General features: G+C 39.0%; 5 protein-coding genes, 1 long non-coding RNA gene, 3 other non-coding genes and 8 pseudogenes across 24 annotated transcripts; 8 read left to right on the top strand and 9 right to left on the bottom strand.

The window, feature by feature from the left end:
• The window catches only part of Gm15066 (predicted gene 15066), a 2,883-nt pseudogene extending 1,160 nt beyond the window's left edge, over window positions 1-1,723 (bottom strand).
• On the top strand, window positions 11,101-11,210 carry Mir680-2 (microRNA 680-2). Its single transcript, NR_030448.1, has one exon. It is a non-coding gene; the product is annotated as a microRNA 680-2 (primary transcript).
• Window positions 11,211-27,756: 16,546 nt separating this feature from the next.
• Window positions 27,757-31,292, bottom strand: Gm33235. The gene is made up of 2 exons (XR_878274.2): window positions 30,900-31,292; window positions 27,757-30,178 (listed from the first exon to the last, which is right to left on the bottom strand). It is a non-coding gene; the product is annotated as a predicted gene, 33235 (long non-coding RNA).
• Window positions 31,277-87,761, top strand: Alg13 (asparagine-linked glycosylation 13). 2 transcript variants are annotated; one of them, NR_037145.1, is made up of 27 exons: window positions 31,277-31,432; window positions 33,210-33,372; window positions 35,323-35,461; window positions 49,423-49,774; window positions 50,403-50,486; window positions 52,275-52,325; window positions 53,036-53,082; window positions 54,031-54,103; window positions 55,707-55,788; window positions 55,958-56,120; window positions 57,572-57,647; window positions 58,923-59,031; window positions 59,993-60,057; window positions 61,271-61,371; window positions 62,603-62,730; window positions 63,594-63,840; window positions 64,574-64,687; window positions 65,083-65,224; window positions 65,941-66,061; window positions 66,752-66,784; window positions 66,884-66,939; window positions 68,895-68,963; window positions 70,107-70,272; window positions 77,176-77,418; window positions 81,210-81,250; window positions 82,872-83,172; window positions 86,859-87,761. NR_037145.1 is itself a non-coding variant. In NM_026247.3 (4 exons), the coding sequence occupies exons 1-4, from the start codon at window positions 31,352-31,354 to the stop codon at window positions 37,439-37,441; spliced, it is 498 nt and encodes a 165-aa protein (NP_080523.2). In that variant the 5' UTR covers window positions 31,277-31,351; the 3' UTR covers window positions 37,442-38,508. The 2 variants fall into 2 exon arrangements, 1 of the variants encoding a protein (NP_080523.2); NM_026247.3 differs by lacking the exons at window positions 49,423-49,774; window positions 50,403-50,486; window positions 52,275-52,325; ... (19 more) ...; window positions 82,872-83,172; window positions 86,859-87,761 and adding an exon at window positions 37,327-38,508.
• Window positions 34,192-34,619, bottom strand: Gm2214 (annotated as a pseudogene).
• A 2,876-nt stretch (window positions 87,762-90,637) lies between the features above and the next one.
• On the bottom strand, window positions 90,638-401,491 carry Trpc5 (transient receptor potential cation channel, subfamily C, member 5). The gene is made up of 11 exons (NM_009428.3): window positions 401,110-401,491; window positions 236,775-237,173; window positions 194,271-194,792; window positions 140,796-141,132; window positions 138,575-138,714; window positions 132,842-133,164; window positions 124,923-125,118; window positions 101,460-101,663; window positions 101,164-101,205; window positions 99,205-99,294; window positions 90,638-96,504 (listed from the first exon to the last, which is right to left on the bottom strand). The coding sequence occupies exons 2-11, from the start codon at window positions 237,150-237,152 to the stop codon at window positions 95,809-95,811; spliced, it is 2,928 nt and encodes a 975-aa protein (NP_033454.1). The 5' UTR covers window positions 237,153-237,173; window positions 401,110-401,491; the 3' UTR covers window positions 90,638-95,808.
• On the top strand, window positions 169,187-190,374 carry Trpc5os (transient receptor potential cation channel, subfamily C, member 5, opposite strand). 4 transcript variants are annotated; one of them, XM_006528663.4, is made up of 4 exons: window positions 169,187-169,295; window positions 183,994-184,069; window positions 184,372-184,454; window positions 187,021-187,615. In XM_006528663.4, exon 4 carries the CDS (start codon window positions 187,196-187,198, stop codon window positions 187,526-187,528), a length of 333 nt encoding a protein of 110 aa, XP_006528726.1. In that variant the 5' UTR covers window positions 169,187-169,295; window positions 183,994-184,069; window positions 184,372-184,454; window positions 187,021-187,195; the 3' UTR covers window positions 187,529-187,615. The 4 variants fall into 4 exon arrangements, with proteins under 4 accessions (XP_006528726.1, NP_001182508.1, XP_006528727.1 ...); NM_001195579.1 differs by lacking the exon at window positions 169,187-169,295 and adding an exon at window positions 169,893-169,960 and having other exon boundaries at window positions 187,021-190,374; XM_006528664.3 differs by lacking the exon at window positions 169,187-169,295 and adding an exon at window positions 170,006-170,084.
• Window positions 212,659-213,752, top strand: Gm15071 (predicted gene 15071; annotated as a pseudogene).
• Mageb16-ps1 (melanoma antigen family B, 16, pseudogene 1) lies at window positions 266,069-269,550 on the bottom strand (annotated as a pseudogene). The gene has a single exon (NR_033647.1). The product of NR_033647.1 is annotated as a melanoma antigen family B, 16, pseudogene 1 (transcript).
• Window positions 401,492-401,519: 28 nt separating the features above from the next.
• Window positions 401,520-835,725, top strand: Rtl4 (retrotransposon Gag like 4). Of its 7 annotated transcripts, none has more exons than XM_011247864.2 (7): window positions 402,162-402,362; window positions 403,731-403,830; window positions 814,472-814,552; window positions 822,742-822,796; window positions 822,888-823,019; window positions 830,166-830,277; window positions 832,644-835,725. In XM_011247864.2, the coding sequence occupies exon 7, from the start codon at window positions 832,895-832,897 to the stop codon at window positions 833,807-833,809; it is 915 nt and encodes a 304-aa protein (XP_011246166.1). In that variant the 5' UTR covers window positions 402,162-402,362; window positions 403,731-403,830; window positions 814,472-814,552; window positions 822,742-822,796; window positions 822,888-823,019; window positions 830,166-830,277; window positions 832,644-832,894; the 3' UTR covers window positions 833,810-835,725. The 7 variants fall into 7 exon arrangements, with proteins under 7 accessions (XP_011246168.1, XP_011246166.1, XP_011246167.1 ...); XM_011247865.2 differs by lacking the exon at window positions 822,888-823,019 and adding an exon at window positions 829,468-829,588; NM_001033795.4 differs by lacking the exon at window positions 822,888-823,019 and adding an exon at window positions 831,239-831,301 and having other exon boundaries at window positions 402,218-402,362; window positions 832,644-835,721.
• Gm41903 lies at window positions 491,159-499,595 on the bottom strand (annotated as a pseudogene).
• Window positions 560,994-561,588, top strand: Gm8216 (predicted gene 8216; annotated as a pseudogene).
• Mir3472 (microRNA 3472) lies at window positions 752,655-752,725 on the top strand. The gene has a single exon (NR_037309.1). It is a non-coding gene; the product is annotated as a microRNA 3472 (primary transcript).
• Window positions 835,726-873,787: 38,062 nt separating the features above from the next.
• On the top strand, window positions 873,788-873,932 carry Gm25097. Its single transcript, XR_003953182.1, has one exon. It is a non-coding gene; the product is annotated as a U11 spliceosomal RNA (small nuclear RNA).
• On the bottom strand, window positions 940,466-941,099 carry Gm15073 (predicted gene 15073; annotated as a pseudogene).
• Gm6441 (predicted gene 6441) lies at window positions 977,937-978,836 on the bottom strand (annotated as a pseudogene).
• Window positions 1,003,670-1,085,703, bottom strand: Lhfpl1 (lipoma HMGIC fusion partner-like 1). Of its 5 annotated transcripts, none has more exons than XM_006528801.3 (4): window positions 1,085,539-1,085,619; window positions 1,054,039-1,054,644; window positions 1,040,150-1,040,248; window positions 1,003,670-1,004,638 (listed from the first exon to the last, which is right to left on the bottom strand). In XM_006528801.3, the coding sequence occupies exons 2-4, from the start codon at window positions 1,054,418-1,054,420 to the stop codon at window positions 1,004,457-1,004,459; spliced, it is 663 nt and encodes a 220-aa protein (XP_006528864.1). In that variant the 5' UTR covers window positions 1,054,421-1,054,644; window positions 1,085,539-1,085,619; the 3' UTR covers window positions 1,003,670-1,004,456. The 5 variants fall into 5 exon arrangements, with proteins under 5 accessions (XP_006528864.1, XP_006528863.1, NP_848135.1 ...); XM_006528800.3 differs by lacking the exon at window positions 1,085,539-1,085,619 and adding an exon at window positions 1,062,329-1,062,400; NM_178358.4 differs by lacking the exon at window positions 1,085,539-1,085,619 and adding an exon at window positions 1,062,106-1,062,250.
• Window positions 1,085,704-1,153,433: the final 67,730 nt, after the last annotated feature.

Genomic DNA, 1,153,433 nt, shown 5'->3' on the forward strand with positions numbered 1-1,153,433 from the left:
TGAGCATGCTCAAAGGTAATGATAGGGGCTGGCGAGATGGCTCAGTGGTTAAGAGCGCCAACTGCTCTTCCGAAGGTCCAGAGTTCAAATCCCAGCAACCACATGGTGGCTCACAACCATCTGTAACTAAATGTGATGCCCTCTTATGGAGTGTCTGAAGACAGCTACAGTGTACTTACATATAATAAATAAATAAATCTTTTTTTTAAAAGGTAATGATAGTCCCTGTCTTCACAAGGAACTGGTCCACTCCGACCAGCCCCACAATGTTTCCACAGGGCACATCCTCATTCGGCTCCACCTAGCGGCCCATCATCAGAATGGTTCTCTGGATAGGTTTCGGGTTATAGGTCCTCTTTCTTCCCAGGTGTGTAGTTGGAGCCCATGATCTGGACCTTCAGGCCCGTGGACACCACCCCAGAGAACACTCTACCAAAAAAAGTGACCTTTTCAGAGGTTGGCACCATCTTGCAAATGTACATCATAAGGGGGCCTTTGGGGTCACAGCTCCTAATACCCATGGTGGCCTCATCGTCAGGTGGCCCCTCGTACAGCAGCTCACAATGGTATTTCTGTGCAGTGACAGGGGACAGCAAGTGGATGGTGATCATCTGCGGCAGGGCATCCCCTCGGGCAGTCAGTGGTGCACCACAGCCTCCTTGTCCTTGTCCTCGCTGTCCAGCTTTTTGATCAGCTTGGCTGTCTCCCTCCTTCCTGAAGTTCATGATGGCTTCGAACACCTTGAAGACGGAGTCTAGGATAAGCTGGCAGAGGGTACATACAGGGAAGTTTCTTCCTGTCTAGGCTGTTGGCTGACTTGCTGAATTTGCCATTGGCCCAGTCAAAGTACCAGTCTCCCCATAGCTTCTTCATCAGGTCTTCTACTTTCTTGGCCGGCTCAGCTGCCCCCAGCTGGTCCTCATCCTTGGCTGCAAACTTGGCTACGTACATTTCTGCAAACTGCTTCAGAGTGAAGGCCCAGCCACACAGACCAGAACCAAAAAGCCTAGAGTACCCAGGACAGGGCTAACCATGATATTGCCCATGGGCCGACTCTCGCTCTTGCCATAGGTAGAGATGATGACATTGACATTGTCCATGATGCACTGGAAGGTCTGGTAGAGCTCCTGAGGCTGCAGCTGCAGCTCAAGCAGGGCTCGGTCCATCTTATTCATCATCAGCATGGGCTTGATGCGCTCAGGATAGCCTGTCATAGCGCTGTTTCTGCCTGTACACACATGCCAGACGCACAGTTCACCACCACCCAGAGCTCCATCGGTGACACGCAAAGGCAGCTGTCACCTCTGAAGAGAAATTCACGTAGCCTGGAGTGTTGATAAGGTTGATAAGGAAGCCCGAGCCATCCTTCCTCTGCTTCTTGAAGTTCAGGACATTCTCAGAGAGCTCATAGAAGAGGGAGATGACAGTGGACTTGATTGTGACGCAGCGGCGTTCTTGCTTAATCCTTGTGTCAGTGAAGTGTGTCTCCTCAGCTCCAGCGGAGGCAATGGTACCCGCCTTGCACACAAGGGAGTCGGTCAGCGTGGACTTGCCATGGTCCACATGAGCCATGACTGACATGTTTTGGATGTTGGCTTTCTTGTTCATGATGGCACAGATCTGATGTACTGCGAAGTTCACCATGGTAGCGGATGGTGACAGATTCTGAGACATAGGTGAACAGGCAGGCACGCCGACAAGGCCTTCAACTGCGACGAAACAGCAGTTATAGATTTTTTTTTTTTTTTTTTTGGTTTTTCGAGACAGGGTTTCTCTGTGTAGCTCTGGCTGTCCTGGAACTCACTCTGTAGACCAGGCTGGCCTCAAACTCAGAAATCCGCCTGCCTCTGCCTCCCGAGTGCTGGGATTAAAGGCGTGCACCACCACGCCTGGCATAGATTTTTTTTAAAAGACTTTTTATTTGCCATAGTTAATACTAAATCATAATTAATACTAAAGAAATAATAAAATATGCTAATATTTTGCTCAAGTTGGATTCCTTTTTAACGGAATAGTGACCATAATTTTTGTTTTGTTTGTTTGGTTTTGGTTTTTTGAGACAAGGTTTCTCTGTGTAGCCCTGGCTGTCTTGGAACTCACTCTGTAGACCAGGCTGGCCTTGAACTCAGAAATCCACCTGCCTCTACCTCCAGAGTGCTGGGATTAAAGGCGTGCACCACCACGCCTGGCACTTGACCATAATTTTTTTTTTTTAAAGATTTATTTATTATTATATGTAAGTACACTGTAGCTGTCTTCAGACAGACCAGAAGAGGGCATCAGATCTCGTTACAGATGGTTGTGAGCCACCATGTGGTTGCTGGGATTTGAACTCTGGACCTTCGGAAGAGCAGTCGGGTGCTCTTACCCACTGAGCCATCTCACCAGCCCCCCATAATTTTTAAAAGCTTAAAAAATTTTCCTACTAGTGCAATATTAATTCAAAGTTAGAATTTAGTTCTCTGTATTAAAATGATGGTTTCAAGGGAATAGACAGATATTTGATCAATGGAATAAAATACAAAACCCCCAAACAGATATCCATAAACATTTATTTTTGTCAAAATAGCACAAGTGTCCTAACAGAGGGAAGATGGCCTTTATTTTATTTTTATTTATGTATTTATTTATTTTGGTTTTTCGAGACAGGGTTTCTCTGTATAGCCCTCGCTGTCCTGGAACTCACTCTGTAGACCAGGCTGGCCTCAAACTCAGAAATCCGCCTGCCTCTGCCTCCCGAGTGCTGGGATTAAAGGCGTGTGCCACCACGCCCGGCGAAGATGGCCTTTTTAACACACGGTGCTGGATAAGTTGGATCCAGATCTCTGGAACTGGGATCCATATGTCTAAAAGTGAACCTTGGCCTATATAAACTTCATACCTTAGGTAAAAATTAACTAAAAATGACCTGTGAACATGAATATAAAAATATGAAACTATAAAATGCCTAGAAAGGAGCTTAGGAAAAAATATGCTCTGGATAAGATTAGACAGAGTTCTTACATGATATAAAATTAAATGAATGATAAAATTAAAAATTCATAAACTAAAACACGACAGTTTCTCGTAAGCGAATAAGCCAAACAGCAGCAGCAAGTGGCAGTATCCTCAATCGTAGCCAGTAAAGACTTTGCTTATATAAATACCTATCAAAATTCAAAATAGAGGGACTGCAGAGATGGCTCAGTGGGTAAGAGCCCCAACTGCTCTTCCGAAGGTTGTGAGTTCAAATCCCAGCAAACACATGTTGGCTCACAACTATCTGTTATAAGATCTGATACCCTCTTCTGGGATGTCTGAAGACAGCTACAGCAAGGCAATGGGGCCAGAGCAAGAAGAAGAAAAAAGTGTCTGAAGACAGCTGCAGTGTACTTAACATATAATAAATAATTTTTTTTTAAAAAATCAAAATAGAAACAACCCAGTTAAGCAGGCTAGAGTGCCAACTGCTTTTCCAGAGAACCTGGATTCAATTCTCAGCATCTTCATGGTGACTCAGAGACATCTGTAATTGCAGTTCCAGGGACCTGACACCCTCGTCTGGCCTCAAAGAGCACCAGGCTCAGACATGGTATGTAGACATAAGTGCAGGCAAAACACTCATACACATAAAGCAAAAACAAAACAGGTGCCAGGTGTAGAGGCAGGCAGATTTCTAAGTTCGAGGCCAGCCTGGTCTACAGAGTGAATTCCAGGACAGCCAGGGCTACACAGAGAAACCCTGTCTTGAAAAGCCAAAAAAAAAAAAAAAAAACAGGAAAGAAAAGACTGTAACAAGTAAGGAAGGGTAAAGCGCTGTATCCCTGTAGTTTCAGCCCCATTGGAGGCTGAGGTAAAAGCATCATGAGTTGAAGACCAGCCTGATCTACATCGTGAGAGCTCATAACACATCTCAAGTGGGGGATAAAAGTACATCAAAGCAATACACACAATCATTTCATCAGGCAGTGATAGATGGCCATCATATGAAAAAAAAAAGGTGAACATCACTAGCCATGAAATAAATGCAATGCAAAATTACAATGAGATAGCACTATACAGTTATTAGAATGGCTAATGAAAAATAGTGATAATACTAAATGCTAGTGAGAACGTGGGGAGACTGAATTATTTATACATTGCTGGTGGGAATATAAAGATGGACAGCCACTTTGAAACATAGTTTGACGGTTCCTTCCAAATCTAAAACTAGTTTGGGGAGCTGGGAGATGGCTCAGCGGTTAAGAGTGCTGACTGCTCTTCTGAAGGTCCTGAGTTCAAATCCCAGCAACCACATGGTGGCTCACAACCATCTGTAATGAGATCTGATGCCCTCTTCTGGTGTGTCTGAAGACAGCTACAGTGTACCTACATATAATAAATAAATCTTAAAAAAAAAAAAAAGCCAGGCAGTGGTAGCACACACCTTTAATCACAGCACTTGGGAGGCAGAGGCAGGCAGATTTCTGAGTTCGAGGACAGCCTGGTCTACAGAGTGAGTTCCAGGACAGCCAGGGCTACACAGAGAAACCCTGTCTCGAAAAACCTAAAAAAAAAAAATTTATTATTATTATTATTATTATTATTATTATGGCTTTTCGAGACAGGGTTTCTCTGTGTAGCCCTGGCTGTCCTGGAACTCACTCTGTAGACCAGTCTGGCCTCGAACTCACAAATCTGCCTGCCTCTGCCTCCCAAGTGCTAGGATTAAAGGCATGCGCCACCATGCCCGGCTAATAACTTTTTTAAAAAAAGAAAGAAAAATAAAACTAGTTTGGGCCATATGCTCAAACTGTTGAAATGTTGGCATTTACCTCCGATAAATAAAGACCTATTTCAAACAGGAACTTGTACATGAATGCTCATGACCACTTATTCATAGTAGTAAAAAACTGGAAATTATCCTAATGCTTTCAATGGGTAGATGGGTGAACTACTTGGAAGCAAAAAGAAAAAAAATTACTGATATTTATAGTAACATGAACAAATCTCAAGGAATTATGCTGAGTGAAAATATACAGTCTGAAAGCTCACATATAATGTGGTTTTATTTGTGCAACATTCATGAAATAGCAGATTTACGGTTGCCGGGCATTAAGAATGGGAGGGAGGGAGGGAGGGAGAGTGGGTGTGGTATGAGTGCAGAGCAGGCCTTTAGATTGTACATTTGATTAAGCTGATTGCAGCACTGTGAAAGCCACACATGTGCAGACACACAAAGTGTCTTGTTGAAATCTGAATAGGCTTTTTGGCTTATATCAACATCAGTATGGTGGTTTTGATACAGTTCTGGATTTGGGTAAACTGTTAATATTAGGGAAAGCTATAGAAAGAGTACGACTGTGCCACATTTCTTTGTATGTTTCTTTCCTTTATTAGCCATCTCCTGTGGCCTATAAGTATATATCTAAGTAAAAATGAAAATTGCAATTCACAGGATAATACAATATTAGATGTATGTTCTCTACAAGTTGCCTAGTAACAGATTTCATACATCACAAGAATGATTTTAACTGCATTTTATTATCTTTAATTAATCTTAATTCCAAAAACTATATGCATTCAACATGAAAAAAATAGGTTAAATAATTAAGTTATTTTATAAGACTTTCACTTTCCTCTGGCTGTTTGAAAGTGTTGATTGGCGTTGAATGCTTGCCTAATATTCGAAAGCCCCTAGGTTCCATCCGAAGCACTACATAAACCATGCCTGCTGACGTGACACATACAGCTAATTTACACACTTGACGGATACAAGCAAGAAGATCTGAAGTTCAAAATTATCCCTGGCTACAAGCAAGTTTGAGACCACCTAGGGTACTTAAGACATTGTATGGAAAAAAATTATTTAAGATTACTATTGCTGCAGTGAAATACAAAGAGCCAGAGACAACAAGCCAAGGAGCCTATTTAACATATCAAAGAGGACCTGGGGCCAGGTTCTCTCAGTATCCTGAACTTCCCCAGCCCAGAGGCTCTTCCCAATATACTCCAGACATTTTGGTTACTTTTGTACCTTTGGTCTTCTTGCTGCTGCATCTGGTTCTCCTATCGTCTCTCCCCATCTCCCCACATAGCCCAGTTTAGTCTGGTCATGTCTACTCTGGATTCTCCCAGATATCTCTTTGGCTAAGCTCTCCTACATATCTATAATAAACTTTCTCTTCCATCATACATAGGAGCAGACATGTTCTTTTCTTTTCCTTTTTATTTCTTTCACAGTTCTTCATCAAAAGTAGTGAGGGCAGAAACTCAAGCAGGGCAGGAACATGGAGGCAGGAGCTGATGCTGAGGTCATGGAGGAGTGCTGCTTACTGGCTTGTTCAACATGGCTTGCTTAGCTTTTTATTTATTTTTTTAAAAAGATTTATTGATTTATTTTATGTATATGAGTTCACTGTAGCTATACAGATGGTTGTGAGCCTTCCTGATCTCTGCTTGCTCCAGTCACCTCCACTCCCTCAGTCCCTGCTTGCTCTGGCCCAAAGATTTATTATTATAAATAAGTACACTGTAGCTGTCTTCAGACACACCAGAAGAGGGCATCAGATCTCATTACGGGTGGTTGTGAGCCACCATGTGGTTGCTGGGATTTGAACTCAGGACCTTCGGAGGAGCAGTCAGTGCTCTTAACTGCTGAGCCATCTCACCTATTTTCTTAATAGGACTCCAGAAAATAAGCCAAGGGACAACACCAACAACAATAGGCCAGGCCTTCCCCCATAAATCATGAATTTAAAAATGCCTTACAAGCCCAGTGATGGTGGCTCCATACCTTTGGGAGGCAGAGGCTGGCAGATCTCTCAGTTCAAGGACAGCTTGGTCTACAAAGTGAGTTTCTTTTCTTTTTTTAAAAAATATTTATTTATTCATTTATTATTTGTAAGTACACTGTAGCTGTCTTCAGACACTCCAGAAGAGGGCATCAGATCTCATTACGGATGGTTGTGAGTCACCATGTGGTTGCTGGGATTTGAACTCAGGACCTTTGGAAGTGCAGTTGGTGCTCATAAACGCTGAGCCATCTCACCAGCCCCAAAGTGAGTTTCAAAACAGCCAAAGGTACAGAGGGAAACCCTGTCTCAAAAAAAGAAAAAGAAAAGAAAAAGAAAAAGGAAAAGACAAGAAAAGAAAAGAAAAGAAAAGAAAAGAAAAGAAAAGAAAAGAAAAGAAAAGAAAAAGAGGGGAAAAGAAAAGAAAGGCTTTTACCTTGCCTACTGCCCCTATCATCTTTTTAAATTTTTTCTTTAATTTATTTTAGGTATATCATGTGGTTGCTGGGAATTTGAATTCAGGAGCTCTGCTCACTCCAGTCAGCCCCACTAACTCCGGCCTAAAGATTTACTTATTATTCTATCTAAGTACACTGTAGTTGTCTTCAGACACACCAGAAGAGGGCGTCAGATCTCATTACAGATGGTTGTAAGCCACGATGTGGTTTTTGGGATTTGAACTCAGGACCTTCAGTTAAGACTGACTGCTCTTAACTGCTGAGCCATCTCTCCACCCCGAGCTACTGCCCCTATCTTATAGAAACATTTTCACAATTAAGGCTCCCTCCTCTGTGATGACTATAGCTTGTGTCAAATTGGCATAAAACTGGTCAGTACAAAAATCATGTTATGCTGGTAAAATAAACAGATTTTTTTTCTTTTTTATTAAAAAATAGATTTTTTTCATACAATATATTCTGATTATGTTTTTCCCTCCTTCAACTCCTCCCAGATTCTCCCTACCTCCCAAACCACTCAAATTCACTACCTTTCTTTTTCTCATTAGAAAATAAATAGGCATTCTTTAAATCCAGCAAACAAACAAATAAACCAAAATAGAACAAATCGAACTAACTGGGAAAAAATAAGTAGCAAGGAAGATATACAAGAAACACATACAGGGGCCTGGCAAGATGGCTCAACAGGTGAGATCACTGACTGCTCTTCTGAAAGTCCTGAGTTTAATTCCCAACAACCACATGGTGGCTCACAGCCATCCATAAAGAGATCTGATGCCCTCTTCTGGAGTGTCTGAAGACAGCTACAGTATACTTATTTATAATAATAAATAAATCTTTGGGACTGAGCGAGCAGGGTTGACTAGAGTGAGCAGAGGTCCTAAATTCAATTCCCAACAACCACATGAAGGCTCACAACCATCTGTACAGCCACAATGTACTCATATACATAAAAAAAAAAGAAAAAGAAGCAAAGAAACACATACAGTCATAGAGACATACACATTTGCTTACACAGAAATCCTACAAAAACACAATACTGGGAAACATAAAAAAAAAGGGGGGGTGCTGGAGAGATGGCTCAGTGGTTAAAAGCACCGACTGCTATTCCGAAGGTCCTGAGTTCAAATCCCAGCAACCACATGGTGGCTCACAACCATCCGTAATGTAATGAGATCTGATGCCCTCTTCTGGTGCATCTGAAGACAGCTACAGTGTACTTACATATAATAAATAAAGTAAAATAAAATAAATCTTAAAAAAAAGAAAAGACCTGCAAGGTAGGAAAATGCCCAAAGCATTATGAGACAAAAGAAAACAAAAAAACCTCCAAAAGCTCAAATGCCACTGCATTTAGTTTGTGTTGACCATCTACAGATGGGTGTAACACCTGGCCTTGAATGTGGTTTGTATCGCCAGTAAGGCTCCATTTGATAAACCTAATTTTTTTTGAGGGATTATCTATTGGAAATAGCCTCTGGGTTAGGAATGGGGTTTGTGCCCACATCTTCTCTTGGCACTGGGACCCTGTCTGGCTTAGACTTGTGCAGGCTCTATGAGTATAGCAGAATGTCACAAGGAGTCATTTTGTTGCTAAGTTCCTGTTCCATCAGTAGAAGTATTCGGGTTTCCCCTAGGTCTGTGGACTATCTAGGCTCAGGTTCTTGGCCACCTGAGTAGTATTAGACACAGGTCCCATGGGGTATTGTTTTAAAAATACTCATGATTCTATTGCTGACTCCTCTTAGGAGTTGTTTTTGTTAGGCCTAAAACCCAGGACAAATCGCTAACAGGTGCTCATTAACATATTAAAGTGGACCCGGCCTCAAGTTCTCCCAGCATCCCTCAGTCTCTACCTGTTACAAGATATGGCTGGAATACTTGAACCCTACCTTAAACTTCCCCAGCCCAGGGGCTGGGCTACCCTTCTCCCAGCTGCCCTTGCCTATACAATTCAACCATTTTGATTACCTGGCCTTTTTGTCTACCCTTTGCCTTTCCTGGTCGTTTGGTCTGGCTCCCCTCTCCTCTCCCCTCTCTCCTCTCACATGGCCTGACTTAATCTGGTTATCTGCACTCTGGACCATTCCCAGATGTCCCTGCCTCTGGCTGTGCCCTCCCTTTTATCTGCAATAAACTCTCTCCTCCTCTATATCTAGGAGCAGGCATGACCTCTCCTTTTTTGTTTCTTCCTTTCTTTCATTGTTGTCTTCCCAAGTTAAGGTTCTTCAATATAGAAAAGCAGATCAAAGCTAGGCAGGGTGGTGCACGCCTTTAATCCCAGCACTCAGGAGGCAGAGGCATCCGGATCTCTGAGTTTGAGGCCAGCCTGGTCCACAGAGCAAGTTCCAGGACAGCTAGGCCTATGTGTAGAAACCCTATCTCAGAGAGAGAGAGAGAGAGAGAGAGAGAGGAAGAAAGGCAGAACAAAATTCAGGATACCTCCTTCACAGTGCCTAATAACTCAACATAACTATATGGGTGAATGTGACTGGGGAAAACTATTAGTTCAAAAGAGACATTTGCCCATTCCCAGGTTAAATTTGTGTAAATAGAATGGTATCTAGGCAAATACTTCACAAATTAGAGAATTTATAATAAAGCATCCGAAACTTGACAATGGCTTTATTGTTAAATATGCTTTCATACTGGGGGGAGTAGTTCTTTGCTATAGTCAATCAAGGATTTTACTCTGTGCCACTCTAACATTGATGACAATAATTTAACCAAACCTCTTATAGTCATCAAAGAGTTCTCCCTCTTGGTGCATGCCTAAAGTCTCTGCTATAAAGTATTAGCTACAATTTCCATTTACAATAAGGAGGACTGAATTTGGAGAGATGGTTCAATTGGTAATGAGCTATTGCTGCTCTTGCAGAGGAACCAGTACCCAAAACATGGCTAGCATACTGATCTCCTGGGTACCAGGCATGGAATTGGTGCACATACATACATGTAGACAAAATGCTTATACATGGAAAAACTCAAAATTAAAAAACCTTCAAGAAAGGGAGACTTTACTCTGGAGCCAAACCCAAGTCTTTGTGGCCTGTGAGTTCAGAGAGATTTAGGTTCCCCAAATTCTATGTACCAATGTGGTAGTAGTTTCATGAAGTTTTTAGCTGTAATTCAACAAAGGAAGTCATAAATCAACACTTTTCAGTTGAAAAATGTCATACAAGTCAGTACGATTTGATGGGAACATCAGATAGGTGGGTTCAAACCCAGCAAAGTAGGCAAACCTCTGCTATGGGCCCCAGATGCTGTCCAATGACATTCTTAGATTTGGACTTGGTGGATGCTACTGGTTCGTTAAGTTACTGTATCCCAAAAAGTTTCACATAATAGTCACATGGAGGACTTAATGGTCTCACAAATATGAGTTCATTTGCAGGGGTGGGCAATGAGTGGCTATTGAGGGAAATAATAATGGCCAGTAATAACTTGGCTTTATCCTGCATCATTCCAGCTGTTCCATATCACTGAAGTTCTAGTCAGTCCACCATACTTTGATAGCTGTAGTTTCTTTCTGGCAACTTTCATTCATATTGCAATGGACATGATTTCATTCTTCTTTGTTGTTAAATAAAATTCCATGGGACTGGAGAGAATGGCTCAGTGATTAAGAGCCCTGACTGCTTTTCCAGAGGTCCTGAGTTCAAATCCCAGCACCCACACGTATCCCGTCCCGCGGGATTCAGTTATTCGTGGGTGCGAGGGGGACCGCAAACCTGGAAGGAAATGGGAGTAAAAGAAGGAAGAGTCGGAGGACCAAGTAGATTGAACCTATCAAGGTCTCGTTTATTAGGCTGAGGTGCCTTCTTTTTAAAGCATACATCGCGGGGAATATGGGAGGGGTCGAGGGAGAATTATACAAAGAACAAAGAAGTGGGCATCTGCTGACATGGGGGCCGAAGTCAGGCGCCAGGCATCGGGCACTCTGGATCTTATCTCTGGAACATTGATCCTCCTTGACAGCCTTGGGGGTCAGGCTGGGCTCAGGCTGACTCATGTCCTTGGATGTCATGGGAACTCAGGAAGAGATAGGGAAGAGCTTTTACAGCCTCAGGTGCCAGGAAAGGAATAGGGAGGAAAGGGGGGTGACAACCAGCTCTCAGTACAAGGCCATTTGGCCTGCCAGGGAGATTGTGAAGGGCTCACTTTCTCACGGGATGGTCTCTGACACACATGGTGGCTCACAACGATTCTGTAATGAGATCTGATGCCCTCTTCTGGTGTGTCTGAAGACAGCTACTGTGTACAGTATAATAAATAAATAAATAAAATCTTAAAAAAAAAAAGTTAGCCAGGCGTGGTGATGCACGCCTTTAATCCCAGCACTCGGGAGGCAGAGGCAGGCAGATTTCTTTGTTCTAGGCCAGCCTGGTCTACAAAGTGAGTTCCAAGACAGCCAGAGCTATACAGAGAAACCCTGTCTCAAAAAAACAAAACAACAACAACAAAAAAAAGAGTTGCCTTGGTCTTGGCATCTCAGCATAGCAATAGAACAGTGACTACGACAGTATCTTTGCAATATACTGACTTTGAATCCATTGAGTAAATACCCAGGAATGGTGGATGGTACAGCAGATTTATTTTCAATTTTTTGAGGAACCTACATAATGATTTCCATACAGACATTTCTTTCCCAGCATCTGCCTGCCACTCTGACTGAGGTGAGATGAAATACCTACAAAGCCCTTTTGTTACAATCCTGTGTGTCTTAGTCAGGGTTTCTATTCCTGCACAAACATCATGACCAAGAAGCAAGTTGGGGAGGAAAGGGTTTACTCAGCTTACACTTCCATACTGCTGTTCATCACCAAAGGAAGTCAGGACTGGAACTCAAGCAGGTCAGGAAGCAGGAGCTGATGCAGAGGCCATGGAGGGATGTTCTTTACTGGCTTGCTTCCCCTGGCTTGCTCAGCCTGCTCTCTTATAGAACCCAAGACTACCAGCCCAGGGATGGCACCACCCACAAGAGGCCTTTCCCCCTTGATCACTAATTGAGAAAATGCCTTACAGTTGGATCTCATGGAGGCATTTCCTCAACTGAAGCTCCTTTCTCTGTGATAACTCCAGCTGTGTCAAGTTGACACAAAACTAGCCAGTACACTGTGTATGTAATAATGGGTATGCGAATGCAGATGTTTATGTACCACAGCATGTGTGGGCAAGTCAGAAGATAACTCTTCAGGAGTTCGTTCTCTCTTTCCACCTTATGTTCTAGGGAGTAATGTCTAGTCATCAGGTTTACTATGCCACATGTGCCCTCACGGGCTCGTCCATATCATTTGACTCCTAGATGTAGTTAGCACTTGATTTTTTTTTTCTGATGGTTTCTGAGGTTGGGCTTTTTTTCAGGTTTATTGGCTGCTGTACTTTCTCTTTTGAGAACTGTGTGTCCATTTCACTAGTCTGCTTATTGGTTATGTGATTTGATTTGTTATTTATTATTACCCAGTTAGCCAAGCTGATCTTGAACTTGCATGAGTATTTGGTATGCATAATGAACGCGCATATTGAACTTCTAATCCTCACCTTTCAAGGGCCAAGGATATTTTTTTTTTTTCGTTTTTAAGAAAGAATCTCCTGGGGGCTGGAGAGATGGCTCAGCAGTTAAGAGCACTGACTGCTCTTCTAGGGGTCCTGAGTTCAAATTCCAGCAACCACATGGTGGCTCACAACCATCTGTAATGGGATCTGATGCCCTCTTCTGGTGTGCCTGAAGGGTGCAACAGTGTGCTCACATATATAAAATAATAAATCTTTTAAAAGGAAGAAAGAAAGAAAGAAAGAAAGAAAGAAAGAAAGAAAGAAAGAAAGAAAGAATCTCCTGCCGGGCGGTGGTGGCACACGCCTTTAGTCCCAGCACTTGGGAGGCAGAGGCAGGCGAATTTCTGAGTTTGAGGCCAGACTGGTCTACAGAATGAGTTTCAGGATAGCCAGGGCTACACAGAGAAACCCTGTCTCGAAAAACCAAAAAAAAAAAAAAAAGAAAAAAGAAAAAAACAAACAAAAAACAAAAACAAAAAAGAAAGAAAGAAGGGAAGGAAGGGAGGGAGGGAGGAAGGAAGGAAGGAAGGAAGGAAGGAAGAAAGAAAGAAAGAAAGAAAGAAAGAAAGAAAGAAAGAAAGAAAGAAAGATGTCCTTATGAACCTTCTCTATAGACTGGGCTGGCTTCATACTCTGTGACCTTCCTGCCTCTGCTCCCTGAGGGCTAGTATTAGAGGCCTGAGCTATCATGCTCAGCTAGAGTTCCTTCTTTTGATGTGGTCGTGTCTCCCAGACTTCTGGCCTGTGGTTGGAGTGATGGTCCTGATCATCAAAATGTCTTCTGGGCCATCCTTCTTTTTTCTTGTCTTGTCTTTACATTTTATTTATCGGTGTATGTGAGCAGATGCATGTGAGTGCATTGTGTTCTTGCTTACATGCATGAACATGCCACAGTATGCATGTGAGCTTAGAGGACAATTTGATAAAGTCAGTTTATGAAACACAGGTCCCAGACTTAGCAGCAAGTCCCCTTATGCACTGGCCCATCCTGGTAGCTCTCTGTATCGTTCCAATTTTAGTATATGTGCTGCCGAAGCGAGCATGTGGTAGCTCTCAATCACCTATTTTCATGATGAATAACACTTGGCTTCCATTGATTTCATTTTCTGCTCTTCATACTCATTTATTTTCTGTTGAGATGAATGTTTAGAAAATGTATACAGTGGTCTACTTGAACTTGTGACTTGAGATGGGGGTCTCACATAGCAGGGTAATCTCTAACTTGCTATGTAGCAGAGTAGGAACTTGAATTTCTTTTTTTTTTCTTTTTCTTTTTTTTTTTTTTTCGAGACAGGGTTTCTCTGTATATCCCTGGCTGTCCTGGAACTCACTCTGTAGACCAGGCTGGCCTTGAACCCAGAAATCCGCCTGCCTCTGCCTCCCAAGTGCTGGGATTAAAGGCGTGTGCCACCACTGCCCAGCAGGACCTTGAATTTCTAATTCTCTTGTCTCTACCTTCCAAGTGCTAGGATTCCAGGTATCTACCATCACTCTCATCTTTGGAAATGGATTAGTGAAATAACAGATATCATTCAAACTTTAGCTACTGAGGAATAAATGTCAGCACACCCATTTTTCAATTTTTCAGAAATATTTACTATTGCATAAACATTTAGTAATATGAAGCTCATGTTTAAGCAGCCGTGCAGCAACCTTTGCCTTGATCACAAGTTTATTTGTGTGGAAAAAGCACAGCAGTATCTGATAAATATATACAATACCTTCGACATAATTAGTACCTGGGGGCACGTTGTTTATAAACCAGAAAACAGAGGACACATTAAATATCCCCAGCAGTGTTCTCTACATACTGTTAAGCTCAGACGTGAGGAAGACAGTTTGCTTTTTAAGCAGAGAGCCAGGTAACCTTCAGAATACCATTAAGTTCAGCAAGCAACTAGAATAACTGCTGGCCCATGAAGTAGTAATATTATTTGCAGCCCCAGACCCAGGAGAAATGAATTTTGTTCGTTTTACCTTCATGTTAAAGATCTACTTAAGAGGGCAATATAGGAAACTGTATTCTTGCTTTTAGAATTAATAAGAAATTGTTTAGTATTTCGTGCTTAGGAACATGTACTAGCTGGGTCTGCCCTCCACCTTCCAACAATCACTCCCACATGACTTGCAGGTATCCATTTACCAGGATTGCTATAGAAATCAACCACTAACCAGGGAATATCTGCCTCAAGAGAGCAGTAATGAGTTACCAAGGATTACGCATCACATCATGCTTCATATGCAGATGAGGTTGCCATCTGGTGGATCTTTTCTTAACTGAAATCAAAATAGCATTGATAGACACAAGCACAGCCATCTTCATGGAGATGAGGGGAAAACAACCTTCCATTTATCAACACCTTACTTTAAAAAAAAACATTTATTGAGTGTTTATTTTATTCTTGGTACTGAATGAGTGTGTGTCAGAAGGGAAGTATGGGAAAATATGAGGAGAGTAAGCACACCGAAGCTTCAGGTATTTATAAAAGTAAACAAATGTGACAGATTTTGCTCTGGGGACTCAGAGTTGAGTAAGTGCAGGAACTGTAAACCATTCAACCCATAATCTATAACTTGCCGCTCCGATATCAGCGCCTGCCTTGTCTGCTTCCTTTTCTCTGTCCAAGGAAAACAATCACGTATTCTATGTTCACATGCTGACCACCTACCAGTACTGTGACCCATGGCCATCTCACAATTACCATTTGTTTGTTAACAATAAAAGGGAGCAAGCAGGACTGGGGTTGCAGCTTAGTGGTAGAGTAATTGCCTAACTTGTAAATGGGCCTGCGTTCGATTCCTGGAACCACAAAAATCAATAACGAAATGATACAAACAAGTTTCCAAGAAGCACTAAGTTTTAATTACTCTTGAAATAAAATCTTATCTCTGAGGCTGAGAGAATGGCTAAGTAAGGAGCTACACATATTCGCCATACAAGCCTTAAGAGTGAGGTTTAAGCCCCAGAGCCCATATTTAAAAAAAAAAAGTAGTAGTAGTAGTAGTAGTAGTAGCAGCTGGGGAAGAGATGGCTCAGTCAGGTTCAAACCCCAGCCCCCACATGGTAGCTACCACCTGTAACTGTAGTCTGAAGTTACAATCATGTGGTACATACATACATACAAGGAAAACATCCCTCTTCAGCTGGGCAGTGATTGCTCACACAATCCCAGCACTTGCAAGGCAGAGGCAGGCAGATTTCTGAGTTTGGGGCCAGCCTGGTCTACAGAGTGAGTTCCAGGACAGCCAGGGCTACACAGAGAAACCCTGTCTCGAGACATTCCCCCCCCCAAAAAAATCCCTGTTCATAAAATAAAATTTTAAAAATGGAGACAGATGCTGCAGCACTCTTATAACAAGAGAAGTGGTAGAGACAGGAGAATGTCTAGAAACAGGCCAGTTAGTCTGAGGTATGCAGTATAGCAGTAATAAACAAAAAGTGAGACCCTGCCTCAAAACAAACAAACAAACAAACAAACAAAAAAAACCAAGGTGGAAAAACAAAACAGGTTTCCCGAAAGTTATCCTTTGATATCCAAATTCTAGGTGTTCATGTCCTTCACACTAAACAGATACATTCATACATATATACATACATACATACATACATACATACATATGAAAGATCCTGACAGAATGTAAAAGGTTACAGAAGCCCTGAAATTGGCAAAATAGATTTCATTGTTAGTAGAAGTAGCTTCACTGATTTAGAAAAATAGAGGTGCACAATGCTCTGGCTGCTCCTTGAACCCGTGTGTCTGCCAATGTTCTGACCATTCCTTGAACCCAGGTGTGTGACCACTGCTGCACCTCACTGCCAGGTGTTTGTGATATTGGTTGCTGGGACAGAGCCGGAAAATCTCCCCAGCAACCACAGGCGGGGCCAATCCGGAGTTACTGCACCTTCATTAGACTCTTTCCTTGTTTCCCTCCCATACCCATTTCTTGAGAAATCAATCATTTTACATTGTTTAGATCTGGAAATCCCCTACTCCCTCCTTCTCCTTCCCCCCACTGAGGGCCTATAAAAACTGGGACCCTTTTCCCCTCCGGGTCGACTCCTCTACCCCTGTGTGGGATATGAGTCGTCCCCAGAGCTCTGGCTTTCCCCCAATAAAGCCTCGTGTGGTTTGCGTCAAGTTTGGTCTCTCATGAGTTCTTGGAGGTCCACTATTATCCTGAGACTTGAGTGAGGTTCTCCCTTTGGAGGTCTTTCACATACATACATACATACATACATACATACATACATGAAAATAGTACTACACATACTATATTTGCTGACTTGGGGTTATCTTCTCCTCCTCTTTGGAGCTTTTGGGGCCTCTCAGCAGGAATCTGACATTCGTCAAGGACAAGGAAATGGGTTTCAGGCAGGAATCTGACACTGGGCCATGTCAAGGAAGTAAGCTCAAGTAGGAATCTAATTTTAGGCTAGAACAAAGAAGTACCCTTCAGGCAAGAATGTGACTTTGGGCTAGGACAGGGAAGTAGGCTCAGATATCTTGGTCATCCTGATAAGCCTCCAGAAACTGTGATTGCGGGACTTTGTTTATTGCCTTGCTTGTTCCTTGACTGTTTTTATTGTACTGCTTAACCTTATTTCTTGCACGTAATTAAAATAGTCTAAAATTGGGGCTGGTGAGATTGCTCATTGGGTAAGAACACTGACTGCTCTTCCCAAGGTCCTGAGTTTAAATCCCAGCAGCCACATGGTGGCTCACAACCATCCCTAATGAGATCTGAAGCCCTCTTCTGGAGTGTCTGAAGACAGCTACAGTGTACTTTTTGTTTGTTTGTTTGTTTGTTTCGAGACAGGGTTTCTCTGTGTAGCCCTGGCTGTCCTGGAGCTCACTCTGCAGACCAAGCTGGCCTCAAACTCAGAAATCCACCTGCCTCTGCCTCCCAAGTGCTGCTATTAAAGGCGTGCACCACCAGTGCCTGGTGTCTTTTTTTCTTTTTAATCCTCACTCCTGCACTGGAAAACCTTTTGACTGACTGAACAGGCTTGGTCACTCCTCCTCCTCCTCTTCCTCCCCTTTCTCCTACTCCTCTTTCTCTCCACTTTTTCTTCATTTGAGTCAAGGTTTCTTGGTATATTCCTGGCTGTCCTAGAACTCTTGATAGACCAGGCTTGCCTCAAATTTAGCAATCCACCTGCCTCTGCCTCCCAAGTGCTACTATAAAATTTGTGAACCACTACCCACCCAGATTGCTTCTTTTTTTGTTGTTGTTTTTTCGAGACAGGGTTTCTCTGTATAGCCCTGGCTGTCCTGGAACTGACTTTGTAGCCCAGGCTGGCCTCAAACTCAGAAATCCGCCTGCCCCTGCCTCCCGAGTGCTGGGATTAAACAGATTGGTTCTTTATGAGTAAATTCTTTGACCTCTTTTTTTATGTATATGAGTACACTGTAACTGTGTTCAGACACACCAAAAGAGGGTGTCAGATCCCATTATAGATGGTTGTAAGCCATCATGTACTTGCTGGGAATTGAACTCAGGATCTCTGGAAGTCAGTGCTCTTAACCAGTGAGTCATCTCATCTCTCCAGCCCCTTTGGCTTCATTTTTTAGCTTTAAGAAAAAGTGGGGGGCTGGTGAGATGGCTCAGTGGGTAAGAGCACCCGACTGCTTTTCTGAAGGTCCAAAGTTCAAATCCCAGCAACCACATGGTGGCTCACAACCAAATCCCAGCAACCACATGGTGGCTCACAACCATCCATAACAAAATCTGATGCTCTCTTCTGGAGTGTCTGAAGACAGCTACAGTGTACTTACATGTAATAAATAAATAAATAAATAAATAAATAAATAAATAAATCTTAAAAAAAAAAGAAAAAGTGGGGAAGCATAGGTTTGGTACTTTTGTTTGTTTGTTTGTTTGTTTTTGTTTTTTGAGACAGGGTTTCTCTGTATAGCCCAGAAATCTGCCTGCCGCCAGGCGTGGTGATGCACGCCTTTAATACCAGCACTCGGGAGGCAGAGGCAGGCAGATTTCTGAGTTTGGGGCCAGCCTGGTCTACAGAGTGAGTTCCAGGACAGCCAGGGCTACACAGAGAAACCCTGTCTCAAAAAACCAAAAAAAAAAAAAAAAAAGAAATCTGCCTGCCTCTGCCTCCCGAGTGCTGGGATTAAAGGCATGTGCCACCATGCCTGGCTGTTGTTTTTGTTATACCACATTTGCATAACATAAGTAACATCAAGTCTCATTTACAAATCAATAAATGAGCAAATACATAGAAATACCAACTTTTTAAAAGTGTAGCAAGTTTTCTTAAGAGAAAGACAGGACAAAATACCGCAACTGCAGATATGATGTGAATGAGTATTTCTTACCTGTGATTAAGTGTCTGTGTGTACACCTAAATTTGTGTATGTGTACCATGTACATGCAGTTACCAAAGGTGGCCAGCAGGAGTTACAGGCTCTTGTAAGCTGCCTAACGTGGGTGCAAGGAACAGATCATGGGTCCTTCTGCAAGTCCTCCTATCTGTTCAGAGATCTCTCTGGCCACAAATTGACTTTTAAAAGATTTCATAATTTTTATAAAATATGCATGTATGCATGTCTGTGAAAGTGTATGTGGAGATGAATGCCATGTGCCCAAAGAGGCTCCAAGAGGAGGTTGAATCTCCTGGTCCAGAAGGTCCAGGCACTTGTGACTTGTTTGAGTGGATGCTAGAAGATAAACTAAGAGTATTCTTTTTTTTTTAATTTTATTTATTTTATGTATATGAGTAGCTGTGTTCAGACACACCAGAAGAGGGCATCAGATCCCATTATAGATGGTTGTGAACCACCACATGGTTGCTGGGATTTGAACTCAGGACCTTTAGAAGAGCAGTCCGTGCTCTTAACCGCTGAGCCATCTCTCCAGCCCCAACTAAGAGTACTCTGTAAGAGCAGAAACCACTGTTAATTATTGAGCTATTTCTTTAGTCCTAGAATGACTTTCTTTTGACAGAAAGGGGATGCAAATAGTTTTCTATGTCAAAGATTGTTACCTAACAAGAGTCTAGTGATGAGACTGACACGTATGCAGAAAAAAAAAAAGGTAACAGTGAAAGGAAAACTGCTTTAGGAGGAGGGAAAGGCAACACAACTAAATATAATTAGATATTATCTTTAAATTATTTTTCTAAATTAAAATTTTTAGTATTCTAGTCCTTGAGATCTTTAGTAAACAGCTGGACATGATGGCAGAGGCCTTTAGTACCAGCCATTAGGAGGCAGAGACAGACATATATCTATGTGAGTGTGAGGATCCACAGAATGAATTCCAGGATAGCCAGGGCTCTTAGACAGAGAAACCTTGTCTTGAAAAATCAAACTGCTGGGCAGTGTGGCACTTGCCTTTAGTACCAGCACTTGGGAGGCAGAGGCAGGGAGATTTCTGAGTTTGAGGCATGACTGGTCTACAGAGTGAGTTGCAGGACAACCAGGACTGCACAGAGAAACCCTGTCTCGAAAAACAAAACAAAAAAATTAAAATTAAAAAAAAAACAGAATCTGGGGACTGGAGAGATGGCTCAGTGGTTAAGAGCACTGACTGTTCTTCCAGAGGTCCTGAGTTCAATTCTCAGCAACCCCATGGTGGCTAAGACCATCTGTAATGGGATCCAATACCCTCTTTTGGTGTATCTGAATATATATATATATATATATATATGTGTGTGTGTGTGTGTGTGTGTGTGTGTGTGTGTGTGTAGAATAGAGTTTAAATACAATTGTAGAATAGTAAAATTATAAAAAGCTATACAGGCATGAAAATAAGTGTACTACACTATACAACAGGATAAATGAGTATTGAAAAATATCATTAAATTACAGAAAGCACAGGCTGGAGAGATGGCTCACAGTTAGCACTGACTGCACTTCCGAAGGTCATGAGTTCAAAACCCAGCAACCACATGGTGGCTCACAACCATCCATAATGAGATCTGACACCCTCTTCTGGTGCGTCTGAAGTCAGCTACAGTGTACTTACATATAACAATAATAAATAAACCTTTAAAAAAATTACAGAAAGCAGATACAAAAAACATTTTATATAAATCTGTATCTATAAAGTTCAAAAGGAAATGCATCCAATCTATGATTTTTATTTTATTTTTTCTTACAATATATTTTAATCATATTTTTCTCCCCCAACTTCTTCCAGACCTCTCCTACCCACCCAACTTCTCTCTCTCCCCTCCTCCCTTCAAAAAATAAAAATAAAAAATATAAATCCTTTTCCTGCACTGGGCTGCTTCCTCTAGCCTCACTAGGAGTGGAGGTGCTTAGTCTTACTATAACTTGCTATGCCAAGGGGGGTTGATATCCATGGGAGACCTCCTCTTTTCAGAGGAGAAAGGCAGGAGGAGTGAATGGGGGAGGAGCCACGAAGAACTGGGAGGTGAGGAGGAAGAAGACACTGTGGCTGAGATGGAAATAAGTTAATTTTAGAAAGAAAGAACTGTACCTCAAGACATGGTAATTAAGTCATAATAAGAATAGCAGTTCTTATCTGCTATTTATAAAAAAGAAAAAAATCAAAACAAACAAAAATTAGTAAGAGAAAAAAAAGCCACACAAAAACGAACAGACAATAAAACCTAAAAACATGGAGTCTATTTTGTGCTGGCCAACTGATCCTGGGCATGGAGTGTGGTTAATACTCCAAATGACATTTCATTGAGGAAAATTGATTTTTCCCCTTCCCAGTGGAATCAAATGCAAGTAGCTTCTTGATGACTACCGGTAGGGGTGTTTGTGTGAATATTTCCTCTTCTCAATGCTGGATTTTTGTTTTTCAGGTTTTGAACCCAGGCAGGTCTTTTGGGTGCTGTTACAGTCTGAATTCATACATGTATCAAGCCCTCTGTTGTTTACATCCAGATTGCAGTTTCCCCTCCCTCAGCACCTTCCAGCCCCTCCTCCTCGATCTGTCCACTCCCGCCCACTCCTCCTGCACTTCTCTACATAAAAGGGCCAGCCTGCGTGGATAATGAGCCAGCCATCAAGTAGGGATATCAAGGTCCAGTAAGACTAGGCATCTCCTCTCCTATCAAGGCTGAATGACGGAGCCCAGTAGGAGGAAAGGGTCCCCCAAACAGGCAACAGATTCAGAGACAGCCCCTGCTCCTACTGTAAGGAATCCCACACGAGCAAGCTACATAACTGTTACATTTGTGCAAAGGTCCATGGGTGCATGCTCTCTGATTGTCGGTTCAGTCTCTGAAAGCCCTTATGAGCCCAGGCTAGGTGCTTTTGTATGTTTTCTTGCATTGACCTCTCTGGCTCCTTCAATCTTTCCTCCCCTCTTCCACAAGATTCCCTGAGCTCAGCCTAATGCTTGGCTGTGGGACCCTGCATCTGTCTCAATCAGCTGCAGGGTGAAGCCTCTCTGATGACAACTGGGCTTGGCACTGATCTATAAGTACTGCAGAATGTCTTAGGAATCGTTCATTGACTTGGTTTTGTTTTTCTTTTTCTTTCTTTCTCTCTTTTTTTTTCAACTGTGTTGAGTTTAATCTTATGTCCCTGGGCTATCCAGCCTCTCTCATGGAATGGCTCTCAATCTGGACCAGTCATTGGTTGGCCACTCCCACGAGTTCTGTGCCATTTTATCCCAGCACATCCTTGTTGTTGTTGCTGCTATTGTTTTTAAAGCAGCAGCCTCATTATTTTTTTTAAAAGATTTATTTGTTATTATATCTTAAGTACACTGTAGCTGTCTTCAGACAGACCAGAAGAGAGTGTCAGATCTTATTACAGATGGTTGTGAGCCACCATGTGGTTGCTGGGAATTGAACTCAGGACATTCGGAAGAGCAGTCAGTGCTCTTAACCGATGAGCCATCTCTCCAGCCCTTTTTAAAAAAAAAGATTTATTTATTTATTTATTTCATGTATATGAGTACACTCTCACTGTCTTTAGACATACCAGGATACCAGGAGAGGGCATCTGACCTCATTACAGATGGTTGTGAGCCACCATGTGATTGCTGGGAATTGAACTCAGGACTTCCGGAAGAGCAGGCAAATCCCCACCACAGCACATCTTGTAGGACAATTTGTAGGTTAAAGATTTTTTGTGTATTTTTGTCTTTTTTTTTTTTTTATGGTTTTCCCAGACAGGGTTTCTCTGTATAGCCCTGGCTGTCCTGGAACTCACTCTGTAGACCAGGCTGGCCTCAAACTCAGAAATCCGCCTGCCTCTGCCTCCCGAAAACAAAAACAAACAAACAAACAAAAAATCCTATTGTTTTCACTTTGGCAGACATTAAATATACAGACTATAAAAGGGTATATGCAATGTTACATATGAATCTATTTCCAATTAGAATATTATGGGTGGTACAATTCCTGAGTTCTTCAATGTCCTATTTTTTATGATATGATATGATATGAAATGCCACTTAAATATGGAAAAAAACCACATGTATTATCTTCCTTATCTTTTAAAAAATATTTATTTTATTTATATGAGTTACTGTAGCTGTCTTCAGACACATCAGAAGAGGGCATCAGATCTTATTACAGATGGTTGTGAGCCACCATGTGGTTGCTGGGAATTGAACTCAGGACCTCTGGAAGAGCAGTCAGTGCTCTTAACTGCTAAGCCATCGCTCCAGTCCCCAGGATATTCTTTCTTAAAAACGGGAAAAAAAAATCCTTGGCCCTTGAAGGCCCTGTCTTCCTTATCTTCAATATTGGATTATGGGAGTACTAATAAAATGGAAGGCCAGCCAGGCAGTGGTGGCGTAAGCCTTTAATCCCAGCACTTGGGAGGCAGAGGCAGGTGGATATCTGAGTTCAAGGCCAGCCTAGTCTACAGAGTGAGTTTCAGGACAGCCAGGAACTGCACAGAGAAACCCTGTCTCGAAAAACCAAAAAAAAAAAAAAAAAAAGAGGAAGGCACTTTAGATACTTTAGATATTTCCCCCATAATGCACAGCAAATATTTTCAGCAGACATCAACTAGGAAAGAAATCTACTGTATTCTTTTTTTTTTCATAATTTTTTGTTTTTGGTTTTTCGAGACAGGGTTTCTCTGTATAGCCCTGGCTGTCCTGGAACTCACTCTGTAGACCAGGCTGGCCTCGAACTCAGAAATCCGCCTGCCTTTGCCTCTGCCTCCCGAGTGCTGGGATGTCAGATTTATTTTGTGTGTATGAATGTGTAACCTGCACGCGCATCTCTGTGCCGCCTGTGTTCCTGGCAATGGAGTAAGTCAAAGGTGGGCATTGAAGGCCCTGCAACTGGAGTTCTGGATGGTCTTAAGCCACTATATGGGCGCCGAGACCCAAACCGGGTTCCTTTGCAAGAGCAGCCTGTGATCTTAAAGGCTAAGCCAGGAACATCTTTTTTGTTTTTCCTTTTCCTTTCTGTTATTCTTTCTTAAAGAAAGGGTCCAGTTAGCTGCTTTGGAACTCTATGTAGATCAGGTTGGCCTCAAACTTCACCCGACTCTGCTTCCCCCGTGCTGAGGTTGAAGGGAACACTACCATGCCTACCCCCTGGTGCATCCCTGCACAATAAAAACTAATACAAATTCCTCACTCTAAACCTAGCATCAGGTTCAGAGAAGATTAACTGCTGTGTGCTTTCTAGAGAATTATTTATGTCTAAGGTCCATTGTTTTGAAAAGCAGAGAAAAGATATCTCATAAATGTGCACTGGGAAGAGGAACACTCAAAAATGCAGTAACTCCACATTTTTCTTGGAATGCTGATGCAAACTTTACATTTAAGAAAAGGGCCGGGCGTGGTGGCGCACGCCTTTTAATCCCAGCACCTGGGAGGCAGAGGCAGGCGGATTTCTGAGTTCGAGGCCAGCCTGGTCTACAAAGTGAGTTCCAGGACAGCCAGGGCTACACAGAGAAACCCTGTCTTGAAAAAAAAAGAAAACAAATGTAGTCTCCCCTCCCCCAGCCTGAAACCTGCTTGCTCAGGGGTGGAGCTTCCTGCTCATTCGTTCTGCCACGCCCACTGCTGGAACCTGCGGAGCCACACACGTGCACCTTTCTACTGGACCAGAGATTATTCGGCGGGAATCGGGTCCCCTCCCCCTTCCTTCATAACTAGTGTCGCAACAATAAAATTTGAGCCTTGATCAGAGTAACTGTCTTGGCTACATTCCTTTCTCTCGCCACCTAGCCCCTCTTCTCTTCCAGGTTTCCAAAATGCCTTTCCAGGCTAGAACCCAGGTTGTAGTCTGCTGGCCGGACACAACAAACAAAAGAAAAGGAAAGGAAGAGTTAGAGCAGAGTCAGGAGGTACGCATAATAAACCAGTTCTGCACCAGGCCAGGTCTGAAAGCTACCTCTTAAGAGCTGGAGACAGAAACGTTAGGAGTTCAAGACTGTTCCCAGCTACATAGCAAACCCTAGAGTGTTTAAGACACTCCCACACCACCAAAATTTTTTTTTTTTTTAAATTCAGGACCCACAGCCAGGCGGTGGTGGCACATGCCTTTAATCCCAGCACTTGGGAGGCAGAGGCAGGGGGATTTCTGAGTTCGAGGCCAGCCTGGTCTACAGAGTGAGTTCCAGGACAGCCAGGGCTATACAGAGAAACCCTGTCTTGAAAAAAACAAAAAACAAACAAACAAACAAAAAAATCAGGGCCCACAAGATGGCTCAAGTACTGTAGGTTCTTGGCACCCAGTCTGACAGCCTGAGTTTGATCCTAGGAAAGCACATAGTGGAAGGAGAGTTCCAACTTACAAATTGTCTTCTGACGTCCCCACATGGGCTATGACACACGCACACACTCTCATCCCTTCCCACACACAAACACATAAATGTATAAATGTAACAGAAAAAATAGGCAGTCTTGGCTAAGGTATGGTTATACCTAACAGTGTCTCAGCTCAGGTGGTATAGCAAGGTAAATAAAATTTTGATCATTATGATGACTCAAGGGGTTTGACTGGATTTCTACCAGATCATCTGTTTCCAGGGCTAGTGTCTCCATCATAGATAACTGTTCTCATTGTAGAGGTGGTCTGTCCTGAAGGAAGGCCTTGCTAGACATGGAACTCAAAGTGCTGGCAGGTTTAGGATACTAACTTAACTCTGTACCTTCAGTATAGAATTTTTTCATTGTAACACACACACACACACACACACACACACACACACACACACACACAACATGTACTCCTCCCCTATGTGATGGACATATAATCCAAAGATTTACTATCACTTACCCTGTTGGAAATTTGCTTATGCACTTGTTTTGAGGACATCCTTTCATTGCCTTGGGACTTTCCCTCTAATCTAAATGGGGCAGTAGCCTAATATCTCTGTGGCTGTGTTAAACACTGGTCAAAAACAACTTGGGGCAGGAAAACTTTATTTAGCTTACACTTCCAGATCACAGGGATGGTTTCGGGAGGCCAAGGCAGGAGACTGGAGGCAGGAACTAAAACAGAAACCAAGGAAGAACACTATTTACTGGCCTGCTACCCATAGCTTGCTCAGCTTGCTCTGTGTACAACTCAGGACCACCAGCCCAGGGATGGTACCACCCACAGTGGCCTAGGCCTTCCACATTAATCATTAACCAAGGATGTCGCCACAGACTTGCCTGCAGGCCAATCTTATGTGGAATCATGGTCTCAATTAAGGTTTCTTCTTTGCAGATAACCCTTGCCTGTGTCAAACTGACAAAAAAACTAAACACACAGAGTTCTTGTGTGCTTCGGATATATACAGAAACTTCAAAGAACTTGGGAGTTTTAAGGCAGGTAAAGGTCACAAGCTCATGGTGGATGGCTCTGTACTTTACAAATTTATTACAAGTATTAAATCAAAGCTCCAAATTGTGTTTCCAAGTTGCTGACCTTCAAATTCAAGTGTGTAGGATGACTTTAAATATTAACATATTAATGATTATATTAACACATTAATGATTATATTAATATATTAATGATTATATTAATATAATAGTGAAAGAACACTATAAAGTAGGCACACTGTTTAAAATTATGCTATGACTACAAATAAATCTAGAGCAGTATTTTCATTTGTCAAATTACCCTAACCTTTTTTTCATTAAATAACTCATGAAAAAGTACTTATCACAGGCATTACCACATAATAAACACTCAACAGTGATTAATACGATTAATAAATATAAGTCATTGTAATTGTGTGCAAAACAACTTTTTTGACCTGAGAGAGAGAGAGAGAGAGAGAGAGAGAGGGAGAGAGAGAGAGAGAGAGAGAGAGAGAGAGAGAGAGAGCGCGTGAGCCGGCCATGAACACGTGTGGAGGGGTGAGGGGAATGGGGTCAGAAGGAACAGATGGGGAAGAAAACAAAAGAGAGGAGGGGGCAAGCAGCCCCCTTTATACTGAGTCAGGCACACCTGGTAACTGTGCGGCGAAGCCTAGAAGGAATACTAATAATATTGCCTAAGACAGGTGAGTCATTTCTTCCATGTTCCTCCTCCACAGGCAAAAAAAGCCTCATTTTCTGGGCCTGAGTTGCGATGGAGTCCACAAGGATCTGGAGAACTGTTTGGGTGGTGGACTATGGACTAAGCTATGTCATTTTAATTAATATAGGATATCTAGATGATAATTTATTCTCCCCAGACATCTGATTACCTTGACAGGCAAGCTAATTGCAGCTTGACAGCTAGAAGACAGACGACTAGCTCCTTACCCCAAGGAGCTGTCACCATATTAGCTCATTAGTCAATTCATTGGCTAGTTAAGCCTACCAGATCTCTTATCAAAAAGGCAGACATGTTTGCCTTGCTGGCAGCCTTTAGGATAAAAGATACACAAGTTTCACATGTAATCTTTGGCAGATGTAACCTTCTGCTACTCCCTTATGTTAAGAACTCAGTTTGTAGTGACTGCTCCTTCTTCCATCTAAAGTAGGTTCCTCTCCACAGCATCTGTCATTCTCTTGTGATTGGCAGTGCTATCTTGTAGTACTTTATCATAATTTGGAACTCACGCATCTAGTATGAAGGACATACACAGAGTAAATGCTTAATGAGTATTTCTGAATGGATTGATTTTTATTAAGTGACATAGTCATGTCTCCAACATTTGTAAATGATAAGTTTTTCTTTTTGAGACAGGGTCACTTGGAGACCAGTCTGGCCACTGTTAAGTCTCAAACCAGGGGACAAAGGCTGAGGTGCCTATTTTAACATATCAAAGTGGACCTGGCCAAACAGGTTCTCCCAGCATCCCTCTGTCCCTATCTTTTACAGGGCCCTCCAGGCTGGCATGCTCCACCCCCTTCCCTAAGCTTCTCCAGCCCAGGGGTTGGGCTGCCCTCCCTCTACCTTCCCATCCCTATATAATCCAGTCATATTTTGTCACCACTCTTTCTTGGGCCTCCAGGCTGCTGTACCTGGTTCTCTCCACTTCTCACCTGGCTCAGGGTCCTGACCACTGTGGACAGTCCCAAATGTCCTTCTCTCTGGCTATGCTCTCCCTGTCTCTGTCTCCTAGTTGGGGAGATTTGTAACCATTCTGGTAGGAATGAAGATACTCGAAGTGCTTGTGCCCCTTCCTTTGACTATTACACAGTTACAACATTGGTCCCCAAGGAACTGGAATTTCCTCCAGGCAATCTCCTGCTCCGAGAGGAGAGCTGAAACCTGATGCCAGCCAGAGCTGAGACTTGACTATCAGGAAACAAAATCTCACCTAGTTCTCCCAACTTGTCAGACCACCTTGCAGGACAGACTGAAGTCTAGATAAGCCGGATTACATCCTAACCAGAACTGCTGAGTCATCCATTCCGCTTCCCCTCTATTTAAACCTAAGCCTCAGGTCCGGATCCAGAAAGATGCACTTTGGAAGGGGAAGGGTCACAGGACCTGTTTGCTTCTTTAATCTGCTTTCTCTGGCTCCCTCTCTTCCACTTGCTTGTATTCCCCTCCCCCAAACTCCAGTCACCAGAACCACACAGATAGGCTTCCAGAGCTGTTTACTCATTCAGGATCAGCACTGGCAGTCGTCAGACCTTAAACATCTATGGGAAGAAAGCTCCAGAGGACATTTTCTGCACTCACTACCAACAGTCACACTTTGCTATCCCTCTGAGCCTCAAGTGCTGGGATACTTTTCCCTTGGGTCTGAAGTTTGGCCGACACTTTGTCAACAACACACACCCACTCATAATTTCATCCACACAGGGTTTCCCCTTTTCCACTGAGTGGCAGGGTGGGGTACTCCAATGGATGCTGAGGGGGTCCGCTTATGTGCTACATTCCGGTTCTCTCAAGGACAAAGCCAGCTAGTACAAACACCCAGAGAGACTGAGGCTCCTCTTCTCCCTCGTTCGTCTGAAGTGACCAGGGACAGGGAAATTGGGGACGTTCAGTGGCAAGACAGAACAGAGGGCTTTGGGATCATGACCCCTGGGACAAAAGCAAGGTTAGTCACCGTCCAAGGTAGAGCTTGCTAAGGGAAAAAGACTAAGGCTGGTGCGGATCAGCCTCCTCCCCCGGGAACACGGACAGACAGTTTGGGATTCTGGGAGAGGAAAGGAGGCCATCGGGCATCAGTCTTGCTGGCTTTGGGTTTTGCTGCTGGATAGAGCAGACTCCACTCCCTGTATCCCTGTATCCTCGGGAGGAAACTAAAATTGCATGTAGATGGGGGTGGGGGCTGGGCAGGCACTTACGGGCTTGGCAAATGTGAAACGCTTGACATGTTTCGCAGCTTCAGCTAGGTTTGAAGGTTTTCAGGCTGGAGCTGGAGCCCCTCCCCTCCTGACTCCTTCACATGGCTCACTTGGCTGCAGAGGTCACTCCATGCCCTGGCAGGCTTAGTAAATGGACACCACCTTCTCCTCTTGGGTGAGCAGGCATGAAGACCTCACTGTTGTTGGTTGGGAGAGCAGGGACTGCTGCTTCTCTTGTCCTTGTAGATGGCTCTCAAGAAAGTGGAGCTGGTCACCACTGCGGTGTGCAGTCATATTGTTCCACCACCAGATAGATACCTCAGCTGCTTTTGGTCCAAGTCTACTTAGCTCTATAGTCGACTTATTGAATATTGGTGGGTGGCTTAGCTTAGTTGGTCTGGTTACCTGGCTGAGGCTCTCATCCAATCTTGGGTAACTTGATTACAGCTGTGTGCTACTGTGCGGAGCTGATAAAGAACAATTTAAAACACGTGCGTTACCTTTAAGTATTTGATTCTCTATGGGGGTGGTGCATGCGCTATGTTGAGCATGTCTCAGGCTGGAAAACAACTTATAGGAGTTGGTTTCCTACCCCCATCACATGGGTCCTGGGGATGAAGTCAGGTCGTGAGGCTTAGATACCGGTGCTTTCATCTAAGCTGCCATTTCCCTGGCTCAGAGAGCAGGATCTTTGTTGCATGCTAGCATAGATGGAAGTAGATTGGATAAAACAAAGTAATATAATTTAGGAATTTCAGAAATCTTGAGGTCCTGTTAAAAGAAAAATATCAACATTATGACACTTCAGCTCATCTAAGCACTAGCTCTTCCTAACAGCACCAAAACAATGTCTGACAAAATGAGACGAGATTTATCTACCATAATACTTGGTCCATGAAGAGTATTAAGTAAAAAAAATCATTTCCCCCAGCCTCTGATCACCCAAGTAGTGTTACAGCTTGTTATTGTTTATTACAGTCCATTAAAACACCAATCCAAAGAAAATTAAAAAAATAACAAAAGAAAAAAAAGATTAAAAAACAAAAAACAAAAAACCAATCCCAAGAACCCATAGTTGTGACGCTGCCAGGCCAGTTTACCAGATCAAGGTCATCCTGAGCTATATAGGGAATTCTAAGTCAGCCTGGGCTACCGGATACACTGTCTTTAAAAAACTATCCAAAATAAATGCATCAAATAAAACCTCACTTCCTTACTTTCACAGCAGAGCTAAAACAAAACAGTCCAATATCATTTACTGTAGCTGAATGTTTATCTTTTTTTTCTAAGTCTTCATTACCTGCCTATCATCTATCTATCTATCTATCTATCTATCTATCTATCTATCTATCTATCTATTGCTGACTTGGAGCTCCCAGCAATCAGTCCTCTTGACTCGTGAACTACTATGCCAGGGCTAAAAGTGCACCTCAAAGATCTAGTAAGGTTTGCCTGACAAGAGCTATTCTTATTGCAAAAGGCTCATACGAACCAAGAGTAGTGGACGTTTATGTTGTCACAGGAACATCTCAGACTTATCAGGGCAAGATTTGCGGTACTTAAACACTGTTTAGTAGGTGTTCAGGGTGTCTCCTTTTTCTCAGTCGACAGAAATTGCACTTGGCAAGTTTCCATACTTTTTGATAGCTAACACCTGCGCTACCTGCAAAGGGTATAAAGCATTGCCGGCCATGCTGGGACTCGGACAACCCGCAGGCTCTATGCCTGAAGCGCTTCACCCACTACTGCTTGGTAGTGCTGGGGAAGGAGGGAGCGCCCTAGCGAGTCGAATTTTCCGCCTCTCCCGGACGCATTCCCAAAGGCAGCGTGCCGCACGCCATGGACTTCCGCCTCCTCCCCCCACCTCCCGTTTCCCCTCTGGCATTGGTGCGAGCCGCCTGACGTCACATCCGCTCCCGCAATTCCGAATCTGGAACCCGCGCGATGAAGAGAGCGTTTGTGACTGTCGGGACCACCAGTTTCGACGAGCTCGTCGCACGGGTGGTCGCTAACGACTGCGTTCAGGTGAGTCGGGGCTGGGCGGCCGGCGGGCGGCGGGCGGCGGGCGGCGGGCAGCTCGGGCTGCTTGGTGCTGGCCGCTTTAAGCTCTGCTCGCCTTCCCGAGGCGCCGGGGGAGCTGAAAGGAAGCTTGGCGGCTGTGGCTCCTGCTCTGCTGTGCCCTAGCCCACGGCTCCGCCAGTCCCCCACCCCGCCGTTTCTTCTCCCTCCCGCTTCAGCCCCTTCATGCGACCTCACTGGCCCTCCCACGGCGTTCCCCCACGACTGTCATGTGTCCCTTGGCACTCTCTCCCTGCGACTCCCGTCTCCCCACGGCCTCTCTCCAGCACCGCCCCTGCTGGGTCTCCTCTCAGCCCTTGCGCCTCCCGGAGCCTCCTCCCCGGGCCTCGACTACTTCCACGTCTGGCTTCCGTGGCTCGGTCCCTCCCCGAAGCTCTGTCGGGCCCCTTGGCGCCCCTGTCTGTGACTTCCCACCCTCTCAGGCCAGTCAGGGGTTTTGCTGGCGGCCCTTTCGTCCGCGACTCCCCCACTTAAGCCCCTCCACCAGGGAACAGGTTGCTCTGAGGCGCTGGCGCTGACCCCATCCCCTTAAGCCGTTAATGTTTCCCCCTCCTTCCCACCGACCGTAAGGCCTTGGCCCACGACCCCCCATTTCCTCTAGGATGGCAAACGGTTTTCCCTCACTGTGCCTCTGTCCGCGAGGCGCCCCCCTCTCAGGCGGGACGCGGTTCTGCCCTGCAGGGTCTGTGTGTGGGCGACCCCCCCCCCAGCCCCCTCGTGGTGGTATTGGTTTTCCCTGCAGCACCTCGGTCCACGCCCTCCATCCTCGGGCTGGTAATGGTTGGTTGCCCTTTAGTGCTTCAGGCCCACGTCTCCAGGCCGGTAAAAGGGTTGCCTAGCGCCACCTTGGCTCGAGACCCCCTCCTCGCGCGCCACAGGTGGCCCCGTGACACCTTGGCTCGAGACCCCCTCCTCGCGCGCCACAGGTGGCCCCGTGACACCTTGGCTCGAGACCCCCCTCCTCGCGCGCCACAGGTGGCCCCGTGACACGAGACCCCCCTCCTCGCGCGCCACAGGTGGCCCCGTGACACCTTGGCTCGAGACCCCCTCCTCGCGCGCCACAGGTGGCCCCGTGACACTTTGGCTCGAGACCCCCTCCTCGCGCGCCACAGGTGGCCCCGTGACACTTTGGCTCGAGACCCCCTCCTCGCGCGCCACAGGTGGCCCCGTGACACCTTGGCTCGAGACCCCCTCCTCGCGCGCCACAGGTGGCCCCGTGACACTTTGGCTCGAGACCCCCTCCCTCTCCCCACCTGGTAGCAGGTCATCCTGTTGCACTTTGGCTCCAGACCACTCCCAGCCAGTAATTGATTGCCCTGATGTGCTGTTTATTCGAGTCCTTGAACAGGTAAAGAGGGTCTTTCCCTCTGGGTGGCTCAGGCGGTGACCCCCTACTGCTTTGTTGTGACTCAGCTCTTCTGGTGGGACCTAAACAAGCTCCTCCCTTGGTTCCCACCTCGTTCTCCTCCACTCCTCCTCCTCCTTCAAGGTACACTTGTTCTGTGCTCCACTTGTTTTGTGCTGGTGGGTGGTAAGTGAGGTTCCTTGGCGGTGCCCTGACTTGGGGGAAAAAGGGTTAATTTTGAAAACTGGTAGGCCGCAGATGGCTTTCACATGTCTGGCTGCTGCTTTTGAGCTGCAACTTGGGGCTTGCTTGACTGGCGTTCTCGAAAGAATTTAAAAGCGCCTTTAAAAGCGCCGTTTTCTTATTTTCCTGTTTTAGATCCTCGAGAGTCTGGGTTACAACCATCTTGTCCTCCAAGTTGGTAGAGGCACTGTGGTGCCCAAACCATTCCGTACTGAGTCATTCACTCTGGATGTTTACAGGTATAAGGATTCTTTGAAAGAAGACCTTCAGCAAGCTGATCTTGTCATTAGCCACGCAGGTAAAGTATCTGAGAATCTTGGGGGTCTGTGTTTTAAAAGAAGTAGACACTTTTTCAGATTGAATTAAAGAGGGCTTGATATGTAATTCAGTGGTAAGGTACGTGCCTAGCATGTTGGCTTATACCTGTAAGTACAGCAAGTGAGAGGGGAAGGCCAGCCTGGGCTGAGACCCTGTCTCAAACATCTGTAAACTAATTACACAGAATAAACTCATCACAGCCCCCATTTTACTAGAATTGTTTGCCTTACTTGAATATAGAGAACTTTAGTGACGAGCAAGATATTTCTTGGTAAGAGAAGGCTATGAAGTTATTTTAGCCCAGTTTTATAGTAAACATGGGGGAAAGATAATGTATGCAATAATCATATCATTGTAAATCTGAAATAAGTATTTGGGCTTAGATCAGAAGGACATTAAGCCTTTTCAGTGGTAGGGTTGTAGTTGTTGAAATTGCCATTTAAAGATTGTCTTTATGGACTGGAGAGATGGCTCAGTGGTTAAGAGCACCTACTGCTCATCCAGAGGTCCTGAGTTCAATTCCCAGCAACCACATGGTGGCTCACAACCATCTGTGATGGGATCTGATGACCTCTTCTGGTGTGTTTGAAGACAGTGATGGTGTACTCACATATATAAAATAAATCTTAAAAAAAGACATTGTCTTTTTAATATTTCTGTTGAATGTACATAAAATAAACACAGTAGCATTTTCTTTATTTTTATGTAGCCTGTGGTAATAAAATTAAAATTTTATACTTAAAAATTATACATCCAGAGACATAAGCATCAACTTAGAAAATATCTTATGTTTTTTTTTCAAGAGCACAAATCTACTTTTATTTATTTACTCTCCATTAGTTTAAATTCGGGATGGATACAGCATCACACGGATTCTGTGTCCAGTGGCCTTTGCAGGAAGGTTGCTTCGGAATTCAGCATGAGCCATGCCACTGTTTCCGTGGGCCCGAGTGACTTTTCCCCAGATCACTCTGGTTGTGTTTGGTTTGCCTCCAGGAGTCACTGTATTGTGTTTTGCTTTATACACATAAGCACATCTCTTGCCTAAGTAGAACTCTGTTTCATCTCGGGCATAAACACCTTCAATTTTAAGAAGAGCCGTGAGCTCTCTTTGGTTCCGGGGACCTCACTTGTAGCCAGCAAAAATGGCCTTGCACCACAGCCTTCCAGACATACTTGCTGTTAGAAGTCCTGTTCCCAGCAGGCCTCCACAGGCACCAAGATGGCGGAAAGCTATTTTATGTTTTAAATATATATTTTATGCTTATAGTTTTAGTAATTTATAGCTTTCAGAGAATCAACCTGATGGAATCCCTGAGATTCCTAGTACTTTAGAAAAATTATTTTGTGGGGATAAGTGTAGTTTTGATTGTTATGGGTGTTTGTGGGGTACATGCTCCTTTTTTTCAAAGACTAATTTGAGGAGAGAAAACTCCTTAGAAATAGACATTACTCCTGGGTGGTGGTGGTGCACACCTCTCTACACACCTCTAATTCCAGCACTTGGGAGCCAGAGGCAGAGGCAGGTGGGTCTTTGAGTCCATTCTGGTCTACAAAGATTTCTAGGACAGCAAGACCATGTCTCAAGCAAGCAAACAAACAAAAAACCCAAAGGAATAGACATTAGTAAAATGTATAGCATCATAGTATGTTTATGTGTGTATGCCATTAGCTCTGCTTTGAATTCTTTTTGTATATTGTTTAAGTCTCCTAAATCCATGATCCTCCTGCTTCAGTCTCCCATGTGCTAGGGATTTGGGGCACGTGCCATTAAACCTGACCTACACTTGTCATTTGGTTCATACAGTCTCGTGGATTAAATTATTCGAGTTAGAATGAAAACTGTAACAATGACTAAATTATTCAAGTTTAGAATAAAAACTATAATGATATAGTATATCAGTAAACTCAGTAGCTTTTATTTTTGCAGGTGCAGGAAGCTGTTTGGAGAGTCTGGAGAAAGGCAAACCACTTGTGGTAGTTGTAAATGAAAAGTTAATGAACAATCATCAATTTGAATTGGCAAAGCAGTTGCACAAAGAAGGCCATCTCTTTTATTGTACCTGCAGGTATACTAGAGACAGATCTATTGTCCTCTTGCCTTAAATCCTCCTCCTGCTCTTATTAGCCACCTGCCTAAACCATTTGATTTTTTTTTTTTACCTTTTTCATACTCATCAATTATACTTTGATTTTTCTCATCCAAAACTTTTCATTTGTTGCTTTTGACTGTGTTCTTTGCCCTGTCTTTACAGCTAACTCTTTGTGAATTTGAGTGTGTGAATGTACATATACATAAGGGTGTGCAGGTTTCCAAGAATCTTAGTTTTGTAGTTCACTAGTACTACTCGGGTTTTCACTGGTTAAAGAAGGTGCCTACTTTTATTAGTTAAGGGATAGTTAAGTTATTTTGACAGTTTCATATATGTATATAATGAATTTTAGTTGTCAGTTGATGTTAGACTTTTAGTAACTTCACTGGAAGCCCTAAATTAATTCATTCACATACTCTCTTCTACCTAACATAAAGTGGGTACTGTTTTAAGTGCTCAGGGCACAGTGGCAAGCATTGCGTTTGTATTATGGTGGTAGAATTTCACATGGTAAACTTCCGCTACAGATAAAAAAACAGGGTGATATCTTGGCTGGGGTAAGGAAGAATTAGGTAGACCTCAGGAGAGGCTATGGCCCTGATGTTTGCAGTGAGTCCTAAGTTAGAAGAACCAGTTATAGGAAGATGAGTTTAAAAAGCCTTAACATAGAAATGAACTTGGGGTTTCGAATGCTTGAGGAACAGGGGAGGTTCATATGGTAGGAGCATTGTTCCGAAGACGAAGTGTGAAACTGGGAGGGCATAGCTCATGTAAGTTCTAACACTATTTTGTTTAATGAGAAGCCACTGAAGCTCTTTAAGCAAAGGGATTTGGTAAGGAATATTGCTTTATGAAGTGGATTAGAATTTGATAGGAACTCATCAGCATCCGCAATAGAAGCTTGAAGAAAAATGCTTTTTCTGTTCTTCTTTGGGACACTAGAAGCTTGCCAAAGGGCCAGGTCAGTAATTCCAAGTTGCTTGATTTAAAAACTTTTCTAATGTGGCATTTTAAAAAAGTAAATGACCTTATAGAGAGATTACTTTTATGGTTATATCTGTATCAATATAAAAGTTAGGACACGATAAATTTCAGAATCTTCTAGAAAAGTTACTCAAATGAAAGTATCATGAAGCATTTATTATATTTTTGGTGTAGTTAAATCATTTCTTTTCCACAGTTTTCAGTAAAAAAAAGTTTTCTCATGGGGTGGAGAGATGGCTCAGTGGTTAAGAGTAATGGCTACTCTTCTAAAGGACCCTGGTTCAATCTCCAGCACCTACACGGCAGCTTACAACTGTTATTCCAGTTCTATGAGATCTGACTCCCACCCTCTCACAGACATACATGCAGGTAGACCACCAATATACAGTAAATACATTTAAATGTAAAAAGTTTTCTTACAGTCTGCATGAATGATTTATTATAGTCATCCTTGCTTACTTTCTTCTGGTTTTATTTATTGTTCTTGTAAATTTTGCTTTATATTTGTGTGGTCCTGGAGAGTATTACAAAACAATATAAATACATTTTCCTTTAAATGACATTTCTGAAACACTTCATTTGACCCAGATAAGAAGGTCTATTCAAGCTCGGCAGGTGGATTTCTGAGTTCGAGGCCAGCCTGGTCTACAAAGTGAGTTCCAGGACAGCCAGGGCTACACAGAGAAACCGTGTCTCGAAAAACAAAACAAAAAGAATGTCTATTCAATTCTTTTGACATTTTATAGTATTCTTTGTATTGGCAGCACAACCGTTCATTCATCAAATGGGTAACAGGCAGCAGATAAGTTCCAGAATTTTCTCTCATGTTACCTGATATTTTTCTTCTTTTGTTTTAGCACGCTTCCTGGGCTGTTACAGTCAATGGATTTATCAACACTGAAATGTTATCCTCCTGGCCAGCCAGAAAAATTTTCTGCATTTTTGGATAAAGTTGTTGGATTACAAAAATAAACTCTCAACACTTTAAAATACCCCTAAGTCCAGTTCATGGGATATGATAAAATCAAAATAAATTCATGACATGTTTTTGTAGAACAGTATAAACCCATATATTTAAACAATATTATAAGGATTTTGTGGCATAAACATTACAGTTGTGTCTAGATCCTAATTTTAGTAAATGTTTGAGGTTTCCCTAACTTTGAATATGTAGTGAGCCCTAACTTTGAAAACTATAGCCTTCACAGTTTTGTACTAAAATTTCAAAAAAGCAAAAACTGGGCAGTGGTGGTGAATGCCTTTAATTCTAACCTTTGGGAGCCAGAAGCAGGTGTATCTTGAGTTCAGGGCCATCCTTTTCTACCCAGAGAAACTCTGTCTTTAAAATCCAAAACAAAACTCCAAAACAAGAAATTGTAAAAAAATGTTAAGACTCAAGTATTAGATGTTTTTGAATAATAAATGCTAACAATGTAACATTTTGGTGAGAAAAATCAGCATTTTTAGGATCATAATCTCAAGAGACAGCATTTTTGTATTAAGCAGAAAAAAATGGGTTTACTTTGTAGAAGCTAATTTGAAAAAGATCAAAGTAATTGATAGAGTAACCATGCTTATCCTGAAGAATAAAATAGATATGTTCATCTTTTGAACTTGTGATCCTTCAAGTCCTGGGATTACAGGCACATGCCACCATTCCTGGTAATATTTGTTCCTGTAAAATAGACAAGGGCTGGGGAAATTGTTTAGTGAGTAAAGTACTTGTATAAGTGTGAGAGCCTGAGTTTGCATCTTCAGCATAAACTTTAGGCATGGCAGTGTGTATTTAAATCCTTGTGCCTATGATGATATTGGAAGATGTAGATAGAATTCCCTGGAAGACATTGGACTAAGCAGCCTAGTATTCACAACAGTGAATGGTAAAAATACCTGTTACCAAGCAAGGTAAAAAGTAAGGATATAGCTCACTATAGGATCCATGGCTATATTCACATGAGTACATGGAGATATATAGGTAGAATGTGATAATCTTAACAATGTCTTAAATGATAGCGAATAAATCTAAAAATATAATAGTGTGACTTGGCTGTTACTTTTTTATATTTTTAATTTTTTGTATGTGTGGACATGTGATATGGAAGTCAGAAGACAACTGGGACCATTTCTCTCCTTCAGCCATGTTCCTGGGATCAAATGTGGGTCTCTAGGCTTGGTACCAGGATGTTTGCTGTTGATCCATTTCACTGCCCCCTTTTTTCTGGATAGAGGTAGTAGGGCTTGAACCTAGGACCTTGCACATGCTAAGTATGCACTCTACCACTGAGCTATATCCTCTGTTCACTTAGTTTTCAGAGTTGCCATCTGGGCCCCCCTATCCTAGGTCTCTGGGACTTTGTAGAGGTAATTCCCACCCCCAGCAGCTGCATATTTCCATTCATTCTGGCCCTCTGGGCCTCTACTGTTTCCTCCCATACCTGCTCCTACCACCCTTTACCCCCTCCCCTCTCCAAGCTGGGGCTTTCCCTTCTGCTACTTCCCATGATTATTTTGTTCTACCTTCTAAGTGGGATTTAAGCATCTTCACTTGGACCTTTTTAACTTCTTTGGGTCTGTGTTGTGGGGTGTATTGTGGGCATTCTGTACTTTTTGGTTAATATCCACTTAACAGTATATACCATGCATGTCCTTTTGGGTCTGGGTTACCTCAGGATGATATTTTCTAGTTCCATCCATTTGCCTGCAAAGTTCATGATGTCCTTGTTTCTAATAGCTGAATAGTATTCCATTGTGTAAATGAACCATCGTCCCTTGAGGGATATTTGGGTTGCCTCCAGTTTCTAGCTATTATGAATAAGGCTGCTATGAACATCGTGGTGCACATGTTCTTGTGGTATAGCTGGGTCTTCAGGTAGATTTATTTCCAATTTTCTAAGGAACCGCCAGACTGATTTCCAGAGTGGTTATACCAGTTTGCAATCCCACCAACAATGGAGGAATGTTCCTCTTTCTCCACATCCTGGCCAGCATGCGCTGTCACCTGAGGTTTTGATCTTAGCCATTCTGATTGGTGTAAGGTGGAGTCTCTGGGTAGATTTGATTTGCATTTCTTTTATTACTAAGTACTTTGAACATTTCTTTAGGTGCTTCTCAGTCATTCTAGATTCCTCTGTTGTGAATTCTCAGTTTAGTTTTAAACCCCATTTTTTTGATGGGTGGTTTGTTTTTTTTGGTGATTAACTTCTTGAGTTCTTTATATATTTTGGATATTAGTCCTCTATCAGATGTGGGGTTAGTAAAGATTTTTTCCCAATCTGTAGGTTGCCGATTTGTCTTATTGACTATGTCCTTTGCCTTACAGAAGCTTTCCAGTTTCATGAGGTCCCATTTATCAATTCTTGATCTTAGAGCATGAGCCCTTGGAGTTCTGTTTAGGAAATTTGCCCCTGTGCCAATGAGTTGAAGGCTCTTTTCCACTTTCTCCACATCCTCACCAGCACGTGTTATCACTTAGGTTTCACTTGGCTTCAGAAATTTTAAGATAACATTTTTTTTTTTTAAAGATTTATTTATTTATTTATTTATTTATTATATGTAAGTACACTGTAGCTGTCTTCAGATGCACCAGAAGAGGGCATCAGATCTCATTACGGGTGGTTGTGAGCCACCATGTGGTTGCTGGGATTTGAACTTCGGACCTTCGGAAGAGCAGTCGGGTGCTCTTACCCACTGAGCCATCTCACCAGCCCCAAGATAACATTTTTTAAGATTTTTATTTTATTCATATGAGTGCACTGTAGCTGTTTTCAGACACACCAGCAGAGGGCATCAGATCCCATTGTAGTTGCTTATGAGCCACCAAGTTGTTGCTGGGAATAGAACTCAGAACCTGTGGAAGAGCAATCAGTGCTGTTAACTACTGAGCCATCTCTCCAGCCACTTTTAACATATTTTTAAGTGTAATAGTTGTTTGGTAGAAAGTTTAGATACAGTTTATCCATAAAAATAGTTCAGTTCAGAGCTTAGCTTGATGGTGCGTGACTGTAATCCCAGCATTTAGGAGATGGCACTTCTGCTATATAATACATTTCAGGTACATGTAAAAAAAATCAGTCAATACATATGATAGTGACTAGATGTACCTAGTTCTAAACACTTTACCGGGGCCATATTCACATTGTTTTAGCAGAATTATTTTTTTGATTGTCATTTGGGCTAATGCTAAATTTTTACTGTTGTAAAAGGTTCCTGAGAAGTACTATGCACTCAGGATAAAGCTACTTTGGGCTAAAATTTTGGTGAGAATTACATACAGTATAAGTAGTTAGTTCACATCTCCATAGTTTAGACTTAGTAGAAATTGTGCCTTTATTGTATATGGGCAACAGTTTGTTTATGCTTGTACGTATTTGTATGCATACCTGTGCCTGAGGAGGTCAGAAAACAAACTCAGGGTTTAATCCTTAAATACCATCCACCTCTAGGATGGTTTCTCACTGGCCAGAACTTCATTAACTAGGCTAAGAGTGGCTGGCCAGTGAGCCACAGTGATCCCTTGTCACCACCTCAGTTTTAAGTTTACTGTCACATTGTACCTACCATCTATAGCATTTTTATGTGCTTGGTAGGCCACCAGCTCAAGTCATTGAAAAACTACTAAGTTATATTCACAGGCTTTTCACCAACTCTCCACTAAGATTTTAGAAAAGGTTTTATTCACTTCCAGAGATGGAATTTTTTTTCCAACTTTTTTATTAGGTATTTTCTTCATTTACATTTCAAATGCTATCCTGGCAAACACAGAAGTGGATGCTCACAGTCAGCTATTGGATGGAACACAGGGCCCCCAATGGAGGATTATTTTTAAAAGAAATAGAATCTTAATGTTTCATAGGTCTTTTTAAAACAACTTTTCTCTCATTTGAGAAAAAATTGAGATGTAAAGTTTATGTTGGTCACTTAGCCTTATTTTATTCATTTATTTTATCTTTGGGTGATGTAGGGTTTCTCTATGTTACAGCCCTGGCTGTCCTGGAACTCGTGCTGTAGTTCAGGCTGGCCTTGAATTCACAGAGATCTGTCTACCTCTGTCTTCTAAGTGCTGTGATTAAAGGCATGCCCCACCACCCCCTGGCCCACTTAACCTTTTTAATGACTTTGTGGCTTGAATGGCTACTCTTAGAGAATCTATTCAAATTCAGATGCTAGAAAAAGTTCCAGGCTTCCTATTTCTTAATACTGAACTGTTAGAACATGCAATGTAGATTTAATTATCTATGAATTATGCCCTTGTTATGTGTGGTAATATTTCTGAATATGACTTTGTGGTATTTTATATTTAATGTGGGGTTTTAAGTCAAGGTATTTCAATTTTTACTTGACAGAGTTTTTAACATTAATCTGAATTCTGTGCTGAATTCTGTACTTGAAAGACTCCAGAGGTGACAGTTTGCTTATGAAAACAGCCTTTTGCCTTGAATCCTGCATTTTTTTAACTATACAATAATTGTAAGCTTTTGGATTTTTTTTAAAGTTACAGCTTTTAGTTGCTTTTAGTTACTTTTTAAAAGTACTTTTAAAAATTATTTAATGTATATGAGTTCTCTGTTCTCATGCATACCAGAAGAGGGCATTGGATCCTGTTACAGGTGGTTGTGACCCACCATGTGGTTGCTGGGAATTATGGGTCCTCTGGAAGAGCAGTCAGTGCTCTTAACTGCTGAACCATCTCTCCATCCCTTAAAATTGCTTTCTATTACATAGAAATGTAATCTAAGATTTGGTCCATAGATTTTATTTATTTATTGATTGATTTATTTATTATATGTGTGTACGCTGTAGCTGTCTTCAGACACTTCAGAAGAGGGCATCAGATTTTTGTTATGGATGGTTGTGAGCCACCATGTGGTTGCTGGGATTTGAACTCAGGACCTTTGGAAGAGCAGACAGTGCTCTTAACTGCTGAGCCTTCTCACCAGCCTCTGGACCATAGATCTTAAAAAAAAAATCCCATTTTACTACGTTAACTGTAACATATACTTTACATATACATTTCTGATATATCTCTTGTGCATATATCCTAATATGCAATTTTATAACAATTTTGCAAACATCAAAAGTTAGTTTTAGTTATAGTTATATTATTTTATGTATTTTGTGTGTTTTATAGTATACTCAAGTTCTTTTGAACTTGAATATCATTTATAGGCCTAAATGGTGAAACTTAGAATTAATATATATATATTTTTTTTTTGTTTTGTTTTGTTTTGTTTTGTTTTGTTTTTTTTCGAGACAGGGTTTCTCAGTGTAGCCCTGGCTGTCCTGGAACTCACTCTGTAGACCAGGCTGGCTTCAAACTCAGAAATCCGCCTGCCTCTGCCTCCCAAGTGCTGGGATTAAAGGCGTGCACCACCACTCCGACAGAATTAATATTTTTGATTACAAGTATTTATACATTTTAGAGTATGTCATATTGACCTGCATGCAATGTGCAATGATTTAAATCAAGCTAATTTATCCTTTCTTTTACCTATTATTTTTATGGTGAAATATGTGAAATGTATGGTGATAATTAAGTGTATGTTATCAACTGCTCATCCTGATGTTTACTATATCTCAAACATGCCTTTTAACAAAGATAACATTTTGTGCCATTTAATTGACTTCCTATTCTCCATTAACTATTCTGGGTGCAAACTCTGGTAATTATTGTCTCTACGATTTCAACTTTTTTAGACTCCAAATATGTCATACATTTGTGCCTACTCTATTTCACTTATACTAATACTCAAGATTCGAAAACATTTGTTCAAGTTGCCAGAAATGATAGGGTTTCTGCGTTTAAAAGATTGAATAGTGTTGTATTGTATTACACTATATTTTCTTATTTATTCAAATACCGATGGTCATTTAGATTTGTGTGTGTCTTTGTGGGTGTGGGTGTGATGCTGGAGATTGAACCCAGGGCCTTTGCTTGTATCTCCAGCCCTAGATTTTGTTTGGCAGGAGCCATTTATTGTTTACTATTATTTGCATTTATATTATATTATTTCCTATATGTCCCTTTAATTTTGTTTGATAGATATTTTATTACGTACATGTTATTTACATTACATTTTATTTTCTCAAGGTTTCTTTTCTCTTTTTGATTTACTCAGTAGACTTTTGGTGTCTAGAAATTTATTTTTGGTTATCCATTTTTGGCATGGTAATTTTTCACCTGACTTTCTATCTTTATTTGTTTTTTCTGACAGGGTCTCAGGTACCCTAGGCTGGCCTTTAACTTGATTTGCCACTGAAGATGACCTTAAACTACTTATTCTTTTGCCTTTACTGCATAAAAGGCATGTGGCACTATGTCCAGTTTATGTGGTACTAGAGTCTGAACCCAGGGCTTCATTTCATTTATGCTATTCACACAGTACCAATTGACAGCTATCCCCAGCTCTCATTGTTTTATTAATTTCTGTTTTTTCTGTGAAGAAATTTATGACTAAAGTTGTGTCTTTGGGAGGATATATACCTCCTGTTTTAACATAAAAGTTTTAAGAGAATTTCTTTAGCCTTTCACTTAACTTCAGTAACCTCCTTATGTTTAGTGCTGGTGATCTTTTTCAGTGTTCTGCCTACATACTTCTAGGTCTCTTTGAACTTCACTGTGGGTAACTGTTTATCTTGTAGTGCCAGAATTTTATTGTATCATCATATCTTCTCATTTTGGACATATAATTTTTAGATGTGGGCTCTCCCATTGAGCTCAACTTTAAACTCTATCCTTTCTGCCTTTTATTTACCAATTTTAAAATATATTAGTTAGCATATTAGAATTTGCAATAGCTTTTCACTGTACCCCATGCTGACCTTGAATTGTCTGTATCTGTGTCCCTGTATCCTTCTCTTTTGGCCTCCTGAGTGTACAGCTTGGCAATTTTTTTCTTACCCAGTATTCTAAGTTCAGGCTAATTGATAATATGACCACTCTGTCTGTCAAGAAAACACAACAATGGACTTGCCATCCTGCATTTCTTCTAGCCACCCCTTTGTAGGTAACCTTTCCCTGCATCATCCTCCTCCTGTTTTTTTGAGACAGGGTTTCTTTACATAATCTTGGCTGTCTTAGAATTCACTTTGTAGACCAGGTTGGCCTACCCAGCTTTTCCTGCAGTTCTTAATTCCTGTCAAAAACTTATCTATTTTTCTTAAAATAGTTAAAATTTGTCTTTTCCATAATTGTGTTTAGAGATAGGGTCCCACTCTGTAGCTCTGACTGTCTTGTCTTGGTATTCACAATGTAGACCAGGCTGGCCTGTGAGAGATCTGTCTTGAGTGATGGGATTAAAGATGTGTGGTACTACTCCTGGCTCATAATTGTCATATAGATGTGGTCATGCAGTATATAGTCTTTTGAATACGTCTTCTCACTTGGCATGAGGCTTTCTAAGTTTTTTGATATTCTTGTTTTATGTATCAACATTACTTTTTTAAAGATTTATACAGGGTGTGATGGCGCACACCTTTCATCCCAGCACTCGGGAGGCAGAGGCAGGCGGATTTCTGAGTTCGAGGCCAGCCTGGTCTACAGAGTGAGTTCCAGGACAGCCAGGGCTATACAGAGAAATCCTGTCTCGAAAAACCAAAAAAAAAAAAAGAAAAAAAAGAAAAAATTTATTTATTTTGTGTATGTGAGTACACTGTAGTTATACAGATGGTTGTGAGCCTTTATGTGGTTGTTGGGAATTTAATTTTAGAACCTCTGCTTGCTCGGTCGGCCCTGTATGCTCCGGTCAACTCTGCTCACCCAATCCCTGTTCACTCTGGTCCAAAGATTTATTTATTTATATATATATATATTTTTATTGACTGTCTGGGTGAACTGTTATACCCAGATGATTAATTGTGGTCAATAATACAAAAAAAATGAAATTCTGGGCTGGTGAAATGGCTCAACTGTTAAGAGTACTGACTGCCCTTCTGAAGGTCCTGAGTTCAAATCCCAGCAACCACATGGTGGCTCACAACCACCTGTAACAAGATCTGATGCCCTCTTCTGGTGTGTCTGACGACAGCTACAGTGTACTTTCATATAATAATAAATAAATATTTTTAAAATTTCAAAAAACTGGCCCAAGAGGTTTAGGACAGTGATAGAACATATGTCTAGTATGATCAAGGTCCTTGTTTTGATGTTGAGTCGGAGGTGAACTACAAAAAAACCAACCCCCAAAACCTTAAAACCAAATCCAAATGGCTGAAAAACATATTAAAAGGTTCTTAGTGTTATGCCCCCCACCCCCAACTGCAAATCAAAACAGTGGAATAGCACATTCGAATTACTAGAATTGCTTAAATCAAAAGGTAGAATATAATTTGATTCTCCCTCTAATGATAATAGCATAACCGCCGGGCATGGTGGCACACGCCTTTAATCCCAGCACTCGGGAGGCAGAGGCAGGCAGATTTCTGAGTTCTAGGCCAGCCTGGTGTACAGAGTGAGTTCCAGGACAGCCAGGGCTATACAGAGAAACCCTGTCTTGAAAAAACAAAATAATAAAGAAAAAAAAGCATAATTTGGCAGCATTTGGGACACAGAGGCAAGTAGATGGATCTCTGAGTTCGAGGCCAGCCTGGTTCACAAAAGGAGTTTCAGGACAGTCAGACTTACATAGAGAACCCCTGTCAAAAAACAAGAGTATAATTTAGTAATATTTAGTGAAACCATTAGGAGATTTTCAGATTTTTATCATTCTAAAAAGATTGTGTTAGATTGTTGCCAATGACTGCACCACAGCCCCCTGTAACTACTAATCTGCTTTCTATCTAGATTTGCCACTTTGGCATATTTCATTAAATAGAGTCCTGTGTTTTGGAATCGCACCTTTTGCATCTGGCTCTTTAGGGCTAGTTTCTCCACAATTCATTCATGCTTTTTATGTAGCCATCCCAGTAGGTGTGTAATTGTCTCATTGTGATTTTAATTTCCCTAATAGCTAATCATACTGAACAATTAACTACTTAGTAGCCATTTTTACTCCTCCCCTCCTTTTTATTGACAGAGTCTAGCCCAGGCTGGCCTGAAACAGTCTTTAATAGAGAATAACCTGAGACATCCTGTTCTCTCAAAGCTAGCTCTCAAAGCTGGGATAATGCACACAAGAGGGGCACTCTGCCAGCTAGTACATTGATAGCTCCCCTCCATTTACCTTTAGGAAAACATACTAAAATATTTTGCCCATTTAAAAAATGGGATTGTTTATTGTTGACATTATTTTTGAAGTAGAAAATAGTCTCAAACTCATTATGTAGCCTCTGGTGATTGTGGACTCGTGAAATCCTACGTCTACCACCCAAGAGCTGAGATCACTGCTTTGCGCTGCTGTGCCGGATTTATGTGGTGCTGAGGGTGAAACTCAGGCTCTCTATCATCGAAGACAAGGCTATCAACTGAGCTACACCCCCAATCCACTTACAGTAGGGTGTTCCCTCCCCCCCCCAAACAGGGTTTCTCTGTGTAGTCTTGGCTTTTCTGGAACTCACTTTGTAGACCAGGCTGGCCTCGAACTCAGAAATCTGCCTGCCTCTGCCTCTGCCTCCCAAGTGCTGGGATGCGCCACCATGCTCAGCAGTAGTTTTTAAATGTATATTTTCAATACATTCTTTTGAGACATGTGATATGCAGCTATTCTTATCCTCATTTGTAACTCAGAACAAAAGTTAATTTTGTAAAAGTTCAATCTGTATGCTTTTTAAAAATAATTTTGCCTATCCTATGGGTCTTGAATGTTTTTCCTTAAGACATTTTAAAGAACTTTTACACATTGATTTCCAAATAATTGTAGTTCAGAAGTTAAACTCTACAGTACAAAGGGCCTAGGGAGGCTCCCTTGCAGGTTCTCTCTTGCTGCCTTAACCCCTTCTTGGGAGGCAGCTGGTGAAGGATGAATAAAGCTTTGATTTGACATCTAGATCTGGTCTGCTTTGCATGAATTAAGAAAACAAGATGTGAGATTCAGGTCTAGGGCTACTTTTTGCATTATGAATGATTGATTCTTGAACTATCTGATATAAATATTTTATTATCTATTGTATTGCCTTTGTTACTTTGTCAAAAATAAAATGACTTCTTTATATCTGTCTGTTGTTTGTTTTCTTAGTGTGTACTTCTCTTTTTCTTGTCTTTCTCATCTTTGTTTCTAGGTTTTGCTTATATTCTGATTATCTTCCTGGCCCTTTCCCTTGGAAGTATATTAATAGTATTTGTTGAAGTTTTATATTCATGTTTAATGTTCAGTAGATGTAAACAATTTGTATTTTGTCTTTATTTGTAGAATATGACAAAATCGACTTAACTGTAAGCTTTAATTTGTTGTTCTTAGTGAATTGGTCGTCCCAGAACTTTTGCAAAAAAAAAATTCTAGTTTCTTTAGAAAAAAAAATATGAAAACTGAATGGTAAGGAAAGTCGAGGTTTTATTCTATATCTACCATGATTTTATTTCATCCATAATTTATAAGTAATGATCCATGATTTTCCTTATAGACTGAAGTATCCAAGAGTAAGATAAATAGCTGCTGCCAGGCAGTGGTGGCACACACCTTTAATCCCAGCCCTCAGGAGGCAGAGACAGGCGGATTTCTGAGTTGGAGGCCAGCCTGGTCTATGGAGTGAGTTCCAGGACACCCAGGGCTACACAGAGAAACCCTGTCTCGAAAAACAAAAAAACCAAAAACAAAAAAGATAAAAAAGCTTTACATCAAAACATCTCTATAAAGTCCAGTTTTTTCTTTATTTACAGTATACCTTTATTGTTTTTTGTAATTAGACCTGTGTAGATATTTAATTTAGTGTGAAAACATTGTACAAATGGAAAAATACAAGTTTATCGTCAGACCAACAGAAAAAGCATGATTTGACTCATTTATTCCTTTATTTGTGGTTCTGGTATTTAATGTACTAGTGTACAGGCTGTATCCATTCTTCATGTCTCTAAACCTTTTTTTTAAACACCTTGAAGGAGGTTGTATTCTGGCATTTTAAATAAAAATAAGATGCTTGATGCCAGAATGAAATAATAGAAATAATGCTCCTGTCCCTGACCCATGATTCAGAGTACCTTTTCCCTGGCAAAGTACCCTGGTAACATTTTAAAACACACCTAACATGTCCAACATGTCAATATGCCATCAAAAAACCCCACAAAATTTAAATTGCATTTTTGACAGTTTCTGTGTAAGATATTTTGTGCTGATTCAATTTTACACATTGTAAAGATTTATTTTTAAATATCTTTGCTTTTGAGGGTATGCACATGTGGGTGCAGATGCACATGGATACTGGAGGGACATTGGTGCTGGGAAGTCCTTTACAGCGTGTGCTGTACAGTACAACCGCTGAGCCATATCTCACTCTTTGTTTTCACTTCTCTGTTTTTAGTAGTAGTATGAATTAACCTGACATTCCGCAAGAATTGGAGTTTCCTGGCGTAATTAATGGACTAATTATTAGTGATCTTAGTAGACAATTTTATCTAGAATTAAATTACTTGATTTTATTATCTTAGCTGAAATAGGCAAGCAGTTGCTTGAGAGTCTTTGTTCCAACAGATGGAGGTCCCGCCCCTTTTCTTTGTCTTTTAAAAAAGGTGTTCTTAAATACTAAAGCGAACTAGTTAAATAACTCCCCCACCCCTACTTCCCTGAAACTCTGGTGGGCACCTGTAGGACAGAAACCTTTTGGGAATTCAGGGAGTGATCTCAAAGCTCTTTGTGTGGAGTAGGCTGTTTTACACACGTGAGTCTTTTTGTAATTTCCTTTGCTGCCTCTTGAAGTAGCTTTCCGGAGCTCTTTAGATTTCCAGAGTTCAGCTGCTTAGTCCCTCTTTATGCCTTGAGCTGATTTTGTGGTCCCACCTTTCTGTAACTGTTTCCCTTCTTCCTGCATTGTCTTCTCGAGTTTCTTACTCTTTGGAGCATCTGCTCTTCGTTTTTGTGTTTCCACAGGGTCCTGTCTTGTCCTGCGCCAGTCAGCCTCTTGCTTGTGCTTCTGGGAAGTGCCAAGATTCTGCAGCAACTGCCTTCTGCCTAGACCTTGAGCTGCTTCGGATACCTGCCTACACAAGCTCCAGTACTTGTGGCCACTGCCTATTCTTACCTGCATTCTGTGTTTTCCTCTTTTCCACCCCTCTCTACCTTTCTCATCATCCCATGCACAATGCAAAAAGGATGGAAAAAGTACTGCGGCCAGAAGTCTTTGAATGAGGCATCAATGGATGAATATTTAGGCAGTTTAGGGCTGTTTCGAAAGGTGGTTGCCAAGGATGCCTCTTGCCTCTTTCGTGCTATTTCCGAGCAGGTAAATATAAGTGTGACAAATGGATGATGTTTTGTTTTAAGATTTCAGGGTGAGATGTGGTGTGGTCCAGTAGTTCAATCTGTAGAGTAATGAAAGAAACAAGTATGTATTTTCTGTTTCTTAGTGAAAGTATCCAGGCCTTGAGAAGTACAGATTGGAATACTGTGCTGTTGTTGATTAGAGCAAATACGGTTCTCCTGTGGCTACTTTTTTTTTTTTTTTTTTTTTTTTTGCTTTTCATTGCCAGTTTGTAATCGGGGAGGGGTACATTAATGTGAGGTTAAGGAAAATATTGAAATTAATCTCAGTCCTTGGTAAGCATGCCCTACTCCTTTGTTTATGCATAAGAAAACGATTTATAGCTTGTACCCTTACAAGTTGAAAGTTGAGGTTGAAAGTCCAGGATAGAGTCATTAGCCCTTAATCTCAATAAAGATGACCATTTTTTAACATAAGGAGGCATGGCTTCTTTGCCTTTGCCTAAGATCAGGTGTAGTAGCAGCTGCACTTAATTTCTCTGTTTCCAACATGTGCTCTAGTTTAGGAAACTTGTGTCTAATTCATTGTCTTAATTTAGGAACGTCTATTTGAAATGACATGGCAGTGAGCTAGTCTTTTTTTTTTATAGTTGTTTCACAGCCAGATCCATCATTTACAGATCAGGAGAGCTTGTGTCTCATATATGAAGGAAAACCAACAAGCTTTTGAGTCTGTAAGTAGAATATATGCACTGAAGAGAGTTGTTGGTAATGTATATAGTAAGTGGGCAAAAAGAATTACTAGTACCTAGTTATGCTTTTTCAGTAAGCAACTATTTAAATGTCAGCTGACTTGCTAGAGCTAGCATGCTTTTGTACCTCTTCCTCAAAGTAAAATATTGCTTTATGCTGATTAAAGACTAAGAATGGCCTGTTGGTGTAGGTTTGTAATCCAGCTCTGATCTCTCATCCCAGTCCTCTGGATTCTGAATGAGTTGTGAATCCAGTGGGGCCAGTCTGAGCAGTATAGGCAGACTGTCAGAACAACAGTGACTAAAAGAAGTAACAACCCCAGTCTTACCTCTTCCTCTACCCCCGAGACAGATTCCCAAGACCATAACATTTATATTTTAACCACAATTTTGTATTGTTTGTACCACTTTTCTTGTTGAATAGTCTTGTAAAATTTAGTCATAAGAAAATCTTCGTTAGTCTTAATATTATAAATTGTGGAAATTGAAACTCTGCCCCTATGTTTGACTTGAAAACAACCTTTATAGAACATTTTTGTATACATTAAGTAGCTTAATTTTTGTTAAGTGAAGTGTCCAGGTTAGATTTTAAGCTTGTATCATGTGCCTATTTACTACTTGATTCTTTTGTCTGTATATCAATTTACTGCCCTTGGGATTTGTTTTTAATCTTCTCTACAGTGACTTAAAATCCTGTAAATGCTTCTTTAAATTTTGTTGATTATAGTCTTCTTCTCCCCTGGGAGAAATAGCACTGTTGGCATTGAAATGCAAAGCTATGTTCCCCAGCAGCCTAACTCTAGTATTTTGTGCTTAGAGATAACAGTGGAGCTTTTGTTAAACTATGAATTCTGATGCTGTACCTTTGTGCTGAGGCTTCAGATTTCTGCATTTTAAACAAACTTGTAAATTAAGGGTGTAGCTTCCCTGACCATATTTTGACTAACAAAAGATGTGTAAAACACCCTGTTAAAAGCCTGCTCTTCCATCCCCTCAGGTAAAGTTTATGCTTTGTTTATACCAGCCTGTCTTTTTTTTTTTTGGAAAACTAGTAGGGCCCAAGGACACCTATGGGTGTGTTAGATAAATTCATTATCTTCAATGTCACTTACTACAGTAAGGTAGTTTCAGGGTCAAAATTTGCCCTATTTTAAGTTACTCCCATTAATGCATGATAGTTCATAAGTTATCTCAGCTGACAAAATGAGCCAGTTCAAGTCAAATTATTGGTGGCAGCTCTAGAGCTAGTTCTCAGACCTCACAGGAGGGGGTTAGTGAAGTGGAGATTGAAAGTGGGTAGAGAGGGAGAGTTTGAGCAAGCCAGTGCCAGAGGGGGAGGGGAGGGGAAGGGAAGAGAAAAGGATTGCACTGTGTAGACAGAGATGGGGGGTGGTGCAGAAAGAGGAAAAGAGACTTGCTCAGAGAGTTGTGGAGAAATGGGAAGTGAGACAAAAGTTCTAGATTATATAGTGAAGAGCAACTGGGTGAGAGGGAAACTCAGCCACTGGGTTGTTAAGTTCAGCATGGAGGGCAGGGTATGCCAGCCATCCTCTGTAACAGGTTAAGGTCTGAGGGATGCAGGGAGAACCTGCAGGCCAGGTTCTCTTTGGTATGTTAAAAACATTTGTCTTGGGTCTGAAATCCAAGAGAAGTATATTATCATCTCAAATGAAAGGAAAAATCTCTTGTGAGATGGTGATAAGTGTAGAATATAATTGGATTGCCATAATGCTATGATTTGGCTAAGTCAAGTTTGTTTTGTTTTTGAAGTATGTGGAGGGATCTTTTGAGAAATATCTGGAACGGTTGGGAGATCCCAAGGTAAGTTCAAATATCATCTTCATAGTTGTTTGAAATAATTACCTAAACATAAATACATCTATGGCTATAACGACTCAAAACTGTATCAAGGGAAATAATGTAACATGCAATGGCCTGTTTTGTGTTGAATATTGAGAATTGTGTTTAGTGTTTCTATGGTCTCCTGAGAATATACACTGATTGGGAAATGGACAGTGTTTAAATAAAACTTTTTCACTTAAGTGGGAAAGAAAGGTGGTAATGTTACTGAGATTTTATTTATTTATTTATTTATTTATTTATAAGACAGGGTTTCTCTGTATAGCCCGGGTTATCCTGGAACTCTGTAGACCAGGCTGACCTTGAACTCATAAATCCGCCTGCCTCTGCCTCCCAAGTGCTGGTACTAAAGGTTTACGCCACCACTGCCCAGCTATTATTTTTTTTTTAAAAGTCAAAGTTTCCAATTAGTAGTTATTTTTTTGTTGTGGTAATCAAACTCATAATATAGAAATTTTTGTTAATTGGTTTTTACTTAAATAGACATTTACTAAATATTCTGCTATCTTTTTAAAAATAAGTTACACTTTTATGCTTTTATGGCTAAGAAGAGCTATGGGTTCATTATTTTGAATTGTTTATATTATGGAGTAGCTATCTTAATTTTCTAAAATTCATGCTGAATACTACTTAATAGTTCTAAAATGCTTTTCAAAACTCTTTATATTTAGGAGAGTGCTGGCCAGCTGGAACTAAAAGCTCTTTCTCTAATTTATAAGTAAGTTGTATCAAATAAAGGGACCAAAGGTAGAATGTAAGAGGGAATGTATAAATATGAATGGAAATGATGTCTGTCAGAATCCTTTTAGAACTCATTAAATTTGAGAGTTAATAACTTAATAATGTAGGATAAAAAGGGTTAAGCTAAATCTATTTGATAACAGTTTTGGGGTGGATGACCTTGTTATTAGTTCTGTCCTAGAATTTGTGGCTGTTTGTTTGTTTTTGTTTTTGTTTTTGGTTTTTCTATATAGCCCTGACTGTCTTGGAACTCACTCTGTAGTTCCAAATTCGCCCGCCTCTGCCTCGGGAGTGGTGGGATTAAAGGTGTGCCCCACCACGCCCGGTTTGAATTTATGGCTGTTTAAAAGGTAGGCAGGTATGTTATTGGGACATGGCTATGATACTAGCTAGCACTGAGCAGGGAGGCAGCGGCAAGACAATCTTGATTTCAAAACCACACTGGACTATACAACAAGATCTTGCCTTTAGACAAACTAAGAGACTGAAAATGCTGAACTGGTAATATTTCCTGTAGGAAATTAGAATAGCTATCTTCTAAAACTTTTTAAATACTTAATATTTTTTATATGTTGTCATTAAGGCAATGTGTTCCTGGTCCTTTGAGACAGGGTTTCTCTGTGTAACAAACTCTGGCTGTCCTGGACTAGCTTTGTATAGACCAGGCTGGTCTCGACCTCACAAAGATCTGCTTGCTTCTGCTTCCCAAGTGCTAAGAGTAAAGGCCTGTGTCACTTTGCCCTGCACAGTTTCACTTGTAATGTTAAAGTGTGGGGCAAAACTTTTAGTTAGTAGTTGAATGATCCTTCAAATTGCCACATTATATTTTGCTGTTAACACTTCATGGGGAAATTAAGAAAAGTTAAAAGGCTATTTCATTTATACTAAATCTCTTCCCATCTACCTTTGTTTTCTATCTGTATAGTCGAGATTTCATTATTTATCGTTATCCTGGAAAGCCACCAACTCAAGTCACAGATAATGGCTTTGAAGACAAGGTAGGGAGATGAATGCTAAGATGATGCCAGCTTACCCCAATATTTAGAAATAACCCTTTTGACTTAATTAGTGAAACTGTAACCATAGTCTTGAAGCCCAGTGCAGTGGCATTGTGCTAGTGAATAACCTGATTATTGTGTAACTGGTAATATTTTATGTAAGTAACTGTTCCTTCTCTAGCCTGCTGTCCTCATTGGTATTAGCTACTTTTTTAAAAAAAATTATCTATTTTATGTATATGAGTATACAGTAGCTGTCTTCAGACACATCAGAAGAGGCATCAGATCCTATTAGAGATGGTTGTGAAGCCACCAGTGGTTGCTGGGATTTGAACTCAGAACCTCTGGAGGAGCAGTCAGTGCTCTTAACCACTGAGCCATCTCTCCAGCCCCACCAATCTTTTTCTTTTTTTTTTTTTAGGTTTTTTTTTTTAGTTTTTTTTTTTTTTTTTTTTTTTTTTTTTTAATAGTTTTTTCGAGACAGGGTTTCTCTGTGTAGCCCTGGCTGTCCTGGAACTCACTCTGGAGACCAGGCTGGCCTGGAACTCAGAAATTCACCTGCTTCTGCCCCCCAAGTGCTGGGATTAAAGGCGTGCGCCACCACGCCCAGCTCCAATCTGTTTTTTTAAACCCTTACTGTGTAGTGATGTAAGTTGAATCCAGGGCTTTGAGAATGCTAGACAAGTGTGAGAAGACTAAACTGCATCTATAGCTGAGAGGTTCTTGTTTTGATTTTCTCTTGGAATTGCTCTTTCACTCATGCTTGGTTCAAAACAGATTTTTAAACAAAAGTATTAAAAGTGTTTAGATTTGTTACACGAAGAAATTTCATCAAAGAAAACTGAAAAGTTTTATTTAGTAAACATGGCTCTGAAATTGTTTTGTAAACTGCTGCAAATTGAAGGAATCAGCTAAGAAAAGAACTTTTTTGTTTTGTTTTTTCGAGACAGGCTTTCTCTGTGTAGCCCTGGCTGTCCTGGAACTCACTCTGTAGACCAGGCTGGCCTTGAACTCAGAAATCCGCCTGCCTCTGCCTACCAAGTACTAGGATTAAAGGCGTGCGCCACCACCTCCAGGCAGAAGATAACCTTTTGTTTCTGTATCCATAGTCCATATCAGCAATTTAAATCTGAAAGTGCTCTATCTTCATGGTATATTCTTACATTTTTCTATTCACTGCTATGACTTTCTCAGCCTTTTAAACAAATTGTCTGGTGTCTGTTCTTTTCCTCCTGTCTAAATTTTGGATATTTGGACATTGAAATATTCTACATATTTTTTCCAATAATTCTGAGAAATTAAAACACTTCTGACATCGATTTTCTGTTTTGTTCAATTATTGAATTTGTGAAAGTTCTCATCTTAATGCAGAACTCATTTACTGCATTTTAGGAATGTGATTGGGGTTCGTAGTATAACCTTAGGTGTTTTCAGTCTTGATATTTAAAAGTTAAAATTTTATTATGATCTATAAATTATATGTTCCAAATCAAGATTAAATGTCTTCTAAGAATAAAATTCCATTTATTATCAGCTGCTAATTACCAACTTAGTTTTTATGAATGTAAGATGTTAACACTAACATAATTCTGTTTTTCTTCAGATTATTCTCTGTTATTCAAATAATGGCCATTATGATTCTGTATATTCAAAAGAATTTCAATCAACTGCAGGAATTTGTCAAGGTATATGAAGGGCTTTTATAAATATAGATGTGTGGTTTCAGATGATTTGTTATCAGTCTTTAAAGTTATAAAACATTGTTGGTACCTTTGGAACTTATATGTTGGGTTATGAATGATATGAAGAGTCTTATTTTGACAATTGGGATTTTGGCTTTTTGTCTTCCTTCAGCTATATTATATGAACTTCTTTATAAAGATGTATTTGTTGTGGATGAAGAAACGTTGAAAACTGCAGTCGATTTATTTCGAAGTGGTTCCAGGAGAAACAAACACCATGCTTTGACTGCAAGTGTAGAAGGCAGTAGTGATCAGAAGAGTTCAACCGAAGATAGGTACTAAAAGAGAAAGAAGGGTTGTCAACTCGGATTTTCATAGTTCTTTGAATCTGAAATCATATTATCTGAAAGTAGAAATTGTCTTCTAGGGGAAAAAAAAAAATATATATATATATTTGGTTTTTCCAGACAGGGTTTCTTTGTATAGCCCCTGGCTGTCCTGGAACTCACTCTGTAGACCAGGCTGGCCTCAAACTCAGAAATCTGCCTGCCTCTGCCTCCCGAGTGCTGGGGGATATATTTTTTTTTAATGAGAGGACAAAACTTTACCACATTGTATTGTGAAATGTTCATACTTAAAGAGTTCAAGGTAGAATCCTCTTTTAGAATTAGCATTTCTTAAAATTTAGTTGTACACAAGTTACTCATTGTTGATATAGATTTTTGGGCCTCCTATCACAACATTTGAGGTCAAGTTGTATCTAAGGATTTGCTTTGGGTGGGTTGGTGAGCAGGGAAAGTGGGGAGGGCATAGGGGATTTTTGGAGGGGAAACTAGGAAAGGGGATAACATTTGAAATGTAAAGAAAATAATAAAAAATTTGCTTTAAAAAAATACACCCAGGTTGATGAGGGTTAGCAGCTAGAACCTTTACACACTGAGGCCTCTTGCTTACCAACAGAATAATAGTTTTAAAAGCTTATTTGGGACCATGAGGAATCTTATCAAAATGAAAATTGCTCGATTTGCTTATTCTTTAAGGGTTTTGGATTTATGGATGCTACAGTAGTTAAAAGTAATTAAAAGTAGTTAAAAGTAGTTAAAAGGTTACTGAAAGCCTGGTAGCTTAAAAGAACATTGATCTTTTATAACTGTGTGTTTAGAAATCATCCCATGCTTAGCTTACTCTTGTGTTGATGGCAGAAGATTAATGAAGGAGCTGGCCAGGAGTGAGGAGGTCTCAACTGAAACTTTGGGAGATGCCTTGTGATGATTGTTGGTAGCATTTAATTCTTTCTAGCTAGTGGGCTGATAGCTTTAGTTGTTGTTTTCCTTGTTGTTGGCTGGGAAGAAGAGAGGCCCATGATCACTTTGGTGAACATGGCTGCTTTTCTACTGGCAGCAAGGGAATGAGAGACATCAAGATGGGTACCGCAGTGTGTGTGTGTGTGTGTGTGTGTGTGTGTGTGTGTGTGTGTGTGTGTGTGTATTTGTGTGTTTGTAATATAATTATATAAGTTATGATTAGAAGCTGTCTCATGGCAGGAGAATCAGAAGATATAAACATTAGTAGTCAGGAACATGGGGACCACCTTAATAGGAAATAATTTGCCAAGTATTTTGTAACACATACCACAGAAACCTAATGGAGATGTGTTGAAAACTTAGCTGCTTTATATTTTAGGATTGAACTACTTTACCACTGAGTAGTGGCACAGTTGTGAGACATGCGACAAGTAACTTGCTACATTCATAGAATGCTCTTTTCTCTGAATCTTTCCAATTAGAACTGAAGAGGCTGCCGCCTGTTCCAGTGCTGCAAGTACACCAGAAGGCAATAAGCAAGGGACAGAAAGACAAAAGGTTTGATATTTTCTCAGGCAAAGAATTTTCATACACATGTCTTACAAATACCATCATTTATCCGGGCGCTGGTGGTGCACACCTTTAATCCCAGCACTTGGGAGGCAGAGGCAGGCAGATTTCTGAGTTTGAGGCCAGCCTGGTCTACAGAGTGAGTTCCAGGACAGCCAGGGCTATACAGAGAAACCCCGTCTCAAAAAACAGACAGACAGACAAACAAAACCAAAAAAAAAAAAAACCATAATTTAAAATAAGAGCAGATAGTCCATTCTAATTATATAAAGCTAGGAAGGAAGTAGCTTATGTTTTCCTCCATGGAAATCGTACTTGTTTAAAAGTGTGAAATACATGTTTTGTGAGTAGTTTTGTTCTGTTTTTAAAAGGATGGATTTATTTCTTATATCTAAGTACATTGTGGCAGTCTTTAGACACACCAGAAGAGGGCATCTGATAGCATTACAGATGGTTGTGAGCCACCATGTGGTTGCTGGGATTTAAACTCAGGACCTCTGCAAGAGCAGTCAGTGCTCTTAACCACTGAGCCATCTCTCCAGCCTCCAAGAGTAGTTTTATTCAGACACACCAGAAGAGGGCATCAGATCTCGTTACAGGTGGTTGTGAGCCACCATGTGGTTGCTGGGATTTAAACTCAGGACCTTCGGAAGAGCAGTCAGTGCTCTTAACTGCTAAGCCATCTCTCCAGCCCCCAGTAGTATTTGAATTTTCATAACTGACATTGTGTACACTTGAGGCATTTCATAGCTTTTGTTTTGAAATTAAAGTAATAATACAAATTTAATAGATAATTAATAGTAATCAATATTCTGACATTGCTTCATTTTTATCAACAGTGGCCTATAATTATAAAATTCTTGAAGTTGAAGAAATAAATATTTCTATATGTAAAGCCTAGTTGGTTTTATGCCTGTCTTGCTCTTTTAGTCTATTGCTTTTAAACAGTGAATTTTTGTGGTATGTTTTGTTTAATAGCAAAGGAAAGGGGGAATGATGTATGTTTTTTTTGTTGTTGTTTATTTAATGCATGTGTACCCTAATGCCAGAAGAGGGCATTAGATCCCATGATAGATGGTTGTGAGCCACCATGTAGTTGCTAGGAATTGAACTCAGGACCCGTAGAAGAGCAGTCAGTGCTCTTAAGCACTGAGCCATCTCTCTAGCCCCCTAGTGTTTAAAAAGAAGAAAAGAATCTTCATTCTTCCTCATAAAAGATGAATTAAAGATGATGTGTTTATAGCATCACTATTTTTGTTTCAGGTTCCAGAAAGTCCGTCAAAGATGCTGTTTCCCTATAAGGTGCTGAAAGCTCTGGATCCAGAAATCTATCGAAATGTGGAATTTGATGCTTGGTTGGACAGTAGAAAAGGTAATAAGTATCAGCAGGATCCCACTGAATGCTGATCGATACAGGAGATAATTTTGCAAGTTATTTCTAATAAGATATGGTTTCATCAAACTAAGAAGTTGTAAGACATGAAAATTACATAATTCAAACCTGTTCATTAAGTTTTATAGGAGAATGAATTATTCTCATTAATTCCATTTGCTTATTTTTTTGTGTATGTATCTGTATACATGGTCAGGTGAGGTGCTATGGTAGATTATGTGGGAACTCAGAGTACAAATTTTGTTCTCCCTTTTTCTTTTTTTGTTTTATTGAGAAATAGTTTCTTTGTGTAGTCCTGGCTGTCATGGAAATTGTTATGCGGACTGTGTTGGCCTTGAACTCCGCTCTCTTGTCACTGCCTCCTGAGTGCTGAGATTAAAGGTGTCTTATCATCATTCAGTCTAGTGGACAGATTTTGAGTATTCAGTGACAAGTGCCCTCACTTGCTTTTACCTGCCTCAGAATTGAGTACTTTTGAAAATGTGGTGGCTTAGGATATCTAAAATTTGCTGTCTGGCTCTCTATAGAACATACTTACAAAAAGAACTCTTACCATAGATTATTGATTGCTCCAGATACATAACTGAATTTCATCAAACTAGACTTTAATATCCTGTCCAGAGGGTTATAATGTCTCAATTCAACTCCTTGAACTTTGATGAATTCAAATGTATTTTAGTTAATTAGAATGAAGTTAAGACTTGTGACTTGCATGTTTAATCAGATTACAAACTTGTACAGTGCAGAACTATTCTGGGAGGGTCGCTTAATAATGACCAAAGTAATAAATAATTCATCAAGGTTGTTAGACTGGCTCTCTGGAACATTTTTTTCTTCTAATGATAGCATTGTCAAATACATTTTGTTAATGAGATAAATTATGTGCAATAAGAAAGGAATAAATGAAAATTAAGCTTTAATAATCTATTTCTTCTCATAGAACTTCAAAAATCAGAGTGTGTGGAGTATGGTGGAAGATATTACTTTTTAGGAGACAAATGTCAGGTTAGTGCCTTCTTCAAAGATGATTTCTTTCTATAAGAGTGTACCTTAAGTCAATAATGTGAGTTGATCACCCTGGGCTTAGGAATCTCTGCCTGTCATCTTAGCATTTAGGAAGCCTAGGGAGGAAAATCATAATTAATGTTATGTATTATGTCTTTATAGCTGTACTAAGACCTTGTCTGAATAAAACAATAGTTGAGGGTAGAGCCCAGTGGTAGAATACTTGGCCAGCATGTCTAAGGCTTTGAATTGGGTCCTTAATACAGGAACAAAGACATCAATCAGGACTTTTTAAAAAAATGTTAAAGAGAAAGATTTCCTTGTTTGTATTGTGTTAAATTTTAATTTACAGACTTTATGACATTTAGATGGTAAGATGATAAATGCACCATAGACTCATCATGTTCTTAGTTACTTTAAAGAAATAGACATTGAAGGATACCCAAGATATAAGATATAATTTGCTAAACACATGAAACTCAAGAAGAATGAAGACTGAAGTGTGGACACTATGCCCCTCCTTAGATTTGGGAACAAAACACCCATGGAAGGAGTTACAGAGACAAAGTTTGGAGCTGAGATGAAAGGATGGACCATGTAGAGACTGCCATATCCAGGGATCCACCCCATAATCAGCATCCAAACGCTGACACCATTGCATACACTAGCAAGATTTTATTGAAAGGACCCAGATGTAGCTGTCTCTAGTGAGACTATGCCGGGGCCTAGCAAACACAGAAGTGGATGCTCACAGTCAGCTAATGGATGGATCTTAGGGCTCCCAATGGAGGAGCTAGAGAAAGTAGCCAAGGAGCTAAAGGGATCTGCAACCCTATAGGTGGAACAACATTATGAACTAACCAGTACCCCGGAGCTCTTGACTCTAGCTGCATATATATCAAAAGATGGCCTAGTCGGCCATCACTGGAAAGAGAGGCCCATTTGACTTGCAAACTTTATATGCCCCAGTACAGGGGAACACCAGGGCCAAAAAGGAGGAGTGGGTGGGCAGGGGAGTGGGGGTGGGTGGATATGGGGGACTTTTGGTATAGCATTGGAAATATAAATGAGTTAAATACCTAATAAAAAATGGAAAAAAAAAAGAAATAGACATTGAATTATGTTTGGAGAAATGGTTGTTTGATTAAGCACAGATTTGTCAGTAGACAAGACCAGATATATTAATATAAGACTCCCTTTTCCGGTCTTTCAGGTTTGCATGGAATCAGGTGGAAAATATTATAATGCTCACATTCAGGAAATTGATAATGATAAAAGTTCAGTAGTAGTTTTCATTGAGGAATTTGCAGAAAGGTAAGACTGTATAGAAATTAAAATTGCCAGGTGCTTACTCATATTAAGTTGAGAATTTCCAGGATGCTAGTTGAGAGAACCAGAATTATTATCTGCTGAGCTAATTATTTTGATTAATAAAAGTAAATGTTAAAAAATGAAATACCAAAATAGGTGTATCCCCCAGCCCTTGCTATTATTTTTTTTTAAAAGTATTTTATTTTTGAGATGACAATATAATTATATCATTTCCTCCTTCCCTTTCTTCCCTCTAAATCCTACCATACCCCCCTCCCTTTAATCAAGTTCATGGACTTTTTCATTAATTATCATTACATGCACATGTGTGTATGCATTCCCTAAATATAACCTATGTAGTTTATATAATGTTATTTATATGTATGTTATTATCTTTTTTTAAAGATTTATTTACTATATATCTAAGTACACTGTAGCTGTCTTCAGACACACCAGAAGAGGGCATCAGATCTTGTTACAGATGGTTGTGAGCCACCATGTGGTTGCTGGGATTTGAACTCAGGATCTTCTGAAGAGCTGTCAGTGCTCTTAACTGCTGAGCCATCCTTCCAGCTCATATTGTTATCTTTTATTTTGAGACAATCTTAACTAGTTGTGCAGGCAGCTTTGATCTTGTAGTCAGTGTCAGGCTAGAGGATTTGTTCTAAAACAAGCTTTTATAATCCCAGACAAGAAAAAAGTGAGGCCACGACACAGTGATACTTTGTAAAGGATACCTTATTTTTTATCGGTCAGAGTAACTGTAATTTATATACCCAAGTCTCATATGAGTCAGGTTAGAAAATATCCTCTTTCATAGAAAGGAAACAGTATAGTCTACCATAATTCTTCTGGATGTGATAGACACTATAAAACATCTGTGAAGTTATATAAACTACATTTAGATTGTCTAAGATAAAGGAGAAAAAAACCAACAAATGTATAGGAAAACTAGTGTAAACAGACTTAATGAAAATGCACTTGATCCAGGGGTGATGCCACATGCTTTAAATCTAACTCTCAGGAGTCTGAAGAAGCAAATCTCTTTGAGTTTGAGGTCAGCCTGGTCTATGTAATGAGCTGTAGGCCAGCTAAGGCTATATAATGAGACCTTGTTTCCAAGAAAAACAGAAAACGGTAATGTGCTTAAAAGTAAAGAAGGCTATGTTAGTGTTTTGAATGAGAGTGAAGTGTGTGTTATAATGGGGTCATACATGATATCTTTCACTTCAAGGCATTCAATTCCGCTGGCCCATGTAAGACCAGTCAACCAAGTGGCACTTCTTCCTTCCTGGAATGCCATACCAATTCGTAATGGAAGAGGTTATCCAACTATAACTGGAGGCTATTTCCCTGAAATAGGTTTGTAGCCTAAAGGTTTTTCTTGTGGTTTTTGTTTTCTGTTGTAATTTATTTTACTTACAAATAGTTGTACTTTTTAGCTGGGCAGTGGTGGGGTGATACAGGCCTTTAATCCTAGTACTCAAAAGGCAGAGGCAGAGGCAGAGGCAGAGGCAGAGGCAGAGGCAGAGGCAGAGGCAGGTGGCTTTTGGTGAATTTTTTTGAATTCAAGGCCAACCTGGTCTACTGAGTGAGTTCCAGGATAGTCAGGGCTACCTAGAGAGTTTCTGTCTCACTCAAAAAAACCAAAAAAAAGTGCTTTTTTTTAAAGGTATACCATATATCCTGTTATAGAGGAGTATTTCTTCCACACTACTGTGTTTCCATAGCTAATGGTTTGGTAGAGAGAAGGATTATACTGTATATTCTAGAATGATCCTTAGCATCTGTGCCATAGATTCTAATAGCCTCTTGCCCAGTTGTAACAATAAAATGTCTTTAGGGATTGGTACTCTATAGGAGGGAGTTGACCACATATCAACTTAAATTATAGATTTTAAATATTTTTGAAGAAGCAGGAAGACATCTCAAAAGCAACTAGAGGTCTTCACTATAATTTTTCAGAGAAAAAAAAAACGTTGTCAGTAATTAGAGGGTTGAAATACTGAGTATTGAAATACCCATCAACATAGAAATGAACTTTTCTTTTGCCCTTCCAACTGGAAGCTCAAGGATATCCTTGAAAACTAGATAAATTTCTACCTCATACTCACATACTTTGATCTGTTCCTAAGGAAAGTGACAGTTTTAAGGCATGTTGAGGGCAAAGGTACAGGACCCTTTACATGGGTTATGAAGCTTATTTACTATGTATTTTCTGAAAGTTATGACAGATATGAACATGAAGCAACGAAAGAAGATGTTCAAGAAATTTCGAGGGAAAGAGATTTATATGACCATGGCTTATAGCAGGGGAGATCCCCTTGTTCCATCCAGGATTCAGCACAGCATGCATTATGGTCATGACCCTCTACTATACTACTCACAGACAGCTGGCCATATTCTGTCTAGTCAACATTTTTACCCTCAACATTCATCTCAAAGACAAGGTCGGGGATATGGGATGCCCAGGTAAGAGTGAACTGATTTTCATTATAATGTATGTCTTGTCTTTGTGTCTTTGTTTTTTGTTTTTGTTTTCTGAGACAGGGTTTCTCTGTATAGCCCTGGCCGTCCTGGAACTCACTCTGTAGACCAGGCTGGGCTTGAACTCGGAAATCCACCTGCCTCTGCCTCCCAAGTGTTGGGATTAAAGGCGTGCGCCACCACTGCCCGGCTTTTCTTTAGGTTTTTAGAAACAATTCCTGAACTGAGTTATAGTAGAATTGATAACTACAACTTTTATAGTAGAGAACGTAGTGCTGATGCACTCTTACCCTTTCTGTCCACTGGCATATTTGGATTTTCATTGTCTAGAGACATGTGAAGAATGGAAGAGATGCTCAAAGATAGAATGCCATCTGAAATGAATATTAATATAAAATATCTTTGTATCCATTAATACTGTATAGGCCCAATACTAGTCAAAGTCTTTCTTGTTGAATGTTTTCAAAAAACTTTGTTAATTCTACTTAACTATTAAGATTGGCAAGAATTGAATAATTGTTTTTTTTTTCTTTCTTTTGGTTTTTATTTTTCCGAGACAGGGTTTCTCTGTGTAGCTCTGGCTGTCCTGGAACTCACTCTGTAGACCAGGCTGGCCTCGAACTCAGAAATCTGCCTGCCTCTGCCTCCTGAGTGCTGGGATTAAAGGCATGCGCCACCACTGCCCGACTAATAATTGTTTTTCTTTGTTTATTCTTAGGGATTCGTCTCACTTAATAAGCAAGCAAAACTTGCCAAATCCTAAAGTTGGGTTTTGCTCTGGCTCAGGCAGAAAGTGCTGCCAGAGTTATGATAATGTCTCCTATAGGTCTCGGTGAGTATTAAAAGTGTTGAAAGTTAAATGAAAACATCTGTGTGTGGATTTACTGCTAAGCAATGATAATGTGCACCAACTTTCTAAAACCTCAGTTTGTGACTGGAGAGATGGCTTAGAGATTAAAAGTATTGGCTGTCCGTCTGGAAAACTTGGGTTTAAATTCCCAGTACCACTTGGTAGCTAACAACTATCTCCAACTCTAGTTCTAGGGGATATGATGCCTTCTTCTGATCTCTCACATGGTGTACAGATAGATATACATGCAAGCAAAGCACACATACACATAAGTTAAACCTAAAAACCTCTGCTTTGAGATATTTATCTTTCAGTGAGAAATTAGAAGCAAAGTACTACCATGTAACGTATTTCCCCGTTTTGATTTTCAAATTAAGTTCTTTTAGGCGTAGCCATCGTCAGATGCATTGCATGAATAAGGGATGCCAATATGGTTTTGCTCCAGAGAATGGAGTGGAAGAAACTGTTACATTTTATGCACTTGAAGAAGGGAATGAGACTGCTTATTCAACTTTACCTGTAAGTGGGTGAAAGCTTCTATGAAGAAGCTTTTTAAAGATTTTCTGTAGAAATGTTTTATATATACATATACTTATATATGTATATATACATATATATGTGTACATATATATGTATATATATATATGAGTTCCACTCCCACCTGCCCAAATGCAAGGATTAAAACTAGGGCCTTGCACATGTAAGATGTTCTACCTCTGTACTACATCCTCAGCCCTAAGTTTTAGGATTTTTTTAATGAAGAACTTAGTAAAAATCCTCAGATACCATGAAGCCATCACCTTAGAGCTTTAAAGTTATGAAAAGACATGTTTTAAAGCTGCTACTGAGAAGAAAATAAGAGATTTAAGCAGTCTGGCATATATGTGAACTATAATTTTCTGTTTTCTTTTTTTTTTTTTTTTTTGGTTTTTCGAGACAGGGATTCTCTGTGTAACCCTGGCTGTCCTGGAACTCACTTTGTAGACCAGGCTGGCCTCGAACTCAGAAATCCGCCTGCCTCTGCCTCCCAAGTGCTGGGATTTAAGGCGTGCGCCACCACGCCCGGCTAATTTTCTGCTTCACCTATTTGAATTCTAAAGTATTAAAACAGCCACATATTTCTCTTAAATAGTATATCAGAATTTAGTTTCTATTATTAACTCACTTTTAGAGCATCCTTTTTTCTGACTAATACAGGAGTAATTCTGTGTGTTATATGTCTTTCTTTGGTACAGAACAATGGTGGTCCCACTACAATGGTTCCTGCTACTTCAGGCTACTGTGTTGCAAGGCAGGGCTATAACTCATGCAAACCACCTTTGAATTCTGGAGACAGTAATGACCACTGTGATAATGGTGAGTCAGTTAGTGCTAAGTAAGTAATCTTTGAAAAGACGATTGCTGTAGCATTTGTGTATCAGAACTTGGAAATATTTTTGATGTTTCACACCACCTTTTTTAGTAACTTGAAAGAAGTATAAGATTAAGGGTGGTAAGATGCTTCAGTGGGTAGAAGTGCTGTTATGCAAATCTGAGGAGCTTAACTTCCAACCCCAGAACCCAGATAATAACCCAAAATGCTTTTTTTTTACTTAAATTCAAAACATTTTAACATTTATTGAATGTTATATGCCATCCATTCCAATAAAGAATTGTATACATTAAGGAAGTATGAGGCATTTTGAGTTACTTTATTAAAAAAGATAGTTCAAACATTATCTCTGGTATGTACATAGAAGAAAATATTCTTGACACCTAAGAAAAATTTGAGCAGAAACTTCTACTTTTGACAGCTTACCTTGTCTTCTGTTGACTAATAGGAAAACTCAAACCACCATATATGTATTTGTATTTTAGTTGTGAAAATATTCCCGATGTCTTCAAATGCAATAAAAAAAAACATTTTTAAAGACTTGATTTCTTGAATAAATAATAATAAACATAAAAAAAAGAAAATATTCCCGTAAAACTTAAGAAAAAGCAATTACCGATGATTTTGGTCTATCATGTTAAAAAGATCTGTAAACACATATTTCTGTTTTGTAGGAGGATATCATGGAGATTATCTTTATTCTTCAGGTCAGTGATCTAGAGTTAATTTGATATTCTTCATTATTTATGATGTTTTGAACTAAAAATAATGCTCTTTCTTTTTTTATCTTTGGCTATATCCTCTAGAACAAGGCTATGAAACTTCTAGTGTGTATACCACAACTGTATCTACAGCAAACCTGGTAGGTATTTAATAGAAACAAATATGAATAGCTCATATACTTCATAGTAAAGACACAGTGGCACTCTGTAGAAGAGCCTCCTTAGGGACTTTGATGTGGCCTTTATTCATTGCAAGGCAGAAACTAAAAAGTAGTAAATGGTGTCCTGGCACTGGAGAGGACGCTGACATTTTTCTTTTCATTTCACCTGTCAAAAGCAGAGTCTACTAAAGAGCCTAACTTCTCTCTGTCTAGAAAGCAGAACGTTGGCAATACTTTGATAGTATTAAGAAAAGAACTGTCAGTGATTAAGTTCCAAAGCTTTCTTTTCCTTATTTAGATATAGGACTTGAACAAGAGTTCTTAGAAAGTGAGTGACTTTTGCATTCTACATTGTTTTTGATTTTTTGTTTGTTTATTTGGGTGTTTTGAGACAGGTCTCCATATATATAGCTCTGGCTATCATGAAACTTACTGTGTAAGCCCAGGCTATCCTTGAGCTCCAAGATCTGGTTGCCTTTCTCTCTTGAGTGCTGAGATTAAAGGCAAATGATACCACATCTTGTGCAAGTCCTACCTCATAAAGGAAATTTGAGACCCAAGAATTATTTTGTTATACTTGCACAGATTTTGTTTCTAGATTTTCATTTGTTTTTTTATTTTTAAGCTAAGAGGTTAATTTATTCAGATTTTGCATGTCAGCCATATTGATAATTCTCTTTATCTTATTTATTTTATTTTATTTTATTTTATTTTGGTTTTTTGAGACAGGATTTCTCTGTATAGCCCTGACTGTCCTGGAACTCACTCTGTAGACCAGAGTGGCCTCGAACTCAGAAATCCTCCTGCCTCTGCCTCCCAAGTGCTGGGATTAAAGGCATGCACCACCACGCCCGGCTTGATAATTCTTTTTTTAGATAGCTATCCTACTTAGCTTTGCTTTGTTCTTCCTCAGTTCTTCCTACTTGATTGCAAGTACTCTTAGTATGCCAAGTACTAATGTAGGAACCGTACCTTGAGAAATGTTTCCCTGAAATAATTTCATCCAAGAATGAGATGTAATGTGTTATATTTTATTTCAATTCTTATTTTGAGACAGACATCAAAGTCTTTACAGAGATCTTAATTTTTATAGAATAGCTAATAAAATTGTAAGAAAATTAGAGTTTTAACTCTCCAGTTGCTGTTGATTCCGCTGCAATGTTCATTGTGCCATTGTTGAACCAGCTTATCACAGGCTGGTCACTGTTGTAGAGTGAAGGGTTTGTATCTGGGTTGATGGTTACTTTTTTACTCTGGTAGCCTATAATAGAATAATTCCCAGTATTGGGAATACTAGGCAGTAGAACTGAAGACTTTAGTTAGGCACCAGTTCAACTTCTCCATGTTCAGTGAGATATGTAGGTATTGCCTTCAGCAGTAGTGCCTAACCATCACTTAGGAAGTTAGTTGGGTGTGTGGTGGGATGAGGGAATCTTGCAAGTAGATTGAGGGTAAGGCAAAGAATAATTTGAAGGGACAAGGATGAAACGGTTAGGGGGAACTTGGGTCTGAGTTGGAGTCTCCAGTGAATGGAGTTGAGGTAGGAAGGACACCTGTAAGCAACCTGGCTGAGGGTGAGATTGGAATGTGTGGAGATGGTAACGTAGAACAGGAAGGATAGTGGGAATTACCTCTGTCAGGTTTAACCACTGGGGGTACCAGGTAAAAAGTGTTGGAGCTGACAGAAAGAATGGGGATTGATTGGTTATGGGTGAGAGGGCCCACAGGAAGGAGGAAAACTAGGTCCACATCAATCAAGTCTTTATGTAGTTGCCAGGGTTGGGCATAGTGTGGAAGGAAAGCCACCTGCAAGCAGGCTGCTCTACAGGGCTGGGTATGAGACTAGAGGAGCTATGATAGAGGATAGGAAAGAAAGTGAAAAATTTCTTTTGGTTTCTTAGTTTCCCTTAATCAGTTATATTTCTGTATTAAAGTCTCTTCAGGACAGTGGACCATCTTCTGTGCCTCAAGACACAGTTACCTCATACAACTACCCCCAGAAGGTAACCTTCAGTGTTAGTGAACAGTTATTTACAGTGCGCTAAATAGAAGAAAACAAATGTTCCCTTTTCTTTGCCTTCATCATAATTCTGAGCAGGTGCTTATATTTCACTAAGTATTACTGTGCCTTCTGTTACCTGGCACAGTGATTAATACATTTATTTTTCAAATCAATTAAGTACCTGTTTCAGACACTATTTTATGATCTGCTGTGACCTTGTTATAAATTAGTCAGTAGTAAATTACTTTCTAAGTCTCTTGTTTACTGAAACATGAATTGGGAGTTTGCATTTATAAAGGTACCTGAAAAGGAAATGTATGAGAGCAGCATTTAGAATACAGCCAGTAGATCATCTCAGTTTTAAAAATGAGAAGGAGCAGTTGAGGAAAGAGGAAGAGTACCAACCCTCTGGGATGAGAATATTTCTAGGAGTATTGAATATGGCCCAAGAGATCAAGCAATGTAAAGATTAAGCAGAACCTAGTAGTATTTGATGACTTTGCCATTTTAGATGATTGGACTGGGTAAGAGTGATGCTGTAGTAGTCAAAAATGAAAGCTGCCAGAGGAGATGGTGTTTATTAAGAGTCTTGTTATTTGTTAAGAGTCATGTTATTTGATACTTGTCTTGTTATATTTACATACATTTATATATAACATATGCCCTGAGAAAGTACTATGTTCTCTTGAAGAATATTGCACCTTAAGAAAAAACTTCACTAAGTTACACTTAAATACAAAAGCATCTCTTGTAGTTAAATATTTTGTGGTTAAATATATGTATAAATGGAAATGAATCTATATTACAAAGCTGTAGAGGCTGAGAAGTTACCATTTTAGGAACCCGGCAACTAGACAGATAAAGAACTACTGTTGGAGGGAAACTTTCCATCATGCACAACTTGGTGGATTTCTGGTTTTGATATTAATCAGTTTATTATTATCTTTACAGAAAGAAACATAGCTTTCAATGTAGTCAGAGATCTGCAAAAGAAGTAACTTTATATATGGTTTGCATGAAAATTGGTTTCTCATTGTTTTGTCAACAAAGAAATTATAATTTCTTGAAGTTAGGTTAAGGGGGAAGAAACAGATAAAGTTTGAGAAACCAGACTTAAGAATTCTAATCGTTCTTCCACTTACAGGTATTAGAAAATTCTGCAGCAATTGCAGTTTCTTGGGCAAGCCATGTTCCAGTTCCAGTCATACCGAACTGTGCAGGAGATAATGAAGCTCTTCGTACCTCTGATATTTCTTCACAGAATGCCATACAACCTGGCTTTGTACCTCCACCTGCACAAGGTAGTCCAGGTGGGTTATTAGTGTTGATTTACTTTGGAAACCTTTTCTGACTTAGGAGTATGCACATACTGTTATTCTAGTTACTAGATAGTATTATAATTTAAAGAAATAGATATATCAATTTTACTTAAAATGGTTATTACATCACTAAGTATTCAGTGATACTCAGCTCAAATTCTGATTTTTGTTTTTGTTTTGGTAATAGGGCTTTTTTACACTTGCCCTTTGCTACTTAGTGGATAGTTAGAGATCTTGTACTATTCCTACAACTTTGAGTTGTTTTGTAAATCTTGTCCTTAATGTGTATATGGGGCAGAGGTGAAGATGCTAAGGCTGGAGGAAACTCTGGAGTTGATTTCACTTTTTTTTTTTTTTTTGGTTTTTCGAGACAGGGGTTCTCTGTGTAGCCCTGGCTGTCCTGGAACTCACTCTGTAGACCAGGCTGGCCTCGAACTTAGAAGTCCACCTGCTTCTGCCTCCCAAGGATTACAGGCATGCACTTAATTTTTTTGTATGTTTGAGACACTATCTATCTCTGGCTATCCTAGAACTCTCTCTGTAGAGCAGGCTGGCTGTGAACTCACAGAGCTCCACCTGTTTGTGCTTCCAGAGTGCTGGGAATAACTGTGTGCCACTGCTATGCCCAGCTCGTATTCTGTTTTTTGGTAGATGGTTTTACAGTTTCCAATGAGTACTGATGCTATTATAAACATTATTTTCATGTCTTTTGTGTCTATAACATAGTTGCAATGGGTATATATCTGGATTGATCATTGCTGGGTCACAGAGTACAGTACCAGCTTTAGTTGGTTATGACAACCATATTCAAAATGGTGTAGCAATTTCCAAATCACCTTGGCCCAAACCTGGTGACCTAGGTCATTTTCATTTTAAATATTAAAGATGGGAGTTTTTTGTTTTCGTTTAGTTTATTTTGGCTAGGTTTGGTTGGGGTTTTGGTTTTGGTTTGATTTTTTTTTTTTTTTCCGAGACAGGGTTTCTCTGTGTGGCTCTGGCTGTCCTGGAACTCACTCTGTAGACCAGGCTGGTCTCTAACTCAGAAATTCGCCTGCCTCTGCCTCCCGAGTGCTGGGATTAAAGGCGTGCGCCACCATACCCGGCTTTGATTTCACTTTTATGTGAATTTTAGGTTTAAACTATGTCATTAGCTTTGTATAGCAATTTCTTCTACCTACTGAGCCATCTTGTTAGCCCCTTAAATTATGTTTTATTACTTAAGGATTGACATAGAAATAGTAAATTTCCCAAAAGTTTGTTATAAAGATCAAACCCATATAATAACTCTCTATTCTATGACTGCCATAATAAACAAATGGTAAGCTTTAGTAGAATTTAAGGAATCTGCCATATTATAGCTCTGGTTTTACTACTTATTAGCTGTGTGATTTTTTTTTTTTTTAACACATTATGGACACAAGGTAATTTGAGCTTGGGAATGCCAACAAATATTACCTATTTATGGAGTAGTTGCTGAATTCTAGTGAGGTAATATAATTTATGGTTTTAGAGTTTTCAGAAAGTGGTTGTAATAGCATAGCTTTTCCATCTGAGTCCCCCTAAAAAATGGAAAAAATAAAGTCCAGATCTATAGAGCATCTCTAACAAAGCTAGGTGATCTGATAACCATCGCAAAGTCCTAAACAGCCACTAAGAATTTACTATGGGCCGTGCATGGTGTGCGCACCTTTAAGAACTGGAGGGACAGGCATGTGGATATCTTTGAGTTCAAGGCCACCTTACTCTACATAGAGTTAGGGACAGCCAGAGGGCTACATAAAGGAACCCTGTCTCAAACAAAACAAAAACGCACCCAAACAACAGCAGTAAACAACAAAAAAGACATTAATGGTGCCACACATTTAGCAGCAGCACCAGGCAGGGGGTAGAGGCAGGTGGGTCTCTTGAGATCAAGGTCAACCTAGTTGGTCTACAGAGTGAGATTCAGGTCAGCCAGTGCTAAGCAGAGAAACCCTGTCTCGAACCCCCCCCCCCCCCCCACACACACACAAAAGAATTTACTTAGAAGGTGGAATGGTCAATTTGGAATCATGGGAAAAAGATTTAATCTCTTACTAAGTGAAATGCATGTGGTATTTGGTAGAAAGGATTAGAACAGTTTAGCTTCTAAGAACCCACAGAATGGACCCTCTAGAGTTCTCTTTCAGGATAGCATTTCTCAGTAAAGAGAACAGCTGGGAGCAGAGGGATAAAATTGATCAGGATGGAGGAAAAGATGGGGCTCAGAAAGAAGGAGCTGAGAATAGAACAGTGAATTCTATAAAAATCACATTTTTGAATCCTGCACAAAAACAGTGAGAGGGACCTCTAGAGAGTTGGGAAAGCCACCTCATACTTTACCTCATTCTCAATTTTATGAAGAGAAAGTTCACATAAATGTAAACATAAGTGAATCATTTAGGTTGAATGTTCTATACTGGTATCTAAAGAAAATGTCAGACTACCCCTCCTGATAGTAAATGCATGTCAAAAATGTACCTACTAAATAAAACAGATGTAAAAAATATACCAAAAAATTTCAAAATAAGGCAAAGACATTAATAAAATACCACAAGATTTTAATGACAAGGTAGAATTAGAAAGTCATGTGAAATGACAGTTCAGAGAACTAGAAGGAGATCATTTCAATAATGAAAAGTATCAAGAGCCTAGGTTGATATATATGGTACACAAATGCCTCAAGACAAATGAGGATACAAGAAAGGAATCTCTTCTTAAATCAAAGAGAGGGCTGGAGAGATGACTCATTGGTTAAGAGCACGGACTGCTCTTCCAGAGGTCCTGAGTTCAAATCCCAGCATCCACATGGTGGCTCACAACCATCTGTAATGAGACCTGATGCCCTTCTGTGGTGTGTCTGAAGACAGCTACAGTGTACTTACATAAGTAAGTAAATCTTTAAAAAAAAAATTAAAGAGAATGAATGAAAAGTAGCAGGATGCGGATAGGTAAAAGAGATCAAGTTTTGATACAAATCCCTGAAGGAGAATACTGAGGGGAATGAAGCAAATACTAGATGTATAATTTAGAAAACTTCATTGAAACTAAAAAACATTAGAACTTTGAGACATTCATAATAGCACCCTGAAGAGATGAGAATATCAACCCACAATATCCAACATTCAGATATATTCCGAACTTCAAAGAAAAAATAATTTCTTTTGAGAATTTATATGAAATGAAAGGGAATATTATAATAAAGCTTTGACAACTTTGACAGCAATATTTTAGAGAGAATATGAAATGAAATTTACAATATACAAACAAAGCTGGCAAGATTGCTCAGCTCTTTTTATTTTATTTTTTTAATTAGGTATTTATTTCATTTACATTTCTAATTCTATCCCAAAAATCCCCCACACCCTTCCCCACCCACTCCCCCCTCTTGGCCCTGGTGTTCCCCTGTACTGGGGCATATAAAGTTTGCAAGACCAAGGGGCCTCTCTTCCCAATGATGGCCAACTAGGCCATCTTCTGATACATAGGCAGCTAGAGACATGATGGGGGGGGGGGTACTGGTTAGTGCATATTGTTGTTCCATCTATAGGGTTGCAGATCCCGCCACCCCCCCCCCAGCCGCTGCAGCTCCTTGGCTACTTTCTCTAGCTCCTCCATTGGGAGCCCTGTGCTCCATCCAATAGCTGACTGTGAACATCCACTTCTGTGTTTGCTAGGCCCCGGCATAGTCTCACAAGAGACAGCTATATCAGGGTCCTTTCAGCAAAATCTTGCTAGTGTATGCAATGGTGTCAGCGTTTGGAGGCTGATTATGGGATGGATCCCTGGGTATGGCAGTCTCTAGATGGTCCATCCTTTTGTCTTAGCTCCAAACTTTGTCTCTGTAACTCCTTCCATGGGTGTTTTGTTCCCAATTCTAAGAAGGGGCAAAGTATCCACACTTTGGTCTTAGTTCTTCTTGAGTTTCATGTGTTTTGCAAATTGTATCTTATATCTTGGGTATTCTAAGTTTTTGGGCTAATGTCTACTTATCAGTGAGTACATATCATGTGAAACACATGTAAAGCACTTCTTTAAGACTGATGACCTGAGTTCAATCCCAGGAAACCACATGGTGGAAGAGAATCATGAAAATTGTTCTCTGATCTCAACATATACTATGGCATGATAGCCTACTTTTACCTACAAAACAAATGTAAAAAAATACTCAACGGATCCATGAACAAACATTTTCTAATCTGCTAGAGAGATTTTCAAGCATAATGGATAGCATGCTAGACTCAATATTTTTCTTATGAACCTTTCTTGAATTATCTAGAGGTATGTAGTGAAACGTGATAATCTCCATTTGTCAATTAAATACACCGATAGTTCTTCAATCAGTACAGGTGTTCAAAAAGCCACATGTGACTAGGAGCTACTGAACTTAACAGCATAGAGAATATTTGTACCATCAAAAAGTTTTTTAATAGGCAACTAGAGAGATGGTGCAATGGTTAAGGGCACTTACTTCTTTTCTAGAGGACCTGGGTTTGATTCCCAGCAACCACATGATGGCTCACAACTATCTGTAACTCAAAGATCTGATGCTTTTCTGGCCTTTGAGGGCACTAGGTATGCCTGTAGTGCACAGACACAAATGTAGGCAGATATTTCTGGTTTTGGGTACTTGATCTTATTTTCTTGGTACTTTCCATTAAACTAGGGTCTTGTGCATGCTAGTCCAGCACTTAGTACTAAGCTACCCCTAGCTGTCTTTTCACATTTATTCTTCAGTGGAGTCTCACTATATTGCCTAGGCTGGCCCTGAGCTTACTCTGTAGCCCAGGCAGGCTTTGAATTTGAGATCTTTCTGCCTTGCCTATTTAGGTAGCTGATATTACCATATTGTTCTGCCAGATCCAAAAACCTAGTATGATTTGTTTTGTGTATTAACTTAAATAAGGGAAGCAACTTCGTTGGAAAAGCTATGTTTACAGAAACATCCAACATTAGTAGATACTCTGATAATCAAAATATTTTTCTAAAACTATAAAAGTAGACATTTCTAAATATATAGCACAACTCCAAGGGAGTTATGTAAGTTTTTAAAATTGGTTATGTAGTTTAATATGACCTTTAATAAGTTTCACTTTTCTTTTTTTTTTTTTTTTTGGTTCCTTTTTTGTTGTTGTTTTGAGACAGGGTTTCTCTGTGTAGCCCTGGCTGTCCTGGAACTCATTTTGTAGACCAGGCTGGCCTCAAACTCAGAAATCCGCCTGCCTCTGCCTCCCGAGTGCTGGGATTAAAGGTGTGCACCACCACTGCCTGGCTTTTTGTTTGTTTGTTTTTTCGAGACAGGGTTTCTCTGTGTAGCTCTGGCTGTCCTGGAACTCACTCTGTAGACCAGGCTGACCTCGAACTCAGAAATTCGCCTGCCTCTGCCCAGGATTAAAGGCGTGCGCCACCATGCCAGGCAAGTTTCACTTTCTGTTGTCCAGTTCTGTGAACTTTTCGCAGTGTGTGTTATCTAAGCAACACTACAATCAAAATAGGATTGTTTCTTCATCTGTCCCATCCCCCAAAAGGAAAACCTGTTTATGAATTTGTTTTTGCTTTGGTGTCATCTGTAGATATATCTCCTATGACTATTAGCATGTAATTGTATATAAGGTATATATGAATGTATTATTAGCATTGCTAGTGAATGAAGGCAAAGTACATTCATTCTTGATAAATTTCCAGAGCAACAAACTCAGCCTGTGGTTTGGTTTTAAGCTCATCTCCATGTGTTAGAGCTTTGAATTTAATGCCTTATTGAATAAGATAAAACTGTTTATGCCTTTTAATGTTAAAAATACCATGTAGATAAAACAGTTTTAAAGTTTGGTACTTCATTTTTTTAAAGATGTATTTATTTATTATATGTAAGTACACTGTAGCTGTCTTTAGACACTCCAGAAGAGTGGAGTCAGATCTTGTTACAGATGGTTGTGAGCCACCATGTGGTTGCTGGGATTTGAACTCCAGACCTTCGGAAGAGCAGTCAGTGCTCTTACCCACTGAGCCATCTCACCAGCCCGGTACTTCATTTTTAAATTGACAAAAATTATCTAGTTAAATTTCAAGGGTCATGTCATTTAACATTTATCAAATATCACATTTTAAGTAGTATATTACATGAATATAGCTATTTTTACTAAGTTGGAAACACTTTATTATTATAGGGGTTTTAATATGTAGAAAAATACATTTTAATTTTGTATTAAAACTGAAACTCTTAGATGAATACTTATAGTAATGAATATAGACATTACAGGGATATAACATTGTATCTAGCCCATTTTTTAGATTCTGTGTCTCCTTAGAACTGGAAATTCATGATTTAAAGTTCCTTACATTCTTATAAGGCTGCCAGGAGACTGTGTAAGGTTGCTAAAATCTCTACTGTGTTCAATTTTGCTTCTTTACTTCTATGTCTTATGTTTCACCAAGAGTGATGGGTTGCTGGAAACATCTTCGAATTGCATTGGGTAGGGCTGGAGAGATGGCTCAGTGGTAGAGAGGACTGACTGCTCTTCCAGAGGTCCTGAGTTCAGTTCCCAGCAAGCACATGGTGGCTCACAACCATCTGCAATGGGATCTGTTGTCCTCTTCTGGTGTGTCTGAAGAGAGCAATAGTGAATACATAAAATACATAAATAAATCTTTTTTTAAAAATTGCCTTCAGTAACCTCCACGTGTTTGTTTTTAAGTCAACCCATGAGAATTCAATGTTCTTTGATTATACTGGGAGATTAAAAAAAACCAAAAAACCCAGCAGGTCAGCTATTGCTCTATAAGGGACAACAGCTGTGCACTGCTATTTCATGTTTTATTTCTTTGTTAATTATTGCCACCCGATCCCTAATAATTCTCCTAATTCTACTGCTGCAGCCTATCTTGAGCCTTCAGCAGCAGGAGCAGCAGGAGCAGCAGCAGCAGCAGCAGCAGCAGCAGCACCAGTGGCCACACCAGTGGCAGCACCACTACCACTGCCGCCTCCACTTCCTCCTCCTCCTCCTGCTACTCTTGAAGCAGGAGATGCTTCGGGGTTTCCTCTTCCACCACCACCACCACCACCGCCGCCGCCGCCGCCGCCTTATTCCTATGATCCGAGTGGAAGTGATCTGCCCCAAGGTAGTGTATTTTGAGAATTGGTCCAGGTTATTTAGGTTTGAGATGGCTTTTGAGTCTAGAACATTTTCTGGATGGTTGATGGGTACAGAACCCAATGAAAGCGATTTGAGAATAAAATTGGAGGTGACTAACCAAAAGGAGCAGCTGCAAGTATCTTCTCCATAGATGACCAGTTGCTAGGTGGTTGAATCGTGACTCTTCCTCTTCTGTAACTACATGTCTTTCCTGAAAGACATTTACAAACGAGTAGCTTTTTTTCCTCAAGTATTTCGTTTTAAATTGGGAGTTAATATTAAATGTTTTCATTAATATTAAAAATTTCTACTATGTCTTAAATTCTATCCTGAAGTATATGAAGTTGTTAACTTGTTTGATACTTGGTATACTAACTGAATTTTGGGGATACGGAGAAAGCTTGCATTTATCTGATCTGCTTTGGATATCAGCCTTGTATTCTTTCTTAACTAATCAGTAGTAATGTTTTTCCCAATGAAAGTTCTTTGATGCCCGAGTTTGACTGTATTACTCAAAGAGAATTGTAATTGTAAGTCGTTAGCAGCTTGCTTATACTTTCTTGCTTCCTGATTTTTTTTCTTGAGCTGTTGCTTTTTTTCTGAGTTCTTTCCAGCTCCTGAACTAGTCACGTAGATTTTCTCCAAGTCTATTTTGACCTTTTTCCATATAGTTTGTCTTTGTAGTCTGTTCTAAATCTACTTAGTATTGCTTGGAAATTTTGGTGACTTACTAGACATTTCACTTCACGTTTTAACTTTCAATCTTAAGGTCTCTAATGAAATTCCTCATCTTTTCCCTCTTGTCTTTCACCAGTCAACACAAACATTTATTCCTCTTCTTGGTTTCACATTTTGTAAGTATTATTGTTGTTTCTTTCTAATTTAACCTAATATCTAAATCCTGATTCCTTTATTCTGTCAACCTTTTGTGCCCAAGTAGTATTCATCTATCACATAATGCAGATTTTCTATTTTCTATGTTTATTGTGAAGATACTCAGATAAACACTGTTTATTTTTTTTTAAAAAATGATAGTTGCCAGGAAGATTATGTTGTTCAATATTCAGCTGTATTGTTTTATCACTTATTTGCTCATTGCTTCTTTTGCCTTTCTGCTAGAAATTAACCCACCTTGTTTTTGATGGCTTTAAAGGTAAATTGTATATATTAGTACACCTCCAACCATAATGGATAATAAATGAGTATATATACACAGTGGAATACTATTCACCTCCAAAAAAGACAAACTCTTGTCCCTTGTGTATGACTCTAGAGGACATACATAATATTTGGTAAAATAAGCCAGGCTCAGAATGACATATACTCCATGTCTCAGCGTACTTGTGACGTGTGAAAACATGCTGCTTATCTCATAGAAATACAGAATAGGATCGTAATTCCTAGATGTTGAGAAGAGACTAAAAGGATAAGTGAGGGAAGATTGGTCATTAGGTACAGAATTATATATTATTATATACGAGGACTAGGTTTTGATGTTATACTTGTACAGTAGGATGTATAGATTATATATTTCAAAATTACTAAAAAAAGATTTTAAATGTTCTCAGCAAAAGGAAATGATGAATATAGTGGTGAGTATGTTTAAACATATTTCATTGTTGTACAGTGATTTTTTTGTACAATGTATTCATGTATTGAAAGATTACATAATTTGTTAATATCAGCACAAAAATAAAATGTTACCTATGTAACCCTTTATCAATTAAACTATAAAATGCTATCATTGCTTCACACTTGTTTTTTTTTTTTTTTATTCTTGAGATTGAAGTCTGTTCTGGTGTGTGGTCAGCCCAACAGAGGTCACATCATTTAAAGAAAACTGTCCCACTTGTAGAAGCTCTCAGTGCTAATGGCGCCTAAGCTAGTGATGGACTTCCAGATGGACCTTTTTTCTCTATGCTGGGATTTCGTTAGGCTAGACATTGAGGTTTTTTATCACCACACCATGTAATAGAATGGATTTCATTCTGACATTTTTGTACTGTGAATCATTGTACTTTGACCACATTCCTGTTATCATTCCTCATACTTGATGCCCCCAACGGTTATTTTTTTTCTAGATAGTTAGTTCCCTTCAGCTTTTATGTCTTTTATATACATTTACATGTTGTTATGTATAGTTAAATCTAGATTCACATGAGACAAAATATGCTAATTTGTCATTCTAAAACCCCATTGATGTTTCATTTTACAGTTTGTCCTTTTAGTACATCAAATACAATTGCCATTAGGGTGTTAACCCAGCATGAATGACTGATAACCCCTTAAAGAGTTCCAAGCCAGGCGTGATGGTACACGCCTTTAATCCCAGCACTCAGGAGGCAGAGGCAGGTGGATCTCTGATTTGAGTTGAGGCCAGCCTGGTGTACATGAGAGAGTTTCAGGACATCCAGGGCTACATAGAAAAGCCCTGTCTTGAAAAACCAAAACAACAAAAGACTTCTGAAAAATACCTTTAAAAGTAGATTCTCCATATGAAAGAAAATATTTGTCTGAGTCTGGCTTATTTCGCATGTGATCTGTAATGCCGTCTATTTTCTAATAGATGTCATGATTTTATTTTTTTATGATTGAATACAACTATTGTGTATATATGCGACTTTTTCTTTATCTATTCATCTATCAATAGGTATTTAGGCTGGTTCCAGATCTTAGCCTTTGTGAGTAAGAAATAGCATGTCTTTCAGGTTCATCCTTCTTGTAATAGGTACCAATACTTAACTCTGTTTATAGCTGAATAATCACTGTATGTTTGTGCCACATTTATTATTTATCAGTTGATGGAGATTTTGGTTGTTTCTACCTTTCGACTGTCAATGATGCTGTCATAAACATTGTTATGAAGGTTTTTCTGGTGTTTGTGTGCACCAAAAATTTTACTTCCTGCTTTTCTCATTCTTTAGCTTGAGCATCGAGATTTATATCCCTATATATGAAAATACAAAATGATTCTTACAAAATGGCAAAAAAATGTATTTCCATAGGGAGGCTATAACTTAAAAGAGACCCTTTCCAGAAATTCATCTCTTAGTTGTACTTGGGATACAGGTCGGTCACAGTCAGTTAAAGACACTTATGGATGCAATTAAAATACTGAGAATGGGGATGAGGAGTTTGCTAAATGGTAGAATTTTCATTTAGTGTTTTCAAGGCCTTGGGGTTCATTCCAAACATTAAAATAACACAAACAAAACCAGAATGCTAAGAACAGTTCCTCTTCTGTCCATCTAGTTTTAGTTAATTTCAGTTGACTTCTATACTTGGAGAAGTTTTATCATCTTAGTTAGGCTTTAAATCATTTTTCACCTGCCTTGCTTGCTGTCCCCCTCTCTTTGGACTTCTGGGAGGAGTCCAAATAAATCACAAGATGAGTTGTTACATATTATGCCTGTTTTCTCAGTGGGCATCCCTTCCTCGGCATTAGTAGAGCAGCACTTTGTACTAGGGAGTAATGCTAGTAACTGAGGTATGGTTTTAGTAAAATTCCATCTTGAAACAAGCAAGAAAATGTCTTTTCTAGCTTAGTAGTAACAGAATGGCATTCTAGTAACATCTGTCTAATACTAAGAATGAAATTTGTATTGAGTGATTAAACCTTGTGTCTCAATATAATCATAGCTATGCCAAGTAAAAAATTGTCCTTTAAAACACTTGAGAGTAGTGGTAGTTTGTGAAATGACTATGTCTCTATAGCTTTCAAGTGATAATTCAGATTGCTTATGCCAATCTCATAAAATTTTTTTTTGTTTGTTTTAGATACAAAAGTTTTACAGTACTATTTCAATCTGGGATTGCAGGTACGGATAATAATAAAATTATTTCGATAAATACTATTCAAATGATAATATGTTTTGAGAAATCAAGGCTCCTGAACTTTAAAAGCCAAGAATACTGTGAATGTCTAAAAGTTCTTGTTGGGTTGGGGATTTAGCTCAGTGGTAGAGCACTTGCCTAGCAAGAGCAAGGCCCTGGGTTTGGTCCTCAGCCCTGAAAAAAAAAAAAAAAGGTCTTGTTACTCTTGAGATCTCTGAAGATTATGCGGGTCAGTTTTCTACTTTAGCATTCACTGTGTTACTATAAAAGAGTTAAAAAGAAAGGGGACTGGGTTCTAAACAGCACAACTTCATATATATTAGGTTAGACTTCATATTTATATAAACAGCCTTTCAGTATTACATACTCAGAATGAATGGATTTATTGTTTACTTAATTGCTTAGAGAAATTTCTGTATTTTAAATGAAATTAATCAGACCTAGTTCAAGGATATTTAAATAACTTTTTAAAGCACCAACTTTGGATTCTTGCCAAATTGTTCTCTGAGTTTGAGAGATGTTTGAGGTATTAGTATACATCTTCTGATACCATTTGAGAGATGTAGGTATTAGCATACATCTTCTGATACTGTTGATAGGTGTTTTGCTTTATGGAACTGAGATCATTCTTCCCTTCAATATATAATATAGCCTTTAACCAGATAGCATATTTCCTGAAAAGGAATGATGCAGATGAATATTTTCCAAGAGACTACTGGTCTCTTGGGAATGGCTTAAGTAGTTGGTAGTACCTTGCAATAATTTCCCTGAACCTTAGACCTGAGCAGAAAACTTTCTTCTCCATATAAGACACATTTAAATTAAGAGTAGTGAGGTAGATATTTATTCTTTGATATTATATCTCTTTAAGTGTGTTCTAAGAGTATTTACTTGTCCTTTCAGTTATTATTCTCGGTTGGAAACTTAGTTATATAATCCACGAGTATAAAATCCACAAGAACACCAACTGCTAGTATTCACAGGAATAGTAGGAGATTAATAGATGGCTTAATGCTTTTTTACTTTGTTATATAAAAACTAATAGTGTGCATTATAGTATATTTATATAGTATAAAATATGGATCATATTATGAAATTTATAACCATTTATCTCAACATGAGTAGCTTTTTTGTCTTTATTTTTTTTAATTTATGTATATGAGTACTCTGTACATCTGCATGCCAGTAAAGGACATTGGATCCTGTTATAGATGGTTGTGACTTTAAATATTTGATAAAAAGCTTGTAGTATTTTGCCATGGAGACATAACAATGTTCACAGCTCTATATTTTTGAATACATAAGTTTCTAGTAGTTTTTACTTTAAAAATGATGCTATTTGTAAAAATTAATATTACAATTGACATGTTTGAACACAAGTCTTTTTATGTGTTTAATTCCCTTAATATGATTTTCTAAATGCATCCCTAAGTATAAATATGAACCATAAGTGGTGCAAGAGATCTTAAAGTTCTAGTTATAAACAGCTTTCTACATATCAGATGTTAGAACACCTGATTTCTTTAAGCTAGGAATTTCTGAACTTTAAGAATAGATAACAATAAGGATTTGCAAGTCTTTACTTGGTACCTTTTCTTGTTCCAGTGCTATCATCACAACTACTGGCATCCCATGGTTTATATGCCACATGTGCAGCAGCAGCTGCAGCCGCAGCCGCAGCCGCAGCCCCAGCCGCAGCCGCAGCCACAACCCCAGCCCCAGCCGCAGCCACAGCAGCCGCAACAGCAGCAGCCGCCGCCGCAACAACAGCAGCAACAACAAGAACAGGTTCATGGAGAGAGTTATCCAGATTGTACTGAGCAACCCCTCGTAGACCAAAGTGCTCCTCAGGTGTACAGTGATGTGGTGAGAGAGGATGGCACACAGGCAGATGTATCAACAAATGGTGAGTATGTAATGAGATTACCAGCAAAAATGTCAGCTTGATTTTTTTTGTGTGTAATAATAGTCTTCAGCTACTTAAATCAGTTCATATGCATTTAGACTATCAGTTCTGAAAATGTAATATGTAGATATTTTGTGATCCTTGAGGCTTTTTGAAAAGATCCTTGCTGGAGGCCAGTAGTATTACTAACACCACAAAGATTTTATTTGTTCTTTGTCTTTGCACTACTGGGGATTGAAAACAGGGCTCATATATTCTAGGCAAGTGTTCTACCACGTTACAGCTCCTTCTCATTCCTGGACTTTCTTAGTTACTTTCCTTTTTTAAAAAGATTTATTTACTGTATGTATATGACTACATTGTAGCTGTACGGGTGGTTGTGAGCCTTCATGAGGTTGTTGGGAGTTGAATTTTAGGACCTCTGCTCACTCCGCTTGGCCCTGCTCTCTCTGGTCGATCCCGCTCACACAGAGTCCCTGTTCCCTCCAGCCCAAAGGTTTATTTATTATTATAAATAGGTACACTGTAGCTGACTTCAGATGTACCAGAAGAGAGCGTCAGATCTCATTATGGGTGGTTGTGAGCCACTCTGTGGTTTCTGGGTTTTGAACTCAGGACTTTCAGAAGAGCTCTTACCCACTGAGCCATCTTACCAGCTCCTCTTAGTTGCTTTTCTATTGCTGTGAAGAGACACCATGACCAAGGCAACTTAGAGAAGAAAGAGTTTATTGGGAGCTCACAGTTGGTGCTCACAGCTCTAGAGCATTAGTCCTTGAACATTATGGTAGGGGGCATGGCAGCAGGCAGGCTTGCATGGCACTGGAGCAGTAGCTAAGAGCTTACATCTACATCCGGTACACAAACATGAGGTGGGCTGAGTATGTGCGTGAGTGAGAAAGAGGGAGAGGGAGAGAGAGAGAGAGCACTAGCACTAAGGGAGAGCTCTAACTGGAAATGGCCTGGCCTTTAGGAGGGGTTGGAGAGCATGAAAAAAGCACTGGAAATGGCCTGGGCTTTTGAAATCTAAAAGCCCATCCCTCCTTCAACATGGTTGCACCTCCTAATCTTTCCCAAATAGTTCTACCAACTGTGTACCAACTATTCAAATATAGAACCCTGTGGAGGCCATTCTTATTGGTGGCACTCAAGGCAGAGAGATCTCTGAGTTCAAGGCCAGCCTGGTCTACAAAGTTAGTTCTAGGACAGCTAGGATTATTATACAGTGAAACACTCTCAAAAACAAAGACCAAAACTCCTGGGCGGCTCAGCAGTTAAGAGCATTGGCTGTTCTATGCTTCTAGAGGCCATGAGTTCCATTCCCAGCAACCACATGGTGGCTTAGAACTTTCTATAATGGGATCTAATGCCATCTTCTGGTGTACAGGCATATATGCAGACATTAATATACATAAAATATATAAATAAACTCTTAAAATCAAACTTCACTTACAGAAGTGTGTTATGATTACCTCCTGTATTTATCATGAAGAAAACTTAAATACAATTAGCAAAAATAAAGACTTGGGTTCGTGGGGTGGAGAGATGTCTCAGCGGATAAAAGCACTGACTGTTCTTCAGAAGGTCCTGAGTTCAAATCCCAGCAACCACATGGTGGCTCACAACCATCTTGAATGAGATCTGACTTCCTCTTCTGGCGTGTCTGAAGACAGCTACGATGTACTTACATAAAATAAATAAATAAATCTTTAAAAAAAAGACTTGGGTTTGTTTTGAGGTTTTTTGTGATAGCCTTGTTTCTCTGTATACCCTTGTCTGTCCTAGAACTTACTATGGAGCAGTCTGACTTCAGTCTCAAGAGATCAGATTGCTTCTGCCTTCTAAGTACTGGGATTACTAGGGTATACCGTCACCACTCTGTGGCCCAAGTTAGGTCTTTGTTTTGGTTTAAGGAACCTCTTTGAAACAAATAAAAAAATTCACAATTCTGTACTGAGTGTAGCACTAATAAGCATACTGGTGTATTAGCACAGGCTGGGGCCAGTGTCATCATATGGTACCAGTAGTTCCTTGAATGCAAATGACACAAAGCTGATGTGGTAGACCACTTTAAAATATAGCCTCAAACTCAAGATCCTCCTGTTTCCTTCTTTGGCAAACCCTGCTGTGTATGTCACCACAGTAGGCAAGTTTGATTATTCACTTAAGGAAACATACTTGAGAGTTATTAGTAGACTGCTAACAACACAACATAATTTTTTTTTTTACCTTGAAAGAATGATAGACAAATACTGTTGGCCTGACCAACATTTTTCACATGAGAATGTGGGCCTGTCATGTCAGAGGAAAAAGCAAGTTTTCTTCCTGAATTTACAGTGAAAGAAAATTCTAGATTTGAAATAAAAATTAGAGTTTTTACAAATTTGAGCTTGTAATCATGAGCTTAACAGCTTCCCAGTAATTTGAAACTCTTTTCAATGAGTTAAAGAAATATTTTTTTTTATGATTTTTTTGTTGTTTTTTTTGAGACAGGTTTTCTCTGTGTAGCCTTGGCTGTCCTGGAACTCACTCTGTAGACCAGGCTGGCCTCGAACTCAAAAATCTGCCTGCCTCTGCCTCCTGAGTGCTGGGATTCAAGGCGTGCGCCACAACGCCCAGCTTTTTTATGATCTTTTTAACTCAGTAAAATTATTGCATTTCCAGTTACCAATAGTTGTTACCCATGCCTGATTTATTTGTATGTATAAACACATGCTTTTGAAATTTTTTAATTGGGAAGTTAGACCCTCTTTTGCTAACCTTGTAGATACAATCACTTACTTATATCTGAAATGTTCATGTTAGGTGTGACGACACACTTTTTTTTTTAAATTTTGATATGGTATTTATTTTTTTAATTTTTAAAAATTTTTTTTGAATTAGATATTTTCTTTATTTACATTTCAAATGTTATCTCCTTTCCTATTTTCCTCTCTGAGATTCCCCTATCCTCTCCCCACTCCCCCTGCTCCCCAACTCACCCACTCCTGCTTCCTGGCCCAGGCATTCACCTATACTGAGATGGCACACTTCTTTAATCCCAGAATTCAGGAGACAGAGGCAGGCAGATTCCTGAGTTCGAGGCTAACCTGGTCTACAGAGCTAGTTTCAGTATAGCCAGGGCTATGTAGAGAGACCTTGAATCAAAAGAACAACAAAAACAAAAACCCAGATTAAAATGTTCCTACTTGTTGTTACTTAGATTTTTTTAAATTTATTTTTATTTGTATGGGCATTTTGCTTGAGGAATTCAAAAGACTGTGTTGTGGATCTTTGTGAACTGCAGTTACAAATGGTTATGAGCCATCATGTAGCTGTTGGGCATTGAAGCCAGACCCTCTGGAAGAGTAACAAGTGCATTTAAATGTCTCTGTGAACTTTAAAAAAGGTTTGATTTAGAGTGTTTGTGTGTGTGTGTGTGTGTTGTGTGTGTAAATGTGTTTGACACCATGGTTCACATGTAGCACTTAGGACAACCCAAGGAAGTAGTCAGTTTTCTCCTACTTCATGGGTTCCTGGAATGTCAGGGTTGGCAGCAAGTGTTCCTAACCATTGAGCAGCCTTGCTGGCATGCCCTGATGTCTTTTTTATAATTAGTGATACATTTACTTTTTCTTGTAAGAATATTCATTGACATTTAGTGAAATTTTATAATAGAGTATATATACTATATCTGTTCTTCATTTCAGATACTTTTCCCATTGCTGATGCTGTACCTCTCCCTCATGGAGCAGTCTACTATCCAGTAATGACAGATCCCTATGGGTCTCCTTTGTTGGGATTTGATTCCTATGTTCCTGTTGCATCAGATTATTCCAGTATTGCTATGTGGCATCCAGTTAATGCAGCATGTGGTGCTTCTGCGCAGATCCATGGTGCTATGAATCCCGGGCCAATTGGCTATATGCTTCTACCTAACTCACCTCATTATACACCTCAGAATTAAGATTTAGCAATATGAAATACTTTTTTGCTGCCATCTTTGCTGTTATGGTTCCTAAATGTTTTACATTAGTTCTTAAGTGGTTTAGTTGGGAAGAATGTTAACTGTCTTTAAAATTATTTTACTTTTGAAGTAAAATATTTCTTTAAAACAAAGACATATTACTTTTTGTTATGAATAAGAAAATTGCAATGAATGTACAACTCGTCCCTCTAATGGGCAAGTTCATTGGAGCCAGCTTCCTGGTAGCCAGCATGTTAAAACTGTATTAACTGATGGTGCCAACTGAGAAAAGAAAGGAACAAATACAAGCTATTTTCCTATACTATACATCTTAATTATTTAAAAAGTTAGTATGATTTCCATTTTTCAAGACATTTAAAGAGACAAAAAAATCCAAACAGGAGCCTGTGCTCCTGGGTATTTGTTTATATTACATGAGAGTTCTTCAGATTTCTTTTAAGAGTCGTCAGAACTGAATTGTAGCCTGATATTAACCAGTTTTGAAGGCACATGGTGTTCTGCTTTGCATTTGCTACCATATGGTATTGTTTAATACTGGATTTACATAACTGTCCTACCGCACAGTATTATAGTATCTTTTGCACAATTTGCAGTAAATAAAAGCTAGCATGTAAAATTGCCAAAATGAGTGGAGTTTTCTTTTTGCAACAAAGCAAATACCAGATGTTTGATTGCTTCAACATGTTTTCCCTGACAGTGGTTACAAAAGAATGAATTTCTACCTTGAATTGGTGATGAGTAGTTGTAAGGCCACTTGACATGCTATTTGATTTCACCCCATTGCGGTTCGTACCTAGTACGTCTTGTTCTTTTCTCCTGAGAATATTCCTATTCACGTTGTGTTTTAGTGTTTTTAATTTTTTTTTAATTAAAAAAGTTACTTCGGTTAGCCTGGTTAAGTATTGAGTTTCTTTATGGCACTTTCAAACACTTTCAAATTAACATTTTGTTAGTCCTCATAATTTGCTTCTTTGTTTTCTGTCCTCTCCTACCTCTGGCCCCGTGTACACTCCCACCTCAAGAGTGTGTCTTTCCTCATGGCACATACATTCTTTTGTCTTTCTTCCCTTCCTAACACTGCTGCTATTTTTAAAGCACAGCCAAGGTTTATTGAAGGTATTTTAAAACAGATTTTAAACATAGGGCTAAGAGAACAATAGACACACTTTGGAGCATGACTCTTTTTCTGTTTTTTTCTTTTAACCTCCTCATGAAAACTTAGGCTACTTACTGTAGTTTTTATAAGTCACCATTTGTCATGTCGCAGCACTTTGTTTTTAGGCCTGCCTCTGACTCTGTGTGAGGCCCAGCTCATCATCTCTTTCACCCTTCTGCCTTTTGTGATCCCAAGTTTCCTATTGACCAGTTAGTTCTCTGAGGCTTACTTTGTTCCAAGTACTTTGCTCATCACACACAGGGTTGCAACAAAACGTGTTTATCAATATCATTTAAAATGTCAGAATGGTTATTTTGTGCTACATAAAAGTAGCCATCCTCTGACATTTTTGAATGTCCCAAACATTTCTAAACTCCATAACTCACAGTAAGTGAATTCATCTGTAATTGGTTCACTGAGGAGTCCATACAGAGTGTTTTAGAATGGATTGATGTATTTTGTTTGAGAACATGGGTCTAGGATTCAGTCACTTTTGAGGTACACACTCCTGGCGTAGGTTTTTCGTTCAATGCTTTTTTTTACTTCAGAGTTGTAAGTCGTTGCCTTGCCTTACCTTCCATTACCAGTTTATGCAGCCTAATTTGATAATTATCCTTAAATGTTTAAACAATTGTGTAATGAGTTTTTCTTGTTATTAAGTTCACAGTATTTGCTAACTTTAGACCACATACTGCTTTTGTGTTCCGGTCAGTTTCTTCTTGTGGGTGGAGCAGGTTAGGGTAACCTGAACTGAATTGCTGCACAAGTCTGGAGTACTTATTGAAGACAGCTATCAGAAAGCAAGCAAGTAACTTGATAAATCAATTCAAAAGAGAAGCACAGGCAGGCTACATATCTGGGGGGGGGGGGGTTAATGGGTCTTTCTATCCATGGCTGCATGCATGTGGAAACCTGAGTACAACCTCTAATATTGGTCCTCAGAAGCCAGCACCTCATTTTCTTTTGAGACAGTCTCTGGAACCTGGGATGCAACAGTTAGGGTAGGCTGAAGCCAGCAAGCCCCAAGGAGCCATCTGTTTCTGTCTTCCCAGTACTGCGAATAAAAATGTACACAACCATGTGTGGCTCTTGTTGCATGGGTGCTGGCGATCCTCAAGGTCCTGTGACAAGCACTTGGCTGGCTGAGCTCTCAAGCCAAACCTTTCAGGGATCATCTCTTTAGTTGTCACTGAGACTGTAAAACCTAATCCTGTTTTTTCTGTATTGTTAACCAAATAGCAACTTCAAATTATTGCGGGGAGGGGGGGTAATAAAGGTTCTGTGGTTGGTTTGGGACTCCTTTCCTGATAAAATCTGGTCCAAGTAAAGGTAGAAATCTAAGTAATTTCTATGGCAAGAAAAATAATGCCTTTTAGGCTTGTGTATATTTATTCTCAAAACTAATTGTGGCTCTCTGCCTTGATTAAGAGCAGATGAAAATATTGAATCTATTTTACTGTTGAAATTCAAGACTTGTGAATTTAAAACATCTTTCATTTCCTTAGAGTCTATAATCAAGGCATAGCCATTTAATTATCTTTGGAAATGAAATATAAACAAACAAATTATGTTTTAATGTGAATACCAGACTTTCAAAACCTAATTCAGATGTAAATCTCTATGAATAACAAAATGGTCCGTTGGGGAGAGGAGTAGAGCTTGAGCTGAGCCTAGGCTTTCTCACTGGGACAGCTTTGGTCTATTTTACAGGACGTATCTTTGAAGCATTTTATATTTCCTCTTACAATAAAAGTCTAAGAATGTAGAAGAACCAATGTGCAGTGAAAGACAATCCCCTAGTTCCCACCCATTCCCAGTTTATAGAATATTGAATTTCAGTAGAAGCAACTTTATTTAGAATGCATGTCTTAGCTGAACTATCAATGACAGTTTTCCTTATAAGACTTGTCAGGAGCGAGTGGAAAACATAGTTTCATGAGTTTCGGTAACTAATGTGTTTTTAAACCATTTTGGAGCGATTAATCCTTAAAGCTTAGGCCCGCTAATACTATTACCTACTTTTGCCCTGTGCTAGAGAAGTTTTATAAGACTGCCATGATAACTGACCATATGGTACTTGCCTCTGAAGTTAGTAAGAGTCCAGGGTTTTTAATGTTCTTATTTTTTGTTGGTTTTGTTTCTTTGGTTTAAAGACAGAGTATAAAGTCGGTGGGTAAGGTTCAGGGATGTATCTGAGAGCGGTTGGGTGAGGTAAACTTCAAAATATATAGTATGATTTTTTTCATTTAAAAAAGTCTTAAATATTGAGAATAAATTTATAAGGTTTGAGAGAGATTGCCATAAGGTTCATATAGATCTTGCTAAGACATCTGGGAGATTAAGGAAGGCGATGGGATAGTTAATTGAGTACTTAAAGTTTTATACGTCTCAGGTATATTCATAGCTCTGGGTAAAACTACTTTTTTTGAAGTACATAGTCCAAGCATGTAGTTGAAATTGAGGTGAATGAACCATTAGGTTTTACTATTTCAGCACTTTATAGTAAAAACTTTTTACATAGGAACTATAGAAATTGAGATAACGTTGCTTCTCAGTCGGACTTCAGAATATTTTGAACTACAGTAGTCTTCTGTTAGTGTTTTTGCAGGTTAAATTATCATTTGAAACCCAATGCTGTTCATGAACATTTATTAATAGGTATAAATGGTTACATTGGAAAAGGAGGAACAAACACCTTATTTCTAAATAGCCATACATTTTGTGGGAGGGCAAGGAAATGCTTTATTTTTCTTCATACTGAAGCTAAAAACACACGAAATTATTATACAAGTTTTTCACACATTTCAGGTTGACACTAACTTCACACTTCTTACAGAAAATATTTAGATAAAAGTTGTTACTCAGGTTTTTAGCTTTTAAAATAATCCAGAGAGCCAAAATGCCATTTGCACAAACACTGAAATTTCTCTCCCTTTTCATAAATTAAACTCAGGAGGTAAAATTTTAACCTTAATTTTGACAAACATTCTATGTTGATGTAAGGGACTACGCGGAGAAAATTTGATAAGCATAGCCTCTGTTTTCTAGTTTTTCTTTCCTATCAACTGTTAGGCTGTAGCTCCAAATTGCAATCAGTCACTGACTAGAAAGCAACTTCTTATCCCCCTTTTATAAAATCTTGAAGAAATAGAATCCGTAAGCAGTTAGAATATTCCTCTCTTCTTGAATATTACCCCTAGTGTGCACATGAAAGAATAAAAACATATCCATGTATTTTCTCTGGAGAAAGTTATGTTTAGTCTTATCTGAACTGAAATGATCTTGGACAAGGTCTGTTATAGTTGTACCACTGAAATATAAGAACATGGCCATATTGTGTTTAAAGGGAGAATTCAGATAGTTAAATCCGAAGTTATTACTTTATGAAATTATTTCCTTTAACATTAAGTAAACTAATGTGGTTGACGGCCTGCGTTTAGAACTCTCCTTATGAACCTACACTAACATGGATGTTAGTGCCATTGGTTCTAGAGGTCATAAAAACCATTTTAAATTCTGACTGCTGCTCCTTCCCAAGTATGTCAGGTCTAGTTGTCATTCCTATTGAATACAGGCAACTGCCCTCATTGTTTAAAGACATGGTGAAGTTGTAAATAAAATGGTTAGATCATCTATAGAAATACCTACTTTGAACATAGTACTTTTAGATGACTTGAGAATTCAACTAGCTGCCTTTCTATTTGAGCCCTGTCTCATTACATCTGCTACTATGAATGTCCGGTCCAAAAACTGTCTTCTCCATTTTTTTCTGTAGAATCTTGAGGGCTTTTTAAAAATTCATTTGTCCTGTTAATCCTGCTAACAGCCTACTTGTAGAATGTGTACATGATAAAATTTGTCTTTTAGATTACTGAAGATCTAGAAAGACAGTTGTCAGTTTGTTTAGAACTTGGGCTATTGGAACTCTTGATGGAATTTGCTATTTAAATATAAGGATTTCAGGGGTTAAATTTTGATGGCTCCCTAATCAGTGGAGGGTCTCTACTTAAGTCTGTTGTCCTTTAAAATTTCCCTAGGAGGCATTGTACTTATCCTTGTAAAGCTGCCACTACTCCAAGCACATTGAAAGTTGATTTTAAGTTGCAAAAATCAATTCTGAGTGTGAAGATGATGTAGCACCTTAGCTTGTTGCCTGTATCATTCTAACATTTAATTCTTCTGTTTCTTCAACACCCCACTTTCTCAAAGTAAAGCTCCAAAGCCACCGACTAGGACCTTCTCTGAACATACTGACGAGCTGCTAAGCTCCCGTGGCAGCATTAGGAATTGTAATGTCTTACGTATACAATAAGTCTATGTAGATTTTCTTTGCCAAAGTGTATATATTCCTTGGGTTAGTTTTTTCTGGTCTAAGTGTCTTCTGTCCTCAGAAGTAGAAAAGCTAAATTGGATAGCTTTTGCTTTAACAGCTCTACAGAGGATGCTCTTGTGGCTATTGATTTTAGCACATGCCAGGAAAAAAGTACTAAGTTAATACTGCTTCCTCACCATTCAAAATTCCCAAGTAGGATAACAGCAAGGTCAGAGGCCCTTGAACTAGAGTTACAGACAGATTGAGCTGCCATTTGGGTGCTGGGAATAGAATCGGGGTAGGCCCTTTGTTAGACTGAGTGCCTTTAAGCACCAAGCCATCACTCCAGCCCCCTTAAAAGAAAAAAAAAAAAGGTACTGCAGACAGAACTCAGGGCTGACTGTTAAAGTTCTCTATCCCTGAAATGTTTTTAAACAGTAGCTGATTAACAGGGTAGAATGATGCCTTTCTCCTACTTGGTATTAGCTTAAAGTTAATATGTTGCTATCACCTATATGGTACTTAGGGCAATCCCTGTTTAGTTTTAACCTTCATAGTAAATGAGACCTCAACATAGCTAATGATGTCCTAAGTCCACATCACAAACATGATAACCCTGAGGTGATCTGTACTGCAATGTGTTCCCAGGAAATATGGGACTAGTGTCTTTCAGTAGCAGAGATTGGCTGTTGTGGTATATCTGTCCTCACCTTTCAGAATATAATAGACTGCTTTGAAGCATGACTTCATGGCTTGCTACCCTGTTTTCTGATCACTAGAACAGTTATGCCTAGATCATCAGTAGTTGGTGTATTGGTGAGAAAAATGTTTTGACTATATGTTTTATGTTGGCTTTGTTGGCAGTATGAGTTCGGATTATAGTTTAGGTTTGTATATTTTCTATACAGTATTTCTCAAGGTTTATTTATTTACTTGTTCGTTTGTTTGCTTATTTATACACAGTGTAGCCCTGGCTGTCCTGGAAATCATTCTATAGACCAGGCTGGCCTCCTCCTGAGTACTGGGATTAAAAGTGTGCCCCACCATCACTGGGCTGAAGGGTCATTTTTTTAAAGATTAATTTATTGATTTTATATATAAGTACACTGTAGCTGTCTTCAGACACATCAGAAGAGGATGTCAGATCTCATTATGGATGGTTGTGAGCCACCTTGTGGTTGCTGGGATTTGAACTCAGGACCTTTGAAAGAGCACTCAGTGCTCTTAACTGCTGAGCCATCTCTCCAGCCCCATTTATTATTAAGAATAGAATTTACTGTTGGGAAAGTTGAAATTGTGACTTTAGATCTCTTCCTTTTAGAAAGTAAGCTGTCTTTGTGTCAGAGCTATTTGTGATAGGCGCTCTTAGAAAAAGTAGGGCAGCAGTTGGATTTGAATAAATGAGCACTTCAGATAAGATAGATTATTTTGGAACAAACCCTTGCCAGCCAAATGGATGCTGATGGATCTTACTCTCCTAGTTCCTTTTTCTGGGTATCTGAGTTGTATCCAGCAGCACTTCCTGCCTCCCTTGCCCCTAATTTGGCTCATCTCCACATGAAACATTTTCCCCCTCATTCACCAATGCTAGGGATAGAGATGGAAAGTCAGTTTGACTTAAACTACTCTGTCAAAAGCAAGCTTGCAGACACATTTACATTGTTTCACAGTTTCCCCCTTCACCTCTAGCAGACATCACAAAAATGTGAAGGAGTCCTTGGTGGTGGTGACCTTTAAAAAGACCAAGTGGTACTCAACAGCCTTCTTTAACGTTTCTGCCATAGACATTGTTAATCTCTACAAGCCGAGCATATGTTGGTAAACCCATGTTTGCTCAGCTGTTTGGTGGGTCTCAGTTCTAAGGTGATTACCATCCGCAAACTAGCTTCATTTTTAACTTATATTCGGATTAAGTACTCCTTGCCTATGGGAAAGAATTGGAATGTATAACTGCAGCTTTCTTGGAAGGCAGAACTTAGACCACAAGTATAGTTCTACAAATCCACTAGGATTATTATGTTCTATATCCAAGAGCTCATACATGTGCTTTCCACTGTCCCCCAGTAGATACTGCAGCTGCAATCTGAATTCAGTTATCTGAACCTACATTTGTATCTGTTGGGTTTTCTTTCCAGAAAGCAATTAATTAAATTGAGGTGCATTTTCCCCCCAAATTTTAACACCTCAATAAATTGTCATTTTTCTGATAAAAATATTTCAAATCCAGACTTTAATCTTAGAAATGCTTTTATATCAATGATGATTAAAACTATCCACAGTAGATAGGACCCTATAAATATACCAACTAATTATTTTTCTTGCCAATGTATGAGATGTAGTAACTATTAGTTAAAGTACAGTAAAAGTTTTTTTTTTTTGAAAAAAGTACACATCCTAAATACTAGTTTTGATACTCTCAAATTTTAAGGTATGGTAAGTTAACCGAAATATACAAACACAGGAAATTAGCTAACTTATTATGTGGTACGCACTGTACAGTAAATATCTCATTGCTACACGTTAAGAAACTAACACACATTTACGAAACAAAACCTCTACAGTCCCCACAATTAGTACTTGTAGTGTTTAAAAACGGAACGGAAAGGCCAGTTCTACCTAGAAACCACAAGCTGACAATTCTTTGGAGTCTCCCTTTAATGCTGTTCATCGGACCAGCATGGGCAGCGTGTAGCACTGAAGAGCAACGAAGACAGGCAGGTTGATTAGCCTTATCTGATAGCTGGTAGGGACTGCTGACCGTAGCCCTCAGCTCTGTGGGGAGATGGGTGTGAGATCCTGAGGCATGTCAGGAATCTATGCGGCAGCTATGGTAGCAAAGTGGCACCTGGAGCTTCAAGGAGGCAAGGGTGAACAAAGCAAAGCAAAGGGGTTAAAGCACCCGACCGCACCTCTGCTCATTAGGGGCAGGACCCCTTCAGTTGCTTTTGAGATGGATTTAGTATTTATAGATATAAAAAGGCAAATGATAATGACAGTGAAACAAAACATGAAGAATGTGGCTAGAAAAGACTGAAAGTAATAGGAGTTTCACTCCTTGGTGTGTGTGTGTGTGTGTGTGTGTGTGTGTGTGTGTGTGTGTGTGTGTGTTGGGGACAGGGAGGGAACCAAATTTGGGGTCACCTCTGAGAACAGGGAAATTACAAATATTCTCTTGAATTCCAGAATAGATGACGGGGATTTGACTTAGAGCCGAGTTGTAACTTGTTCTTCCTGTCCATCACCCCATTTGTGCATGAGCAAGTCACAAGCCTCTCCCCAAGTTTCAAATACGTCCTCTGACGAGTCCAAAAGTTTCGAATTTGAGGAGCAGATGCCGGATGCACAGTGAAGGGAGCTGGAACAGGCTAGGGGGCACTCACTGCTCCGAGCAGCAGCCCCCCGGATTTCACCTAGCTCTACCTCGCCAAGGTTCATCTGACTTTGAGAACAGGCCTCTGCCTTCCCTTTCTCCATCTGAGAATAGCGGATGTCCTGCCACATACAATGCTGCTGTGCGATGCCATCAGAGATTGTGTACATTGGCTCCGAAGTAGGTTCAGATGTTTGACCATTGAACTTGGAGAAGAAGAGACCCAATTTCTTGAAAGACGGACCCATGAAGGACCGTTTGCTCGACGACTCGGATTTTGGCTTTCCTTGGGCGCCACTAGCTCTTGGCACGGTTCTGATGAGCGGTGCACCGTGACAGGCCTTTTTCTTGCAGCCTACATTGAAAGAGACACTCTTAGACTTGGCCCGAGCCCCACCACTGCCGTCATTGGTATCATCCCTTTGAGAGAAATCAGCACTGCTGGTGGAGAGGCTTCTTCTTGGATGTTTCCTGTTTCCCAAGAGGTCAAGCACTTCATATCGAAAGCTGGAAATGTCCTGCTTTAATTCCTAGAGAGAGAGAGAGAGAGAGACAGAGAGAGAGAAGGGGGGAGGAGACATGTTTTATCAGAAAAAAAGTTGTCTTTAGTTTAAAGAAGACACTCAAGAGTTTTGCATCGGCTAAGTCGTACCTAGTAATAAATCATGAGGCACACATTATACTTTTCAAAATCTTCCATTAGTCAAGCACAGAAAGACTATTCGGTCACAACTGGAAAAATTACACAGTGCTAAGGTTGATTACAGAACCTCTGGACAATAACATGAACTAATAGCTAGTAACGTGGTAACTGGCCTGGAGAAAATGGCTTAGTGGTTAAGAGCACTGGCTGACTGCACAGATGACCCGGGTTCAATTTCCCAGCACTCACATCACACCCATGTCACACCCACCTCACAACTGTAACTCTAGTTCTACGGGACCCGACACCCTGTTTTGACCTCTACCTACACCAGACATACAGGTGGTACACATGCATATATGTAGGCAAACATACTTACAGGCAAAGCACCCATACACCCAAAATTTTAAAAAGAAAGTGGTAACTGACAGTTGAACTATTAGAGTACTTGCCCTTGTGAAGTGTCTCTAAGTTAAACTATTAGAGTACTTGCCCTTGTGAAGTGTCTCTAAGTTAAACTATTAGAGTACTTGCCCTTGTGAAGTGTCTCTAAGTTAAACTATTAGAGTACTTGCCCTTGTGAAGTGTCTCTAAGTTAAAGGACAACTGCAGAGGCAAAGACAGTTAGGGTCCAGGAAGGAAACTGAAGAAGTGTCAGGTGACGAGGCTACTGCTTTGGGATGGGGCAGGGAGTGTGTGTGTTGGGGGAGCAGTCATACAAATGCATATGAATTGCCTTCTCTCCAGTTGTTTGCGTACCACTAACTTGCTCCTTTACAAACCATCTTTCCAAAGCTTAAAGCCAAAGCACGTTATCCTCCTGCTTAAAATATCTTAGTAATGTCACTGTCACAGGAAACACAATAAATGCCATATTACATACTACACATTATGTACAGGGATTTTCTGTACCTGGAACCTCTTTTTCTCTCTGATTTTATTTCTCCCAACTCCCTCCACCCCCAGGTGCTCCCTATTCTCCTGGACTGACACACAGTAATAACTTAGCCAAGTGATTGGGACATTGGTCTTCAACAGATTAATTCTGTCTGTGGATTAAGTAGCATTCCAGTGTGCCTCACGGGGCATGTTACGTTGTGTCTGTGTTCATGACTCCTATGTCCTGGAATGGCTTTCTTATTTTAGGTTCCATATATCAGGAAGGATAGCTCTTTGTGTTGTAAAGTTATCTTGGTAATTGTGGGATGGTTAGTAGCAACCCTTTCTGTACCCACTAGATGCCAGTATGACAACCTAAAACATTTCCAAACACTCAAAGGTGCCCTAAGGACATAACTGCCCCTTTGTGAGAATTACTCTTTTAGCTTGATACCAATGTCAGGAAAATTCTACTATTTAATGGAAGTTTCTTAAGAATTGAAATTTAATAATACATTTTTTGGGTCCTGACTCTCCCATCTTTAAGGTCTCCAGGAATTTCCTGTCTGCTGACCTACCTACTACCCCTTCCCATGCATTCTTGCTGTATCAGTTCATCGTGTCATTCTCACGCTGTGACTATAAAAAGAAAGGATGTATAGGAAGGCTTCATTTTGTTTGGAAAACTGATGGGGATGGATATTCGTAAAAGCCTGCCAACCCGAGACAAAGAACCACAGGCAAGAGTGGCTGCAAGAGTGGGGGCTGGGGGGTGGGGCGAAGAAGCATTTTCCCTCTCCTGGGGATGAGCCTCCCCTGCCCACGTCCACCCCCCTCCCCACTGGTTGTCCAGTGCAGAGGTCAGCTCTGAAACTATATATGCACAAACAGCAAAATCAGAGTCAAACCAGTTGTATTTACATATATTTGCACATACATGTGAATGGACATGCACACATGCGCACACATGTATGAAACAATGAAAATTAAAGCAGCTATCAACTTGTGAGTGGGGGTGTATGGGAGAAATATGAGGGAAAAGAATATAATTTTATTTCAAATACAAATTGGTTTTTTTTTTTTTAAGAAAAGGAAAAAAAAACTCATCTGTCCACCTACTAGATGGCAGAATAAGGCTTTCAGGGTATGGAGCAATGGCAGAGTGGTTAGGAACTGGGTTCTGCTCTCACTACCCACACAGTGGCTTGCAACCATCTGTAACTCCACTACCAGGGAACCCTGACACCCACAGGCAATGCACATCCAGGCAAAATACCCATCTACATAAAATAAAAATAATCCCAGATCTTTCAAGACTTTAATTAAAAAGAATAATTTTAAGGCCTTTTATTTTTTGAGACAGGGGTTCTCTGTATACCTCTGGCCTGGAACTCATTCTGCAGATCAGGCTGCCTTTGAACTCAGAGATCTATCTGTCTCTGCCTCCTGAGTGCTGGGATTAAAGAAGTGCACCACCACTGCTCAACTAAATGTATATTTTTTTTAAAAAAAATAAGAATTGTATAGGAAAATGGAATTCTATAATTAGAATTGTCAAACTCTATGAAGATTAAATTATACCAAGAAATGAAAAAAATAGGGCTTGAATGCAGCTCTGTGGACAGGGGAAAACTGTTGCAGAGTGTGAGGGGGGTGATAGACAGACAGATAAATATTAAGAGATTTACCCACTTCATGATTAAATTACCTTAAAATTTTCTTCTGTTAGCCCCTCATTTGTTTTGGAGTTTCTTATCATTGCAGCCACATATCTCTTGACTAAATTTCTGATAACTTCCTAGAATTGAAAAAACATGAAAAGGTATTCAGTTTTCCTTTCAGGCTATCAGGCTAATATGGAACTTGCTTAGAAAACTGGTCTAGGTCATCTTTGCAATAGGAAATCATTGAGTTAGTAAGTCATCGCATTTCTGAATTTTGGTGGCAGAGTATTCATTCCATCGTCAAATTTACCCCAGAGGAAGAATTTTCACTCAAGTATATGTTAAGTATGTATTCTCTGTGTGTGTATGTGTTTCTGTGTGTGTATGTGTCTGTATGTATGATGAGAGTACAAGAGTCCCTGAATGCTCATTCAATATCCATTCCTCAAGGGATGGATTAAACGTTGGTACTTTTAGTGAAGTAAGTTATTTTTCTCTTCACGAACTTGAGAGGCACTAAGTGAACTAGCAATTTTAGAATCAGGATATTTTTTTCATAGAATCAACACTTCACCTTTATAGGAAAGGTCTCCTTTAGCCTCAGGGGGACTGGAACACACATGGTTGCAAGGCTGGTGTTGATGCTAGCTACCACTTACTGCAGTGTGTCAGGCTGTATGCCAGGCGCCACCTACACTGAATTTTCCCATCCGTGTAATTTAACTGTTCCTATTATTCCTGGTTTGCAGATGAAGGAGCTGGGGCTCCGTGGTGTTAACTGGCTCCTTCAAGGTCATACTGCTGGTAAATGTAAACATTAGATTTTAGTTCTTAAGGCTGATTCCAAAGCCTATATTAATAGTGAGCGATGCTGCAGTTTGTACTTCTACTTGCTGAACTCGGAGAAATCACTGAGATGCCCAGGGAATGTTTTCTGTTTATTCGTTTTTTTCATTTTGTTGTGAGATTTGAAGCAGAAAATACAGGTGCTGGATCTTGCCTAGACGTCATCATATTAAAAAAAAATTATTGGAGTTGAGGATAGGTGTAGTGAGAGAAGGGTCACCTATGAAACACTGTACTTTGTGTTTCTTATTGTTACTAAAAGGTACGAAATTATGGAAGCCATTTGTGGGGTAAGGTTTCTTTAAATCTTGTAGGATATTTTTCTCCCTAGGTTTCTTGAGACGATGTCTCAAGCTGGCCTTTGACCTTTCCATAGTTGAGGATAGCCTTGAACTTCTGATCCTCTGCCCCACACCTCATTCAGTTTCTGTAGTGTTGCGGATTAAACCCAGGGCAGTATGTACGGTAGGCAAGCGCTCCACCAACCGAGATATATCCCCTCCTCTGCATTTCCTTTGATCCAGAAGATTAAATATAGTTTCTTATCTGTGATTTTTTTTCAATAAATGCCCCCCATATTGGTGTGCTTGGCTGTCTTCTGGCTGTTCCCGTAAGAAGCACATATCTGCTCCTTTGATTAAAGTCATGTTTATAATTTAGAAAGCCCTTCACTGCCATAACTAATAACTGCCTCTTGTTTTGTATTCCCCATTTATTCTATATTCCCATTGCTGTATGAACATTTTGTTCACAGCAAGTTTTACCCTTCTAATCACTTCATTTTGATAGTTTTAATGATGTAATATCTTCCATCCCTGATAATAAGCTTCTAAGAGGTACGGAGATTCTGTCTTTCTGTCCACAGTGATTTCTCTGATGGGTATTTTAGTGTCTAATGTACAATAGGTCCTCACTTACTCATTGATTGAGCAACTATATATTTACTGTTGAATCTTAAGGAAGATAGCCTTCTAAGGTACGGGATGGCTCAGACCCAGATGAGGCCTCTGAAGAGGGTCATAGAGCAGATGATTTCATCCTGATGAATTAGGGGCCACTACAGAAGTTAAGTCCAGACATAGCTGGATTAGAGTTTCCTTCTACTCCACAGATCTGGCCAAGACCTATTGTGTTTAGCCCCAGTGGGTAAGCGGTACCTGATAATGTTGATTTTGTATCAGGCTGTCAGCATGACGTTCCTGGAATTCAAAATGGACAGAGAGGTTATTTGAGTTGGACAGCACCCTACCCACTCGCCCACCTCAATGATTTGGTAAATATTAGGACTGGGGAATAATGCATAGCTCCTGACTGACAAATAGCAGGAGCATATTTAAGGTAGGAACTCATGAAGAAAGGAGGAAAACAGTTTTTGCATAAAGAGAAACACACACACACACACACACACACACACACACACACACACACTCACACACACACACATTGGTCTTACTGTGAAGCTTCTCAAGTTGTGCCTCCTTCGTCTTCCATCAGGGTCTCTTTTGGGACAGAAGGTGTTGTTGAACCAGTTGCCAAGATAGAGAAATGATTTGGGGCTGGGAATAATGTTGAAAGGAGGTGGTAAGGTGCCACCTTCATCAAAGTAACTCATCCAGAGCTTTGTTCTCGCAAACTTCCACTCAATATCAGCATGATCCTATGAAAGATGCAAGTGCAAGGTTTGAGAGACAGGTGACTGGGAAATATACTTATGTCTCATTTTAGTCTCGGTAGTTGACTCTATAGAGGACAACCTGGGAGTAGTTATATAAACTCAAATTCCATATACCCTATAAATGCAAATTCATCAATCTTGCAATTAACTTTGAGAAATAAACCTTTATTAGGTTTGGTGCTGCATGCCTCTAAACCCAGCTACTCAGGAAGTCGAGGCAGAAGGATCATGAGTTTGAGACTGGCCTGAGCTGTAGAGTAAGATCCTACCTTAAAATACAAGAAAAATTGATAGCAGAGTGGCTTGGTATTAGAGTGCTTGCTTAGTTAGTGTGTTAGTATAAATCCCTGGGTCCAGTTACCAGAACTGAAAGAAAAAAAATTAAGAAAAATGAAGAAGGGGAGATAGTGAAGGGAGGCATAGAGGAGGAAGAGGATTGCAGAAAAATTATACACAGGACCCTTCACTATAGTAGAGCATAGTACTACAAACAACTTTAAACAACCCAGTCAATAGTAGATGACTATTTCAATAAATGCTATCACAACAAAATGGCATACAATCTAACTTTATAGATCACAATTTGTCGATAGAATAGTCATGAATTGTGTTATATGCATCTGTTTAAGATCTTGAGTGCAAAACCCACAATATATATTTCGTGCAAAGATGTCATTTAATTAACTGAAAAAAAACTACATATTTACATGTTCTAGACACGAACATACTACATTGTAAATCATTGTTATTTTTAAGAGGTAGAGATGGGGTTAAGGTTGTTTCATTTGTATTTTGGGGGGCAGGCTCATGAGAGAACTGTGTATTTTTATTATTCATCATCTAAAGCCATCAGCAACGAGGGAACGAGCATGCTTTCATCTCCAACAGAAGGGTCTATCATTTCTTTAGGGTAACAAGTAATCTTGACGTTGTTCCCTTCCCCTTCCCCCGAACAAAATTGTCTAGCACTCCATTTTACAACTAGCCTCAAGTTGACGGTCACCTATTATTTGCTTGTCCTAGTGAGACTGTGTTGACATTCAAAGCATTTTTTTTCCTGAGACTGGGTTTCTCTGTATAGCCCTGACTGTCCTGAAACTCGTTCTGTAGACCAACCAGGTTGGCCTTGACCTCAGAGCTCTACCTGCCTCTGCCTCCCAGTGGTTTTTTTCGTGGTCTTGACATATTTTTTTCAAGCCAGGGTTTCTCAGTGTAACTCTGGCTGTTCAGGAACTCTCTTTGTAAACGAGGCTGGTTTTGAACTCAGAGATCTGCCTGCTTCTACCTTCTGCATGCTAGGATTAAAGGTGTGTGCCACTAACCCCCCCAAAAAAGTTTTAAAAAACATTTTTAATTGATTTAAAACATTTAAAAATTGTTTTATAATTTACAGAAACTAAAATTTACCCATTATGTGTTCGACACATATATACCTGTGAATTACCATCACAAGGTACACAGACATATTGTTGTACATTTCTAGAACTTTCTTTTTTTTAAAAAAAAGATTTATTTATTTATTTATTTATTTATTATTTATTTAATGTATATGAATACACCATTGCTCTCTTCAGACACACCAGAAGAGGGCATCAGATCCCATTACAGATGGTTGTGAGCCACCATGTGGTTGCTGGGAATTGAACTCAGGACCTTGGGAGGAGCAGTCGGTGCTCTTAACTGCTGAGCCATCTCTCCAGCCCCTAGAATTTCCTTTTGACGTCGGGTCTTGCTATATAACTCTGACTGGCCTGCTCTTCACTTTGGAGACCAGATTGTCCTCAAATCCGTGACAGTGCCCCCTGCCTCATCTTGAATCAAGGCTGGCTGTTTTTAGAACTTGAAATATTTGTATGGAGTGATGTAGTCACTACGAAAATTAGTATGCACAGTGGTTCTGACCTCCAAAGTTCTCTTGCGTTGCCTCTTCATCATCAAACTCTCTAGTGTCTAGCTCCTGCCAACTAGCTCCTCCCCATCTCCTCTCTGTTCCTATAGTTTGCCTTTATTAATATACCATATAAATAGAAGCATACAGTCAGCAACTATTTGACATGGGCTTATTTCACTGAGCATGACACATTTGAGATTTGCCTATGGCTCTGTATTGATCAGCACATTCAGTCTTCCTGCTGGTAAGTTTTCCTTTAGTTGGCTGTATGATGGGGAAAAAAAGTCTGAGTTGTTTTCAGCTTTGAACAAATGAATAAAGCTGCTATAACCATGTATGAGTTTTTGTGTAAACGTAGGTTTCATTTCTCTAGCTTCACTAAGTGTGGTATTACTGAGTCATGGTGTTAATTTGTGTGTAACTGTATAATAAACTGCCTTTAGTTTTCTATATCCTCCTCAGCGCTTGGTGGAGTTTGTAGCAGGATCTTAACTATGGTTTGCAATGGCATTTCCCAACTGGATAACAATTTTGAATTATCTGCTGATATGCACATTGGTCATCTGTAAATCTTTTAAGTTCAAATACTTTGCCCACCTTTATTGGCTTATATACAAGTTCATGGCCTACTAAACCTGTGGGAATGTTTGAAGTTTTCAGAGCCCTCACAGACTTTACATTCCTCAAATTTTCCTTCACATTTCCAGTTAGCCCCTTGCCATCTCAATTGGCTTCATTTTCTCACTCAGCGCCACTCTAAGAAACAAGCATCCTACGGACTGCTTTCCTCCACGAGTGAGCTCAGAACAAGGTCACATAAAGTAAATCTCTGTAAAGAGGGATTAGTGGGCTAGCTCACTGGATAAAGGTGCTGTTGCCAAGCCAGACAACCTGAGTTCACATCCTAGGAGTCAGATGGTGGAAGGAGAGAACTGACTACCACAAACTGTCCTCAGGCATACATGTTGTGGAATGTGTGCATGTGTGCAGTTCTGTACACCCCTCCTCACACACGTGCACACACACAGATCACCCCAAAATAATAGATAAATGTTATAAAAAAAAACATCCTCTGTAAATAGCTATTTTTCCAAGAAGCTGCTGGACAGATCAAGTGAAGTACCTGGAGAGGATGTGGGATGGAATCTCAAACCTCTCCCACCCCTCCAGCGGCCTCCAGGATGTTGTTTTTCACATGTACCATGGGCTGTGTGTGCAGTGTGTGCTATTAACAACAAGAACATAGCGTGACTTTGAGTCTAAAGCAAACGAAAATGCTATGGCCAACTGCAATGACTGTAAAGGCAACAAGAACATAGTGTGACTTTGAGTCTAAAACAAACGAAAATGCTATGGTCAACTGCAATGACTGTAAAGGCCATGCTTGTAAAGGAAGTGGAATCTGACCCAGAGTATAAGTCTAAATTCATAATTGTCAATGAGAAACTCCTCAGCTAACAGTGTAGGTGCTACAGCATTTTGAACAAGATGTCATGATATTCACAACTTTCAAATACTGGAAAAATAATTTAGAGCCTCTCCATTGATGTATGAAGCTTTACTTCAAGGACCATGATAGTTTGTGATTGATGATTTATTCCCATTAATTTTTATCTTAAAATGCTTTTAGATAAGAGTTCCTGTTGCAGGGCTTGGGGCCGAGCTCAGGAAGAGGTACATGCTTAGCTTCTACAGGTCCTGCGTTCCAGCACTCCCATCAAATCCAACCAAACCACACCACACCAAACCACACCACACCAAATCACACCACAACACATCAAACCAAGCCAAACCAAATCACACCACACCAAATCACACCAAACCACACCACACCACATCAAACCAAGCCAAACCAAATCACACCACACCAAACCAAACCAAACCAAACCAAACCAAACCAAACCAAACCAAACCACAGCAAACCACACCACACCACACCAAACCAAACCAAACCAAACCAAACCAAACCAAGCCAAACCAAATCACACCATACACCAAACCAAACCAAACCACACCAAAGCAAGCCAAACCACACCACACCACACCAAACCAAACCAAACCAAACCACAGCAAACCACACCACACCACACCAAACCAAACCACACCACACCACACCAAACCAAACCACAGCAAACCACACCACACCAAACCAAACCAAACCAACCCAACCCAACCCAACCCAAACCAAACCAAAGCAAACAAAACCAAACCAAACCAAAACATGGTTTGTCTGGTATATGGAGTAATGGATTCTTTAAAATCAGCTTGTTTGTTTGTTTGTTTGAGATGGGGCTCACTAAGTAGCCCTGGCTGCCCTAGAACTCTATGTAAACCAGGCTCGCCTTGAACTTATTGAGGTCTTTCTGCCCCTGCCTCCTGGTGCTGGTATTAAAGGCAATTACCACCATGTCCAGCTTAAAATCAGCTTGTAAATGTTTAATTAACAAATAGAGGTTCTATATTTTTCTGGAGTACAACATGATCTTTTGATGTGTATGTGCATTGTGAACTGATTTAACTGAATTCATTAACACATCCATTCCTTCACATCATCAACGTTGTGGGGAGTAAATTTGAGATGCCCTAGCCTAATCTTTGGAAATTGTGAATATGTTATCACACAGGAAAAGGGAAAATTAAAGTTGCCTTTGAAATTAAGGCTGTTACTTTGATGACTCTTGACAAGAAGAGATTTCTTTCTCAGATTATCTAGGAGCACCAAGATTGCTTTTTAGTGAAAGGAGACAGGGTACCAAAGTGCTGTGGCAGGAGAGACTCGCCAGTCGTTCTTGCCCTTGAAGGAGGAAGTGTGATGTTAACAAAAGAAGGAAGGTTCTAGAGATTGAAAAGGAGACATGAACAAGAATTTCCTGCTAGAGCCTTCAAGAACATTCAGGCAACAGCTTGATTTCAGTGGTGGGAAGTGACAGCTGACCACTTCATCTTGCTCAGTGGCATAGTTGCTGGCAGGATTCAGTATCCCCTAGTCTATACTTGTCTATTGACTGGACACTTCTCCAAGTTCCATGTCACATGCTCCAGGGCAGCTCATAGCATTGTGACTGTCTTTTTCATCACCCAGCTTTTGAAAGGTATAGTTGACAAACAAACATTGCATGTTTTATGGGGTATAGCATATGTGATATATGTATGTGTGGACAGTTAAATGAGTGACTTAATATAATTAACACCTCTCTTCACTTTATACATCTAAGACAGAACATTGAAGATGTACTCTCAGTGACCAAGTATCCAATATAGTATTATTACTTGTAGATATCATACTGTAATCCCCAAAGTGGTTCCTTGGATCCACTCTGTGATCAAATAAAATTGCCTAAGGAAGGGGTAGTAGTCAAGGGTTTCATCTCTGACACTGCCAACTACAGGATCATTTCCACAAAGCAATAAGCGAAATGATTATAATTTCTCTCTCTCTCTCTCTCTCTCTCTCTCTCTCTCTCTCTCTCTCTCTCATGGACATTTGTGCATACACGTGGAAAGTTGTACTGGCTAGTTTTGTGTCAACTTGACACAGCTGGAGTTATCACAGAGAAAAAAGAGTCTCCCTTGAGGAAATGCCTCTATGAAATCCAGCTGTAAGGCATTTTCTCAATTAGTGATCAAGGTGGGAGGGCCCCTTGTGGGTGGTGCCATCTCTGGGCTGGGTAGTCTTGGTTCTATAAGAGAGCAGGCTGAGCAAGCCAGGGGAAGCAAGCCAGTAAAGAACATCTCTCCATGGCTTCTGCATCAGCTCCTGCTTCCTGACCTGCTTGAGTTCCAGCCCTGACTTCCTTTGGTGATGAACAGCAGCATGGAAGTGTAAGCCGAATAAACCCTTTCCTCCCCAACTTGCTTCTTGGTCATGATGTTTGTGCAGGAATAGAAACCCTGACTAAGATAAAAGTAAAGGTAGATATTTGGTGTCTACCATAATAACCTCATTTATTGAGACTAACTCACTCACTGGGCCCTGGGGCTTGCAGATTGGCTATGCTGGCTGGCCAGCACTAGCCCCAGAGATCCTCTTTCTTATCTTCCTGTCCCTGGGAAGCACACACCCCATCATGCCTTTTACATGGGTGTTTGGAGATTAAGCCCACTGAGTCATTCTCCCCAGCCCTAACAACCCTTTCTCTATGTATTTATTTAACGTCTTTTTCTCTCATATATTACATCCAGACCACAGTTCCCTCTCCCTTCACTCTGCCCAATCAGAAGATGGAAAGATCTCTCATGCTCATGGATCAATAGGATTAACATGGTGAAAATGGTCATCTTACTAAAACCAACCTACAGACTCAACACAGTCCCCATTAAAATTTCAACACCACATTTTTCTTACAGACCTTGAAATAACAATACTCAACGTCATATGGAAAAACAAACCAAACCAAACCAACCAACCAACCAACCAACCAAACAAAAAAACCCCAGGAAAGCTAAAGCAATCCTGAACAATAAAAGGACTTTCAGAGAAATCACCATCTCAAATTTCAAGCTGTACTACAGAACAATAGAAATAAAACCCACATGCCTTCTCATTCTTTACCTTTGTTGATATTTGAAGCCTACCCAGTCATGTTGTTAGATAACAGACTTTTAAAAATGGTACTTTATGAAAAATTTATTACATGACAATTTGACACAAAACTCTGAATGAATTGACAGTAGCATTATAAAACTATCTTACAGATATAAAAACTATTTCTTAGCATTTACTTTATTAAAATGAAAACATAATTGATACTGACTACTCTTCCTGAATATTATTCAGTATTCATCTATGAATATAATAACTAGTTGGAATAAAAGTACTATATATATGTTTAAGAAATGTATTTACAATAAAATATAAATTTTATGTCTAATGATTGTCAAAATTTATATAATATTTGTGTTTTCTGAACCGTTTTATTTATTTTATTTTTTTCTTAGATATGTTCTTCATTTACATTTCAAATGCTATCTCCTTTCCTAGTTTCCTCTCTGAAAGTCCCCTATCCCCTCCCCCTTCCCTGCTCCCCAACCCACCCACTCCTGCTTTCTGGCCCTGGCATTCCCCTGTACTGGGGCATAAGATCTTCACAAGAACAAGGGCCTCTTCTCCCATTGATGACCTACTAGGCCATCCTCTGCTACATATGCAACTAGAGACAGTTCTGGGAGGGTACTTGTCTGAACTGTTTTTTTTTTCTTTTCTTTTCTTTTCTTTCTTTCTTTTTTTTTTTTTTTTTTTTTTTTTTGGTTTTTTGAGACAGGGTTTCTCTGTGTAGCCCTGGCTGTCCTGGAACTCACTTTGTAGACCAGGCTGGCCTCGAACTCAGAAATCCGACTGCCTCTGCCTCCCAAGTGCTGGGATTAAAGGCGTGCGCCACCTTGCTGGGCTTAGTCTGTCATTTATAGCTCATACTAAGTACTGTTTAAGCTTATAATATAAAGCTTAGATATTAACCCCAAAATATAAAGGTTTTGTTTCTTTAGATTCATTAGTTAGGTGAATGTCTGAGAGCCTTTCATCTGTTAAAAAAATAAATTTGCTGAAAAATGCATGATCTTGGGGTGCAATTTTTAAAATTCTATTATTTGTTTACTTATTTATTCTCTCAGACAATACAACCCAACTGCAGCCTCCTGGCAGGCCCTTCCCTACCGCCCCGCTCTCCCAGGTGCACTGTTGCTCCATTTCCCTTCACTAAAGAGAAGGCCTCCTAAAGATATGAAAGAAACAAGATGCAGTAAGACCAAGCACAAACCTTCATATTGGGGTATGATCTCAAAAATGAGCTGACCAACTCTCAGAGAGATTTTTTTAAAAATTCATGCTCTCATCATCTCTTTCATATGTGGATCATTCACTTACAGTGTTTTCTGGACATAAATAAGGGGCCATTAGAGCGAGATGTAGACAGTAGAATGAGACAGGAATCTGTGAAAGCAGACCAAAAGAATCCAGGAGAAATCACACGAGACACAAAGTAGAAAGAAAGCACTAGCAGGCAGAGGGCTCAATGCCAGGAAGGGGACGAGAAGATAATAAAGCTGACTCTTTCTAAGCGTGTGAAGAATGAAAAACAAAACAATACACAAACGAGTGCCCTTGAATGGAGTATGGAGAGAGAGAGAGAGGCAGAGAGGATACAGGCAGAGAGACAGAGCTTTAATAGACAGTGTGTTCACCTGTTTGAGCCAAGGAAGAACGATGCAATGGCTCCTGTGGAGACGTGGAGATTCAGCTAGTTTCTCATATGCTTTGCCTAGACACTGTGGTATCTGGACATCATCTGTTTTCTGTTTCTTTGTGCTTGAATTCAGCTTTTTCTTTGTATGTGTCTTATTTTTATGTATTTACCTTTTACAATTTTTTATTTACTTTTTAGAAGTTTGTTTAAAACAAAATGTTTCTTTGTACCCCAGGCTGGCCTCAAACTCTGGATTCAGAACTCTCAGCCTCCTGGGTCTTTGTACGTGTTTGAAAAATATAAGCAGCTGTGTCCTTTAAAAAGCAATTTGCTTAATGAAAAAAAAAAAGGCTGTGAATTTGAAAAAAGAGCAAGGAGGATTATATCAGAGGGTTTGGAGGGGGAAAGGGAAGGGAGAAATGATGTAATTATATGATAATCTCAAAATTAAATAGAAACTGTAAAAAGTCATTTGCTATAGGTCTGTGGAGAAATGGATTTGCCTTTGGCAAAGTATGAAAACATGCAGTGGGCCAAGTTATAAGCCACAGTCAACATCTCTTGAGATTAGGAGGATTTCGGATGTTCCAACGTTTAGCTCGTTCACTTATAAGCATTTTGAAAAGAGATCACAGGAGCCCCTCCTGTCACTATCATTCCATTCCCTTGGGGCTCCGACAAATTCACATGGAGACTTGCCAAAGAAGTTGGGAAGGAGCAAAGAAGTCGTTGCAAATACTCTTTGCACTTAGTTTCCCTCCCTCATCCATTTATTATAAGCCAATTCATATATGTCCACTTAGTCAGTTTTCAGTTCCTGTAATAAGCAAATAGCACGTGCCAGGAAAACTGGTAGGGGCTGTAGGGGAGCCCCTGAGACCTAAACACCAGCAAATAGACCATATGGTTTGAGCCACTGCTTGATTAAAAGCTATTTGTATACTGATGACTGTGAACAATATGAGCAATAGAATCTGGCATATAGTTGCTGGTTTCATTCCCAATTTGCTGTCAATTGAATTGCAGGATGATACATGTGGCTTTCATCAACACATTTATTTAAACCTCCCCTAATATATAATGCCTAAGAGGTTTTTTTGTTTTTTTTTTTTTTTTTTTTTTTGCTTTGATCAGCCCAGGACTAGTCTTTCACCTTATATGGTACACTAATCATACATCGCTTGTGTCTTGTCTTGTTTACTTCAAGTGTCTGCTGGTGACGCCAATGCCTTCTTTCTGCCTTACCTTCTCAGACTCCACTCTAACTTTGGAACATATAGATGATGACTTTTGAAAATCAGCCACGCAACCACAAATAGTGGTCCTTTCTCTTCCAACTTTCCAAAAGCTTTAGGACTTTATTGCTACCATCATGTCGCTAGGCGAGACACAACTTCAGTGGTGTGTTCTAATCCATGTGTGGGCCCTGCTTTGTCTTTGAGATCATGGTCTCCTACAGAGCAGGCCAGCGTTTCTATTTGCTTTAGTGCCTTTTGCTGCGTGGATCCATACTCTAACCATAGAACAACCTCTGAGGTTGCTGACTTCTTCAGAGTATAAGCACATGGATCTTGGTGGAATGAACGTATCTCTTCAATTTCACATTTCTCAACAAATGCAAGCTCAAGGTTATTATTCTTGCAAACTATGGAGCCAATTTCTTAAGTGTTCTTGACAGTCTTATGCATTCCCTTGAAACTCCTGCCAGCAGCCATCTTGCTTAGCAAATTGAACAACTTTCTAAGACAACAAAGAGGGGGCAAAACAACACAAACCCAGGGAGAGCAAAGCGAATAATAACCCTTAAAGAGAAAGGCCATCAACCAGGAATCTTTGGCCTTAGGGACAACTCATCAGAAGGGTATTTTGACATCCTTTACAGTAATTATCTCTTCCTTCCTTCCTTCCTTCCTTCCTTCCTTCCTTCCTTCCTTCCTTCCTTCCTTCCTTCCTTCCTCCCTTCCTCCCTTCTTTCCTTCCTTCCTTCCTTTCTTTATTTATTTTTATTTTAGTATATAATAGAGTTTATTCAGGGCATGGAGAGGGGGGTTAAGAGGGTAGTAGAGGCAGAGAAAGGCAGAGAGAGGGAGAGAGTAGAGAAGTAGAGGCCGGCCATGACCACATGGAGAGAGGGGAGAAGAAGATGGGGAGAGAGGGGAGCAAGGGAGCAAGAGGTGAGAGAGAGGCAAGAATAAGAGGTGCTTCTTTTATTTAAACATAAGACTAGCTCTGCTTCCTCAGGATGGAAAAGCAACAGAAATTGCTGTGGCACACACGCCCTAAACAAAAGTGAGAATAGTCATTTTTTCTGTCATCTCAAGGGATGCCAATCTCACTTAGGATACCTTTTTCTCCAAGTAGAATTGGGGGTTTGTGTCTTAAGTATTGCTGCTCATCAGACTTATGTGGGGCAAATGTTAAAAATGTGGATTTGTGGAGCTTACCAAAATGTATACATTGCTTCCTATAGAGTAAAAATGTAATTTAAAAGCTATATTTAAAACATATACTTTAACTCTCTTCTATCTATACACACGCACCCCTTTCTGAGATGGAGTTGCTGTAACTCAGGCTGGCTGGGAACATAAGATGTAGCCCTGGCTGGTTTTACAGTCTGAGCAACTTTCCTGTTTCAACCTCTCAAGTGCTGAGTGTACCAGTCTGGTAGCCCATGCTAGTTTTCCATTTTTCTTTCAATTCATTAAACAAAACAAAACAGGCATGTTCAAAACTCTGGTGCTCAGTGTCTTGCAAGGCCAGACTCCACCCTTTAACTTAGCACTTGTGTGCTGTACTCTAGGGAGGGTTGGTTTTCTGTTCCTCAACACTGGGCAAAATTGTTCTGTTTGAGGCTCCTAAGGCGTTAGCATGAACTGCTCATTCTGACGCTTGTCGCGATTACTTTGAATGCTTTATTGACTTCAACAGAACCTGTACCCAGATGCAAAGCATCAGGGGCAGGGAGCTTTCCAGCTTGAACTCAGTGTCCACTCATCGCCCACAGCATCTTTTGTAGTGGAACACTGATGCCCTATGATAGCCTATTATGTCCTTTGAAACTTCATGAGTGGTTGTGACAACGGGGGGGTGCAATGCTCTAATAAGCTGCCACTGTGTCTCTGCCTGGATCCCATGAAACAACTGGTGAACATGTTCCCCAGCTATGGTTACTGGGTTGTTTTGAGAGAGACCATCTTGATACATAACTCAGGATGACCTTGAACCCACCCCCCTCCTCAATTTACTCCCCAAATGCTGGGGTTACAGTTGTGGGCCAGTATGCCCAGAAATGAGATTTTTAAAAATGAATCTATTCTTTGATATATTCATACATATATGTAGTAAGTTCTGATGACACTCATGTCTCCATCCCCTCTTGTCCTCTCCCTACCTGCTGAGGTCTGCATATTAGTAGCCATTCTGTTCCATGGCTGTCAGCTATTTCATACTGTTGCTGTAATATGCCTGCCAGTCATTGACACAGAAAAATGACTTGACTCAGAGCAAGGTCATGCTGATCCCATATCCTGTTATGTTCTGTATGTTATCTGTGTGGTTGGTTAATCTTAAGAAATTCCACAAAGCTTCATGTAGGGCCTATCAAATTAAAGGACAATGTGAACTGTTATGTCTAAAATGACTTGAGTCAGAGCCAACCCCTGGGCAGCACTTTCTGTGCCTGCTAATGAACTCATTGTGTGTGTGTGTGTGTGTGTGTGTGTGTGTGTGTGTGTGTGTGTGTGTGTTTCCTTTCTAAGCTGACAGAGAAAGACTTTCAGGGTCGTAGCCTCAGATAATTCTGAGCTACATCCCTGATCAATTATTATTAGGGTGTGTGTTCAATAAACCATCCCTGTCTTACTGTTTGTATGGTTTGTGGGCGACTCATGGACCCCAACACACCTTCTACTAAGTTCTCATCCCACTTTCAAGGTTATTTTTTCCTTTGTGAGCAACCAGATTTAATTAGCACCACTTATGTGTAAATGGGTGTAAAGCTATCCAATAGACCATGGGTAACTTGCCAGTGGCTATATCACTGAAGACAATAACGTCTACTTAACTGACTCTCACGTACAATCGAGTTAAGGAATGAATAAATGAATAAACTTGCCACGTGAAACTTGAGACATGAGCTCAGGCATGTCTCAACATTTATGAGAAGGTTGTTTACCTGGAACAAGCAGATAACATTGTCAAAGACATATGCAAGCATGCTTAACAAAGTGTGCAGGGCTGTATTAGGTATATATATATATATATGATATATTATTGATGCCACATATTAAAACCTGGGACTATATTAATTATTATCATGAAGTCTACAAGTGAGGCAGACTTTCTTTCAATTAAACAATTCATTTATCTCCACGCATGAAATACTTGTAAAGAATATAAATCCAGTTATCTCTTTTTTTTAAAACAGGGTTGACAAAGTATAAATCAGATTGCCCGAAGCTTCTTTCTATCAATTCATAAAACGTATTTACTAAGGACCTAATATGTCCCATTTTACTAGGAAGCAGTGGGATATGAAGAAAACAAGTGATAGTCCCTAGTCATGAAGCTTTCTTAGGTCTTCAAAGGTTGAAAAGATGCATACTTTAAAATCAATCCTGTAACTGGGAAACCTAGCCTTGCAGAGACTGGGTTGGTGGATATCCAGGGAAGAAAAGGCAGGGTCTGTGGGCCCTGGAAGGGGGTTAGGGATCGGGATGTAAAGCAAATAAAATATATTTTTTAAAAAGAGCCTACAATATTCTAGAACATGAGTTCTAGTTAAAATGGAGACCCTCGCTGGGTGTAGTGGCGCACACCTTTAATCCCAGCACTTGGGAAGCAGAGGCAGGCAGATTTCTGAGTTCGAGGCCAGCCTGGTCTACAGAGTGAGTTCCAGGACAGCCAGGGCTATACAGAGAAACCCTGTCTTGAAAAACCGAAAAGGGGGAAAAAAAAGGAGACCCTCTGCTCTAAAACATCTCTGCATCAATCAGTTTACCTGTGTGACATGTATAAATGAGGTTTTACAAGCAAAAACCCTGGCATCATCTTTTAGAATCCGCCAGGCGATCCTCTTTATAGCCAGGCCAAGGAGACTGGATGGGGTTAGTGGAGAGATTTATAAACGCATCGATTCAAATTTTGTATAATAATTCTTGGCTCTGGGTTGGGGAGATGGCTCAGCAGTTAAGAGCACTGACTGTCCTTTCAGAGGTCCTGAGTTCAATTCCCAGCAACCACATGGTGGCTCACAACCATCTGTAATGGGAACTGACGCCCTCTTCTGGTGTGTCTGAAGACAGCAACAATCACTCACATATAAAATAAATAAAACTTTAAAAAATGTTGATTCTTTAATGAGAAGAGAAGTCTACAATGCTTGCTTTTCTTCTACTCTGCAAGATTTCTGATGTGCCACAATTATTAGGAGAGACTTGGAGATACCTATGTTTCTCATCAAGACTTTGTTATACAGGGAAAAGTGGGACGGAGAGCAAAGGAAAACAGAATTGTGTGAAGAAAACAAAGGCATAAACGAAACAGAGAAGGTTGGGTATGTAGGAGAAGGAGGATAGGAGGGAGGGAAGGAAAGAGAGAGGGAGAGATGTTATATTCTTTTACGCTGATATGCTCTCTAGTCCCCCTTTAAAACAACAGATTTATCTTGTGCCATGTTCAATTGATGTCCCCGAGAGGCCTGCTCTTTTCTGTGGGGGTAGGAGGTTGTAAGCTGGGGAGAGGGAGTGGATCTGGGGTAGAGGAGGGATTTGACAGAATTGGATGGAGTGGAGGGAGGGGAGGCTTCGGTCAGGATGTATTGTATGAGACAAGAGTAAATGAAAAGAAATGTAAAAACAGCAGGTTTACCTTAACAACTGAGATAATACAAATCGGCTATTATATCTCAAGCAATAGGCAGTGTCTCTGATAATACTCTAGGTATTTTGGTTAGTGAGTAGTCAACACTCCAAGCCCATTTTATCTCTGGTGATCACAGGAAGAGAAAGGCTTTGTTAATGTTAATTTGGAACACACATTTAATGTTTTCTAAGTGTTGTGTGCGTGTGTGTGTGCCCAAAAAAGCCAGAAGAGGGCATTGTATCCTCTGGAACTGGAGTCAAAGGCATTTGTGAACTGTCTGACATCTTTGCTAGGAACCTATTTCCACTCTTCAGCTAAGGCAACAAGACCCTTAAGTGCCGAGTCATGTCTCCAACACCATATTTAGCTCTTCAATTCAAAGCAGAAGCTGGATTCGTGGTGACACACCTGCAGCCTGAGACACGGAGGCACAAGCAAATCCTGTCTGTAAGAGCAACACAGTGAGCTCTTGTCTCCAAACACTGAAACAAAAAGCAAGCAGCCCCCCCCCCCTGGAAATCTCCATCCAATCAGAAATCATTTGTTGTTCCAGCCAAAGGATTGGTAGTATCCAAAACAAGGGCTCTGAGAATAGGGGAGAAGAAGAGGCACACACCTTGGTAATGACCTCTGGGCCATGGACACCTGTCTACAAATGTAGTTTGTAATTTATGAAGAAATCATCCTGAGACCAATCTTGAGGGAGATTCTGTTTTCAACCAGGAGCAATTGTTATCTCCATGAACCCTCTCCTGGAACTCTTTTGAAGTGTACACTGGTAGCTGTTAATCTACGGAGGTTGCTGGCATCTTTGGCTTGGGAACTGCTACCCAGATCGGAGTCTTTGCAAAACCACAATGATGGTGATATTTCCTGTGCCTCCAATCACTTTTTCTTGCTTGTGTCCCTCCCCACGCTTCCTCAGGCACATACAGAGAGAGGCATTAAGGCTAACTGGTAACTGACATAGTCCTGTTTCTGTTAGATTGAGGCAAGATAGAATCTCCATGACAACTATTTATGTTTCTGAACACCCAGGACAGGCATCGTTTCCGATACAGAGAAGCAGTGCAGGTATCTACCCTGTTAGGTTGCCTTTTAATAGCAGGAAAGAAAAGAATGTATTCTTCCCATTTCTCCTTGCCCCTCTGTCAGTCACTGAAACACTTGACATTCAGCAGAAAGCAGCATAGGCTACGACTGCACTTGGAAAACAGAGTTTGGAGCTCAGCAGAACCCTTCTACCACATGCTGTGAATCTCAAGGTGAATCGCTTTGTGCCCAGCAGATACACTCCAAAGGCTTGCGAACACACAAAATCAGAAGGCTGGGAGCGACAGAATGAAGAAAATGCTGTTCCTAAGGTTGACCACCAGGGGGCGAGCCAAACCAGACCCAGACAGAGAGGAGCAGTCTGAGCAGTGAGCAGTTGCTGTTGGCTGTACATCTTTTGCCAAGAGTGCTTCGGTCTCCATCCTGGAGAAGGGTGCTGGCCAGTTCGTTTACTAGTATGGGCATAATTGCAAGAGATATTTTAGGCATACAAGATCGGTTTGGGAAATAAACAGGCAGAGGGCCTAGGTGTTCCAAGGCAGGCATTTGAGAGAATGGTCTTGTCTGTCATGCTCAGGAGTACAGTGGCAGACTTGTTTATTCTGTGGTTGTAGGCTGGTTTTCTGGCAGCATATTTTTTTTTTCGAGACAGGGTCTCATATGTAGCCTTGGCTGGCAGGGAACTTGCTATGTTGATTAGGTTGACCTTGAACTCACCAAGATCTGCCTACCTCTAGTTCTGGAGGGCTAGGATTAAAGGCATGAGCCATGTGCTGGAGAGGCCCGGTCATCAGCACTTCTTGTTCTTGCAGAGGGCCCAGGTTCTATTCCTGGGAGGTAACAACTATCAGTAACTCTAATAACTTCTTTCCTGGCCTCTGAAGGCACTGGGTGTGCAAATACTACACAGACATGCACGCTGGTAAGACCCATCCACATTAAAAAACCAAACCCGAATCTTAAAATATTGTGTTATATCATTTAAGTTGATATCCCTGGGAGGTCTGCTCTTTTCTAAAGGGAAATGGAGTGGATCTAGAGGAGAGGAGGCGAGGCACTGGGAGGAGTGGAAACTGAGGTCAGAATTGTTTGAGAGAAGAATAAAAGTAAGTAAGTAAATGAATAAATACAAGACTGGGAAAAGAATAAAGATGTGAGCCACACCGTTCTCTGACAGAATTAAGGAAAGAGTTGAGGGAAAAGTGTGTGTTTGATGTCTGGTTGCCATGAATGAGAGAGAGAGAGAGAGAGAGAGAGAGAGAGAGAGAGAGAGAGAGTCGGAGGTGTAGAGCATAAGGACTTAGCAAAGACGACAGTTTGCAGAAACAAGACAGTGTCTCCACAGGATCCCTTTGCTTAGAAGCCCAGAGACAGTGAGTCAGTCAGCTAAAGGGAGGGAGGGCTGAGGTTGAATAGACGCTAGATATCCTGTGTGCATCATGGCCTTTGAATTAGAATGCAAGTCAAAAGGAGGAGGTATGATACTGTTGTTACTTTAGATTGGGAGACCTTACTGAGAATTTGTCCTTGGCTAATATCAGAACAGAAACTGAAGACAAGAAATACCAAATGCTGGCCTGGGTGGGTCGGTGAGGGGAGACAATGAATTCCCATACACGATTGATAGGAATGGAAATTAGACTAGCCATTATGGAGAACAAAATGGAGGCGCCTCAACAAAAGAAAAACAGAATTCATAATATCCAACTGTCTCACTTCTGGACATACACACAAAAGACATGGAAATCAGCATACCAAAGGGATATCTGCATCCAGATGTTTATTGTGGCCGTATCACAATAGCTAAAATACAGAATCAACCTAGGTGCCGATCAACAACACATTGGATGGGTAAAGAAAACACTAGGAGTATGCACAATGGAGTAGTACTCTGCCATTAAGGAAATGAAATCCTTCTCTTTTGCAACAAAATGGATGGAAATGTAGGGCATTATGTTTAGGTGAAATAAGCCAGATTCAGAAATACAAGTAGAACACATTCTCTTTCACAAGCACAGGCTCTTAAGAAAGGTTGACCCAAATGCATAATTGCTAGAGTTGGACCAAAGGGAGGTTAGATACATAGAGGCTGGATTTCTATAGTGCTTGCTGTATACATGTAATGAGATAGCATACTAAAACTAGCTAACGCATATAACTTAAGCATGCTAATCAGAAAGGAAACAGAAAGTCGTTTCAATCTCTCTGCCTCAGCTTCCCCATTTATAAAATGAAATTACTAGTAATACCTCACAAAGTGGGTGTAATGGTTTAATGATATAATACACACTGAATGTATTTGTATAACGTATAGCTCATAATGAATGGTGGTCATTAATAGTGATTATAGTGATAATAATAGATAGAAAATAATTGGTTCAGTGCCTGGCAATTGATAAACACATGCCCAAATGCCAGTTATTCTGATTTATTATATAGTAACTACTGAATTTTGACATCTTAGAAAAACTCTAAAACCTCTTAGATTTGGCTAAAGATGGTGAAAATGGGACTTGTCCAGGCGGTTAGCTCAGGATGCTGGGCAGAACTCCCATAGACATCAGTGATGGAGCCCAGAATGAGGATGTATGGAGGCAGACAAAGCAAGCTCACTCCCGTTGTTATGGTTATTCAGACAAGATCTAGAGCCTCGTTGGAGCTCCTAGATACACGAGTCTTCTCCCTGGTTCTCTACCGTGTGCCAGCACCATCTTTACTGGGGCAAAAAGAACTCCATTCATATTGGAAAGGTTTCCCAAGGAAGCAGCAATGGTAGAAAGGAGTGAAGGGCACTTCTCCAGTCTTACTGCTTCCAGCAAACACCAGGACACTCTTAGCTGGTGCACAAGCTATTTCCTTGCCAGAGATAAGAGCTCAGCCCTGCAGTCACTTTTCTGTCTTTTCTAAATTTGAGCCATACTTCAAAGTCAGATCAATATATGTATCTTCTACCTATACTTATGACAATGCAGTTAAATGATACTGGTTGGACTACCACTGAAAGAATAGGTATCACTCAAGTCGTTCAAACCTTGCAGATATTAATAATATGAACACTGATTATACAGGGACGAAGAAGATGAAGAGCTGAACATGGGACACTGAGGCAAGCCAGCATTTAGTAATAATAGGGAGCACCTCTTTTTCCAGTGTTTGAAAGGTAACATGAAGAGGTACTGTTAACATAACCTAGAGACTGGCGCTTCCTCACAAGACCTAGTTGACAGATGAGGCAAGCTGCCTTAATCTATACTACATGGCTGCCCAGTTTCTAATCCCTGCTAGTCTGACTGTTGTTGGACCCATGCTTTTGGTAATAACTGCTAGCTAATACACTCATGATAATAGGGCCGTTGCTCCTTTTCTCTTTAAGGGGATGCTTTATATGTTTTGATGGATGGGCGTGTCTGTTTTCTCCTTCAGGACATGTGGCAGTCCCTGATCAGATTGCTCAGGGTGTTTTGGCAGCATAGAAAGCAGAAACTGAGGTGAGCGAGAGTCAGTATTGAGATTGCTTGAGGGCTTCCCAAAGGGAAGAGCCATCTAGTGACATCTGAAATGGCTCTGTCGCAACTTCATGCAATTTCTAATGCTTCTTGAAATGAGCAAGTCTTTCACCTGGAAAGGGACTTTGGTTATTGCTTAGATTCATTCCAGCTTTCAGAGGTAGGACTGTTTAGTAGGCCTGAAGGCTGGAGGGCTTTATACTGTCTTCTGCGTTCTCCAGAAACAACTCCTTGGGAGTTGAGCCAGGCCCAGGATTTTTCCTGGAAGAAGTCAGGCCTGATAGTAGGGCTTTTATCCCTTGACGAAGACAATAAAAGCTTTTATCACTAGAACTGGTTAGGCTAAGGAGATTGGATAGTTTGGAGTTGTGATAGAACTAGGTAAAGAATGACATTGTGCTATGGCTCTATTTTTTAAAAGGTATGTGTGTGAATGTTTTGTGTGCCACTGCATTTTCTAGAACTGGAGTTACATGAGCCACTGTGTGGGTGCTAGGACCTGAAATGGGGTCCTATTTAAGAGCAGACAGTCCTTTTAACCACTGAGTCATTTCTACAGCACAGTTCTTGTGGAGCACATGCATTTCAAGTAAGGGGCAATGTGACAGCGTGGTGGGGTCAGACTGACCCAACGACTAGCATATTGTGAACAAAGACTAAAGAAATAAGAAAGAAACCAAAGTAATCACATTCTTGACCCGAGTTCTGGGCCATGGACACTCAAATGGTCCAGAAATATAGTTTGTAACTTACAAGGAGAACACAGTGAAACCAACCTTCAGGAAGAACCAGTTTTTAAACAAGGGAGCAATTCTTTCTGAATCTCAGCCCAGAACTCTTTTGAAATACAAATATAGCCATTTTTTTAAAAAAAAAAAAATCTCCGGAATGCCCACTGATAATTGTTATTTTCTATGGAGGCTGCTGGTATCTTTGACTTGGGAACTGCTGTCCAGATCTAAGCTTTTGCAAAACCACAATGATGGTGAGATTTTCTGGGCTGATCTCTTTTTCTTGTTGGTATCCTTTCTGATTATTCTTCAGACATATTTCCCTCATGGAGCCTCTCTTTGCTTATCTGATCTCAGGAAGAGCCAGGATCCATACATTGAAGTTGTCATAGATGACTGGCTACCAGCTCAGATCACAGTTGTTTCCGAACTGGGAACAAAATATTAAGGGAAGAAATACATGAATAGCATCGCAAAATCCGCCTCTGAACACTGGCAGTTTACGGTAACTTCATGTATGTTTCTCATTTGTACATTTTTTTTCTTGTTTAGATTGGACTGCTTGTTAAAGCAGACCATCTCACCAGCATCTTTAAATCCTTCACAGGCCACTGATAGTGCTCAGCTGCTGTGCTTAACCTTTGAACTAGAATAAACACTGGATAATTTCCCAGTGAGATTTGCTGACAACCGAATTCCTACCAAGGCTGAAGCAGCCTGTGATACCCTTTGAAAGGGGAGATATCAATCTCCAGTGGTTTCTCTTTCTGATGTCTTTCCCCCCTATAGCAGAGGCCTTCTTCTAAAGGGACATTTCTGAAGCTAGAGACGTTACAAATGGAATGAAATCGACTTTCTACTTCTTTACAACCTACAAAAACTCAGCTATTTGTGCAATTGGGTTGTCCAATATCAGTATTCTACTGGGTCCACTTCCAAATGGTGTAAATATACAACCAGGAAATCCCAGAGCAGTGGGTAGGATTCAGAATGCTTAGCTCTGGCTCAAGATGTGGGAGATGGTATAGGTCCTGCTCAGGCGGTCTTCTCAGGCTCTTAGGGAGGGGGAATCAAGGTATTTTCTTGGGATTCAGAAGTAGGTGGCATTAAAACCAAACCTGCAACCAGCAGCTGGTGACAAAAGAGTTAGAGTTGATGATTCCCATTCTTCCTAGGAAATGTCACCTAGCTCAGTGGGCACACCGAAGCCCTACATTAGGTGACAAGAAAATGCCACCTTTCCCCCCCTGTCACTAGGAACAATCAACTGCTTGATACTCAGTGAGACAACTAGAAATGCCTTAGCAGGTAGAAAAAGAAACTGTAGATTCCGTGTGTGTTCTCTTCCTTTCTAGAGAGAAGACTAGATGTGAGCATAAATCATAAATCATCTCAAAGCTCTTTTCTAGTTGGATTTGAATGGAAAGGAGAAAGGGAAGAAGGAAGGAGAGAGTGGGGAGCAATGATGCTGATCTCTATTGTGTTATTCCGTTTCAACATAACAATGGAATAGAATTTCAGAGCTGAAGAGGATCTGTAGAGACAGATTCACAGAGCTGGCAACCATATTAGTTGGGCGAAGAAACAGAGGCTCAAGAAGTGGAAAGAAGTTACCTAAGTTGATTCAATGATAAAAGTCAGTCCCAGGATTATAGTCCTTGGTTTTTAATGTTTTCTACTCTACTACCATTCCCTTTATAGTCAGCCACTTACACATCTATGTCCTAAAGTACCCCAGTAGACACTTTTACATACTTAAAACATCCCCAGTGGCAGAAATTCTACAAATTTGCCTTTCTATCACTGTTAGAAACTACAAGAGAAAAATCAAATTATAAGGAGAAAGATTTACTTCGGTTAATGTTTCCAGTTAATGGTTTCTTTCTTTTTCTTTTTCTTTTTTAAAGATTTATTTGTTTATTTAAAGTATACGAGTACACTGTAGCTGTCTGTCTTCAGACACACCAGAAGAGGGCATTGGATCTCATTACAGATGGTTGTGAGCCACCATGTGGTTGCTGGGAATTGAACTCAGGACCTCTGGAAAAAGCAACCAGTGCTTTTAACTACCGAGTCATCTCTCCAGCCCCTAGACAATGGTTTCTTGATCTTGTTACTCTCAGCCTGTGTCAGAACAGCACAGCACAGGAACATAACGGCCAGGGAGTAAAGAGAAAGAGAAAGGGGATGGATAGGATCCCGTAATCCTTTGGTATGCTCCACAATGACTTAATTTCCCATTCAGCCCCACCTACTAAAGGTGCCATTCCTTTCCATTAGCATCATGGACTGGAAACCAAGTGTCTAATATGTTGGCCTGATGGAGGACATCTTAAATCTAAGCCATAGTGCCCCTGTGCTAATATATTTTATTGTCACTTATAGTTGGATCTCTTACTGTAACATATATCCATCACTATTTGGTTCTGTCCATAGTGGAAATGAAGACGAGATGTTTATTATTTCCTCAATATTTGAGAAATGTGGACAGTCTTTGTGAAAGCACATATATCACATAGACATATATGTACATGTATCCGATAACTTAAGTTCATATAGGCTAAATGACTCCTCATAAAAAGCAATACCAAAGAAATAGCACATAGGAAGGAAGAAAAGACGTAGGCTTTATCATTGTTTGCCTTCTGCTTGGTAGCATCAGACTGATCCATATGTAGAGGGCAATCTAGCATCTACACATCCAAGTTCAGAGATATTCAACTAAACTCGTCCTCATTTATCCAGACTCAGTTGTTAATACTCTTTCTAGAAATGATAAACAGGTTTATGAGAATATAAGTCAAAACTGAGTATTTGCTTTGGCAGGGGTGGGGAGACACAGACAGACAGACAGACAGACAGACAGACAGACACAGTGAGAAAGAGAGGCAGAGAGACACACAGAGACACACAGAGAGACAAACAGAAACACAGAGAGGTGCCACAACTAATCCTGAATCCTCTACTGTCCCCATTTCTAGTCTAGGGTAACAAGCACTAATGATTGAAATAATAATATGATGGACAAAAAAAAATCAGCAATGCAAAATGCCAAATGTCATGGTGTATGTCTTTAATGCCAGTACTCCAGAGGCTGAGGCAAGAGGATTGGGAGTTTGAGGCCAGTCAGGGCTACACAATGAGACTTGTCTAAAACCAATGAGCTCAGTCTAAGAAGATCTAGTGGTAGAGTACAGTTACTCATCTCTACTTCATCAAAAGAATAGCCTTTCTTATAAACTGAACATTATACTGCACTTCTGTAATTCAAGGTACTGAGCTAAAAAGAAAAAAAAGGATGATGGAGAGTGGATGATTAAAGGTTGTTAAATTTTCTAAGGTCAAAGTTCAGGGCACTGATACCAAGCTTATATTTAAATAAATGGAATTCTCTTAAGATATCACTTTGCTCATGTTAACCTTTACAAAATTTGACTTAAAAATAAAAACTGTTTGTGAAAAAAAAAAAAAAAAGAAGTCATCAGCAGTTCAGGGTCGTCCTCCAATATGCAGTGAGCTTTAGGCTAACTTTAGATACTATGAGACATTGTATCAGAGACAAAATAGCCCCTCTCTTTCTCTGAAGGTCATGTTGGCAACAAAATTCTAAATGTAGGGAGGAAGATGTTTGCATTGTTTTCCTCAGAGAAGCAGATCAACTTTATTTATCCTGAACATAAGTGAGAGGCCAAATTGAGTAGCGAACTGTGTATAGATCCCTGGAGGTTTGCTTATTGAGGTAAGAAAATGGATGCAAATATTTTAAAAATGTTTTCAACCAATAGCAAGAAAGTCATCAACTAGAGTAACCTAATCTCGATTATTGGCACTCTGTACCCTAAGACTGCAAACCGAATTGCTTGGGAAAGAAATCAATTGAACAACTGACTAATGCATCTTCAGTAATGTAGATTCACGGAGGCAAGCATGCTATTTCATAGGGCTGGCAATGGGCTCCCCATCACTGGGACTTCTCCAGAAACCCAAGGATGCCCCATTGGAAAGCAGTTACTCACGGCAATGAGCTGGTAGGAGTTGTTCATCATGGCGATGAGCATATTCAGCAGCACTACCAGGGAGATGACGTTGTATGTCCCAAACATCGTAGCTCCCACAAACTCAGTGAACTCATGTCGGGCCTTCACATTGGTAACATAGAGATTTAGGAGGCCAAAGACAGACCAGAAGAGCGACTGAAGGGTTTCAAAGAGCCTAAAAGAGATTAAGAGTAGGTTAGACAGAAGTGGATGTTCACAGTCAGCTATTGGATGGGTCACACGGCCCCCAATGGAGGAGCTAGAGAAATTACCCAAGGAGCTAAAGGGAACTGCAACCTTATAGGTGGAACAACATTATGAACTAACCAGTACCCGGGAGCTCTTGTCTCTAGCTGCATATGTATAAAAAGATGGCCTAGTCGGCCATCACTGGAAAGAGAGGCCCATTGGACTTGCAAACTTTATATGCCCCAGTACAGGGGAACACCAGGGCCAAAAAGGGGGAGTGGGTGGGTAGGGGATGGGGGGGTGGGTATGGGGGGCCTTTGGGATAGCATTGAAAATGTAAACGAGGAAAATACCTAATAAAAAAAAAGAAAAAAAAAGAGTAGGTTAGTTTTCTAAGGAGGGTACAAGAAGAGAGCAAACATGAGGTGGCAGCCAGATTCTGGACAGGGAGAGTGGCCTGCTCATGTATCTCCTGTATTTTGGTCTCTTTCCTAACACAACAGGATAGACAGCTCATTTCATTTGGACACTTTGTGCTGCTACCTGGAATATTATCTCTCCCCTCTCAGTACACTGAACTTGTGTCCTCTAGAAGAGCAACACGTCATCTTAACCATTGACATCTCTCCAACCCTGCTCAAACTAAAAAACGCTCACTCAGAACTGATTTCATGGGCTATTTCCTCTGTCAAATGCTATTTCCCACCTCCAGACCATGTTATCTATTACCTTTCTAATGATTTGGGGTTAGTAAAAGCAGAGTATAGAACATGGAGCTTTCCAAGTTTGAGCAGGGCTGGAGAGATGTCTCAATGGTTAAGATGACGTGTTGCTCTTCTAGAGGACACAAGTTCAGTTTCTAGGATGATGTTACAACTGTCTGTAACTCTAGCTCTAGGGAACTCTGTCTCTTCTGGCCTCTGTAGGCACCTGCACTCATATGTCTACCTTGACATACACACACACACACACACACACACACACACACACACACACACACACACACACGCACCCCTACAGGTAATTACAATTTTTAAAAAAGTAATATGGAGCTTAGGCTTTGCTGCACCATGTTGAAATCTCAGCTAACATTTGCTTCCTCTCACTCACTGAGTAAGCATGAGGGCACGTTGCCTTTCTTCTCTACCTTGGTTTTGGTCCAGGGCATGGAGTATAGAGGCCCACAAATATGATCGCCATCACTGTGTTGTACCTGAGACCAAAGTTGCTACTTCGTGGTTCTCATAGGGCTCAGCTACTATTAAGGTCAGCGGAAGAGCATGATGAATCTCAAAATAATAAGTCATATGTTTTAATGATATATACATTGAGCATTATTAAGACCTCACTTTTTATGCATGCTTTGCACGTTCTTTTTAAAAATAAAATTGACAAGAACTCACTGTGTGGGCTAGACTAGCCTCAGATTCAATAAGATTTGCCTGCCTCTGCCTCTTGATTCCTCGGAATAAAGGCATGCACCACCATGTCCTGGCATGTTTTATAGCTTTATGAATTCATTATTATCATGACTCATAAAACTTTACTGTGAAAAGCAGCGTTTCCACTATCATAGGTGTTACTAATCTATAAAGTGATGCGGCACTGCCAAGAAATGGGGAAAATAGGTGATGGGGACCCTAGAGACATAGCCAAGAGATGCTTTTTAGACGAAAACTACAGGATCTCAAAAATCTGTGGAGGAAATTGTGGCTTTTTCATAAACGAGAAATCAATAAATCAAAAGAAAACTTTACTCTTATTGATGATGTTACATTCAGAGATTGGTTGGCTCAAGGACACTGAGCTAGTAACTGCTGAGCCAGAATTCAAGGGCAGGTTTGTGTGACCTCGCCAAGTCATTACATCAGTCTCTATGAGATGGCTTCACAAATTATTGCTTCCTGTTTTAGTCTCCATACCCAAACATGGGACTTTGCAAAAGTCTGCCTGGAGCAATACAGTGCAGTCGGCTCATGATGGCACATAGGGCATTTCCCAAGCAAGAAAAATTGCAGAAAAACTACTCTTAAGAATGAATACTTTTTTTTTTTTTAGTTTGCTCAAAAATGTACTCTTCTTCATTTGTAAGGTAGAATCTGGAGTATCAGGAATTCATTGTTGTCCTCAACCACACAGTGATTTGGAAGGTAGACTGGTTTACATGAGACCCTGACTCAGATGGGAAAAAAAAAGTTATCCTCACACTATTTTTTTTTTCTGAGCAGTGCTGGTGATGGAACCAGGACAGTGTACATGCGATGTAAGTCTTTTAGCACTGAACTCCACCCCTAGCCCAAGAATTGGCTTGCTTTAAAAAACAGGAACTTATCTCATTGGATTGCTTTAGGTCATCTGTAATGTGCATGTAATAATTTCACAAATTGGTGGGGTAAAATTTTGATACAGGGAGATTCTATGTGATGACCAAATCATGTTAATTGCCATCTTTCATGCCTCTAGCGTCTGTCATTTCTTTGTGGTAAAACACTAAAATCCCATCTCCTAGCCAGTGTGGAATATATACTGCCCTTATCTAGAGTCATCCTACTGGGGACAAGAACACCAGGGCTCCTTGCTCCTATCTTAGTACAACACCTTTCCCATTGGCCAAGCTTTCCCATCCCCCTCCCTCCTATTCTTCTTCACCTTTGATAGGTGCCGGTCAGTTCTAGTACTAGACTTCTCAAAGCTTATTTTTATCCCCATTTCAAAGCTTATATTTTGTTTGATGCAAGTAAATACTAAGTGACTAAGCATTTGAAAATCGACAGTAAGATGGGAGTCTAAAAAAAAAAAAAAAAGATGGGAGTCTATAGTTCAGGGGCCAGGGCGTGAGAAGCAGAGGCTATGACAAGTGCTGGTAGTACAGATCTGTGCCACTGTACTGAGATTATGTGATGCTGAGGATAGAGCACAGGTTTTGTGCATAGCAGGTAAGCTCTCTACCAGCAGACCTGCATTCTCAGCACCTCTTCTGAATTGCCAGGACATGGGAAGTCAGAGCTAAGCAATACATTGTATCACACAGATCAGCAGAAGGTTAAAAATAGGGAGCTATGAGGTGCAGAAATCTACTTCTGCTATGAGGGCACAGCCAGGGCTTGGTGGTGGTTTTTACACATTAGAATCCAGGACCATATGTAGCTCCACAGAGCCAGTTATCTTCCCATATTCCCGGTACAAGGGCAGATTAGAGCCTATATGTCTGGGTTGATATTATGGCTCTGCCACTTAGGATTTATGCAACTGGAAGCAGCTTGGTTAATTGCCTTGTGCCCTAATTTTCATACATACAATGGGTAATAATAAGACTGACTACCTCATGGCCAGGGCAGGAGGATAAAGTGTGTTTGTTCACATAGACCTGATTTATAAGAGTACGTGGACTTCAGAGCACGCGCAACCACTAACTATTTTCATTACTACTATTGTTAAGCCATCTATCCTCATGTTCCTATGCTCCCTGTAGGTTTTTTGAGTCTTTATAAGTTATTATTCATTTCTGTCTTTCGTACTACATAGTTGTGACAATAATACACCTGCTTCTTGTGTCTTAGAATTTTTATATTGGCCAGTGAGATGGCTCAGCAGGTAAAGTTGTTTACCATCAAACCTGATGCCCTGAGTTCGATTCTCAGAACCTACATGGTAGAGAGAGAAAAGCTACTCCTGTGAGTTGTTCCGCAATACACTATGGTACATGCTCACCCACACGTGTACACACATGAATACAATACATAGGTGAAAAATGTTGACAGTTTTTGATATAGACACCTTTTATGTATGATCTTCATAGGTATTATTTGAATAGCTGCCCTACTGTCTACCTAGCAAGGACAAAGGCTATCTAACAAACTACCCAGGCTTTGTGTGAAAAATCAATGGCATGCTTCATAATTTTCTGATAACACAGGACTGGGAAGGATAGCTAATAGATTGAAATGAAGAATCAAGATTAAGAAAGAAAGTCATCCTCTGACTGCTACACTCAGGCTGGGGCATATGTGCCCCCGTGCCCCCCCCAACAAAATGTAATAAAAGAGATTTGAAAAGATTTCAACAGCAGAAGCAATAGGCTGAAAGGAACAGATGGAATATAAAAGAGAACCATGTATAGCTTTGCTCTTCAACCAATTGTCCAAGTGCTGGAGGAGCAATAGCAAAATAAGCCAAAGGGTTTTGCTGAAAACAGGCTTAATGTGATCAGTAGAGTGGCAGAGCTGGACAGACAATTTAAGCTGCCTATGGAGTAGAAATAGAAGCAAATGATCTCCAATTAAAAATAGGATTGCTTCACGTCTGTCCGTGTTGTAAATGGCTTTCCTGTAGAGCTGGTGACTCTAGACAAGGTCAACCAAACTTCCCAACATTTATTTCCAAGTGATATGGTATAATATCTATATGATATGTTATCACTGGGAAACATCTGAGAGAAGCTCCATAAGTTCCTCTTATATTATTTCTTATGGTTGCACTCATGTAAATCTATAATTATCTCCAGATTAAAAATGATAGTTATTGGGGCTGGTGAGATGGCTCAGTGGTTAAGAGCGCCGACTGCTCTTCCGAAGGTCCCAAGTTCAAGTCCCAACAACCACATGGTAGCTCACAACCATTCCTAACAAAATCTGATGCCCTCTTCTGGAGTATCTGAGGACAGCTACAGTGTACTTACATATAATAAATAAATAAATCTTTAAAAAATGATAGTTATCACTGGTCTTTGATTTTGAATAACTTTAAGTCCTGGGCTGATGTATGGTTAAGTACAAACCTGCTTACGGTGGGAGTCTCAGTTTAGTGGGGACAGAGACAGATGACTAAGATACAGAAGGTTACATATTATAGAAGACACATGTTTACAATGCTGTAGGGCAACAGAAGAAATCTACAGCTGAAAAAGGGTAAGAAAAGGAATTAGAATGGGTGACACTTAAAATCTAGAAGGATGGAGAAGAGTTTTCCAAACTGGCTAGGTGGGTGTGATGGCTAGTCTTGGTGGTCACCTTGACACACCTGGAAAGATGGAACCTCTTCGGGAGAATTGCCTCCATCAAATTGGCCTGTGGGCCTTTCTGTGAGGATATTTTACTGATCGCTAATTGATGGAGGAGGTTCTAGCCTACTGTGTACTGTATCATCCCTAGGCATGAGGGCCTGGGTTATTTAAGAAAAGTTGTGGATCATGAGTCTGGAACCAAGCCAGTAAGCAGCAGTTCCCCGTAGTTTCTGCTTCAGTTCTTGCCTCCAGGTTCCTTCCTTGAGTGACTGCACTGATTTCCATCAAGGATGGACTGGGACTTGGAGGTATAAGATAATATAAAGCTCTCCTTCTCCATGCTGTTTTTGGTCAGGGCCATTTATTACAGCAACAGAAATCCAACTTCAACTATGAGGACAGGCATTCCAGGCAGAGGACATACTGCATTATGTTCAAGACCTATGCAGCTGAGACAAGAAGCTTTTGTGTCTCTGGGGAGCAGAAAAATGACTATGAAGGAAAAGTGTGTAGAGGCCTGTGTTCAAATTTCTGAGCCCCTGCATGATATGGTAGAAGTTGGGTTTATAGAGGAAAATGGTGTAGACTGGATAGGCGCGAAGCTGGGGTTGGTGATACTGGGATTTTGATAGAAGTTTCCACAGAGTGTGGAGGGACATTATTATGAGGGGAAACAGGACTGCAGGCAGGGAGACCACTTAAGAGGCTGTTGCTATAGTCCTCAGGATTTAGGCCTGAACCTAAACAGTGCTTCTCTCTGTCTCTCTGCTTCTCCATCTCTGTCTCTGTCTCTCTGTCTCTGTTTCTCCCTCCCCCCACCTCTCTCTCTCTGTCTCTCTCTCTCTCTCTGTCTCTCTCTGTCTCTGTCTCTCTGTCTCTCTGTCTCTCTGTCTCTCTCTCTCTCTCTCTCTCTCTCTGTGTGTGTGTGTTTTGTAGGAGCTTTAGAAAGTAAAACTGACAGGGTGAGTGGAAACACTCAGTATTTCATGAATAGTGTAAGCATGTCAGATGACTTATAGGATTCTGGCTGCTGTCATCTAATGAGCTGAGGAATTAAAGGGAAAATAAGTTAGAGTGACTACGGAGATAAGTGATTTAGTCGCAGACATTCTATGTCTTGAGAAGCATGTAGAATGACTAGCCAAGTGCTTCTCTTTGTATGAGGTATCTAAACAAGCTCACATGAACGAATGTAAAGGTTATTAACGTGAAGTGAAATAAGCCAGCCATACAAAAAACTGTAAGATCTCCCTTATATATGGAATGTAAAAGAATTGACATTGTAGAAGTACAGAGTGGAGTGGTAGTTATTAGAGGCCGAGAAGGAGTGGAAGGTGGGAGAGGTGGGAGACTTTGGACAACCTAAACAATGTTGCAGTTGGATCGGAGCAAGAAGGTCTGGTGATCTCTAAAACGATAGGGAGACTACAGATTAGAGTAGCACATTGTATGTTTCAGACTGGCTAGAAGAGATTCTGTTTGTTTCACCACAAAGGAACAAGAAAGACTTTAGGTGCTGAGGATGCTAATTATCCAGATTTGACCATTGGACACGGTGCACATATATCAGAACTTCACGTTATACCTCTAAGATTTGTGTATGTATATGTGCAATGATTAGTTTAATGACTAAGGATCATGATGAAACTTTGGGTCTACAGAATGGATGTTAAGATGAACAAAGTAAAGGACACTGAAGTGGGGCTCCTAACCTAAGAGAATTGCATGAGTCATCCTTCCTTCCTTCCTTCCTTCCTTCCTTCCTTCCTTCCTTCCTTCCTTCCTTCCTTCCTTCCTTTCTTTCTTTCTTTCTTTCTTTCTTTCTTTCTTTCTTTCTTTCTTTCTTTCTTTCTTTCTTTCTTTCTTCCTCCCTCTCTCCTTTCAAAACTCCTTCCCTCTCTCCATCTCATCCTCCCTTCTTTTTGCTTTTGCTCTTTTGAGATGGGGTACCACTGTGCAGCCTAGGTGATTCTCAAACTCATGAATTTCCTTCCTTGGCCTCCTGCATTCTGAGAGAATATAACATGTGCAACTACATCGAGTTGCTCTTTTTCTTTCTCTGTTCTATTCTCATCATTCTAAAGCCATTCAGGGGGTGGAAAAATTCCAAAGAAGCAGGTCTTTATAGTAGGAAGGTGAAGCACAAGCACAGAAATTACCTTTCTAGAAGTTGTGGTTTCCGGGGCAAAGAGCTGCCTTCTATACTGCAAATTGGAGCAGAGTCATTTCCAGCCACCACCACCCCTCCAATCCTTAAGTTGGTCTAGTAGGCTAGCTGACTATAATTTTGCCTCAAGTCTGTCTTACTTTGCATGCAAAAGGGAGTTCATTAAGATACTTTTGTCTTCTCTGCTTTGAGCTTGACTTACAGTAGTGAAGTTAATTTTGTAGCCATGAGTATCCTATGAATAGTCTTGTGCTTACACATCCTTCATGGCTACCACTCTTTGAGCACTACAAGAAATACTTAGAACTACCTTTTTAAAAATGGAATCAGCATGGCTCTCTCTGTCTCTGTTAAATCTCTTTCTCTTCTAATGCTACTTTCCTATGTTGAAGGAAGAATTTTCTTCTATACTAGACCGTTTGGGTAGATCTGCAGATAGCTCTGTTCTCTCATGAAGAGATACTGATGAAGCTGTGCGTGGAAAACAGAATAAAAAGGAAGACAGAATGAAAACAGAGGAAAGAGCGGTGCACATCTTACGTGGAGAAGGCGTTGTTCTGTTTTTCACATCGGATCCCCTTGCAGTTGTTAGGTTCATCAATAGCTCTGGTCTCATAGTAAAAGTAAAGCTGGTTCAGTCCGTTGGCAAAAGCCAGTAGTACTAGGCAGTAGATAAAGAGAAATTTGAGTATATCAAGCAGCATTCGTCCCAAAGAGATCTGCAGAGGCCCTAAATGGGAGTTGGCTGTGAACAAGGATATGAGACGCAAGGAACTTAAAATGTTGGATATTGCGAAGAGTGCTTCTGCAATCAGAGTCGGGTGCCACATTTCCCATTCTTCCCTTGGACGAGAACCATTATACTGGAAAAAAACACACACAAGTGCACAATATGAGAAGTACAGTGAGTATTTCCAAAAATCTCCCCTTTGCACCCTTCCACACACACAATATGTACTCTATACTCCGCTTACATAAAATTATTCTTGCATGTCACTGTTTGTTTGTCTTTTTGCCCCATTCAATCAGTACACAGTGCTAATAACGCTCTCCCTCCCACTCTTATCCAAATATATACCAAGCATATATACATAGCAGAAGGAATCTCAGAGCCATCATCTGCAGCAGCCACCTGTGGTTTATCAACAGACATTTTCTAACTGCGGGCTTACCAGATTGTTGTTGAGTATTTCTGAAAAGGAGCCATTGGGGTGCCCAAGCTAGTGGGTACCAAACTATTTTCACTTCTTAGTGAAATTTCAACTCAGACCTATACCTCAACCCCTCAGCTTGGCTTGAAACACGGTTAATTTGAAGTTACTGAAGGATAATGGATAGAGGCAGCCTCCTGTGTGTTCATCCTCATGGCTCTGCTGCTTGCAGTTTCAGGCTGATAGAGAGTCCTTAGGGAGCCTTTTCCTCAGAGCTTTCTGCTGCATTTTTAGCAGTTTGTAATGTATTCTCCACCATTGCAAATGGCATGTCAACCTTCCAGGTAGCAAATTTAGTACTTCTCCACTTAGCAGCATATGGATGTATTTTGCTGTTTCTTTAACAACCTTACAAGTTAGAAAGGCCTTCTAGTGCAAATGAAGAAGCAGGAAGTTGGAGGAAAGGGAATAGCCAGATTTATAGAGTTGGTTGCCTATTTCCAGCCTCTTGAAGACCTCTGTCTTCTGGAATGTGAGGAATAGCCTCATGGAGAAGTGGGAGATGGTGAGGACTGGACTCCGATTTGGAGATCATCACTTAAAACTGCCTGTACCCTTTACCTTCAGAATAAAAAAGGATAACACCATTCCCACCCGCTGGACATGTTTGTGATTCAATATTTATCTGCACGACTGACTCTCTCTATTCCACAAGGAAGGATGGTATGGAAAAACAAGGAACTGATCATTAACCTTCCCAAGGACATGATAGGTTTTGCCTGGAATTTAATTTGAAGAATAACTACTTTGCTCTCTCATTTAAGCATCACAATTTCTCAGGACTGAATGTAGGCATCTTTCCTGAGAAAAAGTGTTGGGGGTCAAATTATCTTGTAGGCGCTTCCCAGTGTACTTCACTTCCAACAACCAAGAAAACTGATGGTGTTAAAATCACTTGTGTGTATCCAAGATTCTTCATTGTCAGAGGAATCAGAGAGACTGTGCCACATATGTGCTTCTGTTTCAGATAGATGTTTTGGAGGCTGATCAGTTTTCTATAATCTTAGCCAAATTTCCCATACATTTCCATTTTTTCTTCAAAGGAAAGGAAACCCAAACCAGTTTTTTGCATCACAGTGAGCAAGTGGGTGGTATGCCTGGCTTACAAATAGAGGAACTGAAATCCAGAGTGGCTTGCTAAATATCATGCAACAAATTTGGTGGCAGAGACAGAACTGAACTCCAGGTCCCTCAACATTAAGTCTAGCACTGCTTCCATGAAATGTCACTCAAATGGGAATTGATCTCACAACACAGATGTTACAAAGGTCGGTCCAAGTTTTGAGATCTATGTGAGAGATGGCAATTCTTTGCTGATAACCAAACAGAACCTATGTTTCAAAATGAGAATGAATCACAGTATAGAATTGATTTGACTTTCCATTCCCTCTCTCTACCACAGGGAAGTCTGTTGCCCACAGGATGGGGAATCTGGATGTGCAGAAGTGTGAAAGACAATTCTCATTGGACATCTCTAGTCTGCATCTTATAGCTCTGGAGAACTCCTTAGCAGACAGGTGATGGGTGTGGGGAATAAGGTTAGAGTTCATCTAGGATAGACATCAACACCAAGTGCCAGATAATGCGTACGTTGGCTTTGTCAGCTGTAGGTCTCTGTCATAACTTAACACTCCCTTTGTAGCACTAAAGTGACCAAAGACAGTACATAGATGAATGGATGTGACATTGAGCCAAATTTGGTTCATAGACCAGAGCTTAATAACTCCTGATCTAGTACTGTAAAATTTAAACTGTATTTCTTAGACCCTCAGGGTTCAATGGAGACATCTAACGGCCATTGTGGGAGCCAAAGAAGCAGACTAGATGGCCCATTCTTTATGTCAAATTTAGCTCTTTGAGCTATATCATATACTGTAGTTCTTTGTAAGTCTCTGCTTGAAGATATGTTTTCATGGAATCCAAGGCTTGAAAACCAATGGAGTTTAGTTTGCTTATTTATCAGAGGCAGGACTAAAACTCTGAGAGGTGGAAGGATTGGTTGGTGGTGATCAACCTCACAGGTGGGAGGAGAGATTAAATTCATGTTTAATTAAGCTAGGTTAGTGATACTGGGAAATACATGACATTTCTTGCATTCTTTGAAACAGACTGCAGTTTGAAACTTGGCCCCACGTCTTTTCAAAGAGGTGTGAATTACATTCTGTTACCCCAAAATAAAAATCTGAAGATGGATCAGCTGACGTGGGGAACTCCATGATAGCATGGACACGAAGAGGTAATTATGTCTCTAGTAAAGTAAATGTTGAAGAAATGCCCACAACTCAGCACAGTTTAGATCTAGTCTGTGTATTAATCAAGGTGAAGGAGGGATGGACCGAAGTGATATCCTAGAAGATGAAAGGCTAACTATTCCTCATTCAAAGGGTTCCCTGTGGACACTGAGGGTCAGCCATATGTATAGTTGTTCTTTGGGTTACTGTGGTGAATATCTTTTGGTTCGTGTTGCTTTAATCCCTGTGAGGAGGAGTATGTATTTTAACTAATTTTACACTCTAAGAAGTAAAAAACAACAACAACAACAACAAAAAAAAACAACAAAAAAACAAAAACAAAAACAAACCAACTTGGATCTGTGAAAGCAAGAGAACCTGAGTTCAGATCTCTACCACACATATAAAAGTCAAGTGCAACTGCTGGGGAGGAGGGTGGAAACAGGTGCATCCCAGGGCCTCCTGGTCAACCCATCTACCTGAAATGGTGAAATGGTGAGTTCCAGCTTCAGTGAGAAACCATGTCTCAAAAAAGACGGTGGCGAGCCACCGAGGAAGACATTTAACAGCACTTGTTCACAATTATGTGTGAATATATTTATAGCCACACACAGTTAAAATTAATTAATTAGTTAATAAATTAAGGAATTTTAAAGGCAAGTTCGTCTTATTTAATTTCCATATTGCCCTGGAACAACAGTGATTTGAAGTGTTCCAATGGGGGCCAGGGGGTGGGAAACTTCCATCTCATTCTCCTAAAGGAATGTCTAAACTGGTTGCATTTTTGTGGAAGAGAGGACTACAAAACGAAGTTCTAGTTTGAAAGATCTAAATTCTTGGGGCTGGAGAGATGGACTAGAGGTTAAGACTGCTTGCCACTCTTACTGTAGAGGATCTGCATTCAATTCCCAATACCCACATGGTGGCTCCAAACCATCTGTAACTCCAAGTTTAGGGGATGAGTCTGTCTCTTCGGGCCTTCTTGAGCACTAAGCATATGTACACACATACACACAAAAAAATCCATACACATAAATATGTTTAAAAATCGAAAGTCTGCATGTGACATGTCTTGTTTGTGTTTTCTTTTAGTGTTAAGAGGCAGAACTTAGAAGCCTAGTTGAGTGGGTTTATTATACATTGATATGGAGAAGTATTTAGCTCTTTGGAAACCTCTCCAGTGAAATTAGGAAGATTATGTAATTAGCTGATGTTGAGCATCTGTAGACACATTTTAATACCCCAGACTAAAATCATTCTTTTCATCATTTATTCTAAACTTTTCTGGTTAAACAAAACCTAGTAAGTTCAAGATTGTTAAGTTATGGTGTCTCTACTTATAAAGGAGATTTAAAAATATAATATTTTATTAATTATTTTAAAAATATTCGTAATACACACAGTGCATGGTTGAAAAGGAAAACTGTGATACTTAGCCAGCAGAGTGCCAGGGGGACATGGAGTTAACCCAGGCAGGATCACCAGAGAGTCAAACATTTTCTTTCACTAGGCTTTTTCTTTTAAGAAAGTTGTAAGCATGTGTTAAATGGTCGACACACGTATAAGGCATACTCTTGGGCTCTTTTCAAAAATGTTTCATGAATGCATTCAATATTCATGCTCTATATAACTCTCAAGGTCTTACAATTTATGCAATATGCATATTAGGGATGTAAAAATAAACGAAGTTGTTGGAGACTTGGGGGACAGCCATATTCCCATTCTAAAAGTCTTCAATGTGAAATTGAATACCAAAAGCATGACTGACTAGACATCTTGGGAAATGAATTGTCAGCCTTACCTTGTGGGGAAAAACTCAAAGCAGGGTAGAAGGAGCATAGCCATGCCTTCTATTATTAAATTACAGACCTAGATTCAGACCTGTGGTTACCCCCAGATATAGTGGCCTGTGGAGAGGTACCTGGAACTTTACTCCACACTTGTCTCATTTTGCTTGGGGAAGGTCGTCTTACATGAGTTGTATCTCTGTTGATGAGACAACCAGACTGTACTCATTTATAGGTCTCATTAAAAGTGAAACTGTACGTATTTAATAATAATTTTCAGAATAATTCAAGGTGCTTATGTATGGGGAAAGTATCAAGATGACAGGGTATGCTCAGTATAGACATTTTCTGAACCGGTAGGGGGATGTAGGGTGAGTGATAATAAAAATTTGTGTATATTTTAACAAATTGAAAAATTATCCTGACAGAAGACATAAAGAAGAATTGTAGGTGAATTGTAGGTGAACCCATGTGTTGTACAGTTTCTGGGGTTATGCTGCTTGTTATACAAAGAATGGGTGGGGAAGTGGGGATGTTGGCTCTGTGAAACAATGACTCAGAAGGTAAAGGAGAGGGGACAATATCTGTACTACAGAGGGATCACTTTTGTCCTGTGTATCTCCAAAAGGAGGAGTGCTTACCAATGGCTACAGCAGGGAAAATATTAGTCAAATATAAAATAACTGATTTTACTAAAGTGATAACGGGTAAGAGGCTTTTTGGAGGTAGTGCATTTAGTGAGCATTAGTATTCTTCGAAGGAATGTTATAGATGTTTAAGCACTGAAGGCTGAAGACAACTTTACCCTGAGAGTCTGAGAAACTTAAGGATTCCTCTGGAAAAAGAATGTTCCTTTCTTCACTGGATTTGCATAAGTTGATACTACTTACACACTACTGAAAAAGGTCTCTGTAGTATTTCCTAGAATAGATGGGACACTCAATAGTTTTCCCCATAAACTCTTTCTGCGCCCAGTGCAAAAGTTTATTGACATAACTCTGCCAAAATTACAGGGGAAGAAAGATGGTAGACATCCCATTTTACCTTGACATAGGCCACGATCTTCAAGGAAATAGTTGCCAGGTAGAGGGAGTTCATTGCAAAATCCATCAGGTTCCACCAATCATGGATGTATTCCGTGAATCCACCATCCCACATTTCCTTTATCTCCCCCCAAATGAAACCTAAAGAATGGAGGCAGTAAGTTTATTTCTATATCAAGGCAGTGTTGAACATCACCACAGAAGTCCCCCAAATGAATAAAGATGAGAGGCATGAACCAATGAACTGGGCCCAGCAGGTAAGAGATCTCTTACCTTTCTTTCTTTGGCTACCTCATCTCCCAATCTTGACAAAAAAAAAAAAAAAAAAAAAAAAGCTAGTATGCTTTTCACTTTTCTGTTTTTTGTTTTTCAAACATAAAGCATAATTTGCCTTCGATGTTCCTAACCATTCTTCTCACCTCTCTCTCCTCGCTCCTTTTCCCTTCTATCCCTGGTAGCCCCCTTTCGACTTTCCACTTTCATGTCACGTATGTTCTATTTTCTTTTCTCTACCTCATGGTCTTTTTCTGTTTGTATGCCCCACATTCAGTCACACTCATATAAGAGAGCATGAAGTGTTTGCCTTTCTCAGACTAGGTAACCTTGTTCAATTTAATATTTTCTGGATCCATCCAGTTTCCTGCATGTTTCACAATTTGCCTATTCCTTACAATGGAACAAACTCCCATTCTGTATATGGACCCTGTCTTCATTACTCAGCCATTTTTTTCATGGGCATCTAGGCTGGTTCCATTTCCTTGTTATTGACAGTAGTGCAGCAAGAAACACTGATGTGCAAGTGCCTCTGTGGTGGGATATTGGGTCCTTTTGGATACCTGACCCAGGAATAGCATAGTTTTATGACGATTCCATCACACTGATTTCCACATTGCCTGCAGAAGTCTCTCCCAAGCAGTGAATGATATCTCTTCCCCACCCCCTCCATACCCCATACCTAGTATCACTTACTTTCTTGATGCTAGCCATTCTGACTAGGATGAAATAAAAATTTGAAGTAGTTTTAATTTCCATTCCCCTGATGGTGATAAGTACTCCCTAAACTATTTATTTTTCACTTTGTTCTTCATAATTTGAGGCTGTTGTGGTTTCGCTTAAGCTTTAATTTAGCTACTGAAATTTTAGGCACCGGATTTCCCATTCTTTTCATTTTGGACTATAGTAAATTGACTTTGTCAGTATTGTTCTATCATTATTTTTCTCTGGGTGCTAAGGAGAAAAGCTCTTCCTGGGTTTTGATGTACTGCAGGGATCACATTGCCAGATGTAACTACTTAAGTTATGCATTGTGACCCCAAATAATCTAGGATCTATTTTCTCTCTTCTCCTCCCGTGTGTGTGTGTGTGTGTGTGTGTGTGTGTGTGTGTGTGTGTGTGTGTGTGAGAGAGAGAGAGAGAGAGAGAGAGAGAGAGAGAGGGAGAGAGAGAGAAATTTTGCCTGATGACAGAGATGTTTCAGTAAAGCTATGTGGCCATGGTCAAGGCCATCAATTACCAGACTTTAAGTATGGATCACTTAGGGATACTGTTAGCTTCTAGACTCAGGGTAAGACTTAAGATGTCAATGATAAAATCCCAAATCATGCTCAAAATGCTAGCTTGAGGTTCAGAGTTTGAGTCACATAGACATAGAAGATGGCATGTACTGGAGAGGTCAGTGTCATCTGATTATGTCTGAAGATCACAGGGAGATCAACTTTTACCATGGTCAGAGTGAATTTCTCAGTTTTTTTCTTCTGACTGTGGGACCAGTATTCAAAAAGTACATAGATCCTGAACTAGGATTCTATGAAATTGACACAAACACAAGAAATCAGCAGAATCCATGTGCTTCCTGGTTATAGCAAAGGGTGTTTTAAATAGAATACTCAGTGCTTGCCCTGTCTAGTTTCCTTGAAGCCTATAGTGACTGACACAAAGCTTTCTCCCCTAAGCCAACTAACACCCATTTTTTATTTTACAATCCTAAAAGATGTTAGGTGAGCAGATGCAAACTCTGAGAATATGCTTATTTTACAATGGCTTATGCATAATTGAGTGATCAGAAGAACCTAGGATAGAAGGAACCACATTTCTTAGATTCTCAATACAGGCTCACTAGAGGGGTCTTTAGTCAGAGCTACACATTCCACTGAATGCATGTCCAGTAGTTTTTAAAGTGGGACTAGAAGACAGCATAGTCATTATTGTTCTGTTTCACTTACCTAGAACCCAAGGCAGTATCATCCATTCCACAACAGTTGGGGGAGGTCCTTGAACATGGAGGTCTGTTCTGACGATATGTTGAGAAGCCAGGAGAAGCATGAAGAGGAAGGTCAGATAGGATGCTGTGTGGCAGATGAACTTAATAAAGGGTTTCTTGATGAAAAGCCCAAGGTTGCTTCTGGGTGAGATCAGATAGGCTATGGACAGCATAGGAAACAGGAATCCAATGGTCATGCAGGTCAGAAGCTTGACTACCCAGTGTTTTCTCCGCCATCCAGGGAAGCCATCGTACCACAAGGTGGCTAGCAATTGTTGGCAGTTTGGCTGAGCGACAAACTGGGAAAAGAAAAGAACAAGTTAGGCACCTGAGATCAGCCCAGGAAAAAGTCAATGCTCATAATACTTCCATCACAGTCTTCTCCAGCGAAAGCCCGTGTGACACAGAGAAGACAGAGTCATTAAAAGCACATTGAAAAATCGAGCTCACCAGGTCCATTCCGGATGGGCTGAGACTCCCTAAGGTAATGAAGGATTGAGCCTGGATATCAGTTTTCTAAATTTCCCTGGGAATATATGTGCGTCTCAGTTGAGAAGCCTGAGGATTTTTATTTCAGACTGATTTACTTCTATTCATTCCCTTATCCTACATGAGGTCACTGTCAAGTGTACAGTTGGTTTGGGGAAACGCAAACTGCCAGAGAATAAACTCTGCCTGTGGCTATGGTTTGAAATGGAAATTAGTTCCCTTTTTGATTTTTGCCTTTTTCCCATTTTGTTTTGAGTATCACTTGGCTGGTTTGCAATAAATAAGGTTGCTACTCTGCTATCTATCTAATATCCATTCTAGCCTAGACATACAACACAGGAAAAATATTTGGGGGTCAACACTATAATATTGTATACTAACCCAGCTGGGGTTTGACTTAAGGCAATTTACAAAGTGTCAGTGATTAATAATTAAGGAATAATCAGCAATGCAAGTCACCCTTCAGCTGCTACTTCCTGGTAAGTGAGTCAATAGGGAGCTCAGCTGTCAACCATGATTTGAAATACTGCCTACATTTGACTATTCAAGCTTCCCAGGGGACAGATGAACATAGCTACACCATGTAGCATACTAATACAAAGGACAGAAACCTCTTCCATCATTTACCTAACACCTAAGGCAAACTATCCCAACTTTCTTATTATATTTACAACGACCAGAAAGTCTCAATCAAGTCATTCTCCTCCTTAGTCTACTCCATGGGTAGACGATATTTCTCAGTATCCCTGGCCATGTGACTAAGTTCTCATTAACCAAATAGGAAGAGAAATGATGTGCAGAAGTTCCAGGAGTAGCCCATAGAAGTGTTCCATGAGTGTTCCTCTGTGGCTATACTCCATCTGGGGAGTTTTTGAGAGCCCACGCCCCTTACTATCATCAAGGAAGAGAACTATTCTGCTGACCAAGAATATTTACCTTGAGATAAATTCATGAGAAAATTCTATAGCTTTTAAGCCACCATATGCTTTTAGGTCTAAAGCAGTTGGAAATTAGGAAACTGAAAAAAAAATAATCTCTGTGACTTAAAAAGATCGCTCAGTGTTTAAGATCCTCTTGTAGAGGATGCAGGTCAGTTCTAAGGAACCACGTGGTAGCTGACAACCATTTGTAACACGCCAGTTCCAGGGGGATCCAATGTCTCCTTCTCACCTCTATGGACACAGGCACACATATGGCACACATACATTCACAAAGGTAAAACAATCACACACACACTATACCAAAGTATTTTCTTTTTTCATAAAACTTTTATTATTTTTTTTAGATTATTTTCTTTACATTTCAAGTGTTATCCCCTTTCCTAGTTTCCCCTCTGAAAATCCTCTATCCCTTCCCCCTCCCCCTGCTCCCCAACCCACCCACTCCCATTCCTGGTCCTGGCATTCCCCTATACTGGGGCATAGAGCTTTCAAAGGACCAAGGGCCTCTCCTCCCATTGAAGCCCCACAAAGTCATCCTCTGCTACATATACAGCTAGAGCTACAAGTTCCACCATGTGTTTTCTTTGATTGGTGGTATAGTTGCAAGGAGCTCTGGGGCACTGGTTAGTTCATACTGATGTTCCTCCTATGGGGCTTCAGACCCCTTCAGCTCCCTGGGTACTTTCTCTGGCTCCTTCATTGGGGACTTTGTGCTCTGTCCAATGGATGACTGTGAGTATCTACTTCTGTATTTGCCAGGCATTGGTCCAAAATATTTTCTAATTTGTAAAATATTTTTATCCTCTGAATTCATCGTCCCTTCCACAAATTCATTAACAAATCATACAGATCCTTTTTATTTCTAGTGTACTGGCTAGTTTTGTGTCAACTTGACACAAGTTAGAGTTATCACAGGGAAAGGAGCTTCCCTTGAGGAAATGCGTCCATGAGATCCATCTGTAAGCATTTTCTCAATTAGTGGTCAAGGGTGCGAGGGCCCATTGTGAGTGGTGCCATCCCTGGGCTGGTAGTCTTGGTTCTATAAGAAAGCAAGTTGAGCAAGCCAGGGGAAGTAAGTCAGAATGCAGCACTTTTCCATGGCCTCTGCATCAGCCCCTGCCTCCAAGTTCCTGCCTGGTGTGAGTTTCTATCCTGACTTCCTTTGGTGATGAACAGCAATGTGGAGGTGTAAGCTGAATAAACCCTTTCCTCCCCAGCTTGCTTCTTAGTCATGATGTATGTTCAGGAATAGAAACCCTGACTAAGACACTAGGCATCACAGACTATGCCAAAGAAGCCCAAGAAGATATAGGGAAGCTGAAGGGGAAAACTAAATCTAAAGATGCAATGAAAAAGAAAAGAAAAGAAATAAGACAACTGAGAGTATCATATCTACTGAGGAAAATGGATGTATAAAGAGTAGGATGCTTTGTAAAAAAAGGTTTTACAGTTTAGAGTCTCCTCCTTAGAAATATGCCTCATCATAGCAGATAAAGTCGTCTCAGAATCGTTTTTCCATTTTTTATTAGATGATTTCTTCATTTACATTTCAAATGCTATCCCCTTTTCTAGTTTCCTCTCCAAAAATCGCCTATACCCTCCCCCACCCCCCTGCTCACCAACCCATTCACTCCCACTTCCTGGTCCTGGCATTCCCCTATACTGGGGCATAGAATCTTTGCAAGACCAAGGGCCACTCCTCCAATTGATGGCCGACTAGGTTATCCTCTGCTACATATGCAACTAGAGACACAGCTCTGGGGGGTATGGGTTAGTTCATATTGTTGTTCCTCCCATAGGCCTGCAGACCCCTTTAGCTCCTTGGGTACTTTCTCTAGCTCATTCATTAGGGACCATGTGTTCCATCCAATAGATGACTGTGACTCCTGTTTTTGCCAGGCACTGGCATAGCCTCACAGGAGACAGCTATATCAGGGTCCTGCCAGCAAAATCTTGTTGGTATATACAATAGTATCTGGGTTTGGTGGTTGTTTATGGGATGGATCCCCAGGTGGGTCAGTCTCTGGATGGTCCTTCCTTCAGTCTTGGTTCCAAACTTTGTCTCTGTAACTCCTTCCATGGGTATTTTGTTCCCCATTCTAAGAAGGAATGAAGAATCCACACTTTGGTCTTCCTTCTTGAGTTTCATGAGTTTTGCAAATTATATCTTGGGTATTCTAAGTTTCTGGGCTAATATCCCCATATCAGTGAGTGCATATCATGTGTGTTCTTTTGTGACTGGGTTACCTCACTCAGGATGATGCCCTCCAGGTCCATCCATTTGCCTAAGAATTCATAAATTCATTGTTTTTAATAGCTGAGTAGTACTCCATTGTGTAAATGTACCACATTTTCTGTATCCATTCCTCTGTTGAGGGGCATCTGGGTTCTTTCCAGCTTCTGGCTATTATAAATAAGGCTGCTATGAACATAGTGGAACATGTGTTCTTATTACCAGTTGGAACTTCTGGGTATATGCTCAGGAGAGGTATTGCTGGATCTTCTGGTAGTACTATGTCCAATTTTCTGAAGACCCTCCAGACTGACTTCCAGAGTGGTTGTACAAGCTTGCAATCCCACCAACAATGGAGGAGTGTTCCTCTTTCTCCACATCCTCGCCAACATCTGCTGTCATCTGAATTTTTGATCTCAGCCATTCTGACTGGTGTGAAGTGGAATCTCAGGGTTGTTTTGATTTGCATTTCCTTGGTGATTAAGGATGCTGAACATTTTTTCAGACGCTTTTCAGCTGTTTGGTATTCCTCAGTTGAGAATTCTTTGTTTAGCTCTGAGCCCCATTTTTTAATGGGGTTATTTGGTTTTCTGGAATCCAACTTCTTGAGTTCTTTATATAAATTGGATATTAGTTGTGGGGAATTCCAGGCTGGTCTCCAGTCGAGCTGAGGTCTGAATCCCGATGGTCATAATTCACCTTCATGACACGGTAGGTGTTTCCTCATGCTCCTGGAACTCTGGTCCCTGTCTAAGTTACCACCTCCCACAGCCCCCTCAAGAGAAGCGTGGTCAGTAGTCACATAGACAATGGACCAAGCTTTTGACCTTCAGGCTAAACATCCCAGTTACCTAGCAACAGTGAAGACCATAAAAAGGACTGTCCAGCCCCCACCTCACTCTCTTACTCTTATGCTCTTACTTCTTGCTCTATTGTCTCCCTCTTACCCCTCTCTCCCCTCTCTTTGTCTTCTCTCCTCTCTTCTCTTTCCTTTTTCTTTGTCCTCTCCTCTCCTCTCCTCTCCTCTCCTCTCCTCTCCTCTCCTCTCCTCTCCTCTCCTCTCCTCTCCTCTCCTCCCCTCCCCTCCCCTCCCCTCCCCTCCCCTCCCCTCCCCTCCCCTCCCCTCCCCTCTCCTCTCCTCTCTCCCTCTAACTCTCGTTCTCTCTAGCCTTTCCCCCCTCCTCTTTCTACCTTCTATCTTTCCCCCTGCATTTCTATAATAAAGCTCTTAAACCATAGAGAGTCTCTGCTCCATGGAGATCTGCTGTGCACTCTGGTCAGTGTTGGGAACCTCTTCCCTTATCCCTCTCTCCTATAACCCTAGGGCGACAGGGTGTCGCCTCGGGGGGGGCTCCCCGGTCGGGGGCTGCCCCTTATTCACCCTCTGCCGAGTGGGGTCATAGGCTTAGATGCCCGCCCAGCTGAGTGGAAAAGCATCTGGCAGCTCTCCCTGCATCCCCTGCCCAGAGCACAGGAACTCTGGTTGGACTTCTCCCCCCATTTTTCTTCCCCAGGGCACTCCCGCCCCCCCTTTTAATTCCCAACAATTAGCCCCCTATTGGATTTAGCATTGGTAAAAATCTTTTCCCAATCTGTTGGTTGCCTTTTTGTTTTATTATTATTTTTTGTCTTTTACCTTACAGAAGCTTTGCAATTTTAATTTATGAGGTCCCATTTGTTGATTTTCTATCTCACAGCACAAGCCATTGCTGTTCTGTTCAGGAATTTTCTAGGGTCACTTACCTATACTATCATATCATCTGCAAATAGTGATATTTTGACTTTGTCCTTTCCAATTTGTATCCCTTTGATCTCCTTTATGTGTCTAATTGCTCTGGCTAGGACTTCAAGAACTATATTGAACAGGTAGGGAGAAAGTGGGCAGCCTTGTTTAGTCCCTGATTTTAGTGGGATTGTTTCAAGTTTCTCTCCATTTAGTTTGATGCTGGCTACTGGTTTGCTGTATATTGCTTTTATTATGTTTAGGTATGGGCCTTGAATTCCTGATCTTTCCAAGACTTTTATCATGAATGGGCGTTGGATTTTGTCAAATGCTTTCTCAGCATCTAAGGACATGATTATTTGGTTTTTGTCTTTGAGTTTGTTTATATAGTGGATAACGTTGATGGATTTCCATATATTAAGCCATCCCTGCGATGAAGCCTACTTGATCATTATGGATGATCATTTTGATGTGTTCTTGGATTCAGTTTGCGAGAATTTTATTGAGTATTTCCCTTTGATATTCATAAGGGAAATTGGTCTGAAGTTCTCTTTCTTTGTTGGGTCTTAATGTGGTTTAGGTATCAGAGTAATTGTGGCTTCATAGATTGAATTGGGTACAGTACCTCCTGTTTCTATTTTGTGGAATAGTTTGACGAGAATTGGAATTAGGTCTTCTTCGAAGGTCTGATAGAACTCTGCACTAAACCCATCTGGTCCTGGTTTTTTTTTTTTTGGTTGTGAGACTATTAATGACTGCTTGTATTTCTTTAGGGGATATGGGACTGTTTAGATCATTAATCAGATCCTGATTTAACTTTGGTACCTGGTATCTATCTAGAAAATTGTCCATTTCATCCAGGTTTTCCAGTTTTGTTGAATATAGGCTTTTGTAGAAGGATCTGTTGATGTTTTTGATTTCCTCAGATTCTGTTGTTATGTCTCCCCTTTCATTTCTAATTTTGTTAATTAGGATACTGTCTCTGTGCCCTCTAGTTAGTCTGGCTAAGGGTTTATCTATCTTGTTGTTTTTCACAAAGAACCATCTCCTGGTTTGGTTGATTCTTTGAATAGTTCTTCTTGTTTCTACTTGTTGATTTCAGTCTTGAGTTTGATTATTTTCTGCTGTCTACTCCTCTTGGGTGAATTTGCTTCCTTTTGTTTTAGAGCTTTTATGTGTGCTGTCAAGCTGCTAGTGTATGTTTTTTTCCAGTTTCTTTTTGTCAGCACTCAGAGCTATGAGTTTTCCTCTTAGGACTGCTTTTATTGTGTCCCATAAGTTTGGGTTTGTTGTGGCTTCATTTTCATTAATCTCTAAAAAGTCTTTAATTTCTTCATTGACCAAGTTATCTTTGATTAGAGTGTTGTTCAGCTTCCACGTGAATGTTGGCTTTCGAATATTTATGTTGTTGTTGAAGATCAGCCTTAGTCTGTGGTGATCTGATAGGATGCATGGGATTATTTCAATATTTTTGTATCTGTTGAGGCCTGTTTTGTGACCAATTACATGGTCAGTTTTGGGGAAGGTATTATGAGGTGCTGAGAAGAAGGTATATCCTTTTGTTTTAGGATAAAATGTTCTATAGATATTTGTTAACTCCATTTGTTTCATAACTTCTGTTAGTGTCCATGTGTCTCCGTTTAGTTTCTGTTTCCATGATCTGTCTATTGATGAGAGTGTGGTGTTGAAGTCTCCCACTAGTATTGTGTGTGGTACAATGTGTTCTTTGAGCCTAACTAAAGTTCCTTTAATGAATGTGGATGCCCTTGCATTTGGAGCATAGATGTTCAGAATTGAGAGTTCATCTTGGTAGATTTAACCTTTGATGTGTACGAAGTGCCCCTCCTTGTCTTTTTTGATAACTTTGGGTTGAAATTCCATTTTATTCGATATTAGAATGGCTACTCCAGCTTGTTTCTTTGGAACATTTGCTTGGAAAATTGTTTTCCAGTCTTTTACTCTGAGATAGTGTCTGTCTTTGTCCCTGTGGTGGGTTTATTGTATGAGGCAAAATGTTGGGTCCTGCTTATGTATCCAGGCTGTTAGCCCATGTCTTTTTATTGGGGAATTGAGTCCATTGATATTAAGAGATATTAAGGAAAAGTAATTGTTGCTTCCTGTTATTTTTATTGTTAGATTTAGGATTTTGTTCTTGCTGCTATCTGCTTTTAGGTTTGTTGAAGGATATCTTTCTGGGGTTTTCTAGGGTGTATTTTCCCTCCTTATGTTGGAGTTTTCCCTTTATTATCCTTTGAAGGGCTGGATTTGTGGAAAGATATTGTGTAAATTTGGTTTTGTCATGGAATACCTTGGTTTCTCCACCTATGGTAATTGAGAGTTTTGCTGGGTATAGTAGCCTGGGCTGGCATTTGTGTTCTCTTATAGTCTGTATAATATTTGTCCAGGATCTTCTGGCTTTCATAGTCTCTGGTGAGAAGTCTGGTGTAATTCTAATAGGTCTGCCTTTATATGTTACTTGACCTTTCTCCCTTACTGCTTTTAATATTCTGTCTTTATTTAGTGCATTTGTTGTTCTGATTATTATGTGTTGGGAGGAATTTCTTTTCTGGTCCAGTCTATTTGGAGTTTTGTGTGCTTCTTGTATGTTCATGGGCATCTTTTTCTCTAGGTTAGTGAAATTTTCTTCAATATTTTTTTTGAGATATTTACTGGCCCTTTAAGTTTAAAATCTTTATTCTCATCTATATCTATTATCCTTAGGTCTGTTCTTCTCATTTTGTCCTGGATTTCCTGGATGTTTTAAGTTAGGATCCTTTTGCATTTTGCATTTTCTTTGATTATTGTGTCCATGTTTTCTATGGAATTTTCTGCACCTGAGATTCTCTCTTCCATCTCTTGTATTCTGTTGGTAATGCTCACAACTATGACTCCTGATTTGTTTCCTAGGCTTTCTATCTCCAGAGTTGTCTCCCTTTGTGTTTTCTTTATTGTTTCTACCTCCATTTTTAGATCTTGGATGTTTTTGTTCAATTTGTCACCTGTTTGGTTGTGTTTTCCTATAATTCTTTATGGGATTTTTGTGTTCCCTCTTTAAGGAGTTCTACCTCTTTAGCTGTGTTCTCCTGTATTTCTTTAAGGGAGTTGTTTATGTCCTTCTTAAAGTCCTCCATTATCTTCATCATGAGATGTGATTTTAAATCAGAGTCTTGCTTTTCCTCTGTGTTGTGGTATCAGGGGTTTGGTGTGGTGGGAGAACTGGTTTCTGATGATTCCAAGTAGCCTTGGTTTCTGTTGCTAATGTTCTTGCCCTTGTCTCTTGCCATCTGGTTATCGCTGATGTTAGGTGGTCTTGCTGTCTGTGACTGTGGCTTGTCCCTCCTGTGTGACTGCACTCCTGAGAGACCAGTTCTCTTTGGGAGGAATTTGGCTATGGAGAGCTCTGACATAGGTTTAGCTTCGGGAGTACATGGAAACTGGAAGGATCCTTTGCTCACAGGTGTGCCAGCACTCCTGGGAGACCAGCTCTTTCTCTGCAATATTTGGGTATGGAGTGCTGTGGCATAGGATCAGCTCCAGTAACTGTGGCAAAGGATCAGCTCCCCTGAGTGGAGTATTAAAGGATGTATAGGAGATGGCTAGATCCCGAAGAAGAAAGGGAATAGTGTAAGCTACAAAATCAGAGAGGATAATGTAAGTAAACGCATGGATAGAGGTGAAGAAGAGCATGGCCCACCTAGGAAACAGTCTTGGTGTGGCTTTAAATGACTAGATTAGACTGGAGGGTATGGAGGGGTTAAAAAAACTCATCAAAAGGATCTAATCTTGAGACATCATAAATAATGCAGACTAGTATTGAGAACAGTGAGTATATGCATGTTTTCATGTTTGTATAACGGTTTGTAATATAGAATACATTCTATAATATAATAGATAAAATTCATTTTAAAGATGGTGCCAATGACACCAAGGCACATTTCTTGGTAGGAAGAACAGTCAGAAATGATACCAAAGTCTGGTAGAGTCTATGGGATAAGTTCATAAACACTGTGTTCTCTGATAATCCATAGGTAGTATGATCTGAGAAACAACAACAACAAAAAGCTGAATTTCTTCATATCTTGCTTGTAGACCTTACCACCCTGATTGAAATGCATACATCCCTACCTGCTGTCAGAGAAACATTGATGTTTTACTCACATATTAAGGAAGTGGCAGTATCTAAAGGTATTTAAATACTATTATTAGCTTCCAGTTAGCACATTATATTAGCTAGTTAAGGTACCTGCCTTTCAGTAGAGCCCAGATATGAGTGTAAAGCACAGCTAATGGTTTCGACTATAGAATTCTATAAACTATATTGTTTCAACTCCTGGCTCTGCTGTTTACTAGTCACATAATTTTGAACATTATTAAAATTTTAAGTTAATCAGTTTGAAATAGCCATTTATTTAGCCTTTATTTTCTTCCCACAATTTTTTATAGTTTTCAGTTTACAGGTTTTATATTCCATTCATTAATTCTATTGGTTAACACTTTATTAACTTTGATGCTATTTTCTTTCTAATTTAATTTTGGATTCTTTATTGATAGTGAATAGAAGCTACCAAGAGATAAGATTTGTAACCAATGTATTTATAGCACTAATGAGCTTTTAGTCATGATTCATAAATTGAGAGAACCAGTATTCTACAAAATGAAACAGCTTATTTACTTTGAATATTATCTGGATCCTCAAAGTGTTGGTTCCATTAAGTGACAGTCAGTGGAAGGGACTATTTTGGTTTGGTCTGTTCTGTTGAAGCCTAGTTCAGAGCTCAGAGAAAAACAAAATCTGGCATGGTAATTGCTGACTGATTTTGCATGTTGATATCATAGGTTGCAGTCTTAGCCATCTCTCTTGGTACAAAGAATCCGTCTTCTGGTTCGTTCCTCAGGGTTTTCTCTATACCAGATCATGTCCTTCACAACAGACTTTTAATTCTTCCTTTCTGAACTGGATGTTTAGCTGTGCTTCTTATCTAACTGAAGTAAGAACTATCTCTGGTAAAGTGAGGAACTGATTGAAGTACTGAGAGTGGGCATATTTGTCTTAATTCAGATCTTAGGGCAAAAGGTCTTTTGTAGTTTTCCATTTATCTGCTGAGGACATTCTCTTCTATTCACACTTGCCACATGTTTTGACCATGAAAGATTGTTGGATTTTGCTGAGAGTCTTCTCTGTGTCAAGTGACACGATCTTGCGGTTTTTACTCCTCCGTCCACAGCTACATTACATGGAAGGATTTTATGGGGAATTACTTTCACATTCCTGGGATACATCCCACTTGGCTAGGTGTGGGATCCTTATTATATGTTGTTGGATTCAGATTGCCTTTGTTGTTTGTTCGATTATTTTCCCCAACTATTATGGTCCACCTCAGGCTGACTAGATATTAAAAAACTGTTGCTTCTGTATTCCAAAATGCCCTTGTAAAAGGGATGTTGGTACTGACTCAGGTGTAGGAGGACAAGTGCTGTGACAGATACTTTTCTTTATAGAGAGTTGCCTGACAGTCATAGACTGATAATTCTCTAGGGATAGATTTATTTGGAGTTATTTTAAAACCATTCGGCTCACTCCAGTTGGTGCCAGGTGCTGAATTTTTACAGATAGTGTGGCCAACAGGGACTTTTGGCTTTCGATGTTGTTGTGGGCTGGGTAAAGGAAGATGGGAATAGGGCATGTTAAAATACTGCAGAACTTGCTATTCTTCCCAATAGTCAGCTGGTTTATTTGGATAAATTCATCTCTGATTGTTGGAAGCTTTTGGCTCATTTCTAGTGTTTTGGGAAAAAAAAACCCCAAAAACTTGATTTTAAGGAAATTCTCAAGGTCTTGGTACTATTTTGTAAGAGTAGATTTTCAAAAGTCCTTACTCTGCCGTTTTGAAAATGTCTGTGACATTTTAACTTGTCATTTGTGAGAACTGAGGGAAATGGTACAGTTTTCCCCCAGTTCTTCTGCTCGGGGACATAAAAAACCAAAACAAACAAAAAACAAAAAACAAACAAACAAACAAAAACCCAACTCAATGAAACAAGGCAAAATCAAGTCTAAGGAGCACAGAAGCTTCTGAATAGCTTGTTGGATGCAGAACATGCTTCATTCTTCATTAGATCACCAGTATTTTGCAAAATGCCTGACATAAGGTTAATGCTGAATACTATTTTAAAACATTTTCATTTATTTTTGACAATTTTATACATATACACAATGTATTTTGTCTTTATTTTTCCCTCCCCTCTCCCCCCCAAATTCTCCTCCTACCTCATGTCCTCTCTCTCTCTCTCTCTCTCTCTCTCCTTTAATAGCTCAGAGCCCAATTGGTCTTGCCTGAATGCTCATGGATGTGAAGTCATCTGCTTGAGCATGGGTAACTGTCTTAGTTAGGGTTTCTATTCCTGCACAAACATCATGACAAGAAGCAAGTTGGGGAGGAAAGGGTTTATTCAGTTTCTTCCCACCTTGCTTGGGGATCTTGCCACACTAATTGAAATGCACAGTGCTTACTGACGTGGAAGAAGCCTTAATGTTTTAATTCACGTTGCTGTTCATCACTGAAGGAAGTCAGGACTGGAACTCAAGCAGGTCAGGAAGCAGGATCTGATGCAGAGGCCATGGAGGGATGTTACTTACTGGCTTGCTTCTCCTGGCTTGCTCAGCCTGCTCTCTTATAGAACCCAAGACTCCCAGCCCAGAGATGGCATCACCCACAAGGGGACCTCCCCACTTGATCACTAATTGAGAAAATGCCTTACAGCTGGATCTCATGGAGACATTTCCTCAACTGAAGCTCCTTTCTCTGTGATAACTCCAACCTGTGTCAAGTTGACACAAAACTAGCCAGTACTGTAACTAACTCATCAGGAGCCAAACTCCTGACAGCAACTGACTCTTCCTTCCCCAGCAGCCACGGACCCACCACCACTAGGAAACCTCTTAGCATAGGTATATTGCCTTGTGCTCAGCTCTTAGAAAGGGCCAGATACCATGATTTCACATATATCAGCACACACTAACAGCAGATACTGGTATCATTCATTTTACAGATGATGGCAATGATGCTAAGGTACATTTGTTGGTAGCAGGTAGAGCCAGACTTGATACCTTACTTCAGTTGACACCTTGAGCTAAGCTCATAGACATTGTATTCCCTGAAAATCCAAGGGTAGTATGCTTTGAAAAACACAGAAAGCTGGGTTTCTTCCCACCTTGCTTGGGGATCTTGCCACACTAATTGAAATGCACAGTGCTTACTGATGTGGAAGACGCCTTAATGTTTTAATCCAGTTCCTCATATTGTGGCAACCCTCAGCCATAAAGTATTCATTGCTGCTTCATAACTGTAATTTTGCTACTACTTGAAATCGTAATGTAAATATCTGAAATGGAGCATACTCGATATATGACCCCTGTGAAAGGTCTGTTCAGCCCTATAGGGGTAGCAACCAACAGACTGAGACCTGATTTTTTTTAATTATTATTATTACAGTTTGTTTCTTTCTTCTTCTTCTTCTTCTTCTTCTTCTTCTTCTTCTTCTTCTTCTTCTTCTTCTTCTTCTTCTTCTTCTTCTTCTTTTTTTTTTTTTGGTTTTTCGAGATAGGGTTTCTCTTTATAGCACTGGCTATCCTGGAGCTCACTTTGTAGACCAGGCTGGCCTCGAACTCAGAAATCCGCCTGCCTCTGCCTCCCGAGTGCTGGGATTAAAGGCATGTGCCACCAAGCCCGGCCAGTTTCTTTTTTTTAATTAGATATTTCCTTATTTACATTTCAAATGTTATCCCCTTTCCTAGTTTCCCCTCCAAAAATCCCCTATCCCCTCCTCCCCCTGCTCCCCAACCCACCCACTCCCATTTCTGGTCCTGGCATTCCCCTATACTGGGGCATAGAACCTTCACAGGACCAAGGGCCTCTCCTCGCATTGATGGCCGACTAGGCCATCCTCTGCTACATATGCAGCTAGAGCCATGGGTTCCTCCATGTGGTATAGTTCCAAGGAGCTCTGTGGGTACTGGTTAGTTCCTATTGATGTTCCTCCTCTGGGGCTTCCGAGCCCTTCAGAGAGCTGATGTTTTAGGTTGGGAGATGTGGTTGCTTTTTACCTAGTGCAGGGTTACTTCTTTTTTCCCCCCAGTTCACTTTCCAATACTTTATTTTTTCATTGATTAATTTTTCACTTTCCATCCCAATCACAGCCCCCTCTCCTCTTCCCAGTCCCACCCTCACAATTCCTTCCCCTATTCCTTCCTCCCTTTTTCCTTAGAGAAGGGGAAGACCCCACTTAGGTATCACCCACTCTGAGACATCAAGTCCCAACAGTACTAAGCACATCCTTCATGCTGAAACCCAACCAGGCAGTCCAGTTAGGGGAACGGGATCCAAAGGCAGACAACAGAGTCAGAGACAGCCCCTGCTCCAATTGTTAGGGAACAAGAATTCTTGGCAAGAAAGATGCACAGTTGCATCGTCAAGAGCATATCTCTCTCTTAGAAAACTAGAGTGTTCCTTGGCTTTCTTCTCAGAATTCTGAGAAGGGAGAGCCATCTCCCTAGCCCCTTACCAAGCTTGTCATGTGTGGCTTTTGTTTCTACAGCTGTCTAAAGAATCAGACAGCTTTAATAGCTCATTTACCAGCTGACCTCATGGCACAATAGAATTTGATTTGCTTATGGCAAGGGGCGTGCATATGAGACTTCCAACAAGTATTTATCCATACTCCAGCTCAGTGCTAACTAGTGCTTGTGGGAGAAGCATGACCTGAGAGACTGGGGTGAGTTTGAGCCTGGAAGAGCCTAGTTACTATGAAACTATTAACAGGGCAACCTCCTGTGTGCTTAGATGCTTGCATGAGCCACGCAAAGGGTAGACAGGTTAGGTCCCAAGATGGTTGGCTCCCATAGATCAAGGCCATCTTTGATCCAAATTCAGGGATTATTTTGCCAAGTAAAGGTTAAAGAGAAACTCATGCATATTTTATCTCTCATTAGCATTTTGTAAGAGAAAGGTCTAGAATGAAAGGCACTCATTCGTTTTGGATCTGTTTAACAGCTTTGGGAAAATCTCACGGCTTTGTCACACTTTCGAAACTTAGGGCATTCAATCAAAAAGGGAAGACCTATGCAGTATAGAAAGGAAACAGCATAGAATACCCAGAAGCAGGAAAAAAAATCAGCCTGCATTAAAGTCCTAAGGAAAGGCTGGAGAAAAGGCTTGAAATCAGAGTATGCTGCTTCCTCCTGGATGCCTTCCTTGATTTCTCCAACCACAGATGACCTATTCTTTCTCCTTTAAGCCCAGACCACTTTGGTTCTTCCTACTGGTCCTTATGTTATATTTGTTCTCTGAAGAACCCGTGAATTGGCCTTTAAATTGGACTGTTACGCTGCTGAGGGGAGGAACACTTTCACACATGCCATTTCTATCTCAACATGCTGTGCGGCATTTATGGCCTTTGACAATATGAGACAATTCCTCCCCTCCTCTCCCTGCGAAAATTCAGACTCAAATGATCAACTGGCTTTCCTTTTGACCACCCAAGCACATAACTCATATAGCACATGTCCCTGCCAAGTCCTCCAAGACACAGACACCATTCGTCTTTTTATCTAACTTCTGTAGTCCCTCCAGGCATTTCTGTAGAAGCAGTTGTACTAGTCAGAGACAAAATATGTACAGCCTTTCCTGTGCTTTGGGTACTTTTAAAAGCCCTTTATATGTGCAGATGGCCCCGGATTCATGATGCTTGGGCTTCTCACGCTACAAAAGCAGTAAGCATTCAGTATAAACTGTACTTCAAATGTAAAATTTTATTGCTGTGCATTTGAGGCCAGCCAGGATTATATTAGTGCAGTGGTTCTCAGGCTGTGGCTAGTCACCCATTTGGGCTTGTCAAATGACTCTTCCATGGGGATCTCGCATATCAGATATCCTGCATGTCAGATGTTTACATTATGATTCATAACAGTAGCAAAGTTACAGTTATGAAGTAGAAATGAAGTAATTTTATGGTTGAGAGTCACCACAACATGAAAGGGTTGCAGCATTAGGAAGGTTTGAGGACCACATGGAAGTTAGTGACTTCCATGCCAGCTAGTACCTAAGAGTGAGACATTTCCTCAAAGAATCAAAGTAAATAGAAGAATAAACAAATAAGAAGAATAAACAAAATGAAATACAAATATGAACTTTTTTGGGGGGGGGTGAGCTAGACATATGCCATGTGAGCATCTTTGCTGATAATGGACAGTGGCAGTAGCATGGCTCCCTGTCAGCTACCAGAGCATGAAGCCAAACAATGCTTCTTTATAGTTGATGGGTTCACAACCAGGCTGTACAGCAGTTTCAATGTGAGATACTCTCAGTGTACAAACAGACTCATGAGGATGCAAGCCCATTGGAAGTGGAGGCAAAGCTACTTTAACAAACCTAGGCAGTGGCTATGGTTAGCACAGTCAGAGAGGCATTGTAATAATAATAACCACAGCTAACATTTCAATGCCTACTGTGCCCCATGCTGTAGCAAGTGCTCATGGAGAGGAAGAAAAAGTGAGGGACAGATTTCTCTGGGTCTTCAGTTTCCACCATCCAAAGAGGTGATGGAAAGTGAGGGGGGATTTCCTTGTAGGAGTGGAGGATCTGGGATTAGTGGGCTTTTGAGAAGTGAGCCAGGTTGTGAGATAGAACAAACCATTAACAGACAGGACCTCTATCAGGCATAAACAGTATCTCCTTAGTTGGTCTTCAGTCTTGTGCCTTGCCACAGAGTCTGTAAGAAGCCAAGGAAGAAAGCAGAAAGGAAGAAAAGAAAAAAGCAGAGAGAGAGAGAGAGAGAGAGAGAGAGAGAGAGAGAGAGAGAGAGAGGAAGAAGAAGAAGAAGAAAGAAGAAGAGAAGAGACAGAGAGACAGAGAGAGAGAGAGAGACACAGGGAGAGAGAGCCAGAGAGAGAAGGAGAGAAGAGAGAGAGAGAATGAGAGAAGAGAGAGAGAGAGAGAGACAGAGACAGAGACAGAGACAGAGACACAGAGAGAAATAATGAAGGAAGGAAGTACCAAACCTCTATCTGGATAAAAACTGTTGGTCCCATACTGAACCACCTCAGTGGCTATTTCCAGGTGATTTTATATCAGTGACAATGTACAGAAGTGAAATAAAAGACACTTGAAGAAAGGTTTCTCTCATAGGTATTAACAACCAGAAGTTTGCGAAGTAGTGCAGTTGGCATTCTACAAAGGACTTTTTAGAAATACATAAATCTGAGCATGTATAAACTTTATTCTTGTTATTCCCTAAACAATTCAGCCTAGCAACTATTTTAAAATATTTTTTATTAGGTATTTTCCTCATTTACATTTCCAATGCTATCCCAAAAGTCCCCATACCCTCCCCCCCACTCCCCCACCCCCACTCCCACTTTTTGGCCCTGGTGTTCCCCTGTACTGAGGCATATAAAGTTTGCATGACCAATGGGCCTCTCTTTCCACTGATGGCCGACTAGGCCATCTTTTGATACATATGCAGCTAGAGACATGAGCTCCGGGGTACTGGTTAGTTCATAATGTTGTTCCACCTATAGGGTTGCAGATCCCTTTAGCTCCTTGGGTACTTTCTCTAGCTCCTCCATTGGGAGCCCTGTGATCAGCCTAGCAACTATTAAGTAGCACTTACATTGTATTTAGTAGTATTAGCAAACTGAGGATGATTTAATGTATATGCTATAGCATGCAAATACTATGAAACTTTTTGTCGGGGGACGTGATCAACTGAAGATCTGGGTCTCCAAGGAGGATCTGTTGCTAGAGCCAAACCACCTCCAGCTGCACAGAGCCCAGTGTTCTATGAAGTTACTGCAATGAATTGTCTTTGTATGTTTATAAATAGACAACTTCAAGATGGACAGCTTCTAGCAGATACACATATTTCTTCTTTCTTTAGTCCACTTTGAAATTATGAAGATTTGACAGGAGAGAATAAATGGTCCCCTTCTCCAGTGGGGAAGATGCAAGTTAGTGAGAAACAATAGCTATCAGTTACAATTAGATCAGAGGTAATAGCCTTTCTATGTAGTTTTTTAAAAAGCCCATGAAGGTTCTCCAATGAAGGAGCTAGAGAAAGTACTCAAGGAGCTTAAGGGGTTTGTAATCCCATAGGAGGAACAACAATATGAACTAACCAGTACCCACAGAGCTCTCTGAGACTAAACCACCAACCAAAGAAACCACATGGTAGGACTCATGTCTCTAGCTGCGTATGTAGCAGAGGATGGCCTAGTCGGTCGTCAGTGGAAGGACAGGCTCTTGGTTCTGTGAAGGTTATATGCCCCAGTATAGGGGACTCTCAGGGCCAGGAAGCGGGAGTGGGTGGGTTGGTGAGTAGGGGGTTGGGGGAAGGGATAGGGGGTTTTCAGAGGGGAAACTAGGAAAGGGGATAACATTTGAAATGTAAATAAAGTATTTAATAAAAAAAGTTCATGATTTAAGAAGGCTTTCTTTCATTATCAGTAAGTGGGTACACACTGAAATAGGCCAGACTTCCCTTATATCAGAAGTCAGCTCTGCAAAAGATAGTTTGTGAACAAGGGTATGTTTGAAAATCAGCTCAGTGGAAATGATCCCAGATTCATTGACTTCTCTTTGCTTTGTAGTTACCAATCAAGCTGGATTCAAGAATGCCATCAACGACAATGTTAAGTAAGGAATACATTCTAGGCCGGTAGTTTCAACTTTCCTAAGGCTGTGACCCTTTAATACAGTTCCTCATGTTGTGGCGACCCCCAACCATAAAATTATTCTTGTTGCTTCTTCATAATTGGAATTTTGCTATCGTTATGAATTAGAATGCAAATATCTGTGTTTTCTGATGGCCTTAGGTGGGCCCTGTGAAAGGGTCATTCAACCCCAAAGGGGTTGGGACCACTGCTGTTGAGAACCGTTGTTCTTCCTTGACCACAGCAATGAGTTTGCGTAGCTGTATCTTCATTAAACACGCCCCTTCTATCATCTCCAAGGCAGCAAACATCTGAATACCAACAAATAACGGTTAGTAGGGAGTTCTGGCCCAGCATATGATTGGAAGTAGCCCTTATACTGGACACATAGTGGTTTTATAGGGCGTTTTATATTTCTTCAGTTAAGTTACAAATTTGATGGTAAATTTAATGCCACAAGGAGATGCCTTCTTTTTTTAAAAAAATAATTAATTGATTAATGAATTAACTTTACATTCTGATCTCAGCTTCTCCTCCTCCCTCCCCCAGCCCTCTATCCTTCTGATTCTGGTATTATTGAGGCACGGTACATGACACAGACAAGCCGTCTGTGTTGTGGCTGTTTGCTTGTAGATGTGATTCAGAAGCTGCTGGGCTGCTAGTTTAAAGGGGAAAGTAAATGGCAGACTGATATGAAATGTCAATGGGAAAAACACTTCCCATGTCAACCGAGCCCCGAGCCCCACTACTGTGAAGTCAATGGAGGAAAAGTGGGGCTAGGAGCGTAAGACTATCTCCAAACACATAGTTTTAAGTATATTTTTTTGTTTGAAAATAATTGTACACAGTGGTTTGTATTACCTCGGTGGGTTCCGTTACAGATACTCTAATTCTCTTGTGTTGGTTATGTAGACAGACTTTGAAAGGAAAATGAAATTAGACCAGGTGAATTATGTCTCACATCAGTGGTTCTCAGCCTTGCTAATGCTGCAATTGTTTAATACAGTTCCTCATGGTGTGGTGACCTCCAACCATAAAATTGTTTTTATTGCTACTTCATAACTATAATTTAGTTACTGTTATGAATCGTAATGTAAATATCTGATATGCAGGGTATCTGATAAGCAACCCCAAAAGGGTTGTGACCCACAGGTTGGAGAACAGTTGTGCTATACAATGGTTTCTTCAGGGCAGCAAAGGGTGGAAGGGGGTTTCTTCCTTCCCTGAAAGGCTTTCTAGATGGAAAGGGAAACCAGTGTTGGGAAGTTTCTCAGCAAGGAAGGAGCGGGTGCTACAACACGCGAAAGCAAGGGAAAAGGAGAGCCTCAGAGTTGAGTAAAGCCATGCAAGAATTCACATGGCACATGGTCAGGGTCAGGTCACCTGGGAATTGCAATTCAACTGGCTTAACTCAGGAAGCTTGAAGGGGACTCTGGAGAATAAACATCCTAAAGCAGAGAGAGATAAACCAATGGTCAAACTAATACCACAAACCCAGCAGGGGTTTGGGAATCTGATGAGAACCAAAGTTATAACTGATTCTGGTGGCATGTCTGAGACAGCTGGATGTTCTTTGAGGGCTGCTGAAGCCCAAAACTGGGAGAATGTAAGAGGTCTAGTGGTGACAAGCCTCATTTCAGCTGCATTCCTGTCTCTCCCTCAGGACCAGATGGGGTTTGGAATTCTACATTTGATAACATTTAGATCAATAATATATTAACAGATTGTACCATAGGTCAGGTAATTCCCAGTGGTGAGGCAGCCCTCATCATTAGGTTTGCCGAGCTTAACATACACAAACACAGGATGCCAAATTAAATACACATTTCAGATAAGTAAAGAAATGATCTGTAACAATTGTATTGATACTCTTTGGTTTACAACCCTCCAAGCCAGGTGTGATGGTCTATCCCTATAGTATCAGCACTCAGAAAGACTGTGGCAGGAAGATTTTCATGAGTTCAGCATAGCCCTGGCTACAGACTGAGGCCTTGTAGCACCCAAAACTCCATAAAATGTATAATAGTCTAATTTATGAATTTTTACCTTTAGGATAGTGGGAAGGCTGCACACATTCAATACAAAGCATATTTTGAATTTAAAATTTCGATCTTTAGGCAGTCCCTATGTGGTATGAAACTCTCATGATGCTGAACAGTGGTGGTGATCCACAGCTGTCAGTCAGTCCTGTGGTCACAGTGAGAAGTGATGGTAGTCTACAGAATTCTATGTAGCTAAGTTGGGATGTTATACAGGTTAGCTGTATTAAAGGCAGTTTTGACTTATATTTTGAACTGGCCATGGATCTGTTAGAACAACCTATCCTAAGTGGAGAGGAATCTGTATTGAACCTTTAGCCTCACCTGAGCTCTGATTTGTGGTGGAACTGAAAACAAGCCTTTGAGTTTGAGCCTGTATTTGTGGAACAGTGGTGTTGCCTGCCTTATAGGACTGATGTCAACTAGACAGATCATGGGTGAGAAGTACTTTGCAGTGTTCTCAACATTGGGCAGGTGGCTAGGTGTCTTTGATTACATGACAGAATAATACAAGCTACAGGAGTATAGAATGCTTCTAATGATAACATTGCAAAGTTAGGGGCATAGTCTTTACTTTATAATCAGACGGAGAGACCCTGGGATTCAAATGGCAGCCATTTTGCAGGATGCCCATAGGAAAGTTACTTAATGTCTCTGGCACTCTGTTTCCCTGTCTGCAAAATGAGGATTATAAAGTAACCTGTATCGTAGTGTCATTATAAGGACTAAGAGAGTTGATTAAGTTGTCAGACAACTAAGAAACATGTGTTTTTAAAATCATGGATTATTATGAGGGTTAAATGAGCTCTTCATTCAAGAAAGGGTAGCTACTTTCATCATTATTGGTTTTATACAATATATGGAGAGTTGTTGCTCCCTGTGTATATAGTACTGTGATGATGCGATGTATGATTCAGTGCAGTCATGCTTAGACAAAATTTGAATGCATCATGCTTGCCTCCATTGTCAGTCGCTCTGCACATTCTCCTGATGTGATGTGTCCTGTTATGCTAATTATTGGCTTTAAACTCTGGAGGGGCGATTGATGGTGGTGGCAAGAGGGAGAAAAGATGGTGAGGTACAAGAGAGCTATTGTATTGAAAAAGTACATACAATTGGAGTCAGCACACTCCTTATTGTAGTCAGATCCAATGAAAAACCTCTAACAATCGAATTCTGGAGAGGAAAACTAGATTGTTATGCAAGCTGCATCATAGAGGATGAAGGGCAGTTTGGTAGATAACAGAGAAAAGTTTTTGTTGTGGGAGTCTGGCGAGTTAGGACAGTAGAAAGGATGGCTGACAAGCTGTGGAATCTCTTGGCTGCTTTGAAAGCTGGGAGGAAGGATTGTGTGACTGGGTTTTTCATTCGAAGTAGAAACTTGGGGGTATCTATCTCTTGGGACCCTTCCCTCTCTTAGGAGTTTTTTCCTCTTTACTTTTCCTTAACAAATCTGAGTATCCCCTACTTAAACAGGCATAAAAACTTGCAGGGTGGTTTTACTTTACTGGGCTATTTTTCAGAATCATAAGACAATCATGGTCTGTGGCTCCTGTGTGTTTCTGTCTTCCCAGTCACTCTTCTCAAGGCTTCTAAGAGATCACTTTTCAGTTTGAAGATGTGTCTGAAGAATAGGGCTCTTCATTCCAGTTCTCAACACTGAAAACAAAATAAAACTAACCACCCCAAAGCAAAGCAAACCAAACCAAACCAAACCAAACCAGACCAAAGCAAACCAAACCAAACCAAACCAAACCAAACCAAACCAAACCAAACCAAAGCAAACCAAACCAAGCCAAACCAAACCAAACCAAACCAGACCAGACAAAAATGAAACAAAACATAACAGCAACCAACAAACATACATTCTGGTTTAGGCTATACCCAAAACAGCTAATTCACTTAAGTTAGCAATGTTCATTAAGAGCCTCCATCACCTAGAACCTCCAGGATCCTAACTGGGAGGCAGTCATCATGACTCATCATGGCAAGAATCTAATTCCTGCAGTAGAATTCTAATATTGTAGCAACCAGACTCCTATCTCCCAGGATGAGATTCCCAGGGAGGGACCAGCAACAAGGAGGTCAGGAAACTTTCTAAATAATGTTTGAGACAGGAAGGTAAGTTCATAAAGGCCCATTGTTTCTCCAGCTGAAGAGAGAGTCAAATTATCTGGAAGGCAATGGGAATGATAATTTCTGCTGAGTATGGGGAACACTGGGGCGTAGGAAGTATCCAAACACATGTCCTTTTCTTTCCTTGCAGTTGGGTTCTTTCCCAACCTTCTTCTTTTCCAGCTCCAGCAGGGCTGGGGAAGTCATGGATGCTAGGCAAATGCTCTGCTACCCATCTAATTCTGCAGCCCCAGTGGTGGGCTTTAAATAGTAGTGAATTACTAAGAACTTGACTGTGGACCAGGTGCTTTACAATCATTCATTCCTTTCATTGTTATTTCTTTCAATGATGGCTCCGAGGAGACACAGTATATTAATCATACTACCAAGGAAATTGAGACAGAAACCTGTGGCTTGTCTAAGTCATAGGCTGGGTCTTATAACCAAAGTCAGAGTCATCATACTATTTTAATACTTTTTTTAGGGGTCACCTGCCTACTATAAGAGCCTTTGGCTCAAATATAGGCTGTTAGGATTACTTTCTTCTTCCTCTTCTTCTTCTTCTTCTTCTTCTTCTTCTTCTTCTTCTTCTTCTTCTTCTTCTTCTTCTTCTTCTTCTTCTTCTTCTTCTTCTTTTGAGGCAGGGTTTCTCTGTATAGCCCTGACTGTCCTGGAACTCACTTTGTAGACCAGGCTGGCCTCGAACTCAGAAATCCACCTGCCTCTGCCTCCCGAGTGCTGGGATTAAAGGCATGAGCCACCATGCCTGGCATGATTACTTCTTTTTTAAAGTAAAGTTTGTGGAAATAAAATCATGCTTATTTCAGTACATGCTACCTAAGGTTGCTTTTGTATTAGGCTGGCAGAGGTAGGTATCATAAGAGAAAATGGGGCATTTAACATGAAAATATACTTGTCTGCTGACTGTGCTATAACCACCACACTACCCAGCCCCTAGTGTGTATGTGCTGAATGAGACAGATATGAAGTCAGACTTTGGTTTTGCCACTTCTTAGCAGTATGTGCTTGGACAAATTCTTTTCCATTTTCATGTCTCAGCCTCTTTATTTGTATAATTGTTTCAGAGTTGCTGTATGAGATTCAATATATAAAAGCTTGTAAGATCCTGCCTGGCTGCCTGGTGCATAGTAAGTTCTTTCCAATTGGCAGTTCAAGTATTTTCCGTAGCAATGAGGACAGATAGAATATAGTTCTGTGCCTGGCACATAATGAATGTTCACTTGAATCCTAACGCTCTGTGTTTGTCTTTTTCTTGTTAGTGTTTGCCTTTCTAAGGTCATGGGTTGCCAAGGAAAAGACCGAAATGTATTTATGGTTACCAGTCGAAGTGTGGGGACAGGGACATTAACAGGGTAGTTTGTGCTGGGAAGATATCGACAGCAGAGGACTCACGATGGAACAAGTTGTTGAATGCTTTGAGCCTAATCTACATAGGATAGAGTTGTGGGATGTGTGGGAGGGCAGGGCTCCAGATGCCAGTGCATGATTTTGTTTAACCTTCAGAATCCTTGTCTTTGTGTGGCATATGAATGGACTCTGAATTCCATATTGAAAGATGTAAAGGTTTCAAAAACATTCCAGTGTATGCTGATGGCTGCAATCTCTAAGTTCCTGTAGCAACTGCAGAGAATAAATGAGTGTGTTATTTTTATTCCTAGTAATGCTTGGTTGCTTTCCCTAATGAGACTCTAAATTTCTTTGGGGCTAAGATGCCTTCGATGTTTAGAAGGGCTTTACTGGTATTAAATAATAAAAGGGGCTGAGAGGGTTGCTCAGTGGTAGAGCATGTATGTGCAAGGCCGTGAAGTTTGACTCACAGAACTTAAACAAACATTGAAGGGATACATGTTTATTTGTGATGGGTATGTAGGTATGTTTCTCCCTGTCTTAGGTTAGAGCCAGTTACCTAAAATGAAGGGAGAATTAGTTTGGGAAGTAAGGTGTTTTTGAAATAATTAAGTGACAGAGAAAAAAAAGTTAAGGAAAAATGTGCCAAGAGGAAAAAAGATGGCAGGGCACCAGATAGGGAAGAAGGGGAGTTTGCTCTGGGGAAGGGTTGTGCCTCTTAATTTTCTAGAAGTAATGAGCACTATGCAAATTCTCTCTATTCTAGAGGCAAATCTTTGGGTCACAGTTTTGCTGGTTACAGTTATGCTCATGTCTCTGTGGAAGTTAGCCTTCCAATTTCAAGAGGAATTTCTTCACAAATAACTCAACTCTTTCCAGTGTCTAAGAACAAATAGAAAGTTAAATTTTTAGGTTTTCTGTTATATTGGGAGACCTCCTTTATCCAGATGGGGTACTTATTTCCTGTAAGAGATAATGATGACCCTCAAGTAAATTCTTGCCTTTTTTCCCCCCCATTTTTATTAGGTATTTAGCTCATTTACATTTCCAATGTTATACCAAAAGTCCCCCATACCCACCCACCCCCACTCCCCTACCCACCCACTTCCCTTTTTTGGCCCTGGCGTTCCCCTGTACTGGGGCATATAAAGTTTGCGTGTCCAATGGGCCTCTCTTTCCAGTGATGGCCGACTAGGCCATCTTTTGATACATATGCAGCTAGAGTCAAGAGCTCCGGGGTACTGGTTAGTTCATAATGTTGTTCCACCTATAGGGTTGCAGATCCCTTTAGCTCCTTGGGTACTTTCTCTAGCTCCTCCATTGGGAGCCCTGGGATCCATCCATTAGCTGACTGTGAGCATCCACTTCTGTGTTTGCTAGGTCCCGGCATAGTCTCACAAGAGACAGCTACATCTGGGTCCTTTCAATAAAATCTTGCTAGTGTATGCAATGGTGTCAGCGTTTGGATGCTGATTATGGGGTGGATCCCTGGATATGGCAGTCTCTACATGGTCCATCCTTTCATCTCAGCTCCAAACTTTGTCTCTGTAACTCCTTCCATGGGTGTTTTGTTCCCACTTCTAAGGAGGGGCATAGTGTCCACACTTCAGTCTTCATTTTTCTTGAGTTTCATGTGTTTAGGAAATTGTATCTTATATCTTGGGTATCCTAGTTTTTGGGCTAATATCCACTTATCAGTGAGTACATATTGTGTGAGTTCCTTTGTGAATGTGTTACCTCACTCAGGATGATGCCAATTCTTGCCTTTTTGAAACAGTTTTGCATGGAAAGCCTTGAATGGTCTCGCAACAGGAGTTATTAGTAGGTTAGGAAGGCTACAAGGGTACTGGCTTACAACAAGGCAGCAGGGAGGAGGGAGGAAATTTTCTCTGAACTCATCTCTGTTTCTGCAGATTGTAACATTGAGTTGAATCTGTTTCAAATGGATATCAAAGATGTATATATGTATATGTATGTATATATACACACATACATATATATATTCTCCAACACTCATTCCCTTGCTCATTGCTTTAACTGAGGTTGTTCTCTCATGCCCCAGAAGACTAAAGAAGAAGAAGAAAAGCTGGACCTGACAAACGCAGAATCCCTGGCTTCTTGAGGTATTGTATCCCCCTGCCCATTTTGCTTACATCTCAGATAATTTATTTGGTATATTAATGTTTAGTGTCTTAATGTTATTTAACATGTCATGTAGTCATTGTGCTCCAAGGCTAGGGAAATGTCATTTAGTGCTGTTCTTGGGGTTCCAGATAGATGACCTCCATAACAATGAAATGATGACCACCTGTCCATGATCAGATCTGTGTGAAGGATCATGTTTTACAACATGGAAAAGAGGTTAGCCAAGGGAATGAGAGTGGGGTGATCAAGTGACTGGAGGGAGAAGGATTGAGTAGGAGACCCTTTTGATGGTCCAGGTGAAAACTGGGGCTCAAAAGAAGAAATGGGAAAGAGATATTTGGAGATAGAAATGAGCAGTCAGTCATATGAAGAAATGGAAGAAGACGAGTTGACGTTTATTCAGAAAGATACCTCTGTTAACAAACGACATAGGGGAACCTAGCGACTAAGAGGAAGCCTTAGTTTCAGACTGATATGAATGAGATTGTTTTAGTTAGTACGACCAACTTGTCCATAGTAGATTGAGATTTAGAGAGCATTTCCAGAACACTGAAATCTCAGCTCCAAAACTTGGAATTACCTGGTGTGTGTGTGTATGTGTGTGGGGGGGGGGAATAGAATGAGTTGGTCATATAAGCTGAGACTATGCTGAATTTGTGATGCTGTAGACAACGTCTCACAGGTGGTCAGACATATAGATTTGCTGTGGAGGTAGAAGGACCAACAGAGCTGCAGAGGTAGTTTGAAAGTTGCTTGCATAGAGATGGTAGTTGAGACCTTAGAACTGGGTGTGATAATTGTGGGGCAAATTTATATCATGGCATTATAACTACCTCGGACTCCTTGTGAAATGAAAATTTGTGTAAAGAAATCAATAAAATAAGAGGAAGGTGTAAGTGAAGAAAAGGCAGAGGATTGAGTTTGAGGAGTGCCTATCTCTATTGAAAACAAAGGGGTAATAGAATATATAAGATAGAAGAGAGGCACTGGAGGGAGGAGAGGAACAGAGGTTTGGAGGGTGAGAATGGGGCAAACCAGACAACAAAGAGAATGCATGAAAACTGTATATGGGAACTCATTACTTTGTATACCAGCTTTAAAAAAACTAACTAAAATGAGAAATCTGAGGCTGAGGCAGAAGAAATAAAAAAGGAGTGAGGGGGCTAGAAATATAGCTTGTGGAGAGTGCTATCCTAAGTTTCAGGAGCTTTGGGTTCAATCCTTGGTAAAACACACACACACACACACACACACACACACACACACACACACACTGAGAACAATAAATTAGAATGTGATGATATAATGTTAGTAAATGTGGGGGGTGGTTGCTACTCAGGAGTGGTGGCAGGTGGCTATGATTAAGAAAATAATACCCTATAACTGGGAATGATGGCATAGTCCTATAATGATAATACTCTGACTGGAACAGAAAGATGTAGAAGTCAAGGTTATCTTTGGTTACATAGTAAATTTGAAGTCAGCTTGAGTTACATGAGACCATGTCTCAAAACCATAAATAAAACAAGATAAAACAATAAAACTTGAAAGTAAACCAAACCAAACCAAATCAAATCAAACCAAACAAACAACCAACAAACCAAGCAAGCAAGCAGCCAACCTAACCAATCCAAGGCATTCAGGGGCTAAAAAGCAAACCACATAGAAGAAAAGATGTAGAAAAAAATGTACAGACATCTTATTGGTCAAATATAACAGAGAGTGGAGAGTTTCTGGTGCTCTTTCATCTGGTGATCATAATCCTATGTGAACATTGCAGAAAGGAAAAAGAATAAAAGAGAAAGAAAGAAAAAACTGAAAAAAAATGTGTCACTGGGACTTTAATATGTCACCTTAATGGTGACCCATGGTTTATGGAAGGTGTTATTTTGTTCTGGTCACAGAGAATGCAAGCAAACTGAGCTTCATTGGGAAAAGGATTTGGAAAACCCTCAGCTCTCTTGTCCTGTTACATCACATTCTGAAGGCTTCATACATTCCTTTGTGCATCTTCCTATTGCTCTATGGTAAAGTCCAATAAACCAGTCAGCATTTGAAGAAATGAACGAAAGAAAACATAAGTTTAACTAAAAAGTAGATATGTAAAAACACTTCTAAACCAAACAGTGCAGTGGGGATTTGGAACAGATGACCAGTCTTTTATCACTAAGAATCCATGAAACCATTAGATATGGATGACTGCTCATGCTCTGGTCTGGATTTTATCATCTTGTTCTTTCATGATCAACAGAAACCTTCAATATCCTATAATAAGCCAAAGTTGTACACAGTAGACCGCCTACTTCATTACAGTGAGTCTGATATGCTCACTTCACAGGGTTCAGACGGTCTACACATCTTAGAGTTTAGTTAGTAAAAAGTACAGAAGGCTCTTTACTGCAAGTCTAGTCTGTCAGCTGTCTTTCTTCTTAACCCCGAATTGTACATCCAAGCTCTAGCTAAGTCTTCCGTAGATGGGAACACTGTCTTCCATATCTGTTACAAAGTTATTACAAAGTATAAGTGTCTTTGGAAAAGTACAGAACATGTGACTGGGATAAAAATATACTTCCGGGTTGGGTGTTACAGAAAAACACATCCCTTGGTTTCTTGAGAGATAGCATAACTGCTTCCTGTGTCACACTTATAAACATGGCTGGGTGAAGTGGAGTCAGAGGCAGTCTTGGTTCCTGCTGCAGTGGGGTAAGATGGTTATACTTTTGGTTTTTCTATGTGTGATTCAGAGAGCAGCCTGAAACTGCCAACTTGCAGAGGTAAGGGCAGATAACAATGGTGGGAGTACAGGGCTAGAAGGAATCTAGAACTGAATTTATCCTTAATGAAAAGTGACTGTAAATTAGCCAAAGCCTAAGTCTTGAATTAAGGAAAGGACTTAAACTTGTTAACTCTAAGGACTTAAGCCTAATCAAGACCTATTTAGGCTACTTAAGAATAAAGTTTAACTTTACTTAAAGTGTAGATATCACAGTTAAAAGTTTAGTTCTAAATGGGTTCTAAAGTATAGTTAAGATTTTAAAAGGTCTTAGAGTGACGCTAGGTCCTAAGTATAATTAATATGTGTTTAAGTATTATTAACCTATAGTGAAGATCTTTATTTGGTTAGAAACTGTTTAGATAGGCGTGGTGACACTTCTGCAATTCCAGCCCCTGGGAGGCTGATAGGGCAAGAATGCTGGGGTTTTGAAGCCAGTCTGATATATAGCGCGTCTCAGCCAATCAGGCTACATAGTAAGATCCTATTTCAAAACCAGAGAAGTTCTCAGGACTTAGTTCAGCAGTAGACTGCTTACTTAATGTATACAAGACTCTGGGTTCTATCTTCAGCACCGCAAAGGAAAAAAAAGGAGGTAGGCAAAGTGACACATGCCTTTAATCTCAGCACTTGGGAAATAGCAAGGGCAACGGCAGCAACAGCAGCAGCAGCAGCAGCAGCAGCAGCAGCAGCAGCAACAGCAACTTCAGGGTACAGGGGTATGAGCAGTGGCAACAGCAGGGGCTGGAGCTGGAGCTGGAGCTGGGGCTGGGGCTGGGGCTGGGGCTGGGGCTGGGGCTGGGGCTGGGGCTGGGGCTGGGGCTGGGACTGGGGCTGGGGCTGGGGCTGGGGCTGGGGCTGGGGCTGGGGCTGGGGCTGGGGCTGGGGCTGGGCCAAGAGCAGAGGAATGGATAGGAACATGGGCTTGGGCAGGGATAGGCAGATGTGAGTTTGAGCCTTGAGTACGTAGTGAGTTCTAGCCAGGAAAGGGCTACATAATTAAACTCTTTCTCAGGGAATGAACAAGCAAACATAAACCCCCTAGCAGGGGTAGTGGCATATACTTTCACTCTGAGCACTCATGAAGCAGATTTGTGTGTGTGTGTGTGTGTGTGTGTGTGTGTGTGTGTGTGTGTGTGTGTGTATGAATTTGAGCCCAAAGAGAAAGGGTAGATATGGTGTCATATGACTTTAATCTCAGTATTCAGGAGACAGGAGAGGCAGAGGCAGAGGCAGAGATAGGCAGATCTGTGCCGGTCTACATAGTGAGTTCTAGTTCATCCAGGGCTGCATACTAAAACCCTGTCTCCAAAAGCAAACAATATCAAACAAGGTAAATCTTAGGTTTTAAGATTAGTTTAGATCTATTCAGTGCCAATGCCAGAAAAGCCCTAGCCAGTGCCTATTAACTGCCATGTTAAGCCCTTGCTAGGGTCTTAATGTAACTAAACGTTGAGTGTCATGGTGTTAAATCTTAACAAGTTCATAAACATAGTCACAGTCACCTAAGACTTAGCTTAATCAATTTGATTAAGATGTAACAGAATGTTTGTAGTTAAGGTGTAGGGAGGGTCACAGTGTAGTTAAGGTGTAGGGAGGGTCACAGTGTAGTTAAGGGTCAGATCATATAAGGTTTTTGATAGTATTTGTTTTCTTTTTAAATCTCTCTCTCTCTCTCTCTCTCTCTCTCTCTCTCTCTCTCTGTGTGTGTGTGTGTGTCTAAGAGTCAGTCAATTTAAGGTTTTAAGGTTTTGATAGTATTTCTTTTATTTTTAAGTGTGTGTGTGTGTAGGTATATGCACATGAATTCAGGTATTTGCAGAGGCCAGCAAAGGACATTGTATCCTCAAGCTAAGATGCTAGGAACCAAAATTGAGTCTTCTCTAAGAGCAAAAGGAGCAAAAAAAAAAAAAAAATAATCTTAAGCTCGTGCTGTAGCTCCAGCCACTGACTTTATTATATCCTAGTTACATTTGGACATTCTCTGTATACCTTATCTAGCCTTAGGGCTTAATAGGGTTCTGGCTAGAACTACGCTAGGCTTATAGACTACCTCGGCCTTAAATGCACTCTAATATTTTAGTAGGCCCAGGTCCTGCCTAGAATTTAATTAGACTTGATTACATCTTAACCAAGTTTAGGTTTTGATAAGTCTTAACAAAGCTAGTCACTGTTAGTTAAGACTCCTAATAAACACTAGTCAGGGCTTATGTCTGATTCAGGCTGGTCAGAGCTCTGCTAACCTTTGGCTAACGTCTAAGTTTATTTTAGCTTCATTCACAGTTCAGCCGAGCTCTCCTCAGGGTCCCATCCTACTTTCAGTCACAGGACAGCCAGATCCTTGCAATGGCATTAAGCATAGTTTAGTAGAAGTCAAAACTTAGTTAAATATAGTTGTGCCTATATGAAGCTTGGGACTTACACATTGCCTTATGATCTAGGTAAAATCTAGTTAACTGAGCTAAGACATAGCCAGATAGGTACTAAACACACAATCTGCTCACACTCTCATTCATCTTGTCTAGAACCTTAGCATTGCTAAGGCTTGTCAAAAATCTTATTCAAGTATGGTTGAAGCATAGGTCCCCTTAAAAGCTAGATTGCTAGGTTAAGAGCTCTTTGGAGTTTATGTTAATTCTAGATAGTTATAATTGCTAGATCAAGCTTTGCCAAACTCAGAGTGTAGGACTATTTTGGGTCTAGTAAGATCCCCTGTAGTTCTAGCCAGGTGGTAAACTTTGTCACGCTCTAATCACAGCCTATGTAAACCCCAGTGAGGGTCTAAGATGGATTAAATCTGAGGTACAGCACACTTAAGTCCTATTAGAGGGCAGTTCATAGTCAGCAAGTGCCTCAAACTAGTTAATAACACAGAATAAAATCCAGCTGAAGTCTAAGTGGGGCCTCAGTCTATGTAAGTATTATTGATCAGAGCCCAAAGAATGTGTAGCTAACACTTAAGTCTAGTTTAGGTTAGAGATCACAGTTAAGCCCTAGCCAGGGTCTAATACCTGTTTAGGTATATAGAGAGACTAGTTAGATTCTATGCAAGAAATAAGCCTGGTTCTGCTTTCTTAATAGTTAAGACATAGTTTGGGCTTCAGCCTCATTCAGTTATAATTTAGTCTAATTTTGGTCTTGGCAGGGACTAAGCCTAATTAAGGGTTAGTTAGAGTGCATTTAGAACCTAGCTAGTGCAAAAGTTTCTGTCCTAGTTAGAGCTTAGTTCAAGCCTTTCCAGGATCCAATGCTACTTTGGATTGTTTTAGAAGCCAAATCATTCAGGTTTACTTAGACTAGACATAAGCTCTTTTGAGCACATAAGGCTAATTTAGATCTAGCAGGAGCCCAGACAACCCCTCTCTCAGGAAATAAACCTATTAAGTGCTATTCATAATGTAATTAAACTGTTGCAACTTCAAAAATGTACTTTAGTTCCCCTAAGAGTTTATTTAAAGCCTCAGGAGTTCATAAATACAGTTTAGTTCTCTTAAGGGTTCAGTTAAGATTGCCTAGGGACTAGCCCTCATTGAACTGTAAGTAAATCTAGCTGAGTTCTACACTGGGCATAGCTCTAGTTATGTGCTAGAAAAGAGGTAAAGTCTTGTCAGTGCCTGAGCCTGATTTAGCCCTATCTCAGTAAAGCACTAGTTTCCGTGTAGCCAGATGTCAGTTAAGGCATAACGTGAGTGTGAATGTAGTGATTACTCAGGTATAACTAAGTCTGTTTAAGGCATAGATAGGGTCTCACCATAAAACAAGTGTCAATTAGGGGGCTACTTAAAGCCTAGCTGATACTTACACCCAGTTGAAATATAATTAGAAGCCATTTGTGATATAGGTGGGGCCCAAGCTTAGTTTAGTCTAAGTCAGAGCCTCGTTAAGCCCTCACCGAAGCCTAAGCCTAGTTAATTTCTAGTTTTAGCCTAATTATGTCCTAGGAAAGTCCCAGAAACCACATCGTGTTATTGAATTGACTTTAGACTTAACCAGGGTGTAGGTGTAGCCACAGTGTAATTCAGCCTGGTTAACTTCTAGGCAGAGGTTCAGTGTAGTTAAATGTTAGATTTTACTTAAAGCCTAACTAAAGACTGAGCCCAGGTTAAGCCTGGCCAGAGCCCAGTTAAGGCCTACTGAGGGCTCAAATTATGCTGAGAGTATATAATTAGCAGGGCCTCAGCACCACTGAGATCTGTCAGAGTCCTATTAGGGTGTAGTTGAAGTCTCATTCGAGTTAAGAGCAAACTAGTTTGGCTTAAAACACACTTATACTATTTTTTAAGTATTAAAGTGTATTTGTCAGCTTTTGGTGTTGTTGAGTCTTTGGTAGCACCAAATAAAGACAAAGTCTAGTTTAATTCCAGTCTACACTTAATTTACGTGCAGTCAAATCCTGGTAGTACTTACATAATTGGAGACTGATTCAAGGCCAAATGTTAAGATTTAGACAGAAACGATATATGGGAGGGCCCACACCCGTGACTGTCATGAGAGCATGGTGACAACACAGTTAAATCTTATACAAGTCTTTTTTAAGGAACACCCAAAGCTTAAGAATACTTCAAGATTAGCCATCTTGATAAAGGCCTTACTGAGTTAAGATTAAATTGTAACGTTATTCTGGCCCAGCTAACACCTTGACAGTCCAGTTAAAGCCTAGCCAGGGCCAAATCCCAGCTAATACCGCTGTGGGAACTGAAGCTAAGCCTAGTTAGAGCTACAGTTTATATTAAGCCTTGGGAGTCCTGCTAGAATATGGCAAGGGTCTATGACAATTTTAAGGGCTAGTTAAGTAACTTAAGACCTAGTCAGCCACTGAGGGTCTTCTCTCATCAGGGCAGAAGCTCAGTAAAAGCATCATCATTTCAGCTAAGGCCCAATGAGGCTCTCACACTGAAGCTTCAACAGGTTCTATTTAAGTCTAATCAGAACCCAAGACATTGAAAGCCCTAGCCAGCCCTATTAAAGTTTGACTAGGATGTACACAGAGTTTAGGTTATTCAGAACCCACTCTAATCCCACCCAGATCTAAATCTCAGTTGCAATCTTGTGAAAACTTTGTTAGTCCCTGAGCTGGGCTATAAATCCAGAGAAGGTGTTGCGCGAATCTCTCTGGAATAGCACTCTGATATCACTGAGCGTGGAAGAGAGGAGCTGTCTTCACCGGGGAGCTGAAGCCAGGAGAGTTCCAGAGCAGCTTCTGTGCCAGGTCCAGTTTGAGTTCTCATTTTAAATTCTAAAGCCACAAGGTGGGGTGAGCAAGCAATTGCTATTTGAGGGAAGCCTACGTGGCAGGCAGCCTTTTGTTTTTCAAGGCAGTCTTTAAAAATGAGAATGGGTGGGTAGGGAAGTGGGGGGAGGGTATGAGGGACTTTTGGGATAGCATTGGAAATGTCATTGAGGAAAATACGTAATAAAAAAAAAAAAAGCTGACAGGTGTAAGCTTTGGTGGCCAGGTGGTTAAGGGCAACAATTCATTGTTTCAGCTATTTCTTCAGGTCATTCTGTTCTAGGTGGCAAGGGAAATCATGCTAGGAACTGAGCAGTACAAATAGTGCTTAGGGAAATCTAATAATTGCTCTTTTCCTGCCTTATTCTGCATCATTTCCTCCTCTTCACCTTCACACTGCCTTAGGAACCTATCTCGACGAAACCAGTTGGTATTCCTGGCATATCACTTGTAGTTTTTTTTTTTTAATTGCTTTCATTTGAATTCTGATAAACCTGGCCAGGGTGTTTGTTCAAGATGCATGGTCCTAATAGAAGTCCTAGCATTATTATTAGATGAAGCCCCATCAGCAGAGCCAGCCAGGTCCCTTGTTGTCTATATTGTACTTCTTTGGCTTCCATTTCTTTCTCCTAGCCTTAATCCTTTCTAATAACCTTTTGGCATTTTCCCATATGAATTCTGACTGATTAGCATAAAAACAGCAGCCCTCATTTAAAACCATGAGGATGCCTTCCTTTTCAGTGGTAATCAAATCTAATCCTCAGATGTTTTCTGGGGGTCACTACTGTCAATGAATCTATCTGATTTTGCCAAGAGACTCTGCTCTCCTAAACAACTGTTAAGTCTTTTGTGATTTGAGTAGAGAGCTGGCTATGTTGAACTTGGTGGATTATTATTGTGGCCACACCGGTGGTCATAGACCCTGTCTGAACCATTCCCCAAAGGACAGGTAAGAGCACAGGGTTCTCTTATTTCTTGACTCTAAGGGATGTAAGAATTGCTTAACTCTTGCTTCCTGGGAACATACGTTAAGCCTGGGGTCAAGAATACCAGTTCACCACTGTCTTATGCATAGCAAGTATAAACATCCCAGGGGTAGGCAAAGTGTGTACCATTAAGAGCTCCTGCTCTATTAGCTTGTCTGGTACAGCCCTTTTCATTTTCTGCAGATTGGGCTTCTTCTATGACCTGTCTAGGTCTGGTTAAACATGTCCCATTTAGGGTGTCAGTCAGGTTTTGGTTAGTCATTCCTACTCCAGGATAGCCAGCACCAGATCGCACTCAGCAGTCCTGGCTTAAAAACTGGTCTGGTCTGTAAAGGAGCTTGTGGCTGGTGTTTACTGTAGCCAGCCCTTTCAGAGGGAGAGCGCTGGGACAGAATTAGTTGGTTTTGTCTTGGTTCAAGGGCCATGTGTGTGGTGGCGGTGGCAGCAGCGGAAGGGCTTAAAGTCTTAACTCTGTTAGCCTGAACCTTCACAATGACTCGAACCAACCATAGGGTTCTTAGGGGGGTTCTTATGCCTATGCATGACCAACCCATCCTCAGGTCATGGCTTCTCCACACAAAGAGCTTTTCTACTGTCAGTTCCTGTATTATTTCTCCCAGATTTCCCCCTTAAGGCCCTTTATGGCCCTAAATACTTGTTCCTGTGTGGAGGTTCTCTTCCAGGCTTAGTGAAGTTAAGAGGTAGCCAAGCCTAAGCCTAGGTAAGTCCTAATAGAATCCAGTTAGCCTAGTCATGGGTTGTGTCTGGTTAACATCTATTCAGAATATATTTAACACCTTGCCAGGATACAGAACAGAAAGAGAAGGCCTATTAAGAATTTAATTTCAGATACAGAAAGAGTTTGAGCCTGCATAATTGTCTTTTCTTTTCTTGTCTTTTCTTTTCTCCTCCTCCTCCTCCTCCTCCTCCTCCTCCTCCTCCTTCTTCTTCTTCTTCTCTCTCTCTCTCTCTCTCTCTCTCTCTCTCTTTTTCTCTCCTCCCTCTTTCTTTTTTTCCAAGGGGTATCTTAGTTAAATTCTAATTAGAGGATAGTTAAGGCCTCAGAAGAATAGGTAAGGTTAAACTAGGACCTATGTCTACTTAAGGCCAGTTACATCGTATTCATGGTCTCAGTCAAGTTAAAATTTAGTGATGACTACAGTGTTCAAATTATTTCAGGTTGCCTAAGACTTTCTTCATTAAATGACAAAAATCATGAATCCTGTAAAGCTTCAAACCCTGGAAAAAGGGTTGGTTAGCTACTTGAATTGAGTTTTTTTATTTTTAATTTTTTTTTTTGCCTTGAACCTTATGACTTGCAAGAGATCTTTCAAAAGTTATCTCACTTGATGATTATAGCATCCATTGAGACAGGTGGCATGTTCATCATCCTCAGTATACAGGATACAAAACACAAATTTACAGGAAGTTAATGCTTTCCTCAATAAATACAAGAGAGAGAGAGAGAGAGAGAGAGAGAGAGAGAGAGAGAGAGAGAGAGAGAGAATGTTTAAGTGCGTATCTGAACTCAGATCACACATATTCAGGTTTTACCTAAATGGTTAGGGTATTTTCCCACAATTAAAAATTGTCTAAAGTATAAAGGTTATAGTTGCCCAAAGCGTTATCATATTTATTTCTGATAAGGACTGAGAGTCATGGTAAGCTTAAGTGAACTGTCAAGATAAGGAAACTTTTAGGTTTGAACCTAAGTCTCTCTGACCCCAGTGTCTGTCTTCTTTAAAAAAAAAAATCCCTTTCCTCTACCCTTTCTTATTTGCCAGTGTCAAATACTTCTGTATATGCCCGTGTGGCTGAGGGTGCCATGTGCTCATGGATCAATGATGTTTCCATTTATGTATTATTAGAAATCTATCAAACATTTACCAGTTTGTATTTATGTTGACACTACTGTCTTCAGTGTAAGTTCATTTATGCAACTGTTTGCTGTTTGATGACTATGGTCATCAGAGCTGATATGGCAGTAGATTTAACTTTCAGCCCTTGTATTTACTGTGATTCGGGGAGGGACACAGAAGACAAATCTGGCTTACTTCAGTAACTCTTGGGACAGTTACTGTATACTTCCCTGTATAGTAATGTTCTAGAACCCAAGAAAAAGATCCAGGTGGTCTTCTTTGATACTGTGGATTCAGCTGCCAGAAGGCACTAAAGACTTGGCTTGCCTTTTTCTGGCTGTGCCATTTCTGTCACCTCCTGTGAGCTTTACCAGGGGTGACAGGCATTGCTATTAAAAAGTCTGTACATAAATATAACTGTATCTTCCACTATATTATCCCGAGGACAAAATAGTTGCCACCCCTGCAGAATGCAGCAGCTTGTGGATTAGATGCCAATGGTAGCAGTATGCCAAGCATGAAGTATTCTGTTCTTCTCCTGCCAAATAAATACCAGCTTCCCCTTTAGTGGTGCATTTAAAAGGACAGTTTCCACCCTTCTTGGGTGGCAGTGGCAATGGGAAAATTGCCTATTTTAACATAGGCAATTAGTGGTATAGCGGAAGAGGCCATTGGGATTTACTTTAGGTCACAGATCGTTACTTGTACTGTAATTTTCTCTTTTGTGTTATTATGTTCCTGTAGAGAACTGTTTGATGTTTTGTATCATGCAAGAGTGAAGGAAGGCAGAGTGGCTTGGAAAAAAATTAGCTGATTCATTCCACTGGATAGCCTGGCTGTTCAAGTTGTGTTTCCTTCCTTCCTTCCTTCCTTCCTTCCTTCCTTCCTTCCTTCCTTCCTTCCTTCCTTCCTTCCTTCCTTCCTTCAGATTTATTTGTTTATTTTTATGTATATGAGTACACTGTAGCTGTACAGATGGTTATAAGCCTTCATGTGGTTGTTGGGAATTGAATTTAGGACCCCTGCTCGCTCTGGTCAATCTTGCTCGCTTAGTCCCTGCTCACTCCGGCCCAAAGATTTACTTGTTATTATACCTAAGTACACTGTAGCTGTCTTCAGATGCACTAGAAGAGGGCATCAGATCTCATTACGGGTGGTTGTGAGCCACCATGTGGTTGCTGGGATTTGAACTCAGGACCTTCAGAAGAGCAGTAAGTGCTCTTACCCACTGAGCCACCTTGCCAGCCCCAAATGTATTTTCTTTCTTGGAGAGACTGAAAATGGGAATCTTAGCCTCTGGATATTCCCTTGGCAGTTCTACCTATAGGGTCTATATATGATTTTATGATTTTATTCTAATAGATTAATGACATATGTTATTAGATTTTGCAGCATTGGATATGTATCTGTCCTAACAAGGTATTTGGAAGATTTTTCCCCAGGGATTAGAGAGTTCGCAGTTGCAAACCATTGAAAGAGCAGCAAATCAGGTTCCAGCTTTTACCATTTTCTAGCTGTGCACCTTGGATTGCTTGACTTGTGTGGATTTTTATTTTCTTAAATACATAGTGGAGACATAGTTCTCTCTCCCATTACCCTATTGACCTCACAGTAATTTGAAGATTCAATGAGATGCCCTATGAAATACGTTTGGGTTTTCACTCCTTCATTTGTGCAAGAAAAATATCTGTCTGATGGGACTACTGTAGGTTAATGTATGTGAACGTGGTTGAGGTCACGGTTCCCCGAAGGAAGAATCTGTGAAGCCCTGGGATGAGCTACTGAGTGGAGTTCTGGAATCATAGTTTGAAGCCACTAAAACCAGAAAGGCACATTCTTTGGCAGATGACGTAAGCACATTTTCAGGCAGAGAGGAGGACTGTATTGTCTCTGATCATTCCTGTTGGTAAACGGATGAATGCAGTCTCTCTTGGCCAGCTGGCATTTACAGAAAGAGAAAGGCAGCCAGAACTCCAGGGCTCAGTCTTATACATGTCAAGTGGGTTCTTGAAACTTAGAATAAAACTCAGGCAGGAATGGTAAAGGGTAAGATGCCACTTTCCCCCCCTCTTGTCATTTGAACAAGCCACATAGGAATATTGGAAAGTCTGAACTAGTTTTGGTGAATTCATGTTAGACATACTGTAAGATGCCTTCATTACCTAGAGAGTGCCTTCTCTTCACATCTTTATCAAAGTCTGAAGTCGTTACCTATTTGTTTTTTTTTTTTTTTATTTGTATATGAATTATACCTCCTATTACTTCCAGGTTTTGCAGGCATCTTTTTTTCTCACCTTCCAGGAGTCACTAGAAGTAGCCAGAATGCACCATGCCTTACTTCCTGGATGCCAGAATTTCCATAGCACAAAAAACTAGCATCTCTAAGACACTTACCATGAACTAGGAACATTCGAAACTCTGTGAACTAAGTCATGCAATTTACCTGTTCTCTTTATCCTACAGATAAGGAAATTAAAGTAAATATAGCTTAGGGAAACTCTGCACTTAGTAAAGTTAGGATGAAAATACAAGTCTGCTTGGCACTGCTATCATTTTGGTATCTGCCAAATAGACTAATTTTTTTTCTCCATTGAAAACCCTTGCAACTTTTCTTTTTCCCTCTTAGAAAGCTGAACGAAGAATTAGGAATCGAATCTCTTTTTATTATCATGTTCAGTTATGTTTTTATTTCCCTCACTTTCAGCCTTTTCTCCTGCACGTGGTACCATTTGAAGGCCAAAACTGTTTCTGGAAGTATTACATCTTTTCCAGGCTTCTATGGGGACTCTTACAGCAGCTAAGTTTCAGAGACAAGTCTGGTTATATTTCCCTAAGCCAAGATAAGGTGGCTGACCCCATGGTTGAATACTATGGTGAAACACTGTGTGCCTGACTAACACAATGACAAAGAGAAATTTGCAAACTACTGTTTGTGGCAGTATCTAAGTTGTTTTTCTACAGGGTAAGCGAGAGTCTAAGAGTGTCTCTGCAGCAATGAACTGATTAGAAAGGGGAAGAAAGAGATATAGAAGAACTTACTTTAAGCTGACTACAAGGGCATCCCTACTCCTTCTTAATTTGGTTTCTGTTTTTAATTTTTTACATGCTTTTCAAGAAGGGGCTGTGTTAGCTCTTCAGCTCCACACTTCTTTCCATTTTCCTTGAAAAATTAAAGATGGCTCATAGACATCTCAAATGTCAGGTTCTATAGCCTTACTGCATTCAGTTGTTTGTAAAGGCAACAAGTTTTAACTTTAAAATATAAATGCAAGGGCAAATCTTGTTGATTATTTTCATTATATCTCCCAGGGATGCTCCTGCTATATCGAAATGATGGGGTAGGTCTTTTTTTTTTTTTTAATTCATCATTCCATTTGTTTACATCTCAAATGATATCCCACTTCCTGGTTACCCCTCCACCAAGCCCCCCATCCCACATCTGCCCTCCCCCATCACCTTTGCCTGTGTGAGGGTGCTCCCCCACCCACCCTCTCCCAGCCCACCTCTCCAGCACCCCCCATATGCTGACTCATCAAGGTCTTCTTGATGTTTCCCTGAATGTGGAGAGGGCAAAGAGAAGTTACATGTGTCCAGAAGTGTGTTTTTTAAAAAATAACATTAATTTCTTATTCATTCTTTGAGAATTTCCTACAATGTATGTTGAACACATTTACCCTCTCAACTGCTCCCCTCTCATTCTTTCCCACCCCACTTTGAGGTTTACTTATTTACTTTTCTTCTTTCTCTACTGAGTGCAGTTTGTGTTGCACAAGCCCTGCTTGGGCTTCAGATAAAGTCCCAGCACAGAGGATGGGAGAGGTGTAATCCCACCACCAGCTGAGGAGCCATTAAAGGAAGTGTTGTTGGTTTAAGCATTTAAATTAAATGCCTGTGACAAAATGATACTGCAACACTGCAGAGGGAGAAAAAAAAGTCTATTTGTGAATCTAGAACTAGCACCTGTACTCACCAAAGACACAGTTTAATCACTCCCATATAACTCCCTCTGGTCCCCTTGAATATGAAGTAATTCACCTTGCCTGCCCCAGGGGAGCCTATCGACTATAAACATGGGCCCAGTGGCTTTGGATTTCTTTGCTCCTTTTCTGTCCCATTGTTGCCAGATTTCCAGATGGAAGCAGTGCCTAATAGCAGACTAAGACTCAGTGAGCAAAAAATGGTGGCTTTTCATTAGCCATGCTGACAAAAGTGAGACAGAGATGCAACGATTCCAGTTGTCAGTCAGATGACCTTTGCTCTAGCTCCTTTCCAGCTACCTTATAAGAGGCAGGTTATGTCACGTTGCATCAATTAAAAACTGTCTGACAATCAGGACCTCTTGTCATTGTATTGACATAAAATAGAGATTCCACACCAGGCAAAGGAACCTTTTCTTTTGTTTTTGTTTTTGTTTTTTTTAATTCTGATCTTCATTTATTGGTAGCACAACTGAAAAATCAGGCCTGGAGTGTGTGTTTCAGAGACCACGGCAGGTCGAGAAATGTCTAGAATTTGGCTAACAGCCTTTTTTTTTTTTTTTTTTTTTTTTTTTTAAGGTAAAAGGATTTATTTTGCTTGCCACCGAACTTCCAAGAATTGGCATGTGTATCACGAAATCACAATCAAGATGAGCAGCTCAGGCTTAGATTACATAGAGCACAAAGCCAAGTATCCCCAAACCAGAAAGCCCAAGTCTCCAGGAGCAAAATCATTCATCAAACACCTGGCAGATAGGACAGGACCATGAAGTTTGTGTGTTCAAAATTTAGCGGAAGCATACCAATAAAAATACTGAGGAGGGCTGTTAGTGCCCAGTAGGGAGGGTCAGAATGTCAGTAAGGTGATAGATAGCAAGAGGAACCTTCTCTTAATGTTATGCTTCGTTGCCCTCCTATTAATGACAGGCTGGTCAAACAATGCTGACAACACTAACCGTTGTTTTAAATTTCATCTAAATGAAATGATGGGATGTATACTATACTTCTACATTTCTGGTTTCCTTTTACTTTCTTTTACATGTATTCTGGTAGATGTTCACATCATTTAATTTGCGTAGATAGTAGTAATACTACAGGTTCATGAGATGAAGGTAGACTTAGCTTTAATAGATAATATCCGTAGCTTTTTAAAGTAATTGTACAAGCCAACATGCTTACCTGCAGTTGTATGTGAGCTCCAGGGGTTCCATTGTTCTGCATTTCTTATTACCAGTCCTTTCAGATGTACCTATTCTTGTGCAGTTTGATATATGTCCTTATGGATTGAATGCACATTTATCTGATGAGTAATAGTGACAAATGCCAATTTGTGTACTTGTTGCTCATGTAAATATCCTCTTCTATGAAGAAGTAGTTAATTTATTTTGTCTTGATTATGATATTTGAATTCTCTTATTCATTTATAGGAGTCTAAAAACATATGCATAGAATAGGTATCAACTTTCTATTGGGAATACTTTGTGAATATTTTTCTACCTTATAATTTACCATTTAACTCTCTTGAGGTATCTTTTGATTGATGAGAGCTCTTTGCTAATTTGCGGTGTATGTGATAAATTTTGTTTTCCTAAGATCACGAATGTTTTCTCTTGTGGTTTGAGCTACATATTGGTTTTATATTTTATATTTAAGTCTTCTACCCATTTCTAAATAGTATAGTATTTGATGTGTGATCATGGTCATGGTTCTATTGCTTGTCTATCCATGTGTCAGTACTATGTGATTTTAAACTCTGTAGCCATAAATTTAGCCTTGCTATTTTTATTTTTTAATTAATTAATTTTTAATGTTATTATCATGTAATATTGTACAACTTCGTGGTATATGGCAATTTCTGTATGTGCATACAACATAATATTTCTATATGTACATAAACATGTACTGGTAGGGTTTTTGTTTTGTTTTATTTTATTTTGTTTACTTCTTTTTTTTTTCAAGACAGAGTTTCTCTGTGTAACTATGGCTGTCCTTGAACTCACTCTGTAGACCAGGTTGGCCTCGAACTCAGAGATCTGCCTCCCTCTGCCTCCCAAGTGCTAGGACTAAAGGTGTGTGCCACTACCTCCTAGATAGCATGCACTAATAGAAATATGGTAATTAACATGTTTTTTCTTTAAGATTGGAATATTTGAGTTACTATTATCTATTTTCTGAGTTACTCAGAAAATATACACTTTGTTGTGACCCTACTATGCCATAGAAATCCATGGCATCCATAGGAGAACATACATGTTCCTTCTATCTAACTTCATTTTGGTACCCATTATCTAGCCTTTTATCCCCCTTCCCTGTGTCCATTCCTAACTTCTAGTAGTCAGTAGTCTGCAGTCAAATTGACACTTTTTAGCTTCCACATATGGGAGGGGCTATGCAATGTATGTGTTCCTTTGTTTTAGGTTGCTATCTGGTAGTATACATGTTGTTCCTTAAGAGGCCTGGCTCTTTGTATATACTTGTACGTTTTAGAATAAGTTTGCTCAAAGTGTCCTACAAAAGTAGTCTTGAGTTTATTGATTCACTGGCCTCTTCTATGTCCTTCTCACTTCCAATGCTAGGTACCTTTTTGAGGAGTGTGCCTGTGTGAGGAGAGCTTCCTGCCCAGGGGCTAGCCTAGACCTCAGCTAATTCCAGGTAAGAAAAACTGCCCATGCACACACCAGGCTTCCATTATGCTAGCCTCTTGCAATTTGCCACAGCTACGCTGAAATTTCTCATTCTTTGGTAGTCACCTTCTGGTTTGGTCCAAGTTTTATCTTTAACCTGTGCCCAGAATTAGCAAATGCCACAGAAAAGAAAATGCTGGCTACTGTCAGCTCCCATGACAAAGTTTGTACTTGCTTCCACCCCTTTCTGATATCCTTAAGTCTACTGATTTTGTGATTTGTTCCCCCCACCCCATCTGCATGTGTGTTATATGTTTTTGGTTGTTGCAGGAGCATTTGTGGACTATTTGAAAGCAGAACTCCAGAAATCATTTTCTAGGATAACACCTTTGTCCATCTTGCCTCGATTACAGGTGAGTAGCACCCGATCATTTAGAGACATTCAGAACACCAGAGGACAGGAACGAACACACACATCTTTGATGCTCCATGAAACTCTTGATTATGACTTCTCTCCATCACTTAGCATTAGACACAGTCAACTCATAATTTAGCTGATTTATAGGGATATCAAGTGAAGTAACATCCTCAATTCTATTTCTGTGTAGGAGAATGAGATGCCAGCTCTGGACTCATTAAAGCAAATGTCTTTGTATAGACACCCATATGTGTGCCCGTTGACATAGGTCTTTCGAAGTTAGTCCTGGCATAACTTCTATTCCACACCATGTGGCTGGCCATAACTCATATACTACCTAATGATTTTCAATTTTTCCAGTCATAACTTTATACAGTTATTTTATTTTGAGGATTAGATGCACGAATGGGTAAAATTGATTTCTTGGTGCTTTATATGTAATAGACCTTCCTTTCATAAGTTTGAGAATTTGTTACAATGTTATAGGCATACCATCTCATCTGACATGCTTTTCAGGTAGGGGTTTGATTCTGTTTGGTTACTTAAGAAAGGGCGACATACAATGAAATGCACAACTTTTAACACTAGCAATCAATGAAATTTGTCAATTTCATGTTCTCATATAACCTAGAACTCTGTAAAATATAACCATTGTCACTGTCATAGTTCACTTACGTGTCTCTAATTACTTCTCATTTCCCTAGACACAAAATTCTCTTGTTTTTTTGCACCATAAATTTTATTGAATTGTATATGAACAGAATGCAGTGTGTATTCCTTTATTTCTATTTTCCACTAAGTATAATACCTTTCATATTTATACACGACTCTATTAGGAGTACAATTCTTTTTTATTTATGGTTAGTGTCCTGTTGTGTGAATATTCAACAACTGTGCAAATTTTGGCAATTTACACAATCCCCAAAGATTTTCAAGAAGTTCTGTAGCACTACAGGCCTCATGCCATAATTGGTCACCACCATAATCAAATGAACATGTTCCTTTCTTATCTAAACCAATGGAGTAGCCATTGTCAGTTCTGCAGGATTCAGTATCACCAAGATAACCTAACTTGTTATAGCTTTTTAGTAGTATTTTATCTATTGAGAAATGACTGCTGAGATGTGGAACCAGGGTCAGTTCCTCTAAGAGTTGATAGACTTATTGATCATATAGCCTAATTAATAAGAATAAATGAAGAGCTTTTACAATTTATTACACTAAAGCATCTGTCCCCAAGATGCAGAACAATTGGAAACTTTAATGAGTTAATATTTGAAAATCACCAATGCCTTTAGCAGTTCAGATATAAATGGCCACGAGTCAAAGAAACTAATAAAAACAGTTACAGACTCTGAGTGATGATATATCCTTTCTCATAGAGGTGTTCAGGAGAGATATGTGAACCACCTATGCTCACTTTATGCTGAAATCCCTGAGCAAAAATAAATATCATGGGAAATTCAAAGGAAAAGAGAAGCACTAGATCCCCCTTAGGCTGTCAAAAAGGAAGAACTCATTTAACCTCTTGGATGAGTCTTGGTAACTATACCCTGTAGCTATAACATGTAGTGGGAATAAATGGTCAAAGATACTGATATTTTTAGTTAGATATTTTCTTTATATACATTTCAAATGCTATCCCGAAAATTCCCTATACCCTCCCTCCATCCTGCTCCCCTACCCACCCACTCCTGCTTCTTGGCCCTGGCATTCCCCTGTACTGGGGCATATAAAGTTTGCAATACCAAGGGGCCTCTCTTCCCAGTGATGGCCGACTAGGCCATCTTCTGCTACATATGCAGCTAGAGACATGAGCTCCAGGGGTACTGGGTAGTTCATACTGTTATTCCACCTAGAGGGTTGTAGACCCCTCCAGCTCCTTGGGTGCTTTCTCTAGCTTCTCCATTGGGGGCCCTGTGTTCCATCTTATAGATGACTATGAGCATCCACTTCTGTGTTTGCCAGGCACTGACATAGCCTCATATGAGACAGCTATAACAGGGTCCCTTCAGCAAAATCTTTCTGGCATATGCAATAGTGTCTGGGTTTGATGGCTGATTATGGGATGGATCCCTGGGTGGGGTAGTCTCTGGATAGTCCATCCTTTTCTCTTAGCTCCAAACTTTGTTTCTGTAACTCCTTTCATGGGTATTTTGATCCCTATTCTAAGGAGGAATGAAGTATCCACCCATTGGTCTTCCTTCTTCTTGATTTTCTTGTGTTTTGCAAATTATATCTTGGGTGTTCTATGTTTCTGGTCTAATATCCACTTATCAGTGAGTGCATATCTAATGACTTCTTTTGTGATTGGGTTACCTCACTCAGGATGATGCCCTCCAGGTCCATCCATTTGCCTAGGAATTTCATAAATTCATTCTTTTTAATAGCTGAGTAGTACTCCATTATGTAAATGTATCACATTTTCTGTATCCATTCCTCTGTTGAGGGGCATCTGGGTTCTTTCCAGCTTCTGGCTATTATAAATAAGGCTGCTATGAGCATAGTGGAGCATGTGGATACTGATCTTTTTTTTTTTCTTTTTCTTTTTCCATTATTAGATCTGATTGGCTGTTTTGTCTTGGAAGTGACAATCTGGTGGTGATTATAATAGGAATAGACTACTAGTCCAGACATTTTTTTGAGAGGTTAACCAACACCACCAAAAAGGTTTGTGGTACCGCTAGACTAAGTCTGTACTTGATCACCATCATAATCACACTCCCTGCCTGAGCCATGGAATCTGTGTCTATCCCTGTACTGGTTGCCGGACTGATTGATTGTGTAGCCCAGCTAATAAGAATAGCTGAGGATCTACTACAGTTCATCTCGCAGGAACAAGTCCCTTCCGTGCAACAGAACGCTAGAGCAGAAGAGGCAGAAGCAGCTGCACCTCCTGCCGAGGAAGATTCCTTACCGGATCTCGCGGATCTTTCCGACTTAGAATCAATCCTTTCAGTAAGAGAAGACGATGACCTAATCCTTGACACGGATGAAACTATGATAGATATCAACGAGATATACAAGGATATACTTCCTGCCATAAAGGATGATACGGAAAGTGAGTGAGAGCCAGCATGTGAAAAATCATCATTTTTTTTCCATCACCCCCCCTTAGGCTTCAGAAACAGCTGTTTTATTCTAGTTCAGCATAGTTGCATTTTTAAAAACTTTTAGATTAGGTAAACCTTGATTTTTTGGGGGGGCAAAATCATTTTTTTCTATATTTTAATTCAAAAGACTGGCTTTAGTTATATAGTTCTTGCTTTACCTGTACTATTAGGATTCTTCATGATAAGACAGAATAATAGCAAGGAGAAGAAGACTCTACCTAAGAATAGAATGAAGACCGGATGAACTCTACCAATACTCATAGCAGCGTCACTGCTCTGTGAGAATGAGAAATTCCAAGGGTAGTTAGTGTTCCCCAGCATGGCAGTACAGTACTTTCTCATGGACAGTACAACATCGGCACATTGTATTTTAAAGAGGGAGGTTTTTATGGCAGAGTAAGGTAAATAACTCTGTAAGTGCAACATCTACCAGGCAATAAAAGTAAAGAAAGCTTTCCAGGTTTCCCAGGGCCAAACTTTTGAGAATTCTAGGGTCAAGATACCGAAGGAAAGACTGATGCTGGGTTCCAACCCACACATGCTGATGTGTGCTGAAACTCTTTTTTGCAATATTGTCCTCTGATGGACCATTGAAGCTTGTACCAAAAAGCAAAGAGAGAAGTTCTAGAATGGCAAGACAGGGTCTAACAAAGGCTTCATCAATGGAAAACCAAGCGCTTATGTCATCAGCCTGGAGAAAATGGTCTACAAGGGGAAGTGGATAGTACACATCTTCGTGTATGTAAATGAGTTTAAGACAAATACTTGGGAGGCTTAATGTGGTAGGACTGTTACAACTTTAACCTAGCAATATTTGTTATTAAGAGGTAAAAATATAAATAAGATGTAGACTGGTATTGAAGCACAATAACCCTCCACATGTCAGAAGGGTAAAACATAATATCTGAAGCACCCCCACACTGAAACAGAGATCAACTGAATAAGTGTGTAAGAAATTCACCTATTATACCAACTTAGGCCGTCCAATCCTTTTACTTCCATGGATAGGCAGTATGGTCTTTTTACCTACCAATTTACATAGAATCTTAAAGCACATAATAGTTAAAAAGATTAAGAGGGTATTTAATACAGATGATTTCAGAGCCAACTGACATGGCAGATACATGACAAAAATATCCACAGAACAAGTGAAAATTATGACAAATTGTAATTAGAGGGGTTAATTATATATTACAGTAGGCAGCATAATGTAACCCCTTGCTACAATAAGTTTAATAAGCAAATTGAATCGTATTTTCCCAGTATAGAAAAGATTCTAGGTACACAGTACAGACAAAGCAGCAAGTAGGTGATGCATTGAACAGGAACCTAATTTCCGTTAAGGAGACTGGAGATTGCAAGATTGGAGAAAGGAAGAAGAAATTATTTTTCCATTCCAGGAGGAAATGTTAATGGATAATAATAATTATTATCATTAGTGGAACAGGTAAGATTATTTGTATATTTTATAAGAACATTTACCAATAATAATAATAATAGACCAGTATGAAAGTTAAAAAAATAATCTACACTTTGAGTAAGGGCTTAGTAACAACTAGGGGAAATATATACTGCTGCCAGGGAAATTTGAACTGTAGGAGATAGGGTATAATTTTTTGTCAAAATAATGCTCAAATTATGATTAATTGAACAAAATCAGGAAAAATATCCAGAGAGAGGTCACCAGTCTACTATAGATTCTATTTGGTGAGCAATTTACCCGAGAAAGAGCAAATGATGCTCTACATGCCTGATAGAGAGTAGATAGTAATCCAAGCAGACCTCTAGAATATGGGCTTTGTAACGTTTCCACAGTAAATTAGTAAGATTTTGTTAAAAGTCAGAAAGCATAGACCACCAATAAACTCCAACAGGTCATAGTAAGAGAAACCTGTAAGTCTACTCTAGACAAAGGCTTAAACAAATAACAGACAGTGCTGTTCTTAAACATCAGAAAAAGAAGATGCTGCAAGTTCATCATATGTGGATCTGCTTTGCCAATTACATTTCACTATTTGCCTTGATTGTATAATTACGTGCACTTAAGAACTGTTAAGATGTAACTCTATTTCAAGACGGGGACTGTTGTATCGAGTATGTTTGCTATATGGGACGGGATTAGAAATAGAGTTAAAAGTGACAAGGACTAATCTTAGCAATCAGAAAACCCTTAAGAACAAGAGCTAGTGGGGAAGGTATTTTTCAGTACAGAGAACATTTTAAATTGCTAACAGTTAACACAGTTGTTTGAGATGGGGTTACTTCCCAACTGAGTTCACTTACCTGTGCCTTATGAAAATTAGCCAATTGTAAGCTATTGCTAGAAGTAACTAGTTGGCAATTGATATAGATTAAGTAGATAGAGAGTCAAATTAAAAGGAGAAATACTAATAAATATGTTAACTGGATGTCTCCAATTGAGATGTTGACTCTCCTCCAGAAAACTGGAGTAACTAGTCCATTATCCAAGTAGCCTTGTTTTGTATCTTTTTAAGGTTAATGCCAAAAACAGATTTTGTATGGCATAGAGAAATGGAGAGGGAGCAAGGCTCTATATTCTGAGCCCAACTTAGAGGTGTTAAAATCAAGAAAGACAGGCTGGTAAATGGCATTGACGTACACGGTACAAATCTGCATTAGCTGAAGTGTAGGAGCTGCTGACAGTATATACCTGTATCTTTACATGTAACCATTTCTTCAAATTATTAGGTTATAATCACTTATGATCTTTATTGACTATTGTTCCAAACTGCTTGCCCACTTGTAGGAGATTTTTAGCTAATAAAATTTGATTTAAAAGCCAAAGAACTTGCAGTCACCTTCAATTACTTTGTAGTAAATTTCTAGGCTACCAAACTGCCACAAAAGGACTCTGTTCCACAGATGTCACAGAGTAAAAACACTGAGAAGTTTGCACCAAGAGCCTCATTGTCCCCTGACTTGTCAGATGGTCTCTGAGAAGTTCCTGAACTCAGTTCTTCATTTGTAAAATGAAGACTACACCTTTGCTGCTTGCTTTTTTTTTTCCATTTTTTATTAGGTATTTAGATCATTTACATTTCCAATGCTATACCAAAAGTCCCCCATACCCACCCACCCCCATGCTGCTTGCTTTTAACGGTAGAAATGAAACAAACAAAATGATACAACTCTGGAAGTCTTTGGCATGTGTGACAATGGGCTAGAATATATGCAATTATGACATTTAAGAAGTCATTCCGTACCAACAAATGTCAGTATAAAATCACCTGAAGATTGAATTCTTATGTAAGGATTATTCAATAGTCTGCACCTGTTTCTAAGAGACAGAAACTGCCTCATCCTACTACTTTATGTAAAAAATTATAATTTGGAATTGGCTTTTGTTGAATTCCTTGGAGCATAGTCTTTCACCAAATGACATTCTTTTGAAGAGCCCATTAGAATCCGGGTAGGAATGATTATTAGGGGAAACTACACTGAAAAAGTCCTTTAGAAAGGAGCTTGCAACCCCATAGGAAGAACAACAATATCAACCAACCAGAACTCCCAGGAACTAAACCACCAACTAAAGAGTATACATGGAGGGACCCATGGCTCCAGCTGCATATGTAGCAGAGGATGGCCTTGTCAGGCATCAGTGGGAGGGGAGGCCCTTGGTCCTGTGAAGGCTCCATGCCCCAGTGTAGGGGAATGCCAGGGCAGGGAGGTGGGAGTGGTTGGGAGAATGGGGGAACACCCTCATAGAAGCAGGAGGAGGGAGATGGGATGGGGGGTTTATAGAGAGGAAACTGGGAAGGGGATAACATTTGAAATGTAAATAAATAACCAATAAAAAAAGAAAAAGCCCTTTAGAGAAGAATTGTTTCTTTTTTCTTTATCGTTTCAAAATACCTAAAGGAATATGAAATATCTTAAGGGAGGGAAGGTTTATATGGGGTCTTGGTTTCAGAGGGTCACAGTTAACAAGAATGAGGAAGGTACAGTGATGAGAGCAGCTAGTCTATGGTATTGGGTGCTCATGCTGGGGCACCAGGAAGCAGTGACGATGGCCAGGAGAAATGGTAACTAGAATGTCACCATAAGGCCTGCTTCTAGTGGCCTAATTCTCACACCCAGGCCCTATTATCTAAAGGTTCTACACCTCTTCAAATCATGCCCCAAGCTGGAGACAAAGCACTCAAACATGATCCTGTTAGGAACAACTGAGCTTCAAGTCATAACATTCTGTCTCTGTCTCTCATCGTCTCATGGCTGTTTGACAGTGCAAAATGCTTTAAGTCCAAGGGTCCCCTAAGTTTTAATAGTTATAACATGTTCAATAATTCAAGCTCAGAGTCTGTTCTCCTCGTCAAGATAGTCTTCTATGATCCTGCATCAAATAAAATAAAAATCCAGAGCTCCATACTGAAATACAGTGCTACCTGCATTCCCCAAATGGGAAAATGTGGATATAACAATAGAAGATTTCAATTGCAACTGCAGGCATGCAGCACCATGAGCACGTCTCCCATTCTCATAGAGAAGTTGTTGCTCTTTCAATACCTTTGGCCTGTGAGATCCCCCCTAGCCCCCCCCATCCTTTCACCAGCCTTCTTTAGGGAATTAGAGACACTGGGAAAAAACTAGCCTTTAAAAATGTTTTCAGAGGAGCAGGGTGGGGGGGTGGATATAGGGAACTTTTGGGATAATATTTGAAATGTTAATGAAGAAAATATCTAATAAAAATTATAAAAAATGTTTTCAACTTGTTTATGGGTTCTCAACACATGATTCTCAGATTGAATTTGTTCCATCAGATGATGGCATAAGACTAACTTAGATTAATAATTAGGCTGGGGAGGTGGCACAGTGGGTAGGAATATTCACCATGTAAAGAAGAGGACCTGAACATTTACACAATGGAGTACTACTCAGCTATTAAAAGGAATGAATTTATGAAATTCCTAGGCAAATGGATGGACCTGGAAGGCATCATCCTGAGTGAGGTAACCCAATCACAAAGGAACTCACACAATATGTACTCACTGATAAGTGGATATTAGCCCAAAAACTTAGGATACCCAAGATATAAGATACAATTTGTTAAACGCATGAAACTCAAGAAGAACGAAGACCAAAGTGTGGACACTGTGCCCCTTCTTAGAATTGGGAACAAAACACCCATGGAAAGATTTACAGAGATAAAGTTTGGAGCTAAGAGAAAAGGATGGACCATCTAAAGACTGCCATATCCAGGGATCCATCCCATAATCAGCTTCCAAACGCTGACACCATTGCATACACTAGCAAGATTTTGCTGAAAGGACCCAGATATAGCTGTCTCTTGTGAGACTATGCCGGGGCCTAGCAAACACAGAAGTGGATGCTCACAGTCAGCTATTGGATGGATCACAGGGCCCCCAGTGGAGGAGCTAGAGAAAGTATCCAAGGAGCTAAAGAGATCTGCAACCCTGTAGGTGCAACAACATTATGAACTAACCAGTACCCCGGAGCTCTTGACTCTAGCTGCATATGTATCAAAAGATGGCCTAGTCGGCCATCACTGGAAAGAGAGGCCCACTGGACAGGCAAACGTTATATGCCCCAGTACAGGGGAACACCAGGGCCAAAAAGGGGGAATGGGTGGGTAGGGGAGCAGGGGGGGAGGGTATGGGGGACTTTTGGGATAGCATTGGAAATGTAATTGAGGAAAATACGTAATAAAAAATATTTAAAAAAAAATAGGAAGAGGGTCAGGTGTCTAAAGCCAGCCAGAGCAACACCAAAAATCACATGTGTGTGCACCTTCCCACCCTGCCCTGCCACCACCACCAACAACAAGACTAAGGAAAAGAAAACATATATAAGACTAATAAATAAAAATTAATATACTTTTCTCCTCAACTTGTTAAGATATGCAAACTACATCCTGTTAGAGAAAATTTTCTTAAAGTTTTTGAAAGATTTATTTATTTTCTGTTAATGGCTATTTTGTCTGCATGTATGAATGTGTGCCTGGATCACACAGAGGGCAGATGAGAGCATTGTATCCCCTGAAACTGGAGTTACAGATGGTTGTGTCACCATGTGGGCATTGGGAACCAGACCTGGGTCCTCTGTAAGAGCCGTAAGTGTCCTTTACCACTGAGCAATCTCTCTAGCTCCATTTCCAAAGAATTAGAGGGATTTTGTTTATCACAAAAATTCTAAATTCACTTGCCATAGATAATATAAGTGAAGATAAAGTTAGATTTCATTTATTTATTTGTGTCCAAAATAGAAAGTTACCCATATAGTTTCATAATATCCTACATGAAGAGAATTTTTAACTGTAAAATAATCAGTGATCAAGTATATTCATACCATAACATAAATTATGAAGATAATTATCTTTACAAATTTTATGTAGCCAAATCCTCTAAAGTAAAAATTACAAAAAGTCTCCAAACAAGTGGGACTGGTGTTTAGCCTCTCTATTCTAAACACTGAGAAGAGTACTTGACAAGGATTTGCTGAATGGTAAAATGCTTTCCTTTCAAAGAATCAGGTGACTACATTTTGGTCATAAAGGAAATACCTAGAAGCTGTCTGCATCACAGATGGATGGATCTATGAGGCCCATACAACCTACACATATGTTTGAAGTGTTAAGTGTTAGAAAACTACTGAGTCTTGCTTTGATGCTGTAGACCCTGAGAGCTTTAAACCTCCAGGAAGCAGAGGTTATCTCAGCTTACCTCTTTCTGGTGATATTTGATTGCCACCTTCAGCTTGGCCAGGTCATGATACTTCTGTGGGTCAAGTTCTTCACTGTGGTCATCTCGATGGTTGAGGATGATCTCCAGTTCTCTGGAGCTCCGAGCTTGGTCCAAGAGATCCTTGGCAAAGAGCTTACATTGCTGGGAAAGTTCCTCGTACTCAGCCTTGAACTCATTTTCCACTTTGCTCAGCTCCTTGAGTTCCCAGCCCAGCCGAAAGGCCGTGAGGATGGGGTCCTCGCTTGATAAGGCAATGAGCGAGGGGCTTGCCAGAGCCTTGTATATATTCAGTCGGGACCTAGAATGACGTAGACTATCTACCTCCGAACTGGATACACACTCCACACAGTTGCAGCGGATCTGGTGGGGCCTTGGGATAGTGACCCTCTTTTGGACAAGCAATTTGATGATTTCATAGTTGTTGGTGTGGGCTGCCAACATAATGGGAGTGATGTCTGGTGTGAACTCAGAGAACTGGGTGTCCATCATCAGCGTGGGAACCTACACACATGAAATGAGAAACACAGAGGGCAAAGTTATAGTCAGAGGCACGAAGGAGCATCCATTGGTAATTCAGAAACTGAATTTTCCTTTCTCTTGTGACTGCTCAACCAAATGGTTAATGTTTGTGGACTGCTGTGTTCTTGGCACTTTCCTAAGCACGTTACTCATATTTACTCACTTAATATTCACAACAACCCAGTTGGTAAATATTCTTCCCATGGGAGAAAGCTGAGAGAGGTTAATGGACATACCAATGATTACGTAGTTTTCAGTAGTAGAGCCAAAATTCAAACTAGGTCGTCCAACTGTTGAGCTCAGCTCTTAAATTTACATTAGCACAATATACCCAGTTCTAACTAACAGAACAAGGGAAACAAAGAAGTAGAGGATACTGTTCCTGGCCTTCTGAAGCTGAATTGAACAAATCGCAAGTCCATAACAGTTCACGATGTTATATGTATAGAATTCATTGAGCTGTTGAGAGTGCTGGAATATTGACTTGATAGGCAATGACTTTGAAGATCATGCAACTAAATAAAGCCATAACGGCAAAAAGAAAAGTCTGTCACAAATGGTATTGACTTTGTATGCATATAGACCTTTAGGAGACTAAAGGACAGGCTAATAATTCAATTTCTTCCAGGTCCAGGAAAATAGAAAGAATTAGGCATTTTCAGGAAGAAGTAATATTGTAAATAAGGAATTCCAGGTATGGGCAGCATCAAAAGGACCTTTGATAAAACTGTTGTCTCTAGGATATTATGTTTGGTGGAAATGGTAGCTATAGCTAGAAAGTAGAGTGTTCTTTATGCATTTAGGAGCACACCCAAAGAAGTTCTGAAAGCCTGATGGATGAATTAGAATAGTCTTCCTACTTGAAAATATATCTTTGGGGACTTAGTCTGTTTTCAGGCCAATAAAGAAAGCAGGAAGATCTGGGGTCACAGATGAGTGAGTAGAGTACTTGTCTTACATGCACAAAGCTTTGGTTTCAGTAACCAGAACCTGAACCTGAATAGGGTGGTGAATACCTGTAATCTTAGCTCCTTGGAGATGGAGACAGGAACATCAGTTCAAGGAATATATATATATATATATATATATATATATACACACACATACATATATATTATATATATAAAATCTCCAGTATGTGTATATATATATATGTGTATGTATATATATATATATATATATATATATACATAAATATCCCCAGTATGTGTGTATATATATGTGTGTGTGTATGTATGTATATATATGTGTGTGTGTATCTATGTGCATATATATATACACACACACATATGTACACACACACACACACACACACACACACACACAAGAACACTGGGGATACAGGAGACTCGGTCTCAAAAGGAAAAGGAACATGAGGGAGCTCCCTAGACTCATGTAAAAACTAGAAGATGGAGCTAGAAGATGGAGGAGGCCTGGGACAATGACGGGGGAGCTTTTTGGAAGAGAGATATGAGTATGTGAAGCGTGAGTAGCATTCCAGGCAAAGGGGAAATACTGATCTTATTAGGTTTGAGGGAAAAAAAGAGCATAGTGCCAAAGTTCATGTTTCCTGTTTGATGGGGAAAAAAGAACAGGGACAGTTGAGATTCTCACAAAATAGAAAAAAATACCGTTTTAATCAATACTTTCTTTTTAATTTTTTAAAAAACAACAGCAGTAACAATCTAGAGTTACTCATAACCTTACAAAAGCAAGAGGTACTGTTTTCCATCATATTTTGCTTCCATCTCCCCTTGAATAAGGGGCTTCTAAACAGGGGAATAGTCAGAAAGGAGGGGGAGGGGAAGGTGAGGGGAAGCAGACTGCGGGGGAACCTGCTTCTCTTGCTGAGTAGCTGCACTGGCCTCTGACAGCTACTGGTCATCCTTTGCTGGGGCAGAGAAAGGAGTAAACATTGTAAAACATCGAGAAGGGGAAGCTACAAACCAAACAGCGGGAAGTGAACAACTCGACGCATAAAATAGGTTGGACACAGGAAAGAATAATCTCAGAAATTAACATAAGCCTACAGGCTCAGGAAGAAATAGGCCTGAGTGGGCCCGGAAAGGAACATAAACACAACTGGCATAAAGCCGTGCAGTGGGGAGAGATGGAAAGAGAGCAACTTGTCATAGGCTGCTCAGAAAGAACAGAGTTCAGATCAGGAAAATCTGTCCTTTTCTCTAGGTAGGGATGCCTTTCAATCTTTGACAATATCTAAAATGGTGAGGAGAAGGTGGAATGGGTGACAACCTGGTGGACAGTTTTCTCTGGGGGAGGGTGGAGGCATGGTCTGCTTTCCAACATGCTTGCTCACTGTATCCTCTCACCCACTCCTTCCCTGCTCTGGACACTTTCCGTCCTCTTTCCTTTTCTTTCTTCTTGTCAGTGCTGACAGGACTGTCCAAGACCCAAAGCAGTACCCATGATTACTGGTTAGCCATGGAGCTGAAAGTAGACTGTCTGTGCTTGAGATACAAAAAGCTTTCTGGAGCTATTTATTCCAATAATGAGCATACTTACCCTGTATTTCGTTTGCTAGGTTTTATCCAGGATAGCTACCTTTCTGATCCTGCTTTACATTGTTCTCTGTCTTACAATACATTTTGCTTTCTTGGGAAGAGCAGTGTTAACTGTCAACTGGATAAGAACCTAGGATCAACTGATGGGCCTCTGGGAATGACAAAATAATAAAAAATGAACAACTTAACTGGACAGACAATTCTCAAAAGAAGTACAAAAGAGCACTGTGGGCATGGCCCAGTGGCCAGCACAACTCTCTATTCAATCACGAGGGCTAGAGTTCAGGTCCTAGCACTCATGTTGGGTGACTCAAAATCACCTCTAATTCCAGTTACAAGGATACAATGAAGTGGAAACTTCTAGTTCTTTGGCAATTTATGTCAGAAGGTGTTTTGCTGGGGCACACAGGTGAAAGGCTGTCTTGCTAAAAGCGAACACATGGAAAGACTGTTGTCCTGAAGCAGACACAGGTGAAAGGATGTTTGGCTATAGCAGACATGTGAAAGGACACTTGATGGAGGAGTGTAAATATGACCCCACAGACAGTGGGAGCTGAGCACTGAGATTTGGTTTGGTTTGCTCCACCATGCTATTCTTCACTAAAGACACACATGTATTGGTTCATCTTACATTGCACTGCTGAGCTCAACTTGTGGTAACACTGCCATTGAGAGAAGCTTGAACAAGAACTGCTTGTGAGATTCCTGAGACAGCTTGCTACTTCCACGGCCTTGCCCTAGGCCAGTTGGCAGTTGTGGTGGTTTCAGCTGCCTGGTGTCTGCTTGCTGAAAGGACTGGACTATAGCTGCCAGTTTGTGCCTGGTGTCTGCCTTCCTAGAAGACTGGTCTGCAACTTTTGAGTTGTATTTGGTGTTCTGCTATGGGACTGAACTGCTGCCCAAGAAGTTTAAGTTCACCCCCAAAAAACTATTGCTGAACAGGTCCACTTCCCTCATATCCTGATAACTTTTCTTCCACTACCTCTGTTGGGTGGTGGGCTACAGGAGAGGTTGAATCCTTATTAAAAATAGGATGCAAAGAATTTATGTCTACACAAGAGGCTGAGACAGGAGCATTGTAAGTCTTAAGTCTGAGCTGCATAGCAAAACCCTGTCTCAACAACAATGACTACCTGGTGGCTCTGCAGGTAAAAGTGCTTGCCACACAAACCTAGTGACCCGAGTTTTATTCCTGGAGTCCAAGTAAAGGTATAAAGCAACCCCATGAAACCCTACCATGCATGATTGAGGGAGGATGAATGGAAGTCACCACTGCCAGTCTCCTCCACTCAACATCCCAACTGTTGGGGCTTTGCATTAGGGCATCCTCTTTATTTTATTCATGTCTGAATTGACATATCTTCCATACCTGTGTCACAGTCTGTCATAAACAAGTTCCCTCTGGATCTACAGACTGATATTTTTGGGGAATACATCAGTTAAGAAGCATAAAAGTGTCTGTGAAAGGCACAGGAGGAAGTTGCAATGTGATCACTTTGGGAGCAGGAACCAGGGGAGTTGAGACATCTCAAATCAAGGGAAGAAGGGGGCTTGGGGTGATGAGCAGGTGGAGTCCAGAGCAAAGGATGGTTAACCTGAATTGTCAACTTTTTTTTAGAGTATTTTTTATTAGATATTTTCTTTATATACATTTTAAATGCTGTCCCGAAAGTTCCCTATAACCTCCCCCCCCCCGCCCTGCTCCCCTACCCACCCACTCCTGCTTCTTGGGCCTGGCTTTACCCTGTATTGGGGCATATAAAGTTTGCAATGCCAAGAGGCCTCTCTTCCCAGTGATAGCCAACAAGGCCATCTTCTGCTACATATGCAGCTAGAAATACGAGCTCTGGGGGTACTGGTTGGTTCATAGTGTTGTTCCACCTATAGGGTTGCAGACACCTTCAGTTCCTTGGGTGCTTTCTCTAGCTTCTCCATTGGGGGCCCTGTGTTCCATCTTATAGATGACTGTGAGCATCCACTTCTGTGTTTGCCAGGCACTGGCATAGCCTCGTATGAGACAGTTATAACAGGGTCCCTTCAGCAAAATCTTTCTGGCATATGCAATAGTGTCTGGGTTTGGTGGCTGATTATGGGATGGATCCCCAGGTGGGGTAGTCTCTGGATAGTCCAACCTTTCGTCTTAGCTCCAAACTTTGTCTCTATAACTCCTTTCATGGGTATTTTGATCCCTATTCTAAGGAGGAATAAAGTACCCACCCGTTGGTCTTCCCTCTTCTTGATTTTCTTGTGTATCGCAAACTGTATCTTGGGTGTTCTATGTTTCTGGGCTAATATCCACTTATCAGTGAGTGCATATCTAATGACTTCTTTTGTAATTGTGTTACCTCACTAAGGATGATATCCTCCAGATATATCCATTTGTCCAAGAATTTCATAAATTCATTGTTTTTAATAGCTGAGTTGAAATCCATTGTGTAAATGTAGCACATTTTCTGTATCCATTCTTCTGTTGAGGGACGTCTGGGTTCTTTCCAGCATCTGGCTATTATAAATAAGGCTGCTATGAACATAGTGGAGCATGTATTCTTATTACCAGTTGGAACTTCTTCTGGGGATATGCCCAGGAGAGGTATTGCTGGATCTTCTGGTAGTATTATGTCTAATCTTCAGAGGAACCTCCAGACTGACTTTCGGAGTGGTTGTATAAGCTTGCAATCCCACCAACAATGGAGGAGTGTTCCTCTTTCTCCACATCCTCGCCAGCATCTGCTGTCACCTGAAGTTTTGATCTTAGCCATTCTGACTGGGGTGAGGTAGAATCTCAAGGTTGTTTTGATTTGCATTTCTCTGATGATTAAGGATGTTGAACATTTTTTCAGGTGCTTCTCAGCCATTTGGTATTCCTCAGCTGAGAATTCTTTGTTTAGCTCTGTACCCCAATGGGGTTATTTGATTTCTGTAGTCTAGCTTCTTGAGCTCTTTGTATATATTGGATATTAGTCCCCTATCAGATTTACGATTGGTAAAGATCCATTCCCAATCTGTTGTTGGCCTTTTTGTCTTATTGACGGTGTCTTTTGCCTTACAGAAGCTTTGCAATTTTATGAGGTCCCATTTGTCAATTCTTGATCTTACAGCACAAGCCATTGGTTCTGCTCAGGAATTTTTCCCCTGTGCCCATATCTTCGAGGCTTATACTCACTTTCTCCCCTATTAATTTCAGTGTCTCTGGTCTTATGTGGAGGTATTTGATCCACTTAGACTGGAGCTTTGTACAAGGAGATAAGAATGGATCAATTCACATTCTTCTACATGATAACCGCCAGTTGTGCCAGCACCATTTGTTGAAAATGCTGTCTTTTTTTCCACTGGATGGTTTTAGCTCCCTTGTGAAAGATCAAGTGACCATAGGTGTGTGGGTTCATTTCTGGGTCTTCAATTCTATTCCATTGATCTACCTGTCTGTCATTGTACCAATACCATGCAATTTTATTTTTATCACAATTCCTCTGTAGTACAGCTTAATGTCAGGCATGGTGATTCCACCAGAGGTTCCTTTATTGTTGAGGATAGTTTTTGCTATCCTAGGTTTTTATTATTCCAGATGAATTTGAAGATTGCCCTTTCTAATTTGTTGAAGAATTGAGTTGGAATTTTGATGGGGATTGCATTGAATCTGTAGATTGCTTTTGGCAGGATAGCCATTTTGACAATATTAATCCTGCCAATCCATGAGCATGGGAGATCTTTCCATCTTCTGAGATCTTCAATTTCTTTCTTCAGAGACTTGAAGTTCTTATCATACAGATCTTTTACTTCCTTAGTTAGAGTCACACCAAGGTATTTTATATTATTTGTGACTATTGTGAAGGGTATTGCTTCCCTAATTTCTTTCTCAGTCCATTTATCCTTTGTGTAGAGAAAGGCCATTGATTTGTTTGAGTTAATTTTATATCCAGCTACTGCACTGAAGCTGTTTATCAGGTTTAGGAGTTCTCTGGTGGAATTTTTGGGGATATATATATATATGTATATATATATATACACACACTATCATATCATCATCTGCAAATAGTGATATTTTGACTTCTTCCTTTCCAATTTGTATCCCCTTGATCTCCTTTGGTTGTCGAATTGCTCTGGCTAGAACTTCAAGTACTATATTGAATAGGTAGGGAGAAAGTGGGCAGCCTTGTCTAGTCCCTGATTTTAGTGGGATTGCTTTGAGTTTCTCACCATTTAGTTTGATGTTGGCTACTGGTTTGCTGTATATTGATTTTATTATGTTTAGGTATGGGTCTTGAATTCCTGATCTTTCCAAGACTTTTTTCATGAATGGGTGTTGGATTTTATCAAATGCTTTCTCCTCATCTAACGAGATGATCATGTAGTTTTTGTCTTTGAGTTTGTTTATATAGTGGGTTACATTGATGGATTCCCGTATATTAAACCATCCCTGCATCCCTGGAATGAAGCCTACTCGGTCATTATGGATGATCATTTTGGTGTGTTCTTGGATTCGGTTTGTGAGGATTTTGTTGAGTATTTTTGCATTGATATTCATAAGGGAAATTGGTCTGAAGTTCTCTTTCTTTGTTGGATCTTTGTGTGGTTTAGGTATCAGAGTAATTGTGGCTTCATAGAATGAATTGGGTAGAGTACCTTCTGTTTCTATTTTGTGGAATAGTTTGAGAAGAGTTGCAATTGGGTCTTCTTTGAAGGTCTGATAGAACTCTGCACTTGGGGACTGGAGAGATGGCTCAGCGGTTAAGAGCACTGACTGCTCTTCCAGAGGTCCTGAGTTCATATCCCAGCAACCACATGGTGGCTCACAACCATCCGTAACAAGATCTGGTGCCCTCTTCTGGAGTGTCTGAAGACAGCTACAGTGTACTTACATATAATAAATAAATAAATAAATCTTTTTTAAAGAAAAAAAAGAACTCTGTACTAAACCCATCTGGTCCTGGGCTTTTTTTGGTTGGGAGACTATTGATGACTGATTCTATTTCTTTAGGAGAAATGGGACTGTTTAGATAGTTAATCTGATCCTGATTTATCTTTGGTACCTGGTATCTGTCTAGGAAGTTGTCCATTTCACCCAGGCTTTCTAGTTTTGTTGAGTACAGCCTTTTGTAGTAGGATCTGATCTGAAATGTCAACTTAATCAGACTGGAAAGTGTAGGAATTTAGTAAAGCACATCTCTTGATGCCCATGATGGTTTTAACAGAGGTTAGATTCTGAGGGCTCTGAAATAATCAAAGAATCAATCCTTGAGAGATAGTGAAAATACCATGTGGGACCTAGTTGGAGGTAAGTAGGTGGGGAGAGCATTACTTATGGACTGTATCATGCTTTGTTCAATTTGTAAGCTTACTTCCTGGGTGACATGAGTTGAATAACCCTGTTTCACCACACCCCCTTGGCCTTGAACTCAATCTTCTGAAACTGTGAGCCCAAATAAATCCCACCTCACTTGGGTTCTTTATGCCCAGGATTTTGTAACATGGTTGAAAACATAACTAAAACAACTGGGAGTGGTATAAATGGAGAGTTTGTATATGTGTAATGCCTATAGAGGAACATGAGAAGTTTTTAGCTATAACTGTCACAACAAATACAAGTATACCAAAAGAAACACTTCCCAGCAAAGTAATTTTAAAAAGAGTCTTAAGTTTTTGAGACAGCATTTCACTTTGTAGCCCAGGTTAGCCTAACGTAATGCAAATATTTCTTATCTTGTGGGATACAAATAATTTTTCAGATAATTGAAGCTTTACGTACATCTATCAATTTATTTCAATATTCTTGGTGGTGTATAACATTTTTGTCCTGTCTAAGACCAGAAGAGTGAATATTTTAGCATTGTGGGACCTTATCGTGTTTGCCATCGTAGCACAAAATAGCCACAGGCAATGCTTAAATGATTGGATGTGGCTGTGCTCCCAACCAAATTTTATTTGCAAAAGCAGGTGAGGACCACAGGATTTCATTCATGTGCCACAATCTGCAGAGCCCTGCTTACAAATGTCCTTACTAATTGATAAGTAAAACAAACCCTTTGACATGTTAATTTTAAATCTGTACGAGGATCAGAATTTGTTATTGTCCCTTTAACTATCCTGTGACTGCTGGTTTGTTTGTTTGTTTTTCAGATAGAGGTAACATGCAGATTTCAATTTTATTTTTTCTTACATAAACTTGATTCTCTTTGAACTAAAAAATCAGGCCGAATGATCTTAGGCTTCCAGTTAAAAATCATATCTTTTTTTTTTTAATGAAATAAAAAAGAAGCTGGCAGGGATGGTGGAAGAAGAGAGGAAAATCATCAGGCTAATAAATTAAATTTGGCTTATATTATCTGCAAGAACCCTGGTACATCAGTCGACTTGATTGAATTTGAGAATTTGCAATGATGTATGCTAAGGACATGACCATTAAAGACGTTACATTGCCTGCCTCTCTCTGGCTTTGCATTTAGATCCTACTGAGTTTGTTCCTACCATTCTCCCAAGGAATCCTTGTTGAAAGCTAAGTATTACACATTAGGATCCTTCTAGATCCATCTGCATAGGATAGAATTGCTCAGTTAAGGGCTCATTCCTGCAATGAATAGAGTGAGATAAAGTCCCTTTCCTTATATTTTCATCAAAATTCTATCGACAAAGAGGGTTGGGTGATGGCATCCATAATCTCCTCGCTTTGGAGACTAGCTCAAGCTTTTTATAAAGCTATTGTTCACAAAGGACCCAAATGATGCCGTAAGTTCCTTTAAACCTCATCCCTAAACACTATAGACTACTTGGCAATTTTCTGGATCTTTTTTTTCTAGACTTAGGCAAGCATTCTTGGTAGAAATTTATCACAGCCTTCTGAAATTTGAATCACTTATTTCCAATTTCAAAAGGAAGACCCTTTTCAGTAGTCACTCCATTCATACCCACAATACCATCTGTTCACAGACACTCATCATCTTATAATGGGTATTTTCCTCACAGAGCTAGCCTGGTAGCATCATTTGGAAATGAGTCTCCTGCCTTATGCCTAGACTAATAGAAATTACAATCACCTCTTTCCCACCTGCTATGTACCTCCTCCCTATTCTAATGTGTCAGAGAAAAATCAATGGTCAATCTTGTTCAGAAACTGTTAGACGTGAAATCTCATTTTTCTGTATTACACATAAATGGAGAACACTGTTATCTAATCACATCTATTACATTCTCTTCTGCATCTCAGGAAAGTTAGGTAGCTTGTAGTTGTGGTGCATGAGGTACGTTAGAGACAGGCATTGGTACCAGATAGGGAAGTGTCTGCTTTCCAGACTTGAAAAAACAGAACTAGAATTAAGATTTGCTGGATCACATCAGCTGATTTTAATGCTAATGTGTGTAACGATTTAGGTTAATAATTTAGATTAGAAAACTACAATGAAAAAAATTTATTGGAGAATTGCATCACTCAGCTTCATGTTGCTACAAAAACATACGAGCTAATACACACATAAAGAAAAAAGATTTAGCTAAGATTTGAAAGTTCAAACTCAAGATCAGATGGCCAATTGGTCTGGCCTCTGGAAAAGGTGGCAGATGGCAATGGCATGAGTCCATGTTGGAGCAGGAGAGAAGAGTGTACTGGCTTTGATGCCACAGTCCTTTTAAAGGCATAGCCTCAATCATACAAAAACCTCTCAGTAAGCCCCATTGTCAAAAGGTCCACAGCTCCTCCCAAGAACACCAATAATACCTGCACCTCAGAAACCAATCTTCTAACATGAATTTAGGGAGAAGATGTCCTACATTCAAACCACAGCAAGGAAAAATGCCACAGAGTTCACCTATTTTTTAGAAAGCTAAATAAAAATCAATAATATGGGGCTGGAGAGATGGCTCAGTGAATAAACCAGTTTCTGTGGAAACATGATGACTCTAGTTCGGATAACTAATGCCCATGTAAAATGCTGGTCGTAGTGACATGTGCCTATAACCCCAGTGTGGGCGGGGCAGAGATAGGAAATTCCTAGAAGCTCTGTGGCCACCCAATCTAGCCTAACTGGTTCATGGAAAAACTTTGTCTCAAAAAATAAGGTGAAGAATGATTGAAGAAGACATCAGGCACCAACCCATCTTAGGAGGAAGGCACAGGTACCCACATACTTAGGCACATATATATTTGTGCCCCCATGTGAGCACGTGCTCACAATACAATTAATTCAATAGTTTAAAATCAAATCAACACAGAACAGTGGGCAGGGTCACCTTGGCAAGGATAAACCTAACAATAGCATTTATTGAGTATTTTCTGAGTAAAATGAACATACTGAGGAGTATTATTTACTCTTCACTATCACTCTGTGCTTATAGGTATAATAATTTCTTTATGTTCCATCTGAGAAAAGCCATCTAAAAACAAGTTAAACACTTACATAAAGACACCTAACTAGGAAGTACTGGGCAACTTTGTGTGTGTGTGTGTGTGTGTGTGTGTGTGTGTGTGTTCTCCACATTTTCCAGGAAATCATGGAAAAAGGCCTGAGTCAAGAAATAAATAGAACAGGCATACATTTTATTGTGATGGGGAAAATTTCAGGAGTGATGGTCTCACCAATGTATTTCTTGTACTGTACAACAGAATGAACCCCTATTTTGCTAGTGTGACCTGGGTTTTGAGTACCACTGCAGAAATGCCAGGGGCTGAAGTTGACACAAACAGCCTTTCAGGAAGAAACATGATTCTTGTTTCCTTTTCTATTGGTCTCTATGTGATTTTTTTAAAAATAAAATCACTTTGCAGATTTCTTTTTTAGAAAGAGGATGGCAGCATTCCTTCTTAGTCTTCTAGTGACAAGATGAATATTCACCATATTGCTGTTCATTGTACAGCTAGTGTTAATGTAGATAGCATAGTAATGGTTTCTACATAGGGTGGAGAACTCTGGTATAGACATGGAACTGTGGTGGTACATGGTAACCAATTTGCCATCAACTATATGATCAGATTTAATGTAAACAACCATTTATTACTTTACAATAGTTTTTGGCTACAGTCTTGATAAGAACTCGCTTGCCAGCAAAATAAAATAAGAAATAAATGAAAGGAGGAGCTTTTGGGTGTATAGAGGAACTCGGGATCTCTATTTTGTTTAGGCAGTTTAGAGCCATAGAGTTGAAAATGATAGTTATGACCATGTATTCTAGTTCAGACATAGAAGTGCTTTCATGATTAGAAAAAAGGAGCCTATTTGGTTGGTAGTGGGTGAAAGGAAAGTTATGAAACTATCGTGTCCTCATGAATGAAGGCAATGAATAAAGAAAACAAACCAAATAAACTATTATAGTCTATAAGCTATTCCTATTTCAGAGGGGAGAAGCAGTTGAAAAGAAAGAAGTTAACACGCTGCACACATGCCTCAACCTCAACAGGAAAAATCTCACTAGGTCTTAAATTCTAGAATGATCACCACTGACTCCACGTAATCCTTTCTAGGCATATTGGTTAGGGGGTAGACTCTCAATACTTTAGAAAGTCATCTTTCATCTGTACCTCTATCATGTTGGAGTTACAGCCTGGTAGCCCTGCAGTTTTAAGGTCTCAGTGGCAGCCTTACTTCTTCAGTTCCAGGAAGCATTGTTTGCATGGGGAGTTTCTGTGATAGTTCTAACCCCACACTCCTGTTCAATATTTATCTAGTCATGGCTGTCCATAATTGCTCTGAGCATGCAATGCTCCTCTGCCTTGTTTTCATTTTGGTTGAAACATGCTTTGAAATGTAGATAGATGTCTCCATGTCTCTGTTCATTGTATTCTGTATATCAGCAGAATTAACACAAGGTAGATTTTGCCAAGTAGAGCTTGCATTTTCTCAGAGGAAGGTTGAGTAACACCTTGTTCCACTGACTCCTAGCTAGGGTGACCAAGAAGCATTGCAGTTTAATTTGTGAAGCAGTACTTGAGGCAGTCCTGGGCAATGAGCATGTGTACATGTCCCAAGCTCATCTGTCAAACCATCCTGTCCCCTGAAACCTGGAATGGGAAGGGAATACTTAAAAATTTCTGAAGTGCCTAATGTGCTTTTCTTCCTTTATCTTGCTGGTCCCTCTGCCTTTCACATTAATCTCTTTATCAAACAGTTGCTCGGTTACACTCTTGGTTTCTTCCTTTGAAATGTTCCTTTAGTCTCTAGCACATGGCTGGGCTGCGAATTTTCTAAATCTTTCTGCTCTGTTTCCCTTTTAATTATAAGTTCTATTTTAAGTTATTTCTTTGCTATCCCATCTCACTGCAAGCAGTTAAAAGTAGCCAATGGAGGCTGGAAAAAGCTGTTCTAGGAAGCTGTGGGTTATTAAACAAAAGTCTTAATGTGAGAGGTAGGATACCTTCTTATGAGTTGCTGCTGGTCAGGAAGTCCTAGAGCTCCAGCATAAACTATACACATTTTTTTATTTCTTTTGATTGCCTGTCAGAACTAGATGATAGGATCCTAATGTTGAAAACAACATATACCTCTGTTGCAAAATACAGAGAAATCAAGTTGGAACTGAACTAGAAGCCTTCTTCCTCTGGCTTTTATAGTCCTAGAAGGTGCTGTGTAGCCTACTGGGTAAGATAAATGGCACCAATGGTTTTCCCAGCTGTCAACCCTATGAACTAAGAGACCAAGGTGCCATGCAAGCTGTACCCATTAATGTAGTAATGGCATTATGGCTGTGAGGGTAATGAAATTTTCTCTGATTGGGTTTGAGGCCCATTCTATAGGAAGGACTTTATGTTTGGTATTGTAAATCAAGTAAATCATAGGTTTTGGTGGAAAACTGAATACCATCAGTAAGCTAAATTAACACACCATCAAAAACTGCCTTCTAAATAGTTATGTTTCTACCTATAGACAAATGACATGCTTAGCCTTAGAGAAGCATCTCATCTCAGTGAACATTAATGAGTGCAGAGACTGATGGCTATAAAAGATGCTAAGAATAAGTGGTGGATGAGTGCTCAAACCTAAACAAGATACCTATACCATTTCCTAAAAGGTTCAGGAAATGTTTTATGGAAGAAGGGACAGCAAGAATGCAAGAGTCAGAAGGTAGAAGAATGAGTTGGAAAATGCCATGTTCTGAGCCAGACACATCCTTTGCAACCACAAACTCTGCAGCTACAAATGCCTGCATGCATGGAGTCTATATAAGAATGGGCTTGTAAACAGTCAGGCATGGATGGAGAAGAGGCTCTAGCTCTCACTTGTGCATATTTATTGGTGTATCAACAAGAAGGAGAGTCATTGCCTTGAGTTGTGTACCCACTCATGATCACACGAGGCTCCAGTGGGTAGTGTTAATCCATTGGTTACACATACGGTCCTGGCTAAACTAAATGGGCCATACAACAAAGCTAAAAATCATAAGGATCAGAGGGAGATATGAGAGTGTGGGGGAGAAAGTAATTAGAATACATTATATATGTACAATTGTCAACATGAATAGTATAAAATTCTCAAAGAACCAATTAATAATATTGTTAAGGAGTTCACAAAATTTAGTCACTCACTAATCTGAATGCTTCATCACTTAGAACTTTCTTCTGTCAGACTCATTCTTTGCTCATTTCTTTAAGATCTACAGTTTGTATGGTCCTACCCATTATATACCATTTTAAAAAAGAAATCTCATAACAAACATGGCCTTTACTCCAGTTTCCAGTATTTCCCCCGAGTTCCATCTAGGACCTCACAGCATTTACTGAATAGAATAGAATTTACTGTCCATATTTCTATCAACTTTTATCTCACACTTACGTTTGACATTGCTTTCATGGGGGGAGGGGGGCTTGCTTTGATGACCTGTACTTTATATCTATAAAGTTACAGACTTTTCTTGCTCTTGTCTTCTAAGCCCTCACCAGAGTCACACTTTAGGCTCTGCCCCTAGTAGTGTAGTTGTTTTTCTGTCCAGTCTTGACCTTCACATTCTTCCAGCTTCTGTTCATTACCCTATCGCCAAATATATATCAGCGTTTTCAGGTATTGATTGTTATCAGTGGTCTCCCTTTTCTCTATCCTTTTCCATCTTAGTGCATTTTTCAGCTGCTATAACTGAAAACCCTAGGATAGATAATTTAGGGATGGTTGGATTTGTCTCACAGTTCTAGAAGCTGAACAATCCAAGTGCATGGTTCCAGCACCTACTTGGCGTCTCAGGAAGACCTTTCTGCTGCACAAGATTGTGAACGATATGACATGTCTGTGCAGACAGAGCAAGCAAGCAAGCAAGCACTTGCTTCTATAACTAAGGCACTCCAGCAATAAACATATTGATCTATCAATCCATTTGTATGTCAATCCATTGGTTAGTAGAGATCCTGTATGACTCAACCATTTACCAAGGATCCTGCGTTCTCAATATCCCACTGGATGAGGCTAAAATTGCCTGTCATTTAGTACCTTGAGTGGAGCAAAAAATAAAAATAAAAATTAAAAAAAATAAAATAGAGACCCACAGGCCAATAAGGTAAGGGTTCAGGCATTAGCAGCAAAATATGATGCAAAAAGACTAGAGTCTATGTGGTGGTTCATGTTTGTAGTCTTCCCATGTGGGCAGTGGAGAAAAGAGGATCAAATCAAGAGTGCAAGATTATCCTCCACTACAGAGCAAAAATGAGAAGCCAATTTTGTTTATATGAGACCCTGCGTTGGAGGGGACCAGAAGCTTGGGGGACTAGATGCTCTTCTGCTGAGCTACTTGTTTCTCATTCTGAGAGTCCTCATGACTAGGAACAAGACCGGTACTTGATCCTGGACTAAAAGTAGCATCTCTTGAGAGTAGGAGTAAGAGTCACTCCCTGGAATTAAAGTGTTTCACTGGACTCTAGGGGAAGGCTGGGACTGCAGAAATGAAGAGATCATAATGGAGGTTGCTATCCTGTGCCACGATGGTATTTTCCATCACCATGCAAAGGGTGCAGTGGGTACATCAATATTTCTTATGTTGGCCCCGCCTCACTGATTGTCAGTATGGAAACTGAGCTTTGGATGTTCTGGGAAAATATGAGTCATGCCTACAACAATAGTGATAGTGACCAGAAACATTTTTGTTGGTTTGTACTATCACTGGCGCTTTGGGAGCAATGTTGTAAACAGGATCTTTGCAATCTAATTCCTATCTGGGATAGTTCTGAGGGGCTTTTCACGTTAAATGTTCATGGGGCTGTAAATTCATGTCCAGCAAGTCTTGACTAGAATGAGAAAGTCTTTGAAGAAAGAATCACTAGCCCGGGTGACGTCAAGAAGCTTAACTTCCCTTAGATATCTTTGTGGGACACATTTCAGAAATATTTGTTGCCTGTTCAGCAGAGACGTGAGAATTAAACATCTCTGCTTGGTGGCCCCAACAGCATACACCACAGAAAACAGCTCCTTTTCAGCACATAGTGGCTAAGATTAAATTCCTGGTTCACTGATTAGACAGAATCAATTTAAAGAACATGTAACTCTGGTGTGTGTGTGTGTATGTTTAATTAACTTACTTTTAATTTAAAAACTTCCCTATACTTTCATCATATTCTTTCCCTTTTCCCAGCCCCTCCCAGATCATGCTCGCATCCCTGTCCCCCAACTTCTTTTTTTTTTAAAGTTTGTTTTAATTTTTTTTCTTGTTTATTCTTTTGAGAGAAAGTATAAGTAACTTTTGATGAACAGAAAAAAAAGCAACTTAAATCATTTGGTGATTGAACTGCTGTATTCTGGTGGCATCACTCAACTGTAATCAAGTCCTTTCCAACGTTATTGACAAGAAAACGTTTTCTCTGCTCTGATCATGCATTGCCTTCATTATGCTCAGAAAATGTTCCCCAGAGGATCACACGCTGAATACTGTGTCCCTAAACTGGTGGTTTTGTTTTGGGAAGTGACAGTGGAAACTGTAGGAAATGTGGCATAGTTGGGGAATGTATGGCACTAGGGACATAGCTTTGAAAGTTTTCCCTGTCCCTTAGTCCTTTCTTCCCTGGATTCCTGTCTTTGCTGAAGTGCAGCAGCTACTCATGCTCCAACACCATGTTTTATCCAAGCATATGGGGCCAACTGTGGACTGAGGCCTCTGAAAACTTGAGGCAAAGTGAGTCTGTCCTTGTTTCCTCAGGTGTTTCTGTACCAGCTATGCAAAAAGAATCAATAGGTGCATATGTGCATGTGTGTGTTGTGTATGTGTGTGTGTTCCTTTATCACAGTTTGAGAGGGGATAACACAAGCATTCCCACCTCACCATCCCTCCATACCTCTCTCTTTACTCCTTCTCATCTTATTTCCCCCTCTTTGTCTTTGTTCCCCCTTCCTTCCCTCTCATCACTTTTAGATGCATCATCAACCCTGCTATCTCAAATCTCAAACATGATGCCTAGATGCCTTCTGTTCTTGTCAGAACAGACCAAGTGTTAAAGGATTGGGAGCTTGTACGGTTCTGGTTAGGGATGAGAAAGAGAGCTACGCTGGCTGCTAACTACTGTTTCTGCCCTATGTCTGTTTTTCTTCCTCTATACTCCCCCCCCCCACAAGGGGTATGGGATACTGTCTCTACACAGAAAGGTAAACAAGATAGGTACTGATTATGACTGAATCAAGAAGTTATCAGATGTCTTGCTTGTCCTTAATTCTATGAAGTCAAATGTGTCCCAATTTGAAACTTGCAAAGGCAAAGTATTTTAAATGCAATGATGACATTTTAGTCACTTGTGAAACATATGCCTCTATCTGAACGACACATGTATTTAGATACTATATAGCTTCAGTGTGATCTTTCACTCGCGGCAACATCTTAGCAGTGCAGACCAGTGCTAATCCAAGGAAGGCCTTAAAGGGGAAAGGGTTGCAAAATTAAATGTACTGAGTTTCCTCTTTTGTTTTCAGTTAATACTGGATAAAGAAATCAAAGATGGATGAAACCTGGGGCTGGGAATACAGCACTTAGCACTAGATACAAGGATTTCTTTTCTTTGTCAAAGGCAGCCAGGTGAATGAGGAAGGAGTTCAGCTTCCTCTGTGGTCACAGTCACAAACTTGAGACCCTACAAAGGCACCAGCCATACCTGTGAGAATTCTGAGCAACTGACACTTGGCATAGAATTGATGTGGGATTGATTTCACACTCTGTCGAGGTTCTGTTTCATAAAATCAGCATTGGGGTGCTTTAAGTCTTTTGGGAGCTAGAGGTTAATATGTCTTAAGTGGATTGCAGTGACATACAGAATAGATTGCTGGTTTTGCCAGTGCAGCCCCAGGTGTCCTTGGCTCTGAAACTCTGCTCACGGCAGGATCCTGGGAAGATGTCCTGTGGTTCTCAAGTTCTCCAAGGGAATGCTAAGTGGCCTCCAGAGGATGCCTCCTGGGCTTCCAAGGGTCAGCTGGGGTTAAGCCACCATAAGACCAGCTACAGATGGCCCTGGGATCATAGCTGGGCAGTGCTCTCCTGCCTGGAAGAGGTGTAGGGTCCCACTGCACTAATGTTCTAACATAGTCCATGTGTTTAGGAGATTGTGAGCACATCTCCTGTAGTGAATGTATAAGTGACTGTGTTGGATCAGGCTGTTCGGCCTGGATCCTAGACCTCAAGATAAACAGACCGGACAGCATGATCCAGCTTTATCTTAAGGTTCAAATGTTGTTACATGACAGTAAACTTTCAGATGATGAAGACACATCTAGAGCAAATTTATTTCGTGATGCAGAAGGGAAGAAGTTAAAAACGTGGTTTACTCTTCTGAGTCAGATAGGTTGTGAATAAAGTGTCAGCACAAACCCAGCCTCAAAAACAAAAAGATGACAAAGCCCAGCAATCCTTAATGTGTGACTTTGTTTCCACAAGTCCTCCTGAAGTTGTTTCTAAGAGGGCTGAAACAGCTTCTAGAACATCTGAGAAAAAGAAAAAGAAAAGAAAGAAAGAGAGAAAAGGAGAAAGAAAGAGAGAGAGAGAAAGAAAGAAAGAAAGAAAGAAAGAAAGAAAGAAAGAAAAAGTACCAGAAGAAGTCTTTAGCTGAGATCAGCAAGGAGTGGAACTTAAGGCCAGAAACAGAAAATAGTAGATTTGATTTCAAAGAGGAACCAAAGGAGAGGTTTGATTCCTTTTGTAGCTGATGGTCAGTTATGGAAAGTCTACAGGTAAATGGTGGAATAGACTTATTAGCAAGTGGCACTGTCACAGAATCAGAATGTTCTGGAAGCTTGACTGAATTCTCTTTACCATCGGCTGAGCATATAATCTCTTGACAGTGCGAACAAGAGTGAAGAGATGCCTGAAAAGAAGGTCTGGGTAAAAGATCTTTGTTTCAGTAGGGTGGAATGGAAATTACAAGGTTGCAGCAGGCCTCCTGATCCTGCATCTAAAAGCAACATTCCAAGGACGTGCAGAGGTTTAGCAAAGCAAACAGTCCTTGCAGAAAACAGACTCTTCTTCACTGCCTTCAGGCCAACTGTTGCAACAAGAGTCAAGGTCCTCAGTAGATAGCCCAAGAGCAACAATGATGTGCCTCAGCCCATCAACAAAGTTGCGTACCTCACTAAGCCTGATTCTCATCAACACTTCTGTACACAATACACCATCAATGGAGAAGATCTGTTTAATTGTCACCCAGAAAGGGTCCTTCAGGGCAAAGTCTTGATGGCTCCTTCAACCTGACTTGTCAGCTGTGCAGTGGACTTTGAATTGCTTCCCCTCAACAGATGAGTGTCATACAAGGTGGAAATTTTCAGTTGAACAAGCAGGAAATGGTGAGAACTCAGCCACTGTGATCTGTATGATCATTCACGTTTTTATGGACAGATAGAATCATTCACGTTCCCCTCTTTGGATTGTGAAGTAAAACAACTGACGATAAATTAGGGATTAAGTTAGATGGGTAAACTGCTTTTAAGAGTTTTATTTTGTTCTGAGGGTGGGGCTATATATAACTCAGTGGTAGAGTCTTCATGAACTATGCATGGGGTTTCACACAGGGAACTGCAAGGAAGTTTTTATTATACATGTGGCCTGTGGTTTTCTACTGATTGTATCTTTCAGTTTTATCAGCATCTATCAAAGATTAATAAGTGAGATGGCATCAGAGCAACTTATTAAATCTGTAAATGGTCTATCGTGAATTCAGCATCCTTTAGTAAACAGAATATCATCATATGGTTTACTCTGCCTTCATTATGGTTATAGAGAATCTATTTAATTGAGACACCATGGTGAAGAGTTATATCTGTAGTTATCTCTTTCTTACATTGTGATTGAGGTTCTAGTATTTTCTTGACCTTCCTTCATGTTTATTCATTTTTACAGTCTTGTGTATGCATTAGGAAATCACGATTTGGACCATTGGGTGTTAATGGCACAATCAGAGGAGGCTCATGGTGTGTGTTTTTACCGTGCATAGTTGCTGTCTGCTGTGCATCTGTGCACACCTCCATTTTCTGTAACTGTAGAGTCACCATATCTTAGAATGTCTTACCAGTTTAGAAAACTGTCAAATGTCAGTTCATTAGATTAGAAGCATACTATTTGTGGTGACTCTTTCTGGGAATTACTAAATTAAATCTCTGTAAGGATTTAATCCCTTCCTCATTCCTTTTTCTTTTTTCCCCTTTCTTCCTTTAAACCTTTCCTCCCTTTTATTTTCGATGCTGTGTATGCAAGTCAGAGTCTTGCACATGTTAGGCACTTTCCCATCACAGAACTGTATAATCCCAGCACAGCTTTGATCTTTTGTGTGTGTGTGTGGCTGTGTGTGGGAGGGCTTTGTACATGCCAGGCAACTGAGCTACACTCGCAAACCTTTATTTATTTTAAGGCAGTCTTGCTGACTTAGCCACTTTGGCTTTGAACTCACCCTGTTTTGATCTCTTTATACACTTTTAAGGTTGGTGGGTGGGCAAAAGTTGGAGATTGCTTGATTCATAACCTTTTCAGTGTATCCTGCTACAAAAGCCATAACAGTGAATATGGATGTATGAGTGACAAGAGCTTCCTCATGATGTGGAAGCAGCCAAGGCAGAGAAGCAGGGAAAGCCCTAGCTGAGTGTGCTTATCATGTTTATCCTGCACGCCCTCTTTGTGAATGGTCAGGATCTTTACTTTTAAAATGCATTCAAAGAAGAGGATTCTTTGACGAATCTTCCCAGAAATTCAAGTGTGTGTAGCCGCAGGGTTTGCAGAAGGAGGTGCAGAGAGAACAGCCAGTTTTGCTGTTAGGAGCAGAACAAGGCAGCTTAACAACTACCAGCTAGAACTGGTACAGCTCAGTACACAAGGAGGTTGTGAAGTTAATCGTTTCAAGATCCTCTTACTAAGAAAGTTTGGGATTCTGCTGATCACTCGAAAAAAGAAAAAGACTGATAAATCTTTCTCTGACATGACCACTTTGTCATGTCAACAGGTATATTATGTAAACAAAATGATATCTTTCTGACTGGCTTTCCAGGGTAAATAGTTATGAAAGTCTACATTTTATTCTGAATTTGGGAGTTATGGGGAGACATCTGGGTTAAGCTATTTAAGATCTGGGTACCTTGGTTGTAGGTTTTTTATTTTTTATTCTAAGCCCGAGTTGCTTTCTGTTGCATCCAGGGCCTCATTCTTGGTCAGGTTTGTGTCTGTTTCTTGCCGTGAATTCCTGTTTCTAAAACTGCATGTGAAGGTTCTTGTTCATGTTTCACTTTCTTGTCTCACCTCTCCCTCATGTTTTTCCTTTTCCCTACTGATATTGTTTCTGACTTCAGATTTCTATAAAGTTGGCTTATGTTAAGCATCTAACGCTTGAGGTTGTACTCCCTTTTATAAAAATATGTTTGTAATTTTCATTTTTCCTTAATAGATTTAAAGTTCATTCTTATTTAACACAAATCATTAAAATTATTTGTGCTTGTAAAAAGAATAGACTGCCATGGTTTTCATGAAATCCCAATGATCCTGTAATTAAGCATACTCCTGGCAACTAGCTATCCCCCAGAATGTTAGAGGTTTTACCCTAAAACAATTGTCAAGATATCTCTGTGTGAGATTTTAGTGATCTCTCCAGAAGGTTTTAATTTAATGTGGCTTTGTATTCTTGCTTCTTTACTTAACCAACTATGCCAGTCAGACCTCTTTAGTGGGGGCTTATCAAGTACATTTAGGGTAATTTGGAAGTGCTGCTCATGTTCTCATGTCATTCTTGTGAGATCATTTCCTTTTCCATGGGAAGCAGTGAAGCTATTGAGAGGTTGAGGAATTTGCTTCTTGCTTCCTGACAGCTAGAGGAGTAAACAGAAAACAGCAGCCCCGAGACTGTTCATCATGCCCTGTGTGGCATCTGATAAACACATTGCAAAGCTGGTTTGAAGAGACTTGGGAGATGACAATCTTAAGGCAGATGATTAACCCTTTTGAGGACATTCCCACAGAGTTACCATTCTACATCTTGGACAGCATGTCACTCCACTTCTCCTGAGTTTGGAATTGTATAGACAAGCAAATTTCCTTTTTCCCATCAAATGTTATTCAGCACCCTCAAGCCCCCGCCACTATTATAGAGCTCTTTTAAAGGAATGTTTTGCTTAGCAGATGTGTTGCTGCATGTCTATAATCACAGTACTTAGGTTGCAGAGGCAGGCAGGATAATCGAAGGCTCAAGAGTAGCCTGGGCTCTCTAGTGAGATCCTGTCTCAAGAAACAAACAAAATGAAAGAACAAAACATAAAACAAGGGAGGCAGAAGAAGGGAGAGAAGGAAAAAGGGAAGGGAGGAGAGAAAAGGACTCTTTTAACTACTACAAATAGCTGGCCACACACTTAAAGATAAATGTTACAGTTTTCTGGCTTATTCTGAAAATAAAAATGAGAAGCCAGGTTCATAAACTGGCCAAAAATGAAAATGTAGAAACAGAGGAAATGATAAGTGTATCAAGAAGTAGGTGCAGTTGGATTGCTTCAGTGATATTATACCCATATTTAGCAAGAAGCTTTCCAATGTTAACTATTGAGTGCTTTGGAATCATGATTTTTTTAAAATAATAAAGTTGAACCACTTGGTATAGTACTCTAGATAGGGATAATGCTTTCCTATCTTGACATTCAGTCCCTTTAGGCACAGGATGGCTTCATGCTTAGCTTCTCAATCTTTGGGATGCAAGGTTCACAAGTCTTCAAGGAAATATTTCAGCCTGGTTGAAAGAAAACAGTTTAGGATTGAGTGCTAATTGGTATTGCTATCAGGACATATATTTCTGCCTGGTGTGTTCTCTAGTATTGAAGACAAACAGGTTAGCGATGACACCGGCTCTTTTACTCAATCTTGTTCCTGGGTAGGTTAAGAAAAACAATGGCCGACGAACAATTTCTACTAAAGTTTAGCTTTACTCATTTTCTTCCAGCTAAGTTATAGGATCCAGAAAACACTTTCTACTCTGATCAGACATACCCAGAGGAGCTTAGCATTGACAGGAGAAACAACAGTCCTACCTTGGGCCACTTTCTGGTTTATAAATAAGTAATAGCTACTTTGGAAACAATGGCACTCTGATTTAAATAAGGTAATTTAATGAGGGGGAGAAAAAAACCACTTCCCATACTGGAAAGGCAGAAAGATAAAGAAACTGGGGCAAAGCCTTTACTAGTTTTAGTGAAAAGAAGGCTGCTTGGGTAGCAAACAGTGTGAACTATGAGTACTTCTGCATCATAAATGAATGCTTCTAATTCAATGCCAGGAGCAGTTGGCTCCACATTAAATGGACTTGGCTTTTAAACTTTAAAAATATTTTCTCCTTATTACAGTACATGCTTGTAATATTTTCTGCCAAGACTTCACTACTATGCAGTCATAGATATTGTCACTTACATGGCCTTCTAATCATATGTCTCTAGATCCCTGCCATGTGATTTGAAACTTATTTTGTGACATTGAGATCTTTTAGGGCACTATAGAGACCCAAATCTTGCCTTTAGTTTTATGTAAAGTATAGAAAATACTTTATTATATATACTTTAGCTTATAAGATGTAGAATTTGGAATTTAGCTTATAAGATGTAGATGGCTAAGTGGTCAAGAACACTTGCTGTTCTTAGAAAGTATCTGCTTCTCTTATAGAGGACCTACATGATGGCTCACAACTTTCTTTAACTTCAGTAGCAGGGGATATGTCACCCTCTTCTGGACCTTAATGGACAGTGCACAACTTGCAGTGCACAATCATTAGGCAAAACAGGCATGCACATAAAGCAACTTCTAAAAAAAAAGATGTAGGATTTAAGTTAGATAAAAGGAACTTTCATAGTGTCTAGGAAGGATGCCGTAGACTTCATTCAGAGTGGATTTAAGGGTAGAATTATTTAATTTCAGTGTCATGGATATAATACTCAGTACAAAGTCAGAAGTTCTGTATTTCTTGACTTATAGAACTTACCACATTGAACTTGGCAGATCATATTTTATCTGTCACTTTTCACAATAATAAAATGAAGAGATGGGCTAGACAATAGTTTTTGGGGTTGACGTTTTTCTAAAAAATCACTTATTAATTCATTCATAAATTATTTACGGAAAGCCTACCATGTTCTGAAAACTACTGTGGGCATTGGAGGCTCAAAAGTGAAAACAATAGATCACCTTTGACAGAAGGTAACACAGGCAGAACATAAATGTATGTCAGGTGGTGATAACACCAAGAGTCCTGAAGTATAGCATGGTGGTAGGAAGAAACTGGTGATGGTGGGGAATCTGCCTTCTGAGTTATTATTGTAATGCAAATATAAAGGACAATGAAGGCTTAGCCTTGTAACTACTTGGATGAGAACCATTCAAAGACACTTGAGTTACATAATTGTTGAAATAAGTGAGTGTAGGGACTGAGTAGCTCAATCATAGAATATTTTCCTAGCATGAAAGTAGCCCTGTTTTCCATTTCTAGAGCTACAAATCAATATCATTAATAGTGAGACAAAAACAATTCACAAAAGGTCTCTGGATATAACTTATAGGTGGAACATTTATCTATCAAAAAAAGTTCTAGGTTCCATATAAAACAAAACAACAAAAAAAATCTCAAAGAAGTGAGTATGGTGAGAGAAGGTTGAGCAAGAGCAACTGACAGGTGATGAAGGCCAATTAGGTAGCAGGTCAAATCATACCGTGTTCCATAAGCACCAAAGAACTTTAGTGAGCTTTGAGCAGAATGAGTTTTTCTCATATTTGATTTGGTACTCAGAAGGTAATCTGCTTGCTCCCATAGGAGAAAGGTAACCACCAACCCAACTACAAACCCTGAGATCTACAGTGGTGAGCTGCCTGCATTAGATGTGCTTGCTGGTGAAATTGTAGCCCAAAAGATGTAGGAGTGACCAATCCGTCCTTTCTTGGATTAAGGATCCACTTCACAGGATGGTATTTGTGGAGCCTGACACTGCTTGGGTAGCCAAGAACCTGAGATTAGATAGGCCAAGAGCACAAGGGAAAACCAAATAGTATTGTTCTGCTAAAGGATAATAGCAATCGCATGACTCCTTATGACATTCTACTATACCCATAGATTAGTGCCTTGCCCAGACATCATCAGAGAAACTTCTTCATGCAGTAGAGTTGAACAAATACAGAGACCCACAACTGGACAATATATAGAGAATGGGATACTTTTGAGCACTCAGTTCTAAATGGGATGTGTCCTGGCAGGGTGCAGAGAACTATATGGAAGAGGAGGAGGAAAGAGTCAGAAGGGATGGGGGATACCTAGAAAACTGTCTTCCAGACACAACAGGACTGATGCACATATGAATTTACAGAGCTTGTGACAGAATGCACAGGGCCTGCATAAGTTGAAGCAGGATGGGGCTTTAGCATCGAGGGGGGAACTGGCTATAAGCCTCTATCACTATCCCAGAAGCTATCTCCAACTGGCATCTTCTTTCAAATGAAAAATTAGTCTTCTCCAATTGAGTATCATTGCGTATAGTAACCACATGTAAGTGTAGTCCTCATGCCTAGAAGTGTATGGCTAAAAGAAAATGAACTCAATGATGCTGTTGTAGACTTTTTGTCTTATATTACTTTATTTTGGTCTTACTGATCTTTTGCTTGTGTACTGTGTTTTCTGATTTTGTGTTTTTATAATATTTATGTGTGTGTGTGTTTCTTGTGCTTTTTTCTTTGCTTTTACAAGTTTTATTTTTTTCTTCATCTGTTCTCTAAAGAGAAAGAGAAGGTGTGGAATTGGATGGGTTGGGGTGGTAAGGAGTTGGCGGAAAAGAAACTATGATCGGAGTACATTAAAGGAAAAAATGTTTTCAATGAAAATATAAATAAGAAAGTAGGTGATTACAGGTTATGGGGGAAGTCCAGAGTGAAACACAGCCAGGTCTTCCCAGCCACATGGAGTGGGGTAGATGCCACTATGACAATCACATATCTGATGGAGAGGTGAGAAAGATAGAAAAAAAAAGGATCAGTGCATGCCCCATGGAGACAGGTAGAACTAAAGATGTGATGGCAGTGACCGGTGAAAGAGAGGGCTGAGGTTGCCATCACTCAGTAGGGTTGGTATGGGCCATGTGCAACAGCCTGGAGCTTATGCAGATGCAAATTCAGCCCTGAATATGCCTCCCACCTGTGCAATCACCCTGGCTTTGGGCAATGACGGAGGTCCACAAAGAGGAAAGTTTCACTTTATGGATTGGACCTCCTGGAAGGACCACAGTAGTCTGTGATGCCATCAGAGGCCATGTTGGTGTCTGTGGTCCTTGCTGTGAAGAAGCTGTGAAGAAGCCTGAGATCCATGTGGATGTAAGTGGTCTGTGCTGCTGACTGCTGACTTGGTGATATCCTTGGGCTTTGATGCCTTGGAGGGGGGGGGCATGTTGATGTTATTGGCATGTGCAGTCATCTGAGGCTATGATGAGGCATGAGGTCTCTGCATCTTCTGAGAGCCATTAGTGTGTCGGTGGTTCAGATGTGGACAGAGGTTGTATGGATGTGTGAGGCTCATGTTACCACTGTAGGCTATGCACATATCTGTGATCTGGGCTGCCACCTGAAGCCAGCTTTATTTTTGAAGGCCTTGCTGAGCTTTGTCATGAGCAAGGGAGAGCTGGCTGTTGTGGCCTGGATGTAGCAGATCTGGCTCTGCGTCTCACTGGCTTCCACTTAGTGGTGTGGTGGCCAGAGGAAGCCTGGACTATCCAACTTTGCTATCACCCAGAGCTAGATCCAGGCCTACCCCACTTGGCACCAACTCTTCTATGAGCTGCTGGAATGTGTGAAGGGGCTTGAACTATGGAACCAAATGCTGCAGGATCTCCATGACCAAGGTCAACAGCAAGGTATCCAAGGGAAGTCTTAGCGAGGGTCTTGTATTGAGGGTGTGGCAGAAGCCAGAGGCCTTGAATCAGTCCAACAACTCATTTCAATGAACATTAGCAAGTAAAGCTGTTTGGGCAAAAGTGTGTACTGCATGACACACTGCAGCCACCATTCCACTATGACAAATGTGGAGAAGCCAGATGGAGAAGCCATGATGGAGAAGCCAGAATGAGGGAGGAAGCTTGTGGTTCTGAGCACAATGGAAATGGAGGCCCATGGCAGCTGTGATAGGTAAAGATAAAGCTGTGGTTGATAGAGGAGCAGGCCATTGCCCAGGAGGGTTGGTGAGACTTTTTTAAAAATGTAAATGTAAATTTTTAATTTTCTTCTTGGGGGCTTGCAAGAGTGGAAATGGACATGGAAGGACTGGGAAATGAGTGGGATTGAGGTGCATAATGGGAAACTCGCAAAGAATCAATAAAAGAATATTATGTTGAGGAAAGAACAAACAAATGAAACACATTTAAGGGACTACTGCGGTTGATCAAGTGAGTTAATAGTGTTAAGAGTGGTGTGAAGGGCTCAGGTGGCTTAGCAGTTAAGAGCACTCACTGCCCTTTCCGAGGTCCTGACTTCAATTCCCAGCAACCACATGGTGGCTCACACCCATCTGTAATGGGATCTGATGCCTCTTCTGGTGTGTCTGAAGACAGGGCAGTATACTCACACACATTAAATCAATCAATCAATCAATCAATCAATCAATCTTTAAATAAAGAGTGGTGTGAAGAGGTCAGATTCATAGGCTATTCTGAGTAACTGAAAGCCTAAACATTTTTGTCATGACCATCTCAAGAGTTTCTCTGCTCTTTGAGATTGTTTCAAACATGATACCATAATTGCTGTTTACACACTTCAAACAAAGGGAGCTCAAACTTATCCCTCTTGTGAATTTCTTAAGTTACCAAAACCTCCCCTCAAATCAAAGTAGGAAAAAATAACCATAGTAACATTTGAGGCTGTTGGTATAACTATCCTAGAGAGGGCTCCCCCTCTTCAAACTTGTCAAAGCTGTTATGTGTTAAAGAGAAATTGACCATTGGAGAAAGCACTACACACCTCTGTATCACCAAGAATGCTTTGGCCTATTATCAGTCAGGATGCCATGACTATCCTTTTGGTCACCAGTATTGATACTCTATCTTAGTGCCCCTAACATGAGGAAGTACTGGAGGTGGAGCCCATGGATTCGGGTACTCTAGGAATTCACCTTCCTCTTGAATGGCATCTCTATCCTCCAAACGTATTCATTCCTGAAATTTAAAAAATGTTTTTGCCTCCTCTTGTGCAATCCAGACTCTAGTTTTGAATCTTTAACTTGCAGTTAAGAATTTGGATATTTAACTTGGAGGACCAGAAGAAGACAGAGGTTTTGAACCTAGAAACTGTTATATTGCGAAGCATTCTTAATCTTGATGATGTATGTCTGCATGACGTCAAATATAGAAGGAATTTGGAAATCATCTTCTTAGGTGAAATGCGGATGACTGAAAAATTGAAATGAGAAATAGTATAGATTTGTCCCATCACCCATTTTATCACTCATACATTTCTCCACTATTCAATAAATCAAGGAAAACTTCTTTTTTTTTCAAATGATCAACTCCTTGACAGCTTTTCTTTGTTGGACGTAGCAACTGTGTTGCTAATGAAGACAGGAAAAGCAATGAGTGAGATGGATTTTTGCTATTGTTCTTTTGTTAGAACTCATTCTTCCACCACACAACAGCCTCTCTATTTCTGTGCAGTTTTATTTCCCTCTGGTTGAGAATGCAGCCCTCTTCTTTCTTTTGAATCAAGATGCTAAAGAACTGAACTGGCGACTTAAAAATAAAGAGCTATTATGCATGTATACTTCTATCCTAGAGAGCTATTAAGATATTTGAAATGTCACTTAGGATAGTCTTACGCGAGTATCCAGCAAAGTTACATGTCCTAGAGTATAATTAGCTTTGCTCTTTCCCGCAGACTTGCTACATAACTTGGTTTAAATTCCTGATCTTTAATAAATCAGGATGAACAATTTTACAAAATTAGTAAGCTTGATGAGTATAATATGAAAATAGCATAGACAGGTCAAATGACTCTAGTTGAAATCAAGAGGTAAAATATACAATCAGATGTTCACACAAGAATAAAACAAATGACTTATGGCATTAAAATATGTTAAATCTTGCTTATAAAAAAACTCAAATGTGGGGCTGGGGAGATGGCTTGGTACTGACCTGAGAAGGACTGAAGAGCTTATCCTAGCGTCAAAGGAAAACGCTGGGTTTCCTACAAACATGTTATGCTAACTCTGAGGGATTCGATGACCTCTTCTTTTGGCCTTAAGCTACATTTTCAAAAAGTCAAATATGCAATTATAATGAGTTAGTACTTCTTTTTGCCTGTCAGATCAGAAATGTTGTAGTTTTTAATGCTTTCTTTTTGATCTATGGTGACAAAGATGTAAGAAACAGCTACACCTTTGGACTGCTGGTATCCAAATTAAACAACACATATGTTTTATGACTCTATAATCCTATTACTAAGAATTTATCTTATATATAATAATTTTCCCAATGTAAAAAAGGTCTACTATAACATTGTTGGAAAAAACAAAATTATCCAACCTTAAAACAACTGAAGTGCTCACTTAATATACTGGACAAATAAGTATGAAACACTTGTACAGGATCATATTGATAGAAACAATGCAGTATGAATAAATGTTCTCACAGAGAAAGATAGCTAAAATGTAGGGGTAATTTTTTTTTGACATAGGGTTTTGTGTGTGTGTGTGTGTGTGTGTGTGTGTGTGTGTGTGTGTGTGTAGCATTGGCTGTCCTGGAACTAGTTTTATAGACCAGGGTGGCCTTAAACGCAGTCTGCCTCCTGAGTGCTGGGATTAAAAACATAAGGTACAACCACCCAGCAAGGTCCATTTTTTGTAAAGCCTTTGTTCAAAAAAGTCTCTCTGTCAAAGTTCGGAGCAGAGCCTGAAGGAATGACCATCCAGAGACCATCCAGATCCCCACCTGGGGATCCACCCCATAAACAACCACCAAACCCAGACACCAGGCAGATGCCAACAAGAGCCTGCTGACAGGAGTCTCCTGGGAGGCTCTGCCAGTGCCTGGCAAATACAGAAGTGGATGCTCACAGTCATCCATTGGATGGAGCACAAGGTCCCCAATGAAGGAGCCAGAGAAATACCCAGGGAGCTGAAGGGGACTGAAGCCCCATAGAAGGAACATCAATTTGAAATAACCAGTACCCTCAGAGCTCCTTGGAACTATACCACCAGTCAAAGAAAACACATAGTGGAACTTGTGGCTCTAGCTATATTTGTAGCAGAGGATGGCCTAGTTGGACATCAATGGGAGGAGAGGCCCTTGGTCCTGTGAAGGCTCTATGCCCCAATATAGGGGAATGCCAGGTCTAGGAATGGGAGTGGGTAGGTTGGGGAGCAGGGGGAGCAGGGGGGGGGATAGGGGATTTTGGGAAGGAAAACTAGAAAAGGGGATAACATTTGAAATGTAAATAAAGAAAACATCTAATAAAAACAAAAATTAAAAAAAGATTAAAAGTCCAAATGAAAAAAAAGTCTCTCTGTGTTTCTGTTTAAATAAGAACAAACAATATATAGGAGAAACCACACAAACTGTTCCTAGTCATGACTTCTTAGTCAGCTTTGGGAAAGGGAAATGAAATATTTTTCTCTTCATACTCTCATACTTCTCATACTTCTTATAGTTAATGTGATTTCTTTTAGAACAAAACTCAAAACCAAGCAGATGAATGTTCATAAAGGTGCTAGCAACTGTGAAGTCTGATAACTGAACAAATCTGCATCTTCCATGAGACAGTTAAGAAGACCTTGCGTGGATAGGATTCACATTCATTTTGTTTGAGCACACAAAACACAATTAGTTCCAAACATTGGCTGTTGTTCTAAGATATGCTGAGAGACAGAGACAGTATCTCTCTGGTGGTTGAAGTATAAAGCCTAGTTGATAAGGGGATGCATTGGAAAGTCCCTCTTCATAATGCTTAACCCAGAGTTCCACCCAGAGTTGTGAGATGGACAATGGAGCTAGCTGATAGTGGCTGTAAAGCTGCCTTGGAAAAGCTGAAAGAGATTTAGAATTTGTGCTCTCTAACTTCAGAAAGTTTCAAGTCATCACTTCACTTTACTTAGAAAGAAAAAGGGAGGAGAGAAGGGAGAGATGGTCTGTCATTGGTACCAACTTCCTTTTTCTTCTCTTATTCTATTAATTGCCATCCTTTGCTTTAGATGGCCCTTTCACTATTTTTATTTATAATAAATGGTATTTTATTTATTATTTTTATTAATTATTGTATTTATTTACATTTCAAATGTTGTCCCTCTTTCAGGTCCCCCCTCCACATGCCTCCACCCCATTCCCCCTTCTGTTCACCTCTAAGAGGGTGCTCCCCTACCCACCCACCCACCCACCTACCCACCCACTCTCATCTCACCACTCCAGCATCCTCCTACACTAGGGCATCAAGCCTCCACAGGACTAAGGACCTCCCCTCTCACTGATAATAAGGCCATGCTCTGCTACATATGTAGCAGGGGCAGTGGCACGGACCAGTCCATGTATGTTCTTTGGTTACTGGTTTAGTCTCTGGGAGCTTTGAGGTGTCTGTCTAGTTGATACTGTTGTTCTTCCTATGGGGTTTCAATCTCCTTCAGGTCCTTCAGTCCTTCCCCTAACTCTTCTTTCATACACTCTAATTTGTTTGATATTGTTCATTTTCCTCCAATTTTCTACTGACTCAACTTCATACTATTCTTTTTCTCCTCCTCTCTTTCCCCCCTCTCCTTCTCTCTGTCTTCTTTTTAGAAAATAGATAAACAATAAAAAGCAAACCATACTCATTGAGTCCAGTTTGTAAGGCAGATTACTCCTGGGCATGGGGCCTGCCCTGGAATTTGGTTGACATGCCAGTTGTTACTCCATTGAAGAAAATGGCAATCTAATGTCAATAGTTACTCACCTATGGGTGGAATATTGTGCCTACATCCCTGCATCCATGCTGGGGTGAGACAGGGTCTTGTGGAGCCCAGGCTGTTTCCAAAATCATTTGTAGTGAAGACTATCCTTTGACTTTTGATACTGTCTCCTCCATCTCACGTGTAAGGCCACTCAGTGCTGTTTTCTCTTTTTCATTCTCATTATTTGGTGCTTGTTGCCCCAAATTACAAGCCGAAGGACATGAGTTCAGCTTCCAGAACTGCCCAAAGAAAGAACTGACTCCACAAAGTAAGGTTCTCCCCGTAAGCTCACAGCCCCCCTTTCACTAATAAATGGGTGACAACAATCCCTTGAGATCAAAGTGAGACAGGAAGCCCTCCTGCATTGAAGCTCCCTCTAATCATGTTTTCCTCATTTTGCTGAGAACTTCACAGAGCTGACCTACTCCTCAGCACAGAGAACATTTTGTGAATTGGACTTACTTAATCTTGTTTTGGTTTATCAGTTGGAACCAGAATGCATGGAAAAAATATAATGATTCTGTAGAAGAAAAAAAAATGCTGGAGGCAGTGGTCAAAAAAGAAGTAAAGTTGGGTAGGCATCATGTCAGGAAGTCAGGAGATAAAAACAGTACATGGACAAAATAGGGGAGGCAATAGGAACTGTTCAGAAGTGATAGATTTGCGTATTATGCATATGTCCAGATCCATAAAACTATACCCATCAAATATATAAAGGGTTTATACATTAATTTTGTCTCAGTTATGCTTCTAAATGTGCTAAAATATGGTATCTAGACACCGAACTGTTGGGTCAGAGATGATAGAGAGGGTTGAAGGAATAACATGGGAATGAAAGCAATAATGAAATGGGCAGTTATTTAAATTAATTAAAAAGACAAAAAATTCGTTATTCTAATGTTGAAGTAAATCTCCAACCCAAATATACCCCAGCTCCTGGTAGAAAGCACAACAGATAGATGGTATACTCTGACACTGGGAAATTCAGGTTATGAAATTAATTGGGATAGTAATATTATTAGATGCTTAATATTGACTATAGTTGACAGGCTCTAAAATCATGAGAGGAGGCAAATCTTTAGTCATGTCTATGAAGGAGTTTCTAGACTGGATGAATTGACATGGGAAAACCCACCCGAAATGTGGACAGCATCACTCCGTTGCCAGAAATTCTGGACTGAAAACAAAGAGAAAACCTGCTAAGCAGCAGCATCTCTCCCTCTCTGCTTCTTGAGTGCAGATGCAATGTGAGCAGCTGTGACGTGTACATGCTCCCTGATTTACAAGTCCTCAGGGACTGTGCCAAACAGCAAGTCAAAATAAAGTCTTTCAGCCTTCAGCTGCTTTTTCTTTCAGGTAATTTATTATACCTATGAGGAAATTAGCAAATAAAACTATTTTGTATTGATGCAAATAATAAGGCTGTCATACACTAAAGATTATATTCTGTCATAACTAAATTTTACATTCTTCAAATTACTTCAGAGGCTTAATGTAATGATCACTTAGATAACTCCTCTACCACCAGGCTGCTTCCTCAGTCCAAAGGTATTCTCACATTTTAAGACAACTTACAATATAGGTAAGACTATTAATTAGCCTCAAGTTACAGATAAGGGAATTGATGCTTAAATGAGGTAAATGACCTTCCCAAAGTCACCCAATTTGGATTTTTTTATTAGATATTTTCTTTATATACATTTCAAATGCTATCCCGAAAATTCCCTATACCCTCCCTCCATCCTGCTCCCCTACCCACCCACTCCCGATTCTTGGCCCTGGCATTCCCCTGTACTGGGGCATATAAAGTTTGCAATACCAAGAGGCCTCTCTTCCCAATGATGGCCGACTAAGTCATCTTCTGCTACATATGCAGCTAGAGATACGAGCTCTGGCAGTACTGGTTAGTTCATATTGTTGTTCCACCTATAGGGTTGCAGACCCCTTCAGCTCCCTGGGTGCTTTCCCTAGCTTCTCCATCTGGAGGATATCATCCTTAGTGAGGTAACCCAATCACAAAAGAAGTCATTAGATATGCACTCACTGATAAGTGGATATTAGCCCAGAAACATAGAGCACCCAAGATACAATTTGCAAAACACAAGAAAATCAAGAAGAGGGAAGACCAATGGGTGGATACTTCATTCCTCCTTAGAATAGGGAACAAAATACCCATGAAAGGAGTTACAGAGACTAAGTTTGGAGGTAAGACAAAAGGATGGACTATCCAGCAACTACCCCACCTGGGGATCCATCCCATAATCAGCCACCAATTTGGATTCTTATTCTTTAAAGATTTTCTCTTCTTTTTTTTCTTTTTTAATTAGATATTTTCTTTATTACATTTCAAATGTTATCCCAAAAAGTTCCCTATACCCCCCCCCCCACCCTGCCCTGCTCCCATACCCACCCACTCCCACTTCTTGGCCCTGGCATTCCCCTGTACTGGGACATATTAAGTTTGCAAGACCAAGGGGCCTTTCTTCCCAATGATGGCAGACTAGGCCAAAAGATTTTATTTTTATTTAAGTGTACATGTGAGTGTGAGCAATTTGTGTGTGTGTTGGGGGGTTGTGCACATGTGTAGACTACCTATAGAGACCAGAAGAGAGTGGCCACAGAAGCTGGAGTGATAGGCAGCTATGAGTTACCTGATGTGGATTGTTGGACCAAATTCAGGTCCCCTGTAAGAGCTATAAGTGCTCTCAACTGCTGAACAATCTTACCAGCTCCTCAAATTGAATTCTTTTTTATGTTGGTGTTTTACTATCGGTTTTATTTTTTTAATTTTTAAATTAGATATTTTCTTCATTTACATTTCAAATGCTATCCCAAAAGTCCCCTATACCCTCCCCCCGCCTTGTTCCCCTACCCACTCACTCCTGGTGTTCCCCTGTATTGGGGCTCAAATTGAATTTTTAACCATTAGGTACAATGAGTATTTAATGTGCAAGCATGTGTGCCCCTTCTCCATGTGTGAGTAGTGTATACAACTTGTTCACATAGGTACATATGTATAGAAATCAGGAGGTTGACTTTAGGTATGTTACTTGGTGGGTATTCCCCTAATTTTTGAGACAGTGCATCTCATTGGACCAGCAGTTCATTGATTTGATGAGGGTTTGATGAGGAAGGCTGCACAGTAAACTTTGGGGATTCACCTGTCTCTTTGCCTCCACCCAGTGCTGGGTTTCCAGATGTATGTCCCTAAGTGCAGCTTTCCCATGAGTATTGGAGATCTGAACTCAGGTCCTTATGCTTGCACAGGAGATACTTTACTAATTGAGTTCTCTCCCAGCTTCATTTGAGAAAACAGATGCCATTAACCAGCAGATGACATCAGAGGAAGAACAGTTCTATTGGTTTAGTGAGTGCTTAGTACAGGCCAGGGACCATTCCACATCAATGTATCTATAGTTCTTTCCACTCTTACTATAAGTCTATAAACTAGATTCCCTCATTGTCTCTAGACACAGATGAAAACACTGAGGTCTAGAGAGATTAAGTGGCTTGTCTAAGTAAACACAACTAATAAGTGGCTGACTCCAAAGTATAGAGTACTTGTAAATAGCAGGGTAATTTTTACAAGCTCTTTGTTCTCATCACTCTCACTGAGTTGAATAAATAAACTAGTCCCTTTAATTCCTGTCTGTGTGTTTCAGTAACCTTTATGCAGTGTCTCTCTTCCATACTGTACAATCTCACCCTGAGACTAAGAGCCAGATAGAAAAAGAAAAAAGAAAAAAGAAAAAAGAAAAAAGAAAAAACAAACCCAAACCAAACAGTGTCCTATTGCTGATTTTCTATAACCTCAACACAAACACTTATCAGTGTTGGTGAGATTTAATCTCTGTAGCTCATCTGTGAGAACAATTTTAATTTGCAGCCATCTGCCACAGACAAATGAATAATTATGGCAGAGCCCAGAGGGGTGGGCCACAGGGAAAAGGTTGGCTTAGCCACTTTCTGGATGCCTGCAGTGACGCAAGTGACCAACTAACTTGGGTAGGCTGTTGATACAATGACCAGAAGCTCTACTTACACGGTGTTCAAGTCTTTAAACCCTTCTGACAAAGGAAGAATGCCTTTGAGGTTATGGAGCTTCTTCAGTAGCAAAAGGCAGACTGTTGACATCTAGGCCATCCAGCCAGGAGGGAGGTGATCTGTGAATTGGGCCAGCTCACTCTCCAACCCTCCCACATACTGTACCTGGGGTGCCTTGTGACCAGGGCCACGGGACCATCTGGTCTCTTCACACACTATGACGATCTCAAGAAAACTGAAGGAACAAATCAGAAAATGATCAGGACTGACATCAGTCTAACGTTGAGTGATCTCCCAAAGTCATTCACATATTTTAATCTTAAGTTTACCTTAAAACAGACCTCTGGGTTAGGCAGAAGTTAGGCACTGTTAGTGGTATTTTAGAGATGATGGAACTGAACTGGCTAGTGCTGTGAACAGGGAGTTACACTCTACCTTCTGTCCTCTACACCTGTGGCATTCAAGTTGTGCTAACTCCTCAAAGGTCAAGGAAAAGCAAGAGTGAGAGAGAATCTATATGTTCTGGGTCCAACCTGCAGATAGACTACGGAAGCCCTCTTTAGGTTGATTCTCAGTGGGTTCTTATGAATGGCTCTATTGCTAGAAACATTTGGAAGCCACTGACTTGGAACAGTATGTCTCACACAGCATGAATTGTGTACCCCAAATGATATGTTCAAGTTGTACTAACCTTGAGTATGATCTTTATTTGGGAAAAGAGTCTTTGTAGATGCAATTACAGAAAAATGGGATTATCCATTTAAGGAAGCAAGCAATTTGGACAGAAACAGAGGAAAGAAAGCCAAAGAAAGAACACTTTGCATCTATAGAGGTAGAGACCGAAGTGATATAAATGTAAGAAGCATGAGGGATTGTAGCTAACTTACAAATCTTATCAGACACCTCTCCAAAAGGAATCAGTCTTACTATTACTTTCATTTCTTATTGCCTCTTACTCTGTGAAATAATACATTTTATTTATTTTTCCTTAAGCCATTCAGTTTATGGTAATTTGTAAAGAGGAACACAGAAAACAAATACAGAGGCATAAGGACCTCTTACCTAGAAACTGGTGGAGATGAGGTTGTTAAAGTGTTGGTTAAGGCTTTAGCCCCAAGATTTTGATCTTATAGTCATGCATTGAGCCTCAGGACACATTCCCTATATGTACCACAAATGGTTCAGAGTTGGTTTAGCACATTCACCTAAATGTGAGTCTCTGAATTATAGCTGAATGTGCCTTCCCTACTGAACGAGGCTCATTTACAGATACCTAAAGCCAATGGCCAGAAGGTAGTAAGTAGAACAGGCAAGAAGTAGTCTGGCATCAGGTCTTCTCTTGTTCCCAAGTTTTGAATTCCTTGATAAATTCTAAGAGTGTTTATCTGTAATCAATCAATCAATCAATATTACAAAGCCTTCAAGTTGCCCAATTTTACTCCTAAAAAAATAGTCTGCAGTGGGTAAAAAGTTGGTCAAAGAAACAGAATCTGGAGCAATAAAAGGATCTCTCTCTCTCTCTCTCTCTCTCTCTCTCTCTCTCTCTCTCTCTCTCTCTCTCTCTCTCTCTCTTCCTCCTCCTTCTCCTCCTCTGCCTTTTGGGTATGGAATAGTCTACTTGATAATATATTACTATTCTTATTCTAAAATTTGGTTCCTGTTGAAAATTCAGGTGTCTATGTGAATGCTGACTCTTGAAGCCAATAATGGCCATTTATCCTGGGTCTTGATCATTATTGTAAAGTAGTTTTAATATGGATGAGTAGTAGGAGGAACATGATGAGAATGGGGTAAATGAGGCACAGCTGTCAGCCTGGACCTTAAGTTCTGGTCTACAAATGCTGAAGATGACCCTGATTTATCTTCCCAAATGAGGTCAGCTGTGCCTCATTTTCTAGAGTGATGAAGACCAGGTGGTGGTAGCTCTGTGAAAAAGATTTGCTCTTCAGATTGTGTGCAGAAGGTGTGCCTTCCTGAAATTTGTCTGCTCAGCTGAACTCAAGGTCCTTTAGGGGGCTTGTGTTTGTTCACATTCCCGATTGTTCCTGAGCAAACAAATCTGGTTTTGATTTCAAAGAAATACAGGACTCTTTCATTGGGACAGTCTGGTGTTATAGTTACTGACATATGATTTATCATAGTGACTGTCACAGCAATGGAAGATACTATTTAGTGGAAGTTCATAGTTGTGCTTGGGGAAGAGAGTCTAAAGCTACCAAAAGGATAGAGATGGAGCTGATGACTCTGTGCTATTTAACATACATTGTTGTATGATAGTGGAGTACTGACAATAAAGGGATTATAATGATAGTGTCTGACAATAGGTCTTAGCAAAATCCAGGCTGGTATAAGTATCCTTATCAAGGTTGCATTTGCCTGATTTTGTACCAAGAATAGTTTGTTTCTATGAGCTAAGTTCTACTTCTGCCAAGGTGAGGTCACATTAACCTGCTCTTTAGTGTAAGTGTAACATGGTGTCTTCCTTCCTGACGAACAGATCCCCAGCATCTGCTAGAGTACAGAGAAAGATGAGTAAGATGGGATCCATCAAACATGGACTTGCTCAATACTGACTACCCAGCTAGGAAACTGTGTTGTGTTCTCTTCTTCCTCCAAATAGTTATGAGGGTAAATGTGATTGATTACACAGTCCCCAAAAGTCTTGTCCAGGGAAAAATGTCTTGTGATTTTTTTTGAAAATATATTTCACTCCTTCATATCTTTGGCAAATATTTATATATCATCCCTTATCTTGTGGACACTGATTCAGTACACAGAGGATGAGCATGGAAAGAACTGGGCATTAGGCTTATACCATATAGTAAAGGGACTAGGAACTCCTACAAGTGAGGCCATCCACTAGTGCAAGGTGCCATGAGATTAGTTTCAAATAAAGGGAAGAAGACTGATCCAGTGTGGTATAGGAACTTAGAGGATGGTGCTTAATGCTGAGAATGTGACACAGAACAAATGACTTTTGATGTGTTTGCTAAGATGGACTGAGTAGGAAACAAACTCACATTCTATGCTACATCTCTTAGGCCTGTCACTAGGTAGCGCATCTATTTTCTATTCATTTGATCCATCTCACCATTCCTGTGTTAGGATTCTATGATTTCCAGGGAAGCAGTGTGACCTAGTGTATGGCTTTTAAAATGTTTTCCACTCAGAACCCCCTTTCACCAAAGAAATTTTAATCTAACCCAGGTATATAAGTATATAAGAGAGGTTTACAAATATTAAACATTTGCTAACACTAAATCATGATTAAATTTAGCCTAAAACAATTGCTAGATCTACCTCATTAAAGATGAAATCAAAGTTACATACTAATGATATGAATGTACTTGTTTATATTATACAAAGAATTAAATCTTGGCTACATATTTGATACTTCTTTTGATTTTTTTTTGATATGCGATACTGCAGGATCATTTTTCAGAGTGAACAAGATTTTAGTTTTAGAATCATCAGTGCTGAGAATGCTGCTATATATAAAACCATATACTATGAAATAGCAGAAGTATGTTTAGGGCTATTTAAGAAATTGTTGGACATTCTGTGCTAAGCTCAAGCTAAAACTCACCAATTTATTTTTTAATAGAAAACAACTCAGTGAACAGCTTTTAAAAATCAAACATTCTAATGCAATCCAATCCAAAGGTATGCTAATTTAACATGCTGAGGAATTATAGCAAAAATATTAAGAGTCTTTGTTTTCCATAGTTGCACCATTATGCTTCTATAATCCCATAATTATTGGTATGTAAAATAAAGTCAATGTCATTAATCTATCAGTCATTAGTCTCAAATCTGAGCTGAGAAGTGTCACTGACATTGTGTAGAGTCATAGCATGTGCAATGTAAAGGGACCATACTATTTGTTCAGAACCAAGGCTGCAATGAAGTTGCATGATAGATACATCATGAGCAAGCACTGCCACAAACACCTGAGGTTCTTTGCACGTTTGACTTTAAATCAATTTTTTGATTGTTGTACATTCAAATGTCTTTTACTGTTGCTAATTTTAAAAAGATTAGTTGTATTAATTAATTATATGTGTTTGTATGTTTATGCATCTATGTATATGTTCATATGAATGCAGGTACCTGTGGAGATTAAAAAAAAAGGCACAGACTATCCTAGAACTGAGTTAGAGGTGGTTATAACACACCTAACTTTGGGTGCTGAAAATTGAACTCAGGTCCACATTGCAAGATCAATACATGTTCCTAATATGCCATCTCTGCAGCTTCGGTTGCCAAATTCTTTGTAATAGCCTCATTCAATTGTGTGATCAGGACCTAGTGGCTAAAAAGAAGCTTAGGAGCTTGAATTCCAGCTCTGATATTTATTGTGATCCTTACAATTGATTTAATACTCCTTTTTTCTTACTGGCAAACAGGGAATACACTACTACTACTATTATTACTACTACTACTAAATAATAATGTCTAGCAGATTAATGCCTGAATGATTAAATGAAGTAAGTCATGTTAAGATGCTTAGCTCAGTAATGGTTACATATTACTCATCCATTAAATAAGTATTTATCAAATATGGTGTCCAGGTAGTTTTGTATAGCAAGGAGCAAGAGTGATGGGATCTTTAATTTTTTGGAGGTAAGGAAAATGCTGATGGGGAAGGGAACTTGGTCTGTTATTCCAAGTTTTGTTGATGTGATAGTTCTAGCCGACTCTGCTCTCCATTCTGTCAATTCCAGGACTTTTCAAGCTGTCAGCTCATTTTCATTGCTTATGTCTTATATGAACCAGTATGAAGAAGGATGGGTCTTCCTGAACTCCAGCTTTGGCTTTGTCTCATAAGACTTGGGGTTGAATGTTTGCATTGTTGCTAATTAATCTCCTTCCATATTTGACCAGTTCCCATTCTGTTTTCTTCACCGTGGCTATAACAGAAGCTAGGAGGCCCTCATCAAAGGTTTATCAGATAAGCCACATTATCTTGGACATCCAGCCTCTAGAAATGATGAGCAAGACAAGGTTCTTTGCTTTATAAAGTACATCACTTCAAGCATTTTCTCATAACACCAGTGGTAAAGTCAACATTGAGACATTAAAAGCAGGGACAGGAGTAATTAGATCATTATCCTAATGTAGAAAGAAGAAGCTAACCTGCCTTCTCAGGAAGGCTTCAGAGGCACAAAAAGAATTGGTGCAGGGAGACTAATGAGAAAATGTTCCTGGTCGTGGAGGACAGTGACTCTCAAAATAGAGCCTGCGTTAGAATCCCCTCGAGGACCTGTTAAGGCACAGTTTGTTGGGGAACATCTCAGAGCTCATGACTCAGTCTGCTTGTAGTGTGGGGTTCTAAGGCTTTGCATTTTGCATAAGTTCTCAGGAAATGCTGCTGCCACCAGTCTCGCTGCCACACTTTGAGAACCCCTTACTTATGAGTGTGATGACAGAGCAGGCAGTAGGAGTGGGAATTGGGTTAGAAGGGAAAGAACGAGGAATGGGGAAACCACGGGGCCTAGGGATTGAACATGGGGAACAAGATTTGACTCTGACATCAAAGATGACTAAAAAGATATCAAATTTCGGTGACTTGAGGATATGAGACTTAAAGACATAAACTCCCAAATGCTTATGAGTAAGATTCAGTCATATACCTTGTACTAGAAAAATATGCAAGGCTTTTATTTGTGTCTCTACCGTGGCACTCAAATTTAAAGTCTTCTTGTCTGTGGAAGAAAAGCCTCTCAAGAGAAAGCACAGGTCTGTGCTTGGTCTCTTTTCTAGAATGTAATGTCTGAGTAAAGAAAGAAAATGAAGATGTAGAGGGGGTGGTAAAGAAAGTGGAAAGAGTTTACATATTCTAGACATGAATGTGACTTTGCACTGCTAAGTATTGAATATGTATGAGTAACTAAGGACAAAAAGACAAAGCAAAGAAATAAAACAGCAGGGGCCACACAGGGCAGCTCCTGGGATAGCTCAGGAGACAACTGATTACAGTTTCTAAGATAGGGCTTCTCCGTTTCAGACTGCCAAACCTTTGTCCTTTGGACTCTGACACTCTGATTTCTAGCTATTTCCAGCACTAGGGAGTTCTCTTACCTGCTTCTCTCCACTGGGCTTCCTGTAGCTAAGCAGAAGTTCCACAGCTCCTACCACCTCCTTGCGGATGGCGTAGAGTAATGCATCGCCCACATACACACTGTGGTTCAGCAGTAGCTCCATGATCTCCAAGTTCTCATTCTCAATGGCAATGAGCAGGGCGCTCCTGCCCAAAGGATCCATGCAGTTGATGTTGACATTGTAGTAGATCTCGGCCTCCTGCAGTGCCTGCTTCACTGTGGCATAGTCCCCCTTCTCCACAGCACTAAGGAAGGCTTTCTCCTCAGCAGACAGCTCAGTCTCAGCCCTCACGATTTGGAGGGGGATGCGATCTCTGTATGGTGAGTAATTGACCTTCTTGTAGTACAGCTGGGCCATGGTTCATAACAATTTAGAAAACTAAGTGGGGGGGGGGAGAGCGAGTGAGAGAGAGAGAGAGAGAGAGAAGTTTTAGTTACATGAAGCTTTCAAATGACCACTTATTAATCCCTTTTTAGTGGCATTTCAAAATCCCAAAAGTGTTTAAATGACATCAATGTGACCCTGTTGCCAAGGAAGAGAGTAGCAAAATCCCAACTTTGATCAGATAGACTTGGGCTCAAACTAACACTTACCATCTCTGTGATCTTGGACAAGTTAGTCTAAGCCTCTACTGCATTAGTTCCTAAGGTTATCCATATTAATATCATTAGCAGTTATTGTCTAGACACTGCTTACCAAGTCTTGTGCTAGAGAATAATTCCTACCCTGAAAAGCTACTCTGATAGTTAAAGGAGTTACACAGGATCACCACCCCTAAGATATAGTACACATTAGATTGTCCTTTTCCTTTCACTGCTGAAAATATTTGTGGTACTACTTTTGGTCAGTGGCACTACCTTCATCCTGACATAGGGCCAGTTTCTTTTGATCGCTGGGTCTGTGCATCTTTTTGTAATCTAATTTTCAAGATTTCATTTCTCTCTGTTCCAGATACACATTCCAGACCAAAGTACTGTTTTAGGAGCTGAGAATACAGCTCCGTGAGGAGAATGCTTCTCCGCTCACCCCAGAGCCCATGTTTGATTCCCTAGCTCCACATGCAATAGAGCTGGTAGCATACAGCCATAATCTCGGCTCTCAGAAGGCAGAGGAAGGAAAACCAGAAGTTCAAGGTCACCCTTGGTCACAAAGCGGGTTCACAGCTGGCCTAGGATTTATGAGACCATGTTTTTTAAAAAAAAAGACAAAAAGGGAAAAAAAATAAAAATATATGTGGTTTAGTGTTAAGTCCAGCTCTGTTCTTTGATGATGCTCATTGAAGAAGTACTGACTTAACAGGCCAAAGCTATCTGCAAATGATAAGGCTAGACTCCCTTCCTAAACTTACCCCTGGTTTCTTTCTGCCACGACTCCAAACTCTGAAGCTAAGAGATTGGAGAATCAGTTTGATTTAATTCTGAGGAACAAATGGCCTGTTTTGTTGGTGCCAAACCGAAGGTCACATCACACTTAACAGAACTGACTGTAAAGCGAAAATGACATAGTTTGTTTGTTTGTTTGTTTGTTTGTTTGTTTGTTTTTTACTGAACACCTGCAGTGTGTTTAAATTTTCTCGGGGATGACCAAGAAAATAAAATTACACTTGTCTATAACCATACAGAAGCCATCACAGGGTAGAGCACTTCCTCTACAATTTACAGATCAAATTCACTCACATTCCTCACTGACGCCTTGTACTGTCCCTGTGAGATGGGGGTGATGATCCTCTTCACGGGAGAAAATGAGACTTAGATCTACTAGCAGAGTGATCAGCTGTTCTCTCCTGTCCCTGAGTTCTCTGGGCCTCTCTAGAGTTACGATGGCCTCATTTTAATACTTTTCATTTTACTACTAGCAGGGAATGGAAGTGTGATAAAGAGCTCTGTGTCTCATCTCTTGGATGTAAGCAAAGGTATGGAACGTCCACATTTACCTCAGTTTTTCAGGTAATTACATCTCTACTTTGGCAGGGCAAGAAGCATATATTATAGCAAGTAGCATTTGCAATTCATATCCTTGTGCTCTTTGGGGCAGTTAGCATTTGAAGATAACTGTTGGCTGCCTTTTGCCCAAATAATGCATTTCTTTCTTTGTCCAGCAATCAGGAGAACAGGGTGATATTTGACTCCCTAGAGAAACTCTGATGCGTTTCATTACTGTGCTGGTTACTTTTTGTTAATTGGATACATACTCAAGTCACCTGGAGAAGGAGAGCACCTTAAGCAAGGAATCGCATCCCATCAGATTGGCTTGATTACTAGTTGATGGAGGAAAGCACAGTTCACTGCGAATGATGCTGTCTCTAGGGAGTTGGGCCAGGCTACATAAGTATAAAGTAGCTACATCAGGGCACGCCTTTAATCCCAGCACTCGTGAAGCAGAGGCAGGCAGATCTCTGAGTTTGAGGCCAGTCTGGTCTACAGAGTGAGTTCAGAGTTCTGAGTGAGGTCGCTGTAGCCAGGGCTACACAGAGAAATCCTGTCTTGAAAAACAACAAAACAGAACAAAACAAAAACAAGAACAAAAACAAAAAGGTAGCTGAGCATACTCTGGGGAGCAAGCCAATAAGCACCTTCTTCCATCGTCTGGCTTCTGCATCTGCTCGAGTTCCTGCCCTGTCTGATAGACAGCGGTGAGGGAGTGTAAAACAAATCAACCTCTTCTTCCCCAAGTTCTTGTTAGTCACAGTGTTTATCACAGCAACAGGAAGCACACTAGAGCAGCCACTTTGAACGAACTTGACAGAGTCTAAAGGAAGTCGGCACTTAGAGGAAGCACTTGCCACTGAACAGCATATGACCTTGATAATACTAGCTTTAGGCTGCCTCTCTGCCTCGATGTTGTCAACAGGAAGTGGGAGGGAAGAAGAGTGTGAGCCCCTGAAGAGAGACTCAAGAGCTCTTGGGCTTTTGCTATAATAACTTACTTATCGGAAATGCACTGAGCAATTCCAGTGCATCCAGCATTCTGGTAGCCGCTGTAGTGATGGTGTGGGGGCAGGGGAGGGGGAGAAGATGGCCTCCACTACTGCCACATGTTGGACTTACTAATAAACCTGACTCCATTCTTTCCCCCTGACTTCTAGTGTGCATCTATGTCATTCTATAAAGCACCACTTCCTGATTCCATTCTGCTTATATTCCATGATTGGTGTGTGTGTGTGTGTGTGTGTGTGTGTGTGTGTGTGTTGTGTATGTATCATAGCCCAAGATTAATGGCAGATATCTTGCTCTGTGGCTATTCTCCTTTATCTTTTGACTAGAGTTTCCCTCCAGCAAATTCTAGGGATCCTCTTGTCTTTGCTTCCCCAGTGCTCAGGTTATACATGTGGACTCTCATGCTCAGCCTTTTTTTTTTTTTTAAATCAGGGTACCAGGGGATCTAAACACATGCTTGTCTGGCAAGCACTTACTTGCTGAGCTATCTCTCCAGCCCCTCCTGCTATTCTTTTAATGGAATCTTTAGGAGGCTTGCAAGCTCTTGGCTCCTGTTCACTTTCCTGACCTTAGCTTAAACTCATCCTAGCCACAAATCTTTAACTCCCTGATATTTCCTTCAATTCTTCTGTGTTGCCAAGATTTTCTGACTCCAAGACCTTTGACCTTTACCCATCTCTTTCCATTTTTTTTAGTTCTTACATAAATATCATCCTCAGAGTTGCCCAAATTAGTCCCTTCATATTCTTCTCTTTATGGTCCTGTCTTCTTCCTCTTTGATGCTTACCAAAATTTCTACTTAATACTTATTTGTCTTATTGGCTAATTGTTCCTTCCAAATAGCCTTAAAGCTCAATTACAGGAATTGTCCCAGGTCCTGTTTTCTGGTGCCCAGCACTGTTCATTGACTGACACAACTTGGACACTAGATCCATATTCAATGAGTAAAGGAGACAACCATCCCCAGTATTCCCTTACCTCTTTTCATCCCATCTCGAGTTCTAGCCACATTGAGCTATGTTCCGACTTGTCCTTTTCTGACAAGTTCTTTGTATCTGGATATCACCCTATCCTCTCTGCTTAAACAACTTCTCATTTTTCAATATCTCCTAAACCACAAGTTCTGTTTGGTGCAAATATTTACCAAATGCCCTCCGGAGTTCAGCCAGTCTTCCTGTTCTCTGATGGTACTTAGATCACATTTCTTTAGTAAGTAACACTGACTGAATATTTTTTTTGTCTTCATATGACTAGGGTAGCAGAACATAGATCTCTGTATTCCCAGAACTCACACAGGTCTAGAACATGGCAGGTAGTAGTTCTGAACGTTTAAGAAGCAAAATCAATTGGGTGATAGCAGAATCAAATATTAAGTGGGTGGCACTAATTTGATACTTTGTGATCTCAGAAAGGACTCAACAAGGACTGGAGGCCTCAGAAAAGGTTTCAGGGAGCAACTATTGAGGTAATCTTCAGAGGGCCAGTTAAATATACAAATGTGAGGGCCATTCTGCCCTTTAGAGGGAAGACTTTTTTAAGTTTTAAACTTTTTTTATTAGATATTTTCTTTATTTACATTTCAAATGCTATCCTAAATGTTCCCTATACCCCCCCTGATCCCCTACCCACCCACTCCCACTTCTTGGCCCTGGGGTTCCCCTGTACTGGGGCATATAAAGTTTGCAAGACCTAGGGGCCTCTGAGGGAAGACTTTTTTTAACATAAGACTTCAGATTTGGGAGGGCTCTGTCTGCTGGAGCAGGTGAGGGAGCCATCTGGTGTACTGGGGCCCTCAAAGACCAGTCTACACAGGTGAGAGTGCAGACTGCAGAAGCTACACAGCTTCTGGGACAGGCCCTGTGTTGGGCTCCAGACATCTGGGCACCTTCCCTGCCAGAGGAGAAGTGGCCACCTGAGAGGGCTCTGACCACCTAAGCAGGTGAGAGAGCCATCTTTTGTCCCAGATCCCTCAGAGACCAGTCTATTCAAGTGACTGTGCAAACTGCAGAGATAACTCATCTTTTGGGACAGGCCATGTTTCAGGCCTTCATCTTCAGCCAGGAGGCAGGTCTGAACTCCAGAACTCTGTGCACCTTCTCTGCAAGAGGAGAGCTTGCCTGCAGAGAGTATTCTGACCACTGAGACTCAGGAGAGAGCTGTACTCCCCGGACTGCTCTCAGAAGCTAACAGAATCACAGGAGGAAAAAGCTCCAGCCAGAGACAACTATAACAACTAACTCCAGAGATTACCAGATGGCGAAAGGCAAAGGTAAGAATCTAACAGAAACCAAGACCACTCAGTATCATCCGAAAGCGGCACTCCCACCTCGCCCAGTCCTGGATACCCCAACACACCTGAAAAGCAAGATTTGGATTTAAAATCATATCTCATGATGCTGGTAGAGGACTTTAAGAAGGGCACTAATAACTCACTTGAAAAATACAGGAAAACACTGCTAAACAGGTAGAAGTCCTTAAAGAGGAAACACAAAACCCCTTAAAGAATTACAGGAAAACACAACCAAACAGGTGATGGAATTGAACAAAACCATCCAAAACCTAAAAAGGGAAGTAGAAAGAATAAAGAAAACCCAAAGCGAGACAACTCTGGAGATAGAAATCCTAGGAAAGAAATCAGGAACCATAGATGCGAGCATCAGCAACAGAATACAAGAGATGGAAGAGGGAATCTCAGGTGCAGAAGATTCCATAGAGAATATCGGCACAACAATCAAAGAAAATGCAAAAAGATCCTAATTCAAAACATCCAGGAAATCCAGGACACAATAAGAAGACCAAACCTACGGATAATAGGAGTAGATGAGAATGAAGGTTTTCAACTTAAAGGGCCAATAAATATCTTCAACAAAATCATAGAAGAAAACTTCCCAAACCTAAAGAAAGAGATGCCCATGAACATACAAGAAGCCTACAGAACTCCAAATAGAATGGACCAGAAAAGAAATTCCTCCCGACACATAATAATCAGAACAACAAATGCACTAAATAAAGATAGAATATTAAAAGCAGTAAGAGAAAAAGGTCAAGTAACATATAAAGATAAACCTATTAGAATTACACCAGACTTCTCACCAGAGACTATGAAAGCCAGAAGATCCTGAACAGATATTATACAGACCCTAAGAGAAAACATATGCCAGCCCAGGCTACTATATCCAGCAAAACTCTCAATTACCATAGATGGAGAAACCAAAGTATTCCATGATAAAACCAAATTCACACAATATCTTTCCAATAATCCAGGCCTTCAAACAATAATAAAGGGAAAACACCAACACAAGGACAGAAACTACACCCTAGAAAAAGCAAGAAAGTAATCCTTCAACAAACCTAAAAGAAGACATCTGCAAGAACAGAATGCCAACTTTAACAACAAAAATAACAGGAAGCAACAATTAATTAATTTCTTTAATTTCTCTTAACATCAACGGACTCAATTCCCCAATAAAAAGACATAGATTAATAAACTGGCTACACAAACAGGACCCAACATTTTGTTGCTTACAAGAAACCCACCTCAGGGAAAAGGACAGACGCTACCTCAGAGTGAAAAGCTGGAAAACAATTTTCCAAGCAAATAGTCTGAAGAAACAAGCAGGAGTAGCCATTCTAATATCGAATAAAATTGACTTCCAACCCAAAGTTATAAAAAAAGACAAAGAGGGGCACTTCATACTCATGAAAGGTAAAATCTACCAAGATGAACTCTCAATTCTGAATATCTATGCTCCAAATGCAAGGGCAGCCACACTCATTAAAGACACTTTAGTAAAGCTCAAAGCACACATTGCACCTCACACAATAATAGTGGGAGACTTCAACACCCCACTCTCACCAATGGACAGATCCTGGAAACAGAAAATAAACAGAGACACATGGACACTAACAGAAGTTATGAAACAAATGGATTTAATAGATATCTACAGACCAATTTATCCTAAAACAAAAGTATATACCTTCTTCTCAGCACCACATGATACCTACTCCAAAATTGACCATATAATCAGTCACAAAACAGGCCTCCACAGATACAAAAATATTGAAAATTTCCCATGCATCCTATCTGATCACCTTGGACTAAGGCTGATCTTCAATAAGAACATAAATGATAGAAAGCCAACATTCACGTGGAAACTGAACAACACTCTACTCAACGATTCCTTGGTCAAGGATGAAATAAAGAAAGAAATTAAAGACATTTTAGAGTTTAATGAAAATGAAGCCACAACATACCCAAACTTATGGGACACCATGAAGGCAGGCCTAAGAGGAAAACTCAGCCCTGAGTGCCTCCAAAAAGAGAGAGCATACATTAGCGGACTAACAGCACACTTAGAACCTCTAGAAATAAAGGAAGCAAATTCACTCAAGAGGAGCAGACAGCAGGAAATAATCAAACTCAGGGTTAAAATCATCCAAGTGGAAACAAAAAGAACTATTCAAAGAATCAACCAAATCAGGAGCTGGTTCTTTGAGGAAATCAACAAGATAGATAAACCCTTAGCCAGACTAACTAGAGGGCACAGGGACGGTATCCTTTTTTTTTTATTAGGTATTTTCCTCATTTACATTTCCAATGCTATCCCAAAAGTCCCCCATACCCACCCCCCCCACTCCCCTACCCACCCACTCCCCACTTTTGGCCCTGGCGTTCCCCTGTACTGGGGCATATAAAGTTTGCAAGTCCAATGGGCCTCTCTCTCCAGTGATGGCTGACTAGGCCATCTTTTGATACATATGCAGCTAGAGACAAGAGCTCCAGGTACTGGTTAGTTCATATTGTTGTTCCACCTATAGGGTTGCAGTTCAGGGATGGTATTCTAATTAACAAAATCAGAAATTAAAAAGGAGACGTAACAATAGAACCTGAGGAAATCCAAAATATCAGCAGATCCTACTACAAAAGGCTATACTCAACAAAACTGGAAAACTTGGATGAAATGAACAACTTCCTAGACAGATACCAGGTACCAAAGTTAAATCAGGATCAGGTTAATAATCTAAACAGTCCCATTTTCCCTAAAGAAATAGAAGAAGTCATCAATAGTCTCCCAACCAAAAAAAAAAAAAAAAAAAAAAAGCCCAGGACCAGATGGTTTTAGTGCAGAGTTCGATCAGACCTTCAAAGAAGACCAAATTCCAACTCTCCTCAAACTATTCCACAAAATAGAAACAGAAGGTACTCTACCCAATTCATTCTATTAAGCCACAATTTCTCTGATAACTGAACCACACAAAGATCCTACAAAGAAAGAGAACTTCTGACCAATTTCTCTTATGAATATTGATGCAAAAATATTCAATAAAATCCTCACAAACCCAATCCAAGAACGCATCAAAATGATCATCCATCCTGACCAAGTAGGCTTCATCCCAGGGATGCAAGGATGGTTTAATATACAAAAATCCATCAACGTAATTCACTATATAAACAAACTCAATGACAAAAACCACATGATCATCTCATTAGATGCTGAGAAAGCTTTTGACAAAATTCAACATGCCTTCATGATAAAAGTCTTGGAAAGATCAGGAATTCAAGGCCCATACCTAAACATAATAAAAGCAATCTATAGCAAACCAGTAGCCAACATTAAACTAAATGGAGAGAAACTTGAAACAGTCCCACTAAAATCAGGGACTAGACAAGGCTGCCCACTTTCTCCCTACCTATTCAATATAGTACTTGAAGTTCTAGCCAGAGCAATTCTACAACTAAAGGAGATCAAGGGGAAACAAATTGGAAAGGAAGAACTCAAACTATCACTATTTGCAGATGATATGATAGTATATATAAGTGACCCTAAAAATTCCAACAGAGAACTCCTAAACCTGATAAACAGCTTCAGTGCAGTAGCTGGATATAAAATTAACTCACACAAATCAATGGCCTTTCTCTACACAAAGGATAAATGGGCTGAAAAAGAAATTAGGGAAACAACAACATTCACAATAGTCACAAATAATATAAAATACCTTGGTGTGACTCTAACTAAGGAAGTGAAATATCTGTATGATAAGAACTTCAAGTCTCTGAAGAAAGAAATTGAAGAAGATCTCAGAAGATGGAAAGGTCTCCCATGCTCATGGATTGGCAGAATTAATATAGTCACAATGGCTATACTGCCCAAAGCAATCTACTGATTCAATGCAATCCCCATCAAAATCCCAACTCAATTCTTCACTGAGTTAGAAAGGGCAATTTGCAAATACATCTAGAATAACAAAAAAAAACATAGGATAGCAAAATCTATTCTCAACAATAAAAGAACCTCTAGTGGATTCACCATGCCTGATCTCAAGCTGTATTACAGAGCAATTGTGATTAAAAACTGCATGGTACTAGTACAGTGACAGACAGGTAGATCAATGGAATAGAATTGAAGACCCAGAAATGAATCCACACACCTATGGTCACTTGATCTTTGACAAGGGAGCTAAAACTATCCAGTGGAAAAAAGACAGCATTTTCAACAAATGGTGCTGGCACGACTGGCGGTTATTATGTAGAAGAATGTGAATTGATCCATTCTTATCTCCTTGTACAAACTTGCAGTCTAAGTGGATCAAAAAAAAAAAAAAAAAACTCCACATAAAACCAGAGACACTGAAATTTATAGAGGGGAAATTGGGGGAAAGCCTCGAAGGTATGGGCACAGGGGAAAAATTCCTGAGCAGAATAGCAATGGCTTGTGCTGTAATATCAAGAATTGACAAATGGGACCTCATAAAATTGCAAAGCTTCTGTAAGGCAAAAGACACTGTCAATAAGACAAAAAGGCCACCAACAGATTGGGAAAGCATTTTTACCAATCCTAAATCAGATAGGGGACGAATATCCAATATATACAAAGAGCTCAAGAACCTGGACTCCAGAAATTCAAATAACCCCATTAAAAATGGGGTACAGAGCTAAACAAAGAATTCTCACCTGAGGAATACCGAATGGCTGAGAAGCACCTGAAAAAATGTTCAACATCCTTAATCATCAGGGAAATGCAAATCAAAACAACCTTGAGATTCCACCTCACCCCAGTCAGAATGGCTAAGATCAAAAATTCAGGTGACAGCAGATGCTGGCGAGGATGTGGAGAAAGAGGAACACTCCTCCATTGTTGGTGGGATTGCAAGCTTGTACAACCACAATGGAAGTCAGTCTGGAGGTTCCTCAGAAAATTGGACATAGTACTATAGGAAGATCCAGCAATAACTCTCCTGGGCATATACCCAGAAGATGTTCCAACTGGTAATAAGGACACATGCTCCACTATGTTCATAGCAGCCTTATTTATAATAGCCAGAAGCTGGAAAGAACCTAGATGTCCCTCAACAGAGGAATGGATACAGAAAATGTGGTACATTTTACACAAGGGAGTACTACTCAGCTATTAAAAACAATGAATTTATGAAATTCTTGGACAAATGGATATATCTGGAGGATATCATCCTTAATGAGGCAACCCAATCACAAAAGAAGTCACTAGATATGCACTCACTGATAAGTGGATATTATCCCAGAAACTTAGAATACCCAAGATACAATTTGCTAAACACAAGAAAATCAAGAAGGAAGACCAATGTGTGGATACATCATTCCTTCTTAGAATCGGGAACAAAATAACTATGGAAGGAGTTACAGAGAAAAAGTTTGTAGCTGAGATGAAAGGATGGACCTTCCAGAGACTATCCCACCTGAGGATCCATCCCATAATCAGCACCAAACCCAGACACTATTGCATATGCCAGCAAGATTTTGCTGAAAGGACCCTGATAGAGCTCTCTTGTTTGATTCTATGCCAGTGCCTGGCAAATACAGAAGTGGATGCTCACAAGTCATCTATAGGATGGAACACAGGGACCCCAATGGAGGAGCTAGAGAAATTACTCAAGAAGCTGAAGGGGTCTGCAACCCTATAGGTGGAACCACAATATGAACTAACCAGTACCCCCAGAGCTCGTGTCTCTAGCTGCATATGTCGCAGAAGATGGGCTAGTCGGCCATCATAGGTAAGAGAGACCCCTTGGTCTTGCAAACTTTATGTGCCCCAGTACAGGGGAACACCAGGGCCAAGAAGCGGGAGTGGGTAGGTAGGGGAGCAGGACGGGCAGAGGGTATAAGGAAATTTCGGGAAAGCATTTGAAATGTAAATAAAGAAAATATCTAATAAAAATATATGCAAAAAAGACTTCAGATTTATTTCTGTGATATATCAGTTTTAGTAGGATGCACAGAATATCCAGTTTCTCATGTTAGTGTGATAATGAAGACTTCTGAGGATAGCTTGGGCATTTAAAACTTTTCAAGTACTTTGTCATTTAAATTCATATATGGCATTCATATATATCATATATATGATATATTATCTTTTGATATATATATATTTCTTTCTTTTTTCCTCTTTTCTTTTTTTATTAGATATTTTCTCTCTTTACATTTCAAACGTTATCTCCTTTCCTGGTTTCCCCTCTGAAAATCTCCTGTCCCCTTCCCTCTCCCCCGTTCACCAACCCACTCACTCTTACTTCCTGACCCTGGCATTCTTCTATAATGGGACATAGAACCTAAGTGGCGACATTGATCATGACTTGGCTGAAAGATTGGTGAGGGAGGGACACAGGGAAGGCTGTTCCTTTTAGCTACATTACAATCGAAGAATTAGAGGTGTGGTTAGTCTTTCCAACTGTGTAATGATCTTAAACATTTTCCACTTGCCTCTTCAGAGGCCACAATAGAAGAAAAGACTGGTAGTCTCCCCTTACTGTGTTGGGCTTAGCATTGTAAGGGACATCTATGACCATCTTACCTAAGTACCATCATAGGGGAAACAGAATTGACATGTATCTCTGGGAAACGTGGAAAGGAAGGAAGCAGACACATGTAGTTACCTATTATGTGCCAGATATTATGCTAGGAGATGGGACAATAAAGATATAAAAATAATTGTTCTAGTTCATAATAGTTAATGTTTTCTGGGCACCGTGCCAGGAGCTGGGGCCGCACCATTACTCTGACTGCTTCTAATAGTAGTAGATGCAGCAAGCAGCGTCATTCATTACATTTTCACTATGTGCCAGATACTAGATACATGAGTTAAAATCATGAAAGGAGATGACACTACATTCATGATAATAACAGGCTTGAAGCACACATAATTGGTGGATATATAGGCAAACCATAGTCTACCTTTGCATCTTGTCTTTTACATTCAAACCAATCTTCTGTGTTTTATTTAGTATGCTGTGTTAGGAGAGTCCTCATAGAATCCTTATGTTGAAAAACTTTCCTCCAGAGTTTTGCTTGAGATTGTGATATTACAGAGCTGTTCTTTTGCCACTAGATCTCCAAAACAGCCATTGGAATGAATAGTGAATCAAATGGCTAAAATCTAGTAATAGCTTTACATGAAGTCCATCATTAAGAGTGTTATTATCTTGTAAATAAAGAATTTGTTTGATTAGAAGGACAGCGAAGATGCAATAAAGGGAAAAAGAAGAGGCCTTGTGTCCAGCCATGGGAGCCTCTTGTATGTAGAACCATGCCTACACTGTGCTGAGAATGAGACAAAGTTCTCTTTCCTGTGCTATCTGTTGGTTTGCAGACTTTTGTAGATGTTTAATGACTTGTGACATTCTTTGAACTCTTTTAGAGCCTACAGTTGGAGCCCCTTAACCCTCACAGCCTTTACCTCAGTAATGGTAAAGACCCAGTCTCCTTTTCATATGCTTGCTACTAGTCTTGCTTCCCTATTATTCAGGGAATAAGGATCTGATAGAGGGAGTGACTGGGATCTCTTGAGGATCTGTTATCAGAAAGATTCCTTCCCGTTGCTCTTTACCTTTACACTTGCCAGATTGCACTTCATTAATTTAAGGCAAATGCTGAGATCTGTTCTTCAGTAAAGAAAACAAAGCCAGCCTGTGTTTCATGCCATTTTGCCAGTAAGCCCCATTACGAGAGGAGTCCCCCAACACAAAAGATTAAGTATTCTCTAACAAGCTGTCTCAGAGGGCTTATCATGTTCCCTCTTTCCTTTGATGCTGTCCAGAGGAGTTTGTCTAATGGTTATCTGTGACATTTGTGGGATTAAATCATGTGACTTAAGGAGCTAAATCGATGGACTGGGCAGAAGGCCAGAGTCTAAAGTTGACTTGCCAAATCCCAGCTCAGATCTCTGCCTAGCACAGGGCTTTGTGTGTGTGTGTGTGTGTGTGTGTGTGTGTGTGTGTGTGTGTACACAATAGTCTGGCTTCCCACCTAACTAAAATATTAGCCTCATCAGAGGAATCTGGTTTCCACACATTGCTTAGGCTATGTGCCAGATGGACTTGTACATTACTATTGGAACTCAGTGACCTCTTACTATTATCCATGCTAAGTGTCCAATAGTACAAGCCTTCATTGACATTCTGATGCGAAGACATTTAACCTGATAAAAATTTTGACATTTAAAGTATGAATACCTGACAATTAATGAATTTTACTATATGTCAAATACCACATGATGTGTACATAGTGCAAATTTCATGGAACAAAGCTTTTTTGTGAAGTAGTCAGAGGAAGGTTGTGGTGTGTGTTGATTGTCAGAGTATTTTGGCACTTTTCCAACTACCATTTTGCTCAATTTCCAGCTTTATTTGGTTTAATTTATCCTTGGATTTTTGAGACAGGAACTTCCTATGCAGCCCAGGTTGGCCTTTAACTCATGGTTCTGCCTTAGCCTCTAGAATGCTGGAATTATAGACATGAGTCACCATTCTCAGTTTGAACTTCCTAAATACTAAAGTAGTAACAATAGTCTTTATCTGTCAAGTTCATATGACAACTCTTCTGCAAAAATATTCTACAGGCAATCTATAATATGTCCCAGCCAAATGAAAAGGTTCCTGTGACAATATCCTTTTTGATGACTCTGGTTATGAGCACCTGTAGTGATAGGAAACTACGTTTTCTCTCTTTTTGTCACCTGTATGGTGCCAATTTGTGCACATGATTTCCTATGTTCAGCTGAAATCACATGTCTATAACTTTCAGTCCCCAGCACTTGCTCCCTCTAGAGCAATGTCCAAAAAGCCATTTCTTTCTTCCACAGATTGCCTGGAAATATTTGATGTTAGTCAGCATGTTTTTCTCTGTTCAATTGTTTCCTTATTTGGAATTAACAGTCTGTTTCTTAATGCTATTGCAGTAACAAATCACTTTTCATTAGATTTGAAGTCTACTCCATGGATGAAACCCATCTCAAACACAGTTAGAGTGAATAAGGACTTGAGGCTACATAGGTCATGGGCCCTAATGGAAAACCTAGCACTATTATTCTGCTAAAGGAACATAGCAATAAATCACTCCTACTGACATATTCATAGCAATAGATCAAAGCATCTCTTGGTCTCCTCATTGGAGAAACTTCTTGTATTGACCATATATTGTTTATTTACTAGTTAAGCACTTAGCTCTTTCTTTCCAAATACAAATGCAATATGAACAATAACTTTATATATCCTGTTTACATTCCTATTCTCAGAAGCTGATACATAGTAAGTCCTCAGTAAATATGCATGGAAATATTACATAACAGTGGTAGGGATAGAGATGGGGAAATGCTTTGTTGGTAGAATCTTGTTTTTGTTTATATAAATACCCCCACTATAAAGCCATACTCTTATGAAAGAAGTAAATCCTCACCATAGACAGAGTCTTAATTATTTGTTTCTTTCGAGAGGGACAAAGCTGTATTTGGGAAATTGACGTAATTCTGGCCAATTCGATGTGCTGAAGGGCTTATTTTCTTGTGTTGTCATTTGCATGTGATACCAAAGACTTTAGTGGCCATTATGTGAAGAAAGCCAATAAGTGATGCAGCGTATTTGGTAAAGATGGCATAATTAGGGCATTTATGATGACTTTGGGTCATTGAACTAGCTCTCATGATTCTCTCTCAACTTCTGTACTTTAAGGCATTCAAGATAATAGCTCCCTTTTGCTAATCCACTTTTATCCAATTTTGTTAAAAGAACTGAAAAAAATTCAAATGATAGCATTTCCTCACATATAAACTACCAAAATTAAACCTCTGAGAGATAGAAAATTTGAACAATAGTTATATTAAAATAGTCTGAAATATCTACCTATTAAAAGCCACTCAGCGCAAATGATTTTATAGCTGTATATAGAACTTAAAAATACACCTAGCTTTCTTAATATTAAGAATATTTAAAAAAAGAATATTCAGATTACAAAAAGGATGAGCTCTTTCAAACTAATTCTCTAGAGCTAGAATACCTTATTATACAAACCTAATATAAATAATCTAGATCTAATTAAACCTAATTAATCTAAATAAAAACTATATATTAACTTTAATCATAAGAACCGTCATGACAGCAGATGCTGGCGAGGATGTGGAGAAAGAGGAACACTCCTCCATTGTTGGTGGGATTGCAGGCTTGTACAACCACTCTGGAAATCAGTCTGGCGGTTCCTCAGAAAATTGGACATAGTACTACCGGAGGATCCAGCAATACCTCTCCTGGGCATATATCCAGAAGATGCCCCAACTGGTAAGAAGGACACATGCTCCACTATGTTCGTAGCAGCCTTATTTATAATAGCCAGAAGCTGGAAAGAACCCAGATGCCCCTCAACAGAGGAATGGATACAGAAAATGTGGTACATCTACACAATGGAGTACTACTCAGCTATTAAAAAGAATGAATTTATGAAATCCCTAGCCAAATGGATGGACCTGGAGGGCAGCATCCTGAGTGAAGTAACACATTCACAAAGGAACTCACACAATATGTACTCACTGATAAGTGGATATTAGCCCCAAACCTAGGATACCCAAGATATAAGATACAATTTGCTAAACACATGAAACTCAAGAAAAATGAAGAGTGAAGTGTGGACACTATGCCCCTCCTTAGAAGTGGGAACAAAACACCCTTGGAAGGAGTTACAGAGACAAAGTTTGGAGCTGAGGTGAAAGGATGGACCATGTAGAGACTGCCATATCCAGGGATCCACCCCATAATCAGCCTCTAAACTCTGACACCATTGCATACACTAGCAAGATTTTATCGAAAGGACCCAGATGTAGCTGTCTCTTGTGAGACTATGCCAGGGCCTAGCAAACACAGAAGTGGATGCTCACAGTCAGCTAATGGATGGATCACAGGGCTCCCAATGGAGGAGCTAGAGAAAGAACCCAAGGAGCTAAAGGGATCTGCAACCCTATAGGTGGAACAACATTATGAACTAACCAGTACCCCGGAGCTCTTGACTCTAGCTGCATATGTATCAAAAGATGGCCTAGTTGGCTATCACTGGAAAGAGAGGACCATTGGACACGCAAACTTTATATGCCCCAGTACAGGGGAACGCCAGGGTCAAAAAGGGGGAGTGGGTGGGTAAGGGAGTGGGGGTGGGTGGGTATGGGGGACTTTTGGTATAGCATTGGAAATGTAAATGAGCTAAATACCTAATAAAAAATGGAAAAAAAACCGTCATGAATTCTCAAGGAAATATTAACATTTAGCATTTATTTACTTAAAAGATCTAAGTAAAATTATAAAGGAAGTAAAATAATTCCATACAGAGGAGAGGCTCTTGGTCTTATGAAAGCTCTATGCCTCAGTGAAGGGAAATGCCATGGCCAGGAAGTGAGAGTGGGTGGGTGGGTGGGTGTGCAGGGGTAGGAGGGAGAGGGTAGAGGGTTTTCGGAGGGGAAACCAGGAAAGGGGATAACATTTGTAAACTAAATAAAGAAAAATCTAATAAAAAATAATTCCATACAAAATTTATTATCCCTAATTAATAATAAATCTAATAATTTATGAAACATTATATTGATAGACATTAAAATCCAAGAAAAATGTAAAGATGGTACTATAAGTACTGGTGTTCAACTTTTAAATTCTGAATAATATATTGAGAAGCACATAAAACTATTATGAACATCTGGACAGAAGCAAAAATTATATTTATATACACACAATATACTTATAAAACTTACAAAAATATGTTATAAATACAAGAAATTTTGATGAGGTGACAAAATACAAGAACTTAATCACCGTCATTTAGAAATTTACATGAAAACATCTAGTTCATAGGAACATCATGTAAAGATTCTTAGTAATAAATTTAACAAAAAAAAAGGACTACTACTCATGTAACAAAGTTATTGGCAAGTATAAAACAAGGTCTAAGAGAATAGGACAACATTTTAATGAATAGGCAGATTTTATCTACAAAATACAGTTTCCCATATTAGCATATACATTTTAAAAGGTATCAATATCTATGTTTTATACAAAACTAGGCAAATATGATGTTTAAATGTATACTGGCTGGTTTTGTGTGTCAACTTGACATAGGCTGAAGTTATCACAGAGAAAGGAGCTTCAGTTGAGGAAATGCCTCCATGTGATCCAGCTGTAAGGCATTTTCTCAATTAGTGATCAAGTGGGGAGGGTCTATGGTGGGTGGTGCCATCCCTAGGCTGGTAGTCTTGGGTTCTATAAGAAAGCAAGCTGAGCAAGGTAGGGGAGGCAAGCCAGTAAGTGACATCCCTCCATGGCCTCTGCATCAGCTCCGGCTTCCTGACCTGCTTGAGTTCCAGTCCTGACTTACCCTGGTGATGACCAGCAATGTGGAAATGTAAGATGAATAATCCTTTCCTCCTCAACTTGCTTCTTGGTCATGATGTTTGTGCAGGAATAGAAACCCTGACTAAGACAAATTGGTACCAACTGTGGAAGTACTTTGGAACTTTGAGCTAGAAGAGCCGTTGGGATGTTCAGAGTTCTGAGGTATGTTCTGTAGGAGCTTGGAAGATAATGTTGAGAACAGTGGAGAAGATGGAGGCTTGGCTTGTGAAATTTCAGAGGGAAGATTAAAGACTCATAATCAGGGCTGTTGCTATTTTGATTGTGAAGATTCTGTGGTTTTGGTTAGCTGGGGCTGAAGAATCAGCTGTGATCAACAAGATACCAGAATTACTAAAGCGAAATCTTTGCATTACTGTGACAATTGATGCTGGTTAGCTGAAACTAAGAAATTAGTGGTGATTAAGAAGAGACTAGCCTCATTGAGGTGAAATCTTCTGGGAAGTGTTTTCTGAGATCACAAAGAAGCTGTGTTACAAAGATAGCCAAGGTTGTACCTCATGCTGCAGCAGGACTTGGTAATATGTAAGAGTCACCCAGGTTTACTGGTTTTGAAGGCATGAAGGGGTCATGGAGAGCAGCTGATGCTCTGCACTGTGAGTGGCCATGGAAGGCCATTGATGAAGGTGCAGCCTCAGGTGCAATTGATGGCTCAGGATAAGAAGGGGTCATGCAAAGGAATTGAGGTTTGGCACTGTGAAGATAGCCTATGAGACGTTATTGGTGAAGCCTAGTTGCAGTGTTTTGGAGATGCCAGTACTATGAGATGACCACCAAGAACAGCAGTAGCAGTGGAGTACAGTCCGCTGGAGCCTAGAAGACAAGCAGTGTGCTACAAAGGACAGGGCTGGAGAAGTGACCCCTGGAGGAGCATAGAAGATTGTGAGTGGATCTCAGACATTGGACGGTTGGAGTTTGATTTTGCTTTTGATTGTGACTGTGTCCTGATATCTTTCCCTCTTGAAGGAAGAAAGTTAAGAGAATTTTAATTGTAAAAAAAGACTTTGGACTTTAAAAGAGACTGGATATTTTAAAAGGATTGAAATTTTAACATGTAAATATTTGCAAAGAATGTGGGACTTTTAAAGTTATTTAGATCTTTGGGATGAATAAGAAAGTAAGGGTCAAGGCCTAATAGTGATGTGTTTGTGTGTCAAATTGTCAAAGGTTCAATTGTACTGGCTGGTTTTGTATGTCAACTTGTCACAAGCTGGAGTTATCACAGAGAAAGGAGCTTCAGTTGAGGAAATGCTTCCATGAGATTCAGCTGTAAGGCATTTTCTCAATTAGTGGTCAAGGTGGGAGGTCCCCTTGTGGATGGTGCCATCCCTGGGCTGGTAGTCTTGGGTTCTAATAAGAAAGCAAGCTGAAAGGACCCTGATATAGTTGTCTCTTGTGAGACTATGCCGGGGCCTAGCAAACACAGAAGTGGATGCTCACAGTTAGCTATTGGATGGATCACAGGGCCCCCAATGGAGGAGATAGAGAAAGTACCCAAGGAGCTAAAGGGATCTGCAACCCTATAGGTGGAACAACAATATGAACTAACCAGTACCCCCCGGAGCTTGTGTCTCTAGCTGTATATGTATCAGAAGATTGCCTAGTCGGCCATCAGTGGAAAGAGAGGCACATTGGTCATGCAAACTTTATATGCCTCGGTATAGGGGAATGCCAGGGCCAAGAAGTGGGAGTGGGTAGGTAGGGGAGTGGGTGGGGGAGGGTATGGGGGGCTTTTGGGATAGCATTGGAAACGTAAATGAAGAAAATACCTAAAAAAATAACAATTATGTAAGAGATCAAAAGGCTAGAAATGGCATATATGAGTAAAGTTAAGTCAATTGCAAAAAAAAAAAAAAAAAAAGAAAGAAAGAAAGAAAGAAAGAAAGAAAGAAAGAAAGAAAGAAAGAAAGCAAGCTGAGCAAGGCAGGGGAAGCAAGCCAGTAAGTAACATCCCTCCATGGCCTTTGCATCAGCTCCTGCTTCCTGACCTGCTTGAGTTCCAGTCCTGACTTCCTTCAGTGATGAACAGCAATGTGGGAGTATAAGTTGAATAAATCCTTTCCTCCCCAACTTTTGTCTTGGTCCTGATGTTTGTTCAGGAATAGAAACCTTGACTAAGACAAAATGGATGGATATATTTATAAAAAATTATATACAAACTTTGAGCAAAGTAAAGAAGAGATACCATCAAAAATGTCACAGTAAGTAATTCTGTTACTCCACTAAGCACCAGTCATCCTAAAAGAAATTATAACTATCAACTTTCCACTCTTACATTCCCAGACCTAGCTCCATCTACCTAGCATATACATTGGCCTAGCCTAATAAATTCCTTAGATCCTTGCTTGTTAGCACCATTTCCAGACTCTTATGTTTAGCTCTGGCCTTGCAGTTTGTGCAGTAGTTCAGCCATGAGTGCCCTGGATTCCCACCCCCCTGTGCCACACCCACATTCCCAGTAGGCCCAGTTTGAGTTGATTGTGCAGCCAGCCCAGTTTGGTGACCAACTTGGATTTCTTCCTGCGTTCACACTTCTCACATTTCCTAGGCCTAGCTCAGGAAGTACAATAGCTCAATGACCAGGCAGACCTAGTAAGAAGTTACATTTGCATATTACCTTGGTTTCTGCTGAATTGGAATCACACCCTTTCCTTCCAGTAAAAAATCAACACAGTAGCTGAAAGACTGACCTACCAATATTTGATGACTAAAATGAATCAATATGTTCTATACATCCAAGAAGCACTCAAAGCTACTAACTGTAACTTATAAGGAAATCACTTAAGAAAATAACTAAACCCAGGCATAGTGGCAGAACATGGGTGGCAGAGGCAGGCACATCTCTGTGCTTTGAGGCCAGCGTGGTCTACATAGCAAGTTCTAAGACAGTAAGAGCTACAAAGAGAGTCCCTGACTCTAAATAAATAAATATATAAACAAATAAGAAAGAAAAACAAGAGAGAGACAAATAGAGAGATGGAGATGGAGACAGAGACAGAGACAAGGACAGACACACACACAGAGATAGAAACACACACACACACACACATACACCACAGAGAGAGAAAGAGAGAGAGAGAGAGAGAGAGAGAGAGAGAGAGAGAGAGAGAGAATTACTAAACAATACCCAGAAAAGGAAATGAGAAAAGCAGGTCATGATGAATTGGGGAACAAAGAATATGTAAAATAAAGAATAAGTATTTTGGGTTGTAGAGATTCAGCAATTACAGCTTGAAGGATTTGAGCAAGGGAAATGAAAGATAAGTCTTGGAATGTTAGGAGGAGCCATGCAGTCAGAATATGGAGTGAAGCAGCAAGAACTACAGAGACAGCAGTATGTTTTTCAAAGGGTCTCATCTTTTGTTATACATTAGAGTCACTTAAAGAGCATTAAAAAGTACTCATGCCTGGGTCACCATTTCCCTTACAGTAACATTTTCAAAAAGATCCTTGCCTTCTGGTCCACTCCAGCACCGGAGTGCCTTGCCCTGGGAGTCTCTGGACACCCGAAAGGAACCACACAGGATTCCCCACGGGATCCTAAGACCTCTGGTGAGTGGAACACAATGTCTGGTCCAATCCAATCGCATGGGACCTTAGACTGCATTAATTAAGGAAGCAGATAACCCGGCCTGATCAGGGGCACAAGTCCCTTCCGGTTCACTCCAGCAGCAGAGTTCCTTGTGTGCGGAATTTCTGGACACCCCCAAGGTCCTCACAGGACCCTCCATGGAATCTTAAGACCTCTGGTGAGTGGAACACAACTTCTGCCAGGAGGCAGGTTCGAACACCAGATATCTGGGCACCATCCCTGCAAGAGGAGAGCTTGCCTGCAGAGAATACTCTGACCACTGAAACTAAGGATAGAGATAGTCTCCCAGGTCTGTTGATAGAGGCTAACATAATCACCTGAGGAACAAGCACTAACCAGAGACAACTATAACAACTAGCTCCAGAGAATACCAGATGGAGAAGGCAAACGTAAGAATCCTACTAACAGAAATCAAGACCACTCACCATCATCAGAACGCAGCACTCCCACCCCACCTAGTCCTGGGCACCCCAACACAACCGAAAAGCTAGACCCAGATTTAAAAGCATATCTCATGATGACAGTATAGGACATCAAGAAGGACTTTAATAACTCACTTAAAGAAATACAGGAGAACACTGCTAGAAAGTTACAAGTCCTTAAAAAAAAAACAGGAAAACACAACCAAACAGGTAGAAGTCCTTAAAGAAAAACAAGAAAACACATCCAAACAGGTGATGGAAATAAAAAAAAAACATAGTAGACCTAAAAAGGGAAGTAGACACAATAAAGAAAACCCAAAAGGAGGCAACACTGGAGATAGAAGCCCTAGGAAAGAAATCTGGAACCATAGATGCGAGCATCAGCAACAGAATACAAGAGATGGAAGAGAGAATCTCAGGTGCAGAAGATTCCATAGAGAACATCGGCACAACAATCAAAGAAAATACAAAACGCAAAAGGATCCTAACTCAAAACATCCAGGAAATATAGGACACAATGAGAAGACCAAACCTACGGATAATAGGAGTTGATGAGAATGAAGATTTTCAACTTAAAGGGCCAGTTAATATCTTCAACAAAATTATAGAAGAAAACTTCCCAAACCTAAAGAAAGAGATGCCCATGATCATACAAGAAGCCTACAGAACTCCAAATAGACTGGACCAGAAAAGAAATTCCTCCTGACACATAATAATCAGAACAACAACTGCACTAAATAAAGATAGAATATTAAAAGCAGTAATGGAGAAAGGTCAAGTAACATATGAAGGCAGGCCTATCAGAATTACACCAGACTTTTCACCAGAGACTATGAAAGCCAGAAGAGCCTGGACAGATATCATACAGACACTAAGAGAACACAAATGCAAGCCCAGGCTACTATACCTGGCCAAACTCTCAATTACCATAGATGGAGAAACCAAAGTATTCCATGACAAAACCAAATTCACACATTATCTTTCCACGAATCCAGCCTTTCAAAGGATAATAACAGAAAAAAACCAATACAAGGATGGAAATCACGCCCTAGAAAAAGCAAGAAAGTAATCCCTCAACAAACCAAAAAGAAGACAGCCACAAGAACAGAATGCCAACTTTAACAACAAAAATAAAAGGAAGCAACAATTACTTTTCCTTAATATCTCTTAATATCAATGGACTCAATTCCCCAATAAAAAGACATAGACTAACAGACTGGCTACACAAACAGGACCCAACATTCTGCTGCTTACAGGAAACCCATCTCAGGAAAAAAGACAGACACTACCTCAGAGTAAAAGGCTGGAAAACAACTTTCCAAGCAAATGGTCTGAAGAAACAAGCTGGAGTAGCCATTCTAATATTGAATAAAATCAACTTCCAACCCAAAGTTATCAAAAAAGACAAGGAGGGACACTTCATACTCATCACAGGTAAAATCCTTTAAGAGGAACTGTCAATTCTGAATATCTATGCTCCAAATGCAAGGGCAGCCACATTCATTAAGGACACTTTAGTAAAGCTCAAAGTACATATTGCACCTCACACAATAATAGTGGGAGACTTCAACACACCACTTTCATCAATGGACAGATAATGGAAACAGAAACTAAACAGGGACACAGTGAAACTAACAGAAGTTATAAAACAAATGGATCTAACAGATATCTACAGAACATTTTATCCTAAAACAAAAGAATATACCTTCTTCTCAGCACCTCACGGGACCTTCTCCAAAATTGACCATATAATTGGTCACAAAACAGGCCTCAACAGATACAAAAATATTGAAATTGTCCCATGCATCCTATCAGACCACCATGGACTAAGGCTGATCTTCAATAACAACATAAATAATGGAAAGCCAACGTTCATGTGAAAACTAAACAACACTCTTCTCAATGATACCTAGGTCAAGGAAGGAATAAAGAAAGAAATTAAAGACTTTTTAGAGTTTAAAGAAAATGAAGCCACAACATACCCAAACTTATGGGACACAATGAAAGCATTTCTAAGAGGGAAACTCATAGGTCTGAGTGCCTCCATAAAGAAACTAGAGAGAGCACACACTAGCAGCTTGACAAAACATCTAAATGCTCTTGAAAAAAAGGAAGCAAATTCACCCAAGAGGAGTAGACTGCAGGAAATAATCAAACTCAGGGGTGAAATCAACCAAGTGGAAACAAGAAGAACTATTCAAAGAATTAACCAAACGAGGAGTTGGTTCTTTGAGAAAATCAACAAGATAGATAAACCCTTAGCTAGACTCACTAGAGGGCACAGGGACAGCATCCTAATTAACAAAATCAGAAATAAAAAGGGAGACATAGCAACAGATCCTGAAGAAATCCAAAACACCATCAGATCCTTCTACAAAGGGCTATACTCAACAAAACTGGAAAACCTGGACGAAATGGACAAATTTCTAGACAGATACCAGGTACCAAAGTTAAATCAGGATCAAGTTAATGATCTAAAGAGTCTCATATCCCCTAAAGAAATAGAAGCAGTCATTAATAGTCTCCCAGCCAAAAAAAGCCCAGGACCAGATGGGTTTAGTGCAGAGTTCTATCAGACCTTCAAAGAAGATCTAATTCCAGTTCCACAAAATAGAAGTAGAAGGAACTCTACCCAACTCATTCTATGAAGCCACAATTACTCTGATACCTAAACCACCGAAAGATCCAACAATGATAGAGAACTTCAGAGCAATTTCCCTTATGAATATCGATGCAAAAATCCTCAATAAAATTCTCGCTAACCGAATCCAAGAACACATTAAAGCAATCATCCATCCAGACCAAGTAGGTTTTATTCCAGGGATGCAGGGATGGTTTAATATACGGAAATCGATCAACGTAATCCATTATATAAACAAACACAAAGACAAAAACCACATGATCATCTCATTAGATGCTGAGAAAGTATTTGACAAGATCCAACACCCATTCATGATCAAAGTCTTGGAAAGATCAGGAATTCAAGGCCCATACTTAAACATGATAAAAGCAATCTACAGCAAACCAGTAGCCAACATCAAAGTAAATGGTGAGAAGCTTGAAGCAATCCCACTAAAATCAGGGACTAGACAAGGCTGCCCACTTTCTCCCTACCTCTTCAACATAGTACTTGAAGTATTAGCCAGAGCAATTCGACAACAAAAGGAGATCAAGTGGATACAAATTGGAAAAGATGAAGTCAAAATATCACTCTTTGCAGATGATATGACAATATATATAAGTATCCCTAAAAATTCCACCAGAGAACTCCTAAACCTGATAAACAGCTTCAGTGAAGTAGCTGGATATAAAATTAACTGAAACAAGTCAATGGCCTTTCTCTACACAAAGGATAAACAGGCTGAGAAAGAAATTAGGGAAACAACACCCTTCTCAATAGTCACAAATAATATAAAATACCTTGGCGTTATTCTAACTAAGGAAGTAAAAGATCTGTATGATAAGAACTTCAAGTCTCTGAAGAAAGAAATTAAAGAAGATCTCAGAAGATGGAAAGATCTCCCATGCTCATGGATTGGCAGGATCAACATTGCAAGAATGTCTATCTTGCCAAAAGCAATCTACAGATTGAATGCAATCCCCATCAAAATTCCAACTCAATTCTTCAACGAATTAGAAAGAGCAATCTGCAAATTCATCTGGAATAACAAAAAACCTAGGATAGCAAAAACTCTTCTCAAGGATAAAAGTACCTCTGGTGGAATCAACATGCCTGAACTAAAGCTTTACTACAGAGCAATTGTGATAAAAACTGCATGGTACTGGTATAGTGACAGACAAGTAGACCAATGGAATAGAATTGAAGACCCAGAAATGAACCCACACACCTATGGTCACTTGATATTTGACAAGGGAGCTAAAACCATCTAGTGGAAGAAAGACAGCATTTTCAACAAATGGTGCTGGCACAACTGGTTGTTAACATGTAGAAGAATGAGAATTGATCCATTCCTATCTCCTTGTACTAAGGTCAAATCTAAGTGGATCAAGGAACTTCACATAAAACCAGAGACACTGAAACTTATAGAGGAGAAAGTGGGGAAAAGCCTTGAAGTTATGGGAACAGGGCAAAAATTCCTGAATAGAACAGCAGTGGCTTGCGCTGTAAGATTGAGAAATGACAAATGGGACCTCATGAAACTGTAAGCTTCTGTAAGGCAAAAGACACCGTCAATAAGACAAAAAGGCCACCAACAGATTGGGAAAGGATCTTTACCTATCCTAAATCAGATATGGGACTAATATCCAATATATATAAACAACTCAAGAAGGTGGACTCCAGAAAATCAAATTACCCCATTAAAATGGGGCTCAGAGCTAAACAAAGAATTCTCACCTGAGCAATACCGAATGGCTGAGAAGCACCTGAAAAGATGCTTAGCATCCTTAATCATGAGAGAAATGTAAATCAAAACAACCCTGAGATTCTATCTCACACCAGTCAGAATGGCTAAGATCAAAAATTCAGGTGACAGCAGATGCTGGCGTGGATGTGGAGAAAGAGGAACACTTCTCCACTTTTGGTGGGATTGCAAGCTTGTACAACCACTCTGGAAATCAATCTGGCGGTTCCTCAGAAAATTGGACATAGTACTACCGGAGGATCCAGCAATACCTCTTCTGGGCATATATCCAGAAGATGTCCCAACCGGTAAGAAGGACACATGCTCCACTATGTTCATAGCAGCCTTATTCATAATAGCCAGAAGCTGGAAAGAACCCAGATGTCCCTCAACAGAGGAATGAATACAAAAAATGTGGTATATTTACACAATGGAGTACTACTCAGCTATTAAAAAGAATGAATTTATGAAATTCCTAGGCAAATGGATGGACCTTGAGGGCATCATCCTGAGTGAGGTAACACAATCACAAATGTACTCAAATGAAATGTACTCACTGATAAGTGGATATTAGTCCAGAAACTTAGTATACCCGAGATATAAGATACAATTTGCAAAACACATGAAACTAAAGAAGAATGAAGACCAAAGTGTGGACACTTTGCCCCTTCTTAGAATTGGAAACAATCACCCATGGAAGGAGTTACAGAGACAAAGTTTGGAGCTGAGACAAAAGGATGGACCATCTAGAGACTGCCATATCCAGGGATCCATCCCATAATTAGTCTCCAAAGGATGACACCATTGCATGCACTAGCAAGCGTTGGCTGAAAGGACCCTGATATAACTGTCTCTTGTGAGACTATGCCGGGGCCTAGCAAACACAGAAGTGGATGCTCACAGTCAGCTATTGGATGGATCACAGAGCCCCCAATGGAGGAGCTAGAGAAAGTATCCAAGGAGCTAAAGAGATCTGCAACCCTGTAGGTGCAACAACATTATGAACTAACCAGTACCCCGGAGATCTTGCCTCTAGCTGCATATGTATCAAAAGATGGCCTAGTCGGCCATCACTGGAAAGAGAGGACCATTGGACAGGCAAACTTTATATGCCCCAGTACAGGGGAATGCCAGGGCCAAAAAATGGGAATGGGTGGGTAGGGAAGTGGTGGGGGGAGAGTATGGGGGACTGTTGGGATAGCATTCTAAATGTAATTGAGGAAAATACGTAATAATAAAAATATTAAAATAAAAGATCCTCAAGTGAATATAATATGCATCTGGAATTGACCACCATCATTATAGACAGTACCCAGTGCTGCTGGTAGTGGTTGTAGTTGTCATAGAAAACTGAAAGTGATTAGAACTGGAGAGAAATTTTCTTTTCTTTTTCTTTTTTTGAGAAATTTTCTATAGAAAGGCTTAGATATCTGCTGTCAAGTATAGTAGCCATATGAATATGAATATTTAAATTTAAATGAAATAATTCACTCACTCAGTTATACCGATCACATTTTAGACACTTTATTTATTTATTTATTTTTCTTTCCATTTTTTATTAGGTATTTAGCTCATTTACATTTCCAATGCTATACCAAAAGTCCCCCATACCCACCCACCCCCACTCCCCTACCCGCCCACTCCCCCTTTTTGGCCCTGGCGTTCCCCTGTTCTGGGGCATATAAAGTTTGCGTGTCCAATGGGCCTCTCTTTCCAGTGATGGCCGACTAGGCCATCTTTTGATATATATGCAGCTAGAGTCAAGAGCTCCGGGGTACTGGTTAGTTCATAATGTTGATCCACCTATAGGGTTGCAGATCCCTTTAGCTCCTTGGGTACTTTCTCTAGCTCCTCCATTGGGAGCCCTGTGATCCATCCATTAGCTGACTGTGAGCATCCACTTCTGTGTTTGCTAGGCCCCGGCATAGTCTCACAAGAGACAGCTACATCTGGGTCCTTTCAATAAAATCTTGCTAGTGTATGCAATGGTGTCAGCGTTTGGATGCTGATTATGGGGTGGATCCCTGGATATGGCAGTCTCTACATGGTCCATCCTTTCATCTCAGCTCCAAACTTTGTCTCTGTAACTCCTTCCAAGGGTGTTTTGTTCCCACTTCTAAGGAGGGGCATAGTGTCCACACTTCAGTCTTATTTTTCTTGAGTTTCATGTGTTTAGGAAATTGTATCTTATATCTTGGGTATCCTAGGTTTTGGGCTAATATCCACTTATCAGTGAGTACATATTCACATTTTAGACACTTTAATAGTCACATATAGCTCAGGATACTATACTGGATACTGATGGTATATAAAACTTTTGTTTGTTTGTTTGTTGGCCTTAATGCCTCTTTCACCTCTGAAATGTCTACAGTAAAGAAGACTCTTCCAATTCTTGGAGAAATGCACAGTATATATGATCCTTTGAGTTGTATACTGCATTTTTCTGGCTTTGGATGTGTATGCAGTGCTCTTATTCATGTAAGAAATTTCTTCTATTTGCTGATGTCCTGGGATGTTTTGTCAGACCATTAGCAGCTGGATTAAATCAATACATTTCACATTCACTAGAGTGAAAACATGAGCAAATTTTATATATATATATATATATATATATATATATATATATATATAAAATCCACCAAGTTACTCAGCTGCACAGGGGATTTTAAATCTGTTGCTCAAAACTCATTATCACCATGTCTGGATGATGTTCTTTGAAGCAGTTAAGAGAAAGACAGGATGAAATGACACTGATTGTAGCAAGTAGAAGGCAGTGTAATTGGCTAGAAGTCTTGCATCTTGTTATTAGTCTGAGAGTTGCTTTTATCCTTGATTGTGTAGGTCATGACGAGTCAGTGTCTGTCTTCTTTCACTTACCCCTTAACTTTGAAATCTGATGTGACAATGTTTATACCAGAGTTTATTAGCAAAGACTCTTTAAATGGGGCACAGGGCCTTCTTAAAAAATTATAACAATCAGACAATATGAACAAAAGATATATGGGAGTTCTTTAGATTTTTTTTAAAAAACTTTTATATGTCTCAGGAATGATTTTGAAAATAAAAATTAGAAAAATGTATGTATATGAGCAAATTATGAACACTTTCTCACAAAAAGTCAAATAAGATGATTTAAAATAACCTGTCACTTTCCCCTATGTGCAGTGTTAATATGGTCATTCTTTTATATTATGTTATTATATCCTCCAAAATTCATGCTCTTTCTAGGCTTTCTTTTTCCTTTTGGTTGGTTTGTTCTTGTTTTGTTTTTAGATTGGCTTTCAGTTCACTAAGTAGTACTGACTGGCCTGGCAGTCACTATGTAAGACCAGGTTCGCCTTGAACTCATAGAAACTCGCCAGCTTCTGCCTCCAGAGAAGTCTGAGCTACCAGACCACTAGTGTGTTCTTTCTTAACCCAGGTTTTCCTACCCAGTGTTTTTACTTGATTTTTAAAGAAACTTTTCATACATCATCTTCTACATTAACACTTTCTATATCTCTATCCTTCTCAGTATCATTTTTCCTTTGTATATAGGAGAGTGGCCTGCAGGTAAGACTGAGAGAATGTGTTTTTTACTGTCATATACTAACATCTCATGCTAATTAGTCTTAATGTATTTGACTATTCTCCAGTTTGGAATCACTTAAGGTTACACCTATTTATGTCCGTTGTTATAAATTAACATTTGATATATACATATATTTATATAAAAGATCTTTGTATACATTCACAATTAGTCTCCCAGTATAGCTTCTCTGAAGTCAAATCACAAGGGGCATTTTTTTTAAAGCTCTCATTTCATACATTTTCTAAAATTGGTTTCATTTACCAATGAATGGTAGCTTCTTTTTTTATTAGATTTTTTAAAATTTACATTTCAAATGCTATCTCAAAAGTTCCCTATACCCTCCCCCTGCCCTGCTCCCCTACCCACTCCCACTTCTTGGCCCTGGCATTTCCCTGTACTGAGGCATATAAAGTTTGCAAGACCAAGGGGCCTCTTTTCCCAATGATGGCCAACTAGGCCATCTTCTGCTACATATGCAGCTAGAGACACGAGCTGGAAAGAAAACACAAGAAATCCCAGGAAACAGAACTTGACCTTGTTTTGCTGTTTTTGTTTTCACGTTCAGTGTGAATGATCGTTTGAAGTTCTTTCGTTCTCAGATGTTCTAAGAGTCCATGTCTTTTTAACAAATGGACACTTGGACATGAATGGAATACATTTAAGAGTTTTCAACATTTATGTCACTTTGATTTGTTGAAGGTAAAACATTTGAAGCCCTTCAGCTAATGGCCTGTTATTCCTCATAGTCACAGAGAATCATCTCTGTTTCTGAGTCAGACATTACAAAATGGGTTCCAGATTTTAACAGGATTTTTAAGATACCATTTCTTTTGTTGTTGTTTTAATACAGGGTCTCAGGTAGTCCAAGCTGACCTTAAGCTTACTATATAGCCAAGCATGGCCTGAACTCCTGATGTTGCTCCCAATGACTGAGCATTCACGTCTGTATATGCCATCCAATTTGTCTAAACAAAACAAAAAAGAGGTCAATGCTTTGAACATAGCTGGCACTAAATATAATCCTAAAGGTTAAGATTAAGTTAAGTTATTGAGGGTGGTTAAAAATCTAGTTGAGAAGCTAGGCATTGGGAATCCCTTTAAAGTTCTTACAGAAAAAAATGATCAGAAAGGTGTATTAGGTGATTCCAATGGCCATGCCGATGGAGAAATTAATCAGGACAGAACGGAAATTATGCTACAAATGAAGAAAAACAGAAGAGAATTTTAGAGTTCCTTCAAATGACTTGATAACAGACTGGACGACATGATACACAAGGGGCAGCACAGGATAATACCCAAGTCTGTGCTTAAAACTTGGGGGGCTGCATTCCTGAGAAACAGAAAGGCCATGCACTAGGCTAATTACTAGATCCCCAATATTGTCAAGGTAAATGGAGGTTCTGTTGAAGAGATTCTATTTCTTCCTGACTTCCATTATTACTTCAAAGATGCTTATTTCGTCCTTTTGGTCTTCATTTGGCAGTGGATCTTTACATTGAACTTTAGTTTCTGTGTCCCAGAGGGTTCTGCCAAGTAATGATCTTAAACGTTTAAATGCACGCAGGCAGTTTTGCTGAGCAGTCCCTTATAAATGTAATCACCTTCTGCATGTCTGTTTTGTAATGTTCTTGTTTTGCATATTGGGTTCACTAAAACCAGGTCACTCTTGTTCTTACTGAAAGAATTGTAGTTTTTTTTCAAAGTTTCTTGAATTTTATTACCCTTGGCAACTATAAAATGAACAACTCCACATAGAGCATGTAATTTTACTGAGAAATGGAAAGGTACAAAGGAAGTAATTAGAAGAAAGCTGTTTAAAAGGTAGAAGCTTAGAAAACGCATGTTTTACTACTCCAGATAACCAAACAGATAGATGGGATCATTTCCCAATTAGTTTCATGTTATGACAACACTCTTATTAAATTTGTGAATGGCATTGAGATTTTGAAACTAAACAACAATGCTTTCAAGTGTAAGTACATTCAAATATAAAGGGCAAACAATGAAAAACATGGCATGGTGCTTATACAAATTAGAACTACGCAGCTAAGACACTCCTTTCTCTCTATATCAACCTAGGTCGTACATCTTCCCCCTCAAGTCTAAAAATTCTCTGTAAATTATACAGAAGCAATTGATCTCTGACTGTACTGGACATGAGAGAAATTGCTGCTTGTGTCACTAGAACTTTCACCAGAAGCAGAACTTGAGCCAGCGTGTTCTAATAGCATGGTAAGGGTTCTCTCTTCTTCTTCAATCAGTGCCTCTTCATACTGAGAAAGGAACGCAGTAGGGTCTGACCCATGAACCTTGGCCACAAACTCTAACACTCTCATCTTACTAGTTTCAGCTTTATCCTGTAGCCCCCACACATATTCATACTGTATGGGATCACTATTGGCTATTGGCTGGTATTCCAGGTATTGCTCCCTCACAAACTCATCAGTTATCAGCTCTCTAGGGTCACCAAACATGAAATGAGTCATCCCAGCATAGATTCCCATTGGATTCAACACTTCCCAAATCTCCTCTTCAGTGGCACGGTTGCCCTTCATAAAGACTACACCCAGGATGAGTATCAGGAGATCAGTTTTAGGAAAGCTGTACTCATCATTGTGCATCCCATCATAGGTGAGACCTAATTTTTATTTATTTATTTTTTATTTTTTTTGAGACCTAATTTGATAAAGAGAGCATAGCAATGGTTGATAGGATCTACTTCCTTCACATCCAGCCCAAAGACCATCTCCACACGCTCAGAAGCTCTCATGAGGATTTCATGAAAACGATCTTCATCTTCTCTGACAATGAGTGTCATTATATCATTCATACTCATCATCTCTTTCACCTGATACTTGTACAGCATGTAATTCACCAAGAAATCAACTTTCCCATCTACAGTCATCACAGGTAAATCTGTGCTATCTGACTGATCTGGTGGAATGACTGGGCTACCCTGCACTTCTTGGTTATCAAGACCCTCAGCAGACTCGCTTGAAGAGTCATAGGGATGCTGAAGACCCCTGGAAGTACTGGCTGTCTCATCTTCAGGATCATCCTGGTTGCTAGCCATAAGAAGTTGAGAAGAGGAACATGGTTCCTCCACATCCTTGGAGACTTGGGTCTCCTCACTGGTCTGGTCCTTCAGACTAGTAGCCATAAGATGAGATGAGGAACATGGCTCCTCAACATCGACGGAGGCTGCTGCAACCTGTAGTTTCTGGGTCTCTTCACAGGTCTGGCCTTCGTCAGCTGCACATTCTTCTGAAGACTGAGACATGGTGACTTAAATCCTGAAAGCACCTTCTTTGAATCTTCCCTCTAATTGTCTGGCTTCAGTTCTTCCAGTTGAAGGCCACACCTCACTGTTTGATGACTGGAAAGAAAATTATCTTTCTCCGCCAACCTCAAGGAACTTAGTTCAGCTAACAATCGTGTTTATCTTTCTGGGTCTGTGTGGGCTTCTACCTTGTTCAAAGCAGAAGTCGTGTTGTATCTGAGTTGAGAGTGCTAGGGCCAGCCTGGGTCTGCTTTTTAAGAACTGCACTTTTATACAAGGTTATGTTTCCCACAAAATTGTTTAATTCGTTCCTTTCTTGCCTGGCCCAACATGCAACATTTAAATTTGGGATGTCACAATAGTATAGCTTCAAAACAAAAGAGAACATCGTGTCATGATGACATAGATGGGAAGTATCTATGTGTATACTGCTATGTGTCAAATAGTGCAAATGAAGAATACATTCTAGAAAGGGTTCTAGTGTCAGCTCTTCTCTCACAGGATGAACTCAGGTAGGACTTATGTGTCCATTATCTCTACTATCATTTGAGGAAGATAAGGAAAACACTTGCCTAAAATCAACTACTTACTAATATAATAAATGTTTTCAAAGCATTAGCGGCATTTATAGCATTAGAAGCTTCTGAGTTATATACAGCACATAGTGAGGGCACAACTGTCAGTCATTTATATACCTGATACAGAATGGCAAACAGGATAATTCAGGCCAAAAGCAATGAAGTTTGAAGCCCAAACTATCCGTGTATGCATTTTTTTTATTGATTAGATAGAATAGATTATCCAGACAGAACCCCCATTCTCCTGCACCTAGTTCAGTCCAATATTATGAGTCATCTGCAAAGGTAGAATGGAACTAGCCTCAAAGGGGGTTGCTCTGATTTTTGTAGTTTGTCACTGCAGCCTCCTCAGGACTGACTTCCAGAAATAGCAGGCATTTTACTCAAAGCCATCTTAATGGATCATTGTAATCTTTGATTTGCATCATAAGGGGAACCAGACATGGTCTTTCTTTTACTGGAGTCTAAGGAATGCTTTGTTAGAAGGGATATTTTCCTCCATTGTTCCTTTCAAGAATGAAGATAATGCCTATTATTCCTATTACTAATGTAACCTATGTCACTGTCACCCACAAAGAACTTCAGTATTTCTCACATGTGGATGGCAGATCACTTGTTAATCAGGATGTTCTCTCTAGACCCCATATAATTACTGCAGTAGGCTTACTCCATTTTTAACCTCTTCACCTACTTCTTCAACATGTACTCAACCTTATATAAATAGAAGACAGTAACATGTATAATAGTCTGCTTGTCAAGTGTTTTATGTCCCGGCTCCTCCTCTTCTTCTCATGATCGATTTCTAGTTACATATCCACTCTGTACCCTGTTCTCTTCATGAAATGCTGATGTAAACTGTTCTTTTTGGCTGCAAGCTTTGGCTTCTTTTCAGTTTTTTTTTTCTCTCTCATAGATGATCTCAGGTTACAGTCCCCTTGTCTTGCTTCTCCTGTCCTTTATCCTAGCACTTTCCTTGTGGGGGTGTGGCTTTTGGAGGTGAGACTGGGATACTATATACTATGCTCTGATCTGACTATAGGAAATTTTTACTAGCACTTTAAAATACAAGCACAAGTATGAGACCACGATTAAAACAAAGCAAGCTGCCACGGACACTACGAATGTGTGCTAGTAGTCACTGAAGGGCTAAATGAAGTTTATAACTAAAATCCTGAAATAGACAAAATATTATCCCTGAGCTACATTGTTCTCAGTTTGTGTACATAAATTAATGACTTCCTCATTTTTTTTTCCTGGCAGACAGTTTGGCGTAATCTGAACCTCATCAGTGATTCATGGAGCTGTTATTTGACTAATGTCATTTGACCTGAATCTTTCTAAAGTGGCATTTAGTTAGTCACATTGTGCTCCTACTTTTTATAGGAAGCAGTTGAGCAAATTAAATTCAGTAAGTTTCCTAATGTACTGTGCACTATGGGAATTTTATTTATTTCTGGAGTTTCTTGAATAGTATAGAATCTTGGGATTTTGTGGCTCTCATTAGAAAAGTTCTCCTTGGCCAGTCACTTCTAGCTGAAGTGTCTCTAGGGTTATCAGGCTTTTAATTCTCTCTCTCCTTTTTTTGATTTTTTTTCAGAGCTTTATAGTTACCAATATCTTTTGTACACATTGTCTCATTAATTCTTCCACATATCCTTGCCCACGTCACAGAATCATCATCTGCTTTGAGTATTTTTAGCACCACAGGAAGGAATGACCCCAAGACTCCAGTACTAATAAGTGGCTGAATCAGTCATAACCCACATTTCCAGAGTCTACATTTCAGGCTTCTCTCAGTTACTGGAAGATTTAAAGCAAACATAGGTAGCAAAAGTTTCTTCCATTCTATAGGTTGCATGCTCACTCCATTAACTGTTTGTCACATGGACATTTTCTAATTTTGTGAAATCCCACTTTTCCATTGTTGGTATTGTTTCCAGAGTGACAGGAAGCATATTCAGGAAGTAATTGCCTATACCTATATCTTCAAATGTTTCTCCTAGTTTTTCTTCTAGTAAGTTCAGTGTTTCAAGTCTTATATTAAGGATTTTAACCCACTTGGAGTTGGTTTTTGTAAAGGAGCTGGTTTTCTTTTGTAAAGAAAAGATCTAATTTCCTTCTTCTTAACATGGGCATTGTGCCCTAATACATAGATGAAAGTTGCACAAAATGGTATCTGGACCTTCCGTTCTATTCTGTAGATCTTCGTGCCTGTTCCAGCTGTCTCAGTACTATGTCTCTGTAGGATAGTTTTGACTCACATGGGCTGATACACCCAGCATCGTTTTTCAGTCAGAATTGCTTTGGATATTAACGGCCTCTTATACTTCCATGAGCTTTAAATTTTTTTTATTTCATCTTTTTTTTTAAAAATATGGAATGATGTTTTAATATATGCACACATTGCTGAACAATTAAACCAAGCCAATGAAATATCTCAACTACTACCATTTTTGTGGCAAAAATTTTGTGTATACTCTCTTCTCAATTTCCAAGTTTTCCACATGTTAATAACTATTTTTTAATATTTTCTTTATTTACATTTCAAATGTTATCCCCTTTCCTAGTTTCTACTCCGAAAATCCCCTATCCCCTCCCTCTTCCGCTGCTCCTCAACCCACCCACTCTTGCTTCCTGGCCCTGGCATTCCCCTATACTGGGGCATAGAACCTTCACAGGACCAAGGGCCACTGCTCCCATTGATGGCCGACGGGTTGATATACTGTGCTTGTTGATGAGCACATGCTTGCTAGAGTAGCATATACGTGTATAGTAAGAAAACACATTGTGTGAATCAGTTGTACCTTCTACCATGAGAGCTCCAGAGATTGGACTCAGGTCAGCAGATTTGGTGGCAAGTGGTTTTACTCACTGAGCCATCACACAGTCTCTTCCATGTAAATTTTAAGACTGCATTTTCTATTTCTGTGAAGAATGTCATTGGAAGTTTAAAGAAAATGTCACTGATTTGTAGATTGCTTATGATAGAATATAGCAACTTTCATAATACTAATTCTTTCAATCCAGGAGCATGAGAGAGGTCCTTTTATGTACTAGTGTCTTCTTCAGTTTTATCCTTCAGTGTTTTAAGGAGTGTTTGGGTGTTTCCTTGGTAGGTTTACTCTACTGTTTTTTTTTTAAAAGGGAATTTGAATGGGATCGTTCTTTTAATTTCTTTCTCTAAAACAATCCCAAATTTCCTTACTGAATCAGTCATCTACACTGTCTGTGACTTTTCACTATGAGCTTCTTGTTTTTCTATGAACTACTGTACATCCATCACTTTTCAATATTTTTTTGCTTTGCTATGATCCTAAAGGTACCTTAAATCTATAAGGTTTGTGATAGCCTTATTATCTTTCTCTCCCTTCAAATCTTTCCCTAAAATTGGTATGTTATCAAGAAGTCAGGTAAGACAGATAGCTAGGAGCTTGTGCAATCTTCCTTACTAGCAAGTAGCTGGGCCAAGGCAAGAGGACACAGTTATTGCCTTGCCTTCTTCAATATATTCTGATATGTGACTATTTCAGAACTGACTTTATGTTCTTAAATAAAGCACAAGAAATATATTTTAATTTGAACATTTCTACCTTTTCTTTCTAATTTTTCTTCTCTATCTGTTTCTATTATACCTTCCAAGTATACATCGTGTAGGCCAATGATATCAGGCTTTGTTCTTCTTATTTAGCGGCTTAGTATCTATAAAGGTGTTAGGTGACAGGCTTATTGTATTGCTGCTCTGAGAAAATACTTTATCATCTTGAAAGGTAATTCTTAGAATTAAAAATGATGTCAAGATCTATCTTAATGAACTTTTAATATCAAAAACTTTAGTATGGATTTTGTTTTCGTGGTGGTCAAACGGCTCTATGTGTATTTGCTGGGATAGCCCAACACCCTGGTGAGCAGGGAACAAGGGTAAATGAATTCTTCTTTGCTTCCAGACATGCACTGACTTTCATGATGATTCTAATTACCAGGCATAGAAGCAGTTGTATAATGCAGATGGTTAAGTAGTTGAATTTTAAATCTGTGATGGTGATTTTTCAATATGATTACTATTGAAATGAAAGTATATCAACTTACACTTAACTACATAAAAACAAAGTGGTAACTTAAATATCAGATCCTATTTCTTTTCTGCTATATTTTACTGTTATTTATACTTTTGAAGTTAATTTTTTTAAAAAAATCATATCTCTGTAGTGGAAACATTATGTATTTTTAATACCTTAAAATTCATGGGAAAAGATATTTGGAATTCTTTTATATCTCATGACTTGGCAAATGCTTCTTGTCAGATATAGATTTATTATTTTATTGATTTTTTAAAGAAGAAAGCCGTGAGAGAGTGCTAACAATGCAGATTTAAGCTTAAAGGACTGGCATAGGACAGATTTATGCCTCTGGTCCAGATGAAATAACAGGAGTTGAATCTCATCTTCTATTTGAACCAAACAAAAGTAAATAGGATAGAACATATCAGCCAATGAAAGTGGTCACTGAGAGATGGGGAAAAAAATGAGGAGAATTGTATAATTGTACAAGCGTGTCACCTTGAGTTTCCAGGTCATGAAAAGGGAATTGAATCAGAGATTGCTATCTTCTTTGTGATGAGCAAACAGAGATGAAGTGAAAACGAAGGCAACCACAGATTACAGGACTGATCAGTGGGATGAGAATTGCAGGAAAAAAAGCTCCAGATATCTATATAGGATTACACATTGGCATTAAGGAGAACAATGTGTATATATCAAGACAACCCACAACTAGATAAAATACAGCTTAAAGATTAAAAGTACTACTACCCAGTACTCCCACAGAGCAAACAGTATAGCTGCTACTGTCACTGTCCAGACAGGAAATTTCTATCAATAATGGGAATTGAGATGGTAAGAAATACCTCAGTAGACTCCAAAATAAATCAGTCACTAGTCTCATCTGAAAATTCTTACTTACAAGGTCAAAACTTTTTTTTCCAAATGTCTTTACTCTGTAAAGATTAAAGAGTACTTTTAGGAATGTGAAAATACTCAGCCCAGGAGACTAATTTCTGGCACAATCGCTATTTAAGAAGTCACATGAATCTACATGAATCTGATTCCCCCCCCCATAAAATCTATGAAAATTCTGGGAAAATTTATCAAAAAATGTCAAAAATTATTTTCAGAACTTTGGAAATTAAGCAAAGCCTTATAACAATCCAAAAAGCATTTTTTTTAAAGAAAAAAATCCCAATCTTGGTAAAAATAGGAAAAACTATGACAATTTCACCCCCACTAATCCTGTAACCCACTCTGCAGAGTCATGGTAGCTTTGATATGTTGCAGTCTGAGAAATACAATAATCAAAATATTCTGAATCTTCATAGTAACTAGAGAACAGAATGGGTTTCCACCTCTACAAAGACCCAGCCTAAACAGTTTTATTTGTCTTTCCTGAAAAATCTTTAGGAAAACCCCATTTCCCTGACTTACATTCATGTTAATATTACTCTAGAGTTTTTTGTTAATTAGGAAACTTTCTTAACATTTATTTTATTTTTTTAATTAGGTATTTTCTTCATTTACACTTCCAATGCTATCCCCAAAGTCCCCCATACCCTCTGTCTTAGTCAGGGTTTCTATTCCTGCACAAACATCATGAACAAGAAGCAAGCTGAGGTGAAAAAGGTTTATTTGGCTTACACTTCCATACTGCTGTTCATCACCAAAGGAAGTCAGGACTGGAACTCAAACAGGTCAGGGAGCAGGAGCTGATACAGAGGCCATGGAGGGATGTTCTTTACTGGCTTGCCTCTCCTGGCCTGATCAGCCTGCTCTCTTATAGAACCAAGACTACCAGCCCAGAGATGGTCCCACCCACAAGGGGACTTTCCCCCTTGATCACTAATTGGGAAAATGCCTTACAGCTGGATCTCATGGAGGCATTTCCTCAACTGAAGCTCCTTTCTCTGGTAACTCCAGCTGTGTCAAGTTGACACAAAACTAGCCAGTACACCCTCCCTCCCACTCCCCTACCCACCCACTCCCACTTCTTGGCCCTGGCGTTCCCCTGTACTGAGGGCATATAAAGTTTGCAAGGCCAATTGGCCTCTCTTTCCAATGATGGCCAACTAGGCCATCTTCTGATACATATGCAGCTAGAGACACGAGCTCTGGGGGTTACAGATCCTCTGCAAGAGTAGCAAGTGCTCTTAACAATGGAGCCATCTTTCCAACGCCATGAATTAGGAAATTCTTATTTCTAAATTGTCTACTAAAATTGGCGGCATTTAAGAAAATGCTGTTTCTATTACATATCACATTGTGACTATGGCATAAAAAAATGAGGCAAATGTGAAATTTTGATGCAGATTTTTTATCAAAAGATGTATAGTCTAACATACACATTTGTGTGTGTGTGTGTGTATGTATGTATGTATGTATTTATGTAATATGTATGTGTATCTTATAGGAAGTTAAGTCACCCACGCTGACTCTATAAGAACCATAGACTAACAAAAAGTCTAGCACCAGATACAAGAAGCATTCTTTCATAGGGACGATCAGGGTTCTCCAAGTGATTCCAATATGGATGATCAATGCAACCTATAGTTGCTTTCTGAGGGGTTGAGGGTGGGCCCATATTGCTGAAGATAACACATTCTGATGACACATTATGCAGGTAATGAGTTTGATCAGATCTGAAAGCTTCTTTCCTGAGGACTAACTTCAAGGGTTCTAGGAAACACCATGCAAATTGCCAAGGGAGGGAAGGAATTCAACAGTCCTAACCCAGATGCAATGCCTATGAACTTTAACAATCTCAGCATGACAAGATATGCGTGAAAGTTCAAGAAGTGGTACTCACATGTCTGTGGTAGACAACAGCTGCCTAATTGAACTTAAGGCTCACTCAACAGAAATGAAATAATTCCTAGTACTGGAAACCCTGCACGATTTCTGAGCCTAGTAAAGTTGTGGACCTTAGAAAGGAATCTACTACCTCCACTTTGCTAGAATAGTATAATTCCTTAATGCACTCTAAATCTTATCCTTAAACCCACAGGGAAGTGTAGCTGCTACTTTGCATCAAAGAAGTTTCTCTTTACAGCAAATGGAGACCATCACAGAAAACCACAACTGGACACAATGCAGAGATCAATAGACTGAGGAGTTCAGCTCAGACAGACATTTATGTATCACAGCTCCTGCAACTATGGCTCAGGGCACATCTTGAAAGAAATGGTGGTAAGATTATAAAAATCAGAGTAATGGGAAGTCTGATGTGAAACAGCCTTTCCTAGTGATGCCTGTGTAAATAAGACCTGAACAATAGCAATATCAATGTTTATGTGGAAGAGGGAAATTTTCATGGTGTCCCACCCCTAGGCAATTAATGATAGACAGCTGCTGATTGCCTAAAGGAGAATTAACCTCTCCTGGGGATGAGCCCCATTATTGCTTGCCCAATGTAGAGTGGCCAGCATTGAAACCATATATACACAAACAACAAAAACAAGCTCAGTATGTTCTCTTTATATATGTTTGTGTGTTCTCACACACATGTATATGTATGTAACAAATATAATCAAAGATAAAGAGGCTATCAACTTGAGTAGTATGTGGGAGTAGGCAGTAACTGGGAGATGTGAAGGGAGAAAGAGAAGGGAGGAAGAGTTATAATTATATTTAAAAGATTAAAATAAAATTATATGTATATGGTTATAAATAATCCATTTTCATAATATAAAGTTACCCATAATAAAACAAAACAAACAACAAAAAAGCCAAACCTTTGTGTTACTAGAGACTCAATTCAGGGTCTCATACATGCTAGGCAATTGCTTTACCATTAACTTATATCCTTATCCCTTGTTCCATTTTATATTTAGACACAGTCTCACTAGTTTGCCTGTGGGCTGTCCTTGAAGTCCTTCTGTAGCTCAGGGAGGACTTGAACTTGTTTTTGAGCCTCCTAATTAAGCCTGTGCCACCAGTCCCAGCCCAAATTGTTTTTAATATGGGCAGAGTGAATATGTATGTACAGTTAGCTCAGCATGCATTCATATTTAATAATAAAATATGCACTTTTCCTTTAGATTGGTATTTTCTGCCATACAAAGAAACCAGGTAACTATAGTTTCATAAAATCTGAAAAACACAAACCCACAAACAAAAGAATAAATGCCCTGGAAGAAAGACAACATCTTCATTGAATGAGGCTGGGGAAACTGGCTATCCACATGTAGAAGAATGAAATTGGGCTCATATATTTCACTCCACACAAAAATCAACTGGAAATGGACCAAGGCCTCAGTGGGAAAACTGAAATGCTGAAAATCTAAAAGAAATCACAGGTAGTATCCTACCCTACAGGTATAAGTGCAGGACAGGGCTTTGTGAATAGGATCCCACTTGCTCAGGAATTAGTACCAACAATTGATAAATGGGACCTCATGAAATTAAAAGAATTCTGTACAGCAAAGTAAAAAAAAAATCAACTAAATGAAGAGAAAATCCACAGATGGGAGAGACTCTTTGCCAGCTAGACACCTAAAAGAGGATTAATATCCAGAATATACAAAGAACTCATAAAACAAAGTCTCAGGAAAACAAAGGCCCCACTTAAAAATAGGCTACAGATCTGAGCAGAGAGTTCTTAAAAGAAGAAATAAAATATAGCGAAGAAATCTCTCAAAAAGTCATAGTTCATAGCAATTAGGAAAATGCAAATTAAAACAACTTTAAGATTTCATCTCACACCAGTCAGAATGGCAAAGGTTAAGAAAGCAGCTGATAACAAGTACTGGAGAGGGTGTGGGAGAAAAGAAACCCCTATTCCTATTGATGGAATTGTGTAGCTACTTTGGAAACTTGTGTGCAGAATTTTCAAAATGCTAAAGATACTTCTTTGGCCATGTTCCTTTCTGCTCTGTTTTTCAATAGCTAGGGAATGTAAGCTGCATCAATGTCTAACCAGTGATGAATGGACAACAAAAATGTGCACACTATTCATCTATGAAGAAAAATGAGATTCACAGGTAAATGGATAGAACCAGAAAATATTATATTGAGGGAATAACCCAGACACAAACACTGCTTATTCTCTCATCTGTTTGCTCAGAAATTTGCAGAATTCTCAAACTGCTAAAAATAAATTTACCATACGACCCAGCCATACCAGTCCTTGGCATATGTCCAAAGGTTTCAACATCTTATTCTAAAGATCCTTGTCCTGCCATGTTTGCTCAGAAATGGCATGCGAAGTCTTACTGGCCCAAGATAATGGAAGAATGATGTTGAGTCTCCACTCAGCAAAAAGTAGAGGCGAACACACAAACGTTATCTGTCTTCCAGAACATTGATACTTGCTTCAGCACACAGTTAGAGAATGTCAAACAAAGGTAGGGGGACTATTAGTTCAGGATATTTAAAGACATCTCTGTTTAAGTTAGGTGAACAGAAGACAACAAATACTGGCATCATGGAACTAGCAACAAACCCTGGAAAATGTGTATAATATGATTTACTTAGATACTACATTTAATTGCTTAAAATACATAGCTATAAAAATTGCTGGATGTATCTATGGAAGAGGATAGTATGATCTAACAGGAGTTGAAACAGGATTGTGGATAGATATGTTACTATTCTTACCTGGGCAGTATTTGTAATACCCCAGTGAAGACAACCTAGGTGTTAATTGACAGCAAATGAATAAAGAAAATTCAACATATACAATTTATATTATTCAGCTTTAAACCTAAAGAAAAGTCTTCATTTGCAAGTTAGATAAACCTAGAGGATTTTGTGTTAAACGGTGTTAGTAATTTGTAGAATTGAAAATCCATAATAATATAAATACAAGGAGTCTAAAATAGTCAAAATGACTGAAACAAAATGAAGAGCTGATTGCCAAGAACTAGGATAGGGATAGGCAGATATTAATAAAAGGGTACAAAGTCTGACTTACAAAAGATGAGTGAGTCACAGGACCTAGTAGTATCCAGCACCAGGTCTAGAGTTGACAGCTTTACATTGCTTGCTTAAATATATGCTTCGAAACATTGAACATTCTCATAAAAAATGATAAAGTAGGAGAAAAATTTTAAAGATGATCAATAGGTTCTTCTTTAAAGATGCCTTTTATTTTTATTTATATGTGTATCTCTGGGTTTATGAACACCTGCATTAGTTATTGAGGAGACCAGAAGAGGGCTTTGGGTCCTTTGTAGTTGAAGTTACAGGTGATTGGGCACTGCTTGATAGGCGTACTGGGGATCAAACTTCAGTCATCTGCAAGAGCAGGAAGTGCTTTTAACTGTGGATTCATCTCTTTAGCACCTGGATATGTTTATGTTATAAATTGTATTAATTTCACAGGTATGTTTTATATTCAAAGTTATTAAGTTATAAACATTAAATATTTATTGCTCTTTGTATATCAATAATGCCTCAACAAAGTGGTTAATGAAAATAAGAAAATGAATTAATATAACTCATTACACCAATAGGCTAAAGACAAAAATTCTGGAGAGGTTGCTCAGTGGTTAAGAGCACTGACTACTCTTCTAGAGGTTCTGAGTTCAATTCCCAGCAACCACATGGTGGCTCATAACCATCTGTAATGGGTTCTGATGCCCCTTTCTGGTATGTCTGAGGAGAGCAATAGTGAATACATAAAATAAATAAATAAATAAATTTTTAAAAAATTTGTATGACTGTTATTAATAGACAGAAAGCATATGACAATGCCCAATTTCCATTTGAGACTTTTTTAAAACGGACTTTTAACAAATTTGAAATAGTGGTAGAATTTCTCTTTTTAAAAATTAATTAATTTTTTTACACTCCATATTTTATCCCCACTCCACATCCACCCTTCAACTGTTCCATATCCCATAACTCCTCCACACCCCCTGTCTCCATGTGAATGTCCCTACCCCTCACTCCACCTGACCTCTAAACTCCCTGGGGCCTCCAGTCTCTTGAGGGTTAGGTGCATCATCTCTGAATGAACACAGACCCAGCAGTCCTATACTCTATGTGTATTGGGGGCCTCATATCAGGTGGTGTATGCTGTCTGTTTGGTGATCCAGTGTTTGAGAGATCTTAGGGATCCAGATTAATAGAGACTGCTGGTCTTCCTACAGGGTTGCCATTCTCCTCAGCTTCTTTCTGCCTTCACTAATTCAACAACAGGGGTCAGCTGCTTCTGTCCACTGGTTGGATACAAATATCTCAACATTATTAAGAACTCTTACAGAAATCCTATAACCAACATAATGTTTTCTGGTGTGACATTTGAAACTTTCTCTTTTAGCATAAGGTATTGAAGTCTGTTTACTACTTTTGACTGTCATATTAGGATTCCTAATTGATGGAGCAAGATAAGAAAAGGAAATGAAGTATATGCAAATTAGAAAGGAAGATATAAAAGTATTTTTTTTCTCAAAAAACACACCTATCTATGTAGAAAATCTGCGAGAATCAGGGGGAGAAAGGAAACACTGTTATCATGTACCCCATACCAATAATAAACACACAGTATTGAAAAAACCACAATTGTAACATCTCTATCAATAAATGAAAAATAAATGTATAAATCTAAAAAAATATGTACAAGGAGAAAACTGTAATATTCTGCTAACAAATAACCTTAAAATAGTGGAAGAAAAGTATCTATGGTAATAGGAAGACAAAATGTTGTTGAGAAGTTAGTTCTGAATTAGAGTTATAAATTCAACACCATTTGCAAACACAAAAGCATGTCTTTTTTGATGTTGACAAGCTGATTGTAGTATTTATACAAAGAAGCAAAATACCAAGTATAACTAACTCAGAGTTGAAGGTGAAGAATAAATTCTTTTGGATGGGATGGACACTCTTGAACCTGTAAAAATATGCTTAAAGCTACAATGATCAAGCCAGTATGTGGTTGGCAAAAGAATAGACAAGAAGATCAATAGAACAGACAACAATAGATAAGAAAGCCAAGAAGTAGAGCTTTGTAAACACCATTTGTCTTTTACAAAGGAACAAAGGTAATATAGTAGACCAGAGGTTATCTTTCTATCAAATAGTCCTGGAACAACTAGAGATCCACTTTCAAAAATTTATCTAGACAGAGATCTCGTTCCATTTTTAAATATTAGTTCAGGATGGATCATGGACCAAAATGAAAAAAAATATATCATCTAAAGGTAAAAGAAAATATTGGTGAACATGTGTATACTGGTAATTTTATAGATATATCACTGAAGTCTTGACCCATGAAAAGATGTATTGATAAACTATATTTCATTGACATTGTAATCTTATGCTATGTTAAAGAAAATGTCAAGAAACAAGATAATTTACGCAGGTAGAAACTACTTATAAAAGATCAAAATATATTGTATGAAAAATGTTTAAAGAAAAAGATACAGAGAACTCACAAAGTTTAACATTAAGAAAATGAATATTGCAGGGGCTGAAGAGATGGCACAACAGTTAAGAGCACTGACTGCTCTTCTAGAGTTCAATTCCTAGCAATCACATGGTAGCTGACAACTATCTGTAATGGGATATGATGCCCTCTTTCTGGTGTGGCTGAAGACAGCTACAGTGTAGTTATAAACATTAAATAAGTGATTCTTCTTCTTCTTCTTCTTCTTCTTCTTTTTTTTTAAAATAAGTGTCTTAAAGGAAGAAAAGAAAATGAATATTCCAATGTAAAATGAAGGTAAAGCTAATGAACCACTGCTGTAGTTACTTGCACAAGACCTACAGGATGGGTATGCTAATTATTTCATCGTTGGAGGAAGACAGGATCATTGAGAGACTCTTAATAGCTAATGGTGAATGGAAGAAGATGTATTTCCTTATTTAGTTGTGTAGTCACTACTAAATTGCCCCTTCTTCAGTAAATAATCTCCCATCTGTGCTCATTCAGGCAACCCCAATTAATCTTGGCAGGTTATATACATGTACAGAAAAAAATGAATGCAGGAAAGGGAACATGTTGAGAAGAAGAAATAATTTAAAAGGAAAAGAAGGAGGAGTGAGACAGGGTAAAATGGAGTGAAAAGAACCAAAAATTCACTATATACATGCAAAGAATAGGAAATAATTTTTAAAGGGGATAAGGACTTAGACTTCTTATTTTTTTTCATGGTCTTAGAGCTTTATTGTAGAAAAGCAGAGAGAGAGAGAGAGAGAGAGAGAGAGAGAGAGAGAGAGAGAGCCTTCTTTTTTTTGCGTTGACAGTCAGTCTTCTGCTCTAGAAGGTAAGGCTTTATTGGACTTATTTTATTTTATTTTATTTTTTTATTAGGTATTTTCTTCATTTACATTTCCAATGCTATTCCAAAAGTCCCGCAGACCCTCCACCCACTCCCCTCCCCACCCACTCCCACTTCTTGGCCCAGGCGTTCCCCCGTACTGAGGTATATAAAGTTTGCAAGACCAAGGGGCCTCGCTTCCCAATGATGGCCGACTGGGACACCTGAGATAGTCCTTCTGGGAGAGGACTTCTTGTTTTTGTTTCTTCTCAGAAGATAGATGAATGGCCAATATCATTACTTCATTACTTCTGGGAGAATGCAAATTTTAGCAATAGTGAAAAGCTACTTTACATGCCCTATGGTGGCTATATTTAAAAAAAAGAAAGTAACAGGTGTCGTTGAAGATATGAATATATTAGAATCCTCATACAGTACCTTTTTGGTACTATAAAATGGATTAACCACCTTGGAAATCAGCCTACTGTTTTAAAGGGTCACAGAATTAGGAAGGTTGAGAAAGTAATAGCTAAAGGATAAGTAACTGGTTGCTGAGCTGAAGAAATTGGTCTAAAATCTGCCATAGTATTTCTGCACAGATATATAATAATCATACAAAATAATTAGTGACATTGTGGCACTTTCACTCACTGTTTGTATATACCACCCATCGTCGTCTCTGGTCCCTTTTCTTCCCTCCTCCTAGTCCCTTATCTGTCCACAAATAATCCTTCTTCTACTTTCACATTTCTTTAGTAATCTCTATTCTGAATGTAAGGGACAACTTGTGATATTTGTTTTTATGCAGCTGGCTTATTTTGCTAATATGATTTCTAGTTTCAAACATTTTCCTGCAAGCAACATGATTTCATTCATCTTTGTGTTTAAATAATACTCTACTGTGTATTGATGCCAAATTTTCTTTATGCATCCATCTCTTGCTGGGGAGTTAAGGTGATTTTATAATAAAAATGGCATATAGGATCTTGAATGTATGCTCACTTTTGATTCCTAGACTAGTACAGCCAAAATCATATTAGATTGTAGTTTCAGTTTTTTAAAACATCTGTACTGATTTCCACAGTGGTCACACTAATTTGTATTCCTTACAGTAGTGTCTAGAGAATCTTTCTTTCTACACATCCTTATTAGCATTTACTTTTTTGATGGTAGCCATTTTGACTGGAGTGCCATGGATTCTCAAAGTAGTTTCAATCTGCATTTGTTCTAATGGCTAAAGATGCATACCACTTTCCTATGTTTTTATCCATTTGTACTTTCTTGAATTCTAATCGTTTCACAGATCTATAAATATACTAAAAGTCACTAAATGCATTCTTTAATAGGGAAATTTGTGCATGTGCTATGTATAAATCATATAGCAGTATACAGTTTAAGACACTGTTAAGCAAGCAAATTGAAGGTATAAAAGATGCAATTTAAACATTTATGAGATGAAAAGCACAAGTAATAAAGTGATTTCACTTCAGAAGCTCAATGTCAATTATACAACAAAGAAATAAAATGAATACATTTCAGTAACTATTTAAAATAATACACAGAAACAAATAACAAACGTGCACCAGTAAATCAACGAACATCTTAGTAAGAGACATAATTGTGACTGAAATCGCCATAGCAGAAAAGACAATAGTGCTGCCAAGGAAAGTCTTTGAAATATAGTAGTTGAAATACATATAAATTTTATGAAATAAACACACAGAAACACACACACAGACACACACACACACACACACACACACACACACACACACATGTATATATATAAAATGAACCTTAAGTTTAAGAACCTGAAGGGAACTATATCGAGAAATATCAAAATTAAATTATTCAGCATTAGTGATAAACAGAATTGAAGCACTCAGATGAACAGCAATCTTCAGGACTCAGTTGCAGGGATAACTGAGAAGTACATCTCAGAAGTTATAAAACAAGAAGGAAATGAGGGAACATTTTCACAGTAATGGAAGACAATTGTATAACCTAGAATTCTTTTTTTTTTTTGCTTTCAAATTTCATTTTATTCCAGTCACAATGGACAAAACTAACAAATACTATAATTCAAACAAAAAGTCATTATCAAACTGGGTAAAACTCTTTACCAATTGTAAATCTGATAGAGGGTCATTACATAGAATATCCAAACAACTACAAAGAAACAAACCTAGAAAAGGCCAAAACCAAACACAAACACTGAACATCAGGACAACAATAACCTAACTATAATCATATAACCTAGAATTCTATACTTAAAATATACTTCAGAAATGAAGATTAAAAAAAGTTAGGCTGAAAAATCCAAATGATGTCATAAGCAACAGGCCCATAGCATAATGGAAGTCTTATAGCAAAAGAAAAAGAATGTAAAAATATGGATGTGTAAAAGGGTATTTTGAGAACAGAAAGTGGAAACTACATTGGTATATTAGATGGTTGATATCAGCTGTCAACTGGGCAGGATCCACAAGCATTGCAGAGACAAGGCTCTGGGCATGTTTGTGAACAATTATCTATGTTAGGCTAGTGACTGACTTGGGATGACACACCAGAAATATGAGCTGAGGTCCTGGACTGAATAAAAAGAAGAATGAAAGCTGAGTACTAGCAGTCATCACTCTGGCTCTTGGCTGGATGCAATGAAATAAGTTGAAAGAAGCTCCTGCTGCCATGATTCCTTGCCATGGCTGGGCTGTATCCTTGAAACATGAGCCACAATAAACCATTTCTCCCAAATTGTTTTTGTTAGACTAGTTTTTCCACAGCAACAGGAAGAGTAACAGATAAACTATATAGAAAGAAAAGTAGTTTTCCTATTTAAGTCTCTTCAAATGTAATAGGATATTTTAGCAAAAACTTGAGATATATAAATGTTAAACCTTTGTCATTAATATTCCAAAGCTTGGAATATGAAAAATGTGGGCATTATATTTTTATTAATTTTGTTATATTATATTAAATATATGTATTATATTTATATACATATGGAAGGCATACAATTTCGATTTAAGGCAGAAGGGGATGAGATGGAATGTGCGCTATAAGCTGTAAATTAAACATTATTTAAATTAAATTAAACTTATTAGCTTAAGTGAAACCTTCAAAGCTATACATAAAATTCACAATAAATAGTCTTATATATTTGTTATTTACAAAGTGTGTTAACAAATGTGTAATAGAGGTGTATACCACCCAATATTTGTCCAGAAAAACAGAACCAACAGGATGAAAAGGGTTCTAGTGATGTTTAATTCACATAGGTGGAGAATATCCACTTGCTAATCAGTTACATCCCAGTGGCAACGGTGTGATGGTTTGTTTCTACTTGACAGAATCTGGAATTTTCTGGGAGAAGGGCATCTATGTATGCCTACCAGAAAATGATCTTGATTACATTTGATGTGGCCAGAGTTGCTTATCATGGGTGGTAGATTCCAGGCTTGGATTTTGGACTATAAATGGAGAAAGGGAGCTAAGCAGAAATATGCATTAATTATTCTCTGCTTCCTGGTTGTGGATGTAATGTGACCAGATGTTTCAAGACCCTGCCTTTTTGACTTCCTCACTCTGATGGACTATGCCCTTGAACAGGGAGACAGAATCAACCTTTTACCACTCAAGTTGTGTTTGTCAAAGTATTTATCACTGCATCAGAGAAAGTAAGCAGGGGGAAGCATGTTAATTTGTTTGTGTAATGAAACAACATCTAATACAGCAGCTGGAATTGGAGTTTAATTTACAACATTCTACCATTATTTTCCATGATCCAACTACCACCTACATAGGCCAAGAGGATGATGTGAATGCTGATATGGTAGGAATCACTACTCCTGTATCTTTCAAGTCTTTGAGGATGACATTAATCTCTGCAGTTCTTTGAGGAATAGGATGTGGCTTTTGCCTTACTGTTTATAGAGGAACAAATGGTTCTAGTGGCATCTGTTTGAACTTTCATATCTCAATGTACAGGTCAGCAAAGGAATGTGGTGATTCTTCCAACTGCAAAGTGTATGTATTTCAATTGTGTAGTCTCAGTCTTAGAAAAAGCCACCAGAAGGGATTGAGTAAAATATTATGTCTACTGTGAAACAGTCCAGAGTTAAAGGACTATTGATACCTGATCTCCAGAAGTTACTAGTCTGAACAGTAGGTGATGCTGTCAAATTATGTCTACTGTGAAAAAATCCAGAGCTAAAGTACTATTGATACTTGATCTAAATAAAATGATACTCTGAAGAGTGGGCCACAGTGTCACTTTAGAACCACTGTTGGGGTTCCTATGGCATAGTACAAAATTCTACTGAAAGAAAGCTATGGATCCTTTTGGGAAGGTTTCAAGGAAGATTAATAGAATAGAATTTTCTAGTAGACTGAGATCTTTATATCAAGGGATCTACCCTCTTCTTCATTTGAGGTGTTCTGGGTCTGTCAAATGATGGCAGTCAAGGAGTTCATTGACTTTGATTTTATGATTCTGGTTGGACATTATTGCTCATTTAACATGGGACCTTTTCAGTTCTGCATTTAAGCATTTGATTAGGCTTCCTGTGTCTTTAACTTTTCAGGGGTTCTTTAATCAGCTAGCTAATGTCACAGGTTTGCAGACATCTCACCATCTGGATTGCTGCTTTGGTTCTGTTGTCCTTTATATTAACCACACTCATGCTTTGGTGGTAAATTAGTGTCATACTTGTCCCTGGAACCCAATTATGTTCACCTTATTTACATTTTACAAGTCTGGGACTATAGCTCCTAGTCTAAGGTCTGTCCTACAGAGAAAATCAATTCTAGGATTTGTCAGTGACACCAACTTACACAGCCACGGAGAATCATGTTTTCTAGACTTAAAAATTCTATCCTCACTACCCCTTTGAATCTTTTCCTCTACATTGAAGTAAGGTATGTCTAAGACTTCTAATTTATTCACTAGGGGTCTTGTGGTTCTTTTTTTACCTCATCAACCAAGCACACTTTTAGAAACTTTTCAAACTCCACAAGGTACAACATTAAATGCAGAATCTCTCATAGCAAATGGACATAAATGATTTTCTCCAGTCTTCCATTTTATTCTATACCTTTAATGTACATTGTCACACATCTTCCCTGACTAGTTACTAGTTGAGATGCATGAGAGTTTTTGTGTGTAGTTTCTGAAGAGATTCAGAACTGTCCTTCCCTATAACAGTTGGCCACAGGGGAGGGAGGCCATAACATATTGTTTTTTTTTTTTAGGACATGTAAGTTTAATTTTAAACAAGGAGAGAGAGGTCATTCCCACTGAGAGTGGACAGGTCTTTCCTACCATCAAAGACACATTAGAATTTAGAGACTCTTTGTACCATGCTTCACAGTACTTTTCTATGTATTTGCATTGGAAATTTCAGGACTCAATTCTTATATAATCAATGGAAAATAAGTACATATTGCTCTCTTAAATGTTTTTTTGTTGTGTTCTAGACTACTGCATGGGTTATAGCCTGCCTTTAGTGGAGAAATTGAGGATTGGAAGTACTTGGTAACCAGATAGTTTACCACAGGGACATTGTCCCAGTCATTCCCATTATGGGATATTTCTGTTTTCACAGGAAAAGAAAACAGGAATGTTTTCTCTGCAGAATTTCTTTCTCCCTGCTTAATTATTCTTTTGTGCTAACCCCTGTTGCTCATAAAATCTGTCCTAAGCACAATTACTTTATATCAGATGGGTAGACAAGGATTTGTCTCAAATTAAAAGACTTAGACATCTGACCGTCATTGGATGTGATGGAAAAACAGAAGATCTAATTGGCACCTATGGTCTCACTCTCACTAGTTGTCTGTCTCTTTCTTTTTTTTTTTTTTTTTGGTGGGAAGGGTATCTATCTCTTTTTGGTCAGCAATGCAATGCCATTAGAGACTTCTCATACTGAAAATGGCTTTTCCCATCAATACTCATTTTATTTGCTATACTCATTTGTATCTCTATCCCTGGTGGCTATACAGCATTTGAAACACTCTCCCTTTTTCTATGACCCTGTATCTAGCACCTCTTTAAGAAGGCTTCATTATCATAGTATACACAACTAGCTCTTTTCATCCTAATGTTATACTGCTTTAAATGATATTAATCTTCTTTTCCTACCATCAGATTTCATGAAGAAGACTGTAAATCAAACGGGTGGGTAAAGTGGCCCAGGGCAGTGGTTTGTCATGGTCCAGATGTTCATGTAATCCTTCTTCAACCTCAGTTCTCCTCTCCATTTAGAGTGAAAACGTTATAGCAATGTGGGCGGTGCAGTCTGCACTTGAGCAAAGGTGATTGATAAATCAATTTGATAAAGAAAAACCCTTCAGGGCCCCTGTGCATAATTTTCTAAGAACCTGGTGGCAATCTATCACTACTAGGTACATCCATCAAATAAACAGGTGTATAGGCTTTTTTTCCTTTCTCTCCCACTCCCTCTTCATCCCTTTGCCTTTTTCTTTTAAATGAGTTTAGCTGCCACCTTAGTCATAGACAGAAATTTTCTTTTCTAGGCACCATAAAGATTTTTTTAAAAAGCTTATAAATACCAAGCCCATTTTTCTCATATATAAGAGCCCAAAAGGAACACTAAAATTTCATTTTATCTGATAAATAATCCACATACTTTATTTCTGAAAATAAGAAGAGATCAATCAGCCTAGTGACTCCCTGGGCTGATTTCCTAACTCAGAATTTATCATCATTCTGTTTGCTGTTCTTAGCTTGGGAAGTTCAGCATTGAAAATCTCAACTTATATATCGGCAATTTGTGATATTAATCAAGAGAATGAGTGTACTAAGGGTAGTGTTGGTATGGTCAGTTGTGACTCTTGTATATTACTGCTTTGTACTCTAAGAAAATACTTTGTGTTGGGCATAGAAGTGTCCACCTGGAATTCTAGTACTTAGTCCATACGACTTCCACAAGTTTGCCAGTGTGGTCTATGTTGTATATTATGACAGTCTTGCCTACATAGTGAATTACAAGCCAGTGAGGACTATACAGCAGAGAAGTCTTTGTCTTTAAAAGCCCAAAGTAATGTAAACAAAAAGTATCCAGCTTTGACTCAGGAACTTTTGCAAGTGATCAATATTTTCACCCATCTTTATCTTGATTGTGATGGTGACAGCATAGGTGCATACATATGTCACAACTTACCGAGTCACATACTTCAAATATGCAGAGTTGATTATATGTCAATTATACTTTTATATAGCTGTTTCTGAGAGAATTTAAAGATAAAATTATTTTTTTTAATTGTGTGTGTGTTTTTTCCTTCGAGGACACACTGTCTGTGGTTAAGAAAACTGGTTGGGGCATTGGAAAGACATGTGGTCCTGTTATTTCCTAGCTGAGTGCCTTTTGGGGTTCCTTAAAACTAACAAACAAACAAACACCAAAACCCCTTAAGTAACATCTAAAGATAAGAATAGTAATGAGATAACCTAATTCAAACATTTGGAACTAAATGAGATAGCACATGGAGTATACTTGGATCTATACTGAGTACAAATAAAGCCCGAGAGAAATGGCAGGCATTATTTCACTTGGACCTAGAATTTAAGTATACAGAATCAAAAGAAGCTATTTAAAGCATAATAAACAAACACACACACAAAGAAATAAGTGATAATACTGTAGCACTGAACATATCATGTGTAACATGGCTGAACACTTAAGGATCATCGGGAGAGGAGAGTTTATGTTGAGGGTGGATAGTACAAGTTTATGCTCTGAAATAATGGGCAATAAAGGCTCTTTTCTATGTGTTTCTTAAATCAGATGATTGCAAGTTAGAAAGAATTGGAGCTATGAACATTTCTTCTCTTAGAGCAATATATTTGAGGGAAAAAATGGATCTAGATTCAACTTATGCAGAATTTCCTCTTGTTATTCTCTCCATCAATGGTTCTCAACCTTCCTAATGCTGTGACCATTTAATCCAATTCCTCATGCTGTGGTGACTCCCAGCCACAAAATTATTTCATTGATACTTCATAATTGTAATTTTCTACTATTGTGAATTATAATGTAAATATCTGATATGCAGTATATCTGATATGCCATTCCTGTGAAAGAATCGTTAAAACCCCCAAGAGGTTGCACCTGACAGATTGAGAACCACTGCTTTAAATCATGCAGTGTAACAACTGTTAATATGGTACATGCATTTTATTGGGGGATTATAAGTAATCTACAAATTATTGAAGGACTTTAGGAAGATACACATGTGCTTCATACAAATATTGTATAATGTTATAGAAAAGACGAGTATCCTTGATATTTGGTTTGTGGGTCCTGGAAGAAATCTTCCTCAGATACCAAGGAACAGCCATACAAGCAGTTGAAAAGTACTTGATTCTGAACATGAATTGGTGGTCTGGATGTAGATTTGACCCTGTAAGTACTTTCTAGACTGTCCTCCATTTTTTGTGTGTATTATTATACCATGGTCAAATCAGCTTTGTATCAACAAAGATGGTGAAATGAAATGCTTGTCAAGGAAGAGGCTTAATGAAAACTTGACACACCAACAGCCAACTCTGGAAGCTTTGGACAGTAAAATAACCCTGGCAATCTTCTATGAAATCTTCCACCATATGTAGAACAAAGATGAAAGGGGACCCCAAGAGGTATTCTGCGGTGGAAATTACTGTGTGGCAAAAAGGCAAGTGCTGGGTGGGATGGCTTGTTCTCTAACAATCAAGTTGAGTTTCTTGGGTTTTTGTTTATCATGTTGTATGCCATCAAGAAACAAATTATCTTCTGTCCTATCTTAATTTCACCATCTATAAAAATATTGATTTGATTTTATGTGTATGAGGTTTTTGCATGCATGTATGTATATGTAATATTTGCATGTCTGGTGTTCACAGAGACCAGAAGAGGGCATTGGATTCTCCAGAACTGGAGTTGCAGTTGTACGCCACAATTTGGGTGCAAGGAATTGAACCCTTCCATGTCCTATGGAAGATTAGCCAGTGTTCTTAACCACTGAACCATTTCTTCAGACCCAATTTCATCATATTAGAATTTAGTTACATGGTTGGGTTGTGATTAGCATTAAGTGGGTTAAGAAAGCAGTGTTTAGAGCACAGGGAGTGCTCAAGAACTGTTAGGGGTTACTATGTACTAGAAACCCCTAATCTGTGAAGAGACTGATTTTGGCTATGTTCTGTGCTATATCCAAACACACACCCATTACTGCCTGGTATATAAATGACATACAGCATATTTCAAAAACATACCTAGAATCTAACCAGTTTTTACTGTCCTTCTGCTATCATCTGCTTTAGAGTATCTATCTCCCTTCTTTGGAGATATCAAGAGAGATTCCTAGATTTCCTGGATGCACATGTTTTTTATCCCTTGCAACATGCATCTATTCTTCAGATAACACTCAAAGTGATCTTTAAAAGATACAAATTACAGGCCCTCTCCTTCCATTGATGCCCGACATACCCCAGTGTAGGGGAATGCCAGGATATGGAAGAGGGAGTGGGTAGGTTGGCTAGCAGGGGTAGGGGGATTGGGATAGGGGGGTTTCTGAGGTGAAACAAGGAAAGGGGATAACATTCAATATGTAAATAAAGAAAACATAATAATAAATATAAAAGGAAAAGAAAAAAGTTTGGAAATTTTTTTTAAGAACAAACTGCTTTAAGAAAAAAAAAGAAAATATCTACTTAAAAACATACTTATTACTACAAAATCAACATGTCTTCAGTAATTCCATAAATGAAAGAATACTACATACTTTATTCATATAGAATTATTATTCCCATAAACTAAAATACAAATATCTTTAAATTTTACTCTTACGAATATTTTAAATCTTAGAGGAAATCAAAACTACATTTGAAAAATAACTGTAAGTATTTGTGTTTCACAGTCATTCCTTTAACTAATAAAATGAGTTAAATACAAAAAAAAGAAAAACAAACTGTTAATTAGCCATATAATTGAAGCTGTAATCTCTTATTGAATCTCTACTCACTAATAAAAGTACTATGTAAATGGTGAAAAAAAGGACACAAGTTATATGATACTGTTTATCTGTTCAAAGGACTTTCAAGGCTGTCTAGTTTACTTACAGGAATGGGAAATTTTTTTAAATATCTACTCTTAGCTATCTTCCAGATCTCATGTTTTCATTTGTTTCTACTTACTTGCTCACCAGTCTCATCACACTGGCTCAGAATCAATGTGTATTTTTAGTATTTCTAGTTGATCATGCGGTTGCATACCTATAATTCTTCTAGTACTTGGGAGATTGAGGTAGTAGTCTCTGAAGATCAAAGGCTACTTAATTTACAGAGTAAAACTCTGTCTCAAAAATCTAAGAGCAGTGGTTTGGGTTCCTTCCGGTCTGTGCTGGTTTATCTTGGGCAAAAACTCTGCAGCCAGTCCCACAGCACCCAGAGGAGGCTCAAATACCAGGTGCTCTAACACAGCCAGGATCCCAGGATCCCAGGATCCCAGGAAATTAGACACACCAGGATCTCAGGCTCCCAGAGGCAGCTTGACTCCCAGGAGCTCTGACACCCAGAATCTCAGGATCACAGAATCACAGGATCACAGAGACAGCTGGACTATGAAGATTTCTGACAACCAGGATAACAGGAAGGACAGGCTCTAGTCAGATAGTGATGGCAGATAGCACTAGCGATATTCAGACGGCAGGAGGCAAGCATAAGAAAATAAGCAATAGAAACCAAGGTTACTTGGTATCATCAGAACCCAATTCTCGCACCATAACAAGTCCTGGATTCACCATCACACTGGAAAAGCAAGACTCAGATCTAAAATAATTTCACATGATGGTGATAGAGGACTTTAAGAAGAATATAAATTACTTCCTTAAAGAAATACAGGAGAACACAGGTAAACAGGTAGAAGCCCTTAAAGAGAAAAAACAAAAATCCCTTAAAGAATTATAGCAAAACACAAACAGGCAAAGGAAATGAACAAACCCACCCAAAATCTAAAAATGTAAATAGAAAGAATAAAGAAATCATAAAGGAAGACAACCCTGGAGTTAGAAAATCTAGGAAATAGATCAGTAGTCATAGATGCAAGCATCACCAGCAGAATAAAATAAATAGAAGATAGAATCTCAGGGGCAGAAGATACTGTAGGAAACATTGACACAACAGTCAGAGAAAATGCAAAATGCAAAAATCTCCTAACCTAACACATCCAGGAAATCCAGGACACAATTAGAAGGCCAAACCTAAGGATAATAGGTATAGAAGAGAGCAAAGATTCCCAACTTAGAGTCAGTAAATATCTTCAACAAAATTATAGAAGAAAACTTCCCTAACCTAAAGAAAGAGATGCCCATGAACATACAAGAAGCCTACAAAACTCCAAATAGACTGGACCAGAAAAGAAATTCCTCCTGTCACATAATAATTAAAACACCAAATTCACTAAACAAAGAAAGAATTTTAAAAGCAGTAAGGGAAAAAGGTCAAGTAACATATAAAGGCAGACCTTTCAGAATTACACCAGACTTCTCACCAGAGACTATGAAAGCTAGAAAATCCTTAGCAGATATCATACAGACCCTAAGTGAACACAAATGCCAGACCATGCAAAACTCTCAATTACTGTAGGCAGAGGAAACAAGATATTCCATGACAAAATCAAATTTACACAATGTATTTCCACAAATCCAGCCCTACAAAGTATAATAGAAAGAATACCAACACAAGGAGGGAAACTACATCCTAGAAAAAGCAAGAAAGTAATTTTTCAACAAACCTAAAAGAAGATAGCTACACAAACATAATTCAACCTCTAACAACAAAAATAACAGGAAGTAACAATCACTTTTCCTTAATATCTCTTAACATCAATGGACTCAATATACCAATAAAAGACATAAACTAACAGACTGGATACATGAACAGGACCCAATATTTTGCTATATACAGGAAACATACTTCAGTGATAAAGACAGATGCTTCCTCATCAGACTAAAAGGCTGGAAAACAATATTCCAAGCAAACGGTCCCAAAAAACAAACTGGGTGTTCTTGGATTTGGTTTGCGAGGATTTTATTGAGTATTTTTGCATCGATATTCATAAGAGAAATTGGTCTGAAGTTCTCTTTCTTTGTGGGATCTTTGTGTGGTTTAGGTGTCAGAGTAATTGTGGCTTCATAGAATGAATTGGGTAGAGTACCTTCTGTTTCTATTTTGTGGAATAGTTTGAGAAGAGTTGGAATTAGGTCTTCTTTGAAGGTCTGATAGAAGTCTGGGCTAAACCCATTTGGCCATGGCCTTGTTTTGGTTGGGAGACTATTTATGACTGCTTCTCTTTCTTTCTTTCTTTCTTTCTTTCTTTCTTTCTTTCTTTCTTTCTTTCTTTCTGTCTGTCTGTCTGTCTGTCTTTCTTTCTTTCTTTCTTTCTTTCTTTCTTTCTTTCTTTCTTTCTTTCTTTTCTTCCTTCCTTCCTTCCTTCCTTCCTTCCTTCCTTCCTTTCTTTCTTTCTTTCTTAATATTTTTTATTAGGTATTTTCCTCATTTACATTTCCAATGCTATCCCAAAATTCCCCCATACCCCACCCCACTTCCCTACCCACCCACTCCAACTTTTTGGCCCTGGCATTCCCCTGTACTGGGGCATATAAAGTTTGCAAGTCCAATGGGACTCTCTTTCCAGTGATGGCCGACTAGGCCATCTTTTGATACATATGCAGCTAGAGTCAAGAGCTCCGGGGTACTGGTTAGTTCATAATGTTGTTCCACCTATAGGGTTGCAGATCCCTTTAGTTCCTTGGGTACTTTCTCTAGCTCCTCCATTGGGGGCCCTGTGATCCATCCAATAGCTGACCGTGAACATCTACTTTTGTGTTTGCTAGGCCCCGGCATAGTCTCACAAGAGAGAGCTATATCTGGGTCCTTTCAGCAAAATCTTGCTAGTGTATGCAATGGTGTCAGTGTTTGGAAGCTGATTATGGGATGGATCCCTGGATATGGCAGTCTCTAGATGGTCCATCCTTTCGTCACAGCTCCAAACTTTGTCTCTGTAACTCCTTTCATGGGTGTTTTGTTCCCAATTCTAAGAAGGGGCAAAGTGTCCATACTTTGGTCATAGTTCTTTTTGAGTTTCATGCCTTTAGCAAATTGTATCTTATATCTTGGGTATCCTAAGTTTCTGGGCTAATATCCACTTATCATTGAGTACATATTGTGTGAGTTCCTTTGTGATTGGGTTACCTCACTGAGGATGATGCCCTCCAGGTCCATCCATTTGCCTAGGAATTTCATAAATTCATTCTTTTTAATAGCTGAGTAGTGTAAATGTACCACATTTTGTGTATCCATTCCTCTGTTGAGGGGCATCTGGGTTCTTTCCAGCTTCTGACTATTATAAATAAGGCTGCTATGAACATAGTGGAGCATGTGTCCTTCTTACTGGTTGCAACAGGGGAAATGGGACTGTTTAGATCATTAATCTGATCCTGATTTAACTTTGGTAACTGTTATCTGTCTAGAAACTTGTCCATTTCATCCAGGTTTTCCAGTTTTGTTGAGTATAGCCTTTTGTAGGATCTGCTGATGTTTTGGATTTCCTCAGGTTCTGTTTTTATGTCTCCTTTTTCATTTCTGATTTTGTTAATTAGAATACTGTCCCTGTGCCCTCTAGTTAGTCTGGCTAAGGGTTTATCTATCTTGTTGATTTTCTCAAAGAAACAGTTCCTGGTTTAGATGATTCTTTGAATATTTCTTTTTGTTTTCAGTTGGTTGATTTTAACCCTGAGTTTGATTATTTCCTCCTATCCACTCCTCTTGGGTGAATTTGCTTCCTTTTGTTCTAGAGCTTCTAGGTGTGCTGTTAGGCTGCTAGTGTATGCTCTCTCTAGTTTCTTTTTGGAGGCACTCAGGTCTATGAGTTTTCCTCTTATTAATTCTTTCATTGTGTCCCATAAGTTTGGGTATGTTGTGGCTTTATTTTCATTAAACTCTAAAAAGTCTTTAATTTCTTTCTTTATTTCATCCTTGACCAAGGAATCGTTGAGTAGTGTGTTGTTCAGTTTCCACATGAATGTTGGCTTTCTATTTTTAATTTTGTTATTGAAGATCAGCCTTAGTCTGTGGTCATCAGATAGGTTGCATGGGATAATTTCAATATTTTTGTATCTGTGGAGGCCTGTTTTATGACTGATTTATATGATCAATTTTGGAGGAGTTACCATGTGTCCCTGAGAAGAAGGTATATCCTTTTGTTTTAGGATAAAATTTTCTGTAGAAATATGTTAAATCCATTTGTTTCATAACTTCTGTTATTGTCCATGTGTCTCTGTTTATTTTCTGTTTCCAGGATCTGTCCATTGGTGAGAGTGGTGTGTTGAAATCTCCCACTATTATTGTGTGAGGTGTAATGTGTACTTTGAGCTCTAGTAAAATTTCTTTAATGAATGTGGCTGTCCTTGTATTTGGAGCATAGATATTCAGAATTGAGAGTTCATTTTGGTAGATTTTACATTTGATGAGTATGAAGTGCCCCTTCCTGTCTTTTTTGATAACTTTGGGTTGGAAGTCAATTTTATTCGATATTAGAATTGCTACTCCAGCTTGTTTCTTTGGACTATTTGCTTGGAAAATTGTTTTCCAGCCTTTTACTCTGAGGTAGTGTATGTCCTTTTCCCTGAGGTGGGTTTCCTGTAAGCAACAAAATGTTGGGTCCTGTTTGTGTAGTGAGTCTATTAGTCTATGTCTTTTTATTGGGGAATTGAGTTCATTGATGTTAAGAGAAATTAAAGAAAAGTAATTGTTGCTTTCCATTATTTTTGTTGTTAAAGTTGGCATTCTGTTCTTGTGGCTGTCTTCTTTTGGGTTTGTTGAAGGATTACTTTCTTGTTTTTTCTAGGGTGTATTTTCTGTCCTTGTGTTGGTGTTTTCCCTTTATTATCCTATGAAGGGCTGGATTCATGCAAAGATATTGTGTGAATTTGGTTTTATCGTGGAATACTTTGGTTTCTCCATCTATGTTAATTGAGAGTTTTGCTGGTTATAGTAGCCTGGGTTGGCATTTGTTTTCTTTTAGGGTCTGCTTAACATCTGTTCAGGATCTTCTGGCTTTCATAGTCTCTGGTGAGAAGTCTGGTGTAATTCTAATCAGACTGCTTTTATATGTTACTTGACCTTTTTCCCTTACTGATTTCAATATTCTATCTTTATTTAGTGCAGTTGTTGTTCTGATTATTAAGTGTCAGGAGGATTTTCTTTTCTGGGTCAGTCTATTTGGAGGTTTGTAGACTTCTTGTATGTTCATGGGCATCTCTTTCTTTAGGTTTGGGAAGTTTTCTTCTATAATTTTGTTGAAGATATTTTCTGGCCCTTTAAGTTGAAAATCGTCATTCTCATCTACTCCTAATATCCGTAGGTTTGGTCTTCTCATTGTGTCCTGGATTTCCTGGATGTTTTGAGTTAGGAATTTTTTGCATTTTGCATTTTTTTGATTGTTGTGCCCATGTTCTCTATGGAATCTTCTGCACCTGATATTCTCTCTTCCATATCTTGTATTCTGTTGCTGATGCTCACATCTATGGTTCTAGATTTCTTTCCTAGTGTTTCTATCTCCAGTGTTGTCTCACTTTGGGTTTTCTTTATTGTTTTTACTTCCCTTTTTAGATCTTGGATGGTTTTCTTTAATTCCATCACCTGTTTGGTTGTGTTTTCCTGTTTTTTTCTTTAAGGACGTGTAACTCTTTAGCAGTGTTCTCCTGTATTTCTTTAAGTGAGTTATTAAAGCCCTCCATGATGTCCTCTACCAGCATCAAGAGATATGATTTTAAATCTGAGTCTTGCTTTTCAGGTGTGTTGGGTATCTAGGATTGGCTGAGGTGGGAGTGCTGGGTCTGATGATGGTGAGTGATCTTGGTTTCTGTTAGTAAGATTCTTACATTTGCCTTTTGCCATCTGGTAATCTCTGGAGTTAGTTGTTATAGTTGTCTCTGGTTGGAGCTTGTTCCTCCTGTGATTCTGTTAGCCTCTGTCAGCAGACATAGGAGTCTTGCTCGCTCCTGAGTCTCAGTTATCAGAGTACTCTCTGCAGGCAAGCTCTTCTCTTGCAGGGAAGGTGCACAGATATCTGGCGTTCAGACCTGTCTCCTGGCTGAAGATGAAGGCCCGAAACAGGGCTTTTCCCAGGAGATGTGTTGCCTCTGCAGTCTGCACGCTCACCTGCACAGACTGGTTTCTGAGGGACAGGGGACACAAGATGGCTCTCTTACCTGCTCTGCAGGTCAGAGCCCTTCTGGGCAGACACCTCTCCTCTGACGGGGAAGGTGCCCGGATATCTGGAGCCTGAAATGGGGTCTGTCCCAGTAGCTGTGTAGCTTCTGCCTATCCCAGAAGCTGTGTTGCTTCTGTAGACCACACTCTCACCTGGGCAGACTAGACTCTGAGGGTTCCGGGACCCAAGATGGCTCCATCACCTGCTCTGAAAGAGCCCTCCCAGGTGGACACCTCTCCTCTGATGGGGAAGGTGCCCAGATGTTTGGAGGCCGAAACAAGATCTTTCGCAGAAGCTGTGTTGCTTCTGCCTGTCCCAGAAGTGGTGTTGCTTCTGCAGTCCGCTTGCTCACCCTTTGCAGTCCATGAGTTGACCTGCGCAGATTGGTCTCTGAGGAACTCGGGACCTAAGATGGCTCCCTCACCTGCTCCGAAAGAGCCTTCCCTGGTGGACACCCCTCCTCTGGCAGGGAAGATGCCCAGATGTCTGGGTCTGTCCCAGAAGCTGTGTTGCTTCTGTAGTCCGAACTCTTACCTGCGCAGACTAGTCTCTGAGGGATCCGGGACCTGGCAAAGGCCTCCCGGGGGACACCTCTCCTCTTGCGGGGAAGGTACCCAGATGGCTGGAGCCCGAAATGGGGTCTGTCCCAGAAGCTGTGTTGCTTCTGCCTGTCCCAGAAGGTGTGTAGCTTCTGTAGTCCACACACTCACCTGTGCAGACTAGTCTCTGAGGGATCTGGGACCCAAGATGGCTCCCTCATCTACTCTGGCCAGTAGTAACCATTCTAATATCAAATAAAATCGACTTTCCACCAAAAGTTATCAGAAAGGATAAGGAAGGACACTTCATACTGCTCAAAGGAAAAATCTACCAAGATGAGCTCTCAATTCTGAACATCTATGCTCCAAATGCAAGGGCACCCACATTCATAAAAGAAACTTTACTAAAGCTCAAAGCACACATTGCACCCCACACAATATTAGTGGGGAGCTTCAACACTCTACTCTCAGCAATGGACAGATCATGCAAACAGAAACTAAACAGACAGAGTGAAACTAACAGAAGTTATGAACCAAATGGATCTAACAGATATTTACATAACCTTTCATCCTAAAGCAAAGAAATATACCTTTTTCTCAGAACCTCACGGTGCCTTCGCCAAAATTGACCATATAATCAGTAACAAAACAGGCCTCAACAGATACAAGAAGATTGAAATAATCCCATGCACCCTACCAGATCACCACAGATTAAGACTGTTATTAAATTCCAACAAAACAACAGAAGACACACATATACATGGAAGCTGAACAAAGCTATACTCATTGATAACTTGGTCAAGGAAGAAATAAAGAAAGAAACTAAAGACATTTTAGAATTTAATGAAAATGAAGACACATCATACCTAAACCTATGGGACACAATGAAAGCTAAGAGGAAAACTCATAGCTTTGAGTGCCTCTGAAGAGAAATTGGAGAGAGCTTACACTAGCAGCTTTACAGCACACCTGAAAGCTCTAGAAGAAAAAGAAATAAATTCACCGAAGAGGAGTAGACAGCAGGAAATAATCAAACTCAGGGCTGAAGCACCCTCATAGGAGCAGGGGGAAGGAGAATGGGATAGGGGGTTTCCGTTGGGGGGGGGACTGGGAAAGGGGATAATATTTGAAATGTAAATTAAAAAATACAATGAAAAAAATTTAAGAGCTGAACTTTGGAAATAACTTTGGAAGTTACTACAAAAACCCCACCATAACCACCACCACACCACCAAAAATAAATAAATAAATAAATAAATAAATAAATAAATAAATAAGAAGATGGAGGAGGAGGAGGAAGGACTATTACATGTCCACTCTTGAATACAATTCTACAAGACTCTATATGTCAATATACCACCAAGAAACATATACATTCATGTTTATTGATATATTATTACAATAGACAGGAAGTAGAAACAACCTAGATGATCAGCAACATATGAAGATATTGTGTTAATATACACAACGGAATTTTATACAGCTTCAAGAAAAATTGAATCATGGTATATACATGCAAATGGATGGAACTTGAAATTATTAAGTAAAATAAGCCAAACTCAGAAAAACAAATACTGTGTATTTTCTCTCATATACAGAACCTAGGTTTAGAATTGTAATTTATATTAGTGTATTTATGTGTACTTGTGTGCGTGTGATGAATCTACAAGGGGATTCATGATATAAAGTTATGTAGACATAATATATGAATATGAAGATTTGATATTTATATAACCACTTTTTATAATGTGTTATAGAATGAAATAAACTATAGCTGGAGATGTAACTCAGTGTATACACTGAGCACAGTAAATAAACTACAGGATCAGGAGTGAACAATTTCATATTTTCAGTGTATTTATGGGAAGAAAACTGAAAGGTCTGGCCAGGATATCCTGCATTTTAGGTACAAAACTATATAGCTTTTCCTATATTAAAATACTTTTTTTTTAAAAGGTGAGGACTAGGAGATGGTTCAGTGGTTAAAAGTACTGACTGTTCCAAAAGATCTAGGTTTGATTCCCAGCACCCCTATGGTGTCCCACAAGGATATGATGCCCCGTTCTCAACTCCAAAGGTACAAAGCATGCTTGTGGCTCATGCAGATAGGCATTCAGGCAAAACACCCATAATATATAAGATAAAATAATTTTTAAAAATTAAAAGCAGGATAATGAAAAAGAAGAAAGAGATCTTATGAGAGAAGCATAAAACAAGAATGTGCATGTGGAGAACTTAGGAAATTAGTCTGAACAGGTTAGAGGGTGCGCCAGAGAACCGGACAGCTTCTGGGACGGGCGGAAGCACAGAGCCGCTGAGGCAGCAGCCTGGGCGGGCCGCAGACAACCGGCCACCATCCGGACCAGAGGACAGGTGTCCGCCTGGCTCGGGAGACGGCCTCAGCCTCAGGAGCAGCGGTCACCATCTTGGTTCCAGGACTCCCTGGAACTTAGGATTTTAGTCTGCACAGGTGAGAGTCTGCACCACAGAAGCTGACAGCTTCTGGGAACTGCCAAAGCAACACAGCTTCTGAGAGAGGCCCTGTTTTGGGCCTTCTTCTTCGACCAGGAGGACGTCCAAAAACAAGATATCTGCGCACCTTCCCTGTAAGAGAGCTTGCCAGCAGAGAGTGCTCTGAGCACTGAAACTCAGAGGAGAGAATCTGTCTCCCAGGTCTGCTGAGAGACAGTAACAGAATCACCAGAAGAACAATCTCTAAACAGAGTCAACTATAACTACTAACTCCAGAGATTACCAGATGGCGAAAGGTAAACGTAGGAATCCTACTAACAGGAACCAAGACCACTCACCATCATCAGAACCCAGCACTCCCACTTCGCCCAGTCCAGGGCACCCCAACACACCCGAAAACCTAGACCTAGATTTAAAAGCATATCTCATGATGATGGTAGAGGACATCAAGAAGGACTTTAATAAATCACTTAAAGAAATACAGGAGAACACTGCTAAAGAGTTACAAGTCCTTAAAGAAAAACAGGAAAACACAATCAAACAGGTAGAAGTCCTTACAGAAAAAGAGGAAAAAACATACAAACAGGTGATGGAAATGAACAAAACCATACTAGACCTAAAAAGGGAAGTAGAAACAATAAAGAAAACTCAAAGTGAGGCAACACTGGAGATAGAAACCCTAGGAAAGAAATCTGGAACCATAGATTTGAGCATCAGCAACAGAATACAAGAGATGGAAGAGAGAATCTCAGGTGCAGAAGATTCCATAGAGAACATCGGCACAACAATCAAAGAAAATGGAAAATGCAAAAAGATCCTAACTCAAAATATCCAGGAAATCCAGGACACAATGAGAAGACCAAACCTACGGATAATAGGAGTGGATGAGAATGAAGATTTTCAACTCAAAGGACCAGCAAACATCTTCAACAAAATTATTGAAGAAAACTTCCCAAATATAAAGAAAGAGATACCTATGAACATACAAGAAGCCTACAGAACTCCAAATAGACTGGACCAGAAAAGAAATTCCTCCTGACACATAATAATCAGAACAACAAATGCACTAAATAAAGATAGAATACTAAAAGCGGTAAGGGAAAAAGGTCAAGTAACATACAAAGGCAAGCCTATCAGAATTACACCAGATTTTTCACCAGAGACTATGAAAGCCAGAAGAGCCTGGACAGATGTTATACAGACACTAAGAGAACACAAATTCCAGCCCAGGCTACTATACCCAGCCAAACTCCCAATTACCATAGATGGAGAATCCAAAGTATTCCACGACAAAACCAAATTCTCACATTATCTCTCCACGAATCCAGCCCTTCAAAGGTTAATAACAGAAAAAAACCAATACAAGAACGGGAACAATGCCCTAGAAAAAACAAGAAGGTAATCCCTCAACAAACCTAAAAGAAGACAGCCACAAGAACAGAATGCCAACTTTAACAACAAAAATAACAGGAAGCAACTATTACTTTTCCTTAATATCTCTTAACATCAATGGTCTCAACTCCCCAATAAAAAGACATAGACTAACAAACTGGCTACACAAACAAGACCCAACATTTTGCTGTTTACAGGAGACACATCTCAGAGAAAAAGATAGACACTACCTCAGAATAAAAGGCTGGAAAACAATTTTCCAAGCAAATGGTATGAAGAAACAAGCTGGAGTAGCCATCCTAATATCTGATAAGATTGACTTCCAACCCAAAGTCATCAAAAAAGACAAGGAGGGGCACTTTGTTCTCATCAAAGGTAAAATCCTCCAAGAGGAACTCTCAATTCTGAATATCTATGCGCCAAATACAAGGGCAGCCACATTCATTAAAGAAACTTTAGTAAAGCTCAAAGCACACATTGCACCTCACACAATAATAGTGGGAGACTTCAACACACCACTTTCACCAATGGACAGATCATGGAAACAGAAACTAAACAGGGACACACTGAAACTAACAGAAGTGATGAAACAAATGGATCTGACAGATATCTACAGAACATTTTATCCTAAAACAAAAGGATATACCTTCTTCTCAGCACCTCATGGTACCTTCTCCAAAATTGACCACATAATAGGTCACAAAACAGGCCTCAACAGATTCAAAAATATTGAAATTGTCCCATGTATCCTATCAGATCACCATGCACTAAGGCTGATCTTCAATAACAAAAAAAATAACAGAAAGCCAACACTCACGTGGAAACTGAACAACACTCTTCTCAATGATACCTTGGTAAAGGAAGGAATAAAGAAAGAAATTAAAGACTTTTTAGAGTTTAATGAAAATGAAGCCACAACGTACCCAAACCTTTGGGACACAATGAAAGCATTTCTAAGAGGGAAACTCATAGCTCTGAGTGCCTCCATGAAGAAACGGGAGAGAGCACATACTAGCAGCTTGACAACACATCTAAAAGCTCTAGAAAAAAAGGAAGCAAATTCACCCAAGAGGAGTAGACGGCAGGAAATAATCAAACTCAGGGGTGAAATCAACCAAGTGGAAACAAGAAGAACTATTCAAAGAATTAACCAAACGAAGAGTTGGTTCTTTGAGAAAATCAACAAGATAGATAAACCCTTAGCTAGACTCACTAGAGGGCACAGAGACAAAATCCTAATTAACAAAATCAGAACTGAAAAGGGAGACATAACAACAGATCCTGAAGAAATCCAAAACACCATCAGATCCTTCTACAAAAGGCTATACTCAACAAAACTGGAAAACCTGGACTAAATGGACAAATTTCTGGACAGATACCAGGTACCAAAGTTGAATCAGGATCAAGTTGACCTTCTAAACAGTCCCATATCCCCTAAAGAAATAGAAGCAGTTATAAATAGTCTCCCAGCCAAAAAAAGCCCAGGACCAGACGGGTTTAGTGCAGAGTTCTATCAGACCTTCAAAGAAGATCTAATTCCAGTTCTGCACAAACTTTTTCACAAGATAGAAGTAGAAAGTACTCTACCCAACTCATTTTATGAAGCCACTATTACTCTGATACCTAAATCACAGAAAGATCCAACAAAGATAGAGAACTTCAGACCAATTTCTCTTATGAATATCGATGCAAAAATCCTCAATAAAATTCTCGCTAACCGAATCCAAGAACACATTAAAGCAATCATCCATCCTGACCAAGTAGGTTTTATTCCAGGAATGCAGGGATGGTTTAATATACGAAAATCCATCAATGTAATCCACTATATAAACAAACTCAAAGACAAAAACCACATGATCATCTCGTTGGATGCAGAAAAAGCATTTGACAAGATCCAACACCCATTCATGATAAAAGTTCTGGAAAGATCAGGAATTCAAGGCCCATACCTAAACATGATAAAAGCAATCTACAGCAAACCAGTAGCCAACATCAAAGTAAATGGAGAGAAGCTGGAAGCAATCCCACTAAAATCAGGGACGAGACAAGGCTGCCCACTTTCTCCCTACCTTTTCAACATAGTACTTGAAGTATTAGCCAGAGCAATTCGACAACAAAAGGAGATCAAGGGGATACAAATTGGAAAGGAGGAAGTCAAAATATCACTTTTTGCAGATGATATGATAGTATATATAAGTGACCCTAAAAATTCCACCAGAGAACTCCTAAACCTGATAAACAGCTTCGGTGAAGTAGCTGGATATAAAATTAACTCAAACAAGTCAATGGCCTTTCTCTACACAAAGAATAAACAGGCTGAGAAAGAAATTAGGGAAACAACACCCTTCACAATAGTCACAAATAATATAAAATATCTCAGCGTGACTCTAACTAAGGAAGTGAAAGATCTGTATGATAAAAACTTCAAGTCTCTGAAGAAAGAAATTAAAGATGATCTCAGAAGATGGAAAGATCTCCCATGCTCATGGATTGGCAGGATCAATATTGTATAAATGACTATCTTGCCAAAAGCAATCTACAGATTCAATGCAATCCCCATCAAAATTCCAACTCAATTCTTCAACGAATTAGAAGGAGCAATTTGCAAATTCATCTGGAATAACAAAAAACCTAGGATAGCAAAAAGTCTTCTCAAGGATAAAAGAACCTCTGGTGGAATCACCATGCCTGACCTAAAGCTTTACTACAGAGCAATTGTGGTAAAAACTGCATGGTACTGGTATAGAGACAGACAAGTAGACCAATGGAATAGAATTGAAGACCCAGAAATGAACCCACACACCTATGGTCACTTGATCTTCGACAAGGGAGCTAAAACCATCCAGTGGAAGAAAGACAGCATTTTCAACAAATGGTGCTGGCACAACTGGTTGTTATCATGTAGAAGAATGCGAATCGATCCATACTTATCTCCTTGTACTAAGGTCAAATCTAAATGAATCAAAGAACTTCACATAAAACCAGAGACACTGAAACTTATAGAGGAGAAACTGGGGAAAAGCCTTGAAGATATGGGCACAGGGGAAAAATTCCTGAACAGAACAGCAATGGCTTGTGCTGTAAGATCGAGAATTGACAAATGGGACCTAATGAAACTCCAAAGTTTCTGCAAGGCAAAAGACACCGTCAATAAGACAAAGAGACCACCAACAGATTGGGAAAGGATCTTTACCTATCCTAAATCAGATAGGGGACTAATATCCAACATATATAAAGAACTCAAGAAGGTGGACTTCAGAAAATCAAACAACTCCATTAAAAAATGGGGCTCAGAACTGAACAAAGAATTCTCACCTGAGGAATACCGAATGGCAGAGAAGCACCTGAAAAAATGTTCAACATCCTTAATCATCAGGGAAATGCAAATCAAAACAACCCTGAGATTCCACCTCACACCAGTCAGAATGTCTAAGATCAAAAATTCAGGTGACAGCAGATGCTGGCGAGGATGTGGAGAAAGAGGAACACTCCTCCATTGTTGGTGGGATTGCAGGCTTGTACAACCACTCTGGAAATCCGTCTGGCGGTTCCTCAGAAAATTGGACATAGTACTACCGGAGGATCCAGCAATACCTCTCCTGGGCATATATCCAGAAGATGCCCCAACTGGTAAGAAGGACACATGCTCCACTATGTTCATAGCAGCCTTATTTATAATAGCCAGAAGCTGGAAAGAACCCAGATGTCCCTCAACAGAGGAATGGATACAGAAAATGTGGTACATCTACACAATGGAGTACTACTCAGCTATTAAAAAGAATGAATTTATGAAATTCCTAGCCAAATGGATGGACCTGGAGGGCATTATCCTGAGTGAGGTAACACATTCACAAAGGAACTCACACAATATGTACTCACTGATAAGTGGATATTAGCCCAAAACCTAGGATACCCAAGATATAAGATACAATTTCCTAAACACATGAAACTCAAGAAAAATGAAGACTGAAGTGTGGACACTATGCCCCTCCTTAGAAGTGGGAACAAAACACCCTTGGAAGGAGTTACAGAGACAAAGTTTGGAGCTGAGATGAAAGGATGGACCATGTAGAGACTGCCTTATCCAGGGATCCACCCCATAATCAGCATCCAAACGCTGACACCATTGCATACACTAGCAAGATTTTATCGAAAGGACCCAGATGTAGCTGTCTCTTGTGAGACTATGCCGGGGCCTAGCAAACACAGAAGTGGATGCCCACAGTCAGCTAATGGAGGGATTACAGGGCTCCCAATGGAAGAGCTAGAGAAAGTACCCAAGGAGCTAAAGGGATCTGCAACCCTATAGGTGGATCAACATTATGAACTAACCAGTACCCCGGAGCTCTTGACTCTAGCTGCATATGTATCAAAAGATGGCCTAGTCGGCCATCACTGGAAAGAGAGGCCCATTGGACACACAAACTTTATATGCCCCAGAACAGGGGAACGCCAGGGCCAAAAAGGGGGAGTGGGCGGGTAGGGGAGTGGGGGTGGGTGGGTATGGGGGACTTTTGGTATAGCATTGGAAATGTAAATGAGCTAAATACCTAATAAAAAATGGAAAGAAAAAAAAAAGAATGTGCATGTGATATGAAAGCTGATAAGTGGAAAAGAAATAGACAGTGGCTGCTGGTGGGATGGGGGCCGAGGAAAATGTGAAAATAAAAATAAACCAAAATGAGATAGAAGGATCAAAATAAAAAATTACTATAGGAAAATCTATTACTTAGTATGATAACCTAAATGTTAGTTGAAGAGAAAACAATCAAAGCACCCCAGAAGGGCTTTGGATGTAGCTCAGTGATAATAATGTATATGCTAGCATGTTAGCATAAACAAACAAAAAAAAAACAAACAAAACCCAAAAAGCAAAAACCAACAAAAAAGGAACAAAGAAACAAACCCATACTGTCTCTTCTGACTATCTTCTTACTCTAACAAATATTTACTCTAACATAATGCCATTCTAAGGTTGGCATATTTCATCTTGATTATGCAAGAGTGGGAAAATGAGGTTTTATTTTCTTTTAATCATTTTGGCTGCAAAATCTAAGATACTAAAGATTTTGTAGGGGGAATTATTTTTAATTAAATTATAATTATATTATTTTTAACTGATCCTCCATTCAACTCCTTTGTTACCCCATTTTACTCCCTTTCAAATTCATGGCCTCTTTTTTCCTTGATACTGTCATACATAAACACATGCACACATGCACACATGCATGCACACACACACACACACACACACACACACACACACACACAACTTAAGTAACAGAAACTAAAAGTTATTGGTAACATTGTTGGAGCTTTGGATTATTTAATTTTGTGAACTTATAGCTCCAAATAAAATGTACCTCATAGGTATTTGCTCAGAGATAAGAATCTATATTCTGAAAGGGAAGGGAGATAAAAAGCATGAAGGCTAAAGTTTTCCATTTTGTGTTAAATTCATATAACCACATGAGTCACAATGAGGTTTATTTGGGGGACAATGTTCTTTGTCTCCATGAAGCACGTGTTCTCTAGAACTCCAGTCCAGGAACAGTGCTAAAGTAAAATGGGTAAGGCAGATGCTCTAATATGCTAGTTTCCAGCCCAAATCTTAACAAGAAACATTGGGAGAAGGAGCAAGGTAGTACCCATAAGTGATATCTAGGAGGAGAGAGAAGAAAGCAAGCCAGTCTTATCTGTTCCTAAATTCAGCTAGAACTCTATACCTCAAATAGTGTGATGATTTGCATATGGTTGGCCCAGGCTGTGACACTATTAGGACATACGGCCTTGTTGGAGTAGGTGTGTCACTGTGGGCATGGGCTTTAAGAGCTCTGTCCTAGTTGCCTGGGAGCCAGTCTTCTAGTAGCCTTCAGATAAAGATATAGAACTCTCAGCTCCTCCCACAGCATGCCTGCCTGGATGCTGCCATGCTCCACCTTGATAATAATTGACTGAACCTCTGAACCTGTAAGCCAGCCCCAATTACATGTCCTTTGTGAGATTTACCTTGGTCATGATGTCTGTTCACAACAGTAAAACTCTAACCAAGACAAATAGACATCTCAGTAGTGATGCCACCACACAAATGCAGTCTCCCACCATAGGAACCATCTTGTTCATCAAGGTGGGATCTTCAGTGCTCTGTGGCAGCATATTCTCTCCTCACTGGCACTTTTGTCTCCAATGAAGTGAGCTTCTGTGTGTCTTGGCAGCTCCTCTCTCATTGTCCACATCTCCTTTTATTTTCCTTTCTCAATCTTTCAGACCACCTAGACTGTGGCATTGCAAAAGGCAACCCAACTCCAAATCACTTAGATCTCAAGCAACCAATTGGCCTGAATTTTGATGCAGAACACATGAGAGCTGAGATTTAATTAGGTCCACCACATGCAGTATCATGTTCCAAGACTTTAAGACTCTTGACAGTGTATTTTTCAAAATTTCCAAAAGTTGGACTTCTTGCATGACAAGAAACATTAAAATAAAGAAGGGACAATGTGCTTTAAACAATTTATTTGTTTTACTATAGTTCAAATTGTGAGTAGGCAATCAATCAGGGTGTCTCTGTGTAGCATTTTGGAATCAGGGAGAAATTGGAAACTTGCATTGTGACCAACCTTTGAATTCTAATATGCTTGAGTGCAAACAAAATAATTAAATGGAAGAATCCTTCTACCCTATCTAATCCCCCATTTTACCTCAGTGAGTTCAATAAGAGCTTCCAAAACAAATCAAGTTGATAGTTGCCCACTCTCCTTTGGAACTTTGTAAGACTCAGTACTTACTGCACACATTGGCCCTCATTTCTACAAAGGCTAAAGGGCCTACTGGCAGACCAGTGTGGAGGAAGGTGCTCCATATAGAGTGGTGAGAAAAAAACAGACGTTGTTCCTGCTTTCTTGGATGCTGTGATCTCATGGGTGAAACTGGCACTAATTAAAGGATTGCACAAATGAACACAGAATTATGAATTGAGATGAATACATTGAAAGAAAGGCACCCAGTTTGAAGAACACATATGCAATATAGTATACTAGTTCCTTTATTACTTTTATAAAGTACTTAGCAGAAGTATATTGGTAGTAGAAGCATCATGGTAGTAAGTCATTGTGGTAGGAACCTGCCGTAGCTGATCACATTGAATTGATAGGAGCCAGATAGTGATGATTGCTTGTATTTAGCTTATATTCTCTATTTTATTCAGACCAGAACCTCAGCCGATACAATGGCACCACTCACATTTCAGGTGGGTCATCCCAAGTCAATTATTGATTAACCTAATTTAGATAACCCCTCACAGATACTCCCAGGGACACGTTTTCATGGTAAGTCTAAATCCTCCGAAATAGATGGCTAATTGATGGTTAATCAAGATTTACCATCACAGCTAGGGGATTAATGAAGGCCTCCACAAAGAAATACTGCTTAAGCCAAGCTTTGAGATTTATTGGACCCATTAAGACTTAAAGGAATTATCATTAAGAATTGTAGTCTAAGAAACAATAGCAGATCCATGGTTCTGCGGAGTCGTAGAAACAAGGCCAGAGCAGCTGGAGTGCAGAGGATAAAGGAATGATGGGAGATTTGGTTGTAGTTTGACAAGGGTGTTTCTCAATGGGACAGCACTGGCTTTGGAGTATGACAATTCTATTTGTGGCTAGAGGGTGCTATTTTGCACAGGCACGGTTGAAGGCCTTTATACACTAAATGCCCCTTTGGTATTTATGACAACGAAAATGTTCCTAAATTTCCAAGTACTCAGAACTAATAGTTGTTGAATGCAAAGCGACAGAGACCAAAGAATTTATTGCTTTGTCTTAGAAGCCAGAGGATTCAGTCAGAAATAATTTCAGAGAAAGGAAAAGGAATAAAAATCTTTCTAGATTCTGAAAAGATTATTCTGGCTACAGTGAAACAAAATAAAGCTTCCTCAGAGACCATTCCTGATGGCAGGTGGTGACTCAGACCTGTCATCTCAGCCCTAAAGAAGTGGCAGAAGAGCTGTGAGTTCTAAGCCAGCCTGAGCTACACAGTGCTGTCCCAACAAAATAGTAACACAAAATGCCAGTTCCACAGGAGGGAACAGGCATGCAGAGGTAATTGGACAAGCTCTCACTCAGCAAATACGAATAGTAAAGTTTTAACATCTTTGTGATGGTAACTACTTATTCAGTACTTTGTGTGAGCCAGTTGGGTGTTATGTACTTTATATCAGTTACTTTTTAGAGCATCCTCATAGCTTATGGTATATAAAATATCACCATATGATAGATAAGTGGATGAATGTAGCCTTAGAGCTTAGTGTGTTCCTACTGTCATGGACCAGCTTGATAGTGTATCTGCCAGACTTACTTGACCCTAGAATCCATGCTCTTAATAATTATGGACTGCTTATAATTGTTATACCACCTTAATAAAGAGTTTGGAGGACATGCGAGGAGAGCAGAAAAGCCTGGCTGGCTGGAGTATAGAACATTTGTTATGGAACACTTTGAACAGCCAACACAATCAGTATGAAAATCCTGAGCGGGGAGCTGCAGACATGGCTCAGTAAGAAAGAGGACTTGCTGTGAAAGCATTATGCCCCAGCTCAGATACAAGCACTCACATAAAAAGATCCAAACATGGCAACATGAGCACCTGTAACCCCAACATGGAGGGAGGGTGGGCAGAGACAGCAGTATGCTCAAGGTTTGCTGCATCAGCCAAGTTCCAGTTTCAGTAGGAGTCCCTGTTTTATGAGAACAAGGAAGAATTCTCTCACTCTCTCTCCTCTCTTCCTCCTTCCCTCTCTCTCCTTCTCTCTCTCTAATTCACACACATACAGTCATGCACATACACATACACACAGAGGAAATAATGCGCGCACGCGCGCACACACACACACACACACACACACACACACACACACACAGACACTTAGATACAGAAAGGTACACACACCTACACACCTTAGAAATGGCAGGATAGCCCAGTGATTAAAATCACTTGTCCTAAACCTGATGAGTTAAACTGAGTTTAATTCTGAAGAGCAACAAAATGAAAGGAAAGAACTAACTCTTACAAGTTGTCCTATGGCTTCCACATGCACACTATGACAAATGCCATCATCCCAAACAAACAAACAAATAAAAAAGAACTTTAAAATTCTGAGTCCTTGAGAATAGGAGGGTAGGAATAAGAAAACCATGAAGAGGGATGAAAGAATGCAAGTTTTCCCTAGGAAGTATGGTGTAAATGCCTGTAACACTAGTTCTTAGCAAGCTGAGGCAGGAAGGTCATGAGTTTGAGGCCAGCTTGGCCTACATAGAGAAAGCCTATCTCACAAAATAAGACAAGGCTAAAACAAAAATAAAATAAGAATAAGAAGACATATATGACGATGTCACAATGAAACCTTTTATATTTTGAAAATTTATAAAGCAAGCTAGGGCTCAGTGGTAAAGAATCTACTTGTCGTGAGAGTCCGTCCCTATATTCAATCGCTGGTACTGCCTGAGCAAACATGTCCAAAAACCAGGTCACTGTCAATTGCAAAGAGGCTTTTTGGAAACACAAAGAGGGAAAGGGCCCTACTTCACTTCTGATTCCACAGAATGATAAGGCAATGCTGAAGCCAAGTCTTTTGACTTGCTTATTCTATTCATTCAGTGTGTACCTTGAATCTCGTGACATGGGATGATCAAATAAACCAAAGGAAGAGTTTCTCCTCACTGACTGGCCTGGAATCTTCCCGAAGGCCACAGTTAATATAATCACTCAATACAAGTGATCATATGGAAGATTGTAAAAGTGTGACCAATAAACAGACTTCGTGGTCTGGAATTGGACTTTCCCTCTTTCTTCTTTCCACTCTCTCTTTCTTTGGTTTTGCATGCCATCCTGGCAATTGCACCCAGGGTCTTGTGCACATGAAGTGACTCTTCTATTGAGTTACATCCCTAGCCCTTGAACTACTGCAGTGAGGAGCACCGCTGAGATCACCACTGAAAAATGAAAGTGTTCTGTGCGTAAAGGTTGTGGGGGTACGCATTTGTACGCTTCTTGAAAAATTCCTTAACATTTCAATATTTTTCTACAAAATGAATGTAATAAGTGATATTAATATAGTGTGATCATCACCCCCTAACCTTTTATACATATATACCCCCTATTATATACATAATAAGGGCTGGTAGTAAGTGACTGTCAATCAATAAGAAGAAGATGAAAGGTGCTCTTCTACGGAACACAAATTCCAAGTCTGTACTTTCTCTAGGTGTTAGAGTTAGAGAAATGACTTCATTTATAGGAGACTTTTTCATTCCGAGAGTTGTAGAGAATGCAAAACTAACTATAACAAGAATGGCTTCAAAGGCTTTGTAGTCCAGGGGGAGAGAAAAATACAGCAAGTGTAACACAGAACTCCACAGGGATGCAGGGTAAGGAATGCTCATTCTCACCAGGGAAAGGAGGTGGGGAGTTAAGGAAGACCTTGTCCTGAAAGGGGGAGGCTGGACAGGCCAGGCTTTGTAAGAGTCTCCCAGGCAACTTCTTTTCCACCTGTGCTGTTTTGACCAACAGCAAGAACAGCAGCACTTAGGGATTTGTTAGCAACTCAAATCTCAGGTCCACCTTAACTCTACTAGGAAATTCTGTGGTGGAACTGAGCACAGCCAGCTTGCCAAATTTAACAAGCTCTCTAGGGGATTCTGCTGCCTGCCTGCTCACAGTTGAGAACCCCTGTTGTTAGCAGAGAGGGGGAGGAGCCATTCTAGGTGGAGGAAACAGTAGGAGAGCTTTCTATGAGATGAAGGTAGAGGGCGCCTTTGTGAGCTGCTAAGGATCCCTAGAGGTCAGAGTATGGAGCAGGGATAAAGGAGACATGAAAATGACCAGAGTGGTACTGGGGGCTTATGAACTTCAGTTTTATTTATTTATTTATTTTATTTAACCTTCATTCAGTAATAGTTTACATAGAGGTATTTAAGGAAGATTGATAACATGGAGACCCGGATATTGGCTTAGAAGTTATTATTCTCATCTTACCTATTGGTTCTTTCCCATCCTGAAACCATCTACACACTAGCCGCAAAAACGAACTCTGCAGGTTATATTTGTTATCTGTGCATATGAATTCACATGTATTCACGTATGAAACAACAATAATCAATGAAAAAGAGGCTATCAATTTGAGAGTGGGGTACATGGGGCAGGTTGAAGTGGGGAGACATAGGAAGGGCTAGAGCGGGGAAAAGGGGGGGGGGAAATGTAACTCTGTTTTCAATAAAAATGTATAAAAAATAAAAAGAGAAATGTTTGGGGACTTGATATTACCAATTCTGGGGATCCTTTCCTAAACACATATAGTCAGCCTTAATCAGTTTTGAGGGCACCCCAGCAATGATTCGTTTAATATTTCCACAGATGGCTCTGCATAGCAAGCTTGGTAGAGACTTTCCTTTCTAAGGAAGGATAATATACCTTTGTAAGCATGTGGAAGGAGACGAGAATCCATCAGTCCCTTTTATGGGATGCAGACTACTTTCTAAGAAAGAACTTGATTTAGGTTCATATTTCTAAGGGTATAATGTCTAGAGACTCCATATGGTATTGAACTTCTTGTTTGCAGACTCCTGCGATGGTCCAGGGCATCCTCATGGTGTGAGACAGGGAGTACATATGTGTTCTGGTCTCTAGTCCTCTTTTATAAAACCACTAGTAGTCAATCACAGAGTCTTCCACCCTGATGCACTTATCTAATCCTCTCTTCTGAAAGGCTCCACTTCTAAACACCTGGTCAGATAAGTTTCTGTCCTCTCAAGAGCAGCAGCACTTAGGGATTTGTTATGACTTTGGTAATTAAGCTCCTGCCTGAGTTGGGGATGAGAACAAATCCTCTTAGTACCACAAAGATTGACACTGCTGGCTGCTGTTCTTCTCACAGCCATTGGTGTGTTGCAAATTGACTCATACAAAAACCACTGGGTTGTTTAGATTTGCCTTTCCCTGATGACTGAACATTTATTTAGGTGCTTCTCAGCCATTCGGTATTCCTCAGTTGAGAATTTTTTGTGTAGCTCTGTACCCCATTTTTAATAGGGTTATTTGTTTCTCTGGAGTCTAACTTCTTGAGTTCTTTGTGTGTATTGGGTATTATCCCTCTATCGGATGTAGGGTTGGTTGGTAAAGATATTTTCCCAATCTGTTGGTTGCCGTTTTGTCCTATCGACAGTGTCCTTTGCCTTACTGAAGCGTTGCAATTTTATGAGGTCCCATTTGTCAGTTCTTGATCTTAGAGCATAAGCTATTGGTGTTCTGTTCAGGAAAATTTCCCCTGTGCCTATGTGCTCGAGGCTCTTACCTACTTTCTTTTCTATTAGTTTCAGTGTATCTGGTTTTATGTGAAAGTCCTTGATCCACTTGGACTTGAGCTTAGGGAGATAAGGATCTATCCCACATATAGTCACCAAACCCAGACACTATTGTGAATGCCAACAGTGCTTGCTGACAGGAGCCTGATATACTCATCTCCTGAGAGACTCTGCCAGTGCCTGACAAATACAGAGGTGAATGCTTTTAGCCATCCATTGGACTGAGCACAGGGTCCCCAATGGAGAAGCTAGAGAAAGGACCCAAGGATCTGAAGAGGTTTGCAACCCCATAGGAGGAACAACAATATGAACTAACCTGTACCCCCAGAGCTCCCAGGGACTAAATCACCAATCAAAGAATACACATGGAGAGACCCACGGCTCCAGCCACATATGTAGCAGAGGATGGCCTTGTCAGTCATCAACGGGAGGAGAGGCCCTTGGTCCTGAGAAGGCTTGATGCCCCAGTGTAGGGGAATGCCAGGACCAGGAAGCAGGAGTGGGTGGGTTGGTGAGCAGGGGGAGGGGGATGGGGATGGGGGTTTTTGGAGGGGAAACCAGGAAAAGGAATAACATTTGAAATATAAATAAAGAAAATATCTAACAAAAATATTATTAAGGCAAAACCAAACCAAACTAAACCAAACCAAACCAAACCAAACCAAACCAAACCAACCCAACCCAAACCAACCAACCAAACAAACAAAAAACACTGGGGCAAGTTCTCCTTCATATATTGTGAATCGCTTCCTTCTTGACTACTCTGTGAATGACATCAACAGATCAAGATAAAACTTTGCTGTGAGATTAGAGTTGATTTTTGATGCAATAGAGGTGGGGCATCCCAGAGTCTAAGCCATGCTCATCTAAAACCTGTGTAGCTCCCCAAAGCCTACCAGCAGGAGAATGGATAGCCTTGCAAGGGAGGTGAGGAGCTCAACTCCTGAAAGCAACTTCCTAGAGCTTCTTTCCCCAGAAGTCTTACTTGGCAAACGTGCTGCCTCCTCTTCATGGCTGCTTCTGCAGCTTCTGCTGGCCCATTATGTTTCTCCCATACTAGCAGGGGGAGACAAGAGACATGTGAACACTGCCGAAAAGCCTACAAATTATGATTTTCTACAACCAGAGGTTATCTGTCAGGTACAGGAGAGGGAAGTGCAAAGATACGACAGGCCACTATGTGGTATGTGATTCCAGCCAGCAATGTGGCTAATTAGATTGGAACACAGATGAGTGACTTCTGGAAAGAGTCAGTTCTGTAACGACAATTGTCATAAGCTATAATATTAGCATTGAACATCCTCTGAGCATTTATCAGGGGCCAGACATTTTCCTCAGAGATGTATGTGTGCTGATCGTCTCATTTGCCATTAGGAGGTGGATACTATTGCTATTCCTTTTGGGAAGAAGTAGCGTCAGAAAGGTTAAAGATTTCTTTCAAAAGCTATATAGCCAGGAGGCATAAAAGCATTTAAAAGGTATCTGTTTACCTCCAGAGTGTGAGCTATTAACAGCTTTGCTGTTATTAGTTATTGACAAAAACGATCCACAAGTGTAAAATGGTAGAACTTATGTGAGAGACATAGATGATTACATAAAGGCCAGGTAACAGAGGGCCTTGAAGGTCTGACTGAGGGGTTGTAGTTCTATTCTGGAGGTACTGAACAGACATTAGACACGTGAAGATATCATTTTCAGTATTAGAAAAAGAAGTACTGACAAGACGGGCCCAAATGGGGAGAGCCAGGCACTAGTGGCTTCCCAACTTACAGGACCAAGTGCAAAATGAAAAACTAGGGTCTTGTCTTTGAGACTTTGAAAGGGATACTAATAAGCCAAATGTGAGTGCTGCCCCCCCCTCCAGGAGGTTATTCAGAGAAAACGCTCATGCAGCTAGTCCTAGAGACAGAAAGCTAATGGAAAAGGCATAGAGTATGGGAAAGCAGGAGTCTGGTGAATGAGTTCTGGTTATGGGGCAGTGAGGAGATGCTATGAAGAGAATGTGAAACGAGAACCAACAGGAAGTTGTGAATGTCCCTGTCTCTTCTACTTCCCAAGCTTTGTGATGTCTCTGAGATCAGGCATGCATAACCCAATAGAAAGACTAGGAGAGGAACTGGTTTGAGTAGCACAGTTTGCTTTTGGAAACATTTACCTGGTTCCTCCTGCATATGTGGTATTCAGGTGACTGCAAATATGGTTAGTTCACACCGGAGAATACCCAGAAAGTGATCTAATCTCTTGCTTGGGCATAAAGCTATGCTTTATTTCATCTGTTCAAGGAGAAGGATTTCCTTAAAGATTGTTCCCTAGGTGGGCATGCTCCCTTTGGACTAGAAAGTGAATTCCAACATGGGCTTCATTTAGAGAGCACAGCATGAACTTCTTCCTACTTGCAGGTCTAGGAATATGTGTGGCTATTGCGGATTATTTCCGTTTCAGGAGAGTAGGGTGACTTAGCAGATGAACGGTCTTGCTTTACCTCTTCCATGGTAACCCCAGCAATTCTCTGATCCCTTTCTCCCTCATCTATCCATTAAGTAACAAAGGTACTCTAAGGTGTCTTTGCTTTGCTTTCTATTTAGGTCACTATGAGGAAAGGACGATTTGAAGTCACAGGAATTGGGCAGATTCAATACATACTGGCAGATCTGTTGACAAACATTATTATTGCAACTTCTTATGTAAGGACTAGAATACACCATATCTACCAACCATAGCCCAACCATCTGCACAGTAAAGAGATTTAAAGAATGAAGACTTTCATAAAATAGTCTCTCTAAATCCAATATTTGTCATATTTAAGAAGAATCCTTTTCTACTCCAAATGGGAACTTCAGAAAAAAACAAAACAAAACAAAACAAAACAAAAAACAAAAAAACCCGACCCTCTACTCCACCCATGGTGAAGCTTTTCAAAACATAACTGTAATTTAGTCTCCCGATGAGGGGGCCTACGATTGTTCATAAGTGGGGGATGGATACTACTGTGGTTTTAGATGAGAAATGTCCCCTAGAGGCTCATGTTTTTTAACATCTGGTTCCTAGTTGGTATACTTCAGGGATGGCAGCCTTACTGGAGGAAGTTTGACATTGGGGACAGGTTTTGAGGGTTTAGCTTTGCTCTATTCCCTGCAATAACTCTCTGTGTCCTATGTGTGGTTGAGATCTCTTGGTGTCCTCCTTTGGCCAGTTGCTGTTTTGCCTTCCTCAGTGTTATGGGCTCCTCTAGAACCACACATCAAGACAAACTCTCTATAAGATGCTTTCGGTCATAGTATCTAATCAAAGCAATGGAAAATTAATGAATGCAGGTATCTTGGGTGATGTGACACTGGTCTACATCTTCTAAGATTCCAAGGGTACTTGGTCTTTGGTATTCCCCACCACAGAACAGAATATATTTTCCATTAAATACTTTTAAACATTGTATTGATTTTATTTGTGCCAGTAGATGTGGAGATCAGAGGAGTAAGATCTCTTTTTGCATCATGTGAGTTCTGGAGATCAAAATCAGTTTGTTAGGTTTTGTGGCAGTGCTTTTACCACTAAGCCATTATCCTGACTGTGCATTTTGTATTTTAGAAGAGAGAGTCATATTGTAGATAGAAAACCTTCACTTTACCAATTATTAACTGTGCAACCTTTGACCATTTACTTTTCAAAATCTTTTTGCTATACATGATAATAATTACTCAATAAATTGTTATCAAATGACCTAATACTTGCTTGGTTTTTGTTTTGTGTGTTTTTGAGACAGGATTTCACCAATTAGTCCAAGCTATGCTGAAACTAGAAATGTAGCCCAGGTTGTCTATTACAGGTGTGTGGTAACATGCCTGGATTTAAATGAGTTAATGCCCATTGAACACTATAATAGTGCCTGACCTATCAATTGGCTTATAAATTGGTTAGTAATCATAATCTCAAGAATAATGAGAGAAGTCAAAATCAGTTGGTTAGTGTGTGTGTGCTATGTGGACATCTTCAGCTGGAAATCTGGGCTTCAAGCTTTTCTGGGAACTCTATCACTTCTGTAGTATATATCTTTGGCTTTCTTAGTCTATGAAAGGGCCTAAACTCTTTGCCTATGACCTTGTTCTATGTGGCCTTAGGATCAGTGTATTGGAGTTAGGCTTCAGCGAGTAGTAGCTCTTTTGCTATAGCCAAGATGAAAGTGCCTCTGTGTTTAAGCAAGACCATGTGCATCCCCAGGCGTCTTGTTTGTCAGTCTGGGAGACTTTCTCGCTGAAAACATGACTTTACTGTCACCTTTCATGTTTGTGTTAGTGCTTATGTCATTACTTTTGATGCCAGAGAAAGATGGAGTCACACGTGTCTTCAGTGTAGTCTCACTTCTTATGAGAGCTTGCCTTGTAGATATCTAATACCTTCATGGAATTGATGGCTACTTGGGGATGCTCAGGATGATCATCCTGAAGCCTTTGCAGTCCAGGCAACTCTGCCAGCTACAGGTATTTCCTAAATTTTGCTTCTCTTCTTTACAACATGCCTCCTCAGGGGCCCAAGTTCTAATCATTTGGTACTCTGCAGGGCCATGGCTATGATAATATGAATTTATGACCAATGCTAATTAGATTACTCTTGCCAGATTTTACTTCCAATTCAGAAGGACCTCAGCTCCTTCAGAAAAGGGAATTAAGTATGAAATTATTGACTCAGCAATACAAGGGTGAGAGATTTCACAGTTGGAGTCTGTATTTTTGGGTCATAGTTTTTGTTGTCTATTAAATACCACTTCAGGCTATCAGCGACAGCATCATACCATTTTTCTGTGGAACTTTCCAGTAAGCAAGCTTTGTCCTCAGTGGAGAGAAGAGTGTGGGTGACATTTCAATTTGGGGCTTTTTTATCCTGGGAAATGATCATGTGGAGTCATCAACATACAGAGCAACATCTGCTACTCCGAGTCGCCCTTTTAAGCCATGTTTCAGCAGGAGCCTTTAATGCCTCTCAACACAAGCCCTGGTGAAAATGGACTACACTACTGGAAAAGGCAAAGGTATTTTAGTTATTTGGAGAATAGGCTCTGGAGTCATACTGCTAGGTTAAACCCCAGTTGTCCTATTAACTAGTTCTTTGACTATAGGCACAATATTTCATCCTTTCTGTATTAGTTTCTTCATCTGTGAAAGGGGCTTAATAATTGTACACTCATCTCAAAGTTGTCATGAAAATAATAATCTAGAATAGTGCTTGGCATATGGTAAGTGCGTAAGTTCATTTTCTGTTGCTGAAATGAAATACTAGAGTTAGGTACTTATAAAGACAAAAGGTTTATTTAGTTCCTCATTTTGGAAGTGAAGGTCTGAATCTGGGCTGCTTCATGTATGTGACCTTTGATGAGTCCCCAGTGTGTTACAGTATTGGAAGCACAAGTAAAGGGAAGTCATGACATAAGACAGGAAAGTGGAATAAGAGATTAGCCTTGATCTTTCATAACAATCCTCATATGAGAAGTAACAGGACCCCATGAGAACCGCATGGATTCTTTTCCAGAGCAGGGCTCCAAGAACCTAATTACTTTGCACTATGCTTAATCAAGGTTCCATCACTTCTCCTATGGTCACAAGATTCTAACACATTAGCTTTTGAGTGCCAAACCACAATCAAACCATAGTAGTAACTATTACATAAATGTTAAATAAATGCACAACTATAGATCCATGCCCATGAAAGGACCAACTAGAGAGTTACCAGCTTGCATCAAGGGAGAGCAGGCTGGAATTGTCATGGTCTTTCTTCTCTATGGGAAGAGCATTCAGTTCTTCCCAGTGTGACAAGGGGAAAGACCAGGTTAGATGTGAGAAGGCTGTGGAGAAACACAAGTTTTGCTAGATTCTGTGTGCATGGTAGAATTCTCATCAGTTGGGATTGGGCTGTTTTTGAGAAACCTTTCCCCGGGAAAGCATCTCCTCCACTCCTTAGGTTTGGAAAGCCTTTCGTTTCTATGGTTTATTTTGTTGTTTCCAGGATAGAGGGATCTATTATCCCAGTGCTCAAGTAATTTAGAATGAATCTAATCTGGTTGGTGTAAAACCCAGCACTTACCCAAAGAATGGGGAGGAAAACAGGGCTGTCCAAAATGTGCATAGATTATTTTTTTCATGATGGAAAGGTTGCAGATCTCATAATGACTGAAACGTAGAGTTGTCTGCTGCCTTTTTGCAGAGACTGACTCTATTGAACTGTTCCCATTGGAGGGAGGCTCACACAGTCTTGAGGATCAAAGTCTGTTACCTATCTCAATTCACCCTGGCTGTGCTGAGCATTTCTGTCTGAACACTGGGGTTCTCCAGTAGCACCTGCAGCATTCGAGGTCTGCAGTATTCCATTGCTCTAATATTCCCGAGGCTGTGAGGAAGACAGGGAGTGGGGGCCAAAATGAAAGGATTTTGAAAAATCAGTACATACACTACATGTGCACGTGTGCACACTAACACACACACACACACACACACACACACACACACAGAGAGAGAGAGAGAGAGAGAGAGAGAGAGAGAGAGAGAGAAAAGAAGGATGAATTGTTTGCTTCTAATACCATCAAATAGCACCCTATACTGTATATTTTGCAGTATATTCTGTTTAGCCACTCAATTAAATGTTCAGGAATTGGTATTGTTTTCCTGGGCACCAATCACTTCTCAATAGGTCCAGGCTTTAGAAGAAGTGGAGCTCCAAGGTCAACAATTGATCAATGGGACCGCATGAAACCAAAAAGCTTCTATAAGGCAAAGGACATTGTCAAATGGATAAACAGCAGCCAACCAATTGGGAAAGGATCTCTCTCTCTCTCTCTCTCTATATATATATATATATATATAGAGAGAGAGAGAGAGAGAGAGAGAGAGAAAACTCAAGAAATTAGAGCCCAGACACATGGCTCTAGCTGCATATGTAGCAGAAAATGACCTAGTCGGTCATCAGTGGGAGGAGAGGCCCTTGGTCCTGTGAAGGTTCTACACCCCAATATAGGGGAATGCCAGGACCAGGAATCAAGAGTGGGTGGGCTGGGGAGCAGGGGGAAGGGGATAGGGGATTTTCAGAGGGAAAATTAGGAAAGGGGACAACATTTGAAATGTAAATAAAGAAAATATCTTAAAAAAAGAAATTAGAGCCCAACAAACCAAATAAATCAAATTAAAAACTGGGGCAAAGGGTTAAACAAAAAATTCTCAACAGAGAACTCTTGAATGGTGGAGAAGCACTCAATGAAATGTTCAACATCCTTCATCATCAGGGAAATGCAAATCAAAATGACCCTGAGATTCCACCTTACACCAATCAGAATGGCTAATATAAAAACTTGCTGGTGCAGAAGTAGAACAAGGGCAGCACTTCTCAATTGCTGGTGAGATTGCAAACATCTACAACCATTCTGTAAATCAATCTGGTGGTTTCTCAGAAAATTGGAAATAGTTCTACCTGAAGCTCCAGCTATACCCTCCTGGGCATATATCCAAAAGATGTTCCACCATACCACAGGGGCATGTGCTCTACAGTGTTCATAGCAGCTTCATAATAACCAGAAATGGGAAACAACCCAGATGTCTCTCACATGAAGAATGGATACAGAAACTGTGGTTCATTTACACAATAGTTATTCAAAACAAGGACATCTTAAGTTTTGCAGGGGAATGGATGGAATTAGAAAATATCCTCTTGAGCGAGGTAACCTCAACCCAAAAGGACATATATGGTATGGACTCACTGATAAGTAGATATTAGCCATAAAGATCAGAATACCCATGATACACGCCACAGACCCAAAGAAGTTTAACAAGAAAGAAAGCCCAAGTGAGGATACTTGAACCTTACTTAGAAGGGGGAATAAAATAGTCATAGAATATAGAGGGAGGGAGGGAACTGGGTAGAAGAGGAGCTGGAGAAGGAATGGGTGTTCAGGATCAGGTACGAGGAGATACAAGAGAGCCAGAGGCCAGGGTAAATGAGTGGAAATCTGCAGCTGCTGGGGGTGGTGGTGGAAAATCTCTATGAAGTCCCAGAGACCTAGGATTGGGGAGGCTCCCAGGAGCCAATGCGGGTGACCTTAGCTGAGATGCATAACAGTGGGGAAAAGGAACCTGGAGGCCACCCACCTCCTGTCTCCAGGCAGGAGCCCCAGTGGAGGGATTGGGACACCAACCCACCCACAAAACTTGATCCCCAAATTTTCCTGTCTAAAAGAAATACAGAGACAAAGATGGCACAGAGACTGAAGGAATGGTGAACCAATAACGGGCCCAGCATGAAACACAACTCATGTACAAGCACCAATTCCTGACACTATTAATGATACTCTGTTATGCTGGCAGACAGGAGTATAGCATGGCTGTCCTCTGAGAAGCTCTACCCATCAGCTGACTGAAATAGCTCCAGTTACCCACAGCTAAACATTGGATGGAAATTGGGAACTCTTATGGAAGAGTTGGGGGAAATGATTGAGGGCCTCAAAGGAGAAAGAAACTCCACAAGAAGACCAACAGAGTCAGCAAACCTGGACCCTTAGGAGCTCTCAGAGACTGAGCCACCAACCAAAGGGAATACATGGGCTAGATCGAGGCCCCCTAGCACACAAATAGCAGATGTGCAGCTCAGTCTCCACATAGTCCCCCGAATAACTGGAGTGGGAGCTGTTGCCTGTCTGTGGAATCTGTTCCCTGACAGGGCTGCCTTGTCTGACATCAGCGGAAGAGGATTTGCCTAACCCTACAGAGACTTGATCTACGTGGATGGGGGCATACCTAGGGGGCCCCACCCTCTCAGAGGATAAGGAAAGGGGCATGGGGGTAGAACCCTGTGAGGGGAGAATCAGGAGGAGGGGCAGCAATTGAGATGTAATTCTGACTCACATCTTAGGTTGAATTAAGTAACATTGGACTGCTTATCATTAAAATAGCCAAATAGTGCAACTCTGTATTCGCACCTATGGCTTCTTAGCAATGCCCTCGATGGCACCCTGTGCAAACCTTATTACCACTTAAGTATCTTTGGCTTTCACATGCAAAGGCAATTTAGAAAAGTAGTACCATTATCACTGATGGAGCACTTAAGATGTGTGTGTGTGCGCGCGTGTGTGGAGCCATGCACACACAAGGTCTATTCTATAGTCCATTTTTCTAGCTAATCATCAAAACTTTGTAAGATGGGTGATATCTCCTCTTCAAAGATGGTTTAAGCAACTCAGAGATGCTAAATGGTATGCTGAAGTTCCTGAAGCTATTTGCAACAGTAATTTGAAAGCGGCTCTAGCTGCCTTCCATTGTCCTAGCTCTCTTCACTATTTACATTTCTTCACATGACAGGTATTTAGAGAGGTTTTTGGTGACTGTTTTCTTTTTTTTTTCTTTTTCTTTTTTTTTTTTCGAGACAGAGAAAGGCAGAGAGAGAGAGGGGAGAGAAAGAGAGAGAAGGAGAGAGAGGAGTAGAGGCCTGCCATGAGCACGTGGAGGGGGGGAGGGCAATGGGGAGAGATGGGGAGCAGGAGAAAGAGGACAGAGCAAGAGCAAGAAGGCAAGAGGGTGAACATTTTCTTAAAAATATCTTTCAGCTTCTAATATTGAAGAGTTGTGGAAGGGTCCATCCACGCCTGTAGTCCTGATAAGCATAAACAGCTGGCTCCAGTCATTTGTATATAATCTTTCCCAGGTCCTCCAAACTGCTTCCTCCTGTGAAGAGAGACTCCAGTGCACCGTGTAGACAGCAGAAAGCTCTAATTATTAAATGGGTCACTACAGTGTTTAATCAGGTGGTTTCAGATGGTTGGCTAACTACACATTAATGATTAAACTACCTCCAGTAGTAGCAGTACGGTAGTTAGAACGATTTTCTGCCTTCTAGAAATTGTTCATGTATATAGAATATATTCTGAAGTACCATTAGTTTGTTTTATGTATTTATCCCTATATTTATAAAGACTGTCTGAGACTGTGAAAATTTCTCAGTATTGCAGGACAGACTTAGAAACAAAGCATCTTAGAATTCAAAAAAACAAAAAACAAAAACAAAAAACCCAAAAAACAAAAACAAAAAAACTCAAAAAACAAAAACAAAAAATCCCCCAAAAAACCATTGGGTATTAAAATTGGTTAATATTTTTATCCCTCCTCTTCTCTCTGTCTGTCTCTTTCTCTCTCCCTCTCTCCCCACCATCTGTGTGTAGTTTAAAGTCTCACACTGGACTCCTTCTTTGATTGCACTCTATCATATATTTTGTGAGACATAGCATATCACTGAACTTAGTACACACACTCCATCTTCCCTAAAGTTACCCAAGCTTTCTCAAAACGTTTAGAGAGAATGGTTTCCTGAGATAGTATTTCGGTTTTGTCCATCATTTTAAGTGTAGAAATAGCTTCCAATCCATTCATATGTCATTGCACTTTTTCATGTTTTAGAAGAAATTTGGGAAGAATGTGAGATTATTTATTTAAGCTCTCTGGGATGTAATCCATTCTGGTTGTATGATTGGCTCACTTCCCTTTTTCCATCATATGTTCCTTCAGGGATTGTGGTGAGCACCTTCTCTGTGTATGCTCCTGTGAACTAACCATCTTATCTCAGTTCTTTCCATAGGGTGCACAGCAACTCATCCCAGTGAATCTATTCACTCATGGACATGAGGGCATAGAGCTTGGCATATACCAAGTATTCAGTGCTTTCAACCTACCGTATCTTGTTGGTAATACCTCCCAAATTACCCATGACCCACTCAGGCAATCATTAGATCTAAATAAGGACATGTATTAGTTGCTAATAAAAAGGTAAAGGTCTTCTGATGACATTCGTTTTTTTTTTCCATTTTTTATTAGGTATTTAGCTCATTTACATTTCCAATGCTATACCAAAAGTCCCCCATACCCACCCACCCCCACTCCCCTACCCACCCACTCCCCCTTTTTGGCCCTGGCGTTCCCCTGTTCTGGGGCATATAAAGTTTGTGTGTCCAATGGGCCTCTCTTTCCAGTGATGGCCGACTAGGCCATCTTTTGATACATATGCAGCTAGAGTCAAGAGCTCCGGGGTACTGGTTAGTTCATAATGTTGATCCACCTATAGGGTTGCAGATCCCTTTAGCTCCTTGGGTACTTTCTCTAGCTCCTCCATTGGGAGCCCTGTAATCCATCCATTAGCTGACTGTGGGCATCCACTTCTGTGTTTGCTAGGCCCCGGCATAGTCTCACAAAAGACAGCTACATCTGGGTCCTTTCGATAAAATCTTGCTAGTGTATGCAATGGTGTCAGCGTTTGGATGCTGATTATGGGGTGGATCCCTGGATAAGGCAGTCTCTACATGGTCCATCCTTTCATCTCAGCTCCAAACTTTCTCTGTAACTCCTTCCAAGGGTGTTTTGTTCCCACTTCTAAGGAGGGGCATAGTGTCCACACTTCAGTCTTCATTTTTCTTGAGTTTCATGTGTTTAGGAAATTGTATCTTATATCTTGGGTATCCTAGGTTTTGGGCTAATATCCACTTATCAGTGAGTACATATTGTGTGAGTTCCTTTGTGAATGTGTTACCTCACTCAGGATGATGCCCTCCAGGTCCATCCATTTGGCTAGGAATTTCATAAATTCATTCTTTTTAATAGCTGAGTAGTACTCCATTGTGTAGATGTACCACATTTTCTGTATCCATTCCTCTGTTGAGGGGCATCTGGGTTCTTTCCAGCTTCTGGCTATTATAAATAAGGCTGCTATGAACATAGTGGAGCATGTGTCCTTCTTACCAGTTGGGGCATCTTCTGGATATATGCCCAGGAGAGGTATTGCTGGATCCTCCGGTAGTACTATGTCCAATTTTCTGAGGAACCGCCAGACAGATTTCCAGAGTGGTTGTACAAGCCTGCAATCCCACCAACAATGGAGGAGTGTTCCTCTTTCTCCACATCCTCGCCAGCATCTGCTGTCACCTGAATTTTTGATCTTAGACATTCTGACTGGTGTGAGGTGGAATCTCAGGGTTGTTTTGATTTGCATTTCCCTGATGATTAAGGATGTTGAACATTTTTTCAGGTGCTTCTCTGCCATTCGGTATTCCTCAGGAGAGAATTCTTTGTTCAGTTCTGAGCCCCATTTTTTAATGGAGTTGTTTGATTTTCTGAAGTCCACCTTCTTGAGTTCTTTATATATGTTGGATATTAGTCCCCTATCTGATTTAGGATAGGTAAAGATCCTTTCCCAATCTGTTGGTGGTCTCTTTGTCTTATTGACGGTGTCTTTTGCCTTGCAGAAACTTCGGAGTTTCATTAGGTCCCATTTGTCAATTCTCGATCTTACAGCACAAGCCATTGCTGTTCTGTTCAGGAATTTTTCCCCTGTGCCCATATCTTCAAGGCTTTTCCCCACTTTCTCCTCTATAAGTTTCAGTGTCTCTGGTTTTATGTGAAGTTCTTTGATTCATTTAGATTTGACCTTAGTACAAGGAGATAAGTATGGATCGATTCCCATTCTTCTACATGATAACAACCAGTTGTGCCAGCACCATTTGTTGAAAATGCTGTCTTTCTTCCACTGGATGGTTTTAGCTCCCTTGTCGAAGATCAAGTGACCATAGGATGTGTTGGTTCATTTCTGGGTCTTCAATTCTATTCCATTGGTCTACTTGTCTGTCAGTATACCAGTACCATGCAGTTTTTATCACAATTGCTCTGTAGTAAAGCTTTAGGTCAGGCATGGTGATTCCACCAGAGGTTCTTTTATCCTTGAGAAGACTTTTTGCTATCCTAGGTTTTTTGTTATTCCAGATGAATTTGCAAATTGCTCCTTCTAATTCGTTGAAGAATTGAGTTGGAATTTTGATGGGGATTGCATTGAATCTGTAGATTGCTTTTGGCAAGATAGCCATTTTTACAATATTGATCCTGCCAATCCTTGAGCATGGGAGATCTTTCCATCTTCTGAGATCTTCTTTAATTTCTTTCTTCAGAGACTTGAAGTTTTTATCATACAGATCTTTCACTTCCTTAGTTAGAGTCACGCCGAGATATTTTATATTATTTGTGACTATTGAGAAGGGTGTTGTTTCCCTAATTTCTTTCTCAGCTTGTTTATTCTTTGTGTAGAGAAAGGCCATTGACTTGTTTGAGTTAATTTTATATCCAGCTACTTCACCGAAGCTGTTTATCAGGTTTAGGAGTTCTCTGGTGGAATTTTTAGGGTCACTTATATATACTATCATATCATCTGCAAAAAGTGATATTTTGACTTCCTCCTTTCCAATTTGTATCCCCTTGATCTCCTTTTGTTGTAGAATTGCTCTGGCTAATACTTCAAGTACTATGTTGAAAAGGTAGGGAGAAAGTGGGCAGCCTTGTCTAGTCCCTGATTTTAGTGGGATTGCTTCCAGCTTCTCTCCATTTACTTTGATGTTGGCTACTGGTTTGCTGTAGATTGCTTTTATCATGTTTAGGTATGGGCCTTGAATTCCTGATCTTTCCAAAACTTTTATCATGAATGGGTGTTGGATCTTGTCAAATGCTTTTTCTGCATCCAACGAGATGATCATGTGGTTTTTGTCTTTGAGTTTGTTTATATAGTGGATTACATTGATGGATTTTCGTATATTAAACCATCCCTGCATTCCTGGAATAAAACCTACTTGGTCAGGATGGATGATTGCTTTAATGTGTTCTTGGATTCGGTTAGCGAGAATTTTATTGAGGATTTTTGCATCGATATTCATAAGAGAAATTGGTCTGAAGTTCTCTATCTTTGTTGGATCTTTCTGTGGTTTAGGTATCAGAGTAATAGTGGCTTCATAAAATGAGTTGGGTAGAGTACTTTCTACTTCTATCTTGTGAAAAAGTTTGTGCAGAACTGGAATTAGATCTTCTTTGAAGGTCTGATAGAACTCTGCACTAAACCCGTCTGGTCCTGGGCTTTTTTTGGCTGGGAGACTATTTATAACTGCTTCTATTTCTTTAGGGGATATGGGACTGTTTAGAAGGTCAACTTGATCCTGATTCAACTTTGGTACCTGGTATCTGTCCAGAAATTTGTCCATTTCGTCCAGGTTTTCCAGTTTTGTTGAGTATAGCCTTTTGTAGAAGGATCTGATGGTGTTTTGGATTTCTTCAGGATCTGTTGTTATGTCTCCCTTTTCAGTTCTGATTTTGTTAATTAGGATTTTGTCTCTGTGCCCTCTAGTGAGTCTAGCTAAGGGTTTATCTATCTTGTTGATTTTCTCAAAGAACCAACTCTACGTTTGGTTAATTCTTTGAATAGTTCTTCTTGTTTCCACTTGGTTGATTTCACCCCTGAGTTTGATTATTTCCTGCCGTCTACTCCTCTTGGGTGAATTTGCTTCCTTTTTTTCTAGAGCTTTTAGATGTGTTGTCAAGCTGCTAGTATGTGCTCTCTCCCGTTTCTTCATGGAGGCACTCAGAGCTATGAGTTTCCCTCTTAGAAATGCTTTCATTGTGTCCCAAAGGTTTGGGTACGTTGTGGCTTCATTTTCATTAAACTCTAAAAAGTCTTTAATTTCTTTCTTTATTCCTTCCTTGACCAAGGTATCATTGAGAAGAGTGTTGTTCAGTTTCCACGTGAGTGTTGGCTTTCTGTTATTTTTTTTGTTATTGAAGATCAGCCTTAGTGCATGGTGATCTGATAGGATACATGGGACAATTTCAATATTTTTGAATCTGTTGAGGCCTGTTTTGTGACCTATTATGTGGTCAATTTTGGAGAAGGTACCATGAGGTGCTGAGAAGAAGGTATATCCTTTTGTTTCAGGATAAAATATTCTGTAGATATCTGTTGAGTCCATTTGCTTCATCACTTCTGTTAGTTTCACTGTGTCCCTGTTTAGTTTCTGTTTCCATAATCTGTCCATTGGTGAAAGTGGTGTGTTGAAGTCTCCCACTATTATTATGTGAGGTGCAATGTGTGTTTTGAGCTTTACTAAAGTTTCTTTAGTGAATGTGGCTGCCCTTGTATTTGGAGCATATATATTCAGAATTGAGAGTTCCTCTTGGAGGATTTTAACTTGATGAGTATGAAGTGCTCCTCCTTGTCTTTTTTGATTATTTTGGGTTGGAAGTCGATTTTGTTAGATATTAGAATGGCTACTCCAGCTTGTTTCTTCATACCATTTGCTTGGAAAATTGTTTTCCAGCCTTTCATTCTGAGGTAGTGTCTATCTTTTTCTCTGAGATGAGTTTCCTGTAAGCAGCAAAATGTTGGGTCTTGTTTGTGTAGCCAGTTTGTTAGTCTATGTCTTTTTATTGGGGAGTTGAGTCCATTGATATTAAGAGATATTAAGGAAAAGTAATTGTTGCTTCCTGTTATTTTTGTTGTTAAAGTTGGCATTCTGTTCTTGTGGCTGTCTTCTTTTAGGTTTGTTGAGGGATTGCCTTCTTGTTTTTTCTAAGGTGTGGTTCCTGTCCTTGTATTGGTTTTTTTCTGTTATTATCCTTTGAAGGGCTGGATTCATGGAGAGATAATGGGTGAATTTGGTTTTGTCATGGAATACTTTGGTTTCTCCGTCTATGGTAATTGAGAGTTTGGCTGGGTATAGTAGCCTGGGCTGGCATTTGTGTTCTCTTAGTGTCTGTATAACATCTGTCCAGGCTCTTCTGGCTTTCATAGTCTCTGGTGAAAAATCTGTTATAATTCTGATAGGCTTGCCTTTATACGTTACTTGACCTTTTTCCCTTACTGCTTTTAGTATTCTATCTTTATTTAGTGCATTTGTTGTTCTGATTATTATGTGTCGGGAGGAATTTCTTTTCTGGTCCAGTCTATTTGGAGTTCTGTAGGCTTCTTGTATGTTCATAGGTATCTCTTTCTTTATATTTGGGAAGTTTTCTTCAATAATTTTGTTGAAGATGTTTGCTGGTCCTTTGAGTTGAAAATCTTCATTCTCATCCACTCCTATTATCCGTAGGTTTGGTCTTCTCATTGTGTCCTGGATTTCCTGGATATTTTGAGTTAGGATCTTTTTGCATTTTCCATTTTCTTTGATTGTTGTGCCGATGTTCTCTATGGAATCTTCTGCACCTGAGATTCTCTCTTCCATCTCTTGTATTCTGTTGCTGATGCTCAAATCTATGGTTCCAGATTTCTTTCCTAGGGTTTCTATCTCCAGTGTTGCCTCACTTTGAGTTTTCTTTATTGTTTCTACTTCCCTTTTTAGGTCTAGTATGGTTTTGTTCATTTCCATCACCTGTTTGTATGTTTTTTCCTCTTTTTCTGTAAGGACTTCTACCTGTTTGATTGTGTTTTCCTGTTTTTCTTTAAGGACTTGTAACTCTTTAGCAGTGTTCTCCTGTATTTCTTTAAGTGATTTATTAAAGTCCTTCTTGATGTCCTCTACCATCATCATGAGATATGCTTTTAAATCTAGGTCTAGGTTTTCGGGTGTGTTGGGGTGCCCTGGACTGGGCGAAGTGGGAGTGCTGGGTTCTGATGATGGTGAGTGGTCTTGGTTCCTGTTAGTAGGATTCCTACGTTTACCTTTCGCCATCTGGTAATCTCTGGAGTTAGTAGTTATAGTTGACTCTGTTTAGAGATTGTTCTTCTGGTGATTCTGTTACCGTCTCTCAGCAGACCTGGGAGACAGATTCTCTCCTCTGAGTTTCAGTGCTCAGAGCACTCTCTGCTGGCAAGCTCTCTTACAGGGAAGGTGCGCAGATATCTTGTTTTTGGACGTCCTCCTGGTCGAAGAAGAAGGCCCAAAACAGGGCCTCTCTCAGAAGCTGTGTTGCTTTGGCAGTTCCCAGAAGCTGTCAGCTTCTGTGGTGCAGACTCTCACCTGTGCAGACTAAAATCCTAAGTTCCAGGGAGTCCTGGAACCAAGATGGTGACCGCTGCTCCTGAGGCTGAGGCCGTCTCCCGAGCCAGGCGGACACCTGTCCTCTGGTCCGGATGGTGGCCGGTTGTCTGCGGCCCGCCCAGGCTGCTGCCTCAGCGGCTCTGTGCTTCTGCCCGTCCCAGAAGCTGTCCGGTTCTCTGGCGCACCCTCTAACCTGTTCAGACTAATTTCCTAAGTTCTGCTGAGTCCCGGAACCAAGATGGCGACCGCTGATGCTGAGGCTGAGGCCGCCTCCCAAGCCAGGCGGACACCTGTCCTCTGGTCCGGATGGTGGCCGGTTGTCTGCGGCCCGCCCAGGCTGCTGCCTCAGCGGCTCTGTGCTTCCGCCCGTCCCAGAAGCTGTCCGGTTCTCTCTTCTGATGACATTCTACTCTGTAGTTCCCAAAATAGTAGTTCTTAGTCTAGGTTGCATATTAGAAACATCTAGGGATTTTTAAAGGAATAGGCCTATTCCCAACAGACCAATAGAGTCAGACCAACAGAGTCAGTGTCTATGTGAAGCCTTGGTGTAGTTATTTTTAGAACTCTCTTGAAATTCTTTTAAAATGAGTTATTTTATTTATTTACACCCCAAATAATTCTCCTTCCCAGTTCTCCTCCCAGAATTCTTCACCCCATCTCGCCTCCATGTCACCTGAGAGGATGCTCCCCCAACACATCCCCCTTCCTAAAATTTTTCTGTGCATCTATCATTGAAGACCACTTATAAAACCAAAGACATTTTTATTGTTTCTTAATAAATTGTTTTATTGTTTGTTAATATTCTGGCTATTGTCATTTAGCCAGGGTCCTTCTAATTCAGAGCTAGGAAGCATTCTATAAGGGAATGGCATTGAAATGTTGGCTCAAATCAGAGTCACCTGAATCACATAGCTTTCCCCAGCCCCAGGATTTCTAACTAAGGAGTACTGAGTTCTTTCTGGATTTCTAGTGAGTTCTCAGGTAGTACAAATGCTGGCTTTAAGGTCCTGCACTTGGAAACTCAATGTTTGGAATGAAGAAACACTGTTCTTTTCATCTAGCATTCCTTTCAAAAGCTTGTGATGGGTCACTTTGTAAGCCCAATTCTCATGAGCGTTTTGAAGTACTGTAAGCAATGTAGGATTTGTAAATACATTCAGGAGATACGATGGGTAGCACTTTGTCAAAATTTCCAGGTGTCCATTTTCAAAGACAAGTAAAGATAAAGAGAGCAGATGAAGGTAGCCAAGCAAATGTTTCCCTATGTAATATGAAGCAGAAGATAGGACAAGAAAGAGTTAACTAATTATGTTGTTTATCTTGATCTGGTGCCTGTAGGGTTTGGGTGATTTCATTTTCATCTCCATGTGCAATGCTTAGAACTGTCATCTACCATTTGAAGAGCAACGAGCTTATTGTTAAAGCACAGGGCAAATTAGAGATCACAGGCTCCAAGAAAACAGAACAAAACAAATTAAAGCAAGACGTAATGGAGAGCAGCAGATCAGGCAGAAGAATGTTTTGAATTGTTTTCAAATCTCACAGTTAGCTTGAGAAAATGCTTCCCAGTCCTTAAAATCTTAATTATTCTACACAGAGAAAGACATTGGGGACAACCAGAACAGAGATGTTAAAACTGGGAAGGAAATGGTTAGTCATTATATTTGCTCAGGAAGAGTGTCAATGCAGCTCCTGCAGAATGCTACCCAACCTCCCCTCTCTAGAGAATCACAGGTAAGAACAGAGGTGATAAATGAGGCATGCAATTCTGGGATATTGTTGTACATCTTGCAGAGAAGCACTGTCTTGCAGGGAGACAGGCCAATATGTGTGTGTACAAGTATATGTATGCAGGAGAAACATGCCTAGTTATACATATTTTGTTATCTATCCAGTCTTTCTTGCATGCATTCATGTTTCTTTGGGTAGTCCACAGTAGAAAAACGTTGACCTATATGAGGATACTCAGAACCCATACGTGGCAGCTCAGTGACACTCTTTCTGTCTCATGCTTCACAGTCTGGTACTTCATTACCATCTACTCAGACTCTTCTTTCCTGGAGTGAGCACCATCTCAACATTTTTGAGAGCTTGGTTGGAATTATTCATCTGTTTCTCATGGGTATGAGTTTGCTCTGTGTGTGCTTGTGTAATATGTGTGAAGGGAGGGGCATGTAGAACAGTAACCAAATGTTAGCGATCCAAACTTAGACTGATTGGGTTTACATTGCATTGGTACCTCTGGTTTGCCACACTTCATTCACCTTGAATGAATCATGACACCTCTTGAAACCTCGAGTTTTGTCTGCATACAAAGGCTAACAAAAGGGATACAACACAGACTATAATTATAGCTAAAAATGATAACTGGGACTGAGCATCAGATTATCTCTTCTTCTCCCATTTGGGTCAGTTATGATTTTCTGTACTGGTCACTCTTTGTCTCAAAGAGAAGTTTCTTTGAAGGGGGGTGGAGAACTGCACTTATCTGTGGGTATGTATAAAGGTAAATATTCAGACCATCCTTAGGAATTAAGGCTTAATAAAATGGTGGTTGTAAGCTCTTTTCCAGTGCCCATGACTTCACTAGCCCTAGGAAGTAATTTTCCAGTGCCAGACATTGTTTTCCTCTTGTTGAGAAGAACTTAAGGCTATTTAGAATCACAATGATTAGAGTCACAACTGATATATTTCCAACATAATTTCTGGACCTAAGGCTCAGGGATTATTACTAAAAATGGGATAAACTAAATGTAAGAAGGGCCAGAGAAACAAAAAGTTTGCTGTGAGATCATGTCTCTTAGAAATGTCAGAGGGTGGATATTAGCCCAGAAGCTCAGAATACCCAAGATACAATTCACAAACCACATAAAACTCAAGAAGAAGGAAGACCGAAGTGTGGGTGCTTCGATCCTTCCTAGAATGGGGAACAAAAACATCCATGGAAGGAGTTAGAGAGACAAAGTGTGGAGCAGATACTGAAGGAATGACCATCTGGACTGCCCCACCTGGGGATCCATCCCATAAACAACCACCAAACCCAGACGCTATGGCAGATGCCAAGAAGTTCTTGCTGACAGGATCCTGATATAACTGTCTCTTGAGAGGCTCTGCCAGTACCTGACAAATACAACGGTGGATGCTCACAATCATCCATTGGACAGAGTACAGGGTCCCCAATGAAGGAGCTAGAGAAAGGACCCAAGGAGCTGAAGGGGTTTGCAGCCCCATAGGAGGAACAACAATATGAACCAACCAGTACCCCCAGAGCTCCCTGGAACTAAACCACCAACCAAAGAAAACACATGGTGGGACTCATGGCTTTAGCTGCATATGTAGCAGAGGATGGTCTAGTCGGTCATCAATGGGAGGAGAGGCCCTTCGTCCTGTGAGGGCTCGATGCCCTAGTGTAGGGGAATGCCAGGGCCAGGAAGCAGGAGTGGGTGGGTTGGGAGCAGGAGGAGGGGGGAGGGGATATGGGATTTTTGGAGAGGAAACCAGGAAAGGGGATAACATTTAAAATGTAAATAAAGAAAATATCTAATTTTTAAAAAAGTAAAAAAAAAAAAAGAAAGAAAGAAAGAAATGTCAGAGAGGTCACACTTATGAAGTCTCATCAACATGGCTGCCTAAACAACAATGAAGTCACCAATGGACATACTTACATGGAAATAGGAAAGCTTTCAGGGCCTCAGCTTAAGACAAAAAATTATGGTCACCTATTAAATTCTGAAAGTAGGAGAAATGATGTCCTTCAGAAAAACAAAAAAACCTAGTTTGTTATTCAATTCCAAGTGGTCAATCATGAAAAAAATATATATTCAGGTAACATTGTGTAGACTAAGCATATTATATTTATACATTTAGAAATATATAAGACTATATAATATGTGTATTTATATAACAACTAATAAAAAGGGTATGAATTTGAGAGAAAGAGAACATGAAGGGTACATGAGAGGGATTAGAGGGAATAAAGAGGAGGGAAAAGGTAATTATATAACTTTAAAAGTAAAATATATAAAGGAGTAATTCATGAAAATCACCTAGCATGGGATCTTGTAAGTTATTAAGCATGCTACTATTATCATTACTTGTATGGAGAAAGAGACTACTGGAGAAGGTTGAGGAGCCCAGTGTGAGAATAATATTAAGTGTACAGGGCTGTGAAAAACTTCTATTTTGGATTCCAAGGAGAATTTTCCTTGGACAATTGGTAGTAATATTGCGGAGGATTTAAATTTGCTAAGTCACAGGGTTTGAGGTATAAGATCCTTGCAGAAAGAGAAGTTGAGAGAGAACCATTTCTAATCCAAGGAGCATTTGCTTATGAGAGAGCCTACGTAAGCAAGAGGCAGCACTCACACCTTGGATTGGCAGGCAGTGAGGCCAGTTCCACAGGAGGTACCAAACCTGTTCTTCCCACCCACACTCTTGATGGTGTCTGCAATCCTGCACATGCTCTGCCCCTCTGCTTTCCTTCCTCTGGACTTTGCTCATACAAAACTTTGTGTCTTGTATGGTCGGTCAATTTACAGCTTGTGTGATTTCTTTATTCTGTACAGTCTTTCCTCCACTGTTGACCTGATTAAAACTTACTAAACGTTTCTTGTTTTCTCCATTCCCTACTTGAGTGCCCTCATGTTCCCATGGCCCTCAGCACTTCTCCTAGCATAACAGAGTATCACAGTGCATTGCGATTTCAACTGGACTGGTGCTAGCTAGTACCATGGCCATAAACTGTACATGGTTATTAAGACTTGAAATGTGGCTAGTTCAAAATGAGGTGCACGATACCTGTAAATCAGAGGACACAGTTGAAGACTTATTACAAACAAAACATGGAAAGACCATTAAGAATTCTGTATGAGGACTCTCCCCTTTAAATGATATAGTTTATATTACCTTTTGGAGCACACATCATAGGAAGTTGAAAACAAAAAGTTTGATTTTTCATTACAATTGCCTAGAGCATGTTTTATTACAGTGTGAATTCCACAAGGGTAGCTATTGTTTATGTCTTATTCACTATGATAGCCCGGTTTTCTGACATGCACTGATGCTTCACTGGCTATAGCCAAATGAAGGAATTGATCTTGCATATGGACTTGTACTGAATCCAAGAATTGGCTAAATAATACATGAAATCATTTTGGATTCTATATAACTTGGAATTTAATTCATATTATTTAATTTAATTTTTAAAAAATTACATTTATTCAGTTTTGTGTGTGTGTTTGCATGTTCAAAAGTGCATATGCACACTCTAGGACTCCCGTGTTGTGCTTAGAGGTCAACTTGTATTCTCTCATACCATGTAAGTTCTAGGGCTCAAACCCAGGTCATCAGGCTTAATAGTAAGTGTTTTTAATGACAGGAAGTTGTAGCTGTGATTAAGTGATATAATGCTGTAAAACTTAAAAATTTATTACCTGTAAATTCTTTTTGTTTCTGTTCAGAGAAGTGATGTGAACAAGAGGAAATAATCCTCAAGCTAAAGGAAATTGAAAGCAACAAAAGAGGAAAATCCTAATAAATTAAAATAATGATTAAAAAAAGAGGAGAGGCCAACAGGACACAGGATTTGGTGACTAAATGAACCTATATTAGTTTTTTTATGGCTTCATAAAAAATGTCTACAGACTTAATGGCTTCAACTAATATAAATTTGGATAGCTTTTATAGTTTCACTAGGTGAGGAGTCTACACATAGTATGCTTGGATTTTCTGGTCATGATCTCACTAAGCTGAACTCAAGGTGTCTGGCTAGGACTGCACATCTTGTCAGGAATCAGAGCTTCTTCTGATCTCATTCAGGTTATTGGCAGAGATGGTTTTCTTTCTCTCATTAGAGGTCTAGGGGTCTAGGGGTCACCCAGCCATTAGAGAAGTTGAATTGTTTCTTGTCTTGTGGCCCCCAAGGGTAGCTTTCACATGTACCACTGGTTTCTTTCAAGCCAGCTAGTGCATGCCTCTCTAACTTTTTTCTTATCAGCCACAGAAAATACCCATCTTGAAAAATATTTATACAATTAGATGGGTCTAACCAAAACACTATCGCTATTTTATGGTCAGTTTATCTGGGCCTTTAATTACATCTATAATACCTTTACAACTGGATCTACATTGGTGTTGAATTAAATACCTAGGGGGAAGGGATGTACCAATAAATGTGGGAAATCAGGGTCCCATTTTGAATTTTGCTGCTTATAGAAATTAGTCATCTTTTCAGTGAAATGAAATTATGCATAGGAACCTTGAGCCAGTTCAGAAGACAAACCATCCCCAGAAACTGTAGAGTCTGGAACTGTGAACCAAGGCATGTTAAGGATAATATATATATATATATATATATATATATATATATATATATATATATATGTGTGTGTGTGTGTGTGTGTGTGTGTGTGTGTGTGTGTGTGTGTGTGTGTGTATCCCAATTTCCAAAGAGGAAATTGAATCCCCATTTCCAAAGAGGAAATTGAGGTCTAGAGAGCAAAAAGCCTTCTGGTTGTGGTAACTGCAGCCATATATTTATGTTCTTTTTGTCTAATCTGTTGACAGAACACATTATGATTTGAATGTGAAAAGTCTCACACATGTTCATATGTTTGAATGTTTGACTCCCAGATGGTTGTTTTGGGAGGTATACCTTCAGAATGTGAGTCCTAGCTGGGAGAAAGTGGTTCATGTGAAATGGAGGAGGCAAGCCCTGCTCTGCTTCTTCCCCAAGCTCTAAGCTCTCTGGTCCCATATGAGAAGATGCCTGGGCAAGATTTTGCCACTGCAGAACAATCCACTCCGTCTGCCATATCTTTCATGCCGTATATACTCTGAAACCATTTTAGTTTTGTTTACTGTTTCTGTGGCAAACACCCCAACAAAAGCAACTTTAAAGAAAGAAGGGCTTGTTTGGCATAGAATTACATATTACTGTCCACCATTGTGGGGCAGTCAATGAAGCAGGAACGTGAAGTAGCTAGTCATGTCCACAGTCAAGAGCAGAGAGAGAATAAACACACACATCCTCACTACTCAGCTCACTTTATCCATTCTCAAACCCAGGAAATGGTGCTACCCACAATGGACTGGGTGTTCCTACATTAGTTAACAAAACCAAGATCTCCCCACAGACATGCCCACAGGCCAAGCCAATAGAGACAATTCCTTTTTGAGACTTTCTTTCCAGGTGACTTTAGCCTGTGTCACTCTAGCTGCATATGTATCAAAAGATGGCCTAGTTGGCCATCACTGGAAAGAGAGGCCCATTGGACTTGCAAACTTTATATGCCCCAGTACAGGGGAACGCCAGGGCCAAGAAGTGGGAGTGAGTGGGTAGGGGGGTGGGGGGGGGAGGGTATGGGGGACTTTTGGGATAGCATTGGAAATGTAAATGAGGAAAATACCAAAAAAAAAAAACCCATCATGAGTTGCTTTTGCTACACATTTGGTGTTGAGAAAGTAACTACCACAGAATAGCCAGTAGAATGGATGCTAGAAATATGGTGAGATTAAAATCTCCTGTCAAACAAACTTTTTCATCTATTTTATTCCTTACCTGCACTCTGAAATAAATTTTAGCCTCAAAACTCCAATTCTTAGAGATTTAGACTAATAACAATTGTTTATATATGACATTGAATTTATCTTCTACTCATATCTAACACATTTTAATGTACTGATATTTAAATCAGTACTTGTGCTTATTTTCTCATGTTTTAGATGTCTGGTGTTTCTGTGTAACAATTGCTTATGAAAGGAGAAACTTGGGCAAAGATGTACCCTATCTCTCTCCTCATGGACCAAGTAGTAGTAGGATTGATTGAGAGCAAAAGTTTAGAGTCTTGGTCTTTTGAAAATGGAATTAGAAGTCTAGGTGGGACAGGGGTGCTTTGTGTGGAAATACCCTTTGTTTTAACACGTTTCCTCTAGGGCTTCAGCAATGAGGAACACAGAAGGCAATAGAACACCCTGAGGTCCCAATAGTGTATCACCTGATTGATGTGGTTAGACCTGAATTCTAAAAGCACACACTTTGTTTCCCTAGTGCTGACAGTACATTATCAATGTGATGAGATGAGCAAGTATTATTTTGCAGAGGCAGAAAAAGCAAAAATGGAATCTCTGGGGCCTGACTGGCAACAATCACATTTGACTTTGTCAACCATTCAATTTAAAGGCACAGCTGCCTCCAGTGTTCTTTATCTCTTGAGTTAGACAGATACCTCATTTGAATCCCTGTTATATCAGCTTAGCTTTTTTTTTTTTTGAAATGTTTACTTTTTCATTGTTCATGGTCCTATGGGTCCAGGCACCAAGGATAATTTTTCAACAATCAAATAATCAATAACCTGACTGAAGCTGACTTTTCCCACTCATGACAGCAATCAATTTTCAACTCTTCTGGGGGATGTTTATCTACTTGTCGGATGCTTCGGGCTGCTTGAGAACTTCCATTTACTGCTGGCCTTTGAGATCTCTATCCTTCTTATTACCAGCTACACCACAGGGTCACAGGAGAATAGAGGTAATTGGCCTAAAATCAGTTTACTCTCTTATTGTTAGAAACTTTGAAGAAAGGTCTGATGGGAGCTGGGTTAGTGACAATTTATTCTACTAAGTCACAAAGAATCACCTGCCACTTCCCAATTTTTTTGTTAAGTTTTTGTACTCCATCCTTAAATATAACTTAGAACTGACTTGGTGATGCAGGCTCTTCTCTTAATTTGCAATATAAGATGAATATATTGTATTATCCCCCGAAATAAAATGAATAAGAAAGGAATAAACAATAAGAAGAAAACAAAACAAACAGAAACAGAATATTAAAAAGCTTCCAGATGGTCAGGAAAGACACTTCTTTCTACTCAATTCCTGTAGTCAAGTCCAAACGAAAGCATTTTCTTTGCTACCCAGTTGTGCCATAAAATATTAATTCAATTATTCATTCAAATGTCTAGAATTTTGGCACTGTCTTTATATTTATGCATATTACAAAACTTCTTGAGATTCCCACTGCCAAAATGGGCATAGAAATTTAGATTGTCTTACTCTATTGAATGAACATTTTACTACCAACACAGTTTCCTCTCCTTCTCTCTTAGGATGCAAATGAAAAGAGAATAATAACAGGAAAGATGATTGAATATGGCTACTGTAAGACCAAGGATATTGTACATGTAATACTTGGAATGCATAATATACATGCTTGAATGGACAAATAAAGAATGAAGTACCCCCAACTGACACTACAGGGCAGGATTTATGAGGTCAATAGAACAGTTTGCACATTCCAAGAGATTTCTTGCAAGTTTTTTGATCTTGGATAAGTCATTGCCACATTGCCACATGATGGTCATGTACAGATATACACCTACCACACCACACCACCCTTTTTTTCCTCTCTTGCTGCTCTTATGTATCCACTCTTCCTCTGCTATTCTTGTGTGAGTTGGACATATCCTATCTCTGACTCATCTGTTATATCTTTCTTTGAGTCATCACTTTGTCTGACCCTCAACTAGATGTCACATTCAAACATGGCTGCTTCTTCTACAAACTAACCTTACCTTCATTGTTATGGATTAAAGGTGTATACTAAGGATGTGGCCATATCTCAGCCAGATTATACTGTAAACCAGGGCGTGTCTGTATTCCAGCTGGATCATATTTTTAGATGTGATCCCTTGCCAAAGTAGCCATGCTGCTGAATTAAAATTCCTCTACCAAAGAGAAAGAGCTGTTCTCTTTACACCTACAGACTTAACATAAAAAATAGATGGACTATATTAGAGATTATCACTGAGTGCCAACTGCATGGCACTTAGTGGGTAGTTAGCAAATATCCAAAGCGTTTGAATAAGACTTTCTAAGAAGTCTAGCTTCAAGAGACTCAGGAGCTTGATGGTCATGTACAGATATACACTTCAGTCCAAGAGATGGGTGGGTGAAGAGACAATATTTATACTGTAAGAACTGGATGCTCTAAGTCATATTTAAACTTCTTTTTGCCCAAGTCTTTTGCCCTTTATTTTTTATGGAGAATGGGAAGCAGGCAATCGGATACATAAGTGTGGGAGTCATTTCACATTCACCATAGCATATTCTAACTGTCAGCAGATGCTACAGAAGGAACATGATGAGACGGCTACAGAGAGGAATGAAATTTCTGTTGGAAGTGGAAGACTGCTATTTTCCACGTATGCCAGGGCAGGTCAAATGCCTGGTTATCAGATCCTCCAGGTGGCACATCTGAAAGTTCACAAGAACATAAACTACAGGCAATAGGGGAATTTGTATTGCTTTCCCACTGCTATATATTCGGTATCTAGAACAATGCTTGGTACATAGTAGGAGCTAAATCCACATGTTGAATGAATAAGTACTTTCTATTAGCATTACAAATGGTGAATTGTGCTGTAATTTTCATGAAGTGGGAGTATGAAATCAAAACTAACACAGCTAGAACAGGAGCAGTTTACAGCATTTCTGAAATTATAACCACACACACACACCAAAAAAAGAAGAAGAAAGAAAGAAAAAGAAAAAGAAAAAGAAAAAGAAAAAGAAAAAGAAAAGGAAAAAGAAAAGAAAAGAAAATGTGATGGGTAAGACTTTCCAGCTTGGTTCAAGTTCAAGGAAAGAAGAAACATGCTAATTACAATGGGATTTACTGTAAGTAGCATTTTAAAGGGTAAGAGTAACAGCTATGTGTTTTACTGATAAGACATACCATTTTCTACATTGGTATTGTTTAGCATTTATATAGTCTGATTCCAGAAGAGTGAAACAGGAGGGGAAACTAGGAAAGGGGATAACATTTGAAATGTAAATAAAGGAAATATCTAATAAAAATTATAATAAAAAAGGGGGAAAAAGAAGTTATTGGCCATTGAGTGAGCTCTATTTTGTTTTTTCATTCAAACAGGATTGAGACACTTTAGAATTCTTTCTGGTCTCCTTTCTCCTTGGCCTTTCTCTTTGTAATTCTACCACCTGCTACTGAAATCTGTTCTCAGCCTCCAGCCTCTTGGGAGTTTCTCATAGTCCTTGGCAGAATTTTCTGATAAAGATACGGATTGAGGAACTGGAAGTAATGTTGGTCCTGAACTGCCCAGATCTTGGAGAGCAGACCTCAGAATACTATGAAAAGGTCTAAAAGGCCCCCTGCCTGAGATGGAGAAATTGCCTGATTTACGAGTCTTCTGGTTTCCATAGTCTCATGTGAGCCTCTTTCTTTGAGCTTCTTCACCTTGTACATTCTAGACTTTCTGTATTTACCTGCTAAGTTTGGATCTATTATTGTATCTAATTCCATTTAAAAATATGTTATTGTATCCAGTTTCCAGAACTTCCTATATTTGTACTATCTTTTGAATGTGTTCCTATATTCTGGTTGTATGGTCTGCTTTATCTGCACTTGTAGTTTCATATTTTGCTGAAGTTCATTGTTCCCTTGCATGCTTGTTATTCCTAACATGACTGAAGCCTCAAAGGTATATGTGTGTCAGGGATTGGAAAATGAGACTTTATCAATCCAAATAAATGAAAATTTGTTAAGGTAGTTTTAATCCATAATATCCTATCCTTTCTCAGTCTCTAAAATGTACTTCTTTAGGAATCTGTCTTTATAAGATTCATATCATTTAAATCATCATAAAAATAAACCCTACCTTCTTAGTGATGCTGATATGTGCTTGAGTAGAAAGAGGGTACAAATGACCTCAAAAGTCCAATCTTCCCAGAGAAAGAGGTAAGACTTGTCTTTACTACTGCTGTGATTAATAATTTTATATGTCAACTTGACAGGGCTATTAGGTAGAATACCAAGATAGTTGGTCATTATTATGAATGTGCCCATTTGAGGATGTGATTAACATTTGAATGGGTAGACTGAGTAAAAGAAGCACTTTATCTTTAATAATGTGGGTGGGACTAATCTAACCCATCGAATGCCTGAATAAAGCAGAGGCTGAACCTGCACTAAGAGGACTATTTCCAACTAAGGACTTCAGTTGTGGAATTGCTTTGTTCTTGGAGTGTTGCCTCAGACTAGAACTAAAACTTTAGCCCTTTGAGCATCTCTTGCCTATTGGCTTTTAGAAAAGGGACTTTAGCATCAGTACTGAAAAAACTAACACAAGCACCTTAATACAGGGAACTAAAGAGTGTTGAGAGCAGGAGAAAAAGTCTTCTGCAGGGATGAGCATACCATTTGGATAACCAATATCAAGTGGTCAGCTCTGAAATTATATATACATGTAACTTCATATGGACTATATAGGTTATGTTTATATATTTGGGAATACATAAAACACATACACACATATGAGTGTGTTCTTTAACTGTTGTTCAACAATTAATTGTTTAATTGTTCTTTAATTGTTCAACAATTAAAGAATAATAGGCTCCATACAGACACCAGCTAAACTTCTCTATATTCAATGAGCTGTGTGGATGTTGTTTCTACATTCTAATCACTTTGGCATGAAAAAGTACTCTGCAGGTTACAGAAAGAGGAGCCTAGACATCAACCCAGCCACAAAACCCTTAACCTACAACTTCTTCTGCCTGCAAGATGTGTTGGGACAATAGACATTCAGAACTTGAAGGAGTGGCCAACTAATGACTGGACTAACTTTTGAGGCCCAGGCCATGAGATGAAATTCATGCCCAACACTGCCTAGATGGTAAGAAGCCTGAGATTGGATAGCCTAGAGACTTAGGGTAGAACCAAATGTTCCCAGCTAAGAAAAGATAATCAATGACATGATCCCCAGTGATATTCTGCTATATTCATAGACTGGTACTGTGCCCTGTCTTCACCAGAGAGGCTTCCTCCAGCAGGAGATGGAAGTGGGTTCAGACACACACACACACACACACACACACACACACAGACATTATGAAGAAAGACAGTCTAAATTGGAGGTCTCTATCAGATCTCTCCCCTCAAAGCATGAGGTACCACATAAAAGAGGGAGAAGAAAGTGTAGGAATCAGAACAGGTGGAAAAATATCAGGAAAATATGGCTCACTGATTAAGTTACACAGGGCTCATATGGACTCAGAGACTGAAGGGCAATCATGTGGTTTGCATGGGTCTGAACAGCTCCTCTCTCTCTCTCTCTCTCTCTCTCTCTCTCTCTCTCTCTCTCTCTCTCTCTCTCTCTCTCTCTCTGTGTTTGTTGGTGTGTCTTTGTGAGTGTGCCTGTGTGTTATGATTGTTATCCTCATGTTTTGTGGAATTCCTAAGAGGAGGAGTGAATGTATCTCTGACTCTTTGACCACTCTTGGGACTTTTTCCTCCTATTGGGTTATCTTGTCCAACATTGAAATTTTCTGTTGTCTTAATGTAGCTTGTTTTGGGCTGTTTGGCTGTTGTCTCTTGGAGGCCTGCTTTTTTTATGAAGAGGTAATAGAGGGAGTGTGGTTTTGTGGTAGAGGAGAGGGGGCAGGGGAGATGGGAGGAGCGGAGGAAGGGGAAACTGGTTGGGATATATTGTATAATAGAATAATCTATTTTCAATGAAAACATTGTCATAAATTTGAGAAAGCAAGTGGATGTATGTAGGAAGGTATGAAGGGAGGAAAGAGAATGGGGAAATGATATGATTATATTATAATTTCAAAAAGTAATAAAACTGTTATAAAAAAGACACAAAGCAAAACAAAACCAAACAATCAATCAGCCTGTTCGCTAGAATGCAAATAGGTGAAATGCATAGCTCATTGACACATGCAACTAAAGAATTAGTTCATTTCCCTTTTCTGCCTGTCCTACCTTGGATACAATGTCTGAGTAAACCTCTTCTGCCCTTCTGCTTTTAGACAGAGGTGACATATGTGGAATGGCTTCTTGGCCATTATGGTCAAACACTGTTTCTATTGTTATTTTAATTGACTATTCCTTCTAACCTTATTTCCTAATTTCCATGTTTACTAATTGGCTAGATAATTTTTTTCAGTTTGCAGAAGGTTGTATTTTATTTACTATGCTTATAGGAGTGCATGAAAATATTAACATTTCAAACAGATATTAAGCACTTACAGACTTGTGAAGTAATTTATGTAGGGGAAATGCACGCAACACAAATGCAACCACTTCAAGATGGCCAATTCTGCAGCACTAGTGTAGGAAGAATGAGACAAAAGCATCAGCGCTATCTAGTTCTTCATTCCCATCATTACAAAGTAAAGCTCTTAACTCATTAAGCTCTTCTCTTCATCCCTTCTCACTTCAGTTAGCTCCAACTCCTAACAATTGCTGAAGTATATTCTTCCTCTGTGTTTTAATTAATCTATTCTGCATGTTTCATATGAATAGAAACATATAACATATGATCTCTTGTGTTTTTATTCACCTAAAACAATGTTAATACTTTCAGCTTTATCCAAGTTACAGCATGTATTCCTTATTCTATTCTGCTGTATAGATGTTCCCAAATTTATGATGAGATATATCAAAATAAATATATAAAACACTGAAAAATATTTTTTACTATAAAGTAATATTTTGCTTTAAAATGTATAACAAAAATATTTTTATGTTAGATAAAGTATTTGATCTATTTGTAAATTTTTAAGAAACAGCTTAGGTATAAAGTAACTTCAAAGATGTAAACAATAAAATAAGCTTATCAAGACAGCACATCTATGTCAACTTAACTATGCCAATATTTTGCTAAAGTTGATAAGGAAATTCATAAATTATTTCATGCATGTTAACCCAAAACATCAAGTTCTTGTGCTTTTTCTTTGTATTTTTTCTACCTGTTTGTTTTTGAAAGAAAGAGAGAAAAAAGGCATAGAGTTGGATGAGTAGGGAGGTGGTAGGATCTGTGAGGAGATTGGGGAAACCCTTATCAGATTATAATGTTTGGATATAATTGTAATATGCTTTGTTTCATTATTGAATGAAAATTAGATGAAAATGCACTAAATATATCTAATGTATTAAACAACATATCTTAACATAGTACACCTCAGTAGGCTGTTTCCCTTGTGATTGTGTGGCTTACTGCTGCATTGATAGAGAGTATCATATGATATCTTGCTAGAGTAGTGTGGTAGCCCTCATGAATTCATATATTTGAATACTTAGTCATCAGGTAGTGAAACTGTTTGAAAGGATCAGAAGGATGACCCTGTTGGGGTAGGTGTAGCCTTGTTGGAGGAAGCATGTCAATGGAAGTGGGCTTTGAAGTTTTAACAGCCTATGCCAGGCCCAGGATCTCTCTCTCTCTCTCTCTCTCTCTCTCTCTCTCTCTCTCTCTCTCTCTCTCTCTCTCTTTCTCTCTCTCTCTCTCTCTCTCCCACTCAGCTATTTTTCATGCACCATTCTACCATGGCTCTCGCCATGCTCCTCACCATGATGATAATAGACTAAGCCTCTGAAACTGGTTACTGAAGTCTCTGTTCCTTTAGAGTGTAATCAGCCAGTATTTTGTCAGAGATTTCCTAATCTCTTACCTACATATTTGTTGGCTCACTTCCGGCACCCTCTGTTATCAGTTAGGCTATAATTTTATAATTTTGCTTTAACCTTCAATTGTTGCTTATATGAAGTGAAGAGAAAAGGCATCAGTAAGAGCTTAAGGTCTCCATAGGTCTTTTCTGAACATACATCCTGCCTGAAGCATACTCATGACTTTCTGCACTGTACAGCATACATGAGTGATTTTGATTTTTCTTTCCTAAAGAAATTATTTCCCTAGTGCATCTAGTGAACCTTTGTCTTTAGGTTGAATATTATTTTCTCCAACCATAATAATATTTTGCCCAAGGTAGTTATAAGTTTGTTGGTTATCTTACAGTGTTTTTGAACAATGTCTGCCACTGTTATATGCAGATAGATTTCTGAGTTAGGTGAAATGGAGGGGGGAGTATTATGCATTCGCCCCCCAGAATGCCCTAAGACAGTTTATAACAGACCTACATAGTAATTTTTTTGATGAGGTCTGCTTTGATTTCTCTGCAATCAGGACCCCCAGGGAACACAGGAAACATAGGTTGCCACCTTCAAAGTCCACTGCTAAGATGAGGTGAGGGCAGGAATATGTACTACCAAAGCCTTTCAACTATGTGCAAGGTGTATTTTTCTTGATTCATCAATTGCTGGGGATCTATGACTCTGCCATTTTCCAGATTTCTAACAGAGTTCATTCTGACAGTTTCAGCTTATTTTCTAATGTGTATGTCTGTGAAGGAATGGGAGCTTGGTACCCTCTGTTCTGCCATTCTACCAATGCCAGTCTTTACACTTAAGTTTTATCAGGGCCACTGACTGCAGGGCTTATTCTGAAAGGCTACAATGCTTCTCTCTACAGAAAGCCTTAAAAAAGGAAACCTGGTCATCTTCTTGCTCATTTTTGAAATTCAAGGTTTACATGATGTTTATGGGTGTTTGAGTGTTATGCAGTGGTAGAAAGATTTTTCTAGTGATCAATGCAATGAGATGGTAAATAAAAAATAAATTTTTCTAAGTCTAGTGACCCAGTTATAAGCTTTTGTCCAAATGTATACACACAGTAGCTTTTGCTGAAGCATCTCTTGTTTCCTTGGGCTCTTTTGCCTTATACCTCTGCCTTTCTCCCCCTCTTCAATTACCTGTAACCATTCTTTGTTCAACCACCATCCCAGGTAATCCTCCTAGTAGCCTAGCCTAGGTTTTCCTGGTGAACCTTCTATCTATACTTAGCACTTTGCACAGTTCATCTACCTTTCTGAGTTTTCACTCTTAACTCCAAAGGTTGAGATGCAGAAAGGTTGAGATGCAGTTAAAGATTTGGTCTCTGATCCCTTATCCACAAATGCTACCAAATTAGAGTTTATCAGATCTCTCTCTCTCTCTCTCTCTCTCTCTCTCTCTCTCTCTCTCTCTCTCTCTCTCTCTCTCTCCATGCTCGCCACTTCTGGAATCTAGTTTAGTTAGTGGGAGAATTGTGACTTTTTTTGTCAGCTTGTCTTAATCACCCCACCCTCAACCTTTCTTGTAGTATGCCCATCCTTTAGCAATACATTTTTTTAAAAAAATTAAAAGGCAGTTGTATTAATTAATTTACCAATAAGAATAACAAAGGTGTTAAATGTTAATTTAAAAATTCAAAATAATCCTCTATTTCTAAAACACATACAAAGGAAAAAGTATGGGCAGCCTTGTCCTCTCTAAAAATTTTGTAAATCTCTTTAAGGTATATATCAATCACCTAAAGGTAGATGGATTCCATGTCTGCTTCTTCATACAATCTGATACCATTTATAGCTCTATGTGAAGCATATGAGGAAAAGTAGTTTTCTACATGTAGTTTCAAAGCAAAGTATCATTTCATACCTATTTTCAAAAAACTAGACATTCTTTTTGGTACACTATAAAACTCAACATGTTTTCATAAAGCTGGTTGCAGTGTGAAATTTAATATTTTTTCAGTTGCTATCTTTGTACTTTTGCACAGAAATGAATTGCACTGTCTTATATTTTGAGAACTTGGTCCTAAACTTGTACATGAGTTCATAATGTCATACATTTTGGGCAATATTGGTTAACTGAGCTATCTAGCTGTGGTGGTTTGAATAAGAATGGCTCCCATGGGTTCATATATTTAAATGTGTTGTCATGAGGGAGTGGCACTATTTGAGAAGAATTAGGTGGTATGACCTTGTTGGAGGAAGTGTGTTACTGGGGGATGTGCTTTTAAACCTCATGGCAGGCCCAGTCTCTCTGTCTCTCTGTCTCTGTCTCTGTCTCTGTCTCTCTCTCCCTCTCTCCCTCCCTCCCTCTCTCCCTCTTCTTTTCCCTCCCCACTTCCACCCTCTCCCCCTTCTCTCTATTTTTAGCCATATAGTAGCCTGCAACAAGGGCATGCATTGTTTGCTTCATCTTGATTCCATTTTCCTCTACTCTGGGCCCACTATGCTTACCGGGTCTCAGAATATCTGAACTGCTCCATACAAACAAAATCTGTTTTGTATTTCTTTGACATGTTCAGAAGATGTAGGTTACAGACATGTTAGTTGCTGCTGGTAACATGGAAACCAAATGTTGAATATACAACTGAGAAATGATATGAACTGCCTCATAATCTAATTCGACCAGGATTTTTCTCTTTTGCAAAGTTATATTATAGGTAATTATCCTTCACTTCCAGGCTATAATGATTTACACTAGAGTTTTTATTGGAAATTCATAGCTAATATAAGAATAAGTATAAGAATAAGAATACTATTTGATTCACATGGAGCACAACATTTTTTTAAGTACTCCTTTCTTTCAAGAGTAGAAAAACTTGGAGCTTGTATTTTCCACTGTAAAAAGGAGCGTCAGATGGAAATTCATCTTTTTTAACTGAGAGGTGACCAAGACTGTAGAGGATGAGGTCAAAATGAAGAGAGTAAAACCTCAGCAACAGATGGAGCTCTGAAAAGAGAACATTTCTGGGTAGCAGAATTTTCTGGAGTTTAAATTTGCTTCCTAGTATTCAACAGTTTTTAATGTAAGCACTCAGGTTAGAACATTTTCTAGCACGTGCTACATACTTCCTAGCCTCTTTAGGCAGAATATATGGCATGGAATTGCATCTACTCTTGATGACTCAGTGCCCAGGATATGATCTTCAGCTTCCTAGTGAGCTGTATCCAGTGATGCCCTCAGGCCCCATTATAGCTTATAAGAATGTTTGTTCCACCACTAAACATTTCCAAATTGCAGTTATTTTGTCAGCCTTTATTCTCTCCATTTGCTATGTATTTTTTAAAAATCTGTTTTGAAAAACATTCACTCTCTAGCATTAAAACACAACATTTTTCTAAACATTAAAAATTTTGAGATGATGACATATCATTTCTCCCTTCATTTCCCCCCTTTAGCACCCTCCCACACACCCCTCCTTGCTCTTTCAAATTCATGGCTTCTTTTTTCATTAATTGTTGTTACATACACACATATATTCCTAAATATAGCCTGCTCAGTCTGTATAATGTTTCTTGTCTGTATGTTTCCAGGGCTAGCCATTTGGTATTAGACAACCAATCGGTGAGTTTTCCCTGGAAAAGACTATTTTTCCAGCACCCAGCATTCCTTGATAGCCTGTAATTCTTTGTGTACAGTTGAGGTCTTGTGTGCTGTTCCCTGTTCACTTTAGTCTGCCTATTTGTATCATCCTTATTCAATAATTGATTGCAGGACCTTTAAACCAAACATGAAAATCTGATTAGAATTATGTGCAAAATGTGAAGACTCTGAGACAAGTTCAATAGGGCCTCACTTTGAAGAAATTTGAAGAAATCCCCTAAAGTGCACAGATTGGTGTTCAGGTAAGTGTTTAGCTCTGGATCCTTAGCCTTGTTGCAAGTCTTTAATACTGTTGCTTTTGCAAACTAGGGGTTGGGTGAAAGGTTCTTTTGAAGCCTGGAGTGTTGCCCTCCATTCTTCTTAAGTGATTCTCATAATTTGACCTCTTTCAGAGAAATATGGTTACAGCTGAACTCAATGGTTTAAATGCATCAGTGGGTTGTACCCTCTTTCAGCAATCCATTTCTGATCTCATTCTCTATCTAAGGAGAGGGACTGCCGAAGGTGTTTACCAATAGGTTTTGCGGATATCAAGAAGTAGTGTACACACAGCCTTTCTTGTTTTTGTTATTTTTTTAACAATCTTAGAACAAATACGTTGTTTGTTCACAACTTCACATTTGAATATTGCAGCAGAGATCATTTCAAACTCAGCAGATACTATTTGGGAACATTCAGTTGATTCCTCTTTTAAGAAACAACTGTTGATAATAACTTACTCTTCTGTTTTTCAGGAAAAAAATACATGGATGCATACATTTGACAAAAGCCATGGGTCTTGTTCAGCTTCTTCATTTAGGCCAAAGTGGCAAGACCCTCCTATTACTGAAATGAAGAACAGAAAATCAACTGGAACAAACAGGGACATTGAGAACTAAAGATATGCACTGAAACAGATTTACTGCGGAGAGTCAGATGTTAGTAAGGTTTGTGTCTGCCATACAACTCAGCTGGTGATTTATTTATTCCCATTCTTGGGACTCAAATCATTTTTATGAAAAATAAAAATATCCCAATGTGCCCTTGGCATTCACCTGAGTACTGAGTATCCCGGAGGGAAGGCACAGCCAGGCAAGGTTTTCACTCTTCATGTGTTACATGTTCACTGCTCCTTCATGGCTACTTTAATTACAGTCTTTCCTAGGAGGCCAGATGGCCACTAATTAAGGATTCTCTTAAAGTGAGAGACCCCAATGGATACAACATTCTTGTAATCTACATTTAGCAGATGCTCAGGCTAACTAGTCTTTCAGTTATGGTTCCCAAGACTATAGTGTACCTCCCTTTTGGGTGGAAGATATAGAACATGAAGCCATGAAATGATGATGTCTCATATTTTAAAAATATGTTCTTATTAATCAGGGAATTATCATCATCCATTTGTTATGTAGCTCTTGCCATGTAATGAGAACTGATGGTACACACATGACTCTGAGGTCCTTTGGGTCTCCAATTTCCTGAAAAATTATCAAAGGGACCTTATAGTATGACTAATGCAATAAGTTCCATAAGCATTACTTTGACAGATCAGTTGCTACTAATTCAGAATTTCTATGTTAGAGTCTTGATGAACCTCAACAATCCATTTATGGACTCTGACAGATAACTCAGTGTTCATTATTTAGATGCCTAGTTAGGAACCGATATTTAAAGTACAAACTCATAAATATGCATGTAATACATGGATAAGTCTAATAATATATGTCAGCTCAAATGTGACCCTTCTCTGCGGGATCCAGAAAAAGACTTTAAGGAAATTAACTAATATAAAATGAGGAAGATAAGGGTATTTCCTGACATTGTTAGTTGGTGTATGCCTGGGAAAGGGTATGACATATAGTCATAAACAACAACGGATACAGAAGATCAAGAGATGGGAGTTCTAAGTCTATGTCCCTTATTTTTCAATTGATCTACAATTCAGTTTTGTTGTGGCAAAAGTATCACATTTGCTTTCGGTTTTCTCATAGGTTTGTGTGGTTCCCTGAGAAATTGACCCGGAGACAATTACTTAAAGAAATGATTAAGTAGTTTCTCTGTGAGTTGAAGAAAATACTGGTGTCAGAATCGGGTAGTGAAACATAATATAAAATGAAGGTCTTAATGATGGTGTAACTGACCTAGCTACTGCAGAGAATGACTCGGCTTTAAGGCTTTAGATGACATTCTAAGAGGCAATATAATACATGTGCAACTTATTATGGACAGATTGACTCTTAGTAGTCTTTGATTAGAAACGCAATCTCTTCATTTATTCATTGTACCATATAGGGATTGAAAAAGTAGGCTCTGGCATCCAGAAGAAGTCAGCAAAAGAAATGATGGTGTTGACAGTAGAAGTTTAAGGTGTCATACATGGAATTGGTAAGGGTGAAGATATATTATACATATCACATATGTATAATATATCTATGCTATATTATACATAATCATATAAGTGAAAATATTTTTTAATAAAAATTACCAACAATTCTAGGTATTAGTGTGTGTGGTGGTTTGAATATGCTTGGCCCAGGGAGTGGCACTATTAGTAGGTATGGCCTTGTTAGAAGAAGTGTGTCACTGTTGAGGTAGGTAATGAGAACCTCCTCCTAACTAAGTAGAAGCCAGTCTTTTCCCAGCAGCCTTCAGATGAAGTTGTAGAACTCTCAGCTCTTCCTGCACAATACCTGCCTAGATGCTGCCATGCTTCCCAACTTGATGATAATGGACTGAACCTCTGAACCTGTAAGCCACCCCCAATTAAATGTTGTCCCTCTAAGAGTTGCCTTGGTCATGGTATCTCTTCACAGCAAAGAAAACCCTAAGATAGTGTGATAGTTTTTTTTTCTTGCTTGCTAATAATGCCTATAAGGCTGTTGTCAGAGAGCCATGTGGCTTGAAGGAAATTCAAACCATGTTTGTATTATCTTTTGAATACTTACCGTGTGTTGGGTACCATATTATGTGTCTTAAATACATTTATTCATGCAATCTTTTTGTCAGCTAATATAATGCTATTATCTCCAGCATACAGAGACCACAGAGAAAGCTGAAATAACTTGCTTAAGGTCACCCAATTCTAGATGACAGGTCTGAGATTCGAGTCCTGATAGCCAGACTCTCCAATATACTTTCATCCAATCACTGTATTCTAGCCTTTCATCATTTGCAGGAAATATGTTGCAAGACTTTATATTGACCCCTTATTAAGGGTAGTACTTAGTAAACTCTATATGTATACTCTTCTCTCAAACATGAATATTTATGGTCAAGTTGAATTTTAAAATATATCTAACAAGGGCTTAACGATAACACTAAAATAAAACAACAATAACAATATATTCTAAAATAAAAGTGAATATTGTGTCTCTCAAAATACCTTGTGTTTCTACCTTCCATTTATGAGAGGCAGTTCATGGCTACCCTTGGTATATGTAAATAGTGTTACTATTTTTACACTTTGAGGCCGCTATTAAGTGAAACAAAGGTTACTGAACCACTAATGCTATGATATTACAAGAATAAATCTGATAACAGAGTGACTATAAGATAAATGGGCAGCACATAGAGTCTGAGTAGATATGTCATGTCTCAGTTGGCACAACATGAGTTGGTACAACATTTTATCATGCTACTTAGGATGTTGAACACTTTAAAAATTGTGACTACTTTATTTTTAAAATTTTCACTGAAGAGTTTTGGATCACCACTGAAATCCCAGAAAGGGAAACCTCGGATAAAAGGATACTATGGTAGTCTGCTAACAATCACTGGGGAAGAAGCAGACATAACTTCCTTGGTAACTTTGAATACCCCCTCTTTACATTTTTCTTATGTACAACTGACTATCTTATCTGGCAAAGAGGATTTAAGATATCTTACTGAGGTTTTGTTTGCTAATTTCTGAACCAGTGCCTTTAAAACAACAGAATTCTCTGATGCATTTTGTTCTGGTGGATTAGATATCCCATTGCTCCATAGCTGGAAAGACACCAACATATTTTATATACGGGATTCATTTTATTTTACTGAAAGGGGTTTTATAGTCTTGACTGTCTTGTTCTAAGTATTCTGGTCAGTTTGAAAAAGAAATGTTTTCACTTCCTTTATGGAGCACAGGGCAGTGATAACTCAAACTCGAATCAAATAAACTAGATTTAATTTGCATGTCTCAGCCCCATCAGGAGAGAAGCAGCAGGACAAAGTCAGAGTGTTAAGGATTAGAAGCCAATTCTCTATGTGTAGCCTATGAGGACGCTGACAGATGCTCTCTGCAGATATGACAAGTGCAGATCTTATCTGAAAACTATCTTCTGCAAGGACTTTAGTATAAGTCTTCTTACTTGTATCCATGAAGTGACAGTGTTGCGGTCAAGTTTCTTGAGCCATATGACAGTCATTAAATATAGGATTGCTTGGAAGGGAAGATGAATTAATGCTGAATATGTGAGAGAAAAAAATAGGAGCCACATTACACACAGAAGGACCCTGATGCTACTGATGGCCCAGGCTCACTTAATCTAAAAGCAAAGAATGCACTTTTCTCTAAACTCTCTTTTTCTATCTTGGAATACATTTTTAGCTTCCCTTAACAACATATATACCACCTCTCTTCAATTTTCAACACTTCAAATACATATCTTCACCCTTTTCGAATATATTAGACTTCTAGTAGTACTGATGATTTGTGTTCTTGCTTTGTGGACTACTGTCCCAAGACCAAGGGTTTTCTCTATTTCTCATCTCAGGGATAGGCCATCTTTATTCCACTACATCTAGTTTGTCTTCTATCACTAGTCATAGCTACAGACTTCCTCTAGAAAATGCTTTTCTTCTTAACTTTTAGAACTCAGTCAGCATAAAGAAGCAGATGGTAATGTTTAGAAGTTGATCATCATTTCTTAACTCTCCATCTCTTACATAACCTATACAATAACTTGAATGGATTTATCTACCCTCATTTCTGTTTTGTTCTAGTCAAGTCTGCAATTGGCCTACAATCCTACCAGGTTTGTTCTTACCTCTTTATTTTTGTGAGCTGATTCTTATCTTTGGCTTATGGTTACACATTATGTCCTCAACCTTCAAGATCTCTCCCACGAAACGATTCTTTGTACTACACTTCTCTGGACCTCATATTATTTCTACTCATTCTTTTGAATATGTGCTGATGTACATATTACACTGATATAGAAATGTTTCATTTAGGAATATCATCTCTTCAATTGCATTGCAAATCTCTTGAGGCAGGAGCTGTGGCTTACACTTCCTCTAGTTATCATAGTCACTACCACAGTGCCAAGCCTAGAAATTTACAACTTTTTTTCTCACTGAGAATATGGGCTATGTTTACTATAATGTACCAGTTGATCTCTTATGCAGCAGTTATACATCTCTCTATAAAAGTACACACACCTGGCCTCAGTTGGCAAGGATACACCTAATCTTATAGAGACTTGAGGCCACAGGGAATGAGGATGCCCAGGGGAAACACTCTCTCAAAGCCAAAGGGGGAATGGGATGAAGAACTGTAGGAGTGGGGACTAAGAGGGGGCAATGTCTAGAATGTAAATAAATAAATAGTTAATTTTAAAAAAGTACACACATGAACATATGCATAATATATATGTATGGGTAGGCTTTTTTGATTTGATGCTGTGTTGTGAGCTTAGGTTTATAGCCATTAGTTTGGACAAAACAAACTTATCTGTGAGAGAATGCACTCTGAACATTGCAGGTTGTTAAGAATTTGCTGGAAAATCATATGACGGAGAGTTTGCAATGCACTGAGTAGGCAGCTACATATGCAGATCCCTTAAAGGAAGAGGGATGGTGTTATCTTTTTAGTACTGAGAAAAAATTTACTTCATTATTAATAGCAACAAAAGAAAAAAAAAAACCGGGCTGCTCTTTCAGTGATAACACATTGCCATTTGATAGTGTCTCTGTTGAGGAGAGGAAGAAACACTAGAAGCAGGGAGCTGCAGATGAGAGATACTCTGATGTACTCTTTTTGAAGTACTTCCCTTGAAAGCTTTTAGAGAAACGGGAAAGAAAAAGAAGGAAAAAACAAGAGAAAGAAAGAAAGGAGGGAGGGAGGGAGGGAGGGAGGGAGGGAGGGAGGGAGGGAGGGAGGAAGGAAGGAAGGAAACCCACTTGTGAATAGAGCCCTTGGCTCTTTTGTTAAGTTAAACAGAAATCTTACAGTCATGTCACAGGAAGGGAAACACTTAGAGTGAAGTAGAAACGAATATTGCAATTTATAGTCTTGGGATAAGACCAAACCTTGTTGAAATTGTAGTTAAAAAGGGAGTATTTTTAACTTATTTTTAAGTATACCACATCATGTATTTTTGTTTTCTTGATATAGTTTTTATATTGAGAACCTTTAAATGTAGCTGAAAATATTATTTAAAATACAATAAAGTAACAAAGTAAAAATTTTGAAAACAATAAAGTCCTGGAAATCTATACTTTTTTGTTATAACCTAATGTGAGCATAGCAATTTAAGACTGAGCATTCAAGCTTCTGACCCAGGAAGTTACTGCCACCTTTTGGTCATGTACCTGAATTACATGAAAAGTGAGTGTTGGATACTCACGTTCCAAGGGTTGAACTATGTAACTGAATAATAGGGTATTTGTTAGATATACTAACAACTCAGTAGCCATGGCTTATAATGTTATGAGACATCTTTTTATCTTTTTGTTTTGTTTTTTTTGTCTTGTTTTGTTTTGTTTTTTGTTTTTTGTTTTTTGTTTTTGTTTTTGTTTTTGAGACAGGGTTGTCCTGGAACGCACTTTGTGGACCAGGCTGGCCTCGAACTCAGAAATCCGCCTGCCTCTGCCTCCTGAGTGCTGGGATTAAAGGCGTGCGCCACCACGCCCAGCTGTCTTTTTATGCCATGGTTAAATGAGATACAGTATTTGGAGGAGACAGTGATTACAAAGAAATCTTGCAATTTATTCTGCCTAGAGAAAATTAATTCTTGAAACCTTTGTTGTTTTTGTGTTGTATTTTAACCTGTGAAATAGAATGATGATAATAGCCACCCTTCATACAGAGATGTCATAAGAAACCAATCTAGAGACTATTTTGTGAAAGAGATTTGTAAAAATTATACGTGGCATATGCCTACTCTGTACTGCCAATGTGAAATGCTGATGAGTGTGTGAAGCAGCATGCTGTCATGGACTCGATGAATATTAAAAGTGATAGCTTGCTTTCTTCTTGTGCTATATTAAGTCTCCTTTCATTTCCCTGGTGCTATTCCAATACCTTGTGCAACTACGTATGGTTTCTCATCTTTAATCCTCTCAGTATGATAGTACACTTTCTAGAACCATCCCAAGCTTAAAAAGTCCATCTTGTCATTCCTCATGGTTACACTAATTTCACAGTGTCATATGTCTTTGGAAGAATGGGAATAGTCCTATATCTTCCTGGGCCATGATTAATTAAAAAGAGGGAATCTAAATCTCTGGATTCTTGATTTATTTATACAGACATGATTATTATAGAAAAGGTGTGTGTGTGTGTGTGTGTGTGTGTGTGTGTGTGTGTGTGTGTGTGTGAATTTCAGGGACAGGTGTAGACTTTAGTATTAAAAGAATGAGTAGGCAGCTAACGGATGCTGAGAACAGAAAAAAATAAATAGTCTAGCCCAGGGAAGAGAGTACCAATTGGTTATTTAATTCCAACCATTCAGTCCCACAAACTTATAAGTAACACTATACAGACTGAGCAGGAATGTAATTATGTATTCAGGAGCATACACACACACACACACACACACACACACACACACACACACAAGTATGTAGCAACCATCAAATAAAAAGATGCTATGGATTGTAAAGAGAACAAGGAGGAATATATGGGGGAGGTTAGAGGAAGGGAAGAGACATGGAAAATGATGGAATTATATTATAATCTCAAAAAGGATATTTCAGACTAACATTGAGTGAAAATGTGCTAAACAGCAGACCATGCTTCTAATCTACTGTTTTGTCCTCAGTCTTTGGCACAATGGTAAATGTATGCTGCATCAATGATGTACAGAACCTCAATTGGGAAAGCCCCAAGGTGAGTTTGCCAAACAGTGACCAACAAGTAGGGTAGCACGGATAGGTAGTTGATGAGGAGAATTTTTAGTGCCAGTTTACTTGGTTGAGCCATTGTTTCTTTATAAAGTGGATGTCATCTGTGCTTTATGCAATCCAAATGGGCAAGTAGGAGGGGCTGATCATCACACTCCTAACACATCCATGTCACTGGAACCTGTAACTGTTACAGGATATGGCAAAATGAAAGTGGTGGCATTTATTTCAGTGGTGTGGTCAAACGAAGAATTTTGAGATGGGAAGACCATCCTCGATTATCCAGTATGTTACAATGGTATAATGAGCATCCCTTTAAAGGAAAGGCAGAAAGAGATCCAGTGACAACCACAATAGGGGATGTGACTGTGGAGGCAGAGGGGAGAGCAAATGTGGTCACAAGGCAAAGGAATGAGTCTATAGTTACCAGAGGCTGGAAAACACAAGGGACAGAATCCACCTCAGAGCCTATGATGGCACTGTGGCCTTGCTTACACTTTGATTCTATCCAGGTGGTACTAATTTCAAGTTTCTTACCCCCAAAACTGTGAGATGAGTTTCCATTGTTTTAAGCCAGTAACTTTGAACACCCACCCAAACTAATATAACTGATAGAAGATGAAAGACTCCTGGGGCATACAAATAATTCATAAATAATAAACTGCAGGGAAAGAGGAAGACACATGCCCTGTACATCTACAAAGACATCACCATTACTTGCTTCTGTGATCTGTAATTACTGGCTTTGAGGAATTTATTTTAAGAGAGAAAAAATATTATTTTAACAACATTGTTCTACCAAATGAAGCAGTTAAGGACTTATTGTAGATGGGAGAGAGTTAAATACTCAAATTATTCATATTGTCTATTATTATTATTACTATTATTATTATTATTAATGGTAAGGAACATATTCAGTGTCCTGGTCATGCAAGGCAAATGCCCTAGAAGTTGAGCCTACATCTTCTTTTAGAATGCTTTGATCCATCAAATTTGAAAGCATTATGTACATGACTCCCCAGAGATTAATATCCAGAATGTATAAACATTCTTCTTTCCATCTAGGTCAATGTTTTTTTTAACGCTGACTTGATCACTTTTTTGCCCAGGGGATGTTGTTGATGCCTACATATACTGTGACATTTGCTGGCATGTAGTAGGTAGAAGTCCATGGATGTTCCTAAATATCCTAATAACACATAGGAAAACTTCACAGCAATATTTACCAAACCTATAATGTTATGAGTGAGCTTGAGAAACCCTTGAGAAACCCTGCACTAGGTAGGCAGGAAACCATAGGCAGATAAACTATCCATCACTTTTGTGTAGTTTCTTCTGCTTCAGAAAAGGTGGTTTGTACAGACTGGGGGACTTGGTGGGACTGCAAACTCATCAGATATTTTCTCTGGATATTTTAAAATTATTGTTATTATTATTATTATTATTATTATTATTATTATTATTATTATTGCTGATTGTCCCCCATAAGGAAATGTTCTGGTATTTCAAAAACTTTAACTTCAATGACAACTTTTCTTGGAAAGCGAATGGAGGCATATCATGGTGGTGCCCTCTACACCAAGGTTTAGATCAGCAGATTCTCGACTCCCTGTAGGTTGTCACACTCCTCTAGTCACCAGGTCCTCTGACATATTATTTAGAATGAGTGTTTGTTTGCATGCCTAGAAAAAAATGGGTCTGGCATTTATGTTGCACTGCAGCAAAAGGTTAGAGCTTACATAAGCCAAATAAATGCAAAGTCAAGGTGACTCTATTTTATGTATTACATTAACATAGAACTACAAATCCCTGAGGCATACTTCAAGAATCCACAGAAGCCAGAACTGTGCTGTCTTGAAAAGGGAAAAGACAGATACAATTTAGAGTATTAACAGGGTCCATGAGAATCATTCACAACCATCACATCTTTTCTATCTGGAATCTGTTTCTGTTCTGGAGTTGTCCATTATTTTTGCTCTTTAAGAATTACAAATGTGTATGCTTAAACCCAGTCTCACAACTAAGCTTTCTACTAGACAGTTTTTGTAATCTATTATTATTATTATTACTACAATCATTATAATTATTATTATTAATTGAATTGTAAGTATCTAGTGCAGTGCTTTGTATGTAGGGTATTTAAAAACAGTTATGGCATGGATGGATAAATAAACCCTTAAGGCTTTGTTGCTCTTCAAGGGAGACCCATGTTCTCTGGTTTGTATTTTTGGTGACGTTGTAAATCAGATACCCTACATCTATCCACAACCAGCCATTGCTTGTCTCCTTGAAAGTTTTTTAAAGCTATCAGAATCATGTGAAGGGTTTCATAAAAATACAGATTTTTCAGAGCCCTACCTTCAGAGTTCCCAATTCAGCTTGTCTGTTTTGGAGCCTGAGAATACATTTCTTTCTTTCTTTTTGTCCAAATTTTATTTGTCCAAGTTCCTACCCCCCCAAAAAAAAACCAAAAAAAAAAAACCTTTAAAACCCAGTGTGTATATGTGTGTTTTTTTTCAAGAAGATTTATTTTTATGTTACTTTTTTATTAGATATTTTCTTCATTTACATTTCAAATGCTATCCCCTTTCCTAGTTTCCTCTCCAAAAGTCCCCTATACACCCCCCCGCCCTGTTCCCCAACCTACCCACTCCCTATTCCTGGCCCTGGCATTCCCCTGTACCGGGGCATATAATCTTCGCAAGACCAAGGTCCTCTCCTCCCATTGATGGCCAACTAGACCAAATTGTGGATACTTCATTCCTTCTTAGAATGGGGAAGAAAATACCCATGGAAGGAAGGACCATCCAGAGACTGCCCCACCTGGGGATCCATCCCATATACAACCACCAAACCCAGACACTATTGCATATGCCAGCAAGATTTTGCTGACAGGACCCTCATATAGCTATTTCTTGTGAGGCTATGCTATGGCATATACAGAAGTGGATGCTCACAGTCATTTATTGTATGGCACACAGGGCCCCTAATGATGGAGCTAGAGAAAGTACCCAAGGAGGTAAAGGAGTCTGCAACCCTATAGGAGGAACAACAATATGAGCTAACCAGTACCTCCCAGAGCTCGTGTCTCTAGCTGCATATGTAGCAGAGAATGCATTTCTAACACTTTTCCAGATGAGAAGCACGTACTCTCAAGTTTCCAGAGGGCCACACTTGGGCAAACCCCGTCTTAACTTTTCACTATGGTTATTGCTGGTAAACCTGATTTAATCATAGCGGAATGATACTAGCTCTTCTGCTGGAGAGGAAATATCAACGTCAAAATAAATGTTCAATCACTGTAGTTTTGGAAATGGAGTTTGGCTATGTCACCCAGGCTGGCCTGAAACTCACCACGTGTCCCAGGTACGGCTCAACTTTGAAAGACTCCTCCCGTCTTCACCTTTATCTTCCCAGTGCTGGGATGCTGAAAGGACCCTGATATAGCTATCTCTTGTCAGAGTATGCCTGGGCCTAGCAAACATAGAAGTGGATGCTCACAGTCGGCTATTGGATGGATCACATGGCCCCCAATGAAGGAGCTAGAGAAAGTACCAAAGAAGCTAAAGGGATCTGCAACCCTATAGGTGGAACAACATTATGAACTAACCAGTACCCCGGAGCTCTTGACTCTAGCTGCATATGCATCAAAAGATGGCCTAGTCGGCCATCACTCGAAAGAGAGGCCCATTGGACACGCAAACTTTATATGCCCCAGTACAGGGGAACGCCAGGGCCATAAAAGGGGAGTGGGTGGGTAGGGGAGAGGGGGTGGGTGGCTATGGGGGACTTTTGGTATAGCATTGCAAATGTAAATGAGCGAAATACCTAATAAAAAATGGAAAAAAAAAAGAATGTAAGGTGAATAGAAAAGGCTCTGTTACATTATATGCAAAACTGTCACAGACAATTGTTTCTGGATAGATAGTTATGGGTGTTTATTGGTACTTTAATTCTTTTTATTTCATTTATTTGCTCCTTCTGGCTTTTCTGTAATGAGCAGCGTGATTAACTTTGGTGACTAGAAAAGAAATCAAAGGAGATCTTCAAAAATCCTGTTCTCACCTTCTCTTTAGAATAACCCTATCCCTGTAAGGAGGCTCTGCGCCTCCTGGTCTGGCAGTGGAATGCTCAGTACTAGGTCTCAGTGGGTTTGGGTTATCACAGAGCAGAGATAATCTTTCTTCTTCAACCTTTAGTACACACGAGCATACTGGAATTGGAATGTGTAGATGCTGTTTAAAGTCTTGCCTCTGATGATGAACACCTTTTTTTTTTTTCAGAAATATTTGATCTTGCTGGGTTTTATCTATAAAGTGGAGATGGTCACACTGATCATAATGATTAAGAAATGAGACAATGCCTATGAAAGCTCTTAGAAATTGTCACAATTACAGATGCCTCTCATTCTGCTTAAATACTGTTAACTATCATGAGGCTGCCTTGTCTTAAAGGCATTCTGAATTGCCTTGTCTCAACTTTGGGTGTGAAATGATGTCTTTTCTATAACTCCCTCCCTCAGATTCTTCTGAAATCTTAGTCAATGACAGGACAGAGGGTCAGTTCAGAAAGTGAGATGTGCAGCATTTTGATGGGATCAAATGCATTTTAATATATAAATATAGAATATTTCCAGCTGAAATAAAAATGTACAGAAAAGCTTTCTGAATGTAGAACATGGTTCAGCAATTTAGTTTGTTCAAAACAAAACAAAACAAAACAACACAAAAACCCTTGAGGTGTCATAAGCAGGGCTGTAGGAGGGCCTCACAGTCAAATAACTCTGGCAAATAAAATCCCACAATAGACTTTAGTATCCTCTCAGAGATGAGCAATGGATATTAGGGTGTTTAATATTTAATGTTTAAAGAATATCTACATTGCCTAAATGGGTCTATCTTTTTCACTGCTTGTCCCAGCATTCTCCATGCTGAACTGACATTTTCTCCTAACATTCTTGAAGAACACATGGTGGGAAATGGTGCCTTCTGTTATTATCCCAAAGAACATAGCCTCTGTGGGATGATATAAAAGAGAGAAATATTTAACATCCCAGTTCTTGCTCTTGTGGGTGATAACATTGGTGGTTCCTTTTAAATAGTACTAGGATTGAATCTAGGACTGCAGGCATGATAGACGATCACTCTCCCACAGAGTGACATCCTTTTTCCTTACCTCCCCTTTTAAATTGTCAGACAAGCTTTCACTAACTTGCCCAAGGTAATGTTTAACTTGCTCTGTAGCTAAGAGGACCTTGAAGTTTTATTTGGCCTGTGTACATATTGGCATGTCAGGCCTGAGACACCAAACTTTGCTGGTGGTGTCAGCTTGAAAGCACAACGAAGTAGTTTTAGGCAGGTTACATAGGTATGATTTGAAAAAAAAAAAAAGAAAGGAGAAGGACCATGGTGTGTGTGTGTTGTGTCATGTGTGTGTGTGTGTTGTTGTTGTTGCTGCTGCTGTTGATGATCTACATTCCAGTAAAAAAATCATTGGCATTAAGAGGGTAATTGAGGAGAATGTAAATCTTAGTAAAAAAGGAGACCTGTCCAGATTGGTATTTAATACTTAGTAAGTATGCACTTCCAAAGCCCACAAATGCTATATTCTTCTGGTATTATTATTTTTTCATTCACTCAAGTTTTTAAGTGATCTAACACAGATGGGGTTTGGTATATAGAGGTTATGATAGTTTGGTATTATGTTGGATCACAAACTAAACCTGATGAGGCAGAGGAGAGTAGAGAGAATCCTGGGCCAATGTCTTCTGAGGTAGGCCTTGAGGTATGATGTAGGTTGGTATAGGAACAGAGACAGAACTCTTATGGGAGAGAATGTCACCTGTTAAAGGATAACAAAACGAGGGACTATGCTGTGCTTAGCATGTTGGGATGAGGTGATTGAGACCAGGGTGCTTAGATTTAACTCAGTAGGCAACCGGGAGCTACTGTGCAGTATTCTAATAGGGAGTGGATTCCACTCAACGAGATTCACCATTCTACCCATGCGCTTGATTTGGGAATATTTATAGTGCAGTATGTAGCTGGGGGACAGAAATCTCTCTGTTTGTTTCTGTCTCTGTCTCTGTCTCTGTCTTGTCTCTCTCTCTCTCTCTCTCTCTCTCTCTCTCTCTCTCTCTCTCTCTCTCTCTCTCTCTGAGCCTCCATTACCTTGACAATCAGGTGAAAGAAATTGAACTATATGATACCCAAGTACTTTTTACAGCTATACACTGTATGGATTTTGCTTCTTAGCCATGTATGAGAAAGTTATTGATGGGCTCTCACTCATTTTTCCTGAGGAGGCAGAAGGTATATTTTTACTCTAACTGCTTCTGGAGAGGGGTCACTTTTACCATTGAATGTGTTCTCTTCCCTATGTTAGTGCCCACAAGCATCTTTAACCAGGAGCAGCAAGCACATGTAGCATTTATAGCGAGCACCTTCAGTTGTTTCTATATGATTAAGTTAATAGGATTGTTACTTGTATATCTTGTAAGAGATTTTCGAAGTTTGATTTTTCTGGCTGTCACTCTAGAGAGCTGTAACACTTAAAGTTTAGCACCAGTAATTCGAAGGCTTGATGAGAGAACCTGAAGCTTTGTGAACAGGGTTTTTAAATCTTTTCCATCTCACTTTCACTGCAAGCAGTATTAGATCTTTCAGGATTTGAACAAAGGTGTAGAAGAGGTTTTGCTTCAGCCATCAAGCCTTAAATCTCCATCAATACAGATATAACAGAAGGAATATAGTGAGGGACTATGGATGCTGTCATGTCTGATGACCAGTGTTCAATCCCCACATTGGAACAAAAGAGCCAACTGAGTACAACTTAGAGTTTGTAAATAAATAAAATGTAATGGGTAGTAATGTTTTCATCTTAAAATTTAGAGGCATGAGGGAAATAGGGGAGAGAAGCAAATAAAACAAATCTGCCTCATCTTTTCATCAATAACTGCTATGATTTATAACTAACCAACTAGCTATGTGACCTTGGAAAATGGATCTCCTTTTCTAAGACTATTTCCTAGGCTGTAAAATATGTTTTATTTCCTACTTCATTGAGGTAAAAAAATTTATAGTGTACAATTAAGGGAACATTTCCACTTATATTTTTATTATTATTCTTGCAGACAAAAAATATGAGTCTCCTTCTGGTAGTTGGAGCTTCAAAATGTGCAGTTTTCCTGAATTATCAAGCCTAATCACTCTAAAGATGGAAGTATGTACTTAGATTTTCTATGACTTCTACTGGTTTATTGTTCTGACAGAATATGTTCCTCTTAATTCAATTGTCCCCATCTACATTTGACATCCATATCTTTCCCATAATTAACTCATCCATAGCTGAAATTACCCTAAAACAGATCAACTTTCAACATAGATTCAAGAAGGTGGTGACTATTAGATCAAAACTTATAGTAGACAAAAAAAAAAAAAGCAAAAAAACAAAAACAAACAAACAAACAAACAAAAAACCCGTAAGAGCAGGAAACTAAAGTCCTGCCCTCTACTACTGCAGAGTTAAATTCAGTGAGGATTAGATACCTAGTATCTTAGTAAGCTCTCCAGAAGATTTCATTTCTGATGGTTGGTGCTCTCCTTTTTGGTAACTCCACATTTGAAGGATGGAGATGAAGAGAGATAACACTTATGCTAGTCTCTGCTTGCCATTTCTGTGAGCCTGGGCTCTTTGTGCAGTATCTTTGTGAAAAAACTAAGGAGAGTTATTAAAAATTCTATTGTTTTAAAACCAGCATTAAAAAAGCCAAATGACATCTGCACAGCCCCCTCCCAGGGAAGAAAGAACAATATTAGAATTTCCTCTCCCATCTTGGAGCTGGTCTAATAGGCTGGACTCTTTAGAGCAATCTAAGCCTGACATTCAACATAACAGCCCAAGATGACAAGCAAGCAAGCCATCGTATTAGCTGTTGTCCTTTTGCCTACCAGCTGGTCTGTGTGATTTCAGTGACCAATGTCAGGTTTGATGTGGAATAAAGGTAGACAAGAGATAAATAACACATTGTTCTTAGATCCATGTTGCAGCTTTCATTGCTAAACGATGAGCTGTACTGTTTGCTAACAGCTGGTGTAAGCAGATGAGCTGCCGGCACCCTTTGATTCTGTATTTCTTGTGTCACAGAATTAAAGAACCAAGAAAGGGCAGAGTAGAAAGGCCCACCCTCTGTCTTGGGGAGTAACAGGACCTTGGGGATATGCATGATTCATTCTCTTTTGGCAAGGTTTAGGCAAGATGTAACATTGCCAGATCACCAATGTAAGTGTGGGCTACCAAAATAAAGGTACCAGCAAAATTTTTGATACAATGCTACCATTTCATTTTTTAAAAAGGAAGTAACTAAGACCCTGGGAAAAGATATGATTTACTTAAGGTCCATTTAAATCTTAAAATAGTGAACACTGGTTTTAATTTCTACCTTTAAAAGATGTTAGGAAACTATGTTAATAATAGGAACATGTTGAGTGTTAATTACATACTAGGCACTGATATCTATACTTCATATTTAACCTCTATAATAACCCTGTAGGGTAAAATAGTATTATGCTCATCTTATAGATAAATGAAGTAGATACAGAAAAGTTACACAAATTGCCAAGACTTCACAGATAATCATGGATCTAGGATTGAAACACAGAGTGACTAGCTTTTCATCGTGGGCTGCTATGTTGAATCTATCACCTAAACAACACCATGTGTTTGTTCACTCTCCAATACAAGGAGTGTGATTATCAAGGTAACTTTTACCAAATGATGACAATCCTGTCAACTTCTGAGTTAAAATCCACACAGGGCTCTGACTCAACGATCCTGAATCTTCACTAGCTTTGTTGCCGTTTGAGAATGCTCAAGCCTGGTGACAGGAGAATGAGAACTCACCAAGCGCATCTTGTATCATTGCATGTGTCATCAAGTCTACTCTGCTTTTCTCAGAAGGCTAGTCTGTGTTAATTTCTAATTATATAATACATGGCATCATCTCTGCCTCCTCCTTCATGAAGCTTTAAAGTAGCTCAGCAGCTTCACGTTTGTCTATTAGTTTTCAGGTTTTACAGTTTCTGCCAAATGATGTGGTTCCATTTCTAACCCCCAAATTCAGATTATTGGCAGAGAATCCATTCAAGGAGCTTAGTTCAGAGTAGACACTCAGTGGATAAAGTCATTTTCTGGAGCTTCTGATTGTCTTATGCTGCAGTGGAAGGGATGGAAAGTTTGTAAGGTATAGAAGAGATGCTTCTAAAACTTCCTGTGGACTTCCTCCCAGTGTCATCCATTTAACCTAGTGTTTCTGTCTCAATTTCATCTTTATTCATCTTTGAAAAAAATTAAGGTATAGGACATCAGCTCCATATTCTAGAAAATGCTAGAGTTTTTCTCTCATGGAGAACATCTATGGAACTATGGCAAAAGTATATAGGGGAGGAAAGAAGGACAGCAGTGGTAAGGGAGAAGGAAGGAGATTTTACAGAATTTTATTTGTAATGTGATCCCTAAAGGATTCTGATTAATGTACAAGGTGGAAAAGAAAATAACCAAGCCTTTGAGCTGGAAGACACCCCACCAAATGAGTTCGTCTTCCTTCTAGTCCTATCTAGTGTTTAAAAAAAATCAGGTAATCAAAAGTTGATTTTCAAATTCCAAAATATGCATTTGATAAGTATATGATTTTTTACAGTTCCCGAATTTAAATTTCATTGGGGGGGGGGGAAAGAGTATAGATAGGAGTAATATCTCATACATGTGTGAAATTATCAATGACAAATTTAACAAGTAAACCAAAAAACCCCCAATAAATTTATGTAAATTATCCACTGGGCGTGTCTTCTCTTAGTCACTGCTGTTACTACTACATCCAATCGTCTTTACACAATTTTTTTATATTTATGTTATATGCCTGAATACATTTACATTTGCTGAACTAGATCAGAGTGATGAAATTTTGTAACAGTGTAAGCAGGGGTAGTCATTTGGATCACATGCAGCTACTCAGAACTGGAAGGAGGAGAGGAAAGAGCAAAAGATATTGCCCTTACAACTTAAACTAAGGTTGACAAAAAAAATAGCAAAATGTCCAATAAAAAATTAACAAGCAATGTTTTTACATTGCAGACACATGTAAGAGTTCTTATCCACATGATCAAATGCAATATTATTAACTGTTATAAATTATATATTTATATTAACGTATTTGAAATAAAAAACCTTATTAAGGTCCTGTGCACAATCTTTGGTCCTTCTTGTTTCCTGTTCCTAAATGAACTGTCATCCTAGTTTAGGGCAGTGTTTCTTCGTTTAGAGAACACATAAACATACTGGCACTTCTCAGCAGAAATTCCCATAATAAATGATTCTGTATCAAGATATGCAATTGACAACCATGGGCTACTTCTATGAATGGCCCCAATTGATTGAGAATCACCAACAGAGACTATTGTGAAAGAAATTTCATGAAAAGGCTGGTTTTTAAGCTGCAATTTTCTTTCTCTTTAAATGCATGCCTCTACAGATGCCCTGTATGTTGAAGAAAATCAAAGGTGTCTTTCTTAGTTTTCTTATTTTCTGGACTCCTTGGTGAAAATGCCTGCTGAGGTAATCTTAGCTTTCCTCTGGACCCTACTACAACTGGGCATTCTTAAACCTTAATGCTATATTTCATCTTTGGAAACTTTCTTTTAATATTGAGGAAAACACTCCCTGGGTTGCCTGTGTTATGATTTGTGTCTGATTCAGTCAGTCTGTAGGCTGTTAAAGCCGGTCGACAACTGTTTATTAATTAAACACCTACAGGATTTCTTGAACTGCACCAAACCATTTGTACTCCATGGCCAAGTTCAATTTTGACACAACCCACAAGGAAAACTACAAGGGCGGGTTGTGCAAAGAGAAATGACTCAACAGAGGGTATTCATCACCTTCTGAACACCAGCACTCGGGCCTGTCAGAATTTGTTTGATGACTAGAACCGAGGGGATTTATGTTGGAATGGTCCTAGGTATGAGAACAGGCTTGCTGCAGTGTGAGGCAAAGCAAAACTTGAAACTAAAAGAGAATGTGACACTATATATAAAGACGAATGTTGGGAGGGAAACTGGTAACTGTATTTATTAGTCTTTGGAACTGAGATGAAGACAATTCATAGAGGGGAGTGCAATAAGGGAAGAAGTGCATGCAAACACAAGCTGATATACACACAGGCTATTGAAAGCCACCAGCATCAGACTTGGGCTTATGACTGTGTTTACATAGCAATGTGAACTCTCCACGAATCTGAGTGTGTTAGTTAATTTTGTGTTCCTGTGACCAAATACCTGACAGAAGCTACTTAATTGGGGAAAGATTTACTTTGGACCTTGGTTTCAGAGAGATTTCAGTCCATTACAGAGTGACCAAAATGTGCTGAACTTTATGGTGGCAGGAACACGTGGTGATCAGTCCTAACACCACAATGGACTAGGTACCAGAGGACAACCAGAACTAGAGCTCAGGCAAGTGACCTTCAAAGACTTGCCCTCTGGTGATAAGTAAATCATTGTAAATACTGGACAAACTTTAGCTCTTAAAGGTTCCATATTCTTCTTACATAGTGTCACCAGCTGGGGACAAGCTCGAAAACATGAGCCTGAGGGAACATTTTATGTTCAAATTATAATTGGAAAAGCAATCTCTACCAAGGCAGCTAAAAAACTTGTGATTACACACACACACACACACACACACACACACACACACACACACCCTAATATGAGAAAGACAAGGAGTTCTAGTGGATTATGGAACATCCAGAAGGAAAGTGAAAGAGAATAAAGACAAAAACAAAAAATCCAGAAAACAGGTTCTTCTAGTATTGCAACTGCCATTCTTTCTTCATCTTAATGCACAAAAATGAGTTTGCAAACTGGAAGTCTTTGAGAGGTTTGAATTAGTTCTGTCTAAAACCAGGAACCAATCATTCCAACAATAGAATGATTTTATTTTCCCTCATGAGTTATTGTCATATTTCTCTCTCTCCTACTCATTTTGAGAATTCATTATTACTCCAGGCTATTCCATTTAATTAGCACCAGTGTGGTTTCCTTCTCGATCTGGAATTGAATTGCATTGTACTGAGACAGGGACTTATTTCACGTTTGTCCTGCTTCTTGTAGATGCTTTAGAAACTGCCAGCTAGTCACAGTCTCCCAAGGAAATAGAATTTCTGATTAGAAATATGCTGTTATAAAAATAATTGAAAAATATTTATTGCTTTTCTACTATTATGCAAGGCAATATGTTATTTGCAGGGTCTGGAGTAAGGAGTGGAGATAAAGAAACACAGTCTCCTATGAATCCTAAAGTCTACCTTGAAGAAACGTGGTTTGGACACAACACAGTGACTGATAAAGTTACAAGAAAATTATTAAAAAGAGCCAGTTGCAATCTTTAGCCACTGTATAATGAACTCAGAGGAGAAAGCAATCATAAAAACGTATGAAAGCTAGTAATAACTTCAGATATTAGATATAGTCTATATATTTGTTGGGTGTGACTTTAGAAAGCTTTAAAAGACAGACAATACTTAAGAAGTCATTTTAGAGCAAAACCAATGTTCTATGCTGACGTGGTGGTGGACACAGGATGCTGAGGCAGAAGGATCACAAGTTTGAGGTCAGTCTTAACTTCGTAGTTAATTGAAGGTCAGTCAGTGCTGTATAACTATATTCTGTCTCAAAAACAAACAACAACAACAACAGCAACCACATACACACTGAACACACCCCCTCACACACATACAGAGAGAGAGAGAGAGAGAGAGAGAGAGAGAGAGTAAAAAAAAAAAAAACCAAGGGAACCGACCAACTAACCAATCCCCAAATCCCTATACTCTTGATAGCATATATTATATAAGCAAATGTGGGGAAGGCATAGTTGATGCTGGGATACATCACAAATAGTAGTCTTCTAGAGCTGAGGGTGGTATCCCCACTCACTCTCTATTAGTTAAAGGCTTAATCCTCAGGGTGGTACTGCTGGCAGCTACCACGGATTTTCATAGGCAGGAAAGTTCTTAGGTGCCTGGAATCTTGTCTTTAAACAAGGACTGTTCTTATTTGTCCCCTGGTTTGCTCTGCCTCATGGTGTTCTTTGGGCATGAAGCTGTGCTGGAAGCCCAAAGCAGTGAACATCATGATAGTGGTCTAGACCATGAAAAGTGTTTTAGAATTAGGAGCCACTATTTGACAGAATGCCAATTAACATGGTGATTATACCGGAAGTGTGGTTTGCGCCAGACAACATAAGACCTATGGACTGAGGTCAAGACGTGTGAGCTTCATCCTTTAGGTTATGAGGGAACATTGAAAGGATTTTTGGCAAAGGGTAAAATCAAGAGACAATCTGGTGGTAGGAAGAGATTAATGGGAGTTATTCTCGCTTGTGCATGAGGGGAGTACTTAGGGTAGCATGAGTGGAGTGATACAGTGAAATGGGAGATAACCAACCACAGAAGAGAAATTAACAAGTCATAGTGACATGACTGTGTATATTGGTAAGAGAGAGGAAGCAGCTAAGGTCACTCAAATATGTACTGCATGAGGCTGAGGAATGGTGGCAGCCGCTCTAGAGCTGGTTCTTTATCTGCTTGGATGTTGTTCAATGATGTTTGACCAAGGTTTCTTTTTCTCTTATCTGTTTTGTTTTATGCATATATGTTTTGCCTGTATATAAGTCTGTGCACCATCTGTATGCAGTATCCACAAAGGCCAGAAATAGGCATTGGGTCCTCAGGACCTGGAGTTACAGACAGATGTGAGCTGCCATGTGGGTGCTGTGAATTGAACCTCTGGAAGAGTAGCCAGTGCTTACATTTTTGAACTCATGACTTATCTTTGCTTGAAATATGATCCTGGATGCACAAGATATAATCCAATAACTCACTGGTAATAAGTTTTAAAACATTTTTCTTAAAATAACTTTTTCTATGCATACATGTTTATCATTTATTGAAGATGGGAGACATTTTTCACACTAATGAGATGAGTATGCTTGTTTATTTTCACACAAAGAGTTAAATCTTGGCTGAATATTTGATGTTGTAGCATGTAAAGAATCTCCAAAAAATTCAGAGTTTATAATATTCAATATTGAGAATGCCACTTCACATAAAGGCATAGCCTGAAATGGCAGAAGAATGTTTAGAGCCATCTCATAAATTGTTAACAGATCTGCCCTTATCTCAAGCAAAAGTCACTTAGTGATTTTATGAATGGATCTCTATATCTATCTATGTATGTATGTATGTACGTATGTATGTATCTATTTATCTATCTATCTATTCTTGTGTGTGTGTGTGTGTGTGTGTGTGTGTGTGTGTGTGCATGTGTATGCATATGTAGGATACAAGATAACATTGGGTGTCATTTTCAGGCATTGCTAATTCTTTTTAAAACAGTGCCTCTTATTAGTCTCAAACTCTCCACATAGTCTCCCCACTAATCAGATTATAATTGCCCATGACCAGTATTTTAATTTTAACATGGCACCTGTGGATTGAATTCAGGTCCTCATGCTTGCAAAGAAAACACTTTGCTAATAGAATTATCTCACTAGCTCTCAATGTGGTAATTTTTATGAAGCTCAGGCCAATCTCTCACATTTTTTTAAAGTCAAACATTCAAACACAACCCAGTGCAAAGATATACTAATTTATATGTAAGTGGACTCATGGTAGGAAAATATGAAAAGTCTTCATTTCCTGTACTTAAACCATTATGTTTTCACAAGAGATAAATCCATAAATATGGCATAAACAAACACACAACTCATACCATTAAATATTCTTGAATTTGGACTGTGTTTTCTTGGCAGTGATAGCATTGTGTTTTTGTGATGACATGTGTGTAGTATAGAGTGCATCAGCCATGTGTTCAGACCCAAGGATACAGAGAAATTGTGCCATACAACATAGGTTCAGTGATCTCCGAAATGCCTTAATTCTTTACATGTTTCATTTTAATTAATTTTGGGTTGCCACATATTCAGAAAGTCTTTTATCATTTAAAAATTTTTTTTATGAATAACACATTCAATTACATAACCCCACATGGGGTCACAACTCACAGTTTGAGAAGCTAGGCCTGAGGGCTAAAGAGATGGCTCAGTTGTTGCTCCTCTTTCAAAGGACCTGGGTTCAGTTCCCAGTACCCACATAGTAGAGCAGTACTACCATCTCCTGAGGATTCCACAACATTTTCTGCTCTCTCTGAAAATCAAGCATGAAGGTGGTCCATATACATACTTACAGGTACTCACACGTGCACAGAAAAGTAAACATAAACGCTGAAACAAAAATAAGAAAAGAAAGAATGAATTCTAAGTTCAATACCCAGTACTGTATAAACTGGATGTGGTGACTAATGCCTATAATTCAGTATTCAGGATCCTCATGGGGCCATGTCTAAAATTAAGCTAAGTCTTAGAGTTGTTTGTGAAAGAGTTGTTTGCCTCAGAGAACTTTGTTGGCTGTTTGAGGCCACTGTGTATCACTGAGTCTTGAGACATGGGGGCTGGATCTATAGATTATAGTCTTTTTTGAACTCAGGGCTATAGTAAGGCTATCTGTGTCCTGTCTTCTGATCTATTTCATGTGATTTAAGTTCTTGTGTATCTGTTAGTCTCCTCAGTCGTACCTTCTAGGCAATCTATTCAGAAGCTTAATAACATATTGCCCTACATTCCTCATTACTGCCCTGTGCACTGTCTCTGTCTGATTTTCTTCCGTATTTTTCATGCATGCTTTTTGGCCTATGAGAACTAAAGACACTACAGGGATCAATGTTTGCTGCTGCTATGTTTCTTAATGTACCTGAAAGCCTCAAGCCTAGATAACTGATGATTTTGTGATTTTTTTTTTGGTATTGATTTAAATAAACAATTCTCATTGCTTAGAGAGTAAAAAACAGGATGATTTTCTTTGAAAGTGCATCAGGAGTAATCTCCCTAAGAAAATGTTTGGAGAATAAGTCATAAAAAAGCAATTTATCCCTTTTTACTTGAAGACTTGAAGAGTTGCCTTTCAACAGAGATGAATCAAATCAGGGTCTGTGTGATTATTAATAAAAAACCAATATTACTCACATACATGATTTCAGTGAATGATTTGTATAGCAATGAAATCAAATCTAATTTCCTTTTGTCTTTTGTGAGCCAGAGAGCTGTCAAACTGACTTCTGAACACCACTACTGTTGCATATCACTTGTACACATACTTTGGACAAAACAAATTCAATCTAAAACTCACCACTCCCATTGTAACTTACCTCATATATTTCATAACTATTTGGGGCAAGACAATCTAGCCCGTTTATAGAGCCAGAAACCATGAGGTCATTTTTGAATCTTCCTTTTCTGTTATCTTTCTATTCTATCCTACTGCCAAGAGTTATCAAGGTAGTCTTTAAGACATTTCTCATATCTAACCCTATTGGCTGAGTTTAATAACTTATTGTCACTTTATGGAACAATAGCAGCTTCCTGTACTGTAGTTCCACATTTTCATGTTTTCCTCTGTCTTCACTACAACATTGACAAGGCAATTCTCATGATCTCTTTATCTATCTGGAAGGGTGTAGATATCCTATTCTGGGTGTAAGACAGAGTTTAACTTGATCAGCAAGTGCCAACCTAGCTTGTCAAATCTCTGCACTCTTAAGCATGTATCCTGGACTTCAGCCACCCTAAATTACCTATTCCCACCACTGATCTCACTTTCTTCGTGCCTTTCTCTTCACCAGGGATGTTTCTGCTTGATGCTTGGTCTCTATTTTCTACTTCTTAAAGCCCTAGGCCAAGTTTTACATTCTTTTTTTTTTTTTTTTTTTTTTTTTTTTTTTTCCATTTTTTATTAGGTATTTAGCTCATTTACATTTCCAATGCTATACCAAAAGTTCCCCTTACCCACCCACCCCCACTCCCCTACCCACCCACTCCCCCCCTTTGGCCCTGGCGTTCCCCTGTACCGGGGCACACAAAGTCTGCGTGTCCAATGGGCCTCTCTTTCCAGTGATGGCCGACTAGGCCATCTTTTGATACATATGCAGCTAGAGTCAAGAGCTCAGGGGTACTGGTTAGTTCATAATGTTGTTCCACCTATAGGGTTGAAGATCCCTTTAGCTCCTTGGGTACTTTCTCTAGCTCCTCCATTGGGAGCCCTGTGATCCATCCATTAGCTGACTGTGAGCATCCACTTCTGTGTTTGCTAGGCCCCGGCATAGTCTCACAAGAGACAGCTACATCTGGGTCCTTTCAGTAAAATCTTGCTAGTGTATGCAATGGTGTCAGCATTTGGAAGCTGATTATGGGGTGGATCCCTGGATATGGCAGTCTCTACATGGTCCATCCTTTCATCTCAGCTCCATACTTTGTTTCTGTAACTCCTTCCATGGGTGTTTTGTTCCCACTTCTAAGGAGGGGCCTAGTGTCCACACTTCAGTCTTCATTTTTCTTGAGTTTCATGTGTTTAGGAAATTGTATCTTATATCGTGGGTATCCTAGGTTTTGGGCTAGTATCCACTTATCAGTGAGTACATATTGTGTGAGTTCCTTTGTGATTGTGTTACCTCACTCAGGATGATGCTCTCCAGGTCCATCCATTTGGCTAGGAATTTCATAAATTCATTCTTTTTAATAGCTGAGTAGTACTCCATTGTGTAGATGTACCACATTTTCTGTATCCATTCCTCTGTTGAGGGGCATCTGGGTTCTTTCCAGTTTCTGGCTATTATAAATAAGGCTGCTATGAACATAGTGGAGCATGTGTCCTTCTTACCAGTTGGGGCTTCTTCTGGATATATGCCCAGGAGAGGTATTGCTGGATCCTCCGGTAGTACTATGTCCAATTTTCTGAGGAACCGCCAGACTGATTTCCAGAGTGGTTGTACAAGCCTGCAATCCCACCAACAATGGAGGAGTGTTCCTCTTTCTCCACATCCTCGCCAGCATCTGCTGTCACCTGAATTTTTGATCTTAGCCATTCTCACTGGTGTGAGGTGGAATCTCAGGGTTGTTTTGATTTGCATTTCCCTGATGATTAAGGATGTTGAACATTTTTTCAGGTGCTTCTCTGCCATTCGGTATTCCTCAGGTGAGAATTCTTTGTTCAGTTCTGAGCCCCATTTTTTAAGGGGGTTATTTGATTTTCTGAGGTCCACCTTCTTGAGTTCTTTATATATGTTGGATATTAGTCCCCTATCTGATTTAGGATAGGTAAAGATCCTTTCCCAGTCTGTTGGTGGTCTTTTTGTCTTATAGACAGTGTCTTTTGCCTTGCAGAAACTTTGGAGTTTCATTAGGTCCCATTTGTCAATTCTCGATCTTACAGCACAAGCCATTGCTGTTCTGTTCAGGAATTTTTCCCCTGTGCCCATATCTTCAAGGCTTTTCCCCACTTTCTCCTCTATAAGTTTCAGTGTCTCTGGTTTTATGTGAAGTTCCTTGATCCACTTAGATTTGACCTTAGTACAAGGAGATAAGTATGGATCGATTCGCATTCTTCTACATGATAACAACCAGTTGTGCCAGCACCAATTGTTGAAAATGCTGTCTTTCTTCCACTGGATGGTTTTGGCTCCCTTGTCGAAGATCAAGTGACCATAGGTGTGTGGGTTCATTTCTGGGTCTTCAATTCTATTCCATTGGTCCACTTGTCTGTCTCTATACCAGTACCATGCAGTTTTTATCACAATTGCTCTGTAGTAAAGCTTTAGGTCAGGCATGGTGATTCCACCAGAGGTTCTTTTATCCTTGAGAAGAGTTTTTGCTATCCTCGGTTTTTTGTTATTCCAGATGAATTTGCAAATTGCTCCTTCTAATTCGTTGAAGAATTGAGTTGGAATTTTAATGGGGATTGCATTGAATCTGTAGATTGCTTTTGGCAAGATAGCCATTTTTACAATGTTGGTCCTGCCTGAGCATGGGAGATCTTTCCATCTTCTGAGATCTTCTTTAATTTCTTTCTTCAGGGACTTGAAGTTTTTATCATACAGATCTTTCACTTCCTTCGTTAGAGTCACGCCGAGATATTTTATATTATTTGTGGCTATTGAGAAGGGTGTTGTTTCCCTAATTTCTTTCTCAGCCTGTTTATTCGTTGTGTAGAGAAAGGCCATTGACTTGTTTGAGTTAATTTTATATCCAGCTACTTCACCGAAGCTGTTTATCAGGTTTAGGAGTTCTCTGTTGGAATTTTTAGGGTCACTTATATATACTATCATATCATCTGCAAAAAGTGATATTTTGACTAAGTTTTACATTCTTTCTCTACAGTTCTTCCTGACTTTCCGAAGTAGAAAAACAAGCAACCCTTCTGCTTCCATGTTCCCATCATTGCCCCATAAGCATTTATAGTTCGGTGCATATTCTGAAAATATTCCTATTCTCATGGCATTGCAATTATTTGTCTCACAAATAAAGCAAGCTTAGAGTTTGGACTCTGATCTTATGCATCCTTATTTCATCCTAAATAAATCACGTATTTAGCACTGAGTTGATTTTCACTAAGTGAATCTGAATTTTACTAATGGAATCACTTAGTAATTCAGCCTTTAAATTAGGCTCTGGGAATGGAGAATGAACTGTCACAATCTGGTCTTTGATCCCTTGAAGTCTACTATCAATGCTTAGATCAGTATAGGATGTCACCAAATATAACATTGCAATAGAACACAATCACTATTGTGTGAACATAAATGGTAAAGACCAGAGTCTCTTCTGTGGACTCAACTAGACTCAATTTGAATCGTAGTTTCACAATTTGCAGGTAGTTTTTGCAGCTATTCTTTTTGACATGATAATATAATTACATCATGTTCCCCTTCCCTTTCCTCCCCTCAAACTCTCCTATACAGCCCTTCTTTCTCTTTTGCAAATTCATGGCCTCTTTTTTTCCATTAACTGTTGTTCCACATATATAGTCCTATATATCCTTCTCATACATAATGTTGCTTGTATGTATGCTTTCATGGCTAAGCATTTGGTATTAGAGAACCAATTGGTGTGCTTTTTTTCTAGAGAAGACTATTTCTCCCAATCTCAGCATTTCTTGGTTGCCTGTAGTTCTTTATGTATGGTTGAAAGCATGTGGTCTCTCTCCTGTTGACTTTGGCATATCTATTATTATTGTTATTGTTCAGCTCACGCTCAGGCAAGACACATCAACTCATCACCTTTATAGGTGAGGGAAATCATGCCTGGTATTGGAAATGTAGGCAATTACCCAGGGCTAGTGAAGTCCTGACTCTTGAAGGAGAACCTACAATTGCCTCTTTAATAAAACCACATAATCCCTAACCACACTCTAAACATTTGTCCCTATACCAGACGCTAAGTGTAGTACTCACCCCTCATTGAGAGAACATCCCTTTTTAACAGGCAGAGACCATTACAGAAAACCACAGTCAGTCAAAATGCAGAGTTGTAGAGCCCCATCCCAGTGAATAAATCCATAAACCAAGTTCCACACCTAAGGCTTAGGGAATACTTAGGAAAAGGAGGTGGAGAGATTGTAAAAGCCAGAGTATCAGGGAGTTTGCCGTGAGACTGTATCTTCTAGTAATCTCAGAAGCTAGCTCAATGATTTTGGGTAACTCACCCAATATTCCTGTAAGTTGTTCACTTCATCTGTAAAATGTTTATTATGATCATTATTTCAGAGGGTTGTGATAAAGACTATATGCTTCACCATCTGTAAAATCTCTGGCTCATAAAACTTGTTTGATAAGATAAAGGATAAGATATGGGAGGATATACAGAAACTTAATTCAAAGTGGTTAGCTTTTTCCAGAGACAGGAAGAGAGAGGAACTCGAGATGAAACATGGCGGGTGCAAGAACTGTTCCATTTACCAGTTGAGGGGCCAGGAGGAATGCCAGCTGCATCTCACCCGGCCATCTTGCAGTCAAGGTCAGTGCATCCTGGATCCTGTTCTGAGAAGTTAAATGGAGCTTTAATGATCTTTCAGGCAGGGACAGGGATTTATAAATATGTTTGTATGGCTTTTAATACATCTCAATGAGATAAATAGCATGGTTATTTCATTTTACAGGTGAAGAAAATAAGGTAGGTAAAATAAGGTAAGAATCTGCTTATAATATTGGACTGTGACCTTTCCATGTCTAGCTCTGGTTCCTTTCACAGTTCTAGAGATGGTTCATTCATCTGTCCTTCACTGATCTCTATCCCTAGAAAAGATAGAGACTGCAGCAGCCTTTTCCTTTATGCCTTTGCTTTTTTTTTATAATGTCTTCCTGCTGTCTCCAGTGTCTTCTAGCATACAGGAAGCCAGAACAGCATTCTGTACTTGATATTTCTCCTTTCTCCCCTTCCAAAGAGCAAAAACTGTGACAAAGCTCATCCATACTATTGTGTTGTTGAGTGGCTCCCTGGTAATGGGTGTCATTGTATGCTGAAGGGGGTTCACCTTTTGAATAGAGGCTGAGGCTTCACGGAACAAAGCCAGAAAGATGAGGAGTCAGACATCAATGCCTGGTGGAAGGAGGGAGATGAGAGCATTTTTTTTTAAAGTATGAATGTGGCTGGTATACTCTACTTTTACTTGTGCTGGAGTCAAGACAATGAATGGTACAAGACTATCTTCTGATGTCAGCCTGCAGTCAGTGACGTTGCCATTCTTAAACACCAAGGAAGTTCAGACTTCTGTAAAGTCTCTGCTCTGGGGATCAAAAGAGTAGAGGACCAATTTTTTCAACCTATGTTTATGTGTCTTTATGTGGGTATATACGTGTATATGTGAGGATGCCAGAGCAGGCCAGAAGAGGACATTAGATCCTCCAGATCCTAGTTTATAGGGACTGGGGAGCTGCAGACCAAATTTGGATTCTCTATGAGAACACCAAATATTCTTAACTGATGAGCCTTCTCTCCAGAGGACCAAGCGTTTCTTAAATAATCTAAGTGGGTGGAGCCTTAGGAGAGGAGTAAAGGGGCTTGGTTCTCATTCCAGGGTTGATATTTGCTTAACGGGCCATTGGCCTCTGCTTCTATACCTTTAAAAAGAGGCACAGCTTTCTAAAAGGAAAATGAGCACAAGCATTGAACATTGTTCCTTACTTTTCGCACACCATATCTTTTTAAACAGGTAATTCTGATTTCAACTAAGAAATCAGATTATACATCTCTTGTAAGGCCTTCCCTTTGCAAGCAGTGAGTATGTGGCAGACCTAGGCTTCAAGCTGAATTTAGTGGAAGTCTTGCTTTAAGGTCTTTGTACATTAAATGGGGAGGATGATGGCAGTTAATGAATATTTATCATGAATGATGTTGAGTGCTAAGCAGTATTACTTAATCCTTCCAACAACTATACAAGAGCACTAGTACGGTTATCTTCATTTAACAAATGATAGGTGCTGAGGTTTAGAGTAATTAAATATCTTTATTAAAGTTATACTCCTAGTAAGGAGCAGATCTAGGGATTAAATTTAGAACCCTTGCATGCTAGTCCAACAATATAGTGCTCATGATGTTGGACTAGCATACTTAAAGTATGTGGTAACAGACTTTGATGTGTATTATGTGAGTACAAACCAACCTTATTCATCATTTTACCAGACCTTCACTTGTACCTGGAAACCACTGGATGGAATTACTGCTTGTGGGGTCTATAGGCTGGAACATCAGGGAAACATGGGGGAAATACCTGCAGGAGACTCATCTTGCCAGCAGGAGGCTCAAAGACTCTGGATAAGTGTCTTGTGGAGTATTCAGTCACTCTTCTATGGGGTTCTATTCACTAGTTTGTACACACCATATCTTTTAAAATTAGTAATTCTGTTAAAAATAGTGCCAAAGTATCTACTGGGTTGAAAGTCTAGACTCCAAGAGTCTCAGTAGGCACCTTTGGAGGAATCCATTTTTTTTCTTTGTCATCTTATCCTTTAGTCAAAGCATATTCTCTGATTGTATGGGCATCCCTGAAAGCATCTGCTTCTTTTTTTTCTCTATTCTGACTTTTGAATGCTCAAACAAGAATTGGACCGCTAGCCCTCTCATTTTCCCCCTGAAGTCTCAAAGGAGAAAACCTAATATACCTGCTGTTGTTGCATTTTATTTAGATCTGTGCCGAACATCATAAAATTCTGGTCCTGCATCTCACAAATTATAAAGAGTTTTTATTGTTTGGCTCATGGCATCCCAAAAGGTACTTGAACGATCTCTAATATGGCTCTCTATTCTTCGGAAGTATTATTCTTTTTCCATAAAAGTCACTTTATGTTTTACCTTGGAGCTTTTGACTACATTGTCTGTCTCTGTTAGGCTGCAGAGAGATGGGGGGGGGGTCAAGAAACCCAGAAATGTCTGGGTAGGTAGTGTCATTGTGCAAATCAGATATTACATGAGGCAGGGTAAAGATTAGCTAGTCACAGTGCCTGCTGACATGACTACAGTCCCAGAGCTAGTGCTCCCAGGACAGGTTGATAAGGGATCTTATGGTTGCCAGCAGTGGCAAGGCTTTTCCTATGTTTTTCAATACAACTACCAAGTCCTCATTTTACTTAATTCTCCATTTCATGGATCCTTTCCCCTTGAGGTTTCCTAGTATCTGTAGAGAAAGTCTTGTGGCTTAACAGATTGATGTATCAGCTTCTTAGTTTCCAAGCTCTGCAAGCCTACCAGGACCTCCTACGCAGCATTTTTCTTTTTAAATCTTCCAGATCACCTTCCATGTGCAAGTACCATGCCCCATAACCTGTACACCATCAAATCCCTTGACTCCTACTTCACAATAGAACAGTTAACCTCTGAACTCACAGAAGAAATGCTTTTGTATCTAAGCTATTTCCAGCTCATCAAACCTTCTAGTTGAATGTAACTCTGTCTTTTCCAAGCAACAGTTATTCCTGGTCCTTCTGTTAGCTAAACCTGCTACCCTGCTCAGACTCTTCTTCATCCCACCCCACCCCTAGCCTACTGTTCCATTTTCTATCCTTTCAAGTGTTCTGTCCCTACTCATTTACCCCACTCTCTCAGCCCTTCAATGTGTTTGTGTCTCATTATTAAAAATAAGATTTCTCCTTTTCTTTGCTTCTTTTGCCCTCCTCAACTCTACTGAAAAAAAAAAACCCTTAGGATAGTTACATTTTGGTAGTATTCATCTCTAATTCGCTTTGCCAGTCATAGAAATTTGCCCTTCACTCATCTTTCCAACAACAGACTATTAATGGCAGTTATGATGTATTTGTAGGAAGCCGCCCTCACATTCGCCGTTGCAAGATGGCGCTGACATCCTGTGTTCTAAGTGGTAAACAAATAATCTGCGCATGTGCCAAGGGTAGTTCTCCACCCCATGTGCTCTGCCTTCCCCGTGACGACAACTGGGCCGATGGGCTGCAGCCAATCAGGGAGTAATACGTCCTAGGCGGAGAATAATTCTCCTTAAAAGGGACGGGGTTTCGCCATTCTCTCTCTTGCACTCTTGCCCTCTTGCGCTCTGGCTCCTAAAGATGTAAGCAATAGAGCTCTTGCTCTTGCTCTCTTGCACTCTTGCTCTGGCTCTTGCTTCTTGCTCCTGAAGATGTAAGCAATAAAGCTCTTGCGCTCTTGCGCTCTTGCCCTCGCTCTTGCTCTCTTGCGCTTTGGCTCCTAAAGATGTAAGCAATAGAGCTCTTGCGCTCTTGCGCTCTTGCTCTCTGGCTCCTGAAGATGTAAGCAATAAAGCTTTTGCCGCAGAAAATTCCGGTTTGCTGCGTTCTTCCTGGCCGGTCGAGAACGCGTGTAAGATGTATTAAGTTATTACTATGTACAAGGTACTATGCTAGGCACTTATTTGATATTTACAATGATCCTTTGGCAATTAAGCCCCATTTTAATCTCCACGATATAGGTGATGGTCACTAGAGCTTTTTAGTGACTTACTCAAGGTCTCATACATATATGAATAGCTGAATTAGGACTTTGACTAAGGTAGCCTTGTCTTAAAATCCATACTGTAAGCCAGGGACTGGAAAACACGTAGTACAAGAAGCTAGATGAGGAAATTTTTGGGCTTAGCATGCCATATGCACCCGGTTGCTCAGCTCTGCCACTGTAGTAGAAAAAAAGCCACAGTCAATACATAAATAAATGAGAGTGATTCTGTTCCAATAAAACTTTATTTATGGACACTGCATTTTAAATTTCACATGATTTTCATATAATGAAATACATTTTAAATTTTTTTTCATGCATTTGAAAATATAAAGAGCATGTTGAATTTGCAAGCTGTACAAAAATAGGTAATAGAGTCGGCTCCACTCATTGGTTGTGGTTTCCTTGCATCTGCTCCAACTACTACATTATTCAAGGGCCCTGCAATAGCAAATGGATAAAGCTCTTGATACCCATGATACAGTTCCTTCTTCAGGACATTCTTTCTGCTCCTGGTGTTAATGCTATCATGTACTCCTAGTTTTCCTTTTACCTGTATGCTTGTTCTATCTATTCTGAGTGGTTCATTATTCCCACCTATCAAGGATCAACAGTTGGCCTAGTTCTTTAAATTTTTTCTTTTCTTTTGAGATGATAATATAATTATATAATTTTTCTATTCTCCTTACTCCAAACCTTCCCATATACAACTCTTGCTCTCTTTCAAATTTATGTTCTCTTTTTAATTGAATTTTATTTTGTGCATAAGGATATATATATATATATATATATATATATATATATTCCTAAATATAGCCTGCTCTGTCTGTATGTTTCTTGTATATATGTTTTCAGGACTGACCATTTGCTATTGGCTCACCAAGTAGTATCCTTTTCCCTGGGGACAACTATTTCACTCATTCTCAGTATTCCTTAGTTTCTCGTAGTTTTTTTTTTTTTTTGTGTGTGTGTGTGTGTGTGTGTGTGTGTGTAGGGTTGAAGGCTTTCCCCTCTCCCCACCCTCTTTGGCATGTCTATTGTTTTGTTCAGCTCCTGTTCAGGCAGTCATGTTGGTGAGACTTTATGGGTGTAGCTTCCTGATATTATTAGGAGATACTGTCTCATAGCCATATTCTTCTCTGCTATAGTGATTCTACTTGCATGACTAACACCTGACATTGATGTCTTGACCAGGAGCCTGGTTTTTTGAGTTATGCGTACCTGGATCTAAATCCTGACTTTATGTGTGTGATCTTGGGTACATAGCCTCTCTGAGTCTCAGTTTCAGTCTTTTTGTTAAATCGGGATAAAAAAAAGCAATGTAATCATGGGGTTATTGTGATGTTTGAATACGTCTTGTATAATAAAACTATTTTTAAAACTCTTACACATGTACATTTAATATAGTATATACTTAATTAATAGTTATCATTCTATTATTATTAGATAATCTCAGCCTAATGTATATTTCTAGCTCCGATTCCCGCTCTTTTAGGGCTATCTGTCTAACTGCTTATTTAATATCTGTATGTACTATTGGCATCTGACCTTCAACGTGTCCCAAATCCAACTGACCACCTTTCTCTCACTCTCATATATCCTTGCCTTACTTAACCTGTTCTTTTGCTTTAGCCATCATTCATCACTATTGTTAACACTTAATGTAGAAGCCTGGCATCTAGTTTTATGTGAAAAGATATTTTCATGAAAAATTCAGCTCTAAATACAAGATGACACTGGACATTTAAAATTTGCTGGAGCTGAAGATTTGCATTGCAATTGGTTTGGATCTCTCTCTCTCCTTTCTCTTGCTCGTCCTTTTCTCTTTCTTCATTTATTTCAGTCTTCTCTTTCCTTAAATTTTATGTACCTATTTCTGACTCCACATTTGATTACACAATTATTTTTATCTGAATAGTACTCCTAATACATCTCCAAATGTCATCCTTCTTTCAAGTTGTAAAACATGCCTGAAACCTTTCAGGTTTCTCTAGTCAATAAAAGAATATAACTTTTAAAAAATGTATTTTTTCTTTTCTTTTTTTATGTGTGTTATCATTTGATGTATATATGCATGCATGCCAAAGGAGGCGAAAAGAGGTTTCCAGAGTCTCTGGAACTGGAGATATAGGTGGGTATAAGCCACCATGTTGGTGCTGGGATTCAAACTGAGGTCTCTGCAAGAGCTGCAAGTGTTCTTAGCTGCTGAGCCATGTCTCCAACGCCCCATTAACACTGCAGACTTACATTTTGCAATTGAATGTCATTATTTCACATTTCATACTTTAAAATGCATCTGTCACAAATGTGCAGGCTGCATCATAGAGTGCATCAAATGCTCTTCTCTGAGCATCCTCTGAAGTGCCTTGCATAAGCCTCGCTTAGCTTTCAGCCACTTTTTCCCTGGCTCCCCCTTCTCCAGTAAACATGGTTGATTGAAGTTCAATTTTTATTTGTGGCTCTCATTCTGCTGACTTTTTCCTTTGGATACTTTTAGCCTATTTTTTTCAGAGATTAAAATTTTACATAGTGATGTATATGACCTCCCATAATTTCTTCTCAATTCTTTAATCTTTTCCTTGAATTCCAATGCTATAGTTCAAGAGTGTCTGTGGCCACTTTCAGTAGGATGGCTCACATGCCAAACTCAGTATTCAACCGAGAGTTTGGCTCATTCTTTTGTTGTTTTGTCACACCTTCACATTTCCTGCTGTTGCTCTGATTAAGGTGATCACATGCTTTTCAGGCTTCTGGAACTGATTTGCAGGAAGAAAGTAGACAAATTTGGAACTTTGGGCTAGAAAAGTTCCTGCCATATAAATCAGAGCATAGTGGAAGAGTTTAGGGGGAAGTTTGGTATACTAGAATGGTGAAAGAAATACTGGAAGTGGAAACCCATCTTAGGAAGTTTCAGAGGCAATAAACTCTATCAGGTACTGGGCTGAAGGTCATCCATGAGGCTGAGTTCAAATGTTATGAATATAAATTTTCATGGAGGAATTTTTTTTTTAAATTAATTTCTTTTTTTTTTCCATTTTTTATTAGGTATTTAGCTCATTTACATTTCCAATGCTATACCAAAAGTCCCCCTTACCCACCCACCCCCACTCCCCTACCCACCCACTCCCCCCCTTTGGCCCTGGCGTTCCCCTGTACCGGGGCACACAAAGTCTGCGTGTCCAATGGGCCTCTCTTTCCAGTGATGGCCGACTAGGCCATCTTTTGATACATATGCAGCTAGAGTCAAGAGCTCAGGGGTACTGGTTAGTTCATAATGTTGTTCATGGAGGAATTTTTAAGATGGATACTACTACTTTACAGCTCTTATTCAGAACTGCAGTGGAAGAGAACAAAAAAATGTGAAAGATGTGAGGATTGTTGACAAATTTGTGAGCAAGACTCAAATTGGAGACAAGCAGAATAATGAGGCCAAAGCAAAATATCTGCAGTTCTTAAAGAGAAACTGCACTTTCTTCACTGGGGCAATAGGAAAGGTCTTGAAGGTAAAACTCCATTCATTAAAGACTCCAATTTGTGAAAACAAATATTTAAAGGGAGGAAAACCTGAATACAGAATGCCTATGAATTTATATCTTGCTCCAAAACACCTGTCTCGGCAAATAGAAGCCACTGCTACTCTGGTTCAAGGCACAGCCTACAACAGACCTTGGTAGTGCAGTCCACATGATACTAGTTTTTCAGGGGTAAAAAATGCAATATTGAGAGGATCAGGGAATCTTAGTAAAAGATTTTAGATAGCCACCAAACCAAGGCAATATGTAGTTGGATCAGGGTCACCACAAGGAAGCTCTGAGAGATTATTGTGGTGCTGTGAAGGTGAGGCTGGGATGCTGAAACCTTGTGATGATGTGAAGATGAAGTGTATATTGGAGCAGATAACCCAGGACATTGGAGATGCCATAACCATGGGGCATTTTTCAAAAAAGAAAGGAAAGAAGAAAGAAAGAAGGGAAGGAAGGAAGGAAGAGAGAAAGAAAGGAAAAAGAAAGAAAAAAGAAGAAAAGATTGAAATAAAGCTGCAGACATGAACTGGAATAAACACAAGAGAGAAGTTGTATGTGCTACAGATGATAGAGCCAGAGGGTGAGGCTACCCAATGGCTCTGGAGCCCAGAAAAGTCTATTGTAAGACCCAGATGAAACATAAAGCTGCAGGATTTGGTGTTGGCCCCACTGTGTTTTAGTCTTGCCTTGGTTTTATATATCCTTTCCATACATACCCCATTCCTCTGTTTTATAATGGGAATATTTACTCTGTGCAATTGTTTATTGGAATTATATAACATTTTTGTTTTGCAGATATATATTTAAGAAATTACCTTCAGTCCCAGAAGAGACATTGGCCTTTTGAACAGTGTTTGGACTGTTAAGGGGTCATTTGAAATTGAATTGAAGAGATTTTGCATTATGACACAGCTAGGAGCATATGGAAACAAGGTGTGTAATATCATGGCTTAAAATGATATGCATGTTTGGAGGTCAAGTTGACAAGGATTTATGATGCTTAACACTATCACCTTGACAGCATCTAAAATCATCTAGGGAACAAGTCTCTCTCTAAACATGCGTGTGAGGGATTATCTAGATTAGATTAATCGAAGTCAGAAAACCCATGCTGATTGTGGGTCGAAACATTACATGGACTGGAGTCCAAACTGAATAACAGGAAGAAGCTAGCTAAACATAAGCATTAATGCCTCTCTGCTTCCTGACTGAATTTATATGACAAGCAGCCTCCACTTCTTGATACCAGAACTCCCTTGCTATGCTGGACTGCCCTCTTGAACTGTGAGCCAAAAATAAACTATTTCTTCAGTTGCTTTGGTCAGAGTAATTTATCACAGACACGAGTAAAAGTAACAGAAACTAAAAATTACAGTAATATTTGACTAAGTTTATCATATAATACAATCATTTATTATAATATATCTACTGTTTATAGTATCTTTCATATGCCTCCCTTTCTAGGTTTACCACTACATCCTACAATAATATCAATTTTAATATAATAATATTATATCTTCATTTTAATACAATATCAATAATATCAATTTTAATAAATATAATTTATAGGTAGTGGGCTGAACACCTTGTATATGTAAACTCACTACAACGTATAGCATTCTTGTAAGGTAGATACTTTTACTATTATCTTTTCATAGATAATAAGGCAACAGAGGCAGAATCAGTCAGATGGGTTTGTACCTTGATTTGCCACTTAACTATAACGCTCCCTTTTGTCCTGAGAATTCTATAATTCTTTCTAAGTTGGTATGGTTAGTTTTTATCCCCCTAATATTTCTGGAATACTAATTCAGAATATTCATTACTTCATCTCCAATCTCTATATTATCTTGTATTTCCCTTTTTAAAAAATTAGATATTTATTTTATTTACATTTCCAATGCTATACCAAAAGTCCCTCACACGCTGCCCCACCCACTCCCCCACCCACCCACTCCTACTTCTTGGCCCTGGCATTCCCCTATACTGAGGCATATAAAGTTTGCATGACCAATGGGCCTCTCTTTCCACTGATGGCCAACTAGGCCATCTTCTGATACATATGCAGCTAGAGACATGAGCTCTGGGGGGTACTGGTTAGTTCATATTGTTGTTCCACCTATAGGGTTGCAGATCCCTTTAGCTCCTTGGGTACTTTCTCTAGCTCCTCCATTGGGGGCCCTGTGATCCATCCAATAGCTAACGGTGAGCATCCACTTCTGTGTTTGCTAGGCCCTGGCACAGTCTCACAAGAGACAGCTATATCTGGGTCCTTTCAGCAAAATCTTGCTAGTGTATGCAATGGTGTCAGCGTTTGGAAGCTGATTATGGGATGGATCCCCAGATATGGCAGTCTCTAGATGGTCCATCCTTTCATCTCAGCTCCAAACTTTGTCTCTGTAACTCCTTCCATGGGTGTTTTGTTCCCAATTCTAAGAAGGGGCAAAGTGTCCACACTTTGGTCGTCGTTCTTCTTGAGTTTCATGTGTTTCGCAAATTGTATCTTATATCTTGGGTATTCTAAGTTTCTGGGCTAATATCCACTTATCAGTGAGTACATATTGTATGAGTTCTTTTGTGATTGGGTTACCTCATTCAGGATGATGCCCTCCAGGTCCATCCATTTGTCTAGGAATTTCATAAATTCATTCTCCTCCCATTGATGGCCAGCTAGGCCATCCTCTGCTACATGTGCAACTAGAGATACAGCTCTGGGGGATAGTGGTTAGTTCATATCATTGTTCCTCCTATAGGGTTGCAGACCCCTTTAGCTCCTTGGGTACTTTCTCTAGCTCCTTCATTAGGGTCCCTGTGTTCCATCTGGAAGACAGAAATTTTAATTGATTTTATATACTGTCCTCTTTCTTCAAAGTCTTAATTTTTTAAAAAAAATTTCCTGGCCAGATTGTACTACAGTGACTATAGGCAAACCTCTCTTTTCACACAACAAGATCTCAGGAGAATTTTATTTACTAACTACCAGTTCCTTAGCCCTTATCTCACAAGATTATTTTTATCTTCCATTGTCAATCTTTTTTCATCACTTGGTGTCTAACAGCAGCCTAAAAGTTTCTAATTCTGGAAAAGTTTTTGGAGACAACCACTGAAGCTGACAGCAGAGTCAAGAGCTCTTGAGTTTAAATGTTTTATGGAAGCCTCAGACTTTCAGCCCATATTCAGTACTAGCTAGGGTCCCCTGAGCACTGTATCCATGAGATGCCAATGAAAGCGACAACTGGGAACTTCAGGTTCAAATTCTGATATGTATCAAATCCCAAGATGTTCATGCATCACCGAAAGAAACAATACAAATTTCTATTGAGTTTCTTACTTTTTCTTTGGATATTTGCTGCTTTCTGAGCATTTTTTTTTTTATGGCGAGAATAGGAACTACTATATCAAGAGACAGACAGTATGGAATCCTCTTCTATTTGGAAGCATATGTTCAGAATGGTCAAGTTTCAAGATGAAGGAAAAGGATTCATTTATTTATGAAGATTTAGAATATTTATAACATCTGACTAATGGCTTCAAGCATTTTAATGTTGATCAGGTTTTCTGCCAGTAACCAAATAGTAAGAAAAATGTTTTACATTGTGCCCAGCATATTAACAAATATGAGTATGCCAGTACACACACATACAAGTACACACACATTCCTTTCATACATGTATGTTACTGAAAAAGAAAAGTTTTCACAAAATAATGATTACTCTTATCATTTGGTGTTCACATTTTTATCCTTTGTTCTATTTCATTTAAAATACTCCTTGTTGGCTACTGCACAAAACACTAACAAATCATTGTCAATAGCTTGAAAAAAATCACTTTGAAGTACAGAAACAAATAGAAGATAATAGAATAATAGAATAGATAATAGAATGCTGCTTTGTGTTAGTAGAAGATACATTTACATCATGTAGTAACATCAGGAGGAAGAGGCTCTGGATTTACAGGTAAAGGTTCATGGTACAAATGAAAATGGAATTAGCGTTGGCACATTGATTTTTGTTATCAGATGTACTGAAAGACAAACTAGTTGGTTTTGTCTTTGATACCCATCTTTATATAAGACGCTACCCAGCTATGTGTTAGGCTCTTTCAATGCTGACAATTATGTAAAAGTTGTATATTTTTCTACAAGGTAAGAGAGAGATGTGTCATGTTTTCAGAGACAATTTACCAATAAGGTATTGGACTTGGTTGTAATATGATCACCCTATTACTTCATGTAGTAACAAAACTTTATGTAATGAACTCTCCAGAGTTCACCCTCTACTATGTATTCTAGACCACATGCTCATCCTCTCTTCTTCCTGTTCCCCTCCCCTTCTTCTTGTCTTCCTTTTCATCCTTATTTTTCTTCTCCTATCTTCTTTTCCTCCACCCCAACTTGTGATTTTTGAAATTACGGAACTCTGTAATAACCTACATAAAATTGACTGAAAACAAAATGCAATCATTAGGATTATAGAATATTCAGGCTACTCCAGTGATCATCATGAATGTAAGGGGCTATAATGAATTTTAGAGACTTAGTGAAATCACTGATTGATGTAATTCTTTGTCCCTTAACATGGATGACAGTTCTTCTAAAGTTGCCTTGTGGTGATACAACAAAAAAGATGAAATGGACTGAAGCTTTAGTTTGCTATGGCATAAAATCTTTCTATTCATAGTTGCTTATATTTCCATTCAGAAGTCTTAGATGAAAACAAATAAAAAGGACAGGGATGATTGCAGTCCCGCAGATGGCAAATACAGTGGGAATAAAGTTTTCATTGAATACTCTTTTATAGATTTTGATTTTTGAGCCACAGGCATAAATTACCTATTTAAAATTTTAATAAGGAAGATAAAAGGCTAGAGATGTGGTTCCATGTAGAGCTTTTGCCTAGCATACACAAAACCCCAGGATTCATCAGTAACACAGAGGAACAGAATGGACAGAAAACAAACAAAATATAGTCGTGCCCCCTTTACCTGTGCTGGTTGCTTTCATTGCAAACTTGACTGGATTTAGAATTACCTACAATACATACTTCTAGGCATGATTTGGAAGGCACCTCCAGAGATTTAACTGAGGAGGGGAAAAAAACAGTCCAAAATACAGGTGCAATATTCCATAGATTGAGGACCCCAAATGAATAAGAAAAGAAAAAGGAGAAAGCCTAGTGTTTTTCTAGCATCCATGTCTTTCTCTTTGCAATAACAGCTGCTACATGCTCCTGTTTCTACATAGCCACAGTGCATTCCTCACAAGAAAGCATCTCAAATCATGAACCCAAATAAACCTCTTTTCCATTAAGCTGCTTCCTGTTAGGTAGCTAACTCACAGTGATGCATAAAATTCATAACCCCTTTATCCATGGGGTGATATATTCTAAGACCTTCGGTGGATGTCTGAAACTGTAGACAGAACTAAACTGTATTTATACTATTCTCTTTTTTCTCATACATATTCATTTATGATAAAGTTAAGATTATAAGTTAGAGATTGTTGGAGAGTTGGTTCAGTGTTTAAGAGCACTTGATGCTCTTGTAGAGAACCCAAGTTCAAGTCCCTCCTCAAAACCCACATGGTAGGTCACAACCATCTGTAACCCTAGTACGTGGAAATCTGATGCTCTCTTCTGACTTACTCTGACACTAGACACACATGTGGTGCACATACAGAGATTCTTGTACATAAAATAATAAATCTTTAAAAATTGAAGGAAGTACATAAATAATTTTTGCCTTCTTAAAAATTTATAATATAGGCAGAGTAAGAGACTGGCATCAACAGTGAATAATAAAATAGAATAACTATAACATCTATAATGTCCTACGATGTAAATTATGTGTATATTGTTTCTGTCTCTCAAAATATTTTGTTGTAGTATATTCATGTTTATTCCTGTGACAATATAAGATGATAAAATTTCTATGTGGTAATATGAAATATGGTGATTGCCATAGGAATTGTGCGGTAATGTTGGCTAAGATACAAATGTTACTTATACACGAGCACTGTGCTATATTTGGTATTATGGTGGACACTAAATGACTAGTGGTGTAATAGTGTATGTAGTGTTAATACACTCAGAGAAGGATGAGGCAGATCCTGGCCAGAATGGATCAGGACAGAATAAATTCCATTACACTACTAAGAAGGGTATATTATTAAAATTTTATGAATTATTTATTTTTGGAATTTTACAGCTAATATTTTCAGACTGAAGTTGATGACTGGTAACTAAAACTATGGAAAGGAAAACCATGATTAAAGTATAACCCCAAGTAACAACAGAAAAAAGAATTGCAAATGATCAAAGTACTTTTGGATAATAAAGAGACAGTATAATGTAGGCCAAACAGGAAAATGTAAGACGTAAAGGAAGAGAGATGTATTTATAATATGTCCAATTTAATATCCATGTAATATACATAAAATGTAACTTACTGTTTCTCCTTCATCAGTTGAATGGAAATAATGCTTCCCAAATACATTATGGTCACTTAATATTATTTAATAAATTATTTAACATTTCATTTAATATCATGTATTATACTACTCAGTACATAAAAGATTGTGCTAGACAGGATGTAGTCTCCCAAACACACCAATACTTTTATACTCGGAGCCTGTAATTGTGTTATGTTACATGCCAAGAAGCCTTTTCACATATGATTCAATTACTAACTAGTTGACTTTCAACTATTGAGATTATTCTGAATTTTCTGCAAAGAATCAATGTAACACCCCTTCATCAACTCAAGGTGGGTTTAAGAAACAGTGATGCATTATACATCTTAAAATCATTAGAAAAGCTGACTTAGATTATACTTACCATACAAATATGAAAGAAGTTCAAGGGGCTGTGTGTACTAATCACCTTCGGTTGCTCAATTCCCAATGTACACAAAAGTAAAAACATCCCATCTTACTCCTATTTTCATATAAATATCATTTGTAAATCAGCTTTTAAATAAAGTAGGAGAGAGAAGAGTCAGAGACACAAATCAAGAGGAGAGGATTCCGAATGTGATGGTATTCAGCTTGCTCTCACTGACTTTGAAGGAGACTGAGGAACGTGAATGGCCTCTACTAGTGAGAACAGACTTCCCTTGATGTTATCAAAGCACTCTGGGTCTCAGTCCTACACTCAAGGAAGTGAACTGTGCCAAGACAACCTGTAGAAACAAGGGAACTGATTTTCCCCCACAAGAATGCCCACAAGAGAATGCACTCCTGCTGATCCCTTAATTTTAGCCCAGTGAGCTTCATAGAAGATTCCTGATATACTGAATTATTAAATGATGAGAACAAGAATAAATCTAAACTCTTAAATTAATAACTAGTACTAGATTAATAAGGGCATGGTAATTTGTTGTAGTAGAAATAGAAAACTAATATCCAGACATTAAACAATTTACTAAAATGTGTATTTATTACTATGGTCATAGAAATATTAAAAGTTAGCTATCTGAATGGTGTAAGATTACTAATGCCACAGTAATCTCATCTGTTCGAAAAGTGAAAATGTGTTGGGCTACCTCAATTCCAACAGAAGCTGAATGCCTTACACATCAAAAGGCCAGCGCTCTGATACTGTGGTCTGCCTCTGTCTTGACAATTAAGCGATCCAAATTACACATGGCAATCAAGTCTTTACAAAGGTGAATGCATAGTGATTTTATTAGAATTTACTTATATTATACATATTGTATTTTACAAGTGAGTAAAATGAGCAAGTAGGTATTCCTGTGGGTGAGGATGAAGTAGTCATGGGTATAGATCATACCTAAGTCATTAACGTTTATAAAATGGGCATATTGCATCATTCTTTTGAGCTTCAGCTACTTACTGTCTCATCTACAAAGCAGAAATTATAATAAACTAATTTCATGATGTTTTTGAGAAAAGTTGAAGTGAGATACTGAATGGAAAATGGCAAATAAATACATACCATGTAAGCATTAATTTTTACTGTTGCTCACCTTTGTAAAATATGTTGATAGAACAATGTATTTTTCATCTTATGTCAGATGCTTGCACTTTGAAGAAATCATCATTGAAGCCTAGATAGAAATTTATATATGATATCTTTTGCCTGGATGGGAGATTCTCATGAGGGCTCAGATCAAAAATATATTTATATTTATTTTACTTATGTCATTTATTTTATGCAAACCATCTCCTGCTTATTTCATGAACAGTTGTAATTCTCTCATTCTGCAGATTATTTGGCTACAAACCTCTTAATGCTATTTCAGCTTTGACGCCTTCCTGAATAATAGTTGTGGGTATTTGTAATATTTTTTTTGCACTGTCAAGATAAAACTTGTGTGTGGTTGTGTGTGTGTATATATGTGTGTGTGTGTGATTTAAATGTATTTATTTTGTGTATTTGGAGGTGCATATACTCATGTATGTGTGTGCAGGTCAGAGAAGAACTGTGGGAGGAGTCAGTTCTTTCTACCATGTGTCCCCGGAATTGAGCTTGAGTTGTTAGGTTTGTTGGCAAGGGGCTTCAGCAGCTAAAACATCTCAACAGGCTCTGTGTGTGTTTCCAGAGGTGATAAGTGATAAGTTGCAGAGGTAAGGCAATAACAGCTGGCTGTTGCGGAAAGGATGCCTGGAATCTCTGTACTAACAAGGTTGAAGAGGGAGGATTGAGAGTTCAAGGTCACACTAGGCTACATAGTAAGACATTGTCTCAATCAAAACAAACTAGGTATAATACATAAATAAAACATATAACTGTGGCTATGGGAAGGAAGTAGAATAATGAGTGTAAATTTACATTTTAGAGTCCAATCAATTTCTTGGGAGAGCCTCCAGAGATCTTTATTGAAGTTCTTCAGTCTGAGAAGATAGTTCTGCGTTCTTGTTTTAGCTCTGCCACTAGCTAGTTTTATGATCTAAGCAAGCTATTTCTATTCTCTAGGTCCTGATTTCTCTATAAGGGAAATGAGGATATGACACCTGTCTCTTTCACACCATCATTTTTATCTCGCTTTTGCTAAGGAAAATGGCTAGGATAATCTCACTAGCTGTCAGAATCCAAGGGACAACTGTGTAATAAGTGAAGGACCAAGTCAGAGGCATTTCCCAAACTCCCTTGACCCAGTGAACTGCAATTTTGCTCAGCTCTATGAGCTTGTATTTATTTATTTTAAATAATCTGTTCTCACTCAGTTGCGGATGATGTAAAATGCATGTTTGCTCATGAGACCACAGCTGAGTCATCTAGGAATCATTTCTTGCTGGCAGGATGGGTTTGCAAGTGTCATTGGACAAGTGCTTGAGGAGCCCATTGACAGAGGAAAGCGAGTTTTAGATGGGGTGGTACAAAGGATCATCAACTCCTAAGCTCGAAAAAGTGAGGGCTTCTGCCTAGACTGGCATCATTTCTGAAACAGGACTGCAAAGTTTGTCACACCTGTCCCTAAAAACATGGAAAATGACTGAGCAGAATTAAGTTAGTGGCATCTTGGGACACAGGGCACTTCTTGAGGTAGGATGAGCCCCCACCCCCTATTTCCCATCAGCTAGAAAGAGACATCTGAACAGAGTGGTGTTGTCAGCTAAGAACAGAAGTCTTTGCAGAAGTAGATCAGTCAGAAATGGTTTGTTTCTTTTTCTCAGCAATGGAGACAGGCGAAAGACAAATTAGAATATTTGGAACTAGGCAGGCTAGAAGTATTGTGACACATTTGAAATATTCATTTGATAATTATACACCTGGATGGCTAGCAGATTGGAACTGAGCATGCTAAAGAGTGAAAGGGGATGACAACACTTAACTCGTACTCCAATGTCCCCAATTTCCTGGTTCTAAGGAATTCTCTTACTGTTTACTCAGTGTTTACAAGGCAAATTGCCGGCAGTTTTACAGCACTTCACGTCTGAGGTGATTTTCTGAACTAACTCCATTTCAAGCCAAAGCAAACACCTGGATGCTTTTCTTTCCATGTGTTTCCAAACATCTTTGGCTCTCCTATTCCTTTCCTCCTTTTCCTATTGCAAATCTCTGATTTCTTGTCCCTGCGTTCCGTGGTTCTGTGTGCCATTTAGTTGTTAGTTCTATAATGAATAGAATCAAAATTACAGATTTTATATCTGGAAAGGATGGCAGCTATTATATGATCTGTGTCTGCTCTTGAAGCTTATTCTAAAGCCAGGTGAATCTGTGTCAACGAAGCTGTGTCTATATTGGTTTGAAATCCTTGCAGTTTCCTATCTCTTTGTCCCTTGTGTAATCACAGGTCAGGAGAATTTCAGCAGCTGGATACTCACGTAACCAAGAACAGAGTAAATATCTAACACCTTATGTTCATCCCTACTGAGTCCTCCCCTAAGCATGAAACTGTTGGTTCTTTTCGACTAATCTGTAATCTTGTCCTTGCAATTTTCATCTCTCCAAGAAGAGATTTGATTGTGTTTTCCCTAAGAAACTGTCAGAACAGAAAAGTAACAGCACGGGGACCTTTTCAGATTGTACCGGAGTGATTCTCAGTCTGTGTCTCTCGGCACTATGCATTAGACCAAATTGCCTGATACAACATAAATAGTTCCATTGCATGCAGAATCTCTTTCCCGTGTTTGCCAAGGATGTAATTCATTATATCTCAGTAGCATCTAATAAATAGAAAGTTTAATTAATGAGCCCGGATGCTTTTGAAAGCACACGTTCAGCCCCCTCCCTCTTCTACACAAACACAGGCCCCAGACTGTATGGGGTCTACTGAACTCTTTAAACAAGTATGTACACACACAACAGAACCAAATCACTGTATCTAGACACTAATGTAGAACCCCATACATTTAGTTTATGAATATAGATGTACAGTTTATGAAAACTCCATGGCCATGGGACTAAACCACGAGCTTCAGGTGCCATTCATTCAGTTCTTTGTTCCAACTCACCGACTTTTACTCTTCTCCTTTTCTCAGCCTAAACATTTGCTTTGAAAGTAACTTGGTACTATGTAAATGTACTACCATGCCTTTTAATTTAGTAGATTTTTCAAGACCAGTGAAAGGCACCATTTGACATCCTTTAAATCTCAACTTGTAAGACTTGATGGGGAATGAGAAATGATACAGATCATCTGTAGAACACCCTCAAATCCAAGAAACAAGCACTAGGCAATTGGGCATGCATAATGGGATGACATATCAACATGTAATTCCAGCTAAATACCAAGAAGACAACTATATTGCAAAAGACAAGTGGGTCTGGGTGCCATATGAATATAGTATTTATTACTCATTTGAAGCCAGGGAAAACACACAGCATCTCTGATAGAGCACTATTGATTAGTCTTTGCCTCTCCTCTCCTACTCATACAATCAACTCGGGTAAAGTTCAGGGATTCTGTCTTCCAGGCTGGTTTCCCGGCTCCAGGATTTTCATAAGGGAGTGATTACACTGCTAAACACTTGGCTATCACCAGGTGCGTAGCTGCAGTCCAAATATCCCACCTTGCCAACAGGGAAACAGACCTCCTCCCAGTCTTTCTCCCAGACCAAGCAGAAAGGCCAGGACCTGTGAATTCAGCTCAGAACCTGACTAAGTGGAACCTGATGGAGACTGTTTGCTCCAGTCATTACATACGGTGCAGGGAAGTGGCCACTTTAGAGCATATATCTGACTGATGGCCCCAATTGTGTATTTCTGGGCTCCTTAAAGGAATCCAGGTAAACTAAACTGGCCAGCTCTTAAGTTTGAAGGTTAGAAACCCAGCAAGGTAAATGGAAGCTCTGCTCCAGGAGCCCTCATGTATCAGGTTCTTGGCTCTCTGCAGTTGAAGGACTGTCCTTGAAGACTGGGTATCTCCATTCTCACACTAATCTCAGACCCATTTTGAAGCTGCCTAGGAGCAGGCTTTCTCAGGGCTGGGCTGGGGACATAATATTTACCCCAGAAAATCATACTAATTCACTATCCAGGCTCTGATTCAGAACACTGCTCATGAAAACGGTGGTTGTGGTAGGTGCCAACAGTATCCTGTCCTAAATCTCCTAAGGCTCCATCCATCCACGGCACCGGCTCTTCCAGGTGTTCCTAAACAATCTGTTGCTGGCCTCCATTTGTGTCCCACCACCCCAGCCCCCAGCCAGCCAGCCTCTTTCCAACCCACAGAATCTCAGCACCTTAGTTCAAGCCCCATTTCCCTGCAGCTCCGTAACAACAAATAGGACAGCACCGGTGCCATTTGTCAACTTACCCCAGGCCAAGTGTGTTTTTTTTTTCAGATTTGTGTTGTCTGGAGTCCGAGCACCCCGGCGCGTGGTGCGGCAACCTTACTGGACTCCTCTTCCGCGCCGCGCAAGCGGCAGCCACCTGGGACAGTCCCGGGCCTGGAGGCTGCCGAGTGGGTGGTGGTTGAGTACTGGCGAAGGAATCAGGATGCTGAGAGGAGCCCAAGGACTGACTCCTACCTGGGCTTCCTTCTTTGCTCTTCAGTTACTGCCAAACTTCCCTCTGACTGGCCAGATCTCCTCACCTTTTGCCTCTGCCAGTGCCCGAAACTCTTCTCTTCGCCCGACTGCCCGGTGTGCTCCTGCCCGGTTCTCTCTCTCTTCTCTCTCACTTGTCCCCCCTCAGCGCTCTCTCTCTCTCAACCTGAGACCCTTCACATACACGCACCCCTTCACGCAGCAAGCCACAAACAATAAGAGCAAGGGGAAGAAGCCAAAGCCGACACCGGGAAATTGAGGATAGCAGACACCCTGGTAGGAAGATGAGTGCGTGTGGAGGGGTGTGTGTGTGGGGAACCGCATTCACACAGGCGCCCTCAAGCTAGGTAGCTGATGGGAGCTCTGGTCACCTCTCCAACCCCCTTTTTCTAGACTAAAGGTTTCTGTCCCCTACTGCTGCTGCTTGGAAAACCCTATACCAGCCAAGGGGAGAGAAAAGCATAAGAGGGGTGGGGAGGGGAAAAATCAAGGAGGCGCGCTCCCTTTCTCCTCCCCACCCCTAGATCCCAAAATGTCCAACCCTGAGCTCTTCTTTTCCCTTCTATCTGCTGCAGGTTCTCATCTGCTGCTTGTCTCCCTTTCTATCTTTTGGGGGGTGGCTGAGAGCTGTGGAGAACCCGTCGCGGTTGTGGGGTGTGTGTGTGTGTGTGTGTGTGTGTGTGTGTGTGTGTGTGTGAGGGGGGGGAGGAGGGGAGAAGGAGGAAGGAGGGAGGGAGGGAGGGAGGGAGAGAGAGAGAGAGAGAGGTTGGCGAAAGCACCTCTCACCTCCCCCAGCCCCTGGCCAAAGCCTAGCTGGCCGTAGCCTCACAGCAGAGGCGGGCGGGGCGGGGAAGGCGGGCAGGGGGGAGGGCAATCAGGAGGACGGGGCAGCCTGCAGGGGCAGCCGCTCCTGCCCGCTCTGTAGCTCAGTGGCCAGGGGTGGAAAGAAGCCGCAAGCCGCAGCCGCAGCCCCAAGTCAGCCCCCGCTGCCCCGTCCCACCGTCTCATCTCTCCCCCCTCGGTACGGAATTTTCTGTTTCGTTCGTTTGGTTTCCCCAAAGCCTCCCCCTCCCCTGGGTGGTGGCAGAGACCCGAGGGGCGAGGGGAGGCAGAGAGCGGGTGAGGGTAGCGAGTACAGGAGCGCCTCTGGCGCCCGCTTTACTGAACCTCCCTTTTACCCGGTTACCCAAGTGTCTTCTGGTTTGGACAGTGACCCCTACCAGTCCATCTCAACTCGGGCTGTGTGCTAGTGGCGCCTGTACTATGTGGGTCATCCTGGGGGAAGAGGAGTTGATCAATTGGGAGCGAGGGCCTGTGGCCCGCGGGACAGTGAAACAGGGGGCTCTGTATCGTCGGGGACCTGGCACCTTTTGGAGCCCGTTTCTATCTCTGTCAGATCCAGTTTAACCTGGTACAGGCAGCCCTGGAGCGCAAGATGCAGGCTAGATTGAAGCAGAGAGTGATATTCTTGTTGTAGGATGAGGGACCAAGTTGCTTAGTATCTGGGGAGGGCAGTGGGGGAAGGGTCGTGTCACTGGACACTTGTTAGACTCTTAGAGCTCTGTGTCTTCAGGTCACTTGACACACCTCTCTGTTCATTTCTCACTGCCAGTGCACCTCTTGCCCTGTTCTGAAGGTCTCCAAATCCCAATCTTTTAAAGCCCCTCCCGTAACCTGCTGAATGGCCCCACCCCCACCGCAAACCTGAGACTCCTACTAGCAGCAACCTACAGGCACTTAGGTGCCTTAGCCTGCAGCTTCTCAAGACACTCCCCACCCCACGGTCCAGATCTCTGCTTTGTGTCTTTTCCCTGCTCTCTCTGGAAAATGAAATGCATGCAAAACGCTGCTTTCCTGGATGCTAAGCTAGTGCCCCAGACTTCACGGTTTCCCCTCTGCCCCTTCTCTGAACAGCCCGAGCTTTTAAAACGCTCAGCTGTACTTCCCGCTGTCGCCTGGAACACAACACTGTGAGCCTGAGCAGGCTTTCAGAAAAAGCCAGAACTGCTTTTCCTGCCTAAACAGCTGAGGGTTTCCATTACAGCTCCTCTTTTGCTAGATTGCTCATGTTCGGTGGGAGAGCTAGCAACTTTCCTCTTGGGTCACTAAGAAAAGCTTTCCTGTTGTCTTTGATCCCCTAGCAAGGAGGTGGTCCAGTACCTTGTAGTATTAAGGTTTTGTCTGGAAGGCAGCCATTGAAGAAAAGTACTACTTTGAGGGATTTAGGAGTCTGGAGCCTGGCAAGGGTGAGGGTAAACCTTCCCTGGCTACACTGTTTAAACGCTCCAGGAAGTGTTTCTAAAAACTGACTTGGGGGTGGGGTGGGGTGGTCGTTTTAAAAAAATATGCTTGATTCTGAGACATTTCTGCCTTTCCCTCTTGTTCTTAGGCAGTTTTACTGTGACCCAGCAAACTCTGAAATGCAGCTTTCTATGCAAGAAATACCTGTGTGATAATTAAGAGACTCCTTTCTTTGGTATGCGGTTAAGGTAAGTAGAAAAGACTTTGGGAGCTCCAACTTCTCTTGGCTAACATTCAGTGCAGCTGCAGCTTATTCTCCAAGCCCAGCATACTCAGGGAGAAGGAAAGCCCTGCTCTTCAGAGCTGTTTTAATCAAAGGTTCTCTACTTGTGAAGATTGTCTTTAACATGTAGGAATTAGGTGTGCCTCCAACTTTTGGTGTTTTCTCTGGAACGTGGTTAAGACCAAAATGTCTTTATTTGAGCCTGCCTCATTCTGCCCCTACCCCATCCTCTAAACTCTTCCAGATTAACACACACAAATTCTTGAAAAAAGAAAAAAAAATATATCAACTAGAAATTCAACACTCTAAAATCTACAAGTTCCAGAACATACTTAGTGGAGGCTCTCTTAATGTGAGAAGCTAACTTGGTCTCCTTGACAGCCTTGGGAAGGGTTGGCTCATGTTCTCTGTAGATATGATAATATTTCACTTTCCTACTTGGTGGCTGAGATAATATTTCTGTTGAAATTTCCCAGGGTCATTTACAATAAAAGGCCACATTCATAAAAAAGTTTCAAAGCCAAACTGAAAGCAACTATCTGACTCATGAAGTCCACACTTGTATTTAAACTTCCTGACAGTTATGGCTGCCACATTGCAGGTGTGACTTAACAATTCAGGTAACCTTTCTTTGCTTATAGCCCTGCTTGCAGTGGTACATGGCATTATGTAGATCCAAATTTAGTGGAGGATCATGGACAAAAATTGATGCGAGGGCTGGACGGTGGTGGCACACGCCTTTAATCCCAGTACTTGGGAGGCAGAGGCAGGTGAATTTCTGAGTTCGAGGCCAGGCTGGTCTACAAAGTGAGTTCCAGGACAGCCAGAGCTATACAGAGAAACCCTGTCTCAGAAAAACCAAAAACCAAACCAACCAACCAAACAAACAAAAAAATTGATGCGAGGAACCCAAAGAGTAGGTTTGCCAATGTGTGTTAGATACTGTTCACATTCGAAGCTCAGTGATTCTTTGTTGTAGAGATGTATTGTTCATTGAAGGATGTTTAGCAGTGCTGTTCAGCTGTCTACACTAGCTTGCAATAGCAAACTGATCCTCTCCCCTTTCAAGATAAAGAAAATCTGTCTAGATGGGATCAAATGTCTCTTAAGCTACAAATCGCTCCATTCAACAACTATTGTCATTTAAGGTAGTATCCTACTTTAAAGAACATATTTATCTCAGCTCTACCCACATGGCATGCCCACACCTTGTATTATACAGAATCCTAGAAAATATAGAATATTTGTGAGAAAACCAAATAGACGTCTACAAAGTAATCAATTTAAACAAATGACTGAATTGTTCTTTTAGCATTGTTAATTTCACATTATCATTTACCTTTTTTTAAGTACACACTACTGTTGGTGTGTTGGTTATAGCAAATAGCTTTAAGGAATAGCTCCTGCATAATGGCTTTTATTTTGCCCCAAAGAAAAGTTTATTGATTTTCGTAAATAACCAGTTTCTGGATTGAAATTAGTTTAGATTTCTCTTCATTTTGCTATCTGTCCCCAGTGACTTTTGCATTAACATTCTGCACTAGAGAGTTAGGTCTTTGCCTTGCTATTTACTATAATCCAACATGAAATTTCTTGTGACTGTTCTATATATGGTGCTTGTATCTTGACAATGTGCCTAGCATCAAAATGACCAGAACATTATGAAGACTGCCATCAATTGAAAAAGTTGAAAGCAAATGTCTGTTTTCAAGGACGCAGCTCCTAACTATCTATCTGCCTGCTAGAGAAAATCTCAACAATGACAAAGGCAAAGGAAATGGAACAAAATGTAATAAGAGGTTATTCTTAAAATACGGTGGAGTGTTGAAAAAGTGTCTTGGTGTGATTGTAGGTTTTAACACCCAGCACTGACTCTGCCCCAGGAAGTCAAACAACACTAAAATGAACTGTGGGGCTCTGATCAGAAATTATGCAAAGCAAAATGCGGGAGGAAGTGTGGAATATTTGTTTTAATCAGCTGAGCAAGCTTTTGCTTTACAAAATAAGGTCCTGGTGAGTCAGGATTGCATTTCTTGCTTTGGACAACTCCTAACCAATAACATAAAAATATGTAGAAATGTGTTACTTGTAAAGACCAACACATGGAACAATTACCACATTTAAACTGCACATTCATAAGATATAATCCTCTTGCCAAGGCTAATTATTTCTTTAATGAAAATTTTGCTTGAATTGGGGCCATGAATGACTCTAATTGAAAATATATTTTATTTTCAAAGGGATTTTCATGCTTATATCAGAACAGGAACCCTATAATCAAGGCACAAGGTATTCAGTTAAAAAGCCATTAGGTTTCACAAAAGAAATGTAAACAGAAACACAGTTAATGGCTTACCTAAGGTCTTCCTTCTGCTCTCCATTAATGAGAATGCACGTGGAACTTCCCTGAGCCAATATGGAAAGTGGAGTTATAGAATCACAGAATCTAAACAAACACTGGCTCACTGAAAAAGGGTCTTTCCTGAGGTTAGGCAATAGTAATTGTTGATAAGGCAAAGTCTGATTAGGTCTTGTTGATCTGTGACTGCTAGCCCTGTAGCTCTGGGAATGGCAGGTATGGTCTTCACTTTAACTGCTTCTAGTATAAGGTAAGAGGTATGGATTCAACCTTATACTTTTGCTTGTGGATATATGATTGCCGCTGAGTTGTTTGTTAAAGAAACGATTCTGTTAACTTTTATTTTTTTGAGTGATCTTGTTACCTTATCAAAAATCAGTTGGGAGGTCTGCTCATCCCAGTACACCTCTTGATCAAAAGTAAACTTAGCCTTGTCCAGACACCTAAAAAAAAAATCATTGGCCGTAAACATTTTGCTTTATTTCTGAATCCTTGCTTCTATTTAACCAGTCTCTATACTTATGTTTATACCAGTGCCAGACTCTCGTGATTGCTAAAACCTGCATTAGTCCTCCAACTTTAGTCATTTTTAAATAAAAAGATGGGCTGTCTTTTTGGGTGTCTCCCAGATTTATATACATTTGAAGAGATAGGAATTTTTATTTCTTAAAAAAAGAAATGAATTTTTGATATTTATCAAATCACATTCTTAGCTAGCTTTGAGAAGTATTTCTATCTTAACAATATTATTTCAGTCTATTGTATGTTACCTTTCCTCTATATTTATACTTTCTTTGATTGCTATTAGTGGTGTGTAAATTTTATAAGTCCTTTGTTAAAATTCATCACTAGTATTACAGTCTTTTAATAGTATTAAGTTATTTCTCAATATTCTTTTGAGGTTGCTCACTACTAGTACAGATAAAAATAACTGATATTTACGTATTTGATCTTACATGTGTTAACTTTGCCAAATTATCTGTTTATTTCATCTAGTATGTGTTTGATGGACTTGGCAAATACATTCACTGTATAAGATCTTGCCATCTGAGTTCGAGGCCAGGTTGGTCTACAAGAGTGAGTTCCAGGACAGCCAGGGCTACACAGAGAAACCCTGTCTCAAAAAAACCAAAGGGGGGAAAAATCTTGCCATCTGTAAGTTTTAGTTTTTCCTTTCCCAATTTTGATGTGATTTCTTTTTGTGTGTGTGGCGTTCATTGTCTGGCTACAATGTCTAGACTAGTGTTCTACAGAACTAAAAATATGAGTATTCTCACTGTGCTCATGATATTGGAGGAATTCTTTCAGTTTCTCTTGACTGAGTTTCATGCTACCGTAGGTTTTTCTAGAACTTTGAAGAATTTCTTTTGTATTCCTAATTTGTTGAATGTTTCTGTCATGAAAATAGTGCTTAGTTTTGTTGAATTACTTATTTCTCAGATTGATTTTGACAGCTCTAGCTTTTGTATCATTTGACTAATCTCTTTGTTAGATTTGAGGTTTTTTTATACTGAATCAGCCACACATTAAAAAGACAAATCCAACTAAGTCATAATACATAACAGAAATTGTGTGTTGCTGTTGGGTTTAGTGTCCTAGTATTTCTGTATTTATATTTACAAGGGGTATCTGTCTATTATTGTATTCATTGTATGTTTTTATGATGTCTTTGCCTGGCTTTGGTACCAGACTAAGACCGGTCTTATTAGATGGTCTTATTAGATGTGTAAGGACTATTTCTTCCTGCTATAATTTTGTTACATTTTGTGTGTGTGTGCATGTACATGCAGAGAGAGAGAGAGAGAGAGAGAGAGAGAGAGAGAGAGAGAGAGAGAGAGAGAGAGAACGAGCATGTGAGCATGTGACAGGTAGTTCTTTTCTTCTATTTGCTCGGACCCAGACATTGAATCTAAGCTGTCAAGATATAGGGCAGTTGCTTTTTCCCACGGAGTCATCATCTAGGGACCATTGTCAGTTTTTGAAGAGTTTACCATCTGCTGCAACACAGTTAAGCCACTTGTCTTAGGGGTGTATCTTAGTCATTATTCTACTGCTGTGAAGAGACACCATGATAAAGGCAATTTTTATAGAAGTTTAATTGAGGTGAGCTTCTAGTTTCTGAGTTTTAGTCTACTATCATCATAGTGGGAAGCATGGTGGCACACAGACAAACATGGTGGTGGAGAATGAGAAAGTTCTATATCCTGATTTACAGGCAGAGAGGGAGAGATTGGGTCTGGTGTAGGCCTTTGTGACTGTAAAGTCTACCTCCAGGGACTTTATTCCTCCAATAAAGCCACACCTCCTAAGCCTTCTCAAGTGGTGCCACTCTCTGACAACCAAATATTCAAATATATGAGCCTATGGTTCCATTCTTATTTAAACCACCACCAGGATGATTTAGGTCCAATCATTTCTTACAGTTATGTTCAGAATTTCTATTCTTTTCATTTTGTGATAGTTTACAGATTTCTAGATTTTTAAAAATTCAACTTACATTATCTAATCTCTGGCCTGTTATTATCCATTATTATTCTTGTAGTTATTTTTATTTCTTTAAGAGTGTCACTAATGTACCATATTTCATTTACTGATTTTAATTATTTGAGTATTTCCCCTTTCTCTCTTAGGGAGTCTAGATAAACTACTAGTCTCAATTTTATTTCTCTAGAGACAGTGTTTTACTTGTTTAGCATGGAGCTTGCCTTGTAGACCATTTTTTAAAGTTAAGTAAAGCCAATTGTTTATCTATTTTCATCTTCCTCATTATTTTTCCCATTACATAAAAATTTATTAGTGAGAGTGTGAAACCTGAAGCAAAGCTCCACAGATTTTGAATGGTGATCCTAATTGTATAGAAGTTCACTGATATGTACATAATTTAGGACTGAGCAATTATTTGAGTGGCTACCTTACTATTCCTCTATGATGGTTTAATTTGTGAGTTCATTGCAATAAAATGATTTAAAATCTTTTTAAAGAATTAAATTTGCTTTTGTTTTTTTCTCTAATGTTAACTCATTTAACTCTTTTATTTATATGATTCCAGCCTTTATTATTTCCTTCTTTCTGCTTCTCTTAGGTTTAGTTCCTTACTTATAAATTAACTAATCAATTTGAGTTCTGTATAATGCATGTATTTACAATATAAGTGTTACTTAAAGTATTGCTTTCAGTATTTCACATAAATTTCATTAAATTATACTTTTATCTTCATTGGCCTCTTGGGAGCATTTTTAAATTTTTCCATATTATTTGTTCTTTTATTTATTCTGTGTTTATGCTGCACACATTTCTAAAATTTCCTATTACCTTTTTGTTATTCATGGGCTTATTCTGTTGTCAGAGAAAATGCTATGTGTCTTTTCTGTCTGTTTCAATTAATTGAGCCTTCTAACATATATGTATATGTATATATGTATGTATGTATATATTTATATAAATATATATACACACACCCACACATACATACACACACTCACACACACATATACATATACATATATATATATATATACATATACATATATATATATATATTATTGGGAAACTTCCATATGAACTTAAGGAAACAAATGTTCTGCCTCAGTGGGTGGAGCACATCTTTAATCCCAGCATTTGGGAGACAAAGATAAGCAGTTTGATCTTTGTGATCTTGAGGACATCCTGGTCAATATAGTAAGTTCCAGGCAAGCCAGAGATATATAGTGAGACTACACCTAAAAAACAAACAAACAAAAAATACACAAAAAACCCATCCTACTTCATTTTATAGAACTTCACTAATGTACTTTGCATTCATTATTATACTTACATTTACAGATACTAGGTTTTTCCCATGTTGACGTTTGTGGCATTGAGACTAGATCAGCATCACTTTCTCCAAAGCAAATATTCATTTCATGTCTTTGTATCATATTTTCATACTTCTTGCAGTATACTATCTTTTTCATTGTTATCATATCATACATTCATGATGATCTGTGGTCATAGATGGCTAATATTACTATGGCTGTTGTTTATGGAGGCTGTAAACCATAACCACTTCAAATAGTGTATTGACTGAGTACATGTGGTATGCTGTCTGATTATTCTACTGACCAGCTATTCTCTCATTTCTCTCTCTGGGATTTTCTATTTTTGTATAGAACTATCAAATAATGCCAATAAGTCCAATAATGGCCTCTAAGTATTCAGATGACATGCATATCACTCAAAAAAATTTAAAAACCCTACAAATGCTAAACTTAATGAGAAAGATTTGTTAATAGCTGCAATAGAATCTGGATATGGTAAAGCATGCTGATAATTCTAGTATTCAAATAGTTGAAGCAGGAGAACTGTATTATAGTTTGAAATCAGCTATAAGAGTTTAAGGTCTAAATCCAGAGCCTTAGACTGCCGAAGACTAAAGTGTGGACACTTTGCCCCTTCTTAGAATTTGGAACAAAACACCCATGGAAGGAGATGCAGAGACAAAGTTTGGAGCTGAGATGAAAGGATGGACCATCTAGAGACTGCCATATCTGGGGATCCATCCCATAATCAGCTTGAAACGCTGACACCATTGCATACACTAGCAAGATTTTATTGAAAGGACCCAGATGTAGCTGTCTCTTGTGAGACTATGCAGGGGCCTAGCAAACACAGAAGTGGATGCTCACCGTTAGCTATTGGATGGATCACAGGGCCCCCAATGGAGGAGCTAGAGAAAGTACCCAAGGAGCTAAAGGGATCTGCAATCCTATAGGTGGAACAGCAATATTAACTAACCAGTACCCCGGAGCTCTTGACTCTAGCTGCATATGTAGCAGAAGATGGCCTAGTTGGCCATCAGTGAAAAGAGAAGCCCATTGATCCTGCAAACTTTATATGCCTCAGTACAGGGGAATGCCAGGGCCAAAAAGGGGGAGTGGGTGGGTAGGGGAGTGGGGTGGGAGGGTATGGGGGACTTTTGGGATAGCACTGGAAATACAAATAAAGAAAATACCTCATAAAAAATAAAAAGAATAGACTGATGCCAACAGCTGCAAGCTATGTTATGAAGAACGATACAGAAATTTGATATTTTCAAGTGAATTTGCATTATACAAATGCAGAATGCTTTCTTTAATCCCATAAATACAGTTTTGATGTTGCCAATTTTAGAAAAAAATATTGACATTTCCTTAAATTAGTCTTTTCTCCATTGAAAGTCACCCCCTTACTTGAAACTGAATGATCTTGAAAACAAAATTGAGTGTTAATTTGCTGTGTCACTGAGGAAAAAAAAAGAGTTTAAAGTCCACTTAGGTTACACAGTGAGACACTATCCAATACCAGATATGGTAGCACAAATCTATCACCATAGAACTTGGTCAAATAAAGGAGGGTAATGAGGACAACCACATTAGGCTACATAGTGAATTCAAGTTCAGCCTGGAGTACCGCAGGAGACCCTACATCAAAATTAAAACAAAACAAAAGGTAACCCCATTCCAAAATTTCTGAACTGACATGAGATAAAGCTGGAACTCTTGTGCCAAATAGGTAGTCATATTGGATGTACAAGGAAAAAGTTCATAAATAAAGTGAAAATTTGACCCAATGTAGAGGAATGCTAGGGTGCTGAGGCAGGAAGGGGTGATGGGATGGGAGAGTACCCCCATAGAAGCTGGGGGTGGGGAAGGGGGATAACATTTGAAATGTAAATAAATAAAATAACCAATAAAACAAAATGAAAAGTGTGAATCCGGTAAACTCATGCTTGATAGAAATAGTGAAATAGTAGCCAAGAGGTGTGATGCACACCTTTAATCCCAGCACACAGAAGGCAGAAGCAGGTGGATTCCTGAGTTTGTGTCCAGCCTGGTGTCTATAGAGCAAGTACCAGAACAGCCAAAAACAGTGGGAGAAGATGTGCCTAGTATTCTAGAGATAGAGGCACCCAGTCTTGAAAAACCAAAACAACAAAAAGGTAGGTTTTTTTTTATTGAAGTAAAGTGGCTATAAATAATGAATAATGTGAACAATGTACTATATTTTCTTTGAAAGGAAGAAAAATTATTTTTAATATATGAAGAGGGAGAACATCTGCCCTTATTTAGGCAGTATATTTATCATATACATCTTTTTTTTTCCATTTTATTAGGTATTTAGCTCATTTACATTTCCAATGCTATACCAAAAGTCCCCCATATCCACCCACCCCAACTCCCCTGCCCACCCACTCCCCGTTTTTGGCCCTGGTGTTCCCCTGTACTGGGGCATATAAAGTTTGCAAGTCCAATGGACCTCTCTTTCCAGTGATGGCCGACTAGGCCATCTTTTGATATATATGCAGCTAGAGTCAAGAGCTCCGGGGTACTGGTTAGTTCATAATGTTGTTCCACCTATAGGGTTGCAGATCCCTTTAGCTCCTTGGCTACTTTCTCTAGCTCCTCCATTGGGAGCCCTATGATCCATCCATTAGCTGACTGTGAGCATCCACTTCTGTGTTTGCTAGGCCCCGGCATAGTCTCACAAGAGACAGCTACATCTGGGTCCTTTCAATAAAATCTAAAAGGTATGGGCCTTGAATTCCTGATCTTTCCAGAACTTTTATCATGAATGGGTGTTGGATCTTGTCAAATGCTTTTTCTGCATCCAACGAGATGATCATGTGGTTTTTGTCTTTGAGTTTGTTTATATAGTGGATTACATTGATGGATTTTCGTATATTAAACCATCCCTGCATCCCTGGAATAAAACCTACTTGGTCAGGATGGATGATTGCTTTAACGTGTTCTTGGATTCGGTTAGCGAGAATTTTATTGAGGATTTTTGCATCGATATTCATAAGAGAAATTGGTCTGAAGTTCTCTATCTTTGTTGGGTCTTTCTGTGGTTTAGGTATCAGAGTAATAGTGGCTTCATAAAATGAGTTGGGTAGAGTACCTTCTACTTCTATTTTGTGAAATAGTTTGTGCAGAACTGGAATTAGATCTTCTTTGAAGGTCTGATAGAACTCTGCACTAAACCCATCTGGTCCTGGGCTTTTTTTGGTTGGGAGACTATTAATAACTGCTTCTATTTCTTTAGGTGATATGGGACTGTTTAGATGATCAACTTGATCCTGATTCAACTTTGGTACCTGGTATCTGTCCAGAAATTTGTCCATTTCGTCCAGGTTTTCCAGTTTTGTTGAGTATAGCCTTTTGTAGAAGGATCTGATGGTGTTTTGGATTTCTTCAGGATCTGTTGTTATGTCTCCCTTTTCATTTCTGATTTTGTTAATTAGGATTTTGTCCCTGTGCCCTTTAGTGAGTCTAGCTAAGGGTTTATCTATCTTGTTGATTTTCTCAAAGAACCAACTCCTCGTTTGGTTAATTCTTTGAATAGTTCTTCTTGTTTCCACTTGGTTGATTTCACCCCTGAGTTTGATTATTTCCTGCCGTCTACTCCTCTTGGGTGAATTTGCTTCCTTTTTTTCTAGGGCTTTTAGATGTGTTGTCAAGCTGCTAGTATGTGCTGTCTCCCGTTTCTTCTTGGAGGCACTCAGCGCTATGAGTTTCCCTCTTAGAAATGCTTTCATTGTGTCCCATAGGTTTGGGTACGTTGTGGCTTCATTTTCATTAAACTCTAAAAAGTCTTTAATTTCTTTCTTTATTCCTTCCTTGACCAAGGTATCATTGAGAAGAGTGTTATTCAGTTTCCACGTGAATGTTGGCTTTCCATTATTTATGTTGTTATTGAAGATCAGTCTTAGGCCATGGTGGTCTGATAGGATACATGGGACAATTTCAATATTTTTGTATCTATTGAGGCCTGTTTTGTGACCAATTATATGGTCAATTTTGGAGAAGGTCCCGTGAGGTGCTGAGAAGAAGGTATATCCTTTTGTTTTAGGATAAAATGTTCTGTAGATATCTGTCAGGTCCATTTGTTTTATAACTTCTGTTAGTTTCACTGTGTCCCTGTTTAGTTTCTGTTTCCACGATCTGTCCTTTGAAGGAAGTGGTGTGTTGAAGTCTCCCACTATTATTGTGTGAGGTGCAATGTGTGCTTTTAGCTTTACTAAAGTGTCTTTAATGAATGTGGCTGCCCTTGCATTTGGAGCGTAGATATTTAGAATTGAGAGTTCCTCTTGGATGATTTTACCTTTGATGAGTATGAAGTGTCCCTCCTTGTCTTTTTTGATAACTTTGGGTTGGAAGTCGATTTTATCCGATATTAAAATGGCTACTCCGGCTTGTTTCTTCAGTCCATTTGCTTGGAAAATTGTTTTCCAGCCTTTCACTCTGAGGTAGTGTCTGTCTTTTTCCCTGAGATGGGTTTCCTGTAAGCAGCAGAATGTTGGGTCCTGTTTGTGTAGCCAGTCTGTTAGTCTATGTCTTTTTATTGGGGAATTGAGTCCATTGATATTAAGAGATATTAAGGAAAAGTAATTGTTGCTTCCTTTTATTTTTTGTTGTTAGAGTTGGCATTCTGTTCTTGTGGCTGTCTTCTTTTTGGTTTGTTGAATGATTACTTTCTTGGTTGTTCTAGGGCGTGATTTCCGTCCTTGTATTGCTTCTTTTCTGTTATTATCCTTTGAAGGGCTGGATTCGTGGAAAGATATTGTGTGAATTTGTTTTTGTCGTGGAATACTTTGGTTTCTCCATCTATGGTAATTGAGAGTTTGGCCGGGTATAGTAGCCTGGGCTGGCATTTGTGTTCTCTTAGTGTCTGTATAACATCTGTCCAGGCTCTTCTGGCTTTCATAGTCTCTGGTGAAAAGTCTGGTGTAATTCTGATAGGCCTTCCTTTATATGTTACTTGACCTTTCTCCCTTACTGCTTTTAATATTCTATCTTTATTTAGTGCATTTGTTGTTCTGATTATTATGTGTCGGGAGGAATTTCTTTTCTGGTCCAGTCTATTTGGAGTTCTGTAGGCTTCTTGTATGATCATGGGCATCTCTTTTTTTATGTTTGGGAAGTTTTCTTCTATTATTTTGTTGAAGATATTAGCTGGCGCTTTAAGTTGAAAATCTTCATTCTTATCAATTCCTATTATCCGTAGGTTTGGTCTTCTCATTGTGTCCTGCATTACCTGGATGTTTTGAGTTAGGATCCTTTTGCATTTTGTATTTTCTTTGACTGTTGTGTCGATGTTCTCTATGGAATCTTCTGCACCTGAGATTCTCTCTTCCATTTCTTGTATTCTGTTGCTGATGCTCGCATCTATGGTTCCAGATCTCTTTCCTAGGGTTTCTATCTCCAGCGTTGCCTCACTTTGGGTTTTCTTTATTGTGTCTACTTCCCCTTTTAGTTCTAGTATGGTTTTGTTCATTTCCATCACCTGTTTGGATGTGTTTTCCTGTTTTTCTTTAATGATTTCTACCTGTTTGGCTGTGTTTTCCTGCTTTTCTGTAAGGGCCTGTAACTCTTTAGCAGTGCTCTCCTGTAATTCTTTAAGTGACTTATGAAAGTCCTTCTTGATGTCCTCTATCATCATCATGAGAAATGTTTTTAAATCTGGGTCTAGATTTTCGGTTGTGTTGGGGTGCCCAGGACTAGGTGGGGTGGGAGTGCTGCGTTCTGATGATGGAGAGTGGTCTTGATTTCTGTTAGTAGGATTCTTACGTTTGCCTTTCGCCATCTGGTAATCTCTGAAGCTAGCTGTTTTAGTTGTCACTGTTAAGAGCTTGTTCTTCAGGTGACTCTGTTAGCCTCTATAAGCAGACCTGGAGGGTAGCACTCTCCTTAGTTTCAGTGGGCAGAGTATTCTCTGCAGGCAAGCTCTCTTCTTGCAGGGCAGGTACCCAGATATCTGGTGTTCGAACCAGACTCCTGGCAGAAGTTGTGTTCCACTCACTAGAGGTCTTAGGATCTCGTGTGGAATCCTGTGTGGGCCCTTGCGGGTGTCAGGCGACTCCGCTGGCAAGGTAGCCCGGGGCTCGAGTGGAGTGGAAGGGGTTTGTGCCCCAGATCAGGCCCGGGTAGCCTGCTTCCCTATGTACCGCAGTCTCAGGTTCCGCGCGATTGGATTGGGGCAGGCGCTATGTTCCACTCACCAGAGGTCTTAGGATCCCGTGGGGAGTCCAGTGTGGGCCCTTGCGGGTGTTGGGCAAGACTCTGCTGGCAAAGTAGCCCGGGGCTCGAGTGGAGCTGAAGGGGCTTGTGCCCCAGATCAGGCCCGGGTAGCCTGCTTCCCTATGTACCGCAGTCTCAGGTTCTGCGCGATTGGATTGGGGCAGACGCTGTGTTCCACTCACCAGAGGTCTTAGGATCCCGTGGGGAGTCCCGTGTGGGCCCTTGCGGGTGTTGGGCAAGACTCTGCTGGCAAGGTAGCCCGGGGCTCGAGTCGAGCGGAAGGGACTTGTGCCCCAGATCAGGCCCGGGTAGCCTGCTTCCCTATGTACAGCAGTCTCAGGTTCTGCGCGATTGGATTGGGGCAGGCGCTGTGTTCCACTCACCAGAGGTCTTAGGATCCCGTGGGGGGTCCCGTGTGGGCCCTTGCGGGTGTTGGGCAAGACTCTGCTGGCAAGGTAGCCCGGGGCTCGATATCATATACATCTTATAACATTATTTAGTACCCAGTGCTAATATTTTTATGTAGCATAATTTATGAGAGGAGTCTACAATATCAACAATAACAGTAACTTAATACATATTGATTCCAACCATCACAGATGATTTTCCAGGGATTTCAGTTGAGGAAGTACCTATAAATGTGGTAGAAATATCAACAAAGCTAAAGTCCCATGATAAAATTTTGATGTAGACGAGGAACTGCTTCTTATGGATGAGCAAAGAACATAATTTACTGTAATGGAATCTACATACGGTTTCCATGACCGTGCAGAATTTGGAATATTGTATGAAGCTACTTGACAAAGCTGAAGTTGAGTTTGTGAGGACTGACTCCAAGTTTTGAAATTTCTCCCTGAAGTAGAATCAAATAGCATCACATGCTGCAGAAAAATCTTCATGAAAGCAATAGGTAATTGACAGTACATATCTTCTTTGTTGTCTCTTGTTAAAATACCATCCCAGAGATGACAACTTTGTTCATTCATCAGCCATAGTCTGTAAGCATCATCTTCCACTAACAACAAAATCTAATGTTGTGTTAAGGCTTGGGTGACCATTAGTGCTTTTAGTAATGAAGACTTTTTGAATGGAAATATATACATTTTTATTGTAGCTCATATATTTTTTTAAAAAATATTTATTTACTTGACATCCCACTACCAGCCTTCTCTCTTTTCCCAGTACCTGCTCACACAGATCATCCTCACTTCTACCTCTCCTCCTCTGTGCATTATCTCCCAACCTACTTCTTCACCACTCTCTCCCCTAGCTCCTCAAATCATTGCAGGACTAGGTGCATTTTCTCCCTGAGGCCAGACAAGGTGTCCAGTTAGGGGACCAAGGTCTATAGGCAGGCAGTAGAGTCAGGAACGGCCCCTGTTCCAGTGGTTAGGGGACCCAAATGAAGACCAAGCTGCACTTCTGAATTGTATGTTTTGAAAGATAGAATATTTTATTCACATATTAGCTTACAGTGTTCCATACATATCACTTTTATGTGCAGTGGAAAACAAAACAATTCATGTGACTTGTTTTATTGTGCATTTTATTTTACTCCTGTAACCAAACCAGATTTTCAATATCTGGAGGGTCTGCCTGTATGTCTTTTATATTTGACTTAGAGTATTTGTTTAAGTCCTTTATTTCCCTATTGGTTTTCATCCTGTTTTATACATACTGAAAGTGGAACATTAAAGTCTCCGACTGTTAGTATCTGGATACATATTTCCCCTTCAAATCCTGCTTTGTAGATATTAGGTATCCATTGCCTGTATTTTTCAAGTTTTCTTGATGGTCAGATGCCCTTATAAATATATACTATTTTTTTGTCTCTTATGACTATTTTTATCACTCGAAGTCCATTTTATCCTCTTAGTATTCATATCCAGGCTAAATTTTATTAGCTACTTATATGATATGTTTTTCTAACATTTGGATCAAAATAGTACACACTTGAATCATGTTTTTAAAAAGATGTTCTGTTAATCTCTGCCTTTAATAGGAAAACATTAGCAATTTGTATTTAAGTCAGTTATTGGTATGGAATAACTTACTGCTGCCAAGTTGCTATTATTTTCTATATATCATGTTTTTTATTAATTAACTTCTCCATTTGGGCCATTTATATGTTATTGGTTTATTCTTCTATATGTAATCTACTTAGTAAATAATCAGTATGGAAAACTATAAAGTTACTCTTTTATATATAACAATGAAATAGACTTCCCACTTCTTTATATGCCCACTTCCCAAAGTTCTCTTAAGATATGCGAATGAACATCTTTAATACTATCTCATATCTGTCCTTTTAAATGTTATATTGTCAGTTAAAACTGAATGGTTTTAGTGTTTTTGGTTTTTTTTGTTTTGTTTTTTGTTTTTTGTTTTGTTTTTTTTGTGTGTGTGTGTGTGTGTGTTTTTTTTTTTTTTTTTTTTTTTGCATTCTAACACTATAGTCTTAAATACAAGTGTAACACGTTAAATGTAATTAGGACTTTTCTCATCCCAGATCCTTAAGTTGTGCATCCCGTAAAGTCACTAAGGTCTATTGCTAATTCTAAATCCTTAGATTTGATGCCTCTTCTCTTCTCTTCTCTTCTCTTCTCTTCTCTTCTCTTCTCTTCTCTTCTCTTCTCTTCTCTTCTCTTCTTCTCTTCTCTTCTCTTCCTCTCTCTCTCTTTCCATTTCCATACCTAGATAATTACTAGAAATTTCTGAACAGTTTTTCCTTGATATTTTATGTACTACCACCTTTGTATGGAATATTGCCCCAAATCTTCTTCACTTGGTTAACATATCCATATTACTTATCTGCACAGTACTCATTAAGTAATGTATGTTCTAGAAAGTTGAAGAAGAAAGGCAATGGCTTTGGCGGTTTCAAGGAAGGAGAATAGCAGCAAGGAGATAAAAATGACTCTATTATGCCACTCTGTGAGAGAGTACAAAGCTTTTTGCCATGTTAGGAACTTTTAACATCATGCTGAAAAATAAGGAGATCTCATTGAAGAAGAAGAGGTACAGAACAAAAAATGATGTTTGTTGGATATGGTTATAGAGAATGAATTGGAGAGGCAGAATAGAGGCAGAGAGATCAGCTAGGATGGCCCACAAACAATATAGAAAAAAGCAGTAAGTGGCATCTAAGACAGTACTGACACTGAGGCACATAGAAGATGACTGAATTATGAGATAGTTTTAAAACAGAATTAGTCAAACTTAATGGTAAATTCTGGAGTGATGTGCCAAAGGTGACTTCCAAGTTTCTGGCTTGAACCAGTAGGTGAATCATGATACTTTCAGTTATGTACATAAATTAATGGATATGCATATTTCAGAGATGGGACATGAGTTCTGCTTAGGAGATGGAAAATTAAAGATGGCTTTGAGACACCCAAAGGGAAAAGAACGAGAGTTGGGCATATGTCTCAAGCTCAAAAGTGAGGCCAAGGTCAATAGCAAGATTTGGAAGTTGTCAGCATACAATGTTATTTAAAGCCATACAGAGAATATAAATAGAAGAGATGAATTGTGAAAGGTGAGCTCAGATGCTTAAAGCTCAAGTCCTTAAGTAAAGGCCACCAAAGTCAACTAAGAATACTGGAGTGAGGTCAGTGAGAATAGAATGAAATCCCAACAGGAACTGAGGAGGATGTGACCCCGGAAAAATGTCTCCAAGAAGGAAGAATTAACAGCATTCGATTTTCCTAAGAAGCCTACTGAAATAAGGGCAAAATGGAGCCACTTGTGTAAACAAGGTCATTGATTCCTTGATTTTAGTGACAACATCTTGGATTGAGCAATGAATTGTAGATGAGGAGATGGAAAGAGTCAGTGGGTGGATAACTTGTTCAGACTGAAGACAAGAAGAAGTGGTGAATCCAGCAGGGTTGACCCTAAAATAATATAGGACAATAAGCAATAGTGGCTTCTAAGACAGTAGTGACAACTGAGATACAAAGATGACTGAATCATGAAATCAGATTAGTTAGGATTTTTGTTTATTGTGAGAGTACTTTGAGGTGTTTAAATGCAGATGATATAATCAGTAGGGAAAGTGAGGAGAAGAAAGCAGATAATGTACATAGTGAGGCCCTAAAAATACAATATTAGCTTTAGATATGAGAGAAACATGGTAAAACATGCAAGGAAAAAATGTACTAGTGTGGATTTAGGAAAGTTGTAGGTTTCATAGTTTGTAGCTGCAGCAGTATACTTATGAACTTTTAATATTTTCTGGGGAGATTTAGAAGAAATGAGATTATTCCTGATGAGGTGGACTCTGAGAATTTAGAGATTTTTTTAAAAGCAGTTGGGTGTGTGGCTCAAGATTTATTTATTTTTATTGTATTTTAAGACTGTTTTACTTACTATATGTGTACTGCCTGTGTGCAGTACCTGAAGAGGCCGGAAGAGGGCAAGAAAAGCTCAGGAAGTGGAATTGGAGATGGTTGTAAGCTGCACAGTGAATTCTGGGAAACTAACCTCTGCAAGAACAGAAAATGCTCTGAACTACTGACCCATCCCTCCAGTCCCAGATTTAGAGCTTTTGAAGAGATGGGAGAAAAAAAGTGAGAGATCCAACCAAGTAAGGAAATTGTAATCATAAAGCAGTGTTGATGGTGTTTCTTTCAATATTTCTAAGGTAAGGAAAAAGAAGATGCTTGATATAGTTTGAAAATTTTCTAGGTGAGTATGATGGCTGCTTAGGGAGCCAAGGAAAGTAAAGGGTGTGGGTAGAGTGGACATAGAGGCGTTATTGGTCCAAACGAAATTATTATCTTGAGTAAAACTAGAAATGGGTTAGAATTAGGAATGTTAGAGAAGCAACAGAAAGTTCTACAAAAATCAAGAATGTGTTTGTAAGAGGAGATGAAATAGTCTTCCCTGGGGAAGAAAGCATCAATTTGTGTACTCCAAAATAGTCAGCCCCTAAAGCACAACTATATAGAATGAGAAGGTTCTATTTAGGAATATATATGTATATATATGTACATTACCACATATGTATGTGACAACAGTTAATGACAAAAGAGGCTATGAACTTGAAAGGGAATAAGAAGGAAGTTACATGGAAGGGCTTGAAGGGAGGAAATGGAAATGATGTAATTATATTGTAATCTCAGAAAAGAAAAAAAATATTTGAAGAGTATAGTTATGGGAATGAGTGGCTGAAGTACAGTCACTGAGGAGGGGATATTTGGAAATATAATGGAAGGTTCAATGCATTGGCCGAAAAACCAATCCATATTATCAGAGAAGTTAGCAAAATGATGGTAGGAGTTAGTGTGTAGGGGAAGGTAAATACTTCAAGTTTGTAATAAAAGTCAGAAGATGGAGATAGTAGAGTGGTAATGAGAACATGGCTGGGAGATTGTAGGATAAGAGCAGCAAGGATGGAAAAGCTATTAAGCTGTGTGCCATGACATTTTAAACTGTCAGAGGTTGTATGGACTCTGGATTAAAAATGAACTGAATATTCATTCTAGCACAAGTCAACACTGTCAGTGCCTCAGTGTTTTCAACCTGTAAAATGGATGTGAAAGTCGCCTATACCTTGATCTTGTTAAGAAGATTTAAATGAGTTAATAGCTGAAGAGTATTTAAAAGTACAGGGCCACAGTCCATAGTAAATGCCATGCAAGTATCAACTTTAATATAGTAATTTGCTATAAAGAAATCTGCAAATTACATTTTGATTATATTCAAATGGCTCTCAATCAACTATAGACATCTCATTTGTCAGTTTCTTTTTTCTTTTTTTCTTAGATATTTTCTTCATTTACATTTCAAATGCTATCCCCTTCTTAGTTTCCTCTCTGAACACCCCCCCCCTCCGTCCTGCTCCTCAACCCACCCACTCCCACTTCCTGGCCCTGGCATTCCCCCCGCACTGACGCATATACTCTGTGCAAGACCAAGGGCCTCTTCTCCCGATGATGGCCGACTAGGCCATCCTCTGCTACATATGCAGCTCTGGGGGGGGGTACTGGTTAGTTCATATTGTTGTTCCTCCCATAGGGTTGCAGACCCCTTTAGTTCCTTGGGTACTTTCTCTAGCTCCGTCACTGGGGGCCCTGTGTTCCATCTAATAGATGTCATTTGTCAGTTTCATAAGTTTGATTTCTGCCACATGCAGTGTGACCTATTATGATCAAAAAATCTGCTGATTAAATCAATTTTGACATACTCAGAGACAGCTAAGTTTCCAGTTCAAAATGCATGCTTTCTGAGGCCACTCTTCCTTGAGCAAGAAACTGGTGTGTCCTCAGTGTGTCCTCAAATTGGGTATTAGAAGTAATACTTGATTTATAAGCAGAATAGCCTGGCAGATTTGCCAACATCCTCACAGGCATATTAAACAATGTTGTATAGATTTTCTTATTGGGAATTTACAGACCAGCTAGCTATTCCTACATTATGAGGATCCTGTGATTTATAGAAAAACAAACAAACAAACAAACAAACATTGTTGGATAGGAAGGAAGGGGGGTGCAGCCACTGTTGGAATGCTTGCTCCTTATCTAGTGGGGATGTTTTGGGAGATTTTTGAAACTTTCAGGAAAAGGGACCCAGAGGAGCAAGTGACTAGGGAGTGGGTTTTAAAGTTTATAACCTGGTCCCTCTCTGGCCCTCTGGGTACATTTTGTTCTTCCAAGAAGAAAGAGGGTAAGGAGTCCCAGGTTCATGTTCCAAAGCTAATAAGAGCCTTCTGGCATTGTGCTGCTCTACCACAGTAGATTTTATTCTTTCAAAGCATGAACCAGAATGAAGCCCCCCTCAAGTTTCTTATTGACAGGTCAAAAGTGACCTATTTGCCCCCTACCCCTGAAGATGGTGCTCTGTGAGAAATAATAGCAATCTTAGAGGGTATGATTGGAGTATTCCATTGTGATTTGATATTTAGCACATACTTCAAAGTAAGCATTTGTTCACCATTGCTCCTGACAGATGCCAGGGTCAAATGATTCCAATAATAGAACAACAGACTGTGAAGTAGAAGAGGTCTTGAACATGGAGGTATGCATTGATTCGAAAGATGCAAAAGATTTTATAGTTGACTCAGGGTTTTACACCATCCTTGATTAGTGATGGGGGAGGGGCAGGAGCGCTGAAACAAAAATAATTTAGCTATCCTTATTCTTACTTTTAAAAAATAAAGATTCATGTGTGTGTGTGTATGTGTGTGTGTGTGTGTGTGAGTGAGTGTGTGTGTGTGTGTGTGTGTGTGTGTGTGTGAGAGAGAGAGAGAGAGAGAGAGAGAGAGAGAGAGAGAGAGAGAGAGAGAGAGAGAGAATGCACTGTGTGGGTACAGCCATGAGGAAATGAAGTCAGATACCGTGCAGATGAAATTATAGGTGTGAGCTGCTTGATGTGGGTGCTGGGAAATGAACTAGGATCCTCTCTAAGAACAGTACATGTTGGCAAATATCTAGTCAACTTTTTTAGCCTCCCAATTTACACACACATACACACACAGCACCCATTCATTTAAAAAAGGAGGTATTTATTGTGGTTTATTGGAGAACAAACCAAAATCTCTGTCATGGAATGTGCAGTGTAGTCAGCATGCAAAAGAGATGGGAATATGTTCAACCAAAAGAAGTGTGGTTAGTAATTTAAAACAATGAATTATCCATTTTAACAACTAAGATGACACAAATCTTTATTGGAAAAGAAACAAAGTTTTGTTAACAAAATATGGTATATATGTCATCCCACAATATTGAAAATTATTTTATACTATCTCAGATAACTTATGGTAAATGACCATGGATACTTTTGGATCATTTTAGAGACATATTTTAATAAGAATAAGTACCTTAAGACAAATGTGGAAATGGAGAATTTTAACCATTAATCTGAGATGGGATAAGTCCACAGAGAGTCAAGAATCTTTCATTTAATCTGATTCTGCTTACTAGTCTTTTATTGAGGTAGATACTGCTAGATTTAACAATAACTTGCATAATTGCAGGTTTTCATAGAGCTTACTACATATAGGAAGAAAATGGGCACCGAACAAGAGACTAACAGTGTTAATGCTCTCTCAGCAGCATTAACAAACTATTATTATTATTATTATAATTATTTTATATTCTTTTCCTACCTTTGGTGAAGCAATTTTCTTTTTTTTTCTTTTTTCTTAGATATTTTCTTTATTTACATTTCAAATGTTATCCCATTTCCTAGTTTCCCCTCCGAAAATCCCCTATCCCCTCTCCCCTCCCCCTCCTCCCCAACCCACCCACTCCCATTCATGGTCCTGGCATTCCCCTATACTGGGGCATAGAGCCTTCACAGGATCAAGGGCCTCTCCTCCCATTGATGACCAACTAGGCCATCCTTGCTACATATGCAGCAAGAGACACAAGTCCCTCCCTCCATGCATTCTCTTTGATTGGTGGTTTAGTTCCAAGGAGCTCTGGGGGTACCAGTTAGTTCATATCGATGTTTCTCCTATGGGGCTTCAGACCCCTTCAGTTCCTTGGGTACTTTCTCTAGCTCCTTCATTGGGGACCTTATGCTTTGTCCAATGGATGACTGCGAGCATCCACTTCTGTATTTACCAGGCACTTGCAGAGCCTCACAGGAGACAGCTATATCAGGCTCTTGTCAAATTATTATTATTATTTTCTATTCTTCTCTTATATATTGCATCTTGACTGCAATTTCTCTTTCCCTCCTCTTTTTCCAGTACCATTCCCAACCTCCCTTTTCTCCCAGATCTGGTTCTCCATTTCCCTTCAGAAAAGAGCAGAACTCTCAGGGATATCAACTAAACATGAATAACAAGTTATAATAAGACTAGGCACAAACTCTCATATCAAGGCCTGAGAAGGTAACCAAATAGGAAGAAAGGGGTCCCAAGAGCAGGCAAAAGATTCACAGACATCCCCCTACTCCCAGTAGTCCCACTGTTAAGAGTCCCACAAGAATGCCAAACTACGCAGTCATAACATATATGTAGAGGGCCTAGGTCAGACCCATACAGCTGCCCTCATTTTTGTTTGGTCTCTGAGTTTCTATAAACACTGCTTACTTGATTCTGTGGGCTCTGTTCTTTTGGTGTCCTCAACCCCTCTGGCTCTTACAATCCTTCTCCATCTTCTGTGGGATTCCCTGAGCTCTGCCTGATGTTTGGCAGTGGGTCTGTGCATCTGCTCCTATCAGTTGCTGGATGAATCCACTCTGATGATGATTATGATAGATTCCAGTCTACCAGTATAGCAGAATATCATTAGGAGCATTTCATTGACTTTCTGCCAGTCCTGTTTGATTCTACTATAGGTGTCTCAACTATTCAGCCTCTAGTTCTTGGTTCTCTAGGTAGTATCAGGCCTGGGCTCCCCTGAAGACATTGGTCTCAAGTTAGACCAGTCATTGGTTGGCCAACCACACACATTCTGTATCACCTTTATCCCAGCATATCTTGCATTCAGGATGAATTTAGATTGAAGGTTTTAATGGCTAGGTTGGTGTTCCAGTTCCTCCACTGGAAGTTTTACCTAGTCACAGAGGATGGCTGGTTCAGACTCCATATTTCCCAATTACTAGAAGTCTTATCTAAGATCACCCTCATGGATTCCAGGAAGCTTCCACTGCACTAGTTTTCTACTTAGTCCCCCATATGCCCCCTCCCAATTCCAGTTGTCTCTCCCTCTATCCTTTCCCAAATCTGATCCCTTCCATTCCCCATTCCACATTCCCCATTCCCCATCAGCACCCAGACCACCACTGAAATATATTCTATTTCCCCTTCCCAGGGTGATCCATGAGTCCTCTCTTGAGCCATCCTTATCCTCTCTGAGTCTACAAATTGTTGTATGATTATCCTTTACTTTATAGATAATATCCATTGATAAGTACATACCATGTTTTTATGGGCCTGGTTACCTCACTCAGGATGATTTTTTTCTAGTTCCATGCATTTGTCTGCAAATTTCATTTCATTTTTAACAGCTGAATAATCTTCCATTGTGTAAATGTACCACACTTTCTTTATTCACTCTTGTTGAGGAATACCTAGGCTGTTTCCAGTTTCTGTCTATTAGAAATAAAGCTGCACACATAACAGAGTATCACTGCTTGAAGATAGGAGTCTAGCAGGGCTGCCCTCTGAGAGGCTGTACTCAGCATCTGACTCAAACACATGTAAATACCACAGCCAAACAGTGGATGGAGCCTGGGGACTCTTTTTCTTCCAGATTTTTATTAGGTATTTTCTTCCTTTACATTTCAAATTCTATCCAGAAAGTCCCCTATACCCTCCCTGCACCCTGCTCCCCTACCCACCCACTTCCACTTTTTGGCCCTTGTGTTCCCCTGTACTGGCGAATATAAAGTTTGCAAGACCAATGGGCCTCTCTTCCCAATGATGGCTGACTAGGCCATCTTCTGCTACATATGCAGCTAGAGACACGAGCTCTGGAGGTACTGGTTAGTTCATATTGTTGTTCCATCTATAGGGTTGCAGAACCCTTCAACTCCTTGGGTACTTTCTCTAGATCCTCCATTGGGGGCCCTGTGTTCCATCCAATAGCTGACTGTGAGCATCCATTTCTGTGTTTGTCAGGCACTGGTGTAGCCTCACAATAGTGAGGTAACCCAATCACAAAAGAACTCACATGATATGCACTCACTGATAAGTGGATATTAGCCCAGAAACTTAGAATAAACAAGATATACTTTGCAAAACACATGAAACCCAAGAAGAAGGAAGACCAAAGTGTGGATACTTCATCTCTTCTTAGAATAGGGAACAAAATACCCATGGAAGGAGTTACAGAGACAAAGTTTGGAGCTGAGATGAAAGGATGGACCATCCAGAGACTGCCCCATCTGGAGATCCATCCCATAATCAGCCACCACATGCAGACACTATTGCATATGCCAGCAACATTTTGCCGAAAGGACCCTGATATAGTCTGGGGACTCTTATGGAAGAGTAGAGGGGGAAGGATTGATTTCCCTGAATGAGATAACAACTCTACAGGAAGACAGACAGAGTCAACTAAACTGGACCCTTGCGGCTCTCAGACTGAAACACCAAACAAAGAGAATACATTGGCTAGACCTAGGACTCCCTGCATATATGTAGCAGATGTGCAGTTTGGTCTTCATGTGGCTCCAGAGCACCTGGAGTAGGGGCTATCCCAAAAGCTGTTGCCTGTCTGTGGGATATGTTCTTCCAGATGGATGCCTTGTCTGACCTCAGTGGGAGAGGGTGTGCCTAGCCTCGCAGAGAGTTTATATGCCAGGGTGGGAGGACCCTTGGGAGGGTCCTCACCCTGTCAGAGGAGGGGGTGACCAGGAAGAGGTCAATGAGCAGGATGTAAAGTGAACAAGAACAAAAACAACAAAAAGAAATAAAGCTGCTATGAACATAGTTGAGCAAGTGTCCTTGTGGTAGGATGGAGCATCCTTTGGGTCTAAGGCCTGGAGTGTTATAGCTGGGTCTTGAGGTAGATCAATACCCAATTTTCTGAGAAACCACCATATTGATTTCCAAAGTAGCTGTACAACTTTACACACCCACCAGCAGTGTGTCCTTGCCAGTATAAGCTGTCAACTGTGTTTTTGATCACAGCCATTCTGACAGGTATGAGATGGAATCTCAAACTCATTTGCATTTTTCTCCATTGGCTAAGGATTTTGAACATTTAATGTTTTTTTTTTTTCATTTGAGATTCCCCTGTTGAGAATTCTCTGTTAGCTCCATACCCCATTTTTAATTGGGTTATTTGGTTTGTTGGTGTCTACCTTCCTGAGTTCTTTATATATTTTGGATATTAGCCTGATATTGGATGTAGGGTTGGTGATGAACTTTTCCCAGTCTGTAGGTTGTTGTGTTGTCCTATTCACAATGCCCTTTACCTTACAGAAGCTTTTCAGTTTCAAAGGTCTCATTTATCAATTGTTGATCTTAGTGCCTATTCTATTGGTGTCAGTGATTGAATCTTTTTTTAGTAATTAATTTATTTACTTCACATCCAGATAACAGCTTCTCTTCCCTATCCCCAACCACCTCCCCTTTCTTCTCAGAAAATGGGAGATCCCCCATGTATATCAGCCTGCCTTGATATATCAAATTGCAGTAAGACTGGATGTAGCTTACAAGGCAGCCAAGTTAAGGGATAGGGATCAGAGTCAGAGACAGTCACTGCTCCTGCTGTTAAGAGTCCCACATGAAGACTAAGCTGAACATCTATTACATATGTATAGGGGACCTAGGTCTATGATATCCATGTTTTCTGGATTGTAGTTCAGTCTCTCTGAACCCCTTTGGGCCCATGTTAGTTGATTCTGTAGATTTTCTTGTGGTATCCTTAACATCTCTGGTTCCTTCAGTCCTTCCTTCCACTTTAATAGGATTCTATAAACTCTGCCTAATGTTTGGCACTGGGTCTCTGCATCTATTTTTACCAGTTACTGGATGAAGTCTCTCTGATGATGGTTATGCTAGGTTTCTGTCTGCAAGAATAGCAGACTCATTAATAGTGTCAGGGGTGGGCTCTCACTCATGGCATGGGTCTCAAGGTGGCTGTTTTTTTAATTAATTAATTAATTAATTAATTAATTAATTAACCTACAGTGACTGATTCTTAACTGTGAGAGTTAGGGGTGCTTTCAGGGAAGAGAACATTTTAGGTGGGATTTGACTGATGAATGTTACTGTGCCATAAAAATACTGTAAGGGTGATAGTCTATTAAAAAAAGCAACCCACATTCCAACTAATGAAGCTGGGAAAAGATATATAACCAGCATATTTTTTAGTGGTTTGAGAAATCTACTGTTCTTAGAGCATAGGTGTTATGTGAGGAAGGTTTGAGATTCATAAAGAATTTCTTCAAAGAAGGTACAGAAAAGTTTAACAATAAAGCATCATTGGAGATTTTGAAGCAAAGTGGATATGTGGTCAAATATGTTTCAAATGGGTAGCGTTATGAAAGACTTTACTAGGGGTAAAATAAAAGTTGTTGGAACAATCTAAGCAAAGTCAATGTGATAGATGCCCCATAGTTTAGTGGTTAAGTTCCAGCCTAGCATGCACTGGGTTTCAACAGTAGTATTAGTTCAGTGAGGTATCTGAACTAATAATACATTAGTTAGGACGCAGTTTAGGAGACATTTGTGATGTAGGCTTTGATAGCTAATAGTTAAGCAGGAAGAAAAGGAAGGATGTTTTCAAGCTAGGCTGTATGAACATTAACTAAAGGAAGCAGAGTTAAGGGACATACGATCCATTCAGTTTTGATGTAGCTGTGGAACATTCAGCTTAAAAGTCAGAAATGTGGCTTTGAGTTTCTGGAAGAATGCCAGAAGAAAATTGTATCTTGTAAAACAAGAGTGTGAAATGTTCTAGAAAGTTGTTTAATAATGATTGAAAACCATACCTTGGAATGTAGCAACAAAAGGACATTAACAAGGACAATTTCATTCCAATGGTGTGAACATAAAAAAGGCTGCCATGTATTTCAGAGTTTGATTTTGAAGCTTTTCCTAGTCTATGAATACACAGGGGGAGCCCTCAATGAATTTAGGTAGCAACAGGAAACCATAACTCCCTATCAGCTGTGTGAGCATGAGAGGAAATGACTTACTGTTTATACTGGGCTGTGGTAAGTTACGATGGTATATGGGTTGTATTAAATACATTTTAACTTACATTTTTCAATGTATGATGGTTTTATGCAATCATAACTCCATTAGATGTTTAGGGTCATCTGGAACATTTTATAGTCTGAACTGGCTTTTCCAATTCCAGCCAATCAAATGTATACTCTGGTAGGAAGAAGAGGAAAAAGAGCTGCCAGTTCCAGATCAACATACAGCTCAGCAGCCAGAATCTAGATAAATGGTAGCCATAAGAGAGGCTGGGCATATACTTTTTTTTTATTGAGTAGTAACAAACCCATTTAATAACTAGGCAGATCTCTGTTTCTTAGAAAAAAAATACAATAGCTTTTTGGGTTTATAAGTAGTTTCTATGCTATAAATACTAAAAAAAAAGGTAGAAAGAAACATGATAGTCTAATTATATAATTAATATATTTAACTCTATGAAAATACCTATATCTGTAAATTTGTGCACTGCAAGATTAATGGTTTAACTAAATGCTCACAAAACATTTGAAAATACTGTATCTTCAATGCCACAAAGGAAAAATACATTATAACTAGGAATTTAGGCCATAATCTCATAATATATGATCATGACTCAATAAGTCCACAGGTAAATAACCAAGCAAAACCATGTGCAATGTAGTAAATATATCATGCTAACTAATTTGGAGTCAAAAGTAAAATCTAAACTTCAATGATATGTTCTTTTGAGAGGAATGATGAATGAGGTATAATAAGAGTTTAAGGAATAAATAGTGCTTAATTAAAAAACAAATTCATACAATGTTTGCCAAAGTAACAAAAAAGGGAAAAGTGAATAATAGAGGTAGATACAGAAACATTAAAAAAGATGCAGGAAGGAAAGACAGTTTTATATATCAAAGAAAAAGATGAAAGAGACAAGAAAAACAGAAAGAGACAGAACTAAATACAAGACAAAATGAAGCATAAGTGACAAGTCCGTGGTCTCAATAATTGAAAATATAAGAGGAAAGAGTAAGAAAGAAAGACTGCACATTAGAAGTCAGAGCCTCTTAATATCCATGCTCACTCCTAATCTGGAAGGTGACCTTATTTAAAGTAGGGTCTTTGTAGATATAATTAAGCTAGGGTGACATCATTCTGGATTAGGATGGGCCCTAAATACTTTGACAATGTTCTTACAAATCCAGAGGAATCGGGACAAATGCCATGTGAAGATGATGATAGGAAGTGGAGTGATGCTAACACATATGAAGTGCCAGGATATTTCAGAGGATGGAAGAGAAATAATCAGCTTCCCCCTCCTTCTCAGGGGAGCACGGCCCTGTATCCTCTAAATGCGCCAAACCCTAGAGGATAAGTTGATGTGGTTTTAAATATTCCTCTTTACTGTATTTTGTATGGCAGACCTAGGAAACTAATTCAACAATAAATGAAGGCTATATTTTTAAGACTGGTTTATTCTGCACATTTACTGAATTAACTACTTGTGAGCATATAGTGAAGAAGCTGTTGAAGTAGGTTGCATTTTAAACTTGGAATGTCTGAGAATTTAAGTATATTGGCAAAGAAATAATTCCAACCTGGGTAGACTGACTTCAGAGCCTGCTGAGCAAATAGCCACATTATGCTTCCCCTTATGGGCAGTATCCACAGATTTAAAGAGTGACTGAAAATCAAAATGTGACAAATCTAAAAGTATGGGAAAGTTAGAAAAACAAATCAAGGAAGATAGAACATTAATAATTACAAAATGTCTGGATTTGCTGGTTACCTTGTAATCCCAATGTTGGGAGGCCAAAGGAAGAGTATTTTGAGTTCAGGACATCCCAAGCTATAGAGCAAGGAAGTACCTGCCTCAAAAGACAAAAACAAAACTTAAGTTATTAAATAACATCAAATCTTCCAACCAGAAAAATATAGAAATAGGACATTTGACACGTAAATTTATTTTTCTCACCATTTACAGTACAGATATTTTCTGTGAAATTTTAGTTTTTCATAAATAAGAGATAATTTTCATTTTTGAAGAGGACCCTAGTTCTGAAAATTGTAGATGACAAAGACAAATTGTAGAAGTAACTTTTATTTCCTCAGATGAAGGGATGAGCTGAGAGTCACACCCAAGAGCGTTTCCTTCTCTGTTCTAACTATCCCCATAACTTGACCTGGAACCTTTTTAGCACCTGTACAATCTAATATTCGAAGCTGACTGATTCAGTCTGGGTTTCCATGGGTTCTGACTGAATTGCTCTGCTTGGCCTCATAATAGCATAGAGAATGTGTTCTAATCTTCTAGTTCCTTCTTCTCTGCCTCCTTCTGTCTTCACCTACAATCTGTCTCAGTAACACTGCCTCCTCTGAGATGCATGGAATTGCATCAACTCATGAAGGAAGTCAACTTTGAATGTAATTGACTGAATGGAACTCCCCTGTATTGAACTCATCTGACTGAACTGATTCAACTCTGCTCTCTCCCTGCTCTGCTCTTAAGTAGTCTCTCATTCCTGCGCTGTTCTCATGAGAGTTGGGTGTATCCTATCACTGACTCATTCTGTCAAATCTTTCTCTGACTGGTCACTTTGCCCCTCAAAGTGATTAGTCATCACTTTCAAACATTATAGTTTCCTTCTACAATCTAACTTCATCTTACTTATTTGGGATTAAAGGTGTGTACTAAGGCCATGTCTGTATTCCAGCCAGATCACACAGAGCTAGAAGGTCTTTGGATGTTATCTTTTGCCAGAGCAGCCATGTTTCTGGATTAAAATTCCTCTACAGAAAACCTCAGTTATGAATAGGGATTTAAAGTTTTTAGTAATGTGCCATACAAATGAGTGTAAGAATGATGGAAAGAATAATATTCTCTGACCCGGATGGACACAGTTCATGAATGCATGGCTAGTTTTCTACAGGATATTTTATTTTTAATTTTTCAAATTGTATCCATAAAATTACATTTATTATGAATACCATGATGCTTGGAAATATATATCTGCACACACTGTGGACTGGCTGAATCCCCCAATTATAATTTTATGTTGAGAACTTTTAAAATCTACTCTCTAAAAGTTTATTAAGAATATAGTGTACTGTTAATTATAATCCCCATGTTGTGTGTCTTGAATTTATTTTCCTAAGTTAGTTGTAATTTTCCCAACCAGCTTTCTACCACCAGGTCCCAGTTATCTCCTTCTGTCTCCTTGCCCTTTTTCTTCTATTCTACATACTTCTTTCCATGACTGTGCATCTGAGAGGCTAAAACTTTTAAATTCAGACTCCATTTTAGAGAACCTGACCTAAGTTTGAACTCAGGTAAACTAACAGGCCGGTACCTGGCATTAGTTTCCAAGATACCCACTAACAAAACCTGAGCATAACTCCAGTCTTTAGGCTAATCCCCAAGGAGACCTGCATCTCCAGGTTATACTGCCAACAAGACCAGCATCTCCAGGTTACTGTCCCAACAGATCTGCTCCCCCAGCTTACAAGCCTGCCCCCTGCCTAAGGACCACCAATGCAGAGGGAAGCAGAAATTAAATTTATGTTATGACTCCCAGCATTGACCAATTATGTTAAAGGCCACAGAAGATTTCCAATTAGATGCCTGCACATTTAACCCCTGCTTGCTGCTTACTATAAAGCCTTACCCATATATATTTTCAGGAATCCCCCACCATCAAATTTGCCCCGCTAGCTTGAATAGAATCAAGACCCTGCTGTGGAGTTGCATCAGATGTGCTCCTGTCTGTTTTTTGGAATCACTAACAATTGCCTGGTACTACACATCAAATTTTCCAGGTACTTTTTTTTTTAAATTTTTTTTTCGAGACAGGGCTTCTCAGTATAGCCCTGGCTGTACTGGAACTCACTTTGTAGACCAGGCTGATCTCGAACTCAGAAATCCGCCTGCCTTTGCTAGGATTAAAGGCGTGCGCCACCACGCCCGGCTTCCGGGTACTTTTTGATGATGCTTTCTTCCAGTAAGGATTTTTGGCATCTTTGTAAAATCAACTAGTTTTCATTATGTTCATACATGTTTGAGTCTTCCATTTTGTTTCATTGAATTGCGTGTTAGTGTTTGTGCCAATATGAAACTGTTTTATTACCATGGGTCCATACTATAGCTTGAAATCTATGGTTAATTGCTCTTCCAGGGTTGCTTTAGTTGTCTGGGGTCTGGGTTTGTTTGCTTGTTTTAGATTTATGTTCATTGATTGATTAAATTTATTTGGCCATTTCATGAATGTATGTAGTATATACATTCTATTTGCACTTACTTCCCCCTCACCCTTGTCAATCTCTCTCCTTTCTACGTGTACATTTCTCACACTCGCACATTTTTGTTATACTTTCCAAACCACTGATTTTTAAACAGGACCATCTGTGCCATCACAGGTTTTGAAGCACCCATTTAAACCTAGCAGCAGCATCAATTGTACACACTACTTGAAGATTCTTGACACTATGTTCACCAAAGATGCTATTCCCTTTATAATGACCTATTTCTACTTCTGTTATTAGAGCAACACAATGCTTAGCCTCATGAAATGACTTTGGTACCCTTCTTTTCTCATTCATGTTTTTATTTAAAGAGACTTTGAGATCTTGGCGCCAAGTCTTTAAATGCTTGGTAAATTCAGCAGTGATGCTGACACAGGCTTTTCTTTGACAGAACATTTTTTTTATTAGTGATTAAATCTTGATCATCAGTCTGTCCATTTTCTATTTTGTTGTTAATCAACTCAGGCAGGTTTACCAGAACGGAAATGCACTGCCCTCCTTTCAGATTAGACTTTTTGTTTGTGTAAAACCTTCACACCAGTGACCCTTTATAAATTTTATCTGTCCTTTAAGCTAATTTTCAATTTCTTCAGTGAGCCATCAATTGTCCAGGGATATGATGTTCAGTTTCTATATACTTCAGGATTTGTCGAAGTTCTTCCTGTTAAGGTTGTCTAGTTTTATACAATTGTGGTCAGAAAATATATTTAATACTTTGAGTTTTCTTAAGCTTGTTAAGATATTATGGCCTACCACCACAGAATCTGGCCTAGGCAATGTTTCATAGAAGATTGAGAAGAGTACATATTATATAGTTTTGGGGTAGCATGCTGCATTTGGTGTAGCTAAAGTATAGTTTAAATTCACTATTTTTATATCAATTTTGTACCTGTATACTATGTCTATTAGTGAAATTGGAATAGTAATGTTTCTAATGATTATATCATGGCTGTCTACCTCTCCCTCCCAAACTCTTAATATTTCTTTTATCTGCCTAGGTATTCTTCTATATATTAGGAATCTTTATTTTACTTTAATGCGTTGAATACCTTCAAATTATATGCATTTTTATTAATAGTTTTTGACTTAATATCATTTTGTGTAAGTATTTCTGCACCTACTCATTTTGGTTTCTATTTGCATAAAATATATTTTCTCATCACTTAATTTTCCATATATATGTGTCTGTACATGTAAATGGAGTTTGATAGGGAGTGCATAGTTGCATTCTATATTTTCCAACCTTATCTATCACATAACCTTTTAATTATACAGTTGATTTTCATTCAAATATAGTGATGGGGAAGGACTTACTCCTATACATTTGCTCACTGTTTTCTAGAATGAAGATTCTTTTTTTTTTTTTCCTCCGAGACAGGGTTTCTCTGTATAGCCCTGGCTGTCCTGGAACTCACTTTGTAGACCAGGCTGGCCTCGAACTCAGAAATCCTCCTGCCTCTGCCTCCCGAGTGCTGGGATTAAAGGTGTGCGTCACCACGCCCGGCCTAGAATGAAGATTCGTGATTTTTCTTTCATTGCTATCTTCATTTCGAATGAAGTACTTTTATCTATTGTCAGACTTTTATTCATTATTTGCATTTGCTTTTCTCTGATAGATTTTTGCTTTATAATTACTGTGGGGCATATAAACATCATATAACTGATTACTTTAAACACCAAGAATTTAAGTACTATTTTTTAAATATTTTTTATTACATATTTTCCTCAATTACATTTCCAATGCTATCCCAAAAGTCCCCCATACCCTCCCTCCCACTTCCCTACACACCCATTCCCATTTTTTTGGCCCTGGTGTTCCCCTGTACTAGGGCATGTACAGTTTGCGTGTCCAATGGGCCTCTCTTTCCAGTGATGGCCGACTAGGCCATCTTTTGATACATATGCAGCTAGAGTCAAGAGCTCCGGGGTAATGGTTAGTTCATAATGTTGTTCCACCTATAGGGTTGCAGACCCCTTTAGCTCCTTGGGTACTTTCTCTAGCTCCTCCATTGGGATCCCTGTGATCCATCCATTAGCTGACTGTGAGCATCCACTTCTGTGTTTGCTAGGCCCCGGCATAGTCTCACAAGAGACAGCTATATCTGGGTCCTTTCAATAAAATCTTGCTAGTGTATACAATGGTGTCAGCGTTTGGAAGCTGATTATGGGGTGGATCCCTGGATATGGCAGTCTCTAGATGGTCCATCCTTTCGTCTCAGCTCCAAACTTTGTCTCTGTAACTCCTTCCATGGGTATTTTGTTCCCACTTCTAAGGAGGGGCATAGTGTCCACACTTCAGTCTTCATTCTTCTTGAGTTTCATGTGTTTAGCAAATTGTATCTTATATCTTGGGTATCCTAGGTTTTGGGCTAATATCCACTTATCAGTGAGTACATATTGTGTGAGTTCCTTTGTGAATGTGTTACCTCACTCAGGATGATGCCCTCCAGGTCCATCTATTTGGCTAGGAATTTCATAAATTCATTCTTTTTAATGGCTGAGTAGTACTCCACTGTGTAAATGTACCACATTTTCTGTATCCATTCCTCTGTTGAGGGGCATCTGGGTTCTTTCCAGCTTCTGGCTATTATAAATAAGGCTGCTATGAACATAGTGGAGCATGTGTCCTTCTTACCGGTTGGGACATCTTCTGGATATATGCCCAAGAGAGGTATTGCGGTATCCTCTGGTAGTACTATGTCCAATTTTCTGAGGAACCGCCAGACTGATTTCCAGAGTGGTTGTACAAGCCTGCAATCCCACCAACAATGGAGGAGTGTTCCTCTTTCTCCACATCCTCGCCAGCATCTGCTGTCACCTGAATTTTTGATCTTAGCCATTCTGACTGGTGTGAGGTGGAATCTCAGGGTTGTTTTGATTTGCATTTCCCTGATGATTAAGGATGTTGAACATTTTTTCAGGTGCTTCTCTGCCATTCGGTATTCCTCAGGTGAGAATTCTTTGTTCAGTTCTGAGCCCCATTTTTTAATGGGGTTATTTGATTTTCTGAAGTCCACCTTCTTGAGTTCTTTACATATGTTGGATATTAGTCCCCTATCTGATTTAGGATAGGTAAAGATCCTTTCCCAATCTGTTGGTGGTCTTTTTGTCTTATTGACGGTGTCTTTTGCCTTGCAGAAGTGAAAACAACACTTTCATTGTACCGCTCTTCACATTGAATTTCAGCATCGCCCTTTACTTCTTATTACTTATTTTATTTTTTGAGATTATATAATTGTACCTTCTCTTCCTTATATCTCCAAACCCTCCATTTACCTCTCCTTACTCTCTTTCAGATTTATGGCCTATTTTTTGTTGATATATATGCTTATATCTAATTATAACATGCTTAGTCTGTATGATGTTACATATATGTATGTTTTCAGGGCTGAGCATTTGGTATTGGATAATCAAGTTTTGTACTCTTCCATAGGAAAAACTATTTCTCCCACTCTTAGCATTCTTTAGTTGCCTGTAAGTGTGTGTGTGTGTGTGTGTGTGTGTGTGTGTGTGTGTGTGTGTAAGAGATTGAAATTTCATGTTCAACTCAGGTTTTGTCAGCCATGCTGGAGATGGAGACAGTCTCAATGGTAATTTTCTAATTCTCTGATTCTTAGAATCTTTCCATCTACTCTTGCACAATGTTCCCTGAGTCTCATGTGTAGGATTTGTTTTGTTGATGTATCCACTGGGACTGGATTCCATACTCTGTATTAGATTGATTGTGTTATTTTTTCTTTTTGTAACGATGTCCATCTGTTGAAAAGAGAAGCTTGTTTGATAAGGTATAAGGAGTTTACATATTTGTAGGTGTAAGGACTGCTATTCATATACTAAAACTCTATTATATACCACTTTTTTCCTCTTGTTTTCAGCACATTCCTCCTTCTAATACCTTATCATGTTTCCCTCTTACCCCTCCCCTGTCCTCTTTTTCACCTAGGTCCTTCCCTCCCTCTCTCCCTCCCTCCCTCCCTCCTCCTATGATTGCTTTCTTCTCTCTCACCAATGGGATTGAGGCATATTCATGTGGGTTATTTGGCTTGCTAACCTTTTTGAGTTCTGTGGACTGTATTCTGGGTATTCTATACTTTTTCTTGGCTAATATCCACTTATTAGTGAGTATATACCATGCATGTCCTTTTGGGTCTGAGCTACCTCACTCAGGATGATATTTTATAGTTCTACCAATTTGCCTGCAAAACTCAGGATGTCCTCATTCCTAATAGCTGAGTAGTATTCCATTGTGTAAATGAACCACATTTTCTATATCCATTCTTCTGTTGTGGGACATCTAGGTTGTTTCTCGCCTTTGGCTATCACAAACAAGGCCACTATGAACAAGACCCCTGTGGCATGGTGGGGCATCTTTTGGGTATATGCTCAAGAGTAGTATATCTGGATTTTTAGATAGATCCATTTCAAATTTTCTGAGCAATTTCCAGATTGATTTCCAGAATGGTTGTAAAATGGAACATAGAGATCACATAAAGAAAAAACGGCACAAAACTTCACAGAAAGGGATTTGAGAGTTTTATTTACATGAAAATGGAAACCATAGTGTATCACATATATTTGACTACATAAATTTAAAAATTTACATGATGAAACACATTAGAAAAACTCAGTAAAATATTTATAACATATAGGCCAGAAATGAGATTAAATCTACTTAACATATGATAAAGTTCTATGGATCTATAAAATGATGTTTAATATGGAAATGTGTAGTAAACAACATAAACAAGTAATTTACAAAGAAGAAAAAAATGCAAATGACTAGTAATGTTATACAGAAAGGTCCAGTTGCACTTAAAAATTAAAAAACGTATTTTTAAAACTATATTAAAGAAAATATCAAAGTTTAATATTCATATTGGGAGTGTGGAAATGGGCACATAAAGGATTATAGGACATCAATTCATATAGCCTTTGGTGAGGACAATTTGAGTACATATATACAAGTTTTAAAACATTATAGGTTTCAAAGGAGCAATTCCACTTCCAGTAATTTATTCAGAAAAATAACTCAGTGAAAATACATCCTCTAATGGCACATATATTATTTGTATCTATAATATTATTTGTAACAACAAGAGTGTGCAAACAACCGCATCGTGGAATAATAAATGATTTGAAAATTGTGATACTTATTTTACAATAAATTATCACCAATTACTAAAATAATAATACTGAGATTATATTTATGAGATAGAAATATGTTCTTGAGGTTATATTGACAAATTAAAGTCATAGAATACAATTGTATTATTTATTGCTGTGTACAACATTAAATTGAAACATAAACGCTAAAATACAAGTGTTTAGTATATCATATAGTTTATGAAAGTGAGGAATATGGAAATATGTTAGCTGTGTATTTCGAGCTTAGGTTTCTTCTCAGAGTTTTCAAAGAACATGATAACCACACCCACTCAGCTAAATATGTACTTTGATTGAAGAATTCACTTCTACACTTATCCAGATGACTTTTGATAGACCTTAGGTTCTCTGTGGCTGTTGGTTAGAGGTCTCATTTCCTTTACATGGATTAAGAAATCATGAAGTTCATATCCTAATGACATCGCTGCTGTCTTCTCACAAAGCAAGGAATCCAAAGAAGAACAGATTCTAGAATAAAGAAAGACCAGACCTCATAAAGAAAGAAAGAAAGACCTCATAGAGATCATGATGTCCCTATATCATATGATTTTTGTCACACAGACACTCCCTGATACAGTCCAGGCAGGAATTATATAAAAATAGGAATGCCTGGAGATGGGCATCTTTGAATTGTCATCCTGAAAGCTGGCTAGGACAAATATATGTGGTATAACATATTTACATAAAAGGTGCATAAACTATAAATTCAAAAACCAAGGAAGACACTATAGAATCAGTAATGTTTAGCCTTTTATAGTGATATTGTGCATATTTATAAAACTCATATTTTGAAAATTTATTTTATAATTTCCATTATGAACATGGATTGATGGCATGTGATAAGATTATCTACAAATCAATAAGGAAAAGAGCAAATAGCAGTTGAAGAAATAAGTACATTTTTGTAGGTAAAGTGTTTTCCACAGTTTCAGATACATATACATATTATATAGATATACACAAAAATATATATACATATGTGTGTATAATACTCTTTGATCAAATTTACATCATCATCCTTTTACCACTAAGCTCTTCAAAAGCAGAAATCACAGGAACCTGTCAATTGATGCAGAAAATTTCTTTGACGTTTTCCATATTGACTATTATTTCAAAAAGTTTCTTACTTATGGGAAATTGGAGATACAAATATTAACATTTTAAGAATAGTTATTGAACATTGTGCTTTCCTTTTAAGGTTAAAATACATTCATAACCTGAGGAGAAGGAGCTGTAGGAGGGCTCAAGGTCAGAGATACACATGTGGGAAAGTACCATTGAGGGGATTGTGGCAGACTTGAGGGAGAGTATGTTTCCATATAGAAGAGGGGGCAAGGGTTGTGACCGCAGTGAGAAGGAACCAAAGGAGAGGCATGTGAAGGTGTTGATCTTAGCTGTGAGGATGTATCTATGTCTTGAATAGCTTTGAGGAAGAAAAGTTAGACTTAAATCGGAATGGGGCACATTTTCTTAGAAATGAATGAGAAATATGATGAGTGCTGTTGTTTGAAATATTAGAGTACAAAGGCAGGAAGGTGATGGCGTTTGCATGTAATTGTGTCCTTTTCAATTATAATGAAGACAGCAAGACAATCTAAAATAGATTGGGAATGGGACTACTTAAAAGTCCAAAGAGAGGTGCGAGAACTTGAAATGCCTGTTGTCAAAATAAGAAAGGACATGAGCCAAGGGCCTTATGTAGAGAATTATTGGGATATAGATAATACGAATTGTAGTCTTTCACACTGTCTTTAAAGACAGCTCAACAGCATGATCATCTCAATGTCTCATAATGTTCATCTGTGATCATGAAAATGGTGACTATCTTTCATACTGTTAGCAAACCTCTGGGGGTAGTATATTATCTCTTCAGAATCATGAAGTTTTAATTAAGTATATTTTAATAATATTTCTTCTTACATCTTTCTAAATTGGTTTTCTTGAGGTAGGTTTATAAAAAAAATGCATGATGAAGCTAACTTCACTTTTAGGATATCCCTTATCAGTCTCTTTAATTGGAACAAAAGGAAAAGCAAAAAAAAAATTAGTGTCTTTACAGGTAGTCTTCAATATAGAATCTTTGCAAGGATATTTTTGTAGGCAGCATAAATTAGTTTTAGGTAGAAAAGACTTCATAGGTCAAGAATTTCCATGTGCATATGCAATCTTAAAATAGTTTAGCAGTTGGAAGTTTATTGAATATTTAACACAAAGTTCTGAGCCAGTTGTTTTCCTTTTTCCTGGGAAGACACAAAAACAATCACAATATCATATTACTAGAAAAACAAAGATAACTCCGTTTCTGAACAAAGATTGAAAAGCACATATAAAATACTTTACAGAAATCAGAAACAATTGTTCCCCTCCTGCAAGGACAGGAAATTTGATGTGCAATAAAAATTGTACGTTCCAGTCTCTCTAAAAACCTATGAGCATGCCAACACTTTCAGCTAATATATATATATTTTAAAAATTCTTTACATCCTGATCACAGCTTTCCCTCTCTCCTATCTTCACAGTCTCTTCCTATCCCATCCTCTCCTCCCATAATCTTTTTTTCTCTCTTCATGGAAGTGAAGACTTCCCCTGGATTTCCACCAGCCATGGCATATCAACTTGCAGTAGGCCTAGATGCATTGCATATTTTCCTAATGAGCCTAAACAAGGCAGCTCAGTTAGGGGAAAGAGGTCCAAAGGCAGAGACAAGAGAGCCAGAGACATTCTCTGTTCCTGCATTTAGGTGTCCCACATGAAGACCAAGCTGCACATCTGTTACATATGTGTAGGAGGCCCAGGTCTATCACATATATGCCCTTTGGTTGGTGGTTCAGTATCTGTGAGTCCCTATGGACCCTGGTTACTTGATTCTGTAGTTTTCTTATTGTGTCATTGACCCCTCTAGCTCTTGCAATCCTTCCTGCCCCAGTCCCATAAGATTCTCTGAGCTCCACCTGATGTTTGGCTATGGGTCTCTGCATCTCTTTCCGTACATTGTTGGCAGAAGCCTTTCAGACAATGTTATACAAGGATCCTATTTGCAAGCATAGCAGAGTATCATTAATAGTGTCAGGGTTGGCTATCCCTCATAGAATGAGTCTTAAATTGGGCCAGACATTGGTTGGCCATTCCCTCTATTTCTGCTCCATCTTTATTCCTGAACATCTTGTAGGCAGGCACACTGTGGCTCAATGGTTCTTTGAGTGGGTTGGTGTCATTATGCCTTCATTGGAAGTTTAAAGCTGGAATTAGCTCACCAATGGCAGTTGAGAATCATGAGTCAAGATTCAGTTGTATTTACTCCCACTCCATTTTAAGCCAATTGAACATTTTTTTTGCAATTCTGTAATTTAATTTTAGTGTTATGACAAGCAATGGAACATGACTACAAAAACAAAATTATTATTTATATGAAAACTTGGTTGAATGAACAATGTATGAATAAATCATATAAGTCACTTGACTAACAATACAGAAAAGAATAATAAAAGAATATTGTGAAATACTGTATGCTAACACATTGAAAACTGTTTTGAAATGAAAAAAAATTCCAGATAGTTTAATTTAAGAAAGGTGTTTAAGTAAAGGAGTTTGTTTAATTATGATTATATTCAAGGAACTTATTACTTAATTGAAAATCTCCTTATATTGAAAATAGCAGTTCCAGACAGTTATATGAACATATACAAGAAATTTTCAATAAAAGAAAATGGGACAATAATGTCCAAATAATTTTATAACACCAGAGAAAGAATTGTAGGCCAAGTTTATTTATCAATATTGATGAAATATTAAAAATAGCAATGTGATTTTATTAACAATTTAAAAAAGATAATTCATTGAAAGTCATGAGTTTTAACTGCATAAGCATTTATTTCACAAATTCTTGAAAAATGACTTCTTGGTTCTACATAAGAATTCTTGACACATGAAATTAACATGTTAGAAAACCTATTCATGTAATATACTACCTAGAATACCATTTCACTATAGTTAGTAAATGCATTTGCTATACAGATATACACAACATATACTAGACATAATGTATTAATTTAATAAAAGGAATAAAATTCCAATGGATACATTATACTTATGTTGAAATTCTAAAAGTATTTGAACTTTGAACTTAAGGATACTATAGATATTTACTAATGCCACTTCTTTTCGGTGATTTATAGGGCACCCACCCAATCTAGAAAAGTAATACAAGAAAGAGAAATCAAAGATGTAAGGATTTAAAAAATAGATATGAATTTTTGATTTTCTGATATGCATATGATATCTAATTTAAACTGTTATACTATTTCTAATATATATTTATATGGGAGCTAATATTTTATCAAGAAAACTCATGTGTTTTATTTTCCCAGATTAAATTTTTATGATAGCTTTATGTCTGAGATCAGGGCAAACTTTCTTTCTGAGACAGAACTATTTAGGAAAATTATAAAAAATATTGAAACAGTTATCAATAAAAAATATCAAAAAAGAAAAGTCCAAGGACACATGATTTTACTGGTGAATTATGTAAGATTTTTTTTAATTAACAGTATTTTTTAAATAAACTGGTGATAGTAAACTAAAAATAAAGAGGATGGGGTAATTCTGAAACTAAAAAAGAAAACCAATAGCACTTATTAATTAGTGTTGATGCAAACGTCCCAAGAAAAATTATAGCAAACCAAATCTAACAAATTTAAATGATTATATACTATTATTGTATTTTTTTCATGAATGCAAGAGATGGTCAAGCAAGACAGACAATGTAAAATAGCAAGCAAATAGAATGAAAGGTAAATGGACATGAGCAACTCAGTGCAGGAAAAGTACTTGTCAAATAGATTCATTATGAACAGTACCATATGGCTGGATAGTGATAACACAGAATTTCCTCAACCTGATAAGTAGTATTTATGTAGGCTCCTAATTCTCTGTATGTTCAATGATGAATGACTAAAAGCCTCATTCATGTGATCTATTTTCATTATGGTTATTCATAAGAGTAATTATGCAACATTCAGTAAAAAGTACTGCATGGGAAGACATCAAGTTATCTGTATTTGTAGATGCCATGATCACATTTTGAGAAAACTCAAATGAATCCTCTTGTCTACAAAGCTACTAGAGTTAATAAATTTAAGAAAATTGGCATGTAATATTATCAGCACAGAAATCAGTATGTTGCTGTACAGTACCAAAGAACAAGATATAAAGTGCCTTAATAAAATGGTGTATAATATCCAAATAAAATATGAAAGAATAAATGTTCAAAAAATGTAAATAATGTGAAAAATATGTAAATACTAAAAAGTATAATGTATTATTTAAGAAACTGAAGAATAATTAAATCAATGAAAAGATAGCTTCATGCATATTTAGAAGAGTATTATTAATATAGTACTACAAGTAAAAGCAGTCTATTAATGCAATGTAATATACATCAAAACTGCATTGGTTGTTTTCTGTTTGTTTTTAGATTCTTAAAGGACCATGGTTAGCTTAAGTATTATTTAAATTGAATAAAAATATTGACAACTCACAATCTCAAGTTTTAAGTCTTTTTAAAAGTATTATTATTATTATTATTTAATCTTTTTTTTACAGTCTGGTTTTTATTCCCCTCCTGCTCTGCCCTCTGACAGTTCTTCATCCCACTCCTCATCCTCCATCTCCAAGAGGATGTCCCCACTACACCACTCCTACCCCACCAGATCTCCTCACTCCCTGGGGCCTCAAATTTTTCGAGGTTTAGATGCATCTTTTTACAAAACAACAATAATTAAAAGTGTATGGAACTGGCATAAGAACAGACGTATCATCTCAGTATAATCAAAGTGACATTTCAAAATTAACCCCTTGCATCCAACTCTGTACAAAGGGTGCCACTGCTAGTCAATAAACAGAGAGGGTTCTATTTACTCATCAGCATTGATCCAACTAGATATTAAATGCCAAAAGAATAAGTTTTGTTTCAATCTTATGTCAACATACAAGTTAGTTCAAAATTGATCACACCTAACTATGAGAACTGAGAATCAGAAAATGTTAAAACTTTACATAAAAATAGATAACTTTGACATCATAAAATTAATTTGTACATTAGAGTATGCTTTTAAAAATTAAAAGACATGCCTACCAAAATGTGAGACAATATTTACAAACCATATTTGCTATATGTATTCAATATGAAACATATATAAATATCTCAGTAACTTAATAGCAAAATGATAAAATACCAACTTGAAAATAAGCCTTGAATATTTATTCCTCCAAGAAGATACATGGAAGCACAAGGAGAGGAAATATTGATAAACATCATTAATACTTAGCTAAATTAAAGTAAAATATTAAGGAGGACTTAGGAAATAGCTCGGTCAGTAACATGATTGCTTTGAAAGCACAAAATTCCATCAGTTCAATCTCCAGAAAAAGACAGGCATGGTGGCATGTGCTTGTTGTCTCTGGTCAGCCATCCTATCCTACTTAGGGAGTTCCAGGCCAATGAGACCCTGTCTAGAAAAAGAAACTGGTCATGGTTCCCAAGGCATGGATGACACTTAAGTTTTTCTTCTGGGACACACACAAACAGAAATCTGAATACACATGCATACACACAAGTGTAATGAGGTGTGGTGTCACAAAGATGAGTTATGGGAAATAAAAGTGTGGAGGGATTAAAGGGCACTGGTGACCTTTGACATTGCTGATGAGAACATAAAACTGTTTAGTCGTTTTAGAAAAGACTCTGGGCATTCCTCAAATTATTAAGAAAAGATGTTAAGATAGTGAAGGAAAGAATCCAAACATCCATTAAGGGATGAATGGGTCAACATAATATAATATGTCCTTAGACCAAAATTGTATTCAGCCATAAAAGTGAATAAAATATTGTTATTTGCTGCAACATAGTCTGGGCTTAAAAACTCCATGTAAGTAAAAGGAACCAGGCACAAAAATGTCAAGTGGTATATGAGTCTATTTATATTAAATATAAAAATAGTAAACTTTTTAATGTTGAGGAAAGATTATGGTTGCCAGAAGATTAATTGCTCAGTGGATATGGTAGTCAATTTAGGTTAATAAAAAGATTCAGAAATTAGATAGTTGTCAGTTAACACTGTTGTAAATGTACTAAGTGTAGCTAAATTATTCATTTCAAAAGGGTACTTTTACTTCAATCAACATTAATTTTAAAATGTTCTAGAGAAGCCTAATTACTTAAGAGCCATCTCTAGACTCATATTAGATTCCTAGTCCCCACACAGTGTGTACAACCATTTGTTACACTAGTCCCTGGAGATCAATCACATTACTCTGGCCTCTACACGCCCCAGGCATGCATGTGGTGCACTTCACACATGCCGGAAAATTACCCACACATAAACGTAGTGAATAAACCTAGTTCTAAAAAGAATATCAACAGCTGAGTGTTGGGGAAACATGCCTTTATGCTCAGTACTTAGGAGGCAGAGGCAGGCAAATTTTTTAGTTAAATAGCCAGCCTGGTCTACAGAGCGAGATCTGGGACAGCCAGGGCTACACAGAGAAACCTTGTCTTGAAAAGCAAGCAAGCAAGGAAGGAAGGAAGCAAGCAAGCAAGCAGAAAAAGAGTTCACACACATCCATGCAGGCAAACACATAAAAAGATTCAAATGTATTCTAGAAATAATTTTTCAATTATTTCCGTATGAACAACGAATGAATAATGTATTGTCCAAATGACTGTAAAAAATATGTAGCAGTAGAAATTGTCAAAGTCAGTGGAGAATGATTCAAAAAGTCTTCCGGGGCTAAAATTTGTGAGTGATAAACTATAGCACAGTTTTAGAAATAATAACTTTGTTATATTTAAATAAGTAAGAAATAATGTTAAAATATCCACAAGGACCAGGAAATTATAAAGGATTTAAACTATAGCTAAATATAATCCCTAGAAATAAAAATACTATGTACAAAATATTCAACAGATTAAAACAGAATTCAGAAGAAATAGGTAGTAAAATATTTTTATTAGATATATTCTTTATTTACATTTCAAATGTTATGCCCTTTCCTGGTCTCCCTCCGAAAGCCCCCTTCCCTTATCCCCTTCCCCCTCCCCCTGCTCCCCAACCCACCCACTCACACTTCCTGGCCCTGGCATTCCCCTACACTGGGGCATAGAACCTTCACAGGATCAAGGGCCTCTCCTCCAATTGATGTCGGACAAGGCCATCCTCTGCTACATATGCATCTAGAGCCTTGAGTCCCACCATGTGTTTTCTTTGATTGGTGGTTTAGTCCCAGGGAGCTCTGGGAGTACTGGTTAGTCCATATTGTTTTTCCTCCTATGGGGCTGCAAACCCCTTCAGCTCCTTGGGACAACCTACTTTTTAATAAGGGTTCAGTCTCTCCTCTTGCCCACCGTCCAGCAGAGGTAGTGGAAGAGAAAAGTTATTAGGATATGGGGGAATTGGACCTGTTCAACAATAGTTCTTTGGGGGTGAGCTGGATCTTCTTGGGCAGTAATTCAGTCTCATAGCAAACAACGAAGTAACACTTAGCAGCTGCAGACCAGTCCTCTAGGCAGGCAGACGCCAGGCTGCTGTAGTTTAATCCTGAAGAAACCGCCAGGCTTGCCAACCGGCTTGAGGCAAGACCATGGAAGTAGTAACTGCCACAGGAACCTCACGAGCAGTACCTAAGTGAGTTCCTCTCAATGTCGGAGTTATCACAAGTTGAGCTCAATAATACCATGTAAGGTGAACCAATAGATGCGTGTCTTTAGTGAAAAGAAGCGAGGTGGAGGAAACCAAATCAATGCTCAGTGCTTGTCTCCCACTGTCTGTGGGGTCATATTTATACTCCTCCATCCTGGGTCCTTGCATGTGTTTGCTATAACCAACATTCTTTCACCTGTGTCTGCTTCAGGAAAACAGTCTTTCATGTGTTTGCTTTAACAAGACATCTTTTCACCTGTGTGCCCCAGCTAAACATCATTTAACATTAACTTTCCAAAGAACTAGAAGTTTCCACTTCAATAACCATTTTGTGATATGGAATCCACAAAACCACATGTAAAGCAAGGGGCCCAATAGTGTAACGACCACAAACATAGATCTCTATCAAAATATTAACATATAGAATTTGGTAGTATATTAAAATTCTCCAACATAGGTCAATGTTAATACGGTAATACATACTTGATTTCTCATAAGAGGAAATAAATCAATATACTTCATATTAAAATTTTAAGGGGAAAATATAAATTTATTGAAGCAGATATTAAAAAGCACTTGACAAAATTCTACATGTGTGGTAGAATTCTAATTGTGGTGAAGATAAAAATAACTATACTTACTGTTGTTCCCAAAACAACAATAACAAAAGTTCTTGGACAAAAAGGTTTATTTAAAGATATTTTTTGTCAATTAAGAAACACGAGTGACACCTAGGAAATGAAAAACATGAAACTTATTGCCTATGTATGAGAATATTCAACCTATGTTGTTTTCAAAAGAGGGGAAGTTGGCAGAAAACCTGTAAAGTCAGTAAGTTGATAGAATGGAACTGAGAGTGTCCAAGGAATCAGGACATCTGGATTGCAGAAGAGCAGAGGTAGCTGCATAGAAGTGAACTCTGACTATTTGCACACCTTTCCCCACTGGTTAGGGAAAACTAATTATACATACTTCTCAAGATAAGGGAAGGGACATTTTTTGAAGGCATACAAAAGGAAAAGAGGAATAGGAAAAGGAAAATAAACAAATTCTCCCGGAAAAAAAAATTGTAAGGTCAACTAATTTCCTTGATCACTTCCGCCAATAATCTGACAGGATAAGTTAGAATCATTCCTAAAATTTACCCAGGAGCAGGAATGTTCTTATCCATCAGGGAACAAAACTTCATTGTTAATAGCTCATTGGACAAAGTTCTAGGAAGGTTTTGTGATAGTGAGACAAAATTTGCTCAAAAACAAAAACAAAATAGCCAAATGCCCCACAGATCTGGTCTTCCCTAACAACACATAGAATCCAGATCCAACACAAATATGTCGTAACTGGTGTGCTCAAGAAGATACAAGTCACCATATCTGGTGTGACTACAAAATTACCTATTATATCTTCAAAGGCGACAAGACAGCAAGACCCAAAATAAGGAGGGAAAAAAAGCCATAAGTAATACTGGTAAAAATGATCTAATCATAAACCATATTAATACACTGTAACATTTTCTATATTTGGAAGCTAAAGGAAAGATGGAAGTCTATGAGTCTCCCTTCCATTTCTATACACAAAATAGTAATTTTGAAGAATAGCAAAATGTTTAACTGGATCTCTCAAAATAGAGGAGGATACGATAAAAATCTATATGCACAGTAGCTGAATGTTTTTCAATTTCAACAAAAATAATAGTGGGAATTATACTGAACCCCAATAAAAGAGACATTAACTCATATCTGTACCCTTAAAAAAGATACAAGTTACCAAAGGCCATTACAGAAGAAATAAATGAAATATAAATTAAACATTTTAGTTAGCCATGCATTGTGGCTCATGCCTCTGGAGGTTGAAGCAGAAGGTTCTTGAATGTGAGGCTGGGTTTGGGATATATAGGAGGACATTCTTTGAAGACCTAAAAAAGGAAAAGAATCAGAAAAGGAAAAGATATTAAACAAATTCTCTTAGAAAAAAATGTAAGGTCAATTGATTTTCTTGATCATCTCTGCCAATAATTTAAAGAAGAAATGAATTCTAAATGAAGTTTTCACAACATCGAAGAGGAAGGAATACTTCTTAATTTATCATGCTTATCATCAGTACTACAATATCCAAAATACACGGAAGTACTGCATTGCAAGAAACATACAAATCAATGCATTTTAAGAAGCCAAGTGTAGAAATTCTGAACAAAATATTGATGAATTATTTCCAACAATATATAAGATAATAAGGCACAGTGACAGAATAAATGCAAGATTTGTTCACTAATATGTCTACCAACCTAAATCACCATGTTGGCACATGAAAGAAAAAGAATGTCATCATAGTACATCCAGAGAGCATTTAACCAAGTCTAACATTGAGTGTGTCTTCCTAATAGCAAATTAGGAATCGAAGAAAAATTTCTTTACCTGATAAATTAATTGCGTTAGCCAGAAAACTACAGTTAGCATAGAAGTTCATAAATTAAAAAATTAATGTTTTTGTCTTGAGATGAACACTGAATAATGCAAGAAGGTTTTCTTTTCCCACTAATATTAAATAGGATAAGCAAAGTCATATTATTAGAAATAGCATGAAAATATTAATTTCTTAGCTATTGCTTAATATGATATGCATAAGATTTAATTTGTAAGAAAATTTATGTTATTGCTGGGAAAAATTAAATAAGTAGAGATATATTGTTTCTATGAGTCATAAGGGTATCAGTTACCCTAAATTTGTGTAGAGATTCATCCTACTCCTGATGAAAATGCCAGTATATTTCTTTGCTTTTATGGGGAGAGTAACTTATTTTTACATCTACACAGAAGTATAAGGAACTTAGATTAGTTGAAATAATCTAAAACATAACAAAACAAAACAAAACAAAACAAAAACCTAACAACAACAACCAGAAAACCAAAGCGGGAGTACTTGGACCAGCTACTCTTTCCATGTTTCATTATGTCTACCAAGAAAGTGTGCTATTGGCATAAAGAGAAACAATTAGATCACTGTTTGACAGCATCCATGCAACTGTGACAGGGCAATTGTGCCAGCTTTCAATGAGTGTCACCTCTCACACACTTGACAGTCCCCAATACAAGAACTATCCAAGTTATTTGTGTGTTATTTGAGGTGTGAGTACATGGATGTTCATTTAATACTTATGCTATAGATAGATTTTATATCTACATTTCATCTTTTGTATGATTTGCTTAATAGTCAAAACTGAGTTAAATGATATAAAAATTGGCAAATTTATATCACTAACAATACTACTGTTAAGTGGATGTCTAACAAATAGAAATTGAGAGCAAAATCAGAAAACTTAGGGTTTCCATTGAAGATGCTTTACAGATATTTATAGTTTTGTTTTTTTACTCTGTCATTAATAGAAATAAAAAGAATTGAAACATGAGGGCATTTTACCCATAAAACCTATTGTGTAGATCCTGTATCAGAATACTGCAAAGTGAATACATATTCACATCTTAAATTAGAAACCGATCTTAAGCATATATGCTACCTCTTCCTGATTGTTTACTGCTTCAATGAGGACTGAAATCATCTGGACATCTGTCTGTCTCGCTTCCTTTGGCAAGAGGGATTAGGCTGTGTTTCAGTTAAGACAGCAAGCAAATTCCTGAGTAAATATTGCTTGAATGTTTGGATTTTCATTTAAGTAAAAGCCCAGAAGCTCTTGGGAGAACTTCCAGTCTCCATGGCACCCAGGGATTCAGTCTCAGCTCTGAGTACAACAGGAAACCTGTCACGGGTTTTGGCTGAGGTAGGGCCATTCAGAGGACAGCGTAAATTTAGAGGTAATTGCATATTTTTATATAAGATTTCATGCGAAGATGTTGCATTCCAATAATGAGATCTGGTATTCCTTAAGTTTTACTTAGCAAGCTTTCTTTTTCAGTGATTACTCTTGCCTTAGAATTGTTCACGTTGCTTCTTATTTTCTTCTTTCCTGGCAGGTGACTAGCAGGAGAGTGGGTGAAGGAAAGAAAGAAACAAAGAACGAAAGAAAGAAAGAAAGAAAGAAAGAAAGAAAGAAAGAAAGAAAGGAAGGAAGGAAGGAAGGAAGAAAGAAAGAAAGAAAGAAAGAAAGAAAGATAGATAGATAGATAGATAGATAGATAGAACGAAAAATGAACAGAGAGAGTAGAGGGCAAGTAGTGTAATAGATAAAAGGGTAGAAAAAGGGAAGGGACAAAAGCCAGAAAAATAGTCTCATGGTAGGAACAGGGGATTCTAGTAAATTTTTCCAGTCAGCACATTCTTTACATTACCTGTAATGTAATATTTTATCTGTATAATACCATGGACAGGCGTTATCATATCACTTTGGAAACAAAGGAAAAGCCCTGCCTCTCCCCACCAACCAACCAAAAAAGGAAATTTGAAACTTTGGTTTGAAACCACGTTTGCTTATCTTGCCCAGTATATTGGACTGCTGGTATACAACAGAAACAATGCATCAGAAGACAACACATTTAGTTAAACAAGCTACTCAGTGTCACAAAGCACACAACACAAAATAAGCCATCATTACCCATAGCTTTTGTTTCCCTTCATTACCTCTCCTCATGTGCCCCACTACTCTGAGAGATTCAATTTGGTTAATGGGCTTTGCAAGGCAGATAATCAGGCAGGCAGAAAAAACAAAGCCCTGGGTTTACTTTTCACTTCTAGAGTGTTCAGGCCATGCAGGTGGGTTACCTCTGATCTCTCAATGGGCTTGAAGCCAAGCTTATTCACAGAAGCTAGGTCCAAATCAGCCTTTTCTAATCGGAGGTAAGGACTTCTTTGAGACTCTAGACAGAGAGTTACAGGGTCTCTTTCCACAATTATGCATGTGTGCGCAAATGTTGTATAGCAAATGGGGATTGTCAGAGACGTCTTTGAATCCCAAGGCTTGAATCTGAGATGGAAATCTTAAAATCTAGATCTGGAACTGAAGAGAGGGAGAACGAAATCTCAGACAGAGGCTTTTTCACACAGGAAAGCATCTCAGCCCTGCTAGGATTTGAAATCCTGAGTCTTCTTTTCACTACAAAGTTAGACATGATTATCTTCTCTTCTATCTTAAGATGTATTCCTAGGGGGAAAAGGCCTAAACATTCTCGTTAAATCCCTTCCTAGACTTACATGTGCTAATTGATTCTACTAAAAACTATGGTAAACCCATCTCAGCATCAAAGTCTTTGTATGCATCAGCGCCTATTCGCTGGCATTTGAGAGGAAATACTTTGTGAATAGTTGGATGATGAAGCTTACTGAGTTTCTAAATAGGGCTTACTAGCTAGTCACTGATTTCATTCAATCTTTATTTCCAAAAAAAACAACTGGTATGTTATTTTAGGAAACAAGTTAGCAAACAGGTAAACAAAGAGACAAAACCCCAAACAAACCAAAATTTTTAAAAAATAAAACTGATGTACTTCACTCCAAGTATGAAGAGGCCTTGTTCTGGTTCATAGTTCATAGCGTATGCTTTTAGGACTTTTGTCTGCATTATGAAGGGTTTCTTCTACTATCAGTGCTTTTCAGATCTCTTTAAACATACTTTTAGTAACTAAAACATGTGTCTAAATAGAAATCTCATCCAGAAGGTCCATATATAATGACAAGTAGGAATGTTATGATCCAAAGTGGAGAAATGATTGTAAAAGTTCTTGAGCAGTATCCCACTGAATGGATAGACCACACTTTTTAAAAAATTTGTTTTCATGTAGATGGGCAGTTGAATTGTTTCTAGTGTTTGGGAATATTCATGTTTAAATCTTTGAAAGAAAACAAGTTTCTAATTCTCTTTCATAAATACTTAGAATAACTAAGTTGTGTTTCATTTGTGTTTAAGTTTTAACATTTTAAGAAACTGAAATTATTTTCTAAAGTGAAAGATATACTTTACACTTACAAGACGACTGTATAAGAGCTCTGGTTGCTTTATATCCTTGCCAACATTAAAGTTAACCCATTGAATTTTAGTCCTTCCAAAAGTTATGGCCTCCATTCTCACTTAACTAAGGACTAATGATGCTCAATAATCTTTTTGTATGTTTATTGGTGATCTGTATATTTTCTTTGTTGTAATGCTTATTCAATTTCAATTCCCTTTTTGTTCATTTACTATTTATTTATTTATTTAGTGGTGTGTGTGTGTGTGTGTGTGTGTGTGTGTGATGTGCCATGGTGTGCGTGTGGAGGTTAGAGGATAACCTGTAGACGTCATTTCCTTCCTTCAACCATGTGGGTACCAGGGTTTGAATCTAGGTCATCAGGCTTGGAAGCAAGTGTCCCCAGCCATCAAGCCCTCTTACTGTGTGTCCTTGATTTGGGGAGCATATGTCATAATGTTTGGATGTGGAAGTGAGAAATGACCTCTCATTTTTAACTGTGGGTCCTAGGGATTGAATTTAAACTCGTGCAGCAAGTATAGTTACCTGCTCTCCTGCCCAGGCTTGGGTTGTGACAGTCTTTGGGAGCCTGTAGTGGAAATGTGTGTCCTGACAGCCAAAAATGTATCTGAGTTGCCATTTTTCCCACCCAGGGCCTATGACAGCCCCCCTTTTAATCCCAGGCCTGACCAGTGGTGGGTGCACAATCAGGAAGACGATGGGCCCTGACCCATCTCTGTCAACTGGTTTAGCACCCACTTCATGGTGTTCTGTGAAGGGTTAGAGGGAATGTGTACTAGCTCTGTTCTGAGATAGCTCTCCCATCTGCCCTCCTACTTCTATTAGTTAGTGCCATAGGCCTACGATCTTATCCCTGAGCCAGAGTTCACTGAAGAAGTCAGGGTACACAGTGAGACTATCAAAGGCCATGGTAGTAGAACCAGACAGAGCAAGCCAGCTCTGGTTTCTATGGGAGCAATGCTCCACCAACCCCCTAAGAAAGGTGAAGATATTAATAGATCTCTGATGGGATGCAGGAGATGGCATCTTTGGTGGAAGGAGCTGAAAGAGTAGCAGGTAGGAGATGGGAAACTGTGTGTATTGTGCACATGCACGCCCAAAGACTGAGAGAGCAGAAGCTGAGATTACAGGTGTGTGCCACCGTGCCTGGTTTTACATGATACTGGAGATCAAACCCAGACCTTCATGCAATGCTGGGTAAGCATTTGACACAGTGAACTAATTCCTAGCCCTTTAAATTTTATCTCTGACTCGAGTCTTGGGTTGGTGTGTGTCAGAAGACAAATTATAGGAGTCTGTTCACTCCTTCCAACCGTATCAAGCCCAGGGATCGAACTCAGGTCTTCAGTTTCTGTGCCAAGAACCTTTACCTGCCGAGCCATAATGCTAGTACCCCTAGCTCTCACTATGTAACCCTGGCAGGCCATGACTTGCTATGTAGACCAGGCTGGTCGCAAAGTTAAAAAGACCCACCTGCTTTTGCCTCCCACTTGAGCCCTGGAGTTAAAGGCATGAGCCACTAAGCCTGAGTGTGAAGAATCTTTTAATTGCTAGACCAGTTCCTTGACCATTCATGCTGTTTCGGGCTATTCTAGGAGCCTACTTCCCCACCCCATTGCTCCCTAGATAGAAGGGCCTGTTTCCTAGACCTCTAGACCAGTGAGGGACGAGGAAGACAAGGTATGACTCCCGATTTCTTACAAGTGGCAACAACGACATCCTGGGAGGTCTGGACCAGCAGCCTAGGAAAGAAAGAAAGTCTAGAACCCCTGGGCACAGGTTTGAGACCTTCAGCAGGAGCCAGAATGGGCAGAGCTGAAGGCACCTACCTGGCTATTCAGTTCTTATCCTTAAAACATCTAATCAGAGCAGAGATTAAAGGCATGTACCACCAAAACAAATAAAAACCAAACCAAACCCACTCTAAACAAAACAAAACGGGTCAATAAGATTGAGGGATATCCATCACATACGTGTGGCAATGGTTTTCTCACAGTACTTTTCATTTTGAGACAGGATGTCCCAAAGTAGCTTCAAACTTACTCTGTAGCCCAGGAAGGCATTGATCTATTTTGTAGATTTCCTTTTTCGTAAAGGTCTATTTATTTATTGTGTGCATGCGTGTATGCACATGCACACAGGCCATGTCATATCTGTCATATTCACTGTAATTCTCTCCATCCCCCATGGACATCCCAGGGTTTGCCCAGGCTGGTAAGCACCTTTACCCATGAGCCATCCCTTTGTGCTAGCACTGAACTCTTGGTCCTCATGTTTCCAGCTCCCAGGGGCCAGAATTTCAAGTTTATGCCATGATGCCAGGGTTCAGTCTTTAGACTGTCTTCCTTCTCCTACTTGTGGCTTTCTTTCAAAGAAAGGAATTAAAATTTTGCCGAAGCACTATTTATTAATTACATTACATAGGGTTTGCTCTTCATGTCTGCATCCAAGGAATCCTTTACCTAAAATTATTCTGTGTTTTCTCCTAGAAGGTTCTAAAATGTGAGGTTTTACTTCTAAGTGTATGATCAATGTTGAGTTCACTTTTTCTATGTTGTGAGATGAATTTCAGTTTTTTTATGACTCGTTTTTAGAACACTGTCTATTGATGATAATCTTAAGATTTTTCTCACTGAATTTTCTGTTGAATCACCACTAGGAAGTCAATTGAACATGTACTTTTAGGTGTATTTCTTGGGTCTATATTACGTACCATTGTCCCACTGATCAATTCTTAAATGAATGGCATATGTTGTTTTAATTATTTAGCCTTGCAAAATATCCTGAGTATCTTATAATTATCACTGTCCATATTGGCAGCCTCCTTCACTAACAACTTTATTCCTGTGAAGTTTGTTCTTTTTAATAGGAGTATTTTCCTTATTTCCTTTGTGGATAGTTTGTTAGTGTGTAGAAACACAACTAATTTTGTATGTTGGTAATTTTGTTTTCTGCATCTTGGATGAATTTATTAGACATAATTATTTTGTAACACATTTATGTCTGTGTCGCATAAAGTCATGTCACCTGCATACAGAGATAATTGGGTTTTTTTCTTTCTAATTTTTACACTTTTTCTCACATATACAGTTCATTGATGTTTAACAATGGTGATGAGAATATAAAGAGAGGAAAGTTCTAAATTTCAACAAATGGTGTTTAGAAAACAGGATATTCACACTCAGAGGAATGAACTAGACTCAATCCAAAACAATCAACTAAAGTGAATTAAAGACTTAAAATTTGATGGGAGGCTGTTCAAGTCCTAAAAGAATATACAGAAAATAGTTTGCTATTGATCTTGTGGATGATTTGTTGGCCATGATACTAAAAGCACAGTCACAAAAGGAAAAATAGACAAATGGAATTCCATTAGGGCAAAAAGCAGCCCAGAATAAAACAACAAACAATAAGGATGTAACTTAAAAAATGGTGGAAAATGTTTGCAAAGCAGAGAGCTGATAGCAATAAAAGGAATTCATAAAGTTCAGTAATAAGAAGAGTACAAATGAGTAGAACATCTAGAGCTGTACACCGGTGACAGAGTGCTTGCATAGTATTCACAAGGCCCTAGCTTGGATTTCTCATACTACCAAAAAGTATTCAAAAGTATCAAAGGGACATGCCTCTAAAAATCATGTGCAGATGACTAGCATGAGATAAATGTCATTAATCATTCAGTAAGTACAAACCAAACTACAATGAAACAATTCCCTCATGCCTGCTGTCTTAGTTAAGATTTCTATTGTTGTGATAAAACACCATGACCAAAGCAACTGGAGGAGGAAAGGGTTTATTTGGCTTACACTTCCACAGCACTGTTCATCATCAAAGGAAGTCAGGATAGGAACTCAAGCAAGGCAGGATCCTGGAAACAAGAACTGATGCAGAGGCCATGAGGGGTGCTGTTCATTGTCTTGGCTTGCTTCCTACACTCAATTTGCTTTCTTATAGAACCCAGGACCACCTGTCCAGGGATGACTCCACCCACAATGGCCTGGGTACTCTTAAAATAATAACTAAGAAAATGCCCTATAGGCTGGCCTATAGCCCAAACTTGTTGAGGCCTTTTCTCAATTGAGGCTTCATCCTTTTCAGTGACTCTAGCTTGTGTCCAGTTTACATTAAACTACCCAGCATACTTACTAAAATGGCTAGTATGAAAAAAAAAAAGACATATCAAGCAGTAACAAGGATATGGCTATTGACAACCTTTTGTACACTGTTGCTGGGAATGTAAATTGATACAGGCACTATGGAGGGTAGCATGATGATTCTTCCAAGAAAAAAATGGAGGCTATTGAGAGGGCTCATTGAGAAAAGGCACTTACTTCCAACCCTGAATAGCTTAATTTGATTTCTGGAAGCCATATGGTGGATGGTGAAATCCACCTCAGATATATCCTCCCCAAATATACAAAGCAATATAATAAAACATGTAAAATAAATTTAAAAATAAAGTGATCATGTGGTACAGAGTTGTGTGGAGATATGCTCTGGAAAGTGCATTTAGACTATTTTGCCTTTGTATATGCAACTAAGTGTTTTTCTATAAACCCATGTGCATAATCTAGTCTTTGTGACAAAATATGCTCTGTAGTACAGTTGATTGCTCCTGGAGTTGTGATAAACCAAGCAACTCAAGATCAGATCGTGCACAAGAGAAAAGGATGCAATTAGGAGATGTGGTAAATGTGAATTTTGTGGCCTAATGTGATAAACTGTTTTATACTAGAGTGTTTTCAATAAGTGGGAACAGAGTAAAAACAATGATAAAGGTATAGTTCAATAAACATGGAAAAATAAATGTTAGTTTTTTATTATTCACTAGTGTCATGTATTATAGCAAATTGGATAATGCTATACTTTTATATGAGTGGTAACATAACAGGTTTGTTTATAGTAGTGCCACTATAAACATGTGAGTAATGCATCGTGCTGCAACATAAAGATAGCTATGATGTTATTAGATAATAGGAAAATTTTATGTCCATTACTGTCGGATGGCTCCACCTTTATACTTGTAGTCCATCATTGGCGAGGCCATCAGTTAGTGACATGTAACTATAATCCAGGGAAGTGAAACCAGGCCTTTGATGTTATTCACTCATCGAAACATTTTCCACGTTATCTAAAATATGTCAGCAATCTAAACATCTAATGATGGATGGAAAATAAAAATGGGACATATGTAGACAGTGGAGTATTATTCTTTAAAATAGGAAAACATCCCGACATGTGTGACAGCATGGGTGAACCTGGAAGCAATGAAGACATGAGAGATATCCTATATGGTGCTACTTATTAAAGTAGCTAACGTCATAAAAGCAGAGATTAAAATACTGTGTACCAGGAACTGGATGAGGAGAAAGCATGGAGTTATTAGTATGAAGCTTCAATTATGCAAACTGAGTGAGTCCTACAGTTGAACTTCAGTGTAGTGCTTATAGCTAACAATGCTATGTTATATATGTCAATAATTTCTAACATAGGAGCTCTTATATTAAATGTACTTATGACAAGATAGTAATAATACTATAGAGGGGAGGAGGCAACTTTTAGGAGTGAACATTTTTATGGATATGTTTCTTATTATGGTTTCTTGAGTATATACTCATCTTTAAACTCACAAATTTATCTACATTACCTCGATGCAGAATTTTATATGCAATGTTACCTCCATAAAGAGCTTTTTAAAATCTTGAAATTTTGGAACTTGTCTTTGGGCTTTATTATTCTTCCCAAAGTGTTTTTGGCTGTTCTAGATCATTTGCATTTGTGACTGAATTTTAGAATCACTTTGCCAAATTCTAGAATTGGCATTGTCTACAACAAATCTTGCATGGGGTTTTTAAGCATTAAAAAAAAAATCGCTTTAGAGCTACAGATGAGTTGAAAAATAGAACATAATTTTCTGATCTACACTATTTTAGGTTTTTCTAATTCTCATAACTTGCACCCCTCTCCTCAGTATATGGCATCATAGGCAAGTGCCTTATCATGTGTGGTATTGAACTTGCTCACTTGATTCCAGTATGATTAGCAGGATTTCTTCCCAATAAAGTTAGTATTTTTCTGTGCTCATGGTTTATTCTTTAAGACAAAAACAACCAAGTTCAGTTTAAGGGGAGATGAATTAATTTATCTCAGTATCAAGAAAGGAGGATAGTTTAAAAAGAAAGAAAACCAAACAAACAAGTAGTTTTATATTAAAGCCGCCACAGTAATTAATAAAAATTTTGAAAATAGCTTTGGAGGTTATGCAACTATCTTATTTCTTCTTAAGGTTGTATGCACCAGCATTAGCACTTATCAGTGTGTTTTGTTGGTAGCAGCTGTTACTATGGTGCTCTAATAGCTATTTTTTCTTTACTTATTTAGTTTGCATTTGTTAATTAGAATTATTGAGTGAGGAATAGTTGTTTATTGAGGCATTTATTTAAGTACGAGTATTTTCACATATTTATTTTGGTCACTTATAATTCCACAATATTAATATTTTAGAAAATATTTTTATAATCTAAAACAAATTTTAAATTTAATTATATTTTAATTATTTTCTTCCCTTCCCCCAAGTCCTTCTAGATTCTCTCCTCCCTATTCTCTCAAGTTTAAGATCTTTCCTCCCAGAAAAACAAAACTGTAATACAGCATCCCTCCAGCACAAAACAGGAAAACAAAACAAAATCACACCCCAAAAGAAGACAAACAAACTGTAAACAACTAAAGCACACACAAAAATGAAACCTGTCCAGGAAGTGGTTGGTATTGTCATGCTATTGGACACAAAACCTAATTTTCCCTCTCCCAGCAGGTATAAGTGACAGTTTAGTTGTTAACCTTTATCCTAGTCATCATTCATTCATTCATTCATCCATCCATTCTTTAAAAAAATAACAAAATAAAATAAAACAAAACTATCACATCGAAGTTGGACAAGAAAAACAGAAGGAAAAGAATCCAAGAGAAGGCACAACAATCAGAGATCCACTCATCCATACACTCAGAAATCCCATAAAAACACTAAATTGGAAGAGGTAATATTACATTACGGACCTCCTGGTGTAGACCCATGCAGGGCTTGTGCATGTGCCTCTGTGAGTTCATATGAACTTTGCTCATGTTGATTTAGAGGGCCTTGTTTTCCTAGTGTTCTCCCTTCCCTCTGCCTCTTACATCCTTTCCACTTCCTCTTCCTAGGAGTTCCCTGAACTGTGAAGGGAGGGATTTGATGGAGACATCCCACGTACAGCTGAGTGTTCTAAGGTTTCTTTCTCTCTCTTCTCTGCTCATTGTCCAGCTGTGGGTCTTCATATTTGTCCCCATCTGCTGCAGGAGGAGGATCCTCTGTTAATTGGCTATGTAAGGCACTGATCTTTGAGTATAGTAGAATATCATTAAGAATCATTTTATTGCATCCTCCCTTTAATAGCAGTATTGTTTGTTTTTTCCCTAAGTCCCTGGAGTATCTAGTCTCAAGTTCTTGTTCATCCAAGCAGTGTTGGGTATAGGTTCCATCTCATGGAGTGGACCTTAAGTCAAGTCAGTTATTTTAGTTGGCTCTTCCCATAATCTTTTTGCCATCACTGCTCTAGCATATTTTGCATGTAATGCATTGTTCTAGATAAAGGTGGGTTTTGTGTGTGTGTGTGTGTGTGTGTGTGTGTGTGTGTGCTTACATTCCTCCTTCGATAGGAGAGTGCCTTCCTGTACCAAAGACACTGTACCTCAGCAGTGATGGCTCTTTGTAGGCACTGGCTCAACATCTCCATCTGCAATGAATTGTGTAGGTGTTGTCTTCAGCAATGGGGCTTTACTGTCAGTTCCACAATATTATCGTATAGCTCAAGTTTTTCCAGTTTTCAACATGCTGTGCTCTTTCAGATTGGCTATATAACCCTTTGATAAGTTCTCTTTTATTATTAAAAGCATATTGCTTTGGGGTACTACAAGTTACTCCAGGCCTGCACTGTGCTTTCCTCGCCTATACTCACATACCTCTCCAACTGAATTTAATTCCTTTCCTCAGAAAATGGCATTAAAACTGAAAATCTGGACTCTAGATGGATTCATTACTGTGATGTTGTTACCATATCTAGTTCTTATTACCAGACAGGAATAGGAAATCGATGTGCTTTTGAGATGCTATAGTGAAATTGCCCAGACTGAGTAATTTGTAGACAATGGAAATTCATTGCATACAATTCTGAAGTCTGAGAAATTCAGGACTGCAGTATCTACAGATTCAGTGCCTACTGAGAGTTAGGCTTTGTGTAACATGGAAATGGCTTCTTTTGTAAAGGTAATGACCAAACCCTTCAAGGACCTTCTTTCATGATCTGTTTGTTTCTTAAAGGTTCCACCTTTTAACACTACACTGGAGGTTAAGTTCCAACATATGCAAATGGGAGTGGGCACCAAATTTGGAGGGTAGAAGTATATTACTATTCTTGCATACTAATCTATTTAAAATGTTATCTTAGAGATGAGAAGCATGTGGTACATGGCAGCTACATCAGATCTTGGGAGGCAAAGGTAAAAGGATCAAGAGTTTGAGAGCAGTCTGTGTCTCAATATAATAAGAATTGTTCATGCAGACAAACTCAGTTCAGTGTGGTTGGATAGATGTATGTCTGAGTGATATACATTAAGCTTAATCTTTTGTTTTGGTAGCAAATTCCTTCTCTGTAACTATCATTCGTGCCACAATTGTGAATGTCATTCCAGTAAGTTAAGAGATCAGTTTATAAAGAAATGACAATGATATTGAATCTCCTATCTCATGAACACAGTATATTTTATTTCATTTTTCAATTTCTGTCAGCAATGGTTTGTAGGTTTCAGTGCTCAGACCTTGAATGAGTTTTGTCAGCTTTTATTCACAAGTATATAATTTTTGATGCATTTGTAAGCATTTTTATTTTATTTATTTATAAACTGTCACTGCTAATTTATGATCATAATTAGCTTTTATGTTGGTATTTATCTTTATTCTTTTCTGAGTCTACATGTTAATTTGTTTGCTTAATTTGTAAATTGCATTGATTTATTTGTACATGTTAGTCATAAAAATAGCTTTACAGCTTTCTTTCTGATCTAGATTGCCTTTCCTTTCTTGTTGCTGCTAAAATCTGTAGGTTTGAATGAAAAATTTGAAAATAAATACTCTTTTTTGTTTTATTTCTGAGTCCAGGAGAAAATAAGCTAACAACTAAGTATTAGTTATATGAGGTTTTATAGTGATATTCTTACAAAATCAAAGAGTTCAGGAGGTGCTCCTTCATTCCTAATGTGGCAAGACTATCAGTAACAAATCATGGATTTTTGCATTTTTACATTTACTCATATTATTATATAATTTTCCTTTTTAAAGTGTTTTCTTATACAGTATCACTGTGATTGTCAGTATCAATTGTCATCTCAGGAAAATCGAGAAAACCTTATGAATCAGGCTTCTATATGTGTGTGTGTTTGTGTGTGTGTGTGTGTGTGTGTGAGAGAGAGAGAGAGAGAGAGAGAGAGAGAGACAAAGACAGAGACAGAGAGACAGAGAGAGACAGAGAGACAGAGAGAGACAGAGACAGAAAGACAGAGAGACACAGAAAAACAGAGAGAGACAGAGACATAGAGAGATCTTGATTGCATTGAGGTGGGAAGACCTGCCCACTGTGGATGCCACCATTCACTGGATCAGATTCTGAACAGTATAAGTAGGAAAAAGGGCTGAGCAGCAACATGTATTCATCACTCTCCACTTCCTAATTGTGGACATGATATGATCAACTGTTTCAAGCTCCTGGTCCCTTGACTCCCCCAACCCCGTGAGCTAGAATAGACAATTCTCTCATAAATTGTTATTGTCACAATATTTTATCACACAAATAATACATTAACAGCCATCTCAACTCATGTTTCGTTAGGGTCTACAAGGTATATAATATTAAGAACTCCTTTTTCTTCACCATATTCATATCTGCTGTTTAAAGTATTTTATTAAGACATTATACATATGGATATTATTGCATATAAATACATTCTGTTCAAACCATGACAGTAATGTATTAGAAGATAAGGATGGGCTGAATCCTTTTCTCTATTTGTTTTTCACTTATTATATGTATCACTTGTTCCTTTCTTGTTAGCATTGGTTTTAGAGAAATTGAATTTTTATCATTACATTTATTGAGGTTCATAGGCAACATAGCTAGGTACAATTGTTGGTTGTTTCTCTCCTTTGTAAGTTTGCATGGTACCTTCTAGTGCCATGAAAGCTAGTCCTCTGGGTGTGGGCTTTCAGATCCATTTCAGTTTAGGGGCCATGGGTTCTGTTTCTGAATGTCATGGTGCCGTTGACAATAGGGCCTTACCTTCAATCCCTTGAAAGGCAACAAAGGGCACCAATAATAGCCTGAAGATTTGGATTTCGGAACCTCAGATAAGAGAAACCTTGCAATGTTTGTCTTTCTGTGTCTGGATTATCTCAATTAATATGATCTTTTCTAGTTAAATCGATCTGGCTGGAAGTTTTGTGATCCCATTTTTCTTTATAGCTGAATAGTATTCCACAGTGTATATGTATCACTTTTATCTTATGCACATGTCAGGTGAAATTCATTTAGGTTGTTTCTATTTCCTAGCTACTATGAATAGAGCAGCAAAGAAAATGTTTGAGCAAGCATATGTGCTGCTGAATCCTTTGGGCATAGGTCTAGGAGTTTGTATGAGTTTTCTGAGGAGTTTTCCACACTGATTTTCAGAGTGGGTGGATCAATTTGTAATCTCACCAATAGTAATGAGGGCCACCTTTTCTCCACATACTTACCAGCCAACAACAGTCACTGTAAATTCATATGTGTACCCGCTCTGCTGTGCTTGTAAGAAGCTGTTTCCTTGAACTCATCCACTATCTCTGGCTCTTACAATTTTTCTACCTCCTCGTCTGTATAGTTCCATGAGTCTTGAGGGGAAGAGAGTATTGAAGGCATCCCATTTAGGGTTGAGTGTTCTAAAATCTCTCACTCTGGGTGTATTGTCTACTTGTGGGTCTTTGGGTTAATCCCCATCTATTGCAAAATTAAGCTTCTGTGATGAGGGAGGACTGATGAACTGATCTGTTGGTGCAGTAATATGTTAATAGGATTCAGGTTCTTGGCCATTTTAGCACTATGAGGTTTGTGTGTTCCATCTCAAGCAGTTGGACTTATACCCAACCAAAAGTAGTTTGATACTCCAGTAGTGTTTGTACTCATATTGCATGACTAGGCATATGCCACAGACAGGTCATTATTATAAATCAGAGCATTTGCAGCTTCATGAGATTTATGATTGATTTCCTCCTTTGGTAGGATATATAGCACCTCCTAGCATTATGAAGAGTAGAGATGAATCTTCCAGGTGTATACTAGTTAGATTGCTCTATGCTCTGTGTCTTAAGTATGTGGAGTTTTAGCAATAAAGTCTTACTCTCAAGTTGTAAAGGGCAAATAATAGTATAGACAGTAGCGTGCAGTGTTTCAGGAGGGGATCCATGCTTTGGCTAACAACTTGAAAATATATAACTAATCACATAGCTACTATGGATATTGGTTTGGAGGTTACTTAAAAGCTGAAAATATATCTAAAAAATATTTAGCTATGCCATTTTTGGGAAAATAAGGACTCTCCATCTTACTACAGAGATACTTGCTTGTCCATGCCCATTGCCACTGTATTCATAATAGCCTGAATTTGGAAACAGCCTAGATGGCTATCAGCTGATGAATGTATAATGAAAATATGGCACATTTTCACCATGGAATATTATTCACTTGTTAAAATGAGATTATAAAATGTGCAGACAAATGGGCAAAGCTATAAAGAATCATAAGTGAGGTAACCCAGACCCATGATAACATTGCATGTTTTCTATTGTATGTGGAGTTTATGCTTTAGACACGTCTATCATTCAGAATACTCACAGAGGTTAGGTAGGTAGTAAGAGAGCAGGACATATAAGAGGCCTTCTAAGGAAAGAGAACTATAATATAATATTATAGGTGGGTAAAGCAGAAATTAGAACAGGGGATTAAAGAAGGTGGGATGGGAGGGCAAGGAAGTGGCAGGAATAGAGGAGGGGGAAAACCCAACATTAAAGCTCTTTTGAAAAGCCATATGAAAGTCTGATACTGTAGAATCTCTCTCTCTCTCTCTCTCTCTCTCTCTCTCTCTCTCTCTCTCTCTCACACACACACACACATACCTAATTCAAATGACATTGCCTTATAATTGGGGAGACAGTAACCCAACTAAAATATCATATGCTATCAAAACCCTCAGCACCAGGGTATAGCACCTGCTATTGTTGGATCAACACTGACAGTTACAGCTTGATGTGATACCTATTCTTAAGTTACTAGCATCTTCTCTTGTTTCCTTCAACATCTTTAGCTAAAATACTTGTTTAGCTAGGGGCCAGAGTCCCTATAAGTTGTTCCTTGTTGTAGAAGAGATAGGTTCATTTCATGTCACTGTTGGATGAATCTTGTGGTTACAACATACATAATTGGTTTAGACAGAGTGCTAGCTTTCATTTCTGGAGCTTTTGATTCAATAGAACTGAACTGTGTGTGGGGGGGCAAGAAGTGTTAGTCTACCTGCTTATGACTAAGATCAGCAAAATAGTATACTCACATCTGACTCCAGGGTGAAATCAGTTTGGAAGCTTTAACAGGGCCTGGGACTTGCTGCAGATTAATTACATCAGAATCACTGGGATTTCAGCCATGGCATGTATGTTTTCTAATAATCTCAGGTGACTCTATTAGTAATTCAAAGTTTCATTCCACTTTGATGCTAGTTCTGGACTGAGATACCCTTTGTACCTCTAGCTCTTCTCTTTCATGTTGGTGATTCAAGACATAAGATGGGGAAAACCTCTTACGTCATTATTTGGACCTTTTAACTTCCTCAAATGGACATCTTTGCACATTCTGGCAGGTTGCTATGGTCATTCTGGCCTTTGATCTATGACTAGCATCAGCTTTCAAGGCTTCTGATGCTGGCTGAGAGTAAATGTACTTGCCCGTAGTCTCCTTCTCTGCGTTGATGGTAGTACAAGCCAATTTTTCTGTAGCAGCAAGCCATTGATTGTCAGAATTATAGCCCTAAAAGTATTCTGCACACGAGTACTTTTTCTATAGACTGTTTAAAATGAATAATACTCTTAACTTCTTTATAGCATCATCTTTAATTAAAATGTGGCAAGTAAAGAGGTCCAGAATATAAAGCATCAAAATGCTACTTTTCGGGGTCACCTTGGGCGTGAACTCAGCAGACAGTCCCAGGGTCCCTAGAGGACTCTCCATGCAATCTTAGGATAACTGCCGAGTGGAATACAACATCTGTTCCAAACCAATTGTGATGGACCTGTGACAGTAGGAGCAAGGACACAGGAGCCCTGCCTGTCCAGCAGCTCAAGTTCCTTCTGATTGGTGCTGGTATACCTTGGTTTTGAACACACCAGACAGCCCCACAGTCCCCAGAGGAGATACCACTTCCAAGCGCTGTAACACACCTGGATCTTAGGATTCCAGCATCCCAGGATAACAGGAGCTTGGTCAAACCAGGATCTCAGGGTCTCAGAGGAAGCTTGACTGCGAAGAATTCTGACACTCCCAGCATCTCAGGTTCACAGGAGCCCAGAATCACAGGATCACAGAGAAAGCTGAACTCCAAGGAGACCGGAATCAACTGGGATTAAAGAAGGACAGAATCCAATCAGATATATTGAGGGCAGCAAGCACTTGAGATAATCAGATGGGAGGAGGCAAGTGTAAGAACAGAAGCAACAGAAACCAAGGTTACTTGGCATCATCATAACCAAATTCTCTGACCATAGCAAGTCCTGGATGCACCATCACACCGGAAAAGCAAGACACTTCTGAGGATGATGACGAAGGACTTTAAGAAGGAAATAAGTAACTCTCTTAAAGAAATTCAGGAAAACACAGGTAAAAAGCTAGAAGCCCTTAAAGAGGAAACACAAAAATCGCATAAAGAATTAGAGGAAAACACTACCAAACATGTAATGGAATTGAAAAAAAAATACAGGATCAAAAAATGGAAGTAGAAACAATAAAGGAAACACAAAGGGAGATAACTCGGGAGATAGAAATCCTAGGAAAGAAATCAGGAACCATAGATGGAACCATCAGCAACAGAATACAAGATATAAAAGAGAGAATTTCAGATGAAGAAGATTCCATAGAGAACATGGACAGAACAATCAAAGAAAATGCAAAATGCAAAAAGATCCTAACTCAAAACATCCAGGAAATCCAGGACACAATAAGAAGACCAAATCTAAGGATAATAGGTATAGATAAGAATGAAGACTTTCAACATAAAGGGCCAGTAAATATCTTCAACAAAATTATAGAAGAAAACTTCCCTAACCTAAAGAAAGAGATTCCCATGAACATACAAGAAGCCTACAGAACTCCAAATAGACTGGACAAGGAAAGAAATTCCTCCTGACAAATAATAATCAGAACAACAAATGCACTAACTAAAGATAGAATACTAAAAGCAGTAAGGGAAAAAGGTCAAGTAACATATAAAGGCAAGCCTATCAGAATTACACCAGACTTCTAACCAGAGACTATGAAAGCCAGAAGATCCTGGACAGATGTTATACAGACACTAAGAGAACACAAATGCAAGCCCAGGCTACTATACCCAGCAAAAACACTCAATTACCATAGATGGAGAAACCAAAGGATTCCATGACAAAACCAAATTTACACAATATCTTTCCATGAATTCAGCCCTTCAAAAGATAATAAAGGGAAAACTCCAACATAAGGAGGGAAATTATGCCCTAGAAAAAGCAAGAAAGTAACCCTTCAGCAAACCTAAAAGAAGACAGCCACAAGAACAGAATCCCAACTATAACAACAAAAATAACAGGTAGTAACAATTACTTTTTTTTAATATCTCTTAATATCAATGGACACAATTCCCCAATAAAAAGACATAGACTAACAGAGTGGCTATATAAACAGGACCCCATTGTGCTGCTTACAGGAAACCCACCTCAGGAACAAAGACAGAAATTACTTCAGAGTAAAAGCCTGGAAAACAGTTTCCCAAGCAATTGGTTCAAAGAAACAAGCTGAAGTACTCATTCTAATATCGAATATAATTGACTTCCAACCCAAAGTTATCAAAAAAGACAAGGAGGGGCACTTCATACTCATCAAAGGTAAGATCTTCCAAGATGAACACTCAATTCTGAATATCTATTTTCTAAATGCAAGGACATCCACATTCATTAAAGAAACTTTAGTAAAGCTCAAAGCACATATTGCTCCACACACAATAATAGTGGGAGGCTCAAACACCTCACTCTCATCAATTGACAGATTCTGGAAACAGAAATAGAGAAACAGTGAAACTAGAGGAAGTTATGAAACAAATGGATTTAACAGATATCTTCAGAACATATATTTTTATTTTTTATTAGGTATTTTCTTCATTTATACTTCAAATGAAATCCCAAAGGTCCCCCAGACCCTCCTCCCCTACTCCCCTATCAACCCACTCCCACTTCTTGGCCCTGGGGTTCCCCCGTACTGAGGCATATAAAGTTTGCAAGACCAAGAGGCCTCTTCTTTCCAATGATGGCCGACTAGGCCATATTCTGCTACATATGCAGCTAGAGACACGAGCTCCAGGCGTACTGGTTAGTTCATATTGTTTTTCCACCTATAGGGTTGCAGACCCCTTTAGCTCCTTGGGTACTTTCTCTAGCTCCTCCATTGGGGGCCCTGTGATCCATCCAATAGCTGACTGTGAGCATCCACTTATGTGTTTGCCAGGCCCTGGCATAGCCTCACAAGAGACAGCTATATCAGGGTCCTTTCAGCAAAATCTTGCTGGTGTATGCAATGGTGTCAGCGTTTGGAAGCGGATTATGGGATGGATCCCCAGGTATGGCAGTCTCTAGATGGTCCATCCTTTCATCTCAACTCCAAACGTTGTCTCTCTAACTCCTTCCATGGGTGTTTTGTTACCAATTGTAAGAATGGACAAAGTGTCCACACTTTGGTCTTCGTTCTTCTTGAGTTTCATGTGTTTAGCAAATTGTATCTTGTCTCTTGGGTATTCTAAGTTTCTGGGCTAATATCCACTTATCAGTGAGGACATATCATGTGAGTTCTTTTGTGATTGGGTTACCTCACTCAGGATGAAGCCCTCCAGGTCCATCCATTTGCCTAGGAATTTCATACATTCATTCTTTTAAATAGCTGAGTAGTACTCCATTGTGTAAATGTACCACATTTTCTGTATCCATTCCTCTGTTGAGGGGCATCTGGGTTCTTTCCATCTTCTGGCTATTATAAATAAGGCTGCTATGAACATAGTGGAGAATGTGTCCTTCTTACCTGTTGGGACATCTTCTGGATATATGCCCAGGAGAGGTATTGCGGGATCCTCCGGTAGTATTATGTCCAATTTTCTGAGGAACCACCAGACTGATTTCCAGAGTGGTTGTACAAGCTTGCAATCCCACCAACAGTGGAGGAGTGTTTCTCTTTCTCCACATCCTCACCAGCATCTGCTGTCACCTGAATTTTTGATCTTAGCCATTCTGACTGGTGTGAGGTGGAATCTCAGGGTTGTTTTGATTTGCATTTCCCTGATGATTAAGGATGTTGAACATTTTTTCAGGTGCTTCTCAGCCATTCAGTATTCCTCAGGTGAGAATTGTTTAGCTTTGAGCCCCATATTTTAATGGGGTTATTTGATTTTCTGGCGTCCACCTTCTTGAGTTCTTTATATATATTTGATATTAGTCCCCTATCTGATTTAGGATTGGTAAAGATCCTTTCCCAATCTGTTGGTGGCCTTTTTGTCTTACTGACGGTGTCTTTTTCCTTACAGAAGCTTTGTAATTTTATGAGGTTCCATTTGTCAATTCTCGATCTTACAGCACAAGCCATTGCTGTTCTATTCAGGAATTTTCCCCCTGTGCCCATATCTTCAAGACTTTTCCCCATTTTCTCCTCTATAAGTTTCACTGTCTCTGGTTTTATGTGGAGTTCCTTGATCCACTTAGATTTGACTTTAGTCAAGGAGATAAGAATGGATCAACTCACTTTCTTCTACATGATAACTGCCAGTTGTGCCAGCACCATTTGTTGAAAATGCTGTCTTGTTTCCACTGGATGGTTGTAGCTCCCTTGTCAAAGATCAAGTGGCCATAGGTGTGTGGGTTCATTTCTCTACAGAACATTTTATCCTAAAACAAAAATACCTTCTTCTCAGCACTTCATGGTACCTTCTCCAAAATTGAACCTATCATTGGTTATAAAACTAACCTCAAAAGATACAAAAATATTGAAATTATCCCAAGCATCCTATCAGATCCACATGGACTAAGGATGATCTTCAATAACAACATGAATAATAGAAAGCTAACATTCAAATGGAAGCTGAACAACACTTTACTCAATGATAAATTGGTCAAGGAAGAAATTAAGAAATTAAAGACTTTTTAGAGTTCAATGAAAATGAAGCTACAACATACCCAAACTTATGGAACACAATGAAAACAGTCCTAAGGGGAAAACCAATAGCTCTGGGGGCCTCCAAAAAGAAACTAGAGAAAGCATAAACTAGCAGCTTGACAGCACATCTAAAAGCTCTAGAACAAAAGGAAGCAAATTCACCCAAGAGGAGTAGACTGCAGAAAATAATCAAACTCAGGGCTTAAATCAACCAAGTGGAAACAAAAAGAACTATACAAAGAATCAACCAAACCAGGAGCTCTTTTTTTTTGAGAAAATCAACAAGATAGATAAATCCTTAGCCAGACTAACTTGAGTGCTCAGGGACAGTATCTTAATTAACAAAATCAGAAATGAAATGGGAGACATAACAATAGAATCTGAGGAAATCCAAAACATAATCAGATCCTACTACAAAAGGCAATACTCAATGAATCTGGAAAACCTGGATGAGATGAACAATTTTCTAGACAGATACCAGGAACCAAAGCTAAATCAGGATCAGATTAATGATCTAAACAGTCACATTTCCCGTAAAGTAATAGAAGCAGCCATTAATAGTCTCCCAACCAAAAGAACCTCAGGACCCCTTAGGTTTAGGGCAGAGTTCTGTCAGACTTTCACAGAATACCTAATTCCAATTCTCCTCAAACTATTTTACAAAATAGAAACAGAAGGAACTCTACCCAATTCATTATATGAATCTGATACCTAAACCACACAAAGACCCAACAAAGAAAGAGAACTTCAGACCAATTTCCCTTATGAAAATCAATGCAAAAATAGTAAAATTCTTGCAAACCGCATTCAAGAACACATCAAAATGATCATCCATCATGATCAAGTAGGCTTCATCCCAGAGATGCAGAAATGGTTTAATATATGGAAATCCATCAACATAATCCACTATATAAACAAACTTAAAGACAAAAACCACATGATCATCTCATCAGATGCTGAGAAAGCATTTGAGAAAATCCAACACCCCTTCATGATAAAAGTCTTAGAAAGATCAGGTATTCAAGGCCTGTACCTAGACATAATAAAAGCAATATACAGCAAACTAGTAGCCAACTTCAAGCAAAATGGAGACAAACTTGAAGCAATCCCACTAAAATCAGGGACTAGACAAGGCTGCCCACTTTCTCCCCACCTATTCAATATAATACTTGAATTCCTAGCCAGAGCAATTAGACAAGAAAAGGAGATCAAGGGGATACAAATTGGAAAGGAAGAAGTCAATATATTACTATTTGCAGATGATATGCTAGTGTATATAAGTGATCCTAAAAATTCCACCAGAGAACTCCTAAACCTGATAAACAGCTTCAGTGCAATAGCTGGATATAAAATTAACTCAAACATATCATTGGCCTTTCTCTACACAAAGGATAAACAGGTTGAGAAAGAAATTAGTGAAAAAACACCTTCACAATAGTTAAAAATAATGTAAAATACCTTGGTGTGACTCTAACTAAGGAAGTGAAAGATCTGTATGATAAGAACCTCAAGTCTCTGAAGAAAGAAATCAAAGAAGGACTCAGAAGACGGAAAGATCTCCCATGATCATGGATTGGCAGGATCAAGATAGTAAAAATGGCCATTTTGCTAAAAGCAATCTACAGATTCAATGCAATCCCCATCAAAATTCCAACTCAATTCTTCATCGAATTAGAAAGGGCAATTTGCAAATTCATCTGGAATAACAAACAACCTAGGATAGCAAAAACTATTCTCAACAATAAAAGAACCTCTGGTGGAATCACCATGCCCGGCCTCAAGCTGTACTACAGAACAAATGTGATAAAAACTGCAGGGTACTGGTACAGCAACAGACAGGTAGATCAATGGAATAGAATTGATGACCCAGAAATGAACCCACATACCTATGGTCACTTGATCTTTGACAAGGGAGCTAAAACCATACAGTGGAAAAGAACTGCACATTCAACAAATGGTGCTAGCACAACTGGTTGTTATCATGTAGAAAAATGTGAATTGATCCATTTTTATCTCTTTGTACTTACCTCAAGTCTAAGTGGATCAAGGAACTCCACATAAAACCAGAGACAGTGAAACTTATAGAGGAGAAAGTGGAGAAAATCCTTGAATATATGGGCACAGGGGAAAAAATTCCTGAATAGAACAGCAGTGGCTTGTGCTGTAAGATATAGAATCGATAAATGAGTCCTCATAAAATTGCAAAGCTTCTGTAAGGTAAAAGACACTATCAATAAGACAAAAATGCCACCAATAGATTGGGAAAGGATCTTTACCAATCCTTAATCAGAAAAGGGACTAATATCCAATATATACAAATAACTCAAGAAGCTCAATCTAGAAAATCAAATAACCCTATTAAAATTGGGGTACAGAGCTAAACAAAAGATTGTCAACTGAGGAATTCCTAATGCCTGAGAAGCACCTGAAAAAATGTTCAACATCATTAATCATCAGGGAAATGCAAATCAAAACAACCCTGAGATTCCACCTCACACCAGTCAGAATGGCTAAGATCAAAAATTCAGATGACAGCAAATACTGGCGAGGATTGGAGAAAGAGGAACACTCCTCCATTTTGGTGGGATTTCAAGCTGGTACAACCACTCTGGAAATCAGTCTGGAGGTTCCTCAGAAAACTGGACATAGTACTACCAGAAGATTTAGCAATACCTCTCCTGGGCATATACCCAGAAGAATTTCCAACTTGTAAAAAAGGACACATGCTCCACTATGTTCTTAGCATCCTTTTCTATAATACCCAGAAGCTGGAAAGAACCCAGATGTCCCTTAACAGAAGAATGGATACAGAAAATGTGCTACATTTACTCAATGGAATACTACTCAACAATAAAAATAGTGAATTTATAAAATTCTTAGAGAAATGGATAGATCTTGTTTGCTATCCTGACTGAGGAAACCCAATCACAAAAGAATACACATCATAATCACTCACTGAGAAGTGGATATTAGCCCAGAAACTTAGACTACCCAAGGTACAATGTGAAAAACATATGAAACTCAAGAAGAACGAAGACCAAAGTGTGGATACTTTCTTCCTTCTTAGAATGGGGAACAACACTGAAGGAGTTACAGAGACTAAGTTCAGAGCAGGTCCTGAAGGAATGACCATCCTGAGACTGCCCCACTTGGGGATCCACCCCACCCCATAAGCAACCACCAAACCCAGTCACAAGGCAGGTGCCAAAAAGAGCCTACTGACAGGAGACTGATATAGCTGTCTCCTGCCTAGGCTCTGCCAGTGCCTGTCAAATACAGAGTGGATGCTCACAGTCATCCATTGGATAGAGCACAAGGTCCCAATGAAGGAGCCAGAGAAATACCCAGCGAGTTGAAGAAGACTGAAGTCCCATAGGAGGAACATCAACATGAACTAACCAGTGCTCCAGAGCTCCCTTGGAACTAAACCACCAGTCAAAGAAAATACATGGTGGCACTGGTGGCTCTAGTTATATATGTAGCAGCTTAGTTGGTCATCTATGGGAGGAGAGGCCCTTGGTCCTGTGAAGGCTCTATGCCCCAGCAAAGGGGTATGCCAGGACCAGGAATGGGAGTGGGTGGGTTGGGGAGCAGGGGGAGGAGGGAGGGGATAGGGGATTTCCAGAGGGGAAACTAGGAAAGGGGATAACGTTTGAAATGTAAGTAAAGAAAATAGCTAATAAAAAACGAATGCTACTTTTCAAGATTTGCAAACATTTCTTTTTTTTTTTTTTTTTTTTTTTTTTTTTTTTTAGGTATTTAGCTCATTTACATTTCCAATGCTATACCAAAAGTCCCCCTTACCCACCCACCCCCACTCCCCTACCCACCCACTCCCCCCCTTTGGCCCTGGCGTTCCCCTGTACCGGGGCACACAAAGTCTGCGTGTCCAATGGGCCTCTCTTTCCAGTGATGGCCGACTAGGCCATCTTTTGATACATATGCAGCTAGAGTCAAGAGCTCAGGGGTACTGGTTAGTTCATAATGTTGTTCCACCTATAGGGTTGAAGATCCCTTTAGCTCCTTGGGTACTTTCTCTAGCTCCTCCATTGGGAGCCCTGTGATCCATCCATTAGCTGACTGTGAGCATCCACTTCTGTGTTTGCTAGGCCCCGCCATAGTCTCACAAGAGACAGCTACATCTGGGTCCTTTCGATAAAATCTTGCTAGTATATGCAATGGTGTCAGCGTTTGGATGCTGATTATGGGGTGGATCCCTGGATATGGCAGTCTCTACATGGTCCATCCTTTCATCTCAGCTCCAAACTTTGTTTCTGTAACTCCTTCCATGGGTGTTTTGTTCCCACTTCTAAGGAGGGGCATAGTGTCCACACTTCAGTCTTCATTTTTCTTGAGTTTCATGTGTTTAGGAAATTGTATCTTATATCGTGGGTATCCTAGGTTTTGGGCTAGTATCCACTTATCAGTGAGTACATATTGTGTGAGTTCCTTTGTGATTGTGTTACCTCACTCAGGATGATGCTCTCCAGGTCCATCCATTTGGCTAGGAATTTCATAAATTCATTCTTTTTAATAGCTGAGTAGTACTCCATTGTGTAGATGTACCACATTTTCTGTATCCATTCCTCTGTTGAGGGGCATCTGGGTTCTTTCCAGTTTCTGGCTATTATAAATAAGGCTGCTATGAACATAGTGGAGCATGTGTCCTTCTTACCAGTTGGGGCTTCTTCTGGATATATGCCCAGGAGAGGTATTGCTGGATCCTCCGGTAGTACTATGTCCAATTTTCTGAGGAACCGCCAGACTGATTTCCAGAGTGGTTGTACAAGCCTGCAATCCCACCAACAATGGAGGAGTGTTCCTCTTTCTCCACATCCTCGCCAGCATCTGCTGTCACCTGAATTTTTGATCTTAGCCATTCTCACTGGTGTGAGGTGGAATCTCAGGGTTGTTTTGATTTGCATTTCCCTGATGATTAAGGAGACACTGTCTATAAGACAAAAAGACCACCAACAGACTGGGAAAGGATCTTTACCTATCCTAAATCAGATAGGGGACTAATATCCAACATATATAAAGAACTCAAGAAGGTGGACCTCAGAAAATCAAATAACCCCCTTAAAAAATGGGGCTCAGAACTGAACAAAGAATTCTCACCTGAGGAATACCGAATGGCAGAGAAGCACCTGAAAAAATGTTGCAAACATTTCTAATCCCAACTTTCTGACCTATAGCTTGCAAACCACTCTACTAGGAGAATTTTATGTTTTTTTTTTATAATAATTCCAGAATTTGGATTTTTTTCCTTGACTCCTGCCTTGTGACTAAATCAAAATTATGGTTTTGTTTGCCAGTGTTGGCAATTTCTGTGCATCAAAAGCCCATAGCACAGAGCCATCTATACCTATGGGACAGAATCCTGGCCATTGCAGGTCAATGGACTGGCCATGATGTAAGCTTCTCATTGCTGCAATTTTGAAGTAAAAATATGAATGAACAAGGTCCACCACTGTATCTTGGAAACTCTGGGTGATAATAAGTATTAGGCTGACGAAAACAGAGTCAATGGTGTAAGTGTTTGCCCTTTTAAGTGTTTTCTATATCCTCCAGAAAATGTTGGAGCAATGGGAAGAGTCTGTATGTTCTCTGTATTTTTCTCTCACTCTCACCATGGTATTTGCTATACTGTGCAGTCATTTATTTAAATACATGTTTCTTTCCTGTACCACAAAGACTTATATTGTCCTTTCAGTCATATTCACTAAGCACATGTCCTGACCATTGTCTTATATTAACATATGTTAAATGAATACCAGATGTTTTTGTCATAGGGTAACTATATGAAAGATAAGTGCAATTTTAATAGATCTCAAGGAGCCCTGATTCTTCCCACTCACTTTCGTCTTGATGGAACATTTTTGTCTCTGGAAACTTACTTGTACAGTGCTTTAGGCTTGGGATTCATTAGGTCCTGCTACCATGCTCAAAACAAGGAATAACAGAAGTTTTACACTGTTCCCAGAATGATCAGACTGAATGTGACAAAATGTAAAATCCTCATATTTTGGTCTTCTATGCTAAGAGAATGAAATATAGTCAAGTAAATTTGGTCAGTGGTCTTCAAGGGAAAAGACTGATATTTGTTGCCACATACTGCAGGGGGTAGGACAGGGCAGCAATTCAGTTCCTGTCATCATAGAGACATTTTATAGTTGGAAACTGAAAATATCCTACAAATGCCACATAAGGCCAAGACTAATTACTTTGGCCTATAGGTTAGAATTAAAAACAAACAAACAAACAAAAAATTTGTATAAAGCCATATTCCGTTGCTTCACTTACAGCAGGATGGGACAGTGAGCGAAGAATCTGTGGGCACGATTAACACATATTATAGAAACCCACCTGTCTATACCCTTTGTCCTAAGACTTCTGCCAAGTTACTCAGTTTCTCTAAGTCTTGGTTTACTATTTTACAAAATAAGAGTAATTCTATCTGTTCTTGTTTGCATCCATTTTGTGTATTTATATAAAAATCTTGACACATGCCAGGCGTGGTGGTGCACGCCTTTAATCCCAGCACTCGGGAGGCAGAGGCAGGCAGATTTCTGAGTTCAAGGCCAGCCTGGTCTACAAAATGAGTTCCAGGACATCCAGGGCTACACAGAGAAGCCCTGTCTCAAAAAACAAAAAACAAACAAACAAACAAACAAAAAAACAAAAAACAAACAAACAAAAATCTTGACACATAATATATAATATACAATAATGGTGTATATATACAATGTAATATAATATGTAAATGTATTGTGTTATATAAATATTTTATATAATATATGCATATTATATGTAATATATGCATATTATATATAATATATAAAGATATATACATATATGTATATATATGGATTAAGAAATCTAAAGTATGCCATAAGTAGACAGTAAATATTATCCTGTTGTGCTGTGGACTAAGCACCTCAGATGAGGCCTGAGTGACTCTGAGAGTGCCTGTAATTCAGACAGGGAATGAAGGAATATCATCTCTTAGCTCTCAAGTGTCCAAGTCTGAACTGTAGAGGGAAACTGTAGAGGGAAGCATATTGATGTCAGCAATTTAGGCATTCATTCATCCCTTTCTATTGAAAATAAAATACCCTCACCTGATTATTACCTTATGTAATTGATCCTACAGGATAAGTGTCATTATTTCACACAAACACACACACACACACACACACACACACACACTAACACACACACACACACGTATGTATGTATCAGAAATATATATATCCTTCACTTAATAGATGCATTCTCTGAATGAGGATATTTTCTAGGTGCTAGTGATCCCTATGAAAAGACAGCAGTCTTTAGTAAAACTTGAATTTATTTTGAGAGAAAAAAGTACTAAAAAAGAGAACTAAAGCATCTCACTACATTGGATGTTTGTAAGTGCCAGGAAGACACACAGGAAGCATGGAAAGGTGATAGATTATATGAAGAGTATCCCAAGTGATGGGGCTATAGCTTTAGCAGGACTAAGGAAAAAGTGACTGAGATGGTCACATGTGAAGAAAGGTCAAAGGACATAGAGATAGGTCAGGAAGATTATTTAAGGCAGAGGGTAGGAATCAAGTAGAAAGGTCTTAAGTCAGGAGGATGGCTGGCATATATGTACATGTTAGAAACAGGGCACGAGGGAAGCTGAGTGAAAGAAAGTGTCACTAATGGAGAGGAGGCACACAGTGGTAGAGCACATGGCAGAGACCCTAGTTTTAGTCCCCAGTCTTGCAAAGAGCAATGAAAGATTGGATGTGAAACAGGAAACTAAGCCAGAGAAGGCACTGAGGAACCACAGGACAGATGAGCACAGGCTTTTCTATTTCCTTACTATTTGGTGAGGTGCTTTGGAGACCCAAGAAGAATCTTCATAGCTGCCAGATAAAGATGATCAAGAGTAAGGATGAGATCCCAATTTTTCATGTTACCCTCCAGCTTAACAAAGTAGGTAGTAGGGCAGGGTTTTCTGAGTAAGGCACCTGGCCTATCAGTTTGAGGTAATCACTAGTTGAAGGTGTGGCAGAGCAGCCTCAGAACAAAAGTAGACATATTCAGTTGACTGATGCAGTATGTTCACTAATATCAGGTTTTATCTGCCAGTGAATGGGGAGTGGATTGCCCACCTTAAAAGTATTACTCAGTTCAGCTCTCATGGTCACTGTGACAGCAGCCTCATTGTGGCTCTCATTCTGGCTCTGGAAGAAATATCAGACTCATAATGAAATGCCAAACTGCAAATGTGGGTTTTTTTTCATAATGTGTTTCTTTTCTCAGATTTAATCTTAGATTTTGCCACCAATGCACCACCAGATTTCTTAGTATAAACAACCGGCTGTTTCAGAGATGAATTTCTTACATATGTCATTTCCTCTCTGCATAAAGAAACTGGGTTACATGCTCTCCAAGGTTCAAGCCTTTAATATTATTCATTTTCCTAAATTACATTTGTTTTGAGTATCTATAAACAAGAGCATAGGGCTATTTCTATGTTTCCTGCCTTCTGAGAAGTGTCCGGAGGCAGTAACTAGAATGTTACATCCTGTTTGTTGCTAATTACACCCAGAGGCACGGAACATATTTGGCAAATTTTGTAAATAAGTAAATAGGATTCAAGAAGGATGGAAGAGTGCTATCCATTTAGCTATCAGGTAGCCATCATGAGGACAAGCTAAGGTTGTACCTGTGCTGGACAAATGATGTGGCCATGACAGAGTTCATCTGTTCATTCCCACAGCTTTAAGGATCTATTGCTCACCTGTCAGTGCACTGCTGAGTACAGAAACAGCTGCCAAGAACCAGGCCATCCCACCACAAGACATTTATAATGCTAGGCTTGTTAGCAGTTTAACACTTTCCTAATGTAACACTGCTAATATGCCCAGCCTTTTTCTATGTATTTAATATCATCATTATAGGATGAGCAGAAGGCAAGAGTCTTGCCTGAAATCAAAGTGTAGAGAAACTCTTTACCAATCTTGAGCCAAGCAGTCCTCTAACCTCAAGTTCCCTGTTTTGTCCTACCCATAAATGACATTATCCATCACAGAAGGGTTAAACAGGCTTGAGTGTTGATGTATATCAGGTGCTATATTTGCCACAAAAAATTATGTATAGAATTTTTTTTCTCAAATCTTTGTTGCCTGTTTGCAGCAAGTATGTGTAATATTAAATTATTAAACTCAGTGACATTTGATTGAGTTGAGATATAACTATAGTAGAGAAAAATTATAGTGAGTGAGATACCTCTGATTTAGGGGGACATTAGTGTGATCATCCAAGTTTGAAAGAGAGAGAGAGAGAGAGAGAGAGAGAGAGAGAGAGAGAGAGAGAGAGAGTGTTTTGATGGGACCAAATACTTTCAGCACTTAAAACCAAGAACTATCCATGTAAGGAGGACAAAATGTTTATCCAACATAACCAAACTTCCCTGTGTGCAAAATCTGGAGCCTAAAAGGTATTATAGAAAGTGTATTAGACTGGGAGCTAAAACTTAGTTTAAAATCCTGACTTTGACATATACCAACTGTGTAACCTAGAGAAGGCCATTTGTTTCCCTCCAAGACCACAGATTTCTTATAAGGAAATTTTACACGGAAAATAGTGATGTCAATGATACTCATCTCCTAAAATAACAATAAATTAAATAATCCACATAGGAAAGAGAGAAAACTAAAAATGATACAAACGTAAGATATCATTTTATTTGATGATGGCATCACAGAAGACAGCATGTCATTAATTAATCTTATGGATCTGATTTATTTTGAAAATAAGCCAAGTTTCAACAAGCCTTGAATATATTTGAAAAGTCGAGTCAATTAACAGAGTTGTCAAATCCACAATAACACTTTGGAGGCTGGACTGCTTGCTGGTTTTTTTTTTTTTTTTGCCATATATTTGAAGAATAGAACATTGAAAATTATATTACTTATTTTTCTCTCTCACTAAATAACCTATGGGAAAATATTTTTCTATTTGGATAATTACTTATAACCAGACTTTACATGAGTAGCAACTGCATTCTCTCATAATGTTCCTCACTCAATCAAAACCCTCACATGGTGATTTTTGAGGGAATTATCTATTTTTAAATTGTGCTCCTTGGGACATTGTTACTAAGAAAAAGGAGAATCTAATTTCTGTAAATACTAGATTATTTGCTCATTTGTTTATGTAACTCATATTTCTTTAGTGTTCACCAGCTCACCATTAGCATATTTGGCACAGACGATACAAGCAATGAGCAAGACAGGCCAAGGCTCCTAACTTTGTGAGCTTTCACTCTAGTGGGAGGAAGTATATATTAAACACAGACAAAACCTTGGCAATTACATACTTTGAATAGTGCTGTGAATGACAGGGGTAAGGATCTCTGATAAAGAACAGTAGTTATTCTGTATTTGGACTGGAATATTTAGCAATCCAACGTGTACTTCAACATCTCATTGTCTCATGGGGATTTGGAATAGAATCAAATGCATGTTTCATGTCATTTTCTTTTCTTCCTTTCCCCAGAATTACCAGAGAGACACTGAGTGTAGCAGCTCCTTGCTCATCATCTCTGTTCCGTGTTCACTCATCAAAGGCATCGGGTACCAGGCTACATGCTAGGATATAGTGAGGAAAACAATGCAGATGAACTACCTACTCTCGTGAGGTTTATATCCTACTGGGGGCAGGAGAGAGCTATAATACATGGTAAACCATGCAAAGTAAAAGTGGAGATGAGCAAGAAAGGCCTTTCTGAAAAGATGGGATTTGCATAGAGAGCATAGGAAGGCAAAGGAACTCCTTTCTGTGTGGATTTCTGGTGGTCATTTCATAAATAAAGGGAACATTAAGATGAATACTAAAGTGGAGTGTACTTTTTGAAGATTTATTTTAAAATTATATATGTTTGTGAGTTCAGGTAGGTGCCCATGGAGGCTAGAAGTAGGCATTGGATCCTCTGGAGCTAGAATTCCAGGTTGTTTTGAGTCCCTGCATGGGTGCAGTGAACTGAACCCAGTTCCTGTGGAAAAGCACAAAGTGCTCTTAACCACTAAGCAGCCTCTCTGGCTCTGGTACTTGTAGCTTTGATGAACAATTCAAGAGCCCATCATGGCTAGAGGATGGTAGAGGGAGCAGAATAATGCCAGATTGTGGGGTCAGATGGTACCAGGGGAACAGTGTGACTAAGAAACTTCTTTTAAGTTCTTTTAGTTCTACAGATCAAATAATTCAATAATAGACCCTAAAGGAAACTTGAAGACAATTTGATTACAATTTGGAGAAATAAAACAACCAAAACAGGCATACAAACACAGAGCAGACAATCTCATGATCTGCCTGGAGTGAGGGAGGTAAGAAAGAGGAGGAAAGGAAACATGCCTTTTGAGTCAGAAGTCAAGAAAGCAGGCAGGCTCAACAGTGGAATTCAGTGAGTAACTGAGTGGAAGTAGAGGGTCAGGCGGCTATTTGAAAGTTTCCAGAGAGAGAAAGAGAGAGAATATTAGGGAAAGAAGATATAGGGTTTTAGCTAGTGTCCAAAGAAGGGTAAGTAGGAAGAAAAAAAATGTTAACAGTATGGACTTGTAACCAAGAGCACTGAGGCAGTTCCTTCTGGGCTGTATGAGCACGTGCCTCATTAAGGAGATGGTCATTTCTCACATCTTCCCATGGTTTCAGGTATACCGTCTTTCTTTTCACTGTCTTACTTTAGACTGTTCTTTTGAGTTTGTGAAACAGGATTTTCTCATTATCACAGGAGGTCTTTGGCCTGTGAAAGCAAGGGAAGTTCTTGTCTTTATCAAATGGGATTGTCAGTCTTTGGGGAAACCATTTGTAATGAGTGTTACTGGTGATTAACTGTGGCATTTCAAATTCTAAGGTGAAACAAGTGTGATGTATCCTTTTTCCTCAAAATTAGTATATAATGAGAACATAGGAGGTAGACTGCAAAGCTGATTGAGGGAGGGAATCTAACCTCAATATACTTCAAACCTTTGTTGGCTAATTATATATTAACCTGACACATACTAGAGTCATCTAAAAAGAGTGAACCTCACTTGAGAAAGTGCCTCCATAAGATCCAGCTATAAGGCATTTTCTTAAATAGTGATTGATTGTGGAGTCCCCAACCTACTGTGGGTGGTGCCATCCCTGGGTGAGTGATGTTAGATTCTGTAAGAAATCAGGCTGAGAGGACAGGAATGACAGTAGGAAGAAGCCATGTAAAATCTGGGGTCCATTATAAGAAGTCTATATTCATCTCCCTTAAAGAAATAATGACAACCCTCTAAGAACATTGTCTTCTAAAATGTGGTAGGACAATTCTACTGTCCCTATGAAGCAAAGGATATGTACTCTCTTTGTAACTGGGATAGGACCAGTCTGGCACCAATGGAGGCATCACATTTTATAACTGGACAGAATGTAGCTAGGTAGCATTTCTTCACTTGATCTTAGCCAAAAGGCCGAGAAGAGATTAGGTAGCATTTCTTAAATCTAAAGAATTTCAGGTGGCATATGGAAAAGACCATAAAGATCATAGGATGGGAAGAATTCCACTTGTGGACAGTCGACTTTGGTTCTTATAATGGATGTTTCTTGGGTAGCCTTTTTCAAACTGGAGTTTGAACTTCCCAGGAGTAGAGGAAATAGATAAAACAGAAATCTTAAAGAGAATAAAAGACATAGGAAAGACATGGATAGTGGAGTAGTTCTTAGCTATTCAGACAATTGTTCCTAACTGTGATGTCTCTCCTATGCCTAACTTGCCTGCCCAGATACAGCCAGCTCTCAGTTTCATTTCTATTCTTCTACCCTTTCCTAAATCAGTGTTAATTCAAGAGGGAGAACTTACAGTGTTGAGTAGTAACTCAGTATAAATTCAACCTTTGTAGAGTAGAAGATCCATTGAAAACATGATAATAGATACAAAACCTCTATTCATAAAAATACTGATGAATAAATGGATGTGAATTGTTGCATAACATTTGCATAGATTTAGTGACCATAAAGGTCTATCTATAATTGCTGTGGGGAACATCGAATTCAAGTAAGTGACATCGTCTTAACCATACTTTTTTGCTTTAGTAGAAGCACATGGAGAGCTGAGGTGTCATATGGTATTATCTAACAGCATTAATTAGGTTTATTCAATTTCTTCTGTTACCCATTTTTCTGGACACTGAAAAGCTCTATTTTATTTCCAGTCTTCTCAGTGCTGACTGTTGGATTTACACAAGGTAATTGCAGAGCAAGATTAGGCAGGAGCTGCTGACTGCTCATCCTCCCATGGGGAAGGGAACTCTGAAATAGAGCTGAGGGTTTGCGATGTAGCTCAGTGATAGAGCATTTGCTTAGTATGGAGAAGGCCCCTGATGTCAATCTCCATTACTGAAAAAAACAAAAACAAAAACAAAAACAAAAGCAAAACACAAAAACAGATGAAGTGTCACCAGATGCAGTGGTGTAGGTGGGAGGCTAAGGCAGGCGAGTCACCCTGTGTTTGCATACCCCCTGCTCTACATGATGAGACCTTGTCTTGAAAGAAATTAGAACAACTGGGGGTATATCAATGTATCTAAATTTAATTATTCCAAAAGAACAAATACACTTCTCAATCAGGTTAAGACGTGCAAGTCTACTGTGACTACTGATAATGAGTGATCTTGTAGACCATAGACTGTAGCTACTTTATCTAGAAGCTTCTCTTTTCCATCTTGTTTTTTAAAGTTAGCAAATACTCATTGGAAAGAAGCTCAGGGCTGAGCCAAAAGCAATTATAAAGCACTTAGAGAATTGTAGTCACCCAAATGATAATTATTTGCAGGTGCTTGTTTTCTTTGCCATTCTACTGCTCTCCCAGTCCCGCCTCACAACCTGGGGAGGACTAACTGTTGTTACCTTGGATCTTCACCAAAGTTGCCTTTATCAGTTACATTATAAAGAGAAATACTGGTAATGATAGTGCCACTTTTCTAGTACTGGTATTATCTGGACATCTGATGATTTCTTGTCTTTGCCAAATGTCATTTAACTCTTTTCATTATTCAGCCATGAGAAAAAAAAGCAAAGATTTAATGCATTCGATATACCCAATATGTTCTTCTGGAAGCAAAATAAATTAATAGAATGAATTCTCTAGTTCCCCGTTCTGTCCCCCTCAGCAGGGCGAGAGCGTGCGTTGCTTTACTCCATTCAAAGAAAAGACTAATCAAGCTGTTTTGCAACGATGCTGACCCAAGATGTGGTCCTCTGGTTAGAAAATACGTATGCTGACAGTCATGCACATTTATAAATGTCATGTTATAGGAAAGCAGTAGAGGAGAGATCATCTTCTGTAGGTCAGCACAGTTGAGTTTTGGGAAAATCTATGAAATAAGAGCCATTTGGAAGGGATATCATCCATTCCTCTCAAGTCTCCCAAAGACATGTAAGAAATAACAAAATAAAAGTATTTTGCACAAGACATTTTCTTCTTTGCACAAAATAGAAAGAATTCTGTCATCAGACTGTACATATGAAGAACAAAGAAAATCTGAACATGCCATCTGACTCCTCAAAGCTTTGCAGCGTAAAGTACTACTGGGTTTGGATCTTTCAGTGGTCTTGGTTAAGGTGTCAGGTTTCTAAGTTTTGTTGGCTGCTCTAATGTTCAGCAACGTGAAATGTCTTAAAAGATCCTGTCATTCTTCAGCTCAAACTTTCAGGGTTTGATGGTCAACGCAGGTTTGAAATGAGCTGTAGAAGGTATTTAGAAATACATTTTTATTTTTGCCCTAGAACCTTAGTTTTCAGTACAGACTTGTGATTATCCTGTCTCTGCCTCTCAAGTGCAAGAGTTTATGCCACTGTGCCCACTAGAATTAAAGAAACACATTTTGTGGGTTGTGTTTATGCACACATGTGTATGTTGATGTGCATGCACATATGTATTCTTGCTTCTGGAGGCCAGAAGTCAAACATAGTTGTTCTTCAAAAGCCACTTACCATGGTTTTTGAGAAAGAGCCTCTCATTGAACCTGGATCTCACAAATTATAGGTTATATAACCAGAGGGCCCCAGGGATACATCTGTCTTAATCTCCCCATGTAGAAATGTAAATCATCATTGCTGTTTGTTTGTTTTAAAACACAGATTTCTGGGCTTAAACTTGGGTCCTTATTCTTGAAGGTGGAGCACTTTCCTGATTGATCTATTTCCATAGTACTTGAGTTTAAGTAGTTATTGAAGGAAGTTTGTATGATTAAGAACTTAAGGAAGACTCCATAGACTCAGTAATAGTGTCAGGCCTTGGGACCTCCCCTTGAGCTGCATTCCACGTTGGGCCTGACGCTGGGCCTTCTTTTTCTCAGGCTCCTCTCTATTTCCATCCCTGTAATTCATTCAGAAAAGAACAATTATGAGTCAGAGTTGTGACTGTGGGACGGCACCCCCCCTTACTTGATGTTCTGTCATCCTGCTGAAAGTGGGCTCTATAAGTCCCCTCTCGCTACTGTCCAGCATTTCATCTAAGGTCCCTCCCTTTGAGTCCTGGGAGTCTCTCACCTCCCAGGTCTCTGGGGGAATTCAGGGAGGGGGGTTCCCCCAATCTCCTATTTCCTGTGGTTGCCTGTTTTCACTCTTTCTGCTGGTCCTCAGGAATTCAGTTCTTTTCCCTCACCCAATACCAGATCAGGTGTCCCTCTTCCTCCAACTCCCCTCATCCAGTATACTTTCCCTCCCAGGTCCCTCCCTCCCTCTGCACTGTGATTGCTTTCTTCTCTCTCCCAAGTGGGACTGTGGCATCCTTACTTGGGCACTTTAGCTTGTTGAGCTTTTTGAGTTCCATGGACTGTATCTTGGGTATTCTTGTGTTTTGTTTATTTGTTTGTTTTGTGTTTTTTGTTTGTTTTTAGTTTGTTTTTTGTTTTTGGCTAATATCCACTTATTACTGAGTACATACCATGCATGTCCTTTTGGGTCTGAGTTATCTCACTCAGGATGATATTTTTTAATCCAATCCATTTGCCTGCAAAACTCAGAATGTCCTCATTCCTAATAGCTGAGTAGTATTCCATTGTGTAAATGAGCCACATTTTCTGTATCCATTCTTCTGTCATGGGACATGTGGGTTGTTTCCAGCTTCTGGCTATCACAAATAAGGCCACTATGAATATAGTGGAACACGTGCCCCTGTAGAATGGTGGGGCATCTCTTGGGTGTATTAACAAGAGTGGTATAGCTGAATCTTTAGGTAGATCTATTTCCACTTTTATGAGGAACCACCAGATTGATTTCCAGAGTGGTTGTACCAGTTTGCAATCTCAACAGCAATGGAGGAGTGTTCCTATTTCTCCACATCCTCTCCAACATGTATTGTCACCTAGCATGATTGAACTCCAGAAGACCTAACAAGCAGCTGTAAGAGTCAGATGCAGATATTTGCACCCAACCAATGGACAGAAGCAGCTGACCCCTGTGGTTGAATTAGGGAAGGCTGAAAGAAGCTGAGGAAAAGGGTGACCATGTAGGAAGACCAGCAGTCTCAATTAATCTGGACCCCGAGATCTCTCAAACACTGGATCACCAAACAGACAGCATACACCAGCTAATATGAGGCCCCCAACACACATACAGTAGAGGACTTTTGGGTCTGTGTTCATTCAGAGATGATGAACCTAACCTTCAAGAGATTGGAGGCCCCAGGGAGTTTAGAGGTCAGGTGGGGTGGGGAATGGGGACATCCATATGGATACAGGGGGTGAGGAGGAGGTATTGGATGTGGAATAGTCGGAGGGTGGATGGGGAGGAATAAAATATGGAGTGTAAAAATTTAATTAATTAAAAAAAAAAGGAAAAAAGACAAGGAAGGATAACTAGCTAGTGTAACCTAACCTCCTCCACATAGATGGAAGCTCTGTTTTCTTTCACAGGATCCTGCTCATTGTAGCTTTCTCCTACATATTGTGAGTGAATAAATAACTGAATTTCTTTCTAACAAATTGTGTCTTCTCCTATATTTAATGAACAAGGCTATTGATTGTGCTCTAGATTGATACAAGTTGGTAAATAGTCACAGTGCCTTTTGAGAAAAAAAATCTTCTGATCCCTGCAAACTTTCTGATGTCACTTTAACAGTTCTAAATTACTCTATTTCTACTCTAGGCATAGGCAAATGAGACAGCAGCTTCATTTTACTTTTCTTTAATAAACTATAAAACTCAAATTTCTTTAAAACCATTTAAAGTAGATTCTTTTGTCATAACAAAGTCTTCCTAGCTTTGATCTTTATTAAAGTTGAAAGTTGGATGAACTCATTCATATTTCAGTGGTCCTTAAAGAGATTAAGCAAAAACCTACCTAGCACTGCCCTAGTAACCTGAAATTGTTCCAAACTACTGAATTTACAAACAGGCACAACAATTTCATCTATTTTCAAAATGGATAATTTATACTCAGGTTGTACAATTTCTTATATATCAAAACTCTCATATATCAAATTTCCAAGCATGGAAAAGGTCAAATAAATAAAGATCCTTGGCATTTTCTACCTTGTTGATTGTTAAGAAAGAATAAGCAACCCGACATCAGAAATATGATTATTTTTATAGCAACACTTAACGGTTGGCAAAACACAGTGTGCATTCATCTGAAGTCTCTAAAAGTAGTTACGACTTTGCTACTGGATAATGGGTAATCATATTTTTCATAAAGCCACAAACAAGGTTCAATCAATGAAGAAAAGAATGTTCATTCGCAGTAGATTTTCTGTTTTCCATGTAATTATTATACCCTGATTGTTTAAAAAAATGTCAGTTTATGTAAAGTAGACAGATTTGATAGCTTATAGTTGCCCAGTGATCAAGAAACATACCATTTCCTAATCAAGCCAAATAAATGAAGTTGATTGTTGAGATATTTCTGTCATGGTGTTATATTTTGGTTTGTTTGGTACTCAATTTTTCTCTCTCTCTGAGATAATTTGCCCAAAAATATTTTGATTATGGTTCTAACAGGCTTTCTGTTTTTCCAAACAGTCTTTCTGTAAATCCATATAAAAAGAGGAACACACAGGATTTGCCATTCACATTGAATTTGTTACCTTTCCGTGGCTGAAATAAAACACCACGGTCATGGCAACTTAAAGAAGAGAGAGTTTATTTGCACTAATGGCTACTGAGGGCTTCGGTGTGGCAAAGCAGTCCAGAAGCAGATCGCAAGCATGACAACAGGAGCAATAAGCTCTGAGCTCAGATCTTGAACCTCATGCATGAAGCAGAGAAAGACAGTTGAAAGTAGGGTGAAGCTTTTAGGTCTTAAGTTTGTTCCTAGCCACATACTCCCCTGTCCCTAGCAAGTCTATATCTACTAAACAACGCCACCAACTGGAGACCAAGTGTCCAAATACCCAAAACTCTGAGGGAGATTTCCCATTCGAATTACTACACAGTATTCATTTTCACAAAAGTAAAAGTCTAGCTAAGCATCATAACCATGCCTGGAATCCAGCATTTGACAGGCTGAGACAGCAGAATGGCAGGTTTACAAAAACTGTTCTCAAATTTGAAGGAAACAACAAACAAACAAAAACAAAAATTAAGTTTTGTGTTTGTCTATTTTAATATACAATAATATAAACACCTTACAATGCATACATATTTAAGTCAAAAGTATCTAAATACAACTGGGTATCTTTACATGTTTCCTTTTAGCCTTACTTCAAAAAGATTTGTCTTTTTGAGTTATCCTGTTTAGAATTATTTAAACTTCTAGAACAGGATTAAGGCTTTCCATCAAATTAAGAAATTAGTTATATCTCCTTCATATAGTCTGCTTGTCCTATCTTTTTTGTGTTCTCATGGAATTACTATTATTATAAACTTGTGTAGTAGATATTGCCCACCAGGCTCTTGGTATCTACTTTTCTTTATTCCTTCTCTTCCTGTTATTCCTCCTTTGGGAATTAATTTATTTGCCTTCAGTTTTATAATTTATTTCTTTTTTTGCTTTCTCAGACCAGATGATGAGTCCTTCTAATAAATTTATAATTTTAATAATCATGGGTTTTGATACCACAATTGTTATCTGACTCCTTTTATAACATCTATTTCTATTGTTAAGGAACCATTCACTTTCCTATGTTTCTTTAGTTCTTTTGGTGTTGTCTAATTAATCCAACACTGATCTTCCTTGTAGACAGTTTTTCTTGACCACTTCTTTTCCTTTCTTTTTTTTTTCCTGCAGGTTTTCTATTGGATATTTTTTATTTACATTTCAAATGTTTTCCCCTTTTTAGGTCTTCCCTTTGGAAACCTCCTATTCTATCCCCCCACCTCTATGAGGGTGTTCTCACCCCACTCCTGTCTTCCCACTCTGACATTTTCCTACACTGGGGCATTGTCAGACCCTCTCAGGCCCAAAGCCCACTCCTCTCACTGATGTCCAACAAGGTCATCCTCTGCCACATATGTGGCCAGAGCTATGGGTCCCTCCATGTGAACTCTTTGATTGGTGGTCCAGTCCCTGGACCACTTCTTTTCACATATATGAAGTACTGTTTTTGATTTCTCTTTATGCATTTCAAACTTATTTGAAAACTGTACATTTAAAATAATATTGTGTAGCAATTTTGGAAACAAGGTCTCAGCAGGACATTTTATATTTTCATTTATTTTATTGTCTCTGCTATTTATTTTGTGACTTGTTTGGATCAATTTGTAGTCTAATTCTTTTTTTTAAGTGCTTCTTTCATAATGAAATAAATCTTAAAGATATAGTAAGGCTGATGTTGTGACATTCTCAAGCATGGAAAAAAATAACCAGAAAGACAGAACTCTAACAGCAGAAGTTAACCAAAGACCAGGCTAGATTTCTTCTAGGTGGTGCAAGGGAATGGGCAGAGGCCACCAGGTGAGCATAGGGGCAGCTGGTACAGGCTTCTTTTCCATCTCCCCCAGGTTGGCTTAGAAGTCTGTGTCCATATTGTGATATATATCATCTACACCCTTGAGGTCTAAGACGTCTCCTGAGCTTCCTTCAGAGGGTTACTTCTCAGTGTTCCAGGTGACTCCAAATCTTTTCTGCTACCACTGCCCTTGGCATCTTCTGACTTAGCTCAAGATGATGAATTTTCTTCAAGTGTTCCCAAAAATGTTTGAGGCCATTTTGCTCTTCTTCACAGACTGTTCTGTTGGTCCATCAAAGCCTAACCAAACAATGGACCAAAAACTTGGAGACAGTACCTGGGAGATGTTTATGCTATTGAGATCTAAACTCTCAAAGGTGGTGGTAGTGGTTATAGTGCCAAGGGGCAAGTTAAGCTGGTTCAGAGAGAATGTCAAGGAGGATAGGACCAGGCAGTGCAGACAATTCCACTCATGACTCACAGTGCTCCATGAGCCACTGCCCAGTCTTATTCTTAATTGAAATTTCTACCTAATTCTTCCTGATAGTAACCTAATGGTCAGACAGAGATCTCTATATATTATTTTAACCAAAATGTTTCTTGGCCTCTACATAGAAGCTCTCTAAGTGTGTGTCTTGTTGGGCATGCCTTAATTCATCTAGCACTTTACAGCTAGCTTTTCTTCATCTTTTACTTCCAGCTTCAAAATGCAAAATTTCAAGGTCTATTAATGTGAGATGGTAGATATATCTTGACAAATGTACAGTTTACTCCTTCTCATGACTGATATTGTGTGGCTATATCCCCAAGGTCATGTTTGGAATCTTTTTACATTGAAAATAGATTCTTCACTCATAAAGTACATTCTGAGCACAGTTTCCCCTCTGTCGACTTCTAGCTACCTTCTGCCCCAGATCCACTCCAGCTTTGTTTTCTCTTCAAAGAAAGAAAAAAAAAAGCAGAACTCCAAGAGACAACAGCCAAGCACGACAAAACAAGATACAATAAGACAAGGCAATGTTCCTCCTATCAAGGCTTGACAAGGGAACACAATAGAGGGGGAAAAGTTCCAAGAGCAGGCCAAAGAGTCAGAGACATACCTGCTCCCACTGTTAGGAGTCCCACAAAATGCCTAGCTAATATGCATGACATATGTAGAGAAGGCCTTGTGCAGACACAGGCAGGCCCTACTTGTCAATGTGATATTAATTAATAGGTGAGGCCTTTATGAGGTGGTTTTAATGACTGAAACGTTTTCATGGAGGGAAGATCTCCTCCAAAGAAACTTTACATAGCATATACAGGTTTCTTCTCTTTCAAACATCTGATATCTGAAGGCATACAGATTTTTTTCCTCTTACTTCCTTATCTTCTGCAGTGTGAAGATACTACTGGGAAATAGATGTCATCATTGGAGTAGGCTCAATATACATCAGGATACAAGGTCTAAACCATTAAGTTTTGGATTGTACTTTAGGTCAAGGGGTGTTTATGAATATCGAAAACTAAAGACTTGTGAAGCATAGAGAATGGCAAGGTCATTGATGGATCTTACTTCAATTGATATATGAAAAAAATGAGGGTACTTAGTCTTTAAAAGGGTGTTTAATGAAATCAATAATTAAGAAATGAATCAGTGGCAGATCAGATGAAAATAACACAGTAAAATTATGATGGTTTTAAAATGAGTGTGTACTAGACAGAATATAGAGTTCAGTTGGTAGCCTGCTTGCCTACCATGCACAAAATTCTGGGTTTGTCTCTAGCATTACATAAACTGGCCTAGTCCCTAAGGTCTATGATCCCAGCACTTGGCCAGTGGAAGCAAGTTTATTTTTGGCTATATAGGGACTTCAGAACCATTCTGTCTTGAGACCCTGCTACAAAATACAATAAAATAAATGCATTAAAATTCTAAGTATATACAGGTATCATTTAAAAATGCCAACAATGAAACTCAAGAAGAATGAAGACTGAAGTGTGGACACTATGCCCCTCCTTAGAATTGGGAACAAAACACCCATGGAAGGAGTTACAGAGACAAAGTTTGGAGCTGAGATGAAAGGATGGACCATGTAGAGACTGCCATACCCAGGGATCCATCCCATAATCAGCATCCAAACGCTGACACCATTGCATACACTAGCAAGATTTTATAGAAAGGACCCAGATATAGCTGTCTCTTGTGAGACTATGCCGGGGCCTAGCAAACACAGAAGTGGATGCTCACAGTCAGCTAATGGATGGATCACAGGGCTCCCAATGGAGGAGCTAGAGAAATTACCCAAGGAACTAAAGGGAACTGCAACTCTATAGGTGGAACAACATTATGAACTAACCAGTACCCCGGAGCTCTTGACTCTAGCTGCATATGTATCAAAAGATGGCCTAGTCGGTCATCACTGCAAAGAGAGGCCCTTTGGACACGCAAACTCTATATGCCCTAGTACAGGGGAACGCCAGGGCCAAAAAGGGGGAGTGGGTGGGTAGGGGAGTGGGGGTGGGTGGGTATGGGGGACTTTTGGTATAGCATTGGAAATGTAAATGAGCTAAATACCTAATAAAAAATGGAAAAAATATCTTAAATAGAATAAATAAATAAATAATTTGAATTTTAAAAAATGCCAATAATGGAGAAATGAAAGAAAAATACACACTGTTAGAAATAAAAAAAATAAAAGTTTTAATTAAACTATATACATGGAATAAGATGAATAGTGGGGATTTATTTATTAATCTAGATATTCTATCAGTTCCATTTAGGAGTAAGGAAAAAAATAAAAACTTTTTTGTGAGTTGGTAATTTATCACCTATAAATAAAAATCTTAACAAAGGAGTATATTGGCTTTTATTTTAATAAAAAAGCAAACTAGGATGAATAAAGATTATGAGAAATAGTAATGAGTATTATAGGGGCAATAAATTATGCCAAGTATTTATGAATTGAAACATATCAAATAATGACATACGCTTTTAATAAATCTCAATTCTAGAAAATAGCCACAAGAACTATGATATTCATTGTTATTGAACATATTAAATCCTTTGTCTTGTTTGAAAGGAGGAAGGAAATAATAGATATCTTCAGACTGTATTATAAAATTATTTAATTAAGTCACATCTTTCCTTTTCATGTGAAATATAATTTAAAAAATATAATGAAAAAAGAAACAGTAAAATTAGGGATTATGAATCCTGAAGGTAGCCAGCCTTGGGGTAGAGTTGTAAATGTGGGTAGTGGAAGGTGAATGTGACCAAGCTACCTTATCACAGGTATGAAGATATCATTGTTGAATGCACTAATTTTTAAAGTTAGTATATATTAGTTCATAAAAGAGAAATGGAAGGATACTAACACTTACACAAAATTATAGTTTTACTTATGTACATACATTTATAGCTTGAGAGTAGTAGGATAAAGGGGGGCAGGAGTGGTAACAGGAGTCTGTGGGTGGCTCTGTTGGTGAAGTGCTTGTCACACACACAAAAAAAAATCAAAACTCTTGGCATGGTGGTACAGACTTACAGTCTCAAATATGAATTTGTGGATACAAGATGATCTTTCATTGTAAATGGAATAAAATGGGTTTGTATGAACATTAAGGGTGACACCTAAAAGAATAATGGGTCAGTCAAGAATGCTATATGCACCCAAGTGCAACAAATAAATACAAGAACAGATTATAAGACAAACACAGGGAAAAAAAAACCAAAATCTGATGTATATACTAGGTGAAAATGGTTGTTACCACAAAATTCGCTTGATATACAAGCCATATTTAAATGTATTTACATTATTGGGGTAATCACTAGGGATAAAAAGAATGCCACTCTAGAAAACCTGTAATTACTTGTAAGGTAATTCAGTGTTATTTATATATAAGATAAATATGTACTTTGAAACTACTTGTATATTTTTTTCTGTTATGTTTTGCTTTGGGCATGTAAGGGCAGGTGCCTCTGAATATCAGAGTAGTGAACCAGATGCCATGGAGCTGGAGACACAGGTAGTTATGAGCATATCCATAGACATGGGAACTGAACATGGGTCCTCTGCAAATTCAACACATACTCTTAACTCCTGCGCTATCGCTTCAGCTCTAAGAGAAGAAGAAAATTAAAATCCAGGACATAGTTACATACCAGCAATTAAATGTAGAAACACATGCTGCTAAAATTCCACACACAACAGTAATAGTGTATAAGCTTGTAAAGCAATTAATAAAGCTAATGAAAGTAGACCTGAAGAAAAGAAAGGACTTGCCATTTTAAACACCTAAGAGATAATAGAAGGGTTTATCATTTAAAAAATTTCTACAGCCAAATGCATAGTCTCAAGTCAGGCAAAGATTTTTAAAATTTTTATTAAGTTTATTTATTTATTCACTACACATATCAGCTCCCCTCGAAGTACTCCCTTACCTCCTCCCTTAGATCATCTTCCATTTCTCCCTCCTCTTTTCCCTTCAGAAGGGGGACCCCCCCAGGTATCAGTATCTATCTATCTCTTTCTCCCCTGACTCTCCCTCCTTTCTTCCCTGCTTCTCCTCTCTCTCTCTCTCTCTCTCTCTCTCTCTCTCTCTCTCTCTCTCTCACACACACACACACACACACACACACACACTTTCTCTTCCACAAGATTCCTTGAACGCCATCTAATGTTTGGCTGTGGATCTCTCCATCTCTTTCCATTGGCAGCTGGGTGGAACTACCCAGAGAACAGTTATGCTAAGCGCCTATCTGTAAGCATAACAGAGTTCTGTTAATAGTGCCAGGGATTGATTCTTGGCCATAGGATGAGTCTCAATTTGGGGCAGTCATTGGTTGGCCATCCCTCCACCTCTGCTCCATCTTTGTCCCTGCACATCTTATAGGCAGGACACATTTTATATTGAAGGTTTTATGGACAGGTGGTTATCCTTATGTCTCTACAGGGAACCAGGCCTGGCTACAGGAAGTGTCCAATTTAGGCTCCAAATCCCCCAATACTAGTGCTCCCAGCTAGAGTCATCCCCATTGACCCCGTGGAGCCTTCCCCTATCCCAGGTCTCTAGCACAACCTAGATATTGCCCCATGCACCTCCAATTTCCATTCTCCCTTCCCTGCTCTCCCTACATCGGACAGCCCCCATTTCCCTTCCTATCTCCTCTTCCATCCGATTCCCTCCATCCATTCACCTTTGATATCTATTTCATTTCCCCTTCTTGTAAAGATTCAAGCATCCTTCCTTGGGCCCTCGTTTTTTGGCTTCTTTGGGTCAGTTGTTATAGCATAGCTATCGTGTACTTTCTGGCTAGTATCCACTTGTAAGTGTGTGCATATCATGCATGTACTTTTGGGTCTGGGGTACATCACTCAGAACAATATTTTCTAGTTCCATCCATTCAGGCAAAGATTCTATAAGTATTACATAAGAAGAACAAATCTCAGTGGCAACAATTGATCAATGTATAAAAAAATTAAAAACATCTGTTCGCCAAAAGGCAGTTCACACAATAGGAGATTTTGCAGTGCATCTATCTGAGAAATAATTCCAAACATATTAGGAATGTATCCACCTAAACAAGAAAAAGGATGACAACTCACTCGGTTAGCAAAATTGAAAATAGATCTAACCAAGCAAGTCATACAGTTGAAAATCAGAATGTTTATGAACCACAGCCAGCTTCAGAGTTAGTAGATAAATACAAATGCAATTTGATACAACTTTTCTTCTCCTATCACATTGGAAATATTTAAAGTCTGACTATTCCCTACATTACTATGCATGTAGGGGAAAATGATAGAAAGTGCAAATTGATGGAAACACTTCAAGTGATTAATTTGTCAGTGTGTCAATTTAAAGATATTTGTCATGTAATGTTGATGCTGGGACATGCTTCCTCTACATTGGTAGATTTTTTTCTAATTATTTTACACTGGAAGGAGGCCACTAGTAAAATGAATTTCAAGCTTTTTCCTCTGCTCCTTAATTCACTCCTCTCCAAGCAGCAAAAGTGGTTGATTTTAATTGATAAATTAAGAGGGAGGAATAGAGGTCATGACATATAGCCCCTTTATCTTCCTTTCTTCTTAGTTCAGCTTGAAGCTGAAATAATTCTTCATGTACTCTCTTTGAAGTGTAACATTCCAGTGTTGCTTCTGACACTAGGATAAACTCTATACATTAATAACAATCCCCCTAAGTCTTAAAAAAGATAATTTTCAGTCTTTTGATAACCTGAGTGGGAAGGAGAAATGCTATGACTTGGAAGTTTCTCAATGACCAATACCCACAATCCTCCTTGTATGGATGTATATACTAGAGAATCTCTCTCCTCCATATGCAAGAAGCACAAAGATACTTGCAAGAATATTTATGAAAAATATGTTTCTAGAGTGAAATTAGAAAGCATTAAAATTCATTGAGGGGGAGAGTGGATAAGACAATAAATGTGAAATTCATGTGTGATGTTTGTGTAGTTTTTGACATCATTTGCATATGCTTTCAAATATTTAAATGGCATACACTATACAAACACACAGGAAGGGGAAATGTGCAAAGAAAGCCTTTTGAATGATTACATCATTTTAGTAATATGGTCATAGCCTATGGGGCTGGGGAGGAAAGATGAGATGAGTGGAACACTAAAGAGAATTTTAACTCTGTATATAAAGCTGTGCTTTAAAAATCCATCAATGTTTTTCAACGTTTTTCTATTTTGTTTTTTTTTAAATTGGGTATTTATTTCATTTACATTTCCAATGCTATCCCAAAAGTCACCCACACGTTCCCCCCCCACTCCCCCCCCACACCCACTCCCACTTCTTGGCCCTGTGGTTCCCCTGTACTGAGACATATAAAGTTTGCACAACCAATGGGCCTCTCTTTACACTGATGGCCAACTAGGCCATCTTCTGATTCATATGCAGCTAGAGACATGAGCTCAGGGGTGGGGGGTGGGTACTGGTTAGTTCATATTGTTGTTCCACCTATAGGACTGCAGATCCCTTTAGCTCCTTGGGTACTTTCTCTAGGTCCTCCATTGGGGGCCCTGTGATCCATCCAATAGTTGACTGTGAGCATCCACTTCTGTGTTTGCTAGGCTCCGGCATAGTCTCACAAGAGACAGCTCTATCTGGGTCCTTTCAGCAAAATCTTGCTAGTGTATGCAATGGTGTCAGTGTTTGGAAGCTGATTATGGGATGGATCCCCAGATATGGCAGTCTCTAGATGGTCCATCCTTTAGTCACAGCTCCAAACGTTGTCTCTGTAACTCCTTCCATGGGTGTTTTGTTCCCAATTCTAAGTAGGGGCAAAGTTGTCCACACTTTGGTCTTCGTTCTTCTTGAGTTTCATGCGTTTAACTCCAGAAAATCAAAAAACCCCATTAAAAATGGGGCTCAGAGCTGAACAAAGAATTCTCACCTGAGGAATACTGAATGGCTCAGAAGCACCTGAAAAAATGTTCAACATCCTTAATCATCAGGGAAATGCAAATCAAAACAACCCTGAGATTCCACCTCACACCAGTCAGAATGGCTAAGATCAAACCTCAGGTGACAGCAGATGCTGGGGAGGATGTGGAGAAAGAGGAACACTCCTCCATTGTTGGTGAGGTTGCAAGCTTGTACAACCACTCTGGCTAATCAGTCTGGCTGTTCCTCCAAAAATTGGACATAGTACTACCAGAGGATCCAGCAACACCTCTCCTGGGCATATATCCAGAAGATGTTCCAACAGGTAAGAAGGATACATGCTCCATCTAAGTTTTAAGAGCAGTAAAACTTGTTAGATTGTGAGCATAGACATAATTGTCTGTTTCATTGGTTTCTATTTTTTGCACCACAAGATAGTAACTTTAATATATCAAGCTAAATTTGTCTCTGAAAATATGTAAAATGACATTTATCCCTGAATGGAGGACATAGGGCTGTTGCATGTACTTGGTTATTTTCTCACTGTATCTTTTGGCAAATCCTTAAATAAAGTGCTGATTTTTTTTTCTGAGCCAAAATAAATAACCTAGTAACAGAGGGCAGGTTGGGCTAAGTGACCATTATGTATAGTTGTGACTCTGATGCTCTGGAAGATGGTAATATATTCTTCAGTATAGAATTTGAGACAGAAAGGCCAGGTTGCTGCTACCTAAAGTTTCTGGTTTGGCGGGAAAGTTGTAATGCCTCCACTCCTCTCCAGACTTCTCAGCTTGTGTACTTTTACATATTTCATCTGTTCTCTCCATCCTCACTTGGGTCAACACTCCAGCTGCTCCACTACAGTTGGAGAGTCATGGGGAGGTGTGATGTGTTTGACTGGCCAGCAGTTATCTCCAAAATGTGCAATTATCGAGTGCTGCATGCCTCTGGCAACTAACATACATCTGCCAATTTTTTCCTGTTTATGAATGCTATTGGGGGTTACTGTGTGCTTAAATGGCATAGAAATCTCCAATATTCAAGCCTTCCTGTGCTGCATATGCACCAGATGTTGTGCCTGTTCACTTCGATTGGTATCTGCTCTTTATCTATTCTTTCTTATTTGAAACTTTGATGTTTCTGTTGCCTTTTCCTTTCCCTTTTCCTTTTCCTTTCCCTTTCCCTTTTCTTTTCCCTTTTCCTTTTCCTTTTCCTTTTCATCTTCCTCCTCCTCATACCCCTCCTCCCTCTTCCTTTTCTTCTAAGATAGGCTCTGAGGTAGACAACATTAACCTCAAACTTCCTATGTAGCTGACAGTGACCTTGAACTTTAGATATTCCTGACTCTGCATCCTGAGTACTGGGATTACAGATATGCATACCACGGACTACTGAAGATCAAATTCTGGCTCTTGAGTCTTAAATGTATGTATGTGATCATGAAAGAATAGAGGAATCTTGAGGGATGATGGAGAGAGAGGTTAGTGGAATACATATGACATGAAGGCAAAAAAAGGGGATATTGGGGAGAAGAAAAGGACCAGCAAGATAGGGCGACAAATGGTGACGTGGTAAGGCCTATATAGAATGAGAAAATAAGAACTATATAGAAATCATATCTAAATATGAAAATGTTTTTATAATTTTATTTAAATTTTAATTTATTATTTACATTCCATATTCCATTCCATGCCCACCTCTTCCACCTTTAGTCTGTTCCATAAACCACATCTCCTCCCCACTGCACCCTGTCTCCACATGCATGCCCTCACCACTACTCCACCAACCTCTAAATTCCCAGGGGCCTCCAGTATCTTGAAGGTTAGGTGCATCATCTCTGAATGAACACAGAACTGGAAGTCCTCTACTGAATGTGTGTTGGGGGCCTCATAGCAGCTGGTGTATGCTGTCAGTTTGATGGTCCAGTGTTTGAAAGATCTCAGGGGTCCAGAACCACCCTTCTCCTCAGCGTCTTTCAGCCTTCTCTAATTCAACAGCAGGGGTCAGCTGCTTCTGTCCATTGGTTGTGTGCAAATATCTGCATCTGACTCTTTCAGATGCTTGTTGGGTGTTTAGGAGGACAGTCATGATAGATCCCTTTTTGTGAGCTCTCCATAGCCTCAGTATGGTGTTAGGCTTTGGGACCTCCACTTGAGCTGGATCCCACTTTGGGCCTGTCGCTGGGCCTTCTTTTCTTAGGGCTCTTCTTCATTTCCATCTCTGTAATTCATTCAGACAGGAACAATTATGGATCAGAGTTGTGACTGTGGGATGGCAGCCCCCTCCCTTACTTGATGTCCTGTCATCTCACTGAAAGTGGGCTCTATAAGTTCCCTCTCCCCACTGTCCAGCATTTCATCTAAGGGCCCTCCCTTTAAGTCCTGGGAGTTTCTCACCTCCCAGGTCTCTGGTGCATTCTGGGGGATTCTCCCAACCTCCTATTTCCTGAGGTTACCTGTTTTCTCCCTTTCTACTGGCCCTCAGGGCTTCAGTCCTTTTCCCTCACCCAATAACAGATCAGGTTTTCCTCTTCCCCCAATTCCCTCCCTCCACTTTCCCTCCCAGGTCTCTCTCTCCCTCCGTGCTTATGATAGCTTTCTTCTCTCTCCCAAGTGGGACTGAGGCATCCCCACTTGGGCACTTCAGCTTGTTGAGCTTTTTGAGTTCCATAGACTGTATCTTGGATATTCTGATTTTTTTTGGCTAATATCCACTTATTAGAGAGTACATACCTTGCATATCCTTTTGGGTCTCAGTTACCTCACTCAGGATGATAATTTCTAGTTCCATCCATTTGCCTGCAAAACTCAGGATGTCTTCATTCTTTTTTTTATTCGATATTTTCTTCATTTACATTTCAAATGCTATCCCCAAAGCCCCCTATATCCTACCCCCTGCTCCCCAAAGCACCCACTCCTGATTCCTTGCCCTGACATTCTCCTCTACTGGGGCATAAGATCTTTGCAAGACCAAGGGCCTATCCTCCCATTGATGGTCAACTAGGCCATCCTCTGCTACATATGCAACTAGAGACACAAGCTGTAGGGAGTACTGGTTAGTTCATATTGTTGTTTCTCGTATATGGTTGCAGACTCCTTCAGCTCCTTGGGTACTTTCTCTTGTTTTTTCATTAGGGGCCCTGTGTTCCATCCAATAGATTACTGTGAGCATCCACTTCTGTATTTGCCAGGCACTGGCATAGCCTCATAAGATATAGCTATATCAGGATCCTGGCATCAAAATCTTGCTGGCATATGCAATAGTGTCTGGGCTTGGTGGTTGTATATGGGATGGATCCCAGGGTGGGGCAGACTCTGAATGGTCCTTCCTTCTGTCTCAACTCCAACCTTTGTCTCTGTAACTACTTCCATGAGTATTTTGTTCCCCGTTCTAAGGAAGAACGAAGTGTTCACAGTATGGTCTTCCTTCTTCGTGAGTTTCATGTATTTTGCAAATTGTTTCTTGGATATTCTAAGTTTCTGGGGTAATATACACTTATCAGTCAGTGCATATCATGTGTGTTCTTTTGTGATTGGGTTACCTCACTCAGGATGATATATTCCAGATACATCCATTTGCCTAAGAATTTCATGAATTCATTTTTTTTTAAATTGCTGAGTAGTACTCTACTGTGTAAATGTACCACAATTTCTGTATCCATTCTTCGGGTGAGGAACAACTGGGTTCTTTCCAGCTTCTGGCTATTATAAATAAGGCTGCTATGAATATAGTGGAGCCTGTGTCCTTATTACAAGTTAGAACATCTTCTGGATATATACCCAAGAGTGGTATTGCTGGATCTTCCAGTAGTACTATGTCCAATTTTCTGAGGTACTGTCAGACTGATTTCCAAAGTGGTTGTACCAGCTTGCAATCCCATTAAAAATGGAAGAAAGTCCCTCTTTCTCCACATTCTCACCAGCATCTGCTGTTACCTGAAATTTTGATCTTAGCCAATCTGAGTGGTGTGAGTTGGAATCTCAGGATCGTTTTGATTTGTATTTCCCTGATGATTAAGAATGTTGAACTTTTTTTTTTTCAGTTGCTTCTCAGCCATTCGATATTCCTCAGTTGAGAATTTTATGTTTAGCTCTGTACCCCATTTTTTAAAAGGTTTATTTGATTTTATGAAGTCCATCTTCTTGAGTTCATTATATATATTGGATATTAGTCCCCTATCTAATTTAGGATTGGTAAAGGTCCTTTTCCAATTTGTGGGTATTCTTTTTGTCTTATTGACAGTATCTTTTGCCTTACAGAAGCTTTGCAATTTTATGAGGTCCCAATTGTTGATTCCCGATCTTACAGCACAAGTCATTGCTGTTCTGTTCAAGAATTTTTCCCTGTCCCCATATCTTCAAGGGTTTCCCCCACTTTCTCCTCTATAAGTTTCACTGTCTCTGGTTTTATGTGCAGTTCCTTGATCCACTTTGACTTAAACTTAGTACAAGGAGATAATAATGGATCAACTTACATTCTTCTAAAGGATAACTGTCAGTTGTGCCAGCACCATTTGTTGAAAATGCTGTCTTTTTTCCACTGGATGGTTTTAGCTCCCTTGTCAAAGATCAAGTGACCATAGATGTGTGGGTTCATTTCTGTGTCTTCAATTCTATTCCATTGGTCTACCTGCCTGTCACTGTACCGTTACCATGCAGTTTTTTATCACAATTGCTCTGTAGTACAGCTTTAGGTCAGGCATGGTGCTCCCACCAGACGTTCTTTTATCATTTAGAATAGTTTTTGCTATCCTAGGTTTTTTGTTATTCCAGATGAATTTGTAAATTGCCTTTTCTAATTCACTGAAGAGTAGATTTGGAATTTTGATGGTAGCATTGAATCTGTAGATTGCTTTCGGTAAGATAACCATTTTTACTATATTGATCCTGCCAATCCATGAGCATGGGAGATCTTTCCATCTTCTGAGATCTTTAATTTCTTTCTTCAGAGACTTGAAGTTCTCATCATACAGATCTTTCACTTCCTTAGTTAGAGTCACACTACAGTAATTTATATTATTTGTGACTATTGTGAAGGGTGTTGTTTCCCTATTTTCTTTCCCAGCCTGTTTATCCTTTGTGTAGAGAAAGGCCATTGATTTGTTTGAGTTAATTTTATAACCAGCTACTGCACTGAAGCTGTTTATCAGGTATAGGCGTTCTCTGGTGGAATTTTTAGGATCACACACACACACACATACACACATATATATTTATATATATACACTATCATATCATCTGCAAATAGTGATATTTTGACTTCTTCTTTTCCAATTTTTATCACCTTGATCTCCTTTTGTTGTCTAATTGCTCTTGCTAGGACTTTGAGTACTATATTAAATAGGTAGGGAGAACATGAGCAGCTTTGTCTAGTCCCTGATTTTAGTGGGATTTCTTCGAGTTTCTCTCCATTTAGTTTGATGTTGGGTACTGGTTTGCTGTAGATTGCTCTTATTATGTTTAGGTATGGGCCTTGAATTCCTGATCTTTCCAAGACTTTTATCATGTAGGAGTGTTGAATTTTGTCAAATGCTTTCTCAGCATCTAACAAGATGATCATGTGGTTTTTGTGTTTGAGTTTGTTTATATAATGGATTACATTGATGGATTTCCTTATATTAAACCATCCCTGCATCCCTGGAATGAAGCCTACTTGATCATGATGTATGATGGTTTTGATGTGTCCTTGGATTCAGTTAGGAAGAATTTTATTGAGTATTTTTGCTTTGATATTCATGAGGGAAATTTGTCTGAAGTTCTCTTTCTTTGTTGGGTCGTAATGTGCTTTATGTATCAGAGTAATTGTGCCTTCATAGAATGAATTGAGTAGAGTACCTTCTATTTCTATTTTGTGGAATAGATTGAGGAGAATTGGAATTAGATCTTCTTTGAAGGTCTGACAGAACTCTGCACTAAACCCATCTGGTCCTGGACTTTTTTTGTTTGTTTGTTTTTGGTTGGGAGACTATTAATGACTGCTTCTATTTCTTTAGGAGATATGGGACTGTTTGTGTCATTAATTTCATTGTGATTTAACTTTGGTACCTGGCATCTGTCTACAAATTTGTCCATTCCATCTAGGTTTTCCAGTTTTGGTGAGTATAGCATTTCGTAGTAGGATCTGATGATGTGTTGGATCCTCAGATTCTGTTGTTATATCTCCTTTTTCATTTCTGATTTTGTTATTTAGGATGCTGTGTCTGTGCCCTCTAGTTAGTCTGGCTAAGGGTTTATCTATCCTGTTGATTTTCTCAAAGAACCAGCTCCTGGTTTGGTTGATTCTTTGAATAGTTCTTTTTCTTTCCTCTTGGTTGATTTCACCCCTGAGTTTGATTATTTCCTGCTGTCTACTCCACTTGGGTGAATTTTCTTCCTTTTGTTCTAGAGCTTTTAGGTGTGTTGTCAGGCTGCTAGTGCATGCTTACTCCAGTTTCTTTTTGGAGGCACTCAGAGCTATGAGTTTTCCTCTTAGGAATGCTTTCATTGTGTCACATAAGTTTGGGTATGTTGTGGTTTCATTTTCATTAAACTCTAAAAAGTATTTAATTTCCTTCTTTATTTCTTCCTTGACCAAGTTATCATTGAGTAAATTGTTCTTAAGCTTCTATGTGAATCTTGGCTTTCTATTATTTATGTTGTTATTGAAGATCAGCCTTAGTCTAGGGTGACCTGATAGGATGCATGGGACAATTTCAATATTTTTTTTATCCGTTGAGGCCTGTTTTGTGACCAGTTATATGGTCAATTTTAGAGAAGGTACCATGAGGTGCTGAGAAGAAGGTATATCCTTTTGTTTTAGGATGAAATGTTTTGTAGATATCTGTTAAATCCATTTGTTTCATAACTTCTGCTAGTTTCACTGTGTCCCTGTATAGTTTCTGTTTCCAAGACCTGTCCATTGATGAAAGTGGTGTGTTGAAGTCTCACACTATTTTTGTGTGAGATGCAATGTGTGCTTTGAGCTTTACTAAAATTTCTTTATTTCATGTGGCTGCCCTTGCATTTGGAGCATAGATATTCAGAATTGAGAGTTCCTCTTGGAAGATTTTACTGTTGATGAGTATGAAGTGCCCCTTCTTGTCTTTTTTGATAACTTTGGGTTGGAAGTCGATTTTATTAGATATTAGAATGGCTACTCCAGCTCGTTTCTTCAGAACATTTGCTTGGAAAATTGTTTTCCAGCATTTCATTCTGAGGTAGTGTCTGTGTTTTTCCCTGAGGTAGGCTTCCTGTAAGCAGCAAAAATTTGTGTCCTGTTTATGTAGCCAGTCTGTTAGTCTATGTCTTTTTATTGGGGAATTGAGTCCATTGTTATTAAGAGATATTAAGGAAAAGTAATTGTTGATTTCTGTTATTTTTGTTGTTAAAGTTGGCATTCTGTTCTTTCGGCTGTCTTCTTTTAGCTTTGTTGACATATTACTTTCTTGCTTTTTCTGGGGCATAATTTCTGTCCTTGTGTTGGTGTTTTCCCTTTATTATCCTTTGAAGGGCTGGATTCCTGGAAAGATATTTTGTAATTTGGTTTTGTCATGGAATACTTTGAGAGTTTTTCTGGGTATAGTAGACTGGGCTGGCATTTGTGTTCTCTCAGGGTCCGCATTACATCTGTCCAGGATCTTCTGGCTTTCATAGTCTCTGGTGAGAACTCTGGTATAATTCTAATAGGTCTGCCTTCATATGTTACTTGACTTTTTCCCTGTCTGCTTTTAATATTCTATCTTTATTTATTACATTTGTTGTTCTGATTATTATGTGTCAGGAGGAATTTCTTTTCTGGTCCAGTCTATTTTGAGTTCTGTAGGCTTCTTGTATGTTCATGGGCATCTCTCTCTTTAGGTTAGGGAAGTTTACTTCTATAATTTTGTTGAAGATATTTGCTGGCCCTTTAAGTTGAAAATCTTCTTTCTCATCTATACTTATTATCTTTAGTTTTGGTCTTCTTGTTGTGTCCTGGATTTTCTGGATGTTTTGTGTTAGGATCTTTTTGCATTTTACATTTCTTTTATTGCTGTGTCCATGTTTTCTATGGAATCTTCTGCACCTGAGAGTCTCTTTTCCATCTCATGTATTCTGTTGCTGATGTTTGCATCTATGGTTCCTCATTTCTTTCCTAGGATTTCTATCTCCAGATTTGTCTGCCTTTGAGTTTTCTTCATTGTTTCTACTTATCGTTCTAGATCTTGAATGGTTTTGTTCAATTCCATCACCTGTTTGGTTGGTTTTTTTTTTTCCTATATATTTAAAGCGATTTTTGTGTTTCCCCTCTAAGGACTTCTATTTGTTTAGCAGTATTTTCCTGTAATTCTCTAAGGACTTCTACCTGTTTAGCAGTGTTCTCCTGTATCTTTAAGGGAGTTATTAATTTCTTTCTTAAAATTCTCTACCAGTATCATGAGATATGTTGTTAAATCTGAATCTTGCTTTTCAGGTGTGTTGCTGGTATCCAGGACTCGCTGTGTTGGGCTCACTGGGTTCTGATGATGCCGAATGGTCTTGGTTTCTGTTAGTAAGAGCTCAGATCCACTTCCTGAGTTCTGGGGCCAGAGCCCTTTCTGGAGGCCAATTCTCCTTTGGCATGGAAGGTGGCCAGAGTTCTGGGTCTCAGCTCTACCTTCTGGCTGAGGATGAAGGCCTGAAGAGGCCCTATCAAAGAAGCTCTGTTGCTTCTGTGGTCCGTGTGCTCTCCTGTGAGGACTGGTCTCTGAGAGACTTGGGATACAAGATTGAGGTTTTATTTCTGGGTCTTCAATTCTGGGTCTTCAATTCTGGGTCTTCAACATGTCTGTCTCTGTACCAATACCATGCAGTTTTTATCACTATTGCTCTGTAGTGAAGTTTGAGGTCAGGGATGGTGATTCCCCCAGCTGTTCTTTTATTGTTAAGAATAGTTTCCACTAGTCTTGCTTTTTTGCCTTTCTAGATGAATTTGACAATTGTTCTTTCCATGTCTTTGAAAAATTGTGATGGGCTTTTGATGGGGATTGCATTGAATCTATAGATAGCCTTTGGTAGGATGGCCGTTTTTACTTGTTAATTCTGCCAATCCATGAGCATGGGAGATCTCTCCATTTTCTGTGACTTTGATTTCTTTCTTGAGAGACTTGAAGTTATAGGTTTTTACTTGTTTGGTTAGAGTAACCCCAAGATATTTTATACTATCTGTGGCTATTTTGAAGGGAATTATTTTCCCAATTTCGTTTTAACCACGTTTATCCTTCATATAAAGGATGACTACTGATTTATTTGACTTAATTTTATATCTGACCACTTTGCTGAAGTTGTTTATCAGTTGGAGAAGTTCTCTGGTAGAATTTTAGGGATTGCTTATATATACTATCATATCATCTGCAAATAGTTATATCTTTATTTCTTCTTTGCAAATTTGTATCCCCTTGATCTCTTTTTGTTGTCTTATTGTTCTAGCTATCACGTCAAGTAATATATTGAGTAGATATGTGGAGAGTGGGCATCTTTGTCTTGTCCCTGATTTCAGTGGGATTGCTTCAAGTATGTTTCCATTTAATTTGTTATTGGCTGTTGGTTTGTTGTAAATTGCTTTTATTATGTTTAGCTATGGGCCTTGAATTCCTGATTCCCCTGATACTTTTAACATGAAGGGGTATTATATTTTGTCAAATGCCTTTGCTGCATCTAAGGAGATGATCATGTGATTTTTTTCTTTGAGATTTTTTTATATAGTGGATTATGTTAAATGAAGGCTATCATTGCATGTGCTAACTTAAAAAAATGACAAATAAAAAAACATTAAAATGTAAGCAGAGTTCCTCCTTTTTTCTTTTCTAATACAAGGAATTGTTGTGTTGCACTGCCTGGTCTTGAACTCCTAGATTCAATTGTCCTCCTCTGTCAGGATGCTGATTAACTAGTAATACAAGCAGACCTTCATGTCCTAGATGCCTTTGCTGTATGTACATTTAAAGGAAGTTAGTAAGTGTGAAAACCTTGCGGTTGCATTATTTCATTGCTCAAGTAGTGAACACTTCTCTACTTCCAATGTAAAATCCTCCTCCTGATTGTATATTCATTGGAATGGTAACATTTTCCCACAAAGGATGAATTGCTTTTGGGGAAAAATAATCACTCCTTTCCCTATTATTTTTTTTTATTAGGTACTTTCTTCATCCACATCTCCAGTGCTATCCCAAAAGTCCCCCACATCCCCCTCACTTCCCCGCCCACTCAATCCCCCTTCCAGGCCCTGACGTTTCCCTGCACTGAGGCATATAAAGTCTGCACGACCAATGGGCCTCTCTTTACATTGATAGCCGACCAGGCCATCCTCTGATACATATGCAGCTAGAGACACGAGCACTGGTTAGTTCACACTGTTGTTCCACCCATAGGGTTACAGATCCCTTCAGCTCCTTGGGTACTTTCTCTAGCTCCTCCATTGGGGGCCCTGTGATCCATCCAATAGCTGACTGTGAGCATCCACTTCTGTGTTTGCCAGGCCCCGGCATAGTCTCACAAGAGACTGCTATATCAGGGTCCTTTCAGCAAAATCTTGCTAGTGTATGCAATGGTGTCAGCTTTTGGAGGCTGATTACGGGGTGGATCCCTGGATATGGCATTCTCTAGATGGTCTACCCCCCTTCGTCTCTGCTCCAAACTTCGTCTCTGCAACTCCTTCCATGGGTGTTCTGCTCCCAATTCTAAGAAGGGGCAAAGCGTCCACACCCTGGTCTTCGTTCCTTCTGAGTCTGATGTGCTTCGCAAATTGTATCTTATATCTTGGGTATTCTAAATTTCTGGGCTAATATCCACTTATTAGTGAGTACATATCATGTGAGTTCTTTTGTGATTGGGTTACCTCACTCAGGATGATGCCCTCCAGGTCCATCCATTTGCCTAGGAATTTAATGAATTCACTCTTTTTAATAGCTGAGTAGTACTCCATTGTGTAAATGTACCACATTTTCTGTATCCGTTCCTCTGTTGAGGGGCATCTGGGTTCTTTCCAGCTTCTGGCTATTATAAATAAGGCTGCTATGAACATAGTGGAGCATGTGTCCTTCTTACCGGTTGGGACATCTTCTGGATATATGCCCAGGAGAGGTATTGCTGGATCCTCCGGTAGTACTATGTCCAATTTTCTGAGGACCCACCAGACTGATTTCCAGAGCAGTTGTACAAGCTTGCAAACCCACCAACAGTGGAGGAGTGTTCCTCTTTCTCCACATCCTCATCAGCATCTGCTGTCATTTGAATTTTTGATTTTAGCCATTCTGCCTGGTGTGAGGTGGAATCTCAGGGTTGTTTTGATTTACATTTCCCTGATGATTAAGAATGCTGAACTTTTTTTCAGGTGCTTCTCAGCCATTCAGTATTCCTCAGGTGAGAATTCATTGTTTAGCGCTGAGCCCCATTTTTTTTTCAAATTTTCAAATAATTTTAATGGACTATAGTTTTTTCTGAAGATTGGAGCAGTTTATAAGCACATACAATAACTAAAGGCAAATTAGACAGGTAGATAATAGTGGCAGTGTATAAGATTTTCCAAATAGTTCTACTTGCCTATATGCTACAAAGATAAATAAGGCTAGCTACATTAAAAAAAAAAAGTGAACAATCTAATCTCAAAACAAACAAAAAAGGGAGAGGGATATTCTCTTAAAATAAATACAGTCCTAGATTTTCCATTCACTAGAAAAAAAAGCCATACCTTAGCAAGCATTTGTGCCTTTAAATATGTAAAACGGAACAAGTAGGCTAGATGGCATGTCTTTTTTTTTCCATTTTTATTAGGTATTTAGCTCATTTACATTTCCAATGCTATACCAAAAGTCCCCCATACCCACCCACCCCCCCTCCCCTACCCACCCACTCCCCCTTTTTGGCCCTGGCTTTCCCCTGTACTGGGGCATATAAAGTTTGCGTGTCCAATGGGCCTCTCTTTCCAGTGATGGCCGACTAGGCCATCTTTTGATACATATTGAGCCCCATTTTTTAATGGGGTTATTTGATTTTCTGGAGTCCACCTTCTTGAGTTTTTTACATATATATTGGATATTGGTCCCCTATCTGATTTAGGATTGGTAAAGATCCTTTCCCAATCTGTTGATGGCCTTCTTGTCTTATTGACGGTGTCTTTTGCCTTGCAGAAGCTTTGCAATTTTATGAGGTCCCATTTGTCAATTCTCGATCTTACAGCACAAGCCATTGCTGTTCTATTCAGGAATTTTTCCCCCTGTGCCCATATCTTCGAGGCTTTTCCCCACTTTCTTTTCTATAAGTTTCACTCTCTCCGTTTTTATGTGGAGTTCCTTGATCCACTTAGATTTGACCTTAGTACAAAGAGAAAGAAATGGATCAATTCACATTCTTCTACATGATAACCACCAGTTGTGCCAGCACCATTTGTTGAAAATGCTGTCTGTTTTCCATTGGATGGTTTTAGAACCCTTATCAAAGATCAAGTGACCATAGATGTGTGGGTTCATTTCTGGGTCTTTAATTGTATTCCATTGGTCTACTTGTCTGTTTCTATACCAGTACCATGCAGTTTTTATCACAATTGCTCTGTAGTACAGCTTTAGGTCAGGCATGGTGATTCCAACAGAGGTTCTTTTATCCTTGAGAAGAATTGTTGCTATCATAGGTATTTTTTTATTCCAGATGAATTTGCAGATTGCCCGTTCTAATTCGTTGAAGAATTGAGTTGGAATTTTGATGGGGATTGCATTGAATCTGTAGATTGCTTTTGGCAAGATAGCCATTTTTACAGTGTTGATCCTGCCAATCCATGAGCATGGGAGATCTTTCTATCTTCTGAGATCTTCTTTAATTTCTTTCTTCAGAGACTTGAAGTTCTTATCATACAGATCTTTCACTTCCTTAGTTTGAGTCACGCCAAGGTATTTTATATTATTTGTGGCTATTTTTAAAAATATTTTTATTAGGTATTTTACTCATTAACATTTACAATGCTATCCCAAAAGTCCCCCATACCCTCTCCCCACTCTCCTACCCCCCACTCCCACTTTTTGGCCCTGGCATTCCCCTGTACTGGGGCACATAAAGTTTGCATTCCCAACGGGCCTCTCTTTACACTGATGGCTGACTAGGCCATCTTTTGATACATATGCAGCTAGTGTCAAGAGCTCCAGGGTACTGGTTAGTTGATAATGTTGTTCCACCTATAGGGTTACAGATCCCTTTACCTCCTTGGGTACTTTCTCTAGCTCCTCCATTGGGGGCCCTGTGATCCATCCAATAGCTGACTGTGAGCATCCACTTCTGTGTTTGCTAGGCCCCGGCATAGTCTCACAAGAGACTGCTATATCAGGGTCCTTTCAGCAAAATCTTGCTAGTGTATGCAATGGTGTCAGCTTTTGGAGGCTGATTACGATGTGGATCCCTGGATATGGCATTCTCTAGATGGTCTACCCCCTGTCTCTGCTCCAAACTTTGTCTCTGTGACAAAGTTTGTCCTTCCATGAGTGTTTTGTTCCCAATTCTAAGAAGGGGCAAAGTGTCCACACTTTTGTCTTCATTCTTCTTGAGTTTCATGTATTTTGCAAATTGTATCTTATACTTGGGTACTCTAAGTTTCTGGGCTAATATCCACTTATCAGTGAGTACATATCATTTGAATTCTTTTGTGATTGGGTTACCTCACTCAGGATGATGCCCTCCAGGTCCATCCATTTGCCTAGAAATTTCATAAATTCCTTTTTTAATAGCTGAGTAGGACTCCATTGTGTAAATGTACCACATTTTTTGTATCCATTCCTCTCTTAAGGGGCATCTGGTTTCTTTCCTGCTTCTGGCTATTATAAATAAGGCTGCTATGAACATAGTGGAGCATGTGTCTTTCTTACTAGTTGGAACATCTTCTGGACATATGTCCAGGAGAGGTATTGTGGGATCCTCCCGTAGTACTATGTTCAATTTTCTGAGTAACTGCCAGACTGATTTCCAGAGTTGTTGTACAAACTTGCAATCCCACCAACAATGGCGGAGTGTTCCTCTTTCTCCACATCCTAGGCAGTATCTGCTGTCATCTGAATTTTTGATCTTAGCCATTCTGTCTGGTGTGAGATGCAATCTCAGGGTTGTTTTGATGGGGATTGCATTGAATCTGTAGATTGCATTTGGCAAGATAGTCATTTTTACAATGTTGATCCTGCCAATCCATCAGCATGAGAGATCTTTCCATCTATTATTTGTGACTATTGAGAAGGGTGTTTTTTCCCTAATTTCTTTCTCAGCCTGTTTATCTTTTGTGTAGAAAAAGGCCATTGACTTGTTTGAGTTAATTTTATATCCAGCTCCTTCCCTGAAGGTGTTTATCAGGGTTAGGAGTTCTCTTGTGGAATTTTATGTTCACTTATATATACTATCATATCATCTGCCAAAAGTGATATTTTCACTTCTTCCTTTCCAATTTCTATCCCCTTGATCTCCTTTTGTTGTCAAATTGCTCTTGCTAGGACTTCAAGTACAATGTTGAATAGGTAGGGAGAAAATAGGCAGCCTTGTCTAGTCCCTGATTTTAGTGGTATTTCTTCCTGTTTCTCACCATTTACTTTGATGTTGGCTACTGGTATGCTGTAGATTGCTTTTATCATGTTTAGGTATGGTCTTTGAATTCCTGATCTTTCCAAGACTTTTATCATCAATATGTGTTGGATTTTGTCAAATGCCTTCTCTGCATCTAAGGAGATAATCATGTGGTTTTTGTCTTTGAGTTTGTTTATATAATGGATTACGTTGACGGATTTCTGTATATTAAACCATCCCTGCATCCCTGGGATGAAACGTACTTGGTCAGGATGGATGATTGTTTTGATGTTTTCTTGGATTCGGTTATCGAGAACTTAATTGAGGATTTTTGTATACATATTCATAAGGGAAATTGGTCTGAAGTTCTCTATCTTTGTTGAGTCTTTCTGTGGTTTAGGTATCAGAGTAATTGTGGCTTCATAGAATGAATGGGGTAGAGTACCTATTTTGTGGAATAGTTTGAGAAGAGTTGCAATTGGGATTTCTTTGAAGGTCTGATAGAACTCTGCCCAAGGTGGCCCAGTGCTGGAGCCGAACTGGAAGGGACTTGTGACCCTGGTCAGGCCAGGTTTTCTGCTTCTCTAATGCTGGTCCCGTACGATTTGAATGGAACAGAATATGTGTTCAACTCACTGGTGGTCCTAAGATCGCGTGGAGAGTCCTCTTAGGACCTTGGTGGTGTCCACCCACTCCGAGCCCAAGGTGACCTGGTGCTGGCGCTGACCAGAAGGGCTCCCTACTATTTTCTATTCAAAATAAAAATAGCCCTTCAGTGGGAATGAGTTTAGTTATTTATCAGAGAGAAAGGAGAGAGAGAGAGAGAGAGAGAGAGAGAGAGAGAGAGAGAGTAAGAGAGAGAGAATAAACCCCGAACAACTTAGTACACAAAACTGTTTTGCTAGGAAAGGCATCATCACAAGCATAAGTAAAACCATAACGTCTGAAATACGTTTTGAGCCTATTATGCATCAAGAACTTGGGCAAACATATGTATTTGAATCCTTTAAATTCACACTCTGCCATATCTGCTGTTCTCTAGGTGTAGTCTGTTTTCTCTTTGTTGTGAAGAAAACTGTGTTCCAGTGTCCCCTCTGCATTCTGATTGATACCTTTTCCACACACAATGACTTAACATGGGATTTTCTAAGACCCAAGAATTTAGTGTTTTCTTCAAATGTATGTATTTTCAGAAACAACATTGGTTCCAATTAAACATAATATAATTTTCTAGCTACAAGAGAGAGGCTTATAGAAAGAAAATAGACAATTTTATCACAGGAAAAATGGGTATAAGGCCCATGGTTAACCAAATCATCCTGGTTTAAGAACAATAACAATGATAAACAGCAATAAATTTGCGAGAACATCTGCTATACTTGAGTAAATTTTGCCTGATATAAACTTCTCTGAGTGAACAAACTGCCCTCTTTTTCTCCTGTCAGCTAGAAAACATTTTTTTCTTACTCTTCCTGTTGAATTTTTCTTTTTCTTTTTTTCCTGTGACATAGATGTGGCAGGGACAGTGTTTACCTTATTCGTTAGGAAACCAAATAAACCATGTGAGATTTTTTTTCAGCTCAAAGAACCTTGCCTAGCCTCATACATATCTCCACAATGAAAGCAGAAATGGTTTGTCTGATATCATTAGTGATAAGAATTAGTTTGGAACCTCTTGTTCACATTACTCTCTTACTGTGCTGCATTTCCTAACAGGCTTGACCTGCCTCAGTGAAACGGAAGAATTCTTCAGATGGAAGAGAATAAGCCTAAGGACAAAGTGTAATTTTGGGACTGAGCTGCTGGGGGACTTTTTTATGGTTAATTATCAATAACTTCATCACAGAAATTCATGGGGTTACTTCATGCTCTGTCTTTCCAAGTAGAAAAGCCCCCCCCTCCACTTAAGCACAGGTTATTGAGGAATCCCTAGTATGGGTTTGTTTCCTCCCATCTTGAGTGGTATTTTCAGCTTCAGAGGCTGCAAGGAGGTAGAGGCCTGTCTCGAAGATTCAGAAGAATGTATTACTATTACTGTCATACCAGGGGAAGGAGATGAATTTATTTAGCGGCATCTGAAAATAGAATTGTCTCAACGTTGACGCCTGCTGCTGATGCTAAATGATGAATACTAAGCACCTGGCACACAATTTGCACTTCCCTTCATTTATCTGTTCTTCATATTCAGCGCTTTGAGATGCAAAGATCACATTTGCATTGTGTTCTCCTCTTGTTTTTGAGCCAGGCAGTAGCTGTCATTGATTATTTGTTGAACATTCATATCACACAGTTAACAGCAGAAAGCATAAGCTGTAGAAAGAACTCATTGTGTAGAACCCAGTCAGAAATTCTATTATCTAAATTTTGGTACTGTAGATTCCTAACTTCATAACACAGAGCATGTTATTTGACTTTCTTAAGACTCACTACTCTATCACTGGAAAAGGCAGTAAAAATAACAGTCCTGTGTATTTTTGAGGCTCAATGTGAAGCTCTCATGTATTACTCCTTGATACAGAGTCCTGTGAAGTGTGGAGTGCAGGTCATTTCTTTTGGTTGAAGATAAAGACTGTGTCACACAATTGGAAACTTGACTTTATGTGGTGGTAATATTTGTAATCAAAAGTATGCACTTGTGTGTGTGTGTGTGTGTGTGTGTGTGTGTGTGTGTGTGTGTGTGTGTGTCTGTGTGTGTGTATGTTCGTGTGTGTACTTTGGGGTAAAGTACATTCAAGTACTGCCTTTGTGATCTTGTCAAAATCACAGAATGTTTTTTTTTGTGCTTTTTTTTTTTCCATTTTTTATTAGGTATTTAGCTCATTTACATTTCCAATGCTATACCAAAACACAGAATGTTTTTGTGCTTCAGTCTCTCTTACTGTCAAAGGGAGAATAATACCCTCATGAAATTGTGAGGGAGTTTCCTAGCAGACACAGACTCTCAGTACATGACTGTTCCTTTAGAGCAGGATGACTCTCTACAAGACTCTCTCCCACTCTTATACTCTAATGGGATTTCTCAAGGGTAGAAGGAATTGCACCAATCTCTGGAAATGGGACAACTAGTTTTCTCTCTCCACAGTCAGCCATTGGCTGTTTGTTGAAGTATGAAAGGATGGACATACTTTTTGATTAGAAACCTCAACTATCTATCTCATCTTTAAAATGGAGCAAATTTCACAGTTATGAAAATTAACATGTAGAGGACAGGGGTGTTTTGGTTTTGATTAGGCAAATATTGAGTGATATAGCTCTGCAATTAAACTCTGGTAGTCTGACTTCAAAGCTCATGCCATTTTCACAGACTCTAAGCAGTCTCTCTTAGCTGGAGTTCCATGTAGTTTATTTGTGGAGTTGATGAGGAGGACATAAGTGGTTTTCCCAACAGTTTCCCACCCTTGGTCTTCTTTGGTCTTGACTTTCTTAGAAAATATTAGTTCAGTCAATCCCTCTTAGTTATGAGCTAAAAGCAAGACCTTGCAGGGATAGAATAAATAAATCCTATTCCTGAGTTTTGCTTATACTCACTTGGCAGACTTTGACCAGAGATAACCCAACAGGACATGGGATAACCCAACAGATCATGGGTATATTTCACTGTGGTAGTGCTGCTGACTGCCCCTACTGTCTACCAAGGATTGAAGATCTCGATCCTTCTCATTTCCATATTTTGTTTGTTAAGATCCAACCAAGAATCGTTTTCTACAACACACCTTTGGCTTACTCATTTTTATTGTTTTAGAATGAGAAAGTTCAGACTCTGGCCCATTTCCTAGATTTCCAAAGTTTATTTCTTTACAAATGCATAGGATTTCAAAGCCTTGCCTTTCTGGCTCCTCTCAGGGTGTTCAATTCAATCTTCTCAATTCCTCATCATGACTATTTGGTTAGAGTATGCTTCATATTTAGGAGTTCCTGGAAAGATCAAGGCATTTTCTGCCGGATATACTATTTGCATTGCCAATGATATCAGCTTGAGGCAGCAACTCCTACCTCTTGTTAGATGCCAATCATTCCTGTACCTAGCGTTGTTCACTCGATGTCTTTATACTTTCTGTGATCTACACAAGGAGTGCACACTGCTCTGGAAATAACATCTTTTTGCATTCATTTTTCTCCAGCTACTGTTTCTAGGTATGTGGACACAGCAAACGATTCCAATTTCTGGTATAGGTTATGTTCCCCTTTAAGTTGCACGATTGCTTTTTGAAACAACTCAGAAAAGAAAGTAAAATGCAGAAGCACTATATGGAAGGTACATAGCAACTATAAGATTGTCATCCTCAGAGCTAGGAAAATAGTAATATAGATCTTGGTTTTGAGATTAGAGTGCACAATCTTAATGGATACTAAGAGACCAAGATGTACTGTCCACAACAGTGTGCCTTCTCTTTAACTTTGTGGAACATTTTTGAAGAAATGAACTTTTCTTCCCTGCCTCCATGTTTTAATCCTCTCTCTAGATCCCATCTGGTCTCTTCCTTCTTGCTATTATGACACAATAAACTCTCAGAGCACTGGATGAATGAAAACCGATCATACTGAGTCATCAGACTCCTGCAGAACCATGACCAGTACAAAATCTTATTCTCTGCAATTCTCTCGCCCACTTGCTCCCATCTGAGATGTTGCTCTCTCTAGTTTATCTATGGTACTCTTCTTTACTTTATAACTGCATTCACATTACTTCTCCTGCACAGACATGTAAAAACCAAAAAGAGTCTTTCTTGGAATAGTGTGAGTTACCTTGTAGCCCTTTCCCCCCCCTGCTCTGGGATGATGAGTTTTTATGAGTGTATTTTCAGGGTATCCTAAGGTTTTTCTTTTTAAGGTTTGTTATTGACTTAGAGTGCTCGAATTTTGCTTCTCATTTAAATGCCATTAATCGGAAGCATATTCATTAAAAATGGAGTATGTGTTCAGAAAAAAGCAAATCATGTTGAAAAATTCAGTCTTCAGGAATAGGGTGATTAAGGAGATTTCCAATGTAAGGAATAATTGACTTACTGAAAGTTTCTCTATCCAAAGGATCAACCCTTTTTTAGAAGTCAGATGAGTAATTCATGTGATGTTCCTGACAAAGATTAGTGATGGCCGAAGGATTCATATTATTCATAATGTCTTTCAGAGGCTTTGTCAAATGTTAATGTGCCCAAGTGCTGCTATAGCCTTAGTGTCTGCTAATAGGGAATATGAACACAGGATGCACTGCATTCTTCCCATATTCTTTAATTCCTTCCGTTCCATTTTTCATTTTTAATGGACACCATGCTCTTGAATAACCTGAGTGGGCAGGAAGAAGGGGAACAGAAGGTATTCAGGACACTGAAGCCTTTTCTATTAAGAACCACTCTACTCAAAAGATAAAAAAAAAAAAAAGAAACATAAAAGACGCAATTTTCAAGACTTGCTGGAGACATTGCTTTGTCAATGTTTCGAGTATCCTTTAATGCAAGTTGGGTAAAAGAGTGGATGATTGGAGAGAATAAAATTCCTGGAGAAACTGAGATGGAATACTTACAGAGGCTTTCCGTTCGTTCTTCAGAGTCACTGTGTCCTGTGCATGGGACTGCTGTTTTTCTAGAGAAGTAATGGAGTAAATATTGTGGGCAAAGACCCCAGAATCAGCTGATCAGTTATACCACTTGCTGAATTACTTAAGTCAATCTGTGCCTTATTTTCTTCCTCTCCTCTCCTTCCATCCCTCTCTTCATCTGTCTCTCTCTTTCTCCCCCTCTCTACTTTTTGCTTTTAAAAATATACATTACTGAAATGATTCAAATGTGTGGTGCCCCCCCCCATCTCTGCCTCATGAATACTTTTACCTGCAAACCTAGTATTTAGCTTGTTTATCTGTAAAGTAGATTAGGGAAAGTACCTCCTAAGACTGTGTGTGTGGTGAGGAAATGAATGAATGTGTGTGAAATCTTAGAAACAGGGCCTGGCACAATGAAACAAGCACTTTCGAAATTTGGATTCAGTATTTGAGCTTCTTTAGCAGTTAACCTTCACATCCTTTTGACTTTGAAAGCTTCTGTTCCCTTTTTTGATGTCTTCTATTTAAAGGTAAACACACCAGACACTTTTATCTTTGTGTATCCAACAGGACATAATCAGGTATGACAAAAACTTCCGCAAAATAAAAACTGCACCATACTTCTGTAGGTCAAGAAGGTCATATTAACTATAACCAAACTCTACCAACCACCTAAGTGTCTCCAATAGTTATAGAGTCAGCAACAAAAACAGTGAATTCCGTCTGCATGTCATATTTACCTATCACAACATCAAACTTGCAGTTTCCTGTGTGTGGGGACTATCATAAATTCTTTAACTCTTTTGTATCCTATAAAAAGAAAGAAAAATTAGAACAAAACAAGATGGGAATAATCAGTGGTTCAGCAAATTCTTTTAGTGACATTTGGGCAAATTTCCCCCTTAGATAAATGCATCTATATTCCATTTCCTTACCTTGTTTCCTTTTCCTGATGGAAACTAAGCAATCTGGCCTGAAATTCAAGGGCTTCTACTAATTTTATTTTTCATTTTTTCTTGTATTGTCAATCTCATATCTATGAGACTGAAATTCTCCAATCAGAGGGCTTATATTTCTTGTTTATTAACTTCCTGCTATGCCCACTACTATTGCTTTTGATGTTTTTGACAACTTTCTTTTTAAAAAAATTAATCATTTTATTCACTTACATTTCAAATGATATCCCCCTTCCTGGTTACCCCTCCACGACTCCCCTCATCTCACTTCACCTTCCCCCCCTCTACTTTGCCTCTATGAGGGTACTCTTCTACCCATTCACCCACTCCTACCTCACCCTTCCAGCATCCCCCCTCCCATTTATGTCAGATAAGGCTGATATATATATCTGGAGACCTGGCTCCCTCCATGTATACTCTTTTTTTGGTAGTTTAGTCCCTGGGAGCTCTGGGTGGTCCAGTTAGTTGATATTGTTCTCCTTATGGGGCTGCAATCCCCTTCAGCTCCTTCAGTCCTTCCCCTAGCTCTTGCATTGGGGTCTCTGGGTTCAGTCTGATGTTTGGTTGTAAGTATCTGCATCTGTATGGTCAGGTGCTGGTAGAACCTCACAGGGAACAGCCATATCAGGCTCCTGTCAGCAAACACTTCTTAGCATCAACAATAGTGTGGGGATTTGGTGTCTGCAGATGGGATGGATCCTTAGGTGTGGCAGTCTTATGCTAAGCCCCTGTCTCATAAATCCCATGCTTTGAATATGCTCCCCAAATTCCATGTGTTAGGAAGTAATCAGGATTAGAAATGTTTATCAATGAGTATCATCTAGGATGAACTGATGGCTTTTAAGGGAAGGGGAGAAAGTCAAACTAACACAATCCTGAATCCCTTGCATTCACCATGTGATGCTTCCAGCCACGTTATAATAAAGCCTGAAGTTCCATCCCAGTTACTGTTGTCATACACTTGAACTTCTGTGCCACTAGTACTATAATCCAAATAAATCGTGTTTCTTTATAGGTTAACCTATCTCATGATGTTCACTAACAAGTAATGAACTATAAAAACCCTTTTATATTTTCTATTACATTCTTTCATTTATTTCTTTTTATATTGATATTAATTATATTATTGATATTAAATATATTCAATCATATTATTTCTTAGAAAATATTTTCTTGAATTTACCATTATATTTGAACATTTCATAATACATACAGTGTTTTATTACCATATTCACCCCATTACCTTCTCTTATACCCTTTCCTCACAACTCCTTCCTGTCCATCCCAATATTTATTTATTTATTTACCTCCTGCTTATAAAGCCTGGATGAGAATTATTTACTATATCATGAAAATTTTACCAGTTGCTAATACACTGACAAAAATGACACTTCCCCTCTCCCAGTTACTAATAAATGATAATAGTTCCTCAAGAATTATGGATCCTAATGAGACTCTCATCAATCCACGGTAGAACAGTGAAGGGTTCAATGTTTTGCAAGTCTCCTGCAGGTAACCAAAGCTGCTGTGTATGCATGATTACAATAATCATGTTACTACCTTTGTTCTTAATTCTGTCTCCTCTTCTGCAATGTTCCATGAGCCTTGGAAGGAGTGACATAGTTGTCCCTTTTAGGGAAAAACACTAAATTATCACTTATTCTTAGCAGCTTGACCAGTTTTGAATTTCTACATTAACTGCTATTTCTTGTAAAGAAAAGTTTCTCTAGCCAAGGTTGAAAGCAGGACTATTCTACATAAATATTTAGAAGGTAGTTGTCTTAGAATTATATTGCTGTGAAGAGACACCATGATGGTGGCAACACTTATAAAGGAAAAGATTTATTTGGGGCTGGCTTATTGTTCAGAGAGCTAGTCCATTATCATCATGGCAGGAAGCATGATGACATGCAGACAGAGATGATGCTGGAGAAGATGCTGAGAGTTTTACATCTGGATCGACAGTCAGTTGAAAGAGACAGTGAGCCACTAGCCCTGGCTTGGGTTCTGAGAACTCAAAGCCCACTGCAATGAAAAATATCCTAAAACAACACCACACCTATTCCAACAAGAACACACCTCCTAATACTACTAGTTCCTATGAGCCCATGGCACCATTTTCATTCAAACTACCACAGTAGTTTTTAATTACATGCCCATTTCACAAAACAATAGTAGTAGGTTATCCACTAGGCCATGGGCTTTTGGCTAGGCTCATAATAATGGAGATTAATTATCTCCTGAGAAAATCTTAAATTCAATCAGAGAGTAGTTAACTCTATAAGCATCATGCCATTATTGTAGTAAAGGTCACATCTTGCCTTTAACATCATTATTACAGCTCTCAGAATTCCCTGTAAGTCAAGATTATTGATTACTTTTGTTTCTTTGCAGTCTTCATAGTACCTTTTGGTACTATGAAGGTTACCTAGTAGGGAAGAAACTTACAGCTCAGTTCCAACTTGATTTATCTATGCCCTGGATCCCAAGTGTATAGTACCTTCAGCAATAGAGGATCACCATCAAGTTCTTTTGGGTAAAAATGAAAAACAGCAAGAGATTGTATTGTGTGGAAGACCTTTGGGGATTGACATATAAATAATTCATAAGGATGTATTCTACACTTGGCACTATGAATATCATTTAATAGTCCATGACTTCTGGGGAAAACATTGTATACCCATGTAAGGTACTTCTATTCAAACTCCATATACATTTACATATATGTATACAGATACAGATGATACAGATACACATATACACAGATAAAGATACACAGGTACAGATACACAGATACAGATAACATGTATATTGAAGCTACCTTTATTTCTTTTTTGGGCAATTCTCTGTTCAGTTCCACAGCCCATTTTTGATTGGGTTGTTTGTTTTCTTGGTATTTACTTTTTGAGTTCTTTGTATATTCTTCATACTAATCCTTTATGAGATATACAGCTGGCAAATATTTTCTTTCTCTCATTGTGTAGGATAACTTTTCAGTCTGGTGACAGTTTCTTTTACTGTATAGAAGCTTTTTGATTTCATGAATCTGATAATGACCTCATTTATCAGCTGTTATGCTTAATTCCTGAGAGATTGGAGAAATTAAGAAACTTCTTACCTACATCTGTATTATGATGTACACTCCCTAATTTTTCTTCTAGCAGTTTTAAAGGAAAAATGAATTTCAAATGTTACTTTGAAGTGCTTAATGAAACATTTGTGCTTTATTTTTGTGGTGGTATTTTCTACCTGTGAAGTCTCTCCTGCTCCTACAGAACAAATAGCAGTTGCATCATATACCTATTTTCCAAAAATGGGAATACCTTCATTGTTATTTTTAGTATAGAACAAATGCATACTCAATATTAAAATAAACAGTCACAGAAGCACAGGGGACAAACACTGTCAACATTTAGTGTAGAGCCTTCTAAGACTGTATATGTTCCCATTACTTCATTTGAAGAATCCAAAAATATCCATCTGTACCTAATAAGGGATGATCTGACTGACAGAGACTGCAGAAATATTCACTTATTTGCCATTATGCTAATTTCTGCTTACTCATCTCCCTTGCAAGCTGAGCAAAGTGCTTGCCAAGAGAGAAGAATTGTTTTAAAAGGCTAGGTACCAGTTTAACTTACATGCCCATCAGATTATGTCATTTTGGGTGAATAGTGATTCTATGATTTTACATTAGGCAATATCCTAATGATTTCACATTTTTCTTCATAACCTATTTTGGTAGTTAACCTTCATTGTGCACTTTACTGTATTTAGAACCACCTAAGAGACACATCCTCTGGGCGTGTGGAAAATAGTATTTACAGAGAGCTTTAATTGAGTGTGGAAAAACCATTTTGGATGTGAATAGCACAGTATCATGAGATTGGGTTCCAGACTGAATAAAAAGGGTAAATGGAGGAAGTTAATTAAACAACTGCATTTATTTCTCTCTGTTTCTTGCCCATAGACATGTGACCAGATCCCTGGTCATCATATATAAGACCTGATAACGGTCTTCCTACCATGATAGAGTGTATCCCCTTATTATGATTATTGTAATTTTAGACAGGGTCTCATTCTGTTGTCCATACTAACCTTGAAGTATATGGGTGTGAATGACTTTGAACTCCAGACTCTCCTGTGTTCACCTCCCTAGTCCTAGGAATACTGGTGTGTACCACAGCACCTGACTTGTATTCCCATTTAAACTAAGAACTGAAATTCTATGTTCCTTATGTTGCTTTGCGTGAGCTATTTTGTCACAGCAAAATTAAAATAACAAATAATCTACACTTTCAAATGCTTTGAAAAACACTCTGAACTTTTAACATAGCAGCAGACTAGGAGCAAAGGAATTGTATGCTGTATACAGGACATGGTATCTTTGCTAGGTGGGATATTAGCCTAGGTATCTTCAGTATCAATGCTTAACTCCCTGTATGGAAACTATAATATTTGTAGATAAAATTTCTATGGACCCCTAATAGAAAAAGATGAGCACTAGAACCTGTGTCTGAAGAAATAATAACATATCGTCTACATATTAACTCATTTACAGTATACCAGAGTGCCAGAGAAGAATGATTTGAAAACACTTCTGGTTAAGAGAATCCACCTAAATACATCCCATTTAATTCTTCCAGTTATATCTCCTTTGATTTATTTTGAATCCAACTTGTGCCTGGCTTCTTACAGTTGTCATATTAAATTAAGAACACAACTAAAGGCTATAATTAAATTTCTTTAGGCAATATATTTCCCTTATGAGAGAAGAGTAGATAGGTTACAGACCATCAGACGAGCTGGGGAAATGTCTCTTTATCGTTCCATTGTGTCAGGTTTTCTAAGTAGCAAATCCTAAAGATATATTTTTTAAAGCACTGTTCATTGATTGTTTCCAGTTTAGCAGTAAATGGTAATGGAAGCTCATAGAAGTTCTAAAAGGCTGCCTAGCATGTTGAGAAAGAATCTACTGTGATCATTTCCATGTGTCCCCATCCAAGTCCTGCCATCCATCAGCTGTGCAAGCAAGTTACTTTGACCTTTGTAAACATTAGTTTTCTCATCAGTAAAATGGAAATAATAAAACCAACTAATGGAAGTGGTAATGTTTTTGAAGTATAAGAGAGTGAACAGCCTGCTTTGAAGAGAGCTGGAAGGGAAACAGGGCCCTTTTAAAGGCATCATTCAGTTAAGCAAAATGTTACTGTGGAAAATGGTTTTAAGTATTTTGAAGGGTTTGCTTGCCCTGGAAAGGAGGTTACATAATGTCACAGTGTAAAAGTCTGAAAGGATGCTGTAGAGAGAAGAGATGAAGAGCCATCTTGAGAGTAATAGGATATTGGGTCTATACGGATGCATTTAGAGGTTATGGGTACTTCCCACACTGTACTTTTATTGTAGGTAGTTGAATACATGTATTTTCATTTTCACTTAAATCATACTTACATCTCCTATTTGTAAACAAGTGGACCATGCACGTGCTAAGTATTCAATAATTAGGTGATACAAACTATCATGTAATGTCATCTAATAATAGACTAGTCTATAACATAAGGAGGACTTGATCTTGGCAAAAGTACACACATATCTAAATAAGTTGTGTTTGCTTCATTTCTTTTTTTTCTTAACAATTTTTATTAGCTATTTTCTTTATTTACATTTCAAATGTTATCCCCTTTCCTAGTTTCCCCTCTGAAAATCCTCTATCCCCCCCACCTCCTGCTGCCCTCCCACACCCAATCCAGCTTCCTGGCCCTGACATTCCCCTATATTGGGGCAAATAACCTTCACTGGACCAAGGGCATCTCCTCACATTGATGACCATCCTCTGCTACATATGCAGCTAAAGCCATGAGTCCCACCATATGTTTTCTTTGATTGGTGGTTTAGTCCCAAGGAGCTCTGTGGGTATTGGTTAGTTCATATTGTTCCTCCTGTGGGGCTGCAAACACATTCAGTTCCATGGGTATTTTCTCCAGCTCCTTCATTGGATACCCTGTGCCTGTCCAATGGCACTGTGAGCATCCACTTCTGTCTGTGAGCATCCACTTCTGTATTTTCCAAGCACTGGCAGAGCCTCTCAGGAGACAGCTATATCATGCTCCTGTCAGCAAAATCTTGTTGGCTTCCCCAATAGTGTCTGGTTTTGGTGGTTGTTTATTGGATTGATTCCCAGGTGGAGCAGTCTCTGTATGATCATTCCTTCAGTCTCTGCTCTGCAATTTGTCTCTGTAACTACTTCTATGGTTATTTTGTTCCCCCTTCTAAGAAGAATGGAAATATCCACACTTTGGTCTTCTTTCTTCTTTAGTTTAATGTGTTTTACAAATTCTATCTTAGTATTCTGAGCTTCTGAGCTAATAACCACTTATCAGTGAGTTCATATCAAGTGACTTCTTTTGGGTTTGGGTTCCCTCACTTAGAATGATATCCTCCAGATCTATCCATTTGTCTAAGAACTTCATAAATTCATTGTTTTTAATAGGTGAGCAGTACTCCATTGTGTAAATGTACCACATTGTCTATATCCATTCCTCTGTTGAGGGACATGTGTGATCTTTCCGGCTTCTGGCTATTATAAATAAGGCTGCTATGAACATAATGGAGCATGTGTCCTTATTACAAGTTGGAACATCTTCTGGATATATGCCCAGGAGTGGGGTTTATAGATTTTCTAGTAGTATTATGTCCAATTTTCTGAGGAATCAACAATCTGATTTCCAGAGTTGTTGGACCAGCTTGCAATCCCACCAGCAATGGAGGAGTATTTATTCCTCATTCTCTACATTCTCGACAGCATCTGTTGTCACCCGAGTTTCTGATCTTAGCTTTTTTGACTTCTGTGAGATGGAATCTCAGGGTTGTTTTGATTTGCATTTCTCTAAGTAAGGGTATTGAATATTTTTAGGGGTATCTCAGCCATTTGGTATTCCTCAGTTGATAATTCTTTGTTTAACTCTGTACCACATTTTATAATGGGGTTATTTGGTTTCCTGGAGTCTAACTTCTTGAGTTCTTTGTATATATTGGATATTAGCCCTCTAACAGATTTAGGATTGGTAAAGATCTTTTCCCAATTGGTTGGTTGCCTTTTTGTCTCATTGACAGTGTCATTTGCCTCAAAGAAGCTTTGCAATTTATGAGGTCCCATTTGTTAATTCTTGATCTTACAGCATAAGCCATTGGTGTTCTGTTCCGGAATTTTTTCCCTGTGCCTATATCTTCAAGGTTCTTTCCCACTTTCTCCTCTATAAGGTTCAGTGTCTCTGGTTTTATGTGGAGTTCCTTGATCCACTTTGACTTGAGTTTTGTACGTGGAGATAAGAATGGATCAATTCGCATTCTTGTACATGATAAGGGCCAGTTCAGCCAGCACCATTTGTTGAAAATGCTGTCTTTTTCAACTGTATAGTTTTAGCTCCTTTGCCAAATATCAAGTCACCATAGGTGTGTGGGTTCTTTTCTGGCTCTTCATTTCTATTCCATTGACCTACCTGTTTGTCTTTGTACAAATAACATGCGTTTTTATCACAATTGCTCTGTAGTACAGCTTGAGATCAGGATTAGTGATTCCACCACAGGTTCTTTTATTGTTGAGAACATGTTGTGTTTGCTATCCTACGTTTTTTGTTATTCCAGATGAATTTACAAATTGCCCTTTCTAACTCTGAAGAATTGAGTTGGAATTTTGATGAGGATTGTATTGAATCTGTAGATTGCTTTTGGCAGGATAGCCATTTTTACTATATTAATCTTGCCAATCCATGAGCATGGGAGATCTTTCCATCTTCTGAGATGTTCAATTTCTTTCTTCAGAGACTTGAAGTTCGTGTCATACAGATCTTTCACTTCCTTAGTCAGAGTCATACCAAGATATACTATTTGTGACTATTCTGAAGGGTGTTGTTTCCCTAATTTCTTTCTCAGTCTGTTTATCATTTGTGTAGAGAAAGGCCACTGTATCTGTTGAGGCCTGTTTTGTGACTAATTATATTGTCAATTTTGGAGAAGGTAACATGAGGTGCTGAGAAGAAGATATATCCTTTTGTTTTAGGATAAAATGTTTTATAGATATCAGTTAAACTCTTTTGTTTCATAACTTCTGTTAGTTTCACTGTGTCTTTGTTTAGTTTCTGTTTCCAGGATCTTTCCACTGATGAGAGTGGGGTGTTGAAATCTCCCACTAATATAATGTGCATTGCAATGTATATTTTTAGCTTTACTAAAGTTTCATTAATAAATGTGAATGCCCTTGCATTTTGAGCATAAATGTTCAGAATTGAGAGTTCATCTTGGTAGATTGTACCTTTGATGAGTATGAAGTGCCCCTCCCTTTCTTTTTTTATAACTTTCGGTTGAAAGTTTCTTGCGGGCGCCCAACTGGCCAGGAAGAACGACGCTGCAACAGGATCTTTCTGCACACATTTATTCAGTCCTGTTTCTTCTTGTTTATATCTCCCTTGTTTATATCTCCCTTGTTTATATATCTCCCCCGAACCCTGGGCCTCTCACTCTTTTATACTCTCAGTTCCCATCCACGCACAGCAGGCCACACCCCCTCGCCAGTCACGAGGCTTCAGCTAATCAGGGCAGCAGGGGCAAATCTCCACCAAATTGGATTCACCTGTATCCTGGTACACCTGCGCAGCACTCAAGATGTTTGTGTCTTATATGAGGAAGTCAGGTGCAAGTCATATGACTTAGCTGCAGTCCCTGGCGCCTTTGGGACTGCCGCCACACCCGCTCCCCACAAAAGTTGATTATATTCGATATTAGAATGGCTATTCCAGCTTGTTTCTTGGGACTATTTGCTTGGAAAATTATTATCCAGCCTTTTACTATGAGGTAGTGTCTGTCTTTTTCCCTGAGGTGGGTTTCCTGTATCCAGCAAAATGTTGGATCGTGTTTATGTATCCAGTCTATTAGTCTATGCCTTTTTATTGGGAAATTGAGTCCATTGATGATAAGAGATATTAAAGAAAAGTGATTGCTATATCCTGTTATTTTTGTTGTTAGATATGAATTTATGTTTGTGTGGCTATCTTCTTTTAAGTTTGTTTAAAGATTATTGTCTCACTCTTTTCTAGGGTGAAGTTTCCTTCCTTGTATTGGTGTTTTCCATCTATTGTCCTTAGTAAGGCTCGATTAATGGAAAGATATTGTGTGAATTTGTTTTTGTCATGGAATACTTTGTTTTCTCCATATATGGTAATTGAGAATTTTGTTGGGTATAGTAGTCTGGGATGGCATTTGTGTTCTCTTAGGGGCTACATGACATCTGTCCAGGTTCTTCTGGCTTTCATAGTCTCTGGTGAGAAGTCTGGTGTAATTCTAATAGGTCTGTCTTTATTTATTACTTGACCTTTTCCCCTTACTGCTTTTAATATTCTACCTTTGTTTAGTGCATTTGTTGTTTTGATTTTTATGTGTTAGGAGGAATTTCTTTTCTGGTCCAGTCTATTTGGAGTTCTATAGGCTTCTTGTATGTTCATGGGAATCTTTTTCTTTAGGTTTGGGAAGTTTTCTTCTACAATTTTGTTGAAGATATTTACTGGCCCTTTAAGTTGAAAGTCTTCATTGTCATTTATACCTATTATTCTTAGGTTTGGTCTTCTCATTGTGTCCTGGATTCCCTGGATGTTTTGAGTTAGGATCTTTTTATATTTTGCATTTTCTTTGTTGTTTCATTGTTTTCTATGGAATCTTCTGCATCTGAGATTCTCTCTTCCATCTCTTATATTCTGTTGGTGGTACTTGTATCTATGACTCCTGATTTCTTTCCTAGGATTTCTATCTCCAGAGCTGTCTCCCTTTGTGATTTCTTTATTGTATCTACTTCCATTTTTAGATCCTGAATGGTTTTGTTCAATTCCTTCCCTTGTTTGGTTGTTTTTTCCTATAATTCTTTAAGGGATTTTTGTTTCTTTTTTAATGGGCTTCTACCTGTTTACCTGTGTTCTCCTGTAATTCTTTATGGGATTTTTGTGTTTTCTCTTTAAGGGCTTCTATCTGTTTAGCTGTATTCTTCTGTATTTCTCTAAGGGAGTAATTAATGTCCTTCTTAAAGTCTTCTAAAATCATGAGATGTGATTTTATATCTGAATCTTGCTTTTCCAGTGTGTTGGGGTATTCGGGACTCACTGTGTTGGGAGTAATTTGTTCTGATGATGCTAAGCATTTTTTGTTCATTTTGGTAAGATTCTTGCATTTGCCTTTCACTATCTGGTAATCTTTGGTGTTAGATATTCTTGTTGTCTCTGGCTGGAGCTTGTTCCTCCTTTGAGTCTGTAAGCCTGTGTCAGTACTCCTGGGAGACCAGCTCTCTCCTGACAAGACCAATATACAAAGTGCTGTAGAACAGCCCCACCCCCTGGGTGCAGCTATAGGCCAGTAGGAGCCTCCCTGTCCCAGCTGCTCTGCTGCTTCTGTGGCCTGTGCTCTTCTGAGTGGACCCACCTTAGAAAGTCACTGGAGAGAAAATGGCAATCTCACCTGAGTCCCAGGGTCAGACACTTCCTGGAGGCAAGCTCTCCTCTGGCAGGGAAGGTGCACAGAGGGCTGAGGATCATCCCCACCTCCTGGGTGCAGATGTAGGCCCATAGTACCCTGTCCCTGAAGTTCTGCTGCTTTTGAGGCCTGTGCTCTCCTGAGCAGACCTGCCTTAGAGAGTCACCAGAGAGAAAATGGCAATCTCACCTGAGTTCCAGGGTCAGACACCTCCTCATTTTCTTCATTTCTTTCTCATGTTATCTTTTTCCTATCAAAGAACTTTTTGAGAATTAGTAAAGAACAATTCCTGTCTTGTGATAGGATAAATAGTTATCCTTTCCATGGGTTGGTGATTTATCCTTAATTAGAAGTTCTAGGACACAGGATATGGGGTAGAAATAAAATTCAATAACCTGACATCTCCAAAGACCCCAGGAAGCTCCCCACACTATTCAGTATGCAAGGGGTCATGTTTCAGACTTCTTGAATTTGCATATATTGGCTAATTGTATATCTTCCATTGGCAGAACCAATCCAGGTTTCCATACTTGTAACTGTTAATTAAATCTATAAAGGGCTGGGTAGTTAATCTTTTAGGCATTGCAATCCATTAGTAGTCTCAGTTTCAACTATTCAACTTTGTCTTTGTCATGCAAAAGTAGTTATAGATAGTATATAAATGAGTAGGAGTAGCTAAATGGTTTCTGCCATAAAACTTTACATAAGTAAGTAGACAAGAAATGGGCTTCAGAGTGGCAATTTCTTATCCCCTAATATATAGTGTCCCATGAATTTGGTGTCCACTAATTTAGCAACTCTTACATGTCTATTTCATAATATAGGGTTGTGTTTCTTTATAGAATGGAAGGCAGGGAACTCATTCTGTGTGTGAATACCACCTTTTTCATGCATGAGCATACTCCCACTATTCCCCTTATTATAGACTTGCATTCAGTCATTTCCTCCTTGATGAATTTTTGAAACATCTTGACTTTGGAACCTCTTGGAAAATGACCATCAAATTCTTCTTTTATATTCTTGATTTATATTTGACACCTAATATTTTAGTTTGTTTTTCCCTCATGCATTGCCACATGTGAATGTCATCCTTCTTAAAAAGTATCCTTTGCATACTCAGCTAAGATCTTTTTGCAAGCATAATTTAGTACAGACTGCATTTACAGTCAGAAACAAACAAACAAACAAACAAACAAACAAACAAAAAACCAAGTACAAGCTAATTCCCTCTGATGAGGCTCCATATCTGCCTGGCTTCTGGATTAGATAGGACATTGTACCAAAAAGCGATCTTTTATATGTAATGTATAATCTTGTGATTAGACCTGGAAACAGTGAAAAAAAATGAGCATAAAACCAAGTGAAATCTCATAACTTAGGTAATAATAATTCACCAGTGTTAATTTCTTACTTGTCACAAATTGATCATAGTCATAAATGATTGTCAACACTAGGGGAAAGTTACTGAGAAGCATAGAGATATTCTCTATGCAGTCTTTGAAACTTTGCCATGAATCTAAACATATTCCAACATATTTAGTTTTACTTATTAAATAAAAGCCTGTATGGGGCCTGGAGAGATAATTCACTTGGCAAAGAGCATGCTGGATAATTTGGGGGAACTGAATCCTTAGCATCCACAAAAAATGCTGAGGCTGACAGTAAACCCTTATAACTCCCATGTGGAGTGAAGGAGATGTGGGAAGATAGGCAAATCTATAGAATTCATTGTATAGCCAGTCTAGGCAAACTGATGAGCTACTAGCTCAGTGGAAGACTGTTTCAAAAGTGAAAAGGAACTAAGGAAGATGATTTATGTTGACCTCTGGCCTCTGCATATATAAACACACATGTGCATGCACACATATGTGTATGTATATGTATAATGCCATACATACACATTGTATACAGACACACCACACCCACATATAACACACAACACACACAGACACATAGACAGACAGACAGATAAACAGACATTAGACACACACACACACACACACACACACACACACATACCCTTTTAGTCGGCTACCCTTAAACATCCTGTTTATTTGTCAGAAATCATAGAGTGCTCTTCTTTCATCATCTCATCTCTGAGTGTTCATCAAACACACAACCCCCTCCACTTAAACCTTATCTCCTACATTGCTTCTTTACAATCACGTAACTTTTGCTGAGTATACCTCTCAAGAAGACAGCAATTCAGCTCTCTCTGAGCTTCTCACATTGGACTGCATATCCTTTTAAATAATTGAACTGCATCAGAGAGAGTTAGCAGAGAGTTTGAAGAGTCTCTTGATTGTGAAAAAAGAGTAATCTTGGTATGTTCTTTGCATCAAGAAAGTAATTATGGCAGTTGTCAACGAAAAAGTGGTAGCTCAGACTGAATACTCTTGGATCCAAAGTCCTAGCACTGAAATATTTTCAGAAGTCTTTTCACATATACTCTGTCTACTCTAGAGGTGAGAAAGTGGACCGCAGTGTTTGTGACAAGGCCTCCAGTTTCTACTGTCCCCTAATTAATGTAAAACATGAATCATTTATTTACCTGTTAGTTATACTTGGGCCTACAAAAATGCTACTATGACTAGGACAAAGAATGATGCCAGTAAATCTACAAAGCCTGGATGAAGGATATAAACTTTTGGATCCATACCATAAACAACCACCAAACCCAGACATTATTGTATATGCCAGCAAGATTTTGCTGACAGGACCCTGATATAGGTATCTATTGTGAGGCTATGCCAGTGCCTGGCAAATACAGAAGTGGATGCTCACCGAATTAGGGTGGAACACAGGGGCCCAAATGAAGGAGCTAGAGAAAGTACCCAAGGAGCTAAAGGGGTCTGCAACCCTATAGGAGGAACAACAATATGAACTAACCAGTAACCCCCAGAGCTGTGTCTCTAGTTGCATATGTAGCAGAGGATGGTGTAGTCAGCCATCAATGGGATGAGAGGTCCTTGGTCTCACAAAGATTATATGCCCCAGTACAGGGGAATGCAAGGGTCAGGAAGCGGGAGTGGGTGGGTTGGAGAGCAGGATGGAGGGGGTTATAGGGGACTTTTGGGATAGCATTTTAAATGTAAATGAAGAAAATATCTAATAAAAAAGAATAAAAAGAAAGAAAAAAGTAAATTTTATGATGGGTTGTATACAGTGATGTTTCTGGTTCCTATGATAAGATCAAAATCATCAGATGTCAGTGATTTGCCTGTAATACCTGTTGCACCCTTTGATTGCTAGTGTTGATTCAGCTCATCCAACTGGCTTTAAGTTTGTTCCGTTCCTCCCCAACTCTTCCATGGGCATACATGCCTCCTGGTGCTGCATGCTTATTTCAGGAAGAGAGCCTTCTCAGATAGTAGACGGCCTTTCTCTAGTCAGGGGTATATGCATACCTGCACTCTCCTGCTAGAACATCTAAAAGAGTATTCAAAATAAAAACCATTTTACTTATTCAAATGTAGTATCATAAGGAGACAAATTAAAAAAGAAAAAATGAAATACAAGTTGTTTTGAAGGTGAGCTTTATTGTGTGCAAAAAATCTTTAGATGTGGCAATTTTTCTTATTGGTAATATGTATGTCCAATGCACTAATCAGAATAAGGATTGTTATGACTGTAGATCTTAAGCACAGGGGATGTGAAGCCCATAAAAGAGAGCAAACAGATGTTGTTCGTTCATTTACGCAACTAACTTTTGAGGGCTTAACTATGTGAAAAGCACTATTATAGGTATTAATATAGTCCAGATTTTTTCCTGACCATGACAGACAAAAGCAACCATCAACATATGGCTTATAAGGATGGTAGACAAATATGTAATATATTAAAATGCTCTGAAATAAAGCAACCCAAAATAAGAGAACTGATCTGGATGCTGATTGGGCAGAATTGCTATTTCAGAGATGGTTTATCATAGATTAGAGACTGACAATTACTCTATAAGACAAAACTGGTAATCATGAATTTGCAATGATAAAGACAGAAGGAGACAAGTCCCTTCCGCTCGACTCGTGACTCGAGCCCCGGGCTACCTTGCCAGCAGAGTCTTGCCCAACACCCGCAAGGGCCCACACGGGACTCCCCACGGGACCCTAAGACCTCTGGTGAGTGGACCACAGTGCCTGCCCCAATCCAATCACGCGGAACTTGAGACTGCGGTACATAGGGAAGCAGGCTACCCGGGCCTGTTCTGGGGCACAAGTCCCTTCCGCTCGACTCGAGACTCGAGCCCCGGGCTACCTTGCCAGCAGAGTCTTGCCCAACACCCGCAAGGGCCCACACGGGACTCCCCATGGGACCCTAAGACCTCTGGTGAGTGGACCACAGTGCCTGCCCCAATCCAATCGCGCGGAACTTGAGACTGCGGTACATAGGGAAGCAGGCTACCCGGGCCTGATCTGGGGCACAAGTCCCTTCCGCTCGACTCGAGACTCGAGCCCCGGGCTACCTTGCCAGCAGAGTCTTGCCCAACACCCGCAAGGGTCCACACGGGACTCCCCACGGGACCCTAAGACCTCTGGTGAGTGGATCACAGTGCCTGCCCCAATCCAATCGCGCGGAACTTGAGACTGCGGTACATAGGGAAGCAGGCTACCCGGGCCTGATCTGGGGCACAAGTCCCTTCCGCTCGACTCGAGACTCGAGCCCCGGGCTACCTTGCCAGCAGAGTCTTGCCCAACACCCGCAAGGGCCCACACGGGACTCCCCACGGGACCCTAAGACCTCTGGTGAGTGGAACACAGCGCCTACCCCAATCCAATCGCGTGGAACTTGAGACTGCGGTACATAGGGAAGCAGGCTACCCGGGCTTGATCTGGGGCACAAACCCCTTCCACTCCACTCGAGCCCCGGCTACCTTGCCAGCTGAGTCGCCTGACACCCGCAAGGGTCCACACAGGATTCCACACGTGATCCTAAGACCTCTAGTGAGTGGAACACAACTTCTGCCAGGAGTCTGGTTCGAACACCAGATATCTGGGTACCTGCCTTGCAAGAAGAGAGCTTGCCTGCAGAGAGTACTCTGCCCACTGAAACTAAGGAGAGTGCTACCCTCCAGGTCTGCTCATAGAGGCTAACAGAGTCACCTGAAGAACAAGCTCTTAACAGTGACAACTAAAACAGCTAGCTTCAGAGATTACCAGATGGCGAAAGGCAAACGTAAGAATCCTACTAACAGAAATCAAGACCACTCACCATCATCAGAACGCAGCACTCCCACCCCACCTAGTCCTGGGCACCCCAACACAACCGAAAATCTAGACCCAGATTTAAAAACATTTCTCATGATGATGATAGAGGACATCAAGAAGGACTTTCATAAGTCACTTAAAGATTTACAGGAGAGCACTGCTAAAGAGTTACAGGCTCTTAAAGAAAAGCAGGAAAACACAGCCAAACAGGTGATGGAAATGAACAAAACCATACTAGAACTAAAAGGGGAAGTAGACACAATAAAGAAAACCCAAAGCGAGGCAACGCTGGAGATAGAAACCCTAGGAAAGAGATCTGGAACCATAGATGCGAGCATCAGCAACAGAATACAAGAAATGGAAGAGAGAATCTCAGGTGCAGAAGATTCCATAGAGAACATCGACACAACAGTCAAAGAAAATACAAAATGCAAAAGGATCCTAACTCAAAACATCCAGGTAATCCAGGACACAATGAGAAGACCAAACCTACGGATAATAGGAATTGATGAGAATGAAGATTTTCAACTTAAAGGGCCAGCTAATATCTTCAACAAAATAATAGAAGAAAACTTCCCAAACATAAAAAAAAGAGATGCCCATGATCATACAAGAAGCATACAGAACTCCAAATAGACTGGACCAGAAAAGAAATTCCTCCCGACACATAATAATCAGAACAACAAATGCACTAAATAAAGATAGAATATTAAAAGCAGTAAGGGAGAAAGGTCAAGTAACATATAAAGGAAGGCCTATCAGAATTACACCAGACTTTTCACCAGAGACTATGAAAGCCAGAAGAGCCTGGACAGATGTTATACAGACACTAAGAGAACACAAATGCCAGCCCAGGCTACTATACCCGGCCAAACTCTCAATTACCATAGATGGAGAAACCAAAGTATTCCACGACAAAACCAAGTTCACATAATATCTTTCCACGAATCCAGCCCTTCAAAGGATAATAACAGAAAAGAAGCAATACAAGGACGGAAATCACGCCCTAGAACAACCAAGAAAGTAATCATTCAACAAACCAAAAAGAAGACAGCCACAAGAACAGAATGCCAACTCTAACAACAAAAATAAAAGGGAGCAACAATTACTTTTCCTTAATATCTCTTAATATCAATGGACTCAATTCCCCAATAAAAAGACATAGACTAACAGACTGGCTACACAAACAGGACCCAACATTCTGCTGCTTACAGGAAACCCATCTCAGGGAAAAAGACAGACACTACCTCAGAGTGAAAGGCTGGAAAACAATTTTCCAAGCAAATGGACTGAAGAAACAAGCTGGAGTAGCCATTTTAATATCGGATAAAATCGACTTCCAACCCAAAGTTATCAAAAAAGACAAGGAGGGACACTTCATACTCATCAAAGGTAAAATCCTCCAAGAGGAACTCTCAATTCTGAATATCTACGCACCAAATGCAAGGGCAGCCACATTCATTAGAGACACTTTAGTAAAGCTCAAAGCATACATTGCACCTCACACAATAATAGTGGGAGACTTCAACACACCACTTTCTTCAAAGGACAGATCGTGGAAACAGAAACTAAACAGGGACACAGTGAAACTAACAGAAGTTATGAAACAAATGGACCTGACAGATATCTACAGAACATTTTATCCTAAAACAAAAGGATATACCTTCTTCTCAGCACCTCACGGGACCTTCTCCAAAATTGACCATATAATTGGTCACAAAACAGGCCTCAATAGATACAAAAATATTGAAATTGTCCCATGTATTCTATCAGACCACCATGGCCTAAGACTGATCTTCAATAACAACATAAATAATGGAAAGCCAACATTCACGTGGAAACTGAATAACACTCTTCTCAATGATACCTTGGTCAAGGAAGGAATAAAGAAAGAAATTAAAGACTTTTTAGAGTTTAATGAAAATGAAGCCACAACGTACCCAAACCTATGGGACACAATGAAAGCATTTCTAAGAGGGAAACTCATAGCGCTGAGTGCCTCCAAGAAGAAACGGGAGACAGCACATACTAGCAGCTTGACAACACATCTAAAAGCCCTAGAAAAAAAGGAAGCAAATTCACCCAAGAGGAGTAGACGGCAGGAAATAATCAAACTCAGGGGTGAAATCAACCAAGTGGAAACAAGAAGAACTATTCAAAGAATTAACCAAACGAGGAGTTGGTTCTTTGAGAAAATCAACAAGATAGATAAACCCTTAGCTAGACTCACTAAAGGGCACAGGGACAAAATCCTAATTAACAAAATCAGAAATGAAAAGGGAGACATAACAACAGATCCTGAAGAAATCCAAAACACCATCAGATCCTTCTACAAAAGGCTATACTCAACAAAACTGGAAAACCTGGACGAAATGGACAAATTTCTGGACAGATACCAGGTACCAAAGTTGAATCAGGATCAAGTTGACCATCTAAACAGTCCCATATCACCTAAAGAAATAGAAGCAGTTATAAATAGTCTCCCAACCAAAAAAAGCCCAGGACCAGATGGGTTTAGTGCAGAGTTCTATCAGACCTTCAAAGAAGATCTAATTCCAATTCTGCACAAACTATTTCACAAAATAGAAGTAGAAGGTACTCTACCCAACTCATTTTATGAAGCCACTATTACTCTGATACCTAAACCACAGAAAGATCCAACAAAGATAGAGAACTTCAGACCAATTTCTCTTATGAATATCGATGCAAAAATCCTCAATAAAATTCTCGCTAACCGAATCCAAGAACACATTAAAGCAATCATCCATCCTGACCAAGTAGGTTTTATTCCAGGGATGCAGGGATGGTTTAATATACGAAAATCCATCAATGTAATCCATTATATAAACAAACTCAAAGACAAAAACCACATGATCATCTCGTTAGATGCAGAAAAAGCATTTGACAAGATCCAACACCCATTCATGATAAAAGTTTTGGAAAGATCAGGAATTCAAGGCCCATACCTAAACATGATAAAAGCAATCTACAGCAAACCAGTAGCCAACATCAAAGTAAATGGAGAGAAGCTGGAAGCAATCCCACTAAAATCAGGGACTAGACAAGGCTGCCCACTTTCTCCCTACCTTTTCAACATAGTACTTGAAGTATTAGCCAGAGCAATTCGACAACAAAAGGAGATCAAGGGGATACAAATTGGAAAAGAGGAAGTCAAAATATCACTTTTTGCAGATGATATGATAGTATATATAAGTGACCCTAAAAATTCTACCAGAGAACTCCTAAACCTGATAAACAGCTTCGGTGAAGTAGCTGGATATAAAATAAACTCAAACAAGTCAATGGCCTTTCTCTATACAAAGAATAAACAGGCTGAGAAAGAAATTAGGGAAACAACACCCTTCTCAATAGTCACAAATAATATAAAATATCTTGGCGTGACTCTAACTAAGGAGGTGAAAGATCTGTATGATAAAAACTTCAAATCTCTGAAGAAAGAAATTAAAGAAGATCTCAGAAGATGGAAAGATCTCCCATGCTCATGGATTGGCAGGATCAACATTGTAAAAATGGCTATCTTGCCAAAAGCAATCTACAGATTCAATGCAATCCCCATCAAAATTCCAACTCAATTCTTCAACGAATTGGAAGGAGCAATTTGCAAATTTGTCTGGAATAACAAAAAACCTAGGATAGCAAATTCTTCTCAAGGATAAAAGAACTTCTGGCGGAATCACCATGCCAGACCTAAAGCTTTACTACAGAGCAATTGTAATAAAAACTGCATGGTACTGGTATAGAGACAGACAAGTAGACCAATGGAATAGAATTGAAGATCCAGAAATGAACCCACACACCTATGGTCACTTGATCTTCGACAAGGGAGCTAAAACCATCCAGTGGAAGAAAGACAGCATTTTCAACAATTGGTGCTGGCACAACTGGTTGTTATCGTGTAGAAGAATGCGAATCGATCCATACTTATCTCCTTGTACTAAGGTCAAATCTAAGTGGATCAAGGAACTTCACATAAAACCAGAGACACTGAAACTTATAGAGGAGAAAGTGGGGAAAAGCCTTGAAGATATGGGCACAGGGGAAAAATTCCTGAACAGAACAGCAATGGCTTGTGCTGTAAGATCGAGAATCGACAAATGGGACCTAATGAAACTCCAAAGTTTCTGCAAGGCAAAAGACACCGTCAATAAGACAAAAAGACCACCAACAGATTGGGAAAGGATCTTTACCTATCCTAAATCAGATAGGGGACTAATATCCAACATATATAAAGAACTCAAGAAGGTGGACTTCAGAAAATCAAATAACCCCATTAAAAAATGGGGCTCAGAACTGAACAAAGAATTCTCACCTGAGGAATACCGAATGGCAGAGAAGCACTTGAAAAAATGTTCAACATCCTTAATCATCAGGGAAATGCAAATCAAAACAACCCTGAGATTCCACCTCACACCAGTCAGAATGGCTAAGATCAAAAATTCAGGTGACAGCAGATGCTGGCGAGGATGTGGAGAAAGAGGAACACTCCTCCATTGTTGGTGGGAGTGCAGGCTTGTACAACCACTCTGGAAATCAGTCTGGCGGTTCCTCAGAAAACTGGACATAGTACTACCGGAGGATCCAGCAATACCTCTCCTGGGCATATATCCAGAAGATGCCCCAACAGGTAAGAAGGACACATGCTCCACTATGTTCATAGCAGCCTTATTTATAATAGCCAGAAGCTGGAAAGAACCTAGATGCCCCTCAACAGAGGAATGGATACAGAAAATGTGGTACATCTACACAATGGAGTACTACTCAGCTATTAAAAAGAATGAATTTATGAAATTCCTAGCCAAATGGATGGACCTGGAGGGCATCATCCTGAGTGAGGTAACACATTCACAAAGAAACTCACACAATATGTATTCACTGATAAGTGGATATTAGCCCCAAACCTAGGATACCCAAGATATAAGATATAATTTGCTAAACACATGAAACTCAAGGAGAATGAAGACTGAAGTGTGGACACTATGCCCCTCCTTAGATTTGGGAACAAAACACCCATGGAAGGAGTTACAGAGACGGAGTTTGGAGCTGAGATGAAAGGATGGACCATGTAGAGACTGCCATAGCCAGGGATCCACCCCATAATCAGCATCCAAACGCTGACACCATTGCATACACTAGCAAGATTTTATTGAAAGGACGCAGATGTAGCTGTCTCTTGTGAGACTATGCCGGGGCCCAGCAAACACAGAAGTGGATGCTCACAGTCAGCTAATGGATGGATCATAGGGCTCCCAATGGAGGAGCTAGAGAAAGTAGCCAAGGAGCTAAAGGGATCTGCAACCCTATAGGTGGAACAACATTATGAGCTAACCAGTACCCCGGAGCTCTTGACTCTAGCTGCATATATATCAAAAGATGGCCTAGTCGGCCATCACTGGAAAGAGAGGCCCATTGGACTTGCAAACTTTATATGCCCCAGTACAGGGGAATTCCAGGGCCAAAAAGGGGGAGTGGGTGGGCAGGGGAGTGGGGGTGGGTGGATATGGGGGACTTTTGGTATAGCATTGGAAATGTAAATGAGTTAAATACCTAATAAAAAATGGAAAAAAAAAATAAAAATAAACCCACAAAACCAAAAAAAAAAAAAAAAAAAAAGACAGAAGGAGATATAGAAATGCTCTTTACTTTGCTTTATTTTGTTTTATTTTTTCATATGGAGGACTTGAATCCCCAAGTATAGATTAGAGCCCTAAAGTGGCTTGAAGAACAGGGGATCTTTTGCTTGTTATTCATTATGAATTATAATAATTTATATTTCTTGGCATTCGAAACTTTCTTCTATATGCAGATATGTCTCATCCTTATAATATTTTGTGTGACACACGTCCCTTATCTGTTTCTAATAGAATGTAATATGAATTTAGTAGATGTATTGGACTAAAGCCAAAACATGCAGGGACTTTCAAGGCAAACCAGACAATATTAAAATTGGAATTGAAGTCTCAGCATCTACAAGGAATGCTTAAAAGCCAAAGAGCCACAAGAATAAAGAGTTGGGGGAAGGGAAACCATATTCAGAATATACTGCATGAAAGAAAATCTATTTTCAATTAAAATAAAACTTAAAACGAATATGAAGATGCTTTTTTGCTCTCTTTTCATAGTACCTGACACAAAACCCATTCTTAATGGAATTTGAATAAACCCATTAATTGAATGAGCACATATGTCACAAGGAAAGGAACAACTATAAATAAGAAAGAAATGAAAAATGGCTTCCCATGATGTGACTTTTATTCCAAATACAAAGCTCACTCTGTATTTTTTATCTTTTGAACTAGGATCATTTATTAGCAATTTATTAAGCTCCTTTTTCATTGGAGGAAAACTATTCCAATTAAATGATGTTAGTTCATTCCTCTTAAATTAAAGCAATACCTTCCTTATTGAGTTTATGCCAGCATAATGTCATGTCATTCCACCCATACACTCTCAAGATATAGCTCTTCCTGGTGCTAACAACAATCTTTGCAATGGCATCATTCTCTTTAAAAAACAAACAAAAACCAAAAACCAAACATTTCCCTTCAAATATTCAGTTAGACATAGAACCTGCAGTATATTACATCAAACCCCAAAGCTGTTAACAAATTTATTTGAGATGTTTGTGTGATACCTATAATATTTAATTGATTTCAAACTCTAATTGCAAAATATATTCAGATCGAATTACAAAAAGCACACATTGAGCAAACGGGGAGTTTTATTTCACTCAAATCCAATATATCAAGAAAATACAAACATCTGGATCCACACTCTCTAAAATGGTCTCAGTTTTCCCTCAAGAGAACAGAGCAAATCAATTCTGGTTCATGTTTTCCTTCCTGACCAAGGCAGAAAGGATTCATCATTTTCTGGGCAGAAGATTGTGTGGTTTCCTTGAATCGTGTTTGCTTTCACATTCTTCTATTTGATAAAACTTACCCTGGAGACTTTTTGGATGAAGAGATCATCTCACCAAATTGAATGTGTTTGTCTTTTTTATTGTAACTCAAGAATTCACATGAGATCCTGGTGTGAGAAATGGCTCATAACTCATAACGACTCCAAGAGACATTTAGGAACATAGAACCTGTTCCCTTCATGTCTTGTTTCTCTTATGAACATGTAAACTATGTCAATCATGTCTTAGTTTTCTCCTTTACATGTAAACTATCCCTCCCCTCCATGTTTTGGCTCTTATGAACATGTAAGCTGTCCCCTCCCTGGCTTTGTTCTCTTAAGAAATTCAGCAAAACCCTCTAACCCTAGTCAGTCAGCAAATATCAACCACCCCAAAGTCCTAGGTCCTTCCTTCCTTCCTTCCTTCCTTCCTTCCTTCCTTCCTTCCTTCCTTCCCTTCCTTCCTTCCTTCCTTCCTTCCTTCCTTCCTTCCTTCCTTCCTTCCTTCCTTCCTTCCTTCCTTCCTTCCCCCCTCTCTCTTTCTTTCTCATGCCTCTGACTCCTCAGAAAAAACTCAGCTTATAAATAGGGCTTGGTCCTAAACGTCAAACAAGAATACAAAGCTACTGGCTTCTTCTAAAGATTTTTTATTATTTTTAACATGTATTTTATTAGATATTTTCTTTATTTACATTTCAAATGCTATCTGAAAGTTTCCTATACCCTCCCCTTACCCTGCACTCCTACCCACCCACTCCCACTTCTTGGCCCTGGCATTCCCCTGTACTGGGGCATATAAAGTTTGCAATGCCAAGGGGCCTCTATTCTCAGTTATGGCCGCCTAGGCCATCTTCTGCTACATATGCAACTAGAGACATGAGCTCTGGGGGTACTGGTTAGTTCATATTGTTGTTCCACCTATAGGGTTGCAGACTCCTTCAGCTCCTTGGGTGCTTTCTCTAGCTTCTCCATTGGGGACCCTGTGTTCCATCTTGTAGATGACTGTGAGCATCCACTTCTATATTTGCCAGGTACTGGTGTAGCCTCATACAAGACAGTTATAGCAGGGTCCCTTCAGCAAAATCTTGCTGGTATATGCAATAGTGTCTGGGTTTGTTGGCTGATTATGGGATGGATCTCTGGGTGGCATAGTCTCTGGATACTCCATCCTTTTGTCTTAGCTCAAAACTTTGTCTCTGTAACTCCTTTCATGGGTATTGTTTCCTATTCTAAGGAGGAATGAAGTATCCACACTTTGGTCTTCCCTCTTCTTGATTTTCTTGTGTTCTGCAAATTGTATCTTGGGTATTCTAAGTTTCTGGGCTAATATCCACTTATTAGTGAGTGCATATCTAATGAATTCTTTTGTGATTGGGTTACCTCACTATGGATGATATTTTCCAGATACATCCATTTGTCCAAGAATTTCATAAATTCATTGTTTTTAATAGCTGAGTAGTACTCCATTGTGTAAATGTACTACATTTTCTGTATCCATTCCTCTGTTGAGGGACATCTGGGTTCTTTCCAGCTTCTAGCTATTACCAAAAAAGGCTGCTATGAACATAGTGGAGCATGTATTCTTATTACCAGTTGGAACATCTTCCAGGTATATGCCCAGGAAAGGTATTGCTGGATCTTCTAGTGGTACTATGTCCAATTTTCTGAGGAACCACCAGACTGACTTCCAGAGTGGTTGTACAAACTTGCAATCCTACCAGCAATGGAGGGTGTTCCTCTTTCTCCACATCCTCACCAGTGTCTGTTGTCACCTGAATTTTTGATTTTAGCCATTCTGACTGGTGTGAGGTGGAATCTCAAGGTTGTTTTGTTATATATATGTGTGTGTGGAGGGGCAATCTAGATGCTTTTTTAACTGAGCTGAATACTGGACAAGTCTTATCTTCATAGGTTGCTTGCTCTAGAATCCTATAACTAAGAGGAGTTTTACAGATCATTCAGTCTTTAAAACAACAAAAAACAAAAACAAAACAAAACAAAAGACATATTCAGGGTCAGACAGAAGAAGCTGGTAATAGAACAAAGATTGTGATGCAAATTTCTTGAGTCACATTCTGATAAATTTTATACTATCTCTTCATCATTTCTTAGCACTATGAACAACTTCTATATGGCTGTGCTCTTGCAGGTTGGTTTCTCTAGTGTAAACAAGCAGCCATTGTATCCCACTTTTGCTTTGCTTTCACTGAATTTAGGGAGGTTGGGCTCATCCTCCTTCATTATATGAGTGTGTGTATATGTGTCTTTATTTATTTACATTTCAAATGTTATTCCCTCTTCCTGGTTTCCCCTCCGCAAATCCCTATCCCATCCCCCTTCCCACTTGCTTTTATGAGGGAGATCACTCACCCACCCACCCACTCCCACTTCACTGCCCTAGCATTCCTCTATGCTGGGGCATTGAGACTTCATAGGACTAATGGTATCCCCTCCCATAGATGCTAGATAAGGCAATCCTCTGCTACATATGCAGCTGGAGCCATGGGTCACTCCATGAGTACTCTATGTTTGGTGGTTTAGTCCCTGGGAGCTCTGGGTGGTTGTGGTAGTTTGTATATGCTCAACACAGAGAGTGACAAGATTAGAAGCTGTGGTCTTGTTGGAGTAAGTGTGTCACTGTGGGTGCGGGCTTACAACCCTACCTGGAAGTCAGTCTCCCACCAGCAGCCTTCAGATGACATGTTGAACTCTCAGCTCTGCCTGGACCATCCCTGACTGGATGCTGCCATGCTCCTGCCTGGATGCTGCCATTCTCCTACTTTGATAATGGACTAACCTCTGAACCTGTAAGCCTGCCCCCAATTAAATGTTGTCCTTTATAAGACTTGCCTTGGTCATGGTATTTATTCACACCAGTAAAACCCTAACTAAGACAGTGGTCTTGTTTGTTGATATTGTTCTACCAATGGATTTGCAATCCCCTTCGGCTCCTTCAATCCTAGCTCTTCCATTTCGGTCCCTAGGCTCAGTCCAATGCTTGGCTGTGCATATCTGCATCTGTATTGGCCAGGCTCTGGCAGAGCCTCTCATGGGACAACAAAACCAGGCTCCTATCAGCAAGCCCTTCATGGCATCATCAATAGTGTCTCAGTTTTGTGTCTGTAGATGGGATGGAGCCATGTGTACTTCTTGGTTAGTGGCTTAGTCCATGAGAGCTCGGGGGTGGGAGGTGGTCTGGTTGGTTTGAAATTATCCTTTCTATGGGGTTGCAATCCCCTTCAGCTCCTCCAGCTGCATTTCTCTGAGGACTAAGGATGTTGAGCATTTCTTTAGGTGACTCTTGGCCATTCGAGATTTCTCAGTTGAAAATTTTTTGTTGAGCTCTGTACCCCATTTTAAAATAGAGTTATTAGTTTCTCTGGAGTCTAACTTCTTGTGTTCTTTGTATATATTTGATATTAGACCTCTCTCTCATGTAGGGCTGGTAAAGATCTTTTCCTATTCTGTAGGTTTCCATTTTGTCCTGTTGACAGTGTCCTTTGCCTTGCAGAAACTTGTCAATTTTATGAGATTCTGAGGCTTGTCCTTCTTCATCAGCTATGTTATTCAAGAAATACAATCTCTCAGCTATACTAGGATTAACAAGTATGTAGAGAAATACAGGATTACAACCTTGCTCATTTTGATACTGTTGTGCTATCAAAGGATGATATTTCTTACAGTACATATTTACTTTCCTATGCATAATTATAAGGTGAGGTTTGACAGGCAGATAGATAAAAAAATCATGCATAGAGTCTTATGCTAATAGGCTTGTTTCAAAATTGTTTTCCTGTGCATACTAACTTTTTGACTTTTGGCAATTTACCTAATCTTTCTATGTATTAGCTATCTCACCTTTAGGATAGGAGTAGTGATAATACTTATTCAATTCTCAATTAAAATTTCATCAGACATGTAGAAACACTATAGGCAGAAGAGCATAAAGGGTTTTGATAAGATGATTTAGTAATTATGCAATTTCAGGACCTACCTAGTTTCTATAAGTTTCTCTTTAGCATTTGGTGTTAAGACCAAGAACAGGGACACAGAGTGGGGAAAAACAAATTGGAAGTATAGATTATTAAACTGGATCCCATGAGGATACCTGGAACATGTTTGTCTTTTATTAGATCTAGCTTTAATGGCATGGGAAACATACAGAAGCTAGCCCCCTTCAGTACAAAGCCTTACACTCACCTGATCCTTGATTTAGAGAATCTGGAGGAAGATGTCTTATGGGAGCTGAGGGAGGTAAACGTTTCTACTATTTTTCCATGACAATGAGATGGGTCACCAGTTAAATAATCATAATTATTAGGTGAAATGGAAGTTTTTCCCACTATGACCTTTAGAGTATTAAAAATGGATTTTTCATTATAAAAATCTTAGGTAAATTTCTCTGTGGACAGCTCTGATTTGTTATAATACAGGAGAAATGATTTTTGGTGCATGCTATAGATTAGCACAACATGAGAATTTTATATACTCAACAAGAGTAGCATCAAATAGAAGTATCTACTTATACCAAATAATTTCTGTTTGTTCCTCTAGATCTAGTCCTTGCCCTTCTGAATTCTGTAAGATGTTGAGAAGATTGGTTCTTGCCCATAGGATGAGTCTCAATTAGGAGTAATCATTGGTTGGCCATTCACTCCATCTCTGCTCCATCTTTGTCCCTGTACATTTTGTAGGCAGGACACATTTTGGGTCAAAGGATTTGTGGGTGAGTTGGTGTCCTTATACCTCATACCTTCATTAGAAGTCCTGCCTGGTTACAGAAAGTGGCCACTTCTGGATCCATATCCACCACTGCTAGGAGTCCCAGCTAGAGTCACCTCCAAAGACTCCCTGGGGCCTCCCCCATGACAAGTCTCTGAAGTATTATAGAGATTTTCCCCCACTGCAGATTTCCATTCTCTATTCCTTATTCTCCCTATACCTGATCCCCCTATCCTGTTCCCCTTCCCATCCCCTCTCCATTTCAGTTCCTCCCCTCCATTCACCTATTTTATTTCCACTTCTCAGAAAGATTCAAACATCCTCCCTTAGGCCATCTTGGTTATTTGGTTTCTTTGGGTCTGTGGATTTTAGCCTGCACTCTATGGTTAGTATTAACTTATAAATAAGCACACACTTATATAAGTACAGCCAATCTGAAACAATGTTAACAGATCAGAAAAAATGAATTCAGAGTATTATTTATCCTTGGCTAGTAGTAGATGAGTTACTCTACCAAAGGCCACTATTTGTTGGGAGAGAGTGATGATCAATTTTGATTGTCAGCTTGACTGGATTAAGATGTAGCAGAGAATTGCCTTATCAATGGGAGGAGAGACCCTTGGTCCTGTGGAGGCTCGTTGACCCAGCATAGGACAATGCTATCACACTGAGGTGGGAGTGGGTGGGCAGGTAGTGGAGCACCCTTATTGAGGCATGAGGAGGGGGAAGGGGATAGGGTGATTGTGGAGGGGAAACTGGGAAGAGGGATAACATGCAGCAATTGTGGTGAAACATATCTCTAAAAACTGCCAAAGGTGCTGTAGCACCAGTTGAATGACTCTAAACTTTGTGTACATACTTACCTGACCACCTTTATTGCCTATCTATTGTATTTTCCTCAGCTCTAGCCTGTTTATGGCCTTTTGAAGTTGACATTGCCCCCTCAGCAATGTTACAAAGGATTTACCAATTTTATTCATGAGCAACGAAACACAGCCTTCATTCCCAGGCAGATGCTGGGATCTTTGCCAAAATAATGGCCCTGCTAGGAATCATCTTCCAATCCTCCTGCATTTAGACAGCACACGATGAAAAAGGAGAGCCTGAAAACTTTAAATCTGACTTTGGAGTTGCCCTCTGTATATTCCCTGAGGAGATCTTAGAATGAGTCATTGACTTTTCTGACTGCATTTAGTGATCCTTAGAGAGAAAGTGTTCCTTAGACTTGGCATTGAACTTTTACAGCACTCCACTTCCAGTGACCCCAATGCTTTGAGAAGATACCTCTGCTCTTGGTGTAAAAAAGTGATCTTTCAACAACAGCAATAGCAACGTAAAAACTAAACGATACAGACCTGAACCTTCTTGATACTTTGTCTATTTTTATATATTCTTATTCTTAAGTAAATGTCTAAGTTGGGAAGGCTTTTAAGTATGTAGTACATTCTTTATACCTTTAAATGACAAAAATCAGGCTCATCAAGTACAAAAGACATCTTCAGATCAATTGTTACCGTTAGAGTCTTTTTAGTATTAATTCATATGTTTTATAGCTAGTGTATAAACTGAAAACAAGAACTTGTCCTATATTTCTTTTGTAGCCTATGAAAATTTTAAGGGTACTTGGCATGCAGTGTATTGTCTGTAAAAATGCAAAATAGATCTACCATATTAGTCAGCTTTACTACTCCTGGGAATGTACACAAAGGATCAATGTTATTACACAAATAAGATACCTGCATAAAAATGTTTATAGTGGAAATACTCAGAGTAGCCGAACCGTGGAATCAGCTTAGGTGTTCACTAATATATAAGTGGATTAAACCTGGATTGTATAAACATATTACACACACAAACACACAAATAATATTTATATATTTATATATATATATTTCATTCTACCACAAGGAGGTTTTATTCTGCTATAAGGAAAGTGAAAAATTCTATCATTCTTTCTTCTAGAACTCAGAGTTGGTAAAATCTAGCTGGATATTTGTACTCATAGATGGTTGGCTGCAAGAATGTCATGATATTTTTCTTTTTCCTGTGGGAATTTCACAGATAGCTATATATTATGAGTTTTCTATTCTGTTTAATGATCTTCTCCATTCAGGAGCTTTCCTTAGATATAATATCAGTTTGCTGTTTCTTTTCTCTACTGGGAAGTCTGGGAGTGATATAGAAGCACCAACAGCAATGCAAATGAGAGAGCTGTATTAGATAGGCAGAAACTCTTATTTTATTTTGAAGTCAAATTTCTGCCCAGGGCTACAGCATTTATGTACTGATCTGAATAGACTACTGAAGTAGAGGTTCACAATTTACCTTCTAACCAAATAGGGAAATCAGTATTCTTATATTGGAAGAATGAATTTCTATGACTACTCAGAATAGGTTTGCCAAACTCCATCATGCCCAGCCCCTGGATTGGATAGTGAATGTGGTACTTGGAAGGTAGGGAATGATACAAAACACAAAATCATGAGCCAACATGGAGTAGATTTACACAAATACTGTGCTGGGTAGCTGTTTATGTTCTCCTACACTACATTCCTTACATCTCTTACTCCTGTTTCCTTATTACTTTTACTTCTTCTGCTAGTGAAATATAGTTACCATTGTAATAGGATTAAAGGTAATTAGACATTAAGGGCTCTGGTCTCATGCATATATTAATGCTATTATCCCACGAGTAGCTTCATTATTTTAGATGCAAATTCTAGAAAAGTAGGATGGCCTGCCTGATTTCCCTTCTGCCTTGTTCATGCCAATTTGCATTTCTGCCATGTTTTGATGTACAGTGAAGTTTTTTTTTTTCTAGATTTTGACACATTGGCATTGGATTGCATAACTGTCAAAATAAATCTACTTCTATATAAATAACCTAGTATGTAATGTTTTGTTATTACAGCATAAAACACACTAAAGCTCCCTGACACTTCCATAGAGTTACATGTATTTCTTAGGAAGGAGGAGTTATAAAAGCAAGATATTGCTATTGCAATTGGCTCACTGATCATATAATTTCATGTCTTCTACTCATATTTTTCATATTAAATTAGTTTGCTGGTATATATCAAACAGATATCTAGACATATTCACCAATGCAACTCATGTTTCTACCATGCCCTTCTACGGACCAATTCAAAGATCCCCTTTCATTCCTAATTGTCAAGATGCTAAAAAGGAAAGAAAAGAATAAAGAAAGAAAAGGGAAACAAAGAAGCTGTAAAATTGGGCTTGGGTTTGAAGACCCTAAAGTTGTCTTTAAAGTCTGAAGTGTTTGAAATAAATAGACCTAACTGAAGATACTTTGCTACGACTTACTAGGCTGATGGATAGGGAATACATAGTGTTGAATTTGCTTCATGGTATTTATAGTTTACCTGAGTACCTTGTTTATGATTCTAACTTATGGATCTTAGAAGCTATCTACAGTCTCTGCATTAACTAGCAAGTATTTTTAATACATGATTTCCTATGTCTCACTCTTTTCTAGAAGGTAGGTTTTTTTAATAATAAACTATTATTATTATTATTATTAAGAACTTTCAAATAAAAAAATCATCCTGAGGGTGGTAACCTAGACCCCTAAAGATAAATATGATATGTATTCACCTATATGTGGAAGTGAACTATTAAGTCTTTGAGAAGCAGGCTATAATTCATATAACCACAGAGGCTACATACAAAGTAAGCAACAACATACAAAGTAAGCAACTAGGGAGGATGAAAATATCACCCAAGGAAGGAGTAACGGAACATATAGTTGTGGATAAACAGGGGTTGTGGACTTGGATGAAAGGATAAAATGAGGATGGGGAGGGCAGAGGGCATAAAGGGTGGAATACAAGAGGGACCATTTGCAGGGTCATATGGAAACATAATGCAGTACAAGCTTGTTAAATAAAATATATGAAAGAAATTGAAATGGAATCACCAAAATAGTGGGGGAGAAAATACCCAACTAGACTTCCAGTACCACAAATGGATCACATCTAATCTAATTGCTGGTCAAAAGGCATCCATGGACACTGCCCAAATAACCCAGTGCATTGTCAAAGCTATTGGTTGCCCTCTACAAACTAATTGGAAATCCATGTTGCTGAAGACAACACCTACATAATTTATCATATATGGAAAAGTGAATCTGGTATCTACCTGGAGCCTTCATACCTTTTGAATAGTGTTCATAGTACTAGAAAGTACTCTACACACTGCCAGAGGAGAAAGAAATACCAATCTATCTACAAACCCTGACATATATATATAATTGTAACTACCTGCAAGATACATTAATGAAATTGTGAGACAAAGGTTGTAGGAGAAACTAACTGCTATGTGATTGGAATTAAGGCCCACTCCACTAGATAGAAACTGTGTCAGATACTACCTGGGTGGCCAACAACCTGAGACTAGATAGCCCAGAAACAGACGAAACCAAATACTACAGTCCTGCTAATGGAGCTTAGCAATACAATGACTCCTAATGGTATTAGGATGTACTAATACATCAGTATCTTGCTTAGCCATCATCAGAGAAGCTTCCTCCTATAATAGATAGGAACAAAAATAGAGACCAACAACTGGACAATGCAAAAGCTCGGGAGTAACTTTGGAACACTCAGTCCTAACTAGGATGTCTCCATCAAATGTTCAGGGCTCAGGAAACTATACAGAAGAGGAGCTTGAAAGATTTTTTAAAAGTCATTGAGATACAAAGGGAAAAATATGTCTTCTAAGTGCAACAGGACTTGTTCACATATGAACTCAGAGACCGTTAAAATAGACACATGGCTTGCATTTGTCTAAGCCAAATGGGAATCCTAGTGTTGATAGGAGAAATAGGCACGAGCCCCAATCCCTAAGTAAGAAGCTGTCTCCAATTAATAATAAGTTACAAAGGGAAAATTAGTTTTCTCCAATGGAATTTCACTGGATAAGCAAACCACAATTAAGTGCAGGCTCTATGCTTAGCAGTTATAGATAGCCAAGACACAAAGATCTCAATTTTTTTGAAGGTTTGTTCCCCCTCTCACAGTGCTTTTTTTGGACCTTTCTTTCTTTCTCTCCTTTTTAACCTTACAGATCTTTCATTGTATATTTATATATTTATATAATTACATATAAAATATATTATGGTTTCCAATTTTGCTATGGTTTTCTGTGTGCACAAATGTGTATGCCTTGCTTCTGTATGTGTTTTGTTTGCTTTTTCCTTGGTCCTTTTTTCTGATTGTCCTTTTGTGTTGTTCTATTATGATTTTATGTTTTTATTTAATCGTATTATCAAGATTTTAGATGCCTATTTGTATTCTAGTGAAAAAGAACAGGAAAGGCTGTAGAATTTGGTGAGTCACATCAATTAGTCAAAGCTCCTTTCATTTTATCAAGTGCATATGTGTTTATGGAGAGGTTTCTTCTTTTATTGAAAATAGATATTTTTCTCAGATAATATATACTAATTATGGTTTCCCTTCCCTCTACTCTTCCTCCACACATCCTTTCCCACCTGGCTCCACTCAGTTTCTGGCTCTCATTAGAAAACAAACAGGCTTCTATAGGATAATAATAATAATACTAAAATATAATGCAATGCAATAAAATAAAAGATAAAGCAAAATCTAGCACCTTCACATTTAACAACACAAAAAGAAAAAGAGCCCAAGATAAAGTACAAAAAATAGACACACTCATACTTACTCATAGAATATTTTAAAAATTAGTTATTGACATTTTGTATCTGTTTTTGAAAACAGTCTATTTAAATCATCAGTTCATTTGTCAGTGGGTGATTTTATTTCCATTTTCCATGTTATTTAATGCTGTAGTTCTTTGTAAATTCCAGATGCTAGTCCTCTGTCTGAAGTCTAGCTGGTAAATATCCATCTTCCATTCTGTGGGCCATAGGATCTACTCCTAGTTTCCTTTGTTGAACAGACATTTTTTCTATCTTTGAATACAGACATTCTTTTACTATCTTTGTATAGTCTGATCTGTTGATGCTTTTGCCTACTTCCTATACTATTGGTGTTCAATTTAGAGAGCATTCACTATGTTTTCTTCTAGAAATCGCAGTGGTGGAGGCTTTAAATTAAGGTCTTGGTCCATTCTGAATTGATTTTTATACAAGATGAAAACACAAATTTGATTTCATTCTTCTTCCGGTAGGTATCCAGTTTGGCCAACACCATTTGTTGAATAGGCTTATGTTTTGCAATGTTTGTTTTTGCTTCCTTTATCAAAATTATATGAGCAGAGCTTTGCCACTTTAGTCTCATGTCCATTATTCTATTGCATTGATATACCTATCTGCTTTGCCCCTCATTTTTATGTCTAGTTTTACACCAATGCCAGGCTATCTTTATAATTAGGGCTCTGTAGTATTATTTGAGGTCTGGTTGTGTAAAACCTCTGGCAGTGCATTTATTCCTTATGATTCCTTTGGCTATTTGAGATCTTTTGTGGTTCCAAATGAAATCTTGAAATTTTTCTCTAAATCTATGAAATATAACATTGCAATTTTAATAGATATTATATTAAATCTGTGGGTTAATTCTGTGAGTGTAGCCATTTTTACAAAATAAGGCATGCTGGTTCAGGAGCATAATAAATTTTTCTATCATCTAATGTTCTTTATTTTTTTTACTATTTTTTAAATTAGGTATTTTCCTCATTTACATTTCCAATGCTATCCCAAAAGTCCCTGATACCCACCCCCCCACTCTCCTACCCACCCACTCCCCCTTTTTGGCCCTGGCATTCCCCTGTACTGGGGCATATAAAGTTTGCAAGTCCAATGGGCCTCTCTTTCCAGTGATGGCCTACTAGGCCATCTTTTGATATATATGCAGCTAGAGACAAGAGCTCCGGGATACTGGTTAGTTCATATTGTTGTTCCACCTATAGGGTTGCAATTCCCTTTAGTTCCTTGGGTGCTTTCTCTAGCTCCTCCATTGGGAGCCCTGTGATCCATTCAATAGATGACTGTGAGCATCCACGTCTGTGTTTGCTAGGCCCCGGCCTAGTCTCACAAGAGACAGCTATATCTGGGTCCTAATGTTCTTTTTTAATGTCTTAAAGTGTGCAATATAGAGGCCTGTCACTATTTTGGTCAAATGCATTTCAAAATGCTTCTCTTTTGCGTTGCTTTCAATGGGATATCTTCTCTCATTGCTGTTTCTGAGACTACTTTGCTGCTTTTTGATAAATGGCTATTTTAAAATTATTAATTTTCTTACCTGTAAGCTTATTGTGTTTATTTGGTACATGAATTTTCTCATAGGCTCTGTAGGGATCTTTAAATCAAAAAATATCACATCATCTGTAAATAAAGATAGTCTGAACTAGTTTTTTAATATTTTAAAAATCACGTTATGTCTTTCTCTTGAGTAACTGCTATTCAGCTAAGACTTCAAGAACTATATATATATTAAAGAAGAGAAGGGAGAATGGATATCCTTTTATGGTTCCTGACTTTAGAGGAAATGCTCTCAGTTTGTCTTCATTTGAAATAATGTTGGATATAGATTTGCTGTATGTAGCCTTTATTATTTTGAGGTATCCTACATCTACATAGGGTAGCTTGTGTTTTGTCAAGTGCTGTGTTTATACTTGATTACTACTTAAGATGAAAGTGATAGGAAAGCAAACATTTGTAATGAAAAGGTGACAGAAGCCAAACTTTGATAAAAAGAAGTCAATAGACCAAACACTATGCTATTGAATCATTCTCTATCTTATCCTCAAATCATTTAACATATTTACATTCATCTATTTCTAGAAATTCTATTTTTTCTATTGATTTCTTTATATATTTGCCCATAGAGTATTATATTTTAAAGTTATTTCCTGAAATCAAGTGCTATGGTTATTATCACTTTTGTTTTCTCTCAAAATTGCTTTATCTATCTTTTATTAAAAGCAGTCTTTCTCCCTCATCAAGGAAAAAATCTATTTGCAACAGACAGAGATGACTACAGAAAACCACAAAAGATCAAAATGCAGTGGTGGATACATCTATAAAACACTCATGTGGCAAATGTTTATGGAACATTGTGGTAGAGGGCGCAGAAAGATCACAAGGGTCAGAAGTTCAGGGAGTTTGCTATGAGATTGTGTCTACCAGGAATGTCAGAAACGAAACCTATAAAATCTCATCAACATGATTGCCCAAATGTGAGCTGGTTATGGGATAACACCAACAAACATGCTAAACTGCACAAGAATAAGCCCCCATGAAGTTTCAACCCTACAAAATGAACTGTAGGCAACTGAGGAAATCTAGGAGCAAGGGAGGTAGTCTTCTTCCTAGGGAAGAGCACACTGACTGATTGTACAGTGTCAATGGTCAAGTTATATTTGGGTCTCTCTCTCTCTCTCTCTCTCTCTCTCTCTCTCTCTCTCTCTCTCTCTCTCTCCTCCCTCCCTCCCTCCTTCCTTCCTTCCCTCCCTCTCCCCTCTCTGTGTATGTTCAAATGTGTATGCAATAGCAGTTAGTGAAAAAAAAGTCATGAATTTTAAGAAGAATGGGAAGGGTATATGGGAGGGTTGGAAAGGAGGAAAGAAGAGACATTTCTCAATTAAATTATAGCTTCAAAAATTAGAATGATCTAGTTCTTATCTAAAATAATCTGGTTGGTACTTTGATGGGAGTTTAATAGAAATTAAATCTGTATGTAAGTTATTTTTTTCTTATTATTTTTAATATTCTAACTCTAACACACAAACACAATTAAGTGTCATATAAGTGTTTTATTAAAATAAACCACAGTTTTTCAAGCTGTTTTGATAAAACTTTTCCTTTCCTTTCCTTTCCTTTCCTTTCCTTTCCTTTCCTTTCCTTTCCTTTCCTTTCCTTTCCTTTCCTTTCCTTTCCTTTCCTTTCCTTTCCTTTCTCTTCCATCCCTTCCCCTCATCTCTCTATTCTTTTTCTCTTCTCATCTCCTCCCCTCTCTTGTATGAAACAGGATCTAACAGTTTACTCTCTGTTCACCTCAAACCCAGTAATCTTGTCTTTACCTCTTGCATTAAGATTACTATTGTGTACTGCCATGCCTGATACCTTTCCCACCCTTCTTTTTTGTGTTTATACATATATTAACTGTATAGGATAGAACATTCCACTGTGATGTTTTTGCACTATTTATATTCTTCTTTTGTTATATTCACCTTCTTTATTACCTTTTGTTAACATCTCTCCTCAACCCATTTATCAAAGACCTTACTTAGTCTTCCCACTTTTACATTCATAAATGTTTCCCTTGCTCTCTGAAGTCCTCTTGTAGAAGGCAATACACAGACAAACCATCTCCTTTGGAGTTTGTTTTATTTCAATTAACATGATGGTGTCTAGTTCCATCTGTTTTGCTTCAATTAAATTTTGTTCTTTATCTTCTTTATGGCTGAATGAAATTTTCTTTTATGTATGGTAGAAGGATTTTATTCTGTGATTTTGTTGAGAATACGTTCTGGGCTTTTGACCTGGATTTCCTTTCCTTCCTCTAGTTCCTGCTTATAGATCTGGACTTTTCATAGTTTCCCAGATTTCCTGATGGTTTTGTAGCCAGATTTCTTTTTAATTTAACATTTTTGTTAATATGACCAAGGTATGTACTTCAATTTTATTGTCTTCAATATTGGAGATTCTCTGTTTCATCTCTGTTAGTCAGGCTTGCCTCTGAGGTTCCAGTTGGAGTTTCTAAATTTTCACTTCATTTTTTTATCAATTTATGTTTTCTTTGGTGATTCTATTTCCACTTTCATATCCTAAACAGTTTTATTCATTTTATTCCACTGTTTCTTTTGATGGATTTCATTATTAGACTTAGCCATATCCCCTTAAGGCCTTTGAGCATATTCATAATAGGTATTTTAAAGTTTTTCTCCTGTGCTTTAGCTTGTTGAATTTGTCAGGGCTCTTGTGGTAGTTTCTTAGCCATTATTCTTTTGCTGTGAAGAGACAAAATGACCACAGTAACTCTCATAAAAGAAAACATTTAACTGGGGGCTTAGTCCATTATCATTATGGTGGAAAACATGGTGGTATGCAAGGAGACATGGTACGTGAGAAGGGCCTTAGTGCTGTATCTTTATCTGCAAGGGGGGAGAAGAGAGAGAGAGAGAGAGAGAGAGAGAGAGAGAGAGAGAGAGAGAGAGAGAGAGAGAGAGAGAGAGATATTGAAATTGGGCCTGGTGGGCCTCATCAGGGCTTTTCAAAGCCCAAATCCAGTGACATACTTCCTCCAAAAAGTCTACACATCCCAATCCTTGTAATCCTATCAAAGAATTTCTTTCCATCCCTGTGGACTAAACATTCAAGTATATGTGCCTATGGAAGCCATTTTTTTTTTTCAAATCACCACAGTTAGGGTTGCTAGCCCAGGAGGAAGCATATTGTCCTAGCTGTTATTGAGTTTTTATGCTGGCATCTAAGCATTTGGTTTTCCAGAGAACACATTTAATGATTTTTAATGAATTAAATAAGTCATGTACCTTTGACAGAAATACTACCGTGTGATAATTGTAATTCTAGGTGGTAATAACTGGTCTCATCTTTGTTGAGTGAGTGTTGTGTTCATTGGTTTCTGTTGCCCTCCCTGGTTCTCAGGAGAATGTATTGGTTGTGGGTTGCCAGGTAGGCCACACTTCTGAGACTCAGCTACTGTGGCCACTGGGGGTCTTTGGTAGAACTGTTTCTAGGTATTCAGAGCAGAAATGGAAAAAATGGGGACTGGCTTGGAATGGAGCATAGAGGGTCCACAAGAGGGAGGGAAGCTTGGTGAGTTACTAGGACCCCTGTAGGTTCTTGGGAATGGGGGAAGAGAGGAAGGAGAAGGCCTAGCAGAGGGTCTGTTACAGAGATGGGGGATAAGAATGTAGGATTGGAATTAGAACTGGAGGACATGAGAGTGTGTGAAGATAGCCTACCTTTTTCCAATGTGAGCTGTGGGTTTCCAGGAAGTGCCTTAGGTGTTGGTAGCTATGACAAAGAGATGAATTGATGAAAGAAGGCTGTAGGAGAAGATCTGGGTGATTTCCCTGGAAATAGAGGCAGAAAATAAGGAGTGGCCACAGCATGTGGCCTGCTATAGTCCTAGGGATAAGGAATTAGGGGACAGGAGGGAGAGTGAAGATTGCCTACCTGATTCCTTAGTTAGTTTGGTCAGTGGATTTCCAGCAAGTACATTTAATGATTTTCAATAAGGAATCAGTCTTGTACTTCTGACAGAAATGCTACTCTGTCTTGATTTATACTGATTGCATTTATATATCTAAAATGGAATTGTTAACAGTTTTAGAACTGTTATTTTATCTGCATGTGCGAGGTATATTGCCTGAAAATTTTTTACTTCTCTGGTTGGGTAGAAAAGTATCTGCTTCTTAAAATAAAATGATAATTTTCTATTTTTACGAGAAATTAAGTGGAGTTGGCTTTAATTTTTCTTTTACATGCCTGTACTTATTTTATGTTTTAAAATTAAGATTTAAGATGAAATCATATGTATTTATGGGGTGTTGTGATACTTTAGTACTTCTGTGCAGTAATGATGAAATCAACATAATTAGCATTTCTCTTTTCTTAGCAGTTCATCATTTCTTTGTGTTGAGAATCTTTAAACTCCTCCAGCTCTTTATAAGGCATGTAATAAACTATTTGTAGGTATAGAATAAGAATAGATACTTCTCAAAGGAAGACATTCAAATAGGCAGCAACTTTAAAAAGGAAAGATAAATTCCATTAGTAGTTGTGAAAATGCAGTTTAAGACCATCATGAGATATAATCTCATCTCAGAATGTTTATGACAAAGAAAGAACAAAAGTAAAAATTGTCATTAAGGATTTGGAGAAACTTTAATCCTTATACACTATGGTGGTAATTAGTAGACACTACAGAAATCAGTACAGCAATACTTCGAGAATAGAGAAGTAGATTTTTTTTTAAAAAATATTACCTACTTATCTTACTTCTGGGCATATATCTAAAGGGAAAATTACTACTGCTATTTTTCCATGTTATTGAAATACTCTTCACAATAGCTAATATGTTTAATCTGTATATATGCTTATCAATGGATGAATGATTAAATAAAAAATGGTATATGAACATAATGAGTAATCCACAAAAATGGATTGCTAGGTGTAAAGAGAGAAATGATGAGACTTTGTTAATACTAAGGAAACATAAGTCCATGTTCCAGATTTGGCCCCTGATAACAATATTCCCATATACCCAGTAATGAAATTCTTAATTAATTATGTGGTCTTATCATTACCCTAGCATAGTAACTCATTACAACCTTGTGTATATGGAAACTGAAGCTGTACTTTCAGCCTGCATTGGAGCTAAGTACTTTCCTAGTCTCCCATACTCACATGCTATATAGCTGTAAGAGAACAGTATACTCTAAAGTTTTATCACTTGTTAAACTTATTTCCTACTTCTTTTGACTAGTAAACTAAGATTCTTTTTCTTCATCTGTACCATTGACATCGCTGAGCTATTAGTTCTTTTCTCAGAACTCAGAGTTATAAACATCAGTAATTCATTTGGAATTCGGTGTTGGCATTGGGTGCTTGCTTTCCTATACTCTTCAGAATCTTCTTATATTTAGATTTAATATAGTTCCCAGTATTGCAGCTATACTTAAAGAAGACATGGAGAAAAATGTATCTGGTGAATAGTTCTGGAAGGAGAACTTTTGAATTAGTTTCTGCTAGTATTGCTTTTATGATCATTTTTCTTCTGTCTTGTAAATAACCATTTCTCTTCACCCTGAGAGATAGAGGACAAGCTCAGAGCAGAAGGCCTTGCATGAGAACCTGACACTGAGCACATGGTAGGACATTAGGGCTCAGATAAATATGCAAAAATGGAACACTGAGATGGGGCGCTGATGTTTTCTTATCACAGAGAACATGCTCTAAAGATATTATGCCCACGTGTAAATAATGGGACAAGAGGAAAGAGCCTGGGACACACTGTTTCTTAATACATAATGTACCCACCAATAATGTTTACCACTTCTTTCCCTTCATTACTATGCAAGACACATGAGGGCAATATATTTTTTTTCTGATTTGCTTATTAATGCATCTCTGGGGCCTAGAACAGTGCCTGGCATTTACTGGGCTCTCAGTAAATATTGGTTGCCTAGTTGGCTTAGGGTTTGTGGGCCTTGTAGAAAGTATAACCTGGAAGAAACATTTTGATACTCAGGTCGCCTATATAATAACTAGGAACTGACAATTAAATTGTTTAAATTTTAATGTCAAGAGTTTGGATATTAACTACCTTTCTATGTAGTGAACCAAGTCAACATGTTCTCCTGTCTGCCATAGTACAAGAAAAAAGGATCAAGTTGACATGTATACATTAGAGTCTACTAAGTAAATTATGAGTTTGCAAGTTGGACATAGATACTGTGGTCAGTTACCCACTCAACAACAGTGGGCTAATTCAAGCACCAACCTTGTGGACTTACCTCATTTAAAGTCAACAGCTTTAAACTAGAACTTCTGTTCAAAGCATCATTATTATCTATGAGTTCTCAGTCATTCTGCTTAGCTCTAGAGGCATTCTCTTTGAAATACCAGTATCAGTACTTACATCAATCTGACCAATGTAAAGGCAGGTCTGTGTATTTGCCAGGGGCAGAGTACTGAAGTAAGGGGTGGTGGGGTACAGAGAATATAACAAGCTAGAAAAAGAGCCAAGAAGAAGCCTCTGTCCTATAATTATAATTTGGGTCGAGCCTTTTTTCTAAGTCTACCACTTTGTTGTTTCTACTTTATGTATATAAATTTCTAATATGGGGGCCGGCACCGAGTGGCAACGTCAGTAGACCTGCTAAGATGCTGCTGGATTTGTCCGAGGAGCACAAGGAGCACCTGGCTTTGCTGCTACAAGTGGGCACCACGGTGGTCGCCGAGTTCAGGAGGATTGCCATGGAATTCCTCAGACGGGGATCAAACCTGAAGATTTATGAAGGTGCCGCCCAAAAACTCAATGTGAGTAGTGACACTATCCAGCATGGTGTGGAAGGATTAACATATCTCCTCACAGAGAACTCAAAGCTCTCTCAATTTATGAACTGGATTTCCAAGACTCTGTTTTTGTTCTGGGATTCTCTGAAGAACTGAACAAATTATTGCTTCAGCTCTACCTGGACAACAGAAAGGAGATCAGAACTATTCTGAACGAGTTAGCACCTAGTCTTCCCAGTTACCATAGTCTTGAGTGGCGGCTAGATGTACAGCTTGCAAGCCGAAGTGTCAGGCAACAAATTAAACCAGCAGTAACAATAAAGTTGCACCGCGATCAGAATGGCAACCACAGCACTCATTTTTGCAGATAGACCCAGCTACCCTGCTTCATTTGGTTCAGCAGCTGGAGCAGGCGTTAGAGGAAATGAAAACAAACCACTGCAGGAGAGTAGTCCACAGCATCAATTAGCTCTGAGGCTCACTTCCTTCCAGTTGGCTACACAGGAGTGGCAGTGGTACATCTGGATTTCATGGAGTTTCTTTTCCCGCTTAGGATGTTGAAATCTTGATCAGAAGCTGAACCACAGCTCCGTTTTGGTGCTAAATGCAGTCAGCTTCTTGACAGGTTGAAAGGCATTTCTTATTTTAAGTGTGTAAACAGGATGGGCCAACTAAAATCAATCAATACTCTTCCTGGTTTCTGTGGATATGTGACTCTTCGGACTTGGATATATTTTTAATCTACTTTTTAAAAATCTAATTTATTTCCTTTGTCCTTGATCAAAATTTGAACATAAAATTCACTGTTACTACTTAAAAAATAATTTTCTAATACATCCAATATAGCCCTATGTCTTATCTCTATCTCTATATATCACTTTCTACCAGTCCTATATTCTCCAAAGGGAATTCTCCTCCACTTCCCTTTCAATATAGTCATAGTGCACTTGAAATATGTCAAGAACCAGGCAAAGTAAAGCAATCCACAGAAAGGAGAGAAGATGAAAATATACCTCACTGGGAACATACTGGAGAATCAGATAAGAGTAAAAGGTGCCTTTGTAAAACCAACTTCCACTAAGGTGAAAGATTGTGTAAGAAATACATCCATTTTCAGATATATACTTTTATTATCAATATTCTGTTAAATGTTCATTGGTTTAAACTTTTATTTCAATATGCTTTCATCTACATGCAAGCCAGGAATGGTCTGGCACACCTGTGATTCCCAAAACTCAAAAGGTGGGGGCAGGTGATTATGAATTCAAGGATACTCTAGACCCTGTTACAACTGAAGAAAGAAGGGAAAGAAGAAGGTAGGGGAGAAATTAAAGGAAGAAAGGAAAACAGGAAAAGGATTAAAGCAAAGATATTATTGTCAGTGAGACGGTTCAGTGGGTAAAGGTATTTGCCCTTAAATCGAATCCCTGATGACCTGAATTTGATTCCTAGATATCTCATCATCAAGAAGAGAGCCTACTTCCACAAGTTGTCCTGTGGCTTACATGTGCATGCTGCAGTATATGCACAAACAAGATGAACACAACACATAAACGAAATCATGCTCAAATTATCATTAAAATAGTTCATCTTCTGTCCATGCCATTATTTTACATAGGTATAAACACCGCAGCAGGAGGCTTATATTGATACAATTTTCCGTAACTATCGTATTTAGAATAACTCAGTTTTATTTGGACTTCTCTGATTATCTTCAAAAATTTTATCAGGTGAACAGACTCATGAATCAGCAGCCCAGTCAAGACCCAGTAATTCAATAGCTGCAGGGATCCTCTTTTATAATAAAACCGACCAGACTTTTTCACCTTCTATCCTGTCTGAGACATCTGGGAAATACTAAGCTGATGTTCGTCTATGCAAATTGTCATTTCAAAAACTTTTATCAATGGAAGTTTGTAATATATAACCTGTTATGATTGAATGATTGATTTTTGACTTAACCTAATTACCAGGAGAACCATTCCAAGTTGTTGCATTTATCAATAAATCATTTCTTTTTACTATGGAGTAATATTCTACTTTATGAATTCCTATAATCATTTGCTGTTTAGTAGCTTTCTGGCTCAAGAATAATAGCATTGTTTCTGGTTAGGAGCTATTATGAATAAAGCTTCCATAATTATCTGTAAAGGTTTTACTTGTGCATTGAGTTTTAATTATGTAAAATAAACACTTAAGCGTATTCTTGTTGGATCATATGGTAACTGTGTGTTTATTTTCATAAGAAAAAGCCAAACTGTTTTGCAGTGGTTCTACCATTTCATTTCCAATGACAATATACAATTGAACAAGTTTCTGCGAATGTTTATGAAAATGTTGTTACTATTGATTAAGATACATTTTAATTTTATGTATGTATTTATGAGTATTTGTGTGAGTATGTGTGAATGGTGCACACACATGAATGTGTGCAAACATGCTCTATGGAAAGGCTATAGCTGATAGTTTTTTGTTTTTTTTTTTTAACTCTCTGCAGTGCTGCATTGAGATAGGGTCTCCTCGCTAAACTTACTGTTTCAGTTAGAATGGCTTGATAGTGAATTTTCTGAGTCTACTTGTCTCTACCCCTTAATGCTGAGGCTGTAGACCCATGCAGCCATGTAGGGCTTATTTGTATGGATACTGGGGATTCGAACTCAGGTCTTCATAAACACAGAGATGGCACTCTTATTCACTAAGCATTTGTTAGATGCTGTGAAACTGTGAAACCTCCAGATCACTGGCCAATGAACAGGAGAAATGCTGACCAGAAAGATCACAGCGTTTGGGGTGATTCCATGTTTCAATATTACAAGGGACTGAGGCTTCTAGTATATCCTTCATAGATGTAGGTCATGGTTTTAAATTGCTTCTACATCTCTGTGCTACAGTGATTTGGACGTTGTCTGCACAAGATCAATATTGTGGATTTCCCTGCGCATATTTTGAGTCTTTATTGACTTGTTCTGCTCTCCTGGGGTAAGAGGGGATGCACATCTTTATGCAGGAACATCTGTTGTGAGCTTATTTCCTTTAACCCTTCAGAAATCAAAGACTTTGTCTGATCACTATTACCAGTGAAAGTATTATACAATAATTGGAAAGAAAATGTCTGTGCCTGTTTACTTTTCAAAAATTTCTCTCCAGCTGTTTTATGCCAATCTTTACTCCTCATGGCTGTTCCAATTTGTATTTCTTTCATTAAACTTCTTACCTATCTGCTAAATCCTGGAATTTTGTTATCACTTCTGCTTGCAGTTTACTGGATCTTTTAGAAATTCTTGAAGATGACTACATCCTCCTTTTTAAAATACTGACCTTTAGAACTTTGTCATACTTCATCCTCCTATGTCTCCCTTTTAGTAACTGATTTATCTCTGCAACTTTGTTCTTCACCTTTTTCCATTGCCTCAAATAATTGGGCTTGTTTAGGATTTAGTTGTGGCCTATTTTTTTTTTCCTCATTTATAATCAGAACTATATCTTACTGGCTGCTTATACTCTTGACTAGATATCAGAAACTTAACATTCTCAAAACGATTTGCTTGATCCCGGTCCTCTACTCCTCTTATGGCCTTGGCTAATTCTAACCAGGATTTCTATTTTTTCCATCTGATTTAGTTGGCCCTGTTACAGATCCAAGTTCTTACTACTAAATCTAAATAATAGTTCTTGATTTCCCATTTTCTTTCAAAATTCATGTTTAATCTGTCATCAGACTCCTTCCACTTTACCCTAGGATATGTTTCTTCTGAATTCCCCAGTCTCTACTGAGAACACTAGTTCAAGCTACCATTCTTACTCACTTAAATTATTGAACTCACTCTTCTTGGTCCACTCTTATTTTTTTTTTCACAAACAACCTCACGATTAAACTTTTTTTCCTTCCTTCCTTCCTTCCTTCCTTCCTTCCTTCCTTCCTTCCTTCCTTCCTTCCTTCCTTCCTTCCTCCCTTCCTTCCTTCCTTCCCAGTGAATACCAAACAGAAAAACTTTTATTTTTGCTATGGGGCAAACAATATGTGAAAGAGGTGCAGTGTGTATACATGGGAACTTTATACAATTCTCATGACTTGGTGAGATGGCTCAAGGGCAGTGGGCTCGTCATGCTCATCAGTCTGACGATCTGAAACTGATTCCCAGAACTCAGAACTGGCTTTTTAATGCTAGCCCAAATGTTTCAACTCATTTAAAGGCTACAAAAAAGTTTCTCTAAAGCCAGAGTAAATCACTCTACATCTTGTTCACTGGTCCACTGAGTTCTAGCTTCAACTTTTTCTTGCCATACCATCTCACCTTAAACAGTATCTCATTGTAGGCATCTCTTGACTCTCACCCTATTGAAAATTATTCTCTTAACAACAACATTCTCCACTCTATTCCATTATTTTGTTTTACTCTCTTTTTTGTCATTACAGTATCTGGTGGCATTTAACTATACTTTTGGGATGAAAATGTTTAAGAAATGGATCGATAGGTTAAGGGATTAAAAAAATACATAACCATGAGAAGGAAACTATCTTTGTTACTTTAAATCCACTATTTGGAGATTCTATCAATTCTTATGGCCAATAGTGTCTGGATAGGTTAAAGTAATGATTTAGGAAATGTTGATGTTTTACCAATAAAGTTATTTTTCAAATAAAATAATGTAGTAATCTTCATATATTAAACACATAAAAATTGTCTTTGTTAAAGAGGTATTTATGGTCACTAGTGAGACAGTGGCATCAACATTTTCCATTTCTCGAGAAGCACCTATGACTCAGCTTGGAATCGTAAAACTCTAAAACATTGTTTGATCTATCGCATTCAACAATTAATAAAAGTGATTTCTGGGTCATTATACTGGGCACTACTTGTGTGGCTCATACACATTCTAAATGTATATTTAGCAACAATGATGGATACCAGAGATGCTAGATTAATTGACCCCATTTATTTGCATGGCCTGAGAACATGCCCTACTGAGAAAGTTATTAGACTAGGACGCTATTCATTTCACCAAGAAGGGGAACTTTTGGTGTTAAGGTGAAAGGTTAAATCAGAGCATTTATTTCAAAGCCAAGGGAAATTATCCTTGAAATGAATGGATGATACCCTAACTCTAAATCACTATTAGTTAAGGAGAAGTTCAGTGGAGAAGGTCACCAAATAATTGTTTGTGTGTAAAAGATGTAAAGGTTCCTCTGTTTCTAATAAATCATTGGTGTTTTTACAGATTATGATTTCTGCAGTGTTGGGAGCATGGACTAATTCAAGAAACATGTTTGATCTGAAAAGCCTCATTTATCATTAATTGTAATGTCAGACATATTTATGTTTGTAGTGTCTCTCTTTTGTAATAGTTGGTAGTTATAACATCTGATTCTCTGATTGCTCTAATTTTGTCATTAAGCAATGAATTAAAATACAAAAATCCGTAAGGCTGATGATATAGGTTCATGGTAGACAACTTGTCTAGAATGTACAAGCCCTCTGTTTATTTAGTGACACTGAAATATACTAAGGTAAAAGGCAGGATACAAAAGCTTTTCATTAAGATTATTTCCAGGGACAAGGGTAATATTCAATGTAAAGAATCATTTAGAGAGATTGAAAAATAATAATTGCTGTCAACTTTGTATGGCACTAATTAACTGGGAATCCTAACCAAGTGAGAAAATCAGCTTCAGCAAATTGCTGAAAAATGGATCAATTCTCATTGCATATGCTGGCTCTGAAGATACAAGTATAAGCACTCAATTCAATTTTCACACAAGAGACTGACTTGTGGGACATAGTTCATTTGCATCAGAAAGTCTTTGGTAAGTGAACTAGTTTTCATCTTATTGAAGAACCTTCAAGATGCGCTATGCAGGCAAGCCCCAGTGTGAAAACACAGTCAGAAACTCTACACTGTGTTTGCCATATGCCCAGATGTCTTCTGTTATCAGTTCTCAGAATACTGTTCTTGGGTTTCTCCTGACAGTAACATAACTCTTCTTTGCACATCAATCCCCACCCCCACACCAGACTGGTGTACTAAACATGTCTTCACAAATAGGATTGAGTTAGCTGAAGATCAGTGTGATTTCCAAAAAGAATGCTCAGTGTAGCTATGTGCTCTTGTTACCCTGGGTACTGCTATGTGGACAGGCAGTGAAGCTGTCTTCAAAATTTCCAGGCAAATCTGAGGAGAGGTGCTCTGGTATGTTCAGAGATGTACAGAACAAATGACTTTAAGCATTTAATCTTTTTACTTCTCTTTCTGAAGCATGTTTCTGTTGATATGTTCTTAAACTTTCTAATTTCATCCTTACCTTTTCTGATGTTTTATTGAACTCCTTTATTAAAATATAATGGATATACAACGCAATCCACGATTGCAACTTTTTCAACCCAGTGGGTTTTTTGGAATATTCAGGTATACAACTTGTTTTTATCATCCTCCAGGCTCACTTTCTATTACTGCCATCTCAGAGGTATCTATGTCTATATAAATTCCTGTCTTCTATAAAGCTTTTTCTTCTTAGATGCATTTGTTTTCTGAAAGTTGTTTTTTTTAACATGTTAGGATGTCACTTTCTAAATTATCTATGAAAAGTTGAATTCTTTGAATTTGATTTGTATGGAAGTAAGGTAACAACTAATTTCTGCATTTTTTCCCGCCTAGCCTTCTTACAGTGTTCCTTACTGTCTTTCCCAAACATCATCATAAGGGAGTAGAATGGACCGACTATCACACTCTATATACTCTCTGTGTAGGTAGGTTTAGGAGATACTCTACTTCTAAAAACGTTTGAAAATGTGGTCTCCAGTTTACAGTCCTGTCTGAATAGGTTTGGAAAGTGTGGCATCACTGGAGAAAATAATGTCATGGGGGCAGACTTTCAGATTTTAATGCCTCACACTGCTCCCAGTGAACTCTGTGCTTTGTTCTTGTGATTTCTGTTGTGAGCTCCTAGATTACTACTCCAGCCACCATACCTGATGTTTCCCTGCCATGATAGACACTTATTCCCTCCGAAAACTTAAACCCAAATAAATCCTTCCTTTTATAAATTGTTATAGTTATGGCATTTAATCACAGTAATAGAAAAGTAACTAAGATATGTAGAAATTCATACTACAGTGTTTGGAGTTACATGGATGGATTATAGTCTCAATTTTCACTTACAAATTTTGAACCTGGGCTAAGTTATTTGCCATGTTATATTTCAATTTCCTCATGGATTCACTGGGAATAATAATAGTACTAACTTCAACAGTTGCTGTGAGCAATTAACAACTGGATAAATGGGGAAAACACATAAGTAGTACCTGATATATAATAATTGTTCAATGACAATTTTAAATATTTATTTATTTTACTCTGTATGTGTTTGTATAAGTGTGTGTGTGTGTGTCTGTGTGTGTCTCTGTGTGTGTGTGTGTGTGTGTGTATGAGAGAGAGAGAGAGAGAGAGAGAGAGAGAGAGAGAGAGAGAGAGAGAGATCTGGATATGATAAGCCTGTGGGGGTAAGTTTGTCCAGAGGATGGAACTTAGGTCATCAAACTTTTTCCAGGCACCTCTACCTGCTGAGCAATCTCACAGCCTTCTTAATAATAATTTTGGTAATGCTTATATCAATATAATGTAGGTTTTATTGAATGAAAACACTCAGTCATTACAGGATCTGTATTACTTAGTCACTCATAATAAGAAAAACATTGAAGACATTGAAACATGGAGTGCAGAGTTTAGTAGATTCTTGTATGTTATTGCCTTGCCTTTTCAGCTTGGTGTTTACAAAGTCCTGGCGAACATAAAATTTTCCCCGGAGGAAAGAGTTTTTTTCTTGAGAACCATATCCTGGTATATACATTCACTGTTCACTATTAGAATTCAGTAATATGAATGACAAGAACAGAAGGGAGCTATTCCATCGAGACAGTTGGTTTATGTGCTCTAAAACTCTGTAATAAAGAATAGTAAAGCATTCAAAATGAGACTTCACCTCCTTTAGAAAATGACACCACATGGAATGCTGAATGCATCCTTCTCTGCATGAGATGGTATTAGTGGCCCAGAAATAGAACTTAGTAAAATGAAGAACACAGTCATAAATAGACAACTGATGGTTTAGAAGTGCAAAGAGGGGACATAATCTGGAAAATGTTCTTTTAATTTTAACAGTTTTTCAAAAGCAGAGCCACCAAGAAACTTAGAAAATAAGACCAATTAAAACAGAGGGTACAGTAGATAATGTGTGTGTTTGTATATGCATGTGCATGTGTGCACATGTGCAATATTAGTACATCAGTATAACTGTTTCTAGAGAAAGTTGTGGATCTGACTGTGTGATCCTTCCCTGTGTGATGATATGCTTTGGTAGAATGTATATCCCCAGTTGGAACCATACTGCCTAGAATTAGATGATAGGGAGGCAGACTGGAAGGACAGCATCTGATCGTCCTTTTTTTTTTTAACATTTATTTATTTATCTATTTTGTTTTGTTGAGACAGTCTTTCTGTGTAGCATTTGATGTTCTGGACTCAATTTGTAGACCGGGCTGGCCTCAAATATACAGAGATCTGCCTACCTCTGCAGCCCAAGTGCTGGGATTAAAGGTGTGTGCCATCACTGCCTGACTCTAATAGACAGTTTTTAGTATAACTGACTGTTATCATTTTTCTATCTGTTTTGATACAGCTCATGGAATTTCATTTATTGTTTAATGTTGCAGAGGACTGATTTGAGATGCTGAACAAAATGTGATACTGGAGATTAGAGCATTATAACAATGTAGTTACAACTGCCTTCAGTGTAGGTCTTTTCCCCACAAGGGTTTATTGAATTCTGTTATAAATACACACACACACACACACACACACACACACACACACTGTGGAGCATTGTACTTTTCATACAAAACAAAATCAAGAATATTTGTCATCTCTTTGAAGTTTGCAGTCTAGTTTTTAAAAAGTACCAAAAACATGGTAATTAAAAAATGGGGTACAGAGCTAAACAAAGAATTCTCAGCTGTGAAATACTGAATGGCTGAGAAGCACCTAAAAAAAAATGTTCAACATCCTTAGTCATCTGGAAAATGCAAATCAAAATGACCCTGAGATTCCACCTCACACCACTCAGAATGGCTAAGATCAAAACTCAGGTGACAGCAGATGCTGGCTAATGTGGAGAAAGAGGAACACTTCTCTATTGCTGGTGGGACTGCAAGCTGGTACAACCACTCTGGAAATCAGTTTGGTGTTTCCTCAGAAAATTGGACATAGTACTACCGGAAGTTCCAGCTATACCATTCCTGGGCATATACCCAGAAGATGTTCCAACATGTAATAAGGACACATACTCCACTATGTTCATAGCAGCCTTATTTATAATAGTCAGAATCTGGAAACAACCCAGGTGTCCTTCAACAGAGTAATAGATACAGAAAATGTGGTACATTTACACAATGGAGTACTACTCAGCTATTAAAAATCACCCATGGAAGGAGTTACAGAGACAAAGTTTGTAGCTGAGACAAAAGGATGGACCATCTAGAGACTGCCATATCCAGGGATCCATCCCATAATTAGCCTCCAAACGATGACACCATTGCATACACTAGCAAGCATTGGCTGAAAGGACCCTGATATAGCTGTCTCTTGTGAGACTATGCCGGGGCCTAGCAAACACAGAAGTGGATGCTCACAGTCAGCTATTGGATGGATCACAGGGCCCCCAATGGAGGAGCTAGAGAAAGTATCCAAGGAGCTAAAGAGATTTGCAACCCTGTAGGTGCAACAACATTATGAACTAACCAGTACCCCGGAGCTCTTGACTCTAGCTGCATATGTATCAAAAGATGGCCTAGTAGGCCATCACTGAAAAGAGAGGCCCATTGGACATGCAAACTTTATATGCCCCAGTACAGGGGAATGCCAGGGCCAAAAAGTGGGAATGGGTGGGCAGGGGAGTGGGGGGGAGGGTATGGGGGACTTTTGGGATAGCATTGGAAATGTAATTGTGGAAAATACGTAATAAAAATATGTTTTAAAAAAGATGAATTCATGAAATTCTTAGGCAAATGGATTGATCTAGAAAATATCATCCTCTACATGGTCCATCCTTTCATCTCAGCTCCAAACTTTGTCTCTGCCATATCCAGGGATCCACCCCATAATCAGCATCCAAACGCTGACACCATTGCATACACTAGCAAGATTTTATCAAAAGGACCCAGATGTAGGTGTCTCTTGTGAGACTATGCCGGGGCCTAGCAAACCCAGAAGTGGATGCTCACAGTCAGCTAATGGATGGATCACAGGGCTCCCAATGGAGGAGCTAGAGAAAGTACCCAAGGAGATAAAGGGATCTGCAACCCTATAGGTGGAACAACATTATGAACTAACCAGTACCCCGGAGCTCTTGACTCTAGCTGCATATGTATCAAAAGATGGCCTAGTCGGCCATCACTGGAAAGAGAGGCCCATTGGACACGCAAACTTTATATGCCCCAGTACAGGGGAACGCCAGGGCCAAAAAGGGGGAGTGGGTGGGTAGGGGAGTGGGGATGGGTGGGTATGGGGGACTTTTGGTATAGCATTGGAAATGTAAATGAGCTAAATACCTAATAAAAATGGAAAAAAATAAATAAATATTTTTATTAAAAAAAAAAGAAAAAGAAAATATCATCCTGAGTGAGGTAACCCAATCACAAAAAACACACACATGATATGAGTTCACTGATAAGTGGATATCAGGCCACAAGTTTGGAGTACCCAAGACAAAATTCATGGACCACATGAAGTTCAAGAAGAGGGAAGACTATAGTGTGGATACCTCAATCCTTCTTAGAAGGGGGATTAAAATACCCATGGGAGGAGAAACAAGAGACAAAGTTTGGAGCAGAAACTGATGGAAAGGCCATCTAGTGACTGTCCTACCTGGGGATCCATCCCATATCACCAAATCCAAACACTATTGTGGATACCAACAAGGGCTTGGTGACAGGGGCCTGATAAAGCTGTCTCCTGAGAGGCTCTGCCAGTGCTTGACGAAGAAGTGGATACTCACAGCCATCCACTCGACTGAGCATAGGGTCCCAAATGAAGGAGCTAGAGAAAGTACCCAAAGAGCTGAAGGTGTTTGCAGCTCCATAGGAGGAACAACAATATGAATTAACCAGTAACCCCAGAGCTGGGACTAAATCACTAATCAAAGAAAGCCATGGTAGGACTCATGGCTCTAGCAGCATATGTAGCAGATGATGGCCTTGTGGTACATCAATGGGGGGAGAGAACCTTGGTCTTGTAAAGGCTTGATGCCCCAGTGTAGGGGAATTCCAGGACAGGGGAGTGGAAGTGGGTGGGTTAGTGAGCTGGGGGAGGGGGAATGGAATAGGGGGGTTGGAGGGGAATGGGGAAAGGGGATAAAAATTGAAATGTAAATAAAGAAAATATCTAATAAAAATAAAAATTATGGCAAATAAGAAATGTGAGGATGGGGGCTAGACAGATGGCTCAGTGGTTAAGAGAACTGACTGATCTTCCAAAGGATTCAGGTTCATTTCCCAGTGCTCACAACTATCTGCAACTCCAGTTCCAGGAACTGCAATGCACCCACACAGATATGCATGCAGGCAAAACACCTATGTACATAAAACAAAAATAAGTGAATTATTAAAGAAAATATATTGTGCTGATTGTCATGGAAGAAATAAAGCAAGAGTTTGGAATTGGGTGAAGGAAGACTGTCTAATCCAATCATATAGAATAAGATTTACTATCTACCCCTGCACACAACAGTCCTATTTTGATTATTTTTTATTTGAATGAGTGATGTTCATGTAGGTTTTGGGTTGATTCGTGGCACCTAGTATGACATTTGCTACCACTCTCCTTTAACCATGCTTCCACTAAAATGCTTGCTATGTTGGTTATCTTCTTTTCTGATAAAGAAGATGTGGCTCTGAATTACTGTTATCAGTCTCATTGGAGAATACTGGAAGAGCACACGCCTGAGCGTCTAACAGATGATTACCAGTGGCAAGCTGAAGAATAAATATATCAACAGATGCTACTGATACAAAATGCCTATGTAGCCAAGCTGAACCTAATATTCCCCTCCTTACCTTTCAGCATCTCTTAATTGATCAGTGGATATTTTCTGCACAAGTTCAATCAACACTGTCTCTCCTTATTAAAAGGGATTCTCATAAGAGCCACTGTATTTAATTACAATAATGTGTGAATGAGCACATTGACTTTCTTTTTTATTTTTATTTTTTAATTGGGTATTTCATTTATTTCAAATGTTATCCCCTTTCCAAGTTTTCCCTCTGCAACTCCTCTATCCAATCTACCCTTACCCTGCTTCTATGAGGGTGTTCCCCACCCACCCACCCACTCCCACCTAACCACCCTAGCCTTACCTTACACTGGGGCATCAAGCCTTCACAGGACCAAGGTCCTCCCCTACAATTGATGCCAGATAAGGCTCCTTCAGCTCCTTCAGTCCTTCCCCTAACTCCTCAGTTGGGGTCCCTTGCTCAGTCTGATTGTTGGCTGTGAGCTTCCACATCTGCATTGGTCAGGATCTGGCAGAGCCTCTCAGGAGACAGCTGTGTCAGGCTCCTGTCAGTAAGCACTTCCTAGCATCTGTAATGGTGTCTGGGATGGGTGTCTGCATATGGGATGGATCTCCATCTGAGACAGTCTCTGGATGGCCATTCCTTCAGTCTCTGCTCTACTCTTTGTCCCTGTATTTCCTTTAGATAGGAGAAGTTCTGGGTTAAAATTTTGGAGATGGGTGGGTGTGTGGCCCCATCCCTCACCTGGGGGCAGGTGATGTTTAACTTCTGGATATGGTCTTAACAGGTTCTCCCTCTCCTTTGTGGGGTATTTCAGTTCTTGGGAGGCTCTTGATTTCCTGGCATCTGGGACATTCTGGATGCAACCCCCCATTTCCCATGCCCCATTGCTACATACCTCTGTTCAATTCCCTGACCTTCTCCTCTATCTCCTCTCTCGCCCTACATACCTGATTCTGTCCCTGTTTTTTCCCTCCCCTTCTTCTTTTCACCCTAAGTCGCTCCTTCCTCTACTTCTCTTGATTATTTTGTTCCCCCTTCTAAGTAGGACTGAGGCATCCACTCTTTGGTCTTCCTTCCTCTTGAGCTTCATGTGATCTGTGAATTGTATTGTGGTTATTCCACACACTTTGCCTAATACCCACTTATCAATGAGTACATACCATGTGCGGTTTTTTTGTGACTGAGTTATCTCACTCAGGGTGATATCCTCCAGATACATCCATTTGCCTAAGAACTTTACGACATCATTGTTTTTAATAGCTGAGTAGTATTCCATCGTATAAATGTACCACATTTTCTGTATCCATTCCTCTGTTGAGGGTCATCTGAGTTGTTTACAGCTCCTGGCTAATATAAATATGGCTGCTATGAGCATAGTGGAGCATGTGTCCTTATTACACATTGGAATATCTCCTGGGTATAGGCCAGGAGTGGTATAGCTAGGTCCTCAGGTAATACTATGTTTAATTTTCTGAGGAACCACCAGACTGATTTCCAGAGTGGTTGTACCAGCTTTCAATCCCACCATCAATGGAGGAGTGTTCCTCTTTCTCCACATCCTTGACAGCATCTGCTGTCAGCTGAGTTTTGATCTTAGCCATTCTGACTGGTGTGAGGTGGAATCTCAGGGTTGTTTTGATTTGCATTTCCCTGATGACTAAGGAGGTTGAACATTTCTTTAGGTGCTTCTCTGCCATTCAGTATTCCTCAGCTGGGAATTCTCTCTTTAGCTCTGTTCCCAGTTTTTAATAGGGTTATTTGGTTCTTTTGAGTCCAGCTTCTTGAGTTCTTTGTATATATTGGATATTAGCCCTGTATCAGATGTAGGATTGGTAAAGATCTTTTCCCAGTCTGTTGGTTTCCCTTTTGTGTTATTGATAGTGTCTTTTGCCTTACTGAAGCTTTGCAATTTTATGAGGTCCCATTTTTTTGATTCTTGATCTTAGAGCATAAGCCATTGGTGTTCTGTTCAGGAAAATTTCCCCTGTGCCCACGTGTTCAAGGCCCTTCCCCACTTTCTCTTCCATTAGATTCAGTGTATCTGGTTTTATGTGGAGGTCCTTGATCCACTTGGACTTCAACTTTGTACAGGGAGATTAGAATGTATCAATTGACTTTTAATGTAGCTTAACCAGGTTCACTCTCCAGTCCTTCCTACTACCAACTATTGGCTTTAGGTATCAAATAACCCTGGAGTAGTTATATGTCCATGTCATATGAGCAACTATATTTAGTCTCCTCAGCCTATTTGTCTAAAAGAAGCCCTTACAATTTTTTTTTTTGCAAGCACAGGGTTTTCTAGTCAGTAAATAAGTAACAAAACAAGGAATTACAGAAATGGAGGACAACTAAGTGGGCAAAGGCTTGTAAGAGAGATTTAACATCTGGGATTTAGCACAGACTCTGAGTTTATTGTGCATTAACATTTTAAAAGTCACATAATGCCGTGGATTTCTTCTACTCTATTATCTTCTCTGGAATAAGGCTAATACCATTATTTACTCTACAGGATTATAAAGAGGATTAAACAAATTAATAAGTAAAAGGGTCTTAGAGAAGACTTTGCATACTCAAAGCATTCAGAAAGTACCACCGTCTCAACACAAGCTTAAACCAGGGCTCTTTACAATTTTCCATCTAGATCAAAACCGTAACAGGGTCTTCAACAGTATCTTCAACAGTAGGTGCTGCCCTGCAGAGTTAGGAAATGAAATGTGCTCTCTGTTTACATACGTTCTTTCTTAAGTTATTTTTATTTGTTAAGAATTTTGTACATGTACAATAAAATATGACCATATATGCCCTTATTCAATAGTTCTACCCATCAACACCCCTATGACTCCAAAATGTCTCCCTCCTACTTCACATCTTCTTCCTTTTTCCTTCTTCCACATCCTCTTGCATTTTCTCATAATGCACCTTGTCTAGTTAGTGCTACCCGTATAGGGCTATAGCTGTATTCACTGGAGCATGCGGTATCTAACAGTGACAATACAATAATAATAATAATTTTTAAAAAAATCAATTCTCTCCCTCTCTCTCACCAGCAGTCAACTGACAATAGTATCTCAGTAAGAAGTAGGGCCGGAAATCATCTCCCTGACTGAGGAGGAAATTTTAGTTAACTTTGACCTTGTACTAGTTCTGTGCTTGTAGTGACAGCTGATTCTAGTTTACACAAACAGTGTAATGTACAGTGGCAATGTCAAGTCCAGAAGACAGTACTTCACAGCACTCCTCCTCATCCCCTAACTCTTACATTCTTTCCACCCCCATTTCCTAGGTGCTCACTGGGCTTTAGTAGGTAGGGGTGGGTATGGAGGATTGATAATAGATGATCTGTTTAGAGCTGAACATTCAGTCTTTGCTCCTTAAGCCGTTGTCCAGCTATGAGTCTCTGCATTGATTACAAACAAGACTTTCAGACCAAGGTTGAGAGCAGCCCTTGTCTGGGGGGGAGGTAAACATAACTATTTAGAAGGCAAATTGACAACAGAATTTTTTGCATGCATGTAGACAAGTATATTTGTGTACCATTAGTGCTTTACTGTTGTGTTTTTCAACTGTGATAAAGCATATGTAACATAAAACTTACATTTGGCCATTTTAAAGTAACTAGTTGAACGGTATTTGGTCAATCCTCACTGTTACACTAAAACAAATATCTTATTTCTCTGAAAAATCTTATTGCCCAACTGAGATTCTGAGCACATGAAACAATGTGCTCACGATTGCCTTCCAAATCCAATGGAAACTGCTGTTTTACTTTGGACAGAAAACACTTCTGGAGATATTACACAAAGATGCTACAAATATTAAATGTATACAACTAAATAAGTACACACCCATGAAACCATGACCATAATCTATACCATAAACATGTCCATCTATTTTCACTCTATCCTCTCACATTATTTTTATCTATTTCTTCAATTTGTTATTTGGGGGTAGGTACAGTTATCATGGTTTATTCCCATAATAAAATACTAAGTATAAAATGCACTATTATTTATTTTTAAAACTGTGTTGTACACAGAACCCTGAGATTTATTCACTGTGAACTACTCAAACTTTGCTCCCTTCAGGTAATAACTTCTGTTTATCATTTCATCCTGATTTTGGCATTTGTCCTTTTATTATCTGCTTCTAAGAGTTTGATATTTTATATTAACTATTGAACTAGTAACATAATGTGTTCTCCGTATCTATCTTATTTTGGTTAGCATGACATCCTTAGGATTAATCCATAGTTTCAAATATAGTAGGACTTCCTTATTTTTTAAAGGCTAAATACCATCTCATTGTAGTTGCCTAATCCATTTCTTTTATCTATTCATCTATTGATATACAATTAGAATAACTTTATGCTTTGACTACTGTGAATAATGCTTCAATGTAATATCAGCATCCAGACCCTGCATTTAATTATAGACACAGTGAGGTTACTATCAGGAGGTAGTTTATTTCTTTGTCATTTGTTTATTTGTCCTTTTTATCTTTTTTTTATTTAGTTTTTTTAGCTTTTGAAATTTTACTTTTTTGGTTTCATCTTTATCTTTTTTTTTTTAATTCTTTGGAGACAGGAGGGGTTCCAGTTACTAAATGGCTGCAGCAGTCCACTACCCCCCCTTTTAATTTTAATTTTTTATTCACTTTACAGCTTGATTTCAGACCCCCCTCCCTCCTTTCTTCTAAGTCCCACCAGTACAAATAGGCCCTCTCATTGCTCCCACCCCTTCTCCTCAGAGAAGGGGAGCATCCTCTTCCACTGAGGCCCAACCAGTCAGTACAAGGAAGGGAAAGGAAGAGGATCCAATGTCTGGGAACAGAGACTGAGATAGCCTCCATTCCACTTCTTGGGGGAAGCACATGAAGTCCAAGCTGCACATTTGTTACAAATGTGTAGGGGACTTAGATCCAGTTCCCTGGCTGGTGGCACAGGCTCTGTGAACCCCCATAGTCCCAGGTTAGTTGACTCTGTGTGTCTTCTTGTAGTGTCCTTGACCCCTCCAAATTGCTTACTTCTATCCCTTACTGTTCCACAAGACTCCCCAGACTCCTGATGTTTAGCTGTCGGTCTCTGCATCTGCTTCCACCTACTGCTAGATGTGCCCTTTCAGGAGACAGTTATGCTAGATTCCTGTCTCTAAGCATAGAAGAGTATCATTAATAATGTCAGGGGTTGGCTTTCTTACATGGAATGGGTCTCAAGTTGGGGCAGTCATTGTTTGACTGTTCCCTCAAGCTCCGATCCATCTTTATCCCTACACATCTTGTAAGCAAGACAAATTTTGTGTTGAAGGTTTTGTGGATAGATTGATGTCCCTCTCTATCCTCTTGAAGTCCTTCCTGGCTAGAGGAGGTAGTCACTTCAGTCTCTATACTCCCTATGGTAGAAATCTAATCTAGTGTCACCCCCATACCCTGTGTAGAATTCTACAATGTTTTTCAGTAGACATTACACCAGCTTACATGCTTATGCATATGTGCATGACTTCCCTTTTATCCATTTTCCTTCTATTTGCTAACTTGTTTTTAAATTAATTTCTGTATTTCATTCATTCTTTCTTTCTTGTATGTGTGTGTGTGTGTGTGTGTGTGTGTGTGTGTGTGTGTGTGTGTGAGAGAGAGAGAGAGAGAGAGAGAGAGAGAGAGAGTACAAATGCACCCATATGTGTGTCTATGTACTGCGTAGTTCTAGGAGCCTGTACATGTCAGAAGAGGGTGTGGAATCGTTAGAACTCCAGTTGTAGTGGGTTGTGAGCCACTATGTGGATGTTGAGAACTCAAACCAAGTCCTCTATAAGGGTAATAATTATTCTTTCCAGCCCCCTTTTAAGTTTTTGATAATAACCACTCAAGTGAATATGAAGGAATTTAAACTTTCTTGAGGGGTAGTGATTTTTTTTTCTAAATATAAGGTATTATTTTATACTCCAAGCTGGCATGGAACTTACTTTATAGTCTAACTTAATTTTATATTCATGGCAGGCTTTCTGCCTCAGTTTTCTGAGAGCTAGGCATATGGTGAGATATTATACCTGATTTGAGGATTAATAATATTTTATACTTTTTTGTTCATGTTTTATCTTTTAAGAAATATTGACTCTCCTCCTTCGTCCATGTTCCCCATAGGATTATTGGGGGGGGGGTTGCTATTGGATTGCTATTGGAAGTAAATTCTTACATATTTTGACTATTAATTTCCTACTGTGAACTATTCTAAGTATCTCAGAGAAGCAAAAATTATAAAATATGTGTCTTTTCTGTATATTTACCATAGTGTTTTAAAGGTTCCTCCATGTAGCTTATGCTCCAAATCTGAAAGTATTATACTGTGTAGATATACTTTATCTACTTGTCTGTTCATAGATACATGAGTTCTTTCTCCCTTGAGGCTATTCTGACTAATGTTGCTATGAATGTAGAAATGCATATGTTGATTCAAATCTCTGCTCTAAATTGGTTTGAGTTTGCTCCAAAAAGTGATATTTTGGGATCATATTGTAATCTTTTCTTAATTTTTTAAGATTTTTAAATTTTTAGTTTCATACATGAATACTGTATTTACAAAATTTCCCACCCCCTCTCCCATTCCAAAACCTTCCCTCTCCCACAAACTGTCACATTTTTTCTATTCTACAACTACACACATGCACGCACACACACACACACACACACACACACACACACACACACACACACACCCTGCTGAGTACACACATACACAACCTCTGATTCCATTTAGAGTTGCTCATATGTACATGTGTTTAGAGCTGACCAGGTGGGATTAGCTAACCTATCAGGGGTCTTGTCCCTGAGGAATGAAAAACTATTTATCTTTCCCAGTACCCACAGATTGCCAATAGCTTTTTATCTAGGAATTGGAACTTGTGAAATTTCCCACCCACAGGATGGTATGTCTATTGGTGCTGTCATTATGAAGGTCTTGTTTAGACAACCATGCTGTTAAAGTTTCATGTATACAGCATCTCTATGGTTTCTAAAAGACACTATTTCACAGCAGTATCCTGGTCTTCTAGCTCTTAAAACCATTCTCCTCCTACCCTCTAAGTGATGTCCCCTGAGGCTTAGGTACAGGAGTTGTGCTGTGTCTGAACACAGCAATGTTTTTGGCAATGGGTACCCCATGGTCAGTTATCCTCTGCAGTTTGACTAGTTGTGCATTCCTGTAGTAACCTCTATCTGCTTTTATAAACAAGGTTCTATGGCAGGGGGTGACTTCTGCACTTATCTATGGCTATACAGATAAGTGTTTAGCATACAGTTAGAAACTATTTTGTTGTAAGGAAACTGTAGTTGTGCATTCTCTTCTAGTCCATGACCTCTACATCCACAGGTAGTTGGCTAGGTTTACAGTACCAGTCATGAGTTCATTCTTATTGCACTGGCCTCGAGTCCATTTGGAAAGATGCTGGTTATCCTTGAGATAAAGCTGCCGCTGTAGCACCACTGGAGGTAGACTGTTAGAACAGTTATTTGTGGTTTCCAGGCTTTACAGACAAATAGGAATACTCATCACTTCTATCCATTGACAACTTGGAGAGCACCTTCCAAAACTGTGAGAACTAGTTATCAGCAAGGAGTGTGTAGGTCACCTCCCTTTCAATTCCTGGGTCCAAGGTGTATATTCCTTTTTGGAAGCAAAAGGTTTATTTTAGCTTTACAATATCTGTTTCAATATTACAAGTTATGCTAAGTAATAGAGAATAAAGACAATACATTGTTTTGTGAGTCCCTTGGACTCCCAACCTACAACTCAAATGGAAGTTCCCCATGTCTGGCACTGACATTTTTGTTAATAAATGGCTCTTGAGGGGAAGAAGCATTGCTCCTTGGGGTGTGACTTTACTAATATAAATGCCTATGTGTATATAGGTGTTTTAAGTAAGCTTATAACATTTTGAAAATCCTTATTGCTTCCTCTTTTCTTTTGTATTACCTTGCTTCCTTCTTCCCCACTTAAAGCCACCCTGTTTTCCCCACTTTATCTTTTCATAGCAATCGTGTCTCAGTCCTTTCTCTCCAGCTCCCCTGATGGCTCCCTTTTTACTTTATTGCCTTCTATGCTTACTTCAGACTATATATTCAACTCTAAATCCCCAGAGCTAGGATCTACACATAAAAGAGACAATGATGTTCTGTTTCTACTCCAACTTGGTTACCTCATTCAGTTCAGTTCCATCAATATACCTGCAGTTGAAACTATAGTATACCTAAGAGATCCCAAAATTCCAGCAAATTTCAGCAAAATGGCAGTATTCAAAATTAACTTATAAAAATTGGTAGCCACCAATAGCAACCATTCTAAGAAAGAGCCCATAGGTTCCCATTCAAAACATCCTCAAAACCAACAAACGAAATAGAATGTGGAAGTCCTCCTGGACAAAAACTTGATCGCCTACCATAGTGTTCTCTATAGGGGCTGTAATATTTCATTCTCCTACCAGAAATACACAGAGACTCCAATTACTTACCACCAAGTACTTTTCAAGACTTTAAATTTACCTACTAGCGCCATTAAGATAAAGAGATTATACATCAATCCACAATTTTTCAAGGCCTAACAAGAGAATATAACTTGCTTTAATTCTTGATTGTTACTCTGAGAAGGCAGCACTGAGATCAAAGAGTACAGGTTTCAGGGACATCAATTTATACCCAATTTGAAAAGGCTGTAACACATTTGTCAGCATAGACAGGAGACTTTAGCAGTCTCCTGAGGCTTTGTTTCTGTCAGGCACACTGCAGAGGAAATGAGTGAGATAAGATGAAGCTTGAAAATGAGGTCCTCTTTGGCTTCATCAAAATAAGGAGCTCTGTCATATTAAGCATGAACACTATAATTAAATAGCAAGAGTAGTTTCCATAAAATGTTTCAGAGTATCATGAATTGATAATAACCATACATCTAAATATAGAATGCTTGTATATTAATAATTACCATAGCCTAAAGCACCCAGCAATGAATTCTTTAATAAAAGAAGACTTTGTTTTTGGATTCATAAGTGGGTGCTGGAGAAATATTTTGTCTGTTAGCTATTTGATGATAAGCTCTATTTGCAGAAACTCATGTGAAAGCAACTTGAAAATTCTACATTATATTTGGGTTCTCTGTTCTTCCTTTCCCAACTTCATTTGCCTCTCCATGAAAATCTATTTTACAGTAATTGATACCTCCTCCTTTATAATGGATTTGCAAATTAAAATATATTATTGGCTTAGAGGGACTTGGGATAGAATAGTCCCCTCAAACATGTTTATTTTAGTCAAGTGGGGCAGGAAATTCATCCCAACATCTGTAGGGTTTGGAATTGGCTCATTTATTCCAATAGCAATGGAACAGCTTTATCCAAAAATTGAGGCCATTACGTTGCTTATTTTAAAACATTTGGACTGCATATTATATGGGAAATTTAATCCAATAATTTCTCACTAGCTGTGTAAAGATCTAATGATCGATTCCTGACAACAGCAATCTTCCAGGATGCTTTGAACCTCAAAATCAATAGCTCTCATTAAACATTAGAAAAATTGACATTCTTTGACCAGAGGTTAGACTTGGTCAATGACCCTACATATGAATGGAAATTAAATAATGAACATAGAGAATAGACACAAAGGTCTTACTGCTTCTGGTGATAAGAAAGCAGGCCAGTGTGAAGCTGTAGGTTGCAGAGCAATTCTGTACTCTCGTTCTACAGGCCTCTGAAATAATGGAATGGGCTAGGTTCTGAGTGTTTGGGCATCATCCTGAGTGAGGTAACACAATCACAAAAGAACTCAAATAATATGTACTCACTGATAAGTGGATATTAGCCCAGAAACTTAGTATAGTGAGATATAAGGTACAATTTGCAAGACACTGAAGAACGAAGACCAAAGTGTGGACACTTTGCCCCTTCTTAGAATTGGAAACAATCACCCATGGAAGGAGTTACAGAGACAAAGTTTGGAGCTGAGACAAAAGGATGGACCATCAAGAGACTGCCATATCCAGGGATCCATCCCATAATTAGCCTCCAAACGATGACACCATTGCATACACTAGCAAGCCTTTGTTGCAAGGACCGTGATATAGCCATCTCTTGTGAGACTATGCCGGGGCCTAGCAAACACAGAAGTGGATGCTCACAGTCAACTATTGGATGGATCACAGGGCCCCCAATGGAGGAGCTAGAGAAAGTATCCAAGGAGCTAAAGAGATCTGCAACCCTGTAGGTGCAACATTATGAACTAACCATTACCCCGGAGCTCTTGACTCTAGCTGCATATGTATCAAAAGATGGCCTAGTCGGCCATCACTGGAAAGAGAGGCCCACTGAACAGGCAAACTTTATATGCCCCAGTACAGGGGAACACCAGGACCAAAAAATGGGAATGGGTGGGTAGGGGAGTGGGGGGGAGGAGGGAGGGTGTGGGAGGCTTTTGGGATAGCATTAGAAATGTAATTGAGGAAAATACGTAATAAAAAAAAATAAGAGAAAAAAAAAGAAATTCAGAAAATGATCTAAACCAATAAAGTATAAGAACATAAGTATACTTATATTTTAGAATACTTCATGAATACAGCATGATATTGCTTTTTCTGCTGCAATTGGTTTTATGTCAGCAACACTGACAATTCTTATAAATGTCATTCTAATTTCAAATAGAAAGCAAAAATCAGTTTTAAGAAAATGGATGGATCTCAGAAATCACCTGCGTTCTAGTGTCAGTTTTGCCAGTTTATCTATATGTTGTCACCCAATTCTTTAACCTCAGTGGGTTTTAATTTACTCCTTTGCTATAGTGGGGTGAATTATAATAGTGGGCTGCATGATGGTGTTAAGTTCAATATGTTGATGTAACCATCAAATGTTGGTAAAAGAGGAAATAATACAGTATTTCTGTCAATAGTGTTTGCATAGTAAATGGCAGAGCTCTCTACCTAACACAGGTTTGGGTTTAGAGAAGACTATGAAGTATGGTTTAAATAGTTAACATCTCTGAATGTAAATTTCCTCCTTTATCACAGTTTCTGAAATTATACTAGGACTTTATACGCTGTAAGAGTCTTTAGTAGTGCCTTGCAAATGTGCAATACAAGAAGAATTCTCTGAACAATGGAACACTATAAGCCAGTAATTGACAACTTAACAATTAACCAACACATCTTATTCAAAGTAAGTTGACATGCAGCTAGAATTGGCCTTTGGGAATAACATCAAAGGCAGTGTAGATATTAGAGCTCTAGAAAAAGAGCAATGGAAAGGAAGCCGAGTCCCCTAAGGAGTAGAGCCAGCAACATGGTTTTTCACATCATAAGTTCAGCATACTTAATAAACTAGATAACATTTGTAAGGATCAAAGTCGGGCACAGAACATACATAAGCAAGGTCCACAGGCTCTGGCCTTGTGTCATCTCTACCTTGAATGACATGAACTAAGTTTTCAGTGTCTTGGCTTCCCTATCTCTGGTGCTACTTCCCATCAGACTATTTCCAATCTATTAATTCAGGCCCTGTTTTGCTAGCTGCTGCCTAAGACAAAGGCTAGTTCCTGAGTAAGCTGACTGATGCTTTTTCTCAGTACTCATTCTCCTTGGGAATAACTTACATATTATTTGTTACCCAGTTTTTCCATTTTCTCTCTAATGATGACTAGCATCCATGAAAACCAAGTAGGTTAAGCCATTTACTTTCTTCTTATACCTTTTCAGTTACTTGATGCTCCCCACATACTCTGAAAAACTCTAAGTGTAGTGTGACTAGAGTTTCTGGTTTGTATTTCAAATTATGGGTCTGTATCAGGTTTCTTAGAGATTATTGGATTCTGTGATGGCACTTTATGTGTGACCTAAATACTGCCTGCTTTATGGTCATTAGCACTGCTTGCCTATCACCTATGGTGTAAAGACCTGGGAATTAAACTGAGAAGTGACAACAGTCATTCTTTTTTTTTTAAAGATATTTTCTTTATATACATTTCAAATGCTAACCCAAAAGTTCCCTATACCCTCCCCCTCCCTACTCCCCTAACCACCCACTCCCGCTTCTTCGCCCTGGTGTTCCCCTGTACTAGGGCATATAAAGTTTGCAATACCAAGGGGCCTCTCTTCCCAGGGATGGCCAACTAGGCCATCTTCTCCTAAATATGCAGCTACGGATAAGAGCTCTGGGGATACTGGTTGGTTCATAGTGTTGTTCCACCTATAGGGTTGCAGACTGATTCACCTCCTTGGGTGCTTTCTCTAGCTTCTCCATTGGGGGCCCTGTACTCCATCTTATAGATGACTGTGAGCATCTACTTCTGTATTTGCCAGGCACTGGCATGGCCTCATATGAGACAACTATTACAGGGTCCCTTCAGCAAAATTTTTCTGGCATATGCAATAGTGTTTGGGTTTGGTGGCTGATTATGGAATGGATCCCCGGGTGGGATAGTAACTGGATAGTCCATCTTTTTGGCTTAGCTCAAAACTTTGTCTCTGTGACTCCTTTCATGGGTATTTTGTTCCCTATTCTAAGGAGGAATGAAGTATCCACCCATTGGTCTTCCCTCTTCTTGATTTTCTTGTGTTTTGCAAATTGTATCTTGGGTGTTCTATGTTTCTGGGCTAATATCCACTTATCAGTGAGTGCATATCTAATGACTTCTTTTGTGATTGTGTTACCTCACTAAGGATGATGTCCTCCAGATACATACATTTGTCCAAGAGTTTCATAAATCCATTGTTTTTAATAGCTGAATAGTACTCCATTGTGTAAATGTACCACATTTTCTGTATCCATTCTTCTGTTGAGGGACATTTGGGTTTTTTCCAGCTTCTGGCTATTATAAATAAGGCTGCTATGAACATAATGGAGCATGTGTTCTTATTACCAGTTGGAACTTCTTCTAGGTATATGCTCAGGAGAGGTATTGCTGGATCTTCTGGTAGTATTATCGCCAATTTTCTGAGAAACCTCCAGACTGACTTCCAGAGTGGTTGTACCAGCTTGCAATCCCACCATCAGTGGAGGAGTGTTCCCCTTTCTCCACATCCTTGCCAGCATCTGCGGTCACCTGAATTTTTGATCTTAGCCATTCTGACTGGTGTGAGGAGGATTCTCAAGGTTGATTTGATTTGCATTTCCCTGATGATTAAGAAAGCACCCAAGGAACTAAAGGGAACTGCAACCCTATAGGTGGAACAACAATACGAACTAAGCAGTACCCCGGAGCTCTTGTCTCTAGCTGCATATGTATCAAAAGATGGCCTAGTCGGCCATCACTGCAAAGAGAGGCCCATTGGACTTGCAAACTTTATATGCCCCAGTACAGGGGAATGCCAGGGCCAAAAAGGGGGAGTGGGTGGATAGGGGAGTGGGGGGGGGTATGGGGGACTTTTGGTATAGCATTGGAAATGTAAATGAGCTAAATACCTAATAAAAATGGAGAAAAAAAACCCTAAAAAAAAAAAAGAATGTTGAACATTTTCTCAGGTGCTTCTCAGCCATTCGGTATTCCTCAGGAAAGAATTCTTTGTTTAGCTCTGAACCCCATTTTTAATGGGATTATTTAAATTTCTGGAGTCCAGCTTCTTGAGCTCTTTGTACATATTGGATATTAGTCCCCTATCAGATTTAGGATTGGTAAAAATCCTTTCCCAATCTGTTGGTGACCTTTTTGTCTTATTGACAATGTCTTTTGCCTTACAGAAGCTTTGCGATTTTATGAGGTCCCATTTGTCAATTCTTGATCTTACAGCACAAGCCATTGCTCTTCTGTTTAGGAATTTTTCTCCTGTACCCATATCTTTGAGGCTTTTCCCCACTTTCTCCTCTATTAATTTCAGTGTCTCTGGTCTTATGTGTAGGTTTTTGATCCAATTAGATTTGAGCTTTGTACAAGGATATAAGAACGGATCAATTCACATTCTTCCACTTGATAACTGCTAGTTGTGCCAGCACCATTTGTTGAAAATGCTGTCTTTTCTGACTGGATGGTTTCAGCTCCCTTGTCAAAGGTCAAGAGACCATAGGTGTGTGGATTCACTTGTGGCTCTTCAATTCTATTCCATTGATCTACCTGTCTGTCACTGTACCAGTACGATGCAGTTTTTTATCACAATTGCTCTGTAGTACAGCTTGAGGTCAGGCATGGTGATTCCACCAGAGGTTCTTTTATTGTTGAGAATAGTTTTTGCTATCCTAGGTTGTTTGTTATTCCAGATGAATTTGCAAATTGCCCTTTCTAACTCAGTGAAGAATTGAGTTGGAATTTTGATGGAGATTGTATTGAATCTGTAGATTAGTTTCGGCAGGATAACAATTTTTACTATATTAATCCTGCCAATCCACGAGCATGGGAGATCTTTCCATCTTCTGAGATGTTCTTCAATTTCTTTCTTCAGAGACCTGAAGTTTTTATCATACAGATCTTTGACTTCCTTAGTTAAAGTCACACCAAGGTATTTTATATTATTTGTGACTATTGTGAAGAGTGTTATTTTCTTAATTTCTATCTCAGCCTGTTTACCCTTTGTGTAGAGAAAGGCCATTGATTTGTTTGAGTTAATTTTATATCCAGCTACTGCACTGAAGCTGTTTATCAGGTCTAGGAGTTCTCTGGTGAAATTTTTGCAGTCACTTATACATACTATCATATCATCTGCAAATAATGATATTTTGACTTCTTCCTTTCCAGTTTGTATCCCTTTGATCTCCTTTTGTTGTTGAATTGCTCTGGCTAGGACTTCAAGTACAATATTGAATAGGTGGGGAGAAAGTGGGCAGCCTTGTCTAGTCCTTAATTTTAGTGGGATTGCTTTAAGTTTCTCTCTATTTAGTTTGATGTTCACTACTGGTTTACTTATTTGTATGGTTTTATTATGTTTAGGTGTGCGCCTTGAATTCCTTATCTTTCCAAGACTTTTATCATGAATCGGTGTTGGATTTTGTTAAATGCTTTCTCAGTATCTAATGAGATGATCATGTGTTTTTTGTCTTTGAGTTTGTTTATATAGTGGATTACGTTAATGATTTCTGTATATTAAACCGTCCCTGCATCCCTGGAATGAAGCCTACTTGATCATGATGGATGATTGTTTTGATGTGTTCTTGGATTTGGTTAGTGAGAATTTTATTAAGAATTTTTGCATCGATATTCATAAGGGAAATTGGTCTGAAGTTTTCTTTCTTTGTTGGATCTTTGTGTGGTTTAGGTATCAGAGTTATTGTGGCTTCATAGATTAAATTGGGTAGAGTACCTTCTGTTTCTATTTTGTGAAATTGTTTGAAGAGAATTGGAAGTAGGTCTTCTTTGAAATTCTGATAGAACTCTGCACTAAACCCAACTGGTCCTGGACTTTTTTTGGTTGGGAGACTATTAATGACTGCTCCTACTACTTTAGGGAATTTGAGGCTGTTTAGATTATTAATCTGATCCTGATTTAACTTTGGTACCTGGTATCTGTCTAGAAAACTGTCCATTTCATCCAGGTTTTCCAGTTTTGTGGAGTATAGCCTTTTGTAGAAGGATCTGATGGTGTTTGGGATTTCTTCGGGATCTGTTGTTATGTCTCCCCTTTCATTTCTGATTTTGTTAATTAGAATACTGTCCCTGTGCCCTCTAGTTATTCTGGCTACGGGTTTATCTATTTTGTTGATTTTCTCAAAAAAACAGCTCCTGGTTTGATTGATTCTTTGTATAGTTCTTTTTTTTTTTTTTCCCACTTGGTTGATTTCAGCCCTGAGTTTATTTCCTGCCATCTACTCCTCTTGGGTGAATTTTCTTCCTTTTGTTCTAGAGCTCTTAGGTGTGTTGTCAAGCTGCTAGTGTGTGCTCTCTCTAGTTTCTCTTTGGCGCCACTCGGAGCTATGAGTTTTTTTTTTTTGTTTTTTTTTTTTTTTTTTTAGGACTACTTACATTGTGTCCCATAAGTTTGGGTATTTTGTGGCTTAATTTTCATTAAACCCTAAAAAGTCTTTAATTACTTTCTTTATTTCTTCCTTGACTAAGTTATCATTGAGTAGAGTGTTTTTCAGCTTCCAAGTGAATGTTGGATTTCTATTATTTATATTGTTATTGAAAATCAGCTTAGTTCATGGTGGTCTGATAGGATGCATGGGTTAGTTTCAATATTTTTGTATCTGTTGAGGCCTGTTTTGTGAGCAATTATATGGTCAATTTTGGAGAATGTACCATGAGGTGCTGAGAAGAATGTATATCCTTTTGTTTTAGGATAAAATGTTCTGTAGATATCTGTTAAATCCATTTGTTTCATAACTTCTGTTAGTTTCAATGTGTCTTTGTTCAGTTTCTGTTTCCAAGATCTGTCCATTGATGAGAGTGGGTTTTTAAAGTCTCCCACTAGGAGAGACCCTTGGTCTTGCAAAGATTATATGCCCTAGTACAAGGGAATGCCAGGGCCAGGAAATGTGAGTGGGTAGGTTGGGGAGCATGGTGGAGCATGGTGGTAGGAGGGTATAGAGGACTTTTGGGATAGCATTTGAAATGTAAAGAAAATATCTAAGAAAATGTTTTTTTTTAAAAAGTCTCCCACTATTATTGTGTGTGGTGCAATGTGTGCTTTGAGCTTTACTAAAGTTTCCTTAATGAATGTGGATGCTGTTGCATTTGGAGCACAGATATTCAGAATTGAGAGTACATCTTGAAACATTTTACCTTTGATGAGTATGAACTGACTGCCCCTCCTTATTTTTTTGTTTTTTGACAACTTTGGGTAGGTGTCGATTTTATTTTGTATTACAGTGGCTACTCCAGCTTCTTTCTTTGGACCATTTGCTTTGAAAATTGTTTTCCAGTCTTTTACTCTGAGGTAGTGTCTGCCTTTGTGCCTTTTACTCTGAGGTAGTGTCAGGTAGGTTTCCTGTATGCAACAAAATATTAGGTCCTGTTTATGTATCCAGTCTGTTAAACTATGTCTTTTATTGGGGAATTGAGTCCATTGATATTAAGAGGTATTAAGGAAAACTAATTGTTACTACCTGTTATTTTTGTTGTTAAAGTTGGGATTCTGTTCTTGAGCCTAAATTCTTTTAGGTTTGTTGAAGAATTCTTTCTTGCTTTTTCTAGAGCATCATTTCCCTTCTTGTGCTGGAGTTTTCCCTTTATTATCCTTTGAAGGGCTGGATTCGTGGAAAGATATTGTGTGAATTTGGTTTTGTCATGGAATACCTTGGTTTCTCCATCTATGGTAATTGAGAGTTTTGCTGGGTATAGTATCCTGGGCTGGCATTTGTGTTCTCTTAGAGTCTGTATAACATCTGTTCAGGATCTTCTGACTTTCATAGTCTCTGGTGAGAAGTCTGCTGTAATTCTGATAGGTCTGCCTTTATATGTTACTTGACCTTTTCCCCTTACTGCTTCTAATATTCTATCTTTAGTGCATTTGTTGTTTTGATATTTATGTGTCAGGAGGAATTTCTTTTCTTGTCTAGTCTATTTAGAGTTCTGTAGGCTTCTTGTATGTTCATGGGCATCTCTCTCTTTTTGTTTTAATTGGGTATTTATTTCATTTACATTTCCAATGCTATCCCAAAAGTCCCCCACACGCTCCCCCACCCACTCCCCTACCCATCCACTCCCACTTCTTGGCCCTGGCATTCCCCTGTACTGAGGCATATAAAGTTTGCATGACCAATGGGCCTCTCTTTCCACTGATGGCCGACTAGGCCATCTTCTGATTCATATGCAGCTAGAGACACGAGCTTTGTGGGGGGGGGGTATTGGTTAGTTCATATTGTTGTTCCATCTATAGGATTGCAGATCCCTTAAGCTCCTTGGGTACTTTCTCTAGCTCCTCCATTGGGAGCCCTGTGATCCATTCAATAGCTGACTGTGAGCATCCACTTCTGTGTTTGCCAGGCCCCGGCATAGTCTCACAAGAGACAGCCATATCTGGGTCCTTTCAGCAAAATCTTTCTAGTGTATGCAATGGTGTCAGCGTTTGGAAGCTGATTATGGGATGGATCCCTTGATATGGCAGTCTCTAAATGGTCCATCCTTTTGTCTCAGCTCCAAACTTTGTCTCTGTAACTCCTTCCATGGGTGTTTTGTTCCCAATTCTAAGAAGAGGCAAAGTGTCCACACTTTGGTCTTCATTCTTCTTGAGTTTCGTGCATTTAGCAAATTGGATATTAGCCCAGAAATTTAGAATACCCAAGATATAAGATACAATTTGCTAAACGCATCTCTCTCTTTAGGTTAGGGAAGTTTACTTCTATAATTTTGTTGAAGATGTTTACTGGCCCTTTAAGTTGAAAGTCTTCATTCTCATCTATACCTATTATCGTTAGGTTTGGTCTTCTCATTGTGTCCCGAATTTCCTGGATGTTTTGAGTTAGGATCTTTTTGCATTTTGCATTTTCTTTGATTGTTGTGCCAATGTTCTCTATGGAATCTTCTTCATCTGAGATTCTCTCTCCCATCTCTTGTATTCTGGTGCTGATGCTTGCATCTATGGTTCCAGATTTCTTTCCTAGGATTTCTATCTCCAGAGTTGTGTCCCTTTGTGATTTCTTTATTGTTCCTACTTCCATTTTTAGATTCTGGATGGTTTTGTTTAATTCTTTAACCTGTTTGGTAGTGTTTTTCTCTAACCCTTTAAGAGATTTTTTTTGTTTGTTTGTTTCCTCTTTAAGGGCTTCTAGAGGTGTTTTTTTTGTTTTGTTTTGTTTTGTTTTGTTTTGTGTGTGTGTGTGTGTGTGTGTGTTCTCCTGTATTTCTTTAAGGGAGTTACTTATTTCCTTCTTAAAGTCCTCCATCATCATCATGAGAAGTGACTTTAGATCCATGTCTTGCTTTTCTGGTGTGATGGTGTATCCAGAACTTGCTATGGTGCGAGAGTTTGGTTCTGATGATGCCAAGTAACCTTGGTTTCTGTTGCTTCTGTTCTTACACTTGCCTCCTGCCAGCTGATTATCTCAAGTGCTTGCTGCCCTCAATATATCTGATTGGATCCTGTCCTTCCTTTAATCCCAGTTGATTCAGTACTCCTCAGAGTCCAGCTTTTTCTGTTATCCTGTGATTCTGGGATCCTGTAAACCTGATATTCTGGGTATGTCCGAGTTCTTGGCAGTCAAGCTTCCTCTGAGACCCTGAGATCCTGGTGTGACCAAGCTCCCGGTATCCTGGAGTCCTGAAATCCTAAAATCCTGGGTGTCTCACAGAACCTGGAAGTGTTGTCTCCTCTGGGGACCGTAGGACTGTCTGGTGTGTTCGAAACCAACGTATACCAGCACCAATCAGAAGAAACTCGAGCCGCTGGTCAGGTAGGGCTCCTGTTTCCTTGCTCCTGCTGTCACAGGCCCATCGGGATTGGTTTGGAACAAATGTTATATTCCACTCACCAGTGATCCTAAGATCCTGGTTGTGCTAGGGCACCTGCAGCAAGGACAGTCCTCTGGGGAATCATGGGTCCGTTTGCTGAGTTTGCACTCAAGATGGCCTAGAGCTGGCACCACCCAATTTGACTTTTGACTAAATGCTTTTAGGATTCAAAAAGGTTATAAAGTATTTGGGCTTTAAGCAATAGCCAAGGTAGCAGATAGTGGATTGGGAAAGGTGAATCATTGTTTGGGGGACATTTGGTCACTGGTAGGACTGTCACATTTTCTCACACTTTAGAGAATAGCCTCATACCCCATGGGTAACACTGATTGAACTTAAAAGATTATTTTAAGAAGCTGCCATGAAGTTGGAAGGAAGGACTAGGTGTTGGCAAAGTTGAAGGAAAAAAATTCTGAGAAGACATAATTATATTTCCTTGAATACCTTGAAATTCTCAAGAATAAGGGGAAACTGAAATCATCAGGGTAGTTATTCTACAAGACAACATTATCCCTATCTGGTAGATTATATAACACACAGGATTTAGGTATCTTATAATGGAGAATCTCTATGTGTTGTCTTCAGAGTGTTCTAGATAAATGGTTTCCAAAGTGAGATGTCAGAAAAAAAAACAGTAAAAATTCCAATATTTTACCTTTTGTATAGTATAGGAACTAAAATGTACTTAATATGTAATGCTCATATTGGCCTTGACACCCTTCAGTATGCATGAGGGAAGGTCTCCTGCCACCTAAGGCTCATGAAGATGTTTCAAAAGGCTATTGTTTTAGTTACTTTTCAGTCATTATAATAAAACATAATGAGCATAAGAAACATTTAGAAGGACAAATTTAGTTGACTGTATACTTCCAGATGGTTAAGAGTCCATTATGGTGGAGAGGTATAGCAACAAACAGCAGAGCAGAAGGCATGAGAACAGGAGCTGAAAGCTAAGAGTGTTCATACTCAAAATTAAGAGAGAGAGAGAGAGAGAGAGAGAGAGAGAGAGAGATCTAGAAGTGACAAGGAGTTTTTAATTTCAATGCCAGCCCTGAGTGGGGTACTTCCTCTAAAAAGTTATATCTCCCAAAATTTTCCAAACATTGCCTTCAACTAGAGACTGAGCATTTGAATCCCTGAGTGTCTGGGGATCATTTCTCCTTCAAATCATCATAGTTATGAATTCCAGAAGGATGCATTCATTTACTAGTTCTCAATGCAGTATGATACACTGTATTTTATATATGGTCAGATAACTATACTTGTCATTAATTAAATGAAATTTCACAAAATATACATGGCTTAGATGGTATTTCCTTAAGCTGATTTTGATTTAAAGACCATAACATTGGTAGAAATGAGCAGTAATAAACAGCAGAGTTGGCATTGCTGCTTCTAGTACAAGGTTTTCACCAGTCATTGATTTATAAGGTGAAATCTATAGGAATATTATTAATTCAGGAAAATAGTAGTCAAAAAAATAAAGTTAAACATGGAAAAATGATTAAGAATACTATTAAAGATAATAGGCTATATTTATGTCTATTATTCTAAATGATCAAATCTTATTATAAAATATAATTCACCCTGAAATATTAAGAAATTACAAAAAAATTTGAATACCAGTAATGGAAAGGTAAATATATATATATATATATATATATTAGGATATATCCTACAAAATGTTTCTATAATAGAGTTCATGATAAAATAATTTGTAGCAAAAACTCTACAGTCTTTGTACATAGTATTAGGTGTGGCTTTGTTCAGACTTTTGAAGACTTAAAGATGAGTATTTTCATGGATAGAATACTTCTTCCCTTGTCACCCTCTGTTCTTTGCTATGACTACTCTTATTCTGATTGTTTGTTAGTTCTTTTGGTCCAAACCACTGTAGGATTTCTTCTAGTCATGTCTTTATAGTCTTATATTTACTCACTAGAATTTTCTCAAAAGAGATTTATAGTTTGCCTCTTGATGCAAACATATCTCCTCAAAGGAGATCTCTCTCTCTCTCTCTTTCTGCTAGAATGTAATTGGATTTCAAATAATCCTATAAAAGACTGACCTCTTTAAGATTCAGGTCAAGTCTTTTTGTTAGTCTAGTTATATTTGATGATTTGAAAAATATTTGCTTTTGTGGACACACATCATAATATGTTTTCAAAGATCTCTAGTAAAATTGAATTCTACCCAAATAAAAACAAGGACAAGATTAACAGTAAAGGAAATAAACAGTTTATTATTTGGATTTTTAGAAAAGAACTTTGAAGTCCCTCCAAATAACAGACACTAGAGATTGATTATTTGTGACCTGGAATTTCATTTGTGAATAATAATAATAGTAGTAGCAGTAGCAGTAATAGTAATAAACAAACTCAACATAGTTTTACAAGGAAGAAGTAACCCATCCACCAACCAGGGCGGGGACTAACTTTTGATGATGGTCAAGGTGTTATATAGCTGTGTCTTGTGAGGCTATGCCGGTGCCTGGCAAACACAAAAGTGGATGCTCACAGTCAGCTATTGGATGGAACACAGGGCCCCCAATGGAGGAGCTAGAGAAAGTACCCAAGGAGCTAAAGGGGTCTGCAACCCTATAGGTGGAACAACAATATGAACTAACCCGTACCCCCCAGAGCTCATGTCTCTAGCTGCATATGTAGCAGAAGATGGCCTAGTCGGCCATCATTGGGAAGAGAGACCCCTTGATCTTGCAAACTTTATATGCCCCAGTACAGGGAAACACCAGGGCCAAGAAGTGGGAGTGGGTGGGTAGGGGAGTTGGGGGGAGGTCATGGGGGATTTTTGGGATAGCATTTGAAATGTAAATGAAGAAAATACCTAATTAAAATAAAAAAGAACCCCCCCCAAAAAAGAGATTTCTGTCTCTTGTTTATTTATTTTTTTGGCAGTTTTCTCAACATAGCTCTTCCCAACTGCTAGATAATGTGGTAGCAAACATCTCTAGGCTTTTATCTTATAATTTCACATGATGGTTGCATGTTCTTCACTTATACTGACCAGGCCCAGGCCCTATTTTTCTGTGAGATCAATGGGATGGTGTGTTAACCCATGTAAATACAGAGTGGTGTGGGGTTTCTTCCCAAAGTAAATTCATTCTGTTATTGGTAGAGGAGAGAAATAAATTGAGTTTTAAAAGTAAATAGCCATGGAAGGAGTTACAAAGTTCAGAACAGAGACTGCAGGAATGACCATCCAGAGACTGCCCCACCTGGGGATCCATCCCATAAACAACCACCAAACCCAGACACTATTGTAGATGCCAACAAGAACTTGCTGACAGGAACCTGATATAGCTGTCTCCTGAGAGGCTCTGCCAGTGCCTGACAAATACAGAGCTGGATGCTCACAGCCATCCATTGGATGGAGCACAGGGTCCCCAATGAAGGAGCTAGAGAAAAGTACCCAAGAAGCTGAAGGGGTTTGCAGCCCCATAGGAGGAGCAACAATATAAACTAATCAGTACCCCCATGGCCCCTTGGGACTAAACCACCAATCAAAGAAAACACATGGTGGGACTCATGACTCTAGCTGCATATATAGCAGAGGATGGCTTAGTTGGTCATCAATGGGAGGAGAAGCCCTTAGTCCTGTGAAGGTTCTATGCCCCAGTAGAGGGGAATGCCAGGGCCAGGAATGGGAGTGGGTGGGTTGGGAGCAGGGGGAAGGGGAGTTGGATAGGGGGTGTTTTGGGGGAGGGGGAAACTAGGAAAGGGGATAACATTTGAAATGTAAATAAAGAGAATATCCAATAAGAAAGAAAGCAAACACTAAGCTTCTTTGTTATAAAATAGTTTGAGCTTGGGGGATTTAATTGCATGCTTTTCTTATCTTTGAGTTTTTGTTTTAAAGAGTGCTTTGCTATTTGTCCTATACAACCAAAATGAAATAATGAATATGAAAAGATAAAATATCTGGAGCTCATTACAAGTACCTTCTGTGCCTCTCCATTTTTCACCCTTTCATGGTCAATATGTAAGGGAAGATCCCCTCACTATTATAGATTTTGATTTCTGAGAGATCATCAAAAGAGCTGTGTACTATCCTAAAAAGTTAAGAACTTACCTTTTCTTTAATATATAAAAGTTTCTATATCCATGGGACCTAATCACAACTCTCCTCCAAAAAGACTGTATATCACTACTCTGTGTGTAATGCCTTGAAGATTAAAACTAAGTTTTATCAAAATCCCCTCTTTCTTGCACACTCCCCATTATATATGTGGTCCTTACATAATGATGATCAGGGTATGGGATATCCAACTGAACTGCTAAATTTGAATGGGACTAGTAGCCCAAATCAGGGAAATATACATTTTATAATATATGAAACCCTGAAATTATTTCATGTACTCATATTGAGTCAAAGAAATGCTGAATGTGGCAGATGACACATCATTGCTAAGAAAAGTCCCTTGGCCCTGGAGTATGCAATGCTGACAACTCCTTTAGGATTTCTAGACAGTTAACCAGTGGAAGGAGTGCAGACAGAGGAAGAAAAATCGTTACTAATGTTTTCACCCTCATTTAGTACAGATTGAGCACATTATGATACCAATGTTAATGTATCATGAAGACAGAATTATTGACAATTCTGAGCAGTAGCTGAAGCATGCACAGGATGCTTACCATGGCTCCTAGGGGGAACATTTTTGCAAATCATATGAACTGGATGTGAAGAAGTGGAAGAAGGGCTAGGATATGAGATTATCATCACAGGGAGATTTCCTGCCTGTTCAAACCCTTATTAATTATATTCAGCTCTTATCGATGTTGGGAAAGGTTGGGGGTGTGACTGAAATTATGAATATGAGGCCTTCCAGCTTTCTCATTCATTTGTAACGAAAGTCTGATCGACTGACACAACTGGGTTTGCATTTTAAACAGCTTTTGGCATCCTTCCACCACCTAATACAATGCAAATAATTCCCTAACAGTGTGCCAGAGATAATGCAATTATCATTGAGTTTCCTTAGACATGTTTTGTATTATCTACTTAAAGGAATCCTATTTCCTCACTGCAATCTACTCTAACATGGGCCTGAATACCTTAGATGAGACAGGTAGTTTAAAGACAAGAGGATAAACTGGCTGTGGACTATATTGTTTGTTACTTCTGACATTCCTATGTGACAACACCTTCTTCAGTATGTGCAAAAAAAGGGGCTGTAGTCTGTAGTTTTTCATCCCAAGGGACATCTGTAATATTTTCACGATATTTATGTGGGCATTTGCAGTTAGTATAGTCATAAGAATATACCTCTAAGGAATATTTAATTAATATCTTTTCCTTTGGGAGAAGATACACTGGGAGTATTCCAGTAGGCCCATCAAATATGTAAAAAGTCTGCACAACAGATGCCGTTATTGTCCTTTCCTCAACCAATAAACCTCTTCTGAAAAGTTTATTTTTCTGAAACAAGGTCTTGCTATGTATCCCAACTGGCCTTGCCCTTGTAATTTTCCTGTGTCAACTCTCACACTGCTGACATTACAGCTATACACCACATTACTTAGTGTAGCAAGGTCTCTATTCCTGAAAGATGTTGTAGACAATGTAACATTAACATTCATTTTTCTCAATGGCTGCCTTCCTGCTCATACGGTGATGCCTTTTAATTTCCAAAAAAACGTTATCTTCTCCCTGGCAAAACTATTAGCTTACAAATACTTTTTTCCTTGAGGGCTTTAATACTGAATATCTGTTAATCAGCTATGTGCCCACTTTAGCTCACATGTGGTTAGGCACATGCTCTGAATTTTGTAGTCTAAGATTACTCTTACTAGCACTATCAGGATAGGTACAAACTCAGAGAGTCAGAGAAATAAAGTCAGACAGTCTAAGAATCATGTCAATATGTCAATATGGAGAGGGACAATTAGTCTTTTCTAAAAATTAGCCCTCTTCTTCCTTTTCCAATACAAAATGGTCAGCACTAAAAAAATACACATGTAAGCAATGATAAATGGACTTAGCAGATTGTAATCATGTATTTATTCACACACATATACATGTACTAATAAAGAGATAATGAAATTGAGAGGACTGTGGGTAGGATGGTGTGAGATGATGTGTTGTATGGGATACAGAGAATGTGGCAGTGATGTGGCTATCTTCTAATTCAAATATAAATATTAAAATATAAATACTTAAAATTTAAGTATTTTTCAAAGAATCATGACAGTAGAAGATATAAAAACTAGTGAAATACTGTGTTTGGGGAAATATCAAGTGAGTTTTGATAATTACATTTCTTTATACCTTTAATAATCAAATTAATTAGAAATCTAAAATAAAGAATATGGGTGTTACTTGAATTTCCCAATTACCCACACACCACAGATAACAGGAAAACTCTCCTGCTGATCACATGAACAATTACAGTGATTCTGCCCGTATGTAGGTAAGCATTTAGTAGAGGATGGAAGTTCAATGTTAGAATACACAATAATCTGACTTTCATTGAGTAGTTAGGCAGACTATAGCATAATACAACTAAAGCATTATCTAATCCAAAACCCTAAGGAATGTTTTCTTTTCTGACTAGTCAATTTGTTTTTGTTTAAAAAAAATAAAAAACACCCCACAGACAGTGTTTTCTATATGCCAGGCACTCATTTAAGCATTTCATAAATATGAACTCATTCAGTTTTCATGTCAGTCCCAGCATGTGGTTACTAATTATAGCCAATTTTTATGGATAAGAAATATGAGGTGCAGGTTATTAAGTAATTTGCCGGAGGTGACACCACTAGTAACTAGAAAGACAGATTTTGAAACGTAGGCACTTTGAGTGTGGAGCCTGCTTGCATAAGTATCATACTTCTCTGCCTTTTTCTCTTTCTCCATCCACTTTCAGCACTGACCTCTTCCAACACCAGGCAGGCCTTGCTCTTTCCCACATAGACTCTTTCTGGTTTAGTAAAGTTCTCTGTTATATTATGGATGTGCACAGTGTAAGATGAGAGGAAGAGGATGACTAAGAACACATAGTTCCACGAGATTGGTCACATCTCTTGGACTTTGTCCATTTTATTCTTCAGGCTCTACCCACTTCCCCTCATGTCAATTTTGATCAGAGTTTGCTCTTTAGACAAGCAATTGCTTTTCTCATGCAAAGGTTTAAACTTGGAGACAATTTTGTGTAAGGCTGCTAATTTCTTAGCATATTTGTTACTTTGCTCATTTCTGTGACAAAATCATGCAAACCTAATAGTCTGAACAATTTGGGGACTAGCTTTTGAAAAAAGTGCAGATCCTTTGAAAACACTGCTGAAGAATTTGTTCTGAAAAGAAGCAGAAAATCAAGCAAACAGTAAAATTATTTCTATCATCTACCATCTCTATGGTATAAACAATTCTACTATGGCATATTAAATGGTACACAATTGGATGTACTGAACGCTGAATTGGGATAAATATGCATGTTTCAGTACCTCAAGACTAATATAAGCTGGCATCAGCCTGCTTAATGGCTGAACATGAGAGGATGTAGGCCCTGTCACTGATGTAGAAAGAGGTAGGGCACCAAATGTCTCTCTATTTTTCTGCACATGGTATTCTGTCTCAGTATTATTTTCTTCCCACCTTCTCTGTGAACATCTAGTACCTCCCATAGGAAGCCCATCCGCTTTCACAAAACCTTCCTGGTGTCATTTCCCATTATTGGAGGCATGTCTCTGAAACAAATAGCCTGAAACATAGTACTGAAAAGTACTTGGGCACAATGATAGGAATGTGAGTTTGGAGGCCAAAAATATACAAACACAAGCTCTATCTGCATACTGTTTAGCTATGCATAGTGGTAGGCTTCTACAAGTCTGTTTCCATAGATGTGAAATGGGGTCATGACTAATACTTAAAGAATATGCAACAATTGATAGGAAATGCTAAACAGCTATGAAGTGCCAAATTAGTGGTGTGTGTTATTTTTCATATATTTGTCATTTACCAAATAAATAGCACTTGCGCTCTGAATACTGAAACATTTGATCCTTTATAAGGGGTCTCATGATGAGATGGTGGTGGTGCAGGCCTTCAATCCCAACACTTGGGAGATAGAGTCTGTTGAGTCTCTGAGTTTGAGGCCAGAGTAGTCTCCAGGATGAGTTTCAGGATAGTCAAGCTACATAGAGAAACCCTGTCTCAAAAATCCACCACCACCACCACCACCACCACCACCACCACCAACAACAACAACAACAACAACTGCAAAAGGGCCACATGTATCCCAGGCTGACACTGACCTTGCTACCTAGCCAAGAATGACCTGGAACTTTGCATTCCCCTGCCCGATCCTCATGAGTACTAGGAAACAGGCATGTACCAACACTCCTAGTTTTATGCAATGCTAGGGATCAAGCCCATGTCTGGTACACAAGTACTCTAACAACTGAGCTATGTTCCCAGCCCTCCCTTTGTCAACCATCTATTCTTTTCCCTATCAGCATTCCAACTTGTCTTTGGTGGCAGTCTTCTTGCTCCATACGTTGTTCAAGGATGTTAACCCATGCAGAATTTCTGTTTAGTTGTCCTGTAATTTCCATGGTTGCAAATGGATATTGTACCTGATACTTACAATGCCTTCTTATCTTCTATATTATATACTCAGAACATAAGCATATTAGAAGAGGTATTTGTGATTAATATGAAGCTCATGCACTCTATACTTTATGTGTATCAAATTTTAGCTTTCTATGCACTGTGTACTTTGGTAGTAGTCAGAAATAGTAGATTGATAAAGTGATAGATTTCCAGAGAAGCAGCCAAAACCGATTCATGAACTGAACCTTTAGTCTTTAGGCAGTGTTTGGAGTTCCTAAGCCTAAGCCTAGTTCCTTAAAAAAAATCACTGTCAGTGTATTATTCAAAGGAATATGAGCCTTTCTTATTTTTGTGGTATCTAAAGGTTTCTTTTTTTTTTCTTTTTTTTTCTTTTTGAGTCAATGTCTCACTATGTAGCCTTGAATGACCTAGAAATAATCACTATATATACCAAGATGATCTTGCACTCCTAGAAAGCTATACGTTTCCTGAGTCCTAGGATTGAAAATATGCACCACCACACCAGAGGTGTCTAAAGTTTTCCAGTGGTGTTGTTCTTTAACCTAGGCTATTATTGAAGGCTCCTTTACCAAATGTCACAGTTGTAGCAGGGTACCTGTACAGAAATGAGCTTACCAGGATAGTCAGTTTTGTTTAGTAGTGATGCTGAGGAAGATACACGCAAATAAGATACATAACTGTTGCCAAGATTGATAAAGTGAACCTGATGAGTGTCAGGACTGGGCAGATGCCAGCACAGTACCCAAAGAGTAGTGTATGATAGGAGGGAAGTTGTTAGAAGAGTATTTAAAATAAATGTACCCATTCATAAATAGGAATTTTGTATGTAGTTCAGAGATTGTCATCTTACCTCAGACTCATTCTGGGTCTTAAATTCAAAGCGGCCTCCTGAAACTCCAAGCATCAGGTGACTTCACTCATTGTTGACCTTCACTGAAAAATAGCCTATGACGGTATGACAATATTTGGACACACTTATGTGCACCTGCTGACAGCACAGGTCCTTGAGTTTCAGAGTTGTATTTCAACAGCCTTTTGCAATGCATTCTTTTCTACCTGTGGATGTTAGCATTTATATCTGAGGAGACAAGTATTTAAGCCATACTAAGGAAAATCACTGCTTAATCCTTTCTCTGGAGATCTACTTCTTGAGGAGATGTGTAGCTGATGAGGACTGGATCCTAGGATCACAATGTGCTTCTGTTTGACTTCTTCTCTGTAATGCCAATGAATTTTTTAAAAAATCAACAAACATAAAAGTTTCTTTTATTTTCATAGTAAAGTATTTTTCTTTGTGTTTCTTTTTTAAATTATGAAATATTTCATTAACAAAATTATATATACTATGGTTCTGCAATACACGGATCTGATGTGTGTATACTTTACTTTGGGACATGATTATCTTAGTCAAAATAATGAACACAGCCATCATCACTTTTAAATATTCTATGTGTTTTAAATAGTCTATAGGTAGTATGCACATAGATTCTGTTCTCTCACTGATATCAAGAAATCAATACAGTATTAGTAACTACTGTCACCATACTTTATGTTTGATGCCACAATTTATTTATACTATAAGTAAAAGTTCATATCATTTCACTAACGTCTTCCATTTTCTCCCATTCCTATCCTTTGGCAACGAGAATGGCTCAAACTCTGCTCTTATGACTATGGCTTTTGTTTTTGATTACACATATATGTGAGGTCATGCAATCTTTTGCTGTCTATGTCTGGATTGTTTCACTTTCTCTTTCTCTATCTATATCAGTATAATTTTCTCTTATCAGTATGTGATTAGCTAGACATTATCTCTAAAGAATGTTTCAACTCCGTTTACTAAAATCAAGCCACTATGCCCACTTTTCCTTTACCAACTCCCTAATTAAAAAAAAAATAGCACCAGATACCCAAAGTTTCTGATGAGTGAGCAAAGCTTGACATTTATAACAAAAAGGCATCCTCTCCAGAAAAGAATTTAACATCATTAATTTTCATCTACCAACTAATTTTCTTGGCAACTTCTATCCAGTTTTTCTAGGGATGATATTTTATTATGTACCTCTTGTCAGAGATTCTAGGCTGTTTGGTTCCACTCAATAAATATTTACTGGACATCTATTGTATGTCAGGCATTGTGCCAAGTATGAAGTCTAAAAACCCAATGATTACAATAGTTATAATTTATTGACTATGTGTTAGGTACTTATATGCATTGTGTCTTAAATTCTCCCAGCATCCCTAGGCCCTGTGCTACTTCACAACTAACATAACTGATGCTCAGATAGATTAAATAATATGTTCACAGTAACATTCAGTATAAGTAGAACTTTCACATAGTTGTCTGTGACTGCAGAATCTAATTCTGATTATATAAGTACATATATATATCCCTGATCATCATCTAGCTATGTTTGGCTACTTCCATTCGGGGCAGTCAATGATTAATACATGAGGATAAATAGGTGAAGAAAAATGTAAGTAGTGATAAAATAGAACATACTAGGATCAGAAGCCCAAGCAAAGGAGATTGAGGCTTGAGGCTAGTTCTGGTATTGACATTTGAGTGGACCAATGGAGTTTAAGAAAAGTCATCTGGAATGAGGAGGAGTAGCAAAGACTCTTAAGTTCAGATACAAGTGGTAAAGTGCAAAATGTTGAATAAGGCCAATAGCGGTGGAAATCTATTTTGCAAAGCATTGTGTCTGTTGTTCTCACAAAAGTCAGTAAATCCTCCTTCCCATGATGTCTCTTACAAGTTAGGTCACCACTTTAAGCGTCAGTATGGAGTCATAATTAGTGACTGTTCTGATTATTCTATGGAGGTATTCTGCGTGTAGGACAACAGATGTCAAAGTAATGTTTAATGTTTTAATTTCGACTATGTTTTAAGGACTTAATAGACTTTTTTGCACTGTAAAAGTACAGTCTAGGTTTCTTTGTCCCTTTATGAAAAACTAACTCAAATGGACACGACAGGTGCCTTTAGACATCTGGAAGTGAGAGTCAATTGCTATTCAGTAGGATTTGCTCTAGGACGTCATGCTGAGTGTTCTGAGCATAGGGCAAAGTTGATCCTTGGCCACTTTCCTGCTTCTTAGTTTGTCGATTTGATCACCTGGGCATGGTGGGGGAGACTGGAAGGGCCTTTGCTGAACTAGACAGAAAATCTTTTAAATTGTATCTTCGAGTGGCAGGTGTGATTTTTCTGGATTACCACCTAGGTAGAATGAATACTTTACCTAATTTTAAATTCTGTACTCTAATAAGCACTTTCTGTTCTCTGAGAGGAGCTCAAAGAAGGCTTAAAACCATCTCTAGTTTTCGACCTGATTCTCTATAAATGAATATGTAAATGATGTTAAATCACTATCACTATTTTTCATAAAGCAAAATGAAAGGTGATCACATTTACCTTATATATTTATGTATTATATATTATATGTTATATCTTCTTTGAGCCCAAGAAGCAGGAACAGGACTGTAGGGATATATTACTCTTTTGAATTCAAAAGACATGATTGTATTTCCTTTGCAAAGAGAAAGCAGACTTAATTTCTTCCAACTCCTTGAGTATTTATCAATTATATACCTGGTAACAGAGCAAGAACTTATGGAAGTGTCACAATAGATACAATTGAGTATGTGATAGAAAAAAACCTTAAGTAAATATCTAACATTAATCTAGTCTAGATTCACTAATTTAGATCAGTCTTTCAGAGTGTGATGCTTTTATGATGGAGAGAGTTCAGAATAAGCAAAAACACCTCCATGACTTTGAATGAATAGTAACAGCACCTTGAATAATGGATAGTCTTCTGCTCTCAATCTATGCTTGTTGAGCTCTGAGATATCTTGCAGGGAGTCAAGCTGCAAGCTACCAGAGCAGTGCTTCTCATCCTTCCTAATGCTGGGAGCCTTTCACACAGTTCTTCGTGTTGGAGTGACTCTCAGGCAAATTCATTGTTGTACTTCATAAGTTTAATTTTGCTACTGTTATAAGTAATAATGTAAAAATATATGATATGTGATTTCCCTAGGTGCCAGGACCCACAAGTTGAGAACCACTGTGCTAGAAGAATAGTTGGTTGGTAGACTTTTTAATCATTTCAGGTTAAATTACAGAACCTCCTTTTTTGATTTATTGGAAGATTTTATTGAGACTCCTGGTGATCTATTGCTTGTAAGTTTGACATTAGATAAAATGCTTATTGATTTTATGACCTTGGGTAATTCATGGAATCTTTTTGAACTTTGGTGTTTGTTTTGACCTAATAAGGTTTCTCTTCAGTACCTATATGTACAGGCTTGATCCCCTGTGATAGGTCTCTCTCTCTCTCTCTCTCTCTCTCTCTCTCTCTCTCTCTCTCTCTCTCTCTCTCTCTCCCTCTCTCTTTCTCTCTCAGCTTTCCCTGCTCTCCTTTTATTTTTCTCCCTATCTTATTATGCCTCTTATTATGAAGAGAGCAGTTTATAACACTATATACTCACATCATGATATACTACAGCCTCAAAACTATGAGACCAACATATCATCTACTTAAATGTCCAAAATTATAAACCAAATTAATCCCTTTCAATAAGGACTTTCAGACATATTTGTTACAGTGATGTAGAGCTAACATGTTCTTCTTGCAGATAGGCAACAAGGACACACACACACACAGAATAGACGACGTGCAACAAGTACCAATCTCCTGTACTAAATATTTTGACATTGTTTTCAAAATTAGATGAATACTTATTTGCTTTAAAAAAAATCTGAACCCAAAAGTAAATGGTTGGCTTGGTAATCAATATACTCTCTCTCTTCTGAAGCTTAAAGGCAGACTATTACTTTCTGTTATGCTTGCTTAGCTTGGGGAAATACAAACAGGGCCATTGAAAACAGAAATCAATATATCTGAGAATAACAACCTGTGTTTTTGTTCAATAACTGGATATCCATGGCAACTAGGTAGGACCCTTTCATTGTGATAACATCATCCTCAATACTGTGTATTACTTGGAGGGATCTGACAGTCCCTGCATTTTTAGCCTTAAATACTAAAATGCTGTCACCATATTTCTGGTCCACTTAACAACTACTGGTCAATCTAAAAAGTCTTTGATTTTTACAGGATGCATATGGGAAAAAGGTTGCAAGCCGTGACTCATCCCTGAATTCAGCCCACCCATCTATAGTTACTACTCTTTTCCTTCTGTCTTTGAGCAAATGAGTGACTGGCAAGAGGCCAAATTGATGTGTGTATGTGTGTGTGTGTGGGGGGGGGTGTACTAAAAATAGTCTGAATCCCAAGCTGTATTTCAAGCAGGTGGATCACCAATATTTCCTCCAGGAAAGTAAAAGCCTGAATGACTTGATTTATTACTTTCAAACAATTTCATTATGATTGATTGGTAGTTAATGGAGCAAATAAAGGGACAGAGTGCACTGTAGAACATTTATGATTCTGGTCAAGTAAGTGCCTATATTCACAGTAAGCTTTCAGGTTTGGATAATATTTATCAAGTGGGAAGTAGTTTTTTTTTTAATGTGTTTTGATTTTTACTCTTACAGCTCAAAATTCAAACTTTCCCATTTGCAGAATACATGTATTTTCTTTTCCATTTTCTACCCCAAACTATTTCTTGGAAGAAAACCAAGACATACAACAAAGAGCCACTGGAAAGCCTTTTACCATAGATAACATCAAATTTAAATGAATAAATACTTCAATTTTGACTTAAGAGTCACAGGCTGTCCTCTTCTACCAACTGATGTCAAATGAACTCAATCAAGGACACATTGAAAAATAACCAGCATAGTCCAGAGTACATCTTCTAACCTTCTGCCATATCATGAATCTGTCTTTCTGTTTCTCTCTCTGTCCCCCTCTCTCCTCCCTCTCTCTCTCTCTCTCTCTCTCTCTCTCTCTCTCTCTCTATCTATCTATCTAGTCAAAGTTGAGTCTGAAGTTAACTCCATATGGTAGTGGACTCCATTGTTTTGGTCTAATCATCTGTGCTACCTCTTCTAAGTCTAAGACTTCTATATTGCTTCATAATGGCCACATTCTTTTAGTTTGAACCCATAACAAACCTCTCTCATTGACTTTATTGACGGGATTACTTTTTAATAGGGAGCATAAGATTGTAGTTGTGAAGAAAAAGTCCAAACACAGAATGCGTAGTGGAATTGACTCAAGTTTCAACGTTCCTTCTCAAATTAGACAATATTATTTTAGTGTTTGTGAGATGAGAAGAAATGTTAATGCCAGCTCTATTATTCAGTAAGTATACCTGCTATCAGAATTCTGTAAGGTATAGGCAAAACCCCACAGAAACCTTGATCTGGTACCTTATTTAGAAGGTTAACAATATGAACTAACCAGTACCCCCCAGAGCTGTGTCTCTAGTTGCATACATAGCAGAGGATGGCCTAGTTGGCCATCAATGGGAGGAGAGGCCCTTGGTCTTGCAAAGATCATATGCCCCAGTACTGGGGAATGCCAGGGCCAGGAAGCTGGAGTGGGTGGGTTTGGGATCAGGGGAAGGAGGGAGGAGATAGGGGACTTTGGCGATAGCATTTGAAATGTAAATGAAGAAAATATCTAATAAAAAATAAAAGGGAAAACAGAAGGTTAATAGATTGGCTTTATTCTTTTCATCAAGAGGGACACCATTTATCTTATTATTTACTTATTTAAATATTTGTTTATTTATTTTCATTTATTTTAAACTCCAGATTTTATTCCCCTCCCCATCTACCCTCTGACTGTTCTACATCCCATACATCCTTCCAGACCCACAAGGATTTCCCTAGCACTCACCCACACTCCACCAACACCCTACCAGACCTCGAGATTTCTTGGGATCTCCAGTCTCTTGAGGGCTTGGTGCATCTTCTCTGACTAAACCCAGACCTGGCAGTCCTCTGCTTTATGTGTGTTGGGGGCCTCATATCAACTGGTGTATTATACCTGGTAGGCGTTCCGGTATCTGAGAGATCTCGGGGGTCCAGGTTAATTGAGACTGCTGGTTCTCCTACAGGGTTGCCCTCCGCAGTTTCTTCAGGTTTTCCCCTAATTCAACCACAGGGGTCAACAGCTTCTCTTCATTGATTGAGTGAAAATATCTGCATCTGACTCTTTCAGCTTCTTGTTGGGTCTTTTGGAGGGCAGTCATGATAGGTCCCTTTTTGTGAGCACTCCATAGCCTCAGTAATAGTGTCAGGCCTTGGGGCCTCCCCTTGAGCTGGATCCCACTTTGGGTCTGTCACTGGACCTTATTTTCCTCAGGCTCCTCTCCATTTCCATTCCTGTAATTCTTTCAGACAGGAACAATAATGGGTCAGAGTTTTTGACTATGGAATGGCAACCCCATCCCTCACTTGATGTCCTGTTCTGCTGGAGGTGGGCTCTGTAAGTTCCTTCTCCCTACTGTTGGGCATTTCATATAAGGTCCATCTCTTTGAGTCCTGAGAGTCTCTCACCTATCAGGTCTCTAGTACATTCTGGAGGGACCCAAACCTCCTATTTCCTGAGGTTACCTATTTTCATTCTTTCTGCTGGACCTCAGGGATTTCAGTCCATTTTCCCTCATCCAATACCTGATCATGTTCACCTCTCGCCACCCTATCCTCTTTCCCTCCCAGATCCCTTCCCCCTCCCCTTGTGATTTTTTTCCTCTGTCACAAGTGGGACTGAGGCATCCTCACTTGGGCCCTTCAGCTTGTGGACCTTTTCTAGTTCTGTGGACTATATCTTGGGTATTTGGCACTTTTTTTTTTTGTCTAACATCTACTTACTTGTGAGTACATACCATGCATATCCTTTTGTGTCTGATTTCCCTAACTCAGGATGATATTTTCTAGTTCCATACATTTGCCTGCAAAACTCAGGATGTCCTCATTCTTAATAGCTGAGTAGTATTCCGTTGTGTAAATGAACCACATTTTCTGTATCCATTCTTCTGTTGTGGGACATCTGTGTTGTTTCCAGCTTCTAGCTATCACAAACAAGGCTACCATGAACACAGTGGAACATGTGCTCCTGTGGTATGGTGGGGTATCTTTTGGGTATATTCCCAAAAGTGGTATTTCTGGGTCCTTAGGTAGATCTATTTCCAATTTTTTGAGAAACCTCCAGATTGATTTCCAGAGTGCTTGTACCTATTTGCAATCCCACCAGCAATGGAGGAGTGTTCCTCTTTCTCCACATCCTAGACAACTTGTGCTGTCATTTTGGTTTTGATCTCATTTCTAAGATAACAATTCCGAGTTTGATCATGTTCTATCATTGGCTCTTTAAATCTCAGAAAAATTACCATATGAATATGGTAGGAATATCGCTTCTCAAGAGGCTACTTGAAACAAGGCTGAAGAAATAGTCCATTTTAAAGCTGGGAATATGGAAATAGTTGCTTTCAAGTATTCATATGGAGTCATGTGTCTCAGATTTTACCAAATGTTTTCAGCAACTAAGAAAGCCATTGCTCTGGAGACAGGATGGAAATTTATTAAAGTAAGAGGGAAGCTTAGAAACAATGAAGACTACAAAGTTATCCATGGAGATGAGTGGGCTCATATATTCTATGGCAACCCATTAGCAGCCGATCCTTCTCAAAAGAGTGGAGTCATTGTCATCAGTGGTCTATCCATTGATGAATTCCTTATGCAGTTGATACCCCCATACCTATACCTATGCAGTCAGACCTGGTAAAGTCATTGATTTACAAAAATAAATAAATAAACAACCCCACCAAGAACAAAAATATATTAATGGATGGGGACTTTGGGGGAGGCAAAGAGATTCGGTAGGGGTAAGGGAATAAGAGTGTGGAGTGGTAAGTGTAGCCAGAACATATTATATACTTGTTTAAAATTTTGAAAGAATATATTACTTTAAAAAGTAAATTAAAATGAAAAAAAAAGGTAAATTGTCTCAAGAGCCATGGAGCAAAGAAAAATGTTTGTGTAAACCCAGAGTGTCTCCTAATGGTTTATTTTTGTCTAATTTCAATAAACTGGTCCTGAAAACCTGCCATTATTTTCTCAAATATGGTTTGTTGCTTCTAATTTGTGTATTCTAGATAAGTGAAGATGCCTTTGTTTGTACCAATTTGTAAAATGGAGATAACAATATCTATATTACAAGGTCATTATGAAGAATTAATGACCTTCCTTTTCCATGTGTGTGTGTGTGTGTGTGTGTGTGTGTGTGTGTGTGCGTGGTGTTCTTTCAGAGAAACAAATGGGGAACTTCAAAATATTCAGACAGAAACAAGAGTCAAAATAGAAAAGTCAGCAGAGTCAGTACAGATATCATGATCCAATTCAGGACTATGATATAAATAAAATACCAAACCCAACAATGTGTTGGTTTGAATGAGAATGACCCTTATAGGCTCATATGTTTGACTGTTTGGTTCCCAGTTGATAGTTACTTTGGGAAGAATTAGGAGGTGTGGCCTTGTTGGAAGATATATAATCATATAACCATGGGGAATGGGCTTTAAGATTTCAAAAACTTAAACCATGCACAATCTCTTTACCCCCATCTTGGTCTTGTGTCTTGTGGATCAGCTGTATGTTCTCATCTACTCCTCTCCAGTACCATGTCTGCTTTCTTGCTGACAGGCTTGTTGCCATAAAGAAAATAAACTCACCCTCTAAAACTGTAAACAAGCCTCCGATGAAATGCTTTCTTTTATAAACTTCCTAGGTCATGTGTCTTTACAGCAACAAAACAGTAGCTAAGACAAGTAATCTAGTAGGCAGGCTAAGCTGCTGCAAGTGTTCATATTCTAAACCCTGAAACATGTCAGTTTGTTATCTTACATGAAAAGGGGATTTGTTTATGCAAATAACTTAAACATTTCGAGATGGAGGCATTATCATAGATTATCTGTATAGAGCTTGATTTAATTGGAAGCATCCTCATATAAAAAAGCCAAAAGATCAAAGGTAACAAACAAGAGAAGCAGAAGCTGGAATCCTGCAACTACTATAATAATAACAGATGAAGTGCCATTAAAAACAGGCCCTTTGTGCCTTCCTCCTTCAACTACCATGGAGCCTTAGGCTACAAGTTTGGTGTATGTGGGTGTGTGTATCTGTCATGCTGAATTTACGGAGCCTATCATAATTGTCCTCTGAGAGGCTCCGTGAAACAGCTGACCTGAACAGATACAGAGACCCACAATCAAACATTAGACAGAGCTCAAGGAGTCTTGTGGAAGAGTTGAGGGAAGGATCAACTACCCTACAGAGGATAAAGGAACCAGGAAGTGGTAGGGACTGCATAGGAAGACCAATAGGGTCAACTCACCGGGACCCTTGGGAGCTCCCAGAGACTAAACCACCAAGCAAAGAGCATACATGGCCTGGGCCTATCCCCCCATCCATATGTGGCAGATGTGTAGCTTGGTCTTCATGTGGGTCCTCCAACAACTGGAGTGGGGCCTGTCCTTAAAGTGGTTGACTGCCTGTGGATCCTGTTCCCTTAGCTGGTCTGCCTTATCTGGCCTCAATGGGAGAGGATATGCCTAGTGCTTCAGTAACTTGAGGTGCTAGTATGGGTTGGAAACTATGGGGGGGATTCTCCCCTCTCAGACATGAAAGGAATGGGTAAGGGTAGGGGTCCTGTGGGGGGAATGGGAGGAGAGTATGTCTGTGATTGAGATGATAAATACATAAATAGGGGAAAAACAGGCCTGGATACCTCTGGATACCTAAAAGAATATCTAGAAAAAGGTTCCTTCCCTACATTTTATAGGAAGGAAGGAAAGATCTCCTAAATTAAATGGCTTTTTAGTAAAATGGTCTTGTATTTCAGAATACTCTCATCTTCAGTAGGGATGATCTGTAGTTTGAGGTTAGATAACATGATGATTTTATTTATTTCTTCCTTTATATTTTATTTTCTTCACCATTATTAATGTGAATTAATGCAGATACACTTATGCCTGGTGTCCCTGTAGAGGTCAGAGGACAACATTGTGACATTGGTCTTATTCTTCCACTGGGTTCTAGGGATAAACCTCAGGTACTTTTACCCTCTGAGTCATCTCATTGGCCTATGATTTTACTTCAGAAATAATGAAAAAGTGTCATCTTGTCTATGATCATACCACCCTGAATGCACCTGGTTTTGTCTGGAAAAGATTGTTTTGCTCTGTAAGAATTCACATTAGGGTCCTAAAAGGAAGACTTTCATGGTTTATATGGCAGTATCTGAGTTAGCAGCCTGTGAGAGCAGAGCAGATGGTTTCATATCTATTTCACCACTATAATTCACAGATACATAAGAGGCATACTTTCGTCATGGAATGTCTATGAGAAGCAGGCCAGTGACCTTCATCTTGTTGTCCCTTTAATCTGAGTGGCCTCTGAAGGGCAAGTTCAAGAGGAAAGAATTGCATTCATTAGAGGGGCAGATGGCTACTAACTGCTAATTGGCAATTTCCTTAGGGCTTCGCTTCTGCACTATTTGAGTGTAAGTAGAATATAAGGGAAGGAAACAGATTTTTACCTCTAAGTCTTTATAGCCTAATTGTTAATAGACCATCAAGCATTAAAGTGAAATTGCTGTGAATATTTCTGTAATTGAGGTATGCAGTCTGCACACATTTCTATTACATTCTTCTGAATACATAATACTATTAAACAATGCCTGCATCTTATTCAACACCTCAGTACCTTGAATGGAAAGGGGATGTTTGCTAAATTATTTATCACTGAACGAAAAGGTATTTGATCAAACCATTAGATGCTGCTGAGTGAATACAAGTAATGCTGGAATGCAAGGATATCCAAAAGTCATAGTGTATTGAAGGAATTTGTCATGGTGTTCCATAATGAGGAAGGGGGCCCACTATAAAATCACCCCTTCAGAGAAAATTCTATTTCAGTAATATGGTCTTTACCAGGAAATAAATGTGTCTTTGCCATCCATTGAGATAGTTTAAAAGTAGTTGTATCATGAAGATGAGAAGATTCCTTGAGTAAAAAGCACTCACCATACAAGTCTGATAACATGGGTTTGGATCTACAGACCTCATGTACCTTCATTATTGTGTTAGGATGGAAGGTGGAGACAGGAGAATCATCAGGAGCCTCCTGACACAGCTAGCTTGGAATACACAGAGAAGTGGCAGAAACAAGAGAAACTCTTGCTTAAACCAAGGTGAAAAGCAAAGATGGACTCCAGAAAGCTGTCTTTGGACTTCCATACACATATTGTGGTATATGTATACTCCAATTTACACACACACACACACACACACACACGCACACGCACACGCACACACACACACACACACACACACACACACACACACACACACTTGTTTAAAAGACAGATGTATCAGATTATTGTATTTTACCTGTCAGTCAGTTTGCCTTCTGCTGTGTGTCTATTTCTGAGGAGGGACCTTCTGTATTTTGTAATTTTCTGAGCTTTTTGAGCCTTGTAAGTTTTGCTAGCATTCTTAGTTTTGTGAGACTCAATCTTCCCTCCAGGAAGTTCTACTTCATTTTGGAGGTGCTTCACAACACCATAAATATTAGAGAGTACTACAGATAAAAGATTTGTAAAAGGGAAAATATTTACTCCATACTTTTGAAGACTTCAGTCAATAGCATTAAGCCTGTGGTAAAAACAAACAAACAAACAAATGAACAAACAAATGAACAGCATAACATAATATAATAAAGCAAGGTTGTTCAATCCAGAAGAGCTAAGAGGTAGAAACAGAGAGAGAAAAGAGGAAAGAAGAGGTCTGGGAGCCCAATATCCCTGTAAAGTGCATTTCCTCAATTACCTAATTTCTTACCTCCTAAATGTTCTGATTTCCAGTGATACTACAGCCTACTACCAAGCCATTATCTCATAACATTTAAAAAGGAATTTAAGGTCTACATTGGAGGGGTTGAAGAGGTGGCTCAATGGGTACAAGTGTGCAGTAGTCTTTGGAGCACTGCATCTGAACATCATATTGGATAGCTCATGACCCTCTGTAGATATAGCTTTAGGGAAATCCAAGGTCTCTGGTACTCATGGATCCTTGCAATGATGAGCACATAACTTACACAGATACAAAAGCTGTGGGGTTTTACATGAGGAAATCTTCCACAGACATATGTGCTTGGACATTCATTACCCTGTTGGTTGTGCTACTTGAGGAATAGAAGATTGTTGCATTAGGTGAGCTTTCCAAAAGGACAATAAAAACAAAAAGTTAGGAACATCAACAAATCATCACCCATAAGTACCAGAAGAAACAGACAAGGAAATTGAGGCTGTTAACTGTAATTCCCAATTATGCTTCTTTCCATAACTAATCTTCCCTGGGCTGGGTTTTGCAAGGATATTTTTTTTAGATTTCCTTTCCCACTGTAGTCTGAGTTTCCATCTTACCATCTACAATGGAGCAGTGTACTATTACCTTCACCTTTTCCAGGATGGTGTTAATAGACCCAAGGAGAAGCTGAATAAACACTCCTTCTCCTACCTACAAACCATGTATAAACATCACAACACTCTGTTGGGATAAAGAATGTTAAATAATATCTGTGACAGTAGTTCTCAGTCTGTGGGTTGTGTCCTCTTAGAGTAGCAAATGACACCATCACAGAGGCCACCTAAGACCATTAGAAAGCACAGATATTTTCAGGACACATATATTCAGGACACATTGAAATTACATTTATGCATTACTGAGTCTATGATTATTGCATTTAACATAACTTTCAATATATAGCATTGTATATAATTTCATTGGTTGTCTCTGTAATCAAAAGGTACTTTTAATAAAAATAGAACAAAGGAAAGCATAACTTGAAATACAGAAGATCATTAGCAGCAAATAACACCGAGAAGACTTAGATGCTGCAATTATCTGATAAGGAATTAAAAGTAGCAACCATAAGAAAGTGATTAAGTTAGCAATAAAAAATGTATACCTCACCAAAGAAATACAAAATATAAAGCAGCTAAATAGTAGATTGCATGGTTTTCAAAGGGAGTGAGGGTCATGGGAAGAGGAGAAATGATGTAATGCAGTACTCATGTATGAAATAAGTTCTTAAAAAATTAAATCATAAAAGGATTCTGTGAAATATTTGGAATTGTGCAGTCTGAGAGAAAATATACTGAAAAATAATTAAGATGAATGGAATCTCATAGATGATGAACAGTAACAAAGGATCTCATATTCCCTTTGTCAAGAGGCTTGAAAGGAGATGAGAATCAGGTCTGAAAAAACAGTAACTAATGAAGCAGAATGTAAAACCTTCTCCGGTGAAGCAGAATACACACAGCTGTAAAATAAACTCTATGAAATAGAAAAGAATGGAATTAGATCAATCTCTTACTCTGCACAAAAATACTTAAAGATCTCATCATATAAGTCATAAAATGTGGATATGGTTAGAAAAATGTATAAGAGTCACCTATATGGTACTGGTTTTGACAGCATGGAGGGGTTATGAAGAGCAGCTGAGGCTTGGCACTGTGAGAGGCCATGGAAGGCCATTGCTGAAGGTACAGCCTCAGTTGTAGTTGCTGGTCCAGGACTGAAGGGGTCATGCAAAGGATATGAGGCTTGGCACCATGAAGAGAGCCTTTGAGAGGCTTTTGGTGAAGCCTAGATACAGCAGAATATACCCCAGGGTACTGGAGACGCCAGTACCATGAGATGATCACTGAGAACAGCAGCAGCAGTGGAGCTTAGAATGCTACAGAGGGCAGAGCTGGAGAAGTGACACAAGCCTGTTGGAGGATCCCAGATCATGAGTGGATCCCAGACATCGAAACAAGAAATTGTGACATTGACGTTGCCTTGGAGATCCCCAAGATTTTCGAGATGCCAGAGTCATGGGCTGTTTGTTGAGGAACACTGCTAACAGGGAGTGGAAACAGTATAGGAAAAGAAGTTTGTTGTAGTCAACAAAGATGAAAAAGGGGTTGGGGATCTGAAGACTGCTTTGATATCAGCTATGGAGATGCAGAATTTGGAGTTTGCCCAGCTGGTTTCTTTCCTGTTTTGATTTGGTGATTATAGTTAAGTGATTGAATGGATCTCAGAAGAGACTTTGAACTTTGAACTTTTAACATTGCTGAGACTGCTGTGGACTGTTGGGTTTTTCAAAGTTGGATTAAATTTACTTTTTATTATGCTATGACAAGATATGGTCCCCATAGCCTCAAGTGTTTGAATAAGCCTTTGGGGTCCAGGGAGTAGAATGTGATGGTTTGTATATTCTTGGGCCAGGGAGTGGCACTATTAGAAGGCGTGGCCTTCTTGGAGTAGGTGTGTCAATGTGGGAGTGGGCTCACCCTAGCTTCCTGGAAGTGATTCTTCCCCTAGCTGCCTTCAAATGAAGATGTTCAACTCTCATCTCTGCCTGTTCCATGCCTGCCTGGAAGCTGCCATGCTTCCACCTTGATGATGATGGACAGAACCTCTAAACCTGCTAACCTCTGCCCCAAATAAATTTTGTCCTTTTTAAAATATATCATCTATATCTATATCTATATCTATATCTATATCTATATCTATATCTATATCTATATCTATATCTATATCTATAATCTAATCTCTATCTCTATCTCTATCTCTATCTCTATCTCTATCTCTATCTCTATCTCTATATCTATATCTATATCTAATCTATATCTATATATCTCTCTATCTCTATCTCTATATCTCTATCTCTATCTCTATCTCTATCTCTATCTCTATCTCTCTGTCTGTCTGTCTGTCTATCTATCTATCTATCTATCTATCTATCTAGAGATAGAGATAGAGATAGAGATAGAGATAGAGATAGAGATAGAGATAGAGATAGAGATATACAGTTACCCACCCAGACACTATTGTGGATGCCAGCAAGTGCTTGATGACAAGAGCCTGGTATATCTGTCTCCTGAGAGACTTTGCCTGACAAATGTAGAGGTGGATGCTCACAGCCAACCACTGGAGTGATCATGGGGTCCCCAATGGAGGAGTTAGAGAAAGGACTGAAGGAGCTGAAAGGGTTTGAAACCCATAGGAAGAACAACAATATCAACCAATCGGACACCCCCAGAGTTCCCAGGGACTAAACCACCAAAAAAAGAGTACACATGGAGGGACCCATGGATCCAGTGACATATGTAGCAGAGGATGGCCTTGTCGGACATCAATGGGAGGAGAGGCCCTTGGTCCTGTTAAGACTCCATGCCCCAGTGTAGGGGAATGCCAGGGTAGGGAGGCAGGAGTGTGTGGGTCAGTGGTGGAGCTCCCTCATAGAAGCAGGGGGAGGGAGGATGGGATATGGGGTTTTCCGGAAGGGAAACCAGGAAAGGGGATAACTTTTGAAATGTAAATAAACAAAATATACAATAAAAAAGAATGTATTATGGTAATTGAAATCAGTCAGACTCAAAAAGAAAATTATGTTTCCCTTATGAGGGTTTTAAATTTTAATTTGCATATATATTTTTGTGCAACATACACACATATTGGAGTAATAAAGGTGATGCTAAGAAGGGAAAAAAGATCTGAGAAAAGAGATTAATGGAAAACTGGTAACATAGTACAGAGTTAGGGAAGAAGGGGAAAGCAGGGCTATGGGGAACCAATTAGAAAATGTCACAATCAATGATGGGTGGTGGTGGCACACACCTCCAGCACTCAGGAAGTAGAGGAAGTTAAATATCTGAATTTGAAGCCAGTCTGGTCTACAGTGTGGGTTCTGGAACAGCCAGGTCTACATAGGAAAACCTTATCTTGAAATCACAGTCCTCACAATAAAAGAAAAGGAAAAGAAAGAGTACATCATAATCCAGCCAGTTAGTGTATATGCTAACTTTAAATATTCATCAGAGATTACTGACACATATAAAAAGAGGTTACAAAATCTTAAAATTAAAAGTCAACACTAATACATAATTCCTGATGGAAAGAATTTGTGTGACCCCAAAACATGGTAAATACAAAGAAACTTATAATAATATCTCATAATAAAAAGAGTTTTGAAAAATAAGCAAAACAAATGTTTTGAAAGAAGCTAGAGCACAAAAGCAAGCTATTTATAGTCTGTTAGTCAGAGTTCTTTAAAGGAATAGGAGAAATGGAATAATCTATATTATAAAAGTTGAAGACAAATGCCACATGAGACATGAAAATGGAAAAGAGTCTATTGGAGGTGAGAGGGCAGAAGAGAAGGAGGAGGAATGGCAAAGAAGTAGGTGCGGGAAACAAAAAAACATGTTTTAAAAATGTCACAAAGAACCTAACTCTTTATAAGCTGTTAAAAATCAATGTGTTTGCATGATAAGGACTGGCCATCTGTGAGCTGAAGAGGCAGAGAACATAGTAGTTAGTTGCTCAGGATGGATGCCTTAGCAATCCCCAGTATGGTGCTGCAAGTCTAGAGGATTTCTGGAGAGATGCTGGTCTTTGGTCCACATTGGAAGACCTAAGAAACAGGATTCTTATCACAGTGAAGGATGGAAGTGGTGTTGGCAGTAATAAAAACCGAATACACACACGCACAACAGCAAGAAGTTATCTTAGTTAGGGTTTCTATTGCTGTGATAAAACACCATGAGCTAGTCAACTTGTAGAACAGAGAGCTTATTTTGGCCTTACTTCTGCAGAGTAATAAAGAGTCCATCACTATCACGGCAGGGAAATAATGCCACAAGAACCTGGAATGGCAGCAGGAGGTAAGAGCTTGCAACTGGAACCACAGGCAAGAAACAGAGTGCAAACTTAAAATAGTCTTTTAAGTTTTTAAAACCCACCTTAAGGGTCATACTTCCTGAGTGTGATGGTTTGTATATTCCTGGACCAGGGAGTGGCACCATTTGGAGATGTGGCCTTGTTTGAACAGGTGTGACCTGGTTGGAGTAGGTGTGTCACTGTGGGTTTGGGCTTAAGATCCTTACTCTAGTTGCCTGGAAGTCAGTCTTCCACTAGCAGCCTTTGGATGAAGATGTAGAACTTTCAGCTCCGCCTGTGCCATGCCTGCCTGGATACTGGCATGCTCCCACCTTGATGATAATGGACTAAACCTCTGAACCTGTAAGCCAGCCCCAATTAAATGTTGTTTTTTTATAAGTCTTGCCTTGGTCATGGTGTCTGTTCATAGCAGTAAATCCCTAACTAAGACACTGAGCAAGGTCAAACCTCCTAAGCCTCTCCAAACAGAGTCACCTATTGGAACTGAAGTGTCCAAATGCCAAAGACACTGGGGGACAATTTTCATTTAAACTACCATGTTCCAGTTCCCTGGTCCAATTACTCTCATGGCCAAATCAAGATGTGAAATGCATTCAGTACAATTTCAAAAGACCCCATAGTATTTCAGTGGCAACATTATTTAAATATCCAAAGTCTAATTTATCTTCTAAGACACAAGACATTCTATAAATGGCAACCCCCTGTAAAACAAAAAGCAAATTACATACATCCAGTACACAATTGTACAGAATCTGTACTGGACTAAGCAAGACTGAAACCCAGCAGGACAAACTCCTAATCCTGTAGTTCCATGTCTGATGTCAAAGACTTACATGACTCTGTATCTCCAGCTTTTCTGTTTACAAGATCTAGGCCTCTGACTCTCTATTTGTCTGTCTCTATCTGTCTCTCTTTCTCTCTGTATCTCTCTCTGTCTCTCTCTGTCTCTGTCTCTATCTGTCTCTGTCTCTCTCTGTCTCTCTCTGTCTCTCTCTGTCTCTCTCTGTCTCTCTCTGTCTCTCTCTCTCTCTCTCTCTCTCTCTCTCTCTCTTTGTCTCTCTCTCTTTCTTCCTCTCTGTCAGACCCTTTCATTCCTTGTCTGTAGGTGTCCTTAGCAGACATGACATAACTCTGGCATCTCCAACTCTCTAACATCTTGGATTCTCCACCGTAAGTCAGACTTCACTTCCATAGCTTCATGTAATAGCCACTTAGGAGTCTCTGTGAAGGGACCCTGCCACATTCCTGACCTCAATGACTCTCTGAATCCTTTATTTCCCTCGTGAATCTTAAGGCTGCACCATGAGTCTAGCATTTCCAAGTTTAGTTATCCACTTAAGTGGATATTGGCTTAAGTCACAATTACAGCAGCTTTTGTTTATTGTTCCTTTCTAGGAGTAGGGTGTTTTAGGCCTTTTCCATTTGCAGGTTAAAAGCTTATCTTGGGACAGTTTAGGAGAGCCAGGGCTCTGAGGCGGCGCCATTTTTGGCTCCAGACAACCGGCCACCTTCCTGGTCAGAGCACAGGTGTCCGCCCGGCCTGAGAGGCTTCTGCCTCAGGTTCCGTGGGAGCCAGCTTGGTTCTGGGACTCCACGGAGGGCAGTCTGCACAGGTGAGAGTGTGGAATACAGAGGCCAGCAGTTTCTGGGACAGGCGAGAGCCACAGAGCCTCTGAGGCGGCACCATTTTCAGCTCCAGACAACCAGCCACCTTCCTGGTCAGAGCACAGGTGTCCGCCCGGCCTGAGAGGCTTCTGCCTCAGGTTCCACGGGAGCCAGCTTGGTTCCGGGACTCCGAGGAAAGTAGTCTTCACAGGTGACAGTGTGGACTACTGAAACAACGGCTTCTGTGACAGGCCAAAGCAACACAGCTTCTGGGAAAGATCCTGTTTTGGGCCTTCATCTTCGGCCAGGAGGAGGTCCAAACACCAGATAACTGTGCACCTTCCCTGAAAGAGGAGACCTTGCCTGCAGAGACTGCTCTGACCACTGAAACTCAGAGGAGAGAGCTAGTCTCCCAGGTCTGCTGATAGAGGGTAACAAAATCACCAGAGGAACAATCTCTAAACAGAGACAACTATAACAGCTAACTCCAGAGATTACCAGATGGCGAAAGGTAAACGTAAGAATCTTACTAACAGAAACCAGGACCACTCACCATCATCAGAACCCAGCACTCCCACTTTGCCCAGTCCAGGGCACCCCAACACACCTGAAAAGCTAGACCTGGATTTAAAAGCATATCTCATGATGATGGTAGAGGACATCAAGAAGGACTTAAATAACTCACTTAAAGAAATACAGGAGAACACTGCTAAACAAGTAGAAGACATTAAAGAGGAAACACAAAAATCCCTTAAAGAATTGCAGGAAAACACAACCAAACAGGTGATGGAATTGAATAAAACCATCCAAGACCTAAAAAGGGAAGTAGACACAATGAAGAAATCCCAAAGTAAGGCAACACTGGAGAGAGAAACCCTAGGAACAAAATCTAGAACCATAGATTCTAGCATCAGCAACAGAATGCAACAGATGGAAGAGAGAATCTCAGGTGCAGAAGATTCCATAGAGAACATCGGCACAACAATCAAAGAAAATGCAAAATGAAAAAGATCCTAACTCAAAACATCCAGGAAATCCAGGAAACAATGAGAAGACCAAACCTACGGATAATAGGAGTGGATAAGAATGAAGATTTTCAACTCAAAGGACCAGCAAACATCTTCAAAAAAATTATTGAAGAAAACTTCCCAAATCTAAAGAAAGAGATGTCCATGAACATAAAAAGGGGGAGTGGGTGGGTAGGGGAGTAGGGGGGGTATGGGGGACTTTTGGTATAGCATTGGAAATGTAAAGGAGCTAAATACCTAATAAAAAATAGGAAAAAAAGAAAAAAAAAGAAGCCTACAGAACTCCAAATAGACTGGACCAGAAAAGAAATTCCTCCCGACACATAATAATCAGAACAACAAATGCACTAAATAAAGATAGAATACTAAAAGCAGTAAGGGAAAAAGGTCAAGTAACGTATAAAGGCAAGCCTATCAGAATAATAACAGATTTTTCACCAGAGACTATGAAAGCCAGAAGAGCCTGGACAGATGTTATACAGACACTAAGAGAACACAAATGCCAGCCCAGGCTACTATACCCAGCCAAACTCTCAATTACCATAGACGGAGAAACCAAAGTATTCCACGACAAAACCAAATTCACCCATTATCTCTCCATGAATCCAGCCCTTCAAAGGATAATAACAGAAAAAAACCAATACAAGGACAGGAACCACACCTTAGAAAAAACAAGAAGGCAATCCCTCAACAAACCTAAAAGAAGACAGCCACAAGAACAGAATGCCAACTTTAACAACAAAAATAACAGGAAGCAACAATTACTTTTCCTTAATATCTCTTAATATCAATGGACTCAACTCCCCAATAAAAAGACATAGACTAACAGACTGGCTACACAAACAGGACCCAACATTTTGCTGCTTACAGGAAACTCATCTCAGAGAAAAAGATAGACACTACCTCAGAATGAAAGGCTGGAAAACAATTTTCCAAGCAAATGATATGAAGAAACAAGCTGGAGTAGCCATTCTAATATCTAATAAAATCGACTTCCAACCCAAAATAATCAAAAAAGACAAGGAGGGACACTTCATTCTCATCAAAGGTAAAATCCTCCAAGAGGAACTCTCAATTCTGAATATATATGCTCCAAATACAAGGGCAGCCACATTCATTAAAGAAACTTTAGTAAAGCTCAAAACACACATTGCACCTCACATAATAATAGTGGGAGACTTCAACACACCACTTTCACCAATGGACAGATTATGGAAACAGAAACTAAACAGGGACACAGTGAAACTAACAGAAGTGATGAAGCAAATGGACTCAACAGATATCTACAGAATATTTTATCCTGAAACAAAAGGATATACCTTCTTCTCAGCACCCCATGGTACCTTCTCCAAAATTGACCACATAATTGGTCACAAAACAAGCCTCAACATATACAAAAATATTGAAATTGTCCCATGCATCCTATCAGATCACCATGGACTAAATTTGATCTTCAATAACAAAATAAATAATAGAAAGCCAACATTCACGTGGAAACTGAACAACAGTCTTTTCAATGATACCTTTGTCAAGGAAGGAATAAAGAAAGAAATTAAGGACTTTTTGGAGTTTAATGAAAATGAAGCCACAACATACCCAAACTTATGGGACACAATGAAAGCATTCCTAAGAGGAAAACTCATAGCTCTGAGTGCCTCCAAAAAGAAACTAGAGAGAGCACACATTAGCAGCTTGACAACACACCTAAAAGCTCTAGAACAAAAGGAAGAAAATTCACCCAAGAGGAGTAGAAGGCAGGAAATAATCAAACTCAGGGGTGAAATCAGCCAAGTGGAAACAAGAATAACTATTCAAAGAATCAACCAATCAAGGAGCTGGTTCTTTGAGAAAATCAACAAGATAGATAAACCCTTAGCCAGACTCACTAGAGGGCACAGGGAAAGCATCCTAATTAACAAAATCAGAAACGAAAAGGGAAACCTAACAACAAATCCTGAAGAAATCCAAAACACCATCAGATCCTTCTACAAAAGGCTATACTCAACAAAACTGGAAAACATGGATGAAATGGACAAGTTTCTAGACAGATACCAGGTACCAAAGCTAAATCAAGATCAGGTTAATGATCTAAACAGTCCTATATCCCCTAAAGAAATAGAAGCAGTCATTAATAGTCTCCTAACCAAAAAAAGCCCAGGACCAGATGGGTTTAGTGTAGAGTTCTATCAGATCTTCAAAGAAGACCTAATTCCATTTCTTCACAAACTATTCCACAAAATAGAAACGGAAGGTACTCTACCCAACTCATTCTATGAAGCCACAATTACTCTGATATCTAAAGCACAAAAAGACCCAACAAAGATAGAGAACTTCAGACCAATTTCCCTTATGAATATCGATGCAAAAATCCTCAATAAAGTTCTTGCTAACCGAATCCAAGAACACATCAAAACAATCATCCATCCTGACCAAGTAGGTTTCATCCCAGGGATGCAGGGATGGTTCAATATACGGAAATCCATCAACGTAATACAGTATATAAACAAACTTAAAGACAAAAACCATAAGATCATCTCATTAGATGCAGAGAAAACATTTGACAAAATCCAACACCCATTCATGATAAATGTCTTGGAAAGATCAGGAATTCAAGTCCCATACCTAAACATGATAAAAGCAATCTACAGCAAACCAGTAGCCAACATCAAAGTAAATGGTGAGAAGCTAGAAGCAATCCCACTAAAATCAGGGACTAGACAAGGCTGTCTACTCTCGCCCTACCTATTCAGCATTGTACTTGAAATCCTAGCCAGAGCAATTAGACAACAAAAGGAGATCAAGGGGATACAAATTGGAAAGTAAGAAGTCAAAATATCACTTTTTGCAGATGATATGATAGTATATATAAGTGACCCTAAAAATTCTACCAGAGAACTCCTAAGCCTGATAAACAGCTTCAATGAAGTAGCTGGATATAAAATTAACTCAAACAAGTCAATGGCCTTTCTGTACACAAAGGATAAACAGGCTGAGAAAGAAATTAGGGAAACAACACCCTTATCAACAGTCACAAATAATACAAAATACCTTGGTGTGACTCTAACTAAGGAAGTGAAAGATCTGTATGATAAGAACTTAAAGTCTCTGAAGAAAGAAATTAAAGAAGATCTCAGAAGATAGAAAGATCTCTCATGCTCATGGATTGGCAGGATCAACATTGTAAAAATGGCTATCTTGCCAAAAGCAATCTACAGATTCAATGCAATCCCCATCAAAATTCCAACTCAATTCTTCAACAAATTAGAAAGGGCAATCAGCAGATTCATCTGGAATAACAAAAAACCTAGGATAGCAAAAACTCTTCTCAAGGATAAAAGAACCTCTGGTGGAATCACCATGCTGGACCTAAAGCTGTACTACAGAGCAATTGTGATAAAAACTGCATGGTTTTGGTATAGTGAGAGACAAGTAGACCAATGGAACAGAATTTAAGACCCAGAGATGAACTCACACACCTATGGTCACTTGATCTTTGACAAGGGAGCTAAAACCATCCAGTGGAAAAAAGACAGCATTTTCAACAAATGGGGCTGTCACAACTGGTTGTTATCATGTAGAAAAATGCGAATTGATCCATTTCTATCTCCTTGTACTAAGGTCAAATCTAAGTGGATTAAGGAACTCCATATAAAACCAGAGACACTGAAACTTATAGAGGAGAAAGTAGGGAAAAGCCTCGAAGATATGGGTACAGGGGAAATTCCTGAATAGAACATCAGTGGCTTGTGCTGTAAGATCAAGAATCGATAAATGGGACCTCATAAAATTGCAAAGCTTCTGCAAAGCAAAAGACACCGTCAATAAGACAAAAAGGCCACCAACAGATTGTGAAAGGATCTTTACCTATCCCAAATCAGATAGGGGACTAATATCCAATATATATAAAGAACTCAAGAAGGTGGACTCCAGAAAATCAAATAACCCCATTAAAAAATGGGGCTCAGAGCTGAACAAAGAATTCTCACCGGAGGAATACCGAATGGCTGAGAAGCACCTGAAAAAATGTTCAACATCCTTAATCATCAGGGAAATGCAAATCAAAACTACCCTGAGATTCCACTTCACTCCAGTCAGAATGGCTAAGATCAAAAATTCAGGTGACAACAGATGCTGGCGAGGATGTGGAGAAAGGGGAACACTCCTCCATTGTTGGTGGGATTGCCAGCTTGTACAACCACTCTGGAAATCAGTCTGGCGGTTCCTCAGAAAATTGGACATAGTACTACCGGAGGATCCCGCAATACCTCTCCTGGGCATATATCCAGAAATTATCCCAACCAGTAAGAAGGACACATGCTCCACTATGTTCATAGCAGCCTTATTTATAATAGCCAGAAGCTGGAAAGAACCCAGATGCCCCTCAACAGAGGAATGGATACCGAAAATGTGGTACATTTACACAATGGAGTACTACTCAGCTATTAAAAAGAATGAATTTATGAAATTCCTAGGCAAATGGATGGACCTGGAGGGCATCATCCTGAGTGAGGTAACCCAATCACAAAGGAACTCGCACAATATGTACTCACTGATAGGTGGATATTAGCCCAGAAACTTAGGATACCCAAGATATAAGATACAATTTGCTAAACGCATGAAATTCAAGAAGAATGAAGACCAAAGTGTGGACACTTTGCCCCTTCTTAGAAATGGGAACAAAACACCCATGGAAGGAGTTACAGAGACAAAATTTGGAGCTGTGACAATAGGATGGACCATCTAGTGATTGCCATATGCAGGGATCCATCCCATAATCAGCTTCCAAACGCTGACACCATTGCATACACTAGCAAGATTTTGCTGAAAGGACCCAGATATAGCTGTCTCTTGTGAGACTATGCCGGGGCCTAGCAAACACAGAAGTGGATGCTCACAGTCAGCTATTGAATGGACCACAGAGCCCCCAATGGAGGAGCTAGAGAAAGCGCACCCAAGGAACTAAAGGGAACTGCAATCCTATATGTGGAACAACAATATGAACTAAGCAGTACCCCGGAGCTCTTGTCTCTAGCTGCATATGTATCAAAAGATGGCCTAGTTGGCCATCACTGCAAAGAGACTCCCATTGGACTTGCAAACTTTATATGCCCCAGTACAGGGGAACCCCAGGGCCAAAAAGTGGGAGTGGGTGGGTAGGGGAGTGGGGGGGTGGGTATGGGGGACTTTTGGGATAGCATTGACAATGTAAAAGAGGAAAATACCTAATTAAAAAAAAAAGCTTATCTTGGTGGTGTCTTGTCCTAAGGACATACATAATTTATTACTTGCAGATCAGGCCTCTCCTTAACCTTCTTATCTCTTTGAGCACAAACCTTTGACTCCAGAATTCCATTTCCTGATGCTATTTTTCAAACTGCATTTTTGTACCATTCTAGCTTCATCACTGAATGCCAATATAAAGAATGATTCAAACAAATACAAAACAATCAAACAAAATACCCAATAACTGTTAATTCTGAGATTCACGGGGGTGGGGGGGGCAGGGAGGGAGGTAATTCTACCATTTTAGACCAAATTTAAAGAAAACTTTATAAAATAATATGTACTGACCAAGAGATAAACTTTGGTCAGGACCATTCCCTGGACTTTCCCAGCTGAGAATGACTCTGAGATGCAGAACAAACCTATAGGCCACGGTACTTTACCATGAAGCTTTGTTATTTTCCAAGAACTATAACTCCCAGCATTACAGGAAATTACCTGGTTCCTGCTGAGGCAAAGCTTACAGGTTAATTTTGGTCATTACACAACAAAACACACGACATAGTCAATACTAGATTGTTTTGAAATCTCAGCTAAGAAAGTCAATACATAATTTTTCAATTTAGCCTCTGGTACATTCGTACGATGTAGAAGAATTTTAATCCAATAACATGGATATTTTGGCTGGAATATAGACACGACCTTAGTAAATACCGTACAAATCCCAGACAATGTAGATACAAGTTAGTTGTCAGAGGGAAGCAGCCATGTTTTAAACTGACCTCTAATTGAGGAGCAAAGTGATGAATCAGAGAAAAATATTAGTGTGAGAAAGAGGAGCCAGGTTTTTGTTTTGTTCTTTTAAAAAAAAAAACTGGGACAATTTTACAGACAAGTTGCTGAGACAAAAAGCTAGACACAGGTGAAGACAAAGACAAAGACAAGCCAGAGAATACAGAGCCATAAATTGAAACCATGTTGCCAGAGTTAGTTTGAGGCCAACCAGAGCAATTTAGACAGAGGCCACGAAAGAAGCCAGATTGAATCAGTCTAGTTGGAGAAGAAGAGTTTGAGCCAGAACAGTTGAATTGATCCAACCAGCCAGAATTCAGAAAGAGTGAGCCTATTAAGTAATAAGACAATTACATCAAGCAAATAAAAGTTACTTTTACACTAGTATGAGAGTAAAAAGCAGCCAAAATCTTTGCCAAAATTCCACAAGAATGGTCTCTATCTCAGTTGCTAATATTATTCCCCTTTTCTTAAGATTGCTCTCCTCTGGCAATCCACATTGCTCTTATCACTATTGTCTTCCAAGTTCCTATTAGAATGGTCATTAAGTTGTGTTTACAACATTCAACTGCTTTCCTAGTCCAGAGTTCCAAAACTTCCATATTTCTTCAATCTCAGCATGTTCAAACCTTTAGACCAATAACTAACGCCCTGACATCAACTTTGTGTTAGTTACTTTTCTATTGTGATAAAACACTCTTTCTAAGGCAACTTAAAAAAGGAAGGATTTACTAAGGCACTTATGGTTTCAGAGGATAGAGTTCATGACTATCATTGTGAGGAGCGAGCAGAGATGATGCTAGGGCAGCAGAGAGCTTATATCTTGCTATACAAGTATGTGACATATGAGGGAGGGAGGAAGAGAGAGAGAGAGAGAGAGAGAGAGAGAGAGAGAGAGAGAGAGGAAGAAGAGGAGGAGGAGGAGGAGGAAGAAGAGGAGGAGGGGAGGAGGAGAAGACCAGAATGGCATGAAGTCCACTTATTTTGACAAAATTATCAATCACGTATAAGGAGCTGAATATGAATATATTTCTCATCTGAAGCCTTAGATTTAAATCACCGCCAAAATTGTGCATTAACAATCACTCCCTTGTTCAACCCTTACCAGATTTCTAGCAACTTTAATTGATTGTTTCTCTCTATGGGTTTCTCTACTTTGGGTATTTCACATGAATGAAATTCTGCACTATGTATCCCATCATAAATGAATCTTTTTCAATTTTGTGTTATGTTTATAAGGTTCACCCATGTGTCACACTTCTTGGTCTTAAGCTATACCTTAAACACAATTGGTAGTAACTATAATGGGGTCATTATGTGTTTCTTAAAAAGAAAAAAAAAACCAAACCTGTTTACCAAAACTAAATTTTGGAGGTAAATCCAATTATTTATATTTTAGATGAGGAAAATGAAACTCAGAAGATTCAGTAATTTGTTCAACATATCATAACTAGTACTTGGCTGAGCCAAAAATTAAACTTAGGTCTGATGCCAAAGCTCATGTTCTTCCCACTCTGCTTCATTTCAATTTATTGTCCAAAATAGAGTGGAACTGCTCCAGAAGACAATTTGGAATCTTCCCAAGAACTAGTGATAATTATTTTTTGGCCAGAGGAGTAATATTTGAAGGTGCTATTGGCTTTAACTTAAGTTGGTTGTTTTGAGAACCGGAAGAAGTGACTGCCTCCAACCATGAAAACTGTCCTAATAAAAATGTATCTCTCACATTTTTCTTTTCTTGCCATATCTTCTGTATTTAAACAGATTTGGCCCATAGTTTTCTCAATATACAGCAAAGGGAACAAGTGTCTATAAACTCTTCAGGTTTTAGATGCAAGTAACACGGTTACACTATATTAAAGTTGGCAGTGACTTATAGAGTTTTCCAAGCTTAACCAACGCAAATGAAATAGGTATCTGTAATTATTTCTGAGATGAACATGAACACAGAAATGTTCCATCCTGGAGATTCTAGAGTCTCCTTTTAAACATCTATTTTTTTAAGTGGTAAAAAGAACATGTTAAATTTTCTTCTCAGATACTTGAGAGCACAAAATCTGTTGAACAAATAATACACATTTGCAAAAAGCAGCTTAGCCAGCCCGATTTTCAGTGGAGAATTTGATATTCTTAGATCATCAGATAGGGTAAGCCATCCAGGTAATTTACTGTTTTGAATCAACAAAAATGTCTCTTCTAGCCCCTACAAACTATTTTTCTTGTTTAAAATGTTGCCTAACAATAGCTTTCTCTCTTCAACTTCCAAGTTTTGTACCATCTGTTAAGAGAGTGCCTATTTTGAATGCAGTGCCGTATGCACCCTAACATCCTTATATATTCTACAGTAACCAAATTATTTGGTGAAAATGGATCCTGACCTTAAGAAAGGAAATGAAGTAAGGTTGAATCAGAGACTGTGTGGTTCTTTAAAGTTCTCTTCCATGGCAACCTAGCTGGCTCTTTAAGGTCCATCTTTTCAACTCTAGTACTCTCCTCTTAAGTTGAATGAGCATCATTCCAGACTAAGTTGCAGTTTGTCTTTAAGCCAGAACTCAATATTATAAATCAAATGGTAATGAGAAAAAAAATGAAAGTTTGAAGGAAGCCTAGCCCATTAGTAAACTCTGTAAGTGGGATAAGGGAAATGTATTACCTTTTTACCATGTTGCCATCAAATGATCTTGTTATGGACACTTGGTAGAGACAACAGGAAGCACTGAAGTAACAAACATTGGATTGTATTGATACCAATTAATAACGGTTTAGATGGACAGGAATGGAGGGTAATATATGAACAAGTCTGCAGATTACTGTTTGACATGGATATCCACTCATCTTGATCAAAATTTAGTTACAAAGCATGGGTCTCTGAGAACCTGCTGTGGTTAGTTTTATGTGTTAACTTGACTGAACCAGGGAGTACCCAGATGTAGCTAATTATTAGGGCTGTGTTTCTGTTTCTGGATAATATTAATTATGAATTGGCAGACCTGACTTACTATAGATAGGCTATATCTCTAATGGAGATAGATCTTATCTAGTCAGTTAAAATTAACAAAATAAAAATTTGAGTAAGAAAAACTGATTTTTCACTACTTGATTTTCCGTGGGACAGTCTCCCATCTTTAGACTCATACTGAAACTATAATTTATACTATTGATTCTCCTAGTTCCTTGATATTCAGATTAGAGTTGAATTACACAATTAACTCTTTTCTGTCTGACATCTCAGCCTCTAGAAGTGCATGAGACAAATATAAAAACACATACACACAAATACAAATTATCTGTGTTTCTTAGCAATTTATTTTTTTAACCACTGAACCATCTCTTAAGTCCCAGGCTTTCCTTTTTCTTTTTCATCACCCTGTCTTTAGTGGTCAAATATACAATGAGGGAAGAGAGTCTTTATCTTTGATATAAACCTTGTTTATCTCCTGCCTAAGATAACACTGGATAACTGAAGTTTGGAAGAATTGCTAAGGAAATCTTCCAAATTCACAATCTTATACCATCTAGAGTGAATAAAGTAGGTCTAGATCTAAGCATGTTTCACATTGGGTCACTTCTGACTGTCTTTCACTATTATATGGTTTTGTATATGGTATAATATGGGATGAAGGATTACACGTGATCCCTTACTGACTTTATCAGCCATTACTGGACTTCTAATACTTTTTTCAACAATAATTTCCAGTTATATTTCAAAATTTCTGATTGTAATAAGTAGTATTTTCATTTTAAAGTGAATATACTGATTCATTTTAAAAATATATCAAAATGCCTGATGATATTTTGATTCAAATGATTTTCAAAATATTTTTTTATTTTTTCCATAGATCTATGTAACTTTAATTTTTTCAAAATCTATTTTTAGTGATGTTTCTTAAATGCTTTAACCTTCCTTGAAACCCACCACCCACCAGAAGTAGTAGAAAAGAAATGATATGGGAGAAGTGGACCTGTTTAGAAAGATTCTTTGGAGCAACTCCTGTCTGTGTTGTCTGGAAATCAGCATTTCAGTTCACAGGTTAGCAGGCAGCTGCAGCTTGATCCACTGGCAAACACTTCATAGATGTACCAGCAGTCCAGTTCAATAGAGTCTGATTAGTAATAGTAGTAACACAACCTAGCAGAGACAGCCAGGCCTCGGCCTCAGCTTGAGTCAGCAGGAAGAACACAGAGGTACACCAGGAGAAATTCTCAGCTGTGCCTCTCTCAGAGAAGGTAAGATCATCAAAGACATGAGACCCACAAGCATTGCACTGCTAGCTGTACTAGCAAGCCAAGTTCTCTCTCTGTCACTCTCTGGAGTCCTATACACACCCTCCAAACATCATGTGTCCTCCACATGCCTTGACTCAGCATGTGCCCTGCGTCATCACTGATCTTGTCTCAGTACATGCATTCAATCAGACCAAGTTCTTGGAAATGGCAAGAAACTGTAGCACACTACCCAAAGTTTTTTGGTGTATTTCTCTCTATTGAGATCCGACAAATGCAGCTCAACTATGCAATGTAAGGGGGACCAATACATGCATGTCATTAGCAAAAAATCTTTTCTTAATTAGATATTTTCTTCATTTACATTTCAAATGCTGTCCTCAAAGCCCCCTATACCCTCCACCAACCCTGCTCCCCAACCCACCCACTCCCGCTTCCTAGCCCTGGCATTCCCCTTTACTGGGGCATATGATCTTCACAAGACCAAGGGCCTCTTCTCCCATTGATGGCCGACTAGGTCATCCTCTGCTACATATGCAACTAGAGACACAGCTCTGGGGGTACTGGTTAGTTCATATTGTTGTTCCACCTATAGGGTTATAGACCCCTTTAGCTCCTTGGGTACTTCCTCTAGCTCCTCCATTGGGGGCCCTGTGTTCCATCCAATAGATGACTGTGAGCATCCACTTCTGTATTTATAGCTATTTCTTGTGAGGCTATGCCAGTGCCTGAAAAATACAGAAGTGTTAGTGAAGAATCTTTCATCGCATGTCTTTTATATGCTTGCTTTAGCAAAACATCCTCTCTCCTGTGTCTGCTTCAGCAAAACGTTCCTTCATGAGTCTGCCTTATCCTGGGAACATGGCCTGTGAGGGAAGTGAGTCTGTGACAGATGGCCCTTTCAAGGTGACCTCTTACTTGTCTCCTGTGCAGTGACATGGTTGAGGGAGTGATATCCCTTTACTGCCTTGCCCCTCTCCACCTGTGGCAGACAGATGATCAGGCTGTGTGGTCACAAAAGCAGGAGAGATGGACCTGCCTCTTACCTACTACAGAACTTGGGGGAATGGGCCATGTACTTTGCCTAGGCAGTACAGTAGAGCTGACCCTGAGTGATGGGGGGGATGGGTTTGGGGTGTAGATAAGCCAACCCCAAGGGCATGAGTACAGAGATATCTTTCATGGGCAAGGGAGAGATGCCCTCTCACCCCTTGCCACCTACAACAGGCAGGAGAGCTGGCCTCTTGGTCATTAGAGCAGGACAGTAGCTACTACACCTCACATGGGCAACAGGGAAGAGCTGGCCCTAGTTGCATGGGTTCCTAGTGAACTCAAATACCATTCAGGCCCAGATCCAGGGTTTTGAATAGGCCCACCACAACTTCTACACCATCGATGAACTGCTGAAGTACATGAAAGGGCTGGTCCTTCAGATCCAAAACTGCAGGAACTCCATGACATAGGGCAACAAAAGGATAAGGAAAAGGAGTCCCAGTGAGGTTCCAGCATTGATAGAGTAGCAGAAGTCAGAGGCCTTGTGCCAGACCAAGGAGTCACTGCAATGAACAAGGAGTCATTGCAAGGAGTCACTGCAAGTTAAGAAGTGTAGAAAAAAAGGTACACTGTGGAACACACAGTGACACACTGCAGCTTGTACGATGTTTTTTTTTTTCTCTGTTGGGGTGGAGGAGGTTGCAAGGGTAGAATGCAGGTAAGACAGGAGGAGGAAATGAATGGAATTGGGGTGCATCGTGTGAAATTCACAAAAATTCAATAAAAAAGTTTTAAAATGCCATAAGCTTTGTAAACGCTGTGTCCTCTAATTGTTCTGCTGGTCTAGTGCTGTAATTCACAAATCTGATTTCAGCCAATGACAACTGTCTGACAACTGTTGTGGTAATTTCTCTTTTTCTCTTTGCCTTATACTTACTACAGTTCCTTCTTAAATCTGCTGATAATGTGGCTTTTAGTAATGATGGAGAATTCTTTCCTAGGTTGGAAAAGACAGATGCACAGAAAATCCAAGTTGGATGAGCTTAGCTTAAACCCCTCCTTTTAGAGATGATTTTGTCAAAACCTGAGGTGTAAAGCAGTGTGTTCGGGAGCTTTTTCCTCCTACAGGATTACCACATCCAGCTGTGAGATGAGGATATGTGCCCAGTCTTATTTTATCTTGTTAGGTCATAGTCAGTGAATACCCCTGAGAGTATCTCTCATTATTTCTGTTTACTTTTTGAAGGGAAACAGGATGAGTTGGTCCAGGGGAAAGAGGACACACAGGAGGAGGATCTGGAAGGAGTATAAGGAGGGGAAACTGTGGTCAGGATAAATCTAGGAAAAAACAAAACATAACCTAAAAGCCATATAGCTTCTCTATGAATGCTGGCCAGTTACCTTCTCCTGTGTACCATCTCAATGTAGTCTTCTTGTTTTAATGTTCTAGCCCAGCTGAGTGACTCTGATGTTGAGTGACTCCAGACATGATCTGTAAAAATAGGCATGAAAGTTGTGTGCCATGCGTAGGATTTAATAAAAAGTCTGTCCTTCTTTTCTGCCCCTCTGAGGTGCAAAGGAGAAAAGAAGCATGGGGCCCTATAATTAAGGAGTATGTTAAGTCCCCTAGTTGGTACCTGTCAAACGACTAGCCTGTTTGAGCTGTTTACCCTATGAGTTGACTTTGGCACCTTCTCAGAGAGAGAAGTCAAAGAAGTGCCTGTCTAGGAAGAGATGTGTCTATTGCAATCTGTTTGCACCATTTCATTGAGCTCATTTCCATTCCTTCTTTAGCAAATCATTGGTGTGACTTTCCCACACAAATAGAAAGAAGCAGCTTCAATTAAAACTATATAGGGATGTTCAGTAAGAAATTCACAACAGAAGTCCATCCAGGAACACCCTAGAAAACATATCCATCTTTATGCCTTGGTTCCTCGATTTTACTTAGACCTTAATCTACCCAAACCAGAAAGGCCATTTTGGCTGCTATCACAGACCTATGGGAAAACTTACAGAAAAGTTCATTAGTTCATTTTATTCTGAGCTTCTTTTCTTTTCTTTTCTTTTTCCAAATAAAGCCTCTACTTTGTTTTTGTTTTTAATTTTTTATTAGGTATTTTCTTCATTTACATTTCCAGTGCTATTCCAAAAGTCCCCCATACTTTCCCCCCCTCCCCTCCCCACCAACTCCCACTTCTTGGCCCTGGCGTTCCCCTATACTGAGGCATATAAAGTTTACACGACCAATGGGCCTCTCTTTCCACTGATGGCTGACTAGGCCATCTTCTGATACATATGCAGCTAGAGACACGAGCTCCAGAGGGTACTGGTTAGGTCATATTGTTGTTCCACCTATAGGGTTGCAGTTCCCTTTAGCTCCTTGGATACTTTCTCTAGCTCCTCCATTGGGGGCCCTGTGATCCATCCAATAGCTAACTGTGAGCATCCATTTCTGTGTTTGCTAGGCCCCGGCATAGTCTCACAAGAGACAGCTATATCAAAGTCCTTTCAGCAAAATCTTGCTAGTGTATGCAATGGTGCCAGCGTTTGGAGGCTGATTATGGGATGGATCCCCGGATATGGCAGTCTCTAGATGGTCCATCCTTTCGTCTCAGCTCCAAATTTTGTCTCTGTAACTCCTTCCATGGGTGTTTTGTTACCAATTCTAAGAAGGGGCAGAGTATGCACACTTTGGTCTTCGTTCTTCTTGAGTTTCATGAGTTTCACCAATTGTATTTTATATCTTGGGTATTTTAAGTATCTAGGCTAATATCCACTTATCAGTGAGTACATATCATGTGAGTTCTTTTGTGATTGGGTTACCTCACTCAGGATGATGCCCTCCAGGTCCATCCATTTGCCTAGGAATTTCATAAATTCATTCTTTTTAATAGCTGAGTAGTACTCCATTGTGTAAATGTACCACATTTTCTGTATCCATTCCTCTGGTGAGGGGCATCTGGGTTCTTTCCTGCTTCTGGCTACTATAAATAAGGCTGCTATTCATTCAGCAGTCATAGAAATGTGATGCAGACTTTGGCATCCAATATCTCATTTACATCACTTTAGAGTTAAGAACAATCTTATAGAGCTCTAATTCCAAGGTATGTCCTTGAAGAATTTCTTCTTTTTAATTGGATATCTTATTTGTTTACATTTCAAACGTTATGCTTTTTCCAGGTTTCCCCTCTACAAACCCCTTATCCCATCCCCCCTTACCCTTCTTTTATGAGAGTTCTGTCCCACCAACATACCCACTCCTGCTTCACTGCCCTAGCTTTCCTCTACACTAGGGCATCAAGCCTTCACAGGAACAAGGGCCTCCCCTCCCATTGATGCCAGATAAGGCCACTTCAGATCCTTCAATATTTTCCCTAACTCCTCCATTGGGGTCCCTGTGTTCAGTCCGATGGTTGGCTGTGATCATCTGCATCTGTACTCATCAGGATCTGGCTGAGCCTCTCAGGAGACAGCCATTGCTGATGCCAAGAAGTGCTTGCTGACAGAAGATTTTCTTCTTGACCAAGCTTTAGTGAAACTCTTCTGCACTCTCCTTGGCTAAGTCTCTATCCTGCATTTAGACTTTGAAATCCAGTTTTAGTGAAGAATTCTACAATGTTATCTCCCTACCTTTGATGTTTGATCAAATTCCTTGCCCTTTATGGTTGCTATCTCAATCTTTCTCCTGCCTTCATCAAGGATTCTATTGGGTAAGTTTCATGAGAATCTCCCTCCCTTCTAATTTTCCTCTTAGAAAAATTTCCATTCATTGATTTTTATTTGTTTATTTACTCCTTGGTTAATTGCTACCTACATTTGCTATATTCAAAGTTAAAATCTGTCTCTCTCCCTTAATGTAAAACTTGGATATTCTTATTAATTTTTTAGGTAGGGGCCCATGGAGTTGGGTGATCTCAAACTCACTATATAACTGAGAATGACTTCTATCCCTACAGTGTTGGGATTAAAAGAGTATACCATCATGTCCAGTGTTATGTAGTGCTAAAGATGAAATTTAGGGCCCTTTGCACGCAATCCAAGCACTCTACCAGCTAATATAAAACCCCAGCCCTTCCCAAGTGTTCTTTCCTTACCATTCTAACAAGGATCAAAACATTGTTAACTCTGATTTACAAAAAAAATTGCAAATGAAATCAAAGACTACATATAAGACCAACTTATGATAATGTAGGAAAATCTATCATAGAGGATGCATACTTTTTCCATTGAAACACCATTTTTTTCTGTATGTGTCTGGATAATTAGAAAACATCTTTTATGGTCAAAAATGATGAGTGTCAACAGTATCATAGTCAAAGGCCATGTCATGAAGGGTTTGGTAAATTCAGTTAAGTTCTTTATGCAGGGAAGCAATCAAGGAGCATCAAATGTATGCTATAGACAGAACATTTTATCCATATTGCTATTGAAGGTATGAAAGAGCATGTGTGCAAGCAGAGTTGGGAAATTCTTATAAACAATATTTAAGTACTTGCCCAAGTTAGTGATAGAACTCAACAGAAGAAGGTTTGCTTAGCATACATAGGGTCCTAGCTCTGATATCCAGAACACAGAACAGGGAGGCAAAAAAGGAAGAGGAAGAAAAAAAGAGAGAGGAAAAGGGTGAGGGACAGAAGAAAGGAAGCAAGAAAGGGAAGAAGGAGGGAAGGAGAGGTGGGCTTTATGGAAAAATCATTATTGATCTTCCATTTTCTTCTGTGGAAAACAGATAACACGTTCCTTGCAGTACTGCTCTGAGGATCAGTCTTATTCATGCAAGGAATATGGCATGAAGATAGACAGTAAATATTTTTCCTATCCTGCTTCTACCTTGCAACCACATGGTTAAAACATCTTTATACTGAGCCAAGGCTTCTTACCTTTAGCTGCTGTGTAGTGTAGTAATGCTCTTGGGAGGAGTGTAAAAGAGTTGTAACCCCATTGTCTTCATAAATTTGGAGAAAAATACTTATTTTCCTTGACTTTCTTCTAAAAATTAATTTTTGAAAGAAAAAAGAAGGGAAGGAAAGAAGGAAGGAAGAAAGGAAGGGAGAAAGAAGAGAGAGAAGAGAGAAAAAGAGAGGAAGGAAAGAAGGAAGGAAGGAAGGAAGGAAGGAAGGAAGGAAGGAAGGAAGGAAGGAAGGAAAGAAGGAAAGAAGAAAGGAAGGAAGGAGACATAACACATGTGTCTGTAATCCTAAGCACTCAGGAAGATAGAGCAGGAAAATCAGGAGATGAAGGTCATTTGTGGTTATAAAACGCACCTGGAATGAAGGAGAACTCATTTCATATGAAAGTCAGCTATGAAATTTTCAATAAAATTTTAAATGTTAAGTATATATCAGTCCCAAAGTAAATAGCATAGAAACTAAACTTTTTCAGTTTTTTTTTTTTTCATCAGTTCATCTTTCCCTTGGATACTTTTCCTAGAATATCTTCCCTAATTTGTGAAATGAGCATAATGCTCCAGGCATGGCTGAAAGTGTACCCAGTAAATTGGAGCAATCAGTTCTCTTGATCTGGATAATACAGTTCTACTATAGTTACTAAAATTGCTTTAACCCTTGTATCAGCCATGTTGTATAATTGGTACAATTTTAGCCTGTAATTAACAGCAACATGCAAGTAGTTTTCATATGGGCACCTGTTTGAGTTTTCCATTATTCAGAACATGTATAGAAATGGTTTAATTTTAAAATAAGACTTTTGTTTTGCTCACTAAACTACATTTTTATTTTGGATCAGTTTTCTGGCCGTACATATGCAATATGTAGGATATACTCATTTGAACAAATACCATAAATTAGAATGATAATGAAAAGTAAATTTGCCTCCATCTTAGTCCAGTTTTCCTGAAGGAATCATTATATTTTTGTGTAAATATTTTCAAATATGTTCTACTCTTATGCAATGAAATGAGCAATGTTGGACAAATGATTGCATGTAGTATATACTAACTTACATTTTATCTATTATATTTATTTTTAAATTTTTAAAATTAATTAATTTTATACTCCATATTTTATTTCCCCCCTGTACACCCTCCTATTGCTCCACAGCCCATACCTCCACCCCATCCCCTGTCTCCACGTGGATGTCCCCACCGCACATGCCACCTGACCTCTAAACTCCCTAGGGCCTCCAGTCTCTTGAGGGTTAGGTGCATCATCTCTGAATGAACACAGACCCTGCAGTCCTCTGCTGTATGTGTGTTCATTCATTATATTTTATAATTGGAATTATTTTTGAGATTCTAGTATTTCTCTTTTCACTTTGGTCCCTCCAAAACTCTCATATAGCCCTCCTTGCTCTTTTCAATTGCTGGCCTCTTCTATTAATTGTCATTGTGTTCATACATATACATGCATATGCATTCCTAATTAAAACCTGTTCAGTACATATGATGTTAATTGTGTGTACGTTTTCAAGAAAGACTTTTTGGTGCTGGAAACCCAGTTGGTCTGCTCTTCATGGGGAAGGGCACCTTTCCCTCCCAACTTTCCCCAGTTATCTTTAGTTTGTGTAGGGTTGAAGTTTTGTGGGCTTTTCCTCACCTATTTTCATATTTTCTTTGGTGTGGTCCTTGTTCCATTCACATTTGGGCTACTGCACCCACTAAGTCTCAGCAACATGACTATGTGCTCTTATTTATTTTATCCTTACTCGCCATCCTGCCTTGTGGTAATTCCCATTGTTCTATGCTTTCCACTAGTTCTCTGGCCCTTGTTGAATGCATGCTACTGTTCGCACTTGTGTAAATTCAAAAAAGTTCTGTGGAGATAGCCATTTGGGTCACAATTACATTAATACACTAAACTTCAGACTAACACATGAATCATCATCTTATAACATTGAATTTGAATATTTAAGAATAGTACATCTTTGTATTTATGCAAGTGTTCTTTATACTTTTTGATGGTACTTTAAAGTTTAAAAATGATCTTCAAATAAACCTTATACATTTTTATTTGGTCCTGTTCTAAATGGAGTCTTTATCTCCATCAACACATTTTTGGTACTGGGAATGTAACTTAGGGCCTCACATATGTTTGGCAAACATTTGTTCTTCCACTGAATTATATCTCCAGCATTCTATCAGCATTTCTAATTATGGGAAAGATGATACTTCCTTTTGGTAAATTGGGGTGTAATTCAGAGGTAGAATCCTCACTTGTGTGAGGCTTCAAGTCAGTTCCAGGCCCAGAATAACATAATACAACTCTCTCTGTCTCTGTCTCTGTCTCTGTCTCTGTCTCTGTCTCTGTCTCTGTCTCTCTCTCTCTCTCTCTCTCTCTCTATATATATATATATATATATATATGTATGTTATTGTTATAGTTATAATTATATAGTTATATACTATATTCATACATAGCGCCAGTAGATAGCTGTTAGACTAAGATGAGAGGAAAACTTGAGTCCACAAGTTCAAGCTCAGTCTGAGCAACAGAAGAAGCCTTTACCTCAGCAAGAAGAAAGTGAGAGTAGTGCTCTTTTCACTTGTAAACTCGTCATGACAATACTTCTTAGCTCTTGGAAATATAAATATTAAACGAGATCTAATATTAAAAACACCTGACATAGTGCTGACACATAGTAATCATTTACCATTTGTTTGAGAACATAGTCCTCTTTTGAATAATTACCTACCACAGGTCTATAATCAAATGCTATATAGATGTCTGTTTCCTTGTCACACAGTATTTTTTTGGTATTCTTCTTGGAGTATGGAATATGCAATTCTTGTCATTATTATAAAGAAAAGTGGTAGTTTATAAGGTGAGTGGCTCATTTTCTAACCATAAGCAATCAAAGTAATTTTCAGAAGCCCTCTGTATTTCTATTCTTCTCTCTGGGGTGCCTTAAATCTATGCAGGTAATAGTATATTTTCCAAAACTCCCCAGCACTTTAGTAATTATTTGGAAGTGACAAAGACGCAAAATCTCTAGCTATGTTTTAGAACTGTTTTTCAAGAGAAGCTCATATTATGTAGCAGAAGGGATTTTAGGGAGCAGGGATGGGCCTTTGCTTACTTCTTTTTTTTTTTTTTTCCATTTTTTATTAGGTATTTAGCTCATTTACATTTCCAATGCTATACCAAAAGTCCCCCTTACCCACCCACCCCCACTCCCCTACCCACCCACTCCCCCCCTTTGGCCCTGGCGTTCCCCTGTACCGGGGCACACAAAGTCTGCGTGTCCAATGGGCCTCTCTTTCCAGTGATGGCCGACTAGGCCATCTTTTGATACATATGCAGCTAGAGTCAAGAGCTCAGGGGTACTGGTTAGTTCATAATGTTGTTCCACCTATAGGGTTGAAGATCCCTTTAGCTCCTTGGGTACTTTCTCTAGCTCCTCCATTGGGAGCCCTGTGATCCATCCATTAGCTGACTGTGAGCATCCACTTCTGTGTTTGCTAGGCCCCGGCATAGTCTCACAAGAGACAGCTACATCTGGGTCCTTTCGATAAAATCTTGCTAGTATATGCAATGGTGTCAGCGTTTGGATGCTGATTATGGGGTGGATCCCTGGATATGGCAGTCTCTACATGGTCCATCCTTTCATCTCAGCTCCAAACTTTGTTTCTGTAACTCCTTCGATGGGTGTTTTGTTCCCACTTCTAAGGAGGGGCATAGTGTCCACACTTCAGTCTTCATTTTTCTTGAGTTTCATGTGTTTAGGAAATTGTATCTTATATCGTGGGTATCCTAGGTTTTGGGCTAGTATCCACTTATCAGTGAGTACATATTGTGTGAGTTCCTTTGTGATTGTGTTACCTCACTCAGGATGATGCTCTCCAGGTCCATCCATTTGGCTAGGAATTTCATAAATTCATTCTTTTTAATAGCTGAGTAGTACTCCATTGTGTAGATGTACCACATTTTCTGTATCCATTCCTCTGTTGAGGGGCATCTGGGTTCTTTCCAGTTTCTGGCTATTATAAATAAGGCTGCTATGAACATAGTGGAGCATGTGTCCTTCTTACCAGTTGGGGCTTCTTCTGGATATATGCCCAGGAGAGGTATTGCTGGATCCTCCGGTAGTACTATGTCCAATTTTCTGAGGAACCGCCAGACTGATTTCCAGAGTGGTTGTACAAGCCTGCAATCCCACCAACAATGGAGGAGTGTTCCTCTTTCTCCACATCCTCGCCAGCATCTGCTGTCACCTGAATTTTTGATCTTAGCCATTCTCACTGGTGTGAGGTGGAATCTCAGGGTTGTTTTGATTTGCATTTCCCTGATGATTAAGGATGTTGAACATTTTTTCAGGTGCTTCTCTGCCATTCGGTATTCCTCATGTGAGAATTCTTTGTTCAGTTCTGAGCCCCATTTTTTAAGGGGGTTATTTGATTTTCTGAGGTCTACCTTCTTGAGTTCTTTATATATGTTGGATATTAGTCCCCTATCTGATTTGCTTACTTCTTTAGAAATCCACACAACCCATTTCTAGTGGCCTGCAGTTTGGGTTCAGAACAAAGGCAAATCTTTAAATCCTGAAATAGTGGAAATTTCATTTTTGTATTTCCTTTGAAGTGATTAGAGTATGAGATTTGTTTTGTTTTGTTTTTAAAGTAGTGTACAAAACTATGGTTGGTTGTAAAGGATAGCCATTTGAAAAGGATAAGGGTTGTGCCTTATATTTGTATATACCAGCTCTGGTTCTCAAAAGTCCCTGGTGACAATGGGACTAGGTCTTCTAAGCAAGTATAGCTGTTAACATTTCCTTATGGTCTGTGCCAGTTTCAACCTTCAAGAATGCCCCCTCCTGGGGCTGGAGAGATGGCTCAGTGGTTAAGAGCACTAACTGTCCTTCCAGAAGTCCTGAGTTCAATTCCCAGCAACCACATGGTAGCTCACAACCATCTGTAATGGGATCTGATGGCCTCTTTTGGTGTGTCTGAATTCAGCTACAGTGTGCTCATAAGCACAAAATAAATAAATAATAATAATAAAAGAATGACCCCTCCTGTTGCAGTTCTTTTTACAGATAACATGAGCTTTTCACCCTGTAAATGAGAACTAATTTTACAGGTGAAGGTCTGTAGTAAGTAACGTTAACTTAGAATAAACTGAAAGGGGTAGGCAGCAAGAAACAACCAAACTCAGGACTGAAATCAATAAAATAGAAACAAACAACAACAACAAAACCGAAGAGTCAATGAGACAGAATTGGTCCTTTGAGAAAATCAATAAGATCAACAAACCATTATCTAAATCAACTAGAAGGCACAAAGACAAGATCTAAATTATCAAAATTACAAAAAAAAATAGTGGGACATAACAAGAGACAATGAAGAAGTCCAGAGAATCATAAGGACATACTTTAAAAATGTGTACTCTATCAAATTGGAAAATCTAAAAGAATTGGATCATTTTCTCTGTACATACCACTTACCCAAGTTAAATCAAGGTCAGTGAAGCAAATTACACAGACAAATTAACACCTAGTGAAATAGAAGCAGAATATACACATATTTGGAAAAGATATAAATGAAATTGCCTAATAATGGGGGAGACAGAGCCCCTGTTGTCACCATATGAAATGTCTAGTACTAGGAATGGGTTACATCAAATTCAATTGTTGGCCAAAGGGGTTGTATGAGAAACCTCAAACAACCTAAACCCTTGACAGGAGTGTAGGTTGCTCTCCATAAACTGACAACAAGGCCCCATTGCTGAAGACAGCACTGTTAGTATTGAATATCTAGTTAGCTCCTTGAATATCGAGAAGTTGAGATGGTGCTTACATAGAGTCTTCACATACACTGTGCATGCTACCAATGGAGAAATGTAAACAGCAAACCAGCCACAAACCTTCTTGATCTTCAATGGTGTCCTGCTTGCAAAATATGCTAGGGCATCAATGGTACAAGTTTGTGGGAGTAACAAACCAATATCTGATTTGACTGAAGGCCTCCTTCATGAGATGGAACCCATACCTAACAATGCTTGGGCAAAAAAAGGATCTGGGACTAATGGCCTAGGGACCTAGGGCAAAACCAAATACTATTGTTTTAAAAATATAAAACAAAACAAAATCATAGCAATATAATTTGTTTCTTATGATATTCTGCTATATTCATAGTTCAGTACCTTGCTCGGTCTTCATGAGAGAAATTTCCACCTGCAGCAGATAGGAATAAATACCTAGACCAATAGTCAGACATACAGAGTGAGAAACCTTGGAACACTTATCCCTAAATGGAATTACTTCATCAAGTGTGGCCCCTCAGTGTTCAGGGAACCCTTCAAAGGAGGAAGTAGAGAGAGTGTAGGAGCTGGAGGAGATGAAGGACACCTTGGAAAGAAGCCCTCTAAACCCACAGGGTTGATGCACAAATGAACTCACAGAGACTGAGGTAGCATGCACACAGCTACTGGGCTCTGCACCAGATGGGCTCCTAGAGGTGATAGGGGATCTGCACACATACTCCTCGCATCCCTAAACCAGAAACAATCTCCAACTGATCAGCACTTGCATATGAAAATGTAGTTTCCTCTAAGGGAACCTCACTGGGGAAATAAATTACTTTTAATGATAGGCTACAAGCCCAGCAATAGATGGCCAACCGAAAATGAATTCAGCAGCATCTTTGGAGGTTTCTTATCTCAATGGCATGTCAAGGCTGTCTCTACTCTAGAGGCAGTGGGACCTGAGAGAGTGGAGTACATAAACAGGGTAGAGCAAAGTTTCATGCACTAGCCAACTACGTTCGAGGCTTCAGATGATTTATTTATACTTTGAAGGTTAAGAAAAATAATCAGACAAGTAAAATTCTCATGGGTTCAGGCTGTATACAGCCACAAAGAAAAGCTGCGTGGGGCAAAAACATGTTTTTCCATACAGGCTTTCCATAGAAAGGATAGCTTAAACATTTAATTGATTAACAACAGCAAACAATAATGATTTATTTGAAGTAAACTCATTCCTATCAGTTACACCTGGGAGAAACATGAAACCACATTTCAAGAACAATTTCATGTTTTGAAGAAACTGAGGTCACAAGACTCTTGTCTTCTTTTATTAGAGTGTTCTCACAAGTACTCAGAATTCCCTTTGTGTGATGACATTCTTGGACTATCGCATGACAGGACTCTTTTTGGTTGTTTTTAGGGGGTGGGACTATTTTGTTTGTTCGTTGATACATATTGTGCTTCTCCTGTTTTTATATTACAGGTCCTCTGTATATATTATGGCTTCTCATTTCATGGTTTTATGGGATTTCTGAGTGTGCAAACAAGTGGGTCTCCATTTCTTGTGCCTTTTCTTGGGCTCTTTTGCTTCTCTTTGTTTTGTCCTATTCCAATATTTTAATCTTTGTTTTACCTTATAGTATTTTATTTTATTATTATTCCAGAGAAGACTTTGTTTTCTTGTGAGAGAGAAAGGGAACGGATGCAGATGCGAGGGGTCGGATCTGGGAGGAGTAGAGGGAGGGGGAACCTTTCTGGTTGACTTCATTATTCTGTTGCTCTTGCAACAGAGTAAATAAACATAATAACTTTTGGACGGGACAGCAATTTGAAAACCAATTCTCACAAATGGGCCTAAGCATAGAAAATTTTGCATATTCAGCTGTCTCCAAGGTCCATATTTCTTACTAAATCATTGGTACAGAAAACTTTTTAAAAATTATTTATTTTAGTTTAGTTTAAATTTATTAACTTTTCTTTTTTTAATTTCTAACATTTTTTGTTTTGATTTTTGTTTTTAATTTAATTTTATCTCCACATAGATGCCCAAGATGCTATCTAATTATGTTCTTTGCTTTGTGCTGGTGGAAGGAAGCCAGTGGTTTATTAATAGATTCCAAAAGGTTTTTATTTATAAGACACAAGATAATATTTCCAATGGATAAGTGGCTAGAACTAGTCCAAGATAAGGTAATTGGCCTCTAGATTTGCAACATTCCCATCTTTCCATAGTATTGGAATTTTAATGGGCCAACCAGTCTCTGCCGACACACCTCCTTTTTGTGAGTTTTCCTTCTCACTATTTATGAACTAGTTAGTGAATGAAATTAAAACTCTGTTGAAATACACTTTGAACTTTGTGTATTATTCAGAATATTTATGAGGACAGGGAACTCTATATTGTGTCCCCTTTGAACACTGTCATTGTGCTAAGTATCTGACAGATATCTGAGAAGCTCTTATAGAGTAAACTTGTTTTCGGATCCTGGTTGTGAGGACTACCAGAATTTTCATCAATTACTGAAGTAGGTTTTGGAGCCATAGGTGGGTACAGGTTCTTCTAAAGACACATAAGGCTCTGACATGCTTTCCATAGTGATTCTACTTTGCAACACTCTCCAGAAAGTCTAGCTTCATGCAAAGAAGCAGCGAACCTGCATCCCATAGACAGTCTTGCACTGATTCAGATGACCCAGTACGAATCTCTCCATTTCCCCAGGCCTTTGGGAGCTCCCCTGTAAAACCAAGGTCATATTTCTTCCTCTGCCTGCATCACAGAGTTTTTCCCCATAATTTATTTATTTTATTCACATTATACCCAATCACAACACACTCCCTCCTCTCCTTCCAGTCCCACCTTTACAAATCCTTCCCCCCATTACACTCTCCAGTACTCAGAGATGGGGAAGTCCTCCTTGGTTGCCACCCCTCCAATTGTTAGGGGACTAACATGAAGACCAAACTGCACATCTGCTACAAATGTGTAGGGGGCCTAGCTCCAGCCTATGCATTCTCTTTGGTTGGTGGCTTATTCAGTGTCTGTGGGCCCCCACGGGTCCAGGCTAGTTGACTCTGTAGGTCTTCTGGTATCCTTGACCCCTCCAGGTGAATTCACAGAGGCTTTTAAAAAAAATTCAGTTTGGAAAAGAGTCAGAAAAAAAAAATTTTTGTAAAGTTAAAGATCTGGAATCATGATAACACCCAGGGTGAGGGCTTGATTCAGAAGTCAGGAAGTGAGTCCTTGTTCAACCTTGGGCAGATGGGGGTTTTAATTTGTTTTTCTCATTTTTAACCAACATCCGTGATTCAAGCTGGTAGCTCATGTGGAACACTCTGTCCTTTGATATCCTCAGGGACAGGAGAATTTGTAAAGCAGTGAGAAAGCAGCCAGCTCATGAAATAGTGGAGAGGGATGAAATAAGGTGATGTTGATGCCTGTGCCTCTTCAATCTTGCCCTGAGTAACAGGAGTCATGTAAAACAAGGGCTTCTTATTCCTAACAAATCCTTCTTCCCCCGGCTCATCATGGAGCTGGGCTGTAGAGTTCCACTGTGCTCTTCCTTTACTGTCATTAGCTCACTTTCCTTTTATTTTCCTCTTCCTACATGACTTCACCTGTTCTCTGACTCTTGCCTAAATATTTTCTGATTACTTTTACCTATAACTAGATGTTTTTTGTGAAGCCCGAATCTCAAGCTGTATCCAGATTCTCTAAAGGTACTCCAGTCTTATTCACACAAAAACCTAAACTCATCTTCACTTCCCAAAAGCTGACTTCTTTTTGGTCATCACAACCTGAATGCTTTGCTGCCTCCTTCAACATAACACATGGAAAATGACTTGATCATCATCTCTAAGGCCACTATGAGTCTATTCCTACTCAAATCTTCTAAATATCTGTTAATAGCAGGGAATGTAGCTTAGTTCTAGAGTTTGTATTTAGCATGCTTAAGACCATATTACATCTATGGTAATGTCCAATCTCTCTCTCTCTCTCTCTCTCTCTCTCTCTCTCTCTCTCTCTCTCTCTCTCTCTCTCTCTCTCGCACATGCACACGAACACAATACAATTCGAGTACTAGTACAATGGTATTTCCTGCTATTCAAGGTTAAACCTGAGATGTCTCTCTCATCCCTTCTTGACACTTGGAGGCAGGTTTTCGGGTTTTGTTGTTGTTATTGTTTTTGTTGTTGTTTTATTTTCAGTTTTATTCCGGTAGCATTTTTTCCTTTGGCTCCTTGTTTCTTTTGTCTACTTTGTTTACAGCCACATCCCAAATAACTCTTAGAGCTGCTTAGCACATAACTATCAAAATTATGGGCTGTAGAATGATGATTTTGTCCCTTTAAAATGTCAGACTGACTTAAATATAAGTTCTAGAAAAAAAAAAAACACAGATAAATAGTTCTTCCTGTCCATGGTTCTTACCTAGAAAGGAACAGCTAGTACATAAAATTACAGACACCCCCAAAACACCAGAGTGGGAACTCAGAGCCCCATTCCCATATAACAGATCAACCTGGAAAGATACACTCAACTTTGCTGAGTTTTTCTTTTCTCATCTATAAAATTGAGGCTGTTGAAGTAGATGAAGTCTCGGTTTCTTCTTAATGGGATAGCCCATGATTTGTCTAGAATCACAGCTGATTTTGGAAGGAATTAAGGAAATTTGGAGAAAAAAAATAGAGAAAATTAATGCTTTTAAAAATACCTCCTATATATCCTAGTGCTATGTATTGAGTCTGTAAGATATTACTCATGACAATTCAGAGAGGTAAATATATTTGTGGCTGTCCGTCAGATGGTAATCTGTTGTGCAAGGAAATGATATAATATTGTATGGTAATATACTTGAAAGTGTTTTAAACTCATCCCCACAATCTCTTTGCCTTGAAATCTTGTATTCCAGGCAAGACATGGAACTTGTTCATGTGATTTTTTTTTCTCTTACTTGTTCTTCATTTCCAAAACAAAGGCACAAGATAATCCATTTTTAAATGAGGTGTGCAGAAGTAATTTTTAAGCATTGCTTATAATCATTTGAACCTTGGAGCTCACTTTACCCCTCTCATTGTCCAATTTACTCCTAGTCACATGTTTCAATAGCCTTGAGGTACAGTGTTTGCTCCAGGGAATGACATAATTGGTCATTGCTTTGAGGCATGAGCAAGATTAATTATGGAGAGAGACAATTAGAATGTTAGGTAATATTTATATTATTCAAGTGAAACCATTGGGCAGTGTCTTAAGAGAAAGCCTGCCTTTCCTGTTGCCTGTTGGAATAAAGTCAGCCTCCTTTCTCTGCAACCCAGTTAAACCACTGCCAGTGTCCTCAGAGGTTAAGTCCACTCATGCAGTTCACAGTTACTAATTAGGTCAGGAACTAATTAACCAGTTTCCCAGTAATTTCTGTAATCATCTTATATTTCATGACTTATATGAATAATTGTTTCAACTATTAGTGTACTGAATTGATTAAAGATCTTCTGCAATATTGAAAGCTAGAAAATACTTACATCTTAAAAATGTAACTAGATACCTAGATTTCCATTTTGCAAATCCATGGTAACAAAATGACCAAAATGAGGAATGAGGCATTTTAAGGCACTACTAAACATTTATGCCTATCTTTAGATTTGCTCTTATGATGATAACATTCCTGAGCAAGATCCTTATGAGCAAGATGCAGGGCAGGTAAAGTTTGACGAGATTTAAAAAAAAAAAAAAACCCAGAGGTTATGGAGCTAACAGCAGTTCTAGTTGCTATATTCAACCTAGTCATTATCTCATGTTATTTTCTCTCTTTAGATCATGTCTTGACAGAGGCAGCTTTCACAAAGGCTTGTGCCAATCACCAAAGCAAAAACAAAACAAAAACAAATTACAAGTTAGCCAATAGCTGATTACCTGGTTAAGCAAAAGGATTCTTGGGGAAAAAAAAAGAAGAATACACTCAAAAAGAATGGAGCTGTCTTAAACCTGTTTCTGTAAAAGTGAGTAATTTCATATGCTTATTTGCAGCTGTATCTCAAGCATAAAGAAGGGGCATTTGAAAACCAGTGGGCTCTATTTCAAGGCTTTTAGTAAAATGAACATAACTGATGCCTACGCCAGGTGTGCCTGTACTGATTAATCATAGCTTTTGAAGAGTAAACAGAGCCAAGAATCGATGATAGAGACACCTAAACTGAGGGACTACTGTGATTTTTTTCCTTCTGGAGAGAAAAAAAAAAACCCATAATCAAACAACAATAGTCCACACCAGTTAAGGTTTGTTAAAGAAGAAATAGGAAAAGCACAATGAGAACTAAGTTGATACTATCTGGTGGCATTTAAGGAGAACAAGGACTTTCAGAGACAAAAGGGTTAGGTAGGGGATTTGAGCATCTTATATATAAGACAGGATGTGAGATTAATAGTGACTGAAAAATGCATGAAAACCCAAACTCAATTCTGAGATCAGTCTTTTGAAAAAGGCACTTCCTTTGGGGGCCCTGTGTTCCATCCTATAGATGGATGTGAGCATCCACTTCTGTGTTTGCCAGGCACTGACATAGCCTCACAAGAGAGAGCTATATCAGGGTCCTTTCAGCAAAATCTTGCTGGAATTTGCAATCGTGTCTGGGTTTGGTGGTTGTTTATGGGATGGATCCCCGGGTGGGGTATTCTCTGGATCGTCCATCCTTTGGTCTTAGCTCTCTGTAACTCCTTCCATGGCTGGTTTTTTTTTTTTGTTTTTTTTTGTTTTTTTTTGTTTTTTTTGTTCTCTATTCTAAGGAGGAATGAAGTATCCACCCTTTGGTCTTCCTTCTTGATTTTCTTGTGTTTTGCAAATTGTATCTTGGGTATTCTAAGTTTCTGGGTTTCTTATCAGTGAGTGCATATGCTCAAAGTCAGCTATTGGATGGAACACAGGGTCCCCAATGGAGTACTCAAGGAGGGGGGGGGTAATAGGGAACTTTCAGGATAACATTTGAAATGTAAATAAAGAAAGTAGCTAGAAAAAAAGAAAAAGGCAAAATTTAAAAATAGAAAGAGAGAGAGGGAGAGAGAGGGAGAGAGAGAGAGAGAAATTGCTGATGGTGTGACAATATTTTGCAGCAATTATCTCAAGGAAAATGCTTTCTTTGTTTTATGACTTATACATGCATACAACTAATTACTTTCTGTTCTTTTACATGGGACTAGTTAATATCACACATTTATTCACTAAACATTTGATGAAAATACCATGTATCCGGGACTGAAGATAAAGCTATAATCACACCCAAACCTGAACATATGCATGTTCTATGCCCTTGGGAAGTTTATGGTATTGCTTTAAGTTCAAACATTTTATTATTTTAAAATATTTTATTACAGTATAATTGACAATTTTCTGTATAATTAAGTTTTACACTATGATGCTTTAATATTTGCTAATGTAAAATATTGCCACAATCAAGCTAATTAGCATATTCATCACCTCATATGGTTGCCATTTGTATGAACATGGAACTCATTGCATTGGTAAATTTTGTATATAGATTAAAATGTAATTTACCATAATCATCACGTTGTTTGTCAGATCTCTAGAAATTATTTCCCTTTTTAAAACTGAAGCTTTGTATTCTTTAACCACAATCTGCCCCTGTAGATTTTTTAAAACAATTTTAGAATCATGATGATATATACAGCTTCTTTCTATCTTTCTGAGTTCCTCTTTTTCTTCCCTCCTTCCTTCTTTCCTTCATTCATTTATCGTATCTCTGGCTTTCCAAATAGAGTCTTGTTGTATATTTCAGGGTAACCATGAACTTTAAGCAACCCCCATTCCTACAGTCCTCCAAATATTTGGATTACAAACATGATTTACCATGCTGCCCATGAGAAATTTTCTCTTTGTTTTATTTATTTAATTTTACTTTTTATTAGTAAAAAATGTTAGGGTCATTTATATATTTTCTCTGGTCACTTAAGAGTATATCATGTCCATTTTACCCAAAATGTAACTTTTGAAAAGAATGTATCTTAAGTAGGAATGAGTAATTATGCTGGCTAGTTTATGTCAACTTGATCTGAAAGGATGGAACCTCAATTGAGAAAACACCTACATAAGATGTGGCTGCAGAACATTTACTTAATTAGTAATTGATGGAGGAGGGCACAGATCATATTGGATGGTGCCACTCCTGGGTTGTTGACTCTGAGTTCTATAAGAAGGCAGGCTGAGCAACTAATGAGGTGCTAGTGGGTAGGCAGCTTCCCTCCATGGCCTATGTAACAGATCCAGCCTCCGGGTTCCTGCTCGGCTTGGTCCTGTCCTGACTTCCTTTGATGATGAACGCTAAGTCAAATAAATTATTTCCTCCACAGGTTGCTTTGGCTGTGGTGTTCATCATAGTAATAGTAACCTTAAGATAGTATGACTACAGAAATGAAGCGTATTTTTAAGAATTTTAAAATTCCGATGTTTATGGTCATTTGGAGCCTAAAATTTATTTTCACTGTGGGGCCATTAGAGTGACTCTTCTTGACTGAAGTGTGTCGTCTTGGCATATCTAGACCCAGGTGGAATCTTATGACAAAAGCTTTCTTTTAAACATAACAAATTTCACCTTTTGTAGAAGTCACAATCTGGTTGCAACAAACTACAGAATGACATTAAAAGTTAAAACGTTATTTTCTTCTATCATATGAGAAAAGAATATTCATGAAGGTGAATAGTAGCAATGCCAGTAACATCACACAGATGTGTGAATGTGTGATTAGAATTCAGTTTTGTGAATTTACTTACTTGCTCACTTTTAACAAATTGCCTTACTATCTTTGGGCCTTAATATTGTCCTCTGTAGACTGGAGAGACACAATCTTAAGCTCATGTAGTTTATGATTAATGAATTTTATGCATGAAAAACTTTCAACAGAGTCTGGCATGTCATAATTGCAAAGAAATTCTCAGCCTTTGTTGAAAAGCTGTTGACATTTTGAGTATATGATGCATGGAAGATACCAAAGCAAGATGATGTTGAGTGTAGACACCAACTGTGCTTTACGACTTTCAACAAGTAGCATAAACTTTTAAAGTGCAGAAATATTTTCATTTACAAAATGCATAAAATAATGGTAGTTACGTGGTAGATTTGGTTCGAAGTAAGTAAATATAGGCGAAGAGTGCCAAAAAACTGCCTGCCACATAGAAAACCCCAGAAAGTGTCAACTACTATTACATATCAGGCACGGTGCTGAGTTTTATATGCTTCGTCTCATTTGATACTCAAAAGCCTTGTGAGGTAGGTATTAGCATTGTTCCCATTTCATGCAAAAGAAAATTGAGTCTCGGATAAGTTGAATAACAATTAGTAGTATGTATAAGGTCACAGCATTCGCAAGTAGCTCCAATCCAGATCTAACTGACTCTAAAGATCTCATGGTTCTTAGCCACTCCCCCAGTAAAATATGCTTGCTACAGAGCAGTAGTTCTGGGTGGGAATCATAGGCAGTTGGTCCAGAGGGAAAGAGAATTTGATACAATGAGTTTGAAAGCCTAGAGGGAAATTTCAAGAGCAGGGGCTACCTGGCTATTTCCTAGGAAAAGTTGTGTTCCCTTTCTAAGTAAGGAGTCTGTTGCAGAGCTATTCTGTAAACACTTCAGGGAATTGACAATGCTTAATTAGAGAACTCGGACAGTTTTTAAAAATAGCAACAACACAGAGTTGTGCATAAGAGAGGAAACAATGCTAATGAAGAGAGGTGGTAGAAAGAGTCACCTGACAGAGGTCAGTCTGGACAAAAAATACAATAATTAAGAAGCAAGTATGAATTAAGATTAGAAGCACAAAAGGGCATAGCTAGGAAGCACTGGAAAACGCTCCTATGGACAGCTTCAAAGCAGAATCCAAAAAATGTTCCCAGTTTTTATGCTTTGAAGCACTTGGCTTTAATTGAGTAGCATCTTTGTTTCCACATATTCTTGGCTCAGATGGCTTTCAGATTTCTGCTTCATTTTAGTGCTTACATTATAAAATGCTACTCTTTGCTTATGTGGGTCTAGAAAGTATCCATAACCAAATAAAAATAGGTCACAGATTGAGACAATAATAATAATCCAAACTAATAAAGTATGTGAACTAATAAATCGTGGACCAGACCTGGTCTAAAGGCTTTTGATATAGTCACTAATTTAATATTAATACCTACTTATAGGCACATAAACTGAGGCACTAAAATTAAATAATTTTCCAAGATGACAGTTGATAAATGGCAGAGCCAGGGTTAAAGCCTTCAATAATGAGTTGTAAAATACTGCCTCATTGAGCCACTATCTGCCAAATGGCATTTTAGCCCTATTTCTTTGTCCGGTGTGCTAGGTAGCTCAGAGTTCAGCTCTCAGTAGGACTTTGCACTAGCCACTCAACTAACTGTAGTTCTTTCCCAGGAACTGTCATATAGATTCTTGGATCACCATTTTCTCAGAAAGGTAATTCTACACAGCACTTAAGAATACCTGCTATAGAGACAAACAACGTAGAGTTGAAAAGCAATTCTGAATCTTGCTAATTGGGTGACCTTGGGTGAGATGTTTAGACTGTATCATTATCACTAAAAAAATGAGAAGAAACTCATCCCAATCTCACAGCATTGTTGAAGAGAAAAAGGAAACACATCAGTGCTTGAAATTAAAGACCTTGCACTGATTAAGCAGTTCATTTCACTGTTACTCTTTCTGAGCTCGATTCCTTAGTCATTCTTTGCTCTGCCACCTCTTTTGGGGTCGCTAGGTCTCCATTCATTTGTCTCCATGGGTTTTCTTTTCTCTACATATATTTGGCATTCAATTTAAAAAGAACATTTATTCAGAGCAGTCAACCTTCTGACAACCTCCGCCATATTCTTTGCTAAAATATGTCAGTAAATTCATTCCTGTTGCTCAAGGGCACCAGTGAAAGGAAACAAAACTTTTTGATTTTGAAAAGGCACAAAGATAGCAGTACCTATTTTCTTCTTTAATAAGTAAATTAAATTAATTTTCTAAGAAATACTTGAGACTATGATATAATTACATTTCTGCCTTCTCTTTCCTTGTCTCCCATCAAAGTAGCCCTTTAAACTCTCTGTGCTGTCTTTCAAATTTGTGGCCTCTATTTTCCTCAAGTGTTATTATATATATATATATATATATATATATATGTGTGTGTGTGTGTGTGTGTGTGTGTGTGTGTGTGTGTGTATACATACATACATATATATATATATATATATATATATATATATATATATATATATATATATATACACACACACACATACATATAATGCTACTTGTATATATGGTTTCAAAGCTAACTGTTTGACACTGGACAACAAAATGGTATGCTTTTCCCTGGGGAAAAGCTTCTCTCCCATTCCAGGCTTCCATGGTTGCCCATATTTCATGTGTAGGGTTGAGGTCTTGGGGGCTTTACCTCATTCACTTTCCCATGCGGATTGTTATATTTGTTCAGCTCATAGTCAGGTAGCCATTGGTGAGGCTTTATGGGTCTTCTCGAAAGTGTGTCCTGTAAAATGTTATTCTCAAGAGATGCTCTGGAGCTGCAGAGCCAAGTTTACCTCATCGTAAAGGTTGGGAAATAGTGCATGCTTTGTATTGTACTTAGAGAGCTAGTATGTAAAAGCAATAGTTCTGCAGCTTCTAACCTTTTCTAAAATGATAGAAATGAAGAAGGTAGTTGACTATACTAGCTTAAAAGACAGAAACTAGAAGGTCTCAATGGGAATCAGGGGGACAGTGGAATAAAATTGGGGGTTAATTAGTATATTAGAAGAGTTTTTTAATTGGATATTTTATTTATTTACATTTTAAAGGCTATTCCATTTCCCAATTTCTTCTCTGGAAACCTCCTACCCCATCCCCCCTCTCCCTGCTTCTATGATAGTGCTCCCCCACCCACCGACCCACTCCTGCCACCCGGCACTGGCATTCATTACAATGGGGCATTGAGACTTCACAGGACCAAGCAACTTTCCTCCCATTAATATCTGAAATGCCATATGCAGCTAAAGCCATTCGTTCCTCGATGTGCACTCTTTGGTTGGCAATTTAGTCCCTGAGATCTCTGGGGGTCTGGTTCACTGATATTGTTGTTCTTGCTATTAAATTACAAACCCCTTCAGCTCTTTCAGTCCTTTCTCTAACTCCTCCATTGGGGACCCTGTGCTCAGTCCAAGGGGTGGCTGTGAGCATCTGCATCTGTATTTGTCAGGTACTAGCAGAGCCTCTCAGGAGACAGTGATATCAGGCTTCTGTCAGCAAGCTCTTCTTGACATCTGCAATAGTGTCTGGGTTTGGTGTCTATATATGGGATGGATCCCCAGGTGGGGCAGTTTCTGAATGGCCTTCCCTTCAGTCTCTGCTCCACACAATTTGTCTACATATTTCCTCCCTTGAGTATTTTGTTCACCTTTTTAAGAAAGACTGAAGCATCTACACTTTGGTCTTCCTTCTTTCTTGAGCTACATATGGTCTGTGAATTGTATCTTGGGTATTCCAAGCTTTTGGGCTAATATTGACTTATCACTGAGTGCATACCTTGTGTGTTCTTTTGTGATTGGGTTACCTCACTCAGGATGATATTTTCTAATTCCATCCACTTGCCTAAGAATTTCATAAATTCATGGTTTTTAAAGCTGAGAAGTACTCCATTGTGTAAATGTACCATATTTTCTGTATCCATTCCACTGCTGAAGGACATCTGGGTTTTTTTCAGCTTCTGACTATTATAAATAAGGCTGCTATGAACATAATGGAGCATGTGTTCTTGTTATATGTTGGAGTTATATGCCCAGTAGTGTTATAGCTGAGTTCTCATGTAGCACTATGACCAATTTTCTGATGATCTTCCAGAATGATTTCCAGAGTAGTTGTACCAGCTTGCAATCCCACCAGCAATGGAGGAGTTTTCCTCTTTCTCCATACCCTCACCAGCATCTGCTGTCACTTGACCTTTTGATCTTAGCCATTCTAATTAGTGTGAGGTGGAATCTCAGGGTTGTTTTGATTTGCATTTCCCTGATGACTAAGGATGTTAATTCCTAGGCAAATGGATGGACCTGGAGGGCATCATCCTGAGTGAAGTAACCCAATCACAAAAGAACTCACATGATATGTACTCACTAATAAGTGGATATTAGCCCAGAAACTTAGAATATCCAAGATACAAGATACAATTTGCAAAACACATGAAACTCAAGAAGAATGAAGACCAAAGTGTGGACACTTTGCCCCTTCTTAGAATTGGGAACAAAACACCCAAGGAAGGAGGTACGGAGACAAAGTTTGGAGCTGAGACAAAAGGATGGACCATCTAGAGACTGCCATACCCGGGGATCCATCCCATAATCAGCCTCCAAATGCTGACACCATTGCATACACCAGCAAGATTTTGCTGAAAGGACCCAGATATAGCTGGCTCTTGTGAGGCTATGCCGGGACCTGGCAAACACAGAAGTGGATGCTCACAGTCATCTATTGGATTGAACACAGGGCTCCCAATGGAGGAGCTAGAGAATGTACCCAAGGAGCTAAAGGGGTCTGCAACCCTATAGGTGGAACAACATTGTGAACTAACCAATACCCCCGGAGCTCGTGTCTCTAGCTGCATATGTATCAGAAGATGGCCTCGTTGGCCATCATTGGGAAGAGAGGCCCCTTGGTCTTGCAAACTTTATATGCCTCAGTACAGGGGAACTCCAGGGCCAAGAAGTGGGAGTGGGTGGGTAGGGGAGTGGGTGGGGGACTTTTGGGATAGCATTTGAAATGTAAATGAAGAAAATACCTAATTAAAACAAATAAATAAAAAGAAAAAAAAGGAAAAAAGTTTCTTTAGGTACTTCTCAGCCATTCAATATTCCTCAGTTGAGAATTATTTGTTTAGCCCTATACACTAGTTTTTAAAAAGGGTTATGTCTTAGTCAGGGTTTCTATTCCTGCACAAACATCATGACCAAGAAACAAGTTGGGGAGGAAAGGGTTTATTCGGCTTACACTTCCATGCTGCTGTTCATCACCAAAGGAAGTCAGGACTGGAACTCAAGCAGGTCAGGGAGCAGGAGCTGATGCAGAGGCCATGGAGGGATGTTCTTTACTGGCTTGCCTCACCTGGCTTGCTCAGCCTGCTCTCTTATAGAACCCAAGACTACCAGCCCAGAGATGGTCCCACCCACAAGGGGCCTTTCCCCCTTGATCACTAATTGAGAAAATGCCTTACAGATGGATCTCATGGAGGCATTTCCTCAACTGAAGCTCCTTTCTCTGTGACAACTCCAGCTGTGTCAAGTTGACACAAAACTAGCCAGTACAGGTTATTTGTTTCTCTGGAGTCTAGTGTTTTAAGTTCTTTGTATATATTGGATATTAACCCTCTATCAGATGTAGGGATAGTAAATTTCCCCATCTGTTGGTTGCCATTTTGTCACTATTTGACAGTGTCCTTTGCCTTATAGCTTTGGAACTTTATGAATTCAAATTTGTTGATTGTTGATCTTAAAGCATAAGCCATTGATGTTCTGCTCAGGAAAATTCCCCCTGTGCTCTTGTATTCAAGGCTCTTCCTCACTTTCTTTTTTATTAGCTTCAGTGTATCTTGTTTTATGTGGAGGCCCTCAATCCACTTGGATTCAAGCTTTTTTACAAGGATATAAGAATCGATCAATTAGCATTCTTCTACATGACTAACTCCTGTTGAACAAGCACCATTTTAAAAAAAAATCTGTCTTTTTTCCCACTGGATGGTTTTACCTCCTTTGTCAAAAATCAAGTGACCATAGTTGTGTGGTTCATAGGTGTGTGGGTTCATTTCTGGGTCTTCAATTCTGTTCCATCTACCTGCCTGTCTTTGTTCAAATAACATGCCGTTTTTAACACTATTGCTTTGTAATACAGCTTGAGGTCAGAGATGGTGATTCACCCAATACGTTTTTTATTGTTGAGAATAGTTTTCTCTATCCTGGGTTTATTTTCTTCCAAATAAATTTGCAAATTGCTCTTTCTAACTCTATGATAAATTGAGTTGGAATTCTGATGGGAATTACATTGAATCGGTAGATTGCTTTTAGCAGTGTAGCTATTTTTACTATATTAATCCTGCCAATCCATGAGCACAGAAGATCTTTCCATCTTCTGAAATGTTTGATTTCTTTCTTTAGATACTTGAAGTTCTTGCCATACATATCATTTACTTGCTTGGTTAGAGTAACACCAAGGTATTTTATATTATTTGTGCCTATTGTAAAGGGGGCCATTTCCCTAAGTTCTTTCTCTGCCTCTTTATCTTTTGATAATTTTATATCCAGCCACTTTGCTAAAGTTGTTTATCAGATTTAGAAGTTCTCTGGTGGAACTGTTGTGGCCATTTAAGTAAATGATCATATAATCTGCAAATAGCGATATTTTGACTTCTTCCTTTCCCATTGGCATCCCTTTGACCTTCTTTTGTTTTCTAAGTTCTCTGGCTAGGATTTTGAGTTCTATATTGAATAGGTATGGAGAGAGTGGACAGCCCTTGTCTAGTCCCAGAATTTAGTGGGATTGCTTCCAGTTTCTCTCCATTTAGTTTGATATTGGCTACTGGTTTGCTGTATATTGCTTTTACTATGCTTAGATATGGGCTTTAAATTCCTGATCTTCTCAAGACTTTTATCATGAAGGGGTGTTGGATTTTGCCAAATGCTTTCTAAGCATCTAATGAGATGATCATATGGTTTTTGCCTTTGAGTTTGTTTATATATTGGATTATGTTGATGAATTTCTGTATATTGAACCATCCCTGCATCCCTGGGATGAAGCCTACTTGATCATGATGAATGATCATTTTTATGTGTTCTTAGATCCAGTTTTTGAGAATTCTATTAAGTATTTTTGCATCGATATTCATAAGGGAAATTGACCTGAAGTTCTATTTCTTTGTTGGGTCTTTGTGTGGTTTAGGTATTAGAGTAATTGTGGCTTCATAGAATTAATTGGGTATAGTACCTTCTGTTTCTATTTTGTAGAATAATTTGAAGAGTATTGGTGGTCTGATAGAACTCTTCACTAAACCCATCTGGTCCTGGCTTTTTTTGGGGGGTGGGGGGTGGGAGACAATTAATGACTGCTTCTATTTCTTTAGGGCTTATGGGGCTGTTTAGATCATTAATCTGATTCTGATTAAACTTTGGTACCTGGTATCTTCCTAGAAAATTGTCCAATTCATTCAGATTTTCCAGTTTTGTTGAGTATAGGCTTTTGTAGTCGAATCTGAAGAATTTTTGGATTTCCTCAATTTGTGTTGCTATGTCTCCCTTTTCTGATTTTGTTGATTTGGATACTGACTCTGTGCCCTCTGGTTAGTTTGGCTAAGGGTTTATCTATCTTGAGTTTTGCAAAGAACCAGCTGCTGGTTTGGTTGATTCTTTGTATAGTTCTTTTTGTTTTCACTTGGTTGATTTCAGCCCTGAGTTTGATTATTTCCTGCCTTTGACTCCTCTTGCTTGGCTTTACTTGCTTCTTTTTGTTCCAGGGCTTCCAGATGTGCTGTTAAGCTGCTAGTGTATGCTCTCTCAAGTTTCTTTTTTTTTCTTTTTTCTTTTATTGGATAATTTCTTTATTTATAATTCAAATGTTATCTGCTTTCCTAGTTTTCCCTCTGCAAATCCCCTATCCACTCCCACTCCCCCTGCTCACCCACTCCTGCTTTCTGACCCTGGCATTCCCCTATACTGGGCTTTTTGGAGGCACTCAGAGCTGTGCATTTTTCTCTTAGCACTGCTTTCATTGTGTCTCATAAGTTTGGATATGTTGTGGCTTCATTTTCAATAAATTCTAAAATGTCTTTAATTTTTGTTTGTTTGTTTTGTTTTTCTTCCTTGTCCAAGTTATCATTGAGTAGAACATTGTTCAACTTCCAGGTGTATGTGGGATATATGAAACAATATTTTTAATTCAAATACTATTTTCATACCATATAGATTATATAAATACAAGTAATCTGATTAAGCCCCTCTGTGATCATGTGTAGTAGTTGCAACATCCTGTTACTGCAAAGAAAAACTGAAGGGTGAATCATTTTCCTTCCTTTCTTCCACTTCCCTAATGCCAAATTTTTCTCCCTGTGTTTAGGACTTATGCAAGGACCCTGTACATTCTAAATAAGTACTATAACATTGAGTTCTATACTTTATACACTTTAAATTTTTCTTTATCCATATCAACTTAAAATTTCAGGGGATTGTAACTATCAATAAGTTATCATTCAGATTATTCTAAATTTAATATTTAGTGTGTGCTATTGTTTGGCTTGACTGTGTCTTCCAGAGATTCTTGTCCTGGAAAAGTGGCCCTTAGTATGCTGGTGTGAAAGTGGACTAACCTTTAAAGGATGGGGCTTAGTGGAAGGCACTTAACTCTGGGGTACTACTATTGGGAAGTATTCAGACTACTACCTGAAAGATAAGATTATCATCCATATAGCAACATGCACCACTCCTAAGTCCTTTGGCTTTCTTATTATCTGTGTAAACTCTTTCATTTGCACACATTTCTACACTGATGCTATCTTTCATGCTGTCAGAATGTGCTCATAGTTGGACAGATACTGGCACCATGCTCCTGAACTTCCACAATGGTGACTTAAATCAAATTCTTGTTTTTCAAAGTACCAATATCGAGTATTGTGGATACTTTACAGAAGGTCAACTAAGGCACTAGGCAGGGGTCAGTGCACCATTCTGTGGCCTTGGCTAGCTCTGTGGTGTGAAAGAATGTTTTATGTTGCCCAGATTGTAACCATTCTGTAATGGAAAGGTTCCCCTCATCCTTGTCATTTTAGGGCATGACTCACAAGCATTCATTGTATAATTACTAACAACTCATCAAGTCCCTGACACAAAAGAGGCATGCTGGCCCAGGCATCATCAATTTAGGATGTATCACTTTCCCATTCTCCGCACAGAGTTACTCAGGAGCCTTAATTCTTAACTGTTGAAAATTAATCTGACACTGTGTGCACTAGTAGATGGAGACAAATGGACCCTGAATAATTTAAAGGACAATTTTTCAAAGCACCCAACAGAGCAGAATGCTCCTGATATTTTGTTATTGCTACAATGTAAGCCAGGCTGGTGAAATGACCAATGTTTATGCTTCCTTTCCCTTTTAAAAACAGTGTCTGAGTATATATATCCTCTGATCATAATGGCTTTGTTGATCAAAGTTGAAAATCCATTTTGAGGGGCTTGCATCTTTGATGTGCCTCTAGCTAGATTCTTGACACTGAAGTATGTGTCGGCATTTGGCTTTTCGTAAGCTGTTTCAAAAGTGCTGGAGTTAAATCTTAAAAACAAAATTTAAACAAGTATGGCATGCAGATTTTGTGAAGGTCAAGGATAATCTAATGGTCATATTGACATAATGGAATTTCTCAAAAACAAATCTCTTAATAGAATTTTAAGCAATTGGACATTGTACAATATACAATGTGCTCAAGCACATTGTCAGTAGCCAGGTCCTTTATCAATGTGGCTCACTGCTTTCTAGGTGTAGAAAAAAATCACTTTCTGAAGGTTAATTTTATTTTCCACACATAGTAATATTTGCCCGCAACTTAATACATCGTTGCCCAATTTTCTGAGGAACCGCCAGACTGATTTTCAGAGTGATTGTACCAGCTTGCAATCCCACCAGCAATGGAGGAGTGTTCCTCTTTCTCCATATCTTCTCCAGCATTTGCTGTCACCTGAGTTTTTGATCTTAGCTATTCAGGGTCATTCTGATTTGCATTTTCCTGGAGGACCCAGCTCTACGACTCCTAGGCATATATCCAAAGATGCTCCAACATATAACAAGAACAAATGCTCCGCTATGTTCATAGCAGTCTTACTTATAATAGCCAGAGACTGGAAACAACCCAGATATACCTCAACAGAGGAATGGATACAGAAAATGTGGTACATTTACACAATGGAGTACTACTTAGCTTTTAAAAACAATGACTTCATGCAATTCTTAGGCAAATGGATGGAACTAGAAAATATCATCCTGAGTGAAGTAACCTAATCACAAAAGAACACACATGGTATGTACTCACTGATAAGTGGATATTAGTCCAAAATCTTGGAATACCCAAGACACAATTCACAGACCACATGAAGCTCAAGAAAGAAGGAAGACCAAGGTGTGGATGCTTCAGTTCTTCTTAGAAAGGGGAACAAAATACTCAAAGAAAATATGGACACAAAGTGTGTGGAGCAGAGACTGTAGGAAAGACCATTCAGAGACTGCCCCACCTGGGAATCCATCCCATATACAGATACCAAACCCAGACACTATTGCAGATGCCAAGAAGTGCTTGCTGACAGGAGCATGATATAGTTGTCTCCAGAGCCTGACAAATACAGAGGTGGATGCTCACAGCCAACCATTGGATTGAGCACGGGATCCCCAGTAGAGGAGTTAGAGAAAGGACTGAAGGAGCTGAAGGCTTTTGCAACCCAATAGGAAGAACAACAATATCAAAGAACCAGACCCCCTAGAGCTCCCAAGGATTAAATCACTAGTCAAAGAGTACACATGGAGCAAACCATGGCTTCATCTGCATATGTAGAAGAGGATGGCCTTATCTGGCATCAGTGGGAGGGGAGGCCCTTGGTCCTGTGAAGGCTTGATGCCCAAGTGTAGAGGAGTGCTAGGGTGGTGAGACCGGATTGGGTAGGTGGGTGGGTAGGATTGCACACCCCAAGAAGCAGGGGGAAGGGCGATGAAATAGGGGATTTTGGAGGAGAAACCTGGAAAGGGGATAACCTTTGAAATGTAAATAGGTAAAATAACCAATAAAAATAAAAATAATTAATATATCATTGTCCTACACCAGGGCAAATCTTCTCAAGTGGATGTTTAAGATAAAGGGAGAATAGAGAGAAGCAAATGAAAAATGAATTAAGAATGTTGGTTTTCATTACTGATCTTTAAGATTGTTGTCTGTCATGACCCAATTCTTGGTCTTATCTTCTAACACATTCAACTTTCTAGGTTACTTCAGTTTTATCAGGTAGACAAAAACAGACTTTGCCCCCCTTTGTTTATGTGTGTGAATATATATGTGTGTGTATTGTTGTGGTAAATCTCCAATGCAAATATGCCCTGGCAATGAAAACACAACACAATTAATATGAATACATACTGTGTGCCTAGATTGGGCAGATCTACCCCTATGCAACCATCTTCCACATCTATGAGATGCCTTAGAACTTGTGGGTTCTCCAGGCCATGTGGTTATGCTCTGCTTTTCTTCCTCCTCCTCCTTTATATCCTCTTGCTCTTCCATTTTCTCCTTCTCTCTACCAACCTTCTGATCCACATTTCCTGTTATCTGCCCAATCATCAGCTCTCCTTTATTTTACAAATTAAGGTGTAAGCAGGTTTACAGGAAATCACTCAAGTGCTGACTCATTCCTCTTTCACTGCCCCTCACAGCAGAACAGAATTAACATCAAATATAATTAGCCCCAGGGCTATCCACAACATATTTTGATGATATTCTTCCCCTCTTTGAAGTCCTCCCAGATCCCCTCTCCCTCCCTACTCACCCAACTTTAAGTTCTTTCTCAACAGAAAAACAACTACAAAACCAATGCAACAACAGATTATTCCCAACCAAGAAAATGACATTAAACTACAACCAAAAAGGAAAATAAACCAAACCAAACAAACAAACAAAACACATCAAACTGTAACCAAATAAAAGCACATTAAAAAAAAAAAACCCTCCTGAGCTTTAGGTGTTCAGTCAACTATCCTGGAACAGCTGGCCTGCCATAGAGTGGTTGATATACCCAGTGCCATTTAATTTGAGAAAACTGATTTTTCACTCTCCCAGCAGGTATGAACAACAGCTTTGTTGTTAAATTCTACCTAGTGACTGGCTTTTCATTCATTCATTCATTCATTCATATAACAAAATTAAATACAATAAATAAAACAAAACTATCACATTGAAGTAGGACACGATGTCTTAGGGTTTCTATTGCTGTGAAGGGACACAATGACCGTGGTAACTATTATAAAGGAAAACATTTAATTGGGGCTGGATTACAGTTTCAGAAATTTAGTCCATTATCATTATGGTAAGAAGCATGGCAACATGTAGGCAGACCTGTTGTTGGAGAAGGAGCTGAGAGTTTTATATCTTGATTTGCAAACAGCAAAAGGAGACTATGAGCCACACTGGCCATTGTTTGAGTATATAAGACTTCAAAGTTTGCCTCCAGAGTGAGACAGTTCCTCCTACAAGACCATACCTACTCCAATAAAGCCACAACCTTCTAATAGTTCCAAGCCCTATGGCCCAAGCATTCAAACACATGAGTCCATGTGAGCCACCTATTCGAACTACCACGTTCCACTCCCTGGCCCCATAGACTTGTAATCTTATGATTACGCAAAAATGTTTTCAGTACAACTTTCATTTTTTGTTGTTATTTTTTGGTTTTGTTTTTTGTTTGTTTGTTTTGGAGACAGGGTTTCTCTGTGTATCCCTGGGTATCCTGAAATTCACTTTGTAGACCAGGCTGGCCTCAAACTCAGAAATCCACCTGTCTCTGCCTCCCAAGTGCTGGGATCAAAGGCATGCGACACTACTGCCTGGCTCAGTACAACTTTCAAAGACCACATAGTTTGTAACAGTTTCAATCTTGTATATTACTCCAAAGTTCAAAATCTCTTCTGAAATTCATGCAATCATTTAACTATAATCCTCTGTAAAATCAAAATCAAAAAATAGATCACATACTTCCAACACATAATGGTACACTACTGTTCCAAAAGAGAAGAAAGGGAAATTAGTGAGAAAATATTGGCCTAAAAAACAGTTGACAAAGTCCAAACTCTACATCTCCATGTCTGATGTCAAAGGGCTCTTCAGAACTCCTTTTTGCTTTGTTGACTACAACACACTTCTCTCTCTTAGACTATTTCAATTCCCTGTTAACAGCTTTCATCTGCAGGTATCCCACAACTCTGACATCTCCAACAGCTTGGAGTTTCCACTACAATCCAGGCTTCACCTTCATAGCTCCCCACAATGGCCTCTCTGGGCTTCCACCCAGGGACACCCCTGCTACCTGACCTCAGCAGCTTTCCTTAGATGTGAAGGCAGATTCCATAACTCCTTTCTTCTATCTTTGGCTTTAAATCCAGAACCACATGGCTGAAGCTGCCATGTTCTGCTGCTTGCTGGAGTTATAACATGATCGTCTCATTCAATTGCATCTTTACTGGCTTCCTCTTTTCAGAGATTTCCTACTGCTTATACATGGCTGTCCTGAAACTTGCACTATAGACCAGGCTGTTCTTGAACCCAGAGATTACCTTGCCTCTGTCTCCTGAGTACCAGTAACAAAGGTGTATTAAAGGCCCACAGCGACTAGACCTAAGCTGTTCTTTAAATTTCCCTTTACAAGTTGGAAGCTTAGCTGGCTAGTCTTGCCCTGAGGTCACCAGTTCCTGTATGCCATTCCTCAATCTGTTTATCTCCTTGAAAATGGGATTTATCTCCATTCTACTTCCTAGTGCTTCCTTTTCTCCTCAATCTGTACATTTTGTGTTTTTACTTGCTCCATTTTTTGTAAGATATTCATAAGTGTAAACACTATAACAACACAACAGAGTCAATATTATGCTATTTTGAGATTTCCCCTCCCAACAGAATTAATCCAAAATTTTCACTTTAGCCTCAGGCAGACTTTTTGGAGAAGAGCAAAAACCAGCCACATTCTTTGCTAAACTATCACAAGAACAGTCTCTAGGCCACATATTAAATTCTTCTCCTCTGAAACCTCTTGAGCTGGGTCTCCAGAGTTCATATCATCCTCAGCTCAACTGGCTTTCATTTTTCTACTAATCCTAGCTTAAAATCTTTTACTGCTTTCCTAATCCAAAGTCCCAAAATCCAAATTCCTCCAAACAAAAAAGAATATCACAGCAATACCCTACCCTTGGTACCAACTTCTGTTTTAGGATTTTTATTGCCATGAATACCCCCCCCACACACACACACACACAAACATTTAGTTGAGATAAGCTTAGAGTTTCAGAAGTACCCCATCTCAAGGTCACACCTCAGTTGATTCTTGTTCTTTATTTCTCATGGCAACTTCATTGTTAGGGTTTGTTGGTCTATTCCAGGTGAAGATTAGGAAGAATAACACTTCAAGAAAGCTACATATGAAGTGAATAAAATTTTTAGTCAGAGCATAGACTGATTCTCAAAGAAGCTATAACATCTATAATTACATTCCATCCCTTGTAGTGACCTGGACTGACTGCCAACCTACTGTCTAACCTCTGTTAATTCAACTTAACTCTTATACAGTTTTGTGTTATTTTTGTTCATAGCCATTACCATAAGTTGTGGATGTATAATTACTATATTGCATGCTTTCTTGAATGCAGGGACCAAGTCTTACTTTCTGTCTTGAGCACATAAACAGTGCTTGGCTTATAGAAGGAACTCAAATATTTTTATAAATGAGTATGTGACTGAACAAAGACAAATACAAAAAATGTTTCAATAAAGAGAGTGGTCAGGACTTTCAAGTGATATATGGAGCTAACAAACAATGATATTGAGCATAAGAAAAATATCTTTATAAAAATATTCTGTTTTTAGTCTTTTATTGAAAATAGATTATTTCCTCATATAATATATCCTTACTATAGTTTCTCCTCATTCTTGTCCTCCAAGTTCATCCCCACATCCCTTCTCATCCTGATCTTCCCCTTTTCTGTTTGAGGAAGGTACTGATCATGAGTATAGCAGCATGTCATCTGGGGTCATTTTGTTGCTATCTATATTTCTCTAGAACAAGAGTAAATGGTTTTATCCAAGGTACATGACCTATCTAGTTATATATAAGAAGGTTCCTGTATAGGTTCCACCTCATGGAATAGGCCTAAGTCAAATCAGATATTGGCTAGTTACTACCTTGCATTGTGTACATGAGCTCCATTTGTTTGGACTCAATAGAGAGAAATGCACCCAAAAACTTCTGGTGGTATGCTGCAGTTTCTTTCTTATTTTTTTTCCATTTTTTATTAGGTATTTAGCTCATTTACATTTCCAATGCTCTACCAAAAGTCCCCCATACCCACCCACCCCCACTCCCCTACCCACCCACTCCCCCTTTTTGGCCCTGGTGTTCCCCTGTACTGGGGCATATAAAGTTTGCAAGTCCAATGGGCCTCTCTTTCCAGTGATGGCCGACTAGGCCATCTTTTGATACATATGCAGCTAGAGTCAAGAGCTCCGGGGTACTGGTTAGTTCATAATGTTGTTCCACCTATAGGGTTGCAGATCCCTTTAGCTCCTTGGATACTTTCTCTAGCTCCTCCATTGGGAGCCCTGTGATCCATCCATTAGCTGACTGTGAGCATCCACTTCTGTGTTTGCTAGGCCCAGGCATAGTCTCACAAGAGACAGCTACATCTGGGTCCTTTCAATAAAATCTTGCTAGTGTATGCAATGGTGTCAGCCTTTGGATGCTGATTATGGGGTGGATCCCTGGATATGGCAGTCTCTACATGGTCCATCCTTTCATCTCAGCTCCAAACTTTGTCTCTGTAACTCCTTCCATGGGTGTTTTGTTTCAAATTCTAAGGAGGGCATAGTGTCCACACTTCAGTCTTCATTCTTCTTGAGTTTCATGTGTTTAGCAAATTGTATCTTATATCTTGGGTATCCTAGGTTTGGGGCTAATATCCACTTATCAGTGAGTACATATTGTGTGAGTTCCTTTGTGAATGTGTTACCTCACTCAGGATGATGCCCTCCAGGTCCATCCATTTGGCTAGGAATTTCATAAATTCATTCTTTTTAATAGCTGAGTAGTACTCCATTGTGTGGGATGGTTTAATATATGAAAATCCATCAATGTAATCCATTATATAAACAAACTCAAAGACAAAAACCACATGATCATCTCGTTAGATGCAGAAAAAGCATTTGACAAGATCCAACACCCATTCATGATAAAAGTTTTGGAAAGATCAGGAATTCAAGGCCCATACCTAAACATGATAAAAGCAATCTACAGCAAACCAGTAGCTAACATCAAAGTAAATGGAGAGAAGCTGGAAGCATTCCCACTAAAATCAGGGACTAGACAAGGCTGCCCACTTTCTCCCTACCTTTTCAACATAGTACTTGAAGTATTAGCCAGAGCAATTCGACAACAAAAGGAGATCAAGGGGATACAAATTGGAAAAGAGGAAGTCAAAATATCACTTTTTGCAGATGATATGATAGTATATATAAGTGACCCTAAAAATTCTACCAGAGAACTCCTAAACCTGATAAACAGCTTCGGTGAAGTAGCTGGATATAAAATAAACTCAAACATGTCAATGGCCTTTCTCTATACAAAGAATAAACAGGCTGAGAAAGAAATTAGGGAAACAACACCCTTCTCAATAGTCACAAATAATATAAAATATCTTGGCGTGACTCTAAGGAAGTGAACGATCTGTATGATAAAAACTTCAAATCTCTGAAGAAAGAAATTAAAGGAGATCTCAGAAGATGGAAAGATCTCCCATGCTCATGGATTGGCAGGATCAACATTGTAAAAATGGCTATCTTGCCAAAAGCAATCTACAGATTCAATGCAATCCCCATCAAAATTCCAACTCAATTCTTCAACGAATTAGAAGGAGCAATCTGCAAATTCATCTGGAATAACAAAAAACCTAGGATAGCAAAAACTCTTCTCAAGGATAAAAGAACCTCTGGTGGAATCACCATGCCTGACCTAAAGCTTTACTACAGAGCAATTGTGATAAAAACTGCATGGTACTGGTATAGAGACAGACAAGTAGACCAATATAATAGAATTGAAGACCCAGAAATGAACCCACACACCTATGGTCACTTAATCTTCGACAAGGGAGCTAAAACCATCCAGTGGAAGAAAGACAGCATTTTCAACAATTGGTGCTGGCACAACTGGTTGTTATCATGTAGAAGAATGCGAATCGATCCATACTTATCTCCTTGTACTAAGGTCAAATCTAAGTGGATCAAGGAACTTCACATAAAACCAGAGACACTGAAACTTATAGAAGAGAAAGTGGGGAAAAGCCTTGAAGATATGGGCACAGGGGAAAAATTCCTGAACAGAACAGCAATGGCTTGTACTGTAAGATCGAGAATTGACAAATGGGACCTAATGAAACTCCAAAGTTTCTGCAAGGCAAAAGACACCGTCAATAAGACAAAAAGACCACCAACAGATTGGGAAAGGATCTTTACCTATCCTAAATCAAATAGGGGACTAATATCCAACATATATAAAGAACTCAAGAAGGTGGACTTCAGAAAATCAAATAACCCCATTAAAAAATGGGGCTCAGAACTGAACAAAGAATTCTCACCTGAGGAATACCGAATGGCAGAGAAGCACCTGAAAGAATGTTCAACATCCTTAATCATCAGGGAAATGCAAATCAAAACAACCCTGAGATTCCACCTCACACCAGTCAGAATGGCTAAGATCAAAAATTCAGGTGACAGCAGATGCTGGCGTGGATGTGGAGAAAGAGGAACACTCCTCCATTGTTGGTGGGATTGTAGGCTTGTACAACCATTCTGGAAATCAGTTTGGCGGTTCCTCAGAAAATTGGACATAGTACTACTGGAGGATCCAGCAATACCTCTCCTGGGCATATATCCAGAAGATGCCCCAACTGGTAAGAAGGACACATGCTCCACTATGTTCATAGCAGCCTTATTTATAATAGCCAGAAGCTGGAAAGAACCCAGATGCCCCTCAACAGTGCAATGGATGCAGTTTCTTTCTTATGCGTGTTCGCAACCGGCCAGGAAAGATGCAACAAGCCAGAATCTTCTGCGGCAAAGCTTTATTGCTTACTCAGGAGCAAGAGAGGAAGAGCGCGGCAGAGAGAGGCAGAGAGGAAGAGAGAGAGAGAAGCACAGAGAAGCACAGAGAAGCAGAGAGAGAGGCAGAGAGGGAGAGAGGCAGAGAGCAGAGGAAGAGAGCAGAGGAAAAGACGAAGAGAAAGAGACGAAGAGAGGGAGTGCCAGAACCCCGTCCCTTTTAAGGAGAATTATCCTCCGCCTAGGACGTGTCACTCCCTGATTGGCTGCAGCCCATTGGCCCAGTTGTCATCACGAGAAAAGCAGAGCACATGGCGGGAAAACTGCCCCTGCACATGTGCAGATTATTTACTACTTAGAACACAGCTGTCAGCGCCATCTTGTAATGGCAAATGTGAGTGCGGCTCCCCACATTTCTTGTCGATTCTGTGGACTTAGGCTGAGTGGCTGCGTGATTTCAGCTGCTAAGGCAAGATATGTGCTGACCCATGGATGACACATGAAGATTGGAGGGAATATAAATAGGACTAGATGGCCAATGAAGGAGGCTAAGCTGGGCTTGCATACAGAGCTAGCTATGCAATGCTTGTTGGTCTAGACTCTTCACTGATCTTTGCTTTGCTGAGAGAGACATAGCCAAGAACTTTTCCTGTTTTCCCTGGTCCCTCCTGCTGACTTGTGCTGAGGCCTGGCTGTCTCTGCTAGGTATCCACCACTGCTGATTCTTGTTTCTCTTCCAACTCTACTGAATTGGACTGCTGGTGTATCTGTGAAGTGTTTGCAAGAAGACTGAGCTGCCCCTGCTAAACAGTGAAATGAACTGCTGATTTCCAGACAGCACAGATGGGAGTTGCTCCAAAGAATCTTTATAAACAGGTCCACTTCCTCCATATCCTTTCTTTTCCACTACCTCTGGTAGGTAGAGCAATAAAAGGGAGATTAAAGTGTTTAAGAACCATCATTAAAAATAGCATATGAAGAAAATTAAAGTTACATAGTAGTGATTATTTATGAAGCTAGGTGCCCTTGTACTTGATGCACAGATGGTAAGAATTGTGTCATTTTGGTAGATGTTTCCTTTCATTAGTATGTAGAGTCTTTCCCTATATCTTCTGATTAGTTTTGGTTTGAACTCTATTTTTTCAAATATTAAGATGAGTATTCTGGTCCATTTGCTTGGACTATCTTTTTCTATCCTTTTATCTTGAGATAAGGTCTATCCTCAATGATAAGATATGTTTCTTGGATTCAGCAGAAGGAGGGATCCTGTTTTCTCATCTACTCTGTTATTTTTTGCTGTTTTATTGGGTAACTGAGACCTGATGTTGAGAGCAGTCAATGAGCAGTGTTTGTTGATTCCTGTTATTTTGTTTACTTACACAAAGTAGACAAACACATACAGTGTTTTCTGACTCTTGATTTGCTGGCCTAGAGTTATTTATTCCTTGTGCTTCTTGTGTGTAGTTAACCACTTTAGTTTGAGGTTTTCCTTCTAATGCTTTTTGTAGGACTAGATTCAAAGACACTGCTAAAACTTCATTTTAGTAATATTGTACATTCATGCTTGTAAAGTACAGTATTGTATCATAGAAGGAACACTAGCTTGAACCCAAGGATATAGGTTCATTCATATCTTAGTTCATTTTGGGTGGGAACAATAAGAGACATAGATAAATTTAGGCTCACAGTTTTAATTAAAAATGACAGGTTTATATCATAATGGTCTTTTCAGTGGCAGAGTTCACAGGGGGTTTTGTCATGAAATATATGGATTTCATAATGTATAGATAGCCAAGCTGACTTGAGATACTTTTTGGATGTTTTTTGCTATTATTGTTGTTTTGGTTTTTGGTTTCAGATAGGATTTTTCTGTGTAGCCTAACCTGGCATGAAACTTGTCCAGGTTGGACTGGTACTTCATGGCTTTTTTAGTACACTCACTTTCCAGAGAGTGTATTATTTCATTGTTAAAATTGAAACATACCTTCCTCCTGTTACATTATAAGCTATAAGCTTTGGTCATTCACTACTGAGAGGTACACCTCAGTTTTTAGAAGGTAGAACCTAAGAAAGACATTTTAGGTGTGCATTTGAAGGTGAGATAAGGATCTCTCTCTCTCTCTCACTCTCTCTCTCTCTCTCTCTCTCTCTCTCCCTCCATACCACTCCTTAAATAGATCTTTCTTTTTTTAGTTGATTATTTGAGGCATCTTGTCAAAGAGCTGAAAAGCTGATTAACACATTTATCAATCCATTAATAGAATGAACATATTAGTGATTTATGATTGCAAATCACAAAGCTTGCCTTAAAAATATCACCTGGTCTCACCTCTTACAGTCTCATAGTGACTACTACATTTTAGCATGGATTACATAAAAGTCAAAGAACACCTGAGTCACATTAATCCAGTACTGCTGATAGATTTGAGCTGGTAACCTTGGACATACACTTGATCTTTACTAATGCTCAATATTTCAACTTGATATATACAGAATAAAACAATAAATATTTTCTGTGCCAGACTTAATTAACTTAATACTTATCTTTAAATAATTATCTCGATTCCGGTCAGCACCAGCCCCATACCACCTTGAGCACCAACTCAGTGGACAGTTCCACTGTCCCCAGAAGACTCTCCAAGCCACAGGCACCCAGCACTACAAGGATCTTAGGATCATCGAGGAGAGTCAGCCTCCAGAGAGGGCTCTGGCCACAGGACTCAGGTGAGAATGCCATCTTGTATCCCTGGTCTCTCAGAGACCAGTCACCGCAGGAGAGCACACAGGCCACAGAAGCAACAGAGCTTCTTGGACAGGGTCACTTCTGGCCTTCATCCTCAGCCAGGAGGCAGAGCTGAAACCAAGACCTCTGGGCACCTTCCAAGGCAGAGGAGAGCTTGCCAGCAGAGAGTGTTCTGACCACTGGGACTCAGGAGAGAGTCGGATTCCCAGGAGTGCTGACAGAGGCTAACAGAATCACAGGAGGAACAAGCTCCAGCCAGAGACACCTAGGAAATCTAACACCAGAGATTACCAGATGGCAAAGGAAAAGACAGGTAAGAATCTTACTAACAGAAATCAAGACTGCTCAGCATCATCAGAACCCAGTACTCCCACGGCAGCAAGTCCTGGACACCCCAACACACCCAAAAAGCAAAATACAGATTTAAAAACAAATCTCATGAAGCTGGTAGAGGATTTTAAGAAGGACAGTAATAACTCATGTAAAGAATTACAGGAAAACACTGCTAAACAGGTAGAATTCATTAAAGAAGAAACACAAAAATCTTTTAAAGAACTACAGGAAAACACAACCAAACAGGTGATGGAATTGAATAAAACCATCCAAAATCTAAAAATGGAAGTAGAAACAATGAAACCCAAAGTAGAGACAACTCTGGTGATAGAAACCCTAGGAGAGAAATCAGGAACCATAGATGTGAGTATCAGCAACAGAATACAAGAGATGGAGGAGAGAATATCAGGTGCAGAATATTCCGTAGAGAACATGGGCACAACAATCAAAGAAAATGCAAAATGCAAAAAGATCCTAACTCAAAACATCCAGGAAATCCAGGACACAATGAGAAGACCAAGCCTAAGGATAATAGGCATAGATGAGAATGAAGATTTTTTTTCTTTGTATTTATTTTTAATTTTTATTTATTTTATTAGATATTTTCTTCATTTAAATTTCAAATTCTATTCCCAAAGTCCCCTGTACACTCCCCCTGCCCTGCTCCCAAATCCACCCACTCCCACTTACTGGCCCTGCCATTCTTCTGTACTGGGGCATATGATCTTCCCAAGACCAAGGGCCTCTCCTCCCAATGATGGCCGACTAGGCCATATTCTGCTACACATGCAGTTAGAGACACAAGGTCTGGGTATACTGGTTAGTTCATATTGTTGTTCCTCCTATAGGGTTGCAGACCCCTTCATTTCCTTGGGTACTTTCTCTAGCTCCTCCATTGGGAGCCCTGTGTTCCATCTAATAAATGACTGTGAGTATTCACTTCTGTATTTGTCAGGCGCTGGCATAGCCTCAGAATAGATAGCTATATTAGGGTCCTGTCAGCAAAATCTTGCTGGCATATGCAATAATGTTTGGGTTTGGTGGCTGATTATGGGATGGATCCCCGGGGGGGGGGTACTCTCTGGATGGTCCTTCCTTCCACCTCAGCTCCAAACTTTGTCTCTGTAACTCCTTCCTTGGGTATTATGTTCCCCATTCTAAGGAAGAATGAAGTCTCCACACTTTGGTCTCATTCATCTTGAGTTTCGTGTGTTTTGCAAATTGTATCTTGCATATTATAAGTTTCTGGGCTAATATCCAATTATCAGTGAGTACATACTATGCGTTTTCTTTTGTGACTGGGTTACCTTACTCAGAATGATATCCTCCAGGTCTATCCATTTGACTAAGAATTTCATGAATTCATTGTTTTTAATAGCTGAGTAGTACTCCATTGTGTAAATGTATCACATTTTCTGTATCCATTCCTCTGTTGAGGGACATCTGAGTTCTTTCCAGCTTCTGGCTATTATAAATTAGGCTGCTATGAATATAGTGGAGCATGTGTCCTTATTACCAGTTAAAACATCTTCTGAGTATAGGTCCAGGAGAGGTATTGCTGAATCTTCTGGTAGGGAGAACGAAGATTTTCAACTTAAACGGCCAGGAAATATCTTCAACAAAATTAGAGAAGAACCTAACCTAAAGAAAAGGATGCCCAAGAACATACAAGAAGCCTACAGAACTCCAAATAGGCTAGACCAGAAAAGAAATTCCTCCTGACTCATAATAATCAAAACAACAAATGCACTAAATAGAGATAGAATATTAAAAGCAGTAAGGGAAAAAGGTCAAGTAACATAAAAAGGCAGACCTATTAGAATTACACCAGACTTCTTACCAGAGATTATGAAAGCCAGAAGATACTGGACAGATGTATACAGATCCTAAGAGAACACAAATGTCAGCCCAGGCTACTATACCCAGAAAACTCTTAATTACCATACATGGAGAAAACAAAGTATTCAATGACAAAACCAAATTCACACAATTTCTTTCCAGGAATCCATCCCTTTAAAGGATAATAAAGGGAAAACTCCAACACAAGGAGGGAAATTATGCCCTAGAAAAAGCAAGAAAGTTATCCTTCAACAAACCTAGAAGAAGAGATAGCTGCAAGAATAGCATCCAAACTCTAACAACAAAAATAACAAGATGCAACAACTACTTTCCCTTAATATCTCTTAATATCAATGGACTCAATTCCCAAATAAAAAGACAGACTAACAGACTGGTTACATAAACAGGACCCAACATTTTGCTGCATACAGGAAACTTACCTCAGGAATATAGACAGATACTACCTCAGAGTAAAAGGCTGGAAATCAATTTTCTAAGCAAATGGTCTGAAGAAACAAGCTGGAGTAGCCATTCTAATATCAAGGAGTCGGTGGGGGAGGAGGAGGAGGAGGGGGGGGGAAGGAGGAGGATGTTTCAGCTTTGGAAGACTTTAGGCCCATTCTGATGTTTCTAACAAAGACATACTTCATAATACCTCCCAAATAATCCCACCAACTGTAGACCAAACAGCCAAATATATGAGCCTTTGAGGCCATTCTCACTCAAAATATAACAATATGTATTCCTAAACACATAAATACAACCTATTCAGTCTGTACAATATTATTTCTATAGTTCCAGTTTTGGCCATTTTGTATGGGACAACCACTTGCTATGTTCTTTTTCTGAGGAAAACTGTTCTCTCACTCTTATCTTCCTTCAGTTGCCTTTCTTCTGTTTTTATAGGCTTGAAATTGTTCATCCATGCTAGCATGTCTATTGGAATTTGTCCTTGTTCAGGTCATGTTTAGGCAGTCATAATGGAGATTTTCATGACTGTAGATTCTGACATCCCCAGGAGATCCAGCCTCACAGCAAACTCTCATTTCCTCTGACTCTTACAATCTTTCCTACCCCTTTTCTCCAGTGTTCCCTTAACCTTAAACGTCCAACCTGTATTGCAGATGTTTCTGTTGTGACTAAGTTCCATGTCTAGGCATTTTAGTTGGTTAATAGCATAATACTTAGCACAGAATTGTTACTTCTGAATTCAGAAAATAGGTATGAAATAGTGAAAATATTCTGCCAATATTGTCCTTTTCTTCCACATCTCACTTTTAAGTAGAATACACAAATTGTATTATTGAATTAATATTGTCAGAGATAAGTTCAGAGGAATTGATGTTTGAAGATTTCAAGTGATTTGGCATAAAATATTGTGGCCATCAAGAGGTCTAGGCTCATTCTGACTTCCAGTGTAAAGCCTAGTCCTTTGTCATTGCACTTCTATTATGACAGTGGTGACATAGCAGGAATTTGTGGCACTAGGACACAAGCTAGAAAAGATCCAATTAAAGAAGAGGGAGATATGACAAGTTCTGAGCATGTCTGCCTCTGGACACAAAGAATTAGAAGTATTTTAAATGTGTCCAGAGTAACCCTTAAGCAGCATGATGGTCCCAGTAGTAGATTATGACTCAAATATCCAGTAGGGAGAAGCAAGTGTGGGAACTGGCACAGAACCGTGTTTCCCTGCTCTCTGTTTTATCAGGAGCAGTTTGGCCAGAACAAGAAGTAGAATATTCGTGTTGAAGAGGACTGGAGATAAATTCATGCATGTATAAGTATACTTGTATATACAAACACACACTGGAGATATGGACATGAGTAAAAGGAGAGTGATGGTCATATTTAAAAGTTTTTTTTTAAGAATAAAAACAGAAACATCGACCTGCTAATCAATTGAACATAAATCAATATGAAACATTACAAAGTGAAAACCAGAATAAATACCACCCAGCCCTATGTGCTTGAACTAGTTAGAAACTGTCTAGTTCCTCCAGCCATCTTTCATTCTCCTTCTATTCTCTTTGACCCCCTAAGAGCAGAATTGCAACCCCCTCCTATTTCTCCTATATTCCCTAGTTGCAGCAGAGTAATATCTGGGGAAATTGAATTCATTAGGAAATTTATGGGTAATTATTGTTGCAATATGCTTGAAGACATTTTATTAAAGCAGTTATGAGGTAATTAATCTTGTCAATAAGCTATGGAGTGAGTATGTTATGGGATTTTTTTTTCTATTTCTTCATGCTATTTTCTCCTATTCCAGTCTCTGAAAATATCCAGATCTGCTTGTCAATTCTGATGCTTCCATCCTCTCCTGAGCAAAGATTCAGGCAGGTGCACACAGCAGAATTATTTTCTCTTCCAAGGAAGCCAAAATGATCAAAGACTCTTTGCTATCTTCTGCTTTTATGCCGTTTTTGTTTATTTGTTGTTTGTTTGTTGCTATTTAAGACTAAAACATATTTGCAATTCCATTGCCTTTCGATATAAAACATCTCTCCAAATTCTGTGACATGATATTACTGCTGGGTAACCACCAGAAAACAATAGTCTCTGTTCCTCTCTCCCCACATTATCTGTGATCCTCCATTCCCGAGAATACCTAATAAGAATAGTGAATTTACCCTTCCATGAAATGTGGTGATTACCATTAAAGTGATCAAAATATGATGCCTGTCTACACATTTCCTTTAAACAGGCATTTATTACAAGTTGGTTGACAAGAATTTTTATGAAGTGAAATTTTAGAAAATGCCATCAGAACATAGCAAGAACTTAGCATTTGTTTTCTTACTGGATTGTAAAGGGACTTAAATATTTCCTCACAATTTTATTGTAAAATAGCTCAATCCATCTTTCTGTGTGTATATGTGTGTATGTGGACATATGTATACAGTGGTTGATATGAAAAATATAAACATATAAAGTATGTTATTTATTTTATGTGAGCATAGTTTTTTTTTTAAGATACATAATGATAAGTGTAAACAGTCTTTTAACAGAGCTACTTCCTGGATTTTAGTCTGTGACTTACATGTAACTTCCCAAGAACCTATCCACTGAGTAAAGAGAACACCTTTTTTCTTCCTACTGTGCTCATGAAAGCTTCTGGCTAAAAAATTGCTTAAAGCAAAAGAATCTGCAGAGAATCAAAGGACAAGCTAGTGTGGACCTCAGGCAGTTCCTTGATCTTCTTAGGGATCTTGATCTCTGTAATTCAAAGGTAATGACAGGATGGGCATCAGTCTCCATGTAGGCAAAATGGTAGGAGAGACAGATATGGCAAGCTATGCCTTCTGTTAAGAGTGCTTTCATCTATATTTCTGTAGCTGGCTGAGTCATGTGGAGGTCTCCATTATGGAATTGCATTCTCTAGATATATGCCCAATTGTGAAAAATTTAGATCTACTAATAGACACATGTTCCTCATATATTCCATTTTCCTTCTACATAATTTTTGCCTTTTAGCTGCCAACTCTACTGATGGCAATATCAATTATCCATTTGGATTTGTAAAGGATCCATAATATTTTAGTGAGATATTGGAATGATGTAATTACTTGCCATTATTATCTGCTTGAAAGTATTTGTTGATGCCTGAATCTAAGAATGAGAAACACTTTCCCAAGCCATCCATTAAACATTAGGGCATCTATAAGAATCATGTCTGCTTTGAGGCAGATTTAAAGGAGTTGAGGTGCTATAATAAATCTAATTAAAAGAATAATAGGTTCTAACATATATTATTTTCTGAGCAAAATACTGTTGCTACAGTTTCATTCCTTAATAGATAGATTCTTTGTTTTTAGACTTGGAAATTATATAGCAAAAATTATGGTTGCTTTGAATAATAGATTGTAGGCTAAATTATAAACCAAACTCCCTAACTCCCTCTCCTTGAACAACTTGCAAGTTTTCAAGGTCCGCAGAAGTTTTAGATACATGGTCCTTAACTGTGTAGTGTCAAGAACTGACTGTACAGCTAGCAAGTACTAATGCTCAGAACACCTTACTGGTTTTTAAATAAAACAATATTTATTTTAATAAATCAGTCATTCTAAATAAAACACGTTTCAAAGGCCTTCTTTATTTCTGAGTGATTTATGACCACTTTGAGGAGCTGATAAATGACACTGATTCTCCTTCCCAGAGAAATACACACACACACACACACACACACACACACATGCACATATATGTACACACATACATACATATATATTTGTATATATACATTTTATACTCACTTGTAAGAGATACACTTATTTTACAGACAATTATCTAATGAAATCTTAAACTAAAATGACTGAGCATAGCAGTTTAGGAGCCTTGACACCCACAACACAAGCAGATATATGAGAGATGGTGATGGTATTAGATAGTTTCTACTTTTCCTAGTATTACACAATAATCTCACCATTTATCTAGTAAAATCTTTCTTTATTTACATTTAGTTAATTATATTGCATAACTATGAATGCCAATGTTTTGAATTAGTCGTAATTTTTTAAATTGTTTTGAGACTAAAATGTAGACACAATTTTCTCTTTTCTTCACTCCACCCAAACCCACATATACTCTCTCTTGCTCTCTTTCAAATATTTGATTGTTACATATAATATTATGTATTTGTAAATATATAAATTCATCCTATTCAGTCTATATAATATTACTTGGATATATGTTTCTGGAATGACTATCTGGTAATGGATAACTAATAGGTGTGCTTGCTCTTCCCTGGGGAATACTATTTCTCCTATTCTCAGCATTTCTTAGTTGGTTGTAATACTTTGTTTAAGGTTGAAAGTTCATGAGCATTTCCATGTCAACATTAGCATTTCTATTTTTCTTGTCCTTGTTCAAGTCATGTTTATGCAGCCATGTTGGTAAGACTCCTCGGTATAATTTCTGACATTTCTCACAAGGGACAGCTATATCACAGTCCTTGCAACAAAGGCTTGCTAGTGTATGCCATGGTGTCATCGTTTGGAGGCTAATTATGGGATGGATCCCTGGATATGGCAGTCTCTAGATGGTCCATCCTTTTGTCTCAGCTCCAAACTTTGTCTCTGTAACTCCTTCCATGGGTGATTGTTTCCCATTCTAAGAAGGAGCAAAGTGTCCACACTTTGGTCTTCCTTCTTCTTCAGTTTCATGTGTTTTGCATCTTGTACCTTATATCTCGCTATACTAAGTTTCTGGGCTAATATCCACTTATCAGTGAGTACATTTCATTTGAGTTCTTTTGTGATTGGGTTACCTCACTCAGGATGATGCCCTCCAGGTCCATCCATTTGCCTAGGAATTTCATAAATTCAATCTTTTTAATAGCTGAGTAGTACTCCATTGTGTAAATGTACCACATTTTCTGTATCCATTCCTCTGTTGAAGGGCATCTGGGTTCTTTCCAGCTTCTGGCTATTATAAATAAGACTGCTATGAACATAGTGGAGCATGTGTCCTTCTTACCGGTTGGGACATCTTCTGGATATATGCCCAAGAGAGGTATTGCTGGATCCTCCGGTAGTACTATGTCCAATTTTCTGAGGAACCGCCAGACTGATTTCCAGAGTGGTTGTACAAACCTGCAATTCCACCAACAATGGAGGAGTGTTCCTCTTTCTCCACATCCTCGCCAGCATCTGCTGTCACCTGAATTTTTGATCTTAGCCATTCTGACTGGTGTGAGATGGAATCTCAGGGTTGTTTTGATTTGCATTTCTCTGATGATTAAGGATGTTGAACATTTTTTCAGGTGTTTCTCAGCCTTTCGGTATTCCTCGGGTGAGAATTCTTTGTTCAGCTCTCAGCCCCATCTTTTAAGGGGGTTATTTGATTTTCTGGAGTCCACCCTCTTGAGTTCTTTATATATATTGGATATTAGTCCCCTATCTGATTTAAGATAGGTAAAGATCCTTTCCCAATCTGTTGGTGGACTTTTTGTCTTATTGACGGTGTCTTTTGCCTTGCAGAAGCTTTGCAGTTTCATGAGGTCCCATTTGTCAATCCTTGATCTTACAGCACAAGCCATTGCTGTTCTATTCAGGAATTTTTTCCCTGTACCCATATCTTTGAGACTTTTCCCCACTTTCTCCTCTCCGGGGCCTAGCAAACACAGAAGTGGATGCTCACAGTCAACTATTGGATGGATCACAGGGCCCCCAATGGAGGAGCTAGAGAAAGTATCCAAGGAGCTAAAGAGATCTGCAACCCTATCGGAGGAACAACATTATGAACTAACCAGTACCCCAGAGCTCTTGACTCTAGCTGCATATGTATCAAAAGATGGCCTAGTCGGCCATCAATGGAAAGAGAGGCCCATTGGTCAGGCAAACTTTATATGCCCCAGTACAGGGGAACACCAGGGCCAAAAAAATGGGAATGGGTGGGTAGGGGAGTGGGGGTGGGTGGGGGGGGACTTTTGGGATAGCATTGGAAATGTAATTGAGGAAAATACGTAATAAAAATTTTTTTCTGACATTTCTAGGAGATACATTGTCACAGCAAACTCCCTGTTACTCTAGTTCTTAGAGTCTTTCTGTTTACTCTTCTGCAATAATTATTGAGCTTTAGATGAAGTAAAGTTGCAGATATATCAGTTGGAACTGGGATCCCACAACTTTCTGTTTTGATTGGTTGTTGCTTTCTGTAATGTTCTCCATTTGTTCTAAAGAGGTGTCTCCATAGTGAGGAATGAGGACTATACTTACCTCTGTTAGAAAGGGATAAGAAAAAAATGTTTAGAATGCAGTTAAGGATGATGCTGTCTTAGTAAAATGGGGGTTGTAGGTTCTCCTATAAGATGCATGATACCCCTAGGGAATTGCCTCAGTTGCTAGTACCAAGCATGATTTCACTCTTGTTGAGTAGATCTTGAATCTAATTAGAGAGCTTTTGGGTACTTCCAAGGTATGCTTACCTCTGTTGCATATTTAGGTTTATCATGCTATACTGGTTATTATTATAGGTCATTGTATAAGTGCATAGATATAATTTAAATGCATTTATATGAGTTTAAATTTTCAATTTTGGCTGACAATGCTCTCTCTGAGAGACATAGATTATCTAAAAACAAAGACCCAACACAGAACCTGAAAAGTCCTCTTTTGAGTTGTTGGTCCAAGAGACCCCCAAAACATTGTAAGATGTTGCTATTTCTTTTGTTTACATGCTCCCTCCCCCTGAAAAATGTGGAAGGTAAGATACTGAGGCTGAAGAGACTTGAACCTTCAGATACAGGATCCAGAGGTTTACCAGCCTGAATGTAAGGCAGAAGATTCCTCCCTAAGGAGTAGCTTTCATAACACTAGAAGGTGTCATGCAGCCTGCTGAAGGAGGTAATCAACCAACAGGTCAACCTAGCCTATGCCTTTTGATTGGACAATTGAGGCAATTATTGTTTAAAATTAATGAAAGATGTGTCTTGAGTTCGGTCACTGTGCTGTTTAATTTTGATGTTGCTTGTGTTCTCTGGAGTACTTTGTGTTTTAAGCATTATAGGTTTTTTGTTTGGTTTTTTTTTTTTTTTTTGGTTTGTTTGCTTTTGCTGCTGATCTTGGCTGTACTCATTCCTCTTTCCAGACAGAATTATAGATTCTTGTATTTTATCTAGATTTCATTTGTTGTATATACGTTTTTAGGCTCTTTTTATTGTGATTTTTTTTTTCTCCTTCAACTGTAGAAGATAGTTTTACTGGGTATATTAGTATTGATTGGCCACAATCATCTTTTAGTACTTGGAACACATTGCCCTATGTTCTTTTGGCTTTCAAAGTTTCCATTCTCATGAATTTTCCTTTGCCTATGTCTTGTGGTTTTTCTCTTGACATTTTTAGTACTTTTTTGTTGTTGTGTGTGGCTTTACTAGTAATATGCCGTGGGGATTTCTTATTCTGATCTTATCCATTTGGTGTTCCATGTGCTTCATGTACCTGTATGGGCATGTCTTTCCTTAATTTGGGGAAGTTTTCTTCTATGATTTTAGTTAAGATATGGTCTACATAATTGATGTGGGATTTAACTGTCTCATCCATTCCTGTAACTTGAAGGTTTGGAATTTTTATGATGTCTCACATTTCCCAGAAATTTTGCTCATTTTTTAAAAAATTTTATTTCATATTCTTTGCTTAGTTGGTCTAGCTCCTCTACTTTATCTTTGACTCTTGATGTCTAGCTTCTGTTTGATTATACTTATAAGTCTTTCCATTGAATTTTATAGTTGAGTTACAATTGGGCTTTTCAATTCATTGTTCACTTCACTGTGAGTCCTTTTCAATGTTTGCTTTATCCTTAATTGTCTTTGTCATTTCCATAAGCCTATGTTTTAATGGGCATCAGTTACTCAGGTCTTTACCCTCTTTAAGTTCTTTCCCCTTATTTAATTATTTGAATTCTTTGATGTAATCTATGATTGCTCTATTAAACCCTGTATTATAGAATTCATTTAGGTAATTCCCATTGGCAAACAATTCTGCAAGACTGACAGGTTTTGACGATGGAAATATTACCTTGATTTCTCATATTTGTATTTTTTGTGAAGAGATCTGAGCATGTAGACTTCTTTTGTTAGTTCTGTGTGTCATATGCTGGTTGGGAAAGAAGAGAGAATGTGTGGGTCTAGACTTGGCTTGGAGATTAGATGTGGCTGAAGTGGAATGAATTCAGGTGGACATTGGGCACTAGGTTGGTTTGCAGGATGTGCATCCTGGTCCATGCCTTGAGTCTTGGAGAAGGATATGTAGGATCTGACTGGTTCTCCACATAGCATGTGCTTCCCTATCTGTCTGGTTCTGGATCAGATAATGCAATTCCTGGTGGAAGGCAGAAGTTATTTGTTGTCCAGACTAGGCCAGGACACTGGGTATGAAATCTAAGCTAGATCCTGTGGGCAATGGAAAGAACGTTTGGAGTGGGTAAAGCATCTGTTGGACATTTTGGTTACACCCTGGAGAAGGCATCATGTTTGTTCTAAAATTTGTTTGTTTGTTTTAATGCAAGTGTACAAGTTGTGCTTCTAATTACCATGATAAAAATAAATACAAAAAGCTCATGGTTTGCACAGGTATATTTCAATATGATGAGGAAAGCATAACCATGTTCACAGTTATTTGCTGCTTTGGCAGTCAGAACAAAAAGCTGCTTGTTTATGTTATGGTATGTTGGAAAACATTGGATTTGGTCTAGAATCATGTTGGGCCACAAATCAAAAGACAGGTTACCAGTATCCCTCTTCCCCCAGTGAGACTCTTTTTGGTAGGTGGTACACAAGTTCCTAAAACATTGCCCCCAGCTGAGGACCAACTTTTCAAATGGACAAGCCTAAAAGAATGTTTCATTTCTGAACCCTAACAGTAGCTAACTGTTTAGGAAATCATTTATTTCATTAGCAGTTAACAAACTGGATGCTTGCTTGGTCTTCACTCTTCAAATGTTCTAGTATAGGGAATATTTTAACAGTCCTACCCTACTGAACCAGTTATAGATAGAGAAGATTGAATCTCCAACTGGAAAAACTATTGTTTCTTCTTCTTCTTCTTCTTCTTCTTCTTCTTCTTCTTCTTCTTCTTCTTCTTCTTCTTCTTCTTCTTCTTCTTCTTCTTCTTCTTCTTCTTCTTCTTTGAATCTCCAACTGGAAAAACTATTGTTTCTTCTTCTTCTTCTTCTTCTTCTTCTTCTTCTTCTTCTTCTTCTTCTTCTTCTTCTTCTTCTTCTTCTTCTTCTTCTTCTTCTTCTTCTCCTTCTTTTGGTTTTTTGAGACAGGGTTTCTCTGCATAGCCCTGGCTGTCCTGGAACTCACTCTGTAGACCAGGCTGGCCTCGAATTCAGAAATCCACCTGCTTCTGCCTCCCAAGTGCTGGGATTAAAGGTGTGCGCCACCATGCCCAGCCCATTGTTTCTATAACACAATCAGATATTGCTGCAGATCTTTTCTTATAGTTCAACTTTTATAACACTTTCTTATGTTTCCAAAATCTCCCTCCTAAGACTGAGAACATTGACTCATAGTGCAGTGGATCTGTCAGCTCAATATTAGAAGGCTTTTTGGGTACAACATAGAACTACTTGCTCCTTAAGGATGATTTTATTCTTTCTAAGTGTATCAAAGGTATTCATTTGCTCCTTGCATAGACCTCAAAGTAAACCTCTGGAGACAAGTGCAGACATTTTCTTTCATCTCCCCTTTCATAGTCTTTCGCTCTTAATTTGATCCTGTTGCCATCCTTTTAACATCTGTCCCTCTAGCTTTCAAAAAGCACTGTGCTTTGGGGTTGTATTCACAAGTGCCTGTCTTCATTCCTCATTGAAGTGTATACATGCTACCTTTTGTCTCTTCGGTCATTGCTTTCAAGTAGTCTCAGTAAGTCTCTTCCCTGCCAAAGCCCATTGCAGTTATCTCACTCACTGTCCTTGCACTTTAGTGCTTGCTTGCACAAAGCAGAGGCAGCAGAAATGTGACAGCATGCCACACAAGGGACACCTGATCTTTTCTTCATGTCATTGTGCAAGCCTAAACCTCACAGAAAACCTCTGTGCCAATAGTTTCCATGTATTCTGGCCAATTATTTTGATGCACAGCTTATGGGAGGGATTCCAGAGGAAAAAATGAGAATAATGGATATTTCTTCATTTGTAGCTTCATTGTCTCCTATTCCAGCTTCATTAAGTATCTGAGTGCAGCTCATTAAATTTGTAGTTTTTAAAATTCTTTTGGAATAACTGTGTAACTTGGATAGAATGTACATTGCATGAAGTCCTCACCCTCGCTCCCCCCCCCCCAATATTTCAATTCCAAATTTAGGAAAGTGACAATGATCAGTTACATTCACATTGTTAAAATATCCTACTGAAAAATATTGCTGAAATATACTCATGGATAGTGAAATGTATGCTAGCCACCTCTTTCTTTTTCTTCTACAACATTGCATATTGGAGAAAGAATTCAAAATGCTTTCCTTCAGTAAAGCTAAGATTTCATGAGTAGCAGGGGCTAAGGCCTACCTTACAGTACATAAAGCCTCCTTTTGTGACACTTGGCCTTTACTTGTTCTTTATCCATTCTCTTCTCTCACCTTTCCACATATGTGCCCCAAACTCCAGCCATATCGAAGGACCTGAAATCAATAAATTATAATATTATTTTGGTTGTCTTTAGTGTTCCAGTTCTTCACCTTAGTCCATTTTCTCTTTATGATATTAATTATTTTGTTTTTGTTTGTTTTTATTAGTGTAAGCTTTGCATCTGCTCTAGAATTCCTGGAGTGTTCATTGAACTATGGGGAATCAAGTCCTTTGTAATTGCTTTACGCACACCACATCTGCTCCACAAAAACTCAGAAAGTAGTTATTCTCTATGATAATTCAGAACAGTATTTCCTTGTTTATGTTTCTTTTATTCTGAGTTTATTCCATATGAGAACCCAGTTTTGTTTTTATTTCTCCTTTAAGAATTTCTCTCTCTCTAAGTCACTCTTAATTTCAAAGTATGGGAAACAGTGAAAATAGCAAAACTGTGTCTCTGTTTATGTCTGTTCACATATCAGCGACAAGTGTCTTTCTCTGCCTTCCAATGAGGTCTGTCTAATCTGCTGGAATGATTTGGAATACAAGACGGTATCATTCATGTTACATACCCCCAATTTTCTTCCTTAAATTCCAGATAAAATTATAGTATGATCTTCAGGCCATAGTGTAGTCATCGTTTTCTACATCTGCTCTTCAAACAGAGAGTGTATATCAACTATGTTTATGATGCAATATGTACTTTTATTTGGGTTAGATTTCTCATGAGGTTGCTTGAGTAGAATTACGAGAGTGATGACAGAAAATGTGCTGGATGGTTTGAGCACACTCATAAGGGCAGCAACAGCTCTTGATCTTTTCTCATATGTTATTTAGTTGAGACCTTCAATTCTAGACAAGGGGTATTTTGAGAATCTGAAGAGAGAATCTGAAACTCAGTCAAGTCTCTATCCAAAAAGTTTTCAAAGGTGTAGGTACTGATGAACATGGTCGCACTCATGCATTGACTGCTAAGCTTGATAGTTATAATGATATAACAGCAATTATTTGGGATGAAAATGCCCATATCCTGGGTTTACCATTAACTTTTGAAATCATCATGAGAAATTAACCTGTCTGGGCATCAATTGACCTGGATTGTAGGCGCTGATTATAAACTCAGAACATTTTTGTCTTGTGTGCCTCATAGCTATTTATGTCTTCTATGTATTAGACAATGATTGTGTTTCTTTACAAGTCTTAACTTATTTTACCTTCTATATTAAATGAAATAAAATATGTAAAAGTTCTAACATGTAGCAAGTATTAGAGACTGGAGGTCCCAGGGAATTTAGTGGTCAGGTGGGGAGGGGTGGGGACATCCACATGAAGGCATGGCGTGGGGAGGAGGTATGGGATGTGGAAGAGTCAGAGAGTGGATGGGGGGAGGATAAAATATGAAGTGTAAAAGAATTAAAAACAAGAGAAGGGGGAAAATGAAAGAAGCAATGAAAGAGGGAAAACAGAGCAAGAAGAGGGGAGAGTGGGAGACAGAGGGAAAGGCAAAGTGGTGGGGGAAACCAAAAAAAATGATAATAGAGCCTTAAAATCTTTATAGACTCACTTTAAAGGTCTTTGACTCTTCAATGTTATAAATCAGGCCTCTTGTTTCACTTAGCTTATTATTTATAGCAGTTTTTATTCAGGATCTTCTTTCAAATTCCTTATTTCCTAGGAAACTTAATACTTGGAAGAAAGAATGTCTGATCTGATTCTTAGTAATTGTTTCTTTGATAATAGCTTTGCTTGATACTTTTTTAAAAATTCACATTTATTTATTGAGATTATACTATCATTCTCCACAAAGCCCTTCTCCCTTTTAAGGCTTTAGCCCTTCTTGCTCTTTTTTCAAATTCATGGCCTCTCATATGTGTATAGCATAAGAGACCTTAATCCTAGACAAAGAGCTATAAGCAACTAAGGAATGCTGAGAATGAGAGAAAGTCTTTTCTAGGAAGGAGCCCACCAACTGGTTACACATTGCTAAATGCTCAGGACTTTTGACTACAGCTTTTTCCTGACTTGAATGAACTAAGTCAGAAACCATCTTATAAATCTAATGATAGGCAGATATCCCCCTTTAAAGAGAGATGAGATTCTTCAGGTGACCCAATATTTTGCTTGAACTCAAAAACACTTGTATTTTGACTCAAATGCCTACCAGCAAAGGTAGATAAAGATTTTAAATTGGGTCTCATTCAAACCAACATGCTGGATTAAACAGTTTACTGTAAAATACACTGGCCAATGCCCACGTGCTTGTCCTCTGAGTGACTTGTGTAAGACCATGCCAGCTGCCTTTGCTGCAGTTAGTTTCCAAGGCTCTTTGTGCCCTTCTCCTCTTTCAGCCTGCTCTTGCCAATCACAGGTCTTTCACAATAGGATACTCATGCCAGCATTTTTATTTTAACTTTTGCATTGGGGAGTTGGTTCCTTTATTTCTTTGAACTAGGCTTTCCAGCTGGGAAACTGTGGCATACTGATGTGCTCTGAGCTAGTTACAGATGTGCTGAGCTATTGATCTTTCTAGGTGGTCTGGTAGCTACTGGGGCAGCTAGAGTCCGTGAATAGTCTTTGCTTCTGGCCAAGGGTAAAATTATAATTTGACTGTAGTATACCATGGAAACCTTATTATCTTCCATCTTGCCATGTCTTGGAAAAGTAAGAAAGTGCTGGATTAAGATCACTAGTTATCAAATGTCTTTTAACTCTGGAGCGCTGACATACAAATCAAGTTAAGAGGACTCTTTTTGTGTTGATACCAGCGAACTGTATAATTATGAATGATTAAGATGTTTTCATATATTTTTCCATGATTTCAAGTTTGAAATGAATCTGCTTTTAGTCAAATGACAACCAACTCTCAGCCTCGATTCCCTGTCAACAAACTTTGTGGATGTTAGAAAGCACAGCTGAGAAACCACGGTTTAGGAAAAGAATGGAAGTTTTTGTCCTCTTCAGCTCTATCATGGTATTAGAGTTTTACTGCTGTGAATAGACACCATGACCAAGGCAAGTCTTATAAAAAACAACATTTAATTGGGGCTTGCTTACAGGTTCAGAGGTTCAGTCCATTACCAACAAGGTGGGAGTATGGCAGCATCCAGGTAGGCATGGTGCAGGAGGAGCTGAGAGTTCTATGTCTTCATCCAAAGACTGCTAGTGGAAGACTGACTTCCAGGCAACTAGGGTGAGGATCTTATGCCCACATAAACAGTGACACACCCATTCCAACCAGGTCACACCTATTCCAACAAGACCACACCTCCAAATGGTGCCACTTCCTAGTCCAAGAATATACAAACCATCACAATCACCTACAATAACTTATCTCTAGGCAAACATGGCCTTCAACAATCCTGCACAAGGGCAGAGCTTCCCTTTTAGACATCCCCTGAGACTTGCTTACTTTCCTGTTACCATTGCTGACATTAAGTTTCAGGATAACTTCACCATGGTTTTCATTCTCCAGCATGTTGAAGCCACCTGTTATTAATATGAAAAAATGTTAGTAACAAGTTTTTTATTTACATTCTGTAAATGCATATATATATATTGTACCAGGCAAAATGCTTGATCATTGTAATATTATAAAAGGTGGAAAGAACTACTCCTATTGCTTGTCTCTATATCTGTATGTAAAATAATTGCTTACAGTCCTATATTTTGTATAATAGACACTTCCAGGAAAGTATTTGCATGCACAATTATATGTATATAACATACCCAAGTACTCCCATACAACTGATTTTGTAGTTTCTGCATTTTACTTATAATACATATTGGCACTCACTTCATGTGATCCCCTAGATTTCTATATCAAGTTATGCAACTGCTACCTAGTATTCTATGGAATGATTGTAGCATATTTTATTTAATTACTTTCCTAGTGATAACATTTATGTTACCTTGAATCATTTGAATAGAAAAGCATTGAAACTATTTAAATGTCCAATTACAAGTCATCTGGATTTTATGATATACTATGATAGAATCATTTTTAAATGGTATAAGGACATATTCAATGCAGTTGTAAAGTATTTGTACTGCATTTTCATAGAAAAGGCAGTTTACAAATTATTTTGAACAGTTTGAGCCTTAATGGGTAGGAAATAAACGCCTCTATACTTAGAATGTGTGTGAAAGGATGTGCACTGAGCTGTCAAACTGTCATCAAACGTTCTCTATAGGGAGCTGGATGATGAAATTTTACTTTTTATTCGTTTTCTTATGTACATTTTCTATTCACTCAGTACTAAATGTGTGCTGTGTCTAGAAAAGCAGTAAAATAAAGTTTATGGTTTTAAAAGCAGTGCCATTCCTGTGTCATGGCTGCCACACTGCAGTTGTAGTGGTAGAGAACCAGGTGGCCAAAGCCAGAGCAGTTGCAGTGGTTCTGATGCTACTATGACAACTGGTAGAGAACTAGGTGGCCAAAGCCATTGCAATGAAGCATGTCACTATGAGAGGCTCCAGTCTGGTCAAACAGAGTGGGGAACAGTTGTATCAGAGAGGACAGAGACCAGTGTTGGATTTCATATTAACAAACCCTTAAAGCTTCCACAGATGATGCTGAGAACTGCATCAAAGGTTAAATTCCTTCATCTGTGTATGTGTGAGTATATATGTATGTATGTATGTATGAATGAATGAATGAATGCATGTATGTATGTATGTATGTATATAAAAGTCAGGAAAGAGTTCCTAGAGGAAGTAGGGATTGGCTTAAATATAGAAGCAAAGTCAGAAGGAGGGACAATTCATACTCATCAGAGGTAAAATCTACCAAGATGAACACTCAATTCTGAACATCTACACTCCAAATGCAAGGGCATCCACATTCATAAAAGAAACATTACTAAAGCTTAAAGCACACACTACACTGCACACTATAATAGAGGAAGACTCAATACTCCAATCTCATCAACGGACAGATCATGGAAACAGAAACTAAGCAGAGACACAGTGAAACTAACAGAAATTATGAAACAAATGGATTTAACAGATCTCTATAGAACATTTTATCTTAAAACAAAAGGATATACCTTCTTGTCAGCACTTCGTGGTACCTTCTCCAAAATGGATGATATAATCGGTCACAAAAAAAAGGCCTCATCAGATAAAAGAAGATTGAAATAATCCCATGCATACTATCAGATCACCATGGACTGAGGCTGATGTTCAATAACAACATAAATAATAGAAAGCCCATATACAAGTGGAAGCTGAACAACAGTCTACTCAATGATAACTTTGTCAAGGAAATGATAAAGAAATTAAAGACTTTTTAGAGTTTAATGAAAAGGGAGCCACAACATAATGAAAAGGGAGCCACAACATACCCAAACTTATGGGACACAATGAAAGCAGTCCTAAGAGGAAAACTTATAGTCTCTGAGTGCTGCCAAAAAGAAACCGGAGAAACCATACACTACCAGCTTAACGGAACACCTGAAAGCTCTAGAAGAAAAAGAAGCAAATTCACCTAAGAGCAATAGACAGCAAGAAATAAACACAGGTCTGAACTCAATCAAGTGGAAACAAAAAGAACTATACAAAGACCCAAGCAAACTAGGATATGGTTCTTTGAGAAAATCAACAAAATAGATAAATCCTTAGCCAGAATAACTAGAGGGCACAGGGACAGTAAACTAATTGACAAAATCAGAAATGAAAAGGGAGACACAACAACAGAATCTGAGGAAATCCAAAAAATCATCATATCCTACTACAAAAGCCTGTACTCAACAAAACTGGAAAAACCTGGATGAAACAATTTTCTAGACAGATACCAGGTACCAAAGTTAAATCAGGATCAGATTAAAGACTTGCAAATTCATCTGGAATAGGAAAAAACTTAGCATAGCAATAACTATTCTCAACAATTAAAGAACTTCTGGTGGAATGACCATGTCTGACCTCAAGCTGTACTACAGAGCAATTGTAATAAAAACTGCATGGTACTGGTACAGCAAAAGACAGGTAGATCAATGGAATAGAATTGAAAACCAAGAAATGAACCCAGACATCTATGATCACCTGATCTTTAACAAAGGAGTTAAAATCATCCAGTGGAAAAAAGACAGCATTTTCAACAAATGGTGTTGGCTCTACTGGCAGTTAGTATGTAGAAGAATGTGAATTGATCCATTCTTATCTCCTTGTACAAAGCTCAAGTCTAAGTGGATTAAGGAACTCCACGTAAAACCAGAGGCACTGAAACATATAGAGGAAAAAGTGGGGAAGAGCGTCGAAGATATGGTCACAGGGGAAAAAATTTCTGAACAGAACAGCAATGGCTTGAGCTGTAAGATCGAGAATGATCAAATGGGATCTCATAAAATTGCAAAGCTTCAGTAAGGTAAAGGACACTGTCGATAGGACAAAAAGGCCACCAACAGATTGGGAAAAGATAATTAATATCCTAAATGCGTTAGAGGGCTAATATCCAATATATACAAAGAACTCAAGAAGTTGGACTCTAGAAAACCAAATAACCCCATTAAATTGGTGCACAGAGCTAAACAAAGAATTCTCGACTGAGGAATAATGAATGGATGAGAAGCACCTGAAAAAATGTTCAACATCCTTAATCAGCAGTGAAATACAAATCAAAACAACCCTGAGATTCTACCTCGCACCACTAAGAATAGCTAAGATCAGATATTCAGGTGACAGCAGATGCTGGCAAGTATGTGGAGAAAGAGGAACACTCCTCCATTGTTGGTGGGATTGCAAGCTGGTACAACAACTCTGGAAATCAGTTTGCCAGTTCCTTAGAAAACTGGACATAGTACTACTGGAAGACACAGCAATACCTCTCCTGGGCATATAACCAGAAGATGCTCCAACATGTAATAAGGACATATACTCCACTATGTTCATAGCAGCCTTATTTATTATAGCCAGAAGCTGGAAAGGACCCAGATGCCCCTCAACAGAGGAATGGATACAGAAAATGTGGTACATTTACACAACAGATCACTACTCTGCTATTAAAAACAATGAACTTATGAAATTCATAGGCAGATGGATGGATCTGGAGGATATCATCCTGAGTGAGGTAACCCAGTCACAAAAGAAATCACATGATATGTACTCAGTGATAAGTGGATATTGCTCAGAAGCTCAAAATACCCAAGATACAATTCACAAACCACATGAAATTCAAGAAGAAGGAAGAACAAAGTGTGGATACTTCCACCCTTCTTAGAAGGGGGAACCAAGTAACCATGGAAGGAGTTACAGAGACAAAGTGTGGAGCTTAGACTGAAGGCATGTCCAACCAGAGACTACCCTACCTGGGGATCCATCCCATATACAACCACCAAACCGAGACACTATTGTGAATGCCAACAAGATATTGCTGACAGGAGCCTGATATAGCTGTTTCCTGAGAGGCTCTGCCAATGCCTGACAAACACAGAAGTGGATGCTCACAGCTATCTGTGGGACGGAGCACAGGATCCCCAATGAATGAACCAGAGAAAATAGACAAGGAACGGAACGGGTTTGTAGCCCCATAGGAGAACCAACAATATGAACTAACCAGTACTTCCAGAGCTCCCTGGAGCCAAACCACCAACCAAAAAAAAAACAAAAACAAAAAACAAACAAACAAAAAAAACAAAAAACAAAAAACAAAGAAAAACAAAAACAAAAACAAAACAAAACAAAACAAACAAACAAAACCACATAGTGAGACTCATGTCTCTAACTGCATATGTAGCAGAGGATGGCCTAGTTGGTCATCAGTGGGAGGAGAGCCCCTTGGTCCTGTGAAGATTTTATGCCCCAGGATAGGGGAATGTCGGGGCCAGGAAGTGGGAGTGGGTGGGTTGGTGAGCAGGGGGAGGAGGAGGGAATCAGAGGTTTTCAGTTGGAAAACCAAGGAAAGGGGATAGTATTTGAAGTGTAAATAAAAAAAAATCTAATAATAAAAAGAAAAGAAAAAAAGAAGAAGCAAAGTTACAATTGCTGAGTCCTGGATGAGAGGTACATTTGTGCAGCCCCTGACAGTGCTTGCTAAAGCCAGAGTAAATGCTGTTTGGCTGGTTTGTCAATCACCAAAGTAATTTGGTAAATGAAATGCCATGGGCCCAGGATAGGACATATCTTGTTTCTGTCACCTGCTGAATATTTGTTAAGCTAAGTTACTTCAGTCTTCCAAACCTTAATTTTCTCAATCACAAAGTAAGAATCATAGTATCACCTACTCCATTTTCACAGTTCTGTGAAATTTAGCTAAAATAATAGAAACTGTACATAGTCCAGCACCTGATAGGCTCATGGTAAATTGCTAATGCTAATAGAGCAAACTATATCACAGCTTTAAAGACATAGTTTAATAATAATTATAAAAATAGCATGTGTGTGGGATTCAAAATGCTCAGAGGCATTAGTTTATTTAGACGTCTGTGGTATGAGATGTCAAAAATGCTTATAGTTTATAAAACTCAAAAAGGTATCTATTCTTATAAATGAGAAAAGGGATGAAGATATAGAATATTAAATATTGGCCACGGACTCGAGATGACAAGAAGTTAAGCCCCTGACTTTGATATATACATTTTGTAATGTTCGTTAAATATGTCTTTAATATTAGGTATCATTTTCTCAGTCTGAAAAAATGTGGGTAATGCACAAAGTATTTCGTAGAATTTTTAACATGAAAATAAAACGAAAAACTTAGATTAATTGCTCAGAGCTTGACATTGAGTTAATGCTCAGGTCATTCACAAAGAACTGTTTGATTATAATGTATTTTATTTTGTGTTCTGATGATGAGAATCCATTTATAATGAGACAATTACCTTGTTCTTAAGTAACTTAATTTTTCAACCAATGAGCAGCAGAACTATTACTGTTTAAATGGTACCCTTTCTTGGTAGTTGCTGCAGAACCAAAGCTGCAGGATCTCCACATCACAGGGAAACAATGGGATATCTGAGAGGAGTCCCAGTGAGGTTCCAGAATTGACAGAGGAACAAAAGCCAGAGGCCTAGATACAACCAAAGGCTCACTGAAATGATCATTTGTGAGTAAAGATGTGTGGACAAAAGTATATACTGAGTGACACACTGCGACACACCACAGCTTCCAAAGCAAGATGTTGTTTTGTTCTGGTGGTGGTGGTTGTTTTGATGTTTTTGTTTGTTTATTTAATGATATATTTTTTTGTTTTTACTTTTTGTTTTCTTTTGGTGGGGAAATTGAAAGAGCAGAGGGTTGACATGGAGAGACGGCAAGATGAGTGGGATTGGGCTGTATAGTGTGAAGTTCTTAAATCAATATAAAGTTTAAAAAGGTGTCTTTTGTTATCTGAATTATCAGTTTATATATTCATTAAAATTATAAAATTATTTACTTAAAATGCATCATTGAAATTGAAAATCTTCAGGTGAAAACATTTGAGTCCCATCTGAGTCCCATCTGAAGAATATAGAATGACTCCTCTCCCTATGGAATGAATTCCTCCCAGATACATTATTATTTATTATTGTTTGTGTCTCCCACACCCTTTTCCTATGGGGTCATTGTTTCACATGTCCCAGTGTTTGTGTTAAGCTTGCATTAGGGCACTATCAACCAACTTAGGATCTTCTAGACCATGACCTTAGAGTCTCATATTTTTATGTGTAATTTTAGTGTATATTTACCGCAATTTACAGAGAATATACGATTTATTGAAATTGTAAATGATTCTATACCAAATATAGTCTATTAACAAGTTCCTTCAGGGATAAACAATTATGTATTCATATGTCAAATGTTCTCTACTTTTCATAAATCCTCCACAGTTTGATTTGCATTTGCCTGAGAATGTTTGAATAGTGTATGGAGAAAATGGCTTAGAGTTTTGAACAAACTTGAACTCCATTGTTATTTTTCCAATTATAATAACCAAATATATGCTTTGTTTGACTTCATGTTCATTAACTCTACAACATGTTATTGGTTTCACCTTGTATTTGAATATATCTGCTATTGTATTACTATCACGTGGTATTTAGAGATGTCACATTGATACTTTCTATCAGCTAGCTTCTAGTTACTATCATTCAGCCTTAAGTTAATTCTTTGCAGATGCTAATGTAGGCTTCTTTCCTTTCTCATTAGATTTTGATTCTGTGACTGGGTGCAGAAGTCTAAATATTCAGAATAAAAGATCTAGACGTTGTTGTGACTGATTCCCAAATAAGTCTGCCTGATGACTAAGAACACAACTTGAGTAGTGTCATTTGTGGACTTTGGTACCCAAGTCCTAGCCAATAAGTCAAAGATCTGCAGGGCCAAAGGTGTTCACAATGGCAGAGATTTTATTTGGAAGTGTAAACAAAGAAGCAATTCCCTAGAATACTGGCTAAAGTCAGAACAGGGGAATTCATAAGAACTTGATTCTATGAGCAGATGTTCATAATCACCTGGATAAGTAGAATATCTACAGAATTATAGTTTTATAATTGATTTCGTTGGGTAAAGGAGATACTTCTGAGAAAAAGTCCTAGAACACGTTTCCTGGTCAAGGGAATTTGGAGAAACACATTGCATATCTTCTGGGGACATAAAAACACACAAAAAGGTGCCAAGCAGTCCTGACACTGATGACTCTATTTACAAAAATATCCTCATATAAATATGCATATAGTGCTAGATGCTACATGATAGCAATATAATAATAGCAATAGTTGTGAAACAGTCATCCTTCCATATTATGTATATATATATATATATGTATATATATATATATATATATGTATATATATATATATATATATATCCATCCACATACATACATTCATACTGCACACACACATATATACATATGACAAAATCATTTTCTTTGTGGCAGTCCACTGAACACCATTCGACCACACACTTTTGAGAAATTTTATTAATTGTCCACGAATGAGGGGTGAGAAGCTTTAACACACTTCCTGACCTACCCATTAAACTCCTACTTCCTCCTGCTCCCCTTCCTTATTGCTTCCTTTACCCCGTATTACTTTTCCATCTTTCTTTCCCTGTATCTCCTCTTTTTATTTTGATATTCACTGATGTAGTACTTAGAGACTTGCTATTATTAAAAGTATCTCAATAATCCCCTTTGTTCAGAGAACAATATCCAGAGCTTTCCAAACATGAAAACAATATCCATTGTGTTTGCCCATTAGGGACTATCGACTGTTTCTAGATCTGGACTGGGTACATATTGCCAACATGAGCAACCTAGTGCAAGCAAATGGCTGAACACATTGCCTTCTCAAAGAAGGGAGAGCGAGTACTCAATGAATTACAGCTACTCCGTTTTCAGTAAGGACAGTGTGCCAAACAGCTAAGCAGAGGGAGAAGAAACAAAATTGTTAGTCCCTGAATAATCTATGCTGCTGTACAGCCAGTGCTGTACTCTTGGAGGGATGTTGTGCAACATTCAGCATTTTCTCACGCTACCTTCTTTGCAAGGCTGTATAAGGATTAGGAGGTTTGCATTCAGCTCCCCACTGGGCCATTGACTTTCTGTAGGACTTGGAATAAGTCACTTGGCTTCTTTTAGCCCTCAGAGGAGGTTTCACTGTGTGACCTAGAGTGGCCCTTCTATGGCTGCTCTGAAACTCTGACATCTGTTAAATGGGATTGCTGTTCCTTGCTGGTGGCCTGGGGGTGATAGGAACCAGGAGTTAGAGAAGATGTACTTTATTTCAAAATTTGTTGCTGTTTTTTTGTTTTGTTTTGTTTTGGTTTGGGTTTGGGTTTGGTTTTTTTGTTTTGTTTTTTGTTTTTGTTTGTTTGTTTGTTTGTTTGTTTGTTTAAAAAAGCTGTGCCAATATAGCTAGGGAGTAGAAAGAATGACAGATTCATAAATGGAAATTGGTTGTGCGTGGGTATTTATGTGTCCATTTCCATACTTTCCCCCTTCCTCCAAGTTCCAACATTGTTCTGTTCAATGAATATTTGATTTTGAAGCACATTTGGTTCAGAGTCTGTTTACATTCTGAGTGTAGGCTTTGGCATGCCAGTCAAGAGAACAACGTGTGAAAACAGAATAACAGCCATCCTATAACCCGAGCTTACACATGCCCTCAGCTCCACTTATCTCTCACAGTGGATGTGTAGGGACACTTACTTTACATACGGAAAACCAAAACACCAAAATAACGAGGCTTGGAGAGATTCTGTAATATGCTTCCAACCCCGTGGAGAACTGGAAGAACCACTCTTCAATTCTACTACCCAGTATGACTCCAGAATATATAATTAGTAAGGCTTCCTTTAACTTGAAAAAATAAAAAAGTTCCACGGGAAGTAATCCATTACAGAAAAGAAAAGGAGGGAATCAGAGCACGAGTCTCTCACCACAACCAGATGAGCAATGGCCTGACATGTCTCTCTGTCTTACCCTAGCCTTATGTAGAAGTAGAAAGTACTGGTTAGTTCATATTGTTGTTCCTCCTATAGGGGTGCAGACCCCTTTAGGTCCTTGGGTACTTTCTCTAGCTCCTTTATTGGGCTTGTGTCTCTAGTTCCATATGTAGCAGAGGATGGCCTAGTAGGTCATCAGTGGGAGGATAGGCCCTTGGTCTTGCGAAGATCATATGCCCCAGTACAGGGCAATGCCAGGGCCAGGAAGCAGGAGTTGGTAGGTTGGGGAGCATGGTGGGGTGGGGGAGGTTATAAAATGAAAAGAAAAGAAAAAAAAAGAAGAGAAAAGAAAAGAAGTAGAAAGTACCAACTTCTAGCCAAATGGGAGTCCTCTCCACTCAATACTTACTATTCTCTGTGACTTTAATTGGAAACTGACTGGATATTTTATAGGAGCAATGTAGTAGGGTTTCTCCAATGGCCATACCAGGTAGCTTGCTTATACCAGAAAAAAAAAAAAAACAAAAAACAAAAAACCTTGATGTATATAAGTGCCTAAATACTAAATCCTGAAAGCTGGGGGGCTTTTTCTTGGCACTTCCACACTCCCTTTCAGGTCCTTTTCCTCCTCTATCAGTATTTGCTAGGAAACTTGTGTACCTATGCTACCTCTGGGATTGCAGGGCACTTTATGCTGGCACCTCTCTTATAGACTTGCCATTCTTAGCAGTTTGAAGTGTTTCTGATCTTTTCATCTCCTGGTCTTGCCAATACCTCCTGATTCTGTGTCTGATTTACTCCTGTGTAAATAGCAAATCATTATCAATAGCTATCATTATTTCTTACTAATAAGGCTCTGTCCTACACATTTGCATGCACTGTCTCTTTTAATTCAAGACCCTTGGCTTAAACAATCTGTAGATAAGAAAGAGTGACCTAACCGGGCAAACTGAAAACCTTGGCTATAGGCATACTATTAGATTCAAATATATGAAAGGAGATTTTAAAATTATAGTTTCACCACTGAAGATGATTGCTTGTTAGCATCTTCAGAACTGTTCTAAAAGCCTCAGATGTACACACATTATAAGAAACTACAGAGCTTGTTGCTTGAAATTGAACTTAGGAACTCACTTATGCTAGCCAAGTACTCTAACTTGGAGTTTTATTTCCATTTGCCCTCTCATTCCTTTTTTCCACTCCATTTTATTCAGATTCAATATATTTTCTTGTTGCCTTCTAAGTTTGTGTTCATATATGATCCTCACTTTGTCTAAGTTTGGCTGATTTGCACTTTGCATACTGTTAAGAATCCTAATCTTGCTTTGAGATTCCTCCATTGTTGCTCTTCTTTCCTCTTCTGTCAACCAAGACTGGGTGGTAGAGCTATTTCTTCCCATTTGAATCTGTCTCTCTACTAGAGGGAACAGGAAGGCTCATAACCTCAGGAAGTTCTAGAAGTTTACAAGGCTCTAGAAGCAGGCAAATTTGCAAGATTCATAAGGGTCCCCGCCAAGCTTACAGAAGTAGTAATTGACTGCTAGTGGGGAGAAGACACATTGATGGAGCTGCTTGCCAGTCTTTCAAGGAGCTGAAAGACTGTGACTTTCATGAGTATTCACCCTTGCTGGGAGGGTGACGCTTCTGACTGATACATGCTCTTGGGACAAAGGTTTTACTCAGCTTTCTATAAGTCACTCCAGCAAACTCACTGGCTCACTTAGCTAGACTCCTCTGGGATTGTTTCTTTATTCTAGCACCAGTGCCTTATCTAGGATGAACAGATGTTTATTCATGCCTCCCCAGGAAAAGTCACATAACAGACTGCTTGCCATCTGCCCTCATTCTGTTCACACTGTCTTCTCCACCTCCTCCTTATCATTCACTCGCTGGAGGGAAGCATTGTTTGTCATACCATCTGGGTGAGATTGATAGCACCAATTTTGGTGACCTTATCTAATCGATGAGGAAACTGAGGATAAAGTCCCTTAAGTGACTTACAGAGAGCTATACAATCTTTGCTCCAAATAGATTATATCCCAGTATTACTAGCTATAAATGAAAGTAAGGGTTGAGAGTTGCTGAGGTGTGTGTGTGGGGGGGGGGTTGAACATGATTTTCTGGTTTTTTTTGTTTTTGTTTTTGTTTTTTAATAAAGGAACTGGACTGAAAATGAAGTGAGCATAATTAGGAAAACATCAAAGAGAGACCTCTAATTGGACTCAAATCCATATCCAAACTGAAAGATAAACTCTACTATATCATTAAAAATAACAACAACAACAAAAATTCCTTAAGACTCTGAGATAAGCTTGTGTTGAGACCTTGGTAATTTTTCTTTCAAAAATCTTCTTCTTTATGGGATGGACATTCCTAATAAAGTTGAACTCCAGAAAAAGGAAAGCTCCCAGATAACAGGGGCTAGAAGTTAGAGTAAGTATCGGTTCTGCACTTTGATTTGCCTACTACTTGGCCCATAGTACAAATCAATGAATATTTTTAGATACTTGTTATATTTCATTGATTTATTCTGGATATTTATTCATTGCAGTAACCTGTGCTACACTTGTTAGAAACACCTTGAACACAGTATTCCCCAAGATCTAGATGGAGTAACCCACTGCACATATTAAGGAAATACCAGGGTTGTAGCCTGTTCAAACGTAAATGTTCCTGGACTGTGTTGTAAGTGTGAAAATTGGGGATGTCTGTGCCTGTGCTTTTCATCATGACTGCAGAAGTTAGGGAGATTTAAAATAAGATGAAATAACGTCTACCCTCCTGAGGTGTCAATATTCATCCATGATTTTAGAAAAGAGATTATTTCAATGTTAAATAATTAAATCACCATTTATGTAGTGATGAAAGCTTTGGTATTACCAGTTATGGGATAGCATAAGAAAATATTATAGCCTGTGTGGCATAGACAATTAGGATTCCTTGCTCACAGTTATAGAAGTTGGGAAGTCCACAATCAAGGTGCTGGATTGTGTGTTTCTCTGGAAATTGCTTTCTGTGTGGCATGAAGATGTAGACTTTTTCCCTATGACAGAGAAGAACGAAAGCAAGAGGAACAACACAGAAAAACCAGGAATAGGATATAGAGAAAGTGGGAGGAAGGGGAAAAGGGATAGTGAAAGGATAGAGAAAGTAGGGGGTGCATTCTGTTAGAGGCCCTTATGAGACACCTAATGTATTGTGAGGGCTCCAAGTAGATGGATCTATATCTTGATCCATATTTCAATCAGTAATGAGTTGTTCAATTTCCATGAGTTTGTAAGTTTTCTGTTGTTGTTGATATCCAGTTTTAATCAATGATGGTCAGATGGGATGTGGGATTTTATTTCAAATTTCTTGTATCTGTAGAGGCTTGCTTTGTGTCTGAGGGTGTGGTTGATTTTAGAGTAAGTTCCATGAGGTTCAGAGAAGAAGGTACATTCTTTTGTTTTGGGGTGAAATGGCCTATAAACATCTGTTAGATCCATTTGGTTTATGCTATCATTTAGCGCCAACAATTCTCTGGTTACATCCCGTTTTTTTTTTGCATCCCTTCTGTTATTCTGTGTTTGGGGAATAAGATAATTGATGTTGAAAGTCAACAATAAGCAGCATTCATTGAATCTTGTTATTTTGTTGTTGATGATGATAGTGGTGATGGTGGTGGTAGTCATAGTGTGTGTGTGTGTGTGTATGTGTGTGTGTGTGTGTGTGTGTGTTTGGGTGTATTTTCCATCTTTTGATTTTCAGGTCTAAGATTATTCCTTGTGTTTCCTTGGGTGTGGTTACTTTTTTGTTTGTTTGAAATTTTCCTTCTAATGCCTTCTATAAAAATTCCTTTTCCCAGAGTCAGTCACCTAAGGGAAAGCCATCACTCTCTCTGACAGATGAGAAGTTACTTACCACTTGCTAAAAGGAGTAATGCTGCTCCTCTCTGACAAAGGGGACACAAGGCTCTGTGGTGACTATCAGCATATCAAGGTCTATGGTGTCTCTAGGCTCCCTCAGTCCCTACACACAAATATTTGTTGAATGACTCAAGGCCTCCCTCCCCCAGGTACCCTTCCTTCCAGGTATCCATCCCTTAGAGCCTTGGAGATCCCCATCCCCACCCATCCACCTTGCTTCTCTCCGCTTTCCCCAAGAGACAGCCTTGGCAGTTTGGAATAAACTTTTCCCCATTTTCAACCACAGAACAACTATTTTCATTTCTTTACTGTGCTGCTCACATGCATTTGGTACTGAAACCCACGAAGAGTCCACAGCACAGAGGGATAGTAGTAGACTGAAGAGGGCCAGCAGATTGAATCAGGCCATAAGAGAAGAGAGGAGAGAAGGGGAGGAAAGGGGAGGGGAGGGGAGGGGAGGGGAGGGGAGGGGAGGGGAGGGGAGGGGAGGGGAGGGGAGGGGAGGGGAGGGGAGAGGAGAGGAGAGGAGAGGAGAGGAGAGGAGAGGAGAGGAGAGGAGAGGAGAGGAGAGGAGAGGAGAGGAGAGGAGAGGAGAGGAGAGGAGAGGAGAGAAGGGGAGGGTAAAATGACAAGACACACAGATAAACACACACACACACACACAGAGAGAGAGAGAGAGAGAGAGAGAGAGAGAGAGGGAGAGGGAGAGGGAGAGAGAGAGAGAGAGAGAGAGAGAGAGAGAGAGAGAGCCAAGAGAGTGCATGACCAAATGGCAAGATTATATGGGAAAGAGGAGTTTCAGGGAGGGAATCAAAGATCAAAGCCTCTGGGATGGAGAGGTTTAGGGTAGAGGGCAGCATGAGAAGCTACAAGTACTGAGTGAGCCTACAGGCCAATTTGTGCTTTGGTATGCTAATAGGAACCACAGTTAACCATTTGTCCTGTTTCTTTGGGACCTACCAAAGAAACAGATAGATACTTGTAGATAGATACTGCTTCAATTAAGTTTTATCCTGGAATATTTTATTTTCTCTATCTACTGTGATTAAAAGTTTTGCTGAGTACAGTAGTCTGGGCTGGCATCTGTCATCACAGAGTTTGTAGAACATCTGTTCAGGCCCTTCTGGCTTTTAGTCTCCACTGAGAAATCAGATGTTATTCTAATAGGTCCGCCTTTACATATTACTTGGTGTTTTTTCCATTGCAGCATTTAATATTCATTCTGTTGTATACATTTAACATTTTGATTATTATTGCTGTGTGGGGAATATAGGTTCTGGTCCAGTCTATTTGCTGTTCTATATGCTTCTTGTGCCTTTCTTTAGGGTAGAAACGATTTCCATCCATGATATTGAAAATATTTTATGTGCCTTTCCATGGGTTTTTTCCTCTTTCCTGTATTCATATAACTCTTAGATATGGTCTATACATAGTGTCCTAGATTTTCTAAATGTGTTGTGCCCAGATTTTTATTTTTTTAGATTAATATTTTCTTTAACTAAGGTATCCATTTCGTCTATTGTGTCTTAATGCCTGAGATTCTCTCTTCCATCTTTTGTATTCTGTCGAGGTTTGCTTCTGAGGTTCCTCTTTAAGTCTCTACATTTTATTTCCACAATTCCCTCAGGTTTTTTTTTAATTGATTTGACTTCCACTTTTATGTCATGAACTGTTTTGTTCATTTCTTTTGTGTTTTCATTAATTTCTTTAAGTGATTCTTATTGCCTTTGTAAGGACCTGCATCATATACAAAAAGGCTATTTTAAAGTCTGTGTTTTGTGCTTCCGTTATGTTGCACATAATGGCATGCTGTGGTAGGGTTGCTGGGCTCTAGTGAAAATATTTGTTTTTCCTGACTGTTATTGATTGCAATTTTTACACTAGCATCTAGGCATCTGGATTTAGGAAGATTATATATTTTATATGCTGATATTTGGTCTTGTCTTTGTTGGGTGGATCTTTTGTTCCTTGGTTTCTGTTGCCCTCTCTGGTTCTTAGGAGAGTGTGATGGCTGTGTGTTGTTTGCTAGGATTTGTTTTTCTGCGATCCTGCTAGGTGTGGAGACTGGGAGTTCCCAGTAAAGTGCTTTTCAAGGTATTGAGGGCTTTAATTAGAACTGGATATGGTTGTGGGGGCTGAGGGGTTCCACAGACCAGAAGAAAGTAGGGTATTTTATTAGGATCTGTTTAGTCTCCTGGGAATTGGGGGAGAGAATGAGGAGAGACAACAACAGGTCTGCTACAGGGCTGGGGATGAGACTTGGAGGATAGATTTGGAGAAGAGGAGGGAGAGGAGGGAGAGTGAAGACCTGAAACTTGCCCACCTGCTTCTCTGGGATACTTGCTTCTTCTCTGGCAGGTTTGGCTTGTGGGCTCCCAGAGAATGCCTGTTAGAAGTGGGGGATGGGTCAATGGAATGACTATGGAGGAAGTTAGGATGAGAAGAATTGTATGATGCTGAGGAGATAGGGGGCAGAGAGGAGTCTGAAGCAGGTGGTCTGATACAAAACTGGGAATGAGACTAGGAGGTTGGATTTGGAGAGGATGAGGGAGTGTTGAAGAGCTGAAGTTAGCTCTTCCCTAACCCACTTGTCAGTCTTCTTCCTTATAGACAGCCATCCTAAAGGTGGCACTGTCCACAATAGGCCGGGCTCTCCCCTATGGGTCACTAATTAAGAAAATGCCTGACAGGCTTGTTTACAGCCTGATCTTATGGTGGTATCTTCTCAGTTGAGGCTTCCTCCTCTTTGATGACTCTATCTTGTGTCAAGTTGACATAAAACTAGCCAACACATCTAGCACATTAGCCTCTTTCAAGAAGTAGTGAGCAGTAGTTTAAAGTAACAAACACCCTTGAAGAGATTTGGGGTTGAATTATATCTCTACTGTGTGACCTTGGAAAAGTCACTTCGATCTTCTGGATCTGTTTCCTGACGTATAAAATGAAGACGATAATTCCCATGTATAAGGGTTATTATAAGAACTAACAGATAGATGACAGTGTGCCATTAATAATCTAAGATTCAGGTTGGAAGTCATACAGATTCTTCCTAATAAGGAACAGAGCTTCACTCTCAACTATAGAAGAAATTAATATAGTTTGGAGAAAGTACCTCAGGATGCCTAGGACAAATTTGGAAAGACTTTGCATTTAAAACACTTTTCATTTCTTCAAGGAATAAGAGAGTAAATTTCTAAAATAGGCTTAGCTGATATAAGAGGTCTTACTATATAATTTGAATAAAACCCAGTGTCTTCTTATTTGGCTCAAAGGAATACCATTCAAGTGTGCAACCAGTTTGAGTAGCGGTTAGAAATCTTTACTTCACTTCCTGAGGGAAATTGTTTCTCCTGGTTTCTATGTCCCTTAGTTGCCAGTTATCTAACACCAAACAGTCAGGAAAAAAAAAAAAAAAACGAGGTCATAAATTTGAAAGAAAACATGATAGGTCCACGAAGAGTTTGGAGGAAGGGAAGGGAGGAACAAATGATATACTATCAAAATTACAGTTACAAGTCCAGTGATGAAATGCCATGACCAAAGCAACTTAGGGAGGAAAGGGTTTATTAGGCTTATACCTTCACATCATAGTCCAACACGGAAGCAAGTCAAGATAGGAACTCAGGCAGGGCAGGAACTTGGAAGAAGAAGATGATACAGGGGGGTACTAGCCATAGAGGGTGTGCTGCTTACTGGCTTACTCCTCATGGTTTGCTCATTCTGCTTTCTTATAGAACCCAGATCCAACAGCCCAGGGATGGCTCCACCCACAGTGGGCCCTCCTACATCAATCACTAATTAAGAAAATGTCTTATAACCAGATCTTATGGAGACATTTTCTTAATTGAGGTTCCTTCATCTCAGTGCCTTTAGATTGTATCAAGTTGACATTAAAACTATCCAGCACATGATTATACTATAATGTCAAAAACTGAAAAATTAAAAATCTTCAGTACATGCCCTCTCTAGATTGCAAAAGGAGCAAAAGATTGCAGAGTTGGTCCTATAGATTTGGAAGTTTAGCCTTCCACAGTCTGAAAATATTAGAAAAAAAAGTGTATCTGCATTGCTCATATTGTGTTTTTTTTTATTGGATATTTTCTTTATTTACATTTCAAATGTTATCCAGTTGTCTGGTTCCCCCTCCAAAAAACACCCTTCCCCTATCCCCTTTCCCTTCGTCCTGATCATCAAACCACCCACTCCTGCTTTCTGACCCTGACATTCCCCCACACTGGGGCATAGAACCTTCATAGGACAAAGGCCCTCTCCTCTCATTGATGTCTGACTAGGCCATCATCTGCTACATATGCAGCTGGAGTCATGAGTTCCTACCATGTGTGCTCTTTGGTTTGTAGTTTAGTATCTGGGATCTCTGGGGGTACTGGCTATTTCATATTGTTGTTCTTCCTATGGGGCTGCATACCCATTTAATTCCTTGGGTCCTTTCTCTAGCTCCTTCTTTGGGGAATCTTATGCTCAGTCCAACTATGAGCATGCACTTCTGTATTTGTCAGGCACTGGCAGAGCCTCTCAAGAGAGAGCTATATCAGGCTCCTGTCAGCAAGCACTTGTTGGCTTCCACAACAGTGTCTGGGTTTATTGATTGTATATGGGATGGATCCCCAGGTGACATGTAGAGGAATGCAAATCAATCCATTCTTATTTCCATGTACAAATCTCAAGTCCAAGTTGATCAAGGACCTTCACATAAAACCAAATACACTGACCTTTATAGAAGAGAAAGTGGGGAAGAGCCTCAAACATATGGGCACAAGAGAAAAATTTCTGAACAGAACACCAATGGCTTGTGATGTAAGATCAAGAATTGACAAATGGGACCTCATAAAATTACAAAGCTTCTGTAAGGCAAAGGACACTGTCAAGAAGACAAAAAGGCCACCAACAGATTGGGAAAAGATCTTCACCAATCCTTCATCCAATAGAGGGCTAATATCCAATATATACAAAGAACTCAAGAAGTTAGACTTCAGAGAAACAAATTACCCTATTAAAAATGGGGTACAGAGATAAACAAAGAATTCTCAATTGAGGAATACCAACTGGCCAAGAAACACCTAAAAAAATGTTCAACAGCCTTAGTCATCAGGGAAATGCAAATCAAAACAACCCTGAGATTACACCTCACATCTGTCAGAATGGCTAAGATAAAAAACTCGGGTGATAGCAGATGCTGGCGAGGATGTGGAGAAAGAGGAACACTCCTCCATTACTTGTGGGATTGCAAGCTGGTACAACTACTCAAGAAAACAGATTGGCAGTTCCTCAGAAAATTGGAAATTGTACTCCTGGAGGACCCATCAATAACATTCCTGGGCATATACCCAGAAGATATTCCAACTGGTAATAAGGACACATGCTACACTATATTTATAGCAGCCTTATTTATAATAGCCAGAAGCTGGAAAGAACCCAGATGCCCCTCAACAGAGAAATGGATACAGAAAATGTGATACATATACACAATGGATTACTACTCAGTTATTAAAAACAATGAATTTATGAAATTTGTAGGCAAATGGATTGATCTGGAGGATATCATCTTGAGTGAGATAACGCAATCACAAAAGAACACACATGATATGCACTCACTGAGACTTGGATATTAGCCCAGAAGCTCAGAATATCTAAGGTACAATTCACAAACCACATGAAACTCAAGAAGGAAGACCATAGTGTAGATACTTCTATCTATCTTAGAATGGGGGAACAAAGTACCCATGGAAGGAGTTACAGAGACAAAGTGTGGAGTAGAGACTCAAGAAATGACCATCTAGAGACAGACTCACATGGGGATCCATCCCATTTACAACCACCATGGAGTGGTTTTTGTTTTTATCATTCCCTAACAGTTTATCATAACAACTACTTGTATAACACCATTTTATATGTGGGATATGGGTATTCTCTAATTTTGGTAATATAAGAGGGCTTTTGGAACACATCCAAAGATACCAAGTGATAACTGTATATTTCCTTTTTTTTCTTTTTTTCTTTTTTTTAATTAGGTATTTTCTTCATTTACATTTCCAATGCTATCCCCAAAGTCCCCCATACCCTCCTGCTCCCACTCCCCTACCCACCCAATCCCACTTCTTGGCCCTGGCATTTCCCCATACTGAGGAATATAAAGTTTTCAAGACCAATGGGCCTCTATTTCCACTAATGGCCGACTAGGCCATCTTCTGCTACATATGCAGCTAGAGGCAGAAGCTCTGGGGTAATGGTTAGTTCATATTGTTGTTCCACTTTATAGGGTTGCAGATCTCTTTAGTTCCTTGGGTACTTTCTCTAGCTCCTCCATTGGGGGCCCTGTGATCCATCCAATAGCTGACTGTGAGCATACACTTCTGTGTTTGCTAGGCCACAGCATAGCCTCACAAGTGATAGCTATAACAGGGTCCATTCAGCAAAATCTTGCTAGTGTATGCAATAGTGTTAGCATTTGGAGGCTGATTATGGGATGGATCCACGGGCATGGCAGTATCTAGATGGTCCATCCTTTTGTCTCAGCTCCAAACATTTTCTCAGTAACGCCTTCCATGGGTATTTTGTTCTCAATACTAAGAAGGGGCAATGTGTCCATACTTTGATCTTCGCTCTTCTTCAGTTTCATGTGTTTTGCAAATTATATCTTGTACCTTGGGTATTCTAAGTTTCTGTGCTAATATCCATTATCAGTGAGTACATATCATGTGATTTCTTTTGTGATGGGGTTACCTCACTCAGCATGATGCCCTGCAGGTCCATCCATTTGCCTATAAATTTCATAAATTCATTCTTTTTAACAGCTGAGTAGTACTCCCTTGTGTAAATGTACCACATTTTCTGTATCAATTCCTTTGTTGAGGGGCATCTGGGATCTTTATAGCTTCTGGCTATTATAAATAAGGCTGCTATAAACATAGTGGAGCATGTGTCCTTCTTACCGGTTGGAGCATCTTCTGGATATATGCCCAGGAGAGGTATTGCTGGAACCTCCAGTAGTACTATCTCCAATTTTCTGAGGACATGCCAGACAGATTTCCAGAGTGGTTGTACAAGCTTGCAATCCCACCAACAATGGAGGAGTGTACCTCTTTCTCCACATCCTCGCCAGCATTTGCTGTCATCTGAATTTTTGATCTTAGCCATTCTGACTGGTGTGAGGTGGAATCTCAGGGTTGTTTTGATTTGCATTTCCCTGATGATTAAGGATGCTGAACATTTTTTCAGGTGCTTCTCAGCCATTAGGTATTCTCAGGTGAGAATTCTTTGTTTAGCTCTGAGCCCCATTTTTAATGGGGTTATTTGATTTTTTGGAGTTCATCTTCTTGAGTCCTTTTTTAATATATTGGATATTACGCTCCTATCTGATTTAGGATAGGTAAAGATCCTTTCACAATCTGTTGGTGACCTTTTTGTCTTCTTGACAGTGTCTTTTGCCTTACAGAAGCTTTGCAATTTTATGAGGTCCCATTTGTCAATTCTCAATCTTACAGCACAAGCCATTGCTGATCTATTCAGGAATTTTCCCCCTGTGCCCGTATCTTCCAGGCTTTTCCCCACTTTCTCTTCTATAAGTTTCACTGTTTCTGGTTTTATGTGGAGTTCCTTGATCCACTTAGATTTGACCTTAGTACAAGGAGATAGTAATGGATCAATTCATATTCTTCTACATGATAACCGCCAGTTGTGCCAGCATCATTTGTTGAAAAATGCTGTCTTTTTTCCACTGATGGTTTTAGCTCCCTTGCCAAAGATGAAATGACCATAGGTGTATGGGTTCATTTCTGGGTCTTCAATTCTATTCCATTGGTCTACTTCTCTGTCTCTATACCAGTACCATGCAGTTTTTATCACAATTGCTCTGTAGTACAGCTTCAGGTCAGGCATGGTGATTCCACCAGAGGTACTTTTATCCTTGAGAAGAGTTTTTGCTATCCTAGGTTTTTTGTTATTCCAGATGAATCTCTAGATTGCCCTTTCTAATTCTTTGAAGAATTGAGTTGGAATTTTGATGGGGATTGCATTGAATCTGTAGATTGCTTTTGGCAAGATAGCCATTTTTACTATATTGATCCTGCCAATCCATGAGCATGGGCAATCTTTCCATCTTCTGAGATCTTTAGTTTCTTTCTTCAGAGACTTGAAGTTCTTATCATACTGATCTTTCACTTCCTTAATTAGAGTCACACCAAGGTATTTTATCTTATTTGTGACTATTGAGAAGGGTGTTGTTTCCCTAATTTCTTTCTCAGCCTGTTTATCCTTTGTGTAGAGAAAGGCCATTGACTTGTTTGAGTTAATTTTATATCCAGCTACTTTATTGAAGCTGTTTATCAGATTAAGGAGTTCTCTGGTGGAATATTTAGGGTCACTATCATATCCTCTGCAAAAGTGATATTTTGACTTCTTCCTTTCCAATTTGTTTCTCCTTGATCTCCTTTTGTTGTCGAATTGCTCTGGCTAATACTTCAAGTACAATGTTGAATAGGTAGGGAGAAAGTGGGCAGCTTTGTGTAGTCCCTGATTTTAGTGTGATTGCTTCCAGCTTCTCACCATTTACTTTGATGTTGGCTCCTGGTTTGCTGTAGATTGCTTTTATCATGTTTAGGTATGTGCCTTGAATTCCTGATCTTTCCAAGACTTTTATCATGAATGGGTGTTGGATTTTGTCAAATGTTTGTCTGCATCTAAGGAGATGATCATGTGGTTTTTGTCTTTGAGTTTGTTCATATAGTGGATTCCATTGATGAATTTCCATATATTAAACCATCCCTGCATCCCTGGAATGAAACCTACTTGGTCAGGTTGGATGATTGTTTTGATGTGTTCTTGGATTCAGTTAGCGAGAATTTTATTGAGGATTTTTGCATCGATATTCATAAGGGAAATTGGTCTGGAGTTCTCTATCTTTGTTGGGTCTTTCTGTGGTTTAGGTATCAGAGTAATTGTGGCTTCATAGAATGAATAGGATAAGGTACCTTTTGCTTCTATCTTGTGGAATAGTTTGTGCAGAACTGCATTTAGATCTTCTTTGAAGGTTTGATAGAACTCTGCACTAAAGCCATCTGGTCCTGAGCTTTTTTTGGCTGGGAGACTATTAATGACTGCTTCTATTTCTTTAGGGGATATGGGACTGTTTAGATCATTAACCTGATCCTGATTTAATTTTGGTACCTGGTATTTGTCTAGAAATTTGTCCATTCCATCCAGGTTTTCCAGTTTTGTTGAGTATAGCCTTTTGTAGAAGGATCTGAAGGTGTTTTGGATTTCTTCAGGATCTGTTGTTATGTCTCCCTTTTCATTTCTGATTTTGTTAATTAGGATGCTGTCCCTGTGCCCTCTAGTGAGTCTGGCTAAGGGTTTATCAATCTTGTTGATTTTCTCAAAGAACCAGTTCCTCCTTTGGTTGATTCTTTGAATAGTTCTTGTTTCCACTTGGTTGATTTTGCCCCTGAGTTTGATTATTTCCTGCTCCTCTTGGGTGAATTTGCTTCCTTTTGTTCTAGAGCTTTTAGGTGTGTTGTCAAGCTGCTAGTGTGTGCTCTCTCTAGATTCTTTTTGGAGGCACTCAGAGCTATGAGTTTTCCTCTTAGAAATGCTTTCATTGTGTCCCATAAGTTTGGGTAGGATGTGGTTTCATTTTAATTAAACTCTAAAAAGTATTTAATTTCTGTCTTTATTCCTTCCTTTACCAAGGTATCATTGAGAAGAGTGTTGTTCAGTTTGCACGTAAATGTTGGCTGTCTTTTATTTATGGTGTTATTGAAGATCAGCCTTAGTCCATGGTGATCTGATAGGATGCATGGGACAATTTCAATATTTTTGTATTTGTTGAGGCCTGTTTTGTGACCAGTTATATGGTCAATTTTGGAGAAGGTGCCATGAGGTGCTGAGAAGAAAGTATATCCTTTTTTTTTTTTTTTTTTTTTTTAGGATGGAATGTTTTGTAGATATCTGTTAAATCCATTTGTTTCATAACTTCTGTTAGTTTCACTGTGTCCCTGTTTTGTTTCTGTTTCCAAGATCTGTCCATTGATGAAAGTGGTGTGTTGAAGTCTCACATTATTTTTGTGTGAGATGCAATGTGTACTTTGAGCTTTACTAAAATTTCTTTTTTTAATGTGGCTGCCCTTACATTTGGAGCATAGATATTCAGAATTGGGAGTTCCTCTTGGAAGATTTTACCTTTGATGAGTATGAAGTGCCCCTCCTTGTCTTTTTTATACCTTTGGCTTGGAAGTCGATTTTATTAGGTATTAGAATGGCTACTCCAGCTTGTTTCTTCAGAACATTTGATTGGAAAAATTTTTTTCAGCATTTCATTTTGAGGTAGTGTCTGTCTTTTCCCCTGAGATGGGTTTCCTGTAAGCAGCAAAATATTGGGTCCTTTTTGTTTAGCCAGTCTGTTAGTCTCTATCTTTTTATTGGGGAATTGAGTCCATTGATATTAAGAGATATTAAGGAAAAGGAATTGTTGCTGCCTATTATTTTTGTTGTTAGAGTTGGCATTCTCTTCTTGTGGCTGTCTTCTTTTAGGTTTGTTGAAGGATTACTTTCTTGCTTTTTCTAGGGAGTGGTTTCCATCCTTGTATTGTTTTTTTTTTCCTGTTATTATTCTTTTGAAGGGCTGGATTTGTGGAAAGATAATGTGTGAATTTGGTTTTGTCTTGGAATACTTTGGTTTCTCCATCTATGGTAATTGAAAGTTTGGCTGGGTACAGTAGCCTGGGCTGGCATTTGTATTTTATTAGTGTCTGTATAACGTCTGTCCAGGATCTTCTGGGTTTCATATTCTCTGGTGAATAATCTGGTATAATTGTGATAGGCTTGCCTTTATATGTTACTTGACCTTTTTCCCTTACTGCTTTTAATATTCTATCTTTTTTTAGTGCATTTGTTGTTCTGATTATTATGTGTCGGGAGGAATTTCTTTTCTGGTCCAGTCTATTTGGAGTTCTGTCGGCTTCTTGTATGTTCATGGGCATCTCTTTCTTTAGGTTTGGAAAGTTTTCTTCCATAATTTTTTTTGAAGATATTTGCTGGCCCTTTAAGTTGAAAATCTTCATTCTCATCTATTCCCTTTATCCATAGGTTTGGTCTTCTCATTGTGTCCTGGATTTCCTGGATTTTTTGAGTTATGATCTTTTTGCATTTTGAATTTTCTTCGATTGTTGTGCCCATGTTCTCTATGGAATCTTCTGCACCTGAGATTCTCTCTTCCATCTCTTGTATTCTGTTGCTGATGCTGGCATCTATGGTTGCAGATTTCTTTCCTAGGGTTTCCATCTCCAGTGTTGCCTTACTTTGGGTTTTCTTTATTGTGTCTACTTCCCTTTTTAGGTCTTGTATGTTTTTTTTTTTTCATTTCCATCACATGTTTGGATGTGTTTTCCTGTTTTTCTATAAGGACTTCTACCTGTTTGGTTGTGTTTTCCTGTTTTTCTTTAAGAACTTGTAACTCTTTAGCAGTGTTCTCCTGTATTTCTTTATGTTTATTATTAAAGTCCTTCTTGATGTCCTCTACCATCATCATGATATATGGTTTTAAATCCAGGTCTAGCTTTTCTGGTGTGTTGGGGTGCCCTGGACAGGGCAAGGTGGGAGGGCTGGGTTCTGATGATCGTGAGTGGTCTTGGTTTCTGTTAGTAAAATTCTTACGTTTGCCTTTCTCCATCTGGTAATCTCTGGAGTTAGCTGTTATAGTTGTCTCTGGTAAGAGCTTGTTCCTCTTGTGATTCTTTTAGCCTCTATCAGCCCACCTGGGAGACTAGATCTCTCCTGAATTTCTGTTATTAGAGCACTCTCTGCAGGTAAGCTCTCCTCTTGCAGGGAAGGTGCATAGATATCTGGCATTCGGACCTGCCTCCTGGAAGAAGATGAAGGCCTGAAACAGGGCCTTTCCCAGAAGCTGTGTTGCTTAGGCCTGTCACAGAAGCTGTTAGCTTCTGTAATCCACACTCTCACCTGTGCAGACTAGTCTCAGTGGGATCTGGGAACCAAGATGGCTCCCCCATGTGTTTCGGCAAAGCCTTCCCGGGTAGGGCAGACACTTCTCCTCTGGCAGGGCAGATGCCCAGATGCTTGGAGCCCAAAATGGGGTCTACCTCAGAAGCTCTGTGGCTTCTGCCTGTCCCAGAAGCAGTTAGCTTCCGTAGTCCACACTCTCACTTGGGCAGACTAGTCTAGGTAGGATCCTGGATCCAAGGTGGCTCCCCCAGGTGCTACAGCAAAGCCCTCCCGGGTGGGGTGGACACCTCTCCTCTGGCAGGGAAGGTGCCCAGATGTTGATAACTGTATATTTCTAAGGAACAGAAAAAGTTGTTCAAAAAAATCTTCCTTTCTGTACATATACTCTCTGGGAATATTCTGCATATTATACTTTCTTCCAGGTTTGGCTCTCCTTAGCTCTGCTCCTTAACCCTTCCCCACAAATAAGAACTGCTGAGATTATATTTACCTGATTTTTTTCTTAGATCAATTATTTATTTCATGTCTATTTCCCCAAATTGTATACAAAGATATAGTAGAATTGACACTATACTGTAGCTTTCCTGACCCCTTTCATAAAGTTGAAGTATGTGCTGAAATATGTATGGGTTGAATTCCCTGTTATAGTTGGAGTTGATTAGAAGGTAGAAGGCAAACAAATACCATTTGATAGCTTTTCTAGACTTGGAATAATTAAACTTTTTGCATATTATTTAAAATATTTTCATACAGACCAAGAATACTATTTTAAATTCTCCTTGGGTTAGAAGTTTAGCAATTCAGATATAATACTGCTTTGAGGACTGTTCTAATTGGAGGCTATTTATGCCTTCTAAGAAAGGTATAGTTCCATGGTATACTTAAATATAAAATTTTCCCAAGTCCAGATATCTAAAGCTGTGGTGGTTGTAGAAAACAATATGATGGACTCTTACTACTGAAACCATTAGAACTCTCTGATATGATGGTTCATGGCCTATGCTTGATTTTATTTTATTGTCAAAGCATCATCCTGGGAAATGAATGCCCCTATTTCCTCCCTGTACACAGGAAACTGGGATTTACAGAAATGAAGTCTCTTGCCTGATGTCACTCAGCTGTCAAGGGATGAATTTATAGTTCACCACAGAGATAATATATTATTGGGATGAAATTCTCTCTCTCTCTCTCTCTCTCTCTCTCTCTCTCTCTCTCTCTCTCTCTCTCTCTGTGTGTGTGTGTGTGTGTGTGTGTGTGTGTGTATGTGTGTGTGTGTGTGCTTAGCTGAAAGTACAAATGTCTGGCTGTTATTTAAAAAGCCTATAGTTACAGGGCTTTTCACCTTTGGCAAGTGTGGATGAAGAGAAGGAGTGATTAGGGTCCATACAAATGAGCAAGAGTCAGATAACAAAGTCATAAACTTGGTACTCAGGAGAAAGTGATAAAGATGATAAACAATTGAACTTTCCTAACATGATATTTAGAGGACAAAAGAATTACAAAAAGCAAGTTAACAAATTTTAAATACCTCCCATGTATGCAATTGTATACTTGCTGTATCAAAGCTGAGACTGCTCTAATAGTTTATTTACGCAGTGCCTAACTCACAGAACAATACTCAGAGAAAGCTTTGCTGCCATCAGTGCACAGGTTTGGATTATATTCTGCAGTCATGCTGATGCCAGATACCCAGGTAACACTAGCTGATCCAAAGAAAGAAAGTCAGGAAGGAAGATTAGATTAACTTAGTATTGCTTCACATAGAGAAGTCTAGGAAGCCTGTGTCTGACTGACATTTAAACCTTCTTTCTACTCAAGTACATTATTCTTTTTTGTCTGTTTGTTTGTTTTTGGTTTGGTATTGGGTTTTTTTTTTTGTTTTTTTTTTTTTTTTGTTTTGTTTTTTGTTTTTTGAGACAGGGTTTTTCTGTGTAGCCCTGTCTGTCGTGGAACTCATTCTGTAGACCAGGCTGGCCTTGAACTCAGAAATCCACCTGCCTGTGCCTTCCAAGTGCTGGGATTAAAGGCGTGTACCACCATGCCCGGCTTAAGTACATTATTCTTGATGGGGCTGTGCACACGCATCCATGTGTGAATGTTAAAAAAAAAAAAAGGAAAATACTGACTTAAAAAAAAAAGTTATGGTGTGGTTTTTGTACAGTTAAGTACGATTCCCAAGGACTATGATACTACTGACAGGAAATTTGCTTGGGGATAACAGAGGCTTTTCATCTCCCTTTGCTGCAAGTGAAGGGAAAAAAATACTATGAAATAGTAACCATCCCAAAATTTTCAAACAATCCCAAATGAATATAAATGATGCAAGAATGGTGAAGAAATATAACATAAATGTAGCATAAAGCCTAAATTTAGGACTTATGAGTTGTTATTGTTTGTTTGTTTGTTTGTTTGTTACTTTCTGGAAAACTGATAGGAAAAGGGTGTTGGAAATTTTGTTACATGTAGTAACTGGACAGCTTCTGCACAGGAAAATGATATATTCAGCTGACAACTTGACACAAATTCCACCTCTCTTCTCTAACAGGTGTTTCATGGTGTTCTCTTTATTTCTTTGTAAATGTGCTTGTTGAAATGATCCAAGGAACCTATCCTACTAGTTGTATATCTTTCTCACTCTCCCATATACTTTTAACCCTTTTCAATGTATTCTGCTCTTCCATGTGTGCTAGATCTATGCCCAAGCTTCTTGGAGTGATATTGAAGTATAGGAGGCACTGTCTGCTCTGTCTTCCTATGGTATCCTCAGATGTCTAGTTTCAGGCCCCAAGATGTAGTTCAGCTTCAACAGCATTCTTTTGTAGCAGAAAATTGGCATAGTATAAAACACACATGAACTTTCTTTTTACATAGAGAGAATGGGAGCTACAGGGTAATGTGTCCCTTACAGGAAACTTTCCACAAAGGCTTTAGTATGATAAGGCACATACTGCTGAGGAATGACCAAGCTTGAAATCATGAGGGTTTAGGGGAGAGTGGAATTCTCTGTCTAAAAGCTATTGGCAAGGAGCTGGAACCTCCAATATGCTCATTTGGTTTAGATATCCCCTTAAAGAAGATGTTAGGGAAAGTGCCTAAGTAAAGCATTCTGATCCATGAGGGATACCCAGTTACACCAAGTGGTTCACAGGCTCTCAAATTCTTCCAAGGCAGCTGAGCTGCTAGTAACTGGGAGAGCAACTAACTTCCCTGCTTCTGCTCTCTTTTCTTCATGCCAACAAGAGTGGTACAATGGTCCAAGAAAGCAGCAAACCTCAGGACATTTATTTGAAATCTATTGTTTTTCTTCTAAGACTTCTTGTGCATCTGGCTTTCCTTCTCTTTATTTTATTTTAATTGTATCCCCCCATGACTTACTCCCCCTTTCTCATTTTCTCCTAGCATGAGCAGCCATAGTTTGTGGTATCCTTTTTTTTTTTTTAATTAGAGTCTGTTATTTAAAACAGCTTTCTTTTATATGCCTGCATTTTTTAATGTATGGAAATGATATTTAGTACATTTTTTTTTCTTCCTGATACTGTATATGCAAGATCTTCATGCTACTGTGAAATACTATAGTGCATATTCATTGAATTTTACCCATTTACTTTTTTGAGGATGAAAAAAATCTAGATAGTAACCAACCCCAGACAGAGATGCTGGGAGTTTACTTATATATACTTCATATGGAAGCAAGTATATATCTCTTCAGAATATACAGTAGGAAGAGATTTTCTGGGACGTAAGATAGATGTTTTCCTTATGGAATTATGTCATGCCAGGTTGCTCTCTGGAATAGCTAGACCTGATTTTAACCCCATCAACCATACAATGTTTGTTTGTCTCTATTTTTCATTGCTTTCAATCCTTGGCATTATTCAATTTATTTTATTTTATTTTATTTTATTTTATTTTATTTTATTTTATTTTATTTTTTACACTCTAGATTTTATCCCCCTCCTGGTCCACCCTCTGACTGTTCCCCATCCCATGCTTCCTCACACAGATCCACCAATCTCTGCCTCCTGAGTACTGGGACTAAAGGCATGTGCCAAAACACCCAGTTGGCTCATACTTATTTTAACTAACAAGTTCATAATATAATTGATGTATCAAGAAACAAGAATGAAGGGCTGGAGCTGTATCTCAGTGGTAGAGTGCTTGCAACACAGACAAGGCTATGAGTTCCATTGCCTGCACTGCAAAAATTATTCTAGTGTGTTCAGTTTCCCTCATTGTATTTGGCTTTACTAACAGAGCTCAGTCTACACTCAAGGTTAGACATGTATCATTTTGTGAATATGTAGTTGTGTGATATTAGGACTTCTATTTTGTCACCTATAAACCGGTATTAAATTAGTTTTTTTCCCTAAGGACTCTGAAAGAAACCTTCATTCTCTATGATTCAAAGATGTGCTTCGTCTTCTGTGTCAGCTTCCACTTTAACAAACAAACAGCCTGCAGTTCTTTTTTAAGTTGTATCATTTCACTTTTCATCAACAGTCAACATGCCCTTCCCTGCTTCTTTCCCAAGCAGACAAAAGTAAACTGCCTTTTGACACTTTTTCTCTAGCATGTGATCAGAATGATGCCAATTTGTCCCTGCTGTTCTTTAGTCTCTGCACGGCATTTTGCCTAAATTACAGGCCTATCAAAATTTCCTGGCTCCAATCAGAACAAGGAGAAGATTAAAAGACAAGCTTACACTTAGCCACATGACACCATAAATATGAAATGCAGAAGAGACTAATAATATGACATTATAGTCTGGCAATCACATAGTACTGATTTTTTTTCCAAATCAAAGCTACTCATGCCCCTCTTCTGTGAAAGAGGGGACAAGTAATTTCTAAGCCTTCCCTGATTCACTCCTTACAGGAGAAAAATAAGCAAACAACAAAAACCCAAACTCTTCAACAATTTACAATTTGAACAATGGTATATTCAGTCGATCACGTGAAATTATAGGTCTTTTTTTCTGCTAAAAAGGAATAAAATATCAGAAAATTCATGTAATCCAAACTTAATTGACATGGCATAGCCAAATATTTCTTGAATATTCCCAAGGACATAATTACATACCAATGGCTCCATCGATACTATTGCTGAGGGAAATGGGACCATACTTATTCTTTGCCTTCTACTTAAGCCTTACCATAAGACAGTTGCTGTTTTGAAATCAGGTGATAGAAGCTGGGTTTGAAGCTCTATGGTACAGTAATTCCTTAGTGTGTTTGAGATTCTGAGCATAATTATATAACCATCAATACCATGCAAAATGATTTCTCTTTCATGTTGATGTTCATGTTTCGTTCTTGATGTCAAATGAATATGTGTTAAAGAAAAACCACTTTCTCCTCACCCAGTTTGCTTTCCTCATTCCTTGAGTGTCTTAGTTTTAGCTACTTAATGATCTCTCATCCTTGAGGGCTTGTCATATGAAACAAATCTAATGGCTCCAGTTAAATACATGTTGATTTGCAAGTATCAGGAAAAGCATGTGCTAAGAATAAGGAGGACCTACTATCAATCAAGCATGTATCACACATGATGCTCAATATTTTACATTTATCATTTAATATCATCTTAGCTCTGTGAGGAAACCGCTTTGATAACTACCTCATAGAGGCAGATATAGAGATATAGAAGTTAAAAAGTCTCACATGGAGTATATATTTAGAGGTCCATGTATCTCCAAAGCTCATGATCTTCTGGGTGATTCCTTCTGATTTATATCAGTGTTAGATAATTTCATTGGCACATGGTGCTTCCCTTACGAATAGGAAACATATAGAGGTCAATAGCACCTATATTTGCCTCCACTGTCCAATGGTGCCAATGCCAATTACAGAAAACATTTCTTTTGGAAATAATTATTAGTGAAGTGTGTATCAAGCAAAGAATTGCCACCCAAACTTCTTTAGACAGACTTCATTGAACCTGTCTTAACTTGAGCTTCATTTTTCTTCTAGCTCTGGAGTTGCTTTCTGCTATATGTAGGATAACTTATATGTCCTTCCCCATCTTAAACCCCAAAAGCTTGTAACTTGCCTTTATGTTTACCTAGAACATTTCTACCCTCAATACAAGTGTTGCTTTATCAATATGACCTTCCTTAACCATATGCCCCAATATAAAAACAATACTTTTGCTTCCTATCTGCTCTCTCTTTAACATTGTACTTACCACCATCAGATTTGTAGAATGTTCCAATTATATTTATGGATTCCAAAATATTAATAATATACTATGTTCTCAATGTTTGTTAAATGAATTGATTTTTCCAGGTGGAGTATGTTACCTATATACAAATTAATTGTGCCTTTATTTTATTTTGCCTTTTGAAGGATCTCGAAACGTAGCTTTTGCTCACCTACAACTCTTTATGGTTACCACAATTGCCTCAATCTTGCAATGATTTTCTTACCTCAACGTCTTGAGGATTATACCCCTGTGCTACCATGACCAGCCTTAATCATTATGATGAGTGAAAAAATTACATGTATGGGCTGGGAAGATTGCTCAACAGTTAAAAGCTTTTATTTCCCTTCTAAGGAACTGATTTCAGTTCTGAGCACCCATACTGAGGAGGCTAGCCTGTAACTCCATCCCTAGGGAATAATGCCTTCCTATGGTATCTGCAAGGTTCATTGAACACATATGTCATAAATAATACACACACACACACACACACACACACACACACATGGCACACAAATAAATAAATAAATCTTTTACAACGGTTAGTTTAAGTTCTACTGTAAAATATGTCAAATAATGTCAAATATCCTTTATTAGGAGTCTTCACTCTCTGCAGTGTCTGCACTCCAGGGTTTACTTAGGCTCCATGTGGTTTACCTGCACCTCTAAAGGACAGCTTTAAATTATTTTGTGGGATTATTACAGCTGATAGGATCTCAACTCCCCTCTGATTCAGAAGCCATTGCTTTAATTACTCTTTATTTAAAGCTAAGATTTTAACATCTATAAAAGAGACCTCTTTTTTTTTTCAGAAACTTTTGTGCCCTAATTTATTGATTACTGACGGCCAGGCTCCACAACAGCCTTTCAATAGGGAACTGTGTGAACTTAACATATCTCTAATCAACCCTGAGAGCTAAAGATGAAAGGAAAACGTAATAGAAAAGTATGCTCCAAAGTCCTTTCACTTCTTTCCAGGTCAGTTATATAGAGTAAAACTAACTGCTGTGGTTTGGATGAGAATAGCCTCCATAGGCTCCTGTGGTTGGAACTTGATCATCAGCCAGTAGAACTGTTTGGAAAGAATTAAAAGGTGCAGCCTTGTTGGAGGAAAAGAGTGTCTGGGCTGAGCTTTGAAGTTTTCAAAGTTCATACCATTGCCACTTAACTCTCTTTGCGTCATACTTCTGGATCGAGATGTAAGCTCTCATATAAGTCTCCAGTACATTAACTGCTTGCTTCTCTACTCCCTACCATGATGGTCATTGATTCAACCCCTGAAAGTGTAACCTCCAAAAAAATAAAAATTAAAAACAAATAGATGCTTTCTTTTATAAGTTATCTTGGTCATGGTGTAACTTTCTAACAGCACATGCTGGAGAGGATGCTGGAAAAGGGATTGTAAATTGAGGTTTTATTTCCCTTGCAGTGAGACTGCTATTCTGAATTTCAATAGCATAGACAAGACTGATGAATATACCAGAGTAATTGTATCCTTTCTTCACATGTATGAATGTTCTCTTCATGGTAATAAAAAAACAAAAACAAAAACAAAAACAAAAAAACCTCAAGCAGCAAGCCTTTGTCATGTTTTTACACGTACGTAACAAAGTTCTGAGGTATAACCTATGTAAAATGAAGCACATACATTTGAAATGCACAAGTCTATATAATATAATTAGATAAGGGCAGGAAGTAAACAAGAAAAGTAATCAATAGGAAGTATGTGTGAAGACGCTGTATGTAAACCTGCTGATTTCTAAGCTCATCTAAAATTAAAATGTTGAAAAGTGAGGAGCTACACTATATCATCTTTATCACAGTTTATAAGAATTCTCTTCAATAGCTATCTATTTGGACTGTCTCTTTTCTTTTTTTTCTGGTATGGAGGTATTGGGTGTAGAGAACTCAGTTGTCTTTAAGGGGCTGGTCAATGAGAGTTTGACCATGCTCCTGTGAGTATATGGGCAACACAAGTTGGACTTTTTTTTTTCCTTTTTGTTTGATGGGGGCGGGCACACAGGTGAAAGGGTGGACCTGGGAATGATGGAGAGTGTGATCGGGGTGCATTGTGTGAAATTCCCAAATAATTAATAAGAATATTATGCCAAGAAAAAAGGGAAAATTTTGTAGCATTTATGTTAATATTTCTGATAATCAATGGTACAGTTTTTTGTAACTAAGTTTTGACATATTTGGAATGACTACATAATCTTTAAATTCAATAGAAAGATAAGACCTGTTTGAACTTTCTTATTGTGTCCATCAAAATTATTGATCCCCACACAGTTTCAGTGTTATATACCAAAGAAAAGTAGAGGTATTTCAATTAATGATTTGCCTAAAGTCAGGCTGTTTTCAATTTCATATTAAAGGAACTGTCTTATAATTGTTACATATATATTTTGATTCCCTGCTACTATAACACTCTAATCTTGTATAATACTTATGTTTATTATTTTCATGACTTCTTCAACTTACAAAAAGCAAATCTAAATTCGCATTCTCACTCCATCCCTATTATAAATTTATAAAATATTAATATTATCTCAAGTGTCATATAGATAAATATCTAATTTATATAGACATGAATATAATCTGCATATATGTTTCTTTTTTCATTTTCATTTATTTTTGCTTTGTACTCCTCTTTTTCTTCAATCAGATAGCTCACAATAACTCATGTTCACTTTTAATATTCCATATTTTCTTAGGCTCATGTAAATATTCAGGTAGGTACTGGAGCATTTTTCTTCATTTTAAACATGAATCTGTTATTATGTATTTTTTGCATCATGCTTTTATAAACCAAAACTACCACTGTGAAACATCTCTATTCATCTTAGATGAGTGGTATATTAATGCTAATTGTTAGATAAAATTCTATTAAGTGAATATATGGTAATGTATTTAGCCTTTTCTCAATAGAGAGCCCTCTCTAGTTTATTTCAGGCTTTTGTTTTTATTTTGATCACCATAAGGAATGCTGAAATAGACATGTTTGTGCATGTGGTTTTTAATCACTATGGCATTAGCTGTAAGAAATGGAGCTGCTGGCGTGAATAGTTTAATGTTTTATTTCAATACGTGTTTGTAGATTGCTTGCAAAAGAGCTGTAACTTTCCATCAGCAGTATCTGGTTGCTGCTTGAATTTGAACTTTGCCAATTAGAAGAATTTAAAGTACCCCTACATTTCTACTTTTACTTGCCTTTCCCTCTCTGCCAGTAAATCTTTTGTATTTACTGTTTTGTATATTACTTCTTTACACTGCCTACTTATTTATTGCATTATCTTACACACTCTAGCTTACATTTCTTAAAGAGGTTGATTATCATTTTACCTATTTACAGTTCATGTATCAGTTTGTCTTTTTCACTTCAAAAAGAAATCCATTTTGACTGATTTTCTAGGTGCTTTAATCTATATGATACAAACTATTAATGTACTTTCTATGTCTATGAATTTGATTATCATAGAATCTTATAACACATGGATTTTTGTATCTTATCACTTACCATAATGTTTTCAGGAGTCATCAATATTTTTAGCACATATAAGGAATATGTTTCTTTCTGATTTTTTAAAATCATTATTCTGAAATCTTTTTTTAATAAACCAGTTGTTATTCCCCTCCCAGTCCACCCTCTGATTGTTCCTAATCACATACCTCCTCCCTGATCTCCAAGAGGATGTTCCCCCACCCCCACCCTAACAGACCTCCACACGCCTTGGGGCCTCAAGTCTTTCTGGAGCTATGTGCTTCTTTTCTCACTGAGGCAATATCAGGTAGTCCTTTACTGTATATGTGTTGGGAGCCTCATATCAGCTGGTGTATGCTGCCTGGTTGGTAGCTCAGTGTCTGAAAGATCTCAGGGTCCAGGTCAGTTAAGACTGCTGGTATTCCTATAGAGTTGCCTCCTTAGCTTCTCCCAGACTTTCCCTGATTCAACCACAGGGATCCCTGGCTTTTGTATATTGGTTGGATGTAGGCATATATATCTAACTCTTTCAACTACTTGTTGGGCCTCTGGGAGCCATAACATCAGTAATAGTGTCAGGCATTGGAGCCTCCCCTTGAGCTGGATCCCAGTTTGGGCCAGTCACTGAGTTACCTCAGTCTCTTCTCCATTCTTATCCCTGCGTTTCTTTTAGACAGGAACATTTTTAATGATATGCCATGACACGGCTTTTGTTCACTATCATTCTAGGGATCAGTATTGTATTTCTTATTTTAGACTATCATGAACAGTGCTGTTATAATCTTTGTTTATAAGGTTTTTTAAATGAACATATGGTTTTTAATTTTCTTGGAATGATCTAGGAATTGGAATACCGAATCATGTGTTAACTCCATTTTAATATCTAGAAAACTGTAAGAGTGGTTTAAAAACAGCTGAGTGTATCATAAAAATTCATAAAAATGTACCAGTAGTACATGAAGAGTCCATTGTTTTCTTTAATGTAATTATGACTCATGGTATAGTTTATTATTAATTTGGGGAAATCTATGTGAATGGATAAGTTGGGGGAGAGAAAAAACTTTCAAAAATATATTTCTTAAAAAAATGAAAAATACCAAAAATCCATCTTCAATTTTGAAAACTTCTTTCTTTTATATTTAAGATTATAATTACATCATTTCTTTCTTCCCTTTCTTTACTCCAAATCTTCCCATATATCCCTGCTTCCTCTTTCACATTTATAACCTGTTTTTCCTTAATCATAGTATACACACACACACTTATACACACATATATCCCATACATCTCTTTAGAGATGTAAGTACACACTGCCAATTGCTCTTTTTGTCAGTCCTTCTAATAGGCACAGAAAGATACATTATTAAATATCTTATCGTGTTTGTTTTGCATTTATCCCATGGTATATGTGTGACATTGAACATATTTTTATATCATCCTTGGTTATTTCTGTATACTCCTTGAACAAATATATATTTCAAATTCTTCATTTATTTTTCAGTCTTACATTAGTACTATTGTTGAGTTTCATGATATTATCAAGTAATCTGATTAATAGAATCTATCATGTAATCTGATTAATAGAATCTTATCAGCATCATGCCTTGAAAATATTTTCCTAACTATAAAGTATCTTTTCGTGTTTCTTGACATTATTTGATAACAAGATGAAATGTATACACTACTTGTGGGAATTTAGTCCAATTGGCTAGTAGGAAGTGAGAATAGATATTACTCAGAAAAATAAAAGTATGGATACCATATAATCTAAGTATAACCCTTCTGAGTACATACCAAAGGAATCTAAGTCAATACACAACATAGATACCTGTACATTAAATAGTCAATATATGGGCACTTCTGTCAATAAACAGATGAAAAGAAAAAGATAATTTAGTATATTCACACAATAGAATTTTGTCCACCCATAAAGAAGAATGAAATCATATAATTTGAAGAAAAATATATAGCACTGGTGAACCTATGTTAAATGAAATAAGCCAGACAGAGAAAATGAAACATCACAGGTATTCATATGCAGAATCTAGATGAAAGTGTATATACATATACATATATATATATATATATATATATATATGTTATTAAACTAGAATTGGATCATGTAGAATTATGAAGAGATTTACAGTGAGAGGAAAAGAGTAACAGAATGAGTGAATAAGGGCACACTATATATTTTTCTCATATATAGAACTTAAACTAATTTTATCTATCTATGTGACAGGAAAGTGATGTGGGGATAGCTGTACTAATCTATGGGTAGAGACCTACATATTTAAAGGGCAGTTTGATACTCTTATTTATATAGCATAATAATAGTTATACATTCAGCTTGAGGGCCTGTGAGCTCCCAAACTGTTGTAGAGTTAACTCTAAACTTTATAATATATATATGTAAATATTACCATATTCAGTTTGCATACAGCATTTGTCAGAAGTGTTTAATATCAGTTATTCCTACTTACAGTCCACTTTCCTCTACCTTGCTCTTTTATCCCTTATTCTACATAATACTTTCTGTCCCACTGTTCCTCTTTCTCCCTACACACACCCATTCTGTACCCCTTCTTTTGCAATCTCCCTTCACTGCTTTGTAATTGCTCTGTGCCTACTATAGATACTCTAATACACACACATCACATCAAAAGCTTCAAATCTAGCATCTGCATATGAGAGTTTATCTTCTGAGTCTGGATTTCCTGTGGATTTTGTAATTTCTTTTCAATTTAATAATATTCAATCTTGTTGATGTGTTGCATTTTCATTATTCATTCCTCTGTCATTCCCTCCAGGAGGGAGATTCACCAGTTACATGTTGAATACTTGGCATTCTCTTTTTTCCACCTGGTGCTAGGTAAATGGAGATGAAAATATGACTTCCTACCTTCAGCTCTTTTTTTTTTTCAAATTTTTATTAGATATTTTCTTTATATACATTTCAAATGCTATCCCAAAAGTTCCGTATACCCTCCCCCACCCCTGCTCCCCTACCCACCCACTCCCACTTCTTGGCCCTGGCATTCCCCTGTACTGGGGCATATAAAGTTTGCAATACCAAGGGGCCTCTCTTCCCAGTGATGGCCGACTAGGCCATCTTCTGCTACATATGCAACTAGAGATAGGAACTCTGAGGGTACTGGTTAGTTCATATTGTTGTTCTGCCTATAGGGTTGCAGACTGCTTTTGCTCCTTGGGTGCTTTCTCTAGCTTCTCCATTGGGGTCCCAGTGTTCCATCTTCTAGATGACTGTGAGCATCCACTTCTGTATTTGCCAGGCACTGGGATAGCCTCATATGAGACAGCTATAACAAGGTCCCTTCAGCAAAATCTTTCTGGCATATGCAATAGTGTCTGGGTTTGGTGGCTGATTATGGGATGGATCCCCCCGAGTGGGGTAGTCTCCTTTCATCTTAGCTCCAAACTTTGACTCTGTAACTCCTTTCATGGGTATTTTGTTCCGTATTCTAAGGAGGAATGAAATATCCACCCAATGGTCTTCCCTCTTCTTGATTTTCTTGTGTCTTGCAAATTGTATCTTTGGTGCTCTATGTTTCTGGGATAATATCCACTTATCAGTGAATGCATATCTAATGACTCCTTTTGTGATTGGGTTACCTCACTAAGGATGGTATCCTCCAGATACATCCATTTATCCAAGAATTTCATAAATCCATTGCTTTTAAAAGCTGAGTAGTACTCCATTGTGTAAATGTACCACATTTTCTGTATCCATTCTTCTGTTGAGGGACATCTGGGTAAAGAAGACAACTGAATCTTCCAGTAGTATTATGTCCAATTTTCTGAGGAACCTCTAGACTGAGGTCCCCCTGTTCCCAGTGTTGGGAGTCCCACAAGAAGACCACGCTACACAACTATAACATATATACAGAAGTCCTAGGTCAGACTCACATAGCCTCCCTGACTGTTAATTCATTCTCTGTGAGCACCTATGAACCCAGGTTAGTTGATTATATGAGTTTTCTTGTGTTTTTCTTGACCCACTCTGGCTGGTATAATTCTTCATCTTCAAGAGGATTCCCTCATGTTTGGCTGTGGATCTCTGTATCTGTTCTTTTTGAAGGCTTCATCTACCTACAGTGTACACGGGAAGAAGAGAGATCTGTGTTAGGCCATTTTTGAATCTAGATACACAAGGTCACAAGTAGTTATTTAGATTAGAAAAAAAAAAAAACAAGGAGCCTGTAAATGAGAGATAAGAGGAAAAGAAAATTTACTGTGTTCTCAGAATACCCCATCCCCAAATCTCATTAACTAGATAAGTTCATTATAGAACAGATGTATTTATTATGCAGTCTCACACTCTCTAAATAAATTTTCTCTGTCTCAGACACAACGTTTAGAGTAATTAAACAAAAAGTGGTTGGACAAATCAATTTTCACTTGATAAATTAATTACAGGTGGATTCAGATAATTCTTTGGAATATATTATGAAAAACATGTTCTGAAGTTCAACTGTTGGTTATGTTAATTAATTATTTCAATATTATAGCTTTTAGCACTTGTAAGTAATCTAGTCTTATTTCTCTGGCTGACAAAAATGTAATGCCTGGAGAGTTTAAGAGGAGTAATGGAACCATAATTTGAAGCCCCAGTTTTTTTTATTCCTATGGCAATAAAATCTTTCTACTATTCCACTCTGAGAATAAAAATGGTCAAGCCATAGAAACTGAATAGAGGCTTATCAAAAATCATATGAATATTAAAGATTTCTGAGTCATATCAGGAAGGAATTGACACTTGCCTAAGCTGTTGTCACTTTAAATCATAAATGTAAAGCCCTGATATACATAGGAAATACATCTTAGAAGGATTTATATTTACAATCTAAAGACATGTAACTCAGCTTACACATGTGAAAGAATATCTAGGTGACAAACAGGCATAAATTTATGACATGTCTCCTATCTGAAGATACCTTATGTTCTAATTGAATGTCATTACTACAAAAATAAAATTCTGCCTACCTTGTCTAAGACTCAATCTTATAATTATCTTCAGTGTTTTAGATATTAAGCAAAAGCTAGACATGGTGGTCCCTTTTTGGGTCAGCACTTATGGGGTGAAATATGAAATTTTCCATTAACTTGACACCAACATATTCTACACAGTACCAGGTTATACAAGATTTCCTAGAAGAATCTTGTAGCTGCAGAGGAAGTAGACACCAAAAGCTTGAAAAGTAGTATTTTAATTTGATTCCTGTTGATATAATAAATGCATTATGACCAAATCAACATAGGGGAGGAAAGGAATTATTCGGCACACACTTGCATGTCACAGTCCATCAATGAGAAAAATAAAGGCAGAAATACAAGGCAGGAACCTGAAAGAGGGAGCACGGGGAAATTCTGCTTGCTGGCTTGCTCACACACCCATGCTCATCTTGCCTTCTTATCTGTCCTAGAACTTCTTGCTAAGGGATGCTGTGGCCTATAGTGGACTGGACCCTTATACATTGATTACTAATAAAGAAAATCCCACACAGACATAAATAGAGGCCAAACTGATCTGAGCCACCCTTCAATTTAGAGTGCTTTCCCCAGTGACTCTAGGTTGTGTCAAGTGTAAAGTCAAATGAACCTGGACAGAATGAAAGCAATCTTGGACAGTATAAAGTACTTACTTGGTTTAGGACAGTATAAAGTAGCTCTTGAAAGTCATAGCTAAGATAACTGTATATTTTGTTTGTTTGAGAAAAGTTTGGGGACTGAAATAGGGAGTATTGATAATTACATTTGGGCAGCAACTAAAAGCAGAGAGAGTCCCAGTTTCAGAAGAAAAAAAATTACATATTCAAGAAAGTAAAGAAGTAGGTTCAGAGGGTTCCAAATTAAGCAAATGCTTATAGATGTGTCACTGATACAGAAAAATAATGATTCTTATATGGAGTAATTTAAAACATGGATCAGAAGAAGCCTCAGATACTAGGCTAGAGTTCGCTTTTATTTTATAAAACAAGAGCCATTGAAGCAAAGATGGAATTCAAATTTTTAAAGAGACACTGCATTTTGGGCACTAACAATGTGAAGAATAAACTCAAAACAGTGGGTACTGGCTTCATACAAATTGTGTATTTAAGGATTTTGTTCAGGAATGTGATATGATGAAACTGGCATTTCAGAAAAGCAAATGTAGCAGTTATGTACAAAATCAATGAAGAAGAGTGGCTTAGTTAGGGTTTTACTGCTGTGAACAAACACCATGACCAAGGCAAGTCTTATAAAAAACATTTAATTGGGGCTGGCTTACAAATTCAGAGGTTCAGTCTATTCCCATCAAGGTGGGAGCATAGCAGCATCTAGGCAGGCATGGTGCAAGAGGAGCTGAGAGTTCTATGTCTTCATCCAAAGGCTGCTAGTGGAAGACGCACTTCCAGGCAGCTAGGGTGAGGATCTTATGCCCACACCCACAGTGACACACCTACTCCAACCAGGTCACACCTATTCCAACAAGGTCACACCTCCTAATGGTGCCACTTCCTGCTCCAAGAATATACAAACCATCACAAAGAGCAATGCAGGGACAAAGGCAGCTGAAAGAGTCAGATGCAGATATTTGCACCAACCAATGGACAGAAGCAGTTGACCCCTGTTGTTTGAATTAGGGAAGGCATGAAGAAGCTGAGGAGCAGAGTGATCCTTTAGGAGGACCAACAGTCTCAATTAATCTGGACCCCCCAAAATCTCTCAAAGACTGGACCACTAAACAGGCAACATACACCAGCTGATAAGAGACTCCCAAACACATACAGTAAAAGACTGCAAGGTCTGTGTTCATTCAGAGATGATGAACCTAGCCCTCAAGAGACTGGAGGCCCTTGGGAGTTTAGAGGTCAGGTGGGGTGGGAGTGGGGACATCCATGTAGAAACAGGGGGTGGGGAGGAGGGGTGGGATGTGGTGCAGTCAAGGGTGGATGGGGAGGGGTGGAGAATGGGATATGGAGTGTAAAAATGAATTACAAATAAAACTAAATTAAAATAAAAGAAAAAGAAAAATAGGCATTTCATATGTGTGCACACACAAGGACAAATAATAAATACTTTAGGTTGTGTGGGAAACAACATCTCTGCTGTAGCTCTTCAGATTTCCTACTAGAGACCCAGAGGAGCGTTAGTCAATGTGTAAACAAATGAGCATGGCTGTGTGCCAACGATACTTTATTCATAAATGCAGACAGAGGAAATGATTTGCCCTGTGGCTGAGGATTGTCTTACCTCTGGTTTAGGGAATGATAACATGGCAAAAACAGTAGATGAGGCCATTAGACTGGGCATGTTTGTAATAGAAAATAAAACTGAATCACACATATAATCTCAAAAAATGTTAAGTACTTACATTGGCTGAAATAATTTTGACAGAACTCCATCTGTACTTGTCTGAAAGTGCCAAATATTCAAGATAATGCATTTTTACCTGTGTTAAGTGATCATTTCTCTTTGCTTTCTGTGAATACAGTCTTAACCCTTAAAAGAATATGTCAGTGTACATAAAGAAGGATATTAAATAAATAAATGCACTGATATGCTCAGTAACTTAAACAGATGTCACGTAATCAGATAATTGAAAATTTTTCTGAATTTCTTTATGAATCCAATGAGTGTTTATGAAGACCATGCCATGAACTAAATCATTAAATTGACATTAAATTGAGTTGTTATGTAGTATATAAACTAACCAAGAAAACAGATGAATTGTGAGAGAAATGAGGAACTTATTGAAGCCAATAAGGCATAGAAGTAACATTGTGGGTTTTTTTCTTTCTTTTTTTAATGGTGGAAATCCTCCTAGGAGGATGCTAGGGGAGAAAAGTTTCCTGAATACTTTGATGTTTTCAGTATATTGAGCATTCCTTCTCTCAAGAAACAAGTCAAAGCATTTTTGAACAAGGGCATATTGAACATTATATAACAGTAAATGAACCAAAGGGAAAGAGGATTTAGGAAAACTCGCTGATTCCAAATGTAGTAGAGGTTGGAACCCGGAATCATTAAGACCTGACTGTGTTTGAAGATGGTATTATCAAATGTCAATAAAATGTGGCTCACAGAATTAGCAGAAGGAAAGGGGGTTGATACAGAGACTGGCAATAAAAGTAATCTGTTGGACCTTCATAATATTGTTTAGTCTATGATGGAACAATAGGTAGAATAGTCGATTGTTCAAATAGTACTGGACATTCTAGACACTGTGGTGAGGTTCTTCAAAGAGCTGATTTGGGTGGTCTTTTTAATTTTTATTTCACTACCCAGAATATATTAAGGACAATGGAATGGATGCAAGATGACAGTGCTGTAGCTCATGCTCATTTCCATCTCATTTACCCCTTCCTTACATCATCTGGACAGGTTTGCTGCTTTGTTTTGTTTTGTTTTGTTTTGTTTTGTTTTGTTTTGTTTTGTTTTGTGGTTTGCTGCTGCTGCTGTTGTTGTGGTTTTTTTTGTTTTGTTTTTTGTTTTTTGTTTTTTTTTTATAGTTAACCAGGGAAACAAATTGCCTTTTTGTGCTAAAGCTCACATCATTAAATGGGAGGACCACATCTTCAATTTTCAGCTGGGTAGTTTGAAGATCTGTATAGAATGAACCTGCCATTATCTGATATTTTAATGGCATCATTCAGGGGAAGAGATTACTGAAAAGTGTTATTAACATAAAAAATAGCTCTCTTACTCCATTTTTTAAAAATAGGATACCAAATACCTTTTCACTATTAGGAACAAAATAGAAGAAATGACTCAATTAGTTCACAGCAGCAAATGTAGAGGGTCAGATGAGTAATCTTAATGAAAGGGGAGCATGATAGAAGAGCACAAGGAAGGAAGACAGTAAACTTTTGATGCCATTCTTGGCACATTTTCTGTGTAAGTAATGTTTCGTTTCCTGTTCCTCCCTAGTACCTCATGGCCTTCTTAGGTGACAAGCTAATACATTATACTACACAGTGCCAGTGACTAATAATACCTTTAATATTCTTTTACTCTAGAGAATATTTGCATTAAAGGGAGACTCTGGAGGCCTAATGTAAATTAACATATCTGTAATAGAAAATTTCTATAATTTGGCCATATATATGTATATATGTGTATATATATATGTATATATATATATGATAAAGTGATTGAATGCTTCTTAAAATCACCCTTTGCTGGCTGATATCTATTCTGCATATGTATATATAGAGCATAGAATAAAAATCATTGCCTATGCTATGCTAGAATCATCACTTTTGTATTAGCATATATTCATTGTATAAAACAGTGGCTTTGATTACACTTCATATAACATATATAATATATTTGATCATATTCATTCTAAGTCTTAATCTTATATCTACTGATAAGTATAGCTACTGCCCTCCATTAAAGAAGCTTCTTTTTACAGCAAATGACGATGGTTTTCTTTATGTAGCCATTTCTAAGAGAGACTTTTACATCAGGCTTCCTGCCATTTTAGATCTCATATTGCTATCCACCCATTCACAATGTTTCCTGATCTATAGATGCAGGAGCCATAGTTCAGCTCATTGAGCAGGGATTGTACACAATCTCTTGATGTCTGCATTGCTTTTGGTTGTGATGGAATAGATTATTTTATAAAACATTCCATGCCTATTTCTTCTTCCATCCTCTCTCTTCACTGATAGCTTTTAATGTTTAATTACTGTTGGTTAATTAATTAATTAGTTTTAGAATTTAATTAATTAATGTACTGTTTTCTGTTTCATTATTCTTTATTATGAACATTTTGATATATAAGTTAAATTATTTATTTTCTTATAGTAATGTCTCTTTTGAATGTTCTCTCTAACACTTAGTATTGATCTCATTGAGTGCTTGTAATAATTCTTTCAAAGGAATTTTCATTATCAAGTTGTTTTGAGAAATCCTGGGTTTTGAGAAATGCAAAATAAATGACTTCTGTATTTATTTATTTTTCTTATTACGTATTTTCCTCAATTAAATTTCCAATGCTATCCCAAAAGTCCCCCACACCCTCCACCCCCACTCCCCTACCGACCCATTCCCATTTTTTGGCCCTGGCATTCCCCTGTACTGGGGCATATAAAGTTTGCCTGACCAATGGGCCTCTCTTTCCATTGATGGCCGACTAGGCCATCTTTTGATACATATGCAGCTAGAGTCAAGAGCTCCGGGGTACTGGTTAGTTCATAATGTTGATCCACCAATAGGGTTGCAGATCTCTTTAGCTCCATGGATACTTTCTCTAGCTCCTCCATTGGGGGCCCTGTGATCCATCCAATAGTTGACTGTGAGCATCCACTTCTGTGTTTGGTAGGCCCCGGCCTAGTCTCACAAGGGACAGCTATATCACGGTCCTTGCAACAAAGGCTTGCTAGTATATGCCATGGTGTCATCGTTTGGAGGCTAATTATGGGATGGATCCCTGGATATGGCAGTCTCTAGATGGTCCATCCTTTTGTCTCAGCTCCAAATTTTGTCTCTGTAACTCCTTCCATGGGTGATTGTTTCCAATTCTAAGAATGAACAAAGTGTCCACACTTTGGTCTTCCTTCTTCTTCAGTTTCATGTGTTTTGCATCTTGTACCTTATATCTCGCTATACTAAGTTTCTGGGCTAATATCCACTTATCAGTGAGTACATTTCATTTGAGTTCTTTTGTGATTGGGTTACCTCACTCAGGATGATGCCCTCCAGGTCCATCCATTTGGCTAGGAATTTTATAAATTCATTCTTTTTAATAGCTGAACAGTACTCCATTGTGTAAATGTACCACATTTTCTGTATCCATTCCTCGGTTGAGGGGAATCTGGGTTCTTTCCAGCTTGTGGCTATTATAAATAAGGCTGCTATGAACATAGTGGAGCATGTGTCCTTCTTACCAGTTGGGACATCTTCTAGATATATGCCCAGGAGAGGTATTGCGTGATCCTCCGGTAGTACTATGTCCAATTTTCTGAGGAACCGCCAGACTGATTTCCAGAGTGGTTGTACAAGCTTGCAATCCCAATAACAATGGAGGAGTGTTCCTCTTTCTCCACATCCTCGCCAGCATCTGCTGTCACCTGAATTTTTGATCTTAGCCATTCTGACTGGTGTGAGATGGAATCTCAGGGTTGTTTTGATTTGCATTTCTCTGATGAGTAAGGATGTTGAACATTTTTTCAGGTGTTTCTCAGCCTTTCGGTATTCCTCGGGTGAGAATTCTTTGTTCAGCTCTCAGCCCCATCTTTTAAGGGGGTTATTTGATTTTCTGGAGTCCACCCTCTTGAGTTCTTTATATATACTGGATATTAGTTCCCTATCTGATTTAAGATAGGTAAAGATCCTTTCCCAATCTGTTGGTGGTCTTATTTTGTCTTATTGATGGTGTCTTTTGCCTTGCAGAATCTTTGCAGTTTCATGAGGTCCCATTTGTCAATCCTCAATCTTACAGCACAAGCCATTGCTGTTCTATTCAGGAATTTTTTTTCCCTGTGCCCCTATCTTCGAGACTTTTACCCACTTTCTCCTCTATAAGTTTCAGTGTCTCTGGTTTTATGTGAAGTTACTTGATCCACTTAGATTTGATCTTAGTACAAGGAGAGAGGAATGGGTCGATTCGCATTCTTCTACATGATAACAACCAGTTGTGCCAGCACCATTTGTTGAAAATGCTGTCTTTCTTCCACTGGATGGTTTTAGCTCCCTTGTCGAAGATCAAGTGACCATAGGTGTGTGGGTTCATTTCTGGGTCTTCAATTCTATTCCATTGGTCTACTGGTCTGTCACTATACCAGTACCATGCAGTTTTTATAACAATTGCTCTGTAGTAAAGCTTTAGGTCAGGCATGGTGATTCCACCAGAGGTACTTTTATCCTTGAGAAGAGCCTTTGCTATCCTAGGTTTTTTGTTATTCCAGATGAATTTGCAGATTGCTCTTTCTAATTCCTTGAAGAATTGAGTTGGAATTTTGATGTCGATTGCATTGAATCTGTAGATTGCTTTTGGCAAGATAGCCATGTTTACAATGTTGATCCTGCCAATCCATGAGCATGGGAGATCTTTCCATCTTCTGAGATCTTCTTTAATTTCTTTCTTCAGAGACTTGAAGTTTTTATCATACAGATCTTTGACTTCCTTAGTTAGAGTCATGCCAAGATATTTTATATTATTTGTGACTATTGAGAAGGGTGTTGTTTCCCTAATTTCTTTCTCAGCCTGTTTATTCTTTGTGTAGAGAAAGGCCATTGACTTGTTTGAGTTAATTTTATATCCAGCTACTTCATTGAAGCTGTTTATCAGGTTTAGGAGTTCTCTGGTGGAATTTTTAGGGTCACTTATATATACTATCATATCATCTGCAAAAAGTGATATTTTGACTTCCTCTTTTCCAATTTGTATCCCCTTGATCTCCTTTTGTTGTCGAATTGCTCTGGCTAATACTTCAAGTACTATGTTGAAAAGGTAGGGAGAAAGTGGGCAGCCTTGTCTAGTCCCTGATTTTAGTGGGATTGCTTCCAGCTTCTCTCCATTTACTTTGATGTTGGCTACTGGTTTGCTGTAGATTGCTTTTATCATGTTTAGGTATGGGCCTTGAATTCCTGATCTTTCCAAGACTTTTATCATGAATGGGTGTTGGACCTTGTCGAATGCTTTTTGCGCATCTAACGAGATGATCATGTGGTTTTTGTCTTTGAGTTTGTTTATATAATGGATTACATTGATGGATTTTCGTATATTAAACCAACCCTGCATCCCTGGAATAAAACCTACTTGGTCAGGATGGATGATTGCTTTAATGTGTTCTTGGATTCAGTTAGCGAGAATTTTATTGAGGATTTTTGCATCGATATTCATAAGGGAAATTGGTCTGAAGTTCTCTATCTTTGTTGGATCTTTCTGTGGATTAGGTATCAGAGTAATTGTGGCTTCATAGAATGAGTTGGGTAGACTTCCCTGTACTTCTATTTTGTGGAATAGTTCGTGCAAAACTGGGATTAGATCTTCTTTGAAGGTCTGGTAGAACTCTGCACTAAACCCATCTGGTTCTGGGCTTTTTTTGGTTGGGAGACTATTAATGACTGCTTCTATTTCTTTAGGGGATATGAGACTGTTTAGATCATTAACTTGATCCTCATCTAACTTTGTTACCTGGTATCTGTCTAGAAATTTGTCCATTTCATCCAGGTTTTCCAGTTTTGTTGAGTATAGCCTTTTGTAGAAGTATCTGATGTTGTTTTGGATTTCTTCAGGATCTGTTGTTATGTCTCCCTTTTCATTTCTGATTTTGTTAATTAGGATGTTGTCCCTGTGCCCTCTAGTGAGTCTAGCTAAGGGTTTATCTATCTTGTTGATTTTCTCAAAGAACGAACTCCTCATTTGGCTAATTCTTTGAATAGTTCTTCTTGTTTTCACTTGGTTGATTTCACCCCTGAGTTTGATTATTTCCTGCTGTCTACTCCTCTTGGGTGAATTTGCTTCCTTTTTTTTCTAGAGTTTTAGATGTGTTGTCAGGCTTCTAGTATGTGCTCTCTCCCGTTTCTTCTTGGAGGCACTCAGAGCTATGAGTTTCCCTCTTAGAAATGCTTTCATTGTGTCCCATAGGTTTGGGTACGTTGTGGCTTCATTTTCATTAAACTCTAAAAAGTCTTTAATTTCTTTCTTTATTCCTTCCTTGACCAAGGTATCATTGAGAAGTGTGTTGTTCAGTTTCCACGTGAATGTTGGCTTTCCATTATTTCTGTTGTTATTGAAGATCAGCCTTAGGCCATGGTGGTCTGATAGGATGCATGGGACAATTTCAATATTTTTGTATCTGTTGAGGCCTGTTTTGCAACCAATTATATGGTCAATTTTGGAGAAGGTCCTGTGAGGTGCTGAGAAGAAGGTATATCCTTTTGTTTTACGATAAAATGTTCTGTAGATATCTGTCAGATCCATTTGTTTCATAACTTCTGTTAGTTTCACTGTGTCCCTGTTTAGTTTCTGTTTCCACTTTCTGTCCGTTGATGAAAGTGGTGTATTGAAGTCTCCCACTATTATTGTGTGAGGTGCAATGTGTGCTTTGAGCTTTACTAAAGTGTCTTTAATGAATGTGGCTGCCCTTGCATTTGGAGCGTAGATATTCAGAATTGAGAGTTCCTCTTGGAGGATTTTACCTTTGATGAGTATGAAGTGTCTTTCCTTGTCTTTTTTGATAACTTTGGGTTGGAAATCGATTTTATTAGATATTAGAATGGCTACTCCAGCTTGTTTCTTCAGACCATTTGCTTGGAAAATTGTTTTCCAGCCTTTCACTCTGAGGTCGTGTCTGTCTTTTTCCCTGAGATGGGTTTCCTGTAAGCAGCAGAATGTTGGGTCCTGTTTGTGTAGCCAGTCTGTTAGTCTATGTCTTTTTATTGGGGAATTGAGTCCATTGATATTAAGAGATATTAAGGAAAAGAAATTGTTGCTTCCTTTTATTTTTGTTGTTGCAGTTGGCATTCTGTTCTTGTGGCTGTCTTCTTTTTGGTTTGTTGAGGGATTACTTTCTTGCTTGTTCTAGGGCGTGATTTCCGTCCTTGTATTGCTTCTTTTCTGTTATTATCCTTTGAAGGGCTGGATTCGTGGAAAGATAATATGTGAATTTTTTTTGTCGTGGAATACTTTGGTTTCTCCATCTATGGTAATTGAGAGTTTGGCCGGGTATAGTAGCCTGGGCTGGCATTTGTGTTCTCTTAGTGTCTGTATAACATCTGTCCAGGCTCTTCTGGCTTTCATAGTCTCTGGTGAAAAGTCTGGTGTAATTCTGATAGGTCTGCCTTTATATGTTACTTGAACTTTCTCCCTTATTGCTTTTAATATTCTCTCTTTATTTAGTGCATTTGTTGTTCTGATTATTATGTGTCAGGAGGAATTTCTTTTCTGGTCCAGTCTATTTGGAGTTCTGTAGGCTTCTTGTATGTTCATGGGCATGTCATTCTTTAGGTTTGGGAAGTTTTCTTCTATAATTTTGTTGAAGACATTTGCCGGCCCTTTAAGTTGAAAATCTTCATTCTCATCAACTCCTCTTATCCATAGGTTTGGTCTTCTCATTGTGTCCTGGATTTCCTGGATGTTTTGAGTTAGGATCTTTTTGCGTTTTGTATTATCTTTGATTGTTGTGCCGTTGTTCTCTATGGAATCTTCTGCACCTGAGATTCTCTCTTCCATCTCTTGTATTCTGTTGCTGATGCACGCGTCTATGGTTCCAGATTTCTTTCCTAGGGTTTCTATCTCCAGTGTTGCCTCACTTTGGGTTTTCTTTATTGTGTCTACTTCCCTTTTTAGGTCTAGTATGGTTTTGTTCTTTTCCATCACCTGTTTGGATGTGTTTTCCTGTTTTTCTATAAGGACTTCTACCTGTTTGGTTGTGTTTTCCTGTTTTTCTTTAAGGACTTGTAACTCTTTAGCAGTGTTCTCCTGTATTTCTTTAAGTGAGTTATTAAAGTCCTTCTTGATGTCCTCTACCATCATCATGAGATATGCTTTTAAATCCGGGTCTAGCTTTTCAGTTGTGTTGGGGTGCCCAGGACTAGGTGGCGTGGGAGTGCTGCGTTCTGATGATGGTGAGCGGTCTTGATTTCTGTTAGTAGGATTCTTACTTTTGCCTTTTGCCATCTTGTATTCTCTGGAGCTAGTTGTTATAGTTGTCTCTGGTTAGAGCTTGTTCCTCAGGTGATTATGTTAGCCTCTATCAGCAGACCTGGGAGACTAGCTCTATCCTTAGTTTCAGTGGACAGAGTACTCTCTGCATGCAAGCTCCCCTCTTACAGGGATGGTGCTCAGATATCTGGTGTTTGAACCTGCCTCCTGGCAGAAGTTGTGTTCCACTCACCAGAGGTCTTAGGATCCCGTGGCAGATCCTGAGTGTCCTTGCGGGTGTCCGCAGACTCCCCGGGCCAGGGACCACGGTGCTGCAGTGGGCCGTCTGGAAGGGACTTGAGCCCTGTATCTGGCCGGGTTACCTGCTTCCTTAATCAATGCAGTCTCGGGTCCTGCGGGATTGGATTGGAGCAGGCGCTGAGTTCCACTCACTAGAGGTCTTAGGATCCCGTGGTGGATCCTGTGTGGGTCCTTGCAGGTGTCTGCAGACTCCCCCGGGCCAGGGACTATGGTGCTGCAGTGGGCCGACCAGAAGGGACTTGAGCCCCGTATCTGGCTGGGTTACCTGCTCGATTTCTGTATTTAATGTAGTAACTACACATTATTAATCCCCAACTAAATTATAGCCTTTTCCACCTTTGACTTTGATTTTTTAAAAAGAGAATCTCAGGAAAAATATATTATAGAACATGCTTCAACATGATTGACATTTATAACTTAGTCAATACCACAACCTGGATGGAGTAACAAGTATAATTTGGAAGTCACAGTAAGAGGTAGCAAATTGAATGTTCAAAAGTGTCTTTTCATTTAGCTTGTGCTTAGTATCCTAATGTTTCCTTTTTATTTTTCTTTATATATAAACCTTCATCTCCTGATATAGTTTGCATGTTTTATGTTTATAAATAAGTCAAGTATTAAAAGATTGGCTTCCAGGTTGTGATATGGGTGGAAACTTTAGTAGGTAAGGCCTTATTGAAGGTCATTAAGTTATTGGACTTTAACCTTTAGCATCATTGTAAGACTATGGCCTGAAACAGTACCAAATTCTGTTAAGGATACAGTTGTAGGAGAATACTTTATATATTGTTGGCGGTGATGAAAACATGGCACCATCTCTCAAGAGAAATAAAAATTAAAGATAAAAAGTGATACTGTTTGTTTTTTATGTCCCAAGTCAATTAGGTAGTTATTGGTATTCTTTTAATCTGTTTTATTTCCATTTTTCTACAAGTATAAAACAAAAACCAACTATAAATTAGGAAACAACTTACATATCTCATAGAAAGAGTATAATAAACCAACCATAGGTAGATGATTATCATTAGAAAGTGGAATTTACCCATTTTTCAGATATAACAAGGATTTGACTATGCTGTGCTCCTAAATAATGTCTTAAAATAGATACATATGTCAAAATAGTATCTGCACTAGAATTGACTCCTGACTATAAGGGCTATTGTCTTTTCTCTGTTTAATCATCAGTAATACAACACAGAATCCTTATCTCTCTTCTATGACCAACATTGCCCTGCTATTTATTCAAAATATAGACTTTATACCATGTCTAACTGTTTTTAATTATTTATTACTTAATTTAGATATCATGAAAACACTAATGGTCCATGGTGAAGGGCTTTCAAGGAACAGGAGAATGAATATTCTGTTATAAAGGGGTAAAAGAGGATTTCTAAAACAGGAAAGGTTAAACTAGGCTAGGAGAGGGGAGAACAAGTTAGAGGAAAGAATACTGGAAAGGAGAATTATCAATAGAGATTTCAAAAATGTCATAGGGAAACATAGTACTGTTAAAGTTTCCTAAAATATATACACACATATAGAAAGAGTTGAAATGGAACTACTGCATAATCAGACAAAAATATTCCTACAGGACACCACAGAATAACAAATAAAAAGTCAGTGACTTCTTTTGAAGTTGTTGGCCAGTATGATCTCAAAGACCCCCATGCTTTAGACCTTGATGGTAAGACCCTATTGCTTAAGCCACCACATAATTGAGTCTTAGAATAAGGAGACATTAAACTGACCTGAAAACTTCACCCTTTCTGTCTAGCTTTCAGATTGATGGAAGATATCACACAGGCAACCAAAGAAGAAAAGTAATTTTCAGGTCTATGTAGCTGTGAATCCTGTTATTTACAATAATTATTCACCTGGCAAGACATTCAACAGTGGCATGAACAGCATGGGAGTAGTCAACTACTTTGTGCATGGATTTAAGTCCCATCCACAAGATGGAACCCATATCTGGCACAGTTATTACTGATATAATGGCCATAGTATTAAACTAACTCCTAATGATTCATTGCTGTGCTATAAATGATTGCATTTCTCAACCCTCACCAGAGAAGCTCATATTTGTAACAGTGATTAACACAAATACTCACAAATTGACAAGGTCCATAGTATAATAGATTTCAGAACACTAAATGAAACACACACACACACACACACACACACACACATACACACACACATAAACACATGGGTCAGGGACTACTGCTGGAGTGTAAAAATCAAAGTGGTATATGAGTACAAAGAAACAGGACACAGCAGAACATTTGTGTGTGTGTGTGTTTGTGTGTGTGTGTGTGTGTGTGTGTGTGTGTGTGTGTGTGTGAAAGCATGTACAAAGCTTGAGCAAGCCCAAGATAGCCCAAAAGCCAACATAATGAAGGGAATTGAACCTGAATTCCCATTTCTAAGTGAGGAGCCATGAACAGACAGAGGATCAGTTTTCTCTTAAGAGTAAAGATCCTGATGTATAAAACATTTTTGAGTCGATGACTCCATATTCAAGAATATTGAGCAACAAAAATTAGCCTTGATGGGAACAAAAAACAGACACAAAAATTAAGTGGGTACTGACAGGGGACATGGTGCATCTGGGTAAGGGAGGGTGAATATAGTCAAAACACAATGTACTAAATTTTCTTTTTTTAATATTTTTATTAGGTATTTTCATCATTTACATTTCCAATGCTATCCCAAAAGTCCCCCATACCTCCCCCCCCACTCCTCTACTCACCCACTCCCACTTTTTGGCCCTGGTGTTCCCCTGTACTGGGGCATATAAAGTTTGCAAGTCCAATGGGCCTCTCTTTCCATTGATGGCCGACTAGGCCATCTTTTGATACATATGCAGCTAGAGTCAAGAGCTCCGGGGTACTGGTTAGTTCATAATGTTGTTCCACCTATAGGGTTGCAGATCCCTTTAGCTCCTTGGGTACTTTCTCTATCTCCTCCATTGGGGGCCTGGGACAGACTGATATGTTCTGCTCTTGCTGAGGATCAAAGTTTCAGCACCCACTTCACACAGCTTACTACCTTCTGTAGCTCAAGGTCTAATATATCAACCTCCCTATTCACCTGATATGCTCTTGTACACAAACTTGCCCCCTAAATATACATAAATAAAAACAAAAGGAGAAACACAAGTTGTCCATAAAACACAAATAATGTTCAATATCACTATCTATCAAAAAATGAAAATTAAAACTACATTGAGATTTTGTTTCACCCTAGTCAGAATGTCTCACATTCAGAAAATAACAATATTGGCAAGGATATGGGCATTTTCCACTGATGGTGGTAATGTAATCTCTCCAACCATTAAGGAAGTCAATATGGATAGTTCTCAAAAAAAAAAAAAAACTAAACACATACATATAAGAGCAGCACTCAATGAACGTATCAGGTTGTATTTATAATATGTATATTTTATATACATATCCACATAATATATATGTATGTATATCTGTAATATATATTTAACAGTAATAAAGAAATAAGCTATGAATTTAAGAAGGAGAAGGGAGACATGGGAGTAGTTAGAGGGAAGAGAGGTAAGGGGACATGATGTAAATACATTACTCGTATATGAAATTGTCAAACAATAAAAACATAAAACAAAGATCTATCATTTGACCCATCTATACTATTGTTGAGTATGGATCCAAAGGGCTCCACATCAACATATTCCAGAGACATTTGCACATCAATTTTTATTGTATACTATTTACAATCACAAAGTTAAGGAACCCACCTAGGTGTCCAACAACAGATCAGTGAATAAACAAAATATGATATGTCCACACAGTGAAATGTCTTTTATTCATAATGAATGACATTATGTCATTTGCAGGCCAAAAGATAATTCTGACTCTAGAGGGTACATCCTGTGCCTTAGATTTTTTTCTTGCTTCAGTAGTGTAGTTATTTGAGCTAGAAAACAGTGGGGGGTTCTTTGAATTTTCAGTTACAAATGCAACCTTGTATCAGAGAAAAAGGTGAGGTTTGATACAGTAGGAGTTTTGAAAGGTTAGAGGGCCTAAAAATCTGTTATTAAACCCTCTCAGAGTTTTACCCTTGTGATGTCAAGTTCAATGCTCTCCTGTCCAGAAGTGCAAATGAGAGCCCAGAAGTCTAAGTCTGCTGCTGCTGCTGCTGCTGCTATAAATGGTTAACCCATGTTGTTTCCTTATATGTACCAGCAATTCCTTAGGGGTTCTCATCCATTATTTCATGTAAATGTTGCTTGACTATTGATGCTCTGCCACTGTGTCTCTGACAACTACCTTGTGCCTCTTCTTCAGCTAGAGGGAAACAATCAAAGCTGCAGCAATGAAAATATAGCTGACAATCAATGAAAATATTACTCACATCGTTCTATGACTCTAAGTTGTTTACGCAAGGCTTTGGATGATTATTAATTTCTTATGTAACCTTGGCAGAGTGGGACTTTTTAATAAAACCAACCTAATTGTGTTGACTTCACTGATACAAATGAAGTACTCTCCTCAAAGAAATAGAATGGAGGGTGAGAAGAAACAAACAAAAGTCTAGTAGGCAAGAGTAGAATAGTAAAAAAAAGAAAAATTCTCTGCCCAAAGCGGGGGATGGGGGGACTGTAAGTTGCAAGTTAAAGAGCAGCATGGATATTGAAGACAGCTAAAATTTCTGTTTTTTTTATACTTGAGAATGGGGAGAGGGAAAAAGACAGAGGTTTTGACCATGCTGTGTAATCAAGGGAAAGCCTAGCAAACTTCATTCAAGGCAAACAACAACAGCAACAACAAAACCCCAAACAACTGCCTACATCCTCTGAATTCTAAAAGAAACAACACAAAAAACCTGAAATTGGTGCAAAATATATATTTACTATTTGACCAAAGAAGGATGAAAACAATCTATTTGCTATCTATTGCACCTGTGGAAATTTACAATGTATATGAAATTATGAAACAAAACTCCAAAGATAATATAGATTTAGCTCTGAGACTTCTGGAGCTCTTCTTTTGGAAAGGAAACCACTGGCCCTCGGGTTGCCACTTCTGTCTCTGCTCCTAGTGTTCCTTGGCTTTCAGAAGGAAGAAGCGAATGTTTCTCTGTTTAGAATTTAAACTATCCCCTGTGTTCTGTCTGTGCCAGCCAATTCGCTGTCAGCATGGGGTTATGGCTATAACTCTTTTAGAACATGTGATACATCTCTAAGAGTTGAACTTTCAGAAAATCATATAGACATTGAACTTTCTTATTATTTCCAAATGGTTCTGTGCTGGTCTAATGAGCTGACTTAGAAAACAATTAAAGAGAGTTAATGGGGATGATGTTGTGAGAACTGCAAGAACTATACTATTTTCTAAACCAGTGTGGGATTCTCCTTAGCCTTAATTGGCTATTTGTTTTGAGGAAGGAAGAAAAAGGCAGAGAATAAGGTCCTTACAGCCATACAAAATTAGCATATAAAAGTCCAGTTGACCAGGAGTAAGGCTACAACATAGCTATCCAGATTGGCTAAACGCCACTGGTACACTTGAGTGTATAAAGATGATCCATGGCCCATTATTATTATTTTTATTAATCATTTTATTTATTTAAATTTCAAATGATATCCCCCTTCCTAGTTAACCCTCCACACATACCCCATTCCATGCCCCTCTTTCCTATCCCCTTTGCCTCTGTGACGGGCTCCTCGACCAACTCACTCATTCCTGCTTCACCGCTCTAGCATCCTCCTACCATGGAACATCAAACCTCCACAAGGCCAAGGGCCTCCACTCCCATTGTGGTCAGGTAAGGCCATCCTCTGCTACATATGCAGCTGGACTCATGGATCCCTCCCTGTATACCCCTTGGTTGGTGGTCTAGCCTCTGGGAGCACTGGGTGATCTGGCCAGCCAATGTTGTTCTTCCTATGGGGTTGCAATCCCCTTTGACTCCTACAATCCTTCCCCTAGCTCTTCCCATGGCACATTATAGTGCATAGCTTTGGGTAAAAATGTACCACAAATAGATCATGTATAACTGTGTGAAACTGTGTGTAAAAGAGCATGCTAAATGCCTATGCTATACAAATGAGCCCAAAAGCCCATGTAACAATATAAAAATCCCACATCTAATCAGCATGGTATTTGAGCTGCCCATCTCTTTTTCTTTTCTTGTTTCTCCAGCCTGGTTCTGACCTTGGAAGTGTATCTTTAGATAAACTGTCTTGTTTCTGTTGGCAACTGTGTATCTCTTTTTAGTTCCTTCTTCTGGAACATAAAGAACCTTTATCTCTACTAGAGGAATGCTTTGATTCAAAACATCAGTCACTATATGTCTAGCATATTAGAATATGACCTTTTATTAGTTCAGTGAACCCACGTTCCAACAAGATGCCTGCCAGTTTTGGCCATTTGGTCCAATTCTTCCATGCACCTCTGGGTTTGTTTCCTTTTTTTACATAATAATTTTATCAACAAATTCTAGATGGCCACTGAACATACCTTGAAGAGAATAATGCCCCATTTTAAGGTACCCATTTTCAGAGTACTTAAATTTACAATGAGAATCATTCGTTCTCTCTTTTATCTCAAACATAATCTGCTAAGCCATTTACAATTAACCTGGAAAGTGTCCTGCCAACTGAAGACTGGATCTCATATTGATATTATTGCAGTATCCTTATGAAAACACTGAGTTCATTTATTGATATGAGAAGTGTTCCTTGATGTGTACACAGAGAGTAATTGAGGTGATAAATTAACCATTGTTATAAACACTTGCGGCAGATAGCGACTATCTCCATGCACAACTGAACCAGGCTGCAGGTTTTGAGCTCCAAATTGAGAATTGAGGAATGAAGTCATAGCACAATTTATTTTATGTTTAAAGTCCATGCCACAGACAACCCTAAATGATCAACTTTTCATTGTTTGTCTCATCCTGAAGGAATTATAATGTAGATTCTTTATCCTTGGTCTAGTGTAAAGATCAGCCCAATTAGTTACAAAGTAGAACTACATTCAGGCTAATTCACATCATAAACAGGAATTCCAATTATACTGGATGAAACGGCTAAGGAAACATTCTAGTAGAAGAAATAATTAAGAAAATATGCTATGTGTAGAAAATAATCCTGCAGTTATCTCTTTCATTTCTTTCTTAGTGTGTGCTATGTCACATATATATATGTAAATATATATATATATATATATATATATATATATATATATATATATATTCCATCAGATATTATAGTGAATATTATGGAAATTTATTGCATCTGTGGAAATCTACATTTTTATGAAACTATGAGACAAAAGCCTAAAGATAAAATGGTACATACACATATATTCTGTTAGATAGATTATAATTAACATTATCTAATTATGCATGTTTCCTCTATTTTCCCATATCTCCAGCTTGTAAATGCATATATTGATATGGTACCAACTCTGTTAAAATTCTAGATAATTTTATATCTATTTGATAAAGTCACTGAACTCTTACTTTAGAAAATGGTAGCTTCTTCAGTTATAAATTTATCACAACCTAAAATATGTTCACTGTCCATTACAGGGACCAATATAATTTTAACAATTTAAATAAAGGCTTCAGACAGGTGGAAATTCATATATACTATGTTGTAGGGTTTCTATTGGTGTGATAAAATGCCATGACTAAACAACTTGGGGAAGAAAGGCTTTCTTTCTTTCAGTTTATAACTCTTATAGCATACTCTATCACTGGCAGAAGTCAGGGCAGTATCTCAAGGCAGGAACCTGGAAGCAGAAGCTGATGCAGAGACCATGGAGGGGCGCTACTTACTGAATTGTTCCTCATGGCTTGCTCAGTCTAGTTTCTTATATGGCTCAGGTCACCAGTGCAAGGGTGGCAACACCCACAGTGAGCTGAGTCCTCTCACACCAACCACTAACTAAGAAAATAACATTACAGAGTTGTCAGTGAGCCAATCTGGTGGAGATATTTTCTCTATTTTTTTCCAAAACAACTCTAGCCTGTGTCACGTTGACATAAAAACCAGCCAGCATATATTGCAAGTGCCACTTATCAATGTGAGAGAAATAGAAGGCAGCATTGCCAGAGCTTCTACTCTGGTAAAGAAAGGTGACTATATCAAGTCAGGAATATGAAAATTTCAGGAATTTATCAGAGTGGAGCAGAGAATTTAAATTCTGTCTTAGATTATCTCTATCCCCTCTCAGTTTAATTGTTGTGTGTGTGTGTGTGTGTGTGTTAGAAACTAATCCTTAAAATATACTAAAGAAGATTTATTATATTCTACTAACGTATCGGTTCCAGAAAAACAAGTGCCTTATTTCCAATTATCCTCATAAGTATCTTTGATTCAACCAGTTGGATAATGAGCTCACTCCCAAACCAGTCACTGTGGCTAAGGGAGTATTGTTCTTCTGTGGACCAATCTTTAGCCACTTGCCCATTTCAGAATCTCAGGGTATGATTACATCAAACGGAAGTGGTTTGCTCTTTAATTAAAACAAAAATATTTTAGAAACAAAAGAGTAACCAATATGTTTTCTAGTATATAAATTACATTATTTAAATCATGTCTTAATCTCATTTGTACTGTTCTCAAGTTAACATCCATCTTAAAATGCAGCATGCAAGTTATGACAGCAAAGTTTGTTGACTGCTACAATGTTCATTAAGTTATGAAAGGATCTTACTGTACAAGAAAGCTGATATAGCCAGTTTGTGGTGTTTGTTAGCTAATCCTCTTCCCTCTACACATGTCCATTTCTAAATTGAATAATAATACTAGACAATCTTTCTACTGATGCCATCTTTAACCTCAACTGCCTATACTTCAGCCACCAGAAAGAATTAAGATAAGCTTTTAAATGTGAACTGATTTAAATGCCTCAGACTCAGAGAAGAGAATGTTATATTCGCTTATAAAATCAAAATTGTTCATATACTATAAACATGTTTGTGATTTTATTTTCTATACTTGTAGTATTGAGTATTCAATGAGTTAAACAAACTTTTAGCCCCTCCTAGGATGTATCTATAAATCAATGGTCACCTTTCAATGGCAGGTACAGATACTTAAACCCAACTTGTTCTTTTTTCAGAAATAAAGAAAAGCAAGCCAGTGACTCCCTAGCCCTATGTTTTGAGTGATTAAGAACATGAATCAAATTAATTTATATAATTTTGTTTGTGTGGTAGTGGAGCTTATTTTTGAGACAGTTTTCTCTGTGTGTAGTCCTGGCTTTCCTGAAACTCACTCTGTAGAGCAGACTGGCCTCCAACCTACAAAGATCATCCTGCCTCTGCCTTAAGATTAAAAAGATGTGCCACTACTACAAATTTTCATGACACCCAGCCAGTCTTTCTCTCTGCATCTTTGTATCCTACCAGAGGTACTGGCTACATCTTCATACTTTATATGGTGGTTAGGTGGTACCACTTAGCCTCTCTCATGCCATGGTAATAAAAGGAATCCCACAAGTATAGACCTTCCCTCATTAGATTATGGAGAAGAACACATTTTTTCCACTAGTTTCTGTAGAAGTCTTATCTATTTTTCATGTTGGCAAGAATTAGGTCAAGGGCTCATGTTTCAACTAATACTTTGATCAAGGAAATGATATTGTATGACTTACCTAGACTGATGTCTGTTCATATGTGATGATAGAAAGTACATTTAACAAAATCTAAACAGTGCTTATTAAAAGTCAAGGAAGAGTGGATTTCAGTATTTGTCTTAGTCAGGGTTTTACTACTGTGAACAGACACCAGGACCAAGGCAAGTCTTATAAAAAAAAAAAAAAACAACATTTAAGTGGGGTTGGCTTACAGGTTCAGAGGTTCAGTCCATTATCATCAAGTGGGAGCATGACAGCATCTAGGCAGGCATGGTCCAGGCAGAGCTGAGAGTTCTACATCTTTATTCAAAGGCTGCTAGTGGAAGACTAACTTCCAGGCAACTAAGTGACACACCTACTCCAACCAGGTCATACCTATTCCAACAAGACCACAACTCCAAATGGTGCCACTCCCTGGTCCAAGGATATACAAACCATCACATTCCACTCCCTGGCCCCCATAGACTTGTTCAAACACATGAGTCTATGGGGGGGGGCATATTTAAACATAGCATAATGCAAAATGCAATTAGTCCAACTTTCAAAGTCCTCATAGTCTATAGCAGTCTCAACAACAACAACAACAACAACAACAACAAAAAGACCAAATTTCAAGGTCTCTTCTGAGATTCGTCCAATAACTTAATTGTAATCCCCAAAGAGAGACAGGAAACCAGCTGGGCAAACTCCAAACTCTGCATCTCCATGGCGGATGTCAAGACAGTCTTAGATCTCCACTCCTTTTTCATCTTTGTCGATTGCAACAAACTGCTTTCTCCTGGGCTGGTTCCACTCCCTGTTAGCATCTTTCCTCAGCATGTATCCCATGGTTCTGGATCTTTAACATCTTTGAATCTCCAAGGCAATTTCAATGTAACAGCTTCTTGTTTCAGTGTCTGGGATTCCACTTGATCTTTTGGCCTCCTCTTAAGGGCTGGCATGACTTCTCCAGCTCTGCCCTTTGTAGCACTCTAAGCTCAGGTTGATCTACTCCACTATGGCTGCTGTTCTTGGTGATCACCCCATGGCACTGGCATTTCCAACACACTGGGGTGTTCCACTCCAACTAGGCTTCACCAATAGCCTCTCATAGGCTCTCTTCATGGTGCCAAGCCTCAAATCCTTTGCATGACCCCTTCAGTCCTGGGCCTTCAACTACAGCTGAGGCTACATCTTTTCCAATGGCTTTCCATGACCTCTCACAGTGCCAAGCCTCACCTTTTCTTCATGACACCTTCATGCCTTCAAAACCAGTACCACCTGGGTGACTCTTAATCATTACCAAGTCCAACCGCAGAATGAGGTGCAACCTTGGCTATCTCTGGAATACAGCTTATTTGTGCTCCCAGAAAACAATTCCCAGACGCTTTCATCTCATTGATGCTGGTCTCAATTATTGCTAATTTCTTAGCTCCAGCTAACCAGCATCAATTATCCCAGTAGTTCCTTTCATTCTTAATTCTAGGGCCAGAGTCACATGGCTGAAGCTGCCGAGTTTTGCTGCTTGCAAGAACTAGAACATGACCCACTTGTACTAGTACATTATCACTGGCTTTATGTTTTCCAAATCCTTCACTACCTAAGCTTGTTTGATCTGGATCTTGCTCTGTAGATAGACCTTGAATGCAGAGATCAGCATGCCTCTCTCCTGGGATTAAAGGTGTACACCACCATGCCTGGATCTAAATTTAGCTGGGTAGAATTTTGCCCCAAACTCCTACTACCTTAATGTGTTATCTTTTAGAAGACAGAATTTTTGCTCCATTTCACTTCCTGGTACCCCTTTAATACTTGAACCATATATTTTATATTTTTCCTTTCTACGTTTGCTATGCTTGTTCAAACTTCTCTTCATAAGACATAACAAGAGAATAAAGTATCTGCTGGGCATTTTTGAAACTTCCTTTGTCAGAGCAATTAATCTGAGTCTCTTCACCTTAGTCTCAGGCAGACTTTTTCAGACAATGTAGCCACATTCTTCACCAAAATACCACAAAGACAGTCTTTTTTTGTAATTTTTTTAATTAGGTATTTTTTAATTTACATTTCAAATGATATCCTCTTTCCTAGTTTCCTCTCCAAAAATCCCCCATCCCCTCCCCCTCCCCTTGCTCCCCAACATGGTCCCATTCCTGGTCCTGAAATTCCCCTATACTGGGGCATAGAGTCTTCACAGGACCAAGGGCCTCTTCTCTCATTGATGACCAACTAGGCCATCCTCTGCTACATATAGCTAGAGCAACAAGTTCCACCATGAGTTTTCTTTGATTGGTGGTATAGTTCCAAGGAACTCTGGGGGTACTGGTTAGTTCATATTGATGTTCCTTCCATGAGGCTTCAGTCCCATTCAGCTCATGGGGTATTTCTCTAGGTCCTTCATTGGTGACCTTGTGCTCCATCCAATGGATGACTGTGAGCATCCACATCTGTATTTTCCAGACACTGGCAGAGCCTCAGAGGAGATAAGTCCTGCCAGCAGGCTCTTGTTGGCAACTGTCTAGTGTCTGGGTTTCATGGTTGTTTATGGGGTGGATCCCCAAGTGGGGCAGTCTCTGGATGGTCATTCCTTCAGGTTCTGCTCTGAACATTGTCTCTAACTTCTTCCATGAGTATTTTGTTCCCCATTCTAAGAAGGAACGAAGTATCCACACTTTGGTCTTCCTTCTTGAGTTTCATGTGTTTTGCAAACTTTATCATGTGTATTGTACATTTCTGGGATAATATTCACTTAACAAAGAGTGCATATCATGTGAGTTCTTTTGTGATTGGGTAACCTCACTGAGGATGATAACCTTCTTATACATGCATTTGCCTAAGAATTTCATAAATTCATTGTTTTTACTAGATGAGTGGTACTCCATTGTGTAAATGTACCACATTTTCTGTATCTATTCTTCTGTTGAGGGACATTTGGGTTCTTTCCAGCTTCTGGCTATTATAAATAAGGCTGCTCCTTATTTATAATAGCCAGAAGCTGGAAGGAACCCAGATGCCCCTCAACAGAGGAATGGATACAGAAAATGTGGTACATCTACACAATGGAGTACTACTCAGCTATTAAAAAGAATGAATTTATGAAATTCCTAGCCAAATGGATCGACCTGGAGGGCATCATCCTGAGTGAGGTAACACATTCACAAAGGAACTCACACAATATGTACTCACTGATAAGTGGATATTAGCCCAAAACCTAAGATACCCAAGATATAAGATACAATTTCCTAAACACATGAAACTCAAGAAAAATGAAGACTGAAGTGTGAACACTATGCCCCTCCTTAGAAGTGGGAACAAAACACCCTTGGAAGGAGTTACAGAGACAAAGTTTGGAGCTGAGATAAAAGGATGGACCATGTAGACACTAGCATATCCGGGGATCCATCCCATAATCAGCTTCCAAATGCTGACACCATTGCATACACTAGCAAGATTATGCTGAAAGGACCCTGATATAGCTGCCTCTTGTCAGAGTATGCCTGGGCCTAGCAAACATAGAAGTGGATGCTCACAGTCGGCTATTGGATGGATCACATGGCCCCCAATGAAGGAGCTAGAGAAAGTACCAAAGAAGCTAAAGGGATCTGCAACCCTATAGGTGGAACAACATTATGAACTAACCAGTACCCCGGAGCTCTTGACTCTAGCTGCATATGCATCAAAAGATGGCCTAGTCGGCCATCACTGGAAAGAGAGGCCCATTGGACACGCAAACTTTATATGCCCCAGTACAGGGGAACGCCAGGGCCATAAAAGGGTAGTGGGTGGGTAGGGGAGAGGGGGTGGGTGGCTATGGGGGACTTTTGGTATAGCATTGCAAATGTAAATGAGCGAAATACCTAATAAAAAATGGAAAAAAAAAACTAGAGAAAATAAATAAATAAATAAATAAATAAATAAGGCTGCTATAAACATAGTGGAGCCTGTGTCCATTTATAAGTTGGAACATCTTCTGGATATATGCCCAAGAGAGGTATTACTGGATCTTCCAGAAGTACAATGTCCAATTTTCTGAGGACCCCCCAAACTGATTTCCAAAGTGGTTGTACCAGCTTGTAATCCCACCAGCAATGGAGGAGTGTTCCTCTTCCTCCACATCCTGCCAGCATCTGCTGTCACCTGAATTTTTGATATTAGCCATTCTGACTGGTGTGAGGTGGAATCTCAGAGTTGTTTTGATTTGCATTTCCCTGGTGATTAAGCATGTTGAACATTTTTTTCAGGTGCTTCTCAGTCATTCATTATTCCACAGTTGAGAATTCTTTGTTTAGCTGTGCACCCCATTTTTAATAGGGTTATTTGATTTTCTGGAGTCCATCTTCTTGAGTTCTCTCTATATATATATTTGCTATTAGTCCCCAATCAGATTTAGTATTGGTAAAGATGCTTTCCCAATATGTTGGTGGCCTTTTTGTCTTCTTGACAGTGTCTTTTGCCTTACAGAAGCTTTGCAATTTTATGAGGTCCCATTTGTCAATTCTTGATCTTATAGCATAAGCCATTACTGTTCTGTTCAGGAATTTTTCCCCTGTGTCCATATCTTTGAGTCTTTTCACCACTTTCTCCTCTAAAAGTTTCAGATTCTCTGGTTTTATGTGGAGTTCCTTGGTCCACTTATACTTGAGCTTTGTACAAGTAAATAACAATGGATCAATTCTCATTCTTCTACATAAAAACTGTCAGTTGTGCCAGCACCATTTGTTGAAAATACTGTCTTTTTTTCCACTGGATGGTTTTAGCTCCCTTGTCAAAGATCAAGTGACCATAGGTATGTGGGTTCATTTCTGAGTCTTCAATTCTATTCCATTGATCTACCTGTCTGTTGCTGTACCAGTACCATGCAGTTTTTAACACAATTGCTCTGTAGTACAGCTTGAGTTCAGGCATGGTGATTCCATCAGAGGTTCTTTTATTGTTGAGAATAGTTTTTGCTATCCTAGGTTTTTTGTTATTCCAGATGAATTTGCAAATTGCCCTTTCTAACTCTGTGAAGAATTGAGTTGGAATTTTGATGGGGATTGCATTGAATCTGTAGATTGCTTTCAGCAAGATAGGCATTTTTACTATATTAATCCTGCCAATCTATGAGCATGGGAGATATTTCCATCTTCTGAGACCTTCTAATTCTTTCTTCAGAGACTTGAAGTTCATGTCATACAGATCTTTCACTTCCATAGTTAGAGTCACACCCAAGTATTTTGTATTATTTGTGACTATTGTGAAGGGTGTTGTTTCCCTAATTTCTTTCTCAGCCTGTTTATTCTTTGTGTAGAGAAAGGCCACTGATTTGATTGAGTTTATTTTATGTCCAGCTACTTCACTGAAGCTATTTATCAGGTTTTAGAGTTCTCTGGTGGAATTTTTAGGCTCACTTATATATACTATCATATCTTCTGCAAATAGTGATATTTTGAGTTCTTCCTTTCCAATTCATATCCCCTTTACCTCTTTTTGTTGCTCTGGCTAAGACTTCAAGTACTATATTGAATAGGTATGGAGAAAGTGGGCAGCCTTGTCTAGTCCCTGAGTTTAGCATCACAGTATTTTTTAACTTAATTTTTATTTTCTGAGAAGTCATACATGCGTATAGGATTTAGGTCATTCTCCTTCACCTGCTTCAAATTCTTTCTCAGATAGACTACTCCTTCTCAAGAACACTAGGGGTATTTTAAAAGGGCATAGGAAAATGTAATATATATATATATATATATATATATATATATATATATATATATATATATACCATTTTAGCTAATGATCCATTCTAAGAAGCATAGACTATCTAACAAAATCCTTAGTCCCATGCTTAAGAAACCTCCCTTTGTGTTATTAGTCACAAAGATATTATAGACTCCTACAACACTGTGGACTCTTGCTATTGTCATTAGTTTACTTCTAGAACCTGAGGTAAGAGCTTAGAAGACACCCAACACTGCACTCAGGGCTTTGAAAACTCAGGCTGGAGGGGCTAAGAATAAATTTCTCAGTAATCCATGCATTGTTACTGATGTATTACTGCTAGTCTGCCGTTATTAGCAATAGGTCTCTGAGATATCAAATTTTAAGAACTATGCAGTTTCATTAAATAAATATGATCATGATTCGATTTCAGAATCAGTTACTAAAAAGTAGCTAGGACTTGAACAAAACTATAGTTTGGGGTTTTCTACCTTTCTTGCCTTACAATGACTCTTGGAAAGATTCTGTAGCTTGATGACTACTTCCAGTTACAAGAATGATTTCATTTTGAACATTATGACTTTCTTTAAAAAAAAAAAACAACTTACCTATATATTCAAAATTCCTTTATGTGTTATCATGCTTTTTAGTGCAGCGGTCGACAGCACAGAAGGAGAAACTTTCTGTCTATCCTTAATATTACACTGTTCTCACCTCTATCCCCTGCATCTTTGGACTAAAGAGGAAAACACAAGTCCTCCTCCTCCTCCTCCTCCTCCTCCTCCTCCTCCTCCTCCTTCTCCTCCTCCTTCCTTTTCCTCCTCCTCCTCCTTCTCCACCCACTTCTTCCTCTTCCTCTTCTTCAATTTAATTGATGCTTCTGAATTTTATTATAGCTAAGGCTGGCTGCCCAAATTATGACTAACATTGAAATCCAAGCTCTTTAGTGAAGCATGTTTATCAGTTCTGAATTCATTTTCATAGGTACCACAACAACGCACAGCATCATGATGCAGAATAGGTACGCCTCCACCCCCACCACTAACCAGAACTAATGCACATTTTGAAAGCTGCAATTTTTCAAATGGGTGAAGTAATTTACTAAATTGGACCAAAGTTCTTATAGGAATATGGAATAATGGTTCATAGTTTCTTATACACAGTTAATGCAGAATAATCATAATAATAGCAATTGTGAGCAATAAATGTTAGTTATGTAAGGATAATGCTTTTTCCTCCATATGTGTGATATACATTAATCCCCCTTTTCATGAACTAGAAGCTAGAGTGTCATTCTATAGCTTTTCTTGTTTCCTGTCCCTCAGCCACTATTTTGCACATTGTACTGTTGATCCTTTCTCTTTTGACATCTCCTAATACTGACACTACTTTCACTCCTGGGTTCATTTTCATCAAGCTTTTTGCACGTGGGACATAAGATTTCTCAGGATTTTGGTACAACTCTTTGTGCCTGATTCAGGTCTTTTAAGTATTAGAGTTTATTGATCTAGAAGTTATCAAGAACCAAAACATGAGGATTCACATAGAGAACAAGGGATGATTAACATGTAACAGAATAGAGCATTGATGAGATATGTTAGAAACAATTTCCAGGCAGCCACTATTTTTGTTACATAGCTAAGGACCTATATCAGAGTACTTATAAGAATTCCTTCAGTGCATAAAAGAACAAACACATTGGTTTCTTTTCACTTTTACCTTCTTTGTTTTATATTTATTTGACATATATATATGACATATTTTGTCATATAATAATCTATATTGCTAAGTTGTTATACAATTTACTGTTTCTTTTTCATTCTTTCCTAAATTTGTTTTAATATTTCTCTTTGGCATTTTGATCACAAGAATGTTATGGCAAATAAACTCATTAGTCAGAACCTTAATTAATAATTCTGTAATATTTTTATACTGTATATTATAAAAACATAAAAGTGTGCTATTAATCCTGATAAGCAAAATGAGTCATTTAAGATAGTCATGGAACTCAATTCATAATGGTATATTTTATGACAATGCATCTAGAGTTATATTTGGTACAGGGAGTCAAAGGAGCAAACGAAAGACAAAGATAAAAATGCTTAGTTCATCTGTGGTGGTTTTAACATGCTTGGCCCATGGGAAGTGGCCTTATTGAAGGAGGTGCAGCCTTGTTAGAGGAAGTGTGTCACTGTGGAGGTAGGGCTTTGACATACCCTACATATGCTTAAGTCTGCCCAGTGTGATCCAGATCCTCTTCTTGACTGACTGCAGAAGATAGTTTCCTTGTGTTTGCCTTCAGATCAAGATGTAGAATTTTTGGCTTCTCCAGCACCAAGTCTGCCTATGGAATGCCTTATTTCCCACCATGATGATAGTGGACTGAACCTGTGAAACTGTCAGTCAGCCCCAATTAAATGTTTGCCTTTATAAGAGCTTCCTTGGTCATGATGTCTCTTCACAGTAATAAGACTCTAAATACACTCTAAGACACTATCTAAATAAAATCTACTTTAAGTTAGTCAGCACATAAGATAGAAAACAGTCACAACATTTACATGCATATGCATATATCATCTTATTCAAAAGTTCATCCTAAAATTTGCATAACATATCATGTTGCCAATTGCACAGCTGTCTTTCCTTCTTAAAGGAAAAGGTTGTGCCAGGCTGAGTTGCTACTCCAGTTGGTAAACAAGATAATATGGTACATGGGAAAACAGACAAGTACACCCCCACACGTACCCCACATACACACATGCATGCATATATACACCTACATACCCCAACTACCAATAGTTTTATTCAAGAAATTTAGAAGAATTCAACTATCAATCTTTCTACCCATATTCTTAACCCTGGGGTTTATGGTTTTACTTTTATCTTCTTTCTTCCTATCTTGCTACCTTCTATTTCTGTCCTTGGGGAAATACAAGTGTTATAGTTTAGGTTTTTGCATCAATTCTCTAAAACATTTTTTGAAACTCTATAATTTACTTTGTATCCTCTTTATTTCAAAACTAAATATTTGAAGCTTTGTCATGATTCTGACAAGATACTCCTATAAAGGCACCCGAGGGGAGGCGACCTCAGCCTCAGCAGCAGCGGTCGCCATCTGGGTTCCGGGACTCCGCGGGACCTAGGAAATTAGTCTGAACAGGTTAGAGGGTGCGCCAGAGAACCGGACAGCTTCTGGGACGGGCAGAAGCACAGAGCCGCTGAGGCAGCAGCCTGGGCGGGCCGCAGACAACCGGCCACCATCCGGACCAGAGGACAGGTGTCCGCCTGGCTTGGGAGGCGACCTCAGCCTCAGCAGCAGCGGTCGCCATCTTGGTTCCGGGACTCAGCAGAACTTAGGAAATTAGTCTGAACAGGTGAGAGGGTGCGCCAGAGAACCGGACAGCTTCTGGGACGGGCGGAAGCACAGAGCCGCTGAGGCAGCAGCCTGGGCGGGCCGCAGATAACCGGCCACCATCCGGACCAGAGGACAGGTATCCGCCTGGCTTGGGAGGCGACCTCAGCCTCAGCAGCAGCGGTCGCCATCTGGGTTCCGGGACTCCGCGGGACCTAGGAAATTAGTCTGAACAGGTTAGAGGGTGCGCCAGAGAACCGGACAGCTTCTGGGACGGGCAGAAGCACAGAGCCGCTGAGGCAGCAGCCTGGGCGGGCCGCAGATAACCGGCCACCATCCGGACCAGAGGACAGGTGTCCGCCTGGCTCGGGAGACGGCCTTGGCCTCAGGAGCAGCGGTCACCATCTTGGTTCCAGGACTCCCTGGAACTTAGGATTTTAGTCTGCACAGGTGAGAGTCTGCACCACAGAAGCTGACAGCTTCTGGGAACTGCCAAAGCAACACAGCTTCTGAGAGAGGCCCTGTTTTGGGCCTTTTTCTTCGACCAGGAGGAGGTCCAAAAACAAGATATCTGCGCACCTTCCCTGTAAGAGAGCTTGCCAGCAGAGAGTGCTCTGAGCACTGAAACTCAGAGGAGAGAATCTGTCTCCCAGGTCTGCTGAGAGACGGTAACAGAATCACCAGAAGAACAATCTCTAAACAGAGTCAACTATAACTACTAACTCCAGAGATTACCAGATGGCGAAAGGTAAACGTAGGAATCCTACTAACAGGAACCAAGACCACTCACCATCATCAGAACCCAGTACTCCCACTTCGCCCAGTCCAGGGCACCCCAACACACCCGAAAACCTAGACCTAGATTTAAAAGCATATCTCATGATGATGGTAGAGGACATCAAGAAGGACTTTAATAAATCACTTAAAGAAATACAGGAGAACACTGCCAAAGAGTTACAAGTCCTTAAAGAAAAACAGGAAAACACAATCAAACAGGTAGAAGTCCTTACAGAAAAAGAGGAAAAAACATACAAACAGGTGATGGAAATGAACAAAACCATACTAGACCTAAAAAGGGAAGTAGAAACAATAAAGAAAACTCAAAGTGAGGCAACACTGGAGATAGAAACCCTAGGAAAGAAATCTGGAACCATAGATTTGAGCATCAGCAACAGAATACAAGAGATGGAAGAGAGAATCTCAGGTGCAGAAGATTCCATAGAGAACATCGGCACAACAATCAAAGAAAATGGAAAATGCAAAAAGATCCTAACTCAAAATATCCAGGAAATCCAGGACACAATGAGAAGACCAAACCTACGGATAATAGGAGTGGATGAGAATGAAGATTTTCAACTCAAAGGACCAGCAAACATCTTCAACAAAATTATTGAAGAAAACTTCCCAAATATAAAGAAAGAGATACCTATGAACATACAAGAAGCCTACAGAACTCCAAATAGACTGGACCAGAAAAGAAATTCCTCCCGACACATAATAATCAGAACAACAAATGCACTAAATAAAGATAGAATACTAAAAGCGGTAAGGGAAAAAGGTCAAGTAACATACAAAGGCAAGCCTATCAGAATTACACCAGATTTTTCACCAGAGACTATGAAAGCCAGAAGAGCCTGGACAGATGTTATACAGACACTAAAAGAACACAAATTCCAGCCCAGGCTACTATACCCAGCCAAACTCTCAATTACCATAGATGGAGAAACCAAAGTATTCCACGACAAAACCAAATTCTCACATTATCTCTCCACGAATCCAGCCCTTCAAAGGGTAATAACAGAAAAAAACCAATACAAGAACGGGAACAATGCCCTAGAAAAAACAAGAAGGTAATCCCTCAACAAACCTAAAAGAAGACAGCCACAAGAACAGAATGCCAACTTTAACAACAAAAATAACAGGAAGCAACAATTACTTTTCCTTAATATCTCTTAACATCAATGGTCTCAACTCCCCAATAAAAAGACATAGACTAACAAACTGGCTACACAAACAAGACCCAACATTTTGCTGTTTACAGGAGACACATCTCAGAGAAAAAGATAGACACTACCTCAGAATAAAAGGCTGGAAAACAATTTTCCAAGCAAATGGACTGAAGAAACAAGCTGGAGTAGCCATCCTAATATCTGATAAGATTGACTTCCAACCCAAAGTCATCAAAAAAAGACAAGGAGGGGCACTTTGTTCTCATCAAAGGTAAAATCCTCCAAGAGGAACTCTCAATTCTGAATATCTATGCGCCAAATACAAGGGCAGCCACATTCATTAAAGAAACTTTAATAAAGCTCAAAGCACACATTGCACCTCACACAATAATAGTGGGAGACTTCAACACACCACTTTCACCAATGGACAGATCATGGAAACAGAAACTAAACAGGGACACACTGAAACTAACAGAAGTGATGAAACAAATGGATCTGACAGATATCTACAGAACATTTTATCCTAAAACAAAAGGATATACCTTCTTCTCAGCACCTCATGGTACCTTCTCCAAAACTGACCACATAATAGGTCACAAAACAGGCCTCAACAGATTCAAAAATATTGAAATTGTCCCATGTATCCTATCAGATCACCGTGCACTAAGGCTGATCTTCAATAACAAAAAAAATAACAGAAAGCCAACACTCACGTGGAAACTGAACAACACTCTTCTCAATGATACCTTGGTCAAGGAAGGAATAAAGAAAGAAATTAAAGACTTTTTAGAGTTTAATGAAAATGAAGCCACAACGTACCCAAACCTTTGGGACACAATGAAAGCATTTCTAAGAGGGAAACTCATAGCTCTGAGTGCCTCCATGAAGAAACGGGAGAGAGCACATACTAGCAGCTTGACAACACATCTAAAAGCTCTAGAAAAAAAGGAAGCAAATTCACCCAAGAGGAGTAGACGGCAGGAAATAATCAAACTCAGGGGTGAAATCAACCAAGTGGAAACAAGAAGAACTATTCAAAGAATTAACCAAACGAGGAGTTGGTTCTTTGAGAAAATCAACAAGATAGATAAACCCTTAGCTAGACTCACTAGAGGGCACAGAGACAAAATCCTAATTAACAAAATCAGAACTGAAAAGGGAGACATAACAACAGATCCTGAAGAAATCCAAAACACTATCAGATCCTTCTACAAAAGGCTATACTCAACAAAACTGGAAAACCTGGACGAAATGGACAAATTTCTGGACAGATACCAGGTACCAAAGTTGAATCAGGATCAAGTTGACCTTCTAAACAGTCCCATATCCCCTAAAGAAATAGAAGCAGTTATAAATAGTCTCCCAGCCAAAAAAAAGCCCAGGACCAGACGGGTTTAGTGCAGAGTTCTATCAGACCTTCAAAGAAGATCTAATTCCAGTTCTGCACAAACTTTTTCACAAGATAGAAGTAGAAAGTACTCTACCCAACTCATTTTATGAAGCCACTATTACTCTGATACCTAAACCACAGAAAGATCCAACAAAGATAGAGAACTTCAGACCAATTTCTCTTATGAATATCGATGCAAAAATCCTCAATAAAATTCTCGCTAACCGAATCCAAGAACACATTAAAGCAATCATCCATCCTGACCAAGTAGGTTTTATTCCAGGAATGCAGGGATGGTTTAATATACGAAAATCCATCAATGTAATCCACTATATAAACAAACTCAAAGACAAAAACCACATGATCATCTCCTTGGATGCAGAAAAAGCATTTGACAAGATCCAACACCCATTCATGATAAAAGTTCTGGAAAGATCAGGAATTCAAGGCCCATACCTAAACATGATAAAAGCAATCTACAGCAAACCAGTAGCCAACATCAAAGTAAATGGAGAGAAGCTGGAAGCAATCCCACTAAAATCAGGGACTAGACAAGGCTGCCCACTTTCTCCCTACCTTTTCAACATAGTACTTGAAGTATTAGCCAGAGCAATTCGACAACAAAAGGAGATCAAGGGGATACAAATTGGAAAGGAGGAAGTCAAAATATCACTTTTTGCAGATGATATGATAGTATATATAAGTGACCCTAAAAATTCCACCAGAGAACTCCTAAACCTGATAAACAGCTTCGGTGAAGTAGCTGGATATAAAATTAACTCAAACAAGTCAATGGCCTTTCTCTACACAAAGAATAAACAGGCTGAGAAAGAAATTAGGGAAACAACACCCTTCTCAATAGTCACAAATAATATAAAATATCTCGGCGTGACTCTAACTAAGGAAGTGAAAGATCTGTATGATAAAAACTTCAAGTCTCTGAAGAAAGAAATTAAAGAAGATCTCAGAAGATGGAAAGATCTCCCATGCTCATGGATTGGCAGGATCAATATTGTAAAAATGGCTATCTTGCCAAAAGCAATCTACAGATTCAATGCAATCCCCATCAAAATTCCAACTCAATTCTTCAACGAATTAGAAGGAGCAATTTGCAAATTCATCTGGAATAACAAAAAACCTAGGATAGCAAAAACTCTTCTCAAGGATAAAAGAACCTCTGGTGGAATCACCATGCCGGACCTAAAGCTTTACTACAGAGCAATTGTGGTAAAAACTGCATGGTACTGGTATAGAGACAGACAAGTAGACCAATGGAATAGAATTGAAGACCCAGAAATGAACCCACACACCTATGGTCACTTGATCTTCGACAAGGGAGCTAAAACCATCCAGTGGAAGAAAGACAGCATTTTCAACAAATGGTGCTGGCACAACTGGTTGTTATCATGTAGAAGAATGCGAATCGATCCATACTTATCTCCTTGTACTAAGGTCAAATCTAAATGGATCAAAGAACTTCACATAAAACCAGAGACACTGAAACTTATAGAGGAGAAAGTGGGGAAAAGCCTTGAAGATATGGGCACAGGGGAAAAATTCCTGAACAGAAGAGCAATGGCTTGTGCTGTAAGATCGAGAATTGACAAATGGGACCTAATGAAACTCCAAAGTTTCTGCAAGGCAAAAGACACCGTCAATAAGACAAAGAGACCACCAACAGATTGGGAAAGGATCTTTACCTATCCTAAATCAGATAGGGGACTAATATCCAACATATATAAAGAACTCAAGAAGGTGGACCTCAGAAAATCAAACAACCCCATTAAAAAATGGGGCTCAGAACTGAACAAAGAATTCTCACCTGAGGAATACCGAATGGCAGAGAAGCACCTGAAAAAATGTTCAACATCCTTAATCATCAGGGAAATGCAAATCAAAACAACCCTAAGATTCCACCTCACACCAGTCAGAATGTCTAAGATCAAAAATTCAGGTGACAGCAGATGCTGGCGAGGATGTGGAGAAAGAGGAACACTCCTCCATTGTTGGTGGGATTGCAGGCTTGTACAACCACTCTGGAAATCCGTCTGGCGGTTCCTCAGAAAATTGGACATAGTACTACCGGAGGATCCAGCAATACCTCTCCTGGGCATATATCCAGAAGATGCCCCAACTGGTAAGAAGGACACATGCTCCACTATGTTCATAGCAGCCTTATTTATAATAGCCAGAAGCTGGAAAGAACCCAGATGCCCCTCAACAGAGGAATGGATACAGAAAATGTGGTACATCTACACAATGGAGTACTACTCAGCTATTAAAAAGAATGAATTTATGAAATTCCTAGCCAAATGGATCGACCTGGAGGGCATCATCCTGAGTGAGGTAACACATTCACAAAGGAACTCACACAATATGTACTCACTGATAAGTGGATATTAGCCCAAAACCTAGGATACCCAAGATATAAGTTACAATTTCCTAAAGACATGAAACTCAAGAAAAATGAAGACTGAAGTGTGGACACTATGCCCCTCCTTAGAAGTGGGAACAAATCACCCTTGGAAGGAGTTACAGAGACAAAGTTTGGAGCTGAGATTAAAGGGTGGACCATGTAGAGACTGCCTTATCCAGGGATCCACCCCATAATCAGCATCCAAACGCTGACACCATTGCATACACTAGCAAGATTTTATCGAAAGGACCCAGATGTAGCTGTCTCTTGTGAGACTATGCCGGGGCCTAGCAAACACAGAAGTGGATGCCCACAGTCAGCTAATGGATGGATCACAGGGCTCCCAATGGATGAGCTAGAGAAAGTACCCAAGGAGCTAAAGGGATCTGCAACCCTATAGGTGGATCAACATTATGAACTAACCAGTACCCCGGAGCTCTTGACTCTAGCTGCATATGTATCAAAAGATGGCCTAGTCGGCCATCACTGGAAAGAGAGGCCCATTGGACACACAAACTTTATATGCCCCAGAACAGGGGAACGCCAGGGCCAAAAAGGGGGAGTGGGCAGGTAGGGGAGTGGGGGTGGGTGGGTATGGGGGACTTTTGGTATAGCATTGGAAATGTAAATGAGCTAAATACCTAATAAAAAATGGAAAAAAAAAAAAGGCACCCGATACATGGACTGTTAGAGAAACCAGATTACATTATGCCCTTCCTTTTCTCCTAGAACCTTGTAAAGCAAACCCTACAAATTCCTGTTTTTTTCCATCCAAGGAAAGGCTGTTCCTGCTATGGCTAGTCAAACATGTAAGATATCTTTCTATGAGAGCTCTGTTCTTAAAACTACAAAATGAAGGCACATTCAAATCACTAATACTTCTCTGTCTCTCAGTCCCTTCCTTTTGCTTCTCCCTGCCTCTGTCTCCATACCACTATCTAGATCTTACCAGGAATGATACCATCTCATTTTGATTAATTGGAATTTCAGCTATGAGGAAGATGTTTTTTGATAGCTACTCATTTTCTATTTCTTCACAGCCACTAATCATTCAGCTCAAAAAGCTGGAGGATGGATCTTAGACTGAAATTGTAATCTACATTCTCTTTCTTCTCTTTCATACCATTAATATTATACATTTGTCACCAATGTTTGCCATGTCAAAATGATTATAGACTCCCTTTCTCTCTGTCATCACTAATGCAGAGAATATTTGTAATATGCATATATATTTAGGCCGTTTTTATATAGATGTCTGTTTAGGAAGATATATATATATATATATATATATATATATATATATATATATATTCCTTTAACAGCAAATAGAATATTTCAGCTAGTAGTTTTTGATGTCCCTATGCAATATAGTATATAAATTTTTGTGTTTGTTTATCTAATCAACAATCAAACAGTGAACTATTCCTTGTGCTAATGATAGGGGATCAAAACAGAAACATGGCTTTAGTCAGTGTAAACCTTTTCGTGTTGTGGTTGATTCACATAATATACAAGTTAAGCACCCACAGAAGATAATTTATTTTATGATCTTTTCCCCAGGAGATTCGGTTCCTTACTCACATATTGGGTAAAACAACCATACAAGATTTCCTGGCAACTGGACAGATTTTCAAACTGAATGCCTTTGACCTAAGAACAGTCTTGAGAAAGTTAAGACTGTTAGTCTTACTATTAAATGTTAGTGCTTCTATCTCTATTATGCAGGAATAGCATTCCAAAGACTTCACTGTATCTTTCTCCAAGCAGTCAGAAGAAAAATACAACTTATTCCGTGCAACTCTTCTTCCATTTTAAGCCTCAATACCCTCTATGAATTAACCTCTTCCCAAAGAATAAACAAAATAACCTTATTAGGTATCAGATAGAAGTTTAAATTTTACAGAGACATCATATCTATGTCTAAATCAGCCTTTGCTATAAAACACTTGGAAGTTAATAACAAAGAGTAGGAGGCTGACACTTCGCAGCAAAGACCCAGGTGGGTGATGTAAGGGACATAACTGGACAGTGGAGCACCTCAACAAGTTTCTGAGACCTTTCCCATTTTGCTGAAAAACCCAGGGATACATCATCAATATTTTTCCTTGTTAAATCTTAGAGTGTCTGTCTCTAGGGGAAAATGCTATCTTCGTTGAAATTAATTCTGAGAAGCCTGCCACTTTTAAATTAAAGATAAGACAGAACAGTACTAGAAAATTGTAGGTTCACCTATATGATAAACTTCCCTTTATTTGCTATATAATCTCTGAGAGTCTGTAGAAGTTTGCTAGCTAACCATAGTTTTAGGGAGTCTTACTACTACCGATGCTAAAGAAAGGTCAATCTTCAGCAAGCTTCTAATTTTTGGATATGCGTGATAACCATTGGAAAGATAGAAACAAGGGACAGAAGTTAAGTCATAGCTTTTCTGCAAAAATAGATGTTCTCTGCTCAACTGAATTTTGTGAAATGCCCTCTAATTTAAGATGTTCCTGTGCTTGCTGCTATATTTTCTAATAAAAAGCTCATTATCTGAAGCACCATTGACCTTCAGCACCATTGACATAAACATGACGCACTCTTCCATATTAAACACAAACTCTTTTTTTTTCCATTTTTTATTAGGTATTTCGCTCATTTACATTTGCAATGCTATACCAAAAGTCCCCCATAGCCACCCACCCCCTCTCCCCTACCCACCCACTCCCCTTTTATGGCCCTGGCGTTCCCCTGTACTGGGGCATATAAAGTTTGCCTGTCCAATGGGCCTCTCTTTCCAGTGATGGCCGACTAAGCCATCTTTTGATGCATATGCAGCTAGAGTCAAGAGCTCCGGGGTACTGGTTAGTTCATAATGTTGTTCCACCTATAGGGTTGCAGATCCCTTTAGCTTCTTTGGTACTTTCTCTAGCTCCTTCATTGGGGGCCATGTGATCCATCCAATAGCCGACTGTGAGCATCCACTTCTATGTTTGCTAGGCCCAGGCATACTCTGACAAGAGACAGCTATATCAGGGTCCTTTCAGCATAATCTTGCTAGTGTATGCAATGGTGTCAGCATTTGGAAGCTGATTATGGGATGGCTCCCCGGATATGCTAGTGTCTACATGGTCCTTCCTTTTATCTCAGCTCCAAACTTTGTCTCTGTAACTCCTTCCAAGGGTGTTTTGTTCCCTCTTCTAAGGAGGGGCATAGTGTTCACACTTCAGTCTTCATTTTTCTTGAGTTTCATGTGTTTAGGAAATTGTATCTTATATTTTGGGTATCTTAGGTTCTGGGCTAATATCCACTTATCAGTGAGTACATATTGTGTGAGTTCCTTTGTGAATGTGTTACCTCACTCAGGATGATGCCCTCCAGGTCGATCCATTTGGCTAGGAATTTCATAAATTCATTCTTTTTAATAGCTGAGTAGTACTCCATTGTGTAGATGTACCACATTTTCTGTATCCATTCCTCTGTTGAGGGGCATCTGGGTTCCTTCCAGCTTCTGGCTATTATAAATAAGGCTGCTATGAACATAGTGGAGCATGTGTCCTTCTTACCAGTTGGGGCATCTTCTGGATATATGCCCAGGAGAGGTATTGCTGGATCCTCCGGTAGTACTATATCCAGTTTTCTGAGGAACCGCCAGACTGATTTCCATAGTGGTTGTACAAGCCTGCAATCCCACCAACAATGGAGGAGTGTTCCTCTTTCTCCACATCCACGCCAGCATCTGCTGTCACCTGAATTTTTGATCTTAGCCATTCTGACTGGTGTGAGGTGGAATCTCAGGGTTGTTTTGATTTGCATTTCCCTGATGATTAAGGATGTTGAGCATTTTTTCAGGTGCTTCTCTGCCATTCGGTATTCCTCAGGTGAGAATTCTTTGTTCAGTTCTGAGCCCCATTTTTTAATGGGGTTATTTGATTTTCTGAAGTCCACCTTCTTGAGTTCTTTATATATGTTGGATATTAGTCCCCTATCTGATTTAGGATAGGTAAAGATCCTTTCCCAATCTGTTGGTGGTCTTTTTGTCTTATTGACGGTGTCTTTTGCCTTGCAGAAACTTTGGAGTTTCATTAGGTCCCATTTGTCAATTCTCGATCTTACAGAGCAAGCCATTGCTGTTCTGTTCAGGAATTTTTCCCCTGTACCCATATCTTCAAGGCTTTTCCCCACTTTCTCCTCTATAAGTTTCAGTGTCTCTGGTTTTATGTGAAGTTCCTTGATCCACTTAGATTTGACCTTAGTACAAGGAGATAAGTATGGATCGATTCGCATTCTTCTACATGATAACAACCAGTTGTGCCAGCACCAATTGTTGAAAATGCTGTCTTTCTTCCACTGGATGGTTTTAGCTCCCTTGTCGAAGATCAAGTGACCATAGGTGTGTGGGTTCATTTCTGGGTCTTCAATTCTATTCCATTGGTCTACTTGTCTGTCTCTATACCAGTACCATGCAGTTTTTACCACAATTGCTCTGTAGTAAAGCTTTAGGTCAGGCATGGTGATTCCACCAGAGGTTCTTTTATCCTTGAGAAGAGTTTTTGCTATCCTAGGTTTTTTGTTATTCCAGATGAATTTGCAAATTGCTCCTTCTAATTCGTTGAAGAATTGAGTTAGAATTTTGATGGGGATTGCATTGAATCTGTAGATTGCTTTTGGCAAGATAGCCATTTTTACAATGTTGATCCTGCCAATCCATGAGCATGGGAGATCTTTCCATCTTCTGAGATCTTCTTTAATTTCTTTCTTCAGAGACTTGAAGTTTTTATCATACAGATCTTTTACTTCCTTAGTTAGAGTCACGCCGAGATATTTTATATTATTTGTGACTATTGAGAAGGGTGTTGTTTCCCTAATTTCTTTCTCAGCCTGTTTATTCTTTGTGTAGAGAAAGGCCATTGACTTGTTTGAGTTAATTTTATATCCAGCTACTTCACCAAAGCTGTTTATCAGGTTTAGGAGTTCTCTGGTGGAATTTTTAGGGTCACTTATATATACTATCATATCATCTGCAAAAAGTGATATTTTGACTTCCTCTTTTCCAATTTGTATCCCCTTGATCTCCTTTTGTTGTCGAATTGCTCTGGCTAATACTTCAAGTACTATGTTGAAAAGGTAGGGAGAAAGTGGGCAACCTTGTCTAGTCCCTGATTTTAGTGGGATTGCTTCCAGCTTCTCTCCATTTACTTTGATGTTGGCTACTGGTTTGCTGTAGATTGCTTTTATTATGTTTAGGTATGGGCCTTGAATTCCTGATCTTTCCAAAACTTTTATCATGAATGGGTGTTGGATCTTGTCAAATGCTTTTTCTGCATCTAACGAGATGATCATGTGGTTTTTGTCTTTGAGTTTGTTTATATAATGGATTACATTGATGGATTTTCGTATATTAAACCATCCCTGCATCCCTGGAATAAAACCTACTTGGTCAGGATGGATGATTTCTTTAATGTGTTCTTGGATTCGGTTAGCGAGAATTTTATTAAGGATTTTTGCATCGATATTCATAAGAGAAATTGGTCTGAAGTTCTCTATCTTTTTTGGATCTTTCTGTGGTTTAGGTATCAGAGTAATAGTGGCTTCATAAAATGAGTTGGGTAGAGTACCTTCTACTTCTATCTTGTGAAAAAGTTTGTGCAGAACTGGAATTAGATCTTCTTTGAAGGTCTGATAGAACTCTGCACTAAACCCATCTGGTCCTGGGCTTTTTTTGGCTGGGAGACTATTAATAACTGCTTCTATTTCTCTAGGGGATATGGGACTGTTTAGAAGGTCAACTTGATCCTGATTCAACTTTGGTACCTGGTATCTGTCCAGAAATTTGTCCATTTCGTCCAGGTTTTCCAGTTTTGTTGAGTATAAGCTTTTGTAGAAGGATCTGATGGTGTTTTGGATTTCTTCAGGATCTGTTGTTATGTCTCCCTTTTCATTTCTGATTTTGTTGATTAGGATTTTGTCCCTTTGCCCTCTAGTGAGTCTAGCTAAGGGCTTATCTATCTTGTTGATTTTCTCAAAGAACCAACTCCTCGTTTGGTTAATTCTTTGAATAGTTCTTCTTGTTTCCACTTGGTTAATTTCACCCCTGAGTTTGATTATTTCCTGCCGTCTACTCCTCTTGGGTGAATTTGCTTCCTTTTTTTCTAGAGCTTTTAGATGTAAACACAAGCTCTTCTGTAGCTTGAGGACTGACCCATAAACAGGAACTTCACTAAGTGACCACAGTGACATGTACAACCAGAAATTGGTCAGAGGCACTGATGGAAAGCAATTTTTCAGGAGGTAAGTAAGGATGAAGACAAGTAAAATCATTTCTGATAAGGTTGTTTTAATTATTATAAAAGCATAAATGTTGTTTTATAGACAATAATAGCAACCCAAGTGTTCTTGGCACTCAATACTATGAGTGTCATAAGAAGGTTTATTCAATACTTGTTGACTAATGAAAGAAAAAGAACACCAGCAGTAGAAATATACCTTATTCAATACCAGCAAGACTAATGTGAGCAGGGCTTCCATATTCCTTATTTAAAAACTCAGTGTGACTGTCTTGAATCAGTGTGACTGTCGTGAACATTCTCTTGTATGGTTTCCCTAGCCTAAGGCTATGGTTTCAGTGGTACTGTAGAAGCTGTTTTTTGTGTTGTTGTATGCTTTGGAAAGTACTGATTCACCCCTCCCAGTCTTTACTAGTATGCATTCCTAAACATGAAGTCTAACTGAATATTTAATATATCAAATGTATTACTCTGGCTTTAAGACATGGAAATGGCTGGGGTTGATTATATTTTGCCATTACTGGAAGTTATAAGCTCCAAAGTAATTCCTTGATTAATCAGAATTTCTGTACAACATAGTAGCTTGAAACATCCCCCATAAAGGATATTTTACTAATATTTAAGGAACACAGATGGATCTTAGAGATTATTTTTATTATGTATTCATATGTATGTATGCACACATGCACATGTGTGAGATATTTGTGTGTGAGTACAGGTCCCCACATATCATCACCCTTTTGTGGAGGCCAGAGGATAATACTATGTTTATTCTCTCCCTCTGCCATGAGTTTTGATGACTGAACGCAGGTTGTCAAGTTTACTGTACAAATTTTTACACACAGAGCCATCTTCCTGCCTTAGTACAACTTTTCTCAATGTGGTAGTTATACCGTAACTGCACAGGCCATGAAATTGACCCCAAAGTGTGTAGTATTTCTGGAAAGAGCAATATAACTAGGCAAGACTTCTCTGAACAACTATAATTCTATAGATTGGGAAGCAGTAGGAGGAGAAAGTGCCATTGAATATTGAAACATAAAGAATGAAATGGGAAAAAGAATAAATGAGGTTATACAGCATCTGAATTTTTTTCATTGTAGAAACGTATACATATTGCTATAGGTAAGTTATGATCCAGAACATTGCCGGAAGTCAAATCAGTGTTGATATGAACTGAATTTAATAAATTACTTTCTGCATATAACAACATATTGCATTAGTCCAGATTTATATAAAGGTGTCAGGCTCCTTATGGAACTCACTAATCTGGTAATAGTTACTTCTAATTTTAGCCAGCATAATAAAATAAAGATGAAACTTCCATTCTGTTAGAGTACTTCTCACTCCTAGCATCCCCTCTCACCCCTTCTCCCACCCACTTCCCTCCCTCTATCCACCTTCAATAACTATTTGATTCCTGTTTGAGTGAGATTCAAGCATCATCCCTTGGGCCCTCATTATTGCTTAGTTTCTTTGGGTCTGTAGATTGTAGCATGATTATCTTGTACTTCATGGCTAATGTCCACTTATAAGTGAGCATATACAATGCTTGTCTTTCTGGGTCTGGATTACCTCACTCAGGATGATATTTTTTAGTTCTACACATTTGTTTGAAAATTCTTCAATGTTGTAGTTTTTTAATGGATACATAACATTTCCTAGTGTAATTGTACCACATTTACTTTATCCATTCTTTGGTTGAGGGACACCTAGGTTGTTTCCAGTTTCTGGCTGTTATGCATAAAGCTGCTATGAATATAGTCAAGCAAGTATTTTTATGGTATTCTGAAGCATTTTTGGGGTGTGTGCCCAGGAGTAGTATAGGTGGGTCTTGGGGTAGAATGATTTTCAATTTTCTGAGAAATTGCCAAATTGATTTACAAAGTGATTATACAAGTTTTCATTCCTACCAGCAATGGAGGAGTGTTCCTTAGACTAGATCCAGCAGTATATGGAAACCAGTGCAGAGACCCATACAGGCAAACATCAGATAGAGCTCAGGAGAAATGGGGGATAGAATCGAGCAAGCCAGAGTGGTCAAGGATTTCAAAAAAAGAAATAAGAAAGCAATAACAAGTGGGAAGAGAGGGGGAGGGAGGGACCTGGGAGGGAAAGTGAACAGGGTGGGGTGGGTGGGGGGAGAAAGAGGGAAACCTGATCTGGTATTTGGTGAGCAAAAAGGACTGAAGCCCTGAGGGCCAGCAGAAAGAGTGTAAACAGGCAACCTCAGGAAATAAGAGGTTTGACCCCCACCCAGAATGCACCAGAGACCTGGGAGGTGAGAGACTCCCAGGACTCAAAGGGAGGGACCTTAGATGAACCGCCTAACAGTAGGGAGAGGGAACTTACAGAGCCCACCTCCAGCAGGAAGACAGGACATCAAGTGAGGGATGGGGTTCTTACCCCACAGTCACATCTCTGACCCATAATTGTTCCTGTCTAAAAGAATTACAGGGATGGAAATTGAGAGGAGCCTGAGGAAAAGAAGGTCCAGAGACAGGCCCAAAGTGGGATCCAGCTCAAGGGGATCAGGCCCAAGGCCTGACACTATTACTGAGGTTATGGAGTGTTCAAAAAAAGGGATCTATCATGATTGCCCTCTGAAAGACCCAACCATCAGCCGAGTTAGATGCAGACATTGCACCCAACCAATGGACAAAAGCAGCTGACCCCTGTTGTCGAATTAGGAAAGGCCAAAAGAAGCTGAGAAGAAGGACGATCCTGTAAGAGGACCAGCAGTCTCAATTAATCTGGACCCCCAAGATCTCTCAAACACTGCACCACCAAACAGTCAGCATACATCAGCTGATATGAGGCCCCTAACACACATTCAGTAGAGGAATTCTGGGTTTGTGTTCATTCAGAGATGATGCACTTAACCCTCAACAGACTAGAGACCCCAGAGAGTTTAGAATTAGGTGGGGTTGGGGGTAGGGGCATCCACATGGAGATGGGGTGGAGTGGGGAGGGGGGGTGTGCAGCAGAGGGAAGTTGGGGGGGAGGGAAAAAAAAGAAGAAGAAGAAGAAGACGACCTACAGCAGAGTCAAATAACCTGGACACTTAGGGACTTCCAGAGACTGAGCCACCAACCAAAGAGCCTGCAGGGACTGGACCTTGGCAACCTAAACATTCATAGCAGAGCAGCAGCTTGGTCTTCCTGCAGGCCCCTTTGGATCTCCTTCCCCTAACTGGAATGTCTGGTTGGGCCTCAGTAGGAGATGATGTTCTTTGTCCTGCTGGGACTAGATATCCCAGGGCAGGGTGGTATACAAGGGGGGCTTCTACTTCTCTGAGGAGAAGGGGAAGGGTGTTATGGGGGAGGGATTTGTAAGTGTGTGACTGGGAGGATAAGATCGGGATGTTAAATGAATAAATTAATGAAAAAGGTGGTGGTGGGGAGAGTACTGAAGTGCTCCTGCTTAATCCAGTCTTTGATAGGGGAACGGGAACCATCTCAGAGGAGTTTATTTCCATGTTGATGCCAGAAGCATCAGGAGATGTATGCTAAGGGAGACATTTTACATGGAAGAACCAGACACAGGCAAGAGAAAGAGCAAATTTAGAAATACAAATCAAAAGAGAGATTGACACAAGAAACTTAAAAGAAGTAAGTCTACTTGGAAAACAATTCCAAATGGGGGAGGATGAGATTGGGTTGGAGAAATACACAGAAACTAAGTACTCAAAGATCCATGCTAATGTGTTTATACTTCATTTTAAAGGCTGTAGGAGGTCAGACAGTTACAGTCCTACAGCTAACCCAGATCAGTTTGAGAGACATTAAATGTGTTTCTACAGGTGTACTTATTCCTAGAAGAGACTGTTTTATGCAAATCTTTGTCATATATTAAGGCTTACAGACACCAGTGGATTTTCTTTTTTGGCCAAATTATTTAACTGTAAGATATTCATACATCTTCTAGGAAATTCAACTGATTTAAAGTGGACTACCAAGGGGTCTTTCATATCAATATAAAAGATGTTTAGCCTGAAAATAGGACAATTGGACTTTTAATATCCCTCTGACTTCAATGCTTCTGATTTCTAGCTTCCATATTCTGTCCTTCATAATTTTTGATTGTTTATCCCACACATGACTAAGTGTAAGGCTACTTGGAATGTAAAAACTGCAGCCATGAAGGCAAGTGCTCTAATTTTGTCTACCTGGTTTGATTCTGTTCTAGTACCCTAGCTGCCATTAGCCAGCTAAATGAACCCAAGCCAAGATCCTCCTAGTCTTCTTCTTTTTAGAAAAGAATTATTTATTATATGAAGAGGGCATCAGATCTGGTTAGGGATGGTTGTGAGCCATCATACGGTTGCTGGAATTTGAACTCAGGATCTTCGGAAGAGCAGTTGATGCTTTTAACCCCTGAGCCATCTATCTCTCCAGCCCCCTCCTAGTCTTCTTATTCATGGCAGCTGTCCCTTCTGAGCGTTAATACTTATGGGTGAGTTCTTCTTGTTGCTTTGAAGAATCTGTCTCCTTTGGTACTTTTCCTTCCTTACTACTACTTTTCCTTACCTCTGATTCTTCTTTGGAATTTAGTATTAGCTTCAAGTTATGACTTATAGAAGAACACAGATATTTTTAACTATTTAAAAAACCCACAGAGACACCTCTCATTCTTCCATTAAATAATAGCAATACATTATACTCTCTAAGGTAGTGTGATTGTATGTGAAACAATTCAGCATCAACAGATCCGAATTTTAGATCAGGTCTTCTCTACCATGGTTATGGTATCTTGAACTAGTCACTTATTTTTGTTGTATCTTAGCATTTTCTTGTATGATTACAAATAAATGATCTTAAAGTACCCTGAAAAGGAATATGTTCAGAAAAAATAACATGATAATTAGTACAAACAGTATTAGTATCCCTATATTCATCATATATAAGACTGAAATAAATTAAATAGATCATACACTCAGGTATATACACTGAGATAGATACATGATGCTGACCTCTGGAAGCATCAGAGCCTCCTTCATGCCCATGGAAAGATGTGGGATAATGCTGAAGTTTGTAATAGAATATATACTCAGGAGATTCAGATTCTTAACCAAGACAACTGTTCTAGTTTTCAAGATGAGGATCTGTTTATGCTTGGATCCAATGGCTTATTTCATTAATAAGCTAGGCTACCTTTCAAATATGTGTGACACATATTTCTCATGGACCCCAGTCTGTAAAATGCCTCTCTTAAAGTCAGGCCTGATTTTTGTTTATAGCAAAATTCCACATACTTGTGAAAACTTCATATAATTTGTGTTATAAGTACTTGCAAATAATACCCGATATTTTCTTTCATTGTTTGAAAACATTGTAGAATCCTAAACTGCCAAATATAAAGAGGCCTAGTCTGTGACAGCTTTCATCCATAGTACAACAGAACTCTGGGAGGTATAGTGTGACCCGAGGGCACAGGCCATGGATTCTCATCTGTGATGTAATGAAATGGGTCAGGTAGTTTCCTTTCCATCAGCTACATCATGAAGCACAGCCAAGAAGCAAAAAAGGTATACAAATCAATACTAATGATCCAAATAGCTGCTATATGCCTAACTGCTGTATGCACTAACACTTATACTCATTGCACAAGAAGACATCTACTCCATTCCCAGCCTATGAAAATTTAGTTTCATTTTTCTGTATATACTTCTGGCATAATTGGTCCCTATTGTTCTCTGTATATAGCAAGTTCAAAACAGCAAAATAGAAAGGGAACTGAGCCTGGGGCTTCCCTACTCTTGTTCCTAGGTGATTAGCATCAATCACACTGAGAGTTGTAAGAAATGACAGGAGTGGAAACTGATAATAAAAAGACCCAGAAAAATAATAAGTTCTTTGGGACTTTCAAATGCTAAGTAAGATAACACCTTCCCTTCTAGTTGCTCAACCATCATTACATGAAAACATCATATTGTGTTTAATGGTAACTGTAAGCCATCAAGAAAAATAATCTCTTAAATTATATTAAGTATCTTCTACTCAAGGAAGTATAGACTTATAATACAAATTTTTCTTGTGTGTGTTTTAATATGAAGCATATTGTAGTAGCAACTACACTAAGACCCAATCCCCAAATTTCTCCTGTTTGGTTCTGTTGTCCAATATGAGAAAGCACTGTCCTATAAACTTAATACTGAAGACATGGTTTTTCTCATCCGGAGCTCACATTCTCATGGGAGAAACCAAGAGAGGCAAGTGATATTGCAGAGCTGGGTGACAGTGACGGATGTTAAGTGCAGAGTAAAATGAACCAATTTTAAAGATTTTAAACATTGACTCAAGTCACTGTGGGGAGAGCAGATTGGAGAGAGCAAAACCAGACTCAGAGAATGCTTAATTAGCTCTTCTAACGATCCACAGGAAAGAAAGTGACAGCATCCTGTAAAGCTAATGTTGTAGGAGAGAAGATGGATTTTAAAAAGATTTTGAATATGGTGTGGGTAGAACATTGTACATCTTGTGTAAAATGCATGAAGATACCAAGGGAATGCTCAATTTTCTAGTGTGGATAGCAGCATAGATGATGAGGATTCTGTTTCCTCTTGGAGTCATTATTTATATATAAAATAGCTTGAAATCAAATTTATTTCCCTCATTTATGAAACAAGGAATTTGGGCTAGATCATTGGCTCTCATTACAGAGAATTCCCCCTCCAAACCCTGACCTAGAGTTCTTTTGGCAATATTTGGAGTGATTTTGGTTTTCATCTGCAGCAGAGATGGGCTTAATGGCATCCCATTGGGAATGGGTTCGCATGCTGCTAATCTCTGTGGCATACAGCATAATCCTTTTCTATTGATAAAGCACTACTTGGGCTGAAATGTCAATGATTGCAAAATGCTGGACTAGGTCATATAAAGGCCTTAGACTAACTAATATCAAGGTCTCTTCAAAGCCTATGTGTCTACAAGCTTATTTAGATTTTTGGGATTTATTTTTTTTTAGATTGTAGTTTCTTTACATTGCTTCCCTCCCTTTCTTCCCTAGAAATCTTCCCATACATTCCTTCCTACTCTCCTTATAATTCAAGACCCCATTTTTCATCAATTGTTTTATGTGTATGTGCATATAACCCTTTGAGCACATATGTTACTTGTAAGCATGTTTTTAGGGCTGACCATTTGACCGCTAGACAACCAATTGGTGTAATCTTCCCTCAGGATGACTTCATCTCCTGCTGCCAGCCTTTCTGAGTTGCATCTAGCAATTGTGTAGGGTTGAGGCCTTGTGCTTGTTTACATTTTAACAATAAAGGGATACATTTAATGACCTAAAATGATTATCGTTTATAGGACAGTTGGATCAATAAAGAACTGCTAATGTAGGCATTCATGATCCATGCAATCTAAATGAAATCTGTTTTCAGAACTATTGAAGTGATTAATATGCTGCTTATATATATTCACACAGTATATGTTGTACATTTTCAAATACCTATGATGACTGGAGAGACCTTGGATCTGTGACTCTTAGCGCTCTCTCTCTCTCTCTCTCTCTCTCTCTCTCTCTCTCTCTCTGTCTCTCTCTCTCTGTGTGTGTGTGTGTGTATGCGCACACGCTCATGTACATGTGTATTTCCAACATATAATGTGAGCATTTCTAATTCCAGAACTAAGACGAACTGAAAAAAAAATGGATGGGAATTTGTAGCAGCTACTGATTGAAACTGTAGGTTAAGATCCTGATCAGTCGCAAGTACAGAGAAACTAGGCATTAGGATGAGGGATATTGCGAGTATGTTGATGGTTCTGTTTTGAACTTAGTGAGTTTGAGATGTGTATAGTAAATATCCAAGTGAGTGTGTCAAAAAGGCAGTTAGTTGTGTGAATGATGTTTAGAGAGAGATAGGATAAATATGAGACTGGATAAAGCCACCCAAAACAAAGGTATACTGTTAGAGAAAAGTGTCAAAAGTATACTCTGAGGACCCCAGATTAAATAGGACTTTAATTGTTTACCAGAGATTAAGCCTTCTTATTTGTGTGCTGTAGGATAAACAGAGCAGTTGGCCTAGGACTTCAGTCTTAGGTTTCTGCACCATGTCCCATTGTGTATTTCCTTTGCAGCACCAACCACTAAATCCTCCACGTGATATTTAAATCTCAAGAGGGTATTTGCTTATAAATATGTATAATTTCCTGCAGGCAAATATAATGATTATTAATCCTCGTTGAACAAGAATCCATTATTACTAGGGTAAGGAGCATGGTTTTTTCTCTCTCTCTCTCCCTCTGCATAATTTGTATGCAAATATTTTGAAAAGCAGTTTGAAAAGCAAGCTGCCACCTGTCAGTTTGTGGGGTTTTTTTTCCCTCTTGCATGGGAGGGAGAGGCACCATTAGCCCTAGAGTCTGGGGAGAACAAGGCCTGCCCTGCTGAACACAAGCATCTTCAGTTTCTTGTGTTTAAGCTGTAAGGCCCCTGTCCTCGGTATTACTTCATGTGGCTCTGTTGCCAAAGTCATTGCCCAGTATTTACAATCTTCAAAAAGGATTCTCTCTTACACTTCCTCCCTCCTCATTATTCTTTTCAAAAAGTATAGTGGATGCTCACAGTCAGCTATTGAATGGATCACAGGGCTCCCAATGGAGGAGCTAGAGAAAGTACCCAAGGAGCTAAAGGGAACTGCAACCTTATAGGTGGAACAACATTATGAACTAGCCAGTACCCTGGAGCTCTTGTCTCTAGCTGCATATGTATCAAAAGATGGCCTAGTGGGCCATCACTGGAAAGAGAGGCCCATTGGTCATGCAAACTTTATATGCCCCAGTACAGGGGAACGCCAGGGCCAAAAAGTGGGAGTGGGTGGGTAGGGAAGTGGGGGGGGAGGGTATGGGGGACTTTTGGGATAGCATTGAAAATGTAAATGAGGAAAATATCTAATTAAAAAAAGTATAAGCACAGACTTAGAAATGTGGGTTTCAAGATGGACAATGGGAAAAAGGAGAACAACCAGTATTGTGTCCAATGCATTACTCTGAAATCACCATGTTCCATGTTCCGTCTACTTCCATGTTCCGTCTCCTAGGTAGAACTGAACACTGTTAAAAACAATTGGTTAGATATAGTTTCCTTTGGCCTTATGTCCTCAGCCCATAAATTAACTAATCTTGATTTCTAAATTTTATGGCTTTAAGACACACACACATACTTTCTAACGTAAAATTTCAGATTGGAATGCAAGTAACTTTCAGAATACACAAAAGTTTCCAATGGATATGTAGGCATAGTTTTAAGAACCATGGATGCCAAATTCTCGTTTTTCTTAAGCATTCTTTCCAAAAACAAAAACAAAACAAAAACCTACATCAGTAGTTGAGTCTCTTACTGGATATCTTTTTGCATATCTTCTTTCAATGTCACCCTGCATCTGCCCTACAAAAGAAAAAGCATAACCCATATAAACTTTAAATCTTTTTATCTTAGATATGTTCTTCATTTCCATTTCAAATGTTATCCCCTTTCCTAGTTTCCTCTCCAAAAGTCCCCTATACCCTCCCCCTGCCCTGCTTCCCAACCCACCCACTCCCACTTCCTGGCCCTGGCATTCCCCTATACTGGGGCATATATTCTTTGCAAGACCAAGGGCCTCTCCTCCCATTGATGGCCAACTAGGCCATCCCTTGCTACATATGCAACTAGAGACACAAGCTCTGGGGGGGTACTGGTTAGTTCATATTTTTGCTGATCCTACAGGGTTACAGTCCCCTTTAGCTCCTTGGGTACTTTCTCTAGCTCCTTCATTAGGGGCCCTGTGATCCATCCAATAGATGACTGTGAGCATCCACTTCTGTATTTGCCAGGCACTGGCATAGCCTCACAACAAATAGCTATATCAGGGTCCTGTCAGTATCCATCTTCTGATCCTTGCTATAAAAGGCAGTGTACTAGATAGAGGATCTGATATGTATAATATAAGCATGCCTTGTATAAAGATGCCTGTTATAAGTTCTGAGTTTACTGATTGACCAACACTTTTTTATCTCATCATAATTTCTATAATGCACACTAAACTGCATTCTTACAACAAGCAACTTATACAGAGAAGTAGCAAATTTTTTTCCAAACTGTAGTCTATTCGGTGGTTATTTGAACTTTAGAATAACAACTTCATTTTATAAAGTTAATTTCTTCAGCACAGATATGTTCAGTATATGTTGAATTCTTTTATTTATTTTTATTTTTTTATTTATTTACCTCAAATTCTGCCCCCTCCCTAAACCACAAGAAGAAATCATTGATCCTGCTGTATAATAATTCTCAAATATCTATCTATATTTGTCTGTCACACCATTTAATGACATTTAAAGCACCTATGTTACAAGCTGAGAGATATATGGTCTGGATTTGAAATATCTGTCAGACTCATGTCTTGAACACATGCTTGATTCGTGCTAGAGCTACTTCAGAATGTTGTGGAGATCTTAGGTAGAACATCTACCTGGAAGAAAGAGTAACTGGGGCATGTCTCTAGATGCCATATTTTTCCCTGTCTTCTAAGCTCTTTCTCTGCTCCTGGACTGCTGCAAGGTGACTTTTACCAATCATGCTCTGGTCACTATGCTGTATTTATTACCTTATAAAGGGCTCAGAACCACTGAACCAAGAAACTACAGACAAAAACATCTGAAGGCATGACTCAGAATAAATCTTTGTCCTGTTATGTTGTTGTCTCATTTTTTTATTATAGCACCAATAAAATATCTTATACATCATTAAATCTTTAGGTACTGATTTACAACATATGGAAAAATAATAAATGTATGCTTAATAATTCACACTAATTTTTATTTAAATTTTTATATTAATGCATGGAGTTATACTAATTAGTGTTATACAAAGATTAATTAATTAATTAATTTATTTATTTATTTTATTTATATGAGTACACTGTAGCTATATTCAGACACATCAGAAGAGTGCATCAGATCCCACTACAGGTGTTTGTGAGCCACCATGTGGTTGCTGGGAATTGAACTCTGGACCTCTGGAAGAGCAGTCAGTGCTGATTTACAACATATGAAAAATAATAAATATTATTATTATTTATTATTTATTCTTTTTCTGCTGAGCCATCTCTCCAGCCCTCTAATAGGTTTTAATACATGCCTATGATATGTAACAATTAAATCATGCTAAATATATCTCTTTTCTAAAATGTTTATAATTTTTATGGTTAAAAACTTTCAAAGTTCTTGTTTCTAGCATTTTAAAATGTACACAGTTCATTGTCATCGGTGGTTTCTCTGCTGTGTATATCACATGTTTTTGCACTTGTCTAATTGTAATTTGGTATCATTTTTTTCCTCTCCCTATTCACTGTCCTTTTGTAACCACTATCCTTCTCTCAAGTTCTGTGACACCAATGTTATACTATACATATTAAATGCTTAATTGTGATTTTCATTTTGACATGATATGCAATTAACTGCTGCTGTGCATTTGAGAATATCCATGAGGAAGCATCTTAATTATGTCAATTGATGTGAGAGGTCCTGTCTGCTGTGGGTGGCACCATTCCTTTTCCTAGATTGTGTCAGAGTGGAAAAATAAAACACCGCCACAAGTATTCATATATTAATTCAATTGCTCTATGTTATTAACTATGGCTGTGGTGTGACCATTGCTTTAAGTCCTCCCACCTTGACTTCCCTGTAGTGATGGACTATTATTACTGTGGATCAGATAAACCATTTTCTTCTTTATTTTTGTCCAAATATAAACCTAGCATTATGGGAAAAAAAGAAAGAAAAAGAAAAGAAAACATTACCAGGAGTGGAGATGTTGCTGTAATAAATGTGACAATGTGGCTTTTATGCCTTTGGAACTATTTTGTAGGAGGGCTGTGGAAGAATTTGGATGTTTTGGATTAAAAAGTCCTTGAATACTAAAAATAGGTTTAGTGGATTACTCTAGTGGGGGTTTGGAAGCTAACAATACTAAGAGAAATGTGGACGATGAGGACCCTAGCTCACTAAGTTTCAGAAAGGAACAATAACTCTACCAGTAACTTGGCTAGAGGCCATTTAATGATATTTTGGCGAAGAATATGGACTTATGCTGTCCATGTCATGAAACTAGCAACAGTGAAGTATTTTTGTTTTTAGACTATTTTAATTTAGTCTTTGATGATTTTGTATCTGCATAGTGTTTTTGATTATACCCACTGCAAACTCTGCACTGCAACTCCGGAACACACACTGCAATGTGTCCCCCTCCCACTTCCCTGTGTTTTCTCAATCCAGGATCACAGAGTACCTAGTGTGAAATTTACAAGGAACCAATGAAAAGCTTAGAAAACTCTTATTGGTACGTGGCCATGTCCACCCATTTACCTATTATCGTTTCTGCTTCTGCACTACAAAGGCAAATTTAAATATTTGCAGTAAAAATCAGATAGGTCATAAAGGTTTAAAATGCTTGCTATCCGGCTCTTTATGAAAAACAAAACCAAAAACCTTGCTGACTCTGGTGCATAGCACTATTTTGCAAAGTAGGGATATACAAGGCAGATACAAGACGATGAGAAAAAATATGGAAAGGTTCTAGGATTCTTAATTTCATCCATTTTTACTTCTATTTTGTGTATATTTTGTACTGTATATATAATAGCCAGTCTTTGGTTTTAATTTGACACATTTGGAATGAAGAACATAAATTAGGGAATTATGGCCATCATACTGGCCTATAGACATGCCTGGAGCATTTTCTTGATGGCTAATTGATGTAGGCCTTGACACTCTTGGTAGGTGAATCTGCACTCTGTACAAGAAGTGGCTGATGACTAATGTCCACGGGAGACCTCCCCTTTTCTGAACAGAAAGGAAGGACTAGATGAAGCAGAGAGGAGTTAGGAGACTGTGAGGAGAGGAGGGATAGAAAACTGCCATCTGGATGTAAATTAAATAAATAAATGTTTACTTACAACAGTGAAAACCAGGTGAATATGCCTGGAAAGTCAAGCTAGTGACCAGCCTTCCTCCAGAATCTCTGCTTCTAATTTTGCCTTGAGCTCCTTCTCTGACATCCTTTGATGTCAACCTGGCATGCTGAATGAACCCTTTTCTCCCCAAGTTGCTTTTTTTGTCAGTATTTACCAGAGAGAGAGAGAGAGAGAGAGAGAGAGAGAGAGAGAGAGAGAGAGAACACATCTAGGGCAGTTTATAGCCATATTATCAGGCGTCATTGTGGAAAAGGGGCTGAGAAGATTGTGAGAGCAAGAGATGGTCAATAAGTACAGGGAAACAGCAGAACAGCTACACACATAAACTCCCAGTGGTCTTGACAGCATGCCCAAACCATGTGCAAACCCAAGCCAGACCAAATCCCAGCATGAAGATTGGTTGCGGGTTGAGTACACAATGCTACTCCTAGCTGTGGCGCTTGTATATATCTAAGAAAGTTTGGGCATAAAAAATTGGTCTTGAAGGATTAAAAAAAATGACACAGAGCTGGGTGGTAGGGAACAGTTGGTTGGCTTTGGACGGCATTCGAGGATGAGGGTAAATATTGTGAACATAGGTTGTATACAATGCTCGAGAACTGGTAAAAGAAAGAGATACTTATGATAGTGTCAGAATAAAACCTGGTACATATTATGCCTTTGTAAATGTCAGTTAATATGAATATGTACACATTCATTTAGCCCATTTAAATAATTTGATAGTCTTTGTAATTTGTTTGCCACAGGCATTATTAGTAATTGAAAAATAATTCATGTGTGCACGCTAGAGTTCAAACAGTACATGCATATGGACAAGCAAATATAAGTTCAAAGCTCAAGACTATTATTTAGCACAGTATAGCCTTGGGAAAGTCACCTAACTTCTCTGTGTCTTAGTTTCATTATCTGTAATATAAGTCATACCATTCCCAACATTATAAGCTTGTAGTGGAACAGGAATAAAAGGTGAAAATCACTCAGAACTGAACTTTGGCCTAGGTTAAATCCTACATAATGTGACTGTTTTCCTATACCTTTTGTATTTTCCTGTGAACTGCTTTTTTTTTCTTTTCCAAGACTTTACTGTGTATAATCTGGTTTTTGGATTTGTAAAAGCCCATCATTAAGAAAATTGTTAAGCCTGCTTAACAGTTGGCCGCTTCATTCCTATAATCTCAGCACTGGGCATAAGAGGCAAGATCAAGTGTTCAAGACCTTGTGGAATACAGAGTGAAACCCTGTCTAAGGAGACAGGTCTTTATAAGTCTGATGCAATTTTTTCCATATGGCAACTCCCAGTTTTATTTCTTTTCATTATATTCATTTTTTCGCACAAAGAACTTTCAAATATTTTGTTCTTGCCTTTAGGGCTTTAAGAATTTGAATTGTGCTTTAAAAGATCTGCCTTCTGTCAAAATATGCTTACTTTTAAGTTTCTTGTTGTTATTATTGTTGTTGTTGCTTTTACCTATATTATCTTTGGTATATCTGGACTTTGTGGTATAAGGAGAAAAATAGCCCTCTACCTTTCTGTCTTTTACAAGAGTTTTGGCAGCTGCTCCAGCTCTATTGATTGGCTATTTCTCATATCAGCTGAGAGCCTTGCTATCCACCAAATGACTGATGTTCTATTGTTCTTCAGCCTCAAATACCGAGAGGCACAACCCCAATTCATCTCAATCTAATATTTCTTCTGCTTTGGACGTGAACAGAAGGTGGCTTGGGAAGGCACATTAGTCAGGCAAGCTAGGCTGTCTGCTGAATGAAAACCAGAGGCAGAAGAGTAGGAAGTTTGGCATGTCCCTAAAGGTATCATGAAAGAAGAGCCAATTGAAGCTGATAAAGCAACTTTCTATTGAATGTAAATGAAATGCTTTCCTTCCTAACACCGATTGCATTATGTGTATATATCTTATAACTTTTTTCTTCTTAATTGTAAGATATCTATACTGACGTTTCTTAGATATCCATTTTATTTTCACTTTGGTGGGATTTTTACACATGGATTAAGTCAATAGGTATAATTTTTAAATTTTTTTCATTGAACTATCATACACATGCTTGAGACGTTTTCAACATGAAGGTGCACAAGTGAACAACAATCTATGTATCTGGAAACCCAGTCACCAGCTTCTCTGGGAGCTTTGCTAACGCTACTTTCAACCATTGCTTCTGCCTAAGCACTTTCACCATTAGTTTTGCCTACGTTTTAAATTTTATGCATGTGTAGAGTCTATGTTTTTATTTTATCTCTGGTCTGGTCTTCATCATTCACGATAACCTTAGAGATCTTCATCTTGCTTGTGGGTACATTTATAGTTCTCCATTGTGTGAAAATACCGTGGTCCCTTTATTTGTTTTAATGTTAACTTTATCGTGTTTTAAAATATTCCTTGTGTTGGTTCTATGGACCCTCTTGCTCATCTGTTTCTGTTGGGTGTGTACTTAGAGGTGTATACCTCAGCACTTACTATTGTGTGTATTCTGTAGACATTTCAGGGGTTGGAGGGTATACAGGCATGAGGCATTTGTGATGGTGGAAAAGTCATTGTGATAGACCCTCATATTCAAAGTTAATGCTTATAAAAATCCCATGGCTTAAATTGATGCTATTATTTCATTTATGAGGCAGGAGAGACTCAGTTATTAAATCATCCATCCAAGATCAGTGTTAAAAAATAGCGATGTCAGGAGTTTTCTGACTTCTAATACTATTCTCCTTCTATTCTCCCTCCTAGATTGTTTGCCTAGAGCTGTAGTAACATAATACAGCACAACAAATGACCCGAAACAAGAAAAATGCATTGCCTTACATATCTATACAGGCTAGAAATCTGAAATAAAGGTATTGGCAAGGTCAAGCTTCCCCCCCCCTAGCTTTTACTGACAATCTTTGATGATATCTGGTTTATATTTACACCATGTCAAGCTCTGTTTCCATCATCATATGTCTGTCTTCCCTTTGTGTATCTATGACATCACATAGCTGTCTTTCCTCTGTATCTGTGTGTCTCTTTTCTCTATAAGGATACTTGACATATTAGATGGTGGGGGCTATCATAACCCACTATACTCTCATATGAACTTGCTTACTTTGGCAGAGATTTTGTTATTGTTTGAATGCCCCTTCCAAATTTATGCTGACATTTAATCCCCATCATGACAGTATTGGGAGATGAGACCTTTATGAGTTAATTAAGTCCTCTGGGTTCCAAGCTCATGAATGGATCGATGCCATTGTCTTTGGACATGGTACTGAGATAGTTATTGTAGGAGTAATTCCTTATCTAAATGAGTTTTCTTCTTGAGTGGTCTATTGCTTCTATCTATTCTCTCTCGTGTTCATTTGCCATGTGTTATCCTCTGCCATGATTTAATGAAGCACAAAAGCTCTCCTCAGAGGCAGTAACCAAATCTTTGACTTTTCAGCCTCAACAACTGTGAAAAAGAAATTTATTCCCTTTATAAATTGCCTAAGCTGTAGATTTGTCATAGCAGTATAAAATAGACTAGGACTTTATTTCTTAAAAATTGATCTCATTCAAAGATATCACGAACTAGGAATTCAGTGTAGCTCTGGGTTCAGAGGAATACAATTTAGCCCATAATAACTTCCTGTCTCATTTTGACTCCTTTATCATAGTGACTAAAAGAACACTATGCTGTCTAAAATGAACTTCCTTTTTTGTAGCGCTGATGCCTATGGCATACATATCTATAAAAATGTACAAGAGTTTTATATGACTTGTGAGAACAATGACACAACTATGCTGAAATTTTGCCAAATTAGTGGTCCTCCTACCTGTAAGAATTAGCAAAACCAACATCCATCACACACTATGCTATTGTGACTGAGACCATGCACTCTCATATTCACTGTGATGAAGGAATAGATGTGCCAAGCTAGGCCCAGGTTGAACAAGATTGAGTCAGTTTATGTCTTCAGTTGAGCCACACTATGTCAGAAACATTGTATTACTACTAATGGCAGAAAAACTCAAGTCATGTTCTGCTTTATTTCTTCTCTCTGGGAATCTATTTTCTCACCATCTCCATCAAAATCACAATCAGTTCTTGTATTTTTTAATAATTACCTGCCAAGAGTCACACAATATCATGGAGATTTGGTAAGCATCATCTAATCCTTAACACAACCTTTAAAGCAGGCACTGATACAAACACAGCCTTTGAATTAGCCCCATTGATAAAAGGTGGACATTAGTACCTGGTGGACAGCCTGATTGAACAAAGGAAGACACATGTCAGTGATAGATGTTCCATGGCACACCAGACTGTCTTGGTGTCAATAATACAATTAGAATCTTAGAAACCTTAAGAACCTTTGCTTTACATTTAATTCTAGTAGCAAACTTGAGTCTGGGCATCGGGTTTGGCTTCACAGTAAGGTAAACTTGCTACTTGTAGCATCTGTTGAAAATCATAAAGGCGGCACCATACAAATCTCTTTTCAGAGAGGTGAGCACAGCTCAGAGATGGAATAGTGTAAAATGAGGACCCTCAAGAGCTTGTTTGGTAAGCAACATAATTATTTTAGAAAAAAGCACAGGCAACTCAAAATCATAAAACCACATAACTCAAATTCCAATATGTAGATCGAGAAGTTATAGGAAAAGATAGCTTAACAAAACTAATTCTTAGCATCCACACTTCTTGAACAGAGAGGTCACAAACTAGTGGCTGATAATTTGAATCCAGCCCATGGATATTCATGTGTCCTACATATAACTAAATTTGTGTTATATAAGAAAATCAGAGAATTTTTTTTGTGAAAGTCCATGATTTTGGATGACATTAAAAAACAATTAGGCACATATTATAGCACAGATCAATTTCAGCTACTCCTTAAAAAGTAGGGTCCTTCTGATCTTCCACAACTCTTCCTCAAGTTGATTCTTCATCACTTTGATGTTATCTGTGACATTTCAATGTTTATCTTTTTTGAATCTTTGACAGAGAAAGAGTTGGATGTAGGCCAAACCCCAGTTCCTACTACAAAACAGCAGTGTAAAGTTGTCAGTTTTGGGAAACTGAAATGACACATTCTAAAATAGATTATGGTTATATCTACTTTGTTGTGGTAATTCTTTCCATCCCAAATATGCCCTGGCAATGAAAACACAACTCAATTAATATGAGTACATGCTGTGGGCCTAGATTGAGCAGATCTACTGCTACACTACCATCTTCCACATCTATTGACCCCTTAGAACTGTGAGTTCTCCAGGCCATGTGCTTCTGCTCTGCTTTTCTTCTTCTTCCTCTTCCTCTGAGTCCTCCCCCTCTTCAATTCTCTCATTCCTCGATCTCCACCTTCCCTTTTATCTGCCCAATCATCAGCTCTCCTTTATTTTATAAAGTAAGGTAGTAAGCAGGTTTACAGGAAGTCACCTGAGTGCTGACTCATTCCTTGTTTGCAGCCACTCACAGGAGAACAGAATTAACATCAAATGTACTGAGACTCGGGGCTATCCACAACATTTCTCCCTTTTTGTCCAATTAAAGGACTATTTTATCTCAGATATAATTGAACATAACTATTATTATTTTGTAATTTATAAAGTACAAGAGACCTAACACCCAGTCCATCATCCTTGTTAATTAAATAGAACCTCTGTCATCTATCCTTACTTAAAAGACTGTGCCTGGCTATGTCTTGGCTTTAGAATGCCATCTGAAAACCATCCTCACAAATCTGTTCCTCTGAAAGTAAAAAGCCTGGGTTGGTGTCTTAGTCAGGGTTTCTATTCCTGCACAAACATCATGACCAAGAAGCAAGTTGGGGAGGAAAGGGTTTATTCAGTTTACACTTCCATGCTGCTGTTCATCACCAAGGATGTCAGGACTGGAACTCAAGCAGGTCAGGAAGCAGAAGCTGATGCAGAGGCCATGGATGGATGTTCTTTACTGACTTGCTCAGCCTGCTCTCTTATAGAACCAAGACCAGAGATGGCACCACCCACAAGAGGAATCCCCCCCCCTCCTTGATCACTAATTGAGAAAATGCCTTGCAGCTGGATCTCATGGAGGCATTTCCCCAACTGAAGCTCCTTTCTCTGTGATAACTCCAGCCTGTGTCAAGTTGACACAAAATTAGCCAGTACAGCTGGCTAGGAGACTATGTTGTTTTTCAACCCCATCAGAAATCCAAGAACGACTGGTATTAACTGAAAATATATAAGAAGCCTTACACAGCTTCAAAACTTAGCCAATTTATAGAGACCACTGGTCACTTGGACAGCCCCTTACTTCAACACATTGGAGCATTGGTCTTCAGTTTACTGGCCAGGGTCATCTGACAGACTTAGAGAAACAGGGTTATTAAAGACTAGCCTACTCTGTCTCAGCAGAATCAAGCTGTCCTAACCTGTAATTGTGTCCTTTCTTTGGACAGTATTATGTCTATAGATGAAATGAGGCAATTCTTGCCTAGTGGCTGTTTTGCCACAACTGGAGTAACTCAAAGATGCTCAGTTTCTTCTTTGAATCTAAGACAGGGAAAGCTGTCAGGAGCAGACTAGTCTCAACAACAAGTGAATAATTAAACATAATAATTAAACATCACATTCTGTGGACTTCTGACTTTTTGGAAACCAACTATCTATGTGTAGTAATCTGGACTGTTCTCTGTTACCCACTCTCAGCCATTTCTGATTAAAATAACTGAGAACTCCCTATCAATAAGCTCAGAGCCATGAATTTCCTATTTTGCCCTTAACTCACAGGATTAAACATCTCAGGTCTGTTTATAATAGCAGCAATATATGGACTGGGTATAAAAACTTCAAAATTGAAGAGAAGCACCTGAAAAAATGTTCAACATCCTTAATCATCAGGGAAATGCAAATCAAAACAACCCTGAGATTCTGCCTCACACCAGTCAGAATGGCTAAGATCAAAAATTCAGGTGACAGCAGATGCTGGCAGGATGTGGAGGAAGAGGAACACTCCTCCATTGCTGGTGGGATTGCAGGCTTGTACAACCACTCTGGAAATCAGTCTGGCGGTTCCTCAGAAAATTGGACATAGTACTACCAGAGGATCCAGCAATACCTCTCCTGGGCATATATCCAGAAGATGCCCCAACTGGTAAGAAGGACACATGCTCCACTATGTTCATAGCAGCCTTATTTATAATAGCCAGAAGCTGGAAAGAACCCAGATGCCCCTCAACAGAGGAATGGATACAGAAAATGTGGTACATCTACACAATGGAGTACTACTCAGCTATTAAAAAGAATGAATTTATGAAATTCCTAGCCAAATGGATGGACCTGGAGCTCATCATCCTGAGTGAGGTAACACGTTCACAAAGGAACTCACACAATATGTACTCACCGATAAGTGGATATTAGCCCCAAACCTAGGATACCCAAGATATAAGATACAAGTTCCTAAACACATGAAACTCAAGAAAAATGAAGACTGAAGTGTGGACACTATGCCCCTCCTTAGAAGTGGGAACAAAACACCCTTGGAAGGAGTTACAGAGACAAAGTTTGGAGCTGAGATGAAAGGATGGACCATGTAGAGACTGCCATATCCAGGGATCCACCCCATAATCAGCATCCAAACGCTGACACCACTGCATACACTAGCAAGATTTTATCGAAAGGACCCAGATGTAGCTGTCTCTTGTGAGACTATGCCGGGGCCTAGCAAACACAGAAGTGGATGCTCACAGTCAGCTAATGGATGGATCACAGGGCTCCCAATGGAGGAGCTAGAGAAAGTAGCCAAGGAGCTAAAGGGATCTGCAACCCTATAGGTGGAACATCATTATGAACTAACCAGTACCCTGGAGCTCTTGACTCTAGCTGCATATGTATCAAAAGATGGCCTAGTCGGCCATCACTGGAAAGAGAGGCCCATTGGACACGCAAACTTTATATGCCCCAGTACAGGGGAACGCCAGGGCCAAAAAGGGGGAGTGGGTGGGTAGGGGAGTGGGGGTGGGTGGGTATGGGGGACTTTTGGTATAGCATTGGAAATGTAAATGAGCCTAATACCTAATAAAAAATAAAAAAAAGAGATTGCAGATGATAGAATTTTGAAACAGCTATAATTTCTATGTGGTTATTAGGTAGTGGGAATTTCAGATCGACAGCATTTTGGATGAATAGACATGCATTAATTGGTCATACATGCTCATATGGTATTTGTACGCATATATATACTCGAAATTACAGGATCATGTGCAAGAAATAGTATTTGTTATAGTAAATGTATAACACTCAATGCAAGAGTCCATAAATAAATAAATAAATAAATAAAAACTTCAAAATTTTTAGTATCAATAGAATTTTATGCCAATGAAAACCTTTGATTTTGTATCAAATTATGTGCCATTTAAGAAATTATGACTTCAGCTTAGTAACGAAGGGATTTCTACCAAATGAGATTATGGCTATGCAATCAATTCTACATATTTCTCCCTGTTCCAATTATCACCATTTCTACATTCCCCAGAAAGACAACCTATAATAACCACCTCCAGCCCCAAAGTCTAGGGAACTGGGACAAGGACTCCTAATAACGCTTTCAAACTGAATATGGGCATTGAGATATTTTTGAAGGGAGGGGAAAGGGTAGGAAAATGAGGGAGTTGGTTGGCCTTAAGAAGGCCACACCAATGATTGTATTAGTCTCTGAGGTCTGTGTCCTGACTGAATCTGGATGAAAAACCAAGACATCAGGCATTCAGGCAGGTCAGTTCAGCATGTTTGATGATGAAATTTACCAAGGCTATATATTCTGTAATATATAAATCTCAAAACAAAATTTTAGTATCATCAAGGTAAGCTTTTTGTTTGATTCTCTGGAATCTAGTTCTCAGGGGTTCTCCCTCTATCAAGTCTGATCCATATAACTCTGGAAGGTGTAAATACCTTAGTCACCTTTTCCAAAAACACAAAGACAAAACTTTTCCCCCAAATCAGCATATCCTTCAGCCGGTAACCAGGAAAACCTGTAGCTTGCCCTCTGTCCCAGAGGAACAAGAAAATAACCACAACACTGAAAATCACACACATTTTAACCTATTTATGCCTTTCTAATTTGTCATGTCTGGATATTAACCCAAAATTCTCATGGAGCCCATGTTCGACAAAATATGAGTCTCCTGCAGACTTTATTATAATGTCTTTAAAACAATTGATTCACACTTCTATTTTCCTTTCCTTTTCCCTTCTTATCCTTCCCTTTTCTTTTTTTTCTGTTCCTTTCCTTTTTCCTTTCCTTTCCTTTCCTTTCCTTTTCCTTTCCTTTCCCTTTTTTCCTTTCCTTTTCTTTTTTCTTTTCCTTTACCCTTTCCTTTCCTTTCCTTTCCTTTCCTTTCCTTTCCTTTCCTTTCCTTTCCTTTCTATACCTACTTATAAGGAGGCAGCTTGTCAAACCAGGATTTAAAGTCAAAATTCCCATGGAGCCTATGTTAGACAAAATATGAGTTTCCTGTAAGAATTATTAGAGCAGTATATCTTTATACCATACTTAAAGCAATTAATTTAAACTTCCACTAATATCTGCCTATAGGAAGCAGATAGTTTTTAATTGTTAAGCTCTCTGCCTAGAGCAGCTATCCTGTAATACCATCTATCTGTTGTAGTCTCTACAAGGAGCCACAGACATTTATTTAATTAATACCTATTATAATATCTATCTGCTATGCTCTCTACTTGGAGCCACAGACTTCTATTAATTAATACCTGTTCATAGCAGGTGATTATCACTGCTCTCTACTTGGAGTCAGTGACTAATATTCCCTATCTAGTTCTGAACCTTTATTTATCTCAGGTTAGTTGAATCCAAATCAATACGTTGGGCACCATTTTATTGTGATAATTCTCTCCAACCCAAATATCCCCTAGCAATGAAAACACAACTCAATATGAATACATGCTGTGGGCCTAGATTGAGCAGATCTACCGCTACACTACCATCTTTCACATCTATGAGACCCCTTAGAACTTGTGAGTTCTCCAGGCCATGTGCTTCTACTCTGCTTTTATTCTTCCTCCTCCTCTGAGTCCTCTCCCTCTTCCATTTTCTCCTTCTTTGCTCTCCACCTTCCACTCTACCTTCCCTTTTACCTGCCCAATTATCAGCTCTCCTTTATTTTACAAATTAAGGTGGGAAACAGGTTTACAGGAAATCACCTGAGTGCTGACTCATTCCTTGTTTGCAGCCACTCACAGGAGAACAGAATTAACATCAAATGTAATTAGATCCAGGGCTATCCACAACATTACCTGATATTAATAGACTAGAAATTATTGAAGGTATAGTTTTAGCTAAAATATACAATACTTAATATTTCAAAAATCTGGACAGAATGCACACCTGACATAGGATTAGGGAAGCAAATGCATATATAATGAGTCAAATTCTCAGAATTTATATGTATTTCTCCTAGGAAGCCTGTAATATTGTAGTTTTCAGTAGACAGCACATTTATATGGTTAAAAACATAGAACAATAAAAATAAAAACAGTGCATATGTACATAGGTTAGTTAAGAAAAAATGTAATAACTTTTGCAAAGCATATATTTCCCGTCTCAGGGAAAGCATATGGTAAATAGTAGATATTATTGGTTGTTAGGTACAAAAGAGAATTAACTCTTAGCCTAATATCCTTGACATTATACACCTAATTAGTACCCTCAACCTTCAAGCAGTTCCTTTCTGGGCTTATCCAAATATCCAATGAGGTATAAGTCACTATGTACCCTCAGACAAGGTTCTAGATTTTCAGTGGCTCTGAAGTGATTTTGAAATGTACCATACAGCTACTGAAGGATATAGTGATGTAGGAACAACATGTCTGTCTTGTTCAAACTCTGTAATGTATGGATTCTCTATAAGTATGAGAGGAAGAGAACTGAGTTTCAAATTTCCTTCCAGTTTAAAGGACATGATAATGTCCCAAGACAAGTTTTATAACCTTAACAGATGTTGGATTCACTATGTATCAGAAGATGATCTTAAACTGCTGATCATCGTACACCCATCTTTGAAGTCTGAAATTACGGGCACGTACCACTATAAATGTTTTGTGACACTGTTTTTTTTTATGTTTTAGTTTCATCATATATGAAGACTGAAAAGATATAGCACAGAGTCCTCACGTAATGAAACAAATCTCCATAAAAAGGCACAATATATTTATTGAGAGATCTATGGCACTAATCAGATAAAAACTATGTCTGCATCACAAATGTAAAGGGGGTAGGGCACTTCTCGTAACAAGAGAGGGGATGGTTGTAGTTTTACACCATTTGTCTTTAGGAAGACTTTCCAGAGTAAAGCCAAACCCTTGGTAATCAGAACAGATGTAGCCATGGCTACCATACGCCCTGAAAGCAAAAAGACCTTCTGGGGAAAAAAAAAAAAATCATCAAACTAATGTTCTCAACCTATTACAGGCTGTAAAATGCCAGGTTCCTTAGACTACTGGGTAGGGCTCCAAAGTAGAGAAAATTGCATTCACAGCTACAAATGGGAAATGTCTTCACTGTGAAGAGCTAAGATAGCATTAAGAAAGTGGGTGGGTGGCTGTGACTTTTTCCTTCTTCCAAAGTTCTTGATAACTCTACTAAAATTCTAAGAAATTCTAAGAAAAGATGAGAAGTGGATTAACCCTGCTAGATCTCTCTTTACCTTAGAGGGGTCTAGACAATGTCTTAAATTTGACAGGAGAGAATGAAATAATGAGGCCATTGTTTCTGTGACATATTTAACAAATGCTATGGATTAAGTATGCTACTTGAGAAGTCACATCCTAGAGATTTAGTTCCCAATGTGGTGATACCCATAGGTTTTAAAACCCTTAGGAGGCAGTGCCCCGTATGAGATCATTAAGTCACTGGACACTGCTCAAAGAAGGGACTAGTGTAGTCTTTTCGGGACACTGTAAGAAATAGCTGTTATGAAAAGTGTCAGACTACTTCTTTTCTCATCTCTGAATTTCTTATCTTGCCAGATTATTTCACTTTATTATCTGTAATTTGGCATTTAAATTAATGATTTTTCTTATGACATTTTATATATACACATGTCATTTTAGTTTGTTCTAATTCATTTCTCTCTATTCATCCTCGCTCTTCATACTGGTCATCTACTTTCTGAAAAATAATCTTCACTTTTTGATTTCCTGTCATGCCAACTCTACTGGCAACTATTTTGTACACCCCCTCCCCTGTTGGTCACTTGGAATGTTTTCCTTCTCTGTTATGCTCCCCTTTGTAATTTCCAAGACCCAGTTTCACTTCATGTATATGTTTATAAACATCTATACAAATTTGAACGTATATTCTGCACGAGAAAAAGCATGCAATATTCATTTGAACCTGGCTTATTCTAACATAATGATTTCCAGTTGATTTCATTTTCTGCAAATATTAGGATTTTATTGTTTTCTTTACAGCTGAATATAATTCAATCTTTTATTTGTATAGCATTTTCTTTATCTATTTTTCTGTTGATGGACACCAAGGATGCTCTAAATTTCTACCTACTGTGAATTGAACAGCAGCAATAAAATTGAACGTGGACATATTTCTGAGGCTTGTTATCTTAGAGTCCTTCACATATGTAAACAAAAAAAAAGAGTTATAGCTGCATAATATGGTTGTTTTCTGAGAAACCTCTAGTCTGGTTTCTAGACTGGCTACAGCAATTTGTAGCCTCGGCAGAAATATATAAGATTTCCTCACAGCATTGCTGGCATTTGTTGTCATTTTTTTTTTTTTTTTGATGATCACTATTCCAAGTGATATGGGATGGAACAACAAAGCAGCTTTAATTTGCCTTTCCCTGATGGCTAATATGTAGAATTCATTTCAAATGTTTATTGGATATTTGTATTTCTTTTTAGCCATTACTGATAAATAAAGAAGCTACTGATTTTTTGTCTTTGTATCCTAGTTCACTGCTGAAAATGTTTATCAAATCCAAGAGTTTTCTGTTGTTTATTTAAAGGTATTTTTTAAAAAATCATCTTATTTCTTGAAAATAGGTGTAATTTCAGATTCCTCCTGTGCTATTAGAAATGCTAACAGGTCTCTACCTGTTAGCATTTCTGCATTTTTTTTTTTTTTTGGATCAAGGTAAACCACATATTATATTGAATAAGAGTTGAGAGAGTGGGGACCCTTATCGTGCTCCTGATTGGGAGAAAATACAGATTTACACTATTTAGTATAAAATTGAGTATAGATTTCCCACAAATGCTCTTTATTATATTTATGGATATTTCTTGATTCCCAGATTTTTCATAATTATTATAATGAAATGATATTAAACTTTGTAAAAGATTTGATAAAATTTCTTCCATGTTTTGACTCAATCTGTGAGTGTGTTTACCTGTGAGGTACATTTTTTGTAGCAAGAGATAGTTTTTAATCAATCACTGAGCCAGTCTGATTCTCTTTAAAATAATCATTACAAAAAAAGCACGATAGTCGTACAAGTAGAGTGAAATGAAACAAGCAACACATATGGGGCAAAAACAGCAGAAAAAGAAAAGAAAGGAAAAAAGGAAGACAAAAGGAAGGGCGGGAAAGGGAAGGAAGGAACGAAGGAAGGAAGCAAGGAAGGAAGGAAGGAAGGAAGGAAGAAAACTAGAAAGAAAAATGTCCCAGTAATAAAAAAATGTATGAGGAAAAATCATAAATATACCAATGGTTCTCTATGTACCTATCTATCTATCTATCTGAACTATGCCATAGTAAAAATTCTGCTAAAGTATAATTAAAATGGAAAATTAAAAAACAAAACCCCAAGTATTAGAGAAGCTTCTTCTTGAGTCCTGGGACTTGATATTAGCATCTGTTGAACATGTGGATTCTTGTTTCTCCTGTAGCTTATTTTGATGTTGACTCTGTATTGGACTTATGTCCAATGTCCTCCTCCACAGTTGTCTTTATTTTAGTAACTTTGCTTCTTTGCATACCAGGTACCTCTGTTAATCACAGTTAGCTTTACAATCTGTGACTTAGGCAGGTTCTATTACAGTCCTGATATGCCCCAGATCAAATTCCCGGGCATGGCTACAGTTCTACCTGGGGGGAAGTCTCCTAAGTGTGTAGGAAATAGAGCAAGTGACAACAGAACTGAGAGTTATACTGTGCATATGTTATCATCGTGACATAGATACTTTCACAAGTGGAGGCGCTGACTCTATCCTTTCCAAATCCCTTCTTTTCCTTTGTACTTCTCATCTATTTCCTCCTCATCTTCGTGGAATTAAGAATAATTTACTCTTGTAAATATAGTCCATTTTCATATTCTGACTCTTTGTTTGTTTGTTTTGAGACAGGGTTTCTCTCTATAGCCCTGGCTGTCCTGGAACTCACTCTGTGTACCAGGCTAGCCTCAATTCAGAAATCCTCCTGCCTCTGCCTACCAAGTTCTGGGATTAAAGGTATGCGCCACCACTGCCTGGACTGACTCTTCTCTATTACTGTGCCATGGGGAAAGTACAGGCTGTACACTACCTTATCCAGAAGGTAGTCTCTCTCTCTCTCTCTCTCTCTCTCTCTCTCTCTCTCTCTCTCTCTCTTATTCAGAAATTAGTCATCAGAGCATGTCAAGATGTTCTTGCCATTATGCTAGCTCCCATGCTGTAATGCCTTCAAAAGGATGGGTCCTCACTAGAGGCCAAATGCAACGATCCTCCAACTTTGGATTTTTATTTCCCAAAGCTATGAGATAAATAAGCCCCTTTCCATTATTAATCATCCAAATATTTTGTTATAGTAATAGAAATGAACTAACATATAATGGATCATATAGCTGAACTGGATACATGTTTATTGAGCAAAAACATGAACCTGTATGTACTGAAGTTTGAGTGAAAGCTGATTCCTAATACTTGCAAAATAGTCTACTGTTAGAGCTGTAAAACTAGGCATTCTAGCTGGAGAGTAAAGAAATAGTCACCATAAATTTCTCTTGGCTTATTATGCCAAGGAGACGCTTTAATCTATAGTAATCAAAGAAGTGGAAAGTCATGGGACAATTTGGAAGTGCTCCTGAGAGTAAAGAGAAAGAGGTGCTGAAAGATCCTGACAGAATGTAAAAGGTCACAGAAGCCCTGAAATTGGCAAAATAGATTTCATTGTTAGCAGAACTAGTTTCACTGATTTAGAAAAATAGAGGTGCACAATGCTCTGACTGCTCCTCGAACCCGTGTGTCTGCCAATGTTCTGACCGTTCCTTGAACCCAGGTGTGTGCCCACTGCTGCACCTCACTGCCATGTGTTTGTGATATTGGTTGCTGGGATAGAGTCGGAAAATCTCCCCAGCAACCACAGTCGAGCCAATCCGGAGTTGCTGCACCTTCGTTAGACTCCTTCCTTGTTTCCCTCCCATACCCATTTTTTTGAGGAATCAATCATTTTAGAATAGATATTGCTTAGATCTGGAAGTCCCCCTACTTCCCCCTTCTCCTTTCCCCCTTAAGGACCTATAAAAAATGGGACCCCTTTTCCCTCAGGGTAGACTCGTCTACCCCTGCGTGGGATGGTTTGCATCAAGCTTGGTCTTTCGTGAATTCTTGGGGGTCCGCTATTATCCCGAGGCCTGAGCGAGAGGCTCCTCTTGGAGTCTTTCAGGCAGTAGGAACATAGGACTTAAGAGCACAAGGTATGGAGTCAAACAGACCTGATTTACATCCTGCCTCTGCCACTGTGTTTTGAGCTGTATTTGAAATGGGATGAAAACAAAACAAATCAAAATTCCATCCAGCCTTTGTGGTTAAGAGAGAGAGACAGAGGCAGAGACACAGACAGACAGACAGGCATACACACACACACACACACACACACACACACACACAGAGAGAGAGAGAGAGAGAGAGAGAGAGAGAAATAGCACATTACGTGATATATAAGTGGACTTAAAGCCCCTCATTTGTTTAATTGTACATATTTTAGTAAGCTGGTTGCTTTGTAAGAATTGTAGTAATTTTTAGATCACAAAAAACAAGAACGGACACATGGTAGGTATTCATTAAATATGTTGACAGCCGGGTGGTGGTGGCACACTCCTTTAATCCCAGCACTTGGGAGGCAAAGGCAGGCAGATTTCTGTGTTCGAGGCCAGCCTGGTCTACAAAGTGAGTTTCAGGACAACCACGGCTATAAAGAGAATCCCTGTCTCAAAAAAACAAAAAAAAAAACAAAAAAAAACAAAAACAAAAACAAAACCAAAATAAATAAATAGATAGATAGATAAATAAATAAATAAATAAATAAAATAAGGTGTGTTGACTAGAACTCAGTTTACCAACACCTCTTATACCAATTTTATGGTATGATGCCATGGGGAACAATATAACTTACATAAAATGTTAAAATATGGCGGATAGTTTTAAAAACAAATGCAAGGGATTAGTAATCCAGAATCAATACTGTAAAGTTTACATAAAGAATTATTCTTTTCATGTAGCATCTTATTTAATTATTACTGTGAGAGAGGAAGATATAGTTAACATTTTATAGATGGAAAACCTGAGGCTTTGAGAGGTAGAGTTGCCCCAAATCATGCTCATTTTTAGAAGGCTGCTCAAGAACATTAAAACAATATACAATTACAGTTGAATGTTCAAACTAATGCTTTTTTGACTTTCAAAACCCAATCTAAATTTTACTGATATATTAGATCCAAAGCAGCAACTCTTATGCCCGAGTGTATTTTCATTGTTTGGTTTGGGGTATTTGTTTTCCTTTGAGCATGGTCAGCAGAGAACTTATGAGAATGAATTAAAATCCCTAACGAGCTAAGTATAAAACAAGGTAGAAGAAGAGGTGAGGACAGAAAACAGAGTGGAGAAGTCAATGAGTGGTATGGAATTTCTGGATGGTAAGATGTGAGTTCATTGCAATGTGGGCCTCACCTAGAGGTATCAACAGGATGTTATTCTAAGAGTTCAGAATTTCTCTTTTGATTGATCTATCTATCTATCTATCTATCTATCCATCTATCTATGTTTTTATAAATAAAGGATCGCATACAACCCAGACTGGCCTCAAACTTACTATATAGCCAATGATGACCTTGAGTTTCTTTTTTCCCGAAATTTCCCCTTTTATTAAACATAGATTCTTTTTCTATACAATATAATCAGAATTTCTCAATAAAGTGTGTCAGTTCCCTCTCTCTTCTGTAAAGCTGCCTTCTTATCTGATGGTTTAGCTTATCTGCTCCCTGTCCATATCCCTGAGCCTATGAAACATTTAAAAATGGATTTCAGAATTGTCTTTGATGCTTAAAATCATCTCAGAGTTTCACTTCATGTAACACTGCAGATATGTCTGCAAACTGAGGTATAGTTGACATAATAGACTGAGAACTCTAGTAATGAATATATCTGTAGTAATCTAAAGCTGCTCAACTATGAAGACTTCTATGTAGAATTCCATTGCTGTTCTGGCTTTCCCCAATATAGCAGCAATACATGTTTTGTTTTTCCCCTGCAATAACAGAATATAAAGAAAATTGCTAAGCATAAAATACTGTTTGGAGACCCCCAGATCAAGTTTGGTCCTACATACTAACTTTTTCTTAAGAGCTCTGAAAGGAGTTAGGAATTTGGTTGTGACTATATCTTCCTAAGACTTTAGATTTTGTTTATAAAACGCTCATTTAATTTCAATCCTCTGCTGTGAATGAACTAAAAGAACATTGTTCTATGGTTATGGGGGCCTATTTTTTCCTGTCTTCACCATATTAACCTTTTCTGTGTTTCATCTTCCTATGTGTATCATATAGTAATACCTGTATTTGCTACTAGTGATTTGTTGAGAAGATTTTAAATTATTGACCTTTTTTATTTATCCTTTGTCACTATTATTTAGTAGAGATAAATAATGCACAGATGAGTAGAATTCCATCTGACAAAGGAGTTATGTAGACTAGGTGATTATAAATAAGGTTTTTTTATTGCTTTATCTTGTTATTGGAGGGGGCATCTGAATTTTACCCTGAACACCTTGTAAATTAAAAAATAAAAAATAAAAGTATTGATTTATTCCTCATCATGTGTCTGGTAGTCCAGTCATAAAATAGATGGCAGCTGCTGGTGTCTGGTAGTCCAGTCATAAAATAGATGGCTGCTGCTGGTTAATGGATTTTTGTCTTATGTGCATAAAAGCATAACAATTTGCTGACTATCCCCAAGTCTTTAATCCCTGAATTAAATCGAAGCAGAATATCTTAAAACTTACGTGTTAAATTCTGTTGCAAGTGGTTTTCAAACAATAACCTTCTTTTTTTATAGTTATACATACATTTCTCAAGAGATTCCTTAATTAAAAAAAATTATCTTGATATGAATGAATGAATCAGGTTGGGAGGAGGTATGGGATGTGATACAGTCAGAGGGTGAATGGGAGGAATAAAATATGGAGTGTAAAAAATAAATTAATTGAAATAAAAAAGTTTAAAAAAAAGAAAAAAGAGAGTGTATGGTTTACATTTTTGGACTTCATATTGCCCTTTCATATAAAATAGTACAGATATTAACTGACTTCCTCTCCAAGTTCTAGGACACTGCTTATCTGTTTTCTTTCTTATGTAAAATCGTAACCCTTGCATTACACTGGTTCCTGTGCTTCTCTACACAGGTTCATCTTTCAAATCTGAATGATTAGTACCAGTCTATAAACACTTCTCAGATTATTTACCCAGTGGATGGGATAATTATACAAGTTTCCCTCATGGATTAATGAAAATAGGTCATGAAAACATAAGAGGAACTATGTATCAAGTTGGGACTGCTTATTTACAGATTTCCAGACAAATAAAAGCTTATAAATTAGGTCAAGTGTAGCCTCCCTCAGCCCTGAAGCAGGCTGATCCAGACTTTGACCTTGCTGCCACTAAGAAGGAGATTACCTAGGGTAGAGCCTTCTGACCCTGATGGCTCTATTTGCTCTTCTCCAAGACTCTGCTTCCTGCTGAAAGGTCTTGAGACATTCCGGAGACACACCCTGTAGATCGCCTATGGGCTAGCTCCAGGCACCAAGAATGGGCTGGCAGGGGAAGGGCCTACCCTCTTTATAAGCAAGGACTCTCAATAAACTTCAGAGGCTTTGAACAGAAAGGTTTGTCTTGGCCTCATTCTTTTCTTGCCCTCTGATTTCTTTCAGTCCCAGCCCGCCTTTCAGGGGAACCCAGTTCATGTGGCCGCAGGCGGCTACACTCAAGTCTAGTTATAAAAATGTTAATACAAACTATGGAGTATGTTGATTCAGAAATGTCAATAAATACATTGTTGGCAAGATAAAAAAATAACATGGTCTCTGCTATTATACAAGGCTATCTGTGGCTGTAACAAAATTATTTCCATTTAGGCATTCTCCTTGATTTTTCTCCATATGATCTGATTAATCTCTGGGATTTCAAGTTATAGAAAACTTCATAGACATTGCAAAATCCTCATTGAAAACATAAAAGTTGATTATCCTTGTGCAAAGTGGTTGAAAGTAAATCTTTTGGCAGCTGCCACATGTGGGGTTGTGGCTAATGAACTTTTTGGATCCATGCCCAGGATATGAATCTTCCATGTACACAGGTTTACTAAGATTGCAACAACTCTGAAACAGGCTGGATAGCAATTTAATAAAATGTCCCCATGTGAGAAGCAAGTTAAAATCACTAATGTCATTATGCTGACCCAGAAACAGGCTTTAAACTACTTTGGTTTTGTTTTCTCCTAGCATATTGAGCAGTTAGGCAAAAAAATAAAAAATAAAGATAATATTAAAATATATTTACTGTTTTAAAAAATAATACATTTTTATAGTTAGATAAAATTTTTAATTTTTTGTTAAAACATAATAATTATGCATGTAGATAGGATAAAGTGTGATAATTAAATATAAAATATAATGTGGAATCATCAAATTAGGGTAACTTGTAGTTCTTATATTTGTTCGGTATCTCAAAATTTTCTCCTGTAGTTCTCTGTAAAAATATAAAATAAGTTGCTACAAACTGTAGTTATCTTAGTATTTTGTGAAACACTCAAACTTGTCCTTTCCAACTGAATTTCATCACCCATTAATCAACTTCCTTCTATGTTCGCCCACCTGCTTCCTCTCCTAGCCTCTGATAATCACTGTATTCTCACCCACAGGATGAAGCTTTTCAGCTTCTGTGTGTAAATGAAAACATGATGCTTTTGTGTCCCTGTGCCTACTCAGTTTTCATAGTGTCCTCGACTTGTATACATTTTACCAAAATAACAAGATGCTCCTTGTTTGATTCATGGTTCTGTCCTTCCTCCACCAATATACAAATCTTTTGATCCAATTATAATGGACCAGTAAGTAGGGATGCAAAGAACATGGTATGTAGATGTTTCTTCAAAATGTATATTTCATTCCTTTTGTTTACATACCCAGAAGTAGAACAATTAGAAAAGTAGTAATACTATTTTTGTTTGTTTCTAAAGTGCTGAAGATAAAACATGTGGCTACAAAGCTAGACAAGCACTGTACTCTCCACAGAGATGCACCTTCAACTCCTGGTTTATTTTAATACTTTGCTTTTTGGTACAATCATCATGACACTTTTTTTTCTTTTGACTGAACTAGTTCTCCTTTCTCACCACCATCACTAACCTTTGTAAATTTTGTGTGTGTGTGTGTGTGTGTGTGTGTGTGTGTGTTTTAGCAGTAACCATTCTAATTGTGCAAGAAGATGTCTCTATCGTGCTTTCCATCTGGATTTACCTAATGATCATGAATGTACTTTAGTTTTCAAAATAGTTTGCGGTTCATAACAGAACTGATTGAGAAGTACTGGCACTTCCTGTATTCTCTTTCACCTCATACATCCTCCTCCACTGTCATCATCCCATATTGAAGTGATATACATGCTATGATCAATACACTTACATGATTATTATCACAAATACTCCTTAATTTTCATTAAGTATCACTCTTAAACACTCTATGGGTTTCGATGGATCTATAATGACACATGTATCTCTATAATATTTAATTTAACATAGACTAGTTTCATTGCCTGAAAAATCCTCTGTGATCCACATTTTCAACCCCTATCCCTTTTGCCCACTGCCTGACAGCCATTGATATTTTTATTGTTCCCTCAGATTTCCCTTTTCTAGAATGTGTCCAAGTGAAAGCATACAGCACGTAGGTTTTTTTTTTTCCATATTGGCTTCTTTCACTGTATGTGAGTCTCCTTAATGCCTCTTAATGGCTGCATAAGTTGTTTCTTTTGAGCCCTAAATTATATTTCAATATCTGAATATATCAGTAGTTAATGGACCCACCTACCAAAGAACACATTGGTTGTCTCTAGGTAAATGAAATTATGAATAAAGCTGACAAAATATGTGTGTGCATGTTTTGTATAGGCAAAACTTTAATTTCCCTAGAGAAATACCAAAGAAGACAAATCTTAGTTGATATAGTAAGAGGATGTTGAGTTTTATTAAAAAAAAATCCTCCCAAACTGCTTTCAAAAGCAGCTCTGTTGTGCATTTGCATCCACAGTGAACAATTGAGTTGCTGTTGCTGCACATCATGGCCAGCTTTTGGGATTTCCCGTCATTTTTTTGTTCAACCCTTTAGACAGACATTCAGGAATACCTCATTTTTTGTTTTCATTCGCAGTTCCCTAACAAGTTATATATACAATTCCCTTCTACTTCTGTTCTTATTGTATTACATTTTATGTGAATACTTCCTTTTAAACAATTCCTATGTTTGTTTTAGTTTGGAGTATGCATTTTTGTGAATCAAAGTCCATTTTAAGTTGCAAGAAGGTATGACTTTAGGACTTTATTAGAAGAAAGTACTGTAACCACTATTACCGAATTACCATTGTAATTAGTATTGTAATTGCTCCTTCCCATCCTTCTCATCATTGTTTCCATTTAGTACAAGCAAATACATATGCATGAGCAGTTAAGTAAAAGGATTGACCTTACATTACCATCACTCTTCCTTCTGACTAATACAATTTTCCCCCTTTATAGATACTTCTTGCCAAGCATGTCTACTGATATACATGGGGTCAAGTTCTCCTTCACATTACAAGGATGTTTTTGTAGGCACTACATTCTAGATTAGTGGAAATTTTCTTTTAACACTAAATATTTCACTCTTCTTCTTTTTTGTGAAAAACCTATTATAACTCTTACCTTTGCCACTGAATAAGCACAAATTATCCCTGTCATTAAAAAACAAAAACAAAAAAACCCTATATCTGAATTTCTGAAATCAGAAAATAATAAGCCCTAGAATCAGATTATTGCTTTGCCCTGGAATCAGATTGTTTTAATCCTGGAGGAAGGAAGTTTTCCTGATTGCTGATCTTTATGATTACTAGATCTTTGTTTAATGCCTAACATTAATTTTGGAAAAAATTCCCTGTCATTATTATTCTTTTTTCTTCTTACATTGTATGTGTAGCCCTAGCATTACCTCTTCTGAATTCTTATATTAATTTTAGTTATCCCCGACAATTTTGTACAAAGACACAATGAAACATGATCATATCCACACTCATTTTTTCCTATCCAGTTCCCCTCAAGTTCCCTCTAACATGACTTCCTCCCAATTTCATATCCTCATTTTATTATTGGTTTTGATAACCCAGTAAGTATAATTAGTTGGCATATGTATGAGGCCATCTACTGGAACAAAGGAAATCTATTGAGTCCCTGTTGTCTTGGCTTTATAACTTGAGAGTTTTCTATTGTCATATAGTCAAGCTCACAGACTCCTTCACCAACTTTGGTAATGTATTAAACTAACAAAGATATTCTTCATTATAGATGCAGTATATTTTTCAAATATTTCATTTCTGACATAAACAGTTTGATATATATATATGTATAAACCCACACACACACACACACATGAGCAATTAGATTAGAAAGAGAAAGACACTTTGCTTTCACTTATTCCTTATGACAAATGCCACATATGTAGTGGTATAGAACATGCTATATGAATGTGTCTATATAACATATAAAAACCAGACCAAGGTAATCGATATCACCTTAAATAATGTCCAAACCATGTATAGAAACATTGAAGACTTTGCATACTAGCAGTTTTCCTATATTACATTAGTTTTTTTACAAATGACAATGATCTTTATTTTTGTTGTTGTTGCATAGGGTTCCAGAAGAGGACGGGTGACTGCAAATAGGTTAAAGACTTCTTCTTCTTCTTCTTCATTTTTTTTTTTTTACTTTTACCTTTTTTACAATCCAATCATTACCACCTTCCTGGTCTACCCTCCCACAGTTCCTCAGCCCATTCCTACTCTCCTCTGTATCCAAGAGGATCTTCCAACCCCACTCCTAGCCCACTCTCCTGCCAGGCCTCCACACTCCCTGGGGTCTAAAGTCTCTCTCACTGAGGCCAGATCAAGAATTCCTCTGTTGTATATGTGTTGGGGGCCTAGCAGGAGTTAATGTATGCTGTCTGGTTGGTGGCTCAGTGTCTGAAAGATGTCAGGGTTCCAGGTTAGTTGAGACTTCTGGTCTTCCTAAGGGGTTGCACTCCTCCTCAGCTTCTTCGATCATTTCCCTAATTCAAACACAGGGGCCCCCAGCTTCTCTCAATTGGTTGAATGTAAGTATCTGCCTCTGTCTTAGTCACCTGTTTGTTGGGCCTCTCAGAGAACACCCATGTCTGCAAGCACACCACAACATCAGTAACAATGTCAGGACCCCGGACTTCCCATTGAGATGAATGCCAAGTTGAGACAATCACTTGACTACTTTTCCCTTAGTCTCTTCTCCATTTTTGTCCCTGCAATTCTTTTAGACAGGAACAATTCTGGATCAGAGATTTTGTCTGTGGGATGACAACGGCATCCCTCCATATGATGCCCTGTCTTTTACTGGGGAAATACTTTACAATCTCCCTCTTAGGCATTCCATCTATGGTCCTGTGAGTCTCTTACCTCCTAGGTTTCTGGTACTTTCTAGAGGGTACCCCCCTCCAGGTTTCATATTTGATTCATTCTGCTGACTCTCAGGGCTTTTCTCTTCTTCGTCCCCCTAATTCTGGACCATGTTCCCTTTTTTCCTCCCCACCCACTCTCCCACCCAGTTCCCTCCCTCCCTTTGTCTCCTGTGATTGTTTTCTTCTCCCTCCCAAGAGGGATTGAAGCACCCTTACTTGGGTACTTCAGCTTTTTAACCTTCTTGAGTTCTGTGGATTGTATCCTAGGTATTCTGTAATTTTTGGCTAATATCCACTTATTAGTGAGTACATACCATCCATGTCCTTTTGGGTCTGAGTTACCTCACTCAGTGTGATATTTTTTAGATCCATTCATTTGTCTGCAAAACTCATAATGTCCTCTTTCTTAATAGCTGAATGGTATTCCATTGTGTAAATGAACCACATTTTCTGTATCCATTCTTCTGTTGCGGGACATCTTGTGTTGTTTCCAGCTCAGCTTTTGGCTATCACAGATAAGGCCTCCATGAACATAGTGGAATATATGCTTCTGTGGCATAGTGGAACATATTTTGGGTATATGCCCAAGAGTGGTATAGCTCAGTCTTCAGGTAGATCTATTTCCAGTTTTCTGAGTAATCTCCAGATTGATTTCCAGAGTGGTTATACCAGCTTGTAATCCCACCAGCAAATGAGGAATGTTCCTCTTTCTCCACATTCTCTCCAACATGAGCTGTCACCTAAATTTTTGATCTTAGCCATTCTGATTGGTGTAAGGTGGAATCTCAGGATTATTCTGATTTACATTTCCATGATCACTAAGGACTTGGAGCATTTCTTTAAGTGCTTCTCAGCCATTTGAGATACTTCTCTTATGGATTCTCTGTTTAGCTCTATACTCCATTTTTTTGATTGGGTTGATTGGGTTTTGGGAGGTTAGCTTCTTGAATTATTTATATATTTTGGATATTAGCCCTTTATCTGATGTAGGGTTAGTGAAGATATTTTTCCCAATCAGTATGTTGTGGATTTGTTCTATTGACTATGTCCTTTGCCTTATTAATACTTGTTCTTAGAGCATGAGCCACTGGAATTCTATTTAGGAAATTTCTCCCCATGAATTCAAGGTTCTTTCCCACTTTCTCTTCTATTAGATTCAGTGTATCTGGTTTTATGTTGAGGTCCTTGATCCACTTGGACTTGAGCTTTGTGCAAGTGACAAATATGGATCTATTTTCATTTTTTTACATATAGACTGCCAGTTAGACCAGCACCATTTACTGAAGATGCTTTCATTCTCCATTGTATATTTTTGGATTTTTTTTGTCAAAACCAAGCATCCATAAATGTACGATTTTATGTCTGGGTCTTTGATTCTATTCCATTGATCAGCCTATCTGTCTCTGTACTAATACTATACTATTTTTATCACAATTGCTCTGTAGTGTATACAGCTTGAGGTCAGGGATGGTGATTCCTCCAGAAGTTCTTTCAGTGTTAAGAATTGTTTTTGATATCCTGGGTATTTTGGTTTTCCATATGAAATTGAGAATTGCTCTTTCCATGCCTTTGAAGAATTGTGTTGGAATTTTGATGTAGGTTATATTGAATCTGAAGATTGCTTTTGGTAGGATGACCATTTTTACTATGGTTATCCTACCAATCCATGAACATAGGAGATCTCTCCATTTTCTGAGGACTTCTTTGATTTCTTTGTTGAGAGACTTGAATGAAGTTATCATCATATAGATCTTTCACTTGTTTGGTTAGAGTTACCCCCAAGATATTTTATATTATTTATGACTATTGTGAAGAGTGTTGATTCCCTATTTTCTTTCTCAGCCCACTTATTATTTGTATAAAGGAAGGCTACTGATTTGTTTAAGTTAAATTTATATCTAGCCACTTTGCTGAAGTTATCAGCTGTGGAAGATCTATGGTAGAAATTTTGGGGTCACTTAAGTAAACTATCATATAATCAGCAAATAATGATTCCTTGACTTCTTCTTTGACAATTTGTATTCCTTGATTTCCCTTCGTTGTTTTATTGCGATAGCTAGAACTTCTAGTACTATATTGAATAAATATTGCGAGAGTAGGAATCCCTTGTCTTGTCCCTGCTTTTAGTGGGATTGATTCAGGTATTTCTCCATTGAATTTGATATTGGCTGTTGGCTTGCTTTTATTATGTTTTTATTATGTTTAGGTATGGGCCTTGAATTCCTGATCTCTTCAACACATTTAACATGAAGTGGTGTTGTATTTTGTCAAATGGTTTTTCAGCATCTAATGCGATGATCATGTGATTTTTTTTCTTTGAGTCTGTTAATAGGTAGTGTTAATAACATAGTGGATTATGTTAATGGATTTTCATATATTGAACCAACCCTTCATCCCTAGGATGAAGCCTACTTGATCTTGGTGAATGATGGTTTTGATGTGTTCTAAATTTGGTTTGTTAGAATTTTTGAGTATTTTTGCACTGATACTCATAAGTGAAATTGGTTTGAAGTTCTCTTTTTTGTTGGGTCTTTGTATGGTTTTTATAGCAGAGTAATTGTGGCTTCATAGAATGAAGTAGATAGTGTTCTTTCTGCTTATATCTTATGGAATCATTTGCGGAGTGTTGGTATTAGCTCTTCCTTCAAGGTGTTGTAGAATTCCACATTAATGTCGTCAGGCCTGTTTTGATTTTTTGTTTTGTTTTTGTTTGTTTGTTTTTTAGCCTGGGAGGATTTTCATGATTTCTTCTATTTCCTTAAGGGATATGGGCTTGTTTAGATAGTTTACCTGCTCTTGATTTAACTTTAGTATGTAGAATCTGTCTAGAAAATCATCCTATTTCATCTGGATTTTCAAGTTTTGTTGAGTATAGGCTTTTGTAGTAGGATCTGATGATTTTTCGAATTCCCTCCATTTCTGTTCTTATATCTCCCTTTTAATTCCTGATTTTGTTAATTTGGATACTGTCTCTGTGCCCTTTAGTTAGTTTGGCTAGGGGATTATCTATCTTGTTCATTTCTCAAAGAACCAGCATTTGGTTTTGTTGATTCTTTGTATCTTTTTGTTTGTATTTGGTTGTGTTTGGTCCTGAGTTTAACTGTTTCCTGCCATCTACTCCTGTTGGGTGTGTTTGCTTCTTTTTGTTCTAGGGTTTTTAGGTATGCTGTTAAGTTGCTAGTGTAGGATCTCTCCAAGTTCTTTACAAGGTCATTTAGTGCTGTGAATTTTTCTCTTAGCACCGCTTTCATTGTGTCCCATAAGTTTGGGTATGCTTTGTCATCATTTTCATTGAATTCCAGAAAGTCTTTAATTTCTTTATTTCCTCCCTGACCAAGTAAGTAGAGAGTTGTTCAGTTTCTGTGGGTATGTAGGTTTTCTGTTGTTTTTGTTGTTATTGAAGTCTAGCCTTAGTCTGTTGTGATCTGATAGGATGCATAGGATTATTTAAATCTTCTTATATCTGGTGAAGCCTATTTTGTACCAATTATATGGTTCATTTTGGAGAAGGTACCATGGGGTGCTGAGAAGAAGCCATATTCTTTTGTTTTAGGATGAAATGCTCTATAGATATCTGATAAATCCATTTGGTTCATAACCTCTATTAGTTTTACTGTGTCTCTGTTTAGTTTCTGTTTCAATGACCTGTCCATTGGTGAGAGTGGGTTGTTGAAGTCTCCCGCTATTATTGTTTGGGGTTGAATGTGTACTTTGAACTTTAGTAAAGTTTCTTTTATGAATGTGGATGCCCTTGCATTTGGAGCATAAATGTTCAGATTCATTGATGTTGATATTAAAGACAGAGGATTATTAGTTACTGTTTTGTTTGTAGTAGTTGGCATTATGAGTATGTGATTCTCTCCTTTTGGTTTTCTTGTGAGATGATTACTTTCTTCTTTTTTCTTTGGTGTTAGTACCTTCCTTGTGTTTGAGTTTTCCTTCTAGAATCTTTCTGTGAAGCTGGATTTGTAGATAGATCTTGTTAAACTTGGGTTTTGTCCTGGAATATCTTAGTTTCTCCATCTTTGATGATTGAAAGTTTTGCAGGGTATAGTAGCCTGGGCTGGCAATTGTGTTTACTTAGTATCTGCATAACCTCTTTTCAGGCTCTTCTGGCTTTTAAGGTCTCTGTTTGGAAGTCTGGTGTAATTCTGATAGATATGCCTTTATATGTTACTTGGTCTATTTCTCTACAGCTTTTTATATTCCTTTTGTTGTTGTTGTTGCTCTATGCATGTAGCGGTTTGATTATTATGTAACAAGTGGATTTTATTTTCTGGTACAATCTGTTTGGTGTCCTATAGGCTTCTTATACATTTATGGTCATCTCTTTCTTTAGGTTGGGGAAGTTTTCTTCTATGATTTTGTTGAAGACCTTTTCTTGTCCTTTGAGCTAGAAATCTTTGTGCTCTTCTATTCCTATTATTCTTTAGTTTGGTCTTTTCATTTCCTAGATTTCCTGGATGTTTTGGCTTAAGAGTTTTTTATGTTTTGAATTTTCTTTGACAGTTAAGTTATTTTTTGTGTTTCAGATTCTCACCTCTATCTCTTGTATTCTATTGTTGATGCATGCATCTATAGCTCCTGACCTCTTTCCTAGGATTTCCATTTTCAAGGTTGCCTCCATTTGTGTTTTATTTATTGTTTGTACTTCTATTTTTAGGTCTTGGACTGCTTTGTTCAATTCTTTTACTTGTTTGATTGTTTTTGTCTGTACATCTTTAAGGGGTTCATTTGTTTCCTCTTTAAGGACTTCTACCAGTTTTCCTGTGTTTTCCTGCATTTTTTTCAGTAAGTTATTTATATCCTCCTTAAAGGACTGTATTATCTTTATGAGATAGGATTTTAGGTCAACGTCCTGCTTTTCAGGTGTGTCTGGTATCCAGAGCTTGCTGTGGTAGGAGAACTGGGTTATTATGGTGCCAGAATGAATATATTGAATATATTGGCTTCTGTTGCTTATGGTCTTGTGCTTGCCTCTTGCCACCTGGTTATCTCTGGCATTAACTAGCCTGGGTGTCTCTTTCTGAATCCTGCCTACAGCATGCCTGGCTTGCTGCAAGTCTCCTGGGAGACATGTTGCCCTGACTGCAGTGGATCTCCTGGGAAGCCTTCAGAATGTGGGGTCTTCAGGGGAGCAGACAAACTGATGATCTGCCCTGACGGAGGGTGCAGGCCAAACTACATTAATTTTTTCAAGTGTAATTGCCTCAATGTGCTACCAACCATTCACAGTTATTTGGCCTATCCAACTGCCCCTGTACCTGTTAGCCATCTGATCTCATTCCTTCCACCTGACTAGTTTTCTCAGCTTCTCTTATCCACTGTTTTATTCTCTAGCTGGTAAGAGCAGCTTATTTAGTTTATGCATTGACATGTAAACTTTGAACATGAGTAAAAAAATATGTTAACATGTCTATTTTGTCATACCTTAGACTGTCCATTCCTGTCGACATGACTCATAGGTTCTTCTTGTCACATGTCTCCTTTCCCATAAGGTCTTTGGTATATTAATCACAGTTTCATTGGGTTTAGCTTTCATTTTTTAAACAATTTTTCATTAATGATTTTTAAATGTTTTTACAGGTAATGGATATAATCATAAGTATTGTTCTAGGTTTGTTTTTGTTGCTATAATGAAAAAAAATACTGTGACCAAAAGTAACCTAGGGCACAAATGATTTATTTTATCTCACCATTCAAAGACCATCATAACAGGGAGGTCACAACAGGAACCTGAAGCAGCTGACTATGTCATATCCATAGGCAACAGCAGAATTTTGATTTTTAATTAATTTTTTTTTACTTATTCACTTTACATCCCACTCTTTGTTCCCTCCTCTTTGTCACTCCTCACAATCCTTCCCAAACCCCTCTCTTTCTCCTCTGGGTAGATAGAGGTCCTCCTGGGTATCTACCCACCCTGGCACATCAAGTCTCTGTGAGCCTAGGCACAACCTCTCCCACTGAAGCCAGACAAGGCATCCCAGGTAGAACATACCCCACATGTAGTCCATAGCTTTAGGAAAAGCCCCCATGTTTCAGTCAAGAACAGAATTTTTATCCAATTTAGGTTCCTGCACTTCTGTGTGGGTCTGGTGCTTTGGGGGTCTTTCCATTGTCTTTCTGGCTTTTTGTTCTGGGTTGAACATTTATTCTGAAAGGGAAACAAAAGAAAGGGAGATAAATAATCCTTTTGCAATACACTGATAAGATATGAGGCATATGAAGTATTCCATAGTTTAGTAATTAGTCCCAAATCTTTTGGTTAGCTTGTGCCTATGGCAAGTAAATGTGACAAGTGCTTCTTAAAATTTTGTTTACCCTTTATGTGGGAGAGAATGGCTCGTAAGAGCTCAGCTCCTTTATCTTTCTTCCTTTACATCAAACATCAGGGAAGACTACTTCTATCTTTACTTACATTCAAGTCTGGAGAGGACTGGGTTTCTTTCTGTATGTCCAGTAGCCAAGGAGGGTTAAGTGCTGATAAAACTCCAATGAATTAGGTTTTGATTAAATATTTTCTCCTCAGGGCAGGCCTTGTTAAAAAAGAACAGAACGCTCTGCAGCTTTACTAATGGTTACTTTCACCCTCCACATGCTGATAACACCAGAGGTCCCCCCCTCCACCTTCACTGTGAGAACCTGGAGGCATTGGTGGAGCTCAACCCACAAATGGCTGGGAGCGTCCTCATACTGAGTGTCCTCAAAATTCTTCACTCACTGCTGTCCATTCTGACCCTCAGGGAACTTATGAACAGAAACTCAGGCCTTCCTACCTCCACATTGGTTCTCGTTGAAGTATCAGCTTGTGAGTTTCTACTCTGGTAAGTTGGGAGTTCTCTCTGTCTCTCTGTCTGTTTCCTTCTCTTCTCTCTCCCTCTCCCTCTCCCTCTCCCTCTCCCTCTCCCTCTCCCTCTCCCTCTCCCTCTCCCTCTCCCTCTCCCTCTCCCTCTCTTTCTCCCCCCCCCTCTCTCTCTCTCTCTCTCTCTCTCTCTCTCTCTCTCTCTGCCTCTTTAACTTGAAGACTCAGATATTTGCTCACACTGGACCATCCTGGTTGGGTGTGTACTTGCTTTTGGGAAAAGCAGCTACATTTAAGCTTGTTGCATGACTATAAACCAGAAGTAAACCTTAGAATTTTAGAAACTTATTTATTGCCTGGGCACTCTATCTTTACCATGAGTCACCTTATTTTTTGAGGAGGGCAGATATGAGGCAGTCTCCCTATTACCTCAAAACTATTCTTTTTTTAAAATTAGGTATTTTCTTCATTTACATTTCAAATGCTATCCCAAAAGTCCCCCATACCCCCCCCAATCCCCTACCCACCCACACCCACTTCTTGGCCCTGGCATTCACCTGTACTGAGGCATATAAAGTTTGCAAGACCAAGGGGCCTCTCTTCCCAATGATGGCCGACTAGGCCATCTTCTGCTACATATGCAGCTAGAGACACGCGCTCCGGAGGTACTGGTTAGTTCATATTGTTGTTCCACCTATAGGGTTGCAGACCCCTTTAGCTCCTTGGGTACTTTCTCTAGCTCCTCCACTGGGGGCCCTGTGTTCCATCCAATAGCTGTGATCATACACTTCTGTGTTTGCCAGGCACCAGCATAGCCTCATGATTCTTAATATTGGTAGGATTTGTGAATGTCAGGATTGTTGGCTGTAACTCCATGTCCAGATCCTTGGTTCCTTTCGGTATTAGCTAAACTATTATTAAGCTTCATATCATCATCACCACTACCTAGCTACCCTCTATAGTCACAATCTTTTGCACATTTTTGTAATCTTCAGAAATTACTCAGACTGAATGTCAGCTATGCATCCAGACATTTTCAAAGAAAGAAAATATCAGTATTGATGAAGTGTCTGTGACTGCAGCAACTTTAGAATAGTTTAAATTCTTCCCAAGAGTTTCATAAAATAGCATTCTTGTCTTCATGGTAGGAAAATGTAATTTCAACATAGCATGAAGGAAGTGATGACTTAACAGTTCCATGACCTCATGATGCATCACCAGTAACTATCTGCCTTAGCATTTGAGCTCATTTTGGGTATAAAAAGGAAAGAGAAGGGAAGGGGGAAATTTCAAGGGTGACAGAGAGGTAGAAGAAGGAAAACATATTTTACAGAGGAAGCTAAGAAAATATATAACAAATGAGCCAGGTGATCATATCTTAAGAATCATTGAAGAGGCATAAACAAAAATTTAAAATGATTTCTCTAATTTAAGCATTCCTTAAGGATAATTCACTAGGTTATTACATCTAAACACAGTCTGTTTCTTTTGTCCATTAAAAAAAAAGGTCTTTATCAGATGTTCGTTTTCAAATATTTAATTATTTTGCCTATCACTGTATCATAAACATTGTTCTAGAGGTTTCTTCTTCTATTTAATGAACTTCATTCAATTTCCTCTTTATGAAAACTGGACATGTTTAATAATGAAATACAAAAAGTAGGACAGAGTGAATAGGAAGAGTCATAGACATTTGGGGGTAAAAAAAAATCTATCAGCCTATTCCTCACTATCAAAAAAAAAATCTCAATTCTTGAAAGTGTAACCTCTTCATCTTCTCAGGTAATGGGAGTTCAAGACAAAATCCTGTTACTTTAGAGAAATCAGTAGGTCTCCTAAAATTGCCAGTCTCCTTGGGAACAGAAAACAGTATTTCTGAAAGCAAATATAATGTGTTGTTCTATTTTATATTTGTATAAATCAGTAGGGTATTTGGAATAACCAGAAAGTTTCTTGGCAACCCCTGACTTTTTCTTCAGTTTTGAGAGGTGAGAGTATTCTCTTTACATTGTGGGCATTCATGTGCAAATATCTGCTACTTTCACAACCTAAACCTGACATATAACCCAAGGCCTGCTATTTTGTAAAACTTTTAGCCCTCTCATTTGGTCAGCTTCATGCATTAGCCATTTCCTCATGGCTCAGACAAAGGCAGAACTAAACAAAGATGCTTGCTGGCAGACACAGGGTGGCTTATGAGCTGTGAAACACAGGGTTAGCATTTAGAACATTTGATCTCTATCGTGGATTTCTTTGACTTTGTCATCTATACAATATGCATAATCAGTGTCTTTCACCTGTCAATTGTAGTATGTAGAGATGGTCAACAATTTTCACAATCTTCAAAATTTAGTAAATCCAATCATACATATAAACTGCCATATATTAAATACTATATTATTGCCGTAAAGAGACACCATGAATAAAGAAATTTTCATAAAAATTTTAGTTGGGATTCACAGTTTTAGATGATTAGTCCATCATCATCACCATTATCATCATCATCATCATCGTGGGAAGTAGGCAAGCATGATGCTGGAACAGTAGCTGAAAACTTTACATCCTGATCTGAAAGCCCATCCCTAGTGCCATACCTCCTCCAACAATGCCATATCTCCTCCTACAGGATACACCTCCAATCATTCCCAAACAGTCCCAGTAACTGAGAACAAAAGATTTGAAACTATGAGCCTATGTGGGGTGCCTTAGTTAGGGTTTTATTGCTGTGAAGAGGCAACATGACCATGGCAACTTTTATAAAGGAAACATTTAATTTTCATAATGGTTAATATGGTAGCATGCAAGCAGACATGGTGCTAGAGAAGGGCCTGCAAGTTCTACATCTTGATCCACAAACAGAAGAAGACTGTATGCCACAGAGAACATAGCTTAAGCATAGGAGGTTTCAAATCCTGCCTCCACAGTGGCACGCTTTCTCCAACAAGGCCACACCTACTCCAACAAGGCCATACCTCCTAATAGTGCCACTCTCAATGGGCCAAGAATTTAAACACATGAATATATAGGAGCTACAACTTTTCAAATCACCACAAGGGGCATTCTCATACAAACCACTACACATACTTTATATCTTATTGTTCAGCATCTTCTGCCTACTTTCCTATCTTTGCTAATCCACCTTACTATAACTTTGTTTTGTAGAAAAGTCTAAACAGCAATGAAGTGGCACACAATGGACAGAGGGATGCAGATACATTGTCTTAATCTGTTTTGTGTTTTACTGATTAAATACATGATCTGGGCAACCTTGTTAAACAAAAGAACTTACTTGAATTATGATTTGGGTGCCTAAATAGATTTGAACCTGATACCATTGTTCTGATGAGTACTTCTTTGGCTATGTTCTAACACGGCAGAAAAACAGGGAGGAAAAAGGTCCTGTACCTAACAGACAACATATATTGGAGCCCTAAGTTGTAATAACTTAAACTTATAAAGCCAAATTTAACCCTGCTGAGATTCAACATGATTTGGGGGAGCAGAATCAATGTACCTTTATGCTTATGAAGTAGAAATCCCATCATCCAGATCTCTTACACTAGATTCTGTTCTTAATGATTCCACCATCTCACTCCCACAACTCTAGGAACTGAGCCTCTAGCACATGAAATTTTAATGATCAATTATTCAAACCATTGAAGAGAACAAGTAGGGAACTAAAGGAATTTACGCACTTTAACAAATTCTTTTGCTCAATTCCACTGTATTTATTACCAGATAATCGCTGGTCAAGCAGTCCAATGTAATTTGTTAATTTGTGGAACATCTAAATTAGAGTAACATGGGGTTGACTTTGAACTTTGGCATTTCTTCACCATAAGGACTTAGGAAAATCAATTAGCCTTTCAAAATTATTTTTATCCGTATAAAATGATGATAAATGGGACTTTGTAAGGTTGTTTTTATAACTAAATGAAATTATGGATGTAGATGGAATAGGTTAGTCAGGTTCAAAACAAATACTCTGTATGACACGGTGGTATTAAAGGCTGTTATGTGTTGTTGTTTTTGGCTTGCATACCTGCCAAGGATTCTGTCTTCATTAGCATTATTGTTTAAGTGGACTGAAAGCCCATTTTATAACTTTACAGGTAAGGCCATGGTACCTTAGCAATTCGGTACCTACTCAGTCATTATTGGGATTATTTCTGCCTTTTTAATGTTTCACTCATCTTTATAACTGTAGGTTCATTGGACACTATGGTCCTGGAACTTAAAGATTTCCTAAAGTAACAACAAATAGATCTAATTCAAATTATTATTAAGTGGTTGTAATGTTAGCTATCTAGTTCATCACTGTTTGCTCACAGGTGAGGGTCTACTTTGCTACATCACATCACAGAATATGAAATCATGATGGCCATGCATCTAATGGAATATAGCACTTGTAAAGATAGAAAACCTGAGAGTGAACAGGCATGTCATGTTTTTTTATAGCAACTTACTCTTGAGGGAAAATAATGTGGTATCACAAAAGCCTTTTAATTCTTTCCAAGGAAGTGTGCTTAAGTCTTAATTTCTTTATACTCTAACTTCACTCCTTAAAGGTTTTAGAACCTTGACATCACTATATTGAGAATCAAATCTCAAACATATTAAACACAATGAGACAAACTTAAACATAATTTTTAAGAGAATATTTTATATTTATTGTGAGAGTCGTGACTCATTTTCAGTATTCCTTTTTTTCCTCTTCAGTGATGACAATACCTAAACAAGTCATTAAAAATCACTTCTATCAGCCAGGCATGGTGGCGCATGCCTTCAATCCCAGCACTTGGGAGGCAGAGGCAGGCAGATTTCTGAGTTCGAGGCCAGCCTGGTCTACAAAGTGAGTTCCAGGACAGCCAGAGCTACACAGAGAAACCCTGTCTCATAAAAAAAACAAAGAAAAAAAAATCACTTCTATCACTGTTGATTATGGTCTCTATAGGGTTTAAAATACAGCATGACAAAACTTCTTTAGAGCCAGTAAAACAACTCCACCATGATCTTTATCACCTTTGAGGAATAATTTATAATATGTGAACTTTTTGTTTTGAGATGGTACAGAGGCTAGATAATTTTCCTTTTTGTCACTTTCAAATGTTAGTTCTTGCTGAAAGTATATTTGTAGATGAAAATAACTGATTAAACATTGTATAATGATAACAATTACTTTAAAAACTTTAAAACAACTTTAAAATAAAATGAGTACTTGAGGAAAGAAAATGGAAGATAGAGGAACACAATTGTTTTATATATCCAAGGACAGATGCATTTGAAGGCACCTAGCACAGTAGTACATTGCTTCTACTCTAAATTTACTCCGATTTACTTTAAATGGGCTGTTTGAGTACAGCTGTAAACATCCCTAAGGATAATAATTCCATGTTGTTTATTGAGCAATACAGGTTTGTCTCTAGAAGCAAATGAACTTACATACTGTCTAGTTTTTTTTTCTTGAATTACTGTTTTTCAATGAAAATAAGAGATCATGTGGCTTGGAATATGTCACTCTGAAACAATTTTCAAACTCCCTGAAGACTGAATCTCTGAGGTCTAGTGGCATGCTACAACCAATTTCCTTTACAGTGACACATCCTCACAGAAGTTAGAATGACTTGACAGTCTGACAGACACTTAAAGTGTGAAGTTGAATTAAAGATATATCACTCCTGATGGGTCTATTAAAAAAAAAAACTGTCAGTTGAAGTAAGCCCTATTCTAAGAACATATAGTACCATATCAGAGCCAGAGGGTGTTAGATAGAAATAAAGCATTGGCAGATGGACAATTTTTGATAGGCCTTTGTGAATGTGAAAACAAAGCTGAGAAAGAGTTTGGAAGTCCTCATCTGTTGCCCTTCTTTGAAATACATATTTAGAAGCTCTTTGACTTTCCTCCAGTCTCCCATGATTACTTACTTAAGCTAGCTCATAATCTATATGCTGTGTCTGGGGGGAGTGGAGACAGGCATGGAATTCTAGACAAAAATATCTTACTGTTGCTCTGCCTGTAAGTCCATCACCAGAACTTCTTGGTTGGGAAATATCCTGTTACTCTAAGAAAGGGATTGTCTCAAGTTACTATAGGAAGAATGATTTTTTTCCAACCATTTGTGGTCCAAGAACAGTAGGCATTGGATGTCAATTAAAAAAAAACAGAATAAAGTTCAGGGTATATTAAATGGCAGAAGTTACATTTAGAAATTATTTACTTCATACTCCCATTGAAATATTTAGAGACATTCACGCAATTCTCATTTAATGCATGGCTGTGCTTCAAAATATTACCATCTGTAGTGACTGAAAACTCTGTCCTTAGCAAAGATGTGTCAACAGCATTACATAGTTCTCAATGGCAGAAGGTCCATCTTGTAAGAATTCCAAACCTATTTCTTTGTTTTATGTATACTATAAATATTTATTGTTCACAGAAGTAGAGTCAGTTGTAGTGGTCTTAAACACATACATATATTTGCCAAAACCTGTCAACTAAGGCCAGGTATTGTCATGAAGATCTTTAACCCAAGCACTCTGGAGCAAAAAGTAGGAGGATCTCTGTAGGTTCAAAGCCAACCTGGTCAACATAGTGAATTCTATGCCAGTTAGTGCTATATACTGAGACCTTGTCCCTGAAACAAAAGCATTAACTATGCATTTCAAGTAACTACATTTTATTTTTGGTAAATTATATATCCAGTAAAATAGATTTTAGGCCAACATTGTACATAACAAATTAGATATTATTAGAAATGTGATTTAATAAAAATAATAAAATAGATAGATACTTGCAGCCAGCTATTAGACTGAGCATGGGGTTCTCAATATAGGAGTTAGAAAACAGAATGAAGGAGCTGAAGGAGTTTGCAATCCCATCGGAGGAACAACAATATGAATCAGCCTGACCACCCACCCCAGAGCTCCCAGGGACTAAACCACCAGCCAAAGAGTACACATTAAAGGATCCCTGGCACCAGCCACATATATAGCAGAGGATGACCTTGTTGGGCATCAATTGGGAGGAGAGGCCCTTGGTCCTGTGAAGGCTTGATGCCTCAATGTAGAGGGAATATCAGGACGGGGAAGCCGGAGTAGGTGGGTGGGTGGGGGAACATCCTCATAGAAGCAGGGGGATAGGGGATGGGATAGAGAGTTTTTGAAGAGGAAACCAGGAAAGGGGATAACATTTGAAATGTAAATAAAAAAATATAAATTTTTTTTTAAAAATTAAGAAAAAAGAAAAAATTTATATGCTTTTTCTCGAGTCTGTAGTTCTAAATTGGCATCTTGAATCTGTTCTAGTCAAAGCTCATAAGTCTAGTGACAGTGTTTTCTAACATGTGGGGGATATTGAGAAGGGGACTGTTTATTTGCTACCTAGAAAGTGTCATTCTCTGCAATGTCTATATATAGTTTGTCACCTGCTATTGGTCTCTAACAATGTTCTTCATTTACTTTCTTTTTTTGCCTCAGAAATTTTCAGTAAGTTTGAGATGCATTTTATTCTTGATCAGGCTAAACCAATTTTAGACTGAGTTAATGGCCTTTAGAAAGGGCAAGTTATATCCCCAAAACTTATAAAAAAATTTATGACCATTATTAGTTTCTAGGTGAAGAAATTTAGGAATAGATGAAATCTAAATTCTCAGAGCTGTTGCGTGGAGTTCATGTCTTTAAACTTGAGTGCAGATCAGATTCCAGAGCCTGTGCTAATTAGTATATCCTTATGTCTTCAGTATTAAAACAGTAGCTATCTTTTATTAAGTGGATGCTATGAAACAGGTGTTAAGTTAAGCAGTTTATACGCATGATTTCCATTGTTCTGGAATGCTTATGCTTCATGGGGGATCATTACTGTTTCCTGGTATTCAACATAGTGCCTGGCACAAAAGAGACATTCACTATAGATTTATTAAATGAAATGATCAACCATCTGAGGTGGATGTAATAAATTCCATTTATGAATAATGAAAATGGAGCTTAAAGACATTAACATGCTTAAGAAGAATGTCATTGTCTAAGCAGCTGGTAGAGTCATCAGATGTACATAAATCATTATGTGTCTCGATGTTGAGGGCTTAAGGAAGCCCATCAAATAGAAAGAGATATCTCTATAATAAGTATATAGAAATAGGATTACTAGTGGTAGTGGTCAAACATTGAGAGAATCTCACCTGTTTCTACCTTATGTTTTCACATTCTACAGAATTTCACCATTGTTCAACTCTGCCTATTTACACATGGAGAACAATACTAAAGTGGTAAGCAATTTTTCCATCTTCACTGAAACTTAACTTTAAATGCCATACCAAGTAGCTTCATCCTTTCACTGGCATTTATTTTCTTTCCAAGTTTCTAGATAATATTGATTAGGGAAACTTTACTAAGAAGGAAGTAAGATATAAACAAAATTATACATCCATCTGAACATACTGTATTTCTGGAGTATCAACTTCTTCTCACTGATTTGGCAAAGGTTTGTAGGTAAGTTTAAGGTGTCTTCTGGACATGAGCCCAATTGACACAGCTCTTTACCTATATTTCTTTACGGTTAATTCATTCATCTGAGGTTCAAAAATGTTAAGAACATTAAGAAATACTGGCATTTGGACATATTTTCTGCTCATATTAACAAAGAATAAAGATGGTATATATAGCAAATATAAACAATAAAACCACCTCTGTAATAACTAGTTTATCTATGGCTGCTATAAGCAAATGTTAACCAACTTAAAGAATTCCTGAATGCCTCTATGGATACAGAGAAGGATATTGGGCCCTGGGTACAGAAAGATGAAGTTAGCTTTTTCTTCTTCTTCTTTTTTAATCTCACAGTTTATAAAGGAGCAATAAACATTTAATAATTCATTAAAAGTTATGCAAGTATTATAAAGAAGAAATATGAGGACAGATAATATATTGAATGGCTGACACTGAGCCACCTCCTTGCTGCACATCAGGGGACTTGGGAACAACTACCTTGCTATAACACTGCAGATTTCTAGATAGAAACATGGTGATGACAAAGACTTTTGGACAGAAACTTTCCAGGGCCTCCCAACAATATAATGCTATAAATGGTTTCTAATGTTGAAAGCAGCTAAATGCCAGTAACTGTACATATGTTATTGCCTCTATTGTATATAAATACATACAGTTTTCTCTGCAACAGAGATGTCACAGATGTTACTTGTTCCAGGTCTTATAGCCTGGGTTAAGTGAGATTGGGATTTTGATTCAAAATATCTCATTTCAAATTTCCAGATATTTTTTAAAAACCACTCTTTAAAGCTGCTTCGAATAGCATAATTGTAGTAGATATATATATATATTGACAATTCTAGTTTCAAATCTAAAGTCAAGTCATTTTAATTCTTTAAACAACTTTCCCCTTTTTTTTCTTAATTGAAAATTTCATGCCTGTAATCACTGTATCTTAATCATATTCACCCCTTGCTCCCTTTCTAACTCCCATAAAGATCCTTCCATCATTTCCTCCAAACTTCATCTTCTCCTTTTTTTTCAATTTTTTATTAGATATTTTCTTCATTTACATTTCAAATGCTATCCCGAAAGTCCCCTATACCCTCCCCCTGCCTTGCTTCCCTACCCACCCACTCCTACTTCTTGGCCCTGGCATTCCCCTGTACTGGGGCAGATAAAGTTTGCAATACCAAGGGGCTCTCTTCCCATTTTACCAAGTTATACTTAATGTAAAAGTCATTCCTTACCTACTCTACAGCTTATAATGAAATCGTAGAAACATAGTTAGAACATACGAAAGAGTCTGCATGTGTGTGAGATGTTACTAGCTCCAGAACCATGAAGTGCCAGTTCTTGAGTGTCATATCATGGAGCATATAATCTCTGTATTGCTTGCTCCTAGTCAATGCTTTGTGAGGAAAAATGGCTAACTAGGAAGGGTTTGGGATTAGACCATAGTATAGTGGCCCATAAACATGTCTCAAACCAATTTCTATTCATTGAGCCCCATATTCATCATCTCTAAGATTTCTCTAATCCAGGGGTTTTCAACCCTCCTAATGCTTCAGCCCTTCAATACAGATCCTCCACTTGTGGCTACCCTAACTATTAAAATTATTCTTCTTTCAACTTCATAACTATAAGTTTGCTACTGTTATGAATCAGAATATAAATGTCTGAAATGCAGGATAGCTGATATGTGACCCCTGTGAAAGGGTCATTTGACCTCTGAAGTGTTCACCATCCACAGGTTGAGAACCAGTGCCAAACTGAGGCTTTTTAGAAGACTTCTTATAATCAGAAAACATGATATATACTAAGTTGCATATATTAAGCTTTCTCTACCTGGAACAGAGCAGCAGGTTGCACACCACTGGGACCTGCAAATGCAAAAGGAGGTTGAATCTAAGTGGGCTAGGCTCTGTCAGCTCATCAGCTGTGAGTGGTGTGCAGCACTAAGTGAATTGCACTTAATGAATTAAAGATGAAAGAGACAGCAGGGAGCATGAATGCAGAAGAAGACCTTTCACTTCAAATTTAAAGGGCTCATTTTATGATGATTTGCGGTCTGTAGATTAGAATTTTTACACTCATTCCCTAATTGTTTACTTGAAACAGCATGTACTGTTTGAAATGATGGGAGCATAGGGAACAGACAAAGAAACCAAATGAAGAATTCAAATTGGTAAACAAGACCTGTATATCTTAGCCATGGAGTCTCCTCCTGGATCAGAGGCTAAAGTATGAGTGCACAGCAGGTAAAGTTTTAGTTGAGTGGTAGACATGCAGGTGAGGTTCTACGTTGTATATCACTCAACAGTCATTTCCTCATGGTTTATCTCTGTGTTCAAGCAAACTATAGAATCTATGGGTTTGAAAGAACAAGATCATTTTTATGATGCCTCACTGTTTTACAATTCCTGGACTTTCTATTCTAATGTCCCACAGTGGAGGAATTCTAGTTCTGTTTGTCCTCTAATGATAAAGAAGTCAGAACTTATCTCACAGAGAGAGCCACCCATCTCTATTCCCACTCTCTCAATTTTATCTTTAAATAGCTTTTTTCTTGACACAGAGAGTAAAGTAGTCTACATGAGAGTCCTTTGAAGAACACCGCTCATGTATCAAACTTCTCCCTTGCTCCCCAACTTAGACTTAACATCTCAGTAGCTTGGTTTATGACTTGGAAAACAGCAAAGTTGCAGGCGGGAAGTGAAGTAATAAACATAAAATTTGTTATTGACAGATACAAATATTAGTGCATGTAGATAGCAAAATCTATGCAGTAGAGATCCCTATGTTGCATGTGTGGCTCTTTGATGAATTCAAGAATCATAAAGGGAACCTAGGGGACTGGGACAGAATATTTGTTGTACTTGTAAGTTCATAAGAAGCTAAGCTATGAGTCCAACTGAAGATGCAGAAACACTGAAAATGAAAGGAAACCCTAAGATCTGATTCACCACAGTGTTCTGAAGGACATAAGTCATGCCAGCTCACCTGCTGTGTTTGTGATATGGGGATATGTAGATAACTGTGTTCTCTTATTCATAGACAGAGAAGAATAGACTATTGTAATCCTTTGGAAGGAAGCCGTAATGTCCCAAGAACAGGGTCAGCTTGATTGCTACTTATGCTGTCATCTCCAAGCTAGACAAATATTCCGTACCTAGACGTGACCTGCACTAGAACAGTTTAAGGAAGTCATAGAGGCTTAGAAAAAAAAAAAACAATCAACATACCATATACTACTTTGGAGCTGTTTTGAGAGATACAGTTTTACTTCTAAAAATGACCCAAACTGGCTTTTGAGGTATATCCCTGTAATCTTGGTACTTAACGTTGATAACTCAGGAAGACCATGCCATGGCTACAGAGTAAGTTTCATCCAACCAAGGCTAAAGAGTGAAAACTGGTCTCTACCCTCCTTCCAAGTGTCCATAATGCTAAAATTAAAAGAACCCTTAGAAAGAAAGCCTTCAAACTAAAGTTTCTCAAAAGTATTCATTGAAATTTCTGCATCAACATCACATATAGACCTTATTCGTATTTCTAGGACTTATCCAAGAGCAAATATTCCATACTTTCCATAGATGAAATAAAAAAAAAAGTATGTTAAAATCCAAGGAGATTCTGGGACCTCTCTGTGCGTCTCTGTGTGTGTGTGTGTGTGTGTGTGTGTGTGTGTGTGTGTGAGATCAGTGTCCAATATTCCCGTGATTAAATGCAAGGACCACTTATACAAATATTAACTGAAACCCCTATAAAAAGTATGCCTATGTTCACTAAGCTTTTGAGTTAGAATATATGGACTATGCTAAAATGTAAGAATCCCAATACTCTTCAGAATACAGATAGAGATATGTAGGTCCAGACAAAGAAAAAAATAGCTTATTCAAGGTTATTCTTCTGAAAGGAAGAAGAACAGAAGAAGTGTACACTGATATCTCTAAGAAAGTCCAAAGAAATGCTCCTCTGCTCACCTTTATGAGAGGGATACTTCAACTTATTACCTGTGACTACCAATTTCCTTAGACGTTCTGAAGCTCAAGATAGAATTTTAGTTTCTCTTTGTAGTTTCATGATCACAGATAAAATAGTTTAAAAGTAAGAGTGTAAGGTCACAAAGATCTCTTATACAAAATACAGCACTGCAGGCCTGAGCTACTTGGTTCTTTGTTACTAGAACGAAGTGCCTGAGATAGTCAGCTTAAGGGAGAAAAATATTTATTTTTGCTCACTATTTTGGTAGCCAGTTAGCCCTATTGATATGGGGTTTGGGCAGGGTGGAAACACATTTTCATAGAGTCCAGAAAGTAAAAGGAAAGAAAAAAACAGTCAGCATTCTCCTTGAAAACTTAGGTCAATGACCTATGCCCTTTCATCAAGCACTACTTCTTTTTTTTTTTTCCATTTTTTATTAGGTATTTAACTCATTTACATTTCCAATGCTATACCAAAAGTCCCCCATATCCACCCACCCCCACTCCCCTGCCCACCCACTCCCCCTTTTTGGCCCTGGTATTCCCCTGTACTGGGGCATATAAAGTTTGCAAGTCCAATGGGCCTCTCTTTCCAGTGATGGCCGACTAGGCCATCTTTTGATATATATGCAGCTAGAGTCAAGAGCTCCGGGGTACTGGTTAGCTCATTATGTTGTTCCACCTATAGGGTTGCAGATCCCTTTAGCTCCTTGGCTACTTTCTCTAGCTCCTCCATTGGGAGCCCTATGATCCATCCATTAGCTGACTGTGAGCATCCACTTCTGTGTTTGCTGGGCCCCGGCATAGTCTCACAAGAGACAGCTACATCTGCGTCCTTTCAATAAAATCTTGCTAGTGTATGCAATGGTGTCAGCGTTTGGATGCTGATTATGGGGTGGATCCCTGGCTATGGCAGTCTCTACATGGTCCATCCTTTCATCTCAGCTCCAAACTCCGTCTCTGTAACTCCTTCCATGGGTGTTTTGTTCCCAAATCTAAGGAGGGGCATAGTGTCCACACTTCAGTCTTCATTCTCCTTGAGTTTCATGTGTTTAGCAAATTATATCTTATATCTTGGGTATCCTAGGTTTGGGGCTAATATCCACTTATCAGTGAATACATATTGTGTGAGTTTCTTTGTGAATGTGTTACCTCACTCAGGATGATGCCCTCCAGGTCCATCCATTTGGCTAGGAATTTCATAAATTCATTCTTTTTAATAGCTGAGTAGTACTCCATTGTGTAGATGTACCACATTTTCTGTATCCATTCCTCTGTTGAGGGGCATCTAGGTTCTTTCCAGCTTCTGGCTATTATAAATAAGGCTGCTATGAACATAGTGGAGCATGTGTCCTTCTTACCTGTTGGGGCATCTTCTGGATATATGCCCAGGAGAGGTATTGCTGGATCCTCCGGTAGTACTATGTCCAGTTTTCTGAGGAACCGCCAGACTGATTTCCAGAGTGGTTGTACAAGCCTGCACTCCCACCAACAATGGAGGAGTGTTCCTCTTTCTCCACATCCTCGCCAGCATCTGCTGTCACCTGACTTTTTGATCTTAGCCATTCTGACTGGTGTGAGGTGGAATCTCAGGGTTGTTTTGATTTGCATTTCCCTGATGATTAAGGATGTTGAACATTTTTTCAAGTGCTTCTCTGCCATTCGGTATTCCTCAGGTGAGAATTCTTTGTTCAGTTCTGAGCCCCATTTTTTAATGGGGTTATTTGATTTTCTGAAGTCCACCTTCTTGAGTTCTTTATATATGTTGGATATTAGTCCCCTATCTGATTTAGGATAGGTAAAGATCCTTTCCCAATCTGTTGGTGGTCTTTTTGTCTTATTGACGGTGTCTTTTGCCTTGCAGAAACTTTGGAGTTTCATTAGGTCCCATTTGTCGATTCTCGATCTTACAGCACAAGCCATTGCTGTTCTGTTCAGGAATTTTTCCCCTGTGCCCATATCTTCAAGGCTTTTCCCCACTTTCTCCTCTATAAGTTTCAGTGTCTCTGGTTTTATGTGAAGTTCCTTGATCCACTTAGATTTGACCTTAGTACAAGGAGATAAGTATGGATCGATTCGCATTCTTCTACACGATAACAACCAGTTGCAAGCACTACTTCTTAAGAGTTCCAACACCTTCCAATTGAGCCAAGCTGAAAACCAAATCCTTAAGGCATGTTCTTTTTTGTGGACATCCCAGATCTAATAATCCATATAAAGAGATGTCTTCAAATGTCATCTCAAATAGTTTTGTGTCCATAGTAACTATTAACTATGGTTTTGAGCTAAGTGTCTATAACCAAAATAAAAATTTACAAAAACCATTTGTTGTTATAGTTTTCAGAGTTGAAACATGTACTTATTAGGCAAAAGCTTATATCTATGCAGTTTCTATATGATCTGTTCCAGCCACATGGGTCTGAGAGTTCAAAACCTATGCATTTGAAATTTCTGCTCTGTTTCAGCTTTGGCTCTTTAAGGCTACATCCTTCAGACTGTCAGTCTTTGCAACAGCATCTTCTATGGACAATCCAATAGAAGGTCAATGACCTCAGGCAGAAGTAATTTCACAAATGAGATGACCAGGTAGATTTTCTCTGAAGGAATGAGTATTTGCCATTGACAACAATAGCATTGTATGATTTGCATGTGGGCTAATGCTTTTAATTTAGCAAGTGTTTCACCCTTGCTACATAATTAGAAAAATTAAATGCTAAGCCACCCTGAATACATAATTCTGTATAGAATTAGGAGCTCTCACAAAGATATAAAATTGCTGAGGGTAGAAAGAAAGGTCAAAAGGCAGAGACATAAAGGAAAAGTTCTAATCATACCCTTCCAATTAAAAAAAAAGTTTACTAGAGGTCCACAATTCCTTCTTATTTCATTTCTGAAATCAAAGAGGTCTATGAGATGTAAGTCAATTTTTCATTAATTTGTTTCTAAAATCCAGTTGACAGCAAAACTTGACCTGATTTGACATGAATTTCATCTATAACCAATTGAGTATGAATATTCAGACATTTTTTTCCTGCTGAAATTTTAATGGCTTAATTATGAGATGTCTCCCCAGATACTGCAGAAAATGTTATATAATAAACAGTAATGTACTGTGTTACCTTTCAAGAATCTGAAAAGGTGAAATTTGAATTTTAAAACACAGATGTACAACTACGGACCTAGAGAAATGATTGCTAACATTTATGGGCCCTTTGCCACTGACATGAAGCTGTGACAGTCTCCTTTCACTTCAGCCAACCATCAAAATCTATGAGGTAGGTGTTATAAGCATTTCTTTTTTATGAATATGTTTTCTTATTTTACTGTGTAAATAGTCTTGGTACATATGAGACATATTATACTCCAGTAATAGCATTTAGAACTGTTAAAACAAGAAACAAACTATAATTTAAAACTTATTCTCAACTAAGAGCAAAGGCTATACCTTCTGCCTGGAATGCATACAACATGAACAGTGCCCTAGGAGAAATGCTGTGATCCATGCATTTATGTGAACACATGTATACACATAAACATTTTGCTACATGCAGATATTAATATATATATATATATATATATATATATATAGAGAGAGAGAGAGAGAGAGAGAGAGAGAGAGAGAGAAATGCTATGCTTATAGTATATGAGCAATACTTTAATGTTTGGAGAGTGATTCTCAAAGAGATTAAAAACTTGTTCAGTCTTACAGCTATTGGCTGAGCTAGAATTGTCTCAGGTCATTTTGTCTGTAGAGTACTGACACATATACATCTCCACAAAAAACACACACACACATACACACACACACACCAAAGAGCACAAAATCAGAAATCATAATATACAAGCAAGATGTCAGTAAGACAACAATCCCCAAACAAGCAAATTATGACAAAACAATACCCAAAAATATACCACTGAGTTCATTTTACATTTGCCAACAACTGCTTGGCATGTGCCCACCCTTAAGTGTGGTCAATATACACAGTGAGACTCGACTGGTAAAAATTAATTTTCCTTAGTAAATAGATTTCAGTTGGAGACTGCTTTCTGGTTAGGAATGGGAGCTATTGTCCATTTTGCCCTCCTAACTCTAGGAACCTATTTGAGTTGAACTGTACAGGTCCTGTGCATGCTGCCACCATCTCTATGAGTTCATCAGTTCTGAAAGACAGGGTCTCCTTGGTGTCTACCATTACACTGGCTCTTATAATCTTTCTTCCTCCTCTTCTATCATAGCTTCCCAAGCCCCTGAGAAGAGGACTTTGATGAAGACATCCCATTTAGGACTGATGTCCCAAGGTCTCTCACTTTGTGCATATTGTCCAGTTATAGATCTGTATTAGTCCCTACCTACTAAAAGAAGAAGCTTATCTCATGATGAATGAGGAAGACACTAATCTTTTAAGTATAGCAGAATGTCATTAAGAATTATTTTATGCCTGACATGGTGGTGCACGCCTTTAATCCCAGCACTTGAGAGGCAGAGGCAGGCGGATTTCTAAGTTCGAGGCCAGCCTGGTCTACAGAGTGAGTTCCAAGACAGCCCAGCCAGGGCTACACAGAGAAACCCTGTCTTGAAAAAACAAAACAAAACAAAAAAGAATGATTGTATTGTTATATCCTTATATCAGAACAAGCTTTTGGTTTATTCCTAGGTCAATGGCCTATCTACTGAGAGATTTATATTTTGAAAGAATCAATGATAATATGTTTTTGAGCATTGGCAGCCTATTGAAGCCCATTTAGATTGTATCTTTAACAAGGAAGGATAGTCAAAAAATGAAATAAAGAGTAGTTCAAAAGAACTGATATGTCACATGCTTGTGGATTATTCTGAATTTTTAATGGTTACTTTCTTCTTATCAATGCTTGGAGGAGTGTTGAACATTTTCATCTTTATACTTTTAAGAACATTCTGTTCTTATTTGTGAAGTTCTCAATCTTATGTCTTTATCTTCCTTGTGAGGTCCTAATTATTTCTATGGCAACAAAAATGTGACCTTATACAAGGACATGGTAGAAAAAAATAGATTAACAACACAGCACTCAGATATTAGGTAGTAATGGAGGCTTAAAGTAGTGAGTGTGAAATACAGTCAGTGATTATTTCAATATAGACTACAATACACATTCTAATCACATTGAAAATCTTAGCAAAGTATCTTTGAAAAGTTATTCAGTGGGTCCTTGCTGGGACTTGGTTTTCTGTATTCCTAAAAATGTCTCTGGTTAGATCAATGCTCTAGTTCCCTGATCAGTTTTCGAGTGGTCAGAAGCATGAAGTATCATCACACTCACATAGAGTATGGATAGCTGGAGGAACTGCTGCTTTTGATTGCTTCTATGATAAGCATCCTAAATCTGATATTAACTAGCTAGGTGACCTTAGACAAACATTTTTGTTTCTCTGAGTCTCTGTTTTTAATCTGTGAAATCATAATTTTTTTTAGTCTGTATGATCACCAAGAATATTTTGGACTCTAATCTAAAATTATTTGACAGTGATTATAAAAGACATTTTAGAACAATGAGTTAGTGTGAAGTTTAATAGCTATCTTTATAAAGAAAGAGAAGAAGAATAATTGCTGTGTCTATTATATGTATTTTCTTAATTCAAATACTCTCCTCTATGTATCCTAAGGTGATCCGTGTGTTTGGAATGTGTAAAACACTGACATTCTCCATTAAGAAGAAACAGTGATGTATAGAAGATAATGGTTTTTGTGGCATCTCTTCAGCTCAACTCAGCATTCTCTAGTGATATTGAATAGCTGTTTTCTGCTTGGACACAGCACTGTCCTTTCAGATCCCAAACCAATCCACTGCCTGTCCCTTGGTCTTGGGTACCAGCACTGAATTTCTATTCAGTTCTACATAATTGCAAGAGACACAATGGAGAAGTGTACAGAATCTCTACCAAACTTAAATGCAGAGACTTCCTTTTTGAGAGGAGGCAATCTGATTCTGCAGCCACAAGTTCAACATCCAACTGATGATAAACCTCCTATAACAGGGCAAGTTGTACCTGCCCTGAATACCCCAGTGATGTCTGGTCCTTACTCAGGTGACCATATTCCTCAGTTTCATGGTAACCCAGCCAGTGTCAAAGGTTTTTTTGCTCAGGTGACCACCTATTTGAGGGCTCTGGATATTTCTAATCCTGCAGATAATGCCCGAGTCAAGCACTTTTTTGACTACCTGTCACAGCAGATGCAAAATTGTGATGTCCTATCTGAGTCTACCCAGAATAATCTATTGAAACAATATGAGAACTTTGTTCTTGAGTTGCAGCAATCATTTGGTGAACCAATGACACAAGAAACGACACCTCCAATGAATGTTACAGTTGACAAAAGCAACATCTCTCCACAGGATGCTACTAATTTCCAACTTCATGCTCCAAATTTGAGTTATCGTGAGACCAATCAGAGAGACCAGTTCCAAAATGGACAAGCTGACCCCACTCAGAATGAAGAAATCACAGATATAATGGACAACCTACCAGATTTGATCACTCAGTGCATTCAGCTAGACAAAAAACACAAAGATAGGCCAGAGCTCCTACAGTCAGAAAGTCATGTTCCAATGTTTGCTTCCACAAATCATTACCAGTCCTTCATTGGCCCCGTGCGTCCACTACCAAAGGATGGGCCTAGACAGTTGCAGGGAGCCCACCTGCCTGTCACTCCTGCCAAAAGAGCCCGGCAGCAAGAAACTCAGTTATGTGTCTACTGTAACCAGGCTGGTCACTTCACAAGAGATTGCCTTGCTAAACGTTCTAGAACTCCAGCAAGGAAAAAAATGTAGCTAGCTTACTAGTAAGAGGAGGATAGGAAATCACTTTGTAAACTCATACCCTCTCACCTTTGGCCTTAGTGATTTATAAACTTTCACAAACTTCAAAATACAAATGAGTTGCTGTGGCATCACATTAAAAAACAGACAAAAACATTTACATCCCCAGGAATTTGAACAACCAGAAGTTGTTGTTTGAAAGATAGCCCCTCCTCAACCTTGTCCTAACAACAATGATGAAGATAATTAACAGAAACTTAATAGTTGGGACCAATCAGCTTCAAGAGTTCTAAAGGTTTGCAAAGAAGACTCTCTACAGTCTGAACCAATCAATCAATCAATCAATCAATCAATCAATAAATAAATAAATATAAAATTAAAAATTAAAAAAAAAACCCTCACAATGTACCGAGATCCACATCCCTACCAAAGGATGAAATCGTGGTTGATTCTATTGGACCAAATCCCATAGCTTATGTGCCTAGGACTGAGCCCAAAGCTTTTATCGTCTATTGATCTGTTTCTCAGTGACTTATTTGTTCAGGTCTTTTGTTTGCACTCATAGTGGCATCACCATATCCAACAATACCTTTGTCATCAAGAGACCAGAATCTGGATTCTGTTCTACCCGTTAATCAGACTTTAGTGCCAACACATGACAATCATCCTGGAACTAAATCTCTGCCACCCATTTATACAGCTATGTATTTTGTTGCCAGCTGAAGACTCCTGCTTCCCCAACATGCTGAACTTCTCGGCTATTGGCAAACCAAATTATATGGTCATTTGAACTGAATAATGATTCATTATTGGCAACTTTCTTTGAGGAATAGCCTCTCTGGCAGTTAACATACTTTGAACCTGCCAATCCAAGCTTAGTCATATGTTCCTCTTTTAGGTTTGAACATATATATGGCTAACTCTAATGGTTTAGGATAATGACCAAGTGAGACATTTAAAGACATTTGTTTAAGGTATCCTATCATAGTTACTGTAACAGCAGTATGTTCTTGCTGCCTGAACAGAGAACAATCTCGACTAAGGACTGACTTTTCAGCCTGCAGTAGTTCGTGACTTCCTAGGCCTCACTATTTATAATCACTGCCAATTGCTACCAAGCTATGCTCCTATGGACCACCTTTGGCTATTATCTAATTGAGGACCTTGGAAAGCAATGGAATTACATAGAACTTTTGGAAACAACTCATCTAAAAAATCCTGTGCACATATATTAATACCATCTGTGCACAAAACTAAAGTACTGGGGTGTTCTTTTGCTTGTCTTTTACTCTTGGCACACATCAGCTCTATGTATAAATAGACGATGTAGGTGATGATGCTTCTACAAAAAAATGGAATGATGTGCTAGAAAGGCACAACTTCTTAGACATGTTAACATCTATTGTTGCTCAGTATTTGTTGGTAATTACCAGTTCTTTGTTCATTGCTTCTTGGTGCTGGTGTATTTCCCCATAATGAATTCCTGAAATCAGTCATTTCATATTCCTTAATAGCCACTCAGAACATGAAGTGCCATTGCACTGTGGTCTTGTTCCTTGAGAATTGTGCTTAGTTTTCAATACTTAATCCCAGATAGAGCCTTACTGCTCTCATCTTGTAGCACCAAGAAATATCTCTTCATCCATCAGTGCCTCACTAACCACTGTGCCAATCCCTACTTACATTCACAAGCAGTTTGTTCCTTTGTCAGTAGCTTGCTATATATTCACAGTACTTCATAAATGAACATAATAAGGAGATATGAATGCACATATTCCAATTGTGCTAAGAAATCCCCTCTCCATTACTGGGATTGTATGAGAAACTTTATCAAGTAGAGTTATTTAAATGTTGAGTGAGTCTAGGATTTTCATAAAGAATCGTCATCTATCTCTTCTAATTCTATAATAAAGGACTTATCCAAATGACCTGTAATCATGTTCTTTTTCTTCCTTTTTATTTCTTTGGGGGGTGGCAACGAAGGAAGAAATAAATGCATCTTTATTTGTAGGTGATATCATATTCAGTGTGAAACACTTAAAGAAAATGCAAATAATACCCAAATGCAAAATTACAAGACAACTTGTAAAGTCACAGGATGAAAGATCAGTATAGAAAACTTAATCATATTTGTGTAAACTAGCAGCAAACATTCCTAAATTTAAATGTAACAAGATCCATTTTATAGACGTGAAACAGATTCAGGCCTTTGCCCACAATTTAAGAGAAAGAACTTAAAACTTGTACAATGAAAACCACAAACCATTGTTGAAAGTAATTAAAGAATATTTCCAATTCGTGCTCATAGGTTAGAAGGAGCAAGGCTTTTTTGTAGAACTTGACAAATTATTCATAAAATCAAAATAGAAATGCAATATATCAAAATTGTGGGAAAGTTTCACTAGCCTGGCCATTTTGAGTAGTGGAGCAGATTTAGTCATAGAAATTAGCCTTGCGTTTGGTAGCAATTGAGTTTTAATAAAAGTGTCCAATTTCTCAATTAGGAAAAAAATCTTTCAAATGAATAATTGCAATAACACCTTTTTAAAATCCTTACCTCAGAATGGATCACTAATATCCAATGAAAGCTAAAATGAAAAACATTTTATGACCTTTGGCCACATAGAATACATCTATATGTGATACCAAATCACAAGCCATGAAAGAGAAAAGATAAATTAACCTTTACAAAACTGAAGAATATTTTCGCAAACATTAAGAAAATGAAAGGTGTTGCTACAGAGTGTAATCTAACTACTTGGGAGGCTGAGACAGGTAGATAGGTAATTTTGGAGAAGGCTAGTCTGGGACACAGCAAGGCAGAATAAAATAAAGGACTGAAGGAAGGAAGGAAAGAAGGAAGGGAGAGAGGGATAAATAGCTACATGTGGGTAAAAAATACTTGCCAATGATGAGTTGGGTAATAAGCTTGCATCCAGAATATAGAGAAGTTTTAACACGTAGTATTAATACATGCCAATTCAAAATCAACAAAGTGTTGTGTGAATAGCTAAACAGTACCTTTCAAGAGTATTTACCATCAATTAGGCTGTAGGGAAATTAAACCAAAGGCTGCACCACCATTTCTAACGCACGTGGCCATGTAGTCAGTTTCTTACTGACCACAACAGTGGTCTTGAATGTGAATAGGAACGTTCAGTACCGTACCTTCCTTAATGTAAGACCAGCTATTTATCACTGTGAGCAATCTTTTCAAGATGTATAACTTTATTTCCATTTCAAAAAATTTACTGCAAGAAAAAATATCTTTGTACTTTGCAGTGTCTAAGAGAACGTAGTCAATTCGGGGTCCAAAAGTTCAGTTCAGTTTTCACTTTTGAAAGTCTCTTGATGAATTTTTCCCAATAAATGGCCTCTTTTACATGATGTCATTCAATTAAGTAGCCTGACAGAGCAAAGAAATTGAGATTTGTAATAATTCTGTACTTCTTACTGACTAGCAAGCATATTATCATTAAAAATATTTGTTATAGAGGCATCATGCACTGTATACTGTCAATTGGAATGACAGATGAGTAAGCCAAAAAGAGTTACAAAAGGAAATTAAAATTAATTGTACTTAGGAAAATGAATTAGAATCCATAGACAAAAAATAATAATAATACATACCATGCTCAAAGGTGTACTGTAGTACTGTAAGGCTTTAGACACCCCTCGGTCTAACCAAAAATACATTAGGGAGATAAATTTGTTATATGATTGATGCTATCCAGCAAGGTAGGTACTCATCATAAGTCAGAGGAAAAAAATTACAACAGAATGGTTTGTACAAGATCTCTAAGGAGAAGGAATGGAATAAACACCGAGCAATGATATCCTTAATCTTAGCGATAGGATGCTGACCTAAGTATCATTTGATAGGTCCATTCCTGAAATGGGGCATCCTAATTGGTATTATCAGCTGGTGTGATATTATCCCATCCACTTTCTTACTTTGTGGTCTCCATGTAATGTGCTTGTACTGACTTTCCTATTGAAATGTTGTTTTAGAATGTTTTCATGGTCTCTGACATGAGTCTTCTAGCCTACTTGACAGCTGCTTCTCAGTGGAAGTGAATACATTGCTATTTAGCTTACACACATGTTTCCTGAGGGTATTGCCATCAGTAACACCCTTTTGTAACCCAATCACCTCTGAGTACTCTGAGAGAAATTAATAGTATCCTTATGGAACATCAATACCACAGTGTGAATCATGGTGGGTGTACCGAATACCAGTCTCCCTAGATAGCTTGTTCAACATTATCTGGGACCCCTCTTTATTTCTATTATCTGTCTAGAGATGTAATTAAAATTCCCATATACTTAAGGTTTTAACTTCCTTATCTGCCCCTACACATAACCAGAAGCACGGAACCTGCAATAAGTAATTGCTTTTTTCTGTACTCCTGAATTCTAGTTCTGTTTATTTGAGTATACTCCCATGGATGAAGACATACGTAGACGTTAGCCACTGAGTAACACTGTAAGGAGGGAGAAGTATGTGATTGACCTTACCCTCATCACCTCCATTTTATTCAAATTACAAAATACTAGAGCAGTATCACTTCTCTTGCATTTATTCATAATGATGTAATACAGCACCCTTTCTAGAAGACTGGCATCTCATCATTCAAAACCTCTATTTTATTACCACAGTAGTGATCTCTGAAGAAAACCAGAGCATTTAGAATATAGAGAGTTTCTACTAGAAGGTTGGCAAAATCAACCACCACAAACTTCAAATGAGTGTGGGAGCTTGTGTTACATATGAAGAGCCCTCTGCAGTTTCCACTTTATGAAAGTTCAGATACTACTTGGTCAGAAGAAAGAAAAATGCTTCTCATGAAATCTTGCCTTATGGATCTTCAGTGGCCTCATGTTGTCTAGTCTTTGATCATAACTACACGTTGTGGACCCCCTCACTAAATTATTGATTTTTCTTTCTAATAAATGATTCTTATTATTGGGCTTGCTTGAACTACTCTATTTATTGACTTTTAGCACATAGATTAAATGGCTCTGGGTATTCTATCTAGCCATCTCAGTGAGAAGCCAGGTAAGACTATAGTCACCTATCCTATTCATTCCATCGCAACACAATGGAGGACTATATAGTCTTTGATTCACATAATGCTATTTTTCAATCACTATGTAGTCTTTCATCCACTTGGCTATAAAATCTGGCTCTATGGCTGTTTAGGAAATGGGAAATTAATTGTTGGTTAACACCTTCTTTATGCCAGACACTGTAACAAGAACTTTGATTTGTTAATGCTCCTCAGTTAAGTCTCATATTACTAAAAGATGGAATATCCATTTCTAACATTTCATGCTCACTGCATACTGAAGTAGTGGATGTTATGAATTCAATTTAAAGATGAGGAATTAAGATTTACAACAGCTAACTTATCTGCCCCAGTGATGTACTTCGTAACTGAGATAAAAGTTAAAAAAAAAAAGCATATATTTTTCTTTCTCTTTTTATTCTTTTTCCCCCTACTACTGAGATTTTTAGCCCAGGGTCTCACACACGCTAGGTAAGTACTCTACCACTGAGTCACATCATGATCCCCAAAGCATATCTTTCTGTTGCTACAGCTTTCTGCTATCTGAGACAGAAAGGAAATATGCTTAAGTCACACACCCCCATTATCCTTGCTGACTTAATTACACCTCCCACAGGCTCCATACACAGCAGCTACTCTAATAACTGGTATTCACATAGCAACTGATTGAAACTCATTTTCTAGACAGTACTCTATAAAGGAAACACAGCACAAATCAGCTCCTTCTAGGACTTTGAAATTTCATTTGTGTTTCTAATGAGTTGAGGGAAAATTACTTGACACATCTAAAAATACACTGCATCTACATTATTTGACTGGGTAGGTGCTTGTTTGTTGAGTCAGGATTCTAATAACAGTTTCTAACTAACACAAGACTTTCATACTTCTATAGTTCTTCATTTAAAGGTATTGAATCTTTGTGAGCAATGTTGTTGGCAGTTATTGAATAATGCCAGGAGATGAGAAGTTTATTTGTGGTTATATACCTTCATCAGTGCAAGGTTAAGTGCATTTTTATTAATTCAGATGTCAGTTAGCTATTTACACTTGAGAAGTGCTTTAATGCATCAGCCTCGGGAATATCCAATCCAACAAATTGGCTCTTAGGGGAATTCATGGGAAGACAAGCTTATTCTTTTTATATATTAACCCCATGTTTGACAACAACTATCAAGTACCATGGTTCTCTTAATGATGAGATTACATCCATTAATTCATTATTAAATTCACTTGCTTTCAGTTTGGAACAGATATCTAATGTTATATTGGATACCATAGAGTTAAATTTCTGCCATTTAAATCATACCTCACTTTACATGCTTTCAATTCAACTTTTATATAAATAAAGGTAATACTCCTCTATTAAATCATTTCAGAATATGAGTCTCTGTTGAGGTTCATTGCTGCTGCTTGAAAAAACTGCTCCCTAAATCACAGGTACCCAATTCCTAGGAGAGTATCTGCTTCCCCCTTGAAACCTCATTAGCCAGACCTCCACTTTCCATGTATCTCTCAGCATTCTGCTCTTCCAAGATCTCATCAGAACTGCCCATTTATCTCTGCTTCCACTATTCAAGGACGTTTCTAGCCCCAAGTTCCAAATATTTCCATATTCCTTTAATAAACCAGTTCTTATGAACCACTACCATACAGATGTGCTTATTTCAACAACAGCACCATTTCATGATACATATTTTTTGTGTTAGTTACTTTACACATTGTTGCAACAAAAACACATAACAAAAACAATGCAAGGATGAAAAGATGCATTTTTTTCTCATAGGTCGAAGTCACAGACTGTCGTGACGGGAATGCATGGCAGCAGGAGTTGGAGACAGCTGCTCCCAGGGCACTTCCAGTTAGTAAGCAGAGGCCAATAGATGCTGATGCTAGCACGTTTTTATTCAATCCAGTACCTCACTCCTTTAGATGTTGCTGAATACATCTAATACAGATACTCTAACCCCAATTAACCTAATCTTGGCCATCTTTCATAGGCCTGTTCAGAGGCTAACCTCTGAGACATGCTTTGAGATTTTTCTTCTAGGTGATTCTATATCCTCTCAACTTTAAAGTCACTATTATCCATCAGCACACCCACTGCTTTTTGCTTATTAATTATCATAACACCAGCCATATTTTACTGACAATTTTCTGCATGTGCCTTTTAGTTATGCCACAGTTTCTTTTAATTATCACAATAACTTTCTTAGATACCTGTAACTATTGGCCTTATTATGCAGATGCAAAAACCTAAGGTTTATAGTGGTGAAGGAGATGCTCCATAGGCATAAAGGTAGTAACATCAGCAGGTCTCAAATATATTACATTTATGTACTCGTACATTTCAGATTGGTCTCCATCTACAAAACAATCAAGAAACTCTCTTATGTAGGCAAATCCAGCCTACAGTTGGAATTGTAAATTAGAATTTTCTGTAATCCAACCATGCTCATCCTTTTACATATTATCTATGACTGTTTTCATGCTGTTATAGACACAGCTCAATAAGCCAAGAATACTTGTTAACTTATCCTTTTAATAAAACGTCTCCTGACCCCTTCTTCTGGGTAACTTTGAGGAAGGAAACTTGTAGAAGTAAGTTTATTTGGGCTTGCAGCTCAAGAGGAATAGAGTATGTTGTAATGAGGACAGCGCGGCAGCCAGCAGCCAGAACAGAAAGCTGAGAGACCAAGTCTTCAACCAGGAACACCCAAGAGAGTATGAACTAGATCTCAGAGGAGGCTTTGAACTTTCAAAACCTGCCTACAGTGGTGTACTTCCTTTAGCAAATTTTCCCCAACCAGTCCTACCAAGTTTTCAAGTGCCTGAGCCTGTGGGGTACATTTCTCTTTCAAACTAACATGTTCTGCTCCATGGCCCCCATAAACTCATGGCCATATCGTAATGCATAATGAATTTTGTCTAACTTTAAAAGTCCCCATAACCTTTCATAGTCTCAATACTCTACTTAAAAAATCCAATGTCTCTTCTAAGATTCGAGGCAATCTCTTAACTGTAGCTCTTCCTAGACTCACAAAGCGAATCACAGAATTCTCACGTACAATGGCTCAGAATGTGAATTTTTCTTCCTAAAAGGGGGTAACAGGGGCATAGTGAGGAAATACTGGGCCAAAGTAAGACAAAAACTCAGTGACTTAAGAGCCAAATCCTGTAGCTCCGTGTCCAATCCCTGGGACTTTAGTTTAAGGGTTCAATGGCTCAGACCCCAGTTCTACTGCCTGAAACCCACCCCTCTCTCTTGGGCTGGATCTACTCCCTGTTGGTAGCTCTCTTTGCTAGATGCTTCACAGTGCTGGCATCTGCAACTTCTTCGGTTCACCACCACAACCCAGGCTTCACTTCCACAGCTTCACACAATAGCCACCTATAGACTCTTGCCCTCTGGGATTTTATACAGAAATTCCCCTACCACATTGATGGGGCTCGGAAGCTATCTGAAATCTTGGAGGAAGAATCCACGAACCCCTTATTCTTGCATTTTTTTTCTGCCTTCAAAGCAAGTACTATGTGGACAACAAAGAAGATTGGCTGCCAGCTAAGGATGGGCTCTGGTTCCCCGAAAGAAAATTATCAGAAGGTATTTTATGATTTTTTTTTCTAGAACCAAAAATCTCCTTAGGCATTTTGCTTTACACAAGGTGCTTGGGGTCTTGCCCATGAGTCATCTTTCCTATTCTAGTGAAGAAAAAAGGAAGCCACACCTTAGCTGCGCTAGTCTCCTCTTTTAGTACCTGCCTTGGCTGCAACATTAAGCATCCTAGTACTTTTCTTTCTCCAAACTGTACATTTAGTATTTCTTTCTGCTCTACTTGCTCTTTTTCATTGTACACCCACATAAGCATTATTACTAATAATAACAGCAGAGATTCAATGTTCTGTTATCTTGAAATTTCCTCTTGCCAAAGAGAATAGTCCACCGCTTTTCAATTTTTCCTTACATAAGTTCTTAGGACCAAAAAGAAAGGCGGATAGATAGCCAAAATATCACGGGATTGACCTGTAGTCCAGTTGCTTATATTGTTCCCTTCTTAAACTTTCTGAGCTAGGCCTCTACAGTCCACATATCTCTGACCATTGCTGTTGTCCAAATACCTGCTATGTTTTCCCATATATACTTATAGCTATCAACCACTTTTGTAATCCACAGTCCCTCCAGGTTCCAAATCGAAAGGTCTTTCAGGATCCTCAAAAACTCACATGATCAGATTCTTCACAACAATAGCCTACTCTGTCTTAGTTACTTTTCTGTTGCTGTAATTAAAAAAGCATGTGTGTGTGCATGCACGCGCGTGCACACACACACACACACACACAACTTATAAAGGAAAGGACTTACTTTGGCTTACTGCTTCAGAGAGGTAGAGTCTACAATGTTGGGGACAGTGTAGCAGTAGATATCCAGAGCAAGAAGCCGAGCTACAACTTTTGAACCATAAAGACAATGTTGAGAATGAATTGGCAGTGGAACTGGGCTTTGCTCAATGGCTACCCACATTGGCATAGTTCCTGCAGAAAGGCTGAAACTCTTCAAAACCTCCTTAAACCAGTGTCCTCGACTGGGCATCAAGTGTACGAGTGCCTGAGTCTATCAGGTATGTACTCAATCACACCCTAGCCTGCAATAGTTTATTCTTTCCTGTTCTTAAACCCTTTCTTGTTGTGTTTGTCATATAGGATAATAGATTTCATTATGTCAGTTGCATATATGTACATAATTCATTTCAGTCATATTCATCCTCATTACCCATTCCTGCTAATTACTGCCTTCTTTTTATCCCAGTAGTCTTCTTTCTGTTTTTCATATCTTTTGTTGTTATGAATCAGTGAGTACATATAGCGTTGCTTATAGGAGCATCAGTGAGGGGTTATTTATTTATAGGAGGATGGACAACTTATCCATAGTTGCATTACTGAAGAAGAGCACCTCCACTGCTCATGTATAACATGATGGTTTGAAAAAGTACACATTGCAAAATGTCTAAGCCAAGTTAGTTTCCATAAGTATGAACTCAGATACTTCTCTTTTCTGTATGGCCAGAACATTTTAAATAGCTATTTTGTGAGACAATATAAAGAATGTTGTACATTGTATTCTTCATAGCCACTGTATGCATCTACAATAATTTAACTCATTACTTTTTTTTTTCATTTTTGAAGGCATTGTGTCAAAACTTCCAGAGCCTGACCTCTTAGTTTACACTTTTTATTTACTTTAGATCTGATTGCTGCCCTCCCTCCCTTCACCTCCTCCCACAACCCCTCCTCTCCCCTCCCCTTCTTTTTTGAGAGGTTGGAGGACCCCCTGGGTATGCCCCAGCCCTGGCACATCAAGGTTCTGCAGAAAGGACTAGGTGCATCCCCTCCCACTGTTTAGATTTCTCATTATAAGTGGTTCCTTTACTACACTTCTTTGCTATATGCTTCTCTGTTAGTCCAACATATATGCTGAAATTATATAGTTCTCTGTATAGCAGCTTATCCCAAATATTTTGGTAGTCTATACATTAGTTTCTCTGGAATTACATTACTCATGCATTCTTTCTTTTATCCTGCAAGCCTTGTTTACCAGAGAACAATTTCTATTTTATTGCTTATCTGTGTAAGATATTTATTCTTTGTAAATTAAAACTCCTTTGAAATTTTCATATTTGAGTTCTGTATTACATTACATTCCTTCTTCTCCCCTTCCACCAGCTCCCATATCCTTCCATTTCTTAAATTGTGTGTGTGTCTCTCTGTGTACTTAATGTTGTTTCATATATATACATATACATAGACATATACATAGACATATATATACATAGACATATATATACATAGACATATATATATATATATATATACATAGACACACACACACGTGTGTGTGTGTGTCTAGGGCTGACTACTTTGAGTCAGATAATTTATCAGGCGATTCATCCCTGGAGGAGACTGATTTTTCCCTCTCTGTGAAATGATTAGTTGCCTGTAGCTCTTCATTTAGGATGGGACTTGTTAAATTTCCCCCTGCAATGACATACATATTTTTCTTATCAAAGTTGAAAGACTGAACAGGTAAAATATATTGCACATGTGTTGTTTGCCTTCCAGGCAATCATTCTAATTTTTGGCAATGTTGAGGTTAAATTTAATGTGAAAATCTTCATTCCTCCTTTCTTCAGTCTACTTTCTTGGGTAGCTTTCCACCTCCAGCTCTGGCAATCAAGTTTAAGTATATCATCAGACATCTTTGGCAGAGCCTCTGTGCCTTTCCCAGGAGTCAGGCTTATATCCAAAACTTATGCATATGTGTATTTTATAAATGTTCCCGAGAATGTTATAAAGGTGCTCTTCTCTCTCATCCCTACTATATAATAGGATGTAGAAGGTTGTACCTGTCTGCTACTATCAGTGATGAAAGGAAGAAAATCTATTGCTTAAAACACACTGCAGAATCAGACCTGAAACAAGCAGGTAAAAATGAAACAAAACAAAACAAAACAAAACAAAACAAAACAAAACAAGAAAACAAATCCTGGTGCTGCCACAATGAATCACTGAGTCAAGACCTACCTGTGCATTGCTAACCATATGAGCTAATATGATTTTTTTTAAAGAGCAAATTGTGCAGTTATATCTCTTCTTTGCAACCCAAATGCTACTGATACAATTATTTTTCTCAATTGAAACTGTACTATATTTAGACCATCCTTTTTTTTTTCTTTTCCAACAGGAAGCAATAGCAAATAGTTTTTAGTTGCTTGGTAACAGTAAGAAAGTCCCCATATTGTAGTGATAGTTTTGAGAAAGGAATATCAGTCTTAAGCATCTTCTCCCACATTTAACTCTGCTAAAGAAGTTTCTGTCTTTCCAGCCAGGAAACTATATATTCTTGTGAATCCATGAGGTATTGTTTGACAGTGGGCTGATACAGGTTGATCCTGTGTAGCCTAATAACTTATCAAAAAGGATTGCAAGTTTATGCCTCAAACCCCTGCCTTACTTGAAAGACAAATCTCAGCTTGGAACTTCAAGGACAGGTTGTGAGTCAACCTATTTGTAAAAAATACTTATTTTTCTTTTATGTGTCTGAGTGTTTTGCATACATGCATGACTGCACACTGTTTGTGTACAGTGCCCACAGAGGTCAGAAGATAGCATCCATTCCTCTGGAACTGGAATGTATATGATGCATATGAGCCTTCATATAGGTGTTGGGAACCAAATCAGGCTTCACTAGAAGAGCAAAAATAACTTAACTACTAATCCATCTCTCAAGAAAATCAAAAGCTTTTTTTCTATTTATATTTTTAATTAGGTATTTTCTTCATTTACATTTCAAATGCTATCCCAAAAGTCCCCCAACCCCCCGGCCACTCCCCTACCCACCCACTGCCACTTCTTGGCCCTGGTGTTCCCACTTACTGAGGCATATAAAGTTTGCAAGACCAATGGACCTCTCTTTCCAATGATGGCCAACTAGAACATCTTCTGATACATATGAAGCTAGAGACACGAGCTCTGGGGGTGCTGGTTAGGTCATATTGTTGTTCCACCTATAGGGTTGCAGAGCCCTTTAGCTCCTTGGGTACTTTCTCTAGCTTCTCCATTGGGGGCACTGTGTTCCATCCAATAGCTGACTGTGAGCATACACTTCTGTGTTTGCCAGGCCCCAGCATAGCCTCACAAAAGACAGCTATATCTGGGTCCTTTCAGCAAAATCTTGCTAGTGTATGCAATGGTGTCAGCGTTTGGAGGCTAATTATGGAATGGATCTCTGGGTATGGCAGTCTCTAGATGGTCCATCCTTTCGCCTCAGCTCCAAACTTTGTCTCTGTAACTCCTTCCATGGGTGTTTTATTCCCAATTCTAGGAAGGGGCAAAGTGTCTACACTTTGGTCTTTGTTCTTCTTGAGTTTCATGTTTTGCAAATTGTATCTTGTATCTTGGGTATTCTAAGTTTCTGGGCTAATATTCACTTATCAGTGAGTACATATCATGTGAGTTCTTTTGTGATTGGGTTACCTTACTCAGGATGATGCCCTCCAGGTCCATCCATTTGCCTAGGAATTTCATAAATTCATTCTTTTTACTAGCTGAGTAGTACTCCATTGTGCAAATGTACCACATTTTCTGTATCCATTCCTCTGTTGAGGGACATCTGGGTTCTTTACAGCTTCTGGCTATTATAAATAAGGCTGCTATGAACATAGTGGAGCATGTGTCCTTCTTACCAGTTAGAACATCTTCTGGATATATGCCCAGGAGAGGTATTGTGGGATCCTCCAGTAGGGCTATGTCCAATTTTCTGATAAACTGCCAGATTGATTCCCAGAGTGGTTGTAGAAGCTTACAATCCCACCAACCAGGGAGGAGTGTTCCTCTTTCTCCACATGCTTGCCAGCATCCTCTGTCACCTGAATTTTTTATATTAGCCATTCTGACTGGTGTGAGGTGGAATCTCAGGGTTGTTTTGATTTGCATTTCCCTGATGATAAAGGATGCTGAACATTTTTTCAGGGGCTTCTCAGTCATTCGGTATTCCTCAGGTGAGAATTCTTTGTTTAGCACTGAGCCCCATTTTTAATAGGATTATTTGATTTTCTGGAGTCTGCCTTCTTGAGTTCTTTATATATATTGAATATTAGTCCCCTATCTGATTTAGGATTGGTAAAGATCCTTTCCCAATCTGTTGGTGGCCTTTTTGTCTTATTGACGGTGTCTTTTGCCTTACAGAAGCTTTGCAATTTTATGAGGTCCCACTTGTCGATTCTCGATTTTACAGCACAAGCCATTGCTGTTCTATTCAGGAATTTTTCCCCTTTGCCCATACCTTCGAGGCTTTTCCCCACTTTCTCTTCTATAAGTTTTACTGTCTCTGTTTTTTGTTTGTTTGTTTGTTTGTTTGTTTGTTTTTTAATGTCAAGGAACTCCACATAAAATCTTTTTTAAAAAACCATTAGTGTCCGCTTTCTTTCCAAGCACATGGTCAAATATTAGAGAATAGGACATAAAGGCAGTAAGTGGTTGAGCTGGATTCACCTGGATTTAAAGGCTGCCTATATTCCTCACCTTACTCTATGTGGTAGTTTCCTTATGCTCTCCATGCCTCAGTTCTCCATAATGTATAGCCTTTGTTGTAAATACTAAATAAAGTGATCAACACCTCTTAAAATTGTTCCTTACATACAACAAATACTATAGAAGTACTTGTAAATGGCAGAAAAAGTATCAAAAATAAGTTCTATTCTTGTATACAGATCAAACCATTGAATGGTCTTATCCCTTGTAACACATGATACAAATAACAATGTATACTTATATTTCTAATATATTTATATTATACATAAACATATTTATAATATACAACACACTTACAGTTCATACGTAAATTACATATATTTATAATAACATATGTGGTATTCATTTATTCTACATAATAGTTTTACTTATTCTATATATAAAGAAGAATAATTTCAAGTAAAAAATATTTACTTGAAATACAAGATAGGTTGGTTTGTCAAATTCCCAATTTTGTGACCTTTCATATTGTTCACTAAGACTACTATATAATGTCATATTGCTCACTAAGACTACTGTAGAATGAATCCTGTTTGGAAACTCTACTAAGACAGAAGTCAATATGAACCAAACCTAATGGTTCCTTCTTTCTCTAATGGGTATATGTTATGTTTTCCCCTCTTTATCCCAAAAGCTATGAATATCAGTATGAAAGGTATGTTTTTGTTTTATTTTGTAGAAGTGTGTTTTTCCCCAAATAAACTTTTCTAGAGCATGAGTAGTTCCCTGACAGGTGAGAAGAAGAGAATACACTAACTACATCATGTCTAACAACTGCATTTTAAAGTACATTGCCATGTTTTTATTATCCATTCATTTCTTGTGGATATCTATGTGGCTTCCATAAATTAGCTCATGTGTTTTGTCTCTATTATATATTCAATTAGAGCCTTAAGATAAATAGGAGTCATATGGTTGGGTTGTATGAAGAGCTGTCATTAATACTTTGGAAAAATAATCTACATCATGACCTCCATAGTATGTGGACTAGTCTACAATCTCACTATTGGTATATAAAGGTACCATTTCATAGACATCCTTTGACATCAGTTGTTGTTATCTGTATTTTTTCTTTTTTTCTTTTTTTATTGGTTATTTTATTTATTTTCATTTCAAATGTTATCCCCCTTCCCAGTTTCCCCTCCACAAGTCCCCTACCCCCTCCCTCCCCTTGCCTCTATGAGGGTGCTCCACCACGCACCCACCCACTCCTGCCTCAGTGGCCTAGCATTCCCTTATACTGGGTCATCAAGCCTCCACAAGTCCAAGGGGCTCCCCTCCCAGTGATGGCAGATAAGGCATTCTTCTAGACATATCCAGCTGGAGCTATGGGTCCCTCCATGTATATTCTTTGGTTGGTGATTTAGTCCCTCGGAGCTTTGGGCGGTCTGGTTGGATGATATTTTTGTTCTTCCTATGAGGTTGCAAATCCCTTCAGCTCCTTCAGTCCTTGCCCTAACTTCCCAATTGGGGTCCCTGTGTTCATTCCAATGTTCGGCTGTGTACATCCTCATCTGTATTGGTCCAGCTCTGGCAGAGCTTCTCAGGGGACAGCTATGCCAGACTCCTGTCAGTAAGCACTTCTTGGCATCAGCAATAGTGTCTGGGTTTGGTGTCAGCAGATGGGATGGAGTCCTAGGTGGACCAGTCTCTGGATGGCCTTTCCTTCGGTTGTTATCTGTATTCTTAACAACTGCCATTCTGATAGGAAAGGAAGGGAATCTCAATGTATTACTTTCAATTTCTCTGAAAGACAGTGAAATTAGACATTTTTGCGTGTTTAATGACTGTGCTCATTAATTTTATATCAACTCAACACCAGCTATAGTCATTTGAGAGGAAGGCTCTCCAGTTGAGAAAATGCTTCACAAGATTTGGTAGTAAGCAAGCCTGTAGGGTATTTTCTTAATTAGTGACTGATGGGGGAGTGGCCAGCCCATTGTGGGTAGGGTCATCCTTGGTCTGGTGGTCTTGGGTTCTTCTATAAGAAAGCAGACTGAGCAAGCCACTGGGAGCAAGCCAGTAAGTGGCACTCCTATTCCTTCAGGTTCATGCCCTGCTTAAGTTTGAGCCTTCACTGCCTTTGATAATGATCTGTTACATGGAACTGTGAGTGAAACAAACCCACTCCTCCTGAGTTGCTTTTGGTCATCATGTTTGATTGCAGCAATACCAACCCTAATGGAAGCCAATTGGTACCAGGGTCGTGAGATATTGTGGTGACAGATCTGACAATGCTTTGTGGAGGAGTGTAAAAGAACTTTGGACATTTGTGTGGAGAACCTATGGTGTTTGAAGAGCTAGAGCTGAAGAGTCAGGTATGATCAACAAGAAACCAGAACCACTAAATCGGAAGCTTTGCTTTCCTGGGACAATTGATGCAGTATAGTGGGAGCTGCAAATTTAGTTGTGATTGAAAAGTAAGAGGCCAGCATCCAGGAGGTGAACACTTCTGGGAAGTATTTCCGCAAAGTCACCACATACAATCTGTATTCAGAGGAGGCCAAGGTTGTACTTCAAGCTGTCAGCCAAACATGATACTGTAAGAGCCTCCCATGTGATACTAGTTTTGAAGGCATGAAGGGGTTGTGCACAGCATCTAAGGCTGGACACTAAGAAGCCAGTAGAGGCCATTGGTGAAAGTTCATCAAGAATACCCATGGATTGAAGGAGTCGTGGAGAAAAGTTGAGACTTTGCAACATGAAAAGTGCCTATGAGAGGATATTGGTGCAAGCACAGCCCAGATGCAGTAGAAGACCCCAAAATTTTGGAGATGACAATATCCTAGAATGACTACCAAGAGAAGCAGCAGCTATAGAGTGGAGCCTGCCAAAACATAGAAGAATAGCTGTGTGTGCCACAGAGAGCAGAGGTGGAGAAGTGACCTAAGCCACATGGAGGAGACAAAACAATTGTGAGTAAATCCCAGACATTAGACATTTAATTACTTACAGTGTGGAGTCTGGTTGTGATTTGTTTAGATCATGATTGTGTCTTGGTTCCTCCTCCTTGCAGTAAGACAGTATTTAACTTATTTTGGAAGTCATATGAGTCCACAGTTGAAAAGATTTGAATTCTTAAAAGATATTTTGGATTTTAAAAAAAATTGGGATTTTTTTTTATAAAGACCAAACTATGAAACGGTTTGAACTAGTAAAGACTGTGAACTTGACATTTTAATATGCTCTATGTTTGTGATATTTATTAATCTGAGATCTTGGGGACTGAAAGAAAAAAAAGGAAATGTTATGTCTTTAAGAGTGTTATGTGTCAAGTTGACAAAGAGTAAATTGTACTCTCTAAACTTAAGTTAACTTGACACAGGCCAGAGTCATCTGAGAGGTGAGAACCTCAATTGAAAAACAAAAATGCCTCCATAAGATTGGGCTGTAAGCAAGCCTGCAGAACATTTTCTAAATTAGTGATTGATGGGGGTGCGGGCAACCCATGGTGGGTGGTGCTATCCCTGATTTGGTGGTCCTGTATTTTATAAGAAAGCAGGCTGAGAACTCCAGTCGGAGCAAGCCAGTAAACATCAGTTCTCCTCCAGTTTCCTGCCCTGCTTGAATTCCTGCCCTTATTTCTTTTGATGATTAACTGTTACATGAAACTGTGAGTGAAGTGGGCCCATTTTTCCTCAAGGTGCTTTTTCTCACGGTGTTTCATCGAAGCAATAGTAGCCCTAACCAAGACAATAGCGTGGTATTTTTTCTTTTGAAAACTCTCCCTTCATTTTATGAACCTATTTGTTGAGTTTGTTTTCTAACCTCTTCATATTTTGTTTTTAAAAACTCCTTTTCTATTTTAGGTATTAACCATCTGTTGGCTATAGAGCTGGCAATGATTTTCTTACATTCTGAGGCTGATTACTCACTCCATTGGTTGTCTTCATTTTTGTTTCATGAGGATCTTTTTGTGAAATATTGGCTTTATATCCTGAACAGCTAGAGTTCTACATTGAGATCTGTGGCTCATTTGGAATTATTTTTTTATACAGATTGGGATGTAAGCATCTGAATTAATTCTCTTACAGATGGATATTCAATATCCTAACCCCATTTCTTTTTTTAAATTTTTTATTAGGTATTTTCCTCATTTACACTTCCAATGCTATCCCAAAAGTCCCCCATACCCTCCCCCCCCACTCCCCTACCCACCCACTCCCACTTCTTGGCCCTGGCGTTCCCCTATACTGAGGCATATAAGGTTTGCACAACCAATGAGCCTTTCTTTCCACTGATGGCTGGCTAAGCCATCTTCTGATACATATGCAGCTAGAGACACGAGCTCCAGGGGGTACTGGTTAGTTCATATTGTTGTTCCACCTATAGGGTTGCAGATCCCTTTAGCTCCTTGGGTACTTTCTCTAGCTCCTCCATTGGGGGCCCTGTGATCCATCCAATAGCTGACTGTGACTTGCATACACTAACAAGATTTTGCTGAAAGGACCCTGATATAGCTGTCTCTTGTGAGACTATGCCGGGGCCTAGCAAACACAGAAGTGGATGCTCACAATCAGCTATTGGATGGATCACAGGGCCCCCTAACCCCATTTCTTAAAAGAGGCTGGGTTTGTTTTTTTGTTTTTTGTTTTCCTTCTCTAATGTGAATTTTTGTTTTCTCTGCTTAAAATCAGATGGCTGAAGCTGCAAGAGTTTCTATCAGAGACTTTGTTTCTGTTCCACTAAATAATCTTTCTGTTTTCCTAGTAGGATTATACACTGTGTTTGTTACTGTTGGTTTATAACAAGTGAGGTACAGTAATACCTCCAACTTTATCATTTCTGCATAGAATTCTATTGCTACCCTGGATCCTTCATGTTTCCATAAGAATTTTAGCGTGATCTTCTATTTCTTTGAAGAACGGTATTGAGGGTTTTTTTTTAAATTATTATCGGAATTGTATTAAATCTGTAGGTTGCATTTTGATGAGATGGACATTTTCACAATTCTTCCAGTCCATGAGCATTATCAACCGATGTCTCTTGTCCTCCTTGATTTGTTTCTTTAGTTGTTTTAAAGATTTTAACCTGGAGGTATTTTGCTTCTTTCATCAAATTTATCTAAAGAAGTTTTGAGACAATTATGGATGGGCTTGTTTCTCTGATTTCTTTCTCAGTATGTGTGTCATTAGTACATAGAAAGGTCCCAGAATGTTGCATGTTGATTTTGTTTTGTTTTTAAAATTATTCTCTTAATTATATATGTATGAATGTTTTGTCTGTGTGCATATCTATACATTATGTTGTATGCTGTGCTCATAGAGGCCAAAAGAGCAAATGAGACCCCTGAGACTGGCATTACAGATGGTTGTGAGACATCATGTGGATGCTGTGAATAGAACATAGAGAGCAGCCAGAGATCTTAACTGATAAGCAATCTTTCCAGCCTATATGTTAATTTTGTATTCTACCACTTTGCTGAAATTGTTTATCAACTCTAAATGTTTTCCTTAGGATTATTTTGCAGTGGTTCTTAGGCCACCTAATGCTACAACCCTTTAATACCAATAATGGTTCATGTTGTAGAACCCTAAAATTATTTTTTCTTTTATTTGATATTTTCTTTTTTTAATTAATATTTTTATTACATATTTTCCTCAATTACACTTCCAATGCTATCCCAAAAGTCCCCCATACCCTCCCACCCCCCCCCACTTCCCTACCCACTCATTCCCATTTTTTTTTTTTGGCCCTGGCGTTCCCCTGTACTGGGGCATATACAGTTTGCATGTCCAATGGGCCTCTCTTTCCAGTGATGGCCGACTAGGCCATCTTTTGATACATATGCAGCTAGAGTCAAGAGCTCGGGGGTACTGGTTAGTTCATAATGATGTTCCACCTATAGGGTTGCAGATCCCTTTAGCTCCTTGGGTACTTTCTCTAGCTCCTCCATTGGGAGCCCTGTGATCCATCCATTAGCTGACTGTGAGCATCCACTTCTGTGTTTGCTAGGCCCCGCCATAGTCTCACAAGAGACAGCTACATCTGGGTCCTTTCGATAAAATCTTGCTAGTGTATGGAATGGTGTCAGCGTTTGGAAGCTGATTATGGGATGGATCCCTGGATATGGCAGTCTCTAGATGGTCCATCCTTTTGTCTCAGCTCCAAACTTTGTCTCTATAACTCCTTCCATGGGTGTTTTGCTCCCAATTCTAAGGAGGGGCATAGTGTCCACACTTCAGTCTTCATTCGTCTTGAGTTTCATGTGGTTAGCAAATTGTATCTTATATCTTGGGTATCCTAGGTTCTGGGCTAATATCCACTTATCAGTGAGTACATATTGTGTGAGTTCCTTTGTGAATGTGTTACCTCACTCAGGATAATGCCCTCCAGGTCCATCCATTTGGCTAGGAATTTCATAAATTCATTCTTTTTAATTGCTGAGTAGTACTCCATTGTGTAAATGTACCACATTTTCTGTATCCATTCCTCTGTTGAAGGGCATCTGGGTTCTTTCCAGCTTCTGGCTATTATAAATAAGGCTGCTATGAACATAGTGGAGCATGTGTCCTTCTTACCGGTTGGGACATCTTCTGGATATATGCCCAGGAGAGGTATTGCTGGATCCTCCGGTAGTACTATGTCCAATTTTCTGAGGAACCGCCAGACTGATTTCCAGAGTGGTTGTACAAGCCTGCAACCCCACCAACAATGGAGGAGTGTTCCTCTTTCTCCACATCCTTGCCAGCATCTGCTGTCACCTGAATTTTTGATCTTAGACATTCTGACTGGTGTGAGGTGGAATCTCAGGGTTGTTTTGATTTGCATTTCCCTGATGATTAAGGATGTTGAACATTTTTTCAGGTGCTTCTCTGCCATTCGGTATTCCACAGGTGAGAATTCTTTCTTCAGTTCTGAGCCCCATTTTTTAATGGGGTTATTTGATTTTCTGAAGTCCACCTTCTTGAGTTCTTTATATATGTTGGATATTAGTCCCCTATCTGATTTAGGATAGGTAAAGATCCTTTCCCAATCTGTTGGTGGTCTTTTTGTCTTATTGACGGTGTATTTTGCCTTGCAGAAGCTTTGGAGTTTCATGAGGTCCCATTTGTCAATTCTCGATCTTACAGCAAAAGCCATTGCTGTAAGATCAGGAATTTTTCCCCTGTGCCCATATCTTCAAGGCTTTTCCCCACTTTCTCCTCTATAAGTTTCAGTGTCTCTTGTTTTATGTGAAGTTCCTTGATCCACTTAGATTTGACCTTAGTAAAAGGAGATAGGTATGGATCAATTCGCATTCTTCTACATGATAACAACCAGTTATGCCAGCACCAATTGTTGAAAATGCTGTCTTTCTTCCACTGGATGGTTTTAGCTCCCTTGTCGAAGATCAAGTGACCATAGGTGTGTGGGTTCATTTCTGGGTCTTCAATTCTATTCCATTGGTCTACTTGTCTGTCAGTATGCCAGTACCATGCAGTTTTTATCACAATTGCTCTGTAGTAAAGCTTTAGGTCAGGCATGGTGATTCCACCAGAGGTTCTTTTATCCTTGAGAAGAGTTTTTGCTATCCTAGGTTTTTTGTTATTCCAGATGAATTTGCAGATTGCTCTTTCTAATTCCTTGAAGAATTGAGTTGGAATTTTGATGGGATTGCATTGAATCTGTAGACTCAAACAAGTCAATGGCCTTTCTCTACACAAAGAATAAACAGGCTGATATTTTCTTTATTTACATTTCAAATGTTATCCCCTTTTCAAGTCTCCACTCCAGAAACCTTCTATCAAATCCCCCCTCCCCCTGCCTCTATGAGGGTGTTCCCCCTTCCACCTACCCACTCCCGCCTTTCTGCCCTGTTATTCCCCTACACTGGAGCATCGAATCCCCTCAGGCCCAAGGGCCTCTCCTCCCACTGATGTCCAACAAGTCCATTCTTTGCCACATATGCAGCCGGAGCCATGGATCCCTCCATGTGTACTCTTTGGTTGGTGGTCCAATCCCTGGGAGCTCTGGGGGGATGTGGCCTCTTGTCACTGTTGCTCCCCACATGGGGTTGCAAACCCCCTCAGTTCCCTCAGTCTCTTCTCCAACTCCTCCATCAGGGACCCATCGTTCAGTCCAATGGTTGGCTGTGATCATCTGCCTTTGTATTTGTCAGACAGAGCCTCTCTGGAGACAGCCCTATCAGGCTCCTGTCAGCAAGCACTTCCAGGTATCCACAATAGCATCCGGGTTTGGCGACTCTATATGGGGATGGATCCCCAGGTGAGCAGTCTATTTAGTTGCTACTTCATAACTGTAGTTTTGCTACTGTTAGGAATCATAATGTAAATATCTGATATGCAGGATATCTGCTATGCAAACCCAAAGAAGTTTCAACCCACAAGTTGAGAACCACTGCTTTAGAGTCCCATGTATAGAATCATATCTAAAATGATATTTTCAACTTTTCCTTTCCTATTTATATAATTGTGTTTTTCTCTTGTGTTTTGCTCTACTTAAAATGTTAAGCACCATATTGAGTAAGCATAGAGCAAGTGAACAGAAATGTCTTTTTCCTGATCTTAATGGAAATGTTTCTAGATTTTCTCCATTTAGCATGTTACTAAATATCATGTTGTAATACATAACCTTCAATATATTCAGATATATTTCCTTGGTCCCTAATTGCTTCAAGACTTTTATCATGAAATTATTGCTGGATTTTTGTCAAAGGCCCATTCTGTGTTTATTAAGGTGATCACATGATTTATGTCTACTACTCAGAGACTACTTGGTAAGATTATTAGGTTCTAGTGGAGATACATTGTCTTGGCAGTTATTGATTTTATTTTTACATTTGTGTCTAGGTATCTAGGTTAGAGATAATTGTAATTTTAAGTCTTGTCTTTGTTGGGTAGATGCTTTGTTACTTGGTTTCTGTTGCCCTCTCTGGTTCTTAAAGAGAGTGTGTTGACTGTAGGTTGCCTGGTAGAACACTCTTCTGGGATTCTACCAGGTGTGTTCACTAGCAGCATCAGGTTGAATGTTCTTTTAGGCATTAGGAACAGAAACTTAGGATTGGAAATGAGCTATAAACTATAATAAGGGCTGAGAAAGTAATTTTTACTTACCAGATGTAATTTTCACCTTGGAGGTCTACTGATGCATAAACTCACACTTTCTCATTCTTTCTGAACTCTGGCTGCCTAGTTCAACTCAGCTGCTCTGATTCAAAGTCCTCTCCAAGGTGACTGATTCCAACTGGCTTCTCACTAAACTGTTCTGCTTGGTCTCAAACTAACTCTGGCTATTTGTTCTAATCTTCTGGCTCCTCCTTACTTATTCTCTGGCTTCAACTGCCTCTGCTGACCAGCATTGAACTGTACAAATCCAACTCCTCTATATCAACTCACTGAACTCAACTCAGCGGTCTCAACTGAGAGAACACAACTCAGCTCAACTCAATGCAATTTCACTGCACTTCACCTTCTCTGTCTCTCTGTGTCTCTCTCTGTCTCTGTCTCTGTCTCTCTCTGTCTCTGTCTCTCTCTGTCTCTGTCTCTTTGTCTCTCTGTCTCTCTGTCTCTCTCTCTCTCTCTCTCTCTCTCTCTCTCTCTCTCTCTCTCTCTCTCTCTCTGCAGGTGTTGCTCTTAGTAGCCTCTCCTGTGTGGCTCTTAAGAATTGAGTATAATAAAAGAACCTCTGCTGGAATCACCATGCCTGACATTAAGCTGTACTACAGAGCAATTGTGATTAAAAACTGCATGGTACTGTTACAGTGACAGACAGGTAGATCAATGGAATAGAATTGGACACCCAGAAATGAATCCACACACCTATAGTCACTTGATCTTTGACAAGGGAGTTAAAACCATCCAGTGGAAAAAAGACAGCATTTCCAACAAATGGTGCTGGCACAACTGGCAGTTATCACATAGAAGAATGCAAATTGATCCATTCTTATCTCCTTGTACAAAGCTCAAGTCTAAGTGGATCAAAGATCTCCACATAATACCAGAGACACTGAAATTAATGGAGGAGAAAGTGGGGAAAAGCCTCAAAGATATGGGCAGAGGGGAAAATTTCCTGAACAAAACAGCAATGGCTTGTGCTGTAAGATCAAGAATTGACAAATGGGACCTCATAAGATTGCAAAGCTTCTGTAACGCAAAAGACACTGTCAATAAGACAAAAAGGCCACCAACAAATTAGGAAAGGATTTTTATCAATCCCAAATCTGATAGGGTACTAATATCCAATATATACAAAGAGCTCAAGAAGCTGGACTCCAGAAATTCAAATAACCCCATTAAAAATGAGGATCAGAGCTAAACAAAGAATTCTCAACTGAGGAATATCAAATGGCTGAGAAGCACCTGAAAAAATGTTCAGCATCCTTAATCATCAGGGAAATGCAAATCAAAACAACCTTGAGATTCCACCTCACACCAGTCAGAATGGCTAAGATAAAAAATTCAGGTAAACGCAGATGCTGGCTAGGATGTGGAGAAAGAGGAACACTCCTCCACTGCTGGTGGGATTGCAAGCTTTTACAACCACTCTGGAAGTCAGTCTGGAGGTTCCTCAGAAAATTGGACATAATACTACCAGAAGATCCAGCAATACCTCTCCTGGGCATATATATACCCAGAAAAAGTTCCAACTGGTAATAAGAACACATGTTCCACTATGTTCATAGCAGCCTTATTTATAATAGCCAGAAGCTGGAAATAACCCAAATGTCCCTCAACAGAAGAATGGATACAGAAAATGTGGTACATTTACACAATGGAGTACTACTCAGCTATTAAAAACAATGGATTTATGAAATTCTTGGACAAATAGATGAGTCTGGAGGATATCATCTTTAGTGACGTAACCCAATCACAAAAAAAGTCATTAGATATGCACTCACTGATAAGTGGATATTAGCCCAGAAACATAGAACACCCAAGATAAAATTTGCAAAACACAAGAAAATCAAGAAGAGGGAAGACCAATGGGTGGATACTTCATTCCTCCTTAGAATAGGGAACAAAATACCCATGAAAGGAGTTACAGAGACAAAGTTTGGAGATAAAATGAAAGGATGGACTATCCAGAGAATACCCCACCTGGGGATCCACCCCATAATCAGCCACCAAACCCAGACACTATTGCATATGCCAGAAAGATTTTGCTGTAGGGACCCTGTTATGGCTGTCTCGTATGAGGCTATGCCAGTGCCTGGCAAATACAGAAGTGGATGCTCACAGTCATCTATTGGATGGATCACAGGGCCCCCAATGGACAAGCTAGAGAAAGCACCTAAGGAGCTGAAGGGGTCTGCAACCCTATAGGAGGAACAACAATATGAACTAACCAGTACCCCCAGAGCTCATATCTCTAGCTGCATATGTAACAGAAGATGGCCTACTCTGCCATCACTGGGAAGAGAGGCCCCTTGGTATTGCAAACTTTATATGCCCCAGTACATGGGGAATGCCAGGGCCAAGAAGCAGGAGTGGGTGGGTAGAGGACCAGGGCAGAGGGAGGGTATAGGGAACTTTTGGGATAGAATTTGAAATGTATATAAAGAAAATATCCAATAAAAAAAGAGTTGGGTGTATCCTATCTCTGACTCATTTTGTCAAATCTTTCTCTGATTTGTCACTTTATCTGCCCCTTGATTACACATCAGTTTCAAATATGGCAGCTTCCTTCTACAAACTAACTTTACCTTCATTGTTCAGGATTAAAGGTGGGTTCGAAAGGCATGTCTGTATATTAGCCAAAGGGATTAAAGATGTGTCATTCAGGTAGATCACACAGACCTTTAAGGACTTTAGATGTGATCCCTTGTCAGGGCAGCCATGGTGCTAGATTAAAATTCCTCTACAGAAGGCTAAGTCCACCAGGATCTAATTAGTTTACTCAGAATGAGATAGAGAGTGCGTAGAGGCCACAGTTCTCCTATAGGTAGTCTGCCTCAGAGCTGGAGATAAGACACCCCCCCCATTGGATTTGCAGGAGAGGACAGGGTGGTAAATATCTAAACCTGCCCTACCCGCTTCAGTGGCTTTCTTGCATGTCAGGCAGGCTTTGCAGTTGGATTCCCAGGGGATGCCTGCTTCCATTGAGGGTTAGGACAATGGGATGCATTGGGAAGGAAAGTTATAGGAGAAGATCTGTATGATGCACTGGAGATGGGGGCAGGGAGGGAGGGTTGGCCACATTGGGTGTTCTACTATTGGGGTGAGACTAGTAGACTGGATTTGGAGGAGAGGAGGGCAAGTTGAAGATCTGTTATCCTCCCTGCTTCATTCTTGTTAGCTTATTTTGAGGGGAGTAGAGAAAGCGCTCATACTCTGCCTTTATCTTATAGTGAAGTCCTTTTCCATGCTTTTTTCTGTGCTGCTTAAAGGTATGTATCTTTAAATACCATGTGAGTGTAAACCTTCACCAGTTCTTAGGAATCCATTCCTTAGAGATTATCCCTCATACTATTGCCCCATCTAAGGACAAACATAGTCAATCTCTCAACCCACAGTGAAAGTTAGCACTTCCAAAAAGTGTCATCTTTCCACAGTGGATAGAGTTTGGTTTCTAATTGAGGAAGATTATAGATTTACCTCCACAAAAATCACCTGTCAATAATGCCATGAAGATTCCATCTCAGGCTGGCATGCTTTTTCCTAAGAAAAATATGTGTTCTTGATCTTGAATCTCCTTGTGCCTCTCACAGTCATCCCCCAATAAGAATAACAGAGGTGGCAGTCAATGAGTAAAGGTGTGGAATGAGAGGCCAGGTGGAATAGAGTGCCAGGAAACAGAGAAATCATTGGTTACATGCAATAAAACCAGCCTTACTTGTTACACATCCAGTGGGTATCTGCACTCAAGAAAACCTGTAGCAAAACTCTTTTCAGCCATATCCAGTGATTTTTTTCTTCGCCTAAATTGTATAAGGCCTCTTTTCTTCATACTCACTTTTACTCCCCAGTGTTATAAATTTGAGCAGTAACCCCTCAGATATCAGCATATGGCAAGTGCTTTCTTTGAATCTTCTGAAAGTTCTTAGTTTTATTTAAATAGTTTGCCTTAAAATCACGGATACTCACAGAATCTCATGACATTCTGTAACAAGAGAAAATAACACAGCAATCAAAGAAGAATCTCATCACAGATTGCTTGTCTTGCCCCCCCCCCAATTCTAAAAATACCCTTTAGTTGGAATTTAATGAGCTCTAGGTGAACATAAATCTTTTAGGTAATGGCCCATATTATGCTCTGTCACTCATTAAGCCCTTGTTACTATTATGTGCATGGCAAAATTTTCTAAGAGGGCAGATGTCACACAAGGGAACACAGATACTTTAATGATTTACGTGTCTATTGCCACAACTGTGATGATCTTTTCAAAAGGTGTACGCATATGCAGAAATTGCATTGCTAAACAATGAGATTTAAATGTGAGGTATATCTCTATCTTGGCTTTGTTTTTTTTTCTCCTTCCTTTTTCTATATAGTGCTGAGTGTTAAACTCAGGATCCTGTGCATGCTAGGCAAGCACTCAGCCTCTGCCAATAATATTTTAAGGTATTCATTTTTTATATTATACAATTGTTAATTCAATACAAATTTATAATAACAGCATGCTTAAAAAGCAATGCATTCCCTATTGTGGAATTGGGTAGTAGCCAAACACAGGCATACAAAGGGAGGCCATGCAAAGAGCAGGCAGGATCCAGGGAAAACTAATTCTCTTAAGTTTTGCTATCTGCCTTGAGTACTCAGAAACTTAATCTTTAATCAGGATCTCAGATTTTGTGCTGATTGCTGTTGATCTGGGTTTTATCCTGCCCCACAGCTGTATCTCACTGGTAGAAGTGCCTATTTCACTTATCCTCCTGAGGACAGTGTTAAATAAATCAGCAAAAGTGGCCTTGTCCAGACATGTTGGAAGTCCCTGTACAGTGGTGTTTTATAAATATAAACAATTACATTTCCAAACCACAGTGCATTATTCCCAGGCTACATAGCAGTCCATCAGCCCAATCCAACATTGAGTCAGGAAACATGATTTCTAGCTGTAGAATGTCTTCTTCTTCTCTTCTCTGAATGTAAATTGGATTATCATTTTTGGCAATTTAGAACTGTTAAGACATACACTTTTGAAGTACTACCCTAGTAAGAATTCATTTCTCCCCATAAAAATATACACATTATGTAACTGTACAGGTAGAGATTTTAATAGTTATTTATAATTTAGACAATGTACATGAATTAATTTTAGATAGCCCCAAGGCTGGTACACATGTTACACACCAATGTCTCCTTTTGATATATGACCTTAATTAACATTCAGAAGCTTTGATATAGGCGATGGAGAGTGGAGGGCAAGGTGGAGTGGAGCTTGACATCAATGTCTCGCACACTATTTAAGATGATGCATTTCAAGGAAGTAATGTATCTTGCATGTGCTTTGTGTGATACAGGAAAGGAGTGCTTGCAAAAGTGGTAGGTAAGTAGGAGCTCTGCACATGTCAAATGCAGGCAGTGATCTGTGAAGAGCTAAGAATGAAAATCCAGTGCAAATTGACTTTGTCATCCCGGATCAGACTTCAGGGAGTCTAAATCTGCTCATTGTCAACAAGTTTAAAACAGTAAAACTTTGAAAAAGGTTCCCACGCAACAATCATCCCAATGGCAGATGCACAATAAAGCTTAAGGTGTGGTTACATAGAAACTCTTTTACCAAGAAAATGTGACCATGAAGGTGGGTCATATAGCTAAAAGTATTAAATCTAGTGTGGACTATGTCCAAGATAGCATAGAGGTCAACAGGCTATAAAGAACATGTGACATTTCCCCTAAGGATGGGTCTAGGGTGGGAAGAGTCTAAGATAACCATTCTAGGGAATTTGGGTGTGGTCTGTCGCCACAGCATAAAATGTCACCAGGTCATTACTAAAATCCAGTTTCAGCTTTCTGGATGGAATGCTGAAAGCATTCGACCCTATCTCTTCCACTGAGGAGATGACTCCCCTGTATGATTAACATTCCTTATTCTCTTAGTGCTTCTCATTGAGTACTTGTACCTTTGTGTAACTACAGGACATAGCCATTGTTTTTAAAAGACATTATAATAATGATGAGACTAACAAGAGCTCCCTTTAAACAATACCTCAGAGTTTACTGTTTTCCAGCACTATGCTTAGTATTTTGCTGGAATTATCTCATTTATGTTATCTAAAACCTTTTTTTTATTAGATATCTTCCTCATTTACATTTTAAATGCTATCCCCAAAGTCCCCTAATACCCTCCCCACACCCTACTCCCCAAACTACCCACTCCTGCTTCCTGGCCCTGGCATTCCCCTCTACTGGGGCATATGATCTTCGCCTCACCCTTGGTCTAAAATTTTCTATGCTATGTATTATTGTGACCATTTTGTAGCTGCAGAAATAGAGAGTCAATGTTATGGCTACAGTACCAGGATTCATGCTCAGATTTCCTTGACTCAAAAATGTCAGCTTTAATACTTAACTGGCAAGTCCTAGGCCTAGCAGTAGAAGGCCAATATTTTGTCCTATATTTGTCTTAATGGTATTTTGCTTGTATACTATGGCTTCCGATTTTGTGTTTTCAAGGTGTGTGTGTTTCTATTTTGTTTTGTTTTTAATTCTAATTTGTTTTCTAGAGAGAAAGAGAAAGAAGGCATGGAGTAGGATAGGTGAGGAGGTAGGGAAGATCTGAAAGGAGATGAGGATGAAAAACTGTAATCAGAATACATTGTCTAAAATACTATTTTCAATTTTTGAAAAGTACAATTTTTCAATTTTAATTTCAAACCACTGTACTATGATTTTGTTATGCAGCATCCTCTATAAGACTCCTTTGCTCCCAGTGCAGCAGTGTTCAGTGGTGGCTTCTTATGAACTGATTGAATCATAAGAACTCTGATGTCATCAGTGAATTAATGCATTTAATGTACCTTGATAATTTAATGGCATTATTGGAAAGCGGTGAAAAATAAGAAATGCTATCTTATTTTCTCTTTGACTCTGTCTTTCTCTACACCTTCTCTATTCCCCTCTTTCTCCTTGTCCTTTCCAGCTATCATGAGCTGGGCACCTTTTCTTGACTATACCTTGCCAAAAATCTTCTGCCTCACCACATTTCCAAAACAATGGAGACAGCTGATGGACTAAACCCACTGAAACCTCGAGCTGAAATCAATCTTTCTTCCATGTTAAATCTTTCTCTCAGGCATTACTGATACTGCAAGAAATAACTGAAACATAAAACAACTAAGTAAGGGGAAGCAAGATACAAAATAAATGTAAAATGTGTGACAGATCTCCAAAACCACCAGTTCATTTTTCAAATTGAACAGATCATGAGGAAAGCCAAGTAAAGATCTAAAACAGCAGTGTTCCAGATGGCCATTGTGAGGAAGCAGGCACAAGGTTCTGACAGTCAACACAGGGAAGAAAGTGAGCTAGCATCTCAGACTTCATATTTCCAGTGTTCTCTATTCATCATGTCTCAACCAGTTAGGGGACTAGAATTAAAAAAAAAAAACAAAAAACACTGAATGTCAGAGTTACAACAACAAAAGCAAACTTCAAACACTTTCATTTTTATTTCTATCTATTCTTTGGGCAACTTCTTAACAACTGTAAACAAAGTCTAGAACATGGCAAGGGAAAGAAATGAAGAGGTGTATATGACATGATCCTGTACTTAGTTTCTAAGATCTGGTTTAACACATGGTTTTCTCTACAATTTTTCAGATAACAAATGATGTTGAGGTTCAATGATACAATTGCTCTGTGTGTGGAATTTACAAGGGCAAATTATTTCACTTTACCTGGTACATGGTATTGTCACTGCCATATTTTTTTATTCTTCTATCATAAAATATATCCTGATTACTGTATCCCTTCCCTCAGCTCCTCCCAGTTTCCACCATTACCTCTCTTCAGCAGATCCATTCCCCTCCATCTTTGCTTTTCCCCAAGATAAGAGCAGAACTTCCAGGGATATTTGCTGAAAACAGATTAAGGTACAATAAGACCAGGCATAAACCCTAATATCAAGGCTACATGAAGGAACCCAATAGAAGGAAAGAGTTCACAAGAGCAGACAAAGGAGTCAGAGATACCCCCATTTTATCATTAGAATTTTCCTGAAAATCCCAAGCTAAATAACCATACCATATATGCAGAGGACCAACACAGACCCATGCATGTTCTGTGATTGTTGCCTCAGTCTCTGAGCCCCTATGAGCCTGGCTTAGTTGATTCTATGGGCCCTGTTATCCTTAACACCTCTGGCTCCTATCATCCTCCTCTTCTGTGGAGTTCCCTGAGATCCAAGGGGAGAAACCTGATAGGGATCTCTAATCTGGACTCTCTCTCTCTCTCTCTCTCTCTCTCTCTCTCTCTCTCTCATGTTTGGCTGTGGGTCTCTGCATCTGCTCTATTGGCTTCCAGAGGAAGTCTCTCTGATATCACTCACTATAAAATTAACCACATATAAACATAAATAAAGTCGATTTGACCAGTAGGACTTTATTTATTTTTTTAATTAGGTATTTATTTCATTTACATTTCCAATGCTATCCCAAAAGTCCCCCCACACCCTACCCCACCCAGTCCCCCACCCACCCACTCCCACTTCTTGGCCCTGGCATTCCCCTGTACTGAGGCATATAAAGTTTGCACGACCATGGGCCTCTCTTTCCACTGATGGCCAACTAGGCCATCTTCTGATACATATGCAGCTAGAGACATGAGCTCTGGGGGTACTGGTTAGTTCATATTGTTGTTCCACCTATAGGGTTGCAGATCCCTTTAGCTCCTTGGCTACTTTGTTTAGCTCCTCCATTGGGGGCCCTGTGATCCATCCAATAGCTGACTGTGAGCATCCACTTCTGTGTTTGCTAGACCCCAGCATAGTCTCACAAGAGACAGCTATATCAGGGTCCTTTCAGCAAAATCTTGCTAGTGTATGCAATGGTGTCAGCGTTTGGAAGCTGATTATGGGATGGATCCCTGGGTATGGCAGTCTCTAGATGGTCCATCCTTTTGTCTCAACTCCAAACTTAAGAACGACGACCAAAGTGTGGACACTTTGCCCCTTCTTAGAATTAGGCCTTTATTTATAAAAACAAGGAATTGAATTTGACTTTTCAGCCAGAATTTCACAACTTCTGCAGTAAGACCTAGGTAGGGCCTATCATAGGCTATGCATTTAAAATCATCAGGAGACCATTAAAAATGCTGATAGCTATCTTACCCTTAGAGATTCCACTTAATTGGTATAACATAAAGCTTAGATTAGAACTTTTAAGCTTCCCAGGGAATTTTAGTGTGCTCAAAATAGTAAGGACCACTAATACTGAGAACCACTTCTTTAAAAGCAAACAAACTTGTTGTTAGCATGAAAATAATCTAGAATGTAGGTATGAATAGGTGTTGTGGGAATGTAGGGGAAAATGAGAATTAGAAAAAACAACAGACAAAATGCTGTGTTGTAGAGATGTTCATGATTTCATGCAGAAAGGAAAGGACAGCTGAGGGAGCATCTGAGTATTACCACACCCTCCCCCGCCCCCCTCCCCCAGCCCACCCCACCCCCACTACTACCAACCTCACCCCTCCCCCACCTCTACCGCCTCCACTCTGCACCCCCTCTGTACTACAATTACCCCATCCCTCCCCCACCACTACCACCCCAAACCCCACCCCTCCCACACTACTACCACTAGTACTCTTATTCATATTCTAAGTGTTTCTTTAGCTTCTATGTATGCAGCAAGGCAAAAAATGCTCTGAGGTAAGTCTCACTGTTTTTTCTTTTTTTTCCTTTTTTGACAGAAGACATGGGTAAGAAATAGAGATATTTAAAAATTTGCTTTAGAAAAAGGGGCAAAGTACTACTAGTATATATAACACACACCCACAGAAAGATAGATAGATAGATAGATAGATAGATAGATAGATAGATAGATAGATAGATTGAGGGGTTAATTAGTATATCATAAAACAATAAATATATAATACCAGACATTTATTACTTCTGGAAAGAGGTAAGGGGATAATACAAGCAGGGGTACCTGGGTAGATTTAATTTTTGTTACTAGGTAGCACTTTCACAGTATACCATGGGGATGTAAATAATCCAACTCTTTGCAGAAGTACACATGAAAAAAGAAGGGGCAACAAAGAAAGGAAGGAAAGAGGAGGGACATAGAAAAAAAACTGTTAGAGAACTTAGCAAGTTTAAGGGTAGATATTTAACTCACAGTGCTGTCTACTCATCTTGAGGCCAATGACTTCAGTATATCAAGCTTACTTGTCTGATTCAATCAGCCTAGCAAAATAGTATGGAGACTCACTTGGGCTTCATGTTCTTGAGTGGGTCCTTTTGCCTAGAAGAATTGGCATTAACTAGGCAGCTTGTAACCATGGGGACAAGGAGAGGCACAACAGTGGGTGGACTGGTCTAATTTACATGTATTTCCTATTTCCCACTAGCATCATCTAGAGCTGGTCCAGGAAATGTGGATAACAGCATGATGCCACCAGATATCCAATTACTGGGTTTCTGCATGTTACTTTGCCATAAGTGATTAGTGTTATCTGATTCCTTGGGTCAAAAATGGACATACTGTGATGGATCGTGACAAATTAACACAGGCTTCCAACCCTACCTGCTAATTTGATCCCTATTTCTTTTCATTGTTTCTCTACTATTCTAACAGCAGAGCTAAAAAACTTTAAAGAAGTTGCAGTAAGTCACAGCTACACTTCTTATTTTTTTTTTATTTTTCTCAAATTTTGTTGAGAATTTCATGCACGAATATAATATTTTGATCAAATCTACCCCAAGCTCTTTCCCCCTTCCAATTCCTCCTGCAACCCCCACCTTTTCCTCCCAACCTATGTACTCTTTTAAGTTTAATGCTGCTTCTGTGCTTCATGTATGCAAAGGAACATGGATAGCATACCAAGGACTGTATATGAAAAATAATGTCTCTCCTCCTACCCCCAACTCAAGCAAACATTTAATTATCAATAATTCCTCAGCTAAGAGCCTGCTGTAAAACAGGTTTTTGGGTTTTCGTTTCTGGGTACAGCAAGGCTATTGTATATATGAACCCAAAAGGCTGTGACTACATACACAAGAGCATCCCAAGGTTAAGTCGACACACATTCCAACATACACAGGAGGGAGGTCTCATAGAGTCCCACCTCCAGCTGAGGCACTATGGGCATGTGATGGCTATAGAAAAAAAGAGAACAATAGATGTAAGACATGAAAGTATAAGCAGGGCTTGGAGGTAGAGGAAGGAGAACAGTGGGAGCAAGACTAGGCTATAATAGAAGACAGATGATCAAAATATAGCATATATAGGAAATGTTTTGGTGAAACCAATTGTTTCAAAAAATGTATAAAAGTTAGTAAAGTAGAATTTCAAAAACAATTGGACCACAGGGGAAATAAACAAGAATGGTTTTGGAGACACTGTAAAACTGAAATTACAAATGAACCTTCAAATAGAGTTGTTTAGTAGATTATATGAGACTTGGATTCAAACCTCCTATCACACATAAAACAAGGCCATCTTAGAAGTAAACTGCTCTATTTCTTGTTTCTCAATTTGATTTCACACCATAACAAACATATAGGAATGAAAGCTGCAGTAAGCTTATCAACAGGCCTTTATGTTATCTGGCAGCACCCCAGAAACAGTGAAGAGCCCTGCAGTAATTGAGAAAGAAGACTATTTCAGTCTCAGACAGGGCTCACAATCTATGGTCCTCACTCAGCAAGTTTGGCCATTCTGCTTTCATGCCTGTTGTTTTGCCTAAGTTGTTTAAGCATCTACACACACAATCTTGAGTCCCTCACTGTCATGTTCCTACTTACTGTCCACAACACAACAGTGGACAGTTTTCTGTGGTAAAACTTTACTTTTGTTTCTTTTTCCATGTGTTTGTCAAGGTGGTTTTTGTCTTCCTTTTCCTTCTTTTGGTCTCCTGTCATTTAAGATCTCTGAGTCCCACCACTCTACACAACTCAGGCTCTCTTCCATTCTCTAGATCCCCTCTCCTTCCCCAACAATTCTCTTATTGAAAATAGCATTCATAAGAACTTAACTCAATAGAACTAGGGGATTTGTAACTATTAGCCTACAATTTACCTCTACTGAAATCCTACAGGGTGTATTTTTGAAAGGGTTAAATGAGCATGTATGTATTCTGTGTGTAAGGGATACATCATATATGCAAAGTTCTGGGTTTCTTGAGTTTCCTAAGCTTGTCCCAAATGTCCATGAGGTAGAGACATCGAGCAAGCCAAAGCAAAGGGTAAGTTAATTCCAACTAGGAAATTGTGGCAGAGAAAATTATCTTCGTGGCAGGGTTAGAGCAGGTCATCCAGCTTAGCCAGAGAGAGAAAATGGCAGAACCAAAATGCAGGTGGCCTCCTGTTCCTCTGCAGAGCAAGTGTGTGAAACCAGAAGTGAAACCATCTTAGGTTTTAAAATCCATAGGCATATATCTCTCACATAGATACCTATAGATAGCCATAAATGCAGAAAAGAATAAGTTATGTGCTCAAGGAATGTGGAAGGCATGAGTAAGTAAAGCACACATTCACCTCAGCAACTTTGAGAATAAACTTATGAGCAGGGAAGCTCCTTTTTGCAGTGGTACTGATGACTTCAGATTCATAGTTGAGAATGGGAGACATTGAAGGCTTCTACAACAACCTGTCCCCCTCTGCATAAAAAAAAAGAAACAGTCTAGCAAGGAAGCCATTCAATAGAGTCCATAAAATTGTGATACATACTGAAGCTATTCACAATTGATAGTTTCTGGTAGGTGAGGATGGAGATAGGGTGCAAAAAGTCTCAGTTATCTTTAAGGAACTGGCCATTTGGGAGTTTCACCATGTCCCAATGAGTAAATGGACAACATATATTGTACTTGTCATTTTTTTTCTTAATTTTTTTTCTTTGGGAGAGAGCACAAGGATGGGAGAGTGAACCTAAGAAGAATGGAAAATGAGTGGTATTGTGTGAAATTCCCAAATAATCAATAAAAGTATTATGTTGGGATAAAATAGAGAACAACCATTTACTGAGGGTTAAGAAACAGATACTCTTTTCTTCAGAAAAGGAAACTGAGGCTCAAGGTTGTCAGCCAACTTGATTTAGGAAACATCAATTTAATAGCTGAACAAAGTAACAAAAGAGATGGCTGGTCCTAAAAGATGGCTCAGTTGATAAAACTAAGGTGGAGATCAACTGAGGACGACTCAATGTTAACCTCAGGCCTGTGTGAATTTGCATTTATACAAACCAGCAACACACACACACACACACACACAACCCTTACTTCCACATTGTCTAGGTTTGTGCTGCTATCAAGATACAAGAGAGAGAAGAGGGTGACACGGCCATCAAGGCCATGGTTTATAGCATTTATATAACTATAAATGCTATAAACCATGTAGGGAAATAAGTTTGTGGCTACATCACTCTTGACAGCAACCCAGCACAAGGCAAAGAGTGACTGTGTCATAAAGCTGCCACCCTGGATGCTTCACTGGCCTCATCCTAGCTATTTGGGTTTGCTAGTTTGTGTAAAACTAGAAAGACAACCCTAGGTTTGAAATGAACTTCATATTCCAATTGGTACATTTCAGCTGATTTCCCTTCTATTTTAACCAGTGAAGCATTGAAGACAAAAATTAAATAATTATATCACTTTTAAAGGTTAATTGCTTTCCAAAAAACAACCTCAACTTGTTAGAGACTCAATATAGTAAAATGTAAAGATTTCTCTTATAATATAGTCCAACTAAATGTTTTAATAGGGGACTTCTCCTATGATGGTTCATAAACTAAACATTCTTCCACCATTTCCTAGGAGTTCTTGTCTTCTGAATTTAAGATGAAGTGAACAAATAGGGATAGAAGGAGGAAGCAAAGGAGAGATTTTACACAAAAGATCTGAAAATTAAACACATTTCTTCTATTCACATCCAAGTTTCCAGAATGAAGTTAGTTACATGGTCGTACCTAACAGCAATGCAGTCTAACAGTTATACAAAGGCAAACTCAAAGGTAGTGATAAAACAATTAATTGGTTTTCCGTTGACATCTGAACATGGATGGGGGAAATTTCACAAGTCCCCACCCCTAAATAAGATCTTCAGTCAATTAATGTGTACTTAAAGAGAGACTAATCATCTTCTCCAGGAACAATCTTCTAATAGGTTGTACAATCTAAAGTGGTCAGCCTTAAAGAAATATACCCATATGGGTAAAAATAAGTGGACTCAATCAATCTTGTGTGTGTGTGTGTGTGTGTGTGTGTGTGTGTGTGTGTGTGTGTATGGAGAGAGAAAGTCACGAATTTGAGAGGGACTGGGGTGGAACATGGGAGGAGTTGGACAGGAAGATGTGGGATGTAAATGATGTAAATACAGTATTCGTGTATGAAATTGTCAAACTGAACATAGCAAAACATAATTATGAATATGTGCATATACATGTATATTCCTAAAAGTACCATGATTAGTCTAAAAAAAACCCAAAAGGGTATTTTCAGGGCTGACCATCGCTAATTGAACAACCAATTGTGCTGTTTCCTGGGGATGGCTATTTCCTCCACTCTCAGCATTCTTTAGTTGCCTATCTTTCTTTGTATAGGATCAAGACCTCATGGACTTTCCCCATCCACTTTATCATGTCTGTTGGTGTCAGACTTTTCCAGCTCATGTTAGGCAGCCATGCTGGTGTAGTGTTTGATGTTACTAGGAGGGACAGTTGCACATCAAACTTCCTGATCCTCTGGCTCTTGCAATTTTTCCTCCCCATCTTCTGTAATATTCCCTTAGCCTTAAGGTATGGGATTTGTTTTATGGATTTATCCATTTGAAAGGGCTCCACAATTCAGTATCTTTGTGGTTTTCTATAATGCTCCCCATAGGTTAGAAAGAGAAGATTCCTTAAGTCTTGGTCTCTAAGGTCAAATATTTAGAATGTACTTAACAAATTATACTGGTCTAGTAAAGTAGTTGGATGTTCTCCTCCAAGGTACATTACTTCACTATTGCTGTGGTGTTTGCTAGATTTTTGTGTAACAGCAATATAAAAATCTTTAACAGAAGCCATGCATTTGAAAGATAGCAAGGAGGAGTATACAAGAGGCTTGGGAAGGAGAAAAATAGAGATGTGATGTATTTGTATTATAATCTCAAAAGAAAAGAAAAAATTTATGAATCTGTTCTGTTTCAAGGATGCTTGCAACACAGGAGCCTGCACATGTAAGTTCAAGCATGTTATAAGAAGCAAGTTCATTCTAAAACTAAATGGAGTTTAGAAAGATGATAATTAACAGAGCTGATATGTTTGACTCATGGGCTCTCATGGACTAGAAGGTTGGCTGTCAGTGCATTGTTGAGAGGTGATGGAGTCTCTTTAAAAATATGGATAAAACTAAGGAATGGTAGGAGCAGGAGAAATAGTTTTCCTCAGGGGCAAGCCACCCCTATTGGCTATCCAATATCCAGTGGTCAGCTCTAATATAAATATAGGTAACATTATATGGACTATGTATATGAAGCACTAAATGGACTAAATATAACATTTAAAGAAAACAAGGATATGAATTAAGAGGGACCAAGATCAAGAAGGGTGAGAGGGAGAAAAGGGAACTGAGAATGAATATTCCTTTTTAAAATAAAAAAATTGAGCAAATGAGAAAAAAAGGAAAAGAGAGAAAAGAAAAAAAAAGTAAAATGTTCTGGGGCAAAATCAGCAGAGGTAAAGTGTAACCCTAATAAGGCATCAATCCTGTTTTTGAGTGGTGACTTACTTCTCATGGAACTAAGTTGTTCTTACAAAGGGGCAAGTTCAACCACTCAATCCTGGATTCCTGGCTTTCTACACAACTCCTTCAATCAACTGATTACCTATGTTTCTCTGCTATGTTGTGACACAACCAAGGGTTTTTTTTCGCCTAAGGTCAAGTAGACAAGAACTCTTATTCTTGGAGTTTCAGATGCTGTAGCTGTAAGCAATAAAGTATGTTCCATGAAGTACTCATTTTTAACTGTTTTGTTATAGCAATTAAGCTTGCAGATACACAGACACACACATGTGTGCACATGCATGTACATTAAAACTAAGGATATAGTTTACTTGATATATTTTCCTCACTTACCTGAAGTCCTGTGTTTCCTTCAGAGTACCATTTAAAGCTAGCATGTGATGTATGCTGTAATCTTAGCACTTAGGAGGCAAAAGGTAGATTTTCAGAACCAAATAGCCCTATTAAAAATGAGGTACAGATCTAAACAAAGAATTCTCATCTGAGACATATTGATGAACAAGAAGCACCTAAAGAAATGTCCAACATCCTTAGTCATCAGGGAAATTCAAATCAAAACAATCCTGAGATTCCACCTCATACCATTCAGAATGGCTAAGATTAAAAGTTCAGGTGACAACAGATGCTGGTGAGGATGTGGAGAAAGAGGTACACTCCTCCATTGCTGGTGGGATTGCAAGCTAGTACAACCACCCTGAAAATCAGTTTGGTGGTTCCTCAGAAAATTGGACCCGGCAATACCACTCCTGGGCATATACCCAGAAAATGCTCCAACATGCAATAAAGACACATGCTCCACTATGTTCATAGCAGCCATATTTATAATAGCCAGAAGCTGGAAAGAACCCAGATGTCCCTCAACAGAGGAATGGGTACAGAAAATGTGGTACATTTACACAATGGACTACTACTCAGCTATTAAAAACAATGACTTCATGCAATTCTTAGGCAAATGGACAGAATTATAAAATATCCTGAGTGAGGTAACCCAGTCACAAAAGAAAACACATGGGAAAAAAAGGGGGGGGGGCTTCTGTCGTGAGTGGCACACACACACAGGGCAACTCGATTGCTCTGCATTTGGAATCGACATCAAGAGATTTCAGAAGCATAATTTTTTGGTATTTGGGCAGCTGGTAATCATTGGTCCCAGCGCCTGTGCACTTGTTAAAATAAAGATTTTTTAAAAAAGAAAGGAAAGAAAGAAAGAAAGAAAGAAAGAAAGAAAGAAAGAAAGAAAGAAAGAAAGAAAAAAGAAAACACATGGTATGTACTCACTGTTAAGTGGATATTAGCCCAAAAGCTCCAAATACTCAAGATACAATCCACAGACCACATGAAGCTCAACAAAAAGATCAAAGTGTGGATGTTTCAGTCCTTCTTAGAAGCAAGAACAAAATACTCACAGGAGGAAATAAGGAGACAAAGTGTGTAGCAGAGAATGAAGGAAAGGCCACTCAGAGACTTCGCAACCTGGGGATCCATCCCATATACTGTTACCAAACCCAGACTCTATTGAGGATGGCAAGAAGTACTTGCTGACAGTATCCTGGTATAGCTGTCCCCTGGGAAGCTCTGCCAGAGCCTGACATATACAGAAGTGTATGCTCACAGCCAACCATTGGACTGAGCATGGGGTTCCCAATAGAGGAGTTAGAGAAAGGACTGAAGGAGCTAAAGGGATTTGGAACCCCATAAGAAGAACAACAGTATCAACCAACCAGACTCCCCAGAGCTCCTAGGGATTAAACCAACCAAAGAGTACACATGGAGGGACCTATGGCTCCAGCTGCATATGTAGCAGAGGATGGCCTTGTCAGGCATCAATGGAGGGGGGGGGGAGGAGGAGTCTTTGGTCCTGTGAAGGCTCAATGCCCCATGTAGGGGAATTCCACGGTGGGGAGGCTGGAGTGGGTGGGTGGCAGAGAACCCTCATAGAAGCAGGGGGAAGGGAGATGAGGTAGGAGATTTCCAGAGGGGAAACCGGGAAAGGTTAGAACATTTGAAATGTAAGTAAGTAAAATATCCAATAAAAATAAATAAATAGAAAAAAAAAAGAAATGAGGCAGTTCAAGTCCATCCAATAGCTGACTGTGAGCATCCACTTCTGTGTTTGCCAGCCACATTTCTTACCAGCCACATTTCTCTGTCAACTTTTGGGAGATGCCTTTTGTCCATTCGCAAATTGAATGATTCGTTTTTGTACTATTGATTTGTGTGAGTTGTTTTCAAATTCTGGACACTAACCCCTTACCTATTGGATGGTTCTGAAAATATTTTGTTAATTGTTTTCTTTACTGAACATAAACTTTTCAGATTGATGTCGTCTTCATTGATATATTTCTAGTTTTTGTGATCTGACAGGGTTTTTTTTTTTTTTACTGAAAATAGTTTTTTTCCCCATACAATATATTCTGATTATAGTTTCCCCTCTCTCTACTCTTACCAGCTTCTCTTCACCTACCCTCCCAACTAGATTCACCTCCTATCTATTTCTCATTATAATATAACAAAATAAAATAAACCAAACCAAACAAACAAACAAGAAAAAGAGCCAAAGGAAAGGCAAAAGAAACACATATAAAAGCAGAGAACCCCTTGTTCACACACACAGGAATCCCATAAAAACCTAAAAGCATAAGCCATAATATATATGCAAAGAAAAGACTTATAAGGTTAAAAACCCAGCACAGACTCAATATTACCAGACAGAGAACCTTCTAAGATGCCACTGAAGGTTTTTTTCCCCCTGTTGGCCATCTACTGCTAGACATAGGAGTGGTTTGTTTCCCCAGTAAGACTCCCCTGGAGAAAACCACTAAGGTTTCATTTGCAAGTAGTTATGAATGAGTGATACCTTCTGGGTTAGGGGTCATAGCATATGCTCACTTCTCCTTTCATCGCTAGGACTCCATCTGGTGCAGAACTGTGCAAGCCCTGTGCATACTGTTACAGTATCTGTGAGTTCATGTGTGCCAGCACTTTTGTATCTAGAAGGCCTTGATTTCTTGGTATCCCATATCTCCTCTGGCTCTTCCACTAATCCTCCTCTTCTGCAGAGTTTTCTGAGCCTTGAGGGAAGAAATTTGATGGAGGCATCCCTTAGCTAGATGTTCTAAGATCTGCATAGTGTCTGACTGTGGCTCCTTATATTTGTTCTCATTTGCTACAGGAGGAAACTTCTCTCATGATGGCTAAGTAAGGCACTTAACTATGAGTACAGAATATCCTCACAAGTCATTGTATTGCTATGTTCCTTTACCAGAGAGTAGTATTTGGTTGTCCTCTAGGTGACAGGCCTATTTAGTCTCAGGTTCTTGGCTACCCCAGCATCATTGGATATTAGTTCCATCTCATATAATGAATCTTATCTTAAATCAGATATTATTTGGTTATTCCCATAGTAGACAGGTAACTCTTATAGAGAAAATGGTTTGTATCTTGTTTCACTTTTGGCAGTGTGTAGAATACTGTCTAATACATGACTATTAGCATGGAGAAATAGTTATTGACAGTTATGGATGAATGGAGAGTGATTGAATGCAAGGGTCAAAAACATGATGAGGAAGTGGAGGCAGGGTAAGGAATAAGTGAAATGACAGCTGAGGAATAAGTGAAATAACAGCTGAAACTAAAGGTCATTTGAGGGGTCATATAGAAACCTAATACAGTAGAATCTTCCTAAAACCTATACATGTATGAAGGTAATCTTGATAAGGTTGCCAGTTGGGAAGTTAGAGCCTTAACTTGTCATCTCTTATCACGAAATGAAGCATCCAATAACAGTAATGGGTCACATCTAAATAGGTTCTTGTCCAAAGGGTTTTCATGGGAACTCCTAAACAACACAGGGTACTGTTAAGGATATTGATGAATTTTCACAAGCTGATTGTAAGTCCCTGATGCTGCAGGCAACACATACACACCTTACTGAACATGGAGAAGTCAAACACATGCCTACCTAGAACCTTAATATTCATGTCCTGAGTATTGAATGTGCTGTACAAAACACATCACAAAGGCCAATGTCTAGGAGATTTTTTTCCCTCAGTGGATTTATAGTTTCTAATCTTACATTTGGTTTGTTACTCAGTAGAATTGTGTTTTGTTTGCTTGGTTGTTGTTGTTGCTTGTATAGGCTGTCAGGTTCATTTAGTTCTTTGGTCCTTGCCTAAATCTAGTTGAGGGTAGATGAGGTGGCTTATCTGGTTAAAGGCTCTGTTACCAATCCTGATTATGACTTCAATTCTGTCCCTGGAACCTACAAAAATGGAAAGAGAGAATTAACTCTGTAATTTGTCCCCTAAACATTCATTCAGGGGCACAAATTAAATAGATAAATATTTTAAAACAAACTAGTTTATTATATGTATTAATCTATTTTCTGTTTTAAACTAAATACCAGCACCCAATATTTGGTGATCTATAAAGAAATCAGGTCTATGGCAAAGAAAACTTTCCTTGATAGTAGCAAAAGTATATCACAGATAAACACATATTTGTGAGTCTAAGTACAAATACTTAGAATGTAGTTGCAGATTGTGCTAGTTCATAAAGTGGTGGTTGTAGATTGACGACTTCACTATCACTGAGTCTATGTCTTTACTTCTCTGAGATCCGTGACTTCACTATCACTATCATGAGTTGTGGTTTCCCTCCTGTTGAGTGTCTTAATTCCTATTAAAATATTGCTGGTTACTGCTAAGGTATGCATGCTACTACTGCACTCTTTAGTTTATTGTGTCATAGTGGTTACTTTATAGATGCCATAGCTGTCATAGCTGGTTCATAGATGTCATAGCTGGAAAGTATTTATTGTTGGTTGCTTCCCTCCTTTGGAATCATCAAGATGCCATTTGATACCATCCATGAAAGCTAGTATTCAGGGTAGATATATTTAGGTCAGTTCCAACCCAGAACCCCCTAGGTCTCCTGTCTGAAGAATATGTCTTTAGCAATGAGGAATTACCTTCTACCTCATTTACATATATGTATGTACTGTAAAAATAATTAAGGAAAAAGAGGTAATAAATTTGAAAGAGAACAAGAGGGTATACAGGAGGTTTTGTAGGAAGAAACAGTACAGGGAAAATTATGTAAGTTTATTCCTGGATTGTGTTCCAACAAAAGTGATTTTTCTATTTGAATTTATTTCTGAACTTCTCAATGTGTTCCTCTTGTCTGTTTCATTTTCTCCCATTACTATGCTAGAACACAACACTTTTGATTAGCATTTCTTTGTAATATAATTTAAAAATCAGTGACAACAGTGCCACCACCTCTGTTTTTCTTCTCAGAACTGTTTTGGCTATAGGGATTCTTACGTATTCTTGTGCCAATATGGGGATAATTTTTATGTTTGTAGAAAGATTGCCACTGGGACCTTAGAAGGGATTATATAAATCTGTATATTGTTTTGAATGATATACAGAATAATGGAATAATAATTCTTTCAATCTCTGGATATAGTTATATCCATTTATTTGTATTTCCAAAATAATGAGATTTGAACCTGATTCTAAATGACCTAGAAATTACAGGAACTAATAACTGCTTACATTTTCCAACACCCAGTACAATTTTCAGTATTAGGCAATGTAGCTAATAATAGATATTAGATACAATCATAGGTAATAATGCATTATAATAGGCATTATGCTAAATGTTTTGAATATGTATTAACTCATTTATTCTCGTTTTAATGAACTAAATGTTACAATTACACAAAGTTTGGGGATGAGGAAAACAAGACAAATAATTAAATAAAAAACTTGTCTACAGTTTTACAGTTCCTGACTAATAAAGTCAGGGAGATTTGCCGTTCATGCCCTTACCCAATATTTTATGTAAAGACACTATCATGTTTCTGACTCTGTATATATGGACAAACAGCTCTGTCCCCCTTAGAAAAATTTTATTAATGTCTTAATTGAGAAGTTAGGCCTCCACCTATGAGATATTTATGTAAAATATGATACACTATTTTTAGTGAACAGAATATGTAGTGTATGTTATCATTATTAGGAATTTTCATGGAACTGTAAAGAGTAGCAAATAGTTTAGAGGATATTGATATTGACAGTCTAAGATGTTACTATTGTTTTAAGTTGTAGCTTAACAAATTAACCAATGAATATGATATTTTGGATTATCGACTCAGTAGTAAATTGATGGAAGGACACAGAAATGTATATATTTTCCTGGCAGGGCATATAAGAACAATGCTCTTTAATAAAATTTAATTTGCTTTAGGTATATACTATATTTAAAACTGCTATTTAAACAAATGTGTACACTAATGTTACTGGTGACATTGTTCATAAAATTCAAAATCTGCCCTTCTGGTCTGCACCTCCACTGGGGCTGAAAAGTGCGTCTGGCTCTCTCAACACCCCACAGTCTGCAGATCTCCCAGGAGATCTGCTGCAACCAGGCACATAGGAGGCAGGCTTCAGACAGTGATACCCCAGCCAGTTAACACCAGAGATAACCAGATAGTTAAAGGCAAGCACAAGAACATAATCATTGGAAGCCAATATACTGTAGCACCATCATAACCCAGTTCTCCCACCACAGCAAGCCCTAGATACCTCAACACACCTGAAAAGTATGATGCTGACCTAGAAATCTCATCTCATAAAGATAATAGAGAGCTTTAAGGAAGATATAAATAACTCACTTCAAGAAATACAGGAAAACACAGTTAAACAGGTAGAAGCCCTTAAAGAGGAAAAAAAATCCCTTAAAGAAATACAGGAAAACACAATCAAACAGGTGAAAGAACTGAACAAAACTGCCCAAGACCTAAAATGAAAGTAGAAACAATAAAGAAATCACAAATGGAGGCAACCCTGGAAATGGAAAACCTAGTTAAGAGATGAAGATAACAAGCATCACCAACAGAATACAAGAGATAGAAGAGAGAATCTCAGGCATAGAAGATAACAAAAAAGATATTAACACATCAGTAAAGGAAAATTCAAAGAATAAAAACTCCTAACCAAAAACATACAGAAAATCAAGGAGACAATGAAAAGAGCAAACCTAAGAACACTAGGAATAGAAGAGCATAAAGATTCCCAGCTCAAAGGATCAGAAACCATCTTCAACAAAATCACAGAAGAAACTTCCCGAACCTAAAGAAAGAGATAACCATAAATTTACAAGAAGCCTACAGAACACCAAATAGACTGGACAAGAAAAGAAATTCCTGAGCCAGGTGTGGTGGTGCACTCCTTTAATCCCAGCACTTGGAAAGCAGAGGCAGGCTGATTTCTGAGTTTGAGGCCGGCCTGGTCTACAAAGTGAGTTCCAGGACAGCCAAGGCTACACAGAGAAACCCTGTCTCGAAAAAAAAAAAAAAAAAAAAAAAAAAAAAAAAGAAAGAATGAAAGAAAAGAAATTCCTCCCATGATATAATAATCAAAACACTAAATGCACAGAATAAACAAAAAATATTAAAAGCTGTAAGGTAATAAGCCCAAGTAACATATAAAGGCAGGCCTATAAGAACTGTACCAGACTTTTCTTTTTTTTTTTTTCAAAAATAATTTTTATTAGATATTTTCTTCATTTACATTTCAAATGCTATCCTGAAAGTCCCCTATAACCTCCCCCTGTCCTGCTCCCCAACCCACCCACTCCTGCTTCCTGGCTCTGGCATTCCCCTATACTGGGGCATATGATCTTCACAAGACCAAGGGCCTCTCTTCCCAATGATGGCCGATTAGGCCATCTTCTGCTACATATGCAATTAGAGACACATGCTCAGTGGGTACTGGTTAGTTCATATTGTTGTTCCTCCTATACGGTTGCAGACCCCTACAGCTCCTTGGGTGCTTTCCCTAGCTCCTCCATTGGGAGCCCTGTGTTCCGTCCAATAGATGACTGTGAGCATCCACTTCTGTATTTGCCAGGCACTGGCATAGCCTCACAAGAGACAGCTATATCCGGGTCCTGTTAGCAAAATCTTGCTGGCATATGCAATAGTGTATGGGTTTGGTGATTGTTTATGGGATGGATCCCTGGATGGGGCAGTCTCTGAATGGTCCTTCCTTCCATCTCAGCTCCAAACTTTGTCTCTGTAACTTATTCCATGGGTATTTTGTTCCCCATTCTAAGGAAGAATGAAGTATCCACACTTTCGTCTTCCTTCTTCTTCTTTTTTGTTGGGGGGGGGGAATAATTTTTTTCCATTTTTTATTAGGTATTTAGCTCATTTACATTTCCAATGTTATACCAAAAGTCCCCCATACCCACCCCCCCACTCCCCTACCCACCCACTCCCCCTTTTTGGCCCTGGCATTCCCCTGTACTGGGGCATATAAAGTTTGCAAGTCCAATGGGCCTCTCTTTCCAGTGACAGCCGACTAGGCCATCTTTTGATACATATGCAGCTAGAGTCAAGAGCTCCGGGGTACTGCTTAGTTCATCCTTCTTCTTAAGTTTCATGTGTTTCACAAATTGTATCTTCGGTATTCTAAGTTTCTGGGCTGATATCCACTTATCAGTGAGTGCACATCATGTGTGTTCTTTTGTGATTTGCATCAGATATTTCAATGGAGACTCTAAAAGCCAGAAGATCTTGGACAGTTGTTATGCAGACCCTAGGAGAACACAAATGCCAGCTCAGGCTACTATACCTAGCAAAATTCTCAATTACCATAGATGTATAAAACAAGATGACAAAACCAAATTAATATATATACACTAATCCAGCCCTACAGAGGATTCTAGAAGAAAAACTCTAAGACAAAGAGGACATCTATAACAAAGAAAAAGCAAGAAGTTAATCATCTCACAACAAACCCCAAAAGAGAGAATAACACACACATAATACCACCTCTAACAACAAACCTAACAGAAACTAACAATCACCTGTCTTTTATAATTCTCAACATCAACAGATTCAATCCCCCAATAAAAAGACATAAGCTAACAGACTAGATATACAAGCAGGATTCAATATTTTGCTGCATACAAGAAACACACTCAACCATTGGACAGATAATGGGGACCCCATGGTTGAATTAGGGGAAGGCTAGAAAAGAGCAGGGTGACCCCATAGGAAGACCAACAGTCTCAACTAACCTGGACCCTTGAGATCTCTCAAACACTGAGCCACCAACCAGGCAGCATACATCAGCTGATATGAGGGCCCCAACACAAACAGCAGAGGAATGCCTTGAGCACAGAACCCTTGAGAGACTTGAGGTCCCAGGGAGGGGGGAAGCCTGGTGGTGGGGTGTACCCTATTGGAGACAGTGGGGATTAGGAATGGAATTAGGAACTGTGGGAGGGGGAGAGGAAGGTGTAGCAATGTCTGGAAATGAACTGTTAAAATTCAAATTGCTACAAGGTAATGAATACGCATATTGTATTTGTAAACAATGTAAAATAATTTTACCTCAAAATTAAATTCTTATATAATGCTGTAATGTGTACAGACCTTGAATTTTATGATAATTGAAAGAAACCACATATGAAAATCTACAAAATAAAAAGTGCTTGGTGGTTTTTAGTGGTAAGGAGAATTTAAAAGGAGGTAGAAATGCTTAGGGTTGTTATCATATCATAAGGGGTTATATACCAGTATATTGTCAACAATAGAGATTCTCAATATTATAATTACTGAAAGAAGGGAGGGGAAGGAACTAGGGGCCAGTTATACATCTTCTAAACAACACTCATACATCCTCCAGTTACATCTCACTGTAAAATATTTCCATCATCTCCAAAAATACTGCCCCAACAAAGAAAAAAACACATTGTGGGTTCATTTTGAGGCTTATGTAAAATAATAAATATAAAGGGCTTTGACATAGTTTTACACATAAAATGTATGCATGACAAAAAGCCAAATTTTGCTGCAAAAACATCAATTCAGAAGCTGTAATACAATTGATTAATTTAAGCTAAAAAGCCACATTAGATTTGTTCTACACTGGAGCATTCACCACTCATGTCCACCCAGGATAAAACAATGTTTGTAATTGTCTCTCATTTTACTTCTTTGTTTAATGAACAAAAGATCTTATTTAGCGGTGAAATCCAATGTGTGTGCATATTCAGGCTTTAATTTCTTCTAAGCCTTACTTCAATATAAGCAATATCAAGATTTCTTACATATATTGTTTCTTTCCTTGTTTCATGTTTGTAAAATGGGTACTGCAGCTGAACAGCTCCATGCAGTAAAAAATTAGTACAAAATATCCCTGGGCATCATCTTTCCAAACAGATGATATTCTGAACCTCCCTCATGCTTTTTTTAACCTAACCTCCAGATGATACAAAATGTTCTTTCTTTGCTTTAGTGTATTTGAGATCACATTTATCTGATTTTCCAATAGTTTTATGGTGCAGTTAAACTATATATACATGCCACTATCATTTGTCTAAATGGTAGGCACTCCAAGGGCAGGCATCAGGATTGACATTCATCCTTTTCAAAGAAAAATACTGACTGTTATATACAGTAAACCATCTTCAAGAAGCATCTCTGTCAGCCAGTCAGTGTATATTTCAGATAATAGGTGAATGCAGATGCTAAACAACCTTGATCTTAATTTTTCATCTTTTTGACTGCCATCATCTGCCGGCAAAAATCACTGTTACAGGATATGGACAGGTAAGAGATATGGAGTCTCTCCCAAGTAATTGTCATCCTCCAAGGTTTGGGGCCATCGCATGAAGTACCAGTGCCTATCAGCTGTCATGGTGGGAGAATATATTTCTCTGCTAAGCAATTATGGGACCCCAAGTAAGAGTTTTCATTTTTAGGTCCCTCCCCAAAACAATGAGAATGATTAAAATGGAACTTACTTTATTAGCATTGTTGAATTTTTTCATATTTTAATTATTTCTTTTATTTTTGAGATTATAATACAATTACATCATTTTTCTCTTCCCTTTCCTCCCTAGAAATCCTCCAAAATAACCCCCTTGCTGCCTTTCTAATTTTTGCTAACTTTTTCATTAACTATCATTAAATACACACATATTATTTATAAATCAAGTATTATAGAATTTGGTAAGTATTAAATACTCAAAAATGTTTGCTCCTCCTTAGGATTCTGACAACAGAAACACACATGAACTATGAGTTTTGGATTGGTTGAGAAATAGAGGTCAATGGGAGAAAGGATGGGAGGGAGGGAAGGAGGGAGGGAGATAGGGAAGGAGAGAGGGAGAAAGGGAGACAAGAAAGGAGGGAGGAAGAGAGGGGGGATATCTCTCAGTATTCCTCCTGAGAAATTGTAGCTGAAAGGCATTGTTAAACTTGTTGTATGATGGATAGTTAGAAACAGAAAGTCGGGGTCACTCTGATCCTTGCTGCTAGCTGGAGTAAGACTGTGTTCTTTCAAACCTTTAAATAAATAGTTCTTCTGCTGTTTTATTCTGGCTAGAGGCAGTATACACATTGCGCTGGTATTTAAGTTCAGGAGTCTTGCTTTGCCTCTCTGGATTTATTTCTGAAAAAAATTATCTGAGTATAAAGAAAGATCTGTCACTGATTCCCAAAGTAACGGTAAACATAATGACTTAATAAGTGACTACTCTGTTCCTTGAGAATTTTTCTTAAAAACCAAAGCATTTCTCTATCACCTTAGTTCATGCTGTGTGTGTATGTTTGTCTTTTGTATATGTGTCTAGATTTCTATCTCTGCCTATCTCTCACTGTTAGATTTAAAGTGACAAGAGTGCTTAACTTATGGGCATGAACATTTGCAAAATGTCAAAAACTGAGAACCATAGCATAGAACTTTGTTTTTCTACTCCTGTTTTCCTGTACATCACCAGCCTGATCTTGCTAAGGTGTCTATTGGTTTGCATCATTGCAATCTTCATGTACATTAAAGCATGAGTACAATAGGTATGGATGGGGGGGGGCAGAAAAACCAGAGTTCAAGTCATGGCTTCCACACTTGTGACTTTTCTGAGTTTGCTCTATTTAATTAAAATCTCTTGGATTTTGTTTCTTCATTGAGAAAATGAAAATAAATGATGCCAATTTTATAAAGTTATTACAAAGTTTATGATAAAATAGAGGTAAGATTGCTTATCACACAAAAGAAAGTTTCATATCATTTCATTTCGCACTGCTTGATAATGGATACCTCATCAATTTTTATTCAAGTAGTCAATAGATAGTTGTAGAATGTCTACAATATACACCTCTGACTATGCATATACTTAGTTTTATCATAAGGATATATAGTGAATACCAAGTTTTGTTTCTTTCCTCATTTTTACATATAAAATCAAGTGCTATTAGGCTTGTATCTCTTGCAATGTCTAGCAGGGCCGGACTCCATTTTTTCTTATCCTTCCTTTCTATTATGTCTGCTTATTATTGTGAATTAACAAGTAATAACATAATAATATATGATAAATATCATCTTATGTTCCTTCATAATCTTACTTCAATTTGTGTGGGAAAATGCATTAAAAATGGTAAAGTGTTCAGAGCCAGATTAAAATCTTTCCAATAACAATACCATTCCTCACAAAAGTAGAAAATCAATTCTAAAATAAATGTGGAAACATAAAAGCACTGAATAACAGTGCAATCCTGGATGATGAGAACAATGTTGGATGTAGCTTAATACCTGGTTTGAAACCATTCTGAAGAAAAGTAGTAAGAAAAACAGCAGGATGTTGGCACAAAATATTGTTTGCAAGAAAATGAAAAAAATGAAAGAATTTTATGTTAAGAAAGAATCCAAACTCAGATACATAATTGTTGCCTATATCTTCATGTGAATAAAAATTACATGAAACTAAAATGTGTGAGAGACAATATTGTAGAAGAGAAAAGAAACAAGGAGAAACGAATAAAGAACAGAAGAGTGCTATGGAGGTGGGGTTCAATATCTTCAAAATATGTCATAGGCATGTAGAAAATTGTCCTAGTAAAGCCATTACTTTGTATAATAGATATGTAAAAACAAAATAATGTGTTCACTATTGTAGAAATTTCACTAATTCTTTGGCCTAACCAGACAAAATCCTAGGCTAGTCTGGACTTTTGGCTGAAGAGAAATTGCAGATAGTACTTGTTATAGTTTGGATGGGAAATGTTCCCTACGTACTGATATGTTGAGTACGTGGTCTGGAGCTTCTTGCACTGTTTTGGATGGTATGGAAGTAATCTGAGATGGGGCATACTGGTGGAGGTAGGTCATTAGGAGTGTCTCTTTAAAAGGCATACCACTATTGGCACTAATTTTTGTTTTGTGCTTTCTGATCAGTTATGATATAAGAAGGATCTACCACTGTATGATCCTACTACCATGCGCTCAGTGGTTCCAGTTTGCATTCCTCACATAATGGGCTACAATCTGTCCAAGATTATAAATCAGAATAAATATTTTCTTCCTTAATGTCTTTCTGGTATATTGCCACAGTGAAGAGAAACATAACTAAAAGGAATATCAATACCAGAGAACTGCACTGCTTTGTGGTTTATATGCTTTGAGGGATGGCCTATAAAACAAATATGAAATTACTTGGACATTCAGATTACAGAATCCTTTGAACTACTATAAATGAATATTATTGGGTCATTCATGTGTGAGTTCCAATGACTAGAGTATTGATGGAAATCTACACAGTAAAGATTGTATACATGAGGTTTAAGATGATAGCAACATGCAGTCAACCATCGGAATGAGCATGGGGACCCCAAGGGAAGAGTTGGGGGAAGAACTGAAGGAGCCGAAGGAGATTGCAACCCCATAGGAACAACAGACTAACAACAACTAACCAGACCCTCCAGAGCTCCCAGGGACTAAACCACCAACCAAAGAATACACATAGAGGAACACCATAGCTCTAGCCACAAATGTAGTAGAGCATTGCCTTCTCTGGCATCAATAGGAGGGGAGGCCCTTGTTCCTGTGGGAAATCGATGCCCCAGCATAGGGCGATGCTAGGGTGGTAAGGTGGGAGTGGATGGGTGGAGGGGGAGTACCCTCATAGAGGCAGGGAAAGGGGGGATGTGATAGGATACTCATCCAGGGGATACCAGGAATGTGGACAACATTTGAAATGTAAACAAGTAAAAAAAAATAATAGAAAAATGAGAGCAATGGCTCCATTGGGAATTTGACTAGAAGTCATTAATATTATATTATGACAAGGAATATTGTGTCATATCATAAAATTCTGAGAGATGCTAAAGGCAAAAGAAATGGACTGATTTATTTGTTTAAAGAAATTTCAAGATAGTACAATACTCAAGATATAAAATAGTCACTGCAGATTGCTTTTAGCTACATTTATAACGAGAACAAGGAGTGCAAAGAAGAACTAAATGGATTATTAAAATATGAAGCTTGGTAAAAAAAGGAGGGAAAGCCCATTTAAAGTCTCAAAGCAGCTTTTGAAAAACAGTGTCACTTGTTAAAGAGATTGGCACCACTTAAAAGATACCACACTATTCCCTCTGTGACAATAGGATGGATTCTTGTTGGCATGGCTCCTCCAATTGAAGAGTCCAGCATGTGAAAGTGTAATTACTTGGAAATATTTTACTGCAAAACAGAGTTCCTTAAAGAGAAAAGAAGATCCATTAAAAGAACGGGTAATGGAACTGAAAAGAATTCTCAAAAGAAGAAATAAAAATAGCTAAGAAATATCTCAAGAAGTGTTCATTGTCTCTAGTAATTACAGAAATTCAAATCAAAACAATTTTGATATTTCATCTTACCTCAGTCAGAATGGCAAAGATCAATAAAACAATCAGCAACAATGCCAGAAATGATGTGGGGAAAGCAGACTCCATCAGTGAGATTGTAAACTGGCCCAGCCACTCTGGAATTCATTGTAGAGAACCCTCAAAAAGATAAAACATAAATCTACCACGTGACCTAATTATTTCAGCTCTTGACATATTTATTTGACATTCTACTCTACAGATACTTGCTTAGCCACGTTTATTACTGCTCTAGTCATAATAGATAGGAAATGGTGTCCTTTAACTGACAAATAATTGGTGAAATGTGGTACATATACACTATTGAATGCTCTTTATCTGTAAGGAAATATAAATCATAAAGTTTTCAGGTAAATAAAGCAAACATATTGAATAAATTTATATAACCCAGACCAAAAAGACAAATACCATGTGTTCTCGCTCATCTGAGGTTCCTGGGTTCAAATCTTCCGAAGTGGGTATATAACCTGAAGTAACTGCAAAGATCAGCAAAGGAAAGGGGAAGGATTGTGAGGGACAGCAATTGAGAAGGAAAATAGCAAAGTAAAACTAATCTGAAGGAGAAAATGTGAAAATGGGAGAGTGGTTAATTGGGAGGAAGAAGGAAGGCAACAAAGAATTAGAAGAGGGTTAGAGAATAAAATAATTGTAAAAATGTCTGAAAAACTCATAAGAGACCATATCATCTATTTTCCTAAAATTACATATAGCACATATATGTATTCCCATTTAAATAGAAACTTTAAATAAAAATCCCCCACCTGGATTGGCAATAGTTACCCCAAAGAGCAACATACTACCTAACAAAAACCTAAACAACAGGCACAAGAAGCTATTTTGTGGTTTGATGTCAGGGGAATACAGAAGACTACTGAAACATTATAGGTTACTGTTATTGCCCTTGTCTGTATCTATCTTACAGGTTTAAAGTAGAACCCTATTGGTGGAGACACCATTTACTTTTGATATGGGACCTGGAAGAAGAGAAATATATATGACGAAAAGCTTCTTCCATGAGTACTAACTTTCATCGGATAAGAACATGCAATCTTCCAAGGGAGGGAAGTAACTAATGATCCTACTTAGCTAGATTGCCTATGAAATGTAAAAATGAGTACCATGGAAAAATAACCCTAACTAGGCAATCATGGCACTCACATTTTGGTGGTAATCATCAGCTCTCTACGCAACATAAGACCTGCTCTGCAAGAGGTAAACCATGCTTGATACTGGAGAACTAAGAAAATATCCAGGACTAGTGAGGTCATGAATTTTGGACAACCACTTCATTAAAGCAGCAGAATTTCTGTGTTCTAAATATTTATAATTAGACACACAGGTAATTGTAACACTCACCCCTCAAGACAAAGAAACTTCTCTTTGTAACAAATGAAAACCATTACAGAAACTGAAACATTATGTAGAGAACATAGGATAGAGAGATGCCAAGCCCTAACAGATCCATTGACAATACAACTCTAGCACCCAAGGCTCAGGAAACACAGTGGAAGATGGGAAGGCGGATTGTAAGAACCAGAACAGGGTGTGTGCTGTGATTATATCTCCTAGAAATACCAAGAAAGGTACATCCATGAAGTCTCAACAATATGGCTGCCAAAAACTCGACTAAACAACAACAACATGCATGCTAATACAGAAGTAGAGAACCTCAGCCCCAAACCTAGAGAAGGAGTTACAGAGAACTAAGCGATGTGGCGAACAGAAATAATAATCTTTCCCAGGGAAGACTCCACAAAGCCATCATCAAGTGAATAGCCCTGAAATCATATGCATGCATGTAACATTGCATGAGATGAGAAGATTTGTATTTCATGGCCATGGCTTTCAGGAAAAGCATGGTACACACATGAGTGTTTAGAGGCAGGAAAATAAAAAGAGAAATGATGTAATTACATTTTAATTTAATTTCAATAAGGATTTAAAGGAATGTGTGGGGGTGGGGGAAGAGAGCCATGGGGATGCCTTGATAAAAAATGACAACATAGGAAAGTTTTTCCACACTCAGGCCCTCAGGCACTCAGAGGCTATAATCATTTTCAAACTGACACTGTGATGTATTAAGTTGGCAGAAGAACTTGGCATCTTCTTTTAGTATCTGACTTCATAGGCATGCAGAATATAGGAATTAGGGATCATGGAACTTCCACCCAGGTTTAAAAGAAAAAAAAAATGCACGTTGGCTGTGTATATTCACATCTGTATTGGTTGGACTTTGGGGATGTAAGCAGTCCAATATCAGACTGAGCACAGGATCCCAATGGGGAAGTTAGGGGAGCTAAAGGGGATTGCAACCCCATAGGAAGAATAATATCAACCAACCAGATCCCCCAGAACTCCCAGGGACTAAACCACCAACCAAAGAGTATACGTGGGGGGACCTATGGCTCCAGCTGGATATGTAGCAAAAGGTTACCTTATTGGGCATCACTGGGAGGGGAGCCCCTTGGTCCTGTGGAGGCTCAATGACCTATGCCATTCCTCAAGCCTTTTCTATAGTATAGACCTTGCATTTATTTTGCTGCTGTGTTCAAGATACTTGCAGAACAAATCTGTGTATAATGAAATCTTTTTATAAGCTTAGTGCCAACAGGCAGAAAGGATCTTCAGTGTCTTTTAAAATAACATGGAATCCCCATCCTCTCCCATTGCTCTATGGAACCACATTAAAGCTCCAAACCCTGAAAATAATGGCCACATTCCTTGGGACTCTGTGGCTTGCTTCATGTGATTCGTAATTGTCTGGGCAACAGAGCATAATTGCAGAGTGAATCCAATTGAGAATTCTATTTTCCACACACAAAACTTGCAAAGTTGGTCTCTAATGGCTCTTAGCTATATATAGATGATTCTGGTTCTCAGAATTTTAATTTCAAGGAAGATCTTAAAAATGATGCAAATACCTCAATTATAAGGGACAGGAATAGGGTCAATGGTAGGTGGGTAATAGAGGAGAATCTCTTTAAGAAAAATATCCTGCAGACTTTAAGTTAAGCCTGGGTGGACACTTGAAAAAGGAAGGAAGGAAGTATTAATCTATACTGGGTTATAAATTCCCACAAGGTGAAACTGTGTTACAATGTGAATTCAGTCTCTGGGTCTAAGGCACACCGAGTATATTAACTTTACCCACTGGTAGTTATATGACTTTTTTGCAAAGAAGGAATAAAGAATCACAAAGTTGACACTTTGCCTCCAATGTACCTATTGCTGGGTTCATAATTCTCTAAAATCACCTTAAGAAATATAGGTCACAAACATTCAGTAAGCCAACAGAACACATGCTTACTCTTCAAAGAATGTAGCTATCAAGATGGACATTTCATTTTTTATAATTTTGGGTTTTTTATATTTATCATTAGGAACATGATAATTCAAATCAGCATTTTCACTCAAAGATACTTTTACCCCTTATCGTCAGTAATGGTATGTATCCTTTAAAGATGCAAATCAAACATCTTTTCTCCATATGATTAATTTATACACTTTTTGGAATCTCTTGTGTTTTACTTATTTATTAACATTGTATCATAAAGGTGTATTAATGTGGTAAAGATTTCTTAGGAAGTATGTGAGTAGATTACTTGCATATCCACGTATTCAGCCTTAAAGTGGAATTTTTACATGATTTAAATTGATTCTCTATATGAATTCATAGCACAAGAATAATGTATCTATCTCACATCAGAGATATATGTTGAGATTTGAGTCAGGGTAGGTAGGTAGGTTTACAACTGCATACAACTTCAGAATGGTCATTTATTTTCCTTCAATACAAGTAAAATCTCTGTGGATTCCTGGTTATCTACTCCAGTGATTTTCAGAAACATTGATCAAAGGAGTTATCAATCCAGAACATGTAGGCACATGTCATTTCTCCTTTGACTAAGACTCAAAGAACAAAGCAGAAAACAGGGTGGGAAGAGGAATCACTAATATTAAGGAGTCTTTGTCATAGAACTATTACAAATAAGAAGGCAATCCATGTCACAGAATTTATCATTGACAGTGATTGCAAAAGATTTGCTCTCTTTCTAGTAAAGAACATCGAAGTTAAGCAATCTGCCTCAATGTCTGCATGATCCTTTTGGATAGCAGAACCCAGTTGGGGGCTTAACATGGACTTCCACTGTTAGTGTTTTGGACATTTGTCAGGAACAATAGAATCAAACAGCCTTGGAGAAGGTAAATATGTTTTATTTTATGTTCATAGGCTCTGTCTGCCCTCATGTACACTACATGAATATCGTTTTCACTGCTGTAATAACACTCATAAAAATTCATTGCACAGAGAAAGTAGGAAAATGATGGACCATTACACATAGGCATTCACTAATCTGAGGTCAAAACTCATAAACCATGAGTAAATATTGTGGTACAGTAGTGCAATAGTCTAAGCAGTCTCTAGGTATTAATTCCCGAAAAGTTAATGTGTTACCCTATATAAGAATTGGGTATTTTCTGAATCAATGACCAAAAGACATTACTGTTTCTATCATGGAGTCTATCCTAAGAACCAGAGGTAGAAGATAAAGTGGCTCTTTTCGTGTGTGTGTGTGTGTGTGTGTGTGTGTGTGTGTATACTCACAAAATTATTTGAATCCATTTTAAGGTTCTAGTAAACAAGAATATTATGTCTCCTTTATAGTACCCAACATCATTGTGCCCTGTAAGATGAGATTGAAGAGACAGTCCAAAAAATGTAAGCTAATACCATGGATCTAGTTGCCCACTTGAACTTGATGACAGGAACCTGTCTTAGTTAGGGTTATATCATTTTGATGTAATATCCTGACCAAAGTAACCTGGAAGGAAAGGGTTTATTTGGCTTATATTTCCACATCAGGGTAGGAACTTGGAGGCAGAAACTGATGCAGAGGCCATGGAGTGGTTGTACTTGCTATCTTGCTCATGGCTTACTCAGCCTGCTTTGTTACAGAACCTAGGACGACAGTCTTGGGTTATGTCTGCCCACAATAGACTGGACCTTTCCACACTTATCACTAGTTAATAAATGACCCACAGGCTTGCCTGAAGTCTAATCTTATGGATGTATTTTCTCAAATGAGGTTTCGTCCTATTAGATGACTGTAGCTTGTATCAAGTTGACATAAAACTACACAGCACAGACCCTATTGCTTCCTCTAAGCTGACTAAATTTTATAGTACCCAAAGGTACCTTGCAGACTTCAACAATATTATGTATCTGTGAACTTTGTGGTTAAAACAATGGCTACTCAACAAGGCATGTCCATTGATGCAATAGTGTCAATAGTACTATTGTGATAACAAACTGCTTTACAATTAGGTTTAAAACTCACTCCTAAGGAGGAAATGCATACCCGGTACCATAAATCTGAACAAGAGTCCATATTTGAGAGTCTCATAAGTCCTAGAGGTGAACCTACTACTTTTGTTTAGCTAAATGTATGCAGTATCAAACCACCTCCCAAATATTTATCTCTATACCCATAAATTAATGGATTTCATAGTTCTCATCAGAAAGGCTTCTTTGTAGAGTAGGAGGTTTACATAGAGACTAATGACTGGTCGATGTGTAAAGAGTATGGGTGGAGTATTTTATCATAGCTCCTCCTGCCAAGAGTCCATGAACATTACAGAACATGGGTGGGAATATTGTAAGAATAAGAAACCAGGAAGATACCAGACCTTCTGATCATGACAGTACTGCTGCCCTCATGAACTCATAGCAACAGTAGTTTTCAGTGAAAATCTTCATATATATGAAGTCAATTCATATTCCAGGATGTAAAACATAAAAGCTCTTCACCCCCTACAATTAGCTAAAGATCCATTTACAGTTGATAGCTTCTAGGGGAATAAGAGTCAGTTTTCTTTGAGAGTGTGGCCCTTGATCTATTTATATGTGGACATCACAAATTGGACTACGTGGCTTATAGAAAGAAAGTAGATGTTTAGATAGATGGTAGAATGATAAATCAAGGAGGTATAGGGAGAAGTGGAGGATATGCTCAACATACATCATCCACATAGAGAAAATTCTTAAAGATCCAACCAAGTATTAAAATACTGAACCCTTGGATTCATATGTTAATGATATTTGGAGGTAAACGTGATAGATGCAATTGATATCATGACAGTGGCTCACCCATGATGGGAATGACAGCATTATAAAAGGAGGGAAATTCAGTCTTCCACACTTAGTTATTATAGTACTTCCAAGAGGCTGATCAATAGTGCTGAGCCGATTCCCTCTCTTGGATTTCCCATTGCCAAAAATGTAAAAGAAATAAACTTAGAAAATAAATTATCTACCCACAAGAACTTTCTTATCAAAACATATAAACAAATAGTTTGGATACTGATTTGAAATCAAAGGAAACCAACTGGATAAACAAAAAAATTGCTGGAAGAGTCTTGGCTTTGTTGTAGCTTATCCATTTCCTCTTCCTGACCTGCCAATGTGCGTGTGCGCGCACACACACAATATATATATATATATATATATATATATATATATATATATATATATATATATATATACACATATTACATTTGTAGCATAGTCTTCCTCTCTCCTGCTTATAACATATCCACATGGAATTGTTATGGAACTTAAAAATGAGAACATATCATCCCAAGATTCTGGACTTAGAGTTGTCTATACTAATCTGTAAGAAGTTGAGATATATTAAACTACCACTAAAATACCCAAATATATCAACTAAAGAAGATATTACATATTCTTTTTAGGCTGTTGTATAGGGTTGCTTTTCTATAGAAATTCTTTTATTATTTAATTTATATGTGTATGTATGTATGCACATGCATGCATGTGTGGGTGTATATGTGTGTACATATAGATATGTGTGCATATATGCATGTGTATGTTTTCCTTTGAGTGTAAAAGCCAAAGCAAACCTTTAGTGTCATTTTTCAGGAGCTATCCATTTTGATCTTTGAGACAGACTCTTTCCCTGGTCTGGAGTTCAGAAAGTAGACCAGGAAACCTGGGCAACAAACCTCAGAGGTCTACCTGTCTCTGCCTTCCTAGTGTTGGGATTATAAGCATAAGTTACCATGGTTGCTCTGTTATGTCGGATCTAAATGTTAAACCCAAGTCCTCATGCTTGAAAGGCAAGTACTTTACCAACTTAGCTATCTTCATAGCCCTAGCTTACTTTTTAATTGAATATATATAATTAAAAACATGATTTTAAAAATACGTAATTATAGAATGTTTAAATTGAATTAATCAGCATATTTTATCTCATAGACTTATTTTTATAATAAGAATATTTAACATCTCACCAATTTTTAAAAACATAATATAATTATTTAACTTTAGTCAACATATTGTACAATAGATTCCTTGAGTTTATTTCTGTATCCTTAGACTCATCTCTCTAGCATCATCCCACCCGCTAGTTCCTGTTGACCACCATCCTACCCTTTGTAACTATGAGATAATCATTTTTAGATTTCATATGTAACTGCTGTCAGGCAATATTTGTCTTCTGTGTCTGTCTTATTTCATCTTGCATAAGGAAGTTCTACTTTCTCTGTGTTTCTGCAAAAGGCAGATACATATTTATATATAAATTTTGTCATTAATTCACCTATTCATTGGTACCTGGGGTTATTTCATAGCTTGTCTTCTATAAGTAATACCACAATGAACAGAAACATGCTGACATCTCCGGAATGATAACCTCATCTCTAGATATGCCTCTACCAGTAGAATTGTTAAATAATATGGATATTAGTTTTTTGAGATTACAGAGGCCATCCATACTGTTTCTCCTTAACAGTTATAATTTACAGTCCCACCAGCCATATAGAAGTGTTCTTCACCAAAATTTATCTTTCTATTATAATCATGCTAATATGTATGAGTAAATGTCTCAAAGTTTTTGATTCACATTTATTTTATGATTAGTGATATACAGTATGTTTTACATCTACTGGCCACTTGTACTTTCTAAGATAAGATAAATAAACCACCTACCCATAAAAGTTGGTTATTTGCTACAGAATTATTTTCATTTCTTAGTTATTTCGAGTATTTGCTCAATTTCTGATGCATGGTCTATAAATATTCCCTGGATATCTTTTTATCATCTCTTTTTCTTGTCATTTTCTCTCTGTGTAATATCTTTTCAATTTGTTTTACTGTGTCTGATTTGTTTTTGTTGGTTGTGCTTTGAGGCTTATATAAAAATTTCATTACCCAGACTAATGTCATGGATATTTCATTTGCCTTTTTTTCCAGTAGTTTTACAATTTTAGGCATTATAGTTGGGTCTTTAGTCTTTAATCCATTTTAAGTTTATTGGCATTTTGTTAAAGATATTTTTTTTGTGTGCAATGTATTCTGGTCATGGTTTCTTCTTACTTATCACTTTCTAAATCCTCTGATCATTCACTCAACAGTATACTTTCTGTTTCTCTTTAGAAAAACATACCAGAAAAGTTAAAAAGGAAAAACACAAAAACACATACAAAGATAAAACACACACACACACACACACACACACACACATACACACACACACACACACACACACACACACACACACACACAGAGAGAGAGAGAGAGAGAGAGAATATCTCTGAAAACACAAATCTGAATCCATACAAGCAAAAAAAATCAGTAAGACAAAGAAATTCCCATACAAATCATATGAGACAGTCTAAAAAAATAACACTGAGTTTGTTTTGTCTTGACCATCTACTACTGGAGATAGTAGTTTTTTTTATTATACTCAGTGTCACTCCATTGGTGAGTATCCATTTTCCTTTGTAAGTAGATGTCAATTGGAGAGAGTGTTTGATTAGAGATGGGACTATGTGTTCACTTCTGCGACCTCATTAGGCTTTGACCTATGAAGGGGCTGTGCACATTGCCACAGTATCTGTGAGTTCATATGTGCACCAGTCATACTGGGTCTGAATGACACCTTTTTTCTTGGTGTCATCCATCCCACTGGCTCTTTCAATCTTTCTGCCTCCTTTACTGCATAGTTCCTGAACCCTAGGGGGAAAGGTTTAGGGAAAACATTTCATTTAGGACTGAGTATGCTAAAGCCTCTCACTTTGCACAGTGTGTGTCTACAGCAAGAGGAAACTTCCCTGAAAATGGCTGAGAAAGACACTAGTTTACAGGCATAGCAGAACATTGTCAGGAGTCCTGTGTTCCTTTAACAGAATAGTAGTTCTTTATTTTTTTTCCCCTAAACCTATCTAGTCTCAAGTTCTTGGCCAACTGTGCAATGTCAGGCATGGGTTTAATCCCATGGAGTGAATAGGTCTTAAATCCAGTTAGCTGTTTGTTATTCTCACAATATTTGTGTCACCACTGTGCAGACATATCAGGCAGGCAGATCAATGTTATAGAGCAAAGAGTTTGCTTTTTAATTTATTTTTTGTAATATGATGTGAAATGACAAACTATTACTTGAGCACGACAATATCCAATTTTTACACCAATTGTGGAAAAAGTAGAAAACTCCTCATAGACCTGTCCAGAGAATTCATTTTGACAATTTTTCCCTAAATTTTATCTATTTGGCCAGCAAAATTAACCATAACTTATATTACAGACTGTTTAACAGTTTTAATTCCACAAATTAACTAACATGAAATAGTTTTCACCTTACTTGTGCCTTTTTAAATTTCTTGCTTCAACATTTTATATTTTCAATGTACAGTTTTTAAACAGGAGGGTATTTTATATAATTGCTTTATTAGGAACACGCTCTCTGTAAGGGAATTCTGCAAGGGAATGATGAAAGCAAGAGAAGGAGCCCGAGTTAAAGTGTAATTTGGGTAAAATTTAATTCTTGGTATGTAAATTGCTGTAAAGAACCTGGCCTTCTTTGTTTTTAATGAATGGAGATGTTGTACCTCTTCTGTAATCAGCCATTGTTTATATACTACTTTAGAAATTCAATCCCTTCAGTAAGGCAGCTTTAGTGACCCAAGGGCAATTCTAGGGGGAGTTTGGAGATGTGAGCCTTTAATATCACTATTCACAGAAGCTGAATGAGAGGTGCATAACAAACCATTAAAAAGATTGGAGACCTCTGTAGAATGTAGTGTCTCCTAGGACTTCTCAACATTTTTTGAAAATACACCTCATATTTTAGGAATTCTTCCCCTGAGAAGTTCCAAGCCCATCAAAGAAACTAGACAAGTGCTTTCTGAACCTCTTTACAGATATAGAATGTGCATTTACTCTATGTCTCTTCAATCAAATGTAACTTTCTAAAGCTCACTGGGAATTCCTGGTACAGAATAGCAGCTACTATACGGACTCTAATTTGGCCAAGACAGAGATAGTGCCAGTGAGATTCAGTTGCATATATCATAGTGATAGTGTCTCATGTACATGAAAGTGATATGGGCAGTTGTCATTGTCACCCATCTAAAACTGTCAGAGACAAATCTGTGTAAGCAGAAAGGCTTGGTTTTAGCCCTCATTACTGTAAGAATTTGAGGATATTTTAGATAAATTGGGAGAGCCTTCAAAGAATTAGACAGGGTTCAGTCTGCAATGCGTGCTATCAGAGAGCAAACATAATTGGATATCTTAATAAAACCTACCCACAAGGCAAGAATACTAGCCCAATACTTAAGTCTGCACTTAGTAAGAAAACAGCAATCACATGGATTAAGTCAGAACAGATGGGATGTTAGCTCATCTCTATAATTAAGGAAAATATTTATGTTTTTAAGTTGATATATCTCCTTCATGGTGTACGTATGTCTGATACTGGTGACCTAAGATGTTGGTCATGGGAAGATAGAGAACTTTAAGGCCTAGCTATGAGTTATAGACCACATCCTAGTACCAACAAAATCAGTGTTGTAGCCACAGGCTAGCTCCCTCAAGTCGGAATCTGCCTTTACTTCTCTCACAGTTCAGGCTACAATCTAAATGCTTTATAGCAGTGAGTAATATCTCAAGTTCTGCCTCGTAATCGTGAGTGGGGTGTGTGTGTGTGTGTGTGTGTGTGTGTGTGTGTGTGTGTGTGCATACACTGCACATACTGAGTATATCAGTGTGAAACTCTGTACATATATGCCAGAGGAGGGTTTTGGGTGTCTCACTCCATCCATCTCTGCCTTCCTTTTTCCCTTGAAAAAGGATCTCCCACTGCATCTGAAGCTCATTTTGGCTAGAATGACTGACTAGCAAGCTCCTGGGTCTCTGTCTCCACATGTTGGCAGTTATGAGCAGTCGCAACCAGGACCATTTTTTTCCTTTTAGTTTCTGAATCTTGAAACTAAAGTTCTTATACTTGTAGAAAAAACATTCTTACCAATTGAACATTCTTTCATTGCCCTAGCTACAATTTTGGTTCTTTAACCTTTTCAGAAATTATGTGGAAAAAAAGCATCAAATAACATATTTTCAACAATCCATTTTCTCCTTAAGCTGGTCAGATTTGAAGGCTCTCCTTATGTGCTTCCTTTCCTACCTTATTTCCTAGACTAGGGATAAAAGCAAGACTTAACTCTATCTCTATCCTATTAGTTACAACCCCCATGCTTGCTTCTTTCCAATAAGGATGAAACGATGTTAGAGATTAAAAAGTACTATGACCTGAGACTCTACATAATCAAGTACAGAACTGTGGGTTTAGTAGATAAGAGAATATTTTACTGAGAAGTTGCTGTGGAGAAGGCTTTGTGGAGGCAGTGCAACAAAAGGCACACATTGAGGAAAAAGTCAGTGTTGACCCATAAGTTATGAAGGAATAGAACATATAAATGGGGATGGTTACATCATTTTCTTAATTTGGACCTTGGTTGATGAATTTTAGGCCACCACTGAGCCCAAATTTCTTGTGTATGGTGACTTAAATGGCTTATTGATCTATGGTCTTGATCCATACCAGTGACTCCAAATCCTAGGATTCTATATCATATATACTCAAAATAAGCTCTATAAAAGCCATAATCTTTTTGTACATATTTCTGTTACTGATTTTAAATGGTAGTTGACACATAGTAGTCACACATTAAATGTTCATTCAATAAAAGGATGGTTGTAATGATGGATACAATTTAAAAAAAATGAGTCATTTCCAATGCAATACCTTCTTTGTATAGAAAAATAGCAAGATAAAACCCAAACAAGAGCTGATTAACTTAATCAGTTTTCTTCACACGTTGTTCTGCATCTTCCGAACAGTATCCTCAACCTTTCAAGATGAGTTTTACTTCTCAGGCTCGTAGCTTGCTGCTGACAAGTTCTGTAGTTTCAGCTGAACCTCTGGTTGCAACGGCCCTCAAAGCACTGAACACTGCTCTGCCAATTACACTTGGCTGAACTGAAGTATCCATTAGAATACAGACAGAAAAGAGCCTCCCTCATTCAGACTCCGTAATTAAAGAACATTTCCTCTGAGCCAGCACCTATTTCCAGGGAGCAGAGGTGACATATATGGAGTTCCATTTAATAAATGAGCATGTATGTGTGATGCTGTATACATATGTGTGTGTGTGTGTGTGTGTGTGTGTGTGTGTGTGTGTGTGTGTGTATTTAAGGGAGGCATTCTATTTAACCGACTTAACTAACAGCATTATCAGATATTATTCACACTAACAATAATAAATAACTGGCCATATATTTTTCTTGAACTTGCCTATGTTTACCTAGAATATTTTATTTTGATAATATCTCTCAGTTACCTCAACACACACACATACACGCACACGCACACACACACACACACACAAATATATACAATCCTCGCTAATATATCTCTTGTGCAGAAAAAAAAGTACTGTTCCTGTAATTTGGAGAGCAAAAAGTTTCCTGTTATTGACTGTCCATAAAGATTTTAATGATATTGTGAAAACCAGTTACTTGTTGGATATAAGAATGTTATAAGACTAGAAGGAAAACTACTAGGTAATAGAAAAGTATTGTCAGTTGGAAAGTGTGGGATAAAGAAAGTATGCTGCCCATTTCCCAGTTTGGTTTGGTTGCATTACAAAATGCTGCCTGCAATCTACATAGTTCATTTTAAGCCACTGCAAATTGATCAATCTCTCTGTTTCTGATATTTGCGTGCTATATGATCTTGAGAAAGGCATTTCCAGTCTTTTCACTTCAGTTTTCTCCTAAAATAGGAGAAATAATACCTACAATATTATTTCTTGTGAAGTTGAAAAGAATTGAACTTCTTGAAAGTACTTAGAATAGTGTCTGCTCTAGAGAAGGTGCTATATAAGTCATAGGTACTACTATTTATTGCCACTTGAGAGTAGTTTAAATCATTCACATCACATGCTGCTTCTTTCTAGTATTACAGAACTTGGAAAGCAAGATTTTTCGACTGAGTTCTTTAGGCACAGACAGTGTTTGAAATTGGAGTTATTTACACTTGGAAAAGGGGCTCAGTACAGGACTGTGATTCAACTGACATATTCTAGGATCTATGTATACCAGCAAGCAGGGGCCACAAACAAACCTATATTATCATATATAGGTATCACATATGTGGCATTTAGCTACCCTTGTTCCTAAAATTTTGTCCTCTAACAAAAGAAATTTAAAAACAGATAGGTTGTATCCCTAAAGTTCACCCCCGAGGAATTCATGAGTTTATTGGCTTTAGTTATAGAACCCAAGTGAAGGTTCTGAGCATGACTTCATAGTAACCACAGTGGAGCCTTTGCCCAACATGAATGGTGGGTTCCTCATAGCTGCATACATGGTACATCCTCTTTTAGGCTTCTCCAGCCTATTTAATCTAGCCCCCAACCTCAAGCAGCCAAGGCCATATATGGTAAAATTACATCTAAATGGCCAGAAGACATAGCTGAATACTCAGGCTGGGGGTCCAATACCCCTCCCTTCCCCTCCTTTTAGGCTAGTAGTTCTCAACCTTCTGAATGCTACAATACTTTAATACAGTTTCACATGTGATGGCCACCAACCATAAAATTATTTCACTGCTACTTTGAAACAATAAGTTTGCTTTTGTTATGAATCATAATATAAATATTTATGCAGGATATCTGATATATGACCCCTATGAAAGGGTCATTAGACCCCGCAAAGGGGTCACAACTCACATCTTGAGAGCCACTAGTCTAGGAGGAAGTATCAACAGCAACAATCCCTGCTGTGATATTCTTTTGCAAGCAGACACAACTGGTCTTGTGAAGACAGTTGTGGTTTAGATTAGATAATAGTGCTATGTAGCAACCAATTAAAAGTTCTCTATGCCAGACATATCAAATTAGAATTTACAGGGGTAGGACTCAAGAATACGCATTTGTAAAAAGTACCCATGTGGAACTAGCAGATTTAGAAAATAACAGTACAAGATGTCTAATAAATTTGATGTTTGAATGAGTATTTTTATTATTGTGAGTGGCATGCTCTTCTCATAACATTTGTTGTTTAACTGAAATTCAATACTGTTTGTCCTGCATTGTATTTGGCAGAATACATCCAAATCTAATATCCTCCAAGGTTAGAGAAGCACTCTATTAGAGAGAATCTATGTTGGAGAATGTGGAAATGTATGTGGTTATTGGAAAAAGAGTATGGAGCCATCCCTTGGTCAGAGAAAGTTCAAACTACCTACATCACTGCCCTGAATATAGTAATGAAAGGTCAGCTGAACAGAATTTTAATTGCCTCTTTCATTTTGTGAATTTCCCACGAGCGTATTGTATCTTTCCCATCCCTGCCCCCTAGTTAAACAACTGTGTCCCTTGTCAGTCTGTCTCAAATTCATGACCTATACTTTTAAAATTTGTATTGTTTTACACACACACACACACACACACACACACACACACACACATTGTAGAAAACCTACTGAGTTACTGAGTCTGTTTCACTGGGCTCTTATGTACATGTCTTTAGGGCTGACCACTTATGATTTGATAATGTATCAGGGGCTTTTCCTAAGAAAACTGATTCTCCTCTTAGACCCCACTCATTGCCTATAATTTGTTCATATAAGACTGAGGCCTTATGAAACATCATCATACATGTTGGCATGATGAACATTACTATTTAAAGAAGACCTGTTCAAACTAGCTCAATGATAAGGAATTTCTCCCATAACAATGGTTCTTGCTGTACATGTTAAGTGTGACTTTCAAACAGTAGGGCCTCAGATCATTGCTGGAACACAGTCCAAAAATGGAGTTGTTTGAGGATAATTCTGAGTTCTTATGAGAAAACTCCAAGAAAACAAAAGAGTCTAGTACCCTCAGTTTCTTCAAAGCCATGAAAAGTGTTCTTGAAATGGTTTCATGTCCCTCCCAGATGCAACGGATAGGAGTGAATTTACTTCAGAATATTCATTAAACTGGCTATTGTTATTTGTTTATATGCCTCTGTGGAAAATCATGTTTTCCTCATTCAGCTTATGTACAACACCGGGCTTGCCTTTGTGATTGTACACTTTACTCACGTGACTTTTTATTATAACATATTTTCCTCAATTACATTTCCAATACTATCCCAAAAGTCCCCCATACCCCCCCAAGCCCCTACCCACCCATTCCCATTTTTTTTTTTGGCCCTGGCGTTCCCCTGTACTGGGGTATATAAAGTTTGCATGTCCAATGGGCCTCTCTTTCCAGTGATGGCCAACTAGGCCATCTTTTGATACATATGCAGCTAGAGTCAAGAGCTCCAAGGTATTGGTTAGTTCATATTGTTGTTCCACCTACAAGGGTGCAGATCCCTTTTGCTCCTTGGGTACTTTCTCTAGCTCCTCCATTGGGAGCACTGGGATCCATCCACTATCTGACTGTGAGCATCCACTTCTGTGTTTGCTAGGCCCCGGCATAGTCTCACAAGAGACAGCTATATCTAGGTCCTTTCAGCAAATTCTTGATAGTGTATGCAATGGTGTCAGCGTTTGGAAGCTGATTATGGGGTGGATCCCTGGGTATGGCAGTCTCTACATGGTCCATCCTTTCGTCTCAGCTCCAAACTTTGTCTCTGTAACTCCTTCCATGGGTGTTTTGTTCCCAATTCTAAGGAGGGGCATAGTGTCCACACTTCAGTCTTCATTCTTCTTGAGTTTCATGTGTTAAGCAAATTATATCTTATACCTTGGGTATCTTAAGATTTGGGCTAATATCCACTCATCAGTGAGTACATATTGTGTGAGTTCCTTTGTGATTGTGTTTCCTCACTCAGTATGATGCCCTCCAGGTCCATCCATTTGCCTAGGAATTTCATAAATTCATTCTTTTTAATAGCTGAGTAGTACTCCATTGTGTAAATGTACCACATTTTCTGTATGCATTCCTCTGTTGAGGGGCATCTGGGTTCTTTCCAGCTTCTGGCTATTATAAATAAGGCTGCTATGAACATAGTGGAGAATGTGTCCTTCTTACCGGTTGGGACATCTTCTGGATATATGACCAGGAGAGGTATTGCTCGATCCTCCTGTAGTACTATGTCCAATTTTCTAAGGAACCGCCAGACTGATTTCCAAAGTGGTTGTACAAGCTTACAATCCCACCAACAATGGAGGAGTGTTCCTCTTTCTCCACATCCTTGCCAGCATCTCCTGTCACCTGAATTTTTGATCTTAGCCATTCTGACTGGTGTGAGGTGGAATCTCAGGGTTGTTTTGATTTGCTGATGATTAAGGATGTTGAACATTTTTTTCAGGTGCTTCTCTGCCATTCGGTATTCCTCAGGTGAGAATTCTTTGTTCAGTTCTGAGCCCCATTTTTTAATGGGGTTATTTGATTTTCTGGAGTCCACCTTCTTGAGTTCTTTATATATATTGGATATTAGTCCCCTATCTGATTTAGGATAGGTAAAGATACTTTCCTAATCTGTTGGTGGTCTCTTTGTCTTATTGACGGTGTCTTTTGCCTTGCAGAAGCTTTGCAGTTTCATGAGGTCCCATTTGTCAATTCTCAGTCTTACAGCACAAGCCATTGCTGTTCTATTCAGGAATTTTACCCCTGTGCCCATATCTTCAAGGCTTTTCCCCACTTTCTCCTCTATAAGTTTCAGTGTCTCTGGTTTTATGTGAAGTTCCTTGATCCATTTAGATTTGACCTTAGTACAAGGAGATAGGAATGGATTGATTCGCATTCTTCTACATGATAACCACCAGTTGTGCAAGCACCATTTGTTGAATATGCTGTCTTTCTTCCACTGGATGGTTTTAGCTCCCTTGTCGATGATCAAGTGACCATAGGTGTGTGGGTTCTTTTCTGGGTCTTCAATTCTATTCCATTGGTCTACTTGTCTGTCACTATACCAGTACCATGCAGTTTTTATCACAATTGCTCTGTAGTAAAGCTTTAGGTCAGGCATGGTGATTCCACCAGAGGTTCTTTTATCTTTGAGAAGAGCTTTTGCTATCCTAGGTTTTTTGTTATTCCAGATGAATTTGGAGATTGCTCTTTCTAATTCCTTGAAGAATTGAGTTGGAATTTTGATGGGGATTGCATTGAATCTGTAGATTGCTTTTGGCAAGATAGCCATCTTTACAATTTTGATCCTGCCAATCCATGAGCAAAGGAGATCGTTCCATCTTCTGAGATCTTCTTTAATTTATTTCTTCAGAGACTTGAAGTTTTTATTATACAGATCTTTCACTTCCTTAGTTAGAGTCACGCCAAGGTATTTTATATTATTTGTGACTATTGAGAAGGGTGTTGTTTCCCTAATTTCTTTCTCAGCCTGTTTATTCTTTGTGTAGAGATAGGCCATTGACTTGTTTGAGTTAATTTTATATCCAGCTACTTCATTGAAGCTGTTTATCAGGTTTAGGAGTTCTCTGGTGGAATTTTTAGGGTCACTTATATATACTATCATATCATCTGCAAAAAGTGATATTTTGACTTCATCTTTTCCAATTTGTATCCCCTTGATCTCCTTTTGTTGTCGAATTGCTCTGGCTAGGACTTCAAGTACAATGTTGAATAGGTATGGCGAGAGTAGACAGCCTTGTCTAGTCCCTGATTTTAGTGGGATTGCTTCAAACTTCTCATGCTTTACTTTGATGTTGGCTACTGGTTTGCTGTAGATTGCTTTTATCATGGTTAGGTATAGGCCTTGATTTTCTGATCTTTCCAAGACCTTTATCATAAATGGGTGTTGGATCTTGTCGGATGGATGATTGTTTAATGTGTTCTTGGATTCTGTTAGCAAGAATTTTATTGAGTATTTTTGCATCAATATTCGTAAGGGAAATTGGTCTGAAGTTCTCTATCTTTGTTGGATCTTTCTGTGGTTTAGGTATCTGTGTAATTGTGGCTTCAGAGAATGAGTTGGGTAGAGTACCTTCTACTTCTATTTTGTGGAATAGTTTGTGCAGAACTGGAATTAGATCTTCTTTGAAGGTCTGGTAGACCTCTGCACTAAACCCATCTGGTCCTGGGCTTTTTTTTGGCTGGGAGACTATTAATAACTGCTTCTATTTCTTTAGGGGATGTGGGACTGTTTATATTGTTAACTTGATCCTGATTTAACTTTGGTACCTGGTATCTGTCTAGAAATTTGACCATTTCGTTCAGGTTTTCCAGTTTTGTTGAGTATAGCCTTTTGTAGAAAGATCTGATGGTGTTTTGGATTTTTTCAGGATCTGTTGTTATGTCTCCCTTTTCAGTTCTGAGTTTGTTAATTAGGATGTTGTCCCTGTGCCCTCTAGTGTGTCTAGCTAAGGGTTTATCTATCTTGTTGATTTTCTCAAAGAACCAACTCCTCGTTTGGTTAATTCTTTGAATAGTTCTTGTTTCCACTTGGTTGATGTCACCCCTGAGTTTGATTATATCCTGCCGTCTACTCCTCTTGGGTGAATTTTCTTCCTTTATTTCTAGAGCTTTTAGATGTGTTGTCAAGCTGCTAGTGTGTGCTCTCTCCAGTTTCTTTTTGGAGGCACTCAGAGCTATGAGTTTCCCTCTTAGAAATGCTTTCATTGTGTCCCATAGGTTTGGGTATGTAGTGGCTTCATTTTTATTAAACTCTAAAAATTCTTTAATTTCTTTATTTATTCCTTCCTTGACCAAGGTATCATTGAGAACAGTGTTATTCAGTTTCCTTGTCAACGTGGGGTTTCCGTTATTTATGTTGTTATTGAAGATCAGCCTTAGTCCATGGTGGTCTGATAGGATACATGGGACAATTTCAATATTTTTGTATCTGTTGAGGCCTGTTTTGTGACCAATTATATGGTCAATTTTGGAGAAGGTCCCGTGAGGTGCTGAGAAGAAGGTATATCCTTTTGTTTTAGGATAAAATGTTCTGTAGATATCTGTCAGATCCATTTGTTTCATAACTTCTGTTAGTTTCACTGTGTCCCTGTTTAGTTTCTGTTTCCACAATCTGTCCATTGATGAAAGTGGTGTGTTGAAGTCTCCAACTATTATTGTGTGAGGTGCAATGTGTGCTTTGATCTTTACTAAGGTGCCTTTAATGAATGTGGCTGCCCTTGCATTTGGAGCATAGATATTCAGAATTGAGACTTCCTCTTGGAGGATTTTACCTTTGATGAGTATGAAGTGTCCCTCCTTGTCTTTTTTGATAACTTTGGGTCGGAAGTCAATTTTATCCGATATTAGAATGGCTACTCCAGCTTGTTTCTTCAGACCATTTGCTTGGAAAATTGTTTTCCAGCCTTTCACTCTGAGGTCGTGTCTGTCTTTTTCCCTGAGATGGGTTTCCTGTAAGCAGCAGAATGTTGGGTCCTGTTTGTGTAGCCAGTCTGTTAGTCTATGTCTTTTTATTGGGGAATTGAGTCCATTGATATTAAGAGATATTAAGGAAAAGAAATTGTTGCTTCCTTTTATTTTTGTTGTTAGAGTTGGCATTCTGTTCTTGTGGCAGTCTTCTTTTTGGTTTGTTGAGGGATTACTTTCTTCCTTTTTCTAGGGCGTGATTTCTGTCCTTGTCTTGGTTTTTTTCTGTTATTATCCTTTGAAGGGCTGGATTCGTGGAAAGATAATGTGTGAATTTGTTTTTGTCGTGGAATACTTTGATTTCTCCATCTATGGTAATTGAGAGTTTGGCCAGGTATAGTAGCCTGGGCTGGCATTTGTGTTCTCTTAGTGTCTGTATAACATCTGTCCAGGACCTCCTGGCTTTCATAGTCTCTGGTGAAAAGTCTGGTGTAATTCTGATAGGCCTGCCTTTATATGGTACTTGACCTTTATCCCTTACTGCTTTTAATATTCTATCTTTATTTAGTGCATTTGTTGTTCTGATTATTATGTGTCAGGAGGAATTTCTTTTCTGGTCCAGTCTATTTGGTGTTCTGTAGGCTTTTTGTGTGATCATGGGCGTCTCTTTCTTTGGGTTTGGGAAGTTTTCTTCTATTATTTTGTTGAAGATATTTGCTGGCCCTTTAAGTTGAAAATCTTCGTTCTCATCAACGCCTATTATCCGTAGGTTTGGTCTTCTCATTGTGTCCTGTATCTCCTGGATGTTTTGAGTTAGGATCCTTTTGCATTTTGTATTTTCTTTGATTGTTGTGCCGATGTTCTCTGTGGAATCTTCTGCACCTGAGATTCTCTCTTCAATCTCTTGTATTCTGTTGCTGATGCTCAAATCTATGGTTCCAGATTTCTTTCCTAGGGTTTCTATCTCCAGCGTTGCCTCACTTTGGGTTTTCTTCATTGTGTCTACTTCCCTTTTTAGATCTACTATGGTTTTGTTCATTTCCATCACCTGTTTGGATGTGTTTTCCTGTTTTTCTTTAAGGACTTCTACCTGTTTGGTTGTGTTTTCCTGTTTTTCTTTAAGGACTTGTAACTCTTTAGCAGTGTTCTCCTGTATTTCTTTAAGTGAGTTATTAAAGTCCTTCTTGATGTCCTCTACCATCATCATGAGATATGCTTTTAAATCTGGGTCTAAATTTTCAGTTGTGTTGGGGTGACCAGGACTAGTTGGGGTGGAAGTGCTGCGTTCTGATGATGGTGAGTGGTCTTGATTTCTGTTAGTAGGATTCTTATGTTTGCCTTTCACCATCTGGTAATCTCTGAAGCTAGCTGTTATAGTTGTCTCTGGATAGAGCTTGTTCCTCAGGTAACTCTGTTAGCCTCTATCAGCAGACCTGGGAGGCTAGATCTCTCCTTACTTACAGTGGTCAGAGTATTCTCTGCAGGCAAGCTCTCTTCTTGCAGGGAAGGTGCCCAGATATCTGGTGTTCGAACCTGCCTCTTGGCAGAAGTTGTGTTCCACTCACCAGAGGTCTTAGGATCCCGTGGGGAATCCTGTGTGGGTCCTTGCAGGTGTCTCTCAGGTGACTTTTGATAACCCTCTGAGTATAAATTGTCTGATGCTCTGAATAAACTAGCTATTGTATGAGACTTTAGGCTGCCTCATTTATCAGCTCTATTCTCCCAGGTTCCCTCACCTCCACAGAAGTGATAAATCATAAAATAAGGATTCAGACAGGAGTTATCTTTCAAAAAGTATCACTGGTGTACCCCATTCCAATCTCTGGATCTATTATAAGAGCTACCATAAAAGAAGTCATTATAACAGTCATTGGGTTGTCTCTACAGTGACTCAGCAGGTAGTATGTTTCTTATTTCCCTGGCCCTTTTCTACTCCTACCCAATGTGGTTTTCTCTGCATTTGTAAAAGTAGCAAGCAACTCTACAGTCCTTGTAGTCTTGTGCCAGTTATTGTTCACAAGGGACATGGATATTGTTTCATTAGCCACTGATGGCCCCAACCTGAGTAATTACTAAAAATTTTTAATAGCTTGAGAAGACTTGATAAAGAGTTGAGCCCATTTGACCAATAGGAACATATTCTGAAATTTCCTTTTTTTTTTTTTTTGTCATAGTGCCAAGTATTTACAGGTCTTGTTTTCAGGTACCATGCACCATCAATTGTACTGCACTGTTATCAACACAGCACAGCCAGGCTCTGCTTCCTGGCTGGTGACTTATCACGTTTTCATTATGACCTAAATGTCAGCACAGAAGAGTCTATTTTCTGATGGATTAAGAAACTATTTATTCTGATGAGACTTCAGTTCTCAAGTCTTACATGAATAAAAAGAATGCCTTTTAATGAAAGGCTTGACAGAACACTGGTGCCAAAGGTTTGGTTTAATTGTTATTTTCCACCAATTGTACTGCACGCACATCCCAGGCAGAAGGTCAGACATTGTCTGGTCAAGAAAACTTTTGTCTTAACTACTTCCCCAACTCCATCCTCCATCACTACCAAAGCCCTTTTGGTACAGAGTCTACACCATCAATTTCTGATGAAGTGACAATCTAAGCATTGCAGAGATTAATTGGCTACTACTATTAAATAATGGAGGTAATGAAATCATCGAGCAGAACAAAACATCATTACATAAAAAGAAATACAAGCATGAACATTTTAAAATGCCCACACTAATATGCTTTAACATTCTCCAGCTTATTGACCAGTTTGGCAAGTATGGTCATCTTTTTCCTCACAGTCCTGTGGACTATGAACTCAACGAAGGTACAATCCATGTCTTATTCATTTTAGTGTCTAACTTACTGCACTGAGCATAAGGCTTTGTGATAGAAGAAAATTACAGGTGTTTATAAAACTACTGGCAGAATATAGACAGATGAACAATTGCACAGAAAGCATAGGGCAAATTTTAAATCTGGACCTGTACCAACAGTCAAATTCAAAACACATATATACTAGATAAATGGCAGACAAAGAACATAAAATAAGCAGAATACAGATTTGGCCAATGTGTGATCAGAAAATGGACATTGCACTGCATAAGATTCATTTAAAAAAAGCCAAGCACTCTGTGTTACCTGACAATGAGGTTTTTTTTACATGAAAAGACACTAGTAAAAACCAAGGGAAAAAATATTGCCAGACTTTTTGTTTGGTTCTACATCTGCCTTCACACTGTTTTCTCCTCTTTTTACGTGTGCTTTTGAAATCAGGTCCAGAGAATTTATAGAAAAATTCAACAGGTATTCACAACCTGGTTTAAAGTTATACCTTCTATTTGATTCATTCAAATCAGTCCTATCTCAAAGGAACCACTGGCTACCATGACTCTGATGGCAATCCTCTTTCTTGTTTCTCTAAGCACCTAGAATAATTTTTGGCTCCATATGGAGAAGTAATAGTGTTAGTTTATTATCTGGTTTATGGTGAACAGAAAACTAACTTTGTAGATTAGAGCAATGGCTCAGCAATTAAGGGCAATGGCTAATGTTGCAGAGGTCCTGAATTGGATTCTCAGAACATACATGACTGCTCAAAATCATCTGTAACTCCAGTACTGAGGTATTGGATGAATTCTCTGACCTCTGTGGGCACTGGGCATACATTCAATACACAGACATGCATATAGACAAAACAGTCACACACATAAAATAAATTAATGTAAAAACCTAAAACCACTGTAAAGAAAAAAATAAAACCAATTCCAGAGAATGCTGGAGATGATCCATTTCTTGAGGAAACAGTTTAAATTTGGCTTCTTCAAATAAATGACAGGAGTCAGGTCTGGCTCTTGTCAAATAGGAAAGTTATCCTTTGGGGATAGTCTTTCCCTGCCAGGTGGAAAAGCAAACATTTTGTGATTAAAGAATAGGAAATATGTGCACCTCTGGTGTAAGAATTTGGAATGAGTGACATAAAACTCTTTCATGAGATGACAGATAGATTGTTTTTAAATCAAGAATCACAAGCTATAGAAGAAAATTGAAGTTCCCCTATTTCAAGTTAAGAAACACTATCAGGGATCTTTCAGATGTTGTAAAAGGTCCCACAGGGGTGAATTGTCAGGGGATGGCAAGGAAGTAGAGAGTAGAGCATGCTCAGAGAGAAACTGATCAACAATAGAGACAGAGAATCATGCAAAGGAACGAGAGACAAGAAGACCAAAAACTAGTGGACAGAAAGAATAAAACTGCCAAATTCATAAACCTAGGACATCTGTGGCTGAGGTAAATAGGATTGGGTTAATTACCTAAAAGGAAGTTGCTATTTAGAACAAAACAAAACCAAAGGCCCTAAGAAGCAGTAAGAAAAATTCTCCTGGGATTTAGTTTTTGTGTTTTAAAGAAGAAAGTCCAAATTTCAGAATTTCCAGATTCTTCAGATGTGTTTATGATCCCCGCCTTGCACTGTTTATATCCTGTTGTGATTGCCTCTTGAATAATTGAGTAAATCCAGGCCACAAGTGAGAAGAGCAAATCACCAACCATTACATGGGCCAATGATGTGAAATAGACAGTTCTCAAAAGAAGGAATATATAGAGCCAATAACTACTCTAAAGTGGTTAGCATTTCTAGCGGCTAGAATACAAATTAAAGTCCTTGTATTTTTTTTTTTTTAAGTTCCATCTCACCCCAGTCAAAACGGACACCGTAAAGTAGACAAATGGCAACAAATCCAGATGAGGATGCTAAAATATCCGCAGCAGTTAAAACTAGTTCAAAAAATACTGGCGATGATGTTGGTGGGAGTAAAAACTACTATAGCCTCTATGAAAATGAGTGAAGAAACTTTTCAGAAATAGTATTAGTCTAGATGTTCTTAAACTGATGATAATGATAGGTAATGAAAGCATACTATGTATCTATAATAAAATGTATTTAGCAATAAGGGAAAATAAAATTATATTTGAGGAAAATGGGTGGTACTAGATGCCATGTTTCTATCTTATATAGAGATCCTATATTCTGTTAGATATGCTTATCATGCTGGAAGTGAATATGAAAAAAGGCCAGGAAACTAGAAGGGAGACTGTGAGACTACAAAAGGGGGCTTTTAGAGATAGAGTAAGGAAGGCAATAAAGCAAAATAGAAGAGGCCATATAGGAGTCTAAGCGTCCAATGGATAAGGGGAGGCACAGAGATAAGTATGGGGCATGAAAATCAACCAAAATTAAATATGAAAATTCTTTTTGGGAGATCTTTCTACTTTTTAAGCTAACTTTTAAAATAAAACAAAATTAATGTGACATTTTATTACTTTTAAGGATTTCACACAACACATATTGATCATATTCATTCCCATGCTCCTTACAGATCCACACATACTTCCCTATTTCTGAATGTTTTGTCTTCTTTTATTTAATAATTAATTGATTCCAGTTTGAGTTTCCTGTATACTCCTCATGTAGGGAGGTAGGGTGTGTGGATGTGCTAATTTGTTTTTTTTCCTTCTTTTTTAATTAAATATTTTCTTTATTTACATTTCAAATGTTATCCCCTTTCCTAGTTTCCCCTCTGAAAATCCCCTATCCCCCCCCCACTCCCTAACCCATCCACTCCTGCTTCTGGGCCCTGGCATTTCCCTATATTGGGGCATAGAGCCTTCACAGGACCAAGGGCCTCTCCTCCCATTGATGACCGACTAGGCCATCCTCTGCTACATATACAGCTAGAGCTGTGAGTTCCAACATGTGTACTCTTTGGTTGGTGGTTTAGTCCCAGGGAGCTCTGGGGATACTGGTTTGTTCATATTGTTGTTCCTCCTATGGGGCTGTAAACCCCTTCAGCTCCTTGGGTCCTTTTTCTAGCTCCTTCATTAGGGACCCTGTGCTCCCTCTAATGGATGACTGTGAGCATCCCTTCTGTGTTTGTCAGGCACTGGCAGAGCCTCACAGGAGACAGCTATATCAGGCTCCTGTCAGCAAGCTCCTATTGGCATCTGCCATAATGTCTGGGTTTGGTGGTTGCTTATGGGATGGATCCTCAGGTGGGGCAGTCTCTGGATGGTCATTCATTCAGTTTCTGCTCCTAACTTTGTCTCTTTAATTCCTTCCATGGGTATTTTGTTCCCCCTCCTAAGAAGGATCGAAGTATCCACACTTTGGTCTTCCTTCTTCTTGAGCTTCATGTGTTTTGCAGATTGTATTTTGGGTATTCTGAGCTTCTGGGCTGATATCCACTTGTCAGTAAGTGCATGGATATCCTATTTGAGACTAAGCATACAAGCACGTATTCTTTTTCATTTGGCCTTTTACAATCTTTTTATGTTAACTATCACATCGTCCAAAATAAAAGTTCTTTGCTGAAGTCTGAGAGCTGTGCTAATCTACAAATGTTAAAGAACAATTTAATATCATTTTATTTACCAAAACTAATAATAGTGGCAGCATCTCTGGGGCCTGTGAGCTCCCCAACTATGGCATCTTGGCCAGATTTACAAAATAACATGTTTTTAAATAAAAATTAAGAAAAAGTACAAAACGGTGTATGATTTCCAATATTTACATGTTAGAAGTTGTCAGCTTTGACCCATTCCTATTCCCCCTTTCTTTTGCTCTCTTTTGCTTTCTCACACTGATGAAAGTATTCTCCATGTTCCATGGAATGGCCTACATGGCAGCGAACAGAGGCATGGGTTCTAGTTTTCTTTTTAGTGCTATTAAACACCTTTGTCAGAAACAATTTGAAGAGGAAAGAATTTGTTTGCTTTACAGTCCAGCACCAAGGGAAGCCAATATAGGAACTCAATGCAGGGACTTAGAAACAGGAACTGAAGCAGAGATCTTGGAGAAAAACTGCTTAGTGGCATCCTCTGGCTTGCTCAGACCCCTTTTTACACAACCTAAGGCCACTAGCCCAGAGAAGGAACCTCTCAAGGTGAACTGGGCCAACCTATGTCAATTAGCTCATAATGTCCCACAGTCATATCCACAGGCCAATCTGATGGAAGCAATTCATTAACTGAGGTTCCCTCTTCCTGTCAAACTAAAGACTAAAGCAAACTATAATAATGTCTTTATCCCAACAGTTAGTAAAGGGCTGAGCCCATCTGTCCAATAGACCTCAAGATGCTTAATCCTGTCAATTACCAAACCCTGTTCAGATGGAACCAGAGGTAACTCTGTTCTTGACTGTCAACATGTTTGCAGACTTGTAAGACCTTAGGAACCAAAGAGCCAAATTACAGTATTCACAGATATCTGACCCAATTGCATTGTGCAAATAATGGAGCAGTGCTGTGGGCCTCTGACACTTGGGGTGCCTTGTTATACATCATATGCAATTGATATAATAAAATAAATAGCTTCTGGGTTTACTGTTGTCTCTCAAGGGTAACAGTAATGTGTAATGCATACCATTTTGAGAATACAAGTGACAGCAAGTATTAGATTATAATGACGACCATTGCATGCCAGCAGAAAATGGAAAACTGTTTCCAAAACAAGGTCTTAGAAAGGTCGTTTGTCCTATTGTTACCAAGGATACCTAATGAAATGGTATCAAGGACTTAGAGCAGATTTTCAACCAAGGGCCAGAGGTTAGAAACTTAACTGACAACCTGAGAGAGTCTCTTAGTTTAATCAGCTAAGACATCTCTCTTTATCAGAGACCTAAGGGCACATAAATCTCCATTATGACCTCCTTTCTAAGTCCTCACTTGAGAGAGCTGATCCTGTGACACAGCACTCCATACCCAAATACAGCCAGGAGGGAGCTGATTTCCTAGGAGTGAGGACACGCCTGTTGGCACAGATAAGACCACCACTTCTGTTGAAATTCCTGGCCCAAGAGGGACCCTCCCAGAGCCATCAGGACACAGGAACCAAGGAACAGCCCAAGACAGGATCCTTCTGGTTTCTGTCTTCACTCTGGAGCAGACCCTGTGCCATAGCTCTCCATACCCAAATTCCTCCCGGAGAGAACTAGTCTCCCAGGAGTACTGATATACAGGCTTGCATGAGGGACAAGTCACAGTCAGAGACAACAAGAACGGCTAACATCAGAGATAACTGGATAGCAAGAGGCAAGGGCAAGAACATAAACAACCCAAAGCAATGATACTTGGCATCATCAGAACCCAGTTCCGCTGAGCCCTGGATACCCCAACACAACAGGAAAGCAAGATTCTGATTTAAAATCACATCTCACAATTATGATAGATGATTTTAAGTAGGACATAAATAATTCCCTTAAAGAAACACAGAAGAACACAGGTAAACAGGCAGAAGCCCTTAAAGAAGAAACCCAAAGTTCTCACTTGAATGAGAAGAACTTGGACAGGGAAAGGTATAATGAGATGTTCCTGATATACTCATGCTGGATAAATGATAAACAAAATGAATGAGTAGGCTAATGTGGAATATTAAAGTGGTTAGTGGGGTGAGGGGACGGCAGTGTGGCTAGAAACTTTTCATGAACTCTCTGTCTCATGGATAAGGATTGGTGATGGTGACATGGGGTAGTATGATGATCAGAGCTGAAAGACCAGGCACACATTCATAGCTATGCTCCAGCTCTCCTTAACTCTGAGCTTGGTGTTTTGTCCAAATGGACATGTGAAGACATTTGTGAAGGCTGAGCTCTAACTTACGTATTTCCTCAACTTTCCAATGATGTCATGGCACCTTATGGAGATCTTTGAAGACTCTAGTACTGGAATAGCTCTCTTTTTCTTCCTCATCTCTCAGTTTACTTACTCAGTGTTACTATTCATTCCTTTCTACCATGCCAAGATATAAGTATCATATATATATATATATATTGTAGGAGACTCTCAATAGCACCATGATAGAGATAATGCAACTGTTGTTATTTATGCTTTATTGCTGAAGAAATGGAGAGTTAAGGAATTTAATCAAGTAATGGAAAGATGTAAGATTCAGTTAATGGCAGAGCACTTGGGGAAAATGTCTGTTTAGACTCCTAATGCAATAGACTTTAGAAAATTCATTTTATTCTATTTCAGGACTACTTTGAGAAGAAAGGGTTAGAAATGTCACAGGCCATTACTGAGTACATATATGAGTACTTATGACCTACAGCCAAAGTGTAAATGGCCTCATGTATACAACACAAATGATCCCTAAATACAAGCATTCTTTTGCATTGGTAAAAAGAACCTTTTACTAATAATTCAGTTTAAAAAAACACATTGTAGACTCACTAAAGAGCACAGGGACAAAATCCTAATTAACAAAATCAGAAATGAAAAGGGAGACATAACAACAGATCCTGAAGAAATCCAAAACACCATCAGATCCTTCTACAAAAGGCTATACTCAACAAAACTGGAAAACCTGGACGAAATGGACAAATTTCTGGACAGATACCAGGTACCAAAGTTGAATCAGGATCAAGTTGACCATCTAAACAGTCCCATATCACTTAAAGAAATAGAAGCAGTTATTAATAGTCTCCCAGCCAAAAAAAAGCCCAGGACCAGACGGGTTTAGTGCAGAGTTCTATCAGACCTTCAAAGAAGATCTAATTCCAGTTCTGCACAAACTATTTCACAAAATAGAAGTAGAAGGTACTCTACCCAACTCATTTTATGAAGCCACTATTACTCTGATACCTAAACCACAGAAAGACCCAACAAAGATAGAGAACTTCAGACCAATTTCTCTTATGAATATCGATGCAAAAATCCTCAATAAAATTCTCGCTAACCGAATCCAAGAACACATTAAAGCAATCATCCATCCTGACCAAGTAGGTTTTATTCCAGGGATGCAGGAATGGTTTAATATACGAAAATCCATCAATGTAATCCATTATATAAACAAACTCAAAGACAAAAACCACATGATCATCTCGTTAGAGGCAGAAAAAGCATTTGACAAGATCCAACACCCATTCATGATAAAAGTTTTGGAAAGATCAGGAATTCAAGGCCCATACCTAAACATGATAAAAGCAATATACAGCAAACCAGTAGCCAACATCAAAGTAAATGGAGAGAAGCTGAAAGCAATCCCACTAAAATCAGGGACTAGACAAGGCTGCCCACTTTCTCCTTACCTTTTCAACATAGTACTTGAAGTATTAACCAGAGCAATTCGACAACAAAAGGAGATCAAGGGGATATAAATTGGAAAAGAGGAAGTCAAAATATCACTTTTTGCAGATGATATGATAGTATATATAAGTGACCCTAAAAATTCTACCAGAGAACTCCTAAACCTGATAAACAGCTTCGGTGAAGTAGCTGGATATAAAATAACCTCAAACAAGTCAATGGCCTTTCTCTATACAAAGAATAAACAGGCTGAGAAAGAAATTAGGGAAACAACACCCTTCTCAATAGTCACAAATAATATAAAATATCTTGGCGTGACTCTAACTAAGGAAGTGAAAGATCTGTATGATAAAAACTTCAAATCTCTGAAGAAAGAAATTAAAGAAGATCTCAGAAGATGGAAAGATCTCCCATGCTCATGGATTGGCAGGATCAACATTGTAAAAATGGCTATCTTGCCAAAAGCAATCTACAGATTCAATGCAATCCCCATCAAAATTCCAACTCAATTCTTCAACGAATTGGAAGGAGCAATTTGCAAATTCGTCTGGAATAACAAAAAACCTAGGATAGCAAAAAGTCTTCTCAAGGATAAAAGAACTTCTGGTGGAATCACCATGCCAGACCTGAAGCTTTACTACAGAGCAATTGTGATAAAAACTGCATGGTACTGGTATAGAGACAGACAAGTAGACCAATGGAATAGAATTGAAGACCCAGAAATGAACCCACACACCTATGGTCACTTGATCTTCGACAAGGGAGCTAAAACCATCCAGTGGAAGAAAGACAGCATTTTCAACAATTGGTGCTGGCACAACTGGTTGTTATCATGTAGAAGAATGTGAATCGATCCATACTTATCTCCTTGTACTAAAGTCAAATCTAAGTGGATCAGGGAACTTCACATAAAACCAGAGACACTGAAACTTATAGAGGAGAAAGTGGGGAAAAGCCTTGAAGATTTTGGCACAGGGGAAAAATTCCTGAACAGAACAGCAATGGCTTGTGCTGTAAGATCGAGAATTGACAAATGGGACCTAATGAAACTCCAAAGTTTCTGCAAAGCAAAAGACACCGTCAATAAGACAAAAAGACCACCAACAGATTGGGAAAGGATCTTTACCTATCCTAAATCAGATAGGGGACTAAGATCCAACATATATAAAGAACTCAAGAAGGTGGACTTCAGAAAATCAAATAACCCCATTAAAAAATGGGGCTCAGAACTAAACAAAGAATTCTCACCTGAGGAATAACGAATGGCAGAGAAGCACCTGAAAAAATGTTCAACATCCTTAATCATCAGGGAAATGCAAATTAAAAAAACCCTGAGATTCCACCTCACACCAGTCAGAATGGCTAAGATGAAAAATTCAGGTGACAGCAGATGCTGGTGAGGATGTGGAGAAAGAGGAACACTCCTCCATTGTTGGTGGGATTGCAGGCTTGTACAACCACTCTGGAAATCTGTCTAGCGGTTCCTCAGAAAATTGGACATAGTACTACCGGAGGATCCAGCAATACCTCTCCTGGGCATATATCCAGAAGATGCCCCAACTGGTAAGAAGGACACATGCTCCACTATGTTCATAGCAGCCTTATTTTTAATAGCCAGAAGCTGGAAAGAACCCAGATGCCCCTCAACAGAGGAATGGATACAGAAAATGTGGTACATCTACACAATGGAGTACTACTCAGCTATTAAAAAGAATGAATTTATGAAATTCCTAGCCAAATGGATGGACCTGGAGGGCATCATCCTGAGTGAAGTAACACATTCACAAAGGAACTCACACAATATGTACTCACTGACAAGTGGATATTAGCCCCAAACCTAGGATACCCAAGATATAAGATACAATTTGCTAAACACATGAAACTCAAGAAGAATGAAGACTGAAGTGTGGACACTATGCCCCTCCTTAGAATTGGGAACAAAACACCCATGGAAGGAGTTACAAAGACAAAGTTTGGAGCTGAGATGAAAGGATGGACCATGTAGAGACTGCCATATCCAGGGATCCACCCCATAATCAGCATCCAAATGGTGACACCATTGCATATACTAGCAAGATTTTATCGAAAGGACCCAGATGTAGCTGTCTCTTGTGAGACTATGCCGGGGCCTAGCAAACACAGAAGTGGATGCTCACAGTCAGCTAATGGATGGATCACAGGGCTCCCAATGGAGGAGCTAGAGAAAGTACCCAAGGAGCTAAAGGGATCTGCAACCCTATAGGTGGAACAACATTATGAACTAACCAGTACCCCAGAGCTCTTGACTCTAGCTGCATATGTATCAAAAGATGGCCTAGTCGGCCATCACTGGAAAGAGAGGCCCATTGGACACGCAAACTTTATATGCCCCAGTACAGGGGAACGCCAGGGCCAAAAAGGGGGAGTGGGTGGGTAGGGGAGTGGGGGTGGGTGGGTATGGGGGACTTTTGGTATAGCATTGGAAATGTAAATGAGCTAAATACCTAATAAAAAATGGAAAAAAAAAACAATTAACAAAAAAAAAACATTGTTTTTTCAAATAGTGATTCACAAGTTGAAAAAGATGTTTCTGTAGGAAAAGATCATGCTCATATTATTTGTTCATGGTTGGTCTAACAAAGATAGATGAACACTAAAAAGACAAGACTTTCCAAATCTTTTATCAATATTGTGCACAATATAAATCTACATGATGTATTATAATATGCATCTCTGCTAAATGCACTTTACAATGGAAAATCCATTAGTCTAAGAGAGGTTTTATAGGATTAATATACTTCAGAATATTATTCATAAATCACAAAATATTGTTCTATAAATTACACATATAATAAATATATCACTATTAATATTTATTTCCTCAGTTCAAGAAACCATATCAGAAAAAATTTGACCCCAGAATATGTCAAATCCTTTTGGACTATTTGGGTTCCTAAGAGCAATGGTAAATAATTGCATTTTGGAACAATTAGGACAATGCTTATTCATATCTTTCAAGCATAAAGAAAAGCCTTGATGGGCGTGGTGGCGTACGCCTTTAATTCCAGCACCTGGGAGGCAGAGGCAGGCAGATTTCTGAGTTCGAGGCCAGCCTGGTCTAGAGTGTGAGTTCCAGGACAGCCAGGGCTATAGAGAGAAACCCTGTCTTGAAAAATCAAAAAAAAAAAAAAAAAAAAAAAAAAAAAAAAAAAAAGGAAAAAAGAACGAAAGAAAGAAAAGCCTTTCTAACTACATGTGATATCTTTGAGTTTAAAAATATAAAATAAACACTTAGTATTGAACTGTCATGTCTTCCCTACGATGTTTTTTGGAGTCTCCTATTTGTGCCTAAATATGATTTTCCAGAATATTACAATTAGACTACTGAAAACATACAATTTTATTATGTCTTAATTTAAAACCAAGGAGGAATTGGTTTTAAAACTTAAAGTGAAGAGCGTGTACTTTACAGGAGACAAGCTTAGACATTGAATTTTCCTTCCTCTAAATGATAACTTCTGCCAAATATGAAAGTGTAATGTTTACAGTGCAATAATGATACACAGATAATTGCCTTTGGGAATCAAGAAATAAATGACTATGTAAAAATAATTTGAGGTTATTTTTTAAAGTATACATTCATGGTATCATCTTTCCAAATCTTAATTAAATTCTTCCAGTGATTCAAATGTCTATCCAGCTTTGTGAAATAGTCAAATGGGTCAGAGGAACCCTTCTAGAACTTTTAAAGAGTCCTTTACCTTTAAAACTGGAAACACACTTGTGATGTATGTATGTATGTATGTATGAATGTATGTATGTATGTATGTTTCACCTTAACACAGCTAGAGTGATCTGGAAAGAGAGAACTTTAACTGTGGGACATTTGCTTAAATAATGATTGGTGTGGCAGTGACTAATCCATTCTCTGTGATGCCACTCCTTGGCAAGTTCCTGGGTTGTATACGAAATCAGAACAAAATTGGACATAGTACTACTAGAAGATCCAGCAATACTGCTCCTGGGCATATATCCAGAAGATGTTCCAACTTGTAATAAGGACACATGCTCCACTATGTTCATAGTAACCTTATTTATAGTAGCCAGAAGCTGGAAAAAAAATCAGACTTCCCTCAGCAGAGGAATGGATACAGGAAATGTGGTACATTTACACAATGGAGTACTACTCAGCTATTAAAAACAATGAATTCATGAAATTCTTAAGCAAATAGATGCATCTGGACGATATCATCCTGAGTGAGGTAACCCAATCACAAAAGAACACACATGACATGCACTCACTGATAAGTGGATATTAGCTCAGAAACTTAGACTACCAAAGATACAATTTGAAAAAAACAAAAAAAACAAAAACATGAAACTCAAAAAGAAGGAAGACTAAAGTGTGGATACTTTCCTTCTTAGAATGGGGAACAAAATACCATGGAAGGAGTTACAGAGACAAAGTACAAGCTGAAACGGAAGGAAGGTCCATCCAGAGACTGCCCCACCTGGGATCCATCCCATAAACAACCATCAATCCCAGACACTATTGCATATGCTAAGAAGATTTTTCTGACAGGACCCTAATATAGCTATCTCTTGTGAGGCTATGCCAGTGCCTGGCAAATACAGAAGTGGATGCTCACAGTCATTTATTAGATGAAACACAGGGCCCCCAATGGAGGAGACTGAGAAAATACCTAAGGATCTGAAGGGGTCTGCAACCCTATAGGAGGAACAACAATATGAACTAACCAGTATCCCCAAAGCTTGTGTCTCTAGTTGCATATGTAGCAGAGGATGGCCTAGTCATCCATCAATGGGAGGAGACACCCTTGGTCTTGTGAAGATTATATGCCCCAGTACAGAGGAATGCCAGGGCCAGGAAGCAGGAGTGGGTGGGTTGGGGAGCAGGGCGGGGGGAGGGTATAGGAGACTTTCAAAGAGGAAACTATGAAAGGGGATAGCATTTGAAATGTAAATGAAGAAAATATCTAATAAAAAAAAAAGAAATCAGAACAAGCAAGCTATGGAGAGAAAGCCAGTAAATGGTTCTGCCAAGGCCTGTGTTTTAAGTCTAGCCTCCATATTCCTGACCTGAGTTCTCTGACTTCCGTTTAGAGTGAGTTGCATGTTCTAAGATGAAATAAACCTTTTCTTCCCTGCTTCGCTTTAGATCATGGTGTTTATCACAGCAATTGGAAGCAAACTAGGACAACAATTCTCTCTGTGTTCCTGTAAGGGCATAATTTTGTTTCTATTTTTGGAAGTGAAAGTGATCATGGTAAGCAAAGTAGGCAATATTATGAATGTCAAATATGTCTTTGTGTCTTACATGCAGACACTAGATGAAAAGCAATGTTGAAAGGAGGAAGAACATCTTTAGAGAGAAATAAAGCAGCAAGTAGGGGTGGAAGGTATGAGAACATGATGATGAGAAATATGATCAAATAACACTGTGTGAAAATATATAAAATAATCATACAAAAGCAGTTGTTACCTGAGTGGTGGTGTGCACACGTTTTATCCCACCCCTATGGAGCTAAAGGCAGAGGCAGATGGATTTCTGTGAGTTCAAGGCCAGTCTGGTCTATAGAGCTAGTTCCAGGATAGCCAGTGCTATACAAAGAAACCATGTCTCAACAACCCCCACTAAAATAATTGTTTTTGCTTAACTGATAGCAAAACTAATTAAAATCAGATACAAAAGAAAAAGAAAAAATACACACTAACATTTTCATTGAGAAATGTAAGCAAATGTCTACTCATTCCAGAGCACACCAACAACAAACCAAAGAAATGATTTCCCCAAAGTCTTAAGTTAGTGTGCCCGTGAGTTTATTGGGGTTAGTGATGGGAACACAAACAATGTAATGGCACATCATGCAAAAACCTCAGCATGGGAGAAAGCCATGCAACTATGTCCATGCAGCTCTCTGTATAACTTAAGGGGAGTTTGACATGGTGGAGAGTCACCTTTTTCTAGCTGTTCCTGCTGCTTATATAACCTTGAGAAAGAACACTGGGGCCCTTGTCATTTTTAGGACATTTCTGACACTTCTGACTTATTTATATCCTAGAAGCCCTAGAAGTCTCATTTGCTTCTTTGATTTTTAAGGAACCTCCCTCTAGGAACTAAGGTTTGAATTTGAAGGAAATTCCTACACACACACACACACACACACAGAGAGAGAGAGAGAGAGAGAGAGAGAGAGAGAGAGAGAGAGAGAGAGACAGACAGACAGACAGACATCCAGACAGACAGACAGACAGACAGAGATAGAGAGACAGAGACACAGAGAGACACACAGAGAGAGAAAGAGAGAGAGTGAGTACAGATGCCACATATTTATAAGAGGGTACCTAAATATCCTGCTCTTTTGCAGAAAGTATAAATCAGTTATGTAAATTTTCTGCTAGGGTCTGCTGGATCCTCCAAATGGAGGCTCACATTATACACAGGGAAAGGTACTTTCCCTTCTTCCTTTAGATTTTCACTTCATTTATTTCTTTACCTTACAGGACCAAACAAAGCATTTGTCCTAAGCAATAGTGCTACCCCATGAAAACTAGAATGTGAGCATAATAATGTTCTACTAGAAGTACAGCAAAAGCATTTAACTTGGGTAAGGCCCAAGTTTGCTAAAGAGGTATAAATTATTCAGAAGTCAATGGCTATGCATGAAGTGTTTCTATCATATCTGTTTGTTTACATGTTCACTAGAGGTTTGCAACCAAAACTTGTGCAAAACTCCTGACTGATTCAACTGCATTTTGCAAACATCCAGATGGCTGTCAGACTATCAAACTGCATAAATAATGGGCAAAATCTTTAACTAGTATGAGAGGTTGAATAGGCTTTCCAAATATGCTCAAACACAAGAACACACACACACACACACACACACACACACACACACACACACACTGTTTCCATCCAAACTGACTTAAGAAGAAAGGTCCAACCTTTTGAGATTTTAGGGACATTTGATCTGTATGCCAAGTCATATGTGTGTTTGCAACTGCCCTTCCCTAAGCCTTTTCTATCACAATTCTACATTCAATTCTTATTATCTATTTTTGAGATTACTTATTTTAGTTTAAAAAGTTGTACCAGGAAAAATAATCTGTTCATTAGAAAACTGCTCAGGACTCATCTTTAGATTCACCTATTTTTCCACAATATTGGTAGTGGAAAATAGGATCAATTTACTTCAATACCTATGATGTAGAGTAACATATGAAGGTATCGAACAAACCCTAAGGTATAGAACAAGCCCTGTGAATACCCAATCAGCATACTGAATCCCAAGTTGTAGACTGAAAACCCATTTTCTAAAGAGAACATAGAGATTTTCTGAGTGTCCTCCACTTAGCCTCTATTTTATTTTTAATTCTTTTTTACATATTGCCATTTGCTTAGTTTCTTTGGCTGCTGTATAGTCTTTGGCTATCCCATCAACTCATACAGCTGTAAATATTACAAATAAGCTAAAAAGTCCTGAATTATATGATTCCCTGAGATTTCCCCCTGAACACAAGCTTATTGGAAGTTTGTACCTAAATGTCCTTTTGAAAATGAGCTCAATGATTCTGGAATTGAGCTCTTATTATCCTCTCTTAACATTGTCCTCAAATGTGGTTCTCCTTTTAAATGATGTCTTCCTATTCTCAGGATGGCACCCACTGACTAGTGGTACAAGTTTGAGGAATAACTAAACCTGAACTTTCACTCCTCACTCTCTCATGCTACCATTCAAATAATCTTTTCCATTTCATCAATCTTTGTCTTTCCCTCATTCTCATTCTTAGCACTAGAATTTGGATCATCAGTATCTTTCACCTATAACTATCATCTGTAGGCTTAGTCCTTCAGCCAACTATCCACAATGATGCTTCAATGACTCACATAAATATGTTTTATTCATTCATATCATTTCTAATTATACAGTTCACTACTCCAGGACAGAGATCATATATATCTTATTTACATTTTTATCGCTAAGACCTTGCATAGGGTCTGGCATAGAATAAACCAGGAAAATGAATGAATGCATTCCAGGGAAGTCATTGTAATAGTTCTTTTAAACTGCATTCCTGAAAGATACTCAAGGCACATTAGATAATGAAATAAAAGTGAACTCACTTCTTTCTTTATAGATCCAAATATTCACCATACTTATTGACTTGATTTTCCTATGGTCTCTTGTCTTTGGGCCTTTTAACCTTTGGATATTTGATATGGTGAATGACACCAATATGCTTTATTGACTACCCACATTTGGATTATATAGTGTCACCTTCCAAAAGCTCAAGTATTTAAGGTTTATTCTTGATGCAAGGAGGATTCAGAAATGGAACTTTAGGGATATGATTAGATCATAAATTTGTTTTTTATTAACAAATTAATCTGTCAATAGATTCAAAATTGGAACTATGTAAATAAAACCTAGGTGGATAAGGTAAGTCACTAGGAGCATGTCTTCAAAGACTATCTTGGCTCCTTCCTGTCTCCTCCACTCTTCCTACAATATGAATAGCTACCATATGATGAATAGGTCTGTTCAAACACTGCTCACTGTAATCAAGGCCCATCTCATCACAGGCCCAGATAAACTTGTCAGCCATTCATGAATGGAAACGCCTATGAATATTTCCTTCATTAGCTTGTTTGCCTTGTATTTGTCACAGTAGTAAGAAAAATAATGAAGTATTTTTCCAACTATATCCATAAGTTATACATTGTTAAGGGCCAGTAGTATTATCCTGTATACCATCGTCATCTCTATATTTCTAGTGTCTATTCCAGTGTTTCTTATATAATAGATACCGTGAGCATGTTATATGAATAAAGGAGGTAGGCAGCTCAGCTGCAAGCTTCCTGTTGCTGAGTCATTCCCTCTCCAGTTACAAACCCCATCTCTACAGACAAGCAGGCAGCTCTGGAAGCTTCTAGCTGCAGAGCCTTGAGAAGAACATTATGATCTGCTATCACCTGAGGTTGAGTGGAGCCTTTTGTAGTGTAGATGCCCATGTATATTGGCATATAATTTTAACCATTATATTTTTCAATATACCTGGGTAGATACATGGTAAATGTAACACTAGCTAGAGTAATTAATTGTTCAATGTCTGCTTTGTCAAGCATACATCCCACATGAAACCTTCCAATGTAGAGTCAATCAGTGTGCCACTATTTAGTGAAAGTAACCCTTTAACATTATCACTTCCCTCTCTGGAGAGATGAATGTTCCTACAGTTGATATGACGTAGTTAACTTCCTTCTTCCTTTCCCAATGAAAATCCCAGGGCAGACTCACAATGAATGATGACTTGAGAGATTATTCAGAAGAAACCTCCATCACTCACCTCATCATTTGTCATTTAGATTTTTCTTAGGAACCTTCAATGATAGATTGGGGCTAAAGTGGAAGCTCTTCTTCCCACATCCTCCTTTTTAACTCCTTTATCTCTTCCTTCCTCTGATAACTCCGACTCTGCAAACCACAAATACATTCTCAATGCTTATTTTGGGAGCTCAGCTAACAGATTGCAATTCAAGTGACAGCCTTTGTAAGTTGGAGAGATTCCCAAACTTTAAAGCTGGGGCTTCTTTTTAGAGCTACCTTTGTGGAAATGGCAACATGGGGAAATATGTCAGCATGGAATTCCCAGGTCAAGAGAAAGTCCACTTTTTCCTACCAAACATGCCTTTTAAAACCCCACTCAGAGATGCAAAAGGTACAATTATATAAAGAGATTAACCTGTGTCTGAGAAATTGTTGACACCCCCATTTTAATTCTATGTAGGCAACAACTGACCTGCTTACTTCCATGAATAATAAGCAGAGTTGAACTTCCCTGTGGTTAGTATAAATCATTTGAATGTGTTCTTGAGTCTTTCCTGTGCTTAATGCACTTTTGAGAGGGAGTAAAAATAAAGGGTGTCTGACACCAGGATACTTAAGCTGCTGAAAAAAAAATCATTCAGGTTTTGTTTTTCAAGACCATCTAGCTCAAAATTAAATTTATTTCCTTAGCATCCTTTCAAAAACTACATTGTGTGTGTGTGTGTGTGTGTGTGTGTGTGTGTGTGTGTGAATAACTGAATTGGTGGGCATCCTCTTAACATAAAAAGATTAATGCTATTTTGCCTTTCAAATACTTCAATCTTAAAAGTCATGAACCTCAGCCCAAGAAGAAAATATGATCTGCAAGAAACAAAATATATTTGTAAAAAAAAAAAAAAAAGATATTTGCAAGACGCAGGAGAATGGCGATCATGGTGGAAAATTAGACTGGAAAGTTCCTTCTAGGCAACAATTGAGATAAGTCACCAGAAGCTTTTCTTGCCTGTGGATGTTAAAATGGGAAATGCACAGTACTATTTCAAACCATACATGCATACACACATTCAAAAAATATAGGCTGTGAGTTACAGAAATAAATATCCGTTTGTCTCAAAAGGTTTTCAGACAAGTGGATTTTCCATGATGACTACTGTTTTCTATCACTTACCTCTTTCACCTCACTCCAGATAACATTTCACTAGGGACACATCTTCATTCTGCTCATTTAACACCCCAAGCTTTTCCTTGCCTGATTATTAATGTGTGTTCTCTTAATATTCTTTTAATGTCTACCTCTAATCTTTCTCCAAGTCAAGATAGAGCTCAGAAAGAACTTCAAGCATCCTACCTTAAATAATTTCCCATTATCCTTTGGTTTCTCAGGGATTCTATAAATTTTATCTTTTTCAACTCTTTTTGTTTACTTTCCAATGGCACTGCAATATAAATACTATGATGGTAGGCAGTCAGTCAATTTTCTTCACTGTATTCCCAACTGTTAACAAACAGTAATTACTTGAAAATGTGTCCTGAATAAGAGAATGAATGCATTAAACAATAAGGCCCCCATACAAATGACCACCATAATATACAGCATAGAGCAAGTAATGTGTGTTGGTGTCATTAACACTTTTTTTTTCTTCACTATCCATTTATCCTTTTAATTTTGACAATTATCCTGATCTTTGTTTCCAAACCCAACCCTTAGCTAACATTACAGGTTAAGACATTTATCCTAGGACTATGTCAAGACGTATAGGACATTTTCAATTGATGCAATTGATCAATTCTTAGAAGTTTCCTGAAATTTTTGGGACAATCGCTTTATCCCATTTTTCATGGACAGTCTGGGGAAAGAAACTAAAACTAAAACATCTAAGTTGCAGTCCTGGGGACATATGCACTTATGTATATAAATACATAAAGAAGCTCTGTGGTAACTCTCAAGACAGAGATGCTTGTAATCTATGGGCTGTGGATTCAGAAAGTACATGAACTAGATCTTGAAATTTGGCTAGACTATTTTTGTTTTGAATTTCAAATTGGACATTATGAATCAAGTAAAATTAATCCCATGCGTTACATCATGTTTCACATGACAAGATACTGCCAGAGCAGTTTCCAGTCAATGTCTCCTGGCCAATTTTCCTTTCATTCTTATATCTAGAAGTTTAGTTTGCAAGTCAAACTGGTATTCTACTAAATGGACATAGTATTGAACTGGTTTTGATGGCCTTATTGTTACACCCATAGTTATTGTCAGGTTTCATCAACAAAGCTTTATTTTCAGTACATGTTGATTAACAGAGATGTACAACTACTTAAGGTATAGAGAATAAGGGACTGTGGAATGCTAATCCCTAAATGAAACATCTTTATCACAGAACTCCCTCGCAAGGTTCAGGGGGCATCCCAGAAGAGGGAGAGGGAAAACTGTAAGATCCTGATGTTGTGGATAACTACAATGAAACTGCATCTTTTGGATGAGCAGATCTGCACATCTGAACTTACAGTGGCTGTGACAGCATGCACCAGACATGTGGAACCCAACATAGACTAAATCTCATCATGGCAAGGAAAGTCAAACATAAATTTTCATGTCTCACCATGGAGCTATTGGCAATTAATGGCTGATAGAAGGAGAGTCCATTTTCTTTTCATTTTTCATTTATTAATTCATTTACTTTACATCCTGATCAGAGATCTCCCTACCTCCTCTGCCTGTCCCTCCTTCTCACCCCCCTTCCCTAACACCACCACCCTCCACTTCTTTTCAGAAGAAGAGAAGTCTCATGGTTATCAGTCTTCCTGAGCATATCAAGTTGTAGGAATACTTGAAGTATCTTCTTGTATTGAGGCCAAACAAGGCAGTTCCATTAGAGTAAGGGGTCCAAATGCAAGCAACAAGTCAGTGTCAGCCCCTGTACCTGCTTCATGTTCCCACATGAAGACCAAACTACACATCTGTTACATATGTGTGGGGGGAGTAGGTCCAGCCCATGCATGCTCTATGGATGGTCTATCAGTCTCTGTGAGCCCCTATGGGCCCAGTTTAGTTGATTTTGTAAGTTTTCTTGTGGTGTCCTTGACCTCTCTGGCTCTTTCAATCCTTCCCCCTGCTCTTCCAAAATATTCCCTGAGCTCTTCCTACTGGTTGGCTATGGGTCTGTGCATCTGTTTTCATCAGCTTCTTGGTGAAGCCACTCAGATAATTCTTATGCTAGCCACCTTTCTTCAGATACAGCAAAATATTAATAATATAGTGGCTAGGGTGAATTCTCCCTCATGGCATGAGACTCAAGTTGGGCCAGTCATTGGTTGGGAGCAGAAAGTGAGAGAATTGCTATAACTCTTTTTTATTAGATATTTTCTTTATATACATTTTAAAATTCAAATGCTATCCCGAAAGTTCACTATACCTTCCCCCCGCCCCCCGCTCTGCTCCCCTACCCACCCATTCCCGCTTCTTGGCCCTGGCATTCCCCTGTACTGGGGCATATAAAGTTTGCAATACCAAGGGGCCTCTCTTCCCAATGATGGCCGACTAGGCCATCTTCTACTACATATGCAGCTAGAGACACAAGCTCTGGGGGTACTGATTAGTTCATATTGTTGTTCCACCTATTGGGTTGCAGACCCCTTCAGCTCCTTGGGTGCTTTCTCTAGCTTCTCCATTGGGGACCCTGTGTTTCATCTTATAGATGACTGTGAACATCAATTTCAGTATTTGCCAGGCACTGGGATAGCCTCATATGAGACAGCTATACCAGGGTCCCTTATAGACAGGAAAACTTGTGTGTCAAAGGCTTTGTGGCTACATTGGTATTCCCATTTCTCCACTGGAAGTCTTGCCTGATTACAAAAGGTGATTGTTTCATATTCCATACCCCATATTGCTAGAAGTCTTAGTGAGGGTCACCCTCATATATTCTTGAGAGTTCCCATTCTCCTAGATTTCTACTTGTCCAAGAGATGCCCCCTCCTCTGTTTCCAGTGGTAATAGTGCTTCTTGGTAATAGTTCTAACTCAAGACCCAGCTATCCTACTTACTCCTGGAAATATACCCAAAAGATGTTCCACCATACCACAAAGGTACTTGCTCAACTGTGTTCATAGCAGCTTTATGTGTAACAGCTAGAAACTGGAAACAACATAGATGTCCTTCAACTTAAGAATGGATAAAGAAAATATGGTACATTTGCACACTATTACTCATATATTAAGAACAATGGCATCATGAAATTCATAGGCAAATGGGTGGAATTAAAAATTTTCATCCTGAGTGAGGTAAACCAGACTCTGAAAGACATACTTGGTATAGAAAGTACCCAAGGATCTAAAGGAGGAACAATGATATGAACTAACCAGTAGCCCCCAGAACTTGTGTCTCTAGTTGCATATGTAGCAGAAGATGGCCTAGTCAGCCATCAATTGGAGGAGAGAGATAGAAACCCTTGGTTTTGCGAAGATTATATGCCCCGGTACAGGGGAATGCCAGGGCCAGGAAGCAGGAGTGGGTGGGTTGGGGAGCAGGGCGGGGGGAGGGTATAGGGAACTTTCAGAGAGGAAACTAGGAAAGGAGATAGCATTTGAAATATAGATGAAGAAAATATCTAATACAAAAATTAAAAAGTATAAAATAGCCTTACGTACAAGATAACCATACTGTAATCATCTACAGACCCAAAGAAGCTAAAAAACAAGGAAGACAGAAAGGAGGATGCTTAATCTTACTTAGAAGTGGAAACAAAATGGTCATCAGAGGTGCATGGAGGGAGGGAGCTGGGCAGGAGAAGGGATGGGGAGAAGGATGAGGGGGGATAGGTGTAGGGGGATGAGGTGTAGGGAGGATGATGAGGGAGAGAACTGGGAGTCAATTTTCTTTAAGAGTGGCAGCTACTTGTAAGGTTCCCATGCTTCCTCATAGCCACAAATGTTTGGGCAGCACAATTAGACTTGATGGGTATACTTTTAAAAAGAGGTTACAAAATTGAAAGGATAGGGAAGCTCTAGCAGAAGTTAGGGAGGGGTTAACATAATCAAAATGAACTATATGAAATATAAAAAACTAAATCTCAGAAATATTTGCCTGTCTAAATGCAACTAAAATATGTTCACCTCTGTAAGTTGCTTAATATGTGTATTTACTGATGAGACAGCAATATAACAACCATATGCCATTAAGGATGTATCAGGCTAATTTTACTATAAATTTAAAAGTGGCTTTGGCCAATTCATTTTGTGCATATATACTTACTTGGTCTTTCACTTTTGACATTTATTATAAATAGAAAGGGAAAGTAAAAACTTGACAAATAGTTGGATTTAGGCTTTTTTTGTCTTTTATTTATTTATGTTTTTACACTCCAGATTTTATCACCCTCCCCCAGTCCACCCACAACTGTTCCAAATCCTATACCTTCTCTCCACACCCCTGTCTCCGTGAGGATGTCCCTACCCACCAGCCCCCACCGAACCAGACCTTTAAACTCCCTGGACCCCACTCTATTGAGGGTTAGGTACATTTCTGACTAAACCCAGACCCAGCAGTACTCTGCTATATATGTGTTGGGGTCTCATGTTTGCTGGTGTATGCTGCCTGTTTGGTGGTCCAGTGTTTGAGAGATCTTGGGGGTCCAGGTTAATTGAGACTGCTCGTCCTCCTATAGGGTCACCCTCCTCCTCAGCTTCTTCCATCCTTTCCCTGATTCAAGTACAGGGGTCAGGAGCTTCTGTCCACTGGTTGGGTGCAAATATCTGCATCTGATTCTTTCAGCTGCTTGCTGGATCTTCCAGAGTGCAGTCATGATAGGTTCCTTCTTATGAGCACTTCATAGCCTCATTAATAGTGTCAGGCCTTAGGACCTCCCCTTGAGCTGGATCCCACTTTGGGCCTGTCTCCGAACCTTCTTTTCCTCAGACTTCTCTCCTATTCCATCCCTGCAGTTCTTTCAGACAGGAACAACTATGGGTCAGAGTTTTGACTGTGGGATGGCAACCCCCTCCCTCACTTGATGCCCTGTCTTCCTGCTGGAGGTGAGCTCTATAACTTCCCTCTCCTACTGTGCAGCATTTCATCTAAGGTCCCTTCCTTTGAATCCTGAGATTCTCTCACCTCCCAGGTTTCTGGTGCATTTTGGGGGATTCCCATAACCTCCTACCTCTCAATGTTGTCTGTTTCCATTCTTTCTGCTAGCCCTGAGGGCTTCAGTCCTTTTACCTCACCCAATACCAGATCAGGATCCCCTCTCCCCCAAACTCCCATCTACTCTCCCTCCCTGGTCCCTCCCTCCCAGCCCACTTGTTTGGCCTTTTTATTCTTCTGCCACTTCCAGTTAAAAAGATATTTCCCAATTGCCCAAAGGCAAAAAAAGGTCTTTGTCCTATTCAAGGTGGATGAACTTTGAGAAAACCACATCTAGAAAAAGCAATATTATCCATATACCATGAGTTTAAGCAAAAGTATAGAGTTATTCTCCTTTGCTGATGTCTATCTTAGCTACACCTGAAAGTTTTTTGTCTCTGGGTGTTCAGTAGAGGACACTATTCATGCAGTCCACTTTGGCATTTCCATGGAGAAAAAGAGGAAACAAAAGAATCCAGATGATCATAATGTGAATTTTCCTAGAACAGTATTTTATGCTGCTAGTAGACAACTAATGATATCAACCGTTTTAGATATAATCCAATATTTAATTTATATTTGAAGGAAATTATATAAATTATATATTTTATGTACAGACAACACACATATAACTGTTTATGACAATACAAGCCCAGTATTTTAAGATATAAACACTATGTTTTCCAACTGTTTTTTATTATTATTACTATAATTTATACATATGTGTTTGTGTGTAAATATGTTCATGGGGTTATCTGCTAAGGTCAGAAGAGATCATCGGGTATTCTGGTGCTGAAGTTATAGGCTGCTATAAGGTTCCCAACATAGTATTAGGACCTGAACTCCATCATGTGAGAGTAGCAAGTGCTAGCTGCTGAGCCATCCCTCCAGCCCACACAGCTTGCATTTCTTTAAAGATAATAATTTTCAGGCCTTATCATCATTTCTGTTTACCCTTACAACAATTTTATAGGATAAGTTCACCAAGTACTATTGTGCTTTTTAACAGATAAGAAAACTAAAGTTGAATTATTTCTCCTCAGCAAATATGATTCACAGTCACATGCCTTGTCCAATTCCTTCTCTTTAGTCTCTCCATTAGTGCTCAAAATATGTTCAACTTCAATTTCCGGAGCAATCATCATAAGGTTACCATAGTTGACAATGCATAATATTCATCTCTTTTGAGTTCTGACCTATAACAAGGGACATGATTCATACATCTCTGCAAATACTGAAAACAAATTCTCTGTATTATAAAATGACGAAAACTACTATAGACATGCTGTCTACTATGCCAGGTCTAATTGATGTCCAAGTCTGAATGACAAAGTTGAAGCTGAATATTTGGCCTGACCTGCTGATTGTTTGACTGAGTACAAGTAGATGCTTGGTAAAAGGTAAACAGTCGTTGGCATCGAGACTGGCACCTTCTGTGAACGTGCCCTGCTAAGCTCACACTGTCTTTGGATCTTAAGTTTCATCATGTTGCTAATTGTACCTCATGTTCTCCATATACCTCTCCAAAGAAACAAGAAAACAAGACCTAGGATTTCTTTCAATCAAAGATTGCTTTACAATGAAATCAAGTTAAAGGCAGCAAATAAAAGGGAGGAGGGGCTTATCTAAGTTATTCACTGTTGCCTTCATGTTCTAGTGCTGTGAAGAGACACCATGACTATGGCAACTCTTAGAAAGGAAACCATTTATTTAGTCAGGGCTTCCTTGCAGTTTCAGAAGTTTAGTCCATTCTCATCATGTCTGGAAGCATGATGTCACGTAGGCATACTTAGTGCTGGAGAAAGAGCTCAGGGTTCTGCATAGAGAATCTATTGTACTGTATGGGAGAATAACCTGTGAAGAAAAATGCTGTTGTATTGTTACCTTAGGCAGGAAGTAGAGAGATACATGTTCTGAGACAGAGAAGGGATTCTGGGGGAGAAGTATGCTCAGGAAGAGGAGATTTGACCCCACAGATGGTCTCGTGTAACTGAGGACCAGATAACCAGCCATGTGGCAGAACTAAGATTAGAAAAAATGTGATATTAAGTGATGAACTAATTGAGGAAACAACCAAAGCCGGTGACCAAGGTATTTGTAAACATATTTTGAATTTCAGAGTCTATTCCAGGAGCTTGGGGTGAGGAGGAAAATTATGCACTCAATAGAGTACTAAATCCAGATTGGCAGGTGAAAGAGAGAGCCACCAGGACTGACTTCAGCATCTGAAATTTCCAAGCCCATCCCCAGTAGCACACTGCTTCCAATAAGGTCACACCTTCTAATCCTTGTTAAGTAGTGCTACACCTGTGTGAATTAAACATTCAAACATATGAGCCTATAAGCGCCATTGTTATTCAAACTACCAAAACTGTGAATGAAAAATGGCAATTTGTGATTTCACCTATCCAGTGATGTTTGAACATAAAGAGAAAATCCTGGAGATTTTTAGTGTTCTTTTTGGGTTCCAACTACAAATATTTCATGTGACTGTTTGCTACTTAAGAAACGAAAGCCCAGGAAATTCTCATGTATGCCTTACCAACTAAGCCTGCCAAAAGCAAAGAACATGAAAGAGGAGGTCACATAGATTGGCTAAAGGTAGTAGTTGTAGTTCACACTCTGACCAGCCCACAAGAACTAAATGAATTACATTGTTCTTAGAGAATATTAATTAGGGCTTGCTATATATAGGACATGAATTATAACACTGGTCATTTGTACCATGGAGATGCTAAGAACCATGTAGCTACCCAATGTATGATACTTGGTGTCTCAGTAATCTCAATGTGACATTGGAACTCTGAACGTTATGGAAAGAGTCTCTGATATTTAATCCATTGGAATGAGAAAAGGCTTATCTGATGCTTCTGAAGAATGAGAGTAATAGTAGGAGTAGGAGCGGCAGCAGATATTCACAATCCCCTGCAAGAAGCTTTAAAAAGGCAAGCAAACAGTATTGCTTTTCCAGGGACTTCTTTCTATCTAGGCTACCAGCAGAAGCTGTTGCCCACTCTGGGGCAGGGTCTTTTCACCTCAGTTAATCCTTCCTGGATATATCATCACAGGAGCACCCAGAAGGGTATCTCTTAATTACAGCTCTAATTAGGTTGACTTAAGCATTATGTGGAACTGGAAAGATGGTTTGTAGTTAACCACATTGGCAACTATTCCAGATAAATCCGATTCAATCTCCAACACATATACTGTGGCTCACAACCATTTGAAATTCCAGTGCCAGGAAATCCAACACCTGTTCTAGGCACCAAGCTCACGTGGCTTACAGACATACATGGGGGTAAATCATACATACATAAAAAGTAAAATAATTTTTGTAAAAATATTAAGCATCATAAAGGATGTTGTATACCTTCTTCAAGAAGTACACAAAGAGTAAATACCAGTTCTATGTCTTCATCTACTATATGTAGTCTGTGGATTTTATAGTTTTCTGTTCAATCATTCAATAAATATTAAATCCATATTATTCATCAGTACTTGTAAAATGGTGTTGGTACAAAAAGGAACATGACATATTTAAAAGACTTTGATGAGCTCAGAGTTTAAGGGAAAAACAAGCAAAGAAGTAAGAAGTAATCAGCACAGGATACTAGTGTGATTAATATATTCCTTACTGAGATTTGGGTACTGAATTCCAAACATACAGCAGCTACTTCTAGGAACTGAATCCAAAGCGATGCCGTGTCATGCCGTTGAGGAAAAAAAATTAAAATCTCTTTGATTATTAACTTTTGTCAAAAGTTTAGCATTAGCTATAAATACCATCTGGCATTTCTGCCCTATGGTTTTGAGAACATGGAAACAAAAACTTAAGAACATCAATGTAAAACCTTGATTCTTAGCCTAGTCTATTCCTCAGCCTTTTCTCAAACTGACAGAATCATAGCTTTTCAACTAAGGTCAAATTAACTATATTTTCCTTTGTGCTTTAAATGATGACTTTAATGATGATAGGAATCAACAACTTGGAAACCCCTGTTCATGGCATAATATAGACATTTAATAAATATTTTTACTAAAATATTCCATCCTAGATAATTTTAATGTATACCCAGAGTATGATATACCAATTCTTGATAGTCATACAGAGATTTACTCCTAATGTAGGAGCCATGAGGTTTTGGTTTTATTCCTGAAATGGACTTTGTAGAGAGCTAGAGATATTTTGCTCATATTTTGACAGATGTTTTGTATATCAGTGTTATATTGATATTGAAAAAACACCACAACCATAGTAACTCATAATGAATAGCATTTTAACTGAGGCTTGCTTACAGTTTCAGAAGTTTAGTCCATTGTCATCATGGCAGGGAGCAGGGCAAGATGCAGGCATCCATGATACTGGAGAAGTTGCTGACAGTTCTATACACAGAGTCATGGGCAGCAAATAGAGAGACATAGAGACCAACTTGAGATTTGGAAACCCCAAAGCCTATACACAGTGACAAACTTGTTCTAATAAGGTCATACCTACTCCAACAAAGCCACACCTCCAAATCCTTCTTAAGGAGTACCACTTCCTGATGACCAAGAATTCAAATACATGAGCCAATGAGAACCATTCTTATTCAAAACACCCACATACAAGAAGTCAAAAGATTTAAAAATTTGATTCTACTGTCATTGCCAACCTGCAGTTGAGTGAATACTGATGTGAAGCCATGGCTTCTCTCCTCATTGGAAACTGTTCTGCCTAAAGATTTTTGGGTATCAGTCTTACTGACTTCACATTACAAAATGATTTCTTCCTGTTTGGGGGCACAGCACTGTTTCTAGCTGTTCTGGCATATTTTATTTTGGCAACAAGTTCATATGGTTTCTATGTATACAGTTAAAATTAACCCTTTAAAAATCTATTTATTTACTTTACATTCTCATCATGACTTCCCCTTCCTCCCTGTCCCTCCCTTTCACCTCTCCTCTCTTTCTCTTCAAAGGAGTGGAGGTCTCCCATCTGTCAACCATCTTGGCCTATCAAGTTGCAGTAAAACAAGGTGGGATTACCTCCTATTGAGGCAGCCCAGTTAGGTCTTAGTTAAATGGGTGAAATTAATGTTATAATTGTAAATTGTTCTTCAATAAATATTTGTCTAATCCAGATTCCTCAGTCCTAAACCAGACCCATTAAACCAAAAGCTCTTGGTTTTAAAAACTCTCGAATCTGTGTTTCCTGAGCTTCCTGTGAAATTTCCAATTCTGACTGAAGAGGCATATCTGGCAAAGTAAATGAATCATGAAATTATGCAAGTGAGGGGGAAAAAAGGAATAGTGAGATAATATTTGCATAAATCTAAAATCTATGAAGATTCTGTAAACATATATAGACAAAAAGTTAAATATTTCATACCTTATGATCATTGGCTGTAGCAAAAATATAAAGGACAGACAAAGAGAGAGAAACAGAGACATTTAGCAACAAATTGTTGGCCCGTTCTCTGAAACATCAAAATCCTACCTTTGAACTCACCAAGGAGTACAAAGAATATCTTTGCTATTCTACCAACTTCCCCCAGTTTGTTCTTCCAGTCAGTTTGGTGTTGGCTTGTACAAGTGACAGGCATTGGCTTGCAATCATTGCATTTCTTGTTCTACCTGAGACTTTGGCCCAAAAACTTCAGAATGAAATGTTTACAACTGACTGCTGCAGTGACTACCCATGTAGTAACTCATATTCAGTTGAGCTAATTCTCTACTGATTACTTTGATGTTGCCAAAAAAGTTAGTCTCAGAATTAAAACTTTCAATTTCTGAGCTGTTTACATAAAAAAAAATCAGGACAATTAGCAACAGGGAGCATATATTAAGAAAAAAGCAATTAAGTTTATTGGATGATTTTTTATGACTAACCCTCTTGAGCATAAAACATTAAATACATTGAATTACACCTCTTCATCAGCACTTAAAAACTTCACTATTGGTTCTCCAACTGTGACCTTTGGCACAGTGGTAAGTATCTGGAACTTATAGAAATATAAATTTTGTACCATTGTTCCAAACTTTCTAAATATGATCTCACGGGACTGGTTAGAGACCTTGATATTAACCTGTCCACTGTGGGCTTCTGAACACTGAACTACTACCCCCTGCTCTTAGACTTAAAAAGTCAACCAAGCTGATACTATTGCCTCACCCAGATGTTAGCTGGGAAGGGACCTTCAGCTGAACTGGGAAAGAAATGAAGTCCATTGAGATTTCCAAGAACAGAATTTTTACACAATGCTGCCTTTATTTAATAAAAACAGGATATACTCACTTGTCAATTGCATAAACACCTACAGAGTTCCCTATAGTCTGACACCTTCCAATCTTCTTTTTCACAAAGCATCGCTAGCCCTTTAATTGAATAAGAACCACTTTCTATCAGTTAATTCAAGTTCTGCATATTTACTCCATATTAATTTATGCCACGCATATTTGTAACTTCCCAGTATTAAAGAGCTGTTAGGAAAAGCAAGCCAAGGCTATGTCTTGCCCCCACAACCCTAATCACTCCCACTTGTACACATACAAACACATAGGTGGCATGCACACCCTCTCTTACTCTTTCTCCCCTTGTTCCCATTTGTGTAAATAATTAGCAAATAGTACTCTACTCTGAAAAGTCTTGAGGCTATATATTTGATCCAGAACTTTTATATTATGATAGAAGTTCAATTATTACAGTAACATCACAAATGAGTAATGTAAATCTACCAACAAATCAAGAAACCAAGCCTGCAAGAAAGCAAACAAAATTAATAAGGCTGGTTGATGCTTGGTTCAAGTGGACTATATATAGATGTAAATGATCTTTAAGTGGAAGTATTGTTTGTTCATTTGTTTGTTTGTTTTACATCTGTTCACCTTAGTTAAATCTACTATCCTATGAAAGCCAAGAAAATTCTTTCAGCTTGTGAATCATCCAGTTTAGATTTCTACTTCATGCTGAATGACATAACTCCTGTTAATAAAGATTGGCTGTCTTCAGTTAAAACAATGTATGTATCTTACTTTCTAAAGCAATGCATATATCTTCTGCTATTCTGTGTAATCTACATGTAGAAGCTACCTATTAAAAACCTGCAATCATTGATGGTATAGCTTTGTGGTTATGTGGTTGTTTAGAATGCAGGGGACCCTGGATTCAATTCCCCGCACTCTATTGAAAAATTGCTAGTAAGAGGTTTGGATTTAGAAAATAGTGACTGCTCTATATAGAATTAACACTTGATGTTTGGTGGTGAAGTATTCTATATAGAATTAACACTTGATGTTTGGTGGTGAAGTATTCATAAGTATATTAGAAACAGGAGTAGGTAGGATTTCTTCTCCTTGGATTTCTCCATCTCATCTTATTTCTTACATTTATCTAAATTTATCACACCCTTGTTTTCTTTTATCCCCCAAGATGAACATAGTTTTTATTTAGTGTACATATTTTCATAGTTAGAAGTACAATAAAAGAAATATGCACGCACACACACAACATATAGATTCAACTTTTTTCCATTATTTATTCATTCACTGTACATCCTGATCACAGTCCCTCTTTCCTCCGAGTCCTCCCTCAGAGAGCCCCTTCCTCCAACTCCTCCCCTTCACCTCTGAGAAGGGGGAGGACCACCGGAGTACCAACCCACCCTGGCACCTCAAGTAACTGCAGGACTAGGAACATCCTCTCCCATTGAGGTCAGACAAGACAGCCTAGTTAGGGGAACAGAATCCATAAGCAGGCAACAGAGTCAGGGGCAGCCCCAACTCCAGTTGTTGGGGGACCTACATGAAGACCAAACTGCACATCTGCTAGAACTGTGTATCTTCACATATTGTATCATTGTGACAAGACTTTGACCAACAAAGAAGATCAAAGCCTCACAGTATGTTTCTGTGAATCCACTACCCCTTCAGTCACAGAAGTAGTTGTTTCCTCCATCCATACATAGCTCTCCATAGAGACATGGTTGAATGGCATATTCATTAAAGTTGAATTCATAGTGGTCTCCAAGGAATACAGGTAAGTAAGCCAAAGCATCCTGACACATGCCACCATGTAGATATGGCTGGGATCCACATTCACCAATTTCCAACTCACAGTACACACCAGATTATTACTCTTGAGGACAGACAGACATACATCTTACTATCTTCTTGAGGCATATATCCTCATTTATGCAGCAATCAGAAACATACTTATTTCTCCAATCTCAAGCCACAATGCCTGCCTTGGTATTGAGGCACACAGAAGCAGAAGTATCCATTGATTCCATACTGGAACACATTCCCATTGTGACAAGGACTGGAAGAACACTCATTGTGATCTTTTAGGATCTTTATGGCAGGTACCTCCATGTTGGCAGGTGTTCCCACCATGGGAATTAGTGACACTTTCGCAGGTCATGCCACTGTACCTAGGAAGACATTGGTACAATAATTGTCCTACATCCGACTGAGTGTTAATAGCCAAAATATATAAAGAACTCAAGAAGTTAGACACTATCAAACCAAACTCACCCTTGTTTTTCTTGCATAGGGAAAATACTAATAATTCATAAACTAGGCTATTTTACAAGCAAAAATCCAACTGAAATGCCAAAAGATAGAGATTTAAAATCCCCAGTAACACACCATTATATATTCAACAAATGACTAAAATCTACAAGACAGAGAAGATCAAGTCATGGACAGGCTGTAGAACAACTAGAATTTCTATATCCTGCTATTCAAATTTTACATTATTTTAACTGCTCTGGAAACAGTTTGCTGTTCTCTAGTAAGGGGCAGCATTTGGCTATTATAAGGCCCAGCTATTTCAGTACTAGGTATTTACACAATTAAATAAACACTCATCTATCTAGACTTGTAGTAAATGTTTATTTTCCATTTTTTATATAAAGATTCAAACCAGAAACAATCCAGATATCAATGGATACTATGATGAACAACACATGTATAAGCATATATTCATACATAGTAAAGCATAGAATTGTTAAATTACAAACAATCCTCAAACAGTGGGACAACCTAAAAACATGGCATCAAATGAAAACCATCACATAAAAGAGTACACTTTGAATGATTCCATTTTTTATAAAGTTCACGACCATGCTAAATTCAATTTCTGATGATAGAAATAAAAATGATGGTTGCAACTTATAGGCAACATTAGATCAAGGGAAGTCTTTGGAGGTGTTGTCAGTATTCTCTGTCTTGAATGCAATGTTAGTTACAGGAGTGCATATATTTGTCAAAGCATATCCTAGAATGTGTTCATATTGGGATATTTATATTTTATGTCAAGAAAAGTAAGAGTATAGAAAAGATCAACTAAGAAAATATTCAGTATATACAGTATATTAAAGATTATATGCAGAACAATAAGAAAACCATGCATTCATTGGAAGTTTCACTAGAAATAGAATACTATACTAATTTTAATCTTAAACTATTGTTGGGGTTGTAGAAAAACATTAAATCTGTCTGCTTAGTTTACTATGTTACAATGAGAAGAAAATAGTTTTAACTAAATAACAGTGAAGTGCAATATAAACTTTCCCCTAATAAAACTTAAAATGAAGTCATACCATTTTCTATGGGGTTAATACCCGTCTAAAGTGTACCTGCAAACTTAAGACCAAGGACAGGTTAATAGTTCAATGTGAGCCTGATAAGTGGGAAAAGCCTATGCCTCAGTGTAAAACTGTCAGACATGAGAAATTCTCCTCCTCAAAGGATACTCATCCTTTTACGTTCTGTATAGATTTAGCTCATTGACATAGCCCACTCAAATAAGGGAAAGCAATCTTTTCTACTACATCTACCAATGAAAATAACTACTCAAAGGTACTTTCCTAGAAATACCTGCCATAGTATTTGACTAAATGTCTGGGCATTGTATGGTTCAGTCAAGTTGGCACTTAAGGTTAAACATAGAACATGTAGCCACATTTCTAAAAGGTAGTTCACATTCTGAAGTTGATCTAGGAAAAAAATATGAGTCAGACAAACAAGATGTGATATTCACTTCACACATTCAAAGGTTTTCAATTTCTCCAATGAGGGAAATAGAGACAGGTAGTTGTGCGACATCTCTGGCATTTTTGGGACACATTGCTCATGAGTCACACTGCTGTTTCACCTCATGGAGAATAATAGAGGGACTGGGAAGTACAGACATCTGGGATAACTAAGAAGAAAAACAACAAAATGGGTAAAAAAGCATTAGGAATACAAGTATCACTAGAGAAGGTAAATGCATAGGAAAACCTACAATATCAAAATGCCATCATGATGGCATGTAAATCAATTTAATCCTATATAAAAAAACGTATTAAGTGTCATCATATCCTCATTTTTAATAGCTGAATTAAATTCCATTCTGTAAATGAACCACATTTTCTGTATTTATTCTTCTGGGTTGTTTCCAACTTCTGGATATCACAAATAAGACTGCTGTGAACATAGTGGAGCACCTTTTGAGTATTTTGCCAGGAGTGGTATAGCTTGGTCTTTGGTAGAACCATTTCCAACTTTCTGAAGAACTGCCAGGTTGATTTCCAGAGTGGTTGTACCAGTTTGCAATCACACCAGCATCAGAGGACTGTTCCTCTTTTACCACATCCTCACCAGCATGTACTGTTGAGCTTTTCATCTATATACTGACTGATAAGTGGATATTAGCCAAAAAGAATAAAAATCCATGATACAACTCACAGATCATAGGAAGCTTAATAAGAAGGATGCCCCAAGTGTGGATACCTCAAACTCACTTATAAGGGGGAACAAAATAATCATGAGAGGTGGAGGGAGAGAGACAATCTGGTGGGAAAGGAGGTGGGAAGAGGAAAATGGGGGGGGCAGGATCAGTTATGGGGGTAGACAAGTGAGAAGTCCAGAGGTCCAAGAGAATGAATTGAAATACGAAGCAGGGGGCTGGGAGTAGGGACTAACCTCTAGAAAGTCTCAGACACAGGGGTTGTGATTGGATCCCAGGACACAACCTTAGCTGGAATTACCAACAGTGGAGAGATGAAACTTGAAGAGACCACCTCCAGTAGATACACATGGCCCCCAGTTGAGTCAGGGTGCCATCCACCTATCTTCAAAAATTTTAACCCAGAATTGTTCCTGTCTAAAGGGAATGCAGGGACAAACAGGGAGCAGAGACTGAAAGAAAGCTGCACCCTGAGACATGCCCAACTTGGAATCCATCCCATGTTGTTGAGAGCCAACTCTGAGCAGAAAGCTACTATCATCTCTGCTGCCATCTCGGGCCATTTACTTACAGGTGGTACTTTTCCAACCTAACAAGAGACTTTTTTCCTAGCATGATGCTTATGCAAGAAGCCTACCACAGCTAAACACACTCTGATAACATCTTGTTTTTCTCCTACACATCCTGGACCTGTGGTTGTCTCCAGCTACACTCCCAGCTTGTGCTTATATACCCATAGTTGCCTTTCAATAAATGAGACTCGAGACTTGATCAGATAGCCAGTCTTGTCTCCATTTTCTGTGTCTCTTGCCCCTCCGTCTCCACTCTCTCTCTTCTAGACCTCGTTGACTGACCCTCGGTCAGGGTCACTATGTATACAACCCAAACCTGACACTATTATTGATGCCATATTGTGCTTGCAGACAGGAGCCTGGCATGGCTGCTGCTCTCTGAAAGGCTCTACCAGCAGCTGACTGAGACAGATGCAGAGACTTATAGCCAACCATAGAATTGAGGTCAGGGACCCCTATGGAAGAGTTTGGGGAAGGATTGAAGAAGAACAACAGTGTCAACCAAACCGGAACCCTCAGATTTCCCAGAAACTAAACCAAAATCCAAGGAGCATACATGGGCTGGTCTGTTGCCCTGGAGCACATGTGTAGCACAAGGCTGTCTTGTGTGGACTCAACAGGAAAGGATCAACTTAACCCTGTGGAAACATCCCTGTGCCTCAGAGAAGAGGGATGTTGGTGGGGGTAAGGTGTGGGTGGGTGAGTAAGGGAGCACCCTCTCAGTGGTGGGGGAGAAGAGGATGGGGTGAAGAATTCAGGGAGGGGCAGGTGGAAGCTTTACTCAAACTGGCTAGCATTTGTTAGACGGGAAAATGCTATATATATACAACAGAGGGAAAAGTTTTCACCCAACTATAATTCTTACAAGCTACAATGATTTGCCTGCAAGGTACACTCAGTGGTATGATTGGATTTAGGGCCTGTTCCATGAGATACAACCTGTTCCTGACACTGGTAATGAGGCCAAGAAGAACCCAAAACTCAGTAAGTTGTGGGCTCTACAAGAAAATCTAATATACTAAAAGAATATAGCAATAAAATATCTCCTAGTGACATATTACTATACGGATCAATAAGTAAATTACTCAACTCTCATCAGAGAAGTTACTTGCAGTAGATGAAAATTAACACAGGTTCATGTAAGCAAGGGCACAGTGAATCTACTAAACTGGACCACTTCATGGGTAGAAAGAAAGGTTTATTGGGAAATTCAAACTTCTGAGGCTGTCTTGGGGAGAGGAGGAGTTGGAAGGCATCCAAAAGCAGGTAAAGATTTGCTAGTTATGTTGTAGTGAATGGGGTGGTACTGAGTTGTGGTGTTATATGAAACTGCCTTGAAAGTAGCATGGGGATTTTAATCTCTTGCAGACCTGTTTAAGTTAAGAAGGGAAAAGATGCCTCATTCATAGAGGTAGTTGGCTATGAGGGTGGGGATAAGAGAAGTAGTTGATTTCCTGACAAACAGAAACCAACTTCATAAAGTTTCTGAGGTAGGAAGAGTTTCTTTTTATGCTAGTAATTCTTCTGCTCACCTGCTCAGAGTACAGCCTGAGATAAGCATAGAAGGTCATTTAGAAAATCAGCAGCATTACTGCTGTGTGGGGTTCTGCTTTGAACCTAACAATACTCAAAACTATACACAGAATGAGAGACGAGCACTCCATCCAAATAGGATGTCTCCAACATGCATCTCTTCCCAGCTCAGAGATCTATGTGAAAGAGAATGTGGAAAGATTTTTAAGAGCCAGAGGTAATGAATGACTCTAAGGTAACAGTGCTTTCCAAATGTAACAGGACTGATACACTTTTGAAATCACAGAAATTGAGGCAATCCATATAAGACCTACAGGTCTTCAGACAAATCAGAGGCCCAGCACAAAGAGGAGTAAGAAGTCAAAAGGTCCCATCTCTAAGCAAGAATCTATTGCAATTGGTAGCAGCTGGGAGAGGTAAAATCAGTTTGTAATCAATTCAGTGACACTGGGTATATCACACTCAAGAGCAGGACATATATTCAGAAATAATGGGCCAACACAAACCAGGCTTAATTGGTTTTGTGAGTTTTTTAAGGGAAAATAAGAACATGAAATTGGGTGGATAGAGAGGGTGGAGAAGGATCTAGAAAAAGTTGGGGAAGGAGGAAAACATGATCAAAATACACCATATGAAATATCAAAGAAGAGATAAACACATGTAAACACTAATTCATCAAATGATTATTTTTATGGGGTCTTAATGTATACACAAAAATGGCCTCAAACTCACTTTGGTGCCTATATTGGCCTTACACTTATGACTATGATTCTATCTTTCCCTTAGTTTTAGGATTATAGGTATGTACCTATATTTACCTAAAATTCATACTTTTATTAGAGAAATTGAGATGCACTAATATATCAGCAATAGAGAACTTCTACAGCATGTAAGCACTAAAAATAATTTATTTTGCCACTTAAGAGCTCAATCAGCAGTTTAATAAGACGCAATACAGGCCCCAGAACCCACATGGAACGTCAAAAAATATCTATAACCCCAGTTCTAGGGGATCTAATGCTATCTTCTGAGCTCCAGAGACACAGGGCAACACACATGGTACAAATACCATGCAGGCTAAATGCTCATATACTCAAAATAAAATGCATAAATCTAAAAATAATTTTAATTAACATAGTTAGAGACACAAATAGCAACGTTAGAGAACTTTCATAGAATGCACAAGGCCCTGGATCTAATCCCCAGCAAAACGAAGAGAGAGAGAGAGAGAGAGAGAGAGAGAGAGAGAGAGAGAGAGAGAGAGAGTAACATTAAATATAAAGCAACTGGTGTCTTCTTCATATAATGTTACATAATTTTTAATATATGTTATTGGTAACTGTTACCCAGAGCTGTGTCATAGACATTCTTTGGAATAGCAAGTGAACTGATAATTAATGTATTTACTCTGTTTAGAAAAAGCAAATAATGTAAAGCATTTGATTTGCAAATTGATTTCTCTCCCAATTACTAGAGACCCCAACAATCAATGCTAGAAAATATTCAGAAACAAAAGCACGTGGATTATTATTCTTTTGTCTTTTTGTCTTCTGTTTTGTTTGAGTTTGGGTTTTTTACATTTTTGAGGGAGTAAGAAAGAGAGAGAGAGAGAACATGAAGGTGAGTTCGGGGATTTGGAATTGGATAGAAAAAGTTTAAACATAGTAACTTTAAGAATAAAAATTATCCTATAGAAAGTAGTAAATAATGCAACAATTAGCACTGTAGCAGTTATTTTATAAGATTTATTGAAATATGTAAAAATTTCAATTTAATGACATTTTTATAATTGTCTCCAAGTGCACACACTATTTAAAATATCATTTTTTTTCCATTTTTTATTAGGTATTTAACTCATTTACATTTCCAATGCTATACCAAAAGTCCCCCATATCCACCCACCCCCACTCCCCTGCCCACCCACTCCCCCTTTTTGGCCCTGGTATTCCCCTGTACTGGGGCATATAAAGTTTGCAAGTCCAATGGGCCTCTCTTTCCAGTGATGGCCGACTAGGCCATCTTTTGATATATATGCAGCTAGAGACATGAGCTCCAAGGGGTACTGGTTAGTTCATAATGTTGTTCCACCTATAGGGTTGCAGATCCCTTTAGCTCCTTGGCTACTTTCTCTAGCTCCTCCATTGGGAGCCCTATGATCCATCCATTAGCTGACTGTGAGCATCCACTTCTGTGTTTGCTGGGCCCCGGCATAGTCTCACAAGAGACAGCTACATCTGCGTCCTTTCAATAAAATCTTGCTAATGTATGCAATGGTGTCAGCGTTTGGATGCTGATTATGGGGTGGATCCCTGGCTATGGCAGTCTCTACATGGTCCATCCTTTCATCTCAGCTCCAAACTCCGTCTCTGTAACTCCTTCCATGGGTGTTTTGTTCCCAAATCTAAGGAGGGGCATAGTGTCCACACTTCAGTCTTCATTCTCCTTGAGTTTCATGTGTTTAGCAAATTATATCTTATATCTTGGGTATCCTAGGTTTGGGGCTAATATCCACTTATCAGTGAATACATATTGTGTGAGTTTCTTTGTGAATGTGTTACCTCACTCAGGATGATGCCCTCCAGGTCCATCCATTTGGCTAGGAATTTCATAAATTCATTCTTTTTAATAGCTGAGTAGTACTCCATTGTGTAGATGTACCACATTTTCTGTATCCATTCCTCTGTTGAGGGGCATCTAGGTTCTTTCCAGCTTCTGGCTATTATAAATAAGGCTGCTATGAACATAGTGGAGCATGTGTCCTTCTTACGTGTTGGGGCATCTTCTGGATATATGCCCAGGAGAGGTATTGCTGGATCCTCCGGTAGTACTATGTCCAGTTTTCTGAGGAACCGCCAGACTGATTTCCAGAGTGGTTGTACAAGCCTGCACTCCCACCAACAATGGAGGAGTGTTCCTCTTTCTCCACATCCTCGCCAGCATCTGCTGTCACCTGAATTTTTGATCTTAGCCATTCTGACTGGTGTGAGGTGGAATCTCAGGGTTGTTTTGATTTGCATTTCCCTGATGATTAAGGATGTTGAACATTTTTTCAAGTGCTTCTCTGCCATTCGGTATTCCTCAGGTGAGAATTCTTTGTTCAGTTCTGAGCCCCATTTTTTAATGGGGTTATTTGATTTTCTGAAGTCCACCTTCTTGAGTTCTTTATATATGTTGGATATTAGTCCCCTATCTGATTTAGGATAGGTAAAGATCCTTTCCCAATCTGTTGGTGGTCTTTTTGTCTTATTGACGGTGTCTTTTGCCTTGCAGAAACTTTGGAGTTTCATTAGGTCCCATTTGTCGATTCTCGATCTTACAGCACAAGCCATTGCTGTTCTGTTCAGGAATTTTTCCCCTGTGCCCATATCTTCAAGGCTTTTCCCCACTTTCTCCTCTATAAGTTTCAGTGTCTCTGGTTTTATGTGAAGTTCCTTGATCCACTTAGATTTGACCTTAGTACAAGGAGATAAGTATGGATCGATTCGGATTCTTCTACACGATAACAACCAGTTGTGCCAGCACCAATTGTTGAAAATGCTGTCTTTCTTCCACTGGATGGTTTTAGCTCCCTTGTCGAAGATCAAGTGACCATAGGTGTGTGGGTTCATTTCTGGATCTTCAATTCTATTCCATTGGTCTACTTGTCTGTCTCTATACCAGTACCATGCAGTTTTTATCACAATTGCTCTGTAGTAAAGCTTTAGGTCTGGCATGGTGATTCCGCCAGAAGTTCTTTTATCCTTGAGAAGACTTTTTGCTATCCTAGGTTTTTTGTTATTCCAGACAAATTTGCAAATTGCTCCTTCCAATTCGTTGAAGAATTGAGTTGGAATTTTGATGGGGATTGCATTGAATCTGTAGATTGCTTTTGGCAAGATAGCCATTTTTACAATGTTGATCCTGCCAATCCATGAGCATGGGAGATCTTTCCATCTTCTGAGATCTTCTTTAATTTCTTTCTTCAGAGATTTGAAGTTTTTATCATACAGATCTTTCACCTCCTTAGTTAGAGTCACGCCAAGATATTTTATATTATTTGTGACTATTGAGAAGGGTGTTGTTTCCCTAATTTCTTTCTCAGCCTGTTTATTCTTTGTATAGAGAAAGGCCATTGACTTGTTTGAGTTTATTTTATATCCAGCTACTTCACCGAAGCTGTTTATCAGGTTTAGGAGTTCTCTGGTAGAATTTTTAGGGTCACTTATATATACTATCATATCATCTGCAAAAAGTGATATTTTGACTTCCTCTTTTCCAATTTGTATCCCCTTGATCTCCTTTTGTTGTCGAATTGCTCTGGCTAATACTTCAAGTACTATGTTGAAAAGGTAGGGAGAAAGTGGGCAGCCTTGTCTAGTCCCTGATTTTAGTGGGATTGCTTCCAGCTTCTCTCCATTTACTTTGATGTTGGCTACTGGTTTGCTGTAGATTGCTTTTATCATGTTTAGGTATGGGCCTTGAATTCCTGATCTTTCCAAAACTTTTATCATGAATGGGTGTTGGATCTTGTCAAATGCTTTTTCTGCATCTAACGAGATGATCATGTGGTTTTTGTCTTTGAGTTTGTTTATATAATGGATTACATTGATGGATTTTCGTATATTAAACCATCCCTGCATCCCTGGAATAAAACCTACTTGGTCAGGATGGATGATTGCTTTAATGTGTTCTTGGATTCGGTTAGCGAGAATTTTATTGAGGATTTTTGCATCGATATTCATAAGAGAAATTGGTCTGAAGTTCTCTATCTTTGTTGGATCTTTCTGTGGTTTAGGTATCAGAGTAATAGTGGCTTCATAAAATGAGTTGGGTAGAGTACCTACTACTTCTATTTTGTGAAATAGTTTGTGCAGAATTGGAATTAGATCTTCTTTGAAGGTCTGATAGAACTCTGCACTAAACCCATCTGGTCCTGGGCTTTTTTTGGTTGGGAGACTATTAATAACTGCTTCTATTTCTTTAGGTGATATGGGAATGTTTAGATGGTCAACTTGATCCTGATTCAACTTTGGTACCTGGTATCTGTCCAGAAATTTGTCCATTTCGTCCAGGTTTTCCAGTTTTGTTGAGTATAGCCTTTTGTAGAAGGATCTGATGGTGTTTTGGATTTCTTCAGGATCTGTTGTTATGTCTCCCTTTTCATTTCTGATTTTGTTAATTAGGATTTTGTCCCTGTGCCCTTTAGTGAGTCTAGCTAAGGGTTTATCTATCTTGTTGATTTTCTCAAAGAACCAACTCCTCGTTTGGTTAATTCTTTGAATAGTTCTTCTTGTTTCCACTTGGTTGATTTCACCCCTGAGTTTGATTATTTCCTGCCGTCTACTCCTCTTGGGTGAATTTGCTTCCTTTTTTTCTAGGGCTTTTAGATGTGTTGTCAAGCTGCTAGTATGTGCTGTCTCCCGTTTCTTCTTGGAGGCACTTAGCGCTATGAGTTTCCCTCTTAGAAATGCTTTCATTGTGTCCCATAGTTTTGGGTACGTTGTGGCTTCATTTTCATTAAACTCTAAAAAGTCTTTAATTTCTTTCTTTATTCCTTCCTTGACCAAGGTATCATTGAGAAGAGTGTTATTCAGTTTCCACGTGAATGTTGGCTTTCCATTATTTATGTTGTTATTGAAGATCAGTCTTAGGCCATGGTGGTCTGATAGGATACATGGGACAATTTCAATATTTTTGTATCTATTGAGGCCTGTTTTGTGACCAATTATATGGTCAATTTTGGAGAAGGTCCCGTGAGGTGCTGAGAAGAAGGTATATCCTTTTGTTTTAGGATAAAATGTTCTGTAGATATCTGTCAGGTCCATTTGTTTCATAACTTCTGTTAGTTTCACTGTGTCCCTGTTTAGTTTCTGTTTCCACGATCTGTCCTTTGAAGAAAGTGGTGTGTTGAAGTCTCCCACTATTATTGTGTGAGGTGCAATGTATGCTTTGAGCTTTACTAAAGTGTCTCTAATGAATGTGGCTGCCCTTGCATTTGGTGCGTAGATATTCAGAATTGAGAGTTCCTCTTGGAGGATTTTACCTTTGATGAGTATGAAGTGTCCCTCCTTGTCTTTTTTGATAACTTTGGGTTGGAAGTCGATTTTATCCGATATTAAAATGGCTACTCCAGCTTGTTTCTTCAGTCCATTTGCTTGGAAAATTGTTTTCCAGCCTTTCACTCTGAGGTAGTGTCTGTCTTTTTCCCTGAGATGGGTTTCCTGTAAGCAGCAGAATGTTGGGTCCTGTTTGTGTAGCCAGTCTGTTAGTCTATGTCTTTTTATTGGGGAATTGAGTCCATTGATATTAAGAGATATTAAGGAAAAGTAATTGTTGCTCCCTTTTATTTTTGTTGTTAGAGTTGGCATTCTGTTCTTGTGGCTGTCTTCTTTTTGGTTTGTTGAATGATTACTTTCTTGGTTGTTCTAGGGCGTGATTTCCGTCCTTGTATTGCTTCTTTTCTGTTATTATCCTTTGAAGGGCTAGATTCGTGGAAAGATATTGTGTGAACTTGGTTTTGTCGTGGAATACTTTGGTTTCTCCATCTATGGTAATTGAGAGTTTGGCCGGGTATAGTAGCCTGGGCTGGCATTTGTGTTCTCTTAGTGTCTGTATAACATCTGTCCAGGCTCTTCTGGCTTTCATAGTCTCTGGTGAAAAGTCTGGTGTAATTCTGATAGGCCTTCCTTTATATGTTACTTGACCTTTCTCCCTTACTGCTTTTAATATTCTATCTTTATTTAGTGCATTTGTTGTTCTGATTATTATGTGTCGGGAGGAATTTCTTTTCTGGTCCAGTCTATTTGGAGTTCTGTAGGCTTCTTGTATGATCATGGGCATCTCTTTTTTTATGTTTGGGAAGTTTTCTTCTATTATTTTGTTGAAGATATTAGCTGGCCCTTTAAGTTGAAAATCTTCATTCTCATCAATTCCTATTATCCGTAGGTTTGGTCTTCTCATTGTGTCCTGGATTACCTGGATGTTTTGAGTTAGGATCCTTTTGCATTTTGTATTTTCTTTGACTGTTGTGTCGATGTTCTCTATGGAATCTTCTGCACCTGAGATTCTCTCTTCCATTTCTTGTATTCTGTTGCTGATGCTCGCATCTATGGTTCCAGATCTCTTTCCTAGGGTTTCTATCTCCAGCGTTGCCTCGCTTTGGGTTTTCTTTATTGTGTCTACTTCCCCTTTTAGTTCTAGTATGGTTTTGTTCATTTCCATCACCTGTTTGGCTATGTTTTCCTGCTTTTCTTTAAGAGCCTGTAACTCTTTAGCAGTGCTCTCCTGTAAATCTTTAAGTGACTTATGAAAGTCCTTCTTGATGTCCTCTATCATCATCATGAGAAATGTTTTTAAATCTGGGTCTAGATTTTCGGTTGTGTTGGGGTGCCCAGGACTAGGTGGGGTGGGAGTGCTGCGTTCTGATGATGGTGAGTGGTCTTGATTTCTGTTAGTAGGATTCTTACGTTTGCCTTTCGCCATCTGGTAATCTCTGAAGCTAGCTGTTTTAGTTGTCACTGTTAAGAGCTTGTTCTTCAGGTGACTCTGTTAGCCTCTATGAGCAGACCTGGAGGGTAGCACTCTCCTTAGTTTCAGTGGGCAGAGTATTCTCTGCAGGCAAGCTCTCTTCTTGCAAGGCAGGTACCCAGATATCTGGTGTTCGAACCAGACTCCTGGCAGAAGTTGTGTTCCACTCACTAGAGGTCTTAGGATCACGTGTGGAATCCTGTGTGGGCCCTTGCGGGTGTCAGGCGACTCAGCTGGCAAGGTAGCCGGGGCTCGAGTGGAGTGGAAGGGGTTTGTGCCCCAGATCAAGCCCGGGTAGCCTGCTTCCCTATGTACCGCAGTCTCAAGTTCCGCGCGATTGGATTGGGGTAGGCGCTGTGTTCCACTCACCAGAGGTCTTAGGGTCCCGTGGGGAGTCCCGTGTGGGCCCTTGCGGGTGTTGGGCAAGACTCTGCTGTCAAGGTAGCCCGGGGCTCGAGTCTCGAGTCGAGCGGAAGGGACTTGTGCCCCAGATCAGGCCCGGGTAGCCTGCTCCCCTATGTACCGCAGTCTCAAGTTCCGCGCGATTGGATCATTTTATAATACATTTTAGCAGTGAAATGTGTTGAGTCTTGAATTTTCCATCAACTTTGTGTTTTAGATTAGTTTTAAGAGAACCAAAAAATTTGCAAACTTAATAGAGATCGTTTCTGTATACAATTTGTCCAATTTCTTACACTATTACCACTTGTATCACAATTGTACCTACATGCATTACTCTCAGAAATCATCGTTCTTTGTTCTCAAGATGTCAGACTCCCACTGAGATCTGAAAGTCTAACTCCTTTGGTATGCTAGACTAGAAACACATACAGTTTTTCTATCAGCTTACAGACAATAGATCATAGAACTTCTTAGCTTCTATATTCACATGAACCAGTCCCTTATAAATAAAAGAAAACTTTCTAAATGTCTGTTTATAAACTCCTGCTTCTGTTTCCATGGAGAACTACTATGAATACAATATGTGTTAATTACAGAAGGGTTAAAGGTAATGAATATGAAAAATACATTTTATACATGGCAAAATGATATAATGAAACCCATTAGTTTGAACAGTTGACATGCTAATAAAAAGTTTAAAGCAAACTAAAGAATTGAAATAACGTGTTTAACGTTTTTCTGTGAACATATATATATAAATACAAAGACATACACATGGCATATTTTTGTTTCTACTCTAAAATATGTAAAAGTGTCTTTAAATTTCATTCTAGACAAAGGTAAATGCTGCTAACAATTATTTGTGAATACATTAGCAGTTAGAACTTACATTTAGGTCACAAGTCCCTTCCAGTCAGTGCCAGCATCCGGTTCACCTTGGGCACAGAGTTGGTGGACACCCCTAAGGTCCCCTAGAGGACTCTGCATGTGATCTTAGGACCACGGATGAGTGGAACACAACTTCTGTTCCAATCCAACTGTGAGGGACCTGAGACAGCATTATGGAAGCAGAAAACCTGGCCTGACCAGGGTCACAAGTCCCTTCCGGTTGGCGCCAGCACCTGGTCACCTAGGTATGGAGTCCACGGATACCCCCCAAGGTCCCTAGAGGACAGGTTCAGAGGCAGACCCTATTTCAGTCTCCAGACATCCAGGCACCTTTGCTGCCAGAGGAGAGGTGTCAGCCCCGCCTGGGAGGGCTTTGCCAGAGCAAATGGGGGAGCCATCATGGTTCCCAGATCCCTCCCTCCAAGATTAGTCTGCACAGGTGAGAGTGTGGATGACAGAAGCTAACAGCTTCTGGGACAGCCCGAAGCAACACAGCTTCTGGGACAGGCCCTGTTTCAGGCCTTCATCTTCTGCCAGGATGCCAGATATCTGTGCACCTTCCCTGGAAGAGGAGAGCTTGCCTGCAGAGAGTGCTCTGACCACTGAAACTCAGAGGAGAGAGCTAGTCACCCAGGTCTGCTGATAGAAGCTAACAGAATCACAAGAGGAACAATATCTAACCGCAGACAACTATAACAACGAACTCCAGAAATTACCCGACTGTGAAAGGCAAATGTAAGAATCTTACTAACAGAAACCAAGACCACTCACCATTATCACAATGCAGCACTCCCACCTCGCCCAGTCCTGGGCACCCCATCACACCCGAAAATCTAGACCCGGATTTAAAAGCATATCTCATGATAATGATAGAGGACATCAAGAAGGACTTTAATAATTCACTTAAAGAAATACAGGAGAACACTGTTGGAGAGTTAAAAGTCCTTAAAGAAAAACAGCAGAACACAACCAAACAGGTAGATGTCCTTAAAGAAAAACAGGAAAACACATCCAAACAGGTGATGGAAATGAATAAAACCATGCAAGACCTAAAAAGGGAAGTAGACACAATAAAGAAAACCCAAAGTGAGGCAACACTGGAGATAGAAACCCTAGGAAACAAATCTGGAACCATAGATGCAAGCATCAGCAACAGAATACAAGAGATGGAAGAGAGAATCTCAGGTGCAGAAGATTCCATAGAGAACATGGGCACAACAATCAAAGAAAATACAAAACACAAAAAGATCCTAACTCAAAACATCCAGGAAATCTAGGACACAATGAGAAGACCAAACCTACGGACAATAGGAGTAGATGAGAATGAAAATTTACAACTTAAAGGGCCAGCAAATATCTTCAACAAAATTATAGAAGAAAACTTCCCAAACCTAAAGAAAGATGCCCATGAACATACAAGAAGCCTACAGAACTCCAAATAGACTGGACCAGAAAAGAAATTTCTCCTGACACGTAATAATCAGGACAACAAATGCACTAAATAAAGATAGAATATTAAAAGCAGTAAGGGAAAAGGATCAAGTAACAAATAAAGGCAGGCCTATCAGAATTGCAACAGACTTTTCACCAGGGACTATGAAAGCCAGAAGATCCTGGACAGATGATATACAGACACAAAGAGAACACAAATGCCAGCCCAGGCTACTATACCCAGACAAATTTTCAACTACCATAGATGGAGAAACCAAAGTATTCCACAACAAAACACAATTCACTCATTATATTTCCACAAATACAGCCCTTCAAAGGATAATATCAGAAAAAAACAAGGACGGAAACCACGTCCTAGAAAAAGCAAGAAAGTAATCCTTCAACAAACCTAAAAGAAGACATCCACAATAACAGAATGCCAACTCTAACAACAAAAATAAAAGGAAGCAACAATTAATTTTCCTTAATATCTCTTAATATCAATGGAATCAATTCCACAATAAAAAGACATAGACTAACAGACAAGCTACACAAACAGAACCCAACATTTTGCTGCTTAAAGGAAACCCATCTCAGGGAAAAAGACAGACACTACCTGAGAATGAAAGGCTGGAAAACAATTTTCCAAGCAAATGGTCTGAAGAAACAAGCTGAAGTAGCCATTCTAATATCGAATAAAATCGACTTCCAACCCAAAGTTATCAAAAAGGCAAGGAGGGACAATTCATACTCATTAAAGGTGAGTCTTCAAAGAGGAACTCTTGATTCTGAATATCTATGCTCCAAATGGAAGGGCATCCACATTCATTAAAGAAACTTTTGTAAAGATCAAAGCACACATTGCATCTCACACAATAATAGTGGGAAACTTCAACACACCACTTTCATCAATGGACAGATCATGGAAACAGAAACTAAAGAAGGACACAGTGAAACTAACAGAAGTTATGAAACAAATGGATTTAACTGATATCTACAAAACATTTTATCCTAAAACAAAAGGATATATGTTCTTCTCAGCACCTCATGGTACCTTCTCCAAAATTTACCATATAACTGGACAGAAAACAGGCCTCAACAGATACAAAAATTTTGAAATTGTCCCATGCATCCTATCAGATCACAATGGACTAAGGCTGATCTTCAATAACAACATAAATAATAGAAAGCCAACGTTCAGGTGGAAACTGAACAACACTCTTCTCAATGATACCTTGGTCAAAGAAGGAATAAAGAAAGATATTAAAGAATTTTTAGAGTTTAATGAAAATGAAGCCACAACATACCCAAACTTATGGGACACGATGAAAGCATTTCTAAGAGGAAATCTCATAGCTCTGAGTGCCTCCAAAAAGAAACTAGAGAGAGCACATAATAGCAATTTGACAACACACCTAAAAGCTCTAGAACAAAAGAAAGCAAATTCACCCAAGAGGAGTATACCGCAGGAAATAATCAAACTCAGGGGTGAAATCAACCAAGTGGAAACAAGAAGAACTGTTCAAAGAATCAACCAACCAGGAGCTGATTCTTTGAGAAAATCAACAAGATAGACAAACCCTTAGCCTGACTCACTAGAGGGCACAGGGACAGCATCCTAATTAACAAAATCAGAAATGAAAAAGGAGACATAGCAACAGATCCTTAAGAAATCCAAAACACAATCAGATCCTTCTACAAAAGGCTATACTCAACAAAACTGGAAAACCTGGATGAAATGGACAAATTTCTAGACAAATACGAGGTACCAAAGTTAAATCAGGATCAGATTATTGACCAAAACAGTCCTATATCCCTTAAAGAAATAGAAGCAGTTATTAATAGTCTCCCAACCAAAAAAAGCACAGTACCAGGTGGGTTTAGTGCAGAGTTCTATCAGACCTTGAAAGAAGATCTAATTCCAGTTCTTCACAAACTATTCCACAAAATAGAACTAGAAGGTACTCTACCCAACTCATTCTATGAAGCCGCAATTACTCTGATACCTAAACCACAAAAAGACCCAACAAAGATAAGAGAACTTCAGACCAATTTCCCTTATGAATATCGATGCAAAATTCCTCAATAAAGTTCTAACTAACTGAATCCATGAACACATCAAAACAATTATCCAACCTTACCAAGTAGGTTTCATCCCAGAGATGCAGGGATAGCTCAATATATGGAAATCCATCAACGTAAACCAGTAAATAAAATCAACTCAAAGACAAAAACCACATGATCATCTCCTTAGATGTGGAGAAAGCATTTGACAAAATCCAACACCCATTCATGATAAAAGTCTTGGAAAGTCAGGAATTCAAGGCCCATACCTAAACATGATAAAAGCAATCTACAGCAAACCAGTAGCCAACATCAAAGTAAATGGTGAGAAGGAAGCTGGAAGGAATTCCACTAAAATCAGGGACTAGACAAGGCTGCCCACTTTCTCCCTACCTATTCAACATTGTACTTGAAGTCCTAGCCAGAGCAATCGACAACAAAAGGAGATTAAGGGGATACAAACTGGAAAGGAAGAAGTCAAAATATCACTTTTTGCAGATGATATGATAGTATATATAAGTGACCCTAAAAATTCTACCAGAGGACTCCTAAACCTGGTAAACAGCTTCAATGAAGTAGCTGGATATAAAATTAACTCAAACAAGACCATGGCCTTTCTGTACACAGAGGATATACAGGCTGAGAAATAAATTAGGGAAACAACACCCTTCTCAATAGTCACAAATAATATAAATAACTTGGCATAACTCTAACTAAGGAAGTGAAAGATCTGTATGATAAGAACTTCAAGTCTCTGAAGAAAGAAATTAAAGAAGACCTCAGAAGATGGAAAGATCTTCCCTGCTAATGAATTGGCAGGATCAATATAGTAAAAATGACTATCTTGCCAAAAGCAATCTACAGATTCAATGCAATCCCCATCAAAATTCCAACTCAATTCTTCAATGAATTAGAAAGGGCAATCTGCAAATTCATCTGAAGTAACAAAAAAACCTAGGATAACAAAAACTCTGCTCATGGAAAAAAAAAACAAACTTCCAGTGGATTCACCATGTCTGACCTACAGCTATACTACAGAGCTATTGTGATAAAAACTGCATGGTAGTGGTATAGAGACAGACAAGTAGACCAATGGAACAGAATTGAAGACCTATAAATGAACCCACACACCCATGGTCACTTGATCTTTGACAAGGGAGCAAAAACCATCCAGTGGAAAAAAGACAGCATTTTTCAACAAATGGTGCTGGCACAACTGGCAGTTATCATGTAGAAGAATGTGAATTGATCCATTCCTATCTCCTTGTACTAAGGTCAAATCTATGTGGATCAAGGAACTCCACATAAAACCAGAGACACTGAAACTTATAGAGGTGAAAGTAGGGAAAATCCTCGAAGATATGGGTACAGGGGGAAAATTCCGGAATAGAACAGCAATGGCTTGTGCTGTAAGATAGAGAATCGACAAATGGGACCTCATAAAATTGCAAAGCTTCTGTAAGGCAAAAGATACTGTCAATAAGACAAACAGGCCACAAACAGATTGGGAAAGGATCTTTACCTATCCTAAATCAGATAGGGGACTAATATCCAATATATATAAAGAATTCAAGAAGGTGGATTCCATAAAATCAAATAACCCCATTAAAAAATGGGGCTCAGAGCTAAACAAAGAATTCTCACCGGAGGAATACCAAATGGCCAAGAAGCACCTGCAAAAATGTTCAACATCCTTAATCATCAGGGAAATGCAAATCAAAACAACCCTGAGATTCCATCTCACACCATTCAGAATAGCTAAGATCAAAAATTCAGGTGACAGCAGATGCTGGCGTGGATGTGGAGAAAGAGGAAAACTCCTCCACTGTTGGTGGGATTGCAAGCTTGTACAACCACTCTGGAAATCAGTCTGGCAGCTCCTCAGAAAATTGGACATAGTACTACTGGAGGAGCCCACAATACCACTCGTGGGCATATATCCAGAAAATGTTCCAACCAGTAAGAAGGACACGTGCTCCACTATGTTCATAGCAGCCTTATTTATAATAGCCAGAAGCTGGAAAGAACCCAGATGCCCCTCAACAGAGGAATGGATACAGAAAATGTGATACATTTACATAATGGAGTACTACTCAGCTATTAAAAAGAATGAATTTATAAAATCCCTAGGCAAATGGATGGACATGGAGTGAGGTAACCCAATCTGAAAAGAACTCACACAATATCTACTCACTGATAAGTGGATATACCCAGATAGAATACCCAAGATATAACAATTTGCAACACACATGAAAATCAAGAAGAACAAAGACCAAAGTGGACAGTTTGCCACTTCTTAGAATTGGGAACAAAACACACATGGAAGGAGTTACAGAGACAAAGTTTAGAGCTGAGAGGAAAGGATGGACCATCTAGAGACTGCCATACTTGGAGATCCAATCCATAATCAGCCTCCAAACACTGACACTATTGAATACACTAGGAAGATTTTGCTGAAAGGACCCAGATATAGTGGACTCTTGTGAGGCTATGCCGAGGCCTAGCAAACACAGAAGTGGATGCTCACAATCAGCTCTTGGATGGATTACAGAGCCCCCAATGGAGGAGCTAGAGAAAGTACCCAAGGAGCTAAAGGGGTCTGCAACCCTATAGGTGGATCAACAATATGAACTAACCAGTACCCCACAGAGCTCATATCTCTAGCTGCATATGTATCAAAAGAGGCCCTAGTTGGCCATCATTGGGAAGAGAGGCCCACTGGTCTTGCAAACTTTATATGCCTCAGTAGAGGGGAAAGCCAGGGCTAAGAAGTGGGAGTGGGTGGATAGGGGAGTGGGGGGAAGGGTACGGGGGACTTTTGGGATAGCATTGGAAATGTAAATGAAGAAAATACCTAATAAAATTAAATAAAAAAAGAACTTACTATTTACATTATTTCTTATAGTTAATCATTGGATATAATTAATACAGAAAATAGGTTAAGTGCGAGGCTTTCTCATCTACCAATTAAGGTGATTTTCTAGTTTTCTAGAGTAGGGTACCATATTCTCAGTAGGATTTTAGAAGCATTTGTCCTACACTTTTACATAAATGGATATAATGCTTTTATGATGTCATTCATTTTCTCTGTGGAGAAACTACCAACTCCTATAGAGAAGCTACAGAGCCATCAGTAAGAGGGCCACAGAGCAGAACTTTTAACACTGCTCTCCTTGCTTTACTGTCATAGGATGCCTCTTCCTAGTATATTGCTCAAATACAAATTTTGCCACCAATTTTACATATTAATAAGATAAAAGAATAGAACATTGTAAAGTTCAGAATCCACATTTTGCTTTCTCTAGTGTATCCGGTAGTGTAATTCTGAAGGAGGTAATGGAAAGAGGAGCTATAGAGGCCACCTTTGCTTCAGCTATGTATATGGGGAGAGAAACCTTAAGAATTAATACATACAAAACTGAAAACAGTGTTAGCAACTGAGTCGCTTAGTTTCTTCTTCTCCTTCATTTTATTCTGAGGAAATCCTGTGCGCCTCTATAGAAAGGAATACTATTGATTTATGGTTGATTCAGGGTTTCAGAATGCTGCCAGGTTTTTTCATTTTTAATAGCTTCATTATAAATGGTAATTATGATTTTACAATTGTATGAGTACTACCAACCTTATATAAGTCAAGATAATAACTTGCATTGCATGGTACTTTGTGGTTATCAAATTCTCTTATATATGTGGCTGCTTACCATTCTAGCCTGGCCTTATATTGTCCTGAAAGCACTGTCAGAAGTCGTCTTAGTCAGGGTTTCTATTCCTGCACAAACATCATGACCAAGAAGCACGTTGGGGAGGAAAGGGTTTATTCGGCTTACACTTCCATACTGTTGTTCATCACCAAGGAAGTCAGGACTGGAACTCAAGCATGTCAGGGAACAGGAGCTGATACAGAGGCCATGGAGGGATATTCTTTACTGGCTTGCTTCCTCTGGCTTGCTCAGCCTGCTCTCTTATAGAACTCAAGACTACCAGCCCAGAGATCCACCCACAAGGGGCCTTTCCCCCTTGATCACTAATTGAAAAAAATGCCTTACAGTTGGATCTCATGGAGGCATTTCCTCAACTGAAGCTCCTTTCTCTGTGATAACTCCAGCTGTGTCAAGTTGACACAAAACCAGCCAGTACAGAAGGAAAGGCTTAGGTACACATACTGTACTTCAGAAGCGATTCCCGGGAACAGGAGAAAGGCTTAGCAAAGTATCATTGGAAAAGAGAAAAATTAAATGCACCCAATATATTTTTATGTTGAGAATCTCCATGGATGGCTGAGCTAGTGAAGAACCTAAAGGAGTGTGTTTCAAAACTGTCAGTCCTGAGGTAAATAAGAAGCACTTATATATCAGATCTGGCTTCCATTTATCAAGGCTTGGCTGACAGACATCCAATGTGGTGATATTGCTGAAATCACAGGATGAGGATCAAGTGATTGCTACAGTGAGTTTGAGGTGAAGCACTGTTAGCAAAATGAATAAAATTGAGAAGGTATATCATTTATGCATTATTTGCTAGACAATTATGTCAGTTCTGTGGTTTAAAGTGACTTGAGAACTAGCTTGTGCATGCCCTTATAGCAACATAGTGAAAAATAGAAGGCATTATTATTAATGACTTTTGGGGAAAATAGCTCTACAAATAATCAATATACTACTGTTACTATATGATTCAGCAACCTCCCCCACCCGTTTCTTTGTGTGGAAAAAAGTAAGGCTCAACACCATTTACTCTATCCATTATGAAAATAAATGACTACCTTCAAAAGATTTTGATATCCCAAAAGAATGCAGCTATGTAAATAAAGTACTGATATCATCAGATTCTATTTGAAAACAAAATGATTCATTTATCATTTTGAGACATAGAATGCTACATCAAGCAAAGTTGAAAAGTACAGGAACCGATTTTATCTCTCCTTCCTCACACACACCTCCCACAATTTTGAAGAGTTTGGCGCTCCCTGTGTATGCATAATTACACAAACTAATCATAAATTTCCACATTTTAGTACATGTATAATGAGCCTCAAAAATCAACAATGAACTAAAAATATTCATAAAAGATATTTCTTTCTAATTTAAAAATTGATAATACACAGCTGCACCAAGGCAGCAGTCTTTGCCCCTCTCCTCTCAGAATACTGTACTGTGGGATTCTTTGGGAAAAAAAATCCATGTTGAAGCCTTACTTGTATCTTGAGTCATCTAAGACTCCATGCTGTGCATCTTGTTCAACATGACTCTTCTAAGAGAAGCTTTCTTGCTGAAGTGGCATTTGTGGATATGGATAGTATGAACCTGGTGGACTGGAAGGGTACTATTGGTTCATGATCTAGGCCTTGGGAAAGGTAATTTACTTGAATGATTTAAGTTTTCTTCCAATGAAGTGATTAGTTTTTGATGTACCTCATTAAGCAGTGGCCACAGTATGGGGAATGAAAATCATGAAATTATGTCCAGATCATCACATTCACCTAAGAAATCAGGCTTGATGTTATATATTCTGTATTTGGTCTTTGTCTTATTTTTATATACATAACTTCTAAAATAGTTGGGATTTCTAAAGCAATGTATCTCTTAGAATATTAATGGTTAAATTGACAGCTGGATGCTACTAGGTAGCTTAAGAATGGGAGACAGTCACAGGGAGGACAAAGACCACTACATAATGCCTAACGTCTGAGAATGCAGACAATCTGAAGGTTAAGTTGATGACCTCAAAACAATAATTCAATCTTTCCTTTGTAATAAAAATAAAAACCATAAAAAGTTATATGGTTTTAAGTCCCATCTTAGTCCCTTTAAGTCCCTATCTTAGTCCCAGTCATTGGAAAAAATTTAAGATGTGGAGAATTTCTGGGTGAGGTGGATGACTCAGGATAGACAATGTTTCAGAGTCTGGTCCTAATTCTATTTACTTTCTTACCTGACTACAGATGCAGTGTGACCATCCAGACTTCTATTCCTGTTAAACATTCCTTACCTAACGTGACAGATGCATACCTTCTAGAACAAAGCCCTCCTCTCATATATTTCTTCTCATTGGATATTTTGTCACAGCAACAAGACAAGCAACTAATATAAAACCCAGAGTCATGGAGCTTCAATATAGCCGAACACTTAGACGTTCATAAAAGATGGATCACCAAGACAGAGCAAGGAAACTTGGTGCTTTGTTCACACACATCACCCTTTGTATATTTCCAACTGTATCCTTTGTCCTTTCTCAAATCCTCTTTAATAAGCCAGTAAACATACTTTCCTGAGTCCTATGAAGCATTACACTGTATTAATCAAAACCAAAGGAAAGCGTATAAGAACTCTGATTTATAATCAGTCAGAAGCATAGATACAGCTTATGGTTTATGATTGGTATGTAAAATACATCTGGCAATCTTAGGGACTAAGACCTCAATTTATGGCCTCTGCTGTTATATCCAGTTAGACAGAGCTGAATTGAGTTAGAGAACTCAGCTGGTATCTACTGTTGAGCTGATTGCTTACCCGCTGGCAAGAAGAAATTCTCACATCTCTTGAGGCCACGAAAATAATCTGTGTTTTTGGAGTGTGAGAACAGAAGAAAAACTGTTTTGTACGACACAGCAGTACAAGGTAATCACACACAGAGAGACAACCTGAAGACTACATAAACCTTTGACAGCTCACTTCCTTTTTCTCTTTCTCTCTCTCCCTTTCCTCTGACTCATATTCACCACTAATGCATATTGTATGATAAGTTCAACTCAAGGTACTCTACCTTTCAAAACAATGAAGTTCTTTCTCACAATAATGATGCACAGTACACAGTGTTATCATATGTTTTACTAAAGAGAGCACTTACACTTGGACAGGTAAAATAAAGTGCCCAAATTCACCCATTGTTTTAATGTTTCTAAGTGCTATGATAAAAATATCACGACCACTTCAGCTCCTTGGGTACTTTCTCTGGCTCTTTCTTTGGGCTCCCTGTGTTCCATCCAATAGATGACTGTGAGCATCTACTTCTATATTTGCCAAGCAGTGGCATAGCCTCACAGGAGACAGCTATATCAGGGTCCTGTCAGCAAAATCTTGTTGAAACAATATAAACTAACCAGTAACTCCAGAGCTCTTGTCTCTAGCTGCATATGTAGCAGAGGATGGCCTAGTTGGCCATCAGTGGAAGGAGAGGCCCTTGTTCTTTCAAAGATTCTAGGCCCCAGTATAGGAGAATGCCAGGGCCAGGAAGTGGGAGTGGGTGGGTTGGGAGCAGGAGGAGGGGGAAAAGGTATAGGGGATTTTCGGAGAGGAAACTAGGAAAGGGGATAACATTTGAAATGTAAATGAAGAGAACATTTAATAAAAAAATAAAAAAAAGAAGAAGAAGAAAATACCATGACCTAATGCAACTAACTTATAGAAGAAAAAGTTTAAGTCTGCTCTCATTTAGGTCACACTCCATTACTGAAGGAAGTCAGGGCAAAATTTTAAGGCAAGAACCTACTGTTGAAATTGAAGCAGAAGCTATGGAAAAATGATGCTGACTGATTTGTTCTTCATGGATTGTGCAACCTCCTATTTTACCCAGCTTAGGACTGCTCAGAGGAGTGCCACCAACCCCAGGCTGGGCCCACTAACATCAATCATTCATCAAGCAAATGTCAATCCGATGGAAGCATTTTCTCAATTGAGGTTGTTCTTCTCAAATAACTCTAGCCGATGTCAATTTGACAAGAAAGTCACTAGCACATCCTACATATAAGTGCTTGAGTTATATTCAAATGAAACATTTATTCATGCTCTTTAGGTAGTGTTCAGACTCTGGTGAAGAAAACTGTGGGGTTGTTTTAGTTTTGAGGACCCAGGTTTGTTTTTCATGTTTTTCTTATTGATCTTATGCATCCATTGCTACTCTGGTCCTTATACTATGGTCCTTGGGCACAATACTTGGCTTTGACCTTGTCTTGAAAACTTGTGCCATGTTCAATATGCTGAACACTATAAATACAGTGACGTATTATTAAATGGATATCACCCATATATTTATAGAAGACACAAACATGAAAACTGGGCCATATACATGTTCACTGACAGTTTGTACATATATAAATGAGTGAAATGATCTCTGGTTGTGAATGAAATAAATAGGGTTTCATGTAACAAAAAATAAACAATTTAGACAGTGAGTCAACACCTCTTTGAATCTTTGAATATGTGTCTGTTATAAAGACCTATCCCTCATAGACTTGATAGTTCTTTGGGAAGTTGTAAAATCTTTAAGAGGTTGAAACCAGTAGAACACTTTGGTGGTTGTTAGGTTGGCTTTGCAGATGACATTTGAACCACAGGTCCTTCTTCTCTCACTTTTTTTTTTTTGCCCTAGTCATAAGGAGAATGATTTTGTGACACAGTGCTCCATGGGTATTCTGCCTCGGCACAGACCAAAGTCAAAAGGGCAAACCAACCATTGTCTGAAACTTTTAAAGTTGTGAGCCAAAACAAAAATGTTCTCTGAGATAGTTTGATGGAAAAATGGGTAGGAACAAGCTACATAAGAAGTCAGAGAAATAATAATCCAGGCAGAGTTAGTGACAAGGGAAGGTATTGTGAGATGGGGTTAGTTCAACCAATGGAAAGACCCATGTGCCTTAAGTTTAGGGAACAAGACACTGATGGGGGAGGGGGTAAGACTGGGAATTCCATGGCTGTTCTGAAAGTTTGTCTTCATTTAATTTGTTCATGTAATCATGGAATTGCCTTACATTTTAAGTAGGAAAATCATGTCAGCTGACATACATTGTCTATAATTATTCTGACTGCTGGTGGAGAACTTATTTCCACAAGGAAAAAGCAGAGGCAGGAAGAACAGTTAAGAGTGCTTCACAGATTGTATCTTGGGTAGTCTAGGTTTCTGGGCTAATATCCACTTTTCAGCGAGTGCATATCAGGTGACTTCTTTTGTGATTGGGTTAACTCACTCAGGATGATATTCTCCAGATACATTCATGTGCCTAAGAATTTCATAAATTCATTGTTTTTAATAGCTGAGTAGTACCCCATTGTGTAAATATACCACATTTTCTGTATCCATTCCTCTATTGAAGGGCATCTGGGTTCTTTCCAGCTTCTGGCGATTATAAATAAGGCTGCTATGAACATAGTGGAGCATGTGTCCTTATTACCAGTTGGAACATTTTCTAGGTATATATGCCCAGAAGAGGTATTGCTAGATCTTCCGGTAGTAGTTTGCAAAACACAAGAAAATCAAGAAGAAGGAAGACCAATGTGGAATACTTCATTCCTCCCTAGAATAGGGAACAAAACACCCATGGAAGGAGTTACAGAGACAAAGTTTGGAGCTAAGATGAAAGGATGGACCATCCAGAGACTGCCCCACCTGGGGGTCCATCCCATAATCAGCCACCAAATGCAGACACTATTGCATATGCCAGCAAGATTATGCTGAAAGGACCTTGATATAGCTGTCTCTTGTGAGGCTATGCCAGTGTCTGGCAAATACAGAAGTGGATGCTCACAGTCATCTATAGGATGGAACACAAGGCCCCCAATGAAGAAGCTAGAGAAAGTAACCAAGGAGCTGAATGGGATCTGCAACCCTATAGGTGGAACAACAATATGAATTAATCAGTACCATCATTGGGAAGAGAGGCCTCTTGGTCTTGCAAACTTTATATGCCCCAGTACAGGGGAGCGCCAAGGCCAAGAATTGGGAGTGGGTGTGTAGGGGAGCAGAGCATGGGGAGGGTATAGGGAACTTTTGGGATAGCGTTTGAAATGTAAATGAAGAAAATATCTAATAAAAATTTAAGAAAAAAAGAGTGTTTCACAGTTTTCTGGTAAGAGCTGATAAACTGGGCTTCTTGGAAAGAATGGTAGAAGACATGGAATTGGTGAGGAGTGCTGAGAACCAGTATGTGTTATGGTGGTGGAACTGATAAGATATGCTGAAAAGGAAGGCAGAAAGGAGAGTGATCAAGGGTGATTCCCAGGCCTTGGCCTGAGCAGCTAAAGGAAATGGCTGCATTTAGCAACATTAATGAGGCAGTGAATAAAATAATATAGAGTTTTTCTTTGAGATTTTACCTTATCCTAGTTAACATGGTTGAGATTTAAACAAAACAAGATGCCAATTGCTGGCACATATTTGCAGAAAGAATATGTTTCTTCACTGCTGGAACAAATACAAAGCCACTACATAAACCAGTATGGAGTTTCCTCAAAAAATCTGAAAACAAATCTACCATATGACCCAGCAATAGCACTCGAACACAAATCCAAACGACATCATATCCTAGTGTAGAAATGCCTGATTGTTCATGTTCATTGCTTTTCTATGCAGAACAGCTAAGACATGTAAAGAACTTAGATATCCACCAGCTAAATTATGGATAACAAAAATACGGTATATTTTTCACTATGGAAAATTATTCTGCTATTATAAAATACAAAGTTTGCGTGTAAACTGGTGGAACTGGAGACATGAACTCTCAATGAAGTAACTCAGACCCAGAAAGACAAATGTCATGTATTTTCTCTCACTTGTGGATGTTAGCTTTGAATCTTCAGATATATTTATTTTGTTTGAATACTCATAGAGATCAGGAAATTGTTAGAGGGCCATGAGGAAGCAACCATCAAGGGAAGGGAGATGGAAAGTACTGGAATAATGGGTTAAGAGGGAACAAAGGGAAAAGAATGGGTTAAACATGGGTGGGGGAGGGGAATGGACATCAGGGTAGAAAAGGGAATGTGAGGATATATAAATATCATTAAAAACATTTTGAAAATGTAATACAGAAACCTACCTTTTGATTGTTGTAGAAGCTTCTTAAGGTGGGGGTGTGTGGTCTCTGTATAATACATATATCAAAAGTTTTAGAGTTCAGTTACCCTATAACAGGGCAACAATTTTCTCACCAGCACCACAAACTAACAAAGAAAATGTCCACTACTATGAATGGGTTATTTCTTTTGGAGTTTTTAGTTAGTGAGGACCCATAGATCCCCAAACATTATAGGCCATTGCCAGTGCTATTGGTTAGTTTCCAAATTAGATACAAGACCCTATGTCTGTAGTCATCAAATACTGGAGTTATATAACAATGAAGAAACATGCTGGTAATGACTTAAAGTGTCTTCGCTATTGGTGAGTTTTTATAGTACTAGAAAGTGCTAACGATGCTATCAGAAAAGTAGCCATCAATGTAATCATCAATTTAGCCAACTGTGAACCCTGTGAGCTACAATAATTATAGGCCTGAGAAGACATCCCCACTGGTCCAATAATGACATGGACCTCCTGGGAATAACCCATCAATATCTTATTGAACTTACGTTCTGATCTACAAGAGGAAATCCATAATTGGCACAATTATCAGGCCAAGACCCTGTGGTGACACAGGTCATAGCCCTAGGAGAGAAGACACTACTGTTATTTTGCTAAATCAATTTCTAAATAATACATATATCAAAAGAGTTAAAATTGAGTTACTCTAAACCAGGCCAACAATTTCCTGACCAGTACCACAGACTAACAAATAAAAAGCCTACTACTAGGAATGGTAAAGCAATTACTAATGACTTATCATTATACATAAAATGTGGAATATTTGCATATAAGCAGTGCACATTCTCCTCTATACTTCAAATCATCCCTAGATTCCTCATACAAAATAAAACATACAGTTATGTAAAGTTTTTATTGTTTAGACATTTAGCACCATACCCATTTTGATTTCCTATATATCTAGAAATGGGGCATACTCATTCAAAATAAAACTTTCATTGTGGGATCCTCCAGTAGTACTATGTCGAATGTTCTGAGAAACTGCCAGACTGATTTCCAGAGTGGTTGTACAAGTTTGCAATCCCACCAACAGTGGAGGAGTGTTCATCTTTCTCCACATCATAGCCAGCATCTGCTGTCACCTGAATTTTTGATCTTAGCCATTCTGACTGGTGTGAGATGGAATCTCAGGGTTGTTTTGACTTCCATTTCCCTGATGATTAAGGATGTTGAACATTTTTTCAGGTGCTTCTCAGCATATATCCAGAAGATGTTCTAACTGGTAAGAAGGACACATGCTCCACTATGTTCATAGCAGCCTTATTTATAATAGGCAGAAGCTGGAAAGAACCGAGATGTCCCTCAACAGAGGAATGGGTACAGAAAATGTGGTACATTTATACAATGGAGTACTTATCAGCTATTAAAAAGAATGAATTTATGAAATTCCTAGGCAAATGGATGGATCTGGAGGGTATCATCCTGAGTGAGGTAACCCAATCACAAAAGAACTCACATAATATGTGAGTGAACTTTTGATTAAACATAAAGCCTCCTTCACAGGATAAAAGTCATGCCTGGTACTGTAAATTTGGTCAAAAGCCCATTATTTTGGAGGTCATGGGTCTCCAAAAATGGAAAAATCCACTATTGCTTTTCTAAATGTCATCATATTGTCAAACTGGCATCTAAATGCAAAATTCTATACAACTCTTAATGAAACTCAGAGAAGCTTCTTCTAGCAGTGGGCAGTAATTAACGCAGACATGCATAAGTAGTTAAGGTCCTGAGAATAAGTGACTATTGATTGTTAAGCTCCGAACTGTGCATCAAAATCACACTCTTTTCCTAGGGGCCAGGAATACCATGAAAGATCATGCAGAATCAAAGAGCCAGAAGATGGGCAGACATGTTGTGAAGTACTGCCTTCTGGACAAATGTGTCTATGTATGAACTCACAGCAGCATGTAAGCAACACCAAAATGCCAGACAAAAATCTGTGATGGAAGAGTAGAATCTCGCTAGACCCCAACCATAGCTGAGGAGTTACTGCAGTTGATAACTGCTGGTGAAGGAAATGTCATTTTTTTCTTTGGGTGGAACTATAAATTGGAATTAAGAGCCAAATAAACCCTGTGTCCCTTAAGTGGCTTTTGCCTGACTATTTTATTAAAATAGAGAAAGAAACTAAGAAATGTTCCTTCTTCCATCTTGAAGTCAATGCTTGCTCATTCCTACTTATATACTTTGGCTTACACTTTAGCTACATCCTAGAACACATTTTCCTGATCCATTGCTTCACTTATGAGTAAAATATGACCATTTTATTGTCTATTTTTAACTCTGTCTTCCCCACATTAAAACTTTACTCTCCTTCTAAGCTTTAAAGAATACATCCAAGGCTTTGAAATCATGAATATTAATAAATACATTTGTAGGAATCATAGCTATTTGACTGCTTTCCCAAATAAGACACTGAAATCAAGACTGAAAGTATAACGATTTAACCCCATCCCCAACCTCCTGGCCCTAGTAAAATCAGACTTCTACTGTGCTGACTTGGTGATTAAAGTTATGATTAAAATGAATCTGTTGAGTTTTGAAGTATGAAATCCAGTAATATAGACCATTCATTCCAACATTTGCGAACAGGTTACAGGGCCAGCGCTTGACTCTGGGAGTTGAGAATATTGGGTATTTTTATATCCTAAGGATTTGCATACACACGCTCAATGAAGAAAAGATTTCTGGTAATCACAATAACTCATCACCTAGTATTAGATGCACTGGGATGGTTAAAGATCTGACTCTCCATCACTGTTCTCTCACAATGTAGGACACAAGACTGAAGGAAATACTGCCCTCATCTGACCAATGCCTCCCCTCTTAGAAATTACTTAACATTATTGTTGACTCACTGCCTAGACTCCAGAATGATGACCATATTTTCTGGCACCTTTAAATCACAGCAGAGTAGAGTAGAGTATCAGGCAGATCATTTTCCCTTTAATGCATCAGGCTCTAATGTGGATACTGGTATTTCTGTGTCTGCTAACAAAGTCTACAAAATGTCTTCATTCTGACCATCCAGAAATCTACCTAGAGGATGAGCTAGCATCAGGAGGCTGCTTTTTCCCATCATATTTCTGTAATCTTGAACACCAAACACATGAAGTAAAGTGTCCTGCTGCCACCACCACCAGGCAATACTGAATCATGTGTAGCCATTACTTCTCTGGGATGCTGGCTAAGAATAAGATAAACTCAAAATAACTTGCACTATCCCTAGTAAACCTTACTTCCTGCCAACCCTCTGCTTATTCCTGCCTATGATTGGCTGAAGAGACAGGTACACAACTGGTCCCAGAGCCCTGAAAAAGCCCTGACAATAGAAATAAATCTCCTGGGCTGGGCATGGTGGCCCATGCCTTTAATCCCAGCATTTGGGAGGCAGAGGCAGGTGGATTTCTGAGTTTGAGGCCAGCCTGGTCTACAAAGTGAGTTCCAGGACAGCCAGGGCTATACAGAGAATCCCTCTCTCAAAAAAAAAAAAAGGAAGGGAAGGGAAGGGAAGGGAAGGGAAGGGGAAAGAAAAAGAGAAAAGAAAAGAAAAGAAAAGAAAAGAAAAGAAAAGAAAAGAAAAGAAAAGAAAAGAAAAGAAAAGAAAAGAAAAGAAATCTCCTTGGTGGGTTAGAGCTTATCAAAGCAGAAAAATGAGATGCTTAATCACTCTGCCAGTTAGCTGTACTCAAATGCTCTAATATGAGCTTAGGGGGCTTATGAGCTTCCAAGCTTCAGGTGGATGGCATGTTTGTTTGAATAATTGGGATAGAGAACAGGTCAGGAAAGAGCTAGGCTTAGCAACAAGCACAAGGTAAAGAGGACCATGGTCACAAACTGGGAACTCTGCTCTTATATTCAGGTCCTTACACATATATAAACATTGAAACTCCCTGAATGAACAAGAGCCAAGACAAGCATAAGTAACTAATAGAAAACAGAGAGCACTAAGGACTGAGAGTTGTCTCTGACCATAAAATGTATGACTGTATGGCATGTTCTCCAGAGACAGGGACAGTCCTTCACCATAAGTGAACACAAAGGAGTAGGTGAAAGTAATGGCACTCACTGAATCAACTCTTTCATGATGAGTAATCTCAGAATTGAGGCTTCCCACTGAGAACTACCTCAATCTTTCTTAAATTTCATCTCAGAAGAGGCATTTACCTCTCACTTAGAAACTGATCCTAGAAACACACATAGATTAAGTTCTTGTGTCTATTTAGCAAAAGGATATGAGATGCTGCTTTCTTCTCAAAATTAGAAGAAATATTGATAACATAGAGTAGGGATGTATGGGTTTGTAACATGAGCAGACTTGCAGAAGAGTATATGTTAGCTTGTTACTCTTAAAAAGTGACACATGACAGCTCTTGATAAGTAAGTGTCCATTTGCCCCTTAACCCTGATAATAATCCTTCTAGTTTACCATGTGAGTTTGATTATTTTTCCTACCTCATATAAATAAAATCTGAGTCTGCTATATTTTACTTAGATTAAAATTTGTTCAGCCCCCCAATGGAGGAGCTAGAGAAAGTATCCAAGGAGCTAAAGAGATCTGCAACCCTGTAGGTGCAACATTATGAACTAACCAGTACCCTGGAGCTCTTGACTCTAGCTGCATATGTATCAAAAGATGGCCTAGTCAGCCATCACTGGAAAGAGAGGCCCATTGGACTTGCAAACTTTATATGCCCCAGTACAGGGGAACGCCAGGGCCAAAAAATGGGAATGGGTGGGGGGGGGGAGGGTGTGGGGGACTTTTGGGATAGCATTGGAAATGTAATTGAGGAAAATACGTAATAAAAGAAAAAAATTGTTCAAATCTCATCCTGTGCTTTTCTTACCACAGTAAAACAACAAAATAAAAATACCAACAATTATCAACAGCGGCAGGAGAGCAAAGCAAGAGAATATAGAAAAATTGCCAAAGTTATAATTATCCTCACCTTGAACTTGATATCCTTAAATTAGCAAGTCATTCTTATTAATTTCCTAATTCACTGAAGAGGCAAAAGTGGCCCAGATAAGTAACATGACCTACAGAAGGTCACCCAGCTGAGAGTCATGCCAGAATTTGCCAGGCTCCTCAAGTGCTGACACACCCATTACTTAGCCTATTTAAAGCGTTAAGGAAGATCATCAATGATTTAAAGCAACCCAACATAGGAGAGAGGCTTCAGAACCATCTTCCTCTCTGTGTGTGCTGGTCTGCTCAAGCTGCTGTCTGGCTGCAGCATAGTACTGCACTCTAGGGGATTGAACAACATCTATCTGCCACAGCCTTGGCAGCCGGAGGTCTAAGAACAAGGAGTTGACACATCTGAATTATTCTGCCAGTTTTCTCCTTGGCTTTCAGGTTGCTACCTTCTCACTGTGTCCTCATTTGTCCTTTCTCCTCTGTGACTATATCGCTGATGTCTCTTTGACTTCTTTTAAGGATATCAATGATAATGAATTAGATCCTTGCATTTCTGTCATTTGTAACATTAGGTACGTTTTGTGGGGTTTGAACCAAGGACCCAAGCATGCTAAGCAAGGGCTCCTCCACTGAACTACTCCCTTATCCCTGAGGTGATCCACCTTGTTAACATTCTCTATCTAAAATGCGTTCACATCTTAAGATTCCAGGAGTCAGGATCTCAACATATGAATTTGGGTGAAAACTATTATGTGTCAATAATGAATACACAGCATATTCTGCATCCACAAAACTATATTACATTCATTAATCCTCTCAACTTCATGACATAAAGAATTTCCTTCCATACCTCTGATAAACTTCCACTAAGTCATGTGCCTTCTCTTATTTTTCTCCAACCTTACTACACCCTATCCCTGTAGGTTTTCTCAATGATCCCGTGGTTACCCTTGCCTTCTGCATGCCTTTTTATATGTGAATGTAATGTTCTCCCCCAATCTCATTCATCATTCAAAGGCAGAGACCAAATCTTCTCAAGACAAAATGCATTTAAGTACCATGGACCTCTCTACTGAAGTGCCTTTCTGAGGTTTAATGGCGTGAAATAACAGTAAATGTCATGATACTGCAGAAGTGTTGACTGAGAGCTGCCTAGGGGCAGAAACAGGGTCACTCCATTCTCCTCCCCGTCCCCCCTTTTATAGCCGTTTTCAAACACCATGGAAAAGGTCTTGCTCTTTGTTTCTGTTAGACTGTTCTATTTTCTACCCTTACACTCTGAGCAGTGAGAAACTCAAATAAGAATAAAGGGCATTTATCTCACTTTGAGAGGCTGGGCTTCTTCTTTCCCCCCACCTTCAGTGCTGCTCTGGAATTCTCACTTTCCAAACTAAACAGCTCCAAAAATGTATAAAGGGGAAGCAATGGTATTAGGAATAAAGAACAGAAGAGGAGAAAGACAGGAGGTAGAAGAAAAGCATGAGCAAACATTACAAACACTACTGGTGCCCTCCTTTCTGAGAACAGGAAGGAAACTGGCTATATTTTTGCAGAGCATACATAAAGACAGTCTTTATCTGGACAAAGACCCTAATGGGAACTGAAAGAGGAGTGAGCTCTTTTTCTTCTCTCACGATTGTATTAAAAGTGTAACTTCATCATCTGGCTCCTAATCAGCCCAAGAATGAGGTCAGCAAGTGCCTAGTGGTTTATTTTTATTTCTGATATCATCTTCCTGATCCCAGAGGGAGCCCAGCATGGCTTATTTAAGACCACACGATGTGGCAGTTAAACTCGTGTGTGCCTGAGGGACCTTCCCTATCCGTTGTAGGGGGGAGAGAACAACTAAGTGGAATATCACATTTCCACGGCCCTTTTTTACTAGCCAGAAAGCAGTTGAGAGTTCAATCATAGGCCACATCTGATGAATACATTGAACAATTACTCCTCACCCATTCATCAGCATTTAACAGCTCTAGAATTCTAGCTGAACACATGACTTTGCAAAGGGCACTGCAGACCTGCGCCATGGAGAAACACGACCTATGGTTCCAAGCTCTCCATGATCTTAGGACATGACAAATCAAGAAGGCATCTGATTGCTACTTGATCAATCACTCCAAACGTGGCTCAAAATAGCAGCCATGTATTAGCTCATAGTTCTGTAGTGCAAAAGTGCTGGATGGCCTGTGAAGCCTCTCCATTTAGCATCTCGAAAGGCCAGAATCAAGTCATCAGCAGAGCAGCATTTTCATCAGAAGGCCTGGGGCTCTCAGAAGCTCAAAAGGTTAGCTGTGGGAGAATTCAGTTTCTTACAGGTACGAGATTTCTTTGCTGGCTGTCAGCCAATAGGCCACTCAGTTCTGAGTCCAGTAGCAGTTTTTTCTCATATAATCTCTTCCATATTCAAACTGATAACAGCACTTTATGCCCTTCTCAATTTGTAAATCTGACTCACTGTATCTTCTTCCACTTCCTGCCACCAGAATGTGTTTTAAGGACTTATGTGATTAGATTAGACCACCTGGAATAATAGTCCTACTTAAAAGTCAACTGTGCTCTATGACATAACTATGGAAGGAATATTTTATCATATTAGGGATCAAATTTGTTCAGTAATATAAGGATATATTTTTAGAACTCTGCCACAAGTAATGAGAAGAAGTATGCATATATGAATGTATGTAAACTTGCATACTTTTTATTTTTTCCAAGTTAGAATTCTTCTCACCCTCTCATTATTTGGAAAGATTCTGGAAATATAATCTGTCTCACTGTCCCATCATTTCATAAACCAATGTTGCCCTTTAATTGAAAACACAAGTATGACTGCATTGCAACTGAGTCAGAACACTACTGCAAGAATATATTCTCCTTTACATTTGTTCAAAGTAGTAATAATATAAAAAAACTTCCTTGATTGGTTTTTATGAAGTTGTTCAACCATATGTAGTGCTGGTATGGTGTCCATTATGCATGGTAAATATCTGAAACTTCAAATCTCTTTGAGCTGATATTTCTATTTATCAAATAGATAATTGTTTTACAGTACTTTAGGAATAAATGGTATACATGACCAATTAAGGTAGGTACAGTGATAGATGGAAGTAATGACATGTCGGATAATGAAACTGTGTAGGGACTACAATTCATAAATTCATAAAGAGCTGTAGAAGAATCAAAGCTCTGACTTATTCTTCAGAACCTAAGATCGAAAAGAAATAAGAAGATGTTAGTACGGCCTTATGAAAATTGGGTTATATGAGAATTCTTGCCATTTTGTTTCTAAAAACAAAGGAATGAATTATAGAAACTGACCTTTATTTAGACTTCCACTGTGCAAGATATGATGATTATGGGTTTGGGCTCAGTATGCCTCAAAACCCTTAGTGGGAGGGGTAGAAAAAGAAGAGGAAATCAAGGATGAGGAGGAAATAGAAGAAAGGTAGGGAGGAAGAGGAGGAAGAAAAGTCAAAGAAGGGTGTGTGCATTTTATGGACTCATTTGAGTTTCTCCAGTACACTATAAAAAGAATGATAATGCAAATTTAAAACGATCTCTTTCCAAATTTGCTAATTGAAAACAACCTAGTTTGGCAAGAGCTTAAAGTAAAGAAAGATAATTGCATTGTTAATGAGTTAATGTTCTACACAACCGCTGAGTCAGACTAAAAAAGATGGCATGAAGTAGAAGACGATGTGCTAGTGTTGAGTTGGAATGCAGAAGTATGAAAGAGCTTGGAGACTTGTAGCAAAGCCAGCTGAGTGTCAGAGGAGAGGAAAGCTTGCATAACAACGATAACGTCCCTTTTCCTAGGTTGTATGCCAAAATGTTCAGAGTTTGGTTCAGGATCCTGGAATGCTACTGAGTCAGAATTTTGTATAAATAATGAGAGTCTGTCTGACCTAGAAATGAAATGTGAATTACACAGAGTTCAGACAAAAAGGACTTTACATTCACAGGGACAATGCAGATGAGAAAAGAGTTGTAGCACATGCAGAAGACACAAAAGGAAATTTAAAGAACCAATGAAATGTGTTAGAATATTATCACATCTCAATCTACAGTAGGCTGAATTCAAAATAGTAATCAAGTATCTTTAATTTCATTAATTGAGATTTACCTTGAACATTCTTATTGAGAACAGAAGTAAAATTTGACCCTTGCATAGTGACACACACCTGAAATCCCAGTTTTCTTTTTTTTTTTTTTCTTTGAAATCCCAGTTTTGGGGAAGCTGAAATAGAGGGGTGTAGGAAACAAGATGCCACCCATTTTTCAGGCCAATATTATTGTTTCTTTTTAGATAATGAAACAGAGATATGTATTGGAGAAACTTAAACATAGTTAGTGAGAACCAGAGTGGTACACTGCCATTCTTCTTGGGGGGATGGAGTGGAAGTGTGGTAAACTTTACTGATGATATTCAGGAGACTAGAGAGGGCTCCCTAGACCCCTCCAGTTATTATGGGGGTCTGGGATGAAAATTGTGAGGGAGATGCTCAGTGTTGGAGGCTGAGTTAGGACAGGGTCTCCTCAGCAACCGAGGGCCTCTCTCTTGCTCTCAGTGTCCTTGCTGGGGTGGGTGGTCCAGGGCTTCTTACTCCTTGGAGGCCATGTAGGCCACAAGGTCCTCTGCCCTGTTGCTGTAGCCATATTCGCCGTCATATCAGGAAATGAGCTTTACAAAGTTGTCATTGAGAGCAATGCCAGCCCCAGCATCAAAGGTGGAGGAGTGGAAGTTGCTGTTGAAGTCACAGGAGACAACCTAGTCCTCAGTGTAGCCCAGAATCCCCTTTAGTGGACCCTCAGATGCCTACTTCACTACCTTTTTGATGTCATCATACTTGGCAGGTTTCTCCAGGTGGCATGTCAGATCCACAACAGATACATTGGGGGTAGGAACACCGAAGGCCATGCCAGTGAGCTTCCTGTTCAGCTTTGGGATGACTTTGCCCACAGCCTTGACAGCACCAGTGGATGCAGGGATAATGTTCTGGGTAGTCCCATGGCCATCACACCACAACTTTACAGAGGGGCCATCCACAGTCTTCTAAGTGGCAGTGATGGCATGGACCATGGTCATGAGTCCTTCCACGATGCCAAAGTTGTCATGGATGACCTTGGTCAGGGGCACTAAGCAATTGGTGGTGCAGCATGCATTGCTGACAATCTTGAGTGAGTTGTCATATTTCTTGTGGTTCACACCCATCACAAACATGGGGACATCAGCAGAAGGGGTGGAGATGACCGTTTTGGCCCCACCCTTCAAGTGGGCTCCCTGCTTTCTCCATGTCATTCTTGAAAGACATTTTCATTTATAGACCTACTCTCTGGAGTGTATTTCATTATAAATTAATGATGAACATTGCAATGATTGAGAACATTAAAGGAGAACGAAGGAGATCCTTCCATTGAGTTTTTTAGGTATGTTGTAGATGAATTAGTAAACCATGTCATTGCTGATTTATTGAGCTTAGTAGTTGCTATGGGTTGTTAATATTGATTTATTAATTTGTTCTAGACTCACAACGTTGCTCTTGAAACAAAACTTTGCTCATATATGAGGATCATTGACATTTAATTTTTTTCTCATTTCTTTTTTTATTAGATATTTTCTTTATTTACATTTCAAACGCTATCCTGAAAGTTCCCTATACCCTACCCCCTGCCCTGCTCCCCTACCCACCCACCCCCACTTCTTGGCCCTGGAATTCCCCTGTAGTGGGACATATAAAGTTTGCAAGACCAAGGGGCCTCTCTTCCCAATGATGGCTGTCCAGGCCATCTTCTGTTACATATGCTGCTAGAGACACGAGCTCTAGGGGTACTGGCTAGTTCATATTGTTGTTCCTCCTATGGGGTTGCAGAATTTTGATACCTAACTTTCAAAAGTCTACATAATTTGCTAGGAAATGTTCTATTCTATTATTGCTAACAAGTTGCGAGTAACATTTTAAACTAAACCTCAAAGTGACAGAGAGGCAAGTATGCTTACAAGAAAGGCATGGATTAAAAACTAAAACCATATAACTATGAGGCAACATCACATTTGTGCTAAATCGCCTTGGTGGCTTTTTTTTATTAGGTGTTTTCCTCATTTACATTTCCAATGCTATCCCAGAAGTCCCCCATACCCTCCCCCCCCCCACTCCCTTACCCACCCACTCCCACTTTTTGGCCCTGGCATTCCCCTGTACTGGGGCATATACAGTTTGCATGTCCAATGGGCCTCTCTTTCCAGTGATGGCCAACTAGGCCATCTTTTGATACATATGCAGCTAGAGTCAAGAGCTCCGGGGTACTGGTTAGTTCATAATGTTGTTCCACCTATACGGTTGCAGATCCCTTTAGCTCCTTGGTATTTTCTCTAGCTCCTCCATTGGGGGCCCTGTGATCCATCCAATAGCTGACTGTGAGCATCCACTTCTGTGTTTGTGAGGCCCCAGCAAATTCTCACAAGAGACAGCTATATCAGGGTCCTTTCAACAAAATCTTGCTAGTGTATGCAATGGTGTCAGCGTTTGGAAGCTGATTATGGGATGGACCCCCAGGTATGGCAGTCTCTAGATAGTTTGAACAAGCATAGCAAGCTTAGAAAGGCCAAATATAAAATATATGGTTTGAGTATTAAAGGCATACCAGGAAGTGAAATGTAGCAAAATCCTGTGTTCTAGGAGATAACAGATTAAGGGAGTGGGACTTTGGGGCAATATTCTACCCAGCTAAATTAAATCCAGGCATGGTAGTACACACCTTTAATCCCATGAGACAGGCATGCTGATCTCTGCATTCAAGGTCAATCTACAGAGCAAGAACCAGGATAGCCAAGCTTAGGCAGTGGAGGATTTAGAAAACATAAAGCTAGTGATAATGTAATAGTACAAGGGGATCATGTTCTAGTTCCTGTAAGCAGCAGAACTCGGCAGTTTCAGCCATGTGGCTCTGGCTCTAGAGTTAAGAATGGAAGGAACTAACTGGGAAAATTGATGCTGGTTAGCTGGAGCTAAGGAATTAGCGGTGATTAAGAAGTACAGGGGAACGCCAGGGCAAAAAAAAAAATGGGAATGAGTGGGTAGGGAAGTGGGGGGAGGGTATGGGGGACTTTTGGGATAGCATTGGAAATGTAATTGAGGAAAATATGTAATAAAAAAATAAATTAAAAAAAAAGAAAGAAAACCATGAAAAAAAAAAAAAAAAGAAGAGACTAGCATCACTGAGGTGAAATCTTCTGGAAATTGTTTTCTGGGAGCACAAAGAAAATTCGAGAAATACCCAAGGTTGTACCTCATGCTTTGGCTGGACTTGGTAATGTGTAAGAGTCACTCAGGTGGTACTGCTTGTGAAGGGATGAAGGGATCATGGAGAGAAGTTGAGGCTTAGCACTGTGAGAGGCCAGGGAAGGCCATTGGAGAAGGTAAAGCCTCAGCTGTAGTTGATGGCCCAGGACTGAAGGGGTCATGCAAAGGATTTGAGGCTTGGCATCCTGAAGAGAGCCTATGAGAGGCTATTGGTGAAGCCTAGTTGGAGTGGAACACCCCATTGTATTGGAGATGTCAGTACCATGGGATGATCACCAAGAACAGCAGCCATAGTGTAGTGGATCAACCTGAGCTTAGAGTGCTACAAGGGCAGAGCTGGAAAAGTGATGCCAGCCCTTAGGAGGAGTCCAAAAGATCAAGTGGAATTCCAGACACTGAAACAAGAAGCTGTAACATTGAAATTGCCTTGGAGACTCAAAGATGTTAAAGATGCCAGAGCCTTGGGATACATGCTGAGAAAAGCTGCTAACAGGGAGTGGAACCAGCCCAGGAGAAAGCAGTTTGTTGCAGTCAACAAAGATGAAAAAGGAGTGGAGATCTGAAGACCGCTTTGACATCAGCCATGGAGATGCAGAGTTTGGAGTTTGCCCACCTGGTTTCCCGCCTTGCTTTGGGGATTACAGTTAATTAAGTTGAATGAATCTCAGAAGAGACCTTGAATTTTGGACTTTTAACATTATTGCGACTGCTATAGACTATGAGGACTTTGAAAGTTGGACTAAATGCATTTTGCATTATGCTATGTTTAAGTATGGCCCCCATAGACTTATGTTTTTGAACAAGTCTATGGGGACCAGGGAGTGGAATGTGATGGTTTGTATATCCTTGGACCAGGGAGTGGCAACATCTGAAGGTGTGGCCTTGTTGGAATAGGTGTGACCTGGTTGGAATGGGTGTGTAACTGTGGGTGTGGGTATAAGTTCCTCACCCTAATTGCCTGGAAGTCAGTCTTCCACTAGCAGCCTTTAGATGAAGACATAGAACTCTCAGCTCCTCCTGTGCCATGCCTGCCTGGATACTGCCATACTCCCACCTTGATGATAATGGACTGAACCTATGAACCTGTAAGCCAGCCCCAATTAAATGTTGTTCTTTATAAGACTTGCCTTGGTCATGGTGTCTGTTAACAGCAGTAAAACCCTAACTAAGACAAGTATATATGCATATACATATATACATGAAATAAGAATTAGTGAAAAAGGAGGCAAAGAATTTGAAGGAGAGTTGGGCTGGGTGAATGTGAGGGTTTGGAAGGAGGAAAGAGAAGGGGAGAAATATTGTAATTACATTATAATTCAAAAAATATTTTAAAAATCAGAATTAAAGTATATATTTTTCTTTTTATTTAAATTTTAGCATACAATACATTTTGTTCATATTCTTTCCTATCCCCTAACTTCTCCCAGATCTTCCCTCATCACCTTACCCACCCAATTTCATACACACTCTCTTAAAAATTACTCTAAAAATCAAAATCAAAACAAACAAATGAATGGAGAAAAATATACAAAAACCAATCCAAACAAAAAGCCATCACCAAAGCACATGGAGTCCTTTGGGTGTTGACTATTTCTGGACATGGGGCCTGCCTTGGAGTGAAGCTGATACACTGAGTGACATTTCATTGTGGGGAAATGGTTTTCCCTTTCCCAGAATATGTTAATTGCACATAGATTCTGGGTTAGGGGTGGGACTTTGTATTAACTTCCCCTTCTCAGTACTGGGATCTTGTCTGGTTTGAGCTGGTGCAGTGTATGGAAGTCCATATGTGTGTTTTTAACCAACCATGCATTAGCATTCTTACCATCGTTCATAATGTCTATGAATCAATCAAAAGTATTCACAAATTCACCTCAAAGAGTCTGAAGCAAAAGTCAATAAAATATGTGCCTTACAGTCATGACAACTAAAACTACATGATGCTAATGTATTTGTGTAGTGTTTGGGCTTGTTATCTCATGCCAGGTCCATGAAAAGGGAAGATCTGATTGAATCTAAAAGAATTAAAGATGGTCCTCAGAACGTAGAACATTTGGAGACCCTACCATAAAATGCTTTTCACAAATATCCAACCTCATTTATAAGCAGCAGAAAACAGGGCAAAAACTAACTATAAGGATGACTAAGCCTATACTGGAGGAAAATAGCCCAATCTTACCTTCAGAATTTATTTCTTTACTTTTTTCCTAATTATGTCTAAAGTTTAACCCTGCCTAGAAATAGAGACAAACAAGAGAGCATGTAAAAGTAGTCTCACTGAGCCCAACAGGGAGTGCATCAGTGAAGTTGATAACTATGTAAAATGGAGATGACATAAAGAATTATTCAACAGTAGTGATATTCAAAATAAAAATGACAAACTACTATTTTCTGAAAGCAAACTCTAAATACTCTGTCCCACTTTCATGTACGTGTTTGTGTGGCTGTGCCCATTAACATATATGTCTGTAGTTTCATTTCTATTTTTCTTCTGGATATTATTAAGTTTCTCTATTAAACCAATCCCAGTAATATCGCCAAAAGTGCAGTATGATAAAACTTATCATACTATTCCCATAAAGTGATGAATGGATGAGTGAATAAAATTAAAAAATTAAACTCTATGACTAATATACACTATTTTTATATATTCAAAACTTTGTGTAAAAGATACGCTGTGAGCCATTCTGTATGTTATCTTGGATGCCCCAACATGTGACTACAAGTCATTCACTTTTAACTTTCATCAAACATTGTCAAATTTATTTTCCACCTCTTTTACCTATATATTTGATAACTCCATAAATATATTAATACCCCAGAGCCTATCATAACTGTCTCTTGAGAGGCTTCATCCAGCAGCAGATGGAAACATATGCAGAGACCCACAGCCAAACTTCAGGCAGAGCTTAGGAGTCTTGTGGAAGAATGAGGGATAGAACTGAGCAAGCCAGAGTATTCAAGGGCAGCACAAGAAGACCTGGACCCATGGAAGCTCACAGAGAGGTGAACCACCAACCAAAGAGTATACAGGGGCCCGAACTAGGCCCCCTACACATTTGTAGCAGAAATGTAGCTTGGTTTTCATGTGGGTCCCCTAACAATTGGAACAGGGGCTGTCTATGATACTGTTCCCTGCCACTGGATCCCCTAGCTGGACTGCCTGGTTGGGCCTCAGTTGCATTTTCTACTACTTGACTTGATGCCCCAGGGTGGAGACTTCCCCTTCTCTGAGACTGGAACGAGAGGACAGAGGGAGACTACAATCAGGATATAGAGTGAATTAATAATGAAAAATTAATAGCATGACAAATCATTATTTTATACGGTTTTGGTCTCATACTAGTTTTCCACAGCATGTTCGTGAAGATAAAAGTTCCAGTTTTGCTGGGCGGTGGTGGCACACGCCTTTAATCCCAGCACTTGGGAGGCAGAAGCAGACAGATTTCTGAGTTCGAGACCAGCCTGGTGTACAGAGTGAGTTCCAGGACAGCCAGGGCTACACAGAGAAACCCTGTCTTGAAAAAAAAAAAAAAAACGAAACAAAACAAAAAGTTCCACTTTTAGAGTTTTAGATATATTGTGCCTCCATTTTCAACATACTCATTTGTGACATTTTGCCTGTGCAAGGCTCATAGCAATTGTTAGCTTTTGGAATTAAATTGACACAGACAAGCAACACCTGAAAGGAATGTGTCTATTGGAAGATTTCTCAAATCAGTTTGGCCTGAGACATATCCCTGGAGAATTTTCTTGATTGCACACTGATGGAGAAGTGCCCAGCCCAGTGTGTGTAGTGCCATTCCCTGAGCAGTTGGTCTTGGGGTATCTAAGAAGGATAGCTAGGCATGAGTCTGTAAGTGAGTCCCCAAGCACCATTCCTTCAGGTTTCTGCTTTGACTTCCCTCACTGAATGTCTGTGACCTGACCAAGGAAAGCAACTAAACCCCCTTCTTCCATAACTTGCTTTGGTTACAGGGCAGAAAGGAAAATAGAAAAACAATTTACATCCCAATGAACTGGGATAATTCTTATTTCTCAACAATAATATCATTATTTTCACTATATTACCAAACCTGTGGATGTAAAAATAACATTGCCTTGCAGTGAAATCAGCTGCATCACTTACTGAATTGCTGTTAACATTAATTTGAATTTCCTGAGTTCCAGACAGTTAAATAACCCCATCAAGTTTTCGCAGCATTTGATCATATCCTATGCTTTTTTTTTTTTATGGAATTGGCCGTTTCTCCTTTTTTATATGCAGCTTTTAAACTATTTTAGATTAAGCCTTTGTTGTAAATCATTTTCCAGTCTGAAGTTGAGCCCTTTCTCTTTGTTTATGAATATGTAGTGCTGGCTAGCCGGAATACTCCTCTATCTCACCCTCTTTGCCTCGGGCTGCCTCAAGTAGAATGCTGCCTAGCAACATGGGAGAATGGAAACAAAGCTTTGCAAGGGCTCATCATGGCAAAAATGCAAACACTTCAGCTTGGAAATGGCACATGTCACCATGCCTCAGAGCACCCTGGCCAGATCTAATCACATTTCCACCCTCAGCCCAGGGGCAAGAAAAATCAATCAGACATTTTCACTGTAGAGACTTTATTTATTTAACAAAGTTCGGCATATTGATCCTTAGATACACAGCTTCTACCTTTCGTGCCTTACTTTTCTGCTTACAATTATGAATCTATTCTCTTCTTTATTTGATGATTTATTCATGTATGTACATGTCTCTGAGTGTTTTCTTGTGTATCTCTGTGTTTGCGCATGCACACTTGTGTACTTGTGTATGGAGGCCAGAAGTCTGAAGATTTAGTAGCTCCCTTGATTTTTCTTTACCTCAGGTTTTGAGACAGGATCCCTTACTCTACCTGGAGCTTGGCCATTCAGTTAGACTGGCTGACCAGATGCTCTCACATCTCCAACTGCTCAGCACTGGGATTGCAGACACACCACCATGCCTGAAGTTTACAATCTGACTTTGGCACCTCATGCTTTTTCAGCAAGCACTTTACCCACTGAACCGTCTTCTCGGGTGATTATAAAAGGGTTTTCTTTTATTATTATCACACAAGGAGATTATTTTCCATTTGAGTTGTTAAGTTGTTAGAACTGATGATTATCATTTCAAACAAAATAAGCCAGACTCCAAAAGACAACTATCTAATGTTTTCTTTCATATGTGAAATTTAAAACACACACACACCATGAAAAATAGAAGGAGAGTTATCTATTCAGGAGGGAGTAGGAGTAAGAGAGGGTAATTGGGGGAAAAAGGCAAATATTACTTTTCCTGTCCATCTGGATTTGAGAACTTTATGAATAGATATATAATGAATAGATATTTATCTTATTTCCCATGTGAATAACATCCCAGTGCCATTTGCTCATTTGTCTATCTTTTCTTCACTGATTTTAAACAATTTTTCTCACAAATCTAGTTTCCTGTAATCGTGAGTCTGTTTTCTGATCCTCTAATCTCTTCATCTATTTATCTAGCCCTGGGTCAATATTACACTTGCTAATCATTAAAGCTTTATGTTGTTTTGATATCTGAACACAAATGCCGTATCATAATGTAAATTATACACAACTGAAATGGGTATTTATGGGAACTGAATTTAATTTACAAGTTGATTTGAAAATAACTAATATACTTTGAGATATCAAATTGTTCCATTTGGAAGCCTATGCATGTATCTGATTCTCTATCTTTTCTCCTGCCCTTTGGTAATGTTTTTCATAAGTTTTATTGCATTCTGTATAAAAGTTACTCATTGGTACCTTTTGTACATGGAAACATTTTTCTGCCTTTTCTCTTATTTAAATTAAAATGTTCCTAAAATTGTATTTTTCACTCTTACATGTGTTGAAGGCTTAAGAGATATTTTTTATCAGGATAAAATACTCCATTTGTGTCTGAGCTTGGCTAAGGCCTTTTTTATCACTCATGTCTTAGGTGGTAGCAGTACAGATAAGAAAGGTAGGCAGATAAGAAGTATATCTTGAAAGAAAAGTTGATAGACTTTCGTGAGGCGTGGAGGTAGGAGCCAAGGAAATGTAGCACTCATAAGTTCCTCCTAGCATTTTTAAATGAGTTTTATACTTATGTATAATATGCTTTGATTAAATCCACCCCATTGCCTTCACTCTAATTTCTCTTTCCTACTTCTACTTTTTCTACTACATTTCTTTTCTTTAAAAAAAAAACACTGAGTCAATATAGGGATGCTTAAATGTACATAGATATAGGTCAACCTACTGGAGCATGTGGACCACAATCACCTGCACCCCCCCCCCAAAAAAAAAACTTACCTTCTGTCTTAACATGACATAATTTAACATCAAAATAGCAAAAAGCCCTCATAAAGTCTTTAAACTTCCTTCTAAAACTTCTCAAGTGAGGCTTCAATCTACTGCACTGCTTCCAACATTCTTTTCTCCCAGGTTACCATAGAACAATAATCCACTGTGCTCCCAACACTCAATGGCTTTTCTAGCCAAAGTTACAAAGTTCTTTCATGGTCAAGTCTCTCACACCTTCCCTCCAACCACAACCATTAATTGCCAATAGCTTCTCAGTTCAGGGTGGCACTTCTGAGATCTTCTCCTCTCTATGCTGGGATTTTGTGTGTTTTGATCTTGTGCCTTTTGTAACAATCCTGTGGTTTTATATGTGCAAAGACTCTATCATGCCCAGCAATAATGTTTAGTTACTGTTCTCTACTCTCTCTGGCTTTTACTATATTTGTTCTCTGTTCTGTAACCATCCCAGATCATCAGAGTCTTGGGAGGGGGTGGGCATTAATGGAGATAACCAATTTAGAGCTGCTCACTCCAAAGTTTCCTATTCTTTCGAGCAGTCATAGATCTCTGTATTAATGTCCAGATACTACAAAAGGTCTGATGTAGGATGAGAGATGCCCCTAATTGATGTCTATAAAGATAACAGCTTAGGTGCTATTTTAATGATAAGTACATTTAACAGAAGAATAGTATTTGGTTCTCTCCTAGAGCCTATGACCTATGTATAAAGTCACAGATTTTGGACCCAGCTAATCCTATCAGGCCTGAGTTCTGTCGTATAGGACAGAATCAGAAAATCATTTACTACTTCCACAGTACTCATACAACTATTGAACCAGTGGACATGTCTTGCCAGCTCAGTCATTATTTTAGCTCACAGCTGGATAAGCCTCCTGATATTTCTGCCCCTGTGGTGGACTCAGCATCTTCCAGCACACTGAAAACTAGCCAGTAGGGATGAAGCTTCTAGGCAGGTAACAGCTTAATTTCTCCATGTCCTATTACTCAAGTGTATGTTGTCATCAGCAATAGGTTCTTTCTCATATAATCAAGGAAATAGCCTATCATATTGGAGGGTTTTGCTCTGGGACCTTTTCTACTTAGTGTTTTATCAACTTGATACAAGCTGGAGTCACCTACACATAGCAGAGAATGGCCTAGTCAGCCATCAATGGGAGGAGAGGCCCTTGGTCTTGCGAAGATCATATGCCCCAGTACAGGGGAATACCAGGGCCACGAAGCAAGAGTGGGTGGGTTGAGGAGCAGGATGGGGGAGGGTATAGTGGACTTTCAGGATAGCATTTGAAATGTAAAAGAAGAAAATATCTAATAAAAAGGGAAGACTGGAGAGGTATTTTCTTGATTAATGATTGATGTAGAATAGCCCAGCCCACTATAGACAGTGCCACTTCTGGACATGCATTCCTGAACTGTATAAGAAGGCAGGCTGAGCAAATGTTTTAGTTATGATTTCCATTTCTGTGTATAGACACCATGATCATGGCAATTCTTATTAAGGAAAACTTTTAACTGGAGCTAGCTTGTAGTTTCAGAAGTTTAGTCCATTTTCATCATGGTGGGAAACATGGCAGTTTGAAGGCATACATGGTACTAGAGAAGGAGCTGAGAGTTCTACATCTTGATCTGCAGGTAGCAGAAAGAGATAGTGAGCCAATAATCCTGACTTGAGCTTCTAAGACCTCAAAGCCTTCCCCCACATTGGCACACTTCCTCCAATAAGGCCACACTTACTCTGGCAAGGCCAAACCTTCTAAAAGTGCCACTCCCTATGGGCCAAGCATTCAGTCACATGAGTCTGTGGAAGCCATTCCTTTTCAAACCACCACAACAAGTTATGGAGAACTATCCAGTAAGCAGCATTCTTTTATGATATATACTTCAGTTTGTGTCTCCAATTAATTGCCTTACTTGAGTTCCTGTACTGGCTTGCCTCAATGATGGACTGTTATGAGAATATTTAAGCTAAACAAACCCTTTCCTCCCTGACATGGCTTTTGTCAGTGTGTTTAACACATTGACAGGAAGCAAACTGGACCATGGAACAGGACCTGAGTCATCAACATCTTAAAACTATATAATTCATATCAGACACTGGGCATTTTATTTCACAGCCTATGATATCTACTCCCAACCTATTTTCAGGAATGACTAGTTGAAGGAGGAAGAGAGAAAATTGCTGACATCTTTTAGCACAGATTAACGTAATGTGTTTAAATCACTTCCTAATAAGCATGTAGATGAAATCTCCTGAAGATATTTTGTATATCAAAAAGAACTCTGTGCATTGGAATAGTTCAGTATGAGGATGCTGAACACAGGCTCAATGAGAGTGTGCATGATTGGCACAAACAGTTCCCTGGGTGTGATCATCAGTCCTCTCTGAGAAGAAGTTAAGCATAGTCAGAGGAGGAAAAATAGAAATAAGGTAGCCTGGAAAAGCAGCCAAGTAAAACCATCCAGTGGAAAAAAGACAGCATTTTCAACAAATGGTGCTGGCACAACTGGAAGTTATCAGGTAGAAGAATGCTAATTGATCCATTCTTATCTCCTTGTACTAAGGTCAAGTCTAAGTCGACCAAAGAACGCCACTTAAACCAGAGACACTAAAATTTATAGAGGAGAAAGTGGAGGAAAAGCCTCAAAGATATGGGCACAGGTGAAAAATTCCTGAACAGAACAGAAATGGCTTGTGCTGTAAGATCTAGAATCAACAAATGCGACCTCATAAAATTGCAAAGCTTCCGTAAGGCAAAAGACACTGTCAATAAGACAAAAAGGACAACAGATTGGGATCTTTACCAACCCTAAATCTGATAGGGGACTAATATCCAATATATACAAAGAAAGCAAGAAGATAGACTCCAGAAAATCAAATAACCCCATTTGGGGTACAGAGCTAAACAAAGAATTCTCAACTGAGGAATACTGAATAGCTGAGAAGCACCTGAAAAAATGTTCAGCATCCTTAATCATCAGGGAAATACAAGTCAAAACAACCCTGGGAGTCTACCTCACATCAGTCAGAATGGCTAAAATAAAAAATTCAAGTAACAGCAGATGTTGGCGAAGAGGTGGAGAAAGAGGAACACTCCTCCATTGTTGGTGTGATTGTAAGCTGGTACAACCACTTTGGATATCAGTCTGGCAGTTCCTCAGAAAATTGGGTAAATTACTACTGGAAGATCGAGCAATACCTCTCCTAGGCATATACCCAGAAGATGTTCCAACTTGTAATAAGGACACATGTTCCACTATGTTCATAGCAGCCTTATTTATAATAGGCAGAAGCTGGAAAGAACCCAGATGTCCCTAGGCAGAGAAATGGATACAGAAAATGTGGTACATTTACACAATGGAGTACTACTCAGCTATTAAAAACAATGAACTTATGAAATTCTTAGGCAAATGGATAGATCCTGAGTGAGGTAACCCAATCACAAAAGAACTCACATGATATGCACTCACTGATAAGCAGATATTAGCTCAGAAACTTAGAACACCCAAGATACAACTTACAAAATACATGAAACTCAAGAAGAGGGAAGACGAAAGTGTGGATACTTCGTTCCTCCTTAGAATGGGAAACAAAATACCCATGGAAGGAGTGACAGAGACAAAGTTTGGAGCTGAGACAGAAGGAAGGACCATCCATAGACAACCACGAAACCCAGACACTATTGCATATGCCACCAAGATTTTGCTGACAGGAACCTCATATAGCTCTCTCTTGTATGTGCCTGGCAAATACAGAAGTGGATGCTCATAGTCATCCATTGGATGGATCACAGGGCCCCCAATGGAGGAGCTAGAGAAAGTACCCAAGGAGCTAAAGGGACCTGCAACCCTATAGGAGGAACAACGATATGAACTAACCAGTACTCCCCAGAGCTGTGTCTCTAGTTGCAAATGTAGCAGAGGATGGCCTAGTCTTCCATCATTGGGAGGAGAGGTCCCTGGTCTTGTGAAGATCATATGCCCTAGTACAGGGGAATGCCAGGGCCAGGAAGTGGGAGTGGGTGGGTTTCAGATCAGGGTGGGAGGAGGGTATAGGAGAATTTCAGGATAGCATTAGAAATGCAAATGAAGAAAATAGCTAATAAAAAAAAACCTAACACTTCCAGAATGATGGCTAAATAAATAAATATTTTAAAAGCAGCTAAGATTCATGCCATTTATTTACAAATATAGCACTAATTAGAGAGTAGTTTTTGAACTGAGCATGGTGATACATGCCTTTAATCTCAGAACATGGGAGGCAGAGCAAGCATATCTCTGTGAGTTCAAAGCTAGCCTCTGGTCTACAGAATGAGTTCTAGGACTCCCAGGGCTACACTGCTAAATCCTGCAGAGAGAAGGGGAGGAAGCTTTAAAGAGAGAGGGAGAAAGAGAAGCAGAGAGTTTTAGGTACAAATGCTTGAATATTTGTAATTTGACATGCCTAGTAGACATCCAAATAGACATGTGGGGTAGGAAAAGTAGCTAGATACATTAGTCTTGAGCTCAAAGAAAATTTTCCTTGAGGCAATAATTTGGGCATCACCAATATTTTATTCAGTGTTTCTCAATTGTGGGTGCACATTGAAGCACATAACCTATTGCCGAGCTTAATGGCATGCCACTGAGTGACTAAATCTCTCTAGGACTGCTGGAGTAGCAATCAAGATAATCAATATTTAGCAGCATGTTTTAGAAAGTTTAGAAACTGGAGAAGTTAAGTAAACTATCATAGGACACACAGCTAAGCAATATTTCAGATTAGACAAAGATCTGTCTGATTATAAAACCAGAGCTACCCTCCGTTTGCCCTGTTGCCTGAGAGGAGAACCCTTTAGCACATACAGTACATAGGCATACCTTATTGAGAAAGAAAGCAACACTGTTTTTTCTGCAAGGAAGATGTTTAGTTCATTATTTACCCTATTTTATTTATCTTGATCTTTATACTTCCCATCTATAACTAGCCAGCACCTCTTAAATAGCAGTGGGGCTATACAACAGGGAGCCAATACCAGGGTGCTGTTCACATGCTTGAAGGCTGGCATCCATGTTCTCCCTCCCAAGTACTGTTCTTCAGGGCTTCCTTTTGAAGAAGGGGAAGCAGCAGCACATAGTGCTGCAGTCAAAACCAGGCAGGCAAACTTTTTTTTTGTCTCCTCCTACTTCTACCTCTTTACATATCAGCAGCTCCGTATAATGAAAGTCTAAATCATTTGTGTGCACACATAGCAACTGTTTATTTGCTGTTAGCTTTGAGAACTCAGTGGGGGTTTGATGCGTTTAGAAAAGAGATCAACCCTGGGAGAATCTAATTTCATAAGTAGACAAAAAGAAAATTGAAACTGCAAGTGCTTCTCTCTACAACCGAAGGGACAGGCCAGCAATAAATTATCCTTCAGCTCAACCCCCTCCAGTTTTGAAAATAGTCTCAAACCAAGGACCTGGGGTGGAGATGACTTCTTGGAAGGCTCCTGCTTACTGAACCTGGCTGGAGATTGATTGTGAGTTCTAGAAATAGCACACCTTTCCCCCCAGGCCACCAAGGAAGACACCATCCCCCCGCTTATAAAATGCATCCACTATTACTTTCTTTGAAGCTGCTTCTTTTTTTCCACATCACCAAGCTGTCTTGGGATTTAAAAAAAAAATCAATCTTGAAACTGATTCATGCTTGTATTGCTATGGAGAGTGAATCCTAGACTCTAAAGAAAACATTTGCCCTGGTTTAGCTGTGGTTTTATCTCAACTGAAGGTCCATGAATGGAGAACTTGGCTTAAGGAACACACTCTTTTAATGGGATGGACATCGTGGGATGTTTTTGAGTGTTGTGATCCATACCCTTAGAAGGTTTAAGATTTCAAGCGGTTAGCTTGTAGTTTTCATGAAAACAAATTATTATAAAAACCAGAGCCCAAACTAGAGTCTCTAGATTCAGTACCAAGGTATACTCTTAAGTTTAACTGATGCTATTCTGTCTTTAATATGATACCTCCAAAAGAGTCTTGAATAAAGCTAAGCCAATGCATGCATCATGGCCATGAACATCTACAACTGTGAACTAAAGGTTTTTCCTAATAGGCTCATGTGTCTTGCTATAGAGACAAAATGTTGACTACTGTTATATCTCTCTTACATTCTGAAGGGATCAGATGCTCCTCAATAATGAGGCTTATTTGGCAATTTAAGGTATCTGATTCACAGAAGCATTCTTGCTCAAACTATGGGATATCTGAGGTCTCTTTTTCACTTATTCAGAATCCCACCAGACCATAGTTTCTTTTTCCTTTCCTCACAACTGCGGCCAGAAGAGACAGATTTAGTATTCAAGAATCAATTCCAGACCAGAATAGGTATGGAGAAACTGGGCTACTCCCAACATTTATGACAGAAAAAGACTTGGTAGAAAGCAACCAGGTACATGCATGGAAACTTTCCATTCATGGTGAGAATGGAGTTGTTCAGGAATGACTGCTTCAGATGAAGAAAAATCCTTTTAAAATATGGCTCCATTTACCTAGAAACATTCTGTCTTCTACATACAACTCTTTCTTAAAATTTTTCTTCTTTTTTCCATACATCCTGACCCATTTTCCCTCCCTCCACTCCTCCCAGTCCCTATCCTCTAATATTCCTTCAAATTAGAACCATACTTCTTAGCATCAGTTCCCACCCTCACCCCCATCCCTACCAGTACACATATTTCACTTTGTTTAGATATCTGGGCTGAAAGGGCAGCTAAATAGATACTTCTCTGAAAGCAATATAATAGGAAACGATAAATTAGGGAAGTACAAACCACTTATAGAATTACTGTTTTCCATTTATGCATTTATCACCAAGCACCATTCTTTGATCTTAACCTGCCATACTTTGTAGCAAAGGAAATTGACCTCAATCTACAACAGCCAAAGATTTCCTTGCCATTTGTCATTTGGTCGAGTCTGGCTAACGGTGACCACTGTGTAATATCAGACAGCAGAAAGATAGGGATGTAATCTGTTCATCCTTTGTCACCTTCCCTTTGTGTTTCATTTAGACAAAAACTGGATTAAGCTATCTAAAGCCACAGCTCCTACCAGGTCACCCCTTTCCTCCCATTATAGTTATTGCTGCATTCAAATAATGTCATTTCTTTTCTTTGCTTCTTTAGTCCTTCTATTCCTAGGATGTTTATGCCTGACAATCTTTTTTTGTTTGTTTTTATTGATTATAGATGCCATTTACCCTACATGAACCATCATAAGTGGTTCTTTAATTATATTTATCTCATCTAAACTCCTTGAGTATCAATGGTGTTTGCCTCAGGATACCAGTTTATATACTCACCTGTAGGATTCTGTCCCATAGAATTCCAGACAGGTCCATAGCCTGTAAAGTGAGATCACCTAGTTGAATTGACTTTTCTTTTTTTTTTTCTTTCCATTTTTTATTAGGTATTTAGCTCATTTACATTTCCAATGCTATACCAAAAGTCCCCCATACCCACCGACCCCCACTCCCCTACCCGCCCACTCCCCCTTTTTGGCCCTGGCGTTCCCCTGTTCTGGGGCATATAAAGTTTGTGTGTCCAATGGGCCTCTCTTTCCAGTGATGGCCAACAAGGCCATCTTTTGATACATATGCAGCTAGAGTCAAGAGCTCCGGGGTACTGGTTAGTTCATAATGTTGATCCACCTATAGGGTTGCAGATCCCTTTAGCTCCTTGGGTACTTTCTCTAGCTCCTCCATTGGGAGCCCTGTGATCCATCCATTAGCTGACTGTGGGCATCCACTTCTGTGTTTGCTAGGCCCCGGCATAGTCTCACAAGAGACAGCTACATCTGGGTCCTTTCGATAAAATCTTGCTAGTGTATGCAATGGTGTCGGCTTTTGGATGCTGATTATGGGGTGGATCCCTGGATAAGGCAGTCTCTACATGGTCCATCCTTTCATCTCAGCTCCAAACTTTGTCTCTGTAACTCCTTCCAAGGGTGTTTTGTTCCCACTTCTAAGGAGGGGCATAGTGTCCACACTTCAGTCTTCATTTTTCTTGAGTTTCATGTGTTTAGGAAATTGTATCTTATATCTTGGGTATCCTAGGTTTTGGGCTAATATCCACTTATCAGTGAGTACATATTGTGTGAGTTCCTTTGTGAATGTGTTACCTCACTCAGGATGATGCCCTCCAGGTCCATCCATTTGGCTAGGAATTTCATAAATTCATTCTTTTTAATAGCTGAGTAGTACTCCATTGTGTAGATGTACCACATTTTCTGTATCCATTCCTCTGTTGAGGGGCATCTGGGTTCTTTCCAGCTTCTGGCTATTATAAATAAGGCTGCTATGAACATAGTGGAGCATGTGTCCTTCTTACCAGTTGGGGCATCTTCCGGATATATGCCCAGGAGAGGTATTGCTGGATCCTCCGGTAGTACTATGTCCAATTGTCTGAGGAACCGCCAGACGGATTTCCAGAGTGGTTGTACAAGCCTGCAATCCCACCAACAATGGAGGAGTGTTCCTCTTTCTCCACATCCTCGCCAGCATCTGCTGTCACCTGAATTTTTGATCTTAGACATTCTGACTGGTGTGAGGTGGAATCTCAGGGTTGTTTTGATTTGCATTTCCCTGATGATTAAGGATGTTGAACATTTTTTCAGGTGCTTCTCTGCCATTCGGTATTCCTCAGGTGAGAATTCTTTGTTCAGTTCTGAGCCCCATTTTTTAATGGGGTTGTTTGATTTTCTGAAGTCCACCTTCTTGAGTTCTTTATATATATTGGATATTAGTCCCCTATCTGATTTAGGATAGGTAAAGATCCTTTCCCAATCTGTTGGTGGTCTCTTTGTCTTATTGACGGTGTCTTTTGCCTTGCAGAAACTTTGGAGTTTCATTAGGTCCCATTTGTCAATTCTCGATCTTACAGCACAAGCCATTGCTGTTCTGTTCAGGAATTTTTCCCCTGTGCCCATATCTTCAAGGCTTTTCCCCACTTTCTCCTCTATAAGTTTCAGTGTCTCTGGTTTTATGTGAAGTTCTTTGATCCATTTAGATTTGACCTTAGTACAAGGAGATAAGTATGGATCGATTCACATTCTTCTACATGATAACCACCAGTTGTGCCAGCACCAATTGTTGAAAATGCTGTCTTTCTTCCACTGGATGGTTTTAGCTCCCTTGTCGAAGATCAAGTGACCATAGGTGTGTGGGTTCATTTCTGGGTCTTCAATTCTATTCCATTGGTCTACTTGTCTGTCTCTATACCAGTACCATGCAGTTTTTACCACAATTGCTCTGTAGTAAAGCTTTAGGTCAGGCATGGTGATTCCACCAGAGGTTCTTTTATCCTTGAGAAGAGTTTTTGCTATCCTAGGTTTTTTGTTATTCCAGATGAATTTGCAAATTGCTCCTTCTAATTCGTTGAAGAATTGAGTTGGAATTTTGATGGGGATTGCATTGAATCTGTAGATTGCTTTTGGCAAGATAGCCATTTTTACAATATTGATCCTGCCAATCCATGAGCATGGGAGATTTTTCCATCTTCTGAGATCTTCTTTAATTTCTTTCTTCAGAGACTTGAAGTTTTTATCATACAGATCTTTCACTTCCTTAGTTAGAGTCACGCCGAGATATTTTATATTATTTGTGACTATTGAGAAGGGTGTTGTTTCCCTAATTTCTTTCTCAGCCTGTTTATTCTTTGTGTAGAGAAAGGCCATTGACTTGTTTGAGTTAATTTTATATCCAGCTACTTCACCGAAGCTGTTTATCAGGTTTAGGAGTTCTCTGGTGGAATTTTTAGGGTCACTTATATATACTATCATATCATCTGCAAAAGTGATATTTTGACTTCCTCCTTTCCAATTTGTATCCCCTTGATCTCCTTTTGTTGTCGAATTGCTCTGGCTAATACTTCAAGTACTATGTTGAAAAGGTAGGGAGAAAGTGGGCAGCCTTGTCTAGTCCCTGATTTTAGTGGGATTGCTTCCAGCTTCTCTCCATTTACTTTGATGTTGGCTACTGGTTTGCTGTAGATTGCTTTTATCATGTTTAGGTATGGGCCTTGAATTCCTGATCTTTCCAGAACTTTTATCATGAATGGGTGTTGGATCTTGTCAAATGCTTTTTCTGCATCCAACGAGATGATCATGTGGTTTTTGTCTTTGAGTTTGTTTATATAGTGGATTACATTGATGGATTTTCGTATATTAAACCATCCCTGCATTCCTGGAATAAAACCTACTTGGTCAGGATGGATGATTGCTTTAATGTGTTCTTGGATTCGGTTAGCGAGAATTTTATTAAGAATTTTTGCATCGATGTTCATAAGAGAAATTGGTCTGAAGTTCTCTATCTTTGTTGGATCTTTCTGTGGTTTAGGTATCAGAGTAATAGTGGCTTCATAAAATGAGTTGGGTAGAGTACTTTCTACTTCTATCTTGTGAAAAAGTTTGTGCAGAACTGGAATTAGATCTTCTTTGAAGGTCTGATAGAACTCTGCACTAAACCCGTCTGGTCCTGGGCTTTTTTTGGCTGGGAGACTATTTATAACTGCTTCTATTTCTTTAGGGGATATGGGACTGTTTATAAGGTCAACTTGATCCTGATTCAACTTTGGTACCTGGTATCTGTCCAGAAATTTGTCCATTTCGTCCAGGTTTTCCAGTTTTGTTGAGTATAGCCTTTTGTAGAAGGATCTGATGGTGTTTTGGATTTCTTCAGGATCTGTTGTTATGTCTCCCTTTTCAGTTCTGATTTTGTTAATTAGGATTTTGTCTCTGTGCCCTCTAGTGAGTCTAGCTAAGGGTTTATCTATCTTGTTGATTTTCTCAAAGAACCAACTCCTCGTTTGGTTAATTCTTTGAATAGTTCTTCTTGTTTCCACTTGGTTGATTTCACCCCTGAGTTTGATTATTTCCTGCCGTCTACTCCTCTTGGGTGAATTTGCTTCCTTTTTTTCTAGAGCTTTTAGATGTGTTGTCAAGCTGCTAGTATGTGCTCTCTCCCGTTTCTTCATGGAGGCACTCAGAGCTATGAGTTTCCCTCTTAGAAATGCTTTCATTGTGTCCCAAAGGTTTGGGTACGTTGTGGCTTCATTTTCATTAAACTCTAAAAAGTCTTTAATTTCTTTCTTTATTCCTTCCTTGACCAAGGTATCATTGAGAAGAGTGTTGTTCAGTTTCCACGTGAGTGTTGGCTTTCTGTTATTTTTTTTGTTATTGAAGATCAGCCTTAGTGCACGGTGATCTGATAGGATACATGGGACAATTTCAATATTTTTGAATCTGTTGAGGCCTGTTTTGTGACCTATTATGTGGTCAATTTTGGAGAAGGTACCATGAGGTGCTGAGAAGAAGGTATATCCTTTTGTTTTAGGATAAAATGTTCTGTAGATATCTGTCAGATCCATTTGTTTCATCGCTTCTGTTAGTTTCAGTGTGTCCCTGTTTAGTTTCTGTTTCCATGATCTGTCCATTGGTGAAAGTGGTGTGTTGAAGTCTCCCACTATTATTGTGTGAGGTGCAATGTGTGCTTTGAGCTTTACTAAAGTTTCTTTAATGAATGTGGCTGCCCTTGTATTTGGAGCATAGATATTCAGAATTGAGAGTTCCTCTTGGAGGATTTTACCTTTGATGAGATCAAAGTGCCCCTCCTTGTCTTTTTTGATGACTTTGGGTTGGAAGTTAATCTTATCAGATATTAGGATGGCTACTCCAGCTTGTTTCTTCATACCATTTGCTTGGAAAATTGTTTTCCAGCCTTTTATTCTGAGGTAGTGTCTATCTTTTTCTCTGAGATGTGTCTCCTGTAAACAGCAAAATGTTGGGTCTTGTTTGTGTAGCCAGTTTGTTAGTCTATGTCTTTTTATTGGGGAGTTGAGACCATTGATGTTAAGAGATATTAAGGAAAAGTAATTGTTGCTTCCTGTTATTTTTGTTGTTAAAGTTGGCATTCTGTTCTTGTGGCTGTCTTCTTTTAGGTTTGTTGAGGGATTACCTTCTTGTTTTTTCTAGGGCATTGTTCCCGTTCTTGTATTGGTTTTTTTCTGTTATTAACCTTTGAAGGGCTGGATTCGTGGAGAGATAATGTGTGAATTTGGTTTTGTCGTGGAATACTTTGGTTTCTCCATCTATGGTAATTGAGAGTTTGGCTGGGTATAGTAGCCTGGGCTGGAATTTGTGTTCTCTTAGTGTCTGTATAACATCTGTCCAGGCTCTTCTGGCTTTCATAGTCTCTGGTGAAAAATCTGGTGTAATTTCTGATAGGCCTGCCTTGATATGTTACTTGACCTTTTTCCCTTACTGCTTTTAGTATTCTATCTTTATTTAGTGCATTTGTTGTTCCGATTATTATGTGTCCGGAGGAATTTCTTTTCTGGTCCAGTCTATTTGGAGTTCTGTAGGCTTCTTGTATGTTCATAGGTATCTCTTTCTTTATATTTGTTGAAGATGTTTGCTGGTCCTTTGAGTTGAAAATCTTCATTCTCATCCACTCCTATTATCCGTAGGTTTGGTCTTCTCATTGTGTCCTGGATTTCCTGGATTTTTGAGTTTGGATCTTGTTTCATTTTGTATTTTCTTTGATTGTTGTGCCGATGTTCTCTATGGAATCTTCTGCACCTGAGATTCTCTCTTCCATCTCTTGTATTCTGTTGCTGATGCTCAAATCTATGGTTCCAGATTTCTTTCCTAGGGTTTCTATCTCCAGTGTTGCCTCACTTTGAGTTTTCTTTATTGTTTCTACTTCCCTTTTTAGGTCTAGTATGGTTTTGTTCATTTCCACCACCTGTTTGTATGTTTTTTCCTCTTTTTCTGTAAGGACTTCTACCTGTTTGATTGTGTTTTCCTGTTTTTCTTTAAGGACTTGTAACTCTTTAGCAGTGTTCTCCTGTATTTCTTTAAGTGATTTATTAAAGTCCTTCTTGATGTCCTCTACCATCATCATGAGATATGCTTTTAAATCTAGGTCTAGGTTTTCGGGTGTGTTGGGGTGCCCTGGACTGGTTGAAGTGGGAGTGCTGGGTTCTGATGATGGTGAGTGGTCTTGGTTCCTGTTAGTAGGATTCCTACATTTACCTTTCGCCATCTGGTAATCTCTGGAGTTAGTAGTTATAGTTGACTCTGTTTAGAGATTGTTCTTCTGGTGATTCTGTTACCGTCTCTCAGCAGACCTGGGAGACAGATTCTCTCCTCTGAGTTTCAGTGCTCAGAGCACTCTCTGCTGGCAAGCTCTCTTACAGGGAAGGTGCGCAGATATCTTGTTTTTGGACCTCCTCCTGGTCGAAGAAGAAGGCCCAAAACAGGGCCTCTCTCAGAAGCTGTGTTGCTTTGGCAGTTCCCAGAAGCTGTCAGCTTCTGTGGTGCAGACTCTCACCTGTGCAGACTAAAATCCTAAGTTCCAGGGAGTCCTGGAACCAAGATGGTGACCGCTGCTCCTGAGGCTGAGGCCGTCTCCTGAGCCAGGCGGACACCTGTCCTCTGGTCCGGACGGTGGCCGGCTGTGTGCGGCCCTCCAAGAGTGCTGCCTCAGCGGCTCTGTGCTTCTGCCCGTCCCAGAAGCTGTCCGGTTCTCTGGCGCACCCTCTAACCTGTTCAGACTAATTTCCTAAGTTCTGCTGAGTCCCGGAACCAAGATGGCAACCGCTGCTCCTGAGGCTGAGGCCGCCTCCCAAGCCAGGCGGACACCTGTCCTCTGGTCCGGATGGTGGCCGGTTGTCTGCGGCCCGCCCAGGCTGCTGCCTCAGCGGCTCTGTGCTTCTGCCCGTCCCAGAAGCTGTCCGGTTCTCTGGCGCACCCTCTAACCTGTTCAGACTAATTTCCTAGGTCCCGCGGAGTCCCGGAACCCAGATGGTGACCGCTGCTGCTGAGGCTGAGTGAATTGACTTTTCTAAGAGAGTGATCTGCCTTTTCCTGTATATTGAACATGTTCTTCATATACTGCACTCTCTTAAGATTGTATTAGAGTGTTTAATAAAACAAATAAGATGGTTGAGTTGGTTACAGTTTTGCTTTACCGAAACAGAGTCATCTTCCTTAGGATAAGGGTTTGCAATGGACTCCTCAGATACTTTGCTTTCTAGACGTCTAATCAGCATGCTTTACCTTAAACATTTAATCAATTTGTCTTCTAGGAGCAATTCATTTTTGACATGAATATGAACATCACTTGCTCATGGCCTATAATCTCCATCTTGGTAACACCCCTATTCCAGAGTGATCACTGTTAACTTTCACTTGGCCTCACCTACATGTGTTGACAAAGAATTGCCTTTCCAGGCACAGAATGGAGCATAAGTGACCCAATTGATTTTTTTCAATTTTAAAAATTATGTAGTTAACAAGCTAAATCCAACTAAAAGTATCCTTCAAAATCCAGCATGATTGGAATCTTTGCAAATGTTGTGTATGAGAACAAAAATTTAGTCTAATGTTTTAGTGACATGAGGAAAAGTAAACTGAACAGGTATGAGTAAAGACAAGCTTGGCACACAACCTTATGGTAAATTCAAAAATAAAAGCATACAACCATATAAACATTTGAAATGGGAAATCAAAATCTTGCACAGGTGTGTTTAAACGTTACTACTATACTCTAGTGAAAGCTAAATTACCTGTGTCTAAGAAAATAAACAGCAAGTACATATACCTGTTTAAGGTGCCATATTTTATTATGTATTTTTTGTTATGTTGTGTTTTTGGAACAGATCTTGTGTAGCTCATTCTAGTATTGAACTTACTATACAGCCAAGACTGGCCTTGAATTTTCAGAGTTCTTTGGATTTGGAATGTTGGCATAGATTATATAAATTCCTCATTCTTAATCTCAAAAAAAAAAAAAAAACCACCAAGTGTAGAACTTCTTTCTGAAGACATCGAACTTAACACTTGGAACTGTTTTGGAGTTGGAATTTTGGACACAGACTCGCTCAACCTATATCTTTTCTTGTATTTGGTGCTCATTTCCACTCTTTGTTCCCAGCATATTCACTTGGCACATGGGTTATGAAAACGTCCCTAGCCTCTCTCACCCTACCCTCTGTAATTATCCTTGCTGTAGATCTTTGCAAAAGCACAAATGCACTCACATTACCTGCTTTAGGTGAAAGTGCGGATTCATTGCCTAGAGAATCTAGCTACTCTCCCCTTGCAGCTTCACTTTGTCGCCTTGTTTGTAAGCTTGGTCTGTCCCTGTCCCTTTTTGTCTTTGATGATTAGCTCTTTCTCTTCATCTTTCAACCCCATCTTAGTCATCACTCAGAAAATAATATTCACCAAGACCCCTTAAGTGACTAACTTAGTTTTGTGGTTGCTCTCTGATCCTTTAACCCCTCCTCCCCTACTTTAACATTCCCAGCACTTAATACATTGACAACTATTTATTGACATGCCACCAAAAACTCACCACTATTCCTTTTAAGGTGAAAATTTGTTTTCATCATTGTTTTGTATGAGTGTATATTTTATTTTATTTTTTCCAGGAATCAATTTATTTATTCACTTTATATCCTGATCACAGCCTCCCTTCTCTCAATCCACATCTCACAAGGCTCCTCCCTCTGGGGAAGGAACTGGGTGGGAGAGGGGATAGGGAAGGAAAGAGAAGGGGGAGATCAGGTATGCAGAGAACCAGAAAGAAAGGGCCAGGAGAGTGAGAGGAAATTAGGGGATGGGGTCTAGGACATGCCAGAGACCTGGGATGAAAGTCTTTAAGGGTGACTCTCGCTGAGACGAGACGCATAGCAGTGGGAGATATGGAGCCTGAGGTATCCACCTCTTGTAGCCAGACAGGACTCTCAGTGAAAGGATACAGACATGAACCCACCCACAAAACCTTCAACCCAAAATTTGTTCTGCCTACAAGATGTGTAAGGATGAAGGTGGAGCAGAGACTGTTTTCATCATTTAACCCTTATGCTTGGCACAGAATGTGGACAATTTAAGGATTGGCTCCTAAGCAGATGAATAAATGAGCGAATTATGAATGACTATGAGTGGAGTATATGTTTGAATTAACTTACATACGTGAGGCAAGTAAAAGGACTCTGACTCTTTATGAGATGATCTACAATTGATGAAGCCAGTATTGTAAGGTTTTTTTTTTCTCCTCTTGGAGGACCAAATCCATGGTAGAGTGTTTAAGAATAGAAACAGATGAATTAGCCTTTTGAATTCCAGGCCTTCCCTAGTCCCCAAAGCTGAAGTTATGAAATAGTAGCACTGGCCTTAATTAGCTGTCGGAAGAGGTGAGTCTGATTTTCTTTTCTCCAGGAGAAATCAAAGTTTACACAATCCATCAGCCTAGATCACTTTAGCCCTAGGTGACATCATGGCTGTTTTCTCTCATAATCAAATTTAGCCTAGATGGAGGTGAGATGATTTGAAGAGCAGTAATTAAAGCAGGCAGAGAAACTTACATCACACTACAGATGGTTACCGGGACAGACGTCACTGCAGATTTCCTAGTCTCTTATAATAAGCTCGGATAAAACTTTCAAGAAGAATACAGCAAACACATCCTTGCCCTCATCACTGGGAGTTCATGTTTATTGAACACCTGACAAATGTTAGACTCAATGAACAACATTCCTCTAGCTAGAATAGTTTAAGGAACACTTGCCACTATATTTTGATACCAGTCACCCAGCAAGAGTAGAAAATTAACTCCTATGAATATTCTAAAGCATAATGTGAAAGCTGCCCCATATTAGATGCACGTGAACATGATTAGTGTTTTCCCCACTGAAAGTTACCTTTCTACCATGCTTTCTCGTGCATAAGAAAAGAAAAAAAAACGAAATGGAAATGAAGTATAGGCTTGAGAAATTCACAAATGTTTCAAATAGTAATTCTTGTGATGTGCTTGTGAGGAACAATAAATATTAGGGGGAGAGCCATGCAAATGAATGGGTGCAAAATAGCTTAGTGTGTCTTCCAGTGCCCCTTGAGTACTACTGCTCCTGAACAGAATCTATGCTTTAAAGTAAGTGGGAAGTACATGTTATAGAACTCTGAGAAGTTTCTTGGTTATTTGGTAACTTTTCAAGTAAGAATCTTACTTTGCATAAAGGTACTCAGTGTGACTTGGGTGACCAGTAGAAACTTCATTCCCGTGAATGTTTGAATCATTGTGCTGAAAAATTATCTAAAGAGCCATGGACTTGGAGTTTTGGGGGAACATGGAAATGAGTGACACATGTTTAAGGAGCATGCAAGCATTAGGGTATTCGACTAGTAGGTGGCTATCTTGGCTTACTTAATACATCTGTTCAGGTTTCTTTTCCCTCTTTAGTAAATCTTTCAAAACTTAAGGTTTGAGGCAGTGATCAAGCTCCAAGGCATAAGAATTGGTATTTCTCATGATGTTCTCCACCAACATAACTGGCTTGGGGTTTCTTCCAGCAAAGCAAGAGAGCCAGGTGCAGATCAACATGGCTGCAGCAGCTCCACCCCCAGCACAGTAATAGGCCCAGCCGAGTCTACAGGTTCCTGTGAAAACAAAGATAGAAGCATAAATGTTGGTTTATGTTCTCACATATCTTCAGGTAATAAACTGTAATCTCTGAAAGTATATTTTAATTAAAATGTAATTTCCATCTAATATCTTTCTTTTCTCCCAAGCCCTACTTCCTGGCCTCTTTTTCCCTACTTTCTAGTGATTGTGTGTGTGTGTGTGTGTGTGTGTGTGTGTGTGTGTGTGTTTGTGTGTATGATTTCATGACTGACCACTTGGAACTGGATAGACAATTAAGGGATTCCTCCATGGGGGAAGACTATTTCTCCCCTACTCTCAACATCTCTTAGTTACCTATAGTTCTTTGTCTAGGTGTATGGCCTCATGAGATTTTTTCCCTTATAAAATAGTATACCTTTAATACATCTGCTTCGGCATAAGATGGTTAACATAAGGACACAAAATAGTGATGTAAGCTGAGTTTTCTAATTCCTCCTTAGTTCTTCGCTCCCCCATGCCTTAGCAAGTCCTTATAAAAGTATATTTACAGTTAGAGTAGGAACCTAAGTTTGGTGCAGTGGTGACATTGCCGCAACAGTAATTACAATGACAACAGGAGAAAGCTAATAGTGTATCAAATATTATATTAAGTTCTTTATACATACACCTCATTGATCTTGACAGCAACTTCATGAACCAGATACTTTTTTTCTTATAAATGATGCAGCAGACAAGGCACAGGCTGGGAATACTCACACAGCTAGAAAGCTGTAGAGTTGGACTATAGACAATGCTAAACTATTGTTCACAAGCACTACACTTTTAACCAAAGAGCTATAGTACCATTCATGTGCTTCTCTAAGAGATCCTTGTTCTGAAACATCAGGGGATGAGACAGAATAAAAGCCCGTCCCTTTTTTCTTACGATGTCTCTATTTTACCCTAAGCATTTAATACTTATTAGAAAGTATATATTGGCATCAAAGGTAAGTTTATAAGAGAGTAGCTTCCATTTGAATGGTAGGAAAGAAATGTCACATGCTCAGACACATTCACCTCACCTCGTACCATTTTATAAAAGTAGGTCACCTTCTTTGACAGACCAATGCTTTTAGTAAAAATCTTTGAGGAAACATTAATGGCCAGAGAAAGAGCTGTTACTTAATGAGTTAGTAGAGTGACTAACTGCTATAACGAAATGCTTGAGCACATAGGCTCTGGAAATGTTGGTAGGTGCCTAATTATACAAATCTGTAGAGAGGTCCTGGCATGAGAAATAGGCAGTGAGACTTCTCTACCCTACATAAAGTCTGCAGAAAGCTAGTGCGACTTAAGTTTCTATTTAAATTGATTAACTAATGTGCCATGGAGTGAGTTTAAGACAGGTTCAAGTAACGATACTTTTTCACGCACTCAATTTCCCACCTCAATTGTCCTTACACTCACAACTCATTGCTTATGCTTTCTCTCCTGTAAAAAATACCAACTTCTGTCTTCTTGTTCATTGATTCTTATATTACAAAGAATACTCTTCAGGACATGCCACCTACTGGAAGCTTTCCTTGCTTCATTGCCATAGGCCCAAGTCATCCCAGCCAAGTAGAGAACCCTGAAGCCACCCGAGCATCCCATATATGGCTTCTTCTGCGGGAGAAAATGTTGAGAGGTAACTTTACATTTCACATAGTTTTGATCTGCCCGTTCCTCCCTTCCCAGTAAATGATGTCTTTGATACTTTTTTTAAAAATATTTTATTAGGTATTTTCCTCATTTACATTTCCAATGCTATCCCAAAAGTCGCCCATACCCCCCCACTCCCTTAACCACCCACTCCCACTTTTTGGCCCTGGCATTCCCCTGTACTGGGGCATATAAAGTTTGCAAGTCCAATGGGCCTCTCTTTCCAGTGATGGCCGACTAGGCCATCTTTTGATACATATGCAGCTAGAGTCAAAAGCTCCAGGGTACTGGTTAGTTCATATTGTTGTTCCACCTATAGGGTTGCAGGTCCCTTTAGCTCCTTGGGTACTTTCTCTAGCTCCTCCATTGGGGGCCCTGTGATCCATCCAATAGCTGACTGTGAGCATCCACTTCTGTGTTTGCTAGGCCCCAGCATTGTCTCACAAGAGACAGCTATATCAGGGTCCTTTCAGCAAAATCTTGCTAGTGTATGCAATGGTGTCAGCATTTGGAGGATGATTATGGGATGAATCCCCGGATATGGCAGTCTCTAGATGGTCCATCCTTTCATCACAACTCCAAACTTTGTCTCTGTAACTCCTTCCATGGGTGTTTTGTTCCCAATTCTAAGAAGGGGCAAAGTGTCCACACTTTGGTCTTCGTTCTTCTTGAGTTTCATGTGTTTAGCAAATTGTATCTTATATCTTGGGATACTTTTTGATGAGGCTTCTAGTTTTTTAATACCATAGTGAGTACAATTTCAAGATGTCAGATCTTCTCTAACCACATTTTGAAGCTGGATGCACTTGAACTTGCAGACACCAACACAAAATACTCTTCATCTAAATTTTCAATGACATTGAAAATCCAAAGTAATATTCTATTGATGTTTTAAGTGTCTACCCTTAAACCCTTTTACTCTAAAGCTTATGCACATTGTGTCTCCTCTGACTACATGTTTCCTTCACATGAATATGTAAATTTATATATAAATTTCCCATCATACTCTGTTTGGTCAATGTTCTATAGTTTATAAAATTTCATTAATTACCTCCATGAGCTTTCTCTGAGCTACCTAAGTCAAATTCCCTCACAGGAGGCTGTCATACTATCATCTTTCCTTCCTTTTGAGCTTGAATAGCTATTTCCTTATCCCCTGTCTTGACAGGTGCAGAATAGCAGTCATTCTAAGGAATAGTACTTTGTCAATAGTCCTAGGCAATCATAAAACTTTCAATAAACCTCTGTGGCCCCAGCCCAAAATAATGAGGAAAATTAGATTACAAATGCTATCAGAGAGATGAAAGTGTGGATTTAAAAAAATACTTTTAAAACTGTTTTTTTATTAGCTGGTTTGAATAACAATGGCTCTTATATGCTCATATATTTAAATGTTCAGTCTGTATTTGGTAGAACTATTTGGGAAAGATTAAGAGGTGTGACTTTATTTTTTTTCTTTCCATTTTTTATTAGGTATTTAGCTCATTTACATTTCCAATGCTATACCAAAAGTCCCCCATACCCACCCACCCCCACTCCCCTACCCGCCCACTCCCCCTTTTTGGCCCTGGCGTTCCCCTGTTCTGGGGCATATAAAGTTTGTGTGTCCAATGGGCCTCTCTTTCCAGTGATGGCCGACTAGGCCATCCTTTGATACATATGCAGCTAGAGTCAAGAGCTCTGGGGTACTGGTTAGTTCATAATGTTGATCCACCTATAGGGTTGCAGATCCCTTTAGCTCCTTGGCTACTTTCTCTAGCTCCTCCATTGGGAGCCCTGTGATCCATCCATTAGCTGACTGTGGGCATCCACTTCTGTGTTTGCTAGGCCCCGGCATAGTCTCACAAGAGACAGCTACATCTGGGTCCTTTCGATAAAATCTTGCTAGTGTATGCAATGGTGTCAGCGTTTGGATGCTGATTATGGGGTGGATCCCTGGATAAGGCAGTCTCTACATGGTCCATCCTTTCATCTCAGCTCCAAACTTTGTCTCTGTAACTCCTTCCAAGGGTGTTTTGTTCCCACTTCTAAGGAGGGGTATAGTGTCCACACTTCAGTCTTCATTTTTCTTGAGTTTCATGTGTTTAGGAAATTGTATCTTATATCTTGGGTATCCTAGGTTTTGGGCTAATATCCACTTATCAGTGAGTACATATTGTGTGAGTTCCTTTGTGAATGTGTTACCTCACTCAGGATGATGCCCTCCAGGTCCATCCATTTGCCTAGGAATTTCATAAATTCATTCTTTTTAATAGCTGAGTAGTACTCCATTGTGTAGATGTACCACATTTTCTGTATCCATTCCTCTGTTGAGGGGCATCTGGGTTCTTTCCAGCTTCTGGCTATTATAAATAAGGCTGCTATGAACATAGTGGAGCATGTGTCCTTCTTACCAGTTGGGGCATCTTCTGGATATATGCCCAGGAGATGTATTGCTGGATCCTCCGGTAGTACTATGTCCAATTTTCTGAGGAACCGCCAGACGGATTTCCAGAGTGGTTGTACAAGCCTGCAATCCCACCAACAATGGAGGAGTGTTCCTCTTTCTCCACATCCTCGCCAGCATCTGCTGTCACCTGAATTTTTGATCTTAGACATTCTGACTGGTGTGAGGTGGAATCTCAGGGTTGTTTTGATTTGCATTTCCCTGATGATTAAGGATGTTGAACATTTTTTCAGGTGCTTCTCTGCCATTCGGTATTCCTCAGGTGAGAATTCTTTGTTCAGTTCTGAGCCCCATTTTTTAATGGGGTTATTTGATTTTCTGAAGTCCACCATCTTGTGTTCTTTATATATGTTGGATATTAGTCCCCTATCTGATTTAGGATAGGTAAAGATCCTTTCCCAATCTGTTGGTGGTCTCTTTGTCTTATTGACGGTGTCTTTTGCCTTGCAGAAACTTTGGAGTTTCATTAGGTCCCATTTGTCAATTCTCGATCTTACAGCACAAGCCATTGCTGTTCTGTTCAGGAATTTTTCCCCTGTGCCCATATCTTCAAGGCTTTTCCCCACTTTCTCCTCTATAAGTTTCAGTGTCTCTGGTTTTATGTGAAGTTCTTTGATCCATTTAGATTTGACCTTAGTACAAGGAGATAAGTATGGATCGATTCACATTCTTCTACATGATAACAACCAGTTGTGCCAGCACCAATTGTTGAAAATGCTGTCTTTCTTCCACTGGATGGTTTTAGCTCCCTTGTCGAAGATCAAGTGACCATAGGTGTGTGGGTTCATTTCTGGGTCTTCAATTCTATTCCATTGGTCTACTTGTCTGTCTCTATACCAGTACCATGCAGTTTTTACCACAATTGCTCTGTAGTAAAGCTTTAGGTCAGGCATGGTGATTCCACCAGAGGTTCTTTTATCCTTGAGAAGAGTTTTTGCTATCCTAGGTTTTTTGTTATTCCAGATGAATTTGCAAATTGCTCCTTCTAATTCGTTGAAGAATTGAGTTGGAATTTTGATGGGGATTGCATTGAATCTGTAGATTGCTTTTGGCAAGATAGCCATTTTTGACTTTAATGAAGGATGTAAGTGTCACTAGATGGTAGACTTTGAGGTTACAAAAGCCAATGTCATCCCCAGTTAAGTCCTGCCTGTCTCATACCTGTGGATGAGATGTAAAGTCTCAGCTATTGCTCTAGCACCATGCCTGCCTGCCTATAGCCATACTTCTCACTGTAATGGTCATGGACTCTAACCCTCTAGAATCATGACCCCATATATTACATGCTTTCTTTTATAGGTTACCTAATAACTAACACATTCATATACAAGACAATCAACTTTATGATTTTTTCAATCATCTATATCATTATACTTTGTTATAATTTGTCCACATCAACCACCACCCTTCTCAATGATCCCTGTCCTGCAAAGGCATAGTTTTGCTAGAAATACCTTCTTAGATGAAGGAGTGTACCTATCCCCAAAGTGGCTTCAACCTGAAAAAGTATGGTGGCATATGGGGAGAATACACTGTAGTCTATTTTGAAGTCATCTGCCAATATTTCTATGTCATTCCTTATCTTATTTCTCCATAGATATGAGAGAGATGTTTTCCTCAATTCATTCATACATTCAAAGCAAATGCTTTGAAATTAGCAGAGCAAACATTCTTTGGCAATCATTAGAAAGAATGTGTGTGTGTGTGTGTGTGTGTGTATCCACTATATATGTGTGTGTGCATGTGCATATATATACATACATACATACATACATATATATATATATATATACACATATATGTGTGTATATATATACACACACACATGATATTATATTATATTATCCTAACCATTCCAACTGAAATATAAGGCTTAGAAATAAATATGGGGCATATGAAATGTCTCAAATGCAGAAAGGCAGAAGCAGGATTTTGGCCACATCTCTAATACTCAGTCTCATATTGTGCTTCCCTATGGTTTTCTTAGCCTTACTCTGAATCTCTCACAAAGTTACATCTTATGACTTGATCAGCACTATTGATCAGCTCTAAAGTGGAGACAGCTAAATCAATTTACAACATACTCCTAGTGAACCACTCCTCTAGGTCCTCCAATTAAAATGCTCTAGCATTGTAAAATAGTCAGGAGCCATCTCTGAGATGGAGCCATCCCTGAGGTGTGCCAATTGCTAAGTAACTTCATGCCCCTCAGCATTTCCATTCTGTTTCTTCACTTTCCTGTCAGGTGGTCTCCTCATTACAACAGCAGGGATATTTTTATTAGGCACATGCACTCTGGGGTCAGGAAAAGACTTGCTTCTTTAAATGAAAATAACGTATGTATAGTGTGCCCTTCAGCTCTACTTGGTAAAGATATATCAAGAAAGGCCTTGGTAAACTTTTCAAAACAAAGAACTAGTTACTACTGGGTGGTCAGCCAATGTCAAGGTGCTGCTATTGCCATCCCAAGTACACTCTGAATTTCCTCTCTCAAACAGTCTTGTTAAGCCACTGAATTGCACCCGAGTCCCGGCCATCTGCTCCTGTCCAGGATGTTAAAAGGAATAGAAATAGATCTTTGTTCCCACACCCTCGTCATACCACATATCCTGCTTGAGGGAACAGTGGAGCTGTATATCCGATATTGCAAGAGGAAAACAAACAAAACATTTAGAACTACTGTTCCACTTTGATCATCTCTGCCAGTCAACCTACCAACTGATAAAAGCATCCTAGAGAAAGGCCAATGACTTGGCCATCTTAAAAGTCTCTGAGACAAGATATCAAGGGCAGGCTTAATTTAAGCTCAGCATCATGCCTTTATATTACACAAGGAGAAAAAAATAAGGAGATATAAATTACTGTGATCTAATGTCATTTGCCTGGACCCTAGTTCCCCTACCCCTTGATATGTGTGTGTGTGGGGGGGGGGGGGGCTAGAAGTCAACATGATTTTGTTTTCTTCAATCACTCACCATTGAACCTGGACTTTCCCTCTAACATAGAACATAGGACAATTTCCTATGACAAAAAAAAAAATGGTTTAGCCAAAATATCAGTGTTATCAAGACTGAAAAATCCTCACCTAGGAGAAGAGCAGATGTTTAGAATTTAAATTCTCTTCAAAATACATCTTGATAACTGAAGGATCAGCCCAACAAGATTAAATGTTCATAACTAAAGAATTAGCCCAACAAAATGGGATGATCTCAGTTCTGAAGAGCTATGCTTGGCTCTTGCTTAGGAAATAATTGCCCAAGAAGGAAAACTGAGAAATCCTCACGTTAAAAAATTTCTAAAGGTATTGAGGGAAAAATAACAATTTCCTTAAAGCTTGGAAACTGTAGATTTAGGTGAAAAAAAAACTTTTAAATACACTGTGTCTAACCCCCTATTAAGATGGGGAAAAGTAATTAAGTATCTCCCTAAAGATGGGATACTAGAATCAGATCAGTTCTTAAAAATCTCTTGAGAAACAGTGATATTTACTGTTCCTTGCCCTTGAATGGAATGTGCTGCCTCTGAACCTCTGTGCTTCTAGTGCCTGTGTCCTCGGAAAAATAATTGCAGTGAATTGACATCACACCTAGTGGTTTTCTCCACATCCGTACATGAGTGTCTGCTAAGAGAAAGATTGGGTAACAGGATAGGGGAAGAGAATAGGCTCTTAACTGCAAATGAGCTTTATGCAAAGTTTCTGGATGAGCACTGAGCTAAGTCTGTTCCATTTTGTGTGCTTCTGCCTCACTTTTAACACCCTTACGGAGTCACTCTATTCTAGTGTTGAATTTGCTGTGACAGAATCTCTCATAAAAGTTATTAAATCATCACTCAGCAGTGGGCCTGACATTTAAATCAAGACATGTTGCTTTTATTCCAAGTTGCAAATCAAATTGGATTGGAGTTTGACTGTTTCCTTTGATTCAGCATTAAGTCATTGCCGTCTACTGTGAAATTTTTTTAAGACACTGTTGCCACTTAAGCTGGGCATCTTCTGTAAAGTCCCAGTCCTATGCTCTTTTATAAGTATGATGCCTGGAAGTTGCCTAGGGGTTCTAATGAGCCAGTGGGACAAATTAGATAAAAACTAAAACTATTTACCAGTATTAAGTACACTGTAGATTGTGGCTCCTGTGGCTTACCAGTGGTTACTGTGGATTAGCAGCAGTGTGGGTATCAAACGTTAGAATCAGAACGGGACAGCATCTGAGAGAAAGTCTGCTCTTTCAACGAGCAATATTCTGAGCATCATCTTAGAAGTAAACAACCCAAAAAAGTGCTCAAGATCTATCTCAAAGAAGGATGTTCTTAGAGGAGGAAGAAACAGTAATGATGGAGGTAGACACACAAATCAAACATGTCTGTCTTTTGAGCTTTCTTTGTCCTCTTTTGTAGAAAATAACATGATGCTATTTTAAGGTCCTGAAAGTCTTAAGGAATAGGAGTGGAAGCAGGGATATTGCAAGCACATACCAACTGACATCTTACAAACTGACTAGGCCTATGAGGTATATGAAACTATCAGACAGTTAAAGGTTTGATGCCGCAGACCGGTCCTTTTTGGTCCCTGTCTACGTAGAACAGGTCTCTAGTTGCAGGTGGACAAGGAGTCATTGAATGACAAACAGAAGCAACACAAGAGATTGTGTAGAATCTGAGTGTAATTTGTCAAGTCAAGCATCAAACTTTTTATACAGAAGAATAACAAGAAACCAGGCGAGATACATCCACCAAGTTACAGTGACACAAAACATAAGGAATGTATTCATCAAAAGATGGTGGGGACCAGGCCGCTGCTGCTGCTCCTGCTGCTGCTGCTGCTGCTCCTGCTCCTGCTGCTGTTTACCACTAAGAAGGGAGCCAGGTGTAATGCTAGTCTATTGTTAAGCCCACCACCAGGAGTTCTTACTAAATGCCTGATTGATGCTGTTTCTTTGGGCCTAATGAAGAAACTTGTCTCAGGGAGATTCCCTAACTCTTTCATGGTAAACCCACCTATTTCCTAGGCCATTGTGAATTCCCTTGACTGGGTAAGACTGGCTATTGTCCCAAGTAAACACTCTGCAGACCAGTCCTGAGCTATTCTGCTCCATTCTTTGTAATGCCTAATTAGTTTCACCATCTCTAATAGAAGTAAATTTGAATGTTACTGAATAGATAACCTTCTTACTGAATTCCTACTGAATTCCAAGTTTGTCTGTCAACTTCAAGGATTTTCTATGATGTTGGAACACTGGTGGAGGCTTACCTATGTCAGAATTCAATCTTTAAAGGCACTTATAATAAAATAATACTAAAAGAGAGCACGTGGATCCATACACCAGACTAACGCGGGGATAGGGTATGAGTATACAGGTTATGAGAATGCCTGGTTCCAGGAGGTTGAGTTTCCTTGAAACCCCCTGCCTCCTGAGTGCTTTCAGGCCTCTTGGCCTGCCAAGAAGACTTCACTGGAGTGTGCATAGCAGTTTGACTTGGAATAAGTCAAACTAAGGGTCTATCTCTGAAAACGACTACTGTTGGTGGGGTGGTCTGATGCTGCTATGTATTCAAATGGTAAAACTAATCCCCAAGATCTGGCTGCCCCCAAAGAGTAAATCCTCACCTACACCAAATGATGCTATGTAAACCTTGTTTCCCTCTTTAAAGCTATCAGTTAAAATAAAGTGACTACAGCCAATTACTGCAGAGAAGAGAAGAGAAGAGAGTTTCAGTTAACAGGCTGAAGGTCTCAAGTAGGGACCACAAGGAGGAAGAATAATGAAAGAGAGAGTGAAGGAGGAAGAAGACACAGAGAACAGGAGGTCTCCATTCAATATGATGAACTAGGAGCCCATGCCTGAGTGAAATGCACACCCAGGACAGACTAAAGTAATCTGGGCAAGATTCAAGCAGCAAGTATTTGGGGAGCACATCTGGGAATTAACATAATAGTCTAGTGAGTAGAAAAATTGATTAGGAGTAATGCCCCTGTAATTGTACAAGAGGTGATTAAATAATCCATAGGATTGTGCCTCAGTTATTGAGACCTGGCTGAATCATATTAATAATTAGTAGAATATATTAAAATCCATTTACAGACTCCTCTAGGAAAAAAACATGATTGTGAGACAGCATCAGTCACAAGGAGCCCTGGATATTGGATATTTATGAAATTCCTAGCCAAATGGATGGACCTGGAGGACATCATCCTGAGTGAGGTAACACAATCACAAAGGAACTCACAAAATATGTACTCACTGATAAGTGGATATTAGCCCAAAACTTAGGATACCCAAGATATAAGATACAATTTGCTAAACGCATGAAACTCAAGAAGAATGAAGACTGAAGTGTGGACACTATGCCCCTCCTTAGAATTGGGAACAAAACACCCATGGAAGGAGTTACAGAGACAAAGTTTGGAGCTGTGACGAAAGGATGGACCATCTAGAGACTGCCATATCCAGGGATCCACCCCATAATCAGCTTCCAAACGCTGACACCATTGCATACACTAGCAAGATTTTGCTGAAAGGACCCAGATATAGCTGTCTCTTGTGAGACTATGCCGGGGCCTAGCAAACGCAGAAGTGGATGCTCACAGTCAACTAGTGGATGGATCACAGGGCCCCCAATGGAGGAGCTAGAGAAAGTACCCAAGGAGCTAAAGGGATCTGCAACCCTATAGGTGGAACAACATTATGAACTAACCAGTACCCCGGAGCTCTTGACTCTAGCTGCATATGTATCAAAAGATGGCCTAGTCGGCCATCACTGGAAAGAGAGGCCCATTGGACAGGCAAACTTTATATGCCCCAGTACAGGGGAACGCCAGGGCCAAAAAATGGGAATGGGTAGGTAGGGGAGTGGGGGGGGTGTGGGGGACTTTTGGGATAGCATTGGAAATGTAATTGAGGAAAATACATAATAAAAAAAAGTAGGAGTGAACCTATAAGCAAAAAAAGAGAGAGAGAGAGAGAGAGAGAGAGGATACCAGAAAGGATAAGGTTGTATAATGTGAATAATTCAGAAATACAAAGAGAAATCTGTGTTTCTGTACAAAGAAGAAATCCAGCTCAGTGTGGTGACCCACAACTTTAATCCCAATACTCATGAGTCAGAGGCATGTGGATCTCTTTGAGTTTGAGGCCAGCCTGATCTACATAGTGAGTTCCAGGCCAGCCAAAGCTATATAGTGAGACCATGTCTCAAAATTCAAAACAACATTAAAAAAAAAAAAACCAACGAAATCCAAATTGTAAGGGTTCTTGGCATCAGAAGATTAAGGAACAGTTTCAGGAAGAACACGGAGAACAATTCTGACATCTATTTGTCCCATTTGCTATTAGTCAAAGGACTGGCAAATTGAAGAAAGATGGACCAAAATAGGAGAGGAAGGTATATGATGAAAATGTATGTATCTTCTTTATCTCACCTTCAGTATAAAGAGAGGAGACAGAGAATTTTGTTTGTGAGACAACTCAGGTAGTTTTAGCAGTATTCCCCATGTCAAACTGGTCTGTTGATATTTATCCTAAGGAAAGGACTCACCATACATAGACACCTAGACTTCCGGCAAAAATTAATGGGGTAGCAAGTGAGAAGGGCTAGAAAGGGATCAAAGACTAGAAAGAGAGTAAAGGGGGCAAAGGAGGCAAACATAAGAGGGTTAGAGTATCATGACCATGGTAAAGGAGGACAAAGTTGGAATAACAGAGCTCTATCCCTATTAAGGATACTATTTTTCCAAAGCCAGTTCGACTCAGGAATGCTAACTCTTCTTCCCATAGCTATAGCCTATCTACATTTATGACACTCGGTCATGAACCAAGCTACTGTTTGGTATGTAAGATGGGAATGAGGAAGACAAAGATTTACCATGTTCTAATTTGTTATAGTTTTGCCAGACAGGCCTGGCTCTTATGGCAACAGAGACAATGGGGGATAATAAAGAAGCCAGTGGTCTCAGCTGTTCCATGATGACTTTCGATTTCAGACTTCAGGGTTTCAATAGGAAGTAACATAAGGAGCTTTTCAATGGAGCAGAAGCTAAATGAGCAGAGAACTTTCTCCACTAGGTTTGAGCAAACACAGATGAATAATCTTCAAAGAGAAAGCAAAGCCGATGAATTCGAAAACAATTGCCAAACATCTTACTTCTCCTACCACAGCCTCCAGGAAAAAGACAGCCAAGACTATGAAAACATCTTTCTACTCACATTCCAAGCTGGGTATGCGTGTCACCAGCAGCCTAGAGAGGATGCCCAGAACCCAGTGAATATTCCAGAAGTCTGCCAAGCTACCTTGGCAGAGAAGGAAAAAACAAAACAAAACAAACAAAATAGAGAACAGAGAATTTCAGTACTTTAGGTAAGCACATTACTACTGGTAGTACTAACTTTGATCCAATCAGATCTGCTAAGGAGTACGACATTGTAGGTTGGCAAACTCATCATGAGCCAACCGAATGCTCTAAAGGGAAGGAAAGACCAGTTGATGGCACTTGCAAAGAAGCCAAATCCTCATGATGACAAAAATGTCCTCCATCTGATTTTCCTCTCCCAGACACACATTTCAGCGAAACAAATTGATTCCTATTGAAATCTCCCTTGGCATTCTGTACTTCTTTTTATTGGGTTTCTTGTATAGTTATCAGTTTTAGCTGTCTCTGCTCATCTTTTTCTTCAGTGGGGAGAAGCATGCCTCAGACCAATTTAAACTGTGTTTCTCTGTCTTTCTCCAGACTGACCTCCTGGACCCTTAAAAATTGCCCATATCATCATGTTGCCCTTTGTACAGCTCATTAATTCTACCTAGAACAGCTTCTTAGAATAGCTTTGGGCATTCTCCCTAAGGAGAGAAGGCAAAAACCAGCTAAGCAAATATTCGACCGCTTTCATTCAGCATGAGCTCTCTAGGACACTTGGCTTCTAAGCAATTGGTCCCTCTCCTCTCATATATACTCAATAGCCCTCTGCTTGCATCGACTTGAACTTTCTTAGCACTAAGCCAGTAACTGAAACAGAAGTCATTATTATTGGTCAAATACTTCCTCATGCCTGGCACTGTGGTAAGCTCTTTCAACAAGTCATTCTCTCATAGGTAAGATTATTAAAAAACAAAAAACAAAACAGGGATTAGGGTGAGGCAATATTCTCACTAATAAGGCAAGTGCTATGATGCCAAGTCACACAAGGATGAAGATGGGGATCAAATTCATTGTAAAGGGGATAGGGATGTTTTGAAGAAAAATCAGAAATTAAGCAGGCAAGGAAATGAGAAGAGGCAGTCTTAAGAAACACAATGTCAGCTGCAAAATTGAGGCGATGGGGAGAAACTTGGGTGTCTTAGTTAGGGTTTCTATTCCTGCACAAACATCATGACCAAGAAGCAAGTTGGGGAGGAAAGGGTTTATTCGGCTTACACTTCCATACTGCTGTTCATCACCAAGGAAGTCAGGACTGAAACTCAAGCAGGTCAGGAAGCAAGAACTGATTCAGAGGCCATGGAGGGATGTTCTTTACTGGCTTGCCTCCCCTGGCTTGCTCAGCCTGCTCTCTTATAGAACCAAGACTACCAGCCCAGAGATGGTTCCACCCACAAGGGGCCTTTCCCCCTTGATCACTAATTGAGAAAATGCCTTACAGTTGGATCTCATGGAGGCATTTCCTCAACTGAAGCTCCTTTCTCTCTGATAACTCCAGCTGTGTCAAGTTGACACAAAACTAGCCAGTACATTGGGTTTTCTGGATCACTGACATGGCAGAATATGTGTATGTCTGTGGTCCCTATAGGTCTTGTTGTGGACTCCATCCTCAAAGTAATGGGGAATTATACTTGGTAAGACAGAATGGCATCAGATTTGCATTTCATAAATATCACTTTAGCCTAAGAGGGAGATACCAAGGGACCTGTATGTAGGATCTCTAGCAATCTAAAAACAGGAGATAAAGAAGAAGAGGAAAAAAAAAGAAGGGGAATAATGAGATGGAGGGAAGGGAAGTAAGAGATTGCTCTAGTAACCCAGGGTAGAGTGCAAATTAAGAGAAGAAAGATAGGATTCTAGAGTTCTCCTTATGTGCCTCTGCATTATCGCATCTACAGATGCTGATGTCATACATTTGGATTAACATCATTATCAGTTATTTGTTATATAACTGTACAGTTTATCTCTTGAAACAAACTATAATCTCTTTTGAACTCTGCATTTTATACTGATTTATTCAATACTTTATAGTGAACATCCAAGATAGAATAATGAGTATTATCTCTATTTTGATATATTCTTAAATACTAAAAATTGCTAAAGGCTCAGTCCCAGAAACTTAATCTACCCTAGAACTTAGGAGTGAGGGAACCTTCATGCAGATCATTTACTGAGCCTTGTACTAGCAAGGCCAGCTTGAAGCGTTTGCTGTTTCTATTCAGACTCTAGTGCCTAACAGATACCTGTCATGGAGGCTTATAAAAATTTGCCCTCAAATACCTCAGAAATAACAAAGTCCCCAAATTATACCATCCAATATGAGCATAGTACTTCACAACTTACAACATACCATTTCTACTTACTCTCCCAGCTAATCCTGTTTCCTGAGTTCTAGCCATTCGTCAAGTTGTAGCTATAGGCAGGAATATTATTCTACAAGAAGGAATTAACAGAGAGATGAAGCATGTCTCAAAGTTCTCCCATTTCATCAGGAGGTGTCTATAGTGGCTGGAATTATTCAACTTTGAACCTGGAGAGTCGATGTGGTATAGGGAGCAGAGCCTGACATGACAGTTACAAGGAACTGCATCTGAAAGCATGTTCTGCCCCTTCCAAACTGGATCCCCAGGAGCAAGTCATTTACCCTTATTGAGCATCTCTTCCTCATGGTAAAAATAAATGTGACTACTCACTTTACAATACAGCTAAGGGGGTAAATACAATGGTATATTAAACAAGAAATCAGTGCAGAGCCTAGCATAATGAGTACTTTTCAGACCACCTGTCTCCTAGTCCTAGTCTCTGCAAATACCTAAAAGAACTTAAGATGCAGATATCTAGGCTTCCCTACAGATCCCCCATATCCATATCTCTGGGGAAGAGTCCAGTAGATTCCTAAGTCCAGCCCAATGGGGCCCGAAGTAAGGTATATCATTTAGCCTATTAATGAAAAAATGTGGAAAGACATCTATATTTCTTTAAAATTTCCCTGTGCTTGTTGCCATGCTAGGGGCATTCACTTGAGAGAGATATTTTTATCTTTCTCACCATTTCTTATAATTCACTTAGACGAGGTTTAGTGACTATTGTTTGTAGGAAACCATATGACATAGCTCTAACATATAGGTCTCTCTTCTCTGTAATCCCAACCTCATCAGGGGATTTCTCCTAGGAATGTAGCTGTTGCTTGCTTTGCTCTTTTGCAACCAGTTTATTATCCAGCCTCTGGGTTAGTCTGACCTATACCAACAACAGCCATGATCAAAGCAGTTGCCATTCACATTTACAGGGTGTGGGCCCTGAGCTGAACATATTTTATATGGTATCTCAACGCCATCCTCACTGACTGAGCCTTATGGCTTGGATGCTACACTGTTAACATCTGCTCTTAAAAGTAAACTCTGGCAGGGCGTGGTGGTGCACGCCTTTAATCCCAGCACTCGGGAGGCAGAGGCAGGCGGATTTCTGAGTTCGAGGCTAGCCTGGTCTACAAAGTGAGTTCCAGGACAGCCAGGGCTATACAGAGAAACCCTGTCTCAAAAAAAAAAAAAAAAAAAAAAAAAAAAAAAAAAAAAAAAAAAAAAGTAAACTCTGAGATTCTGCTTTTAAACAAAAGCTTAAGATAAGATTCAGCACCATTTTATAGGGAAAGGACTAACACACAATAAAGGTGAAAGAGGAAGCAGAAATTGGCACTGATGCTTACAGAAGCAACTCCAGGGGAGGAAATGGAAGCAAAGAAATTGTGATTCACATTCTAGAAAGTAAAGAGCAGAAGTGCTAAACCAAATGAATTTGCCTTGCTTTACTGCCATCGTGTGGTTGTGTGGTTGATAGACAACCAGCCCCTAGAACGTTAGTTCTCTTCCTGAGCCTGGGAGGCCCTCAGCAAGACAACAGGAGAATAAGGCCATGCAGTGGACTTGCCCTTGAGGCCTTTGGAAGAACCTTCTCTTCCTCTGGGGTTGCAGAACTGCAACCGTAACAAGCAACTAATTCAGGGTTGAACACCCTTTCTCACGTGGATTATTTCAAGAAAAAGAGAAATGTACATAAAAGCACCTCTGTCATTTCTTCTAGTCAAAACGAAAATAACTTCATATTCCCTGGGATGTATAGAGTGTCATTACTCTAAATTTCTCACTATTTTTAATCTAGAAGCTGATCAGTGAGAAGATCTAACCAATTAGAGTTCTAATTTCTACCTCTCACAGGCAAGATTATTGTTTCAAAATTTTTCGGTGCACTTCTCTAACACATGAGCAGAACCGGTTCTGAAGATAATTGATTTCTCACATTGCCTATGGGTAAACGGGTTTAAAGAAGTGAAGTGGGTCATCTATGGCCAGACAGTAAGATAGGGATAAAGCTACTGCACAATGTAAAGGTGTGTTAGGCAGCAGACATATGCAGTCGAATAAAGTTGTTTCATGACCCATTAATTCCTTCTGGTCTGCTTCAACTTAGCTCAATTTCTCCTCTTTGTGGAAACACATCTCTGTTGTTCACGTACATAACTCTGAGGTTTTCAGCAATGTCTAAGCCCTGAATTTCCCAGGACTCTCAACATTCCAGCTAATGCTACCCCAAAAGATAGTGGCTCTGCACAATGTCCTTAGCTAAATACATTTTTCTCTCAGACAGCTACCAGCAGTGATTCTCAAACTATTATTGTGTATAAGATGATTATCCTAAGTACATTGCATTTTTACTGTATATTTTAATGTATAAAAGATGATATTTTGATGTATATGTAATAAGATAATTACTAGTTAAACAAATTAACATATTTATCTCCTGCTACAGTTATGTGTATGCTAAAACACTTGAAAATATACTTTTTGAGAACAGGGGGAAAAAGACAGATATGAAGATAAATGATTAATGGAGAGCAAGTCATAACAGGGAGCTAAGTAGGTATATAGGACCCTTGGTTTTCTGAAAGTGGTAAAAGATTCACATCTATAGGCAGGCTTTATTACTGGAGCTAGTAACCCGGCTACTCACCCACCTAGTACAGTGCTCTGTACATGAAAACAGAGAAGCCAGGTCTCAGAGTGGGGAAGTGATGTGCCCAAGCAAGCCTAGGAAGACTGAAAGCAGAATAAGCAGTTTACCCTTGTCAGGCTGACTTCTCCCACACTCTACTGCCCCACTGTGGATGCAAAGATGCTTGCTAAGCCAGCTGTGTGCTGGTGAGCACAGCAGACTGTCCACAAAAAGGCTGTTACTTGTATGTGGGACATGTTCTTCTAGCTAGGCTGCCTTGTCTGGCCTCAGTGGGAGAGGAAGTGCCTAGTCTCACAGAGACTTAAAGTGCAAGGGTGAGGGATACCCAGGGGCCCCACCTGCTCAGAAGAGCAGTGGAAGGGGATAGGGGAAGGACTGTGGGAGGGGTGACTATGAAGGGAGCAGTGAGCAGGATATAAAGTGAATAAATGAATAAATAAATAAATAAAATTTTAAAAAGAAAACTGAAAGAAACGAAAGGTAACAGGAAATTCCTGGAAACTGAACCCTGGAAGGTCAAATCCCAAGTCACCATAAAAGGCTTTGAACTGTCCAGAATGGGCGGAAATGTTAAGAGAGCAAGGGAAATGAACCACTAGAGAAAGGAACTACAAGGAACACACACATGACCTTTGGTTATCCTCTATCACCAACCTTGGTCAAGATGGATGGGCCTTTCCTTTCTTGTCTCCATTCTGAAAGTTTGGGGCCTCTCCTCCAAAGGGACTCTGACAATAACAAGTTGCATTAATGCAGCATTGTGCCTTGTATCTAATGGTGACTTTCCTCTATCGCCCCAATCCTACAAGAATCAATACTATTAACAATCCCCATTGATGAAATACTGAGAAGTTAAGGAGTGTGCCCAGATTTGTACAACTAGTAAGTGGCGGGGCTCACATTTGAAGACAAGTCCAGCACTGCTAACCTGTGAATTTATTTTTCATGTTATATAGGCCACAGATTCTAAAGCTGTTGCCCACGGCCCTACGGGGTCATGTAACAAAATATGGGAGGGTAATGAAAACCTTAGCAAGAACAAATGGTTTCTGAATGCACAACGGACACAAGTTAATTCAAAATCACACTTATAATGAATCTGAGGTGTTCCTGGCAGCACCTTGACCAGGCTCCATCGTGCAACTTCAGTGCAGTCATGATTCTGAATTTACAACATGGTGCATTTAGTACTGTGCATTCTCTCACCTCACACCATGTGATGGCAATAAACACAACCTGGAACATGGGCTTGGATTCAGTACTGCCGTATATTATAAATTACAAGGATTTTACTATACATGCAAAGTTTGATGATCTTGCAGAAACAGTGATTAAATTAAGGAAAACAGAATCTTTTAATATTCCCCTACTGTCATTCTTTAGTATATAAGCATTGAAATAGTATATCTTTGGATTGGATTGTGTTAGTAAAGTTGGATTTTAAAAACTGCTGCCTTTATGCACGGGGGCTACACAAGTCCAAACAGATGGTATCCCAGCACAGAGAGGGAACTGAACTTGAGGTCCCATCCCTACCACAGAAGCCATCTCCAACTGATAACTACTCACAAAGGACTAAGCAGTGTTTGTCTGTAAAGCCTCTCTGGGTATACAAATTGCTCTTTAAGGTCAGACCACAGGATGCGCGGTAGATGTCCAGCACAAAACAAACTCAGTGGTATTTTTTTTAATTAGGTATTTTCCTCATTTACATTTTCAATGCTATCCCAAAGGTCCCCCATACCCACCCCCCCAATCCCCTACCCACCCACTCCCCCTTTTTGGCCCTGGCGTTCCCCTGTACTGGGGCATATAAAATTTGCAAGTCCAATGGGCCTCTCTTTGCAGTGATGGCCGACTAGGCCATCTTTTGATACATATGCAGCTAAAGACAAGAGCTCCAGGGTACTGGTTAGTTCATATTGTTGTTCCACCTATAGGGTTGCAGTTCCCTATAGCTCCTTGGGTAATTTCTCTAGCTCCTCCATTAGGGGCCGTGTGACCCATCCAATAGCTGACTGTGATCATCCATTTCTGTGTTTGCTAGGCCCCGGCATAGTCTCACAAGAGAGAGCTATAACTGGGTCCTTTCAGCGAAATCTTGCTAGTGTATGCAATGGTGTCAGCATTTGGAAGCTGATTATGGGATGGATCCCTGCATATGAAAACCTTTTTTCTCGTGTTTTGTTTAGGCATTTTTTTTGCCCTAACCATCTTTTGTTTATCTATTATAGTTTCCAAGTTTGATTTTTTATGAGATATTTGTGTGTGCATGTGTCTACATGTGTATTGTTTCTAGAGGATTTTTTTTCTGTTTGTCTGTTTTATGTTTTATTTTGGTTTGTTTTTAATTTTTATTGGTTTGCTTGTTGTTTAAAGAAAGAGAGTGAGAAGGCATGGAGTTGGATGGGCAGGGTTCTGGGGAGAACCTGGGAGGAGACACAGGAAAGGAAATTATGGTCAGAACATACTGTAGGGAAAAAAATGTGCCTAATAAATAAATAATATAGCAACAAAGCATAAAAATAAAAACTGCTGTTTGAGTTGATGAATTAAATTTTAGAAAAAGTCAGTGAATTTTGGCTTGACTTTAACACAGCACTTGCGGTAGCTTCTGAAGTGGCCCTAACAGGTTGGTACTCCATATTTATGTGAACTTGTCCTCCCAGCACCGATAATTACAAAAGCAAAATACCAATCAAATGAAAACTATGGAAGATGCTATAAATACGTTCATACTCAATATTCAGCCAATATTTAATTTTCACGTTTAGCAAGCACATCATTTCATTAGTATACCAATTTGCTTTCTTCTTACTAAATGGTAAATAAATAATTGGTACATCAAAGGTTTTTTAAGTAATAAATTGATTTCTTATTTCTTATTAGTTTTTGACATATATCTTTTTTTTAATTTCTAAGTACCTGTGGTTGTTAGAAAATTTGTTCAGAGAATTTTTAGAAGTAGAAAATTAAGGAAGTCCTATAGATATAGGATATCTTTATCTGTTAATGGATTCTTTTTCTGAAAACTAAAGCACAAGACATTACATACACACTTTTGTCTTTGCTCCGGCCAAATTTCCAAGAGATACAGTCCCTCGTGTTGGGGGAAATCTTGGCAGCAGAAAGCTTGCTCACAAGTAGGTAGATCAGGACACACATATAAGAATACTGGGACTCATCTGGCTGGCTCTTTTTTTTTTCTTCTTTTTATTCTGGCTAAGACCCCGGCCTGCGGGAATGACTCCACTACATGCAAAGTGAATATTCCTTCCTCAGTTTAGCCTCTCTGAAACACCCCCATAGACTTGCATAGAGATATATGTCCCCTAGATACTTCTAAATCTAGTCAAGTTGGTAAAAAGGCCTAATCACACATGAGAATACTACTTTCATTTTAATACTGGGATCATGATGATGAGGAGGAGGATGACGACGATGAAGATGATATCACACAGCAAACAAGGAATGTGTAATTTCCTCAACTCACCGAATAAACTGCTGAATAACTTTCCATAAACCAATTTACATGTTCCAAGGTTACATCATTATAACAACAGCATGGTATGATCAGCTATGCATACATTTTCCTTCTGTTTGTTAATTGTCATGAAAGTTTAGTACAATTTTGTTTGTCATAAGATGTTTTAAAATAAACATAAATAATAAAGAGTAACCCAAAAGAGTATTATTTATACTTTCATATGGGCTATCATCTTACAAAACTAAAAGAGTAAGCAAAAAGATATCAGAGTAAACTGGTACTTGCCCTCCTATTTCTACCTCAACTCATCTTTTAACTCCGCTGTAAATCCGACTGGTTTTATAAGCCAATGCTCTGTATCCTTTTGGAGTATGAAACTGTAGTGATATGCTTCATCTCAAGACACTATAGAACATACCTAAGGATTAAGAGTTCTGATACTAGTCTTTTCATTAAGAAGAGCTATATCATGGTGGCGCATGCCTTTAATCCCAGCACTCGGGAGGCAGAGGCAGGTGGATTTCTGAGTTCGAGCCCAGCCTGGTCTACAAAGTGAGTTCCAGGACAGCCAGAGCTTTATAGAGAAACCCTGTCTCGAAAAAAAAAAAAAAAAGAGAGAGAGAGAGAGAGAGAGAGAGAGAGAGAGAGAGAGAGCTATATTCTATTAGAAGTATTTAGATTCTGTAACTTCTTACTAGGAATTACTTGTATGTTTCTGCCTATGGGCACTATTGAGTATGGGAAATGGTAGTTCTGAATTTGAGAGGATTTTGAAATTTTTAACAAAGCTGAACTATGTATTAGTTAAGTGTTCAAGTCTCTTCTCTGGATTTCTTTTTACTATCCTAAAAGAAAAACTCATCTTCACTGCTCATGTACCACATTCTGCCTAATATAAGATCATTCCCTCCAATATTCAAGCATTTCACCATTTTAGAAAAAGATTCTCTTCATCCTGTCACCCCAGATACTACTCAGAATTCTCAGTTCTCCCCCATGGCAGCAGTTTGTCAATTTTTAAGAATGAATTTTTAAACAGAAAACTTCAAGTATGAGTTTGTTTATTTTATAGTAGTAGAGATCAAATCCATGTGCAAGAGCACTACCAATGAGCTACAAATGCAGCCAAACAAAATATTTTCAAAGAGGTGTCTACACACAGCACCGTCATTTTCCTTATTATGTCCAACAGCTTTGTTTATATGAATGTTCTTCTTATAAGTTGCCATTGTCAAACTGTCTATGAATACAAATTTTCAACAGCAATAAAAAAATAACCACACCCTTTTGGCATACTCCCCAACTCTCTTTTGTGACCTCAATTTCTTAATACTTTTGGAATTTTAATATATGTGTGTGTGTGTGTGTGTGTGTGTGTGTGTGTGTGTTCTGTCTGTGTGTCTGCGTACCACATGCATGTCTGGTGCAGAGTGTTCCCCTGCAGAGGAACATAGCAATTAAGTTCAGAGATTCCCAAGTTATGCCTTGCAACATGATCACTACCTGTCACATTGGAGCTTTCACATTTAAATTAATAAAAATAAATTACATTAATAAAATTAAGCATTTATTTAATAAAATTAAAATGAATAATTCAACCCTGTATCCCACCAACCAGATTTGTATTGTTCAAGAAAACGAGGTAGTTCAATCATTGCTGAAATGTCAATCGAATGGTTCTCCATGGGCAACACTCATAGGACTAGAACCACAGCTCTGCTCCTCCACCAGATAAATAACTTTAAGCAAGTTAGTCATTCTCTCTTAACCTTGCTTTCCATTTCTGTAAAATGAAGCTTCTAGTGTACACTACAGGGGCTTGAGAGATGGCTCAGCGGTTAAGAGCAATGGCTGCTCTTCAAAAGGACTTGGATCTAAGTCCCAGCACCAAACTATTGCCTCACAACTGCCTGTAGCTCTAACTTCAAGGTATCCTGGGATCCAAAATCCTCTTATGCTACACACACACACACACACACACACACACACACACACGCGCGCGCGCGCGTGCACGAACTGTCACAATGAAAGTATTTTATACAGTTATTGCAGGTTAATCAATTTCTATTAGTTCTTTGAAAATTTTGTGCAATGAGTTTTTACCATATTCATTACCTCCAACCCTGTCCAGATCCATACACCCTTTCCTACTCACCCAATGTTGTATAGTCTTTTTTTCCTCACCTGTTAAGTTCAATTTGGGGTTCCCATATATTCACGGTTGTGTACCCTTTTCACAGGAACATGATCTACCTACCAATGGCAAAAACCTTAAAGACAAACAACTCCCCATCTCTTATCAGCTACTAATTGTCAATAGCCCCTTGGTTAGGGGTGCCACTTTATATCCACCTCCTCTCATACAGAGAATAAGAGCTTTCAGAATGCTTAGCTAAATGCCCTTCTCTCAACATTTAGGGATCATTGCAACAAGGGGTAGGCGGGAAGACTGCAATATCTATAGGCAGAGAATGAATACAAAGAATTATGACAATATGCACAAGACCCATGTGAAAACAAAAAGGCTATTCTGGATACGGTTTGTCCCCCAAGAAAATTATGTGCTGAAAATGTGGTCCTCACACTCAGTGATGAGGTAGTGGGATCGTTAAGAGATGAGGCTTAGAGAACTTAGGAAATTAGTCTGAACAGGTTAGAGGGTGCGCCAGAGAACAGGACAGCTTCTGGGACGAGCAGAAGCACAGAGCCGCTGAGGCAGCAGCCTGGGCGGGCCGCAGACAACCGGCCACCATCTGGACCAGAGGACAGGTGTCCGCCTGGCTCGGGAGACGGCCTCAGCCTCAGGAGCAGCGGTCACCATCTTGGTTCCAGGACTCCCTGGAACTTAGGATTTTAGTCTGCACAGGTGAGAGTCTGCACCACAGAAGCTGACAGCTTCTGGGAACTGCCAAAGCAACACAGCTTCTGAGAGAGGCCCTGTTTTGGGCCTTCTTCTTCGACCAGGAGGAGGTCCAAAAACAAGATATCTGCGCACCTTCCCTGTAAGAGAGCTTGCCAGCAGAGAGTGCTCTGAGCACTGAAACTCAGAGGAGAGAATCTGTCTCCCAGGTCTGCTGAGAGACGGTAACAGAATCACCAGAAGAACAATCTCTAAACAGAGTCAACTATAACTACTAACTCCAGAGATTACCAGATGGCAAAAGGTAAACGTAGGAATCCTACTAACAGGAACCAAGACCACTCACCATCATCAGAACCCAGCACTCCCACTTCGCCCAGTCCAGGGCACCCCAACACACCCGAAAACCTAGACCTAGATTTAAAAGCATATCTCATGATGATGGTAGAGGACATCAAGAAGGACTTTAATAAATCACTTAAAGAAATACAGGAGAACACTGCTAAAGAGTTACAAGTCCTTAAAGAAAAACAGGAAAACACAATCAAACAGGTAGAAGTCCTTACAGAAAAAGAGGAAAAAACATACAAACAGGTGGTGGAAATGAACAAAACCATACTAGACCTAAAAAGGGAAGTAGAAACAATAAAGAAAACTCAAAGTGAGGCAACACTGGAGATAGAAACCCTAGGAAAGAAATCTGGAACCATAGATTTGAGCATCAGCAACAGAATACAAGAGATGGAAAGAGAATCTCAGGTGCAGAAGATTCCATAGAGAACATCGGCACAACAATCAAAGAAAATGGAAAATGCAAAAAGATCCTAACTCAAAATATCCAGGAAATCCAGGACACAATGAGAAGACCAAACCTACGGATAATAGGAGTGGATGAGAATGAAGATTTTCAACTCAAAGGACCAGCAAACATCTTCAACAAAATTATTGAAGAAAACTTCCCAAATATAAAGAAAGAGATACCTATGAACATACAAGAAGCCTACAGAACTCCAAATAGACTGGACCAGAAAAGAAATTCCTCCCGACATATAATAATCAGAACAACAAATGCACTAAATAAAGATAGAATACTAAAAGCGATAAGGGAAAAAGGTCAAGTAACATACAAAGGCAAGCCTATCAGAATTACACCAGATTTTTCACCAGAGACTATGAAAGCCAGAAGAGCCTGGACAGATGTTATACAGACACTAAGAGAACACAAATTCCAGCCCAGGCTACTATACCCAGCCAAACTCTCAATTACCATAGATGGAGAAACCAAAGTATTCCACGACAAAACCAAATTCACACATTATCTCTCCACGAATCCAGCCCTTCAAAGGTTAATAACAGAAAAAAACCAATACAAGAATGGGAACAATGCCCTAGAAAAAACAAGAAGGCAATCTCTCAACAAACCTAAAAGAAGACAGCCACAAGAACAGAATGCCAACTTTAACAACAAAAATAACAGGAAGCAACAATTACTTTTCCTTAATATCTTTTAACATCAATGGTCTCAACTCCCCAATAAAAAGACATAGACTAACAAACTGGCTACACAAACAAGACCCAACATTTTGCTGTTTACAGGAGACACATCTCAGAGAAAAAGATAGACACTACCTCAGAATAAAAGGCTGGAAAACAATTTTCCAAGCAAATGGTATGAAGAAACAAGCTGGAGTAGCCATCCTAATATCTGATAAGATTGACTTCCAACCCAAAGTCATCAAAAAAGACAAGGAGGGGCACTTTGTTCTCATCAAAGGTAAAATCCTCCAAGAGGAACTCTCAATTCTGAATATCTATGCGCCAAATACAAGGGCAGCCACATTCATTAAAGAAACTTTAGTAAAGCTCAAAGCACACATTGCACCTCACACAATAATAGTGGGAGACTTCAACACACCACTTTCACCAATGGACAGATCATGGAAACAGAAACTAAACAGGGACACACTGAAACTAACAGAAGTGATGAAACAAATGGATCTGACAGATATCTACAGAACATTTTATCCTAAAACAAAAGGATATACCTTCTTCTCAGCACCTCATGGTACCTTCTCCAAAATTGACCACATAATAGGTCACAAAACAGGCCTCAACAGATTCAAAAATATTGAAATTGTCCCATGTATCCTATCAGATCACCATGCACTAAGGCTGATCTTCAATAACAAAAAAAATAACAGAAAGCCAACACTCACGTGGAAACTGAACAACACTCTTCTCAATGATACCTTGGTCAAGGAAGGAATAAAGAAAGAAATTAAAGACTTTTTAGAGTTTAATGAAAATGAAGCCACAACGTACCCAAACCTTTGGGACACAATGAAAGCATTTCTAAGAGGGAAACTCATAGCTCTGAGTGCCTCCATGAAGAAACGGGAGAGAGCACATACTAGCAGCTTGACAACACATCTAAAAGCTCTAGAAAAAAAGGAAGCAAATTCACCCAAGAGGAGTAGACGGCAGGAAATAATCAAACTCAGAGGTGAAATCAACCAAGTGGAAACAAGAAGAACTATTCAAAGAATTAACCAAACGAGGAGTTGGTTCTTTGAGAAAATCAACAAGATAGATAAACCCTTAGCTAGACTCACTAGAGGGCACAGAGACAAAATCCTAATTAACAAAATCAGAACTGAAAAGGGAGACATAACAACAGATCCTGAAGAAATCCAAAACACCATCAGATCCTTCTACAAAAGGCTATACTCAACAAAACTGGAAAACCTGGACGAAATGGACAAATTTCTGGACAGATACCAGGTACCAAAGTTGAATCAGGATCAAGTTGACCTTCTAAACAGTCCCATATCCCCTAAAGAAATAGAAGCAGTTATAAATAGTCTCCCAGCCAAAAAAAAGCCCAGGACCAGACGGGTTTAGTGCAGAGTTCTATCAGACCTTCAAAGAAGATCTAATTCCAGTTCTGCACAAACTTTTTCACAAGATAGAAGTAGAAAGTACTCTACCCAACTCATTTTATGAAGCCACTATTACTCTGATACCTAAACCACAGAAAGATCCAACAAAGATAGAGAACTTCAGACCAATTTCTCTTATGAATATCGATGCAAAAATCCTCAATAAAATTCTCGCTAACCGAATCCAAGAACACATTAAAGCAATCATCCATCCTGACCAAGTAGGTTTTATTCCAGGAATGCAGGGATGGTTTAATATACGAAAATCCATCAATGTAATCCACTATATAAACAAACTCAAAGACAAAAACCACATGATCATCTCGTTGGATGCAGAAAAAGCATTTGACAAGATCCAACACCCATTCATGATAAAAGTTCTGGAAAGATCAGGAATTCAAGGCCCATACCTAAACATGATAAAAGCAATCTACAGCAAACCAGTAGCCAACATCAAAGTAAATGGAGAGAAGCTGGAAGCAATCCCACTAAAATCAGGTACTAGACAAGGCTGCCCACTTTCTCCCTACCTTTTCAACATAGTACTTGAAGTATTAGCCAGAGCAATTCGACAACAAAAGGAGATCAAGGGGATACAAATTGGAAAGGAGGAAGTCAAAATATCACTTTTTGCAGATGTTATGATAGTATATATAAGTGACCCTAAAAATTCCACCAGAGAACTCCTAAACCTGATAAACAGCTTCGGTGAAGTAGCTGGATATAAAATTAACTCAAACAAGTCAATGGCCTTTCTCTACACAAAGAATAAACAGGCTGAGAAAGAAATTAGGGAAACAACACCCTTCTCAATAGTCACAAATAATATAAAATATCTCGGCGTGACTCTAACTAAGGAAGTGAAAGATCTGTATGATAAAAACTTCAAATCTCTGAAGAAAGAAATTAAAGAAGATCTCAGAAGATGGAAAGATCTCCCATGCTCATGGATTGGCAGGATCAATATTGTAAAAATGGCTATCTTGCCAAAAGCAATCTACAGATTGAATGCAATCCCCATCAAAATTCCAACTCAATTCTTCAACGAATTAGAAGGAGCAATTTGCAAATTCATCTGGAATAACAAAAAACCTAGGATAGCAAAAACTCTTCTCAAGGATAAAAGAACCTCTGGTGGAATCACCATGCCTGACCTAAAGCTTTACTACAGAGCAATTGTGGTAAAAACTGCATGGTGCTGGTATAGAGACAGACAAGTAGACCAATGGAATAGAATTGAAGACCCAGAAATGAACCCACACACCTATGGTCACTTGATCTTCGACAAGGGAGCTAAAACCATCCAGTGGAAGAAAGACAGCATTTTCAACAATTGGTGCTGGCACAACTGGTTGTTATCATGTAGAAGAATGCGAATCGATCCATACTTATCTCCTTGTACTAAGGTCAAATCTAAATGGATCAAAGAACTTCACATAAAACCAGAGACACTGAAACTTATAGAGGAGAAAGTGGGGAAAAGCCTTGAAGATATGGGCACAGGGGAAAAATTCCTGAACAGAACAGCAATGGCTTGTGCTGTAAGATCGAGAATTGACAAATGGGACCTAATGAAACTCCAAAGTTTCTGCAAGGCAAAAGACACCGTCAATAAGACAAAGAGACCACCAACAGATTGGGAAAGGATCTTTACCTATCCTAAATCAGATAGGGGACTAATATCCAACATATATAAAGAACTCAAGAAGGTGGACTTCAGAAAATCAAATAACCCCATTAAAAAATGGGGCTCAGAACTGAACAAAGAATTCTCACCTGAGGAATACCGAATGGCAGAGAAGCACCTGAAAAAATGTTCAACATCCTTAATCATCAGGGAAATGCAAATCAAAACAACCCTGAGATTCCACCTCACACCAGTCAGAATGTCTAAGATCAAAAATTCAGGTGACAGCAGATGCTGGCGAGGATGTGGAGAAAGAGGAACACTCCTCCATTGTTGGTGGGATTGCAGGCTTGTACAAACACTCTGGAAATCCGTCTGGCGGTTCCTCAGAAAATTGGACATAGTACTACCGGAGGATCCAGCAATACCTCTCCTGGGCATATATCCAGAAGATGCCCCAACTGGTAAGAAGGACACATGCTCCACTATGTTCATAGCAGCCTTATTTATAATAGCCAGAAGCTGGAAAGAACCCAGATGCCCCTCAACAGAGGAATGGATACAGAAAATGTGGTACATCTACACAATGGAGTACTACTCAGCTATTAAAAAGAATGAATTTATGAAATTCCTAGCCAAATGGATGGACCTGGAGGGCATCATCCTGAGTGAGGTAACACATTCACAAAGGAACTCACACAATATGTACTCACTGATAAGTGGATATTAGCCCAAAACCTAGGATACCCAAGATATAAGATACAATTTCCTAAACACATGAAACTCAAGAAAAATGAAGACTGAAGTGTGGACACTATGCCCCTCCTTAGAAGTGGGAACAAAACACCCTTGGAAGGAGTTACAGAGACAAAGTTTGGAGCTGAGATGAAAGGATGGACCATGTAGAGACTGCCTTATCCAGGGATCCACCCCATAATCAGCATCCAAACGCTGACACCATTGCATACACTAGCAAGATTTTATCGAAAGGACCCAGATGTAGCTGTCTCTTGTGAGACTATGCCGGGGCCTAGCAAACACAGAAGTGGATGCCCACAGTCAGCTAATGGATGGATTACAGGGCTCCCAATGGAGGAGCTAGAGAAAGTACCCAAGGAGCTAAAGGGATCTGCAACCCTATAGGTGGATCAACATTATGAACTAACCAGTACCCCGGAGCTCTTGACTCTAGCTGCATATGTATCAAAAGATGGCCTAGTCGGCCATCACTGGAAAGAGAGTCCCATTGGACACACAAACTTTATATGCCCCAGAACAGGGGAACGCCAGGGCCAAAAAGGGGGAGTGGGCGGGTAGGGGAGTGGGGGTGGGTGGGTATGGGGGACTTTTGGTATAGCATTGGAAATGTAAATGAGCTAAATACCTAATAAAAAATGGAAAGAAAAAAAAAACTCTAAAAATCCAATTCCATCCCTAATAACAGAGAAATTAACCTCACTTTTTTTTACTGTACAAGCAAGTAACAGAAGTGGGAACTAAATTCAGTTTTAATCCCTGCATCTGTCTACATTATAGTAGCCTTCATTTTTTATTATATAGTATAAAATTATAAATTCTAATGATTACTAAGCATAATATATTCTAAAGTGTACTTATGGAAAACTAGTCTTCAAAGATTGTCATAAAAATCACAGAAATAAAATGAAATTTCATGTTCAAAAAAAAAAAAAAAGAGATGAGGCTTAGTGGGTAATGGGAGCTCCACCAACATAAGTGGGTGGATGCTGTTTCAAAGCACTATGTCAGGTCTCCAGAGCCCAGACTAGTTACCAAGAAAGAGCAGGTTGCCAGAAAAGAGCCATAGTTGCTCTCTTTGTCCTTGCATACATACACAAATTTTCTGTACAAACCCAATTCATTTTCTGCTTCCTCACCATGTCTTGATACATTCAGACACTGACATTATACCAAGTTAAACATTTTGTCTTTATATATTATCCAGTAATGAGTAATCTGTTGTAGGAAGACAAAATATATTAAGACACAGGCTAATTAGCAGATTGATGCCAAGATATAATGGGTAACTATGGATAGTAAATGCCACATAGGTATTTTTATTCACTGAAACAGGGTTTCCCTCTGTAGCCCTGGCTGCCTTGAAATTCACTCTGTAGATGAGGCTGAAACTCAAGAGATTCAACTGCTACCACCTCCTGTGTGATGGGATTGAAGGCATGTACCACCACTGCTCAGTTATGTACTCACTAATTTTATGTGCTGGGAATTTCCAAGACTTAGAAGAAGCTTTCTTTTTACTCATTTTCCACAGCTGAGCAGATCTTCACCAGCTTGAAGCCCCATAGGAGGAACAACAATATGAACCAACCAGTACCCGCCAGAACTCCCAGGGACTAAACCACCAACCAAAGAGGACACATGGAAGGACCCATGACTCCAGCTGTGTATGTAGCAGAGGATGGCCTTGTTGGACATGAATAGGAGGAGAGGCCCTTGGTCCTGAGAAGGTTCTATGCCTCATTGTAGGGGAAAGCCTGGACAGGGAAGCAGGAGTGAGTAGGTTGGTGAGCAGGGGGAGAGGTGAGAGGATAGGGGATTTTCAGAGGCGAAACTAGAAAAGGCATAATATTTGAAATGTAAATAAAGAAAATATCTAATGAAAATAAAATAAATAAAATAAGAACTAAAGCTATCTTGATTGAAAAAAAAGGTAACTTCACCTGTTTGTAAACTACACCTTCACAAGGTGCTAGTCATTGTTATCACAGTCCTGTTTGTAGCCATATTATACACATGCTAAGAACTCCAAATTCCTCACCTTATGGACAGACTCCTGAGTGAGGCCGCTGGTTTGACATTCACATTTAGGCTAATAGACACAACTAACAAATGTCCGAACCGAGACTCCCTTTTCCTCTTCCAGTACCAACCACAGAAACTTCTATTGTCTTCCATTTCTAGTCTTCTCCTACCCACACCAATCCTATTGTCTTTCACAATGGATGGAACCTTTTAAAATGCACTCCTGTCCTTCACAGTCTACTGAAGATTAGGTCTAGCAACTTACACACAACTGACAGATATTCAAGTCCCTGATATAAAATGGCATTGGAGCTTGATAGGAATCATACATTCCTTATGTATATTTCAGTCATCTCTAGATTACTTATCATATGTAATTCGATGTAAATTTTATGTAAGCAGATGCTGTACTCCATTATTTATAGATAAATAATGAAAAATATACATCTGTAGTACATGCAGAATTTTTATCAAATTTGATTTTTCCATACTTGACTGAATCCAAATATTAAAAAAAAAAACTAACCTGAGGATGCAAGGGACAAATATACTTTTCATTAAAAAAATTACATATACGACTGTTGTATTTCTATCATCTTCTTCCCCCTCTTCTCCTTCTCCTTCTATATTCCCCATCAAATTCAGGATCTCCTTTTATAATTTTTATTGTTTTATGCATGCTTATATGTGTGTGTGTGTGTGTGTGTATATATATATATGTGTATATGTGTGTGTGTGTGTATATACATATATATGTATATATATATACATATATATATACATATACATATATAAATACAACCTCTCAATGCTTGTGTGTGTATGTATTGTATTGGGAACTGACCACATGGAATTGGACACCCTACTGAGAGCTCACCCCACCAAAAAAAAATGATGAACTCTCCCTCTCTAGGCAGCCATTAATTGCCTTTACCCCTTCATCTAGGGGTGGAGCATTGTGAAATTTCTCCATCCATATTAACACTTCAAATGATGCTGATAAGGAATATTTGTAATCAGTCTACTTTATTCAGAGAGCCCACGCCTGGGCTTTTTTCTTTCTGCCTGGTCTAAGACTATCCTCCTAACTGACTCTTCCACTTTTGCCATAACTTTCAAAATGATTCTCTGTAACTCCGTCAGAAGAGCGTTTCGAGGGTGTAAATCACATCTTGTCTCTGTCCTTCATAAAATCATGCAATGGCTTCCCATTTCAGATAAGATAAAACACAAAACTCTATAAAGTTGGATTTCCCCTCACAACCGTTTGGTCATCTATTATACTTCTTGTCACTCATTCAGCTTGAGTGAGCAACACTGATCTTCCAGTTCTCCAATATCTAAGTAATTTCCAATGTATAGAATATTGTCCTGTCTCTGTGTGTAGCACTCTCTTTTTCCTGAACTTCTCCTGGTTAATTCTACCAATCTCTCAGTTTTCTTCTAAAAAACCACAGATTGTTAGCGAGGTCTTCCTAATATTTTCCCAATTGATGTAAGAATCTCCTCTACTATTATCACTTATAGAAACTGTCCTCCTGAGCTAGAGAAAGGACCCAAGGAGCTAAAGGGGTCTGCAACCCTATAGGAAGAACAACGATATGAACTAACCAGTACCCCCCAGAGCTGTGTCTCTAGTTGCACATGTAGCAGAGGATGGCCTAGTAAGCCATCATTGAGAGGAGAGGTCCTTGGTCTTGGAAGATTATATGCCCCAGCACAGGAGAATGCCAGAGCCAGGAAATGGGAGTGAGTGGGTTGGGGAGCAGGGCATGGGGGAGGGTATAGGGGACTTTCAGAATAGCATTTGAAATGTAAATGAAGAAAATATCTAATAAAAAAAAAAGAAAAAAAAAAGAAACTGTCCTCCTTGTCACAGCAGTGACACTCTAATTTGGCACCATGATAGTCCCTGTTCCTTCAAGAAGTGATACAAAACCTTTGAATCCTCACTTGAAAACACACAGGTGTTAGGTCAGGAAACTTGTACTGTGTGATCAGGTTTTTTGGCCTCTGATTCATTGTCTTTAGCTTGAAGAGGTAAGAGCAGATTTCTTTCAGTGTAAAGTATCATGCAAAAAAGCATCATTTGTGTGTGTGTGTGTGTGTGTGTGTGTGTGTGTGTGTGTGTGTGTGTGTGCATCCAAAGTCTCTTCCATCATAGCACATCCATCCCAGTAAGGAAAGCAGATGGGCAAATATGAATAAATGATTATATATTATGTACTACAAACGAAACAGATATATAAATATATGGTACTGAATGAACTTTGAGGTTTGTGTGTATGTGTATGGCGGGGGTGCTCAGATGTTGGACTATCTTCCTCAATCATTCTTCATATTACTTTTCTTGAGAAGTGTTCCTTCTGTGAAGCTGGACCTCATCCATTAGCTAAGAATACTGCCCAGTAAGCTTTTAAAATCTGCCTGGCTCCAAGACTCCCAGTGGAGCGATAGAGACATCAAGCCAACCACAAAACTTTCAACCCAAAACTTATCCTGTCTCCAAGTAATGCAGGCACAGGGGATGGAGCAGAGACTGAGGGAATGGCCAACCAATAACCAGCCAAACTTGAGACTCATCCATGGGCAAGCACCAATCCCTGATACTATTAATGATACTCTGTTATGCTTGCAGAAAAGAGCCTAGCATGGCTGTCCTCTGAGAGGCTCCACCCAGTAGCTCACTCACACAGATGAAGACGACAGCTAAACAGCAGATGGAGCTTGGGGACTCTTATGGGAGAATAGGAGGAAGGATTGCTGGCCCCGAAGAGAATAGGAATTCCATAGGAAGACCAACAGAGTCAACTAACATAGACTCTTGGGGCTCTCAAAGACTGAACCATCAACCAATGATTGTACATGGGCTGGACCTAGGCTTCCCCACACATGTGTAGCAGATCTGCATCTTGATCTTCATGTGGGTTCTGAAGTACTGGAATGGGGGTATCCCAAAAGCAGTTCCCTGAAGGTAGGATATGTTCTTCTAGCTGGGCTGTCTAATGTGGCCTCAGTGGGAGAGGAAGCACCTAGCTTTGCAAAGATGAAAAGCAACAGGGTGGGAGAATACCTGGAGGGGGGCACCTGCTCAGAAAAGGAGAGGAGGCAGGGGGAAGCATCATGCGGGGGTGGGGGGGAAGCATGACAGAGAGGAAGGCAGTGAGTGGCATATAAAGTTAATAAGTAAAAAATAATAATAAAATTAAATTTAAAAAGAGTGGTGTAAGCAGCAAAGACTGCTCAGAACTGGAGGTTTTCTGGAATGTGGAATTTTCTGTGACAAATTCAGAAAATCTAAAAGTACTTGGGTTGAGATGCTCACCATTATTTAGAATTAGAGTCTTTGCAAGCCAACATTATCAATGGGCAGCAAGTTGAGAATCACTGCCATAGATTAACTGCCTAATGGGCTCTCTCCATGACTCTCATGATATGAGCTTAAAACTTATTGGAAAGATGAAAATAATGCTACTACATAAAGAGAATAAAATACAATAATGAATATAGTGTTCATATACAATCACCATTTTGGGTGTGTATAACCTTGAAAACATGTAAATTACAGGTAACAGTTTCTTCTGCTGGAGACTTAGTGAGATTTAATTAGGGCAGTGTGTGTAAAACTATCAATTGTATTTGAAGTATTTTTTCTTTTTACTATGTATTTAATATATAAAGCAGTAGATTTCATGGTTACATTTTCTCATGTATATGTATCAATATATTTTGTACTTAGACTCCTCACCCACAGTCTTCCTCCTCTCCATAGTCCTCTTCCTCCCTGACGGTCATTCTGTCTCCTGTCTTCATGGTTCAAACATTCCACTATCTCTTCTTGCTCTTTTATCATTCTTTTATCTTTAATCATTCATTTAGACCTCCTCCACTCCCAAAGTCCTCTCCTTAGTTTGATGTCCTATTCACACAGACATAGATACCCTTAAATTCAAATTTAGGTTCAACATAAGGGATAAATTTATGATATGTTTCTTTGTATGTATGTGTCTTCTCCAGAAGTTGATCCTTTACCCATTTCTTCTCTGCTATCCTCACTGGTTGGGATATAATCCATCTTAAGTATTATAAACATTGCATTTGCTCTCTTCTAACCAACACACAGAGGAAAGCAAGAAAATATGAATTCTGAGAATGAATCTCTCTTTTTCTGCCCCATTCTTTTATATTTCTCCTCAGGTAAGTGATAGAAAATAGCACATACCAAAAATTTGTCTGCATGCCACATACTTCAAATTACTCTATAGTTACTTCCTCTACACTGGCCAAAAGAGCCTGGATAAAAATGTATAAATCACATAGAAAGAGAATTAACAAAGGGGAATTTTAAAGCCATCCCCTACAAGTTTAAAAAAGCAAAAGAACTCAGGCGAACATACTACCTCCTACATGCTGACAGCAGGACAAATGCAGGCAAGTGCCATTAGTCACAGAGGACTCCACAAGAGGTAAACGTTTGAAGCCATTTTCCCCATAAGCCATCACTGCCATTCTGGCCATCCAGCCTTACCTAACTGAAATTGATTGGAGACATTCCCGCATGTTTGCATTACCTCCGGGCTGTTCCATCCTAAAGGATATAATGCACAGCCTGCGCTTATCAGCAGCCCTGGAAAGAAAAGCACAGGCACATGTAGAAAAATAGAGCAGTTTTCCTGTCATCCTGACATCTACCCTGGGCTGCTTCACATTAATTCTGCCTTCCCAAAGAAGGCCTGACATTTTTTACTCTAAAATGCTTGATTTCTATCATATTGTCAATTCAACAGGATTCCTGTGTCATACCATAGGTAGTGGAGAGAGAGAGAAAAAAGAGGGAGAGAGAGAGAGAGAGAGAGAGAGCTCAACTCAAAGACAGAATAGTGTAGGAAACTAAGATTCATTTTATTCTTATAGCCATTTTTTCTTTGTTTTCATGCAGGGTATCACTATGAGACCTTCTAGCAAACTCTCCATGAAGCTACTGAGCAGAGCTCCAAACTGCATCCATGTTGAGGAGGCTTCATGTGGTAAACAGGGCCCTATACTCTCTCTTTTTCAAAATATTATTTCAACCAAAATCCAAGCCTCTTTCCCTCCTATGACATCTATGTCCCTGCAATGAATAACTTTGCCTGTCAATTTGGTGGGACTGAGAGTCACCTAAAAGGTACATTGCTGGGCATATCTGTGTGGCCCTTTCCAGAGAGGTAACTGAGATGGGAAGAGAAACTGTGGATATAGATCACAGCATTTCTATGCATCAGTGTGCTGGAGCAAGTAAAGAGGAGAAAGAACGAACAGGAGCATCCATCTCTCTCTGCTTCCTAACAGAGCATGCAATGTGACTTCACACTCCAACCACCACTTGGAGGGGAGTTCTCAGTGCCACTGATTCTCATTGTGAGCAGAAATGAACCTCCTTAAGCTGTTGTAGGCTATTTTTTCACAGAAAAAAAAGGAATTAATACAAACCCATTTGATGGTCTCCCATTGGTTTTTTTGTCATTATAGGGAAAGCCTATGGAATTTTAATTACAATCTTATTCTAAAAGCCACAGTTATAAGTCTGGGTTTACCTGCCACCATTCTATTCTAGGAGCACCTGATTCACACTTTATAACCCATGTCCTGCCAGGCCTTTAGCTTCAGTAATTTGGAACAAACTGCCCCATGGCACAAAATGCAACCAACTTAATTGGTTGGTCAGTTCTGGGTGCCGTTGCAGCCAGACCTCAAGAAAAGCAGGACTAGATTTTGACTTCTCAACATTTTAATTAAGAAACATACAATGCATGATGGTGCATGATGGTAATCTAGGTCCTTTGGGAACCTAAGGTAGGAGAATTATGCTTCACACTGGGATGCATGGCATGTTCAAGAGACTAGCCCAACAACTTGGGGAGATCCCGTCCTAAAGTATGAAGAAAACACAAGCAGGTAAGAGAAAACAAAACAAAACAAAACATAGAACTCCTAAGATAATTAGCAGATAGCACAGACACGGGATAAAAACAAAGACCAGGTAAGGGAATCAAGTTTCTGTGAAGCTAAAGGCACAATTTATGATCCCAATCCAGGTAAGTTAGGAAAAGCAATTGGTAAAGCAAGTAGTGTCACTTCTTCTAGGTAGGTTTCTGGTCCCGATTTCACATTTCCTGATTTCAAGACCACCTGTAAAGTATGTACTGGCAGGAAGCAATGGACACCAGAACACGGAAGCAGATGTGTGAGTAGTGGTGACTAAATGTCAAATTTGTAAGTTCCTGAATCCTGGATTGAGCTGGACAGTGACACAAAGGCCACTCACAGACTTCTGGCTTCATGTCACCTTCATTTCTCATTCTTCATCATAAACATCCTAGGAAGTCCAAACGGCACAATTTGCCTGATGAGCATCTTTAATTGAGCAACTGAGTTTGTCTGGCATATGGTAATCAGCTTTTCTCTGTCCCCAGTGATGCTATAAGAGAAATTAAGGATCTTAACATATATCAAAAAGGGTTTAAAAATGGAAAGAAGAACTTTCCTGACAGTGAGAAGAACTTTGGAGACTAAAGAAAGGTTTGACACTCATTAATGTTTAACCCCCCCCCCTTCAATGGAAATCTTAAAGTTAGAAAACATTCCTATCTGTCTTATAGTCTTCCAGGAAATGAAACTGGTCACTCAGAGACCAGACTTCTGAATGTATCCAGGGGCAATAGAACAAGACCCTTCCTTTCACCCTCGATAAACTGAAATGCTGTACGATGAGATAGTTCAGAGTGCACACCATGGATAAAGACAAAAGTGAAAAGGAGAATTGAGTCCTTTTCTGTTGCAATAGGAATAGTTAATAAGACTGAGAGGCTGGGTGTGGTGGCTCTTGCTAATAGCCTTTGGCGTCTGAGGCAGGGAATTCAGAATGACTAAGTAGCTTGGGCTACATAGGAAGTAAGCTTTAGCTATAGAATATAGTCCTATCTCAAAGAAAAAAAATGAGAGGGAAAGAGAGAGAGAGAGCAGAAAGGAAGGGACTTTTGGGATAGCATTTGAAATGTAAAGGAAGAAAGGAAGGAAGGAAGGAAGGAAGGAAGGAAGGAAGGAAGGAAGGAAGGAAGGCAGGCAGGCAGGCAGGCATGAACACAGGTAGATGAAGAAAGACAAACGGACTTTTTCTATTCTCTCTAGAAATAGCTGGCCTTCTGAAGGAACTTTCTCAGTCAAGTTGTGAGATAATTCTGAATAGCTGGTATAATTATGGCATCTTTTCTAAGACATTGTGTTTATTTTTTTAATTTATTTTGGATTTTTTTTATTTTAAGAACTTCATATATAAGTACTACATTCACATCATTTCCCTCCTCATTGTCTACCCTCCCACCTCTTCTGTCATAAAATCCTGCATAGAAGAAGACCTTTAGATATTACATCTGCATTCACAAGTTTATGTAGCAAGAAGTTTCTAATTGAAAAAAAAAGTAAGCCCTTACAGGCTCTATTATTCTAGAATTCATTTTTTCAAGAATGACTGCCTTTTAGGAGGAAAATCTCTACCATGCTTAGGAAATTTGAATGCATGAGATCTGGACAAAATAACATGGCTTAGGAGAACATGTTCTGGAATCTGCCAAGAACTCAGTTAAAGTCCACCTGACTTTCGACAAGCTACTTGCTCTGTCTCAGTTACCTCCATTTTAAAATGGAAAGCATAAAAATACTATATCCTAAGCAGACACTCCAATGGCAAAGGAGATTAATACATATCAAGTGGCATGTATTTCAAGTACTCAGCTAAGATTTGTTATTGTTAAACAACTGCATTTTCCTGTAGCTCCTCTCCCAATTTCTAACGATATTCCTCTAATTGCTTCCTCACTTTGTTTTCATAACAGCTGAAAAGCTACGAAGTTGACCATTAGTCCATTAAAATACTGCCAAATTGAAGGGATTATCTTGCAATTTTGCAGAGGTACATAGCAACAAAGCAGATGTCTTTGTGATGCATGGGTCCTGTCCCAACACACATCAACACACATGGGTATTGCCTCAATACCCATCCCTTGTAGAGTCTTTTAGATGCTAAGTATAATAGAATGTAAACACACTTTATGCACATATTTGACTTGTGACTGACTCTTAGTCTCAATACATTTTATTGTAGCAATTAGATTGACCCCAACAGTTGTCCTTGTCTATTTGGGATTATAACTAGCAAGAGGGAAGCCATTTGCTAGTGCTGGAACCTGCAACTTTGTAAGAGAGTAACAACTGATTAAAAATGTACATTTGAGTTCTTTTGTGATTATACTCACTGATAAGTGGATATTAGCCCAGAAACTTAGAATACCCAAAATACACGATACAATTTGCAAAACACATGAAACTCAAGAAGAACGAAGACCAAAGTGTGGACACTTTGCTCCTTCTTAGAACTGGGAACAAAACACCCATGGAAGGAGTTACAGAGACAAAGTTTGGAGATGAGACAAAAGGATGGACCATCTAGAGATTGCCATACCCGGGGATCGATCCCATAATCAGCCTCCAAACACTAACACCATTGCATACACCAACAAGATTTTGCTGAAGGACCCTGATATAGCTGTCTCTTGTGAGACTATGCTGGGGCCTGGCAAACATAGAAGTGGATGCTCACAGTCAGCTATTGGATGGATAACAGGGCCCCCAATGGAGGAGCTAGAGAAAGTACCCAAGGAGCTAAAGGGACCTGCAATCCTATAGGTGGAACAACAATATGAACTAACCAGTACCCCTAGAACTTGTGTCTCTAGCTGCATATGTATCAGAAGATGGCCTAGTCAGTCGGCCATCATTGGGAAGAGAGGCCCCTTGGTCTTGCAAACTTTATATGCCCCAGTACAGGGGAATGTCAGGGCCAAGAAGTGGGAGTGGATAGGTAGGGGAGTGGGAGGGGGAGTGGATGGGGGACTTTTGAGATAGCATTTGAAATGTAAATGAAGAAAATACCTAATTTTAAAAAATGTTGAAAAAATGTACATTTGATATGTTTGTCTTGCTTCTTTTTTTGTTCCTTTTGATATGTGTGTGTAGTGATTTTTTGGCTTTGCAGGATTATTTGAGAGAGAAAGAATATGAAGTTGAGTGGGTAGGGAGTTGGGGAGGATATAGGGGGAGTTGAGCAAGGGGAAGTATATGATCAAAATATATAGTGCATATATTTTAACATAATAATTTAAAAGAAAAATTTAAAAATAAGCTAAAATAAAAAAGTGCATTTGGCTATACACATGAAGGACTCTTAGTCAGCACATTACAGAGATACGTGCACCCCTGGTTAGCTGCAGCACTATTCACAGTAGCCAAGCTATGGAACCAGTCCAGATGCTTATCAACAGATGACTGGACAAAGAAAACATAGCACATATATATATACAATGGGATTTTATTCAGCCATGAAGAAGATGTCATTAGGAGAAATTAAATAAACCAGACTCAGAAGACAAATGTCACATTTTTTCCTTCATCTAAGATACCAAATTTTTAAAGTTTATACACAGGACAAAATATAGATGGACAGCCATGTAGAAAAGGAAGGGTCCAAAGATAGAATTGAGGAGGGATGCCATAGGGATGTGTATGAAAATTACCATAGTAAAAGCTGTAATTCTCGTGTTATTTTATATAAAATAACTTTATAGTTATTAGCAGAAAGATATGCAGAGTCTTGGGCTTGTCACTAGGTATTCAGTTGTAGTCCAAGAATATTCATTTTTTAAGATTTATTTATTTATTTATTTATGTAAGTACACATGTAGCTGTCTTCAGACACGCCAGAAGATGGTGTCAGATCTCACTACCGATGGTTGTGAGCCACCACCAACTCAAGAATATGCATTCTTAAAACTAATAAAAAAATGGAAAAAAAAAAACTCCCTGTGATTTAGATGTACCTGTTTCTGGTAGCAACACTAATGAAAAAAACAAAAACAAAAACAAACAAACAAACAAAGATAAAACAAAACAAAGCAAAACCAATTATAGTTGTAAAAGCAGGTGACCTGATAACCGGGGGGGGGGGGGGGGGGAGACACTAGTTTCAAGTCCTAGGCCTTCCACATGTAAGCTGTCATTCTGATTTGTATTACTACAGCTTGCTAATTCCTACTTTTATTTCCTTTCTAACCATGAGATTTCTGCCTGTACTGGTATCATGGTGGCCATATTTAATCGCAGCACTCAATAGGAAAAGGCAGGTAGACCTCTGTGAGTTTGAGGCTACCCTGTTCTACAAAGCAATTTTCAGGCCAGTATGGAATACATATTAAGAACCTATCTAGAAAAAGGAGGACAAGGACGACGAGGACAAGGAAGAGTAGAAAAAGAAGGGAGAAGCAAGAAGGGAGAAGGAGGATGTCTTAGTCAGGGTTTCTATTCCTGCACAAACATCATGACCAAGAAGCAAGTTGGGGAGGAAAGGGTTTATTTGGCTTACACTTCCATGCTGCTGTTCATTACCAAGGAAGTCAGGACCGAAACTCAAGCAGGTCAGGGAGCAGGAGCTGATGCAGAGGCCATGGAGGGATGTTCTTTACTGGCTTGCCTCCCCTGGCTTGCTCAGCCTGCTTTCTTATAGAACCAAGACTGCCAGCCCAGAGATGGTCCCACCCACAAGGGGCCTTTCCCCTTGATCACTAATTGAGAAAATGCCTTACAGTTGGATCTCATGGAGGCATTTCCTCAACTGAAGCTCCTTTCTCTGTGATAGCTCTATCCTGTGTCAAGTTGACACAAATCTAGCCGGTACAGAGGAGAAGTAGGGGAAGGAGAAGAAAGGGAAAAAGGAGAAGAAAGAAAAGGAGAATAAGGTGAAGGAGAAGAAATAGCAGTAGTGGTGTGTACTGGTGGTTTTATGTGTCAACTTGACACAGGCTGGAGTTATCACAGAGGAAGGAGCTTCAGCTGGGGAAATGCCTCCATGAGATCCAACTGTGGGGCATTTTCTCAATTAGTGATCAAGTGGAGGGCCCCTTGTGGGTGGGACCATCTCTGGGCTGGTCGTCTTGGGTTCTATAAGAGAGCAGGCTGAGCAAGCCAGGGGAAGCAAGCCAGTACGTAACATCTCTCCGTGGCCTCTGCATCAGCTACTGCTTCCTAACCTGCTTGAGTTCCAGTCCTGACATCCTTTGGTGATCAACAGCAATGTGGAAAGTGTAAGCTGAATAAACCCTTTCCTCCCCAACTGCTTCTTGGTCATGATGATTGTGCAGGAATAGAAACCCTGACTAAGACATGGTGGTAGTAGTAGTCTATTCCAGCTTAGTCTCATTTGCTTTTAAAAAAAAAAAAAGACTTTTGGAGGGTAGGATTATCACTCCTCTCTCCTTCTAGATAAATAATGCTCGATGCACCATCATCTCACCATCTCATGTCCCTTCACCTGTTCCCCATCTAATATAGCTGCTAATACAAAATGTATTACTGTAATTAGAATTCCCTTCACTGACCACACAGAGACCTGTATTGATCAGTTTCAGGCATTACAGCAAGAGAAACATCAAAACAAACCCTCTTAGGTGGTAAATCTAAACCAGCATGAAACCCTCCAAGTACATTATACTTCTGTCTCAGATTCCCTAGTCACCCAGAATAACTATTTCCTGTGGCCCAACAGCTATAAAACCCTCCTTCCAGTACATATCCCCCAATAGGTCGGTGTCTGATGCTTATTTCTGAAAATTATTATCCATTTCACTGACTATTACAAAACTGCTTCATCCTTGTTCGCCATTTGTAAGTGACCAGCCACGTTGTTACAAGTTCCACCACTATCATCAAGTCCCCTGCCTTTCCAATCAAGATAGTTATGGGGCTTGAGTGGACTACTCTGACCTTCTCTGATTCCAACCTGGGGTGAATCACCTCTCCTTAGGCAACCTGGTGATCTCCCACTCCTGGAAAGTCACCATATTGAGGCTGAACTTAGAGCAGGCACCAGATCAGCATAGCGCACTACAGCCCAGAACTCCTGCACTCAAGCAATCCTCCTGTCTCAGCCTCCCAAATGACTGGGACTACATGCGTGCTCCACTGTGCCCAGTGAGTGGACTACTCTGAACAAACGCAAAGTTGGTGCTCAGAGTTATTAACTTGTTCAGCTTATTTCTCTCACAACAACCTCAAGCAAAGCATTACTCTAGAAAACATGATTCTACAACTATATATATATAGTCCTTCTAGTTCTCCTCCCCCATTCATTTGCCCCGATATTCTCTGTCAATGCTATAGGATAGTTTGTATCAGCTAGAGATGGTGAAATTTCAATGAATCTTCACATAGAGACATTGGATTGGATCTGGCCTTTGAGCAATGAGTAAATATCTTCAGGCAGAAATAGTTACAGAAAGAAACAATTCTATGAACAAAAGGGAGAGAATTTCCTTAAACACTTTTAGGTTGTACTGTAATCGTGCTTAAAGCTTTTACAGTGGAGACCTGAGAATGAGATTTCAGTATGCAGAATGCTTCAGCATCATCTGTACTACTGTAGTTCTGGATTGGACATGTTTGAGACATGTTGTAGTATATGTTTAAAACTAAACCACCCTGAGAGGGTGTGTGTAAAGTCGATCACCAGGGCCCTGGTCATAGCTGAAGCGATCATGAATCTATGTGCATCAACAAACACCATAGGTATTTCATATGTGTGTGGTGCACAATCTGCCCTGCAAATCAACCCAATAGAATTTCTTCCTAAAAAGGAAAACAAGGAAAATTGAAGAAAACATTTGCCGCCAACCTGAGTTCAATGCCCAGGGCTCACATGGTGGAAGGGAGGGGTAAGTGAACCAAGTTTTTCAAGTTGTCCCTTGACATCCACAGAATGGGGGGGGGGGAGTCAGACAAAATAATAGAGTGTAAAAGGTACTTTAAGGACCTAAATGTCAGCTTTCTTGTGACTACTGACTAGTAGGCAAACATCCTCAAGTACTATTTAACAAACAGAAGGCAACTTTTAAAATACATTCTCAGCATAGGGAGAATAAATGGTACAAAATCTGGTGAAACATCAGAAGATATTTATAATTTCAAGAAAGGTTAGTGATTTTCTTTTAATTGGTGTGGAACAAATTTGTAGAATTACAGTTAGACAGATTCTGATGCCCTATTGTATGGTAGTGTGACAATAAGTTAACAATAAATGTAATAACTGTATGTTTCATTTCAAAATAAGTAAGGTAGTGGTATGAATCATTTTCACCCAAAGTAACTGATAAAATATTTGAGATGATGGAAGTCTTCATTGCCCTGATTGGCCCACTGAACACTGTACACATGTATTGAAAGATAACGGTTTTCAGAGACGATATCATTCCTGAGATCAATTTCTCAGTTATCTGCCTTCAGTACCAACTGAAGTGCCTACTGATTCAGCTCAGAGCATGTAATGTTGTGACCTTACACATAGATATGCACTAGTGACTGTTTTAATCTGTTAAATTCTATGTCTTTAACAAAAAGTATGTGTCCAGGGCAATGAGTTGCTTTTGGGTTTTGGAAAGACTCCACCTCAGAGCCACTGGGAATATATTTTTTAAAAAACACACTGCTTTCCACCTGTTGCTGCATATATCAAAATGGAAAAATAAACTGGAGCCTTGGAGAGTTCATCTTCTTCTCAGCATCCCAGGTGATTCCAATACATTTTCCGTTCTAGAAAGATTCTTGGCTTTCCTCAAGTAACCTGATCCAACATCTTACACTTTTTTGCCTGCCAAGAAGTCCCTTACATTTACTTCTCACCTTTTCCCTCTTTGTTTAGTTCTCACTGAAGAGAAAAGATAATTCACAAACATCTTGCATATTTATACACGAGGGAATGGGAATAATGATCATTTTCTTGGGGACTGAGAGCCAGCTGGTTAAAAACCTCAGCATCCCCAGTGTTGAAATAATCTCCTGGCCAGATGTTTCCTTCACTGGTTGGAACAGGGCACAGAGGCCCCAGTGGAAGACCCTCTGGACCCTAGCCTGGCCAAGTGGATCAGTTGCAGGTGGAGCAAATGGGACCCAGGGGCCCCATCAGGTCACCTTGCTGAGTATGAGTCAGGCCAGCAGCTCTTTATTTCTTCCTGTCTCTCCCACTTCCCACCACTCATCTCTGTGGGCAGCTGCCAGACCATGGAACAAGAGTCAGGCAGGGGGAGGAGGGATTTCTTAATGGATCTTCCATCTCTTCAGTGGTTTGGGGTCTGGCAGAGATAATCCAGACCTGAAACAAATTGGCTCCTCCCCTGATGTATTTCGGTTAATGCACTAGCTGCCGAGAAGCAGTTAGGCTTAGGGAACAAAATCAATTTCTCCTGACTGCACGAGAAGCACAAATTGAACCCCACAGCTCTTTACCTTCCTATCTATCTATCTATCTATCTATTTATCTATCTTTCTGTCTATCTATCTATTTGTATGTCAGTCTGTCTACTATCCATGGAGCTACAAATACTGCCCATGGTTGCTTTCCTGACACTGATGAAGCCTTTTTCTCTCAAAGTCTGACTCACATGCTCTGAAGAGATGGCAGTGGTCAAATGCAAAGTGGATCCTAGAAAATTTGATAATACCAAGTACTCCTCACCATTCTTTCCCATGGAATACAACCTTAACATTCACCAGTCTCCATAAAGGAGGTTTGGAAGGCTGCTTTCTGGCTAGCTACAAAAAGGGAAACTGCAAAATTCTAGCAGTCTATTGCAATATCATTTCTCTGTCTGGGGATAATCCTGACAATATATCCTTACTCTTTTTCTCCTTAAACTAGCATCCAAGGTATTCTGCTTCATTAAAGTGTCTTCAGATATAATTGATGTTGATCTTTGTATGCTATTCTTCTCTTGTATCGTACCCCAACCTTGTACCCTTCCACCTCTGATAGTCCAGGTCACATGTGTTCACTAGCCCTCCCTCCTTCCCTCTTTCCACACCTCTTTCCCACTTCATCTCTTCTTTTTCTTCTTGCCATCTTCTTTCTCATTTCATGATCTACATCCGTGTGTGTGTGTGTGTGTGTGTGTGTGTGTGTGTGTGTGTGTGTGTGTGCTTACCTGTGCATGTGAATATATATACATTAAAAGCTAGAATCTGCACCTGAGAGAACTTGCAGCATTTGTATTTCTGAATTTGGGCTATCTTACTTAATGTAAAGTCATAATCCATTTATTTTTTCCCAAATTTTTAGTATTTCATTTTTTCAGTACAGTCGAGTAAAATTTTGTTGTGTGTACATACCGGTATTTTCATTACCAATTCATCTGTTGATAGGAATATAAATGATTTTACTTTCTTACTATCATGAAGAAAGTCCAGCAACAAACAAGGATGTACACTTGTCTCTGAAGTGGAACTATAGTCCTGTAGGTGTATGCTCAATACTAGTATAGCTAGTTCATATGGTATTTCTTATTATTAGATTTTGAGAAAAACAAACAAACAAACAAACAAACCTCTAAGCTTATTTCCATAGTAGTTTCAGCAGTCTATCCTCCTTCCCACATTCTCATCAATTTATTGTTGTATTTTTTGATGATAGCCTTTGTCACTGGGAGAGATCAACTCCCAAATCAATTTTAATTTGCATTAACTGATTGCAAAGGATGTTGACCACTTTAAAATATTCATTGGCCATTTATGTTTCTTCTTTTGAGAACTGCCTGGTCCTTTCTTATTGATTGACAGCTTATCTCTGTGTGTGTATGTGTGTTTCTTTTCTCAGGTCTTTGTATAGTCTAGATATTACCTCCCTGTCTGAAGTAGAGCTGACAAAGAATTTTTTCTCATACTCTCAGCTTTCTGATCACTCTACTGATTGTTTTCTTAGATGTGTAGAAGCTTTTTACATTTCATCTAACATCATTTGCCTTTCAAAGACTACTGAAGATGCCACTTCACTCTTGATTTCAAAGACACTCACCTAGATGTAAACGTGGTAACTCTATTCCTATGAACAAGCGTCTTAGGGAACATAGGTTGGCAAAATCATTTGAGGCCCAAATGCGATTCACTTTTGACTTCTTTTCAAACAATATCTGTCAACTTAGCTAAAGTTTTATTCCAGACAGCTTGGAAATGTCAAAATCTCCATTATCATTTTACATCTTGCCTCAACATTTTCCTTCAAATTTCTAGATCTTTTAGATGAGATCAGCAAAGATGCTTTATACAGAGATTCTTAAATATAAAAGTCTCAGATGGGCTCCAAAGAGGGAGGGGGCTTAGAGGAGAAGTTGCTAATACTGCAGTTTTATAGATGCTGTTGCTACTGTCCTCCCCTTTCTACCCCTTGCAGCGTCCTAACTTTCATCTGGATACTCTTAGAAATCCAAGTGAAGCAAAGTTGTTACATAGAAGTGATGGGTGCTCAGACATAACAGGTATGAAAAAGTCTAGAAATAGTGGGGCATGGTGATGTATGCCTTTCATACCAGCACTCAAGAGACAGAGGCAGGTAGGTCTCCATGAGTTGGAGGCTAGCCTGGTCTACAGATCCAGTTCCACAGACAGGACTACACAGAGAAACGCTGTCATGATACAACCCAAGTCTCCCAATGTTCCCACTGTCCCAACAGATAGCAAACACCACATCTCTTATCAGTCAAGTTTCACTTTCTGAAGAAATCTGCTCAAGGACATGGTGGGTTAACTTCTGTGTGCCCACAAATATAGGTAAAAAGTGAGCCAACAGCTGATTTGTAATACTCATGAAACTCTCCATGAGAAATTAGTAACTAGTTGATACTACTGTAGAAATCAACCAGATTTTCTCTAGGAAATATTTATCTGAAAAAAAAGTAGAAAAATTAAGATATACGTGCAAATAAAATAACAACCAGTCTGAAAGATTTGCAGTAAAACTGAATAAAGAGGGAACTAGAAAGCAAGGGGTTTCTCAGTGGCACTTTTCTTGAATTTTAATAACTACAATTTCTCCAGACATAACAAATGCCCTTTATGGGAAAGAGGATATAGGACTGCATTTAGCTGTTCTTGGAGTAAGATTGTAATGATGGACTGATGCAATTACTTCAGTCTTACTCCAAGAACAGCTAAATGCAGTCAGTCATTGGAGAGAAAAGGAAAAATGCAGATACGAATCATATTTCCAGGGAATATCTTCAGCTGAAATGAAGCATAGAAAAATTCATATCATTTGCATAGGTCCATGTCATAAAACAAGTGAAATCCAAGTCTCCCAGCCTTTCTCACCACACTGTGATGCTAATAGAAATAGTATGAATGGAGTGGATGAGGAGTCCAAAACTTGTATCAACAAACTTCAGCAGTGAGTTTTACCAGCAGTTTTTAATAATGTCCCATGGAAGCATACAAAATAGTGCAAATGTTTACATACATTTGCCTATCTAAACTTACCTTTTATTCTTGGCTGAAATTAAGTTAATCTCATTGCCTTCTTGGAGTCTGTCCAGCTTTGCCTTTTGCTTTTTTTAGACCACCCTCCCGCTACCTGAATCCTAGGACAACTGCATTAAAATTAAGCGGAGCCTAAATAAAGGAAAACACAAAAAAGGGTAGATCAGAGCCACAAAAAATCTGGGTAAACTTGTTTAATGGCTACCAGATGGGGCTAGCCTTGACTGTAGACCAAAAAGTAGTCATGTGTTGTCTGTTTAGATAATAAATAGCATGTTACTATTAGAGGTATATTTCATTGGTGGGGATAAATGGTATTTTAGCAGCTGTGTATATGTTTACCTGATCATTATCCTCTGAGATAATTACTAATGAGAAAAATTCATAGACCTCACCTTTATGTGGGAGTAGTAATATACTAGAGTATTATGTTGTTATTTGAAGGCAAAATGTATAATAGTCATTTTTATTAACTTCGCTACATTCAGAACTGTTATATTGCATAGACTGTAACTATGCACTAAGCTGAACTATGTAATAAAATATGTTTTCTGTTTGGTATTATTTTATTGTTAATTGACACATATCTAGAAGAACTCAAGATCTTCTCATTGAGTTTATATATTTAGATAATGAAATGCTATCGACTCCAGTCTCTATACTGCACTATAGAACCAGAATGTATTCTTCCCACTCAACTGTATTTTTGTGTCTGTTGTCTGGTCTCCTTTATCTCATCACCCACCTCTACTGATCACTGTTCATTTCTCTTCTACATTAACATCTATTTTAGACAATATTATTATGTGGACATCCTCTAAGTGTCAAAAAGAGACAAATTCATTAATATCAAGTCTATCTGCTATCTTATTTTTCTGTGAATTTCAAGGAAATTCTTATTCATGGCCTTGGACTCAAACATCGTAAAAGAGTTAAGAGTGTATTTTTCTGTAATATCATAGTTCCCAAATTACCCCAAATTTCTATCACCCCAGATCCCCACATCCTCCTCCATCCCTGGGACAGTCTTACCTCCTACAAACTGTGCAGCTCCCATGCAACGCCCCATCATTCTAGAGATGAGCTCTTCCATGCAGCATCCTAGGACAGCAGCCAATGCCACCAGAAGCAACAGAGCACAGCCAGCACCTGTCACCACCGTGCACATCTGCCAGGCCAGGCTTGGTATGGCGGTGAAGCTGGCATAGCGCCCACATTCTTCCACCATGATCAGATTGTGCCCATCTCCCCGCACAGGGTAGTTGCATCTCCTGAATGTGCTGAAAGATACTGGCTTTCCAAGCTGTGATCCAAACAGCCAGTAAGGAAGGAAGTAACTGGTAGAACTGGCCACAGCGGTAACTAGGGACAGGAAGGCCCAGAAGGTGCCTACCATAGTAAGGCTGTTCCTCATGGTCTCGGGGTTTCTGTGCAAGGATGGGGAGATGAGATGGTTCACAGCAGCAAAAATCAAGTTATGATGTAGGCTTCACTGGACTGTTTTCATCAGGTTGCCAGGTCCTGGGACTCACAGGTATGCTGTATGGATCTTGTTCTTGAGGAGATCGTTCTCTCAAATGTCATTTGGGTCTTTGTGAGATATTGCTTTTCACCATCCTTTCCTTCTAAGTTGCTAGGCTGCAGTAGAAAAGTCACAGAATTGAATTAGTGACTGCTATGGCAACCCAAATGGAACCTAATCAGCTAGCTACCTAGCTTACAATGCTTGACATATAACATGGAACCAGTCATAAGAAGGGAGTCTGAAAGTAAGGCTGTCCCAAGAGTCCCTGAGGACCCAGCTGAATGACTTTGTGACTCAGTTTATTTTATAAAGTAAGAGTGAGACAAGTCATAGACTTGCCCCTTACCCTATTTAAGACATAAGAGGGCAGTTTAAGATGTTTCCTTTTGACTTAGAGTGACCAACCATGTGTGTACTTTTCGCAGAAATACCAAAGTGAAACTGGTAGGATAAAAGTTGCCTATTTTTGTTTCCTATATCCATCACTGGGTCACTTCCCACAAAAGGACCAAAAGGCACTCACACCCCAGCAGCACTTACTCCTAGACTAACTACCAAAAATTCATCCACATCCCTTACTGGATACAGCAGAGAAAGTGTCTCATCTTCTGAAATATTTCAAAATAAGTCTTTCTCTGGAAAGGAACACACACACACACACACACACACACACACACACCACAGCACACACATATGCATGTGCATGGGTCTTTCCAGATCCCCCATTGGAACAAGTAATCTTAGATTCATAATACCGGCTTTCCAGGGCTAGTAGCCTCAGTCCAGTTCACAAATGGCTTTCCCAGATTTCCTCTGTCAAAAATCAACCACTTCCTTTCCAATACATTAACCTGCCATTGCTTTCTGGCTAGTTTCTCTACTAACGCAACAAGAGAGCACACTGCAGCTTGATGAAAGCACTGTTAATTGTCTCTAGGAAGCAGATGGTGGAATGTTTCAGAAACTTCTCTCTGATTCATCAGCACTGCTTGGAGTTATAAGTAATGATATTGAAAATTGGAGACCCATATCACAGGGAGAGTCAGGGACTACCTGTATGAGACCACTATAATGCTAATTTTGGAGACCAACAGGAGCAAACATCACTTGTATTTGGAGGTCTCAGAATCTAGCTGTAAGTGATTTTATAAGCATCCTCAAATAGTACTTGGCACAGAGTAGTGTTACAATTCATGTTTGCTTAATGAACTTCTTTTTAAAAGATCATCAAACTCCCAGATTGGCAGAAACTTTCATGAATCACTTAATTTGGCCTTCTGGCTTTACATATGGGTGAGTTTGGCTCAGTAAAACAGGAAGTGCTTTTTTTTTTCCAGTCACAGTAACCAGACACACCGGAACCAGAAACCTGATCTGATGATTACTAGACCAGAGTGTGGGGACCACTCAATGCTAGCTTACCCTCCCCCATCATTTTTCAGATGTGAGTATGAGAAGGAAGTTATTTACCCAAGAGTAAAAGCTAGTGAGGTACATAAGACACACCAGAATCTAGTTATTTTTTTCCCAGTATTACGCTCTGTTTTTACTCCATCACAATTCCCTTCTTGATACATATGTATTTTATGCTGTGTGTTTTTGTGCAGGAAGAGAGTTGAGATCATAAATTGCAGGTGCTTACTTTGGAATGTTAGGGTTTGAAAAAAAACTACCAGGATCTGGTCTCCCGAGGATGAGGCTTTTTGGCCTGAGAGTTGAGAGAATGAAAGAAAGATGTGGCGAGGGATTGAAGGCTAGTGGGGGGAAAGAATGGAACTGGTTTGAGTAATTGCTGTTAGAAGTCGGGTATGTTTTACCGCAATGAGGTAATGCATCTGCTTGTTAGGTTGGCGTTTGTAAGAATATGAAAAGCACAGTCAGTGCCCCATGATGGACTTCTTTCCTAATGAAGATGCTTAGACCAGATGGGGAGAAAGCAAAAGCTAGGAAACAGCTACCAGCATCATCATCACAACATTTTCTGGACTCATTCTCTCATGTGCGGTGCTCAGAAATCTTCTTAGGTTTGTATGAAAAGTAGTAGCCCTCCATTTACAAATAAGCAAACTGGGGGGTCAGTAAGCCAAATGACTTTCCCAAGGATGATTCATTAAAAGAGTTCTCATTTCTCACTCCCCTAACTACCACCTTCTCCTCCTGGGTAGTGTTCCACTCCACACCCCACATTTCTAATATCACTTTGTATTATTACAAATAAAAGCTTCCTTGGTTTCACATCCACATTTTCAAAAGTATTTCAGATTTGATGGAAGAATTTCAAGGAAGGCAGAGAAGTTAAGAGGAATGCCCATTTCATAAGACATAGAGTATAACAAAAGCATAGGCAGATGCAGGCCCTGTACTTGAACTAATGTCTCCCATTGACATCATTATCTTAAGATGAAAAGTTCTAGCATAACAACTAGGATGAATGGCAGAGAATATGAGACAGAGAAAGAGAGTATAAGCAGTGAGTAGTTCCAGACTATGATATAAGAAAAGGAAGAAAGCCAAGCATAGTGGTACACATAAAAAAATCACAGGACAGGAGAGAGTAAAAGAGTTAAGTTGGGAGTTCGAGGCCATCCTGGACTATGCAGTATGTATTCTCATACATTCTCAGATGTATGAAAATAGACAGGGAGAAAAAGATTCTGATATAATTTGAACCTCATCTGTGAAAAACAAGGCTGTTAAATGAAGTATAACACTAGCAACCATTACCACCTTAATTTTCTTTCAAAAGTGTAATTCTGAAGCCAAGGTATAAGAAATAAAACCCTTAAATGTTAATATAAATGTATCTAGCTAAAGAAAAACTCACTGTCTTTTAGAATTTAAATTAAGTGCTTTAAAGCTGAATTTCCATAAGAGAAATGTGAGTCCTCCTATAGCCAGGCAAGACTCCCAGTGGAATGATACAGACACCAACCCACCCACAAAATTTTCAACCCAAAATTGATCTTGTCAGCAAGAAATGCAGGCAGAGGGAATGGAACAGAAACTGAGGGAATGACCAACCAATAACCGGCCCAACAATGAGATGCATCCCACGGGCAAGCACCAATCCCTGACACTATTAATGGTTCTCTGTTATGCTTGAAGACAGGAGTCTAGCATGGCTGTCCTCTGAGAGGCTCTACCCAGTAGCTCACTCACACAGATGCAGCACCCACAGCTAAAGTGTGGATGGAGCTTGGGGACTCTTATGGAAGAATAGGAGAAAGGATTGCTGGTCCCAAAGAGGATAGGCATTCCACAGGAAGACTGACAGAGTCTACTAACATGGACTCTTGGGGCTCTCAGAGACTGAACCACTAGCCAAAGATCATACATGGGCTGGACCTAGGCCTCCCCACACATGTGTAGCAGGTATGCAGCTTGATCTTCATGTGGGTTCTGAAGTACTGGAATGGGGGTATCCCAAAAGCAGTTCCCTGAAGGTAGCATATGTTCTTCTATCTGGGCTGTCTTATCTGGCCTCAGTGAGAGAAGAAGCACCTAGCCTTGCAAAGACATGAAGCACCAGGGTGGGAGAATACCTGGGAGGGGGGTACCTGATCAGAGAAGGGGAGGGGGGAACATGACCAGGAGGGAGACAGTGAGTGGCATATAAAGTTAATAAGTAAAAAATAATAAAAAAATTAAATTAAAAAAGAGTGGAGTGAACAAAGGCTGCTCAGGACTGGAGGTTTTCTGGAATGTGGAATTTTTTGTGACAAATTCAGAAAATCTGAAACTACCTGGATTGAGATGGCCACCATTATTTAGAATTAGAGTCTTTGCAAGCCAACATCATCAATGGGCAGCAAGTTGAGAAACACTGCCATAGATTAACTGCCTAATGGGTTCTCTCCATGACTCCCATGATATGAGCTTCAAACTGACCAGGAAATTCAATATTGGAAAGATGAGATGTAGATATTTTTGTCTATGTCTCTCTAAATCATGGGTGCTTGACTTACTAGGTGGCAGGAGTTTCGTTGCTTATTTTTTTTTAATCTGGAAAACTAATAAAAGTGGGCTGAGCTTAGCCACAGCTAGACAGAGACTCCGCAGAGCATGTGGAATATGAGTGCATGTTCACAGTGGCTGAGCAGGGAAGCACAGCCTAGCAACCAGTTTTACTTGCATCGCTTGCAATAAACTAATCCCCTTTCTGACAGCCTCCTAAAGCAATCCAAGGGCAAGTTCATTCCCAGAAGAATAAGTCACTTTATTCTTACTTCAATAACTATCGAAAACAATGGCATTCTTCATTTTATCCTAATGCCCTGGCAACTTTGTTTCTCTTTCTCTTTCGCTTACAGATAAACTGCATTATAAAAATCCAGGCAATACCATAGTACTTCCATTGCTGAAGAATTGATGGGTAGAACATTTAATTTGCTGTGATGTGTTCTTTTATTAGTATATTTTCCATCCCTCAAATTGAGTTCTCTATCTGTCTGTGCCTGTCCGCATCTGTGTCTCTTGATCTCTTGCTCTCTCTCTCTCTCTCTCTCTCTCTCTCTCTCTCTCTCTTTCTCCCAACCATTACCCATTTTTTTTCCTTGGGCAATTAATATCAATTAAATTAGAATCATTTTGTGCTAACATTTTGCCCAGTGGAAGAGGTAAGCTGACTCCTGTGCCTAACTCATCTCTTCTCCAGTCGTAATAGAAGGACACCAATCTGTCCATTCCCGTTAAAGCGCATTGTACACATTTTGAGTTAGAAGGAAGTAAAACTGTTCCCAAGGGCAACAGGATTCAGACAAAAGCATCTCTGAGCTGTAGGTGCTGTAGCAAAAATGGCTGCAAACATGTTTGTATGAAGAATAGGTTTATTGGTATTGATGTAAGTAAAGAAGTATGAACAGGTCTTTTTCTTCAGCTTCTAGGCAGGTACATGTATGTACCTCTTCTTCAGTGATGACATATTCTTAGGAAATGAGCAAGATGTATAGACATATATGTCTAATAGATATAGTTCTCTCGTATCAGGCTGGGTAACAGGCATAGACAGTCTACCCATTATAGACCTTTCTCATTTCAACATAACTTTGAAAAAAAATGTAACCGAATCATTGCTCTACAACCTCTTCTGCCACTTATGTTCTTAGAAGCTTTTCCTCTTCTACAATAACAATTGCTCCAAGGTCTTCTGTGCTTGATTCTCCCTCAAGATGATGTCGCTCAATGGGCTTTATTCTCTACCAGTAGCTTTGTGACTCTAAGAACATCTCACTATTTTTGACCTCAGTTTTCAAAACTGCTAAAATGCCTCCTGGGCCTCCCACCTCACCCATCCCTTCTCTCTCTTTTTTTTTTGTCTCTCATAGTAAGACTTGCAAAACCAGATGGGTTGGTTTAGTTTGTTTATTTACCTGGATCTCATCATCCCAAGGTACAGATCATTACAAGCCAATACGAGACTCAATCCAGGAAGCAAGAGAGTAAGTGGATACAGAGAACCACCTGAGCAATCAAAAATTTAGACATTTGAGATGGTTGTTTTGATACAACCTTGCCCCTGAACCTTTGTAGTGCACTCAGTCAACTTAATCAAAAACCTAGAGGGTCACCTCTACATAACAGAGTTAGCTATACAGAGGAGGGGAGAGTTTACAAACAAAACCAAGAAAGCAAACAAACAAAAATGCTACATTAAATACTAGACCATTCTCTTTCTCCAATGTTTGAGGTTGAAAATGTAGGAACTTGGGGCTGGAGAGGTGGCTCAGCGGTTAAGAGCACTAACTGCTTGCTCTTCCAGAGGTCCTGAATTCAATTCCCAGCAACCATATGGTGGCTTACAACCATCTATAACAGGATATGATTACCTCCTCCGGTGTGTCTGAAGACAGCTAGAGTGTACTTACATATATAAAATACATAGATTTTTTTAAAAAGAAAATGTAACTCAGGTGACTTCCCTAAATTCCATATGGGCTTCTCCTGATCCTAAAATGCCACTTCCTGAACACTTATCTGTCTATGCTTTATCAAACAGAGAGGAATCTAGTTGCACAGAATCCCAGTGCCCTATCTTCAGTGGTGGTCTGTTTGTGTAGGGAATTTCCCACAGACTATCAGGCCATTCTAAGCTGCCCCTCAGTTGCTCTTTCAAGATAAGGATAAAGCCTTAGCGACAAGGGAATGAATGATTGGAAAGGCATGCATTTTCCACCACCTTTAGGTTCATAACTACACCATGCTATTGCTATGCAGTGAACCTTCTATTCCAGGTCCTCAGAATAAAATGCCACCACAGCTAACTAGAAGGCAGGTGAAATGGTTTTGCACTCAGTTCAAAATAGCTAGGATGCTGCATGGCACAGGAAAAAAAAAGTCTCTGAATGAAGAGCTCTCTAACTCCCCTGCATCAAAATCACTCTAGATGCTTTTTCAAAGTAGAAATTGTGATCTCTCTCTCTCTCTCTCTCTCTCTCTCTCTCTCTCTCTCTCTCTCTCTCTTTCTCTCTCTCTCTCACTCCCTCGCTCTCACTCACTCTCTCTCCCTCCCTCCCTCCTCAGATTCACCAAACTTGAGTTCATGAGAAATTGCAATTTTTCTGATGGAAACTCAGGACTGAAGAGGGAATACTCATTTAGTGGAAATGAGTGAGATTTTGGAGTCAAATATGATGCAGACTCCTGAAGTCTTCCCCTTAAAGTGGTGTGAATATGGGGTGTGGTGGGGGGAAATCACTTCAACCCTTTGGGTTTCTATTTCACTGGAAACAATGGCATGAAATACAAGTAAACCATATCATACATGGTATATATTACATAACAACAGGGTTGGTATAAATTCTTTTCCATGCTAGCAAAGAAGACAGCATTGTTGAATAATAGAGATAATTTGATGTTACTCAGAAGAAAATCAGCCCTCTCCCACGCCATCCTGTCTCCTTGAATCCCCTCTAACAGTTGTTGCTCCTGGGCTTCTATTTTTCTTTCCCACCAAAAAATAAAACCACTTGGCTAAGTGTTCTTTCTTAGCATGGATTAATAATTAACACCTTTCAGCTTCCTTGTAAATCACATGTGGCACATAGTAGGAACTCACAGCTACCAAATGAATGCCAAGATTTAACTCCAGCCCTACTGACCTCAACATCTGCACATTAGTTTAACCTGATTCTTGTTTCAGTCCTGTAATTTCAATTTAAGCGAGTCTAAGACATTGCCCTACCACATCGGGAAATCAGATCCGTTTTTTACTTGGATAGACAAGTCAGAACAAAATCCCTCCCTCTACTCCCAGGGAAAGTCTGCCTTCCTCTCCTCAGGTTACCAAGTCCCTTGGGGGAACACAGCTTGCTCTTAACCCTTAGGTCTTCAAACCTTGTCAATATGAAATAAGAAACCAGCACTGATCCCCTCATAAGACTAGGCAAACAACCAACTATGAGGAAGTAAAACTACAGCAGGCTGCCCTTGGGAAGAAAACCAACTTCTTTGCGCTTTGACATGAAAGGACAGGAAGCCTGAGAAAGGAAGCAGGCAAGAAGGGCTGAGCAAGGGGAGAGCAAAGCAGGGGTCTCTTCCAGCTGCTTCAGTTGCATTTGCCCAAGCTGCATATTTACCTTCTAACCACGAAGGCTGATTGACTTGTTCCCTTTCGCCTGGTTCAGATTTGAGAAGAGAGAGAGAGAAAATAAGAACTTCTCACAGCTTGTCAGACAGGGATGGGATTCCCAGTTGCTCTTTGCAGTGATGCCTGAAAACCTTGCTTTACCTTTGGGAGAGAGGGGAGGAGTCCAGCTTAATGGGAATTAACTCCAACTACGCTGGAGGCTTCAAACTCACCCTCTGACATGCAGGCACTTGAAGCAGAAACCAGCTCAGCTAGCACTGGGCTCTCACCCTTTCACCACCCACATCCCAGCTGCCAAGGGCTGGCTCTCTCTCTCTCTCTCTCTCTCTCTCTCTCTCTCTCTCTGTGTGTGTGTGTGTGTGTGTGTGTGTGTGTGTAGATGTCTGCCTCTGTCTCCTCTGTCTGCCTCCCTCCCATCTTCCCTCCACCTTCCCCCTTTCTCTCCTTCTCTCTCTCTGCTTCCCCCTCCGCCCTGTGTGTGTGTGTGTGTGTGTGTGTGTGTGTGTGTGTGTGTGTGTGTGTGTGTGTAGCCACTCTATGTCTCTTCCTCACTTGCTGAATGGCAGCTGTGGAACAGAGGTTCTCCCTAACTTTTCCCCGAACACCCAAATAATCTCGACCACAAGTATTAGGCACTCTGGGGCAGAGGGTGGTAGACTGAGAGAATAGAATTTTCCCTCAAACTGTTATCTATTGTTTTGGGGAAAATAATACTCTGATAGAGAAATTTGTGACTCTGTTAACACAACCTGACCTTTAAGAAAACAACTGAGGACTGGAGAGATTTATGTCCATGTATCAAAGTGCTTTCTACACAACCTCAAGACCCATGTTTGCTCCTCAGACCCTATGGTAGAAGGAGAGAACAGATTCTTGAAAGTTGTGCTCCGAACCCCATAAACATGCTCTGGCATGTACGTGCCCATATTCATACTCACATAGGTTTCACACAAACAGGAATAATAATATGTAAAATTAAAAGACACAAAATGATGAAGAACTACGTGTAGTGGCACACAACTGTAATCCCAGTGTGCCAGAGCCTGAGGCAGGAAGATCACAAGTTCAATGCTAACCTGAGTTACCTAGCTAGATGATCGTGAAAACAAACAAAACCCTAAGAACTTACTCAAGCCATACATTGAAAGGGAAGTAATACCTATTGAAATAGGAGTAGAGCCAAACATCAGTGCCCAACTTATCTAACAGCACAGGAACTGCCCTTTTCCACTTGGAAAACAAACTGAGTGATCTGAAAAGGAATGAACCTTGTCTGATGCTCTGCCCCGGGATAATATCATCTCTCAGGTATGAGTATCCCTGGCACACTCTACTTCTTTTTGGAGACCTATCATCATCTCTATTGTGCACTTCTGCGTGTGGCTCTTATTTCCCCTTCAGTCTAGATGCCTTGTGAAAAAGGAACTTGACTCGAACTAAGTTATAAGGAAGAAGACTTAACAGAACAGTCTTAGTGGATCCCAAATATTGATGCTTCCTGATTGCCTTCAAAAGTATGCTCTGAGCACTAGCAATCTTGTATTTCTGCATCTTACAGCAAAAGTACACAAGGCAAAACTAAAGGAATTAGTAGTTTGATATATTCATTGGGCTATAATTATTTAATGAGCCTACTAAACTTTTCTCATCTGCCTAGATACATGCATAAATCCTGCCCTGTCTTTTATCATCTATATTCATGCATATATTCATTTATCAAGCTATTTCCCATCAGCAGTTTTTAACCATGTTTTTTCTTCCCAAACATACTGATAAATGACATTCCCATCTGTAATAAGAGCTTACTGAGGCACTTCCTGCAGGGAGGGCCAGCTGACTTCTTGCATATAACTTGTAGTAGTCTGACATTTAGTAGTATAAGTTCCCTTGAAATTTTAGACACTCTCCCAGTTGTTATCTGCTTAGGAGTCACTGCTTCATATATAGAACTATGTGTGTAAATCAGTTGTTTTCAACTTGTAGGTTTATAGCGGGTTGACCTACCCTTTTGCAGGGGTCACATATCAGGTATCCCGCATATCAGATATTTACATTACAGTTCATAACAGTAACCAAACTATAGTTATAAAGTAGCAACAGCATAATTCTATAGAGTTAGAGGTCAAGACAACATGGAGAACTCTATTAAAGGGGTAGCAGTATCAGAATAGTTGAGAAACACTGATGTAGAGAGGAGTGTTATGCCTTCTTTCATTAAAAATAAGTAAGTATTAACTGTCTTAGTTAAGGTTTCCATGGCTGTAACGAGACACCATGACCAAGGCAAGTCTTATAAAGGACAACATTTAATCGGGGCTGGCTTACAGGTTCACAGATTCACTCCATTATCCTCACTGTGGGACACATGCATGTAGGCAGCCATGGTGCTGGAGAAGGAACTGAGAGTTTGACATCTTGGTCCAAAGGCAAGCAGAAGGAGAATCTTCTGCCCTGGGCAGAGCTTAAGCATAGGACCTCAAAGCCCACCCCCACTGGAATTTACTTCTTCCAACAAGTCACACCCACTCCAACAAGGGCCAAGCCTCTTTAAACAACCACATTAACAGACATATAGAACCTGTATGAGAGATATGGCCGAAAACTTTGGGAGGTGTAGAGTCATTGATTCTTCTCTGTGCTCTTACTTATATAACCTTGCACCTGGTAACTATACTATCACTTGTCACTTGGGGTAACACTATTTGGAACTCAGAGAGGATTTTTTTTTTTTTTGATTTTTGAGACAGGGTTTCTCTGTGTAGCCCTGGCTGTCCTGCAACTCACTCTGTAGACCAGGCTGGCCTCGAACTCAGAAATCTGCCTGCCTCCACCTCCCAAGTGCTAGGATTAAAGGCATGCACCATCACTGCTCAGGGAGGACTTCCTTTTATATGTCCCAATTTTAAATCTCTTCTCAATGAACTTCCATTTCTCTGGAATGGAATAATAGAGGCACATAGGTACATACTAAATAATGAGACAATTTATTGGGCAAATGTTTGTTTTTCTTATTTTTTTTAATTTAATGGTTTAAAATTAATTATCTCAAAAAGAAATAGGTTTCATTGTTATGGGACCAGATTTCTACTTATTTGAATATGCCATTCAGCTGGCATGAAACCCATCCCTATAAGCCTGGGACTCTGGAGGCTGAAACAGGAAGATCCCAAGTTTCTTGCCAATCTAGCCTACATTACATAGACTCTACCACAAAATCAAGACAAAATAAAGCATGGTTTTAAGCCATTCTTCAAAAAGACATTTGGCATAGAATGAGAAATACATACTACTTGTAATATTCTGACGTGATGGAATGATATATAATAGTTATAATAATGTTAAAATTCTTACTGAACAAGGAACAATCAAATCCTCTATTTAATCTATATGAACTAAGAGATACAGAGAACAGATGGATGATAGGTGGTTGTAATTCATGTGTCTGTTCCCATCCCTAATTTTGTAAACAGTGCCTTATACATACAGTAGCATTTCTCAAGCAAGAATAATACTCCCACAACATTTTGCTGTCTAGACAAGGGGTCAACAAGCCAGAGCCAGTGCATGCCAAATCTAGTAGACTGTCTGTTTTTCTAAAGTTTCATGGGCTCACAGCCATAGCATATTCATTTCTGTATTATCTATCGTTGCTTTCATGTTACCATGGCAGAGTTGAGTAGTTGTAAAAAAGGGATCTTATGACCCACAAAGCCTGAAGATTTATTAGCTGGCTCTTTACTGAGAAAATGTGCTGACTCCTGGTAGAGACTCATTATCTATAGATTATGCAAAGACATAGTACTAACTGTAAGGAGAGAGAGGTTAAAATGGAAGAGAGGAAAATGCAAAAAGGAAAAATGTCACTTGGTTCAGCTTTGGTATACTGCCAACCAATCTGGGTGGTTCTTTACATTCTACCGACTAAGAATGAGCTGTAAGAATGAGTGTTTTATTTAGGGTTTCAATTGCTGTGAAGAGACACCAGGACCAAGGCAACTCTTATAAAAGACAACACCTAATTGGGGCTAACTTACAGGTTTAGAGGTACAGTCCATTATCATCAAGGCAGCATCCAGGCACACATGTCACGTGGGAGGAGCTGAGAGTTAGATCTACATCTTCATTCAAAGGAAGCCAGGGGCAGACAGGGCATCCTCAGGTAACTAGGAGAAAGGTTTCAAAGCCCACCCCCACACTGACACACTTCCTCCAACAAGGCCAACACCTACTCCAACAAAGCCACATTTCTTAATGGTGCCATTCCCTGGGCCAGGCATATTAAAACCATCACAAGAGTGTTCACTACAAGCCAGTGAAACCTTCTCTATTCAGCTATCCTTTAAAGCTGTACTTATATTTTTCATATTGTAATTTTTGCTTTAGTTGTAGAGCTATTTATTCTTTCATGGTTACTTCCTTGTTTTCTTTCCTTTTTTATGAAATGTATTATAAATATGGATTCCAAGGAGAGCCCATTTATCTTAATGTCATTTGTACACCCCCATTGCCCTTGAATTGTAAGAGTTTGCATGTAAGTGCTTTTAAACTTTAAAAACACATACACTCCATGACCTGTCACCCATGGGAGTTGAATACAGAAAGATTCCCAGGTCAGTGAAAAAGCTTTAATTCTAGGGGCTGATAAGGTGAGTTGTTTGGTAAAGTGCTTAGCACACATAAATGCCTATGTCTGAATGCTAGTCGTCAAATAAAACTAGCATGGTGATGTGTACTTAGAAGCCCAGTACTAAGGATATAAAAACACACAAATCTTTGGAGATTTATGGCCACACACACCCTATAAAATTTCCCCCAAATTTTTAGCAATATACTGAAAACGTAGAAATGAAACTCATATTTTTAAAACAAACATCAGACCTAGGGACTATGGAGATTGTTCACATGGTACAAGGAAAGAACTAATTCCTCCTCCACTTGTATGTGTTTGTATATGTGTGTACACATAAAAATAAAGAATAAATGTAAAAAACTGAAGAAAATCAGAAGTAACTTATTTACTGAATTCCATGATCAATTGTTGGGACTAAATTGATGGTAAAGGTGACTTCAAGATGAAAGGTTTATTTTGGTTTAGAGTTTGGCTAATACAATTGATTGCGGTAGTGAACATATGGCAACTGGAACTTGTTTATGTCTACATCTATCAAGAACTAGAGTGTATGTTAATGTGGTATGTGCTTATATGTATGAGCATATGCACATGGAGACATGAAGCCTATGCAGAGTGTCTTCTTTGACTACTCTCTACCTTATGGATTGAGGCAGGAACTTTGACTTGAGCCCAAAACTTGCAGATACACAGCTAGTCTCACTAATCAACTTATCTCACTGATCCTATCTCCACATTTTGAGATCTCATCCATCCTTCACATGGGTTCTGAGTAACCAAACTCTAGTCTTAATGCACGCACAGCAAGTGCTTTAATCACTGATGGCTGGGTACCAACCATCCTTAAGTTATGTCTCTCCTCAGTTTAAACCTCTCTGGAAATGCCTATACAGAGATGACCAGAAGTATATGTCTTGGTGATAAGTGACTCTACATCTAACCAAGTTAATAATGAATATAAAGCATCACAGCAATGCTATAGCATAACAGTAAATGTTTCATAACCTCCTTCCGAGTATGAAGATGAGGTGCAATGAAGCACTGACTTGTGACATTACTGATGCTTATGGGCAAATCATGTCAAAGTTAAAGTTACTAGCTTGATGCCATTGAGGGTGAAATTTGGAAGACATACACAATCAACTTTCTTTTTTTATAGAAACAGTTTTTTAATTAAATTTTACTTTTAATTTATTTTTACACTCTATATTCCATTCCCCGCCCCCATCCACACTTAGTCTGCTCCACATCCCACACCTCCTCCCCACCCTACCCTGTCTCCACATCGATGCCCCTACCTTCCACCCCACCTGACCTCTAAACTCCTTGGGGCCTCCAGTTTCTTTAGGGTTAGGTGCATCATCTCTGAATGAACACAGACTCTGAAGTCCTCTACTCTATGTGTGTTAGGGGACTCCTATCAGCTGGTGTATGCTGTCTGTTTGGTGGTCCAGTGTTTCATAGATCTCGGGGTCCAGATTAATTGAGACTGCTGGTCCTCCTACAGGGTTGCCCTTCTCCTCAGCTTCTTTCAGCCTTCCCTAATTCAACAACAGGGGTCAGCTGCTTCTGTCCATTGGTTGGGTGCAAATAACTGCATCTGATTCTTTCAGCTGCTTGTTGGGTCTTTCGGGGGGACAGTCATGATATATCCCTTTTTGTGAGTGCTCCATAGACTCAGTAAAAATGTCAGGCCTTGGGACCTCCCCTTGAGCTGGATTCCACTTTGGGCTGTTGATGGACCTTCTTTTCCTCAGGCTCCTCTCCATTTCCATCCCTGTAATTGTTTCAGACAGGAACAATTTTGTGATAGCCAGAAGCTGGAAACAACCCAGATGTCCCATGACAGAATTTACACAATGGAATACTACTCAGTTATTAAAAATGAGGACATCATGAGTTTTGCAGGCAAATGGATGGAACTAGAAAATATCATCCTGATTAAGGTAACTCAGACCCAAAAGGACATGTATGGTATGTTCTCACTAATAAGTGGATATTAGCCGCCCCCCCCCAAAAAAAAAACTCTACAGAATACTCAAGATACAGTCCACAGAACTCCAAAAACTCAACAAGCTGAAGTGCCCAAGTGAGGACTCCTCAGTCCCACTTGGAAGAGAGAAGAAAGCAATCACAAGTGGGGAGGGAGGGAGGTACATGGGAGGGAAAGTGGATGGGGGTGAGGGGAGGGAAACCTTATCTGATATTGGGTGAGGGAAAAGGACTGAAACCCTGAGGTCCAGAAGAAAGAATGTAAACAGGCAACATTTGGATGTAGGAGGTGGGGGGATCCCCCAGAATGCACCAGAGACCTGGGATATGAGAGACTCCCAGGACTCAAAGGAAGGGACCTTATATGAAATGCCCTAGAGTCGGGAGAGGGAACTTTTAGAACCCACCTCCAGCAGGAAGCCAGGACATCAAGTGAGGGATGGGGTTTCCATCCCACAGTCACATCTCTGACCCACAGTCAACTTCACAAGCTAGTATAAATTAGCTCCAAAACACCACTGGAACGTACAGTTATAAAGAAAAACACACACAGCACAGTTTTAACTTTTATCAATTTATAGGCTACATACACTATTAAAACAGAGCTACCTTACATATACATTGGTTTCTCCCCAACCACACACTATATTAGCACTGAAACATTATAAAGATGTTTTCTTGGGTACCAATTCTTAGCATGCAATTTATGTGTTACTTGGATGTAAAACAAAAATAAAGTTACTCCTGTTCATGTTGCTTATTTTAACAGCCTTTGAAGGAAGATATTTATGATATTTATAACAGATGAAAATAAACCAGAACTCCTTCTTTAAAAACTTAACCAATGTACCAGATATTTTGTTCAAATTATGTAGAATAAGTTAAACTAAATTAAATTATATTTGTTGCCATTAATACATGTTCATTGTAAACTATAATTTAAAAGCAAATTTAAAGAACATTTCCATTGGGATGTTAATTTTTTTAAAAATTATTATATATAGTACAAAGATTCATCACTCATGCTGATTGTTGCCAACAGCAACCAGTGAACATTAACTGCCTTCATTTGAAAGTGTCTGCTCTAAACTTCATATGTTATCAGTGTAATGATGGTAGCTTTAGGGATTGATAAGAAAAATGTGGCTTCAGTTAGTATTCAGACTCTAGCCTTTCCACCTTTGGCTGTGTGAGGACACAATGATCCTTCCCTATAGCCGTTCAACTTTGTTGTTTGAAGATTTTATTTTTCTGTTCAATAAGATTCAGAAATAAGTCCCAATTTTCAAAGAAGAGTCGCCTTCACCAGAAACTCAATCTTCTGATGCTTTGTGGATATCTGATCCTCCAGAACTATGAGAAAATATATTCTTTTTATCACAAATAACTAGAAAAATTTATGTTGTATTAACACAAACAAATTAAGCAGTTTGGGAATGTCCAACACTGTAGAAATCTCAAGAAGCACAGAGTTAAGAAGATAGACAGGGACCATTGCCTTATAATATTTACATTCTTATCAGGAAGATAGAGAAGGTTAAATAGGAAAATAATCAACATAGGAATAGTAACAAACTCTATGGGGTACAATAATATATCTTAAATGAAGCCATTAGGGAAGGCTTCTCTGATGTACCAAAGGATAATAAAGGCTTGACAGTGAAATAGCTCCCAAAGGCTTAGAATTATAGTCTAATGGCTCTTGAATTTTGAGAAGGTTGCATGTAAATGCTTTCAAATAATATATATATATATGTGTGTGTGTGTGTGTGTGTATATTCCATGATCCATTAACCATGGGCACTTAATATAGGAAAATACTCCAGTAAGTTAAAGATTTTAGTTCTAGGGGCTAGGAAAATGACACAGTTGTTAGAATGCTTGCAATGAGGACCCGAGTTTGAACCCTAACAGCCATGTAATAAAGCTTTCTTTGGTGATATATGTCTAGAATCTCATCACTGAGGATGTGGAAACACATGTATTCCTGAAACCGTCTGTCCAAAGACATCATATAAATTTTCTTTAAAAGTTTTAGTTCTATACTGAAAAGTTATGTGTGAAACTTACATATTCTACATGAAAATCAAAACTGGGAACTGGTGATATTTCTCAATGAGGAAGCCTCTTGCCAACATGTCACTATGGTCCATGTTGGTCAAACTATGTCCTGAGGCGGCAGTAATATGGTCTACATGGTCCTGGTTTTTCAAGAACATAAAATACAAGATTGAAGAAGTGTCTTGGAGTTTTACTGATGAGAACAGATACCATGACCCAGGCAACTCTTATAAGGACAACATTTATTTGGGGCTGGCTTATGGATTCAGAGTTTCAGTTCATTATTACCAAGGTGGGAGCATGGCTATGCCAAGGCAGGTATGGTGCAGGAGGAGCTGAATATTCTATATCTTCATCTGAAGGCTGCTAGCAGAAGACTTGCTTCCAGGAAGCTAGGCTGAGAGTCTTAAATTCCACTCCCACAATGACACAACTACTCCAATAAGGCCACACCTACTCCAGTCAGGCCTTACTCACCACCTAATAGTGCTATTCTATGGGCCAAGCGTATACAAACCATCACAAAAAGTAATGGAGTCTTGTACCTTAGTTTTTGAGGATGGGTAAATTCAAATAACATGTTCCTTTAAGGATTCCTGGAGAGACCACTTTTAGAAGTTGTAAAGGTGATACCTAAGAAATAATTGATATCCCAAAATGTTGGAGAGAACAAAACCATGGGATGTCAAGCAAAGAAAGCTGCATGCCTGCTGGAGCTAACTCCCAAATGAAGCACTGTAATGATACAGGCAGCTGAACTGGAGTACCGGGGCTACTTATGCCCTTTGAAAATGAAAAGTTGTAGATGTTCATGATTTGATGTTTGGCCTGCTGGGTTTCAGCCTTGTTTAGGTTTGGATTTTTTTTTCTTGCTCATGACCTGTTGGTTTGGGAAAGTATGCTTTACATCATTGTGTACAAGTGTACAGGGGTTCATGGTGCATGGTTAGTCTGAAGAGATGTTGAAGTTTTGAATAATGGTGAAGACTTTGGAAATTAGACTGAATGCATTTTGTATAAAAAGATAACAATGAAGCCAGGTATGATAGTACATGCCTGTAATCCCAGCACTTGCGAGGCAGAAACAGGTGGGCTTCTGTGAGTTCTAGGACAGCCTGATCTACAGAGCTAGTTCTAGGACAGCCAGGGCTACACAAAGAAACCCTATCTCAAAAAGCAATAACCACAACATAGGAAAAGTATGGGGACTCCAAGTAGAATGACATAGTTTGAGGGGTGTGAAATGTCATGCATAGACTCAAATTTTTGAATACTTGGTCCCAAGCTAGTAATGCTAATGTTTGAGAAAGCAGTGGAACCTTTAAGAAATGGAGGCTTCTTGAGTAGATGGGGGTCAATGGAGCAATCATTGAGGCTTTGTATACATTTACCACATACAATTCACTCTCTACTTCCTGAGGCTGGATACAACGTAACTAGACAGCCTGGTCCTGCCACCATGTCTTCCCTACCAGGTTTCATTTCACTCTCATCATAATAGACTTTACCCCTCTGAAACTGTAAGTGAAAATTAATCTTTTGTTCTTTAAGTTGACCTTCTATCCCAGCAATAAAAAATGTGTAAGATAAATTAGAAGCAATAAAGATCTAAAAGAAACTGAATGGAACTGTCATGGCATGTCGAGAAGTTGGAAGATCAGTGGGGGTCAGTCATGGTAAAATGGAGACTGGTGCCAGGTGAAACTAGAAAGATAGACGGCAGAAGAAGAGTTTCTTTTATACGGGATGCCTATAAACAATTTCATGGTAGCAAAAAAAAAAATCAGAAATAAATACTGTGTCAAAACAGGATAAAGCATAAGTGCCTATGACCCTTGTTTTTATGGTCTTCCCCTCAAAGACTGACCACATGACCTTTGACATATCTCTGTGGAAACTGGATTAACTACAGGAAAATATCTACCAATTTTGTACTTTTACCTCAGGGATTTCTTGGAACTACTATTAACATGCTTAGTTAAAAATAGAAGTCATTATCCTTGACAGTTTGACATTCCACCTGGCTTTCTGGTCTGGCATAGCTCCGACTAAAGGGAAGCCATGGAGTGCTTTAATAGGCTTTCAACATACTTAGGAGCTATCTTTTAATCAAGTCCATAAAGCTGTAGTATAGACAATCCAAGGCTACAGTTTTTATTCCTCAAAACTTCCTTTTTCTCTCAGTGAGCATCTTGCATTTAGAACCCCTAAACTTCAGTTTCCATACTTCTTTTGATTTCTGCATTTACAGTACCCTGTACTGAACTGGTTATCAAATTGGTTTGCCTAGAAGCAATCCACCCTCTCATGCTCTAGTCAGTGAAAGATTCTGTAGAATCCAATTTCTAAAGTGGCAACCTGAATCAGAGTTCAGAACTCAAAGGAAATGGCCTGTCAACACTCTCAATGATATTTTCTCTGCCATTCTTCCCCTCCCCAGGTCACTCACTACAAAAGCTTCATATTCTTTTGATTGTCTCTTACTGAATCATTCTACAAGTCTGTATATAAAGTGATTGGTTTCACTGCAGCATCTGCATGCACATACGTCACTATCTTTCATCATACTTTCTTATGAAGCCTTTCTAATGCTACCATCCTTGATAACTGAATGCTGTAGACAAGTATTTTCATTTTCCAATCCACTCCAATTAATTTTCTACTGAATAATGTAATTTGGTGTTAGAAAAAAATCTATGAAACAATAGAGATAGCATTCAGGGGGAAATATTATTTTTTACCTCTGTCTCCTGATACAAGTCACAGAACTTTGAGAATTGGGCTATCTGAAATGCAGGCTGATTTGGAGATATCCAATCAGTTCCTACAGCTTTCCTATACTTTTCTGATTTTATTGAATGGTGTAGCTTTTCAGGTTAACCCACAAACCTGGGCCACACTAACACAGAAGGATTCAGGCATGTGCAGGAAGGGATGGAGGAGAATGGAAGGATGGAAGGGAGGAAGGAAGGAAGGATGGAAGGGAGGAAGGAAGGAAGGGAGGAAGGAAGGAAGGAAGGAAGGGAGGGAGGGAGGGAGGGAGGAAGGAAGGAAGGAAGGAAGGGAGGGAGGGAGGGAGGGAGGGAGGGAGGGAGGGAGGAAGGAAGGGAGGGAGGGAGGGAGGAAGGGAGGAAGGGAGGGAGGAAGGAAGGAAGGAAGGAAGGAAGGAAGGAAGGAAGGAAGGAAGGAAGGAAGGAAGGAAGGAAGGGAAGGAAAACATAAGTGTGTCTACCATATCAAAGAGATACAACTCAAGAAACAGAACAGTTTTCTCCACAGCGGTGATCTGATAGAACAATTGGCCTTCCAATGGAGATAGCACTACCAGGAAGATAATTTGCCCTCAAAATACCATAAAGCAACAGCTGCTCAAAAAAGACCTCAAAATAAGAAAAGTTCTGGCCAACAAACCTCAGCTTTGAACTTTGGGTAAATTTTTGGTGTGAGGTTAATGCACTACTACAGGTAATATTTGGGCAATATGTCTGCCATCTTATAATATAGATAATGTTTTTCTTAGCAATGAAAAAATTCATTCCACCTCTTCCTGGGTTGTATTTATTATTATTATTATTATTATATTTATTATTCCCAGGGACATCATATATCCAAAAACTGTTCTAAAAATATTGTATCTAGAAGACCTTACAAAGAGCCTATCCCCAAGAATATTTGCTGGAAACTTTCAGGAACTATTGTCCAATCTTTGCCAACAGGGCTTCTGTGAGGAATCATCAAATGTAAAGAGAAAACTTAATCCTCAGAAGAAATCATCTTCTTAGAACAAAAAGCTGATGTTTAGAAAAGTTCCTGGCTTTATTATGTTAGATTTCAAACTTGGGACAAATGGGTAAGGTGTCCATTACCATATCAAAGTGGGTATTGGCCTCCAGGTTCTCGTGGCATCCCTCAGTACCTACCTGTTATAGTCTGCCAGACTGGCATACCCTACCCCTTACCCTGAACTCTTCAACTGAGGGAGGGTGAGCTGTTCTTCCCCAGATAATTCAGCCATTCTGGTTACCTGTCCTTTTTGTACCTTTGGCTTGGTGGCTGCTGCACCTGGTTACCCTCTCTCCCCCCTCCCTTTCCCTTCCTCTTCCTTGCCCCCATTCTTCCCACGTGGCCTAGTTCCATCTGTTCATATCCACTCTAGACTCTGCCAGATGTCCCTGCCTCTGGCTAGCTCTCCGTTTTATGTACCATAAATTTTCCCCTCCACATATCTAGGAGTAGTCATGTCTTTTCTTTTCCTTTATATTTGCTTTCTTTTAAATTAAGTTTGTATTTTTGTTTTTCTATTGAGAGAGAGAGAGAGATGAATATGAAGTTGGTCTGTAGATATGTAGCAAGGTGGAGAGGATCTAGGTGGAGTTTGGGGAGGGAAAATATGATCAAAATATATTGCATAAAAATTAAGAAAAGGCTTCCCCAAACCCACAGAACTCTTAGGTCTCCTAAATGATGGATTTGGAAAAGGACTTAGAGAAAGAAGACAGGCTGAGTGAGAACCTAAAAGAAGGGTGAAAATGGATATGAAGGAATAACAGAGGTATGTATCGAACCTAAATTTCTTTTTGAAGATGAGTGTGTAAGGATATCCCTCTATAAGTTAGAATAAAATGGTATGCAGCCATGTTCTTGCCTAGCCATGCCATCTCCTTGACAAGAAAGCAAATCACTGAGTCCAGCATGACTATAGGTTCAAAGCATCTTTAGAAGTTCTTAGAAGAGATGTGTAGCATACATGAAGTTATGTGGGTCTAAAGATGAAACAAAGGTTCTGGGATGAAATTTCATATGCAAGATGATAATCCTAAAAGTAGATGATATGATACTGGTATTTATTAAATGAAAAGATTCACTAATGATACTGATCAGTTGACAGAGTGCTTGGCTACTATGAATAAAACACTGGGTTCGGTGTTCAGGAGCACTAAACTGGTTGCTGTGAGACACACATATAATCCCAGCACTTGGAAGGTAGAGGCAAGTGGATATGAAGTTCGTGGAAATCCTCAGCTATATGGTCAGTGAGGCTAGATTGTGATATATGCAACCCTCTATCTTTCCAGAATAAACTAACAATAAGCCATGAGGACCAAAGACAGAAGAAAGGAATGGGTGAAATCAAGGACTTGTGGAGGAGACAAATATTGTTCAATGAGTACTCTTAGCTTCCTGTTTCGTGCATACCACGGCCTCTTAATGATGAGTGTAGGTCAGGAAGGACAGACTCAGTCAGGAAGGATGTGGTGATGTGAGGGCAATGTGATGAAGGAGGCAGAGTGGTAAAACATCCTTTCATTTTGAGTGCTTTATCGACCAGCTGTTATCCGGAGATAACCAAGGATGAGCTGAGAAACCAATCTCACTCAGAAATGCAACTATCCTTCCAGCTTCTGTAAAAGTGTTTTCCATTTTTAAGAATTTTAATGTATGACTCAGTATAGCTAAAACTTGCCTTTCTTGACATCCACCCATCACCTCTAACTCTCTGACCACCTCATGTTGTCCCCACCCTACCCCCTGGAATTTAGAGAAATCTCAAGGAATGGAATGAAAAGTAGTATCAAGTTCAATATTTTTCTCCTTGACTTTTGTGGACTACCATAAGCTAAATTATTATTTTGGGAATCACTCTATAAGTCTAAAACTCCTGAATACCTTTAAGCCCAGCACTCCCAGGAAGCAGAGCTAGGTGGATCTCTCTGAGTTCAAGGCCAGCCTTGTCTACAGAGCAAGTAACAGGTCAGCCAGAGCTATACAGAGAAACCATGTCTTGTAAAATCAACCAGCCAAAGAAACCAACAACAAAAAGAGAGAAAGAAAGAAAAAGACTCTTTTTTTTAACCATAATCAGTCATTTCACCTAGAGGTTAATTTCCCTATTTATGAAAATCTTTACTACACTAAAAATCATCGGGAATGGGTCACTCATTAAGTTGAAAAATTATTTAAAGAACACTTCTTATTATTATTACTTTATGCGACAACTAAACTTGTTCTTCAGTGAATTGTTTAGCATGCAAATATGGCAGGCCCTGGAAAAGGAATAAAAGACAAGCTCACACACATTCGTATAGTGACTACATGCAATGAAGTACATGGATCATGATCATGGATCAGAAGGGGACATTCTTTCATTGATCTTAGAATAGGATGCTGGGGGCTGGATAGGAAAAACTCATATTATATGGAATATTTACGAAACACTGTGAGGAAAATTTGACTTCAGACCTAAAAGTATCAGAGGGATTTCACTGTATAAAGATCAGTGATAAGAAAATTCTGGATGGAAAAGAACTGCAAATAGTGCAGCCTCATGGTATAAAAATGATCTGCATGCTGAAGGAAATAAAAATCAGATTTAAACTGACTAAAAATTCTGAAAGTGCAGTTCAACCTCTACCTAAACCAAAGGAACTGGAAAGGGTCCAAACACCTATCCACCCAAAACCATAGAAAGCATTGTATATATGGCCATAAACATTTGGGACCTTGGAGTAGTCACTATGCTTTAAATATTATGCCAAAAGCACAAGCAACAACAACAACAAAAAGGAGATGGAATTCAGCAAATTTACAGTGTTTTGAATATCAAAGGGTACTATCAGAAGGGGGAAGAAGATAACTTATCACAAAATGCGGAAAATGCTTACAAATACTTGGCTATGATAAGGGCCTGTGATGTGGAGTAACTAAACAACAAAAAGAATATGAATAGAGATTTCGCTGATTAAGATCTGTTTCAAGCAGAGGAGAGGAGGGGAGGATAGGAGATTTGCTGAGGAGAAACTGGGGAGTAACATTATAAATGTAAATAAATAAAATAACCCAGAAAAGAAAAATAGAAAAAAATTAGTCCCTTGGATAAATACAAATGTGTTCTCTCCCAGGCACGATGGAGTAATAGGTAAAGTTTCTTTAGGGATGGAGGAAACATTCTAAAAGGAGATAATGCCAACAACCGCATGAGTCAGTAGGAAAAGTTATGATCCACTTTAGGCGGGACAATTATATTCTACGTGGTTCCCACCTCCATAATATTATGTGACAGGTAGTGAAAGAGAAAGGGAGGAAAGGATGTCATCTGCCTAAAGCCACATGAAAATTCTAAATGTAGTCCCATCAACCTTTAGGCTGAATGACTGAGCAGCTTATTTGACTTCTTTGAACCAGGCACAGCTCTTTGCTTGTCCTTTTATAACCTACACTTCAAAACCAGAGAACAAAGACTCGTAGCAATTTATGGATAGAGAGAACAGCTGTCTGCAGAAAAAGAAGGTGTGGAGTTGTGTGGGTGGGGAGGTAGGAGGGGCTGTGGCAGCTGGGGAAGGATCAGAACACAGTATCTGAAAAATTGTTGATGAAAAAATCAGTAAACAAATAAGGGTGGTCCCTGTACCCTCCCTAGTCATAAATACGATAACAACGTCTGCCAAATCATTAGCACACTTTGACCACAACTTTTCCTGACACTCAAAAAGAAATCCAAAAAGTAAAGAAATGGGAACAGAAAAATGGAGAGAGGCTATTTTCTTTACCAAAATGACATGGGTGTTCATAATGGACCTCATGCTCAAACTGTGACTAAGGCATTACCTTGGCTAACTTTAACACCTGCATTTATTAAATGCTTAGTATGAGCAGGACAGTATGTTATGTGAGTATGCATCAATTATCATAGTTTGATTTTTTCCCACATATTTTTAATTAAGATATTTTCTTCATTTACATTTCAAATATTATCCCAAAAGTCCCCTATACACTCCCTCCACCCTGCTCCCCTACCCACTCACTCCCACTTCTTGGCCCTGGCATTCCCCTGTACTGGGGCATATAAAGTTTGCTAGACCAAGGGGCCTATTTTCCCAATGATGGCCAAGTAGGCCATCTTCTGCTACATATGCAGCTAGAGACACGAGCTCTGGGGGTACTGGTTAGTTCATATTGTTGTTCCTCCTATAGGGTTACAGACACCTTCAGCTCTTGGGTACTTTGTCTAGCTCCTATATTGGGGGCTTTTTAATAATAATCCATTGAGGACTTTTGCACAGTTTCTACTCAATTTCACACCTGTTCAAACTGGTGCAAAATTAACTAACAATCTTACCTCAGATGTCAAATAATAAGAACTATGTTCCATGTATGTAAACTTTCTCTTACTGCCACAGAATACAAGCTTGTCCCTCTGACACTGAGAAGTGTTCTTTGTAGAGACAGGAGAGAGTGCAGCAACACTCTTCTATAAGCTCCAAGTATGCACAAAATGTCTCCTATTTTTTATCTGGTAAATTACCCACATGAAGTCCTTGAAAGGACAGGGTAAGAATGAATTTGTCAGCACAGTTCTAGATTTAGTTGCTTCCGTCACTGTGGGGAGAATCATAACTCCAAGGTTGTCTTCTAAGTGCTCATACTTAACAAATACAGGTATTTTGATGATAGGCTGGCTTTTATGAGGTTATTTTCTCAATTGAGGTTCCCCATCTTAGGTGAGTCTAGCTTGTTTCAAGCTGACAAAAAAAAAAAAAAAAAAACAAAGCAAAAACAACTAACACAACAGTGCTCAGTACTTTTAGGCTAAGTAACACAAATCTGAAACTCCATGCACAGTGAATGATAACTGCTCTTTTCCTCTTTTTCATTGCTTCAGGCAACACCTACTCCAACTCTGCTTTCTCCTTCTAAGGGTTTGAACATGTTAGATATATAAGTAGAATTTATGAAGGATTTGCTTTTTTTGTGGCTGAGTCATTTTGCTTTCTCTTACTTCTTTTGCATATGTTGCCAGAAGCAGGATTATTGGATCATTTAGTAGCTCTTGAAACAGTCTCAATATGTATTTCATGCCAGCCTCTACCTTCTGAACATCAGAACATCCAAAATGTTTTTGATAGCGCTTGCATCATTTACATCTCCAGTACCAGTGCACAATAATTGTCATGACTCTTCCTCCTTTTCAAAACTCTTCTGGCTTGTCTTGTAATATTATGTTGAACTGCAATGATAAGAGTTGTCATCTTTACCCAGATGTCCCTCAGCAGAGGAATGGATACAGAAAATGTGGTCCATTTACACAATGGAGTACTACTCAGCTATTAAAAACAATGAATTTATGAAATTCCTAGCCAAATGGATGGACCTGGAGGATATCATCCTTAGTGATGTAACCCAATCACAAAAGAAGTCATTAGATTTGCACTCACTGATAAGTGGATATTTGCCCAGAAACTTATAATACCCAAAATACAATTTGTAAAACACAAGAAAATCAAGAAGAGGGAAGACCAACGTGTGGATACTTCATTCCTCCTTAGAATAGGGAACAAAATACCCATGAAAGGAGTTACAGAGACAAAGTTTGGAGCTAAGAGGAAAGGATGGACTATCCAGAGACTACCCCACCGGGGGATCCATCCCATAATCAGCCACCAAACCCAGACACTATTGCATATGCCAGCAAGATTTTGCTAAAGGGACCCTGATGTAGCTGTCTCTTGTTAGGCTATGCCAGTGCCTGGCAAATACAGAAGTGGATGCTCACAGTCATCTATAGGATGGAACACAGGGCCTCCAATGGAGAAGCTAGAGAAAGCACCCAAAAGGAGCTGAAGGGGTTTGCAACCCTATAGGTAGAACAACAATATGAACTAACCAGTACCCCCCAGAACTCGTGTCTGTAGCTGCATATGTAGCAGGAGATGGCCTAATCGGCCATCATTGGGAAGAGAGGCCCCTTGTTATTGCAAACTTTATATGCCCCAGTACAGGGGAACACCAGGGTCAAGAAGTGGGAGTGGTGGGTAGGGGAGCAGGGCCGGGGGTATAGGGAACTTTGCATTTGAAATGTAAATGAAGAAATATCTAATAAAAAAAGAATAAAAAAAGAGTTTTCATCTTTTTTTTCTTGTTCCTTATACTGGAGGAAAACTTACATCAGATCAGCAAACTTGACCATAGTATAGGTTTTCATTTAAGACCCTTATTGTGCTGATAGTTTCTATCTATTCCCAGCTGGAGTGGCTTAATCACAAATGGGTATTGAATCTCACCAAATGCTTTGTAATATTTAAGTTGATTATGCATTCTCTGCTGTTGATTGTGTTAATGCATGTATTACACAGATTGAATCCTTTATATATTGAATTATCCTTTCTTTCTCTAGAGTAAATGCCACTTGGTCATGATGTATCATTCCGTTAGTGTTCTTTTAATTCAACTTGCTGATACCTCATTAAAGAGTCTTATATAGTAATTAATTATGAATATTTTTGAAAGATCTTTATTATTATTGGAGCATTCTCCTTTCTTTTAATCACTCTGTTCAGAATTCTTATTTCCTTATGATTCAATTGTGGTAAATTGCACATTTCTAGAAATTCATCCATTTCCTTGAACTTATGAAATGTGAAGGTAAACAGTTGTTTATAGTACTCTATTATATCTCCATTGTAATTCTTTGACATCAGCTGTCTCTGATATTGCTTACCACTAAAACCTGAGCTATGTTTAGCTTCTAATTCTTTTAGTCTGGCTCTCACCTTGGGCCAATACTGTGCTGTAACCTTCATATTCAGAGCTGGTTTCACTCAAAACCAGTGGAGATTTTTTTTAACTACTTCTTTTAAAGCTAAAAAAAAAAACAAAAGGAAACTTATAAAATGAAGATTCCTGCTGGATCTATAAGCAGCTTGTCTATAAGGTGGTCCTCCTCAACTAACATCACTCTCCTTCTTCATAGGGCACTTTATTGCTTGTATTTACATGCATATATCTCCAGGCTGTACTTGGGTCTTTGACCAGATGTCACCTTTCAAAGTAATTGCTTGGAGTGCAGATCTCTCTTTACAACAAGAATATCTTTATTTATGAAATTCTAAGACAAATAGATGGATCTGGAGGATATCATCCTAAGTGAGGTAACCCAATCACAAAAGAACACACATGATATGCACTCATTGATAAGTGGATATTAGCCCAGAAGCTGAGAATACCCAAAATACAATTTGCAAAACACGTGAAAATCAAGAAGAAGGAAGACCAAAGTGTGGAAACTTTGATCCTTTTTAGAAGGGGGAACAAAATACCCATGGAATGAATTACAGAAACAAATTTTGGAGCAGAGACTGAAGGAATGACCATCCAGAAACTGCCCTACCTGGGGATCCATCCCATAAACAGCCACCAAACCTAGACACTATTGCAGATGCCAACAAGAGCTTGCTGACAGGATCCTGATATAGCTGTCCCCTGAGAGGCTTTGCCAGTGCCTGACAGAAGAAGTGAATGCTCACAACCATCCATGGGACGGAACACAGAGTCCCCAATAAAGGAGCTAGAAAAAGTATCCAAGGAGCTGAAGGGGTCTGCAACCCCATAGGGGGAACAATATTAACTAACCAGAACCCGCAGAGCTCTCTGGGAGTAAACCACCAGTCAAAGAAAACACATGGTGAGACTCATGGCTCTACCTGCAAAAATAGCAGAGGATGGCCCAGTCAGTCATCAATGGGAAGAGAGGCCCTTGGTCCTGTGAAGGTTCTATGCCCCAGTATAGGGGAATGCCAGGGCTAGGAAGCAGGAGTGGGTGGGTTGGGGAGCAGGGAAAGTGGGGAGGGAATAGGGAATTTTCGAAGAGGGAATTATGAAAAGAGATATTTGAAATGTAAATAAAGAAAATAGTAAAAAAAAAAAAATCCGGAGGCAGTGGCAGGTGGATTTCTGAGTTCAAGGCCAGCCTGGTCTACAGAGTGAGTTCCAGGACAGCCAGGCTATACAGAGAAACCCTGTCTCAAAAAAAAAAAAAAAAAAAAAAAAAAAAGAATATCTTTGGCTTCCTTCTCTTCTCCCTGCAGTGGACTGAGAATGGAGGCTTTGTGTCTAAGTCTTTCCCAGTCTTAGGCTACAAAGGCAGGGGAGTCGTTTCCTGACCAAAATTAGAGTAAGATACATGCAAGAGTACAGCCACTCATTGTCCCAAAGATGGGTACATTTAGAGAGGTCAGGAGGCCTGAGGTAAAATAAACTACTGGGAAGAATATGGGCAATTTGACCACAAAGCTCCCACTGACATCCTACTTTGCTTTCTGTTGCTATGATAAATACTAGGACCAAACACAACATGGAAAGGAACAATTTTCTTTCATCTTATAGTTTACAGTCCATCATCAAGAGAAGTTGAGGCAGGAACTTACGACAGGAACCTGGAGAAAACCGAAGCAGAAACTGCTTACTCGTGTGTTTCCTCTGGCTTGCTCAATTATTTTTCTTACTCAGTTCAGGCCTCCTGCCTAGGTATGGTGCTGTCCACAGTGGAGTCTACCTCTTCTACTAATAAGCAATTAAGAAAATGCCCCATAGGTCCATAGGCCAGTCTGATAGAAGCTTTCTCTCCACTGAAGTTCCCCTTTTCTAGCTGACTATGGTTCGTATCAACTGGATGAAACTAATCATCACAAGTCTATAGAATGGATAGTTAACAACTAACCTTAAGCACTAGCATCAGCTTTTCTCCTTCCCAAAGTGGGGAAGAAGCAGAGGGCTTTTTTTATCAATCTGATCCCAAACCAAGATGAGCAGAGCCAATCAGGGACTTCTTGTACTTTCTTTTACCTCCTCCTGCAGCAACTCGTATCCATGCCTTGTACCATGTATTCCTTTAAGCCATTTACAACCACAGCCCAGCCTGTCATGCTCTTGTTTCTGTTTCTCTTCTACCTTCCTTCCCCAAACCAATGCTTTTCTGTTGTCATTCACTTTCCCTTCCAGGTACCTACCCTCCAATAGAAAAACACAGTAAAAATAAAAAGAGCCATTTAATGTGGTTTGATGAAGAAAACGCCTCTCCCAAAGGTCAAGCTCATTAATTTATACCAAGAAAGGCAGAAAAACAACACATCTTTCTGTTATCACAAACTACACGAAAAGCTTAGTCGTGAGAAGACAGACAGACAAAGGAGTAAAACTTTAACCTCAAGTTGGACAGTGAGCCTTAAGAGATAATGACTTCTAGAAAGTGGTCAATCGTGTGTACAGCAAACTTTATAGTGTCTGGCACAAAGGAACAAAATAGAAAGACTATGCATGCGGGGTGTCAGTCAGCCAGGGGGATGGCACTGCAGGAAGCTATGAAAGCTAAATCTCTTCCTCTAACATGTCCATGGGCACCTCCGTGTAGCTTAGCCAGATGCACTTCTCACTGGGTTCCCCCTGAATAAATCAGCATCTCCCAAGAAATTCAAATGCTCAGGTTCGCTTGGCTTGGTGCCTGTCAGTCTTTGAGAGAAGTAAATCTAATAATAGAGTTTTGTGTGAATGTCCAGGGCAGGATGACATCAAATAATCATGAGGCATCCTGCTGATTAAAAAGCTAATTGTGTTGAAGGTCATCTGTCTTGAGCTTGGCTAGAAAACATCAAAATGTGAATTGTTACCCAAAGCAACAGCTGTTTCTCCCGAGCTCCCATTTAGCTCCAAATGAGATGGCAATCACATTTATTGACTCCCAGATGGAGGATGCCTTCAATTGCCACTTGCAGCAGCTTTTCTTCATGTTTTCTGGAAGGTCAGTGGATCCTTGATGTGTATAATTTGATTTTGCCATCTTAGTGAGATTCTCCAATGTCTAGTATCCAAAGAGCATTGATTCCTATGCCAAACAGTCTCTAGGAAAGTTGGTGTTTACATAAAAGGCTCAGATAAAACTGAGTGTGGGATGGATAGAAGCCATCGGTTAAGTCGCTTGTATTCCCTAGTGTCCCTTTGCCATGCATTTTTGGTTGTTTCCTTTACCTAAGTATGGAGGATTCCCAGTGCCTCCCTTATATTCTAAGACTTAGCAGGAATGAAAGCTTTTAGTTTAAAAAGAAAAAAGAAATTATGTCACCAAAACAAGCTATTGTTAAGCTTACCACAAGATAACAACAGGAAATAAAATCATCTTGGGTAGTTTTCAGTGTGCTAGCCTTGCTATTATTTTTATAGGGAGTGCTGGGTGGGGTCTGTTTTTTGTGTTCAGTTACTTTCTTTTCTTTCCTTTCCTTTCATTTCCTATTGAGAGGAAGCTTTTAATCTTTGAATAGAAATTATCAGCTTCAACTCTGCCTGGCCAGGCATTCAGGACAATCACAAATGTCATTAGTTTTCCTCAATATTGCTTGCTACAGACCCTGACCTGACCTAGGGCTAACTACTGGATATTCTGGAAGTTTCTGGAGGATTTGTTTGTTTTGTTTGTGTGACGCAAAGTTGGAGTTTAGTAGAATCAAGTTCTTTAAATAACATTTCATTATTTTCCAGAAATTTTCATATATTATAGTTTGACAGTATCTATGTCTTCCCCTCTGTTCTTCCCAGATCCACTTCAGCCTCCCTACCCGACCAAGTTCTTATCTTCTTCTTTATATAAAGCTCTAGGAGTCCAATTTATACAGGCCAAATACTCTTGGGTGTGGAGCCATCCCCTGAAGTGAAGTCACACCCTTAAAAAAAAAACAACTCTCCTTCACCCTTATCAGTAGCTCCTCAGAAGGACTTCGTGGCCTCCTTCTCCTCCCTGCCAGTACAATACGATTTTGTCTTGCTTCACATGCACACACGAAGAGATTTTGACAGCATGCTCATATCTGCATAAGCTGAAGCCACAACAGATCTGAGCCCAGAGCTTAACTGGAAAACATCAAAATGTGAACTGTTACCCAAAATAATTGCTGTTTCTCCAGAGCTTCCACTTACCTCCGAATGAGAAGGCAATCACATTACTGACTTACAGATGGAGGATGCCTTCAGTTGCTACTTGCGGCAGCTTTTCTTCATGGTTTCTGGAAGGTCAGTGGATCCTTGCCTTCTTTATGGGATTCCCAAAGGTCTAGCTAGTATCCAAACAGCATTCATTCTTATGCCAAACAATTTCTATGAAGTTGCTTAAGCTTGCAGATTCCTTTTAATACATATTTAAACACAAGCCTTGAAAGAAGGTTAGAGAATCGTGTATGCAAAGTAGTGTGTGACTTAGAGTGGGGGCACAGGCTTCTCAGACAGGAAGTAAGAGGGAAAATGCACATATGAAGTAGCAGAGACTGTGACAGCACACACAAGGTCTTCAAAGCCTAAGCCAGACAAAATTTGAGTACAGAGGAAAGTAAGCAAGCACAGAATCCCATCTGCACCCAAGAAACTATTTGCAGTTGAAGCAGCTATGAAAGTGAATATCAGTTGCCCCCTACCCCCACCCCAGTGGAGTGACACCAGGTATATCAACTATACTCTAGGGCAGGTTCCATGCTCAGAAGCAGCTGGCCAACAAAAACCAGATTCCATGCTGAGCATGCATATGTGTGTGTCCCTATGTGGTTTTTGTTTGTTTGTTTGTTTATTATTGTTTTGGATTTGGGATTAAGTTTTTTTTTATATCTTTTAAGAGAGAAAATACCTACAAATTTAAATAGGTAAAGAAGGGAGTATGGATCTGAGAGTGGTTGGGAGAAGGGGACAATATAATAAAAATATATTACATGAAATCCTCAAAGAATAAACAAAGACATTTTAAAAGTATAAATGGCCACTAATGGACTTCAAACTTCTTACCATCTTCTTAGCTGATATTTCCCATGATCCTTCCTCTACAAAAAAAAAAAATCAAAAATCAAAAAACAAAAAACAACTCTACAGATCTCACCATGAGAAACATGGAAGCCATAAGCTTTTTTGCTAAGTGTCCTGGCATCATCATCACCACCACCACCACCATCATCATCATCATCATCATAATAAACTAGTGACCTTCACATACATTTCCTAGAATCAATAGTTTTGGCTGTCATGGTTTTTCATTTTCAATTTTTTTTTTTTTTAGATTATAGCAATTTCATTGTTTCCATCAGCAGTACTCGGTGTAATTGTGCAAGGAGAAACCCCATAAGATCCATAAACTTGAACTTGAAAAGCTTTCCCAGTGGGTGTCTGGTTGCTCTTTAGTCTTCAAGGAACACTGCAATCTACCTCCTGGCTTGGCTCTACAGGGCAGATAATGAATGGACTAGGCTCACTTTCTATTCATTAACCTTTTGTGTGTGTTTGTGTGTGTGTGTGTGTGTGTGTGTGTGTGTGTGTAGAAGTATGTGTCTTACTACAAAATCAGAGTGGTACGATGACGTTACCTAGAAGTCTGCACTATGCACAACTGTCTCTCCTTCTGCTTGGATTACTACATACTCTTGAGCCTTACATACTTTACCTTGAACATTGTGCTTTTCCTTAATCCTAGTCTCAAGTTTAGTCAATGGACCTTCTAAAGATAGAGCATACCTTCCCTGGAAGCTGTGTTAATCTGTGATTTTTTTTCTTTTATATTACATTTTCTTCATTCTGTGTAGCACATGTACACACACATACACTCACACATCATGCCTTGTGTATGGAGGTCCATGGACAACTTGCAGAAGCTGGTTCTCTTTATAACATAAAGGTCCTGAAGATCAAGGCTTAGTGGCAAAAGCCACTACTCCAGTTCAAGCTGGGCTAGCTGTCTAACTTCCCTTCCTTCCTTCCCTCCTTCCTTCATCCTTCCTTCCTTTTATTTCTTTCTTTCATCTCCCCTCTCCTTTCTGCCCCCTCCCTACTTTGTTTTCTGAGTCACAGTATCTCTCTATAGGCCTTGAAGCTCAAGGCAGTGTCTAAAGTACTGGAATTGCACGAAGGCCATATTTTAACTTTTGAAACATTCCTATTTACATAATGGTAAGCTATAGAGTCAGTGGCTTCCACTGTTTCTAGACAATCATTATATACGTGATGGGGTAGCACAAGAGGTACTTGGAGGACAATTGCATAGTCAGTTCTCTACTTCCATTTTTACCTGGGATCAGGAAATTGAAATCATTTTGTCAGGTGGCAAGTGCTTTGAACAACTGAGCTACCTCATCAGCCTGATTATGGCTTTTTAAGTGGCTGGAGTCCAGACCTTTGGCTGCCCTCTTGTTCAGAAACTCACAAAAATAATACTCCTAACAGATTGCCTGGACCTCACTCCATTACCCACTTAAGCCATAAAGCCTTAGTTTAAATGTCTTGGCACTCCACAAAGCAATCATGGCCTTCAAGTGCCATCCCACAGAGGTAATCTTTCTGAACTTATGGTTCAGCAGCAGGAATGCTGTCATGTGATTGGCCAAAGAGAACAAAAATATTGATCGCCCTGAAAGTCTTTTTTCACCAATCTCTACCTGTTGTGCTATTTTTAAATAGTTGTACACTGCTATCTCTGTGACCACTTTTCTGTTTCTAGACAATTCTCACTTCTGAATCAACATGTGGCTTAATATGAAAGTCCTGGAAAGTATATAAAGAACCTGCTATAGCTTGTCTCTCAAATCCTGACAGTCGGCATACATGAGGCTTGCATTGCAGCTAGACTTTGGAGACCAAAGTCACTTTCAAATACAAAGACATTCAATGACATTTTCTACTGTCTTTCATTGCTTGTCCACCACCTTAAAACAAGCACCTCTTTCCTGTGCCAAAGGCAGAAGACTACATTCCTTGCTCTTAACACAGAACATGATGGACCCGTGGGGAAGTCTCCAAGGTTTCTGGAATCATACTGACTGACATGAAAATATTTTATCTATTTGTTAGGGAAATGACAAGCTTCCAAGATACTGGCACACTATGATATGAATCTATTCACTCAGGAAACTGACTTTTGTTAACAGTGTAAGAAGAACTGAAAGGGATATACAATGAAGGTGATGAGGAAGGAAGTGAATCCAGAGGTGCCATGAAAGGATAGAAGAGCTTAACGGAGGTAGAAGGGAACTAGAGGGGTCAAAGAGATGGGGACGTCAGGGCCTATGATTAGCCGAAAAATTATATCATGGACCCAAATAGTATATAGACACAAAGAGTATTTTATTCTGTAGCAGTCCACCATGCTGGGGTCTCCCATTACAAAGACAGATAACCCCCCCCCCCAAGTGAGCTCTCAGGCTGGATTTAAAGCATATTAGGAGAATTACAGGGAGGGACAGGTGACCACTATCTTAATCTTGGCTCTATCACAAAGGACATTCCAGAACCTTTGCTGGGGCCTGGGGCTGGAAGTGAGGAGCTGAAAACTGTTGTTGGTGAAGTCTGCGGCAGACCCATTGTCCTTGCCTCAGGCCAGGTAGCCAGGCAGCTTCTGATGGCAGTATAGTTTCTACACAAGTGGCCTGAAGCCTGAATTTGTATGCTAGTAACTGACTTGCCTGGGTTTGTCTGAACTTGTCTAGTTCTTAGGCATAGTCCCCTCCACTGCAAATTTGAAGCCTGTCATGGAATCAGCCTAGCTTTCTCAGGGGAAAAAGTGTGGAGAGGAAAATCAACAAATGAGTGGATGAGGAAAACATGCTGCATATACACAGTGGAGCCTTACTCAGCCATAAAGAAGAATGAAATGAGTCCATTTCCTGGAGAGTGATACAATAAGTGATCATCATATTAAGTGAAATGAGCTAAACTCAGAAAGGTAAATATTTTTTTTTCTCATTTGTAGATCCTAACATTTTATAAACAGGTAAAGTCATTTACATCTTATATATGTGACATGTAATGTTTATGATGTATCATCACACACATGAAAATATGGTATGCAGCAGGAGAGAGACTGGAGGGAGAAAAGCTACTAACAAAAGAGAAGAAAATGAAAGGGGAAAAAGGGAAAGAAGCAAGAAGGTAAACATGGTAAAAAATAGATAATAAACTTGAGAGTTGGTATTGTGTACAATAAATACATATCAACAAAGAAAAAAATAAAAAGACTATCACTTTGCGTTGAACTACAAAAGACATGGAGACTCCATTTCCAGATGAGATGCTCTTGCCACTGACTCTATCGCTTACCCTTAAATATTTTAGCCTGAAAGCACTGCTTCCCTGAATCATGAATCAAAGCAATAATGCTATTGATCAGAAGCTTACCTCTGCAGCCGGCAGCTTGCATTTCAGATTGTTAGTCATAAAACCATGAGTCCGTTGCCCTATCCCTTTCTCATCCATATTTCTAATACCCCATGCTCTGACAAGCCGACTGCTGACTTCGAGAAGCCACTTGAGCTATTAGTCTCTCCTTTCATGTCCTATAATTATATGTAAGAGTGGAGGCCTTTAGAAGTGATTGTCTAACAATAAAAAGGGGTTGTTGATCTTTAAAAGTTTTATGAAAATAATTTACATCTGTTTCTCTTTTTATGTACATAATAGTCTCCATATTATATGATTAGATGATGGAACTTATATGGATCTTGAAGATTTAAAAAAAAAAACTCTCATCAACAACTCCCTGCTGTATAGTATATAAATAATAGCTTTTTATAGATTTTTTTACTGTATTTTTGCTTTCTTCTTCTATTTTGTCAATAGCCCATTAAATCATGTGGTCTGCCAAGGTGATACACTGTGGCTTCTGAAAGCTCAAAGGTGCACTCATCAACTGTAGCTCATTCTGCCTTCTTTAAATAACACTGTATCCATCTTTCCTAAGTCCAGCAAGAAATCTTCTATAGACATCCTTGTCACTCACAAGACTTCTGACTTTGGAGTCAGCAACTGCAGAGAAGATAAACTCTGTGAAGTCAGCAGCACAGAGAGAGGTGTAAATTCTTACAAGGGCTCAAAGTGTAGCACATCTTTTCAGTTATCCGGATTCTGTTTCAGCTCAGCAAAAGAACTGGTGTTTTCTGATAAAGGATGGTATACTATGATTTGGTAGTATAAGCATGACATGTCTAGGTGGCTCTTAGAGATTTTTATTGTTGATAAATACATATTGTTCTGTAAAGAGAGGGACCTTTGATGAAATGCCTGAAAATAGGGAGCGGGAACTTACAGAGCCCACCTGCAGCATGAAGACAGGACATCAAGTGAGGGATGGTATTGTCATCCTACAGTCACACCTCTGACCCATAATTGTTTCTGTCTGAAAGAATTACAGGGATGGAAATGGAGAGGAGCCTGAGGAAAAGAAGGTCCATCAACAGCCCAAAGTGGGATCCAGCTCAAGGGGAGGTCCCAAGGCCTGACACTATTACTGAGGCTATGGAGAGCTCACAAAAAGGGACCTATCATGAATGTCCTCTGAAAGAGCCGACAAGCAGCTGAAAGAGTCAGATGCAGATATTTGCATCCAACCAATGGACAGAAGCAGCTGACCTCTGTTGTTGAATTAGGAAAGACTGAAAGAAGAGGAGGAGAAGGGCAATCCTGTAGGAGGACCAACAGTCTCAATTAATCTGGACACCCTGAGATCTCTCAAACACTGGATCAACCAAACAGACATCATACACCAACTAATATGAGGCCCCCAACACACATACAATAGAGGACTTCAGGTCTCTGTTCATTCAGAGATGATGCACCTCAAGAGACTGGAGGTCACAGGGAGTTTAGAGATCAGGTGGGGTGGAGAGTGGGGGCATCCTCATGGAGACAGGGGGTGTGGAGAGGATGTGTGGGATGTGGAGCAGTCAGAAGGTGGATGGGGGGAGCAGGGAATGGAATATAGAGTGTAAAAAATGAATTGCAAATAAAATTAAATTAAAGAACAAAACATATAAAAAAATAATCATAACATGAAAAAATAGTAGCATTTGTCACAATCTCTAAATTGATTCTTGTCAATAAACAGTAACCCTGTAGTCCCATGCTTTTTTGAATTTTTATCATTAGAAGCCAACATCATTTTCATTCTCCTCTATCTTTGGAATGTACCTAAAACCACATAGTTCCATAAAACCACTCAACTCCTCAGACCTTTTGTTATGAGCCACTTGAAGCATGGTTTGCTATTAACTATCTAGATAAGTAGACTGTATTCAGTTTCCTGTAATATTCTTCCAGAAAAGGCTGGCTCTATGAAAAATAATGTGAATAAAAATATAAGCAATAGAAGTAGAGTTTAAAATAAAATACAATCGTATTTTATTTCACTTTATTGTAAATAGAGTTTTCATAGAATACATTCTCAGCAGTTTCCCCTCGCTCAACTGTTCCTAGATCCTCCTCATTTCCTCACCCACCAAATCCACACCTTTTCTTTCTCTCCTGTTAGAATACAAAGAAATATCTAACAATATTAATTAGATATAATGATATAAAAACAAACCAGAATAGGATAAAAATAATAAAAGAAGGGGGCAAAAGAAGCAAAAGAATCACATATAGATACAAAGACATATGTTTGCACACAAAAAAAATCCCATTAAACAAAACAAAAACAAAATGCAAGACTGGAAACCCTGATATATATTCAAAGAACCTATAAGGTTTTTTGTTTTGTTTTGTTTTTTTTTTTTTTAAATAGATTCCTGACAAAGCATCATGAAACAAAGAAACTCCAAAAGTGTTGTTGAGTTTGCCTTGTATGGCTCATTTATGCTGGAAAAAAACTAATTTTTTATTTGCCAAAGGTTATCAATTGGAGATAGTTTCTTACTTATGAGTAAGGGCTTGTGTTCATCGTTCCTCTTCAGTGCCGTGACCCCATGTGGCTTAGATGCAGGCCCTTTACTTGTTCCCACGGTCTCTGACAGTTTATATGTCCGTAGGTGCTGCTGTGTTCGGAAGGACTTAGTCTCTTGGATTCTCTTTTGGTGTCCTTTATACTCTAGCTCTTACAATCTATCTGGCTCCTCTTTTGCTGTGTTTCCTTAGACCCAAAGGGGGTGGGATTTGAAAAGAGGCATCTCATTTAGGACTGAGTCTTCCAATGTGTCTTATTTTCTGAACTTTGTCTAGCTGTGGCTCTCTTTATTTATTCCCATCTACTGCAAGACGAAGCTTCTCTGATGATGGTAGGTTGAGCAAGACAGTACTTTAAAAGGTGACTTTTAGGGAGCTGGAGAGATGGCTCAGCAGTTAAGAACACTGACTGCTCTTCTGAAGGTCCTCAGTTCAAATCCCAGCAACCACATGGTGGCTCACCACCAACTGTAATGAGATCTGACTCCCTCTTCTGGAATGTCTAAAGACAGCTACAGTGTACTTATAAGTAATAAATAAACAAATCTTTAAAAAAAATAAGAGATGCCTATTCTGTTTAAAAAAAAGGTGAACTTTAATTTTAATTTCAGTAATTTTAATTTAGTTTTTATTTTAACCGCCACACTGAAAGTGTTACCATTTCATCTTGTAACACTAATATAGCTTATTTTGTTTTAAATTTGTTATTCATTATTTACTTGTAGCACATTCAATTTGAAATCAGCCATATTTCAGGTGCTCAGCATCAACCAGGCAACAATTACTACCATACTGGATAGCCCAACTTTAAGTGATGCTTATTTCATTGCTTTCTGAACATTGAAAGATAAAAATTTACATAGCAAAGCATCCATTTGAAGTACACTTTTTGTGATTTTAGTAAATCTGTAACACTATACACTCACCAGCATTATGCGAATCCAGAACAGTTTCAATGACACTTAAAGAAAGCCCACACTGCATGCTGAGGGGCATTATGCCATGCTGTGCCTTATAGAAGTCATAGCTGGGTGTGATTGTTGACTGTTTCCCTAATTTGGAAGTTTGCTTGGGGCCTTCTGCTGACATGAAATAGAGTCCTCAAGGAGAGGCTTTCAGGTCAAGTCTAGCTCAGGGGCTTCTTGTCCCTACATCTAGGGTGTATGGTGTCTTCAACAAGAGGGACTAAATCTTCCACATCTAGGGAACAAACAAGGGCAATATTTATAGCATGTATATTTTGGGAGTATCTTAGGAAACCCTGACCAATAGTCCAAAACAGCTTCTCACATCTAGTCTTCGGGAAGTGGTTGTTGTTTGGCACTGTCAGTCCAGATGAGAACTCTTAATTTAAACTATATATGTATACTTATATACATACTTCCATGTTTTAATGGTTTGAATATGCTTGGCTCAGGAGTGGCACTGTTTGGAGGTATGGCCTTGTCAGAGTAGGTGTGTCACTGTGGGTTTGGGCTTTTACACCCTAGTCCTAGTTACTTTGAAGTCAGTATTCTGCTAGCAACCTTCAGATGAAGATGTAGAGCTCCCAGCTCCTTGTGCACCATGCCTGCCTGGATGGTGCCATGCTCCTACCTTGATGATAATGGACTGAACCTCTGAACCTGCAAGCCAGCCCCAATTAAATGTTGTTCTTATAAAAGTTGCCTTGGGTATGGTGTCTGTTCACAGCAGTAAAACTCTAAGACATATGTATTTTGGGGCTTTTAAGTAAATAATAGTATGGTTCCTATGACTTTTCAGATTTCCTTACTGTAATTTTACACTCTTCCATGTTTCTATATTTATCTCCCCAATTAGAGACCATTTGCCTTTTTCTTCAATATGATCACCTCTACCCACTTATTCCTCTCTCTATAGCTACCAACAACCCTACTTCAACAGTAGTCCCTTTTTACTTTCCTAGTTTTTGAAGTTGCTCTATAATATGTTGTCATACCTGAAGATTTGGAGTTAAGAGCTTCCAAAGAGACAGAACATGCATTATTTGTCTTTCTCATTCTGTGGTTCCTACTCAACATGATCTTATTTTTTAGTTACATCTAGCACTTCCCTGCAATTGTGATGACTTCACCTTTGTATACAACTGAGTGTATCCCATATTGTATATTTATCAAATTTCCTTGATCCATTCATTGGTTGAAGGACCTTTAGATTGTTCCCAATTCATAGATATGGTGAATCAGGCAACACTGAACCTGGGTGTACAAGTATCTGTGGAATAGGATATCAACTCCTTTGAACATATGCCAGGGAGTGATATTGCTGGTTAATATAGAAGATTTATTTTTAGCTTTTTGAGAATTTTTCACCCTGATTTTCACACATACACAGAATAGTAGTAATAAATAAAGTGAAATTATGAAAAGAATGACTATTATTAAAAAGACAAATGATAACTGCTAATGACAATGTTGAGAGGTATTGCAGTAAATCTCTCCAACCCAAATATGCCGTAGCAATGAAAACACAACACAGTTAATATGATTACATGCTGTGTGCCTAGACTGGGCAGAATTAACTACACTACCATCTTCCACAGCTTATGAGATCTCTTAGAACTTGCGGTTTCTCCAGGCCATGCACTTCTGCTCCGCTTTTCTTCCTCTTCCATTTTCTCCTTCTTCTTCCTCTCACCTTCCACTCCACCTTCCCTTTTATCTGCCCAATCATCAGCTCTCCTTTATTTTACAAATTAAGGTTGGAAGCAGGTTTAGAGGAAATCACCTGAGTGCTGACTCATTCCTTCTTTGCAAGCACTCACAGGAGAATGGAATTAACATCAAATATAACTAGCCCCAGGGCTAGCCACAACATTTTCCCCCTTTCTGTCCAATTAAAAGACTATTTTATCTCAGATATAATTGAACATAACTATTATTATTTTGTAATTTATAAAGTACAAGAGACCTAACACCCAGTCCATTATCTTTGTTAATTAAACAGAACCTCTGTCATCTATCCTTACTTTAAAAGACTTATAATTCTACATCTAGCTATGTCTTGGCTTTAGATTGAATGCCATCTGAAAACCATCCATTCAAAACTGTTCCTCTCAAAGAAAAAAGGCTGGGTTGGCTAGGAGACTATGTACTTTTTCGACCCCATCAGAAATCCAAGAATGATTGATATTAACTGAAAATATATAGAAAGCCTAAAACAGTTTCCAAAACTTAGCCAATCCATAGAGACTGCTGATCACCTGGACAGTCCCTTACAGTCAGCATGTTGGAGCATCGGTCTTCAGCTTATTGGCCTGGGTCATCTGACAGACTTAGAGAAACAGGGATATTAAAGACTAGCCTACTCTGTCTCGGCAGAATCAAGCTGTCCTAACCTGTAATTGTGTCCTTTCTTTGAATAGTATTATGTCTGTAGATGAATGAGGCAATTCTTGCCTGGTGGCTGTTTCGCCACAACTGGAGTAATTCAAAGATGCTCAGTTTCTTCTTTGAATCTAAGAAAAGGAAAACAGTCAGGAGCAGACTGGCCTTAACAACAAGTGAATAAGTAACATTAAACATCACATTCTGTGGATTTCTAACGTTTTTGAAAACCAACTATCTATGTAAAGTAATCTAGACTGTTCTCTGTTACCTACTCTCAGCAATTTCTAATTATAATAACTGAGAACACCCTAACAATAAACTCAGAGCCATGAATTTCCTATTTGGTCCTTAACTCACAGGCTTAAACATCTCAGATCTGTTTATAATAGCAATAGAAGAACTGGGTTCAAGCCTTGTACTTCAAAATTTTTAGTATCAAAGACAACCTATAATAACCACCACCATTCCCAAAACCTAGGGAACTGGGACAACGACTCTTTATAACTTCTTCAAGCTGAATATGGACGTTGAAATATTTTAAAGGGAGGGGGAAGGATAAGGAAATGGGTTAGTTGGCCTTAAGAAGGCCACACCAATGATTGATTTAGTCTCTGATGTCTGTGTCCTGACTGCATCCAGATGAAAAGCCAAGACATCAGGAGTTCAGGCAGGTCAATTCAGCATGTCTGACAATGAAATTCACCAAGGCTGTATATAAACTTCAAAACAAAATTTTAGTATCTCAGGCTCCTGTCAGCAGGCTCTTGTTGGCATCTCCTGTGAGGCTCTGCCAATGCCTGGAAAACACAGAAGCGGATGCTCACAGTCATCCATTGGACAGAACACAAGGTCCCCAGTAAAGAAGCCAGAGAAATGCCAAGGGAGCTGAAGGGGACTGAAGCCCCATAGAAGGAACATCAATATGAACTAACCAGTATCCCCAGAGCACCTTGGAACTTTACCACCAGACAAAGAAAACACATGATAGAACTTGTGGCTCTAGCTATATATGTAACAGAGGATATCGTTCATCAATGGGAGAAGAGGCCCTTGGTCCTGTGAAGGCTCTATGCGGCAGTATAGGAGAATGCCAGGACCCAGAATGGGAGTGGGTGGGTTGGGGAGCAGAAGGAGCAGGGAGAGGATAGGGGGGTTTTGGAGGGGAAACTAGGAAAGGGAATAACATTTAAAATGTAAATAAAGAAAATATCTAATAAAAAATTTTAGTATCATCAAGATAAACTTTTTGTTCTCAGATGCTCTTCCTCTAAAATAAAGAATAAGTTGTTGAAATAATATCTCTCATGCTTTCGTACTCTCATGTTTGTCATTTATTTGAAATTCAGTGTGTGGAAAATATTTAGCTTACTTTTGTTCCTTACGGATGTTGAATATGCTGTACCACTCTCTGATAATATAAATATTGTCATGCTGATGATATGTTGGTTTCATCTCTTTTAAAAAACTTTTTGTTTCATTCTCTCGAATCTAGTTCTCAGGGGGGTCTCCCCCTATCAAATCTGATCCATAAAACTCTGGAAGTTGTAAATACCTTAATCACCTTTTCCAAAAACACAGAGACAAAACCTTTTCCCCAAATCAGCATATTCTTCAGCTGGTAATCAGGAAAACCTGTATCTTGCCCTCTGCCCCAGAAGAACAATAAAAACACCATAATACTCAAAATCACACACATTTAGCCTATTTAGGCCTTTCTAGTTTGTCAGGATTAAAACCCCAAATTCCCGTGGAACCCACATTAGACAGTATATGAGTATCCCATAAGACTTATTAGGGTGCTCTCTACCTTGAGCCACAGACATTTATTTAATTAATCCCCATTATATCTATCTGTTATGCTCTCTACCTGGAGCCACAGACTTCTATTAATTAATATCTACTCATAGCAGGCAATTATCACTGCTCTCTCAACTTGGTGTCAGTGACTGATATTCCCTATCTAATTCTGAATGCGAAATTTTGCATAATTAATAAGCTCTCTGCCTAAAGCAGCCATTCTGTCTGTTGTGGTCTCTACCTGGAGTCATAGACACTTATTTATACCTTCTATCTGTTGTGCTCTCTACCAGAAGCTAAAGACATTTATTCAATTAATACCTATTATAATATCTATCTGTTATGCTCTTTACCTAGAGCACAGACTTTGATTAATTAATACCTGTTCATAGCAGGTGATTATCATCAGGGTGGGGTGGGTGGAGTAAATCCAGGTATATTGTTAATGGAAAACAGTATTGAAGCTTATCAAAAATATTAAATGTTGAGAACCTCTGGTTTGGAGGGAGAAAAAAGAAGGAAAAAATATTGTAATTTAATCTTCAAAATCAGAAGAAAAAAGTAAAAGAAAAAAGAAATGGGGTAAGGACAGGAAAATGGCTACTAACTAGAGAAATATGAGGAAGAAGATCAAGTGTTTAAAAATGGGCTGTATTAACAGGGAAACAAAGAGTAGTGGCTGCAACTTATACCATTTCCCAGGAGTTTCCTGTAAAGTGACTCCCTGTAGAATGGTTTTCAGGACAAAAATAGAATCTTTCCTGTGTCTCACTCAACCCTTACCCCCATTGTCACCCCTGGTATTCAGCACAAGATCATAAAAATGTGTCTGAATTCCCTATGTTTAGCATGATCACATGGAAAATGATTTTGAAAAATCTATGAAGAAACACTAATGAGTTAAATTTGATAACATCAGGGAAGAGTACAGAACATTTAAAGAGGAATAAAAATAGATGCAGCTAAGGGACACTGTTTAGCATTCTTAGTGAGAAAAGGACACTAATTAAATGAACTGCTGTATAAAGAAACAATTTTATTTCATACTAACCTATGATATATGTTAATGTAGAAAGCAGTAGAGTCCCACTTCAATGTCAATGTCAGTGTATCTTGGAAGGGATACCTTCAGCTCCATAGAAACTATGGCTTAAAACTCAAGAACACTACAAAAAGAGGAGTTCCTGGTTCCTCAGGTAGTACTATCTCCAATTTTCTGAGGAACCGCCAAACTGTTTTCCAGAGTGGGCTGTACCAGTTTGCTAGCTGGTATAACCACTCTGGATACCCAGTTTTTTGTTTGTTTTGTTTTGTTTTGCAGACAGGGTTTCTCTGTGTAGCCTGGAACTTTCTCTGTAGACCAGGCTGGCCTTGAACTCAGAAATCTGCCTACTTCTGCCTACCAAGTGCTGGGATTAAAGGCATGCACCACCACTGCCAGGCTGGAGACCCAGTCTTAAAACATACAGAGAGAGAGAGAGAGAGAGAGAGAGAGAGAGAGAGAGAGAGAGAGAAAACTGTGAGAGAGAAACAGAGAATTGTTTTATGATTTGTTAATATATATATAAACATTTTTGCCAATGAATAAGGATTAAGTTATAATTATTTATACATCCACATTTCCTTTATACAAGAAAAAAAATTGTAAAAATTTGGAACTAATGGGCCAGAGATAGGATTCAATGGGAAAGGTCAATTGCCATATGAGACTGGCTACCTGAGTTTCACCCTCACTACTCACATAAAGGAAAAAGGAGAGATCAAATACCACAGAGTTGTGCTTTGACCTTATACAGGCACACAGAGACAATAATAAGAAATAAGTAAAGTTTTAAAGAGAATTGAAATTACTTCCAAACACCTACATATGATTTAATTATGTGTACTGTTATATATTGATAACTGTCACAGCTTTTTCATCTCATCTTTCAATATTGCTTTGTAATCTCTAACTCATCCATATGTCAACACTCCTCCCCAGATGTTCAAAGTTGTTTTATTTTTTATACGCTCTCAATTCTCAATGGAGGAAATAAGAGGGAAGGACAAAGAACATTTCTAAAGGCATAAGTCTTGAAACTCATGAAAAAGTCCCTGAAATAAAATTTGAAACTGCATATTAAAAAGGAAATCAACCTTGCCATTTCAAGCAATACAGAGATGTATTCTGTTCAAATTGCTGAACAGGAGAAAACTCAGTAAAATTACTAGAATAATTTTTAAAAGAGATGAAACCAACATATCATCAGCATGACAATATTTATATCATCAGAGAGTGGTACAGCACATTCAACATCCATAAGGAACAAAAGTAAGCTAAATATTTTCCACACACTGAATTTCAAATAAATGACAATCATGAGAGTACGAAAGCATGAGAGATATTATTTCAACAACTTATTCTTTATTTTAGAGGAAGAACATCTGAGAACAAAAATATCTATAAAGGCATGATTAGCATAGAAAACAAGGGTATTGATCATTAATGGCACCTAATGTCATAGATAAAAAGAGACACTCAAACTTTATACATCTCCAAATAGAACACTTCACAATCTATGAAGCAAAAATAAAGGAAAAAAAAAACAACACAAATCTAATCTTACAGAACTAAGTACCAATTTACAGCAAGTGTAGACAAAGTAGCACATCAAATGACAATAGGAGATGCCATCAAGCGAAATCAATTCTGGGAAGGTCTTAGAGAACAAGCAATAGTACTTCTTGAACACATCCATTATAAGTGAAAATAAAATGCTCTAGATAAAAAGAGCCTTAGAGATGAATGAAGGATAATGAATCTGCTGCTTAATCACAAACATTTTGGTGATGAGATGATCAAGAAAACAAAAAGCTATTACTGAAATAGCTGGAAGTGTAATTAGTTACTGTGGAGAAGGACAGAGTTGAGAAGAAGTAAAAGGATTGTGGTTGTGATAGATGTATGCCAATGTCTATTGTCGTGTGTGTGTGTGTGTGTGTGTGTGTGTGTGTGAAAGCATGAAAGCTAGAGATTGAATCCTAAGAACCTATGCAAAGTTGGATGCGGTAGAGTGTATTTGTAATTTTGTTATACCTACAGTGGTATGGGACAGGAAATGGAGTATTCTTGAAAAAAAAAATCGCATGCCAAATAGTCTTAAACAAAGTGAAAGGTGAACAGTGAGACTTGAGGTAGTCCTCAGACATCCACAAACTCCCTGTGGCACATGGACATCCACACATACAATCACACATTCCTGTAAACACTAAAGTCAAATAAGGTAAGAATATACCTCTTTCAAAACAGAGCTCAAGGGTACCATTGGGTGTCCAACCTTTCTTTGGAGACAGGTTTTTGTCTCTAAAGAAAGTAAATGAGTAAAATGATACTATTATGTTATTTCATGTTGGTTATCTTTTTATTTGTACAGCAGTTATATACTCATATGCAACCAAAATATATGTAGCTTCATAGCATGGGTATAGATGTTTATGTAAAGAATGACTAGTTACTTAGGAAAGATTAGCTAAGAATATTCAGAAATCTACAGGAAAAAGAAAGTAGAAATAAGGAAGCCAGAGGGAACCATGGAATAACCCATCCTACTTCTTTTGTTCAGTAAGCTATTATACTGTCATTATTTCTGTTTTAAGTGGACCTTTCCCATATTCGTTTTAGCAAGGCTAAACAATAAGCAAACATCTGTTTAAGAAAATGGTATATGCTGGGTGCACTAATACCTGCCTGTAATTCCAGCACTCTGAAAGTAGAGGCAGGAAGATCAAGGTCATCCTCCATCATGTGTCAAGTTTAAGACCAGCATAAGCATCACAGGACCATGGTGTTTTACCAACAAAAGGGAGCAGTTTTCAAAACGTTGGGGCCAGGAAGATAGCTCAGTGGATAAAGGTACTTGCTGCCAAGTCAGATGACCTACATTCAATCCTCCACTTAGTGGAGGGAGCTAACAAGCTCCTGCAGTTTGTCCTCTGAATTCCAGTTGTGATCCCACACATATACAAATAAGTGAATTAATTACATTTTTTAAATTGCCTATAGAAAAAGATTAAAAGATACTTTTTAAAAATTTAAATTTAAAAAAATTTTTTAAATTACCCTTTTTAAGAATACCAAAATCATTAGGACCTAGTTCTAGTGAACTTCTTAAACTTAGCTAAAGTTTGTTTCCAACCTTAATAATTATCCTTATACAGTTGTCCTCAGAGTCTATGGAAGATCAAAGTCAGGAAAATCCAACACCTCTGAAATTTTCTTATCTTTCCAATCTTGAAGTTTGTGATGTAGCTAGACTTTCAAGTTTAATCAACAAGAATAACAAAAAGGAATAGACATCAGGTGAGGTTTGTGCTAACCTTATCAATGCTTTTAATCACATCACTTAAAATCATAAGCTGAACCATGGAGGATGATAGTGTTATGAAAATTTTCCGCAAGCTCTGTATTCCTGGGTCTTTAATAAATGGATTCTGAGCACACTATCTTTCTATAGAATTAGAAGATAAAGCATAAATGTTCTTCTCAATGAGCTATCTGTATTTGAAAACTGCTGGAAGAACAAGATCAATAAACATGAGAATTTTAAAAAATACATTAAGGTCCTGTGAGATGGCTTATGAGGTAAAGATGCTTGCTGCCAGAACAGATAAGAACTCACTCTCACTTCTAAGAGTTGTGCTCTTACCTCCATATCTGACCTATGATACATGTGTACCCAAAACACACACACACAAACAAACTAAACAAATAAAATGTAATAAATTATTTTAAGAAGTATATTTAAATATTGATTTTTTAGCTAAATATGCAATCACTGGTGGTCCAAGGAGCTCTTCTTCCTGAGATTGTTTCTAACATATAGTGGTATAACAAGAAAATTTTCTCTAAACATTGGATATCTTTTGACCTATGAAATGAAAATTTTTCCCTTAGACTTATAGTAAAAATTTCAGCATCTAAGGAGATGATCATGCGATATTTTTCTTTGAGTTTTTTTAATATAGTTGATTGTGTTAATAGATTTTCCTATATTAAATCAACCTTATATCCCTGGGATGAAGCCTACTTGATCTTGGTGAATGGTGGTTTTGATGTGTTCTTGAATTCGGTTTGTAAGAATTTTATTGAGCATTTTTGCATTAATATTCATAAGCGAGGTTGGTCTGAAGTTCTCTGTTTTGGTTGGGTCCTTGTGTGGCTTAGGTATCAGAGTGATTGTGGCTTCATAGAACGAGTTAGGTAGTATTCATTCCTTCTATTTCTACTTTATCAATAGTTTGAGGGAAATTGGTATCAGGTCTTCTTTGAAGGTCTGATAGAATTCTGCACAAAATCCATCTGGCCCTGTTTTTGGTTGGGAGGTTTTTAATGACTTCTTCTATTTCCTTATGTAATATGGGCCTGTTTAGATAGTTTGCCTGCTCTTGATTTAATTTTGATATGTGGCATCTGTCTAGAAAACATCCATTTCATCTAGATTTTCCAGTTTTGTTCTGTATAGGCTTTTATAGTAGGGTCTGATGATTTTTCACCCTCCGTTTCTATTGTTATGTCTTCCTTTTCATTTCTGATTTTATTAATTTGGATACTGCCTCTTGGCCCTTTAGTTAGATGGCTAGGGATTTATCTATGTTGTTGATTCTTTCAAAGAACTAGCATCTGGTTTTGCTGATTCTTTGTATTGTTTTCTTTGTTTCTGAGATCTTTCAAACACTGAATCACCAAACAGACAGCATACACCAGCTGATATGAAGCCCCCAACACACATACAGTAGAGGACTTCCAGGTCTGTGTTCTTTCAGAGATGATGCACTCAAGAGAGTGGAGGTCCCAAGGAGTTTAGAGGTCATGTGGGGTGGGGGAGTGGGGGCATCCACATGGAGACAAGGTGGGTTGGGGAGGAGGTGTGGGATGTAGAGCAGTCAGAGGGTGAATGGGGAGTGGAGGTGAATAAAATATGGAGTGTAAAAATGAATTAAAAATAAAATTAAATTAAAAAAGAATTATAGTAAAAATTTTAAAAACATAAAATACAGGGGCTACACCTGTGTCTTAGACACTGTTCTACTGCTGTGAAGGGATACCACAACCAAGACAATTCTTAGAAAAGAAAACATTTAAATGGAGGCTTGCTTATAGCATAAGAAGTGAGTCTGTTATCATCAGGGAGGGAGCATAGGATCAAGCAGGCAGGCATGGTGCTGTAGAACTACTAAGAGCTTTATATCCAGAAGGAGGGGGAGGAGGCAGAAAATGAGAAAACTTGCCTGGTAGAGGCTTTTGAAACGTTTAATCACCCCTGTCCCCAATGACACACTTCCTTCAGCAAGGCCACACCTACTCCAACAAGACCAATATCCTATCCCTTCTAATCCATTTCAAACAATTCCACTCCCTAGTGACTAAGGATTAAAATACATGAGTCTTTGGGAGGCATTTGAATTCAAACCACCACAACCTGAATGCCATCTCTTAACATTTTCTGACCTGATTTTAACAAGTTATGTATCCTAGTTTGCTTTTTGTTGCTTAGATAAAACAATGACAAAAGCAACTTGGGAAGCAAAAATTTTATTTTAATTTGCAGGTTTTCGCCATATTTGAAGGAAGCCAAGGAAGCAACTCAAGGCAGGAGCTTGAAGCAGAAACCAATGAAGAGACACTGATTTCTCACTCTCTTGCTCCTTCAGCTCCTTTTTAAAATACAGCTCACCTTCTTGAGTTCTTTATATATGTTGGATATTAGTCCCCTAACTGATTTAGGATAGGTAAAGATCCTTTCCCAATCTGTTGGTGGTCTTTTTGTCTTATTGACGGTGTCTTTTGCCTTGCAGAAGCTTTGGAGTTTCATGATGTCCCATTTGTCAATTCTTGATCTTACAGCACAAGCCATTGCTGTTCTATTGAGGAATTTTTCCCCTGTGCCCATATTTTCAAGGCTTTTCCCCACTTTCTCCTCTATAAGTTTCAGTGTCTCTGGTTTTATGTGAAGTTCCTTGATCCACTTAGATATAAAGAACTCAAGAAGGTGGACTTCAGAAAATCAAATAACCCCATTAAAAAATGGGGCTCAGAACTGAACAAAGAATTCTCACCTGAGGAATACCGAATGGCAGAGAAGCACCTGAAAAAATGTTCAACATCCTTAATAATCAGGGAAATGCAAATCAAAACAACCCTGAGATTCCACCTCACACCAGTCAGAATGGCTAAGATCAAAAATTCAGGTGACAGCAGATGCTGGCGAGGATGTGGAGAAAGAGGAACACTCCTCCATTGTTGGTGGGATTGCAGGCTTGTACAACCACTCTGGAAATCAGTCTGGCGGTTCCTCAGAAAATTGGACATAGTACTACTGGAGGATCCAGCAATACCTCTCCTGGGCATATATCCAGAAGATGTCACAACCGGTAAGAAGGACACATGCTCCACTATGTTCATAGCAGCCTTATTTATAATACCAGAAGCTGGAAAGAACCCAGATGTCCCTCAACAGAAGAATGGATAAAGAAAATGTGGTACATTTACACAATGGAGTACTACTCAGCTATTAAAAAGAATGAATTTATGAAATTCCTAGCCAAATGGATGGACCTGGAGGGCATCATCCTGAGTGAGGTAACACATTCACAAAGGAACTCACACAATATGTACTCACTGATAAGTGGATATTAGCCCAAAACCTAGGATACCCAAGATATAAGATACAATGTGCTAAACACATGAAACTCAAGAAGAAAGAAGACTGAAGTGTGGACACTATGCCCCTCCTTAGAATTGGGAACAAAACACCCATGGAAGGAGTTACAGAGACAAAGTTTGGAGCTGAGATGAAAAGATGGGCCATCTAGAGACTGCCATATCCAGGGATCCACCCCATAATCAGCTTCCAAATGCTGACACCATTGCATACACTAGCAAGATTTTATCAAAAGGACCCAGATGTAGCTGTCTCTTGTGAGACTATGCTGGGGCCTAGCAAACACATAAGTGGATGCTCACAGTCAGCTATTGGATGGACCACAGGGCTCCCAATGGAGGAGCTAGAGAAAGTACCCAAGGAGCTAAAGGGATCTGCAACCCTATAGGTGGAACAACATTATGAACTAACCAGTACCCCGGAGCTCTTGACTCTAGCTGCATATGTATCAAAAGATGGCCTAGTTGGCCATCACTGGAAAGAGAGGCCCATTGGACACGCAAACTGTATATGCCCCAGTACATGGGAACGCCAGGGCCAAAAAAAAAAAAAATGGGAATGGGTGGGTAGGGAAGTGGGGGGGGGGAGGGTATGGGGGACTTTTGGGATAGCATTGGAAATGTAATTGAGGAAAATATGTAATAAAAAATATTTAAAAAAATACAGCTCAAGCAACCTGCCCAGGGATAACATTGCCCCCAGAAGGCTGGACATTTCTACATCAACTAGAATTTAAGAAAATGCCCTTAAAGACATGCCCACAGGCCAATAAGATCTGGATAATTCTTCAGATGAGGCTGCCTTCCCAGATAATGCTAGGTTTATGTCAAGTTGACAGGTGAAGAAGCTATGACACACATTTCCAGACATGATATTTATACTCAAAATACAGTTAGCATTATCATCTGTCAAAAAGCATTGAGTGTGAGAGAACTATTCCTAGGAGGATTTTTTTTAATGTAGATTCTTACTAACACAGAGCTGGAAATATTGGTGTTCCAAACTCACTTCTATCACTATGACAAAAACCTAAAGCACAACATGATTGCTGGACTCTTTCTTTCTTGTAGTGCATTGCAACTTGCATCTCATTGATAAATACTTCTCTAAAATATCAAGTGCAATTCCTAATTCCTCTATGAAGATAATGGGGCTAGGGGCTGGAGAGATGCCTCCTCAGTTTATGTGTACTGGCTGCTCTTCCAGAAGACCCATGTTTAATCCCCAGCATCAATAGGCCAGGTCAAGTTGCAGGAAATTTGGTCACACTTTCTTAATGCTGCAACCCTTAAATACAGTTCCTCATGTTGTGGTGACCTACCCTAACTATAAAAATTTAGTTCTTACTTCATAAGTATAAGTTTGCTACTGTTATGAACCATAATATAAATGATATGAAATCATAAATATATGATAGGTAGTATATCTGATATGTGACGCCCAGTTTTTTAATTTTAATTTTTATTTATTTATTTTAAGGGGTTTTTTTATTTATATAAATACACCAGAAGAGATCATCAGATCCCAATACAGATGTTGTGAGCCACCATATAGTTGCTGGGAATTGAACTCAGGACCTCTGGAAGTGCAGTCAGTGCGCTTAACCACTGAGCCATCTCTCCAGCCCTGACCCCCAAAGGTTTGTATCCCACAGGTTGATAACCATTGGTCTAGATTTTCTTTATTTCCCACTCTCATTTCCAATAAGAAAGCATGTTTCCTATTCTCTGGCAGATTATATGGTATCACCTCTCTGTGGCTGTTGGAATTCCCTACAACACATATGATATTCAATTTTTCCTCACTGTGATCCAAGGAAGTATTTGTTGCAACTATTTAAGAATTTCTTGCCCATCGTTCCATATTCCAAACTTGCTCCAATATTTTCCTTATATTATATTATATTATATTATATTATATTATATTATATTATATATTCCATATCATATTATATTATATTATATTTTCGGTATTCCTCAGGTGAGAATTCTTTGTTTAGCTCTGAGCCCCATTTTTTAATGGGGTTATTTGATTTTCTGGAGTCCACCTTCTTGAGTTCTTTATATATATTGGATATTAGTCCCCTATCTGATTTAGGATAAGTAAAGATCCTTTCCCAATCTGTTGGTGGCCTTTTTGTCTTATTGACGGTGTCTTTTGCCTTGCAGAAGCTTTGCAACTTATGAGGTCCCATTTATCGATTCTCTATCTTACAGCACAAGCCATTGCTGTTCTATTCAGGAATTTTCCCCCTGTACCCATATCTTCGAGGCTTTTCCATACTTTCTCCTCTATAAGTTTCAGTGTCTCTGGTTTTATGTGGAGTTCCTTAATTCACTTAGTTTTGACCTTAGTACAAGGAGATAGGAATGGATAAATTCGCATTCTTCTACATGATAACCACCAGTTGTGCCAGCACCATTTGTTGAAAATGCTGTCTTTTTTCCACTGGATGGTTTTAGTTCCCTTGTCAAAGATCAAGTGACCATAGGTGTGTGGGTTCATCTCTGGGTCTTCAATTCTATTCCATTGGTCTACTTGTCTGTTGCTATACCAATACTATGCAGTTTTTATCACAATTGGTCTGTATTACAGCTTTAGGTCAGGAATGGTGATTCCACCCGAGGTTCTTTTATCCTTGAGAAGAGTTTTTGCTATCCTAGGTTTTTTGTTATTCCAGATGAATTTGCCGATTACCCTCACTAATTCGTTGAAGAATTGAGTTGGAATTTTGATGGGAATTGCATTGAATCTCTAGATTGCTTTTGGCAAGATAGCCATTTTTACTATATTGATCCTGCCAATCCATGAGCATGGGAGATCTTTCCATCTTCTGAGATCTTCTTTAATTTCTTTCTTCAGAGACTTGAAGTTCTTATCATACAGATCTTTCACTTCCTTCGTTAGAGTCACACCAAGGTATTTTATATTATTTGTGACTATTGAGAAGGGTGTTGTTTCCCTAATTTCTTTCTCAGCCTGTTTATCCTTTGTGTACAGAAAGGCCATTGACAAGGTTGAGTGAATTTTATATCAAGCTACTTCACTGAAGCTGTTTATCAGGTTTAGGAATTCTCTGGTGGAATTTTTAGGGTCACTTATATATACTATCATATCATCTACAAAAAGTGATATTTTGACTTCTTCCTTTCCAATTTGTATCCCCTTGATCTCCTTTTGTTGTCGAATTGCTCTGGCTAGGACTTCAAGTACAATGTTGAATAAGTAGGGAGAGAGTGGGCAGCCTTGTCTAGTCCCTGATTTTAGTGGGATTGCTTCCAGCTTCTCACAATTTACTTTGATGTTGGCTACTGGTTTGCTGTAGATTGCTTTTATCATGTTTAGGTATGGGCCTTGAATTCCTGATCTTTCCAAGACTTTTATCATGAATGGGTGTTGGATTTTGTCAAATGCTTTCTCCGCATCTAAGGAGATGATCATGTGGTTTTTGTCTTTGAGTTTGTTTATATACTGGATTACATTGATGGATTTCCATATATTGAACCATCCCTGTATCCCTGGGATGAAACCTACTTGGTCAGGATGGATGATTGTTTTGATGTGTTCTTCACTGTCATTTTCATTGTCATCATCCTCATGGTCAGCAACAGCAGCATAAACATCAACAGAATCGACCAACTCCTCAACAAGAATAGAGGCCAAGCAACAAGAACAAAAGAGCACATGGCACTTTCCTTCTTCCAAGTCCTTTTGCCTGGTCAGCTACCAAACGTGCTGCCCACATTTAGTCTGAGTCTTCTCACAACAATAATGACAATAAAGACAGTCTCCCACAGATCTGACAACAGGCCAACCTGATATAAACAATCTCTCAGTAAGGCGTTCTCCATGGTGAATCTAGGTTATGCCAAGTTAACAATTAAATGTTAAATACCATATTAGGAAATTCTTTTGTACTCCTACCTGATTACCTCAACCAAAATTGTATTTTATATCAAAAAATGCCAGTCACATCCATACATTCTTTTCAATAAACCTTTAAATATAATGTACTTATCTGGCCATTTACATCTATAAATTAGACAATACATGTAACCAGCAGTAACTAGCTTAGAAATAAACATTACCATGCTTATTTTGGTATGAGATGATTTTGTTTCCTCTTTCTTCAATCTAGCAGTCACTTATACTGATCAAACCCAAGATAAACTTTCCTACATCCTATATCACTAGAATTACCTTTGATGTTCACATTTGTTCCATACTTCTTTCACATAAACATTTACTTCCTAGGATTAAATGATACAAACAGCTAGTCTACAAACACATGCAATTTTTAGAAGTGGTCATATCCTTCTCTTTCTTCAAATATACGGTTAGTTATATGGATTAAATCCTCTGCTAATTTGCCTCAATTTCAACATCACTGCAATTGATTTGGGTGTTTTCCCCTCTCCCCCCATTAAGCATCTATAGTTGTGGAACAGAAATCACCTTTGCTGGATATAATTTTGGCAGTGACTTTTTAATCCTGCCTTCTTTGAGATAAGCATTTAATTATGTTACTTAGACCTCACAGCTCTCTCTTCTAGAATCAAATATCACTGAATTAAATTCAGGGTTTCCTAAAGCCAGAGTCTTCCCCTGGGCTACATACACAGATTCTTACATGTAGTTATTCTGAAGACTCATTTTGGTCTATCCCTTACAGAGAGGAAAACAAAAGGCTTTCTTGATCTTATCATATGCAAAGTATAATCTTGCCTAAAAAGATGCCCACCACAATCCAGGACTTCATGTTTTTAAATGTAAAAGTGGATAGATTAGATGATTTAGTTTTCAGCTTAGAAAACATTTACTGAGGCCGTATTGTATAGCAAATGTTGTGCTAGTCTCTGGAGATGTTTTGAAAAGCCAGCAAGTTTCTATTCTTAAGTTAAGCAGACCAGAGGATGAAACAGACACATAGCCTATAATAAATTTGTAGTAAGATCTGTGCCCCAACAAGAATATGCACAGGGTGAAGAAACACAGAGAAGAAAATGGCTGCTGTTAAGATAGATGCTTCAAAAAGCAGCTTATGATTAAGCCAGGTCTTGCAGATGACATAGGAATTAAATAGATGTTGAACTTGAAGAATTCCATTGCAGGAAGGAGAAATAGCATTGATAGGGCTAGAAAGCTCAAAGTGCCTAGTAGGATTGAGTAACATCACAAAATTTAAACAGACTAGAACTGAATGTCTAGCCATAGTAGCAATTAACATCTATTGAGCATGTCACACAAGCGAGGAAATGTCCTGCGATTGGTGTAAAATGTTAATTAGCTACTCTTTCAAACAGGATATATATAGTCTATACCTCAATTCAAAGCAGCCACATTTCTAATTCTTTTTTTAAATCAGGTATTTTCTTCATTTACATTTTCAGTGCTATACCAAAAGTCCCCCATACCCTCCCCCCCCCCACTCCCCTACCCACTCACTCCCACTTCTTGGCCCTGGCATTCCCCTATACTGAGGCATATAAAGTTTGCACGACCAATGGGCCTCTCTTTCCACTGATGGCCAACTAGGCCATCTTCTGCTACATATGCAGCTAGAGACAGGAGCTCTGGGGTTACTGGTTAGTTCATACTGCTGTTTCACCTATAGGGTTGCAGATCCCTTTAGCTCCTTGGGTACTTTCCCTAGCTCCTCCATTGGGGGCCCTGTGATCCATCCAATAGCTAACTGTGAGCATCCACTTATGTGTTTGCTAGGCCCCGGCATAGTCTCACAAGAGACTGCTATATCAGGGTCCTTTCAGCAAAATCTTGCTAGTGTATGCAATGGTGTCAGCCTTTGGAGGCTGATTATGGGATGGATCCCCGGATATGGCAGTCTCTAGACGGTCCATCCTTTCGTCTCAGCTCCAAACTTTGTCTCTGTAACTCCTTCCATGGGTGTTTTGTTCCCAATTCTAAGAAGGGGCAAAGTGTCCACACTTTGGTCTTCGTTCTTCTTGAGTTTCATGAGTTTCAGAAATTGTATCTTATATATTGGGTATTCTAAGTATCTGGGCTAATATCCACTTATCAGTGAGTACATATCATGTGAGTTCTTTTGTTACCTCACTCAGGATGATGCCCTCCAGGTCCATCCATTTGCCTAGAAATTTCATAAATTCATTCTTTTTAATAGCTGAGTAGTACTCCATTGTGTAATTGTACCACATTTTCTGTATCCATTCCTCTGTTGAGGGGCATCTGGGTTCTTTCCAGCTTCTGGCTATTATAATTAAGGCTGCTATGAACATAGTAGAGCATGTGTCCTTCTTACCAGTTGGAACATCTTCTAGATATATGCCCAGGAGAGGTATTACACATTTCTAATTCTTAAAAGACACTTTTAGAATGGTAATATGGCTTAGAATAAATTCACCTTTACCATCTCTAATCATCTGAGTTAGATGAACAGAATTGATTTCTCCAACCTCCACATGTCTGCTATGGTATGAATTCATTCTCTCTCTCTCTCTCTCTCTCTCTCTCTCTCTCTCTCTCTCCCTCTCTCTCTCTCTCTCTCTCTCTCTCTCTCTCTCTCACACACACACACACACACACACACACACAGTTTTTATGGTTAGTTCTGCTGTGGATGGCAGCCTAGACTGAGTGATACCATTCTTCTCCTGCCACCTGTGAGGTCGGAGATCCTGCAGCTGCTTCCAGAAGGAGCGCTGGGATTAAAGCCATGCACGCATCACTGCCACTTGGAGAGTGATGCATGTTTTATTCTAGGGTCAAGAAGGTTGTCATTATTGTTTCCTTTGTTTTGTTCTGGTTTGTTTTGGTTTGGTTTGTTTGCTTTCTCTCTCTTTTGTTTCAACGATGATAGTGTTCAAATGCCCATCCATGGACACCTTCTGTGGATCCAGAAAGCTCTAAAAATCTTTGGTCTATTTGTTGTCTTACTTCAGGCCTATGATCTTCCTCTGAATGGATTTCATATTCTTAGTCATATCTAATGTACAAGTGAATCTGCATATTTACAACTTAAGAGAGGCTTAATAACAATCTTATGAACCTAAACTCAAGGATTGAATCAGATTAATCAAGGAAACTGTGCAAAGAGGTAAAAATAAGACTATGACAACAAGAGACCTGAGGGATTTGGAAATATCTAGACTTAAGGAGACAGTAAAGGAAAATAAATGATAAAAAACATTAAAGAACATGGAGCCAAGAAAATCTTGAAAGAGAGAAAGAAAAAGGGAGGGAGGGAGAGAGAGAGAGAGAGAGAGAGAGAGGACTACCACACTATTTTGAGCACTCACAAAGCAATAATCGACACAGAAGAAAGAAGTGGAGCAAGCACCCGAAGAGAGGGAAGAGAGAGAAAAGGAAATGAAGAAAACCCCTGAAACAAGTATCCCCAGGTTCTACATATCATTGATGTTGCTGTTCTTATTTTATTTCCCAGGAAAGCATGAGTTGATCTTTGCTTGCTTGAGCTGTTAACCTCTACCATTATGCAAGCAGTTCCATAACAAGCTAATTAATATGGGTTAGAAGACAGCAACGCTAACATTTTTATTGAAAAAAAAATTAAAGACAGTGTGAGCTCACATTAAACTTTTCATTTTGGGGAAAAAGCTCCCTCTTGTGTTCAGAATGGGAATTTTCCTGAAAATTGCCAGAAAGACTTAAGAATAGCTTTTACAGTGATATGTATAACACACACACACAGAGAGAGAGAGAGAGAGAGAGAGAGAGAGAGAGAGAGAGAGAGAGAGAGAGAGAGTTATATGTGTCAATAATTCTATAATAAAATGGAAAATCCTAATAGAATATAAAATACGCTGTTTTCCGTTAGACACATATGGCTTCTGTAGAAAAAAATATATCAAGTGAGTATTACAGATCCCTCCCAGTGGTATACAGGGAATTCTTTGACATTCAGTAATGGCGGGGAATGACTTATGTATTTAATAATCAACGAAGTTAATTCACACTTATTCTCAAGTTGCCACATGTTGCCAAGGACATAATACACACACAGAGATCCAGCAGTTTAGGAACATTCAATCTCTCAGTATCACTACCCTGTGGACCAAGCTTTCAATTTCATAGATCTTTGAAAAAGGCTCCAACACTCGCACAATATGTACTCACTGATAAGTGGATATTAGCCCAGAAATTTAGGATACCCAAGATGTAAGATACAACTTGCCAAACGCATGAAATTCAAAAAGAACGAAGTGTGGACACTTTACCCTTTCTTAGAAATGGGAACAAAACACCTATGGAAGGAGTTACAGAGACAAAATTTGGAGCTGTGACGAAAGGATGGACCATCTAGTGATTGCCATATGCAGGGATCCATCCCATAATCAGCTTCCGAATGCTGACACCATTGCAAGATTTTGCTGAAAGGACCCAGATATAGCTGTCTCTTGTGAGACTATGCCGGGGCCTAGCAAACACAGAAATGGATGATCACAGTCAGCTATTGGATGGGTCACACGGCCCCTAATGGAGGAGCTAGAGAAATTACCCAAGGAGCTAAAGGGAACTGCAACCCTATAGGTGGAACAACAATATGAACTAACCAGTACCCGGGAGTCTTTAGCTGCATATGTATCAAAAGATGGCCTAGTGGGCCATCACTACAAAGAGAGGCCCATTGGACTTGCAAACTTTATATGCCCCAGTACAGGGGAACGCCAGGGCCAAAAAGGGGGAGTGGGGGGGGGGGGGTAGAGGATTGGGGGGGTGGGTATGGGGGACCTTTGGGATAGCATTGAAAATGTAAACGAGGAAAATACCTAATAATAAAAAAAAAAGAAAAAAAAAGAAAAAGGCTCCAACAACAACCAAGTCACAGCAAGTAACTTGAGCAAAGCAGAAGTAACCCATGCCAACCTCCTTTCCTTGACAAAATCTGCCTGTCAAAGAAAGGATGGTTAGTAGGGGGTCCAGTAATTGCATTTAAAACAAAAAATAAATAAATAAAAGTTGTTGTGAGGGGTTAAAGATATTTTATTATGTAGTTTTCATTAGATTTAGATTCTTTACCAAATATACATTCAAGAATATTAATATGTGTTAAGTGATAATATTCTCTCTTCAACAATTGGCATCCATTTTCTTCTTGGGCATAAATAGATATTTGAAAAGACTGGCTGGTAGTGATACAGTACTGGTGTGGCATGATGACAGGATACTATATAGATCTCGGAATAATTGTTATCACTACAGCAAACTCAAATGCACAATTCTTAAGAAAGGGAGCCTATTTTTCATTATAGGTCAGTGATTTTGCTGATGCTGGAACGAGAATAAGGGGGTGATATAGTCCCAAAGCCTGTCCTGTCTTCATCACAAGTGTTTTCCTTTACACCACCAGAGAGAAATACAAAAGCTGTGGCTCAAGCAAAGATCAACGCATGCTTTCCTGGGAAATAAAACAAGAACAGCAACATCAGTGATACATAGAACCTGGGGATACTTGTTTCAGGGGTTTTCTTCATTTCCTTTTCTCTCTCTTCCCTCTCTTCGGGTGCTTGCTCCACTTCTTTCTTCTGTGTTGATTATTTCTTTGTGAGTTTTTTCATGTTCCTGTCTCCTGGGTTTTCCAAAGGCTATAAAAGAACGTTGCCCCTGACTTTCATCTCCCAGACACAAAGACCAATAGATTGACAGTAACACTGAGGACGTATTTGGCCCTGACGCAGCTGACATGTGGGGTGTGATAGCCTAAAGCCCAGCAAATGGCTAAAAATATTATTGAAAAAACAGCACCCTTGTAGAGAGAGCCAATAGGAAGAAGTTTATTAAAACACGTGCTTGTTTTTAACTCCAATAATGGTGTACTAAAGAGTAGAGAAAGGTATGTAGGAAGCAGAAGACTCTATCTTCTACCTATCAAAGTATTAAAAGCCTCAATTAGATCAGAGTGTTACCACTAGTCACTGAGAAGGAAATAGCTATGAGAGCATAGCTGGGTACTAACCATTGCAAATAGCCCAAAATAAGTGTATGTCAGTGACAGTATCCTTTCTATTTTTCTGGTCTATGTGGCCCCTTAGTTTCTGCTTTTCCCTGCCCATCTCCTCTTTCCTCCCCTCACTCAGCACAGGGTCTCTGCTGAGATTTATTACAATGAAATTGAGGAAAAGCAGAGTGCCTGTTCTTCCCTATAAAATCCCATGCATGGATTGCAATTCAGCACTCACCAGGGACTTCACTAACTTCCCTTCTCCCTTAGGAGGGAGGGGATGGAAGCAGCCTAGTCAAGCCTGCCTGCTGAATGAAGGCCAAATGTGGGGGAAATGACTGAGTGCTACTCCTGTGCTGTCAAATGAAGTTTGCTTCCAGAGCCAAACCCACTAAAATGGGGTCTGGAAGCTATCAAAGAAGAAATTTGATGCATGTATGTTTTTACCCACAGTCGTCCATCATCGGGGATTTTGTATTTGAGGTATGTTGCAGACGCAGGAAAGCTGCTGTATATCAACTGTGATCAGTTTTTAACATGCTGTAATAATCTAAAGGGAAACAGTCCCTTGGAATCCACATGCCAGTATTTTTTTTTCACTTTTGCAATTTTCCCTCTGGTACCTAATCATTAAAACAAAACCCTGAAAAGCAAGACAAATTGAGCAATTGCTATTTAAGAATGCTCTAACTTACTTGTATATATGACTATGACTGCAGGTTCGGATGTGAATATTTAGATATAAACAATGAAGTCAGGCTATGCCACTTGAATTGTATTGGCCACCCACAATGGTCACTTTGCTTAGTCCCTTATGCATGTTCAGCAAAAAGGAAGAGAGAGAAAAAGGGAGGGGGAGAGAGAGGGGAGAAGGGAGTGGGATGGAGGAAGGGAGGGAGGTAGAGGGAAGGATAGAGGGAGAGGGAAGGAGAGAGAGGAAAAGGACAGAGGAAAAGAGAAGAAGACAAAGGAAAGAAAGAAGAAAGGAAGGAAAACTAGCTTTTATTAGATCTAACTGACTCAATATGCATTACTCCCTACACAGTTTATATGATGAGGCCATAGCAGGAAGGTATTTGGTAAATCTTCTATATGAGAAGATCCAAACTCTAAGACACTTCTGGCTTACAACAATTTAGGAAGTATTTCAGAAAAGATAATACCATGTATCCCCAATGATGTAGGGCACACAGTGGTTTCAGAAACTTTCAAGATGAAACACAGAAGCTGATCTTTAGAGGTTTCTCATTAAATCTCACAGTTCTGGCCTAGCATAGTGGTACATGCCTTTAATCCTAGCACTCAGGAGGCAGAGGTACATGAATCTCTGAGGCCAGGCTAGTCTACAGAGCAAATCTGAGGACAGCCAGCGTGACACAGAGAAACCCTGTCTTGAAGAACAAAACAAAACTCCCACAGTTCCTAAAGACATAGTCTATAGCAAGCATGAAGGTTTTTTCTTTCATTTTTTAAAATTAATTAATTTATTTATTTACATCCCAAATGTTGCCCACCATCCTGGTCCCCCCTCCCAGAGTTCATCTCCCCTCTCCATCTACTTCGCCTCTGAGAAGATGCTCCCCCTAGGCCTCCCACTTCTGTATCCCCTTCCCAGGGGCATTAAGTCTCTACGGGTTTAGGCACATTCTCTCCCACTGAGGCCAGACAAGGCAGTCCTCTGCTACATATGTGCCTGGGGGCTTCAGACCGCCCATGTATGCTCTCTGGTTGGTGGCTTAGTCTCTGGGAGCTCCTGGGGGTCCAGGTTAGTTGACAGTCTTGGTCTTCCTATGGGATTACCATCTCCTTCTGCTCCTTCAACCCCTCCCCTAACTCTTCCATAGGGACCCTCGACGTCAGTCCAATAGTTGGCTGTAAGTATCTGCATCAGTCTCAGTCAGCTGCTGACCAATCCTCACAGAGGATAGCCATGCTAGGCTCCTGTGTCAAGCACAATATGGCATCAGTAATAACGTCAGGGTTTGGTGCCTGCACATGGGATGAATCCCAAATTGGGCCAGTCACTGGACGGCCTTTCCTTCAGTCTCTGCTCCATTTTTGTCCCTGGATTTCTTTTAGACAGGAATAATTCTGGGTCAAAAATGTTGAAGGTGGCCTGGTCTCCCCATCCCTTCCCTGGGGACCCTGTCTATCCACAGGAGGTGGTCTCTTCAGGTTCCATCACAGCACTGTTGGGCATTTTGGCAAGGTTACCCCCGTTGAGTCCTGAAAGTCTCTCCCATCCCAGGTCTCTGGGACTTCCCAGAGGGTCCCCACACATACCCACACACACCACACTGAGCGTTCATTCATTCCCCTCGTCCTATGGGCTTCCTTCCTGTCTCCCTGATACCCAATTCTGCCTCCCTTTCCCTCTCCTCCTCCCCTCTCCCACCTAGTTCCCTCCTTCCCCCTGCCTCCCATTGTGATTTTGTTCCTCCTTCTAAGTGAGATTGAAGGATCCTCACTTGGGCCTTCCTTCTTGTCTAACTTCTTAGGGTCTGTAGGGGGTATATCATGGGTATTCTGAACTTTATTGCTGATATCTACTTATCAGTGAGTATATACCATGTATGTCCTTTTTGGTCTGTGTTACCTCATTCAGGATGATATTTTCTGTTTCCATCCATTTGTTTGCAAAATTCATGATGTCCTTGTTCTTTTGTTTGTTTTTTCTTTTTTTATTAGATGTTTTCTTCATTTACATTTCAAATGCTATCCCCTTTTCTAGTTTCAGTAAGTGGGAGTGGGTGGGTTGGCAAGTGGAGGAGGGGGTTATAGGGGATTTTTGGAGCATGAAGCTTTTAGAAGTCTTCCTTTGGGATTTTATGCTGGGTCTCCGCTGATCTCACTAAATATTTTCCCTCTAGGCAATCTCACGTCCTGTGATAATTTTGTGTCTGTGTCTTACAGTCATATATACGCTGACAGTTTGGAAATCGCCTGGAGCTCTAGACTCATATACTAAAAATGTGGATATCATTTGGATGTTCCATAAGCACTTAGGACTCAATATGCCCCAAACTAAACTTGCTGCTCCTCCCCTATGATCTAATTTTCATCCTGAATCTTACTTGGTAAAACTAAAATCATTTCTTGTTAAAGTCCCACATGCAGGAGTCGGCACCAACTCCTTTACTTCATCTGCTACATCAAATTAGTTGTAAGGTACTAGATCCCACTACTTCTGTTCTCCGGTCATTTCATGTGCTTCATGTACTATCTTTATCTAGGGCAACCACCATCATTAATGAGCTGTTGCAATCATTTCTTACCATATCTTCCTACTTTTGATCTCCCCTCTCCTAATGTCAACCCCTCCAGTCCTACCACCCACATTGCTACCAGTATAATAATAGTCATATCTAAACATGTGCAAAATCCACTGATTACTTCAATAGCTTCCCTTGTCACAGCAGGATTAGTCCAAACCCTTTTCCCTGGCATATTTATGTCCTCTGAATGTATTCTTTGCTATCATTTTTAGCTTCATCCATGTAACACTGTACTCCATCAATATGGAAATATCCACAGCTCCTCTCGCATCCCATAGTTTGCAGAATCCTGTGAATTTCTTTATGTCCTTCTTCCTATTAGAATTTCTACCACACTGCAATACTTTATTTCCATGGGAAAAAAAAACCATAAAATTGTTTTGTTGCTACTTTGTAACTGTAATTTTGCTACTGTTATGAATTGCAATGTATGTGTCTGTGTTTTCTTCTTTTCATAGAAAGTCTCTCATGATTCTCACTGTAAAATCATTGTCCATTATGTCTTCCTTTCTTCTTTCTCACAGAACATACCATATCAGACCATAATGATTGGCTGCTCTTTGATTTATTTTTACAGTGCTGAGGATGAAACACATGTACTTGTGAGCAGTTGTCAGATCCCCTTTTTGAAAAAAAAACATGCTTGCTGTGTTGTTTCTTTAGATATATGTCTGCAAATGAGGATGAAGGAAGAGTGTCTGTTTGCTTGGAGCTGGAGTCACAAGCAGTGGTGAGCTGCCTGGTATGAGTGCTGAGAATCAATTTCTGGTCCTTTACAAGAACAGTATACACTCATAACCACTGAGCCGCCTTGCTAGCCCAAGTTAAGTGGGTTTTTACCACAGGTACATACACAGCTCAGGTTCATCTTTGATTTGGAACTGTCTTCTGCATTATATTGTGATCTTTTGGAGGGAGCATGAAGACCACAACCCCCAAGCACACACAAACCAAATATTGTACTTATTTCTAGTGAGGAAATAGAATACTTACTTTCCAGCTGTCCAATTCCACATATCAGAGCCACTATGTTTATATAGAACCCCGTCACTCACCTCAATGTATTCTCAAACACATTCTGATACTTGGAGTTTTTGACGGTTTCCTGGATGGTTTACATTCTTTAGCATGGCAAAAGCAGAATTGCCACAACAAACCCTGATGCCTGGTTCCTGCTGATACTGATACAGGCACTATCTGTGCTTCAGCTACACACAGTGGAACACTGACCGTTATCTACTCTCTGTCACTCTTGATGGACTCTTCAGAGCTTACCTTAAGTGTTCTCCCCCCCCCCCCCCCCCGTCATTCCTCTCTCAGCTTCCCACAGTCCAAATTAGGCTTGTCTTTGTATTTTTGGTGCACTTGCATGTTACAACTGTTTTTTTTAAATACTCAACTCTAACCATCTCATGACCTTGGTATCCTCTTTTGGAAAATGAAGCCTGAGATCTATAGGGGATTCGCAAGTGTAAAGGTGACAGCACAGGAAAGCCACGTAGTAGCACTCTTTTTTCAATGTAGTTAGCACTGAAGAAATAGTTGATGTGAATGTATGTTAGGCTTTTGTATGTATGATGTCTTTTCACTGTCCTTACCTACTAGATAAAACTATTGTCTCCATATTCTTGGTAAAGGCACAACAAATTGAAGACTGAAATGACTTGTCCAACGTCACAAAATTGGTTAGTGAGAAATCAGGTTGAATCATTGTGATTTGATGCAAAAATCAAACTGTTAACATTATAAACTCACATATACTTTTCTCATCTGCACACAATGGGAACTCCTGTAGAATATAGACTACTTTTGCCCATCGACACAAGATCTAATTCTCTCTCCCTCAATTCTTCCTAGATAAATAGCACCTGCTCTGTTAGTCCTTATTGTCTCCTGGCATTAGTCCATTCTAGAATCACACTAGTGAGTCTAAACACACTTCAGGGAGAAAGGTAAATGGATCCATGATCAAGGGCAATTTCAGTCACTGTGCATTTATTGTTTTGATTATAGTTTTATGATGATTGCAATTAGAACATCAAATGCATCATACAGACCACTATTTTGATTTTTATGTCTGGACCACAATGTGAGACCTGCATAAACAAGGTAAACGGTACAAATATCAAAGTCCATTCTAAAGATATTAACTGTCTCTATTGACTTGCAGGCTTAGAAAACCAAAGTAGCATATAACATCAGCAGCAAAGAATCCCAATATTGTGATATTCCCTCCATATTCACAGGGTGTTGACCCGCCATGGGTGCCAAGAAGTCTAGATACTCAAGTATGTAATATAAAACGTCATTGTGGTTACATACAGCCTAAATTGCTAATGTAAAATGGCATGATGTTTGCACATTACATCTGTACATCTCCCTGTACAATTTAAATCATCTTTGAATAGCTTATAGCACCCAATGCAATGCAAATACTATACAAATGGTTGGTAGACCATTGTTTGTAGGATAATGACAAGAAAGAGGAGGAGGTGCACACGATTAGTATAGATACATTTAGACCCATGGTTCTCAACCTTCCTAATGCTGTGAGCCTTTAGTCCAGTTCCTCAAATTGTGGTGATGTCTAACTATAAAATTGTTTTGTTGCTACTTCATAACTGTAATTTTGCTACTGTTATGAATTACAATGTGTGTGTCTGTATTTTCTGATGGTCTAGGCTCAGTGAGAAATGGTTGTTTGATTCCCCACAGTGGTTGCAAGCCACAGGTTGAGAATCACTGATCGAGACTTACCTACAAGAGAAGCAAGGTAGTCAAGATGCAACTCATGGATGCTAAAAAAGAGCTGCAGATCTATCAAATGGCCAAAGGCCACGTGCCAGTGTTCATATGGTTCCTGTGTAGCACTCATCAAACAACAAGCTTGGATTTTGCATTATGGAGTTTTCTGGAATTAAAACTGTATTCTAATCTGAAATTGATTGACTGTGTGGATTTGGAATTCATTTAATATAGAAAAGTACACTAACCCTCCCACTACCTGTCCATTACTGTTTGTGTTTGCATTCTCTATGTCTGTGAAGCAAATTGGTAGGGCTCATAGAGATTAAGGAAATTTTCCTGAGCTGGAGAGATGGCTCAGAGTTTGAGAGCACTGACTGCTCTTCCAGAGGTCCTGAATTCAATTCCCAGCAACCACATGAGGGCTCACAACCCTCAGCAATGGGATCTAATGCCCTCTTCTGGTGTGTCTGATGGCAGCCACAGTGTATTCACATACATAAAATAAAATAAATAAGATCGTTTTAAAATAATTTTCCTGAGCTGTGTTTGTAAGGGAAGCACACTTAAAAAAAAAAGCTTAGCAGCAATAATATTTGAGGCAATATAATAAATTTGGCTCCCCAAACCAAATCTAGCACTAGTGACAGTAGCATTAAGGTTACATAGAGAGGCTTGGGAAAAACATAAGTCACACGTTTTCATTCCTTGTCTTCAATTGCTGGATGCACTATAGAGAATAAAGTCCCACCACCCTTTCCAGACACTTTGTAATTTGGAAGAAGATGAAATCCTTTAGCTGGTGAGAAATCCCAATTAGAGAGATAAGAGACTCAAGCTGGGGAAGGAAGGAGTGGGGGGATGGGATGGGATGGGACAGGAGCCAGGAAGAAGGAAGTCACACCCACCCTGGAGTCAAGGCAAGGTTTGTAGTTTCCACTGAGAAACCTGAAAGCTCAAAACAGGAAGAAAGAGGTGAGGTGCAATCCAAAAAGCAATCAGCTCACTGACATTTTATTTATTTTTACCTGGGGAAAGGGGTTGTAAGGAAGGGGGTTTAGGCTCCCAGGCTGACCCAACAGCTGCAGCTGCTATAAAGGAAGTGGGTGTCTAGAGAAGTGGAAGAGGGGGCCAGGAGAGGGAGGGTGTATTAGTCTGTTTCTTGTTCCCACTGGAGGATCAAACATGCTGAAGAAAAGAACCAGAGACGGTGTGACCTGGCAGAAAAAGAAGTCGCTCTCTGAGGACACAAAATCTATCTCAGTAATTACCCAGAAAGCTAGGGGAGACCTCCTTGCCCCCTGTACCTTCCAACTGGCCTATTACTTTCTTCACTTCCAGTGCAACAGAAATGGAAGGAGAGAGGACAGAAAAATATGCAACACTAAGAGGAAAATAAAAACATCTTTTTTTTTTTTGAGATTTCCATCTGGTCTTATAGCATTAAACCATTCCTCCTTCAGAAAGGATGGAAAGGAAAAAAAAGAAGAAAGTAGGGGGTGAGAGACAGATTGTGAGAGTATTTAATATTATCCTCTAAAACGCTGAGGCAGCCGGGAGTGCAAGCTCTTAGTTGAGGCTCTTGCCACTGACGGAGCCAATAGCACCCTGTTAAGGGATTCTAGGACACGGAGTGGTGTGTTTGTATCATCCTTGCTTCCTTTCAAAGATAGGAAAACTGGGCTGTAAAGATTTCACACCAGGAAGGTAAAAGCATCTAGTAGCTGGAGGGATAAAATCAGCTCGGATCCAGTTCAGAACTTTTAACACTCAAACTCTAGATTTAAGTCATTGTTAAATTGTGTACTTCCTAGAATCCACATTTTGTTCATAGGACGTATAGACTGTGAGTAGGTATTTCTTAGAGATTAGGGTAAAAGTGTTCCATGCCTGATGAATGGGTTATATTCTGATGAACTTGTGGTAGCTTGAAATTTTCCCCATGTCCAAAAGGCACTACATAATGCACGTGACCCAGCAAACATTCCATTGCAGCGCCATAGCACACCACAGTTAAAAGTTGCTTATGTATTCTTGAAATTTTGTGCCTGACCTATAGCAATGGGTAACTGTTCCTGTCATGTATCTTGAGAGAGGTCCATACTGTGTGGCAGGCCTAGAGAATGATTACCTTTTAAACTTAGCAATATGACTTCTAAGTGCAAATCACTGTATAGTATCATGAAATTTGGATGTATGTGTAAATGAAATTACAAGTAAGACATCCTCTGCACTGCTGTCTGCTAAGAATAAAAAGCAAGTATTTAGGGTCATGGTCTGAATTCCAAATTTGAGACTCCCCATTGGCCGTTCTGGATCCAGTCATGTTTGGTGTGAAGAAAGCTGCCTCCTTGCCTTTGCTTGGGAGGCCTTGCTATTTCAAGACAGCACTCTGTTTACAGCAGAGATTCGCCTTTTCATTCTTCTTGGTTTCCTAAGCACCATAACATGGCTTTCCCAGCTCTGCTTTCTACTTCTGCCAGCAAGATTTTGCTGAAAGGACCCGGATATAGCTGTCTCTTGTGAGGCTGTGCCAGTGCCTGGCAAACACAGAAGTGGATGCTCACAGTCAGCTATTGGATGAACACAGGGCCCCCAATGGAGGAGCTAGAGAAAGTACCCAAGGAGCTAAAGGGGTCTGCAACCTTATAGGTGAAACCGCAATATGAACTAACCAGTAACCCCAGAGCTCATGTCTCTAGCTGCATATGTATCAAAAGATGGCCTAGTCGGCCATCATTGGTATTGCAAACTTTTTATGTCCCAGTACAGGGGAACACCAGGGCCAAGAAGTGGGAGAAGGTGGGTAGGGGATGGGGGGTGTAGGGGACTTTCACGATAGCACTTGAAATGTAAATGAAGTACATAGCTAATAAAAAATTGGAAAAAAAAGATTACTCAAAGGAATAAAAATTTGAAGACATGCAAATATCTTTCTAACTGCAAAAGGATGTTAGAATTGAGAAGTAATTTAGTAAAAAGAGGGGTGAATGTAAAATACCCTAAGCTGTTCAAAGAGTATTCCTGCTGAGAGACAAAGCACTGGGCAGGATTGCCTTTTATTCTCCCTCCTAACTGCTCTCATTCAGATAAAGCTGGCTAAGATACAGCTCAGAGGCTCCTGCAACCTACACTGGTAACACTGAAAGGACTTGCAAACACATGGGACCCAGGAGTGTCTTCTTGAAAAGAAACACTTTGCATAACGTGGTATTGTTTTTACTGCTTTACTCTTTCCTTTGCCTCTAAGGGATGGTTCTCATCGTGCAAGAGTACCACCTACCACATTTTCTCAACTGCAGCCTCCTAGAATCTAGAGTCCCTTCAGGAAGGACTAGAAAGGACTCTGAAGCTAAGGAGGGGATGCCTGAGCTTGCTGTATCAGCACAAAGTCCTGAGTTCAGATTCCTAGCATCGTTTCTCTAGCAGTGTGATTATGAGTAAGTCACTTGGCTGTCCCAGGGAAATGGGAAGGAAGAGAGGGAGGGAGGATGGAAGTGACTGAGGTAGGGAGGGAGGGAGGGAGACAGAGACAAAGACAGAGACATCAATGGAGAGAGATCATTGCACAGGCAACGCTTTGTTGTTTTAAAATATCAAAAAGTGTGGAAAAAAAAAAACAAACTCCATTCTGACAAACTGAAAGTATTTAAGGAAAATAAAATGATTTTTAACTGGCAATTCATTTTTTTGTCATCTAGGGATTAAGTTTCTTAACTTTGTTGGCACGGAACAGCGGCAAGCTCCCTTCCCTTCCAGTTTTACACGGATGAGTTGCTACTGAGAAAAGACAGTGATCAGAAGTAATCACTGAAGGAGAATGTGGCCAGTCAGGAAATCATCCAGAAAATGAAAATACAACTCCCATTTCTGGTGACGACTTGGCAAGTAACTTTGAAAAGGAAGTGAGAGAATTGCAAGAGACAAAACATAAAGGAACAAAGAAGGTTGGCAGCCAAGCTGAGGCATCGGGGACAAGGACAAAGCCTTGAAGACATGTAGCTTAGAGTCTCGGGTTTTAACACATCCAGCAGATGTGTGACCCTGGAGGAGTCATGGAAGGGGTTTTTGTTTCCTCTGTGAAAAAGACAACATAAGAGTATGGCTAACATGAAGGTAGCTCATGAGGGTTTTTTGTTTGTTTGTATTGTTTTGTTTTGTTTTTTTTTTGTTTTTGTTTTAGTCATTAATATGTGCTTCAGGACAGAATTCAATGTTTTTTCTGCACTGAACTAACTGTATGCCCATTACTAATCATTCCCATTCCTTCGCCTCTAGTCTCCCTAAAAAGTATTGAAATGGCTAAGGAGGTGACTCTGTGCGTGAAATGTTCTTCATGGAAGCATGAAGTCCTGAGTGCCAATCTCCAAAAACCCTGTAAATGTGGATGTAGTACTGTGTGTCTACAGACCCAGTGTTCATATGACAAGATGAAAAACAGATGCAGGAGTATCCCCAGAAGCTCACAGGCCAGACCGCCTGACAGATGCAACGGCAAAGAATAAGAAGAAACCCTATTTATTTTTATTTTTATTAGATATTTTCTTTATTTACATTTCAAATTTTATCTCCCATCTTCATTTCCCCTCCAAAAACCTCCCTATTCCATCCCCCCTCCCCTGTTCACTAACGCACCGACTCTTACTTCCCTGTCCTGGCATTCCCGTACACTGGGGCATAGAGCCTTCACAGGACCAAGGGCCTCCCCTCCCATTGATGTCCCACAAGGCCATCCTCTGCTACATATGCAACTAGAGGCATGGGTCCCTCCATGTCTACTCTTTGGTTCGTGGTTTAGTCCCTGGGAGCTCTGGAGGGTCTGGTTGGTTCATATTGTTGTTCCTCCTATGGGGCTGGAAACCCCTTTAACTCAATAAGGAACCCATTAACAAACAAGGTAGTAGGTGAAAATCAACACCTGATGCTCTTGTCTTCTGACCTCTACGTGTGTTCTCTGTCTCACAAATGCCTACATTCAAACATATGACATACTCCTAATTCTCACAAGTGCATGCACTCGTGTTCATGTACGTGCACACACATGACATTGGAAGTCAGGGAGGAGGCAAGAGAAACAAACAGGAAAGGAATGTAGAACAGAGGTGAGTTCCTAGCCTCTACAGTGGTTTACTGACTGGACATCCGTGCACATAGAGCACAGTGCTGATATGAACCAGTATAATATGTGCGTCTGGCCTTGTATCTGGTTCAGTCACTTACCGGACATGTGACCTTGAACTACTTACTTCCTTTCTCTACAACTCATCTTCCTAGCAGGAAATAGAAACATAATAGCCTCTATCTCTTTGTGTCATTGTGAGGATTAAATAAAAGACATTCAAGAAATATTTGATATTACAATAATAATTTGATAAAAAAAGAAGATTGTCCCCTGGGCCATATTTTATAGAAATAATCTGTCTCATCCAGAGAAAATTGCTAGAATCAAACTATTCTGTACTCTCCACACTTTTTCAAATACATTCTCAAAATACTGGCCGTTCTTTTCTTTTATCTCTTTTAGTGCCCTCTCCAGCATGCCCTCACACTCACTCTTTCTGTCTCCCTGTGGCCCTTCACTATCATTCAAGAAGCTGCTGATGTACCAACTAGATTAAAACACACACACACACACACACACACACACACACACACACACAGAGAGAGAGAGAGAGAGAGAGAGAGAGAGAGAGAGAGAGAGAGAGAGCTGTGCATGTTTGTCTTAAAGGGATAAGGATGCTACTTTTGTTTTTCAGTTACTAGAAAGTCCCACAGACCCTTAAAGGCATATTCAGTCCCTCTTCCGTCACCTTCCAGCTAGTTCAACCCAGGCTTCAAGACTCCAGTAGTACTACCCTTAAGTCCTCTCTCACAACTGCATCCTGGGTTCCACAGAAACTTATTCCCATTAGTCAATGTGTATGGTGTTGGAAAAATTGGAAAATGAGTAGGAAAGGCTTAATCATACTGTTAATAACATTTTAGACATTGAAATGAATGTCTTGACCATGGTAGATGTGAGTGGTAGGAATGGACCAGGGGCATCCCAGTGCCAGGTGTGCAATAGATGCAGAATTAATGAGAGGAAGTGCAAGGGTTATTTAGGAAAAGTGTAGGATTAAAAACTTCACATAGGATGTTGGCTGTGAGTGATCCACATGCCTTTAATCCTAGCCAGCACTAGGTAGTCAGAGGCAGTCAGATTTCCCTGCCTTCAAGGCAAGCCTGGTCTACAGAGCAGTTCAGCAGCCAGGCCACAGGGAAACCTTGTGTCAAAACCCAAAGAGGGAGGGAAGGAAGAAAAACTCATATGGGTACAGAAGTAAAGGAACAGAATGAGAAAATGGGAGAGAAAAAAATCTAATTGTTGCAAGGAGCAAAGACACAAATAGAGAATGCTTGAAAGCTGGAGAGGAGAGGACAGCTGGGAAGGGAGAGGAGAGAAGGGAAGGGAAGAGAGGGGAGGAAAGGGAAGGAGAGGGGAGGAGGAGGAAGATGGTGAGAAGGAGGAGGAAGAGGCTGGATAAGGAAATGAGTTCTGGGGCCTAGGGCCCAAGGACTATCGGTCCAGTGACCTGTGAAAGAGGCCAAGAGTCTTGTCTGATCAAGCTTCCAGGTAAATTCAGAAAATCTGGTTTCAAAACTCCTGACTACTTTTGATAGGTTCTACTGGAAATCTGCACTTTTCTTATCTGTGTAGCCTTTGGACCTTGGATGCATTCCCACAGTAATAATGTATTTATAACAGCTAACTGGATGGCCCAGTAAAGAGGGCCAGGAGAGTCTCAAAGGATACAGGAAGGGGCCCTGATTTTTACATCAAGCATTTACTTCAAAACATTTGTCTTCAAAGAGAAGTAAAGTGAAAGGATAGTATGTGCTCCCTGAAGTTTTGCTGAAACTCCTCATCCCAGCTGCTACTTGACCATATTCGAATTTAAAAGACAGCATCTGATTTAACAACAAATTTTGTGGGTAGTTATTGTGTATATTACATATGAATAGAGTTCACAGATCTGTGTGAGCCCCAGTACTGTGTCAGTGGAACAAGATTAGAAAGGCTAGAATTCAGGAGTAGCTTCGTCATGATTTCGTATGATGATTTTTCTCACTTTTATTTCTGCTCCCTTCTAACTCATTCTCCACACAGCAGTCATTATGATTATTGAAATATTACAACTGAATCATCATCATCACATATCCCAGTTTTAGTCTCATTAGTGTTTGCTCACATCTTTTAGATTCCTGACCATGGCCCATATGCATGAGCTGATCCCTTGACTCTCCCCATCCTCATTTGGTCTCATGGTCTTTGCTCATAATGATCCTGCCAAGCTGACTTCTCAGCTCCTGCAATATGCCAAGCAAAGCCCAACTCAGTGCACTTGCTCATCCTTTTTCTCCCTAGGTCTGGAAGACCCGTTTCCCTTTACTTTCTTCCTCTGGGTGTTATGGCAGAGACCATGTTAATTCACATGTGAAAACAATGTATGTAGATATACTTAAGGTTAGAAACAAAATGACTTTAAAATGGAAGACAGCCTTGGATTCTCTGTGTAGGCTCAAAGCCACTACTATATTAGTGGTTCTCAACCTGTAGGTTGTGACTCCTTTGGGGATCAAATGACCCTTTTACAAGGTTCACATATCAGATATCCTTTATATCAGATATTTACATTATGGTTCTTAACAATAGCAAAATTACTGTTAGGAAGTTGCAACAAAGATAATTTTATGGCTGAGGTCACCACAACATGAGAACTGTATTAAAGGGTCCCAGCATTAGGAAAGCTGAGAAGCACTGCTCTAGAGGAAAAGGCTTGCAGAAGAAAAATAAGTCATAGATACTTGAAGCATGAGATGGTCTCCAGACAACCTCACTGTCTTGGTGATAGAATGAGACATGTATAATATGCATAAAAGGCATGGACTTGGAAGTGGGTTTTTCTTTAGAGACTTAAATAGTGTAGCCATGAGTATATCTTGATGTTGGCCCTAGAGGCCTTAAACAAAGAATAAACCTCAGGCATACTCTACCTGTGTTTTTGTTCCATTGGAACCAGGAGATTGTCTGTGCTATTTGAATTCATGAAGTGAGAGGTTGTTTATTGTTTGAATTCATTAAGTGTGGAGTAATTTATTATCCTAGTAACAGAAAATGAAAACACCAGTCTTACCTTTTACCGATCAACTCCCTTTTATCTTCCATATATCAGATCAAATGGCATCATGTCTGAAGGCCTTTCTGGTGACATCCCTCTCAAAATCAGTATTCTTTTCCTCATCCACATTGCTCTCAGTCACTACTGTGCCTGCATAATGGTCCATCATAATTTAGGTTTGTTTGTTTTGCCATTGTTTGATCTATTCATGTCACCAAGTGTCGTGGACTTATTTCTATTTTGCTTTCCATCTGAGCCTCATTGCCAGAGTTGTGACTCAGTTACCTTATATAAGTATGTTGAATGAATACTGAAAAGGTAAGTCACACAAATTGACTGATCAGTGTGGAAACCCCGGGAGAGCATAGGTTTTATATTGAGGCGATTCTGTCTCTGAGATGCAGAAGGATAAATAGCACAGACGAGGCACTCAGTAAATATTTGTTGATGAAATTGCTTTTCATTGAGCACATATTCTGTACCATGAACAATTTTCTCTACCTAGTTTTACTGGATGTCACATAGCAACTCAAGGTCTGACACTACCATTTCCTCCATTTTACAGATCATGCGTGCAGCAGTCAATCCCACTGTTCAAACCCACTCTGCTGCTAAGTGTTAGAATTGGAAGTTAGGATTTTGTAACAGCCTGTGCTGTCTACTGTGTCATAGTAACTCCCTAGTAGTAACTTAGTCCACTACGAGCTCTCTGGAGAAGAAAAGGTCAATACACCACAAGAAAACCTACAGAATCAACTAACCTGGGACCCTAGGGCTCATAGAGACTGAACCACCAACCAGGGGGCCTGCACAGGACTGACCTAGGCCCGCAGCACAGATGTATAGTTGTGTAGCTTTGTCTTGTTGTGGGATACCTAACAGTGTGAGTGGGTGCTATCTCTCACTTTGCTACCTGCATTTGGGACCCTTTTCCCCTATTGGATGCCTCAGGTAGCCTTAATAGGAGAGGAGGTGCCCAGTCTTACTGCAACTTGACAATCCATGGTTGGTTGATATTCATCCAGGCAGGCCCTTTTCTGAAGAGCAATGGGAGAGTAGATGGGGGCTTGTAGCTGGGAGGAGAGGTGCGAGGGGAAACTGCAGTAAGGATATAAACTAAGTAAAATGTAAAAGAAGAAAATGCAAAGGTATTAAAAGATGCTCGTGTTAGAAGTACGTAAAACTGTGAATACACTTTCAGGGATTTCAGCGAGCCCATAATCCTCGAGTCAACTTGTACTTGATACTACTTGTATCAAAGGGTGTTTCTCAAATAAGCTGGGTGGATCTGAAGCGCTTTAGTTGCCCTGCTAGGTTTCTTTTAGTTATTAGGTGGGCATTGTGAAAGGTAGAGAAAAAAAAAAATTCCTCAAGATTCAGAGATATTAAGGGCCAAGGCTAAGAGGACAGGTGTGATCAATTCTAGCGCTTTAGGCATACTGCTCTATCTAGTTTCCTGGATGACTGGAAAGCATGCTGGCTTCCTGCTCATAAGTGTTGCTCTGGCGGCTTCAGGTCCTCCTCAGGGGTATCTCATCTGTCAAGTATGTGTGCAGTCTCCAGAGATTAGACAAATGAAGCAAAGGCCAGTGAATGATAACTTTCCACAGCACCGTGAACTTTGAGGTAGGGTCAGCTTCATAGCCCCCAGCTCCTGCTCCTCCTGCTCACTTGACGTTTCCTCCTCACAGAAAACCTCCACCAAGGCCTGGCTCAGGGGTGCTTGTTGTTCCCTCGCTGAACGCCATTTCATAGGAACCAACTATTTATGCCCTGTCCCAACTTTGTGGAACACTTGGAATTCCTTCCAGATGAACAACAGGATGGCTCCCAAAAGGGAGCCAAGAAAGAAGCTCGAGATAAGACCCCAAAGCTTGACATAGGAAGTTGTGTTTCTGAAAGTGCTGTAGCCTCCGCGGTCAGGGAGCGGCTGGATAATTTCTCCCTTTCACCTTCCTTGCCCCTACCTGCTGGAAGTCTTCTGGCACTTAAGCCTTGGAATCCTCCTTTTTTCCTTATCTCTAGTCCTCCTTCCTCAAAATGAGTCATTGTGACAGCTATGCATTCCCAGACTGAGCTTCCTGAGTGCAACTGAAAGTGCTCAGGGGCTAGCAGCAAGGAAGTCATAAGCCTCCCTAAGTCATCGATCCGCACAGCAGTCAGCACAAACAGAAGCCACTCCAAAACCCAGTTTTCTCTGTGTGTGCATATATGTCTATGGTACGCCGGTGTTGATGTGTGTGTCCATGTGTATATACCTGCATGCGTATGAAAACCAGACACCCTGTCTTGTGTCTCCTTTGATTGCTCTCCACTTGGCTGTTTTGAAACTGTCCCTCACTAGACACCTGGCGCTCACTGATTGGTTGAACTAACCAGCCAGCAACTCCTGGAAGCTGCCTGTTTAGGCTCCTTCTCCAAAGAGGATACTGCATCAGGGATATTTTTTTTTTAAGTTGGGTGCCTCAAACTTGCGGCCTCGTGTTTGTATGACAACTGAACCATTTCCTCATGCCTTCCATACTTATTCTAAGTCCAGGTGCCTTCTGCTTACATTCTTAAATCACATCCACTATTTTCAATGAATGTCTCACTCCAAAGGGGTATTGTCTTCTAATTTGCGAGGTGTATAGCATAGGAGTTAAGAGCTCAGGCACTAGAGCACCGCCCGTGTCCACATTGATTTGCCAGCTAATAAGTGGCCTGTTGCCACTTCCACAACTTCTTTAAGTGTATTTTCTCAATTGTAAAATGCAAGTGATAACAATGGTGGTGAACTCTTAGTGGAATAAGACTGCATAAACCTAGAAATAAGTAAAACACACAGAAAAATCCCATGGCTCCTGGTTAGATCCAACGCACAAGTAGACACTTTGTTGCATTTGATGTCATTACTATATACAGCAACAGGGGCTTAACTTGAGATTACTCAATGCCCCACAAAAGAGCAACAACAATAAAGGTGGCTTATTTAGGGTGCTTCGGGCACTGCACTAAACATGATATGCTACATTCTATAAGTCTCAATGAGATACAACTAAGCCAGTGCTGTCATTACCCTCTCAAAGCATAGAATGATAACAGCACTATGTAATATCCAGCCTAAGTGAATTTGGTGTAAAGGTTATTTAAGCATGGGTATGGACAATAATGGAATATGGAGGTAGTAGAACACTGATTTGGTTTTGAATCATGTGCTAAAATAAATATAGCTGGGGGGGGGGAGGGGGCAGGGCACCAAATGGAGGAAAGCCCAGGAATGAAAGATGGCACTGAGTCTGGTGCACATGGAGTAAAGTTAATAAACTGACATAAGTGCCCCAGAAGCCACATTATGGACACAGGTATACATCATCCTTCCCATGTTGAGACCGTTGCTGGAATAGCACCAATGAGTGACTGGGTATCAGAAGTGGCTTTTTTTTTTTCTGACCCTTTTAAAAAAGCTACATGATTGCATAGTATACTGTCAGTTTCCAAGATCACATTCTCCCTTTCTATCCTGGCTATCAATTTGATGTCTCCTTTAGTGCATCCCACAGAGATGTGTCAAAACTGTTTAGGTGTGGTCAGATCAGGTCAGTAGGCTTTGTAAGAGATGAGAGGGGGCCTGATCCATGCCCCTACCCTCAGATGCTAGAACTATGTAGAACTATGGAAATGCACCCCAGAAGCTTACCAAACCTGATTCATGATCTAATTTCCAACTTTTACTATGTTGTTGATTGATGCCTGGGTTTCACCCTAGCATGGAAGAACATTTCAAATATAATATTTATGTTTCCTATGAACACTTTAGTATATCTCAGCAATATCAGATCATTGGTAGAACCTTGTAGCCCTATACAGAATCAGGATGGAGGAGTTAGGAAAGCTGGGTTTGCTTATTTGTCTGATAGAGAATCTCCCTATGTTCCCCAAATTGACCTTGACGACGTGACCTTCCTATCTCTGCCTCCTTAGTGCTGAGATTGCAGACTTGCACCATCACCTTCAGCTAGAATACAAATTTTGAAGAAGGAAAAGAGAAAAATATATCCTAGGCCAGGAAGTTTTAATATCAGTATTTACAATTTAAGAAAAATACCAAGACAAAGAAAGGCTCTTCCATTCTCTTCCTCCATTCCTCCATCCTTGCCTTTCTCCATTTATTTGTTTTTCCTCCCTTTCCTCATTCCTTCATCCCTTTCTCCCACCCTTCCCTTCCTTCTTTCTGTTCTCTTTCAAAACAAAAGACAGTATAAAAAAGAAGAAAGAATAGTACCTTTGGTGGTTTGATGTGAGGAGCGGGTGTGGCTGCAGTCCCAAAGGCGCCAGGGACTGCAGCTAAGTCGTATGACTTGCACCTGACTTCCTCATATAAGCCACAAACATATTGAGAGCTGCGCAGGTGTACCAGGATACTGGTGAATCCATTTTGATGGAGATATGCCCCTGCTGCCCTGATTAGCTGAAGCTGCGTGCCTGGTGAGGTGGCGTGGCCTGATGTGCATGGATGGGAACTGAGAGTATAAAAGAGTGAGAGGCCCAGGGTTCGGGGGAGATATAAACAAGGGAGATATATAAACAAGGGAGATAGATAAACAAGAAGAAACAGGACTGAATAAATGTGTGCAGAAGGATCCTGTAGCAGCGTCGTTCTTCCTGGCCAGTTGGGCGCGCATAAGAGTTTGAATAGGATTGCCCCCCCCCCAAATTCATGTATTTGAATGGTTTGCCATGGGGAATGGCATCATTAGAAGATGTGGCCTTGTTCAAGATAGTGTAAGTAGTTAGGCTTTGAGGCCATATATGCTCAAGCTATGCCCAGCGAGAGACACAGTCTCTCCTTGCTGCCTGGGGATCCAGATATAGAACTCTCAGCACTTGTCCAACATCCTATTTGCCTGGACACTGCCATGCTTCCTGACGTGATGATAATGGACTAAACCTCTGAAACTCTAAACCAGCTTCAGTTAAATATTTTCTTTTATAAAAGTTGCCGTGACCATGGTGTCTCTTCTCAGCACTGGAAGCCCTAACTAAGACAGTATCTGTCAGTCATACTGAATTCCCTACTACTCCATCTTTACAATTATAAGCTCGCATTTTGACAGAAATGAGAGTCCAGGCAGGGTGTGAGATATTATCATCTCTCTTGAGTCTGGAATGTATACCAAGATGTAGCCATGTGTTTCCATTGCTACGAAGAATCATCACGACCAAGACAACTCTTATAAAGGCAAACATTTAATTTTGACTGGCTTACACCTTCAGAGGATTAGTCCATTAACATAGCAGGAAGCATGGCAGCATGCAGGCAGACACAGTTCTGGAGAAGGAACTGAGAGTTCTGCACCTTTATTTGAAGGCAACCAGGAGAGAGACTGGCTTCCTCAGGCAGCTAGGAGGAAGCTCCCTTCCATAAAGGGTGGAGCCAGAGCATAGGAGACCTCCAAAGCTGACGCCCCACAGCGAAACACTTCTTACAACAAGACCACACCTCCTAATAGTGCCACTCCCTATGGGCCAAGCATATGCAAACCACCTTACCATGATAACTTATTAGTACCCAGGTTTTAAGCCTGATCTACACATACAAGTTAGTGTAATACTCCTCTAGTGAGCATCCAGTTTATATGCGTTTGCATGTTGTTTCCTGTTTCCTTGATGTTAATAGCATGCAGGAATCTTACCAGATGACGGACTTGTCTAGAAAAGAAATGTATTATTAGTAAACCCAGGCAGAGGAAACTGGCCCACAAGGTAGAAGACTTGGCTGTATTTGCAACTCTTTTGCTAAGTAACTTAGCAACCTGCTGACTTGCTTCACCTCATTTGACCTCATATTCATTTCTAGCATATGTCATGAATATACTAGTTGATTTCCAAGGGCTTTTCTTTCCTCAAGTGGTTCTCCACATACATTTAACATGACCTGTATGTCGCTGTTAACTATTGGGGAAATATGTGGGTGTTTAATGAAAAACTTGTAAATGGATCAAAAGAAATGACATTTATACTGGTGCATTGACTTGCCACAAAATTCCATCCTGATAAACTCAATTTCAAGTTAAAGTTATAATAAGTAGAAATTTGGTTTAATGCAGTTAGTCTATCAAACATCACAGCTTAGCAATATCACATGTTGTAGAATATGGATGTTTTCCCTTCCTGATCACATGACTGGCTGGAAGCTTCAGTTCCTTATCACTGCCCAACATATAACAATAATCTATATCAATCCACCATATATATGTATATATGTATATATATATATATATGTATATATATATGGAGAGAGAGAGAGAGTTTTCATACTGTCATAAATTCAAAAATCAGTAGTCAAGCATCGTAGGTCTGGGACTATCTGTAAATAGGATGTCGATGATGGAAGACATACTACATAGCTTATACCTTGATGGTGGCTGTGTTACATGAGAGAACATTTGGTAACAATGTGTAAAGTGCCAACTGAACCATCTTCTACACTCTGTGCTTTGAATTTTGGGGGAAGTAACATTCCTCGTTTTCTTGCTTTTATGTAGTCTTCTTCCCCATGTGATCTCTGTCATAGTTATCAACTAAATCCAACCTGTAAAGCCTAGGTCACTTCCCCTCATGTCCATGAGGATACTTCTGTGAACATTTCTCAGCCCACAGTCATGGCTCATAATTATTTATTATTTTTATTGGATTTTTTAAATTTAAATTTCAAATGTCCCCTTTTCCAGGTCTCCCCTTTGGAAACCCCTTCTCCCACCCCCTCTCCCCCTGCCTCTATGAAGGTGCTCCCCCCCCCCCACTCACTTCAGTCTTCCCAATCTGGCATTCCCTACACTGGGGCATCAAACACCCTCAGGCCCAAAGGCCTCTCCTCCCACTGATGTCCAACAAGGCCATCCTCTGCCACATATGCAGCCAATGCAGGACTCATATTTCTGAATGTGGCTCGTGAGATGTGTACTTCCTAAGCCTTATCATAGACTGCTTTCCCACCATAGCCACTTTCAGTTTATTATTCTAAATGCATTTTCTTTTAAATTTTTAATTTTGTATTGATCTTGAATATGGAAACGTTAAAAAGACGCAAAGGAAGGTGGAACATAATTTTCCCTTCTGTGTTGAGTTTATTTTATGAAAAACTTTTTTTTAAATTAGGTATTTTCCTCGTTTACATTTTCAATGCTATCCCAAAGGTCCCCCATACCCACCCCCCCCAATCCCCTACCCACCCACTCCCCCTTTTTGGCCCTGACGTTCCCCTGTACTGGGGCATATAAAGTTTGCAAGTCCAATGGGCCTCTCTTTGCAGTGATGGCCGACTAGCTAATACATTGTGGGTTAGATAGATTAGAGAACAGTTAAGAGCATGAATAAAAAAACAAACCCAAGTTCAGTTCCCAGCACCCACATTCAGCAGCTCACAATCACCTGTAAATCCAACTCTTAGGATAACCCTACACTGCAGTGAGTTTTCTGGAATTTTGTTTGGTTTATACAAAAGAAATATTATAAGAACTTGTTTTCATTTTAATCCCAGGCGTGAGGCTATGGGGTTGCTTTGCAGCAGCTGACTATGATTTGACATGTGCTCTAGCAGAGGCATGGTTTTGCCAGCTGCACATAGTTTCTGTGATTGTGTGACCTTTGTAATTCTGGGAATTTTTCAGAGAGTATGTAAATGCTAGGAGCCCCCCGCCCAAGGGTCAGTCACTGTGATTTATAATAGTGCTTAAAGAAGAAACAAGAAGAAAGACATTAAATTCAGACACCCCGTCCCCCATTTCTTTCTTTCTTTCTTTCTTTCTTTCTTTCTTTCTTTCTTTCTTTCTTTCTTTCTTTCTTTCTTTCTTTCTTTCCTATCTACTGATATGGGTGAGTAAAGGGTGGGAAAAAGAACCCACACAAGACCATTGGCTTCTATAGGGACCTGAACTCATGTGCAACATACCCAAACACAGACATATATGCAAACACTTAATTTAAAATATGTTAAGAAATAAATAGCAAGAATACACACAAATTAAAGAATTTCAAAATGTGTGGAATGGAGCGAGAGATATGTCTCAGAAATTAAGAGCACTTGCTGTTCTCAAAGAGGAGCCAAGTTTGGTTCCAATAACCCATGTTAAGTGCTTCATTGCCACTTATATTTCGAGTTCCAAGGAATTTGATGCTCTCTTTTGGCCTCCACAGGCATCTGCATGCTTGTGGAATACAAGACAGATATATATGCACATACATAAATAGACACTGGCACCACACACAAGACCTGACAGGTTCAAGCCAGATGGGGTCCTGGCACTGAAAAGGGGCAGTGAACACAGAATCCCACCCCTAACTGAGAAGCTATTTACAATTGATATGGTATTTTCCAATGGAGTGTCACCATATACATCAAACACACTCAAGGCAGGCTCCATGCCCAGAAGTAGCTGGCCAACACAAAATGAATGTCACGATTTTTTTGTGAGCTTATTCTTTGGTTTTGGCACTTGGCTTGTTTCAGTTTGTTTGCTTGTTTGTTTTGATTTTTCTGCTTTGTAGCTTCTCTCTTGTTCTCTCTGTCTCTGTTTCTCTGTGTATATATGTGTGAGAGAGAAAAATAGAGCAAGAGTAAGCAAGAGAGAAACACACACACACACACAGAGAGAGAGAGAGAGAGAGAGAGAGAGAGAGCAAGATAGCAAGTGAGAAAGCAAGAGAAAATATAAAGAAGTTGGTTAAGTAGGGAATTGTGGAGACTGTAGGAAGAGTTGGAGAGGAAACATAATAAAATATACTGTATGAAAAAATTAAATATATATAAAAGAAACTAACTGAAAAAGAAATGAACTTAAAACAAGTAAGATGAAGGATGAAAAACCTTGGTAAATGGAACAACATAGAGAGGAAAAGCTAACACTAAATACTTCAAAAACTCAAGATACTATACAAAAAGCATTATAAAATACAGATACACACATGCACACACATATATGTTATAGAAGCATTTTCATTTTCAAGATTTTAACATAATGATATAATGTCTATGACATTTAGAATGCCATTCTCCTAGTGAGGTTTAGGACAACAGTGACACAAAATTATACATGTTCAATATTTATCAAGCATATTAAAGTTTATGCAGCAAAGTATTTGCTCATACTGTGTGGGGTTATTGAAGATTACAGGTACTCAAATATCTGGCTTTTCCCCCAAATGAATTTGTGCCAGATTTTTAATGAAAAATGCTATAGTCAGGGCTTTTGAGATGAAATAAATGCACATATATTGTTGCTTTTATATTCATATTCATACTTCTCTACACTTAGATACTTAAATGTACACATGGGCATAGAGGGGGAACTATATACACTAGTTTGCACTTAATTCTCTTTCCCAACACATACCATTCATGAGAGATATTTATTTAACCAGTTGATATGGATCTAACTTAATCTTTCCAATATTAATTTTAACATCTGTCTTAGTCAGGGCTTCTATTCCTGCACAAATATCATGACCAAGAAGCAAATTGGGGAGGAAAGGATTGATTCAGCTTACACTTCCATACTGCTGTTCATCACCATAGGAAGTCAGGACTTGAACTCAAGCAGGTCAGGAAGCAGGAACTGATGCAGAGGCCATGGAGGGATGTTCCTTACTGGCTTGCTTCCCCTGGCTTGCTCAGCCTGCTCTCTTATAGAACCCAAGACTGCCAGCCCAGAGATGATCCCACCCACAAGGGGCCTTACCCCCTTGATCAGTAATTGAGAAAATGCCTTAGAGCTGGATCTCATGGAGGCATTTCCTCAAATGAAGCTCCTTTCTCTGTGATAACTACAGCTGTGTCAAGTTGACACAAAACTAGCCAGTACAACATCCCAATGCATGAGTCTATCAGTATGAATTTAACAGGTCCTTGGATTGTGGACATTTTCATAATCATTGAGTATTTGATTCTGCCTTCCTTTTTGGTGTTTCTTCTTATTTTCAAATTTTGTTTTTGGTTACAAAGTTGCAGTAAGCCAATTCCATCTTCATATCTCTTGGTGATATTTTTTTAAGTTTATATTTAGAAAGCAGCTACTTGATGATTCAAAAATCAGTGGTTTTTTTTCTGTGCAATTTTATAAATTTTATCTAATATGTATTTTCTTTTTTATTAAATTTATTCATTCCCTTTACAACCCAGTATTAGTCCTTTCTCTCATCCCAGTACCTCCTCATGAAAGTCCTCCCCCCATTCTCTCTTCCCGTTCTCTTTTGAGAAGAGGAAACCTCCCTCTGGGACAACCTACCCCTCGCACATCAAGTCGCTGTGGGACGGGCACATACTTTCCTACTGATGCCAGCAAGGCTCTACATTTATGGGTATGGGATACATAGGCAGACAACAGGCTCAGTGACAGCCCCTGCTTCAGTTGTTGGGGAGTCAGCATGAAGACCAAGCTGCTCATCAGCTACATATGTGCAGGGGACCTAGGTCGATCCTGGGCTTGCTCTTCGGTTGGTGATTCAGTCTCTGGGAGTTTCGAAGGGACCAGTTTAGTTGAATCTGTTGGTCTTCTTGTGAAGTCCCTGTCCTCCTCGGTTTCCTCAATCGTTTCCCCAACTCATCATTAAGACACCCCAAGCTCCATTTAATGTTTCCCAACTCATCCTTAAGATACCCCGAGATCAATCTAATGTTTGGCTGTGGGTCTCTGCCTCTGTTTCCATTGACTGGTGGGTGGAGCCTCTCAGAGTACAGTTATGCTAGGTTCCTGTCTGCAAGTGTAACCAAGTATCATTAGTGGTGTCAGGGATTGGTTCTTACCGGTGGGATGGGTCTCAATTTGGAGCAGTCACTGGTTGGCCATCCCATCAGTCTCCATTCTATATTTGTCCTTGCACATCTGGTAAACAGGACACATTTTGGGTCAAAGGCTTTATGGGTGGGTTGCTGTCATTAGTCTTCTACTGGGAGTCCTGCCTGGCTACAAGAAGTGGCCACTTCAGAACTTATATCCATCACTGCTAGGAATCTCAGCTAGAATTGCCCCCTTAGACCCTCTAGGGATATTTCCCAACACAGTCTCTGACATGTCCTAGAGATCACCCTCCCAGACAATCTCCCTTCTCTCTTCTCTGATCTCCCTACATATGATCTCCCCTCCTCCCCTTCCACTTTTCTACTAAGCTCCTGCCTTTCATTGGTCTCTGATAAATATTTTGTTTCCCCTTCTGAGAAAAATTCAAACATCCTGCCTTGTGCCCTCCTTCTTATTTGACTTCTTTGGGTCTGATGATTATAGTGTGATTATCCTATACTTTATGGCTAATATCCACTTATAAGTGAGCACATACCATGCATGTCCTTTTGAGTCTTGGTTACCTCACTCAGGATAATATTTTCTAGTTCCATCCATTTGCCTGCAAAATTCATGATGTCCTTGTTTTTAATGACCAAGTAGTATTCTATTGTGTAGATATACCACATTTTCTGTATCCACTCTTCATTTGAGAGACATCTAGATTGTATTAACATAGTGGAGCACATTTCTTTATGGGATGGTGGAGAATCTTTTAATTATATGCTCAGGAGTGGTATAGCTGAGTCTCGTTTATTTTTTTTTAAATTGTACCCATAATGCTTAGGTGCCTGCTTACACCCCAACCCTTTCTTTTGGAAATTTCATATACAGTAGAGCCATTTGTAAACAATTTTTTTCTGGTGTCCTATCCTTATCTGTTCAATCTTCAACCTAGCTTCGCTTTATAATAGTTGTGTACTTTTCCAGATGTTATACACAATGACAAGTGCTAAATGGGGTCAGACAGCTTTTGAGCTATGTACTACCTACCACGTTGAACATGTTGCTTCTCTCAGACTGTGTTGACAAGTTCTAGTACATGGGTCAGGTCTGCATAGCAACCTATTCTAATATGTCTATGAGTTCAGAAAATGTTATGCACCTTAAACCTCCTTTTTAAAAAAAATCACATGTATATAGAACATTCTGATTACTGTAACCCCCTACTGTCTTTCACTTTTCTCTCTATTATTCCTCCTGTTCCTTACAAATCCCTTCCCCACATTCATGTTTGCTGGGGAAAACATTTATTTTTCAGGAATATTTGTACAAAATATAATGATAGTATTCTTTAACAGTTATTACAAAAAGGTGGCGATATGCAGGAATTCATGAACTCAGTTTAGTGTGCTTAATATTTTCCAAGATTACAACATAAATGGGGGTTCAAACAAATTACAAAGTACCAGTATGGCTCAGTAGGTAGAAGTCTGACAACCTCGCTCTGATTCTAAAAATCCAAAGTGAAACTAGAGAACTTCTTCCCAAAAGTTGTCTTCTGACCTCCACATCCATACAGTAATAGCATGTATATATTCAGTTCCCATTCCTGTCCCTCACACACTACTCATATCATATGCACATACAGTAAAAATGTTTTTAACTATAAGAAGAAAGCCTTTGACAACTGCAAAATTATATAAAATTCAAAACAAATTGGGGAGTTTATATATAATGCTTTATTCAAATATAACCACACCCATTCCACTAATAATTTGTCTGTAGTGCTTTCATACTACTGTGACAGAGGTGAACAGGCTTTTTGGTGCACAAAACTTGTACAGAAAATTATGTATGTCTTTGCTGTAATCCAGTGGTTCTCAGCCTTCTAACACTGTGATCTTTAATACACTTCCTCATGGTGTGGTGACCTCAAACCATAGAATTATTCCGTTGCTACTTCATAACTATAATTTTGCTACTGTTATATACCATAATGTAAAGATCTGTGTTTTCTGATGGCCTTAGGGAGTCCCTGTGAGAGGGTCATTCGACCTTTAGAGGGGGTGACCTAAGATTTGAGAACTGCTATTGTAGCACACGCCCATATATTTATTGGTTGTTAGTATTCTCCCAAACCACTCTCTTTGTTAAGTGTTAGGCTAAGGACAAAAATGGAACAAGCAGCTGTGATTGCTTTCAACTGCTCAACCTCAATCTCCATTACTAACCTATACTTATACTTCCTCCTTAAATGCTGAGGTATCTGTCAGCTTTCCTTGTGCCCTTTCTCTGTGTACTTTGTACACTCCTCCTGTCTGTGCCATAACAACAGGCCTCAGGGCTGAACATTAACATGCAAATTGATAAACACAGACTCTCTACTTCCAGACTAGGTTGCTTGGGATGCATGCATTTTTCTGCCTGTTTAACAGTAGCTTAAAGTTCTCAAAGAGACCTAGAAGACAGCATACCCAAACTAAATTTAAGAACTCTTGCCCCCTCTCCAAAAATCTTCAGGGTATTCTTAGTCCATTGCACCCCTTTCCACCTTCAAGTCATCTCATCCAGAAATGCAGAAGTGACATCAGATTCCCCTCTCTACCTTCACCTCTCACAATGAACCACATACCATGTTTTATGAATGCTGTTTCCTAATTAGTTCTAAAATTATGTTACCTTCCTTCATTCCCGCTGCTAATACTTGTCCTGGTTTAGCACTCATTATTACGGGTTGAAATAGAAAACCCAGCTATTTTAACAAGCTTCTTCAAATCTGTTCTCCTTCAGCATATTCTCCTGGTTTCTTCCAGAGTGATTTTTTTCTATATTACAAAACTAGCCACACCATTTTCCTCTTTGAAGCCTTCCATTGTCACTCTGCAGAGAGACAAATTGAAACCTTTGTGTATGGCAAGGAAGACTCTTTTGGACATGGCTTCTAACTTACATAGCCACACGTGCATACTATATACATATACGACTTATGACTTCCATGCCTCTGGCTGCAATGACAGGAACCTCATGAGAAGTTCTTTGGTGAGTTTCTCTCTGGTGTTACCATAAGTAGATCTCAGCAACTAAATGTAAGGCAAACCAGTACATGTATGTCGTTAAGAATAGCAAGGCTGAACAAAGCAAACCAAGGCTCAAGCTATCACTATTTATATTCCTTCATCACGAGTCCTTTCGTGTATGTGTCTGCTGTAGGTAAGCGTCCTCTGACCTGTGTCTGCTTCTGGGAAACATTCTTTCACATGTCTGCTTTAGCAAAACATCCTTTCAGCTGTGTGCCCTAGCAAAACACCCTTGACATAACCGACTTTCCAAAGAAACTAGAATTTCTCATTTCAGAAGACTAGCAAAAATAGATACACAACATCCACCTCACCTCTACCATATACATGCACACTCATACACACACACACACACACACACACACAGAGAGAGAGAGAGAGAGAGAGAGAGAGAGAGAGGTACATCACATACACAAGAGAAAGAATATTAAAACTGAGGAAATCCTACAGCTAGGATAGCATCTACCATGAGGTTAAATTTTATTGACCAAAGAATAAAATAGAAGACTCCCATCTATTTCTATGAAGAATTATTAAATATTTAATAAATGTCACTTAAAGTTTAATAGGAAAAGGACATATTTCATTTCCTTTAGTTCACTGTTTTACCTCATTGCTCTTCATTAAAGGACGATCCATTTTTGACTTCCATATCAAGCATTAACCTGAAACTACTGCTTTCTTCCTTCAAAACATGGTACGGTGTGGATCTGGAACTGATATAATGAAGTCTGAAATGTATATTTGCGCATATATGCCCACCTCTCAATTATGGAGGCTCTATGGAACAAGCAGGAGTTTCTCATTCTCACTGTATATGAGAATAATGTAGAGAGTTTATTAAGTATGCAGACACCCAGATTGCATGTCAGATTGTATCAATCATGTTTGAATGGAGAAGAAGGCCAAAGAATCTGTATTTTTTAGATACTGTCCAAATGTCAGCAACATGGTGTCTCAGAGATACATACACAATGTTAATTAGTAGATGTTACTGAATTCTTCCAATCCTACATCACTCACCTGTCTTCTTGTCCTATCCTTTGGATATTTACTTGCAAACACTGACTATCAAAATATGTTCTTATGGCATCTCGGATAGCACAAGTTATGCAGACCATGAGAATGAACAAGGGTCCTGTCATACACAACATCTGGAAACCAAATGTTTTCCTAGGAAGCTTGGTGAAGCAAGAGTGGCAAGCAATTTGGCTCATACAGGAAGCATCCTGTAAGCCTGTGGTTTTTCATTCTGTCTTTGCACACTGGCTTGTAAGGTGATACAGTCTGAAGGAGCTCCTGTTCCACCCAGTGCTTGGAAATAAATCTAGTCACTGAAGCCCAGAATCAGAAACAGCAATAGAGAAAATAAAGACATTTTGAGTTTTAAATGAACTCTGTTTTAAATGTTACTTCTAGTTCTAGAGAGCAAGGGGGAAGATATTCCAAGAGAAGACATAGAAGTGATCCAGTTTGCTCCAGAAGGCCACCACAGAACTTAACCATTGAAAAAACGTACTGTTCATGCCTCAGCAGTTCAGCGTCTCATGGTTCACTGCAGAGAGCCTTATCGTTACTGTAGAAGGAGGCAACAAGTCAGCCATTTACACAGAAATATGGGCTTAGTTTAAAGCACAAATGCCTCTGTGCTGTGCAACACTTGTTGATTTGGCAGAGCTAACTTTGAATAACAACAGTCCTCTTCACTCATTTAAGGATCTCAGATAGCAGGAAGCAATTTCACTGTGTTCTGGTTATTACCGTGTCTATCTAGTGAAATAGAATACCCACATGTGCAACAAGTTACATGAAGCAACTTTATCATTTACAGAGAGGCTGCGTGAGACAACAGAAGTCTAGAATTTGCTCCAAGCCTTAGCTCAAAAAGTTTCTTAGGATAGATGAAGTATTGACTGCTCCTACTTATTAGTCAATGAGAAGCTCCAGAGAGCAAACTTCTGGATGTTATGTCTCCAGGGTAGAAAGTGTTAAAAAGCCTAGAATGTTTCAAGTAGTTCTGTTCTTACCTAAGAATGTTCCATTTACAGAATATTCTATAGGTATTACTAAGAACAAAAAGCAAGAGTACAGAGAAGATGGGAGGATTTCAATGGCACCTATTGAATAGTCTCACAGGAAGTGTGGAGACACCGAAAATAGAACCCTAGGACAACAGGCAGCTTCTAGACAGGCCCATCAAGAAACAGAAGCAAATATCAAGGAGAGTGCCAATCCATCTTCTCCACATTAACCCTCATTTTCCATCACAGACCTACCCAGTTGACATTTTCAATAGTAAGATGTGTGCCTTGGGAACAAAACACCCATGGAAGGAGTTACAGAGACAAAATTTGGAGCTGTGACGAAAGGATGGACCATCTAGTGATTGCCATATCCAGGGATCCATCCCATAATCAGCTTCCAAACACTGACACCATTGCATACACTAGCAAGATTTTGCTGAAAGGGCCCAGATATAGTTGTCTCTTGTGAGACTATGCTGGGGCCTAGCAAACACAGAAGTAGATGCTCACAGTCAGCTATTGAATGGATCACAGGACCCCCAATGGAGGAGCTAGAGAAAGCACCCAAGGAACTAAAGGGAACTGCAACCCTATAGGTGGAACAACAATATGAACTAACCAGTACCCTGGAGCTCTTGTCTATAGCTGCATATGTATCAAAAGATGGCCTAGTCGGCCATCACTGGAAAGAGAGGCCCATTGGACTTGCAAACTTTATATGCCCCAGTACAGGGGAACGCCAGGGCCAAAAAGGGGGAGTGGGTGGGTAGGGGAGTGGGGGTGGGTGGGTAATGGGGTATTTTGGGATAGCATTGGAAATGTAAATGAGGAAAATACCTAATAAAATTTTTTTTAAAAAAAAGATGTGTGCCTTCTGCTAAAAGATGCATTCTTCAACCCACATTTCACCAGGCACCCCAGCCAAGGTAATTAAACGATCCAGGGCTCAGTTATTTTCCCTCCAGGGAAAATTATAAACTGGATAAGGCTGAGTGCCAACTACTGTCATAATAACTTAGAAAATAAATATTATGTGTATATCAACAGAGTAGAAAATGGACCATCTGTACAGTGATAATGACCAGTCAATGTGAAGAACTAGGTTTAAATTATCTTAGTTAATCATAGAATTATAACAGGAGTTATTGCTCCTATTTAACAGATAATCAAAGTGATACAAACCACCCATAACAATATCCAATGTTACGAATTGTGCTATTATTAAAATTAATACTGATACCTTAACAAATATCAGCAGTCAAATTTACTAACAAATAAAGAGTCATATTGGCTAGCTGCAAACCAGAAGTATTCTTAGGCACATGTGGCCACAGAGTATAGCTCTGGTTTTCCTTTCAATTACTTCATATAAATATATTTGGTGCCCATGCGTTGTTAGTTCTTCAGAATTGAAAACCTAGGCTTGTGAATTATTGTTTTGCATAATATATGAAAGGTAATTCTGAGTAAAAATAAGCATGAGTTTTCTGAAAATGGTTATTGTTGGTAATAATATTCTTCAGTTTACAAAATTCTTTCACATACTTATATCATCTTTAACACAGTAAGACACAATAAGGAGTTTAGTACAATAAGACATGGGAAAACAATGCTCTGTCTTCTTTTCCTCATGATGACCATTTTAATTTTATTTTACTGCATATATTTCATGAAATAGTTATTGAGAGAGTATATCATTTCTCATCCCTAATAAGAAACTTGTTGGGCACCTACTATGTAGTAGGAATTAAGTCTGGCATTGTGAAAAATGTTGAGGGTACAGCTGCAACCTACTCAGCTTTGAGCTGAAAACCTGACTGGGACAACAATGGAATGAAGAAACAATAGACACACAGACGCACAGATGCACAGACCCACAGACCCATAGACACACAGACACACGTACAGTGAAGCTGGGAGCAGGTAGGCTGTGCAGTCTGATGGAATCACATGTATCACCACCATTAGGCACTTCTGCACGCTTATTGTATGCAGCACAGGGGAAGTGGTTAGCTAGTCCCAGTAAGAGGTCTCTGTAGGCGAGTAATCTTGGGCTATAAACCTCTTAGGGGAGGAAGTTGCAGTTGCTAGTTTTTGCACACACACATCAATCATCCTTAATCCTTTGTACTTGAACCAGAGGAAGAAGGCTTTGACAGTCTTGAGCAGAATGGGCCCATATGGGGAAAGGCTTTGCCAATTTTTCCATGGGTCTGGGGCCTTGGTCCTTGCCATGGCTTTGCTCATGTCAACAATATACATTCCCTCAGAATTTCAAGGCACTTATTACTGCCCCCTCAGGGTATAAAATAAATCTCATGTTTTCCTTCACTAAAAGAAGGTGTCCTGTGGCTAATAAATAATGTGCTATAAAGAATGCCTAATAAATAATTATTTGGCCTCAGGACTATAATGATAAATATATAATCCCACTCTAGCTAAATCATTTTATGTTCTGTTAGAAAATTCATTCTCAAACTGTAGATATATCCCTCTCCTTTATTTCTCTCCTACATTATAGCTTCAGACTAAGGATGTTTACTAGGTAGCATCTCAAGTACTTGAATGAAACTGTCATCATCAGCTGCCCTCATCTTCCCTGTCTCAGTCTCTATTCTCTTCCGTCTGAGGGACAGATTGGTGCACCCAAAGGATTCTTCCCTGCCCCAGTTTCCAAACTAATTGGGGTTTGTGGTAGGATGCTTATAAATGGCTGAATTCAGCCTCTACCATTTCAATTCCCAATTGCTTGGGCTTTGAATTAGGGCACTGGCTGTGTTGGCTTAGTTTCTGAATCGTAGCATCTTTGCCTCCTGTGCCCAATGGACTTTCTCCCTGTACCTCTTCTCACACTCTCTGTCCTTGCAGCACAAGCCTTGGTTAAGAAACTGAAACATAGCTATGAAAGGAAAGGAAGACTTCAGCTTGAGCACTTTAACAGACTAAGAGATGGAAGAGGGTTGGGGGGACGGGGAGAGGTTCCATACAAGGGAGTGGAGGGGCTTGTGAATAATTTCTTCAAAGTGCCTAAGATGGTGAAGAGATGAGATGCAGGTCAAGGATGGGAAAGCTGGGATTTGATGATGCTCAGAAGGTTGCCTAGCCTGCTTGTAGTCTGTAGGTATGAGCAGAAACTGAGTGGAATTGTAAATGAATGTACCATTGGAGATGGATGAACTTTCATTTTCCTGAGGTTGACTTTCAGCTACATAAAAAATAGCATGTAGCTGGGCATGGTGGCACACACCTTAAATCCCAGTACTTGGGAGACAGAGGCAGGCAGATCTTTGCAATGAAAGCCAGCCTGGTCTATAGAGCAAGTTCTTGGACAGCCAGGGCTACATAGAGAAATCCTGTCTCACATATCAAAAGAAATGATTTATACCTAAAGTGAATTCTGGATGACTAATAACTTACACCCACCTGTTTTCACACTTTAACAAAGAACAAACATAGCTGAGATTCCAACTGAAGGCTGCTTTCACGTTGTAATGGGAGTTGAAGACTGTGAATAAGGTAGGTAGATATTTATAGATTGAATGAATAGAATACTGTGGGTGGAATATAATCATGAACCATTTTACAAAAGGACTACAGTCTGATAAATTTGTTTCTACATTACTTTATCATTTTGCAAATGTGAGAATGTGCTTACATACACAGAGATAGTTGCAAAGTCAGTGTTATAATCACATAGAACTGCTAGCATATATGTGGACCACATCTTATCAATCTGTTATGTGATACGTAATTATTCCCAATAAGGATAGCAGGAATCTGGGACATCAAGGAGACAGTGCAAAAAATGTCAAGTGCATCTAGAGATTATGAATATGTAGTAATCCAATAGCCCTAATAGAGATCTTTCCCAACAGGTAGAATATCTTCATTTCAGGAGTATGCATTTTGCTGGGTTAATCATTCATTCTTTTAACTAAACAATATGTATTGAGTACTTATTTTACATCATCTATTATTTAAGCAAGAACTGGCAGTCATTGCCATAGGAGAAAGGTTGCATAAGTTAGCTTTTCCCCTTTCCCTTCCTGGAAATGATTTAAGAGTAACACGAGAAATGAAAGCCTCACAAGCAAGCATATTTGCAGTCCATAGTCAATGTCTCCACGTTACTTTTCTGTTGCTGTGACAAAATATCTGAGAAGATGCAGCTCAAAAGATGAAGAGTTCAGCTTGACTTCAAGCTGTGAGACCCATTCCACCAGATAGGGAAGGCACAGAAGCAGAAACAGGAGGCAGATGTCAATCATATTGCATCCACAGTAAGGAGGCAAAACTTATGTAAGGAGTGAGGGTAGGCTATAAAACATCAAGACAGACACCCCAGTGACCCAGTTTCTCCAGCAAGATTCCACTTTACCAACATCCCAAACTAGTGTGGACCAAGTGATCTAACACACAAACCTATGGGCAACATTTCACATCCAAATCATAACAATTTCCATTAGTAGGGCATAGAACTTTTTGAGAGATATAACGCCAGGGCCAAGAAGTGGGAGTGGGGGGGGAGGGTTTGGGGGACTTTTGGGGTAGCATTGGAAATGTAAATGAAGAAAATACCTAATTAAAAAAATAATAATAAAGGGAAAAAAAGAAAAAAAAGAGATATGTAAAATGACATTTATAGAAAGCCCTTGATTTGAACTGAGCTCTTACACTGGTGCCCACTGCTCCAAAACAAGGGGGAATCACTAAAGTTTTGTAATAGGAAACCAAAATCAAGTCATTTATCTGCACAACTCTCTCCTGAGAGGCTTTATCCAGCAGCTGATGGAAACAGATGCAGAGACTCACAGGCAAACATCAGGTGGAGCTTGGGGAGCCTTGTGTAAGAATGGGAGATAGACTTGAGTGAGCTGGAGAGGTAAGGACACCACTACTACTGAGTCAACTAATCTGGGCCAATGGGGGCTCACAGAAACTGGGCCACTAACCAAAGACCATACAGGCCCTGGACCTAGCTCCCCACAAACAGTCATTTGTAGCAGATGTGCAGCTTGGTCTTCATGTGGGTCCCCAAGCAGCAGGGGCTTTCTCTAATTCTGTTGCCTGCCATTGGTTCTCTTTCCCCTAACTGGACTGCCTGGTTGGGCTTCAGCAGGAGAAGATGTAACTGGTTCTGCTGAGACTAGATTTCCCAGGACAAGGGAGTAACTAAGGGGGCTACCCCTTCTTCTCGGAGAAGGGGGAGGGGATAATGGAGAAAAGGATTTGTAAGTGCAGGACTGGGAGGAGAGGAGGGAGGGGAAATAAGATTGGGATGTAATGTGAATAAAAATAAATTATGGGGAAAATCAGAAAAGATAACTATATCCTCAAGTAGAGCAGGTTTATACCATCATGACAAAAAGTCACCTCTGCTTTATCCTATATCCTAAAGTAACGTTGGGGATAGTCAGTGCATTTTTGATTCCGTGTTTCAGCTTCTCCCATTCTATTCGATCTCTGTACCCACTGCCCATATTGTACAATGAGGTCCTTCTGATCACTTAGGTTCTGGGAATTGTTCTTTGCTCAAAGTCTGCCCGACTGATTTTGTGCAAAGTGCTTGCAATAGATTGTTAATTACAGAAGGCTCTTGTCACAAATTTCCCCTGGTGCTGCCTTTAAAAAGATATAGGTTAGTATACTCCAAATTGTCCAAAGGTGGCTAAGTAAACAGAATGGACACAGCACTGGGTAAATGTATATTGGTTTTATACATGGGCATGAGTAACAAAAACTCAAGCCGTACAAAATGTCCCCCCAAATAAATATTTGTACAAATATACAGTCATAAAATTAGAAACAGGTGGGCGTGATTAGTTCTTTAAATTAAAAAAAAAAAAAACACAAAGCAGAGACGAATGAGTTGTATAAAAATGGTGATACATCAGAAAAAAAAAGTGACTTTGAATAGTCACAACTCAAGGATGAGAATGAAAGACTGTAGGAGCCAGAGAGGACAAGGACCACAGAAGGACACAGCCCAAAGAGTCAACTAGGCAGGTCTCATGGGCTCACAGAGACTGAAGCAACAATCATGCAGTCTATATGGATCTGTGCTAGGTTCTCTGCATATATGTTACCGTTCTTTAGTTTGGTATTTTTGTGGGACTCCTAACAATGGGAGTGGGTGTGTCTCAGACTCTTTTTTTTCCATTTTTTATTAGGTATTTAGCTCATTTACATTTCCAATGCTATACCAAAAGTCCCCCATACCCACCCACCCCCACTCCCCTACCCACCCACTCCCCTTTTTTTTGGCCCTGGCATTCCCATGTACTGGGGCATATAAAGTTTGCGTGTCCAATGGGCCTCTCTTTCCAGTGATGGCCGCCTAGGCCATCTTTTGATACATATGCAGCTAGAGTCAAGAGCTCCGGGGTACTGGTTAGTTCATAATGTTGTTCCACCTATAGGGTTGCAGATCCCTTTAGCTTCTTGGGTACTTTTTCTAGCTCCTTCATTGGGGGCCATGTGATCCATCCAATAGCCGACTGTGAGCATCCACTTCTATGTTTGCTAGGCCCAGGCATACTCTGAAAAGAGACAGCTATATCAGGGTCCTTTCAGCATAATCTTACTAGTGTATGCAATGGTGTCAGCATTTGGAAGCTGATTATGGGATGGATCCCCGGATATGGCAGTCTCTACATGGTCCATCTTTTTATCTCCGCTCCAAACTTTGTCTCTGTACCTACTTCCAAGGGTGTTTTGTTCCCACTTCTAAGGAGGGGCATAGTGTCCACACTTCAGTCTTCATTTTTCTTGAGTTTCATGTGTTTAGGAAATTTTATCTTATATCTTGGATATCCTAGGTTTTGGGCTAATATCCACTTATCAGTGAGTACATATTGTGTGAGTTCCTTTGTGAATGTGTTACCTCACTCAGGATGATGCCCTCCAGGTCCATCCATTTGGCTAGGAATTTCATAAATTCATTTTTTTAATAGCTGAGTAGTACTCCATTGTGTAGATGTACCACATTTTCTGTATCCATTCCTCTGTTGAGGGGCATCTGGGTTCCTTCCAGCTTCTGGCTATTATAAATAAGGCTGCTATGAACATAGTGGAGCATGTGTCCTTCTTACCAGTTGGGGCATCTTCTGGATATATGCCCAGGAGAGGTATTGCTGGATCCTCCGGTAGTACTATATCCAGTTTTCTGAGGAACCGCCAGACTGATTTCCAGAGTGGTTGTACAAGCCTGCAATCCCACCAACAATGGAGGAGTGTTCCTCTTTCTCCACATCCACGCCAGCATCTGCTGTCACCTGAATTTTTGATCTTAGCCATTCTGACTGGTGTGAGGTGGAATCTCAGGGTTGTTTTGATTTGCATTTCCCTGATGATTAAGGATGTTGAACATTTTTTCAGGTGCTTCTCTGCCATTAGGTATTCCTCAGGTGAGAATTCTTTGTTCAGTTCTGAGCCCCATTTTTTAATGGGGTTATTTGATTTTTTGAAGTCCACCTTCTTGAGTTCTTTATATATGTTGGATATTAGTCCCCTATCTGATTTAGGATAAGTAAAGATCCTTTCCCAATCTGTTGGTGGTCTTTTTGTCTTATTGACGGTGTCTTTTGCCTTGCAGAAACTGTGTCTCAGACTCTTTTGCTTACTATTGGGACCCTTTTCCTTCTACTGGATTGCCTCCTTGACATGAGGGTTTAAGTCTAGTCTTTAAAAAAAAGATTTATTCATTTATTTTATGTATGAGTATACTGTCGCTGTCTTCAGACACACTACAAGAGGGTATCAGTTTCCATTAGAGATGGTTGTGAGCCACCATGTTGGTTGCTGGGATTTGAACTCAGGACCTCTGGAAGAGTTGCCAGTGCTCTTAACCACTGAGCCCCATGTCTAGTCTTATTGTATCTTGTTATTCTGTGTTCTGTTGATATCTCTGAGAGGCCTGATTCCTCTGACAGAAAAATGAGAAGCAGTGGCTCTGGGGGAGAGGAGAGGTTGTAGGGCCTGGAAGGAAAGGTGGGGCCAAAATGTATTATATGAGAGAAGAATAAGTAAAAATTTAAAAAGACTTGTACTATTCTGAGTATTTGAAGATGGAATGAATGAGATTAGCTGATGATACATTGAATTATGGGTATGAAGTATGTAGTTCCATTCTGACATGGTGTAAATGTCCATATGAATGAGTTAGCCTGGCTATGTTTTGTTGTAAAACTTGAAAAATGGCAGGTCTTAGTCTATTGCTACAATGGTTATGATTAACTTTGTATGGTAACTGAATAAAATCATTTATTTTTTTCTAATACAAGTTTTGGTGTGGTTTACCTAAA

The sequence above is a fragment of the Mus musculus genome, chromosome X, assembly GCF_000001635.26.
Source record: "Mus musculus strain C57BL/6J chromosome X, GRCm38.p6 C57BL/6J".
Lineage (NCBI taxonomy): Eukaryota > Metazoa > Chordata > Mammalia > Rodentia > Muridae > Mus > Mus musculus.

Excerpts from the sequence above, each read along its gene's own strand:
- Alg13 (NM_026247.3), top strand. The coding sequence starts at position 31,352 with ATGAAGAGAGCGTTTGTGACTGTCGGGACCACCAGTTTCGACGAGCTC. Across the intron at positions 31,433-33,209 it reads TCGCTAACGACTGCGTTCAG|ATCCTCGAGAGTCTGGGTTA; the intron begins GTGAGTCGGGGC and ends TTCCTGTTTTAG. Across the intron at positions 35,462-37,326 it reads CTCTTTTATTGTACCTGCAG|CACGCTTCCTGGGCTGTTAC; the intron begins GTATACTAGAGA and ends CTTTTGTTTTAG.
- Trpc5os (XM_006528663.4), top strand. The coding sequence starts at position 187,196 with ATGGAATCTGTGTCTATCCCTGTACTGGTTGCCGGACTGATTGATTGT.
- Trpc5 (NM_009428.3), bottom strand. The coding sequence starts at position 237,152 with ATGGCCCAGCTGTACTACAAGAAGGTCAATTACTCACCATACAGAGAT. Across the intron at positions 133,165-138,574 it reads AGATCGTGGCCTATGTCAAG|TATAATGGTTCTCGTCCAAG; the intron begins GTAAAATGGGAT and ends GTTTTTTTCCAG. Across the intron at positions 96,505-99,204 it reads TAACAGAAGAAAATTTTAAG|GAATTAAAGCAGGACATTTC; the intron begins GTAATTTAATCA and ends CTCTCTCTCTAG.
- Rtl4 (XM_011247866.2), top strand. The coding sequence starts at position 832,895 with ATGGAGAAGTGTACAGAATCTCTACCAAACTTAAATGCAGAGACTTCC.
- Lhfpl1 (XM_006528801.3), bottom strand. The coding sequence starts at position 1,054,420 with ATGAGGAACAGCCTTACTATGGTAGGCACCTTCTGGGCCTTCCTGTCC. Across the intron at positions 1,040,249-1,054,038 it reads AGCTGCACAGTTTGTAGGAG|GGCTGCTGATAAGCGCAGGC; the intron begins GTAAGACTGTCC and ends TTTTCTTTCCAG. Across the intron at positions 1,004,639-1,040,149 it reads CTCCAATCAATTTCAGTTAG|GAACCTGTAGACTCGGCTGG; the intron begins GTAAGGCTGGAT and ends TTGTTTTCACAG.